General features: G+C 37.7%; 1 protein-coding gene and 2 non-coding genes across 3 annotated transcripts; all 3 read left to right on the forward strand.

Annotated features, from left to right (window-relative positions):
- Positions 1 to 101977: 101977 nt before the first annotated feature.
- Positions 101978 to 102050, forward strand: TRNAC-GCA (transfer RNA cysteine (anticodon GCA)). The gene has a single exon. It is a non-coding gene; the product is annotated as a tRNA-Cys (tRNA).
- A 105360-nt stretch (positions 102051 to 207410) lies between these two features.
- On the forward strand, positions 207411 to 810815 carry MALRD1 (MAM and LDL receptor class A domain containing 1). Its single transcript, XM_052651192.1, has 41 exons — positions 207411 to 207588; positions 216910 to 217050; positions 223879 to 223973; positions 224062 to 224223; positions 233556 to 233646; positions 243754 to 243855; positions 244443 to 244589; positions 248713 to 248879; positions 257513 to 257605; positions 260150 to 260357; positions 270809 to 270952; positions 277106 to 277203; positions 289181 to 289354; positions 295549 to 295669; positions 297907 to 298005; positions 325772 to 325924; positions 327379 to 327484; positions 327939 to 328306; positions 332501 to 332913; positions 364308 to 364395; positions 375253 to 375429; positions 377977 to 378139; positions 410811 to 410967; positions 414410 to 414520; positions 418942 to 419155; positions 454027 to 454274; positions 458402 to 458693; positions 498812 to 499057; positions 500860 to 501017; positions 553816 to 553999; positions 602046 to 602174; positions 613322 to 613483; positions 647591 to 647748; positions 666543 to 666744; positions 684857 to 685120; positions 696183 to 696308; positions 703814 to 703880; positions 764674 to 764753; positions 764847 to 764943; positions 807551 to 807626; positions 810735 to 810815. The coding sequence occupies exons 1-41, from the start codon at positions 207411 to 207413 to the stop codon at positions 810813 to 810815; spliced, it is 6540 nt and encodes a 2179-aa protein (XP_052507152.1).
- Positions 751039 to 751110, forward strand: TRNAS-GGA (transfer RNA serine (anticodon GGA)). The gene has a single exon. It is a non-coding gene; the product is annotated as a tRNA-Ser (tRNA).
- Positions 810816 to 920644: the final 109829 nt, after the last annotated feature.

Raw genomic sequence — 920644 nt, forward strand, 5'->3', positions numbered from 1 at the left:
GCTTTGCAATTGCCACCTTGAAATTTTTGATAAGTTAACCTTTGAATCTGTGCTCAATAAGTGAACTCTGGCGGAACAATGGAGTATGTGTGGGGGACTTGGAGCTTTGCTTCGGGTGGGGGCCACCCTGGTGCCACCTGGGACACACTCAGGCAACTGTTCTGTGGTCCGATGGCCTTCACCCGCTGTGAGGGAACAGGGTACAGGCGTGGGATGGGATGGTTGAAGCTGGAAAGCATCATATGTGCCCAGCTGTGGGGTAGAGCTGTGAGGACGGCTCTTCCAAGACAGCGCAGCATTTATCATTATGAAAACACCACGGCTGGTCCAGAGACAGATGGCAAAATCGAGGAGGAGCTTTTTGCCAGTTTTGTGAACAAGAGGTCCTGCATTTTCATTTTGCACCGGGCCCTGCAAATTATGTAGCTGGCCCTGTCTGTCACACAGCGGTTGTCCCATCTCACACTATTTTCTTTTGAAACACGTGGATCGCATAAAAACACCATCATGTTTTCTTTGCTTCCCCACCCCCTCATATGTCTGAGGGCTTTATTGGGTTTTTTCCACTGGTCAGATTCATTCATAGTGTTTGACACTCAGTTGTATCTGACTCTTTGTGGCCCCATGGGCTGTAGTCTGCTAGACTCCTCTGTCCATGGGATTCTCCAGGCAAGAAGACTAGAGCGGGTAGCCGTTCCCTTTTCCAGTGGATCTTCTCAACACAGGGATCGAACTCGGGTCTCCTGCATTGCAGGCAGATTCTTTATTGTCCAAGCTACGAGGGAAGCCCTGATCTACTCGTAAGGCTCAAGGATTTCAGTGACACTTTCCTATGAAGACCACTGTCCTAAGTATGCCATAGATTAACTTCTCTTTGTATCTATTTTTTTTTTAACATTGAGTAATCCAAGGAACCATTATATAAGAGATTTTTTTAATGTCCCCATACTTATCTTTGTTATTGTCTGGATCCATTAGTAACATAATTTACAGTCACAAAGACTTATCCACTTACCTCCAGAAGCGTGACAGAAAGGCTGGTCATTGATTTTCCTATAGTTTTTTGATAGTTTTTTTTCTATAGCTTTTTGCCCATCCTGAGCAGGGTGGCAAGTCCTGGATAAATTTTGTTTTTAGGTAGAGAAGGCCACTTACTTCTCTATGGTCCCAACAAAGTAAAAAGTGATCATGCATTCCTATAGATCACTCAGAAAATACTCACTTTCAGATATTATCTAGCCTTATTCCTGGTATCTCAATGGTAAAGCACCTGCCTGCCAGTGCAGCAGATGTGGGTTTGACTTCTAGGTGGGGAAGATCCCTTGAAGAAGGAAATGGCAACCCACTCCAGTATTCTTGCCTGGGAAAACCCATGGACAGAGGAGCCTGGAAGGCTGCAGTTCATGGTATCACAAAACAGTCAGAAATAACTTAGTAACTAAACAACAACGAAATATTAATATGCCATCGGGCAAATTTTTCTAATTGGTAGAATTTGATGACAAGCAAAACACGCAAAAGTATCTTATTCCCTTTTAGCAGGAACTTGCAATGTATAAAATGAAATTTGGATGTATGCAAATATGTGGTGATTAAATCACCATGCTGAAGTGTCATTTGGCTCAGAAAAAATACCTATCTCTACAGCCACGGCCATGGCGACATAATGATATTCAAATTTTATTTCCAAATTCCCATTCATACCTTAAAGCTTCTGTGTCTGACGTTACCCCATCTAGTCAGACCAAAACCTTCATTTCAAAATTTGAAAGTCTTACTGAGGCTGAAGTATTGTAAATGAATATGTGCATAAAGTGGTATTTATTTTGGGAGGCGATAGTTCACTAATACTAGAGACTATCCATTGACTGATTTACCAACAAGGAGGAAATAATCCAAGTGCATCGATGCCAAGGATGGTCTGTTCTCCTCACGTCTGGAACAAACCACCATGGGCCTGCCAAGCTGATCTGATCACATCTCAGTTCTATCTGAATTGCCAGGGGTCAGTCCTGGGTTCTGTTGCACAGACAGGGTGGCATTCACTGGCTACTGGTCCACTTAAATGGAAATGAAAAACTTTGTTCCCTCCATTGGCTTGAAACTGTCTTTTCTGTGCTGTTCTGGCATGCGGACTGCTCCTGTTATTACCCCACCTACCCTCTCTTTCTTTCCTATAGTCTCAGTCTTGTCTTTTACACTACAATTTAGAGGCATTCTGTGTATTATATTTCTGTCTGGGCTGAGTCCCCTGGACCAAATCTTCACCTATCTTTAGAAGGTCCTGATCTCTTTAGAGGGGCCTCCCTGGTGGCTCAGCTGCAAAGAACCTGCCTTCCAAAGCAGGAGACATGGGAGATGGGAGTGTGATCCCTGATTCGGGAAGATCCCCTGGAGAAGGGCATGGCAACCCACTCCAGTATTCTTGCCTGGAGAATTTCCACAGACAGAGGAGCCTGGGGTGCTGCAGTCCATGGGATCACAAGAATCAGACAATTTAGCAACTAAACAACAACAATCTCTCCCTGTGGCTAGGTTTTAATTCTTGATGAAATTCCCCACTGTTACTATTTTTTTTTTCATTTTATTGTGGCACTCAGGTTCAAATCCTGATAATTGAGAGCTCAGGATATCGGGGACTAGAAAGGATTGTAACTTTTCTGTCTTTCTCATCAAATATTAAGCTCAATTATCTTTCCCCCAGCAGTAGCAATTCTATAGCTTGCATAAATTTACACTGCCACAGCAGTCATATTGCCCAACTAATTTTCTGGCAAGTTGGAATGTCATTGTCGGAGGTAATTCACCATGCAAATCAAACAGACACCCTCCTCAACTAAAACCTCTTTCTCCTTGACTCTCTGGAAGCGTAATTTTTTGTTGTTTATTCGCTCAGTTGTGTCTGACTCTTTTGCGACCCTATGGACTGTAGCCTGCCAGTCTCCTCTGTCCGTGGGATTTCCCAGGCAAGAATACTGGAGTGGGTTGCCATTTCCTGCTCCAGGGAATCTTCCCGACCCAGGCATGGAACCCTAGTCTCCTGCCTTGGCAGGTGGATTCCTTACCACTGAGTCACTGTATAAGGCACTGTTGCTACATTAAAAAAAAATTAGGTAAAACCTTGTTTTGTTTTTGATGAACTTTCTCTGTTGTATTTGAGTGGACAGATCATGGGTTCCTTAATAACTTGGATAAAGACGCCTCTGGAACTTTGAAAATGAATGAAAAGAGGAGGGATGTTCCTTACCTGGGCCATTTGTTATTATCCTTTATGTCTACGTTGTATGGGAGGTTAAACAATTTTTCTCCCTTATCAGTCTCCAAGCTTGGCAAGGTGATTTAGGTAACATTACCAAAGGCTAAAATAGACAATCTACTTATTTTCTGCAATCCAAAATAGTTAAAGAAAGGGAGGCCTGATGCTTTTTCACGTCTTATGTTTGAAATATTTGTAGAGAAAAATGGACAATGGTTTTCCCTAAGATTTTGTCTTTTTATCTTAAGAGATTCTGTACCTTTTGGTATTCAGTGCATCTCTAATGTATAAAGAATATTCAGGGTACAGTAAGATAACAGAAGAGGAAAAGGTGTTTTTCAACTTACTAAATGTATTAAAGTTGGACAGTATTTAGTGAGACCCTGATTCTGAGAAAAAAACAACTTGCCCTAGGAGTATTATTTTTCATTACAGTTTATTGACTCTCTGCTTGTTTTACTCCTTGAAGGTCTATTTTTCACACATTTAGTAGTATAAGAGAAAGGATAATAGCCAAAGTAGAAATAATAATCCTTTTCTGTTTCATACTATTCTTTGCATTTTTTTAAAAGGGAACAATCATGAGCTGTATTTAAAAGAAAAATGTTCTTTTGAAGGAAGATTGGCCTTGAAAACCATCAGAGTGCATTTTTTTCAAAGAAAATGACTTACTGTTTTTTACCCTAAAGTTTCCCCCCCAGTATTGTCATAGTTTAAAATAAATGTGCAATGATTCTAATAACTCCTGTGGGTAGGTGACATTTACTCTCCAAGCTGTACTCAAATAAATTTTCAGTTTTGGATTTTGAATATTATAATGTTTTTGAAAACTTTTCTTTTTATGAGGCTTATTCATAAGGTAAAAATATTTCAGGTGAAATATTGAATATTTCATTCAGGAAGGATTTTAGTTGAATTAAATGGACTCATAGTAAAGACTCAGTGCAACTGTTGTATTCTCACTGGGAGTATGTCCTACTGTTAGAAATCACCCTAACAGACACTGCTGCTGCTAAGTTGCTTCAGTCGTGTCCGACTCTGTGCAATCCCATAGACGGCAGCCCACCAGGCTCCCCGTCCCTGGGATTCTCCAGGCAAGAACACTGGAGTGGGTTGCCATTTCCTTCTCCAATGCATGAAAGTAAAAAGTGAAAGGGAAGTTGCTGAGTCGTGTCCGACTCTTAGCGGCCCCATGGACCGCAGCCTTCCAGGCTCCTCCATCCATGGGATTTGCCAGGCAAGAGTACTGGAGCGGGGTGCCGTTGCCTTCTCCGAACAGAGACACTTCACGCTAGACAAACTTACCTTTCAGTTTCATGAGCTATGAGTCTTACACTGAAAGCAGAAATAGTGTAGTTTCCCCCATCTACATATTTTACATCTGCATCATCAAACAATAATTATTTGGCGATTTTATTTTCCATCACAAATTGAAGCAAAAATTTACATTTCATTAAGAAGTGAGCTCTCAGGAGACAAGAAATAATTAAAGGATATTTTGATTTTTTAATTATGATTAGGAATTTAAGAAAATTTTAAAAGGATGTTAGAAAATTCATGTTTGAAATTTTGGATTGCACAAAGGCTGAAAGTTCCCCTTGCCATTTTATACATGTGCAAAATAGGATGGCAGAACTATGTCCACATATATCACTAGTAATTATGAATAGAGATGGGCTTTTTTGTTTGCTTGTTTTTTTTTTCATGTTGTGGTGCCTTATTATTTTCAGCTTTTTATTTTATTTTGGAGTATAGCCGATAAACAATGTTGCACAACAAAGGGACTCAGCTGTACATGTACATGTATCCTTCTCCCCCAAGTCCCCCTCCTGTCCAGGCTTTCATATAACATGGAGCAGGGTTTCCTGTGCTGTACAGTAGGTCCTTGTTGGCTACCCACTTTAAATATAGCAGTGAGTACATGTCCATTGGAAACTCCCAAAGTATCTCTCCCCGCCACACTTCCCTGCTGGTAACCAGAAGTTCCTTCTCTAAGTCTCTGAGTTTGTTTCTGTTTTGTAAATAAGTTCATTTGTCTCATTTCTTTTAAGATTCCACATATAAGCAATATCATACAGTGTTTGTCTTTCTCTGTCTGACTTACTTCACTCAAATAGAGCTGGGTTTAAATCCACTGATGCAATCTTTCAAATTCATTAAAGAAAATGAAACCTAATACTATGTTTCACTGATTTTAAGATGCATATTATTTTCACACTTGTCAACTCTGAAATAACAAAATATTTTATGACGTGTCTTGGCAACACTCTTGATGTGGTTGCCACTAAGTGGTGCAAATTGCTTAGTATTCTTGGTGGCATGGTTGGACCATAGCAATCCTTTGATATCTCAGTCAACAAATCATCAAGGATCGTTTGAAAGAAATATGAGTCTGTTATGTTGGAAAACCTTTTGATGACATCTTTAGGTAAGATTTAAAAAGCACTGACATGAAACCTTGCAGTGTGAATGTCAGCAGCTTGGGAGGAAATTCTGAAGACAAGTATGAAACTTTTGAAATAAACGACGTCTCGCCAATCCTCTTGATGGCACAGAGGACAATATAGTATGGAAAAATACAATTCAGAAGCACTGGATTTTGAATGTGAAGAAATTTCATTCTGAAAATACATTTATCATTGCATTTCTCTTGTCTTTTCATTTTTCTAGGCATGCACACAATGGTTCTAATTTAACAACCAATTTTCAATTAGTGTAAGACTGAAATAAGATTGAATAGATAGTTCTAAGTGATAAATGTATTACTTGTTTCTACATTTATATTTATTTGCTTATGTTTGTTATTAACTATATACATCATATTTATTATCACATAAGTATTTATACATTACTTGATAGAAGTGTTTCTTTTATAAAGATGAGTAACAAAATATACATACTGCCAGCTTGCAATTACCTGGTGATATATGGTATTGAGAATTTTTTTCTCTAATGTGATGTCTGTTCATGTATTTTGCCCATTTTTTAAAATTAGATTGGTTGTTTTCCTATTACTGAGTTTTAAGAGTTCTTTGTGTAATCTGGATACAAGTGCTTTACCAGATATGTGTTTTGCAAATAATTTCTCACTGTCTTGGTCTAACTTTTTATTCTCTTAGTGCTTTCACAGAGTCAAAGCTTTTAATTTTAATAAAGTCTCATCAATTTTTTTCTATGGCTAGAGTTTTTGATGTTCTATCTAAAAAAGTCATTGCCAACTCAAAGTCATCTAAATTTTCTTCTGTGTTATCCTCTAGGAGTTTTATAGTTTTACATTTTCATATTTAGGCCTGTGATCCATTTTGAGTTGACAGTTATGAAAGATAGAAGGTCTGTGTTCATTAAAACAAATTTTATCAAAATTTTCTTTTGGAAAGCATCCAACCTTGACTTTTAACTATCTACGTTTTTAATTGATTTTTTGGCCAAGCTATGCAGCATGCAGGATCTTAGGTCCCCAGTCAGGAATTGAACCCATGCGCCCTGGAGTGGGAATGTCGTCTTAGCCACTGGACTGCCAGGGAAGTCCCAGAAAGTCTGTGTTTAGATTCATTATTTTGATGTTGATGTCTAGTGTTCTAGTACTATTTGTGGAAAAGACTCTCTCTCCTCCAGTGAGTTGTCATTACTTTGTTAAAGATTAGTGGACTTTATGTGTGAAGGTGAATTCTGGACCCTTTATTCTGTTCTGTTGATCTGTCTGTTCTTTTTCTAACACCACACTGTTTTGACCACTGTAGTTTTATAGCAAGTCAAAGTGAGGGAGTATCAGTCTTCTGACTGTGTTCTTCAGTGTTGATATGTTGGCTATTCTGAGTCTTTTGCCTGCCAAATAAACCTTAGAATACATTTGTCAATACCTACTAAATAGCTTGACAGAATTTTGACTGGGATTGCATGAATCTGTAGGTAAAGTTGGAGAGAACTGAAATCTTAACCATATCAGCTCTTCCTATCCAAGTACATGAAATATCCCTCCAATTGTTTAGGTCATCTTTGATTTCTTTCATCTGACTTTTGTAGTTTTCCTCATATAGATCTTGTTAGATTATATGCATTAAGTGATATAAATTTCCCTCCATGCACTGCTTTCACTGTATCCTAAATGATTGGTATTTATTCCTTTAACTTTAATTTAAAAATTTTTCATTGAAGCATAATTGATATTCAGTATTATATAATTACAGTTGTGCAATATAGTGTCATGATTTTTAAAGGTTATAGTCCAATTATAGTTGTTATAAAATATTGGCTGTATTCCCTGTATTGTACAATTATATCCTTGTAGCTTATTTTATACTTAATAGTTTGTACTTCTTAATCCCCTGCTCCTATATTATCCTTCCCTCCTTCTCCCAACCAGTAATCACCAATTTGTTCTCTGTATCTGTGAGTCTGCTTCTTTTTTGTTATATTCATTAGTTCATTGCAATTTTTACATTTCACATATAAGTGATATACTGTATTTGTCTTTTCCTGTCGGACTTATTTCACTTAGCAAAATGCCCTCCAAGTTCATCCATATTGTTTCAAAATTGGCACAATTTCATTCTTTTTTATAGCTGAATAGTATTCCATTATATACATATACATACCACACCTTCTTTATCCATGCATTTGTTGATGGACATTTAGGTTGCTTCTACATCTTAGCAATTGGAAATAATGCTGCTGTGAACATTGGTGAAGCCTACATAATTTGATCTTTGGATTTTTATCAACCTCAATATTTCCTTTTTTTTTCCTGCATGAAAAGCACATGTAACTTAGATTTTATTTGTGGATGCAAATTACAAAAAGACAATCAGGCAAATCAATTGAAAAAATTTCATTTTAATAAGTTCAGTAAGACTTATAAGTCATTGATCACATCCATAGATTGAGCTTAAAATAGTGCTTATGCTTTAAAAATTTTAAACAGATACTATTTAACTAAATAGGAAATCTTAGGCAATGATTTGGATTCTTGGCCTCAGAATAGTTTTGTGGAAATTATATTTTTAATGTCTTCACAGTTGGTAGATTATTGTCATTCATGTACAAAGCTTTAAAAATCAGTAAAATATTATTTGTAATAAGCTTGTCAGACAATATAATGCATCAGGAAATATCCTAACTTTCTCATTAGTGTAAATGTTTTATAGCTTCTTTGTTTTTTAAAGATGTAAAAACCAATCTTTCACTCAATATAAAAAAAGAACATATTATTGGGTCATTTCCTATAATAATTCTACATAAAATATCATTTGTAAGTTTGAGACTTTGGAAACAGAAACTTCACTTTTAAATATTCAAGACCAGCACTAGTTAGTGATGTTTTGCTTTAGGTTTGTAAACAATCTAGATAAGTAAAGGTCCCTCATGCCCACCTTCATTTCAGAAAGCTATACTCCCAGCAGCAATCACCTCTGAAACTATCTTGATTAGTTATGGCTCTGGTAAAGAATCTCCCTGCAATGCAGGAGACCTGGGTTTGATCTCCAGGTCAGGAAGATCCCCTGGAGAAGGAAATAGCTACCCACTCCAGTGTTCTTGCCTGGAGAATTCAATGGACAGAGGAGCCTGATACGCAGCAGTCCATGGAGTTGCATGAGTTTCTATAACCTTATTGGAAAGGAAAACTTCTTGCATGAACCTCTTAGGGTCACTGGGTGGGTCTGAAAACTTAGCTGGTAAGGACAGACTAATAGGAAAAAAGCATGTAATTATATTTAGTATAAAATTTGTCTGACCTGGGAGCCTTCATAAGGAAACACAGATGCAAAGAAACAGTCAGACCTCTGTATTTTTATGCGAGGTTTGATGAAGATGGGCAGTCAGGTAGAAATGTAGTAGGTTAAGGAGTATGAGGTAAGTGTAATAAACTGAAAAAAATTTAGCAAGACCTGTTTGTTAAGATTACTCATCTTAACAATGTCTTAAACGATAAGGATGTGTCTTTGGTGATAAGGATGCCCTTTTCCTTTGGGTGTAGGGAGGCATCTCTCCTGTGAACATTTTACAACCTGTTTCAGGAGAGAAGGGTGGGAGGAAGGTCAGAGAAACCTTCCTGCTTCTGTCATTTTCTCAAACTCCTTCAGCTGAAACTCTTCAATATGCCAATGGGCCGTATTTAGGGGTAGTAAGCACCCATATTTTGGTGTCTTGAACCCCGCCAACCCTACATTATTTGAACTTAAGATTTCTCATAGGTTGGTAAATGCACTTAAAGTGTGTGTGTGCGTGTGTGTATGTGTGTGTGTGTGTGTGTGTGTGTGTGTGTGTGTGTTGTGTGCTTTAATTTGGTGAAGCCATGAGTCATGTGGGATCTTAGTTTCCCTGACCGGGGGTTGAACCCACAGCTTCTGCATTGGAAACTTGGCATCTTAACCACTGGATGGCCAGGAAAGTCCAGTAAACGCACTTGGAAATGTCACCCTGCTGCTTCATTCGGAAAGCAATTACAATTAAGCTATCCATTGTTAGAAAGGCCTATGAAATACACATTTCTACCAAAACACCATGTTCAAAAGTGAGAAAAGAATGTAGAATGTAGCTGGAGATGGGGGACTGGATGGTAAAGAACAGTTTTCTGAACCTTCAGTATCCTGGATGTTCACAACGTCTTTCAAGAAGGTAGAAAATAGCAGACGTAAATACAGCTGTGAACTCATGGAAGACTATTACATAGTTGAAAACATTCTGAACTTCCGGAAGCTCATCCATAGTCTATATGAAGTCCAGTTTACCCTCCATCCATCATTTTGTCCTCCATTTTACTAAATTGCTTTTTCACCCGGTTTGTTATCTTCCTTCCCATGTCTTGCTAATATTTTCAAGTGTCAGTTTACTTTCAACCTTCTCCTTAAAAGAAGAAAAATACCACTCCTTCTTTTCTGGGTAAGTGATAAAACCTATTTGTTTTTGATTGTATTTATGCTGGACTATATTGTGTGATTTCATTACTCTAGAGCAAAACAGCACATTGTTGCTATACTTCTCATGACCCAAATAGAACCCCTGGAGTCATAGGAAGTATATACCTTCTGAAAACTACTGTGAAAAAAGAAATGGAAATTATCTAATTTCCATGTCCTAACTTTGTTCATTTAGCTAATTCTTCCTTAGCTTCACGGATCCCACCTGACGTGGATAAGAAATGAGTGCAGGGATTCACAGCATGGTGATTTGCCAATCAAGCCTAGTGTCTGTAGTCAACTTTGTGTGTCTATAACTAGAAATTCCTGACTGAATATCTAATTGACAAAAAAAAGTGAATGGCCCGTGAAGGTTGATGAAAGTAGATAGTTTAAAATCATCAGATATGATTGGTTTCTAGTGGTCCCTCTTAATGTAATAATCAAATTGGACTATCTTTGAATACAGCAGTCCCCAAATTTAATGAGCCTCAGGATCAACTTCTTAAAAACAGATTGCTGGATCCCACTCCTAGATATTCTGATTCGCCGACTAAGGTATGGGGCTAGGTAACTTACATACCTAACACATCCCCAGTTGACGCCAATGCTGTTAGTAAGCAGCCACGTTTTAAGACCCCTATTCTTAAGTGAATTCATTTTATTCTCTGACCTATCCCTAATAGGTGATCTATAAAATAATTTATGTTTTTATTTTTCATGCTTAAGAATGTGGATTGTGTCTTCTCTGAAAGGCTTACCTGAAAATTTATTTTTCCTTTCCTGAGAGTTAGAAGGTAGGAAGAGGTCAGTTTCTTATGAAGCTAATCACTGAGGAGAGCAAATAAAATCACGTCAAACACAGAAGGCATCATTTCCATGTACAGGAAACTTTCAATCGTATTTCAAATGCCTCTCTATTTTGTATATCTTTCTGCTTCTCTGTTGCTGACAAATGGATGATCAACTTTAATGTAAATAAAACTTTAAAAAAATAAATGTGTCTTAGGAACACATTCAATGATGGCTGCTGAAGTAGTCTATCCATTATTTTGAAAGTCATATCACGTAACTAAACATTCTCACTTTTATTTCTATATTTTTGACAAAATGTTCAGGGGGAATTCCACTTTTGGCTTTCCAAGGGTGCTTCCCAATTTTCTCAGACCGCTGTCTCAGGTACTTTCCTGCTATAAAATAACACCAATTTCTGTAGTGATCACTGCTTCTGTCATTGTAAGCCTCTGTTGCCTAGAGGATAGATACCAAACTGGAGTGAAAATGATGGAGTGAAGTGTGTATGTTTAGTCTCAAGTAATAAATGTACTCTTCACTTATTGCTGTAGGCTATAGACATCTCTTTTCATATAAGGATAGGCAAAAAATCATTGCAATTTAAAAAGATTTTATTAATCTACTCTATAATGGTCTAAGAGAAGGCAATGGCAACCCACTCCAGTACTCTTGCCTGGAAAATCCCATGGACAGAGGAGCTTGGTAGGCTGCAGTCCAAGGGTCACGAAGGGTTGGACATGACTGAGCAACTTAGCAGCAGCAGCAGCATAATGGTCTAAACTCAACCAAACTTATAAATTAGAGTTTATATTGTCAGAGGAACTCTGGAGTGATACTATTTCTTTTCATGTGAAGAAGTTTGAAATAATCATAACATTAAACTTATTTTTTAGGAGAAATAAAGTATGTTTCATGTCATCTCAAAATGTTATGTTTCTAATTGGCTTGGGGTTAGTGAAATCTAAATGATTAGAAATTTGGATTCATTGCAGGTATCTTTTACAGAGTTCCCTGTGGCATATTATACAAAGGGGAACAGATTTCTTCCATTTTTATGTATAACACTTTATATTTTGATTTTGCCTATTGGTCACATCAAAGGGTGGAGTCTCTTTTTCCACTCCTTAACTCAGAGCTTGGCCACATGACTTGTTTTGGCCAATGGAGCAAATATATCACAAGCAGATACTTGAAAAATGTTCTACAATCTGCTTTGCTGTCTTGTTGCATCTGGAAGTCCAAGTCCAGCATGTGAATGACCGCAGGCTAGCCTCTTGGAGAATGAGAGGTTGATGTGGAAAAGAACTGAAGCATCTCAACTGATATTGAGCTAACCAGCCAGATTTTTGTTAGATCATGTAGACCGCGGATGGGCAGATTGTGATCTGTGGGTTGAATCCAGTCCAATATCTGCTTCTGTAAATAAGATAGTATTTAGGCAGCCATACTCACTCATTTACATATTATCTATGGCTGCTTTTGTTCTTCAAAAGCAGAGCTGAGTAATTGTAACAAAGATCACATGGTCTACAAAGTCTTTTACAGAAAAGGTTTTTGGACTCATGCCCTAAGACATCTAATCCCAGGTAAGCTGGCCCAGATCAGAACTACCCAGCCAACCCACAAAATCATAAGGAGTAATAAATATTTGTTGTTTGAAACCTTCTAGTTTTGTGTGATTTGTTATGCAATATAAACTGCTACTAACTGAAACTAGAACTAATTCCATCCCCATCACCTCAATCCCCATTTTACTTCCATGTTTGTTAGTGGTGCCCTTTCTCTGTTGCTTTTAAGCTTAGAAGTCTGGCCCATAACCTCAAAAAATAAAGAGATGGATAATGTTAGAGATCATTTAGTCTAATCACTTCATTTTATAGACAAGAAAATAAGCTCCAGGGAAAGTATTCAAGGCAATACAGATAGCTGTTTGCCAACTAATTGGCTATGGGTCTTTCACTTGTGAAACAAACCTTTTTTCCTATCCAGTGATACTGTGAAAATGTCTTGAGTTGGTTGCCCCAGACGGCAATTTAACATTTTTTTCAGTTATCCTTAAGGCAGTCTGCACTTCATATTATTTTCCCTAAGGGAGGTCTTTGGAACAGGAAATTATGAATGTACAATTTGAGATCTCTGGGAATTGTCACAAAAATATTTGAGAGTATTGCTTAGGAAAATTGATAATTCATCTCTGATCATATCTGAATGGGTAGTTTGGTCTCATGGAGCAGGGGGAAACAGCTATGTATAATTATTTGACTTGTTATTCAGTTTCCCTGAATAATTCGAACAGACTTCAGTTCTCCTAGTGTTAGTCTCTCAGTCTTGTCTGACTCTGTAGCCCAGTGTACTGTAGCCTGGCAGGTGCCTCTGTCCCTGAAATTCTCCAGGGAAGAACACTGGCGTGGATTGCCATTCCCTTCTCCAGGGGATCTTCCTGATCCAGAGATTGAACCTGGGTCTCTTGCATTGCAGGCAGATTCTTTACTGTCTGAGCCACCTGGGAAGCACTGACTTCAGTGGGGATAAGTTAATTAAATTGTTTGTCTTTACCTTTCTCATAGACTTCTAGTTGGATTATACAGAAGACACTTCCAATGCAAATTTTTGAAATGTCTTGAAATATTGGTTAAAACTGCAAAACTACGCCTATTACCTTATGAGTCTCTGCAAATGTAAAATAACAATGTTGGGTATATATAGGCTGGCTTTGGAAATATTTTCCAAAATTAATTTTATTTTTTTGCTTTGTTTTAGTTTTGTATCTTTGGCTGCCCTGCTTAGCTTGTGGGATCTTAGTTCCCTGACCAAGGACTGAACCTGGGCCGAGGGCCAGTAAAAGCATGGAGTCCTAAACACTGGACTTTCCATTGTTCTTTTTAACTTTGTTTTGTTTTTTAATTTTGGACTTGAATATTACAGAACTGATGAGGATGATGATGATTTTAAGCTTGGTTTTATTTTGATTCCATATATAGCTATTTATTCACATAAAAACAACTGTCATATGTATTTCTGAAAGACTGGGAATCTAAATGAAAACTCAAAGAAAATGCTTTTATTGATTGTATTTTTGTGGATGTATGTTACTATTGCTTTTCTTCTGTGTTAACAAAAAGTCAATATACAGAATCAATTACATGTGTGTTATGTATCAAGTAATAGTTTTATTGACAGGATAATATTTGTTAGGTACCTATTACAACATTATTAAGTAGGTTGGCTATAACTTCTTACTACTTAAAGAAGGTTATATTAGTCATTTACTACTCCCTAAGACAAATCACTGTTAATATTTGGTGTTATATTTTCATATAGATTTCTATTAATTTGCATGTACATGCACATCTAGTTTTTAAAAGATAAATTATATTTTAATGTACATATTGTACATCAGCTCAATTATTTTATGGACATTTTGGGAGAATTTTTTATGTTAGAACATGTTGGCCTCCCTTTTCTTAATATCTACATGTAATTTTGTAGAATGGATTATCATGATATATAAAAATTCTTTAATTGATAGATACTTAAGTTGTTTTAATTTTTGTTATAATCAATGTTTTAAGCATTGCTCTTGTACATATCCCTGAACATTTATTCAAACATTTCTTTTTAAAAAATTTTATTTTTAATTGGAGTATAATTACTTTACAATATAGTGATAGTTTCTACCTTACATTATATTCAAGTATTTCTGAGGGATAAATTTGAAGAATTGAAGTACCTGGATCTATATCTGTGCCCATTTTACATTTTGACTGATTTTGTCAAAGGTCCTTCAAAAAACAGCTGTGACATTTTGTAGTCTTACCAATGGTATGAAGGCAGACCAACACTAGATTTTATTGAATTCTTTTCATTTTATACCAAGTTGATGGTAAACTTTAGATCCCAAGGTTCTTAACAATTTGATCATAAATGATGATTTAAGGTTTGTATTTATTCTTCTGTGATTTGCTTATTCATACATCCTGAAGACATTTCTATTTCTGTAAAAAATTGATGTGTAGAAATCCTTTGTACACAATAATCCTTATTCTCTCATTCATTTTTACTTTGTTTAAGGGATTTTTCTTATTAAATTAAAAAATATATATACACATTTTTTTATGGCTTATGGTTTTAGTTTTGTTTAAGAAGACTTTTTCTATGAAAACAATATCCTATATAGTCTTCTAAAATTTGTAGTTTTGGCTATTACATTTAGTTTTTCAGTATGACAGAAATTTATTTTTGTGAATTTGTGATATAGTGATCTGTTTTTAGTTTTTCAAATGGATGGTCACAGTTTTATTTGCTATTTTTCACAATTACCTGAAACATCAACACTATTATATACTAATTATTTTTGTATGGGTAAGTCAGCTTTCCAGTACTTGATTCTCTTAATCTACTTTATTAGTAATATTTCTAAGACAATCAGACTCTCTCTTAGGTACTGAAATTTTTTGTCACAGTATTGGTATTGGAGCTGTCAAATGAATCACTAATGTTTATTTCTTTTTTTTTTTAATTTTTCTATTTTAGTGATCTTTTTTTAAAATTTTAAAAAAATTTTTATTTTTACTTTATTTTACTTTACAATACTGTATTGGTTTTGCCATACATTGACATGAATCCGCCACAGGTGTACATGCATTCCCAAACATGAACCCCCCCCTCCCACCTCCTTCCCCATAACATCTCTCTGGGTCATCACCTTGCACCAGCCCCAAGCATGCTGTATCCTGCGTCAGACATAGACCGCGATTCGATTCTTACATGATAGTATACATGTTACAATGCCATTCTCCCAAATCATCCCACCCTCTCCCTCTGAGTTCAAAAGTCCGTTATACACATCTGTGTCTTTTTTGCTGTCTTGCATACAGGGTAGTCATTGCCATCTTTCTAAATTCCATATATATGTGTTAGTATACTGTATTGGTGTTTTTCTTTCTGGCTTACTTCACTCTGTATAATCGGCTCCAGTTTCATCCATCTCATCAGAACTGATTCAAATGTATTCTTTTTAACGGCTGAGTAATACTCCATTGTGTATATGTACCACTGCTTTCTTACCCATTCATCTGCTGATGGACATCTAGGTTGTTTCCATGTCCTGGCTATTATAAACAGTGCTGCGATGAACATTGGGGTACATGTGTCTCTTTCAATTCTGGTTTCCTTGGTGTGTATGCCCAGCAGTGGGATTTCTGGGTCATAAGGCAGTTCTATTTGCAATTTTTTAAGGAATCTCCACACTGTTCTCCAAAGTGGCTGTACTAGTTTGCATTCCCACCAACAGTGTAGGAGGGTTCCCTTTTCTCCACACCCTCTCCAGCATTTATTGTTTGCAGATTTTTGGATCGCAGACATTCTGACTGGTGTGAAGTGGTACCTCATTGTGGTTTTGATTTGCATGTCTCTAATAATGAGTGATGTTGAGCATCTTTTCATGTGTTTGTTAGCCATACGTATGTCTTCTTTGGAGAAATGTCTGTTTAGTTCTTTGGCCCATTTTTTGATTGGGTCGTCTATTTTCCTGGAATTGAGCTGCATAAGTTGCTTGTATATTTTTGAGATTAGTTGTTTGTCAGTTGCTTCATTTGCTATTATTTTCCCCCATTCAGAAGGCTGTCTTTTCACCTTGCTTATATTTTCCTTTGTTGTGCAGAAGCTTTTAATTTTAAATAGATCCCATTTGTTTATTTTTGCTTTTATTTCCAGTATTCTGGGAGGTGGATCATAGAGGATCCTGCTGTGATTTATGTCGGAGAGGGTTTTGCCTATATTCTCCTCTAGGAGTTTTATAGTTTCTGGTCTTACATTTAGATCTTTAATCCATTTTGAGTTTATTTTTGTGTGCGGTGTTAGAAAGTGATCTAGTTTCATTCTTTTACAAGTGGTTGACCAGTTTTTCCCAGCACCACTTGTTAAAGAGATTGTCTTTACTCCATTGTATATTCTTGCCTCCTTTGTCAAAGATAAGGTGTCCATATGTGTGTGGATTTATCTCTGGGCTTTCTATTTTGTTCCATTGATCTATATTTCTGTCTTTGTGCCAGTACCATACTGTCTTGATGACTGTGGCTTTGTAGTAGAGCCTGAAGTCAGGCAAGTTGATTCCTCCAGTTCCATTCTTCTTTCTCAAGATTGCTTTGGCAGTTCGAGGTTTTTTGTATTTCCATACAAATCTTGAAATTATTTGTTCTAGTTCTGTGAAAAATACCGCCGGTAGCTTGATAGGGATTGCATTGAGTTTGTAAATTGCTTTGGGTAGTATACTCATTTTCACTATATTGATTCTTCTGATCCATGAACATGGTATATTTCTCCATCTGTTAGTGTCCTCTTTGATTTCTTTCATCAGAGTTTTATGGTTTTCTATATATAGGTCTTTAGTTTCTTTAGGTAGATATATTTCCAAGTATTTTATTCTTTTCGTTGCAATGGTGAATGGAATTGTTTCCTTAATTTCTTTTTCTACTTTCTCATTATTAGTGTATAGGAATGCAAGGGATTTCTGTGAGTTGATTTTATATCCTGCAACTTTACTATATTCATTGATTAGCTCTAGTAATTTTCTAGTGGAGTCTTTAGGGTTTTCTATGTAGAGGATCATGTCATCTGCAAACAGTGAGAGTTTGACTTCTTCTTTTCCAATTTGCGTTCCTTTTATTTCTTTTTCTGCTCTGATTGCTGTGGCCAAAACTTCTAGAACTATGTTGAATAGTAGGGGTGAAAGTGGGCACCCTTGTCTTGTTCCTGACTTTAGGGGAAATGCTTTCAATTTTTCACCATTGAGGATAATGTTTGCTGTGGGTTTGTCATATATAGCTTTTATTATGTTGAGGTATGTTCCTTCTATTCCTGCTATCTGAAGAGTTTTTATCATAAATGGATGTTGAATTTTGTCAAAGGCCTTCTCTGCATCTATTGAGATAATCATATGGTTTTTATTTTTCAGTTTGTTAATGTGGTGAATTACATTGATTGATTTGCGGATATTGAAGAATCCTTGCATCCCTGGGATAAAGCCCACTTGGTCATGGTGTATGATCTTTTTAATGTGTTTTTGGATTCTGATTGCTAGAATTTTGTTGAGGATTTTGCATATATGTTCATCAGTGATATTGGCCTGTAGTTTTCTTTTTTTGTAGTATCTTTGTCAGGTTTTGGTATTAGGGTGATGGTGGCCTCATAGAATGAGTTTGAAAGTTTACCTTCCTCTGCAATTTTCTGGAAGAGTTTGAGTAGGATAGGTGTTAGCTCTTCTCGAAATTTTTGGTAGAATTCAGCTGTGAAGCCGTCTGGACCTGGGCTTTTGTTTGCTGGAAGATTTCTGATTACAGTTTCAATTTCCGTGCTTGTGATGGGTCTGTTAAGATTTTCTATTTCTTCCAGGTTCAGTTTTGGAAAATTGTACTTTTCTAAGAATTTGTCCGTTTCTTCCACGTTGTCCATTTTATTGGCATACAACTGCTGATAGTAGTCTCTTATGATCCTTTGTATTTCTGTGTTGTCTGTTGTGATCTCTCCATTTTCATTTCTAATTTTATTCATTTGATTTTTCTCTCTTTGCTTCTTGATGAGTCTGGCTAATGGTTTGTCAATTTTATTTATCCTTTCAAAGAACCAGCTTTTGGCCTTGTTGATTTTTGCTATGGTCTCTTTTGTTTCTTTAGCATTTATTTCTGCCCTAATTTTTAAGATTTCTTTCCTTCTACTAACTCTGGGGTTCTCCAATTCTTCCTTTTCTAGTTGCTTTAGGTGTAGAGTTAGGTTATTTATTTGACTTTTTTCTTGTTTCTTGAGGTATGCCGGTATTGCTATGAACTTTCCTCTTAGCACTGCTTTTATAGTGTCCCACAGGTTTTGGGTTGTTGTGTTTTCATCTTCATTAGTTTCTATGCATATTTTGATTTCTTTTTTGATTTCTTCTGTGATTTGTTGGTTATTCAGAAGTGTGTTGTTCAACCTCCATATGTTGGAATTTTTAATAGTTTTTCTCCTGTAATTGAGATCTAATCTTAATGCATTATGGTCAGAAAAGATGCTTGGAATGATTTTGATTTTTTCGAATTTATCAAGTTTAGATTTATGGCCCAGCATGTGATCTATCCTGGAGAATGTTCCATGAGCACTTGAGAAAAAGGTGAAATTCATTGTTTTGGGGTGAAATGTCCTATAGATATCAATTAAGTCTAACTGGTCTAATGTATCATTTAAAGTTTACGTTTCTTTGTTGATTTTCTGTTTAGTTGATCTGTCCATAGGTGTGAGTGGGGTATTAAAGTCTCCCACTATTATTGTGTTGTTGATTTCCCCTTTCATACTTGTTAGCATTTGTCTTATATATTGCGGTGCTCCTATATTGGGTGCATATATATTTATAATTGTTATATTTTCTTCTTGGATTGATCCTTTGATCATTATGTAGTGGCCTTCTTTGTCTCTTTTCACAGCCTTTGTTTTAAAGTCTATTTTATCGGATATGAGTATTGCCACTCCTGCTTTCTTTTGGTCTCTATTTGCATGGTATATCTTTTTCCAGCCCTTCAGTTTCAGTCTGTATGTGTCCCTTGTTTTGAGGTGGGTCTCTTGTAAGCAGCATATAGAGGGGTCTTGTTTTTGTATCCATTCAGCCAGTCTTTGCCTTTTGGTTGGGGCGTTCAACCCATTTATGTTTAAGGTAATTATTGATAAGTATGATCCTGTTACCATTTACTTTATTGTTTTGGGTTCGGGTTTATACACCCTTTTTGTGTTTCCTGTCTAGAGAATATCCTTTAGAATTTGTTGGAGAGCTGGTTTGGTGGTGCTGAATTCTCTCAGCTTTTGCTTGTCTGTAAAGCTTTTGATTTCTCCTTCATATTTGAATGAGATCCTTGCTGGGTACAGTAATCTGGGCTGTAGGTTATTTTCTTTCATCACTTTAAGTATGTCTTGCCATTCCCTCCTGGCCTGAAGAGTTTCTATTGAAAGATCAGCTGTTTTTCTTATGGGAATCCCCTTGTGTGTTATTTGTTGTTTTTCCCTTGCTGCTTTTAATATTTGTTCTTTGTGTTTGATCTTTGTTAATTTGATTAATATGTGTCTTGGGGTGTTTTGCCTTGGGTTTATCCTATTTGGAACTCTCTGTGTTTCTTGGACTTGGGTGATTATTTCCTTCCCCATTTTAGGGAAGTTTTCAACTATTATCTCCTCAAGGATTTTCTCATGGTCTTTCTTTTTGTCTTCTTCTGGGACTCCTGTAATTTGAATGTTGGAGCGTTTCCTATTGTCCTGGAGGTCTCTGAGATTGTCCCCATTTCTTTTAATTTGTTTTTCTTGTTTCCTCTCTGATTCATTTATTTCTACCATTCTATCTTCTATTTCACTAATCCTATCTTCTGCCTCTGTTATTCTGCTATTTGTTGCCTCCAGAGTGTTTCTGATCTCATTTATTGTGTTATTCATTATATATTGACTCTTTTTTATTTCTTCTAGGTCCTTGTTAAACCTTTCTTGCATCTTCTCAATCCTTGTCTCTAGGCTATTTATCTGTGATTCCATTTTGATTTCGAGATTTTGGATCATTTTCACTATCAATATTCGGAATTCTTTCTCAGGTAGATTCCCTACCTCTTCCTCTTTTGTTTGGTTTGGTGGGCAACTCTCCTGTTCCTTTACCTGCTGAGTATTCCTCTGTCTCTTCATCTTGATTATATTGCTGCGTTTGGGGTGGCCTTTTTATATTCTGGTAATTTGTGGAGTTCTCTTTATTATGGAGCTTCCTCACTGTGGGTGGGGTTGTATCAGTGGCTTGTCTAGGTTTCCTGGTTAGGGAGGCTTGTGTTGGAGTTCTGGTGGGTGGAGCTGGGTTTCTTCTCTCTGGAGTGCAGTGGAGTGACCAGTAATGGGTTATGAGACGTCAAAGGTTTTGGAGTAACCTTGAGATGCCTGTGTATTGAAGCTCAGGGGAGTGTTCCTGTGTTGCTGGAGAATTTGCGTGGTATGTCTTGTTCTGGAACTTGTTGGTCCTTGGATAGAGCTTTGTTTCAGTGTAGGTATGGAGGCATTTGATGAGCTCCTATTGCTTAATGTTCCCTGAATTCAGGAGTTCTCTGATGTTTTCAGGCTTTGGACTTAAGCCTCCTGCTTCTGGTTTTCAGTTTTATTTTTACAGTAGCCTCTAGACTTCTCCATCTATACAGCACCGATGAGAAAACATCTAGGTTAAAGATGAAAAGTTTCTCCACATTGAGGGACACTTGGAGAGGTTCACTGAGTTACATGGAGAAGAGAAGAGGGAGGGGGTAGTTAGAGGTGACTGGAATGAGATGCGGTGAGATCAAAAGAGGAGAGAGCAAGCTAGCCAGTAGTCACTTCCTTATGTGCATTCCATAGTCTGGACCGCTCAGAGGTATTTATGGAGTTATACAGGGAAGAGGAGAGGGAAGAAGTGGACAGAGGTGGCCAGGAGGATAAGACAGAGGAATGAGAAGGAGAGAGACAAATCCTGCCAGTAACCAGTTCCTTAGGTGTTCACCATCTGGAACACACAGAGATTCAGAGTTGGATAGAGAAGAGATGGGGGAGAAAAGAGACAGAGGCCACCTGGTGGAGAAAAAGGAGAGTCCAAAGGAGGAGAGAGTGGTCAAGCAGTAATCTCGCTCTCAGGTAAAATTGGGTAGTGAAGTTTGGGTTTTTAAATGTACAAAATTGACAACAAAAACCAAAGAGCAAAGATTAAAAATCTAGAGTAGAGGTTGGACTTTCAAAAATACAATATTAAAGAAAAGAAGCAGAAGGAAAAAGGAAAAAAGAAAAAAAAGAAAAGAAAAAAATTCCACAAGAATTATTTAAAAAAAACACCAATAACCACCCAAAGACTATATATGGTGTTTGCCTTTAAAAAAAAAAAAAGAGAGTCTTTTTTTTTTTTTAAATAGTAATAATAGGTTATAGTAATAAAAATTAGAGGAGAAATAGAAGACTTAACTATTAAAAAAAAAGTTAGAAAAAAAACAAAGGAATGATTTTAAAAATAGTAAAAATATATCTGGCCCTTCTCTGATATTGTGGGCAGTGTGGGGTCACTCCCAAGGCGGTTCCCTCTGTTTAGCTTCTTCTGTTTGCTGGTTTTTTAGGCTCGCTAGTTCAGTTGCGCTGTGGGGAGGTGGGGATGCTGCAAACAAATAGCACTGTCGTGTGCACACAGTGTCTCAGCCCTGCTGGACCTGTCCCTTCTCGCGGTGTACAAACCAATCCGGCTCTACAATGCTCAGCCGGGAACTGTCTGGGGCCGGCCCAGGCTGCGTGCACTTCCTCGGTCTAAGCCGCTCAGGTTCGGCGCTCAGGTAGCCCTCAGAGGCACAGATTCAGTTGGGACTGCGTTCTGTGCCCTTCCCGGGTCCGAGTAGCTCAGGAGCTTGGCGAGCGCGATCGCTGCGACTTGTCGCCTTTTCTGCCTCTGCTGCTTAGTTTTCTGGGTGGACTGCTGGTGCCCCTTGTGAGGCAGATGGTGACTGTCCAGCACCCCCAGAAGTCTTAGCAAAGAAGCCTGCTTGAGTTTGGTAAGTAAAGTCTCTCCGGGTCTGCAGTTGCCCCTTTCCAGCCCTTACGGCTCTGGCTGCCTGTCCCCGGCGGGGGATGGTCTGCAGCCAGCTTTTTCCGTTCTGTCCTTTGTTCTGTGCTCGGTCCTGGTGGTATCTTATGTTCGAGCTTTTCGCGTGGTAGCTATCCCACAGTCTGGTTTGCTAGCCCAAGTTAGATCGTTCTGGTTGCGCATGGGGTGTTCCTGCCCGATTCTTACAAAGCACTGCAGCCCGCACCTCCCGCGCGTCCCTGCCCTGCCCCCACTTCCCAGTGGCGGATGCAGGCGTCTGTGCTGCTTTTCCGCTGGGGGAGTTACTGTTGGGCTTGTAATCTCTTGGTTTTAATTATTTCTTTATTTTTCCCTTCCTGTTATGTTGCCCTCTGTGTTTCCAAGGCTTGCCACAGACTCGGCAGGGAGAGTGTTTCCTGGTGTTTGGAAACCTCTCTTCTTAAAATTCCCTTCCCAGGACGGGCTTCCCTTCCCAGGATGGAGCTCCCTCCCCACCTCCTTTGTCTCCTTTTTCATCTTTTATATTTTTTCCTACCTGTTTTTGAAGACAATGGTCTACTTTTCTGGTTGCCTGATGTCCTCTGCCAGCCTGCAGAAGTTGTTTTGTGGAGTATGCTCAGTGTTGAAATGTTCTTTTGAGGAATTTGTGAGGGAGAAAGTGGTCTTCCCATCCTATTCCTCTGCCATCTTAGGACCGCCTCCTAATGTTTATTTCTTTAAGATTGTATTACTTATGTTGTGCATTTAGTTTCTCAATTAAATTCTAGAATCACATTGTAAAGTTCCATATAATTTCTGTTCAAAATTTGATTGTTTTGATTTTATGAATTTATTTAAGGGAAGTTGATTCTGAGAGAGATGGGAATACCAGACCACCTGACCTGCCTCTTGAGAAATCTGTATGCAGGTCAGGAAGCAACAGTTAGAACTAGACATGGAACAACAGACTGGTTCCAAATAGGAAAAGGAGTACGTCAAGGCTGTATACTGTCACCCTGCTTATTTAACTTATATGCAGAGTACATCATGAGAAACGCTGGACTGGAAGAAACACAAGCTGGAATCAAGATTGCTGGGAGAAATATCAATAACCTCAGATATGCAGATGACACTACCCTTATGGCAGAAAGTGAAGAGGAACTAAAAAGCCTCTTGATGAAAGTGAAAGAGGAGAGTGAAAAAGTTGGCTTAAAGCTCAACATTCAGAAAATGAAGATCATGGCATCTGGTCCCATGACTTCATGGGAAATAGATGGAGAAACAGTGGAAACAGTGTCAGACTTTATTTTTTGGGCTCCAAAATCACTGCAGATGGTGATTGCAGCCATGAAATTCAAAGAGGCTTACTCCTTGGAAGAAAAGTTATGACCAACCTAGATAGCATATTCAAAAGCAGAGACATTACTTTGCCGACTAAGGTCCGTCTAGTCAAGGCTATGGTTTTTCCAGTAGTCATGTATGGATGTGAGAGTTGGACTGTGAAGAAGGCTGAGCGCTGAAGAATTGATGCTTTTGAACTGTGGTGTTGGAGAAGACTCTTGAGGGTCCCTTGGACTGCAAGGAGATCTAACCAGTCCATTCTGAAGGAGATCAACCCTGGGATTTCTTTGGAAGGAATGATGCTAAAGCTGAAGCTCCAGTACTTTGGCCACCTGATGCGGAGAGTTGACTCATTGGAAAAGACTCTGATGCTGGGAGGGATTGGGGGCAGGAGGAAGAGGGGACAACAGAGGATGAGATGGCTGGATGGCATCACTGACTCGATGGACGTGAATCTGAGTGAACTCCGGGAGTTGGTGATGGACAGAGAGGCCTGGCGTGCTGAGATTTATGGGGTCACAAAGAGTCGGACACGACTGAGTGACTGAACTGAACTGAACTGATTGGCTTACAATATTTTTACCTTCAGTCCAGAACATGGTGTGATTCTCTGTGTACTCATGTTTTGTTTGTGTCCATGAATAAAGTTTAAATTTAATAGCTTTCATGATATATCTCTTGTACATCAATTGTCCTGTTAATTCATAGCTATTTTAGTTTTTGTTATTATAAACTGGATTTATCTTAAAGTGAAGAATAGTGCTTCAGTTAAAAATTGCTGTTTACTTAAACTATTCAACTGTTATCCTATGATATCATATCATGGTGTGCAAGTCTCAGAATACATTTTAGTAAGTAAGTGGTTTTTTTGAAACTGTTTAAAAATTGAGAATCCAATTTTTATTTTCCTATCATAAAAAGGTTTTGTTTAATATAACAAACATCACTTAAAACTGCCAATGCTTTAAATTGTCAGTTCTTTTTTTATTATATCTCCTTGTTCTTAATTTCAGATCTTGTCTGTTTATTCGTGCTCATCAGAAGTCATGGATCTTCTTTGCTTCTTTCATTTTTCTGAATTTATTTTCTCCATCCTGAGGGAAAGAAGAAACTTATATGGAGAACAAAAATTATTTTGTACTTAAGGATACCTTCTTGGAATATGTCATAGTAACTAAAGATTAAGAACTACAAGAAAGCTTTGACTCATATAACCATAATTTTTCCAGAATCACAATTCTTTCAGACCTCTTTCATTGTGTCACCACCAGGGTAGGGTTTGGGGTATCAGGGTTGCCAACAGTTGTTTACTTTGTGAAATAAATGGTTGTTTATTTCATGTAACACTTTTTTTTGGGGGGGGATAAATAATGTCATTGTGGCTTCCCAGGTGACTCAGTGATGCAGAATCCTCCTACCAATGCAGGAGACGCAGGAGATGAGGGTTGGATCTCTAGTGGGGAAGATCCCCTGGAGGAGGAAATGACAACCCATTCCAGTATTCTTGTCTGGATAATCCCATGAGGAGCCTTGCAGGCTACATACAGTCCATGAGATAGCAAGGAGTCAGATACGACTGAGTGAACACGCAGAACAATATCATTTGTAATGGTACTTATAATGGTAATTGTTAACAATTATCACTGGGGTGGGCAGGGTGAATGGGGCAGACTGAGTTCGGCGCAGATAGTCCTAGGCATGCAGGTCCTGAAGGCGCAGATCCAGAAACAGCCGCGAGGTGGCGCTAGGCTTCACAGGTGGCTCCAGGATGTGCGGTCCTGGATGCGCGGCCGGGAGCTGGGAGATGGTCTGTCAGCAATTCCAGGAGACTCTAGGGCTGGGCCTCTACAGGGTTGATGGGCCTAGGACCCTCTTCCCTCAGGCCTCAGCCTCAGCGGGGTTTCTCTCCAGTCCAGGGAGCCAGCCTTGGGGTCAGAGACAGGCCTCGGCCGTGCTCATCTGCTTCAAGTGCAATACAGAGGTCACAACTCTGCCAACCAGTCAGAAGGTCGTTGCCCACCTCCTTCCCGCGCGGTGGGGTCCTTCGGGGGCAGCGAGGGCCCCGGGCCATCCTGTGACCGCACCAAAGCTTTGCGTAATCCTCCAGCAGAGGTTGCAGCTGCAGCCAAGGGTCACCTTGGCCACTCCCTAGAAGACGGTGCACACGTTTTGTGCAGCCAAGGTGAGCACTGGACGGAGCCCCTGCATCCAAACGGTCCTCCCTTGCCATCTCCTGGCCCCTCTGGTAGGTCACAGGCTCCAGTCCTTTCCCGCAGCTTCTTCACCAGCTACATGTCCTTGCGCAGGTCAATCTTGTAGCCCACGACTGTGATGGGCACCTCCTTGCACCTCCGGGTTGTTGTTTAGTCACTAAAACTAAACTGTGTCGGACTCTATGACCCCATGGACTGTACCTTCTAGGCTCCTCTGTCCATGGGATTCTCCTGGCAAGAATACTGGAATGGGTTGCCATGCTTTCTCCAGGGGATCTTCCCGACCCAGGGGTGGAACCTGCGGCTCCTGGGTTGGCAGCCGGATTTTTTACCTGGAAGCTCTTCACCTCCTGGTAGCAGCAGTTAAAGATGTTGTTAGAGCTGCCCTGGCTGGTGACCGGAAGCAGAGGATCGTGATGCTGGCGCCAGTGGGTAACAGGGCCTCATTCTGCCCTATCCTGCTGTGTCCCTTGCCCTGCAGCGTTCTTTGCTCTGCTGGGTCCTGTTAGGGCAGCAATGTGGAAGAAGTGGAGTAGTGGGAGGAAGTTGAAAAATTTTTAAATCTCGATTTTTTTTTCTTTTAAAATTTTGTCTATTAATACACTTCCCAGGCTGTGGTATATCTAAAACTTGAGGCACAGTTATTCAAAATAACCTTTGGATATTTCAAATTTAGTTTAAAGTGACCTTGAAAACCTGATGAGTAAATGGCACAAGGAAAATTAAGACCATCGTTTTTGCTCAATGTAGCCATAATTTTACCCCAATTTAGTATTACTGGGGCTGTTCCTGGCATTTAAATTTTGTAGGCTTCATATTCTTAGCCATTAGTGTATAAATATCAAAACCCAATCCTTACTTAAGGGTATAAAAATAAGAACTCATATGTTTGTAAAACCCTTGATAAGTTTGAACAGCCTTTAATTCCAAATATCAGCCTTCTATTCTGCTGTTCTAAGTGCGGTACAAAATAGAGACGTTGAAAGCATGGATAATGCATCTCCATTTTCACCCATTAAGGAACACCCAGACTAAAAGGTAATTATTTTCCCTTGATTATGAAACATCAAGTTGTGAAGCTATATGCAGAAATTTTGTTTAATTAAACAAAATAGCCTGGGATGGTGTGGTGACAATGGCTAGAAAAGCCAGGTTAAATGCTTTTCAAGCTGTGCTTGTTTCATTAATATGGAACTGTCATTTTTGCTGACTTCTGGTTACTTGCTAAGGAACTGACAAGGGAAAAGTGTCTATCTCTAGTTTCTAATACTAATGTTAATCAAATCATAAAGCCAGCACATCTTTTCCTTTAATATAACAAAGTTATTAGTCAACCCCGCAGGGTCTCTGGCAGAAAGAATAAAAGTGAATTTTTTTAAAAAAATGACACACTTTATATTTCCTCAGTGCTTGCTATTAAAGCTGTCATTTGTTGACCTTTTGAGTGCCAGATAATTTACAGACCTCTTCTACAGTCCGCATAACTACAGCAGCATAAGGGTAAATTTTCTTATCTGATTTCATAGAAATAACTGTTTCTTATAGTTGTGTGTGAAAAATCGTAAAGTGATTTTGAGGCTCTGTGTGTTATCTTCCTGGCAAGACAATTGATTTTTGCTTCTGGCATGCAGGAGATTTAGAGGGAGAATACTTCAGCCTTGTGTGGGGTTGAGTTGATTTGCAGCTGTATTTAAATTTTTATGAAAACTATTCTATTTCTCGGAGAAGGCAATGGCACCCCACTCCAGTACTCTTGCCTGGAAAATCCCATGGACGGAGGAGCCTGGTAGGCTGCAGTCCATGGGGTCGCAAAGAGTCGGACACGACTGAGCAACTTCACTTGCACTTTTCACTTTCATGTATTGGAGAAGGAAATGGCAACCCACTCCAGCGTTCTTGCCTGGAGAATCCCAGCGATGGGGGAGCCTGGTGGGCTGCTGTCTATGGGGTCGCACAGAGTCGGACATGACTGAAGCGACTTAGCAGCAGCATCCTGTTTCTAGTCGCACTTGGTCTTCTAGCACACTCCCTGATGAGTCCTATGTGAAAACTAAGACTAGAAGCACTAGAGATACTTTTAGAAGTATTTTCTGGGATTTTCCTCTTGGTGAGCTCTCGTCTCTATTTTCTTAATCCCCTGAGCCCACTGCATTCTCTGTTGAACTCTTCTCAGCTTTTTGACCTTTGAGTTGCTGCCTCTTTGACTTTTCAGCCTCTTGACCACCTCCTGAAAAAAGCCAGTGACAGAAAGGAGCATATAACGATGAATTTAGCCTTACTTCTTTGTATTATACTTTCTTTTTCTTGAGGATATTGACTCTTCAAGTCCTTGCTGTCTTGGTAACACATTACCATCAGTTTTCTTTTTTCTTTTTTGGTTTGTTTGTAAAAAATCTACCCAGGGTTTCTTGTTGTTTTCAGTAGACAATGCTCTGACACCTGCTAGTCCCTCATGGCTGTAAGTAGAAGCCTTTCATGAAAGCTTTGTCTGGAAGCTCATTGATTTTTTTTTTTTTCCTTTCTGGAAACCAACTCCAGCTTTTTTCTGGAATCACATTGATTTTCTTGTTGTCCCTACTCAACCCATAGCAATTCATGATCCATGAAAGCTGAAATCATATATTGCTTTCCACAAAATCTCTTTTATGTGGAAAGCTCTGTCCATCTCACAGTTGGTTGACAGTTTCTCTGTTTCTGTTTAGTTGCTCAGTTGTGTCTGACTCTTTGCAACTCCATGTAGCCCACCAGGCTCCTCTGTCCATGGGATTTCCCAGGCAAGAATACTGGAGTAGATTGCATTTCCTTCTCCTTGGGCTTCTCTCGACTCAGGGATCAAACCCATATCTCCTGCATTGGCAGGTGGATTCTTTACCACTGAGCCACCTGGGAGGTCCTACTTTGTTCTTGTTTTAGCCTATTTCTGGTGCACCAAACACTGTAAAGATAGGGGTGATTTGTGATGCAGTTGTTCTAATTATTCTAGATGTGAACATTTGCCAGAAGGCTCAGTTCTTTCCTCCTAATCCTCCCTTTACAACCTGAGGAGAGGCCAATGATAATTATAAGGAGGCAAAACTTGCAATAGGGGTTCAGCTTGTGATCATATACTCCCGACACTGATCAGAATTTTAATTTGAAGGGAGGTAGATGACTGCAATGAATAGTATATATAAATATTTTGGAAGTAGATTTTTTTCCCTTGGAAAAGTTAGTTGGCCTCTTTATGCTTCTATCTGTAAAATGGTGATAAATTATACTAAGTGCTTTATAGAGTTGTTTGGAAAATTAAATGTTGTTTGCTTTCCTTTACAAAGCACATAAAACAGTGCTGAGCATGTAGTAGGCATTGTGTCAGTGTTTGTTAAATAAAGAAGAAAAGTCACAGCCCATTTGAGGAAGCAAGCATGGCTCTCTCTCATAATTCTTATCTAGTTAGACATTAGACTCTGAACTTAGTATTTGGCCTGTTTTTCACCATCTAGATAAATAGCGGGACTTTTTCTTTTTCTGGGTTTGCCAAAAGTGTCATGGCATTTTTAGTTGGAGTTACAGGATATGGGAGATAGGACAAGTGAAGAGTTTAGGTATCATGCAAAGAACAGTGTGTCCAAGTGATAAACACATCCTTGCTTTTTATTTATTTATCAATTCTGAGGGCTTTCACTAGGATGGCTCTGAATTGAGTACTAGTCAGAGGACTTGAGTGAGGGCTACTTCATAGATTACAAAGAGTAAATTACTAGGAATAGATGTTGTATGGCTGTGTCATTCTAGGTCCTTAAAAATAAAAAATACTGGTTTCATGTTTATGTGGATTCAGTAACTGGAAAAATCCCTTGCAGATTACCATACTGTACTATACTCTAGTACACTACATTATACCACACTACTATACTACACTGTACCATGCTATACGGCACTATACAGTGCTATTATGACCAACCTAGACAGCGTATTCAAAAGCAGAGACATTACTTTGCCAACTAAGGTCCGTCTAGTCAAGGCTATGGTTTTTCCTGTGGTCATGTATGGCTGTGAGAGTTGGACTGTGAAGAAAGCTGAGCGCCGAAGAATTGATGCTTTTGAACTGTGGTGTTGGAGAAGACTCTTGAGGGTCCCTTGGACTGCAAGGAGATCCAACCAGTCCATTCTGAAGGAGATCAACCCTGGGATTTCTTTGGAAGGAATGATGCTAAAGCTGAAGCTCCAGTACTTTGGCCACCTCATGTGAAGAGTTGACTCATTGGAAAAGACTCTGATGCTGGGAGGGATTAGGGGCAGGAGGGGAAGGGGACGACAGAGGATGAGATGGCTGGATGGCATCACTGACTCGATGGACGTGAATCTGAGTGAACTCCGGGAGTTGGTGGTGGACAGGGAGGCCTGGCGTGCTGCGATTCATGGGGTCGCAGAGTCGGACACGACTGAGGGACTGAACCGAACTGATGCAATACTATATACTACACTATACTACTCTATACCACACCGCACCACACCACACTACACTACACTACACTACACTGTGCCACACTACACTGCACTACATTACACTATACTGCACTACACCATATTGTACCACACTCTTCTCTGCCACACTATATTACTCTATACCACACGACACTACACGGTAGGACACTATACCACACTATACAGGACTATACTACCTTATACTATACCATACTATACTAACCTATAGTATATGGCACTAAGAAATAGAGGAAAACAACAGAAAGGGAAAGACTAGAGATCTCTTCAAGAAAATTAGAGATACCAAGGGAACATTTCATTCAAAGATGGGCTCAATAAAGGACAGAAATGGTCTGGACCTAACAGAAGCAGAAGATATTAAGAAGACGTGGCGAGAATACACAGAAGAACTGTACAAAAAAGATCTTCGTGACCCAGAAAATCATGATGGTGTGATCATTCATCTACAGTCAGACATCCTGGAATGTGAAGTCAAGTGGGCCTTAGAAAGCATCACTACGAACAAAGCTAGTGGAGATGATGGAATTCCAGTGGAGCTATTTCAAATCCTGAAAGATGATGCTGTGAAAGTGCTGCACTCAATATGCCAGCAAATTTGGAAAACTCAGCAGTGGCCACAGGACTGGAAAAGGTCAGTTTTCATTCCAATCCCAAAGAAAGGCAATGCCAAAGAATGCTCAAACTACCACACAATTGCACTCATCTCACATGCTAGTAAAGTAATGCTCAAAATTCTCCAAGCCAGGCTTCAGCAATATGTGAACCGTTCACTTCCAGATGTTGAAGCTGGTTTTAGAAAAGGCAGAGGAACCAGGGATCAAATTGCCAACATCCACTGGATCATGGAAAAGAGGAAAAGAGTTCTAGAAAAACATCTATTTCTGCTTTATTGACTATGCCAAAGCCTTTGACTGTGTGGATCACAAGAAACTGGAAAATTCTGAGAGAGATGGGAATACCAGACCACCTGACCTGTCTCTTGAGAAACCTATATGCAAGTCAGGAAGCAAAAATTACAACTAGACGTGAAACAGCAGACTGGTTCCAAATAGGAAAAGGAGTACGTCAAGGTTGTATATTGTCACCCTGCTTATTTAACTTCTATGCAGAATACATCATGATATACACTGGGCTGGAGGAAGCACAAGCTGGCATCAAGATTGCTGGGAGAAATATCAATAACCTCAGATATGCAGATGATACCACCCTTATGGCAGAAAGTGAAGAGTAATAAAAGCCTCCTGATGAAAGTGAAAGAGGAGAGTGAAAAAGTTGGCTTAAAGCTCAACATTCAGAAAACTAAGGTCATGACATCTGGTCCCATCACTTCATGGGAAATAGATGGGCAAACAGTGGAAACAGTGTCAGACTTTGGTTTTTTGGGCTCCCAAATCACTGCAGATGGTGACTGCAGCCATGAAATTAAGATGCTTACTCCTTGGAAGGAAAGTTATGACCAACCTAGATAGCATATTCAAAAGCAGAGACATTACTTTGCCAACAAAGGTCCGTCTAGTCAAGGCTATGGTTTTTCCAGTGGTCACATATGGATGTGAGAGTTGGACTGTGAAGAAGGCTGAGCCCCGAAGAATTGATGCTTTTGAACCGTGGTGTTGGAGAAGACTCTTGAGAGTCCCTGGGACTGCAAAGATATCCAACCAGTCCATCCTAAAGGAGATGAGTCCTGGGTGTTCATTGGAAGGACTGATGCTGAGGCTGAAACTCCAGTACTTTGGCCACCTCATGTGAAAGGTTGACTCATTGGAAAAGACTCTGATGCTGGGAGGGACTGGGGGCAGGAGGAGAAGGTGGCAGCAGAGGATGAGATGGCTGGATGGCATCACTGACTCGATGGACGTGAGTCTGAGTGAACTCCGGGAGTTGGTGATGGACAGGGAGGCCTGGCGTGCTGCAATTCATGGGGTCACAAAGAGTTGGACACAACTGAGTGACTGAAATGAGTGAATGAATGAATGATACTATACTACTCTATACCCCACTGTACTATGCTACACTGTACTACACCATAGCAATCCATACCATACTCTACTATATGACACAACCCTATACTACCCTACACCACACATACTGTACTATAGTACACTGTGTGCATGCTTTCTCGCTCAGTCATGTCTGACTCTTTGCAACCCCATGGACTGTAACCTGCTGTGCTCCTCTGTCTATGGGATTTTTCAGGCAAGAATGCTGGAGTGGGTTGCCATTTCCTCCTCCAGGGGATCTACCCAACCCAGGAATCGAACCTGCATCTCCTGCATTGCATCTCCTACAGGCATACTCTGTACCTGCTGAGCCATTGGAGAAGCTGCATAGTATACTGAATATACTATATATAAATCCCCTCTTTCTTGCCCCATCATCCCTTCAATGAGTCCCCACTTCACACCCTTCATCCCAGCACTCAGACGCTATGTAGTTGGGCCCTTATCCACAGATACAACCCTATCTGCTGCTGCCTTCTGTATAGGCTTCCCTGGTGGCTCAGAGATACCTTCTATATCTCCTTAACATCAGTGAATTTATTTTGTTCATTTTTCTCCAAACCAAGGACATTCATTTTCAGATATGGTCATATTTCCTGCTGTTTTTCCTCCCTGGAGTTATCTGCCATTCTTTGTTAGACTAAGTTTTGTTCTCCATTTAGGCTGCATTAGTTGGGATAAAGTTCAATTATGATAACTAGCAGAAAACTCAACTAATTGTGGTTTAAACAAATAAGAAGTTTATTTGTCTCATGTAACAAGGAATTTGGAGCTAGGAAATCTTGCTGCTGCTGCGTCTCTTCAGTTGTGTCCGACTCTGTGCAACCCTATAGATGGCAGCCCACCAGGCTCCCCAGTCCCTGGGATTCTCCACGCAAGAACACTGGAGTGGGTTGCCATTTCCTTCTCCAAGGCATCAAAGTGAAAAGTGAAAGTGAGGTCGCTCAGTCATGTCCGACTCTTAGCGAACCCGTGGACTGCAGCCTACCAGGCTCCTCCACCCATGGGATTTTCCAGGCAAGAGTACTGGAGTGGGGTGCCATTGCCTTCTCTGTAGGAAATCTTAGGCTGGTAAAATAGTTCTGCATGAACCTGGTTCCTTCTATCCTTAAACTGTTTTCAGCCTCATGGTTACAATGTGGTTGTTGTGCCTCTAGCCTTCTATTCATGTTCCGCATGGAGGAAAAGAGAGGGTTACAGGGCAAGAGCAAAATGCCAAAACTTACACCATTGTCCATTTGAAAAAGCCTGTCCTTTGGCCTGCAGTTCATTGGCTGGAAATGAGTCACGAGGCTAAGCCCACCTGTGGGGGATTCTAGGAAGGCATCTCAATTCTGCAGTCTCTGTGACAGAAAGTAAAGAAAAATAAGGTTGTGAATGATTTTTGTATATCTGATTCACAGCATCCAAACATTCAGTTTTCAGCTTTCATGAACTCCAGAAACACTGATTTATGCCCACAGTTTTCTTGTAATTTAACCTATGTTATTATGATTGAAAAAAGTTTATGTTCTGGCTCTTTGGTTGGATTAGACTGAATTTCATCTTGTCACACTTAGTTAGATGATTAGCACTTAGACGTTTCTTGAAAATAAACATATTCCCTTGAGGATGAATTGAACAAATGAATAGGAACTGTTGCAAATGGAACCAGCAAGGTCCATGATGATGATTTCGCCTGCGTTTCTTCCTACCTGATACTGCTACTACTGCTGCTAAGTCACTTCAGTTGTGTTCGACTCTGTGTGACCCCATAGGCAGCAGCCCACCAGGCTCCCCCGTCCCTGGGATTCTCCAGGCAAGAGTACTGGAGTGGGGTGCCATTGCCTTCTCCTACCTGATACTAGCCAGTCCCTGTATTTCATGTGTGCATGCTACGTTGCTTCAGTTGTGTCTGATTCTTAGCGACCCTATGGACTGTAGCCTGGCAGGCTCCTCTGTGCAAGGGATTCTCCAGGCAAGAACAGTGGAGTGGGTTGCCTTGCTCTCCTCCAGGGGATCTTCCCGACCAGGGATGGAACCTGCATCTCTGCGGCTCCTGCATTGCAGGTAGATTCTTTCCCACTGAGCCACCAGGGAAGCCCATATATATTTCATGGGCAAGGTCAAAGCCACTGAGCAGAGTGGACTGAAGGAAGTGTTCAGACCTGAGGAAGAGATAGCAATAAAAAAATATTTAGGAGAGTGGGGGTGGGCTCCTTGAGGGAATAAAATGCTGTTGGTCATGCTTTTTTCAGTTGTGTAAAAGAATTGCTTCATGTAATTCTTAGTGACAGTGAAGTAAATTTTGTTGGGAGAGGGATTCAAAGAAGTTGAACAATTTTCCTTGAATAAAACAATGGTAGGTAATGGAACTCGGGTTGGCAGACAGATCTAACTCTGAAGTTAATTTCTTTCTACAGGTTTTGGGTAAGAGAAATTATGTGGATCAAAGACTAGGCAGCAGGGAGCATCCTGTTTCTCAAATAACTGTGGGAGAGATATTACTTGTGTTCATCAAGGTCAATCACATCAAGGTTAGTACTTATGGAGTAAATATCTATTTAGGGGTGATCATTGCTAGCAATGAGAACACACTGGAATTTTGAGACAATTTTGATTAATAGTGAAGCTTGATACTTTGAAATATATTTTCAGAACCAATTTGAGCAAGTGAAATGAAAAGTTGAAAAAATGCAGCTTTATAAATAATGGAAGCCTTGCCATTCTTTAATATCACAGAGCAAATAGCTCTAAATTCTAATTACCGGTGTATAATGCTGAATATCTTTGGTGAAGTTAATTAAAGAGTGGCTCTTGAATATTTTGCCTAAAATATCCATGCCTCACTTTTATGCTGCTGAGCCCTTTAAAAACACATGCTAATAACTGGGAAGAAACACAGTCTAGACTGTATCTCTTTTCATACTGTGCATCCCAGGTCCTCCTTTGCAGGAGCTGCAGTGCTGGACATTATTTATTCTGGGAGAGGAGACAGAGGGGTATCCTGAGACTCAGTCTTAATACTTTTTGTTCTTTTATGTTCTCAAATTCATTTCTTGGGTGTAGTCAACAAGATATTCTATTTGGAAGACTTTTCAGTTTTTTGCTTGTGGGCCTTTCCTTTTGTCTATTGCTGTAATCTTGCACAATTATGGAGAAGGTATTAGGATACTTTTCCTGTTTTGCTGTGCAAATCATAACAGACCTAGCTGAATGAAAATTTTATTCTTCAAGTCCTAATGTATTGGTTTTTTACTTTTCACTATGAAGAGTTCTTTTAAAGTAAGAAATCTATAGAAACATTCATGTTATATTACTTATAATTTTTATGGTAGTTGATGTCACAAACATGCTATGAATTTTAAAATACTTTCAAATAACTTGTATTAATCACTAAAATCTATTTGAAATGCAGTAAGTACAAGTGTTAAACTTATGATTTATTCCAACAACATTGTGCTTTGTGCTATGTGGATCCACAGACTTATTTCTTTAAATTTAAATTTATTTATTTTGATTTAGAGGATAATTGCTTTATAATATTATGTTTGGTTCTGCCATACAGCAGCATGAATCAGCCATAGGTATACGTATGTCCCCTCTCTTGAACCTCCCTCCCACATCCCATCCCATCCCATCCCATCCCATTCCTCTAGGTTGGCACAGAGCACCGGATTTGAGCTCCCTATTTCATACAGCAAATTCCCACTGGCTATCTATTTTACATATGGTAATATATTTCAATGCTGCTCTCCCAGTTCATCCCACACTCTCCTTCCGCTACTGTGTCCACAAATCTGTTCTTTATGTCTGTGTTTTGCAAATAGGATCATCAGTACCAGCTTTATATATTCCATATATTTGTGTTAATATACGGTATTTGTTTTCTCTTTCTGACTTACTTCACTCTGTATAATAGGCTCTAAGTTCTTCCACCACATTAGAAGTAACTCAAATGCCTTCTTGTTTATGGCTTATTATAATACTGCCTTCTAGAATTCAATAGAAATAATCTAGGTACAACAGTCCCCAACCTTTTTGGCACCAGGGACCAGTTTCATGGAAGGCAATTTTCCTATGGACTGGGGATGGGGAGATGGTTTTGGGATGATTCAAGCACATTGCATTTATTGTGCACTTTATTTCTATTATTATTACATCAGCTCCACCTTTGAACATCAGTCATTAGATCCTGGAGTTGCGGACCCCTTATAGAAGATGCTTCACAGAAGAGTGGGAGGGAAGGTGAGCAAAACAGGCAAGGGTACTCGGTCTCTTAAGAGGGGCTGAAAAGTGTTGAATGGTTTTCATAAATTTCTAAAACCCCAAATAAGAGACATGTAGCCTCACAATCTCAGAGAAAGCAATGGCACCCCACTCCAGTACTCTTGCCTGGAAAATCCCATGGGTGAAGGAGCTTGGAAGGCTGCAGTCCGTGGGGTTGCTAAGAGTTGGACACGACTGAGCGACTTCACTTTCACTTTTCACTTTCATGCATTGGAGAAGGAAATGGCAACCCACTCCAGTGTTCTTGCCTGGAGAATCCCAGGGATGGGGGAGCCTGGTGGGCTGCCATCTATGGGGTCGCACAGAGTTGGACACGACTGAAGCGACTTAGCAGCAGCAGCAGCAGCAGCAGCCTCACACTCTAAATTTTTACATTCAGCATGGTAAATGAAATGTGGGATGTTGATAACAGACTCTGGTTCCTCTGAAGATGAATTTGTCCTTTGAATATTTTATATTGCTCAGTACTATATTAATTTAGGGAGATTATGAGAGGTTATCCAGAAATGTTTAGCCTATTTTTTTTGGCACTAATATAGAAACACCAAAAAGTCTAAAACCAAGTGCAGCCATTTAAAAAAAATTTATATATATATGTATATATTATACATATACATATATAATATACACATACATTATATTATATAATATTTATTATTAGATTATAAATATTGTAATATTATAATATATACTATTTGTTATGATATATGATATATACATATATACATACATATACATATATACATGTATGTGTATATACATATATTTATTAATATATATACATATATATACACATATATAATATATATACATATGTATATAGGCTCAGATGGTGAAGAATCTGCCTGCAATGCAGGAGACTATTATTCAATCCCTTGGTTGGGAAGATCCCCTGGAGAAGGGAATGGCTACCCCTCCAGTATTCTTGCCTGGAGAATTCCATGGACAGAGGAGCCTGGAAAGCTACAGTCCATGGGGTCACAAAAAGTCAGACATGAACTGAGCAACTAACACAGGCACACACATATATAATTCATTTATTTGGCTCTGCTGTGTCTTAATTACAGATGTGGGATTTTTGATCTTCCTTGGGGCATTTGGGATCTTTATTTGCAGCATATGAACTCTTAGTTGTGGCATGTGGAATCTGTCTATAGTTCCCTGACCAGGAATTGAACCCAGGCCCCATACATTGGGCGTTCAGAGACTTACCCACTGGACCACAAGGGAAGTTCCAAGTGTGGTCATTTTTTAATGAGAGACCATGTTGTATACAGGTTGAGGTTCAGATATTGATGCATATTCTAGCTCAAAGTCTTATTAGCTACCTCCCTTTGGTCATTGCATTTAAACTTATTAGTACTCAATTTCTTTATTTGCAAAAAGGAGAGATTAATAGGATTGCTGTGGGTATTAAACAGATTTTATTATATTTAATACATCTAGTACAATTTTGGCACATTTCAGTTCTTATTAAATGATGGCTATTATTGTTACTATTGTTATTATTAAATTCCATCCTTTCTAGATGTACAATCATTTCTAAAGCAAAAGCTATGATGCTAGAGTTGCACAAGTAAATGCTACTAGAAACAAAAGGATTATATTTTCCTATGTGGATGTATTTTGCTAATATTTCCAATAAAACTCTTTGGATAAATCTTTTGGAATATGAATTCAGTATTAGGGCTGGTTCAACATTTTAAAAAATCAGTTTGAAGGAAATAGTCAATGTTCAAAAGGGTTTATGTGGAGGTCTTGATATTCCTGCTGTGGTCAGTATGTAGAGTGAGGGACTGGAAAGCCACATTGATACTTCAGTGATTTATATAATGCTTTCTTTGTCATGGAAACCATATCCTTACATACAAAACTGTTGGAGAGAAAGGAGCCCATAAATAGAGCTTATTTTCCCTCTATTATTCTAAATCTGTCTCATCAGAGGGCCATGTTAAGAAAATAAAAAATATAAAAAGAAGGCTAATGATCTCTATGTGGTGATTTTTTTAAACAACAAATCTAGAAATATGAGAAGGCAGTGGATTTTTATAGGTAGTCCTGATGGTACTTAAATGGAAAAAGATATATACCTAACATGAGAGTTCAAAATGAAACTAATTGCTAATTCAGGAATGGAAAGTGAACTAATTGCTAAATTAGCCAAATGAATTTTTTAAGGTGAAACTATGGAGCAGGACCCCACTCCAGTACTCTTGCCTGGAAAACCCCACGGACGGAGGAGCCTGGTAGGCTGCAGTCCATGGGATCGCGAGGAGTCAGACATGACTGAGCGACTTCACTTTCAATTTTCACTTTCATGCATTGGAGAAGGAAATGGCAACCCACTCCAGTGTTCTTGCCTGGAGAATCCCAGGGACTGGGGAGCCTGGTGGGCTGCTGTCTATAGGGTTGCACAGAGTCGGACACGACTGAAGCGACGCAGCAGCAGCAGCAGCAGCAGCAGCAGCAGCAGCAGCAGCAGCAGCAGCAGCAGCAGCATGGAGCAGGAGACCCGGATTCGATCCCGGGGTCAGGAAGATCCCCTGGAGAAGGAAATGGCAGCCCACTCCTGTATTCTTGCCTGGGAAATCCTATGGATAGAGGAGTTTGGTGGGCTGTAGTCTGTGGGTCGCGTAAAGTTGGGCGCGACTGAACGACTAACCCACACACACGGAGCAATTAATTCATTAAATGAAGACGACAGCTGGAGTAGTAGTAGTAAAACATTTGTTCTATTATTGCATGTTGTTCCATATAATGTATGTTAAGTGTTGCTGTGTAGGATTATAAAACTAACTGAACACATCTCATTGAACTGCATCTTCTCACCTGTGTCTTGAAATAAGGAAATAGCTCAAGCTTGAAAACTAGCTCTGCCTTTTTATTTTGGAAAGTTCAGAGTGAATTTTTGACTTAAAGTAACATAAATAATTCAGTTACTAGACATAGCTCTGTTTAAAATGTTTAAAGTACAATATTATAAGGGCAACTGCATAAAACTCCCTGAAAACTCACAGAGGTGTTTAATGTCTCTAATTATATTTAGACTATAGCGGCTGGGCCTGGCGAACAGCAACTAAGTCAGCTTATTCACTGATTGGCCCTAGTGGATAAATAGAAGACTCTGAACTCGTGCTGAGTAGTTGCTTCAGCTGAGGACCCTTAAGGCAATCTCATTTTGCAAATAGGCTCTGAGACTCTAGAAGTGATTTGAGGAGGGAGTGGGTTGAGTGAAATTGAAATCTGACCTAAAAATAAAAGGTCTGTAGAGGTAATTTTGCATCTAAGGGTATTTTCATCATAGCAGCTAATTACTACTGTTATGGACTGAATGTTTGTGTCCCCCTCAAAATCCATGGATTGAAATCCATACCCAGGTGAAATGATATTTGGGGGTGGGGCCTTTGGGAGGTAATTAGGTGATAAAGCTGGAGCCCTCACGTGGACTTATAAAAAGAGGAAGAGCTGGGAGATTTGGCTTTTTCTCCTGGCGTGCATCAGAGGAGGTCTTGTGAGGACCTAAGAGGAAGACATCCCTTAGCGAGACCTGGGCCACACTAGCACCCTGACCTTGGACTTCCAGACTCCCAAACTGTAAGACATGAATATTTGTTGTTTAAGCCCCCCAGTCTATGGATTCTCCTATATTAGCCCAAACCAATTAAGTAAACTACCAGTTTTCAGTCTGTCCATACAGAAATAAAGACTTAATTTTTTAAGTTTACTATTTTTGATTTTTGAAATTATAAAAATATATTGGAGTATGTTGATTTAAAATGTGTTTCTGCTGTAAAGCAGAGTGAATCAGTTATATATATATATATATATATACACTCTTTTTTAGATTCTTTTTCCATGACTTCTTATTTTTAAGGAAGTGTATTTATGAAAGTGAAAGTCACTCAATTGTGTCCGACTGTGCTACCCCATGGTCTATACAATCCATGGAATTCTCCAGGCCAGAATACTGGAGTGGGTAGCCTTTCCCTTTTCCAGTGGATTTTCCCAACCCAGGGATCGAACCCAGGTCTCTCGCATTACAGGCAGATTCTTTACCAGTTGAGGCAACAGAGTTCTGAGTTATTTTGTTTTGAATTTCTTTAGATTTGCTTGATATTCTTATTATAGCTTGTTGAGTTGCTTAATGATCTGTTTGGGAGTAATTGATAATATTTTAAGACAACTCTATCTTATGCAAGCAATTCTAAATTAAATGGCTTTAAGAAATCTGTCATGGTAAAAGTGTTTAGTATATCAAAGAACTATTTGTAAGTCAATGAGAGCACCTATGTTATTGGCAAAAGGTGACATTAGAAAAGCAGAATGTGAGAAACTGATATTGAGGGGATAATTCCCTTCTTAAAGATTATTTAAAAAACCTCAAGAAAATAGTAGTAGAAATAGTTGATGCTTTTTAATGGTATTTACCAAATCAAGGTAATGCAAAGAAAATGATTTACTGAAAAATCATGTATTTGGGGAGTCACATGGCAGGTGGGATTGATATCAAGGTTTTCACTGTGTCATTTGGCTTTTGAGGGAAGAGGTGGTATATAAAAACATGTAGAGGATTATAAGAAGAGTTTAATGGTCAGGTGTTTTCTGATACTACACAAACAAAACAGATATGATGGGCTGAGTGGAAAAAAAGCCACTGATGAACATAAAATTGGCTCTTTGGCTCATGGGTGGTTTCATTTCCTTTAATATAGATTTCAAAGCAGGGGTCCCAACCTCTGGGATCTAATGCCTGATGATCTGAAGTGGAACTGATGTAATAATAATAGAAATAAAGTGCACATTAAATGTATTATGCTTGAATCATCCCAAAGTCATCCCCCTCACCCCGAGTCTGTGGAAAAATTGTCTTCCATGAAACTGGTCCCTGGTGCTAAAAAGGTTGGGACCAGTGCTCTAAAAGGTCAGTAGTAATAAGTTCAGTGTCAGGGACCATGTGACGTCTCACAGCTACTCAGCTCTGTGATAGGATGACACAGCCTTAAGCAACATGTAAATGATGAGCAGCTGTGTCCAATGAATTTATAAAAAACAGGAAGCAAGTGGGATTCAACCCATGGTTCATAGTTTGGCAAGCCTGATAGAACTTTCCTGTGGAAGACTTGACAGTTTGCTTGGTAGAATTTAAGAGGAGTGATAATAAGTGAGCTTCATCTCTGTGATTTTTAAAAACTTGTTTATTTTATAATTTAAAAATTCATAATAGTTCATCTTGGGTATAACCTTTTATGGAAACAAGTTTTTTTTTTTTCCCCTAATTTTACACTTACTTGCCTGTAGAACCCTGAGACCCACTCCAGACCACAAGCATCTTGAAGAACGGGTTTCCTTCACAACTGTATTCTCAGTGCACTGGATAGTGCTCATCACTAAATAGATGCTTAATGGACATGTTAATTGAATCATCAAAATGTTTAAGCATTTCTAGGCTGCTTTAAGTGCAATAAAAATGCTGAAAAATCTTGAAATAGTGAAATACTGAAGGTTCCCCTTTTTTATACAATAAGAGGTCTACCAAGGAGTCAATGTCTTTCTTGCCTTTGGAAGCATTTTTATTGCTATGGTACAAGGTTCTTGATGGAAATCTTTTCTTTTGAGTTTCCATACAGTCAAAGACATGGCAGGATAGGTTTATGTCAGAGGAATATAAAAAATAGTGTGTGAAAGTGTTAGTCGTTCAGTCGTGTCCGACTCTTTGTGACCTGTGGGCTGTAGCCTGCCAGGCTTCTCTGTCTGTGGAATTCTCCAGAGAAGAGGACTGGTGTGGGTAGCCATTTCACTGTCCAGGATGTGGAGCAGTAGAGTCCAGTTTGGCAAGGTTGTGAAGATTGTTCTATGACCCTGCAAAAACAACTGGCAGGGTGAAGCCTGATTCCATCGTCACATCTTTTTGTGTGAGCAGCAAATGTCACCAAGGTGTAGTGGCTTTCCTTTGTTCCATGGCAGCAGATGGGCAAGAATTGTTGACTGGAAAACTTTACAAGGGCAAAGTAAATGCCTCAGTCTATGAGAAAGTTTTACAATTATCGTTGAATAGAGAGAGGTTGCAGTTTTACTGAAAGTCAGTAAAGGGTTAGATAAATGAGTGAATCTCATACTTAGAATCATTAAAGTTTTTCTAGTGGTTGAATAACCGGTTCAATGAACAGAAGCAACTTGCGGGATGTAATGAAAAGGCAATTCTATATTTCTCTCTAATAGTCCCTTCATATTTATTTGGTGAGTCTGACTTGTGTGTCCTATACCCTATCTGAAAACCTTGGGATCCCTTATCTGACGACTCTTAAATAGAAAATCCTATCATCACTTAGGTCATAAATTTCTAAGATAATAAATGTTTATGTCTACCAGAATTACTTTACCTCCTGAAACAAATAAAACTGGACAAGACAGATGAAACAGTTTTGAAGGTACTGATCATAGGACATGGAAAACAATGACTGACAGAAAACAAATGAGGTGAACCCATGAGTGGTACAGTAGTCTTGAGGAAATTTCTAGGTTGTAGTGCAGGGTGGGGGAACTTAGGTAGAATAAAGTTGACTCCCTGAATTGAAGAACTATAACAGAGTTCAAGGTGACCAGATCAGCTCAAGTCCATGGGCCAGAGATCTGGAAAAGAGATATTTACACAAAGAATCTTTGATCTGCAAGAAGGTTCTTGCAGGTGTTTAGTGGGATAGTGATTAGCACAGGTGAGAAACCAACAGACCTGAGTTGAGAGAAGGAACCATTTGAAAGGACTAGCTGGAGCAGTATGTGGCTCTCAAGGTCAAAACAGTCCCTGTTCCATCAGCTAGACTAGAAAACTTCACAATTATGGAGCCTTGGGTAGAGTACTCAGAGGGTCTTTCTCAGTAGTGTGGAATAATTATCCCAATAAAAGGCAGTCATTGTCAGATTGGATAAAAAAAGCTAACTGAACAAATAGCATATATACATGAAAAGATTACTTGGCATAATTAGTAGTTCAGTTCAGTCACTCAGTTGTGTCCAACTCTTTGCAACCTCATGAATCGCAGCATGCCAGGCCTCCCTGTCCATCACCAACTCCTGGAGTTCTCCAGACTCTTGTCCATCGAGTTGGTGATGCCATCCAGCCATCTCATCCTCTGTCGCCCCCTTCTCCTCCTGCCCCCAATCCCTCCCAGCATCAGAGTCTTTTCCAATGAGTCAACTCTTCGCATGAGGTGGCCAAAGATTAGTGTTTAGGGCAATGCAAATTATTTCAATGAGATAACAATATATATCTAATAGACTGGATACAGTTAGACTGACCCAGCAAATGTTTGCAGATTATGAAGGAATTAGAACTCTCAGACTGCTGATAGGAATGTAAAATATTACAATACAACCACTTTGGAAAACTGGCAGATTCTTACAGAATTAAAAATACCTACTGTATAGCCTGTATGTTCTGCTCCTGGCCATTTGCCCAAGAGGAAAGAAAGCACATATCCATACAAAGACTGGAAAGTGTATGTTCATAGCAACTTTATTTGTAATAACCAAAAAATGGAAACAACCCAAATATCTTCTATCAGTCTATGAATGGATAAACAAGTTATGGTATATCCATACAATGGACTACTACTCAGTTGGAAAATGGAATGAACTAGTACTACACACTACAACACTGATTTGTCTCAAAATAATTATGCTGAGTAGAAGAAGCCAGATTGAAAATATTATGTATTTGATTTAATTTATATAAAATTCTTTAAAAATGCAAACTGATATATAGTGACAGAAGGTGGGTCAACAGTGGCCATGGGGGCACAGTGGGGAGCTTGAAGGAATGAGAGAGAATAGGGAATGATGTGCTGGTCAAATGCTTTTCCCTTCAAGGTCCAGTTCTCTGGCATCCCATCCCTGTCTGCTCCAGTTCAGAGTTGTCAAGGCTGGTAGAGCAAGTCTGAAGCATTATTGTACCTCAAATATGAATACCTCTACTGAGAAATATGGTTTTTGAGTGTCAGCTGAAACATCTAGATTTTTTTAGAGTTAATAGCTTAATTTTTGTAACTTAATTACTTCAGAAATTATGTAGATAACATTTCAGTTTTGTTTTTTAAATTGGAGTATAGTTGCTTCACAGTGTTAGTTTTCACTGTAGGGCAAAGTGAATCAGCTGTCTGTGTGTGCGTATTTTCCCTTTTTAGGATTTCCTTCACATTTAAGTCACCAAAGGGCATTAAGTCGAGTTCCCTGTGCTATACAGTAGGGTCTCATTAGTCATCTGTTTTGTACATAGTAGTGTATATATGTCAATCCCCGTCTCTCGGTTCATCCCACCCCACTTTCCCTCCTTAGTGTCCATACGTCTGTTCTCTACATCTGTGTCTATTTCTTCATTGCAAACAAGTTCATCTGTAACCATTTTTCTAGATTTCACATATATGTGTTAAAAAGCATGTATTTGAATTTCACTTTGCAGTAATCTATACAATTAGAAATAGACATAGGCCATACTTAATAAAATTTTAAGACTATAAAGATAATTTCTTAGAAAATTAGTTGTGGCATGTGACTCATGTGTAAATTGAGTTTGCAGGCTTTATTCACATCCTTTCTCTACTTACATATGTTCTTTTAGGGGAGTTAGCTTGAACATCTCAAAATAATGGAAATAGAGAAATTCGACTTTAATTAAAATTACTACCTAGCAATTTATTTTCTTACAGTACTTGGTGATAGTTACACAACGGTACTGCTTTGTGATTGGAACCTGCTTGACCCATAGTACATGTGTACTGTCTGGTTAGGGTATCTTTTTATTCCTTAAATACCAGATGGCTAGAATTCAAGATGATATTTCTATAGTATTTGGATAGAAGGTGTAGACCAGGATCATAAGTACCTTTTTAATTTCATCTAGTCACAAGTCTCTAATATGGCCACCAGAACATTCTTGCAAGTGAAGAGTAAGTAGTGGAACTTACCTAGTTTGAGGTCTAACTTTTTTTCTCCCTGTTCCCTGATAGTGAATTGCCACATAATGGAAAAGGAGGAAAAACATGACTTCCACTTTTGAAATACTGTTTTTGTCTAAATTTTATATTTAAAAATTTCAGTTCAGTTCAGTCACTTAGTTGTGTCTGACTCTTTGTGACCCCATGAATCGCAGCACGCCAGGCCTCCCTATCCATCACCAGCTCCCAGAGTTCACTCAGACTCATGTCCAACGAGTCAGTGATGCCATCCAGCCATCTCATTCTCTGTCGTCCCCTTCTCCTCCTGCCCCCAATCCCTCCCAGCATCAGGGTCTTTTCCAATGAGTCAACTCTTCACATGAGGTGGCCAAAGTACTGGAGTTTCAGGTTTAGCATCAGTCCTTCCAAAGAACACCCAGGACTGATCTCCTCTAGAATGGACTGGTTGGATCTCCTTGCAGTCCAAGGGACTCTCAAGAGTCTTCTCCAATACCACAGTTCAAAAGCATCAATTCTTCGGCGCTCAGCCTTCTTCACAGTCCAACTCTCACATCCATACATGACCACAGGAAAAACCATAGCCTTGATTAGACGGACCTTTGTTGGTAAAGTAATGTCTCTGCTTTTGAATATGCTATCTAGGTTGGTCATAACTTTCTTTCCAAGGAGTAAGCGTCTTTTAATTTCATGGCTGCAGTCACCATCTGCAGTGATTTTGGAGCCCCAAAAATAAAGTCTGACACTTTCCACTGTTTCCCCATCTATTTCCCATGAAGTGATGGGACCAGATGCCATGATCTTCAGTTCAGTTCAGTTCAGTCAATCAGTCGTGTCTGGGAAAAAAAAAACTATTTAAAAAAAACATTAAAAAATTTAGAGTATGTTAAGTTTTTTTTAAAATTATACTGTATCTTCAGTAGTGCTTTTAACACGACATCAGAAGAGAAACCACGTTAATTATCTTCTCATTTCTATAATCTCTGCTTCTCAGGTGGTTTCCCAGATGGTAAAAAACCTTCCTGCCAATGCAGGAGATACGAGATGTGGGTTCAATCCCTGGGTCAGGAAGATCTCCTGCAGTAGGAAATTGTCTGTATTTCTAGTATTCTTGCCTGGGAAATCCCATGGATAGAGGGGCCTGGTGGGCTAACAGTCCATGGTTGCCACAAAGAACTGGACATGACTAAGCACACAACACACAGAATCTCTGCAGTTTCCTCCCCAAATCCACTTTTTGGTGCTTAAAACAATCTCACTGAATGTTGTTTATATTTTAAGGCTTTCCTTTCTGTTCAGGCAAGGGCCTCATGATATCTGGGAAATATCACTCTTTAAATTGAACATTCTGGGCTGTATCCTTGAGAAGTATGAGGCTTGCAGGCATTATAGCAGTTTTATGATTCACCTCCAGGTTACAATTCGAGATGCTGAGTTTAAATGAAAAAATGTTGTGATTGGACTTTAGTTACCTTAGAAAAATGCTTTTTCTCATGGAGTCTTAAAAATAGGAAAGACCAGTCTGGGTGCTCTCAGTGCTTTTTCTGTGATTAAACTTCAAGGGAAGACGTGATAAGATATGGTTCTTGCATCTTTGGATTTCGCATCTGTTCTTGGTCTGTCAGTTACATTGAAATAAGAAATTTTAAAGCCTTGCAAAGCCTATATTTTGAAGAGTTTATCTGTACAGGTGGAACTTGGCCTGGCATATTTTATCATCCAGGTCTGGCAATTTAAAAGGATAATTCTACTTAAAAGGGTAGACTTATAAGGTAATTGAACAGTTCCTTTTCTTTATAAGCATTTTTGTAGACATTTGAAACTGATAATTTTGTCTGCAAGTCATAGGCTTACATTTTAGTATCCTCATTACTGAGAAATTATATTTATACTGCTCATTTTGGTATGTGCTATGCTGAGTAATTTAGACAGTGGTGCTGAATCTCAGTCTAATAACACTGATTTAGGGAATTTTGAAAAGTGTATGGAATACCGTAACACAATTGTATTCATAAGAGAGCTAAATATATTATACTTTCGAGGTGCTCAGGAAGCAGTATGATTTTTAAAAATTGTTTTGCAATATTACTGTTCAGTATATTCAACAAAACATTTATTTCTAAAATACTCTTTTTTAAAAGTGTTAATTGCAGTACTTTACCAGAAATCCTACAATACGAGTGATACGAATATCGTTACAATGTGCCAAAATGTAGCCAACCTTGTCATAGTTTCTACTACATGATTCATTCATTCGCCAACTCAGCTATTTTTAAAGGAAAAAACATAATGTAAATTTTATTGTTCTGTTGCCTTAGGAGAGGCACTAAGCCACATCTCCCATGACATAGCTATGTATTACTGACAAATTCTTGCTTTCTTTTTTAACCTTAGATAAGGTACTATTCTTTTACAATGACATATGTAAGGTTATTTCTGAAAAATAAAATATATCGGATTATGTTATTTATCCACATTTACTTTTTAAACTGTTACCACACAAATAGAATTTTTTACATTTATATTTTGGGATATTTCTCCCAGACTTTTTACATGTACAGAATTTTACTAATTTGTATAGTACCTATGTTTTCTTGTAATGTTTATTTTAATTTAATTTTAGAAAACTTAAGACTCCAGTAAATATTGATATTATCCTCAGTAGATAACATATTTTTTATTGTTCTCTTTAAGAGATGATTATAGGTAATTTAAAAATAATTCTGGTTCTGCCATTAGAAATAAATATACAAATTTTATATGTTAGAATAATCTGGTATGAGTTCAGTTCAGTCACTCAGTTGTGTTTGACTGTCTGTGACCCCCTGAACTGCAGCACACCAGGCCTCCCTGTCCATCACCAGCTCCTGGAGTTTACCCAAACTCATGTCCATTGAGTCGGTGATGCCATCCAACCATCTCATCCTCTGTTGTCCACCTCTCCTCCTTCCCTCAATCTTTCCCAACATCAGGGTCTTTTGAATGAATCAGCTCTTCACATCAGGTGGCCAAAGTATTGGAGTTTCAGCTTCAACATCAGTCCTTCCAATGAACAGCCAGGTCTGATCTCCTTAAGGATGGACTGGTTGGATCTCCTTGCAGTCCAAGGGACTCTCAAGAGTCTTCTCCAACATCACAATTCAAAAGCATCAATTCTTCAGCGCTCAGCTTTCTTTATAGTCCAACTCTCACATCCATACATGACTACTGGAAAAACCATAGCCTTGACTAGATGGACCTTTGTTGACAAAGTAATGTCTCTGCTTTTGAATATGCTATCTAAGGTTGGTCATAACTTTCCTTCCAAGGAGTAAGCGTCTTTTAATTTCATGGCTGCAATCACCATCTGTAGTGATTTTGGAGCCCCCAAAATAAAGTCTGACACTGTTACCCCGTCTATTTCCCATGAAGTGATGGGACCAGATGCCATGATCCTTGTTTTCTGAATGTTGAGCTTTAAGCCAACTTTTTCACTCTCTTCTTTCACCTTCATCAAGAGGCTTTTGAGTTCCTCTTCACTTTCTGCCATAAGGGTGGTGCCATCTGCATATCTGAGGTTATTGATATTTCTCCCGGCAATCTTGATTCCAGCTTGTGCTTCTTCCAGCCCAGTATTTCTCATGATGTACTCTGCATATAAGTTAAATAAGCAGAGTGACAATATACAGCCTTGACGTACTCCTTTTCCTATTGGAACCAGTCTGTTGTTCCATGTCCAGTTCTAACTGTTGCTTCCTGACCTGCATATAGGTTTCTCAAGAGGCAGGTTAAGATCAGGTGGTCTGGTATTCCCATCTCTTTCAGAATTTTCCACAGTTTCTTGTGATCCACACAGTCAAAGGCTTTGGCATAGTCAATAAAGCAGAAATAGATGTTTTTCTGGAACTCTCTTGCTTTTTCCATGATCCAGCGGATGTTGGCAATTTGACCTTTGGTTCCTCTGCCTTTTCTAAAACCAGCTTGAACATCTGGAAGTTCATGGCTCATGTATTGCTGAAGCCTGGCTTGGAGAATTTTGAGCATTACTTTACTAGAGTGTGAGATGAGTGCAATCGTGTGGTAGTTTGAGCATTCTTTGGCATTGCCTTTCTTTGGGATTGGAATGAAAACTGACCTTTTCCAGTCCTGTGGCCACTGCTGAACTTTCCAAGTTTTCTGGCATATTGAGTGCAGCACTTTCACAGCATCATCTTTCAGGATTTGAAACAGCTCCACTGGAATTCCATCACCTCCACTAGCTTTGTTTGTAATGATGCTTCCTAAGGCCCACTTAAGTTTGCATTTGATGTCTGGCTCTAGGTGAGTGATCATACCATGATATCTGGGTCATGAAGATCCCTTTTGTACAGTTCTTCTGTGTATTCTTGCCACCTCTTCTTAATATCTTCTGCTCTGTTAGGTCCATACCATTTTTGTCTTTTATTGAGCCCGTCTTTGCATGAAATGTTCCCTTGATTTCTCTAATTTTCTTGAAGATATCTCTAGTCTTCCCCATTCTATTGTTTTCCTCTATTTCTTTGCATTGATCGCTAAGGAAGGCTTTCTTATCTCTCCTTGCTATTCTTTGGAACTCTGCATTCAAATGAGTATATCTTTCCTTTTCTCATTTGCTTTTGCTTCTCTTCTTTTCAGAGCAATTTGTAAGACCTCCTCAGACAGCCATTTTTCTTTTTTGCATTTCTTTTTCTTTGAGATGGTCTTGATTCCTGTTTCTTCTACAATGTCATGAACCTCTGTCCATAGTTCATCAGGCACTCTATCTATCAGATTTAGTCCCTTAAATCTATTTCTCACTTCCACTGTATAATCATAAGGGATTTGATTAGGTGATACCTGAATGATCTAGTGGTTTTCCCTACTTCTTCTGGTATGAGTATTATTGGGTATTTCTATACATGGTGGCGTACACTGGGGTGTTGCGGTAAAAACCAATGAATGAATTTGATTTGGTGATGCCTTCCTCCCCTATCGAAGTTAATCACTTTTAACATAGTTCTTCCTCTGCCTTAAAACTTGGCCTCTCAATTATGCAAAAATTTTAAGCATTTCACTGATCTCCAGCCTGTTCCATTCATTTTCTTTGGCTCTATGTAGATCTCTAATCCTTTTATCTCACCATTTTTTCTTTTTAAAATTTTTATTAGTTTAGTTGTTTTACAGTGTTCTGTGTCTGCTGTACAGCAAAGAGAATCAGTTGCACATGTATATGTATCCACTCTTTTTAGATTCTTTTCCCATATAGGTCATTACAGAGTATTGACCATTATTTCCATCAATACTTATTCTCTTACTTTCTCTACTATTCAACGTAGGTCTATGGCCATAGCACCTTGAATGCACCTGATCTCATTTGACCTATTACTCCACATAAGAGTTTATGATCCAATATGATAACTACTCTCTTGAATTCTCTAATCCCTTCCCTTTTCTTCCATTATATTCATCTTGCAAAGCCTAATTTCCCATTAAACTCAACTGTTCAACCTCTGTACTGCTCTAAGCAGTTTAATATTTCTAGAACAAATCACATACCCTATTGACTAATTTCAATTTAATCACCAAAAGATTCACATAGGCACTCAGATATCCATCCATGCTCACAGGAGGCTTTCTCTTTCATACAGACATACATGTGTACAAGTGCACACATGTGTATGAAAAATGAAGAAATCAGTGGAAAGGAGATGTCAGGGAACCTTTTTCTGATGTGCAGAACAAGGTCTTGAGGGGAACATAGGAGGCAAGTTAGGTTGAGGGCAGGGTGATGAATTCAGTTTTTTACATATTGCAAAGTAACTGACATCTTAAGAGATGTCAAATAGGTACTCATGTGGTTTTGGAATTTAGAGAAGAGTTCTGGGTGAAAACTGTCAATTTAGGAAATGCTGGTGAATCTAAGAAGAGAGTGTATAACAGTGAAATAAAGGGCTAGAACTGAGCCTGGCCAGACTAATCTCTAAAGTCAGTGAGTGGTGCATGAAGCAGCAGAGGTGAGACCAGAATATGGAGAAATAACCAGAATAGTGTGATATTAGGAAACAGATGGCTTTAGGAATGAAAGAGGGGACATGAGTATAAAAGGATGTGGAAGATGTGAATTATGACAGTAAAACTCTAAGACTAAAATGCTGTATTACTAATATTTAACAGGGAGTGAGGTCATGAGTGACCTGAGGTGAGTTATAGTATGGATGAGTTGTTGCAACTAAATTAGAATGAGTGTAAGATTGAAAAGATATATGTACCCCAGTGTTCACTGCAGCACTGTTTACGGTAGCCAAGATATGGAAGCAAACTAAATGTCCATTGACAGATGAATGGAAAAAGACATGGTGTATATATGGAATGGAATATTCCTGAGTAATGGAATATTACTCAGCCATAAAAATAAAATAATGTTATTTGCAGCAATATGGATGGGCCTAGAGACTATCATACTAAGTGAAGTAAGTCAGAGAAAGGCAAATATCATATGATACCTCTTATATGTGGAATTTTAGAAAAGGATACAAATGAGCTTATTTCCAAAACTGACTGAGACTTGTAGAATGAAAGCAGAGAGAATTTGGAAGCTAATGGCAGACTTTAGCCTACTTGTGTTTAAGAGGTTGCTGACCTAATGCTATGCATGATTGAGACTGTTAGTATAAATTGACAGGGTCAGCTTCTGCAAGGCCTTTCAGGGAAATAAAACTGGATGCTTTTTAACTGACAGCTAGAGCTTGTTTCAGTCTTGCTGACTTCAAATGTGCTGGGCTCTGCCTTTAGCATGTCCACCAGATCATCATGTTACTTTAAATTATGTAATATCTCAGTCATTAATAAGCATTTTTATTTTATCTGGAGTAAAGCAGAGTAGAAAAAATGCATAAGGAAGAAGACATTCCTCTTTATATTTTTAGATACCCATGGATGTTTAGGATGTTATGCAACTTACACTCAGATTAATTGCTTATATGGTTAGTAGTCACTTTCGTGGCTGCTCTAGGCACTAAAATGGTACCTTTGTTACCTCATAACTCAAAGACAGACAGGGATGCAAACTGATATACAACTGTGGTGCTGGTAGTAAAAGGGAAAGGAAAAAAGAAAGGAGGGAAAATTGAGTATGTGGTAGAATAAGATTTGATTCCGTTGTTTAGAAGTGTGATACTAAGTCACATACTGGGTACATGAAAATGATCACTTATAAGTGAAATTCATCTTGGGGGGTGGTAAATTGATGTCAGAATTCACATCTTTGGGTTTGAGATCCAAAACTGTGTAATTGCGTCATTTTTAATTTCGCCTTGGAACTCTTTCTTAGAAATTGAGGCAAAACCTTCTTCATGTCTGAGACCTGAAGGGCAGTTCCCTGCGTTTATGTTGAGAGTATGACAGTGGGGACTCAGGTTGCTTGTGACTGATGACCCATTTGGGAGAATCATTGTATTCTAAATTGCTTCCAAGTATCTTTTGTAAAACACAGTAGAAGGTTATATTTTCTAGATGCTTGGCAAATGGCTAAATACCTAGTATTCAGCCAGTGAACCCTTTCAGCTCTTCATCAGAGCAAAGGCTCCCGCTCCCACTCACCTTGCAAATCCTCATTGAGCTTTTGATGGAAAAAAACTGACTCTTAACCAGCTCACTTTCCTATTTGGAAAAAAAAGAAGGAAGGAAAGGAGGCTGTGTCACAGTGATTCATTAGAAGCAACCGCCCATATCCTGGTTCATCTAAAGTTCATTAAGTTCCAATTCCCCCAAATGCCAAGTTCCAATAACATTGTAATCCAAGAAGTCAAGGAAATAATTTATCCCAGAGGTTTATATACTTGTAAATGCCTGGCTAGGCTTGTGATGTACACAGTTGTGTCAGGGCTCATTACTGTATTTGACAAGTTTATGCATTAACTTTGAGCAACAGGATTTCACACAATAGAGAACATACCCATTGGCCACGTGTTGGCTTAGCCACACATTGGAATTCTGTGTTAACTTGCATAATTTCAAGGTTTGAAATCATTGCTTTGAAGAATGTTTTATTCTTTTAAAAATCTTTCAGAATTTGAGGAACACCATTGTACGCTCTACTCCCCAACTTATATACCTCTTAAAGTTATTTCTGAGGTGTATCATACATCCTTGTGGGGCAAATGAAGATTAGAGAAAATTGTAAAATATTAACACATTTCTTTTACTTTGTGCATAATTATTAAGAGCATGAGAGATAAAAGGTAAATTTGACTCTAAGAAAAATGTATTATTGGTGAGGGTTAATCCAGTTGAGCTGTTTCAAATCCTGAAAGATGATGCTGTTCAAGTGCTGCACTCAATATGCCAACAAATTTGGAAAACTCAGCAGTGGCCACAGAACTGGAAAAAGTCAGTTTTCATTCCAATCCCAAAGAAAGACAATGTCAAAGAATATTCAAACTACCGCACAATTGCACTCATTTCACATGATAGCAAAGTAATGCTCAAAATTCCCCAAGCCAGGCTTCAACAGTACGTGAACTATGAATTTCCAGATGTTCATGCTGGATTTAGAAAAGTCAGAGGAACCAGAGATCAAATTACCAATATCCATTGGATCATCAAAAAAGGAAGAGAGTTCCAGGAAAACATTTACTTCTGCTTTATTGACTATGCCAAAGCCTTTGACTGTGTGGATCACAATCAACTGTGGAAAATTCTGAAAGAGATGGGAATATCAGACCATCTGACCTGCCTCCTGAGAAATCTGTATGCAGGTCAGGAAGCAACAGTTAGAACTGGACATGGAACAACAGACTGGTTCTAAATTGGGAAAGGAGTACATCAAGGGTGTATATTGTCACCCTGCTTATTTAACTCATATGCAGAGTACATCATGAGAAACGCTGGGCTGGAGAAGCACAAGCTGAAATCAAGATTGGCAGGAGAAATATCAATAACCTCAGATATGCACATGATACCACCCTTATGGCAGAAAACAAAGAAGAACTAAACAGCCTCTTGATGAAAATGAAAGAGGAGAGTGAAAAAACTGGCTTAAAACTCAACATTCCAAACACTAAGATCATGGCATCTGGTCCCACCACTTCATGGCAAATAGATGGGAAAACAGTGGAAACAGTGGCTGGCTATTGTTTTTAGGGGCTCCAAAATCACTGCAGATGGTGACTGCAGCCATGAAATTCAAAGAGGCTTGCTCCTTGGAAGACAAGCTATGACCAACCTAGACAGAATTAATGCTTTTTAACTGTGGTGTGGGAGAAGACTCTTACGAGTCCCTTGGACTATAAGCAGATCCAGTCAGTCAATCCTAAAGGAGGTCAGTCCTGAATATTCATTGGAAGGACTGAAGCTGAACCTCCAATACTTTGGCCACCTGATGGGAAGAAATGACTCATTAGAAAAGACCCTGATGCTGGGAAAGATTGAAGGAGGGAGGAGAAGGGGACAACAGAGGATAGATGGTTGGATGGCATCAGTGATGTGATGGACATGAGTTTGAGTAAGCTCTGGGAGTTGGTGGGAAGCCTGGTGTGCTGCAGTCCATGGGGGTTGCAAAGAGTCGGACATGACTGAGCAACTGAACTGAATGAACGTATTAGACGTATTATAAATAATTACCATGGAAATGTAAATATGAAAGAAAAAAATTTGAAAGAAAGCTGCTTACTAAATTTGCATTCAATTTAGATACTGAAATTGTTTTTGTGACATTGTCTATAGAATAAATTTTTTTAGAAGATGAAGTTTTTCATATTTAATGCTGGGATTATGAATAGGTACATTATTACAAATACTGGTTGTTTTGGAGGAGAAAGAAGTGATGTTATAAACTATAGGAAGGATACATAAAAATTGCCATTTTGACCTATTAGTCTAATAAACAAATGTATGTTAAATAATTGTGATTCAGGATGAATAAGACATACTTTCTCTCGCCATTTCCTGAGGACTATAGACTATATTGCTTTATTTTTTAAATTTATTTTTGACTGTGATGGGTGTTCGCTGTAGCACAGGCTTTCTCTAGTTACAGAGTGGGGGCTGCTCTCTAGTTGAGGTGTGTGGGCTTCTCTTGTGGAGCGTGGGCTCTAGGGCACAGGGGCTTTAAGTTGGGGCTCGTTGGCTCAGTAGTTGTGGCTCCCGGCATCTAGGGCACAGGCTTAGTTGCTCCATGGCATGGTCAGGAATTGAATCTGTGTCTCTTGCATTGGCAGGCATATTCTTTACCACTGAGCCACCAGGGCAGCCCTTTATTTTTATTATATTTTTAAAGCATAGAACATTTCATTTTACTAGGCCATTGTGATACATGGATCCAGACCTTCCAGTTACTCTTACAAAGATAGCCAGTAGGCAGCACACAGAAGTGGTCTTCACCTACTTAATAACAAATATTTGTTCAGTGGGAGTTATTTTCTATGCATTCAGAATATAATGATGAACAAAACAAAGTCCCTGACCTCAAGGGCCTTATAATCTAATAGGAGGGAACATAATAAACCAATCATATAGCAATAAACCAATATATCTCTTAGGTAGATATAAGTCATGTTAAGAAAACAGAATAGGGTAAAGACATGTAGGGGAGAGAGATTTACCATTTTTGAGTGATTAAGGGAAGCAACTCTGATAAAGGATCACTTGACCAGAGATCCATAAAATGTGAGGGAATAAGCCACATAGTTAACTGTTTGCAGGAAGTGTGTTTTAGGCAGAGCGGCATGCCTCAAGGCTTGGCATGTTTGAGGTTTATCAAAGAAGCCAGTGTAGAGGAAAGGAGAGAACGTCCAAGAGTAGCAGGTAGCCTGATAATGTGGGGCCCTGTGGTTCTTATAAGGCCTTAGATTCTTTGTTTTTTTAATTTTTAAAAATTAAACATTTTTTATTTGGAGGATAATTGCTTTACAATGTTGTGTTCGTTTCTGCCATACAACAATGTGAATCTGTCATAATTTGATATATATATATATATATATATATATATATATCTCCTCTCCCTGTTGAGCCTCCCTCCACTTCCCCTATAAGACCTTAGGTTTTTATCTGAAGAAAGATGGGAAGCCTTTGAAGGATTTTGAGCAGAGTGACACGATCCACCTTTAATAGGACTGCTCTTCTTGCAGTGTGAAAATAGAGCATAAGAGCATGTGAGGGTACGAGAGATCAGTTTAAAAGCTGCTACAAGCATTCAGTTGGGAGAAAGTGGTGGAAGTGAGAGAAGTGATTGTGGTGGCATTGGTAAGAGTTCTGAATACAGTGGCATGGTAGTAGGATTTGATGCATGGAGCCTAAGGAGTGAGAGAGACTAACCTAAGATCTGTTTCTCTCTGAGTTGCAGAACAGCACACTTTGTCCCATTCCCTTTTGGTCTTGTTGGGGTGGTGGGAGGATGGAGCAAGTGGGCATGCAAGTGAGGGCTGTTGAAAGTTCAACTTGGGCTTAATGCAGCTTTGTCTATGCTATACTGATGGGTATGGTCCCCAAGATATAGGTTGTTCATTTACTTTCTTCATTGCATTAAGTTCCTAGACGGCCATAGCAAACTACCACCTTAAAAAGTTATTTTCAAGTGCTGGAGGTCAAAGTCTAAAGTGAAGTTCTGTGAACTTTGGGTAGAATACTTTCTTGACTGTCCCTAGTTTCCGGGGGCAGGAGGGCAGGCAATAATCCTTGTATTCTGCAGCTTGCACATTCATCTCCCCAGTCTCCTAATTACTTCTGAGGCTACCCTATTTCCAAATATAGTCACATCCCGGAGTACTAGGGGGATGCTAAGACTTTAACATAGGTTTTTGGGGGAGTCAAACAGTCATAGAGATGATGAATCTTGCTGATGTTCACTGCAAACATGAATATCCTGTAGCAGTTATAGTTGTTTTCTCCAGTTTTTTTTCCTCAGCATTTTCTGGGGCTTCTGTCTTTCTCCCCTGACAAGTTTCTTTCCAGACTGAGAATAATAGAGTTTTAGTATTGTCCTCCTTCACCAATACCTTCTCTGAAGTTTGCTGGTGGGCTTAGTGGTCACACAGAATTTTCTATTCTACACCATTCAACATACCACTCTTTGAAATCTTTTAAGTTTGGGGTGTAACTGCTTCTTTAGTAGATTGCTGCTCCTTTTTATTAATTCCATTAGTTTTATGAGAAGAAAATATGTCGTCCAGCTTGACTCTGCTATGGTTACCTGGAAGTTCAATTTCAAAATTTTGAGAATTGTATTAAAAAACACATAAGTTGTTAAGAGCTGTGAATAGTCTGAGATTTTTCCCCACTTGCAGACTGGCGAGTCAGCTTAATGGTTTCATGGATGCTGGTAGAACAAATAAGTTTTTATCCTGGGTCAAAAACAATGCGATTTCTCATAGCAATAATAGTATCAGCATTTTACACCAGTTTCCCAGCCTCCGTTTACACAAGATGCTGTGAAGAGTCAGATGATACCCTGGAAACACCATGGATTGCACTGCAGGAGAGGAACCCTGACTTTGGGGAATCTGATTGTTCTCTAGTGGGCAATTGCTCTGGCGAAAGATACTGTTTCTGTCTGCCAAGGAAGCAAAACTACTCTTTTTTGCTCCTGAAGGGAAGAATATATGTTTTCCAAGGCTATTTCAAAATTAAATCTCCTTGAAAGTCTGGGGAAAAAGGACAATCATTTCCTTGCTTGCAAGGCATTTGGAAATGTAAGAGTCTAATGGAGAATTGCTTTCCAATAGTTGTTTTGAAGGGATGTTCTCTCACGAGAAGCATTTACCACCATGTTGCTCTATTTTTTAGGAAATGTGCTAATATGCATAAAGTTTTACAGTGACAATATATGTGAATGCTGGTTTAAAAAAATCTCTGCATTGAATAATACTTCTGTGCCATGTACTGCATATGCATTTCATGCGTCTTTTTGGAAATGGCATTTTGCAGTAGATAGAGTAGTGCTTTCGAGATAGACAAGAATAAGTTTTACTGCTAATTGGACTGTTTCTTCATCCATGGGCAAATTAAAAAATCCTCAATTGTTTTCATACTTAATCCAATGTAATCCTTGTAAAATCAGATAGGATTGGAAAGGCTTAGTATCTTGCCCAATGTCATAGTGCTAATAGAAAATAGTCAGGATTCAAACCAGGATCTCTCCAACTCCCACTCTTGAATTGTTAACCACTCTATTATTACAGATCCATGGAGTATCTGGTATAATCAGTAATGGCTGTTTTACATCCAGTAGTTAAAATTTATGGGAGATGCTTCATCAAGAAATATTTAAAGTGTATTCTGAACAGCTCCTTAGAAACAAGACATAGTTGGGCTAAGGGCAGAGAAACAGAGAAATCAAAGTTGAGAACATCCCCCCAAAAGACATCTGTCATGGCAGTTAATGAAGTTGTTTTTAGAGGGAAATTTGATATAAAAAATTGTCTTCCATCCAGTTCTGGATGTTGTCTATTTGCTGCTGCGATTGTTTGAGTAGGATAGCCAGAAACGTGAACAATGATTTTGATTTATATATTTCTTGATTCATCTGGGCCAAAACATTGGGATGGAAGAAGGAAATATTTATTTTATTTTGCCAGGCAGAAGGACAGAAAGTTTTCTGTTTCATTGGCTTGGTGTGGAAATGAATCCTGAGCCATACTTCCAGTGTTTTGGTTGAGTTTACTAACAAGATTGATAGTCCGCTTACATTTTCTTCTTTGCGTTCTTGATTTTGCAAGGTTTGTGTAACCTCTTCCATGTGGCATTTTATTCTTTGATTTTGTCATTATATATTTCCTGGGTGTTGGTGATTTGCAAGCCCTGTAGGAAATACCGGTTATGTAGGGTCTCTTTTCAGTAAATTTAAAATGAAAACTTAGCAAGATACTTTCTAGAATGGTAGGTGAATATACTTTTTTAGATTTATTTTTAAAAATGAGTCAGTGAATTCTCGAGTTGCATACAATCGGTCTATCATCTGACATTTTTACTAACCTTTAACATTTAATTTTGTTGGCTATTTTTTTGATCTTGTTATTGCTGGAGTTGATGCTATTCTGTTCTCCTTGCTAATGGTATAATTGACTGTACTGCCCAGATGTTTGAATAGAATGCTGTTGCCAATTATTCAAAAATACTGCTACTTAAGGCTTAGGGAAGGAACATTGATATTAAAATGTTTGTCTGGAACGTGCACTTGACTTCCAGCATAATGTTAGATTTCTTTGCCCTGATTAGTGCTGGAGTTATCTTTTGAAGAATGCCAATTAAGTGCAAACCTGCCCTATAAAATAAATACCTTTAAAACCTTTGCAAAGGGGCACAGTCTATGGGAAAAACATTAAAGCATAAGGCTGGAGCATTGTAGTTTACCTGATAACTTTCTTCATTAAATTCTTAGTTTGGGGAAAATCTCTTAAACTTTTGTTGGCTATCTTATTTACAACAAGAACACATGAACATCTCTAACCTGTTGTTCTGTAGTTAAGTAGTGTCTGACTCTTTTAGACCCCACAGACTACAGCATGCCAGGCTTCCCTGTTATTCACTATCTCCCAGAGTATGCTTAAGCTCATATCCATTGAATTGACAATGCCATCCAACCATCTCATCCTCTGTCATCCCCTTCTCCTCTTGCCTTCAATTTTTCCCAGGATCAGGGTCTTTTCCAATGACTCAGCTCTTTGCATCAGGTGACGAAAGTATTGGAGTTTCAGCTTCAGTCCTTCCAGTGAACACTCAGGACTGATCTCCTTTAGGATGGACTGGTTGGATCTCCTTGCAGTCCAAGGGACTCTCAAGAGTCTTCTCTAGCATCACCGTTCAAAAGCATCAGTTATTCAGTGCTCAGCCTTGATTATGGTCCAACTGTCACATGTATACATGACTACTGGAAAAACCACAGCTTTGATTAGATGGACCTTTGTTGGCAAAGTAATGTCTCTGCTTTTAATATACTCTCTAGGTTGGTCATAGCTTTTCTTAGCAAGGAGCAAGCGTCTTTGAATTTCATGGTGGCAGTCACTGTCTGCAGTGATGTTAGAGCCCAAGAAAGTAAAATCTTTCACTGTTTCCACTTTTCCCCTGTCTGTTTGCCATGAAATGATGGGACCAGATACCAGGATCTTAGTTTTTTGAATGCTGAGATTTAAGCCAACTTTTTCACTCTACCCTTTCACTTTCATCAAGAAACTATTTAGTTCTTCGCTTTCTGCCATAAGGGTGGTGTCATCTGCTTATTGGAGGTTGTTGATGTTTCTCCCAGCAATCTTGATTCCAGTTTGTGTGTCATCCAGACCAGCATTTCACATGATGTGCTTTGCATATAAGTTAAACAAGCAGGGTGACAGTATACAGCCTTGATGTACTCCTTTCCCAATTTGGAATCAGTACATTTTCCATGTGTGGTTCTAATGGTTGCTTCTTGTCCTGCATACAGGTCTCTCAGGAGGCAGGTAAGGTGGTCTGGTATTCCCATCTCTTGAAGAATTTTCCACAGTTTGTTGTGATCCACACAGTCAAAGGCATTGGTGCAATCAAAAAAGCAGAAGTAGATGTTTTCCCGGAATTCCCTGGCTTTTTCAATGATCCAGTGGATGTTGGCACTTTGATCTCTGATTTTTCTCCCTTTTTAAAATCCAGCTTGAATATCTGGTAGTTTCCCGTTCATGTACTGTTGAAGCCTGGCTTGAAGAATTTTGAGCATTAGTTTGCTAGAGTGTGAGATGAGTACAATTGTGCAGTAGTTTGAACATTCTTTGGCATTGCCTTTATTTGGGACTGGAATGAAAACTGACCTTTTCCAGTCCTGTGGCCACTGCTGTGTTTTCCAAATTTGCTGGCATATTGAATGCAACACTTTCACAGAAACATCTTTTAGGATTTGAAATAGCTCAGCTGGAATTCCATCATCTCTACTAGCTTTGTTCATAGTGATGCTTCCTAAGGCCTGCTTGACTTCTCATTCCAAGATGTCTGGCTCTAGGTGAGTGATCATGCCATCGTGGTTATCTGGGTCATGAAGATCTTTTTTGTACAGTTCTTCTGTGTATTCTTGCCACCTCTTCTTAATATCTTCTTCTTCTGTTAGGTGTCACCATTTCTGCCCTTTATTGAGCCCATCTTTGCATGAAATGTTCCCTTGGTATCTCTAATTTTCTTGAACAGATCTCTAGTCTTCCCCATTCTATTATTTCCCCCTATTTCTTTGCATTGATCACTTAGGAAGGCTTTCTTGTTTCCTCCCTGCTATTCTTTGGAACTCTGCAATCAGATGGGTATATCTTTCCTTTTCTCTTTTGCCTTTAGCTTCTGTTCTTTCCCCAGCTATTTGTAAGGCCTTCTCAGACAACCATTTTGCCTCTTTGCATTTCTTTTTCTTGGGGATGGTCTTGATCCCTGCTTCCTGTACAATGTCATGAACCTCTGTCCATAGTTCTTCAGGCACTCTATCAAATTCTATCCCTTAAATCTATTTGTCACTTGCACTGCTTAATTGTGAGAAATTTGATTTAGGTCATAGCTGAATGGGCTACTGATTTTCCCTGCTTTCTTCAATTTAAGCCTGAATTTTGCAGTAAGGAGTTCATGATCTGAGCCACAGTGAGCTCCTGGTCTTGATTTTGCTGACTGTATAGAGCTTCTTCATCTTTGGCTGCAAAGAATGTAATCAATCTGATTTTGGTATTGACCATCTGGTGATGTCCATGTGTAGAGCTGTCCCTTATGTTGCTGGGAGAGTGTGTTTACTATGACCAGCGTGTTCTCTTGGCAAAACTTTAACTTTTGCCCTGCTTCATTTTGTATTCTAAGGCCAAACTTGCCTGTTACTCAAGGTATCTCTTGACTTTCTACTTTTGCATTCCAGTCCCCTGTGAAAAAAGGACATCTTTTCTTGATGTAGTTCTAGAAGGTCTTGTAGATCATCATAGAACTGTTACATTAATCTGATACATGCCTGTAAAATGTATATGCATTTATTATTAATTTTAATTCTTTAAAATTTTGTGCAATATTTAAGACGTGCTAGTAAAGTAATGCTCAAAATTCTCCAAGCCAGGCTTCAGCAATACATGAACTGTGAACTTCCAGATGTTCAAGCTTGTTTTAGAAAAGGCAGAGGAACCAGAGATCAAATTGCCAACATCTGCTGGATCATCGAAAAAGCAAGAGAGTTCCAGAAAAACATCTATTTCTGCTTTATTGACTCATGCCAAAGCTTTTGACAGTGTGGATCACAATAAACTGGAAATTCTGAATGAGATGGGAGTACCAGACCACCTTACCTGCCTCTTGAGAAACCTGTATGCAGGTCAGGAAGCAACGGTTAGAACTGGACATGGAACAACAGACTGGTTCCAAATAGGAAAAGGAGTACATTGAGGCTGTATATTGTCATCCTGCTTATTTAACTTAAATGTAGAGTACATCATGAGAAATGCTGGGCTGGAGGAAGCACAAGCTGGAATCAAGATTGCTGGGAGAATTATCAATAACCTCAGATATGCAGATGACACCACCGTTATGGCAGAAAGTGCAGAAGAACTAAGAGCCTCTTGATGAAAGTGAGAGAGGAGAGTGAAAAAGTTGGCTTAAAGCTCAACATTCAGAAAAGTAAGATATGGCATCCGGTCCCATCACTTCATGGCAAATAGATGGGGAAACAGTGGAAATAGTAGCTGACTTTATTTTGGGGGGCTCCAAAGTCACTGCAGATGGTGATTGCAGCCATGAAATTAAAAGACACTTACTCGTTGGAAGGAAAGTTATGACCAATCTAGACAGCATGGGGTCATGAAGAGTCAGACACGACTGAGTGACTTCACTTTCACTTTTCACTTTCATTTTCATGCATTGGAGAAGGAAATGGCAACCCACTCCAGTGTTCTTGCCTGGAGAATCCCAGGGATGGGGGAGCCTGGTGGTCTGCCATCTATGGGGTTGCACAGAGTCAGACACGACTGAAGTTTCTTAGCTGCAGCAGCAATGGCAGCAGACAGCATATTAAAAAGCAGAGATGTTACTTTGCCAACAAAGGTCCGTCCAGTCAAGGCTATGGTTTTTCCTGTGGTCATGTATGGATGTGAGAGTTGGACTATAAAGAAAGCTGAGTGCCGAAGAATTGATGCTTTTGAACTGTGGTGTTTTGGAGAAGACTCTTGAGAGTCCTTTGGACTGCAAGGAGATCAGTCCTGGGTGTTCATTGGGAGGACTGATGTTGAACTTGAAACTCTAATACTTTGGCCACCTGATGCAAAGAGCTGACTCATTTGAAAAGACCCTGTTGCTGGGAAAGATTGAGGGCAGGAGGAGAAGGGGATGACAGAGGATGAGATGGTTGGATGGCATCACCGACTCAATGGACATGAGTTTGGGAGTTGGTGATGGACAGGGAAGCCTGGCATGCTGCGGTTCATGAGGTCGCAGAGTCAGACACGCATGAGCGACTGAACTCCTAAACAACAGTGCTGCTCTCCAGTTTTTTCTTCTGGCTGTCAATTTGAGCCAAACTTGATAGGGGGCATCATATCTTTACTAAATACCAGCTTGGGCTGGTTGAATGGAGGGTAAGTGAAAGTCAGTCAGTTGTGTCTGACTCTTTGCAACCCCCATGAATTGTAGCCTGCCAGTTTTCTCTGTCCATGGAATTCTCCAGGCACGAATACTGGAGTCAGTAGCTGTTCCCTTCTCCAGGGGATCTTTCCAACCCAGGGATCAAACCAGGGTCTCCCCTGAGTTGCAGGTGGATTGTTTACCATCTGAGCTACCAGGGAAGCTGAAGAGCACTGGATTGGGTAGCCTATTCCTTCTCCAGGGGATCTTCCTGATGCAGGGATCGAATCAGGGTCTCCTGCATTACAAACGGATGCTTTACCAGCTGATCTACCTTAGCAGGTCCATTCTTATCCAGTTGCTAGCTCTTTCTTTTGGCTAGCATGTTGGGACAAACCATTGTCTGGGAACTCAGTCAGTACTATGGGCTAGGTTTCGGTTCCTGTTCACTTGGACCTTTCCGTGGACTGTTTACAATTCCTTACAGCACGGGGTTCCAACAGTAAGTATGCTGAGAGACAGGAAGCAAAAGCTGCCAGTTTCATAAAAACTGGTCTCAGAAATTGGTGCAGTGTTGCTCTTGCTATGTTCTATTTTTCAAGTTTTGACAGATTTTCCATTTCAGTGAGAGGAATGTAAAAACAACTAAAGCTCATCCTATAGATGACTTCTAAACTCCTGACACTATATCATGCAGTTCCATATGACTGAGTGATTAAACAACAACAACCATAAATAGCATCTCCAATGTTCAACTCTTTATTTTTTTTCCTTTAAAAACATGAATTATCACTTGATATTCTACATCTTGGGCTTCCCTAGTGGCTCAGTGGTAAAGAATCCTCTGGCCAATGCAGGAGACTTGGGTTCAATCCCTGGATTGGGAAGAAAAAGCTTTGATAAGATGAATGTATAGCAAACAACAGAATGGGAAAGACTAGAGATCTCTTCAAGAAAATTAGAGATACCAAGGGAACATTTCATGCAAAGATGGGCTCGATAAAAGACAAAAACGGTATGGACCTAACAGAAGAAGAAGATATTAAGAAGAGGTGGCAAGAATACACAGAAAAACTGTACAAAAAAGATCTTCACGATCAAAATACTCACAGTGGTATGATCACTCACCTAAAGCCAAACATCCTGGAATGTGAAGTCAAGTGGGCCTTAGAAAGCATCACTACAAACAAAGCTAGTGGAGGTGATGGAATTCCAGTGGAGCTATTTCAAATCCTGAAAGATAATGCTGTGGAAGTGCTGCACTCAATATGCCAGCAAATCTGGAAAACTCAGCAGTGGCCACAGGACTGGAAAAGGTCAGCTTTCATTCCAATCCCAGAGAAAGCTAATGCCAAAGAATGCTCAAACTACCACACAATTGCACTCATCTCACATGCTAGTAAAGTAATGCTCAAAATTCTTCAAGTCAGGCTTCAACAATATGTGAACCGCGAACTTCCAGATGTTCAAGCTGGTTTTCAAAAAAGCAGAGGAAACAGAGATCAAATTGCCAACATGCATTGGATCATTGAAGAAGCAAGAGAGTTCCAGAAAAACATCTATTTCTGCTTTATCGACTATGTCAAAGTGTTTGACTGTGGATCACAACAAACTCTAGAAAATTCTGAAAGAGATGGGAATACCAGACCACCTGATCTGCCTCCTGAGAAATCTGTATGCAGGTCAGGAAGCAACAGTCAGAAATGGACATGGAACAACACACTGGTTTCAAATAGGAAAAGGAGTGCGTCAAGGCTGTATATTGTCACCCTGCTTATTTAACTTATATGCAGAGTACATCATGAGAAACGCTGGGCTGGAGGAAGCACAAGCTGGAATCAAGATTGGCGGGAGAAATATCAATAACCTCAGATATGCAGATGACACCACCCTTATGGCAGAAAGTGAAGAAGAACTAAAGAGCCTCTTGATGAAACTGAAAGAGAGAAAAAGTTGGCTTAAATCTCAACATTCAGAAAACTAAGATCATGGCGTCCAGTCCCATCACTTCATGGCAAATAGATGGGGAAACAATGGAAAAAGTATCAGACTTTATTTTGGGGGGCTCCAAAATCGCTGCAGATGGTGACTGCAGCCATGAAATTAAAAGATGCTTACTCCCTGAAAGCTATGACCAACCTAGATAGCATGTTAAAAAGCAGAGACATCACTTTGCCAACAAAGATCCGTCTAGTCAAGGCTATGGTTTTTCCAGTGGTCATGTATGGATGTGAGAGTTGGACTATAAAGAAAGCTGAGCACAGAAGAATTGCTGCATTTGAACTGTGGTGTTGGAGAAGACTCTTGAGAATTCCTTGGACTGCAAGGAGATCCAACCAGTCCATCCTAACAGATCAGTCCTGGGTGTTCATTGGAAGGACTGATGTTGAAGCAGAAACTCCAATACTTTGGCCACCTCATGTGAAGAGCTGATTCATTTGAAAAGACCCTGATACTGGGAAAGATTGAAAGCGGGAGGAGAAGGGGATGACAGAGGAGGAGATGGTTGGATGGCATCACCGACTCAATGAACATGAGTTTGGGTAAACTCTGGGAGTTAGTGATGGACGGGGAGGCCTGGTGTGCTGCAGTCCATGGGGATGCAAAGAGTGACTGAACTGAACTGATAGCAAACTGTAGCACTTTTCACATAAACACGTTTAATGCAGGCGACAGCTTTCTTCCTGAAATTCTGGAAGATTTGCCTGATTTACAAATCCTTTTGGTGTCCTTGAATAAGCTCGATGTCTTGGCATATATGTTTTAGTGAGGAATAACTTATTGTAAGTGTATGAAATAATTTGCAGGAGCTATTAATGACAGTGCCACTGGGCTACACAAAAGCTTAGATAAGCAGAATGGAATTATTGTCAGGAGCCAAAGCAGCGGTTCTTACTAATGTATATAAAGGTTTTTAGTGTTTCTCTGAGGCCATAGAGTCTCTCAACTGTCTGTCTTCTATATGTTTGCTTCATTCTTTATCTTCATAACAACTTCAGACCCACATGGCCTCCCAGCACGTGTATAAGACACGTACTATATTTGGACTGTGCGTTCCAGATACTTTTAGAGGAACGATTACTGTATGTATGACTAAGAGGAAATATTGTCAAGTATGATGCACAAGCTTTTGTGGAATACCTTCTGATTTTGTAAATTATAAGATGTACAAAAATCTGCATCTTAGCATCAGTGAAAGAAATGTGATACTAAAGTGTCTGGTGTCTAGACACTAAATTGTTGGAGAGAGTGTCAACTAAAAGAAAAATGCACAAGCTGCAAGTTGAGAATTGTTTTATTCTGTGGACTTTCTGAGATTTTAAGCCTGGAGGCAGCCTCTCAAATAGCTCTGCGGGACTACTCTGAAGAGATAGAGGAGGAGCCAGAATATAGGAGTTTTGCAGCAAAAACCAGGTAGTAGGAATATAAAAACATTAGTGTTAAAGAAAACCAGATATCTCAAGTTAATGAATTTAGCAGTTTTGTAAGTATGGTGGGGGTTACCTGGTGGCTCAGATGATTAGGACTCTGCCTACAACGGGGGAGACCTGGGTTCGATCTCTGGGTTGGGAAGATCCCCTGTTGGAGGGCAAGACAACCCTCTCCAGTATTCTTGCCTGGAGAATCCCATGGACAGAGGAGCCTGGCGGGCTACAGTCCATGAAGTCCCAATGAGTCGGACGTGACTGAATGAATAAGCACACTTGTATGGGAAGAGGCAAGAGTCTGGGCTCATTTAAATCATTTCTTTGATATGCATTTTAGGGCAGGTATCCTGTTATTTTTCATTCTGAGTGCCTTCAGGGCTCTATGTTGGGGGCTGTAGGAGCTTGAAGCCTGCAACATCCTTTATTGATAGAGCAGCAGCATTTGTCATTCACATGAGAGAATCTGAGTGAATCAGACCAATCAGTTGGCTCCTTTATTGAGGCCTAGGGCTTCCCTGGTGGCTCAGATGGTGAAGAGTCTGCCTGCAATGCAGGAGACCCAGATTTGATCCCTGGGTTGGGAAGATTCCCTGGAGAAGGAAACAGCAACCCACTCTGGTATTCTTGTCTGGAAAATCCCATGGATGGAGGAGCCTGGCAGACTACAGTCCATAGGGTTGCAAAGAGTCAGACATGACCAAGTGACTTCACGTTCACTTTTATTGAGGCCTAATATTTTATTTTAGTAAATATCCTGTATGTACTTGAAAAGAATGTGTGCTCTGTTGTTTTAGAGTTCTCTATATATCTAAAAGCGTATTAGTGTATTATTCAGATATTCCATATATTTGAATTTTTTTGTTGCTTGCTGTTTGATTTCTGAGTGTAATATATTACAGTGATTCTCAAAGTGTGGTTCCTGGACCAAAAGCATTAATATTACCTGGAAACTTGTTAGAAATGCATATTCTTGGGCCTCACTCAATGTGATTTTTTTTTTCTGCAGATGATCAGCTCTTTCTCTCTGAAAGGCTCTAGAACTTTCCATTTGTTTGATGTCCTATTTGTCTTACTTGGGTTCTTTTATCTCTCATAGATGGCACTCTCTGAGCCCTTTTGATCTGAGTTCTTTTGCCCCTCTTTAATCTGGGACTTTTATCTCTATTATACTTTACCCCTTCAATATTTTACTTTTCTTCTATGACTCTTATATCTGTATTTTGGCTTATGTGTTGTTTCCAAATTCTTTAACTGTGGAAGAAAAAAAAAAAACAACCTCTTTATTCTTTTCTGTTATTTTCTCAGTTTGTTTCCAGCTCTCTAAGTTGATTTTTAAAAATAAAAGCATTCATCTTACTGCTTAAATTATGTACTGTTTCATTATTTCAAATACAATATTTTTCATCATTAATATTACACTTTGCCTGCTTGTGATTACTCGTTCTCCCTTCAAATTGTCAATAACTTTTTGAATATCACTCCAGAATTTTGCAATTGAATTTCATGATCTTCCTGACAGTAATTCTGCTGAAGATTTTACATGTTGCAAATTCATATGGTTTCATTTGAGATCATTTTAAGCTTCAGTTATCTAATTATTTTGTGTGTTTATTTGGGGGTACCCTTTGGCTATGTGAATTTGAGGATAGCCAAAAACTCAGGATTTTATCTCTTATTCTGGGAGACGGTTAGGACAAGTGAGATGAGAGGACATTGGTTACTATGGACATGTAGGTGGAATAACCACACCAGAACCAGCTTTACTCCTTGACAGAGGAACAACACTGGGCCACAGAGACTCCCTAGGCTTCATTCCTTCAGCCCTGGGAGCCTTGAACAGGAAAGAAAGAGTGGAGGAGGAACAGGAGGCAGTTGGTCAGGCCTGTCTTATTTGCATCAGCTCCTAGCTCTCCTAGCTACTTAGTTCCCTCCCTAACCAGCACCAGGGGTGAGAGCTGTTGCTCCTAATGTCTGTGAATGTAGACAGAATGGTGGTTGTCCAGGGCAGCAGAGGGAGAGGAGGGGCTTCTTCCTCCAGCTGCCACTCACTCTACCCCACCCTGTAGCATACCCCAATTCAAGGCAGCTTTCATTCTTTCTGGGAGCTTGTCACATTCATTTGATCTGGAGTGGTGGTGGTGGTGTTGTCTTGGTTAGTTCTGGAACCTGTTTCCTTCCTGTTTCTGTGCATTCTTCAGAGGTGAATTTTAGGAAGAAATAGCAGCAGCTCCATGCTATCTCGCTCTCTTGGTAGGTCATTTAATTTGCACTAATATGAGAACTAAAACTATTTTGCCCTCATCTATCAATTAACTGGGGGCTTCCCTGGTGGCTCAGACAGAACCTGATCCACCAGGGAAGAATCTGCCTGCAATGCAGGAGACTCGGGTTTGATTCCTGGATTCGGAGGATCCCCTGGAGAAGGGCATAACCTATTCCAGTATTTTTGCCTGGAGAATTCCATAGACAGAGGAGCCTGGTGGGCTACAGCCGATGGGGTTGAACAGAATCCTACACAACCGATTGACTAACGCATGAACTAATTACTGCTGGTGGAGCCTGAGGGCTAACGGAGCCTATCCATTTCGAATTCCTATTGACCAGCTCCTCCTGCCCTGCACTAACACCTATGATAGTGATTTTTCTTTCCTTCAATGCTCAATTTTCTCCTCGTCACTCTCAATGTTGGTAAGTGGCCAAGATTCCTGGTTGACAGAGACAGATGAAACACAAGTTACCTTGCCCCAATTCTTATTTATTCTTGTTCTCCTCTCTTCTCATCCCAACCTTCCATTCACTTCTAGAGCTGAGTAGTTATTCCTGGGATTTCCCTAGTGGTCCGGTGGTTAAGACTTTACCTTTCAATAAGGGGGTGCAGGTTTGATCCCTGGTCATTGAGCTGAGATCCTACATGCTCTGGAGCCAAAAATCCAAAACAGAAACAATATTAAATAAACAATATGAAATAAACAGATTAAGTAAAGACTTTAAAAATGGCTGACATCAAAAAAAATTTTTTTAGAGCTGAGTTTCCCTGAAATAACCTTTCCACTTGTTCTCTGGATCCCATTTTCCTTGGGAGAGTTTTTTCATATTCATCTTTTATATTATTAGCATTGTTTTCATTTTAAAATTGTTAGCATTTCCCTAAACTATATTTACATAAAAGCTTAAATGTATAAAATATAAATTTTAATGGTAATAATTAAAAAAAGATATAAAATGTCTTAGTTCTTAAATCCAGGCAAAATAGAACCTGAGCAAAAGCTTATGTGTGCAGCTTTGCTGGGACCAAACAAAGGCATCTGAGACAGGGAAGAAGGGTGAACAGATGCAAAGCTGTAGGTCACTGATGCTCACAGCTTTCATAGGGAAAATGTGTGCCCTGATGTCCTCAAAGGACTCCATGAAGCTATTGTCCAACAAATAGTCCACTGGGAGCAAGGGAAAAGAATTTATTGATTGGGTTTTTTCTGCTCATTTGTCAATGTTTATCTTGCCGTGCATTTTCTGTCCTGCATCATTGATCATGTGCCTCAGTGGCAAGAGAGGACATCCAGGGTGGAAGTTGAGGTGCCTGGGGAGAGGTGTAGAGAGGTAGGGGTGACTTGTGCCAAGACACACTTAATACTAGGAGTTGTTACCTCAGAGGGTCCCCTGTCTAGACAGCAGGACAAGGGTGTCCCACATACTGAACCCCAACAACAGTATATAACAGGCACAAAGAATGTGAGATTGAATACCCAGGTATTCACCACGCAGATTGAGCAGGAGAATACAACCAGTAACACTGCAGGTTCCTAGATACCTTTTCTCCATTCAAACCCTCTTCTTCCCCTTTCCAATAGTATCAATTTCAATTTTTGTATTACAGTTCCAGGGTGCTCACTGCATTTTTCCAACACATAGGTACATAATTTTAATCCAATATTGATAAATTTTGAATTTTGAACCACCTGTGAATAGTATGCTACTCCATATTTTTCTGTGATTTGCTTTTGCAATTGTTGAGGAAATATAATTAGAAACAAAATCTCCTATCAACCCAGGAAACCTCCTCAAAGGCAGAAGAGGAAGAAAACAATTTTATCATTGGGTAAGCATTCCAGAAGAGTTGGATATAGATTACAGGCAAGAGGGGCTATAAAATAATGCGAAGTGTCTTCCCGAGACTGTTAAATGCATTTACCTCACACTAATGGTGTGTCGTTCATTTTATTTACCATTACTTGAAAAAAGTCAGTTTTTTAAGTTCTTACCAGTCTGTGTAAATGTTCTCTCAGTTTTGACCTTCATATCCCTTATTAAAAATGAGATTGGGCATATTTTTATTTATTTATAAGACTTGATATTTCTTCTCTTGCTCCTCTTTCAATTGGTTGTTGATATTTTTCTTTTGATTTGCAACACTTGGTTTCATTTATGCTCTATAAATTACAAAAATAATCTTCTAGGTTTGAAATTCGATTTTACACTTTCTTATACTTTCTGATGAAAAGAAATCCTAGTTTTAATGTGTCATGTTTACTTTTCAATCATGATTAATGCTTTTGTGTCTTTAAGAAAGTCATCCTTAGAGTGACCTGAAGATTGTTGTTCAGTCACTCGGTCATGTCCAGCTCTTTGTGACCCTGTGGATTACAGCATGCCAGGCTTCTCTGTCCTTCACTATCTTCCGGAGTTTGCTCAAACTCATGTCCATTGAGTCAGTGACGCCATCCCACCATCTCATCCTCTGTTGTCCCTTTCTCCTCCTGCCTTTAATCTTTCTCTAGCATCTGGGTCTTTTCCAGTGAGTAAGCTCTTCACACAAGGTGGCCAAAGTATTGTAGCTTCAGCATCAGTCCTTCCATCAGTCCTGAAGATAGTCATCTATATATATATATATTTTTTTATCTATATTTTTTAAATTAAAAAAGTTTCACATTTAAATCTCTGATATTCTAGAAATGATTTTTCTGTACAGTGTGGATTCCCATTTCTGTTTTATGTTTTTAATCAATATTCCTGCATCACTGTTTCATTAATCCATTTTCCATCATTTAAGCTCCTAGTTCATCCTTACTGATGAGCAGTATATATGATATACATCTGTCATATATTATATTTCCTTGTATATAAGCGTCAATTTCTGGGCTTTTTATTCCTCAGGGCCACATATTCATTGGTTTAAAGGGATAAATTGAAAATTTTGCATTTCTATTTTTAGTTTCTATTTCATCCTGCTATTGATTCTCTCTCTTATCTTTATTTGGTTTATTCTTTTGTTTTGTTTTTTTCCAAATGACTTCTTAAAGGATCTTTTCTGAATCTTTGGTTTTCTGAATTTTTAGTGTGATATGTTAATATCTAGAGTGTGATTTTCTACCTTTTAAAATTCTGTTTGAGTGTTTTTGTTTTAACATGTCTAGAAAATTCTTAGACATCATTCTTGAGATGGTTTTTAGTTCTATCTCTGTATTTCTGTATGGAAGAGTGACTTGATATATTTTAAAGTTTCTCATTCTATCAATATTTTCTGTACCTCTTGATTTCTCTTATTTGCACTGCATTTGGGTCATTTCTTCTGGTTTATTCTTTCTTTGGTTTTGTTTCATGTGCTGTTCACTCAAGATGATTCTCTTGAGTCTTGAATTTCAGTGATTATATTTTTTAGATCTTGGTTTGTTGTCAAATTGGCTTGGTTATTTTTAACAGCTTCTTGAGCCTTGGCTAGGGTGTGATTCTTTATTCTTTGAAGATTTTAATGCTTGATTTTATCTTCTACATATTCTGGTATTAGAATCCTTGAGGATCTCAATCTGCTGTCTTTGTTTCTACTGGCTCTCACTCAAAATGCCTGGTTTTCGTATGTATTTGTTCATTATTTTGGACGAATGTTTGACTGTGGAGAAAATCCTGTGGGAGTTAAGTGGATGATACTTTCCTCTAGAGAGGATTTGTGTGATCATCCTGGGTCCATGTGAATAATTGTTTTGGCTTCTACTTCACAGATCATATGTGTGATGTGAAGTCAATTCCAAAACACATGTGGAGGCAAGTTCACGGTTAAACTTTTTTGAGATCGTTTTTCTTATTTCTCCCCTAAATCCAAGGCTAGGGTAGACAGGGAAAGTTCATGGTTAAACTTTTTTATGAGATCATTTTTCTTATTTCTCCCCTAAATCCAAGGCTAGGGTAGACAGGTTTAGCTCTCTTTGCTGCAGAGCTGAGTTGTGGAGTCATTCCTTCCTTCTGGTTGTTTCTTTGGCAGTGTGGAGAGTGAGGGCCTGTTCAGTCCAGCAGTTTCCATCCTCAAAGTTGTCCTCAGTTACCAGCACCGTGGGATTCCCGTCCTTACAGGCTCTCGGCACCGTGGGATTTCTGTCCTTACAGACTCAACACCGCGGGATTCTCGTCCTTAGAGACTCTCGGCACCGTGGGATTCCCGTCCTTAGAGACTCTCGCTGTTGGCATTTGCCACCAGAAGATTTTCAGCTTCATATTTTTGGTTTGTCATCATTACTATTTCTTGCCTTGTGGGGATTTTCCCAGACTCTTTATAGATGAGCAATGCATTTGGAAAATATGATTTTTGTAATTTATCAAAAAATTTTTTATACAGCAAATTGGCATAGTGGGTTCAGAATATGAATTCCCAAGTGGCCAGACACAAATGTCTCAGTGTTTTTTTTCAGCAACATATATGAAACATTTCAGTTACTTTGAGCTGCTGGAGAAGGAAGAAATAATTGCCTAGCAATGTGGAAAAGTACTTTACTTTCCAACAGTTTGGAAAGTAGTATCTTAACATTTTGGGAGGTGGTGTGACTAAATATCATTAAGAACATTTTAGTATAACTGCCGCTCTGCAATGCCTGTAGGATAGAAGTAGTTGATTTTATTAATTCTCTTCTCTATGTAGCTGAACTATTGTCCTAAATTATTTTTTAAGCGTTATAGATTATAGTCAAGTGTTATAGATTATTCATGGAGAGCACTAGATGTATATAAAATCTCAATCATAGAATCTGTAATAAAATTGTCTTAGCTAAGTCTCTTCTAAGATTCTTCTCTCTGACAGCATCTCTGGCATGAATGTTATCTTAGAACTGATAAAATTCAATATCTACTGAATGGCCTCACATTTCGAATGTCCTGACTTTATTTTTGTAATGAACCAAAGGATACCATGCCAATAATGAAATAGAAGTGTTTTTTAAATATCTTTTGTTAAAGATGTAAAACTAAGGGAAAATTGAAAATACATTGAGTTAAATTTCTTGACACTAGAAGAACACTGGAAAGTTTAAATGACCACCAGCTTTTTCAATTCATCCTGAAGACAGCTATCATAGTATTTTATTAAAGTTCAGAACTCAGTACATGGCTCTTCCTTAACTCAAGAAACTTTAATTAATGGCTAACTTTTTGCCAGACATTCCTATGTAGATGCTCAGTAACATTTACTCCCATTAAATCAAGATTTATTGAAGTCTTCCTTTATGTTGTGTTCTGTGCAAGGCAACATGAGTCAAAGGTGAATTAGTCATGGTACTTACCTTCCAGGTGACTTTCAGCCCAATGGCAGGGGCGGGGGGTAGGAGAGACAGGAAGCTTGTTTTTTTTCTTTTTTTAATCACATAGTGTGATAAGGGCTAGAGTGGAAATTCATCCAAGAAATCCTTTTAAATTTTTGTTGCATTCTATCTTTATCCCTCAAAAAGCTTTACTACTTTCACCTTTTAGTACATTTTCCACTCCTATGACTTCAAACTTTTTGAAGGGTAAGGCATGGGTACTATGTTGTGTGCTGAGTTTTTTGTTGTTCTTACTGTTTAAAAAATTTTTTTAAATTGATGTATGATTGCTTTACAGTGTTGTTTCTGCTGTACAACAATATGAATAGGCCATCAGTTCAGTTGCTCAGTTGTGTCCGACTCTTGTGACCCCATGAACAGCAGCATGCCAGGCCTCCCTGTCCATCACCAACTCCCAGAGTCCACTGAAACCCAGGTCCATTGAGTCGGTGATGCCATCCAGCCATCTCATCCTCTGTCGTCCCCTTCTCCTCCTGCCCTCAATCTTTGCCAGCATCAGGGTCTTTTCAAATGACTCAACTCTGCATCAGGTGGCCAAAGTACTGGAGTTTCAGCTTCAACATTAGTCCTTCCAATGAACACCCAGGACTGATCTCCTTAAGGATGGACTGGTTGGATCTCCTTAAGGATGGACTGGTTAGATCTCCTTGCAGTCCAAGGGACTCTCAAGAGTATTCTCCAACACCACAGTTCAAAAGCATCAACTCTTTGATGCTCAGCTTTCTTCACAGTTCAACTCTTACAGCCATACATGACCCCTGGAAAAACCATAGCCTTGACTAGACGGAACTTTGTTGGCAAAGTAATGTCTCTACTTTTTAATATGCTGTCTAGGTTGGTCATAACTTTCCTTCCAAGGAGTAAGCGTCTTTTAATTTCATGGCTGCAGTCACCATCTGCAGTGATTTTAGAGCCCAGAAAAATAAAGTCTGACACTGTTTCCACTGTTACCCATCTATTTCTCATGAAGTGATGGGACCGGATGCCATGATTTTAGTTTTCTGAATGTTGAGCTTTAAGCCAACATTTTCACTCTCCTCTTTTGCTTTCATCAAGAGACTCTTTAGTTCTTCTTCACTTTCTGCTATAAGCGTGGTGTCCTCTGCATATCTGAGGTTATTGATATTTCTCCCGCCAATCTTGATTCCAGCTTGTGCTTCCTCCAGCCCAGCGTTTCTCATGATGTACTCTGCATAGAAGTTAAATAAGCAGGGTGACAATATATAGCCTTGACGTACTCCTTTTCCTATTGGAACCAGTCTGTTGTTCTATGTCCAGTTCTAACTGTTGCTTCCTGGCCTGCATACACGTTTCTCAAGAGGCAGGTCAGGTGGTCTGGTATTCCCATCTCTTTCAGAATTTTCCACAGTTTCTTGTGATCCATACAGTCAAAGGCTTTGGCATAGTCAATAAAGCAGAAATAGATGTTTTTCTGGAACTCTCTTGTTTTTTTGATCCAGCGGATGTTGGCAATTTGATCTCTGGTTCCTCTGCCTTTTCTAAAACCAGCTTTAACATCTGGAAGTTCACGGTTCACATATTGCTGAAGCCTGGCTTGGAGAATTTTGAGCATTACTTTACTAGTGTGTGAGATGAGTTCAATTGTGCAGTTGTTTGAGCATTCTTTGGCATTGCCTTTCTTTGGGACTGGAATGAAAACTGACCTTTTCCAGTCCTGTGGCCACTGCTGAGTTTTCCAAATTTGCTGGCATATTGAGTGCAGCACTTTCACAGCATCATCTTTTAGGATTTGAAATAGCTCCACTGGAATTCCATCACCTCCACTAGCTTTGTTCGTAGTGATGCTTCCTAAGGCCCTCTTGACTTCACATTCCAGGATGTCTGGTTCTAGGTGAGTGATCACACCATCGTGATTATCTGGGTCATGAAGATCTTTTTTGTATAGTTCTTCTGTGTATTCTTGCCACCTCTTAATATCTTCTGCTTCTGTTAGGTCCATACCATTTCTGTCCTTTATCGAGCCCATCTTTGCATGAAATGTTCCCTTGGTATCTCTAATTTTCATGAAGAGCTCTCCGGTCTTTCCCATTCTGTTGTTTTCCTCTATTTGCATTGTTCGTTGAGGAAGGCTTTCTTATCTCTCCTTGCTATTCTTTGGAACTCTGCATTCAAATGGGTATATCTTTCCTTTTCTCCTTTGCTTTTCGCTTCCTTTCTTTTCACAGCTATTTGTAAGGCCTCCCCAGACAGCCATAGTATACATATATCCCCTTCCTCTTGAGCCTTCCTCCCACCCCTCTAGGTGTTCTGTTAAGATAATTTGGAGGGCAGTTTAGGATTTCAGCAAAACTGAAGGGGAGGAACAGAGATATCCCTGTACCCCCTGCCCCCACCCCAGCTTCCCTTATTAACCTCCCCACCAGAGTGGTACATCTTGTTATCACTGATGCACCTATATCAAAACACTATAATTGTACCAAGTCCATATTTTACATAACAGTTCATTCTTACTGTTTTACTTTGAGTTTAGACCAATATATTGATATAATTAAATGTATCTACCATTAGAATGGGCTTCCTAGGTGGCACTAGTTGTAAAGAAACCTGCTGATGCAGGAGACATAGGAGACACCAGTTCAATCCCTGGGTCAGGAAGATCCCTTGAAAGAGGGCATGGCAACCCACTCCAGTATTCTTGCCAAGAGAATTGCAAGGATAGAGGAGCCTGGTGCGCTACAGTCCATGGTGTTGCAAAGAGTTAGAGATGACTGAATTATTGGAGAAGGCAATGGCACCCCACTCCAGTACTCTTGCCTGGAAAATCCCATGGATGGAGGAGCCTGGTAGGCTCCAGTCCATGGAGTCGCTAAGAGTCGGATAGGACTGAGTGACTTCACTTTCATGCATTGGAGAAGGAAATGGCAACCCACTCCAGTGTTCTTGCCTGGAGAATCCCAGGGACGGGGGAGCCTGGTGGGCTGCTATCTATGGGGTTGCACAGAGTCGGACACGACTGAAGTGACTTAGCAGTAGCAGAAGTGTAATTAGCACTCATGTACACACATTACTTTGCTGACTAAGGTCTGTCTAGTCAAGGCTATGGTTTTTCCAGGGGTCATGTATGGCTGTAAGAGTTGGACTGTGAAGAAAGCTGAGCATCAAAGAGTTGATGCTTTTGAACTGTGGTGTTGGAGAAGACTCTTGAGAGTCCCTTGGACTGCAAGGAGATCCAACTAGTCCATTCTGAAGGAGATCAGCCTTGGGATTTCTTTCGAAGTAATGATGCTAAAGCTGAAACTCCAGTACTTTGGCCACCTCATGCGAAGAGTTGACTCATTGGAAAAGACTCTGATGCTGGGAGGGATTAGGGGCAGGAGGAGAAGGGGATGACAGAGGATGAGATGGCTGGATGGCATCACTGACTCTATGGACGTGAGTCTGAGTGAACTCTGGGAGTTGGTGGACAGGGAGTTGGACAGGGAGGCCTGGCATGCTGCGATTCATGGTGTCACAAAGAGTCGGACACGACTGAGTGACTGAACTGAACACATTATTAGGACATCATATAGCATATTTTCACTGTTCTGAATATCCTCTGTGCTCTGCTGATAATGCCTCCCCTCCCATCATGATCATCTCTTTTTAAATTGTCAAACACGTATAGCTGTGTGCCCTACATAGAAAAGAATGTGTGCCAGAATAATAGCAGTAACGCCAGTAACAACATAAATCACTTCAGTAGTATTAACTACGGGTTAGTCTCTGTGCACGCACGCTCAGTGGTGTCTGACTCTTCGCAGCCCCACAGATTGTGTGTCCTGTGGCTCTTGCATTGCAAGTGGATTCTTTACCTCTGAGCCAATGGGGAGGCCCATTAGTCTCTGTTCTAGGGCTTGACTCATCCAATTCATACAACAATTCTGAGGTGGGCACTATCATTATCCCCATTCAACTGATGAGGAGACTGAGGTGCAAGGTAAGTGAAATAACTCTCAAACCCACTTAGCTAGTAATGCAGAGCCCAGAAATGGGCTGTAGATAGTCAGTAAATGTATACTGAAGACATAATGAGTTAATAACTAGGTAGCTGTTTAAAGAAAAACAACACAAAAGTCTTGGAAACTTTACTTCTAATACTAATGCATTTTCCTTTGTTTGGGCTGTATAATTGTGGAGACTGTTATACTATATCTGCATTAAAGGGTTTTATTTATGTCTGTTTGGAAGCTCCTTAGTAGTGTTTCTGCCCTAAGACATAAAAGATCGACACATTTTACCCCTAGCAATTCTTTGGTTTTGTTGTCCTGTTTAAGTTGGACTGTCTTCAAAGGAAAGAAGCTTCATCAGTATGCTGGCCATCCTTGTGTTTTACATGGAAACCTCCCCAGTGCTCTGAATATAAATCAGCTTTACCTGCAATGTGTGGCAAGTGAATTTGTAACTTCTGTATTAGTGCAATACACCAAAGTGAAAGTCATATGGAAACCTGGATTCTTCCTACCTTCTTGGTCTTTTACCTCAGGTCCTAAGATAATCAGAGCTTGTTAAAGTTAGAAGGGGCTTTGGATCATGTGATCCAATCATCTCCCTTTACGAACAAGCAAGCTACCGTTCAGAGCAGCGCTGACTCACCCGAGGATACACCATAAATTAAGGGAGAGCAGAAATGAGGGCAGTGCTGTTTAGAGATGAGATGGACATGCCCAAGACAGTCAGAGACATGCTTGGAGAATAGCATGAGCTATTACCATTAAAAAAAATACACCATTCTCTGTGTTCAAGGAGTATAATTCACAGCAGGGAGAGGGCAATGCAGGAGTACAAGGTACTACATCACAGAGCAGACTGATAGCCCTCACAGGTGATGTAGGCTGGTTTATATGAGATTACAGAGGAATAAGGGGTGCATTGTGGCTGTACTCAGGAATGCTGCTCTTTCATTTATTGATCATTTTTGTTTAGCATATGCTCTAAGCACCAATGTACATGCTGGAAAATCAGTGATAAAATAGACGTGCTTTTTCCTTATGGAACTTAACATCCTTGTTGAGACAGATTGGTCTTCATTTATATTTGCATTTTTTTACTTCAAATTTGTGTTTGTTTATAGTGTTCAGTAATAGATTCCAGAATAGTATTTAAAAGTACATATTAATAAGAACAGAATGTAGTCATTAGCTTTGTCCCTATGGCCAATTTTATTCATCTGTTTTATGTGATTTTTAATTATGGAAGCTTTGCCTATTTCATTAGATTTTTCAAGAAAGCAGTTCTTGTTTGTTTTTTGACAGCTTAAATGACATAAATTTACTTTCTCACATTTCTGGAGGCTAGAAGTGTGATATGAAAGTGTCAGCTGAGTTAGCCTTCTCTCCTCTTTGCTTGGCTTGTAGATGGCTATCTCCTCTCTGTGTCTTCACATGGTCTTCTGTCTGAGCATGTCTGTGTCCCATATTTCTACACTGTTAATAATGAAAATATAGAGAATAAGCAGTGGCTATGCATTCAGAGCTTGTTATAGCAAGGGAGTCAACCACCACCATCACTTGAATTTGAGAGAGACTCAGACAGGCAGAGGACTGAGAAAGCTTTATAATAGAGGAATAATAGAAGGCTTCATATGTGCCTTGATTGAAGGCCATTGGCAGGGGAGGCTGTAGGCAGGACATTCAATGTGGCTGGTTGGTGGGGTGTATTTGGCTTTCTGGAGTTGCCCCTGAGTTGGAAGTAGGTCAGAAATTACAGCAGCATTATTAAGACTGGTCATTTTGTGGCCAGTTTGTTAAGGGTTATTGTTTGGCTTCCTGGAATGGTTGTTAGAGATAGTAGTCTGACTTCCTACAAGTCTGACTGGCAGAAAATAGGTTGGCTTCCTGGGATGGTTGCTACAGATTGTGGGTAGGAGTTCTTTTTTTATGTATAACCTAGCCACTAGTCTCCACCAAGAAAACGAATGCTTCGAATCTTACAAATGAATGCTTCAAAAAAAAAAAAAAAAAAAAGTGAGGGAAACAATAGCATGTGGTGAAAAGATGAGAAGGATGTTATTTCAGACAGGGTAGTTGAAGACAACTCTGAAAATAACATTTGAGTAGAACTTGAATTATGTGAAGGAAAAAGCCATGAGACTTTGGGAGGTACAAGGAGGAGGAAGGAGAATGTATCTGGTGGACAAAGGAAGAGGAAAAGCTCAGGGGTGGGAAGAGCATGGAAAGTGTTGAAGAAAGTGAGGATCATTCAGAGGGAGGTAGGGCTGGTGGGCTGGTATTTCATTTGTCCTTGAGATCTTGTTGTAAGGTCATCAAAAGTCATTGGCAATAAGGGACTTCTCTGGTTGTCCAGTGGTTAAGACTCTGTGCTTCAAATGCAAAGCATGAGCGTTCGGCCCTGGTTGGGAAACTAAAATCCCATGTGTTGTGTAAAATCCCTGCCCCCACCCCCGCAAACGAAAAGAAAAGAAAAATAACTATTCTTTAGAATAAAGTCATTGGCACTGGGGTGAGTTAATTGCCTAAGGTCAGTTTAGTCACCATGTGAAGAAAAGTAGGTGGTGGTTTAGTCGTGTCCAGCTCTTACAAGCCCCATGGACTATAGCCTGCCAGGCTCCTCTGTCCATGGGATTCTCCAGGCAAGAATACGGAATGGATTGCCATTTCCTTCTCCGTGGGATCTTCCTGATCCAGGAATCGAACCTGGGTTTCTTGCAAGCAGTCAAATATGGAAAGCTAATGGTGAGGATTGGGTTGAGCAGAATATTTAAGACTAACAGAAAAGTGGAAAGGATGTTTCAGCATGAAGGAATGGTCTGAGTGAAACTGGAGTAGTAAAATAGTCCTGATGGGGGAATGGAGAGGAATCCAGATGGATGGGTGAGCTCGTGCTCTGGGTAATGGATGGCTGAAAAATTTTGCCTTATGCGAAACTACACGGAGTATAGATTTTGTTAATTAGGAAATGAGCATCTGTTATGACAATAATGAGCAACTAAAACTTTGGCTTAAGACATTTTCTTTGTAGTTGTTTGCTGAGTGAAAGAGGTGGAATTTGTTAGAGGGAACATAGGTGCTGAAGTTCTCCTTAACCTGTGTATGAGACATTCCTGAAAGAGTGGAAACAGAAGAAATCAAGAGAAGCACTGTTTTTTGTAATTTCAAGAATTCCAAAGGATGAAGAAATAATTCTGCTGTGTGAGATAAATACAGCTTCGTATGTTTCAGAGAATTGTAGCAAAAACACAGCTCTTAATGTTAGCCACTGGTGCTGGGCTATGTGTAACTGTAAATGATAGTGGACAATCATAAAGCAATAAGATTCTGAATATTGGAAGAGACTCTTTCAGGAAACATTTGGCCTGGAGGATACAATGCCCATGCTTACAGATAAGAAGGTATAAATAAAAGCATCACCTCGTGCAGAAGAAAATCTGTAATGGAAGGCATTGTACAGAAGTTAGAGGTCAGTTTCAAGGCACATTTATTTCCATGCTGTTTTTTCCTCGATGCACTTTGCAATAGCTGAATTGGGACTGCAGATAAAATTTTGAGTCTTTCTTTTCTCAGAAAATACTAGAGTTTCCCTCTGGCTAAAGCTCAGAGTATAATTTTTAAGTATATTTTTAAGCGTAATTTTAAAGCATATTTATGTATTTGTATGTAAATCTTTGCTAATGTTTTGGATTATTATCCCCTTAGGAAATAGTACTAGAAGGGAAATGAATGGGTCATTTCTCATTACTTTTGTTCCTAATAGCTCTTGCATTATTCTCAAGAATGTAGGAAATTCAAGAGGTGGAGAGTCTTTTTTTATTTCTTTCGAATGCAAATATGGGAAGTTTAGACATGATTATAGAAGCATATCAATGACTGACACAGAATGAAATAATATTGATCACTGGAGTGACTACTGATTTGTACAAGGGATTTTAATCTTCTTTAATCCTCAAAGCGGTTCTGTGAGACAGATTTTTTTTTTTTTTGCCACACCATGTGGGTTAAAGGGGTCTTAGTTCCTGACCAGAGATAGAACCCATACGCCCTATAGTGGAAACATGGAGCCTTAACCAGCGAACCACCAGGGAAGTTCCAGAGACAGGTGTTTTTATTCTCACTTGGCAAGTGTGGAAACTAAGGATTAGCCTAAGGTCTTAAAACCTCTACATTTGACTCTAGAATCTATGGTCTTAATCTGCAGACAAACAAAAGTAGACAATAGCATGAATAGATGGGTACACCCTAATCATTTCTGAAAGGCTTCATCCTTAACCTCGTAAAGGAATTATCCTCACTTTAAGCACCCCAGGCATATCCCTCCCAGCCTAAAATATTCTGCTGAAGTGTTTTTTTGTCACATTAATTTCCTAACTGTTCCCTTTGCTTCCACCTTGATCTGTGTTAACCCTGACACTGTAACCACAAGTTTATGTTCACTTAGTTTATAGCTCATTCTCTGGAGTAAATGCAGTAGTTGTGAAGTAATGATTTTGTTGCCATCATAAAATATGTTTTACCCTGAACAACTAAATGTTTTTCAGTATGACCTTCATACAACTTTAGCCTCCAGATATTTCTCCCTACTGTCTGGCTAAAGCCCAAACTGTCCACTAACAGCTGCTGACCTGCAATACTTCAGTGCCTTTGTCCCGTGGTTAACCCAACCTGTTTCCCTGAACTTTCTGGGAATTTGTACAACAAATGGTTCTCAGAATAATAGAGGTAGGTTTTCTCCTTTCGGAAGTAATCAAAGATTTTCTTCAGTTACTTTCAAGACATACTTTTTAACTCCACTGACCCTTATGGCAGAAAGTGAAGAGGAAGTAAAAAGCCTCTTGATGAAAGTGAAAGAGGAGAGTAAAAATGTTGGCTTAAAGCTCAACATTCAGAAAACTAAGATCATGACATCTGGTCCCATCACTTCATGGGAAATAGATGGGGAAACAGTGGAAAAAGTATCAGACTTTGTTTTTTTGGGCTCCAAAATCACTGCAGATGGTGATTGCAGACATGAAATTAAAAGACACTTACTCCTTGGAAGGAAAGTTATGACCAACCTAGATAGCATATTCAAAAGCAAAACATTACTTTGCCAACAAAGGTCCATCTAGTCAAAGCTATGGTTTTTCCTGTGGTCATGTATGGATATGAGAGTTGGACTGAGAAGAAAGCTGAGTGCCAAAGAATTGATGCTTTTGAACTGTGATGTTGGAGAAGACTCTTGAGAGTCCCTTGGACTGCAAGGAGATCCAACCAGTCCATTCTGGAGATCAGTCCTGTGTGTTCTTTGGAAGGAATGATGCTAAAGCTGAAACTCCAATACTTTGGCCACCTCACATGAAGAGCTGACTCATTGGAAAAGACCCTGATGCTGGGAGGGATTGAGGGCAGGAGGAGAAGGGGACGACAGAGGATGAGATGGCTGGATGGCATCACTGACTCGATGGATGTGAGTCTGAGTGAACTCCAGGAGTTTGTGATGGACAGGGAGGCCTGGTGTGCTGCAGTTCATGGGGTCGCAAAGATTGGACACAACTGAGCGACTGAACTGAACTGAACTGACCTGATGAACATTTGTTTTAGCTATAATTCAGCTAAAACCATGTCATCAGCAGTCTTACAAACTCTTGACTCAATAATATTAAAACAATGGTAAAAAAAAGATTGAGGGCAGGAGAAGGGAGTGACAGAGGATGAGATGGTTGGATGGCATCACCAAATCAATGGACATGAGTTTGAATGAACTCCAGGAGATGATGGACAGGGATGCCTGGTGTGCTGCAGTCCATGGGGTCGCAAAGAGTTGGATATGACTGAGCGAAGTCACTTATTGAACAATTACTCAGTACTGGATTCTGAACAGTTTCTGTACACTGTTTCTTATAAGAAACACATGAGATATGATGAGATCCTGTGTTAAAAACAATGGTGAAAGTGAGAAGTGAAAATGAAGTCTCTCAGTCGTATCCAACACTCCTCTGTCCATGGGATTCTCCAGGTAAGAACACTGGAGTGGCTTGCCATTTCCTTTTCCAGGGGATCTTCCCAACACAGGAATTGAACCCTGGTCTCCTGCATTGCAGGCAGATGCTTTAACCTCTGAGCCACCAGGGGTACTGAAGCTTAGTTTAAGTAACTCCCAGAGTCACACAGATGGTAAGTCATAGAGCTCAGTTTCTAAGCCAGATGATTTTAAAGCCTGAATTCCAAGCTTCTGCAGAGCATGTATTCATTCAGGCAAGTCACTCCTTAAAACAACTACAATTTCCAACTGAAGGTGTAATTCAATTTTGCTTAATTGTTTGTTATGTAACCAGATGCTTAAATGCATAGTAAAATTTCCTGTTTGGTCAACAAATTATATTTCAAATGTTCTTTTGTTGGCTCTTCTTACTCTGAGAAAACTTTTCTTTATGTAAAAATGATTGTGATCATAATATCTTTTCACAAATGAAAGGGAAAGAAATAATCTTACTGGGCCTTAAAGGTCATTCATTCGCATTTCAGTTAAAATGTTTTGAGACCACAGGACAATGTTTGAATACTTGTACAGCTTGAAAGCACAACATATGTTACTTAAATTAAGAAATCTTCAAGACTGTTTGACAGTAAATTTGTCTACATATCTTTTGGACATTTTTTGTTAAAAGATGATTTCATTGATTCTTTTCATAAGTGTCTTTATTAAATGATACATGAGCCACTTTTTTTTAGGCAGTTTTTCATACTTTTATTGAGATTGAGCCAAATAACCAGCAAAAGCTTAGCTAGTGAAAAAGGAAAAAAAAAAAAAAAAACAACCCAAAATCTCATACCTGTGGATCCTTGCTGTTAACCAAGTCCATAACAGCTAAAGGGCAGCTTTAAATAATCTGTTGCTGTTTTCTAAAGATGGTTAAACAGTTTTGTGTCAGCTGCCTAGGATTTTGTTTGTTATGTTTTAGGTTACAAATTCTCCAACTAAATCTATACTTCAGCCATCTTCTTTTGCTCAATCTTTCTGTGTGTGATATTATTGTTAAAGACCAACAAAATGGCCACAGTCCTAATCATCTGCTGTGTTGTCATTATGGGGATGTGGGTGCATCAAAGCTGTTAAAGTATCAATAAGCATTTTAAGTGGGCAGGGAGTGAGGGTTGGCATCTGTCCAAAATAGGGGATGGTTTTAACAGCTTTGGAGTAGATCCATTTTCTTCAAGCTCTTTTTTTCTGTTTTCTTCTCTCTGTTTAAAAACAGCTTTTTGTTACTGAAGAAACTGAATTATACTCAGGTAATAGACAAGTCACAAAATATAAGTGTTGGTAGCATTTATACTTTTCAGTCAATGCATGGGGAAACCACTTTCTGCACCTGTATAGGAGAATCAGAATGCTTTGTAATTGTTTACAACTGCTTGGAAAGTTGGAATCAGAATGTGTAAGTAGATTTTTTTTTTTAAAGGAGGAGTATACTCTTTATGTTCCATTAAAAAAAAATATATATTTTTAAGGAGGAGTATACTCTTATGTTCCACAGTTTTCCTTAATTCTAATTGGGAGGAAGGAAGAAAGGAAATATGGAGACTTAGTTACTTGCTTTATTAAAGTGACTTCTACAGAAGATGCTTTTATATAAGCTCAAAACAAGCCCAGAAAAAAGGTAAAATCAGAAAACATATTTAGAATTTTAGGTCAATAGCATATTTATCATATGAGGCTGCACACATTAAAAAAAACAAAAAACTGAGTTCTTTTAAGGATTTTCCTAAGTCCATTCACTGTTTTATTAAACAGCCAATTTTCCAAGAATTAATAATAAAGCAACATTTCCCCTCAGTGAGAAGACTGAACAGAGTGGAAGCGTTTAAGCACATGTTTATCTCCAAAAATATTTAATTTTAATCTCAAATACAAATTAGTGGCATCTGAGGAATTGATTTAAAACAACAACAACAACAAATCTCTGTCTGTATTTGCGGAGCTGGCCGTGGCCTGTTTGCCCTGTGATCTGTACCCAGATCTGTTTCTCTTGCTTGGCAGTAGGGGTCAATATCCTCCAGGGTGATTTTTTTTTTTTCCCAAGTGACGCGGGCTCCCAGTTGGGCCTAGCAAATGGGGGGCTGGAGACAGGGATTAGATGGCAGAGTGAAGGAAAAGCCAGCGTCTCCTTGGCCTGCTCTCTCCCCTGTGCCCACCCCAATCTGTCTCTGCCATCTGCTCTGTCCCCTCAGGGGTCCCCTTTGTGCCTGGCAGCTCAGTGTTGCTTTAGCTAGTACTTGGTGATCGGCATCCCTGGACCCTGATTATATCACTTCCCTGTCTCTCCAGTGGAGAGTTGGGAGGGGTTTCTTCTGTGCTAATGTCTGGATTGCCTCATCACCCCCTGTTTGGCTTCAATCTTCCAAATGCCTCTGTAATTAATTATTTTATTAAATGTATTCTGTTTTAAATGTTAGGAGCAGTATCTGTATTCTTGAATGGTAGAATGTGAAATTCTTGTATTTTTTTTTTTATGATTCTTTTGACTCATGTGTCTTTCCTAATTGATTTGTAGATTTCTTTTTACATATTCCAGATACTGATATTTTACTGATTAAAATAGTAGTATAAGGATTTGCCTTATGTAGATCCATTTTAATAGGTTTTAGTGAGACTTTTAAATATACAAATTGAGTCTTACCTTTTTTGGTTGTTGCTGTTGTTGGTTTTAGTGCCCAGGAACCATATATTTTTATGGTCTAAGTAGTAATGCTCAGTTGTGCCCTACTCTTTGTGGTCCCATGGACTGTAGCCCATCAGGCTACTCTGTCCATGGAATTTTCCAAGCAAGGATACTGGAGTGGGTTGCCACTTCCTACTGCAGGAGATCTTCCTGACCCAGGGACTGAACCCACGTCTCTTAAGTCTCTTGCTTCTGCATTGGCAGGTGGATTCTTTACCACTAGTGTCACCTGGAAAGACCATATAGTTTGAGTAAATGAGGTCCATTAAAAACATTTTGCTTGCTGCTAATAGACTAGCTTCTAATGATAGCTTGAGTTCTTTTTTTTAAGGGTACAGATAAGAAGTAGGAAATGTGTAAATGATTTGCTGTTGTTCAGTCACTAAGTCGTGTCCGACTCTTTGCGACCCCATGGACTGCAGCACACCAGGCTTTCTTGTCCTTCACTATCTCCTGGAGTTTGCTCAGACTCACAACCACTGAGTTGGTGATGCTATTCAGTCATCTCATCCTTTGTCACCCCCCTTCTGCTCTTGTCCTCAATCTTTCCCAGCATCAGGGTCTTTCTAATGAGTTGTCTCTTCACCTCAGGTGGCCAAAGTATTGGAGCTTCAGCTTCAGCATCAGTCCTTTCAGTGAATATTCAGGGTTGATTTCCTTTAGGATTGACTGGTTTGACCTCCTTGCCGTCCAAGGTACTCTCAAGAGTCTTCTCTAGCCCCACAATTTGAAAGCATCAATTCTTCGGCACTCAGCATTCTTTATGGTCCAGTGCTCCCATACATGAGTACTGGAAAATGATTGAGAACTTTATTGAACTAAATTTATCAGTCATACAGTGCTTCATGAGTGCAAGTAATTTGTATCAGGTATGGAAAGTGGTTAGGAGAGAAGTTTCTAAAATAAGATTAAAATGTATATTTGCTGTGCTGTGTGGCTTGAGGAATCTTAGTTCCTTGACCAGGGATGAAACCTGGACTCCCTGCCGTGGATGCAGAGTCCTAACCACTGGACCACCAGGGAAGTCCCCAAAATGTATCGTAAATTTTAATTTAAAACTTTGAACCTAATATGCGTTTTTCCAGGTATTTCCTGTAATATCAAGTTATTTTTTCCTAAGTATAATTAGATGATCATAGCTCTGTTTTAACACAATACACTTCATAATGTTGTAATGTATTTCACTTTTATATTCCTACTGTAGCATAGCATCAGGAATATTAAATGCTATTATTGTTATTTTGGCAAGTGATATTTGAGTTGCAATTCTAGAAACTCTGACTTCTGGAGTCCTGATTATGTAACAAACACTTCCGCTAAGGAAAGGAACAACTGAATAACTATGAAGTAGTTTCTCTCTCTCCTCTGTCTATAGCATTCGTTAAGCTGAATTCTAACATGTTTACTCAAATAATCCAATAAAAATTATATATTGGCATTCTCAAAATTATATTGCTTTCTAAAAAGTTTTTTTTTTTTAAACAAACTCCAATTTGTTCTCATGTTTTTCTATTGGATTTGATGTAGTGAAAATTTCTTCTAGGTCATTTATGGTGTCAAGTCTTTGGTTCAATTCTGATCAGTCTCTCAGTCGTGTCTGACTCTTTGTGACCCCATAAATCGCAGCACGCCAGGCCTTCCTGTCCATCACCAACTCCCAGAGTTCACTCAGACTCATGTCCATCGAGTCAGTGATGCCATCCAGCCATCTCATCCTCTGTCGTCCCCTTCTCCTCCTGCCCCCAATCCCTCCCAGCATCAGGGTCTTTTCCAATGAGTCAACTCTTCACATGAGGTGGCCAAAGTACTGGAGTTTCAGCTTTAGCGTCATTCCTTCCAAAGAAATCCCAGGGCTGATCTCCTTCAGAATGGATTGGTTGCATCTCCTTGCAGTCCAAGGGACTCTCAAGAGTCTTCTCCAACACCACAGTTCAAAAGCATCAATTCTTCGGCGCTCAGCCTTCTTGACAGTCCAACTCTCACATCCATACATGACCATTGGAAAAACCATAGCCTTGACTAGACAGCCCTTTGTAGGCAAAGTAATGTCTCTGCTTTTCAATATGCTATCAAGTCTTTGATATAGTCATATAATTGGAACCATATGTTTATTATGTGATTCTGGCCATTGTCAGCTAATATGCTGATGTGACTCACCAAAGTTTTGTGACTAGCTGGCAAGGGTGAAACTAAACCATCATGGTAAAGGTCAAGACTGTGGTTATTTTTAGAAAGAAGTTAGGGAGATTGAGAGAGGACATTAAAGGGTCTTACATGATGTTGGCAATTATCAGTTTTTTACTTAGATGGTAGTTATACACTTAATGGTATGTATAATTTGCATGATTTTTGCATGAGTATGTCAATAGAGAAATGTCAAGTCATAAAAATAGATTTGTTATTAAAGATAACATTTCTATGGGAAAGGACTAATTAGTTTGAGGGTGCAAATTGGTAGCAAGAAAATATGAAAAAATTAATCTCATGGGAAAGATAAATATATAGTAAAGGTAGTTGATTAGTCACTTTTATAGCTATTATAAAAGACAAAAGTATTAAAAACTGCAATTACAATAATTAAGGGATAGCACAATTAAAAGATGTAAAATATGGTCTCAGAAGCATAAATACAGAAGAGAGTAAAAATACTGAACTTTAGAATGGGGCCAAGTTGTTCTCCATTTAAAATAGACTGTTATGGATATAAGTTGTTATATGTAAGCCTCAAGGTTTCAAATAGTTTACCATTTGCCTGTTGTACTCTGTTCTTGATTTTTTCCCCTCATTTTTTCCCCCTCTTCATCTAGTTATTTTTATTGACTTGCTTTACAACTTACTGTTTTTATGTTCTGTGTTCAATCTGTTGTTTAACTTATCAGTTAGGTTTTTTATTTTATATACTGTTTTTCAGTTTTCAGGTCTAGATTCTCCATTTGATTCTGTTTTGTAGATTCCAATTTTCCATTAAATTTTTCCATTATTTTATTTATTTGATCCATATTCTTTCTTTGATATATTTTAAAGTTTTTGCTAACTCTATTTTGATTATGTTCATTTCTATTTACCATTTCTTTTTCAATTTTAGTAACATTTTCTTCTTTGCTGTTCTAGTAATTTTTAAGTTATGTGTCCAATGTTTATATATGTTGAGATATAAAGAATCAGAGATTCCTGATATTAGAGACTTCCACCTAAGAGGATTCTTTCATGGGCAGATAATTGAAACTGCTATCTCAATCCAAATTAAAATTGAACTGGAACAAGCTGAGTCCCTTGGACTGCAAGGAGATCCAACCAGTCCATTCTGAAGGAGATCAGCCCTGGGATTTCTTTGGAAGGAATGATGCTAAAGCTGAAACTCCACTACTTTGGCCACCTCATGTGAAGAGTTGACTCATTGGAAAAGACCCTGATGCTGGGAGGGGTTGGGGGCAGGAGGAGAAGGGGACGACAGAGGATGAGATGGCTGGATGGCATCACTGACTCGATGGATGTGAGTCTGAGTGAACTCCGGGAGATGGTGATAGACAGGGAGGCCTGGCGTGCTGCGATTCATGGGGTCGCAAAGAGTCGGACATGACTGAGCGACTGAACTGAACTGAAAGGAAAACTTGACAGTGTGCTTGAAGCAAGTTTTTGTTTCCCTAAGCACTGAGAAACTAAGAATTTCAGTCTTCCTCTAGAAGATTTTGACCTCTATCTTCTTATACTTTTATGGCTTCAAAATACAGAAAAGGTCCTGTTGAATCTATGAACTATTGTTTTAGTTCTCAAGTTTTCAATTCGCCACACTATTTCTTTGATTATTCAAAGCTTTTCACTTTACATTTTCCCCATTAGAGGCTCTATTCTTAGGTAACCTTGAAACTTGAACAAATCAGATCTGAGTCTACAACAGAAATTACTTCATGTTCCATGGGAAAAATAATTGGATGTTACTAGCTCCCCTGAGAGAATTTCTCCTCTTAGAAACTTCTTAGAATTCTGCTTAGAATTTTATTTAATCTTACTCTTTGCTTCCACGGATTCTGAAGACCTTTTAAAAACATGTTTTGAATAATTAATTTTTTACTAGTTGTTACTGCAGGAGCATTGGCCTGCTGTGAAACAGCTATAAAGTCAAGTTTGTCTGGATTGATTATTTTTATTATCTTTCTTTCCCTCTTTGTAAGATTTATAGTTAAATAGTCATTTCTCTGGGAGAAGGAAGTGGCAACCCACTCCAGTATTGTTGCCTGGAGAATCCTGTGGACAGAGGACCCTGGAGGGCTGCTGTCCATAGGATTACACAGAGTTGGACATGACTGAAGCGACTTAGCATGCATCCATGCATTGGAGAAGGAAATGGCAACCCACTCCAGTATTCTTGCCTGGAGAATCCCAGGGACAGAGGAGCCTGGTAGGCTGCCATCTATGGGATTGCACAGCGTCCGATACAACTGAAGTGACTTAGCAGCAGCAGCAGTCATTTCTCTAGTTCAGTTTTTACCATAGGTGTTATAACATACATTCTTACCTTATTCTTTTTTTCTTTTTTAAAGAAAATGTCTCATTTTGTATTGGGGTATAGCCAATTAACAATGTTGTGATAGTTTCAGGTGGATAGCAAAGGGACTCAACCATACATATACATGTATCTACTCTCCTGAAAACTCTGATCCCATCCAGGCTGACACATAACATTGAGCAGAGTTTCCTGGGCTATACAATAGCTCCTGTTTTACCTTGTTCTTAATGTCTAGACAATGAGAGGTGTTTCAGCTGTCAAATTTTGAACAACTAACCGTCACAAAACGTAATGCCCTAATCCAGTAATTGATTAATAGTCTCATGTTTCTGTGGAGACTGGGCTTATCGGGAAAATTTGCTCTGGGATTCTGTGATATAGTCGAATCAGGTGTCTAGAGCTAGAATCATTGGAAGGCTCAGCTAGGCTCTGTGTTTTTGATGGTTCACTCACATCGTCAGCAGCTGACGCTTGTTGGGAGCTCAGCAGGGATTGTCAATCATGTTCTTCCTGTGTCCTAAAGTTCTTGTAGTCGCCAAAGGTTCCCTCCTCAGTGAATCATGTCCCCCAGTATTCACATTATTGAGTATTCCCCTGCCTTTGACTCTAAACTGACACTTTGCCTCAATTATTCTGCTCATTTATGGCAAAAATAATGCCACATGGTTACTGAGGCAAAGTCACAAGAAGCCTTGCAGCTTCCGTCTGAGTCTCCTAGCACTTTTATTCATGAGATGCTGCTGCTTAGAATTCATTCAACATGGTACGACAAGCTCAAGTTAGGTGAAGGACCAGGAAAGAGCACTCAGGTTGGTATTCCCTTCTTAGCTGACCTTGAACTCCAGTTTTTGGTCCACTAACCCCATGAATCTCCACAAAGCTCTGTTCAACTACTCTCTTCTTATCTGCCTCTTTTGCAATTAGAAAATATCTCTAGGGGGAAATAGCCTCAAATGCTAGCTTCATCTCTTTGGATACGCCTCTTTATCCCGGTCTTGGCCATGTAGGTTTTTTAATGCCTCATTTCAGTTCAGTCGCTCAGTCGTGTCTGACTCTTTGCGACCCCATGAATCGCAGCACGCCAGGCCTCCCTGTCCATCACCAACTTCCGGAGTTCACTCAGACTCACATCCATCGAGTCAGTGATGCCATCCAGCCATCTCATCCTCTGTCGTCCCCTTCTCCTCCTGCCCCCAATCCCTCCCAGCATCAGGGTCTTTTCCAATGAGTCAGCTCTTCATGTGAGGTGGCCGAAGTATTGGAGTTTCAGCTTCGGCATCTGTCCTTCCAATGAATACCCAGGACTGATCTCCTTTAGGATGGACTGGTTGGACCTCCTTGCACTCCAAGGGACTCTCAAGAGTCTTCTCCAACACCACAATTCAGAAGCATCAATTCTTCAGTGTTCAGCTTTCTTCACAGTCCAACTCTCACAGCCATACATGACCACTGAAAAACCATAGCCTTGACTAGACGGACTCTTGTTGGCAAAGTAATGTCTCTGCTTTTGAATATGCTATCTAGGTTGGTCATAACTTTCCTTCCAAGGAGTAAGCGTCTTTTAATTTCATGTCTGCAGTCACCATCTGCAGTGATTTTGGAGCCCCCCAAGATAAAGTCTGACCCTGTTTCCACTGTTTCCCCATCTATTTCCCATGAAGTGATGGGGCCAGATGCCATGATCTTCATTTTCTGAATGTTGAGCTTTAAGCCAACATTTTCACTCTTTCACTTTCATCAAAAGGTTTTTAGTTCCTCTCCTCTTTCTGCCACAAGGGTGGTGTCATCTGCATATCTGAGGTTATTGATATTTCTCCCAGCAATCTTGATTCCAGCTTGTGTTTCTTCCAGTCCAGCATTTCTCATGATGTACTCTACATATAAGTTAAATAAGCAGGGTGACAATATACAGCCTTGATGTACTCCTTTTCCTATTTGGAACCAGTCTGTTGTTCCATGTCCAGTTTTTAATGCCTCATTAGCCACTTATTCATGATTATAAATCTTTAAAATATTTTATGCAGCATTCTGATTTTTTTCTCTGTGGGAAAGTTTGCATTATCACTACAGGAAGAAGAATTTTCCTATTTTTTTTAAACTTATAATATTGAACTTCTAACAAATCACATTAGGACAATCTGAACCTTTTCCTCTACCTCGTTCCAGTACCATTAGCCATTCAACTGACTGTATGGATCTTTTCTATTGAGTAGAGATAGGACTGTGAGGATGATAATAAAAGAAAAATTATGATTTCCCCCCTCGATTTTCTTCTCAGATTCCCTTTTCTTATAGTTTATATGTTTTGATTTGGGGGATTATGTTGGCAGGATCACAGATTTTTAATATCAAATGTGAGAATATTTCTGATAAAACCTTGAAAACAGATCTTTCCAACACTATTGCTTGTGTACTATGTAGGTCTTAAGTCCTTTAAGTTGTACCTTCGTGATATTTCATTGTACCTTAATAGATTGCATTGGAATCATCTACTTACATTTCTAAGTCCACAGTGCAAGTAAGACTTCCTCAAGGACAATGACCATTCCAATTCATCTATCCCTAGTACCTGAACACAACTGTCATGCAGTCAGCACTCAGTAGTGCATTGATCTGACCAATAGGAAGCGCAGTGGGTGGTTTGGGAGGGAGATCAATTAGCTAAAGATTGTTAACAGTTTGGGTCCTATAGCTCTTAGGTATGAAGAACTAAATATAAACAGCAGAGTTTAAATATTCATCTTTTTTATTTTTTAATTGAAATACAGTTAATGTACAATAATACTGTGTTTCAGGTGTACTACATGGTGATTTGGTATTTGCATACATTATGAAATGATTGCCACCATAAGTCTCATAACTATCTGTCCCCGTACCTCTTAAACTATTATTGACCATATTCCTTATGCTATACACGACATCCCGTGGCTTATCTGTTTTATAACTGGAGGTTTGTACCTCTGAATCCCTTCTGCATATTTTACCTCCCCTCAGCACTCCCCATTTCCTTTTCAACTACCAGTTTGTTCTCTGTATCTATGAGCCTGTTTTCATTTTGTTTTGTTTTTCCTCATATAAGTGAGATTATGAGTTTAAATATTTTATTCAACAAGAAGAACAAATCATCTAGCATTTCCTGATATAAAACAGGGCTTAATTCAATATCAAGTGATAACAATGGTCATTAAGTAAAAGGAAAAAATGAACATTAAGTTGGCAGGAAAAACATTCACTGCATTTCATCACCAATCCTATTCTTTTTCTTTGCTAGATCTCTCCCTACTTTCTTTTAATTTCTTGGCTACTAATCATCACCAACAACTGACATTATTTAAGCCTCACCTTTTAAGTGTTAGGAATACACAATAAAAGACAAATATTTATTATTTATTTGCCTTAGGTTCAGACATGGTCACTGTCTTCGTAGAAGAGTTAATAAGGTGATTTCTGTATTTAATTGCATAAACAAAGTGTAAGTGGAAAATACAGCCAGATAAGCTTTGTAGATTTGAAATAAGTCATTATTTTTTTTCTTTGCCTTAATTTTTTCTTTTTTTAAATTGAAGTATAGTTGATTTACAATGTATTAGTTTCAGGTTTATAGTAAAGCAATTCAGTTATACATTATGTGTATACACAAATATATATACACACACATATATAAGCTAGATAAATTTTTTTCTTTGTTCTATGTTTCCTTTAATATAAAACTCCAGAAAGTTCAAACTAGTCCATGGTGACAGCAGGTCAATTGTTGGTTGGTGTATCATCTATTGCTATGTGATAATATTACCAAAAATTTAGCAGCTTACAATATCCATATATTATCTCAGACTTCCTGTGAGTTAAAAGTCTGGGTACAGCTTAACAGGCTCCTCTACAAGGCTGTAATCAAAGCATTGGCCAGGAATGGGCTCTTCTTTGAAGCTAAATTGGGGAAGGATCAGGTTCTAAGTTCATTCAGCTGTTGGTTCATTCAGTGCCTTGTAGGCTGCTAAGCTGAAGACATTATTTGCTCTCTGGTTTTGGGCTGGAAGCTGCCCTCAGTTCCCTGCCTCATGACCTTCCCCACATGGTGGCTCACAAATTGGCAGGTTGCTACCTAAAGATTAGCAAGGGAGAGATTATCATCCATGAATATTATGATCCATGATCTATGGACATCCTATCACCTTAGCTCTATTTATTAGAAACAAGTCATAGGTCCAGCCCACACCCAAGGAGAGGAGATGATATAAGGGCATGAACAGCAGCAGACTGTCCCCTACGTTTGGGGATAGGAGAACTGCTTAAACGGGATATATTTACAAAGGGGCAGAGGGGAACTTTTGGGTTGATGGATAAATCATCTTTTTTTGCAGTAATTGTTTCATGGGTGAATATGTCTGTTCAAACATATCAAATAATAGAATAAAATATACATAGTTATTGAATGACAATATATCTATATCTGTTAAAAATTTTATTTGCTTATGTATTCAGATTCAAGTTGAAGCTGAGCAGGAATCAAAGGGGGAAGAAAAACATAAACATTCACTTAGTTGCAGACAAGCAAGCCTATGTCATGACCTTGACTGCTCTCTAGATGAAACTGTACTAGTGACATTAATGCAGCTTTCTGTAAAGAAATGCAAAGTATACAAAACATTAGTGCTACTGATATCAATTCAAATGTTACAGACATTATGAGCTCTTGTGGTTTCTGTCTTATAAGGAATAATGAGCAGTGCAATTTGTATATAATTTGACTGGCAAGTAAATTCCCCACATAAAGTATGAATAGAATAAAAAAATTACCTGTCACATTTATGAAGCTGGAATTAGGGCTCTTAGAGAAGGTGTATTATTCTAATGTCAGAAAGCAAGTTCTTTCATTTTATCATGATAATGAAATTATGGAAATTTGTTTTACAACATGGCAAGCATGGTGTAATTTGATAGAAATGTGGATATTAAAATTGAGTCACCTTTATGTTTACTACTAATTTTGAAAGTTTATGAGGAGATACATCATCAAAGAAGAAAAGAATGAAAACATAGCAGTGTATTGCTTTCTGACAAGAAGAAATACTCATAGGTCCATATAATCTATTTTATTTTTTTCCAGTAGTCATGTATGGATGTGCGAGTTGGACTGTAAAGAAAGCTAAGCGAAAGATTGGTGCTTTTGAACTGTGGTGTTGGAGAAGACTTTTGAGAGTTCCTTGGACTGCAAGGAGATCCAACCAGTCCATTGTAAAGGAGATCAGTCCTGGGTGTTCATTGGAAGGACCGATGTTGAAGCTGAAACTCCAATACTTTGGCCACCTGATGCAAAGAACTGACTCATTTGAAAAGACCTTGATGCTGGGAAAGATTGAAGGCAGGAGGAGAAGGGGACGACAGAGGATGAGATGGTTGGATGGCATCACTCACTCAATGGACATGAGTTTGGGTAAACTCCGGGAGTTGTTGATGGACAGGGAGGCCTGGCGTGCTGCGGTCCATGGGGTCGCAAAGAGTTGGACACAACTGAGAGAACTGCACTGAACTGAATCTATTAATGAAAATAGAATCAAGATGATTTCATTCATAATGGGAAAAGAAATTAATAATTGAGTGCTAGCCCTTTGTTAGACATTGATATTATGAACTGAATACTCAATTTTTACAAAATCCTTTGAGTTATTTTTTAAATATTTATTTATTTGGTTGTGCCAGGTCTTATTTGTGCCACGTGGGATCTAGTTCCCGGACCAGGGTTTGAACTGAGGCCCCGTACATTGGTAGCGCAGACTCTTAGCCACTGGATCACCATGGAAGTCCTGAGTTTTTTTTTTTTTAAAAGACAGGAATATGGTTCTGACATGTCACATTGAATTTCCCATGGTGATACTGTATTTCAAATGATGACCTACTTCACACACGTATTTTGTTTCTTAATACTAACATGGTTAGAAGCAGAGATTCGAAACCATTGTGTGTAGATTAAAATTGTGGTTGTAGGAGCTGTCCAAGTTTTTCTACCTTGCTATGGCTCTGTTTGCTCCACTGTAAATATTAATAGTACCTGCCTCATAGGACTGTTTGTAAGGAATGAGAAAATTTTTATAAAGGGCTTAGAACAGTGCCTGGTATATAGAAAACATTCTGTGATTATTTATTCTCATTATTACTACATGTTCTTGAGGTTGTATATGAATCAGGGTTTTCCACAGAAGCAGAATGAATAGGACTTTTTTTTTTTTTTTTTAAATTAAGGAATTGACTCATGTGATTATGGAGGTTGACAAACCCCAAGACATACAGGGTGAATCAGCCAGGTAGAGATCCAGGAGACCTGATGTTTCAGTTTGAATTCAAATGCAGGAAAAGCTGGTGTCTTGTTTTGAAAGAAGTCAGCTAAGAGGAATTCTCTCTTACCTGGCACAGGATAATAACAGGGGCAGACCTATTGTTCTGTTTTTGTTCAGGCCTTTAATTGATTGAATGAGGCCTACCTACATTAAGGAGGAAAGTCTGCTCTACTCAGTTTACCAATTTCTTAAAAAATAAATTTATTTTTGGCTGCTCAGGGTCTCTGTTGCTTTGCGGGGACTTTCTCTAGTTTTGGGAGCAGGGGCTGCTCTCTGGTTGTGGTGCATGGGCTTCTCATTGCGGAAGTGCAGGCTCAGTAGTTGTGGCACATGGGTTTAGTTTCTCTGAGGCATGTGGGACCTCTCCGGACTAGGGATCAAGCTCGTGTCCCTTGCATTGGTAGGTGGATTCTTATCCCTTGTGCTACCAGGGAACTCCTCAGTTTACCAATTTAAATATTAATCTTATCTCCAAACACCTACACAGAAATACCCAGAGTAATATTTTACCAGATATTTGGGTGCCCCATGGGCCATTTAGGTTGAAATGAAATTAATAGCATAGCATCAGATATAACATCAACACTGGACATACCTAGTTTCTATATTCTGTGATATTTTTGATTGAGATTTACTGATGTTTAAATGTTCTTAAAATTTTCATAGTTATGTCCATCCCTTTTAATTACTCTTTATTACTGAATGCCTGATGCTTCCTAGCCTGGTCATAATCATCATGATTTCTCTCCCTTTAGGGGTGAACAATTTACAGGTTTTGCCGACTAATAACATGACAGGTTGGCTGGTTATTGTGGAAACAAATCAAGCTATTTGAGTAATTAAATGACAAATCTTGTGTTTTTTTCATTTATGAAAAACTCATTAAAATTTTTTTTGAAGTAATTTGAAATAACATATGGCCTTGTTGGATCTTAAGTACATTTCAGCAAGAAGTGAGACATGAAAAGAAAATTTTAAAATTAGGACTTCCCCGGTGGTCCAGTGGATAGGAATCAGCCTGCCATTGCTGGCGATACCAGTTTGATTCCTGGTCCAGGAAAATTCCATGTGCTGAGGAGCAACTAGCCCTGTGTACCACACTCCCAACTAGAGAAAGCCTGGGAGCAGCAATGAAGATCCAGTGCAACCAAAAAAAAGAGAGAACTAATTCCTTAGTTTGTGCTATTTTAAAAAATGACAATTATAATGATCTTGATAATAGTAAAAATATTTCCTGTTTATTGAGTACCCACTATGTATGAAGAAGCACTGTAACAAGAACTTCACATCTTTAATTCTCACACACAGTTTAGGAGCATTATCTTATATAGTTAAAAGAAACTGATGATCAGTTACGCTAGGGAAGATATGGAGCCAGTCTGGGCCCCTACTGTGCCTTTCTGAAGGAAAAGGTGGTACTTCAAAGTGTGTGGGACCCCTTGGGAAAGGGGTTATTCCCTGTCAGTCTTCTCTTCAAAATGACAGTTACTGGGGAGAGACATCTTAGCTTTAGTGTCTGGTTTATACATTCCCCATCTAGTCACTGTGGTCACCTTCTCCAGGTTACCTTACAGTGACAGTTAGCAGCTGTTCTAAAATGGTCTATTAGTAGGAAACTTGAGGGATAGAGAGGCTAACAGATCAGCACATGACTTTCGTTATAAAGATAGTTCTTTACAGTTCCTAGGGGGAGAGGGCATGCCTTGAGGGACCACCTGGGGAAGCATTGGGGTTGGTCATGGTGAGGGTTGGGGAACTGTGTGCAAGAACCTTTGTGGATTCTGTGAGGGAATGGATGAGGCAGAGGAAGCAGGTTTAGGGTTGGCTCACGGGACCAGGGGCTGTCCCTCACTGTTGAATACCTGGCCCTGGAGCAAGGAGGCAGGTAAATAGTGGCCTGAAGTGTGAGAGCCCAAAAAGGAAGTTGGTTGGGAGTGTGGAGCCTGGATTGGTTGGTTTGTATTTGAAAAGTGCACCCTCTGAGAGAAGGACTCTTTCCAAGAAGAGAAGATGCTGAAGGAGGTTAAAAGGAAGTGACTCAAGCACATTGTCATGTTGTCCTGGACAAGGCATGTCTGGGATATGCATGGAGGGCAGAGGTAAAACATCAAATGTGTGGAAGCTAGAAACATGGTTAATAGTAATAGCTCAAGTTGTTGCTGTTAGAGAAAGGGGATTTTGTGAGGTTTTTAAAATTATACCTGTTTTGGCAAAATTGTGCAGACGTTTTCTTACAGTGCCCATTCATTTTCCTGGTGGTCATTGGACTTCCACCTGCAGGGACAAATCCCTTTATTTGCATCAACAGTAGCAGAGAGAAAAGGTTTGTGAATGTTTGCTGCTCAGCAGACAGACTCCAGTGCAGAGTATAAGTGGCTGTGCCAAAGGGGAAGAAGAAAATCTCAGGAAGCCTCGAGGGTGTGAGAAGGGCCTGTGTTGGGCAGAATGCGCCCCCGCCATCCACAACTCCCTAGGAATGATGCTTGTCAGGGCCAACACTGTAGACCTTTGCCTCATTCTCCATTATCCACTAGATTAAAATATTTTTTCTTATTATATATTGAAACTCCTCTCTCTTCTGAGTTCTTCCAGAGTTCTTCCTCCCTCTTCTTTGACTCTCATTTTCTGTATTCTTTTGGGTATGGTTGCAACATCCTAAAGAAAATAGTAATAAAAATATTTTCTAGAGATAGAATGTCTTCATTGGTGGAAAAAAAGGAAAAAGGGCTCATAGGACATACAAAACATCCTTTTAACAGAATGGAGGAAAGAGAAATTTGGGATTATTAACAGTTGAAAGTGGAAACCTATCATGTTTGTACAAAGCAGATGGGTTGAACTGAATAGGGTAATTTATGGATTTTTAGTGTGGCATGAATCAGTGGTGAAAAACTACATCTGTACAGACCAAATGTTGTAATATGTTAGCTGTCAAAAGAACTTTGAAAGAACTTATGGATGGTGCCTTATTTCCATCTGAACATCAAGTGCATGGCAGAGGTGCTGTAGTTCTGGGTGACCCTGAGAAACAGGACTGAAGTTCTTCTTGAATTGTCAAGGTTCTAGTGAGACAAGTGGACTCTATGTGGATAACAATAGGTGACTTAACTAGAGGGAAGAATTGCTCTGTGTATCCTTCTAGAATCCACAAAGGATTAATTAATCCATGAGAAAGATGAGTTAAAAGAAGACATTTTTTGAATCAACCTTTTTCCTGATGGCTCAGAGGTTAAAGCGTCTGCCTGCAATGCAGGAGACCTGGGTTCGATCCCTGGGTCAGGAAGATCCCCTGCAGAAGGAAATGGCAACCCACTCGAGTATTCTTGCCTGGAGAATCCCATGGACAGAGGAGCCTGGTGGGCTACAGTCCACGGGGTCGCGAAGAGTCGGACACGACTGAGCGACTTCACTTTCACTTTCACTTTCTCTCCTGCACCTTTGATGTTCAAGGCATAGAAATATATTACAAATGGAACAGTAACAGAAAAGGTATGAATTTGGTGATGTCTAAGGATATTTCTCAAAGCGTGGGCTCGTTAAACCTTGGATAAATCTTCTTCAAGTTGATTGTGCCATTAACTTTGGGTCATAAAAGAAATGGAAGCTGAAGAGATCTGCTGCTGCTGCTGCTCTTGCTGCTGCTGCGTTGCTTCAGTCATGTCCGACTCTGTGCGATCCCATAGACGGCAGCCCACCAGGCTCCATCTCTCCAGGCAAGAGTACTGGAGTTGGTTGCCATTGCCTTCTCCTAAAGAAATACTAGAAAGTGAAAATTACGTGTATAATCCAATGCAGGGTTTACAAATTTGTGGGTTGTAGAGTTGCCAGACTGGACCTGGAAAGGCCTTTCATTTACTCTAGATTCCTGGCAGACATGATCATGTTATATGGATGTCATGATGGAAAAATGGTTGGAAAGAGCTGAACTAATTTGACTATAACTGTGGTCTGGAAGGATAATACTGTTTTTTATTGTCACACTGTACCATTGCTTCTTTAGCACATTGATGAGATTTAGCCCATTTATCTCTTACTTTAAGCATGCTTTCAAGGGCAAAGTATATGTGTTATCCAAAAGGAAAACCCTGGAGATTTGGGGTGAGTACAAGTACATAAATGAAATATTAGAAATGAACTTGGTTTTAGGATCAGATCCATCATTGTTTGTTAAAGGGGGACGGCTCTAAATTAGTGCATCAGTTGAATTGGATTTATGGAAATTCTGTAGGTGAGCAATTGAATGGGAAAACACCATTTTTCCTTAGTTCTAATCTAAAATACTCTGATTTAGGTGAGTGTGTTTTATAGCACTACTTGCCATATATAGATAACCCTAAGCTGAAAAATAAGCATTCTTTCTGGGTCAAGATATCACACAGATGCATAAATCAAGAGTGCTTTGTGGTTTTCCCTTATAAATAGTGCTGAATTGCTATTATTTTCTTTCGTATGTTTAATAAAACTTTTGGCAGCATTCCTCTATCCATATTTTCTATTTCAGTAATGGAAGTCACTAAATTCTTAGTACCGTGAGTCAGAAACCTGTGGGTCATATTTGACATATGCCTCTCTTTCACCTCTCATATTAAATTAGAAAATGAGCAAATTAGGATGACGAAGCTGGATTCCCTAATTTAAAAACTATAACATTTGTCTTTGTCCTTTCAGGCTGCTATAACAAAACACTACTGACTGGATAGCTTGTAGACATCAGTGCTGTATTTATCATACTTCTGGAGGCTGAGTGTAGAAGGCAATGACACCCCACTCTAGTACTCTTGCCTGGAAAATCCCATGGATGGAGGAGCCTGGTGGGCTGCAGTCCATGGGGTTGCTAGGAGTCGGACATGACTGAGAGACTTCACTTTCACTTTTCACTTTCATGCATTGGAGAAGGAAATGGCAACCCACTCCAGTGTTCTTGCCTGGAGAGTCCCAGGGACGGAGGAGCCTGGTGGGCTGCCATCTATGGGGTCACACAGAGTTGGACATGACTGAAGCAACTTAGCAGCAGCAGCAGCAGCAGCAGCAGCTGGAGGCTGAGAAGTCTGAGATCAGGGTGTGTGCATGGTTGGATGAGGGTCCTTTTCCAGGTTACATGCAGACTTCTTCTATCTGTACATGGTGGCCCTATGAACTAGCTCTTTGGGGTCCCTGGTATGCGAGCATTAATTCCTTTGTGAGGGCTCCATGACCCTTATGACCTAAACAACTCCCAGTGACCTCATCTTCTAATATCATCAAATCGGGTATTAAGATTTCAACATAAAAATTTGGGGAAGGACACAAGCATTCAGATTGTAATGAATTTCTTATAGGAACTTCTTTAATAGAGGTGCTTTGAATTAGGTGGCCTAGAATGATCTGTCTCTAAGTGTTGGGGACAATTCTGGGCTCAAGGAAATGGTGTTTATATCTACGATAGTGATAGAGGGTTTCCAAGGTACCTGTAGTTCAGCAGGATTCTGAGCATTGCTCTGTTGTTATTCATCTACCTAAGTGATCAGTGCAAAGAAATAGAGGCAAAGAACAGAATGGGAAAGACTAGAGATCTCTTCAAGAAAATTAGAGATACCAAGGGAACATTTCATGCAAAGATGGGCTCGATAAAGGACAGAAATGGTATGGACCTAAGAGAAGCAGAAGATATTAAGAAGAGGTGGCAAGAATATATAGAAGAACTGTACAAAGAAGATCTTCACGACCAAGATAATCATGATGGTATGATCACTCACCTAGAGCCAGACATCCTGGAATGTGGAGTCAAGTGGGCCTTAGGAAGCATCACTACGAACAAAGCTAGTGGAGATGATGGAATTCCAGTGGAGCTATTTCAAATCCTGAAAGATGATGCTGTGAAAGTGCTGCACTCACTATGCCAGCAAATTTGGAAAACTCAGCAGTGGCCACAGGACTGGAAAAGGTCAGTCTTCATTCCAATCCCAAAGAAAGGAAATGTCAAAGAATGCTCAAACTACTGCACAATTGCACTCATCTCACATAGCGATGCTCAAAATTCTTCAAGCCAGGCTTCAGCAATACGTGAACCATGAACTTCCAGATGTTCAAACTGGTTTTAGAAAAGGCAGAGGAACCAGAGATCAAATTGCCAACATCCACTGGATCATGGATAAAGCAAGAGAGTTCCAGAAAAACATTTATTTCTGCTTTCTTGACTATGCCAAAGCCTTTGACTGTGTGGATCACAATAAACTGTGGAAAACTCTGAAAGAGATGGAAATACCAGACCACCTGACCTGCCTCTTGAGAAACCTATATGCAGGTCAGGAAGCAACAGTTAGAACTGGACATGGAACAACAGACTGGTTCCAATAGGAAAAGGAGTACGTCAAGGCTATATATTGTCACCCTGCTTATTTAACTTATATGCAGAGTACATCATGAGAAATACTGGGCTGGAAGAAGCACAAGCTGGAATCAAGATTGGCGGGAGAAACATCAATAACCTCAGATATGCAGATGATACCACCCTTATGGCAGAAAGTGAAGAGGAACTAAAAAGCCTCTTGATGAAAGTGAAAGAGGAGAGTGAAAAAGTTGGCCTAAAACTCATTATTCAGAAAATTAAGATCATGACATCTGGTCCCATCACTTCATGGGAAATAGATGGGGAAACAGTGGAAACAGTGTCAGACTTTATTTTTTTGGGCTCCAAAATCACTGCAGATGGTGACTGCAGCCAAGAAATTAAAAGACGCTTACTCCTTGGAAGAAAAGTTATGACCAACCTAGATAGCATATTCAAAAGCAGATACATTACTTTGCCAACAAAGGTCCATCTAGTCAAGGCTATGGTTTTTCCAGTGGTCATGTATGGCTGTGAGAGTTGGACTGTGAAGAAAGCTGAGTGCCGAAGAATTGATGCTTTTGAACTGTGGTGTTGGAGAAGACTCTTGAGAGTCCCTTGGACTGCAAGGAGATCCAACCAGTCCATTCTGAAGGAGATCAACCCTGGGATTTCTTTGGAAGGAATGATGCTGAAGCTGAAACTCCAGTACTTTGGCCACCTCATGCGAAGAGTTGACTCATTGGAACAGACTCTGATGCTGGGAGGGATTGGGGGCAAGAGGAGAAGGGGACGACAGAGGATGAGATAGCTGGATGGCATCACTGACTCGATGGATGTGAGTCTGAGTGAACTCCGGGAGATGGTGATAGACAGGGAGGCCTGGCGTGCTGCGATTCATGGGGTCGCAAAGAGTCGGACACGACTGAGCGACTGAACTGACCACAATTAAGTGAAAAGTGAAGTGAAATCGCTCAGTCGTGTCCAATTCTTTGCGACCCCATGGACGGTAGCTTACCGGGCTCTGTGGTCCATGGGATTTTCCAGGCAAGAGTGCTGGAGTGCGCTGCCTATGGCCACTGTTAAACAGCATCAGCACTGCTGTAAATCAGAGATCTACTCTTAGGTCTGTTATCCACCCAGTTATCTGTATCTGCCTTGAAGAGATTCTTTCACGTTCCTAGATTTTCAAAGTTTTTTTCTGCAAGTCAGATGAAACTCACTGAAATGTTTGTCATCTATAGCCTAATGTTCTGTTAACAAATGGCCTTAGAAGAGAAAATACTTCAATGTGCAGGTTTCCTATAGCTGTGCTTTCTTTGGAAGAGGCTCTTAAAATTCTGTAAGGAATACATGAAAATATGCTCACTGAGAAAAAAATTTAAATCAATAAAGATTGTATTGTAGTGTGATTCTTGACAGTTGTTAGGGGGTGATTTTTGTTTTATTTTTGGTAATGCAAGTGCCTGGCTTAAGCGGTGACTGCTGAGGCATCCACTTCAAAGAGGTATTCTCTTCATGGTTAGGCAAAGAGCAAGGTGCCTTCCCCAACTGATGCTCCTTTGTTTTAGAGATCTGGGTTGATTTTAATAACTGGCCAATTGAGCTACTTTTTGTCTTCCTGTACATTGAACTCCTGCTCTTATATTTTAACTTTCCAATGGAGAGAGTCCACTATGTATATAATAACACATCTTCTGTATCCCTTCAGCCACTGCTGGGCACTTGAGGATGTTATGCTCAGTGAAATAATTCAGAGAGAGACATTTCCTTCATGTATCTCACATCTAAGAGGCTAGCTCATGCACGTTGTAATTGTGGAGGCAGGAATCAAAGAATCAGTGAAGAAGCATGGAAGAGTCTTGTCAAGCTTCTGTTTGCGTCACATTTACTATTGTCCCATTGTCCCGAAGCACATCACAGGGTTATGCTCAGAATTAGTGTGGGAACATACTAATAAGGATGTAAGTACTGGGAGATGTGAAAAATTAAGGTAATTAATACAGTCTGTAATACAAATGCAGCATGATTTTAATACACTGTGGTCATATCAATACTTATGAATCTGACCTCCACGATGGACACTGAGTGCTTCTAATTTTCACTGTCACAAACATTGCTGTGAATAACATCTTATTACATATAAATACATGATGGGTGCATTTAATTCTTAAATAGGAATCCATCCCAAGAAAATCTAGAATTTTATTTTTCATTGAAAGGAAAAGAAAATGTATATGGTAAGAGATGTTTAAGTTCAGGAAAAAGACTGCTTTCCCCATTTACTGCTTTCTGCTTTGGGCAGCGACATTTTGTGCCCTCAACTCAAGCTTTTGACCTGTTAATGAAGCAGTAGTGTGAAGGTCGTGCCTCTTTCAATTCTTTTGTCCCTGTTCATGGTTTTAAAATGGCTTCTAATAAGGAGCTAAGGAACTGAACAGTGCATAGTATCAGGTGAATACTATAATTTATTCTGTATGTATCTTTCCTTTTTAGCATGTTGTTAATGCCACAACAACTGGTACCTTGTCTCATTAAATTTTAAGTTTGGCATGTGTGATTATTTACCTCTTGGATCTGTGCGTAGAAGCAAGTTGCACTGAGACAAACATAATCACTAATGATTCCATATGTCTTGTTTATGTATTCAACCCCCTAGATGGATCAGTGCCTAGCACACTGTGGTAGGGTTTATCCATTTTTGTTGAATAATTGTCAAACACTCATTGACAATCTACACTCTGAGTCCTCTGTAGGGGAGATTATGTGATGGGAGAAACTGAGCTGGTGTTTAGGATTTGGAAAGTCTTATATTTTAGCTTCTAAGGGACAGTTTCACAGAGCATGAGGACTCTGTTTTGCTTAGACACTATTCATTCAGTGTCTAAGATGCTGAATAACAATTCTTCACCATTATACAGTTCTATTCAGTCTGAGATGTAAGAGTCCTTAAGGTGTGGCATAAAGATCAACACATTAGAAATGGATTTGTAAAGAGCCCAGGGCCTTGTTTGGGGTCATGTAATTGAAGACAATTTTCCTAAATATAATGAGAGTAGCCAGGGCCTAAAAGCTAAGAGTTTAAAAGGGACAGATTTATGTAAGGATGAAAAGTGCCAAGCCATTATATGAAGCAAGTGATTTTTCTGTTCTCAAATTGCATTTTCTAATAAGTCAAGGTTCAATTCATTATAAATGAATATACCCTTTGCCCTGCCTCCTGCCTCCTTGATTGTAGGAGTTTAGTTTCAGAGAGTGGGGGAAAAAACACACACTTCCACTGGCCACCCTTAAAGGAGAAATGATTATATAATCACCCAATTCAATTAAAAATATGGAAAACATCTTTTTAAACCTGCTTTATTATTTTTTTGTGTGCTTTCATTGTCACAGACAAGAAAAAATCTAGGCTAAGAGCAGCATAAAATGTTAGCAATCATTTTTTGTTATCCTGGAAAAATAGCTTTAAGAGATGAAAGTTGGTTCATTCATTAACTATAAATATTACTGCTGGTGCTATGTAAGTCAATCTACTATATTTGTGCTTCCAAGTGGACAAATATGCTGAGTACATGGAAACTCTTCTGTCCTGTGAAAGTCACTCAGTCTCTTTGTGACCCCATGGACTATATAGTCCATGGAATTCTCCAGGTCAGAATACTGGAGTGGGTAGCCTTGTCCTTCTCCAGGGGATCTTCCAAACCCAGGGACTGAACCCAGCTTTCTTGCATTGTGGGCAGATTCTTTACCAGCTGAGCCACTAGGGAAGCCCAAGCATACTGGAGTGGGTAGCCTATCCCTTCTCCAGCAGATCTTCCTGACCCAGGAATCAAACTGGGGTCTCCTGCATCGCAGGTGGATTCTTTACTAACTGAGCTATCAGGACTTAGAAATCTCTATAATGGCTGAGCCATATTTAGATTCTGTCTTAGAAGGAAAAACACAGAAATATTGTGTAATACAACCTGTATTTCTTCAGGTCACATAAGGGTTCATGAAGTAGCAGGAGTGTCCAAAGGACATCACTTCAAAAACAGTCATCCTAGGGACTTCCTGTGGTCCAGCGGTTAAGACTTCACCTTCCAATGCAGGGGTACTGGTTTGATCCCTGGTTGGAGAGCTAAGATCCCACATGCTTCGTGGCCAAAACAAAACAAAACAAAACATAAAGCAGAAACAATGTTGTAACAAATTCAATAAACACTTTAAAAAGTGGCTCACAATAAAAACAACAAAAAATGTTTTATTTGTTGACCCTTAAAACCACCTGCTCACACACAGCCTCAAGAACCCCACCCCTATGACTTTCTCAAGTCCCTCTGTTTCCAGAGTGAGGCTCTCCCCTCCTGCTCAGTCCTCACCATCTTCTTCAGCTGCCACTGCCACCCTGCCTCCCTGATGCTCGAGCTTGTGACATCACTTGGGGCTGATCAGCATAGCCATTGGTGTCAGTGGTCACTGGCAGAACGTATGCTGAGGAGGGCCATCTCCCTTCCCAATCATTGTCCTTGAGAAATAGTAATGTAGCACGCATGCTCAGTCGCTCAGTTGTGTCCAGCTCTTTAGGACCCCATGGACTGCACCCTGCCTGTCTCCTCTGTCCATGGAGTTTCCCATGCAAGTATACTAGATCTTCCTCTGGGAGATCTTCCCAAATGAATCCCACCTCTCCTGCATTGGTAGGGGGGTTCTTTACTATGAGCCACCTTGGACACCCTCTAGTTTAATGTAGAGTACCTGTTAAATATTTCATTTTCTTATGAACAAGGTCAAATACAAATTATGTATGACCAACATGTCTGAAGGAAGAAATTGAGGATGCTCTACATTTAACCTAATGTGTGGGAGGGTGCATGGTGGTGATGGTGGTAGTCACAGGAAAAGTTTATAGTACAGCATTGCCTGATGCCATGTTTGTGATGATTATCATTTTCCATTTTGGTGACATCAGTACTTTGGAAGTAAGACTGGGTAATTCCTGTTGAATGATAGCTTTAGTGACTTATGAAAATGTCAGGATGAAATCTATAATTTATATAATTCCAACAATGGTAGTAGTGCAGTGCAAATTTTACAATTTATTAAAATTGTATGCCTATTATAGAATTAAACCTTTGTAACAACTCCATGGAAGTACCCTTATGGGTCATATTTCTAATTAAGTTTTACAAATGAAGAAACTGAAGTTCTAAGAGGTTATTTAACTTGCCCAGAGTGGCAGAGGCAAAATTTGAAACCAGGTTATTTAATTGAAATGAATACATTTCTTCATTTACTATAATGATTTAAAAGGGCTTTGCTGGTGGCTGAGAAGATAAAGAATCTGCCTGCAATGTGGGAAATACAGGTTTGATCCCTGGGTAAGGAAGATCCCCTGGAGAAGAAAATGGCGACCTACTCCAGTATTGCTTGGGGAATTTCATGGACAGATGAGTGTGGTGATCATAGGATCGCAGAGTTGAGCACAGCTGAACAACTAACACACACACAGTGATTTAAAGAATCTATTTTCTGGTAATTCATTAAACTAATTCTTTGTTTAAATCTTTCACATGCATGTGCATATGCATATATGCATTCCATTAAGTTTATGTTATCTTATGCATTTTCTGAGCTTCTCCTTTGCCTTTTTAATCCTCTCCCAGCAAATCACCCTAATCCTCCACTTCTACCATAGGTATCCAATGCTAATAACATCTTCTTCCTATTTTCTTCATGCTTTAAATAATCATACAAAATACACCTATACATGAAGATAAATAGTAATTACATAATATGCAGTTTTTTTGTATTTTGCTTTTCTCGCTTAAAGCAGTGTGGAAATCTCTCTCAGACTGAATTTTCATTTATTCTTTTTATTGACTACATGTTAGATCACGGTTGGGCATACTAGCAGTTATATAGTATTCCCTCCTCAATGGGCATTTCAGTTTGCAGTTTTAGACACTATCGGCAGTGCTGTATTAAATATATGTCTTTGCATGGTTGCTGGTTGAAGGGGTACAATATTAAGTTTGTTTATTGTTTATAGATTGCTTTCCAAAAGGCTTACCTTGGATTGTAAGAGGTCTCATTGCTATTAAAAAAAAATAGTATCAGTGTACCCTTTCCTTTACATTCTACCTGTAAGAGATGATATAATAATTTTTAGATTTTTCCAGTCTTACAGGGATCTTCCTAACCCAGGGATCAAACCCAGGTCTTCCGCATTGCAAGTGGATTCTTTATCATCTGAGCAACCAGGGAAGCCCCATATACATCTGTTAGGCTATGGTGTCTTCTATTTTACAAAGTTTTAAAACTTATAAGACTCAAATAATCTTTCTTTTATAGCTACTGGGGTTCTATCCATGGTAAAGGATATTTCCTTAGATTGTATATTGTGAATGGATTTTATTGTTTTATGTCTTATATTTAGTTTTTTTGTTCTTCTGAAATTTATTTACATTTATGAGGAAAGAATGGATCTGCTTTTCTTCCAGATGGAAAGCCAGTTGTTCTGATAGCATTTGTTAAATGTCACAGTTTTTCACTGAAATAAAATTCTTCCTTTGTCAAATAGTAACTTCTCAAATACGTGAGATTGATTTCTGAATTGGATTTTATAGTTCTCTTTCAGCAACTGTGAAGGCTCTGAGATTTTACCTTACTGCTAAGGTAACAAGTGAGTCTATACACAGTCTTACAGATTTAGGAAGAATATAAATCTCCTGAGCTGGAGGCAAAGGACAGTTTATTACTCACAATAGCAGGAGCCATAGTTCTGTAATCCCCCCACTCCCAGGTTCTCTGAGCCTCAATTCCTACAAGTTAATGCAGATCTGAGTGATACTACTTTAGTTGCTTTATTTAAGGGTTGATAGGTTTTTTTTTTTTTTTTTTCCACTCATTTCAAGAAAGTTGCTGATTCCCATTGTGAATTCTTTGACTCATATTTAAAGGTGTTTGATTTTCAAACAGTTGGGGGTTTCTCATTTTTATTTCTGCTACTGGTTGCCAACTTAACTTCACTGTGGTCAGATAACATCCTTTGTATTATTTAAATACTTAAAACATTGTTGACTCTTAGTGGTTTGGGTATCTTTTTAATATGTCTTTCTTGCCTAATTGCTCTGTGTAGGATTTCTAGTACTATGTTAAATAGAAGTGGCAAAAGCTGCCATCCTTGACTTATTCCCGACCTTAGAAGAAAAGTTTTCAGCTTTTCATCGTTTGGTATGATGATGTTAGTTATGTGTTTGTCATATATGGCGTTTACTCTGTTGAGGTATGTTCTCTCTATACCTAATTTGTTGATAATTTTTCTGATGAAAGGATGTTGAGTTTTGGCAAATGCTTTTTCTCCATTTATTGAGATAATCATATGATTTTTATCCTCCATTATGTTAACATTGTATATCATATTGATTTTATGTATAGTGTATCATCCTTGCGATTCAAGGTGATCATGGTAGGTCATCATTTTAATATGCTGTTGAATTGTGCTATTTGCTAATATCTTATGCTAATATGTTAAGGATTTTGGAGAAAAAAGGGACACTTTTTACACTATTGGTAGAATTGTAAACTGGTATAACCATTGTGGAAACCACTATGGAGATTCCTCAGAAAATTAAAAAAAAGAACTACCGTATCATCCAGCAATCCCACTTCTGGGTATTTATCCAAGAAAAAGAAAAAACTAACTCAAAAAGATATCCACATCCTCATGTTTACTACAGTTTTATTTACAATAGCCAAGACACAGAAACAGCCTAAGTCTCCTTTAATGGATAAAGAAAGTGTGGTATCAAAGAGAGTATTATTGTGCCTTTAAAAACAGAAAGAAGGAAATTCTGTCATTTGTGACAGCCTGGATGAACCTAGAGGGTCACTGGGCTAAGAAACTAAGGCATACACAGAGCTTGAACAAGGGTTCCCTTTTCTCTGTAATCTTGCCAAAATATGTTACTTCCTATCTTTTTGATAATAGCTGTTCTAATAGGTATGAGGTGATACCTCATTGTGATTTTGACTTGCAATTCTCTGATTAGTGATGCTCAGTACTTTTTCACATACCTGTTAACCTTTATGTATTCTTTGAAAAAATGTTTATTCAGATCCTCTGCCCACTGATTAATCAGATATTTTTCATATTGAGTTATATGATTTCTTTACATTTGTAATACTTTGGATATTGACCCTTTATCAGATACATGGTTTGCAGATAATTTCTTCTATTCAGAAGGCTGTCTTTTCCCTTTGTTGATGGTTTCCTTTGCGGTACAGAAGCTTTTTCTGTTTGTAGTCATTTATTTCATTTGTTCAGTTTTGCTTTTGTGGCCTTGGCTTTTGTTATCCAAAAAATCATGACCAAGACTAATGTCAAGAGCTGACTGCCTATGTTACCTTCCAGGAGATTTATGGTTTCAGGTGTTAAGTTCAAGTCTTTCATCCATTTTGAGTTGATTTTTGTATACAGTAAGATAGTGGTCCAGTTTCACTCTTTTGTGTGTGACTGTTCAGTTTTCTCAGCATCATTTATTGAAGAGATTACTCTTTACCCACTGTATATTCTTAGTTCCTTTGTCATAAACTGACCATATAGGTGTGGGTTTATTTTTGGGCTCTCTATTCTGCATTGCACCTTGTGCCTGGTTTTGTGCCAGTACATACTGATCTGATGACTCTATATTTTTAATATAGGTGGAAATCAGGACATGTGACACCTCCAGCTTTGTTTTTCTTTCTTAAGACTGTGTTGCCAATTCAAAGGTTTTTCATGGTTTTATACAAAGAATTGTTCTATTTCTGTGAAAAAATGCCGTTGAAATTTTGATAGGGATTTAAGTGAATTTTTTCAAAATTTTTTCCTCTTTACTCCTTAGATTGGAATATTTCCATTTATCTCTCCAAGTCTGTTGTGGTAGTCATTTGGAATCTCTATGCTATTAAGACTACCCAGCAAAATTTCTATTTTATATACCATCATTTTCAATTCTACAGTTTCTATTCAGTGTACTATTGTAGTTTATGAATTTATGATAACATTTTCATCTGTTCATCTGAAAAAAACTTCTTCTCATTTTTGAACATGTTTATTGTAGCTTCTCTGAATTAGGTGCTAATTCCAACATCAGGGTAAACTTAGAGTTGTTTTCTCTTGACTATGGGACAATTTTTTGTTCTGAAGTTTTTTTCCTCCGAAGTATCTTATAAATTCCAGGTTCTCGAAAGTATTATTTTGTTGGTGTAAATATTAGTATTATCTTGTTTTTTAATTTTTAAGGATTTGTAGGGAATTTAAATATATAGTTGATGTGTGATATTTAAATTACAGATGTACAATACAGTGATTCACCATTTTAAAGGTTATACTCCATTTATAGTTGTTATAAAATATTTGCTAGATTCCCTGTGTTATACAATATATCCTTGTAGTTTATTTTAAAAATAGTAGTTTGTACCTCTTAATTCTCTTCTCTTGCCTCTCCCCCCTAATCTCTCCCCACTGTGGTGGTTTAGTTGCTATATCATGTCCAACTCTTGCAACCCCATGGACTGTAGCCTGCCAGGCTCCTCTGTTCATTGGATTCTCTAAGCAAGAATAATGGAGTGGGTTGCCATTTCCTTCTCCCCACTGGTAACCACCAATTTTGTCTCCATATCTGTGAGTCTGTTTTTGTTTTTTGTTGTTATAGTCACTAGCTTGTTGAATTTTTAAATTACACATATAAGTGATAATATACAGTATGCCTTTCTCTTTCTAACTTATTTCACTTAGAATAATACCCTCCAAGTCCATCCATGTTGCTGCAAATGGCAAATTTTCATTCTTTTTTTTTTTATGGCTGAGTAGTATTTGATTGTGTGTGTGTGTGTGTATAGATATACACCACGTCTTCCTTATCTATTCATCTGTTGATGGAAACAGGTTACTTTCAAATCTAGGCAATTGTTGATAGTACTTCTGTAAACATTGAGATTGGATGTATCTTCTTGAATTAGCGTTTTTGGATTTTTTCAGATATATACTCAGGATACAATTGCTGGGTCATATGGTAGTTCTATTTTTAGTTTTCTGAGAAACTGCCATCCAATTTTGCACAGTGGCTGCACCAACTTACATTCCCATCTACAGTATACAAGTGTTCCCTTTTCTCCACATCTTTGTCAACATTTGTTACTTGTGTTCTTTTTGATAATAGCCATTCTGATAAATGTAAAGTGATATCTCATTGTAGTTTTGATTTGCATTTCCCTGAGCGATATTGAGAATCTTTTCATGTGTTTGTTGGGCATCTGTATGTCTTCTATTGAAAAATGTCTATTAAGGTCTTCTGCCTATTTTTAAATTAGGTTTTTCTTTTTTTGATACTGAATAATTATATTTTGGATATTAACTCCTCTTCAGTCATATCACTTGCAAATATTTTTTCCCATTCACTAGGTTATAATTTTGTTTGGTCAATGGTTTCCCTTACTAGCAGAAGTTTTTTAGGTTTAATTAGGTCTCATTTGTTTTTGCTTTTATTTCCTTTGTTTTAGGAGACAGATTAAAAAAATAATGCTATGGTTTATGTCAGAGAGTTCTGCATATGGTTTCCTCCAGAAATTTTATGGTTTCCAGTCTTAGATTTGGGTCTTTAATTTACTTTGAGTTTGTTTTTTTATATGCTGTTAGAGAATGTTTTGATTTGATTGTTTTACATGTAGCTGTGCAGTTTTCCTAGCAGCACTCACTGAAGAGGTTGTCTTTTCTCTACTAAATATTCTTGCCTCCTTTGTCATAGATTAATCGACAATAGTGCATGGCTTTATTTCTGGGCTCTCTCTCCTGTTCCATTGATCTGTGTGTCTGTTTTTGTGCCAGTACCATACTGTTTTGATTACTACAGCTTTGTATCAATAGTATAGTCTGAAGTGATAGAATAGTCTGCAGTCAGGGAGCATGGTTCTGTGAAAAATACCATTGGTATTTTGATAGGGATTGCACTGAATTTGTCAATTGCCTTAGGTAGTGTGGTATTTTAACAGTATTAATTCTTAATTCTGAGGCTATAGTATATCTTTCCATCTGTTTCTATCATCTTCAGTTTCATTGATCAATGTCTTAGTTTGTGGAGTACAGGTCTTTTGCCTCCTTAGGTAAGTTTATTTCTAGTTATTTTATTTTTGATGCAATGGTAAAGGAATTTCTTTAATTTCTTCTGATGTTTTTGCCTTTTTCAATGTCAAGTAATTTTTGTATTCTATAATGGGCATTATTGTTGATAGATGGTTGGGAGTTCTGAATTTTGTTGTCTTTCAGTGTAGAATCTTGACTTTTGTCCTAGTAGGCATTATAATGTAATTGAATTGTAGCTCCTGACTCTGTGACCTTTCTGGTGAGCAAGTTCCCGAAATTTCCTCTCAGTTTTTAAGCCTCCACTTATTTCTTTCACCTGGTGCCATGAAGTCCACTTGTAGTTCAAGGATCAGAGGAGGATTTGGGTAGAGTCTTTAAACAGGGTTTAGTCTCTCTTCTTTAGAGCTGTTTGTCGAGGGGTTTCTCTCAGACCTGAACTCCATCTTCTGATTTCATGCTGTACTGAGCTGCTCAGACTGGAAAGCGCCCTTACAGAAAAATCTGTGTGAACTTAAATTTCACCCACTGCAGTTATTCTCTTTTCAAAAGTCTTTTCTTCTTAAATCCTGAAAGCTTTGCTCACTTCCTAGTACCTTAACTTATAATGATTGTTTTCATTTATATTTTGTCTGGAGTTTATAATTGTTATCTATGGGAGAGTCATCCACTCTGTCATTACTGGGAGAAGAATCTGTGCTGACTTTTAATATGCTGGAGTAATCATAAATTGTGAAATCTTTCTTCAGGTATCTTGGAAAGGAAATGCCAAAAAACCTTTTCAAGCCACATTTTTCTTTTTTAAATGAGCCATCTATCAAACACTAAATGTTTTTGGTTTGCAACTCATCTAGTTCACACTGTGAAATAAATCAATTGTAGATATTCTAGTTGTTGCCTAATGCAATTTCTCCTAAACTCACAATAAATACTATGTGTTGTTTTTTTTTTAAATCAACAAAGGCTGATCAACTTGTTTGTACCAAAGCTGAACCTTGTGAATGAGTACTTATTTATCAACCTTTAGATTTATATGTAAACATGGAAGTTCATTGATCAATAAAAGCATGTGTAAAAAGCATATCAGTGGTAATTAACATGGACTTTGGAGCTTTAGCATTAGTGTGCGAAAAATGTTTTTTGTTATTGGAACTATTTATATGGAAACTGGCAATGAGTATAGGTAAAAGTTACTCAAAACACCAGGGTAATATGACCAGGCATTTCCTTTCTCAGGTCACTGAAGGCAATTAAAGCTTGGCTACAATGGATGTATGACATTGGTTCAAGGTGAACATTTGCTCTCTTTTAAATTGCATTTTCTTCTTCACCTTTGTTGCCAAGAAGGCTATAAAATTTATGAAATAAGTTTCATACTGTGTATTTGTTAAAAACAAACAAACCAGAGTAAAGTCATTATATACTTTTCCTTATGACAAAAATATGCTATTGTAGGTAGTGGAAGAGAAGCAAAAATAGCAAATTTCAATGTTTGAGGCATATCTGGCAATGAATTTGTAGGGAATTAAGTTCAGCTCAGTTGCTCAGTCCAGTTCAGTCGCTCATTCATGTTCGACTCTTTGTGACCCAATGGACTGCAGCACGCCAGGCCTCCCTGTCCATCACCAACTCCCAGAGTTTATTCAAATTCATGTCCATTGACTCAGTGATGCCATCCAACCATCTCATCCTCTGTTGTCCCCTTTTCCTCCTGCCTTCAATCTTTCCCAGCATCAGGGACTTTTCAAATGAGTCAGTGCTTTGTGTCAGGTGGCCAAAGTACTGGAGTTTCAGCTTCAGCATCAGTCCTTCCAATGAATATTCAGGGTTGATTTCCTTGAGGATGGACTGGTTGGATCTCCTTGCAGTCCAAGGAACTCTCAAGAGTCTTCTCCAACACCACAGTTCAAAAGTATCTTTTCATCTAAAGAGCAAGTGTCTTTTTAATTTCATGGCTGCAGTCACCATCTGTCATGATTTTGGAGCCCCCCAAAATAGAGTCTGTCACTGTTTCCACTGTTTCCCCATCTATTTGCCATGAAGTGATGGGACCAGATGCCATAATCTTAGTTTTCTGAATGTTGAGTTTTAAGTCAACTTTTTCACTCCTCTTTCACTTTAATCAAGAGGCTCTTTAGTTCTTCACTTTCTGCCATAAGTGTGAGTGTCATCTGCATATCTGAGGTTATTGATATTTCTCCCAGCAATCTTGATTCCAGCTTGTGTGTCATCCAGTCCAGCATTTCTCATGATGTACTCTGCATGTAAGTTAAATAATCAGGGTGACAGTATACAGCCTTGATGTGCTCCTTTCCCAATTTGGAACCAGTCTCTTGTTTCATGTCCAGTTCTAACTGTTGCTTCTTGACCTGCATACAGATTTCTCAGGAGGCAGGTCAGGTGGTCTGGTATTCTGGTCTCTTGAATTTTCCAATTTTTGTGATCCACACAGTCAAAGGCTTTGGCATAGTCAGTAAAGCAGAAATAGATGTTTTTCTGAAACTCTCTTCCTTTTTTGATGATCCAACAGATGTTGGCAATTTAATCTCTGGTTCCTCTCCCTTTTCTAAATCTAGCTTGAACATCTGGAATTTCATGATTCACATATTGTTGAAGACTGGCTTGGAAAATTTTGAGCATTACTTTGCTAGTGTGTGAGATGCATGCAATTGTGCAGTAGTTTGAGCATTCTTTAGCATTGCCTTTCTTTGGGATTGGAAAGAAAACTGACTTTTTTCAGTCCTGTAGCCACTGCTGAGTTTTCCAAACTTGCTGGCATATTGACTGCAGCACTTGAACAGCATCATCTTTTAGGATTTGAAATAGCTCAACTAGAATTCCATCACCTCCACTTGCCTTGTTCATACTGATGCTTCTTAAGGCCCACTTGACTTCACATTCCAGGATGTGTGGCTCTAGGTGAGTGATCACACCATCGTGATTACCTGGGTCATGAAGATCTTTTTTGTATAGTTCTTCTGTGTATTCTTGCCACCTCTAATTAGTAATCATTATTCTTAAGAATATGCATGCCTTTTTGTGAGGTGTCTTTAAGTGACTTTTTGTGATTGGGTAGATAAGACTGAGTACTTTGGAGATAGAATTGTTTCATACTCCTTTGTACTCCATTATCTAATAACACAGTGCCTGACTCACAGTAAGTAGACAAAAAGTATCTATTTTCCAAATAATTTTTTTATATAAATATATTTTTTAAGCAAGGAAGAATAATTTAGGCCATTGGATTTTTATCATTTCTATCACTTTATACATTATTTTTATGCCATATAATCTTTGTATGATTACTTCAATTCTAAATAAATTTCCTCTTAAAATATCATAATTTATTCCATAATAAAAAATTTATTCTTCAAGGAGCATACTAACATACCTCAAGTGAACTTCCAGATGTTCAAGCTAGATTTAGAGAAGGCAGAGGAACCAGAGATCAAATTGCCAACATCCGTTAGATCATCGAAAAAGTAGAGTTTCAGAAAAACATCTACTTCTGCTTTACTGACTATGCCAAAGCCTTTGACTGTATGGATCACAACAGCTGTGGAACATTCTTCAAGAGAAGGGAATACCAGACAACCTGAGCTGCCTCCTGTGAAATGTGTATGCAGGTCAAGAAGCAACAGTTAGAACTGAACATGGAACAACAGACTGGTTCCAAATTGGGAAAGGAGTGCATCAAGGCTGTATATTGTCACCTTGCTTGTTTAACTTATATGTAGCATACATCACGTGAAATGCTGGGCTGGATGAAGCACATTCTGGGATGAAGATAGTTGGGAGAAATATCAGTAACCTCAGATATGCAGATGACACCACCCTTATGGCAGAAAGTAAAGAGGAACTGAAGAGCCTCTTGATGAAAGTGAAAGAGGAGAGTGAAAAAGCCTAAAACTCAACATTCAGAAAACGAAGATCATGGCATTTGGTCCCATCACTTCATGGCAAATAGATGCAGAAACAATGTAAACAGTGACAGACTTTATTTTCTTGGGCTCCAAAATCACTGCAGATGGTGACTGCAGCCATGAAATTAAAAGACGCTTGCTCCTTGGAAGAAAAGCTATGACCAACCTAGATAGCATATTAAAAAGCAGAGACATTACTTTGCTGACAAAGTTTTGTCTAATCAAACCTATGTTTTTCTAGTTGTCATGGGTACAAGTGAATGCTGGACTATAAAGAAGGCTGAGTGAGTGAGTGAGTGAAGTCACTCAGTTGTGTCCGACTCTTGGCAACCCCGTGGACTCCCAGGCTCCTCTGTCCATGGGATTCTCCAGGCAAGAATACTGGAGTGGGTTACCATTTCCTTCTCCAGGGAATCTTCCTGACCCAGGGATCGAACCCAGGTCTCCTGCATTGGAGGCAGACGCTTTAACCTCTGAGCCAAAGAAGGCTGAGCACCAAAGAATTGATGCTTTAGAATGTGGTGCTGGAGAAAACTCTTGAGAGTCCCTTGGACTGCAAGGAGATGAAACCAGTCAATCCTAAAGGAAATCAATGCTGAATATTCATCGGAAGGACTGAAGCTGAAGCTCAAGTACTTTGGCCACTGATGTGAAGAACTGACTCATTGGAAAAGACCCTGATGTTGGGAAAGATTGAAGTCGGGAGGAGAAGGGGACGATAGAGGATGAAATGGTTGGATGGCATGACCGACTGGATGGCCATGAGTGTGAGCAAGCTCTGAGGGTTGGTGACGGACAGGGAGGCCTGGCATGTTGTAGTCCATGGGGTCACAAAGAGTCAGACATGACTGAGCAACTGAACTGAACGTACTAAACTTAAAACCAAGATCTCTGCTTTGAAAGTGAAGCACATTTTCAAACTTTAAAATTCAAGCATAGCTAAGGAGGTTATTGTTTAAAGGGAAAAATGATTAGGCTCTTGAGAATCTTAAGGTGACGGGTATACTTTCTGGTTTTCCTATTTGAAATTCCTAGTTTGTAGTAGGAAATCAATAAATGTTGCATTAAATTGATGGAGAGTGAGTGTAGGGTTATTAAGATATGTTATTCAAATAATAAATGTGATCTTAATATTTCTTAGCTGATAAATTGTCAACCAGAGACATTCATTGAATAAGAGTTGCATGTTTCTTCTGTTGTGCTTAGTCACTTCAGTCATGTCCAACTCTGTGAGATCCTATGTACTCCAGCCCACCAGGCTCCTCTGTCTGTGGGGTTTCTCCAGGCAAGAATACTGGAGTAGATTGGTATGCCCTTCTCCAGGGGATCTTTCCAACCAAGGGATCAAACCCAGGTTTCCCACATTGCAGGCAGATTCTTTACCATCTGAGCCACTGGGGAAACCCTGACTCATTGGAAAAGACCCTGATGCTGGGAAAGATTGAAGGCAGGAGGAGAAGGGGACGACAGAGGATGAGAGGGTTGGATGTATCACTGACTCGATGGACATGAGTTTGAGCAAGCTCTGGAAGTTGGTGATGGACAGGGAAGCCTGGTATGCTGCAGTCCATGGGGTTGCAAAGAGTTGGACATGACTGAGTGACTGAACTGACTGATGGTATGTTTGCATACTCCATCAGAATTTTCAAATATAATGTTAACTTTCATTGATCTATCTAACGTATATTTATTGTCCCCTATCTTTTTTGCAGAATTTTATTATATATAGTAAATTGTTGAGATTTGCTGTTTGTTTTACTGTTCCTGGCAGCTTTTATTTTTTTTTAATTTTACTTTATTTTACTTTACAATACTGTATTGGTTTTGCCATACACCTACATGAATCTGCCATGGATGTACACGTGTTCCCAATCCTGAACCCCCCTCCCCATTCCATCTCTCTGGGTCATCCCAGTGCACCAGCCCCAAGCATCCTGTATCCTGCATCAAACCTAGGCTGGCGATTCATTTATTACATGATATTATACATGTTTCAGTGTCATTCTCCCAAATCATCCCAGCCTCTTCCTCTCCCACAGAGTCCAAAGGACTGTTCTATACATCTGTGTCTCTTGCTGTCTCACATACGGGGTTATCCTGGCAGCTTTTATAGTGTGTTGAAGAGTTAAGTGTTTTTGCAGTTGTTCTGATTTTTGTTTGAAGGCCCCTGTGTCAGTCAGTGGATACCCACCCAAGACTTATTTTAGCAAAAGACCCCTCCCCACCATGTTCCTTGTCTTCTTATCACCTAATAGTTACTGGGGTGCTTATGAATATGAAGGTAAGTTTTTTGGAATGTAGCATATTGAGCAATTGCCCTTTATTCCTGACCTTATTCTTTTTTTGACCTTGCATTCTTCCATTCATATTGACAGAATTACTACGAAATAATGACGATAAGAATAACTTAGTTGTAATACAGTTGACATTTTTCTACTTGCTTCTTCATATACCGACTACCCAGCTGAGTGCCCTATTTGATGTTATCAGTCAGTAGTGTCCAGTCAGAGAAAAGAAATCACTTTGGGTATTTGAGTAGAGGGAGATTTAATGTTGACATCATTACAGTGATGCTGATCAGGCTGGAACGAGGAGGAGGAGGAGGAGGAGATGTGTTACTGTCCCTCTGCTGGAGCCCAAGATTCCCCCCTTGACACCTGTAGCTGTTGGGGAACTGTTTTCTTCCTTATTTTGGATTTGGTGATATTAAAAACTTTATTAGAATATGTAGGTCAATAAAAGTGAACTACATTTAATATGAGTTATTGAGTATAAAATCGAGTTAATGAAACCACTTCCACGAGTATCTGCTGGTGTAATACTATGACTGCTGGCTCCATTAGCTTTTGAATTCCTACCTGGAAAGTCCCTATGTTTTTTCAGTGTTCATTGAACTGAGTGAAGGAATTTGTGTTTTGTGACTTCATAAAGGGTTTTTGAAAGAGGGAATAGGTAGGTAACTAAATTTTATTACCCATTTCACCCAGTCTTGGAAAACTGATTAATTTTTATGCTTATTTGTTTCTAGGAATTTCAGGGAGAAACTGCTGGGGTTGATGGGATTGGGATGTGTCTGGTAGTTCATACTTAAAAGTATAATATTGTACTAAGTGTAATATACTATTTTACATGAAATTTTTATTTCTATATTTGAATTAAATATTTGAATATGAAGGTATAATCATAAAGTTATTGGTTTCAGATATTTTGTTGGTACTTGTGGAATGAAATTTTAAAGTATTGAATAAATTCTATATAATGGAAGATTTCAGGACACAGAAAAATGTAAAAAAAATAATAGGGTGAATATCATATGCCTATCACCCAATTTGCTTCAGAATTTGGAAAATATCTTAAACATAAGAAAGCAAAATAAGTAACAATTACATGTTTTAATGAAATCTTTACAAATTTGAATTGAAAATCTTGAAAGTTATTTTTATCTGCAGGGATTAAAAATCCCATTTCTAAATGAGATGTTTTAGGAATGGTACACTTTAGTTATTTTTATAAGAGCATTAAATATTGTCAGTTCAGTCTCTTCTCCAGTTTTATATTAAACTGTTGTCAACTTATTTTTGGGAAATTATCTCTATTCCTCTCATTTACAGTATATAGTGCATGAAAAACTGCATAAAACTATCTAGACTGAAATCAAAGCATGTGAGAGCTTGTGCACATTATAAGAATACAGGAATATCATGTATGTTTTGGACATATGGCATTATTAGGCATGTTTTTGTTTCATAGAACAGTTGAAATAAAATTACAAATCTGTTTAAATGAGGTAAAAGATTATATGGTTCTTTATGCAGAAAATACCTCGTTTCTCTTACTTTATTGTCTCATTTGGTTTTAGATGAAGGATGTCAGATTGTATAATGAGGGAACCCATTCTCATTTTCACCAAGACTGCCCAAATTTAATACATGTGCTTCAAGCTTCAGTATCCTTCTAAGTATTAATAATAATCTTCTTTGTTTCTATTTTGTTTGTCACATGTGGGCAAGGACATTTTGAAGCTTATAATTTAGCTCTGCTCAACTGTCTGTAACAATACTAATTGAAATTATTATAGTTGTTTATGATATTAAAAGTTGTAATTTTCTCTTCTGTTTTTTTTGAAATTTTCAGTTATTGGAATCATTTGAGGTAGCACCCAAAGACTCTCTCATAAAACATTTCTAAAAAATTTTGTAAATTCTTTTTTCATAATCAAATAACATAATGAAATACATGTGTAGGTTTAGGCCTGAGAGGATTTTTTTTTCCAATATAATCAATTGAAAGTAAATCACTCAATACCTATATTCTTCATGTCTTTGTAGACATTGAGGAAAATAAAAGGATCAGCCTCATCTAAATGTCTTTTATATTTTGCATCTATGTGGAATTTACTCAGTGAATTACTTATGGCTAATGTAGAATTATATTTTATTTATTCCCTTCCCAAATAGTGCACACACAGACACACATGCATGTGCACACACGCAACATGTGAACTATCTTGTCAGCCCACACTTATTATACTTAAAGGAAAAATAAAGTATAAAGTAGCAATAGTGGTGCAGTCAAGGGGAAAAAGGAATGAAAGGATTAGATTTAATAGAAGTACCTTTTCTGGAAATAAAAAATAACAGCAGGGTTTCAAATAAGTCCAAAAAGAAATAGAATGGCAATTTACTTAATACCATGTTAAGATAAAGATTTAAAACTTATATTTCTTAGAAGGACATAACTTGATTCTCCACATTTAATAAAATAAAGCCATCATTTATTTACCTGGAAATACATGCAGGAAACAAAATAGCTGCCATCAAGAATTACCTTGAGATCAAATCAATGAAACAGTATGTCTTCAATGTTCTCTGTCATACTAGGCACTCAGAAATGTAAAATATGATGAATAATTTAATTGTTTAAAGAACAAACATAAGAAATTAAACTATAAGGTGACTTTTTAGGGAGTATGGGGCCAATATGACTAGGAACTTGGTGTTTACTTGAAGGATAAGACCTATTAGGCTAGGCAGTAGGTTCTAGACACACAGGTGAAGAAAAGACATAGGCATGCAAATAAGTGTTAGATGTGTGGATAAGACTGGAAAAAAAGGTCTAATGACACCAAGCCCTTGGCATTTACTTTGTTGTTGTTCAATTGCTCAGTCCTGTCTGACTCTTTACGACCCCATGAACTGCAGCATACCAGGCTTCCCTGTCCTTCATTATCTCCTAGCAGTTGCTCAAACTCACGTCCATTGAGTTGGTGATGCCATCCAACCATCTCATTCTCTGTCACCCCTTCTCCTCCTGCCCTCAATGTTCCCCAGCATCAGGGTCTTTTCCAGTGAGTTGGTCCTTCATGTCAGGTGGCCAAAGTATTGGAGTTTCAGCATCGGTCCTTCCAATGAATATTCAGAGTTGATTTTCTTTAGGATTGACTGGTTTGATCCCCTTGCAGTCTGAGAGACTCTCAAGAGTCTTCTCCAGCACCACAGTTTGAAAGCATCAGTTCTTTGGTGCTCAGCCTTATGTTCCAACTCTCACATCTGTACTTGACTACTGGAAAAACCAAAGCTTTGACTATATGGACCTTTTGTTGGCGAAGTGATGTCTCTGCTTTTTAATATGCTGTCTAGGTTGGTCATAGCTTTTCTTCCAAGGAACAGATGTCTTTTAATTTCAAGGCTGCAGTCACCCTACCCAGTCATTTTGGAGCCCAAGAAAATAAAATCTGTTGCTGTTTCCACTTTTTCCTTATCTGTTGTGAAGTGATGGGACCATATGCCATGATCTTAGCATTTTTACATATACTTTATTTTTTTTAATTATTTTAATTGGAGGCTAATTACTTTACAATATTATAGTGGTTTTTGCCATACATTCACATGAATCAGCCATGGGTGTACATGTGTTCCCCATCTTGAACCCTCCCCCCCCCCCCCCCCCCCCACCCATCCCATCCCTCAGGGTTGTCCCAGTGCACCAGCCCTGAGTGCCCTGTCTCATGCATCAAACCTGGACTGGTGATCTATTCCACATATGGTAATATACCTGTTTCAATGCTATTCTCTCAAATCATCCCACCCTCACCTTTTCCCACAGAGTCCAAAAGTCTGTTCTGTTCTTTATCTCTGTGTCTCTTTTGCTGTCTCACATATAGGGTCATCACTATCATCTTTCTAAATTCCATATATATGCATTAATATACTGTATTGGTGTTTTTCTTTCTGACTTACTTCACTCTGTGTAATAGGCTCTAGTTTCATCCACCTCATTAGGACTGATTCAAATGCATTCTTTTTAATTGCTGAATCTGAGTGAACTCTGGGAGTTGGTGATGGACAGGGAGGCCTGGTGTGCTGCAATTCATGGGGTTGCAAAGAGTCAGACATGACTGAGCAACTGAACTGAACTGAATATTCCATTGTGTATATGTACCACAGCTTTCTTATCCATTCATCTGCCAATGGACATCTAGGTTGCTTCCATGTCCTGGCTATTGTAAACAGTACTGAGATGAACACTGGGGTACACGTGTCTCTTTCAATTCTGGTTTCCTTGGTGTATATGCCCAGCAGTGGGATTGCCGGGTCATATGGCAGTTCTATTTCTAGTTTTTTAAGGGATCCCCTGATTTAGTTGAAAAGTTCAGCCCTAGAGATAAAGGTTGATGAATGGGACAGGGTTTGATTCACATACTAATAAAGGAGACAAGCTGTTGTCCAGAAAACTGATCGTGAGAGATGGTCAGAACCTTGATATTCATAAGGCAAGGGAAAGATGCTGAAACTGCACAGAGACTGACATTCATGAGGGCATATTTATGCAGTGAGAAAACATTCAAGTGTTTATAAAGACCACCTCCCTTTCAATTAATTGATCAATCTTTATGCTGTAGTAAACCGCCCCCCGCACCAAAAAAACAAACAAACAAACAAAAACCTACAATGATAGCTTAAAACTTCCAGGGATACTTTCTGGTTTGCTGTTATTTGATAAGAAATGAGGAACATCTGCAGCTTTTCTCTTCTAGAACTTATCAGAGATGTGCTTTTTATTTGCGGTGCTGGGACATTTCCCCATCACTTCCTCCTCCTAGGTTTTCTGCCTTGAGCCCAGATGTCCTTTAATAGCAGAAATGCTTCTACCTAGTAGAATCCAGTTCCTTGATTTCCTGTGTTGAGTCTTTATTTTAAAATGATTGTAATGCAACAGATTTTGTTCATTCTATCTTGCATATTTTTTAACCCCCTTTACAAAAAAGATCTTCATGACCCAGATAATCATGATGATGTGATCACTCATCTAGAGCCAGACATCCTGGAATGTGAAGTCAAGTAGGCCTTAGAAATCATCACTACGAAGAAAGCTAGTGGAGGTGATGGAATTCCACTTGAGCTATTTCAAATCCTGAAAGGTGATGCTGTTCAAGTGCTGCATTCAATATGCCAACAAATTTGGAAAACTCAGCAGTGGCCACAGGACTGGAAAAGGTCAGTTTTCATTCCAATCCCAAAGAAAGGCAATGCCAAAGAATGCTCAAACTACCGCACAATTGCACTCATCTCACACGCTAGTAAAGTAATGCTCAGAATTCTCCAAGCCAGGCTTCAGCAATACGTGAACCATGAACTTCCTGATGTCAAGCTGGTTTTAGAAAAGGCAGAAGAACCAGAGATCAAATTGCCAACATCCACTGGATCATTGAAAAAGCAAGAGAGTTCCAGAAAAACATCTATTTCTGCTTTATTGACTATGCCAAAGCCTTTGACTGTGTGGACCACAATAAACTGGAAAATTCTGAAAGAGATGGGAATACCAGACCACCTGACCTGCCTCTTGAGAAACCTGTATGCAGGTCAGGAAGCAACAGTTAGAACTGGACATGGAACAACAGACTGGTTCCAAATAGGAAAAGGAGTCCGTCAAGGCTGAATATTGTCACCCTGCTTATTTAACTTCTATGCAGAGTACATCATGAGAAACGCTGGGCTGGAGGAAGCACAAGCTGGCATCAAGATTGCTGGGAAATACCAATAACCTCAGATATGCAGATGACACCACCCTTATGACAGAAAGTGAAGAGGAAATAAAAAGCCTCTTGATGAAAGCAAAAGGGGAGAGTGAAAAAGTTGGCTTAAACCTCAACATTCATAAAACGAAGACCATGGCATCTGGTCCCATCACTTCATGGCAGATAGATGGGTAAACAGTGTCAGACTTTATTTTGGGGGGCTCTAAAATCACTGCAGATGGTGATTGTAGTCATGAAATTTAAAGACACTTACTCCTTGGAAGGAAAGTTATGACCAACCTAGAATGCATATTGAAAAGCAGAGATATTACTTTGCCAACAAAGGTCCATCTAGTCAAGGCTATGGTTTTTCCTGTGGTCATGTATGGCTGTGAGAGTTGGACTGTGAAGAAAGCTGAATGCCGAAGAATTGATGCTTTTGAACTGTGGTGTTGGAGAAGACTCTTGAGAGTCCCTTGGACTGTAAGGAGATCCAACCAGTCCATCCTTAAGGAGATCAGCCCTGGCTGTTCATTGGAAGGACTGATGCTGAAGTTGAAACTCCAGTACTTTGGCCACCTCATGCGAAGAGTTGACTCATTGGAAAAGACCCTGATTCTGGGAGGGATTGGAGGCAGGAGGAGAAGGGGACGACTGAGGATGAGATATCTCTATCACTGACTTGATGGACATGAGTTTGAGTGAACTCTGGAAGTTGGTGATGGACAGGGAGGCCTGGCATGCTGTGATTCATGGGGTCACAAAGAGTCGGACATGACTGAACAACTGAACTGAACTGATTCAAGGACAGGGCTTCCCTGGTGGCTCAGACAGTAAAGAAACTACCTTTGGATTTGATCCCTGGGTCTGGAAGATACCCTGGAGAAGGGAGTGACTACGGACTCCAGTATTGTTGGCTGGAAAGTTACATGGGCAGAGGAGCCTGAGGCTACAGTCCATAGGGTCACAAAGAGAGTTCAAGGACAAGCCTTGTGTCCAGTTTGGATTACAAAATGGCTTAGGTTAAAGATGGCTTCTCTTATGTCAAGAAATCCATGCCTGGTTCTTTTTATTCCAGGGACCTCTTACCATATCTGCTTATAATACTACTTATATATGAAGATATAATTAAACGTTCAGTAACAGAAAAAGGGTAACCTGTTATAAACATAGAATAAAATTGATAAAAACTGACTTTTTTTCACTTAAATGGTAAAACATATTTTACATACATAGTAAAATACAGTGTGATGTTAAATGGAAAAAGCCGAATAGAGGAATGAATCTATGACCTGACCTATTATAAGTAGAACAGAAGTTATTAATTGAAAGTAGGTGGCTCTGGGGGATAGTAAAGGTGATTTTAGTGTTATCTTTTGTAGCTTACACAGTTCCCACAATGATTATTTTGTATTTACTTCATTAGTTTTTATTTATGGTTTACTTTATTAGAGCATTTTAGAACATTTGTGTTCAGATTTTTGTGGACATAAGTTTTTAACTTGAGTAGATATCTAGAAGGGCAATTAATGGATTATTTTATTGTTAATGAAATCTAACATTAACTTTATTTTTCATGAATCATGCTTTTATTATCTAAAGTCATTGTGAAACTCAACATCTCTTAAATTTACCTACTGCCTTATCTTCTAGAAGATTTATAGTTTCTGCATTTCACATTTAGGTTTATGATCCATTTTTGAGTTAATTTTTGTGAAAGATGTAAGATAGATACTTTCAAGGGCTTGAAGTATAATATAGTTGATTTGCAATGTTGTATTCATTTCAGGTATACAACCTGACAATATTTTTATAGACTATACTTCATTTAATGTTCTTGTTAAGTACTCTTTTCTGCATAACATCCTTGTAACTTTGTTTTATACCTAGTAGCTTGTATCTTTTAATTCTTTGGAGACAAATTTTTTGGCATGTGGGCTTCCAGTTGTTCTGACACTATGTGTTAGAAAGACTCTTTATTTCCATTGAATTGCTTTTGCTCTTTTGTCAAAGATCAGGTGACTATGTTTGCATATGTTGATTCTGGGCTATCTATTCTGATCTGTTGATCTGTTTGTTTTTCTGGCTAGCTGCACAGTCCTGATAACTGTAGATTTATAGTAAGTCTTGATGTCAGGCAGAACCTGTCCTCCAATTTTGTCCTCTGTTTCAACCTTGTATTTTCATTTCAGCTCTTAGCACATTAATCATTGTTCCTTATATTTCCCATCTGATAATTCCCGAATCTCTGCCATATCTAAGTTTGCTTCTGATGCTTGCTTTACGTCTTCAGCATATGTTTTCTTATTTATAGCACGCTGCTAAGTCGCTTCAGTCGTGTCCGACTCTGTGCAACCCCATACATGGCAGCCCACCGGCTCTGCTGTCCCTGGGATTCTCCAGGCAAGAACACTGGAGTGGGTTGCCATTTCCTTCTCCAATGCATGAAAGTGAAAAGTGAAAGTGAAGTCACTCAGTCGTGTCTGACTCTTCGCGACCCCATAGACTGAAGCCTACCAGGCTCCTCTGTCCATGGGATTTTCCAGGCAAGAGTACTGGAGTGGGTTGCCATTGCCTTCTCCATATTTATAGCATACCTTGTAATATTTTGTGGAAAGGTGGACATGATGAACTGGCTAAAATAAACAGGTAAACTGGCCTTTAGTTTGAGGTTTTATGTTTATGTGGCTAGAAGTTAGAGTGTGTTTACTTTTTGTTGTAGCTGGAGGTCTCAGAGGCCAAGATCTTCTCTGGTGGTCTTGTTATCTCCACTGTTGTCTTTGGATTTTTCTAGAAACTTCTCAAATGGGGTCTGAGGTTTCTAGTTCTTGGAACTGTAATTCTCTGCTATCATATAGGTGTCTTGTGGTGTCTCTGGACTGTCAACTTAGATGCTTGTCAGCCATCCACACCCCTCACACCCTCTTAGGAGACACAGGAATGCTAGAGGAGGCTAGAGTTGGTTAGGTTCTGGTGGAATCCACCAGCAGTTCCTGTTCCTGGTATACTGTGATCACCTGTGTTTGCCTCTGTCTCCAGTTTTTGGGGTGACCTCAATTGATGATTTTAAGTATACATGTAGTCAATGATCAGATGTTTTAGTAGGCTTTTATAAAAGTGTGCCCAGTTTATTTAAAACACTGCCTTCTCAGGATTTTCCAAGTGCACCAGCTTGTTGAATGCATAGTATCAGAGTCTTTCACACAAATATGTGTATGGTTTATTTATTATTGATATGTTTACTACAGTTTCAAGAAGGAAAAGATCCTAGAAAGTTATACACATTTATTCAATTCTTAGCTATTTCACAAGCATTAATTGAATCTCTGTTTTTCCACGTGAGACCCTGCATGTCTAGAAGGAACACCACAGATAGGTTGTTGACCACCTTGGGACCTACATTGTGGTGGAGTCTGGCTTTGGTGGTTTACCTCTTCTCCTCCATTATGAAGAGCTCCCTCTCGGAAGGGATGAGGCAAAATTGGCAGAAGGGGTTGCTTTCACTAAATTCTCTTCTGCTCACTTTTTTCCTCCTGACTATACCATAGGATCCACAGAATTAAAAGAAAACAAACTGATATAGAATATTAAATTATTTAAAAACTGATTAAATTCCTTTTCCCTTCCCATCCTTTGTCACAACTTTTGGCAAAACTCCCAGTCCTCAGTTCAGTTCAGTTGCTCAGTCGTGTCCGACTGTTTGCGACCCCATGAATCACAGCACGCCAGGCCTCCCTGTCCATCACCATCTCCCGGAATTCACTCAGACTCATGTCCATCGAGTCCGTGATGCCATCCAGCCATCTCATCCTCGGTCATCCCCTTCTCCTGTCCCCAATCCCTCCCAGCATCAGAGTCTTTTCCAATGAGTCAACTCTTCGCATCAGGTGGCCAAAGTACTGGAGTTTCGGCTTTAGCATCATTCCCTCCAAAGAAATCCCAGGGTTGATCTCCTTCAGAATGGACTGGTTGGATCTTCTTGCAGTCCAAGGGACTCTCAAGAGTCTTCTCCAACACCACAGTTCAAAAGCATCAATTCTTCGATGCTCAGCCTTCTTCATAGTCCAACTCTCACATCCATATGTGACCACAGGAAAAACCATAGCCTTGACTAGATGGACCTTAGTCGGCAAAGTTATGTCTCTGCTTTTGAATAAGTGAACCCAATTATTCCCCTTCCCCAGGCTTGCAGTCAAGCTGACGAGTTTTGCTGAATAAAACCAAATAAGCTTACATCACAAATGACTTCCTTAAGGATTAATTCAATTACGAATAGTGAGTCTGCAGTTTGCTTGGCAACTTACCTAAACTGCCCATTGCAACAGTTTTTTAAACCATCTTCTGTTTGATTGCTTTGAGATCCACAAATTTCTCTTTTGTGCTTCTCTAGCCACTATTTTGGAGAAGGTAATGGCAACCCACTCCAGCATTCTTGCCTGGAAAATCCCATGGACGGAGGAGCCTGGTAGGCTGCAGTCCATAGGGTCTCGAAGATTCGGACATGACTGAGTGACTTCACTTTCACTTTTCACTTTCATGCATTGGAGAAGGAAATGGCAACCCACTCCAGTGTTCTTGCCTGGAGAATCCCAGGGATGGAGGAACCTGGTGGGCTGCCATCTATGGGGTTGCACGTGACTGAAGCAACTTAGCAGCAGCAGCAGCCACTATTTCTTAGTTTCCTTTACTGACTTCTCTTTTCTTCCCCCGAGTCCATTAAAGAGAGAAACTCTTCAGTGCTTTGTCCTTTGTCCTCTTTTTACCCATTGCTTCACTTACTCTACAGCAGCAATTTACAAATTATACCCTCTACTTTGAACCATCCTGTGAATTCTATACCAACATGCTATGCCATGGCCTACTTGTCATCTCCTTTGGTAATTAAATGGGCTTCCCTGGTGGTTCAGACATTAAAGAACCTACCTGTGATGGAGGAGACCCAGGTTCAATCCCTAGGTCAGAAAGATCCCTGGGAGAAAGGAATGGACTCCCATTCTAGTTTTCTTGCCGGGAGAATTCTATGGACAGAGGAGCTGGGTGGGCTATGGTCCATGGGGTCACAGAGAGGCAGACACGACTGAGTGACTAACACTTTCACTTTGCTAATTAAACTTTGATATCTGAAATGGAATTCATTATTCTCATCTACTCCACTCTCTGCTTCTCATTGTCAGCTCACTCATTCAGTATATAATGGTGGAATCTATGCAACTGCTCATACCAGAAATCTCGATTATCTTAATAATTTTTTAAAAAATTACCTCTAGTATACCAGAGAAGGAAATGGTAACCCACTCCAGTGTTCTTGTCTTGAGAATCCCAGGGACGGGGGAGCCTGGTGGGCTGCTGTCTATGGGGTCGCACAGAGTTGGACACGACTGAAGCGACTTAGCAGCTTAGCAGCAGCAGTGTACCAGCACCTTCAGGGTATGACACATATACATCTGTGAGGGGAAGGTCATTTTAGTGTTCTACCCAGGAGACTCTGGAGGTACAAAGAGGCCAAATCAGTTGCATATGACCAGTAGAGGGGATGCTCTTGGATTCATTTGTTTCATGGCAGATGCAGTTAACGATCACATCTGCCCCTGTGAACATGTCCCACAGGAGAAAGAGCCACCTGAGAACATGAAAACATGGGCCATGCTAGAGGGTCCATGATATTGAATCTAAACATAACCCTAAAGCCTTGCCTTTTTATCAGATCCCTTCTTTCCTGGAAAGGGTTAGAAACAACTCAGGGTGGGGATAGAAGCCGAGCTGGAAAGAGAGAGGCTGACTGAAACAATTGTGCAGTTGGATATATGTGGAAAAGGAGAGAAATTAAGAAGATCCTGTTTATTATTCTCTATGTTATATGCTAACAGTCTCCAGCATCAGATGATTTCACCTAAGTATGTTAAGATCTTTCACACCTGTTCTTGCTGTTGCTTACACTCTAGTTGAAACCAGCAACATCCCTACCTGTCTTCTGCAGTAATCTATTTCTCATCAGTATTTTCATTTATTTTTAGTTTGATGAAGGAGTCTGTTTATTCGCCTGGGGTCTTACAATGAATCCATGTCTCCTGGAGGCTTACATTGCATGCAGGAAGTCTTACATGGAATTTGGTCATGGTTGTCAGGGAATGTTTAACAGGAGAATTCTTACGTGCTGTTTCTCATAAATCCTCTGTTCCTTATCAGTTTCTGTTGTCAGAAATGAGTGGAACAGCAAGCTGCTCCCAGCACTGAGGTCACAGGATGAGACAGGCTTGAATCTCCAGTAAACATTCTCCTTATGACAAAACTGCTTAGTCTCGATCTTCTTTCTCAAGATATGGATTGTTTCCTGACCTTGTGACCATTATTAATCCTTTTTTCCCTTGGTAACGGTTGCTATATGTTAGGTTTTCTGATCTTTATCATTGTTGAAAGAAATTTCTTGTTCAACAGCCTATATATACTCACAGAAAGATCATTAAAGCACGTTTGCTCCATCAGAGCTTGGGTCGCCGTGTCTGTCTGTCTATCTCTCTCTCTCTCCCCCCATCCCTCCGGCTCTCTCTTTCACTTTCTTATCATCGACTCCAGGCCAGCAGGTTCCGGTCCATTAAAGGACCCCAACAATGGTGAAATCTATAAACCAAGTATAGGACTTTCTGAAAGTATTGCATTTTAATCCAATGCACACAAGACCTAGAATTATTTCAGGCTATAATTTATAAGGAATATTATATAATAACATTTTGAACCATGAAAGCACCTTTTGGACAGGATAAAGAATATATATGGTCCTTGACTTGTAAGGAGAATAAATGTTATTTCCTGGTTATGAACATTTTGCCTTTTCCTTAATTTTTTGCAATGATTTCTTAATGTGTCTTCTCCCCTCAACACTTGTTCTCCTCCAGTCCAGGTCTTGACAGTCACAGTGCTCAGAGAAAAAGTTACCTGGATCTTGTTACTTCCCTGAATGAAACCCTGTAGCATTTTCACTTTGATTGTAGAATATAGACAAAATTCTTTATGGCATATCAGTGCTGCATGAATTGGCTTCTGTCTTCTTCTCCAGCCCCAAGTTAAGCAATTCATTTCCTGGTTGGCAAGCTTTGGAGCTGTTGGACTTACTGCTCCACTGTGAGGCTTTTGCATCTGCAGTTAGTCTGGTGAACTCTTACAAATCCTTCAATATATTTAGGAAATCTAACCCTAACTTTCCTTACCTCAAAATACCCTTCTTCCTCTCACTCCTCCCACATTAGATTAAGTCAATTTTGCTATGCCTATGTTCCTTTATTCTTTGAAAGTATATGCTTCATAGAGGAGCTCCATACACTACACAATGCCTGTTACCTCTTAAATGTGATCCTCCCGAGGGCAGAGGCAGCATCTGTTACCACTGCATGTCTAATGCCAAGTCCACAAGAAAACATAGTGAAAGCTTAAGGAAAGGATACTGTTAGCAAATTTCAAGAGCACTGCTTGCAATTCTTAAGCAGAACAAAAGATTCCAGTAACAGACCTCTTTTTTAAAATAATAAAGGTAAAATTGCATATGATATAATTCACCATTTTTAAGTATACATTTCAATGGCATTTAATGCACCAATAATATTGGGCAAACATCACTCCTCTTAAGTTTCAGTTTTTTTTTTTTTTTTTGTCCTTCAAGAAGAATACACCATACCTATTAAGTACTTCCCATTCTCTCTTGGTCCCATCCCCTAGCAATCACTAACCTGGTATCTGTCTTTCTAAATTTGCCTATTCTGTATATTTCCTATAAGAAGAATCATGCAGTGTGTGTGTCATTGTATCTGGCTTAAATTTTTTTTTTTTTTTTGCTTAACATGGTGGTCATCCAAGTTGTATATATTAGTACTCCATTTCTCTTTATGGCTGAATAATCAATTTTGTACATATACCATGATTTGTTTAGCCATTAGATTTAAGGGCGGAAATATCTCCTTCATCAATCTGAAGTAGTTACACACCTTTAGAAAGATAATTTGGTTCTAGACAGCCCAAAGGGCTTCCCTGGTGGTTAAAATGATAAAGAATCTGCCTGCAATGTGGGGGACCTGGGTTCAGTCCCTGGGTTGGGAAGATCCCCTGGAGGAGGACATGGCAATCCACTCCAGTATTCTTTCCTGGAGAACTCCCATGGACAGAGGAGCCTGGCAGGCTACAGTCCATCAGGTTGCAAAGAGTCAGACACTACTGAGTGACTAAGCACAGACAGCCTAAAAAATTTTACCTGTTTATTGGAAGATAGTTGATGAATCATTGAATCTTATATTCTGTTGGTGTTTCTTGCAGAAATACTGTGTTCAAAGATCCAATTTAAATTGATTTGATGAATGTTGCAATACCATAATATTCTAGAACAGGCATTGGCATACCATGGCCTAAAGGCCAAATCTGGCTCACATATGTCTTTCTACAGTCTCATTGAAACACAGCTACATCCATCATACTACGGCAGTAGAACTGAGTATCTGTGACTGACTGCTTGGCCAGAAACACCTGCAATATCTCCTGTCTGATTCTTAACAAAAAAAGTTGGTAGACAATCTGCTCTTGAATCATGAAATCCATATAGAATTACTTTTCTGACAGGATCTCATTGGCTTAGATATCACCAAAGGAAAAGCTCAACTTATTTGAGCTTTGAAGGTTTTTCTCACCAGACCCTGGAATAGGGACTAGATTTTGTTTCTCCTATTGATGGGAATTTTGTTAATTATAAAAGGAAAGTGAAAGTTGCTCAGTCATGTTCAACTCTTTGTGACCCTATGGACTATAGAGTGCATGGAATTCTCCAGGCCAGAATATGGGAGTGGGTAGCCTTTCCCTTCTCCAGAGGATCTTTCCAACCCAGGGATCGAACCCAGGTCTTCTGCATTGCAGGTGGATTCTTTACCAGCTGAGCCACAAGGGAAGCCCAAGAATACTAGAATGGGTAGCCTATACCTTCTCCAGTGTATCTTCCCAACCCAGGAATCAAACTGGGGTCTCTTGCATTGCAGGTGGATTCAGGAACAGAATTTTAATCTGATGAGACCATCCAAGATGTGGTAAGATAGCACAATCCCTTTTAGGATGTGTTGAAAGCATGGAAAACCATAATCAGGGAGAATTTGGTCAGAATAATTTCTCAACTGAAGTTTTGAAAGAAAATTCTGTGCTATAGGTATATAAAGTTAATAACTATGATTTTTAATTTAGAAAGGAACAAGATGGTTCTAACAATAAAAGCACTTAGGGATTTGGTCATAGATCACTATTTTTGAATGAAATCTTCAATTACTGGAGGCTTTCCTAGCTCACCTCTGGCTCCTGTTAATTCCAGAAGGGAAAGATTCTAAAGCCAAAGGCCTACATTCCGCCCCCCCCCCCCCCCATTTTTGTTCAATTATTTTTTAACACGTTGTCTAAATGTCATCCATATAGACAAAAGAAGCAAATAGTTATTTTTTCTTGGACTTGAGTAGAATTGTTTTATTATTGTCTTTTAAATATTTTGTTTTGTGATAGAAAAAAATGTCATTCCTGGAGGTGTCTGACATGGTATTTTTTGAAGATTTTTCTTTGAGAACAGAAATATTAAGGTCCTAGAACAATTGAATTTGTATTCTAGCTAAATTTTGTCTGTAAGATAAGTTTCCAGAATCTTTAACTCCATAAACTCAAACTTATAAAGCCAAAAAGAAAATCTCAATATTTCTATCAGGCTATATTAGAGATCTGGCCTTCAGCTAGGGCTAAACATTCAGTTGTATTATTTTTTCTGAATCTACTTCATACTAATAGGAGGCAGTGCTATATAGTCATAGCAGCTACATGATTGTTTGAATAATTCCTTTTCCTGTTTAATTTTTGTTCTTGAACAAATGAGTATCATTTTATAGGCAACTTTCAATTCCAAGCAGATGATTATATATTTGTGTTTTCATGTTTCTCCCATTTCATTGTTACTCTGTTGTATGTCTCTTGTTTCCATTAGTAAAGATTATAAAAAATGAAGGAAATTAAATGTAATGAGTTTCTATCTCTTTTTTAAAAATTCTTGAAAGAACATTGAAATAGATTACTGTGATTGTCTATGCTGCTTATATGTGAAGGTCATCAAGAGTGGCCAATAAGTTTCCTATGGGGATCTGAAGAGCTAATATAAGGATAAATTTGAATTATTTCTACTTTTCCTTACAATGAACTCAGAAGTACATTTCCTACATTTATTACCTTCTGATATTATTAGAGTTCTGATAGTCTAAACTTGAAAAGTAAAATTACAGTGATATTTTTGGAAACTAATTTCTTAATCATCCTTCAGTTAAATATGAGTTTAAAATGATACTGGTGTCACACTCAATTTATGTTTCCTTGGGCCCCAGTTGATTACTTTGTCTAGTTGTCGTCATCCTGTGATCTGTGACTTGAATCACTTCCTAATTATCTATAGGTTGTTCTTCCTTTATAAGCCATCTCCAATTTCTATGGTTATTCTGGGTTTCTTAGCCAATATCATACTTCATTCATAGTGGGCAGGTAGAATTTTCTGATTAATTTCTATACTACCACTTGGTAGATAATTTTATTGTCATCAGTATTAGAAGTATTAGAAGATACTTGTAGAAGATAATGAGAAGATAATTCATAGAAATATCTGTTTTCAAAGTACTGATTGAAACAGTCCTGTATTAATTGTAAGGAACAGAAACTGACATGACAAACCTTAAGTTTTATTATGAGAAAGATAAAGCTTATCAGGGAGCTCTCAAACAAATAGAAATTTGGAGAACTGGTAGATTCAAAATGGATAGAGACAAGTACAGGTCTGGTAGCAGCAATTGTACCTCAGACAAGGAGGGAACTAAAACAAAGCTCAGGAAGAGAAGGCAAACCAAAGGGAAAGCAGGTGTCTATTTCCCATAGCCCTGTTTGTTGTTGTTTAGTTGCTGAGTCATGTCTGACTCTTTTGCGAGCCCATGGACTGTAACCCTCCAGGCTCCTCTATCCGTGAGCTTTCCCAGGCAAGAATACTGGAGTGGGTTGCCATTTCCTTCTCTAGGGGATCTTTCTGACTGACGAAATGAACGCTTGTCTCCTTCATTGGCAGGTAGATTCTTTACCACTGAGCCACCACAAACCACAATGACTTCAACTTACTCCTCTGTTCCTAAACCTGCGTGACCTCTTTCCCTCTCTATGGCCCTTGTCTCTTTAGTTAAAATGTTCTCGGTCTTCAAAGGTGCCTCCGGCTCCACTCATTCCGTAAATGTGCAGCCATGATTCATCTCCACTTTGTCTCGATGAATCCTTTGCTTCCACTTTCCAAATTTCTTAACACTACCTTGAAAAAGTTCCAACTCTCCTTGTTCTCTGGCTTTGGGCATACAGCCAGTATTACAAGCCTGTCCCTCCTTCCTTTACTCCATCAACAAAAGCATTTTTGGACCATTCGCTTGTGAATTATTTTTTGTCTGACATCCAGGTTGTCACCATCAATCAATTTACTAAATATTTCTTAAGTTGAAAATGAAATATCAAGGTCTAGCCCCACAACTCGATTCTGCAATTTCCTGATATAAGCTGACCTCCAACAGATTTCTTATGGGAGCTTCCAGTTTGGTAATTTTATTTAACTTCTCATAATATATCCTAAGTTAAACCAAGGCCCACATCTTGCTACACTTGCAGGTGGATTCCAGTTTCTCCCAGAAATTCCTCAAATCTTTAAGAATCCCTGGGTACATGACTTTACTGATTTTATTTTTGTAAATTAATGTAGTTATTTTAATTTGAGGCTAATTACTTTATAATATTATAGTGGTTTTTCCCATACATTCAGAGAAGGCAATGGCACCTGACTCCAATACTCTTTTGCCTGGAAAATCCTATGGACAGAGGAGCCCGGCAGGCTTCAGTCCATGGGGTTGCTAAGACTCAGACACGACTGAACGACTTCACTTTCACTTTTCACTTTTGTGCATTGGAGAAGGAAATGGCAACCCCCTCCAGTGTTCTTGCTGGAGAATCCCAGGGACGAGGGAGCCTGGTGGGCTGCTGTCCATGGGGTCGCACAGAGTCGGACACGACTGAAGCGACTTAGCAGCAGCAGCAGCCCATACATTCACATGAATCAGCCATAGGTGTACATGTGTTTCCCATCCTGAACCCCCCTCCCACCTCCTTCCCCATCCCATCCCTCAGGGTCATCCCAGTGTACCAGTCCTGAGTGCCCTGTCTCATGCATTGAACCTGGACTGGTGATCTATTTCACATATGGTAATATATATGTTTCAATACTATTCTGTCAAATCACCCCACCCTCGCCTTCTCCCACAGAGTCCAAAGTCTGTTCTTTACATCTGTGTCTCTTTTGCTGTCTCGCATGTAGGGTCAGAGTTACCATATTTCTAAATTCCATATATATGCATTAATAGGTTTTTCTTTCTGACTTACTTCACTCTGTATAATAGGCTCCAGTTTCATCCACCTCATTAGAACCGATTCAAATGTATTCTTTTTAATAGCTGAGTAATATTTCATTGTGTATATGTACCACAGCTTTCTTATCATTCATCTGCCAATGGACATCTAGGTTGCTCCCATGTCCTGGCTATTATAAACAGTGCTGTAATGAACATTGCGGTACACATGTCTCTTTCAATTCTGGTTTCCTCAGTGTGTATGCCCAGCAGTGGGATTGCTAGGTCATATGGCAGTTCTATTTCCAGTTTTTTAAGGAATCCCCACACTGTTCTCCATAGTACTATGGAGAACTAGTTTGCATTCCCACCAATAGTGTAAGAGGATTCCCTTTTCTCCACACCCTCTCCAGCATTTATTGTTTGTAAACTTTTTGATAGCAGCCATTCTGACCAGTGTAAGATGGTACTTCATTGTGGTTTTGATTTGCATTCTCTGATAATGAGTGATGTTGAACATCTTTTCATGTGTTTGTTATCCATCTGTATGTCTTCTTTGGAGAAATGTCTGTTTAGTTCTTTGGCCCATTTTTTTTTTATCAGGTCACTTATTTTTCTGGAATTGAGCTGCATGAGCTGCTTGTATATTTTTGAGATTAATTCTTTGTCAGTTGCTTCATTTGCTATTATTTTCTCCCATTTTGAAGGCTCCTTTTTCACCTTGCTTATAGTTTCCTTCATTGTGCAAAAGCTTTTAAGTTTAAAAGATTTTAGGTCCCATTTGTTTATTTTTGCTTTTATTTCCATTAATCTGGGAGGTGGGTCATAGAGAATCCTGCTGTGATTTCTGCCAGAGAGTGTGTTGCCTATGTTTTCCTCTAGGAGTTTTATAGTTTCTGGTCTTTCACTTAGATATTTAGTCCATTTTGAGTTTATTTTTGTGTATGGTGTTAGAAAGAAATCAAAGATGACACAAATATATGGAGAAATATACCATGTTCATGGATCAGAAGAATCAATATAGTGAAAAATGAGTATACTACCCAAAGCGATCTATAGATTCAGTGCAATCCCTATCAAGCTATCCATGGTATTTTTTGGAGAACCAGAACAAATAATCTCACAATTTGTATGGAAATACAAAAAACCTTGAATAGCCAAAGCAATCGTGAGAAAGAAGAATGGAAGTGGAGGAATCAAACTGCTTGACTTCAGACTATACTACAAAGCTACAGTCATCAAGACAGTGTGGTACTGGCACAAGGACAAAAATATAGATCTGGAACAAATATGGAACAAAATAGAAAGCCCAGAGATAAATCCACGCACAATGGCACCCCACTCCAGTTCTCTTGCCTGGAAAATCCCATGGACAGAGGAGCCAGGTAGGCTGCAGTCCATGGGGTCACTAAGAGTCAGGCACAACTGAGTGACTTCACTTTCCCTTTTCACTTTCATGCATTGGATAAGGAAATGGCAACCCACTCCAGTGTTGTTGCCTGGAGAATCCCAGGGACGGGGGAGCCTGGTGGGCTGCCATCTGTGGGGTCGCACAGAGTCAGACACGACTGAAGCGACTCAGCAGCAGCAGCATGGACACCTTATCTTTGACAAAGGAGGCAAGAATATACAATGGAGAAAGGACAATCTCTTTAACAAGTGGTCCTGGGAAAACCGGTCAACCACTTGTAAAAGAATGAAACTTTTTTTTTTTTTAACCATTGATTCAGATATCTGTTGGGCAGGGATGAAGGCAAGGATTAAGAGATGCTCTCTAATATTAAAGAGGAAGAAGCAATTTTCTCTGAGCTATTTATGGCTCTACTGAAGTGAAAAAAATTGTGCAGACTTTCAGAATGAATTCTTCCTTTTAAATACCCCAATAATAACTAGCACCAGTGCTGTAGGATGAATGTTATTTAGTACACATTGAGACAAATTAAACTGGAAGGTCCATATGGTAGAAAAATGTGAAATGTGATACTAATTTATTTATGGCCATACCACACAGCTTGTGGAATCTCAGTTCCCTGATCAGGGAATGAATCATGGTCCTTGGCAGTGAAAGCATCAAGTCCTAACCATTGGACCATTGAAGGAGTTTCCCCAAACTCCTTTCGTTTTTTTGCTGTGCTGGTGCAGCATGTGAAATCTTAATTCCCTGACCAAGGATGGAACCCATGCCCCTGCCGTGGAAGTGCAGAGTCCTAACCACTAGACTGCCAGGGAATTCCCCTTAATGTGATATTTAGATGGTGGGTTGAACTGAAATCAAAATAGAATTAGGACCAGAAAACCAGGGGAACCCCCAGTTCTGGTTGTGTGATCACAGATCAGTCACAGATCTCTTCTGGCTAGGTTACTTTTCTAAAACAACTTCCACTTTATTTCTTCATGGTGATTTACTGTATTCCTAATTTAACTTAAGAGCTCTGTGCTCAAGTTGTGAGATCTACTTTTTACAACTTGACACATTATTTGTCTGATTGGATATTATTTTTCCTCCTAAGATGCCTGCTTTATAATGTGTACAAAATAAAATGTATGTTATTTAGTTTTATTTTCTAATGTTGTGTCTGGTCCATTGCTGCCATGGGAATCAAGACTTCCTTTTTTATAATCTAAGCTGGGCAAGAAACCTGGATTCTGGAGGAATCCTATATGCTCTTCATGAGATCCTTATCTTTGAGGCAAATATGCTATGTCAGTAATTGTGTGAGATCTGGGTAAGTTTGCAAAATTTCCCAGATGGTGATTTTATCTGATTCTATTATATCATTTTTTTTTCTATCACTGTGTGTAGTGGCTGTTGCACTGGAATTTGTGTGTCAAATGCCCACACCTTAAATCCAAGTGCATTTAGACTTCTTCCCTACTTCCACAAATACCTATGGAACACCTAATTTGTGTTAGGCTACATGCTAACATATGGTGGTGAGCATTATAGGAAGAGTTCATGTTTTCAAGAACTAATTATCTAATGAGAAAGATACACATTAGCCAAAGGCATGCAAATCAACGAACAGTTGTTCAGTCATGAAGCTGTGTCTAACTCTTTGCAACTCCACAGACTGCAGCATTCCAGGCTTCCCTGTCCTTTACCATCTCCCAGAGTTTGATCATACTCACATCCATTGAGTCGGATAGCCATCCAACTATCTCATCCTGTCACCCCATTCTCCTCCTGCCCTCAATCTTTCCCAACATTAAGATTTTTTCTAATGAGTCAGTTCTTCGCTGTGTCCAACATATTGGAACTTGAGCATCAGTCCTTCCAGTGAATATTCAGGGTTGATTTCCTTTAGGATTGACTGGTTTGATCTCCTTGCTGTCCAAGGGACTCTCAAGAGTCTTCTCCAGCACCAGAGTTCAAAAGCATTGATTCTCCAGTGTTCAGCCTTCTATATGGTCTAACTCACATCCATACATGACTCCTGGAAAAACCATAGCTTTGACTATACGAACCTTTGTCAGCAAAGTGATGTCTCTGCTTTGTAGTATACTGTCTACGTTTGTCATAGGTTTTCTTCCAAGGAGTAAGTGTCTTTTAATTTTGTGGCTGCACAGTCAGACTATAATTGAAGAAAAACTGCCAAATGCTTAGAAGGTAAATTGCAGATAGAGTTTCCTTCATCACCTACACAGTGGTCACCTTTTGATACCAAGATAGGCCAGGTTCCTGTGGTTTTGAGTATCCACACAGACTATTTGGTCTATTATCCCGCAGAACCTAGCTTAAACTCATTGCCATCGAGAACGTATATACATCTAGAACATGTAAATCCCTCAAGTATATTTCACATTATCCTTCTCCTTCTCCTTAGCATCTATCTAAATAGAATTAATCATTTACTAGTATCAGTGCTTATAACTATGTCTCATTCTCCCATTGGCCGGTACTGTGACCATCTGGTCCATGCATAGCCCTAGTGCCTAGAAAGAAAACATGATAGTTAATAGATAAATGCTTTTGTTAAAGCATATTGACTATGGTGACTGTTGCTCTTTTCCTAAGAGATAAAATGAAGCATTTCTGTATCATTGTGGTGGTTGTTCAGTATCCATTCTATCCTTCTCCTTTCATACAATAGTCAGGGGTGTGTAAGGTGATCCCTTGAGTGTGGACCCCAACTTCAAGGAGGGGATACCATCTAATCTATGCCACTGGGTAGTTTGATCACTCATTGAAGTGATAGGTTCGGAACAGGAAATCTTCGGCTGTTTTGTTTTGTTTTTTAATTGAAGTATAGTTGATCCACAACGTGTTGTTAGTTTCAGGTGTACAGCACAGTGATTCAGTTTTACAGACACACATATAAATTTTTTTTTCCGATTCTTTTCCCTTATAGGTTATTATAAAATATTGAGCATAGTTCTCTGTGCTATACAGCAGGTTCTTGATGCTTATCTATTTTATATATAGCAGTGTATATATGTTAATGCCATCCTCCTAATTTATCCTTCCCCTTCCCTTTTTCCTTTGGTAACCACAAGTTTGTTTTCTTTGTTTGTGGGTCTACTTCTGTTTTGTAAATAAGTTAACTTGTATCTTTTTTTCCCTTCAGATTTCATATACAAGAGATATTCTGTATTTGTCTTTGGCTTACTTTACTTAGTATGATACTCTCTAGGTACATCCATGTTGCTATAAATGCCATTATTTTTTATGGTTGAGTAATACTCCATGTGGTATTTATATATACCACATCTTTTCCATTCATCTGTTGATGGATAGTTAAGTTGCTTCTCTGCCTTGGCTATTGTAAATAGAAGCTTATTAGGTCATGACACTCTTTTGGCTAGGCATAGGGGTAAGTTTATGATCTAAGCTGAAACTGGAAGCTTCAAATACAGATGTGTTAGACACTTCGAGACAGAATCTTCTTCCTTCTGTCTATTCTAGAGTACAGGTGTAGGGCCAAGGAGAATACAGGCAGAATTAAGTAACTTGCCTTCATTCTTCAGTTACATAGCCAGAACATGGCAGAACCAAGATTAGTAGCCAGGTCTTTATAAATGGACATTCAAGCTGTTTATAATTTTCTCACAAGTATTTTTAAGAAGAGGCCTTTGAGCACAAAACTTTTTATGTATGAGATTATTTACTTAGGATTTTTCTTACAGGTGAATTTAGTGGCTCACAGAATAAGAAAACATTTTAAAATGTCTGTTGGCAGTGAGTATCAAATTGTTTTTCAAAAGGGCTATATAAATTTGTTCCACTCAGCAATCTATAAGGTTACTTGTTCCATTAATTTTGGCTGTGCGTTGGCTCCTGGGCTTGCTTGAAGTCCCCCTAGTCTATAGAGCTTCTTATTCTGTCTCTTTAATATGCCTGTAAATGCAATGACTATGGAAAACAGTGAAGAGGCTTCTATTTTTCTTCTTTGGTGCAAATTTAGAATTATTTATGAGGTACTAAATACACTTGACATGAAAGTAAGGTTTTTTTTTTAACATAATTAGGTGGCTATATAGTCAGCTGTAAATCATATTTGGAAAGGTATTGTCAAAGAGACTTTGTTTACCCATCAAAACATAATTATCCCACTGATTTATCAAATTGGTATATTCTACCCTATGTGATTGGTAATTCCAAATAGAGTCCAAAATAGCAGAGGGGTAAGACATTATTAAAAAGTTAAATTAATTTATCCTGTTAAATAGGGAAGAAGAGAATAGAGAAAACTTCCCCAGAAGGGAAAATATTTAATTGTATTTGACTGTAGATTCTCAGCCATTAACCTTGAAACTCTGGGGAGCCAGTTGAGGAGGTGGAACCCCCAGGGTTCAGGCCCAAGTATGACTATGTGGAAGGTCAGGAGTTGGGTCAGAGGACAGCAACCTTCTGAGCAGAATATCCCAAACCCATGTGACACTATGTTACCTTGAAAAAAACTACCTGAAGGATCTGATCTTTAGATTTTAAATCTAAATTTCATTTTGCTCACTTTATTAAATTATCCTCTATTCTTTCTTCCTCTTGGTAATGCAAGCTATTTATTTTCATCTAGTAGGCTTCAATTAGTAGACTTTGAAGACCTTGATGATCCTATTCCAGTCTTTCATTAGTTAATGTCCCTAATCTGTTGCTATTAATTACTCAATGTCTTTACTTGAGCATTTCCAATTTTTTCTTTTATATTTATTTGTATTTATTGTGTATAAATCAGTTTCAGACATGGGTGTTAGTTTAGACAATGTATCCCACACCAGAAATGTATCCTATGGATATAATTTATTTATTTGACTGCACCAAGCGGCATGAAGGATCTTAGTTCCCTGACCAGGGATCGAACCAGTGCCCGCTGTAGTGGAAGCATGAAGTCTTAATCACTGGACCACCAGGGAAGTCCCTGGATGTATTTTAAAGTACAACCTATTTGTATGGAGCGGTTTGTTGCAGAATTATTCATAATACAGAATTTTCAAAAAGATTAAACAAGGGATAAGGGGAAATGGTTATAGAAACTATTAAATCAACTGATGGAATATCTGAAGAAATTCTAGGTACTTGGCAACATGAAATTCTATGTAAGCCATCATGATAACTATAAAACTGTGTGAATATGGATGAGAATATTCAAAGGAAGACAAAAAATGTACAAGTATTAGTTTGGTTGTTCTAAAGTCATCATTGTGTATTCTTAATTGTTCTAAGGTTGAAATAGTTTACAGAAAGGTATGATCTGTTGAGATATGGCCTTAATCCTCCAGGAGCTCAGTTTATAATTTAGTGGCAGGAAGATAATACACGTGTGCATAGAAAGATAACTGAAGCTCTAAGAGCGCATATGATAAGAGTTGATTGAAAACCCTTGACAGTAAGAATTTTAGTTCTAGTATTTTTCTTCTTTGCTGGCATTTCCATCTCATGAGAGATTGGAGAGGTGGTCGATAGAGATTCCATCAGATGCAGAAACATATTACATAAAGAAAAGAATCCCTAATGCACTACTCTTTCATTTCCAGCTCATTTATTTTCCATCTACAAATCCATTTGGTGCTTCTATTACACACTGAATGATTTTCCAATTTAAATTATATTCATTGATATTTTTACTGTTTTTATCATAAAAAGGAATACTCTTTAGGATAAGACAATGTTCATCACTAATTAATTTTAAAAAATATTCTACTTAATTCATGTGAAGTTTACATTTGCAAAGGGAATTGGGGACATTGTGATTCAGATCTATTTCTGAATAGTAAATGAAATATTCTTGAGGAAGTATGATTATAATCACTTTCAGTTCAGTTCAGTCGCTCAGTCGTGTCTGACTTTTTGCGACTCCATGAACCACAGCATGCCAGGCCTCCCTGTCCATCACCAACTCCCGGAGTTTACCCAAACTCACGTCCATACAGTCGGTGATGCCATCAAACCATCTCATCCTCTGTCATCCCCTTCTCCTCCTGCCCTCAGTCTTTCCCAGAATCAGGGTATTTTCCAATGAGTCAGTTCTTCGCATCAGGTGGCCAAAGTATTGGAGTTTCAGCTTCAACATCAGTCCTTCCAGTGAATACCCAGGACTGTACAGTTCAGTTCAGTTGCCCAGTTGTGTCTGACTCTTTGCGATCCCATGAATTGCAGCACACCAGGCCTCCCTGTCCATCACTAACTCCCGGGGTGCGCTCAAAATCATGTCCATCGAGTCGGTGATGCCATCCAGCCATCTCATCCTCTGTCGTCCCCTTCTCCTCCTGCCTCCAATCCCTTCCAGGATCAGGGTCTTTTCCAATGAGTCAACTCTTCACATCAGGTGGCCAAAGTATTGGAGTTTCAGCCTTAGCATCAGTCCTTCCAGTGAACACCCAGGACTGATCTTTAGAATGGATTGGTTGGATCTCCTTGCAGTCCAAGGGACTCTCAAGAGTCTTCTCCAACACCACAGTTCAAAAACATCAATTCTTCAATGCTCAGCTTTCTTCACAGTCCAACCCTCACAGCCATACATGACCACTGGAAAAACCATAGCCTTGACTAGATGGACCTTTGTTGGCAAAGTAATATCTCTGCTTTTGAATATGCCATCTAGGTTGGTCATAACTTTCCTTCCAAGCAGTAAGCATTTTTTAATTTCATGGCTGCAATCACCATCTGCAGTGATTTTGGAGCCCCCCAAAATAAAGTCTGACCCTGTTTCCGCTGTTTCCCCATCTATTTCCCATGAAGTGATGGGACCAGATGCCATGATCTTAGTTTTCTGAATGTTGAGCTTTAAGCCAACTTTTTCACTCTCTTCTTTCACTTTCATCAAGAGGCTTTTTGGTGTTCCTCTTTACTTTCTGCCATAAGAGTGGTGTCATCTGAATATCTGAGGTTATTGATATTTCTCCCAGCAATCTTGATTCCAGCTTGTGCTTCTTCCAGCCCAGCGTTTCTCATGATATACTCTGCATATAAGTTAAAGCAGGGTGACAATATACAGCCTTGACATACTCCTTTTCCTATTTGGAACCAGCCTGTTGTTCTATGTCCAGTTCTAACTGTTGCTTCCTGACCTGCATACAGGTTTCTCAAGAGGCAGGTCAGGTGCTCTGGTATTCCCATCTCTTTCAGAATTTTCCACTGTTGATTGTGATCCACACAGTCAAAGGCTTTGGCGTAGTCAACCCAGGACTGTACAGAGGGCTAATTTACAAATATGCCCTTGCTGCAAATGTTGGTACCTTATGACTGTGTATACACGACTACTGGAAAAACCATAGCCTTGACTAGATGGAACTTTGTTGGCAAAATAATGTCTCTGCTTTTTAATATGCTGTCTAGGTTGTTCATAACTTTTCTTCCAAGGAGTAAGCATTTTTTAATTTCATGGCTGCAGTCACCATTTGCAGTGATTTTGTTAGGCACAGGTGAAGTGTAATTTGAAAACGTGAAGGATTTGCTAGCATGGGAAGTGAGTAGAGCATGGGGGTGACTGGTTTAAAAGTTTAGTTGAAACGTAGCTTTGATAAAGTGACAAGAAAAGGCGTTTCTTGCAGAGGGATGTTTCCTGCAAAGGGCTGCTCACACTCCTTCCAAGCTGTTGAGACCCTCTTGAATATTCTCTCCATAAGATCTGACAGCTGAAGAGTTGATGCCTATACATCATTTTAAATTTCAGCACCGCATATAGGACAAGTCAAGAAAAAATATAACTTAGTAATGTAGGAATTTTAAAAACATCGTTAGAATGAATCCACTCAGTGAAATAAGCTCTATTTTTACTTATCAAATACTTTATTAATTATCAAATGAATAAAAGGTATATAAATATACACACACACATATATGATGTAAACATATACATACATACTTAAATGTATGTGTGTATTATGAAATATGAAGCCAAGTGGGCCTTAGGAAACATCACTATGAACAAAGCTAGTGGAGGTGATAGAATTCCAGTTGAGCTATTTCAAATCCTGAAAGATGACACTGTGAAAGTGTTGCACTCAATATGCCAACAAATTTGGAAAACTCAACAGTGGCCACAGGACTGGAAAAAGTCAGCTTTCATTCCAATCCCAAAGAAAGGCAATGCCAAAGAATGCTCAAACTACCACACAATTGCACTCATTTGACATGCTAGCAAAGTAATGCTCAAAATTCTCCAAGCCAGGCTTCAACAGTATGTGAACCATGAAATTCCAGATGTTCAAGCTGGATTTAGAAAAGGCAGAGGAACCAGAGATCAAATTGTCAACATCCGCTAGATCATTGAAAAAAACAAGAGAGCTCCAGAGAAACATCTATTTCTGCTTTATTGACTATGCCCAAGTGTTTGACTGTGGATCACAACAAACTGTAGAAAATTCTTCAAAATATGGAAATACCAGCCCACCTGACCTGCCTCCTGAGAAATCTGTATGCAGGTCAAGAAAAAACAACAGACTGGTTCCAAATCAGGAAAGGAGTACGTCAAGGCTGTATATTGTCACCCTGCTTATTTAACTTATATGCAGAATACATCGTGAGAAATGCTTGACTGGATGAATGACAAGCTGGAATCAAGATTGTTGGGAGAAATATCAATAAACTCACATATACAGATGACACCACCTTTATGGCAGAAAGTAAAGATGAGCTAAAGAGCCTCTTGATGAAAGTGAAAGAGAAGAGTGAAAAAGTTGGCTTAAAGCTCAACTTTCAGAAAACTAAGATCATGGCATCTGGTCTCATCACCTAATGGCAAATAGATGGGGAAAAATTGAAACAGTGGGGGGCTTCAAAATCACTGTAGATGGTGACTGCAGCCATGAAATTAAAAGACCCTTGATCTTTGGGAGAAAAGCTATGACCAACCTAGATGGCATATTAAAAAGCAGAGATATTACTTTGCCAACAAAGGTCCTTCTAGTCAAAGCAATGGTTTTTCCAGCAGTTATTTGTGGGTGTGAGAGAGTTGCACTATAAAGAAAGCTGAGTGCCAAAGATAAAGAACTGATGGCTTTGAACTGTAGTGTTGGAGAAGACTCTTGAGAGTCCCTTGGACAGCAAGAAGATCCACCCAGTCCATCCTAAAGGAAATCAGTCCTGAATATTGATTGGAAGGACTGATGCTGAAGCCGAAACTCCAATACTTTGGCCATCTGATGTGAAGAAATGACTCATTGGAAAAGACCCTGATGCTGGGAATGACTGAAGGCAGGAGGAGAAGGGGACCATGGACGATGAATTGTTTGGATGGCCTCACCAACTCAATGGACATGAATTTGAGTAAACTCCGGGAGTTGGTGTTGGACAGAGAGGCTTGGTGTACTGCATTCCATGGGATCACAAAGAGTTGGACATGACTGAGTAACTGAACTGAACATATATAAAATTATCTATGTAAATAATATCTAACACATTCATAACTAGTGTGTGTGCAGTACTACCTTTGCCCTTATCCCACTTCTATAGTCTTGACCCTGGGCCATTATCCTCTGATCTTCTTAATACCATGTGAAGTGTGAAAATGTTAGTCATTCAGTCATTTTCTACTCTTTGAGACCCCATGGACTGTAGCCCTTCAGTCTCCTCTGCCCATGGAATGAACCTGCATTTCTTGTGTCTCCTGCATTGGCAGGCTGGTTCTTTACCATTAGTGATATTGTCCCTTATTTTTGTCAACTGAGTCCATGTACAAGAAAGCTCAGCTTTTGCTTATGCAGTCTGGGTGCCTAGCTGGATAGTGGAGTGAAACAGTATGAAACAGTGCTGATCGAAGCTCAGGGTTTCTGCAGATTGCTAAGAATCAGCGGAAGGCATCTCCTGCATTCTGTTGACTTGTGACTATTTCAGCAAAGATCCTTCATAAGAAGATGCTTTCTCCTTCTTTAAAGTCCCTGAAAAGTACCTGGAGCCTGTTATCCTAGGAATGGGTTTCTATCCACTATGGATTTTTGTCTGATCTCTGCTCTGTGAACTTGCTGATATGTGACATGCCAGTGGGAGCAGTTTATAGGATTTGGAAAAGAAAAGAAGAACTTCTGGAGTTGACAATAACCTGGAATAGTCTTGTTTGGAACACAAAACTTAAGACACTTCCCTTGTGTTAATACAAAATATTTTTCTTACTGTAGTGATCTCTCAGTTTTCACTGTTTAGTTGTATCAAGTTCACTGTGTATACACTGTGCTTTAAAATCCATCATTTGATTTAATTTCCACATCAATGTGAATTCAGATGTGGGAAATTCTGTTTTACGTTTACAGATGAAATTTTAATATTTTCCAGGCTATATTTCGGTTCACCCATATAAGTGACCAGATTAATAATGGCAACAGTAATAGCTTGAATGCTATGTAAAAACATTGCTTTCTCGAATCTCCTGGCATAAATGCAAATTCCTGAAATTATAGCCAAATGTGGGCAATTTGTATGAAAAATGATGCTCATGGATTAAGATTTTAAAAATGATTGGTTGTTTGGAAAATGTAATTTTAAAGATGCTGAGGATAATTCAGCATCTGTTTCAGTTCTAGTTACATGCCTCTGGCTGTCTTCATTTCTCTTTATTTTTACCTCATCATGGTACTTTTTTTTTTTTTAAACTATTGTTTATCTTCTTTACTTTTTAACTTGTCTTAGGTAGGATCATATACTTAGAGCTTTTTATCTTCTTGATTACTAGAAAGCCATTTAGTGTCCAGAGTTCTTTTTTTTAATTTTTATTTTTTAATATAAATGTATTTGTTTTAATTGAAGGTTAATTACTTTACAATATTGTATTGGTTTTGCCATACATCAACATGAATCTGCCACAGGTATACACATGTTCCCCATCCTGAACCCCCCTCCTTTCTCCCTCCCCATACCATCCCTCTGGGTCGTCCCAGTGCATCAGCTCCAAGCATCCTGTATCCTGCATCAAACCTGGACTGGCGATTCGTTTCATATATGATATTATACATGTTTCATTGCCATTCTCCTAAATCATCCCACCCTCTCCCTCTCCCACAGAGTCCAAAAGCCTGTTCTATACATCTGTGTCTCTTTTGCTGTCTCGCATAGAGGGTTATCATTACCATCTTTCTAAATTCCATATATATGCGTTAGTATACTGTATTGGTGTTTTTCTTTCTGGCTTACTTCACTCTGTATAATAGGCTCCATTTTCATCCACCTTATTAGAACTGATTCAAATGTATTCTTTTTAATGGCTGAGTAATACTCTATTGTGTATATGTACCACAGCTTTCTTATCCATTCATCTCCAGAGTTCTTTTCCTAACTTAACTTTGTTTCTACATAGTACACAGACACTGAATTAATGAGAAAGATCATTGGGATGATTTTTGGAAGTGATGACCATGCCTTATTCAGTTTGAATCTCCTGGAATATCTAACATGGTGTCACAAGCATACTGGGTACATGCTTGTTGAATGAATGCTTGAACGAGAGGAGAATAAGTAATAATTTACACCTTTTAATAAAATGATGAGGAAAAGTACAGGACTAATAATTTTTAAATGATGGAAAAAGATTCATAAAACTCTATTCTTTATCATTATTGGATTGCACATAAACTATTAAGTTATCAAGATAAATCTAGATTGATGTGATGAAATATATCAGCTTGTATTCTATATAGAAAAACATAGTTTTTGCATGTTTATTAGTATAGTCATTGATATACTCAAATATGAACTATCCACCACATGCCAGCCATTGTGAGGGTAGTGTGGGTAGAAATAGACATGTCTTCTATTTTCATAGTTTATGGACTAGGATATAAAAAGAATAAATAATAGCTATGTGATCAATAATCTCAGACATGCAGATGACAACACCTTTATTGCAGAAAGTGAAGGGGGAACTAAAGAGCCTCTTGATCAAAGTGAAAGAGGAGAGTGAAAAAAGCTGGCTTAAAACTCAACATTCAAAAACAAAGATCATGACATCTGTTCCCATCACTTCATGGCAAATAAATGGGATAACAATGGAAACAGTGACAGAGTTTATTTTCTTGGGCTCCAAAATCACTGCAGATGTTGACTGCAGCTGTGAAATTAAAACACTTACTCCTTGGAAGAAAAGCTATGACCAACCTAGACAGTGTATTAAAAAGCAGACACATTGCTTTGCCTACAAAGGTTTGCTTAGTTAAAGCCATGGTTTTTCCAGTAGTCATGTGTGGATATGAGAGTTGGACCATAAAGAAAGCTGAGCACCGAAGAATTGATGCTTTCAAATTGTGGTCTTGGACTTCATGGAGATCAAACCAGTCCATCCTAAAGGAAATCAGTCCTGACTGTTCATTGGAAGGACTGATGCTGAAGCTGAAACTCCAATACTTTGGCCACCTAATGCGAAGAACTGACTCATTGGAAAATACCCTGATGCTGGGAAAGATTGAAGGCAGGAGGAGAAGGGGATGACAGAGGATGAGGTGGTTGGATGGCATCACCAACTCAATGGACGTGAGTTTGAGTAAACTCCAGGAGTTGGTGATGGACAGGGAAGACTGGCGGGCTGCAGTCCATGGTGATTGTTGCGAGCGAAATGACACAAAGACAAAACACACGAGACACACAAGAGACAGACAATACATCACTCTGGCCGGAGGAAAAAAACTGCGCAAAACTAATTGCGGTTTATTTTTATAAAGCCCCTCAGGCAGAATTCCAGACTGCATGAATAAGCCTTTTCAGTACAGCGCAGGTGCATACATGTTATCGTACAGCAAGGGGAGTGAAATCCCTGTCCACTGCAGAGTCTGCGCAGAGCCCTTTCTTTTCTCCTTATCACAAGAAGGGAATGTTCCCTCGTTTGCAAGGGACCATTAAACTCAAGGCTGTGTCCAGACTCCTTGGCAGAACGCCTCATTTGCAGGCACGTTCAGCCCGGGCAGAGAGACCCGTTTGCAGGCACATCTCTGCTACCCTATTGTGGCTGCCATTAACCCTTCAGTGTTGCAAAGAGTTGGACACAACTAAGAGGCTGAACTGAACTCTATGATTGGTAGGATTATTTTGATTGTAAGTAGAAAAAATGGAAAATCAATACAGTGGAGACAAAAGTGGTAGGTATGGGTAGGCATTTTTGGCACATAAATAAAAAGTGGAGGTTACTTTTGAGGCATTCTAGGACCAGAGGACTCCCAGCTTTGGCTTTTTTTTTTTTTTTTTTTTTGTCTGTATTGTCAGTCAGCCTTTCTCTACATCTTAGCTGAGAACATTCCTTGTACTACAGGTTTATGTAGTACATAAACCTGTGATCTTAGCACCAGTGATCTCAGATCACTCAGATCTCAGGTAAATGTTCCTTTCTCTGTGGTCTCAGCTCAAATGACTTCTTATTGGACTAGCAGTTACTGTGGCTTGGAAGAATTGGTCATGCAGGCCTGGGTTTTGAGTAGGTGATAATTTACTCCCATATAAATCACTTAAATTGCATTCTTCATGATGAAAAGTGTTTATATTTCAGAAGAAGGAAGGAGGGTGACAGACAAAAGCATAATAAGATTTACTATATTATACTGTAAATTCTAGTATATAAGTACTCTATTTACTTCCCAGGTGGTGCTAGTGGTAAAGAAACTGCCTGCCAGTGCAGGAGACTTAAGACACTTGGGTTTGATCCCTGGATTAGAAAGATTCCCTAGAGAATGGCATGGCAACCCACTCCAGTATTCTTGCCTGGAGAATACCATAGGCAGAGAAGCCTGGCGGGCTGCAGTCCATGGGATTGTAAAAGGAAGCTGGACACGACTGAAGCGACTTAGCATGAATGCATTCACTACAAATACTAATGAAAAGATACAAATTATTTATTTGAAGGAATAGAATACAACTCTATAAAATTAAGTCAGTGCAATAAAAGTAGCTAACAATAAAATGACCATGAATATTGCTAATACTTGGATAAGTGAAGTGAAGTAGCTCAGTCGCGTCCGACTCTTTGCAACCCCAGAGACTGTAGCCTACCAGGCTCTTCCCTCCATGGGATTCTCCAGGCAAGAATACTGGAGTGGGTTGCCATTTCCTCTATGGACACAGCAATCAACTTTCTAAGTGAAGAAAAATTAATGGAATTTCTTTTAAAATCAGCTAAAAGCCAGAAATCCCCTTGCCATTATTTATATTCACCAATTTTACTGAAGGTTTTGGCTATGCAGTAAGTCAAAGAAAAGAAATGAAAAGTGTAAAGATTATAAAAGAGTAAATACCATTGCTATTGATTCTGTCTCTATAAAAAGTTTAAAATCTACAAATTTATTATAAATTATTAGATCTAGAGGAAATGTTAGCAGGGTGACTCAGTGCAAGGTCAATATGAACAAATCAATTAAGTCCTCATTCACCAACAAATGTTTTCTTTTAATTTTTTAAAAAATTATTTTTTAATTGAAAGATAATTGCTTTACAGAATTTTGTTGTTTTCTGTCAAACATCAACAAAAATCAGCTGCAGGTATACATATGTCCCGTTCCTCTTTAACTTCCCTCCTGTCTCCCTCCCCATCCCGCCCCTCTAGATTGTTATAGAGCCCCTGTTTGAGTTCCCTGAGTCATACAGCAAATTCCCATTGGCCATCTGTTTTACATATGGTATTGTAAATTTCCGTATTACTCTCTCCATACATCTCACCCTCAACAATTTTTTTAAAATACCTTGTATAAATAACAACAAAAGCTATAAGAAACATGTAAATGAATCTAACAAAATAATGAGCAAGATATATAGTTATAAAACTTGATAAAAGGCATTAAAGAAGCCTCTGAAAGTGGAGAGTCATGCCAAATTCGGGAATGAGGAGGCTTAATATCATTAATAATTCAAGTTTTCCAAATCTGTTTATAGAGTCCATACAGGGACAATAAATATCTCAACCAGGTTATTCATGGAGCTTGACAAACTAATTTTCTCATTTATAAGAAAGAACAAAAGGTCAAGAAAAGTCAAAACACTCCAAAACAAAAAAAAAGTACAGGAATGAATAAGTACTTGCCTTACCATATATCAAGACTCTTATGGAGCTACAGTAATTATGAATCTGTTGTGTTAGTACAGAGGTGAACAAATTGAATAATGAACAGAATGATTAGAAATAGACCATGCCTATTTATTTATTTATTGATGTTTTCCCAGAAAACTTTGTTCACCAAAGCCAGCATTGGGTCATATTTGGCCCACGGGTTGTAGTTTTCTAAACCCTGCTTGATATATCCCTTTTTGCTTAAGCTTGGCAATAGCCTCCCTTTCAAAAAATTTTTATTGGATCATAGTTGATTTACAATATTGTGTTAGTTTCAGGCGTACAGCAAAGTGATTCAGTTATACATATATATATGTCTATATATCTCCACCTTTTTCTTTTTCAGATTCTTTGACCATAAAGGCCATAGTAGATTTCGCTGTGCTGTACAGCAGGTTCTTTTTAGTTATCTATTTTGTACATTATAGTGTGTATATGTCAATCCCAACCTTCCAATTTATCCTTCTTCCCCAGACAATGCATATTTAGAACTAGGTATTTGGCAGAGGTGACAAAACAGATTTATAGTGCAGATACTGTCTCATAAATGAAATTGGAAAAACTGATTAACTACATGAAAACATAAAATTGGATCCTTCCATTGCACCATACTAAAAATTCAGCCCCTAATGGATTGAAGACATAAATATGAAAAACAAAGTTTTAAAATTTTTAGGAGAAAATACCAGGAAAGGCCCTGCTGGCTTTAGCATTAGAAAGGCTTTCTGAAGACAAAAACTCAACCAGTAAAGAAATTATAGGTACATTTATTACATTAAAATTAAGAACTTCATTTTATTAGAAACAAGTTGAAGAGCCTGAAAAAGGAGGCTCCCACCTAGGAAGAGATATTTATATTGCACGTACCTGACAAAGTACTAATAATCAGATAATCTAATTACTACAAATCAAGAAAAATATAAAACAGCACAGTATAGAAATGGGTAAAATATATGAATAACTATTTCACAGAAGGAGAAATTCATACTGGCAGCAACTGAGAAGGCAGACAATTGTGTGTTAAACATATATTAGCTGGATCCTTTATACATTGCTGGTAGTTCATATCTGTTAGTATAACTACTTAAAAACATTGGCACTTCTATTTTAATTTCTTGCCCTATAATGCAGTGATTCTAATATTAGCTGTATATTCAAGAAAAATTTTACATGCTCCAGGAGAAATAAAAAGTAATATCCTCTTCTTATGAGCAAAATTGGGGGAGGGGGGAATAATTGTTTTTATCTGTGATAAATCATGCACTGCCCCTAGTAAAGAATACATCAGCTATAAATAACAGCATAGATGGACATTTCTGTCCTTGTGATATTATACCTTCAAAGTTAGGGACTTTTATACAGTAGATAACAGATTAGCATACACTCTTCATATTTATTTGACTTCCTTAATATAACTATTGAGATATAAACTAATAATTTCCAAAAATTTTGAAGACTGAATTTTCAACAGAGAAGAGAGCAGTTAGTTTTCCCAAATAGTATACCAAGTGAAAATAGAACATCCAAGTTTTATAACTGGTAAACTGCAACTTATATAAAAAACATTGACAGACTGATTACTTTAAAATGAAAGTCACTATCAATGTTGGTTTTGATTCTTTCATCTTTTATAACACTAACTCAACCCTTATCCACATCTTGATCTTCCCAGTGGTTATAGTTAGTGCTGTGGATTATTAGGCCAAGGTTCAGACACAAGGAACAAAGATAAAGCAATATAAATTTGAACTTTGATCTGCTGCTGTTTCTTGGTGATAAAAACTTAGTTTCACCAAGTGGCAAATGAAACGACACCAGCCCTTTCTCCCCACAAGAAAAGCATGTGTCAGTGGGAAGGAGAAATGATAAAAGAAAGCTATTAAGAAATAGGAGATACCCAAAATATTCAAGAAATTTTGTTAACGCAAGGATTCCTTTTTTTTTTTTTTTTTTTGCATGTAAGGCTAATATTTCAAAGTATAATATAGATTGTACAAAAACCAACTATTTTAATCTCTTACAAATAAGTGGTTTGGTTAAAAGGGAACAGTAGAATGTTTGAAATTCTAGATTACTTTTTACTGAAAATTTAGATACTATATATTTTCTTCCTTTTCCTTCTGTATCCCCAGTTAGCACAGGCAATTGGAAAAGAGTTATAGCAAGTGTTTAAATGGATTTTGGGACTCAATTTAAAAGTCCTAGTAGTTTGGTGATGCTTAGTCCTAAAATTAAAGTTAAAAAATATCTTTACTATGGAGAGCATTACCTCAGAGTTTGTACTTGGCCTTATATTTCTAGTTTCAGCTACCTATTGCTTCTATTTTCAATCTAGATTTAGAAAGAAAAACTAGTACTGCAGAAGCTCCTGAGAAATAAGCTTTCAATTTCAGCTTAGTTTTTAATCAGTAAATGCAATATCATGCAAATCTAGAGACTTCCTTGATGACCCAGTGGCTAAGACTCCATGCTTCTGATGCCAGGGACTTGGGTTTGATCCCTGGTAAGGGAACTAGATTCCATGTGACACAAATAAAAGATTGTGCATGCCACAACTAAGACCTGGTGCAGCCAAATAAATAAACTAAATTAAATTTTTCAAAAAAGCATGCAAATCTTAGCCTCAAGAAACCAGAAGCTGCCACTTAGTAGAAGCCTAACAATTACAAGCCATGTCCAATTTGCATCATGAAATGAACTATTAATACAGAAACAGCAAATGGCATCTGAAAAATTGAAGTGAGATAATGTGTCATGTGTTAACAAATAGGATAAAACACATTTTTTCTAGTTTCCTCAAAATGGAATTGGAATATGAAATAATGAGATAAAACACAGTTTATTCAACCTTAAAAAAAATAGCACAGAGTAAAAACTAAAATGACTGTGAAACCTTTGAGAGAAATAAATTTACAACAAAGAAAATGCTGGTCTGAAAATTAAACTGGAAAAAAAAATACTGGCCTGCATAGTGGATAATAAAACAAGGACTTAATGTTTAAGGATTCAAAACCATGCATAAGAGATAAAATAAATCCTCATTATTCACAGGCACCATATTTGCAAATTTGGCTGTTTGCTAAATCTTATTGGTAACCTCCAAACCAATACACAATCTGCCTTTGTCGTCATTTGTGGAAATGCCAAGTGGTGAAATATTTGAGTCGCCTGAAGCTCATGTTTTCAACTGAAGTTTAACAGGTGATGCTCTGCCTTCTTGTTTCAGCTGTCATACTGTTAAAAAAAAAGAAAAAAGTATCCTTTTCATGTTCTGTTTAGTACCATGTTTTACTCAATATCGTAAATCATCAGGGAAGTACAAATGCAAACCACATCTGTTAGGATGCCTGGTTGGAAATGCAAAATGGTAAGGAAAGCTGTTAAGGAAACTGATATTGAGTTTCCACATTTTTGTACTTTTTGTTGGTGAGGTCATTGTTTAAAATTGGCCCCCAGTATAGTGCTGCACTTCTACTGTACCCAAGTGCAAGAAGGCAGTGATGTGTCTCATGGACAAAATACATGTGTTAGATAAATTTCATTTGGGCATGAGTTCTGGTTAATGAATTCTCCCTAACCTTGTGGAGAGTTTGGGTTTGGCCCTGTGAAGGCTCACTAAACAGAATAGTACCGAGGAGATGTTCAGATACTATTTCAATATAGCTTATACATTTTCTGTTTGAATTTCTGTTTAAGACTGAAAATATCTTAAGTAAGATATGATGTTTCTCACCTTGTCTTAGAATAGTGAAAGTGAAAGTCGCTCAGTAGTGTCCAACTCTTTTGGACCCCATGGACGAGTCCATGGAATTCTCCAGGACAGAATACAGGAGTAGGTAGCCTTTCCCTTCTCCAGGGGATCTTCCCAACTGAAGGATTGAACCCAGGTCTCCCACATTGCAGGCAGATTCTTTACCAACTGTGCCACAAGGGAAGCTCAAGAATACTGGAATGGGTAGCATATCCCTTTTCCAGGGGATCTTCCTGACCCAGGGATCAAACTGGTGTCTCCTGCATTGCAGGCAGATTCTTTACCAACTGAGCTATGAGGGAATCCCCATCTTAGAATATGTTGACAACAGATATACATCAGAGGGCTTTCCTGGTGGCTTAGTGATAAAAAATCCGCCTGCAGTGCAATAGGCACAAGAGACAAGTTTTGATCCTAGGTTGGGAAGATCCCCTGGGGAGGGAAAAGGCTACCCACTGCAGTATTCTTCCTGGAGAATTCCATGAACAGAGGAGTCTGGCAGGCAACCGTCCATAGACTCGCAAGAGTTGGACACGACTTAGCAACTAAACCACCACTACCACATACATAACATGTGGTTTCACTGTGTTTTGAAAAACATGCTTTTCTATTTTGAGAGGAAAAAAATGCCGACTTTTCCATTCATTACATTAGAATATGCTGAATCAGCCATGAACAATATGGGCAAAAATCAAATGATCATGTCTATAGTATTGCATTAGCTGTTGTAGTGGGATGGTTCAGATACAGTTACTATTGAGTTCTGAGATAGTTGGATAGGACAGTTGAAGCTTGTGTACTGTAAAAAGATTTCATGCGTAACTGTACCAGATTGGTTCTGCTTTTTCAGCTTTAGTATCTGTTAGAAGAACGTGATAACAGCATTTGGTAATCTTCCTTGTAGTGCCTGGATTATATATTTGGGTTACCAGGACGATTGAAGCAATACATCTAGGTCTTATTTGATGAAGTTGACAAGCAGACCTATGCCTTTGAGAGACATTTTGTAAAGTTGACCTTTAATGTGAAAAAGCAAATTGTTCTTCTTTGATTTTGGAATTCACCTTGTCAGAACAAGTCAGGGCACCTTCTATTGCATTAGTCTTAGCACAAGATTCCTTTTCAGAAATAAAACTTCATTGCTTAAAATTGGCCTCGATTTTAAATTCAGAAAAAAAATGTCTTCAAAGTCATTTGGAAAATATGAACAAGTGCAGAAAATGTGACCTACTTGGCATCCCAGGAAGCCATCTCTCTCTTTTTGTTTAAAAATTATTTATTATTGGCTCAGCTGGGTCTTCACTGCTGTGCACAGGCTTTCTCTAGTTGCAGTGAGTGGGGTCTCATCTGGTTATGGTGTGCAGGTTTCTCATTGTGGTGGCTTCCCTTGTTGCAGGCCATGCACTCTAGGTGTGCAGGCTTCAGCAGTTGTGGCGCACAGCTTGAATTGCCCCATGGTATGTGGGATCTTCACGGACCAGAGATCAAACCCATGTTCCCTGCGTTGGCAGGCAGATTCCTAACCATTAGACCACCAAGGAAGTCCTGCCATCTCTTTCTTAAAAGATCACTCCACCATGAAATTCACAGACACGCATCAGCTTGTGAGAATTTGTTGCTGCTTAAAGGTGGGAGTAGAGAGATGAAGATTAGCTATGTTACACATAGAGTAATCTAAGGGTGATGCCTAGATGGGTCTTGAGAACAGCTTATTAACTCAGCAAATGTGAACTCTAGAAAAGAGCTCAAAAAAAGAATTCAAAGCTTTATTTCTTCACACATTCATAATTCTTCTCCAGTAGTAGAATGAAATAAATTGTATCTATAGGCACATAGACTCATAGAATAAAGGGGACGACAACCAAGGATGAGATGGTTGGATAGCATCACTGACTCAATGGACATGAGTCTGAGCAAGCTCTGGGAGATAGTGAAGAACAGGGAAGCCTGGTGTGCTGCAGTCCATGGGGTTGCAAAGAGCTGGACATGACTGAGCAACTGAACAATAACAATAGAAATAATTTGGCCCAGCTTTTCGTTTTAGAGACAGGAACTTAAGCTTGTTTGAAAGAAAATGAAAACCTTGCAAAGGTTTAAACATTTAAATTGTTCTTGTTCTTGTTATTTTATTTAAATTAAGAAATTTAATCAAAGAAATAATGACATAATGTAAAAGTCAAGTAGTACCATAGGATTATAATATTAAAAAGGTCCATGTACCAACCCTCTGATAATATTGTTAGTATAATAATAATAATATGTAAATATTGTTGACAAGTGAACTACATTGTATCAGTGATAATATTTGCCACGATGTACAGTTTTTTTCTTGGAGATTTTTTTTTTTTTTTTTTGTCTATTGGCCTAGTTTTTGACTGAAAATGTAAAACTCTTCTCAGTGTAATCAAACACATGGGGATCTTGAGAAAGTTTGCTTCAGAAGCAAAGTTTTGTGACCTTGTCTGCTTGATAATCTGTTTATTCTCCCCATACTTGCAATTGATTGTTTAGAGTTACATAGAATTTCAGGTTAAAAACTTGTACTTCTTAATCCAGAGCATTGGTACAATTATTTTTACCTTCTAAGTTTCTGATAGAAAAGTCTCATGACTTTCTGGCTCTCAATCCTTTGTGTATACTTTTTATTCTGAAGACATGTGGGGCCTTTTAATATCTATGGTATTCTGAAATTTGGTTCTTATTTTTTTCAGATAAAAATTAGTTTGTAGAGTTACGTGTGTGTGTGTATGAGTGTGTGTGATGAGAATTTTTAAGATTTATTATCTTAACTTTCAAGTACACATTACAGGATTGTTAACATTGTCATTATGCTGTATGATAGATCCCGAGAAATTATTCATCTTACATCTGGGAGTCTGTACCTTTTGACCACTTATATCTATACCCTCACTTGTGGCATGCAATAATCTGTTTTTTATGAGTTCAGTTTTTTAGGTTCCATGTTTAAGTGAGATCACAAATTACTTGTCTTTCTCTGAATTATTTCATTTAGTGTAATACCCTTCAGATTCATTCATGTTGACACAAATGACAGGATTTCCTTCATCTCTAATGTCTGAATAATATTTCATTGTGTGTGTGTGTATGTCTTTTATCAGTTATCACCTATGGACACTGAAGTTGTTTTCTTGTTTTCAGTTTAGTTCAGTCGCTCAGTCGTGTCCGACTCTTTGAGACCCCATGAATCACAGCACGCCAGGCCTCCGTGTCCCTCACCAGCTCCCGGAGTTCACTCAAACTCATGTCCATCAGGTCAGTGATGCTATCAAACCATGTCATCCTCTGTCATCCCCTCCTCCTTCTGCCCCCAATCCCTCCAGCATCAGTCTTTTCCAATGAGTCAACTCTTGATATGAGGTGGCCAAAGTATTGGAGTTTCAGCTTTAGCATCATTCCTTCCAAAGAACAGCCAGGACTGATCTCCTTTAGAATGGACTGGTTGGATCTCTTGCATTTCATGTCTTGGATATTATAAATAATATTATCTGGGAAATATAAATATCTATTAGAGGTAGTATTTTTGTTTCCTTTGGACAAATACCCAGAAGTGGGATTGCTAGATCATAAAATAGTTACATTTTTACCATATAAAGGGATATCCATATTATTTTCCATAGTGGCTACAACAATTTATATGAAGGATGGCTTTTCCAGAAAAATAATTCTGGGTTGAATTGTTTTCATTTAATATTGAACATATCTTCCCACCCTCTCCTGGCCTGCAAAGCTACCACTGAGAAACCAATGATCATCTTACAGGGGGCCACCTTGTATGTAGCAGGTCAGTTTTCTCTTGCTGCTTTCAAAATTCTGTTTTTGACTGTCTATAATATGTCTCAGCATAGAATTTTCTACACTGGTTCAACCTATTTATGGTCTTTAGAGCTTCGTGATTCTTATTGTCTATTTCTCTCTCCAAGTTTAGACTGTGTTTTTAAGTAGGTTTACTGGGTGGGCTTCCTGGTTGGGCAGCACTGCTGACTACAATCTCTGGCAAGGTGGTACCAATGGTTGGATTCCACAGTTGGGTAGGGCTGTGGGCCATGCTTCACTTTTGCTCTTGGGTGGGTGGGGCCTTAGGCTGTGCTCCCTGCCTGCACATTTCCACAGACTGGACTCCATGAGCTGGCAGGGTTAAACGGACAGATGGATAATCAGGCTGTGCCCCAAAGTTGATCAAGGCTACGGATGGGGCTTTGCAATCAGATAGGCCATTGGCTGTGTTCTGCCTTTGGTTGAGGTCACTGGTCTGGCTCTGTGGTTGAGGAGGGCCTTTGAATGGACTCCACATTTGAGTGAGTCCAGGGACTATGTTTGGCAGTCAACCAGGGCTTCAGTGCTTGGTGGGATTGTAGGCTGGGTTCTGCCTCTGGGTGGTACTGTTGGCACTATATGTTCAGAGCGAAAACATGGAGGAGACGCCCAGTGGACAAGTAACAGAAGTGAGAAATGGTCTTGTATTGTAAGCCTTGGAGATCTTGGTAGTTTATTGTCATGTAACTTAAAGCTGAGTGATGCAGTGTTCATTTTTATTGTCTAGATGAAGTCTGGAGGTACGACCCTTTTTATCATCATAACTTTTAGTTCCTTTTTAAAAGTAGAAGCTAAACAAATTTTTTTGGTTGAATTAACACTTTGAGTGTACAATTTTTAATGGACTTGGTTCTAATTAAGAGCAAACCGTCTCAAATTGGCCTAAACTGCGTGGTGAGTTCACTGGTTCACATTATCAGGAAAGTACAGAAGTGAAAGAGTTTTTGAGTCTGGTTTGACACAGGGACTCATTCAGTTCATTGAGGGTCAAGTTCATGTCTTTCTCTCTAGTCTGCCTTTGACAACATCAGCTTTATTTGCTTTTCCTAATTTAGGTAATGATAATGGTGCCAATGATTCCCAGGGATACATGCTTTCTTGTTAGTGCTAGGAAAAGAGAAGAGCCCCTCTAGAAGTTCTCTCACAGAGTAGCTAAGAATCTTCCTTAGAATCCACAGTAAACTTCTGGCATGTTAGTAACAGGAACTGAGTCACTCATCCATTTCTGAGCTAATAACTATAACCTATTCACCCCAGCCTCAGATACAGATTGAACATTTTGAACCATGTATGGAAGTTAAACCTTTCCTAAAACACAAAGGGAAGGGAATTTGCCCAATAGTTAGATTTGCCAGACAAAACTACAATGAAACACTGTGGATTAGCATTGCTTTTTCATCAATTCCTGTACATGAATTTATGATAATTGTGCCAGAAGACTTGTGTTTCTAATTATCTGTTACACACTTGCGTGCATTTAGCATATCCCAAGAGAAGTAGTAACTGAGAAGTTATGATCTGGCAGAATCACAGCCTGTTTTACATTGCCATTAGTTTCATCCAGCCCAGTTTTGCAAATTGTCATCCTACCAGCTCCTTACTACATTTAACATGGTCATATGTGCCAAATCTTTGATGTCTTTCCATATTTTATGCTCTTATATTCTTGTCCTCTGTCTCTGGTATGTATACAGCTATATAATTTATATCTATACATGTATATGTTTATGTGTTTGCTTATACTGGGTTAAACTTAGTATGACTTTTTTAGAATAAGTGCTAACTTGATCTTGAAAATATATTCAGGTTTAGAAAGATTAATTTGATAGCATATGTGATTTCTAGAAAAGTAGTTGGTTTAACATATAACATCAAAATGAATAATCTTCATTTTAATTTTAATGTAACATTCTTGATTTTATCTTCCATTGACTATAGCAACAGTAATATAAATATTGAGCTTATTTTAGTAGTACTTTCTAGTAACTCTTAATGGGTGTTTGAAGCATAATACCAATTTGACCATGAAAATCCATTTAAAAGCTTAATTTTTTTTCCTCCTTATTTATCTAAGTCTCAGAGATGGTCTAAAGATTTTGCTGAGTTACCATTTCATTTCAATAACTTATAATTAATATGATTTTTCTGGTTGTGCTAGATGACTGATCATTTATTTCATGTTTGGTTGTTTTCTATTTGAAAATAGAATTTTAATGGGCCTTGAATCAATTAGAATACATTTGACAATCATTGCAGATTAACTATATGTGGAAGTCTAAATCTTTTTTATTTTGATAAATGTGCACTGATAAATACAATACTGAGAATTGCTGAGATTATCATTAAAATGAGGGAAAACATTTCAATGAAAAATTTCGTACTTTGTTATATAAAGTAGGCCCTTCAAGCACCTTAGATTTTGAAAACTTCCTGTTTGGTAACAGCAAAAAAAGCATAAATCAGTAGTTTTCTAGTGAAAATGCCTATGTACTATTTAAAGTAAATCAATCTGTAATGAATATTTGCATTTTAAATAACATGTATTTTTTGTAAGGGAGTTGCATTTTATTTTCTAATCACAGTTCTGTGAACTTCCTCAGTTGGCTTCTTTCCTCTTTTCAACTTTATTTCACAATGAATCCATCAGAAAGATGCCCAGGGGAAATCAAAGATAGTGAAACTCTACTACAGAGCTCAGTGGCAAAGAGGAAGAATAACAATTCTAGAGCTTGGCTACAAATGAAGTTTTTGAGTGATGCGGTCATATATTTTTTGGTATTAATTGGGACCAAGCCAGGGTGGCTAAATGGAGACATTTGTCTATAGTGGGAATAAGGGACTTGCTCTGTTGTCTGGAATCTTTTATTAGTTTTATCCCAGGAAGAGAGAGAGGAGAGAGTGCATATACCTTAAAGGTATAATAGGAAATACAACTACGTTTAATCATGCAGAACTCAATTTTAACCCCTGTTGTGCCTCTGAGTAGTCCTGTAATGTCTGGGCAAATTATCCCACTAATTAAAGATCCAGCTTCACCACTGGGACAAATATTTATTTCACTGAGTAGTGGGGAAAAGTGAAAGTTAGTCTCACAGTTGTGTCTGACTCTTTGTGACTCCATGGACTACTGTAGCCCGCCAGGCTCCTCTACCCATGGAATTCTCCAAGCAAGAATACTGGAGTGGGTTGCCATTCCTTTCTCCAGGGAATCTTCCCAACCCTGTGATCGAACCCAGATCTCCTGCATTGTTGGCAGATTCTTTACCATCTGAGCCACCAGGGAAGCTCAGTAGTGAGGAGAATAATGTTAAATGAGTTGTGTTCAGTCACTCAGGCATGTCCAACTCTTTGAGACCCCATGGACCATAGCCTGCCAGGCTCCTCTGTCCATGGGATTTTCCAGGCAAGAATACCAAAGTGGGTTGCCATTTTCTCCTCCTGGGGATCTTCCTTACCCAGAGATCAAATCTGTATCTCCTGCATCTCCCTCATTGCAGGCAGATTCTTCACCCCTGAGCCACTAGGGAAGCTGTTAAATGAGTTAATGTTGCATAAATGATCAGGCACCATGGTTACCACATGGTAGTGGTTGGGAGAGTACCTGGGTCCTTTGCCTGTCTTCCTTCTTTATTCATTCTTTCTCTCCTCTCTTTCTCCCACAGAAAAAAGTGAGAGATGTTAGAAGTTTCTATAAAACCTTTTATATTTGGAGCATAACTGATTAACAATGTTGTTAGCTTCAGATATATAAGAGTGATTCAATAATACACATACATGTATCTATTCTTTTGAAATTATTTTCCCATTTAGGAATGTAACCACTTATGGTTTAGTTGAGGACTGGCTTGCAGGGGAACAACTCTTCCTAAAATGCACAGGGAAGCATGAGAAGATGTCTAATTTTTTACACACTAGGCTTTGCACATCACAAAAAAAGTTTAAAGAATTAGCCAAATTATTATACACAAACCCTAACATGCTATATAAGAAAAAAGCACTTTGGAGTCAGAGACATTTGAATTCATACATTGCTAGAGTCATGGTAAAACTCTTTATCTTCTCTGTTCTGATTTCCACTTCTTTAAATTAGAGTAAAGATAAGTGTGAGATGGTATGTGTGAATTTAGGCAGCAGAGAATTTAGCACGAAGTAGGCTGTCAGTAGATTTTGCTTCTTGGGGCCCCATCATCACAAATAAAATGGAGCTGGCTGAACTGTGTCAAATATTAATCCAGTAACTGTCAGTCGAAAGAATTAAAAAGTTTGTCTGCATGCAGGTCCTGCTTGGCATAGCCCTGAGTTACAGCTGTCACTGATAATTGCTTAACAGCTCAGTTAGCATGGCAGCAAGTTGTTGCTTTCAGACAGCTTGTATATTTGGGAAGAGACTTCAAATCATTGCAGAGAATGTACCTGAATTTCAATTAATTCTGAAAAGGAGTCTCAAGCACTTTGGTGACCTTGGGTTTAAACGTTTATTCAAATTATTTGATGTAACCTGCTCTCTTTTTAAAAAAAGTTTATATGGAATGTAATAAATTATTTTGACAGTCAAAACTCAGTGGCAATTGTATTACATGTTCCATCAGTCAGGAGAGCAATAAGAGTTTATTACTGCACTTAAAATATCTAATGCTAGACATAACCACTAAATTAGCTTCAAATGTTTTAAATTCAGAGTGTATGAAATATGATTGGCCATGCTTAAAAAACTTAGCGGCTGCCAGCAACTGATATATAAATTTAACAGTGGGAACCAAGTTTGGGGATTATAGGTGAGGTGGTTAAAATATGCATTTAGAAAGGATAGCAGCAATGGCTGTGAAATTAGCTTTGGCCATGATGTGGCCTGTCACAGGAATTAATACCTCCCTCTCCTTCCAGTAGCTACATTTTCAGGATCTCTCATGAATAATTATATTTTGGAGGATAAACAAAGACCACAGTTCCTTTAAATTTTACATGATTATTCCCATAGATTTACTGTTTGCAGTTTCCAAGATGTAAGTTTAGGTCTTTCAATTAAGGTATATTCTCAGTTCTGCCCTGATAGGACCTGCATTTAGGAGTCAGAATCTAGGGGAATGAATCAAATTTTTTATCTATCTGGTTCTGCTCATTAAAGTACAGAGCAAGGATTCTCAAACTGTAGGTGGATCAGCATCACCTTGCTGAGATAGATTGCTGTACCCTTATCTCCAGGGACTGGGATAGAGCTTGGGAATTGGTCTTTCTGTAAAGTTTCCAGGTGAGACTAAGGCTGCTAGAAGAACTGCTGGTACAAAGAAGTGTTTGGGGGGATTACTTTATGTTACAAATAATAGAACACCTGACTGAGGTTGGTTTAACAATAGGAATAATTATCTTCCATGGATAGAAATCCAGAAATAGAAAGTCCCAGAGTTTGTTCAGTGGCACAAAGGTCAGGAGTCCACCCCTTTACGTCTTCTGTGACATCCTCATTGTGTTGGTTATGGCTTCCTCACTGGGCATCATTTCCACCTAGCCCTGATGGCTTTGGCACCTCCAAACATTAAGTACCAACACGACAGCATTTAGGGGCAGAACAGAGAGGGATAAAAGATTTCTTTTAGTATCTAAGGTGGGAACACTTGGCCCGAAAGGAAGAAGGGGAAGGACTGAAATAATTGCTGATAAGTAACTAACAGCCACTGGAGGTAAACTTGCAAGATTTTAGGAAAAGGTCCTGTAGCTTTTGTTTTCCACAAGGTATTTGAAATGACCCAAAATCATAGGCCGCTTATATCATTCTGGTGACTCTCTACTTCCCTGCCTTTCTTTTTCATTTCCTATTCCTCTGAATTCTCCCCATAAGATACTGTTTGTTCCATTATCTGTTAATGCTGTTTCCATTTAACTTCCTCCTCCTTATACTGTGTGTGTGTGTGTGTGTGTGTGTGTGTGTGTGTGTGTGTGTACAGCACATCTCTTATGCAGGTCTGACTCTTTGCAACCCATGGACTGCAGCCCACCAGGCTCCTCTGTTCCTGGGTTTCTCCAGGCAAGAATACTGGAGTAGGTTGCCATTTCCTTTGCCAGGGGATCTTCTGACCCTAGGATTGAACCCATGTCTTGTGCATTGGAAGGCTGATTCTTTACCATCTAGAAAACTAAAATTATATTTTGGGCACTAAATGATTTCATCTGAAATTTGAGAGTCACATGCCTTTTCTTTGCTTTGCATTTAGCAATGCTGGATTTTTTTTTAGTCCCTCATGCCATTCTAAATTTCCCACGTTTACCCTTTTTGGAAAGGAGCTTTTGAACAAGACATAATAAAAATTTGCTTTGCCTTGAAGAGTTCCTCTCAAAAGCTGGAAAAACCCTATAACCTGTCAGGTCTGATGTTGAGACTTTAAAGGGGAAACAGTGATGATATTTACCCTCCTATGATGGACTGCAGCCCCAGATCTACTCTTTCTAGAATCTTCCACATTTCCATAAGAGGTAATTTCATCCTTAAATTTGTCAAGGACAATGTTTGGGAGTTATTCTTGATTTAAGAAATCATTCTTCAGCACAGCTTGGCAGCTTTAACTTTAGAATATGGCCCTAATCTGACTACTTCTCACACTTGCATAGCTACAAAGCTGGCACAAACCAGCATCCTCAGATCTAGCTTCTCTCTCATCTGGATGTTCCCCTGCTCCCCGCCTTGATCTTCTTAAATTTATTACCAACACAGGAGCCAGAACATTTCTATTAAAATGTAAATAAGATCGTGTCACTACGCTGTGTAGAACACTTCAAAGGCTTCTTGTCTCACTACAGTTGAGAGTCAAAGTTTTCACACTGGCCTGCGAGGTTCCTTAATGACCTGTTCCCCTCCCCACCTTGCTGCCCTTGGAACATGCCAGTTATACCCCCAGTTTGGGATATTTGCCTATTTTGTTCCCTATCATGGTCTATTTCTTCCTCAAATATCACCATCTCAGTGAGTCCATCACTTAGTTTAAAATCACATCACTGGCCTTTGTTATAATTTCCCCTCCCCTCTCTGTTCACTTTTTCTTTAAAGCTCTTATGACCACCTGTTATGCTTTATCTTTTCCTTATTTATTGTTTCTCTCTTTACTATTTTAGTTTTTAAAACTTCCTCCACTAGAACGTGACCTGTTAGTCAAATAATGTGAGAGTAGCAATGTTTGTTATATAATTGCTCTATCATCAGAACTGAGAAAACCTAGCACATAAACATGAAGTGATATTTGAATGAATGAATGATTATATGGTAATTAAAATTTAATGTCATAATAAATATCAAACATATATCAAGGAAAAATAGTATAATGAACCCCTTGTACCAATCACTCAGCTTCAACAATTATCATCATTCTGCCATTCTTATATCACTTAGTTTGTTTATCCCTTGTTTGATAATTCAGTGGGGACTCAGTTTTTTTTTGGGGGGGGTAAAATTACACATATTGAAATGCATAAATCTATATAATTTTTGACAAATATATACACCTACGTATAACAGGGAGGCCTGGCATGCTGCGATTCATGGGGTCGCAAAGAGTCGGACATGACCGAGTGACTGAACTGAACTGAACTGATACTACATCTTTATCGTGACATGAAACGCTTCATCTACCCAGTAAGTTAACTCATGTCCCTTCCAAAGGCACACCGCTCTTGTCACTCTTCCTGCCCTCCTAACCCAGGCAATGATTGTTCTCCTTTTTTCATCTTAACCTAGTTTCATCTGTTCTAGAACTTCATGTCTAGATTGACTTGTATGTTAAAAGTCAGAATCAAAGTGGAAGTTGCTCAGTCATGTCCAACTCTTTGAGATCCCATGGACTGTACAGTCCGTGGAACTCTCCAGGCCAGAATAATGGAATTGGGTAGCTCTTTCCTTCTCCAGGGGATCTTCCCAACCCAGAGACTGAACCCAAGTCTCCCACATTGTAGGCAGATTCTTCAGCAGCTGAGCCACAAGGGTGTTAGGATCCTTCTTTTTTTTTTTTTTTTTGCTTTCACACAGAACAGTGTCTTTAAGAATCATTGATGTTTTTGTATGTATTAATACAAATTGGTTCCTCTCCATATTGTAATGTTCCATTATATGAATATGTGGCAGCTTGTCATTTCATTCTCTCAATAATGGACATTTGTCATTGTTTTATGTGGTTATCTAGCTGAATGTTTTATGTGCAGTTGAAATGAGTTTGGTTTTGGCTGTGGTTCAAAATCTGTATATATTCTTCTGTAAGTCTATTTTTTTTATGGACATATGTTCTCACTTCTCTTGGATAAATGCTTAAGAATGGAGCTGCTTAGGTAAAGTGTTGGTGTATGTTTATTTGTATAACAAATGCTAAGCATATCTACAAAACAGCTGTACTGCTTTTTAATTTCATTAGTGATGGTTTATGGGTTTAATTTACATTTCCCTGATGGTAAATGATATTAAGTATTTTTGGATGTGCTTACTATTTATTTCTCAAAAAGAATTTTTTATAATATTCTGAATATAAGACTGTGGTCAGGTACGTGTTTTGTGAATATTTTCTTCCAGTCTGTAATTTGCTGTTGATTTTCTCAGTGACGTCTCTTGATCAGCAATTTTTAATTTTGAGAAGGCCGAAGTCTTTTCATTGTTTTCTCTTGTGATAATTTCATTCTGCTTTCCAGGAAACCTTTAAGTCTGCCAGATTTTTTTGTATGTTTTCTTTTAAAAGTGTTATTGTTTTATCTTTTAGGACCCTGCTTCATTCAGAGTAATTTTTGTATGTGGTAAGTAGAGGTAGAGGTTATTTACTCAACTTTCCATTTGAATGTCCAGTCCAGTTGTCTCAGTTATTGTTGTTTAGTCACTAAGTCTTGTCTGACTCTTTGGCAACCCCAAGGACTGTAGGCTGCCAGGCTCCTTTATCAGTTGTCTCAGTACTGTTGGTTGGTTGGATGTTAATATAGCCATTGATAAAATCTTTTTCATGATAAATATTTGTATTTCATCCCTTTCATTTGTATTAAAGTACATCTTTTAAAGATGTACTATAGGGCCTTTTTTTTTTTTTAATCTAGTCTGATTGCTTTTCTTGTGAAAAGTTTGGCTCGTTTAAAATTAATACAATTGTTGGTTGCGACCCCATGGACTGTAGCCTACCAGGCTCCTCGGTCCATGGGATTTTCCAGCTCACTCAGTAGCTTTCACATCTTTGTCAATTATCGATTAACTGTGTAAATATGAGTCTATTTCTGGACTCTGTCATGTTCCAACTTTGTATTTATCTGTATTCCAAGCTCTAACTGATTACTGTAGCTTAATAGTAAATCTTGCAGTCAACATATATTTTATAACTTTTGCAAGATTGTTTTGCATATTCTAGGTCTATATGAATTTTAGAACTAGATGATCAATTCTTGTAAAAACACTTTACTGGGATTATGATTGGTGTTGTGTTATGGCTCAGTGTGTGGTCTATTTAGCTGAATGTTTGCATGCTTTTCGAAAGAAAAATAGCCTACAGTTTAGGGTATAGTATCTATAAATGTCAGTAAGATCAAGTTGGTTGATAGCGTAGTAGTTCTGTCAATTGCTGAGAAGGGATACAAGACTATCCAACAGTAATGTTAGATTTATTTAGTTTATCTTTTAATTTTGTTAGCTTTTGCTTCATGTAATTTGAAGCTTTATAGTTAGGTGTGTACACATTACACATGTTTTATCTTCATGATGTATTAACTGTTTTTCAAGATTAAGTCTTTTATTTTTGATACTACTTGTCTTGATGTCTGCTTTGTCTAATGTTAATATGAAGTAAAGTGAAGTCACTCAGTTGTGTCCGACTCTTTGCGACCCCATGGACTGTAGCCTACCAGGCTCCTCGGTCCATGGGATTTTCCAGGCATGAATACTGGAGTGGGTTGCCATTTCCTTCTCCAGGGGATCTTCCTGACCCAGGGATTGAACCTGGGTCTCCCACATTGCAGGCAGATGCTTTACCATCTGAGCCACCAGGGATGTTAATATAGCCACTGATAAAATCTTTTTCATGATAAATATTTGTATTCCATCCCTTTCATTTGTATTAAAGTACATCTTTTAAAGATGTACTATAGGGCCTTTTTTTTTTTTAAAATCTAGTCTGATTGCTTTTTTTTGTGAAAAGTTTGGATTGTTTAAAATTAATACATTTGTTGATATGATTGGATTTGAATCCACTGTTTTATTAACTGTTTCCTTTTTATTCCTTTGCTTCCTTTGTCCTACTTTCTTTAGGGCAAAACAAAATTTAAATTTTAAATTGGAGTATGATTGGTTTACAATATTGTGTTCATTTCTGCCGTACAACAATGTGAATCAGCTATGAAAGTGAAAGTCTTAGTCGCTCAGTCCTGTCCAACCTTTGCAAGCCTGCCAGGCTCCCCTGACAATGGAATTTTCCAGGCAAGAATACTGGAGTGGGTTGCCATTCCCTTCTCAAGGCGATCTTCCTGACTCAGGGATTGAATGTTGGTCTCCTGCATTGTGGGCAGATTCTTTGCCATCTATGCCATCCTGTGTACACATATATCTCCTACCTCTAGAGCCTCCATCCCACCATAGGTCATCATGAAGCACCAAGCGGGGTTCCCCGTGCGATACAGCTGCTTCCTGCCTACTCTCTGTTTTATACACGATAGTGTATGTATGTTGATGCTACTCTGTCAATTTGTCCCACCCTCTCCTTCCCAAATATTAAAAAAATTCTATTTTGATAATTATATTGACATTTAGCTCTTCTTCTTTGAAAGGATTTTAATGCTGCTGTAGGATTTGCAAATTGCATCTGTAATTAATAAAAATCTTAGAGTTAATATTGTGTTAGTCCATACAAAGTATGAGTCTTCCATCGGTGTAATATTGCTGGGGTCCAGCCCCGGTGGATCCAGGGTAATTCGAAGGGGAGACAGAGTAGGCGTCCTAGGAAAAAACTTATTTAATTACAGATATATAGAGAGATTAGAAACGGATAGTGTAGTAGGAAAATTAGTGGAGAAAAGGAGGCTGAATAACTTGATTTACATGGAATACCAATCACCACCTACGTGGGCCACAGGCATCTTTCCTTTCTCCCGAAGAAGAGGTGGCACTGAGGCCTCCCTGGTCCGATCTTAGAAGCCCAGGCAAAATTAGCAGGCTTGGTGAGTACCCACATTCCAGATGGGAATTCAGCCAAAAGGGGAAAGAAAGAATGACACGGGGGAATCAGTCTTTCCAGAAACTGATTCCATTTCTTTATTTTTCAGGTTTGTTTATATACCTTTTGTTACACATAGGGATGAATACAATCACCCGGGGATCAGCAGACATGACCCTTGTCACAATCAGGTGCTTCATATAAAATTATACAAAGGTCTTATGGGTTTTATATCATCTTATGGCCATGAGGCCTGCTGACGTTTTATGGCCCTTTCTGATAACAGTCAGTCAACCAGAAAACTTATTTTTTCCAGGGGTGATTTTTTTCTTAAACCAAGCACCACCCTCCAAATAAAGTTGCATTCCTATAGGGTGAGGGTGTAGTGGGTTACAATCAAGAAAGGAATTTAAGAGATGGGAATACCAGACCACTTAACCTGCCTCTTGGGAAACCTGTATGCAGGTCAGGAAGCAACAGTTAGAACTGGACATGGAACAACAGACTGGTTCCAAATAGGAAAAGGAGTACGTCAAGGCTGTATGTATATTGTCACCCTGCTTATTTAACTTTTATGCAGAGTACATCATGAGAAACGCTGGGCTGGAAGAAACACAAGCTGGAATCAAGATTGTGGAGAAATATTAATAACCTCAGATATGCAGATGACACCACCCTTATGGCAGAAAGTGAAGAGGAACTAAAAAGCCTCTTGATGAAAGTGAAAGAGGAGAGTGAAAACGTTGGCTTAAAGCTCAACATTCAGAAAATGAAGATCATGGCATCTGGTCCCATCACTTCATGGGAAATAGATGGGGAGACAGTGGAAACAGTGTCAGACTTTATTTTTTGGGGCTCCAAAATCACTGTAGATGGTGACTGCAGCCATGAAATCAAAAGACGCTTACTCCTTGAAAGAAAAGTTATGACCAACCTAGATAGTATATTCAAAAGCAGAGACATTACTTTGCCGACTAAGGTCCGCCTTGTCAAGGCTATGGTTTTTCCTGTGGTCATGTATGGATGTGAGAGTTGGACTGTGAAGAAGGCTGAGCGCCGAAGAATTGATGCTTTTGAACTGTGGTGTTGGAGAAGACTCTTGAGAGTCCCTTGGACTGCAAGGAGATGCAGCCAGTCCATTCTGAAGGAGATCAGCCCTGGGATTTCTTTGGAAGGAATGATGCTAAAGCTGAAGCTCCAGTACTCTGGCCACCTCATGCGAAGAGTTGACTCATTGGAAAAGACTCTGATGCTGGGAGGGATTGGGGGCAGGAGGAGAAGGGGACGACCGAGGATGAGATGGCCGGATGGCATCACGGACTCGATGGACATGAGTCTGAGTGAACTCTGGGAGATGGTGATGGACAGGGAGGCCTGGCGTGCTGCGACTCATGAGGTCGCAAAGAGACACAACTGAGCGAATGAACTGAACTGAACTGAAGGTTTAACATGATTAATCTTAAAGGTTAATACTTATATCTCCTATATGCTAGTTATATTCATTATAAGGGCAAGGAATATGGAGATTTAGCAGCAAATATCAGCCCAACAGATGAAAACCCTTTACAAATGTTTCCCTTAATATCAATTTAGTCTTAAGATAGTGATAAAGTTACATTTTTGCATAGCAAGGACACAATGATTTATAACAAAGTACAATACTCTTGCCTGGAAAATCCCATGGACGGAGGAGCCTGGAAGGCTGCAGTCCATGGGGTCGCTGAGGGTCGGACATGACTGAGCGACTTCACACTCACTTTTCACTTTCTTGCATTGGAGAAGGAAATGGCAACCCACTCCAGTGTTCTTGCCTGGAGAATCCCAGGGACGGGGGAGCCTGGTGGGCTGCCATCTATGGGGTCGCACAGAGTCAGACACGACTGAAGTGACTTAGCAGCAGCAGCAGCACAGTGATCTATAACAAAAGAGAAAATTCATTAACTCAAAAAGTCTAGTATTGCTAACATCAAAAACTACTATATTTCCTTTTCTGTATTCCAAATACATTGATTAATATATTCCCAGGTGCCTAAGGATATGGAGGCCTGGCGGCAATCATTGACTCAACAATGAGAAAAGCCCTATGCTAATTAAGACTTTCAAAATACTTCAAACTCTCTGTGCTGTTTATGGTTGAGAGGTTGTCACACAAGCTAGTCTGTCAGCAGAGAGGTTTGACCTGAGACACCCTTGTCACACCCAGGGCAGGGAATTAGCAGTAATTATTGGCACAATAAATGAAAAACCCTTCACCAGTATAATTCCTAATCAACCCACTATACTATACTAATAATTTTCTAACTTTTCAAAAGAGTCTGTTTTTAGAAAATTTTAAAGCATCTCGTGCCTCTCACAGTTGGGAGGCTGTAAACAATCACTTGTGGCTGGACGAACCCTCTCAGGCAGGCTAGAGAACCTTCAGAGAAGTTTGTAAGTTGAAACACTCTTGTCATGCCCAGGAATTTTTATTAACTGGAGCTGCAAGTTAACTCCTTCTCTGAGAGAAATGGTGATGGGGGAGAGCCCCCTGTAAAGTCAGAAGTATCGGTGAGAGCATAAAACAGACTCTGGTTTTGGGGGTAGACGCTCAGGAACAGAGGTTTCCTGAGGCTCGATCCTGCCTTTGGGTATGCCGAGCCTCCTTCCTCATGACCTTTGCCATGGGCAGAGTTCCTCATGCTGGCTCCCAGCATAATACTATTCGCATCTCTGCCCCATGTGTTTTTGCACCATATGCATTGCAATTAAATACATTATGTTTGTTTTTAAGTATTATATAACACAAAGAATTTAACATTTTGTCATTGATTGCATTTTATGTTTTATATTCTTTTAATATTTTTTGATGGGTTAAACATTGCTACAATTTTGCTACTACTCTGTTGAAATGTGGAATCTGATTTCTAATGCTCTTGACTTGGGGCTGACTTTAATGCTTGATCAATAAGATACAGTAGAAATTGTGTTATTCTTTCAATGATAGCTCATAGAAAGCCTCGCAGCTTCAGATTGAGTTCCTTAGAGCATTTCCCCTTATGGCTCAGCCACCACACTGTGAGCAGCTCAAGCTATATGGAGAAATCTCAGGTAAGCTTCTAGCCAGCAACCACATGAAAAATTTCAAGTAAGTATTGCCCAGCTGGTTTCAATTAACTCACTGGCCTATGAGAGAGAAGAATACTTTTTTATATTAAGCTACTAATTTTTGGGTCAGAAAGATCCTCTGGAGAAGGAAAGGGCAACCCACTCCAGTATTCTTACCTGGAGAATTCCATGGTCAGGGGAGCCTAGTGAGCTACAGTCCATGGAGTTGCAAGAGTTGGACACAACTTAGCGACTAAACCCACCAGCCACCTAGCTTTTAGGCTGATTTGTTAGGCTGTTATAGAAAATGTATTCATATTCTTATCATTTCTTCTAACAGTTATCACCTTGTGTCATTTGCCTTTAGCCTGAGGAATTTCTGTTAGCATTTTTTGGGAAACATCTTTTAGTGTGAATTTTTACAGTTTTTGATAATCTGAAATGTCTGGTTTTCGCCCTAATTTTTGAATGGTCTTAATGGATATCGAATTCTGGCTTGACCATTTTGTTTTTCACTCAGTGCTTAACTATTGCTGTTCCATATCATGAGAGGTTAGCAGTAATTTTACAATCATTTTTCTCATTCTACTTCAAGAATTACTTTTCTTTTGATTTAGCATTTGATTGTGATCTTTCTAATTGTGCTTTCTATGAACTTATCCTGCCTGGAACTTGGTGTGTTTCTTGGTTCTAGAAGTTGACATTTTTCATCAAATTTGGGGGATTTGGGGGCATTTTTTAATATTGGAAGTTTCTACTCACATAGCCTCATGCTCAGATTCTTTCCACAGTCATGTCTTGATAACTTTGCCTCTTGTAGCTATCTGTATCTATCTCAATCCTACCATTGTGGATTCATACCAACTTAGTGTATATACGTAACATGTAGTCAAGATCAAGATAAATTCTAATGCTTCATGGGGGCATCTGCCAAAATTGTGGACACTGGCTTCCTCGATAGAATATTATTTTCTTGGTGGTGATCCCCACAGATACTATTAAGATTCTACATAGATAGTAAATTTCCTGATAAAATCATTGAATTCTTCCTATCTGATATATACTTTATTAATCCAAGAGCATTTAGTCATTTGTTCAAAATGTTCATTGAGCCACTATTGTATGCCAGATATTATTTCTGGGTAAGGACATTGGCTAAGAAAATGCCTTAAAAAAAGTTATATTAATCAAGACAGAATAGATTTTCTATAAGTGTAGAAATACTGATCAATGGAACAGAAAAAAAAATTCCCCAAATCAATCTATACATGAAGGGAATATTCAAGAAAAAATTTTTGATTTAGGATATTTCTCACCAATAAATGATTTAGCATTTAAACACTGAATAATAGAAAATGTATAGGATTGACTTACATTTCTCTCTCTGGAAATGGGTGAAGATTCACAGAATAATCTTTGGGTTTTCAGGGAAAATGCCTTTGGTTTTGAGGTTTATGCTATCGTAGGAGATAACTAAGAACTTATGAAATTAAAATGGGTAATTTCATTTGGTAACAAGTTCTTGGGGGCTTCCCAGGTGGTGCTAGTGGTAAAGAACCTGCCTGCCAATGCAGGAGACTTAAGAGACACAGGCTTGATCCCTGGGTCAGGAAAATCTACTGGAGGAGGTCATGGCAACCCACTCCAGTGTTCTTGACTGAAGAATCCCCATGGACAGAGGAGCTTGGTGGGCCCAGTCCATGGGGTCACACAGAGTTGGACTGACTGGAACAACTTAGCATGCACAACAAGTTCTTAAAGAATCCTGGGCTGAGATACTGCCATGAGGAGAAGGGGAAGAAAGAAAGAGAGGCTTTCTTGGGCTCAAGGAAGCTCAGGCATGTTCTCAGAGGAGGGGATAATTAAATGGAGATCTGAAAAATAAGAGGTGGGGGCCTGGGGAGAAGTGATGGGAGTGAGTTCCAAAGGGTGTGCTTATGTGTCTGCTCAGTTCTGTACGACTCTCTGTGACCCCATGGACTGAAGCGTGCCAGGCTCCTCTGTCCATAGCATTTCCAGGCAAGAATACTGGAGTGGGTTGCCATTTCTTCTCCAGAGTTCCAAAGGGAGCAAGGCACAAAAATTAAAGAGAAAACTGAGTATTTTTTTATACTAGTTAATCATTTGGCACATAAATAGGTACGGTATTGTGAAATGAAATTAATATTTTATGGCAAGACAAGAAAGAGATAAACAGAAAATATTTTCTCTGCCCTTTGGCCTCCTTACTCTCTGCACTGTACATTGTTTATCTGCATTATGTGTTGAACAAACTGCGCCTGATCAGCAGAAGCACCCGCTCAACCAGAAAGAGCTACATTCTCCTCACAGCAACAACTCCTTAAAGATAACATTCCTTCCTAATCTCCTGAAGGCCCAAGACACTTAGATCTGGATTGTTTAACCTGTCAATAATGCATCACTTACTGTATAGCCCTCTATTTCAAAAAATGCATATAACTGTGCTTTGACTTCTAATGGGTGGAACAGCTTTCTGAGCTTTCTGAGATGCTGTTCCCAGGTTAGAATCCTCAAATTTTTCTTGAATAAAATTTTCCATTACATTTTTAGATTGATTGATTGATTAATTTTTCTTTGACAGTCTCATAACATCTTTTGTTATCATAAAGATGGTGGTTATCACTTTTTGAGCCTAAACAAGGACTTCATGTTTATTAACTCATTTAATTCTCACAACAGTTCTATGAGGTCAATATGTTTATTAGAGAGTTGACAACTCTGTTTTGGAGAGGTTTAGCCATTTGAAGAATTTGGATTCAAAACCAAGTCATTTTATCCAAGTCTGCCTGTTTCTGACTTACTGGTTTATACTTCTCTTCTGCCATCCTAGGTAGATTTGGAGTTTTATAAAAAAAATGTTTTAATTGGCCTGGGCTGCAATAACAGAATGCCATCGACTGGGCTTAGCCAACATAAATGAATTTCTTCACAGTTCTGGGGGCTGGAAGTCCAAGAATAAGTTGATGGCTGATTTCATTTCTGGTGAGAACCCGCCTTCTGGCTGGCAGAGTTCTCAGTGTCCTCACATGGTAGGAGAAAGCTCTGGTCTCTCTTTTTTGTTTTTTTCCAGACCATTAATCTCATTATGGCAGTTCTACCTTCATGATCTCATTTAAACCTAATTAACCTCCAAAGGTCCCACCTCCAAATACCATCACATTGGGGTTAGGGCTTCAAAATTATGAAATTTGGGGGGACACATTTTATCCATAGCAGATGGGAAACATGAATTGTATATATTGGATATTCCCTAAAATTCTCATAAAAAAATATGAAAGTAGTATTACATGCATGAAAACGAACTAATTTTGCCCAGCTAATCCTACCAGTTTTCCAGGCTTCAGTTTAGCTGCCAGTTTTCCAGGAAGGCTGGCTTAGCTGCCATGGTACCTTGCTTATCCATCAGTGATTTCTTATCTGTTCTCTCTGACTTTGTGAGCTCTGTGAAACCTGTTACCACTCTATTCCTGGTGTGTGGTGGTGCAGTATCAGGTACAAAGTAGCTGAATTAAATTGATGTATGTGTTAGTCACTCAGTCGTATCCGATTCCCCGTGACCCTATGGACTGTAGCCCGCCAGGCTCCTCTGTCCATGGAATTCTCCAGGCAAGATTACCGGAGTGGGTTGCCATTTCTTTCTCCAAAATTGATGTGTGATCCAGGGCAGATTAAAAGCTTCTCAACCTTAGTTCCCTCATCTGTAAACGTTAATCTATTTCATTCAGTTAAGAGAATTTGGTGAACTAATAGATATGAAAATATTGTCTCTTTATTCACCCTTTGTTTCCTCATCCACCTTTTATTTATTCTCTTTTAAAGTTCTTCACTTTACTCGCACAACTGAGCACATGTGCACACAAACACACCCACACCCACACCTTACTTGCAGTGTACCATATGATTTCAGTTTAGTCGCTCAGTCGTGTCCGACTCTTTGTGACCCCATGAATCACAGCACGCCAGGCCTCTCTGTCCATCACCAACTTAGCTATCTGAAAATGTTAAGCAAACTGTGACATGCGATTTCAAAATGGATCTATATTTCTAAAGCAGTAGCTGTAATTCTTTAAATGCCAAGACCAAAACAGCACATGATGATTGTTTCGTCTAAAGGTGACCTTTATCACATCGAAGACAGAGGTAATAGGTTTTTCTGTATCTGGTATAAAAGGTTCAGATAGACTGTGCAGCGTTGAGTTCTTTGATATGCCTAAGTTAAAATTTGTTGTTGTTTAGTCGCTAAATTGAGTCAGACTCTTTTGCACCCCATGGACTGTAGCCTGCCAGGTCCTTTGTCCGTGGGATTTCCCAGGCAAGAATATTGGAGTGGGCTGCCATTTCCTTCTTCAGGGGATCTTCCTGACCCAGGGATTGAACCCACATCTCCTGCATTGGCAAGCAGATGCTTCACCACTGAGCCACTAGCGAAGCCCAGTTCAACAGACCGAGGAACAATAATTTTCAAGCAGAAAATGAGGTCACATTCTCTGAAAAGCATAAGCTTGCTTATCATGGTAGTGAGATTAAATATTTGAAATTATGACTATTCTGAAAAATCTAAAGTGCTATGAAAAGATGAGCATGGGTCTAGCTGATTAAAAATTGTTTTTTGTTGTTGTTGAAGTACAGTTGATTTAGATGTTGGGCCAGTCTCTGTTGTACATCTAAGTGACTCAGTTATATACATATATACATTTTTTTTCCTTTTTAATTTACTTATTTTGGCTGTGCTGGGTCTTCGTTGCTATCCGTGGGCTTTCTCTAGTTGCAGTGAGAGAAAGGACTAGAGTTGAGGACAGTGGCCTGGCTGTGCTGGGTTAGGGAGAGAGCTGAGCATTTAAGACTTGTATTCCAGCTTTTAATAAAGTCTAATTTTCATTCCTTCAACTCTACTCTGTTTTCCAAGGCATTGGTGCCTCCAGTGGCTGAGATCCTCAGGCTTTCTGTGAGACGTAACTTTTTTTTATTTTTCCCCCACCTCTGCTAAGCCCTTTACAACTTCTCCATCTACTTTCCATCTTTCAAAATTTGTTACTCATGTCTGCTTTCCTCTTCTTTCCTAATCTCTTTGTACTTTTGCATCTGTATCTTTTTTCTTTCATCCTTATATCAAGTAGCTTAGGAAACAGACCATCTGCCATATGTAACTAAAATTCCTAGATATTTTTATAAGTTGGAGAATATAAATTCCATAAATAGACTCAGAGAATTGAATGGATTAAGCAGTGATTAATAATGATTTCATCGACTAAATGAAATCATTTAGAAGGAGAAGGAAATGGCAACCCACTCCAGTATTCTTGCCTGGAGAATCCCATGGAGGGAGGAGCTTGGTGGGCTACAGTCCACAGGTCGCAAAGAGTCGCACACGACTGAGCGACTTCACTTTCATTGACTAAATGTTTAAGTCTAGAAGTTCATGAATCGGAATGCTACAGTACAAAGAAAAACACTGTTTTATAGTTACCATTAGGCATACAGTGTTTTGGTCACTTGTGTCGTTGTTGTTTAAAACAAGAAGTGGTGTTACTGCTTTTATTTGGAGTCACAGACCTAGAAGGGACGCATGTCTATTTATCACTTCCTGTTCTGCTCATTCTCTGACAAAAGTGCTCATACATTGAAATTGCAAAGCATGAGGGGGAAAGAAAGAAGGAAAGAGGACGAATTTTCCACTCTTCAGTGATTGAGGGTTGGCGGCACCAGCCACGACCAAAAGAAATCTGCCCAGCGTCTGTTTTAATCAAACATATTTATAACTCAGTCCTTTACATTTGTAATTTAACAATTGAATTAGTTCCATTTAACTGGCAGCAGATGGTGTGTGATTATTGCCTTCCTAAAAGAAAAAGAAAAAAAAAGTCTGTCAATACTTGTTAAATATGGATTAAGTCAAGGGTTACTGAAACTCCTTGCGTTTTCATTAATACAGTTCATTCAACTTGAATTTGGCAATTAAAATGTGTAGAAATCACATTAATTCCATATTCATCATGCATCTTGGCACCTCAGCTGCAAAATGAAGTAGTTGGGCAGTGACTTCCTCTTGGCGATATAACTTATTTTTACTATTTTAAGTTAGAAAATAAAATTGTCCCTGTGTAAACATGGGTGGAAGTGTATATTTCAAAGTTGATAATGTTTGTTAGATGCTTTCCTCTGGCATGGAGTCAAGGGAGACCTTGCAGCTTGTTCATCTGCTGGGCATTCTCTCCGGTTTAAAAGGAAGGTGGCTCGGAGTGATCACGGACACAGTCTTACTTACCACCCAAGCAGCAGATTGAATGTAAATAATGTTTTCAGCTCTTTAGAAACAGTAGCCACTTTTTTTTTTAAGTAAATTACTATGCAACAGGTTTATAAACCTGCTCAGAAGAATTGAGAATCTTTTTTAAAATGGACTCAGAGTTCAATCTGAAGTAACTGTGGTTATCTTGGAAGTTTTCAGGATGGAATCAATGTTTGACTGAGCGGAACATATTGCATTATATACTGAAGAAAAAAACAGTCAAGTCATTTTGTCTCGGGCTTGAGGGTTCCTGTGTTTTCTGTTTTTCATTTTTTAATGAGAGTTGACTTTTTAGAGGGTTTGTTTGGTTGTTATTGTTTTCAGGGTGTTTGCCTCTTGGGGTTTTGCCTTATCTTTCATCTTCATGATATTTTTCTGGGAACTCTGTTTCAGGTGAAATGCTTGGGTGGGCCCTGCTAAAGCATCCTTTCCTCCCTCCAGGGCTCAATTGATCTTTCTCTACTCAGTGGATCCATCACTTTGCTTTCACTTGCTGAGAGTTCATCACTCATTTATCTCCTGACTGGCTTAGATGCCTTTTTCTTCAATTTAGAAAAATATCTTTTGCCAGTGGTTGTTTTAAAAAGAAACTTTTTAAAAGGGATATACATGCATGTGTGTGTGTGAGTGTGTCCTGAAGTTCTAGAATAGAATAGGAATAGATACAGAAAAAGATATGGAAAGGCAGATGTATTCTGGCATTTGAAGGAACTTTCCAGTAAACTTCCCTGGTTCAGACAGTAAAGAATATGCCTTCAATGCAGGAGACCTGTGTTCAATCCCTTGGTTGGGAAGATCCCTGGAGAAGGGAATGTCTACCCACTCCAGTATTTTTGCCTGGAGAATTCCATGGACAGAGAAGCCTGGCTGGCTACAGTCCATGGAGTCACAAAGAGTCAGACACCACTAAGTGAGTATCATTTTCACTTTCACTTTTTTCAATAAAGCAGGACAAAAATTTTACATTCTGTTACAGTTTGGGCCCCTTATCTAAAGTTGGTCTGGCAGAAGTTAGGGAACATAGTAAGTTGAACTATATATATATATTTGTAGAAAATCAGCAATTGAACATCAGTAATTTTATCTGATGCAACATTATACCTTAAAGTTTCCTTTTTTAAATTAACAAGACTTGAATTCCCTGGCAGTCCTGTAGTGAGAACTCTGCTTTCTCCACCAAGGTTGACAGTTCGATCCCTGGTGGGGGAACTAAGATCCCAGAAACCCCATGGTGTAGCCAAAAATTAAAAAGCAAAGCAAAACACACTCACACACACAAAAAAACAGGATTGACAAGACTTGGTAACTTCCTGTATTTTGTGGTGAAAGAAGAGGGAGTTAAGTGAGTTTGATAACTGTTGGTTGGTGTTTATCTTGAATTTAAATCCATGGTCATTAACATCAGGATAGATAACAGCTTTCCTATAAAACTCTGTTTCAGGCACATTTCTATGCTGTCTATCTCTACCCGTCTATCTCTCTGTCTGTCTGTCTCTCCATCCATCCATCTAATCAGTGAATCCTCTTTTCCGTGAGAAAATATCAATATTATTATTGTCCCTAATTGGCAACCCACTCCAGTGTTCTTGCCTGGAGAATTCCATGGACAGAGGAGCCTGGTGGGCTACAGTCCATGGGGTCACAGAGAGTCAGACATGACTGAAGCAAATTAGCACACTAATTTATGGAGCAGGAAAGGGAGGGTTAGAGAGAGATGTTCGCTGCCTTGCCCAGATAACATAGGTGGAAGCCGGTGGAGGCTGGGCTCTTATTCAGTCCCTCTCGCTCCAGGGTCTGGCGCATAAGCTCCACATCATCCCTTCCATGGGCTCTGAATGCTATCCCTATCATATACTTGTCCCTGGTACGTTTCATTTCCTCTTCTCTCCTGTAGGATTATTTTATACATCTCCTTTTTCCTTGAGCCTCCAGTACCTTCTCTCCTGCATGCATGCATTCTCAGCTCATGACTTTGTTTTCCAGGTCTCTAAGAAAATTGAAGTAATCCAGAGGGAACTACCTTCTGCTCCACCATGGTTAACTAGCTGCCTTCTTAATATATGCTCTGCCCCATCTCCAGCGGACATGGATCCACAGTCCCTGCAGCTCCTCCCCCAAGATGCTAGCGTATATCCCCTTTACTCAGTGCTATTCCTGTAGCAGTTATCTCCTCTTTTGCATTGTTAACCTGTCCCTTTCTTCTGGGTTAGTCTCCTAAGCACACAAAGGCAAAGAAGCTCGGTCGTGTCCGACTCTTTGTGACCCCACACACCGTAGCTTAACCGAGCTCCTCAGTCCATGAGATTTTCCAGGCAAGAGTACTGGAGTGGGTTGCCATTTCCTTCTGCAGAGGATCTTCCCAACCCAGGGTTCGAACCCAGGTGTCCTGCCTTGTAGGCAGATGCTTTACTGTCTGAGCCACCAGGGAAGTTTCCATGTCCCTGTTCTTAAAAAATGAAGCTCCTTTGATCTCAGTCTTTTTGTCAGTTACTCTCCCACTTTTATCCTCCTTGAGATAAAACTCTTGGAAAGAGTTTTCTGTAATCACTTCTCCAAATTCCTCTCCCGGTCTTCAGTCTTGAACTCCAAGTAGGCCCTTGTCTGCTGCCCCCGAGAAAGTCACCGATAAGCTTCACATGGTTGCTGTATCATCCTTCTGCTCTCAGTTGATCTCTCAGCTGCATTTGACATAGATGATCTGTCTCCTCCTGAATCCCTTCTTTAATTTCATTTCTGGAATGTCCCACTGTCCTGGCTTTCATCCTACCTTCCCGTCTGTAGCCTCTCTGCCACTTTTGCTCCTTATCCTTCTGACCTTGGAACTCTGGAGTGGCCTACCATTCAGTTTCTCCTTTCACAACCTTGGCGCTTTCATCCTGTATCTTGGCTTTCAATATTGTTTGCATCAACTTTTCTTGATGCCACTTCAGATCCTCATACATTCCATTTCAGCTCTTCAGCCTGCACCTTTTGTTTTCTGCCTCCTGCATGCCATGCACTATTGGTCCTCTCAAAATTCCTATGTTGAAATCAAATCCCCAAGGTTTGCAGCTTGATTAGGTCAAAGTGAATGAAATTCGTGCCCTTATAAAACAGACTTCAGAATACTTCTTCATCCCTTCCTTCATGTGAGGACATGGAGAAGATGACTGTTGTCTATGAACCAGGAAACGAGTCCTAAAAACTGATACTTGCATCTGGGGCTTCCCAGTCTCTAGAACTATGAGGAATAAAATTCTGTTGTTTATAAATCACCTAGTCTATGGTATTTTATTACAGATGTCCAAATGGACTAAGATATGGCAAGAGGCTTTTCTGTTAATGCAACCTGGTGACCTCCTTGCCTATGTGACTCATCCCTACGTCACTGGGAGGTGCGATGAAGTGGGTAAATTCTCTCCTTTTCCCCACTTTTTGGCTCTCTTATCATAGTCTTGCTATTCCACTCCCTGGTGCTTTAGTTTTCATCACTACTTTAGTTCAGTTCAGTTCAGTTCAGTCTGTCAGTTGTGTCTGACTCTGCGACGCCATGAGTCACAGCATGCCAGGCCTCCCTGTCCATCACCATCTCCCGGAGTTCACTCAGACTCGCGTCCATCGAGTCCATGATGCCATCCAGGCATCTCATCCTGGGTCATCCCCTTCTCCTCCTGCCCCCAATCTCTCCCAGCATCAGAGTCTTTTCCAATGAGTCAACTCTTTGCATGAGGTGGCCAAAGTACTGAAGCTTCAGCTTTAGCATCATTCCTTCCAAAGAAATCCCAGGGTTGATCTCCTTCAGAATGGACTGGTTGGATCTCCTTGCAGTCCAAGGGACCCTCAAAAGTCTTCTCCAACACCACAGTTTAAACGCATCAATTCTTCAGCGCTCAGCCTTCTTCACAGTCCAACCCTCACATCCATACATGACCACAGGAAAAACCATAGCCTTGACTAGGCAGACCTTAGTTGGCAAAGTAATGTCTCTGCTCTTGAATATGATATCTAGGTTGGTCATAACTTTTCTTCCAAGGGGTAAGCGTCTTTTAATTTCATGGCTGCAGTCACCATCTGCAGTGATTTTGGAGCCCCCCAAAATAAAGTCTGACACTGTTTCCACTGTTTCCCCATCTATTTCCTATGAAGTGACGGGACCAGATGCCATGATCTTCGTTTTCAGAATGTTGAGCTTTAAGCCAACTGTTTCACTCTCCTCTTTCACTTGCATCAAGAGGCTTTTTAGTTCCTCTTCACTTTCTGCCATAAGGGTGGTGTCATCTGCATATCTGAGGTTATTGCTATTTCTCCCAGCAATTTTGATTCCAGCGTGTGTTTCTTCCAGTCCAGCGTTTCTCATGATGTACTCTGCATATAAGTTAAATAAGCAGGGTGACAATATACAGCCTTGACAAACTCCTTTTCCTATTTGGAACCAGTCTGTTGTTCCATGTTCAGTTCTAACTGTCGCTTCCTGACCTGCATACAGATTTCTCAAGAGGCAGGTCAGGTGGTCTGGTATTCCCATCTCTTTCAGAATTGTCCACAGTTTATTGTGATCCACACAGTCAAAGGCTTTGGCATAGTCAATGAAGCAGAAAGAGATGTTTTTCTGGAACTCTCTTGCTTTTTCCATGATCCAGCGGATGTTGGCAATTTGATCTCTGGTTCCTCTCCCTTTTCTAAAACCAGCTTGAACATCAGGGAGTTCATGGTTCACCTATTGCTGAAGCCTGGCTTGGAGAATTTTGAGCATTACTTTACTAGCATGTGAGATGAGTGCAATTGTGCAGTCGTTTGAGCATTCTTTGGCATTGCCTTTCTTTGGAATTGGAATGAAAACTGACCTTCTCCAGTCCTGTGGCCACTGCTGAGTTTTCCAAACTTGCTGTCATAGTGAGTGGAGCACTTTCACAGCATCATCTTTCAGGATTTGTAACAGCTCAACTGGAATTCCATCACCTCCGCTAGCTTTGTTCGTAGTGATGCTTTCTAAGGCCCACTTGACTTCACATTCCAAGATGTCTGGCTCTAGATTATTGATCACATCATCATGGTTATCTGGGTCGTGAAGATTATTTTGTACAGTTCTTCCATGTATTCTTGCCACCTCTTCTTAATATCTTCTGTTTCTGTTAGGTCCAGACCATTTCTATCCTTTATCAAGCCCATCTTTGCATGAAATGTTCCCTTGGTATCTCTAATTTTCTTGAAGAGATCTCTATTCTTTCCATTTCTGTTGTTTTCCTCTATTTCTTTGCATTGATCACTGAAGAAGGCTTTCTTATCTCTTCTTGCTATTCTTTGGAACTCTGCTTTCAGATGCTTATATCTTTCCTTTTCTCCTTTGCTTCTCGCCTCTCTTCTTTTCACAGCTATTTGTAAGGCCTCCCCAGACAGCCATTTTGCTTTTCTGCATTTCTTTTCCATGGGGATGGTCTTCATCCCTGTCTCCTGTATAATGTCATGAACCTCAGTCCATAGTTCATCAGGCACTCTATCTATCAGATCTAGACCCTTAAATCTATTTCTCACTTCCACTGTATAATCATAAGGGATTTGATTTAGGTCATACCTGAATGGTCTAGCGGTTTTCCCTACTTTCTTCAATTTAAGTCGGAATTTGGCAATAAGGAGTTCATGACCTGAGCCACAGTCAGCTCCTGGTCTTGTTTTTGTTGACAGTATAGAGCTTCTCCATCTTTGGCTGCATAGAATATAATCAATCTGATTTTGGTGTTGACCATCTGGTGATGTCCATGTGTAGAGTCTTCTTCTGTGTTGTTGGAAGAGGGTGTTTGCTATGACCAGTGCATTATCTTGGCAAAACTCTCTTAGTCTTTGCCCTGCTTCATTCCGCATTCCAAGGCCAAATTTGCCTGTTACTCCAGGTGTTTCTTGACTTCCTACTTTTGCATTCCAGTCCCCTATAATGAAAAGGACATCTTTTTTGGGTGTTAGTTCTAAAAGATCTTGTAGGTCTTCATAAAACCGTTCAACTTCAGTTTCTTCAGCGTTACTGGTTGGGGCATAGACTTGGATAACTGTGATATTGAATGGTTTGCCTTGGAGACGAACAGAGATCATTCTGTCGTTTTTGAGATTGCATCCAAGTACTGCATTTTGGACTCTTTTGTTGACTATGATGGCTTCTCCATTTCTTCTGAGGGAGTCCTGCCTGCAGTAGTAGATACAATGGTCACCTGAGTTAAATTCACCCATTCCAGTCCATTTTAGTTCGCTGATTCCTAGAATGTTGACGTTCACCCTTGCCATCTCTTATTTGACCACTTCCAATTTGCCTTGATTCATGGACCTGACATTCCAGGTTCCTATGCAATATTGCTCTTTACAGCATTGGACTTTGCTTCTATCACCAGTCAATCCACAACTGGGTATTGTTTTTGCTTTGGCTCCATCCCTTCATTCTTTCTGGAGTTATTTCTCCACTGATCTCCAGTAGCATATTGGACACTTAATGACCTGGGGAGTTCCTCTTTTGGTATCTTATCATTTTGCCTTTTCCTACTGTTCATGGGGTTCTCAAGGCAAGAATAGTGAAGTGGCTTGCCATTCCCTTCTCCAGTGGACCACATTCTGTCAGGCCTCTCCACCATGACTCACCCGTCTTGGGTTGCCTCGCAGGCATGGCTTGGTTTCATTGAGTTAGACAAGGCTGTGGTCCTAGTGTGATTAGATTGACTAGTTTTCTGTGAGTATGGTTTCCGTGTGTCTGCCCTCTGATGCCCTCTTGCAACACTTACCATCTTACTTGGGTTTCTCTTACCTTGGCATGGGTTATCTCTTCAAGGCTGCTCCAGCCAAGCACAGCTGCTGTTCCTTACCTCGAAAGAGGGGTATCTCCTTACCACCACCGTTCCTGACCTTCAACATGGGATAGCTCCTCTAGGCCCTCCTGTGCCTGCACAGCCACCACTCCTCGGGTTGCTCTTGCCGGCCCTGGCCTCGGGCGTGGGTGGCTCCTCCCAGCTGCTGCCCCTGGCCTCGGGCTCTGGGTGGCTCCTCAAGGTCACCGCCCCTCGCCTCGGGCGCAAGGTGGCTTCTCCCGGCCACCACTGGCCTCGGACGCGGGGTAGCTCCTCCTGGCCGCTGTCCTGACCTCAGACACAGGGTGTCTCCTCCTGGCCGCCACTGACCTCAGACACGGGGTAGCTCCTCCCAGCCGCCACCACTGACCTGGGAAGTGCAGTAGCTCCCCTCGGACGCAGGGTAGCTCCTCTTGGCCGTTCCTGTGCCGTCGCAGCCTGGCACTCTAGGCCGCTGCCCCTGACCTCAGACGTGGGGTAGCTCCTCTTGGCCGCACTTAGTGAGCCGGCTCACAGCCGCCTGTGCTTATCACTACGTCACAAATCTCCAAAGAATGGCAGTGAGCAATGAATAACACTCACATTTTCTTCTAAGTACTTCAAACATAGCCTTGATGAAAATATATCTTTTTATTAGATTCCAGAATTGTTCACAACAATCATATTCTACAGTCTTATTTCAGATTGGATGCTCTATCACATTACATTATACTTACTATGTATCTTTGGATTGTGTCATAAGTAATTTCTCTGTTTGTACAACATACTCACACTTCACGGTGATAGTATTATTTTTCCTTTTCTAATTTTACTTTCTACTTAATTTGTTGCTGTTCAGTTGCTAAGATGTGTCTGACTCGTTATGGCTGACCGGTGTGTCTGACCCATGGACTGCAGCGTGCCAGGCTTCCCTGTCCTTCACTGTTTCCTGGAGTTTTCTCAGACTTGTGTCTATTGCTTCAGTGATGCCATCCAACCATCTCATCCTGTGTCACCCCCTTCTAACAATTATAGTTATCTTGCCTTCTGTATACTATTCCAACTTCTTATTGATTGGTTCTTTGCTTTACCTTACTTTGTGAATCTTTCTAATTTCTCTTGCCCTGATTGCTTTTGTTAATCATCTGCCTTAACAGTACCTTTCAGTGTGCTCCAACAAGTGTCTCTGACTCATGCTTACTACTCCAAACCCATACCATGTGCATCATATAGTCTCTGACTGGATTTTATTCAAGTATAGTTCTAAGGACTCTGAACACATCCAGCCTTTTAGAAGGTTGAAGCAAACATAGTTCAGGAGAGAACAGAATGGTGAATGGAGTGAGAAATGCAGATGTCTTTGTTTACCATTGAAGAGCAAAGAAAGGGAAAAAAACACAAAAACATTCTCTGTTATTCACCTGGACATCTTCCTGCTCTTTCAAGCTTTTGGAGCACTCTTCTGTGAAGTTTCGTAATAATATCAAGCAGCCTGTCCTACGGTTTCCTACCTCCATCCCTTGCCTCTGCACTCTTGGCAAAGGACAAAAGTCAAGCACAAAAGCAAATATCAAAGAACCGTGCATCACTAAGAGTTAATCGCAATGTTTGGCATATTCCATATCTGATTTGTCTGTGTGGCTTCTCTCTTTAAGTCTACAATGCCAAGTCTTCTCTATGTCATGTGAAGGGTTAAGAGTTTTTGGTCATTTGATAGATAATATGGTCTATGTTCTATTTATCTTTCCCCAAACACACATATGAACACCCAATGAATTTGTTTTTCTTCATTTATAATTATGTATTTTCTGCACTGGGTGCCTTAACATCAGAGTGTCCATCATTGTTATGATGTTGCCAAGCTGTGCATCCCTTGCTCCTTGAATCATCCAAATTATTAGTTTCTAATTCCTTCCCTTTGTAATTATTTTCAGGCTTCCCTGGTGGCTCAGAATTTGGTGACACTCTTCTCTAGCTGGTTGATTCCCCCGACATTACAACAAAGGCTTTTGATAAGACAAAGCTGAGTTTATTGCTTACCATGGTAAGGGAGAACACTACCTTGCAAAGCTTTGCCAGAAGAGATTCATTTCATAATATGCCCTTTCCCTTAAATCTGAAATCAATATTTTATCTTATTTCTTAAAATCAAAATCAATATTAAATGCAATGAAAGAGGAGTCCAGCAGGGCCTGAGGGCTATGGCAGACAGCCTGGCTGCAGCAGCATCATATTTCACTGAACTCGGCTGCACTCTGGAAGCCTGATCCAAGAACCAGAATCTCTCACAGTCTCTTCTCTGTAGGATGGATTTTGAAGACTTGAGGTTGGTGGTGGGTTGAGATCACCACCTGCCTCTACCTGCTGCTAAGACTGGTTGAGAAAAAGTTTACCCTTGTACTCATAGAAACTCTAACATTTGTGGAAAATCTGAGCTCTCCTACACTCTCTTCACGTCTGCACAGTTGGCTCTCTCTATTGTATTTATTTTATGGCAGAAACCCATAATAACACCCATCCCATTAAGGGGGAAAGCAGTAGAACTCCGTAGTTTGAGATGTCATACAGTTTTGATTACTCCAGGGTCTCCGGATGGCTGTTCCTCCGCTGGGACTCTGATCATCACACTATATGTGCAAGTCCCAAGTTTTCACCCTAATGTCCTCAAATCTTAAAGGCAAAAATCATATGTTTATGTGGAGGAAAAAAAAGCCTGCTCTAACACAAAGCTTTCTCTAAGGTGTTGTCAGTGGCTTAATGATAATGTCTAAACAGTGAAGGGTTGGTTTCTAGAAACTTTTCTTGCTATAATCACAGATTCTTGCAATCCAAGACCCCTTCCCTTTTCCATCCAAGGTTGTTAGAAGGTTATCTCTCAGCTCTTGGCCCTTTACTCATCGTGAGGACCCTCCCGCCACTCCACTTAATCAGTGTTTTGTCTTCCATTTTGGCATCTGCTCTTAGATTTGCTTAGCAAAAGTAGTGTAGGAGAAAAGCTGGTGAGATGAGGTTTGGCAACTAGTGTACTTGTGACCTTGCAGGTGAAATGGACACCACTCTGAATGGTTTGCAGTGCAAAATAATCCCTGACACTTACTTGGTGATAGCCCACCTGCTAATGATTTCACCACTAGTGATCTGGGAAATCAATGCTCTTACCTCAAGGATGCAACAATTAGGGTATTTGAAAGACTGGGGGAAACCAAAGCTTTCAAAGGCGACAGAGTTGGATGGTTACTGCTAAGCGGTTATTGGTGCCTTGCAGGTCCTTAGAAGCAGCTGAGGGTTCAAAGTGAGAGCTCAGCAGTAGAAGAGTGAGGGTGGGCATGGCTGGGCAGGAGACAGATGCCGAATAGTTACAGAGGCAAAGCTTCAGAGATGTTTAAATGTCCACCCAGGGCAGGCCTGCTATTTTAAGCTCAGGACACTGGCTGGGCAAAAGAACCTTATGGAAAGATATACATTGCTACCACTAAGTCGCTTCAGTCGTGTCCAACTCTGTGCAATCCCACAGACGGCAGCGCACCATATATAAAATAGATAGCTAGCGGGAATTTGCTGTATGATTCAGGAAACTCAAAGCAGCGCTCTGCGACAACCTAGAGGGGTCGATTGGAGAGGGAGGTGGAAGAGAAGTTCGAAAGGGAGGGAGCATACGTATATCTATGACTGATTCATGTTAATGTATAGCAGAAACCGACACTATTATAAAGCAGTTATCCTCCAATTAGAAAAAAACTCCATGTGGAAGCCTCTGGGGATTCTTGCTCTGAAGAGTGCCCTGAATCCTCAGAAGTTAGTGTAATAGCATCATGGATGGGGGAGGGGGTTGGCCTGCTGTTGACCTCTCCCCTCCACCTTGGGGTCATGGGATGTGTGGGGGATCCTTGCTGTGAGTGCAACTGTGGATTGGCCATGAGCCACTCTCGGCAGGTGTACTGGCTGTGTCCCCTACTCAAGTTGGCTGTCCCCTCCCCAAGCTTGCAGTGCTATGGTGTTAATGAAAAGGGCGGCTAGCTGCTAGAATCACTGTAAACTGCTGGACACAGTGAGTTTCTGTACTTTAAACACATCTAATGTGCTTTCATCTCTGCAATTCTGAGTTGATGCATCCCTTCTCCCACGATGGGCAGAACAACTAGAGTGAAGGCAGCAGGGAAAAGGTGTCAGGGGAAAGGGTGTTAGCATTCTTGCCAGTGTGAAAATAAACGAAGACCACCAAAATGAAAACACACAGAGGTTTTTTATTCCAAGCTTGGTATAGCAAGGGTCACTGCCATGACTTGCACAGACTCAAAGGCAGACAGAGAAGTGGGGAAGTTTCATAACGAGGAAAAGGGAGGGCTTTAGGTGTGACTTGATGGATGTTGTTGCCATCGGGAAGCTGGAGGTGGACCAGCTAATAAAAAGTGAGTCATGTTACTGATCGGCTTGTGGTGGGGGGGGGGGGGGGGGGGGTCATATTTAACTTTTTTTTGATTAATCTTGAGTTGGAAGCAGGAGCAACCGTTTGTCTTTTCACTATCTCTATAGTTTTGCCTTTTCCAAAATGTCATATAGTTGGAATCAAATCATGTATAGCTTTCAGACTTACTTCTTTAAGTATTTAATTTCCCTTCTTTTCATAGCTTGTTTCTTATCACTACATGTTATTCCATTGTATAGATATACTGCAATTTAATAATTTAGATGTTGAAGGACATCTTGATAATTTCTAGCTTTTGGTGATTTTATAAAGTGTTATAAATAAGTTGTGTGAATACAGTTTTCAAATAATTTGGTTAAATAGGAGTGTGATTACAGGGTCATAAGGTAGAATATGTTTAGTTCTGCAAGAAATTACCAGCTGTCTTCCGAAGTGATTGTACCAGTTTGCATTCCCATCAGCAGGGGATGAGACTTTCTCCCTTTTTTGGATTTTAGCCATTTTAATAGATATGTAATATTATATTGTTTTAAATCACAATGCTCTGAACACGTGTTATGTTGATTATCCTTTCATATGCTTATTTGCCATCTGTATCTTCTTTAGGTGAGGTATCTATTCATATTTCCCACATTAAAATTTTCCCCAAGATTTATGGAAATATAATTAATTTATAACATTGTGTAAGTTTAAGATATACAACATGTTGATTTGACACACTTAAATATTGAAAAATGATGACTGCCATCACGTTAGCAAACACCTCTGTTATGTCATGTAATGATAATGACCATAATTACCATGCTGTGCGTCATATCCCCAGAATTTATTCATCTTCTGAGTCGACATTTATAAGCTTTGACCAGCCTCTCCTCATTTTCCCCCTTCCCCAGTCCCTTGTAATCACTTGATTCTCCATTTCTGAGTTCAGCCTTTTCCACATACAAGTGATATATACTATTTGTCTTTCTCTGTCTGGCTCATTAAGCATAATGTCCTCAAGGTCTATCCATGTTGTCCCAACTGGCACTATTTCCTTCTTTCTCAGGGCTGAATTATACTCCATGTGTACGCGTACCACTGCTTTGTCCATGATTCATCTGTTGACAGACACTTAGGTTACTTCTATAACTTGATGGTTGTGAATAATGCTGCAGTCAATATGGGAGTGTGATACATCTTCAATATCCCATTTTCATTCCCTTTGGCTACATACCCAGAAGTGGGATTACTGGATCTTATGATATTTGTATTTTTATTTTTCTGAGAAAACCACATAACTGCTTTCCAAAGTGTCTGTACAGTTTGCATTCCCAGCAACAGTGTGCATGAGTTCCCTTTTCTCCACATCTTCACCAACACTTATTTTCTCCTGTCTCCTGAAGACAGCCATTCTAACAGGTATTAGGTAATACGTCATTGTGATTTGGATTTGCATTTCCCAGGTGATTATTGATGTTAAACACTTTTTCATGAACCTTTTGGTCATATCTACATCCTTTCTGGAAAAATGTTTATTTGGTTCTTCCCATTTAACGATTGAATTATTATTATTATTTTTGATATTAAGTTGTGCAGATTTTTTTAAACCTATTTTAGATATCTGCCTTTTATCTGATTTACAAATATTTTCTCCCCTTTCCATAGACTGTCTTTTCATTTTGTTGACGGTTTCCTTTGCTTTGCAGAAGCTTTGTAGTTTGATCTAGCCCCACTTGTTTAGTTTTGCTTTCACAGCCTTTGCTTTTGACGTCAAATCCAAAACAAACAAACATTGCCAAGATGAACGTCCAGAAGCTTACACCCTGTGCTTTCTTCTAGGAATTTTATGGTTTCAGGTTTTGGATTGTAGTCTCTAATCAGTTTTTTTTTTTTTTTTTACCCCCCCCCCCCCCCCGTTCTTGTCCAATTTTGAATTAGATATTTTTTTTCACTGTTGATATTTCACAGTTCTCTGTTATTTTAGACCCAAGACTTTTATCAGATAATGTACTGAGAAAGATTTTCTCCCAGTCTAGGCTAATCTTTTCATTCACTTAGTCTTTCAGAGAGACATTTTTAATTTTAATAAAATCAAACTTACCCATTTATTCCCTTTTATATATAGTGCTTTGGATATTATATGTAAAAAATCATTGCGAAGCCCAAGGTCAGCTCAATTTCCCCCTATGTTATTTTCTTCACTTTATAGTTACACTTTTTACATTTTGGCTTATCATCTACTCTGAATTAATGAAAGTGAAATCTCTAAAGTCTGCGTTTATATGTTAATATCTTTCAGTTCAGTTCAGTTCTGTTCAGTCGCTCAGTCATGTCCAACTCTTTGTGACTCCATGAATCGCAGTATGCCAGGCCTCCCTGTTCATCACCAGCTCCCAGAATTCACTCAAACTCATGTCCATCGAGTTGGTGATGCCATCCAGCCATCTCATCCTCTGTCGTCCCCTTCCCCTCCTGCCCCCAATCCCTCCCAGCATCAGAGTATTTTTTTTGTGTGGATGTCCAGTTGTAGGAAAGGTTGTTCTTTCTCTGAATTGCCCCTGCTCCTTTGTCAGAAATCAACTTACTGTATTTGCGTGGATCTACTTCTGGGCTCTCCATTCTGTTCCATTGATTAATTTAACCCTTCTTTAACCAGTACTGCGTTGTTTGATTACTAAAGCTTTATACTAACTTTTGAAATTAGGTGGTATATTCACACTGCTGTGAAGTCTTCAAATGTTGTTCTTCAGGATTGATTTTTCTGAGTCTTTGCCTTTTCATGTGAACTTTAGACTCATTTTGTGAATATTCATAAAAGAACTTGGTGGAATTTTTATTGGGATTGTGTTGAGTTCATACATGAAGTTGGGAAGAGCTGTTAACATTGTTACCTTATCCATAAACATGGGATGTTTCTCCATTTATTCAAATTTTCTTTGATTTTTTAAATCAAAACTTTATATTTCTTTATATTACTCTTATGCATATGTTTTTAGATTTATATTTATACATTTCTTGGATACTAATAAAAATAGTTCTGTGTTTTTAATTTCAAAGCCTAATTGTCCATTACGGGTATATAGGAAAGTGATTTACCTTATATATTAACCTTGGATCCTGTAACCTTGCTGTAATCACTTGTTAGTTTCAGGATTTTTTTTTTTTTAATATGTGATTAAAAAATTTTTTTTACATGTAAAATTGTCATAAAAATTGGACAGTTTTATTTCTTCCTTCCCAATCAGTATATCTTGTGTGTGTGTTTCCTTGCTGCATTATGTAGGTCTTTCAGTATGATATTGAATAGGAAAAGAGGACATTCTTGCTTTATATCTGATCTTAGGGAGAAAACACCTAGTTTTTCACCATTAAGTGTGGTATTAGCTGTGGGGTTTTGGTAGATGTTCATCAAGAAGATAATTTCTTTATATTCCTGGTTTTCTCAGAGTTTCTTTTAATTAGAATTAATGTTGGATTGAGTCCAATACTTTTTTTGCATCAGTTGATATAATCATAACTTTTCTTATTTATAGACAGTTGATGTGATGGATTACATTAATTTATTTTGAATGTTGAACCAATTTTACACATCTCAAATAAATTCCACTTGGTAATATATAGAGTGGTATATAGTTTGGACATGACGGAAGTGACTTAGCTTGCATGCACACACATTTATTTTTATACATTGCTGGATTTGATTTGCCTTCAGTTTGTTGGGGATTTTTACATCTATGTTCATGAAAGATTGGTTTGTAACTTTTCTTCTTTTGTCTTTTGTCTGGTAATAGGGTAATACTGTCCTCATAGAATTGGAGTAGGAAACAGCAACCTACTCCAGTATTCTTTCCTGGAAAATTCCAAGGACAGAGGAGCCTCATGGGCTACAGTCCACGGGGTCACAAAGAATGGAACACAAAACTGAGCACCTGAGTACACATGCCTGTCTTCATAGAATAAGTTAGGAAGCATCCCTTATGCTTCTGTCTTCTAGAAGAGGTGGTAGACAATTGGAGGAATCAAAAGAGTTACTAGTTCATGACCTTCTTTTCTGGAAAATTTTTACTTCAAATATTGCCTGCGTATATTTCTTTTTTTTTTAATCTCTCTTGTAAGTTTCATTTAGTCGTATGTTGGATTCTACGATTCTATGTTCCAGGCTCTTAAACTGTACTTTAAAATATTTGCATACATCTCTATGGTGCATTTTGTATATTTATTTATTTATTTATTTCCATTCCCCCAAATCATCCCACCCTCACTTTCTCCCACAGAGTCCAGAAGACTGTTCTATACATCTGTGTCTCTTGCTGTCTTGCATACAGGGTTATCGTTACCATCTTTCTAAATTCATATATATGCGTTGCTGCTGCTGCTGCTGCTGCTGAGTCACTTCAGTCGTGTCCGACTCTGTGCGACCCCATAGGCGGCAGCCCACCAGGCTCCCCCGTCCCTGGGATTCTCCAGGCAAGAGCACTGGAGTGGGTTGGCATTTCCTTCTCCAAAGCATGAAAGTGAAAAGTGAAAGTGAAGTCACTCAGTCTTGTCTGACTCTTAGTGACCCCATGGACTGCAGCCCACCAGGCTCCTCCATCCATGGGGTTTTCCAGGCAAGAGCACTGGAGTGGGGTGCCAGTTAGTATACTGTATTGGTGTTTTTCTTTCTGGCTTACTTCACTCTGTATAATCGGCTCCAGTTTCATCCACCTCATTAGAACTGATTCAAATGTATTCTTTTTAATGGCTGAGTAATACTCCATTGTGTATATGTACCACAGCTTTCTTATCCATTCGTCTGCTGATGGACATCTAGGTTGCTTCCATGTCCCGGCTATTATAAACAGTGCTGCGATGAATATTGGGGTACATGTGTCTCTTTCTATTCTGGTTTCCTCGGTGTGTATGCCCAGCAGTGGGATTGCTGGGTCATAAGGCAGTTCTATTTGCAATTTTTTAAGGAATCTCCACACTGTTCTCCATAGTGGCTGCATTAGTTTGTATTCCCACCAATAGTGTAAGAGGGTTCCCTTTTCTCCACACCCTCTCCAGCATTTATTGCTTGTAGACTTTTGGATAGCAGCCATTTTGACTGGTGTGAAATGGTACCTCATTGTGGTTTTGATTAGCATTTCTCTGATAATGAGTGACGTTGAACATCTTTTCATGTGTTTGTTAGCCATCCGTATGTCTTCTTTGGAGAAGTGTCTGTTTAGTTCTTTGGCCTATTTTTTGATTTGGTCATTTATTTTTCTGGAATTGAGCTGCAGAAGTTGCTTGTATATTTTTGAGATTAATTCTTGGTCAGTTGCTTCATTTGCTGCTATTTTCTCCCATTCAGAAGGCTGTCTTTTCACCTTGCTTATAGTTTCCTTTGTTGTGCAGAAGCTTTTAATTTTAATTAGATCCCATTTGTTTATTTTTGCTTTTATTTCCAATATTCTGGGAGGTGAGTCATAGAGGATCCTGCTGTGATTTATGTTGGAGAGTGTTTTGCCTATGTTCTCCTCTAGGAGTTTTATAGTTTCTGATCTTATGTTTAGATCTTTAATCCATTTTGAGTTTATTTTTGTGTGTGGTGTTAGAAAGTGATCTAGTTTCATTCTTTTACAAGTGGTTGACCAGTTTTTCCAGCACCACTTGTTAAAGAGATTGTCCTTTCTCCATTGTATATTCTTGCCTGCTTTGTCAAAGATAAGGTGTCCATAGGTGCGTGGATTTATCTCTGGGATTTCTATTTTGTTCCATTGATCTATATTTCTGTCTTTGTGTCAGTACAATACTGTCTTGATGACTGTGGCTGTGTAGTAGAGCCTGAACTCAGGCAGGTTGATTCCACCAGTTCCATTCTTCTTTCTCAAGATTGCTTTGGCTATTTGAGGTTTTTTGTATTTCCATACAAATTATGAAATTATTTGTTCTAGCTCTGTGAAAAATCATTTTGTATATTTTAAAAAATATCTTCCAATTCACTAAATTTTTCATTCATTTTTTTTTCTTCCTGCTTCTACCATTTACTTTACTTTCATTCTGAATGATTATATTTTTCCTGGGCACTTTTATAAAATCATGCTTAGTCTCTTTCCTTGTGCTTGTTTTAAAAATTTAATCTTTTAAAATCTTTGATAAATAATTTTTATTCACTATTACATAATGCCAGTGTATGACACTTTGGGTATGTAATTGTACCTTTGTTTATTTGATTATTTGTGATGGCCCTGAGTTATATACACTTGTTTGTGACTTGCCAGTTAATTTTTCACTGAGTTCTTATTTGGATGATTATAACCTATGGGAATCTTTATTGAAGGTGTCAGGAATTTATTTCCTAGCATATTCTTCCTCTGGCTTTCTGCAGTGATAGCACTTGTATTTCCCTATGCTATATAAATCCAAATCTTTTTATGACCTTTCTCAGTTCATCTTTCGAGATTGGGGTTATGAGTCACTTCCATCTGTAATAGAGCAAATGCTTTCTCATGCCTTCTTCATGCATCTTATACCTCTTTCAGTCATTATTTTGAACTCATCTGAAATTTTCCTTAAAATATTCTTCAGTAATAAACTCTGAGTTAATGCTATTTCCTTTTTCCTATTTCTCTTCCAACTCTTGGGAATTTTCTTTGAGATTTATAGGCCCAGGATTTAGTTATATATTTTAAAGCAGTTTATATTCCACTCCGTCCATCATCTAAATTTCTTGTATTTTGAGAATCACACATTGTCGTCAGTCGTGTCCGACTCTGTGTGACCCCACAGACGGCAGCCCACCAGGCTCCCCTGTCCCTGGGATTCTCCAGGCAAGAACACTGGAATGGGTTGCCATTTCCTTCTCCAATGCATGAAAGTGAAAAGTGAAAGTGAAGTCGCTCAGTCGTGTCCGAATCTTAGTGACTCCATGGATTGCAGCCCACCAGGCTCCTCCGTCCCTGGGATTCTCCAGGCAAGAACACTGGAATGGGTTGCCATTTCCTTCTCCAATGCATGAAAGTGAAGTCGCTGAGTCGAGTCCGACTCTTAGCGACTCCATGGACTGCAGCCCACCAGGCTCCTCCGTCCATGGGAGTTTCCAGGCAAGAGTACGAATGCTGCTTTTTAAATATAAAGTATAACCTACTACTTTTTAGCCAAAATTAGAATCAGTGTGAGTACATTTTTAAAAATAAATGTCTCATATCACCTTTCCAAGTTGTAATTTCTTTTACATTAGGGACATTGTCATTTTTTTTTCCCCATTGTGTCTCTCCTATCTTCCTAACCCCCACTCCCAATGTCTAGTGTAAAGTAGCTTCTCAATCTTTTAAAAAAGATAGAATGGTATGTCTTTCTAAAATGAATATTCTCTGTCACTTTGCTTCTTGGAAATCTCACCTTTATATTGCCTTATGAAATTATTGAACAATTATTGCCAATTAAAATTACATAGTCCTTTTTTAGACTATGCAATTTTAGAACTCATCTCTCTTGAGTTCTAATCCAGGTATGTACCATCATTTAATAATCATGTGATCTTGGACAACTGAGTACTATATTTTAAATTTAGATCTAGGGAACAATGCAAGATATTTTGGATATAACGAGACAGTGTATATAATGCACCCAGCCCAGTGTACAAGCACTGGATCTCTAAGACTTGTCCTTTTCCTCAGTAAACTAGATAAAAACAACCCTGGGTGCTACCAGTATCAGTTTATACCTCTTTTGGTATACGTAGAGAAAAAGTGATTAAATATATTATCATTTGAATATAAATTTACCTTTTGGCCACAAAATATAAATTTGCTTTATATACTGGATTATACTGATTTACTTTGGGTGCCACTATTCCAGTTCATTTCTCGTCTAAATGATGAATGGCACTTGGAACAGTATAGAGCAATGTTAGTTTTAGTAGATAGTAACGGTTAATAAAGGAGTTTCCCAGCTGCAACTAGGCAATAAACAGCTATGATAGCAACAAAATGTGTAACTTTTTTTCTAAATGGAAAATAGTGATCATATAAAACGTTAAGGGACCTGAATTCAGAGTTAGAATATAAAATTGAAACATTTTTATGCTTTCATGCCTTTTTACACTCTTCCGCTTATTCTTTTTTCTTCTTTATAACATTCTCTCATTTCTATTCTCTCTTGTCTTCCTTACTTGAAGAGGAAAATCTGGAATGAGTTTTGACATGATACATGTCGTTACTTACTCAGTGTAGGGGGGTGGTGGAGTGTATTGCCAATGCAACACAAAATTGCAATTTCAAAATCTGAAGGACCTTTAAAAACAGCACAAGATTTAGAAATAAAAAAAGCCACATTGAACACAAGAATTATATGCCTTTTATGTAGCAGCACTAAAACCTTCACCTCTTGCATTTATTTACATGTGCCTAGCAAAAGTTGAAATGATGGTAAGCCCTCCTAAGTTACATTCAATAAGGAATTACTTACTGACCTATCTGCCAGGACCTTGCTAGTAACTCATGACACAATAGTGAGAAAGTCACAGTCCAGCTCTAGTCTTACAGACTAGTGGAGGAATCACTGAACTAAAAACCAGTGACCACACCAGACCCAGAAGTATTTAAGATTAGTGAGCAGAAGACTATGAGAAACAACCTGGGAACAAAACTTAATTCAGCATGAGAAAATAAGTCAAGATACTTCAAAGGCGGCCTTCAAAATTGGAAAACTAAAGACTAATTGGTATGCATCTGGTGGTTGGGATAGGAAGGAGATCTCAAATCTGGAGTCTTGAGATGCATGTTCAGAAAACTGCCAGGGTCATGCTTCAGCAAAATTGTGATGGAGAACACAGAGGAGGGTTCAATCAGCAGTGAACTGCAGCAGGTGAGCTGCCAGGACATATGGCACTTACAGTTATTTTAGATGGAAATAAGTAGGAGTGGCTTATGCTTTGAAAATGATCACTCTGCCTGAAGAAGGAAAATGTGTTGTGGATAGGAGACATCTGGTTCAGGGTGTTGCTGAGATAAGAACTGATAGAGTCTTCACTTGACATAAATGGAATTCAACTCATGAGATTTGATGATTGATGGATAGGTGGTGAGAGTAGTCCTGGGCCAACATATCAGTTTCTGGCTTGGCAAGGTGGTGCTGTTCACTGAAATATAGAATATGGGAGTAAAGGCTCGTTGGGTGGGTGGGGGAAAGGAAGATGAGGTTAATTTTTGATGCCGGTGTAGAAGCCACAGTGTCTGCCTATGTGCCCTGTGTATGTGCATATACACTCAGGAAGAAGACTTAAAATATAGGTTTGAGCAGCATGTCATATTGTGGGCTTCCCTCATAGCTCAGTTGGTAAACAATCCGCCTGCAATGCAGGAGACTCCGGCCTGATTCCTGGGTGGAGAAGATCTGCTGGAGAAGGGATAGGCTACCCACTCCAGTATTCTTGGGCTTTCCTTATGGCTCAGCTGGTAAAGAATCCACCCACAATGCAGGAGACCTGGGCTCGATCCCTGGGTTGGGAAGATCCCCTGGGGAAGGAAAAGGCTACCCACTCCAGTATTCTGGCCTGGAGAATTCATGGATACGGTCCATGGGGTGGCAAAGAGTTGGACACGACTGAGTGACTTTCACTTTCAGCATGTCATGTCAGGGCTTCAGATGTGGACTCGGGAGACAACAATGTGTAGATGATACTTGAAATTATGAGCATGAAGAGAAAGCCTGGAAAATATAATCTGAGCACAGAGGAGGACTAACATGGAACTATCAGGTTAATCAGCATTTAAGAGATGTACAAAGAAAGGAGTAGGCAATTCACTTACAAAACAAAGAGGTGGGGAGAATAAATATTTCTGAAATAGAACAAAGCATTGAGTGAGGAAATGATAAATTGTGTGAAGTGTTTAATAATAGGGCAAAATTATGAATTTTTCTCCTTGAATCCTGAATAATCATACTGTAGAACTTTATATGTTTATTGAGCCTTTTCTCTTTGAATATGTGAAAAATCTTGCTTTCTTTGTATCTTCTTCAAAAGCATAGGTACGTTGCTGGTCGCTGGTCTGTGATTCTTTTCACCCTACATTCTTCAGTCACTTCGTATAGTCTTTGTGTTTTCATCTCTTGACGTTATATTGCAGAAATTAAAAGTAGTTCGAAAGAACTTTAATATATTGTTAATAAATCAAATATAAAGGACTATTTTGAATAATCAACTTCATATGATTTCTATTTTTCCGTTTCACTGAATTATTATTTGTAATATGAAGTTCAAGTGTTCTGAACTTGAGTATACTGTTCATTGTTAATATCACCCTGAAATCATATGTTTCACTTGTAAAAGCAAATTAAGATGAATTAACAGGAAAATCCACATATTACAGAAGAAAGAACACTGCACTCAGCAGCAGGATATTTGAGTTCCAGTTTCTAACACCAAATTACTGTATCTCCTCATACATATGCCTTAACTTTCTTGAGTCCAAATAATATAATTTGGAAAATAAGGATCTCCAGTGTCCCTTCGGTTTTTAAAATCCAGTGTTTTTCAGTTTATCTCAACAAACAGTGCAAAGTTTCCATTCAGTGATAAAGGACAAGAATTTCATTCTCATGAAACAGTTCTAATATTTAATATTTAATCTAATATTTCAGTTCTAATAGGCCTGAAATAGTTGAATAAATTTTCATGACAATGTTCTGAATTGCATGAACATGATTAAACATAGGAATTCATATAGAGCATTTTTATGTTGCTTGTAACTTTGAGGTGGTTTTCCTCCCATTTATGTGCCTGCTCTTTTAAAAAAAAATTTTTTTTTCTTTCAGGATATAGCATGATTATAAGGGCTTAAACTGTTTGAACATGGTATAACTACGGCAATAAACATACATGCTTAGCTAGATATAGAAATGATGCAATTGTTCAGTTAAATATTTTCTAAAGACACTCCTCTGAAAGAGTAAATGAGCTGCCTTGGACTCATTTGTTAAGAGTTGTGGATGGTTACCAATAGTTTCCAGTCATAAGAGGTAAACCTGGAAATCAAAGAACAGAGGAAAGAAAAAGGATGTTTCCAGTTATGGACTCACCTGTGACAGCTGCCTGATCTCTAAGAGACATGTCAAGTGAGGCTCCTCTGCCAGAATGTTGACTTTCCCAAAGAATGAAGCTTTGTGTGTCCTTTGGATTTCCTGTATTTTCATCTCCGTACTGGTTCAGCAAGGAACCGGAGCTTTTCAGTGTGACAATGGGGTCTCTTTGCCTCTTGACAATGTGTGTGACTTCACAGATCAGTGTGGTGACATGAGCGATGAACAGCAATGTAAGTTTCCTTCCTCTCTGTCCTCTAAGTCCTGTCCACCTTTAATCCAGGGGCTGCTGAGTTGCCTGAGGAAGTTCAGCTAGATGCCTGATTCTGCACAGAGTTCATTTCTATGACTTCAGTGTCAATCAGAAACTAAAAGACTCTTTTTCAGACATAGAGAGCAGACTGATGGACACAGGGCGGGGACGGTGAGGGTGGGATGAATTGAGAGAGTGGCACTGAAGCATCGTCAGTCGCTCAGTCGTGTCTGACTCTTTGCAACCCCATGTACTGTAGCACGCCAGGCTTCCCTGTCTATCACCAACTCTCGGAGCTTACTCAAACTCATGTCCATCAAGTTGGTGATGTAAAATAGATAGCCAGTGGAATGTTGCTGTATGATAACAGGTAACTCAAATCCGGTAGTCTGAGATTCTAGAGGGGTGGGATAGGACGGCGGGGGTAGGAGGGAGTTTCAAGAAGTAGGGCAAATACGTGTACCTATAGTTGATTCATGTTGATATGTGGCAGAAAGCAACACAATATTACAAAGCAATTATCCTCCAGTTAAAAATAAATAAACTTAATGAAACAGATCCACAAATAAAAATAACTCTACTTAAATGTTATCAAATTGCTAAGATTCTTCTTGATGGGATGTATTTTGAATCAGTTTTTACTGAGGATAAAGAGGGAATGAAATGCAAAAAGGTAAGTTTAATGTTGTTATCCGTGAAACAAGATTTTTAAAAAACTTAGTCATGCAGTTTTAAAATGTGGTGATGGAAATTATGAGCTTAAGTTGGAATATAGTTATAGGAATATTTAATATTAATTTAAGATTGAGTGAGGAGGTTTTATTTTTGCTTATATGATACTTCCACCACGTAAGTTGGTACCTGTTGTACACAGAGCATAACTGATGAATATCCTTTGATTCTAAGGCAGAGGAAAGAGGGGAAGCCTTAGAGAGTTCAGGGCCTTGATTTGGATCCTGGGTCAGCCATCTACTAATTGGGTGATCTTGGACCTCCAGTTTGTTATAAGAAGTCATAAAATGAGATAAACTGATCTCCCTGGCAGGAAAATGCTCCTGGTATAACATTAATTAAAAGTTCAGTTAGGAAGATACAGGTAAAGACATGTATGTTTCTGTAGTTTCCATTACAGTATCACATCCTGAAAATAGACTGCATTTCATCAATGGAAGGAGTGCCATTCCTACAAGCAGCTACCTTTTATAAACAACATTTTCATACAATTAAATGGGTCCATTATTGATTTGTAGTAACCCTCGGATACCTGGGGCACTAAATCTAGTATTTTAGAACAATTTACTCAAACAGTTTCTGTTTTGTGTTCAGAAACGATCTTAATTAGTGCTTACAGAATTCTTCATCTTCTCCTACATAAAGCTCTACACATTTGCTTTGTTGGAATTTTTAAATTCAGTTGTTACCACAAAAACAAGAAAAACTGGAAATCTCTTTGGAAGGAAAGAGGTGAGGGATTTTTCTCCTACAGTTTGTGATTACAATCAGGCTGTTAGGAACTATTAAACACAAACTGCACCGAAAGAGAAGGATTCATTTATATTTGTCCAGTTTACCCAGAGAGGCCACCTGTGGACGCACTGCCCTTTCTTTGGCCTGTCTGGCAGAAGCCATTACTATTCTTTGAGCAGCAAAGGGAAACCACTTGGCTGGTTTGACCAGAAGTGCAAAGTCCCTTCCATTAATAATCCCTCTGAAGCTTCCTTTAGCACGATTGCTCTGATAACATGAGTGGTTCTGCTTTGAGGAAAAGGTTGATGCAAAAGAAGGGGAGAGTTGCTGAGCAGGAAAGATCTGGCTGCATGAAAGATTCTAATAACCCCAGACTGAGAGAAGCATGAAGGAACAGATCTGTCAAATAAACAGATTTCATTTTAAATGTTACCCTGGGGAAGTCACCCCTTGGCTTTTTCACTTTTCATTTTCATTTCTGAGAAGTTCCACTTTGGTATTTTATTTAAAATGGGATAACCATAGATAAAATTGACAATCACTTTTAAGCATGAATTTCTTTTTTATACCACACTAGAGGGGAAATATTGTGGAGGAATCATGATGGCAAAGAAGTTTTTCTCTTGAAAATTTATAATGCTAAACTTACAGACAAGATATATTTTTTTTTTCTAAAGCTAACTTTATTATGATGTTTAAGCAATCACATTTTTGGGGAAAAAAGCAATCTGTGACCCTCTTTAAAGTCCAAATAATGTGAGCTCTAGAGAATGGATTAATATAATTTTTAAAATGAAATTGGCATAGTTAAAATTCAGATGCAACTAATTCTATTAATAATTTTTTGAAAATTTTATTATTTTACATGATGGTCCTATTTTCAGAATATCTGAACATATTATTTTAACTCAGTATTTTTTTAAGAGAGTAAATTTAGAAAGACTAAATCTTCAGAATGAAATAAATTATGTATACATGATATTGAGCAAATAAATTTTGAGCAAGAAAAATAATTTTTAGGTGTAGCAATTAAATGTTTTTAATGTTGACAAGAATTTCCCTTTACTAGAATTTATTAATATCCTGAGCCAGGGAAATAAGTGTTGTGGTACTGCTCTAGGTATTTTTTTTTTTTAATTATGTTTCTCATGTCACATTGTCTGCCTCCATGCGGTACCCCATTGCCTGGTCTGCCTCATTCTGTTTAGTTTTATTAGTTTAATTAAACTAAGCAATAGTTTCTCTTTTAGCAATCATGCAAAATTATTTGATGTCCAAAGGCTTTATTGTTTTATTTTTACTGAGCGACAAAACAGTAATGTTACTTATGTTACTATCATTCAGATAACAAATGAACCATAAGATAATAACCTATACTATTGATACAGTGTTGAGGTATATCCCATGCAATGGGTCTCTACTACTGGAATACTGCCAGAAAATATTCGTAGATAATTACTTGAGCATACTTGAAGTTAGTTTTAACATTAACTGTTTAACTTTTAAATATTAACTGTTTAACATTTAAACATTAACTGTTTAACATTTATGTTTAGAGCTAAATTTACTGTGACTCAAAAATGGAAAAATATATTCAATTATATAATTTCTCTCATACTTACATGTCTTGCTTAAGAATACTTCCATTTAGTCTCTTTTGTTTATTTTGATATGATGAAATACATCACAAAGTTTTAAAGTATTACCTAACTTCTTTTGCAAACTTTTTGGATTTAGGAATTTTTCTAAAGGTATTTACTTCATATAAATCTTTGTATGTGAAATGTGTGAAAATTACCTCAGAGGTACATTCTGAAAATCTGAGAGGTGATAGTGTTTATTCAGATGATATTAAGTACAAACATTGTTTCTTCAGTAGGATGACATAAATGTCAACTACTTTTATTTTTATTTATTTTTTACTCATGGTTATAGTTTATTACATCAAAAGGATTAAAGATTAAAATCAGCAATGAAAAAAAGTGTGTAGGACAAAGGTCAGGAGACACCAGGCACAAGTTTTTAGTTGTCCTTTCCCAGTAGTCATGGGGACAGTGTTCAATTCTTCCAGCAACAACTTATGACAGCCTGCTGGGTATATTGCTTTGTTGTTGTTGTTGTTGAGTTGCTCAGTCATGCCTGACTGTTTGTGACCCCATGGACTGTAGCACACCTGCCTTGCATGTCCTCCACCATCTCCTGGAGCTTGCTCAAACTCAACTACTTTTAAAAGTGATTGTAATTGCAGAAGTTCATTGAAGTATATGAAGATAAACATTAATAGAGTGAAATGTGAGTTTTCATGTACAGTATTTATCTAACCACTACATTGAATGCAAAATGAATTTTCTGTATGCAAGAGTGATAACTTTCTATTAAAGGTCCCATATTCACCATTACTGACAGCGGTGAAAAGTGGTAAGATCTTTTGGCCAAACTGCTGCTCTGAAGTAGAGAATTGTTTGTAAGCAGCGATATAACCTTTATAATACTCATGTAATACTACTGCAGGTTGGAGTAAATGCCACACATAGTCAGTATTTCTGTAGAAATCACCAGACAATTAGATTCAGAGAATTCTTTTGAATTTTGCTAACCTTGAGTAACAGTATTACAGTTAAAATAATGATTTGGAAATCTGATGGTATCTGTGTCAAATTCTTGCCAAAGATGTGCTTAATGGCTTGAGATTAGAGGCAACTATATGACAAGATTCCAACCTAAGTAATATTAGATAATTCTGGTGTGAACTATGGAACTTCGTATTCCATTTGCTATCACATACCTTTCTGAATTAGGATTTTTCCTATTTTTGTCTCATTGAAACTATTAAAATTAATTCAGTGTGAAGTATAAACATTTCCCTGATAAAATCAATTAGTGGTTTCAAATTGCTCAGCCAAATAATAGCACTCTTTCATGGAAATTTACTTTTGAGGATAATTAAAATTTACTTTTATTTAATTGGAATGTTTTGAATGTATTTTTATCCTTTGCAGGAACCGGCCATTAATTTTTAAATTAAATGAGGGTAAGGGAGATAATTCTTTGTGAAAATTTTTTATATACTATCTACATGAGGGAAATCATCTTCTAAACAGTAAAATGTATGTAAAAGTTTGTGACTATGAAATACATAGCTTTCCTCAAAAAGGAATGGGATAAAAACACTTAATCTTGGACTAGAAGTAAATTAACCTTAACACACTAATGGCTATATATGAAAAATCCACAGCTAACATTATACTCAATGGTGACAGACTGAAAACTTTTTCTTTAAGATCTGGAACAAGATAAGATGCCCTCTTTAATCACCTCTGTCAGCATAGTACTAGAAGTCCCAGCCAGAGCAATTAGACAATAAAAAGAAATTAAAGCCATTAAAACTGGATATGAACACAAAAAAATTATCTCTGTTCACAGAAAATGGGATCTTAAATGTAGAAAATCCTAAAAAGTCTATGAAGAAAATGTTAGAAGAAAGGAACAAATTAAGCTGCCAGATTCAAAATCAACATACAAACGTTAGCTGCATTTCTGTACACAATGAACCATCTAAAAAGGAAATTAAGAAAAAAATTCCATTCATAAAAGTGTAAAACAAAATAAAATATCTAGGAATAAACATAGCCAAGGATATGAAATCTAAAAATTGTTGGCTGGAAGAAATTAAAGAAGACCCAAATAAATGCAAAGACATCTCATATTCAGGGATTGGAAGAATTAATAGTGTTCAGGTGTCAGTAGTACCCAAGTATCCTCCAGCAGATGAATGAGTAAATAAGATGTGGTAGATACATACAAGGAGAAAGCAATGGCAACCCACTCCAGTGCTCTCACTGGAAAATCCCATGGACGGAGGATCCTTGGGGGCTGCAGTCCATGGGGTCGTGAAGAGTCGGACACAACTGAGCAACTTCACTTTCACTTCTCACTTTCATGCATTGGAGAAGGAACTGGTAACCCACTCCAGTGTTCTTGCCTGGAGAATCCCAAGGATCGGGGAGCCTGGTGGGCTGCCGTCCATGGGGTCGCACAGAGTTGGACACGACTTAAGCGACTTAGCAGCAGCAGCAGATACATACAATGGAATATTGTTCAGATTTAAAAAGGAAGGACATTCGGACACATGCTACAACATGGATGAACCTTGAGGGCAATTATATTAAGTGGAATAAACCAATCACAAAAGGACAAATATTTTATTCCACTTTTATGAGGTACCTAGAGTAGTCAAGTTTATAGACAGAAAGCAGAATGGTGGTTTTGAGGGACCGAGGGGAGGGAGGATGAAAAGTTGGGGGAAATGAAACAGTTGTGAACTTGGAGGGTGATGATGGTTGCATATTAGTGTGAATGTATTTGTTACCACAGAGCTATATACTTAAAATGACGCATTTTCTCTATGTCTTGGCACAATTTCTAAGAAAAGCAGGATTTATTATTAAGGAAAGACTACAACTCTGCCTCATAGAACTTTCAAGAGGGAAAAAAACGTGCATTATTAATATAGGCCCAGGCAAAACTGTGAAATAAATGCCTTCCACCTCTCCTTTTTAGAATTTCCTAATTCTTCTATTTTCTATTTTCTAAGAACTTCATTATTGTGATGACCTACTCATACTAAGTTAATCCTGAATTCTACATCAATTTCTTCTCCATTACCACTATTAAATTTTTTTCTATTCTTTTCCATTTTCTCAGAAGCATGCCCTATGTTAACTATCACTTGAGGATACTTTAAAAAATATTTTCCCCAATTACGGTGTTAATGGTCACGTTTTTGAATGGCTCTGCAATAAAATTTTAATGAGAGAATCTGGCATGGTGGAAGCCAATTCAGAAGATAATCGGGTCTTCCAAGCAACCTCCAAGAACAAGATAGAGACAGTCTCTTTTTGACAATAGTACACTTGACCTGTGGTATCACAAAATTAAAAGCAAAATGATGAGTTTCTCAAGTTCAGAAAGCTCAGGAACATGATTCTTTGGATAAATTCCTGCATCCATTCCTCCTTGTTCCATATCCAGTCCAACTGCAGCGTTGCTATAATAGCAGATAAATCTCCACACAGATTTTACTATAGCATGTACTGTCAGATTTGAATGTAGATAGGTGGCATAGCAGATTATAAAAGGCAAATCAACCACAATTCAAGGAAAATTGTTCGAATGGCTTAAAATGCCCAGTTCTCTACCGGGAGAAAAATGAGTACTTAGAAAATTTTCTGATGGATTTTTTGAATAACCCAACAGTTATGAGACATTCATGATTGCTTCTTTTTAATAAGAATGAGTTGAAAAATGTATGCTCATTAGATTCATGCTGTAATGAAAAGAACCCCTGTTGAGACTATTCAGAAATAAAAATGTTTTATTTAGCTACTTTGTAGCTCTAACACTTCAGAATACATCATCATTATCCTTGTTTATTAAAGAGAACAAAAACATTGAAAACAAACATCAACTAAGTAATTTTAACACAAGATAATTTCTTGGTATTCAAAAACTGACACCTATGTGAAAATGTGAGTATATTTCATACACATAATTGTTGAAATACAGTGATAAAAATACTTTTGTGAATATTTTGTAATCAGAAATAGATCATTGGAAACATTGTTGGGAGCTGAAAGAGACTTAAACAGATACATATTTATGTAGGCTATTGCATAGCTGTTTGAATGACACAGACACATTTATATACAAATAGCATATAATTTACTTCATTTTCTGTTCAACTAGATTCTTGGATCAGTAGGAGTCCATGAGGTAATAAGTCAGGTATTCCAGCAATTCTGACTTCCCTGGTGGCTCAGATGGTAAAGGGTCTGTCTACAATGTGAGAGACCTGGGTTCAGTCCCTGGGTTGGGAAGATTCCCTGGAGAAGGAAATGGCAACCCACTCCAGTACTCTTGCTTTGAAAATCCCATGGATGGAGGAGCTTGGTGCAGGCTACTATCCATGAGGTCACAAAGAGTTGGGCACAACTTCACTTTCACTTTCCAGCAATTCTAAATATTTTAAAGGCCTTAAGGCAATTGTAAATTTAATCATAGTATGATTCATAGACTAATCAAGTTTCTTAGTTTTTAGGTAGAAGGACATTGCTTCTACCTGGAAATATTGGTTTCCTCAGGTTTAGTAGAAACTCTGACCTACTGACCTTTAAATCTAGGTATTTGGTAAAAATGGGTTAGTGGATTAACATTGAGACCTTAAGAATTCAGGTTTTGAAGTCAAAAAAGACCTGGGTTCTACTTTTGGCCCCAGCATTCACTTGCTGCCTGCTTTGTAAGGTTGTTGTAAAGAGCTCAGTTCAGTTCAATTCAGTCGCTCAGTCGTGTCTGACTCTTTGCGACCCCATGAATCGCAGCACGCCAGGCCTCCTTGTCCATCACCAACTCCCAGAGTTCACTTAGACTCACGTCCATTGAGTCAGTGATGCCATCCAGCCATCTCATCCTCCATCATCCCCTTTTCCTCCTGCCCCCAATCCCTCCCAGCATCAGGGTCTTTTCCAATGAGTCAACTCTTCGCATGAGGTGGCCAAAGTACTGGAGTTTCAGCCTCAGCATCATTCCTTCCAAAGAACACCCAGGACTGATCTCCTTTAGAATGGACTGGTTGGATCTCCTTGCAATCCAAGGGACTCTCAAGAGTCTTCTCCAACACTACAGGTCAAAAGCATCAATTCTTCGGTGCTCAGCTTTCTTCACAGTCCAACTCTTGCATCCATACATGACCACTGGGAAAACCATAGCCTTGATTAGATGGACCTTTGTTGGCAAAGTAATGTCTCTGAGTAAACTACTGGAAGTAGAAAGCCTATCACTGACCTTCCTCAGTAAATTTTACCTAGAATATTCCTATTAATATTACAGAATACAGCTGCTTTGTAAAATCTTTCAATAAGGAATCTAGGACTAAAATTAATAAAACAGACCATTGCGGGTAAAGCAGGTTTAGCTAATGTTGTTTAAAAATGTCATTTTTAAATTGGCTCTTAGTACTCACATGGATGATCGCAAGAACATGCACCAGATGTATTACTAAGCAATATTTTGACCAAAATATGATTAAATAAAAATGAAGTTTTTGTGACTGGGTTGTCAAGCACTGTCTTATCTATTAGTCAGAATAAGCACTGTGGCTAATGTAACCAGTCAGGACAAGAACAAACTTGTCAAAGGAAAATCACCTTTACTAAGGGCTGCAACCCAGGGATGGTATATTTGTGGTTGAATTAATCTATTTTTTAGAGAGTGACATTTGTGGATGTTGGATAATGGAATAAAGCCCACTCTGGATGATTATCACAGCAATCAGGTGTCCAAATCCTTTCCTTTCTCCCAAGCCTGTTGGATCACTTGTACCCAGAGAAAATGAAATTTAAAAAAAAGCCAGAAAATACCCTTTTTGTGGGTGATTAAAATACATTGTATCATTAGATCTTCATAGAAATCAGTCAAGGGAGAAAGGACAGGATGTCAGTATTTTAGTTTCACAGGTGAAAAAAAGGGCTTGGTGTGGTTAAGTGGTTTAGCTAGGCCCTCAGTAAGAGACAAAATCAGGCCTAGGTCCTCAGTCTCATGACCTCATGTGTGGCATTCTGTCTGTATGACCACACATGTTTTTACATGTGGGGATTTATTTGCATGTCATGTGCAGAAAACCTTTGCATCGATAAAGTAGACTGAAATTGTGAAAAACTATCCAGCTGTTAATCTCTATTTCTCATTTGTTCCTAAGCTTTCTTTTTTTCATGTATTGTATTATTTCTTAAGTAGACACATAGGGTTTTGGAAGCTAATTTCTTTTCTCTCTCACTAGGCTCGGATTATGAAAGATGTGATTTTGAGGATGGGCTCTGTAGTATGATACGAGATCAGAGTCTGCAACATGGCTGGACAAAGAGGAATGGGGTGATCGGCCAGTCACCTCCATTTTATGATCACAATGGTGATACATCTGGTAAATGCTTTGAACTTTATTATTCATTTTTGTCAAATGATTGGTTAGGACAGTAAAATCTTGGCTGATGTTTAGACATTGTGATTATAATGTCTAATTTGATATCTTCTTTAACCATATTCAAGATATTTGTGATTCTAAGGTGTCATATTGTTGTTGTTATCTAGTTGCTAAGTCATGTCTGACTCTTTGCAACCTCATGGGCTGTAGCCTATCAAGCTCCTTTATCCATGGGATTCTCCGGGCAAGAATACCAGAGTGGGTTGCCATTTCCTTCTGCAGGGGGTCTTCCCGACCCAGGGATCAAACCCTTGTCTCCTGCACTGCAGGTGGATTCTTTACCACTGAGCCACTCAGAATCTAAAATGTTGTATTAGATACTTATAATTGGGTTCCTGAGATCCCCAAGGACTATCTAGATAATTGGGATTTTATAGCTATTTTGACTCTCTCTGAAAACTGTGAAATTTAAATGTAGCAATCCTACATAAATTAATTTGTCAAATATCTTTGCTTTTGGCTCGACTGATTGTAGTAATGCTCATTTTCTTTGGCTGCCTAGAAAGCACTGATGGGTTGACCACTGGCCTTTGAGTTGGCTCTGGACCCAGATATTTATTTGTTTTATTTGTTAGCTAATGAGCTTCATTCATTCACCATTTTATACCAGGCAATTAAGATATTTTAGTGAACAGAAATTGACCCTGTGCCTGCTTTCATCCAATGGCCTTATACGTGATATGAAAAGAGGTAATCTTTTGCCTGGCATAAGTAATTGAAGGCTGGTGATTTTTTAAAGTTTGTATTTCTCTCAAATAAATACAATTAAATGTTATATATAAATGTTTCCCTAAAGATAACTTTTTATTTTTGGCTGTACCATGCAACTTGTGGGATCTTAGTTCCTCAACCAGGGATCGAACCTGGTTCCATGGCAGTGAATGCCCAAGTCTCAACCACTGGACCCCCAGAGAATTACCTGCTTAGAGATAATTTAGAGCAATTGCATATTAATTGTTTGGAAATGTTTACATAAATAGTATACATGTGGTTGGAATCCCAGCGCTGACACTTATTAAGTATATAATCTTGAGCAATTTACTTCATTAAAACTTGGTTTACTCAATTGTAAAATCTATCTTGGATCAGATTTAAGAGCTAAATAAGATATTTTGAGTAGAACTTGTCATAAACTATCTGATGCAAAGTTGATATTTAATACATTCCTGAAAAATTTTGGTTTTCCTAATTTTAACTCTTATGTAAGTAAAATGTTCATCTTCCTTGACTTTGATGACTAAGTTTTGAAAAAGAATTTTTAACCATTGTTAGGAAAAAGCCAACTTTTCCACCACCACCCCTGCCCCCTCCCCCCCAAAAGACCAGCTTCACAAACAGGACCAGTGATCCACGGCAATACGTAAAAGTTTTATTGTGAATTCAGTTGAACTAGATGGTGCCACTGAATCTGGTTCCCAGATTTTAGCCAGTGTAATACCATTTCCCTTTTAGAACCTCCCCACCGTTTCTTCCTTGTACTTTACAAGATTTTTCACAGTATATTTTTACTTACTGTAGTCTCCATCATGGGCAGAAGACTTGATACTTTGATTTGATGTCATATGTAGCTCTTACTCTATTCTTGCTTGCCTCTTCATCTGGAAGTTAGACAACATCAGAATCTCCACCTCTTTTCTGTTCTCCTCCTTTTCATCCCTCTTTCTTTCCTTCTGTCTATTTTCTCATTTTGCCATGCTAATTTCTTGATAGCCTAGTTAAGAGATAAAGTGGGATCATTTATATCAAAATTGAGATGTTATACAGGCAGACACTCTTTTATCTGTATCACTTGGTTTGACTCCAGATCTTTGGAGTCAGACTCGTTGGGTTTGAACCTTGGCCCTGCTAACCTGCTTACTATGTTGTTTCAGTTTCCTCATCTGTAAAATGGAAATAATAATATAAGCCAAAAAGGGAAAAGGAGGCAAAATTTTGATTAGCATAGTAATGAAAAGCTAGTGATTTTAATAATAGTGATGTGTCTCATAACTACAATTAAATGTTAAAATATGAGTTTTTCCCTAGAGATAATTTTAAATAAGCAAGTGTTTTGCCTTCAGATATAAAGTGTTGAAAATGGTTATGGAAAAATAGCTATGCTGAAATCTTGTCTTAATTCAAAAATTCTTATTTTGTGAGTTTTAATAAAGTTTTTGATTAACTTACACTTGAAATAATTTGCCAGTGCTCCAGATTAAGTTTCATCATGTAATCAATGCCTTGAGAAGTTTTCTGAGCTAATTTTGAAAATCTTTTAGAACATTAAAAGCATCACTGTGCTGATGTTTGATGTCTACTAAAGCTTGAAGCAGAATGATTAAGATATAGTACTGATTTTTAAAAGTATATAACATTGCAATTTGATAATATTATTACAAAAATTCAAATACATCTTTGCAGTTACAGTAACACTTTTTTAAAAGGATGGACTATAACAATTTTTCTTGTAAGAGTATAAAACTTTTTCTTATAACTCATAAATGAGTTTTTTTAATTCTTATAAATATATAAGTATAGAATAATTCTAGAGTTCAACTAATAGTAAAGGTGATACATGAGGTTTTTAAAATGTATGATTATCTGTAAACTTAAACTGTATAGGTTTATCAAAGATAAAAAAAATTATGAAAAGTTTATATTTCCTTTTATACCACAGATTATTTTCCTTATTTGAATATTTAAAATTAGATTTAAATGGAATTATGAGAACTTTTGTGATTTTAACCAATTGTTAAGCTGGGTCTAAAGTCCATATACTGCATTATGAAACACACTATTAAACAGAATCCAGTCTTTTCATTTTGTCCTAGGAAAGTGTGATTGTAGCCTAGAGCTGAAACCCCTTTGCTGTTCTCCACAGACACGCCTGCAGGGCCCATTTCTAGAGCATTTCTTTGATCGTTTGGGATTGTTGGGCAGTTTCAGTCAGTCTGTTGTTGGCCCCAGATGTTATATCCTGTTCCAGGCAACTATTAAGTTAAAATACTTGCCAGTTGTTTTCAACACATGCCTACCATGAGGAGTCTATTTGCACTGGGCAATTTTAGACAGCCTTATAAGTGATGGCTTTCAGGAAACGTGCATGCTCTGTCACGTCCAACTCTTTGCTAGCCCATGAACTAACTGTATAGCCCGCCAGGCTCCTCTGTCCATGGGATTCTCCAGGCAAGAATACTGGAGTGGATTGCCATTTCCTTTGCCATCAGGAAACATCAGTGAGGTCAAATAATGATAATTATTTGGTAATGAGGCTTGAAAGAGTTTTAGCTTCATTCTGCTCATTCCTATGGTTGCCATACTGCACCAGGAACATAGGCTGCCATTTTTTATAGTTGCTATGGGGCTTGAGAGTGGGCAATGGGAATAGGGCAAATTAAAAAAAAAAAAAGCCTAAAATTTATTGAAATTCATTTTTTTAAAAACTGAGATTCAGTTATCTATTGAATAAAAATTCTCCAGTTCTCTGAATTTTATTATGGTCATTTTGCCAGTATTTTCATTGCTTTTATAGAGGAAAAAATTTTCAGAGATCTTTACACTGGCAATTTTGTTAATATCATCCTCATATTTTTGTATGTTTTATGATTTCCTAAAGTGATTCACCTAGCCTTTTACCACTGAAGCAGACTTAAATTGATATGGCAGCATTTATTTACACGCTGCTAGCAACTATAAGGGATTACTGTTTGAGAGTATCCTTTGACACAGTTTTAGCAAATATTATGTGGCTATGTTGACTTGTGAATTTAATGAACAGGAATGAGCCAAAACTTGATTCAATAGAAATGGAATTTAATAAATAGAAATTATCATCTTGAAGGAGTTTGTATGCAAGACTGCTATTTTACCTCTGTTATCTGAACTGAGCCATTTTTCTGTCACAGATGAACCTACTTTTTCTTTTCCAAAGTTTTAATATTCTAACCTTTGCCTCATGCCTTGGAGCTTGTCACAATGATCCATTCCTGCAGCCTGAATTTTTTTGGATAGTATCTAACTGTTAAAATGCTCAAGTTTTTTAGTTCCTTTAAATGCATTGGTTTCTATGCAGGAGCAATAGGATTTATATTTATTTGCTTGTATTCATTACTATTAATCACTTAGAAGTTGGAAAATGGAGAAAAGGCAAGACTGCCTATCAGTCATTGAAGAAAGTGAGACTGAAAATTCTACCTTATCTTTTCTGAGGATCAAGGTTGGTGGAATTCACTGCCAAAATTATTGAATTTAGCCCTCAAAAACTTGATTCATGGTTTTTATTGCTTTCATATTTTATATACTTTTTTGTCATCAATCTTAAGTTTACATTGGAGTTTTACTCCTATACTTACCCAGCAGCTAGGAAGAAAAACCCCTTTAATGTAAACATTTGAAATTATAAATGATATCATGTCATCTTATTTTGTAATGTCATTAATCCCTATTTTATGATTTTAATAGTTAGCAACTTCATCACAGGGTTAGTTTAAATATGTTTTAAAGATATGCTATGCAGTTCCTTTTATGGATGCATGCATCAAATGGGAATTTATGAATCAGATGAATCAGTTCAGTTCAGTTGTGAAGTTGTGTCCAACTCTTCACAACCCCACGCACTGCAGCATGCTGAGCTTCTCTGTCCATCATCAACTCCCAGAGCTTGCTCAAATTCATGTCCATCGAGTTGGTGATGATGAATACACTGAAACAAATATGGTGGAGATAAATAGATGACATGTGATGATGACAATGCTATGTGTATATGTGATATGATACTTACTACTAGTCTCCCTCAAGGACTAAGAATGGTGTGTGGACAGGACATTGAGAACCTTTTAAAAAAAATCAGCTTCGTAAGTCCCTTCTTGATGGTGAAAGCCAGTGGCAAGAAAGGGTATCAGATGAGGGAATGAGCTTGTGGAAAATATTTTGGTGCCAGGGATCTGCTTCTTTCTTTTTTTAATCATAAACTTGATAACTAAAGCCCCAGGGAAAGCAAAAGAACTTTCTATACTTTGATATTCTCCAAGGAATATCTCCAGCTATGAATTAAAGAAATTCTATGCTGATAGGGAGCAATGTAAAACTGAGCATGCAAAAAGAGTGGATATATGCATAACTGATTTACTTTGCCTTTGGACACCTGAAACTAACACAACATTGTGAATCAACTATATTCCAATAAAAATGTTTTAAAAATTGCTTGTGTACTAAAAAAATACTTGTTATTATCACTAAATTAGAATTAAAAGTTAAAAAGGTATTACTATATTAGGTGTATTTTGGACACTTTTTTATCCCATGAAAAGAAAGCTTGTTACTGGGACAAATGCTAAAGGATCTTAAGTTGTTTCTGAATTTAAACTTTACTTTTTATGATAACCTGAAGATTATCATTTAATTTTGGACACAATATAGAATAATTCAGTGTCATAAAATGTACTAAATGACAGTTCTTATTTATAACACACCTAACTTAAATATTTTTATAATTTATTACTTTATTGAAAATGGTGTTCTATTACATAAAGGCTAAAATGTATCCATCTGATTTTTAAGACCAAGCTTTGAAAACTAAATATGTTTAAGTAATTTCCTTGACAAATGAAAATAACTTTTTCTGTATGTATCACAAATGCTTTTTAGGAGCTGAATATTTATAAACAGTAAATATGGGCCCATTGAATAGTGTTACCATTTGTATTGCAAACAATTTTATTTACACCTCAAACAATATATCCATATGACTCATTATGCTCATTTGATTTTTCACTTGCTTAACGTTTGCTTTCCCTGCTGAATATGAAGCAAAAGCAAACTAACGATTGGCCACTTGTATCACCGTGATGCCAACTCTTCATCTAAATTATGTGTATAAAATTATTCCAGGTAGTACATTCTCAGAGCAATTTTCTGTTATTTCAAGGATTTCAGTTATGCCTTTGACTACATCTACATCTATAAGTAATCATTAATGTTCTTTTTTCCCAGTTAATTAGGGTAAATTTTGGAAAAGCTGTAGGGAATAAGAGGTTTCGTAGATTTCTTAATTAAGTCTGTCAGTGATGTGACAGTTAAATTTAATTTCCAAGGCAGTTTTAAAATACCACTAAATAACCTGGGTAGATAGACCTTCACAATCATCATCAATGTCATTTTTCCATTCTTCTTGACAAATGGGGGTTTACCAAATAGGGTAGGAGGAAATAGTGGTTCCCAGATAATACACTATAACCTTGTCAAGCATTGCAAAAATTTATGAAAGCCCAGAGAATATTCTGTATTTATTTTATAAGCTTCTAAATAGTGACAGTCCACTTGCATAATCTGTACTGCAGTGTACAGGACAGCACTGGGACTCAGTATTGTTTTCCACGTAATCCTGGGAAAAACTGCAACTAATTGTCCCAATTCTTTCAGTAGACAAGCACTACAAAAGAGGATTTCTTTTAAATTCTTCATTGAATTACTTATTTGGGTGGGCAGTCCCAGTATAATGCTTTTCCTGGATACCATCTTTGCTGAGTTATAACTTTCTAAGTTATATGAGATAAACTGGGTTGTGGATTACAGTCCACAATAGTGTTATATGGAGTACACTCAAAATTAGTTATTTTACTGGGGAATATATTGAAGTAACAATATCAGCCAGACCATTTGCAAAAATAAATGGTGCAGTTAAATAGTTCATTTTTTAAACAAAAATATATTGACCTAATGTGGATATGGACCTGAATTATTGCCTGGTGTATTGGATACGTTTACCAATGATGGTCTTGTTTCTAACAGCTCACTTCCTCTCATTGGTCTCTAACTTGGATTCTACTTCCTCAAACATAAGCAGCAGAGTTTTTCTTCCAACGAATAACCAACATGCTTGTCAGGTATTTGAAAGCACATGGCATTTGAATTACTTTCCATATTTGGGAACTTCGTTATTATAATCATGTGAACATTCATTATTTTTCACAGATTACATTTTATTACTTCTCCAGCCAAATGAATGGCAAGTTAATGGCTGGCTTTCAAACTACCTGTGGTGGCCCTATACAGCATTTATGGCAAAACACTGCTGGGCTCCAGAATCGTTGGGAGAGGAACGTCATCAAAATTCAGAGTCCCCAGAGGTTTCAGGTATGTATGTTATGTTTTCTGTCTTCGAAGGAAAAATGATAGAGTACAGATGTTTAACACCAGGTGATTAATCATCCCAGTTGTCTGAGGACTGAGGAATTTGCCAGAACTGTCATGTGTTGAAACCAAATAGTTCCAGGAAGTTGGGGTGGCCAGTCATCCTAAAAGACAGGTTTAAGAAGTTTAAAACTTAGGTATCAAAACTAAATTTGTTATATACTGACATATATTGATATAACAGTAAAAAATGACCTTCTAATACTCTTCCTAATTTCTCGAATCCCCTCCACTTTCCTTTTTCTCTCATCATTCCAATCTTCTTTCATTTCATTTTGCATTCTTAAGAATTTGATTCACTTCTAGTGAGGTGGGTGAATCTAGAGTGAGGTAAGTGAGAAAAAGACAAATACTGTGTATGAATGCGTATATATGGAGTTGAGAACAATGGTACTGATAAACCTATTTGTAAGGAGGAATGGAGACGCAGAGATAGAGAACAGACCTGTAGACACAGTGGGCTTAGGAGAGGGCGAGATGCATCAAGAGAGTAGCATTGGAACATATATGTTACCATTTGTAAAAGAGATGGCTTTGGAGAAGTGCAGTGTAACACAGGGAACTCAACCTGGTGCTCTGTGACAACCTACAGGGGCGGGAGGAGCGGTTCAAGAGGGAGGGGACACATGTATACTTCTGGCTAATTCACAGTGCTATGTGGCAGAAACCAACACAACATTGTAAAGCAATTATCCTCCAAAATATGGCTTCTATTTCACAGTTTTCTCAAGCTTTTGAGAGAATAGGATTGTCTTGGGTAATGAGAACATAGATTGTTTTCAATATTAATACCAAATGCTGCTGAAGTGGAATCATTGTCATATTCATTTCATGGTTAAACTCAAATTATTCAATGCAGCCTTCATCTTCTAATATAATTTTGAGAATTAAAGCCAATGTAAGCCTATAAAAGACATTTATTTATGCAGCCTAATAAAACTTATGTATGATAGAAATTATAATCTAATAACTATTATAGGAGTTCTTAGAAAAATAGTGCGTACTTTAACATTTTGGGCAGCCAAGCAAAATTTTCCAGTTAAAAAAGGGATCTTAAAACATTTTATTCTGAACAAATATGCTTTTTAAACCTGGTTTGTGACTCAGTTTAGCCCAGGTAGGTTTCCTTTATCATCTATTATTAGAATATTATAATAATTTTATAATTTTTACATGGAATAGAAAATCATCTGATATGTGATGGATTTAGCACTTGCCTTAATATAGAGAGTAAATTGTATTGAATTTTGAGTGGCTAAGAGGGAATATGGGAGAATGAATAATACCTCTATTATTAAAATTGAATGATAAGATATAAGAATGGCACATATTCTTAATTGATCTATCATAAAATCACTGAAGTTCAGAATTTTCAGCCTTTTGTAAAGCCATGGGGATCCAAAAAAAAAAATCATTTAGTAGATAGATAGGTGACTCCTGGATGATGACTTGAGGAGAACTGTACAGTTGGAAGCATAATTCTGTCATCTGAGGCTTTGTATCCTCTTTGAAATTCAGTATTATTGGGGTGTGTGTCTGAGTGAGTGAGTGAGGTTGGGTTAGTATTTTAAGCCATCAGGCATGTAAGTCTTCCTATAAAGGACTCCTCAGGAACAGGGACAAGACATCTTGAGTTCCTGCCTTGGTGGGGAGTGGTCTTCAGAGTGAGAACCCCAGACAACAAGAATGCATCCAATTTGTTGTGGAAGTTCAGGTGTCATTAACCAAAGGATAAATTTCTAGTTTATTTATTATATTACTACTTTATTTTCTTACTTCCCTATGTCTGTCTCTTTTCTGTAACAATAGCAACAAGAAAGTCAAGAGTGTCTTTGAGGGGACACTGACTAGATGAAGAAGGAAGAGCTTGCTGAAGTCCCTCTGTCTGCATGCTTATCTAAACCTTAAGGACTGCTATGAGACTCTTGTCTGTGTGTAAAATTTATCAGTATTTATACATCTTTTCCAACTTTGAAACAGAGTGGGTGATTAAAAAAAAAAGAGAGTCTTAAGCTATCTTTGTCAAGCATTGTGGCTTCTTATTTTAGTGCAGAGTCTGCGTGTCAATGCAGGAGACGTGGGTTTGATCCCTGGGTCCAGGGAGATTCCCTGGGGAAGGAAATGACAACCTACTCCAGTGTTCTTGCCTAGAAAATCCCATGGACTGAGGAACCTGGTGGGCTATAGTCCACAGATCACAAAAGAGTCAGACACGACTTAGTAACTAAAACTACAACAACAACAACAAATATTTTGGTCAAGGTCTTTATTAGTAGCACAGCAAGAGATTTGATGTTGGATACAAGTAGCGGGAACCTGCTACTTGTAAGTTAAGCATTTTAGGATATATTCTTTGCTTTTCTCAGGTGTCCATTCCCAAATAGCATATTGCGGGGGTTGATGATTAAATATGTGTAGTAGATAACTATAAAACTTTAAATTCCCAAATAGATTATCTCCAGGGCAATTCAGCTGTAGCAGAGGAAGTGAGATTGTTCACCCGAGTGCTTTAAAATGCAGCAGTGTCTTCCACCAAAACAGATGCCCATGGAGCTTATTAATTTGATTCTCAAAATCCTTCATTGCTGATACAAAAACAGTGCCTCTACCTTAAAGGCATTGCTAAAAATTAGGAAACTGTACAACTCTCATGGGATCCTCTGGCTACACTGATCTTTAAGACAGCAGGTATGCTGTAGTTCTATCCTGTCAGCAAGTGAACAGATACTCATTTGCTTTTGTTGAGCTGGGCCACAGAGATGTGCCGTGCTTGTAATACTGCCTGCCACTATGTAGTAGCTCTTTGCTGAAAAGCTTTAGAAAGAGGCTTATTTGAGGTCATTTTGGAATCAGCGTCTCCAGACAGTTATCTGCTGCCTCATCAATTTACAAGTCTCCCAGAATTATTCTAGGTTTTTTTTTTTTTTTTTGGTTTGTTTTTCTTGGCAGTTTCCCATGCATGCTGCCTTGATAGTTTTAAAGTCATTCATGCTTGCTTTAGAAATACTTACATAGATTTTCATCCCAGCTGGACTCTGGCTTAGCATGGGTTTCTGAGAAAGCCTCTGGATCTGGTTCCTGTGTGGGGACTTTGTCGCCTTCACCTGTAAAGGACTAACTGGATCCATCCCTTGTTAACCTGAAGTGTATGTCCTCTCAACTATCATTTACCCCATTGCTCACATGAGGACTGTAAGCTTTATTTTTTAAAGATGTTTTGATGTGGACCATGTTTAAATTCTTTATTGAATTTATTACAATACTGCTCCTGTTTCATGTTTTGGTTTTTTGGTCCTGAGGCAAATGGGATATTAGTTCCCCAACCAGGGACTGAACCCAGGCCCCCTGCATTGGAAGGTGAAGTCTTAGCCACTGGAACACCAGGGAAGTCCAGAGGATTGTAAGCTTTAGAGAATGAAATAATATACCAAATCCCATACAAGATTAGAACATAGGATAGTTTGATTTCAGATCTCAGTCAGTCACTGAGCCACGATAATTTTTTATCTAATAAAGCTGTGTAAGAATTTATGAAATATAGAAAAAAAATCCAACCTCTAGATTTGGTCAGATCTGATGTGACTTATTAAACTTTTGTATGCTGTGTTAGATGAAACATTATTATGCATTGTATGGTGCTAATGAACTGAGATCACATTTCTCAAAATTGTAGACAAAAGCAATTAATTTTGCTATTGTCTTAAAATATTCATAGAAGCAAAGAATAAACCAGGCTAAACATATAGTAGAAATTTAGCCTCAAATTCAGATGAAATCTCCCCTCATCCCTGTTTTTTCCTGGTTCTTGAAGGAACTTCTCCTATTGGTTTTATGGGTAGGAAAGAATGAATACTATGTTACTAAGTATATCATTGACTGTGGTTTTCCAATTGAATGTCTGGATTCTTGAAATCAGTGCCTGAATTTTAAGACGATACTGAAGCATTTTTAATGTGCTATTATCTACTTGTCATTTCTCTGATATTCCACTTAGAAATGCCAGAGACTTCTCATCACTCTCCCATTCAGAAACAATAGGCTTTATTAATACAAACAAAAGATGTGGTTAATAATGATGAATATAAATTATTAACTTACTGCCACTCTCAAACTTTTCAAAATCATAATTTGAGACATTTTATCTTTTAATTCAGGAATACTTACTGTGTGAACACATGACGATGAAAAGACTACTGTCATCTTCTTGTGTTTTATATATTTTCTTGAAAAAGACCATTGAGTGCATAACTAATTAGAAAAATTCTCATACAGAAGATATAAATGCAAAGGTTTCTGTTCATGTCGTTACTGGTATAATCCAAGTGAGTTTATATCCATTGTTCACCTGCCATAAAAGTTTCATTGAAGATTTAAATCGAGTATTTCAAGCACAAAGCCTCCCTTCCGAAGCCATCTTCTCTAAAAATCTTTGAGGAGAAAGAAATTTGTCTCATGTTTTCCATTGCATCAGTGCAGGCTATACCTGACTTATGTGATGGTGTCAAACTTCTAACTTCATTATCCGCGCTGTGATCTGCTTTTGTTTTGCTGCTTTGCTGCTGTTTTCTTTTCTTTATTTTGGCTGTGCCCCTGAGGCACTCAGGATCTTAGTTGCTTGATCAGGAATCAAATCCTTGTCCTCTGTAGTGGAAGCACAGAGTCCTAACCACTGGACTGCCAGGGAAGTCCCTATCTTTTTTTTTTTTTTTACTTCACCTAACAGAAAAAAATGAGGTGGGTATTTGGAAAAGGTTATTTGCCTAAATTTTGGAGAAAACAAAGAATGTTAATCACTTCTCTTAGAAATGCAATTACCACATCACAAACAGCCTCTGACTATAGGGCCTGGTTTTTAAAAAACTATCATGGGTTTCCATGTTTGTTTTTTTTTTAATTTTTATTTATACTTTATTTTACTTTACAATACTGTATTGGTTTTGCCATACATTGACATGAATCTACCACGGGTGTACATGGGTTCCCAAACATGAACCCCCCTCCCACTTCCCACCCCATATCATCTCTCTGGATCATCCCCGTGCACCAGCCCCAAGCATCCTGTATCCTGCATCAAACATAGAGTGGAGATTCGTTTCTTACATAATAGTATACATGTTTCAATGCCGTTCTCCCAAATCATCCCACCCTCTCCCTCTCCCTCAGAGTCCAAAAGTCTGCTCCACACATCTGTGTCTCTTTTGCTGTCTTGCATACAGGGTCATCATTGCCATCTTTCTAAATTTCATATATATGTGTTAGTATACTGTATTGGTGTTTTTCTTTCTGGCTTACTTCACTCTGTATAATCAGCTCCAGTTTCATGCATCTCATTAGAACTGATTCAAATGTATTCTTTTTAATGGCTGAGTAATACTCCATTGTGTATATGTACCACAGCTTTCTTACCCATTCATCTGCTGATGGACATCTGGGTTGCTTCCATGTCCTGGCTACTATAAACAGTGCTGCGATGAACACTGGGGTACACGTGTCTCTTTCAATTCTGGTTTCCTCAGTGTATATGACCAGCAGTGGGATTGCTGGGTCATAAGGCCCATTTGCAATTTTTTAAGGAATCTCCACACTGTTCTCCATAGTGGCTGTACTAGTTTGCATTCCCACCAACAGTGTAGGAGGGTTCCCTTTTCTCCACACCCTCTCCAGCATTTATTGCTTGCAGACTTTTGGATCGCAGCCATTCTGACTGGTGTGAAATGATACCTCAGTGTGGTCTTGATTTGCATTTCTCTGATAATGAGTGATGTTGAGCATCTTTTCATGTGTTTGTTAGCCATCCGTATGTCTTCTTTGGAGAAATGTCTATTTAGTTTTTTGGGGTGTAAAGAGCCAGCCTGCAGTGCGGGAGACCCAGGTTCGATCCCTGGGTCGGGAAGGTCCCTTGGAGAAAGAAATGGTAACCCACCCCAGTGTTCTTGCCTGGAAAACCCATGGATGGAGGAGCCTGGCAGGCTACAGTCCATGGGGGTCGCAAAGAGTTGGACATGACTGAGCAACTTCACTCACTTTCCACATTCTGTAGATAATTCACCCATCCCCCTTTTCAGGATCTCAACCAAAATCCCTGGAAACTTTTTGTTTAAATACCTTTAACTGGATTATCTCCCTGTGCCTGGTGGATCTTTTGTTTCCTAGCTATGTAGATCCACAAGTAATTTCCCTACAATTAGAAAAGCAATTCTTTTCCCTAAGAAAACCTTTGCTCTTGCAGTGTCAGTGGGCTTAAATGACTGCCGATTTTCATACGAGCTTCTCTTCAGTTATACCAAGTTAATCTATAATTTAACTGAATCAAATAAATAAATACACATATTGCAAACTCTGAGGAGAGGCTTGAAGGTAAGAAGATAATTTAAAAGCTACTTCAGGACTTCCCTGGGTGGTCCAGTGGTTTAGATTCCATGCTTCCAATGCGGGGGGCCTGTGGTTCGATCCCTGGGAAGTGAACTAGATCCCACATTTTGCACCTAAGAATTTGCATGCTGCAACTGAGGCCTGGCAGAACCAAGTAAATAACATAAAAGATATTTCATTAGATCAGGTATGAAGATGCAGGAGTGGAAATAGCAATGGAAAGGAAAGAAGGTTTAATAGGTCTTGATCGATTGGACATGACTAGGGGAGAAAGTGATTCCAAGGATCATTTTGGGGTTTTGAGCATTGCAGACGGCAGTCTCCTGATACCATTTTCAGAGGATGAGCATCAGGGCAGAGGTCCAAGTTGAGAGGAAAGAACATCTTGAATTAGAAGTGTCTTCGTGTCACCTGACTGAAAATATTCAACAGATGGTAGAGATGGGGAAGGAGAGCTCAAGAGAAAGAGGCTGACATTCCTGATGTAAATGTGTATTCATGAGCCTGGGTGACAGATAAAGTCCTGAAGATGAATGGGTTTGTGGGGATAGCATGGAGGAGAAGAGAGACTGGTAATTAGTCGGCACTTCTTTCCACTTTTCTCTTTAAATGTGGCTGTGGAGAAGGCGATGGCACCCCACTCCAGTACTCTTGCCTGAAAAATCCCATGGACGGAGGAGCCTGGTAGGCTGAAGATCATGGGGTCACGAAGAGTTGGACATGACTGAGGGATTTCACTTTCTTTTTTCACTTTCATGCTTTGGAGAAGGAAATGGCAACCCACTCCAGTGTTCTTGCCTGGAGAATCCCAGGGACGGAGGAGCCTGGTGGGCTGCCGTCTATGGGGTCGCACAGAGTTGGACACGACTGAAGTGACTTAGCAGCAGCAGCAGCAGCTGCAAGTACCTTATGACAGCTTGAAATCCTAGTATCCAAATATTAATTTTTGGTTATCCTTGATCATTGTAATGCTATAGAAATGTTTTTAATTATAATAAAGTAATTGCATTTCAACCAAAAATAATTTTTTTTAAATGTGGCTGCTATAGGTAAGTGTTCAGTTCAGCAGGAACTAGGGAATGTATCTATATGAATAGGCTTTCAAGAAGAATAAAGTTAACCTATGCAGAGTAGATTTTTAATTAGTAAACACTATACATTAGCTTAAATATTTTAATAACTCTATGCCATAATAGCTGACATTTAATGCCAACTATATAGGTAAAGTGCAGTTGTAAAAGTGATGATTCATTTGTTACCTTGCATACATCTTATCATATAGGTAATAACTATCCTTATCAATACCTTTTTACAAAGAAATAAACTGAGGCACAGAAGTGTTAAGTAACGTCTCCAGGGTCTTCCTGCTAGGAAGTGGTGTATCTGGGATCTAAATTCAAGTAATCTGATTCCAAATATACACTTTAATCACTATGCTATGGAGGCTTCTCAGGTAGTGCAGTGGTAAGGAATCTGCTTCGCAGTGCAGGAGACATGGGTTCAATCCCTGGGTAGGGAAGATCCCCTGGAGCAGGAAATGGCAACCCACTCCATTCTTCTTGCCTGAAGAATCCCATGGACAGAGGAGCCTGGCAGGCTACAGTCCATGGGGGTCACAAAGAGTCAGACACGACTGAGCATACACACTATGCTATGCTACCCTCATATGAAGCCATCCCTACATCACAATTTGTGACAGACTTCTTCCATCATGGTCCTGACTTGTAAGTGGTCCCATGGTTGCTCTAATTTATGTGAAGAGAGGGTGACTTTCTTAGGGCTATATATTGACAGTTCACTGGATACATTATGGATGTTCTTCATCACGTTTTTAATAGACTAGTAGACAGTCCCTGGCTTAAAAGGAAATATATGAGGACGTCACGTTGTACAGGAACAAAAGAAAATGCAGGACAGGAAAGTGATCTCCTAGGTCTTGTGATACAGACCAACTATTAAGTTCAGAAGCAATGTGATATCTTGAAATAACGTTTACGTTATGAATAAGGTTGAGTCATGTACACAGGTTTAATGCATCCATGAATTAAGCTTCACACATTATTGATATTCATTAATGAGGACGCGAGAATACTCTCCACCAATACACCAATGTTTTATTGATTTAAGTAATTAGGAGTACTTGATCTTTCCAAGTTTCTCAGATTCATTCTGCTAGAGGATTTCCTCTTGGTGGAGACTAGGGCTGGCCTCACATCATAGTACAACATGCGGTCATTTTAACAGTAAGTCACTGAACAATGATTTCCAATCAGTGTCTCGAGCTATGTTTAGATAATGGCAGAAAATGTGCAGGAAAATAGGACAAGGACATTCAAGATGGGGCTGTGAGTAAAATTCAGAGAACCAGAGGTAATGACTTTGATCTGCTCTTTATTTTTGCTTAATGCTGCAAAATAGCTCCCAGAACTGGTAAATGCTAAGTAGTATGAATGCATAGGAACCAAACATGGAAGATGATATAGGAAAGAAACCAGGTGGCTGTTGATTCATTTTACAAATATGTTACCTAACCTATTCTAAACATGTGCAATACAGAGAAGACTGTACATTTTTTGGTTCAGGTGTTTTTGTTTGTTTGTTTTGTTTTTAAACTTTTTATTTTGTATTGGAGTATAGCTGATTAACAATGTTGTGATAGATTCAGGTGGACAGCAAAGGGACTCAGCCGTACATATGCATGTATTTAATCTCCCTCCAACTCCCCTCCCATCCAGGCACTTTTTTGTTCTTCAAAGTATAGATCTCTCTCCACTTGGAATTGGCATGTTCACCCATGTGCTTCTAGGAAGTATCGTGTTTCTTTTATTTGTAGACTCTGTGCTACAAGATTGTGAGACAATACTGTTCCTTGTTCTTCATTTCTGTTTGTTTTTCTTGTCCAGGTTGTTTTTCAAGGCCAGATGATTTCAGCTCAGGATGAAGCCATAGCTATTGACGATCTATCTTTCAGCTCAGGCTGCTTGCCAGCAGATGGTAAGATATTTTTCTCATTCTGATCCTTATTGTATAAAAAAGTCAGTTCAGTTTAAACATTGTGTGATGATTTTGATCTGCTCTTTTATTTTTGCCTGATGTTTGAGAGTAAATTATTTTCTATTGTCCTTATGCACTGTGGTACAATGACTAGATTTGTGCTAGAGGTGAACACAGGCTACTATAAAGAACTGAAGTGTGCAATTGAGTCTCAGATTTGGAACCCTGTAGCATATTTACACTGGTTAGTTAAATCTTACCCAGAGAATTCTATGCCTTCTAGGATATCAAGGGAAGACTGGCCCCCATTGATTTGAAACTGTCTTCTTAGAGAATCAATTTAACTAAGCCACTGAAAGACACAAATGGAGAAGTATATTAGTTATAATCTATTTTCTATTTATACTGAAACAACTAGATCAATAAACCACACATCAGATCTAAAAAATTATCCATATCAGTCCTGTGATTACATTAACTGTGTAATATTCAATTCACCATTCACATTGTTCTCAATAGGAAAGTTCAATGTTTAAAATATAAGTTGGTAAGGATGAAATTAACTTAGGCTAATATGCAATAATCACATTTATTTAATATATTTGAGTATAGATATTTGATAGAATTTTTTCCTTTTGAAATTTTATTATGATATGGTAGAATCAAGAAAGCTGTTTTATAGAAAGGGTTCCAAGTTCCAGTTGGATACAAAGAAATGGTAGCTGTGGTTAAAATAAAAATGTTCCAGTAACAGAAGAAATGTGTTTAAGAAAAAAGTATTCCAGTCTACCTAAGAGAGACCAAGGAAACTTGATAAAGGATGTTTTCATTGTGCTTTGATACTTAAAAAGCACTCCTGCTGTTATAAGAGCTTACAGGTTTGTGTCTCCTGTCACTCAAATCAAGGTAAACTTACAAGAGATAATGACAGCCCCTCTAAACACGGAACACATAAAGTTCTCTTTCATCTTTGTATTGTCAGTTCTCAGTATATATTAGTAAGAAATCATGTTAGGATAAATTGAAATATAGATAAGCGAAATGTAGAACTTTAAAGGAACAGACTGTAACCTCCACCCATTCCTAGAAGTAAATAATTTAAGCATTATTATTAAGCACATCAGTGACTTTTCACTAAAAGATGATAATATTCCTTAGATTTATCAGAAGGGAAGCAGTACGCTAGTAGAGAATACATTGTCAATTCCAGGCAATGCATGATCTGCCATTTAAAACTCCCCTAATAATCTCTCTTCTGTTACCCTGCATGGTTGTTTATGAGCCAGAGCACAGCCCACTTACACTGGATTTTGAATGAAACATCTAGTCCCTGACCCTGATCACCTCAGCAGGGACATTATATATCTCAGATTAATAGTTTCTACAGAAATTGAGGTCTGCCAGACAAAATGACCCCTAATAGTTGTATTTATTGCTCAGTCTGGCTGATCACCCTCAAAGGAGAACAAAGCCATGAAATAAGCTATTGACTGGACTTCCTGGACCATCAGGGAGTTAGGAAGTGGCTCTTGCCATTGAAACTGTTTACACAGCAAATTTATGCAGGAAAATGCTTGGGTTGTGCTTGGGACCTGAGATTGCTTGTAATAGGACTCTGCTATCATTTCAGACGTGAACTTAACTCTTCATCTTCAGCTCTGGGAACCAAAGCCATTTCTCTATGTACCCATGACCCATACACTAAGACAAAGGCCTGGGTAGATGGGCCATAATAATTACTCAGAAGACAAATGCCAGATTTTTAGTAAGCACTTAAACTCTTAACATCACTACAGAAATAAAAAATGCAATAATAGTGGGAGTAAGAGCACATGATACTTGAACATTCAAAGATAAGTTGGGGTCACATAGAAAAATACTGGCATCTACAATTTCTAAGAATATTTCTAGGTAGTGTTATCACTATATTGGTCTGAAGTGATGCGGAAATAAAGTTTGATGAAGATGAGACATGGATTTTAAAGCTCAATTATTGGGTAGCGCTTTCACATGATTGTTACATTTATACAAGATAAAGCTCTAGAGAAGACGACTTTGAAATCCATGACTGAAGTCTTCAATAAATATGGAAATCAGACCTCCTGCATGGATGACCCAGGGCTATAAGTTAAATGTCCTGAGCCAAGATGTTTTTACAACATGGAAGAATAAATCACTGTATGGAAGCAACATTGGGGATTTAGAAGGATGATGACTTTAATTTTTGGCCTTGTGTTTTATGGGGCATTGGAAAAAGATATCTCCCCTTGGGGAAAGCTGCAAAGTGAGTGGTTTCCTTTTAGGGAAATTCCGTACTCAGGTCAAGGTCACAGAGTGTTCTTTGAATCTTTGAAGGTGAGGGTGCATGGGTTTTGTTTTTTGTTTTTCAAATAGAATGAAGATTGAAGGCATATTTAAACTTTTTGGAGGGAAACACAGCTGCATGAGGACTAATAATGGAGACAAAGGATAAAGCATTATGGGATAAGATTGGCATTCAGATGGAGTTACATTTTATAAATGGTGGGACTGTGAGAGATGGTAAAATTAGGTGGCATTAAATTTTCAAATGAGACCTCTCCACTCAAATTCAGGCACTGACAGACTATATCTAGTTAATCATCAGAATCACGTAAAAGAGTGATTGATTCTGGGATTCATTCCAGCCCTGCTAGATGGGAATCACTGAGGATGGGGCCTACGTTGTAAATAATATCCTTAGGAAATTTTTGTCAAGTCAGCCAATTCTAGGTTTAAGAACAGAACTAGCCTTTGGGAACCATGAGACCTAGTCTTGTGTTGATTTTTTGCATTTGGCAGTGACTGCCCTGGAGTAGGGTTCTGGATGACTAGAGTCAATGGTTTCAGTCTCATGTCCTGGTGGTGATGGCCAAGCGGGAGAAGCAGGCAGATCCAACCCAACACCTTCTGGACATTTCCATGAGAAAATCCTATTCCAGTGGAAAATAGGGTTAAATATGCATTGGGATGCAAGAAAGCACAATAGTCTGAGATTTTTGCTTTTGCTTTTGACTTAATAGGCTTCCCTGATAGCTCAGTTGGTACAAAACATGCCTGCAAAGCAGGAGACCCCAGTTCGATTCCTCAGCTTGGGAAGATCGCATGGAGAAGGGATAGGCTACCCACTCCTGTATTTTGGGGCTTCCCTTGTGGCTCAGCTGGTAAAGAATCTACCTGCAATGTGGGAGAGCTGGGTTCCATCCCTGGGTTGGGAAGATCATTTAGAAAAGGGAAAGGTTACCCCCTCCAGTATTCTGGCCTAGAGAATTCCATGGAATGTTTAGTCCATGGGGTTGCAAAGAGTCAGACATGAATGAGTGACTTTCACTTGTCAGATGACTTAATAGAGGATATAGATAGTCATGGCATAGATTCTTCAACTCTGACACTGCTAAATTCAAGGACTAAGGCGTTTTCTTGTTACTTGCCTCATGCTTGCCATCTTATGCTTCTGGAATAACCTCTCTCATTCAGGATAGGAAGAAGGAAGGAATGACATAGGAAATAGTTTTGGACATGTCGTTCATCAGCTAGGTGATCGTCATGCAGATAACCTTGGTTGCTAGGGAGGCTAAGAAAACTGAGTGTTTAAATTTGGCCTCTGTAATAAAAGAAGGCAAGGAGAACAGGTTTATAAGTTGAGTGAGCATCCGTTTGCTACAGAAACTCAACATTAGCATATTTAAAATTAAATTCCAATCTTCTTTCAAACTCTATTTCTTTTCCTTAGTTCCCTTTTCCTATGCTCCCTATTGATGTCTTTTTGGTCTCACATAGAAGCCAAGGAGTCATTCTTCAATCCTTCTTCCCCTTTCTCACCTCCCCATTAACTTGGTGCAAAACATTAGTGAGAGTATGTTCTTATATTTCTCCAATTGTCTGCACTTATTTATCATTATTATTCATCTAGCTCTGATTTTGTATGTCTCACATTTTTTTTTCTTGGATTTTGAAAATTCCAGTTTCAGTCTATTCCACTCCACTAATCACTACTACCTGCTATCCACCAGTTTGTACTTTCTAGCATCCAGCTATGACCAGTCTCTACTTTATTTAAATCCCTCAGTAACTCTCATTGCCTTCAGAATGGAATTCAGATTTTTTTGTCATGACATAAGATCACCAGGATCCTGCTCTAACACACCAGCCCAACTTCTTCCTTCTTAGTTCCCCCAAGAATTCCCATATTCTGACCCAAAAGAGCTACTTGTGAGTCTAGTGTTATCTCCTTTTTGGCGTATCTTGCAAACATTGCTCCCTCTGCTTATTTCACAAAAAATTTTTATGACCTGTCCTGCTACTAGATATCCTTTCAGACTGAGTCAGGGTGTCTTTTCTGAGAAGACTTCTCTGACAGAAAATGCCCCCACACTCCTAGTCCCTGTCCATATATACACACACAGTATTGATTTACCTACACAGCTAAATGCTGAGAATTGTATAATAGACTAAACAAAGAATATGTGAAATTATTTAAATATCAAGTATTTGGGATTTTGGATGAATTCTTCTTTCTGCTGAGCCACAAGTATCATTCCATAAAAAGCAGATTTAAATAAAATATCATGGGAATATATTTCTTTAGCAGTACTTACACTTATGCTGCTGCTAAGTTGCTTCAGTCGTGTCCGACTCTGTGTGACCCCATAGATGGCAGCCCACCAGGCTGCCCCGTCCCTGGGATTCTCCAGGCAAGAACACTGGAGTGGGTTGCCATTTCCTTCTCCAATGCATGAAAGTGAAAAGTGAAAGAGAAATCGCTCAGTTGTGTTTGACTCTTAGTGACCCCATGGACTGCAGCCGACCAGGCTCCTCCGTCCATGGGATTTTCCAGGCAAGAGTACTGGAGTGGGGTGCCATTGCCTTCTCTGACACTTATGCTAAGAATATTATATTATTTTTTAGGTTTTGTTTCAGTATCAAAAATAAAGATATGTGTTCAGAATAATGAGATTTTTATCAGGATGAATTAAGCTGAGGCAAATATTTGCCATGGTTTAGTGGAAACATTGTGTTTTCTGTCATTTTACAGCAGATATATAGCATTTGGAAATGAGTCCACTTGAAAGTGAATGCTGTAATAAGTCTTTTGGTGGTCATTTTGATTTATAGAAATGGTTCTGTTTAAGATATATAGGTTTCCTGACAAGACTTCTCTATTTTATTCTTCAAACTAGTGTGCTTTTAAAAATTTGTTCTGATTTTTTTTTTCTTGTGAGACAAGGGAACAATTCTATTACTGTGTTTTTATTTTCTCTGTTTTGATGCTTTGATACCTGGTGCCTTGCTGATCACAGAGGGTCTGTCTCTTCCAGAGTGAGCCAATTCCTAGAGACAGTAAACCAGCTCGCCTTACAGTGTATTTTTCAAATCGACAGCCATCTATTTAGGCTTTCATACTTTGGGCCACTAGATACCTGCCTTAATTACCCCAGGGGCAGTGCATATTTTCTAAGGCAGTAGTTTAAAAAAAGTTATTACAGACTGGATGGCTTAAGGTGGTGCTAGTGGTAAAGAACCTGCCTGCCAATGCAGGAGACATAGGAGACACAGGTTTGATCGCTGGGTCAGGAAAATTCCCTGGAGGAGAGTATGACAACCCATTCCAGTATTCTTGCCTGGAGAATCCAATGGACGGAAGAACCTGGTGGGCTACGGTCCATAGGGTCACACAGTCAGACGCGACTGAAAAGACTAAGAATGCACAAACAGATGGCTTAAAGCAACAGAAATTTCATTTCTCATGATTCAGAAGGCTGGAAATCCAACATCGAGGGGTCACCAAGTTTTTTTTTTTTTTTCTTGCATTTTTTTTTTTCCCTGTTTGTGGATGACTGTCTTCTCCTTGGTCTTCATATAGTCGTCTTTCTCTGTGTGTCCATGTCCTAAATGCCTCTTCTTATAAGGACACCAATCATATTGGACTAGAGCCCACCAATATGACCACACTTTACCTTAATTACCTCTTTATAGACCCTATCTCCAAATATGGTCACATTCTGAGCTACTAAGTGTTTGGACTTGAGCATATGAATTGGTGGTGGTGGGTACAGTTCAGCCTATCAGAGCAACTAGGGACAGCCCTGACTGACTAAATGAAATATTGATGGATTTTCAGACCATGGCTCTATGGTTGTCAGAATATACAGAAATAAATACCAGAAATGTATAATTTTATTGTTAAATTTTTTTAAGTTAAAAAGAAATAGTAACTTTTTACATTTGGGAGAATTCTGATCATGAGAAATCCCCCAGATAGATTTTTTCTTGTTCTTGTATTTTATTTCACCACGTAGATTATTATGTATACTATTATCTTTAGGGAAAAAAAAAACTATTTCTATTTTTTATTATAGAAGTATAAACAACTCTAGAAAAGTGATAGATATAGGTATTATCATGGTTTCTGAAGGTTTTCAAGTTGGAAAATAAAACTAAATTCTTTTTATAACATTAAAAAAGTATTTTAGATTACTTCCATGATTTCAAATAGTATCTAACCACTGCCCTTCCCAAGACAGGGGTATTCACTGTGTGTTTATTATAAGGAAGATCTGTTTAGGCTTTACCAAAATAGCAAATATGAAAAAAGATCAGTGTTTGTGACTGAAAAATCAGTGTTTGTGACTAAATAAGAATATGCTTAATCATTGATTCTTAAATAACATTGATTCTTGAACAAATTACTCACTATGTATTTTTATAAAGATTACATGATATAGCTCACAATCAGAATATTGTGAATATTCTGTGAATATTTTTAGGTTGGCTTGCCAGGATTTTGCCTTATTCTCCTTTATAAACATTCCAAGTACACAAGTTATCTCTTGATGAAAACCTGAATAATGCTTATATATTATCCAGTTAACTAAGCATTATTTAACTAGTTACCTTTTTATCTTATTTCTAGCTACCTTTTAATATCTAATGACTATTCATTGAAATTCATTACTGATTTAAGAAAACTGATAAAGAAATTGTCAAAAACCCCTGGAGTCAAAAGTAGATGTCAATTATAACTTTTGCAGCAGTAGCTTTGAGGCTTGGACTTCATTTTCTACCATCTGAGGGAGTCTGGTCAATTTCATGTAACCTGTTTGTACAAGATAAGATTTATGGCAGGCTTTGCACAGGTGGCTTCATTGGTATAGAGACTTTGAAATTGTTGACAAAGCTTCATCCTGCTGATTGTACATCATTGATGGAGAATTTTAAAATGTCAAAGATAATTTTCTACAGCTGGATTGTGGCACATTATAAGAATTAAAGGGAGAGAGGATGGAGAGGGAGAAAATTGAATATGAATATAAATATAGATGACATCTTTAAATAGCTTTGAGCTCTGAAATAGAATATACTAAAACAAAAAGCTGTTCGGAAGATTAATTGATTGACAATTTATTGCACCCCTCCCCCATGCCATTGTTGTTGTGGTTGCGAATTCCATTCGGGAGACTAAAGGTAGTAAAAGTGGCTAACAATGGTGAAAGATATTTAATACCAACTGATACAAGCTGCATTTTAAATTCCATGCATGAGAATTCTCTGGTGGTCCAGTGGTTGCGACTTTGCCTTCTCCTGTAGGGGGTGCATGCTTGATCCCTGGTCGGGAGCTAAGATCCCACCTGCCTCGTGGCCAAAAAACCAAAATATAAATAACAGAAGCAATGCTGTAACAAATTCAACAAAGACTTTAAAAATGATCCACATCAAAAATTTTTTTTTTAATTCCATGCAATTTGTTCTTGACTGTTTTGCTATTTTTGTTTATAGCACTTTTGTGGGTATTGTTTTGTACAAATAGTGAAAAATTAGAGATAATATACAACATCTAATTGAACTATGGCAAATATTTAATTACAGAGTTCTAGGGGTAGAAGATTTGTAGCTCTCATATGAATCTACAAAAATTACTGTTTTAATTGTTTCACGGTAATTGTTATTGTGCAATCTTCGCTTCATTTATTGCCCACACTCCCTTAATTGCATATACAGTTTTATTTTCCTCTAATCTTATGTTCAAGAAACTTTGCATATTCATCATTTGTTAGCTTCCATTATGAGAAACCAGATTAAGGATGTCATGCATAAATCGTTTTCATAACCAATTGGTTCAATTTTATTTCCAATAAAAATACAAACAATTTATATAGCGTTTACACTATTTTAGAAGATTTCATTGAATAGGTCTTAGGTCATTTATTTATCCATTCATTAAACAAGTACATATTGAACATCTATATTATATCAAGAATTTTTCTAGATGCATGTGAGAAGCAGAAAAAAAAAAAGTAATCCCTGAGTTCATGGAATTTATATTTTAATCAGACAGTGAATGAAATTAAACAAGTGAACAGAAAAATATATTTTATGTCAAGTGATGACATGTGCTATGTATGGACACAATAAAACAGCAGAAAATTGAGATGAGAGTGCCCAGGTAAGGGGGAAATGAAGTTTTAAGTAGAGTTTTAAAGTTTTAAATAGATCATGCATGGTCACATGGAGAATGTGTGTGTGTGTGTGTGTGTGTGTGTATTTTTTTTGCTCAGAAAATAAGTTGAAGGAACCAGCCATGTGTATATTGGAAGGAAGCAATGTGTAAATGTAGAAGTCCTGAGGCAAAAGTAAGCCTGGTTTGTGTGAGGATCATGCAAAGGAATTTTATATCTACTTCTTGTAGGACAGAAGCCCGTGTGATGATCTTGAGCAGAGGAACCAAGATCTGACTCACTACTTGATTTAGCTTTAACATGTTCTGGTGGTGCACCAGTGTCCATAGATGATGGTGACAAGCTGGCACAGGCAGAGAGGGATATCATTTGATGTCAAAAGATTTAAAAGTCAAATATTTAGGAAGGTGACAAATCTCCATACTGCTTTACACAGTGGCTGCATCAGTTTCCATTCCCACCAAAAGTGTACGAGTGTTCCCCTCTCACCACATCCTTGCCAACATTTGTTATCCATGTTCTTGCTGACGGCAGTCATTCTGACTAGTTTATGGTGATATCTAATTGTGGTTTTGATTTGGATTTCCCTGACGATTAGTGACGCTGAGCATCTTTTCATGACCTGTTGGTCATCTGCATTTCCCCTTTGAAAGAAGTGTCTATTCATTTCTTTTGCCTGTTTTTTAACCTGGTCATTTGTTTATTTGTTTGGTTTTTTGATGTTGAGTTGTGTTGTTATTTATATATTTTGGAAATTAACCCCTTATCAGTAATCATTTGCAAATGTTCTTTTCCCATTCCCATGGTCTCTTTTGCAGAAAAGGTTAATTAATTAAAAGTTTAATTACGTCCCATTTGTTTATTTTTGCTTTTACTTCCGTTACTTTAGAAGATGGATCATTTCTGTGATTTATGTCAGTGTTCTGCCTATGTTTCTTCTAGGAGTTTTATTGGCTCTGGTCTTACATTCAGGTCTTTAATCTATTTTGAGTTTATTTTTGTCTATGATATTAGAGAATGTTCTAATTTCATTCTTTTACATGTAGCTATCTAGCTTTCCCAGCACTACTTGTTGAAAAGTCTGTATTTTCTTCACTGTATATTCTTGCCTCTTTTTGTGCTGAGTGAGAATTATCTATGGAAGCAGGGGATAAAAGGACAATTCCACCATCTTGAACTCCTGTGTTGCAAGGACTATGGCAGTCGGGGGAGTGGGAGGAAATAGGCTCCATTTGAAAGATCTGCAGGGAAAGTAAATCCAGGGCGGACCCAGGTAAAGAGGTTACCATATGTTGTATTTGATACATGTACAGTTATCAGCCTAATGATAGGCTCTTTGTTTCCACATTAAAGCATGTAACCTACTTCACTGGAGACCTAGATGATTTGGCTTGGAGTCTTAGCAATCACCACAGAGATCTGATTGAAATCTAGAAGTACTGACATGGTCATTTTATTCTCTCTTCTCTTCTCTTCCTGAATCTGTTTCTCTGTCTATATAATAGTGTGATGCTGCCATAGAGGAGAGTTGGGTTCAGCACTCTCTGTAGAACAAAGGTTAACCTTTTGAGAATTCCATGATCCTTTCTAGTGATACCACATCTCACTTTTTGCCAATCTTTACATTTAACAGATGACATTTTGCCATGTCAAGAGGCATCGAATACTGAGAAGGAACTATGCCATCCAGATAGAAGTCTCTGCAGATTTGATTCTACAGATGAAGGATTGAGGTGTAAGTGCAAAAATGAGATGCTGGCCTGCCATCCATGAGACTCGGACCCCCACAGAAATATCAAACCACTAGTAGGGGTACTCACTCGACAGGCTCTGTGTCATCTGTGTCCTCGTTTTACCAGGAGTATCACTGGGGTTTTAGCTGGATTGTAATTGGAAGTGTGTGGTTTATTAAAAAAGTGAAAGATAGTAAATATATCAAGTTAAGGTAATGTTTTGAAAAATAGTTGCTCTAAAAATCATGGAATTAAATACAATGTATCTTCTTTAAAATTTTAATGTGATTATGAATAGTAAATGAGTTAAGCTAACTGAATTCCATAAAGTAGGTAAAGTCTGGTATTTCTTATGAAAAAAAAAAAAAAACACAGTGGAAGTGTGGTAATGGTTCTCATTTGGGAGGATGCCTGTCTGGATCAAATTAAGAACTTTTAAAAAGAAGAGTTCACTCTAAGGCTTATTGGTATGAATTAGTGTATTTGTATGTATATATATGCTTAGCCTTGATTGCAACTATAACCATTGTTAAGCAGCCACTCCAGTAGACTGTGATAGTCTGCCAACATCTTTTTCTCCTCTCCTCAGTGTGTCAAGCCTGTGGATTTGCATTTGACATGTGTGACTGGGTATCAGAACCAACTGCTGGGCAAACTTCCTGGATGCGCACAAAAGCAAGAGAAATTCCTGTGTTAGAATATACACCTCAACAAGATCAGAGCAGTGATGATGAAGGTAGCAAATAAAAATCATATCAACTATACTTCCATTTTTACTTTTTTTAGTGTTTGATCTAGAATCATAGAAATGTATTTACAACTAAGCTATGATTTTTTTCAAATAACTCTATACTTTTCATGGGTAGTGCAAGGAACTTATTATAATAAAATGCTCCTAATTCTTCCCTCAATTCTCTCATATTATTGATATCATTCATTTCACTTATTTAGCAAATACATTAAGACTATTCCTGTTGTGAACGAATTTATTTTTTGATCAGCTAAGCAAGCTGAAAATAAAATGTTTTGTTTTACATTCATTTATTCCTTCTCTAATGCTATTCCTTTCTTTATGTAGATCAGAGTTTCTGACCTGCGTCATTTTTTTTCTCTCTGAAGAATGCCTTTTAGCATTTCTTACAAAGCAAGTCTGGAGTATTTCAAAATTTTTGCTTGTCTTTGATTGTCTGCAGTTTTTAATATAATAATTTGCTTAGGTATTGTTTCTTGGACATTTATCCTACTTGGTGTTTCCTGAGCTTCTAGGATCTGCACTTTGGTGTCTGTCTGACATTGACTTGGGGGAAAATTCTCAGTCATTATTACTTCAAATACTGGTTTTCTTCCTGTCTCTCTTCTTCTCTTCTTCTCATGCTCCCATTATGCATATGTTGCATCTTTTTAGTTTTCCCAGAGTTCTTAGATAGAATTAAAGAATTGCTCCTTTCTTTTCCACTGTTTGCTTTTCAGTTTTGGAAGATCCTACTAATGTATTCTTAAGCTCAGATTCATTCCTCAGTTGAGTCAGTCTATTAATGAGTTCTTTGAAGGCATTCTTCATTTCTGTTCTAGTGTTTTTTATTCCTAACATTCTAAACTCTCTGCCTATATTATCCTTTTTGCATGTTTTCTACTTTTTCTGTTAGAACTCTTAACTTATTAATCCTAATTTTAAAAAATTTACAGTCTTATTATAACATCCCTGCCATTTATGGGCCTAGTACTGATGCTTTTTCTTTCTCTTCAAACTTTTTTGCCTTTTAGTATGCCTTGTAATTTTTTTTGTGAAAGCCAAGCATATTGGAATTAAGATAAATAGGTGTTTAATATGAGGTTTTTATATTTTTCCAGCTACAGATTAGGCTCTGTTTACTGATGGCCATAGCTTTTAATGTCTGAGGTGAAATTTGTATCTGATATTTTTGTTTTCGTGCCACTGTTGTCTTTGGGTTTCCCTAGAGATGTCTTCTGAAATAAGGTCTGAGGCCTGCTGTTCCTTTGATAACATGCCCTTGTTATTTTACAAGACCACTTTTGATGTGGTGATAACTTGTGAGAGGAAGGGAAGCATCCTATAGTCCCATGAGTCAATCTCAGTCTATGAGAGGAATGGTACCTTTGCTCTAAAACCTTCACAAATCCTTCTCCCTTACATCAGGTGAGACAGGAATGCCAGAGGGGACTGGGTCTGGATATTTGCCTCACTTCATGTGGAAGGTTAGAACCTGATGGATTTGATACTTCACTTCTCCCTGATCTCAACTGCAGTCAGTTATGTGGTGGTGGTGGTAAATAGTTTGTTTTGAGTGAAAGTCTTGTTAAGAATAACAGGAGAGGCCAGGTATATTTCAAAATGATTTCTTTCCTTTTCCTCTGTGCTGTGCTCAGCTGCTTCAGTCCTGTCTGACTCTCTGTGACCTATGGACTGTAGCCCACCCGGCTCCTCTGTCCACAGGATTCTCTAGGCAAGAATACTGGAGTGGGTTGCCGTGCCCTCTTTCAGGGGATCTTCCCAACCCAGGAATTGAACCTATACCTCCAGAGTCTTCCACGTTTGCAGGCAGGTTCTTTACCCACTGAGCCACCTTGGCAGCCCTCTTTTTCCCCTAGTTGTTGTTGTTGTTCAGTTGCTCAGTCATGTCTGACTGTTTGCAACCCCATGGACGGCAGCACGCCAGGCTTCCTTGTCCTTCACCATCTCCCGGAGCTTGCTCAAACTCATGTCCATTGAGTCAGTGGTGCCATGTAACCATCTGTTCCCCTGCTGCTGCTGCTAAGTTGCTTCAGTCGTGTCCAACTCTGTGCGACCCCATAGACGGCAACCCACCAGGCTCCCCCATCCCTGGGGTTCTCCAGGCAAGAACACTGGAGTGGGTTGCCATTTCCTTCTCCAATGCATGACAGTGAAAATTGAAAGTGAAGTCGCTCAGTCGTGTCCAACTCCCATGGACTGCAGCCCACCAGGCTCCTCCATCCATGGAATTTTCCAGGCAAGAGTACTAGAGTGGGTTGCTGTTGCCTTCTCTTCTTCTCCCTAGCTGTAGGCAAAAAGGGATTTTGCTCTAACTCTTACTGTGAGAATCTGGTAGGGCTCCTGGAGGTAAAACAGAATGGGGTCCTCCCTAAGATGGGACTGTCTGAAGTTTTCAGCTCTCAAGTGCATTCACACTGAGCCTCTAGCAGTTCATCCATTACAGTCTAGATTTCTCCACCCCAGTACTGATTCCCACAGAAGTTTGTGTTCTTGGGATTCTGGTCTTGAAATTTGTTGATTCTCTATATCTGCTTGTCTCACCAATTCCTGCCCAGTGGTTTGTACCCTGACCTCAATTTTCTTAGGGGTATAAGAGGAGTTGTTGATTTTCAGTTCATATATTTTCTTGCTGAGTGGATGGGAGTAGCAACTCCCAAGCTCCTTACATAGTGGTCCAGAAACAGGAAAATTTGCAGGCTCTTTTTCTTTGTTCTTGCCTTCTTGTTCAGCTGTTTTATTGTGGTATTACTCAGCAACCCAGAACCTTATGTGAGTAACAGTCCTGTTTCAGGGTCTCATATGTTTTCAACATTCTGTCACTTAGCCCTAGCCACAGCAATGAGGGTAGGCATATATCCCATCTCAGTTTATAAGCAAGGTTCCCAGCCCCAGTCTCTAACTTCATTGAGAGAATTAGGCTCTGTTCATCCAGGACTGTGCAGCATTTGAAGTAGTTGAAATTCTCGCCACTACAGCCTGTCTGGTCTCAAGTCTGAGAGTTCTATGGTTTCAGCTCTGTTAATCATATCTGTTCTTCCTTATCTTTTGAGATGTTTTCTCTTGTGCTTATTCTTTCTCTGCTTTTATAAAACTGTATTTTTATGTCATTTATCATTTCCTCATGTATAGGTCAGAGGCAGAGTATTAGTTTACTGTACTATTTTGATTAAAGTCAATCAGAGCTTCATTAAGTTCATAGTTTTTTTTTTTTTGAAGCTGTAGGAATATTTGCTATCTTACAAGGAAATAGAGCATTTGAAAAAGCTTATTTTTGGAATTAAAGTTATAAAAATATAGAAATAGCTTTGTATTTCTATATTATATGTATTACTGAATTAAAACAAATCCAAATTAATTTTAAGAATCAGATGGGAAAAATTGATTGACAGTATTTTTATGGACTATAAAACCCATCCATGTAATTTGTGGGATCGTAAGTATCTGGTACTTCAACATAGTTTGGTCAGAAAGAGGCAGTTTAAATTACATTCCCTTAAATTATGAAGGTTTTCCTGTGAAGAATAGAAAAAATAACCAAAAGGGAAAATAATTCTGGGAGGAAAGATGAGGAATTTTTGATTAAAGAAAGATTGCATTGTGACATTTAAATGATCATTTGGTGGCACAGAGATTTTTATATCAATAGATTTCTTTTTATAAGAACATTCATATTAAGGATAGTATAAAACTTTGATTTCAGGAATTAGGATGAGATTACAATGCATTTTAGAAATCAAATATGGCAGACTTCTCTGGTGGTCCAGTGGTTAAGACTTTATCTTCCAATGCAGGGGGTGAGGGTTCTACCCCTGGTCAGGCAGCTAAGATCCCATATGTCTCATGGCTGAAAAAACCAAAGCGGAAAACAATATTGGAACAAATTCAATAAAGACTTAAAAAATGGTCCACATCAAAAAAAGAGTAAGAAAATATGGAAATGAAAATCTATAATTTGTAGTTGATGTCATTAAAAAAATCCTATTCTTTTAAATAAAATACTTGTGTTTTAAACTTGATTTTGAAAATTCCAGAAATATGATAATTTTGTTCAAACAGAAACAGCTGAGTTTTTTTCTAAATTGCTTTTCCCCCCTTTATTTTTCAGGTTACTGTCTATGGGTAGGGGCTAAGCAAGCTTCTACTCTTAACCATTTAGACAGCAGGGCTTATCTGAATAGCTCCGTGTGTCACTGCCTGGGCAGGAGCTGCCATCTTCAATTCTATTACTCTATGGAAAACAGTGTTCTCAGAGTAGGACTGTCTAATGATAAGGTGAGAAGAAACTTGTATTACTTTCAAATTCATTAATAAATTAAATTTCTATTCTTGGCAATTTGTATTTCTATTTCTTAGTTATGTGTAGACTGCAGGTATTTTTTAACTTGCCTTTATTTGATATACTTTTATTTTTTTTCTCTGAGGGGGAGTTTATGTTTTTCTTTTCCATTATGTTTTAGTAAAAGATATTGAATGTAGTTTCCTGTGCTATACAACAGGACCGTGTTTATTTGGTATACCTTTAAAAAATGTACTAAGAAATTAGTTTAAGAGATATTGTCAAGTACAAAAGTCATGGTGGTAGTTTGTAAAAACTTCATAAGATTTTTAAAATTCATGAAAATATATTAAAAGAAACTATGGTGTCATAATGTATTGGGGATTCTATATTATTAACTCTACACTGAAATGTTGATGTGATCTACTCTGGACTTTTATTCTCTATAACCTTAAAGCTATAAATATGATGGAAGTAAATTACTTGTTCTGTTACAGTAGATTCAGTTTTAAAAGATTGGTAATTGCTGATTAAATAAGCCAAATGAGTCATATAACTGGAAAAAAAATAGTGCGTTGGGCAGAGAGAACGTTTTAGTGGTAATGCTAGTGAGTAAAAAAAAACCAAAAACTAACTTTAACTGAAAACAATTCTCTACGCATACAAATTCTCTGAGAATTTCTATTGTGGAAAATTTATTTACAGGTAGGAATAAAGAAATTGTAGGGGTAAACAGCAGTCACTGCAGAAATGGGAGACATTTGACAATAATTGCAGGAATTCTGACACTGGAAAAGGACGGTAAAAGCCTCCAATCAAGTTTCCTTTTGCTCAAATGGCTTTGGGTAAATTGAGTTGAAACTTCTGTGTGACATCAGTCAGATTCATTCTTCAACAAAAGTTTATCACTTGTACTTATCAGGTGCCACTAACCATCTTTCAGAAGCATTTTCTTTTGTTCTATTTTAAAAATTCATTATTTTTAATTGGAGAAAAATTGCTTCACAATATTGTGTTGGTTTCTGCCATATATCAACATGAGTCTGCCATAGGCATACATATGTCCTCTCCCTCCTGAACCTCCCTCCTACCCTCCACTCCATCCCACCCCTCTAGGTTGTCACAGAGCACCAGATCTGAGCTCCATGTGTTATACAGCAACTTTCCACTGGCTATCTAATTTTACACATATAATGTAAGTGTTTCAGGGCTACTCTCTCCATTTGGGCCACCCTCTTCCCTCTGTGTCCACAAGCCCGTTTTCTATGACTGCCTCTCCGTTGCTGCCCCACAGATAGGTTCATCATTACTATCTTTCTAGATTCCATATATATACACATCAATATATGATATTTATCTTTCTCTTTCTGTACTTCATCCTGTATAATAGGCTCTAGAAGTGTGAAGTGACTTCATAGTTGATCCTCAAGTATCAAACTTCTTGTTACCAAGATACTTGAACATCGAAAAGGCATTCTTTTTCTCCTGAGTTCTATCATTTCACCTGTCCCTTTTTCTTTTTGTGTCGTTCTCATCATATCCAGTTTTTTTTTTTTCTTCTACTTCTCTTTTCCAGGACCTTCACAGACTTCTAAAGCTGAATACTCTCATTAGATGGCCTAATACATTTTCCTTTGTTACATGGATGAGACACAATTTGTAGCATTTTACTATATTTTCATTACATTTTTTTTTCAGTAGTATTTGGCAGTGCACTGCCCTAGAATCTATTTGATATATTTCATTCAATTTGACGCGGTATGGGATTTCTTTGGAAGGAACGATGCTAAAGCTGAAACTCCAGTACTCTGGCCACCTCATGAGAAGAGTTGACTCATTGGAAAAGACTCTGATGCTGGGAGGGATTGGGGGCAGGAGGAGAAGGGGACAACAGAAGATGAGATGGCTGGATGGCATCACTGACCCGACAGACGTGAGTCTGAGTGAACTCCGGGAGTTGGTGATGGACAGGGAGGCCTGGCGTGCTGAGATTCATGGGGTGGCAAAGAGTCGGACATGACTGAACAACTGAACTGAACTGAGGTGGGTGGAGGGGCTGAAACACCTCCCTGCCCTTTCTGTAGGGCTCCAAACTTTTCAGATAATTGGAAAATTTTTACAAACAAAAATAGGTTTAACTTTATATGTTATAGCATTCAAGCTTCAAGTATCTTTTAGTTACTATCAGCTGTGTCATGTAAACCAAGTCCAGTGAACTTTCATGTACTTTGAAACTTTCTGTAATTTCCAAATCCTCCTTTAACAAAGGCATAGTAAAAAGAAAATTCTGAAATTTTGTTGAGCTTATATTATAGTTAAAGATGCATTTTAAAAAGTATGATGTTACAATACTGCTTTTCCAAAGGTGGGTGATTAATATTCATTAAATGTTGAATGAATTATTATCCTAAGTTTAAGTAGAAATTTGTGGTTTTTATCTTCTAATACTAAGGGTTATTTTAATATCCTGAACATCAGTGGTAGATTATGTTTCAGTATGTGTATATGGAGATATGAATTATTGGAAGTGAGCAGTACCATTCCTCTGGCTTTGGGACTGTACAAGAAAAAAGTGCGAATAAAGTGGTTTCAAATACTATGTCATATAATAATAATAGACTTCTCAAGATTCTGTCTCCCACCTTATAAGAAGAAGTTAACCGTGGAGAACTCATCCAGCGTATTAATCAGAAACAACTGGAGGTACATCTTAGGCAGTGTTGACTGATACTTGATCCATGAGTTCACCAGTATTCTGCAAGGAACTGTCCAGTCTTTTCTGACACTATTCACTGTGCTCGCTACATGCCACACATCAGTCACTAGTGCAAAATCTGCATCACAGTACATTTAAATTACAACTTGATGTTGTGTCACAAAGTTAAAAAGGACTTCAAACCTATCATTTAAAAAATTAGCTCTTGACGAAAATGATCATTAACATAATCTGTGGATAGAATAACAAAAACAATCCTTATGATAACGTGTGCAGGTGAACCAAGAGATATCCAGGGGGAATGTTAAGCACAATTTTATTTTTTGGAGTACTTTAGAGCTTGAGAAATAAAAAATAGGTGAAAGGAAAGTTGTTAGATAAAAAGTTGAAACTTTGAAAGTCAGCTCCAGTGTATGTACCATCTAACTGTTCTAGGATTAAGTTTCTGCCCATCATCTATAAGATAATAATCATAGCAACAGCCTATCTTTTATCCTCAGGAAAGTTGCCATGTCAGTGAGCCAAGGATAGTATGGGTTCCCAGCTTGTGGTGACTTTTATATACTTTTAAAATTCCCACTGGCAAATAAATAGGAGGAACCTGTAGTTGAGAAAGGAAAGAAAATGCCTTAGAAAAATATCTTTTCTTGTTTGATACAAGTTTTAAAGCTATAATAAGCTTTCCTTGAAGGAGAGCTTTTGCTAAAGTACATGGACCTATCACCACATGCAATCAAAGTAGTTTAAAAAAAAAAAACTTGAATTTGATATCTGATGTCCGCCCCCCTCCCCCCCACTGGAAGAGGGGGGGAGAAGCAGAGAGCTCTAAGAGATCCGATCATAAATATTTTTCTTGAGAGGTAAAACGGCATTATTAAGCCTGGTCTGGGGAGTTTTGCTGTTGTTGTTGTCCAGTTGCTAAGTCCTAGGTGTGTGCTCAGTTACTCAGCCGTGTCTGACTCTTTGCGACCCCATGGACTGTAGCCCATCAGGCTCCTCTGTCCATGGGGATTCTCCAGGCAAGAATACTGGAGTGGGTTGCCATTCCCTTCTCCAGGAGATCTTCCTGACCCAGGGGTGAAACCCACATCACTTGCATCTCCTTCATTGGCAGGCATATTCTTTACCACTCTGTCACCTGGGAAGCTGGTCTAGAGAAGTAAAGACATTTACATAATTTTGATTGATTGATTTTAAGATAATAGAACATTGGAACATCACTTGAAGGCTTTTCTGACCTAAGGGTTTGTGTTTTACATTGACACCTGTTGAAAGTAACTAGCTAAGTGTAAGAGTATGGACAAATATAAAATAAAAGCTGATATCATGTAGTTGGAGTAAATTTTTTTTGTTTGTATTACTTGTGTTGTCAGATAGGAAAGTGCGGTAGAAAAGTCTAGATTTCATACACAATATACCATTAAATGATTTTTCAAATGCTAAGTTAAGTTTAGAAAGAACTATGCTCAGCCTCCTGAACAAAATGTAAATGCATTCTTCTTCAGGTAGAATGGGGAAAATCAATTAGTCATTGTGAAGAAAGAGCAAAACAACTGTACATTACCCTCATAAAGTGAAAGTGAAGGGATGTGGTGAATGCAGCTTGCCTGGTAGTGTCAATAAAAGCGTCAGTGGAGGACATAGTGTCTCAGTGCTAAATAACTAAAGTTGCTTAAGAAATTATTGAAATAAAAATTTGCTGTATTTTTCAACCCTTTATAACTTCATTGTGATGTGACCTGGAAACTATCAGCTGAAAATATGTGTCCGCCATGTATGTTTCATTGTCTTATGGAAGTCTTAAATGTTCATATAAATAAGTAATAGAATGAAGTACATTTTAATGGGTTTAGACTATCTTCTCTGAAATATTTAAGACCTAGAAATTGGAGTAGATAACAGAGGGCAAAGAACAAAGCTAAAAAGAAATTCATATTTAGAAAATCTTGCATATGAATGAAATAAGTGAAACCAAGTAAGGAGATAAAGGCTCTTAAGGGTCTGAAAATGATGGATGTCATGTGTCATCTGGATTACAATTAGATGTCACCTTCCAGTGCTGTTTCCTATCTCACAGATGGGAGGTCACAGAGATGGCCTCAGAGTTTAACCTGAGACATTTATGCCACTGTCTGCATTTTCACTGTATTTCACTATCTATCTATATCTATCTATCCTCCTCCTCCTCCTAAGTTGCTTCAGTCGTGTCCGACTCTGTGCGACCCCACAGATGGCTGCCCACCAGGCTCCTCTGTCCCCGGGATTCTCCAGGCAAGAATATTGGAGTGGGTTGCCATTTCCTTCTCCATATCTATCTATATATATGTGTGTGTGTGTATATATATATTTAATTGTTCAGTTGCTCAGTCATGTCCGACTCTTTGCAACCCCATGGACTGCAGCACTCCAGGCCCCCCTGCTCCTCACCATCTGAAGTTTGCCCAAGTTCATGTCCATGGCATTAGTGATGCCATCCAGCCATCTCATCTTCTGATGCCCTCTTCTCCTTTTGCCTTCAATCTTTCCCAGCATCAGGGACTTTTCTAATCAGTTGTCTGTTCACATCAGATGACCAAAATACCAAAGCTTCAGCTTTAGCATCAGGCCTTCCAATGAATATTCAGGTTGATTTCCTTTAAGATTGACTGGTTTGATTTCCTTGCTGTCCAACGGACTCTCAGGAGTCTTTTCTAGCACCACAGCTCGAAGGCATCAATTCTTTGGCATTCTGCCATCTTTATGGTCCAGCTCTCACAACCGTACATGACCACTGGGAAGGCCATAGCCTTGACTATATGGACGTTTGTTGGCAGAGTAATTTCTCTGCTTTTCAACACATTGTCTAGGTTTGTCATAGCTTTCCTGACAGAAGCAATCGTCTTCTGATTTCTTTGCTGCAGTCACCATCCACAGTGATTATATATATCACTAAATCTAAGGAAAATAGGGTTATTTTATAGCATGAAAGCACAATCAAAATCATAAAGTCCAATACTATGGGCAAAATTATGGAGTACTTTATAAACTTTTATCAAATATATGACCTCCTAGTTTATAGTAACATAGTTTCGCATATACTTTGCAACCTGGAAAATGACCATCATAGAGACATCTGACATAGGATGCTTTAGAAGACATGGAAAGGTCTTTGATTGAGTGACTGGAGAGTAAAATAGATATATAATCTCCAGAAAAGAACTGTATGATTTGGAACTTGGAATGACTTCTTCCATAGGAAAAAATATTTGAGATTTGCAGAAAATATATCTGATAACATTTTTTTACTTTCATGTTAAATATTTGCTTGCATTTTTTCTTTTCTTTAATCAAGGCAATATTGCAGAATGTAGTAATGTCAGTGGGATCAGTGTTTAAATAGCTGGCTTATTAATTGATGTTTCAGTTCAGTTCAGTCACTCAGTCGTGTCTGACTCTTTGCAACACCCTGAATCGCAGCACGCCAGACCTCTTTGACCATCACCAACTCCTGGAGTTCACTCAAACTCATGTCCATCGAGTCCGTGATGCCATCCAGCCATCTCATCCTCTGTCGTCCCCTTCTCCTCCCGCCCCCAATCCCTCCCAGAATCACAGTCTTTTCCAATGAGTCAACTCTCGCATGAGGTGGCCCAAGTACTGGAGTTTCAGCTTCAGCATCATTCCCTCCAAAGAAATCCGAGGGCTGATCTCCTTTAGAATGGACTGGTTGGATCTCCTTGCAGTCCAAGGGACTCTCAAGAATCTTCTCCAGCACCACAATTCAAAATCATCAATTCTTTAGCACTCAGCTTTCTTCACAGTCCAACTCTTACATCCATACATGACCACTGGAAAAACCATAGCCTTGACTAGATGGACCTTTGTTGGCAAAGTAATGTCTCTGCTTTTGAATATCCTATCTAGGTTGGTCATGACTTTTCTTCCAAGGAGTAAGCATCTTTTAATTTCGTGGCTGCAATCACCATCTGCAGTGATTTTGGAGCCCAAAAAAATAAAGTCTGACACCTTTTCCACTGTTTCCCCATCTATTTCCCATCAGTGATGGGACCAGATGCCACGATCTTCATTTTCTGAATGTTGAGCTTTAGGCCAACTTTTTCACTCTCTTCTTTCACTTTCATCAAGAGGCATTTTAGTTCCTCTTCACTTTCTGCCATAAGGGTGGTGTCATCTGCATATCTGAGGTTATTGATATTTCTCCCAACAATCTTGACTCCAGCTTGTGTTTCTTCCAGTCCAGCGTTTCTCATGATGTACTCTGCATATAAGTTAAATAAGCAGAGTGACAATACACAGCCTTGACGTACTCCTTTTCCTATGTGGAACCAGTCTGTTGTTCCATGTCCAGTTCTAACTGTTGCCTCCTGACCTGCATATAGGTTTCTCAAGAGGCAGGTCAGGTGGTCTGGTATTCCCATCTCTTTCAGAATTTTCCACAGTTGATTGTGATCCACACAGTCAAAGGCTTTGGCATAGTCATAAAGCAGAAATAGATGTTTTTCTGGAACTCTCTTGCCTTTTCCATGATTCAGCGGATGTTGGCAATTTGATCTCTGGTTCCTCTGCCTTTTCTAAAACCAGCTTGAACATCGGAAGTTCATGGTTCACATATTGCTGAAGCCTGGCTTAGGGGATTTTGAGCATTACTTTACTAGCATGTGAGATGAGTGCAATTGTGCAGTAGTTTGAGCATTCTTTGGCATTCCCTTTCTTTGGAATTGGAATGAAAACTGAAATTTTCCAGTCCTGTAGCCTCTGCTGAGTTTTCCAAATTTGCTGGCATATTGAGTGCAGCACTTTCACAGCATCATCTTTCAGGATTTGAAATAGTTCAACTGGAATTCCATCACCTCCACTAGATTTGTTCATAGTGATGCTTCCTAAGGCCCACCTCACATTCCAGGATGTCTGGCTCTAGGTGAGTGATCACATCATGATGATTATTGGTCGTGAAGATCCCTTTTGTACAGTTCTTCTGTGTATTCTTGCCACCTCTTCTTAATACCTTCTGCTTCTGTTAGGTCCATACCATTTCTGTCCTTTATTGAGCCCATCTTTGCATGAAATGTTCCCTTGGTATCTCTAATTTTCTTGAAGAAATCTCTAGTCTTTCCCATTCTGTTGTTTTCCTCTGTTTCTTTGCATTAATCGCTGAGGAAGGCTTTCTTATCTCCTCTTGCTATTCTTTGGAACTCTGTATTCAGATGCTTACATCTTTCCTTTTCTCCTTTGCTTTTTGCTTCTCTTCTTTTCACAGCTATTTGATACTTTGAATTTTATATTTGGAGTTGTAGTACTTTACTCAAGATTCCATTCAAATTTTTCTTCCAAACTTATTCTCTATAATAAAAAATAGGCATCTTTATTATGTATATATACTTTATTTCCTTAGTTTTTAAAAGATAATTTTCATAGAGTGGTTTTAGAATCACAGCAAAATCTAAAGAAATGTACAGAGATCTCCCATACACCCCCTGTTCCCACATATTCAGTCTCCCCCATTAGTATCATCTCCCACTAGAATGGCACACATGTTACAACTGATGAACCTACACTGACATGTCATTATCACCTGAGGTCTCTAATTTACATTAGGGGTCATGTTTAGGGCTGCATATTCAGTGGGTTTGGACAAATGTATAATGAATGACATGGATCCATCATCATATTATCATAAAGAGTATTTTTGCTACCTTAAACACTCTCTGCACTCTCTCTTTTCCTCCCTCCCGATCTCCATTTCTTTATTTTTGTCTTAAAATATAATATATTATTTTAAACAATACTTCAGTTTTTTAGTACTTAATACCCTACAGGTATGATCAACTCTACTGAAATGTAATTAAGAGGGCACGTATATAAATATGAGATTAGAATTTTGGGAATGAGTGATTTTTTTTCTTTGAATCAAAGGAAGAAGAAACATTTTGGATATACAACACATCAACTCACAGAAAATGGGTGAAAGTGGATGTGGTAATACCAGAAGAACTGAAGACATTTAAGGTATAAAAGGGAGAAACAAGTATTTTTTATCATAGGTTTAATTTTTAGCCTTGTAGTGAATTTATCATTCGTTGTTAATTTAAATTAACATTTAAATTAGAAATACAGACTCATATGTTTAGGGAGAGCAATTACTTGTTTTCATTGTACCTACCTGTACTCAAGTCAAATTTGCTTGAGTGGAGAAGCAAGAAAGTAACTACTGTTTGTTTTTTTTTTAAACAGAGTTAATGTATTGATCAAATCTAGGAAAGAATAATGCAGTTCTTATACTGAAGCTACAGGTCACTTACAAACAAAAGATTGACACATTCAAATTTTATATAATTCAGTATTTAATAAAATTTTTTGAAATGATGAGAATATTAACTACTCTTGTTTAAAGCATTCTCGTTCTCCATGGGCTCCCTCCCTAGCATCCCCAAACACTGTGCAGTACAACCAAGGAAGCCAGTTGCATTTGAAGCAGATAAACAATAAACCGGTATTGAAAAATCAGGAGAGTATATGCAAATATTGTGAATGCAGGAATTCACATCTTTGTAATGCATGGGTAACTATCTGTCCAAAGATGCATCTGAAATATACATATGCTCAGTGGGAATGCTATCTCTTAAAATTATTAACTTGGGTTTTGTGTTGTATATAGAGTTGAGATTGTGCAGAAAAATATCTGGTAACATTTAAAAACTTTCATATTGAGTGTTTGCCATTTCTTTTCTAATATCATGGCAATATTGCAATGTGTAGTAATGTCAGATCGACATAGAAATTCTGGTATTATTAACTGCTGTTTAGATTTTTATTTTTAAAGTATAGTAGTTTAAGGTTCCATTCATTTTGTGTTGTATAAAGAGTATATAAATACATTTATACTGGAGTGTAAGTGTAAAATAAAGAGGCTGATTGTATGTGTGTCTTATGAAACCAGTTTTATTACTTTAAGGTAATATCACACTCATACATTTTTCTAGGTATTAAAAGGAGGACCCAAATGATATGAACTGTGACTATGCAGATTTTTTAAATCCAATTTGCAGCTGAATTTGGAACTTAAGAATCACAGCATTTTTGTAGCAATCTCAGAAGTTGAGGTTTATATCATAGCCCATTGAGTTAACATCTTGATACTATTTTATAAATTGTTAAATATTTATGCAAACTTGATCTTAAGTAATTCTTAGATATATATTGCTCATGTTTTTGAAAAGAAAATTTCTCAGACATTTGAAGCTGGAAGAGACTAAAAGGAGTCAGTCTTTGTTCCTAGAATCTTATTTACATATTAACAATATCGATGCAGAAAAAAAAATACTCCCTGAATTACTAAGCTGTACATCTGAAATACAATATTATAAATTAACTATACTTCAAAAAGTAGAAATACTTTTGTTGTATTCCATGAAAACCAAACCAAACCCAATATCTAGTGCAGTGCTAATCAACAGAACTTTCTGTGTTAATGGCAGTTTTATCTGTGTTCTCCAGTATGGTAGCCAGTAGCCACATGTGCTTATTGAATTCTTGAAATCTAACTATTAAAATGTGGAACTGAATTTTAACTTAATTTTTGTTCATGTAAATTGACATAGCCCTATGTAGCTAGTGACTGGAGAAGGCAATGGCAACCCACTCCAGTACTCTTGCCTGGAAAATCCCATGGACGGAGGAGCCTAGTAGGCTGTAGTCCATGGGGTCGCACAGAGTCGGACATGACTGAAGCAACTTAGCAGCAGCAGCAGCAGCTAGTGACTACCATATTGGATGGCAGAGAATAAGGCATCTGCTATACAGTTTTTAATTTCTTTTGCACTCTTGGTGTTACCTAATAATTGCTCTTGTTAAAACTTCAAGGGATATTAATACTTTCACATTATCTTACACTAGAATAGCAACGTATGGTTGTTTCAACTTGCTAGTAGTTTATACCTTTAGAAAGCCTGCAATTCAGTTAGAGAAAATGAATTCATTTCCTTTAATTAGCACTTATTTGATTGTTAGAGCAATTCTTTTATAAGAATTAATAGATTTTAAAATTTATTCTTTTAAATGTTTTCCTATTCTATTGCATCCCTTTTTATCTGCCTGACATTTCACTTCCTACCTTCTAGCAACTAATTTCAACAGTTAAAAAACCAAGTGCATCTATAACTCTTGTTATATAAATAGCAACAACACTTATTCTTTTCCTTGAATATTAAAGTCGGTGGGCTGTGAAAATGATGACCAAGTAAGTCTGCAGTCAGGGACATTGTTGGTGATTAAATAGGATCATGATCATGGGTGATTTCTCAGATCAGATCATCAGATCATGGGTGGTTTCTTAGACACCTCAGTGGCTCTAATGTGCCCATCAATCTGATGCGTGTGAGTCAAGCTTATCAACTGGGAACTTTATTTTTAGTTGTATTTGCTGCTTAATTGTATTTGCTTTATCTTTAAAAAGGCATTTTTCTGAATAATTCTTGAATCTCCAGTATTATTTTTGGAGTCTTTTTGAAGAGGGTTTTAAGGTCACAAATTGTTCTCTGTGCTTCCTTGAAGATTATTTTTGAAGGGACTATTTTGAGCCAGAAAGGTTTTATTGGGCTTGATGACCTGTGGGTCTACGCCTGTGCCCAGGCCTCGTCCAGACAACTTTGCTCTGCAGATGAATTCACCTGTGCCAGCGGCCAGTGCATTGCTCAAGAATTGGTTTGTGACTCTTGGCAGGACTGTTCTGATAAGAGTGATGAGGACCCGACAACTTGCTGTAAGTAAATTAATGGTTGACTCACTCCTATGCTCACATTCATGATAGTGGTTGAATCTGAAAGAGTCTTTATCTTGAGCAAGGTGAAGTTAGTATGTATGAAGTAAGATGAATGTATGTTCTCATTTTGATGCCATTAGCACTATTCCTTGTGGACATCTCTATGCTAATTTAATGTTTTGGTGCTTTTTGCTCACTCTCAGGATCTATTTGTTCAACAAATGAATAGTTGTGATGTTGAGTGAGATGTATGTATTTTGAGTAAGAGGAAAATGGATGGGAAAAGGAACCTATTTGTATTCTTCTCTTAAATACAAATTTACTATGGGTTAATAACCTGTTTTAAATGTAAGATTTTTTTCCATTCTGACCAATTATGCAGAAAGCTGTGGGGCAAGGAGAAAGAGAAGGAGGGCTGTCATTACCTTCCAGATAGCCATGATGATGTAGAAATCAGCCATGGTTGGTATTCATGACTAGGCAAAAAGGCCCAACTCCTTTATTTCAGACCTTTTATGAAGTCTTTGATAAGAGTAATGATAAGAAATTCTATTACTATTCAAACCTATTTATATCAGAAAGGAAACATAATTTAATTTACAACTTACATCATGGTTTTCATTCATATGAGGTAACTTAGCAACTAAAATACATGTCTTTTTAGAAACAATGAGTACAACTAAATGCATCCAATTTCTATATCACAAACAGGAGGGTTTCTTAATTATTAAAAATTTTACATTTATTTTTGTTGAAGTGCTTTATTTTAGTGATATATTTTATTGAGCAACAGAAAAATGTTATAACAAGATGAATATCACCTTTTTAATGAAAAGCTTTTACAATATGCTTCTGCTGATTGGTAAGCAAGGATTTTACTGAGATTAATGGACAAAGATGTAGAAAAGAGAAGAGAAAGCAAGGAAGAAACTCTCTGCCTCTTTGTAAATAGCAATTCAGTCTATTCCCAAGACTCTTGGTTTTAACCATAAATTTAAGTAAAATAATCTCCTTACCGATATGATCTCCATGGATTTTTTTGTGTGCCCTTTTTTTTCATTAGAAATGGAGGCATTTCATTTTCTCTAATGCGACTGTCACTTTCCTCTTTTTGTTTCATTAAAAAGCTTTTTTTTTACAGACAATTTGGTTCATATCTTGTGACAAATTCACCTTTCTAATGGTTTGTATTATTCTCAATTTCAGTAATTGAGAGTAAATATATTTCTTGCCTTTTCAATTCCACATATTGAAACTTAATAGCTTTTCTTCTTTCTTTCCCCACAATTCAAGGATTCTTTATGCTATCCTTTTAAGTGGTTTTCTTCATCGAATTTCATCTAGAATATTAGTAGATACTTTAGCATTTGATTGTGGACATACTTCCCCATATCTCTTTTTTGGAAGTTTTATTGACTACTTATCTGATGTTTTCCGCATAGATTATATCTTGATACTATTTTGCTCTTTCCTTTGTGTGAATTCAGGGACAGATCCCTGTCCTTATCAAAAAGTAGTTTTACTTCGTAGTCAGCTAAATTTTCCAAATAATGTAAGCTCATTTAGTCAAATAGTCAAAGAACACCTGGCATGCTTGCTTGATTTAGATCAACTTTATATAGGAGATATGACATAAAAAGGTAGCCATGTTACATATTACAAAACATCCATATAGTTTGGTGTCAGCATGAGTATTTCATGTACATATTTGTATAATCATTTTTGCTTGGAGGTAATTATTGTATAGTAATGGAATTACTAGACTCTATATAAATGTTATAAGGTTACACTGTTTTCTGCACTGAAGTATTTAACATGTGCAATCCATGTGTAATACGCAAAACGTGTCAAATACTATAGTGCATAAAATAGTGTAGCACTGTCTCAATTCTAACAATTCCATTACTATATAAATAAGTTTCTCCAAGCAAAAATGATTATACAAACAAGTACATGAAATAATCATGTCGATATCAAAGTGTATGTATATATGTTTTGTAGTATGTAACATGGCTACATTCTTATGTCATATCCCCTATATAAAGTATATAAACACATGTATATATATGTTATTGCAAAATAAGAGGCTTTCCTTTGACATTTTAAGCCAGTTTCAAACATTGTACAACAAACTTCGAGTTTGTATTTTATAAATTTGAATTCGTTATACAAATTTTTTTATAAATATAATTTTAAGGTCCATAAAACTCAAGAAAAATGTTTTTATATCTTTTTAAAAACTGTCAGTATAGGATGAATCTCTAGATTAGTATAGCTCATATTGCCGGGAGAAATATCAACAAGCTCAGATATGCAGATGACACCACCCTTATGGCAGAAAGCAAAAAAGAACTAAAGAGCCTCTTGATGAAACTAAAAGAGGAGAGTGAAAAAGTTGGCTTAAAGCTCAACATTCAGAAAATGACGATCAAGGCATCTGGTCCCATCACTTCATGGCAAATAGATGGGGAAACAATGGAAACAGTGAGAGACTTTATTTTGGGGGGCTTCAAAATCACTGCAGATGGTGACTGCAGCCATGAAATTAAAAGACGCTTGCTCCTTGGAAGAAAAGTTATGACCAACCTAGACAACATATTAAAAAGCAGAGATATTACTTTGCTGACAAAGGTCCATCTATTCAAAGATATGGTTTTTCCAGTAGTCATGTATGGATGTGAGAGTTGGGCCATGAAGAAAGCTGAGCACCGAAGAATTGGTGCTTTTGAACTGTCGTGTTGGAGCCACTCTTGAGAGTCCCTTGGACTGCAAGGAGATCCAACCAGTCAATTGTAAAGGAAATTAGTCCTGAGTATTCATTGGAAGGACTGATGCTGAAGCTGAAGTTCCAAGACTTTGGCCACCTGATGTGAAGAACTGACTCACTGGAAAAGACCCTGATTCTGGGAAAGATTGAAGGTTGGAGGAGAAGGGGACGACTGAGGATGAAATGGTTGGATGACATCACTGGCTTGATGGACATGAGTTTGAGCACACTCTGAGTGTTGTGATGGACAGGGAAGTATGGCATGCTGCAGTCCATGCGGTTACAGAGTCAGACACTGCTGAGCAACTGAACTGATAGTTACAGCTGTGAACTGAACTGATATATACAGCTTGAATACATCAGATTTTTTTACTGTATTCCAGAGGCTAAGTAAATATTAACTCATGAATATTATTAGTTGCTATCTGTGGTCAGCGTGATTTTTGCAAAATGCATGTTTACTCAGGTAAACATTCTTTACCAGGTTTACCAAGAAAGTTTACCAAACTTTCTTTACCAAGTTCCTCTTACTTTTATACCATTTTAACAAATGTAGTTGATTGAGCCTCTAGCCCAGTACCTTTTCAAAAGTAGCTAATGGTAAAGGAAAAATGGGTTCTGCTGTTCCTACCGTTAGTGTTACTTGGTTGACTTAGTAGTCTCAGCAGCAGCATTTGCGAGTTCCTTGGAAACGTAGAACTTTGGGATACAACCCAGTCTTACAGAACCCAAACTTGCATTTTAATTCCCATAGAAGTCTCTCAGTCGTGTCTGTCTCTTTGCAACCCCATGGACTGTAGCCTCTGAAGTTCCTCCGTACATGGAATTTTCCAGGCAAGGGTACTGGAATGGGTTGCCATTTCCTTCTCCACTGCATTTTAATAGTGCCCCAGATGATTCACCTGCATGTTTTAAAATTTGAGAACCACCGTGCCTAAAAGGCTTCCAAAATGGAGGCCGAAAACACTTTCTGAAAAGACAAAACAGGTGGAGAGAAAACTGTAAAAGAAAACAGTTTTAAAAGGCAAATTGGAGGCCTTTCATGATAGAAAACAAAACTCCCAGTACTTCACTAATACCTAAGGGCATCATTATAATTCCTAACAACATAGTTTTAAAATAGTGCTATTAAGATGTATTGATGTACAAGAACTGCACAAAACGAATGTATACAGTCGGGTTACTTTTGACATATGCATACATTTGTGAAACTTGTGCCACATCCTTCACCCCCCAAGTTTTCGTTGTCCTTCCCTGCCCCTCCGCAGCCCCCCACCCCCACATTTTTGTAGCCAAAACACTTGACCCAAGATCTATCTTCCTAACCGGGAGGGGCCGCATACAGGCGCCCTGGAGGCCTAGGTGCTGGAGGGTACCTGCTGCTGTCTGCAGGCAGCAGAGGCGAAGGGCGAGGCGGGGGAGGGGCAGCTGGCGGTACCTGAGGCTGCGCCCGCCGCACCCCCCGCACCCCACTCTTCCTCCTCCGCTGCCTCCTGGTTTTTCTCTGGCTCAGGTCAGTTAAGGGCCACCTAGTGTCAACATTTCCCAGCAGCGGAACGGTTCAGGGTCCACCTGCTGCAGGTGAACCCCTGCCTGGGTCTAGCAGCCTCCATGACCGGCCCTTGCAGGTGAACCCGCGCCGCAATGCCTTGGTGCAGCGTTCATTCGGATGGTGAAAGGGGCGCCGCAGGACCCACGACCCGCTGCCCCAGCGATCTTGGTCCTGAGGGCAAAGGCACTGGCCTCTTGGCCATCGCCGCAGGTCACCCAGGTCCGGGGCCTCCCCTTAGCAAGGCATCCCCGTGTGACGGCGCCCCGGGACCCAGGCGCTCCTGTGGAGTCCTCACCTTCGCCGCGGCTCCTCCTTCCTGGAAGAGACATGTCGAGCGGAGGTGGGGTGCCGGAGGGAAAAGGGGGCCACCACCTCTGACACTCCGGGGCAGGAGAGGTGTTGCCGGGGAAGGTGCCCAAAGGGCAGTGGTCCTGCAGGAGAACGCGGCCCAGGCCGCGGTGCCGGTGAGCCGCGGACGGTTCAGGGAGGGGAGCACCATGGAGCCCCGAGCAGCCGCTGGAGGCGGGAAGCCCGGACGCTGTGCCAGGGGAATCAGCCTTGAGGAGAGGGGTGGTGATCAAAGAACCTTCAGCAGCGAGGAGCGCAGGCCTTTCCAGTCCTCAGAGCAGGAGCAGGACTGCAAGCCCTGCAAGGATGGGGAAGCGCCGGTGCGTGGTTTACTGCAAGCAGTTTCGTAGAACTTGTCCGAAGTCCTCTAACCCTTCCTAGAGGAGAATATCATCTGTCAAAGTTCCAAATAGCCTAGATGCTCTTGCCCAGTAAAACTTCCCCACTGTCCACTCTTAAAGGCTCAAGATTGGTGTTGGAGATGCACAGGCAAGTGCCTGTCCCTACAGCACTTTCAGCTTAAAATACGTCCTTTAAATGGACACGAAAGACGGTTCAGAGAACGGGTGCTCGTGCAGCAGACAAGCGAGCCTTTTTTCATGTTCCTTCTCCTTTCTGCCTCTCCCATTTCAAAATACTACACAAAACTTTGTATTTTTTTTTTTACAAGTATTAAGTATTGCAAAACAATTAGCAAAGTGTATAATACAGTATCGTTGACTATAGACAGTACTTTGCATAACCAAAATTTGTATCAACTGAACAGCATATACTTTCCAGGGTTTTCAATACCTCATGCAAGTGGAATCATTATTCTAAGTGAAATAAGCCAGTCACAGAAAGGCAAATACTGCACAGTTCCAAACTATAGATTTTTGATGATTATTAATATGATCCTGTATAAAACAGGGACATTAAAGAATAAAATACTAATGCCATATATTTTCTACAACATTTCTAATAAGATGTAACATATACCAGGTATACACTGGTATATGCATACATGGTCTAAACGTATACATTGGCTAGCAGAACAACTAACATATAAAATATACCTAATTTTCCAACATATGCTACAATGTGGCTAAATCTTGAAGACATTATGCTAAGTGAAATATGCAGGTCACAGCAGGACAAACATTGTATAATTCTACTTACCTGCTGCTAAGTCACTTCAGTCGTGTCCGACTCAGTGCGACCCCAGAGACAGCAGCCCACCAGGCTCCCCTGTCCCTGGGATTCTCCAGGCAAGAACACTGGAGTGGGTTGCCATTTCCTTCTCCAATGCATGAAAGTGAAAAGTGAAAGTGAAGTCGCTCAGTCGTGTCCAACTCTTAGCGACCCCATGGACTGCAGCCTACCAGGCTCCTCTGTCCATAGGATTTTCCAGGCAAGAGTACTGGAGTGGGGTGCCATTGTCTACTTACCTAGAAGACTCAAAACAGGAAGCAGAATGGTGGTTGCCAGAGGTTGAAGGGAAGGGAAAAATGAGAATGTTTAATGGGTATGGAGTTTGGCTTCGGGATTATGGGAAAGTTCTGGAGACACATGATGGTGACGATTGTACAACTGTGTAAAGGTGCTTAGTTCCACTCAACTGGACACTTAAAAATGGTCAAAAAGGTAAATTTTATAACAAGTGTGGTGGTGGTTTAGTCACTAAGTCGTGTCTGACTCTTGCAACCCCATGGACTATAGCCCACCAGGCTCCTCTGTCCATGGGGTTGTCCAGGCAGGAATAACGGAGTGGGTTGCCATTTCCTTCTCCAGGGGAATGTTCCTGACCCAGGAATCAAACCTGGGTTTCCTGCATTGTAGGCAGATTATTTACCAACTGAACTACAAAGGAAGCCCATATAAGTATATTTTACCACAATAAAATGTTGAAAAAATATATATAGTTTATGCAGAAAGACTGTGTGTCAACAAGGACGGAAGGATGGACAGATCAGTGTTTAAATTAAAGCAGTTTGGAAAATTCCATGGGAAAACTCTTTTAATTGAATGAAAAAATAGGAATGTTTCAGAGCATTTAAAATGCGAATAGAAACTGTGACACTTCAAAGAAGAAGTTACAATATTCAAGTGAAAGAGACTTCAACCAAGAATCTGTTTAATTTTCAATGTGATACTGTGCCTGAATTCTTTCCATATTTTGAAAAAAATGTCGAATAGCAAAATAACCTCCTGAGGGTAAGGGACATATATGTACACTTAGTGGAGAAAAGATTTTGTGGGTTCTCAATAAATAAAATATTTTTGTTAGTATGATCGTATTAAAATCTAGTATCTGCTTAATGAATGTATAATTCCCACACAGACTTCTTTTCTTATACAATAGAGAACTGACTGACTGACTTCTGAACCAGGGAGTTCATAAATATTTTAATTTTCATGATCCAGAATTTTCCTCAGCTGCCACAGTGAAATTCTTTTTCTCTTGCCAGTGTGCTTCAGTGGTTAAATATGCAAGAGAAAGCTTTGTCATAATTTAAAAATATTACTCTAACTGATGAACTCAGTGAAATTTCACTGAAATTATGAACTGTGGCATATCTCATCCTGTGATTAGAGATGGCTATATGTATTCTGCAGTCACAGAAATTTAAGTAAAAGCAACCAGATAATCCAAATCACTACTTGTATGAATAGTTTGTGTATAATATGAATAGTTAAATTTTTAGATTTTATAAATATTTGACATTTAACACATGGTGGTATCATAAGGCATTTATTAACTGCCTGCATGTATTTGGCCCTCCTGGTTTTACTTCAGATAATAACTTTACCTTAAATGTTTGGAATTACGCAGGGGAAATAATAATGGAAGAACTTCGGCTTTGGTGACTGGAATTTGACTTATATTTTATAGTCCAGTTAAGTTCTAGAATATTTAGCTTTAAGAAAGTCCTTTGACATGTACTGGAGTGACTGTCATTGGTTTGAAAAAAAAAAACAAAAACCAGCTGAGCAATTCACTAAGATCGTTATAGAGATGATTGCATCATTTTATACAGGTGATTGCTTCCCTGGTAGCTCAGCTGGTAGAATCTGCTTGTGATGCAAGAGACTCCAGTTAGTTTTCTGGGTCAGGAAGATCCTCTGAAGAAAGGATAGGCTACCCACTCTAGTATTCTTGGGCTTTTCCAGTGCTTCAGCTGGTAAGGAATCTGCCTGCAATGCAGGAGACCTGGGTTCATTCCCTGGGTTGGGAAGATCCCCTAGAGAAGGGAAAGACTGCCCGCTCCAGTATTCTGGCCTGAAGAATAGTCCATGGCAAGGAGTCAGACACGACTGAGCAACTTTCACTTTGCATCATTTTGCTTTCATATATCTTTATGGTGATGGACTTAAAAAATTAATTTTCATTTTTCAAAAGACAGTGTTTTGGGTTCTGTGGAAAGTGCAAGATTTTAACTGATAAAACATCCAGATAATGAAAGAAATGGTTAAAACTTTTCTTCTAAGGCTGAATTTCAACATGAATACAATCTATTTTGTCTTGAAATCTTCTTTACGGCTTTTGCAGTGGAGTGAAACAGGCACAGATGTGAGACATCTGTCGAAGAGCCAGTGATGTTTGGGTCATTTTGTACTTTCCATTTCCACAGTCAGTGGTATTATAGCCATTTCATACCATTGCATATAACAGTAATTGTTCTCTGCATGGTCTTGCCTGCTTCCTTTGTGTATTAACCTGTAATTTGTTGTTCCAATAGGGCTATATTGAATATATTGCCCAAACAGGGCACTTGAGAGGAAAGGGGAGAGATAGTAATTATTATCCTTGGACAATGGGTATAAACTGAGACATTTCTGGGCCAACCCAGATGGGGGTGCCTATGGTTGGGGGAGGAGGGATTCCTTGACCAAGTTGACAATCAAGAATTGGGAACTTAACACATTTTGGAGATAAAGTATGTATTTAAACCTTGTCTATTTGTATATTCTTCTGACTGAGAAGAGCTGGGAGGTGGCTTGGCAGGTGGTGAAGTTCACAGAAGACCAAAGAACTAGATCAGAAGATTTTCTGGACGCTGGGGGAGACAGTCACAATTAGGTCATAAGTTCTTAACACTGTCAAAAAACTGAAGAGGCTCTGCTTGGAGCAATAACTGGCTATCAATAGCAGTAATCCCAGCAACACTGTAACCAGAGCTGAGAAAAGAAAAACATCCAGAAGCAATAGATTTCCAGTTAAGTACTATGTGGGTGAACAGCATTTCCTCACCACTAGGTTATGAGCAACATTTTCCCATTATTACATGATAGTTAATTTGCTTGTTTTTATTTTTGGAGAATACATTAAAGGGGAAATAATATTTGCTTGTAGAGAAAAATCTTTCGTTATATACCCATTATATGACTATCTAAACAAGCATAGTTCTAAGAACTAAACATTGAATTTACATGGAGAGAAAATTTGTGGCCTTATTTGCAAAGTATCCTTTAGTGTTCTAAGAGTTGACATATTAGTAATAAAATATCTGGTCATGACCCAGGCATCCATTTTTATAGAAATTTGAATATCCTTTGATTATTAATATATAGTGAGTCTATTCAATATACTGGTAAAATTGATCATATTTTAAAAAATTGAACATAACAGTTAAGAGCAAGCAGTGATGCAGTCTTTTAAATATTGAGGCAAAGTCCCTGGTGTAGAGAGGCTTCAAAGTATAACCTTTGGTATCAGACAACTCAGTCTGGATATTCTATTAATTATAGTTGCTTTGTAGGGTGTTTGTGAACACAGATGGTAATATAAGCAAAATACTTGGCACATACTTGGAGCTCAGTGGGAATACATCTATTCTTATTTTATTAAAGATCATAGAATTGTGATCTGGGGGAGTTGTTAAAACTTTAGGTGTTTTCTGACCAAGACCAAGACCAAGAATTATTTTATCCTTCTTTCTGTTATGAAAATGCCTCTGCATAAAGAGGAATACTTGCAAATATGTTTTAAATTAATTGCACAGAATTTCCCCCCAAACCACTATCTAATATAGGCTGATATTATAATTCTTATTTTAGGATAAGGAAGCTTTATAATTTCTTGAAAGCACAAATCAAGGTGTTAGAATTTCTAGTGTACTACCCAGTCCACTGAAACTTGCTATTTTTTTCCCTCACAAATTTGGTGACAAAGCTGTGAATAGTGTTTAGGAAGCTTACTCTAAATCCTGACTTTCTCTAGAACTCATTATCTTGTGATAAATGTAGGAACTTAAGTATTTTTCAACTTCGTAGTTGTGTATTAAGAGGAAGGAAAAAAGCGAAGTTCAAAAATATCTAATTTACCTGCAATCCAAAGTGGCTGGGGAATTTTTTCTTTTCTTTTTTTTCAGAGAAACTGTTAAACTAACATAATATATTGAATTCTAAGGTGCTGACCTCAGGCTCTTCAGGTGTCCAGAATTAATTTAAATTCCATCCTTTTAACCATCCCAGCAGGTGAATCTTTTTCATCTTGGCAATTGAATTGGTTACTCTGAAAAGCTGCAGTTTTACCTTGTGTTATTAAATGCAATAGAGATGGCCAACCAGGAAGAAATGTGCCAGGTGTAGATAGACGAGTGGAGAAGGATGGTGCTTCACGCAGCACATGGAGAACTTTGTGAGGCTGGAAAAATCAAAATGACTCTGATGATCAGAAGGCATTCTTTACAAAGTAGAGTGGTGGTTCTGACCACCTCAGTTGATTGGCTATGCTAGGGTCAATGTTTCCCTGCTTGCTCCCCCTTTATTCTTCTCACTTGTTTTCCTTTCTCTCCATAACAGCCAGTCATCTCAGGTGTGACTTTGAGTCTGGTTTCTGCGGCTGGGAGCCATTTCTCACAGAAGATTCACACTGGGAATTCGTGAAAGTATTGCCCAGTTCAGACCACCTTCCTGATGCTGAGCACCCAACAAACACAAATCATGGTAGGATATTTTCCTCTTTTCTTAAAAAAAAATTTTTTTTCTCCCTGTTGTGAAATGATGATTCTGTGCATTTTCACTTCCCACTGTAGACTGTATAAGTGGAACTTGGGTTTGTCTTGCTTTCATTTCTTCTAATCAACTTCATTATTTATGGTTGAGTTTCCTGAAAAGAGCATTAATTTAATAACAAAACATTTTGTTACACCTTTTAAAAGGTGGGATTGAAGGCATGAAGAGGGGAAAAGTCTTCTGATAATTTTCTCTCATTGTCATGAATCATGTACAGTAGGCTTGCCTTCTTTTTGGAGCAATCCAAGTTTTGCAAAACAGACTAGTTTAATCCTTTTTCTAGGAAAAGAGAACAGAGATTTAGCACTAGCTCGAAAATAAATTGCAGATACTCTAATACAACTTAATCACTCTTAAAGCTTCTTTGTAACAGTCTTACTTCTTCCCTGTATATCCTTTTATTTTAACCAGCAGTACAGTTTTTACATATCCCCTTAAAATAGAGCAACCATAACTATATATAGCATTCCACTGAAGGGTTGTAAAACTCCAAGGAAAAGAGAAGGGTTTTGTTCTGTTTTTGTTTTGTTTGATGAATTGCAAAGGTACATTAGTTTCATACTAACTTTATAATAACACAGCTGTGCCATAGATCCTCTTTAAGCTTGCATAACCTCCACTAGACATTATATCTCTTTCTCCTTTGAGATTTCCAAAGAAGTATACCAAAACTAATAGTGTTGACTGTGTTTTTAGCCATTGGAAATTGGGGTTAGTGGGGGAGGATGTTAGGGGACAGAGAGGGAGACTAGCTATTCATCCCATCTGTTGTCTAAAGCTATAAACTCAGCTTATTATTTAACAGTAGTCTTATTTTTCCCTTCAGATTCTGTGGCAGATTGGATTAAATGTAAAGTTTAAAATAGGAAGGAGACTATTAATTATTGAAACTACATTTATTACTAGTACATTTCCTCCAAGCTTATATAATGTTTTCTTAAACCAGTTGAGTACATACCATATATTAGACCTGGGTGTACACCAGTGGTAAGATATTTGAGTTGTTCCTACATTTTGGTGATTATGAGCATATAATTTGCCTACGGATTTTGTCTGGACATGAATTTTCGTTAGAGTTGAGCCCTCTGTCCACTTCCTATGTATAATTAATGTTTTCACTCTGGTTAGTAAAAAGACCCTACTGTTTCTGGCCCTTTATGACCTTGGGGCAGTGTTTCAGCTGCTCCTTTTAGAAGGTTTTCCTCCAGCCTCAGGTGGTTACCTTATGCCCATGCCCTGCTCAGTACTCAGGTGGAGATTTGGAGGGAACTCTCTGGAGATCTCTGGAGTTCGCTCTCTGCAGCTCTCCTTTTCCTGGAACTCTGTTTCATGAACTATGGCCACTTGTGTTTCCCCAAACTGCAGTCTTTTCAACTTGAGAAGACCGCCACACTGCTGGCTTCCTCCTCCCTGATTGGCAGTTGGAAACTGGGTTTAGGTAGCAAGCTGGGAAAATTGTGCCGCTTCGTTCCTTTCCTCTCTCAGAGATCATTGTGATTCTATATTTCCATTGTCCTACATTTGAAAACCATTATATAATATATATTGTTTTGATTTCTTTGCTAGTGTGAGATAGAAGACTAAATATGATGCCTGATATTCAACCTTGCCTTAAAACAGAAAAAAGCCTAATTCCTTTTGTTAATTTGCTTAATTTATTTGGTCTGGGCATGCTGTAATATATCTAGCCATCCTCTTACTGGATAAAAATATTATGACAATGCTGCAAAATCTATACTGGTATGCATTTTCTTATATGGGGATCTTTAATTCTATGCAGTAAATAACTAACAGTGATACTCCTATTTTTTTACAGAAATGTGCTTTCTTTCAAAATTTTAATACTTAAAATTCCAGCAGCAAAAGGAGTACTGTTTTCTATTTGTCCATCAATAGACATGCTATTCTTGTAATTAAAAAAAAAATTATGTGTAAAAAATGATTTCTCATATGTAACCTTGATTTGTATTTCATGGAAAGATGATCTTTTTCAAATGTTTCTAATTTTTTCCATTTATTTAGATCTTTAATTTCTCTATATTTGAAGCTTCAGTGTATAGATTTTAAAAATAGTTTGCTAATATTTCCTTAGGTTTTTAAAATTTTTGCAGCTATTGTAAATGTCGCATTTTAAAAACTTAATTTTTGGAGTCGTTGCTGTATATATAAATGTAGTTATATTTTAAAATATTGACCTTGTGGTCAATGGCCTTGCTTATTTTAAAATTATAGTTAAGAATTTATAAATTATGGGCTCATAATTATTTTGTCTTCAAAGATTGACAATTTTGTTTCCTTCTTTCTAAATCTTAAACTCTCTATCTTCAGTTTTATTGCTCTGACAAGGACCTCTGGAAAAATGTTGACTAGAGCTGGTGATAGCTGCTGTACTTGTCTTATTCCTCTTGAGGGGAAAAACTGTCAATAATTCAGCCTTGAATACTATAGTTACTTAAAGGTTGTTTTGTATCAGATAAAGATGTTTCTATTTGTAGTGTTAAAGTTTATGTATATGTGTGTGTGTGTGTGTGTATGTATATGTATATATATAAATTAATCTGTTAAAACTGGGTGTATGCTTTTCAGAACATATTGTGATAATCATTGTGATATTATCTTTTTTTGTTTGTAATAAAAAGAATGATTTTTTCAAATATTAAACCACCCTTGTATTCCTGACGCAAACTTCTTTTGACTGGTTTTATTTATGATTTCTTCCTGCATAATGGTATATTTGTGATATTTTTACCTAAATTCATTATAAGGTTAATTTTCTAATGTTCTCACAGCATCTAAGGAATCCTTTCTAGGCCATATTGCATTAAAACGGGTGCATCCTTTGCAAAAGGTGAGGTTGAGGCTGGCCTGTACAGTGTAGCCTGGGGAGGCTGACCCCTCCATTCTTTATTTTTATACTGTGCTGGTCAGCTAGCCCCTCTGGGGTTACAAGAGTTTTACAAGAATAGTTTTACGATGAACAGTTAAGATGAACAGGAATAGACTCTTTGGTATGCTATAATTCCATAGGTCTCTTAACTCAGAGCATTCTGTGGTGCAGGCTTGTAAGAAAATAAATCCAGAGATATTTTCCTGGAAGTATATGGGCCTGGGGTCAGAGTTCCTTCTCTTTAGGCTCTACCTGCATATATAAATTTTATCAGCACTGTATGTTTTTCAAGCATCTGGTTAAAACGTTCTCTAGATGGCATTTAGCTTCCACATCAGTTTTCACTAATGTAATATTTTCATATTATCTTTTCATCTAAAAAATGTTATCTCTTTTCACTCAATCAGAAGTCTTATAGTTTTTCATGGAGTTTTATGATGTTCTTCATACAAGTCCTGTCCTTTTCTTGTTAAATTTATTTCTACATATCTTGTATTATCATTGTTAACTGTGAGTAGAATATTTCTTATCATTCTATATTCAGTGTCTTATTGCTAAAATAAATAAAATAACGTAGAAGTATTTCGCTGTTTGAATTTACCTTGCTGCTGCTGCTAAGTCACTTCAGTCGTGTCCGACTCTGTGTGACCCCATATGCGGCAGCCCACCAGGCTCCCCCATCCCTGGGATTTGCCAGGCAAGAGTACTGGAGTAAATTCTCTTATTGATACCTGTCTTTATTAAAAGAGAATCTGTTGGGGTTTCTGATTTTACAATTACATTATTGGCAATGCACATGGAATGCTATCTCTACTTTTCTGTTGTATTTACTAGAAATTTTATTTTCTTGACTTGCACATTTGCTAGACCTATGAGATAATATTAGTCTAAGATAAGTAATATTATCTTACTAATATTTCCTCTAATTAGTAATGGTGACAGAATTTTCTAGGTAGTCTCTCATTATAATTAATTTTGTAGTTGGCCATTCAAGACATTATTTATTTTGAGATAAATCTTTAATCTTTATTGTTTCTTTTTAACATTTTATTGAGGGTATCGGGAATGAATGACTATTTCTCACGGTCTTTTCAATATTTGTTTATAAGGGATTCCCTGGTGGCTCAGACAGTAAAGAGTCTGCCTGTAATGCAGGAGACCCAGGTTTGATCCCTGAGTCAGGAAGATCCTCTGGAGAAGGAAATGGCAACCCAGCCCAGTATTCTTGCCTGGAAAATCCCATGGATGGAGGAGCCTGGCCAACTACAGTCATGGGTTGCAGAGTTGGACATGACTGAGCGACTTCACTTTCACTTTCACTTTGACTCTATTATTTTACTCTTTACTTTGATCTTATTGGACTTCCCTGGTGGCTCAGATGATAAAGCATCTGTCTACAATGCAAGAGACCCAGGTTCAATCCCTGGGTCGGGAAGATACCCTGGAGAAGGAAATGGCAATCCACTCCAGTACTATTGCCTGGAAAATCCCATGGACAGAGGAGCCTGGTAGGCTACAGTCCATGGGGTCGCAAAGAGTCGGACATGACTGAGCCACTTCACTTCACTTCACTTGATCTTATTGACTATGTTGATAAGACTGTTAAACCAAACTTCTATTCTTGGAAATCTCATTGGTCGGGGCACAGCATTTTTTTTTAAGAATTGCAAATGCAATTGAGACATTTTAATTAGAGCTTTGTGTCTATGATCATGAGTAATATTGAGCTGTAGTTTAATTCTCTTTTCATCATTCTTAACATTAGAGATATCTGGCATCATAAAATGAGTCAAGGAACTGTTCATATTTTTCTAAAACCTATGATATATGCAAGTGATGTGCAAATATTTATTCTTTAAAAATTAAATAAAATAAACGGTGGGGCCATACACCCTGGTAGATTGTTTTCCTATCACTTTTCCAGTTAATTTTGTGGGATAATCAACTTGTTCAAACATTTTGCTTCTTTTAGATTTTGGAGTTTTGATGTTTATGTGTTTCATCCTTCATTAACTGCTTGTTTAAAATTGTCCATATTGTATTAAATGACCAGAGGAGTAAGATCTTTGAATATTGTTAATGTTTAGAATTTTTATTAGTCTTTTGGCAATATTCAGTTGATTTTTACTTGAACCTGAGGATTTTTAAGGGGGAATAATTTTTCAAAGTCATCTTTTCCTACTCTTTCAAAGGTGAAATAGAGAATTTAATGAACTCATATACTCTTTCTATTACTCGCAGTCTGGAGTTGGGAAGAGTAGGCATTATCCTTCCCAATTGGATTTGGATTTAAGGCCCATAGGAACTGGGTTCTGTTTTTCTCACTCAGAGACTGCACTGCTGACTTGCAGCCATGGTAGTCTGGTTAAACATGTCGTGGTACCTGAAACACATTTAATTATGAAATCCTTTTCATTCTGTGCAGTCAGTGCTGATCTGGCTAAGAAAATTCCCTGCTGAATGTGTTTTATTTCATCAAAATAGTTGTCTTTACAGGTTGCCCATCACTTTGTGATTATCAAAGGGCAGGATCAGACCTTGACATTGTGCCGCACAGACTACCTTGTAAATTTTCATTATTCAGGGAGGCTACCCTGACTACTCTTCTGAACGTGTGATCTTTCGAGCTGCTAAGAGATGTTATCCCCCCTGTACATTTGCCATTAGCACTTCCATTGTAGTTAAAACCTAAAAGCAGTTATTTTGTTAACACTCAGATTACATCTTTAATTAAGCTTTCATTCCCACTAGCACAGACAACAATGACAAACATGTAAGCCCCAGGAGAAACCAAGCTCATTCTATAGGCTCTCATCCTTCAGTACATCCAGAAGAAACTTGCAAGTAAAGATCTCCTAGGAATTTTCTAAGGGCATGCTGAATGTCTAATTGTAAACTTACAAGCTTCATTTAATTTCAAAGTGTGACTTGAGTTAAGCCAATAAAACATGTTCATTGATAGAATTTAGATCAAGAGCTTATTTTTCATCAATGAGATTTTATTTCAAATATTTAATGTTATCCATATGAAAGCAATTCATGGTTATCTATGGAACGTAATGGTAAAGAAGTAAAAACGTAATTTTCTTTATCTGATTGATAGTTGAATATGTATGCACAGTTGAGCTATTAGAGCAAAGAACCGCCAAATGTACAAGAGAACTTTCATCTACATGACTTTATGTTTGTTTTTGCAGGATCATTTATTTATTTTGGGGCACATCAACCACCTGCAGTGGCCAAGCTTGGAAGTCCTGTTCTTACAAGATCAGTCACTGCCTCTACCCCATGTCAGGTAACCAATTACTGGAATATTCTTTGGCTAGTCTGTGGTTATAAACTGTTAGGCTTGGGTTACTCCAGCTAGTAAATGCCTCCTATGTGTTACTACTATTTTCATGATGTATTGAGAGATTTGTGTGAGCTATTTCAACAGGAAATGTCATGTCATTCCAAAAGACATTTATAGTGTATAACTTGCACCCTTTGTTTGGGGGGCCTATTCAAAAATATTTCTATCATTTTGTATTCTTTCCATGTAGTTCTTTCAATAATTTAAAGCTGTGGATACACATTGCGCCAGCTGCTTGTTATTTTGGCCAGAAATGTTGCTAATAATTGAGGAAAATAAAAGCAGTTTAACAAATTCCATTGAAAAAAAGATGAAAGGGTGAATAAATAAAGACAAATATGTTCAGGAAAAATAAATATGTTTCCAGAAGTTTAGTTTTTCAGTTAGTCCTTCTGATGCCGCTAAACACAGACCAAGGGGTAGTCAATCTAATCACACTAGGACCACAGCATTGTCTAACTCAATGAAACCAAGCCATGCCTGCGGGGCAAGCAAAGACAGGCGGGTCATGGTGGAGACGCCTGACAGAATGTGGTCCACTGGAGAAGGGAATGGCAAGCCACTTCAGTATTCTTGCCTTGAGAACCCCATGAACAGTAGGAAAAGGCAAAATGATAGGATACCAAAAGAGGAACTCCCCAGGTCATTAGGTGCCCAATATGCTACTGGAGATCAGTGGAGAAATAACTCCAGAAAGAATGAAGGGATGGAGCCAAAGCAAAAACAATACCCAGTTGTGGATGTGACTGGTAAGAGAAGCAAGATCCGATGCTGTAAAGAGCAATATTGCATAGGAACCTGGAATGTCAGTTCCATGAATCAAGGCAAATTGGAAGTGGTCAAACAAGAGATGGCAAGGGTGAACGTCAACATTCTACGAATCAGCAAACTAAAATGGACTGGAATGGGTGAATTTAACTCAGATGACCACTACATCTACTACTGTGGGCAGGAATCCCTCAGAAGAAATGGAGTAGCCATAATGGTAAACAAAGGAGTCCAAAATGCAATACTTGGATGCAATCTCAAAGAAAAACAGAATGATCTCTGTTCATCTCCAAGGCAAATCATTCAATATCACAGTTATCCAAGTCTATGCCCCAACCAGAAACGCTGAAGAAACTGAAGCTGGACGGTTTTATGAAGACCTACAAGACCTTTTAGAACTAACACCCCCAAAAGATGTCCTTTTCATTATAGGGGACTGGAATGTAAAAGTAGGAAGTCAGGAAACACCTGGAGTAACAGCAAATTTGGCCTTGGAATGCAGAATGAAGCAGGGCAAAGACTAATAGAGTTTTGCCAAGAAAATGCACTGGTCATAGCAAACACCCTCTTCCAACAACACAAGAGAAGACTCTACACATGGACATCACCAGATGGTCAACACCGAAATCAGATTGATTATATTCTTTGCAGCCAAAGATGGAGAAGCTCTATACAGTCAACAAAAACAAGACCAGGAGCTGACTGTGGCTCAGATCATGAACTCCTTATTGCCAAATTCAGACTGAAATTGAAGAAAGTAGGGAAAACCACTAGACCATTCAGGTATGACCTAAATCATATCCCTTATGATTATACAGTGGAAGTGAGAAATAGATTTAAGGGTCTAGATCTGATAGACAGAGTGCCTGATGAACTATGGACTGAGGTTCGTGACATTGGGCAGGAGACACGGATGAAAACCATCCCCATGGAAAAGAAATGCAAAAAAGCAAAATGGCTGTCTGAGGAGGCCTTACAAATAGCTGTGAAAAGAAGAGAGGCAAAAAGCAAAGGAGAAAAGGAAAGATATAAGCATCTGAATGCAGAGTTCCAAAGAATAGCAAGAAGAAATAAGAAAGCCTTCTTCAGCGATCAATGCAAAGAAATAGAGGAAAACAACAGAATGGGAAAGACTAGAGATCTCTTCAAGAAAATTAGAGATACCAAGGGAACATTTCATGCAAAGATGGGCTCAATAAAGGACAGAAATGGTATGGACCTAACAGAAGCAGAAGATATTAAGAAGAGGTGGCAAGAATACATGGAAGAACTGTACAAAAAAGATCTTCATGACCCAGATAATCATGATGATGTGATCACTACTCTAGAGCCAGACATCTTGGAATGTGAAGTCAAGTGGGCCTTAGAAAGCATCACTATGAACAAAGCTAGTGGAGGTGATGGAATTCCAGTTGAGCTGTTTCAAATCCTGAAAGATGATGCTGTGAAAGTGCTGCACTCAATATGCCAGCAAATTTGGAAAACTCAGCAGTGGGCACAGGACTGGAAAAGGTCAGTTTTCATTCCAATTCCAAAGAAAGGCAATGCCAAAGAATGCTCAAACTACCGCACAATTGCACTCATCTCACATGGTAATAAAGTAATGCTGAAAATTCTCCAAGCCAGACTTCAGCAATACTTGAACCGTGAACTCCCTAATGTTCAAGCTGGTTTTAGAAAAGGCAGAGGAACCAGAGATCAAATGGCCAACATCCACTGGATCATGGAAAAAGCAAGAGAGTTCCAGAAAAACATCTATTTCTGCTTTATTGACTATGCCAAAGCCTTTGACTGTGTGGATCACAATCAGCTGTGGACAATTCTGAAAGAGATGGGAATACCAGACCACCTGACTTGCCTCTTGAGACATCTGTATGCAGGTCAGGAAGCAACAGTTAGAAGTGGACATGGAACAACAGACTGGTTCCAAACAGGAAAAGGAGTACGTCAAGGCTATATATTGTCACCCTGCTTATTTAACTTCTATGCAGAGTACATCATGAGAAACGCTGGGCTGGAGGAAGCACAAGCTGGAATCAAGATTGGCGGGAGAAATATCAACAGCCTCAGATATGCAGATGACACACCCTTATGGCAGAAAGTGAAGAGGAGCTAAAAAGCCTCTTGATGAAAGTGAAAGAGGAGAGTGAAAAAGTTGGCTTAAAGCTCAACATTCAGAAAACGAAGATCATGGCATCTGAACCCATCACTTCATGGGAAATTGATGGGGAAACAGTATAAACAGTGTCTGACTTTATATGTTTGGGCTCCAAAATCACTGCAGATGGCGACTGCAGCCATGAAATTAAAAGACACTTACTCCTTGGAAGAAAAGTTATGACCAACCTAGTTAGCATATTCAAGAGCAGAGACATTACTTTGCCAACTAAGGTCTGTCTAGTCAAGGCTATGGTTTTTCCTGTGGTCATGTATGGATGTGAGAGTTGGACTGTGAAGAAGGCTGAGCACCAAAGAATTGATGCGTTTGAACTGTGGTGTTGAAGAAGACTCTTGAGAGTCCCTTGGACTGCAAGGAGATCCAACCAGTCCATTCTGAAGAAGATCAGTCCTGGGATTTCTTTGGAAGGAATGATGCTAAAGCTGAAGCTCCAGTACTTTGGGTACCTCATGCGAAGAGTTGACTCATTGGAAAAGACTCTAATGCTGGGAGGAATTAGGGGCAGGAGGAGAAGGGGACGACCGAGGATGAGATGGCTGGATGGCATCACTGACTTGATGGACGCGAGTCTGAGTGAACTCCAGGAGATGGTGATGGACACGGAGGCCTGGTGTGCTGTGATTCATGGGGTCACAAAGAGTCGGACACGACTGAACGACTGATCTGAACTGAACTGACTGAAGGGGTAAAACTCTCTGTTCATTCCCACAGCATAACAGAGAAGAAGGCAAGGGAACTTTGGAGTCAGATGAATCTGGTTCCAGTTTCACTTCTGCTACAGATGATATGCTTTGAGACTCAGTGTCCACTCTGGAAGCGTAGTGTTAGTAAACCTTCCTCACTGGTTGTGAGAATCCAAATGTGATTAAATACAGGATCTGGGAAAGTATTTGGGACATAGTAGGTGTTCAATAAACATAATCCTTCCATTTTTCCATAACACTAATGTTTCCATTAGAAGTTTCTATCCTTTTGAGAGTTCTAACATGCCTCTGCGGAGAAGCCAATGGCACCCCACTCCAGTAGTCCTGCCTGGAAAATCCCATGGAGGAGGAGCCTGGTAGGCTGCAGTCCATGGGGTCCCTAAGAGTCGGACACGACTGAGAGACTTCACGTTCACTTTTCACTTTCATGCGCTGGAGAAGGAAGTAGCAACTCACTCCAGTGTTCTTGCCTGGAGGATCCCAGGGATGGGGGAGCCTGGTGGGCTGCCATCTATGGGGTCGCACAGAGTCGGACATGACTGAAGCGACTTAGCAGCAGCAGCAGCATGTCTCTGAGCCTGTAGATTTCAGCTTTCTTCTTCTTCCTTTGCTTATCAGAAAATAATGAAGGGATCAGTAGTTCCACACACTAAATTCATTGCCTGGAAATGCAGGGTTACAGAATTAATTCAGGCATTCCTGGTGATAAATTACAGATCATTCAGAGGTGTAAATTTAATTATACTTTCAGCTGGATATAAGCCTGACTGAGAGTGCCTGCAACTCTTAATAGATTGTCCTACTCTGTTTTTTTCCTTTGTTTTTTTGTTGTCCATATCTTTGTGACAATTTGGATTAAAACAATGGCCTGAACTCCACCTCCATCTTACCCACTTGGACTCTAGACTCTACCACCTTTGGTTTATTTTAATTAAATCTGATGTGATAGATATAGATTTTTTTTGGAGAACTTGTAAAACATTTACTTGCTCTTTAAAAGCACTTTACAGACTTACTGAACTTTAATTCAAGATCACATACCCAAGTAATGCAACTGCTGTTGTTAAATTCATTAAAGACACTGGATAAAAAGGAATGGAATGTATTAATTCTGCCTTTTTTACAGAAGTATGAAAACTAACATTAAGAACTTATTAGAAATTCTGAGACTCATGAAGAAATCATACAGCTCTCCTCTTTTTCAATATGATTTGCATTTCCCATGGTTGTGTGTGGGTAGCCATTAATTTGCGGTCATTGGGATTGACCCACAATTTATGATTGTTTCCACTTGAGGACATTTCTCTTTATTGTGGCTTAAATTTGGAGCTTACCTATGGGAGCTATTGGGGTGGAGCCTCAGTAAAAGCAATGAGCAATTTAGATGCTTTGTTGTTTGTCTCAGAACAAAGTCCACCACCTTTGTTCTCAGATACTGATTTAGGGGCTTGCCTTGATTTGTGGAAAAATAAGAGGTTGCAGACTGCCAGCGGAAATCTTTGTTCCCTTTTAACTGCATCTGCTTGAATGTTAGGAATCTTTGAGTTAGAAGGATGGATATTTGGATTACTTCATAGTACTTTCCAGCTTAGAATTATTATTCGATTGTTATAGGTTGTTCATAGTCTGAGATGCACACAGCCAAAGGTCTCTCCCATAGGAGTATTCTAAGAATATACTATTTACTTTTTTAGAAGTCTGTGGTAATGTGTATTTCTTTCTTTCATGAAAGTTACAAAATAAGCTAACAGAACAAATTCCCATCTTCTTCGGTAACCAGAAAATGCAGCTGATCTTCCTAATTGGAACCTATTGATCATAGCTGTATTCATGGAATAGCAAATGTTCTTTGTAATAAAATAATAAAGAGGGGCAGTGAGATAAGCAAAGTGGGGAACTTTGATATGATTAAAGCTTTCATTTTATGAAATTATATTTTTTCTCTACATAATCATATCAGGCTAATGCAGCTAAGAATATTTTTTTGAAAGGACTTTAAAGGAATATGAAGCTTTCTTTTGAAACTTTTTCTAACAGACTTTTAGGGTCATTTTGCATGAATTACCTTGTAATTTATGTATAGACCACACATGGCATCGACATACAGAACTGGTCCTGCAGCTATGCAGTATTCAAGGTGTGGATTTTTATTAAAAGCTTTAAAATCTCCTTTAGTCACTGGTGGAAATTTGGCATTTTTCCTTAAAATAGCCAGGAGATAGGACACACAGAACATGTGGAAGCCAGAAGCTAGTATTTCTTATTGCTGTTGAAATATTCTTACTGTTTTTAATAAATCAGGAATATAGAATATGAAAGAGGTTTGTGAGAATATTAACATTTTCTGAGCTCTCATATCTGAGTTACTGTTTGAAAGACCAAATATCTCACTTCACAATTAAATACAGCAGGACTGATAACATGAAGCTTTTGCTTTCAATGCTATTAACAGTTTATATGTTTGTCTTTTGTTTGTTCTAAATTCCTGAATACATATTTGCTATTCTAATAGTCTTTAATTAAAAAATTCTTAAAATTAAAAAAAAGTGAGTGGGTATATCAGGAAAAAGATTGATGAAACAAAAGATAGACTGGTTCCAAAAATAAAGTTTGAGGGCCAGGCTACATGTTTGAATCGAAGTATCCCAGCAGCCAGAGCAGAGAGAGACATGTGAGTTGTCATTTGGTTCAAGTTCAAGGAATTAAAAACAAAAGAAAAATAGTTCTTCTGAGACTCCTGAGTGCACACATACAAGTGTAAATGTTCTTTCCGTGACTCAGTGCACACCTGTTACTTCCATACTCCATGTGGATACTAAAGGGACAATAGAAACACATGTTTGCCGTAATATAGAAAATATTTGCCAAAATATAGAACTTAGTGAAGGATACTAATAGCAGTTCAGTGTTAAGTGCTTCACAGCATGATAAAAATATATGTAATACCAGAATGGGTAGCCATTATCTTCTCCAGAAGATCTTCCTGACCCAGGGATCAAGCCCAGGTCTCCTGCATTCCAGACAGATTCTTTACCATCTGAGCCACCAGGGAAGCCCAATATGTAATATTATCTGTAATTATATGTAATGTATAATGTAACAACATATAAATTAAACATATAAGATATATAACCTATATATATATATATATATATAACATTTAACAATATAAAATGTAACAGTGATAACCCACTTGTAGCAACTCTCTCGATGAGTTTTAAAAGGCCATGTCTTATCATGTTCCCCTAGTATAGTGATGAAGTCTTATTGGAGAGAAATTTAGGAAATTCGTGGTGGGGCTTGAAATGGTGCCGTCATGATTTGTTCTCTGTTTTCTTTACTCCAAGATCATGTTAGAGATCATGTTTAGATCATGATCATGTTTAGATCATGTTAGAGATCCTGAGCTTCCCCAGTGGCACTGGTGGTAAAGAACCTGCCTGCCACTGCAGGTTAGATGCAGAAGACTGGGGTTTGTTCCCTGGGTTGAACTAGAGTGGGTTGCCATGTATTCTTGCCTGGAGAGTCCCATGGACAGAAGAGCCTGGCAGGCTGCAGCCCTTCGGAACACACAGAATTGGACACAGCTGAAGCGACTTTGCATGCATGCATACGTGTTTAGGTATTCTAGAGGAAGCAATGGATTTTGAGGAAAGGTTGAGCAGATATTCTTTCCTAAAGGACATGGTTAAAACACACCCAGATTAATCATTTAGATGAGAAAAGATTATATTTTACTGAAGACTGCAAACTTCCACTTAAGCTCATTCAGATAAAAAAGTCAATCAAAAGCATGATTATGATACTCGGAGTCATAAGAATCACTATAGTGGTAGTAGTGTTAGTCACTTAGTCATGTCCGACTCTCTGCAACCCTATGGATGGTAGCCCACCAGGCTCCTCGGTCCATGAGATTCTCCAGGCAAGAAAACTGAAGTGGGTTTCTATGCCCTTCTCCAGGGGATCTTCCCAACCCAGGGATTGAACCGAGGTCTCTATGCATTGCCTGTGATACAGTAGACCTGGGTTCAGTCCCCAGGTCGGGAAGATCCCCTGGAGAAGGGGATGGCAACCCACTCCAGATTTCTTGTACTCTAGTATTCTGGTAATGATAAAGGAGGATGTATGAGAGAGAGAGATGAATGCTCCCCCTCTGCTTCATGAACTTATTTCCAGCTGAATTTTGAGGAGTTACAGATATCTTGCTTCTTTCTCTTTTTTTTTGGTGTATACATGTTTTATTTTTTTGTCTTATTCTGGATCTTAAAGATACAACAGGTGTTGGAAACATCAGATAGGGGCTGATGTCTGTGGCTGAGAAATCAGAGATAACTGCACGTTTGGAGAAAATGAGAAAAGACATGAAGATTTGACCAATAAGCTCCCTCATAGGGAAGCAGAAGGAGTCAAAAGCATAAAAAAGTTGAGGAAAAAAGCAGAAAATCCGAAGAGTAGAGTTCCGATTGGAGACAAACCCAAATCAAATGAAATAGCAAAGAGAAATAAGGAAGACATTATTTTGAGCTTCTAAATAAGGTCCTGTTATATCTGTTATTAATAAGTAATTCCTAGTTGTTCCTAATCATATTCTTTAGTAGAGACTGGCCTTTCCTCTGGGAATATCACAGGGCCCTGCAGAAACAGAATAGCAAGATTAGTTACTCAGCCTGCACTCAGTAACTAATAGTATAAGTCACTCGATAAGATGTCCTTTCTTTTTATAGTAAAATGAATGATTCAGTATTTTAAAAAATATATACAAATAATATAAAATCAGAGAATACAATTAAAAACAATAAACTAATTTGAGCTTCATTTCTTTTCTCTCCAATTTGCAATTAAAGGAATTGCTTTGTTGGAAGCTTTCTAAACCACATGAAATTCTCTTGAATAAATTGATTCAGTGTCTTGCATAGTCACCCTGTACATAAAATCCAAGCTGTGGCTATGCAACTTACTGAAAACCCAGAAGAAATAAAAGCAAGCCTTTAATATTAACATTTTATATAACTGCTTTTTTTTCTTTCTTGGCAGTGGGGCGCAGCAGGTCTTAGTTCCCTGACCAGAGATTGAACTCTTGCCCCTTGCATTGGGAGCACAGAGTCTTAGAGTCTTAACCCCTGAACCACCAGGGAAGTCCCTATATCCCTGCTTTTTAGTGAATCAGACATAAATCAAGATAGTAGTTTCCTTTAAATGATAATTAATAAATACATTTTAAATGGTTGTTATCATTTTAATATGGGCTTGCTGTTGGCACAGAGGTTAAAGAGTTTGCCTGCAATGCAGGACACCAGAGTTCGATCCCTGGGTCAGAAGATCTCCTGGAGAAGGAAATGGCAACCCACTCCAGTATTCTTGCCTGGAGAGTCCCATGGATGGAGGAGTCTGGTGGTCTACAGTCCATGGGGTCGCAAAGAGTCGGACATGACTGAGCGATTTTCACTTTCACTTTCACTTTCCCTGGTAACTCAGTGGTAAAGAATCCACCTGCTAGTGCAAGAGATGTTGGTTTAAACATTGGGTTAGGAAGATCCCTTGGGGAAGGAAATGGCAACCCACTCCAGTATTTTTGCCTTGGAAATCCCATGGAGAGAGGAGCCCGATGGGCTGCAGTCAATGGGGCTACAAAGATTCAGACATGACTTAGTGACTGAACAATAAGAACAACAACATTATTTTAATATACATGCTTGATAGTTCTTTTTAATAGAATTTTCTGTGATGAAAATTGTCTTCTGCATCCACTGTGGAAGTCACTAGCTACAAATAGCTACTGAGCATTTAAAATGTGATGATAACGGAGAGAGTGAATTTTTCATTTTGTTGAGTTCATTGACATGTAAATAGCCACACTGTTTTCATATGCTTGTCATTATATGCTTAATTGTTCCTTTTCGTTCTCTCCCATAAAACTTTGAGGTCCCTAAGGACACCTGATTCCTTGCACATTTTACGATACATGGCAGGGGGGGTTCTCTCTCTATCACTCTCTCGGAAGGTTTTTAGACATTTATTTATTTTTGGCTGTGCTGGGTCTTGCTTGCTTTGTGGGAGCTTTCTCTAGTTGTGGCGTGTAGAGGCTACTCTGGGTGGTGGTGTGCAGGCTTCTTGTTGCGGCGGCTTCTCTTGTGGAGTACAGACTCCAGGCACACGGGCTTTAGTCATCGTGGTGTATGGACTTAGTTGCTCCATGGCGTGTGGAATTTTCCTGGACTAGGAGTCGAACCTGTGTCCTCTGCATTGGCAGGGGGATTCTTATCCACTGTACCACCAAGAAAGTCCTATAAACCTTTACTTTAACACTAATGCTGATAGTCCTACTCAAACTTCCTTCTTTTCTTTAGTACCTATTAACTGACTACCTACTAAATGCAAATTGCCCTAGTTGGTTCTATGAGGAATTAACAACGTGCATTGTGATTTTGAATTCATGACATAATGTTACACTACTAATGTGTATTACGGTGGGAACCACATGTTGACTACGTGCCTGTCTGAAGTCATAGCTGTATTAACTCTGGTACAGTATTTTTACCCTGACCATTATTAAATTTGGAGACTCTGGGAGGTTTCTTGGTCTATACCAAACTAAAGAATTCTCCTCAAATCTCTATCATGCCAATTCACTTTTAAAAAAGTAAATTAAATGTGAAGTTCTAAGCTCTTATCCAATTGAATATGGATCCCATTGGCATTTACTCCTAATGCACTATTAACTTCGCACGGGTAATGTACTGAGAGACAATTTGACAGCTTGAAATTCTGATGCGGCATACACAACTCTTCAACTAGGTTTAAAGCTCTCTTTTGAATATTTACAAAGTTGGAACATGCCGAAACTATAGCAGGGATCTAAAATTTAATTGTGGTAGGGGACCATACAGCCTCTCTTTTCATAGAATTTAATTAAACACTTCCATTTGACTCTATTTCTTGGCTTGCCTCAAGAACTGAGTGTAGGTGAACTTGGTGGTAGAAGCTGATATGAAATGGATGATCAGAAAGGGTGCTTTGACCAAGTGATGGCAATTCGGTAGACACTGAAAAAAATGTGTACCACATTGAAACAGAGAATGCTTGATGTTTCAAACAGTTTTTTAGAAGACATTACACATTTTTTTCAACTTTCATCTCTACTGAAATTGGTACCCACAATGACATAAATGGGGTAATAAATAAATAAATAATGCATGTAATAACATCTGTCCATGCAGCAAGGTAAAAGTCCAATGATTAAGGGGAGAAAAAAAAAAAAGCAGGAATTTAAAATGTAGTGAAACTGAAAAGGAGTCACTTTGAGTCAAAAGAGAATGATTTCATTTCTCAGGAGCCTCATCTCTGAACAATGCTCTGTCTTTGAAACATGAAGCATTAGAACTCTATGGCATAATGAGAGGAAGAAAAAATTGCTGTTGTGTCTGAACTTGGTTTTGTGGGGTTTTTTTCATGATATATTTTGTATTATATCATCCAACCACTGAGGCAATTAATTTTCAACTTGCCTTGTGTCCAGTCCTTAGTAAATGGTCAGTAAATATTGGTTGAGTAATGATAGTGCTGAATTCTATGTTATAGCTGCAGCTGTCAGCACCTAAAATAATCCTCTGTTTTCTCCACTACCTCGTTAACCTGTCAGTCCTTTAGATTGTGTCACCATTGATGGTGAGTAGGAAACGAAATGATCAAATCTAGGCTCCCTAACTGCAAAAAAAACATTTTCTAGTTAGATTAAATTATTGATAAACAGTACTATGTGATCTCCCAAGGTTTTTGCTAATGTCACAACAAAGAGGAATTAATGAAAAAGTATTCCTTGCAGTCTTTTTTTACTTGAGAAAATTTTGAAGACATCAAAGAGAATAGTAGTATGTGATTTTGTAATTTGAGTCAGATATAGAACATGTGTCTTCCTATATTCATAAGCAAGAAAGCAAGAGAAAAGGGTCCTAAAATTGTTCCCTAATGATGTAGACAAATATTTGTCCTCATACTTGTCTGAGCAGGATGCTGGCATCCCATGTCTTTAGACAGCGCTATAGCATATGTTTAAAATACCAGTTAATGTAACTGCCTTGAGCCTCTTCTTAAGGAGGGACCACAAAAGCTGGCAGAAGATGTACTTAGCATTTTCTGGGTCTACATATTTGGAGGAGAATGAAGAAGATGATATTGAACACCAAATAATTTTGGGTATTTTTAATTATAGAAGATCTACTGGGCATAAGTAAATGGAATATTTATATCACTCAAACACACTTTTCACCAGGTGCAGTTTTGGTATCATTTGTCTCAGCATTCACGTCTCTCACTTTTTACAAGAACATCTCTGAATGGTGATTTGCAGAAGCACAGTGATCTAATCGGCATCTCTGAATCTCAATGGCGACAAGCAAAAATCAATCTCATTGCAAAGGCTGGAGAATCTACTCTCCCTTTTCAGGTAAGCACGTAAGAGATGAACGCAACTCAGAAGAAGATGCTTATTTAATGCTGATCTTCCCAGACAACAGTAGACCACGTATGTCCCATAAGTTTATCTGATATTAATAAAGCAAGCATATTCACAGTCAGGGATAAGTAGAGAAGTTATCTTGACTGAGTACTCACGACTTAACTTGTGGAAGCAGAGCAAAAGTGGAGGTAAGGATTGAACAGGATGGCAGAGAGAAGAGAAATGTAATGGGAAAATATTTTTCTTAAATAAGGATGGCAGAGTATATAAGGTAGTGAAAAAAATCTGAGCTGCACTCCTATTTGCTGTCCATTAATACTGAGAATTTTTATCACACTTTTATGTCATTTTCTTGGTTAAATAATGAAAGAAGGAAACTGTAGCTTATCAAATGAGTGCCCCAGCTTCCACCCTTCTGGACATGACTCTCTTCTGGATGATGTTTGGAAAGAGCTAGTTTAGTAACTAGATTGGATGGTGGAACCAGAGGAACACACACTGCCATCAATCAGGTGGTCTGAGTTCTCATCTCTGCTTAACCCAAGGGTTGCTAAGTGACTGTATATATTATACTTTTGAGCTTCAGATGTCCCAATCTGTGAAAACCACAGTGATAATAAAAGCAATATTGGGGAAGCTGAGTATTAAAGAAAATGTAGCTAAAACGGTAGCTATGAACATGGGCTCTTTAGCCTGAGGTTCAAACACTGGTATGTAGTCAGAGGGAAATTGCTTTATCCTTCCATGCTTCTGGATTTTTCTCTATAACTGGGTGCATGGAGGTAAGATTGTTGGGGTGTTCGAAGCCTCTGAAAAATTGCACACCTCATCTGCTACTCACTTCCTAACTGAGGCAAATACAGAAGTCAAACAGGGAGAACAAACTATTTTGGAGAAGATGCCTTTAGAACCTTCAGGGATATATTTAAAATAAGAACTTCCCTTGTGGTCCAGTGGTTAAGAATCTGCCTGCCAATGCAGGGGACATGGGTTTGATTCCTGGTCCAGGAACTAACATCTCACTGGCCACAGGGCACCTAAAACCTGTGCTCCACAACAAGAGAAGCCAATGCAAAGAGAAGCCTGCACACAGCAAGTAGAGATTAGCCCCCGCTCTTCGTAAGTAGCCAAAGCCTGTATGCAGCAATGAAGAGGCAGTGCAGCCAAGAAATAAATTAAGTTTAAAATAATACTTCACCTCAGAATAAACAGCCCCACCCAGAGAACAACCAACTGCTAGAGAATCCAAGACTCAACCTTTGGGGAAACCATCTTATCCTGAGTGACTATGATATATCACTGTTATCTCCTCAGTTGTAACAAATGCCCCCCTCTGATGAGGGGTGATGATGATGGAGGAGGCCATGGATGCTTGGGGGCAGGAGGTGTGTGGGAACCCTCTGTACCTTCCTCTAAATTGTGCTCTAAAACTGTCCCTAAAGTTGCTCTAAAATCTTAATAAAAAACAAAATACAAAAACCAGAATTTCCTTTGTTGAAACTGACTCTTTGAAAACTCATACTGTTCTTTCTGGGCTTCAATAACCTGTCACTTATTATTAAAGAGTTTTAGCATAGTATAGGTGTTTTTTTTAATTTAATATTTCTTCTTTTGTCTTTGTTTTGCAGTGAAAATTGAGGTTGCTCTTTATTATCTGGGGACATATTAACTAGTTTGTGGACTGATCAGGGTTTGGCGAGATTTTGTAATTTGGCAAACAGCTGCACTCTGGTGCTCTCTGTTTTCCTTCGCTCCCCTCTGTGGTGAATCAGCATCCTGTGGTAGTTTTTCTCTTTCCTAACGCGAGGACTCCCAGTCAGCACCAATCAACCTCTTTTTTTTTAGTATATTTTTGGTCGCACTGTGCGGCATATGAGATCTTAGTTTCCCAACCGGGGATCAAACCTAAGCCCCCCTGCCCTGGAAGCACGGAGTCTTAACCACTGGACCACTAGGGAAGTCCCAGGCTCTTCTTAATTGTTCTGGCTTTGGAGGGGAGTGAATGGGCCTGGGTTTTTGCTTTAAGCCTCAGCTGTGTTTAATTTGCCCCTGAGAAGGTAAGGGGTTTAGCCTGTGCCTCTGTTCCGTCTTATGTAATCCTGTTACTTGGCCGTAGTAAAGGCTTGTTTTAGGAACTATAGTCAGTGAAAAGAAAAATAAGAACTGTTTTCTCAGATTTCACTTTTCAGAAGGCTATTATAGTCCACAGTCTCTAAGCAGCAATTTAGAAAGTCAAAATTTGGAAAGCAATAAGCTTTTGAAAAACAAATTTAGAGGCAAAATTTAACCTGACCTGAACCAGTGTTAAGCAGTTCATTTAGTGATGGGTTTGATGATAGAGAGCTGCCCTCGGTCTCTCTGAGGGCATCATGATAGATTTAAGATGAATATCCACAACTCTGAACTATTCAGATTTCAAATCCTAGTTGGACTCAAAGACTGTGGGTAAGGAATTGGGGTCTGTGTTAACATCCTGGTGTGAATCAGTGCAGATTTTATACACATTTTATAAGAGAGATAAATATACAGTCACACACATATATAACATGTGTTTTTATTGAATACATTGACATTGTTTAGATACATTATTAAACCTTTCAAACAAGTAGAAAGTACACAGAAAGGCAAACACCCATGTACTTAAACTTCAGAATGAATTAATATGAACATTTTTGTTTGCTTGTAATGTTGATATGTTTGTTTCTAAAAACACAGCTTTTATCTTCTTGGTACCCTTTTCTACTCCATTCCTTATCCTCTACAAGAAACAAAAATGCTAAAATTATGTTGTTTTTAACCTGATTTTTCTAAGTGTGTTTTCAAAGTTACAGAAGTATGCGTGAGGAGTTTAGCTAGATGTAGTCTGCTTCATTCTTTGGTCAACAGCAAACAGAAAAGATGTTATACCTACAAAGAGTCAATCCAGCTCTTACATATTCAAATATTTAAAGTTTATCTTCTTGGAAACAGGCTCCTTTGGCACTTTAAATTTAGTGGACTGAAGTATTTAAGGGTGACCTTCTTCATTGCCTGACCATCAGTTTAATGCGGCTAAGCATATATTTGTACAGAGTTATCTAATCCAAACATTGGAAAGGAGAAAGGCATGGGACTGTGTGACCTCTCCATTCTCTTGCAGCCATGACATTCAGATTCAGTGTGGTCCTTTTCTGTCTCTTGTACACATCACAACAGAATATAAATTGCTCTGATTTCTTTAGGAAATCAGTGCCTGGGTTAGGTAGGGCTTTCAGTCTTCTAGTAGAAAAGGATTTGGCTTACTGTTTATTTTGCAAGAACAGCAAATTAGCATTTTAATATTCTCTCCATTGCCTGTGAAGTTTTTATTGGAAGAACATAAGTCACATAGTGCACATTGATAGTATTTTTTTTTTCTGATCTGTTTTAACTGTTCCTACTCATTTTAAATATTCAGCTTTTAACACAAATATATTCACTTAATTTGCAATTTGTTTCCTAACTCTTCTTAATTTCATATCTAGAAGTGGTACTTTTTCTGAATACTGTTTATTGATTTCAGGTTGATCTGTTGTCTTTGAGTTTGCTAATAAAACATAATTATGTCATATTTAGATTTTATTTTAAGATGACCATTTTGTGGAATTTTCTACAATAATTTTCACTCTTGATCACTGTTGGTGGTATAAATCAATAACAATTTCCTGACGTTATTTGAGGATTCGGTGAAGGGTAAGATTTATAATGCAAAGTAAAAGCTGGTCTGGTCTCTGTAATGTTGCTATGTCCTGGCCTTCTTAGTCCAGGGCTTCATTAAATCTTCTTTTGCCAGGTAATTCTGTCCTCCAGCATCTCTGAAGACCAGTTATCTCTTATTTCATGGTAGTGATGATGTTCAGCATAATCATCCATGGCTCAGGTTACACATTTTTCTTACTCAAAATGTGACCTTCAACCAATAACTTCAGCTCTCTCAGCTCTGTTTCCTTTGCTTTAAAATGTGGACGAAAATAGCACTGTCTTCACAGGGTTAAAATAAGTGAATGCATTTTAACTTATTTAGCTTACTCCAGGCCTGGCATGTAAAAAAAAAAAAAGCATCCAAGCTCTTTAGTAAAAGTTTGCTGTTGATCTTATTTTTAACACCACCGTCATTATTTAAAAATTACTGTAGTCCAGTTTTTCTTTATTTTTTCTTGCTATATTCCCATAGTCTCTGTTTCCCCTTAGATTCATATTTATTCATTCTCATTATCCTTTGTTTAAAACAAGATATCAAAGAACCAAAATTTAAATATTCTAGTTGAATATTTCTCTGGAAAACCTCTCAGTTTTGCAGATGTAAAAAGTGATCACTTGACTGTAAACAATGTTTACCATTGCTGTGCTTCCTGAAAGCAAAAACAAGAATTGATTCTGCTCACTCAGGGGGTAATATAATATAATTGAATATAACAAAACTCAGCAAGATCCTAAAAAATAGTTTTAGAATGAAAGATATTTACATATAATTAGAAATTTTAGTTCTCAAGTTACCTTCAGAATCTTTTTAAAATTAGGTTTTTCTCTCTGCCTTTTTGCATGGTTGAAGCATCTCTTCTAAGCAACCTTTGGCTCACACAGTGATTATTAACTGATACTGTAGTTCTCAGGGGGAACTGCCTTCAGTGATGAAAGATCAGCTTGGTTTAAAGCAAGTAATGCAAAATAGAAACAGTGAAGATTTTGGCACAATCAGGTGAAATTATTTACAGATATGAGATATATATTTTTAGAGGAATTATAACATTTTTCTCCACTTAAAATTGGAGGATTTTAATTAATCCAGATCAAATTGTAACTGTTCATCACATAGTCTTGCATTTAATTATATAGAGGAAAGCAGGCAAAGGTATAGATGACCTAAAACTGAAGTTTAGTATTACCTCTCTGCTGAAACTTTTTTCTGAATTCTCTCTCACATTCTTGGCAGAAGTAATAAAGTGCTTTTCTTTGATTTTCTTAGTATCTTATGCATATTTCTTATATAGTACTTATGGTATAGTTTAGGTGTCCATGTGTCTTACCGAGTTAATTTTAAGGTCTTTGAGCTCAGAGATCTTCCCTGATAACATGGAGATGCACTTACTAGCCACTTGCTAGCCTGGACTAGTGGTCCTGCTATGTGTTAAGACTCTGCACATATTTTTTTTTTCTTTCTTCTTCTTTTTTAAAATAACAACATAATGTGAGTGATTAACAAGAAAGAAAACAAATTATATTAGTCATTGTTTAGAAAGTTAGAATAAATTAAACTTAAGTAGATGCCTCCAAGTTCTTTAGCATATGAATGTTATTAAACATTGTAAGTGGTTTTTTGCCTAAGTAGGTTTCCATATATATATATATATAGTCTATATAAGTGTTTAAATATTCTAATATGTAAATGAATCATTGCCTTCAGCAGACACATTACAAATGAACTCATATCTCAATTAAATTGAGTTGTAAACCACACAGTTGATTACCCCAAAGAGCTCATTTTAAATGCTTATAACTCTTAATGGCTCCAGTGGGAAGGTGGCCCTTCAGTTGTGATGAATGTTGCAACTTCTAATTGAAACAAGGTTACCTAGGATATTAAGGTTGCATAAGTTGCTGTCAAAGCAGTTATGACTTTATAAATTTCTAATTTGAATTTTCTGATCAAAACAATTTTCTAAAATTAGATTGGAAGATTGGGACATATGCAAATAAGCTTCTCTACACAAAGAAATATGATTGTAATACATTTACTTTTGTTAAAAAATGATTAAGGAAGATAGTTTAGGGGGTACAAACAAGGTTTATTCAACACTTCAAGAAACAGTCTCTAATTTGAAGAAATGCAAAATGGGGTGGAAGGCAAGAAGCTTTATAGGGTAAAGAATAAAAAATGAGGAAGAGATAAAACAGAAAATATTCAGTTGGTTGAGGCCTCATAGTCAACCTTGTTTGGGTTGAGAAGGAATAAGGAATAGAGCCCAGAGTTGGCTAGAAGTTTGGATACTGGCTGACTGAATTTACTGTTTCTGGTCAAGAGGAGCATTTAAAGGTATGAAAGTTACTTAAGTTTTGATTTGCTGTAATGGCACCCAGGGCAGGAATGGCTCCATCTTGGGCCTAGAAATTTTTTTTTAATGTTTATAGTATATTTCTAATAATTTATCTCTCTGTAATTTTAGTTAATTTTGGAAGCTACAGTTTTATCATCAAATGCTACTGTTGCTTTAGATGACATCGATGTATCCCAGGAATGTGAAATTTCATATAAGACACTTTCAGGTACTAGTGTGCAAAGCAAAGGTAAGTTTTTTTCTTTTTTTTCTTATGGTTTTTGCAATTTTGAACATTGAAATGGTTTTCTTTGATATCAAAAAATCAAAATATATGTATACATTTTAAGTTTTTGATATGGACCATTTAAAAAATCTTTTTTGAATTTGTTACAATATTTTTCCGTTTTGGTTCTTGGCCGCAAGGCATGTGTGATCTTAGCTTCCTAACCAGGGATGAAACCCTCACCCCCTGCATAGGAAGGCAAAGTCTTAACCACTAGACCATCAGAAAAGTCCTTAAAAATATAAAATATATTAGAATCCTTCATTAATATAGTTCATTAATACCAGGATGTGGATTATGTCACATGTCCTTGAAAACTAAAACATTTCTTTCTTTTTTTTTTTTTTAAAGTAAAAATATGATCTATCACAGTCTAGACCCGAGGCTATCCAAATTAACACTGTACACTTGTGGCTAAAATTGTCACATACAGATTATTTAATTATAATAGTTATGAAAGAATTTTAAATATTTTGCATGCTTTAAAATACCTCTCTAAAAATCAATTGTATTTTAATATTGTTTGATACTTCAAGTGAATATGTAATTAACTTCATGTTTCAGAATCACTTGGGAGTTCAAAAAAAGTATTGTTTGGAAAAGTGACGTAAGGCCAAAGAAGAATTTCAAACTTGACCCTAAAATTATGTGTTTAAATTCAAAACAACCTTTTCAAGAAACAGATGGAGTTTGACTAATTCTTTGACTACATATTTTGTAGAGAATTTCAATTGAGAGAAAGATATACTGTCATAAAAATGGATCCCAAATAATAGAATAGACATTTTTGAAAACCTCTCCATAATATACGGGCTTCCCTGGTGCCTCAGTGGTGAAGAACTCACCTGCCAATGCAGAAGACTCAGGTTTGATCCCTGGGTGGGGAAGATCCCCTAGAGAAGGAAATGGCAATCCACTCCAGTATTCCTGTCTGGGAAATCCCATGGACAGAGGATCCTGGGGGTCTATAGTCCATGGGGTCTTTGTGTTGAAACGGGTATATATTGTGCCTGCAGTTACTTTGTTATCTTAACACTGGTTGATGTTTCTCTCTCACCACCCCTTTCCTCAGGTCTCACTTAAGAAACAAAAATAAAAATTAAAAATGTTTCTGAAAATTGTCATACTTCATTTAATTAATCTCTTTACATGAAAAATAATTGCATGTGGACATCAGGCATGTCATACATTCTGAAATTATGTTTTCTTATTTGACATATTTAGTGAGAGAAGTTGCATTCTTAACAGGAACTAAATGCATTAATCAAGGATGATATAGGAGAAACAATTTTAAATTGAGATCTCAGTTAAAGAACTTTTCATTAAAGATCCTTTATTAAAGGCATCTTTCATTGGTGAGGCTGTATATTCTATGTCCTAACTGTATTGTGTTAACATGCTTTTACATTATTCAGAATATGTGTCCTGAATTTACAATAAACCATTCTAAGCTGTGTATAGTGTGCTTGTGAGGTGGGGGGGCAGGGGGGTGGGGAGCGGGGGTTGATAGACCTTACAGAATGCAAAGCAGCAGATTTAATGATTAGTGAGTTTTGGAGGGTTAACTGGAATTACCTTATTTCTGTTAATTAATTAAACATTTTCCTTCTCCTAATTAAATGCTGCATCACCAGAATTGGAATAGTAGGAAAGTATTAGAGTTGACATTGAGGGTGGTGTATTTGGAAGCAGAAGTAGTTAAAAGTTTTAAATTATCAGTAAAATTAACCTTAGTAGACGTCTCTGAGAATACTTGATCTCACTTACAGAGAATTCTCTTCATAAATTAACTCAAAACTCATTTATGTGCGCTTCAATTGGCACACCAGCTCAGTTGGTTAGAGCATAATTCTCATTAGGCCAAACTTACGTGAATGATTCCTGAAAGACCAATGATTTTACACAAAGGAAAAAACTTTCTTACCATTTGTACAAATTTATCCAGCAGGCAATTATAAGATCTCCTTCATGGACTTAAGTGTTATTCTACCAAGCAGGAGTTTAGGGATGGGAATAGAAGGGGACTTGTCAAGTCCTACTTATGGTGAATTATGTTATATTTATGGCCAGAGATTTATTGAGACCCTATGCTTGCCATCTTTAGCCCATTTAAAAACTAGTGTTCATGAAACAATTATACATTCCATCTATTTGTTGGAAGAGAAAAAGATGTTTTATTCTCTCCATCTCTTTATTTGAAGCTGGACTTGTGCCACATGAGGACACAGGCTGGACTTCATCCAGCAGGGTATATGATTTCACATCTGACTGTCCAGATGGAGCGGAGGAAGCTAAGTGTGGTAAGTGAGAAGAGTCCAGACTCACTTGACTAAGATCTGTAGGTACATATTTACTCTCTGAATGTAAAGTGCATGCTACTTAATGTTTATTTTTTTGTTATTATTTTTAAAATATTTTTATCGAGGTGTGATTAATGTATAACATTATATTGGTTTCAGACATACAACACAGTGCTCTGGTATTTGAATATAAGGCAAAATAACCATGAAAATAAGTCTAGTTATATCACCATACATAGTTATAAAATTTTTTCTTGTAATGAGAACTTTTATTAAAAAAATATTTATTTGGCTGTACTGGATCTTAGTTGTAGCATATGGGATCTCTGTTGCCCTTAACTTTAAAAATTTACTCACTTAACAACTTTCAAATACACAATATAATATTATTGATTATTATTACCATGCTATACATTATTCCATCCTCATGACTTACTTATAAGTTTGTACCCTTTGATCCCCAATTCCTTGCCTCTGGCCATCACCAATCTGTTCCCTGAACTAGGACCTGGGGTTTTTGTTGTCTGTTCGTTTTCTAGATTCCAAATGAAATCATGTGGTATTTGTCTTTGTCAGACTTATTTCACTTAGCCTAATGCCCTCAAGGTCTATCTGTGTTGTCACAAATGACAAGATTCCTTTGTATTTTATGGCTGAATATTATTCCATTGTGTCCATGTACCACATTTTCTTCATTATTGTAGTAAAGCTGCAGTGAACAGGGGGCACATAAATGTTATTGAGTTAGTGTTTTTGTTTCCTTCAGATAAATTAACGGCACCGTCTGAGTGTCCTATACTTTTAACTCAGTTCTGACACTGTCTACCCAGAGATGCCATTAAGTTCTACAGGTTAAGGCTCCATCCTACAAGACTGCCTCCCTTCTTCTGCTGTACATTGGATGATGATCTCAGTTCCAGGTTGTTATTAATTGGCTGGCGGTAAATCAGGTTTCTTGGACTCCCTCCTTGGATTTGATTAATTTGCTAGGGCAGCTCACAGAACTCAAAGAAACATTCTACTTACTAGATAACCCGTTTATTATAAAAAGATCTAACTCAGCAACAGTTCAATGGAAGAGACACAGTGTCGGCGGAAAGAATGAGGAGCTTCTGTGTCCTTTCCAGGTGCTACTCTCTCAACACCTCCACATGTTCACCAATGTAGAAACTCTCCAGACTCCATCCTTTTCGGTTATTACGAAGGCTTCATTACATAGATAGTAACATGATTGAGTAAATCATTGGCCACCAATTCAACCTCCAGTCTATCTCCTCTCCTCAGTGGTCAGGGGTAGGACTGAAAGTTCCAACTTCTAATCACATAGTTGGTTCCATTGGCAACCAGCCTCCATCCTTAGGTTCACTCCAAAATTTCCTAATTAACATGAGAATACACAACTTTGTTATTCTCCATACTTAGGAATCCCTAGTGGCTTAGCAGTAAAGAATCCAGCTGCAGTGCAGGAACCTGAGGAGATGCATGTTTGATCCTTGGGTTGGGAAGATCCCTTGGAGAAGGGAATGGCAACCCACTCCAATATTCTTGCCTGGAGAATCCCATGGACAGAGGAGCCGGGTGAGCTACAGTCCATAGGGTTGCAAAGGATTGGACAGGACTGAAGTGACTTAGCATGCATGGAACTCAGCACACTTAGGAAATTCCAAGGATTTTAGGAACTCTGAACCAGAAACAGGGATGAACCTTTGGGACGTAATCCCGCTTGTTTATTTTTGCTTTTGTTGACTCAGCTTCTGGTGTCAAATCGAAAAAGCATTACAAAGACTTTTGTCATGGAGCTTTTTGCCTGTGTTTTCTTCTAGAACTTTTGTGTTTCCAGTCTTATGTTGAAGTTTCTAATCTATTGTGAGGTAATTTTTGTGTATGGTGTAAAGAGAGTGGCCCACTTTGGTTTTATTTTTATGTTACTATCCAGTATTCCCAGCACCATTTATTGAAGAGACTATCTTTTCCCCATTGTTTATTTTTACCTTCTTTATTGAACATTGATTATCTATGGGTGGGTTTACTTTTGGGCTCTCTATTCTGTCCCATTGATCTATGTTTATTTTTATGTATGGCAATAACATAGTTTTAATCATGATCCTTTGTAATATAATTTGAAATCAGGGTGTGAGATGCCTCTGTCTTTGTTCTTTCTCAAGATTGCTTTGGATACTTGGTGTCTCTTGTGATTCCATAAAAATTTTAGGATAGTTTGTTCTATTTTTGTGAAAAATACCCCTGAAACTTTGTTAGGGATTGCATTAAATCTGTAGATTACCTTGTGGGCGGGGGAGGGGGTGTAGCATGGACATTATAACAATATTAATTCTTACAATTCATTGAGCATAGAAAATTGTTCCGTTTATGTGTGTCATCGTCCATTTCTTTCATCAATATTTTATAGATTTTAGTGTCCAGGTTTTTCATCCCCTTGGTTAAATTGATTCCTAAATACTTTGTGGGTTTTTTCTGGGGGGGGTGCAATTTTAAGTGTCAGTCTTTTCTTAATTTATCTCTCATAGTCCATTATTGATATATAGAAAGGCAATAGATTTTTGTATATTGTTTCTGTATCCTGCAGCTTTAGTAATTCATTGATTGGTTCTAACAGATTTTTGGGGAATCTTTTATAATCATGTCATCTGCAAATAGTTTTATTTTTTATTTCTGATTTTGATACTCTTTATTTTATTTTTCTTGGTAGATATTGTGACTAGGTCTTCCAATACTGTTAAATAAAAATGATAAGTGTAGGCATCTTCGTCCTATACTTGATCTTAGAGGAACAATGTTCAGGTTTCATCATAGATTATGCTGATTGTGGGCTTGTCATATATGGCTTTTACTATGTTGAACTACATTCTGTTAATACCCACTTTGTTGAGAGTTTTTATCATAAATGGATGTTGAATTTTGTCACGTGCTTTTTCTGCATCTATGGAGATGATCATATGATTTTTATCCTTCATTCTGTTCACATGATATATCACTTTTGCTTCATTTTATTACATGGTGTATTACATGCGTAAATACTGAAGCATCACTGCATTCCTGAAATGAATCCTTCTTGATCCTAGTGTTTGATCCTTTTAAGGTGCTCTTGAATTTGGTTTGCTAATATTTTTATTGGGGTGTTTGATGAAGATCTTTGTTCATCAGGAATATTGCCCTCCCCCCCTTTTTTTTTTACTTGTGGCATCCTTTTCTGATTTTGGTATTTAGGTAATGTTGGCCTGAAGGTGTATTTGGCAGTGTTCTTCCATTTGGAGGAATTTGCTGGGATGCTGTGGGCTAGATTTTGTTAACAGCTTAGTAGTCAAGGAAGAAATTATCCACCAAGATGCCTGCAAAACTCACTAAAGGGTGACTTAACTGCATTGTGTTATAAGGCTGGTTGTCATGGTTTAAGAACAAAAACAAGAAAAAAGTACCCTGGAACCAAAAAGGGAAGCTTCTTGTTCTGCCATGCTTTGTGGCATTCTTTGCTCTTTACTAAGAAAGCCAACCATTGTATGAGCTAATGAAAAGAGAAATGTTTGCACAGTCCAGCTCCGTTATCTCAAAGCAGAGCAAAGAGGGTAGATTTGGAGCTGGGCACAATGTGATTATAATTGGCACACATTCCTAATGTTGTGTAGTTTCTAATTGGTGGAAGGCCATCTTACGTGTGGGTAATCTGTTCCCAGAACACATTCTTAACCACACATTTTGCAACCTTTCTGTCCTTTCAAATTCATCATTAAATTGAAAATGATAGTTTCCAGAAATGAAAAGTTGCTTCCTTGATCAGTTTGAGAAATAGGAAATTTGAATCCAGTGAAAGAATTTACTTTTGGAGGAGAAATCATGCTCTCAGTCCCCTAGGATGTCAAATGGTGTCTTAGGAATTCTGTCTGGAAGTTTTAAAACATTAATGTCCTTAAAAAAAAAAAGAGAGAAACCTTAATCTTTTCCCTTTAGAAATTATTTTGTTTATCACATTACATTTCATAAATCGGAAATGTGCTAAATTTCTTTCCATTTCAGTTGCGTGTTTCAGGAATTTAAAAGATTTATAGACACAGAAAGAGGACTGAGATCTTTATGTGGCACTGGATCCATGATTATAGTGAATTGAGTTAAAAAAATAAGCAAACGGACTCCATATCTCTAAAATCTTTGTCTTTATGTCTTTGCTTGTCCGCCCACCCACCCCCCCACCCCTGCAAGGCTGATTTTATCCTGATGAATCTGTTTTGTCATACAAATGCTAACTCTTCAACCCAATTTTATGAATTAATACATTAAAGATTCCAGCAGTGAGTTGAGATGAAGTAAAGGCACAGTAAGAATTTGGAGTACAAGCAGGCATCTTTTGTCTTCTTTGCAGCAAAAAAGAGAAGTAAGCACAGTGATTTTAGGCCGACAGTCTAGCAGTGAACAAACTTGTTAGTTTTCCCATAGAAAGCTTCAGTTCAGTTCAGTCGCTCAGTCGTGTCCAATTCTTTGCGACCCTATGAATTGCAGCACGCCAGCCCTCCCTGTCCATCACCAACTCCTGGAGTTCACTCAAACTCATGTCCATCGAGTCCATGATGCCATCCAGCCATCTCATCTTCTGTTGTCCTGTTCTCCTCCTGCCCCCAACCCCTCCCAGCATCAGAGTCTTTTCCAATGAGTCAATTCTTCGCATGAGGTGGCCAAAGTATTGGAGTTTCAGCTTTAGCATCATTCCTTCCAAAGAACAGCCCAGACTGATCTCCTTTAGAATGGACTGGTTGGATCTCCTTGCAGTCCGAGGGACTCTCAAGAGTCTTCTCCAACACCACAGTTCAAAAGCATCAATTCTTCAGCACTCAGCTTTCTTCACAGTCCAACTTTCACATCCATACATGACCACTGGAAAAACCATAGCCTTGACTAGATGGACCTTTGTTAGCAAAGTAATGTATCTGCTTTTGAATATGCTATCTAGGTTGGTCATAACTTTCCTTCCAAGGAGTAAGCGTCTTTTAATTTCGTGGCTGCAATCACCATCTGAAGTGATTTTGCAGCCCAAAAAGATAAAGTCTGACACTGTTTCCACTGTTTCCCCATCTATTTCCCATGAAGTGATGGGACCAGATGCCATGATCTTCGTTTTCTGAATGTTGAGCTTTAAGCCAACTTTTTCACTCTCCTCTTTCACTTTCATCAAGAGGCTTTTTAGTTCCTCTTCACTTTCTGCCATAAAGGTGTTGTCATCTGCATATCTGAGGTGATTGATATTTCTCCCAGCAATCTTGATTCCAGCTTGTGTTTCTTCCAGTCCAGCGTTTCTCATGATATACTCTGCATAGAAGTTAAATAAGCAGGGTGACAGTATACAGCCTTGACATACTCCTTTTCCTATTTGCAACCAGTCTGTTGTTCCATGTCCAGTTCTAACTGTTGCCTCCTGACCTGCATATAGGTTTCTCAAGAGGCAGGTCAGGTGGTCTGGTATTCCCATCTCTTTCAGAATTGTCCACAGTTTATTGTGATCCACACAAAGGCTTTGGCATAGTCAATGAAGCAGAAATAGATGTTTTTCTGGAACTCTCTTGCTTTTTCCATGATCTAGAGGATGTTGGCAATTTGATCTCTGGTTCCTCTGCCTTTTCTAAAACCAGCTTGAACATCAGGGAGTTCACGGTTCATGTATTGCTGAAGCCTGGCTTGGAGAATTTTGAGCATTACTTTACTAGCATGTGAGATGAGTGCAATTGTGCGGTAGTTTGAGCATTCTTTGGCATTGCCTTTCTATGAGATTGGAATGAAAACTGACCTTTTCCAGTCCTGTGCCCACTGCTGAGTTTTCCAAATTTGCTGGCATATTGAGTGCAGCACTTTCACAGCATCATCTTTCAGGATTTGAAATAGCTCAACTGGAATTCCATCACCTCCACTAGCTTTGTTCATAGTGATGCTTTCTAAGGCCCACTTGACTTCACATTCCAGGATGTCTGGCTCTAGGTGTAATCACACCATTGTGATTATCTTGGTCATGAAGATATTTTTTGTACCCAGGGCTCTGTGTTCTTGCTACCTCTTCTTAATAACTTCTTGTTCTGTTAGGTCCATACCATTTCTGTCCTTATCCATTCCATCTTTGCATGAAATGTTCCCTTGGTATCTCTAATTTTCTTGAAGAGATCTCTAGTCTTTCCCATTCTGTTGTTTTCCTCTGTGTCTTTGCATTGATCGCTGAGAAAGGCTTTCTTATCTCTCCTTGCTATTCTTTGGAACTCTGTATTCAGATGCTTATATCTTTTCTTTTCTCCTTTGCTTTTCGCTTCTCTTCTTTTCACAGCTATTTGTAAGGCCTTCCCAGACAGCCATTTTGCTTTTTTGCATTTCTTTTCCATGGGGATGGTCTTGATTCCTGTCTTCTGTACAATGTCACAGACCTCTGTTCATAGTTCATCAGGCACTCTATCTATCAGATCTCATCCCTTAAATCTATTTCTCAATTCCACTGTATAATCATAGAAAGCTTACTGCTACTACTGCTGCTAAGTTGCTTCAGTCGTGTCTGACTCTGCGACCCCATAGATGGCAGCCCACCAGGCTCCCCCGTCCCTGGGACTCTCCAGGCAAGAACTCTGGAGTGGGTTGCCATTTCCTTCTCCAATGCATGAAAGTGAAAAGTGAAAGGGAAGTCGCTCAGTCGTGTCCGACTTCGCGAGCCCATGGACTGCAGCCTACCAGGCTCCTCCATCCATGGGATTTTCCAGGCAAGAGTACTGGAGTGGGTTGCCGTTGCCTTCTCCTATAGAAAGCTTAATTGCTTTAAGAAAAAAGGTTATACATAAGGAGGAAGAGATGATACCACACTCAGGATTTCTACACATAAATCCTCTGTAAAAGGAACATTGTTCCTCTAGGGTTTCAAATATTAATATCTAAATGCAATTTATTCAAGTGTTCACAACTATCTCGGACCTAATTTGAGTTGTCTTTCTTTATAATAAGAATGATTATGACTTACCTCAAAAGAGTTGTTAAACTTACTATGATTTAGGTATTCCCGGTCTCTAAAATGTCTTTGAATATTTTAGGAAAAAATTCGCAAATGTAATTTTTAACTAGTTTTGGTGAAATATATAGTTTATCAGATAGATGAAAAAACCTGCATTTTTTTAAACAACTCTTTGTGTTTTAAAGGTATTATAATATTCCCAAACATCATTTTCTCAGCACTTGTATTTCTGTCTAAAAACTGGTTAGTAGAAAATGCATATGCTTTCTTTCTAAAAATAGATCTACACAATTTCTCATTTTCTACTTTTTTCTCTGTTCTCAGGAAAAAAAAACATGTACATCAGTACTTGGTTTGAATTCAATAAAGTCTAAGCCAAGGCAGGTTGAGCAGAAAAGTAAAGAGAGATTTATTATTTTTCTGATTTGACTTTTCAAACTGAAATACTGGCTGTTTATTTTTCCCAAACTACTATGTCTGCTAAATATAAAAATGTATGTATTAAACACTGGCATTTCTACAGCTGATAGTAAGGTAGAGGCTACGTGATTTTATGTGTTGATGCTTTGGAGGCCATCTCCATGTATTTTTACTAATGTTTTATCTTCCAATGGGCCTCCCTGATGGTTCAGATGGTAAAGAATCCACCTGAATGCACCAGACCCAGGTTTGATCCCTGGGTTGGGAAGGTGCCCAAGAGACGGGAATGGCTAACCACTCCAGTATTCTTGCCTGGAGAACTCCATGGACAGAGAAGCCTGATGGGCTACAGTCCATGAGGTCTCAAAAAGTTGGACATGACTGAGTGACTAACATTTTGATTCACCTCTCTTTACCTTCCAGTAGTAATTTTTGTATTCTGCAGTGAGACAAATTTCTTTTATGATACAACAGCATTATGAGAAAGCTTGAATTTTCCTTATCTATGTTCTTTTGCTCTCTATTTGTTGAGAATGTGTGTATGTTTGTGTCTGTGTGTGCATGTGTATGAGAGAGATCTAATGAAGGCTCTGTTTTTACTGCTTATATTCTAAAATAAAATGTTTTTTGAGAAGGCATTTTTTTGGTGAGATTGAACTATGTAAACTCAGTTATAGAATTAAAGCCTTCCTAAAATGTACCTTTCTGTATAACCATCAATTGCTTTTTATTTTAATGAAAGATGGGGAAATAAGCTATTTCCTATTTTCTATCTAATGCTCTCTTCTATAGGCCTGACTTCCAGGGAAAAAAAGGGTCTCCAAATAAGACTAAATTTGCTAATTATTTACCCTCTTGCTTAAATGTATATCAATCTACACGTTTTTGTAGAAAGAAGGCGATCTTGATATTTTTTTTTCTTACCGAACGGGGTTCTCTTTCTCTTCATATTGTCCTCCATGATTTAGACACTGTTTTCCAGTCCAAAAAAAAAAAAAAAACCTCCCTAGACAGAGGTACCTGTAAAAGATTAGAATGGGAAGTTGTTTCTTGTGAAGGCTCATCAGTTTTGGGACATAAAACTAAGAAGTTGAGAAAAAAATCCATTCATTCTCATTTGTGGAGCCACTGATCACAGAGGAAAAAAAAAGAAAACTATTTCTGTAGACAAGTAAAACCTGGTAAATAACCCATGATGATCTGATCAGTCTTTGCTGTGGATAATTATGTTGTTAGACTAGAGAAATTCAGGACAGTAGGGATAAAATAATAAAAGAGGTAATGCAGTGGACAGTGAATTTTCTCAGCCGAAAATTCTATTGAGAATACGAATCTCTGTATTTAATAGGAAAGTCTTTTTCTATGATTACTTGAGATTAAATTTCAATAAATTACATTACTAAGAGTATCTATGGAAAGATTTTGTGTGCATCGTGTTGAGCTCAGTTCAGTGTAGTTGCTCAGTCATGTCTGACTTTTGCAACCCCATGGACTGCAGCACAGCAGGTTTCCCTGTCCATTACCAACTCCTGGAGCTTACTCAAACTCACATCCATTGAGTTGGTGTTGCCATCCAACCATCTCATTCTCTGGCATCCCCTTCTCCTCCAGTCTTCAATCTCTCCCAGCAGCAGGGTCTTTTCCAGTCAGTCAGTTCTTCGCATCAGGTGGCCAAAGTATTGGAGCTTCAGCATCAGCCCTTCCAATGAATGTTCAGGACTGATTTCCTTTAGGATTGCCGGGTTGGATCTCCTTGCTGTTCAAGGCACTCTCAAGAGTCTTCTCCACCACCACAGTTCAAAAGCATCAGTTCTTCAGTGCTCAGCTTTCTTTATGGTCCAACTCTCACATCCATACATGACTACAGGAAAAAACGTACCTTTGACTATACGGACCTTTGTCAGCAAAGTAATGTCTCTGCTTTTTAATATGCTGTCTAGGTTTGTCACAGCTTTTCCTCTAAGGAGTAAGCGTCTTTTAATTTCATGGCTGCAGTCACCATCTGCAGTGATTTTAGGACTCAAGAAAATAAAGTCTGTCACTGTTTCCATTGTTTCCCCATCTATTTGCCATGAAGTGATGGGACCAGATGTCATGATCTTAGTTTATTGAAGGTTGAGTTTTAAGTTAGCTTTTTCACTCTCTTCTTTCACTTTCATCAAGAAGCACTTGGATTTTATTTTTCAGCATGATCATTGTTCTTCTTCACTCTGAAAATTATAAGCTAGAAGTATAAGTGGCATTATTTTTGCTTGTATACCCCAATTACTTCAGTCCTCTTTAGTTTCACACCTGCTACAGTTGTCCATTTAGTTTCTATTTTCAGGTTAGTGATAGTTGTGATGAGAAATATAAGGGGATTTAATCACCTTCTCCTGTTGAACACTAGATTTGCTTAGCAGTCCCTGTCTCCTTGCCTTGAAGAACTTTACCACTGTAGATAGTGATGTTATCATTTTCTTCCAGGGTTGATAGAAACCCCTTTCTTTGGGGTGTAGACTTAAACATAGGTTTAAATATGGTATGATAATAATATAAATTCTGTTACACACTTCTCATGCACTTATTTTGTTCCTGACATTGTTTAAAATGAATTTATAAGTATTAAATAATTTATAGCTAAGAAAAATAAGGCACACACAATGAATGTCACCACTCTTCCGATGGTCTTGGTCATGCAGTTAGTTCAGTAGAGATAGAGGTGGGAGTGAAAAATGGATCTTGAGATTGATTTTCATTCACTCACTGAGTGTTCAGGGTGCTTAAATTTGTAAAGTTCTCAAACAATGTAAACCTTTTCACCCCCATGGGCATTTATAAGAAAGGCATTAAAATAGGTTGGTATTTCCAGTGGCTGTATTTTAAGACTATTTGAACATTTCCAACACTTTGTTAGGTTTGTATAGTAGACACAGAAAGGAGTTTTTACTTTAAGGAAAAGCAATCTAGTGAGAAAATCTAGACATGTGTGCATAAAAGAAGTCATGATAATCTATTGCCAGTAACCTGATTAATAATAATAATAAACAGTGGTTGTACTTAATATCTGCTAAAAGAAATGTGTATAGAGTATGTAGACATGTTAATATATTTGCTCTGCTGTGAGTAGCACACAGAATTCAACAACACATTAAAATGGTCACAATATCATGATCATGTTGGGTTTATCACAGGCATGCAAGCATTCTTAAATATATGCAAATCAACCAATGTGATACACCATATTAACAAATTGAAAGATAAAAACCATATGATAATAGATGCAGAAAAAGCTTTCAACAGAATTCAACACCCATTTATGATTAAAAGCTCTTCAAAAAATGGGCATCAAAGGAACCTACCTCAACATAATAAAGGCCATATATGATAAACCCATGGCAAATGTTATTCTCAATGGTGAAAAACTGAAAGCATTCCCTGTAAGATCAGAAACAAGACAAGGGTGCCCACTCTCACTACTATTATTCAACAAAGTTTTAGAAGTCCTAGCTGTGGCAATCAGAGAAGAGAAAGAAATAAAAGGAATCCAGATTGGAAAGAAGTAAAACTCTCACTGTTTGCAGATGACATGATGCTATATATACAAAACCCTAAAGATATCTTCAGAAAATTACTAGAGGTAATCATTGAATTTACAAAGTGGCAGGATACAGAATGAGTACACAGAAATCACTTGTATTCCTATACCCAACAATGAAATATCAGAAAGAGAAATCAAGGAATTGTTGCAGGAAGGGGGACCCCTTCCAGGGCCCAAAACTGGGCTCTTGTCTAACACTCAGAAATGAATTGTCCAAGGAGACACATGTGCTGACAAAGCAAGAGATTTTATTGGGAAGGGCACCCAAGTGAAGTGCAATAGGGTGAAGGAACCCAGGAGAACTGCTCTGTCATGTGGTTCACAGTCTCAGGTTTTATGGTGATGGGATTAGTTTCTGGGTTGTCTTTGGCCAATCATTCTAATTCAGAGTCTTTCCTGGTGGTGCACGCATCGTCCAGCCAAGATGGATGCTAGCGAGAGGGATTCTGGGAAGTGGACAGACACATGATGTCTCCTTTTGACCTTTCCTGAACTCTTCCGGTTGGTTGTGGCTTATTAGTTCCGTGTTCTTCACCAGGATCTACTGTCATAAAACAACTCACGCGAATGGTTACTAAAGGGCCTGGCCAGGGTGGGTGGTTTCAGTCAGTGTGCTTTACCTAACAGAATCAATCCCATTTGCCATTGTAACAATAAAATACCAAGGAATAAACCTACCTAAGGATAGAAAAGAGCTGTATACAGAGAACTGTAAGACACTGATGAAAGAAATCAAAGATGAGATAAACAGATGGAGAGAGATTCCATGTTCCTGGGTTAGGAAGAATCAATATTGTGAAAATAACTATACTACCAAATGTAATCTATAGATTCAATGCAATCCTTACCAAATTACCAGTGGAATGTTTCACAGAACTAGAATAAAAAATCTCACAATATGGAAACATAAAAGAAACCCGAGCAGCCAAAGAAATCTTGAGAAAGAAGAATGGAGCTGGAGGAATCAACTTTTCTGACTTCATAATATACTACAAGGCTATAGTCATCAAGAGAGGATGGTACTGACATGAAAACAGAAACAAAGACCAATGGAACAAGATAGAAAGCCTAGAGATAAACCCATGCATCTATGGATACCCTATTTTTGACAAAGGAGATAAGAATATACAATGAAGCAAAGATAATCTCTTCAGTAAGTGCTGCTGGGAAAACTGGACAGCTACAGGTAAAAGAATGAAATTAGAACACTTTGTAACCAACAGACAAAGATAAACTCAAAATGGATTTAAGACCTAAATATAAGACCAGAAACTATAAACCTCAGAGGGAAACATGGGCAGAACACTCTATGATGTGAATCACAGCAAGATCCTCTATGACCCATCTCCTACAGTAATGGAAATAAAAGCAAAAATAAACAAGTGGGACCTAATAAAAGCTTTTACACAGCAAAGGAAACTATAGGTAAGGTGAAAAGACAACCCTTAGAATGGGAAAAAATAACAAATGAAACGACTGACAAAGGATTAACTTCAAGAGTATACAAGGAGCTCATACAAACTGGTACCAGAAAAACAGCCCAATAAAAAAGTGGGCAAGAGACCTAAACAGACATTTATCCAAAGAAGACATACAGATGGCTAATAAACACTTGAAAAGATGATATCACTCATTGTTAGAGAAATGCAAATCAAAACTACAATGAGATATCACCTCTTACCAGTCTGAATGACCATCAAAAATTCTACAAACAATAAATGCGGGAGAGGGTATGGAGAAAAGGGAACCCTCTTGCACTGTTGGTGGGAATGCAAATTGATACAGCCACTATGGAGAAGAGTATGGAGATTCTGACCACAATCTAGAATGGAATCTAGAAAGATGGTTCAGTTCAGTTCAGGTCAGTCGCTCAGTCGTGTCTGACTCTTTGCGACCCCATGAATCGTAGCACGCCAGGCCTCCCTGTTCATCACCATCTCCCAGAGTTCACTCAGACTCATGTCCATCGAGTCCGTGATGCCATCCAGCCATCACATCCTCGGTCGTCCCCTTCTCCTCCTGTCCCCAATCCCTCCCAGCATCAGGTACTGATAAACCTATTTGCAGAGCAACAGTGGAGACACAAACATTGATAACAGACTTATAGACACAGCTGGTGGCAGGGAGGAAGGAGAGGGTGGGAGGTATGGAAAGAGTAATGTGGAAACATACATCACCATATGTAAAATAGATAGCCAATGAGAATTTGCTGTATGACTCAGGGAACTTAAACCGGGCTCAGTAACAACCTAGAGGGGTAGATGGGGAGGGAGGTGGGAGAGATGTTCAAGTGGGCGGGCACATGGGTAAATCTATGGCTGATTGATGTTGATGTTTGTGATTCATAAACCAACACAATACTGTAAAGAAATTATCCTTCAATTAAAAATAAAAAAATAGATGAAAATATACATAAAAATGTAACTAATAGAAAAAGCTGGTTTTGCTTCATAGACAATAAGGGTGGACTAGGATAGACATGCAGAGAAGGCAGTGGCACCCCACTCCAGTACTCTTGCCTGGAAAATCCCATGGATGGAGGAACCTGGTAGGCTGCAGTCCATGGGGTCTAAGACTCGGACACGACTGAGCGACTTCACTTTCACTTTTCACTTTCATGCATTGGAGAAGGAAATGGCAACCCACTCCATTCTTGCCTGGAGAATCCCAGGGACGGGGGAGCCTGGTGGGCTGTCGTCTATGGGGTCTCACAGAGTTGGACACGACTGAGGTGACTTAGCAGCAGCAGCAGCAGCAGGATAGGCATGAATCAGATTCTAAAATGAGAAGCTTGTGGGGAAAGTTAAATGAAAAGTTTGAGAATAAACATTTCTTGACTTCAGTTGAAAATTCCATACAGCACAGGTGAAGTTGGCTGGAAGCACAGTTTACATGGTGTAATCAAATTGTTGATAAAAGTAGAGTGAGGCATATTAGCTGGGAAAGTTTTTACCTGGGATGTTAGTGTTGTAATATTGGGCTAGAGGAGTGGATACTTTGGGAGAGTGCCTGAAAAGGGTGGATAATAGTAGGAAGCAAGTGTCGTTTAATACTTGCTGTCCTCGGGGTTAGTTTATGCATTCAATAAATATTTATCAAGCACTGTACTTGATTCAACAGCTGTTTACAGGATGAACAAGACACAGGTAGTTCCTACCTTCTTAGGGATTACAGCCTAGTGGGGAGACTATATTATATGAATACAGCCATAATTCTAATTCTGATGAGAAGTATGTAAGAGTTAGAGTGAAAGTTATAGATTGACTCTTTGATTGGTCCTAGTCTTAAGACACCAGAATTTTTCCTTAGTGCACTAGCCTTATTTTTTTTTAATTAAAATAAAAAATTTTAGAGCAATTTTAAATTCACAGCATGACTGAGAAGGTACAGAAAGTCTCTATAGAACCCCTACCCCCAATACATGCATAACTCTTACCATTATCAGCATCGTCCACCAGGATGGGATATTTCTTACAGTTGATGAACCTGCATTGACACATCGTAATCATTCGAAGTCCACAGTACACCTCATGGTTCACTCTTGGTGTTGTGCATTCTGTGGGTTTGACAAATATATAAATACATATATCCATCATTACAGTATAATGCAAAATATTTCCACTGCCCTAAAAATTCCTCTGTTCTCTGCTGCTCCATCCCTCACCTGCTCCCAAGTATGGGCAAACACTGATCCGTTCATTGTGTGCACAGTGTTTATTGCCTTTGCTGTAAGGTCAGGTAGTTGGGATCATATGCTTTATAGCCATTTCAGATTGGCTTATTTTATTTAGTAATATGCATTTAAGGTTTTTTCGTGGCTTTCAAGTGCACTACTTTTTTGGGCTGATTAATATTCCATTGTTCAATATTCCATATGAAGAAAACAGCTATAAACATCTATGTGCAGGATTTTGTGTGGACATACATTTTTGTTTCCTTTTGGGGTAAATACCAAGGAACATGATCGCTGGATTACATGTAAGATTGTGTTTAATTTTCTAAGAAACGGTCAAACTGTGTTCCAAAGTGGCTGTACCAGTTCACATACTCGCCAGCAATGAATGAAAGTTCCTGTTTCTCCACAGTCTCACCAGCATTTATTGTCATCAGTGTTCCAGATTTTGATCATTTTAATAGGTGTATGGTGGTATCTCAATGTTGTTTCAATTTGTATTTCCTTGATGATGTACAAACGTGGAGTATCTTTTCATATGCTTATTTGCCAGCTGTGTATCTTCTTTGGTGGTGTGTCAAGTCTTTGGATTATTTTTTAATCAGGTAGTTTATTTTCTTATTGTTGGGTGTTAAGATTTTTTAAATTTTGGACGAGTCCTTTATCAGCTGTGTCTTTCGTAAGTATTTTCTCCCTGTTTGTGGTTTGTCTTCTCATTCTTTTCATGACATTGTCTTTCTAAATTTTAATTGAAGTATAGTTGACTTACAGTATTAGTTACAGGTATACAACATATAATTCTATATTTTATAGATTATGCACCATACAAAGTTATAATATTACTGACTTTATATTACCTGTGCTGAATATTATATACCTGTGACTTATAAATCAAACACAGACAAATATTGTATGTTGACATTGTCTTTTGCAGAGTAGAAAATTTTAATTTTAATGAAGTCTAGCCTATTAATTATTTCTTTCATAGCTTATGCTTTGGTGTTGTACCTAAAAAGTCTTCACCATACCCAAGGTCATTTAAATTTTCTTCTAAGTTATCTTCTAGGAGTTTTATAGTTTTACATTTTGCATTTAGGATTGTGATCCATTTGAAGTTAATTTTTGTGAAGGATATAAGTTCTGTGTTTAGTCTTCCCTGCACTGGAAGGTGAAGTGTTAAACCACTGGATGCCAGGGGCGTCCCTGAATTTTGGTAGAATGGAAAATGGATGTCTTACGTAATATTTATCAGTATTTTTATCTGGAATCACAGGATATAGAGTGAGTAAGATGGAGAAGTAAGGTTGAAGGAGGAGATCATTATTGTCTGTAGTTTGGATAGTTCTGGCATTAACAGGAGGACAGTGAGTTGATGAAATAATTAATGAATAATTTTATTGGCATAATAAAGTAATTGTAACTTTGATATTGGATAGAATTTTCTGGGGAGAGAGTATAGGCTAAGAGCCAGTGTTTTTAACTGGAAATCTGGCATGGTGACACCACTTGAGGTTTTCCATTCCAGAGGAAGTATGATATTTAATTACAACTCCTTTGAGAGGCAATTAAATATAATTATAAGTAAGATGAAAAAAAAGGGTCAAATAGAACCTAAAGAGAGAGACACAATTAGGGAACTCTGACAAAGGAGAAACCTAGTTAAAAAAAGGAGTGAATTTTTAGGAGTGGATGGACTGATAAATGGGCTTGTATTAGGGGGTCCCAACTAAGTATGTCTAACTCAGTAATAGAATCAAGAATATGAGGGAAAATAAGAAATGAGAAAAAAATTATTTCTGGAAAAAGGAAGGTCACCACTGATGCTTTTAACAAGTGCATTTTGAGTGCCTGGTCTATGCCAGGCATATAGATCCCACAGTAAGTAAAACAGACAGATATCCCTCTCTTCTTGGAACTTGCTTCCAAGTAGAGGAGAGACTGCAACTATGATAAATGAGCAGAGTGCACACTATTTTAGAAGGGGTATACGTTGTAAGAAATAGAGTGGTGTAAAGGCATTCAGGTAATGATGGAGGGGAGGACTTTGAAATTTTAAATAGGATCATCATAGTAGCTCTCAAGGACAAGGTGGTTTAAAGCAGATGGAAGAAGGGAAGGGAAATAAACTGAGAATATCTCAGAGAAAAGATTTTCAGGCAGAAAGCAAGAACAAAGGGATTGAGACAGGAGGCTATCTGGTGAGTTTGAGCAATAGCAAATGATCTGTTTGGCTGGAAGAGAGTGATTATAAGAAAAAAAGTAAGGGCTTCCCTGGGGGCTCAGGTGAAGAATCTGCCTACCAAGGCAGGAGATACAAGTTTGATCCCTGATCAGGAAAGATCCCACATTACTTGAAGCAACTAAGGCTGTGCACCAGAACTATTGAACTTGTGCTCTAGAGCCTGGGAGCTGCAACTGCTGAACCCATGGGCCTCAACTACAGAAGCCTGGGCACCCTTGAGCCCATGTCTGCAACAAGAGAAGCCACCTCAATGAGAAGCCCTTGCACCACAACTAGAGAGCAGATCCCACTTGGCACAGCTAGAGAAAAGACCACACAGAAACGGACACCCATCACAGCCAAAAATAAATAAATAAATAAAATTCTAAAAAAAAGAAAGGATTTCCTTTAACAAAAGATAAAAATAATAGGAAATGAGGCCAGAGAAGTAAACTAATATCTAAAGCTGTGCTTCTCAATCTTGACTGCATTTGAGAAGTATTGAAAGAAAGAAATTGAAAGTTTCTCTGTGACCCTATGGACTATAGCCCACCAGGCTCCTCTGTCCATACGATTCTCTAAGCAAGAATATTAGAGTGGGTTGCCATTTCCTCCTCCAGGGGATCTTTCCTACCCAGGGAATGGTCTTGCCAGCATTGCAAGCAGTTTCTTTACCATCTGGGACACCAGGAAGGCCCTGATAAGTATTGGGTTGGCCAAAAGTTTCTTTGAGTTTTTCCATAACATCTCATGGAAAAACCTGAACTCTTTGCCCATTCCAATATCTAGAGAGCTTCTAAAGCTCTAGATGCCATGGCCAATTAACATTGCAGTCACTGGAGGTGCAACCCAGGCATTAGCAATTTTAAAGCTCCCTATGTGATTTTTAATATGAAACCAAGTTTGAATGCCATTCAATTAAGACCTTACAGGGTCATTGTAAGGTCACTGGCTTTAAATGAGTGAGATGGGGAACCACTGTGGCACTTTGCAGAGAGGCTTTCCAGAAACTGACTTAATAGAATCACTATGCTTATTATTTTGAGAGCAGACAGGAGGGTACTAATGCCCATCCATCAGAGAAGACCAGTTCAGTTCAGTTTAGTTGCTCAGTCGTGTCCTATTCTTTGCGACCCCATGGACTGCAGCACTCCAGGCTTCCCTGTCCATCACCAGCTCCTGGAACTTGCTCAAACTCATGTCCATACAGTTGGTGATGCCATCAAACAATCTCATCCTCTGTCATCCCCTTCTCCTCCCACCTTCAATCTTTCCCAGCATCAGGGTCTTTTCCAATGAGTCAGTTTTTTTGCATCAGGTGGCCAAAATATTGGAGTTTCAGCTGCAGCAGCAGTCCTTCCAATGAATATTCAGGACTGATTTCCTTTAGGATAGACTGGTTGGATATCCTTGCAGTCCAAAGGACTCTTGTGAGTCTTCTCCAACACCACAGTTCAGAAGCATCAGTTCTTTGGTGCTCAGCTTTCTTTATAGTCCAGTTCTCACATCCATACATGACTAAAGGGAAAACCATCAGAGAATACCATACAATCCCTGTAACAAAGCTGTGTTGATTGATACTTGCAGAATAAGGAAAATGGTTTACCGTGGGGACCTGTGGGGCATTTTAGCAGGAGTGTTAGGAGGAACTTGTTAATGGATTTAGACTTGTGTTGTGTAATTTGTGGAAGGGTTCAAAGAAGTAGGAATTCCCTCTGGAGAGATCAACAACTAAAAGTACAAATCTAGTAAAAGGCGAGGGTAAAATTCCACCTTGGCTTATCTGCTTATAAAGCTTGTGCTATATCTGCGGCAGAACATGTATAGAGCAGATTTCTGAAACACCACTTTAGAAATCAAAATGTAACATTTTTGCTCAAAAGACAGTGAGTTCCATTATAAAGAAAATATTCTGTGTTCAGTTTTCAGTTTAAAAGGAAAAGCACAGTTCAACTTTTTCTCATCTTGTTTCTTCAGTTAATCATATACTTACATGTAAGAAGACTCTATCCATACTTCTGGTTTCAGAACCATTGATATTCTTTAAGAAAACCATTTTAGTAAGAGAATAAAGCTTTGAGGTGACACTTTTAAACAATTTCATTTTATTGCCATCTTTAGACTGTTGTGTCTATGGGTATTTTTAATGGATATGTTTCCTTTTTCATTTTAGTTTACTACTGAAATTTTTAGTCATTTGTGAATAACATTCTTAACTCTCTTTAAAACTTGAATAAGGTTAACTGAATCTTAGGGATAACCATGTCTTATACTAGCTCCATCTTAAGTAATAATTCAAGATCACAAGGCCTTACCAGAAATATAAACAGAGAGAACTCCCTACCTTTTGTTGAGTAAGAGCAAAGATTCTGCTTCATCACATTTCCGAAAAATGTCTAATAACCTCTCATTTTTTGCTGCTTCCATAGAGCAAGAATAAGCCATGCACAGACATGTAATAAACTCATTATGTTCATTTCCCTAACCTGAACTTATGAGGAACAATTTTTGAGATGATAATTACACTGAATGAATACTCTAGTGGTATAAAGACAGAAAATATGATTTGTAAAAAGGCTTACTATTTTTTACCCCAAGAGTAGACAGACATGAATGATGACTTTTTTTAAAAAGAGTTAATTTTTTTTCTATCCTGTTAGATTTTTTTGTATAGGTATTGTATTTCTTTCCTCAGACTAACCTAATGATTTCAGATATTTTCTATTTCTTGAGAAGAGCCCAGTTATCTGTGGAGCTAATAAGCTCAGGTAATTTCATTATCATTTATAGGGTTTTTTCATTTACCCAAGATATCCTGTTCCTCAGTCACTTCTGAGTCACTTATATAATTATCTTATCCATTTTAAGATGCAAGGCAAGTCCAGTTTTATATAGTCTCCTATCAGTATCACGTCTTAATGATGCCTTTTTATTACATGATTTTCTAGGCTTACCTTGCAAGTTATCTTATTCCTACATCCTGTTTCCTTGTTAAAATGATATTTTTGATTATTTGGTGGAATAGTCTTGACCTTTCAGAATTCCCTGTGGGAGTTACAGCATTTCTAAGGATTTCTCATCCTTATGGATAAATGAATTAGTAACACTAGGAGCTCAAGCTTTAGGACAAACCTCAAATTAAAAAACATATTAACAATAATTTATTGATTTTTAAAGAATACCAAAGGTTCAAATTTAGCGTTATCTGGTATTTCCATATTTCCTCATTCTTTTCCTTTCTCAAACAGAAATGAAAGACTATTTATAACTAAGTTTGACCATATTTCCATTTCTGACTTGGTATTCCAAGAGTGTATTTAATAGTAGTTCCTGTTTCAGATATATAAAGGCCATTGCAACACCTGTTAATAAAATATTTTAGAAGCTATATAGATACAAAAATTTATTAAATTTAAATATTGACATAAGATATAATAGACTGGAAAGCTTTTAAATGAATATTTTATGTTATTTATCACATATCAATTGGTATCTTATATATACACCTAAATATACACACACATTTTCTTTGTTTCTTTCAAAAACAATTTACATTAGGAAAAATAACTTTTCACCATTCCACAAATAAAATTCTACCAGAGCATTATGTGCCCATAATTACTGTATACATATTTTAATACAGTTGTGCCCCTTCATCAGCGGTTTCCCTTTCTGTGGTTTCACTTTCATCAAGAGGCTTTTTAGCTCCTCTTCACTTTCTGCTATAAGGGTGGTGTCATCTGCATATCTGAGGTTATTGACATTTTTCCCGGCAATCTTGATTCCAGCTTGTGTTTCTTCCAGTCCAGCGTTTCTCATGATGTACTCTACAGAGAAGTTAAATAAGCAGGGTGATAATATACAGCCTTGACGTACTCCTTTTCCTACTTGGAACCAGTCTGTTGTTCCATGTCCAGTTCTAACTGTTGCCTCCTGACCTGCATACAGGTTTCTCAAGAGGCAGGTTAGGTGGTCTGGTATTCCCATCTCTTTCAGAATTTTCCACAGTTGATTGTGATCCACACAGTCAAAGGCTTTGGCATAGTCAGTGAAGCAGAAATAGATGTTTTTCTGGAATTCTCTTGCTTTTTCCATGATCCAGCAGATGTTGGCAATTTGATCTCTGGTTCCTCTCCCTTTTCTAAAACCAGCTTGAACGTCAGGGAGTTCACGGTTCACATATTGCTGAAGCCTGGCTTGGAGAATTTTGAGCATTACTTTACTAGCATGTGAGATGAGTGCAATTGTGCGGTAGTTTGAGCATTCTTTGGCATTGCCTTTCTTTGGCATTGGAATGAAAACTGACCTTTTCCAGTCCTGTGGCCACTGCTGAGTTTTCCAAATTTGCTGGCATATTGAGTGCAGCACTTTCACAGCATCATCTTTCAGGATTTGAAATAGCTCAACTAGAATTCCATCACCTCCACTAACTTTGTTCATAGTGATGCTTTCTAAGGCCCACTTGACTTCACGTTCCAAGATGTCTGGCTCTAGAGTAGTGATCACATCATCATGATTATCTGGGTCATGAAGGTCTTTTTTGTATAGTTCTTCTGTGTATTCTTGCCACCTCTTCTTAATATCTTCTGCTTCTGTTAGGGCCATACCATTTCTGTCCTTTATCGAGCCCATCTTTGCATGAAATGTTCCCTTGGTAACTCTAATTTCCTTGAAAAGACCTCTAGTCTTTCCCATTCTGTTGTTTTCCTCTATTTCTTTGCATTGATCGCTGAAAAAGGCTTTCTTGTCTCTTCTTGCTATTCTTTGGAACTCTGTATTCAGTTGCTTATCTTTCCTTTTCTCCTTTGCTTTTCGCCTCTCTTCTTTTCACAACTATTTGTAAGGCCTCCCCAGACAGCCATTTTGCTTTTTTGCATTTCTTTTCCATGGGGATGGTCTTGATCCCTGTCTCCTGTACAATGTCACGAACCTCATTCCATAGTTCATCAGGCACTCTATCTATCAGATCTCATCCCTTAAATCTATTTCTCACTTCCACTGAATAATCATAAGGGATTTGATTTAAGTCATACCTGAATGGTCTACTTTTCCCTACTTTCTTCAATTTAAGTCTGAATTTGGCAATAAGGAGTTCAAAAACACTGGTGAAAGAAATCAAAGAGGACACTAATAGATGGAGAAATATACCATGTTCATGGATGGGAAGAATCAATATGGTGAAAACGAGTATACTACCCAAAGCAATCTACAGATTCAATGAAATCCCTATCAAGCTACCAGTGATATTTTTTACAGAGCTAGAACAAACAATTTCACAATTTGTAAGGAAATACAAAAAACCTTGAATAGCCAAAACAATCTTGAGAAAGAAGAACGGAACTGGTAGAATCAACCTGCCTGAGTTCAGGCTCTACTACAAAGCCACAGTCATCAAGACAGTATGGTACTGGCACAAAGACAGAAATATAGATCAATGGAACAAAATAGAAAGCCTAGAGATAAATCCACATACATATGGACACCTTATCTTTGACAAAGGAGGCAAGAATGTACAATGGATTAAAGACAATCTCTTTAACAAGTGGTGCTGGGAAAACTGGTCAACCACTTGTTAAAGAAAGAAACTAGAACACTTTCTAACACCATTCACAAAAATAAACTCAAAATGGATTGAAGGTCTAAACGGAAGACCAGAAACTATAAAACTCCTAGAGGACAACATAGGCAAAACCCTCTCTGAAATAAATCATAGCAGGATCCTCTATGATCCACCTCCCTGAATACTGGAAATAAAAGCAAAAATAAACAAATGGGATCTAACTAAAATTAAAAGCTTCTGCACAACAATGGAAACTATAAGCAAGGTGAAAGACAGCCTTCAGAACAGGAGAAAATAATAGCAAATGAAGCAACTGACAAACAACTAATCTCAAAAATATACAAGCAACTTATGCTGCTCAATTCCAGAAAGATAAATGACCCAATCAAAAAATGGGCCAAAGACCTAAATAGACATGTCTCCAAAGAAGACATATAGATGGCTAACAAACACATGCAAAGATGCTCAACATCACTCATTATCAGAGAAATGCAAATCAAGACCACAATGAGGTACCATCTCACACCAGTCAGAATGGCTGCAATCCAAAAGTCTGCAAGCAATAAATGCTGGAGAGGATGTGGAGAAAAGGGAACCCTCTTACACTGTTGGTGGGAATGGAAACTAGTACAGCCACTATGGAGAACAGTGTGGTGATTCCTTAAAAAAACTGGAAATTGAAATGCCTTATGACCAAGCAATCCCACTGCTGGGCATACACACCGAGGAAACCAGAATGGAAAGAGATACATGTACCCCAGTGTTCATCACAGCACTGTTTATAATAGCCAGGACATGGAAGCAACCTAGATGTCCATAACTAGATGAATGGATAAGAAAGCTGTGGTACATACACACAATGGAGTATTACTCAGCCATTAAAAAGAATACATTTGAATCCGTTCTAATGAGGTGGATGAAACTGGAGCTGATTATACAGAGTGAAGTAAGCCAGAAAGAAAAATACCAATACAGTATACTAACACATATATATGGAATTTAGAAAGATGGTAATGATGACCCTGTATGCAAGACAGCAAAAGAGACACAGGTGTATAGAACAGACTTCTGGACTCTGAGGAAGAGGGAGAGGGTGGGATGATTTGGGAGAATAGCATTGAAACATGTATACTATCATGTAAGAAACTAATCACCAGTCTTGGTTTGATACAGGATGCTTGGGGCCGGTTCACTGGGATGACCCAGAGAGATGATATGGGGAGAGAGGTGGGAAGGGGGTTCAGGATTGGGAACTTGTGTACACCCTGGCAGATTCATGTCAATGTATGGCAAAACCAATAAAGTACTGTAAAGTAAAATAAAAATAAATAAATAATGAAAAAAGTGGAAATAAAAAATTCTAGAACTTCTAGTTATGGAAGATTTTTTTTGGACACCCTCTGAGAACAACTAGAAATATAATCAAAAAGATGTTTATAAATCACTTGAATCCATTGAAGATGTAAAAAGGGACAAATTAAGTGACCAGTGAGAAGAAAGCCCTGATAACTGAACCTGGTGTTTAGTACCACTTCATATGCCAACATGGAACTGATAGTTGAGAATTAGAGTATAGAAATTTGGAAGTCTTGTTAGGCAAGGGAACATGTTGGAGTCCAGGCTTAGTATACTAAATATGGGTTGGTAAACTCTGCAGTTTTGTTTGCAGTGCCTAAAATATGTATATAAGAGATCTGTGTGAACTGCAAGGTATGGTTGCTCAGAGTCTCAAACCCAGTTCCAAATACCCTTAATCTCTGAAGTTAGTTTTGTGTAATCCTCGAATATTATTTACTCTTCATGCCCACAGAAACAAACATAAATCTTACTGAAAAAAGGTAATTTATTAGGTCCCAAATTATTTTACCTTTTATTATATATAGTGTCAAGCACTTAGACACCAATGAGGTGAGGCCACAGGAAAGAAAAAGCTCAATTAAAACTGAAACCAAACAAAAATCCCTCCAGATAAAGCAGTTATCAGACATTGAATTGAGACTATGCTCAAAGTTAAAAAAAAAAAAAAAAAGCTGAGAATTTGAGCAGATAATTAGAAGACATAAAAAAGAACTAAATGAAATTTCTAAATTCCAACAATAGAATAATCAAAATTCAGAACTCATCAATGGTTTATCAGCATACTATACACAGCTAATGAGATAAGGGAATTAGACTTTAGATCAGGAGAAAAGGTGAAGTAAAATATAATAAAGTGATTGAAACTACAGAAAAAGAAAAAAAGCATGCGAGAGCAGTGAGAATTTCTAGTGTTATATATTTGGAGTCCCAGAAAAAGAAAAAAAAAAAAAAACAAGACAGTGTTCATAGAGAGTTTAGCTAAGAGCTTTCAAATTGAAAAGGATACAAAACCATATTTCAAGAAGCCCTATGGGCATGAAAACAATAAAAATGAAAACCATGTGGGGACATCATAGTGAAATTGCTAAAAATCTATAACAAAGTGAAACATTTTTAAAACAGCTAGAAAAAAGTATAAATCACTGTCAAAGATTGACTATTAGACTTTTGTAATGGAAACAGTGGAAACCAGAAGAAAATGGAAAGTTATCTCCAGAGTGTTGGGAGAAATCAGCCATCAGTCTCTACTCAATACATGAGTTTTCTATTGTTAGTTAACTAACTACCACAAACTTAGTTTCTTAAGGCAACTTTTATTTACTGTCTCTCAGTTCTGTAGGTTGGAAGTCCATATCCATTGCCTCCCCCGTTATCCACATCCCCCCTCCAGACTAGGACATTTGTTTACCATTGACAAGGTGTGTATTTAATTTGAAGTGAAGTGAAGTGGCTCAGTCGTGTCCGACTCTTTGCGACCCCATGGACTGTAGCCTACCAGGCTCCTCTGTCCATGGGATTTTCCAGGCAATAGTACTGGAGTGGATTGCCATTTCCTTCTCCAGGGGATCTTCCCGACCCAGGGATTGAACCTGGGTCTCCTGCATTGTAGACAGACGCTTTACCGTCTGAGCCACCAGGGAAGTCCTATTTAATTTGAGAAGGTTTCATCTGATTATTATGTCTCTGATCAGTCAAATTGAGTTTTTAAATGTGTGTAGAAATCTAAATATATAGAAACAAAGTATACTAACAAGGCATATTTGAATTTTAACAGCATAATTGCCTCCTAAGTCTCTTCAAAGATAAAGATTTTTATCTGAGAACTACAGAATTGCTGCAGTAGTTTCTTAAATTTTACTACTGTTTGAATATTCATTTATTTCCATGGCAATATATCCCATGATAGTAGATGACAAAGTTCCATTTTCAGGGATCTATGTGGGATAGATATTATACAGTAGCAACAACTTATTTTCTTTCTATATGTGCATAACAAAACTCCTGGATCCTATTTTTGGGATTGTCTGAAATAGGAATCAAAAGTATTTGCTTTCTTTGGGATTGAAATAGCATCTACATACTGGAATCTATGCATATTTATGGGTTATTTGTATTGGTAGAGATGGCTTTTGAAAATACAAAGAGTTAAATTTTCTTAGCATTTGTCCCTAGTTTGTCATATTTATCACTATTGTTTGACACTTTTGAATAGCACTTAATTTTGCTTTCTAGACTTTATTTGAAAATCTTTATTCTAAGTGTAGCAATTGTCTCCATTTTGATGATTTCTATTTGTCTCTGTTGAAATATAATTATTGCTTGCTTATTAAAGTTGATGCAACATTTTCAAAATATTTTTAAATGTATTCATGCCTTCTCATTGACTTTTGATAACATTTGAAAGTATTCTATTGGCCATATTTTGGGCCAGAAGACCTGATAGAAAACATATTTTTGAAATCTAGAATCTTAAAAAAATAAAAAATTTTTATTATGTTACTAGTCACCACTTCCCATGCGGAAGGAGCATTTTCAAAATTAAACATAACTTCTTGTTAGATAAAATTGCCTTTACCATGTAAAATTTTATAATTTCATTGAGTGATTTACTTTATACTTTTATTTCTTAAATATACTGATTACTTTCTAAATTGTTTTTTTAAAGGAAGATCTGTGCAGTTTATTACTGTGTCCTTGGATAAAAATATCCAGCACCAAGGATCCCAATGTAATAATCATCAATGGGGCAAATCTTATTTTTCACTGGAGTCTGTAGTAACACCTAAATATCCTCACTAAGCAAATTCAGATCATGCCTTTTTGGTTTATCCTTTTCCAATCTAATGACAATTAAAAGTTACTGTCAACAGTTGCAGAAATAGTATTAGAGTAGAAGCCAGAATATTTGATTTTAATCAGTCTCTACGACTTTCTACCTATGTGACTTTGGTTAAGTTAAAAGCTTTCCTAAACCTTCCTTTCTTCCTCTGTAAAACAACAATAATAATACCTTCTCCACATAACTATTGTGAAACTTAGATTTATGTAAAGGCTACTGTATAGGGTCTGTTCCCTTAGGTATTCACTACGTATTAGTTTTAATTCCACACTACTGTTATTAAAACTTCCCCTTCTTTCCCTTTTACTTTTTTCTTCTCTTCCTCCTCCAGGATGCCTTTATGGAAATTAACTGTTTCTCTTCCTTTTTACTTGAAAAGTAGGTCATATTATTTTGCCTTGTGCCTATTAGGTGATACATTTGATGCTTTGGGAAATAGTAACTCTACAAATATCAGAAGTGAACATTAATGTTAAAAATCATGGATTTTTCAAATATTAAATTTTTTAGAAGTAGTTTTTCCCAGTTTGGTTTAAAGTAGTCTGTAGGAACAATGAAACCGTCCAGAAAATGTGATAACAGAGAAACTAGCATAAGTATCAGGATAAATTAGACCTTTGCAGTTCTATAAGCAGTGTGGCCAAATGATGCTGTTTCTTTTCTTTTTTTTTTTTAAGGTTTCTTTCTTCTTCTTCTTTTTTTTTTTTTTTGATGAGGATAGTTTTTTAAAGTCTTTATTGAATTTGTTACCATATTGCTTCTATTTTATGTTTTGGTTTTCTTCACTGCAAGGCATGTGGGATCTTACCTCCCTGACCAGGGATCGAACCTGCACCCCCTTGCATTGTAAAGTGACATCTTAACCACTGGACTGCCAGGGAAGTCCCAATGCTATTTGTTAGAAAAATATTTGGAAAATATTCTTAAGTTGTTGATTCTACCTATCAATTTTCCGCTTTTTGGTTTTTGTTTTTTTTTTTTGGAGGGGATCAGATAGCATCTTTTTCTTCCTCAAATAAAACTTTACTTAGGGAAATGTGACAGGGTGATTCCCATTGAACTCTGGCTACCCTTTAAACACGTGATCACCTTCAAGAGTCTACTGAAAAGCTGCGTTTTTGTTTTTCAGTTACCGAATGTGACTTTGAAACAGATAGCTGTGGTTGGTTTGAAGCAGTCCATGGTGATGATTTTGAGTGGACCTGGAGCTCTAGAAGTAACCTCTCTGCTGAATTTGAGGATCAGGCTCCACCTCGGGATCACACTCACAACACATCTCAGGGTAAGATGCCTGTAGTGGTTCTCCGAACCTACCCACTTTCCCCAGCTAATGATGGTTTGACCTAATGATTTGTCAGCTTAATGATGGTGTGAAAGAGATCACATTCAATAGAAACTATACATCACATTTTGAATTCTGACCATTTCTGGGATAACGATGCACCTGTGATGCTCTCTTCTGATGCTGGGAAGAGGCAGAGATGTGGCTCCCAGGCAGCCACGTGATCATCATGATGGACAATCAAACAGTTACAGCTGTTCTGTTTTTCACTTCCAGTAGAGCATTCAATAAATCACATGAAATATTCAACACTGTAGTATGAAATAGGCTTTATGTTTGATGATTTTGTCTAACTGTGGGCTAATGTAAGTGGTCTAAGCAAGGTTAAGGGAGGCAAGGCCAAACTGTGATGTTCAGTAGGTCAGGTGTATCAAATGCCTTTTGAACTTCAATATTTTCTTTAAAAAAAAAACACAACTTTTTATTTACATAGGGTTGATTTACAGTGTTGTGTTAGTTACAGGTATACAGCAAAATGAATCAGTTATGCATATATCTGATGTATGTATTTTAAAATACACATCTTTTAAAAAAAACTTCATTTTACATTAGAGTATGGTCAATTAATAGTGTTGTGATAGTTTCAGGCAGACAGCAGAAGGACTCAGCCGTACATCTACATGTATCCATTCTTCCCCCAAACACCTCTCCCATCCAGGCTGCCACCTGACACTAAGCAGAGTTCCCTGTGCTATATACAGTAGGTCCCTGTTATCCATTTTAAACAGAGCAGAGTGTATATGTCTATATCCACTCTTTCTTTAGTTTCTTTCCCCATCTAGGCCATTACAGAGTATTGAGTAGAGTTCTTCTGTGCTATGACTTTGATATTTTTAACTTATGATGGGTTTATGAGACATAACTTCATCTTAAGTCAAGGGAGATCTGTACTTCAATTTACTTTTGCTCAAGTCTGAGAAGAAAAAGAGAAGCAGTCAAGTTCTATGATACTACAACATAGGACAGTGTGGAGTAGGAAATGGCAACCCACTCCCACATTCTTGTCTGGGAAATCCCATGGACAGAAGAGCCTGGTGGGCTACAGTCCAGGGGGTCAACAAAGAGTTGGACACAACCAAGCAACTAAACAATAACAGAACAGTTGAATATTATCTATTGTACTTATGTTGTCAAAAAAGAAATTCTCCTTTATGGGTTTTTTGGGGATGGAGTATAGATATATTTTTGGCTGAATTAATGGAAACTGCCGGTTGTTTTGGCGTCATTTTGGCCCAGCTCTAGATAATAGTTGAGTGCTCATAGAAGCAAATTTGCTAACAATTACTATTATTGATTTTTAATTGTTGTATAGTCTTCAGTGTAGGGGTTACAGACAGATGTCTCACTTTAGAATTTAGTAGGTTAAGTTATGATTTCTTCTTATTTTCTAATAGGGCACTTTATGTTCATTCTGAAGAAAAGCAACAGCTTATCACAAATTGCTAAAGTCCAGAGCCCAACTTTCAGCCAGACAGGACCTGGATGCACTCTTTCCTTCTGGTAAATATTGAAAACAATCATCAGTTACTCTAGCAGCCTGGTAGTTGTAAGCATAGTCCTGCATATACTTGATGCTGTAATTTTTCCTATAATTTGGCTTTATTTTAAAAATAGCTATTGTATTAGATCCATACATTTAGCATTTTACTTAGGAGCACATTATCAGTATGTATAATGTTCTTTCTTAAAATAAAAAGGGCTCTTCCTCCAACAGTGGATTATAATTAACTCTGCTTCCTGGGTTCTGGACTGAACTCCTTGAGAAAGGATCTCAGGGTCCTGTGAGTCAGAGGATGCACCTGAGCAGATAAGCTCTTTCAAATGGGTGGCCACAATATTAAATAAAGGCATCTATTGTGATAACTCATTTTTGATTGACTGTTGACTGAGTGAAAGTCACACAATTAGTCTTTTCCAGAAATCATTTCCATTTCTTGTGTTTGTTCTCTTTCAGGTTTTATAACTATGGCCTATCAGTGGGGGCAGCTGAGTTACAGCTACACATGGAAAATTCCAGCGAGTCCACGGTACTCTGGAGAGTATTGTATAACCAGGGTGACCAGTGGTCACAGGTAGTTGTTCAGCTTGGACGTCTTACTCAGCCCTTCCATTTGTTGATACATAAAGTCAGTCTTGGCATTTATGTTGGTGTCTCAGCGATTGATGATATCAGATTTGAAAACTGTCTTCTTCCACCCCCCTCGAAGAGCTGCGAAGGGCCAGATCATTTCTGGTGCCTGCACACTAGGACTTGTGTAAAAAAACTTCAATTATGCGATCTGGTGGATGATTGTGGTGATTATACTGATGAGGTCAATTGTGGTAAGTATCTTTCTTTCTGGTCCCTCTTACTAATTTTTAAAATATTTATTTACTTTAATTGAAAGATAATTGCTTTAAAAAATTGTGCTGGTGGTGGTGGTTTATTTGCTAAGTCATGTCTGACTTTTTGTGGGCCCATGGATTTTAGCCTACCATGCTCCTCTGTCTATGGGATTTTCCAGGCAAGAATACCGGAGTGGGTCGCCATTTCCTTCTCCAGGGGATCCTCCCGACCGGGATCAAACCTGTGTATCCTTCATTTCAAGCAGATTATTTACCGACTGAGCCACTAGGGGGAAGCTCCATGATATTGTGTTGGTTTCTGCCATACACTGACATGAATCAGCCATGGGTATACAGTTTGATGGTGGTGAGCTTGATCAGTTCATTGTTTTCCTAGTCCATCAAGACAAAGGCCCTAAGCATTGTTCCAAAGTTGAATGAATGTTTTGTGTGATTAGTCAGCCATCAGTATTTATTATGTAGATTTATGAACTAGATACTAGAGATACAGTGATGAGCGCAATTACACAGAGTCCCTGACCCCATGGGGCTTACAGTCTCATTGAGGAGATAGATATTATTCACATATTTAAAAAAATAAATGTAAAATGACAGGAGCTTAGACAGGACTTCACAGATGCTGTGACTTTATATAATTATGGCTTTGGACTTCCTAGAGATGGTGACTTAACTGAGATCTGAAAAATAGTAAGTAAATGAAGATGTGCAAAACCCTGATGCATGACCACACAGCAGCTGCAAGATACCCAGTATGGCTGGAGCAAAGCATTGAGGGAGAACTAGGATGCAACATAAAGATGGAGATGAAGGGGGAGGCCAGATTATCAGATCTTTGTAGACCATTTTAAGGAAGTTTTCCCCCATTTGAAGGTTTTTAAGAAGGAAGGTAATATAATAAAATTGATTTTAAAATTTAAGATTTAGAAATGTCACTGGATACACTGGATACAGTGTAATGAGTGGATTAGAGGAAACTGGATCATATTTATTAGGAGTCTGTAGCAGTAGTTCTCAGGAGAGGGGTTGGCAGCCTCTCTCCAGTGACAGTGGTGGAGATGCAGTGGCTAAAGTTTGGGGGAGGGACCTTTAGGAGGGACATTAGATGATGTCTTAGATATAGGGAGCAGAGAGTGAGATGTTAAACTCCCGAATTTCTGATTAAATTACCAAAAAGTTGATGGTATCTGATGCTTGTGTACCTCTTGCAGCTTAATTATTAAACCTGGTTCCTGGTAGTGCCGGCTGCATTTGTTTCTGAAAATGAATCACAAGCTAAGAGAGATTTTTCTTTTTTAATTACCAAAATCTATCAAGAAAAGTTTGCATTTTTCTTTGTCCAGAAATAGCAACAATCCTTAAAATTCAGTCTATGTGCCTATTAAATTGGAAGGCTTGTCATAAAGCAAAGGAAAGCCATCAAATACTTGGAACATTATAGGAAACATTACACTGAGAAATTTCCATATAAATATTGTGGAGAATTTTGCACATACGTGGTGTTTAATACAGTCAAGCACATTAAAGTCAGAATTGCCATGCAGCTTGTTACACAACTAATAACTTTAGTGCATATAAATGAAATTGATGATTTCGACCAACGGCTGTTACAAGAAGCATTGCTTGTCCTAAAAGTAATTTATTTTTTTGCAAATTTCGAAAGCCTTTTCATCTTTTTCACTCACTTCAAACCCCACTCCTTGAAAAACGCTGATCTATTACTAAAGATAAGCCAATTATCCTTCAAACTTCACAATATTAACTGAGTAGAATAAGATTTTGGAAGTATGGCTATAATACCAAAATATTTCTTCTGACTAAATATTAATGAGAGGAAACCATAGTGACTGTCACTTTCTCTCATAGCCTTCCATCTAGAAGTAGTAATTTTTAAAAATATTTTTGATTGGATGATAATTTCTTTACAATGTTTCTGCTGTACAACACTGTGAATCAGCCATAAGAATATAAATAGACATAGTAATTTTTTTTAATGGAGACTTTTTATTTTTTAGCTTTTATTTTTTTTATTTTTTGGCTGTGTGATGTGGCATGCAGGATCTTAGTTCCCTGATCAGGGATCAAACCCATGCTCCCTACAGTGGAAGTGTGGAGTTTTAATCACTGGATGACCAGGGAAGTCCCTAGATTTAGTACGTTATTAACATAGAATGCATTAGTCATCCAGAAATCAATGCTGTATTTCCTGAAGTATGCGTGGAACGTGGTCTTTCATTTAAGGGTGGGGCTATATGCCTTCCTTTTTGAAATAAAGATTGAGCATGCAGTCAGTCTGAAGACAGGCAATGTGAAAAAATCTGTTGGCTTTAGTGCCAGTTTTATGTCAAAAACACAGTTGCTTGACATCCCCCTTCTGCTGCACAGCCCCAGACTGACACTTGCTGAGGACCTGCGGGGCCCAGTTCACATCACAGCTGCGCTTGATTAGTCACAAGTGAGGAAATATCAAAGGAAAGCTCATCTCCCATTTGACATTTACTCTCTTGGTTCCCTTCATTAGGTCTAAGCTCCTGTTCTCTAGGTTCCGAGACAGATGATTTGTTCTTGCCTGGCTGCGTTTACTCACATATGCTTTTATTTATTATTTCAGAATATTTGTTCACCTTTGGCGCCAAGTGCCATTAGTAAGATGAATAGAGGACAGCTGACATTTGTCTTTCAAAAATATTAACTTATGTAAATGAAGTTAAAATGTGGAATCTTCATTGATTCTAAATTAACATTACCCAAATAATGTTAAATGTATTTTCTATCCCATTTATTCTAAAAAAGTACTTGGTGTCAACAGAATTGTCACATCTTGAAAAATGAATACGTTCCAATGTTATCCTACAAATGTAGCTAGTGTTGAGTGGATAAGGGACTGACCAATTCTTTAAAAGTGCTTTGAGTTCTTCTACTGACTGAAGGGAGTTAAAAGTTCAAAAGCACCAGGGACTTCCCTGGTGGTCCAGTGGCTAAGACTCCATGCTCCCAATGCGGGGGGTTCGCGTTCAATCCCTGGTCAGGGAACTGGGTCCCACAGGCTGCAGCTAAGCATTTGCATGCCACAACTAAGACCTGGAAAAGCCAAACAAATAGATAAAGAAAAGATTTTAAAGCATCAGCTCAAAGGAGCTACAACCCAGTGAGCAGAAAAGATTACCACTGAGGGGACACAGCTAAGAACTGATGAGACACACAGCATAGAAGGGAAAGAGGGAGAGGTGAGATATTTAGGGCATGCTGACAAATTAGTGCATGCCAAGGAGAAAGACAGTTGTGGATGAACAGGAAGTTATTTTAATTTGGGAATAGTAAAGCTTGAAAGATAGAGTTTAGATTTAAGTTGAGATTAAATAAGTAAATATGAAAGGATTTTGAATAGAGAAGAAAAATGATAAGCTACCATTGAGATATGGTCATTGTGGTACAAAGGAGGGATATTTGGAACTGAGGTGGGATGGATCCAGAGAGAAGAATTCAATTTCAGAGTGAAGTCTGGAAAACACCTGCCTCAGAATCATCCTGGGTGCTTATTAAAAATTGGGCTTCCTTCCATACCTGACATAGTGTTTGTACAGGACTCTACCAAGGAGTAAACAACTTTACCATTCACCCCAGGGCATTCCAAAAGATTGAGAACTAGTATGATTCTTGTCAGCAGTGCAGGTTAGAACCACCAAGGGAGCAAGTAAAATATCCTCTCAGTTGATGGGTACACAATTTGGACCAATTAAATCAACATATCTGGAGCTGAATTTGAACTTTAATTTTTCTAATGTTCACTGGTGATTGGAACACTCAGCGGAAGTTGAAATCCTTGGAGACAGAAATTTGTTGCAGTGAGCCAGCTGTGGGTAAGGTTGAGATAGTGCTACAGGGCAGGGGATGGGTATAAAAAGCATTTGGAAAATAATGGCCAAAGTGATTCCACCTCCATCTATAAAATATTATTGCTTGATGTATTAGCTAAGATTTACTTTTCTTAAAAGTTTGCTCTGCTGCTGCTGCTAAGTCACTTCAGTCGTGTCCAACTCTGTGCGCTCTAATGTTGCTTTAAAAAAGATTAGAATGGTTTACCTTGGCAGAAGCAAAGTAGCAGCTAGTATTCTCATTCATAGTTATTTTGGTCCTTAATGATCTTTTGATTTTATTTAATGCCCATTTCAGTACCCGAACTTCAGTGTAACTTTGAAAATGGACTTTGTAACTGGGAACAAGATACAGAAGATGATTTTGACTGGACTCGGTACCAGGGCCCAACATCAACGCTTAATACAGGGCCGATGAAGGATAACACTTTGGGCACAGCTCAAGGACACTATCTGTACATTGAATCATCCGAACCACAGGTTTTCCAGCACCGAGCTGCTCTGCTCAGCCCGATCCTTAATGCCACTGATGCGGAGGGCTGCACCTTCCGCTTGTACTACCACATGTTCGGAAAGCACATTTATAGGCTGGCCGTCTACCAGCGAGTCTGGAACAACACAAGAGGACAGCTGCTGTGGCATATATTTGGGAATCAAGGCTCCATTTGGATACGGAAATCTCTCAGCCTTTTCAGCAGGCAGCCTTTTCAGGTATGGACAATGGCTTTCACAAGGTATATTCAAAGTGGTGTCAGAACGTTTAAGGAATATGAAAGATCTCTATGTTCTTGAATTAAAAGTGAAGTTTTTGGTCAGTTAGCTTGACTCGCATTTATCATTTAATTAAAGGTGTACCCAAACTCTTTAGGTTTCCTTCCTCCTTGACTACCTCCAGTAACATGTGATTGAAATTTCTATAGGTGGACACATGGCATTGAACACAGCTCTAGGTTCTTCCAATCTAAGTCATTGTTGTGCTGAAATGAAAAACCTGGAGGGAAAAAAAAAGAGTTTGGCTCAATCTCTAGTCTTCTGCCAAAAGTTCAGACTCTTGAATTTGTTATTTTGAATCTCTCATTCCCTCAGATTTTGCAAGTAAGGAGCAAAAATCCAGGAAGAGAGCACACATTGCTGGAAGAGCTATTCTGGGGCAGAACCAGACTTTGAATCTAGGTTTCCTTCCTCTCGATGGAATATTCTTTAAATCTTTCCTACCTTCTCCTAAAAGTCAGTGTTTCAGTAGCAAGTTCAAATGCTTATGTGCTTTTACAGTTTTGTAAAGGGCTTTGGCATACTTTGTTTGATTCAGCAATTCCCTGAAGTGGGTAAGTCAAAGATTCTTTTTGCCAGTTTTATAGAATGGAAAAACTCAAGTTGTTTTTTGTGCCATGCTTAGTCAGTCAGTCCTGTCTGACTCTTTGCAACCCCATGGATTGTAGCCCATTAGGCTCCTCTGTCCATGGGGATTCTCCAGGTAGGAATACTAGAGTGGGTTGCCATGCCCTCCTCCAGGGGATCTTCCTAACACAGGGATCAAACCCAGGTCTCCTGCATTGCAGGTCAATTCCTTACCATCTGTGCCAGCAGGGAAGCCCAAGAACAGTCGAGTGGGTAGCCTATCCCTTCTCCAGGTGATCTTCCCATCCCAAGCCGGGGATCAAGCCGGGGTCTCCTGCGTTGCAGGCGTATTCTTTACGAGCTGAGCTCCTGGCCAGATAGATGGTGAGCAGAAAAACAGGCACTTGTTCTAGAACCCACAATGTCTATTTAATTCATGCTCATTCTGTTTCTTTGTTGTTGTTGTTGTTTCATAATGCATTTTTTTTTTACTCTGCTTAATAAAAGAATTTTATTTATTTTTGGCCCTGCTGGATCTTCATTGCTGCACAGGCTTTTTTCTAATTGCAGTGAGTGGGAGTTACTCTCTAGCTAAGGTCTGCAGGCTTCTCATTGCCCTGGCTTCTCTCGTTGCAGCGCATGGGCTGCAGAGCGTGTGGGCTTCCGTAGCTGTAGTACATGGGCTCGGTAGTTGTGGCTCCCAGGCTAGAGAGCACAGGCTCAATCATTGTGGTGCACAGGCTTAGGTGCTTCATGGCATGTGGGATCTTCCCTGATCAGGGATTGAAGCTGTGTCTCCTGCACTGGCAGGCAAATTTCTTGCCACTGAGCCACCAGGGAAACCCTCGTTCTCTTTCTGATGCATCATATAGCCTGTTGTATGTAGGAGTGTTGAATATTTGTTTTTCCCTCTGGTCAAGTAGACATGCATATGATATATTGGAAGAAACTTCTTACCTATACTGGCTAAATCTTTTTTTTTTTTTTTTGCATATTCTAAACTTCTCAGTTACCCCAATTGAAAGCACTATCTTTATCTAAATGTCTCTAGTAAAGAGTTTTACAGCCCAGAACTTAGCTGCAGGCCACCTGAGCTTCTAACCATCATAGATACACATTGAATATGGCTCAGTAGAGAATATATCGGGGTTGGTGTTTTGTCCTGATAGACATAAGATGACATCACGAAACCTAGTCTGCAAGGTGCAGAGTGATATCTTGCTGTCCAGCCCAGTAGTAAGATCCATATAATCATGTGGAATGAAATTGAAGAGGGTTTTTTGATTTTTATTTGATAATTGCTCATCCACTTCAAGTTAATTCTTAATGTCTAATCAGGTCAGTTGTAATTTGGGCTTAACTAGAGAAGGAAATGGCAACCCACTCCAGTGTTCTTGCCTGGAGAATCCCAGGGATGGGGGAGGCTGGTGGGCTGCCGTCTATGGGGTCGCAGAGTCGGACACGACTGAAGTGGTTTAGCAGCAGCAGTATTTAAATGGATAAACTTTCCTTGTGATGTTTACTGAAGAACTGCTTTTCAGTTATAGAATTGAGCTTATGGTTTCTGGAAGGGGATGGATGGGGAGAAGGGATTGTTAGGAAGTTTGGGTTAGACACACTGCTATATTTTAAGTGGATAACCAACAAGGATCTACTGTATAGCACATGGAACTCTGCTCAGTGTTACATGACTGTCTGGATGGGAGAGGAGTTTAGGGGAGAGTGGAGTCCCTTTACTGTCCACCTGAAACTATCCCAACAGTGTTAATCAGTTATACCCCAGTACAAAATAAAAAATAAAAAGAATTGGTTTTCAGGAGAAAATCAGCCTTGTAAGGGAGTGGTTTCAGAGTCAGATGACCAATGAACTAACCAAAATTCCTTTGGTTATGAATCTAAAGCATCAGTATTGAGGTTTGAAACCCAACCTGAATTACACAGAGTACTCTATTTGATTTTATCCAAGGGTTCTTTTTTTTTTTTTTAATGAATTTTAGGCATGAAAAGACAAAATCAGAGATTCTGCATGCTGTGTAGATTAATGATTTAAGATAATAAGGACTGAGACCATTTTAAGCAATAGGATGTTTGTCCATTGAATAGTTTCTGTTCTACTGAACAAAGGTGGCAACAACCAGCATTTTCATTAAGTGTGATATTGTAGTGAAATTACCTAGTATCATGCCCAGGAATTAATAGGTACTCACTAAATATTTGGTTAATAGAAAAATTTAAATGTTTTTCAGGATCATTCATTTAAAATGGAATACATAGGATAGAACCAGATTGTACATGCAGGTATAGGAACAATTTGTCTTCTTAATGTCAGTTTAAATTATCATCTACTGCTTTTGTGTGTGGTATGGTCAGTAAAAGCTCAGCAAGTCACTGCATATAAAACTTCAGGTCAACCTTCTACCTAATTTTTATTATGAGATTTCTGAGATTTGTTTGATAACAGTACATTGTGAATGTACGGTCAAGCTAATTCAAATATCGATGTGCTTCATTCCTGAAAGTTTCTTAATATCCCTTTTTAAAATTAATTGATTTTTGACTACACTGGGTCTTCACTGCTTTGCCCAGGCTTTCTCTAGTTGTCGTGAGCCGGGGCTGCTCTTGGGCGCAGTGTGTGAGCTTTTCATTATCGTTGCTTCCCCTGTTGCAGACCACATGCTCCAGAGTGCATGGCCTTCAGTGGGTGCAGCTCGTGGGCTCGAGGGCATAAGGGCTTCAGTGGTTGCAGCTCGAGGGCCCGACAGTGCAGGCTTAGTAGTTGCAGCACACAGGCTTGGCTGCTTCGCAGCATGTGCAGTCTTCCCAGACCAGGGATCCCACCCATGTCTCCTGCATTGGCAGGTGAATTCTTACCCACTGTGCCACCAGGGAAGTTCCTGATATCCCTTTGTAATATCTCCTTCTGGCCCTCACTTCCATCCCTGGACAACCACTGAACTTTCAGTGTATATTAACTTACACCACTCAAAATGTTATATAAGTCAAATTGTATGGCATGTACTTTTTTCTGACATATTTCATTCTGTACAATTATTTTGAGATTCATTTTATTACCAAATATATCAGTACTTCACTTCCTTCTATTGTTAAATAGTATTCCACGATATGGATAGAGCAGTTTTTTTCCATTCTTCTTGGCAGGGATTCAATATCAGCAGTGTTCACTGATAAGTATTGCAAAAACCTAGTTTAAAGAAACTTATTAATTCTTTGGCACCCCAGGAACAAGGACTTACAAGCTTCTGCTCACTTATTCCTAACATGGCCTTGTTTTCTGAAGTATATATTTATATATGAAGTTGGCCCAAGGAGAGGACATGGACTTTCAAAGAAAAAATTCTCCAGGTGGTATCACATCATTAAAATATTAAGAAATTGTAAAATATAAACACCACAGAACTGTCTGACTAAATCTGAAAGAATTTTATAGTGTTCTGGTAACATTCCTCAGTAATAAAGAGAATTTTCCACTGGTGGATTTTGTGAAAAGATTGAAAAACCTTATTCATAATCATGATTTATTTTTTTCATTTGTGGGATATAGCTTTAAATATTAAACAGTGCATCATTTTTCAGTACTTCTAGGAAAAATGTTTCGTAAGTTATATTGTAAATAAAAGAGGACCACATTTAATAATGTTAAGTTGATTCCACTTTTCATGAAATTGTAAACAGAAATGCTACAAGTATAAATTATTTATGCAGTCTCATGTAACATTTTTCTTCCAAGCTTCTAGTGGAGTTGTTAGAATTTACATTGAAAGGTTTGGGGTGGAATCTGCTGGCTTGAAGCCTGTGTAAGTAGTGCTCATAGATTTGTTGCTTACTGGCAGCAGCAGAACAGCATACTGAATCTTATTTCACAATTTTAAGTTTCTCATAGGCTGTCTTCTTCTGCTGAACTCAAATATAAGCACAGCTTAGTATGTCAACTCTTGCTCACAACCTGATCCAAAGTGATGAGCTTGGTTTCCAGTGGGAAGAACGTGTGAGTAAGATAGGGAGAAGAAAAGGTTAGGTAGAGAATATTACAAGAATGCCAGGGCCAGAAAGGATGTCTCATTCCTTAATAAATCCATTATTTAAATTCTGCTTTACTGGTTATGAGAGAGCTTCCCTGTAGCTCAGATGGTAAAGAATCTGCCTGCAATGCGGGAGACCCAGGTTTGATCCCTGGGTTGGGAAGATCTCCTGGAGAAGGGAATGGCAACCCACTCCAGTATTCTTGCCTGGAGAATCCCATGGACAGAGGATCCTGGCAGCTACCGTCCATGGCGTCGCCAAGAGTCGAACATGACTGAGTGACTAACACACTACTTATGACTTCTATAATACTAAATGACATCTAATATTTTTGATCCTCTAAAATTACAGTAGAATATTAATGAGTCATTAAGCTTTGGAAATTATTTATATATTTGTAATATATGTGTTATATATTATGGATCATTAAGTATTAAAAAATCATAGAAATTAATACATGCTATATAAAGTGAAAGTGTTAGTTACTCAGTCACGTGTGACTCTTTGCAACCCCATGGACTGTAGCAATAAGAAAAATAGCAAGTTTGAATGTTTTACTGGGTTGCCAAAACGTTTGTTCAGATTTTTCTCTGTGATCTTTTCTGTAACATCTAGTTTGTCTTATCCCCTTTTAGTCTATGCCCTATTTGAAACTTCATGTAACTATGCTTTGGTTTGTTTGTTTCTTTTTCTCCCTGCTGTTGCATATATGAGCCATTCAATTCCTTTCTAATCATACTTGCAAATACTTTTATCCTCCCTTCTGGTTAGAGGAGTAGGATGGAGGCAGAAAAGGTAGATGCAGTGTAGGGGGTCACCATATCTGGTTTGGCGGATTTTGCCACAGCAAGGCTATACAGCTGAAGGGCTCTGAGTAAGGTTGAAATCTCAGTGGTGGGATTTATTTACCATTCTGGAATTTGTGCAGAAGTGCTGGCTATGCTGCCAGCTGCCTTGCTGGCCTCTTGACAAAGTTTTTAACTACAAAGTTTTTAACTTTTGTGAAACTGCAGTATGAAGAAAAGTGCATTAGATTATTAGGGCAGAATTATTTTGCTAAAAGCAAAACTGTAGGTAGCATACTGGATATGAGCCTTCTTATTCAGACAGTGTCTGTGTATTTATCTGGACAAACAAAAGCAATAGTTTATTCCCATCTGAGGTATTGTTCACCCTCTAGGAATAAACTCTGTGAAATGTCTTTCAAATGTGTTTTTTCTCTGCTGATCCAAACTCATTTTAATCATGTGTAACATTTCAGATTTGACTTTTCTATGCAAGTGTGTGTGTGTGTGTGTGTGTGTGTGTGTGTGTTTAACAATATAATGTATTGAACCAAATTTTTTTGCTTGTTTTTATTGATGACACGTGATTTTGGCTTTTATCTTCAGTAGAAAATCAATGTGTCATAGCACTCACTAAGAAAAAGGTATAGTACCTCTTTGTGATTCTTTGTCAGATATTGCTTTATCTTGATTTATGCCTTTAAACTTTTTCTCATTCAGCAGAAAATATCATGGTGATATCTGTGAGAGCAAAGTGATCTATACCAATTTATGCTCTGAGTGCAGCCTCCTTCCAGAATTGCTTATGGAACATATGAACTCACAGTAGATTAGGGACACAATGCCTTCTTCCTTCTTAAATATGTCAGATTAACGATTTTGGTGCATATCCAAACTTTTACACTGAAATTTTTAGGGAAAATGTTCCTTTATAAAATAAAAGGTGATTGAAGATAGTTATTATTCTAGGGTATTCAAGGCCTTCCCAGAATTTTGGAGTCTGAAAAGAAAATCAGGATTCTTGGTCTTGGCAAGATTTCACTTTGTGTTATCAGGTTTGTCATTTGGAACTGCTCTAGGGCCTGTTCTGAAATTTCTTCAAAACAGCATTGTCGACTATGGCCAAACTGAAATCTGATTATAAACTTTTGAAAGATAATTTCTTGGACTAGAATTCAAGAAATCATCTTCCAAGTAACTTTTTATTTTATTTTATTTACTCCAAACGTGCATTGTAGTTTACTTTATCTTGTCATAATCTGCGCTGGAAACAGTATTTCATTGTTACCATCTTGAACTTTTTATTGAATTCAAAAATGATTAGGCTGTTTTGTGCTTGTGTAAAAGAAGCCTTTACATTTTATGATATAAAACCTTCTGCCAAAGGGAGGAAAAGAATACGGATGAATGCAATTCTTTAAAATGTTTAAGATTCAGTTCAGTTTAGTTGCTCAGTTGTGTTTGACTCTTTGCGACCCCATAGACTGCAGCAAGCCAGGCCTTCCTGTTCATCACCAACTTCCGGAGTTTACTCAAACTCATGTCCATTGAGTGATAATGCCATCCAACCATCTCATCCTCTGTCGTCCCCTACTCCACCCACCTTCAATCTTTCCCAACATCAGGGTCTTTTCAAAAGAGTCAGTTCTTTCCATCAGGTGGCCAAAGTATTGGAGTTTCAGCTCCAGCCTCAGTCCTTCCAACGAATATTCAGGACTGATTTCCTTTAGGATGGACTGGTTAGAACTCCTTGCAGTCCAAGGAACTCTCAAGAGTCTTCTCCAACACCACAGTTCAAAAGCATTAATTCTTCAGCACTCAGCTTTCTTTACAGTCCAACTCTCACATACATACATACATGACTATTGGAAGAACCATAGTTTTGACTATATGGACCTTTGTTGGCAAAATAATGTCTCTGCTTTTTACTATGCTGTCTAGGTTGTTCATAACTTTCCTTCTGGGGAGCAAGTGTCTTTTAATTTCATGGCTGCAGTCACCATCTGTAGTGATTTTAGAGCCCCACCAATAAATGTCAGCCACTGCTTCCACTGTTTCCCCATCTATTTGCCATGAAGTGATGGGACCAGATGCCATGAGCTTAGTTTTCTGAATGTTGAGCTTTAAGCCAACTTTTCCACTTGACTCTTTCACTTTCATCAAGAGACTCTTTAGTTCTTCTTCATTTTCTGCCATAAGGGTGGTGTCCTCTGCATATCTGAGGTGATTGATATTTCTCCCAGCAATCTTGAGTCCAGCCTGTGCTTCATCCAGTTTCTCATGATGTATTCTGCATAGAAGTTAAATAAGCAGGTGACAATATACTGCCTTGGCGTACTCTTTTCCTATTTGGAACCAGTCTGTTGTTCCAGGTCCAGTTCTAACTGTTGCTTCATGACCTTCATACAGATTTTTCAAGAGGCAGGTCAGGTGGTCTGGTATTCCCATCTCTTTCAGAATTTTCCAAAGTTGATTGTGATCCACACAGTCAAAGGCTTTGGCATAGTCAATAAAGCAGAAATAGATGTTTTTCTGGAACTCTCTTCCTTTTTCAATGATGCAACAGATGTTGGCAATTTGATCTCTGGTTCCTCTGGCTCTTCTAAATTCAGTTTGAACATCTGGAAGTTCACAGTTTATGTACTGTTGAAGCCTGGCTTGGAGAATTTTAAGCCTTACTTTGCTAGCATGTGAGATGAGTGCAATTGTGTGGCAGTTTGAACATTCTTTGGCATTGCCTTTCTTTGGGATTGGAATGAAAACTGACCTTTTCCAGTCCTGTGGCCACTGCTGAGTTTTCCAAATTTGCTGGCATACTGAGTGCAGCACTTTCACAGCATCATCTTTTAGGATTTGAAATAGCTCAACTGAGATTCCATCACCTCAACTAGTTTTGTTTGTAGTGATGCTTCTTAAGAGGCCCACTTGACTTCACATTCCAGGATGTCTGGCTCTAGGTGAGCAATCACACCATCGTGGTTATCTGGATCATGAAGGTCTTTTTTGTATAGTTCTGTGTATTCTTGCCACCTTTTCTTAATATCTTCTGCTTCTGTTAGGTCCATACCATTTCTGTCCTTTATTGTGCCCATCTTTGTTTGAAAAGTTCCCTTGGTATCTCTTAATTTTCTTGAAGGGATCTCTAGTCTTTCCCATTCTATTGTTTTCCTCTATTTCTTTGCATTGATCACTGAGGAATGCTTTCTTAACTCTCCTGCTATTCTTTGGAACTCTGCATTCAAATGAGTACATCTTTCCTTTTTTTCCTTTAGTTTTCACTTCTCTTCTTTTCACAGCTATTTGTAAGGCCTCCTCAGACAACCATTTTGCCTTTATTTTTCTTGGGGATCATCTGGATCCCTGTCTCCTGTACAATGTCACAAACCTCTCCATAGTTCTTCAGGTACTCTGTCTATCATATCTAGTCCCTTGAATCTATTTCTCACTTCCCCTGTATAATCGGAAGGGATTTGATTATGAATGGGATATGAATGGGATATGAATGGGATTATGAATGGGATAGTGGTTTTCCCTACTTACTTCAATTTAAGTCTGAATTTGGCAATAAGGACTTCATGATCTGAGCCACAATCAGCTCCTAATCTTGTTTTGCTGACTGTATAGAGCTTCTCCATCTTTGGCTGCAAAGAATATAATCAGTCTGATTTTGGTGTTGACCATCTGATGATGTCCCTATGCAGAGTCTTCTCTTGTGTTGTTGGAAGAGAGTGTTTGCTATGACTAGTGTGTTCTCCTGGAAAAACTCTATTAGCCTTTGCCCTGCTTCATTCTGTACTCCAAGACCAAATTTGCCGGTTACCCCAGGTATTTCTTGACTTCCTACTTTTGCATTCCAGGCCCCTATAATGAAAAGGACATCTTTTTTGGATGTTAGTTCTAGAAGATCTTGTAGGTCTTCACAGAACCATTCAATTTTAGCTTCTTCAGCATTACTGGTTGGGGCATAGACTTGGATTACTGTGATATTGAATGGTTTGCCTAGGAAACAAACAGAGATCATTCTGTCATTTTTGAGATTGCATCCAAGTACTGCATTTAGGACTGTCTTGTTGACTATGATGGCTACTCCATCTGAATCCAATTAATGAAATGTTTCAGGTAAAAGATGTTAATTGATCCCTGAACCAGTCTCCAGCATGGTTAAGAGTAATGAATGAAGATGGAGAAAAATTCTAAAAATTGTTAAAAAAAAAAAAAAGTAGATGTCAATCCCCATAACCTCATACTTTGATCTACTGGGCAATTCTGTGATGTACCTGAAGTGTTTATTTACACTGAAAATCTACAAAGGCCTTTTCTCTTCCCAGCTTCTCTGTGAGTTACTGTCTATGGAAATTTTATTTATATTTGAAAACTTTGAAATTTTTAGGACATTTGAGAGGTTTTTAGAGACTATTTATGATATTTTATTTTATTTATTATTTTTCACTTCTTATTTATTTATTATTTCATTTATTATTATTTTTTAACTTTACCATATTGTATTGGTTTTGCCAATACATGAATCCGCCATGGGTATACACGTGTTCCCAATCCCAAACCCCCATCCCACCTCCCCCCCACCCAACACCATCCCTCCAGGTCATCCCAGTGCACCAGCCCCAAGCATCCTGTACCCTGCATCGAACCTAGACTGGTGATTTGTTTCTTATATGATATTATACATGTTTCAATGCCATTCTCCCACATCATCCCACCCTCTCCCTCTCCCTCTCCCACAGAGTCCAAAAGACTGTTCTATACATCTGTGTCTCTTTTGCTGTCTTGCATACAGGGTTATCATTACCCTCTTTCTAAATTCCATATATATGCATTAGTATACTGTATTGGTGTTTTTCTTTCTGGCTTACTTCTCTCTGTATATACAATCGGCTCCAGTTTCATCCACCTCATTAGAACGGATTCAAATGTATTCTTTTTAATGGCTGAGTATATGTACTACAGCTTTCTTATCCATTCATCTGCTGATGGACATCTAGGTTGCTTCCATGTCCTGGCTATTGTAAACAGCGCTGCGATGAACATTGGGGTACACGTGTCCCTTTAAATGAGGACTGTTCTGGAGAATCTGAAATATGTGTCCCTGTGTATAAATACATCCTTTTCATGTAGAGGCTACTTGAATACTTTGGTGTCTCCAAATTCACACTCTGTGCACATCGATTTATGTGCAAATCCATATGAATATATTTTCTGTTATTAGCAGAGTTACTATGATTTTCATTTGTATGTATTATGAGTATTCTTTAAACTGCAGGTCCCTGATTACTGCTTCAGTCAGTACAGAGCAGACCTTCACCCACTGTGTCCCTGGTTGAAGCTTCATCTTAATTATAACACAGTCAGAAGCAATTAAAACCCATGAGGAAGTGTCAGAAAAGCTAGGGAGCACCTAAGCTCTATCTTAGAAAAAAGCTTTATTTTTCTTTCTCAAATACAGTGTGTAACTACTTGTTTTGACCTCCAAGACTCTATACTCCTCCTATGTTGTTGCCCCTGACTTTTGAATTTTTGATTCCATTTTAAGATTTATTCCTGCCTTCTCTGCTCTCATAGGTAATGACAGCTTCCTCTATAATTCATGGCTTTATCTTTGCTCAGATAACTGCTAATGATGGAGGTGGGTGTATTACATGTCCTTCTATCATTTGGATCTACAATTAGTAGTGTTATACCTACATTGCAAATTATAGTGCTATACCGCCGCCGCAATTTATGCAGTGTTAGAGAACTTTGCATTGACTTGGAACTACTACTTGGTGTAAAGTATGAGTTAATTTTAGTTTACATTTTAAGTAGCTCAGATTCAAGAGGTATTTTTTTAGTACAATAAATTTAACTTGTACTCTGTTATAGAGTGATTTCAGGTTATTGAGAAAGACAGGATAAGGACTTTAGAGTAAAATATGGACTTTACATTTGCTTGCGTTCAAACCCTGACTTTGTCAGTTATTATCTGTGTAGCCTTAGGAAAATTATGTAAACTCTCTGTGCCACATTTTCTTTATCTGTAATCAGGTATGATAATAGTGCTACCTTGTATAGTTTTTTTTTTTAAGATTGCATGTATTAATATATACATATAAAACACTTGAAATTTTCCAGGCATACAGTAATTACTCAAACATTAGCAATAAGAACAATAATAATAATAAATATAATAGGTGTTATTAAGTTTAAAAGTAAAAATTGAAGGTTGTCACTGAGCTAGAGTAAACATCATATGACCTTTGTCTCCTTTCTAAGTGGTTGAGGAGATAAGCCATTTCCTCTATCTTTGTGCCTAATTACTCTTAATAAAGGCATGTTTCTCCTCATGGACTTCCCTGGTGGCTCAGACTGTGAAGAGTCTGTCTACAATGCGGGAGACCCGGGTTCGATCCCTGGGTTGGGAAGAGTCGGTTCCAGAGGAAGATCCTCTGGAGAAGGAAATGGCAATCCACTCCAGTACTATTGCCTGGAAAATCCCATGGACAGAGCAGCTTGGTAAGCTACAGTCCATGGGGTCGCAAAGAGTCGGACATGACTGAGTGACTTCACTTTCACTTTCCCCTCATGGTAGCCAGCACAAACTACCTGATTCTTCTCTTATGTTGTAATATAATGATAAAAGTGAAGTCACTCAGTTGTGTGTGACTCTTTGTGACCCCATGGACCAGGCTCCTCTGGTCTCTATTCTAATTATTGCCTAATCTTTGCCTTTCATGCGTCTAGCTTGACTTGCATTATGATGTACAGTCCGTATTTATCCTTATTTAGTAGCTTCCATCTGCGTCAAAACAGGTCTTTTTCTTTTCCCCTCAATCTTAACCATATTTATTTCTCCTCCTTGCATGACAAAAAATAAAAAAAACTCAGCTTTTGTCTGTAATCCCCACATGTCATTCACTTTGTTTTAAATATCTAGAGTTAACCTTTACTTTTTTAGTGAAGTATTTTGTATTACACAAATACAATAAACAAAAAAATGACAATTTTCAAAAGATATTGGCATGATCCTCAGATGATGATGTACCATAGGATAAAATTGGGCCTGCATAAATTAATTTTCATTAAATAGTTATTAATAACTGTACAGAAAACTTTAAGCGTTTACATTAATGTTAGGAATAGGAAATTGAGCTTGATATCTGCTATTGTTCTTAATAATAATAATATGAATATCTAATAATAATATTTTAACTTTACATTTTTAAACATTAAGTTATTTGTTTAAAAAATTTTGAGGGGAACAGTTGATTTACAATGTTAGTTTCAGGTGTACAAAAAAGTGAATCTGTTACACGTGTATCTGTATCCACTCTTTTTTAGATTCTTCTCCCATATAGGCTGTTACAATAAGGACATACTGTATGGCACAGGGAACTCTACTTGATACTCGGTAGTAGATCCAACCTTTATAGTCACTGTTCACAAAAGTTCCTGATGTACTGTCAGGACTGCTACTGCCCTTTGACAGAAGGCCAACCTATATTCAGTCTAAAGGTGTGTCATCTGTGGATGCTGTCACAGGGCAGGATGCTGAGTGTCTTAGTCAGTCTGAGTTCCAGGAAAGGGGAAAGAATTAGCTTCTCTTTTCCCCTAACTCCTTCCTACTCCATGTTATATTAGTAATGATTGCTCTATGAAGATTCCTAAACAAAACAAAAACAAAATATAGCAAAACACAAATGTTTTAACAGGCTTTGAGCGTTAATGTATAGATTTTAATTTATCTTTGCAGTATCTATCACCTAATAGAAAGGATGATGTAGGTTTGATTTGCTGGCCATGAATTAGCCTTGTCCACACAAAGTTCTGTATGACTTATTGATCATGGTCACTGTTGTGCACAGCCTAAATCTCCTTCAGGATAGAAGGGCTCCCCCAGATGCTGGGGCTGTTGGCAGCTAATGCTGCTTAGCTAATTCTCTCTCTAGAAATTGCCCTCAAGAGGGCTGACTTGCTGAAGGGATACCTCTCCTTGGAGACCGCCTGTATCTGCAGTCTAGTCAGTGCAGAGCCTAAATGCTCAGTGCTCTTGCCTCCGTGTAGGACAGAACTGAAGGGCCGGCCCAGTTTCTAGGCTCCCGGTGTGGTTGGCTGAGGCCTCTGTTGTGACTGCATCACAGCTCAACTGCTCCGTCCACTCAGTTCTTCCTTCTCTCACTTCCCTCCAGTTGTTGGTTCCAGGTGAGTTCCCAAAGAAAATTTCTGAACCCAAATCTCTGTCTCAGATCTATTTTTACAGGGAATCTGGCATGAGTCCTATTTCTGTGAGTTCTGGCTGTTAACCCTGATTAGTTTTAGCAGCCCAAAGCCGGATCAAGGAGCTTCCCCCGCTTCTGTTTTTCCTTCTAGCCTCTATTTCTACCAAAGCTTTACACATGTAGATAGAAAAGAAACTAGTTAACCATAGGTAATACTTTAGCTTAACACTCTATGTGCCTGGTACTGTATTTTGTATGTTATCTTTTTATAATATCCCCAAACCACTAAGAGGACTCTGCTCTTACCTGGAGAAAATGAGGGTTGCTCAGTAAAATGTTAGCATTAGGAGAAGCAGGGTGAAGGACATAGGGCATTCTTTGTGTTATTTTTGCATCTTTTCTCTAAGTCTAAAATGAAGTCAGAATAGAGGGATTTGAAGACACTGAGTAGTAGAACCAGGTTCTTAAGATTTGCAGTGTGGCTCCAGAATTCAAGTTCTCAAATACCAACCTAAATTGCCTTTGAAACAAAAGTTCTCTTGGACTCAAACCACAGTGAAGTGACATGATTGTGTGCCTTTTTTGCACAGAGTGAAATGGGATGTTTATCTAGACATAGTTAGCTAAAATATCCTACTATGGATATAAGCTTTATATAAATGATCAGTCTAATATTAGTGCTTAGATTATAATTACCTAAAAATAGGGATCTAGTTCTTATATTATAGTTTTTGCTCTATCAGCCATAATCAAAAGCACATATGCAAGCATGAAGATGAATTTCAGTAAATACAGTCCTGTCAGTATCCAAATAAGTGAATATGTGACTCCCACCCTTTTCTCTCTTGCTTTTTCACTGTTATAGAGTGAAATGTTTCAAGCAGTCAGCATGTCATCCTGCAGTTTTAGTTAGTGGCACCTTATCTTTAACACTTTGTCATCCTTAAGCTGATACTTATTTTTCCTCACAGATCCTAGTTCTTGGGATGAAGGGGAATCATTGTGTTCGAATAAGATGATTCTGTTTAAAAAAAAAAAAAAACTTAGCAAGAAACTTAAAAAAAAAATCTAGTTAGAAACAAATATTCTTCCTACTTATTTCCAGCATGATGACCCTTTGTATTTTCAGCACATGTTAATATGAAAAATTGATTATAGTTAATGTGAAGCATAGTATAATATAATGAAGAACAAGATTGTGGAAAAAAATGGGAATAACTCAAAAGCCAATTTGCTTCAACTTGAAGCTTTGAATTAAAATAAATTAACTTACATTTCATCATGTTTACAAATAACTTATCTTATTTTTTCAATATATTCCCTTTGGGGGGTAAAATATCTTTGTAAAAGAGCTTTTCCTGTTAGATTACCCAATTAGTTATATTTAATTATTTTGAGATGATTTTTATATGAAATTTTATTGTTTTGCCTTTAATAGATACACATAATATTTATGCGTTATACTGAGTTTGACATTATGCTGTACATGTAAAGTAAATGTAATTTTCCAATTTTTATTTTTAAAAGTATTGGGCAGGACTTCACTGGTGGTCCAGTGGCTATAACCATGTGCTCTGAATGCAGGAGGGGCCTGGGTTTGATCCCTAGTCAGGGAACTAGATCCCACATGCTGCAACTAAGGATCTTGCATGCCACAGTAAGGCTGAAGATTCCACTTGCTGCAACTAAGACCTGGTACTGCCAAATAAATAAATAAACATTTTTTAAAAAGCACTTGGGAAACAATGTGATAAAATGGAAATAACAGCAAGTCAGGAGCTAGAATACCTGGATTCTAAAGATTAAATTTTCCATTAAGGGATCTAGTGACTTTATGGATGTTACTTAATCTTCTAATTATGTATTTTTTCATCAGAACAGTGAAATGATCTACAAACTATTTCTAATTGTAAAATTCTAGAAATTGCATTTTTCATTTACAGTTGAACTCTATAATTCTTGTTACATGTTGTATGTCACAGAAATCCTTCTTATTAAGAAACTTAAATTTAGTTTTATCATATCTTAAAAAAGTTAAAAGCTCAGTCATGTCCAACTCTTTGTGACCGCATGGACTGTAGCCGGCCAGGCTCCTCTGTCCATGGGAGTTTCCAGGCAAAAGCACCGGAGTGAGTTGCCATTTCCTTCTCCAGGGATCTTTCTGACCCAGGGATTGAACCTAGGTCTTGCACTGCAGGAAGACTCTTTACCATCTGAGCCACCAGGGAAGCCCATCATATTCTAAAAAGCTTTCCTCAACTTTTATTGTTACCATGAATTCCAATGATTTTTGAGCCCCTAATGCACATTTAAGATCAGAGTTTGTTTTTAATTTCTTTCCAGAAAATTCAAATTCTACTGGTAGATAGCAACAGCTCTACTGTTGTGTATTTTAGAGATGGCCATTTAGTTCCTCTTTTTTTTTTTTAAATATCAGCAAAATGTGTTGAGAATACTAAAAGTAAATCATTAATTTCCTGAAAGAAATGGAACATAAACAGCAAAATTAACTTGTAAGTATAATCTCTCGGTGTAAATTTTAACTTAAGTGCTAATTCATGTCTGTATTAATTTGTTCACTGATTTTAGGCCCTCATTGCCTCAGGCACTATGCTACTTGGTGGTGATACAAATACAAGTAGTGGATGGTCATTGTCCTTATGGAGCTCACATTCTAAAATGAGACAGAGATACTCAAGCAATTAGTTACAATAAAAAAAATTTTTTTTGGAAGAGTGACATCGTGACTAGGAATGGTGATATCAAGGCAGGAGTTGTATGATTTACGTATCTATGCAGTATCTATAGGTGATGGCCTGTGTTGGGGCTGAGCGTCAGGATTAAGGAGCCACAGAAGCTGATGGCAAATATACACAGATGAGAAGCAGCATGCTGATTGGAAGAACCACCAAGCACTTCTACAGTTCATGAAGTTAGAGGCAGAGGAAGGTAGACAGGAGGCAGAGCAGGGAATGACTCATTTGTCATGGTCACAAATGCATACACTGACCATGAGCTAATGAGTACCACTGAAGGTTTTAATCAGTTTAGTGAGCCGATCAAAAGTGACCCATCACTTTTGGATCACTTTCAGATCCATCACTCTGTTAGCTGTGAGGAGAACATTTTTAAAGTAGGGCTTACCATTAAAAAATAATCAATTATATATGTGTATATATATATATGTGTGTCTGTGTTAATGTGTATTTGTATATGCATATGTATGTAGCTTAGGTAGGAGACAGCTAGAGCCTAAGCTGGGAACATGGGCTAATATAGATGGAATGAAAAGGATTCAAGAAATGTTTAGAAAGTAATGCCACTGAGGCTTGCATGTATGGTGTGAATGATGGGGAATAGTCCAGAATAATTCAAGATTTTGGTGGTAACAACAGTAGGAGCCATCAGTTGAAATATAGAACAGACAGCAAAAGAGAGGACGTTTTAGGGAGAAACATGAGTTATTGAAAGACATTTTAAAACTTTGAGGGCCATCAGAAACTCTGAGGGACATTTCTTTTTGGAAAAAAAAAGTCTCAAATTTAGGGTTGGGGGAAAAAAGTCTGAAGTTTAGGGAAGTATGGAGTGAAAGGAGGTTTGGGGTAATGAATATACTGGTTGTAATTGAAAGTATAGAATTGATTCATGCAGAGAGAATGTTTAAAGTGGGAAAACCAAAGAGTAGGTAAAATTAGGTGACTCATCAATGTACTTGCTGCTGCTGCTGCTGCTAAGTCACTTCAGTCATGTCCAACTCTGTGTGACCCTGTAAGACGGCAGCCCACCAGGCTCCCCCATCCCTGGGATTCTCCAAGCAAGAACATTGGAGTGGGTTGCCATTTCCTTCTCCAATGCATGAAAGTGAAAAGTGAAAGTGAAGTTGCTCGTTTCCCACTCTTAGCAACCCCATGGACCACAGTCTACCAGGCTCCTCCGTCCATGGGATTTTCCAGGCAAGGGTACAGGAGTGGGGTGCCATTTTCTTCTCCAATCAATGTACTTAAGTAATGCTTAATTAACCTAGATGTTCTTAAAAGGTACAGATCTGCAGTTCTTATAAGGCAAAGGAAAATGTTTCTTAGTTCCCACGTAAGGTGAATGGGACACTATTTTGGATACCTGGGCACCACTTCTCAATCTTTTGGGCACATATTTTATTTTAGCTTCTGCTGTAACAGCCAGTTCTTCATAAACTTCCACTAGGGCTTGAACCACTTTGTTCAGGTGTAATAGGACAATACTTGCCTGGACTGGCCCACAGCTCATGGCTTCTGTTGTTTAGGAGGTGGGATATTTGTACAGGTGCTGCCCAGGAGTGTGGGAAAGTTCATGCCTTGGGACCCACTTCATGACCAGTATGGGATGAAGCCCTTCCCTCCACCCTAATGGATTGGATGTTTCTTAGACCATTCCATTCGGCTCCTCAGAAGGCCCATGAGGTTCCATCACAGTGACAGCCAAGTTGCTAAGTCATCCTTTTAAGCTGCCTTCCTTCCTTTTGTATCTCACTCTGCTCCTCCTTCTTCCTTCCTTCTCAAATTCTCAAAATATTTACTTTCAATATTAGGGAAGACAGTTTGATATTCTATTTATATCTCCAAAATCTAGACTCTTACCTCTAAAACTGCCAAACACATATAAAATGGAAGATTGCTGTATAGAAAATTTGGCTTTATGGATTTCACTGTAATTTTCCCAAATACTTCAAAATCTTTTCACACACTTTTACCTTTCCTTTTTGTATGCTTCACCTAAGAGAAGACTCACCCCAGGTTATATGTAAGAATAGAGTACATGAAATACATTTTATATTTCAAAAGTTTATCTAAGACTTTTAAAATTGAAAGGATCTACAAATTTATCTACAAAAAATCTAACACATTTTTTTCCAGGTTTGGAATTAAATTGAGCACAGACTCTTAAACTTTACTTTGATGGAAAGGAAGTAAGTTTCTAAGTTTCTAAAATAGGCAGCTTTAAAACAGTTCAGTCTAAATTATTTAGTGTTAAGTGATTTGTTGAGATATTTTTATATTTTTTAATTTAAATAAGTACATAGTTCTAAAAAATGAAAGATTATGAAAGGATCTTTTAATTGTTATTGATTCTGACAGGAAAAATATTTTCAATCTGTATCAGCCATTTGCAGACTTTACTTGTAAGAGCAAGGTGATAAATATTTTAGATGTCATGAGCCATAGTGTTGCTCTCCTGACTACTCAACGGAGTCATGGTAGAATGAAAGCAACTGTTGTTGTTGTTGGGCTTCCTTGGTGGCTCAGCAGTTAAGAACCTGCTTGCCAATGCAGAAGACATGGGTTCTATTCCTGGGTCAGGAAGATCCCCTGGAGAAGGAAATGGCAACCCACTCTAGTATTCTTGCCTGGGAAATCCCATGCAGAGAGGAGTCCATGGGGTCACAAAGAGTCAGAGATGACTGAGTGACTAAACAACAACAACAAATGGGGTGCTCCAGTGGAGAGAACAAGCATTTTAAAAATAAAGCTTCCAATTAAAAGGGGGGAAAAACCCCACCTAAGTTATGACTTTGTTGAGTCCTGATCTTTGCAGAAAGCCACTATGGAGTTCACAAGATCATTATACACTTTAATATTATAATAGAATTAGAATTGTTGTTCATCCTTAGATATGTTTTATGTCATCCTTAGATATGATTCTTTGTTTTTCTTATGTTGCCACATTACCAATTTGAATGTAACTTTTGAGTATTCTGCTTTATGATTTATTTAGGTGTGTTAAAAAGGGTGTATAGTTAGACAGACCGTGCTTTCAGGCTTTTTTTGGTCTTACCCTGGAATCAGATCACACTGATTGTTAACTGAAAGGTATATTGGGAATTGTATCAATTCTTCCCAATCATTTCGGTTTAGAAATATATACTAAAAACAAGCTTGGGCCACAACCAGTCTTCTGCATGCTCAGAAAGGTAGGATATGGAGTAATGGTTTTCTGATGAGGTGAAAACAAAATATATGTTTTCAGAAGGATTGACAGAATACGTTGAAAAGAGGTCGCTAACACAAGGATGGAGGAGATGCAAAGAGCGTGAAACTGAGGGTTTGACAGAGCAACATTGCCTTCTAACTCTCCGACTCTTGTGAATTATATGAAAGTGAATGTCCTATACTAAAATTGCACTGAAGGAAACACTTTAATAATCTGTATGACTTTCCATTCTCCTATCTAAAATGTGTCCAGAACAGTCTAGTTTTTAAAAATAATCCTTTAATGCAGGATTTAAGACTTTAGGTGGTATTTTTTTTTTTTAATTACCATGTGATGTCATGCTGTTTGTACATATGATTTTCTTTCTTTTTTTTTTTTTGTACATATGATTTTATACTTTTATTCCTCCACTGATTGCTTCCTCAGGTGTCTTACCTTCCCTTGCTTACTTAGACAATTTCATGTGAAATTAATTTTTAAGAGATTAGTGATAGGTGAAGCTTTGGTTTCCATGAGATTCAAAATGAAGAAAGCTGTAGGGCTAATGACTTTCTTAAGGCCATTGCTTACTTGCATTTGCTATACAACCAGCAGATGTGAGCATGCAACTAGAAAGCAAGCTGTATATATGCATATTTAGACTTTAGACTTCCTTTGGCAGTTATTAAAAAGTTCCTCTACCCACCAGAAAAAAAATGTAAACTCGTCATTCTGTATCTTGGTCTCTTTAACAAATATGAAAACTTGTGGCCCTGGATATGAGTTAAGAGCAAGGACAGCTGTCTCTGATTCGTGGCTGCCTGTCTGTACCTCCCACACAGGCTCCGTGAACTGGGACAATCCAGGACAGAGCAATGAAGGTGGTATCTCAACCAACTTAACTGACTTTTCAGTACATTAGAGTAACTGTTGATTTCTATCAGTAAACTTGCTATGCATGTATATTGCTGATTCATTTAATTGTTCAGTAGAAACTAACATTGTAAAGCAATTGTATTTCAATAACTCCAGTACTCTTGCCTGGAAAATCCCATGGACAGAGGAGCCTGGTAGGCTGCGGTCCATGGGGTTGCGAAGAGTCGGACACGACTGAGCGACTTCCCTTTCACTTTTCATTTTCATGCATTGGAGAAGGAAATGGCAACCCACTCCAGTGTTCTTGCCTGGAGAATCCCAGGGATGGGAGAGCCTGGTGGGCTGCCATCTATGGGGTTACATAGAGTTGGACACGACTGAAGTGACTTAGCAGCAGCAGCAAAAAAGTAGAAGAAAGACATAAAAAAATTCCTGAGGATGGGGACTTCCCTAGTGCTCCAGTGGTTCAGACTTTGCCTTCCAATGCAAGGGGTGCAAGTTCGATCCCTGGTCATGTAGCTAAGGTCCCACACGCCTTGTGGCCAAAAAAAACAAAACATAAACAGAAGCAATATTATAACAAAATCAATAAAGGCTTAAATCCTGGGGATGAAAAGCAGATGTAAATGAACTCTACACTAAGGGGCTTCCATATTGTACTAGTTTTAATTTAATTTTGTTTCAATATTGAAATTTTGCCATTCAAGGAGGCTCACCCTAATGTGCTCAAGCTTGAATACTGAGAGCTGACTATGAGATGCAGTGGTAATTTTAGGTATAGAATAGGTGATGGTAGAGAACTAGGGAAAATAAAATGGATTCTTAGGAAGTAGAAACTTATAGGGCATTTATCAAAATTAGTTTTTCCTTCAAGGCTTTAGTTGATATACAGAAGGCTACAGACAGCTAGAGATCCTCCAGAGTTCAGGAAAAAGATAGCAAATGTTTCCTTTTGAGCAACAAAATAAGTCTCTGCATAATGTACATTCTCCTGGTAGCACTGTGTAGACAGAAACTGGTTTAAGTGGCATTCATTTACTATGTCTTATCTCCGTTATTAGGCAGAATGCTTTTCATCTCTGAGGCATTTGTATGTGTGTGTGGTGAGGTGTCTCAGTTATCTTATGAAGAACTTTATTTCTCTGGGAATCCACTTTATTCTTTTAAACACAGAATTTGGATTGTATTAGTAGTTCCCAAATTTTCTTAATTATCAAAACCATCTGGAACACTAAAAAAAATACAGGTTCTCTCACGTACTGTATCAGAAGCCCCAGAGGAGAGTCCTATGAATTTGCACTTTTAATAGAAACCTTTGGTGATTCTGATGGTGAGGCAAGTTTAGGAGATAGTGGATTAAATGATGTCTAAATTAGGTGTTACCATTATTTAATGTCTGAATTTATTTTAAAGATACCTGGAGATGTAAATGTGACCGTTCATTCAAGTTTATCACTTAAATGGCATCCAGAGGCCTATTTTCTCTCTTAAGTTGCCTTTAGAAAACACCAGCTTGGGATTTTCCTGGTGGTTCAGTGGCTAAGACTCCATGCTTCCAAAGCAGGGGACACAGGTTGGATCCCTAGTCAAGGAACTAGATTGTATATGCCACAACTAAGACCCAACACAACCAAATAAGTTAAAAAAAAAAAAAAAGAAAGGAAATGTGGGCAATGAAGTCTGGCATCAAGAGTAACATGTATAGTTTTAGTTGAAATTAGTTTGATTTTTCCCTATAATAGTCAGTTCTCACCACATGCTTGTCAGGGTGCAGGTGCTGGCTGCATACAGCTTTGTGTGTCCCTCAGCGAGCCTCATGTCACTTGTCCTTAAAGTCTCCAAGAAGAGACAGACATTGAAATGCACACAGAACAATATACTTAAAAATTATGCAACAAAATAGTTAAAATGAGACGTTTTTAAAGGAAAATAGCTTCAACTTGAGTGATCAAGGAAGGCTTCTCTGAGGAAGTAATAATCTAAAACTGAGACTTGAAATGGGATTTTTAAATTCACTTTCCTCACTGGGTGGATATTATGAGATGTGGAACCAGGACAAAGGACAGAGGTGTGTTATCATTGGAGTTTAAATGTGTGACCTGATTTTCTCACTTTCTGTCTACATCACTTTTAAGAAGTACCCACATGGAGGAGGACGTAGCTTTGGAGCTTTTTCTTTTCACAAGGAGATTGAGGGGCATGTGATTTTTTTTTTTTGTAAAAAAGACATACTGAAAGTCAAAATAATAAACTGCAGTTCTACTCCTTTACCTTTAAATATTATTTCTAATAGTATGGAGGATAAAAAATGAGTTTTAATTGAAAAAAAAAAAGCTTTAAGAATTTCAACACTATGCTTCTTAAATGAGAATTTAATTTTGGCACATGTGAACCAATCACTCAGACAGTATTATATCACATTCTGTTAAAATTCTATTATATCTTATTGTATCATTTTAAAATAATAAAACCACAGTTTTCTGAACTTTTAAGTCAATAGTTCCAAACCTGCATCACTTTTCTCTGATACTGACTAGGCTTTTTTCAATTAAATGCTTCTTTGTAACCACCAATTAAATTGGTTCAGTATAAATTCTTAGAACTAGAGAAATTGAGAACTATTTGTCTTCATTCACATAATTGATGAGATGTGTAATGGGTTATGGTCTAGATGAGTCCCTGGAGGATGTTGTAATATAGCATGTGAATGTGTCCAGTTTCAAGTAGGAAATTAATTTAAAATTGATCAACATTTATCCCTTTTAAAACCTAGTTAGGCATGTTCCAGAAAGGCACTGTTAAGAATTGGCAGGGAGGAAAAAACTTGCCCAAATTTTGACTCTTCCTGTACATCTATTATGGTATAGAGAGAAAAGTAGCAGAAATAAGCTTTGTGGCTTGCCAACCCTTTAAAAACTGTGAAAAGCAAATCCAAATAATGTGACCTGAATACTCAGAGGTTTTCTTTTAGGTTTCTGTCTCTTTCATTCAAGAAGAATAATACAAAAAAAAACAATTTATCTGAATAAAGAAGCTTGTATGAAGTTTTCGGTGACCTTATTTCTTCAACCCCCTTCTTTGCTTCTTGATTTTTAAAAAATTCTCTACTGTGGGAAAAGATTTTTGTGGGTGGAAAAGGAGCTGGGCCAAGAGCAGGTGGATAACTATCTTTGAGAGACTCTAACAAGTTACTCTCATTCAGTTCAGAAGAGTGTAAAATGAGGTATAAGAGGAAAGAGGCTGAATTTAGATAAATATTTCAATTTTTACATATATAAAGGGATCATCATACTTCCACAAATTAAGTATATTGGGAAATTAGCACTGTCCAACTTCCCCACTGGGAGACAGTTCTCCATGCATTTCTTTTTTAAAAACTTTTTTATTTTATATGTGGTATAGCTGATTAATAATGTTATGATAGTTTCAGGTGCACAGCAAAGCGACTCAGCCATATATATACATGTATCCATTCTCTCCCAAACTCCCCTCCCACCCAGGCTGCTCCGTGCATTTTGTATGTCCTGTGTTGTTCAGCTTGTGAGCAAATAATCTATTGCATAGAGTTTACCCTGGGACATTTGCTTATGTTCCACAGTTCCTTAACCTACCTAGAGCCCATCCCCTTCCTCCCATCCTGCATCACCTCCTCCTCCTCCTTGTCCTTCAGTTGTGCCAGCAGCTTATAACAGCTAGAATCTCCCAATGTTGAGGTTCTTCTTTTTTTTTATATATAAATTTATTTATTTTAATTGGAAGCTAATTACTTTACAATATTGTATTGGTTTTGCCATACATCAACATGAATCTGCCACAGGTATACATGTGTTCCCCATCCTGAACCCCCCTCCCACCTCCCTCTCCGCATCATCCCTCTGGGTCATCCCAGTGCACCAGCCCCAAGCATGCTGTATCCTGCATCGGACATAGACTGGCGATTCGAATCTTACATGATAGTATACATGTTTCAATGCCATTCTCCCAAATCATCCCACCCTCTTGCTCTCCCTCTGAGTCCAAAAGTCCACTATACACATCTGTGTCTTTTTTGCTGTCTTGCATACAGGGTCATCATTGCCATCTTTCTAAATTCCATATATATGTGTTAGTATACTGTATTGGTGTTTTTCTTTCTGGCTTACTTCACTCTGTATAATTGGCTCCAGTTTCATCCATCTCATCAGAACTGACTCAAATGTATTCTTTTTAACGGCTGAGTAATACTCCATTGTGTATATGTACCACAGCTTTCTTATCCATTCATCTACTGATGGATATCTAGATTGTTTCCATGTCCTGGCTATTATAAATAGTGCTGCGATGAACATTGGGGTACATGTGTCTCTTTCAATTCTGGTTTCCTCAGTGTGTATGCCCAGCAGTGGGATTGCTGGGTCATAATGCAGTTCTATTTCCAGTTTTTTAAGGAATCACCACACTGTTCTCCATAGTGGCTGTACTAGTTTGCATTCCCAGCAACAGTGTAAGAGGGTTCCCTTTTCTCCACACCCTCTCCAGCATTTATTGCTTGTAGACTTTTGGATAGCAGCCATTCTGACTGGCATGAAATGGTACCTCATTGTGGTTTTGATTTGCATTTCTCTGATAATGAGTGATGTTGATCATCTTTTCATGTGTTTATTAGCCATCTGTTAGTCTTCTTTGGAGAAATATAGAAAACTATAAAACACTGGTGAAAGAAATCAAAGAGGACACTAATAGATGGAGAAATATACCATGTTCATGGATCAGAAGAATCAGTATAGTGAAAATGAGTATACTACCCAAAGTAATCTATAGATTCAATGCAATCCCTATCAAGCTATCAGCGGTATTTTTCACAGAGCTAGAACAAATAATTTCACAATTTGTATGGAAATACAAAAAACCTCGAATAGCCAAAGCAATCTTGAGAAAGAAGAATGGAACTGGAGGAATCAACCTGCCTGACTTCAGGCTCTACTACTAAGCCACAGTCATCAAGACAGTATGGTACTGGCACAAAGACAGAAATATAGATCAATGGAACAAAATAGAAAGCCCAGAGATAAATCCACACACCTATGGACACCTTATCTTCGACAAAGAAGGCAAGAATATACCATGGAGAAAAGACAATCTCTTTAACAAGTGGTTCTGGGAAAACTGGTCAACCACTTGTAAAAGAATGAAACTAGAACATTTTCTTACACTATACACAAAAATAAACTCAAAATGGATTAAAGATCTAAACATAAGACCAGAAACTATAAAACTCCTAGAGGAGAACATAGGCAAAACACTCTCTGACATAAATCACAGCAGGATCCTCTATGGCCCACCTTCCAGAATATTGGAAATAAAAGCAAAAATAAATGGGACTTAATTAAAATTAAAAGCCTCTGCACAACAATGGAAACTATAAACAAGGTGAAAAGACAGCCTTCAGAATGGGAGAAAATTATAGCAAATGAAGCAACTGACAAAGAACTAATCTCAAAAATTTACAACCAACTCCTGCAGCTCAATTCCAGAAAAATAAATGACCCAATCAAAAATGGGGTTCTTCTTTTATGATGCAGCCCATCACTCATACAGAAAAATGCCTGGCACGCATCATGTTTCCCTGCAGGAAGTGGGAAAGCAATGGAAGACATTTCTCTGGCTGATGCTTTTTGCCATCTCTCTAAGTCAAATCTCTTGTGTCTTCTCTCAGTGTATGTAAATGAAACAGTGACAGCTTAACTTCTTAGCTTGAAAGTAGGGTAAAGTCCAGACCCTTCATGGTTTCTAACCTAACTAGCATGCACAAGGAATTGCAAATCAAAGTGCCCATGGAAACCAGGCAAGGGATGTGAATTAAGAGAATTGGTAATGGTGTAAAGTAATTCATGGCAACTGACTCTCAGCCTTAGAGTTAGGTGTGATAGGGAGTAAAGGGGACTGCAGCAACTACAGGCAGTATCTTCTTGAGAAATATCCTGCCTTAGAAGTATTTGCTGGGACTTCCCTGGTGGTACAATGGTTAAGACTTTGCCTTCCAATGCAGGGAGTGCAGGTGTGATCCCCGATTGTGCAGCTAAGATCTTGAAAAGCCAAAATATAAAACAGAGGAAATAATGTATTCAATAAAGACTTTTTAAATGGTCCACATCAAGAAATTTTTTTTTTTTTTTTTTAAGAAATATTTGGCAACTTATTCTACTTGACACAGGCTTCCCTTATAGCTCAGTTGGTAAAGAATCCTCCTGCAATGCAGGAGACCCTGTTCCATTCCTGGGATGGGAAGACCTGCTGCAGAGGGGATAGGCTACCCACTCCAGTATTTGTATTCTTGGGCTTCCCTTGTGGCTCAGCTGGTAAAGAACCCACCTGCAGTGTGGGAGACTTGGGTTCGATCCCTGGGTTGGGAAGATCGCCTGGAGAAGGGAAAGGCTAACCAATCCAGTATTCCAGCCTGGAGAATTCCATGGACTGTATAGTCCATGGGGTTGCAAACAGTTGGATGTAACTGAGCCACTTTCACTTTTCTACTTGAAAGCACTGTTGGGGTTAAACTAAGTTCACAAGAACTGAACCATCACCCTTTAGTCTCTTCTGTCATTAATGATGAGAAATGCCAGGATAGGGAAGACTTTTTTTCCTTCTTAGTAACGAGGGGAACAGTTGGCACAATGCCAAAGTAGACTTGTACAGAAAAACTGAATTCTTACCAATCCATATATTGTGAAGAAACTGAATTCTTACCAATCCATATATTGTGAAGCCTGACAAGAAGAAATATTGTATTTTTTTTAGATATATATAAGCTGAGTCATATGCTAGTTTTAGTTTTTTGAGAAAACTCCATAGTGGCTCTGCCAATTTACATCCCCACCAACAGTGTAGGAGGGCTTCCCAGGTGGCTCAGTGGTTAAGAATCCACATGCCAATGCAGGAAAGTTGGGTTCTATCCCTGGGTTGGGAAGAACCCCTGGAGAAGGAAATGGAAACCCATCTGCTACTCTTACCTGGAAAATCCCATGGACAGAGGAACCTGGTGGGCTGCAGTACATGGGGTTGCAAAGAATTGGACATGACGGAGCACACATACACATGCAGCAGGGTAGGAGGGTTCCCTTTTCACCACAACCTAGTCAACATTTGTTACTTGTGTTCTTGTTGATGATAGCTGTTCGGACGAGTGTGAGGTGGTATCTCATTATGGTTTTAATTTGCATTCTCCTGAAGCTTAGTGATGTGGAGCATCTTTTCCAATGCATGTTGGCCATCTGCATTTCCTCTTAGGAAAATTCAGCTCTTCTGCCCATTTTTAAAGATTAGGTGGTTTGTTTTCCTGATGTTGAGTTGTAGAAGCTGTTTATATATGTTGAATATTAACTCCTTGTAGGTCACATCATTTGCAAAAATCTTCTCCCATTTAGCAGGTTTTCTTTTCATTTTGCTGATGGTTTCCTTTGCTGTGCAAACGCTTTTCAGTTTAACTAGGTCCAATGTGTTTATCTTTTTATTCTATTTTTGTTTTAGAAGACAGATTTAAAAATATTTTGCTGTGATTCTTGTCAAAGAGTGTTCTGCCTATGCTTTCCTCTAGGACTTTTATGGTTTCTGATCTCAGGTCTTTAATCCATTTTGAATTTATTTTTGTATATAGTGTTAGAGAATGTTATGATTTCATTCTTTAACATGTAGCTGTCAGTTTTCCCAGAAATACTTGTTGAAGAGACTATCTTTTCTGCATTGTATATTCTTACCTCCTTTGTCATTCATTAATTTACCATTAAGTGCATGGGTTTATTTTTGCCAAACTATTTTTCATAGTGACTATATCATTTTGAATTCCCATCATCAATGCATTGGAATTCCAGTTGCTCCACACAGGATTTGTGCTTTTTATAAATTTTAAGCAAGAATTTCAAGTCTTTCTGAAGATGAGTTATATTAAAAATTGATATATATTATCCTGGAATTTTGTAATTTTTTTCCCCAATGCAGGGTGGTTAAACTAAGTGACAGGCTGACTCCATTCCATTTTTCCTTTCTTTTGAGTAAATAGAGTATGTGTAGGTGTATATGTACATATGTACATATATATAACTCCTTTATGAATTAATATGCATATGTTAGGAAATTGAAGGTATTTTGGTAAAAATATGATTAAATTCTGTCTTACATATGAATGATTAGTTTCTATATCATGTAAACACTTCAGTGAGTAACTCGGTTTCCTCAATATGGAAAAGAATCTATTCAGACAAGTCTTTAGAGGCTTATTAATATAAGAGTTTTTGGCTATGTTAGAGCTAAAATTTCCTATGTAGCTGACAAGGCCACTCCATCTTTATTTGGAGCATGCAATAGCCCATGAAAAGAATAACTTAAAAGGGCTGGATTACTTTATAAAAATTTCAAGCCAGTAATAGTTCTCATGTAAGTAGAATTAGCCTCTGCACATAATGCAGGTCATTCAGACCGAACTGGAATTTTCAATTGCCTTTTAAGTCATTCAGTAAGGTGCTAATGAAACTTAGGAGGAAAATTTGGCTTCCATAATGTCCAGAGTGGCAATACTGCCTTGCATACAATAATATTAGTGTTTTAATATCCTTTCATTTATTCTGGGAAAAACACCAAGAGAGAAAGTGAATTTTCCAGAATAGAGACACTTGGGTTTGCTCTTTCTTGTGACTAGTTTCTTAGGATAATTTGCAAAGCTTTTTGCAAGACTGAAATAAATACAGGACAGAAGTAGAATTGAACTTTAACATTCATAACTTTTCTCAAGATATGATTATCAAGTAGGCTTTTTTAATGTCTGCCTTAATTAAATATTCAAAAGAGGCTGAGACTGCAGTTATACATGCAAATTGACTTTTTTAGTATCTCAGCTTGAAATTATTCATTCTTTCTCAAGAAACCATTCTTGCTACCATTTAGAGGTTAGGAAATTGAAGATATTTTGGTAAAAATTATGGTTAATTTTTGTCTTAGCGCAAGACCCAACTGTCCTCTGCCATGGATTATTTCTGTCTTCCCATTGACAGTGCTAGTAGAAACATTATCAAAATGCTTATTGTGTAATACGAAGTAACCCCAATGCAATGCTCCTTGTATAGACAGCATCCACTCACAAATGCTGCTTACCCGGTGTGGACTGTAAATGAAAGAATTTGTAACTTTCTCAAATGGCCAATTCTTGAATTTGTGCCTATATAAAGACAGCAAAAGGAATGCTTTGGGACACTTGAGCCCACCCACCCACTCGAATGGAGCTATGTGTGGTTATATACCCATACAGTTAGCTTATAGATATTTATATGTACAGTTGTGCTTATCATAGGCTTGAGATTCTATTATATCAATTTTCTATTCCTTTTCATGAATGAAGCAAGATAAGCATGATCAGTGTAGCCAAGTTAGTAAAGCTTATTTTTATTTATCCTAATTTTTCCTTTTCCTTAGATCTTCTGAGCGTCTTGTTACCATGTTCTCTGTTGTATTACAGTGATATTGATCCAAGGAATGTATTAGTAATTAATTAATGTATAGTTATTAATCAGTCCTTACACCTTTTTCTGATTGTTCACCCAACTGCTGTCTTTATTTTCTATAAAATAAGAGATATTTTATTACAGTGTGTTCTGTCAAATTCTGACTGCTGGCTTTTTGTTTATTAGAATACATTTGTGTTCCTGTTTTCTCCCCCTGTAATGTTTTTTTTTTAATTGTGTTAATGGTGAAAAGAAGGGTGCATTTTATATTTGCAGTGATCCATTTTGAAACAGCAGACTTCCTGTTATTCAGACAGTGTTAGGTGGACTATATTTGCCCATTAGTTGAATACATAAAACTTTTCCAAATTGATTAATTTCCTTAGTGACATATCAGGGAGAAAATTCTAGTAATTCTGGAGAAAATCTAGAAAGCTGATGGAAGATGTCAAGAGGCTTAAGGTCAGTAATTGACCTTTTAATTATCTTCTTTAGGGCATGAATAATGTATGAAACAACTTTTAGTGGAGGATAGAATTTGAAGAATGAAATAAAATTTCAATTTCCATATATAGCATTTGTGAGGAAAAATGAAACAGAAACATATATTCCTATACTAGTAGAAAAATGGAATGTGTTTTTATGAGTTTGCTTACTGTTCTTCATTATATAGCAGAATTCCTAGTAAGTGTGCAACATATTTGCATGAGTATTAAAATAATTCATCATGATTAATTCTGCTATAGTAAATCTCAGCCCTAATTACAATCTGCCATATACTATCGTGGTTTGTCAGTATTTCATATTTTACTGGAGTTGCAGTGGAATTGCAGCTCGTATAACAGCACCGATGTCATCTGAGTTCACTGTGATTAATGTGGTTCTGAAGGAGATCTAATAACGATTAGCCGGTTTCATAAAGTGTTACAGAATAAGGTCGATGTGAGAAAAATTTTAAAGCTCTTCACAATGTGCAGTCTAGCAAGTACCTCTGGCAACAAATTGGGTTTCTTGAAGGATGAACAGATTTAACCTTGGAAACAGATGAGCTACTAGGGCAACGCTGGGCAGAGGTTCAGTAATTTGCCTTAAAGGCTCAGAGGAAAGCAAGACAAGTCTAGAATTAATGATGGAAAGTTATAAAGAAGTAGACATCGGTCTGATACACTGAAATCTCAAAAAATCAAAACTTTCACCAGAAACAGGGTGAAAGTGGGCTTCATGGATATAATGGGCCCAGTAAGGTGTGGAGCTTCCTATGACTGGAAGTATTTGGTAGAGAGACAAGACACCTGCTTATGGAGAGTTTTACAAAGTATGATTTTAATGGTTCAGAAGAGGAGATTGTCTTTAGGTAAATTCTGAATTCCTTTTCAACTATGTGTATCCATAAATGAATTTCCTTCACAATATCAACACATTTCTTATATTGTCCTTAGATTTTGGTGGAGGCTTCAGTGGGAGATGGCTTTACTGGAGACATTGCAATTGATGACTTGTCATTTATGGACTGCACTCTCTACCCTGGTAAGGCAGGATATTTCAATGTATGACTGCTTTCAAGCCTGTTTACTTAAATAAAATTCCAAGGAAATCAATATTTCATTTCCAGAAATATTCCAAAAGTATTCTCGCTTCTCTCTATTCTTTTAATATATTAACCCTAGAAAAGGTTGCAAATCTTTGTAATTCATCAAACTCTTTGCAAACATAGTAAAGAGGTTTGAATCAGTTGTGTATACATCCCATCACATTCAAAGTATTAGGAAAATGTGTCTGAAGTTAAACAGTAATTCTATAATATTGGGTGGGGGGGCAGTTATAATAACTGAACTGATTGCTTTGTAATTACATTGTTTTGGAAACTTTAGTAACCATTCAGTTACCTTCAGTGATGTCTTACTCTCAAGCTGCACTTTAAACATTCCTGAAGATTGCTGCCAGCCATTTCCTTTCCAAGTTATAGACTTCTTTCCATTAAAAAACTAATATATTTATTCCAGATTTATATCTCCATCCTCAAATTTCCCCTGAACTCCAGAAAGAAAGTGTCACTTAAGTTGTGTCTGACTCTTAGAGACTCTATGGAATTCTCCAGGCCAGAATACTGGAGTGGGTAGCTCTTCCCTTCTCCAGCGGATCTTCCCAACCCAGAGATCTAACTCAGGTCTCCCACATTGCAGGTGGATTATTTACCAGCTGAGCTGCCAGGGAAGCCCAAGAATGCTGGAACTCCAGACTTGGATACTAACCACCTATTCAGTATCCAAACTTAGATGTAATGAGCATCTCAAAGATAACTAGGGAAATAACCTAAAACAAACATGCCCCAAGGGAGACTCATTCCAGCAGTGCATAGTGATCTAATAGGGTAGATATCAAGCTCTTGGAAGGTGATATTGGGATTGAGACTGTAGACTCTTTAATTGCATGACAAGAGGAAGCACAATCTCCTCCTCAGAGTGATCAGAGGTTGGGTAGTTTAAAAATCAATTGCATTCATCCAAGGAGAGCCTTTTCATATGCTGAAAACTTTACCTGCAGTGGTCCATCAGAGTACCTACCCCTCCCCAGACATAATCGGAGGGCTGGATTCCAGTGCTTTCTGCTGTAGCTACATGTCACAGCTCCAATTTTCCAGCTCATCATTCTGGCAGGGTTAATATCATCTTCCGTGTAGTAGTTTCCATGGAATTCTGCAGAGTCAAACCCCTCTGTGGAAAGCCAGCAAAGATGAAATCAGAATTCAACAAGTTTACCTTTATCCCTCAATGTGTAAAAGTAAATTTTTGATGACCCATTGTCCCCTCAATCCTATCATTTTTTCCTGCCTTCTTGTCTCGGTGAATGACAATTTATCTCTAGTTGCTTATACTTCACAACAAATTTGATCAGCCACTAAGCTACACGTGTATCCATACTCCACTTCTCATTTCTCTTGCTTCTCTCCTCTTGGTCCAAATCACCAGTGAAGTGTCTCTGTATAGATTTTTGTGATTGCTTTTTAAATGATCTCTGCTTCTACCCTTGAACCATATAATCTCTTCTCATAACAGCAGCCAGAATGATCCTTTTCAAACTTACATAAGCTCAGGTCACCCTAACCTGAGCCTTGCTATGACATCCATCTCATTCAGAACAAAAGCCAAACTTCTCACAAGAACATCCAAGGAATAAATGACTGGCGCTGTCATATATGGCTCTGTCTTTACCTTCTACCACTGTGCTTTTTTTTGAAAGCCCCTTATTTTTAAAAATTTATTTGTTTAATTTTTGTCTGTGCTGGCTCTTCATTGCTGCACCTGGACTTTCTCTAGTTGTGGTGAATAGGGGCTACTCTTAAGTTGAGGAATGCAGGCTTCTCACTGCAGTAGCTTCTTGTTGTGGAGCATGGGCTCTGGGTGCTTTGGTTTCATTAGTTGTGACTCATGGACTTAGTTGCCCCACAGTGTGTAGGATCCTCCAGGACTAGGAATCAATCCTATGTCACCTGCATTGGCAGGTGATTTCTTAACCATTGAACCACCAGGGAAATCCTGACCAATGTGCCTCTGATTGACGTCCCTCAATGAGAAGACCTCTTAGCTGGTCCTTGACTACTCCAACCCCCTTATGCCTCAGGACTTTTATACCTGCTTTCCCCTCCTCCTGGAATGTGCTTCCTCCAGATATCCATTTCACCTCCTCCTTTCTGATCTCTGCTGGAGAATTTCTTCTCCAGTAGTATAGGTTTTCTCAACCTATACCCCGCCTCTCTCCCGAACATACACACATCTCTTCTTATCTCTTTACCTGACATTTTCCATCTCCTGTTTTTCTCCATAACACCTATCACCTTATAGTCAAATTTGATTTTCTCCCATAATAATGTTGCATGAGAGCAGGGATTTTATTTGATCACTGCTGTATCTTGTAGTATAAACAGTACCTGGTGCACAATAGTACTCAATAAGCATCTATTGGATAGATGGGTGGATAGGTGGAGAGATGTCTATTTTTTTAAGTGCTTATGTATTTTAGTTTATTATTACTATTACTAAAATATCAATTCTGTATGTAAGATACTATGTCAGCCTCTGTTGAAAGCCAAATCTCAATGGCTTATAACCAGTAGCATTTATTTCTTGCTCTCAAGTGTGTCAGTTGGCATAGAAAAATAACAGCAAACATACACTCTTCTTGTTCATATCTCTGTATAATTCTATGTTGTTTTAATTGTTTTAGGCACTGAGTTGTGTCTGACTCTTTTGTGACCCCATGAACGGTAGGCCACCAGGCTTCTCTGTCCTTGGGATTTCCTGGGCAAGAATACTGGAGTGGGTTGCCATTTCCTACTCCAGGGGATTTTCCTGACCTAAGGATCAAACCTGCATCTTCCTGCATTGGCAGGCAGATTCTTTATCACCGAGCTACCAGGGAAGCCCCATAATTCCATGTAGTTCCAAACTATGTATCTGTGTGATATATATATTCTGTGTGTCCTGTCTATCTGGGACCCAGGCTGATGGACCAAATCCTTGTCTGATACTTTCTGTTTTTAAGTCAGAGGGTTAGAGAAAGAAAGCACACTTAAAGTTCCTATTAGGGCCTTGTGTACTAGCTTCCACTGGTCAGAGTGAGTTAAGTGATCAAGCCTAACAATGGGGCATGGCAGTATTGGCTACAGTCAGGGAGCTTGGCAAGGACAGAAAATACAGAAAGTCCTTAAAAGAAAGGGAGCTGATAAATGGTCATATTCCATGGTGGTCCAGTGGTTGGGTATCTGCCTTCCAGTGCAGGGCATGCAGGTTTTATCCCTGGTAGGGGAACTGGGATCCCAAATGCTACAGTACAACTAAGGCCATGTACCACAACAACTCTGAGTCTGTGCGCTCTACAGACCTCGTGCCACAACTAGAGAGAGGTCCATGGGCCTTGGTGAAGATCCTATGTGCCGCAACTAAGACCCAACAGTGCCATAAATAAATAAGTAAATAAATATTGAATAACACACACTTAAATATTGTCTATCACTCTCCATATCATCTCATATAATTCTGTAACCTTTTAAAAATCTGGACTAGTGCTTGGTCCATCACAGGTTGAAGAGACCTTCAATGATGAATAGATTGGATGTGTTTGTTATCCCAATTTTGTGGAGCAAATTGAGAAGGAGATAGCCAGTCTAAGGCTGAGTTAGCTATCAAATGGCAGAATGCAGTCGTCTTCTTTGGATCAGAATGCTTACCACTATCATTATATTACTCATCAAATAACCTCCCAAGGAAGAAAAAGTGATTTCCATTTTAGGGATATGAAAGACGAAACTTAAAGAGCATAGATGACTGGGATGAGAATACACAGTTGAAAGCTGTAATGAGATTTTCACCTAAGGTGTCTGATTTCAGTAGCCAAATCACCTCCCACTCTTAACTTAGGGAGAATGGCTATAACCCCAGTGGTGGAAGGGAATAAAGAATTCATAAAGACAATCAAGACATCGTGGATACTGTTGCTGCTTTAATTATACTGCTGCATGTGTTCTGAAGCTGATGTTTCCAAGGTGGAGAGGAAAGAGCTGCCAGAAACAAGGGCAGAGATGTGAAATATCAGTTACACACCATTAGTCCCAATTTTCTGGTTTACATTTTGAAAGAAAAATATGGAATTTTAAAGACTGTCTGAACTGTGTGGTTTTCATGTTGGCTTCATAACAAGAGAAACTTTGGGTTGAAACTGCAGAATCTGATGAAGCCATATGTCTCATAAAGGAAGTTGATGTAATCTTACTATAAGATGAAAATGAAAATAAAACTAGGCTTTTAATAAAAATATTGCTTTTGATGATTATCAGTCAGTGTTTTGTCATGACATCACATTAGCTGAGATGGGATCAGTGTATGTAGAATCCACTTACATTGATTTGCTTTCAGTATAAACATTATCTATGACATGTTCTCCCTCTTGATTAACGAAACAAAACAAAAACTGAAAAAAAAAAAGCACAAACTATTGACCTTATGTCCAAAGTACAGTTTTGTAACCTGTAATTTTATTTTATGCCAAAAATGGCTAAAGTGAAGTAGATTATTTCATTTATACCCATTTCCTCAAAATCAAACTCTTTCCACCATGTCTCCCTTATTCCTTTTGGATGAACTCAGTTTTCTCTAGCAACCCAGGATTGAAATACCATAGTAATCTTTGGCTTTCCACTTAAACTTGCCCACTTGCGGATCCTATTAACTCTCAACTTCAAAATATTTCTCACATCTGTTCTATTTTTTCCATTACCTCTGCCATGTCCTTGATTCAAATGATTGAGATTCTTAACTGCAAACCTTTATTACTTTTCCTCAATAATTTTTATGCCGTAAGCTTAGTTTCTTTCCACTTAATCCTAGACAATTATTACTTGCTCTTTTAGGTCATTCCTTTCTCATTTTCTAACTTCTAGTTGTTTCTAATAATTTTCAAATCCATTCTCAATTATGGATTGTACTCCCTTTGTTTCAATACTTTGATGACAGAGATTCTCGTTTTAAATCTAATTCAGGAGGAAAATAGAGAAACAGCTGTTTAGGCAAGATTAATTACATTTCGAGGGAAAGTAGACAATCTTAACCATGCAATTGAATCATATGATTCTTTGCATTAGTGTGTGATGATGTTGTCTATTCCCAGGGTAGATAATGATGCGGAATGATGGCAAAGCTAAATAGCTTTCCCTTCACCTTGAGTTAGACCTTCAGAGTAGATTATTTTGGAAGAATTGTTACCAGACATTCAGATTTAAAAATATTATCCCAGAGGAAGTATCTGTTTTGCATTATGCCTTCCATCTTCAATCAGAAAAGCAAGAAGTACATTTCTTTCAGCAGAACACATGCAACATGAGTTTTCTTTCTTGTGTCCAAGATTATTGGTGAGATACCTGAGTTATTTGGAAGAACAGGTCTGTGATGACATGGCATCACAACATACTCTTTGCCAACTGAAAGAAAAATTACCTATATACTTTTCTGTTTGTCTTTTTATTTTGTATTGGAATATAGCAAATTAACAATGTTTTGAACAGCAAAGGCACTCAGCCATACATATACATGTATCCATTCTTCCCCAAACTCCCCTCCCATCAGGCTGCCACATAACATTGAGCAGAGTTCCATGTGCTATACAGTAGGTTTTTGTTGGTTATCCATTTTAAATAGAGCTATGTGTACATATCCATCCCAAATTCCCTAACTATCCCTTCTCCTCATCCTTTTTCCCCACCCCTGCCACCAAAAGTTCATTTCCTAAGTCTGTGAGTCTCTGTTTTGTAAGTAAGTTCTTTGCATAATTTCTTTTTGTATTCTACATATGAGAGATGTCATGTGATATTTCTCCTCTGACTTCACTCAGTATGACAATCTCTAGGTCCATCTATTTTGCTGCAAATAGCATTATTTCATTCTTTTTTAATTCTGTGTAATATTCCGTTATATACATGCACCATATTTTCTTTATCCATTTCTCTGTAAATGTCTGTAAATCGTAAATAGTTCTGCAATGAACATTGGGGTGCATGTATCCTTTCAGATCGTGTTTTTCTCCGGATATATGCTCAGGAGTAGGTACTTTTCACCTGTTTAAAGTTTCAGAATTCAGCATGCATATTACATTGATTAGTTACTAGAATTATTAATTATTAGAGTGAGTATTGGACTTCCCAGGGGGCACAGTTGTAAAGAATTTGTCTGCCGATGCAGAAGATGCAAGAGATGTAGGTTCGATCTCTGAGTCAGGAAGTTTCCCTGGAGTTGGAAATGGCAACCCACTCCAGTATTCTTGCCTGGAAAGTTCCAAGAGGAGTCTGTGGGATACAGTCCATGGGGTCGCAAAGAGTCGGACATGACTGAACATGCATAAGGAACGAGAATGAGTACAACTATCCAAGGTATTCATATTTTATTTTTCCAAGGAAAGTTGTTACTAAGTCAGGGGCATTTCTTGCATCTGATGATACCTTAAGATTGAGAAATGATATTAACTCTTTAGAGAATGCTTAGCAACAGTTTTTACCATGTTCCCACCAGCTTTTGCTATTGCTGCTAAACCGGCTGAGTTATGGAATTCCTGACATCTTTCCTCCTTTGCCTACACATCTTACCAGCTTTATTTGTGCTTGATCAAGTCTCCCTTCCTTCTACAAAGTGTGGTATTTGTTTCAGTGGCAAAATATGTGTGTTGTATTGTGTATGCTTTTAAGATATCACAGGCAGCGTTTTCCCTGCTAATACTAAGCTGTTTGGTGTGCCCATTACATTTATCTCAGTATAATAAATTTCATGAAAGCATTATGCTTTGGGAAAAATCTGTATTTTAAAAGGAAATACAGATTCTGAAAAAAATTTAGAAATGCTGGAAATATTTCTTCAAGGCATAAATGAAGAAATTTGAGACTCAGTGATTATAATCTGAAATATCCGTGTTTTAGTGTTTTAGTGTAGTTTTGCAAAGTGATTTAGCATATATCCAGGGAAAAGTTTTGTCCAAAGCCTGTGGTCTATGCAACTTAATATTTTTTATTATGTCTCTAGAAAATAAAACTGGACACATAACTGACTTATTTTAAATTTAAAACTTTAAAATTTTGTCATCTTTTGTTTGAGGGAAATGCTAAATACTCCAAATGGAGACGACTGTTAAAATACTTAAATTTTAGCTGGAGAAAGCACTTTCCTCCAATTGTTCTTTTGGTGCTCTCAAATACAAAGATACTACACTTAAGATTAATTCATTTTAATCGAATAGAGAATAATGAGTAAAGGACAAAGAATTTCAAGATTTAAAGAGCCTAGTCAACCTCACACAAAATATTAGAATAAATCCAGATGCTCATGGAAATGGATTAGAAAAACAATAAAAAGGAAGATTATGTTAAAAATAGCCAGAGATTAAAATACAATTACAGAAGAATGGAATTAGGAAGACAGTTGGATATTATTTGCAAAGTTCTGAGAAAAAGTGACTGTTGGTCTAGAGCAAAGCAAAATTCTTTCAAGAATGAGGGTGACAAAAGGCACTCAGTATGACATCCACTAACAAATGAAAAAATGAATTTACTGCACCAGACTCTTACCAAATGAATGATGTAAATGTCAGCATTATAAGACAGAATGAGCCAAACCAAGGCTGAGATGCAAAAGGGAATAGAGAGAGAAGTAAATGACAAACATACAGGTAGTTCTTAGCTATACTAGTGGATGATGAATGTGTGATATGACCAGAATGTTTATACATTCTTGGGGAGTATAGACATTGATGCAACTACTTTTGAATCCAGTTTGACATTGTGTGAGTTAGTCACTCAGTCATGTCTCCTGCATTGCAGGCAGATTGAGCCACCAGGAAAGCCCCAGTGTGGCATTATCTATTATAATTAAATGTGCATGCTCTGTGACCAAGCAATTCCATACCTAGGTATATCAGGAGAAATGCACAAACAAACAAATCCTCAAACAGGATCAACTCAAGAACCACTGATGGTATAATGGCTACAAAACATATGAAAACATATGTTACATAGTCATATAGTGAACTATTATATAACAGTCAACCCCTAAACTGCGAGAACATACATTAGCTTGGGTGGGTGAATATACAATGTTAAGAAAAAATTAAGTTGCATATTATAAAAAGAATGAGTCTATTCATCTAAAGTTTGATTCTCAGCAGTGTTTTATTTAAATTGGACCTTTATGGTGTTACATGTATATGGTCACTATTCTAAGAATTTCACAGTGTTATTTAGTCACATAATGAGCTAATAAGTTAACACTGCAAGAGTTTATTTGGTTTATATGCAAATGAAGAAAATATGAACACAAATGAAAGTAAAGAAATAAAAAACACAAATTTCAGTGTTTTGTGAACCAGGAAAGATTGCATTGAGGGTCTGGAATCAACAGAGAAACACTGGAGGGTTCAGATCTCTTTGTGAATTTTATTTTCATAAACTAGAAGGTAAACATATGACTTTTATTATCCTTTAAAAAAAACCCTATATTTTATACTCATTTTTCTATATGTATAATTACATTTCATGGGGAAAAAAAAGTGAAAGTGTTAGTTGTTCAGTCGTGTCCAACTCTTGGCCACCTCATGGCCTGTAGCCTGCCAGGCTCGTCTGTCCGCAGAATTCTCCAGGCAAGAATACTGGAGTGGGTTGACACTTCCTTTTCCCGGGGATCTTCCTGACTCAGGGATTGAAGCCAGGTCCTGCGTTGCAGGCGGATTCTTTACTGTCTGAGCCACCAGGAAAGCCCAATATATTTCATAATGAAATATAAAATGATAAGCGAGGAAAGTTTGAGTTGCACAACAGATTAATAGGTCAAAAAGTGGTCATTTGTGTGGAAAAAACTGAATTTAGATTCTTATCACTGACAGAACAATAGAGGCCAGATGGAGTAAAGATCTAAATATGAAAAGTAAAGCTATCAAAACTTCATGAAAATTATCAAAGATATATTTATGATATTAGAACAGGGAATATTATTTTTCAGTGAAAATTTAAAGCACAAGCCATAAAGGAAATGATTGATATATTAAATTTATAATTTTTTTATTCTGAAGGGCAACCATACAAAATGAAAAGACAAATCATAGATTAAGAGAACTTATTTTTCACATAGATAAATGATTCAGGATTAATATAGAGAATATAGGATTAATTTAAATTTGTGAATTAATGAAAAGACAATGGATTCAATAGAGAGAAAGAGCAGACGATGTGAAAAGTCAAAAACTATAGTAAAATACTTGAGTGGCCTAAAAAGTCTCAGTAATTAGGGACATACAAGTTAGAATATCAAGGAATTATTTCAGAACTGTTACTGTGGCAAACATTAAAAAAGAAATTCATGATATCACGCGTTGGCTAGAATATGAGAAATGCACACATTTCTGGTGGAAATGGTAAACCACCTTTGAAAACAAGTAAAGTTGACTAATAACATATTCTATAACTTTGAAATTACATTTTAAGATGACTTGTCTTGGAAATACTCTGGCATGTGTTTACAGAGAGAAACGTACAAACACATCCATTGTAGGACTTTATATTCTTACTATCCTACTTGAGAAGAGGTATACCAGCTGCAGACTATTCATACAATAAATATTGAATCTGGGTATTCATTTAATTGAATACCCTAAAGCAGTTTAAAATGAATGAATTAATTATGTATGTAGCAATAGAAATCTGAAAAGTATGTTTTGAGTCAAAAATGCAAGTTCAAAAAATATGAATATTATTTATGTAAAATTTTCTGACACATAATAGTATGTATTTTATACCGAAAAATCTTTGTTTAAGATAACGATACAAAAATATGCATTGGAGGAATTCTTACTATATTCAGGATGTTAGTTCTTCCTACTTTGATCTATGGGCTTAATGCAACCCCAATCAAACAGAATCCCAGTAGATTATTTTGTGAATATAGAAAACTAAATCCAAAGTGTATATCGAGAGGCAAAAGGCCCAGAATATCTATGTAGTATTGAAGGAGAACAAAATTGGAGGACTGACACTACCGACTTCAAGATTTATTATAAAGCTTCAGTAATCAAGACAGTGAGGTAATGGTGAAAGAACAGAGAAATATTGGGTTGGCCAGAAAGTTTGTTTGGGTTTTTCCATTCCATTTTATGGTAAAACCTGAATGAACTTTTTGACCAACCCAGTATTTTATGGCAGTGACAACTTTGGCTTTAAATCCTCTGCAACTAGCATGTATATGATACAGAGATGTTATTAATAAATGCTTATTGAATAGCTTACTATCTAAATTAATTAGCTTGCATAAATTTCTTCTAAATTCTGTTATATCAGAAATTATTATCTTAATTATTTAAATACTTCTGGGTGAATACTTTTGTTTGGGTCTGCCTTGCGGCCTTTGAATTCCAACTATGTGGGAATATCTGAAACAAACATGAGATGTTAGATTCATTGTGAAAGTGGAAGAACAAAGTTCCTTTACATAGAGAACTTGAGGGTTTAATCTGACCTTGACTCTGCTTCCTAATGCCAGCATCTGGGATTTCTTTGGTTCCTGAAGATCATCCAAGCCCTGCTCTTGAGACTCCCATTTATTCAGTGAGCTCTGAAGAGTTTTCAATAATTTCCATCTGCACTTTCACTATTTTTATAATCAGAGATATCCAGAGTTATTTGTCATTACTAAGACCATGAACCCCAGTTTATATGCTTACATAAAACAGTGCAGCAGATTAGCAAATGATATCAGATATTCCTTATAATGTTGAATGTGAAGCATACTTAGTAAAGTTTATCGTGTGCAATCTTTAAAGAAATGGAAAAACTACAAAATGATACTTGTCTATTATTTCAAGGTCATTTACCTGTGAAACTTCCAACTCCACCAGAAACTACAGTTCCAGTAACACTGCCTCCACACAACTGTACAGACAGTGAATTTGTTTGCAGGTCTGATGGTCAGTGTGTTGAAAATATCCAGAAATGTGATTTTAGATATGACTGCCCTGACCAATCAGATGAATCCTCCTGTGGTATGTGAATTCCTAAATTTTGTATTAAATATAGCCATAAAATAGATAAGAAAAACTAGTGTGATTTCAAGTAGTATTGTAATGTCCTAGTTAGAGTCTTCAACCTAGTTTAAAGCAGTTTCTTAATATAAAAGGTATTTGTATAGAAAATGATGGAAGAATCAGCATACTTTCTGAGGTAAGTGTCTTTAATATTTTAGATTCAAAATACTTGTTTTCATGAACTTGATTCCAGGGCTATCATTTACCAGCCCTTTTTAAATTCACCTTTGTTTTGCCTTTATTCTTCAATATCACTAAATGGAAATATTTAGAGAAGAAGCATAGTACCCTCAAATAAGATGAATCTGTTCAAATTTTGCCATTATCAAAATACACATATACAATGAATACCATGTCCAATGTACAGAGTTAATAAGAAAATCAATCCTGGTACTTGTGGACACTTCAGTAGCTATATAATGTTGAAAGATGGTATCCATTTCTTGGCATCTACCAATCTATGACTTTTTAAAAATAGATCTAGGCAAATTATTTAACTTGAAAGTGAATGTCTCAGTCAGAGATACAAACTAAGAGGAGGAAAATTAATCTGCATCTAAATAGGCAAAGCACAGGATCAGAAGGAAGAAACACTTGTGATTTTTTTCCCTTCCTTGCTCATTATTAAGTATTGATTATATGTGAACTTACCATAATATTGCTCAAGTGTCTTGATAACATTAAATATTTAGAACATACAGACAGTACAGTGTATAGTGACATTCTAATTTGTCTTTGTCAGCCTCATCAAGGAATTCTAAAACTTAAAAAATATAAATACACATGTAAACTAAACGAGGCCGAAAAAACTCATAAAATCAAAGCTGATCCACTCTGTGAATGAGATGAGACAGTAGTTAATTCAAGTTGGTCAGGAAGATACACAGTGTATCACAGATATAGGATAATGGAAGCTGTTGTATTCAGTCTTCTTCATGGGAAGACAATAGAATCCTCTTCTAATCACACAAAAGTTATCTCTGTAAAAGTTTACACAAAATCTAATTAATTACACCTAGTGAGCACTTTTAGTGAATACTGACTTTCTTCTCAGTTCGGCTTAGAAATTTTAGTAATGTAATTGATGATTGGATGGGATGTTTTGTTAAGTTTCTTTAAGTTCTTTAAATGTCCTGAATGAATGCTTACAATTAAATTATCATTTTAAAATTATGAGGATGTTTAATTTTGATTAAACATGAATTATTGCTGTTTATTTCTGAACAAATTGTATGTCTTTCCTCCTCTATCTCTTTGTAAGATGAACTATTGTGACAAATCTTCCTGTCTTCTAGTCTTACATTTTTTAATTTTTTTGTTATAATAAGAACACAATATAAGATTTACCCCCTTGATACATTTTTAAGTGTACAATACGGCATTGTTGACTATAGGTACAATATTGTACAGCAGATAGCTTGCCTGAAACTCTGTCCTATAATTTTTTAAAAACTTACACTCTTTAAGGTCTTTTTAAAATTACGTGAAGAACAAGATTCTATTGAATAATTAACCTCTTCACAGAATAATCACATGATCAATATTAATATCAGTGATTAAATAACACACCTGAATATCATGATTAAAATCACTTTTTTTTGATGGAGGGTTTCCTTCTCAAATTTTATGTTAAACTATGAACCCAAGTTTCTAAATGGTGGTAGTGGTAGTCTATGCCATTATTGTTTATGCCATCTAAAGATACCCATGTCTGATTCATGCTGATGTATGGCAGAAACCATTACAATATTATAACATAATTATCCTCCAATTAAAAATTGAAAAAAACTGGAGTTTTGGTTTTTATTTTTTTTTAACACGCCAGGCTTTCCATTTTTTACACAAAACCTCATTGAATTGAATCTTTCAGAAGTAGAGGATTGAAAACAGACAGACATATGAACACATGCAGAGAGAAAGGGAGGGGGGAAGGAAGAGAGCTTTTGTTTTCACACACAACCAATGTATTTTTAAAAAATCACTGGTTTTTTAGTTTTTGATATTAGAATACAGTCATAAGAATATTGAAAACTGTCAAGGAAAGAGATTCAATATAAAAGCTGTTGAAAATCTTATTGCTTTGAATTTAAGTAATTTGGAATTTAGCTTTCGTAGTAATACTGTGACAAAAGAACAGACTTATCAGAACTTGGAGGTCATATAAGCATCTAAGTGTTGTGTCAGAAGAGACTGGTGATGCTGAAAGTGCTGCTTTAGGAGCTAATTAAAACCTTACTTGTTTATGAAAGCAGATTCTTCAGTGTGTGCATTTATTTCCACATTTCAGTGACTATAGATATTTGAATATAATACACCTAGATTTCTTTAAAACTCTTCAAATGATTACATAAAGCATTAGCCTGATTATTTCAGCAATGTTGAAAAGTTTGATTAAAAATTTTAAAAATCCCCAAGTGTAAGAAAGTGCTGATGCAGATGGAAATTGCTATTTATTGATACATTGTTGTGATTAACTCATCTTGTCTTCATCCCATTCTCTTCAAGCTATGGACATTTGCAGTTTTGAAAAAGGAAGCCTGTGTAAATGGTACCAGCCAATCTCAGAAAAATTAATTCAAGATTCAAACACATTCAGATGGGGACTTGGTAATGGAACCAGTATTCATCATGGTGAGGAAAATCACAGGCCATCGGTGGATCATACAACGTAAGTGACCACATATTTGGAAAATTTCTCTTAGGAACTGTTTATTAAGCACTGTCCAAATTCCTGCCTTGCCCCCTTACCCTGTTAGTGCTCTTGAAAAGATGAATGTTTAAGTGAGAGAATAAGTGGACTAAGTATATTCTTCCTTACAATATTGAGGAAAACATTTAATTTAAAAAGTAGTAAATGCTCTTATAAAAGTCATAAAGAGTAAGGTAAGTTATAAGAGAAAAATATTGTATATTAATGCATATATGTGAAATCTTGAAAAATGGTGTAATTTCTCTTACTTGCTTAGTTGCTCAGTCACTTACACTCTTTGCAACCCTTTGGACAATAGCATGCCAGGCTCTTCTGTCCATAGAATTTTTCAGGAAAACACGCTGGAGTGGGTTGCTATTTCCTCCACCAGAGGATCTTCCCAACCCAGGGATCGAATCCCCATCTCCTGTGTCTTCTGCATTGTAGATGGATTCTTTAACTACTGAGCCACTGGGGAAGCCCCTCAAAATGGCATAGATGATCCTATTGGAAAGCAGAATAAGAGTATGGATACCAAGGGGGTCGAGGGGAGTGGAATGAATTGGGAGATTGACATATATACACTATTGATATGACATTGTGTATAAAATAGACAGCTAACGAGAGCCTACTGGAAAGCGCAGGAAACTCTACTCAGTGCTCTGGGGTGACCTAAATGGGAAGGAAACACAAAAAGGAGGGGATATATGTATCAGTTCAGTTCAGTCGCTCAGTTGTGTCCTACTCTTTGCGACCCCATGAATCACAGCACACCAGTCCTCCCTGTCCATCAACAACTCCCGGAGTTCACTCAGACTCACATCCATCGAGTCAGTGATGCCATCCAGCCATCTCATCCTCGGTCGTCCCCTTCTCCTCCTGCCCCCAATCCCTCCCAGCATCAGAGTCTTTTCCAATGAGTCAGCTCTTCGCATGAGGTGGCCAAAGTATTGGAGTTTCAGCTTTAGCATCATTCCTTCCAAAGAAATCCCAGGGCTGATCTCCTTTAGAATGGACTGGTTGGATCTCCTTGCAGTCCAAGGGACCATCAAGATTCTTCTCCAAGACCACAGTTCAAAAGCATCAATTCTTCGGTGCCCAGCCTTCTTCACAGTACAACTCTCGCATCCATACATGACCCCTGGAAAAACCATAGCCTTGACTAGATGGACCTTAGTCAGCAAAATAATGTCTCTGCTTTTGAATATGCTATCTAGGTTGCTCATAACTTTTCTTCCAAGGAGTAAATGTCTTTTAATTCCATGGCTGCAGTCACCATCTGCAGTGATTTTGGAGCCCCCAAAATAAAGTCTGACCCTGTTTCCACTGTTTCCCCATCTATTTGCAATGAAGTGATGGGACCAGATGCCATGATCTTCATTTTCTGAATGTTGAGCTTTAAGCCAACTTTTTCACTCTCCTCTTTCACTTTCATCAAGAGGCTTTTTAGTTCCTCTTCACTTTCTGCCATAAGGGTGGTGTCCTCTGCATATCTGAGGTTATTGATATTTCTCCTGGCAATCTTGATTCCAGCTTGTGCTTCTTCCAGCCCAGCATTTCTCATGATGTACTCTGCATATAAGTAAAACAAGCAGGGTGACAATATACAGCCTTGACGCACTCCTTTTCCTATTTGGAACCAGTCTGTTGTTCCATGTCCCGTTCTAACTGTTGCTTCCTGACCTGCATATAGGTTTCTTAAGAGGCAGGTCAGGTGGTCTGGTATTCCCATCTCTTGAAGAATTTTCCACAGTTTCTTGTGATCCACACAGTCAAACGTTTTGGCATAGTCAATAGCAGAAATAGATGTTTTTCTGGAACTCTCTTGCTTTTTCCATGATCCAGTGGATGTTGGCAATTGGATCTCTGGTTTTTCTGCCTTTTCTAAAACCAGCTTGAATATCTGGAAGTTCATGGTTCATATATTGCTGAAGCCTGACTTGGAGAATTTTGAGCATTGCTTTACTAGCGTTGTGAGATGAGTGCAACTGTGCGGTAGTTTGAGCATTCTTTGGCATTGCCTTTCTTTGGGATTGGAATGAAAACTGACCTTTTCCAGTCCTGTGGACACTGCTGAGTTTTCCAAGTTTGCTGGCATATTGAGTGCAGCACTTTCACAGCATCATCTTTCAGGATGGAATTCCATCACCTCCACTAGCTTTGTTGGTAGTGATGCTTTCTAAGGCCCACTTGACTTCACATTCCAGGATGTCTGGCTCTAGGTGAGTGATTACACCATCATGATTATCTGGGTCGTGAAGATATTTTTTGTACAGTTCTTCGGTGTATTCTTGCCACCTCTTCTTAATATCTTCTGCTTCTGTTAGGTCCATACCATTTCTGTCCTTTATCGAGCCCATCTTTGCATGAAATGTTCCCTTGATGTCTCTAATTTTCTCGAAGAGATCTTTAGTCTTTTCCATTCTGTTGTTTTCCTCTGTTTCTTTGCATTGATCACTGAGGAAGGCTTTCCTATCTCTTCTTGCTATTCTTTGTAATTGCATTTAGATGCTTATATCTTTCCTTTTCTCCTTTGCTTTTTGCCTCTATTCTTTTCACAGATATTTGTAAGGCCTCCCCAGACAGCCATTTTGCTTTTTTACATTTCTTTTCCATGGCGATGGTCTTGATCCCAGTCTCCTGTACAGTGTCACGAACCTCCGTCCATAATTCATCAGGCACTCTATCTATCAGATCTAGGCCCTTAAATCTATTTCTCACTTCCACTATATAATCATAAGGGATTTGATTGAGGTCATACCTGAATGGTCTAGTGGTTTTCCCTACTTTCTTCAATTTAAGTCTGAATTTGGAAATAAGGATTTCATGATGTGAGCCACAGTCAGCTCCTGGTCTTGTTTCTGTTAACTGTATAGAGCTTCTCCATCTGTGGCTGCAAAGAATATAATCAATCTGATTTTAGTGTTGACTATCTGGTGGTGTCAATGTGTAGAGTCTTCTCTTGTGTTGTTGGAAGAGGGTGTTTGCTATGACTAGTGCATTTTCTTGGCAAAACTCTCTTAGTCTTTGCCCTGCTTCATTCCGCATTCCAAGGCCAAATTTGCCTGTTACTCCAGGTGTTTCTTGACTTCCTACTTTAGCATTCCAGTATCCTATAATGAAAAGGACATCTTTTTTGGGTGTTAGTCCTAAAAGATCTTGTAGGTCTTCATAGAATCGTTCAACTTCAGCTTCTTCAGCGTTACTGGTTGGGGCATAGACATATACATAGATATATGTATACATGTATGTATATACGCTTCCCAGGTGGCACTAGTGGTAAAGAACCCACCTGCCAGTGCAGGAGACATAAGAGATGTGGGTTTGATCCCTGGGTGGGAAAGATCTCCTGGAGGAAGGCATGACAACCCTCTCTAGAATTCTTGCCTGGAGGATCTCATGGACAGAGGAGCCTGGTGAGCTACAGTCCATGGGAGCACAAAGAGTAGGACACAACTGGAGTGACTTAGCACACACACATGCACACATATACACATATAGCTGATTCATTTTGCTGTGTCGTAGAACTAACACAACATCATAAAGCAACTATACTCTAAGAAAAATTAACAACTTTTTTTTAATTTAAAAAATTTAGAAAAAACATTTTATAGACTGCCTTCACTGTGTATGCAATTTATTATACCTCATGAAGTCTTTGTTTAGATTGTGTTTCAATATGTTTTGCAACTGTCTGGTGAGGATAGATGACACAATCCCCATTTCCTTCTTCTCTATGCTCTTCTCTAAGTGAACTACTCCTTTACATACAAAAAAAGTCATAGAAACCAGAGAAAAGCATGTGTAAGAAAAGAAAAATAATTTGTAATATTGCCCAGGATCCAGAAGGAGTTACACGTTCATCCCTTCTCCAAATTTCTTTTCCTCTTTTCTTCTTTTTCAAACTTCTCCTCCATCACCTTGCCCTTTCTCTCTTGTTCCAGTCATTGCTCTTTATCATCATTTATTTTGGTCTTTTCTTTCAAGTGTAGATAACTCATTCCTTCCCCTGTTTTGTAGTCTGCAAATAATACTCCCTACAAGCTCCCATTTTTCTTTTTTCCTTTTAATGATTTCAAGGAAATGTTACTGAAGACAACAAAGAACTCCCCATTTATATTACAGAGAATCTTTTCAAAACCTTTATGCCTTCACACTTCTCCGCTGGTAAAGCTTTATGACCCCCAGCTCCTATGGTTGCTGCTTCAAAGAAAACTAAAGGTATATCTGCTGTCCAATCCATTATTGCCCTGGCCAACTTGACCTTGCACTCAAGGGGATCACTGTGTCTTCAGTGTGCAGTGACTTTATTTTCCTGGCTGACTTTTTCACCATGATTTTTTGAGCTCTCCTTTGTTGTTTGTGTTCCATTAAAATGGTTCCAGTTTTACCATCATTTTATTTAAACATCTGCAACCAAGTTGCCCAAAGTATATAGAGTAGCAGATATGAGTGCTGCTTTGTTTTGATCACTTCTGACAAATGGCAAATAAGCTTTGTAATTTCAGTATACAAAAGTTTTCTCGGGCTGCTTCTCACATAAAAAAGAATAGGATGATTTCAGAAAGTTTCTGTGGCTCATGCAAATCTGTGCTTCATTAATAATCTATAGTTTTGTAAAGAAAAAGAGAGTCTCATTTCTAGGTGGTAAAAGTGTAAATAGAACTATGACAACATATAAGCAGAGTAACATAATCAACTTTTAACTTGTTTGTCTCTGCCTCTCACCCCCACCACCTCCAGTAGACTGCAAATTCCCTGAGGAATTTCAAAGACTGTGATTCCCTTCCATTGCAGTATTTTTAAGATTCGCTATATAATTAAGTACCAGTAATTATTTGTTGAATGAGTTAGTTGATGATTAGGATCAATATATTGATACTATATAATTAAAGGCTGCAAGGCACAAAGTTAAATATATCCTAAATAGGAATACTTAATCAGATAATGTTTCATGCATGAGCACTACATTACAGTGAGTCCTGGAGAAGGGTGCAGTCCCTAAGCTTCCATCTCCTCTTGCCTTCCTCTCTGTTTTTTAAATTTTTTTCCCCTTTTACTTTGTGAAATAGTTCTTATGTGTCATTTATCCTACTCTCTGGTTTGTAGTAGAACTCTAAGCTTCCCTATGGCTCAGATGGTAAAGAATCTGCCTGCAATATGGGAGACCTAGGTTTGATTCCTGAATTGGGAAGATCTCCTGGAGAAGGGCATGGCAACCCACTCCAGTATTCTTGCCTGGAGAATTCTATGGACAAAAGAGCCTGGTGGACTATAGACCACAGGGGCTCAAAGAGTTGGACACGACTGAGCAGCTAAGCACAGCATACAGCACAAGCTCAGTTTACCCAAATTCTGTTTTTTTCTTTGTTGTTGTTTTATTTTTAAAGAGCTTTTCTATTTAGAAAATATTTTTTTCTCTCTCAGATATCTGGCTCTAGAGATTTAAAGCTAGATTTTTAGACTGTTGGGTCTGAGATAGTTTTCAAGAGCACGCTTGAAAATACAAAAGCTCTACACCAAGTCTTTCATTCTATGATTTCACTTCACCCTAAGGCAAAGACTGCTTCTGGCTTAGGGTGGCGAAGATCATTCATAAGGTAGTACAAAGAAAAACAAGTCACATTACTGTATTTCAAAATATTCTCTCACTTTATATACCTAGTGAAGCAATAGAATGTCTATCATGATGGAGTAGGAATATGTAGGGAGGTTTTCATTGTGTAGTTGAATCTTTGACAAGTCTTGTGTTTTTCATCATGGAAATGAAATAGTAAAGGCTAACAAAGTGAAGTGATATTCCAAGGGACACTCTTCGGTTTGTAACAGACAAGTCTTTATACTCGAGGATCTAACGTGAACTCTGGGTCTATTATAAGGGTTATATCTTTATTTCACTTTTTTTGTTTATAGGAGAGTAACACCATTCCATACAGCTATTTCATTCAACATATGCATATGAATTAGAAATAGTCTTCTCTTCTTCTGGGGCCTCTTCTGCGTGGCCGTGGTCTTAGCATGGGGCTTGTGAGTGAATTCTCCCTTCATCCTGCTCAGCAGGAACCAACAAAGGGGACCTGGCATGATATTTTTTCCTAGGATTGAAATCTAAACATTTATTTAAAAATAAATATTGTTCTCAATTACCTACTCAATGTTAATATCATTGCAATTTGCATGTTCTTTTGAGAATGGAGTTGGATGAAATTTCCATTTCCTTTAACTTAGGCAGTGAGAGGGAATATTTAGTAGAAAAATTATTTTCTTGGTATTTTGGGAAAAGAACCATGATCTAGTTAAACAATAACAACAACAACACACACACACACACACATACAAAACACAGAAGTAAAATGGATTTATATCCATTCATGCTCCAGGAACTACTACAGAACTCAGAAAAACGTGAATCTTAACTGAGAATTATTTTAAAAAATTATTTGCTTACTATTGAATCAAGGCATTTAGATTACCTAGCATCTAAGCTTTGTAACTAATTCATATTATGTGTGAATATGAATATGTAGCTAATTCATATTAAGTTTAGAACATTGATGCTATAGGAGTGTTGTGCATGATTTCTCTCAGTTTGTAATTTTATAAGACCTCAGAATCCTCTCCTCTAACCTCCATAATCAGTTTAACAAGCCAAGTCAACTTTACCATAGTATGTAAATTGGTAAATTGGCTCATAGGCGAGTACCATAAATTTTATGATCATTTTTATCTCATAAGAAAGCCTTTGTTTGATCCAGCTTATTCATTTTTACAGCTGGAAGCAAGAAGAACAAAGTTTTGTACCCTTGGCCCTCAATTCCATTTTATTTAACTTCAGTAAATGCCTATCTATTGGTTAAATAAGGTCTGCTATTAAGATTTTTTAGGAGCCTTAAATCGTTCCCCTCAGGCAGATTAAGCTCTCTCTATTTGTTGTTCATATGGAATTATATCAGTAGAATACACATACATATTCTGGGTCAGTGGTTTCTGACTGCTCACAGAAGCTCTAGAGAAGTTTTGCAAAGTATAGATCAAGGAACTCTGATCACGTTTCTGTGTTTATTAATATTTAAATATGTAATACATTTATTTAAAAGCAGATTCTGACACTTGTATCAGAATCTTGGGGCTAGAGCTGGGATTCTGTACTTTAATACAGAAGTTATACTTTTTAGTATAACTTCTAGATGGTTCTAAAACCTCATTCTTAGCAGCTGTATATGGGAGAAAGTGGGGAGGGTATTGCTAGAAGAGGGTGGCTTTCTTAGCAACTATTTCCAATTTTGATCATAGCTGACGCCTTTTCCTCTAAATCCAGTGACTAATTTAAAAATTTAGAACAAAATATTTCAGGAAAAATGAAGCAATAGAAAAATTCAAAGATGATTTTATTCAAAAACAACAAAATGTGTGTGCTATAAAGTAACTATTATAATTGAGAAATTGTATGGGAGAAAACGCTACACTGTGTTAATCTAGAAGACATGTAATTTCAAGGCACCCTCTGTGTTGCCTCATTCATGTAAGATACCCAACGTGTTTTCTCAAGTCTTTTTGCCTGTGTGCTTTCTTCTCTACCCCTAATCAAAATGATTCTTGCCTTTCTTTAAGATCAAAACCAAATGTACTGATTTTATTAACATCTTGACAAAAAAAAGGGGTATTTTTAAATGCCTTGCATTTTAAGGTTTGCTTACAGATTATTGAGAAGCTGTTTGAGTATGAACCATCTCATTCAAAATGCAGATTAGATAGAATGCAATTTCATGTGTTGCTTGTTTATAAAGCGGGAAGTACTTTTTCTGAAATTTTTATTTCATAGCACTGACTGTTGTCTTTGAGATGGGAATGAGCTATAGTCCACATTGTTGCCAGTGGACCTAGATCCCTGTCCACATTGTGCATTTGTGCAGGCTTGACATCATTATAAACTAAAAGCCACATAAATAATGCAAGCTGTCTCTGTGACATAACTCTGCATACCATAATGTGTCTAAGTGCTAGATATAAATGTGGATAAAGGCTTCAGTAAACCCGAAAATATTTTAATGTTTTCTGCTCTGCAACAATAACAATTTGCAAAGCTTTACTCTCTTAGACATTAAATGCCAGGATCACTGCTTTCTCAGAGTCCTGTCTGGGAAGCCAAAATTTTATAGGCCAATTTAAATGCTTCAACATAATTTCTGAAAGATCCAGTTTTATAAATCTAGAATAATGGTTAAATAGTAGGCTTTAGAAACAGTTTGGCTAAAATGAAAACAAAAATGCAAACAGGCAAAATCAAAATTAAACTGTTGTAATTGTCTCTTAACTGTTTTAACACTTGTGGGAAATAGCATTTCTGGCAGTGTTTTCACAGGACTGAATATAAAGCATGATTGCACTCTAAAACACAAAAAAAATGGCTGTCATTTTAGGTTGACCTTGAGTTAAGCACCTATTCTTTATTTTTCCATACATATCAATAATTTGTTTTAATTAAGTGAATTAAATCACTTTAATTTTATTTTGGTGTATTTTAACTTGATAATATTTTTAAAAAATTAACTACATTTGTTCCAAAACATGGAAGTTAAGAGAAATCTATGCTGAAAATAATACTTGTAAACCATTCCTAAAATAATATAAATATAGCTTGTTAGGTAATGTATTTGCCCTACATGGTAAAGTTTTAATGATATATTCATAATATAGCATATGATTTATGATATGTTACCAATGGTCACTGTTTAATAATAAAATAACTTGTATATCATAGTTACTTTCAAAATTTTTGAATTCATTTTCATTATATAATTTTTAAATGTGCTTTCCCTTTAACCACATTAAGATGAAATAAATTTACTTGTATTCTAACTTTTGCACAAAATTGTTATAGTTATACAAAATACAGAGGAATACAATATTTTCTCAAGTAAGGTAAATTAGATTTAATTCTTATGTGAAGACAACTTGAAAATTTGAACATACTACACCACATATTGGAGAAGGCAATGGCAACCCACTCCAGTACTCTTGCCTGGAAAATCCCATGGGCAGAGGAGCCTGGTAGGCTGCTGTCCACCGGGTCGCGAAGAGTTGGACTTGAATGAACAACTTCACTTTCACTTTTCACTTTCATGCATTGGAGAAGGAAATGACAACCCACTCCAGTGTTCTTGCCTGGAGTATCCCAGGGATGGGGGAGCCTGGTGGGCTGCCGTCTATGGGGTCGCACAGAGTCGGACATGACTGAAGTGATTTAGCAGCAGCAGCAGCAGCAGCATACCATATATCAACCATTTATATATATATATATCACATATGAATCAAGTATATATTAATATCATCTGATGACCTTTGTATATGCACATTTATCAAATATTCAAAGATCTTTATGGTCTGGAGCATGAAGAGGTACCCTTGACTAGACACACAGCTCATTCTTAAATTAGACATGTATTTCCTAAGCATCTGGTCTGTGAGAATCGCCAGGTTAATCAGACATGGAACCAGCATAGACATGAATACATGCGTAACACTCAGGAGAGGCCCCCTGTAGACACTCAGGTCTACAGGTCTGTCTTGGTTGTCTCTATCTTTAATAATACCTGCAAAGATTCTCCAAATTTGAATTTTAGTGAACAATATAAGTGAACTAAAATAAGTGAACTAAAACCACACTAAGGGTAAAGACCATTTACTGATTATTTTAAGACTTTAACTTTTTTATTGTTACAAAAGTACTGCTTTTTTCCCAGAAAAAAAGAAATATATTCTTATTGTAGGAAAATGTTTAAATATAAATAAGAAAGGGAAATAATGGCAATAACTATAATCTTGCCACCATGATAAAAAGCATTGTGTGTGTGTATATATATATATCTTTGATAAGCAAAAATAGGTTCTGTTAATCACATTGTTTTCTAATATGCTTTTAATTTTATATACAATCTGTAAGCAATTATTTACCAATACTTTTTAAAATGGGGCAGTAGTTTTCCATTAACAGGATGCACCATAACTCAGTAATTTAATTCCTCACTATTTGATTTACGAGTTGTTTTTGATTATACACAAATTTAATCAACCTTCACTGAACACTATGCGACTTTACACATATTGTAGATTACATCCTGAGAGTTAAAAGGCATACAGAGTAGAATTCTTATATTATTAATTATATTTTAAAACACTTGATTTATAATTTTGTGTTACTTTGCAAAATGTACCATTTTTGAAAGCACTACGTGCCTGTATGTTTGCCAAACAATTGAGTATTGAATTATTTTTTGTGTGTATTAAAGCTATTAAATATCAGCTAACTGCATTCTTTTCATTTCTCTAAAACAGAGAGCAACCTATCATTTTTCCTTTGTACCTTGTTCAAGTGTATTTCTCTGTGTATCACCTGTTTGTGCTCTTTGCTTGGTTTTCAGTTTATAGTGCTTATTTTTTCTTATGGGGTGCACTGGGTCTTCCTTGCTGCGTGTGGGCCTTCTCTAGTTGAGGTGACCTGGGTTGACTCTTCATTGCCATGTGTGTGCTTTTCATTGTGGTAACTTCTTTTATTGTGCATGGGCTCTCGACACATGGGCTTCTGTAGTTGCGGGTCCTAGATATAAGATCCTTTAAAGCATGGAGGGGATTTTTTTTTTAAATCTGTTACAAATGTCACAGAAATTTTCCCCAATTTTTATTGGCCTTTTGTTACTGTTTATCATATTTTTCATATCTTAAAATTCTTAGGATGTACATACTTAATGTCTCCCAACTTTGAGAAGTTTTATTGATGTGAACTAGAGAGGAAAAAGTGAGACATCACTTTGCTGACAAAATCTGTATAGTCAAAGCTATGGTTTTTGCAGTAGTCATTTAGGATGTGAGAGTTGGACCATAAAGATGCTGAATGCCAAAGAATTGATGCTTTTGAATTGTGGTACTGGGGAAGACTCTTGAGAATTCCTTGGACTGAAGGGAGATCAAACCAGTCAATCTTAAAGGAAATCAACCCTGAATAGTCATTGGAAGGACTGATGCTGAAGCCGAAGCGCCAATAATTTGGCCACCTGATGTGAAGAGCCAATTCACTGAAAAAGACTCTGATGCTGGAAAAGATTGAAGGCAGAAGGAGAAGGGGTCAATAGAGGATGAGATGGTTGGATAGCATCATTGACTCAATGGACATGAGTTTGAACAAATTCCAGGAAATAGTGAAGAACAGGGAAGCCCGGCGTGCTGCAGTCCATGGGTTGAAAACAGTCAGACATGACTCAGCGACTGAGCAACAACAGAGAGAAACAATCTCTCTGTAGAGACCTTGAGTGTCTTCCCTGGACCACAAGCTCAGGAGGGCAGAGGCAATGCTGTTTTATCATTGATGATGAGTGATTGCCTCTTTTGGGTACAAGAAAAGAATTTTCTGCTATGTATGTAACACATTCCACCCCCAGTATGCACTGAATTATTGTCAAGCATACAGGGAAGGGGATTGGTCTCTAAAAGAGAGTAGAGGAATTCACAAAAATAAAGGTAAAGAAGCAAACAGGTTATCACCCTGGAAAAAGTAACAGTAAATTGCTTCTAAAGTCAGCATCATATATTTGATGGCAGTGGAAAATAGTCTGACAAAATATTATGTGCAGAATATGTCTACAAAACACCGTTATAGATCCCCCAAATCATGTCAATATATTAAGGTTCCAGGGCACTGAGTAGTGAACTTGACCAGAAATTGACTGTGACAGTAGAGAGCTTATTTGCAGTGGTCAAAATGCCAGGAAGGAAATAGTATCATTTAAAGTTCAGAATGTTTGTTAAAGAAGCTATATCTGCAAGTGGAGGGTAGACACGGTTGAGATGGAAAGAGAGGCCTTTTTGCTAAATTTAGAATTATCATTTATTTCAGTAACATACTTCATGACTATCTTTACTTTCCAAATATTCAACATTAATTCCATCAATTGAGTTTTCTGCAAATAGCCATCTGGATTTATTTTCTTTTTTTCCACTAGGTTGTAAGCTCATTAGGATCTAGTCTCCGTAATATTTTCCCTTTTGTGTCTTTCCTAAATACAGGCACTAAAACAAGTGCCTTGGAAATGCTTCAGGTTACTTTATTAAGTGGCTTCCTATTTAGCTAAATTCATCTCTTATTGTAATCTATATTCATACTTCTTAGATAATTTTATTCTAGTGGAAACATTTCTTCACCTGCACCTACTTGATTTAGTTCTCCTTTCAATTTGACATTTTAAGCCTCATTATTAACATCATTAATTTAGTTTAATATTTTCAATCACCAAGGATTGCCATAAAGTGAATTTTTAAATTTCTGTCCACTTAAAAGAAATTTACTGAATTGAAATTAAACTTTTCTCTAGGTTTTGAGCAAAAGTTAACAAAGTCAACATAAGCCTTAGTATAAAAATATACAGTGAGCTTTAATAGAGGAAGAAAGAAACCTCTTATCTTCTACATTTGTTGTGTATTCACTTTGCAGACTTAGAAATACAAGCAAAGGAAGGCAATGCATTTTCTTTATGGTGTGAAGGTTTTTGCTTAAATGTGATGCTTGTGTTTGCATATTAAAAAGATATTTATTTGTAAGATGATGTGACTTTAATGCATCCATTCAAATATCTCTGACATTAAGAACATAAATTTTTCCTGAGAGTTTATATGATATTCAAATTCAACCATTAACTATGGGTAAAGGTAGTAGTAATCCTATCTAGCACAGACTTTTCCATTGAAGAATTATTTACATTGGTTTTAGAAAGTCTGTCTTTTAGAACTACCCTCATAATGAAATTCAAAATACAGTTCCTCAGTCTCATGGTTTGAGTAAATCTCAGTAGATTTGTTGTTTAGAACTCATTTTCTTCAAGTTCTTTATAACATTATTATCCAAGAAGTGTAGTTTTGTCTTAGTTTATTAAACAGTTTATTAAAATTAGTTTACAAGAGATGTCTGTTTCTACTTTAGTTCTGTATTAATGGTCAGATAACCAAAGGATAGAAGATTAAAATGTGATATAAGAGATAGAACAGCTGTTATCTTTTCATGACTAAATGAATGAATATATGTCTCTCCATAGTGTTTATTTTAAAAGTATCTACAAAAGATGTTTTAAGTGGATTTATTAAAAATCATGCATAGTTTTACACATGACAGGTACTAAGGTCAGTATGCTCAACAATTCATTGGTAACGTAATGGCTAATGGAAGGATGTTACATAAATTCAGTTATATCTTTTTAAAATCATTTTTCTCTGGAAACAGAAGATTACTTATTTATCATTAATAAATGTTAGATAGAATTAAAAATTACATCTACTTTGTACTTAAAAACCTACCTTTGATTTGCCTATTTCAAAGAATAATATCTACAATTAAGTGGAGACTGTTCATGAAAAAGGGGGAAAATGCCGAGTTTATGAATTTTTAAATTCAGATATTTACATAGGTCTGTTTCCTCAGCGTGTCCTCTTTGATTGTACACAGTTAACAGGGAGGTCTGATAAATGAGCCCTGATAGCTTTCATAGTGAAGCATCTTAGAAATGAAATCTATTGTTTATTATGTGATAGACATTATGAGGATAGCTTTCGTACATAATCACATTAAGTCCTCCCAGTGAACTTTGCTGGTTTGTATAATTATCCCTGTTTTACATGTCAGGAAACCAAGGTTTAAAGATGTTAAACAGCTTGCCTTGGTGCACACTATTTAGTAAACTTGGGAGATGGAACCTTTGAATCCAAATTGCAGTTGCTCTAATCTGTGATCCTACACACTTTTCCTCATCTTGGAAATATCTCTTGCTTAAGAACCAAGCATTTTTAAGATTTCTGACCTGACTTGATTGCAGTTTTATGCCACAGGAGATGGAGAAACAAGACAACTGGTACTGTATAAATAATTCAGAAGAAAAAGGAAGGGTAGATGAGTGAAGTGTTAGTGATGGTAGCTTGGAGAGAAAGCAGTAATCTAGAAATGTCCAGAGACTTCCATCATGGTCCAGAGATTAAGACTTCACCTTCATAAGTTGCTTGTATATTTTTGAGATGAGTTGTTTGTCAATTGCTTCATTTGCTATTATTTTCTCCCATTCAGAAGGCTGTCTTTTAACCTTGCTTATATTTTCCTTTGTTGTGCAGAAGCTTTTAATTTTAATTAGATCCCATTTGTTTATTTTTGCTTTTATTTCCAGAATTCTGGGAGGTGGATCATAGAGGATCCTGCTGTGATTTATGTCGGAGAGTGTTTTGCATTATGTTCTCCTCTAGGAGTTTTATAGTTTCTGGTCTTACATTTAGATCTTTAATCCATTTTGAGTTTATTTTTGTGTGCGGTGTTAGAAAGTGATCTAGTTTCATTCTTTTACAAGTGGTTGACCAGTTTTCCCAGCACCACTTGTTAAAGAGATTGTCTTTACTCCATTGTATATTCGTGCCTCCTTTGTCAAAGATAAGGTGTCCATAGGTGTGTGGATTTATCTCTGGGCTTTCTATTTTGTTCCAAGAAGACATACAGATGGCTAACAAACACATGAAAAGATGCTCAACATCACCCATTATTAGAGAAATGCAAATCAAAACCACAATGAGGTACCACTTCACACCAGTCAGAATGGCTGCGATCCAAAACTCTGCAAGCAATAAATGCTGGAGAGGGTGTGGAGAAAAGGGAACCCTCCTACACTGTTGGTGGGAATGCAAACTAGTACAGCCGCTTTGGAGAACAGTGTGGAGATTCCTTAAAAAATTGCAAATAGAACTACCTTATGACCCAGCAATCCCACTGCTGGGCATACACACCGAGGAAACCAGAACTGAAAGAGACACATGTACCCCAATGTTCATCGCAGCGCTGTTTATAATAGCCAGGACATGGAAACAACCTAGATGTCCATCAGCAGATGAATGGATAAGAAAGCAGTGGTACATATGCACAATGGAGTATTACTCAGCCATTAAAAGAATACATTTGAATCAGTTCTGATGAGATGGATGAAACTGGAGCCAATTATACAGAGTGAAGTTAGCCAGAAAGAAAAACACCAATACAGTATACTAACACATATATATGGAATTTAGAAAGATGGCAATGATGACCCTGTATGCAAGACAACAAAAAAGACACAGATGTGTATAGTGGACTTTTGGACTCAGAGGGAGAGGGAGAGGGTGGGATGATCTGGGAGAATGGCATTGTAACCTGTATACTATCATGTAAGAATCGAATCACCAGTCTATGTCTGACGCAGGATACAGCATGCTTGGGGCTGGTGCATGGGGATGACCCAGAGAGATGTTTTGGGGATGGAGGTGGGAGGGGGGGTTCATGTTTGGGAATGCATGTACACCCGTGGTGGATTCATGTCAATGTATGGCAAAACCAATACAGTATTGTAAAGTAAAATAAAGTAAAAATAAAAATTAAAATAAAATAAAATAAAAGAGATTGAATAAGATAAAAAAAAAAAAAAAGACTTCACCTTCCACTGCAGGAGGTTCAATTAATGGTTGGAAAGCTAATATCCCACATGCCTCATGGCCAAAAACAAAACAAACCAAAACATAGAAGCAGTATTGTAACAAATTGAATAAGGGGTTAAAATTGGTCCACATCAAAAAAAAAATCTTAAAAAAAGAAAAGAAATATCCAGTATCCAAACCCATTCTTGCCTTCTTTTCTTCTTTAAGTCCAGAACCCACATTTTGTTGGTAGAAGGCAATCTCATTCTGCTTTCCTGGGAATTGTTTTAGTCCAGTGGTTCCCCATCACGCATCAGAATCACTTGGAGAGCTTGTTAAAAGACAGGAATCTTGGGCTCACTCTAGAAGTTCTGATTCAGTAGGTCTGGGTTGGATCCTAATATTTACATTTTTAAGTTCCCAGGTGAGGCCACTCATCTGGCAGCCATGCTGTGAAGACCCATTTGTTTAGCCAAGTTCTGGTTCTCAAAACTGGCAGCACATTGGACTTGTCTGGAGACACTGTTAAAAGATATCCAGGTCTTACACAGAAAACTTTTTTGTTGTTGTTTTGCCCTGATACTCATAAAGGAATGGCTCCAAAAATGGGCTTCTAACTTTGGTTACTTTTTTACCTTTGTTAACTTTCTGTCATATTGAAAAATACAGACCCTTAAAAGTGTTGTGTTTATTTCCTGTGACTGTAAGAATTCACTGATGCCAAAGGGGTAATACAATCACTTTGGCTTTGTGTTTTCTTGAGTCTCTGAATTATGTTGCTGTTTATGTTTTCTTGTTCATATTGACTCAGAGAAATCTTAGAATGAAAATTTTAATCTAATGTTAGTGATTCTGTATAACATAAAATGCATTTCGTGATCTAGTTTTATCTGTGGCTCCATTTAGTGTAAGAATAAAGTGTACATTTATGTGTGTTTATCTTTTAGTTTATGATGTTGTTATTGTTGTTTAATTGCTAAGGCATGTCCAACTCTTTTGTGACCCCATGGACTGTAGCCCACCAGGCTCCTTTGTTCATGGTATTTCCTAGGCAAGAATACTGGAGTTAGTTGCCATTTCCTTCTCTAGGGGTTCTTCCCAAACCAGGGATCAAACCCGTGTCTTTTGCGTTGGCAAGCAGATTCTTTGCCACTGAGCCACCACGGAAGCTCTAATTTATAATGTTACACTATATCTTATTTTTGTAAATAGCAGTATATTTTGAGAATAAGGTGAGATATAACAATAATAATAAAAATTAAATTAAGGAAGTGTAAGCAATATTAATGATCTCATTAAAAATGTACTAGGTTCTATGAACTTTGTTTTAATGGGCATAATTATTATAAACGTTTTCATTTTTATAATTTTATTTTCTCATTGTTATTAATCATCAGAAAATAAAGAGTTCTTAAAATTCTATAATCATAAGATTAAAAGAGTGAGTATATATACCTAATGTTCTCTTTAAACAGCTAAAAATATTTAGATATTTTATTTGTAGTATAACAGTACAGTAATAAAGTTTCTGGGATAATAAGGTTGGGATTCAGAGTCAAGATTTTAAAATCTTTATCATCATTGTTATCTTTCAAATTTGTCTATATCTAGATGGGGGAGCCTGGTGGGCTGCTGTCTATGGGGTTGCACAGAGTCGGACACGACTGAAGCGACTTAGCAGCAGCAGCAGCAGTCAAATTTTTATAAGACTATAGTGACTTCATAATGTGTAAACTATTGATATAGTCATAACATCACTGAGATTCCCTAAGAATAGTTACTTCTAGATATAATACAATTTAAGAGAGATTTCTGCATACCAGTTATGAGAAATACTTTATGCAAATAAGAGAAAGATATGCAAGAATTTTAAATTTGAGTATAGATAAGAGACATTTAAAAAATTAGGTATCATTTAAAAGAAAATATAAAGACCATTAAGAAGGTACAATATTACTTGGGTGCAGAGGAAGTAGGGTTGATCGTATACAAAGGAAAAAAAAAACATTATAAAAATGGATTTTTGAGCTGATTTTAAAGAACTGCATGGAACTTCACCAAGCAAAAATAAAATAGCAGCTATACTATGCTGCCATCATGGAGCAGTAATAATCAGTAGTTTTCTGTTTGTCATTCAGTTCAGTTTAATCACTCAGTCATGTCCAACTCTTTGCGACCCTATGAATTGCAGCACGCCAGGCCTCTCTGTCCAGCACCAATTCCCAGAGTTCACTCAAACTCATGTCCATCGAGTCGGTGATGCCATCCAGCCATCTTATCCTCTGTCGTCCCCTTCTCCTCCTGCCCCTAATCCCTCCCAGCATCAGGGTCTTTTCCAATGAGTCAGCTCTTCGCATGAGGTAGCCAAAGTATTGGAGTCTCAGCTTTCGCATCAGTCCTTCCAAAGAACACCCAGGACTGATCTCCTTGCAGTCCAAGGGACTCTCAAGAGTCTTCTCCAACACCACAGTTCAAAAGCATCAATTCTTTGGCACTTAGCTTTCTTCACAGTCCAACTCTCACATCCATACGTGACCACTGGGAAAACCATAGCCTTGACTAGATGGACCTTTGTTGGCAAAGTAATGTCTCTCCTTTTCAACATGCTATCTAGGTTGGTCATAACTTTCCTTCCAAGAAGTAAGCGTCTTTTAATTTCATGGCTGCAGTCACCATCTGCAGTGATTTTGTCATTACTTTCTATCAATTTGATTAATATGTGTTTTGATGTGTTCCTTCTTGGATTTATCCTTTAGGAGACTCTATGTATTTCCTGGACTTGAGTGTTTCCTTTACCATGTTAGAGAAGTTTTCAATTATTACCTCTTCAAATATTTTCTCAGGTCCTTTCTCTATTTTCCTTCCGGGACCCCTATAATATGAGTGTGGTGCATTTAATGTTGCACCAGTGGCCTCTCAGACTGCCCTTGTTTCTTCTCATTCTTCTTTATTCTGTTCTGCAGCAATGATTTCCACCAGTCTGTCTTCCAGCTCACTTATTCATGCTTCAGCATCATTTATTCTGCTATTAATTCCTCCTAGTGTATTTGAAATATTTTAGTTATCACATCATTCATCTTTGTTTGTTCTTTAAATTTTCTATCTCTTTATTAAACATTTCTTGTATCACCTCCATTGGTGCCTCTATTCTTTTCCTGAGATCTTGGATCATCTTTACTATTGTTACTCTGAATTCTTTTTCTGGTGGATTTTCTCTCTCTATTTCACTTTGTGGCTCCCTGCTCCAAAAATGGTGAGGTAGAGACGGAAGGGACTAGGATTGTGAGAATAAATACCCTGAATGCTCTTTCTTTCCACCTTCTAGTCTCCTGCTCGTATCTTATACCAGCCAATTCTAATTGCAAGTCAGAAGTTAATGGAACCTGGATGACACATTCTATAGAGGTCTTCAGAACTGGAGCTACTTTACAATAGCAGAATGATAAAACATTTAATGAAGGGAAAGATGTGCTTGAATTTGCTTTTCTAAAGTTATTGGTAATAGTAATTGATTGGAGTAGCATTTTGTGCTAGAGGGCTAATTCATTGTTGAAATACTTCAAGTGATGAGTAAGAAGTGAAATTAAGAAGGACAAAAAGAGGAAAGGCTGGAGAAGCTGATGTAATGCTTGTATGATATAAATGCAACACAATTGGACTAACTGGAAATGCAAGGAAAAAGAAAAAAGAGCTGCTAAAGAGCATTATTAGTTTTTAACTTAGAAGCCTGGGTTGACAGAAGTCCAATAGGACCTTTCTGTGGGAACAGAAAAAGATCCTTCATTCTGTTTTGAGTTCTTTAGTTTGAGGCACTTAGCCAACATCTAAGTTGACGTTCTTCATCTCCTTAGCTTGGTATTATGATTTTTTTTTGTTTCCAACTTTATCTCGATATAACTGATAATACAGCATTGTGTAAGCTTAAGTTATACAATGTAATAATTCTCTATATGTGCATATTGCAAAGTGATTGCCAGAGTAAGGTTAATTAATACATTCATCACTAAGGTATTTTCTTGTGTGACTCAGGCTTCTTATGTTGGCCACATCATCATTAGCCCCCTCTCCTGTTCTTCTAGTGAATCTGTTTACTCCCCAAATGTGGGACTCTGTGTCATGCATGGTACTTTCTTTCAACAATCTCCAAACCATCCTTTCAAACTTAGTTGAAAGTCAATTCTGCGAAACTCTCTGATCTCTCTCCAGTCAAATCCAAATAGTTCTTCTCTGGGTATTAGCTGTATTCCAGCACGTGTCTGAGAATACCGCTAATATTAGTTTATTTGTCTAATGCCTTCATGATACTGTATCTTGAGAAAAAGGGTGCTGAGAATGTGACTATTTTACAACACCTACCATTGTGCTGATTGCATACTAAGTAACTGTGAGAAAATAGGGATGATGAAAAGTCAACACAATTGAAGCATTTACTATTTGGACCAATAGAGGAGTTCTTAAAAAATAAATAAAAGCCAAAAGCAAAGCCAGAGGAGATTGGTGACAATAATAAAATTTTGATGATAAAATTAGTTCTATTGTCCAAACTGCTTTAGATAGAATTATGGTGCTTTTATGGATTATTTCCTGATATGCTCTTAACTCATGTGCATAGATATATTGCACTTATTAACTCTGGATATATTTTACATGAGATGTATGCAGTACTTGTGAAAAAGAAGACAGAGAAAAATATTTTGAGCTATAATTTCTTTGGAGAAATCACTGAGTTTAAAATAAAATTTTCTGATACTAAAGTAGGGATCTAAATTTTCTTCCAGGGATTACTTTTCAGTCTATTTTAAGTTAAACACAAAGTTTTCTAATGAAACACAGTTATCCGGTTGGTTAGGATATCATGAACTCAAATTAATATTCTGGGAAAGCTTTTAGTGAGTTAATTAAAAAATGTAGATTTTAAAAAAATTAAATGATATTTATTATTAAATTATTTTTAAATTTAAATATTAAATTTAGTAATTCAATTTTTATCAGCAAAATTTTTGAAACAAATGACTGCCCAGTAGTGTCAATATCATTGGTGTATTTCAAAGATTGATTTAAAATGAAAGGACACAAGAGGCTTTTTATGAAGTAGAATATCTGCTCCCAAGTTGTCCTGGACTAGACCCATGCACTGTTCACATTCTATTCAAAAAAGATTTCCCTTTTAACAGCGTTAAACTGTTCTAGCTTGTACCACGTTAATTTCATTACTAGCATTGCCTTAGTTTAGATTCCAGTTGTGACATTCTGTATTCACGTTATTAGAAAAACAGAGGATTAGCCACAAACACTGTGGTAGTGTTTGTTTACATTTTCAGATACTTCTAACATGATCTACACCTTTTGTATATTCAGAATTTAGATTGCCCTTTCCAACACAGACAAATGATACTATAAATAACTGATAACAGCAATTGCTGATGAGCAGTGCTGTAGAATAACATGAAGGTCAAAGAATGATAGTTCATGATCATCCTTAACAAAGTATACAAGGCTTTAAAATACTGATGTTGAACTCCGGTGGCCTAGCACAGGGAATTCATGGCACAATATGAATCCCCTTAATCAGTGTGATTGTGAGAAGGTTAAGAACCAGAGCCAAATTATCTGCTCTCTCTACAAATACAGAGATCTGAGGGTCAGCTTTCTGTGTGCAACGCAGGACAATAGATAGTTTTACACATCATAGCTGCTCCTCAGTTCAGTTCAGTTCAGTTCATTTGCTCAGTCGTGTTCGACTCTTTGCGACCCCATGAATCGCAGCACGCCAGGCCTCCCTGTCCATCACCAACTCCAGAAGTTCACTCAGACTCACATCCATCGAGCCAGTGATGCCATCCAGCCATCTCATCCTCGGTCGTCCCCTTCTCCTCCTGCCCCCAATTCCTCCCAGCATCAAAGTCTTTTCCAGTGAGTCAACTCTTTGCATGAGGTGGCCAAAGTACTGGAGTTTCAGCTTTAGCATCATTCCTTCAAAAGAAATCCCAGGGCTGATCTCCTTCAGAATGGACTGGTTGAATCTCCTTGCAGTCCAAGGGACTCGCAAGAGTCTTCTCCAACACCACAGTTCAAACGCATCAATTCTTCGGCACTCAGCCTTCTTCACAGTCCAACTCTCACATCCATACATGACTACTGGAAAAACCATAGCCTTGACTAGACGGACCTTAGTCAGCAAATTAATGTCTCTGCTTTTGAATATGCTATCTAGGTTGGTCATAACTTTTCTTCCAAGGGGTAAGCATCTTTTAATTCCATGGCTGCAGTCACCATCTGCAGTGATTTTGGAGCCCCCAAAAATAAAGTCTGACACTGTTTCCACTGTTTCCCTATCTATTTCCAATGAAGTGATGGGATCAGATGCCATGATCTTCGTTTTTGGAATGTTGAGCTTTAAGCCAACTTTTTCACTCTCCTCTTTCACTTTCATCAAGAGGCTTTTGAGTTCCTCTTCACTTTCTGCCTAAGGGTGGTGTCATCTGCATATCTGAGGTTATTGATATTTCTCCTGGCAATCTTGATTCCAGCTTGTGTTTCTTCCAGTCCAGCTTTTCTCATGATGTACTCTGCATAGAAGTTAAATAAGCAGGGTGACAATATACAGCCTTGACGCACTCCTTTTCCTATTTGGAACCAGTCTGTTGTTCCATGTCCTGTTCTAACTGTTGCTTCCTGACCTGCATACAGGTTTCTCAAGAGGCAGGTCAGGTGGTCTGGTATTCCCATCTCTTTCAGAATTTTCCACAGTTGATTGTGATCCACACAGTGAAAGGCTTTGGCATAGTCAATAAAGCAGAAATAGATGTTTTTCTGGAACTCTCTTGGTTTTTCGATGATCCAGCGGATGTTGGCAATTTGATCTCTGGTTTTTCTGCCTTTTTTAAAACCAGCTTGAACATCAGGAAGTTCACAGTTCACGTACTGCTGAAGCCTGGCTTGGAGAATTTTGAGCATTACTTAACTAGCATGTGAGATGAGTGCAATTGTGCAGTAGTTTGAGCATTCTTTGGCATTGCCTTTCTTTGGGATTGGAATGAAAACTGACCTTTTCCAATTCTGTGGCCACTGCTGAGTTTTCCAAATTTCCTGGCATATTGAGTACAGCACTTTCACAGCATCATCTTTCAGGATTTGAAATAGCTCAACTGGAATTCCATCACCTCCACTAGCTTTGTTGGTAGTGATGCTTTCTAAGGCCCACTTGACTTAACATTCCAGGATGTCTGGTTCTAGGTGAGTGATCACACCATCGTGATTATCCGGGTGGTGAAGATCTTTTTTGTACAGTTGTTCTGTGTATTCTTGCCAGCTCTTCTTAATATCGTCTGCTTCTGTTAGGTCCATACCATTTCTGTCCTTTATCAAGCCCATCTTTGCATGGAATGTTCCCTTGTTATCTCTAGTGTTCTTGAAGAGATCTCTAGTCTTTCCCATTCTGTTATTTGCCTCTATTTCTTTGCAATTATTGGTGAAGAAGGCTTTCTTATCTCTTTTTGCTATTCTTTGGAACTCTGCATTCAGATGCGTATATCTTTCCTTTTCCCTTTTGCTTTTCACTTCTCTTCTTTTCACAGCTATTTATAAGCCCTCCCCAGACAGCCATTTTGCTTTTTTGCATTTCTTTTCCATGGGGATGGTCTTGATCCCTGTCTTCTGTACAGTGTCACAAACCTCATTCCATAGTTCCTCACGCACTCTATCAGATCTAGGCCCTTAAATGTATTTCTCACTTCCACTGTATAATCATAAGGGATTTGATTTAGGTTGTACTTGAATGGTCTAGCGGTTTTCCCTACTTTCTTCAATTTAAGTCTGAATTTGGCAATAAGGAGTTCATGATCTGAGCCACAGTCAGCTCCTGGTCTTGTTTTTGTTGACTGTATAGAGCTTCTCCATCTTTGGCTGCAAAGAATATAATGAATCTGATTTCGGTGTTGACCATCTGGTGATGTCCATGTGTAGAGTCTTCTCTTGTGTCATTGGAAGAGGGTGTTTGCTATGACCAGTGCATTTTCTTAGTCTTTGCCCTGCTTCATTCCGCATTCCAAGGCCAAATTTGCCTGTTACTCCAGGTGTTTCTTGACTTCCTGCTTTTGCATTCCAGTCCTCTATAGCTGCTCCTCACTCATGCTTTATTGCTAATTTAATCTCTAGTACAGTGTGGCATTTTAAAAAAATGGTAAAAAGTTAGAAGTGCTTAATCTCAAGGCACCATAGCTTTAATAATATTGAAAAATATTCAAATACAGGTATCATTTAAAATTTGAGCATAGAACATTTTAGTTTTTATCAGACCCTGATATTGTTGAATGAATAAGAATCTGACTGGAAAATATGACTCATTTGCATACTTGTGGTTGTCATTTACATCTGACCACCCTATTGCCTATTAACAGAGATGGCTTGTACATTTCTTTTACCTCCTTGACGCTAGCAGGCTTATGCTCATTTTAGATTATGGAATCAGCCAAACTGCTTTTCAAAAGGAAAATAAGTCCAAGCAGTTTTTATCTCTCCATTATAGACATATGTATATATATTTTGATACAGAATGCTATACGTCTGCTTATCCTCATTTCTCTTTCGACTTTCAACTCCTATATTTGTAAAACTAAATTAGGTGGCCAGTAGAAGGAAAGAAAACTTGAATATAGTTGGGCTTCTTAATCTGTTTCATGACATGGAGCCTGTAGAAAATGATGATACTGGTAAGATCCACTGGGTAAATTAGAGGAGATTTGATTTTATGTGTACCATGCTTAAGATAAAATGTCCATGTGACTGAGCGACTGAACAATAACAACAAATATTTTCTTTATATAATTATGGTAAGAGGAATAAAGCAAGTATTGGAAGATATTAAATATTGGATTCAAATAATGCTAATGCTTTTTTTTTCCCCAGAAAAATAACAAGATCTTTAATTTGCTTCCTATTAAAGTCTTTTCAAATTTTTTATTATGACAAAATATATCTAACATACAATTTTACATATATAATAAACATCTTTCTCCACGTTCTTGACAGCATTCCCCCCCACCCCTCCCGGGAGGTGTTTATAATAGCCATCCCAGTGAGTGTGAAATGATATCACATTGTTTTGAGTTGTATTTCCCTAATGATAGTGACATTGACTATCTTTATATGTGCTTAGCTAATTTGCATAGTTATTCATGTCCTTTGCTCATTTTGAATGGGGTTTTTGTTTTTTATTGTGGCATTATAGGAGTTCTTTGTATATTCTGGATATTAATCTATCAGAGTAGGATTTGCAAATATTTTCTCAGATTCTATGTGTTGACTTTTCACTCTGTTGTTAGTGTTCGTTGATGCATACAAGCTTTACTTTTGGCATAGTTCAGTTTATCTATCTTTTCTTTGGTTACCTTTGCTTTTGGTATCATAGCCAACAAATAGCTGCCAAATTCAATGTCATGAGGCTTTTTCCCTAGTCTGTATTTGAGCTGTGCCATGCAGTATGTGGGATCTTAGTTCCCTGACCAGGGAGTGAACCTCTGCCCCCTGCACTGAGAGCATAGAGTCTTAATCACTAAACCCCCAAGGGAAGTCTTCCTCTAAACTTTCTTCTGAGAGTTTTATAGCTCTTATGTTTAGGATTTTGATTTAGTTTGAGTTAATCTTTGTGTGTGATATAAAGGTAAAGGTCCAACTTCATTATTTTGCAAATGGATATCTTACTTCTCCTAACCATTTTCTTCTTTTCCTTCTTTCCCCTCCCTACTGTCCCCACCTTCTTATTCTCTTCCTCCTTTTCCTCCTCTTCTCCTTCTACTACTAAAACATAAGGCCTTTTTCACATTATATAATGGAAAATGTATTTTTGTTCTAACATTATTAAAAAAATTCTTTAATCTCAAAGTTATCATCTTTAGAGTGTTCATTTCAGGAAGGCTAATGAAGCTTGAATATTTATTTTTCTGCATATTCCTTTTGGATTAGCATCTTCATTTAGCAACTTTTAACTGGTAGAAATTTTGAGCAATGGATCTCAAAATTTAACATGCCCCAGAATAAGCTGAAAAATTTGTTGAATGAACCTTACCCCAGAGTTCCTGATTCAGTAGTTTGAGATAGGGCCCAAGAATTAGCATTTTAAAAAGTGTCCAGGTGAGGCTGATGCTGCTAATTCAGACACCATACTTATAGGACAACTAGAAGGAGATATTCTGGGGTAAGAGAAATGTTCTATATCCTGTGTGGTGGTTATACAGATGTAAAAGGTTGTTAAAAACCATCAAACTCAACATTTAAAATAATATAGTTTAAAAAATAACTTCTTAGGAACACTGAAAAATAGATAAGTGGAAATACATACTTGAATAGGAAGATTATTTTGTAAAAATGTCAGTTCTATCTAAGCATAAATCAAGTGTTCTTATTTTAAGAAGAGTATAAAGCATGGAGTGATGAATCTAAGTCCCCAGTCCTCACTTCAGTATTTTGCCAAAGAATTACCATTGCCAATTTGTTTTAGTTATCTCATGTATGAAATAGAAATGAATAATCCTACTTTCTTAGTCTTGTTGCAAGTATCAAATAATAAACTATTATTTAATACTCCCTAATTTAAAGGCATACTAATTTAAAGTCTGACCTAAAAATTCCAATATTTTATACATTGTAGAAACTAGTGTTTCTTTGGTCTGAAATCTATTCAACAAAGAATATACATACATGAGCATTCTAAATTCCTGTTTTGGAATTAGATGATTAATACAGCTGTGTTGTGCAAATTTAGGAGTTTCCATATAAGACCTCTATATTTATCAGTTGTTTGTTATCTTTTAAATACATTTCTTCTTGCCTCACAAAGAGCTGTTTTCCAGTGAATGTCATAGAATATTGAAACAAGAACCATGGATGCTCCTAATTAAAACAGTTGGCTTTAATACCTTTGTTATTAAATTTTGTATTGATAAAACCCCAGGTGGTTATGTAAAATTTCAACAAATGTTTTTTTCATTTTTTTTTGTCTCATAAGACTAGGAAAGAGAAATCTAAAAGGCACTGCTCAAATTGTAAATCCCTTTTTCACATTTGTGGTGCAAATTGTATTTGTAAAGAAGAATTTTTTTATAGAAAAGCAAGAAATATCTACTGCTTTTATTTAGCAACACATTCAGGAAATATTTATTAAGCACCCGTTGAGTTTAAGCCATTTTACAAGGTGTTCTAGATACCGTAATAGGTTAAGTTAAAATATATGCCTTCATGTGTTTATGTGAGACTTTAGCTTCATATTCAGTGAACTAAAATCTAATATGAAAAATGCATCTAAAAAGTTATGTACAAAATGATGTGGAATTCTTGGGTGAGGGAGTGATTTTGAATCAAGGAATTTAGGGTCAAGGGATTTAAGAAGGCTTAGAAAGGAGAATATACTTGAGAGATGCTATGGAAGGTAAATCTTTAGGAAAAAGACTAAGGATAGAGGTTATACTCATCTCATCTTAGGGAATGAGATGGTTGGATGGCTGATGCAATGGATATGAACTTGGGCAAACTCCAGGAGATGGTGAGATACAGGGAGACCTGGCATGCTGCAGTCCATCGGGTCGTGAAGAGTTGGACATGACTGGGTGACTGAACAGCAACAGAGGTTATACATTGTCCAGAAGAAAGACCAACATAAGGCAGACAGAGAGAAGGAAATACATGATATACTCAAGTAACTGCATGAACACATACAATGAGTATAAATCTGGGTGGCTGAGTTAAATAATATATGAAAGTTCAAGCTGGATGTTAGTATAGAAAGTTATTTCTCAGATCCTGATGACTTTTATCCAAAGAATGGTGCTAAATAAACTATGGTCTATGGGCCAGTTTTTGCCTAATGCCTGTTTTTGTTAGTGTAGTTTTTTTTGGAACATGGCTATAATCATTCATTTAAGTGGTCCATGGAGGCCTTCATGCTGCAGAGTTGAATAGCTGTAACAAAGACCATATGGCTCCCAAAGCCTAAAACATTTTCTGTGTGGCCTTTACAGAAAAAAAGTTCTCTGACCCCCAGTAAGATACCAGTTCAGTCTGAAAGAGGCTTCCCTGGTGGCTCAAATGGTAAAGAATCCTCCTGCAATGCCGGAAACCTAGGTTCTGTGGTTGAGAAGATCCTCTGGAGAAAGGAATGCCTACTCACTTCAGTATTCTTGCCTGGAGAATTCTATGGAGAGAGGAGCCTGGTGGGCTACAGTCCACAGGGTCACAAAGAGTCAGACACAACTGAGCGACTAACTCACTTTTTCTCATTATGAAAGACTGCTCCGTGGACAGGCTTGTTACAAGAAAATGATGATATCAAGGAGCCTGAGCCAGAAGCAAATTAATTCACTGTTTCCTTTATCAAGAAATTCTAACTATTAAAAAAATGAAACAAAACAGTCAGCTTATCAGACAGTGTATGTAATGAATTGATGTGTATTTTACCAAGGCTTCTTATGTGCTTGCAATCCAGGAACATACAATCTAGTTCAGGGATCTCACTTTGAGTAAGTAAAGGTGTATTGTAGATTTCTAAGCCAGATGGTAGAGTCAAATGTACATTGTAAAGGACCAATAAGATCAAATAGAACTTTTTTCTTTTTCGGTCTTTTGCAATGTTCCAGCAGAACGTAGAGGACATATGTGGAATTTTGGAATCCTATACATCTGGTTTCAGACTTGGGTGGGGTCAGGGATGGGGGTGGCGTCATGTCCTGACACTCAAGAAGGAATGTTCCTTTTCCCTTATATTCTAAAAGTCCCACATGAGAACTCTGAGTGTGCTATCTTATTTAAGAAGGTTACTCCAGCAGTCGGTAGATTGGATCATGGAGCTCGTAGGAGGGGTGGGGAGCAGTTATACATGGCAAGGATGGCTCATTGCAGACATGAGGGTGATACTATGGAAATCCCCAGGAGAATTGTACTGTTGAACACTTTGTATTCTCCGCTACTCATGAAGGTAATCAAGTTCATGACAACTTTCAGTCACTCATGTACCATTAGGTATATTCCAATAGCCTGTTACAGTATTATAAGATATGTCTCAACACAGAGAATAAGCCTGAAGAATATGTCCCTCATACTGTACCTGTATATTTTGATTTGTCCATGCAAGGGTGTATTTTTTTCCTTACTATTTTAAATAAGATGAATACCCAGGAGATTCTCAAATAAGAAGGAAATGTCAATTTTTAAATCACTTAATCTGTGTAATACTGAGGGTCTAGAAACTGATTATCCTATGATGCTTAGGCAACATTTAAAAAAACAGCATGACTGTAAATCAGATCTCTTTTTATAATGACTTTTTAATGACTTCTGTATCATCGCCTGGATCTTTACTTTTGTGACACTTGGATATAAAGCTGTGCTTTCTTTAAACCTTTACTACTGTGGTTTATGCTGTGTTTTATTAGAAAAGGTATATTTCTATAAAACGTCATCCTTCCTGCCCTGTATGAGAAAAGACAGTTTGAAGGCTGGGAGAGAGATGCTGATATTTTATGAGTGACAGCACTGTCAGGTGTGATCATTACTGCTGTACTCTTTCCAGGGGGGGAGTTGATTTCCTTTGCAGGTACGTGCTCAAATAATTTCATCTCAGGCATGTGCTTGGATCATTCTTCATTTTCCATTAGACATCATACATACATCATATGTCTTCAATTAAGGCATATAAAACTAGTGACCAGATGGTATACTTTTACATCGGTACTGTGTAGAGTGCTTCTGCATGTTCAGTTGCTCAGCTGTGTCCAGCTGTTTGCCCCCCTGTGGACTGTAGCCCTCCACACTGCTCTGTCCATGGGATTTTCCAGCAAGAATACTGGAGTTGCCATTTCCTCCTCCAGTGGATCTTCCTGACCCAGGGATCGAACCCATGTCTCCTGCCTTGGAGGCAGATTCTTTTACTGCTGATCCATTGGGGAAGCCCAGTGTTCATAGGGCAGTGTTAAAACACAAATGCAGTTGTATTGTTTGCATTTTTCAAATGGATCTCCTGAAATGTCTCCCTTTTTCTTTTTCTTTGCAGGTGAGGGGATATTTCAAGGGAATATAATTAGAATTGTTCCAATAATTCATTTACTTTTGTTATTGTGATTGAATTTTCTCAAATTGTATTGTTGGGGGAAATGAAGCATTTGTATTTTTTCATTGTCTAGTTGTTGTGAAATTAGTACAAGGACCTCCAGTTGAAGAATTATTGATTAGATGCTTTTATTGTTGCTAGAATAATGACTTTTAGTCACCAAATACTTCCATGGTCTCCAAATCTATTCATACTGTTCTGTCTTTTTATATTTTTTCTCCCCTAGCCTGGAACATATTATTATAAAATTTTCTTGCATAATATCATCTGATTTACAGCTCTAGTATTCCCTTGGTGTTTTTGTTTCCGTATGTGCTATACTGATTTTAAAGTACTTTTTGCTTATCAAGTATTTTTGAGACTATTGAGTATTTTTGAGAGTATCAAGTATTGTTGAGAGTGAACCAGACACTGTGTAAGAGATGAAATAGTCATGGCCTCAAAGATATAAACATTACCATTTGGCGGTATTTCATCCTGTTCTTCCTTATATAAATATGTAGTTATATAATCAGTTCAGTTCAGTCACTCAGTCGTGTCTGACTCTTTGCGACCCCATGAATCGCAGCACACCAGGCCTCCCTGTCCATCACCATCTCCCGGAGTTCACTCAAACTCACATCCATCGAGTTGGTGATACCATCCAGCCATCTCATCCTCTGTCGTCTCCTTTTCCTCCTGCCCCCAATCCCTCCCAGCATCAGAGTCTTTTCCAGTGAGTCAACTCTTTGCATGAGGTGGTCAAAATACTGGAGTTTTGGCTTTAGCATCATTCCTTCCAAAGAACACCCAGGGTTGATCTCCTTCAGAATGGACTGGTTGGATCTCCTTGCAGTCCAAGGGACTCTCAAGAATCTTCTCCAATACCACAGTTCAAAAGGATCAGTTCTTCGGTGCTCAGCTTTCTTCACAGTCCAACTCTCACATCCATACATGACCACTGGAAAAAGCATCGACAAGCTTTATTGTTTTACTTTTCACGTTTCAGGTATATTCTACCTGTAATTTATTATTTTTTAATGCTGTGAAATAGGGGTCAAGGTTTCTTTTTTCCCCATAGGACTACATAATTTATTCAATCCACATTGAAAGGATTGTCCTTTCCTTCACTGCTCTGAAGAACTAAGCTTTTCATAGATCAGATGTACAAATATGTATAGAATTTTAAGACTTTTTTATCCATTTCTCTGGCCCGTTTTTCTGTCTTTACCCCAATACAACTCTATCTTGATTATTCTACCTTTACAATGAATCTTGATATCTGATCAAGTAAATTCTTCAACTTTGTTCTCCTTTGTGATAAAATGGCTATTCTTAGTTCTTTGGATATCTATATTAAGCTTAGAGTCAGTTTGCCAATTTCGGGGAAAAAAATCTACAGAAATGGAGCTGAATTTCAGTGAATCCTGAACCACTGAATAATTCATGTATTCATCTTTGTTCTCAGCATCTGTGAAATCCTGGGATATTAAGCATGCACAAGGAAAAAAGCTGGAACGGTTTAGTCATTGACACACAATTCTGACAAATTAATGTAATAATCCTGCCTCTTAAAAATAATCTTAATTCATAACCTATGTAGTCCATAGGACACTAAACTCTTTATTCCATTAGCAGCAATTAGTGACATAAACATAATCACACATCACAACTCTCATTTATTAAAAATATTAGATGGACCAGGTACTATGTTAGAGGTTCCACTTATTTCTAACTCTTGTTAATAACATGGAGCTATCCTATTTTATAAATGAAGAAAGCAGTAGGTTCAGAGAGGTTCAATAACTTGCCTAATATTGCCATCTAGTAAATGCTGTGCCAGGGCTCAACCATGGCATGTCTCTTGTCCACAATCACATTCCCACTGCCGGACAAGTAAGACTTGAAAGACTGACTCAGTTAATATGTGGTGACTGAATGAACACTTTCCTCTTTCTCTCCATCTCTTTTCTATTAATGTTTCATACTACTTTCCTCTAGAAGTTATACAGCTTTCCAAATGGTTTTAATAAGTAGCAAGTTTAAATTCTATGGTACTAGTGTCACATGTGGTGAAAAAGTGCTGTGAAAGCTAATTAATCAAAGAAGTGAAAGAATGCCAGAATGCCTGAAATTTGAGGAATCACTTCCTTATTTAATATTTTAAAAAGCTCCGTGTTGCATAGCATGTCTTATCTCTTTTTTGAATTGATAATTAAAATGGGGGTATAAACTCTATCCTTTATGGCAAGATTACACTGATATTTGTTTCCATCATTAGTTTCCCTCTCCTGTATGAAATTCAGAGAGAAAAGATACACATTAAAAATTATCTACCAATTAATTAAAATGTTTAAGTAAAACTGACCTAAATTAATAGAGAAAATAAATTTGAACCTGAAAGACTTTAGACTAGTTAATAGAACAGTTCATTTCTCTTTTTCATGCTTTAATTATTTATAATTACATTTTTATGCCTCTTCTAAATGTTTTCAGTGTTACACAGCCTCATTTTACACTCATAAAAATAAGCTCTACAAAACTGATCAGAATATTGGTAGTATTGTTGTAAAAAAAAGATCAAGTCATTACATGTTGCTGCTAAGTTGCTTTAGTCGTGTCCGACTCTGTGCGATCCCATAGACAGCAGCCCACCAGGCTCCCCCATCCCTGGGATTCTCTAGGGAAGAATATTGGAGTGGGTTGCCATTTCCTTCTCCAATGCATGAAAGTGAAAAGTCAAAGTGAAGTCGTTCAGTCGTGTCTGACTCTTAGCAACCCCATGGACTGCAGCCTACAAGGCTCCTTCATCCATGGGATTTTCCAGGCAAGAGTACTGGAGTGGTGTGCCATTGCCTTCTCCACATTACATGTTAGATTTGGTAATTTCAGCCTTTACCATAATTTTTGCACATTGTACCAATGCTGCATAGATTCAAAATTAAAATAGAAAAATGTCTATGCTGAAGGTTATGAGTCGTCATTATGCTAAACAGCATGTTATATTCTTAGGACAAATTACAGAACTGTAATGTATGATCAATGACAAACTGTATTTATGATTTTCTTCTTCGTTTTTATCTGATAAACACATCCTCCTTTCCCCAGAAATACTGCAGACGGCTGGTACCTGTATGCTGATAGTTCAAATGGAAAATTTGGTGACATGGCTGATATCCTTACTCCTGTCATTTCACGCACGGGACCAAAATGTACCCTGGTGTTCTGGACTCATATGAATGGTGCCACAGTTGGTTCTCTCCAGGTACTGCTTAGGCAATGGGATTTTCCAAATTTGTTCTATAAAAATTCATACTATACAATTTAGTGTTATTAAAATATATAGTCTGCTAATAAATGAGAAATGGACAATTACCAACAATTAACTGGTTTCAAAATATTATGACTGAAAAAATTTCATAGAATTGGACCTGAATATCTAATAGAATTTTTTTAACTATCCTATTTATGATTATGGTCTATTTTAGGTCATTTTATTTTCTCTTCTATTTTTTTCAAATGTATTTGACATATAAAAGTGTGTCAAAACCATTTAGAAAAATTTAAGGTTTGTTTCAAAACTCAAGTAGCCAGTTGACCTCATTTGGTTTTTTTTTAAAAGAAAATTATTGAGGTATAGTTTATAATGTTGTATATGATTATGGAATTTATTCTGAGGCTACAGCTTCTGTGTGATACTGTTTTAACCTTGAAATATGTCATATAGGTTTCAGAGTCAATACTCTGTGAATAACACAACAAATGAATATAAACACTTGGGTGATATTTGGATGTGCATTCTTGTCTTTGATGTAGTGGTGCTACATTCTCCAATAGTCCCTTTCAAATTGTTTCTTGGTTAAAAAAAAATAATTATATATATATACACACACACACACACACACACACATATATATATGTTAAACTGTTTGAAACTCACAAAAGGTTGCAAGAATCTCACAGGCAACTCTAATGTATCTTTCACTCAGAGATTCTTTTTCTTGTCCACTATCCCTATAGAATCTTTTGTAGGAAAGTTTTAATTCAATATAGAATTATTTATCACACTCCATTGTTGTCTCTTTCTAGTATCTTTTTTAAAAATTAATTTTTTTGACTGTGCTGGATGTTCAGAGCGGTGCGCTGGCTTTTCTGCAGTTGCAGTGAGCCAGGGCTGCTCTCTAGGTGCGGTGCGCAGGCTTCTCGTGGCGGCTTCTCTTGCTGTGGAGCACAGGCCCTAGGCATTGCAGGCTCAGTGGGTGTGGCCTGTGGGCTCAGCAGTGGCGGCTTGCAGCCTCTAGAGTGCAGAACGAGTAGTTGCGTTGCACAGGCTTACTTGCTCCATGACATGTGGGGTCTTCCTGGACCAAGGATTGGACCCATCTCCCTTGTATTGCCAGGAGGACTCCCAACCCTGGACCACCAGCTGCTAAGTCACTTCAGTCGTGTCCGACTCTGTGCGACCCCATAGATGGCAGCCCACCAGGCTCCCCCGTCCCTGGGATTCTCTAGGCAAGAACACTGGAGTGGGCTGCCATTTCCTTCTCCAATGCATGAAAGTGAAAAGTGAAAGTGAAGTCACTCAGTCATGCCCGACCCCTAGCGACCCCATGGACTGCAGCCTACCAGGCTCCTCCTTCTATAGGGTTTTCCAGGCAAGAGTACTGGAGTGGGGTGCCATTGCCTTCTCCTGGACCACCAGGGAAGCCCTATATTTAGTATATTTGCAAAGAGGTGACACTGAGTTACCTGCTTTCTTTTCCCCAATAAGTAGAGAGAAATACACTGCAGATCACCTGCTTATCCATTTCTTTTCAGGTAGCTTGATGTAATTTTAGTATTATTCTAGGATTTTTCTGGCAATATTAAGTATTATATCCCCCCAAATTAGATAAACTATCTTATTTTTAAAATGATGTTACTTTTTTAATTGGAAATATGTTAAATTTATAAATCAATTTTGGAAGAATAGTTTTATTTATTATAGATGAGACTTCCCACCAAAAACAGTTAAAGAGTAAACTTGTTTGTGTATATGTATGTGTGCATATAATAACCTGAAAACATCGAAGTAGGCTTGTGGATTGAAGTTATAATTTACCTTTGCGTTACACTGATTCTTTAAAAATTGTTTTAGAGAAAACAGTCAATACAACTGACTACAGGGTTTCCATCAGAAAAATAAGAATTATAAACCGGGTGTATTTTGTGGTTGAGATTAATTGTCTGAAATAGACTTTTTTTTAAATTTGATTTTACATTAGTAGGTGAAAAATTATAAAACAGCATTAAATTTTATAGGCAATTAATTATCAAATAATTACAGTGGTAATACATATAATCCCTATTTTTGTGCATGGCTGGATAAAAGGATATTAAATGTTGGTACTATGTTATATGAACACAGTTTTCTTTAGTGATCTGTATGTACAGCAATATTCATACAAAGAATACCCATTTCATATACACTCATTTTAGTATCCTTCAAAAATGATTTTTCACATTTTTTAGAAATTCTGTTTTCTTGACTTTAATATGTTTAAAATTCAGCTTGAATTTTATGGACCAAAAATTTAGTGGTATTATTGCTAGCTGCATACTAATTTTTGTATGACTCTGAAAACTCTAACTTTGTAAAAATAACCATTTCTATTTAACATCTTTAAAAATCAATGATGAAAGCATTCAAAATTAACTTCACTCTCAAAAACCAAAACCTTCCCACACCTTTATGTGAATAATAATTCCATTGTACATATTTGTATTGTTAAAAAGTAATGTCGTGATATAATTAAACACATCATCTAATTCAGTTATTTTAAAATGTGAAACTATTCTTCTCAGTTACTCCCTTGATGGCTTTTTTTGTGTCATCTAAATGAAGAGCCATGATTATTTATCTGCTGAGTCTCAGTTTGCCTTTAGAATGAAGGCCCAGTAGTACTCGTGTGAATGTTCTAAGTCGCTTCAGTTGTGTCTGACTCTTTACAACACTATGGACCATGGCCCACCAGGCTCCTTGGTCCATGGAATTCTCCAGGCAAGAATACTGGAGTGGGCTACCATGCCCTGCTCCAGGGGATCTTCCTGACCCAGGGATCAAACCTGTGTCTCTTAAGTCTCTTGCATTGGCATGTGGGTTCTTTACCACTAGTGCCACCTAGGAACCACCCCCCTACCCAGTAGTACTGGTGAGAGTTTATTGGGTGGGGAACTCTTACTGGCTTAGATAAGAAGATGCCTGCTTGTATCACCCATACATGTTGTTGGAATTAAATTGGCTTCCACTGTAATTTCACCATCCCCACTGAACACAAGGTCATTCTCAAAATTATGTTTCAGTAAATAATCCTGTGCTTTTCATGTGACTACATGAATGTTATTCAATATTGAGACTTCCAGTTTTTCCTGCTATCAGATTTTAAAAGGTAAGGTAGTTAAGAATTCTTAATTAAATGGTGCCCAGATAACTTCAGACTTGACTGACAGATATTCGTGCACAACTTTATTACACAGAGCTAGTAAGGTACCCTGGGGGACTCAGTGCTGTTCTAGAAAACAAAGATATCTAATGAAAAATGTCTGAGCTTTTCTCTCAGGGATTCATGTTGACATTAAAATTAAAAGAAATACTGGGAAAATTCTACATGTTTAAAATTTATTGAGGCACAATGTTTCAATACTTCTTACTTGATTTATCTCTGCAGGTACTCAGCAAGAAAGACAATGTTACTTCTAAACTGTGGGCTCAAAGTGGACAGCAAGGTGCACAGTGGAAAAAAGTGGAGTTGTTTTTAGGTGTTCATTCCCATATACAGGTTTGTAATCCAAGTATTAAGATAATGGTTGAGTTTTGTTGATTTTTTTCTTTATTTCCTCTACCCCTGTCTTCTGTCTCTCATTCCCATTCTGATATGTTACATGAATGCTTACCATTCCTTAGAGCATTTTCCATAAGGAATTTACAGTTCTGGACTGCCCTAATTTTATTCCTAATGAGACAACCATATTTCTAGGAATATTCAATTTTAGTGACAACCATCATGCCTCCACAGTCTCATACACCACTCTATTTTGCAAATATATTCTCAGAGATGGTAGAGTAATTACCTTCATTTATTTCAAACCTGATAGAGAGACCTTTGAAAGTACACTGCATTGTTGAACCTTATTAGAGAAAACAGGTTTACGTGACTGAAAAATATTTTGGGAAGCATAAAATTGTGTGATGCTGTATTTGTCTTCATGTAAAATACAATAATATTAGGATAAGACCTAAAAGTAAAGGAAAAGAACCAAGGATACCTAGATTAAAACATTTAAACCGAAAGTAATTACATGACAAGATATTTAATGTGAATTTTATTTTTTATGGATTATCTGGCAAAAAAAAAAAAGAGCTCCTAGGATGTGTGACTTTTGCTTTTGGAGCTTTGTTTTGTCTTACGTGAAGGGATATTGATTGGATGATAATGCTTAACTGTTAAGATTTAGATTGGATATGGGAAAGTGAGAATCCAGAGCCATTTATGTCATTTTTTCTTAGTTTTAACTGCACAAGCCTGAATTCTTTGAATTTACACCATGTATCTATGGATGGTATACTGTCTTTGCTAATGATTGCATTTCCAGTCCTCTATATAACAGCTGCTGCTGCTGCTGCTAAGTCACTTCAGTCGTGTCCAACTCTGTGCGACCCCATAGATGGCCTCCCACCAGGCTCCCCCATCCCTGGGATTCTCCAGGCAAGAACACTGGAGTGGGTTGCCATTTCCTTCTCCAGTACATGAAACTGAAAAGTGAAAGTGAAGTTGCCCAGTTGAGTCCGACTCTTAGCGACCCAATGGACCACAGCCTACCAGGCTCCTCCGTCCATGGGATTTTTCCAGGCAAGAGTACTGGAGTGGGGTGCCATTGCCTTCTCTGCTTTATAATAGTAAATGTAGTTAAATCAGCTGTGAATATTCAGTAACTGTATCTGCAGTCATGTGCCATATTTGATAGATCAGCCCAATGGAAGCACAGGCTAGGTATAGCTCTTGTAAGGCACTGATACTTGTAACTTCCCTGGTTGTTCAATGGTTAAGACTTCGTCTTCTAATGCAGGTGGTGTGGTTTCAGTCCCTGGTAGGGGAGCTAAGATCCCGCATGCCTCCTGGCCAGAAAGCCAAACACAAAACAGAAGCAGTATTGTAAAAAAATTCAATAAAGACTTAAAAAAATGTAACATTTTAAAATAAATAAATAAAGACATCGATTCAGCATTATCCCCAATTTCTTAGAATGTTAGGTATAATAAATCCATCTTGCTGGAACCTAGTTTTCTGAAGGTTCATTTGTAGATAATTTAGAAAATGGACAAGAAATAAGTTCAACTTGAGAATAAGAAAGATTGGACAGCAATGTAGTGGCCTTGCACTGTGTGAAATTTATTATTAAAGGATTCTACCTGTTTAACCTTCAAGACCTTTTAACAGAGGCAAGAAGGATCATCAGCAAGAACATGTGGAAGGTTCAGCTGCTGCCAGGTGTCAGCTTCTACTTCAGGCAGTGGATTCTTAACTATTCTGTGCAAGTAGAATATTTGCCTAGTAAAATCTTGTTCAAAACAACATTAAGAGGGATTTAAGCAGAGGAATCAATTATTAATTTAGTCTTTCTGAAATTTAATTTTTCATATATTGGAATTTGCAGAGGAATATGCTCGTGTTGTTTGAATCTTAAGATGAAATTTTAATGGTGTGTTAATATTTGATATTCAATGTGATTCACTCATTCCTTCAATAAAAGCATATTAAGAACCTACTATGTGCAGGAAGGCACATTACTATGCACTGGAGAAATAGTGATGGAGCATATATATTGTCCACTGTTCTTCCATTTTAACAGTATCATTGTCTTTATCATCAGAAACATTACTGCCCTTAACCTTTGAGTAGAAGTATATAGTATTTTTAGAAATTATATACTGAGTCAGCACTGGGTCATTTTCAGAGTTATATTTAAGAACCACAATTAAATCATAATCTTTAATTATAATAATTTTATAACTAGAGCAATCATGTACATAGCACTTACTAAATGCTAAGTACTCTTCTATGAATAAAAAATTTATCCCTGTAATGTTATAAGGGACTTACTATTATCATCTCCATTTTATAAATTAGAATACAGAAATACTTAGAAGTTGGGTAACTTGCCCTATTTATATAACTACACAAAGGCAGTGATAGGCTTTAAGTACAGGCAGGTCAAGTGCAAGTCCATAATACAGATGCCATGCTTTATTGCTTCCTATGTTTTATAAAATAATTGTCCCAACTTTTATTTTACTAGAAAAAATATGCTTATGCTTTAAAAAATGTTTAGTGACATTCACTATTAAAGTCTATGGAATCTTAACCAACATTGTGTGGAGTATTGACATGTAAGTGATAATTTGACCATTGGATTATGGCAAAGTACCTAAGGTTGTATCTATAGGATGACAAATAAATGAATATTGAAGTATTTTTAGAATTATATAATTTCTTAATCAGAAGCAATGCATTATGTATTTAAGAGTTCAGATAATCCAGTAATTGAATACCTGTTTCAGTTTATGTATCCATTTGTCTTGGACTTAATTTTTCTTATAAAAATGTTGTCTTTATAATTCTAATTTCACCTCTTCTTAACCACGGCCAAGCTCTTAATATATCTTATAAATTTATTTTTCTTTTCCAGTACAACTGCTATGAAAAAAAGTAATTTTTTCCTTTTATGTAACTTTGATACATGAATTTATTGTACATAAAAATGTATATTTTTATAATGTAAAAGATGTGAATTTTCAGTTATTATCTTTAAAGGAAAACACCTAGGTTTTTCATATAATAGTATAAAAATATATCATATCTTAAGGAAAAACTAATTACTTCTTTCAAGAAAAATAGTTGTTTAGATTTGGTAAAAAAATGTTTGTGAGTTTGATGACAATAAATAGGTATTTTTTATTAACTCATCTCTAATTGTCCTAAGTTTGCTTTAAAATATATGACTATTTCCTGTTAACACACAAAAACATATTTAGCTTGTAGACAAATTTAATAGAAACTGTCTGAATTAGTTTTACTTAGAAAATTTTAGTGAATACTGTTACTCCTATTTTCCATCATGTCTATCAAAATCCATAGAAGTGATATCTCACTGACCAACAGTGACACACTTGAGAATTTTGTTCATAACATCCATTAATCAAAGGCAAATAACAATTATTTCAAGTCCAAAGAGGTGGCCAATTTTTTAAAAATTCATAGTTTTGAGGTTTGGTATGTTTTTGATAAATACTAGTTGAGTTGAATAGATCAGAAAAATGGTAAGAAGTGGATAAAATTTTTAAAACAAAAGTATGCTTGTATCTTCCGTCTCTAGGTACATTCTGTCACCTGGTTGGCCTCCTATCTATGTTCGTTGAGGCTCTCCAGTGCACAGGTCTTGTTGTGGCCCTGAGATTTACAGAGGCAGCAGTGACAGGTGACTCCTGCCAGTTTCTTAGGCCCCATCTTCAAAAATCTAGACAAGAGGCAATTCTTATGTGTTGAGTATGGTACAGATCTTCAATGTCCCTCCAACTTCCTGGGTCAGTTTTGTCATACGGATTGCAGGGTCATTTTTGTCAGATTCAAGCCCTATGTTCTTCTGTACTGTATTTACTGTTTGTCCCAGGTTTTGAATTCTATTTTTAAATTTTTAAACAATTTTTATTAGAATGCATTGCTTTACAACGTTGTGTTAGTTTCTACCATAAAGTAAAGTGAATCAGCTATATGTATGTATATATATGTCCCTTCAGTTTTGGATTTTCTTCCCAATTAGGTCATTGCAGAGCATTGTGTAAAATTCCCTGTGTTATACTGTAGATTCACATTAGTTATCTATTTTATACGTAGTATCAAAAGTGTGTCCAAGCTGAGGTGGCTCAGTGGTAAAAAAAATCTCCCTGCCAGTGCAGGCGACATGAGTTTGACCCCTGGGTTGGGAAGATCACCTGGAGAAGGAAAAGGCTCCCCACTCCAGTATTCTTGCCTGAGAACTCCCATGGACAGAGAAGTCCATGGGGTAGCAAAACAGTCGACATGACTCAGCAACTTTACAACAACAGCATCGATACTATATGTACATTTATCCCAGTCTCCCAGGTTTTGATTCAGTCTACTGATGCTGTTTTTTTTGGTTGTTTTATTTTTTTCTTTTAAAGATTATCTTCAGGGCAAAACGTGGTATCAGTTACATAGGAGATGTAGCAGTGGATGATATTTCCTTTCAAGATTGTTCCCCACATCTAAGCGCAAACAGAACATGTACTGCTCAAGAATTCACGTGCGCTAACAAGCACTGCATTGCCAAGGACAAGCTATGTGATTTTGTGAATGACTGTGCTGATAATTCAGATGAGACTCCTTTCATCTGTGGTGAGTGCACGTGTTCTGCTTCGTTCCTGTCAACTTTATCTCTACAGCCTCCTTCCCTGCAGTGGGCTCATTTTTGAAAAATACAGAGAATAATTGGAGAAGCCTAGGCAAGTAAGGTGGTTTAACCATTCAAATACATTTTAATGATTCTAAATGCAATACTTAATTTACTTTAGTCATTTGAAACTAGTCAGTGACTTTGTGTTTGTGGGTGAAGAATTGGAGGTTAACTAGAAAACAGATGTCTTCAAAGACAAACTGAATTGAAACATGTATTTTCCTCATGAAATAAATTTTGGAGAAGAAGACAAGCCAAACATCCATCAATGCCAACTCATGCAGGGCTGACAAGCCTTGATGCTTTGATGTATTTCTGGGAATTATCTTTCCCTTGAGTCAATTATGATCTGGGAGAAGTGGATTAAAAAATATCAATATCCAGATAGTGTATAAAATTATCTCCTAAGGGAAATATATATCAGCTGTGTAATATTGTTATAAGAGATCAACTTGTAATAAAAAGCACCTATTAAACCATCCTTAGCTAAATGGGCCTTGTGTGCTCATCCAGGGAAGTCCGTGAAATGGTGCAACAGAGTCCATTGTTGCCTCATTTCATTGCAAATGAGGGGAATACAAATTGTCAAAATGGAGGCTGACAAATGGTTCCACTATTACTAGTAATAATTTCAGGGCTAGTGTGTTTCAGTTTGATCTTTTTTATTTTTTGCCTCTTGAAACCAAATCTGGAATCACAAGAACAACTTCAGTATAATAAGAGCTCATGTTTATATACAACTTTCAACATTCAAGGCCCTTTTATCTATTAATTTCCAATTGGTCGTCACAGAAACCCAAGGGATAAGGGGGAAAGGTATTAATTATTAGTGAATTCCATGGATAAAGCTGCTGACAAGAATGGCTGAGATTAGGTCAAATTTCATAAAATTGGCACTGGCAGAGTTGATCCAAGTTTCCAGGTACTTTGGTTTATGATTCACTGCTTTGCCAAAGCTATAGTACCATACCACCTCTATGTGCAGCTGAATCTTAGGAAAACCAAAGATCTTATTGATGTACAAGTCTTGTTTCTATCCAATAACTGTTTCCTGAATTGTGGATTATGTCTTATAATATCCATTGTTACATATATAGAAACCAAGCAAAACTGTTTGGCTAATCGTATATTCTTAATTAATATTTATCTGTATCTTATGAATATTTTTTGCTGCATTTTTAGTCATTTTCTGCATCAAATGTTTTTCCATTTTCTTCATTGTCATTTTCATATGAGTATCTCACAAATTTGTTAGGGTATCAGTCAAATAGAACAGATATTATGCTCTTGAATTTTATTTGTAATGTTGCCAATTTATATCTTTCCCAAGATATGATTTAATGCATTTTTTTCAGTGTTTACAGTAACATTTGATTTCTGGCTGAATTTTACTCTTTGTGCTTAGATAATAATGTTATGAATATCTCTAGGCATCTTCTGTCTGTGCTTGGAAGGGGATACTGATATACTGAGAGGGTCAGAGAAATGCACTGGAATTTGTCGTCTTGGTAGCTCTTTTGTATGGAAAACTAAAGACAAAAATCATTATAAGCCTTTGGAGAGAAAGTTGTATCAGAAGGTGTTTTTTGGTGAACTAATTTCCCAGTCTCTCTATGATTTGAATGGGCTATGATATCAGTAATACTGGAGTAAAAAAGTGAATTAGTTCACAATATTACATAAGAAGAATATTTTTTCAGCTCCTTAGAAAAAATAACCAAGTTACAGCAAACCTTAAAAAACCAAAAAACAAAAAACCCCACATTTCCATATTGGATCTTATTACATGAAAGTGATTTCTTTTTATATCAATTCAGTTCAGTTGCTCAGTCGTGTCCAACTCATTGCGACCCCATGAACTGCAGCATGCCAGGCCTCCCTGTCCATCACCAATTCCTGGAGTTCACCCAAACTCACATCCATTGAGTCGGTGATGCCATCCAGCCATCTCATCCTGTCGTCCCCTTCTCCTCCTGTCCCCAATCCCTCCCAGCATCAGAGTCTTTTCCAATGAGTCAACTCTTCGCATGAGGTGGCCAAAGTACTGGAGTTTCTATTTCTTAAAGACATAGACTATTTCTGATGGAGGAAAATAAAATAATCTTTTATAAATCAAAGTATCTGTGGCTTTAATTTTCCGTAGAGCAGTATAGGCTCAGAAAGCGAAATTTGGCTGAAAGTTGAAATATTACTTTTTATTTTATGATATAAAATGTTATAAAATACAGAACATAGTCAAAAATAAAGTGATTTGTGTATCTGAGAAATCTGAAATCTTAAACAGTTTTTTCCCATTGGTTTAGAGGCTCCTTACAAAACTGTCACGTTTTTGTTTTCCTATATATTCCAATTAGCATATTTATTGTTGGTACACAACTAACAGTATCTCAGGGAAACTCAAAATAATTTAATTCTGAACTGTGATTAGCAAAGATACAGGATATTTGACCAGCATAATTATTTAATAATCTGAACTTATGGGCACTTGTATTAATAATCTGTATTTCTCAACTGCAGACATCTATTTCAAGTACATACAAAATTATTAAACACTAAGTAAATATTAGTAATTTTAAGTGGATTAAAGTGACATGGATTAATCCTTTGAATTAATCTGGAAATCAGTTCTAAGGCAAAAACTAGAAAAATCCCTGTTACTTAGAAGAAAAACATGTTTAATAACCCATGGCTCCCCCCAAAAAATTATAGTAAAAGCTAGAATATGTTTTAAATAAATAATAACAGTAATGCAATAAAAAACCTATGATATTTAGATAAGAAAGTGCTTAGTGAAAATTTTATGTACTTAAATTCTTACATTAGAAATTAATTAGCTTGCAATACAAATTAATGGAATAGAACACAAATGTCAGATGATAGAGAGAATTTGGAAAGACTGATAACATATTCAAGACTCCATCAAGAATGAGCAAGAGAAGTAGAGAAGACAAAAGTCACACAGAACGTGTGTGTTTGTGTGTATATATATTACAGAGTGTGGCAGAAGGTGGTAAATGATATATTTTATAGGAGAAACTATAGAGTAAATTAAAGGAGATAAAAAATGGAGAGCAAATTGCAATATTAGGAAGCTTAGGATAGGTACAAAAATAAGAAGGGGAAAAAACCTTTTTTCTTTGCAATGAGAATACTTAGGATCTAATCTCTTTATTTCAAATATACCATACAGCAGTGCTACCTATAGTCATCATGTTTTGTGTCACAGCCCCCCTAGTGTTTATCTTATAACCCAAAGGTGATCTTGGACTTAGCTGATACTTATTCCCCTTCCCCCCTGTTTTAAAGTTATCACCATTCTAGAGAAGGCAATGGCAACCCACTCCAGTACTCTTGCCTGGAAAATCCCATGGATAGAGGAGCCTGGTGGCTGCAGTCCATGGGGTCGCTAAGAGTCGGACATGGCTGAGCAACTTCACTTTCACTTTCCACTTTCACACATTGGAGAAGGAAATGGCAACTCACTCCAATATTCTTGCCTGGAGAATCCCAGGGACGGAGGAGCCTGGTGGGCTGCTGTCTATGGGGTCACACAGAGTTGGACACAACTGAAGCGACTTAGCAGAATGTGTATGAAGCAGACTCTTACTGTGGTTTTGATTTGTCCTTCCCTAATTGCGAACAGTTTTAATCATCTTTTCTTGTATTTAATGGCTATTTGGATGTCTTCTTTGGATAAATGTCTGTTGAAGTCCTTTGTGCTTTTCTTTATAGGATTGTGTACTTTTTCATTGTTGAGTTGTAGGAGTTATCTATCAGTTCAGTTGAGTTCAGTCGCTCAGTTGTGTCTGACTCTTTGCGACCCCATGAATCGCAGTGCGCCAGGCCTCCCTGTCCATCAACAACTCCCAGAGCTCACTCAGACTCACGTCCATTGATTCTGTGATGCCATCCAGCCATCTCATCCTGGATCGTCCCCTTCTCCTCCTGTCCCCAGTCCCTCCCAGCATCAGAGTCTTTTCCAATGAGTTAACTCTTCGCATGAGGTGGCCAAGGTACTGGAGTTTCAGCTTAAGCATCATTCCTTTCAAAGAAATCCCAGGGTTGATCTCCTTCAGAATGGACTGGGTGGATCGCCTTGCAGTCCAAGGGACTCTCAAGAGTCTTCTCCAACACCACAGTTCAAAAGCATCAATTCTTCAGCGCTCAGCCTTCTTCACAGTCCAACTCTCACATCCATACAAGACCACAGGAAAAACCATAGCTTTGACTAGATGGACCTTAGTCGGCAAAGTAATGTCTCTGCGTTTGAATATGCTATCTAGGTTGCTCATAACTTTTCTTCCAAGGAGTAAGCATCTTTTAATTTCATGACTGCAGTCACCATCTGCACTGATTTGGGAGCCCCAAAAAATAAAGTTTGACACTGTTTCTACTGTTTCCCCATCTATTTCCCATGAAGTGATGGGACCAGATGCCATGATCTTCGTTTTCAGAATGTTGAGCTTTAAGCCAACTTTTTCACTCTCCTCTTTCACTTTCATCAAGAGGCTTTTTAGCTCCTCTTCACTTTCTGCCATAAGGGTGGTGTCATCAGTATATCTGAGGTTATTGATATTTCTCCGGGCAATCTTGATTCCAGCTTGTGTTTCTCCCAGTCCAGCGTTTCTCATGATGTACTCTGCATAGAAGTTAAATAAGCAGGGTGACAATATACAGCCTTGACGTACTCCTTTTCCTATTTGGAAGCAGTCTGTTGTTCCATGTCCAGTTCTAACTGTTGCCTCCTGACCTGCATACAGATTTCTCAAGAGGCAGGTTAGGTGGTCTGGTATTCCCATCTCTTTCAGAATTTTCCACAGTTGATTGTGATTCACACAGTCAAAGCCTTTGCATAGTCAATAAAGCAGAAATAGATGTTTTTTTGGAACTCTCTTGCTTTTTCCATGATCCAGTGGATGTTGGCAATTTGATCTCTGGTTTTTCTGCCTTTTCTAAAACCAGCTTGAACATCATGGAAGTTCATGGTTCAAGTATTCCTGAAGCCTGGCTTGGAGAATTTTGAGCATTACTTTACTAGCATGTGAGATGAGTGCAATTGTGCAGTAGTTTGAGCATTCTTTGGCATTGCCTTTCTTTGGAATTGGAATGAAAACTGACCTTTTCCAGTCCTGTGGCCACTGCTGAGTTTTCCAAATTTCCTGGCATATTGAGTACAGCACTTTCATAGCATCATCTTTCAGGATTTGGAACAGCTCAACCGGGATTCCATCACCTCCACTAGCTTTGTTCGTAGTGATGTTTTCTAAGGCCCACTTGACTTCACATTCCAGGATGTCTGGCTCTAGGTGAGTGATCACACCATCGTGATTATCTGGGTCGTGAAGATCTTTTTTGTACAGTTGTTCTGTGTATTCTTGCCACCTCTTCTTAATATCTTCTGCTTCTGTTAGGTCCAGACCATTTCTGTCCTTTATCAAGCCCATCTTTGCATGAAATGGTCCCTTGGTATCTCTCATTTTCTTGAAGAGATCTCTAGTCTTTCCCATTCTGTTGTTTTCCTCTATTTCTTTGCATTGATCACTGAAGAAGGCTTTCTTATCTCTCCTTGCTATTCTTTGGAACTCTGCATTCAGATGCTTATATCTTTCCTTTTCTCCTTTGCTTTTTGCCTCTCTTCTTTTCACAGCTATTTGTAAGGCCTCCCCAGACAGCCATTTTGCTTTTTTGCATTTCTTTTCCATGGGGATGGTCTTCATCCCTGTCTCCTGTACAATGTCACGAACCTCATTCCATAGTTCATCAGGCACTCTATCTATCAGATTAGACCCTTAAATCTATTTCTCACTTCCACTGTATAATCATAAGCAATCTGATTTCGGTGTTGACCATCTGGTGATGTCCATGTGTAGAATCTTCTCTTCTGTTGTTGGAAGAGGTTGTTTGCTATTTCTAGTGCATTTTCTTGGCAAAACTCTATTAGCCTTTGCCCTGCTTCATTCCGCATTCCAAGGCCAAATTTGCCTGTTACTCCAGGTGTTTCTTGACTTCCTACTTTTGCATTCCAGTCCCCTATAATGAAAAGGACATCTGTTTTGGGTGTTAGTTCTAAAAGGTCTTGTAGGTCTTCATAAAACTGTTCAGCTTCAGTTTCTTCAGCGTTACTGGTTGGGGCATAGACTTGGATAATGGTGATATTGAATGGTTTGCCTTGGAGACGAACAGAGATCATTCTGTTGTTTTTGAGATTGCATCCAAGTACTGCAGTTCGGACTCTCTTGTTGACCGTGATGGCTACTCCATTTCTTCTGAGGGATTCCTGCCCACAGTAGTAGATGTAATGGTCATCTGAGTTAAATTCACCCATTCCAGTCCATTTTAGTTTGCTGATTCCTAGAATGTCGACGTTCACCCTTGCCATCTCTTGTTTGACCACTTCCAATTTGCCTTGATTCATGGACTTGACTTTCCAGGTTCCTATGCAATATTGCTCTTTACAGCATCAGATCTTGCTTCTATCACCAGTCACATCCACACCTGGGTATTGTTTTTGCTTTGGCTCCATCCATTCTTTCTGGAGTTATTTCTCCACTGATCTCCAGTAGCATATTGGGCACCTAATGACCTGGGGAGTTCCTTTTTTGGTATCCTATCATTTTGCCTTTTCCTACTGTTCATGGGGTTCTCAAGGCAAGAATACTGAAGTGGCTTGCCATTCCCTTCTCTAGTGGACCACGCTCTGTCAGGCCTCTCCACCATGACCCGCCTGTCTTGGGTTGCCCCGCAGGCATGGCTTGGTTTCATTGAGTTAGACAAGGCTGTGGTCCTAGTGTGATTAGATTGACTAGTTTTCTGTGAGTATGGTTTCAGTGTGTCTGCCCTCTGATGCCCTCTTGCAACACTTACCATCTTACTTGGGTTTCTCTTACCTTGGCGTGGGGTATCTCTTCACGGCTGCTCCAGCAAAGCACAGCTGCTGCTCCTTACCTTGGACGAGGGGTATCTCCTTACCGCCTGACTTTCAACCTGGGATAGCTACTCTAGGGCCCTCCTGTGCCTGGCAGCCACCACTCCTTGGGTTGCTCCTCCCGGCTGCCGGCCCTGGCCTCAGGCGTGGGTGGCTCCTCCCAGCTGCTGCCCCTGGCCTCGGGCGCAAGGTGGCTTGTGGCTTCTCCTGTCCGCCCCTGATCTCGGACGCGGGATGTGTCCTCCCGGCCACCGCCCCAACCTCGGACGAAGGAGTTATCTATATATTCTGGATATTAAGCCATTATTGAATATATGATTTGCAAATATTTTTTTCTCATTCCGTAAGCTGTCTTTTAAAATTTTCAGTAGAATTTATTTTTAAAGGACTTGTATGTTCACAGCAAAACCAACTCCCATACATGCACAGCCTCCCTTTGACTAACATGTTGCCTACCAGAGGGTTGATTTGTTACACTGGAGTTGTCATTATCACCACAGTCCATAGTTCACATTAGAGTTCCCTCTTGGTGAAAGAACACCAACTGTTAGACACTGGGTGATAAACAGTAAATCAAACTCTTATACTCAGTTACTTAATAGTAGCCTTACTAAATTCATTCCAATATATTTAAACACATTTTTTCTTATTGGATGCAATGTTTTTTAAACTACCATTTTTTAATATTACATTTATGTGCAATTTAACACTGCTGAAAATTTCCCTAACTCAGTTACTCAAATTTTGGTCCACAGACAAATAGAATTTTTATTAGAATTCAGGCTCCACCCCAGCCTTATAGATTGTAAACTGCATTTTAACAAATATGTATATATATACACCCTAAAATTCGAGAAACACTCATTTAAACAGACAAACATTTGAAAAAGTTTACTGGTGAGGGGAGAGCTATGATTTTATTCTTTATTGACATATACGAATATATCAGGATTTATATATGGGCCATAATTAATGTTTTAAATATTGAAAGTGATTCTGTATGTTTTAATGAATTTAATTGATTCATTCATACGCTAGTCAAGATTTAATGGCTGTATATATATTTAATTGCCTGATATAATTTACGGGTGATTTTAAGAAATTTTAAAGAATAAACATTTGTGTGTTTATTCAGAAATATTTATTGAGTATCTATCATGTGTGAGGGTTTCTTCTAGCTGTTTGGATTAATGCTATGAACAGTACAGACAAACTTCCTGCTCTCATGGAGCTTCCATTATGGATGGTGGTAGTATAGGTGGACACAGACAAAACAGAGTAAATAAAATAACGCAGTAAAATAAGGATAAGTGCTCTGTCAAAAAAGTGAAATGGGGAAAAATGAGAAAGAAAATGCTTGTAGTGATGGTTACAGTTGTAAACAGGGCCATCAGAGAAGTTCTCACTGAGAAATTGACATTTAAATAAAGAATGAAAAAGCAGTGGGTTTGAGCCGAGTGATATTTGCTATAATAGAATGATTTTTTTTTTAATTAAAGAATGTTTTAAAAGCCAGCAATAACCAAAACATACCCCTTTCAGTATCATTTCCACATCACCAACAATTTCCTTTGGTTTCTGTGAATGTATGACTGTAATTCCCCTAAACAGTTATCCTTCATTTGAGTTGACTCATTTATATCCTGATTGTACTTTCTCATTTGTTATAACAGAATTCTTTCTCTCTTTAAGTAAACTGATGAATGTTGGAGGGAGAAGGGGCTACTGTTTGATTATATATATATATAATTGATGCTTTTGAACTGTGGTGTTGGAGAAGACTCCTGAGAGTCCCTTGGACTGCAGGGAGATACAACCAGTCCATCCTAAAGGAGATCAGTCCTGATATATTCATGGGAAGGAATGATGCTAAAGCTGAAGCTCCAGTACTTTGGACACCTCATGTGAAGAGCTGACTCATTGGAAAAGACTCTGATGCTGGGAGGGATTGAGGGCAGGAGGAGAAGGGGACGACAGAGGATGAGATGGCTGGATGGCATCGTGGACTCAATGGACGTGAGTTTGAGTGAACTCCAGGAATTGGTGATGGACAGGGAGGCCTGGCGTGCTGCGAATCACGGGGTTGCAAAGTCGGACACGACTGAGCGACTGAACTGAACTGAACTGAATGTTTTACTCACTGTAAGGTTATATTGGGGCTTCCCTGGTGGCTCAGATGATAAAGAATCTGCCTGCAATTTAGGAGACCTGGGTTCAAACCCTGGGTTGAAGAGATGCCCTGGAGAAAGGAATAGAGACCCATTCCAGTATTCTTTCCTGGAGAATTCCATGGACAGAGATGCCTGGTGAGCTACAGTCCATGGGGTCACAAAGAGTCAGGCATGACTGAGTGACTCACACATACACACACAAGGTTATATTATGAAGCTTATGTCTCCATCAGTATCCAGTGCTTCACCTAAAACTTTTGAGCATTTCAGAATTTGTGCTCAGTTGTGTCTAGAATGAACTTAAAGGTGTAGACTGCCTTTATGAGAGTGCAACAGTGTCCACCGTCATGGGCATCAAAAACCACTGACCTAGGCTTGCATACTGGACATTTCCTTTTAATTTATTTATTTGGTAAACACTGGGCATCTCTAACATTAATATAATTGACCTGGAGTGAAAACAAAGAAAAATAAGATATTACACGAATTGTTGAGCTTCTTGTCTAGCTAGAGAAATAGGTACCTAAACATTCACAGTGTGAATGGGCATTAGAGTAAGTACAAAGGATTTTTGAATGGATAAAAGTGTGAGAGAATATATAAATATATAATATATAAATATATACTCCCAACATGAACTTTCATAAACTTTACATCACCTTGAAAACAACTGGTATATTTTCAGAGACTTTATTCATCACACACTATGAATAGCTTTTGTTTTCTGTGGGAGATTATGTAGAAAGTAGGTCAGGTATCATAATGTTAATAAACCAAACCTTCTGGAAAGGATCAGCTATCTTAAGCTTCAGGAATTTATTATTTGCAGGCTGTAGTAAAGTGAATGGAGCTCAGGAAGCTTTCATTGTCTTTCCAAAATTATTGACACTGATCCCCACTCTCACCAACTCAGTTTTGTAAGTGACATGAATTGAATAATATTTTCCAAATTAAAAAATCAGGTAGTCATCAGTTCAGTCACTCAGTCGTTTTCGACTCTTTGTGACCCCATAAATTGCAGCACACCAGGCCTTCCTGTCCATCACCAACTCCAGAGTTCACCCAAACTCATGTCCATCGAGTCGGTATTTCCATCCAGCCATCTCATCCTCTGTCATCCCCTTCTCCTCCTGCCCCCAATACCTCCCAGCATCAGAGTCTTTTCCAATGAGTTAACTCTTCACATGAGGTGGCCAAAGCACTGGAGTTTCAGCTTTAGCATCAGTCCTTCCAAAGAACACCCAGGACTGATCTACTTCAGAATGGACTGGTTGGATCTCCTTGCAGTCCAAGGGACTCTCAAGAGTCCTCTCCAACACCACAGTTCATAAACATCAGTTCTCCGGCACTCAGCCTTCTTCAGAGAACAACTTTCACATCTAGATACAACCACTGGAAAAACCACAGCCTTGACCAGATGAACATTTGTTGGCAAAGTAGTGTCTCTGCTTTTCAACATGCTGTCTAGATTGGTCATAACTTTCCTTCCAAGGAGTAAGCGTCTTTTAATTTCATGGCTGCAGTTACCGTCTGCACTGATTTGGGAGCCCCCCAGAATAAAGTCTGACACTGTTTCTACTGTTTCCCCATCTATTTCCCATAAAGTAGTGGGATCAGATGCCATGATCTTCGTTTTCTGAATGTTGAGCTTTAAGCCAACTTTTTTACTATCCTCTTTCACTTTCATCAAGAGGCTATTTAGCTCCTCTTCACTTTCTGCCATAAGGGTAGTGTCATCTGCATAATTGAGGTTATTGATATTTCTCCTGGCAATCTTGATTCCAGCTTGTGTTTCTCCCAGTCCAGCTTTTCTCATGATGTACTCTGCATAGAAGTTAAATAAGCAGGGTGACAATATACAGCCTTGACGTACTCCTTTTCCTATTTGGAACCAGTCGGTTGTTCCATGTCCAGTTCTAACTGTTGCTTCCTGACCTGCATACAGATTTCTCAAGAGACAGGTCAGGTGGTCTGGTATTCCCATCTCCTTCAGAATTTTCCACAGTTGATTGTGATCCACACAGTCAAAGGCTTTGGCATAGTCAATAAAGCAGAAATAGATGTTTTTCTGGAACTCTCTTGCTTTTTCCATGATCCAGCAGATGTTGGCCATTTGATCTCTGGTTCCTCTGCCTTTTCTAAAACCAGCTAGAACATCTGGATGTTCACAGTTCAAGTATTCCTGAAGCCTGGCTTGGAGAATTTTGAGCTTTGCTCTACTAGTGTGTGAGATGAGTGCAATTGTGCGGCAGTTTGAGCATTCTTTGGCATTGCCTTTCTTTGGGATTGTAATGAAAACTGACCTTTTCCAGTCCTGTGGCCACTGCTGCGTTTTCCAAACTTGCTGGCATATTGAGTGCAGCACTTTCACAGCATCATCTTTCAGGATTTGAAACAGTTCAACTGGAATTCCATCACCTCCACTAGTTTTGTTCGTAGTGATGCTTCCTAAGGCCCGCTTGACTTCACATTCCAAGATGTCTGGCTCTAGGTGAGTGATTACACCATCGTGATTATCTTGGTTGTGAAGATCTTTTTTGTACAGTTGTTCTGTGTATTCTTGCCACCTCTTCTTAATATCTTCTGCTTCTGTTAGGTCCAGACCATTTCTGTCCTTTATCAAGCCCATCTTTGCATGAAATGGTCCCTTGTTATCTCTCATTTTCTTGAAGAGATCTCTAGTCTTTCCCATTCTGTTGTTTTCCTCTATTTCTTTGCATTTACCACTGAGGAAGGCTTTCTTATCTCTCCTTGCTATTCTTTGTAACTGCATTTAGATGCTTATATCTTTCCTTTTCACCTCTCTTCTTTTCACAGCTATTTGTAAGGCCTCCCCAGACAGCCAGTTTGCTTTTTTGCATTTCTTTTCCATGGGGATGGTCTTGATCCCTGTCTCCTGTACAGTGTCACCAACCTCATTCCATAGTTCATCAGGCACTCTATCTATCAGATCTAGGCCCTTAAATCTATTTCTCACTTCCACTGTATAATTGTAAGGGATTTGATTTAGCTCATACCTGAATGGTCTAGCGGTTTTCCCTACTTTCTTCAATTTAAGTCTGATTTTGGCAATAAGCAGTTCATGATCTGAGCCATAGTCAGCTCCCAGTCTTGTTTTTGCTGACTGTATAGAGCTTCTCCATCTGTGGCTGCAAAGAATATAATCAATCTGATTTCAGTGTTGACCATCTGGTGATGTCCATGTGTAGTTGGAAGATGGTGTTTGCTATGACCAGTGCGTTCTCTTGGCAAAACTCTATTAGCCTTTGCCCTGCTTCATTCCGCATTCCAAGGCCAAATTTGCCTGTTACTCCAGGTGTTTCTTGACTTCCTACTTTTGCATTCCAGTTCCCTATAATGAAAAGGACATCTTTTTTGGGTGTTAGTTCTAAAAGATCTTGTAGGTCCTCATAGAACTGTTCAGATTCTTCAGCGTTACTGGTTGGGGCATAGACTTGGATTACTGTGATATTGAATGGTTTGCCTTGGAGACAGAGATCATTCTGTCATTTTTGAGATTGCATCCAAGTACTGCATTTCAGAGAAGACAAACTTCTATGTGAGGGGTTTCTCTGGATCCTGCAGTGTGAATTTTCAAAAAGCTGATACTATAAATAGAATTTTTCCCAATACCTTATGCCCCCAATTTTTTTAGTATGGAAACCAAATATGCTCTTTGTAGAACAATTGTTTTGCGTCTGTGAAACAGTTTGGAAAGTATTTGTAGAATTTATTACCATTATTTTAACAAAACAAGGCAATAGAAAGGATATCACATCACAATATAATGATATAGCTCAATAATAATTGACACATGTCATTAATGTTTTGAAATTTAAACTTTGAAATATTAATGAATTAATAGGAAAAGTTATGTAGGTATGAGAGAGAAATTCTATTAGCCTGCATGCAGTTTCCCTCAGTGGTTACAGTTTATGTAACATATAGTATCAAGACTAGGAAACTGACATTGGTTTATTGTGTATGTATAGTTCTCTGGCAATTTACTATGTGTGGAAATTCCTGTAATCATCTATGTCATTAAATTTTTCCATCTCCACAAACATCTCCCCTGAGCTCTTCCTTTACAGTTATATGTACTTCTTCCATTCCAAACCTGGGAACCCACTGCTTCGTTCACTACCTCATAGTTTGTCATTTTGAGAAAGTTATGTAAATGTGTAAATATACCATCTGACCTTTAGAGACTGTTTTTTAAATTTCATTCAGCATAACCCCCTTGAGAGCCATCCCAAGTTGTTGTGTGTTTATTTGTTCCTTTTTATTGCTGCCTTATGTTCCACTATGTGGAATGTACATAGTTCCACAGAGTACCATTTTCTGGAGTGGCTATAGCATTTTATGTAACCACCAGCAATGTGTGAGAGATCGGTTTGTCTACATTGTTGTGAGCATTTGGTATTGTAACTATTTTATTTTTATTTTGCTCATCCTGTTGGTATGGAATATCTCATCACGATATTTATTTGCATTTTCCCTAGTAGCTCGTGGTGTTAAACATCTTCTCACATGTTCCTCTGTCATCTTTCTGTTGTCTGGTGAGATGTTTCTTTGTGTCTTTTTTGCCCATTTTCTAAGCAGATTTTTTTCAAACTGCTGAGTTTTCACAGTTCTTAATATGTTATAGATATAAGTCCTTTGGCTGATGTGAGTAGCACATTACATAGTGTGGCACTTAGTGGCACTAAAAAGTAAGGAGTTTTGTTTTGATGAAGTCCAGTGTATTGATCTTTCCCTCTTGGGATAATGCTTCTGATATGGTAAAAATAATTCACTGAGTTTTTTCAGATTTTCTCTTTTTTTCTTCTAAAAGTATAGTATTAATATTGTACATTTAAATGTATGCTCCATTTTGTTAGTTTTTATAGAAGATGTGAGATTTAGGGCAAATTTTTAATTTTTTGCAAATAGTTATCCAGTTGCTTCCTCACCATTAACAAACTGACCTCCCTGCCTGTAACTGTATTTGCATATTTGTCAAATATTAGTTGGTTGTACTTGTGTGAAGCTATTTTTGGGTTCTGTATTCTGCTCCATTGATCCATATGTCTGTTCCTTCATCAATGCCACATGGTCTTAGGAACTAAAACTTTATCATAAATCCTGAAATTAGGTGGAGCAAGTCCTTCTATTTTATTTTTCAACTAAATAGCGTCAGTTATTCCAGTTTCTTTGGCCTGGCTTTTGCATTTTTTAAAAAATCATCTACATATCTATCAAAAGTGAAATAATTTTGATAAGAATTTTATTAAACACATATATCAGTTTGGAAGAAATAAGACTTTTACTAGGATGAGTGTTCCAATCCATGAGCCATTTGTCTCTGCATTATTAAGACTTGGATTTCTTTCACCCATGTTTTGTGGTTTTCAGCTTGTAAGTCTTGTACATATTTTATAAGATTTGTACTTACGCGTTTCACTTTTGAAGGATTGCAAATAGAATTATATTTAAAAGTTTGATTTTTACCTATTCATTGATGGTATAAAGTTCAGTTAGTTTATACAGTTAATATTGTATGTATTGATCATATAGATCAATAGATTATCCTTCACACTTGTTCAGTCGCTAAGTAGTGTCTGATTCTTTGTCACCCAGTGGACTGTAGCATGCCAGGCTTCTCTGTTCTCCCCTATTTCCCAAGTTTGCTATATTCATGTCCATTGAGTAGGTGATGCTATCTGACCATCTCATCTTCTGCCCTCCCCCCACGCTTTGCCTTCAATCTTTCCCAGCATCAGGGGCTTTTCCAATGAGTCAGCTCTTCACATCAGGTGGCCAAAGTATTGGTGCTTAAACATCAGTCCTTCCAATTAATATTCAGTATTGATTTCCTGTAGGATTGACTAGTTTGATCTCCTTGCATCCCAAGGGCCTCTCAAGAGTCTTCTCCAACACCGCAACATGAAAGCATCAGTTCTTTGGTGCTCAGTCTTCTTTATGGTCCAACTCTCACATCCATACATGACTACTGGGAAAACCATAGCTTTGACTAGATGGACCTTTGTCAGCAAAGTGATATCTTTGAATTTCAATATGCTGTCTAGATTTGTCATATCTTTCCTTCCAATGAGCAGGCATCTTTTAATTTCATGGCTGAATGAAACTTCTTGTGTATTTCTGTTAAAATGCATAATCTGAATCTAATCACCAGGATTCCTCAGACAAACCCAAATTCAAGTACTTGCTAAAATAACTGGCCTGGCCTCATGGAACATATCCAGGCAAAGGAAGAAAAAGAAAGGATGAAAAACTCTTATAGACAAGAAAATAAAATTCACGACAACTTAATACAATGTGTGATCTAACTTGGATTAGATTTTGAACCAAGGAGAAAGATAACTATAAAGGACTTAGGCAGAATACTTGACAAATTGAAATATGAACTGTGTGTTAGATATTAGTATTAAAGTCACATTTTCTGGTTTTGTGGTTTTTCTGTGGTTATGTAAGAAAACACCTTTGTTTACAAGAAAGACACATGAAAATATTAATGAAGTGATGCTATATCTCTAAGTTACTTTCAGATTTTTCTGAAATTCTTATATAGATATGCATATGCATATATAGATAGACAAATAGGGAAATGTAGATATATAAGAATCAAGTTAAAGAGTAGACAGAAAATACTTATACAATTCTTATAACTTTTCTATAAGCTTGAAATTGTTTCAAAATAAAATGTTGCAAAGAATAATGTCATATTAAGACAATCAAGAGAAAGAAATATTAACTTGGAAACAAAACCAATTCAAGTGATAAATACAAGAATATGTAATTTTTAAAAGTAGACAAAACACCAATTTTTTTTTATTTTAAAAAAGGAAAAATACATACAAATGTAGGTTTGCTTAAGGGAAATTAACAAGTATATGGAAACTAATAACTGTGCTAGTTTGAAAATGTCAATGAAATGATTAGTTTTTTCACAGAAAAATGACCAAAATCAAACTAATGAAGCAGAAAACCTGAATAGACCATTAAGTATCAAATAAAGTTATCAACAAATGTCCTCCGATTTTGTCTCCTGGGATAGTTACTGCTGAGTTCTATCAGTTTTTAAATGAATTGATAAAGTCCAAAGAAACTATTCCAACCATATGAAATGACAGAATTTATTTTATGAAGCTAATATATCACTGATAATGAAGACTCCAGAAATTAGAAAAGAAAATGAAAGTTAAACCTCCTTGTGAATATAAATGTGCAAAACTTAAAACACCAGCAAACTAAATTCAGTAATGTAACAATCATATACTTTGAGATGAGAATCTTACATTTCAAAAATGTTTTAACATAACAGACTGTTAATGTAACCAAGTCACTAAAAATTGTCACAGTAAACTGATAGGTGATGAAAATATTCTCTGAAATTTAACAACCATTTCTTATAATATATACAGAATGGTGTTACTTTAACAAGTTAAAAATGGTCTATCAAATTAAAGAAGGAAACAATGGAAATATCCCCAGTAAAATCAAGATCATGTCAAAAATATCCATTACTAATATTATTATTTGTACTATTTGTGATTCTGCTTAATATGGTGGGACATAAAATGAAATATGGAAATGAAAAATTCTATTTTCTTTTTATTGAATTATAATACAGTTCAGTTCAGTTCAGTCACTCAGTCGAGTCCGACTCTTTGCAACCATGTGAATCGCAGCACGCCAGGCCTCCCTTTCCATCACCATCTCCCGGAGTTCACTCAGACTTACGTTCATCAGGTCTGTGAATGCGATCTGTGAATGCGACCTTAGGTGGAAACAGAGTCTGTGCAGATGTAGCCAATTAAAATGAAGTCATAGTGGATTAGGTGGGCTCAAACCCGGTGATTGGTGTCCCTGTAAGAAGAGAGAAGTAGGAGCAGAGACCCCCAGAGGGAAGAGGATGTGATGACACACAGGGTGAATGCCTTGTGAGTGGAGTGGTGTGGACAGGGCCAGGCCCGCTCAGATTGCCGATAACTACCTGTATGCTTACGAAGACGAAGATGTAAGAAAGGATACGCCTCCCATACCAGGGAGGGCATGGTGCCGCTGACACCTTGATTTCAGATCTTTAACCTGAGCAACTGAGAGAGAGTCAATTTCTGTTGTTAAAACCACCCCCTTTGTTATACCTTGTTACAGCAGCCCTAAGAAACAAATACAATTCCCCAAGGAAAGTGCCCCACTCAGAACTGGTGGAGACTAACTTCTTTAAGTTTGCTTTTTGCTAGTTTTGAAAAAAAAAAAAAAGTCACAGTATAGTTGCTTTATCAGTTCAGTTCAGTCACTCAGGCCTGTCCGACTCTGTGTGACTCTATGGACTGCAGCACACCAGACTTCCCTGTCCATCACCAACTCCCAGAGTTTACTCATACTCATGTCCATCAAGTCAGTGATGCCATCCAGCCATCTCATCCTCTGTCGTCCCCTTCTCCTCCTGCCTTCAATCCTTCCCAGCATCAGGGTCTTTTCCAGTGAGTCAGTTCTTCGAATGAGGTGACCAAAGTATTGGAGTTTCAGCTTCAGCATCAGTCCTTCCAGTGAATATTCAGGACTGATTTCCTTTAGGATAGATTGGTTGGATCTCCTTGCAGTTCAAAGGACTCTCAAGAGTCTTCTCTACCACCACAGTTCAAAAGCATTACTTCTTTGGTGCTCAGCTTTCTTTATAGTCCAACTCTGACATCATACATGACTACTAGAAAAAACATAGCTTTGACTAGATGGACCTTTGTTGGCAAAGTAATGTCTCTGCTTTGGAATATGCTATTTAGGTTGGTCATAACTTTCCTTCCAAGGAGTAAGCGTCTTTTAATTTCATGGCTGCAGTCACCATCTGCAGTGATTTGGGAGCCCCCAAAAATAAAGTCTGACACTGTTTCTACTGTTTCCCCATCTATTTCATAAAGTAATGGGACCAGATGCCATGAAATTAGTTTCCTGAATGTTGAGCTTTAAGCCAACTTTTTCACTCTTCTCTTTCACTTCCATCAAGAGGCTCTTTAATTCTTTGCTTTCTGCCATAAGGGTGGTGTCATCAGCAAAGCAAATCAACTGTGTGTGTGTATATATATATAAATATCCTCTTAGTTGGATTTACTTCCCATTTAGGTCACCATAGAGCATTGAATAGAGTTTCCTGTGCTATCCAGTAGGTTCTCCTTAGTTACCTATTATATATATAGTAGTATAAACATGTCAATCCCAACTCATCCGACCCCCCCCCTTTCCCTCCCTTGGTGTCTGTAGTTTTGTTCTCTATATTTTTTGTCCATATTTTTGTTCTCATCTGTGTCTCTATTTCTGCTTTGTAAATAGGTTCATCTGTACCATTTTTATAGCTGGTTTGTTTTTATTAGGATTTGTGAACCTTGCTGTGTGCATTATCAGCAGTATAGTATTCTAAAGTTGTTCATAGTTCTAAATAAGCAAGTAAAAGGATTCCTTAGTTAAATAAGTTGGGAATAGACTTCATTATATAAAGAGAGTTTCTATATTATGGGAATTCATGGAGCTTTTAATATGCTAGTATATTTTGAAATCTCTCAGTGAGGGATATAATTTATAAGATTGATCATATTCTGTCTCTTGGCAACTGTGAAGAACGTACTTCCTTTGTGCAGCAAATTGATATCTGTTGGACATTCATAATTCAGATGAACAGAGTTAAATGATGAACAATGCCACCTTAAGAAGAATCAAGCCAAACTGGATGACAGCCATCTTCATGTAGCTCCCTACCCTAGAGAAGAAATCTCCTAGGGCATTTCCTTATAGACACATATATTTTATTACCCTTTATTATTTGTATATTTTTCTTTTTTGCAGCCTCTACCCCCAGCCACTGTGTACATCATTATAATGGGGAATACTGGTGCAGGGGTTCTGTCATATCATTCTTAAACTCATAGTCCTGCTATTTACTAGATAGTACTAAGCAAAGTACTTTAACTCTGAACTCTAGCTTTCTCTTTGACCAAAATAAGCATAATAACTATTGTACAGAAATGTGGGAATTAAGTGTAATAATATGTATAAAGAAAATGCTCAAGCCCTGATGTTATGTTCTGATTAATACAATGGAGCCCTGTTTCCAGGCTGTTTCCCAGTTTCTTAAATGTGCTTTATTGATAGAATGTGCTCAATAAATACTAATTCAAAAGAATACATGCAGGCTTGTGAAAAGATGGCGGAGGAATAGGACGGGAAGACCACTTTCTCCCTCACAAATTCCTCAAAAGAACATTTCACCTCCGAGCAAACTCCACAAAACAACTTCGGTAGGCTGGCAGAGGTCATCAGGCATCCAGAAAAGCAGACCATTGTCTTCAAAAACAGGTAGGAAAAAATATAAAAGACGAAAAAGGAGACAAAGGAGGTGGGGAGGGAGCTCCGTCCCGGGAAGGGAAGCCCGTCCCGGGAAGGGAATTTTAAGAAGAGAGGTTTCCAAACACCAGGAAACACTCTCCCTGCCGAGTCAGTGGCGAATCTTGGAAACACAGAGGGCAACATAACAGGAAGGAAAAATAAAGAAATAATTAAGACCAAGAGATTACAAGCCCACCAGTAACTCCCCCAGCGGAAAAGCGGCACAGACGCCTGCATCCGCCATTGGGAAGTGGGGGCAGGGCAGGGACGCGCGGGAGGCGCGGGCTGCAGTGCTTTGTAAGAATCGGGCAGGAACGCCCCACGCGCAACCAGAACGATCTAACTGGGGCTAGCAAACCAGACTGTGGGATAGCTACCACGCGAAAAGCTCGAACATAAGACAGCACCAGGACCCCGCACAGAACAAAGGACGGAACGGAAAAAGCCGGCTGCAGACCATCCCCCGCCGGGGACAGGCAGCCAGAGCCGTAAGGACTGGAAAGGGGCAATTGCAGACCCGGAGAGACTTTACTTACCTAACTGCAAGCAGGCCTCTTTGCTAAGACTTCTGGGGGTGCTGGACACTCACAATCTGCCTCACGGGGGACGCCAGCGGTCCACCCAGAAAGCTGAGCAACAGCGGCAGAAAAGGTGACACGCCGCGGCGATCGCGCTCGCCAAACTCCTGAGCTACTCAGACCTGGGAAGGGGACAAAGCGCAGTCCCAGCCGAATCTGTGCCTCTGAGGGCGGCCTGAGCGCCGAACCTGAGCGGCCTGGACCGGGGAAGTGCACGCAGCCTAGGGCCGGCCCCAAACGGTTCCCGGCGGAGCATCCTAGAGCCGGAGCGGTTTGTACGCCGCAAGAAGGGACAAGTCAGGCGGGGCTGAGACACTGTGCACACGACAGTGCTATTTGTTTGCAGCATCCCCCCTCCCCACAGCGCGACTGAACTAGTGAGCCTAAAAAACCAGCAAACAGAAGAAGTTAAACAGAGGGAACCACCTTGGAAGTGATCCCACACGGCCCAAAACATCAGAGAACGGCCAGATATATTTTTAATAATTTTAAAATCATACCTTTTTTTTTTTTTTTTTTCTTTTTTTTCCTTTTTTTTTCTTCTTTTTTTTTCTAACTATTTTTTTAATTGTTAAGTCTTCTATTTATCCTCTAATTTTTATTTCTATAACCTACTATTAATATTTTTTTTAAAAAAAAAGACTTTTTTTTTTTTTTTTTTTTTTAAGGCAAACACCATATATAGCCTTTGGATGGTTGTTGGTGGTTTTTTGTTTTTTTTTGGTTTGTTTTGTTTTTTTGTTTGTTTGTTTTTTAAATAATTCTTGTGTGTTTTTTTTCTTTCTTCCTTTTTCCTTCTGCTCCTTTTCTTTAATATTGTATTTTTTAAAATCCAACCTCTACTCTAGATTTTTAATCTTTGCTCTTAGGTTTCTGTTGTCAATTTTGTACATCTAAAAACCCAAACTTCACTACCCAAATTTACCTGAGAGCGAGATTACTGGCTTGACCACTCTCTCCTCCTTTGGACTCTCCTTTTTCTCCACCAGGTGGCCTCTGCCTCTTTTCTCCCCCATCTCTTCTCTATCCAACTCTGTGAATCTCTGTGTGTTCCAGCCAGTGGAGAACACCTAAGGAACTGGTTACAGGCAGGATTTGTCTCTCGCCTTCTCATTCCTCTCTCTTATCCCCCTGGTCACCTCTGTCTACTTCCTCCCTCTCCTCTTCCCCGTATAACTCCGTAAATACCTCTGAGCGGTCCAGACTATAGAACACACATAAGGAAGTGACTACTGGCTAGCTTGCTCTCTCCTCTTTTGATCTCACCACATCTAATTCCAGTTACCTCTAACTACCCCCTCCATCTTCTCTTCTCCTTGTAACTCAGTGAACCTCTCTGAGTGTCCCTCAATGTGGAGAAACTTTTCATCTTTAACCTAGATGTTTTATCATCGGTGCTGTATAGTTGGAGAAGTCTAGAGGCTACTGTAAAAATAAAACTGAAAACCAGAAGCAGGAGGCTTATGTCCAAAGCCTGAAAACATTAGAGAACTCTTGAATTCAGGGAACATTAAGCAATAGGAGCTCATCAAATGCCTTCATACCTACACTGAAACCAAGCTCCACCCAAGGGCCAACAAGTTCCAAAACAAGACATACCACTCAAATTCTCCAGCAACACAGGAACACTCCCCTGAGCTTCAATATACAGGCAGCTCAAAATTATTCCAAAACCCTTGATGTCTCATAACCCATTACTGGTCACTCCACTGCACTCCAGAGAGAAGAAACCCAGCTCCACCCACCAGAACTCCAACACAAGCCTCCCTAACCAGGAAACCTTGACAAGCCACTGATAGAACCCCACCCACAGTGAGGAAGCTCCATAATAAAGAAAACTCCACAAACTACCAGAATACAAAAAGGCCACCCCAAACCCAGCAATATAACCAAGATGAAGAGACAGAGGAATACTCAGCAGGTAAAGGAACAGGAGAGTTGCCCACCAAACCAAACAAAAGAGGAAGAAGTAGGGAATCTACCTGAGAAGGAATTCCGAATATTGATAGTGAAAATGATCCAAAATCTTGAAATCAAAATAGAATCACAGATAAATAGTCTAGAGACAAGGATTGAGAAGATGCAAGAAAGGTTTAACAAGGACCTAGATGAAATAAAAAAGAGTCAAAATATAATGAATAACGCAATAAATGAGATCAGAAACACTCTGGAGGCAACAAATAGTAGAATAACGGAGGCAGAAGATAGGATTAGTGAAATAGAAGATAGAATGGTAGAAATAAATGAATCAGAGAGGAAACAAGAAAAACGAATTAAAAGAAACGAGGACAATCTCAGAGACCTCCAGGACAATATGAAACGCTCCAACATTCGAATTATAGGAGTCCCAGAAGAAGAAGACAGAAAGAAAGACCATGAGAAAATCCTTGAGGAGATAATAGTTGAAAACTTCCCTAAAATGGGGAAGGAAATAATCACCCAAGTCCAAGAAACACAGAGAGTTCCAAATAGGATAAACCCAAGGCGAAACACCCCAAGACACATATTAATCAAATTAACAAAGATCAAACACAAAGAACAAATATTAAAAGCAGCAAGGGAAAAACAACAAATAACACACAAGGGGATTCCCATAAGGATAACAGCTGATCTTTCAATAGAAACTCTTCAGGCCAGGAGGGAATGGCAAGACATACTTAAAGTGATGAAAGACAATAACCTACATCCCAGATTACTGTACCCAGCAAGGATCTCATTCAAATACGAAGGAGAAATCAAAAGCTTTACAGAGAAGCAAAAGCTGAGAGAATTCAGCACCACCAAACCAGCTCTCCAACAAATTCTAAAGGATATTCTCTAGACAGGAAACACGAAAAGGGTGTATAAACCCGAACCCAAAACAATAAAGTAAATGATAACGGGATCATACTTATCAATAATTACCTTAAACGTAAATGGGTTGAACGCCCCAACCAAAAGGCAAAGACTGGCCGAATGGATACAAAAACAAGACCCCTCTATATGCTGCTTACAAGAGACCCACTTCAAAACAAGGGACACATACAGACTGAAAGTGAAGGGCTGGAAAAAGATATACCACGCAAATAGAGACCAAAAGAAAGCAGGAGCGGCAATACTCATATCCGATAAAATAGACTTTAAAACAAAGGCTGTGAAAAGAGACAAAGAAGGCCACTACATAATGATCAAAGGATCAATCCAAGAAGAAGATATAACAATTATAAATATATATGCACCCAACATAGGAGCACCGCAATATGTAAGACAAATGCTAACAAGTATGAAAGGGGAAATCAACAATAACACAATAATAGTGGGAGACTTTAATACCCCACTCACACCTATGGACAGATCAACTAAACAGAAAATTAACAAAGAAACGCAAACTTTAAATGATACATTAGATCAATTAGACCTAATTGATATCTATAGGACATTTCACCCCAAAACAATGAATTTCACCTTTTTCTCAAGTGCTCATGGAACCTTCTCCAGGATAGATCACATCCTGGGCCATAAATCTAAACTTGATAAATTCAAAAAAATCGAAATCATTCCAAGCATCTTTTCTGACCATAATGCATTAAGATTAGATCTCAATTACAGGAGAAAAAATACTAAAAAGTCCAACATATGGAGGTTGAACAACACACTTCTGAATAACCAACAAATCATAGAAGAAATCAAAAAAGAAATCAAAATATGCATAGAAACTAATGAAAATGAAAACACAACAACCCAAAACCTGTGGGACACTATAAAAGCAGTGCTAAGAGGAAAGTTCATAGCAATACAGGCATACCTCAAGAAACAAGAAAAAAGTCAAATAAATAACCTAACTCTACAACTAAAGCAACTAGAAAAGGAAGAATTGGAGAACCCCAGAGTTAGTAGAAGGAAAGAAATCTTAAAAATTAGGGCAGAAATAAATGCAAAAGAAACAAAAGAGACCATAGCAAAAATCAACAAAGCCAAAAGCTGGTTCTTTGAAAGGATAAATAAAATTGACAAACCATTAGCCAGACTCATCAAGAAGCAAAGAGAGAAAAATCAAATCAATAAAATTAGAAATGAAAATGGAGAGATCACAACAGACAACACAGAAATACAAAGGATCATAAGAGACTACTATCAGCAGTTGTATGCCAATAAAATGGACAACATGGAAGAAATGGACAAATTCTTAGAAAAGTACAATTTTCCAAAACTGAACCAGGAAGAAATAGAAAATCTTAACAGACCCATCACAAGCACGGAAATTGAAACTGCAATCAGAAATCTTCCAGGAAACAAAAGCCCAGGTCCAGACGGCTTCACAGCTGAATTCTACCAAAAATTTCGAGAAGAGCTAACACCTATCCTACTCAAACTCTTCCAGAAAATTGCAGAGGAAGGTAAACTTCCAAACTCATTCTATGAGGCCACCATCACTCTAATACCAAAACCTGACAAAGATGTCACAAAAAAAGAAAACTACAGGCCAATATCACTGATGAACATAGATGCAAAAATCCTCAACAAAATTCTAGCAATCAGAATCCAACAACACATTAAAAAGATCATACACCATGACCAAGTGGGCTTTATCCCAGGGATGCAAGGATTCTTCAATATCCGCAAATCAATCAATGTAATTCACCACATTAACAAACTGAAAAATAAAAACCATATGATTATCTCAATAGATGCAGAGAAGGCCTTTGACAAAATTCAACATCCATTTATGATTAAAACTCTCCAGAAAGCAGGAATAGAAGGAACATACCTCAACATAATAAAAGCTATATATGACAAACCCACAGCAAACATTATCCTCAATGGTGAAAAATTGAAAGCATTTCCCCTAAAGTCAGGAACAAGACAAGGGTGTCCACTTTCACCGCTACTATTCAACATAGTTCTGGAAGTTTTGGCCACAGCAATCAGAGCAGAAAAAGAAATAAAAGGAATCCAAATTGGAAAAGAAGAAGTAAAACTCTCACTGTTTGCAGATGACATGATCCTCTACATAGAAAACCCTAAAGACTCCACCAGAAAATTACTAGAGCTCATCAATGAATATAGTAAAGTTGCAGGATATAAAATCAACACACAGAAATCCCTTGCATTCCTATACACCAATAATGAGAAAGTAGAAAAAGCAATTAAGGAAACAATTCCATTCACCATTGCAACGAAAAGAATAAAATACTTAGGAATATATCTACCCAAAGAAACTAAAGACCTATATACAGAAAACTATAAAACACTGATGAAAGAAATCAAAGAGGACACTAATAGATGGAGAAATATACCATGTTCATGGATCGGAAGAATCAATATAGTGAAAATGAGTATACTACCCAAAGCAATTTACAAATTCAATGCAATCCCTATCAAGCTACCAGCCATATTTTTCACAGAACTAGAACAAATAATTTCAAGATTTGTATGGAAATACAAAAAACCTCGAATTGCCAAAGCAATCTTGAGAAAGAAGAATGGAACTGGAGGAATCAACTTGCCTGACTTCAGGCTCTACTACAAAGCCACAGTCATCAAAACAGTATGGTACTGGCACAAAGACAGACATATAGATCAATGGAACAAAATAGAAAGCCCAGAGATAAATCCACACACATATGGACACCTTATCTTTGACAAAGGAGGCAAGAATATACAATGGAGGAAAGACAATCTCTTTAACAAGTGGTGCTGGGAAAACTGGTCAACCACTTGTAAAAGAATGAAACTAGATCACTTTCTAACACCACACACAAAAATAAACTCAAAATGGATTAAAGATCTAAATGTAAGACCAGAAACTATAAAACTCCTAGAGGAGAACATAGGCAAAACACTCTCAGACATAAATCACAGCAGGATCCTCTATGATCCACCCCCCAGAATTCTGGAAATAAAAGCAAAAATAAACAAATGGGATCTAATTAAAATTAAAAGCTTCTGCACAACAAAGGAAAATATCAGCAAGGTGAAAAGACAGCCTTCTGAATGGGAGAAAATAATAGCAAATGAAGCAACTGACAAACAACTAATCTCAAAAATATACAAGCAACTTATGCAGCTCAATTCCAGAAAAATAAATGACCCAATCAAAAAATGGGCCAAAGAACTAAATAGACACATCTCCAAAGAAGACATACGGATGGCTAACAAACACATGAAAAGATGCTCAACATCACTCATTATCAGAGAAATGCAAATCAAAACCACAATGAGGTACCACTTCACACCAGTCAGAATGGCTGCGATCCAAAAATCTGCAAGCAATAAATGCTGGAGAGGGTGTGGAGAAAAGGGAACCCTCCTACACTGTTGGTGGGAATGCAAACTAGTACAGCCACTATGGAGAACAGTGTGGAGATTCCTTAAAAAATTGCAAATAGAACTCCCTTATGACCCAGCAATCCCACTGCTGGGCATACACACCGAGGAAACCAGAATTGAAAGAGACACATGTACCCCAATGTTCATCGCAGCACTGTTTATAATAGCCAGGACATGGAAACAACCTAGATGTCCATCAGCAGATGAATGGATAAGAAAGCTGTGGTACATATACACAATGGAGTATTACTCAGCCGTTAAAAAGAATTCATTTGAATCAGTTCTGATGAGATGGACGAAACTGGAGCCGATTATACAGAGTGAAGTAAGCCAGAAAGAAAAACACCAATACAGTATACTAACACATATATACGGAATTTAGAAAGATGGCAATGACGACCCTGGATGCAAGACAGGAAAAAGACGCAGCTGTCTATAACGGACTTTTGGACTCAGAGGGAGAGGGAGAGGGTGGGATGATATGGGAGAATGGCATTCTATCATGTATACTATCATGTAAGAATTGAATCGCTAGTCTATGTCTGACGCAGGATACAGCATGCTTGGGGCTGGTGCATGGGGATGACCCACAGAGATGTTATGGGGAGGGAGGTGGGAGGGGGGTTCATGTTTGGGAACACATGTAAGAATTAAAGATTTTAAAATTAAAAAAATAATAATAATAATAAAAATAAAAAAATAAAAATAAAAAAAAAAAATAAAAAAAAAAAAAAAAAAAAAAAAAAAAAAGAATACATGCTCCCCAATATTCACAGCAGCATTATTTACAGTTGCCAAGATATGGAAGCAACCTAAGTCTCCATCAACAGATGAATGGGTGAAGAAGATTGTGTGTGTGTGTGTGTGTGTGTGTGTGTGTGAAGAAGGGGTGTGTGTGTGTGTGTGTGTGTATACACATACATACATTGTAATACTCCTCAGCCATAAAAATAATCCAATTTTGCCATTTGCAACGATATGGATGGACTTGGTGGACATTATGCTAAATGAAATAAGTCAGAGAAGGACAAATCTCCATGATATAACTTACATGTGAATTCTAAAAAATACAACAAATTAGTGAATAATACAAAAAAGAAGCAGACTCAAAGATACAGAGAACAACCTCGTTGTTACCAGTAGGGAGAGGAGGCAGGAGGGGAGAGGTAATATAGGTAATATGTGGGTTAGGGATTAAGAAGTATAAACTACTAGGTATAATATAAGCTCCAAGGATATATTATGCAACACATGGAAAATAGCTAATATTTTATAATAACTATAAATGAAGTATAACCTTTGACATTTTTGAATCACTATATTGTATACCTGTAACATATTGTACAGCAACTATACTTCAATTTAAAATAAATAATTAAAATGTATATGAAAGGGACAAATGAATATAATGCTATTTTAATTTTAGAGAGTTGATGGTAAGATCTTACAAGCCATGTTCTTTCAAAACTATGCATATTTTAAATGAAAGTGATATTTTATACTTATAAGGATATTGATCCATGGAAAAATAATAGCATTTTGAAAGGGAAAAACTGGTTTGATGGATGACACAGCTGTAGACAAAGGTGATCATTTTCCTCCTGAGGGCACACTTGTCTGGCATTGGCATTAATTGCTCCATGATATGCCAGGAATTGGCATCTGCACAGAAGATTACTTGTTACTTTCTCACCTGGCACCAATGGGAAATAGTAGAAAATGAAAGCATAAGTTGCCCCTCCTTACCATAGTGATGTGAAATTCAAACAGCTTTTAGGCCTCCTTGTGTTTTCTCCACTAACATTTTATAATAAAACTTTCCAAGGAAACATATCTTCAAACCTATAGAAAATATCAAAAGCAGAAATATGATTTACATTATAGAGATTCATGCAGCAGTATTTTATTTGTATTATTATTTTTTTTTTTTAGAAAAACGAATCGGTCTTTTAGCAATGCACATCATTTCCTTATACAAGTGGCCTTTTTAGATGCTGGTCCATATGGGAATCTGGTCCTCAGGGGTTGTTAGATTTTCTAATGTAAGGGCAACTGAATTAGTTACTTCATTTATATTCTTAACCAAGACAAGAGTTCAGATTATAAACAAGATAATGAGTTGGGATTCATTATTATTTTAGTGAGATTTACTTCCCTGTCCTTTGAGAGAATACCTGGGAGAACTTTAGTATTCTGAACTAAAACTTTTATCTGACATGTGTTAACAGTAAGAATACCTCCATAAATAAAAAAGATTTTTCTTTTAAAGATGTGTGTTTTTTTTTTTTTTTTTTTTGACTGTGCTGTGTGGCTTGTGGGATCTTATTCCCTGACCATGATTGAACTCTGGCCCCAGCAATGAAAGTGCTGAGCCCTAACCACTGGACTGTCAGGGAATTCCCTGAAAAAACACAGATTTGATGCCTTGGTAGTTCTTAAAGAGTCCCATGTAATAAAATAGATTGTTCATCCAGGAATTTCAGTGACTTCTGCCAGGGTATTGACCTGCCCTCCCTTTCCTGAGAGTTTTGGCAGCAGAATCATTCCTACTCTCATTTTGATAAAATCATCTAAATTTTATTTATTAAAATTTTAATTTATTACATTTTATTTATTTGAGCAGTTGTTCAAATGTGCTGTCTTTAAGAGAAAAATCTTTGTCTAAATATACCTTGACATATTGCAACTTACCTTCTTAATTATTTTTAGTTTTGAACATCAGCTTACATATAATTACGATCTTACAGATTTTCTCTTTCACTTTGTAATATTCACATAGGACTTAATAAAGAATTACTGTTGACAAGTAATTCTAAACAGTACATTTTTATTGCCCAATTAATCACTCATTGGTTTTATGCCATAGCATGTGAATTTACTTTAAATAATGTGAAAACTGTACCAAACATATGTTTATAAGATATTGCACTTACTAATACATTCTCAGTTTTATAACATCTTTACTAACATTGTTAGTGTTATCATTTACCAGAAGAATTGTAAAGAGGTGTTTGTGTATTCCCAGTATCTGGTTCTGTATGTGAGGAGCTCAGAAATTGCTGGCAACCTATTGTATTGTTGTTGTTCAGTTGCTCAGTCATGTCCAACTCTTGCAACTCCATGGACAGCAGCACATCAAGCTTCCCTGTCCTTCACTGTCTCCTGGAGTTTGCTCAAGCTCATGTCCATTGAGTCAGTGATGCCATCCAACTATCTGTCATCTCCTTCTTCTCCTGCCTTCAGTTTTTCCCAGCATTAGGGTCTTTTCCAACAAGTTGGCTCTTCGCATCAGGTGGCCAAAGTATTGCAGCTTCAGCATCAGTCCTTCCAATGAATATTCAGAGTTGATTTCCTTTAGAATTGACTGGTTTGATCTCCTTGCTGTCCAAGGGACTCTCAAGAGTGTTCTGCAGCACCACAGTTAAAAAGCATCAATTCTTCGGTGTCAGCCTTCTTTATCATTTAGCAGCAGAATTGTAAAAAGGTGTTAATGTAATTCCCACTATCTGGTTCTGTATGTGAAGAGCTCAGAAATTGCCAGCAACCTATTGTCTTAATTACAAGTAAAAGTCTGAACAGACTGAAAAATGAACAACTCTTCTTGCATCCATAGGGCTTCCCCGATATCTCAGTTGGTAAATAATCTGCCTGCAGTGCAGGAGACCTGGTTCGATTCCTAGGTCAGGAATATCCCCTGGAGAAGGGATAGGCTACCCACTCCAGTATTCTTGGGCTTCCCTTGTGTCTCAGCTGGTAAAGAATCTGCTTGCAATGTGGGAAACCTCGGTTTTATCCCTGGGTTGGGAAGATCCCCTGGCGAAGGGAAAGGCTACCCACTCTATATTCTGGTCTGGAGAATTCTATGGACTGTATAGTCCATGGTGTTGCAAAGAGTTGGACACAACTGAGCAACTTTCACTTCACTTCAGGTCAGTCACTCAGTCATGTCCGACATTTTGTGACCCCATGGACTGCAGCAGGCCAGGCCTCCCAGGTCCATCAGCAACTCCTGTGGTTTACTCAAACTCATGTCCATTAGGTCACTGATGCCATCCAACCATATCAACCTCTGCCGTGCCCTTCTCCTCCTGCCTTCAATCTTTACCAGCATTGGGGTCTTTCAAATGAGTTAGTGCTTCATATCAGATGGCCAAAGTATTGGAGTTTCAGCTTCAGATCAGTCCTTCCAATGAATATTCAGGACTGATCTCCTTTAGAATGGACTGGTTGGATCTCCTTGAAGTCCAAGGGATTCTCAAGAGTCTTCTCCAACACCACAGTTCAAAAGCACCAGTTCTTGAGCATTCAGCTTTCTTTACAGTCTAATTCTCACATCTATACCCAACTACTGGAAAAACCATAGCTTTGACTAGATGGACCTTTGTTGGCAAAGTAACGTCTCTGCTTTTTAATATGCTATCTAGGTTGGTCATAACTTTTCTTCTAAGGAGCACGCGTCTTTTAATTTCATGGCTGCAGTCACCATCTGCAGTGACTTTGGAGCCCCAGAAAATAAAGTCAGCCACTGTTTGCCCCTCTATTTGCCATGAAGTGATTGGGCCAGATGCCATGATCTTACTTTTCTGAATGTTGAGTTTTAAGCCAATTTTTTCACTCTCACTTTCATCAAGAGGCTCTTAAGTTCTTCTTCACTTTCTTCCATAAGGGTGGTGTCATCTGCATATACGAGGTTATTGATATTTCTTCCAGCAACCTTGATTCCAGCTTGTGCTTCATCCAGCCAGTGTTTCTCATGATGTACTCTGCATGTAAGTTAAATAAGCAGGGTGATAATATCACTTCAGTTCACTTGCATCCATAAGAGAGGGGAGGACATAGCGCAAAAGCTGTCCTCAAGATTGGAAATACAGGCAGTCTATACAGAGAGTCAGAATTTATCAGAGCAGAGACTTGCAAGCAGTAGCCACTTCAGAAATCAGTTGCTAGGATAGGAAAACTTGAGTTATATTGATGAGTTGCTGGAGGCTTAATGTGGCCAAGCCTGAGTGTTAAAATCTATAGGGGAACACAGCCATAAGGTGTGCTCCCCCACCACCGGCCCACTGTGAGATTTATTTCCAGGAGTTCAACCAGGTTCCCACATTAAACATTGGAGAAAAAAGAATCCCCTCCTTCTTCCAGCAGGAGGAGGGATAAAGGAATCATTTTGAAATTCACCAAAGCACTTGTTTCTTCTTAACAAGTCCTATCATTGGGGGAAGCTATTATTAGTTAACAAGAGCCTGCATTGCTAGGGTATTATCAGAGCTTAACTGATAGGGGGAGGAGAAATAATGCTAGCTTCCTCTAGGAATCCTGTTTCACCTAAGAAGTGAGGGGGAAAGAAATCCTGAGAACACTTGTGAAATTCAGTGCTGAGGCATAGGTTCACTAAAAGAGACCCAAGCATAGGACCATAGCACACTCTCCCTCCCCCATACTCACCACCACATTGCTAAAGGCCTGCTTCTGTGAAAGTGAAGTCGCTCAGTCGTATTTGACTCTTTGCAACTCCATGGACTGTAGCCTGACAGGCTCCTCTGCCCATGGAATTTTCCAGGCAAGAACACAGGAATGGGTTGCCATTTCCTTCTCCAGGGGATCTTCCTGACAGAGGGATTGAACCCAGGTCTCCTGCATTGCAGGCAGACTCTTTACCGTCTCAGCCACCAGGGAATCTCAAGGCCTACTTACAGCAGTTCCTTTTACCTGGTATATCATGTCTGGTTATCAAGAAAAAATTACAAGCCATACTAAAAGACAAAAATAGAATCTGAAGAAACAGAACAACCATCACAACTAGACATGGCAGGGATGTTGGAATTATCAGACTAAGAATTTAAAACAATTATGATTTATATTCTAAGGCCTCTGGTAGGTAAAACAACATGCAGGAAGAACAGATGTAAATCCTAATAAAGACCCCAAAAGAAATGATGGTGATTAAAAACACTGTAACAGAAATGGTGTCTTGATTAACTGAAAAGTAGCCTGAATGTGGCTGAGGAGAGAGACCTGCGCTAGAGGGTATATTAATAGAAGTCTCCAAAACTGAAAAGCAAATGAAGGAAGACAGAAAAACAGAACAGAATATTGGGGGACTATGGGACAACTATCAAAGATGTGACTGATAGGAATATCTAAGGGAGAAGAAAGAAAGGAACAGAAGAAATATTTGAAGCAATAATGACTGAGAATTTTGCCAAACCTATGGCACATAAAAATCACAGATACAGGAAGTTCAGGAAATATGATTCTGGATAAATGCCCAAAAAATCTACACGTGGGCTTAACTTTTAACATTACAGAAAGTCAATGGTAAAGTAAAATTTCTGAAGGAAGTCAGAGGGAAAAATACCTTACTTATACACAAATAAAAGTAAAAATTACATCCAACTTCTCCACAGAAACAATACAAGATAGAAGAAAGTAGAATGACATTTAAAGTGTTGTAAGGAAAAAAAAACAACTGATGTAGAATTCTGTACCCTGTGAATTTATCCTTTAAGTATGAGGAAGCTATAGACTTTCTCAGACAAACAATAAGAGCATCTGTTGCTAGTAGACTTGCCTTGCAAGAAATGTTAAAATAACTTTTTGAGAGGAAAAAAATGATCAGAAATTCAGAGCTATATAAAGAAAGGAGTATCAGAGGAGCAGTAAGTGAAGGTAAAATAAAAAATGTTTTTTTTTAATAATAGATAGTTTGTTCAAAATAATAAAAATCTATAATGTATTACATATGCTTATATATTTATGTATATCTATATATGTGTATGTGTGTATATATACATATACTTTGTTGTTTAATCACTAAGTCATGTCTGACTCTTTGTGACCCCATGGACTGTAGCCCTCCAGGCTCCGTGGGATTTCCCAGGCAAGAACACTGGAGTGGGTTGCCATTTCCTTTTCCAATACATGTGCTTATCTTTGTGAAATTAATGACAGCAGTAATATAAGAAATGAAAATGAGGAATTAGGGTTATTTTGTTATTACAAGCTATTCACACCACCCTTGAAGTGGTATGTTGTTATTTAAAAGTTGTCCTGGATTAGTTGCAAATGTATAATGTAGACTCTAGGGTGACCAGAAAAAAGCAAAAAAAGAAGAAGAAGAAAAAAACGGTAGCCTGTATTTTAAAAAAGAAAAAAAAGGAAATCAAGCCTGGAGTGCTGCAGCCCATGGGGTCGTGGAGAGTTGGACATGAGAGTGACTGAACAACAACAACTGTCAGAGACGCATAGATTTGGCAGGCAGAAAACCAATAAGGACGTAGTTGAACTCAATAATTTTTACTGTTCTGGAAATGAAAGAAAAACTTAAGCAATGTGGTATTAAATAACAGATTTAGTTTCTGTGACTTATTATAATAAATCATTGCAGTTTTAACCTTACTTTTTCATTTCACAATTTTATTTTCTCTAAAATGAGTATACATTAAAAAATAATTATGATGATTAGTAATTTTTGCTTCAGGCAGTATTTCCCATGCCAAACTGTGTTGAAAAATAATGAACTTCCTAAATTCCCTACCAAGAGCTGAGAAGCAAAGAGGAGAAGAGAGAAGAAATAAGTTACTTTGATTAAATAGGGGTTTGGAGGAGAAAATGTGTATAATGCTAACATTTTCCCATGGATTTTGACCCTGGGACCAGATTGGTGAAGAAATAAACTTATGTAAGTCATTAGTTTGTTACATCTCTGTGTGTAACAAACTAAAATATTCTATTTTAATGTTTCTATCAGGATAATATTGGTAGGTTTTGAATATTGCATGATGTGGCAGGATTACTGTAAATTTTTTGGTATTTTTAAATGAAGTATAGTTGATTTACAATGTTGTGTTATATCCTTTGCCTTTATAGTTTATCATATAATATTGAATATAATCCTCATGCTATACAATAGGACCTTGTTGTTTATTCATTCTCTATATAAAAGCTTGCATAAGATTACTATAATTTTTTGTTTTTTCTTTTTTTAAATTTCATTTATTTATTCAGCTAATTAAGCAGTTTTTTGCCAGGCACTGGAAAAATGGCAATGAACAAAACTGAGCAAAGTCTCTCCTTCATGAAACATGCATTCTGATGAGTGAAGAGTGAGGGAAGACCAAAAAAATAAAATAAATAGATAAAGATATGATATATTAGGAAAGTGCCAACAATAAAAATAAAGAAGTGAAGCAGGAGAGAGTTGAGTATAGGAGATTTTAGATACACCAGTAAACAAGGATTCACTGACAAGGTGATATTCAAATACAGATCTGATAGAAATGAGTGGGCAGGGCATGTGGACATTTGGGAAGGAATCCTGGCAGAGAGAGGGGCAAATTCAAAGGTCCCTAGACATGAGAATGCTTTATAAAATGTGATTTTGGATAGCATGCTTTATCGGCTAATTTCCTTTTTCTCTCCACCATATATTGAAAAATGTTTTCCAGGTGCCTCCAGGGGGCGCTGTGATTTTGAGTTTGATCTTTGTTCCTGGGAGCAGGAGCAGGATGATGACTTTGACTGGAATCTGAAGGCGAGCAATGTCCCTGCTACAGGCACAGAGCCAGCGGCTGACCACACCTTGGGAAATTCATCTGGCCATTACATCTTTATAAAGAGCTTGTTCCCTCAGCAGCCCATGAGGGCAGCCAGGATTTCAAGTCCAGTCATAAGTAGGAGAAGCAAAAACTGTAAGGTATGGAGAAAAAATTAAAACAGAAATGTTATAAGCAACTTCTGATAGAGTCAAAAACAGAAAACAGAATGGCCAGAACCAGACCAAAAAGTGAGTTTGAATGCACTCAACTTGGAATTTGGTGAGAGTCAGAAAGTGAAGATGAAAGGGAAGGTTTGTTAGAACTGTTGGAAGAATTTATCCTGTGGATAAGTTCCATAGACAAGGAATCTTGGAATCCATTGGAAAAATGTCATGGTTATTATCCATAACTATGGGTGAAAGTGAAAGAAAGTATTAGTCATTCAGTCATGTCCAACTCTTCGCAACCCCATGGACTGTAACCCACCAGACTCCTCTGTCCATGGAATTCTCCAGGCAAGAATACTGGATTGGGTTGCCATTTCCTTCTCCAGGGGATCTTCCCAACCCAGGGACTGAACATGTGTCTCTGCATTGCAGGCAGATTCTTTACTGTCTGAGTCACCTAGAACAAAGTAAAATATTGGTTGTGTGCACTCAGGGAACTTGGCACTCATTGGAATTATGGGAATTTCATCATAAGGAAGAGAATTAAACAGCGAGAAATAGTATATAGTTAAATATTTCCCAGAACTAATATTAATCATAGTTGACACCATGATAAAATGGTTGCACATCTTCACGGAAAATTAAAGACTGAAGTTGACCCTTTAAAAGGTAGAATTTCTAGATTAGGAAAAAATGATTTGGCGATTATCCTGTGGAAATTTGAAGAAAATGTTTATAGAGTGTTAAAAATATAAGTAGAGTTGTTTGGATCTTCATATGATGACTATGCATTTGCAAGGTCCTTCACTTTCCTTTATTATTTGTGTGATTGTCTGTTTTTATTCCCCAAGGGATTTGAGCCAGCTAGGCTGGGAGCTAAATTTAGCTTTACATATAAATTAAGCACTCAGAAATGACTTCATGGCATCTTTTTATAAGAGGTTAATGTGTGAATAAATGTGCCCTTTATATTTATGACAAAAAATACAGTCTTCATAGCTGTGAACACATGTATTTGGACTGGTGTATTCCTCAATGTCTGAACACTGAAAAGAAAAAAATTTTATATCCAGAAAGTTGCTAGCTGATCAAAGAATCAAACTGGGAGGCATGATTTAAATCTTTATTATCTTCAGATTGTCATATTCTTGTATGTTTCTTTCCACAACACAGAGAGTCTTAACTCCAGAAGGAGGCATGTTAAATCTTTGCTCATGGGCTCTCCAGCTGAACCTGTATTTACTACAGGTGTTTATTCCTCTGTTTTATACTGACCACCCTTCACATCCTACCACTGTCCCAGCCCAGTCATGCTAAACCTTTAGTTTGTCTTAGGAGATTTTCTGTCTCAGCTTAAGTCGATTTCATAGTTTAACACTCAGAGTAATATCTCTCTTCTCTCTTTAGGCACATTTAATAGATTTTCTGCAAGAAAGTGACATGATCAAAGTTTGAAAGACGTAACTCAGCAGTCCAGAATGGATGTAATGAAAAAATACACAATTAAACTTTAATTAGTTTGGCAAACATTGAGTTTTAGAGAAGCAAAGAAGTCAAACTGAAATTTTATATACTTCATGTTTAATTTTCAATTAACTTTCCAAGATGGTGAATATACAGATTTATAGATATAGACACAACATATATAAACCTGGTGTTCTGGGGTTTTATTTTCAAGAAAGTGTCGAGTAATTTGGAAGACAACAGAAAGAAGACTTCTTAGCTTTTCTATTTAGACTTCCTCTAAGAATGTTCAATAGATTTTTCATACTGTAGTAACCAAGGGTTTCATTCATCTCTATTTTTGCCTGGTCCCAGAACTATAGTTCCCACTGTTTTAAACATCTGTGTGAGAATAATGAAGTATGCCTAGGAGAAGTGTCCAAAAATTAATGATGAATGGTTCATTTTATGAATATTTATGATATAGATTGTATACAAAGAAGTAAGGAAAAGTCATGCTGGAAATGACTGGGACTCTCAGATATAAAAAATGTATCAAGTGAGCAGAAATGACCTCCTAAACTTTCATGAAAATCCTTTCTGTCACTTAACCTTGTGGAATACCTTCAGGCAGAAAAAAATCAAACTGGACATTTTTCTACCTTCTGAGGGATGGGTGGAATACAGAGAAGGATGCAGACCTCTGAGTAACTGAAATTTCTGGTGAAGATGCCTGCTTAAAAGAATTCAGTACTCGACAGATTTTTATTTGCTCCTGTTGCCCTGTGATTATGTTACATTGTCACCAAGTATTCTCTGTAGAAATGGAGTGTTTGCGTTTAGATGTTTGTTTGCATGTTAATCCAATGGTATCATTCAGAAAATGGCCTCAAGAAGATACAGAAGTGTTTATGTGACATAAAGCATATGCCTTAGGCTTTCTGTGCAAATAAGACAAAACAAGGTAGAATACTGGGAAGACCATGTGTATGACTGCAGGGGCTCCAAACAGCTGTGTGCTATTGCCTGTTGGATAGTTTCCTTTCTTGCGTTCTGACACTGCTCAAGAGGCTGGCCTCAGACCCTTTTTGAAGTTAATTTTTAATGGAATATATTTGCTTTACATTGTTGTGTTAGTTTTCTGCTGTACAGCAAAGTGAATCAGCTCTGTTGTTATTTAGTTGCTAAGTCATGTCAGACTCTTTTGCAGCCCCATAGCTCCTCTTCACGAGATTTCTCAGGCAAAAATATTGGAGTGGATTGCCATTTCCTCCTCCAGAGGATCTTCGCGATCCAGGGATCAAAACCATGTCTCCTGAATTGGCGGGTGGATTGTTTACCACTGAGCCACCAGGGGAGCCCCCTGGAATCAGCTCTACACATACGTATATCCCCTCCTTTTTTTATTTTCTTCCTCTTTAGGTCACTACAGAGCATTGGGTAGAGTTCCCTGGGCTGTACAGTAAGTTCTCATTAGTTACCTATTTTATACATAGTGTCAGTAGTGTATATATGCCAATCCTGGTCAGATACTTTTGTTTCTCACTTTGTGCCACACAGGTTTGACCAGCCCCCCCAGAACAAGCCACAGTGGTCACAGAGTTCATGTTTTCCTACACTAATGTGTTAATCAATAGAATAAACATTTTTGGATCATAGAGTAATAGCTGAAGTTTGGGTATTATTCATCAGCTAGGAAATTTGCATAGATTGACTTCACAGAGCTTACCTCTTGATGCTCTTTGAAAGTATGCATTATGTATATGGTTTAATCACATTCTTTATCCTTTAAACACATTCATTTCCCTTCTCTAGAATATAATATCCATGAGTACCAGTGTTTCTAAAATGTTATTTTCCTGCATGAAGATCACCCACCATTAGTTTTCCCTCACTCCTAAAAATGACAAGCTAAAAGCTTAAAAACACAGAGTCCCTACTCTTCCTAACTCATACTCTTCTTTTTTTTTAGAATTTCCCCAACTTTCTCCATCAGTGTGTTAATCACCAAAAATCTGGTAAACTCCATATTTGAAACACTGAAATGTTAATCCTTGGAAATACTCATATTAATTTTTACTTGGGGGTAAAACTCAAGTCTACTCTTCTAAAACATTTCAAGTAAAATTTAGAAATTGCTATTCTGGTGGTTTTGCTCTGTATAGTAGAGCCCTGAGGACCTTGAAGAACTGAAAATGTGTTTCAAGTAAAGAATGTGGTGGAATAAGCAATCAAGTACTCTGCTGTTTTGAAGGAAATGATTTAAGTTTCATGAGATGGAAATTTTCTTTAGTACCTGATGTTTCCTAATCATGAGAAGTCTTTCTATATAATACAGCACTTTTTAATGATATTTTTATCCCTTTGACAGTGGATTTTAAGAGTTTGTAGAGGAATCCTACTTTTATAAGTCACAAAAAGGAAGTAAACGCCACTCATTTTTTCAACTAAATTCCTGCTTGGTCCTTATTGTACTACATTCCATGTTTTGCAACATATGATTTAAGGCTGGACTATCTTCGTTCATTGATAGAGTATTCACTAAGCAATAGAACATACAGACCTATTTTTTCTTCCAGAATCTGTTAAGAAAAGAGAGGACAACATGATATAATTGAAAATAAGATGAAATTAATTGTACTAATTATTTATATTATTTCTATTTTTGGTTGCAGATAATTTTTCATTACCACATGTATGGACATGGCATTGGAGCGCTCACCTTGATCCAGGTATCAGTCTCAAACCAAACGAAGGTCCTACTTAACCTCACTGTAGAACAAGGCAATTTCTGGCAGCGGAAAGAGCTAGCCCTGTCTGGTGATGAGGACTTCCAACTCAAGTTTGAAGGCCGCGTTGGGAAGGGCCACCGCGGTGATATTGCACTGGACGACATTGTGCTGACAAAGAACTGTCTATCTTCCCATCACTCCATGAAAGAAGAACTCTCAGTGCCTCTTCCAACAGGTACGTTTTGATTTATGTAGTTAGTGCTTTTACAGAGTGGTAGGTGGGAAGGAAAGAAATGGAAAAGAAGTGACCTAAACACCTAGTGAATTATTCTTTTCATAAGGAAAAATCTTTTTGAATCTAAAATGTTATCTTTCAAGCCTTTACTCATAAACTTGTCTTCCAATTTTTTCTCCAAGCTTTGGTATATTTACCAATTCCCGAGTTCTTCGTTTAGTCAGTATCTTAGTAGATCAATAAAATAAGGCTCCTTTGTTTTCAGTTTGATTCAGATTTCAATCTGAAATAAATATCATTTACTCTTAATAAAATGTAAGAATATCTAGAACAGATTTATTCCATTTTAATTAGATATTAGTGTGGTCATTTTTTATACTTTATTCTCTTTAGACAAATACTTGATTCATTTGAAAGAAATGGCAACCCACTCCAGTATTCTTGCCTGGAGAATTCCATGGACAGAGGAGCCTTGTGGGTTATATAGTCCATGGAGTCACAAAGAGTCAGATATGACTGACCGAATAACACTCACTCACTTATTCATTTGAATGGTTTAATTTATATATTTAAGTCATTTAGATGATTGCCTATGTCCATCCATTCACGTAAAAATATTTGGGTATTTTTTCTTAATAATTAGATTAAAATGTTGACTTGATAAATGTCCAATATAATACATAGATTGGCAGTATTATGTGGAAATAGTAAGTAGCATTAATCCCTATAATATATTAGAGGTATGAGATGAAAATAAATACAGTATATAGTGTTAAGAAAGCAAAAGAACAAATTTTATCAATTGATAACATGATATATATTAATATTTAAACTATGAGTTTGGAGAAGAAAATAAAAATGCCATTCCTTTTGTATATAAATTAGATATTGTAAATGAGAAACAAAAGTGCTTTAAGAAGAATGAACTAATTTATTTGTGCTGACAACATGGTGGGTGGAATGGGGAACCATGCCATTTCTGCCTTGACTTCCTCATTCGTTTCACAGGGAGTGTTTTAATTTGGTTAAGAGGATGTTTCTAGATAAATGTTTCCCCACTGACACATAATTAAGTCAGGATGTTTGCTTGAAGTTTCCAGCACTATATGGAATGGTACAGAGTAAAACAAACATTTCAAATTTGTGTTGAGGGATATATATACTACCAAGTGAAAGTTAAAGTTGCTCAGTTGTGTCCGACTCTTTGAAACCCCATGGACTATTCAGTCCATGGAATTCTCCAGGCCAGAATACTGGAGTGGGTGGCCTTTCCCTTCTCCAGGGGATCTTCCCAAACCAGGGATTGAAGGCAGGTCTCCCACATTGTAAGTGGATTCTTTACCAGCTGAGCCATCAGGGAAGCCTAGATACTAACAGGAATTAAATGTAAAAGCATTTCAGATGCCTCAGAATAATCTACTTCTTGAGAAAAACTTCACCTTCTTTCTCTGTAGGAGATCTGATGACAGCTATGCTAGCTCTTGTCCAGATCTGACCTTTTAAATAGTAAATGTTTGATCATAATAAAAAGTACTCTCATAGCATCCAAGTAACAAGAGTGCAAAAGTTTTATGTAGAACCACTTTAAACTTCAATGAACAACTACTAAGTGGGATGCCAGAGGAACAAACCAATCTCATTGGGAATTTTAAATTCTTAAACCTGTGAAATCTGGAATGAAGTTTCTTAAACAAAAATGAAAAGACTGCCCAAAGGAAAACTTTAAAGTATCTACCAAGTGGTATAAATTATATATTAATGATAAAATTAAGGGTGCATGTTAATATCACTAGAGTTCTTTGTATATCCTGATGCTACTGGAGATATTCTATTAAAATTTTTGATGAATAGAAATTGAGATTCTGCTCTTAAGAATATCTTATTGTGATAGGGGAGAATAGGAAAACCATCTCAAAAACCACCTAATATTAGGTTAAATATAATAAAGTGCCAGTAGAGAGTATATATATAATGTTATGTATACATGTGTTTAAACATATTTGGGGGAGTGTCCTGGACAAATTTTTTAAAAGCCAAACTGCTTTTTATTAGTCTTCATAAAAGTTGGTGTAAGAGAATTCAGCAATATCATGAACTTTTAACAGAAGTATAATGCAAGCCACTAATGTAAGCTATTTGTGTAATTTATATATGCTAGAAGGTATGGCAAAACCAATACAGTATTGTAAAGTAAAATAAATAACAAAAAATAAAAAAAAAAAAAAAAAAAGAAAAACACTGGAGTGGGTTGCCATGCTCTTCTCCAGGGGATCTTCCTGATCCGTGGATCAAACCCGGGTCTCCTGCACTGCAGGCAAATTCTTTACAATAAGAGCCACAAAAGAAGCCTCATACTTAGGAGTAATGTAAAAATGTCACCACTATCCATATAACTTAACATTGTACCAATATATTAATAAAATGTTATGAAAGAAAAAAAAGGTAAAGTTAATTTTTAGAATATATTTTGCCATTTCCTTCTCCAGGGAATCTTCCCAACCCGGGAATTAAACATGGATCTCCTGCATTGCAGGTAGATTCTTTACCGACTGAACTATATCCTTGTGTCAGCTCAGTTCAGTTCGGTCGCTCACTCATGTCTGACTCTTTGTGACCCCATGAATCACAGCACACCAGGCCTCCCTGTCCATCAGCAACTCCAGGAATTCACTCAAACTCATGTCCATCGAGCCAGTGATGCCATCCAGCCATCTCATCCTCTGTCGTCCCCTTCTCCTCCTGCCCCCAATCTCTTCCAGCATCAGGGTCTTTTCCAATGAGTCAACTCTTTGCATGAGATGGCCAAAGTATTGGAGTTTCAGCCTCAGCATCAGTCCTTCCAATGAACACCCAGGACTGATCTCCTTTAGGACGGACTGGTTGGTTCACTTTGCAGTCCAAGGGACTCTCAAGAGTCTTCTCCAACACCACAGTTCAAAAGCATCAATTCTTCGGTGCTCAGCTTTCTTCACAGTCCAACTCTCACATCCATACATGACCACTGGAAAAACTATAGCCTTGACTAGACGGACCTTTGTTGGCAAATTAATATCTCTGCTTTTCAATATACTCTCTAGGTTGGTCATAACTTTTCTTCCAAGGAGTAAGCGTCTTTCAATTTCACGGCTGCAATCACCATCTGTAGTGATTTTGGAGGCCCCAAAAATAAAGTCTGACACTGTTTCCACTGTTTCCCCATCTATTTCCCATCAAGTGATGGGACCAGATGCCATGATCTTCGTTTTCTGCATGTTGAGCTTTAAGCCAACTTTTTCACTCTCCTCTTTCACTTTCATCAAAAGGCTTTTTAGCTCCTCTTCACTTTCTGCCATAAGGGTGGTATCATCTGCATATCTGAGGTGATTGATATTTCTCCTGGCAATCTTGATTCCAGCTTGTGCTTCTTCCAGCCCAGCGTTTCTCATGATGTACTCTGCATAGAAGTTAAATAGGCAGGGTGACAATATACAGCCTTGATGTACTCCTTTTTCCTATTTGGAACCAGTCTGTTGTTCCATGTCCAGTTCTAACTGTTGCTTCCTGACCTGCATACAGGTTTCTCAAGAGGCAGGTCAGGTGGTCTGGTATTCCCATCTCTTTCAGAATTTTCCACAGTTTATTGTGATCCACACAGTCAAAGGCTTTGGCATAGTCAATAAAGCAGAAATAGATGTTTTTCTGGAACTCTCTTGCTTTTTCCATGATCCAGAAAATGTTGGCATATCCTTGTGTAGTTCACCCTGAATCATGACTGAACCCTGAATTAACTCAATATGCCCCAAGTATTATCATTTTAACACAAAAACTATGTAAGATAATAATGAAGTATTCTATATTCTTATTTTCAGACTTAACCTTTAAAATTCAGTGTGTATTTTACCACTACAACCCATCTCAATTTGGATTAGCCACATTTTGATTGCTTGATAGCCACTCATTCTATCCCAGTACACAGGAGATGAAGTAGGTACTGTAGGGCACTTTTATATAAGTCTGACAATTGGGTTCCATTATTTGGGGTCGAATTTGTGAATTCCAAAGAATTTCAGTTCTATTCTCATTTAAACAGAAGCAAAAATATACCCCTAGGCTAAATGGGGAAGCACAGGTAGGTACCATGTTCTAGTGAAGTAGGTACTAATTTCAGACATTCTTCTTACTTGGTATGTGTTGTACAACTTCTCTGAAACCCAATTTCCTCATCGGTTATTCAAAAAGAACCAATTTCTTAAGTTCTTAAAAGAAAAAGAGGTAATTACCTATATGGGCTGCCCAGGTGGTGCTAAGGTGAAGAATCCATCTGCCAGTGCAGGATATATAAGAGATGCGGGTTTGATCCCTGGGTTGGGAAGATCCCTGGAGAAGGGAATGGTAACCCACTCTAGTATTCTTTCCTGGAGAATCCCATGGACAGAGGAGCCTGGTGGGCTATGGTCTATAAGGTCACGAAGAGTTGGACATGACTGAAGCAACTTAGCATGCACACACGCAATCACCCATATAATTTACCTAATCTCATGTCTGGTATATTCTCTTGTTTGCCATGTATTCAGTAAAAGCTATATTATTTTACATTATCTGATATTTTGAGCACCTTACCAGTATTCCTTAGATGGTATAGACATTTGAGTGTGAGCCTCCATTATTTGTATTTTATTAAGAATATATTTCTACCATGTGTTTTAGCAAAGTTTTCTCTCTTGCAGAGATCACAAGCATATAATTATTTTATATTACATGGTAACCATTCAATCTATTATTTATTGGAAACCTCTTTAATTTAGTAATTTTTATTTGTCATGAACAATGTATGTGTATGGCTGTATCTTTGAAATGTTTCTCAGTTTCTCAGTACTGCAAAAACACTTAACCTGGAACTTTCACAGGTAAATGGAGGATAAATGATATTCAGGCAGTGGCTATATCCACTGAACTTCTGAAAGTGACTTTAGTTCACACACACTTTTCATCTATATTCATGGGCATAGGCTAATAAATCCATCAAGGACAGCTTAAAATAGAAAAAGACAAGAGGAGGCGAAACATATATATTTAGGAAGATGCAATTGAACTGAATCTGGAATTAGTGATTCTAATCAGTAAAATAAGAACCAGAGCTTTATTAGCAAAGTAATATTAGGGGGTTATTATTGAGTCTTTAGAAGTTATATTTATAAGCTTATTTTGATGGCAATTTTGTTAATTGCTAAATGATGATGGAGAAAAATAATTGTTTAATGAATTTTAATAAGAAAAAGACAATCAAGATTCCTCTTTTAAACGTCTGTATGGAAATTCAGCCACTATCATATTGACTGATATTTAATAAAAATTTTAATTATAATAAGGACAGAGACCAATTCTAATTTGTGTGTGCATACACATATGTGTTTTAAGTAATTTATATATATGAGTCATAATTATGTTTTAACATGACAATTAACTTTTGCTTAAAAGATATGTATAAGAGAGTTTGAGGTCGATGTGTACACACTGCCAAATTTAAAATGGATAACCATCAAGGACCTACTGTATAGCACAGGGAAGTCTGGTCTCAATGTGATGTGGCAGCCTTGGTGGAAGGGGAATTTTGGGGGAGAATAACATGTATATGTATGGCTGAGTCACTCTGCTGTGCACCTAAAACTATCACAACATTCTTAATCAATCAGCTATACTCCAATATAAAATGAAAAGTTTAAAAAAGGCCAAAAAAATGTATAAGGCAATGGAGCATGAATGGATTAGCTTCTCTTTGAAGCCAAGTATTTCCTTGAAATCCTTGGGGGGAATTTAAAAGTCTCGTACCTGCTGATGAGAATGCTGGCATAGCAACTCAGAGTCCTCCGCTGGGAAATCTGACTGATTATACTTGGCTCTGTAATTTAGCGGACCCTGTATACACGGTTTAGTGCTAAGTGCGTGTGTTTCGGGTTTAAAAAGATGAGTTTGGACTTTTGTACTGCTTACTCCTTATAAGGTGTCACCTGATCTACTTAACCTCTCTAATTCTTATCTTTCTTGTCCATAAAAATGGAGCTATTGGAATCTACTAAGTGATCTGAAAAATAATGGAGATCATAATATATAGTATGTTTTAAGCAACCATTGGCATACAGTCAGTGTTTAGTACATCTCCTTTTTTCTAGCAATTCTCTCCCTGTTGGGGAGATTATGAAATTAAAGTGTGCATAAGTTGAAATTTCTTAAAAGCATGTTGTAAACTTGTTTTTTTCTTCTTCATGTTCCATTCGTTGCTTAAAAATTCAGATTTCCTCTCACCCTCCTATTTTCTTCAAAGAATTTGCTCTCACAAAAGCCCCTAAATTGCTAAATTCTCTAGTTTTATTTATTATTCATAATAAACAGTGAAGAGGAAAGAAGTGGTCCTAAGATTCAAGGAAGTTGATGACTTGTGTATGATGTGGTTGGGGGCAGAGGAAAGTTCATTTTAGATATACAAGCTTACTCCACCCAGTGTTTTCCAAGTTAATATTTTCCCAGTAAAATATCTGTTGATTTTCATGGAATGCCTATATTTCACTCTGGTTTTTTTAATTTTTATTTTTTAGGGGGGATAATATTTATATTGGAAACTATATTTGCACTACTCAACACTGAGAATACTGTTTAAGCAACATATTGTTTAGAAAAGTCTCAAGTTCCGTTCCAAATACAGTCAACAGACAATGAGGTTTTGAAAATTTCATGCAGTGACCATACAGAGGAAGTTCATCATGGACACTGCTCTGGTTAGGGGAAGCATGAGAGTAGTATATACCCTGTAAAATATTATTTTATTTGCGCATTTGTTCTGACTATGTTTCTTCAGTGCATATTTTTGTCTAGTTTAAATAAGAAATTCCTCTAGAAATTAAGAAAATGTTGAAAAAAATTGAAAGTGAAAACAAAAGAGATTTCAGTGTAAGAGAAAATAAGGGAAATTATAATGTTAACCAATATGAGCTGGTTCTGAAGAGGTAGATTTAAACAATAATTGAGAGGGACTTCCCTGTTGGTCCAGTGGGTGAGCCTTTGCCTTCCAAAGCAGGATGTGTGGGTTTGATCCCTGTTCAGGGAGCTAAGATTCCCATATGTCTCTCAGCCAAAAGACCAAAACAAACAAACAAAAAAACCAGAAACAATACTGTAACAAATTCAATAAAGACTTTAAACCAGTCCACATCAAAAAACCCAAAAATCTTTTAAAAAATTATTGAAGTGCTCTTATATGTTACTGAAGGATTTGCTATTAAGTTTGTTCCTGTAAACATAAAATATTAGTCTAAGGAAAACTCAGACACTGACTAATTAAAATGATAGACATCATTGGCTTGAAAGAATTTATGGCTCTTATAATTGCAGGGATAAACATAATACCTTAATTGGTGTTCCGCTGTGTTTCATTTGCATTTTTAGAACTTAGTTGGGGTTAGATGAGTAGATTGTGTAATGCATAATAATTTTTCACACTTAAATAAGGTGAAATTGGCTACGGATACAGCATTTTAAAACAGAACATCTGGGACTTCGCTGGCGGTCCAGTGCTTAAAGACTTTACCTTGCAATGAGGAAGTGCAGGTTTAATCCTTGGTCAGGGAGCTAGGATCCCACATGCCACAAGGTCAAAAACCAAAAGTATAAAACAGAAGTATTGTTGTCACAGGTTCAATAAAGATTTTAAAATGGTCCACATCAAAGAAAATCTTTAAAAATCTTTAAAAATAAATGGAACATCTGAATTTAGAAACATATTTTTAACTATGTTGGAAGGAACTATACTGTAAGTTTTTAAGGAGGCATGATGATAGGCACAGTTGAGCAACACTTGGACTTGTGAGGGTTCAGATTTGAATGGCCAGGGGTGGACTGGGACTTTTAAAGTCTGAAAGCTGTATTTCTTTTGTGCTACCTGGGTCTATTGAAAAAACAAATACCTGTCTCATGTTCATGGGTATAATCATTAATTAACTCTCCTTTTTTCCTTTAATATAATAAAAATTTATGGATTCTTCTTTTTTAATATATATTTGTTCCAAGTAGAACAAAATTTTCCTCACTATAGTAGGAAGGCATCCATCAAGCCCCATTCTTTTTTATGTCCCAAGTCTCTCTATTGCTAGTGATCACTGTATTTTACAAATGTTCTTTCCTCTAATTTCAAATATAATAGAACAGATATTGTATAAAGTTCTATACATTTTAGATAAAGAAATTTGTTCCTTAGTTTTCATTTTATTTATTGATTTATTTTTTAGATTCCACATGTAAGTGGTACCATACAGTATTTGTCTTTCGCTGTCTGACTCATTTCTTTTAGCATCAAATCAGTCGCTCAGTCATGTCCGACTCTTTGTGACCCCATGGACTGCAGCATGCCAGGCTTCCCTGTCCACTACCAACTCCTAGAGCTTGCTCAAACTCATATCCACAGAGTGGATGATGCCATCCAACCGTCTCATCTTCTGTTGTCCCCTTCTCCTCCTGCTTTCATTCTTTCCCAGCATCAGGGTCTTTTCCAGTGAGTCAGTTCTTCGCATCAGGTGGCCAAAGTATTGGAGTTTCAGCTTCAGCATCATTTAGCATAATACCTTATAAGATCATCCATGGTGTTGCAAAAGGCAAGATTTTATTCTCTTTTATGGCTGAGTAGTATTCCATTGTATGTGTGCATAAATAAAGTTTAAATATATGGCATCTTTATCTTATTTAAACATATCAGAATATTTTAAATGATAGTGGAGGTGATGGAATTCCAGTTGAACTGTTTAAAATCCTGAAAGATGATGCTGTGAAAGTGCTGCACTCAATATGCCAGCAAATTTGGAAAACTCAGCAATGGCCACAGGACTGGAAAAGGTCAGTTTTCATTTCAGTTCCAAAGAAAGGCAATGCCAAAGAATGCTCAAACTACAGCACAATTGCACTCGTCTCACATGCTAGTAATGCTCAAAATTCTCCAAGCCAGGCTTCAGCAATACATGAACCGTGAACTTCCAGATGTTCAAGCTGGTTTCAGAAAAGGCAGAGGAACCAGAGATCAAATTGCCAACATCCACTGGATCATGGATGAAGCAAGAGAGTTCCAGAAAAACATCTATTTCTGCTTTATTGACTATGCAAAGGCTTCGACTGTGTGGATCACAATCAACTGTGGAAAATTCTGAAAGAGATGGGAATACCAGACCACCTAACCTGCCTCTTGAGAAATCTGTATGCAGGTCAGGAAGCAACAGTTAGAATTGAACATGGAACAACAGACTGGTTCCAAATAGGAAAAGAAGTATGTCGAGGCTGTATATTGTCAGCCTGCTTATTTAACTTCTATGCAGAGTATATCATGAGAAACGCTGGACTGGAAGAAGCACAAGCTGGAATCAAGATTGCCAGGAGAAATATCAGTAACCTCAGATATGCAGATGACACCACCCTTATGGCAGAAAGTGAAGAGGAACTGAAAAGCCTCCTGATGAAAGTGAAAGTGGAGAGTGAAAAAGTTGGCCTATAGCTCAACATTCAGAAAATGAAGATCATGGCATCTGGTCCTATCACTTGATGGGAAATAGATGGGGAAACAGTGGAAACAGTGTCAGACTTTATATTTTGGGGCTCCAAAATCACTGCAGATGGTGACTGCAGCCATGAAATTAAAAGACGCTTACTCCTTCAAAGAGAAGCTATGACCAACCTAGGTAGTATATTCAAAAGCAGAGACATTTCTTTGCCGACTAAGGTCCGTCTAGTCAAGGCTATGGTTTTCCCAGTAGTCATGTATGGATGTGAGAGTTGGACTGTGAAGAAGGCTGAGCGCTGAAGAATTGATGCTTTTGAACTGTGGTGTTGGAGGAGACTCTTGAGAGTCCCTTGGGCTGCAAGGAGATCCAACCAGTCCATTCTGTAGGAGATCAGCCCTGGGATTTCTTTGGAAGGAATGGTGCTAAAGCTGAAACTCCAGTACTTTGGCTACCTCATGCGAAGAGTTGACTCATTGGAAAAGACTCTGATGGTGGGAGGGATTGGGCACAGGAGGAGAAGGGGATGACAGAGGATGAGATGGCTGGATGGCATCACGGACTCGATGGATGTGAGTCTGAGTGAACTCCAGGAGTTGGTGATGGATAGGAAGGCCTGGCGTGCTGCGATTCATGGGGTCGCAAAGAGTCAGACACGACTGAGCGGCTGAACTGAACTGAACTGAATATAATGAAATAGTACTAATACTGCATATTATTAATTATATTACATATTAGTTAACAGTGGCATAATATCAGTTTTAAAATTCCCTATTTTGTAAGGCAACTAATGAATTTTCATTTATAATTCATTCTTTCATAAAGCTTTACTGCAGTATAATTATTATACAGTTAATTACATAAAAGTAAGTGCTCTTGTCTAAACAAGGTATCATTTTTTATTGAATCAGCCAGTATTGGAACTGTGGTAGTCTGCTTTTTGTTCTGAAATAGCCATTTTCTTTTTCTTCTTGTGGTATATAAGATAGCCCTGTATTTAGACAGGCATATAGCTAAGCATTTCATTGCTGCAATAAATACAAAATAGCAGTATTTTCATAGACTGAAAGATTCAATAATATATTGTAACTTTATGGTAAGGGCATTTAATATCTTCTGTGCTATTGATAATTATAATTTTTAAAGTGGTATCTTTAAATTTTTGTTTTCTATTTTTTTTGAGGATAGAAAAGTGGTTATTTTTAAAATATTGTTTATGATAAGGATAAGTACATATTTGTTTATTTGCTTAGTAGCCAAGTCGTGTCTGACTCCTGTGACCCTATGGACTGTAGTCTGCCAGGCTCCCCTTCCATGAGATTTTCCTAGCAAGAATACTGGAGTGGGTAGTCATTTCTTATTCCAGGGGATATGGGTAGAAAATTAGTTGATTTTTAAAATATTAACCTTGTTTATGGTAAGGATAAACACATATTTAGGTAATCTTTAATTTTTCTTGGTAATGTTTTATAGTTTTTATGGAAGGAGCTTTTATTATATAATATTTTAAATGCTAAAGGCAAATGATATTTTTAAAAATACTCTCTTAAAATTCAATTTTCTATTTCTTTTTGTTACTGGTATACATAAATATAATTACCTTTTATTATTATACCCTTATCAACTCATTTTTAACTGAGGAAAAAACTATATTTGTCAGCTTCCCTTGCAATGAATGTGACTACATTTTAGCCAGTGGACTCTGAATGGACACTACATGTACTCTATAGATTGTACATTAAAAGACAGAAACATTCTCTCCATTTCCCTTCTCTTCTCATCAGCTGGTTGGAATGTAGATGTGATGGCAGGAGCTAAAGTTCTGATTTTAGTTCATGAGGTTGAGTAATTGCCTGCTTAGCATGTGACAGGTAGAAGGGGTCTGGTCCCCTAGACTGCAAAGGGTAGAACATCAGTCTGTGGGTGTTTGGCAGTGAGAGGGGGAAAAAAACCCTCTCACTTTGTCATTGTTGTCTTTTGATTTGGGACAGCAGCCCAGTGTATATCTTAATAAAGGAACTTGTTATTTTCAATTGCTACATGCTGTGCCATTATGATGTCTATTTGGATGTTGGCTTGTCTCTAGTTATTCTTAGAGGATCTCTAATTTTCCACCTGTCACCAAGAAAGATGTTCGATGATCTCTGTATTGGCAGTTGGTCTCTTGGGGAATCAATTCCGGGAGTCATTCCTGTGCGAACTCAACACACATCACTCCTCCAACTATTTCAACAGTTTTTCAAATGTATAATTCTCACTATCCAATCACTTTCTGTTTCAAATGTTTAGGATGACTTGGGTTATCTGCTTTTAAATGCTGATTGATCTTAGCATTTTGTACCAAAGGCTTGACTTTATTGTTTGCATTAGTTCTATTTGTATGAATTTTCTAAATGTGCCATTCTGATTCTAATGAGCCAGTGTGTCAAATGTCACTTAAAAACCTTGCTTGCCAGATTTGATTTCAACCTCTATTGTAAATTTGCAGTCTGGTAAGTCAAACTCTGTGTCTGATATTTTGTGTGTGTGTGTGTGCCTATATCCTGTCTACAAGCAAAAAGAAATTTCTTTAGGGTTATAGCAACAACACTCTGAATTTCTGATCAAACCTTAAATAAAGTAATGAAAGTTCTGAGCCAATTAGTTCTTTTGATAAACTCTCTGGCTATGAAATCCAATGTAGCCAACTCACTCCGATAATGCCTGAATTTCTTATGCATTTCACATTGTACTATGGAGACTACAACTTAGACTTCTGTTTTGCTTTCAATGGACACTTTTTTTAGATAAGTATGGATGATATTTAAATGATAGCTGAGGGACGTTCCTGGTGGTTCAGATGGTAAAGAATCTGCCTGCAGTGCAGAGACCTGGCTTCAGTCCCTGGGTCAGGAAGATCCCCTGGAGAAGGAAATGGCCACCCACTCCAGTATTCTTGCCTGGGAAATCCCACGGACAGAGGAGCAGGCTACAGTCCATGGGGTCACAAAAGAGTTGGACACAACTGAGCAACTAACACTTTCACCTTCATACCAGCTTATAACGATTAATGATTATTTTATTTCCTATTAAATGACTGGTAGTAGTGATAATTGTTACAGAATTCTCAAAAATGTGTTTTTGTGTCGTAAACATTTTCCTTTGCATTTACAATTTGGTTCTTAGGAACTCTAAAATAAAGCACTACATTTGTATTCTCTTTAATAATATATGTTTGTGTTTCTCATCAGCTTGATCCTTATTGAAATATTTATATCATAAGCAAAGTTAGAAATTATAGCATTATTGGCATTATCTTGGTTGTCAAGGTAAAATTAAGCTGTTTTTATTGTTTGTCCCCCAAAGTATGTTATGGTTAAATAAAAACCAAGAAAGATTGTGCGATAAGCTATTTTAATGGTTGAATGTAAGTGAAACAACACAAACTACATTTCTCTTGGAAGAAAAACATGGTTGTGTGAAATCAAATATATTACATGTCCCAGTGCACTTAATATGGTGGAAAATTTCAGATTCATTTCAAATGTCAACTGGCTGTACCCTACTGATGTAGTAGTCGAGAGAGGTACAGTTTAATTTTTAACTTTATCATTGTTCCAAGAACATGTCCTTTATTCATTTTAAGATTTCTGTTTCCAAATAAATAATTTCTATTCATTTGTGGAAATGATAATGGGAATTAGAATATCTGAGTGCTGTTATTAGTATTCTTTTTCAAATGTTTGGTTGTGCTGGGTCCCCGTTGCTGCCCTGGCTCTTCTCTAGCTGCCATGCGTGGGCCTCTCACTGCAGTGGCTTCTCTTGTTGCAGAGCATGGTTTCTAGGACCCACAGGCTTCAGGAGTTGCAGCATGTGGACTCAGGAGTGGTGGCTCCTGGGCTCTAGAGCACGGGCTTAGTTGCACAATACCTCCGCATTTACGAGCTCCCAGCTCTGGTAACGACCATTCTGCTTCCTGTCTCTATGAATTTGATTACTCTAGGTACCTCATGTAAGTGGAATCATACAGTATTTTAAGATACTGTTTTTGAAACTAAGTTGCTCTGTGTAGGAATCAAATAGTAAATTACTAGCACAAGTAACTGTATCCTGATCACTGTTTCTATTGTATTATGATTAATATCCAACATTAGTTTCAGGTGTACAACTGAAACTGCTATAATTCAGTGCTCTTATACATGATTAAATGACTACCACAATAAGTGTAGTTACCATCTGTCACTATACACAGTTGTTAACAATATTGATTATCTTCCCTATGCTGTATGTTTCATCTCTATCACATTTATTATAGCTGGAAGTTTGTATGTCCTAATCCTTTTTACCTCTTTTGTCCTTCAACCCAACCCAAGTCCCTCTGGTTTTGTTTTCTGTGTCTGTGAGTCTGTTTCTGTTTTGTTTGTTCATTTATTTTGGTTTTATGAAATTCCACATATAAGTGAAATCATACAGTATTGGTTATTCTCTGTTTTACTTATTTTACTTAATACCCTCTAGGTCTACCCATGTTGCTGCAAATGACCACATTTCAATTTTTTTATGGCTGAGTCATATTGACAGTTTCTTTGTTTATCTATTGATAGACACTTAGGTTGCATCCATATTTTGGTTATTGTAAAATAGTGCTGAAATAAATAAAGAAGTGCATATATCTTTTTGAATTAGTGTTTTTGTTTTCTTCATATAATCACATAGAAATTGAATTTCTGGCTTGTGTGATAGTTCTTTTTTTCTTTACTTTTCAGGTATCTCCATACTGTTTTCCATCATATATGGAACAGTTTACATTCCCACCAATAATGATAAAGATTCCCTTCTCCTCCATCCTTACCAACACTTGTTTCTTGCTTTTTGAAGATAGTCATTTTGACAGGTGTGAGGTGACATCCTGTGTTTTTAAATTACATTTTCCTGACAGTTAGTGATATTGAGCATCTTTTGGCCATCTGTATTCTTCTAGGCTGCAGTCCATGGGGTCGCTAAGAGTCGGACATGACTGAGCGACTTCACTTTCACCTTTCACTTTCATGCACTGGAGAAGGAAATGGCAACCCACTCCAGTATTCTTGCCTGGAGAATCCCAGGGATGGGGAAGCCTGGTGGGCAGCCGTCTATGGGGTCGCACAGAGTCGGACACAACTGAAGCGACTTAGCAGCAGCAGCAGCATTCTTCTTTTGGGAAAATGTCTGTTCAGCTCCTCTGCTCATTTTTTAATAGGTATCTTTGTTTTGTTTTTAATATCAAGTTGTAAGACTTCTTTATATATTTTGGATATTAACACTTGATCCAGTATATCATTTGCAAATACCTACTCCAGTAAGGGGCAATTTTTTTTTTTTTCCTTCTCTTTTCAGCACTTTAAATACATCCTGGTACTCTCTTGTAACTTATAAAGTTTCTGCTAAGAAATAAGCTGATAGTGAAGATTTTCTCTTTTTACTGGCATTCCAAGTTATGTGAAATAGGATAGGGCTTCCCTGGTGGTGTAGAGGTTAAAGTGTCTGCCTGCAATGTGGGAGACCTGGGTTCGATCCCTGGGTTGGGAAGATCCCCTGGAGAAGGAAATGGCAACCCACTACAGTATTCTTGCCTGGAGAATCTCATGGACGGAGGAGCTTGATGGGCTACAGTCCACAGGTCACAAAGAGTCGGACACAACTGAGTGACTTCACTGACTTTCACTCACTTTCTCTGTGTTTATTCTGCTTAAGATTCAGTGAACTTTCAGAATCTAAGAATTGAGATTCTACATAAATTCCAAAACATTCTAAGCTATTATATCTTAGAATATTACTTGTTCCTCATTCAATCTTTTCTGTCCTCTGGATCTCTGCTAAAACTTATGTAGGATTTTCTCATCTTTTTTTTTTCCTTAAAAAAAAATTTATTGCTTAGATATAGTGATATGTACATGTTTCCAATATACAGTTGATCCTTGAACCACACAGGGATCGGGGGCACCAACCTCCTGAACAGTTGAAAATCCTTGTACTATTATCTCTGCCTCAAAAACAAAGGATTTAATAAATGATTCATCCAAGGGCAGAGGGCTGAAACAGTTTGGATAGAATCATCACCCAACCATGATTTTTTTGATTCCACATATTGATTGGATTCCACATATTCCACATATCTAGTCAAATACAAACTTTTCCCCAAATTTAATTTACTGATCTGTAAAATGAAAATATAGGTACTATATTTTTGAAAAAAATCCACATATAATTGGAACCCAGCAGTTCAAACCAGTTGTTCAAGGGTCAACTATATAATTCAATAAATTTTAACAAATGCTTACACTGTTAACCAAACCACTTTGAAATACTGAAAATTTCCTTCACCCCAGAAATTTTCTTTGTTCTCTTTCTCAGTAATACCGCACCCCATTCCTCCAAAAGCAATAGGAGTTCTGAAGTATTTCTCCACATAGTAGATTTGCCTGTCATTAGCATCCCATCAGTGGTGTGTTTGGCTCCTTTTGTTTACATAAGGCTTTTAAAATTTATCTATATTAGTGAGTGTGTCACTAATTTGCTTGTTTTTTCCATGAATAGATGGATATAATAGACAAATTGAATAAATACTATGATATATTCTATTGTATAAATATGTCATAAGGTGTTTATTCATTCTGTTGATAAACATGGTTATTTCAACTTATTGGATATCGTGAATTAAACTGTTATGAAAATTTGTGTACACATCTATTTGTCAAAATGTGTTTTATCCTTGTAAATATCTGGAACTGTGGATGCTTGGTCATTAGACAGATGTATGATTTACTTTATGAAAATACAACCAAAGCTTTTTCAAAATGATTTTATAACGCCACCAGCAGTGTATGAGATTGCCAGCTGCTACTCATTCTAACATATGTTTTGTCTGTCTTTTTAATTTTAGTGTATGAAATGGTATCTCTTTGTAGTTTCAGCTTACTTTTCCCTCATGATTTTTAATTGTGCTTTTGGCCACCTGTATATATCGCTCAGTCTCACAGCCTTCTCCAATATAGTCCTCTATGGAGTGCCTGTTTAAGTCGGTTTTTTTTTCATGTATTAAACATCTTGTATATTTAATATTAAGATATAGATATGAAGTTTAATATTAAGATATAGATATGAAGTTTAATATTAAGATATTTAATAAAATATAGAATTTTTTATATACTCAGGATATAAGTAGCAACATATATATATTGAAAAACTTTTTTTTTCTAAATGAATGTCTTAGTTCTTTAATGGTATCTTAATTATGAGAAATGTCCAATTTATCAGTTTTTTTTTTCTCTCTAAGGAATCTTTCCCTATCCAAAGTCATAAAGTATTCTTCCATGTTTTCTCATTAGTTTTAGAGCTTTAACTTTTATACTTAGGTCTCTGACTTGTCAATATTATGTATAGTGTTCCAACATCATTTGCTGAAATGATTTTTGTTTGCTATTGATTACCTGGAAGCTTTTATCACAATTAATCACATAGGTACAGATCTAAAGCTGGTACTTTGTTCTCTTTTGTTTATATATTTATCTATTCAATATCCTGTATATTTTAATATAAATGTGATTTGATTGTGATAGCTTCATATCTGTCAGTTTGGGGAGAGTTGATGTGTGATTAGTACAGAGTTTTTCTATCCATGTGCATGTACGTGTATAGGTCTCCAGTTGTTTGAGTGTTCTTTAATTTCTCTTAGTACTACTTTGTAATTTAATTGTATAGATTTTAAGAAGTGCTCAAAAAAGAAGCTCAAACTTTTAAATGTTTTAGTGCTATTTCTAGTGGCAGTGTTTTATTTTATCTTATTTTACAGAGACTTGTTGCTAATATCTAAAGCTATAATTGATTTTTGTATGCTAAATGTATATCTTCCCAGAACTGACATATTAGTTCTAATAGTAGCCTTTTCATAAGTTTTTTATGGCTTTAAATCGTGGAACGTGTGATAAAAGACAGTGTTATTATTCTTCCCTTCCAAACTACAAGCTTTTATCTATTTTCCTTCCTGGTTAGAACATCCAGGACAATGCTGAGAGTAAGTGGTGGTCAGATACATTTTGCCTTGCTTCTGATTTTAGCGGGGAGCATTCTGTTGTCCATTAAATGTGATGTTAGCACTTTGCTCCTTGTAAGAAAAGCTATGACCAACCTAGACGGCATATTAAAAAGCAGAGACATCACTTAGCCAACAATGGTCTGTCTAGTCAAAGCTATGGTTTTTCCAATAGTCATGAATGGATGTGAGAGTTGGAGTATAAAGAAAGCTGAGTGCCGAAGAAGTGATGCTTTTGAACTGTGGTGTTGGAGAAGACTGTTGAGAGTCCCTTGGACTGCAAGGAGATCCAACTAGTCAATCCTAAAGAAAATCAGTCCTAGATATTTACTGGAAGGACTGATGCTGAAGCTGAAACTCCAATATTTTGGGCACCTGATGCAAAGAACTGACTCATTTGAAAAGACCCTGATGCTGGGAAAGATTGAAGATGGGAGAAGGGGGAAGACAGAAGATGAGATGGTTGGATGGCATCACTGACTCAATGGACGTGAGTTTGAGTAGGCTCCGGGAGTTGGTGATGGACAGGGAAGCCTGGCGTGCTACAGTCCATGGGATTGCAAAAAGTCAGTCATGACTGAGTGACTGAACTGAACTGATAGCTGTATATTTTTAATGAACAGTTTTATCAGTTTAAAGATGTTTTCTTTCATTTCCAATCTTCTAAGAGATTTAATCATGATTGGATATTAAATTTTGTCAAATGCTCTTTTTGAATCTGTGAAGAAAATCATGCAGTATCTCCCCTTTAATATCTAACTGTAGATAGTACCTTAACTGGTTTTCAAATCTTAAACAAGGCTTTGCATTCTTAGCATTAAACCCACTTGTTTAGAATGTTTTATCCTACCTATATATTGCTATATTTTAGGTATAATTTTTTTGAATATCTTTACTTTTATATTAGTGAAAAGCATTGTTCTGTAACTTTCATTTTTGATAATTTTTCTTATACTGACCCCTCATCTTTCATACTATATGTATCATACATATTTGTATACTGACCGTATTTTGTCTCAAAGAAATTTAAGTTACTTTTTTAAAAAAAAATTGCTTTAAAAGCATATTTTAAATTATTTTTTTAAAAACTGCCTGTCACATAGTAGGAGCTCAGCAATTACCTCCTAAATCGATTAATTAGAAAGGCAAAGGGAATCCCCACAGATATGGGTGTGCAGAATGTCAACCCATAAGGGTATACAAGGCAGTCAACCAAGATTGGATTAGGAGGCCTAATTTGCAATAACAATATCTCCAAGAAAATGTACAAGTGGACTGTTATTCATAGATGTGACTATTTAGAGGAATTTTATACCTCATTTATATACTCACGTGGAAGAAAAATAGATATGTAAGTATAGGAAAATAATTATTGTTTAGGAACTTAACTATTATAAATTTATATGTAATTAAGTCAAGAACAATATTTGTATAGTTACAATAACATGAACACTAAGTATGGATTTAACAAAAAATTATAACAGTTCATGAATATATGGTGAGGGGAGAGAAGTATATGTGTTGGAGAAGGAAGTAGCATGACTTATATCCACTCTCTCTGTTGGATGAAGATAGTAGTTCATACTGAAATTGAAAAATCAAGAATTAACATTATAAATACCTTATTTAGACATATTGGAAGTTATCAGACAAAATAGATGAATCTATACAAAGTAAGACAATATAATGAGTGTAGGATGAGACATGGGCTACTGAAGTAGTCTTCAACTTTTAAAACTCCATTTATATATTTACATATATAATTGAGATTATATATAATGACTATATGAGAATATTTTCATTTTTAATACAATCATTAGGTTGCTCAAGACTTGAATTACCAGTCAAATCATGTATTTTTCATTGTGATTATAGTCTTCAGCAATAAACTAAAGTAAAATCATTGATGGTGATAAAAGGAATATTCTTGTGAATTAAAGTCCCCTAGCCAAATGACTATTCTCAAGCGGACTTTTAAAGATTAAAATTCTTAGAAAAAGATGAGTTGACACTTTTGGGAAAAAGCCAAGCCATTGCTGAAATTTATGTTCTTTCAGTAGACAACAGAAAGATAAAAGTTAACCTCAGTTTTTTCCAGAAGAGTTATTTCTTACATTGTCTAATATTCTAAACACATACCAAAAAAGAATGACAAGATAAACTGTAAGGGAAAACATCTCTATAAAAATGATTGAAGAAATGACTTCTAAGTTTCTCACACCTCAGTGTATGTTATCTCTCGTGTGTGCTTGTGTTCAGTCGCTCAGTCGTGTCTCACTCTTTGAGACTCCATGGACTATAGCCCCTCCAGGCTCCTCTGTCCATGGGATTCTCCAGGCAAGAATACTGGATTGGATTGTTGTTGCCACCTCCAGGAGATCTTCTTGACCCAGGGATCAAATCCGTACCTCCTGCATCTCTGCATTTGCAGGTCGATTCCTTACCACGGTGCCACCTGGGTATTATTCCTCACTTTAAATTAATTGCCCTTGGATCTACAGGCAGGACATTATTTACAATGTTTTCTTAAAATTATGAATATCAATTAGCCAAGACGCTTTGGCAATTATCACATAGTTTTGTGACTCTGATCCAGATGTCAGAGCGAATATATAGGTCAATATGGAAATTGAAAAATTGGAATTTTCTTTTGATTAGATTTGCACTGAATATACAAGAACACAGGACTTCACTGGTGGCTCAGATGGTAAAGAATCTGCCTACAATGCAAGAGACCAAGGTTTGATCCCCTGGAGCAGGGGATGGCTACCCACTTCAGTATTCTTGCCTGGAGAATTCCACAGACAGAGAAGTCCATGGGGATGTAAAGAGTCAGTACTCACCTGAGTGACTAGCACTTTCTCTTCACTTTTCACAGTAGAACACACATTTATCAACTCAAAGCAGTTTCTGACTAGCTTATTTCTCCCTCATGTTGGATGGTGCAAAAGCAATTGAACGGAATGAAATGCAGTTCTTTACTGATCACTTAGTATAAATTATTGTTTGTACTGGAAATTGTTTGAGAAGCTATTTGTGAAGGGGCTTTCATTTTGGCATCTTTATTGTCTTTCCAAAGAAAGTCCATTTAAATACATGCATGCGTTAGCTACTTTTTAAAATGTTGTCAATGACGAAGGCTGCGTATATAAACGCACACTACTGTTTCTTTTAGTGCTTTAGTTATTTAGATGGCATACATAATACAATAAAGTAGTGATACAGAAATCCATTATCTTATTAAAAGGAGAACATTTTAATATACTGGAAATGATGCTGTATGATCTTGCTAGAATATATAGCTCAGATTTCAATGTATATTAATACTATTGCCAATTTCAGATAAATTAAAATTTTCAGTGTAATATTCTTCATGATGGGTGTTCACATTGAAGATTTGGGACTACAGCAGTCCAGTGGTTAAGACTTTGCCTTCCAATACAGGAGGTGTGAGTTCAGTCTCTGGTTGGGGAGCTAAGACCCCACATGCCTCATGGCCAAAAATCCAAAAACATAAAACAGAAGCCATATTGTAACAAATTAATAAAGATTTTAAAAATGATCCACATTTAAAAAAAAAAAAAACTTAAAAAAATTTGAAGATTGAGGCAAAGCCCAGTAGCAGAAATGGTAAAGGCTGATTTCTGTTTTCTGTTTGTTATCACAAACCTAGTTAGTATAGTATGTTTTTAGCGAAAGTTACAACCTTTTCTTTAAAGTTGTAATGTATTGTTTAAGTGATTTGAGGAAGCAAGTAAATAGTACTTATATTGAAGTGTATACACACACATGATGAGATTTGCTGGTTAGATACATCACTCCAACAATTGTATGGAAAACAGGTTAAGCTGAGCAATAAATATGGTTATAGTCATCACAGTCTTCTCCTTTGAGATAGAGATGGTATACTCAGAAGAGACCCCAATCTGGCTCTGCAGTAGTATCTTCCTGACACCAAAAAGTACAGGCACATCTTTAGAACCTCTACCTCCCCCTTGATCAATACCAGAGGAAGCCTTGGCTACCTTGGCGCTATGGTAAACCTTCCAGGAATTTCTCAAGAATACATGGACTTGGTTTATCAAAGGCATGGCCAAACTAATGTCCACTGGGTGGCAGCAGCCATCCAGCCCCAAGAATTACTCTAAAAGACTCTTGCCTTGGACCAGTAATCGGCAACCAGTCTTTATTGTTTATTTTGTGTCTTGTGTATGAATGTCTTATTCTTTAAGGAAGACTTTAAGCTTATATAGAACAGGCTATATATTGTACATTTCCTGCCAGACACCACATGAATTGGCCCTCAATTTAAGATACATATTTTAAAGATGGTATCAATGAACCTAAATTTGCAAGCAGCAATGGAGATGCAGACATAGAGAACAGACTTTTGGACACAGGGGGTGGGGGAAGGAGAGGGTGGGATAAATGGAGAGAGTAGTATGGAGATATTTAAATCACCATATGTAAAATTTGACTCAGGGAACTTAAACGTGTGCTCTGTGACAACCTAGAGGGGGTGGGATGGGGTGGTTCAAGAGAGAGGCAACATACGTATGCCTATGAGTGATTCATGTTGGTGTATGACAGAAACCAGCACAATATTGTAAAGTAATTATCCTTCAATTGGAAATAAAATTTTAAAAAGATACATATTTTAAAAGAATATCATTTATTGTAGATGACTTCAAAATGAATCTTAACAGTTTTAAAGAATATATTTTGCCTCAGTGTATTTGAAACATATAACCTAGTTCATTTGCATCCTTGTTAGGTTGTTCTGAAAACCATCATAATATCCCACAACAGGTCACTTTATTGTAATTAGAATATTTGGATAATTTATTGACTAAGGTTTGAACACAGATAATAAGTGGTGAATTCTTATTATGTCCTGATGCAGGTGTATGTGGTCTCTTTGTCCCAAACACATTCACTGAAAGAATGGAACCTGGTATTGGCTCCTTGATTCAAAGAATCCTATAAGGTGAAATGATCTCTATTGATATTTCTGCCTCCAGTAATTATTGTTATACTTGGTTCTTCATTACTCTTAATATTATTAGTCTTATGAGACCGAATGTAACCAGAAATGACTGTAGGCATAGACACACAGGAATAGCTTTACATGTTTTATGTCCATTGTCAGTCCTCTGAATTGGTGCTTCCTTGGAAATTTAGCTGGGCTGAAGGAGGCTGTCCCTGGTTAATTACACATTATACTGAAAAATGGGTACTGTCTGGCAGGTGATAATGCTTTCTGGATTCTGCATTAAAGTTCACCATCACACTCTGAACCACAAATAGCAACGCTATATAGTGGAAGAATATTGAACTTGAATTTTTTTTAATGAGTTTTAGCCCTTTGCCAGCTCTAAGTTAAAAATAGAGCCTTAAGTAAGTCCCTTCACCTCTCTGTGTCAGCTTCCTAACATGTTAAGTATCAAATGAAAGAGACTAACTAATTGAAACCTAACTAGTCTCACTGCCTCTAGTCACTGCCAATTTCAGGGCATTGTTCAATTTAAAAAGATTAAACCTTCTAGAACCATACTCTGATCACATTGCTTCTCTGCCGAGAATTACTCAATAGCTTTCCTCAGCTAAAAGATAAAATTCAGACTTCTTAGACGGGTATTCCACTTTGGTTCTATTCAGCATATGTTTCTTGAGTGGATATTATATATATGAAAATGTTCTAGGCTCTAGTGATGCCAAGATAAATGGGATGGCAAACTTTAATCACATTCACCAAAATCATACCCCCTGCCCCACACCACACAGAAATTACCATTTAACAGGTTCCCCCCAGAGATTTGGGCAGGAACATTGTGATGAGTCATTGTTTATACTACCACACCCATCTTTATCTTTCTTTATCATTTTTCCTAAAGAATGCGGGATCTAGTAAAGTGGGATAAGTTTGATCTAATGGAACTGTAGATTTTCTTTGGATAGAGATATACTTAAAACTAGGAAGAGCATGATTAAGGACTCAGGGATGTAAAGGTCCATGTGTGTGTTTATTATTTATTTATTTACTGACCACACCTTGCAGCATGTGAGATCTTAGTTCCCAGACCAGGGATCAAACCTGCGCCCCTGCAGTGGTAGCACAGTCTTACTTACTGAACTGCCAGGAAAGTCTCAGTACATGTGTGTTTAGAAGGATGGACAGATACCTGGTTTGAATGAAAGGGAGATGATGTAATAATGAAGATCTGAGATAATGATCTATAAAGTTGGGCTGGGAGTGGCATGTGAATGTCTTTGAATGATGTGCTCAGGAGTTGAGACTAAATTCCATTAATTTCAGAGGAAATGTTCTGAACATGAAGCAGGCAGATGAGAATCCCGTATGATCATATATGTACTAAAGTCCATGTATGAATTTCAGAGTAGGAGGACATACATTTTGAGTTCTGACCCTATTTTGACTAATTTTCTCTCTACATGATTGTTCTTAAGGTTTGATGCAAAACAAGTATAATCCTATATACATGTGTGTATGGAACTAAAGAGCCTCTTGATGAAAGTGAAAGAGGAGAGTGAAAAAGTTGGCTTAAAGCTCAACATTCAGAAAACTACGATCATAGCATCCGGTCCCATCACTTCATGGAAAATAGATGGAGAAACCATGGAAACAGTGGCAGACTTTATTTTGGGGGGGCTGCAAAGTCACTGCAGATGGTGACTGTAGCCATGAAATTAAAAGACACTTACTCCTTGGAAGAAGAGTTATGATCAACCTAGACAGCATATTAAAAAGCAGAGACATTATTTTGCCAACAAAGGTCCATCTAGTCAAGGCTAGATCTAGTCAAGGTTTTCCAGTAGTCATGTATGGATGTGAGAGTTGGACTGTGAAGAAAGCTGAGTGCCGAGGAATTGATGTTTTTGAACTGTGGTGTTGGAGAAGACTCTTGAGAGTCCCTTGGACTGCAAAGAGATCCAACCAGTCCATCCTAAAGGAGATCAGTCCTGGGTGTTCATTGGAAGGACTGATGCTAAAGCTGAAATTCCAGTACTTTGGCCACCTCATGCAAAGAGCTGACTCATTTGAAAAGACCCTGATGCTGGGAAAGATTGAAGGTGGGAGGAGAAGGGGATGACAGAGGATGAGGTGGTTGGATGGCATCACTGACTCAATGGACATGAGTTTGAGTAAACTCCAGGAGCTTGTGATGGACAGGGAGGCCTGGCATGCTACAGTCCATGGGGTCGCGAAGAGTCGGACACGACTGAGTGACTGAACTTAACTGATACGTACATGTGTATATATACATATATATTTCTATAGGTACACACATGTTAAAGTGCTTTGTAAATTATCAAATATTAGTTTGGATCTCAAAGTTGATTTATTTCTTACCCATAAGCATGCTGTGAATTGTACTTATTATTCATACCACTTGTTGATTGCTGGAAAGAAATTTTCTGTTCTCTGTGATTCTTGCATGAATTCTACTCTTCTTTTTATGGTAGTTAAGTACTCAACTCCTCTCTGGAGTCATCACTGGTGACCCCAGTGTTACATCTCCTGTTATCACTCATCTTTCTTAGACTTCACTTATGCCATTCAGTTCTTCCATCATATATTGAATTATATTCTCAGCTAACCTCTACTTCTAGTATAACTGTATGCATTGTTGTTATTTATAAACTCTGTTAGGACAGAGATGTAGTCTTGGCTTCTTCTTATTTCTTAGTTTTTCCATTTGGCCTAGGATTTTATGTAATGAGTTATAGAAAAATAACAAAAACCTCAGTGTTAGATCCCTTTAGGTCTAAATCCCAGCTCTGCCATACGCCAATAATGTGAATTTGCACTAGTTAATTAATATTGGTGTAAAATCAAGATAATTATTTTTCAATGTAGTGAGAATTGGAAATAATATGTATAAAATGCCCAGCATTGGTTGACATTCAATTAATTTTAGTTATGATAATGACATGGAAATGAGAGTCCCTCGGCTGTGTATGACCCTTAGCAACCCCATGGACTGTAGCCCACCAGGATCCTCTGTCCATGGGATTTCCCAGGCAAGAATACTAGAGTGGGTTGCCATTTCCTTCTCCAGGGATCTTCCCAACCCAGGAATCAAACCCAGGTCTCCTGCCTCAGAGGCAGATTCTTTACCATCTGAGCTATCAGGGAAGCTACGATAATGAAAGTGATGACTATTAAACAGTGTTTTTATTTTTTTAACCAAGCATGTGTTCACCTAAATTTGGTTTTATATAGTTATTTACATAGTGATCCATGTTTTCCAAAGCATCTTATGATCATTTATTTATATTTCAGAACAACTGTGAAAGTGAAGTCCGTTTTAACAACAGTTTTAGTAATGGAAAATTTTTGTACAAGAAGGTTAAAAGAAGTGATTAAGACCAGACTTGAAGGTCTGTGAACGGATCTTCATGTGGTGAATTTGCCTGCTATGCTTAGTTAACTATTAGCAGTTAGCCTTCTTTCACCAAACTGTAATTCTTATTCCTAAAACTATCAGATATTTGCATATTTTCATCAAAAATTTTCGGTGCCTTGATTTTGTAGCAGACAATCTGGAAAAAGGAAAACTAGACTTTTTCTCCTGTCAATTTCTTTGTGTGTACATTATTTTCCCTTGTATTTTTCAAATACTTTTAGAGGAAATGATTTGTTTACCTTTGATTACCTTCATTACTTAAATTCTTTCAGCTTTCATTCCACTTCTCAACTTGTCTCACTCAATATATGACTTTTCCCCCTTCTCTTTTTAAATACATCATGGGTATGATTCCATATGTCAGTAAATTTCAAGGAAAATTCAGCATTATCCTTCTCCAGAGAGAGCACTTAAATACAGCAGATAGTTAATATTTGCGAATGTGTGCTTTGCTGTAATAATGTCTTGGTGGATGTATAGGTATTGAAGCCATTTATACTTCCTCCAGCTCAATTTTCTCATCTATACAAAGGAATCCTGGTCTCTAATCCCCCTAGAAATTGAGATGAAGGCAGTATAATACATGTTCAGTTCAGTTCAGTCACTCAGTCATGTCCAACTCTTTGCGACCCCATGAATCGCAGCATGCCAGGCTTCCCTGTCCATCACCAACACCTGGAGTTCACTCAAATTCACGTCCATCGAGTCAGTGATGCCATCCAGCCATCTCATCCTCTGTTGTCCCCTTCTCCTCCTGCCCCCAATCCCTCCCAGCATCATAATCTTTTCCAATGAGTCAACTCTTCACATGAGGTGGCCAAAGTAGTGGAGTTTCAGCTTTAGCATCGTTCCTTTCAAAGAACACCAAGGGCTGATCTCCTTTAGAATGGACTGGTTGGATCTCCTTGTAATCCACGGGACTCGCAAGAGTCTTCTCCAACACCACAGTTCAAAAGCATCAGTTCTTTAGCCCTCAGCTTTCTTCACAGTCCAACTCTCACATCCATACATGACTACTGGAAAAACCATAGCCTTGACTAGATGGACCTTTGTTAACAAAGTAATGTCTCTGCTTTTGAATATGCTGTCTAGGTTGGTCATAACTTTCCTTCCAAGAAGTAAGCGTCTTTTAATTTCATGGCTGCAATCACCATCTGCAGTGATTTTGGAGCCCAGAAATATAAAGTCTGACACTGTTTCCACTGTTTCCCCATCTATTTCCCATGAAATGATGGGACCAGATGCCATGATCTGCTGAATGTTAATGTTATATAATGTTATATAAAAATAAGGTATTTCTATTATTATGTATTATGACACTAATCTATCTTTTTCTTGCAAATAATAATAGAAGTTTATTTTGTCTCAAATTTTCCTCTTCCCCTGACTTGAATAAATGGTTAAATCATTCAGCCAGTTTTTCATACAAAAAACCTATAAGTGTTCTTGATTTTTCCCATACTGATTATTTACCTTTGAATCTACCAGAAATTTCTGTGGCCCTGTTTTCTTTAACATATTTTCCAATATCAGCCACTTTTCACCATCAACTCAGCTACTCTTCTAATGACAATGTTAACAGCTCAAAGGGGTTGAGTATTCACTGTGTTCCAGGCATTGCTTACTTAATACTCATACCTGTGAGTCTGAACCTACTTCATCCCTAAACATAATAGCCTCCTGGTGGGTCTCCTTTTATGTATTCATGCTACTATTTCCATGTGCCAATCAAGAAGGTTTTTTTTTTTTTTAAATTTGTTTCTGGGTGGTATTCAGCTCAGTTCAGTCACTCAGTTGTGTCTGACTCTCTGCGACCCCATGGACTGCAGCACACCAGGCCTCCCTATCCATCACCAACTCCCAGAGTTTACCCACTTTCATGTCCATTGAGTCGGTGATGTCATCCTACTATCTTATCCTCTGTCGTCCCCTTCTCCTCCCGCCTTCAATCTTTCCCAGCATCAGGGTCTTTTCAAATGAGTCAGCTCTTCACATCAGGTGGCCAAAGTACTGAGTTTCCGCTTCAACATCAGTCCTTCCAATGAACATTCAGAACTGATCTCCTTTAGGATGGACTGGTTGGATCTCCTTGCAGTCCAAGGGAATCTCAAGAATCTTCTCCAACACCACAGTTCAAAAGCATCAATTCTTCAGCACTCAGCTTTCTTTATAGTCCAACTCTCACATCCATACATGACTCCTGGAAAAACCATATCCTTGGCTAGATGGACCTTTGTTGGCAAAGTAATGTCTCTGCTTTTTAATATGCTGTCTAGGTTGGTCATAACTCTTCTTCCAAGGAGTGTCTTTTAATTTCATGGCTGCAATCACCATCTGCAGTGACTTTGGAGCCCCCAAAATAAAGTCTGTCACTATTTCCACTGTTTCTCCATCTATTTCCCATGAAGTGATGGGACCGGATGCCATGATCTTAGTTTTCTGAATATTGAGCTTAAACCAACTTTTTCACTCTCCTCTTTCACTTTCATCAAGAGGTTCTTCAGTTCGTCTTCACTTTCTGCCATAAGAGTGGAGTCATCTGCATATCTGAGGTTATCTATATTTCTTCTGGCAATCTTGATTTCAGCTTGTGCTTCTAAGTTTGTAACTAGATTCTTTGCATTAGGCTCTCTTTATCCTTTGATTCCATCTGTTTACCCATTTGGTCATTTCTGTCTTACTGAAGAGAAAGTATTAAAATATCATTAACATGTACCTTATATACAATGAAATATTAGTCATAAAAAGAAATAAATTTGAGTCACTGGGAGTGAGGGGGATGAACCTGTTATACAGAGTGAAGTAAGAAAGAGAAAAACAAATATTGTATATTAATGCATATATGTGAACTCTAGAAAAATGGTACCAATGAACCTATTGCAAGGGAGGAATGGAAACACAGATGTAGAGAACAGACTTGCGGACACAGCAGAGGAAGGAGAGGACGGGACGAGTTGAGAAAGTAGCACTGATCGTGTATAAAATTGTACTTTAGCCTTCTTCTCCTTAGTTACCACATTTGAAAATGGAGGTAATGTTTCTTATAATGTTGTTATGAGGATTAGAGATGATATTCATAAAATGTCTAGCACAAAGAAAAACATATAGGAGGTGATTGATAAATAACTAATTTTGCCATTTACTTTAAAATTGCTTTTCACTCATTTTAACCATATTTTAATATATATGCATGCTCATATATTTAATACTGTCATATGTATATATACAAAATTATACATATATATATAATATGTGTGACTTATGCAACACATATGTAACATACACACACACACAGACATACACACAAAAGTACTGAAAACTAGGTAGACAATATATATTTTAAGGAAAGTGAAAGTGAAGTGAAGTCGCTCAGTCGTGCCCAACTCTGCGACCCCATGGATAGTAGCCTGCACCAAGCTCCTCTGTCCATGGGATTTTCAAGGCAAGAAGTACTAGAGTGGGTTGCCATTTCCTTCTCCAGGAAATCTTCCTGGAGATTTCCCAGGGATCGAACCCAGGTCTCTCACATTGTAGACAGACGCTTTACCGTCTGAGCCACCAGGGAAATCCTATATTTTAATCTTGTTTTAAAAGGATTTTGCATTCAACTCACTGTGAATGATATATACTAAGTCAAAAATACATAAACTAAAGCAAATTCAACATGGCTTGGTTTACCGAAGTTAATTTTAGACATAATACATTGCACAAATGGGAGTAGCATTTAGGCACCCAAATCCTATGGATTTGCTTTGCTTCCTATTAATAGAATTTAGCTTAAATGGTCTTTTGTATATTTCCCTTTGAATTAGGTAATTGCCTCAGTTTCATTACATAGAATTTTTGTTAACCAGGTCAATAGGGTTTACAAATGGAAACTGCTTTGTTATAGGATCAAATTATATAAAGGTAGTATTAAATTGGGATTGTGACTATAATAAATTCTGCCTATAGAAGTAATAGGTAAATCTTTGCTTAAAGTATTGAAAATGTATATTTTGAACAAACTGAATAGCTACTGTCACTATCCAAAACAAAAGGAGAAAAACCCAGAAGTATTTGACATTTTCATCACAGCAAAACAGGTCTGAAGTGACTGACTCCGTATAATTTTCTCAGCCTTGGTATCTCAGATTTCATCAGTTCAAACACAGTCCTGTGCCTGTTATCCTTGTCCAACAACCAGAGTAGCAAGTCATTTTCACTCAGCCATCTTCTAGGAGGGCTTCCCTGATGGGTCAGTGGTAAAGAATCCACCTGCCAAGCAGGGGATGTGAGTTTGATCCCTGGGTCAGGAAGATCCCCTGGAGAAAATGGGAATCCACTCCAATATTCTTGCCGGGGAAATTCCATGGACAGAGGAGCTTGGTGGGTTACTTTTCATGGGGTCGCAAGGAGTCGGACACGACTTAGCAACTGAGCATGCACTATCTTCTAGGAAGCTCTCAGTCATCACTGTGCTCTCCTCTGTTTTATTCACTTCATTCATTCATTCACTCATTAATTTTTTTGTTCAGCCAGTGAACGTATAGTGAGCACTTTTAAGGTGTGTCGATCTCAGTCCCCTATGGACCCTTTTGACTGGCGGTGGAAAGAGTCAAATGCCAATAACCATGTAGACACATATAACACAGAGTTCTGAAAAGTTCTTTGAAGAAAAGCTGCCTGGTGTGATAACAGGTTATAACAGAAGGATTTGACCAAACATGGCTTCTTGCAGGAAGTAGAGATTGAGCTTAAATCTACAAGATTTTCAAAGGGAGAGTTGTTGAGGCAGGTAGGTGGTTCAGCTTGTGTAAAGTGTCTGTGGTTGGAGGGGCTGGATGAAGGCCAGGAGGTTCATGGTGGGAAGTTGAGGGGAAGAGCATGATCAAAGAGGAGGCTGGAAAGGTGAGTGGCAAACAGACCTGGAGTTGATTCTCTGTCACCTCAGCAAACTTGGCCTTTCCCCTAACTATAGTAGAGCATTTCATTCCTTATAACTCCTTTTTTAAACTGAAATTGGATTCAATTCTCCCTTAATTTCAACATTTCTTTCATAGCCATTTGGAGTAGAGTGTGTTCAGTCTCCCACTTCTCCATAAACCATGGTGTCCAGAAAATTGTCAACATTCTTGCCGCTCATACCAGGCTAATACTCTTCAAAGGAACTTTAATTGGGATTTCCCAATTATAATATAATTTTACAACCATAGCCCTTTCTTTAACCACGGATGAGGCCCTGGTGTGTTCAGGCCTTTGTTCTCACCAATTTCTTTTTAAAATAAAGCAAACTTTCATTTCATCACACACACACAGTATTACCAAAAAGGAGCAGAAATTAAAAATTTTCTTTTGACTTTAGTCTTTGTTTCTATTTCCAGAGGAATTGTTCACTGCTTATGTATCTTTCCAGAGACAGTCAATAAATACACCAGCACACATGTATGTTGTGCTTGTGTATATATTCCTCTTTTTCACTCTAAAAATCTTACTGTTCATTTGCAGCCAAAGTAAATTTCAGGTGCATCAAAGGTTTGAAATCTTTTTAAAAATGAAATCATATAGTAATCATACAGTCCTGGAAAACATATGGAAGGCTTTTATTTAGTATGGGATTGTCAAAAGCCATAAAAGGAAGGATGGAAAAATTTAACTGCATAGAAGTACAAAATACAATTTTCCTAAAGTGATTTCGAGCTTGAAATTTAACCGTAGGTCAGACTTGTAGCTCTAGCTTTGTCTTATGGCAACAGCTCCATTTGCAATGTCTTAGATAAAAATAATTCTCCTTAAATACTTGGAGCCCCTACTAGGTACACTGAAAGACAATAAATAATTATTTTACATTTCTTGACAGCAAAAATAAGACTCCAGAAAACAGAGATGCTTCGTGATCTAACTCATTACTTTATGTTACTAAGTATGATACCCGTAAAACCAAGATATACAGATCGTTTACCACCAAGACGTTAGACATGTTCTCCAAGTCAGAATTATTAAGAAACATGTATCTTTACAGGTTACTTTGTAATTATTTTAGTGATCTTCTAGGAGAGTTAGAGTTAATTCAAGGTGAGCATGTAATGTTAATGTAATATTTCTCAAACGTTCAGTATTAAAATTGAGTAAAAGTTGAGAAATGAACTGACAGTGTGTTTTGAATGAACATGAGTGGTAACTGTGTTAGTGTAAATTTCATCGTTCTGATCAAGACTGTTAGAAAGTGCTCTTTGAATATTTGGATTGCTACTATTTGGAATGAAGAAGTGGGAGCCTGCAGGCACAATATTTTTATATTTTGTCCAGCTGGCAGTTTGTTCCCAGTTGAGGGCTGAGTGAGCCTTTGGCTAGTAAGCCTTGCCCGGGAAGCACAGAAGTACAGAATGCTACTCTTCTCAGGTAGGGCCTCAGCAGTACTGCAGTCACAGCCAGCTGGAAGCATGTCAGGTCTTTTTCCTTAAAACCTGGAGACCTTTTTTCAACCTAGACTTTCCTCCATGTTTCTCTTTTATTTCTTATTGCAAATTACAGTTTCTCTACTTTTGTTGCTGTTGTTGTCTTTCGTTTGTCAGTGCTTTAAGGCCACCACTATCTATTTTATGGAACTTTTTTCCACATATTATCTCCTTCATGCTAATAACATTAAAGTAGATCCCAGAAACCTTGATATTTTCAAGTTTTTGCTGAAAATTACTAAAGGGAAATATCAAGAGGCTTGAAAATAACTAATAGGAAGGCCTTTGAAATCTTTTAGCATCTCCCAAAGCAAATGGTCTGCCATGTTTTACCTACTGCAAAGACAATAACCAGAAGGGTTTTATTTTCTAGCCTCATATCATGCAGAAGGTTTGGTTGCTCCAGTGAACTCTCTTGCCATATGAACAGAATTGCAAAGTGAGATAAAGAAATGCATCTCCTGACATTCAGGACCTGGTCTGGAACTGTCAGCTAGGCCTTGAAGTTGTATGAGCTGGTGCTTCTCCTGTTTATAGTGTAAACAGTTTCACAGAGCATAAGCATCAGACATAGATTTCCCCCAAGCTTCTAGCTGCTTATGGCTGGAGAATAATTTCATACCTTCTTACTCTTTCTTATATGTGTGGTAAGAGCCGAAGTCCTCTCATTACTTATTTTGTTGTTGAAATTATTTCTGATGACCAGTAATTCAGACTTTCATCATAATGATGTAATTTTTTTGAGCACTTTTCTAATTTTTGGCACACACAAAAAATTCCTAGGCTCATCTTGGACCTTCTTTTCCTTAGCCCCAAATAGACCATTTTTCCAAGGAGACCTAGTTCCTTGTAATGGGGAATAGTATTTAAATATTGTAGCATTTGGGACAGAGAAGTAACATTCAATTTATATAAAATATCTCCATGGTTTTTCTAGGTAAATATTTTTATTAAAGTATAGTTGATTTATAATGTGTTAATTAATTTTCTGCTGTAGAGAAAAGTGATTTATATATGTGTGTGTGTATGTATACATTACATTCTTTTTAATATTCTCTTCCATGATGGTTTATCATAGGATATTGAATACAGTTCCCTGTGTTATACAGTAGAACTTTGTTGTTTATCCATTTTGTATATAACAGCTTACATCACCATCGTTCTTTATTGCTTAATGGGAAGTGGTAGGGTACAGAGATCAGGAAGGAAAGTGTTGTAATAAAATCACACACAGAAAATGATAGTGGCTTGAACCAAAAGTAGTAGTAACATCACCTTTTGCAACAGAGTAGGATTGAAAATTGACAGAATTCACTGAAAGATTATATATGAGTTATGAGATAAAATATTATATATTATTAAAACAGTATTATATGTGAATATATAATAATTATTATTATTATTATTTAGAGAATGAGGAAAGGAAACTGGAGAGAGTGTTATGCTGGTTAGGGGATAGGACCTGGATGAAGATTACTGTGCACAGGTAGGTAGGGGCTGATGTATTTGGGATGTTCCACCAACAGGGGGAGCACCTGGGCTTTCTTAGAAAACCTCATTTTGTGAGTAATGCAATCCTGGTGTGTTGTGTGGTGTTATCAGTCTTAATATCTGAACCAAATTTTGGACAGCAGTCTACCTTGAAACTGAGGATAGTCCCAAGCTCTAGGAGTTGTAATAATAATATATGTAATATTTTATCTCATAAATCATGTAAACGTTCAGTGAATTCTGTCGATTGTCAGTCTTATAATTAGAATATATCTTATCACCTCTAAGACTGATGACATCACATACATACCAAGATGGTTTGAAAATTTCCTGGATGTAGAACACATGGGGAAAGGCTGTCAGTCATTAAGTCATACGTTGAAAAGTGGAGTCAGACTTCCAATACAGAGCTCTTTGCAAGACTTTTTTCTCTCCAAGCAACTGGACTTATAGAGTTGCCATTAACACAGATGGAGCAGACTGTTCAGTGAGTAAGTTTGAAGGGGAAGAATCAGATTTTGAACGTAAGCATATTAAGTTTCAAAGTCTCTCATGTTTACATGGGAGGTTTTAAAATTTTATAATTTGTTCTTCCTTACAAAATTAAGGGCTTCCCTACTGCTCAGATGGTAAAGAATCTGCCTGCAATGCGGAAGACCTGGGTTTGATCCCTGGGATGGGAAGTTCCTTGGAGGAGGGCATGGCAACCTACTCCAGTGTTCTTGCCTGGAAAATCCCCATGGACGAAAGATCCTGGCGGACTATAGTCCATTGGGTTGCAAAGAATCAGACACAACTGAGCGACTAATCACAGCACACCACACAAAATTAAACTGCCTATCAGGAGGGTTACTGCCTAATTTACACAGTATTTTTTTCTGTAAAAAAGAACACACTATCATTAGATCCTTAATATCAAATCATTTAAAGGTATACACCTTACTTTTAGGTAGCTGATTTCCTTGAACAAAACAATAGCCATAGAAAATAATTTAGAAATAGGTAAATAATATTAGTTGATAACTTCCCTTGAATTTACCAAAAAATGTTGCTTGTTGTTTTATGGATAAGTGTACATTATAGCAGTGAAATTTTATTTATTAACCTAGAGAGCTGTCTGTTGAAAATTAATTTTGTGTTATATTTGAATTATTATATTTTAAATTATGCAAGTGTTTATGTTTTATAAATGTAAAACAGTGATTCACATTATGACTATCTTAAAATATTAGCTATATTGATTGTGTAATATTTTGCCTCATGTTTCCACTTAGAGACATGTCCAAATTATTTTCTCTTGTGTTTTAGAAGAATTAGATTTTAGCTTGACCCAGTTGCTTTGGAGAAAAACATCTTCAAAACCAGTAAATTTGCTTTTATTTCCCCAGACAAATTGAAATTGATTGAATCAATACAAATGTCAATTATATAAAATCATATGATCTAGTAATTTCTCATGTTCTCAACAGATCCATGAGAAATAATGTATCTGGTAGTCAACACTGGTGTTTCATCCCTCAGTGATCTTGTGTCTTACAATAGTAGACCTACCACTGTTCTTCAAGTCAATGGACTTAAAAAATAATTCTGAAGACAACACCTGGGTCCAAATTGCATTGCTCCTCTTGAAAATTCAGCAAGTCACTTAACATCTATAATCATCAGTTTTCTCATCTATAAGTGAGAGGGTTAATGTAAATGATCTCCATTTCTGTGTAGCTCAAAAATGTTTAAATGTTACAATTCTCAGTCAAGCTCTGTAATTGAAACAGCAAAGGTCTTTTGTCTTACCCTCCAATCTGCCAGCTGAACTGGGCACCTAAATAAAAATAGTTTAATCTTACACTGCAATAAAGGAAAATGTTAGCAATTAACCTAGAAGACAAGAAAAGTTTTGTTAGAGACAGAATGCATAGTTGAAATTTGTTTCAAAGACATTGCAAATGTAAAAGCCATTTAATTAGGCAATCTTGAATGTGCAGTCCAAGAAGAGCTTAGCACACAAAGTGGCTGGGAATTCTCAGAACACCAGTTCTTCCCCATTGATCTCTACCTGGCCTTCCATTCCTCTCCTGCCACTTCTTTCCTCTTAGCCATCTGTTTTATAAAATGTGAGACTGATCCAGAGCATAAAAGCTTTTCTATAAGATTCTATCAAAAGCAGTTTCCAATTCTCAGAACACCTTCCATTAAATGTCTGAATCACCTCCTTCCTCTAATCCATACCAGTCCTCAACCTCCAGCCACTCTCTCAGGCCATGGAAACTCCCACCTGAAAGAAAACTACAGTTCAATATCACTGATGAACATAGATGCAAAAGTCCTTAACAAAATTCTAGCAATCAGAATCCAACAACACATTAAAAAGATCATACACCATGACCAGATGGGCTTTATCCAAGGGATACAAGGATTCTTCAATATCCACACATCAATCAATGTAATTCACCACATTAACAAATTGAAAAATAAAAACCAGATGATTATCTCAATAGATGCAGAGAAAGCCTTTGACAAAATTCAACATCCATTTATGATAAAAACTCTCCAGAAAGCAGGAATAGAAGGAACATACCTCAACATAATAAAAGCTATATATGACAAACCCACAGCAAACATTATCCTCAATGGTGAAAAACTGAAAGCATTTCCTCTAAAGTCAGGAACAAGACAAAGCTGCCCATTTTCACCACTACTATTCAACATAGTTCTGGAAGTTTTGGCCACAGCTATTAGAGCAGAAAAAGAAATAAAAGGAATCCAAATTGGAAAAGAAGAAGTAAAACTCTCACTGTTTGCAGATGACATGATCCTCTACATAGAAAACCCTAAAGACTCCACCAGAAAATTCCTAGAGCTAATTGATGAATATAGTAAAGTTGCAAGATATAAAATCAACACACAGAAATCCCTTGCATTTCTATATGCTAATAATGAGAAAACAGAAAGAGAAATTAAGAAAACAATTCCATTCACCATTGCAACAAAAAGAATAGAATACTTAGGAATATATCTACCTAAAGAAACTAAAGAACTATATATAGAAAACTATAAAACAATGGTGAAAGAAATCAAAGAGGACACTAACAGATGGAGAAATATACCATCTTCATAGATTGGAAGAATCAATATAGTGAAAATGAGTATACTACCCAAAGCAATCTATAGATTCAATGTAATCCCTATCAAGCAACCAACGGTATTTTTCACAGAGCTAGAACAAATAATTTCACAATTTATATGGAAATACAAAAAACCTCGAATAGCCAAAGCAATCTTGAGAAAGAAGAATGGAACTGGAGGAATCAACCTGCCTGACTTCAGGCTCTACTACAAAGCCACAGTCATCAAGACAGTATGGTACTGGCACAAAGACAGAAATATAGATCTATGGGACAAAATAGAAAGCCCAGAGATAAATCCACACACCTATGGACACCTTATCTTTGACAAAGGAGGCAAGAATATACAATGGATTAAAGACAATCTCTTTAACAAGTGGTGCTGGGAAAACTGGTCAACCACTTGTAAAAGAATGAAACTAGAACACTTTCTAGCACCACACACAAAAATAAACTCAAAATGGATTAAAGATCTAAATGTAAGACCAGAAACTATAAAACTCCTAGAGGAGAACATAGGCAAAACACTCTCCAACATAAATCACAGCAGGATCCTCTATGACTCACCTCCCAGAATACTGGAAATAAAAGCAAAAATAAACAAATGGGACCTAATTAAAATTAAAAGCTTCTGCACAACAAAGGAAAATATAAGCAAGGTGAAAAGACAGCCTTCTGAATGGGAGAAAATAATAGCAAATGAAGCAACTGACAAACAACTAATCTCAAAAATATACAACCAACTCCTGCAGCTCATTCCAGAAAAATAAACGACCCAATCAAAAAATGGGCCAAAGAACTAAATAGACATTTCTCCAAAGAAGACATATAGATGGCTAACAAACACATGAAAAGATTCTCAACATCACTCGTTATCAGAGAATTGCAAATCAAAACCACAATGAGGTACCATTTCATGCCAGTCAGAATGGCTGCAATCCAAAAGTCTGCAAGCAATAAATGCCAGAGAGGATGTGGAGAAAAGGGAACCCTCTTACACTGTTGGTGGGAATGCAAACTAGTCCAGCCACTGGGGAGGACAGTGTGGAGATTCCTTTAAAAACTGGGAATAGAACTGCTTTATGACCCAGCAATCCCACTGCTGGGCATATACACCGAGGAAACCAGAACTGAAAGAGACATGTGTACCTCAATGTTCATAGCAGCACTGTTTATAATAGCTAGGACATGGAAGCAACCTAGATGTCCATCAGCAGATGAATGGATAAGAATGCTGTGGTACATATACACAATGGAGTATTACTCAGCCATTAAAAAGAATACATTTGAATCAGTTCTAATGAGATGGATTAAACTGGAGCCTATTATACAGAGTGAAGTATGCCAGAAAGAAAAACACCAATACAGTATACTAATGCATATATATGGAATTTAGAAAGAGGGTAACGATAACCCTGTGTGAGAGACAGCAAAAGAGACGAGATGTATAGAACAGTCTTTTGGACTCTGTGGGAGAGGGAGAGGGTGGGATAACTTGGGAGAATGGCATTGAAACCTGTATAATATCATGTATGAAACAAATTGCCAGTCCAGGTTCGATGCATGATACTGGATCCTTGGAGCTGGTGCACTGGGATGACCCAGAGGGATGGTATGGGGAGGGAGGAGGGAAGGTTGTTCAGGATGGGGAACACGTGTATACCTGTGGTGGATTCATGTTGATGTATGGCAAAACCAATACAATATTGTAAAGTAATTAAGCTCCAATTAAAATAAATAAATTTATATTAAAAGAAAACAAAAATAAAAAAATAAAAATGAAGTATGAAGTGGTATTACCAGCTCCCCTAACTGGCCAACTAAGCAGGAAGGAAAACAAAGTGACTTTTGTTTTCCTCTATTGTACTATATTGTACTCTATTGACTCGATTATACTATAGAGTCACAAAGCAAATGGGAAGTGATGTCACCACATCAGAACTTTTCCTACTGAAATATTGTCAACCACGGTGGTTATCTTCTATTGAAATATTGGAGCAGGATATTTATAACTTGATGTGCCTATTGAACTGGTTATTATTTCCAAAACACTTAAACTCATTCATTTGACTAATATTTACTGATTACCTGTGAAGGTTCAAGCACTCTTCTAGTGATAGAAACCAGAAGTCCCCAACCTTTTTGGCACAAGAGAATGGTTTTGTGAAAGATAATCTTTTCTGTGGCATGAGGGTGGGGGTATAGTTTTCTGATAATTCAAGCCCATTACATTTATTGTACACATTATTTCTATTCTTATTACATCAGCTCCACCTCAGATCATCAGGCGTTAGATCCCAGAGATTGAGGATCCCCAATATAAACAAGTCTCTCTAATTAGTTTAACATTTCACTATTATTTTTTTCTCTTTTCTGATCAGTAGACTAAAATTCATCAAATATAGGAATGATCCAAGTCACATAACTGATGAGTTATCAGCATCAGTTCAAACTCAGACATTCAAAAGCATCATGCTTTGTCTTAAAGTTTGTAGAAAAGTCTTTATGGGCAACATTACTTTGTAGGAAAATTGCTCCTTAAATTCCAAACAACTTGAAATAAATAAGCATTTTGGAGGAAAAAATCTGTTGGAAGGTTAAATATTAGTTGTATATCCATACCCCTGCTTCTGAGGAAGTGTGATATATATTTGGCTTCTGATAAATAATGGAGTGCATGGATACTGATGTACCTACAAATAACCCATGTTACATAAGTTCTTACTACCCTGAAGATCTTGTTTCAGGATTAAAAATAGAAAGCCTCTCTTTGGTTTTCAGATCTAATTTGTCTCTTTGAGGATAGCTCACAGGACATGCTGCATTTGAGGCCGATTGGAGTACATTCCTAGATCAATAAAATGACTGATTGTTTTCATTTTGAATGATGTTTGTAAATAAGCTATAGACCAGAACCCTGGAGAGATTAGGGGAGAGAGAGGCAGGGGTCAGACACCCCAAACTCCTAAGAACACTATGTTTCTTTACATATTAAAGGGAATCTACTCTTCCTACTTTTTAACCTCACGAACGTGGTGGGAGTGTTTCCTCATCCTTTTTGTTTGTTTGTTTTTTAGGTTACTGTCCACTTGGCTATCGGGAATGCCAGAATGGCAAATGTTTTAAACTGGAGCAGAGCTGTAATTTTGTAGATGACTGTGGAGATTATACTGATGAAAATGAATGTGGTGGCTCCTGTACTTTTGAAAAAGGCTGGTGTGGTTGGCAAAACTCCTTGGCTGAAAACTTCGATTGGGTGTTGGGGGTCGGCTCTCCACGAAGTCTAAGACCTCCCAGAGACCACACACTTGGAAATGAAAATGGTAGGTTATCAGGTTGTTCCAGTTACTCTAATTTTATTCACAGTGAGCATCACATTGTCTTTCCTGACATCAGAGAGACCACCGTGGTGCCAGGGCAACTAAGTCAAACATTTAATGAGTACCTTTGTCTCCCAGGACTGCATAGCAGACAGCCTCAGCGGGGTGGTGTTAAAAGCAGACATTTATTGTCTCACAGTTTGAGGGCTAGAAATTTGAAATCACAGTGTCAGTAAGGCTGGTGGTTCCTGTTGAGGACTTTGAAGGAGAATAATCTATTCCTTGCCTCTCACTAGCTTCTGGTAGCTTCAGATGCTACTCAGCTTGTAGGTGGGACTCTCTTTCTGTCTTTGCGTTGTCTTCCCTCTATGTATGTCTCTGTGTCTAAATTTTCCCTTTTCATTACAATAATCTTATTGAACTAGAGGCCACCCTCATGACTTTATTTTAACTTGATCATCAGCAAAAACCCTTTTTCCAAAGAAGCTCACATTAACTGGGACAGAAATTAGGACTTTCACATCTTTTGGGGGGACACATGTAACATATAACAGTGAGTAAGTAAAACTGAATATTGCTTTGATAATTGTAGATAGATGATAACATAGGCGGCCCTCAGGTACCTTTTTGAAATGACACATTTGCAATCAATAACCTTGAATTCTACCATTCATTTGATCAGTAGCAAGTCATGTAACTTTTCAGATCCTCAAATGTCTCCTCTGTCCAATGGAGATAATAAAATTTGCCCTGGAGTTGTCAAGATCAAGGGAGATGATCTGTATTTGGGGACAGGCAGTAGAAAGCCCTAAATGTGTTTTGCAGATGTAGCTGCAAGATCATCTCTCTGAAGGGTGCTTGGAATGGCTCATTTTTACAGTGAGCTGAACCTGTTTCTCAGATTTTTTGGTCAACAGGCAAAAGAGATTAGCAGAAGAAAGAAGGGATCTTGAATTTCTGGCTGCTACAGGGTAGAATAAAGATGTTTAAATATTGAAGTTTCACAGGCCTATGATAAAACAGGGGCTTCCCTAGTGGCTTCCCTAAAGAGCCCGCCTGCAATGCAGGAGACCTGGGTTTGCTCCCTGGATCAGGAAGATTCCCTTGGAGGAGGGCATAGCAACCCTCTCCAGAATTCTTACCAGGAGAATCCCCATGGACAGAGGAGACTGGTGGGCTATAATCCATGGGGTCACAAAGATTCAGACATGACTAAAAGACTAAGCACACAGCACATGATAAAACAGAGCTCTCCAAGCTGGACCAACCATGCCAGAGAAAGGAAGGAGGTCTGAGTCCCATTCTCACACTCAGCTCTACATACATGAAATGTTTTGGATATTTGGATAAACAAGCCCAAAACTCAGTATCTTTCCTTGTATGTTGTATATTAAAATTCTCATCATTTTGTTTGTGCACTCAAAAGGTGACTGACTGTTTGAAAGCATGTCATATTTCTTTATTTATATTTCATAGACAATCTTTGCATTGTTTCACAGTAACTGGATAGTTTGGGGAGTCTATGAAATGATTTCTGTAACTGTCTCATTGAGTCCATGGCATAAATACTCTGTCAGATCAATTCATCTGCACACTGTGAAGTACTTTGCTAAAAGCACAGACAGTTGGAAATTGTTCTGTCAGTGAGCTGGAGGCAAGGCTATTACATTTCCTTTCTCTTTCAAGTAGAAATACCTTTAGAAGTTGAGATCCTATGAAATGTAATTAAAAACCCTATGATAGAAAAACTAAAATGATCCTCTCCATGTTATTTTGGCATGATCTGAATCTCATCTTGTTCCTAGGGCACTTCCTGTATCTGGAAGCTACTCCAGTGGGCCTGCGGGGTGAAGAAGCACACCTCAAGAGTGGCCTGTGGCAAGAATCCAGTGCTGCCTGCACCATGAGCTTCTGGTATTTCATATCCACAAAAGCCACAGGGTCCATTCAGATCCTCATTAAGGTAAGGTTTCAGTTTGTGATGCCTCTGAGCTTCCTGAAGTTTCCTACAGGTAGCACATGGCCAAAGGGAGTTTATCACAACTCTGCTGACCTGGCCCTGGAAGGCCTCCTCCCATCAGAGGGTGATGCTGCTTGTGGTTCAGATGTTTTGTGGAATTTGGTAAACTGGGCACAGGAACCAGCTTGGAGCTCAACATCATACAACCAACATACAACAGGTTGTAACAGAGGTTATAACTGACTCTCAGAAACTCTTTGTGGTAACAGTTAGTCCAAGACCCACAAGTTTCTTCACTCTATTTGGGTATTTCCTTGCCTATACTCCTCACTGAAAGAATCTAGATGATGTGTACATCTGAAAGGAGAGTAGCTATCCATTGTAATTAATATATGAATGATCATTAAAGAAATTAATGTGAAACATTCTGGTTCTAAGTACAGCATACAAAGGACAGGACTGCCGAGGAGAATGATCAAGGTATGATTACATTGAACTGCTTATTAACTATGGCACAGTAATACATTTTCTTACTGTGGATTAATTAGATGTTTCTGACAGGGCTTTAATTTAGTTTAACAGAATGACAGTGTTTGGGGAGCAAAATAATGAAGTATATATTAATATTAATGAGACTTGGTTCACATACTTTGACTCTGGCAAGTTACAGCAGCAGCAAAAAGGTGGGGTGTGTGTATGTGTGTGTGTGCATACATGCATGCCTGCATGTATGTACACATGCGTGTTCATTTCAAGGATCTCTTTAGAATACCAAGAAAGCTTACTCTGAAAACATGCTTTTGGGGCTGTTGCTGTTTTCTCACACATGGGCTTTGGTGAAGTGCCCCCACATTGATGGACAATGCCTGACCAGAATATCAAAGGCCTCATTTGTCTGAATAGCTCATGGCTGCATAATTCATGTTTTATCTGAAACCTGAGCTAACTTTATAATTTAGGACCCTTCTCTAATAATGCAGAAAAGCCTGCCTAATAAAATGCATGCAGAAAATACCACAATGATTTATTCTTATATTTAAATATGAAAACTTACTGAAATACAGTGCTTAAAGTTCTTAGAAGAGTATTTTCTAGTACTCTATTGAATGTGACACTGGGTTATATGGTCTGTACTGTTAAATAATAAAACTTCAACTGAGGAAATTTAAAGATCAAATTGCTTTATTGAACGATTCATGAATTGGGCAGCATCCCATGTAGCAGATAGAAAGGAATTCTGCCAAGTTATAGAAACAAAAAAGGTTTTCAAAGGCAGAAAGAGGGCTGGAAAAGGAAATTATTAGCCAAAAAAAAAAAAAGCATTGTTTCAGGGAAGGTCCCCTCCTAAGGAGGATGGAAGGGTTCTTTTGGACAGATAATTTCTCTAGTGCTGACTGGTGAAGATTACATTCCTGAGGGAAGTTGAAACTGCAATTAAATTAAGTATTAAGGTCTTCGTTTTCTGTAGTGGTGCTTAGTACAAGGGACTCCATTTTGAGCAAGTTGTCTTTTTTCAACAGTGCCATGTGAAGGGTTTGATACACTGGATTTTACCTTTATTATTTGCTTCACTCATATTTACATTTCTCTTCTCTTATAGTAACAAGCTTTACATTACTATAAAAAACTTTACTATAAAATTGTACTGATTTGATATATATGTCTTCCTATCAAGTCACATTGAGCTCCCATATTCCTCCCAATTCCTCTGGACACTTAATAGCAACTTTAAAGACCTATATTCCTATTGTATTAAAAAAAATGCCTATTATTATTTAGCTACATTTATTATAGAGAGAAATCTTTCATACCATATATTGATTTTATATTCGTGAATTAGGGCAATCATTTCATTTTGGTAGCTAACACAATACATATTTTTGATCATCACTACAAAGTACTGCTTAGGCTTCTGTCTGTGTGGAAGCATGTTGGATTTCACTTCACTTATTAGTTGGAAATCGTCCTAGCCAGGTGGCAAACACAACAGGGTTATGAATGCTACCTTTTCTTTCTTTCTGAACTCCGTATCCTTTAAAATGGTCCCAATATATGCATATGGTGTCCCCGGCCCAGTCTCCTCTATTTTTTCTCAGGAATGCCTCCTTCTGTGTTCCCGTGTTTTTCCTCCACATCAGGTCCAACACAATCGGGTAGATTCAGCCTTTCACAAATCTTTCCTTGACACTTTTGCCAACCATGACTATTCCTTTTGCAAGTGTCCCCCACAGCTCCAGAAATTCTTCCTGATGACTGACTGTTCATTTATATTTATACTATTTCAATAGATACATCATAACATAGTGAAGGCAAAGCCTTGAGACTTAGTTCTTATGTCTGTCTCAGCTCTTCGGAGAAGGGACTGCAGGATGAAGGGATTAGAGGAAGGCAATGGTGCTTCCCCAGAGGAGCCCATCACTGGGCTCAGGACAACCATTGTTTGGGATAATCCTTGTGAAGGAATGGCCATTACACATTACATGCATGACATTAAAGTCTAACCTGGAGAATCTGTAATCTAGGTCTGAAATATATATATACATTCAGATGCAAAAGGCATGAAAGCACTGACCAATAATTTAATAACCATATAGTTCTAAAGGGTAGTGTTGTTGACTGCAAATCATAACCACAGTAACACATGCTGAGTCATGCATTTTTCTGCATATAATAATAATTCATTTTTCTTTTTAAAATTTATTATTTTTATTTTTAAATTTATTTTTAATTAAAGGATAATTGCTTTACAATGTTGTGTTGATTTCTGCCATATGACACCATGACTCATTTCTAAAATAGTATGTTTGCTCTTGATATCATCTATCATTTTTACCTACCTTTTAACTCATACATTCAATATGAAATTTCTCATTAAATTTTAATGTATTGCTTTTGAAACCATCTAATATTTAAAAAAATGAAACAAATGCTCAAGGGTAGAGTTACAGTTCCACAGCATGAAAGTTAACTTGTTTTTACAAATATATTTAATTTTACACATTTTTCAGGTCAATTTTTTCTGATGGAATTAATTAATAATGAGTAATATGTCGATTTTAATATGTAAAAAGGAATTGAGGGAATTTTAAAGTTTACATGCATTTGGTAAATTGTTTTCATAGGTAAAAATTCTAGTCTCATCATGAAACAAAAGGCCTTTGCATCTTTTCAATTAGTCTTGTGAATAAAATGCAGAAACACCTGCTACCTGAAGGGCATTATTGTGTTTTGGACCAACTCCATCTGTGATAAACTGTTGATATTTTAATCAAGATGACTTCATGCTATAAGGAATTTGAATCTATTTGACTAAAGGTCTTCAGGACTATCCATTATGCCATTGTGATAGAAAATGTAATGTATTCAAGCCTGAAGTGGAGGAAAATAATGTTATTTCAGGAGAGCCTTCCTGATTATAGCAACCTAGTTATGCTGAAAGATCATAATTAAATTAGCCTATTGCTTTATCTTGCTTAGTGATTCAGAGAATTTTTGGGCTGGTAAGGTCCTTCGAAGTATGTTTAAACTATTCATTTTACAGATGAAGGAACTAAGATTATGAGGTTGCCTTTCTTGTCCCAGCTCATATGGTATTTTAAGAAAAAAGTTAAGATGCAAATCCAATTTTCCTGACTTCTAATTCAGAGATCTTATGTACTTGATGTCTATCTAAAAATCATATTTAGTAAGGAAATACAGATTTTGTTCAGTAGGCAATGGAAAATGTCAAATCGACAAAGAAAAGGCCAGATTCCTTTGCCTACTTGGCAGAACTGCCTACTTGGCAGTTCTGGTTCTGATTTTACCCTCAGCCTAGCAAACAAGGAGCTTCAGTTGGGTTTAAGGGTCCACTGACAAAAGTGAGCACCTCCATCCTTTCTCACTCACCACTACCTCATCCCTGGTGCGTGCACACACACAATCCCCACAGTCCTAATGTGAGATTTACAGATAATTACTAATACTAATGTGCCTAAGAGAATGTCAGACAGGCTTTCATACTTAGACATCTTTTGATCTTTTCTGCCTATTGAATATATGATGCTATTTTAATCATGTTGTTGAGATTTGATTCATTATTTCAGAGAAGAGGATGTAGGGAATACGGATAGAGGGGCTACATAGCAGTTGTATATAGCATATTGATTGTTTCAAAGCCAGTCATGTGCATTGGGAGCTGTAAATTCATTAAACTAAACTTTAGTACCAGAACTTTATTTGCTTTTCTGGAGTTGTTTCAGTGTGTTAACAATTCAATCTGTGTAGTTTTGTAGCTATTGACTTTAGCCAAATCAAGGGAGAAAAGTTGATCTTTGCATTTCAAAAGATAGACTTACAAGAGGTCAACACACCCAGAGTTTGATTAATTAGTAGCCACAAGATCACAACACCATGGTTTATGTAAAACAAATGTTCCTTGGAGAACATGCCAGTGTGTTTTTTTTGTTTTATTTTTTTAAATTTGTTATTTTTTTTTAATTTGGAGGAAAATTGCTTAAAATTTTGTGTTGATTTCTGCTGCACAACAATGGGCAATGTTTATCCCCCATATATTTTTGGCTAAGATTTTTTTTCTGAACTTCTAACTACTTATTTCACATCTATCTCTTTTAGGATCCTCTACTGCTTCCCACTAGGCAGCCAGTGGAGTCCCTTCTATTAAGATTTCTATTAAGAGACTAGTTAATTAGTTTAATTGATCCTAGAGTTTTACTTTTCAAGAGACTCGTATGGTCAGCACTGAAGATTGTCCTTTTAACTCCTATATTGCTGTTTCACTTTCATTTCTATTCCCACTACTACAACTACTTTTTGGGCAAACCTCTACTTATTGACTGATTTCTTTCTTCTTTTTATTAAAGTATAGTTGATTTGCTATGTTGTATGTTTCAGGTGTACAACAGAGGGATTCAGTATTTTTATAGGTTATACTTCATTTAAATCTTTATAAAATAATGGTTTTTTCCACTATGCTGTACATTACATCCTTGTATCTCATTTATTTTACACCTGTACTTTATACCTCTTAATTCCCTTCTCGTATCTTGCCGCTCCTCTCACCCCTCTGCTGACTGGTAGCCACTAGCTTGCTCTCTGTATCGATAAGTCTATTCTGCCTTGTTATATTCCTCTGTTTTATTTTCCATTCCACATATAAATGAAAACATACAGTATTTGTCTTTCTCTAACATACTTCACTAAGCATAACGTCTGTGTTCATAGTGTTGCAAATGGCAAGATTTCATTCATTTTGTATGATTAAGATTAGGGTTAGTAATATTTGCTTTTATGTGTGAGTTTGTTGCCTGTATCCCAGGAGGACAAAGTCAAGTGGGCCTTTGGAAGCATTACTATGAACAAAGTTAGTGGAGGTGATAGAATTTCAGCTGAGCTATTTCAAATCCTAAAAGATGATGCTATGAAAGTGCTGCACTTAATATGCAACAAGTTTGGAAAACTCAGCAGTGGCCACAGGACTGGAAAAGGTCAATTTTCATTCCAATCCCAATGAAAGGCAATGCCAAAGAATGTTTAAACTACTGCACAATTGTACTCATCTCACACACTAGCAAAGTAATGCTCAAAATTCTCCAAGCTAGGCTTGAACAGTATGTGAACTCAGAACTTCCAGATGTTCAAGCTAGATTTAGAAAAGGCGAGGAACCAGAGATCAAATTGCCAACATCCTTTGGATCATAGAAAAAGCAAGAGAGTTCTAGAAAAACATCTATTTCTGCTTCATTGACTACACTAAAGGCTTTGACTGTGTGGATCACAGCAAACTGTGGAACATTCTAAAGAGATTGGAATACTAGACCACCTTACTTGCCTCCTGAGAAATCTGTATGCAGGTCAAGAAGCAACAATTAGAACCAGACAAGGAACAATGGACTGGTTCCAAATTGGGAAAGGGGTACATCAAGGCTGTATGTTGTCACTTTGCTTATTTAACTTATATAGAGTATATCATGCAAAATGCTAGACTGGGTGAAACATAAGCTAGAATCAAGGTTTCTGGTAGAAATATCAATAACCACAGACAGGTAGATGACACCACCCCTATGGCAGAAAGTGAAGAAGAACTAAAGAGCCTCTTGATGACAGTGAAAGATGAGAGTTAAAAAGCTGGCTTAAAATTCAACCTCAAAAAATGAAGATCATGGCATCCAGTCCCATCACTTCATGGCAAATAGATGGGAGAACAATGGAAACAGTGAGAGATTTTATTTTCTTGGGCTCCAAAATCACTGCAGATGGTGACTGCAGCTTGAAATTAAAAGATGTTTGCTCCTTGAAGGAAAAGCTATGACCAACCTAGACAGCATGTTAAAAAGCAGAGACATTACTTTGCCAACAAAGGTCCATCTAGTCAAGGCTATGGTTTTTCCAATAGTCATGTATGGATGTGAGAGTTGGACTATAAAGAAAGCTGAGCGCTGAAGAATTGATGCTTTTGGGCTGTGGTTTTGGAGAAGACTCTTGAGAGTCCCTTGGCCAGCAAGGAGATCAAACTAGTCAATCCTAAAGAAAATCATTCCGGAATATTCACTGGAAGGACTGATGCTGAAGCTGAATTTTCAATACTTTTGCCACCTGATGTGAAGAACTGACTTATTTGAAAAGACCCTGCTGCTGGGAAAGATTAAAGGCAGGAGAAACGGGACAGATTAAAGATTAAAGGCAGGAGGAAGGCAGGATTAAAGGGGACAACAAAGTATGAGTTGGTTGGATGGCATCACTGACTCAGTGAACATGAGTTTGAGCAAGCTCTAGGAATTGGTGATGGACAAGGACGCCTGGTGTGCTATAGTCCATGGTGTCACAACTGATAGACTGAACTGAACTGATACATACAATGTCATCTTTATTCATTTATTTATTGATAGACACTTAGTTTGCTTCCATATCTTGGCTGATTTATTGTTCATATATCATAGATGTCTTTTACATATAGTAATTCACTTAATCTTCAGAATATATCTGCAAGATAGATATTTTGTTCTAATTTAACAGACCATGACATTGAGACCCAAATCACATAAATAATAAGCAGTATCATCAGGCTTAAAGCCAATTCTGGCTCTAAAATCCATCTCTAAACTACTGCATTCCACTTCTGCTTTTAGAATTTAAAACATTCTCATGCCAAGGAGGCAAACATATTTCATCAAAGTTTTCCTGTGGCTCTGAGATCATATGTATTAGAGATTTCTGTCTCTCCATAATAATAAATCCACAGGCCTGTCCCACACATGTTAAAGAGGAAAAGATTAGTTTGTGTTTAGCAACTTTTACAGGTGGTTTTTTTTTTTTTTTTGGAACAGCTTGTCAACATCTAGTAATAATAACCACATTTATCTAAATCACCCTGCTTGATATCTAAATATTTCAAAAATTTCAGAATCATGATTAATAGCTGCATTTTTAATGTTGGTGAAGAAAGAATGACTTAGAAGCAACATAATTTGTTTTTTATAAGACAGAAATCTAGCTAGACGAAAGCTCTTAATTTTTATTCAAACATGAAATCTTTAAAACTGTTGCAAACTTCTGTTGTTTTTTAGAATCTTCCTCTCCTACCCATCTCTGCTTACTAGGATGATCAAACATAGTAATCATTTTTCCCTTTTTGAAAACTGAGACCCTGTAAATTAAAGCAGAAATCTTCAAGATCAGGGATTCTTAATCAATTGTCCATGTATGTGTTTGTGTGTTTTACAGATTTCTTGGAAATCTGCTGAACTTTTGAATTACTTCTCAGAATACTGGTTATAAATGTATAAAATGCTAGACTTACAAAAAAAAATTATTTAATTATTTGGAATTCCCTGGCAGTCCAGTGGTTAGGGCTCTGCACTTCTACTCCAGAGGGCACAGGTTTGATCCCTGGTTGGGGAACTGAAATACTGCAAGCTGTATGGCCAGAAACAAAACAATGCTAATTATTAAAATATTTTTAAAACTCCAAAATCATGATATAGTAAATTTGTGACAAATTGTAAAGGACAAAATTTAATGGAAGATAAAATAACTGTTATTCCAAAGAGTGATAAACATAAATGATATTTTTGAGACAGTTATGTCACTTTAAAGTGATGTTAAAATATTTGTTACTATTATTGGTGGGAAAGTCACAAGTGCTATCAATATTTGTGAGTTTGTTGCCTGTATTCACAGTTGAAAAAAAAATACCAAATTTTAGTTCAAGTTTCCCCCATCCATGTTCTGACTCTCTTAAAAACCAAGATCCCTCTTTTATAAAGGGTCTCGTGAATTTTTAATTTCATAAGCGTATCTACCTGATTTGTTGTTTAAAAAATATATATATCTTATCTGAGTAGGAACTTTTTGCATGGAAAAGCAATTCCAGTTCCCAATAAATGGAACTTAAAGGCACTGACGATAATATTCAATCTGAACCAAATTCAGAGCAGTATGATTGTAAACAGGTTTAGGTGCTGCCACAGCAAAGAGCTGTTTCAGCTGCTGGTTATCAGACTTGCAGCCAGGTAGAGTCAGCAGCTTCTGAACTGACTGTTAGTGGATCAAAATATTGAGAGATTTATCACCCAGTTTCAGGAGTGTCTTTTCAAATGTCATAAGAAGTCACAGCTATTGACTTTTTATGTAATATAGAGTCTGGTAGAAGAAAGTGAAGAGAAACAATATTGTAACTTACCTCACTTTTAAATTTAAATTTAATGTTTAAATTAAGTTTAATTTAAGGTGTAATTGCTGGTAACTTCACTTGCTTACTCTCCATTTGATGTCAGAAAATTCAGAAGTGCAGTTATGTATGGACTGCCCTATATGGGAATCCTGTGTGTGCATGCTCAGTTGCTTCAGTTATGTCTTTGCAACCCATGAACTGTAGCCTGCCAGGCTCCTCTGTCCATGGGATTTTCCAGGCATGAATACTGGAGTAGGTTGCCATGCCCTCCTCCAGTGATGGGAATCCTGAGGGTTGGTTAATTTCCTCTTTACTTTTGCTTACTTCCTGATATTTGCATCTTCACTATATAAAACCAATTTGCCATGGCAAAATATCACTTTTTTCTTTCACTTTCTTTTATTTTGGGGGAGGGCATTACTGGAAAAATGGAGTCTTCAGCACATGATAGCAACTTTTTGGAACTTGTAAGTTCTCATCAGTTAATTCTTTTGATGCTGGGTATAGTTTTTATTTATCTTATCAGTTAATTTATAATGCCTGCTCTGTTAATTTTCTTTGGCGTTTGCAGCATATGTTTCTGCTGGAATAGGTTAAAATTGCTTATCTGTGGGCTGACTGTTCTAAATGAATCACATGCCTGAATCAGGCTGCTACAAGGTCAGTGATATATTTTTACTAATTATAGATCATAGAGTTGGAGTAGAAAAGACCCTATGATTCACTCTCATATGTATTGTCAAAATAAATAATGAAAATCCTAATTATGTTGGTAGTCTTATCTCTATGAGATGAATATATAGCACATTTAATGATGAAAGTATTTAGAATTAATTTCCATTGTCCAGATTGGTACATCTCTTTACATCTTCTGAAGAAGTCAAGAATATTTTCTCATAATCTATGACTTGTGTCAGCAAAGCTTTGTGTAACATTCTGCTGTGATCCTACTTCTGTGGATACTATTACTCTTCCATTCATGCATTCAAAGCAGTCTTCAGCGAACTTCTGTTGAATATACTCCTTGCTGTCATGAAAGCTCTGAGTTCACAGTGGACTAAACTGTTTGCAAAAATGCAGCAGTGTGGTACTCAGTCTATCAGAATCAATCAGAGCTCTCCCACTAAAATGGAATGTTCTTTGATATTTAATTATCCTCTTTTGACGTTGTCCTTCATCTGAGAAGGTGACTTATGATTTGCTGTGCTGTATTCCCAGAACAGGAACTTCTCTTGGGGTCATGGTGTGGGTCCTAATTGAATGGCGTGTGTTCCCATTCCACTGATCTATGTCTCATGACCCCATCATATTGCATCCTGATTGTCTACATGTGAAGCTCTATAGTCCAGTGGCTAGGGAGCTTTCATGTTGCAGAAATTGTATCTACCTTGTTTACTTATCTCTAGCATGTAGCATAGGGTCTAGTGTATAGCATATAATAGGTGTTTGAAATGAATTAGTGAATATACAGGCTTCCCATACACAATTAAATGCCAACTATGGAGAACAAACCATTCAACATCCTAGGAATTCAAAGCTATTAGAGTATTTGTGGAATGAAAGTGATTAGGGGAAGAGAACATGGAACTAGACCTTTCAAGTAATTAATAGTTTATTTTGAATGTGAAAATCTCTCAGTCATGTCCAACTCTTTGTGACCCCATGGACTGTAGCCTGCCAGGCTCCTCTGTCCTTGGAATTCTCCATGCAAGAATACTCGAGTAGGTGGACATTCCCTTCTTCAGGGGATCTTCCCAAACCAAGGATGGAACCCAGGTCTCCCGCATTGCAGGCAGATTCTTTACCATCTGAGCCATCAGGGAAGCCCTAAAATACTTTATTTTAGGCACATAAAGTACTTGTTAAGGAAAAAAAATAAGATTTCAAATATCTCAATGAACTTAGATATAGACAAGGAGAACAATATGTAAATATATAATAAAAGGAATTTGCAAAGTGAAAGATAATGGAAGAAGTTTTTGAGCAGGACCTGTAGACGGCATTATCTATGCCATCGAGACAGATTCTTTATAACACTACTACCTCTGTGGTCCTAATTGAAAACCCTGTCATGTTGCAGTTGATGTTATTCTCCCAAGAATGGAAAAATAGAGTTAAGCATGGACTTGGCTGAATTACTGTTCTTTTTTATGAATTAGACCATTTTTTTAGGGATTTACTTTATGGATCAAGACTTTAACATTTTATTTCCTGTATTCACATATCAAGACTTGAACGTGCACATTCCTTGATTGATTCATTGAGGACTTAGTTCTGGATTACAAATATAGATCAATTTATTTTCAATTCAAGATGCACCATGTACTATATCCTAAAGGTAATCATTGTACATTGCTTTGTCTTCTATTTTTATGCTAACCTCTTGGTGGCAAAAGAGCATACTTAGTTCTTCAGTTTTATGAGCTGAGAGATCATTATTCTGAGTGCTAGCAATTGGAGTGACATAGAGACTTGAGGTTAAAAAGAAGGGTAAAATAATATTTTCTGTGAATTTATGGGTTTCTTTTCATCAGCATTCATGAGCCCATAAGGATTTTAGGGGTCATATTTTTAATGAGTTAACTTGACTCTTTCGTTACCTCACTGGGGGTCATTCTTCAAATAAAATCACACCAAAGTTAGATATGCATATGGCTTCTGAGTGATGAGAAAATTATTTAGTTTAGAGCAGGATTTAATTTTGCACAGAGTGGGGTATTTAAATTATTTTTGGAAAAAGTTCTAAATTATAAGTTAGACTCAAAGTAATAACTTTCTCAGCTTCATCAGAATTTGAGCTAATTTTTCTTAATAGTCAAAAGAACACACACAAACACATGTACAGAAGAATAGAAAATAAAGCGTTAAATAGCACTAAACAAGCTAAGCTTTTGCAAAGCAATTTATTCATTTTGAGTTTTTTTTTTTTTACTTCCGAAAGATGTCTAAACAAAAGATAAGTTAAGAAAAAGAAATAGTCAGAATTAGAAGAAATTTTTTTCGTTTTCATTTTCTTTCTACATTTGAGCACAAAATATGGGGACATATAATTGATTTTTTTTTTTTTTTGCAATTTAGTTTGTTTACTTAGATGCCGAGAGATTGTGAGCAGTTTTATTTTTCTAGATATACAGTTAGTAGTGATTTTACAGTGCATTTATGCTTCTTTTTATTACTATTCTACCCACACAGTAATAAACATCATTTGCAAAATCTCATACAATATTTCAAATAGATACCTCAGTACTTGAAAAATGCTTCTGTATTTTATAAAATGATTAAAGGCACACTATTGATCTGGAGCATCAGGTCATTTTTTTTTTCTTTACAGGTTATTTATCTGTAGCTAAGATATAATATTTTCTATTTTCTGTTAGAAGTTTCTGATATATCCTACTTCCTTGAAAATCTCAATTTTTTTCCCCTCCAAACTCTCTAGCTTCAAACATGTAGGATTTGAGTATCTCAGATATTTGAGTAGCTCAGATACTGTTAAACTTCTAAGAAAATTTTGTGAATGCAGACATAGCTGTACAGTGACCAAGAGCTACCTAAAGGACAATGCTTGGTTTGGAGTGACTGATGGATGACTGTATATTCACTTTGTTTTCATAAATCTCTGGGGGGAAGTGATAGCTCCATGTCATGTTTTGCACACACATAAGGTGTATTAACTTTTTTTAGTCAGCACTTTTGAAAAGTTCTGTTACATTTAATAATGTCAATGTGAACCACAAGGATCAGAATCATTACCCCAGGCGCAGTACTTGTTTCGTCCATTTGTGCTTGGCAACCCACTCCAGTACTCTTGGCTGGAAACTCCCATGGACGGAGGAGCCTGGTGGGCTGCAGTCCATGGGGTCGCTGAGGGTCGGACATGGCTGAGTGACCTCACTTTCATGTTTCACTTTCATGCGCTGGAGGAGGAAATGGCAACCCACTCCAGTGTTTCTGCCTGGAGAAGCCCAGGGACAGGGGAGCCTGGTGGGCTGCCGTTTCTGGGGTCGCACAGAGTCAGACACGACAGAAGAGACTTAGCAGCAGCAGCAGCATACATGATAATTGCTTGAAAAACACACGAAATTCTATACACAGAGAAGAGAAAGAAAGCTTACTAATTTTTTCCTTGTAATTGCCTGTGAATATATCCATGTGAATAAGTCTATGTATGTATTCATGAAGATAATTTGCAATTTATTCAGTAGGTATTTCATAATGACAACAAAAAAAAGTCCTGCAAGAAGTTAAATTTGTGACAATAGTTGAAATTGCAAATGAGGCCTTGATAGTCTTTTGGATATATTAACATTAATTTTCTTAATATTTCTGAATTTGATAAGAATACTGGAAATATCTTACTTGCTCTATCTGAAGAAGGAAGTGAGAACTGCAAGTAGAATGTACAAGTAGCTACACTAACAAAACGTTCATGAGAAGCGTCATCTTCTCTCCCCTTTGAAAGATCACCATTATCTAATATTTTTGCAATTATTTTTATATCCCCTGTTGACTTGTTTGCCAGGAAGCTCTTCTCATCATTGTGTACTTCTGCTTGGAACTCTCAACAATATTTTCTGTCATCAATTACTCTGTTTTAGCTGCTGTCTGGTACTCTGAGACCCCTTAATTTGTACTCTGCTACAACCACTTCGTTCTTGTCACCAAATGAAGAAAGCCACATACTTCTTTGATCTTATTTATTCATTCAAAGCAAAATCACCAACACAGCCTTTGGTGTATGTCATAGATTTTACAGAATTTTAATTATTATTTTGGACAGTAGGAAGGTAAACAAAATTAGTTCTCAGACTTACTCCTTTCCTTTGGGTTTGACCTTCCTTTGAAGCTTTCAAGGAATCAGATGTTCTGTCCTTCCATTGCGTAGACGGACACCAGTTCAGATAACACCACCCTAAACATAGCAATTGGTCTTCACTGTGGATGTATCTTGCCATAGTGATCAAAAGACACTGAGACCTATATCAGCTCATTTCTCAAGGTGTGAAGTAATTGACAGAGTTTCACCCTGGGCTTCAGGGTGTGTCAAAAGACCATTAGATATATAGCCAGAGAGACCTTCAGATTTGAATCCCAGTTGTACCAATTATTACTCATGACCTTGGGCATGACCTTATATATATAGATAAAGATATACACATAGGTACACCATATATATATATATATATAATTGAAAGTTAGTTGCTTAGTTGTTTCTGACTCTTTGCGACCCCATGGACTGCAGCCTGCAGGCTCCTACGTCTGTGGAATTTCCCAGGCAAGAATACTGGAGTGGGTTGCTATTTCCTTCTCCAGGGTATCTTCCTGACCCAGGGATTGTCTCCTGCAGTGTCAGATTCTTTACCACTGAACCACTGTATACAATGATGGTCATAGCATGAGCTGAAACAGTTCTACAGTCATCAAATGCCATAATAGATGAGGGTGTTGTTTGAAAGCTATAGAGCATTTAATAAGTTTTAAGTCATTTTGTTCTATTGATTCTTAATGAAAAGTGAGTTTAGGAATGGAAAAGTAAAATTTAGAATATTTATTTTTGTTCTTTTGTTAAAAATAAACTGTATTAATATATGTATCATCCCCAAATGTGAATTCTGTCACTTTTCTAAATGGGAATTTTCATATTGTTTCCACTTGAATGCCCTTCTCTTTGATGCCAGAACTCATTATCTGTGTTGATTCTCGCACATTGTCTGTTTGGATGCATAGGACTTTGTGTCTGTGTTCACTGTAGCTGAGCCATGATGAGATCCCCTCAGGCGTTAAGCTTGGAGCACAAGCTGTTATTCTTTGCCTCCCATAACCTGGCTAAAGATGTCTGTCACTGAGGAGATAATTTTTAGAAAAGCAGAATGTTGTTATGAGTCAGGTTATTCATGACAAATACGTATCTAAATAAACCTAAGATGTTTGTTTTTAAACTAAGGAAGGACATTGAGATATGTCAGCATGATCCATTAAAAAAACATTGTTCCCCATCTCCCACATGGCGAATGTTCCAATAATCACGATATCTCACAGATGGAAGAGCATTAAATGATATAGTGCAATAGACACCTCATTCAGTAGCTCTCTATTGAGAAGAAAATCCAGTGCCCACATTTTGTTATCAGAGTACCAGCTCTCAAATATAGAGCACTGAACATGAGAAGGATAATCCAATGATTAATATGATTTCAGATTTTTTGTTTTGTTTTGTTTTCCATGTATAGCCCTCTGTCCACCTTCTACCTCTAGATACACATAAAACTTTTCTTCCTATTTCAAATGAGGAGGGGATCTCTCTTCCTGATGAAGGTTTAATTCCTCCACCTCTTGTCTTCCTTGTACCCCTATCCATCCTAAAACCTGGCTTGACTTAAGCATAGGTTAAATCTTAAGATTTAAGATCCAGAATCTGCACTTTAAACCAACTTATCCTATTTTCTCTCTTTATAAAGAATTCATGCAGATTTCTAAAACAGACAAATAAGCATAAGACATAAATATGTATTTCACCAAAGAGAAGGTACAAATGGTCACTAAACATATGAAGAGATGCTCAACTCTAGTGATCAGGATAATGCAATTCAAAACACAGGCAGCTATTATTTGATATGAAATTGCTGGGCAAAAATTAAAAAGGCAATATCAAGTGTTGCCAAGAAAGTAAAACAAGCCATGAAAGATTTCTTTTTTTTTTTTGCTCTTAGTGGGAGTGTAAATTGGTATAACAATTTTGGAAAATAGCTATGCAACAGTAAGTAAAACTGAGATGGCATAGGCCCCATTATACCCTATGTTCCTCATTTTCATATTTTCTAGGAAAATATTTGCTTGTGTCTCTAAGAGTCATGAAATAATTCAAAGCAGAGAGTTTATAAAACCTCTAAGCTAAAATTGACCCAAATGTCCGTCAGTAGAAGAATGACTGAATGTGACTATTCCCATAGCACAAAAGAAAAAAGCAAATATCAAACTTCCACATGGATTCCCTCTTTCAGCACATTCTAGTTCCCATCCTTTCTCCTCCCGTTCAGTTTTGACTCTTCCTTGAGTCTTTTCAAGGAATCACATAGTCTATCCTCCTAATAGATTCCATCAAATAATGGGTGGTATATTCAAAGTGTGAAAATCATGCATTAGTGAAATACATTAACAAACAAAATAAACAATTCAGTTAGATAATGGGCAAAAGACATGAAGAAACTATAACGGATGGCAAAGTAATTATGAATGTATTTTCAATATTAGTAGCTGTTCAGTTTAGTTCAGTCACTCAGTCATGTCCAACTCTTTGTGACCCCATGAATCCCAGCACTCCAGGCCTCCCTGTCCATCACCAACTCCCAGAGTTCACTCAGATTCACGTCCATCAAGTCAGTGATGACATCCAGCCATTTCATCCTCTGTCATCCCCTTCTCCTCCAGCCCCCAATCCCTCCCAGCATCAAAGTCTTTTCCAGTGAGTCAACTCTTCGCATGAGGTGGCCAAAGTACTGGAGTTTCAGCTTTAGCATCATTCCTTCCAAAGAAATCCCAGGGCTGATCTCCTTCAGAATGGACTGGTTGGATCTCCTTGCAGTCCAAGGGACTCTCAGGAGTCTTCTCCAACACCACAGTTCAAAAGCATCAATTCTTCGGCGCTCAGCCTTCTTCACAGTCCAACTCTCACATCCATACATGACCGCAGGAAAAACCATAGCCTTGACTAGATGGACCTTAGTCGGCAAAGTAATGTCTCTGCTTTTGAATATGCTATCTAGGTTGCTCATAACTGTTCTTCCAAGGAGTAAGCGTCTTTGAATTTCATGGCTGCAGTCACCATCTGCACTGATTTGAGAGCCCAAAAAAATAAAGTCTGACACTGTTTCCACTGTTTCCCGATCTATTTCCCATCAAGTGATGGAACCAGATGCCATGATCTTCGTTTTCTGAATGTTGAGCTTTAAGCCAACTTTTTCGCTCTCCTCTTTCACTTTCATCAAGAGGCTTTTTAGTTCCTCTTCACTTTCTACCATAAGGGTGGTGTCATCTGCATGTCTGAGGTGACTGATATTTCTCCCGGCAGTCTTGATTCCAGCTTGTGTTTCTTCCAGTCCAGCGTTTCTCATGATATAGTCTGCATATAAGTTAAACAAGCAGGGTGACAGTATACAGCCTTGATGTACTCCTTTTCCTATTTGGAACCAGTCTGTTGTTCCATGTCCAGTTCTAACTGTTGCTTCCTGACCTGCATACAGATTTCTCAAGAGGCAGGTTAGGTGGTCTGGTATTCCCATCTCTCTCAGAATTTTCCAGTTTATTGTGGTCCACACAGTCAAAGGCTTTGGCATAGTCAATAAAGCAGAAATAGATGTTTTTCTGGAACTCTCTTGCTTTTTCGATGAGCCAGCAGATGTTGGCCATTTGATCTCTGGTTCCTCTGCCTTTTCTAAAACCAGCTTGAACATCAGGAAGTTCATGGTTCACGTATTGCTGAAGCCTGTCTTGGAGAATTTTGAGCATTACTTTACTTGCATGTGAGATGAGTGCAATTGTGCGGTAGTTTGAGCATTCTTTGGCATTGCCTTTCTTTGGGATTGGAATGAAAACTGACCTTTTCCAGTCCTGTGGCCACTGCAGAGTTTTCCAAATCTGCTGGCATACTAGCTGTTAGGGAAATACAAATTAAATCCACAACGAAATATCACTATGCACCTATCAGATACAGGTTATTATAAAACATTGAGTATTGTTCCCTGTGCTACACAGTGGGTCTTTGTTGCTTATTTTATACATAGATATCTTCCCTGGTGGCTCAGAGGTTAAAGCCTGTCTACCTCCAGTGCGGGAGACCCGGGTTCGATCCCTGGATTGGGAAGATCCCCTGGAAAAGGAAAAGACAACCCACTCCAGTATTCTTGCCTGGAGAATCCCATGGACTGAGGAGCCTGGTGGGCTGCAGTCCACGGGGTCACAAAGAGTCGGACACGACTGAGTGACTTTACTTACTTTATACATAGAAGTGTGTAGATGTTTTTCCCAAATTCCTAGTTTATCCCTCCTGCCTTTCCTCTCTGGTAAATATAAGTTTGTTTTCTATGTTTGTGAGTCTGTTTCTGTTTTGTTAAATAGGTTCATTTGCATCTTTTTTTTCAGATTCCACATATAAGTGATGTCATAGGACATTTGTCTTTATCTGATTTAGTATGATAATCTCTAGGTCCATCCATATTGTTGCTAATGGCATTATTTCATTCAATTTCTTGGCTGATTAATATTCCATTGTACATATGTACCATGTCTTCATCTATTCACTGCCAATAGACATTGATATTGCTTCCATGTCTTGACTGTTGTAAAAATAATGCTGGAATGAACATTGGAGTGCATGTGTCTTTTTAAATTATGGTTTTCTTCACTATATGCACAGAAGTGTGATTGTAGGATCATCATATGGTAGCTGTCTTTAGTTTTTAGGAAACCTCCGTACTGCATTCCACAATGGCTGCACCAATTTACACTCCACACACACCCCCCAACAGTGTAAGAGGGTTCCTTTTTCTCCACACCCTTTCCAGTATTTATTATCTGTATACTTTTTGATAATGGCCATTCTGACTGTGTGAGGTAGTGTACCTCATTGTAGTTTTGATTTGCACTTCTCTAATAATTAGCGATGTTGGGTAAATGGTTTTTGATATTTTGTGCCCAAGTTTAGTTCAGATTTTTTTTAACCTCATTACAAGTCACTGTAAATGACCCTTGAAGCAGTCCTCATGAATGTCAAGTCTAGGAGACAGACACTTTTCTCACTACTTTAAAATTTGAGATGGAATAATTTGCACTTTGGGATTAAGCTGTAATCAGGCATTTCAAATCAAAAGAATGGCATAATACAAGCCTGCCTCTTGACCTCTGGAAATCTAAATTAAATCTTTCAGTTAAGTGTGAACATTGTACACTTCAGAAAATAACCTTGGTGATAAAAGCAAGGAGAGAAAGAAATAGAAGCTAGTGAACTGTCCTCCTTTTTTCCTTCATTCCTTCCAATATTTAGTGAGGACCTGTTTTTAACCAGCCACACTTGGGAATAACTTACATGATAGCAGAAAATTGATAATTAATTTATTATTCTCTAAGAATTCCCTTTAGCTTGTGAGATAGAGGTTACAGGCTTGAACTCTATTAAGAGCTGAATTTGGGTGAAAGAACATTAAAAGAGAGAACCTTCTTGGTGTTGATGTTTCCTGGCAAGATAGTCTCTCAGCGTTATCTAACCATAAGGTTTTTTTCCCAGGTTAATTTTATTAACTCTCTTTAATTGGACTTTTTTGGTAAATGTGCTACAATTTACTTTTGGAAAAGTATTGTCAATGAGTACATGATTTGGTATGATATCACAGAGGACAGTTTTGGGTTTAAAAAGAAGGTGAATATTGGATCACCCTCTTAGGCACAGTGAGTGGGAGAAGGATGTTTTTAAATGCCATGGCAATTGTCTATCATGATGTGTGGACCAGCCCTTGAATGTATCAAAATCAGGGTTAGAAGGAGGTATTGTTTAGATTCCATCATCTTACCCTTCTCAGCTAAAATATGAAGAACATAACAAAATATTTAGGTTTGTGAATAGATAAAATTAATTCTAAAAGCCAGTAGTTGCTGCAGCTGTTAGCATTTACCAAAGCCTCTCTAATAGCAATATTATCCAGACATCATCTAACAGGGAATAGGAAATTGAAAAATGTGTGCTTAATGGAGGAATGAATGGTAGCTATTCTTATTCTCTTCCTACTAACTAAGCACCCTGTTAACTAAATGTGCTATCTTTATTCTTTTGTTGTTGGGGTTGTTGTTTAGTCACTAAGTCATATCTGAGTCTTTTGTGACCCTGTGGACTATAGTCCATGAGGCTCCTCTGTCCATGGGGTTTTCCAGGCAGGAATAATGGAGTAGGTTGCCATTTTCTTCTTCAGGGAATCTTCCTGACCCAGGGATCGAACCCATGTCTCCAGCATTGCAAGCAGACTCTTTAATGCAGAACCATCAAGGAAGCTAACTCTATGAAAAGGATATTACTGTAATACTCTTCTTTCAATGGCATAACTGCATTTGAGAGTACTCATTAACTTGCTATATTAAGTTGTTGAGCTGGATTATAGATCCAGAAAATTCAGCTTGAGAACTCAAATCTTAACCATCACCTAAGGCTGCCTCTCAGTTTGTAGAGTGTAGAGATTTATGAATTCCACACACAGTCTTCATTCAACATCTAGCAGGCAAGAAACCAAGGGACTTTAAGTACTTTCCTAGATTTCTCTAAGCATAATAGTGATTTGGAATTTCATATGAGAAAATTTTGCTGTTTGATTATAAACTATATTAAATAATTTTAAAGACAGCATGACTTTTGTGGGGAATTGGTACAGACATGTTTTCAGATCTCTACTTCATATTGGTCATTGGATTAGTAAATTACATAATATCTGACTGTCTTAAGTTTAGAATGGAATCCACTCTTTTAAAGAAGGGCAACTGAGTTTGGACTCACAAAAATTCCGCTGCATAAACTGAGTCAGTAATTAATAAATACAGTATTAGAAAAACTCCATCAACCCTCAAAGAAAAGCAGCAGAATAGTTTGCATTTTTCAAGAGTCTTGTGTAGGGCTAAAAGGTCTCTGAAATAATGTGAAAACTTAGATTTGCAAAATGTTCAATGAGAAATCCCAGTGTGTACTATCTGCATGATGGAGACATGCTGAGCTAAGAAATTAGTGTTAAAGCAAATGTAGGACAACTGGAACCTTTAGGGTTGAACTTAAAGCCCCATAGGGACACATTCAGAACTTAAACACACAGCTTCCTGAAAATGATGAACTCCAAATCAATAGTGTGAGCAGACTGAGTCAGCCACTAGAAAGCTAAAGAATTATCTTGTTACTTCTACTTCCAAGCTAATCTCTTGCCAATTTTCCCATGAAAATCCTCCTTATTGTCCAGGGAAATCCATGATTTGTGTATTACTATCCTCTCTGCTAGTAATGATAAGGATAGACACTTAACGTATTGCATAGATTAAAATTACTTCTTTGTAAATCAAAGATTCCATTTTACAAGGAAGAAAACAGTCTTCCTTGTATGATGTACTTTAGAAGATAATTTTATTCTTGTAAATTGAACTCACTGCTATATGTGGATTTGGAAAAAAGTAATGGTAAACATTAATTTTGGAGTATGTTCTATATTCTGGTATGCCATATGTATGATGTATTCTACTTCTCTTAAAAATATTATGAAGCAGTTATCCATTTTACAAACGAGGAACTTCAGCTCAGTTTTGGAGTCTCTCTTCATAGTCCATGATAACAATGAACTGCCACTAGGTAGTTTTGAAATTTGGGGGCTATTAATAATTTTACACTGACATTTTATTTATGGCTTTAACTTTTTGTTGCTTTACAACACTACAAATTTAGGTCTGAGACACCGATAAACTTATATTCTCAGAGAAAGCAGAAAAATACTTAAATAATAATATTAGTTACTATGTTTACCCTGTGCTTCTTTTGCTGATTTCTTGCTTTCTATGAGATTGATTTTGAGAGATTCTCTTGTTATTTTAAATAGTTTTTCATCTCTGCTTTGAAAATTATAAATTAAATTTCTCTGTATTTAGTGGACACTAATTAGACTATTTCATTTTTAATCATGAGAGATGTAAGAATTTTAGGAAAGATTAGTTTATATCCCCATATTTCACCTATCAACCAGATTATTATTCTCTACTTTCTTCTCGTTTTCCTAAATAGTCAGTAGGTGTTTTTTTTTTTTTTTTTTTTTAGTGAGTTTTCCATTTTCTTTCCTCACCTTTGCTCCTTCCTTCTGAGTTCGATTTCCTTTTAAATGCAGTACATCATTTAGTTGTCTTTTTCAGTAGAAGGTCTCCTAGTTCTAGACCATACAGAGCTTTATATAATAGCCTACAGTGTTTAGCAATTGAACTCCTGAATAAATTATCTCTATTCCTTTTCCAGAAGGTTTTTCCAATGTTAATACATGGGATGAACTAGGTGGGAGGAAAGAATAAAATCCATTCAGATGTAATTTTAAAAACTCATAAAGTAATAATTGATAAACCTCTTTGTCACAAATAGGTTGGAGACCATAAGTACATTTTTGAAAATGCATTGTTAAATAAATGGTTTGTGACCTGGAACTGGGTAGCCAGGTTAAGAAAGAGATCACAGTCCTCAATTTTAGTTTGAGTGATTGGGGTAAAAATTTACATACAGGAAGAATAGAGAAATCAGGAAGAAAAAAAACCTATTTGTGGGATGAAGAGGAATTAATTTTAGGTTGTATTTTACTGTTTATATGACACACAGCTTATAATTGGAATTACACAGCTATGGCCTGGAAGATGTTGGAGTTTGAAAATTAAATTTGGTAATACTCTCAGAAATGTATTAAAGTTATAGGAAAAGAGGTAATGAGTACAATTTCAGTATCCTTACACTTCAGTAGGAGAAGTGTAAGGATTTAATGACAGCTATTGATAATCAGTATTTTATCCAGGATCTTATGAGTCACCTCATCCCCGAAGAATAGTATAGGCTAGAAATTTTGTGAACCACTGGGTTCTTATGAAACATCTTGGAAATTTTATATATGGCAAAGCTTGCTTGCTAAACCTTTTCAGTCATGTCCAACTCTTTGTGACCCTATGGACTGTAGCCTCCTGGCCTCCTCTGTCCATGGGGATTCTCCAGTCAAAATACTGGAGTGGGTTGCCATACCCTCCTCCAGGGGATCTTTCCAGCCTGGGGATTGAACCCACATCTCCGTTACCACTAGTACCACCTGGAAACCCCATATATGGCCTAATTTTCTACATAAATATGAAAAGAGCAGAGAGTATCTTGAACGCACAATAATTCTTCACTACAGGCCAAATACATCAGAATTCATATTATTTTTCAGTTCAGTTCAGTCACTCAACCATGTCTGACTCTTTGCAACCCCACGGACTGCAGCATGCCAGGCTTCCCAATCCATCACCAACTCCCAGAGCTTACTCAAACTCAGTTCCATTGAGTTGGTGATGCCATCCAACCATCTCATCCTCTATCATCCACTTCTCTTTCTGCCTTCATTCTTTCCTAGCAGCAGGGTCTTTTCCAGTGAGTCATTTCTTCACATCAGGTGGCCAAAGTATTGGAGTTTCAGCTTCAGCATCAATCCTTCCAATGAATATTCAGAACTGGTTGCCTTTAAGATTGACTGTTTGGATCTCCTTGCAGTCCAAGGGACTCTCAAGAGTCTTCTCCAACACCACAGTTCAAAAGCATCAATTCTTCAGCACTCAGCTTTCTTTATAGTCCAACACTCACATCCATACATGACTACTGGAAAAACCATAGCCTTGACTAGATGGATCCTTGTTGGCAAAGTAATGTTTCTGCTTTTAAATATGCTGTCTAGGTTGGTCATAACTTTTCTTCCAAGGAGCAAGCGTCTTTTAATTTCATGGCTACAATCACCATCTGCAATGATTTTGGAGCCCCCAAAATGAAGTCTGTTACTGTTTCCATTGTTTCACCATCTATTTGCTATGAAGTGATGGGACCAGATGCCATGATCTTAGTTTTCTGAATGTTGAGTTTTAAGCCAATTTTTTCACTCTCTTTCACTTTCATTAAGAGGCTCTTTAGTTCTTCTTCATTTTCTGCCATAAGCGTGATGTTATCTGCATATCTGAGGTTATTGATAGAATTCATATCATTTTTAGGCAGCCCAAAATTTGTGAATGATTTATTTTCCAAAAGATCATGAATAAATCGGCTGGTTGAAACTTGCAACACATTTTTCTGTAGAAACAATATTGTAACTCATGGTTTGTTTCACAAACTAGTCTATACAACCCTATTGAAACCATAATATATTTTACATGAGAAATGAAAATAATAGGTATAGAAAACATCTTTTTTGTTCTTTTAAACAACAAAATTATAATTAAGCACATGGCACAGACAGAATAATCATTGGTAGACATGATTTTTAAATGTGTTGAGTTAGAGATAATGCAACAACGGGAATTCATGTCCTGAATAAGATAAGTTTTTAGACTTACTTTTGAATGTTAACATGTGAGAGGAATTAAACTGATGTGGGGAGTGATGAAGGAGATGGAGAGTGATGAATAAAAAAGGGACTTCATGAGCATTCTGAGTCCTTGAATGTTTGTTGTGCTCTTTTGTTTATTTATTTGAATTTCAACACTTTGTGGGTTTTTTCCCCGCTTGGTTTTTGTATATTTCTTACACAATTAGGTTCATTTTATTTATTTGGATTTTAATTGAAGGAAACATTTTTATTTAAAAACACAAAACTTTCCTAACTAACTGCCTCCTCTAATCCTTCATATTTAAAAGTTTCTTCTTCATTCTCCCTTAGATTTATTTTCTCTGTCTTTTTTAAAATTAATTTTTATTGGAGTATAGTTGCTTTACAGTGTTGTGTTCTGAGCCACCAGGGAAGCCCATGTTAGTTTCTGCTGTACATCAGTGTGAATCAGCTATACATATACATACACCCTCCTTTTTTTATTTACTTCCCATTTAGGTCACCACAGAACACTGAGTGGAGGTCCCGGTGCTACACAGTAGGTTCTCACTAGTTATCTATTTTATCTATAGTATCAATCTTACTTTGCTATACTTTCCTTAATTTTTTGTTTTGTTTTCTCCCACAGTGGAAGATCTTTTTTGAGACATCAGTATCCTCTCTTTTTCTTTTACATGTGTGTTTGTTTTCCTTTGTGTCTCTGGTCAAACCTCAGTTTTTAACCAGAAGATACCTGAGCTGAGTCCTGAAACTTCACCTGTGTTTATCCCTAAGGGAGGTGTCTCTCCCTAAGAAACTCAGACTCCTGGCACTTCCCAACCCATGTTCAGGTTCCTCTACCTCAGAGGTATAAACTAAACCATAGGACTGAGACATTCTGCTTTCCAGTGGCTCAGCAGGTAAAGAATCTGCCTGCAAGGCAGGAGACACAGGAGATGCGGGTTCAATCCCGAGGTTGGGAAATTCCCATGGAGAAGGAAATGGCAACTCACTTCAGTATTCTTGACCCAAAACTGCCATGGACAGGGGAACCTGACAGGCTACAGTTCATGTGGTCACAAAAAGTTGGACACAACTGAGCAACTAGGCACACATTTAAGACATTATGGAGGTTCTAGAGACATGCTCTAAGGAACTGGGCATGGAACACTATGGAGTCTTACCAAAAATAGCATCGTATCTTCAAAACCAAAGAGATAGGTTTGGAATGGAAAAACGACTTCCAAATTATGTATGGTGGGCTCACTATTCTGCTGAGAAAAACAGCTAAACTTAAAAGATGCCCACCAGGAAATGGGCAGGGTGTGGGGAACTTGGGTGGTCATTCTAAGAGCCTCAACCGCCACCTGCATAGCCTGCCAACCAGCTAAGCACACGTACCAATGCCACACAGCCATAAAAGATTTTTTGTATTTGGGCATTGACTATTCCTTCAAATCAGTGTAAGATTTGTATTCATTTAAATGAAGGCTGGTTATGTAAACTTTTCAAAAAAAATGATATTGGGATTCTCTTTCTGAGTTATTAGACAAAATCAATAATTCAAAAATATCCCTCTAGTTCTTGAGAATCTGTTAAATGATTTGTACTTTCATAAATAATGTATTATTACACTATGTTAGGCTAATCAACTATCATATTTAAAGATGATAAATGACAATCAAAATGTCATTTCTACATGTAGATCAGACAAGAAAGCAGGATTTTTTTTTCCATAGGACTTACAAAAATTATCAGATCATGGTATTGCTATTTTTTCTTTTTTTCCTTTTTTATTTTTTAATATAAATTTATTTTAATTGGAGGTTAATTACTTTACAATATTGTATTGCTTTTGCTATACATCAACATGAATCTAGCACAGGTATACACGTGTTCCCCATCCAGAAGCCCCCTCTACTCTCCTTCCCTGTACCATCCCTCTGGGTTGTCTCAGTGCACCAGCCCCAAGGATCCAGTATCATGCATCGAACCTGGACTGGCGATTCGTTTCATATATGATATTATACCATATCATAGTATCAATGCCATTCTCCCAAATCATCCCACCCTCTCCGTCTCCCACAGAGGCCAAAAGTCTGTTCTATACATCTCTGTCTCTTTTGCTGTCTCGCATACAGAGTTACTGTTACCGTCTTTCTAAATTCCATATATATGCATTCAGTTCAGTTCAGTTCAGTTCAGTTCATTTCAGTTGCTCAGTCGTGTTCAACTCTTTGCGACCCCATGAATAGCAGCACGCCAGGCCTCCCTGTCCATCACCAACTCCTGGAGTTCACTCAGACTCACGTCCATCGAGTACGTGATGCCATCCAGCCATCTCATCCTCGGTCGTCCCCTTCTCCTCCTGCCCCTAATCCCTCCCAGCATCAGAGTCTTTTCCAATGAGTCAACTCTTCGCATGAGGTGGCCAAAGTACTGGAGCTTCAGCTTTAGCATCATTCCTTCCAAAGAAATCCCAGGGTTGATCTTCAGGATGGACTGGTTGGATCTCCTTGCAGTCCAAGGGACTGTCAAGAGTCTTCTCCAACACCACAGTTCAAAAGCATCAATTCTTCGGCGCTCAGCCTTCTTCACAGTCCAACTTTCACATCCATACGTGACCACAGGAAAAACCATAGCCTTGACTAGACGGACCTTAGTCAGCATAGTAATGTCTATGCTGTTTTTCTTTCTGGCTTACTTCACTCTGTATAATCAGCTCCAGTTTCATCCACCTCATTAGAACTGATTCAAATGCATTCTTTTTAATGGCTGAGTAATACTCCATTGTGTATATATACCATAGCTTTCTTATCCATTCATCTGCTGATGGACATCTCACGACTGAAGTGACTTAGCAGCAGCAGCAGCTGATGGACATCTAGATTGCTTCCATGTCCTGGCTATTATAAACAGTGCTGTGATGAACACTGGGGTGCACGTGTCTCTTTCAATTCTGGTTTCCTCAGTGTGTATGCCCAGCAGTGAGATTTCTGGGTCATAAGGCAGTTCTATTTCCAGTTTTTTAAGGAATCTCCACACTGTTTTCCATACTGGCTATACTAGTTTGCCTTCCCACCAACAGTGTAAGACGATTCCCTTTTCTCCACACCCTCTCCAGCATTTATTGCTTGCAGACTTTTGGATCACAGCCATTCTGACTGATGTGAAATGGTACCTCATTGTGGTTTTGATTTGAGTTTCTCTGATAATGAATGATGTTGAGCATCTTTTCATGTGTTTGTTAGCCATCTGTATGTCTTCTTTGGAGAAATGTCTATTTAGTTCTTTGGCCCATATTTTGATTGGGTCGTTTATTTTTCTGGAATTGAGCTGTAGGAGTTGCTTGTATGTTTTTGAGATGAGTTGTTTGTCAGTTGCGTCATTTGCTATTATTTTCTCCCATTCAGAAGGCTGTCTTTTCACCTTGCTTATAGTTTCCTTTGTTGTGCAGAAGCTTTTAAGTTTAATTAGGTCCCATTTGTTTATTTTTGCTTTTATTTCCAGTATTCTGGGAGGTGAGTCATAGAGGATCCTGCTGTGATTTATGTTGGAGAGTGTTTTGCCTATGTTCTCCTCTAGGAGTTTTATAGTTTCTGGTCTTACATTTAGATCTTTAATCCATTTTGAGTTTATTTTTGTGTGTGGTGCTAGAAAGTGATCTAGTTTCATTCTTTTACAAGTGGTTGACCAGTTTTCCCAGCACCACTTGTTAAAGAGATTGTCTTTAATCCATTGTATATTCTTGCCTCCTTTGCCAAAGATAAGGTGTCCATATGTGTGTGGATTTATCTCTGGGCTTTCTATTTTGTTCCATTGATCTATATTTCTGTCTTTGTGCCAGTACCATACTGTCTTGATGAGTGTGGCTTTGTAGTAGAGTCTGAAGTCAGGCAAGTGGATTCCTCCAGTTCCATTCTTCTTTCTCAACATTGCTTTGGCTATTTGAGGTTTTTTGTATTTCCATGCAAATTGTGAAATTATTTGTTCTAGTTCTGTGAAAAATACCGCTGGTAGCTTGATAGGGATTGCATTGAATCTATAGATTGCTTTGGGTAGTATACTCATTTTCACTATATTGATTCTTCTGATCCATGAAGATGGTATATTTCTCCATCTATTAGTGTCCTCTTTGATTTCTTTCACCATTGTTTTATAGTTTTCTATATATAGTTCTTTAGTTTCTTTAGGTAGATATATTCCTAAGTATTCTATTCTTTTTGTTGCAATGGTGAATGGAATTGTTTCCTTAATTTCTCTTTCTATTTTCTCATTATTAGTGTATAGGAATGCAAGGGATTTTTGTGTGTTGATTTTATATCCTGCAACTTTTCTATATTCATTGATTAGCTCTAGTAATTTTCTGGTAGAGTCTTTAGGGTTTTCTATGTAGAGGATCATGTCATCTGCAAACAGTGAGAGTTTTACTTCTTTTCCAATTTAGATTCCTTTTATTTCTTTTTCTGCTCTAATTGCTGTTGGCCAAACTTCCAGAACTATGTTGAATAGTAGTGGTGAAAGTGGGCACTCCTGTCTTGTTCCTGACTTTAGGGGAAATGCTTTCAATTTTTAAAATATTCATAAATGTGCTTTTTAAAGAAATCGATCCTAGAGAATGGATGATTTCTGCAGACTTTCATCAAAGTGTTTTTTTTTTCTTTTAAAGATCCTAGTTTAGTTTTCATGTTTTATAGGGAAAGTATAAGAATTTTAAAGAAGTGAGCAACCCTGTCTAAGTAATATTGCCAGGATGTGTTCATGGTCTTTGTAATCTCTGAACAATAAACTTTATTTTGCAGTAGTCAGGGACTTTTGTCTGTTTTGTTCACAGATGGATTCCAAGCACTAAGAACTGGTCTTGATAAAAGAAAGCCACTCATATATTGAGTTACTAAATGAAATGAAGCTTTTAAGGAAAAATAATCTAAGTAAGGGAAGTTTTATGGCTTGTTTCTGGCTGTAAGCAATTTATTTGTATGTTTATAAGATAGCACTGGTTTCAGGTCAAGGAATTTGCCTAAAGGAACAAGGCAAGAGTCAGAATGTCTTAACAACTAGCCTCAGAAGTTATCCTCTATCATTTGCACGATTACCCATTGGTTATATAGGCCAACGTCTTCAGTGTGAGTAGTTGATCAGGCTAGAACTCAGTAAATACCAGACAATGGGGAGTGGGTCATCTTGGCTGGCTGTCACAAGGACATCCTGATAACCACTCCCAGGTTAAACTTCGTTGATGTTTATGTGTTCTTTTCTTGTTACGTGTTCTCATTTACATATTCTCATTTATATGTTACGTGTTCTCATTTATATTCAGTAGTTCCTCATTCCCAGCTTTAAAAAGAATTCCAAACATGGAAAGCTTGCATATTCCTCTCAACTGTTGGCACCAACCAACTTTGACATCACTTGCATACAATTCCTCTCCAGTATGTCCTCAATTATAATCTCTCTCTCTCCTTCTGTACTTGCTTCCATATAATGATGCTCTTTCTCCTGTTTTTGATCTCACCCTCTCACTGTATCATCCAATCCGCTTTTAAAATCCTTTAAAACTCCTTTATCTGTCTCGTTTCCTGCTTTAGTTACTGCCTGTTTACTTGGCTTCTGTTCACAGTAAAACTTGCTAAAAAGTTGTAATTCTTGCACTCCCATCTTCAACTTGTGTTCACTCCTCAACCAATTCATATTCAGCCTTCCAAACTCCACTGAATCTTCTCTTGGAAAGTTTACCAGTTTCATCTCACCAATGCCACTTAACACTTTTCTGGGCCCAAGTTGCTTGGCAGCTCAGCAGTATTTGGCATCTATGACTGCACCTCTTAGAAACACTTTCATTTCCTTGTCTTAGCTTATGGGATACTGTACCTTCATGGTTTTACTCTAACTTCTCCATCTTTTCCTCTTCATATCTTTTCCTAACTCTTCTTCCAGACAGTATCTTTGCCTCCTTATTCTCCATCTTTGAATCTCTTTAGGTTATTTCATTCCTCAAACAGCTTTAAATGCCAACTGTTCTGTTCCTTGCCTCATATCGAATTACTTAATGAATTGGATTCCCAATAAGTTTAATATAAATTAAACTTTGATTCTGGTGCATGCTTTTAAGTTCCATGATTTTATAATAGCTTCGTAGCTTCATATATATATATATATATATATATATATATATATATATATATATATATATGACATGTTTCCCAGAGTGGTTGTAAATACTTAGAGTTTCAGAAATGTATTTTATACTTTACTATTTGTTATGACACATAGCACAATGAGAGGGAACTATTTGATGCTTAATGCCCATTGAATTCAACTAATATATCAGCATAACAGGACAAGTACAGCCTACAAAATAAATGCAGTCTCAGTTCTAGACAGAGAAACAAGTTTACTTCTAAGTGATGTCATTAATTAACCTTAGTATAATAATTTACAGGAACACAAATCTCTAACTCTGTCTCTTAAGTAAGCACACATAACACATCTAAATGGATAGAATATGTTTTAAGAAATGTGTCTAAATGAATAAAATGTGCTCTTCCTAGACTGACATCAGTCATTTTTGTATATGCCTTGTGTAGCTGTAGAGTGCTATTTTTATTCATTCTACACAGTGTAGGAATTTTGAGCATAGAGATCTCAATTCACAGTGACTATATACAGATACAAAATGTATATGTAATATGTATAATGTATATCTAATATCTAATGTATGTATATCATATATGTGCATATGTATGTGTTAGAGATGTGTATGTATGTAATATAACATGTATTATATATCATATGATATAAATATGTGATATAAGGAAAAATCATTTCCTTATCTTTCAGCAAAATGATTGCTTAGTGTGCCTGGCACTGGGGTTACAACAGCAAACACATGCATGGCCTGTGGATTCACTTAAAAAAATTTTTTTTTATTTTGTATTGGGACTTCCGTCTTGGTTCAGACAGTAAAAAATCTGCTTGGAATGCATGGGACCTGGGTTAGATCCCTGGGTTGGGACAATCCCCTTCAGAAGGGTATGGCAAACCACTCCAGTATTCTTGCCTGGAGAATTCCATGGACAGAGGAGCCTGGTTAGCTACAATCCATGGGGTTGCAAAGAGTCAGACAAGACTGAGTGACTAAAAGTGGAGATAGCCAATTAACAATGTTGTGATAGTTTCAGGTGAACAGTAAGGGGACTCAGCTATACATACACATGTGTCCACTCTTCCCCAAGCTCCCCTCTTGTCCAAGTTGTCACATAACACTGAGCAGAATTCTGATAGGTACTTATCCATTTTAAATACAGCAGTGTATAAATGTTCTTCCCAAACTCCTTAACTATCCCTTTGTCCCATCCTTCCCCCAGCAACCATAAGTTCATTCTCTAAGTCTGTGAGTCTGTTTCTCTTTTGTAAGTTCATTTGTATCATTTCTTTTTAGATTTCACATATAAAGGATGTTATATATTTCTCCTTCTCTATCTGACTTTCTTCACTGAGTATGGCCATCTCTAGGTCCTAGATTCACTTATTTTAAGGCAAACATACTGACCTATGAAAAATCTTGACAAAATTCTTTGTATTCATGAACTCATATGAGTTTTATCGTCCCATATGTAAAATCTTAGGATAAATGTAGATCCCCAAGAATAACTATGTACTGACAGTGAAAGTCACTCAGTCGTGTCTGACTCTCTACAACTCCATGAACTGTATTGTATAGTCCATGAAATTCTCCAGGCCAGAATACTAGAGTGGGTAGCCTTTTGCTTCTCCAGGAGATCTTCCCAATCCAGGGATCAAACCCAGATCTCCCGCATTGCAAGTGGATTCTTTACCAGCTGAGCCACCAGGGAAGCCCAAGAATATTGGCGTGGGTAGACTATCCCTTCTCTAGGGGATCTTCCTGACCCAGGAATTGAACTGGGGTCTTCTGCATTGCAGGTGGATTCTTTACCACTACTAGGGAAGCCCTTCATGCTATTATTATATTTGTGCTTGGGAGAGTGATATATCTAGGTAGCTATGTAGTAATCTAGTTAGCTAGATAATATAGCTAGATAGATAGGTGAATGGATGACGTCCACATCACTTCTCCCACCCCGCGTCACCACACACACACACACACACACACACACACACACAGCTTTCAAACATAAATGCTGCAGTCTAGAAGATTCAGAACTATAAAGTTAAATGTTATGTTTTTCCCCTTAAAACACTGCTTTTAGGGAATTGAAATATATATATTTTTCTTACATAGAGAAGGAGATCTCTCTCTGTGACTATGAAAGAAACTTTTGATTGTGTTTAATGTATAGAATATGGCTAGTTCTCATTTTGCAGTAATTTCAGTAATCAGGACTATACCTAAGTGTTACTTTCTCTGCCCTCTATTATGTGGAAGGATAAAAGTTTTAATATTCATTGTTATCTTCTCCTGTCACCATAGAGGTTTCAGATGCCTCAGTGTGTGTGTGTATGTATGTACGTGTGTGTGTGTGTGTTTTAAACCTAAAATTTGTTATACTCTGTGTTCCAGAAACTCTGCTAATGAGATCCAGAATTTGAAGCCTGACTCTAATGCATTATAGTTCTATGCACTGACATAATAATGCTGGCTGGCTTTGGAGATGTATAAAGAAACTCACTAGCTTAAATGAGGAATAATAAGTATTGCCTGATTCACCTGAAGTCATTGTAGGAAAAGGCATGCAATCGTAAAAGAGAGCATTTTAATTCTTGATTAGAGACCACAGTGAAACGAGTACAAGATATTACAGACACCAAAGTTCTGTAATTATTGTGTCCCTGAGTAATTACTCCAGAATTGGAGAATGTCTAAAAGCTTTACACACTGAAGAGTGCAAGAAAGAACCACCTTTTATGATTTCAAATTTCACCAAATGCAGTAATGATTAATTGCTGCTCTAGTTAAAATATTTCTATATATTCCACTGAAATTAATACAGATAAAAATACCATTTATGCTTTTGCCAGGGCTTGTATGGCTTGTCAGTAATCCAGAAAGAATATTTTGATAATTCATCTTATCCTTCTCTAGTCTTCAATGGCATTTTATTATTGTATTTTTTTTTTTTTTTGACTAGGACAGGGTTAAACCCTTAACTTGAAAGGCATGTCCAGAGTTTGGCTTAGATACAAGGATTTCAAAGATGAGAGCGAAAATGAGTATGCTTGTGCCAAGAAGAAGGATGGAAGGAGCATATGACTGGACCCATCTGTAGCAAATTGCCTTTGGTGATGCAAAATAATAATAATAATAATAATTGAAACACTACAAAAAACAGTAAATGCTTTCAGTAATGAATAAAATCCTCTGGAAGACTGATAAAGATACTAGTACAGAAAAAACAGCATTTCTTCCAGCAAGAAATTTTGAAAAGGAAAATCCATTTCTCTAACCTTTAAAGTCTAATGGCTTCTCTGTGGTCTCTTTCCCATTTATATTCTTTCCTCTCGTCATGTTGGCACCAATACTATTTAGTAAAATTGACTGTGAAGTCCTGTGATAAAATGCGACTCTGCAGTATCTTTGTAATTTTATGATCAATAAAATACCCTGATGCCATAGCATAGTAATCAATGTATGAGAAATGAATTTCAAACAAAGAAATAATAAAAGTATTAGCCAGATAAATACCTTTCAGATATTAAACATGTCATTTACAGAAAATAAGCATAGCAATGCATAGACTAAAACCAAGAGAGCTACAATTTTGGGGATAAGTCATGAAACAAAAGCTTGAATGCTTCTAAGCCAGCATACTAGAGAAAATTTAAGACTGACACTGATAATTATTACCACATAATCTTTGCGCATAGAGTGGTAATTGCTTTCTGGCTCCAGAGCTACAGATTCAGAGTGAAATGTAACAAATGAGAATTGCATTTTTTATACCTAGTGATGAGACATAGAATGGATCTGTGGTTTATTGGAACGATATAAAATAATTACTGCACTTTATAATCTTAGAAAGTCAGGTTTCAGTTTCTATCTAGAATGCTTTCCTGAAGTTTATCCATCTGAATTTTCATTTTCCCTTCCATGTAGGAAGTTTATGAAGCCTCACTAATTGGGCTGGGCATTTCTATGAGAAATGCAAAGTGCAGAATAATGATAGTATTTTCATTCTTCACGCATGTGCTCCAAGAGGGCCCCCAAGAAGTGTTGTCTGGGTCTGCACTCATTTTCTCTCCCACTTTCAGGCAGTTCCATCAATAATCAGGCTCTGCTTCTATTGGTGGTGTTTGTAACAAATCCACTCCTAGGCAGCAGAGCCACTGATATTCTTGAGCCCATGTAGTGCTAACTCTGCATTCCTGGCTGCTTGGGCCATGCTGTCAAGATAGAAGATGACCCTTACAATGGAAAGACTGAGAGTCTACTGGAAAAAAAAAAAATGTTTATTCCAATTGAAGTTTTCTGAAGTCTAGTAATTGCTATAGGAGGTTCAGCTAAATGTTCCTTAGAATATTTTATAAAATTGTAATTGTCCCAACAAAGCAGAGATCTAGATATTTTGTATCATCACCATTCTATAGTAAAATGAAATCCTGTTCACTTAGTTTTACTCTAAATCTGTTTCTTCAGGAGATAGACATTTAATACTACTCTAGGCACAAATATCATAGTAATTATTTCTGTTATCTTTAAGATAGTTTGATTCAAATGGTCATGATTTAGGAGTAACAGACTTTCAAGTTATATGATACTAAAAATCACCCAAAAGCACCCTATAATGAAGGTCTCTATGCAAATAATGATGCTGAAATATAAACTAAATTCATTAAGCTTTAAGTCATTCTTCCTGTAAGAAGTATAGTACAGGTTGCACTTTCAGTGTCTTGGAAGACTATCAAAGTAATGAGGGATTCCAATGGCAGGTCATCATGTGTTTAGAGGGATGAGAAAAACAACCTTGGTGTCAGTAATGAAGAGAGGAAAAATATAAGTTGAGGGGTCGAGGTACTGAGTAAAAGGTTGTGTGTTCCTTCCCCATGTGATGTGAAGAACCTAACAATTATCAAGGCTAAAAAAAAACTCATATAATTGGCAGCCTCTTGTCACCCCAAAGCACTTCCTTCTGTCATTCATGAAGATCAGGATGTACCAAGAAGTCTAATTGTAATCAGCAGAAGGACGACCATTCTAACAATAAACACAGTTTGACCTAGGAACAGGCTGAAAAGTAAGACTGAAATGAGATGATTGTGTCATATGAATCATTTATGTTAGGCATTCATCTAACATGGATGACATAAAAATATGGATGAAACTGATCACAGAAGAGATTGATGTAGCATGCATGGCTAAAATAAGACAAAAGAAAATAAGAAAAACAATTTTTAGACTATTAATATATATTCAATTAAATGAGCCAAGAGTTTGGAAATCAGCTCATATTTTGGAACTATGCTAGTTGTTGCTTAACATACTCTTAACTAACTTTAATTTAAAACTAAAAAAGAGGTTTTACTGACTTTCCTACACAGAAGCATGTATGTTATCATGAGATTTGCCTCTTTACTTGGGACCCTTCAAAAACCAGAGCTTAAGTAACTTGCAGTGCTACAATTAAAATATTACACAAAGATGTTTATTGCTTTTGTGAAATGGACAATTCACTACAATCTGCTTCTGTATTCCGAAACTCCCCCGATCTTGTTGGGTTTAAGTATTAACGTTTGCTTTAAAAATCACTCTCTGAGTGATTGCTTTCTGAGTATGGAAATGGACTTTATTGAAAAATGATAAAATTCTGAGCTTAGTTTGCTTGGCAGCTGATACTAGCCACCAGATTAACATCAGGTACCAGAGAGGTCTAGGCCTCTGAGAATAAAATTGACCATCAAGAGATACAAAGATACACAATTTTTTAAAAAATACAACAAAGGTTAGGAGGGTAGGATTGGAACAGAGGGACCACTTTTCCAAAAGTGTATTGATAGTTGACCTGAATTATTCTGAGCTCTACCATCTTAAATATGATAGTTACATATTTAATCACATCATTAAAAATTGATTGGGGGCCATTTCCTCCCTATCTTTTCATCTGCCTGAGGGGTTTTCCAAGCAAATGGAGATCTTCCCTTCAACAGATATTAAATGACAATGTGAGATAAACCTCAGCCCTTTTTATTAGTTTTAAGAATGAGTCTTTCCCTTATTCTTAGCTTTACTAGTACAGTTTTGGCTATTTTGATTTTTTTTCTAAATTTTTATTTTTACTTTATTTTACTTTACAATACTGTATTGGTTTTGGCATACATTGACATGAATCCTCCACGGGTGTACATGAGCTCCCAAACATGAACCCCCCTCCCACCTCCCACCCCACATTATCCCTCCGGATCATCCCCGTGCACCAGCCCCAAGCACCCTGCATCCTGCATCGAACATAGACTGGCAATTCGTTTCTTACATGATAGTATACATGTTTCAATGCCATTCTCCCAAATCATCCCACCCTCTCCCTCTCCCTCTGAGTCCAAAAGTCCGCTGTACACATCTGTGTCTCTTTTGCTGTCTTGCATACAGGGTCATCATTGCCATCTTTCTAAATTCTATATATATGTGTTAGTATACTGTATTGGTGTTTTTCTTTCTGGCTTATTTCACTCTGTATAATCAGATCCAGTTTCATCCATCTCATTAGAACTGATTCAAATGTATTCTTTTTAATAGCTGAGTAATACTCCATTGTGTATATGTACCACAGCTTTCTTATCCATTCATCCTCTGATGGACATCTAGGTTGTTTCCATGTCCTGGCTATTATAAACAGTGCTGCGATGAACATTGGGGTACATGTGTCTCTTTCAATTTTGGTTTCCTCGGTGTGTATGCCCAGCAGTGGGATTGCTGGGTCATAAGGCAGTTCTATTTGCAATTTATTAAGGAATCTCCATGCTGTTCTCCATAGTGGCTGTACTAGTTTGCATTCCCACCTACAGTGTAAGAGGGTTCCCTTTTCTCCACACCCTCTCCAGCATTTATTGCTTGCAGACTTTTGGATCACAGCCATTCTGACTGGCATGAAATGGTACCTCACTGTGGTTTTGATTTGCATTTCTCTAATAATGAGTGACTGGAGAAGGCCATGGCACCCCACTCCAGTACTCTTGCCTGGAAAATCCCATGGATGGAGGAGCCTGGTGGGCTGCAGTCCATGGGGTTGCTAAGTTGGACATGACTGAGCAACTTCACTTTCACTTTTCACTTTCATGCATTGGAGAAGGAAATGGCAACCCACTCCAGTGTTCTTACCTGGAGAATCCCAGGGATGGGGGAGCCTGGTGGGCTGCCATCTCTGGGGTCGCACGGAGTCAGACACGACTGAAGCGACTTAGCAGCAGCAGCAGCAGCAATAATGAGTGACATTGAGCATCTTTTCATGTGTTTGTTAGCCATCCGTATGTATTCTTTGGAGAAATGCCTATTTAGTTCTTTGACCCATTTTTTTGATTGGGTCATTTAGTTTTCTGGAATTGAGCTGCATAAGTTGCTTGTATATATATATATATATATTTTTTTTTAACTTTCTTTTTTTTTTTTAATTTTAAAATCTTTAATTCTGACATGCATTCCCAAACATGAACCCCCCTCCCACCTCCCTCCCCATAACATCTCTCTGGGTCATCCCCATGCACCAACCCCAAACATGCTGTATCCTGTGTCAGACATAGACTGGCGATTCGATTCTTACATGATAGTATACATGTTAGAATGCCATTCTCCCAAATCATCCCGCCCTCTCCCTCTCCGAGTCCAAAAGTCCAGTACACACATCTGTGTCTTTTTTGCTGCTTGTATATTTTTGAGATTAGTTGTTTGTCAGTTGCTTCATTTGCTATTATTTTCTCCCATTCTGAAGGCTGTCTTTCACCTTGCTTATATTTTCCTTTGTTGTGCAGAAGCTTTTAATTTTAATTAGATCCCATTTGTTTATTTTTGCTTTTATTTCCAGTATTCTGGGAGGTGGATCATAGAGGATCCTGCTGTGATTTATGTCGGAGAGTGTTCTGCCTATGTTCTCCTCTAGGAGTTTTATAGTTTCTGGTCTTATGTTTAGATATTTAATCCATTTTGAGTTTATTTTTGTGCGTGGTGTTAGAAAGTGATCTAGTTTCATTCTTTTACAAGTGGTTGACCAGTTTTCCCAGCACCACTTGTTAAAGAGATTGTCTCTAATCCATTGTATATTCGTGCATCTTTTGTCAAAGATAAGGTGTCCATAGGTGTGTGGATTTATCTCTGGGCTTTCTATTTTGTTCCATTGATCTATATTTCTGTCTTTGTGTCAGAACCATACTGTCTTGATGACTGTGGCTTTGTAGTAGAGCCTGAAGTCAGGCAGGTTGATTCCTCCAGTTCCAGTCTTCTTTCTCAAGATTGCTTTGGCTATTCAAGGTTTTTTGTATTTCCATGCAAATTGTGAAATTATTTGTTCTAGTTCTGTGAAAAATACTGCTGGTATCTTGATAGGGATTGCACTGAATCTATAGATTGCTTTGGGTAGTATACTCATTTTCACTATATTGATTCTTCCAATCCATGAACATGGTATATTTCTCCATCTATTAATGTCCTTTTTGATTTCTTTCATCAGTGTTTTATGGTTTTCTATATATAGGTCTTTAGTTTCTTTAGGTAGATATAGTCCTAAGTATTTTATTCTTTTTGTTGCAATGGTGAATGGAATTGTTTCCTTAATTTCTTCTTCTACTTTCTAATTAGTAGTGCTAATCAATGAATATAGTAAAGTTGCAGGATATAAAATCAACACACAGAAATCCCTTGCATTCCTATACACTAATAATGTTTATTTTGATTTTTACCTGAGTTTGAACTTCACCTGTTATCCATGATTTCTTCCTTCTTCCCTTTATCATTAGTACATCACACTTATGGGAGAAAACAATGGCTTCTGATGATGCTCAAGAAATAGTAGGGACTTCCCTGATAGTCCAATGACTAAGACTCCAAGCTCCCAAGATAGGAAGTCAGGAAACTAGATCCCACATGCCACAACTAAAGATGCTGCATGCTGCAACTAAGACCTGGCCCAGCCAAATCAATATATTAATAAAAATAAAATATTTTTTTAAAGTTACACAACAAGGTTAAAAAACAAAATAGTAGCATTGAATAGGTTATGGTAGATACACATATGTGTGCGTATATATGTGGGGCTTCCTAGGTAGCACCAGTGGTAAACAATCTGTGTACCAATGCAGGAGACACAAATGATGTGGGATCAATCCCAGGGTTAGGAAGATGCAGTACTACTTGCCTGGAAAATTCCATGAACAGAGAAGCCAGGAGGGCTACTGTCCATTGGGTCGCAGAGAGTCAAACTCAAGTATGGTGTTATGTGTATATACTTGTACATACCTATATGCATGTAGCTTTATATATATGTGTGTGTGAGTGTGTGTTGGTGTGTGTATGCTGTGCTGTGCTTATGCTGTGCCTGTCTGGCTCTTTGCAACCCCGTGGACTGTAGCACCCCAGGCTCCCCTGTCCATGGGGATTCTCCAGGCAAGAATACTGGAGTGGGTTGCCATGCCCTCCTCCAGGGCATCTTCCCAACCCATGGATTGAACCCAGATCTGCCCCATTGCAGGCAGATTCTTTACCAGCTGAGCTACCAGGGAAGCCATGTATGTGTATGTGGTGTGTGTGTGTGTGTGTGTGTAAGCCACAGGTTGACAAGTGTGTAATTGGAAGAAAGGTGTGATTGTTTGTGATGGCTTGTAGTGAACTGCAAGAGTGAAACAAAAAACAAGTGATTCTGTGCCTCTCTGTCTACTGTATAAGAAAAGCTTTGTGCATTGGCCTGAGTTGTTTAGAACTGAAGAGGAAAGTAAGAGTGAAAAGACCTCCAGTGAGTATTTGGCTTTACTTGTTGACAGGACAGATTTCATGTGAAGACCTCTGAGATACCTGTGAAGACTCTACTTCTTGACAGGACAAATTTCATGTGAAGACCTCTGAGATCCAGGGCGTTGTGGAGTGTAATGATTGCAGACTGTTTTCCTTAGAGTCTTCTTTGAGCCACAAGCAAACAGCCCATTTGTTAGTCTCCCCTCTTCACTGAATCTTAGGGCATTAATCTAATCATTGAGTATAAAGATATATTGGGTTGGCCAAAAAGTTCATCTGGAATTTTCAGATGTTACAGAAAAACTGCTATGAACTTTTTGGCCAACTCAATGTATATATATATATTTATTATTTTTATTTTTCTTCATTTCACTCCTAGAACATTTCTCTGGAAAGAAAATAGGGTGAGAGATAATGCATTTAAACAATTATGATTTATGTTTTAGAAATATATTTTTTATTTGCTATAGATCTTAATAATAAATGTTCATGTGTGAACATATATTGGTAAAATGTAAATGTCTTCTATGTCAGACATGGTATTAGAAGCTCTAAACACTGGATCTCCAATCCTTACAAAAGATGACAAGGTAAATATGATAGTTCTCATTTTTTCAGATGAGGAAAGTGAAACTATAGATGAGGCAAGTTTGCAAATAAGGAGAGATTTTAGTTTAGTTATCACTTACTGTGTGGTTTAAGGAATGGGAAATACCTACAGAAAGCAGCACTGTCCTAGCTAAGCCTCGTGGAAGCTGTGACTTTCTTTTTTTTTTTTTTTTTTTTAACATATTTTTTTAAAAGATGCATTTATTTATGTTTTTAGTTGGGGGATATTTGCTTTACAATGTTGTGTTAGTTTTCACTGTATAACAAGGTGAATCAGCTACATGTATATGTATATTCCCTCCCTCTTGAACCTCCCTCTTTTGCCCCCATCCCACCTCTCAGGTCATCACAGAGCACAGGGCTTAGCTCCTGTGCTATGCAGCGGCTTCCCACTAGCTAGCTGTTTTACGTATAATAGTGTATATATGTCAATGCTGCTCTTTCAATTCGTCCCACCCACCCTCTCCTTCCACTGCTATGACATTCTTGACTACTAAACCCACATTCATTTTTGGAAGTTTAGTCTTTGATAGATGAGAGGAAATTATGGTACCTCCAATCTATGAATAGAATTTTGTATCTTTTTCATGATTTAAATATGTTCTGCCTTTTCTAATTACCCCCCTATTTTAGACTGTGTGTGTGTGCTTATGCGTTCTTTTTGCTAACACATGCAGCTCTGAGGAGTATCTGTGGCCAACATCCAGGCCAGTGTACTAGAATCTGTGTAAGTTTTACCACATGAGTTTTGCCTTAACTACATATTTATCACTTAGTTTCATCTTATTATACTCTTGTATCCTTACCTTTCATCCTTGGAACAAGGGCATGAATAAATAAATCCAATAATGATTCCTTATTCTTGTCCTTAGTAAACTTCTTACTATTTATTGCTGAGTAATTAATCCACCACTCGTAAGCATTTGGGTCTCAGTGCTGCTACCCAAGGCTTCAAAGGATATGCACAGTTCTTCATGATATTAAACCTTAATGAGTATGGCTCTCATATTTTTATATACATAATAAATTGAAAGGCTAAACCAAATCAAACTTTCATTTTTTAGCTCTTACCCTGCATTTCAGCAGTTAAAATGTCCAGATAATAAATTATAGAGTGAGTGTTGTTATTACTGTTTTAAAGAGAAATATTCCATTTGGCTTAGCAGAGGCTTAAACCATATTTTGCCTACAAATTCTTGTTAGCTTGGCTCTCTTGTTTCAGGCAGCAGGTGGTGGCATGGACATTAGATTCAGATAAATCTGGGTCCAGCCTCTGCTCTATCCTCATATTTCTTCCTATGTATTCTCAGTTTCAAATTTCTTAAGTATTCTGAGCCTCAGTTTCCTTATTTACAAAATAGATTAATAATAGGTTGTTTGTTGTTTTAGTCACTAAAGCATGTCTAACTCTTTTGTGACCCCATGGACTATAGCCTGCCAGGCTCCTCTGTCCATGGGATTTCCCAGGCAAGAATACTGGAGTTGGTTGCCATTTTCTCCTCCAGGGGATCTTCCTGACCCAGGAATCAAACCCACTTCTCTTTGATGTCCTGTATTCACAGGCAGGTTTTTTACTACTGCACCACCTGCGTACATTTAACACTAGGAGCTATAAAGACTTGACCTCTTTCTCATCACCTGTCCAGAAACCTTGACCAGTGTCAACTGTTCTAGGTCAATGTCCCCATCTTGTGGACAGAATAAAGAACAGCTTGACCTAATATCACTTTCCATTACTGTCTTCATGTCTTCTTGGGGTAGGGAGAGAGTCTTTGGGAGATTAATACTGATGATTGGGAGGGGAATGGATGAATAGTCTCTGGAAGTTTTACCTGATTCTCACTGGAGGCTATACTTTTTGTTAATTTCATCAAAGGTATTCTTTCTTTATAAAACACAAGCATATGTTTGCCTACATCCTCTTTTTCCTTCTCTGTGAACTCCCAGCGTGGCAATAACTCCAAAAAACATTTCTTTACATGAATTTGCTCTAATTCTAGTTATTGCTTTTGGACTACTGAGGAAACCATGTATTAATACTTATATTGATCAGTTCCAATAGGAATTTGAATTCTAGTTTCAGCTAGATTTTTCAATGAAGTCTCTTAAGCCTCCCATTCATTCCACAGTAATGTCTACTCCTAGATGCCTCAGGCTTTGCTCTCTGCATGTCATACCTTTTGATGATATATGTCCTGTCTCAACCCACTTGCATATTGCATCCTTTTCTTTCCTCTAAAGCTCCAGAATTTCTTTCCTCTAAAGTTCCTCTAAAGCTCCAGGATTAGCTGCCATGAATCCACCCTGCCCACTGTCTACAGCTCTTTCTACTAAAGAACAGATCTTTCTAAAGGAGATTTGATCAGGTTACTCCCTTATTTAAAAATTGTAGGTGGCTTTATATTGGCTATAGGATTGGGTTAAACCTTCACAATGAAATTAAAGATACTTTTCATTGTATGGTCTTGGTCTCTATATCTGAGTTGTACATCCTCAGTCTTTATTATACTTTTGATATTCTAATCACATCAGACTATTCAAGGTTCCCAAAATATTTCAATACTTTCATAGCCTACTGCCTACAATCATGTGATTTTCTTTATTTGGAATGTCCTCATACATTTTATGCCCTTGGTGATATTCTGTGAAGTTTCAAAGCCTGATACAAATACTACACTCTTTACAACACCTTCCTAATTTCACACAGATCCTTAATTTTACTGAAACTCCACTCAAGTACTGTATTATTTTTCTGTAATATAATGGAATTTGCTCACACTCAAGCTAAATAGTTACATGGTGTTTTTGTTTCTATTTATTTGTGAGTCCTCTAAATAGTAGCAATATATAGCCTAGACATACTCCTTTCCCTATTTAGAACCAGTCTGTTATTCTGTGTCCAGTTCTAACTGTTGCTTCCTGACCTGCACATAGATTTCTCAGGAGGCAGGTAAGGTGGTCTGGCATTCCCATCTCTTTGTGATCCACACTTATTTAACTTCTATGCAGAGTACATCATGAGAAACACTAGACTGAAGGAAGCACAAGCTGGAATCAAGATTGCCAGGAGAAATATCAATAACCTCAGATATGCAGAGGACACCACCCTTATGGCAGAAAGTGAAGAACTAAAGAGCCTCTTGATCAAAATGAAAGAGGAGAGTGAAAAAGTTGGCTTAAAGCTCAACATTCAGAAAATGAAGATCATGGCATCCGGTCCCATCACTTCATGGCAAATAGATGGGGAAACAGTGGAAAGAGTGGCTGACTTTATTTTTCTGGGCTCCAAAATTACATCAGATGGTGATTGCAGCCAGGATATTAAAAGATACTCCTTGGAAGGAAAGTTATGACCAGCCTAGACAGCATATTAAAAAGCAGAGACATTACTTTGCTAACAAAGATCTGTCTAGTCATGGCTATGGTTTTTCCAGTGGTCATGAATGGATGTGAAAGTTGGACTGTGAAGAAAGCTGAGCGCTGAAGAATCGATGCTTTTTAACTGTGGTGTTGTAGAAGACCCTTGAGAGTCCCTTGGACTGCAAGGAGATCCAACTAGTCCATCCTAAAGGAGATTAGTCCTGGGTGTTCATTGGAAGGACTGATGTTGAAGCTGAAACTCCAATACTTTGGCCACTGGATGGGAAGAGCTGATTCATTTGAAAAGACCCTAATGCTGGGAAAGACTGAGGGCAGGAGGAGAACGGGACGACAGAGGATGAAATGGTTGGATGGCATCACCGACTCAATGGACATGGGTTTGGGTCGACTCCAGGAGCTGGCAATGGACAGGGAAGCCTGGCGTGCTGTGGTTAATGGGGTCACAAAGAGTCGGACACGGCTGAGCAACTGAACTGAACTAAATAATAACATCTTCTTATTTTTCTTCTTGACACCATCTCAATTAATAGCATATACAAGAACGTAATAATAATTTATTTAAATTAAAATTTAGCATTCATGTGAATCATAGATGTTCATTTCCTTCATTACTTGCAGTAGGGAATATTGCAATGTAATGAGCACATACCTGCTTTGAGATTATGTAAAACAAGCTGAATATTAGATTGTGTTTCTTATCATTATAACATTTTATCAGCAATTAAAAGAATGTCTGACCTAGACTTTATACTCAATATATGAGTTAAGTAAGTAAAAAACTGATAATATTCATTTTATCATATTGGGGTTTTAATCTTTAATAAAGATTGTTTTTCCTACTTAATTCCTATTCCAAGTGACTTAATGACTAGTCTTATTCTTTTGTTATTGACTTAATTCTCATCCTAGAGTTCTTTTTTCATGTTTATACTCAGATTTTAGGCTGATGATAATTATTTCTGAATATTTTAGTAATATATTTTGAGTGTAAAAGTGTGGATATATTTGACTTGTTTGTTGAATACAAACAGCAATACTGTTTTGGTGAATTTGATGATTTATTAAAGTCAGAAAATTTTCTCACTCTTTATACACACATAATATATACTTCTTTAGGTAGTAATACTTTTATACCTATAATTTTGTGCCTGCTATTAGGATTGGTTTTCAGAGAATTTTAAATTGAGAATTTTACTCTTTTAATACTTTCCTGAAGGAAAGTAGACCATTATTCACATCTTATAAACATTGTATACCTGTGTCTCCTTTGGAAGAAAAATTTGTGCAGGAAACTTAGCTTGAAGTTTGTCATTCCTTTGTACACATATGCTGTTTCACACACATATATTTGTTTTATTTTCTCTCTCATTATTTCCCACCCCTGGAGGAAGACAGGGAGCTGAGTTATGTCCAATGATTTTGTCATAAAATGCTGTTCTTTTGTTCGCATCGAGTGGTTATCAACCCTGGTGAACGGCAGTGTGCCAAGGGACAGATACAATCATTCATGACTGACATTCTGCCTCAGACCTGCTGCCTCCTCTTATTATTCTTCCTGTCAGATGCTTCCTAAAGACTCCTCATTTTTATTTTTTTCCCCATTGTTCTTCCATGTTCACCCATATGAACGTTTTTCTCCTTCAGGAACCAAATGTAGTGTGAAAGACAGTAGAAACAAGCCATCAACCACTAAGGAGGCTATCACCTTGCATATCATAGATTGGGAATTTTAATTGGGTTAGTCAGCCCTTTGTTTTAAGTGAGTAAGGACCTTGCAAGAATCATTCTGAATGTAACTTTGTAAGAACAATCAGCTCTATAGTCTAGTCCTTGTTGTAAATAATTCTTCCTCCATTTTGTATCACCTAAGAGTTAAAATAACTATAGTAAGTCTCAGGAAATTATCTCTATGAGTGTCATGACTCACTGTTGAGAGAATTTATCTGTTAGTTTTTAAATGTTTATTATGACAAGCTCTGCAATTTTTTAATAATTTTTTCAATATAAATTCATTTATTTTAATTGGAGGCTAATTACTTTACAATATTGTATTGGTTTTGCCATACATGAGCATGAATCTGCCATGGGTGTACACGTGTACCCAATCCTGAACCCCACCCCTAACTCTCTCCCCATACCATCCCTCTGGGTCATCCCAGTGCACAGCCCTGAACATCTAGTCTCATGCATCGAACCTGGACTGGCGATTCATTTCACATATGATCATATACATGTTTCAGTGCCATTCTCCCAAATCATTCCACCCTCACCCTCTCCCACAGAGTCCAAAAGACTGTTCTATACATCTGTGTCTCTTTTACTGTCTCACATACAGGGTTATCATTACCATCTTTCTAAATTCCATATATATGCATTAGTATGCTGCATTGGTGTTTTTCTTTCTGGCTTACTTCACTCTGTATAATCGACTCCAGTTTCATCCACCTCATTAGAACTGACTCAAATGTATTCTTTTTAATGACTGAGTAATACTCCATTGTGTATATGTACCACTGCTCTCTTATCCATTCGTCTGCTGATGGATATCAAGATTGCTTCCATGTCTTGGATATTATAAACAATGCTGTGATGAACATTGGGGTACACGTGTCTCTTTCAATTCTGGTTTCCTCAGTGGGTATTCCCAGCAGTGGGATTGCTGGGTCATATGGCAGTTCTATATCTAGTTTTTTAAGGAATCTCCACACTGTTCTCCATAGTGGCTGTACTAGTTTGCATTCCAATCAACAGTGTAAGAGGATTCTCTTTTTTTTACACCCTCTCCAGCATTTATTGCTTGTAGACTTTTGGATAGCAGCCGTTCTGACTGGTATGAAATGGTACCTCAGTTTTTACCTTTTCAGAGAATCTGAAATCTAGTAGAATTTTTATAAAGCACTGAACCTATTTTAATGGTACCTCAGTTTTTACCTTTTCAGAGAGTCTGAAATCCAGTAGAATTTTTATAAATAGGCGCTGAACCTATTTTCACCCAGTACTAACAATTTCATGCAACATCTTAATTCACCACTTTGAATTAAATATTTATTCACTGATTAAAAAGAAGCTTTTTTTAGTGCCTGCACAATGCCAAACTGTATCTTAGGCATGGGAAATCTAGAGGTTAAGAAGATAGAGAAAGCTCTTGTCATCATGGACTTTAAATTGTGGGAAAGACAGACAGTGAAGAATTACTAAAATAATTAAAATATAAGATAATATTGGAAAATGAGAGGTGAGAGTGCTATAAACATTAAAGCAGGGTGATGCAATGTGAGTGAGAATGAAACCCACCCTGAAGGTCCTATGAATGCTTCTCCAGGGTGACATTTGAAGAGAAAAAGACAGTTGCTTATTTTTGGGAAAATAATATATGTGTGTGTGTATATATATATAAATATATATATATATACATGTATATATATTATATATATATATGTATATGTATATATCAGAAATTCCCTGGTGGCTCAGAGGTTAAAGTATCTGCCTCCAATGAGGGAGACCCGGGTTCGATCCCTGAATTGGGAAGATCCCCTGGGGAAGGAAATGGCAACCCACTCCAGTATTCTTACCTGGAGAATCCCATGGACTGAGGAGCCTGGTGGGCTGCAGTCCACAGGGTCACAAAGAGTCGGACATGACTGAGTGACTTTACTTACTTACTTACTTACTTATGACTGAAAGAGAAGCTAAACTTTCTCTCTTGTACAGTGTAAATGATGTTGTGATTCTGGAATCCTGTTTCCAAGATCAGAATGGTAAAAAGAAAAAAAAAAAGTGGTTGTAAAAAATTATATAACTTCAGCTTTATTCATCTCTATACTTTGCATTAAGCTGCCTACTTTGCCTGAGTCCCATGTTAGTTGCCTAAAATTTTAAAGTAAGTTATCAAGAAATAAGTGTTTTGAATTTAAAGAAACATTATTCTACAAAACATGAGGACATACTGTTTAAAATGTTTTCAGTGAATATATGTCTAAAATCACACATGACTCTTCAGTGAATATATTAATCTAAACTTCAAAATCATTTTGTTAGGACAGAAATCCTCTTGTAAATATAAGAGCCACTGGTTACAGATTTTACTACCAGTATAACAGCCATTTGCAAGATATTTCTGTGGAAGAGGGTTTATGCACTTTCAAAAGAGTCTATGTTTTATTTCATCCTATTTTTGAAAATTCAAAATAGGATTAAACTATGTAAAATTTTAAACATTTGAAAATGTTTAGAATATTAAAGAATATAAATTTCTAGTATTTAATTTTTTAAGACTTAATATTTAGATGATTTAGAGAATTATATATATTGGGTTGGCCAAAAAGTTCAGTTGGGTTTTTTCATAAGAGCTTACACAGAAAAATCTGAACAAACTTTTTGGCCAGCCCAATATTTATCTGCTAGATACAGATATTATTCTAAATTGATGCTACTCCTTTCCATTTTAAAAAAGATATATAAACATTTTTATTATGGCTATGAAAGAATTTAATACTACCTGGCATCATTAATCAATATTTTAGTCTTGTCTAGAGTTAGAAGACAAAACTTGACTGCAGTGCCAGTAATTAGAGCCAGACATGTATTAAATGACTTTTTTGTTGTTGTTTTTGATTCAGAATTATTCCTGTGTCACATTGCATCTTTTTTAGCCTTTATTTGCTCAATGTGCTTGTATCCTTTATGTGCTTAATCTTTGTAAGCATTATGTTTATTTAAGCATATTTTAAGTTTAAAAAATTGCTGAAGTTTCAAAAAGTATTAATAGCAGAAATAATTCATTACATGCCAAACACGGAAAATTTAATTGGAATATTTGGAAGCTATGCTCTATTATCTTAAAAATGAATAAAGCTCAAATAATTTTTGCAGTTCTTATTTTTTCTGACTTTTTCAAATTTGACTTGATAATTTTTAGTTACTTTTAGTTACATAAAAGATATATATTTTATATAAATATACATATTTATATATTTTAAAATTGTGTATACTAAATGTTTTACAGTTCTGTTTTATGTTTCTACAGTAATTTTGCATTAATAATTTTGGGGGGGCTCACCTCTATTAAATGATTACCATTATAGGGTAGGCTCCCCCTCTCTTTTGACCTTCTTATTCTTGGTGTCTAATGTCATATATGGCAACTGTATGAGCATCAAATATTTGCTGAATAAATGGAGGACTGTCTGAATAAATCAATCAATAAATAAATCTCCATTGCACAGTTGAATGGCTACTTTTGAATATTAAGGGGACATGATGGTTTTAGAAAAGGCAGAGGAACCAGAGATCAAATGGCCAACATCCACTGGATCATGGAAAGAGCAAGAGAGTTCCAGAAAAACATCTATTTCTGCTTTATTGACTATGCCAAAGCCTTTGACTATGTAGATCACAATAAACTGTGGAAAATTCTGAAAGAGATTGGAATACCAGAGCACCTGACCTGCCTCTTGAGAAATCTGTATGCAGGTCAGGAAGCAACAGTTAGAACTGGACATGGAACAACAGACTGGTTCCAAATAGGAAAAGGAGTACGTCAAGGCTGTATATTGTCACCCTGTTTATTTAACTTCTATGCAGAGTACATCATGAGAAACGCTGGGCTGGATGAAACACAAGCTGGAATCAAGATTCCTGGGTGAAATATCAATAACCTCAAATATGCAGATGACACCACCCTTATGGCAGAAAGTGAAGAGGAACTAAAAAGCCTCTTGATGAAAATGAAAGAGGAGAGTGAAAAAGTTGGCTTAAAGCTCAACATTCAGAAAACGAAGATCATGGCACCTGGTTCCATCACTTCATGGGAAATAGATGGGGAAACATTGAAAACAGTGTCAGACTTTATTTTGGGGGGCTCCCAAATCACTGCAGATGGTGACTGCAGCCATGAAATTAAAAGACGCTTACTCCTTGGAGGAAAAGTTATGACCAACCTAGTTAGCATATTCAAAAGCAGAGACATTACTTTGCCGACTAAGGTCCATCTAGTCAAGGCTATGGTTTTTCCAGTAGTCATGTATGGATGCGAGAGTTGGACTGTGAAGAAGGCTGAGCGCCAAAGAATTGATGCTTTTGAACTGTGGTGTTGGAGAAGACTCTTGAAGAGTCCCTTGGACTGCAAGGAGATCCAACCAGTCCATTCTGAAGGAGATCAACCCTGGGATTTCTTTGGAAGGAATGATGCTAAAGCTGAAACTCCAGTACTTTGGCCACCTCATGTGAAGTGTTGACTCATTGGAAAAGACTCTGATGCTGGGAGGGATTGGGGGCAGGAGGGGAAGGGGACGACAGAGGATGAGATGGCTGGATGGCATCACCGACTCGATGGACGTGAGTCTGAGTGAACTCTGGGAGTTGGTGATGGACAGGGAGGCCTGGTGTGCTGCAATTCATGGGGTCTCAAAGAGTCAGACACGACTGAGCGACTGAACTGAACTGATTTGATATGTTATATCCAGAGTTGAATGAGAGCAAATATATTAAAATGATATACTACAATAACTCATCATCAGGTCAATCCATTAACCCTCTTTTCTTTTCCTATCATATAAAATGAGAACAAATATATTAATTAATTCTCATTTGTTAGAAGGCCTGCTGTCAGAGTAAAGAAATGATGTGCATTTTATTGGTTAAAGTGATCACACAACCTTCTTTGGTGGCATTTGGTGGAAAACCCTTTTGGTAATTGGCATAGTATATAAGTGGTTCTATAAACTTTTGAAACTAACAGGACAAATTAGCAATATATTCCCAGGTGGCTCAGTGGGAAAGAATCTGCCTTCCAGTGCAGGAGACAGAAGATGTGGTTCAATCCCTGGGTTGGAAAGATTGCCCTGGAGGAGGAAATGGCAATCCACTCCAGTATTCTAACCTTGTTTCATGGACAGATGGGCCTGGCTGTCTACAGTCCATGGGGTCCAAAAGAGTCGGACATGACTGAGCACTGAGCTCGAATTAAGTTTGCAAAATAAAACAGACATATCATTATCTATGCATGTTATGCTGTTAAGTGTCAAACACTTTCTACTTTAATCTTTAATTTAACTAATCATTCCTTTGATTCCAAATCGCTAAGAGATTGATGATAGTCAGAGACTAACCTTGAAAAAGCTTCTCTTCCTTAATCATTAGAAAGATATGAATTTCCATTAATTAGGTGTGAATGTCCCATCCCCTTCAATGCAGAAGCTACAGGAGTCTCTGGGTGTAAAAATTTGTTTGTTATTTTGGGGAGGATGTTGAAAGATCTATCTGTGTACTGTTAGTTGTTTTACAAAGTTAATTTTAGAGTAACTAATACAGAGTTCCACTTTCTCTCTATAATTCCCCAGAAGAGCTGCTTGACTGACTGATCTGTGCCTCCCTCAACAGAATGAGGTGTCAGCTGCCTCATTTATTAACAGTAGTTTCCAAAAAGGGTGAGACTATGAATGTGTAACTCCTTTGGATCTCCTCTTCAAGCATTTCTTTTTTTGTTCAGTCCATATTTAAAAAAAAGAAATCTGTAAAATATGTGTTTCAGTTATATGCTATAAATCAGTTGAAACATCTTATTTTATTTTCTAGATGCCATTCCATTACATATTCTCCTCTATTCCACCTTTTTGATTATAAGATTCAGTGACCAAATTTACTTGTGAATTTGTCATAAAAACACAATACCGGACCCTGAAATATTAATTTTGGGGACATAAACATAATTATATATATTTTCCCTTTTTATTTGCTATATATCCATTGTAATAATTTGTTAACCTTGAATTCCCAATAAGGACTATGCCCTGAATAGCAAAGAGCAACACATACAGTTTAAGCCTTGTCCTTGTGATCAACTGACTTACATTCTGTTTTACTGTTAGCATCATTTTTTTGCTGTTGTTATTGTTAAGATTATGCAATATGTCACATTATGTCTTGTCATGTCAGGTCATGTTGTACTTGGATTATTCATCTATTAGAATATTGTACTGCTAGCAGACCAAACTTTGACATTCAGAATATTACTAATTTGGGTTCTTGAACTTTTTAATCAATAGAAATTGATAAGAGGGAAGACAAGATATTCGACCAAGATTTCATTGGGACTCGTGCTACAGCATCAGGGAGCAAAAACAAGTGCCAGTTTCCCTTGCTTGGGTCCCTTAAGTGGGCTGAGGAATGGCATGGGTGGTCTGCCCACTTCCTTGGTGGTACTGTTGTGCAGGAATCATGCACCGTCCCTGCTTTTGCTCCTGGCACCTCAGAAGTGGCAGTTGGGTTTTAGTCTTTTTGTAGCTTGTTCATAATTTACTCCACCTATGCATAGGTACAGTTATTTTTAGTCCCTTGTAGTTTCTTTATATTCCCTTGGCCAAGGAAACATTTGTCTTGAGGGGAGATATTTAAATGTTTTCTTAGAAAATTAATTTTTCCTTTACAATTTGAAGAATTTGCTCTAAAATACTGTTAAGCCTAATGTAATAATCATAGTAGAATTTTATAAATAGCCAAAATCATATGATCATCTAATAGAATTTTTGAAATACCATCTTAGAAATAATCACTTTCCATTCACTTCACAATATCTTATATCTATCAGGGATCTGTGATTTCTCCCAACTGTTCCTCCTTTCTTCTCTCTTTTCTCTTTCCTTAAGTTATTTCAGGTCTGTAAAGAAAGGTATTGGGTTGGACAAAAAATTTCATTTGGGCTTTTCATAAGATGTTACGGAAAAACCCTAATGAACTTTTTCACCAACCCAATACAGTATCAGTGATTAAAGAATGGGCATAGAAGGTTGGCAGGAAGGGTACCTAGAGCAGTAAAATCAGGGCTTCAGTAAACTGTTCAGACTCCATCAATTATGCATTGAGAACTCTGCATGCAAGCAAGAAGTGGGTTTAATTGAGTATTCACTTGCTAATAATGATGTCTCTGAAAATATTGAAACAAATTTACAAGTCTTGCTCATATTTCTTTTGGGAATACTTTAGTAGATTAATGGGCCTCTGTTTCAATGGGGTAAAGTATACCATGACTATTATCAGCTTTAATCAGTTTTCACTGGTCAAATGCTTGTGTTCTAAATAATTGGTGTTTTTTCCTTCTTTTGTGTTAAATTATTTGCCTGATGCAAACTTCTTTATCTTTAGACAGAGAAAGGACTATCAAAAGTATGGGAAGAAAATAAGCAGAACTCTGGTGATCGCTGGCAAAAGGCTGTCATCCTTCTAGGAAAGTTAAGGAATTTCGAAGTCATATTTCAAGGTCTCCGTACACGGGATCTGGGAGGAGGAGCTGCAATTGATGACATTGAATTTGAAAACTGCATGACTGGTAAGTTTCTGGAAGGCTCTGCTGTTTGGAAGCACACATAAAACCTAGCCATTTATCTTTGCTTCATGTTTATAAAATGTTCTGCAGTTACATATTTTGTATGTACATAAAAATCAATTGAAAGAGATGATTTTATGATGGTTGAATTTACAGCTCCATGTTAAGAGATAATAGTTTCTCCATCCTTTGATTATATATATTTTTTCATCCTTTGATTTTAAAGATAATTCCTCTCTTCCTTCTGTGTTAACGTCTTTTTCTAACATGTACAAGTGTTTTTCTTTGAATTTATTTTTCAACACAATTTAAACCATAAGCCTAATATTCTCATACATTTATGTAATTAATTTTAAATGAACCAGTAGAAAGGGTTAGAAAACAGGAAGTTAGTGGCTATATAAAAAATATATACAACTAGGCGTAATTCAAGCAGAACTTGAACTGAGAGCTATACTTAAGGCATCTAAAAAGCTACTCTAGCCAGTGAACAATACTTTGAAAAATATATTATCATTTATCACGTTTCTAAATCTGAAGTATAATTGCACTTAGATTCTCTTTATGAAACTACCCAGAAAATGTAAAAAATAATTATAAATATATGTGTACAGTTTCACATTTCAAAGTTTCTTTCTGAGAAGTTATTCCATCTGATTTACGAAATAGTACAGTGTGATATGTCCTGCCCATGAAAGATACACCTTCTGTGATTTCCTATGCTGGTTCCCTTAGAGGGAAGCCCCTGGGACTGAAGAGCTAAACCTGAGTGCTGCTTAATTCCGTTGCTGCTTTCATATTAAAATATCACTTCACTGAGACATTTTGAAAATATGACTTTGATTTTTGGTGCTATTAGAGCATTTGCTTTCTTTACGAAAAGCCTTCTGCTTAGATGTCAGTCTTTTATTGAGTCCCCCACCCTTCTGCTGTGTTTCCAGCAAAGGCAGCTGATACTCAGCTATTATATGTATACACACACACACACATTACATAAAAGCAGAATGTATGCACCCTAGATAATCTAGGGAGCAGAGAATCTGAAAACAGGGTTTGGGTGTGCAGGTGTTTGGAAGAGGATTCCTGGACCACAGAAAATGGGATCTGAAAATATAATCATGAAAAAGTATCTTAGAAGTTAGAATGTGCTTCTTTAATGCTTTTCTAGTAACTTCCTAGTAATATGTTGCTGCTGCTGCTGCTAAGTCACTTCAGTCGTGTCTGACTCTGTATGACCCCATAGACAGTAGACCACCAGGCTCCCCCGTCCTTGAGATTCTTCAGGCAAGAACACTGGAGTGGGTTGCCATTTCCTTCTCCAGTGCATGAAAGTGAAAAGTGAAAGTGAAGTCGCTCAGTCGTGTCTGACCCTCAGCAACCCCATGGACTGCAGCCTTCCAGGCTCCTCCGTCCATGGGATTTTCCAGGCAGGAGTACTGGAGTGGGGTGCCATTGCCTTCTCCCAGTAGTATGCTAAATTTCCATTATAGTTTGTTACTCAATTTATAAGTGATTTTGGCAAGTTCAAAAGGAGAAGCTCTTCAAAGCTTTATCTAAGATTTTTAGAAAGAAGCTTTTATTAAATAGGAGAGATTCTTTTCCTCTCAAGGAAAGCAGAATGATTCTTGGATGGGTTGATTCAGTGCAGAAAAAAAATTGAGAGTTATTATTCCAGTTTTGCCAAGTTTCATGTTGAAGTTTTTATTCTCTTAAAGTCCTGTGAAAATTTACATGATTATAATGCATTCAAGCCAATTGAACATTCATTCACCTTACTGACTAATACTTCATTGTCATATTTAGTGATATAGTACTTTTAAGTCTTTCTATGTGGTAAATAAAGAGGCAATTTTGGTTAATTGTAGTGAATATGGTCAATTGCATGTCAAATGTATTTTAGGAAGAAATAACCGTTTTTCAATAGCCAGGCTGTTGCATATGTCTGGAACTAAAAAAAAGCAATAATTTTTTGGTCTTCTTAGTTTTAAATTGTATACCAATAAAATAGCAGTGCTGTGAAAAATCAGTAACAAGAAGCAAATTAGTGTATAAGTTGATCTAGGTTGTTTTCTCCTATTGCTAATTTAGAAGATAATGGTATGTGACAAAACATCAGAGAGACAGTATAGAATAGTGGTTAGGAACAAGGAGTGGAGTCAAACTACCTGGGTGTGGAAACTGGCTCTGCCACTGACTGACTTAGGTGAGCTTATTTCACTTTTCCTCAGTTTCTTCATCAATAAAATGGGTACAATAGTAATATAGCACTTCCATCATAGATTTCTGTGAATCCTATGTTACTATATATAAATTACTTAGAATACCCTTGACACATAGTAAAAAATTTATGTATTACATTGTATTGTTTCACCCACCATCATTATATTAACTAAGTCATATTTTTAAATGGTACTTTATTGCTCTATTAAGAAACCAGCTTCAGATCCTATGCAAATAGGTCACCATAAAATCTATCATGGAACTGATTCTCATTCGAGATGAATAATTTTAAAAATGACTTAATATTCATTTATCTTATCATTTTCTGCCAGTTACAGTAGAACATATACTGTATGATGCCATTTATATAAAATGCCCAGAATAGGAAGTATATAGAGACAGAAAACAGATTACTGGCTCAAGAATATGGGGTGGGGAAGTGACTGCTGATAAATATAGGGTTTCTTTATGAGGAAACTATTATAAGTTTTTATAGTGATTGTTACACAGTTCCATAAATATACTAAGACCATAAAGTTGTAAACTTTATATGGGTGGACTTAATGGTATCTAATGGAGAAGGCAATGGCACCCCACTCCAGTACTCTTGCCTGGAAAATCCCATGGACAGAGGAGCCTGGTGGGCTGCAGTCCATGGGGTCGCTAAGAGTTGGACACGACTGAGCGACTTCCCTTTTACTTTTCACTTTCATGCATTGGAGAAGGAAATGGCAACCCACTCCAGCGTTCTTGCCTGGAGAATCCCAGGGATAGGGGAGCCTGGTGGGCTGCCGTCTATGGGGTCACACAGAGTCAGACACGACTGAAGTGACTTAGCAGCTTAGCAATGGTATCTAAATTATAAATTATTTATCAAAAGCTATTAAAAATAAAAAAGAATTCAGAAAAAATTCTGGGAAAATGGTGGTGGTGGTGAATAGCTTTTGAACTTTCCCAAATTCTCACATAAAACAGAACTGGGGACTATAGCCAATATTTTAGTATAAGTGGAGTATAATATCCTTTAAAAAATATGAGGCACTATATTGTACACCTGTAATTTATATAACACTGTTACATCAACTATACTTTAATTTTTAAAATAAAGAAAGAAAGAGTCAAAGCCTAGTTGGCAGTCTATAAGCTATAGAAAACATATGCAGCAAAGTAAGTGAAAATGCATTCCTAAGAAACCCTATATATAAGCTACTGAGGATAAACTGCCAACAGCCACAAGATCTGAATGGTATTTGTGTGTATGAGAGAGAAGCCAGGAGAATCACAAAACTGTCCACAGATACTCACTTGAAGATGCAGTCACGTGGTTTTAAAATGGCAGCCAAAACTGAGAGAGATTTCACCTACTTTTAGGATCATTGGGACCAAGGGATCTGTGGTTAAGTCTGTGGGGCTGGAGCAGTCTAAACCATGGGAACACTCAAAATGGATCCACCAGGATTCCCTTTCAGGACAGCAGCCCACATTCAAAAACAAAACAAAAAATGAACAAACAAAAACACCACTGGGAGTGAAGTCAAAATTGAACAGGGAAAGATGAGAACAGAAAAGACTAACATCAAAGAGTTGGAGGGACCTAGATCCAGAAAATTTTGAAAAGGACATCATTATTTTTCATGTATATAGAGTATATAGACTTATAATTCTTCCTAGAGTCGTAACAGAGTGTCTCTGAGATTTTTCTAGGACTTTTTGACAACTCTGGAATCTATGCATACTTTTTAAATTTCAAAATTAATGAGAACAAAGTTTTAAATTGATTAAGAGTGAAAGGGGAGAAATTAGACGCTATAGATGAGATATATTTGATGGTTATCTACTTTACCTGAAGATAAGAAAACTATTTCAGCTTCATGTCTACTTTTTACCTTCCATTCAAAAACACATAACTTGGTTTACTAAGTAATATTTAGTACATGGACAACATAAAGCTAGATATATACCCATTATTTCTTTGCATTTAGAACACATCATGGTGCTACCTTCAATTAACTGTCAAAATTATTATTATTTTTTAAACAGAAAAATAAAATAGGTCTGTCTATGCTGTGTGCAGGGACACATTAGGAAGCATACCTCTTTTTGGACAAGTTAAAATAGAACCTAGTAGCTTATTAATTTTTGAAAAAATGACTGTTAATGAATTTGATTTCTCTTTTTATTTTTTTAAAATATAAATTTATTTATTTTAATTGGAGTTTAATTACTTTACAATATTGTATTGGTTTTGCCATACATCAACATGAATCCACCACAGATATACACGTGTTCTCCATCCTGAAACCCCCTCCCTCCTCCCTCCCCATACCATGCCTCTGGGTTGTCCCAGTGCACCAGCCCCAAGCATCCAGTATCATGCGTCAAACCTGGACTGGCGATTCATTTCATATATGATATTATACATGTTTCAATGCCATTCTTCCAAATCATCCCACCCTCTCCCTCTCCCACAGAGTCCAAAAAGATTGTTCTATACATCTGTGTGTCTTTTGCTGTCTCGCATACATGGTTATTGTTACCATCTTTCCAAATTCCATATATATGTGTTAGTATACTGTATTGGGTTTTTTTTTTTTTTTCTGGCTTACTTCACTCTGTATAATTGGCTCCAATTTCATCCACCTCATTAGAACTGATTCAAATGTATATTTTTTAATGGCTGAGTAATACTCCATTGTGTATATGTACCACAGCTTTCTTATCCATTCATCTGCTGATGGACATCTAGGTTGCTTTCATGTCCTGGCTATTATAAACAGTGCTGCGATGAACACTGGGGTACATGTGTCTCTTTCAATTTTGGTTTCCTCGGTGTGTATGCCCAGCAGTGGGATTGCTGGGTCCTAAGGCAGTTCTAGTTCCAGTTTTTTAAGGAATCTCCACAATGTTTTCCATAATGGCTGTACTAGTTTGCATTCCCACCAAGAGTGTAAGATGGTTCCCTTTTCTCCACACCCTCTCCAGCATTTATTGCACAGCCATCTGACTGGCATGAAATGGTACCTCATTGTGGTTTTGATTTGCATTTCTCTGATAATGAGTGATGTTGAGCATCTTTTCATGTGTTTGTTAGCCATCCGTATGTCTTCTTTGGAGAAATGTCTATTTAGTTCTTCGGCCCATTTTTTGATTGGGTTGTTCATTTTTCTGGAATTGAGCTGCAGGAGTTGCTTGTATATTTTTGAGATTAGTTGTTTGTCAGTTGCTTCATTTGCTATTATTTTCTCCCATTCAGAAGGCTGTCTTTTTTACCTTGCTTATAGTTTCCTTTGTTGTGCAGAAGCTTTTAATTTTAATTAGGTCCCATTTGTTTATTTTTGCTTTTATTTCCAATATTCTGGGAGTGAGTCATAGAGGATCCTGCTGTGATTTATGTCAGAGAGTGTTTTGCCTATGTTCTCCTCTAGGAGTTTTATAGTTTCTGGTTTTATGTTTAGATCTTTAATCCATTTTGAGTTTATTTTTGTGTATGGTGTTAGAAAGTGTTCTAGTTTCATTCTTTTACAAGTGGTTGACCAGTTTTCCCAGCACCACTTGTTAAAGAGATTGTCTTTAATCCATTGTATATTCTTGCCTCCTTTGTCAAAGATAAGGTGTCCATAGTTGCATGGATTTATCTCTGGGCTTTCTATTTTGTTCCATTGATCTATATTTCTGTCTTTGTGCCAGTATGATAGTGTCTTGATGACTGTGGTTTACCTTCCTCTGCAATTTTCTGGAAGAGTTTGAATAGGATAGGTATTATCTCATCTCTAAATTTTTGGTAGAATTCTGCTGTGAAGCCGTCTGGACCTGGTCTTTTGTTTGCTGGAAGATTTCTGATTACAGTTTCAGTTTCCGTGCTTATGATGGGTCTGTTAAGATTTTCTATTTCTTCCTGGTTCAGTTTTGGAAAGTGGTACTTTTCTAACAATTTGTCCATTTCTTCCATGTTGTCCATTTTATTGACATATAATTGCCTATAATAGTCTCTTATGATCCTTTGTATTTCTGTGTTTTCTGTTGTAATCTCTCCATTTTCATTTCTAATTTTATTGATTTGATTTTTCTCCCTTTGTTTCTTGATGAGTCTGGCTAATGGTTTGTCAATTTTATTTATCCTTTCAAAGAACCAGCTTTTGGCTTTGTTGATTTTTCTGTGGTCTCTTTTGTTTCTTTTGCATTTATTTCTGCCCTAATTTTTAAGATTTCTTTCCTTCTACTAACTCTGAGGTTCTTCATTTCTTCCTTTTCCCATTGCTTTAGGTGTAGAGTTAGGTTATTTATTTGACTTTTTTCTTCTTTCTTGAGGTATGCCTGTATTGCTATGAACTTTCCCCTTAGCACTGCCTTTACAGTGTCCCACAGGTTTTGGGTTGTGGTGTTTTCATTTTCATTCACTTCTATGCTTATTTTGATTTCTTTTTTGATTTCTTCTGTGATTTGTTGGTTATTCGGCAGTGTATTGTTCAGCCTCCATATGTTGGAATTTTTAATAGTTTTTCTCCTGTAATTGAGATCTAATCTTACTGCATTGTGGTCAGAAAAGATGCTTGGAATGATTTCAATTTTTTTGAATTTACTAAGGCTAGATTTATGGCTCAGGATGTGATCTACCCTGGAGAAGGTTCCATGTGCACTTGAGAAAAAGGTGAAATTCATCGTTTTGGAGTGAAATGTCCTATAGATATCAATTAGGTCTAACTGGTCTATTGTATCATTTAAAGTTTGTGTTTCCTTGTTAATTTTCTGTTTAGTTGATCTATCCATAGGTGTGAGTGGGTATTAAAGTCTCCCGCTATTATTGTGTTATTGTTAATTTTCCCTTTCATGCTTGTTACTATTTGTCTTACATATTGTGGTGCTCCTATGTTGGGTGCATATATATTTATAATTGTTATATCTTCTTGGATTGATCTTCTTCTTGGATCATTATGTAGTGTCCTTCTTTGTCTCTTTTCACAGCCTTTATTTTAAAGTCTATTATATCTGAGAATTGCTACTCCTGCTTTGTTTTGGTCTCTATTTGCATGGAATAGCTTTTTCCAGCCCTTCACTTTCTCCCTGTGTGTGTCCCTTGTTTTGAGGTGGGTCTCTTGTAGACAACACATATAGGGGTCTTGTTTTTGTATCCATTCAGCTAGTCTTTGTCTTTTGGTTGGGGCATTCATTTACATTTAAGGTAATTATTGATAAGTATGATCCCATTGCCATTTACTTTATTGTTTTGGGTTCGAGTTTATATATCCTTGTTGTGTTTCCTGTCTAGAGAAGATCCTTTAGCATTTGTTGGAGAGCTGGTTTGGTGGTGCTGAATTCTCCCAGCTTTTGCTTGTCTGTAAAGCTTTTGATTTCTCCTTCGTATTTGAATGAGATCCTTGCTGGGTACAGTAATCTGGGCTGTAGGTTATTTTCTTTCATCACTTTAAGTATGTCCTGCCATTCCCTCCTGGCCTGAAGAGTTTCTGTTGAAAGATCAGCTGTTATCCTTATGGGAATCCCCTTGTATGTAATTTGTTGTTTTTCCCTTGCTGCTTTTAATATCTGTTCTTTGTGTTTGATCTTTGTTAATTTGATTAATATATGTCTTGGGGTGTTTCGCCTTGGGTTTATCTTGTTTGGGACTCTCTGGGTTTCTTGGACTTGGGTGATTATTTCCTTCCCCATTTTAGGGAAGTTTTCAACTATTATCTCCTCAAGTATTTTCTCATGGTCTTTCTTTTTGTCTTCTTCTGGGACTCCTATGATTTGAATGTTGGGGTGTTTAACACTATCCTGGAGGTCTCTGAGACTATCCTCATTTCTTTTAATTTGTTTTTCTTTTTTCCTCTCTGATTCATTTATTTCTACCATTCTATCTTCTAATTCACTAATCCTATCTTCTGCCTCTGTTATTCTACTATTTTTTGCCTTCATAGTGTTTTTGATCTCATTTATTGCATTATTCATTATACACTGACTCTATTTTATTTCTTCTAGGTCCTTGTTAAACCTTTTTTGCATCTTCTCAATCCTTGTCTCCAGGCTATTTATTTGTGATTCCATTTTGATTTCAAGATTTTGGATCATTTTCAGTATCATTATTTGGAATTCTTTCTCAGGTAGATTCCCTATCTCTTCCTCTTTTGTTTGGTTTGGTGGGCTTTTCTCCTGTTCTTTTACCTGCTTGGTATTCCTCTGTCGCTTCATCTTGTTTATATTGCTGCGTTTGGGGTGGCCTTTCTGTATTCTGGCAGTTTGTGGAGTTCTCTTTATTGTGGAGTTTCCTCGCTGTGGGTGGGGTTGTACAGGTGGCTTGTCAAGGTTTCTTGGTTAGGGAAGCTTGTGTCAATGTTCTGGTGGGTGGAGCTGGATTTCTTCTCTCTGGAGTACAATGAAGTGTCCAGTAATTAGTTATGAGATGTCAATGGTTTTGGAGTAACTTTGGGCAGCCTGTATATTGGAGCTCAGTGCTGTGTTCCTGTGTTGCTGGAGAATTTGCATGGTATTTCTTGCTCTAGAACTTGTTGGCCCTTGGGTGGTGCTTGGTTTCAGTGTAGGTATAAAGGTGTTTGATGAGCTCGTGTCAAATAATGTTCCCTGGAGTCAGGAGTTCTCTGGTGTTCTCAGGGTTTGGACTTAAGCCTCCTGCTTCTGGATTTCAGTCTTATTTTTACAGCAGTCTCAAGAATTCTTCTATACAGCACCATTAATAAAACATCTACGTTAAAGATGAAAAGTTTCTCCACAGTGAGGGACACCCAGAGAGGTTCACAGAGCTACATGGAGAAGAGAAGAGGGAGGAGGAAGTTAGAGATGACCCAAATGAGATGAGGTGGAATCAATAGAGGAGACAGCAAGCTAGCCAGTAATCATTTCCTTATGTGCATTCGACAACTGGACTGCTCAGAGGTGTTCACAGAGTTATACAGAGAAGAGAAGAGGGAGGAAGGAGACAGAGGTGGCCAGGAGGATAAAGGGGGGAATCAAGAGGAGAGAGACAGATCCAGCCAGTAATCAGCTCCCTAAGTATTCCCCACTGTCTGTAACACACAGAGATTCACAGAGTTGGATAGAGAAGAGGGGGGGTAGCGAGGAGACACAGGTGACCTGGTGGAGAAAAAGAAGAGTCCCAACGGGAAGAGAGCAGTCAAGCCAGTAATCTCGTTCCCAAGTAAAAATGGGTAGTGAAGATTGGGTTCTTAAAGGTACAAAATTGATAACAAATACCAAAAAGCAAAGATTAAAAATCTAGAGTAGAGTGTGGAATTTCAAAAATACAATATTAAAGAAAAGTTAGAAAAAAAGAAAGAGAAAAAAAAAGTCACAAAAATTATAAAAAATATATATATATGAAGTTTGCTTTCAAAAAATAGGGTCTTTTTTTTGCAAAGTAATAGTAGGTTATAAAAGTGAAAATTAAAGGAGTAATGGGGACTTAAAAATTTTTTTTAATTAAAAAAAAAGAATAATCGTAAAAATAGTAAAAATATATCTAGGACTTCCTCTGGTGTTGTAGGTATTGTGGGATCAGTTCATTTTCAGATAGTTCCTTGGTCCGGCTTATATTTCTCAAGTCTATAGGCCCCTTCCTATGTAGTCGGTACTAATAACAGATTTTAATCTATTGCACCTGTCACTTCCAAGGCGCTTCCCTGTTTGAGCTTCTTCTGTTTGCTGGTCTCTTCAGTGTCTGATTTCTACCCTGACACAAAGGGGGCGGTGGTGAACACTTTTTTTAGGCTCACTTGTTCAGTCGCGCTGTGGGGAAGGAGGGACGCTGCCAACAAATAACTCTGGTGTGTGCTCTCAGTGCCTCAGACAAACTGTGCCTGCCCCCGCTCACGGCGCATGTACCCTCCCTGCCCACACTGCTCAGGCTCTAGGTTGCTCCGCTGGGAACCATCCAAGGCTGGCGCTGGGCTGCATGGACCTCCCAGGTCTAAGCCGCTCAGGTTCAGGCACTCAAGTAGTCCTCAGAGGCACAGACTTTGTTGGGCCTGCATTTTATGCCCTTCCCAGGTCCGAGCAGCTCAGGTGATGAGGTGTTTGCCCAGCGCAGTCGCTGCGACTTACCACCTCCCCTGTCCCTGCTGCTCGGTTTTCTGGGTGTACAACCAGCGGACCTTCTCAGGTGGATGTTGACTGTCCAGAACCCCAAGAAGTCTTAGTTAGCAAAGAAGCCTGCTTGCAGTTTGGTAGATAATGTCTCTCTGGGGCTGCGATTGCCCACTTCCGGCTCTGGCTACCGGTCACCGGAGGCGTATGGTCTGCAGCCAGCTAGTTCTGTTCAGTCCTTTGTTCTGTGTGCGGGCCTGGTGGTGTCTTTGGACTTTTCGAGGGGTAGCTATCCCACAGTCTAGTTTGCTAGCCCAAGTTAGTTCGCTCAGATTGCCCTCGGGGCATTCAGGCCAGATCCTTACTCTAAGCAATGCAGCCTGCACCTCCCTGCCCAGCCCCTGCTTGCTAGTGGCGGGTGCAAGCATCTGTGCTGCTTCTCCACTGGGAGAGTTACCGTTGGGCTCATAATCTGTGGGTTTTAATTTTTTATTTATTTTTCCTCCCAGTTATGTTGCCCTCTGTGCTTCCAAGGCTCGCCACAGACAGCAGTGAGAGTTTTTCCTGGTGTTTGGAAACTTCTCTCTTTTTAAGACTCCCTTCCCGGGACGGAGCTCCATCCCTACCTCTTTTGTCTCTTTTTTTGTCTTTTATATTTTTTCCTACCTCCTTTGAAAGACAATGGGTTGCTTTTCTGGGTGCCTGATGTCCTCTGCCGGCATTCATAAGTTGTTTTGTGGAATTTACTCAGCATTTAAATGTTCTTTTGATGAATTTGTGGAGGAGAAAGTGGTCTCCCCATCCTATTCCTCTGCCATCTTAGGACCGCCTCCTAATATTTTCTCTTTTTGAATTCAAGTTGATTTAGAAATTATTTGTACTAAAATCTTATAAAATACAACCACCATTCTATAACACAGAAAAGTAGGAAGGGAATTCGTATAGTGGCAGAAGAAATATTCCATCAGTGTAACTTATAGAAGTGGCAATTCAAAATTTAAAAGGTTACTCAATTTTGGATCAATATTATTTATTAAGTAAAATCATTTATTATGCACAGTCATTCAGCCGATACTTATTGAGCTGACTATTAATACTAAATATCAGTTATGTCAATTTTACAGTAACAACGCTAGGTGCAAATCCTAGTTTGACCACTTGATATCTACTCTGTGGTTTTAGGCAAGTTTCATAATCTTCCATCGTATTCTTTTCCTCAGCCAGAAAATGATAGGAATACTGCTTCCATCTCAAAGAGCTCTTACAAGGATTAAATCATTTACTTTAAACAAATTCTTTGAAGAATATGTGGGGCATAAAAAGCACTGAATATTTGTTGACTACAAGTATAGATGAACAACAATGACAAAAAGCTTGACATTGTTCTAGGCACAACACTTTCTGTATCAGCGCTTAAAAGCTGGTTCTGCCCATTCCCATGTTCAGTCAGTCTTTATCGCTCAGCTACTAGGCTACAGAAAACTGCAGTGAACTATGTGCATCTTTTTGAAGCAGGGCTGAAATGCCTGTGGTTCACAGTGTTTGGCTTTCCTGATTTTCCATGTGCCCTTTCAGTACTCATTTCTCGATGCCTGGCATTTCCTCCCCTTCCCTGTGTGCCCCTCCTGTGTCTTCTGCTGCCAGCACTGCTCTGTGAGCAGTCTCTAAGACAGTGGCAAGCTCAGGACCTTGGGATAGAAGCCAGTAACAATATAAAATGTTGCTTTTTCCACTGAAAAATCTAAAAGATCCAATTGAATGATGACCAGTTTTCCATTGAAGGAAAAGAAGGAAAGAGTTCAGGGATTGCAAATGCTTCCAGAAGTCAATAAAGTCTTCTAAGTAGACAGGAGCCCAGTAGCTACACCGTCTCTCTCTTAATTCATATAGAGGAAAACACCTCATGCTCCCCCAAATAATCCTAAATGTGAAAGGAAGGAAGCAACCTTGGGGAGAAAGTAAGAGAAGATAGCATCATTATAATATCAGATATCTAGTACGTGGTCTTCACACATCACCTAAAAAGATTATAATGACTCTCATACCTTTTGTTTTCCCCCTTAAACACTGTAGGTATGACTCCTCAGTGTCCTGTAAGCAGTAATTGATTTGGAGTGAAAAATAGTGGTTTGATGCTAATGGTTTCAGCTCAGCCTCACTCGAAATTCAAATTGAACTTGGGAGATCACAAAACAGTGATTGCTCTACATAGAGTTCACATTTACATAAATCTATACACACTACCCTGTGGAGTGACTCCAAAACTTTGCTTCTTCACTTAGTTAATCTGAAAAACTGTATTTCTGCTCAACACAGCAGTGTTCAAGTAATTTTCTCTTATAGTAAATGTCAGAAAGGGAAAAAAAGGAAGATGATAGTCAGTAGAAAAAAGATTAATTTTCTCACCATAGAGAAATAATTAAAAGTGACTTTTATTTTTAATAACTAATGGCTAGATAATATGTAGTGCTTTATAATGTAAGAGTACATAAAAGATGAATGAATGAATGGATGGATGAATGGGTGGATGGACCAATAGATGGACAGACAGATGGATTAATAGAAAACATTTATTCAAATCTTATTATATTTGAAAAATCAGAACAGAGCTTTCATTGAGTTACAGTCCACTGGCAGAAGCAGACAAAGTACTGGGTACTATGAATGGTATAGGGAGAAAGTGTTGGAGAATTATTACCCAGATTAGAGTAGTCAAAGTAATCTCTGAAAGTTACAGATGGGCAAAGGCTTGAATGTACTAAGAGGCAACCACATGGGATTTCCCTGGTGATCCAGTGGTTAAGATTCTGTTTCAAATGCAGGGGCCATGGGTTCAATCCCTGGTCAGGAAACTAAGTTCTGACATATCTCACAACATGGCCAAATATTTAAAAAAATAAAAAGGGCAAGCACACCAACACCCTGGGGAAAAGCACTCCAGGCCTTAGGCACGATAAGGCAGACTCACTGGGAGGGAATGCATTCCTGAAGCAGAAGGAAGTGTGGGGAGATGGCAGCGACCCTCAGGATGCAGAGCTCTGTCCTCAGCTGCTTTGTGCTAGGGTCATCTCACAGCCCAGAGGGGAAGCAAGCAGACTCTGAAGTCAGCCTTCTTAGGTTTAAATACTGTCTCTGCCTCTTAGTTGCTGTGTGACCTTGAATAAGCACTTATCAACTCCTTACCTCAGTTTTTTATGGCAATGAAAATCAGACCTACTTTATAGGGCAATTTGTGCGGATTTAGCAAGTTAATATGTGCCAGAAGCTTTGAACAGTAACTCTTTGTGGTAACTACTCAGTAAATGTTTGACATGATTATCATTGAAATCCTCACCATCATGTTTAATTTAATCATCACTGCAACTCTGGAAAATTGAGGGATCCAGAGGTTATACTAAATAATTCCAACCAGCTTGATTTCTTTACTGATGCTTAATGGCACAGAAACAGCCATATTGAACCATAACAGCATAGAGTACTATTAAAATCATGATGAATACTCTGGAGTAAAAACAGTTGTGCAACACCTGCCACATCTAGTTTGTCAATAATTTCAAATGCTCTTGGGAGAAAGGCAGTATCAGACATATCACTTGTACTCCTAACAGTGGTGTATTTTAGTAACACTTGAAATATTTTCAACATTATAAATCCTGTTAAAAAAAAAAAATCATGTTCAACCAGCCGTCATTGTTACCGACTGTTTTATTTTGGATTCAGAACATTTTTCAGTAAGATGAGGGAGGGGAACACACTTTGTGAACAAATGTTATAGCACTTGAATGAGATTCAATTCACAGCAGTTTCTTTATCTGACTATATACAACCGTTCTTATTTTAGGTTTTCTTAAACTGCAATGCACCTTTTGTGCATAAAGCTAAAAATTTCTGCCAAGAATTGATATAATTTTTTAAACATATTCTATGTGTCAGAGCCAATTCATATCTTTAAATTAAACCTGATACTTTATATTGAACTTTATCTGTTGGCTGGTAAAATGTCCAGTGATTCTCAAGCAGTTCTGAAAAAGACTATGAAAAAGTACTTGAAGTAACTACTTTACATTTCTGCAAATATCTTTTATGAGTTAACAGAAAGTATCAAGGTCATACCTGAAAAATTTTGTTATAATTAATATATATCCTGATTATATTCCTCTCCCAACTTACATATCAATAAGATATCCATCCATCCATAAATGCATATTTTACTAAGCATATACTTTATATATTATGCAGAAATTAAACATTTTGACTTTTCAAAGAAATGTAACTAGTTTTTATTGATTCAAAAATGTTTCTTTATCAAAAGGGAATAATGGTGATCTCAATTCATTGATTTATGAACAAATACTACAAAATTTTTAAACCTACCATTGTACATTACAGATATTTACTGCTTTGATATATCCATTTTTTCCCCTGAGTGTCCCTGAACCTTTCAGATAGGTAGTTCCATGTAAAAAAGATGCGGCCAGAGTGCCGTGAGGATGTGAAATGTCATTTCCTGGCTGAAGCATTTCCAAGCTGTTGCACAGCCCACCTGGTCTCCTGCTGCTGCTGCTGTGGTTGAGGCTGCCTCATTTTCTAGGCAACATGTCTACATCTGCCTGGTCCCCTTGAGTTTGCAGAGAAAAATCCCTACTTTCAACTTGTTATAGACCTAGATAGCAAAGTGACTGAAAAAAAAAAAAGATGTTTTCGAGATTTGGAGATTTTTAAAGTTTCATTTAATCTAGTCAGATCTAATGAACACATCATGCATTTTCCTGTGTTAAATTCAGTTATATATTTTTACAGTTAGGGCTATTCTGTAAAAAATATATTTACTGTTCCTATACTAAAACTTTAAATACATTAAGAAAGAACATCTACAGCATTCCTGGCTCCAGTCTTATGGTCAGAAAATTAAGTTAACACTAAGCAAAATTCAAAACCAAGAGGTGGAGAGACCCCTTGTGGCATCAACCCTCTCCTACCGGACATTGACAGCAGTATGTTCACTTTGCCTCACTGCTTGAATTAATTTTAGCCAGGCCTCAGGGGAGAAGTCTCCTTGTTATAGTCAGCCAATAATATTATTCTTCATTAACTCTGAGAGCCACCTTATTTTCTTCTTGTAAAATCAGGGAATAGATTCTTATTCCTGATTCCATGTCCATGTTTTAGACAATAGGACTTAGTAATTGAGTTTATTATATCTTTAATCAGCTATTTTAAATTAAAAAATCAAAGCCATGAATGGATCTAATTATTTTAATGTTGCATTCAAGTCAAGCATTTATTATGTACCTAGAAAATATCAAATCTTAATTTATCTTTTAATAAATTTGATAAAATTATCACTTCAGTGTCAAAAAAGTCTACATCTAAAGATGTAACTATAATTGTATCATCATGACAAACTGAATATTATAATTAATGTGATTGTACTTGATTATAATCAAGCACAATAATATAACTTGGTTTGTTCATAATATTAAGAAAATACAATTACTTGAACATAGATTTTAGTAAGCCTTCAATAACCTTTGAAATATCCATAAATTCAAATGAAGACTGCTATAGATCTGAATACTAACATTTTCCTCAATTCATGCAATTTCTAATTAGAATTTGTTTCAATTACAATGAACATTTCCCCACTTAATATCTATTAGGTCAGTAAGACCATTGCTTAGAAAATTTGTGATAGTATGGAATTTCAATTTTTACTGAATTTTATTTTTGCTAATTTCTAATCAAAATGAATATTAATGTTTACGAAACTTCCATTTTACACTGATATATGTGTGTATATATATATATTTTAAAATTTCCATTACACAGTTGAAAGGTAAAGTCTTCAGTCCTGAAACAAATATAGGATAGGCTATGCATATATATATATAGGATATGCAAGATAGAAGTGTATGTAAAATAAGTAGATGTGGAACTCAAATTTATACCCAGTTATTTCAAACATAAATAGGTTTCAACAAAATCCATAGATGCTTACACATTTACAAATATTAGGCCAGGACCAGAAACTAATTTTTTGTCTGTTTGATGAAACACACACATATACATGCACACACACATACATATACACAGAGGCAAGCATGAGTTTATGCAAAAACCTCATAATTTGGATAATCATACAAAAGGGCTTATGGGAAAACAGGATTGGGACAAGCCACTATAAGCATAGATAACTAAGTTATACAGTGCTAGTATAAATAGCAACCATAATAAAAATACAGGCACAGTTTAAAACATTTTTAAAATCCTAATAAAGGAATCCTAATAGAGGAAGTTTTCAGCAAATGTGCTACTTTACCTAAAAAGGTGTGTGGGGTAGGATGCAAGGAATCCTGATGAACAGGTGGTGTGAAAAAGAGTTTAAGGCTTTTGAATTATGGAGACATGAGAAAGTGACAAAAGAAAAAACAAATGAGAGCGTGTGGAGAAACAGAGCAAAGAAACATGGGATGAGGTACATACTTCACAGCCCTGTATTTTTTTGTTGCTCTCTGGGTGAGCTGTGATAGAGTACTTCCCTCTCTTCCACTATGCCTTCTCTGCAGAAGACTTTATCATGGAGAGAAAAATAATGTAGGAATCCATACAAATTCTGTGCTGTATTGACTTAATTCCTTCATTGTTTAGCTGCATACAAACTTCATTATTTTACAGAAACCTGCATTGCATACTTGACCATCAAGACAATGAAAGGAAGCTAATATATTTTGAACACCTAGCATCATGGGTGGCATGGTGAAACCAGACCCAGTGCATACGTAATGTCTTTTAAGACAGGAATAGGATATTTAATACAGAAGAGGTTCTTGAGGGATTTGAGCAAAATGAGTCAAATAAATTGCTTGGAAAGTTGCCTCAGAGGAGCTGGGAAATGCAGTTTTAAATTGTTGATTAAATGGTCAGGAAGGAGTTCAGCAGAAAAACAAGTGTGGTTGAATTTCTTTCCACTCATTTACTCCTTGGGCTGTCAGTCTTTATACATCCTCACGATCATTTCTGAGAAGTCTCTAGGTTAATTAGGTCTAGTTTAATTGCCAAAAACATCAAACATAAAGAGTTTATTTAAGGATACAAGGAATCTCAGGAAACCCAAGCTCGGGAGAGCAGTCCAGCTTCAGAAAGATTCTAAAACCAAGAATTGGAAAGAGGGAAATTGAGCTGTAATCTTTCTGTGCCTCTTTGCTTCTCTCTGTATGCCTATTTGGGGCTCTTCTACTGTGGAACCAGCTTTCTTTGCTTCACCGTATATGGCAAAAAATGTTACTACACCACAGGATTCAAGAGCCTCAAGACACCATTGCAGAAACCCATTAGTTACATTTTTTAGTTCTCTGGTAGGTGACTCCAACTGACCTATCTTGGGTCAAATAGCCATCTTCAGACCAGTTAACTAATCTGATGTCAGAGACATGTGCAAACATGCCTACTGAGCCCCCACTTTGATGACCATGTGGCCAGGTGAATGATGCGGAGTCATCACATGAAGGGAGTGGGGTAAACAGGTCCACTCTTGGCTCATTGATCACGTATTCTTAGAATAGTATTCATTCAACAAATATGAATACAATGCCTCCACAAATAAGTACACAGATGAGGTACTTATTCCAATGGATGGCTAGTCTGATGGAATAGGTGAAAAGTAATTAGCTAGAGTATTGCCATAGAAATAGAGAAGGGGAGATAGCTGTATGAGGTATTGGCAGGGAGATGGTAGTTCAGGATGAATGCTTTAGCTCCAGTCGTAATATCTCCCTCCCAGCTGGCAAGAAAATAATGGAAGAAAAAGACAAAGAGCCCATACCAACTATTCTTTAAAAAGTTTTCTTGAAGCTGGTGTCTTAAAATTCCACTTATAACTAATCAGTCAAAATTTTGTTTCATAGTCAAATCATAAGGAAAGTTAGGAAATATGTTTACTCAAAACTAAGGAAGAGGAAGGGAATGGATATTTGTTTAGAGAATGACTAGCCTACCACAAGTTCCTACAGGCTATATCCCAGCCTAGTGGTGTTGGAGAAGACTCTTGAGAGTCCCTTGGACTGCGAGGAGATCCAGCCAGTCCATTCTGAAGGAGATCAGTCCTGGGATTTCTTTGGAAAGAATGATGCTAAAGCTGAAACTCCAGTACTTTGGCTACCTCATGTGAAGAGTTGACTCATTAGAAAAGACTGATGCTGGGAGGGATTGGGGGCAGGAGGAGAAGGGGACGACAGAGGATGGGATGGCTGGATGGCATCACAGACTCGATGGACATGAATCTGAGTGAACTCCAGGAGTTGGTGATGGACAGGGAGGCCTGGCGTGCTGCGATTCATGGGGTCACAAAGAGTCGGACATGACTGAGTGACTGAACTGAAAGGTGTACAGAATGATGAATTTAATATATATTGTCAATAAGAATGATTAATAAAATGCAAATTTCCACTGGCAACCCTTCATTGTTTTCTGTTTCTTCTCATGCTATCTGTTAAGGTTCCTTATTGCTCATTCTTCTCAGCCTTTGGCCATATTTCCATTGTTGCCATAATTCAACACATTAAACCTTTCTTAACCTCCTACCTTTCCATCTAGATTGCTTTCCCTTTTTAGTGTAGGTAAACTATCTATATCTTTAAATCCTCATTGCTCACTGTTTTTCATTAAATTTCTATAAAGAATTTTTTCCTAATTTAGTAGGTGAAATGATATATCTACATCTGTACTTAATAATGCACATAATTGTTTTTTCACTAAAATACCTGTTATTGGTCATTCACATTTCTTCTTTTAGATTTGTCCATTCCTTTCCTTGTCAAAAATTTGTTTTGAGCTGTTTGCTTCTTGCATTGATTTGGACTTGTTCTTTCTTCACTAATTATATAAACATTCTTTTATAAGATATATTGTATATATTTTTTTCTTGCTTTTACTGTTTTTTTCATGTTTATGATGAGGTGAAAGGGTTAGTCGCTCAGTCATGTCCTGCTTTTTGAGACTGCATGGACTGTAGCCTGCCAGTCTCCTCTGTCCATGGGATTCTCCAGGCAAGAATACTGGAGTGGGTAGTCACTCCCTTCTCCAGGGGATCTTCCTGACCCAGGAATTGAACCCGGGTCTCCTGTATGGCAGGCAGATTCTCTACTGTCAGAGCCACTAGGGAACTTTTGATGAAAGCATCCTTGTCCAACTTATTTAACCTAATTTAATGAAGGTTTTGTTCTATACATGTGCCTTTGTTATATAGCTTAAGATACACCAGAGGTTAAATAAATACATTTTATTCTGTTTTCCATCTTTACATTTTAAAGCTTGTATTTAAATATTCTTGAACATACTGCTGCTGCTGCTGCTAAGTCACTTCAGTCGTGTCCAACTCTGTGCGACCCCATGGACTGCAGCCCACCAGGCTCCTCTGTCCATGGGATTTTCCAGGCAAGACTACTGGAGTAGGGTGCCATTGAACATACTACTTCACCATTTGGATTTTTTCTAACTTTAATTATGCTTTATATTTTTGGTTGTTGCTTTTTCTCAAGCCCTCTACCAAAAAATAAAATAAAATAAAACCACTGTTAGATTGTTTTTTTCGCTTACAACATGCTGGTGCATTTTATTATACTTTCCAAGTATTATAATCTACTCTTTTCTTTTTTAATCTGTTGTGCTTTGCACTTGGGGAACATTCTGCATTGATTTTACATGTTTATTTCTTAGTGGTTAATTAGAATTCTCTTAGTTATCCCACTCTGGTGGAAACTAAAATATGGAATTAGGTGATTATCCTGATTATCAAGGACTCATAGGAATTCATTTAGCAGGGTCATACTTTCATTTTCTTTATTGCTTTAAATATAAGCATAGTATTATTAAAAGGTTCTTTTAATCTGTAATAAGCTAAATGTGTTGGTTGAACTAATAAGAAAACAAAAAATGACAGTAAGAAATTAATGATTTTATTATTCATTGATTTTTTTTTACTCTTGTTAACATTTCTAGATCACTTTAATGTGAGTTATTTTATGCCCAGCTATACCTTTATGTGTTGAATCACTGATTGAAAGTCATCTATGATATATTAAATATTATAAACACATTTAAATGAAGTTGAGAGGCATACAGCTCTCTTTGGGTATTGGATGCAATTGCCCAATAAGTTATGGAATGTTTTACAGAGACCAAGAGAACATATGCTCAATAAAACATATGGAGGCCTTCAACAAGGCATAAACCATATACCCTGTGTTTAGATGATCTGAAAAATTCAAAATCTCCAATGTTCTAGAATCTTCTCTTTCTCTCACTCTTTTCCTCTACTCTTTCTTAAAAGCAGTATTTACTTGTAAATCAGCTAGAGGAAAACAAATATCATATATTAACACAATTATATGAAATCTGCAAGACTGAAGGCAGGGGGAGAAGGTGTCAACAGAGGATGAAATGGCTGGATGGCATCATTGACTCGATGGACATGAATTTGAGCAAGCTCCGGAAGTTGGTGATGGACAAGGAAGTCCGGTGTGATTCAGTCCACGGGGTCACAAAGGGTCAGACATGACTGAGTGACTTAACTGAATATAAAGTCTAGAAAAAGGTACTGATCAGTATATCTGCAGGACAAGAATAGAGATGCGGACATAGGAAACAGACTTGTGGACACAGCAGGGGGAGGATAAGGTGGGGTGAATTGAGAAAGTAGCATCAAAACATATATATTACCATATGTAAGACAGATAGCTAGCGGGAAGTTGCTATATAACACAGGGAGCTCAACTGGCTGTTTGCTGGTGACCTAGAGAGGTGGACTAGGATGGAGGTTGGGAAGGAGGTAAGTGAGGGAGGGGCCATATGTATACTTAAGGCCAATTCGTGGTGATGTAAGGCAGAAACCAATGCAATATTGTAAGGCAATTATCCTCCAATTAAAAATTTAAAAAAAGAAAAAAGTATATTCTCATGAAAAATTTTAAAAACCAATTGTTTACTTACTACTGTGAAATGCATCAGTGTGGTGGCCTTTATCTCTGGTCTCACACTGAAATCTCTTGGGGAGCTTAAAATAATCTCTCTTCCCAGGCCCCATTCCAGACCAATTAAATCATTAACTCTGGATGTGGGTTGCAGGCATCGATAATTTTTAGAGTTTCAGATAATTCTAATGTGCAGCCAGTTATATAGGCCCTTATTGTGTATATGTGTGTGTGTGTGTGTGTGTGTGTGTGTATATTTTAAGTATGTATTTTCAGCTTAATATGAAAATAAAATGATTCCCCAAGTTACTCTACACAAAATAAGCATATGGCCTGTACTTTGCAAATCCTTATATGCACTTCTCCACTCATGTAATGTTCTGCTAGAGGAAATCAATACCCTGACTTTTATGATAATCATCTTCTTGAATTTATTTTTAGCTTTGGCACAACTGTATTCCTAAATCACATTATTTAATTTTGTCAGGTTTCATACTTTATGTAAATGGAATCATACTGTAAAATTGTGTGTCTATTTTGCTTCTTTTTTGGCCAAAGTTTTTGGAGAATCTTCACTCTGCCTGCAACTGACTTCACTCTGCATACAGCTGTCATGAACTAATGTTCATGAGATCAACTGTTTTATGTGTTCATGAATGAATATTCCTAGAATAAGAAAGAATCTATTTCTACTTTTTGCTGTTATTAAAAGTAAGTACTAAGAAACCTTATAAACATAAGGTTGTGATGCTTGTTAAGACTGAATTTTCTTATAGCATTGTCCTGAAAGTACTTGAACTGGATTATGTGCCAAAAATATGTTTTAAAAAATCATAGTATTTTATAATCAAAAATTATTTTTTGATCTAATATCTGAAAACTATTCTGAATTTTGGAAGCAATGGATTAGAATCCACCTGACTTATAAAAGCATTTATTATAATATAGTCAGTAGAATTTTTCATTCTCTTAATTTCTAGGAATAATATCCAAGAATGATTCACCTAACAAGACTTAAAAAGATAGTAATCTTTTTACTCTTCCATTTAGTGGCTCCTTTTTTTAACATAATATACTCATAGTATGTAAAAAATAGGAAGCATAATTTTAACATAACTTTGTCAATAATATGTGATAAAAAAATTGGTTGTGTCACATGATTCCAACATACTTTATGTATTACTAAATAACCAGTGAGTCACTGAGGAAATCAAAGAGGAAGTATTTGGAGACAAATGGAAATGGAAACACAACAGTCTAGAGTGTATGCAGTATTTATCATTTCAGTTCAGTTGCTCAGTCGTGTCAGACTCTTTGCAACCCCATGAATTGCAGCATGTCGGGCCTCCCTGTCCATCCCAACTCCTGGAGTTCACTCAAACTCACGTCCATCGAGTCAGTGATGCCATCCAGCCATCTCATCCTCTGTCGTCCCCTTCTTCTCTAGCCCCCAGTCCCTCCCAGCATCACAGTCTTTTCCAACGAGTCAACTCTTTGCATGAGGTGGCCAAAGTACTGGAGTTTCAGCTTTAGCATCATTCCTTCCAAAGAAATCCCAGGGTTGATCTCCTTCAGAATGGACTGGTTGGATCTCCTTGCAGTCCAAAGGACTCTCAAAAGTCTTCTCCAACACCACAGTACAAAAGCATCAATTCTTTGGCGCTCAGCCTTCTTCACAGTCCAACTCTCACATCCATACATGACCACTGGAGAAACCATAGCCTTGACTAGACGGACCTTAGTCGGCAAAGTAATGTCTCTGCTTTTGGATATGCTATCTAGGTTGGTCATAACTTTTCTTCCAAGAAGTAAGCATCTTTTAATTTCATGGCTACAATCACCATCTGCAGGATTTTGGAGCCCCCATAAATAAAGTCTGACACTATTTCCACTGTTTCCCCATCTATTTCCCATGAAGTGATGGGACCAGATGCCATGATCTTCGTTTTCTGAATGTTGAGCTTTAAGCCAACTTTTTCACTTTCCTCTTTCACTTTCATCAAGAAGCTTTTTAGTTCCTCTTCACTTTCTACCATAAGGGTGGTGTCATCTGAATATCTGAGGTTATTGATATTTCTCCCAGCAATCTTGATTCCAGCTTGTGTTTCCTCCAGTCCAGCATTTCTCATGATGTACTCTGCATGGAAGTTAAATAAGCAGGGCAACAATATACAGCCTTGATGTACTCCTTTTCCTATTTGGAACCAGTCTGTTGTTCCACGTCCACTTCTAACTGTTGCTTCCTGACCTGCATACAGATTTCTCAAGAGGCAGGTCAGGTGCTCTGGTATTCCCATCTCTTTCAGAATTTTCCACAGTTGATTGTGATCCACACAGTCAAAGGCTTTGGCATAGTCAATAAAGCAGAAATAGATGTTTTTCTGGAACTCTCTTGCTTTTTCCATTATCCAGCGGATGTTGGCAATTTGATCTCTGGTTCCTCTACCTTTTCTAAAACCAGCTTGAACATCAGGAAGTTCACGGTTCACATATTGTTGAAGCCTGGCTTGGAGAATTTTGAGCATTACTTTACTTGCATGTGAGATGAGTGCAACTGTGCAGTAGTTTGAGCATTCTTTGGCATTGCCTTTCTTTGGAATTGGAATGAAAACTGACCTTTTCCAGTCCTGTGCCCACTGCTGAGTTTTCCAAATTTGCTGTCATATTGAGTGTAGCTCTTTCACAGCATCATCTTTCAGGATTTGAAACAGCTCAACTGGAATTCCATCACCTCCACTAGCTTTGTTCATAGTGATGCTTCCTAAGGCCCACTTGACTTCACATTCCAGGACGTCTGGCTCTAGGTGAGTGATCACACCATCGTGATTATCTGGGTCATGAAGATCTTTTTTGTACAGTTCTTCTGTGTATTCTTGCCATCTCTTCTTAATATCTTCTGCTTCTGTTAGGTCCAGACCATTTCTGTCCTTTATCGATCCCATCTTTGCATGAAATGTTCCTTTGGTATCTCTATTTTCTTGAAGAGATCTCTAGTCTTTCCCATTCTGTTGTTTTCCTCTATTTCTTTGCATTGATCCCTGAAGAAGGCTTTCTTATCTCTTCTTCCTATTCTTTGGAACTCTACATTCAGATGCTTATATCTTCCCTTTTCTCCTTTGCTTTTCCCTTCTCTTCTTTTCACAGCTATTTGTAAGGCCTCCCCAGACAGCCATTTTGCTTTTTTGCATTTCTTTTCCATGGGGATGGTCTTGATCCCTGTCTCCTGTACAATGTCATGAACCTCATTCCATGGTTCATCAGGCACTCTATCCATCAGATCTAGGCCCTTAAATCTATTTCTCACTTCCACTGTATAATCATAAGGGGTTTGATTTCGGTCATACCTGAATGGTCTAGTGGTTTTCCCTGCTTTCTTTCAGTCTGGATTTTCAATAAGGAGTTCATGATCTGAGCCACAGTCAGCTCCCAGTCTTGTTTTTGCTGAATGTATAGAGCTTCTCCATCTTTGGCTGCAAATAATATAATCAGATTTCAGTGTTGACCATCTGGTGATGTCCATGTGTAGAGTCTTCTCTTGTGTTGTTGGAAGAGGGTCTTTGCTATGACCAGTGCATTATCTTGGCAAAACTCCATTAGTCTTTGCCCTGCTTCATTCCGCATTCCAAGGCCAAATTTGCCTGTTACTCCAGGTATTTCTTGACTTCCTACTTTTGCATTCCAGTCCCCTATAATGAAAAGGACATCTTTTTTGGGTGTTAGTTCTAAAAGGTCTTGTAGGTATTCCTAGAACTGTTCAACTTCAGCTTCTTCGGCGTTACTAATTGGGGCATAGACTTGGATTACAGTGATATTGAATGGTTTGCCTTGGAAATGAACAGAGATCATTCTGTTGTTTTCGAGATTGTATGCAAGTACTGCATTTTGGACTCTTTTGTTGACCATGATGGCTACTCCATTTCTTCTGAAGGATTCCTGCCCGCAGTAGTAGATATAATGGTCATCTGAGTTAAATTCACCCGTTCCAGTCCATTTTAGCTCACTGATTCCTAGAATGTTGACGTTCACTCTTGCCATCTCTTATTTGACCACTTCCAATTTGCCTTGATTCATGGACTTGACATTCCAGGTTCCTATGCAATATTGCTGTTTAGAGCATCGGACTTTGTTTCTGTCACCAGTCACATCCACAGCTGGATATTGTTTTTGCTTTGGCTCCGTCCCTTCATTCTTTCTGGAGTTATTTCTCCACTGATCTCCAGTAGCATATTGGGCACCTAATGACCTGGGTAGTTCCTCATTCAGTATCCTTTTATTTTGCCTTTTCATACTGTTCATGGGGTTCTCAAGGCAAGAATACTAATGTGGTTTGCCATTCCCTTCTCCAGTGGACCACATTCTGTCACACCTCTCCACCATGACCCGCCAGTCTTGGGTTGCCCCACGGGCATGGCTTGGTTTCATTGAGTTAGACAAGGCTGTGGTCCTAGTGTGATTAGATTGACTAGTTTTCTGTGAGTATGGTTTCAGTGTGTCTGCCCTCTGATGCCCTCTTGCAACACACAGTATTTATAGTGAGCATTATTTCAAGTTGCTTCTTGGCTGTTTGTATGAGGGCCAAGGAATATCTATTCAGTTCCTTTATCCATGTTATTTGTGTGTGTAGTTTCTTTTTTTACTCTTGACTTTTAAGCACATACTTTTTTAAAATTTATTTTTAATTGAAGGATAATTGTTTAACAATATCGTGTTAGTTTCTGCCATATATCAACAGGAATCAGCCATAGGTATACATATGTCTCCTCCTTCTTGAACCTCCCTCTCACCTTCCGGCCTGTCCCAACCCTCTAGGTAGTCACAGAGTATGGCTTTAAGCTCCCTGAGTCATACAGCAAATTTTTACTGCCTGTCTATTTTACAGATGGTAGCATATACATTTCCAAATGTCAAACAGACATTTCTCCAAAGACTTACAGATGGCTAATAAACACACGGAAAGATGCTCAACATCACTCATAGAAAAATGCAAATCAAAACTACAATGAGACATAACCTCACACCAGTTAGAATGGCCATCATCAAAAAAGTCCATAAGCACATACTTTTAAAAAGAGTAAAGAGATGAACATGAGCAAGAAAGGCACCCTTCTGCTTAGTCATCAAGCAGTTCCTTCAGGAAAAAGAAAAAAATGTAAATTCAAATGTGTAAACATTTATAAAAATACTCCTCTCCCAATGTAAGTCCAAACACACTTTTGCAAAAGAATCTATATTTCAACAAACTCTTCTCTGCTTGTTGTAATCTCAGTAGTAATATAGTTTTCTTGGCAATGAGGCGCAGTCTTATTTTCCCCTGTGGTGAGTTTTGATGCAGTTTGTTGAACAATGGCTTCCACCATCACATTCATTCATGAGCACAGTGATGTCATGATAGGCAGTCAGCTTTCTGAAGTGCTAACATGAACATTTAACTTGTAGCTACTAACATACATCAGACAATAATTTTTCTGTAGGTATATATGTTTCTTGAGCTTTCACTGTGAGCAATGCTGATTTGTATCAAACTTTAATACTTTGATGGAAGCTTAAAAATATAAAAATTACTTATGTTTGTGCTTATATATTCAGATTTCTTAATTTTAAAGTATAGCTTTATTTTTAGTTGTGAATGCACTGTTGGTAAATAACATTGTATGTTAAAATGGTTTCATACTAATATTTTTCCCTTCAATCTCATGAAACTCCATCAGGCTGAAACATTCTTTGAAAATAGATAAAAGAAGTGAGACTTTAAATGAGCTAAAAATTACCATATTTCTACTGTCACAATTTGCCCATGTATATTTTTGAATGTCAAATAGAGGGAACGATGCAAAGTTCTACCTTCTATAAAGTGTTAAGTGTGCTTGTGAAAGAGTGTGTAAAGGAAGACCAAGTTGATCATAGGTACATTCTAGGCATATCAATTATAGGAAGCTTCATATTTGGGAAAGAAAATCTATTAGAAATCCATTTCCTGAACGCTATGTCTTTATCTTCCTTGCAAACATTTTTGTGGACTCTCTTGTTGCTCAGTTGTGTCTGACTCTTTGCAACCCCGTGGGTGACAGCATGCCAGGCTTCCCTGTGCTTCACCATTTCTTGGAGCTTGCTCAAACTCATGTCCACTGAGTCAGTGATGCCATCCAATCATCTCACCCTCTGTTGTCCCTTCTCCTGCCTTCAATCTTTCCTAGCATCAAGGTCTTTTCTACTGAGTCAGCTTTGAGTATCAGGTAGCCAAAGTATTGGGGCTTCAGCATCAGTCCTTCCAATTAATATTCCAGATTGATTTCCTTTATATTTACTGATTTGTGGAAAATTCTGAAAGAGATGGGAATACCAGACTACCTGGCCTGCCTCTTGAGAAATCTGTATGCAGGTCAGGAAGTAACAGTTAGAACTGGACATGGAACAACAGACTGGTTCCAAATAGGAAAAGGAGTACATCAAGGCTGTATATTGTTGCCCTGCTTATTTAACTTCCATGCAGAGTACATCATGAGAAATGCTGGGCTGGAAGAAACACAAGCTGGAATCAAGATTGCTGGGAGAAATATTAACAACCTCAGATATGCAGATGACACCACCGTTATGGCAGAAAGTGAAGAGGAGGTAAAAAGCCTCTTGCTGAAAGTGAAAGAGGAAAGTGAAAAAGTTGGCTTAAAGCTCATCTTTCAGAAAACGAAGCTCATGGCATCTGGCCCCATCATTTCATGGGAAATAGATGGGGAAACAGTGTCAGACTTTATATTTTTGGGCTCCAAAATCACTGCAGATGGTGAATGCAGCCATGAAATTAAAAGATACATACTCCTTGGAAGAAAAGTTATGACCAACCTAGTTAGCATATTCAAAAGCAGAGACATTACTTTGCCAACAAAGGTCCGTCTAGTCAAGGCTATGGTTTTTCCAGTGGTCATGTATGGATGTGAGAGTTGGACTGTGAAGAAAGCTGAGCACCAAGGAATTGATGCTTTTGAACTGTGGTGTTGGAGAAGACTCTTGAGAGTCCCTTGAACTGCAAGGAGATCCAACCAGTCCATTCTGAAGATCAGCCCTGGGATTTCTTTGGAAGGAATGATGCTTAAGCTGTAACTCCAGTACTTTGGCCACCTCATGCGAAGAGTTGACTCATTGGAAAAGACTCTGATGCTGGGAGGGATTGAGGGCAGAAGGAGAAGGGGACGACAGAGGATGAGGTGGCTGGATGGCATCACGGACTCGATGGATATGTGTCTGAGTGAACTCTGGGAGTTGGTGATGGACAGGGAGGTCTGGCGTGCTGCAATTCATGGGGTCGCAAAGAGTCGGACAGGACTGAGCAACTGAACTGAACTGAACTGATATTGACTGATTGGATCTCCTTGTTTGCTTGCTTTCTAATTTGCTTCAGTCGTGTCCGACTCTGTGCAACCCCATAGATGACAGCCCACCAGGCTCCCCCTTCCCTGGGATTCTCCAGGCAAGAACACTGGAGTGGGTTGCCATTTCCTTCTCCAACGCATGAAAGTGAAAAGTGAAAGTGAAGTCACTCATTTATGTCCAACTCTTAGCGACCCCATGGACTGCAGCCCACTAGGCTCCTCCGTCCATGGGATTTTCCAGGCAAGAGTGGGGTGCCATTGCCTTCTCCAATTGACTGATTGGATCTCCTTGCAGTGCACCCATATTAGCCTGAAGACTGCTTAGACATGATAGTCCTTTCTTTACCTTCTGATCTGCATGCCAAGTCTGCCAAAAAACAAATATCTAAACCCACGAGGTTCAGTTCTAGGTCTTTTATTGTGTCCTCTGGTCTGAGTCTGTATCTGCTATTCCTTACCTCTTATTTACTATAATGTTTAAATAAGTTTTGATATCTGAAAATCAGGTTGGCCAAATGTTCATTTGGACTTTTCTACAACGTCTTACAGAAAAAACCTGAACAAACTTTTTGGCCGATCCACTATACAGGCTCTTGATTCTGATCTTCTTTCTCAGAAGTGTCTTTGCTCCTGGTAGCCTTTTGTTATTCTGTATCAATTCTAGATTCAAGTGATTGATATCTGACTCTGTTTCTCTCTCTCTAGTTATATAGCTATAGAGGTAGGTGTAGGTATGTATAGGTATATATCTATGGAGGTGGATGTTGTTGTTCAGTTGCTAAGTTGTGTCTGACTCTTGGTGACCCTGTGGACTGCAGCATGCCAGACTTCCCTATCCTTCACTGTCTCCCTGAGTTTTCTCAAACTTATGTCCATTGAGTCAGTGATGCCTTCCAACCATCTCATCCTCTGTCACCCCCTTCTCTTCTTGTCCTCAGTGTTTCCCAGCATCAAGGTCTTTTCCAGAGAGTCCACTCTTCACACCTGGTGGCCAAAGATAGATACTGATATAGAGATAGATACTCAGGTGGTTCCTTATGGCTATATTTATATCTCCACCACTTCTGAGAGGCAACTTTCTGTCTCATTTAGTCTAATGCAGCAAATATAAACCCTATTGATTCCAGTTTTGTCTGAGAACCTCCAATAAATCTGCCCTGGGTAGTTCTTAGCCCGTGAAGTTATCTCCAGATTTTAATAGAAATTCCAGTTAGCTGAGTTCATTTCATTTTTTACTTTGAAGAGTCTTGTATTTGAAAATATAATTCTGTAATTTATAACAGATTGAGATATTTTCTTTCAGATGACCTTAATATAGTGACTAAAATCTCATACCACCAAAAATGGAAGTAAAAAAGTGGTTTCTGTCAATAATATTTAAAATATTCTAAAATGTAAAACACATGACTACCAAAGTCTTTTGTAGTGTTTTATATTTTATGGAAAATAATATCATTATTTTCTGAATCCTACTTTTGATGTATATCTTTTCCCAAGATGTCAATCCTGCTTTGTTCTTTAGGATATAATGTTCTATTTGATGAGTTTATCTTTAAAGTAACTTATGCAACATATTAAGCAATTTAAGTATTATGTTGAGTTTGAAAATGAATCCAGTGAGCTTTTGGCTATTTCTAGTCTAAAAGATATTATCTTATATTCTAAGAAAACCTTTATTTTTAAATATTTTATGTATTTTTCAAATTTCCTTAGAAGTGTAGAACACACAATTTAATTTTATTCTTTTATCACTATTTTGATTTGAAAAGCAATATCTTAGAGGTTATGTAACAGGATAGGCATTGGAATCTTTAACTCAGTTTGAATTTTAACATCACTGTTTCTCAGGTGTATGACCTGGAACAAGTCATTTACCTAATCTAGGCATCTTCCATACAATTGGATTATTGTGGAGTCTATTGATTAAATCCTTGCAAAGTGATTCAACCAGTACCCAGTCCATTTTAAGTGAAGAATTAATATCATCTAGGAATACTGAAAATCCCATGGATGGAGGAGCCTGGTAGGCTGCAGTCCATGGGGTCTTGAGGAGTCAGACACGACTGAGCAACTTCACTTTAACTTTTCACTTTTATGTATTGGAGAAGGTAATGGCAACCCACTCCAGTACTCTTTCCTGGAGAATCCCGGGGACGGTGGAGCCTGGTGGGCTGCCGTCTATGGGGTTGCACACAGTCGGACACAACTGATGCGACTTAGCAGCAACAGCAGTAATACTGATGATATTAATTTTGATTAATATCAAATAAATGATGAAGCATTTTCTAACACTATTTAGAAAGGAAAAAATAGTATAAAATATTACTAATGTTTTCTCAAAGCAGCATTTTGTTGTAGAAAGAGTGCTGGCCTAGGATGACTACAAAAAGAATTAGGACTTTCAATATCTACAAATCAAGGACAGTTTACCAGCTTTATATGTTTTATCTTCATTAAATCTTATAAGAACATATTTTATAGATAAAGAAACTAAGGTTCTTAATAGGGCACGTAGTCAAGAATCAAGAAAAAATTGGAAAAAAAGTGACACTAAACACAAGCTGGAATCAAGATTGCTGGGAGAAATATCAATAACCTCAGATATTCAGATGACACTACCCTTATGGCAGAAAGTGAAGAGGAGCTAAAAAGCTTCTTGATGAAAGTGAAAGAGTAGAGTGAAAAAGTTGGCTTAAAGCTCAACATTCAGAAAACGAAGCTCATGGCATCTGGTCCCATCACTTCATGGGAAATAGATGGGGAAACAGTGGAAACAGTGTCAGACTTTATTTTGGGGGGCTCCAAACTCACTGCAGATGGTGATTGCAGCCATGAAATTAAAAGACACTTACTCCTTGGAAGAAAAGTTATGACCAACCTAGATAGTATATTGAAAAGCAGAGACATTACTTTGCCAACAAAGGTCCATCTACTCAAGGCTATGGTTTTTCCTGTGATTGTGTATGGATGTGAGAGTTGGACTATGAAGAGGGCTGAGCGCCGAAGAATTGATACTTTTGAACTGTGGTGTTGGAGAAGACTCTTGAGAGTCCCTTGGACTGCAAGGAGATCGAACCAGTCCATTCTGAAGGAGATCAACCCTGGGATTTCTTTGGAAGGAATGATGCTAAAGCTGAAGCTCCAGTTTTGGCCACCTCATGCGAAGAGTTGACTCATTGGAAAAGACTGTTGATGCTGGGAAGAATTGGGGGCAGGAGGAGAAGGGGACGACAGAGGATGAGGTGGCTGGATGGCATCACGGACTCTATGGATGTAAGTCTGAGTGAACTCCGGGGGATGGTGATGGACAGGGAGGCCTGGCGTGCTGCGATTCATGGGGTCGTAAAGAGTCGGACACAACTGAGCGACTGAACTGAACTGAAAGAACTAACTACTAAATGTCAAACATGTACTGAAAACTTTGCAAACATGATTCCTAATGTTCATTCACCTCTGTTATTCAGATGGGCCCTTCAGTAGCTCCATTTGTTGGAGGAGGAATCTGAGCCTCAGAGAGACTGGTTAATTTAGCCAAATGACACAGTTTTTAGAGAGTTTACTCAGGGACATTTGAAGATTTTGTTTAAAAATATCTTTAAGTTTCTCTGTTATGGATAAACTCTTTGTAAACAGTTATGAAATGCATCAAAATATGTTTTTGTAGACTACAGTAAACTGATTAAATTCTGAAGATTTAAATGAAATATTTTATCAACAATAGAGTGCAGATTAAATTTTTATACATCTCACATATATGAGAGAATTCAGTGGAAGGGATAAAAGATAATATTATACTGTGGTTATATTTATTTGTATTCATTTTATACAAAAAAACATAACTTGATCACTGATGCTAAAATTTGCACATAAATTGCAAATTGTGTAACAGTGTCCCAAATAAGAGACAAGACAAACTAAGAAAACTGAATCCGATTGATCAGCATTTCAAAATCTCTTACTCTTCATTAAAATCCATTAATGGCATCAACAACAGCGAGGTTCTAGAGTCTTACCTTTTTAGGAAGACCATTTATTGCCTTTAATGTGGAAATACCTGATGTATGATCATTTTTCTATATTATACATATCATTGATTATTGTTGAAGCATTCCTACTTCTTAAGAGGGGCCAAGATGGGTAATAATAGGTGTGATTAACAGTTTATATCCTCATTTAGTGCATATACTAGAAACCACTTTTACCAATCTTAAATCAAGGTCATTTTTTCTAAAGAATTGAAGGTTGAATGAGGCTTACTGATTCTCAATTTAGTCTGTCATTCCAATTATTCTGTAATTCCATAGCAGGTGTAGGAGAAAAAGAAAAAAACACACATGGTAATTGCTGACATGATTAGTAAAATATATACAAATAGTTGCTTTCAGTTTGGTTAAAATAGATCAACTACTTATTATCAATCTAAATAAACATATATGCCTACTGCATATTAATATTTTGAACCAGTCAGCAAATGCTTCAGTATGATTTCTATACAAAAGGTACCTGAAGGGAAAAAAATAGTATTCTGAGACAAATGCTAAAAAACAACTGAATCTACCTCCTTTGCATATTCTATCATATGTGTGTATACATATATACATATGCTTTGATATGAAAATTTCCTCTTATACCTCATCTCCAGTGGACTGGAGATAAACTTAAGCTAAAGCGTGCCCTCCCCTCTTAATACAACAATTAGAAAATTTTAAGTAGGTCTAAACAGATGACATATTTCTTACATTATGGGTTGTCTTCAAGTTAGAGTTGGAATTTGGCATGTAGATAGATATCCTTAATAAAGGACCGCTTATGAATGATGATTACAATTTTTAAGAGTGAGTTTTTTTTCTTTCCTTACAATTTTATGTCTAACACCAGGTTCATCATCCTTCAAAAGAGTATTTATTATCTCAATACTCCTGGCTGCTTTTCCTCACTTCTCTTTAGCTTATCTTTGCTTTCTGCCTCACGTCATCACACACCATGGAACTCTGTCTATATAACAACCAGAAAATTACATGACCTGTGTTTATAGATGGTCCAGCTCACAGTATATTGTATGTCTCAGAAATGATCTTAGGCAGTGACAATAATTATCCTGCAGCTGATTTATCCTATAAATTGTTTATAATATTTGACAATTTTCCTATAACCATTTTAAATGCAAAATTTTATAAGAATGATTTCCCAGTATATTTTAAATTCATTAAATTCATAGCATGTTCAGAATTTTATGTTTAATTTACCACCTATTCTGATTATTGTGGTAAAGTACAGGCAGTTTTACCAAAGTTAAACACAGTTCAACAAATGTTAACCTAATCACCAGAAGATACTTGGACTCTGTGATAAGTATTAGAGATGTAGCAATTAAGACAATACAATTCATTCCTTTAAGGATTCTTTCATTTTTTTCACAGAAGAAGCATGTCTAGTTTTCTATTGTATAGTGGATAAATCCAACAGGAAATGTATCAGTGTACTGTATTTCAATACCATGTGCTATAATTAATATTATCCAGAGCACTAAGAGAGCTGGATAGGTAAATGGGACTTGGAAAGAGTAACACTTAACTTACAGTTTATGGAATTAGACATTTGAGCAGAATGAGGGGAGGTTTTGGGATTTATAAGAGTAAAGACTGTAGTCAGAGCATGAATTCTGGCTTTGCTATAAGGTACTTGTGTGACCTTCAGTAGTTCAAATCATATGGAAATTTATAGTACCTGCTTTGTGGCACTATCTTTAGAATTAAATGAGTTAATATATGTAATGTGCTTAATCAGGATGAGGCATACAATCCATTGCCTTCCCCCCCTCCCCTTTCTCCTTAAGAATTGTTGTCACCACCATCATCATCAGAATCATCCACATCGTATCACATTTGTAGTTGGCGAAGCTGCAGCCATAACAGGTAGATCACAGTTCAAGTTCATTTCTTATTCACCTTGCGGAGAAAGAGAACATGATGAGCAGGGCGTGGAAGTTTGTGTGCCTTCAGCTGGAGGTGGTATCTCCTCCATTCACACTTCTTGTGTTAGAACTTACTGTCGTGGCCCCACCTGGTTGCACGTGAAGCTGAGAAGTTAAACAGCTGCTACCCAGCAACAGTGGTCTGCTGTGGAAATTTGAGGGTATATGTTGTAAGCAGTCAGCCATCTCCACCACATGGATGAGACAGGATGAGGGTGTAAAAACAAGAGTAAAGACCGAAGTAGATGAGGAAAAATGTTATGTTTTTGTGGACCATCTACAGATGGGCATTTTGAGGTTTGGTGTGAGGCACAAAGTAGGGAAAGAGAAAATAGAAGGGGAAAAAAAAAAGAAGAATGTGCATCATTGGTCAGGTTTAATGTGTCTGGTGTGTTATTGAGAAATCCAGCAGGAAATGTATCCTGTTTCTAAACTCAGGCAAAGGGACAGATTGGGTTGCAGACATCATGTCACCAACTCCCAGATGGCAGGTAAAACCATGATCATGAATATGATGTCCAAAGAGAGCAAAGGGTCACAATTTGCTGCCATGGCATTGAAGACCTGGATTAGGAAAGGAGCCAAGAGAGGAGAGGGGGCTCAAGATGTGGCAGAGCAGTAGAAAGATGGTGGCCAAGAGCTAAAGCAATGGAGGGTTACAAGAAGGAAGACATTTTTGCCATGTCAGATGCAGACGTAAAATCCAGAGTGGAAAGGGCTGACATTTCTTTAAAAATGGTAGTTAGGAAATCATCAGATAACTGAGCAAGGGTTCTTTTAGTGGAGCGTTAGCATCACCAACTCAATGGATATGAATCTGAGCAAACTCTGGAAGATGGTGAAGGACAGGGGAGTCTGGAGGGCTTCAATTCATGGGGTCGCCAAGAGTCAGACATGACAGTGATTGAACCATAGCAGCAAGGACCTGAAAAGACATGAGGAGTAAATGAGGACTTTTGAATCACTGCTGCTGCTTCAGTCGTGTCCGACTCTGTGCGACCCCATAGACGGCAGCCCACCAGGCTCCCCCGTCCCTGGGATTCTCCAGGCAAAAACACTGGAGTGGGTTGCCATTGCCATCACTAACACACTAAAAATGCTTCTTCAAGCATAAAAGCATAGTGGTCTTCGTCATATACATCATTTCTGAATTTTGTTGTTGATTTTGTTTTACTTTTTAAATTTCCTTTTCGTTCATCATAGGCCTTCTAAGGCTTTTTGTCTAAACCTTTAAACTTGATGTGTCTAGAGCCTAGAGTTTAGCAATCTACTGTACTTAATTATATGGAGAATCCATAGGAAAATCAGACATTTAAAATATAACCAGATCTAAAAAATGCTAAAGATAAAAATCTGAGTTTCATGTCTTAAAGGAGAGGTTGATGTAGAATCAGTTTATAAGTCCCCTTTTTTTTTGCTTAGAATCTTGAAAAGTTGGTCTTGACAACCTTGTATACACCTTGGCTCTGTGTACTGGATCACATTTTTTATATTTCCCTAAGCTCTTGCTGTATCTAAGACATGGTACATGGTCTAGTAATTCCGATAACACCTCTGATAATTTTGGCACAAGCTGAACTTTGCTGTCACTGAGCTCATGAGGTTACTACGTTAGATATGTTGTACTGAACTGTCTGATATGTGCAGTGACCTTCTTAAAACCTAGTAATTTCTCTAACATAAGATAGATTTAAATGTTCACCCTGAATAGAAAACATGAACGGTATTATTGTTATTTTCTGGACATTTAAATATTCTGGTCATGAGAAATGTAGTTGTCAGCATTGCTGAGATTTCTTTTTATTTGCAAACTTGCCCCTGTTAGTGTTTCTAGAACAAGAGAGCACTCCGCTGAAATAACCAATTCTGTTAAGGAAGAATAACACCTGTCAAGGAAGATTTCAGGTGTATTATCTTTCCCAAAATACTTTTTCCTTGAGCCCATTTCCCTTTTTTAAAAAGCCAAATTTTATTCTCGAAATAAATCTGAATCTTCCATATTTGCAACATGTGCCCAAACTTACTTGATAAGGAAACAGAAGGAATGGCATTTTGTAAAGGACTCACTTCCTCTCAGTTGAGTAGTCTAGCCCATCTTTCTGACTGACTAAATGACAAGCTGAGATGATAGGCATTTTGAAAGGTCAGCAGCTGAATAAAGGTATTAAATATTTATTATCACACCAGTGCAAACTAGGGCTACATTTTATTGTCCTCTGACAGCAAGCCATTTAATACCTTCAATTACAGCCCTGAACATCCTGTTTTACTCATATAAGTCTTCACCACCAGACTGTAAATTCTTTGATGGTAAGATCTATCCACCTGGTGTCTGATAATGGTTTGATATATGTTTCTAGGATGAATAAGTAAAGATACTACATTGATTACATCACTAGGTGTAAAGGTACAGTCCTTTATATGAGAGTTATTACCATTATTTTCATTTGGAAATCGATATTAAATGGCTTCCCTAAGGTTACAGAGCTTTTATGAGAATGGAGGTTCAGCACATTACATTGGCCTCACATATTTGGACTTTCCATTAACAATCAATATCTACTGTCCAGTAGTACCAACTTTAACTAGAGAGAAATTTTTTCTTAGCATGATGAAATATTTGAAACATACCTACAATAAAATCTACCCAAAGGCAATTTATCAACAAATTAAAATGGACAAATGACAAGGAAAATTTTTATCTTAACAACCAAAAACATGTTTATGAAAAAGTTCTCTCTTCTAGCCACTACAAATATATTTTAATGTTTCTGTTTCAGTGAATGCATTCAAATGTTCGTATATGTTTACTTTTATAAAAACACAAAATAAACTGATATATGCCAATTTCAGAGGTTTTCCTTTTAAAGCATTCAGTTCAGTTCAGTTCAGTCCAACGCTTAGCATCCCCATGAATGGAAGCACGCCAGGCCTCCCTGTTCATCACCATCTCCCGGAGTTCACTCAGATTCATGTTCATCAAGTCCGTGATGCCATCCAGCCATCTCATCCTCTGTCGTCCCTTTCTCCTCCTGCCCCCAATCCTTCCCAGCATCAGAGTCTTTTCCAATGAGTCAACTCTTCGCATGAGGTGGCCAGAGTACTGGAGCTTCAGCTTCAGCATCATTCCTTCCAAAGAAATCCCAGGGTTGATCTCCTTCAGAATGGACTGGTTCTATCTCCTTGCAGTCCAAGGGACTCTCAAGAGTCTTCTCCAACACCACAGTTCAAAAACATCAATTCTTCGGTGCTCAGCCTTCTTCACAGTCCAACTCTCACATCCATACATGACCACTGGAGAAACCATAGCCTTGACTAGACGGACCTTAGTTGGCAAAGTAATATCTCTGCTTTTGAATATGCTAACTAGGTTGGTCATAACTTTTCTTCCAAGGAGTAAGCGTCTTTTAATTTCATGGCTGCAGTCACCATCTGCAGTGATTTTGGAGCCCAAAAATATAAAGTCTGACACTGTTTCCACTGTTTCCCGATCTATTTCCCATGAAGTGATGGGACCAGATGCCATGAGCTTCATTTTCTGAATGTTGAGCTTTAAGCCAACTTTTTTGCTCTCCTCTTTCACTTTCATCAAGAGGCTTTTTAGCTCCTCTTCACTTTCTGCCATAAGGGTGGTGTCATCTGCATATCTGAGGTTATTGATATTTCTCCCGGCTATCTTGATTCCAGCTTGTGTTTCTTCCAGTCCAGCGTTTCTCATGATGTACTCTGCATAGAAATTAAATAAGCAGGGTGACAATATACAGCCTTGACCTACACCTTTTCCTATTTGGAACCAGTCTGTTCCATGTCCAGTTCTAACTGTTGCTTCCTGACCTGCATACAGATTTCTCCAGAGGCAGGTCATGTGGTCTGGTATTCCCATCTCTTTCAGAATTTTCCACAGTTGATTGTGATCCACACAGTCAAAGGCTTTGGCATAGTCAATAAAGCAGAAATAGATGTTTTCCTGGAACTCTCTTGCTTTTTCCATGATCCAGCGGATGTTGGCAATTTGATCTCTGGTTCCTCTGCCTTTTCTAAAACCAGCTTGAACATCAGGGTGTTCACGGTTCACGTATTGCTGAAGCCTGGCTTAGAGAATTTTGAGCATTACTTTACTAGCATGTGAGATGAGTGCAATTGTGAGGTAGTTTGAGCATCCTTTGGCATTGCCTTTCTTTGGGATTGGAATGAAAACTGACCTTTTCCAGTCCTGTGGCCACTGCTGAGTTTTCCAAACTTGCTGGCATATTGAGTGCAGCACTTTCACAGCATCATCTTTCAGGATTTGAAATAGCTCAACTGGAATTCCATCACCTCCACTAGCTTTGTTCATAGTGATGCTTTCTAAGGCCCACTTGACTTCACATTCCAGGATGTCTGGCTCTAGGTGAGTGATCACACCATAGATTGGACAAAATCCAAGTAATGTTAAATGAGGAGAGTGATTTGGAAAATATTGCTTTCTGGGACTTTCTTGAGATTATTTTTAGAATTTGTGATACATTAGAAGTTTTAAAATATTAAATTCATGTTGAAAATTAAACTATAGAAAAATTAGCAGAATTGTATCATAGTATGTGTTTCCCATTCACTTCAAGTATCTAAAAATATCCTTAAAAAGCACTTATTAATACTTAAATTTAATTACTTATTTTATTTTAATTTAATATTTAATGTAAATAATTTAAATATTATTTTATTAATTAATACTGAATGTTAAAGAAAATCTATCAGTTACAGAACCAAAGAGGGGGTTCAACTACAGGTTATAGATGAAAAGTAACTTCCCAGTTTTAAAGGGCTTGGAGACATGAACATAGAATATGGTATCTGGAGACTGAAAGTTTTAATCCTGTACAAGAGTAGGAGAGCTAGACTTGTACAATTTGCATCAAGCCTGGTCCTTTCCAGAGAAATCCCAGAAATTTGTTGTCTGCCCAAGGACTTAGAAAAGGTTAAAGAAAAACAGGACAGGATCTACCAGCATGAAACCAAAACCCTAAAACTCATGCCATAGCACATATAGACTAGTACAAGCTTTAAGAATAACTCTAAAGCAACAGATTAGTATTAAAATTTCTAGAACTTTAAAACTGCAAGGACAGTCATGAAGCCACTGTACATTTATGCTGTTGGGACGCCATGTTATTGGGATCATAATACAGAAAAAGAAAAGCATAACATAGGCAGGATACTAAATAAGATAATTAACTTTAACTTCCAGAAATGATTATAATTAAAAATAAATATCAGTGAAAACTTTAAACAGATGAGAAGCACAACTGATGGATAAATTGTCAAAAAAGAAATGTAAGCTTATTCACCAGAACGTGGTGCAAAAAGGTAAAGAGGCATTGAGGATAGAGTATATGAATTCAACACTTCTAATGGCAATTCCAGAAATAGAAACAGAGACTACTTGAAGAGATAAAATTGATCATTTTCTGTAATTGAAAAATATCATGAATCCTCAAGCTATCATAGCATAGAAACAATCACACCCTAATAGCAGAGGGTGACCCAGCACCCAGATTTTGGTTTCCAACAGCATTCCCCAATAAAAGGAACCAGGGCTGCTTACAGAAATGACTGACAGCTGATTCTAGGACTGAGTCAAGAAGTATACAAGATAAGCCTGAAGCAACTTATGGTGTTAGAACAGATGGCAGTGTGCAAAAAAAAAAAAAAAAAATTTAAGTCTACATGAATAGGAATATGTCAAAGGGACACAGGAGCCAAACGAAAGAGCTCTCCTTGGACAAAGCTGGAGCAATTTGAGCAATAAAATGAACTAGCATTGGTGGTAGTTTAGTCACTAAGTCGTGTCCGACTCTTGCAACTCCATGGACTGTAGCCCGCCAGGCTCCTCTGTCCATGGGGTTTTCCAGGCAAGAATACTGGAGTGGCTTGCCATTTCCTTCTCCAGGAGATCTTCCCAACCCAGGAATCGAAACCAAGTCTCCCGCATTGCAGGCAGATTCTTTACCAACTGAGCTATGAGGGAAGCCCAAACTATCATTGTATTATGGTAAATAACACAAATTGTAAAATAAATGTCCTTGAGTCTATGTTGATATAATTTACTAAATAATATATAAATGGGAGAGAAAAGAGCAATCTCCTATATGTAAGAACTCTAAATTTATGTAGATTCTCTGCCCGCAAGGAGGGACGTATAGATCTTCACTATGTGGTCTACACATAGTGACTTCCTTCCAAAAAATATTATATGGAAAGGGGTAGGAAAAAAATTAAAGTGGAGAAACATGACAAGAACTACATTAGTCAGGTAGACAAGGTCAGCATGACCAGTGACAAGTCAAGTAACAGTATGTGCCTTGGTCATGATGTGATGAAAATAACACTTCTATATTATTCCTCCTTTACATCCTTCAGTTCAGTTCAGTTCAGTTGCTCAGTCGTGTCCAACTCTTTTGAAACTTCATGAATCGCAGCACTCCAGGCCTCCCTGTCCATCACCATCTCCCGGGGTTCACTCAGATTCATGTCCATTGAGTCAGTGGTGCCATCCAGCCATCTCATCCTCTGTCGTCCCCTTCTCCTCCTGCCCCCAATCCCTCCCAGCATCAGAGTCTTTTCCAATGGGTCAACTCTTCGCATGAGGTGGCCAAAGTACTTGAGTTTCAGCTTTAGCATCATTCCTTCCAAAGAAATCCCAGGGTTGATCTCCTTCAGAATGGACTGGTTGGATCCTTAATCCCATCTAAATTATAAGGGCAGGGGTCGGGAATCAGAGTCCAATAGAAACCCTACAAAATACTTGACCAGTAATGTCTAAATTGTAAAAGTTATCAAAAACAAGGAGAATCTGAGAAACTGTCCCAGTGAAGAGGAGCCTAAGGAGACATGACCTTACCAACTGAATAATATGGTTTTCAATAATGGGTCTGGCCACTATCAACACATTTTTTATGTACTTGATGTGGTAATATTCTGCATGAAAAAAAAAAAAGTGTTTAAAAATATCCGCCCATGTAAATTTTACTGTCTGAAATCCCAGAGCATGCTGAATATCATCACTTGAAAGAGATGATAAAATGAGTGTGTGCCCACAAATAGAACCTGTAGAATGATTCTGTCAAGTTCTGTGTAATGAATCCTGTGTGCAAAGCTATTTTACTCCAAATACAAATTTATATGGGCAAGGATTTCTTTACTGTCAATTCTCTTACAAAAAAGAATGATGCCACTTTTCAAGTGATGTCACTTTAAGTGGGGACAGTATATTCAGATCCACAGTGGATTAGTCCTATATATTTCTTGTGTTTTTTGTTGGATTAAATATTCACTTCTTATGGCTACATCATTTTGCAGATCTTTTCTTCTTTGTAGGACTTTTCCATTTATCATGGTTTACTTTTAGGTCTTTAGGGCCCTGTCAGTCAGTCTTTACTTTTTTAAACTAAAATAAATATTTCATCTGTTTCATATATTGTTTTCTGCCAGCCAGGGTATCTTCAACTTGCTCCTATGAGCACCAATGCTCTTTCCATTCTCATTCTCATTTACTACAGCATATGTGAGATTATCTTTCATTTCATTATCTGTTGACCAGGTGAATAGGTACTGCATTTGTCATTTTGACTAAATGAAGAAACTGAATGGTTAAAGATAGACAAGACATGCTCAAGAAAATAATGCACCTCTTCTATTTACCATGGTGACTTTCCTAACACCAGTCTGACTGACCATACTCTCAAAGAAGATCTACATTTCTTAGAATTGCAGTCTCTTTTTATTTTTAATTTGTGCAACCGATATACCATAGATTAACCCCACCATAGAGCTGTCAGAACTTACACAGGACAAGGTAAAACAGACTCTTAAAGAGCACAAACAGAACCTGGTGTGCACCAGGACCCAGGAGAAAGTAGCAGTGACCCCACAACTTGTCCGTGAGTGTCCAGCAGTCTCTGGTGGAGGCGTGGGTTGACGGTGGCCTGCTGCATGGTAGGGGGCACTGAGGTGCCCATTATTTTCATTACCTCCTGTTGTGGCCTCAGGTCAAACAACAGGGAGAGAACACAGCCCTGCCCATCAACAGAAAACTGGATTAAAGATTTACTGAGCATGGCCCCGCCCATCAGAAAAAGATCCAGTTTCCCCCTCAGTCAGCCTCTCTCATTAGGAAGCTTTCAAAGCCTCTTATCCTTATCCATCAGAGGGCAGACAGAATGAAAACCACAATCACAGAAAACTAACCAAACTGATCACATGGACCACAGCCTTGTCTAACTCAATGAAACTATGAGCCATGCTGTGTAAGGCCACACAAAATGGATGGGTAATGGTGGAGAATTCTGAAAAAATGTGGTCCACTGGAGAAGGGAATGGCAAACCACTTCAGATTCTTGCCTTGAGAACCCCATGAACAGTATGGAAAGGCAAAAAGATAAGACACTGAAAGATGAACTCGCTAGGTCAGTAGGTGCCCAATATGCTACTGGAGATCAGCAGAGAAATAACTCCAGAAAGAATGAAGAGTTGGAGCAACACAAAAACAACACCCAGGTGTGGATGTGACTGGTGATGGAAGTCAAGTCCAATGTTGTAAAGAACAATATTGCATAGGAACCAGGAATGTTAGGTCCATGAATCAAGGCAAACTGGAAGTGGTCAAACATGAGATGGCCAGAGTGAACATCAACATTTTAGGAATCAGTGACCTAAAATGGACTAGAATGGGTAAATTTAACTCAGATGACCATTATATCTACTACTGTGGGCAAGACTCCCTTAGAAGAAATGGAGTAACCATCATAGTCAACAAAACAGTCTGAAATGCAGTACTTGGATGCAATTTCAAAAATGAGAGAATGATCTCTATTCATTTCCAACATAAAACATTCAACATCACAGTAATCCAAGTCTATGCCCTGACCAGTAATGCTGAAGAAGCTGAAGTTGAACAGTTCTATGAAGACCTACAAGACCTCCTAGAACTAAAACCCAAAAAAGGTGTCCTTTTCATTATGTGGTGTGGTGTGATTTAGTCGGTCAGTCGTGTCTGACTCTTGCGACCCCAGGGACTGTAGCCTGCCAGGCTCCTCTGTCCATGAGATTCTCCAGGCAAGAATACTGGAGTGGGTTGCCATTTCCTTCTCCAGGGGATCATCCTGACCCAGGAATTGAACCCAGGTCTCTGGCATTGCAGGTAGATTCTTTACCTACTGAACTATGAGGGAAGCCCTTTGATTATAGGGGACTGGAATGCAAAAGTAGGAAGTCAAGTGATACCTGGAATAACAGGCAAATTTTTCCCTGGAGTACAAAATGAAGCAGGTCAAAGGCTAACAGAGTTTTGCCAAGAGAACACATTGATCATAGCAAATACCCTTTTTCAACAACACAAGAGAAGACTCTACACATGGACATAACCAGATGGTCAACACTGATATCAGACTGATTATATTCTTTGCAGCCAAAGATGGAGAAGCTCTATACAGTCAGCAAAAACAAGACCAGGAGCTGACTGTGGCTCAGATCATGAACTCCTATTGCCAAAATCAGACTTAGGAAAGTAGGGAAAACCACTAGACCATTCAGGTATGACCTAAATCAAATCCCTTACGATTATTCAGTAGAAGTGAGAAATAGATTCAAGGGATTAGATCTGACAGAGTGCCTGAAGAACTATGGACAGAGGTTTGTGACACTGTACAAGAAGCAGTGATCAAGACCATCCCCAAGAAAAAGAAATGCAAAAAGGCAAAATGGTTATCTGAGGAGGCCTTACAAATAGCTGAGAAAAGAAGAGAAGCTAAAGGCAAAGGAGAAAAGGACATATATACCCATTTGAGTGCAGAGTTCCAAAGAATAGCAAGGAGAGATAAGAAAGCCTTCCTCAGTGATCAGTGCAAAGAAATAGAGGGAAATAAATGAATCGGAAAGACGAGAGATCTCTTCAAGAAAATTAGAAATACCAAGGGAATATTTCATGCAAAGATGGGCACAATAAAGGACAGAAATGGAATGGACCTAACAGAAGCAGAAGATATTAAGAAGAGGTGGCAAGAATACACAGAAGAACTGTACAAAAAAGATCTTCATGACCCAGATAACCACGAGAGTATGATCACTCACCTAGAGCCAGATATCCTGGAATGTGAAGTCAAGTGGGCCTTAGGAAGCATCACTACGAACAAAGCTAGTGGAGGTGATGGAATTCCAGTTGAGCTATTTCAAATCCTGAAAGATGATACTCTGAAAGTGCTACACTCAATATGCCAGCAAATTTGGAAAACTCAGCTGTGGCGACAGGACTGGAAAAGGTCAGTTTTCATTCCAATTCCAAAGAAAGGCAATGCCAAAGAATGTTCAAACTACCGCACAATTGCACTCATCTCACACACAAGCAAAGTAATGCTCAAAATTATCCAAGCCAGGCTTCAACAGTACATGAACCATGAAATTCCAGGTGTTCAAGCTGGATTTAGAAAAGACAGAGGAACCAGATATCAAATTGCAAACATCCGTTGGATCATCGAAAAAGCAAGAGAGTTCCAGAAATACCTCTACTTTTGCTTTATTGACTACACCAAAGCCTTTGACTGTGTGAATCACAACAAACTGTGGAAAAGTCTTAAAGAGTTGGGAATACCAGACCACCTCACCTGCCTCCTGAGAAATCTTTATGCAGGTCAAGAAGCAACAGTTAGAACTGTACATGGAACAACAGGCTGGTTGTAAACCTGAAAAGGAGGATTTTAAGGCGTATTTTGTCACCCTGCTTATTTAACTTATATGAAGAGTACATCATGAGAAATGCTGGGCTGTATGAAGCACAAATTGGAATCGAGATTGCCAGGAGAAATATCAATAACCTCAGATATGCAGATGACAGCACCCTTATGGCAGAACGTGAAGAAGAACTAAAGAGCGTCTTGATGAAAGCGAAAGAGGAGAGTGAAAAAGTTGGCTTACAACTCAACATTCAGAAAGCCAAGATCATGGCATTTGGTCCCATCACTTCATGGCAAATAGATGAGGAAACGATGGAAACTGTGAGAGACTTTATTTCCTGGACTGCAAAATCACTGCAGATGGTGAATGCAGCCATGGAATTAAAAGATGCTTGCTCCTTGGAAGAAAAGCTAAGATCAACCGAGACAGCATATTAAAAAGCAGAGACATTCCTTTGCCAACAAAGATCTGTCTAGTCAAGGCTATGGTTTTTCCAGCAGTCAGATGTGGATGTGAGAGTTGGACCATAAAGAAAGCTGAGTGTTGAAGAATTGATGCTTTTGAACTGTGATGTTGGAGAAGACTCCTGAGAGTTTCTTGGACTGGAAGGAGATCCAACCATTCAATCCTAAAGGAAATCAGTCCTGAATATTCATTGGAAGGACTCATGCTGAAGCTGAAGCTCCAATACTTTGGCCACCTGACTCAAAGAACTGACTCATTGGAAAAGACCCTGATGCTGAGAAAGACTGAAGATGGGAGGAGAAGGGGATGACAGGGGATGAGATGGCTGGATGGCATCACCGACTCTATGGACATGAGTTTGAGTAGGCTCCGGGAGCTGGTCATGGACAGGGAACCCTGTCATCCTGCAGTCCATGGAGTCGCAAAGAGGCAGACATGTCTTAGTGACTGAACTATACCATAGGTTCTCTGGTCTATGCCAAATTTACTATAATTATACTATAATTCACTATGCTATGATTTTTCTCTCTCTCTCTTTTTCTATCCTATATTGTTAAGGAAATAAGCCTCATTTAGAGATGGAGTCTCTCTTGATCATTTTTTTAAAACTAAAGAACCAATTATTTAGATTATAAATTAAAACACATTTCCTCTGTGGAGTAATTATACAACTCCATAGCCTATGGCATAGAAAAATAAAATAATCTCTAGTGCATAGACTTGCATACTGAACAGTGTCCGCATACCTCTCTGGGTTAATAGTAAGTTCTCACCAATGTTAATTAAAATTATGTGGCAAAGATTCTAAATCACTCAAAGAACATAACTTTTAATTCTTCATTTTACTGATATCCACATCTAAATATTGGCTGTTCTTTTAGATTTCCTCTCTTCAATCTTATATTTAGACTCCATTTTGCTGGTAAATTGTTTCTGGAAATTATTCAGGTTTTAACTGTTGTATTATGGAAATGACTCAAAGACTATGGAAATGCACTTTTATGAAATCTGCAGAGATTTACTATTTTCCTTCATGAAAATACTGCCTATTTTTGAGTGACTTACTGCCACCACAGTCACACTGGTTCAAACCCACAGTAATCTCTGTAACAAAGGAATTGTTGAGGTTTATTTAATTTGTTGAATTTGATAACAATTGTTTTAGACCTTTAATGTATATAATTTTGAAGCTATAAAGTATTATCATTAGACTTTGTGTCAGTTGAAATTGTATGCAAACATGTGAATTGCTTGGAAAATTCTGTCGATTTGCTTTTTTAATTTTTTTTTTTCATTTATTTTTGGCTGAGCTGGGTCTTTGTGGCTGCCTGAGCTTTCTCTTGTTGCAGAGAGCCAGCTTCTCACTGTGTTAGCCTCTCTTGTTTCCAAGCACAGGCTCTATAGAGTATGGACTCAGTATCTGTGGCACACAGACTTAGTTGTCCCATGTTATGTGGGATCTTCCCCGGACCAGGGATCAAACCCGTGTCCCTTGCATTTTCCAGCAAATTCTTAATCATTGGACCACCAGGGAAGTCCATCAATCTGCTTTTCTAAGTCACCTTTAGATGATACTATTATGCCTTCAATTATTATAACTAGCATTTATAAAGCACAAATTGTATATTGAGTGCTGTATTAGGCCCCAAAAATCCTGTGTCAAAAGAGCTTGGAGTCTGTAAGGACAAACAGATTGTAAACAGCTCTTATACAAGATGGTAAACATTTAATATAGAAATAAAAGTGCTCTTAGGCAGCATGAAATAGGGAGTGTCCAACCTGAGGCACAGATGGCAAAGGGAAGGTGAGACCAGAGTAGAGAAAAAAGTTGTTTCCTTGGGTCTTAAGATTGAACAGACCGCCAGAACCAAAAGAGGGAATGATCAGTACAGGCAAAGGAAGAAATATTTATGAGGACATGGCAAAACAAAGAGCAAGTGGCATCTCAGTGAAGCCCTCAGTCCTAGGATAGAGTTTAGCTGCAGGTGCTTCAGAGAAGAGTTGCACCTGGAAAACTAAGCTGGAACCAAAAATCAAAAGATTTTAATGCCTTGATTGGGAGTTTGGGTTTATGTAATAGACAGTGGTCAGCCCTTGATTGCTTAAAATATATTTTCAAAGTGCAGTTTCTGTTACTTGCTGAACAGTTCCAGATGTGACTGAGAGATGGGGAGTCATCTAAAGTCTATCTTGGGCAATGATTCAAATCTTGAACTTATCTAATACTGTGGGATCTATAAAGCAACTAAAGGGAGCATTGAAGTATAATGAAACTATTACCAAATGATGTTTGTGATTGTTATTTTATTTTTCTCCAGTGGGAGAGACTTCTGAGATTTGTCCAGAGGCCACTGATTTTGTGTGCCACAACAAGAAGTGTATTGCATCCCACCTTGTCTGTGACTATAAACCAGACTGCTCTGATGGGTCTGATGAAGCTCACTGTGGTAAGTGTGTTTGCCTGTTCTAATGTTGCCAGTTCAGCAGTTTCACTTTATTAGTAGAGTAACTTATTGACGTTGAAAAGAAATGTTCTTTTCATGCACTAGAGTAGACTTAGAATAGCCGAAAGATTTTTCCAACTTCTCTCTGAAGATGTTTAAATAGAAGCCCTACCATCCTTTTTATCCCCATACTAAAAACTGCAGCAAATCTATAGCAAATCATGTGACAAAAATTTCCCATTATGTCATTGTACAGAACTGTGTGCAGAGTCAGAATTCAAATTGTCAGAAATTGAACTAGCAGTCTACATTTCTTCATCAATTCTCATTACTGTTTTCACTCCTCCCCCCACCCAATGGCTGATTTTATACATGAGGCAAAAAATGAGCACCTTGAATAAATACTAGTTTAATGATTAATTTTATTAATTATATTGCAGTGGAAAAAGAATACATGAGCCACATTTTTTTAAAATTCAAACTTTAATTCAAATGATTTTTAAAGTCATGTATAAAGCCAAGTAGGTAATTTTAAAACATGAGCACATACTTAAATCCAAAGAATTTTTTTCATATATCTTACTGATTAGAACTCATATGCCACACAGGCTGCCTGTTACAATTAGCATTTGCTGTGTAACAAAGTACCCTAAGAGTTAGTGGTCCAAACAACTTTCATTTGGTTTGCAGTTGTGTGGGTCTGTAACTTAGGAAGGAATCAGTGAGGCAGTTTGTCTCAGATCCACATGGCTCAAACTGGGACATCTGGACCTGGAGGAGCACTTCCAAGATGGTGGTATCTCTTATTTATTTGGCACGTGTGTGCTCTTTGGCTTCTCTGTATGGATCAGCATGGAATCAACCTCTAGGGCAATTGGTATGGCTTGGACTATCACAGGTTAGTCAGACATCTTTCATGGGGTTGGCCTTTACCATGTATTGACTGAAAAAAATGAATGCTTAACATGAAAGTTGAGAATTGTGTTTTCTTTGGAGGACTCTGGTGACTCAGATGGTAAAGAATCTGCCTGCAATGCGAGAGACTAGGGTTCTATCCCTGGGTCAGAAAGATCCCCTGGAGAAGGAAATGGCAACCCTCTCTGGTATTCTTGATTGGAGAATCCCATGGACGGAGGAGCCTGGCGGGCTACAGTCCATAGGGCCACACACAGTCGAACACAACTGGGTGACTAACACCACCACTACTAACTACTATTACTACTAAATACTATTACTACTGCTACTGCTACTTGGAGGACTCAAGCCTACAAGACAGCCTCTCAGATAGCTCTGAGGGAGTGTTCCCAAGAGGTCCAGAAAGAGCCAGATTATATAGAAATTTTGCAACAAAGACCAGGTAGTCCAGACATCAAAAGATTGCTGTTAATTAAAGAAAACCAGATATCTTAAGGAACTTAGTCCTTCTCTGTGTATGGGAAGATGCAAGATGGGCTCACTGAAATCATTCTTTTGGTATCCATCTCAGCTGTCTAGGGTGGCACCCTCGTTTTTCCCATCCTGAGTCCCTGCAGGCTACGCTGTTGTGGTGGCTGCAGTGGCTGAAGGCTTGATGTCAGGCATCCTGCTGTTTCTACCCTGAGTTCCCTCAGGGCTCACTATGCGGGAGGGGGTAGTGGCTGATATTACAACATCCTTTGTTTACTGACATGGCAGGCAACATTTTTCATTCACACATGTGAATGTTCCAAGAGCAAGCATTCCAAGAGTCTTGGAAAAATAGCAAGTGTATTTATGATTTCACCTTAGAAGTTTCAGAATGTCCCTCCTGACTCTTCCTAATGATCATGCAGATAACAAAGACTAGATTCAAAAGGAGGAAGAGCGTAGACTCCACGTCTCAGTGGGAAAACATCACACATGCACTGGGAAAGAGTAATACTCAAGCCGTGGTTAAGTGTTTTTTATTTTTAGCTCAGTATTGTTTTCAGGATGGTACAGTGACAATGCTTCTGCAGTATTCATTTCTCCTTTTGGCATCCATTATTTTTTTTAAATTGTGGTAAAATATATGTGCAATGAAATGTAATATTCTTGCCTTTCGATGTTATGGTTCAGGGACAGTAAGTATATTTGCATTGTTGTGCAGCCAACATCACCACCTATAATCAGAACTTTTTTATCTTGAAAAACTAAAACGCTATGTGAATTAAGCAATAGCCCTTCCTTCTCCCTAACTTTCAGCCCCCAACCACCACCCTTCTAATTTTTTTCTATTCATTTGATGACTCTAGGTACCTCATATAAGTGGAATCGCAGGATTTGTCCTTTTGTGACTGGCTTATTTTAGTTAGCATATTATTGTTAACATTCACCCCATCTTTTCATTTTAAATTAAGGATTCAGTTCAGTTCAGTTCAGTCGCTTAGTCATGTCCGACTCTTTGCTACCCCCCGAATTGCATCACGCCAGGCCTCCCTGTCCATCACCATTTCCTGGAGTTCACTCAGACTCACATCCATCGAGTCCGTGATGCCATCCAGCCATCTCATCCTCTGTCGTCCCCTTCTCCTCCTGCCCCCGATCCCTCCCAGCATCAGAGTCTTTTCCAGTGAGTCAACTCTTCACATGAGGTGGCCAAAGTACTGGAGTTTCAGCTTTAGCATCATTCCTTCCAAAGAAATCCCAGGGCTGATTTCCTTCAGAATGGACTGGTTGGATCTCCTTGCAGTCTAAGGGACTCTCAAGAGTCTTCTCCAACACCACAGTTCAAAAGCATCAGTTCCTTGGTGCTCAGCCTTCTTCATAGTCCAACTCTCACATCCATACATGACCACTGGAAAAACCATAGCCTTGACTAGACGGACCTTTGTTGGCAAAGTAATGTCTCTGCTTTTGAATATGCTAACTAGGTTGGTCATAACTTTTCTTCCAAGGAGTAAGTGTCTTTTAATTTCATGGCTGCATTCACCATCTGCAGTGATTTTGGAGCCCCAAAAAAATAAAGTCTGACACTGTTTCCACTGTTTCCCCATCTACTTCAAATAAGTGTAAATGGTTGGTACTTTTTAGAACTGTACTACTAATACTATAATATATAATCTTAATTTTATAAAATATTGTTTCCTCTATAATGTATATTTTCTCCAATGAAATTTATAATATATTAGCTAATGGTTCCTAGTATTATTTTTTTAACTTCTTTTACATGAATCAAATATATATATATACACACATATGTATATTTTACATTGACTGTAAGGAATTTATTTCAATGGAGTTCTTAAACAGTGCTCTGAAACATTTTGAAGTCGCCATTTTCCCCACAAGACATGACAAGTAGAGCTTTAATAATCACCAGTAAAAACACTAAAAACTTGGCAAAGTTTAAGAAGTTTCTAAAGGAAAAATAATAAGAATATGGTGATAGTGATATACATAATCCAATGTGACAAGAGGGACAGCTGTTACATTCATATAGAAAATTTATTACAGATAGTAAATTATCTTTCTCTCATGTAAACATATACATATATTGAAAATGTTTATATAAAAATTAAACTCTTCCATTTATTCCTATTCCTAAATTGGAGTAGGAACGACCTTCTAAACACTTCAGTTCAGTTCAGTTTTTCAGTCATGTCTGACTCTTTGTGACCCCATGGACTGCAGCACGCCAGGGCTCCCTGTCCATCACCAACTCCCGGAGTTTACTCAAACTCACGTCCATTGAGTTGGTGATGCCATCCAACCATCTCATCCTCTGTCATCCCCTTCTCCTCCTGCTTTCAGTCTTTTCCAGCATCAGAGTCTTTTCCAATGAGTCAGTTCTTCACTTCAGATGGCCAAAGTATTGGAGTTTCAGCTTCAACATCAGTCCTTCCAATGAACACTCAGGACTGATCTTCTTTAAGATGGACTGGTTGGATCTCCTTGCAGTCCAAGGGACTCTCCAGAGTAGTCTCCAACAGCACAGTTCAAAAGCATCAATTCTTCAGCACTCAGCTTTCTTTATAGTCCAACTCTCACATCCATACATGACCACTGGAAAAACCATAGCCTTGACTAGATGGCTACTTTGTTGGCGAAGTAATATCTCTGCTTTTAAATATGCTGTCTAGGTTGGTCATAACTTGTCTTCCAAGGAGCAATTGTCTTTTAATTTCATGGTTGCAGTCACCATCTGCAGTGATTTTGGAGCCCAAAAAAATAGTCAGCCACTGTTTCCACTGTTTCCCCATCTGTTTCCCATGAAGTGATGGGACCAGATGCCATGATCTTAGTTTTCTGAATGTTGAGCTTTAAGCCAACCTTCTCACTCTCCTCTTTCACTTTCATCAAGAGGCTCTTTAGTTCTTCACTTTCTGTCAAAAGGGTGGTGTCATCTTCATATCTGAGGTTATTGATATTTCTCCCGGCAATCTTGATTCCAGCTTGTGCTTCATCCAGCCCAGCGTTTCTCATGATGTACTCTGCATAGAAGTTAAATAAGCAGGGTGACAATATGCAGCCTTGACATACTCCTTTTCCTATTTGGAGCCAGTCTATTGTTCCATGTTCAGTTCTAACTGTTGCTTCCTGAGCTGCATACAGACTTCTCAAGAGGCAGGTCAGGTGGTCTGGTATTGCCATCTCTCAGAATTTTGCACAGTTTACTGTGATCCACAGTTTACTATGATGCCAAAGTCAAAGGCTTTAGCATAGTCAATAAAGCAGAAATAGTTGTTTTTCTGGAACTCTCCTGCTTTTCCAGTGATCCAGCGGATGTTGGTAATTTGATTTCTGGTTCCTCTGCCTTTTCTAAAACTATCTTGAACATCTGGAAGTTCATGGTTCACATATTGGGTATATGAAAATGAATAAGACATTGTATTAGGTATCAGAAATTGACTTTCTACTGTGGAAAAACAATTAGAGGTGAAAATATATTAAAATATGAAGTTATTTGCTTTTTAAAAAGTTTGTAAATGAAAGGATCCCTGGTTATTTTCTTTAAATGTAACAGGTACTTTCAAGAATAAAGTTACCACCAGTTATTTGGGGAGTATATATGAAGAATAATGTGTATGCGTGTGTACATCTGTAGACAAATTATAAAAATAGACTTTAAAACATTAGAAAGAATTTCAAGTCCTTTGGTTTTTCAGGTGTGAATGCTGCCTCTGCTCTTTTTTTTTTTTCTTTTATTTTTCTTCTCAGAGAACCTTACATGATTTTTATTTTTCCCACAGCTATTTGAGGTACTGATGTAAAACACACAAAGGCATTTTTGATTTTCAAAAACTGAAGTCCATTATATACCCATATCTGTTAGTGTTACTCATGACTTTGATGAACAACACTGGGAAATATTTGAATTCATTAAGCTAAAACCAATATGTTGAGAAGTGAATGGTCACTTTTCTTAAAACATCTTGATAGATTTTGTTCATATACAAAAGGAACATTGCGAAGCACACAGGGATATTCAGGTGACTTTTTTGATTCTGCAAAGGCTACCCTGTGGCTCACATGGTAAAGAATCTGCCTGCAATGCAGGAGACTGGAGTTCAATCCCTAGGTTGCAAGATCCCCTTAAGAAGGGTATGACAACTCACTCCAGTATTCTTGCCTGGAGAATTCCTTGGACAGAGGAGCCTGGTAGGCTACAGTCCATGGCGTCATAAAGAGTCGGATATGACTGAGCAACTAACACTGATGCTTCAGATTGACTCCCTCAATATTTTATATTGCTGATCTTTTGGATGTAGTAGAGACATCAGCATTGGATTCCTGCAGGCAGAGAATCTACTGTGGATAATGGAACATTTTCAAAGTGACCTTTGAAGAAATAAGGAAAGAATTGACCTTTGAAATTATTAAACTGGAGTCTTCATTTTTACTTTGAACATCATTTCTTGGGCAATTATTTAAATTCTTAGAGACTCACTTTTCTTATCTATGCAGTAGATATAATATACAGAGTGCTTTGAGAATTAAATGAAATAATGTAAAGGATATATTTGTTCAGTCTTTGAAGATTAATGTTAGCTTCTTTCATAATATTGTTTTTATATTCTCTTGAAATTTGTCAGTCATTGTGAGTACCTTATTTACATGTCCTTTATACTCATCAGACAATAAATGCAGCTTTTCCTTATGACTAAATGTTGACTGTAGGTTATGAGCAAAGATAAATCTTTCTTTTGCATCTCTACCTCTTGTTGCAAAAATGCATAGTTGATAGGAAAGGAGAGAAATTCTTTTTAAAAGAAACAGTTGCATTAGAAAAGATGTCCTTTTTTTTTTCATGGAAGGAAGGTATTACTTGAAACAGGTATTAAGAGTGCTTCATATTCTAGGCTAGGGAAGCAGAGAATGAGGCAGCTACTTTCTCTCCTGTCTTTTACAGTGATGAGCATCATTATCAACAGTCTTTCCCACTGTACCCAGATTCTCCAAAATTCTTTGGAATGCAACTTTCCAAGAAGTCATGTCACAAGGAGGAGGAATTATTTAATAGTCCTATGTTATATATTGTTGTGTTAGTCACTCTAGTCGTGTCCGACTCTTTGTGACCCCAAGGACTGTAGACAACCAGGCTCCTCTGTCCATGAATTTCTCCAGGCAAGAATACTTGAGTGAGTTGCCATACCCTTCTTCAGGGGATCTTCCCGATCCAGGGATAGAACCTGGTTCTCCCACCTTGCAAACAGACTCTTTACCGAGTGAACCACCAGGGAAGCCCATGTTATATATTATGGTGTTGCAAAATAAGGTGGCTATGTGGATGTGAGAATTAAAAATAATTAATGATGGAGCCATCTGTTTAATATAAGTGAGTTGATTAATGTTTGTACTGACCATGCAACCATACGGCTGAATATTGTACCAGTGGAAAAATGCCAGTTGTGTAAGAGTGTTCGTAATGCTTTGAGTCAATTCAAGGAATCATGATAAAGTTCACAATTTGGAAATTATTTTTTCTAAAGCCGTAGCCATGTCAAAAATATTGATACATATTAATCATCAAGAAATATTACAAATTGTTCATATCATCTATCATTCAATAATTAGTGTAGAATCATTATAGCTTATGTAATGCAGTTAATAATAATACCTGATCACATGGAAATGTTTATAGTAATTCAGTGGTGGTTGTTGTTCAGTCACTGTGTTCGACTCTGCAACCCCATGGACTGTAGCACACCAGGCTGCAGTGGTAAATAACAATTAGGGTGACCATGCAAAACCAAGAAGTAATAAGTTGCTAAATAAATAGTAACAATTATAATTACTGTTGTAAAACACTGCCCCCCCCCCACCACACCCCCTCCCCCTATCCCTGAGAATGGACATGATCTGGAAAGAGAAAGATAAGACCTAGGTTGGACTTTGAAGGAAAATTATTATTTGCTAGATGGAATAGAGCAAAGAAGGTAAATTAATACACTTGTAGAGAAATTTGAAACTTGACAGGTTTAGACTGCAGAGCAATCTTTGCTACTTGCTTATCCATGTTTTTGTTAAAAAACAGAATTCCAATTTTACTTGGGGCAGCATTATAACCAGCCACAGATACTATCTTCTGCAGCTTCTTTGTAGCCACTAGAGGCCCATGAGATATACATGGCAACTGGGGGCAAGTATCACTTTCAAAAAGGAAAAAGTGACAGAGTGGGCAAAAAGCTTTTCTCTTCTTTCTTCTTCCCATTGCTTTCAATGCCATGAATATTTGTGGCTCTGGGAAGTACAGCATCATCTGGCAACCATGAAGGAACATGAGGATAAGATGACAGTAAGGAAGGATGGAAGATGTGTGCTTCACACTGCACACTGGAACTACAACCACAGTGCTCCAATATTGCGGCCACCTGATGCAAGGAGCTGACTCATTGGAAAAGGCCTTGATCCTCGGAAAGACTGACGGCAAAAGGATAAGGGGGCAGCAGAGGATAAGATGGGTACATAGCATCACTGATTCAATGGACATGAGTTTAAGCAAACACTGGGAGATAAGTGAAGGGCAGGACAGCCTAGTGTGCTGCTGTTCGTGGGGTCACAAAGAGTCAGACGTGACTTAGTGACTGAACAACAACAGCAGGATGCCAGCCTTATACTGACACCTTCCTGACCTATTGTTAATTGAGATAAATGAATTCTTGTCTATTTACGCTATTATTTGGGCTTTCAGTACCTGAAACTAAATGCATCTCTGATACAGACAATAAGAAAAATGTATTTTCTGAAATGACAAGAAGTCGAAAGCAATTTAGAGTTGGTTAATTTAGCAACTTCTGTCATCAAAAGTATAGAACTGTATGCCCTCCATAATTCTTGAAGTTCTGCCCTCTTCAGATAATGAACGGTCTTATAAAGTCAGCTCCCCTTACACATCTTTGCAATGATATCCTGAGAAAGAACAGATAGATTTTCTTCCTTTTGACTTGTTTTTAAGAATAAAGAAATATTTTCCTAGTTGTCTTTTTCCTAGTAAGTCTCATTGTCAGAAATATATCCCAAGACTGTCTTAAACCAGGGAAGACAAGGGGAATTTGATCATTGCATCATGATTGCTTAGATAAACTGTGAGCCACTGCTGGAGCTATGATAGCAGCTGTTTGACTCTTCAGACACTTTTGCCTCTTCAGACACTCTTCATAAAACTTCAGTTCTTCCCTGTTAATAAAACTGCAGTTATGTCCTGGACAAGAGAGAAAAGGAAAGACTGACAGGTAGCATCTAATTGCTAGAGACAGTATGCAAAAAACAAGAGTATTTTAACATAAAAGTTGAAAAAAATGTCAATTTTATTCAAGAGATAATTTACTGAAAAATTTTGTAGAGACAGTTTGAAGACAAGACAGATTTCAGCCTTAAAAAAAATTGCATCAACAGAAAGGTTATTGTACTCAGGACTAGAAGTCTTGAGGGCATTTTCAAATAATGTGAACACCTGAATATTTTGAGCAAGGGAAATAACAGAAGAGAAGTCTGAAAGATGATTGATGGAGTTTGAGTTTATAAGGTTGATAGAATGAAGGTTACAGTAAGGAAAGAGGCTTCTTAACTCAGCACTTAAACCAATGGAACTAGAACAGAGACTATGGGGCTGCAAAAAAGGAGTGAATTCAACAAATTCTTGAAGGGAGATTTTACAGATGTTGGTAGATTAGATACAAAAATAAGAATGAAAAATCAAAAGATAACTTCAAAGTTTGAATCTTTAGAAAGAGAAGATTCATGCTATGATATAAATCAATCTCAGAGAAGAACCCATTTGTTGGGATCAATGATGAGTTCATTTTAGGATTGTTGGCTTTGAGACGACAATTGCATATTCCAAGTGGAATATTCAACAAACATTTGTACAAAAACAGCTGCATTTTATTGTGTCTGTGGATTTGTAGATCATTTGCACAAAAGTATGAAAGCCATGGGAAAGAATGAATGAAGGTATACAGAATGAGACTTTTAAATTTTATGTAGTTTTGTTTTTTTTAACATGAGGGGCACCCTAGCTACCTCTGCAAGGTGAGAAAGGAATTAGTAGAGAATGTGTGTTTGAAAGATGTGGAAACTTTGTGTAACTTTGAAATAAATGAAGCCTTGGAATGCTAATAGCAGTGCTTGATAAGCAATTGATTAGCAAGATTAGCCCTAGAAAAGGGAAAAACAAAAGTGACATAATTTGAGTTAGAGAGGCTGAAATGTAACAGAATGAATCCTGATCAGGTAGATATCTTGAGAGTCAAATATGAAGTTTAATATTGAATAGAGTACAAGAATTAGGGCAAAGGTGATCACAGAGAATTAAAAAAGGATGTAGAATAATTATTGTTGCAGAAATACAGTAGAACCTGTATGTGACTTCATTTTAATAAACACACAATGGCTGTCTTTTCTGTAACCTTGGAAGATTCTGGATGTTTGCAGTTGGTTAGCTAAACACTTGGAGAAACTGTTCCTCACTTTTATCCATATTGCATAAGTATGATATATATCTATCTATATCACATAATCCTGGCATGTAAACATAAAAAGGATATACATAGCCCATAAATAAACGTAAAAATCAATGGATCATAAGTCATGGAGAATGAATGAAAGAAATGTACATAATTAAAAATGATTCTAGTTTATAGAAATAAGATGCAATCATGCCAGAGAAGTAAAAGGCCAATATTTTATGAAAATACTGTCAGAGATTCAGAAAGTTTTCTATAAAAATAGTAAAGCTTTGAATACCTAATGTTTGGCATCCATTTTAACAGCAAGTTTTCCTGTGACAATGTGTCTATACATGCTCATAGTAGTTTTATGTTAAGAAAAAGTTTGGAATGAGAAACCACCTGGAGAAGAAGTGTTAAAATAATACAAATTTCATCTTTCAAAAAAGAAAAAAAATGTCAATGACAATCTCAGTTGATTCATACTGATTAAACCATCCAATAATTCATTCTGTCTCTGTAACACAGTTTTTACAGTGAATGCTCAAAAATAATAACTGCTATGCAAAAAGAAAATTAAAGAAAAATGAAAGCAGATATCAGCGTGTTATGATGGCACTTTTCACAGATGACTAGCTAGTAGACAATCAGTTATTATCTAGTAATTTTTCTCATTGTGAACAACTTAATATTTTAATGAGTTATCAATCAACACTTTTAGAAGAGAACTTCTTTCATTATTTAATGACTGGCTCTGAAATGTTTATGTGGATGATGGGTATGGTAGCAGAGAGGGTTTGTGTCCTGTACTGTTTACTACTTCTCCCAAAGGCAACTTTTCATTAATTATTGACTTTTCCTCTATAATGGTCCTTGCTGTTCAAGCACTACAGTGCACAGAGGGACTAAATTAATCATCCAGACAACTGGAAATATTTAATTATTTGACCTGAATTATCAGCATTATCATAATGTTATATTCATTCTTCATGTATAGATACAGTTTTATCTATCATCTAAAATGTTACTAGTCAATTCATGTAAATCCTTAACGGCTAAATGACAGTATTCATGCACTTCTAGATTCTGTGATAAAAAAAGCTTCAGTGTACAACTGATATTTCCAATGAATACAAATGCCATGATTCTTTAAATTTTTAAATAGAATATGCACATAATAATTTTAAACCATCACAAATGAAGTGTAATATCAAGTGTAACATACATTTCCAGAACACACCATTGACATTTTTGTTTCCTTAGGCCAATATACAGGCACAGCAGGAAGCTGCAATTTTGAAACAACTTCAGGAAACTGGACCACAGCTTGCCATCTTACTCAAGAGTCTCAAGATGACTTGGATTGGGCCATTGGCAGTAAAATTCCTACAGAAGCATTGAGTCCAGACCCTGATCACACACCAGGTAAATCTAGGAGAGATAGCCAGGCCAAAGAGTCCACTGGGTGGTAATCTGCTTTAACTATTTGAGTGAACGTCAGAGTGCCTTCCTTGTGTCTTTGTGGAGATAGAACTCAGTATCCTTTATGAAAAGAGAGTTAGTTCCATATTTTAAGAAACTCAGATTTTATTTATGGTACCCTAAAGGCCCAGGGCTTCTCTGGTGGCTCAATGGTAAAGAATCCACCTACCAATGCTGAAGATGTGGGTTCAGTCCCTGGGTTTTGAAGATCCCCTAGAGAAGGAAATGACAACCCAATTCAGTATTCTTGCCTGGGAAATCCCATGGAGAGTAGAGCCTGGTAGGCTACAATCCATGGGATTGCAAAAAGAGTCAGACACGAATTAGCAACTAAATAGCAACAATAAAGATGACCTTAAAATTTCTTAACTGGGGCAGGGACGAGTAGGGGATGTTTGGATTAATGCATGAAGTAGACAAAAGAATATAGTTGGCATGCTACCACAGTGATAGCTAGCTGGCCATCAGTTTCATTCCAGGCCCTCTGAAGTGCAGAAGCAGTGATTTAAAAGGTAAGTGATGATAGAAGGAATGAGCATCAGTAAACCCTGAACAAGTTTTGCTTCCTGCTGGTGGTTTGAGAGTAAGGTGATCTGAAATGGTTTTGCAAGTAATATAGTCAGAACAGAAGTAAACTTGTATTCTTGTTTGCTTTTAACCTGAAATTTTGCCTGATGCTTAACACTTTTCTTTTCTTAGGAGTCAAACTTTCTTAGGAATTAAAAATAACTCTTCAGTGATAAATTTTCTTAGGGACAAAACTATTCTTAGGGATAAAATCTAGCTTTTCTTTGAGATTAAAAAAAATCATCTTAAATATTGTGATGATTAATTTTATGTATCATCTTGGAGTGTGTTTTGGGATGAGGTTAACATTTAAATTGGTGAACTTGGAGCAGATTACATGCCATGTAGTGGGTGGGCCTCACCCAATCAGTTGAACACCCGAATAGAACAAAAAAGACCAGCCTCTCTGAGCAAAAGATAACTCACCAACAGATTGCCTTTGGACTTTCACTGACCTGTTGGCTTTCTTTCTGCAAATATGGGGCTTGCCAGCCTCCATAATTACATGAGCCAGTTCCTTTAATAAATGCCTTGCTATGTTTACACATACCCTATTGGCTATGTTTCTTTGGAGAACTCTAATTAATACAACATTCCCCAAAATAATTGAAGCATAGGCTCAATGAAAAAGAACAAGATTATATGGAATTAAAATAATTTTTCATAGAAAGGGTATTTAAGATTGGCTCATCCATTTTATGTTCAATAAATGAGAACATTACTTTTATTATTTATATATTCCAGACAGATTGAAAATATCATGATTTCAATTACAGCTTGGATGTGCGTTTTTGTTTAAAGCTGTTTACTAATTCAGTTTCAGGTTGAATGTTTCTATTCCTTTTGACCTGTCAAGTTGTATTTCTTCTGCCTTTCATCAAGTTTTTATTTCCTTAAAAAACAGATGAGATTAGTATATATCAGCTGATAGGGTAATGGAACAGGATAGAGAATTAAGGCACTTGGGTAAATAATTAAAAGAGTTTAGTGTATAACAAAGGTTAATTCACTGGGAAAAAGATGTATTATTTAGTGTGATGCTGGCATTGCTAGTTATCCACCTGGAAGGAAATTAAATAAAATTCTAGTTTTTCTTCTGAATATTTCATATACAACCATATATTCTAAATGGATTAATGATATAATATAACAAGTCAAAATAATAAAATTCTTTCAAGAAAACATAGGGTAAGCTATGTGCAATTTAAAGAAGTATCTACCTTCCAAAAGGTACAATAAATAAATAAATAAATAAACCACATGTATTTAAAGATATAAAATTATAACTATGGTCTAAAAATTTCATAAATAAAATCAACAGGCATATAATAGATTTGAAAATTCTTTTCTTTATATATTGCAAGTATATAGGTAGGTAACTCTTATAGACTTCTTAGAAATGGCAGTTTTACCAACCAGGGAAGATTTGCATAACCAATTCACAGATGAACAAATTCAAATAATCAGCAAATACATTAAATGATGCTCAAGTTTGCAACTCATCAGAAAAATGCAAATTAATAAGATGGGAAGGGATTTTTCAGAAGCCACTCACAGATGGCTGAGTGATGGAATTGGGGAAAGAGGGGAAAGACACTCATTCATGGTTGTGGGAAGTTTTCCATTTTGGGAAGCATTCTGTCCATATAGAAATATAAAGACCATTATGTAAGCATATGTATGTAAGGATATTTACTTCAACATTGTTTGAGGTTGAAAAAATGGGAAGTAACATAAACATGGGTCTTCCCTGGTGGTTCACATGGTAAAAATTCTTCATGCAATGCAAGAGACCAGCGTTCCATCCTTAGGTCGGGAAGATCCTCTGGAGAACGGAATGGCTACTCACTCCAGTGTTCTTGCCTGGAGAATTCCATGGATTGAGGAGCCTGGCGGACTGCAGTCCATGGGATCACAAAGAGTCAAATACAACTGAGTGACTTTCACTTTCAACATGAGTATGCATCATTCATACAACCATTTAATCATTTACTTGTTCATCTATTTATCCATTTATTAAATCCCAAGCACCATTCTAGGATCTGGGGAAACATTAAGAGGATGAAACAGACAAAAATCATCACCACAGTGGACTTTGCATTCTAGAAGGGGGAAACAATGATAAATAAACATCTAAGTAAAAAAGTCATATGGTCAGTTAGAGAAAGAAAGAATAGAGGAAGTAGGTTCCCGAAGGCTAGTGGATGGATTGGGGGAGGGTTGTAATTTAAATATGCTGGTCAAAATAGGCTGCACTGAGAAAATGCCATTTGAAAAATGACTTGACAGAAGTGAGAGAGAGTGATACAGGTAGGGACCTAAGAAGAGGGTGTACTAGCCTGAGCAATAGCCAGTGCCAAACACGCTGAGGTCAGAGTATGCCTGGTGAGTGTTTTGGCAATCTAATTAATTGCTGTGGAGCTTCCCTGTACACTCTGTGATGTTTGGCAGTATCCCTGGCCTCTACCCAGCTAATATCAGCACCACTCCTCTCTCCAGTGGTGAAAGCTCAAAATATCTTTAGAAATTGACAACTACCACCAAGGGGCCAAAATGGCCCCTTGTCAAGAATCTAGAGGAATAGCCAAGGTAATTGATTCAATCCACAGTGCACAATATCACGCGGCCACTGAAAAGAGTGTAGTGCCATGCAGTTGGCTTGTAAGGCTTTCCAAAAGATATTCTTAAAGGAGTGAGATAACATGCAAAATGATTATATGATGTGATCTAATATTTCTAAACAACAATGACTGACACCCTCTTATCTGTGCATGCATTTAACTCCAAATGTAAATATTTATAGAATAACAATGTCAAAAGAAGATGAGAAAGGATATACATCTGTTTATTAACATGAATTATGTAGATGGGTGATAGAGTTGGAGCAGAGGAGAGGAGAAAGAAATCCAAAAACAAAAAGAATAATTGAAACCAAGAATGACACCTTGAAAGAAACGCTAGCATACATGATAGCAGCACAATTAAATGTGTTTGTGGAAAATGTGGTGGATATTTTTAAGTTTTACTCCTTAAAAAAACCTGAACTATTGCATTTCACCCTTAGTATTTAAAATTTTTTCTTCAAGAATTCTTTTCTTGAATTTTACATTATTGAAAATACATTTTTTTCTAAAACATTTTAAATAAGCAGAAAAAAGAAAACTCTAGTCATTCCAGTAGAGTACTTATACTTTTAAGCTTCATATCTGTGTATCCTGCCATTCTTTCTTAATGTACACATTGGCCAATAAAAATAAAGTTTCTACTTGATCCAATAATTAGAAAAAAAAAAACAGTGTGAACAAGTTTATCTTATGCAGTACATTTAGTAACATAATTGTAATTATATCATAGTATTCTACTTGTGGATATATCATGATTTATAAAATTATCTAATGGTAAATTCTTAAATTATTTCCTAACATTTTCAGTATAACAAACATCACAACAGTCAATATGCATTTAGATGGAACTTTTTTCTTTTAGCCTTTTCTGATAGTCTCTGAGGATAAATATTAGTTTCTCTTCCTTGGGAAATTAAGAGAAATAAACTGATATTTATTTGCTACTAAGATCCAGAGGGGACTTCCCTGGTGGCTCAGATGGTAAAGTGTCTGCCTACAATGAGGGAGACCTGGGTTCGATCCCTGAGTTGGGAAGATCCCCTGGAGCAGGAAATGGCAACCCATGCCAGTACTCTTTCCTGGAAAATCCCATGGATGGAGGAGCCTGATAGACTACAGTTCATTGCGTTGCAAAGAGTCAGACACTAGTTAACATATAATAATATATAATACAATATAATATAATCAGTTCAGTTCAGTTGCTCAGTTGTGTTCAACTCTTTGCAACTCAATGGACTGCAGCATGCCAGGCTTCCCTGTCCATCATCGACTCCCAGAGCTTGCTCAAATTCATGTCCATCAAGTCAGTGATGCCATTCAACCATCTTATCCTCTGTCATCCCCTTTTCCTCCTGCCTTCAATCTTTCCCAGCATCAGGGTCTTTTCCAAGGAGTCAGTTCTTTGCATCAGGTGGCTAAAGTATTGGAGTTTCAGTTTCAGCATAAGTCCTTCCAATGAATATTCAGGACTGATTTCCTTTAGGAAATATAATACAATATAATAGTTTAGAGAAGAAGAAGTATAATCAATGGACATGAGAAAACTTCCATGCATTGTCCCAAAAGACAAACATGAGTGATCTATTGATCATTTTTAATGTAACATTTAAAGAATATTAATGATTATTTTTATTTAACTTTTATAGCTAGTGTGAGTTCATTAAAGACCACATGAAAAGTCTTCCGTCTGGTTCTTTATGCAATATGGTATACATCATGTTATTCACAGATAAGGAAAAGTAATCATGTGGACAGAATACTTTATTATCTTCCCTGTTAATCACTGTGCGAGACAGTTTATTTTTACTGAGTGCTCTTTTCAAAGCGACCTGATTATATCACCCAGGCTATACCACTGCAGCTCACTCAACTTGTTTAGGCATCACTGAGACAATGGGCTGCTAAATAGATTGTAAGGACATTAATTAATGTTGACCCTCTGGGAAAAACAAAATTCTTTATGAGAAGGCCAACAGATTCAAAGAACCCACGGTCTTTTTCTAAGCATCACAACCTTGCTGTTAATTAAAGCTGCATTTATGGATCTTTTCACTTGTTGTTACCAAGATGAAGAATTAGATACATAAGGAGGGCATTCTCAATGTCCATCACAGGCCTATTTATGAGTCTTTTTGGGGCCATCACCAAAGTTGTAGAGAGAAACTGCAAGCATTAATTGACTCTTCAGTCTGCACATGAATAGTGTTTGGACTGAGTGTATATGAGTTTTAATGGCAAGAATGACATTTGCATGACATAAATTAACAGAGGCAAAATGCAGCAGGCTGCTGTCTCTTTTTTCCCTTCCCTCATAACTTTATTTTCTTTTTAATGTTATAATAAATTAACTCTCTCTACAATTAGACTATGAACTCTGATAGGCTATACCAAAGTCACATCTTCCACTATTTTTATATTCTTTCCAGAATTTATAATTGAATAGACCTTACTGAGTATTTATGTAGGCCTCACGTGATCTAGATGTATGTTCATCTGTATTTTACAAATTTTTTGGATTAAAGAATGCAGTGTAGTTTTCCTGAGTGCCTTCTAAATACCGCACACAATGTGTTGGAAACCACATTAAGTGAATGTTTGGAAGGTAACTGAAATGGAGTATATTTCCTTATATGACCCACATGCTTACTGGTGTGCAATTCTCTACTCACAGCTCAAGGTCAAAAAGTAAAGCTGCCAACAATCTTAGTGATACTAACACTCTAATGCGTATGTTAGTAGTTTAAAGCTTTAAGTGTTCAACAAACAGAACTTAACTTGGTACTTAGTTGATAGAGCCCTGCAGGCTTGATGGTGATAGCTGTATTTCCTGTTGGGCAGACAGGACAGATACTATTATTATTCCTGCATCAGAGACGAAGAACAAGAGAAGCTGGAGGTCTTCTCTGAGTCTGTGTACTGAGCACCCACGTCAGAACAGAACCCCTAGTGTTTGGAACTTCATCCAAGCTGTTTCCTTCACTGTCTTGCTTTATCCTTAGGTACAGCTTTGCCTGAATCTTCTTAATGGCCTTATTTGGGGCCACTTAACCTTTTCTTTCTTAAGAGTTATGTCGCCATCTCACCACGGTCTCTGATAGAGCAGGGAGAGTTGAGGCTCCGTCAAGGAAATGGTGTGTTATATACAAAAGCCAGCCCTCGCTCACATGTTCATCAGACCACTCACTTTGATCTTATCCACACACACTCATGCACACCTACACACACATGTAGAAAGAGATAATAACTGTACTTTTCACACATTTTAGAAAATTCCCATCTCTGGACCAGAAATGTTTGAGGTATTCCAGTTCAGTTCAGTTCAGTCACTCAGTGTGTCCGACTCTGCGACCCCATGAATTGCAGCACACCAGGCCTCCCTGTCCATCACCATCTCCCAGAGTTCACTCAGACTCACATCCATCGAGTCCGTGATGCCATCCAGCCATCTCATCCTCGATCGTCCCCTTTTCCTCCTGCCCCCAATCCCTCACAGCATCAGAGTCTTTTCCAGTGAGTCAACTCTTCGCATGAGATGGCCAAAGTACTTGAGTTTCAGCTTTAGCATCATTCCTTCCAAAGAAATCCCAGGGCTGATCTCCTTCAGAATGGACTGGTTGGATCTCCTTGCAGCCCAAGGGACTCTCAAGAGTCTTCTCCAACACCACAGTTCAAACACACCAATTCTTCCGCGCTCAGCCTTCTTCACAGTCCAACTCTCACATCCATACATGACCACAGGAAAAACCATAGCCTTGATTAGACGGACCTTAGTCGGCAAAGTAATGTCTCTGCTTTTGAATATACTATGTAGGTTGGTCATAACTTTTCTTCCAAGGAGTAAGCATCTTTTAATTTCATGGCTGCAGTCACCATCTGACAGAAGGGAATAAAAAACCAGATGGGATCAGAATAAGTGAAGTGAAAACAGTATAAATCTCAGCCCAGGGGAACATGGTTCCCTCTAGATCTTCCCAAGGAAACTACACAGATATTCTCAGATTAAAGTCAAAAGTACTGTCCTGGACAGAATGGTGTCCCTCCCTCAAAATTCAGATGTTGAACCCTTAACTCCCAATGTGACTGCATTGGAGACAGGGCCTTTAAAGAGGTTGTAAGGTTAAGTGATGTCATGAATTGGGGGACCTTCATCCAAAGAACCAGAGAAGGCAATGGCACCCCACTTCAGTACTCTTGCCTGGAAAATCCCATGGACAGAGGAGCCTGGTAGGCTGCAGTCCATGGGGTTGCTAAGAGTCAGACACGACTGAGCGACCTCACTTTCACGTTTCACTATCATGCATTGGAGAAGGAAATGGCAACCCACTCCAGTGTTCTTGCCTGGCGAATCCCAGGTGCTGGGGTCCAGCCCTGGTGGATCCAAGGAAATTCGAAGGGTGAATGGCATAGGCGAGAAAAGCTTATTTATTTAGAAATATAAGATTAGATTAGGAAGAAATAGTGTAGTAGGAAAATTTAGTGGAGAAAAGAGGCTAAATAACTTGGTTTACGTGGAGAACTAATAAAACTTCAGGACAAGAAGTTTGCACCATCTACATTAGGCCACCGGCACCCGTTTGAATATCGGAGTGCCCCGCCATGGGGTCTCTCTCTCACGGAACTTAAAAGCCAGGGCAAGTAAGTAGACATGGCGAGCTTCCATGCCCCAGATGGGAATTCAGCCAGAAAATAGAATAAAGAGACACAGGGGAAACCAGTCCAGCGACTGGCCCAACCTCTATTGTTGTAAAGGCTTTTTATACCTTTTTTTGTACATAGACATCAATGGATAATATAAAATTATTCAGCATCAGCAGCCCTGACTCTTATCAAAACCAGGCTTTCTTTCTGCATACCTAGTTGTATACACAAGTCTTAGATGATTTACATCATCTTCTGGCCAGAGGGCCAGTTAACATTTTATGGCCCTTTTCTGATAAGGGTTTGTCAACCAGAAGACTTATTTGTGTTGAAAATGTTGTTCTTCCCAAAGTCTGGTGCCGCTCTCAGAAAGCAGTAAATAAAGTTACATTCTTACATAGCAAAGGCACAACAATTTACAACAAGTAAAAGGAGTACAGTGATTTATAACAAAAGAAAAGTAATTAACTCAAAAGTCTAGTGTTGCTAACATCAAAACTACTATATTCCTTTTTCTATATCCCAATTACATTGATTAATATCCTTCAGGTGTTAAAAGATAAAGAATATGGAAGCCTGGCAACAGTCATTGACTCAACAATGAAAACCCATCACCAATATGATTTTTAGCTCTTTAGGAAAGGCTCTGTATCTTTAAGATGCTTTAAGCTTTGTGCCTCTCTTGGTTGAGGGGCTGTAAACAATTCACAAATTGTAAAAAGTCTGAGGGAACCTGTCAGGCAAGTTAGAGAGCCATCAAAGGGGTTTGAGCTGATGCAGGAGACTGAAGCCCTGAATTAACTTTTTTCCAGAGAATGTCAGAAGAGTGAAAAGCACAGTAATAAAGCAGGAAGACTCTGGTTTTGGGGGGTAGATGTTCAGGAAAACTCAGAGGGAACCCCTGAAGCCAGATCACGCCTTTGCATTTTGTCGGGCTTCCTTCCTCATGACCTTTGCCATGGGCGGGATTCCTCACGCTGGCTCCTGGCACCCAGGGACAGGGGAGCCTGGTTGGCTGCCATCTATGGGGTTGCACAGAGTTGAACACGACTGAAGTGACTTAGCAGCAGCAGCATCCAAAGAGCTTATGTCCTTAAAAGAAGAGGAAGACACACCAGGAGGCACTTACCGAGGGGAATGGCCCTGCAAGAATTCACAGTGGAGGTGGCTGTCTTCAGGCCAAGGAGAGAGGCCTCAGGAGAAACCAACCCTGCCAGCACCTGGATTTTGGACTTTGAGACTCTAGAACGGTGAGGAGATAACTTTCTTTGGTTGAAGCACACAGTCTGTGGTATTTGTTATCACAGCCTGAGCTGACTAATACAAATACCAGGAAAGATTGTGAAGAATTCCTCAAAGTCCCTAAGAAACAGCATGCAGAACACCTGGGTGAATTGGAACTTGGCACCACCTTTTGTATTTCCTTCCCAGGACCATGGTTTCTAAACACAACTGCTCACAAGAGTAGCTTTTTCCTCACAGAATAAAATCAGTGAAATGTCATCTAAGGAAAGCCGGGCATCTGCCTGCAAAATGATTATCATACTTCAATTACATCCTGAAAAAGAAGCAGGGTTATATTGGGGATTATACAGGATCCATACTCTAGGTTTTCAGGGGGAAATAAAGATAACTCTGTCTAGGAATAAAAGAAAATCGAAGAGGCAATCTGCCTGTCTGCCAACCCTTCACCTCACAACCAAGGATGATGTTCCTCAAACTTAGTTGAATATTAGAACCACCTAGAGAGTTTAAACAAAATATTAATACCTGGTTCCACCCACAAAGATTCTGACAAAATCAATCAGTGCTGTGACCTGGGCAGCAAGATTTTTAAGAACCCTCCTTGAGTCTAATGTGTATCCCAGGTTGAGACATACTGTCCCATCGTAGGAACGTCTGTGCATCTTTGTGCCCAGCCCACCTGCCCAGCATCTGCTCTTTATTCTTCCAATCAGAGGGCAACTCTGTGGGAAAAACAGTTCTGGTTAACAGCAGTGAATATTCTTTCCTGATAGCTGTATACTAAGATATATCTATATATCTTTCCTGATATCTATATAATATATAGATATCTTCATTCAAAGTTGAAATAGATGGCCAAGCATCACCAAGCATTAAAAACAACCAATATAGATCAATGGAACAAAATAGAAAGCCCAGAGATAAGTCCAAACACATATGGACACCTTATCTTTGACAAAGGAGGCAGGAATATACAATGGAGTAAAGACAATCTCTTTAACAAGAGGTGCTGGGAAAACTGGTCAACCACTTGTAAAAGAATGAAACTAGATCACTTTCTAACACCATACACAAAAATAAACTCAAAATGGATTAAAGATCTAAATGTAAGACCAGAAACTATAAAACTCCTAGAGGAGAATATAGGCAAAACACTCTCCGACATAAATCACAGCAGGATCCTCTATGATCCACCTCCCAGAATACTGGAAATAAAAGCAAAAATAAACAAATGGGATCTAATTAAAATTAAAAGCTTCTGCACAACAAAGGAAAATATAAGCAAGGTGAAAAGACAGCCTTCTGAATGGGAGAAAATAATAGCAAATGAAGCAACTGACAAACAACTAATCTCAAAAATATACAAGCAACTTATGCAGCTCAAGTCCAGAAAAATAAACGACCCAATCAAAAAATGGGCCAAAGAACTAAATAGACATTTCTCCAAAGAAGACATACGGATGGCTAACAAACACATGAAAAGATGCTCAACATCACTCATTATTAGAGAAATGCAAATCAAAACCACAATGAGGTACCACTTCACACCAGTCAGAATGGCTGCGATCCAAAAATCTGCTAGCAATAAATGCTGGAGAGGGTGTGGAGAAAAGGGAACCCTCCTACACTGTTGGTGGGAATGCAAACTAGTACAGCCACTTTGGAGAACAGTGTGGAGATTCCTTTAAAAATTGCAAATAGAACTACCTTATGACCCAGCAATCCCACTGCTGGGCATACACACTGAGGAAACCAGAACTGAAAGAGACACATGCACCCCAATGTTCATCGCAGCACTGTTTATAATAGCCAGGACATGGAAACAACCTAGATGTCCATCAGCAGATGAATGGATAAGAAAGCAGTGGTACATATACACAATGGAGTATTACTCAGCCGTTAAAAAGAATTCATTTGTATCAGTTCTGATGAGATGGATGAAACTGGAGCCGATTATACAGAGTGAAGTAAGCCAGAAAGAAAAACACCAATACAGTATACTACCACATATATATGGAATTTAGAAAGATGGCAATGACGACCCTGTATGCAAGACAGCAAAAAAGACACAGATGGGTATAACGGACTTTTGGACTCAGAGGGAGAGGGAGAGGGTGGGATGATTTGGGAGAATGGCATTGTAACATGTATACTATCATGTAAGAATCAAATCGCCAGTCTATGTCCAACGCAGGATACAGCATGCTTGGGGCTGGTCCACGGTGATGACCCAGAGAGATGTAATGGGGAGGGAGGTGGGCGGGGGGTTCATGTTTGGGAACGCATGTACACCCGTGGTGGATTCATGTCAATGTATGGCAAAACCAATACAGTATTGTAAAGTAAAATAAAGTAAAAATAAAAATTAAAAAAATAAAATAAAATAAAAAATAAAAACAACCAATATTATGAAAGATAACAATGTAAAAAGAGAAAAATTACCCTGGAGGAAGGAGATAACTTAGTGCAGTAGACATTTGTCACATGTTCTTGTTGTTCTTTAGAAAGATGTTTATTTACTACTGAGCCTTAAGAGTTCCTTCTCACCAAACTTGTCCTGTGCTTATGATGAAAGCTGCGAATCAGATGCACATGAGTTTGATTTGAAAGCAGACAGCAGTTCTCCTGCTCCATTTATAATGGAATATAATCATTTCCTGAAAAAGTTGGGAATATAGATACTCCCACTTATATATATATGTATACATATATATATATTTATGCTCTAATAAATATACTTATATCCATATTAACATGAATATAAAGTATATTCCTACTGTCTAAATATTTAATTATAATGAACTATAACTCATCTTTGTGTAATATATTTATGAAATATGATAGTCTTAATATGGTAGAAATATATACTGACCTATATTTAACATACAAACATGTAATTTGATATTCAGGGTTACTTTCAAGTAGTCTAGTGGTAGTGAGGATATGAGTGTTAATTCAGAAGAAACGAGACTGACCATGGGTTGAAACTGTTGAAGTTGGATTTTGCATAGATGGGATTTCATTATGCTACTTTTTTATAATTCAGTATAAATTTGAAATTTCTCAAAGATGTTTAAAAAATATTTCCCACAAAATATGAATGTAACTTGAAAAAACTATGAAAAAAACCCTGGTAATATGATATCTAGTGTGAAATAAGAATTTGATATTCAGAAAGCACCAAAGGAGTTATACACAAGGTAGAAATGAAGACATGAATGCAATAATTGAAATAATCTCTTCATTAGATTTTCAAATGATACTCAAGGTATATGATTTTTTTTTACTTTATCCAATTTTAAGATTGAATGATAGCTACGGTATTCAAGATAATGTGGTATTAGCAGAGGTATAAATACAGAGATCAGTAGGGTAACATAAACAACTCAGTAACAGACCAAAACAGCCATACAAAACTAGACACATAGTCATTTGAAAGGCCTTGAAAAGGGTTCAGAGTGAATACATGATTATTTTTGTATCTTTCTGTGCAGTATATTTGTTAACGTGAGGTAACATTATCACATGTTGCTTTAAAAAATTAAAGGAAGGAATCTCAAAATACCCTGACAAACGATATGTCATTAATCCATATACTGGGACTAAGCCAATGGTGACACTTGCGAAATTCACCTGTACCTGTACCAACACATGCTCATTTTAACCATTACAATTCTAGTCAGTCTACTTGACAGTAAATCTTCACACGATCTTTTGTAAGATTAAAAATGAGGTTCCTTCTCTGACTGTATTGTTATCATTTAGCTTGATTTAGCTGTGTGTTTCGTTTTATTGTGGCTGCAATTCAACCTCTAGAAAATGACTAAAGTGTTGCTGAAGCCTCTCTAAGGAGGAATCAGAGAGAAGAGCTGGGATTCAACTGGAAAGGTTGCACTGTTACTTCGTGCACCTCACCCGACAGACAAATAAAGAAATAGATTAAATATGAGTGTTGGCTGGTTAAAGACACATGACACATTACGTTTCAAAAATATCAGTCAATTCAGTAAAATGGGCTTGTTCACACATACATCTTTTTCTCCTTAAATATGAAAGTGTATCATAAGTCAAGCCTTCGTATTTCTCAGAAAGACACATGCTACTCAAGGGTAGAGACAATGCCGTAGAACAAAGGTGTGTGTGTTAGTCGCTCAGTCGTGTCCGACTCTTTGTGACCCAGTGGACTGTAACCCACCAGGCTCCTCTGTTCATGAAATTCTCCAGGCAAGAATACTGGAGTGGGTTGCCAGTTCCTTCTCCGAGGGTATATGATTTTTAAATATGTACATATTTTAGCTGATCCTTAAATAATACATTGGAATTTATTATGTATTTTTATACATAATAATGCATAAGTTTTATATTATGTATTATTAAATAATACTATTACATAATACATCTTATATGTTATGGGAATTTGGGGGGATAATCCAAGGGGAGTGAATTACTAACACACTTCTACTACTATTCTTTATCATCATCATCACATTAAAGTCTGAGAAGAGTGTTAAAGGAAAACATCTGTAATTTGTGTAATTCTTCAGCTACTGCTTTAAAAACACATGTAACCAGGGACTTCTCTGGTGGTCCAGTGATTAGGGCTTCGCCTTCCAGCGCAGGGGGTGCAGGTTCGATCCCTGGTTAGGGAGCTAGGATCCCACATGCCTTGGGGCCAAAAAACAAAACATAAAACAGAAGCAGTATAGTCACAAATTCAATAAGGACTTTAAAAATGGTCCACATCAAAAAATCTTAAAAGAAATGCTTGTGACTAAATGGAAGAGTTTCTACACATGTGTGACAGATAAATAAAATTATATTCATTGTGTGTGTGCGTCAGTCATTCAGTCATGTCCGACTTTTTGTGACCCCATGGACTATAGCATGCCAGGCTCCTCTGTCCATGGGATTCTCCAGGCAAGAATACTGGAGTGGGTTGCCCTGCCCTTCTCCAGGGGATCTTCCTGACCCAGGGATTGATCCCAGGTCTCCCACACTGGGGGTAGATTCTTTACCATCTGAGTCAAATCATACACTGACATGGTGAGAAACATTTTTTTCAATTATTCATCCAGCATATTGTTGTTGAGCTCCCCTTTTTTGTTGTTGTTGTTAGCTGCTCTTCTAGTTATTTGGAATATGTGTTGAATATGTCAAGAAAGGATCTCTGCTGTCATGTGGCTGACATTGTAGCAGAGGAGAACAAAAAATAAATATCAAGCATTTTAAGTAAAAACCTTGTATGGTGTGTGCAAAGTTAACTGCTAGGAGAAAGAAAGGAAAAGTGGAGCCTTCAAAAAAATATCACCCAGGAGCCAGTGGAGAGTAGCGTAGGTGTTACAAGGGTGGGGAGGTACTACAGGCTAAAGACATTTTTGTCTGTAGCCACTAGAATGAGTCGACCTGCATTACTGTTACCATAAAGGGTTGTGAATGGATGTTGAATAGTTGTTGTTCTTATCTATTCATGAAAATCCAAACAAAAGGAATTTTTTTACAAACAAAATAACGATAAATTTCAGAGGGATTTAGAAGAAGAAAACTAACATCTGTTAAATGTTTCCTGAGAATCAGAAACAGTAAGAGAATTGCCTCTGTTATCTCATTTCATCCTTTTAATACAGTGAGATGTAGAAGATACTTAATTCTTTAAAAGTTTGAAAAAACTTGACTAAGTCACAGGGGAGATTGGAATATTGAACTCTCTGACTAAAAGGCTTTCTTTTACAGCCTACACTGTCCAAATGTGGTAGCCACTAGCCACATGGAACTGTTGAACCCTTGAAATGCGGCTGGTCCAAATGTTAAATACACACTGTTTCAAATATGGCATACAAAAGAAAATAGAGTTTAGGAAAATCTCATTAAGAATTAAGAATTTATTGATTATATGTTGCAATGATAGCATTTGGGAACATTCAGTTAAATAAGTTGTATTACTAAAGATTAACCTATTTCCTTTTACTTTTTAAAATGTGTTGCTAAAAATTCTAAACCTACATATGGGATTCACTGTTTCTGTTGAACGGCTCTGTTCTATAATACCCTGGACACCTAGAGAAGGCTTTCTCACCTCTCAAGTGAAAAAAAAAAACACTTGAACTAACTAAAGAAATACTGAAAAATATCCATCTCTTTGTAGATGGGCAGCCTCTTTTTTTAATATAAATTTATTTATTTTAATTGGAGGTTAATTACTTTACAATATTGTATTGGTTTTGCCATACATCAACATGTATCTGCCACAGGTATACATGTGTTCCCCATCCTGAACCCCCCTCCCTCCCCCGTCCCCGTACCATCCCTCTGGTTTGTCTCAGTGCACCAGCCCTGAGCATCCTGTATCATGCATCGAACCTAGACTGGCGGTTTGTTTCATATATGATATTATACATGTTTCAATGCCATTCTCCCAAATCATCCCACCCTCTCCCTCTTCCACAGAGTCCAAAAGACTGTTCTATACATCTGTGTCTCTTTTGCTGTCTCGCATACAGGGTTATCTTTACCATCTTTCTAAATTCCATATATATGTGTTAGTATACTGTATTGGTGTTTTTCTTTCTGGCTTACTTCACTCTGTATAATAGGCTCCAGTTTCGTCCACCTCATTAGAACTGATTCAAATGTATTCTTTTTAATGGCTGAGTAATACTCCATTGTGTATATGTACCACAGCTTTCTTATCCATTCATCTGCTGATGGACGTCTAGGTTGCTTCCATGTCCTGGCTATTATAAACAATGCTGCGATGAACATTGGGGTGCATGTGTCTCTTTCAATTCTGGTTTCCTTGGTGTGTATGCCCAGCAGTGGGATTGCTGGGTCATAAGGCAGTTCTAGTTCCAGTTTTTTAAGGAATCTCCACACTGTTCTCTATAGTGGCTGTACTAGTTTGCATTCCCACCAACAGTGTAAGAGGGTTCCCTTTTCTCCATACCCTCTCCAGCATTTATTGCTTATAGACTTTGGATAGCAGCCATCCTGACTGGTGTGAAATGGTACCTCATTGTGGTTTTGATTTGCATTTCTCTAATAATGAGTGATGTTGAGCATCTTTTCATGTGTTTGATAGCCATCTGTATGTCTTCTTTGGAGAAATGTCTGTTTAATTCTTTGGCCCATATTTTGATTGGGTCGTTTATTTTTCTGGAATTGAGCTGTAGGAGTTGCTTGTATATTTTTGAGCCTCTTGTTTTTGAATTCACGTACTTGCCACTAGAAAATGCAAAAATGACCTACTTAACCCTGGTGGCTCAGACGGTAAAGAAAGAAGATCCTCTGGAGGAGGGCATGGCAACCTACTCCAGTTTTCTTGGCTGGAGAATCCCCAGGAACAGAGGAAACTTCAGACTATAGTCCATGAGATTGCAAAGAGCTGGACGCAACTGAGTGACTAAGTATAGCGCAGCACAACTTCATCTACTTTATGCAAAAGGTAGTTTGAAAAAAAAAAATAAAAACTAAAGTGGGGTGATTATAATCTTATCTGATATGTTATCTTTATAATATTGTATTGTGTATGTTACATCCTAATATTTAAACCTTAGCATGAAGTTTTTTTATGGTATCGGCAATTTCTATGTCTAAAAATACTGCTTTCTGAATTATTGCCCAACTATTGTGGCTCCTCTTTCAATAATTTTCAAAGAGAAGAAACAGTCTTTATTTCCATATTTTCTTTCATTTGTCTTTTATATAGTTTTTCTTTTTCTAATATGTAGGTAAAGTTCAAAGTTGATATGTTATTGATTTTATAAAAGTACAGATTTGGAAAATACCAATTAGATGATAGTTATTACTGTATAACATCTGTATGATGACAGCTTGTGCATCGATATTTTTTCTCATTTTCTCCTATTTGTACCTCCTCTGTCCCCTTCACTTCTCTTCTATGATGTCGTCAAACACATAGCATCAGGTAAAAGGAGATTTTATCAAGAATAATGATATAGATTACTAGGATAAAATGAGTAATATTAAATAACATAACATATTTTTCTGATTTTCTATATATCTTTTGGTAACCTTTAATGTCATCTCATAAAATAATTTGGCTCTAATATTTAATAAGTAATGTATTAATTCAGTGACTAAGTAAATACTTCAGAATGAAAGAACACTAAATGATCTACATATACCTGGAGTATATGTACTAAATGATCTACATATACGTAGAGTATATGTACAGATGGAGAGAGGTTTTATATAGTACAGATGAAGAGAGGAGTTTTATTATTATCATTTACTTCTTTTTACTACTAAAACTTGAGCATTGTTGTATGTAACTAAGAGCTTCCCTTGTAGCTCAGTTGGTAAAGAATCTGCCTGTAGTGCAGGAGACCTGGGTTCGACCCCTGGGTTGGGAAGATACCCTGGAGAAGCAAGTAGCAACCCACTCTAGTATCCTTGCCTGGAAAATCTCATGAACAGAGGAGCCTGGTCAGCTGCAGTCCATGGGGTTGCAAAGAGTCAGGCACAACTGAGCGACTAACACTTACTTACTTCAGTTCAGTTCAGTCGCTCAATCGTGTCCGACTCTGCAACCCCATGAATCGCAGCATGCCAGGCCTCCCTGTCCATCACCATCTCCCGGAGTTCACTCAGACTCACGTCCATCGAGTCCGGGATGCCATCCAGCCATCTCATCCTCTGTCGTCCCCTTCTCCTCCTGCCCCCAATCCCTCCCAGCATCAGAGTCTTTTCCAATGAGTCAACTCTTCGCATGAAGAGGTGGCCAAAGTACTGGAGATTCAGCTTTAGCATCATTCCTTCCAAAGAAATCCCAGGACTGATCTCCTTCAGAATGGACTGGTTGGGTCTCCTTGCAGTCCAAGGGACTCTCAAGAGTCTTCTCCAACACCACAGTTCAAAAGCGTCAATTCTTCGGCACTCACTTTCATCACAGTCCAACTCTCGCATCCATACATGACCACTGGAAAAACCATAGCCTTGTCTAGATGTCCCTTTGTTGGCAAAGTAATGTCTCTGCTTTTGAATATGCTGTCTAGGTTGGTCATAACTTTTCTTCCAAGAAGTAAGCGTCTTTTAATTTCATGGCTGCAATCACCATCTGCAGTGATTTTGGAGCCCCAAAAAATAAAGTCTGACACTATTTCCACTGTTTCCCCATCTATTTCCCATGAAGTGATGGGACCAGTTGCCATGATCTTCGTTTTCTGAGTGTTGAGCTTTAAGCCAACTTTTCCACTCTCCTCTTTCACTTTCGTCAATATAACTAAATAGAACAAGCCTGGTTATCAAAAATTGTGACTGTGTAACTGGTAGTCACTGAATGCCAATCACCAGGTCCCTGGCTTTCTTTTCTAATCCTCATAATACCTTGAGGCTTTTACTGAAGAGAAAATGGATGCACAGAGAGAATAACTTGCCCCCAGCCACACAGAAGACACTTGTTGAATCCAGCATTGAAACTCATATCTCTCTAAAGCAGAAGCCTGCATGTGTAACCCTCAATCTCTTCAGCCTAACATGACACTCTCAAAGCTTACAAATATAAAATGTGATGATCATATGAGAATACTTAGTAGTTTCTCTTCTAAAACACAAAAATGTTGGGAGATGGCATTTTTATCTATGTCAAAGAGCTCAAAACAAACAAGTATTTTATTTCTATATTTCCTATTCACTTTAGTTGCCATTTTCTTATCACAGTTCGGTATCATTTCTACTTTCTATTTTTCTCCAGTTACTTGTTGGAGTTACAAACATTCCATTCCAAATATATAACTATGCTAAGGAGGAAAAAAAAGGCTATTTGGCTGATAAATCTCGGGATATGTCTTGCAGATTTCATTTTCTCATTGCAAAAAGGCAATGGATGACACCCTTCATTTGTTTGTTAAGCAGGATTAGAATAAAGGCACTTTTCTTCATGACTTATCTTCATGAAGTGAGAAAACAAGGACAGTTTCCTTCATGACATGAGTGCTTAGGCCAGGGTTGTTTCTGTTCTCCTTATTTTACTCTGAGACAGAAGGTAAACTTGGTGATGTTTAGATAGCAGAAACAAGCCCAGATCCTCTACAGCTCCTCTGTGTTTCTTCAAAAATTCTCATGATCCCATGGTGATTTCTATTTTGTTAGCAAAAAGTAATGCTGGTATCTAACTTGAACCCCTTCCAATCATTCACATGTACCCTATGAATCAATACCCCACCCAATTTATATCACATTTTCCTGCCTCCCAGGAGAAACAAAATCTTTATTTCTGTTTTTCTTTTCTTTGTTTTGTCTGTGTTCACTTAAAATACTTCCAAGGATACTTAATAATTGTTTCAAGTAGGACTCAGGATATACTTTCTCTTTTTGAAATGCCAGGAGGTATCATCTGTGAGAGATGGTGTAAAGTGAAAGGCGTGTGAAGGAAGCAGTGCTTTTAGAATCCTGTAGGGCAAGATTAAAGCCTAAATAAATATTCTGAAAATCTTTCAGGTTATTTATCATTTTCCAAGTATCCAAGAATCAAGAGTTTCTCTAAAAGGAATTTACTAAATGTTTATTTATTTATGACTCTAGCTCTCAGTGAAATAATGGAACCATTCAACTTATCCTTTTCTGTCTTTTCAGAACCTTGCCTCTTTGTATTTAGTTTGTTTTATGTGTGTCCTTAAATTGCCTCTTTATCACCACTTTTTGACTTTAGGCATCACAATTCTTTCTTACCTTAAAAAACAATGAATTACCTAACTACAAAACCTTAATTTTGTTTCTCGTCTGAATATTATTGTTTTTAATTATATTTTATCTCAAATTAACATTTTCCACACATTGTGGGACATGTATGGATATAAGAGCTGGACCGTGAAGGCTGAGCTGTGAAGAACTGATGCTTTTGAACTGTGGTGTTGGAGAAGACTCTTGAGAATCCCTTGGCCTGCAAGAAGATCAAGTTAGTCAATCCTAAAAGAAATCAATGCTGAATATTCATTGGAAGGACTAATGCTGAAGCTGAAACTCCAATACTTCGGACACTTGATAAGAAGAGGTGACTCATTGGAAAAGACTCTGATGCTGGGCAATATAGCGAGAAGGAGAAGACGGGGACGACAAAGGACAAGATGTTTGGATGGCATCACCAACTACTTGGATATGAGTTTGAGCAAGCTCCAGGAGAAGCCTGGTGAAGGACAGGGAAGCCTGGTGTGCTGCAGACATGGGGTCACAAAGAGTTGGACACAACTGAGAAACTGAACAGCAACACATTGTTTGTATCCTCTACTTCAATACACACATCATCTTTGGTTTCCTGCAATCTGTTTTCTACAGTCTCCCCAAAATATTTTTTCTTGGGACTGCCTAGTTGTCCAGTGTTTAAGACTCTGCCCTTCCAATGCAGAGGGTGCAGGTTCAATCCCTGGTTGGGTAACTAAGAGTCCACATGTAGCACAGTGCAGTGTGAAAATGTATGTATGTATGTGTATATATATATATATTTCTTCAATGTATAATTATTGATCACTGACTCTTGGCCACTGATCTAAAACTGTAGAGATAATTATTCATCAAATACATTCCAGACCCTCATGAAGCATGTATTCTAGCTGTCTTTGAGGACTTCATTAATTTCATAATCATAATGATTCTTTCACTGCTGCATTTGACACTACTGCTCAATCCACCTGTTATTCCCAGATGGTGCTAGTGGGAAAGAACCCACCTGCCAATGCAGGAGACTCAAGAGACATGGGTTTGATGCCTGGGTCAGGAAGATCTCCTGGAGAAGGGCATGGCCACCCACTCCAGTCTTCTTCCTTGGAGAATCTCATGGACAGAAGAGCCTGGTGGGCTACAGTCCATGGGGTTGCAAAGAGGTGGACACAACTGAAGTGACTTACACACACTCATGATCAATCCACACCTTCTTAAAGTATCCATCCATGTTTTCAGTATAGTGTATGTGATTTTTTCCCCCTAGTGCTATATTTGTATTTTATGCTTTTTCTTTCTCCTTTTAGGACCTATTTGTGCATCTCAACCAATATTCTGACTTTTACCTTTTTATATCTTTTCCTACACATTTTGCTTGAATTTTTATTTTCTTAGCACTCAAAATTTGCTCATCCCCCCATGTATGTAACCCTTATTTCCACATCCTCATCCCATATTTTTAGTTGCCAGTATCTTCAACTCCATATTCAAACTCATACTTACCTTCCTTTAGGAAAGAATTTCCTAATCCTGATCTTACTGTTCCTGTTATTAACATTATCATTCTTAACACTATTATCATTATTAACACTATTATCATTATTAACATTATTAACTAATTCTCTCTGAATTTCAATCTGTTACTTCTACATTCCCAATTTATATGCTTTTCTTTCCTTGCATCTCCATCTCTGCCATCTTAGTAACTCCTGGACTGTTGCACATGTCCAGCCAACTCATTTTTGTGCAAGTATTCTCCTAAACCAGGCCACTCTTCACGAGGATGCAGGGTTAATATTTCTAAACGATGACACCAAATCAGAGGCTCTTCACTACCTTTTAATTTGGTTTTAAGGGCTTCCTATGTTCTTCCCCAAAGAAAAGCTTTGATTTCATCTCTTATTCTTCTACAAAGTCTGTGTACTTGTTCCTAGAATATGCTTTGGGTGTTAACAAATGTCAACATTTGGCTATATCGTTGTTTTAGTATGACTTCTAAGTTTGTGTCAATGGTGAACATAATGAATTGCTTTGAAAGAATCAAGGTAAACAGCCAGATAATGTCAGGTTTTTGTTTATCTGGCTAGGTTGTATTTACTGCTGACTAGAGCTGTGGGTGTCAGAAGGTAAAGTTTTCCTCTGGCATCCTGGTTTTGTCTCCCTTGCTGTGTTTCGAAGGTCCAAACTTCTTAAATAAGGTCTGAGAGATGACACTCTTTCGCTACAGTTCCCTGTTATTATGTAGGAGCCCTAGTGATGAGATGATGGGATGGAGAGGTGCCAAGTGTCAGGTCAGGGGAATGGAATCATCCTCCAATCTTGTGATTTGATCTCAGTCTTCTGGTGTGTCTGCATCCTTTCACTGTGACTTTCATAAGTACTTTCCACTTCTTACCCTACCCCACCCCAGAAGCCTTAGGTGAGATAGGAAATCATTAAGAAAAATAGGCACACTTTCAGATGGCTACTTTTTCCTCTCTCCTTGTAAGAAGTAGAAGGGATTTTTTTTCTAATCTTCACCATGAGAACGTGATAGGGCTCCTACCAAGTAACGTTATAGGGGTGCTCCCAAAGACTGGTCCCTTGGATTTCATATCCCTCAAGTTTTTCCACACTGAGCCTCCAGCAGTTTGTTAATGACAACTTACTTTGTCCTTACCTAGTACGGCTGTTGTTTACTTGCTCAGTCATGTCTGACTGACTCTTTTATGACCCCATGAACTGTAGCCCACCAGACTCTACTGTCCATGGGATTTCCCAGGGAATACTAGAGTGGGTTGCCATTTCATTCGAGTGTCTTCCCCACCCAGAGACTGAGCCCAAGTCTCCTTCATTGAGCCACCTGGAAAGCCAAATGCTGACTCCAGTTATAGTTCCTTTTCCCAGGTTTTGCTTTGCTAAGTTTTGCTCTCTATATATGCCCATCAATTTGGGGGAAGCAGTTTTCCCTGTGTTTTCTCTTCTTGAAGGATCTAAGAAGAGTTTTTGATTTTTGGCTGTTAGGAAGATGAAACCAATGCTTTCCAAGCTCCTTACATGCTGGACTGGAAACCAGAAATCTTCCCCCACATTTGTTTTCTTTCCTTCTTTTTTTTTGATGATCTTTTCCCACCCCTGTACAACCTCCTTTGCTTATGACATCTCTGCTGTATACTTTGGTGGTGGTGGTGGTGGTTTAGTCACTAAGCCATGTCTGACTCTTGTGACCCCATGGACTGTAGCCTGCCAGGCTCCTCTGTCCATGGGATTCTCCAGGGAAGAAGACTGGAGTGGGTTTCCATTTCCTTCTCCAGGGGATCTTCCAAACCCAGGAATCGAACCCTGGTCTCCTCTATTGCAGGCAAATTCTTTATTGACTGAGCTACAAGGGAAGCACTCATAAACATTCTTTAATATTCTAATATAATGAATCATTGGAAAAGACCCTGATACTAGGAAGGATTGAAGGCAGGAGGAAAAGGGGACGAGATGATGAGATGATCGGATGGCATCACCAATTTAATAGACCTGAGTTTGACCAGACTCTGGAAGACAGTGAAGGATAGGGAAGCCTGGCATGCTGCAATCCAAGAGGTTACAAAGAGTTGGACATGACTGAGTGACTGGATAACAACATAATGAATCATCTTTTATGGTCTCTTTCTGTATCCACCGATTTTAAGACATCTGTTATCTGTTGAACTACATAGCAGTTACCATCTATATTAATATTTGGTATTATATGCTCACGTGTAGGGTCTCATTCAGTCTTTACCACAACCTCTTGAGGCTAAAGTACCTACTGTAATTATCTCTTATTGCTTTTCCATCCTGAAGAATTTTAGTAGGCTGCTCAAGGTCACATACCTAATAAGTGGAAAAGTCAGAATTTGAATCAAGACGTCTAGCACCTGCAGGCTTAACTAGTATACAATCCAGCCCAGGTTCTGCTCCCTATTTGTTTATTAAAATAATATAATAATATTATAAAGATTATAAAGATAAATATAAAGATACATTTTTATAAAGATAAATATTCTTCTGTTCTTATTTGCTTCCTGTACCCTTTCCGGCAACAGATCAAATCATTTCTTACTATATATCACTTACCTAAAGAAAAGGGTTTATAATTTAATTAGCTTCCTTTGTAATCTTAATTTGGCAAATGATACCATGTCACAGAAATACTATTAAACCAATACATGTTTCCAAAGGCATTTTGATAGGAAAAAGCACTAAAGACATAATTCAGGGTTCTTCTTTGAGGATTAAGAAACTCTGAGTCCTTTGAAATTCCTAGACTTATAGGAAGTACCAGCCAGTTCCATTCATATATCATCTTCATGTGATAGAGACATTTTTGCTGCTGAACATATTAGAAACTTCAAAAGAAGTCGAATCTACCCTATGTCAGCATGTCACAACTAGAAGCTTCATTTTTATATCAGAGCACCAGATCCTGAGGGGGAAAGTTTATAGCACTCAATTTGGTAATAGAGAGTAGTGCTGAAATGAGACATTCTGCTGGAAAGTGGAGTTTTAAAAAATAGGTAATAATGACTCTCAAGAGAATAATGCCTAAAGAATAAACTGTTGGAAAAAGTGAAAATGAAGAAATGTCAAAAATATTCAGTGCATAGCTCTTCAGGAAGTGATGCAGTGACAGTGTCTGTTAAATACTATGAGCAGATTTCACTTGACTTGAGAGGCGCCATATCTGTGGTTGCCATTTTGACACCTTTGAGGAAACTTTTGTTGTCTCTCTGAGTATGTTTCTATTTCACAGCCTTTATTTATTTTTTTAATATAGTTTTTTATTTTTTTAATTTTAAAATCTTTAATTCTTACATGTGTTCCCAAACATGAACCCCCCTCCCACCTCCCTCCCCATAACATCTCTGTGGGTCATCCCCATGCACCAGCCCCAAGCATGCTGTATCCTGCGTCAGACATAGACTGGCGATTCAATTCTTACATGATAGTATACATGATAGAATGCCATTCTCCCAAATCATCCCACCCTCTCCCTCTCCCTCTGAGTCCAAAAGTCAAACTTGCAGATGCAAATAGCTAGCACCTTGAACATCTGGTGTGGGGAGGGAATGAAAGTACATAAAGAGATTGATGGCACTTCAACTGTTAGTCCTGTGCACCCTTCTATTTTAGAGTGAGAGACAGGTAGAAATTATAGAGGATATGGAGCCAAACAAAGTAAGTCTGACTTTGAGGAAGGGAGAATTTGCTATCTTGAAAGAGAGACATATTGCATTTAAAAAAGAAAGAAAAAAAAAAAAACCATTAGCCTATTTTATGAACAAGAAAAAAAAGATGAAAATTGCCTACAATTTAAAGCAGGGAGTGAATTCAGAACACTTGAAGTGAGAAATTGTCTTTTATGATTTGACCCTAGTGCAAATGAGTATCATTTTGCTGAGGGCACTGGAGCTTTAAAAATGCAGCTTTCTTTTAAAAGTATTAGCTGTCTATTTTAAAGAGACATGTCAAATATATTACCTTATGGCATAATAACTCAATGAAACATTTTCAAAAACTCAAAATTGTAGCTAATAACATCTACAAGACAAATTAGAATCTTTACTTTCTGCAGACATCAAAGTTTAAAAAGAATGTTCATGAAGCATGGTGATGGATTCTGAATATGGCTAGTGTATTTTGGCCTCTAATGTCAAGAAACATTAATGATTTGAACAAAATATACTTTGATGATGAATTTGCCCTATTTGACACTAAGGCAGTTTTTGAAAACATGTGCAACTCTTTAAACTTTTTAAGGTAAAGAATTTAACATTAATGAGAAATTTCTGTCCAGTTTTTATTTTAGCTAGTTAAGATGTGAAATAGAAAAGCTATACCCTTAGAATTTTAATAATTTGTAATCATTAGTCTGGTACAAGCAAAATTGAAATGTTAAACTGAAAAGGTACAGAAATATCAGGAGGCATAGCATCTGAGGAGAGGTAAAATTCAGATAATATTTAATGAATGCCCATGTTCTACAGTATTACATGTAGTAATGTTTTAGATTTTACAAACTTAATTGGATGCATTCTGATCTATTATATCCAAGTTAAGTAGCTTGTTAAATGCCCAGTAGAAAGTTATGAAATCGTTCAAAATCAAATTAATGAACAAAACAGTCCCCTTCTATGGAAATCTGTCCCATGAGTGAATGCTTGATCATGCCACACAGTTACATTTAAATAATGCTGGTTTAATGATTTACTGTTAAATTCTAACTATGTTGTGGTAATTGGAACTTTGCACCTTTATTTTCTGCTTTAACAAGTTCTGAACTTTGTGAAGGAGGCTGGATTGACCTCCCCAAGGATTTTTCCAGATATAAATAGGTAGCTCTCAATGAAGCAACTGAAAGTTTATAAATGTATGAAAGCATGTCTAGTCTGAGCTTGCTAGATAAAGAACAAGTCTATTTCTGAAAGTATAATTCAATGTAACATTTTATAATTTTGTGATAGAGTACCTAGTTTTCAGAGAATTTATACATTTCTATTAATAATTTTAAGAGGCTTAGCAACTTTTCACCTTTATGATTCTCCACTGGGATTGGGGGAGGGGGTGGAATATAGCATTGCAACAAGTCTATTTCACTTGCAAAGTCAAACTTAGATATGCTTGAGTTCCAGAATTGAAAATCCCCAAAGACCAAATTTGCAATGGTGGCTTCTAAATTGCTATGCACAGTTTTGCAATCTTAAATTTTTAAATGGATAAAATTATACATTTATAGGTACAAATACATCACACAGGAATTGACTTTCTCATTTGGTAAGACCAAAATTGGATATGCAAATCAGAAGAGGCTAGGTGGGGTGTGCTCTGAAAGCTCACCCAGAGTCCCCTAACTAATAATTGGAATTGCTACCTTTGATGTTGAGCCTTATGTGGCATTGTTTGTCTTGTACTGAAATAATATATACTGCAGTGGAATGCTGGATTATCATCATTCCCAGTGAATTAGTTTTTTGTTTTTTTTTTTTACACTGAGTTCCATGATATAACCCTAAAATACAAACAGCAGATTGTCCTACATTCTTTTCAGTCATATTGTATCTTTGATAAACTGCTTTTCAGTAGTTGCTTTAAGAAAAAGTTAAGTCCTGGGAAAATAAATGTGGAATGAGGAGTGAAGGTGATTTTGTTCAATCTGATTTCAAGGTTTGAGAACGTGTGCAGTGCCCAGTGGAAGCACACTCTGATAGAACGTTAATTGTGGCTATTTAAGAATGAAATGAATTTTTTCAGTTGTATGTTTTAGTTTTCAAATGCCTGTAATATTGTTAGATACCAATAAATACTAAGTTGTTTGCACTGAATTACTTAATAAACAAAATTGAGATGTAACTTCCCACTTGAGATGCCATGAGAAGAGATGTTGAGACACTAAGGAAGCTGTAGTCAAAGTCACTCTAGAAGCAAGTAGGCAAAGACCAAGAATGGAGAACTTGGTTAGAATGAACTCAGGTTTCTGGGCAAGCTTTAAACTTACATTTGAAACTACATACTATATGATTAAAACTATTCAAGAGAAACATCTGAATTAGTGAAGTTTCAGTGTATTTTTGTAGTTAGAAAAATAATTTACTACAATACCAGTTTTAAATAAGAGTTCCCAACTTTGTAAAACAGATTAAATTCATGTCAATGAACACAAATACTTTTTGCCCCACTGCCCTAAATATTTAATCTTCAGCATCATGTTAGCATTAAACATGGAAAGAAATATATTTGATGTCTGAGTTAAACATAGTTTGCTTTCGTGAGATCGAAGTTCATCAATCTCATTATGTATGTCATACTATTTAAGAGCTAAAGTATGAAATGTGGAATCATTTTATAAAAAGATTGCATGCTTGTGCTCAGTTGCTCAGTTGTGTCTGAGTCTGTGTGACCCCATGGATTGTAGCCCGCCAAGCATCTCTGTCCACGGGGCTTCTTCAGGCAAGAATACTGGAGTGGGTTGCCATGCTTTCCTCCAGGGGATCTTCCCAACCCAGGGATTGAACCGAGGTCTCCTGCATTGAAGGTGTATTCTTTACCATCTGAGCCACCAGGGAAGCCCATATTGTTAAATTAGGTTTGCAAATATTTTGTTGAGGATGTTTGCTTCTATGTTCATTGGTGATCTTGGCCTATAATTTTCTTTTTTTGTGGTGTCTTTGCCTGGCTTCGGTACCAGGATTATGGTGGCCTCATAGAATGAGATTGGGAATGTTCCTTCCTCTGCAATTTTTTTTTTTTTTAATAGTTTCAGAAGGACCCGTGTTAACACTTCTCTAAATGTTTGATCAAATTTGCCTGTGAAGCCATCTGGTACTGGAATTTCATTTGTTGGGAGTTTTAAAATCAGTTTCTATTTCAGTACTTGCAATTGACCTTTTCATATCTTCTGTTTCTTGCTGGTTCAGTCTTAGGAGATTGTACCTTTCAAAGAATTTGTCCATTTTATCGGTATGTAGACTGAGCGACTTCGCTTTCACTTTTCACTTTCATGCATTGGAGAAGGAAATGGCAACCCACTCCAGTGTTCTTGCCTGGAGAATGCCAGGGACGGGGGAGCCTGGTGGGCTGCCGTCTATGGGGTTGCACAGAGTCAGACATGACTGAAGCAACTTAGCAGCAGCAGCAGCAGCAGGTGCTTAATAGTAGTGTTTTATGGGTGTTTATTTTAGCAGTGTCCACTGTAATTTGTAATTTGTCCTTTTTCATTTCTAATTTTACTGACTTGAGCTCTCTCCCATGTTTTATTGAAAAAGCTTTATCAAATTTATTTTTTTCAAAGAACCAGCTTTTAGTTTCATTCATCTTTTCTATTGTTTTCTTCATCTGTTTTTCATTTATTTATGCTTGGATCTTTAAGATTTCTTTCCTTCTACTAGCTGTGGATTTTGCTCTCTTTTCTCCAGTTGCTTTAGGTGTAAGGCTGGGTTGTTTGAGATCTTTCTTTCTCCAGAGGTTAGACTATTACTATGAAACTCCCTGTTAGAACTGCTCCTGCTGCATCCCACAGGTTTTGGATCATCGTGCTTCTGTTTTCATTTGTCTCCAGGTATTTTATTTCCTCTTTATTTTTCTCAGCGATCCACTGGTTGTTTAGTAGCACATTGTTTAGCCTCCACATGTTTTTTTTTTTTTTTTTAAACAGCTTTTTTTTCCCCCTTGAGTTTTAATCTCATAGTGTTGTGACAAAATATGCTTGATATGATTTCAATTGTCCTGAATTTAAGAATTTTTAAATTTTAAATTTGCTCGCTTTGTGACCCAGTGTGTGAAATGTTCCCAGTCCTGGGAAATGTTCCATGTATCTTGAAAATGTGTAGTCTCCTGCTGTCAGATGAAATGTTCTATAAATATCAAGTCTCTCTGCTTATAATGGGTGTGTTAAGGCCTGTGTTTCCTCTTGATTTTCTGTCCAGATGATCTGACCATTGATGAAATTGGGGTTTAAGATCCCCCACTGTTCCTGTGTTACTGAATTTCTCCTTTAATGCATATTAACATGTGCCTTGTATATTGAGGTTCTCCTATGTTGGGGGCATAAATATTTACAATAGTTATACCTTCTTAGACTGATCCCTTGATCATTATGTAGTGTCCTTTTTTGTCTCTTATAACAGTCCTTAAAGTCTGTTTTGTCTTAGTATTCCTACTGCAGCTTTCTTCTGAATTCCATATGCATGGAATATGTTTATCCATCCTCTCACTTTCAGTCTGTTTGTATCCCTAGATCTGGAGTGGGAGGTCTCTTATAGACAGCATACATACAGGCCTTGCTTTTTTATCCATTATCCAGTGTATGCCCTTTGCTTAAAGCATTTAAACATTTAACTTGTTTACATTTAAGGTAAGTGTTGATATGTATGTTTCTATCACCATTTTCTTAATTGTTTTGGGTGTTAGGGAAGTTTTCAGCTATTGATAATCTTTAATTCCTTTATCATTTTTATCACCTCCTTTTTGAACTTGGTGCCTAGCAGACTGGAAAGGCCTGTTTCATTGTTTCTTCTTTCAGGGGATTTTTCCTGTCTCAGTTCAGTTCAGTTCAGTCACTCAGTCGTGTCCGACTCCTTGCGACCCCATGAATCACAGCACGCCAGGCCTCCCTGTCTATCACCAACTCCTGGAGTTCACTCAGACTCACGTCCATCGAGTCCGTGATGTCTTCCAGCCATCTCATCCTCTGTCGTCCCCTTCTCCTCCTGCCCCCAGTCCCTCCCAGCATCAGGGTCTTTTCCAATGAGTCAACTCTTCGCATGAGGTGGCCAAAGTACTGGAGTTTCAGCTTTAGCATCATTCCTTCCAAAGAAATCCCAGGGCTGATCTCCTTCAGAATGGACTGGTTGGGTCTCCTTGCAATCCAAGGGACTCTCAAGAGTCTTCTTCAACACCACAGTTCAAAAGCATCAATTCTTCAGCACTCAGCCTTCTTCACAGTCAAACTCTCACATCCATCCATGACCACTGGAAAAACCATAGCCTTGCCTATTTAGTTGGAAATAGTTCCTTCACTTTTACTTTTCTCAAATTTCTCTGTCTCTGTAAATTCAGGAGAAACAGTTAACCACTGTGGTCCCGAAGGGCTGTTTTCATGTGCGACCATCCCTGTGCAGACTGTGTGAGTCCAATATTTTGGGTGCAAGCACTGTTTGCAAGTCATGACAGGCATACATCCAAATGGTGTGCTGGCTGTCACCCTTTTGATAGGGGGTGTGGCTGGTGTTGTGGTGACAAAAGCCTTGTCTGGAAGTTGTGTCGGACCTCTTTGATGTGTGGCTGTCACAGACCTGTCAGGGATGGGGTCTGCTTCCCAGTTGTTTGAGTAGAGGCCCTGAGGGTCAGGTTTGATAAGGGCCTGTTGCTCGTGTGTGTGTTCTGTCCCCAGGAAGGTGAGCACGATTGCAAGTGAGCCCTGTGTGCTCAGAGAGCCTGTGCACTGAGTGACCATGCAGGGGTCCTCGGTTCTACCCAGAAACAGCCCAAATGCTGCATCCCTTTCTCCATTTTGTTTATACAAGACATAATGCCAGGCTGGTGCTAGGGCCTGAGGTGTGGCTATGGGGATTGAGGTGGTTGTGCTGCCTCTTAGAAACTGGACTGCCTATATGGCAAGACTCTCCCAGGACCTATCTGCTCAGATCCAGCTCCAAGCTGTGGTGTGAGGTAGGCGGGACTGGAATACTCCATTTGGAAAGGGATCCCAGCATGCTTCACCCTAGGGGCTGTCTGCAGAGTACATAGGATTCTGTGATACAGCCCACCACCCAGTGTGTTCACCAACAAAGTGGCTGCTGCTGGACCCACCCCCATGGTGGGAACACTGATAATGGGCTTACATACCAGCCACAGCCACACCACGTGCTCATTCACAAAGCCTGCAACCAGAGTTGCTCCCTGCTGAGAGCATGCCTACAGTGAGACTCCTATGACAGAGCCAAGCCACCTCTTGCATGAGCTAACAATGGCAGCCCAGACAGTTAGCATTAATTTACCTTATTTGGAACTCGATCAAGTCTATTTCTTTACATCCACTATGTTTTCAGTAAAGTCTTAACTATATAAAAGAGTAATTATTTAAGCTAATTATAAGTCATCAAGGGTGTAAAATGTAATAAGATGAGGGAAAGCTTTGATGTTCTTATTTAATCAAAATAGCATAGGGTAAAAGAATGCATGTTCTTAATGAATAAGTCACAGTTCTTAGTAGGTTTGACAGATGAAGTGTAGGTATACCTTGGTTGTGTATGCCACATATATGTCTTCATTTTCCAAATAAGAATACAAGCGAGTGACATCCTTGCAATGAAATGTGAAAGAAAACTTTCATTTTTGGATTAAAATCTTGTGTACAATTTTCCTAATCCAGTACTTGCTAGCACATAAAATAAATTTCATAGAACATTGAAGATAAAAGACCATTCACAGATGTAATAGGGAAACATTTTGAATTATTTCCAGTACCACTCTTTTCTAAACAAACACTTTATTTACTTCTTTGGCTGCATCAGGTCTTAGTCATGGCATGCAGAATCTTAGTTCCCTGACGAGGGATCAAATCCAGTCCCCTGGCTGGGAAGCCCATTTCTTAACCACTGGACCATCAGGGAATTCCCACCACTCTTTTGTATTGAGGAGAATCTTGCTGCAATAACTCATACTTCATGTTTCTTGGTTATTTTTCTTGGATAAGATTTTTTTCTTTATTTTGCCAGACATTAAAGGGTCCATAATGAAGAGAAATACTTTCAGAAAGGAATACGTTTTTTTAATATATACAAGTCACTTTCAGTTTCTCATCTGACATGTAAGTCATTTGGAAGTCATTATTACTATCCTCCTAACAAGATAAAAAGCTGAATAAACTAAAAATCAACAGTGCTTTTAGATCTGTTAGAGAATTGATGTCAAAGACAAACCACTGCCTCCAAATTGGGGACAAATAGGAGAAACAGCATCATAGCTTCCTGGAGCAGAAGCTCAAGAGCAGAAACCTCTGCAGGAATCAGAACTGTGGGAGGAAGTTCCAATTCCTAACTGACGAAGTCCTCTAGGCTCAATGTGCACTGGGCTTCCCAGGTGTTCAGTGGAAAAGAATCTGCCTACCAATGTAGGAGACGCAGTTTCAATTTCTGGGCCAGGAAAATCCCTTGGAGCAGGAGATAGCAACCCACTCCAATATTCTTGCCTAGGAAATCCCATGGACAGAGGAGCCTCATGGGGTACAGTCCACAGAGTTGCAAAAGAGTTGGAGATGACTTAGCAACTAAACAACAACAATGTGCACCCATTTGAGAGATTAAAAAATCCTGGGGGAGATTCAGTGTTAGAGGTCCTCACACTTGTTTACGTTTTAACTTCAGGAGCCCTACCATTTCTCACAGTAAAGATCAGAGAAAACTCCTCTCTGCTTTGAGCTGGTGGAGGAGAAAAGTCGCCATTTATCCAGAACAGTCTGTTCTCTCTAACAAGACTTGCCCTCAATAGAGAACACGAATCAGTATTACCTATTACAGTAGCTAAAATCCAAGTCACTGATAACCCCAAATGCAGATAAGAATGAGAAGAAATGGGAACTCTCATTCATTGCTGGTGGGGCTGCCAACTTTGGAAAATAGATTGTCCGTTTCATACAAAACTAAACCTAGTCTTACTGTAAGATCCAGCTGTTGTGTACCTTGGTGTACTTACAAATGAGAACTTCTGTCCACACAACACTTACACACTAATGCTTATAAAAACTTTATTCACATTTGCTAAAGCTGAGAAGAAACCAGGATGTCCTTCATAGGTGAATAGATACAGAAACTGTGGTGCATGCATATAAGGAAATGTTATCCAGTGATGATAATAAATGAGCTAGCAAGTCACAAATGGAAACAGAAAAACCTTAAATGGTACATATTGCTAACTGAAAGAAGCTAATCTAAAATGACTATGTACTGTGTGACTCCAACTATATCACATTCTGGAAAAGGCATACTGTTAACTCACAATTTATTATTTACACACATATTTCTCACTAAAAATACTGAGAAATCCACAAGAAAAAATACTTGTAACTAAAGAATATTTTAATAGACTTCATTCAGAACTATAAAGAAATAATTAACCTGAGGAAGTATTTATATATATATATATGTGCATTTCATTCTTCCCTAGTAAAAGCCACAGAGGGAGTAGTAACTGTGATGCATTTTGATGATGTCTGCAGAAAAAGAAAATCCAATTGTGTTTAAATTGAGAGATCGTTCACATACTAATGTAGTTGAGAAGTTATCTATTGTTCAGAAAAATAACAAGGTAAATTTCAGAATTACATTTCACTTTGCAGTTCTTGCCTGCCATTCACTGCTACTTTGGTCAGTGTGAGAACTGGAACAACCAAAAATAACATACAGTATCAATCAGTCCCAACACCCTCCATACCTGTTCTACATGCAGCATACGAAATATTTTATTTGCTTGAAATTGACAGACAAGTTTGAGCAATGTAGAAGAAAAGGAATATACTTTCAGAGTCAATGAAATATTTGATCATCTTTATGCGAAAGTCACATACCAAGGTGAATTTGTGAATTACATAATCATGGTGACACTCTTTTTAATGTTGGTTTAAAGAAGTCAATATTGTTGATATATAATTGATAGAAAGTGAGTTGTGTTTAATTTTCTCTGTGCATGCCTGTGTATGTTTGGGGAAAACTGAGATTCACACACGATTTAAATCTATTCTACATCATGCTACAAAATAAATCATTTCACTAAATAAAAACTGTTTATCTGTTTCAAGGTAGTGGTCAACACTTCCTGTTTGTCAACTCATCTGGCCCCAAAGAAGGATACACTGCAAGAATCACCACGTCCCAATACTTCCCAGCAAGCCTCGGAACGTGTGCTGTTCGGTTCTGGTTCTATATGGTTGATCCCAGGAGCACAGGAGTCTTAAAGGTACAAAGAGAAGACAGAGATTTGTCTTTCACTGACATATTCAGAGCATGGGTTTAAACATTTCCCTCTTTTTTTGATAGCCAGACAACACCAATCCTGATCTATTAATTTCTCATTTCTTTCTGGGGCAATGGGACTTTGGCAAGCAGTTCTATCATTCATCTTAATCTCATTCAAGATTCTCATTCATGGCTGCCACCTGAACTCAATTATGGTGCATGCTATTTAAAAGATTATCTACAGGTGAAAGGTTATGGGCACATTCTACATGTATCTTCTAATAACAACTTAGATAGGAACAATAAAGAAATGTGACAAGAAGGATAGTAATGGAGAGGATTCTCTTCCCCAAAGTAAAAGCAAAGCACACTTAAGATTATAAGTATATTATCAGCTCACACTGAAAACAATGTGCCTGCTTTATTTTTAACTAGTTGAATATAAGAATCTACACCAAATGCTAATGTCTTTAAATAAAGAAGTTGCTGCCTCTATACTTCTTATAGGAAAGATCAATAAATGAAAGTTTCACTTGTTAGAAGCCAATTTTGAAATCTTAATTTCTAATGAAAAGATTGTGTATCAGAACACAACATGTAGCGATATTGCCTTGAAATTATGCAGTCATTTGTTGTTGGGATAAATATACAATTTGGAATTTTTTGTCATTATCTCAAACATTGTCCCTTGTAAATAATAACAGCTATTATTAAGTGATTCCTATCTTTCTGGCTATTTATTTTAACTTTATATGTGTTAGTAGTTTTAATTCTCACATTGACCTAAAGAGGTAGTGTTTAGCTTTCCCAAAATTTTCAGTAAAGGAACTGAACTCAAAGTGGCTTAATAACTTTTCCATGATTACACAATTGACCAGAAATCTGATTTCAAAAATCTGACATCCTTGTCAGATTTCAAAAATCTGACAGTGTTGTTGCTCATATTTCCTGCATTACTCAGAGACATCTAAGGAGAAATATGAAGGAAAGAGAGAAATAATAAAAAGCCTTATCAATTCTAGCCATTGCTGGGAAAGCAAGCTCTTTATCAAGTAAAAATGAAAGCATGCAAGAAAGTGGAATATCTGTTTTCCTCAAGAGAAACCAGTAAAAACAACAAAGAAAGATATTCATTTTTAACGGTTTAGATACATGCGACTACTTTGTACATCATTAAAAATTTTTGGATTTTTTTTTGTTTTTACATGTAGTATATAAATATTCAGCAGGTTAGCCTTTTGCTTATGCTAAATTTCATCCTTAACACTGATCTTAAAAAGACTCTATAATATGTTGTTTTCACTGATATTTTAAAACATAGATACTGCAATTGAAGAGGACAGTAGTCAGTGGTTATTTGTTTCACACAGAAGGAAATATGAAATGGAAAACTTTCAACAGAATGCACAGAGATTTCAGCCACTTTCTAACAAAATGTTGCTTTCTCGATTCAAAACTAACATTTGTACAGCTTTAGCTATTCACCAGCTGATCAGTCAGTGCTACAGGCTGACTGTTTTTGTCTCCCCAAATTCACGGGTTAAATCCTAACTATGACAGTCAGCAAGTTGAGTTACCTAGTTAAACAGCCCACTGTTTTTAGCCATGCTTCTGCAAACAGTCTTTGAAATGAAAATGTTGGTCTCAAGTCATGATTTCTGATAGCTTGCTTAAAATAGTGATTACAGTTTTTTCTAACTGGAAGGCAGCCATTAAGTGTACTATTGTTTTTATACTCTCAGCTGTCTTCAGAGAGGTCTACTGGAAAGAATAGTGGAGGGGAATTGCAATAAGGCTGACATGCAGGTTTTGTAGAGAAAGTGCCCTCCTCAACACCAGATTGTCTTGGTAGGTTTGACGGTCCCCATGGCTTTTTACCGCCTCCACAGGGGACCCAAGCGGAACCAATTATAGTCACTTCCAGGATTTGATGCGATGTTTACCAGAGGCTTTCTCTGTCTTGTGTGTTGCAAGTCACTGGCTAGAAGTAGACTAAATTTTCTACTTTCTCATTTTTAGTGTATAGGAATGCAAGGGATTTCTGTGTGTTGAGTTTATATCCTGCAACTTTACTATATTCATTGATGAGCTCTAGTAATTTTCTGGTGGAGTCTTTAGGGTTTTCCATGTAGAGGATCATGTCATCTGCAAACAGTGAGAGTTTTACTTCTTCTTTTCCAATTTGGATTCCTTTTATTTCTTTTTCTGCTCTGATTGCTGTGGCCAAAACTTCCAGAACTATGTTGAATAGTAGGGGTGAAAGTGGGCACCCTTGTCTTGTTCCTGACTTTAGGGGAAATGCTTTCAATTTTTCACCATTGAGGATAATGTTTGCTGTGGGTTTGTCATATATAGCTTTTATTATGTTGAGGTATGTTCCTTCTATTCCTGCTTTCTGGAGAGTTTTTATCATAAATGGATGTTGAATTTTGTCAAAGGCCTTCTCTGCATCTATTGAGATAATCATATGGTTTTTATTTTTCAATTTGTTAATGGGATGAATTACATTGATTGATTTGCAGATATTGAAGAATCCTTGCATCCCTGGGATAAAGCCCACTTGGTCATGGTGTATGATCTTTTTAATGTGTTGTTGGATTCTGATTGCTAGAATTTTGTTGAGGATTTTTGCATCTATGTTCATCAGTGATATTGGCCTGTAGTTTTCTTTTTTTGTGACATCTTTGTCAGGTTTTGGTATTAGGGTAATGGTGGCCTCATGGAATGAGTTTGGAAGTTTACCTTCCTCTGCAATTTTCTGGAAGAGTTTGAGTAGGATAGGTGTTAGCTCTTCTTGAAATTTTTGGTAGAATTCAGCTGTGAAGCCGTCTGGACCTGGGCTTTTGTTTGCTGGAAGATTTCTGATTACAGTTTCAATTTCCGTGCTTGTGATGGCTCTGTTAAGATTTTCTATTTCTTCCTGGTTCAGTTTTGGAAAATTGTACTTTTCTAAGAATTTGTCCATTTCTTCCACGTTGTCCATTTTATTGGCATACAACTGCTGATAGTAGTCTCTTATAATCCTTTGTATTTCTGTGTTGTCTGTTATGATCTCTCCATTTTCATTTCTAATTTTATTGATTTGATTTTTCTCTCTTAAACAATTCCATTCACCATTGCAACGAAAAGAATAAAATACTTAGGAATATATCTACCCAAAGAAACTAAAGACCTTTATATAGAAAACTATAAAACACTGATGAAAGAAATCAAAGACGACACTAATAGATGGAGAAATATACCATGTTCATGGATCAGAAGAATCAATATAGTGAAAATGAGTATACTACCCAAAGCAATTTACAAATTCAAGGCAATCCCTATCAAGCTACCAGCCATATTTTTCACAGAACTAGAACAAATAATTTCAAGATTTGTATGGAAATACAAAAAACCTCAAATTGCCAAAGCAATCCTGAGAAAGAAGAATGGAACTGGAGGAATCAACTTGCCTGACTTCAGGCTCTACTACAAAGCCACAGTCATCAAAACAGTATAGTACTGGCACAAAAACAGACATATAGATCAATGGAACAAAATAGAAAGCCCAGAGATAAATCCACACACATATGGACACCTTATCTTTGACAAAGGAGGCAAGAATATACAATGGAGTAAAGACAATCTCTTTAACAAGTGGTGCTGGGAAAACTGGTCAACCACTTGTAAAAGAATGAAACTAGATCACTTTCTAACACCGCACACAAAAATAAACTCAAAATGGATTAAAGATCTAAATGTGAGACCAGAAACTATAAAACTCCTAGAGCAGAACATAGGCAAAACACTCTCAGACATAAATCACAGCAGGATCCTCTATGATCCACCTCCCAGAATTCTGGAAATAAAAGCAAAAATAAACAAATGGGATCTAATTAAAATTAAAAGCTTCTGCACAACAAAGGAAAATATAAGCAAGGTGAAAAGACAGCCTTCTGAATGGGAGAAAATAATAGCAAATGAAGCAACTGACAAACAACTAATCTCAAAAATATACAAGCAACTTATGCAGCTCAATTCCAGAAAAATAGACGACCCAATCAAAAAATGGGCCAAAGAACTAAATAGACATTTCTCCAAAGAAGACATACGGATGGCTAACAAACACATGAAAAGATGCTCAATATCACTCATTATCAGAGAAATGCAAATCAAAACCACAATGAGGTACCACTTCACACCAGTCAGAATGGCTGTGATCCAAAAATCTGCAAGCAATAAATGCTGGAGAGGGTGTGGAGAAAAGGGAACCCTCCTACACTGTTGGTGGGAATGCAAACTAGTACAGCCACTATGGAGAACAGTGTGGAGATTCCTTTAAAAATTGCAAATAGAACTACCTTATGACCTAGCAATCTCACTGCTGGGCATACACACTGAGGAAACCAGAATTGAAAGAGACACATGTACCCCAATGTTCATCACAGCACTGTTTATAATAGCTAGGACATGGAAACAACCTAGATGTCCATCAGCAGATGAATGGATAAGAAAGCAGTGGTACATATACACAATGGAGTATTACTCAGCCGTTAAAAAGAATTCATTTGAATCAGTTCTGATGAGATGGATGAAACTGGAGCCGATTATACAGAGTGAAGTAAGCCAGAAAGAAAAACACCAATACAGTATACTAACACATATATATGGAATTTAGAAAGATGGCAATGATGACCCTGTATGCAAGACAGGAAAAAAGACACAGCTGTGTATAATGGACTTTTGGACTCAGAGGGAGAGGGAGAGGGTGGGATGATTTGGGAGAATGGCATTCTATCATGTATATTATCATGTAAGAATTGAATCGCCTGTCTATGACTGACACAGGATACAGCATGCTTGGGGCTGGTGCATGGGGATGACCCACAGAGATGTTATGGGGAGGGAGGTGGGAGGGGGGTTCATGTTTGGGAACACATGTAAGAATTAAAGATTTTAAAATATAAAAAAAAAGAAAAGAAAAAAAAAATAAAGTAACTAGATCCAGCTTAGACAAGACTAAGATGTACTGGGAGAATTCAATAAAATAATATTCCCAAATAAAAAGTGAATAATCATCAAAATTGAAATTAAAAAAAAAAAAAAGAAGAAGAAGTAGACTAAATTTGGGGCTCTTGGAGACCATCTTTCCTGATATGGGGAGAGAGATTATCTGAGAAAGAAGCTAGCACACAAGGGAATTTGAGACCTAAAGAAGGAAGACAGAACTGTTTCTGTTTAAATCCCGGAGCCTGCTTTATCTGAGTCAGTAAAGTTCTCTTTGTTACTTGCTATTGGAAAATTCCTGTTACAGAAACCCAGGGAAAAATTGTTTTTTTAATGTATCCTCATGACTCTGATGGATCACAGTAACAGTGGCAGTCTGTTTCTCAACTGTTGCTTTTAATCTTGAGTTATTCCCAGTCTGAAAAACTCCCTGAGTATACCATATTTTTATATTATGTGAACAAATCAATGAAGTGGAAACCTATTCTTTCCACTCTTTTAAAGTGAGACTTTTCAGCTGCATGCTATTCTTTCACAGGCAACTGTTTTTCTTTTTTCTAATTTCTAATTTGAGTATAACAGTGTCACATTTTATAAAATTTCCTTGGCAGGGATATTTGAGCTGGTGTGTTGCCTTAGAAAGAATCATCTGTACTTACAGTATTGACAAGACTGATGGACAGCTAGCTTCTTACAAAGGGTCTGAAAACCCACCTTTGTGAATATATTGTCTAAAGTAACCAAAATAATATTATCTAGATTTATGGTGAGGAAGAACTTCTTTTTAATATTAAAAAAGTTAAGACTATAATAAATGATAATATGTATTGAGCCATGATGTGCATAAGTAGACATTCAGTGCTATCAGCATGCAATTATAAAGAGCATTTTGGAAATTAAAAGCTTTATAATTTTTATATTATTTACCAAAATATTCCACATCTATAAATATAAGGAAATAAAGATACATATGCATGATGTTTTATTTATAAGTGTCTTCATCTCACTGTTGTTTATAAAAAGGAATATTTGAAACCACCTGAATGTCAAATATTAAGAATTGGTAAAATATAGTACATTCACTCTTACAGTGAAATACTGTGGAGAAGTTAATTCTGTAAATGAATAATTTATAATAAAGAGAAGCATTTGTGATTCATTAATAACCAAAGTAACCAAATTAGGAAATATGTATTCAAGAATATAATATAAAAATATATCTAATTTCACATATTTTAACATGGGACTATCCCTTAATCTATATAAATAAGTATATATGTGTGTGTATATATATATATGTGAAAAAATATATGGAAGGATATACACTAAAATGAAAAGAGTAATTTTCTTTAGATGGTGAGATGAAAAGATTGTTTTCATTACTTTTACTCTTATTTATTTTATAATTTTTCTATATTAAGCATATGATGCCTTTCTAGTAAGAAAAATATATACAAGGGTCTTTCTAAAGGATCTTCACCTTTGAAAATATTGAAAGACACAGCCCAGGGGTATCCATAAACAGGTCACTTCTTGAGTTAATAAAGAGAAAATGTGACTCTGGAGCACTTGGTAGATTATAAACCATCTCTTAGATTGATAACATAAATTCTTTCAAATGGATATGTCAACGAAAATATCTAAAGTGAAGTTCCACACTAAAGTGTCTATGAGGCCCTAAAAATAGCCTGGCATTCCTAAAAGAGATCAAATAGCAGATTGTGCTAGAGTGGTTTCTTGTCAGCACAAATCTGAAACAGTATTTAATGTTATGTATCTCTTGCCTCTCTGTGCTCTGTTCTGTATCTCAGAGAACAACATTTCCCAGACTCCTTTGCTGCTGCATTCCTGAATAAGTTTGACCAAAGGAAGGTACTGACCAAAAATCAGGGCAGGAAGAGGAGACAAGCCTTCCTCCTCTTTTTCTCTTCTCTTTTTCTGTATATTTATATCTAAATTTCTCTAGCTGAGTTTGTACTACATCTCATCTGTGACTCAGTTCCCCCAGAAGGCCTTGCCTCCCTGATTCAACTCCCACCAAGGATATTGACAAATGCGATCTTCTTTGAGCAACTCAGCTTCGCTACTCCCTCCCTTTGACTTTAGGTTTCAGAGGAGAAACTTCTTCCTGCACATGCTAATCTATAGGTTGCCTCATAATTTCCCTGGTGACTTCTCATCTCTTCCATAAACTTAGTACCTATTACCTATATTAAAGTTCCTCTATTTGAAATATATTAGTTTCTGTTTCCTAACTCCACCCTGTCTCGGTACCTACCTCAAAGAAAACACAAATCTTTCAAAGACGTTAGCTGATAAAACAGTGAAAAACTGTGAATGAGAACCAATTTAAATTTGTCATCCTTACGTTAACTCCTTAAAAACTTACTCTCTAGTAGAGGAAGACAGAAAACAAATTGAAAAAAAAAACCCACTAATATGAAAACTTCTGTTTGTGATATAATACTACGGACCAAATTAAACTGTTTCCTATAATACATAATTACTCACAGTCTGCTGAGAAAGTTATTTTATATTGATTAATAAGACAGTGTCTCTGAGAAATATGAGCTTTGAATTTGGACTTGAAAAACTAGAAAGATCCATTTTGTCAATAACTGTAGTAAGAATGTTCTAGATAGAGGAAATAAGCTAAAGGGAAAAGCTCAAAAGTAGAAGGTATTTGAAGGCCACTGTAGTGGAACAAAATAACCAAGAGAAAGAGAGAAATGATCAGAGATAGGTAGGAACCAGCTCTTTCAAGGCCTTGCAGGGATGGTAAAGAGATTAGATTTCATCTAAGAATCATGGAAAGTCATTGGAGAGTCTTAGTCAGCTTGAACTACTGTAACAAATTACCTGAAGTGGGTGGATCAAACAAGAGAAGTTTCCTTCTCACAGCTCTGGAAGCTCAGAAGTTCAGGATCAAGTTCATTTCAGTTCAGTTTCTCAGTTGTGTCCGACTCTTTGCGACTCCATGAATCGCAGCACGCCAGGCCTCCCTGTCCATCACCAACTCCTGGAGTTCACTTAAACTCACGTCCATCGAGTCAGTGATGCCATCCAGCCATCTCATTCTCGGTCGTCCCTTTCCTCTCCTGCCCCCAATCCCTCCCAGCATCAGAGTCTTTTCCAATGAGTCAACTCTTCACATGAGGTGGCCAAAGTACTGGAGTTTCAGCTTTAGCATCATTCCTTCCAAAGAAATCCCAGGGCTGATCTCCTTCAGAATGGACTGGTTGGATCTCCTTGCAGTCCAAGGGACTCTCAAGAGTCTTCTCCAACACCACAGTTCAAAAGCATCAATTCTTGGGTGCTCAGCCTTCTTCACAGTCCAACTCTCACATCCATACATGACCACAGGAAAAACCATAGTCTTTCAAGGTATGGGCCAATTTGGTTCCTCTTGTGGACCTGCTTCCTGGTTTGTAGATAACTGGCTCTCACTGTGTGCTCAACTGACGGATAGAAATCATCTTTTTTGGGTCTGTTCTTAAAAGGACAGTAATCTAATCCACAGGACCCCATGCTCATGAGCTAATTAGCTTCCAAAGACCCCAACCTCCCCAAATCAAAACATTGAGAATTTGGGCTTCAACTTATGAATCTGAGGGGATATATTCAGCCCATAGCCGAGAGTATTAAACTGAGGGATAATAACATCTTCTTTGAAAATTTAGAAGATATGCTCTGTGGAAAAGGGACAGGACCTGGGGGTAAGAGGAGGAAATCAGAAGTGGATGTGAAACAGGAAGGCAAGTTAGATGATTTCCAGGGGTCCCCAGCTGATTTAAAGTTGGGTGTATGAGTAAACTGGAAAACAATTGCTACAAATAATGAACAAGCCTGAGCTCTTCATTGGCATATTAAGATTATCTTCTAAATAAAACACACTTTAATTTTATTAGTATATTAGTGAAGGGCATCACGTAAAGTTAGTTTAATCAAAATGTTATACAGTTGATGAGATCAAGGTGAAATTCAATTATATGTTCCTATTACTTTTTTAGGATAAAAAGCCAAATAATTCACATCTATTCATCCTACAAAGTAGAAAGCTGCATGATGAAAGAAATGTTTTATAGAGACTAAAAAGCCTGATACTAAATGTATAATATTCAGGATAGTGAATGAATAATATTCAGAATAATAAGATGTCTATTCAGGCTTCAGTATCCTCTGATTCACAGGCTCATGATTTATGGAGCAATGCTAATACATACTTTATTTTCTAGGTCAGTTTCTTTCTTTCAATTACCTACCTACATATAAAATTAAAAGCACTCTTTAAAATGGTGCTGGTCGTTTTCTGATACATATTGCCAAAAAAGTCCTAAGTGAAAACAAATTAATTTCCCATGAGATTATTTAGTTTCAGTAGTCCAGCTCCTAGCTTCTGACTTGTCCTGATATTTAATGCTAGCTCAGGTGAATTATTTAATATCTATGAAAAGAGGTAAAGTTTGGCACAGGACAAGAGAATTTCCCTACAAATACCTAATAGCCCTTTATTCCTCTAGACTCATTTTTTAAAGACACAAAAAGGAAGTGAACTTTTATAATTAATACTATTCAAAATGCTCTTTGTAATTTATAGAAGCATTTCTTTGTTTAAGGGAGAAAAATGAACTATTTCCTAAAACTTCTTTCAGTGATAACAGATGAGTTAATATATCTAAAGGGGCTTCCCAGAAGCTTATTGTTCATATATCAGAACAGTTAGCCAATGAGGTTGAGGTGAGTTTTATTTTAAAGTTGAGTTTTAGGCAGCCCAGTGGATAAGGTGAAACTTTGCCTTCTAGTACAGGGTATGGGTTCAATCCCTTGTTGAGGAGCTAAGATTTCACATCCTTCATCACCAAGTAACCAAAAAGCAGAACCAACAGAAGCAATATTGTACTGAATTTGATAAAGACTTTAAAAATTGTCCACATCAAAAAACAAATCTTAAACATAATAAAGTTGAGTTTTAAAGCTAAATGATTTCTGCAAAATGTATGGAATTCAACATGCAAATCTTCTGTTCAGGAAGCCATTATTGCCATGTCCTTATGGTTGTAAATTTTGCTGTGTTTTCTTTTAATGTGATATTTAGAAAAATAGTAAGAGCAGTGGGAAAAAAAATGAGAATAATGTAAGATGGTTACTATATGCTATACACTGAAGTCCTTTACATTGATTTAATCTACCAGACCACCTGACCTGCCTCTTGAGAAACCTATATACAGGTCAGGAAGCAACAGTTAGAACTGGACATGGAACAACAGACTGGTTCCAAATAGGAAAAGGAGTAGGTCAAGGCTGTATATTGTCACCCTGCTTATTTAACTTATATGCAGAGTACATCATGAGAAACGCTGGGCTGGAAGAAGCACAAGCTGGAATCAAGATTGCCAGGAGAAATATCAATAACCTCAGATATGCAGATGACACCACCCTTATGGAAGAAAGTGAAGAAGAACTAAACAGCCTCTTGATGAAAGTGAACGAGGAGAGTGAACAAGTTGGCTTAAAGCTCAACATTCAGAAAACGAAGATCATGGCATCTGGTCCCATCACTTCATGGGAAATAGACAGGGAAACAGCAGAAGCAATGTCAGACTTTGTTTTTTGGGGCTCCCAAATCACTGCAGATGGTGATTGCAGCCATGAAATTAAAAGACGCTTACTTCTTGGAAGGAAAGTTATGACCAACCTAGATAGTATATTCAAAAGCAGAGACATTACTTTGCCAACGAAGGTCCCTCTAGTTAAGGCTATGGTTTTTCCTGTGGTCATGTATGGATGTGAGAGCTGAACTGTGAAGAAAGCTGAGAGCCGAAGAATTTATGCTTTTGAACTGTGGTGTTGGAGAAGACTCTTGAGAGTCCCTTGGACTGCAAGGAGATCCAACCAGTCCATCCTAAAGGAGATCAGCCCTTGGTGTTCTTTGGAAGGACTGATGTTGAAGCTAAAACTCCAATACTTTGTCCACCTGATGTAAAGAACTGACTCATTGGAAAAGACCCTGATGTTGGGAGGGATTGAGGGCAGGGGGAGAAGGGGACGACCGAGGATGAGATGGCTGGATGGCATCACTGACTCAATGGACATGAGTCTGAGTGAACTCCGGGAGTTGGTAATGGACAGGGAGGCCTGGCATGCTGCGATTCACTGGGTCACAAAGAGTCGGACACGACTGAGCGACTGAACTGAACTGAACTGAATGCTCAACCATCCAGTGAGGAATATAATGACATTATCTACACTTTAACAGTTGAGTAAAATGAGATAGAAAAAGCTTCAGGAATTTGTTCAAGGTCACAGTACTATTTAAGAGATGGCAGGCCATGATGTTCCCATACCCACTGGCTCCAGCCTATGCTTTTAGTTAATATGCTTTACTGCCTCCCAGAACTAGATGGGTTTTTATAACATATTTTATTTTCCATACTTTATTGCTCAAAATCATCTTTTATTCTCTCCAATAATTATTGAAATCTGGTCTTTAAAAGATACTTTGCCTGTTTTATATTCTGCATATTGTGGTTTTCAATATAAATTTGATTTGAATTACTAATATAATTTGACAAAGGTAAAAGAGGAGTGTGAAAAAGCTGGCTTAAAACTCAACATTCTAAAGATGAAAATCATGGCATCTGATCCCATCACTTCATGGCAAATAGATGGGGAAAAAGTGAAACAGTGATAAATTTTATTTTCTTGGGCTCCAAAATCACTGCAGATGCTGACTGCAACCATGAAATTAAAAGATACTTGCTCCTTCGAAGAAAAGCTATGACCAACCTAGACAGTATATTAAAAAGCGAAGATGTCATTTTGCCATAAAAGGTCTGTATAGTTAAAGCTGTGGTTTCCCCAGTAGTCATGTACAAATGTGAGTGTTGAACCATAAAGAAGGCTGAGGACCAAAGAATTGATGCTTTTGAACTATGGTGTTGGAGAAGACTCCTGAGAGTTCCTTGGATAGCAAAGAGATCAAACCAGTCTATACTAAAGGAAATCAACCCTGAATATTCATTAGAAGGACTGATGCAGAAACTGAAGCTCCAGTACTTTGGCCACCTGATGTGAAGAGCTAGCCAACTCATTGGAAAAGACCCTGATGCTGGGAAAGATTGAGGAGAAGGGAGAGATAGAGGATGAGACCATTGGATGGCATCACTGACTCAATGGACATGAGTGTAAGCAAACTCCAGAAATAGTGAAGGTCAAGGAAGCCTGGTGTACCACAGTTCATGGGGTCACAAAGTGTTGGACATGACTTAACAACTGAACAACAACAACCAGTGTAACAGAAAAAAAAACACCAAAAAAAAAAAAAAATGGTGTAACAGTTATTTAAATCATTCTCCTAAACATGGCACACTCAATGTATAGTGTGTGTTTGGTGTTGGGGGCGGGGGATGCTATCAGGATTCCTTTTTTCTATAATTACCCCTGTGACATAACATTTAATCCTTTTGTTCTGTTGCTTTTGAAGGTTAACTTTTGAATGAGCTGTTCAAGGACAAGAGCCATCAAGACTACATCCTTTTTGTCAAACTTTTCAAAGCCCTTTCTGGTCAGTTTCAGAGTCCTCTTGGGTTTGCTATCTGATCTATATCTGTCCTATTAGAAGAACTGGCCCTTTCAGGAGCCCCCATCTCTCAAACAATGCAAGAGGAAATTCTTTATATTCCCTATGTTGCTTCCAGACTTCCAAACTTCAGAATAAGACATTTAGGGAATTTCCTGGAAGTCCAGTGGATAGGACTTTGTGCTCTCACTGTCAAGGGCCTGGGTTCAATCCCTGGTAAGGGACCTAAGATCTTTCAAGCCATGTGGCCAAAAAAGAGAAAAGAGTCTCACTTAAATTCAGCCGTTTCTTAAATGCAAAATGACCTTGGGCCCTCTAGGGGTGATGCAGAGCACAATGAATTTTGAGGGCCAGGTATTTTGAGGTATTTAGAAAGGACATCTAATACACCAATTGGTAACTACCCTTATCACCATATATAATAACATGATCAGAAATAATTGAATTATGAATTAATAAAATATTATCTATAAACAGTTCCTAGTAATAAAGGAAAATGCATTTTAGATTTAAGATAGGTAAGTAATTAAAGTCACTCACCCATGTCTGACTCTTTGCAACCCCCATGAACGGTAGCCAACCAGGCTCCTCTGTCCATGGGATTTTCCAGGCAAGAGTACTGGAGTGGGCTGCCATTTCCTTCTCCAGGGGATCTTCCCAACCCAGAGATTGAACCAGGGTCTCCAGCATTGCAAGCAGACACTATAGCATCTGAGCCACCAAGGAAGCCCATTTGAGATTATATTCACACAAATCAGGACACTAGATTACCACTTAGTTCAATAAAGTCATAACTTACAAATTGATAAGTATTGACTTGCCCCAAGTCTCTGATTTTTACCATGTGATGTTACGACAGAGGCAAGGACCTGGCCCATTTCTTAATTATCACTAGTGCTATAGAAATTCTTCCAGTGATATGTTGAGCAAAAGGAGAATTGATAAAAATGTTAAGTTTCAGGAAGGACAAAATATATTCAAAAAGTTTAATATATACTTATATTTATAGAACTGTCCATTCAAAATTAAATAGGTTCTAGTTTGTATGGCACATGCTTAAGGCAATTTACACATCAGATTGTCTGCTTAGTCCTTTTCTTTATTATTAATGCTTAATTTTAAAATGCATTTTTATGATATTATTTTATTATAAAAGTTGCTGAGAGGCATTATCATTATTTGGTCTATAATTTTATTATTTTATTAAACACATTTGAACTGTCCCAGGGTAACAATTTCGCTCTCATTCCTGTTACATGCTGAACCTCATAGTCTTTATATCTATAAGTGGTGGTACACTGCTTATCAATGGCAGCTTTTGAGAATAACCTCAGAGAATGTTGAATAGAGGAAACAATGATACACACAAATATCCCCACGCATTAAAAAGTAGGAAATCTGTGTAGATGAGCAGACTTAGCAAATTACTGCCCTCTAAACAGACTTATCAAACTCTAGATAATATCCTTCATTTGAGCATTTCATACTATTTTAGCAAAAACATAGTTAGTCATGTACTAAGGCAGTAATTATCAATGTGTACACATGCTGGTGGTCAGTCATTTGTAAAATGGGACACAGGTAATATGCAAGAACAGTAGTTAAAATGAACCCAAGTATTTTCCAGTGATTTCTTCCCTTTTTGAGTATAGCTTCAAGATTCTCCCTGTATCAGTGTCCTATATTTCTTCTGACAGGTCTTACTGAATAGAAGACAAGAAAGGTAAGGCTGTCCCTGGTGTGCCAGGCATTTTGCTGAGCAGTTTGTGTGACACTGAGGATGCTGTGATGGGGAGCGTGTCCATAGGAGAATGTGTCCAGCAGAATGTTTCATCCAACGTGTTGTGTAGTGAGAATCATGGGCTTATGTTAACAGCTTAGCAAAGGTGGGTGCACAGACCTTGATGGCAGAGATACTTCGATAGTGCAGACAGAGGAAACAGTGCTGACACGTGCTGTTATCTTTTATTGTATATAATAGGAAAATAAATCTCAGGATGGGAAAAACCTTGCTGTTAGTTTCTATTAAAGTATAAATTAGCAGGCTGAGAAGGCACTCTGTGAAATGCAAAGGTTGACACTCAGGAGAAGGAGCTAATCGAATATGACCTTCAAATTAGACTTTCCCTTTAGAAAATAATAAAAGCAGGAGAAGAAAAGTGACCTCAAGTTGAAGAGTTATGCTGCTAAAAATTAAAATCAAGCCACAGTTTTAGGATAGAGACATGGGAATTTGCAAAAGAAGATATTTCTTACACCTGCCTAAAAGCAAGCTAGGTGCAAAGTCACCTTGAAAAAGAACCAAAAGTCAGCTCTGCTTTAAAGTCTGGGTCCCAAGCTGAATATTACTTCTTAAAAAGAGAAAAACACTTAATATATTCATAGTTAAAGCAACTTTTTTTTTCCATTTTTATTTTGTGAAATCCATCAATCTATTTTCCTGATAGATTTTGGCTTTAACACTTTGTTTAGGAAGCCTTTTCCTGTCATAAGTAACAAAATATTCTCACTAGTTTGTTATCACATAATTTTGATTTTCAGATCTAACTGATTAATACAGTTGTAATTGATTTTGTGTATATGTGGTGAGAAGTTAGAAACTCATGATATTCTTTCCAGGTACAAAGCTGGTTATTCCAACACTGTTGATTCAATACTATGCCATCTCTTTGTTGATTAGACATGCTTTCGTTATCATTGTTAAGTTTATGTATACCTTTATAAATTTTCTATAGATGTATAAGAGAATGATTGCTTCTTAGTTGAAACAAAGATAGATAGACACACAGAGATGATAGGAACACAGAGATAAATCATGATCCTCTACAGCCTTACTCACTGTTATTGACTTAATTTGACAATTTAGGAAAAAGACATTTTTCCTCCAGTATAAAGTCTCAGTTTGGTTTCCTGTTTTTATTGCTCTCAGCTTCTATATTTCAAAGCCATGTGGTGGAATGCATGAAGATTCAAGACAGTTATATGTGCTGGAGAAATTCGTATTTTGTTTGTTTATAATACGGACATCCTTACCACTTTAAAAATAAATACTTTAACATCTTATTCATCCCAACAATGGAAACCGTGAGAGACTTTATTTTGGGGGCTCCAAAATCACTGCAGATGGTGACTGCAGCCATGAAATTAAAAGACAATTGCTTCTTGGAAGAAAGCTTTGACAAACCTAGACAACATATTAAAAAGCAGAGACATTACTTTGCCAACAAAGGTTTGTCTAATCAAAGCTATGGTTTTTCCAGTAGTCATGTATGGATGTGAGAGTTGGACTGTAAAGAAAGCTGAGTGCTGAAGAATTGATGCTTTTGAACTGTGGTGTTGGAGAAGACTCTTGAGAGTCCCTTGGACTGCAAGGAGATCCAAACAGTCCATCCTAAAGGAAGTCAGTCCTGAATATTCATTGGAAGGACTGATGCTGAAGCTGAAACTCCAATACTTTGGTCACCGATGTGAAGAACTGACTCATTTGAAAAGACCCTGATGCTGGGAAAGATACAAGGCAGGAGGAGAAAGGGATAACAAAGGATGAGATGGTTGGATGGCATCACTGACTCAATGCACATGAGTTTGAGCAAGCTCTGGGAGTTTGCGATGGGCGGGGAAGCCTGGCGTGCTGCAGTCCATGGGGTCACAAAGAGTTGGACACAACTGAATGACTGGATTGAACTGAACATCAGTTATAAACAGCTTATGGATGGATTTTTTTTTCTGTAATCTAAGACTTTATAAATCAGTGCAGTTCTTTCACATCTATACAAGCCATTTTTTGTGTACATTTTCTATTTGTCTTTTTGTTTATGTGTTTCATTATTTACCCTGTTAGCTCTGTCTTCATTTAGATTGATTGTACTTCCTTTACTTCTTATTCCCTGTGTTTCTACTTTCTAATTGCTATATTTTTCTGTAAAGTGGACACTTAATTTTTAGTAAATCTCTATAAAATATTTATCCATTTTTGATGAAAATTAATTGCATACTTTAAACTACCTATCCCTCCAAAAAAAAAAAAAAGACCTCTGGCAAAATTTTATTGACTTAAACTAACCCTCTCAAACAGCTCTATGACTTACTACAGTTAGGTGCATATTGTAAATGTGATCTACTTTCCTGGCAATTGTATTCTTTAAAATTCCTTAGACATCATCAGTATATAATTATCAATGATAACTATCAAAAAGCATGATCTTTGCTCACTATGCTTTATTAATCTCTATTGTTATTCAGTCGCTCAGTCATGTCTGACTCTTTGCGACCCCATGGACTGCAGTATACCAGGTTTCCCTGTCCTTCACTATCTCTCAGAGTTTGCTCAAAGTCATGTCCATTGAGTTGATCATCCACTCAACCATCTTACCCTCTGTGGCCTCCTTCTCCTCCTACCCTCAATCTTAATCCCTGTGCAGTGCACTATATTTAATTCTTTTCGTTTAATGTGTTCATTAGTTTGCTCTGCTCATGGCCACCATAGCAAACTACTTTCTCCAGCAGTATATACCCAACCTGTGTGTTCTAGGTATGCAAGTTTGCATCAATAACTCCTAACATAATGACTGGCTGGGCTTTTAATGGAATTCTTTGATTAATTATAAGCTGGTGACACATGCATAGATTCTTCTCTATGCTGTCCATCTCTTACAGTTATTCCAGAATTCTGCTGGGAAGAGTCAATTTTGTGTTTTTTTTTTCACCTGTGGATGTTTGCAAATTCCTCAGTTTTGTTTATGTAATTTCAACCAACAGTTTGCATTCAATTTAAAACTTCCAGAAAGAACTTACCATTTTTGTACATCAGTAGATATGCTCCTAATTGTCCAGTGTTTCTGTGGATGGAAACATTTTTGAGTTGTATAGATAAATGTATGTTTTCAGTTAGCCATCAGAACCAGAAACCGTTTTTCCAAATATTTACAATTCTTCAGAATACACTAAAAAAGTAAATCAAATAATAATTCCATTTTTTTTTTCCTGTTTGTAGTTTTACAGTCTAAAACTTCCTTCCTTTTGAGGGAAGATCCTTTGAAGGCATTTTGAAGGTAGTCTCTACAGTGATATTACTAATTGGGATTTTTAAAAAAAAAAACAAAACTTAGAGGTATCAGGCTAACATTGAATACTACATAGGTCATTCTGCTATTAAGAGGCACTTTAATTCTGATTACTCCTAAATAGTCTGTCTCTTTCAAAGCATGTGAAGTTAATGTTGTCAGTTCAGTTCAGTTCAGTTGCTTAGTCGTGTCCAACTCTTTGCTACCCCATGAATCGCAGCATGCCAGGCCTCCCTGTCCATCACCAACTCCCAGAGTTCACTCAAACTCACGTCCATCGAGTCAGTGATGCCATCCAGCCATCTCATCCACTGTTTTCCCTTTCTCCTCCTGCCCCCAATCCCTCCCAGCATCAGAGTTTTTTTCCAGTGAGTCAACTCTTCGCATCAGGTGGCCAAAGTATTGCAGTTTCAGCTTCAACATCAGTCCACCCAATGAATATTCAGGACCGATTTCCTTTGTGACTTTGGGGCCCCCAAAAATAAAGTCTGACACTCTTTTCATTGTTTCCCCCATCTGTTTGCCATGAAGTGATGGGACCAGATGCCATGAGCTTAATTTTCTGAATGTTGAGTGTTAAGCCAACTTTTTCACTCTCCTCTTTCACTTTCATCAAGAGGCTCTTTAGTTCTTCCTTGTTTTCTGCCACAAGGATGGTGTCATCTGCATATCTGAGGTTATTGATATTTCTCCCAGCAGTCTTGATTCCAGCTTGTGCTTCATCCAGTCCAGCATTTATCTTGATGTACTCTGCATATGAGTTAAATAAGCAGGGTGACAATATACAACCTTGGAGTATTCCTTTCCCAGTTTGGAACCAGTCTGTTGTTCCATGGTTTTTTGTTTTGTTTTGTTTTGTTTTTAAGTGGTGAAAAATTCTGGTAGCACGCCACCTCCAGCTTTTTAGAGACTTGAAATAGTTACACTTTGGGGCCATATCTAAGTTGGTACACAGAAATCAATGTAACAAAACTAAACAAAGGTCTGATTCACCAAAGAAAATATAACATCCATAGGCAACCATGCTTTTATATATATAGAAGTATTATTGGGTTGTCACATTGCCCGACTCCATTCTTTCACTGACAACCTGGGTGTCTGTGTTCCTCTAATACCTAAACCACAAAGAGTTGATTTTTTTCTGTTTGTTTTCTTCCCTATTGTTAGGTGTATACTGTTGACGAATCTGGACTAAACATCCTCATGTGGTCCATGATTGGCAATAAACGAACTGGTTGGATGTACGGACATGTTCCTCTCTCGAGTAACAGTCCATTTAAAGTGGCATTTGAAGCTGATTTGAGTGGAAAAGAGAACATCTTTATTGCCCTTGATGACATCTCTTTTACCCCAGAATGTGTATTTGGAGGTAAGCAATTCCTTCTGAAAATGGGCGGTACAAAGATAGTTTTAGATATCTAAATATAAAAGAATTGGGAATTTCTGAGGAATTGCATTTCTTTTCACGTCCAGTCTTACTCATACATTGTAGAAAGAGCAATATACACAGCTGAAGATAAAGTTTTTCTCTCCATGAAACTTTATCATGAAATTTCCATGCATTCTAGGCAACAAAGTAGCTTTGACCAAAGTTCTTTGAGAAACACAGAGAAAATTTCGTTTTTTCAATATATCTTTGTTGTCTACTTGTTCTTTTAATTTCCAAAGGTTCACAGCAACTGCACAAAGACTCTTCTGCTCACCTGTCTTTTCCATCCAGATTAACTTTTCCCCTTCTGTTTGTATATTACAATCTATAACTCTTATTCTATTGCATAAAGGAAAAAAAGTCTTGTCATTAACTCCTTTTCTAAGAAATCATACCTTTAACAAAAATCTGAATTTCTGATGTTTAAGATGCTTCCACTTAAGTGGCTATTTGTTCTCATATAAATCCTTCATTTTATCAACATTAGAGAGTAGGGTCATTGCCTTTCAAACTGTCCATTAATTTTGTAAGCTGCAACTTTGCTGCATTTATTTATTATTTCCAACAGGGAATTTTTTGGTGAAATCTACTAACATGAAATATACTATCACGTTACCTGCAAATAATAACAGTTTTACTTCTTCCATTCCAACGTGGATGCCATTTACTTTTTTTCCCCCTGATTGCTGTGGCTAGGACTTTAATCGGAGAAGGCAATGGCAACCCACTCCAGTACTCTTGCCTGGAAAATCCCATGGATGGAGGAGCCTGGTAGGCTGCAGTCCATGGGGTTGCGAAGAGTCAGACTCGACTGAGCGACTTCACTTTCACTTTTCACTTTCATGTATTGGAGAAGGAAATGGCAACCCACTCCAGTGTTCTTGCCTAGAGAATCCCAGGGACGGGGGAGCCTGGTGGGCTGCTGTCTAAAGGGTTGCACAGAGTCGGACACAACTGAAGCAGCTTAGCAGCAGCAGCAACAGGACTTCAATATTATATTGAATAAAAGTAGACAGAGTGGGCATCCTTGTCTTGTTCCTGATCTTTTTGGAGGTAAAGTGTTTATCTTTTCATCATTGTTATAACATCAGCTGTGGGTTTGTCTTCTATGGACTTTATTATGTTGATATACATTTCTTCTATATCTTCTTTGGGAAAATTCTTATCAAAAAATGGATGTTGATTTTGCCAAATGCCTTTTGTGCATTTATGGAGAGGATCATATGATTTTTATCCTTTATTCTATTAATATGGTGTATCACAATGGCTCAGTTTCAGACTTCAGTCATCCTTCCATCCCTGGACAATATTCCAGTTGATCATTACATACAATCTTTTTAATGTGTTGTTTAATTTGGTTTGCTAATATATCATTGAAGATTTTTCATTCATTTTCATCAGGAATATTGACTTGTAATTTTCTTTCTTTGCAGTGTCCTTATTTTGTTTGTGTATATAATTCTGACCTCATAGAATGAGTCTGAAAGTGTTCTCTCCTCTTCTGTTTTTGGAAGAGTTTGACAAGTACTGATATTAGTTCTTATTTGAATGTTTTTTAGAACTCACCTGTGAAGCCTTCTTATGCTGGACTTTGGTGTATTCGAAGGTTTTTAATTACTGATTCTCTTTACTAGCAACCATCAGCTCAGATTTTCTATTTCTTCCCGAACCAGTCTTGGAAGGTTGCGTTCAGTTCAGTTCAGTTCAGTTCAGTTGTGTCTGACTCTTTGCAACCCAATGAATCGCAGCACGCCAGGCCTCCCTGTCCATCACCATCTCTGTTACTGAGAATCAATCCGTTTCTTCTAGATTGTCCAAATTATTTGGAGTATAATTGTATGTAGTAATCTCTTACTATCTTTTGTATTTCTGTGTTATCAGTTATAACATCCCCTCTTTCATATATGATTTTATCAGAGTCCTCTCTTTTCCTTGGTGAGTCTAGCTAAAGATTTTTCATTTTGTTTATCATTTCAAAGAACCAGCTCTTGATTTCACTGATCTTTTCTGTTGTGCTTTTAGTCTCTATTTCATTTATTTCTGCTCTAATCTTTGGTATTTCTTTTCTTCCACTAACTTTGGGCTTTTTTAATTCTTCTTTTTGAACAATCTTTCCAGCTACATTTTTGTTGTTGTTGTTGTTGTTGTCATTAAATTGAAAGAAAATAGATCTTCGGGGAGTGAATGCAATTCCAAAAAAAAATAATAATATATTATCCTGGAGCATCCCTTTTAACTTGACTTGGTAAATATAAAATGACAGCAACTAGCAAAGTGCCAAGCAAAATAATGAAATTCATAAGGAATTCATGGGGAATAGGCAGCCACAAGTTCTCCTTGTTTATATTATCACTGCTAAATAACAGTAGCTCTCACCTCATTCTTGAATAGAGATTTTTCTTCTTTTTCCCCATCTCTGGATGTGAACAGAGAGTATTACTCTGGAGCATTTCCAGGACTGGTAATGAGAATATTCTCTTGAAGGCAAATTATTTAACAGTGGAAATATTTGTCTGTTTTCATCATCTTCATCATTTATATTATCTCCAGTGATGTATTCTATATGCCTAGAAGAGTCCTGTTATATAGGAAATACTCAATAAACATGTCCTATGAATAAACAATAAATATGTCAAATGAAAAGACGAATAAGTAAAAGTCATCGACTGAATTTATATGATGCCCCTCTTCACTACCACCAATGAACTCTGCCTCCAGTCTTATTCTCTGACCCTTGTTTTGGAAAAAGGAAAGAGACAGTGACAGACAGAGCTGTGTGAATTGTCCAGTGTACTCTGTGTGACTGTATTGAGAGGTAGAAAGATAACAATTATACTAAAAACTTGGAGACATGAGTCTAAATCATGACTGTATCACCAAACTCTTATATAATTTTAAATGAAATTTAAACTCCTTAGATCATGTTGTATCATCAGGGAGATGAAATAAACAATGTCTTCTCACTCTTTTAATTCTACTATCTTATGATCATATGGGACAGGATTTGTAAAAGAGGATCAGAAAAGCAGAAGGGAGGGATAGAAAATGATCTAGAAAAGAAAATCCAGAGAGAATGATGAGGAAGTTCAGAGGGGCCAGGAGTAAGACCAGAAATGTCACTGTGGGAAGACATAGAAGACTTCTCATTACTTGCTGCATTTGTAAACTTGAGTAAGTCTGCCCTTCATTTAACCAAAAGTGAAGGGAAAGTTGCTCTGTTGCATCCAACTCTTTGTGACCTCATGGACTATACAGTCCATTGAATTTTCCTGGGCAGAATACTGAAGTGGGTAGCCACTCCCTTCTCCAGTGGATCTTCCTGACCCAGGAATCAAACTGAGGTCTCCTGCATTGCAGGCAGATTCTTTATGTGCTGAGCTACCAGGGAATACCATGTAACTAAAGTTTGTTGTGAATCGACTGTGTGCTGCCCTGAATTTAGATTGAAAAGACATATGTGCCTATAATACTATTGCCAGCTCTCTAGAAGTTTAATATCTAAGGACATATTGGGATAGCAATGCATCCTTGGAAGCTTAAAATAGTAGTAAACGTAATTGAAACTCTCTTAGCTCTAAACTATGGTTCTAAGACAATTTCATTTGACTTGAAGGCAGCATCAGGCATAGAGAAGTAGTTTATTGAGCCATCAATGAATATTCCTGAGAAATATTCAAGGATGTACTGGTAAGCTAGTTCTCAAGAGGGAAAGAATGCCCCATGTGTAACATTTTCCTATTTCCTTGGTGTCGATTTTCCAGCATCGTTAATTTTAATTTACCAGTATGACGTCACTGCAGGTTGGTGGGTTTAAGAGGAAAAGCATGCCATCATTTTCTTTACATAGGCTGCTCTACACATACGTCAGAGGAAGGATCCTCACTGTTAATGGTGTTTGCTTTCTACCAATACCACACAGGAGTGAAGACCACAGCTGGGGTCCAGGGCAAAGAATCAGTTCTGTTCACTTGCTGTTGTGTCTGGCTCTTTGCGAACCCATAAACTGCAGCACACCAGGCTGCCCTGTCCATCACCAAAGCCTGGAGCTTACTCAAACTCATGTCCATTGAGTTGGTGATGCCATCCAACTATCTCGTCCTGTCATCCCCGTCTCCTCCTGCCTTCATACTTTCCAAGCATCAGTGTCTTTTCTAATGAAGTCAGTTCTTCGCATCATGTGGCCAAATTATTGGAACTTCAGCTTCAGCATCAGTCCTTCCAATGAATATTTAGGACTCATTTCCTTTAGGACTGACTGGTTTGATCTCCTTGCTGTCCAAGGGACTCTCAAGAGTCTTCTCCAACACCATAGTTTGAAAGCATCAATTCTTCAGTGCTCAGCTTTCTTTATGGTCCAACTCTTACATCCATCCATGACTACTGGAAAAACAATGGCTTTGACTAGACAGACCTTTGTTGGCAAAGTAATGTCTCTGCTTTTTAATATGCTGTCTATGTTAGTCACAGTTTTTATTCAAAGGAACAAGCATCTTTTAATTTCATGGCTGCAGTCACCATCTTCAGTGATTTTGGAGACCAAGAAAATAAAGCCTCCCACTATTTCCATTATTTTCCCATCTATTTGTCATGAAGTGATGGGACCAGATGCCATGATCTTAGTTTTTTGGATGTTGAGTTTTAGGCCAACTTTTTCACTCTCCTCTTTCACTTTCATCAAGAGGCTCTTTAGTTCCTCATTGCTTTCTGCCATAAGTTTGGTGTCATCTACATATCTGAAGTTATTGATATTCTGCCTGCAGTCTTGATTCTAGTTTGTGCTTCATCCAGCCTGGCATTTTGCATGATGTGCTCTGCATGTAGTTAAATAAGCAGGGTGACAATATATAGCCTCGATGTACTCCCTTCCAATTTGGAACCAGTCCATTGTTCCATGTCCAGTTCGAACTGTTGCTTCTTGACCTACATACAGATTTCTCAGGAGGCAGGTAAGGTGGTCTGATACTCCCATCTCTTTAAGAATTATCCACAGTTTGTTGTGATCTACACAATCTAAGGCTTTAGCATAGTCAAGAAAGCAGAAGTAGATGTTTTTCTGAAACTCTCTTGCTTTTTTGATGATACAACAGATGTTGGCAATTTGATCTTTGGTTCCTCTGCCTTTTCTAAATCTAGCTTGAACATCTGGAAGTTCATGGTTCATGTACTATTGAATCCTAGCTTGGATAATTTTGAGCATTACTTTGCTAGCATGTGAGATGAATGCAGTTGTGTGGTAGTTTGAACATTCTTTGGCATTGCTTTTCTTTGGGATTGGAATGAAAACTGACCTTCTCTCTTCCTGTGGCCACTGCTGAGTTTTCCAAATTTGCTGGCATTTTGAGTGCAGCGCTTTAATAGCATCATCTTTTAGGGTTTGAAATCGCTCAGTTGGAATTCCATCACCTCCAAGCTTTGTTCATAGTGTTGCTTCCTAAGTCCCACTTGACCTTGAACTCCAGAAAAAAGGCAAAATGGTTGTCTGAGGAAGCCTTACAAATAGCTGAGAAAAGAAGAGAAGCGAAAGGCAAAGGAGAAAAGGAAAGATATACCCATTTGAATGCAGAGTTCCAAAGAATAGCAAGAAGAGCTAAGAAAGCCTTCCTAAGTGATCAATGCAAAGAAATAGAGGAAACAGTAGGATGGGGAAGACTAGAGATCTCTTCAAGAAAATTAGAGTTACCAGGGAACATTTCATGCAAAGATGGGCACAATAAAGGACAGAAATTGTATGGACTCATCAGAGGCAGAAGATATTAAGAAGAGGTGGCAAGAATACACAGAAGAACTATACAAAAAAGATTTCAATGACCCAGATAACCATGATGGTGTGATCGCTCACCTAGAGCCAGATATCCTGGGAGTGCAAAGTCAGGGCAAAGATGGGCATATTTATTTCACATAATGTATCCAGAATATTGCTAATGAAAACTTAGCCCATTATAAGGATATTTATAGCATTTATATCCATTGATATTTTCAAAGCTCCAAAATGTCTTGGTTATTAATAGCCATAAAGGGTGTTATCAATTGTTTTGTGCCTTTATTTTTTTTCTCAAATATTCACTTTGAAACCAGTATTTCTCACTCCATTTGCTTATTCCAAGCATACCTCAGGCAGCATATTCTATAGACTTTGCCTTCTTCCCCCAACCCCCTACCCCCAGTTCCCTTTTGTTCTTCAAACTCTAGTTCAGGGCTTCTTATGACTCATCATAATCTCTCTTATGGCTGCATACCCAATTTGTCTAATTTACTCACACATAATTATCAACTTTATCTTCTAGTCCCTACTATAGTGTAAGTTCTAAAAAAGTATTTCTTGCATTTTTCTAACTCACCATAGTAACAGAAAGATTTTTTTGTTTTATTGCAAGCAACAGTATCTGACTTAGGCTAACTTAAAAGGCAGAAAATAAGTTTATTGAAAGAATATTAGATTACTCCAAAAATCAAAAGTAAAACTAAGTCTAAGGCAGAAAAACAAGCAGAACGTGAGTAAAACTGACTACACCAGTGGGTTCAGTTCACTTCAGTTCAGTCACTCAATCGTGTCTGACTCTTTGCGACCCCATGAATTGCAGCACGCCAGGTCTCCCTGTCCATCACCAACTCCCAGAGTTCACTCAAACTCATGTCCATCGAGTCAGTGATGCCATCCAGCCATCTCATCCTCTGTCGTCTCCTTTTCCTCCTGCCCTCAATCCCTCCTAGCATCAGAGTCTTTTCCAATGAGTCAACTCTTCGCATGAGGTGGCCAAAGTACTGGAGTTTCAGCTTTAGCATCAGTCCTTCCAAAGAACACCCAGGACTGATCTCCTTTAGGATGGACTGGTTGGATCTCCTTGCAGTCCAAGGGACTCTCAAGAGTCTTCTCCAACACCACAGTTCAAAAGCATCAATTCTTCAGCACTCAGCCTTCTTCACAGTCCAACTCTCGCATCCATACATGACCACTGGAAAAACCATAGCCTTGACTAGACGGACCTTTGTTGGCAAAGTAATATCTCTGCTTTTGAATATGCTATCTAGGTTGGTCATAACTTTCCTTCCAAGGAGTAAGCATCTTTTAATTTCATGGCTACAATCACTATCTGCAGTGATTTTGGAGCCCCCCAAAATAAAGTCTGACACTCTTTCCACTGTTTCCCCATCTATTTCCCATGGAGTGATGGGACTGGATGCCATGATCTTAGTTTTCTGAATGTGAGTAAAACTGCCTGATTCCACTGGCTATGAATACTTCCTTCAGAGCTGACCTGTCTACTTCCCTGCCATCATATGAGTATTCTCTAATTGTGCCTTTATCTTTCCCTCCAAATTAAAAGAACTTATTGGAAGCATACTATTGACCAAGCCCTAGTCAAATGCCCATGCTTCAGAGTCTTGTAAGTTACTCTTTCATTTCTAATTTCCACATCATCCATCACCTGGATGATCACCATTCCTCTACTTCTTTAAAAAAATTCATAATCAAGCCTGAATATTCTGTAACCATATGGTTCAATTTATATGGTTGACCAGAAACAGTAAATTATCTATCTATATGCCAGTGGTGAGAGAGGAAATAAAACTGAGACTAATCAAAATATAGTAATTCAGACCAGCTTTAAAAAATTGCAAATAGAACTACCTTATGACCCAGCAATCCCACTGCTGGGCATACACACCAAGGAAACCAGAATTGAAAGAGACACATGTACCCCAATGTTCATCACAGCACTGTATATAATAGCCAGGACATGGAAACAACCTAGATATCCATCAGCAGATGAATGGATAAGAAAGCAGTGGTACATATACACAATGGAGTATTACTCAGCCGTTAAAAAGAATTCATTTGAATCAGTTCTGATGAGATGGATGAAACTGGAGCCGATTATACAGAGTGAAGTAAGCCAGAAAGAAAAACACCAATATAGTATACTAACACATATATATGGAATTTAGAAAGATGGCAATGACGACCCTGTATGCAAGACAGGAAAAAAAGACACAGCTGTGTATAACGGACTTTTGGACCCAGAGGGAGAGGGCGAGGGTGGGATGATTTGGGAGAATGGCATTCTATCATGTATACTATCATGTAAGAATTGAATCGCCAGTCTATGTCTGACGCAGGATACAGCATGCTTGGGGCTGGTGCATGGGGATGACCCACAGAGATGTTATGGGGAGGGAGGTGGGAGGGGGGTTCATGTTTGGGAACATATGTAAGAATTAAAGATTTTAAAATTAAAAAAATATAAATAAATAAATAAAAAGAAAAAAGAAAAAGCAAAATACTTATAGACTCTCAATTGCCTGCTAAATACACTGCTTACCCTTTATTGCTTCCCTGGTGGCTCAGAGGTTAAAGTGTCTGCCTCCAATGCGGGAGACCTGGGTTCGATCCCTGGGTTGGGAGGATCCCCTGGAGAAGGAAATGGCAACCCACTCCAGTATTCTTGCCTGGAGAATCCCATGGACAGAGGAGCCTGGCAGGCTACAGTTCATAGGGCCGCGAAGAGTCGGACACGACTGAGCGACTTCACCTTACCCTTTATTGCAGCTCTTGGCTTAGCTATGTGATTCTGGTTCTAAAATGATCCCTTAAAACAGAACCTCTTGCCTTTCTCTAGTCTTGTCCTGTATTATCCTATATTCTCTCCTCTCATCTCATTGACTTTAATCTTACCACTTCCCAGGCTGGGAATGCCCTGTCCTTTATCTCCTCTTATTAAAATCCTTTTTCACTTTCTAGGGCAGAGCAAAACCATCTTATTATCCTTGAATTTATCCTTGATATTCCCAGCAGGAAGCTAAACTCTGTTCCAGATTTTCTTAGACTTAAGTTTGCAGCTCTCCTGTAATATATCTTATGTAGTATTTTGTGATATGTGTAGCTTATTTTCTGTCACTTTTAGTTCCTCTACATTGAAAATTTTCCATTATCTTATTTTGTAAAGAAAATTTTGTTGTGTGTAAGTGATCTTTAATTTTAGGTTGATGGATAAAAATATAAATTTCAAAAAACATATGATATAGAGTAGATATCCATTTTATATCAGAAGTGGTATCATAGCAACTATAGATAAATAATTTAAAACATAGTTTTAACACATGGGTCCATTTTATAATACTGATTCAGTGAGTCATTCATGGGCCTAATCTTTAAAGGAATAGTAATGAATGTACAGAAAGCTGAAGGAAAATTATTGTCTGTCCATTCTGATTCACTTACTGGTTTATAGAATATTGTTAGGTTTTAAATCTATTACTGTGGGTTGTGAAGTCCTCACAGTCTGTCAAATGATAGAATAATTCCTCTTTATTCCTGGAAAGGACATTAGATTAGAAGAGAAAAACACAGGAACCAGAAAAATGACATTAAAAGCTAATACCAAGCCAACTTATAGGAGTAAAATCTGGATTCCCTTTTAACTACATTTGGAGGAGCTTGTCTGTTGTACTATGAGGTGGTTCTTACTCGATTTCCTGCTGATTCTCAGACTGGAAGGAATTTTGTTGAATTAGGGGCAAGAAATCCAAATGACAACCATGGAAAAATCAGTCCCAGTAGGAACCATACTCCATTAGCCTGGATTTGACACGTGCCTCATATTGAACATAACAATAAACCACACTTCACTGTCCCAACACTCTGTCTTAAAGGTGAATGCTCTTATGTGAAAAATGATGTTTACCACATAATCATATACATTTTGTACCATAGTATATAAATATGTGCATATTTAAAATAAAATATGGAGATTGTTATTTCTCTACTGCACAGTCAGTTTGAAAATGATCATAACCTTTGCTGACTCTTTTCTTTTTGCTTGGAAATACTCAGCAGGCCAAATGTTTTACCAAGCCAAGTGTATCTGAGGGATCCTGGGAGTTTTTCAATAGCCAAGGTCAGTCTGGGCCTGTTCAGTTCTCTTGGGCTATTAAAGTCTGTTTCTATTACAAGTCTCCTAATTCCCTGGAAGACATATGTTGTTATCTGGAAAACATTCAGATCTATGAAAACACGGGTGTTTGTCTGTTGCCTAAGAAATAGAATAAGAAAGTGACACTCATTAACTAAGAAATCTATTTTAAGAAAACCTTTTTTTCTTTTCATTGAAAACAAGTGACTTCAACAGAATGACCATTTTTCTGATAGCATCTTACTGAGAACATTTTACTCAGCAAAGACTGACCACTCTTTTAAATAGGAAATTAAAAATAAAAAACAACTTTCTTGTCTTAACAAAGAGTAAATAAATGGGTTTACATATATGAGTTATCATTTTCACTAATATGAACTTCCTCAAAATAAAAAATATGAGGTTAGAGAAATAAGCAGTTTTTTATTAGAAAAAGGTATGAAGGAATAATAGACCCATAGTTGGTCTTCTCTGTTGGATGGAGATAATTGATAAGAAGTCAGTTCAAGTTCTAAAATATCCAGATCTTGCATTTTGCCCTTTCTGCTGTTTCTGATTAAAATGTAATTAAGGTATGTTAAATAGGCATGCCTCCTATAGAATTCCATATGGAGCAAAATAACCCAACACACTTTAAAATAATCATTTTTTAATCTTCCCAATAAATCAATTTTTATCATTAAGCAATGAATGAAGTACTATTTCTACTAGTTCTTTTTGACTTAAAGTATATTTTTAACTTTTAAAATTTTATTTTACAGTGTTGTATTAGTTTCAGGTATATAGCTGTACATTTTAAATGAGTCTATTAGAAAGGCAGAAATTAGTCTTCAAGTTATGTGATTTTAAAATTAATAGTAATTCAATCATATAGAACACTCTAAACATAGCTGGAGGTATTTGTCTTTGTGCTTAGAGCCAAAGCCCTGTTAACTAAAAGTTATGGGCTATCCCCACCACTTTCTCTTGGATCATAGAGGCAGTCACGACAGTACAGCTGGGAGATCTCTAAAAGACCACCATATTTAACTCCTGACTGGTCATCTCTACTGCCCACCTCCATGTCTTCATCTTGGTATCTGCCTCTCTCCTTTGACTTTCTCGAGACATGTAGAAAGTCCCCAAAGTATGTATGAAATTCAGCAATGTTCCCTCACAGACAGATTGCCTGAGACTCTTAGATTTCCTTCAATTGTGTGTATTTGTAGAGTGTGTTAAAGAAACAGCTTTCCACTCTCCATCTCAACTCTTCTACACTGAGACAAAGATGTAATAATTGATTGATGGCAAGACACCCTCTCATAATTTCTATAAGTGAAAACCTTCCCTCTTACAGGAATGACAACAGCATTCCCTTCTCTGCCCTACCTCAACTGACAGAAAGTGTTATGCTTAGTCATTCAGTAGTGTCTGACTCTTTGTGACCCCATGGCCTGTAGCCCACCAGGCTCCTCTGTCCATGGGTATCCTCCAGGCAAGAATACTGGGATAGGTTGCCATTCCCTCCGTCCAGGTGATCTTCCCAGCCCAGGAATCAAACCCAGGTCTCCCACGTTATGGGTGGATTCTTTACCATCTGAACCACCAGAGAAGCCAAAAGAGTATGACACAGTCATAAGTGAAATGGTCAAAGAGTAAAATACAGTCATAATTGGCAGAGTACAATACAGTCATAACTGAAAGAGAGTCACTATTTCCTCTGCAAGTTTAGGCTTAATGGGAGAGCACTGGTGAGGCTGAACCAGGAGTTAAGTCACTGAATAACCGCAGGAGAGTGGACCTTTATCTTATGAGGACAGTGGACTTCATTGTGTCAGACATTGGAGAACCATTTTTGAGCAGAATTATTCTTTTGGGAAATGTATATTTGAAGCAATGTAAAGCATGGATTAAAAGGAGAGTGTACTTAATAATATTGGCTCTAATATAGAAGTCAAGAGTTTAACATTTGGGGAATTCTTTGACTATTAAATAAAATTTAGTTAATATGAAAATAGAGCTATCAGTGAACAGTAGCATTAAATTAAGTCAAGTGCTCTACCTGGCCCAACAGTGCATACAAAAGAGGCCGCCCCAGCATAGATATGGCAGACCAAGAAGTATAGTATAGCACCATCTGGAGATGATAAGAGAGGAATTTCTCTCTTATCCACTGGGGTCTCTCTCTGGGTTCCAGACTTCATGAAAAGAAAGGAATGACCAACAACTGTTTTAACATTCCATATTTTATGCATGTTTCTACATTCACATATGTTTTAGATTATTGAAGGGTATAAGTTGGCAGAAAATTCTTCATTTATGCAGTTTCAGACATTTGCAGTGGAATCACTATTTATAGTTAGGAAGATATTGGCTATCATTGTGGCAAATACTGATGTTGGGTAAAAATGATAACTCTTTAGAGGACCTCTTAATATGTTCTGCTCCTTCAGCTCTTGATTTTCCCCAGTATGGAAAATGCGTTTTTTATTTTCTCTCACGCCCAGCCTCTGTGTGCTGGGGGAGAGAGCGGCTCCATCACAACTTCATGTTGTAAGTAACCCAACATCCACTGCTGTGTGTCTCTCCTCCAGCCTTTCTGTCACTAGCAAAGAGCTTCATGGTTTCAAATAACCTGCCTCTGTGTGTAGTGCATGTGCACATATATCCATACACACAGTTACACAAAAGTACATTTATGCATTTATCAGTGCTTATCTGTTCAGTTCAGTTTAGTTGCTCAGTCATGTCTGACTCTTTGCAACCCCATGGACTGCAGCACTCCCTGTCCATCACCAACACCTGGAGCCTGCTCAAACTCATGTGCGTCGGTGATGCCATCCAACCATCTCATCCTCTGTCGTCCCCTTCTCCTCCTGCCTCAATCTTTCCCAGCATCAGTGTCTTTTCCCATGAATTAGTTCTTCACATTAGGTGGTCAAAGGACTGGAGCTTCAGCTTCAGCATCAGCCCTTCCAATGAAAATTCAGGACTGATTTCCTTTAGGATGGACTGATTTGATCTCCTTGCAGTCCAAGGGACTCTCAAGAGTCTTCTCCAACACCACAGTTCAAAAGCATCAATTCTTCAGCACTCAGCTTTATTTATAATCCAACTCTCACATCCATATATGACTACTGGAAAAAACATAGCTTGGACTAGATGGACCTTTGTTGGTAAAGTAATGTACCTACTTTTTAATAGGCTGTCTAAGTTTATCATAGCTTTTCTTCCAAGGAGCTAGCATCTTTTAATTTAATGGCTGCAGTTGCCATCTGTATGTCTGTGCATATCTGTATGTCTGTATCAATTCTGAACTTGTCTCTTCTATCTTTACTTTTTCAATTTCAATAGTTGTTACTCTTTTTCTTGATTTCTGTGTCATGTAGATATATGGTCTCTTCTCAAATGCAAAACAAATTTAATTTCTAGTATTCTTCTATCTTTATTTTAGCCTTAGCTTTAACTAGCTCTGCCATTCACCCTGAAAATAATTATCACTTTCCATATGGCATCTCTTTTCAAATACTTAGCAACTTCTATTGAGTTGGCCAAAAATTTGTTCAGATATTTCTTATGATGTTATGGAAAAACCTGAACAGACTTTTTGGTCAACCCAACACTTTGGACTCACCTTTTGCAAACTTTTAAATTTCCTTTATTTTTGTCTACTGTGTTAGACTTTTGACATTCCTGTATAGCCTTTCTAACCAGCCACCCAAGCTCTCCTGATTCATCACCCACTCCAGTGCTCCCCATACGGCTCTGTTTATGCCAGGCTCTTCTATCTTCTTTAGTTCAACCTGAAGCTACATTTCATCTTTCTAGGAATATTTAAACTATTAAATATTGAAATGATATAAAAGATAAAAATGATTCTTTTATGACTCTACATTAAGAATAAGTATTTTTAATTGAAAAAGAAATATTTTTATACTTTATCAAGTGATTTGCAAAAATATAAAAATTAAATTTTAATTCAAAATAATTTGAAACCAAGAGTTCTGCAGAATTGAAGTTAAAAATTTATCATCTGCTTCCCCTCCTATAGCTCCCTGTAACATTTTTGAATGTTGTTAATGAAGTATTGGCCAAAAACAAGCAATTACCAATTTATAACTGGCTATCATATTTTACAATAAGCATTTTACCATTTATGTCATTGAGTATGACAAGATTTGGCAAGAGCTTAATTCCTGCTCTTTAAAACTGAAGTTTCCTGTGCATCTTTTTTCTTTCCCTTCAAAACAGGCAATCAATTTTGCTTTCACTAAACATATTAATCATAAAGATCAAAATCCGTGAGATTTTCCTTGGGCACTTTTAGACTTTTATTGAATTTATATGAAATTCATGAGAATGCTACATTGTATTTCACTGTAAATCATCAGTATGAAATGTTAATTGTTTTATATTGTTTATAATGTTTATTGCTCTAAAAAAAGGTATTTCAGCTACTACCCAAACTAAGTGAACAATGACACTCATCATTTTAGGAGAACAAAGAAATATCCACAATGTTAGAAACTGTGCCTGTCTGCATAGCACAATATGAAGTGGAATGTGATAATGAGAGGAATGTCTTTGATTCCTGGGAATGCAAAAGTTAGTTAACAATGCCTTCTATCAGCTCCAGCCTGCAAAGAGAGTAAAATTCGCTCAGTTGTGTCCAACTCTTTGCGACCTCATGGACTGTGAATCAGTTGCAAACCACAATGTGAAATACCTTTGGTTTTTGAACCCAACATACTTTAGACTTGTGATCTATTTGAGAAACATGCCCCTAAAGCTAAGATGATATAATGTGTGTGTGAGTGTATGTGTGTACAAATGTGCTAAGTCTTCACAGTATCAGGTCTTCACAATTCCCCTAATCAGATACAGCTTGAGAAATGTTGGCTGAAGAGCAATAAGAACACCTGTAAGTTAAAGACTGAATCACATTGACAAAATGAATCCACATTTTCTTTCTTTCCACCTTTGCTCTCTGCCCCTGTCACAGCCACCACCATTTCCGATGTCCGTCAATCTCTCCTACCTTTCTTCCCTCCTATTCTCACTTTACTCTTTGAGGTATATTTCAGTTGACTTTCTGGATGTCGGTTTTCTTTTGCTCTGATTGTGCTTTTGTTTTTCAGTTGCTCATCCTTGCCCAACTCTTTGCAACCCCGTGGACTACAGCATGCCAGGCTTCCCTGTCCTCTGCCATCTCCTGGAGCTTGCTCAAATTCATGTCCATTGAGTTAGTGATGCTGTCTAGCCATCTCATCCTCAGTCACCTCCTTCTCCTCCCCTCAATCTTTCCCAGTATCAGGATCTTTTCCAATTGGGACTCTTTAATTCCTCTTCACTTTTTTGCCATTAGAGAGTGGTATGATCTGTATATCTGAGGTTGTTGATATTTTTCTGGCAATCTTGATTCTAGCTTATAAGTCATCCATTGCCTTTTCTGATCATGCTACATTCCCTCAAAGTAACTCTCACATGTAATGAACAATCATGTCCATATTCAAGGAGGCAAAGTTGGGTTAGGACAGAAATGGTGCCATTTCTCTTGTGCATTCACTGGCCCTGCATCTCAATTCTATTGGTTTTAAACAACTGATTAAGCAGCTCACTGGGCATGGAAAGAAATGGACCACATGGCTTGACCAATGGACAGTACACTCACTTAAATACTGTGAATTTTAAATGCTGGATTTTAAAAGGAACTTAGAGAAACTGAAACACAGAAAATTTGAAAAGAAAAATATCAAACATGAGTTATAGGTTAGAATACAGATTCTGAGAGATATTGGTGCTGAGATGTACACACACACAGAGTTTATTTCTTAAAACAGTTTTCAGTTTACAGCAAAATTAGGTGAAAATTACAGAGAGTTTGTGTATACCTGTCTCCTCCATAATCAACCTTCCAGCACGATTGGTCAACTGTGACAACTGGAAATTCTGCCAGGAACAGCCTCTGCAAGGGGGTGTGACTTTAGAGGGAAGATGCTAGAGGTAGACAGCTGTGTGCTATCATCTGGTAACCTCTCAGCAGTTGGGGGAATGAGGGCCTTGACCTTGAGAGAAAAATACGGACAATACAAGACAGAATCCACAGGTGACAATACAAGCCTACCAAGTTTCCTGTAAAGAAGGACTTAGAACAAGTGAGTTTGAGTATCTTTTGATAGAAATGATTCTAGAATTTAACAGAATTGCTGCCTCCAAATAAGAAAGAAATTTATTTGTGCATATCTTATCTAAGCAAAAATGTAAAGGAAAGCACACACACTTCATTTTGAATAAGGCAAGAAGCTTGTGAAATACAGAAAATTACTTCCCTTGTGTTTTTTCCTAAAAGATTGATAGCTTAACTAAGTAATAGGTTAATTACTAAAATTAGTTCTGTTTTCTTCACATGCAAAACATTTATCCAGCCTTTTCAACCTTGAGCTGAGGTTCTACCTTGAGGGAAGTTTATAAAGATAAAAGTTTAGTGCATAAAATGTTTGAGAAAAAAATGAAAGTTAGGCTGTCTGCCATTCCTTCAATATGAAATTAATAAAAATAATGAAGAGAAATTATTCATTTGACCATGGTTAAATATAAAAAGATATATATGCTATATATATATATGTAAAAATTTAAATCCAATTTACTTTCTAAGTTTTCATTCTGAATGTTTCCATTGGAACACCACAGTTGCTGTGTCTTAGGTAGTCAAATAAAAACATGATACAAACACCTCAGAGTCATATATATTTCCCTCTCCACTTAAACATGCTTATTCCCATGAACAAAAATTCCCTCAGATACATGACTTTCATCACAGGGTTCAAATTTAAATATGTTCTGAGTATATCACCACTACTGAGTGGGAGAGAAACTTAGACTTCCTTTCTAAAATGAATTCACACCACCATTCTTATGTTTAAAACAAATCATTCTTACAAAATCCATAAATAATAGTTTTAAAATGTAACAAACATGAAAAAAGGTATTCCTGAACTGGTTCCCATTATTTCCTTTTTTTAAGATTTTTTTTTTGACCTGCACCATTTTTAAAGTCTTTATGACTGTTACTTTATTGCTTCTGTTTTATGTTTTGGTTTTTTGACCACAAAGCATGTGGGATCTTAGTTCCTCGATCAGGGATCAAATCCACACGCCTTATATTGGAAGGTGAAGTCTTAACCCCTGGACCTCCAGGGAATTCACAATCCCCATTACATGCTATTTTTTTTCCCCTAAAATACTGATTAGCCCATTAGCTTATGTCCCAGAAATGATAAGAAGTATAAGGACTGCTCCAAGAATAATGTTCCAGCAGATTAGTGCAATCCTGTATATTCACAGATACTCTCTGTCCTCTATAAACAGCAGCAAGTCAGCACTCTTCTCTCATGCTTCAAGTATTGATTCAAACCGTTGCTGTGGAATAGTTTCACGTGATAAAAGTTCATTAAATTTACATTCTGTCTTTAGACACTAAAATTTTATGAGCCTCAGTATCCTTATCTATAAAATGGGATTGTTGAGTGTGAATCACCTTATCTTGAAGAGTCTCACTAGTGTGATTTTTGGCTTAAGCTGTGGTTTCGTCTCTACTTCAGATACGACTGTACATATTGTACTTTTTAGACCTTTGAAATGTGATCAAGACTGAAGGGCAAGAGTAGTGTAACAAAACCATGGCAGCCCTCAATTCTGTGAATCAGTCCTCCCCAAGTTCTCAGGAGCCAAATTCCCCAAGCTGAAGTCACTAAGAAACAGTCAATAAACTGTATACTCGTATAATGACATAACGCCAATTTCCTTAAATGCTAAAATTATTAGTGCAACCCTTCAAAGTGCCTAACTTACCATATAAAAGTGTTTTTACTCCTCCAAGAAAATCTGACTGTTGAATTTAAGAATATGAATCACAATTTCCTCTTTAATTGGAAAGTGTCATTTTTTAACAGTAATGATGCCCTTTATAAAAATGTTTCCGAGGTTAAGATAAGGTATATTCTGTAATCATGTTGGCCTGTTACGTTAGAGTTCTTATTATTCCTAATAGAAAATTAGTACTTAAATTAGCTAAATGTTTCATTGAAAATATCTTACAATGTTTCAGCACTGGACAGAGAGCTAACTCCCCTAATGTGAAAATGACTTGCTGTCTTTTCCAGGTCTTGTCACAATACAGCCATCACTGTGTGAAGCTGATCAGTTTTCTTGTATCTACGCTGTCCAGTGTGTCCCTCTTGCAAGGAAATGTAATGGACAGGAAGACTGCACAGATGGATCTGATGAAATGGACTGTCCTATCAGCCCCCTTCCCCAGCTCTGTGGTCAAACAGAATTCCAGTGCTCCACCCATGAGTGTATCCCGTCCCTCCTGCTTTGTGATGGAGTGCCTGACTGCTACTTTAATGAAGACGAATCTGGCTGCTGTGAGTTATTTTCATTCATTCAGTGTTCCAGGGAAGAAATACTGTTTGGAAATGATAGAGAGAGCTTGACAGATAAAACAAAGTCCTCTAGAGTCTTAGCATGATCATATCATCAATAACAAAGCTGTTTGTGCTATGTTGCTGACAAAGTGTACAGTCCTTGCTTAGCATTTCTGGAAACATTTTGTTTGTAGTCATACTAATCTCTGTTAGATGTGTCTAATCTCCTTTTTATATTTGTATCTGAATCATTCATATAGGGGATGCTCTACAGTTCCGTTAGTTTTTAAAATGTTTGTGGGGATGGATTAAAGACATGTAATTATAATTTCTTCCCCCTAAAAACGTTCATGAAGCTGGCAAAAGTAAGTGGGGAAATATCCATTTTAGTGAATAAATGTAATTAGAGTTTAGACCTGGACCTTGATAGATATTATGTCAGTAAGAGTTAATGCAGGATTTCCCTGGTGATACAATAGATAAAAAGCTACCTGCCAGTGCAAGAGACATGGGTTCCATCCCTGGTCGAGGAAGATTCCACGTGCCACAGAGCAACTAAGTCTGTGTGCCATAGCTACTGAACCTGTGCTCTGGATCCCATGCTCTGTAACAAAAGGGGGAATGGTGAGGAGAAGCCCACGCACCCCAACTAGACAGTAGCCCCCACTTGGCACAACTGGAGAAAGTCCACGTGCAGCAATAAAGACTTAGCACAGCCATAAACAAATAAATTTTTTTAAAAAGTTCATGCCAGAGTAAGTCAGTGGGACATCTGGTTTGACCTCATCTTCATCACTTACTACTTGTACAATTTGGGGAAAGTCATTTGAGTCAGTCTCACCACCCATGTTATACCTACCTTACAGGGCTATAAGAGTTGGAGAGAATGCACATAAAATTCTCAGTCCTGCATTCATCAACTTCTTTCTTTAGTGTTAATTAAGTAATTACACAAATTACACAAATCTTTAAGGTGAGCACATAATCATGGTGGAGTCAAGGCACCACTAGCATTTTATTTAATTATTTTTTGTCTGGTTTCATGTTATATCACACTGTATATGAGCTGCAGGGATAGAGCTCCATAAGCCATATGTTAGTGGCCACTATTTTTGGAGCAGTAAAGTTTGGAATGTAACTGTAAGATGGAAGTATTGGAAAAAAAATAGAAGGCTGTTTCAGTGTCCCATTTTGTGTGAGCGTCCAGAATTATGATATCTATTGCAAAAGGCATGAAGATGAATGAAGTAAAGTAAGATAGTTTTTGTATGGTTTTTTTTTTTTTTGCATGTTTAAAAGTTTTAGCTTTAAATCAGTGAATCTCTTTTCCTTGGCTTTGTATTTCCCTGTTATTTCCTACATGTATATTCTTTCTATAGTAAAGTCAGTTTGCAAGGTCATATAATATTGTCTTAGAGGCAAGTAAGAGGCAAATAGAGGCAAATGAGGAAGAGGAAGCCAAGTTACTTATCCCTGTTCTGATCAAGGCTCTAATGGAATTTGGCTGTTAGAAATCAGATTAAGTTAAAGAATTCCCTGGTAGTCCAGTGATTATTAATTGGCACTTTCACTGCTATAGGCGCAGGTTTGATCCCTGGTTGGGGAACTAAGATCCCATAAACTTCATGGCTTGGCCAAATTTAAAAAAATAAAAATAAAAAGGAAATCAGATTAAGCTCAATATAGTCATATTGTATTTGACTTCAAATAACAGTGCTATTTAAAGGGAAGCATAAGAAGATACCTTATTCTTATACTTTTAGACATATGCTAGAAAATTGGTATTTGGTGAGATAGTAATATATGGAATTCTGCTCCTAAAGGGAAATAAGTGTACATTAGGAACAGATGGTACTGTGAGCGAATTGCTCTTCTCCATCTCCAAAATATTTATTGAGTTATGGCTCTGTAGGGAAAAGTGCATGAAAATAAATTTTGGACACAATTCTAGAGCAATAATTACAGGTTTGTCATCTGATGGTGACAATTTATTAAACAATTGCAAGCATAACAGTTTTTTTTTTTCCTGGACTCATTTTTTAAAATTTAGAATGGCATTTTATAAACTATCATTACACCAGTCCTCCCTGTCCATCACCAACTCCCGGCGTCCACCCAAATCCATGTCCATTGAGTCGGTGATGCCATCCAGCCATCTCATCCTCTGTCGTCCCCTTCTCCTCCTGCCCCCAATCCCTCCCAGCATCAGAGTTTTTTCCAATGAGTCAACTTTTTGCATGAGGTGGCCAAAGTACTGGAGTTTCAGCTTTAGCATCATTCCTTCCAAAGAACACCCAGGGCTGATCTCCTTCAGAATGGACTGGTTGGATCTCCTTGCAGTCCAAGGGACTCTCAAGAGTCTTCTCCAACACCACGGTTCAAAAGTATCAATTCTTCAGAGCTCAGCTTTCTTCACAGTCCAACTCTCACATCCATACATGACTACTGGAAAAACCATAGCCTTGACTAGATAGATGGACCTTAAGGATGTAATTTATGCCATACATTGTATTGGGCATTGATGATCCAATGGACATGACTGGATACAAACTCAGGTTGTTAGATACATTCTATATTAGTGAAGGAGAGGTGTAAATGATAGTTGAGATATCATGTGGTAAGTTCTGTGAGAGATAACCAAAGTGTTATTGAATAACACAGAGTCCTCCCTAACTATGGTGCCAGAGTGTCAAAATTTTAATGTGAAAAGTGATTGCAGAGCCAAATTTGGAAAGACAGATAGTCATTAGGCAATTTGAAATGCTTGATTCCAGTGAGAATGTTCCAAGAATAGAGCAGAAGTTGTGTGATCAAAAAATATTTCATATAACTAGAGTCTGTGGTGAAAAACGTAGAAATAAGTTGGGAGATATAGGCAGGGACTAGGTCTTGAAGAGTTCACCCTATCATGCCAGTGATAAGTGTTTAAGTGGTACATGGATGGATTGGAATGAGGATGGGTGCCTGGTTAGGAGATGTCACACTTGAAATAGTAAGGGGTTGATTAGGTTAATGGTATGATGCACAGTATGAATAGATTTAAGAGATATTCAAGTGAAGAGCAGGAGAAAGAAATCAATAATAGTTTCCAAATTTCTGATCTTGGCAACAAGATAGCTAATCTGCCATTTCTTGAGCTGGGAAAAATAGGAAGAGAAAGACCTCTTAGGGTAAGAAATGTGGCTTCACCTTTAAATATGTTTTATTTATGTTATCTCTGGCATACCCACATGGAAACATTCAGAATATGTTTTGAAATGGGTGTGTGGCACTCAGGAATGAGCTCAAGGAAGATATATAAAGATACAAAGCTATTAGCATACAATGATTCAGACTGTGGCTGTAAATGAGATAATAGAGGAAAAAGATAAGGGGGGAGACAGAATCCTAAGGAACATATAAAGGATAGTTTAAAAAAAAAATCAAAAGACAGGGAGATGTCATAGACATAGGAGGGCAACCAAAAGAGAATGATGATCTTAAATCAAAGGTAGAAATCTATATATCAGAGGGTATGCATAGGTTCAGATGTTTCTGTGAGATCACATAAAATTAGAACTAAAAATTTTTAGACTGGGAAAAAGCTAAAGTAGTTGCTGTGATTCTGGAGAGGTAACACCCTGTGGAGTGGGAGGACAGAATTGTGACATCAGCCTTTTGTGGAGAAGATGAGAAATCATAGAGAGAAGCCAGCTATAGAAAACCCCTTCAAGAAGGTGGCATTGAGACTGGAATATAGGACAAAATAAGAGGTTTGGTTGATTTGTTTGTTTAGTGAGACTTGCATGTTTTTAAGCATTGTAGGAACAGAATTCTGAAAAGTTTGAAATTTTATACAGGAAAATCAATAGCAATTGATATTTAAAAGTTTTATTTTTATAAAACTACATGTTTAGTGATCAGAATGCTTAAACAGAGCATATGATGAGTCCAACATTTAAAAATAATTCATATTTAATCATGTATTTCCATTGGTAACATATTTTTTATAAAAGTGTCACTTCAGTTAGTGATACTTTTGTTTGACCAAAAATATCCAATTTGTTAAAGTAAGTGGAAAAAAATTAGTATGGTTTAATGATATGGGAAAATAACCCCAAACTAGGAACATTCTTCTCATTAATATTCCTCTGAAAGAAATCTATTCACCATGAAGATTTTTATTTCATCAGATGTATCAGTCAGTGTCCTGACAAGAAATAGATGGCATGTTGATATTATGCAATTTTAGGCTATTTTCATAAAGGAATTATTTATTAGGGGGATAATAAGCATAGGAAAACCACAAGGAGGTCTTTTGTCACCCATAGAACAAAGGATGAGAGAGGAGGGAACAGCTGTTTGTATCTAGAGTCGAGGGGAGCTACTTGATAAAGGACGTGGCATTTGTAATGGGAGCAGCTAACCATTGGTAATCTCACAGTCTCTTCCTCTGCCTTAACCTCCCACTGGTGGTACCCATCAATCAAACCCAATCAAAGCTAGAAGACAAAGAAAGATGTTCTACCTCCTGGGGCCCAGAGCAAGGAGAGAAGATGGAGATGGATCAAGAGAGGCACATGGATGCTCTCTATCAATAAGAGAGATAGCTGTGACCAGTGGACAAGGAGGTGAATAGTTTTACTGCTATCTAACTTTAATTGATGGGCTTCCCATGTGACACTAGTGGTAAAGAATCCACCTGCCAATGAACGAAATGCAAGAGATACGGGTTCAATCTCTGGCCTGAAGATTCTCTGGAGGAGGGCATGGCAACCCACTTCAATATTTTTTCCTGGAAAATCCCATAGACAGAGGAGCCTGGCAGACTACAGTCCACAGGGTTGCGAAGGTTGGCCACAACTGAGCGACTGAGCACACACAACTTTTTTGTTTATGTTCCAGAAGTGGTTGATGTATTTTACAAAGTTAAGTGCCACTTCAAAAAATTAGGAGTGGGGTTGTGCTCCTAAGACTTATAGACCAACCTTTATCAACAGTTTTATTGGGGCCTTTCAATTTGTTGCTTTCCTGATAGCTCAGTTGGTAAAGAATCCACCTGCAATGAGGAGACCCCAGTTTGATTCCTGGGTTGGGAAGATCCCTGGAGAAGGGATAGGCTCCCTACTCCAGCATTCTTGGGCTTCCATTGTGACTCAGCTGGTAAAGAATCCACCTGCAATGCAGAAAACGTGGGTTCAATCCCTGCATTGGGAAGATCCCCTGGAGGAGGGAAAGAATACCCACTCCAGAATTCTGGCCTGGAGAATTTCATGCTCTGTATAGTTCATGTGGTGACAAAGAGTCGGACACAACTGAGCAACTTTCACTTTCAATTTGTTAGCTATGATCTCAGCACCCTATGTATAAAGATTACCCTTTGTATTTGACAGCTTCTTACAAAGGTGTTCCTCAGTTTATTCAATATGCAAATCATAGTGGTTAAGTCTGTTTTACAGAGGTATTCAAGAATTAAATGCATTAATGTGGCAAATTAAATAATATAAGCATTATTATCCTTTCCACATTAAATTATCTTTATAGTTTTATTAAAATTATTTAAGCTAAGATATTTTAATAAGAGTCCTGATTGGTTTTGTTCAGGGACAGAGTACATATCCATCCTGCTTCATGCTGGATGTGCATCTGCCTTGAAGGGCTTGTTGCCTTCATTCTCATGGCACAAAACCATAGCTCCTCTAATGCTGGAAATGTTAATCTGCTACATATATGACCTTTCATTTTAATAGTAAATAGATACACAGCCATAGTCATATATGCTTTACTTTTGTGTATCTTTCTTATGTAGCAGATATAATCTTCAGAAGGGATATTACTTTATAGAAGTAACTTTGGTAAGCCATCATTCATCAGCTGTGTATTTTAACTGTATCATCTACCTAAGCAAATGAGCTTAAAGCCATAAAATGCACTGTGATGCTTATTTTGGTTAGAAAGAGTATCAACCTCTAGGGTGATGACAGATTGAAATAAGTATTTTTATAGCTATGAAACCATAATGTTTGAAAGAGAATGTGACAAAAGTTAATATTGTCCAAGGAAACATTTTGAAACCTGATTCCCCTATAAATTTTATTTATAGCTTATTTGGACTAATTTTGGAAAATGTTTTGTTGTATGTGTATTCAGTTCAGTTCAGTTCAGTTGCTCAGTCGTGTCCAACTCTTTGCAACCCCATGAATTGCAGCACGCCAGGCCTCCCTGTTCATCACCAACTCCCGCAGTTCACTCAAACTCACGTCCATCGAGTCTGTGATGCCATCCAGCCATCTCATCCTCGGCCGTCCCCTTCTCCTCCTGCCCCCAATCCCTCCCAGCATCAGAGTCTTTTCCAATGAGTCAACTCTTCGTGTGAGGTGGCCAAAGTACTGGAGTTTCAGCTTTAGCATCATTCCTTCCAAAGAACACCCAGGACTGATCTCCTTTAGGATGGACTGGTTGGATCTCCTTGCAGTCCAAGGGACTCTCAAGAGTCTTCTCCAACACCACAGTTCAAAGCATCAATTCTTCAGCACTCAGCCTTCTTCACAGTCCAACTCTCACATCCATACACGACTACTGGAAAAACCATAGCCTTGACTAGACGGACCTTTGTTGGCAAAGTAATGTCTCTGCTTTTGAATATGCTATCTAGGTTGGTCATAACTTTCCTTCCAAGGAGTAAGCGTCTTTTAATTTCATGGCTGCAATCATCATCTGCAGTGATTTTAGAGCCCCCAAAATAAAGTCTGACACTGTTTCCATTGTTTCCCCATCTATTTCCCATGAAGTGATGGGACCAGATGCCATGATCTTCGTTTTCTGAATGTTGAGCTTTAAGCCAACTTTTTCACTCTCCTCTTTCACTTTTATCGAGAGGCTTTTTAGTTCTTCTTCACTTTCTGCCGTAAGGGTGGTGTCATCTGCATATCTGAGGTTATTGATATTTCTCCTGGCAATCTTGATTCCAGCTGTGCTTCTTCCAGCCGAGCATTTCTCATGATGTACTCAGCATATAAGTTAAATAAGCAGGGTGACAATATATAGCCTTAACGTACTCCTTTTCCTATTTGAAACCAGTCTGTTGTTCCATGTCCAGTTCTAACTGTTGTTTCCTGACTGGCATATTAATAATGGATAAAAAGAAAGTAATGATTCCTTTTGTTTTCCTACTTTCAGTCCTTTGCTGTGTAGGTGTCAATAAGTATTCATCACATATGTAAAAGTAAGTTTTCCACCTACTTTTAAAACCCAATTTTAATAAGTATTCATTAACTTTAATGTTATATCATTTAACATACCATAGAAACTAAGATTTTAGTTTCTAATTTCATTAAGTGAAGGGCCAATTTTAAATTATCTAAACTGTAAATTTTCTATAGAAAGAATAGAGTTGAATTTTCTACAGATTGAAACCATGTGTTTTCTTATATATATTTTTGTCTTTCAATGCTACTTGGGCTATGGTTGGACATTTATATCATTTAAAGTTAGAACTTTTCATTGTACAATAAATTTGAAACTAAGCTATCAGTCATACTAAAAATTGGGTTAAGGAATATTAATTGGGTTAGTGTCTCTGAGATAAGAAGGGTCCAAAATAATGCTCTACAAGTAGATAAGCACCATCATCTTTGTGTACAAATTTCAACACATTGTTTAAAACCTTAAAGCTGTCCTCTTGTGTGATCGCTCAGCTCCTGGCAATGCAAAACAACGCTAAGATGCATATGCATACATTGTTGTTCAGTTGCTCAGTTGTGTCTTTTTGAGACCCCATGGATGGCTGCACACCAGGTTTTCCTGTCTTTCACAATCTCGCAGAGTTTGCTCAATCTCACGTCCATTGAGTCAATGATGCCATCCAACCATCTCATCATCTGTCCCCCACTTCTCCTCCTGCCCTCAATCTTTCCCAGCATCAGGGTCTTTTCCAATGAGTCCACTCTTCGCATTAGGTGGCCAAAGTATTGGAGCTTCAGCATCAGTCCTTCCAATGAATCTTCAGGGTTGATTTCCTTTAGAATTGACTATTTGATCTCCTTGCAGACCAAGGTCTCTCAAGTATCTTCTCCAGCACCACAGTTTGAAAGCATCAATTCATCAGCTCTCAGTCTTCTTTGTGGTCCAACTCTCGCCTCCGTACATGACTACTGGCAAAACCATAGCTTTGACCATGGGGACCTTTGTCGTATACATATATAGATGGGTATATTGATGCAAGTTTTTAGTCATGCATTCATATTTTTAAACTAATTTTGGTTTGCTCTGGGTCTTCTTGCTAGTGGGTCTACTCTCCAGTTGCCATGATCTGGCCTCTCATTGTGGTGGCTTCTCTTGTTGTGGAGCACAGGCTGTAGGCATGTGTGCTTCAGTAAATGTGGCTTGTGGGCTCTAGAGACACAATCCTTTATTATTTTTTACAAAAATCTCTTCATCTTGTAAGAGTTGGAAAATTATTCTGTTTCTTAGTTTGCTTGGTTTGGAGTATTATTTATCTTGTCAATGTATATCCTGAAACTATTTTACCCTTTGGAAAAGCTTGAAGAACTTTTTCCCTAGCTTTTTCTCCTAGCACTTTAGCCATTTCTACAGTCTGGTTCCAGCCTTTGGTTTTAGATTTGTCTCTCATACCTCTTCATAGAAATTCTCTAGCCTAGGCCAACTGCTTTACTTACTGTTCCAATATCAAAAGTATTGATTCCCAATCTGTAGATTTGATTCCCACTCTGCTAAATGGATTTTCTCTGAAAGCATTAAAATGTAAATTAAAATATAAAGAATATCTCAAGACTCTCTTCCTACCTTCCGCCTTTACAGACTTCCCTATACTAAAGGAATCTCTTGTTTCTGTCATACTTACCTATACCAATGCTTTTCTAGCTAAGTCTGGCCTTATGACATTTCTCATATTTACTTTGAAACATTAATCATTCTTATATTGTTATCTTCATTTTGTTGCTCCATATGTTTTGATTACTGTTTTCAAAATCTCTTTCCTGCACTTACCAGTGGAAGTGCAAAGTATAATGTCTTACTTACAGTAAGGCAGCTCAATATTATTTATTGGTGTGAATTAATGTTCTAGCAGGAAGAATCACTCAATCAAGAGTATCACTTGAATTTTTCAGATCCAGCAGTTTTAGTCAATGAAAATATATACTCTTAAAAACATTTTTATATCCTACTTGACATTAAATGGTGATCGGAAGTTCTCAAGTCAAACTTGTCAATAACCTTTGATCAGTAATCGATGATTCAAATAAACAACTCCTTCCAACCTATAAATATACTTAAAAAAGAAAAATTGTGACATAACTGACAAAATCTGTGCAAGACCCATACATGCGGAAGTTTACTCCTGAGTATTCTAAAACTATCAATTTAGCTTGAAAATTTTGAGCTTAATTGTCTTTATTCTAGTAGAAGTACTTCATAGATCAGTCTTTCATAAAGTTTTGGCAGCAGCTTTGGGTTAAAATATTCATATAAGGGATACAAGAATACAGTTACAGGACTAAGAGTAGCATTTGAGGAAGGTCAAGTACTTTTCAGGACTAGATTGCCATTGAGCTGTCAGTAGTCTTAATGGGCATCCATAAAGGCAGTTTTCTGAATTAGCCAAAGTCTTATGCCCAAGACTTATGTTTGCCCCTTGAAATCAAGCCAGCAGCAGACTCTGGAAGTAGTGAAATACCTACATCATACATTGGCAGTGCTATCAAGGCATGTAGTCATAGTGCCTTGGGCAGCAGTGACCTTCATCATCACCTGGATCTAACAGATATCCAGTGACTACCCATGGCTTATGACCCAGGTGGAAACGGATGAACATTCAAACAAGTGACAGTCTTTGCTAATAGCACATAATATAGAGATGTTAGGGGAGCAACAGAAGAACAAACAGAGATCTGCCTTGATATTGAAACTGACTAGTCTAAAATCAGTTCAGACCATAAAACATACACAAAGCGTTTTATACATACATACGTGAATAATACTACACGATGCACACAGCTGGACAATGATTCTATTGACAGTTTTTTGAGGACACTTTAGTAAATTGATGTTTTCTTCACTAAGAACTCTATAGAGAACAGTGTGGAGATTCCTTAAAAAACTAGAAATAGAACTGCCTTGTGACCCAGCAATCCCACTGCTGGGCATACACATTGAGGAAACCAGAATTGAAAGAGACACGTGTACCCCAATGTTCATTGCAACACTGTTTATAATAGCCAGGACATGGAAGCAACCTAGATGTCCATCAGCAGATGAATGGATAAGAAAGCTTGGTACATATACACAATGGAGTATTACTCAGCCATTAAAAAGAATACATTTGAATCAGTTCTAATGAGGTGGATGAAACTGGAGCTGATTATACAGAGTGAAGTAAGCCAGAAAGAAAAACACCAATACAGTATACTAACGCATATATATGGAATTTAGAAAGATGGTAACGATAACCCTGTATGCAAGACAGCAAAAGAGACACAGATGTATAGAACAGTCTTTTGGACTCTGTGGGAAAGAGAGGGTGGATGATTTAGGAGAATAGCATTGAAACATTTATAATATCATATTAGAAACGAATCACCAGTCCAGTTTCGATGCAGGACCAGCTTGGGGCTGGTGCACTGGGACGACCCAGAGGGATGGTACGGGGAGGGAGGTGGGAGGAGGGTTCAGTATTGGGAACACGTGTACACGCGAGGTGGATTCATGTTCATGTATGGCAAAACCAATACAATATTGTAAAGTAATTAACTTCCAATTAAAATAAATAAATTTAAATTAAAAAAATAAAATAAAAATAAGGCTAGAACAAGGAACTCTGGTCAGTATTATGTGGCAGCCCAGAGGCGAGGGGAGGGTGAGGGAGAATGGATACAGGAATATGGACGGCTGAGTCCCTGTGCTGTTCACCTGTTACTACCATAATCGACTGGACTCCAATACAGAATAGATTCTTATAAATTTTTTAAATGATAAGGCTCGAGAAATGAAGGATAAAGCAAATTGGCTTATATTATTAGACTAAATACATTTTTAAAGTGATTATTATTGTTCTTTTCTTCAGCCGACACGAGCTGTTCTCATGGAGCTTTGACCTGCTCCTCTTCTAACAGCTGTATCCCAGTGCACAAGCGCTGTGATGGTTTTGCTGACTGCATGGATTTCCAACCTGATGAATCCAGCTGCCTAGGTAACTACCCATTGAAATATTCTTTGCAATATGAGTCAGTAATTTCACCTGTGCACAATAAAAATATTAAAACTTGAAATTCTAAATAACAGCAAACAGAATAATTACATTTCTGTTATTAGCTTAGTGGCAGGAGGAATGTTAATGTTATTTTGCTACATTTATAGAAATTTACAATATATAATACAATGAACTCATGCATACTCTATTTTAAAATGTTCACAAAATAAAAATCAAACAATTTTAATTTAATATAACTTACATTATTAGCATTTAATAATCTCCTCTAAGCAAATTGCTAGTTTCTATAATAACCCTACATAATCTAATCTTATATAACACCTACATAATCTAATATGTTATTAATATTTTTAATTGTGCATTTTGCTCACCTCTTCCTAAGAACTCCCTATTTGCATGATCTAGTCATGCTTAAAAGTCAATTTATGAAACTTTTGACTAGCTGTTAAAGATTTTTCTTTCTTCTGACCCCAGAATATTTATAAGAACTGATAATATGTTTGTGTGATTATACTTTTATCAAAACTGCTTTAATAGCCTCTAATTTGTTGTAGCACATTGTTAACATCTCTCCTGAGTAATTGAATTTTTATTTCATGCAGGGATATGTAAAATAAAAGATAGAGGCAATGTAAATGTCACAAGTAAAAGATAATATGAACTGGTGATAAAAGATAATATTCAATCACATTTTATAAATAAACTAGGGATATTTCATATTAAAACTGACAGAATATATTCTTTGTGTCTTTCAAGATAGAGAAACATTATGAGATAAGCAACAAAGGCAAGATGTTTAAAATCAAATCATAATGCAAAAATATTTTTTATGCTGCTAAAAATGAGTTCTTGCATAGCACTGAATTTTATAAGCACAAAGGGAAATCAAGAAGTGGGCAAATCTGATCCCATAAAATATGCAAAGATGAATGCTCTTTGACTTTATGTCTCTACTAGGCATGCTTATACATCAGATCAGATATCCAAAAGGAAGTGTTCTTACTTTGAAGAGAGATCTTACTCTAAGAATGGTATTAATGAAATAAGTCCATTCTTTGGAGAAGGATGGCAATCCACTCCAGTACTATTGCCTGGAAAATCCCACAGACAGAGGAGCCTGGTAGGCTGCAGTCTATGGGGTCACAAAGAGTCGGACACGACTGAGCGACTTCCCTTCCCTTGAACTTATGAAGATACAGCACTTATGTCCAGTACTCATATTTATCTATATAAAACTGGGATTTTTTTTTCAAGATAGTCCTATCTGAGAACAGGTATGTTGCAACATGTTGCAGTTCACTGTCTACTTTGACATATTCTGTCTTTTAAAATATGGTCAGAAAAACAGAAGACCTGTCATTCATACTGTATGATGGACGATCTGTAGATAATATCATAGTACACATTTTTGCAGTCTGTCATTTCAGTCACTCAACAATTCACTTAGTTCATTTACAAAGAATAGGTCATATTGCCACAGCTGTTGGGTTAGAATGAAATAAAGAACTAGTGAAACAGTTTTCATAAAAAAAGATCCATATTATCTATTCTCTTATTTATATTTTTATGCCTTTTAGTTTGTCAATCAAATATGATAAAGTTATGTTTCTGTTTTTATCAATGCCTTTACACCTCATCCATGCTAAAATGTGTCTATGCATATTATACCTTCCTCTTTTCAAACATATTATCTTAAGGTCAGCATTTCACAGACTTTTATGAGCCCAATCTTAGAGCATCCAATAATTCTCCCAGTGGTCACACAACAGATGGTGAGCAGCTGGTCTCCCCTCACCTCAGGGTTTAAGTCATTAACCAAAACATCAAGCTCAGGCACTGCATGAGTGTTGCAGGTTAAGTATATTTCAATGAGTCCTATTTGTTCCCAAGTTACCCTAAAAAGGAATATTATTTTCAAGTCTTGGTTGTTAGGCAACAGAAAATTATTAAACAGAATATGTCTCAGTTAATTTACATTGAAAGTCTTTTTCCAGTCATTTGCAGTAGTAGAGTTAATAAAGATTATGTTAAAGTGATACTGTAATTGTGATAATCATTATTTAAAGGAGAATTAGGGAAAGGCACACAAAATGTACAGTTATCAGATGAGATAGTATTAATTTAATATTTGAACAACAACAATAATAATATAGCTTAATAAAGTTTCAGAGCTTCTAAAAACCAAACCAAAAGATAATACAAAAACATCTCATACAAGTACTTGTGAAGCTTTTTCAAGTTTCTGAAATGCAGTTTATCCCCCCTGCTGTCCCTGAGCTGGGATTTCGAGACAAAGAAAAGTCTCTGCCCACTAGGAATTTAGATTGCTGCACAATTTTCTGGTGAACTCTTATAATCTATAGAGCTTCTGAAACTACATACAGTGTACTGTATATATGTATGTTTAACCCATGGCAGTGCCTAAATACCACATAATATCAAGAAACACAACAGGTAATAGAAATTCTGAACTGAATAGCAAATTACTTGACATTTTTAGACTAACAGGGTTTAGAACTAGAGGACCAAAATTTAAACATCTGGTGTTCCCTTGCTGTTAACTTAAGCAAATTATACTATTAACCAGTTTCTTCCTCCGCTAAAAAAAAAATAAAGAAGAAGAAGAAGATAAATATGGAATATAGGGATATACCACTTAATGCTGTGAGGAATAAATGAAGTAACGTCAGTAAAATTCTTGGGACTCTTGCTGTATGTCTCTGATAGAGCAGGTCTTCTGTAAATGGTAGTGAGATGGTGGTCATGATGATAGAAGGAAAATAAGAGAATTTGGAGAGAGCAGTGGTAATATAAATTAAGTTCCATGGTAAACTCAAAGAACCCCCTAATAGGACTTCCCTTGTGGTCCAGTGGCCAAGACTCCATGCTCCCAAAGCAGAGGACTCAGGTTTGATTCCTGGTTGGGGAACTAGATCCCACATGCCCCAATTAAGGATCTGGCATGCCACAACGAAGATTGAAGATCCTGCGTGTGGCAACTAAGACCCAGGAGAGCCAAATAAATAAATAAATTGTATCATTTTAAAAAAGAGAACACCACATATAGAGAAATGGATGAGAACAATCATTTAATACTTTATTCATACCACTCACTGCTATAAAAATGTCCAGTTCAGTCGCTCAGTCATGTCCAACTGTTTGTGATCCCATGGACTACAGCATGGCTGTGATCCCTGGACTACACCAGGCTTCTCTGTCCATCACCAACTCCTAGAGTTCACTTGAACTCATGTCCATTGAGTCAGTGATGGCATCCAACCATCTCATCCTCTGTCGTCCTGTTCTCCTCCTGCCCTCAATCTTTCCCAGCATCAGGGTTCTTTCCAATGAGTCAGTTCTTTGCATCAGTTGGCCCAAGTATTGGAACTTCAGATATCAGTCCTTCCAAATTTATCTTCCCAGAAGTCCTATAAAAGAAGGTCATCTTCATTTTAAACATGAAGAACTTTATACCCAACCCAACAACAATATGTAAATCATTAAATAACTCATGTATCACAGAGGGAAAACCAAGACTCACATGATTGTCAGTCTTCCTTATAGTCCACCATAGAATAGTCATCACTACTCTAGTAGTAGATAATAGTTTCCATGCAACTGAGAAGGGGAAAATATATATATATGAAATATAAATATAAAGATATAAGATTATATTATATATAAATATTATATAGAGTGAAAAGTGAAATTGAAAGTCGGTCATGTCTCACTCTTTGTGACCCCATGGGCTATACAGTCCATGGAATTCTCCAGGCCAGAATACTGGAGTGGGTCTCCAAGGAATCTTCCCAACCTAGGGATCAAACCCAGGTCTCCCACATGACAGGTGGATTCTCTACCAGCGGAGCCACCAGGGAAGCCCAAATATTGTATAAAGATATATAAGCATATTTTATAAATATATATGTGCAAAAATATTTTATATAAATATATATTTGTGTGTGTGCCTAATGCAGATTATTTAGATTTAAGCTTAAAAGTTACTTTTGTTTTTATACTCATCACTTGTCCAACTTATATGTGTTTTCTGCTTATCTAAAGCCATACGTGAGAGTGAGATTGAATGTGAATCCTTTCCAGAATGGTATTTCCACATAGTTAATAGTGAGTTGTATAGGCTTCCAGACACATGGTTGTGATAAACAATTCAAGAGGGTACAAGGCAGTGAGATATTTGTGTTACTAATTCTAACATACAGCTTATGGATTTCTAGCTCCCAACTATTCATTTATCTACTAAATATTTTTTGTATCTTCATTACTATCTGGTGTCCATGTCTTTCCCCATTTCATTCTCTGCTCTCTGCTGTAAATTGTTTTGAATAAATTAAAGATGAAAATGCTTGTACTGTTTCTGCCCATTATCTTTATAAAGAACTTGGTTTTAAGCCCAAAACTTAGAAAAACTTCTCACAGAGATAATCTAGAAATCTTTGTTCACCCAGACACCGGGATTCACTCTTTATTGCAGCCGATGCCTGTGTCCTTTCTGCTGTGCTCCACTCTCTTGTACAAGAAAATACATAATTAGATTCCCACAAAATCATTCTGATGTAAAGCAAGCATCAAAGCAAATTTTAATAACTCTAGAAAAAAAAAATCTGCAGCTGTGTATTATATTTTGACACTGTGGAGTATCAGACATTCTATTTTTTTATTATTAAAACACAGATCTTACTTGAGGAAGATTAAAATTGTACCTAAGACAAAAAAAAATAATAAAATGGCTAATCTAACAAGGTATGTATCTATTTATTCTCTATCAAATTCATAGAGTATTTTTAATCAGAGTAGCTAATTTCTTATTTATGAAGGAAATTTCACATCTGCTCTGTTCAGTCAAGTCTGCCATCAATGCCTGAGGGGGGCAGCTCTTTATGCTCATTTCCAGCCCTGCACTTTCCTCTTGAAGTTAGACAGGAGGATTTGGGGAAAGCAAGACAGGAAATATACCCCTAGAAAAGCAAAACACTGCAACGTTTTGAAATGAAATATATATAAAACACATGGTATATTTCAAGTTTGTTCCCAGAATGAAACCTTTCTTCTTCCCTGTTTTCCTCTTTTCTGATGCCTCTACCAGCCCCTTCTGAACTTTCAGTGACTGACCTGACAATCTGACTCTTTAGACTCATGGTTTCCTTCAATGGATAATACCTACATAATGTCTCTGTTTCTCCTCTTTACTTTTCTGCTATGCCTCATGAACATCAACCTTCCTCTGCCCAAGTAAATGATTTCTCTATCTGTGTTAATATTTCACCTTTCTTCAGACCTAAAAATCTGCCCACTGAATACTTCCATTTGGATGTCCCTTAGGCACCTAAAACACAGCATCATTGTTCCCTTTAAAATCTTCCTTCCCCATAAATTCCACAACTCAAGGAATCAAGGCATCAATTAATAAGTAGCCCAGTCAGAAATTCGTATATCATCCTTGACTTACCCAAAATGTTTCAGTCCCAATATTTAAATATCTCATAAATTCCCACAACTCTGAATGTTCCCATTCCATCTCTTTTGTCCAGGCATTCCTGGGTGGTGACATACACCCAGATTTTTTGCCTTTGCCCTTCTGTTGACTGTAAACTCTGTAGCCAGAATTATCTTTCTCAAGCATAAGCCATACCACTTCCCTTCTTAAGAGCGTAGCTTCCTAGGACAAAGTTTAAACTCACTGAGCCCAGATGATCTGGTCCCTGTGTGTCTATGACCTTCTCTCATAATTTGTATTATCAACAACCCAGTCTGGTGGAACATCCCTCAGTTTCTCAAATACATCACAATCTTTTCTCAGACCTTTGTGTCTTTATGTTTACGTTAACACACACACATAGACACACAGACACAGACACACAGACATAGACACACACACACACACACACACACACACCCCTATCCAAATGAAAGCTCTTCTGGAGCTTTTCCTTATTGGTCAAATTTTACTTAGGTTCTCTCCTTGGTGTCCCCATTACCCTTGTTACATTTATTACCAAGTAGATTACTTTTAATGCCATATTTTAATTCCCTAGTAACTTTTTACATCCTCTATGAAGCTAGAAGGTCAATGAGAGCAGAGGCTGTGCCTATATCATTTTTAGATCAACATTTCTTAAACACATATTATGATCCTGATGTTCTATTAACATTCTCAACAGCCCTATGAGATAGGTACTATTATTAACCTTGTTTAACAGAGAGAAACCTGAGGCACAGAGAGACTAACTACCTTGCTCTGAATCACACAGCTAATAGACTGAGCTGAGATTTCAACTCAGGTGGTCTGGCTCCAGTACCCTCAGCCTTAACAGCTATGAAGCTTCCTATATTATTTATCATTCCATATCCAGTGCCTAGCTAAGTGCCAGACATAGAATACGGGCTCAAAATAGATGTGTGGATTACACATTAAAAGCAATGTAGTCTTCTCAACTACTAGAGTTATGATAGCCTAATCAGAGAATTGTCTCCTATAAGAAAGGAGGTGTGAAGAAGCCAAAAAGAGTAGAGAGGGGGTTAAGTGAGTAGGGAAATTGGCAAGTTTCAATGCATCAGGATCGTGTAGTGACAATACAAGGAGACACTGTAAAGGAAAGAGCTGAAATCACTAATCACTTCTGTTTTATTGGAGTATAATTGCTTTACACTGTTGTGTTAGTTTCTGCTGGACAGCAATCTGAATCAGCTATTATGCATACATATATCCCCTCCCCTTTCCACCCCCAGCCCCTATCCCATCCCTCTAGGTTATCACAGAGCACACCCAGCTAAAGCTCTGCTATACAGCAGCCTCCCACTAGCTACTTGTCTTCCACATTGTAGTGTATTGGGGAGAGCAACACTAACCACTTCTACAGGCATGACTGCATGAAACTATTTAGCTTCTTTTTAACTTATAAACAAACCATCTTTGAAAATAAATGTTCATGCTAACCTAGAACTCAGGAATGATACAAGCAGCAAAATAAGCAGGTTCAGTGTGGTGAGAATCCATTTGAGCTGTGTTGACGTCTGTCACAAACATGGAGGGTAGGACAAGAGTTTGCGTACGAGTGACATTTTATCAGAATGACAGTCACCCATGCGAAGCATTTATCTGCCGTGATATAGTGACTGGTGTGTGGAACTGAAGAAATGTTTCAGTAAAGAAAACGTTTCAGTATAATCACAAAGATGTCATACAGACCTTCTAAATAAGTAGATTGTACCTAATCTATGGGGAAAGAAAGTCTTAGGACCAAGCACTGGGCATGTATAAGGAATGAACACATCCAGAGCAGTGGGGACATTGAACAAATCTGGGTGTACAGGAAAGTAGCCTAAACAAATTCCTGTGCTTTTAGCAAGTAGGAAGCAATTTATTCTCCATGATTAGATTTAATGTCTTGATTAATAGTAATATGTCTTCCTTCTTCCTGGTAATATTTATAATTAACTGTGGGTTTTGGGTTACTTCTTTTTAGAGTGTCCAAGAGGTTACTGCAGAAATGGTGGGACTTGTGTGGTGGAGAAAAATGGTCCATTGTGTCGGTAAGAATAATTGCCTTTTTAAAATTTTTTAAACATTTATTATAGTCATCTTGTTTTTCTTGAGGCTGATCTAAGAGAATATAATGAACATGTTGTTATTAAGGTAAAAACAGTGAATAATGGCAGTATTTGTCCATTTGAGTGTGAGAAAGGAATATTTGATATTTAGGAAAATATCAATGATTTCACATGATTTTATATCTCTCAGAATTTATTTTATATTGTATGGGATATATAGTTTTAATAATATTCATTATTTCTCTTTTTTAATTTTTGTATCAGATTATAAAAAGATTTCATATAGATATCATGTTATTTCAGATAAACTTAGTGTCTGTATTTCCTATCTCCCTTTTTGTTTCATGTTCTATATTTTTCTTTTCTAACAAGACAAGAATAAAATTAATTCATAAGTAAAACCTTTTTCTGGTTTATTCAATGGATGTTTATGAGTAGATAAAGTTAAGGTACAGATAAGGAATATATTTACATAGTTAAAGCAAAAATATTCAGAAACAGTTCTTGTGATTTCTGCTGGGAATTATTTATATTGCCTATCAAAGATGGCTTAAATTTTTGTCTCTCACCCTTTAGGGAATATCATTGAAAACAGTTTCATAAATTCTAAAGGAAATGATGCATATTCCAATATATTTGTGTTTATGATTTTTTATTCTAACAGACCAGTGTATATATTACTTTGCTTATTAGAGAAATGGTTTCAGGTTGACACTCAAGTCATAACAAAGCACACAAAAGTATTAATATCTGGAAAAACTCATTAATAGTTGTTTAAATTCTTCTATCCTTCTGAGTCAACACTCATATTTTAGAAAAATTCATTTATCACTTTAAAAGACAGCAAACACATCTACCAAGGAGAACAACAAAAAATTTTATGATGAAATACTACACTATTTTAACATTGTTGAAACAGAAATATTAATGTGTTTCTCAAAGTTTTTGGCTCTCAAATTCACTACATAATTTAACTCACAACATCTTAGCAAAATTATACTTTTCCCTGTATCAGTTTCCATGGAAATTAGCTTTCTACAAACTATGACTTCATGGAAATACAGGATACATATTACTAATTTCTGAAAATCTTGTGGAAGAAATTGAGAAAGATGGCATAAATATTTATTGAACATCAGCTGAGTGGGTAATGTTTAGTATCAACTGTTTACAATAAGGAGGTTCCAGTTTTTCTCTTTTCTAACCCTGATGGTTAGACAAAAGCTCCCAACTGTAGTTAGTCTCAGCTGAGCAAGCAGAGTTTTGCGTTCTTGGCAACATCCTCATGTGCTTAAATAAACTTTAACATTTGAAATCCAGATGGTGATGTTTGAAACTTGTTTCTCTCAAGTGAGGAAACTCTGATGTGGGGGGAGAAGATATGACAAGAGAATTGAGAGAGAGCTAAACTAAAGAAAGAAATTAATGCAGCAAAATGTATTGAGTTAGCCCAAAACTTTGTTCGGATTTTTCACAAGATCTTATGGAAAAAACCCGCATGAAGTTTTTGGTCAATGCAATATAAAGGAATTCACTGACTGGAAAGCCAATGAAATATTTTATTATGTTACTTTGCATAATAAATAATACTTTTCAAATAGCTAGCTAACTGTAATTACCATCAATATAAACAACTGGTCTGAGGGCTCTCTGCTTCATAGGGGTGAAAAATATGACTTTCAAACATTTTTCTCATAGTATAATATGGTAGCCTTTTTATTCAGTTTTATTTCTTTAAATGGTGAACTGCAGAAGAGACACGTGTATTGTAATAAAGTTTTTTAAAAGCATAAAATAGTGTATGAAGCAAAAGTAGAAATCCCAATACCTAAATTCTCCTCTTGAGTAGTATGGGTTATATCCACATGGCTTTCTTTTCACACACACACACACACAAGCACACATGTATTTCTTACAGAAATGTGAATTACACTTTACAATACATGATGTACTGTGTATGTGGGTTTTCTTTACGTCTCTTCACGAAATGCCATGCTGTTCTTCTGCATCCGTCAGCATAGCTCTAGGTCTGCCACTTACTGGTTGTGTATTATTGGGTGAATCCGCTAATCTGACTGTGTTTCAGCTTCTTCTTTGTTAAAATGGAGAAAAAAAGTGCACTCATAGAGCCTCCTAGAGCCGTTAAGAGATTTAAAGGGGTTAATATACGTAAGACATTCTGCACAAAGCCTGACACATAAGACATGATAGGAATGCTACCCATTATTATTACTATGCCACTATTTTATACTGTGTAGTATATAGTATTCAATATATGGGCTTGTCATAATTTAGTTAACCCCATTAATCCTATTACTGGTTGTTTTGTTCTTAAACATTTTGTTTCACAGTTATATTGCAATACCCATCCTTTGACTTGTTCTTGTACATTTCCTTACTTTAAGCATAATGTGTCTTTCTGTAATGCCAAATAACAACGTAAATTATTTCTAATGGCACTTCGTGTCGATTCATTTCCAGTTAAATTTAGCATCCAGTTCATTTGTCACATACAGATATTCATTTTTGGATATAAGGTTAAATGAAGACAGCTTTAGAATACAGTTTTAGAGTAACTCTAGGGTACTGTGGAAAGGTGTTGGCTTTATATCAAGCCCTATTTTCTCATTCCCAAGATTGGGAATTCATTGTCATTCTTATCCAAATAAATAAGGACAGAAGTCCAAAGCCCAATTCTCATTCAGGCCACTGTGGATACAAGAATTTCATGGTTTCCTGAGGAAACTTGTCAGAAAAGCCTTTGAACTTCTCTTGGAATCTGTGAGAAAGGACCTTCAGGCTTAATCTACAATCCCAGAGGAAAGAGACTTTATAAGGTCATTCATATTGCTAGGAGCTTGTAATTATTCACAAGAGTAGAAGCTACAAGGTGAATCATGGTTTCCCATTACTTGAGAAACACTAATAGCTTGGAATGTTCAATGACTTAGGAAGCAAACCATGAGCCAAAAGATTCTTCACCTGGGGAGGCTTGATTATTATATTATTTCAATATACTAGCATGTTTATTAGAAAAAAGAGTGAGCTATGTAATATAAATTCCAAGTTAATATGGAGGGCAGGAAAGAAGTTACAAGAAAGAAAAGAAAATCAAGTTAGCCAGGCTAAGAAAGAGAAATAGGAAACAGCATTAAATTTAAAGTACTTATACAATTATATACATATACAGAAGTTTACTATATACATATTTATTTCATATATATTTTTATTGTATAAACATTATATGTTATATTTTTATTTCACATATATTTAATTTTAAACAAAAATATATTTAGAAGACGAACTGAAAAAAGGCAGGAAAAAAACAATTTGACAAATGAGTACAAAAATACACAGTGGTAACTTTAATATCAAAACCCCACAAAATTATAGTATAAGCACATTTTTAAAAGGTTATATTGCTAAATTAAAATGATACATTCTAAAAGTTACAACAGACAAAAATCCCTATGAAGCAAATGACCTAGTAACAAAATACAGAAAGCAGCAGTTTCTAGATACCCAAAAGAAAAAAAAAAAAAAAAAAGGATGACAAAAGAAAATAAACACCTTTTTGGAAATTTTGAATACCATTTCTAGGAAGCCCTTAGGTGAGAAATGCATTTTAACCTGGAATTTTAAAAGACAATAAAAATGATAATTTCTCTTTTCTCATCTTCTCTCCGTGTCAGCATGTGAGAGTGAATCACAGTTTTTCTTCATCTGGTTTCTGAGATATCGCTGGCCATCACTCTCACTTTGCTCTACTAGTTCCTTCTCCTTTTGGTAATACTGGAATGCCCCAGTACTCAGGGCTTGAAAGCCTTCTCTTTTCTGCCTACTTTCACTTACCATATGATCTCATCTAAGCTTGGGTTAATTTATTGGCTTTGAATAGTGTATTAGCAGTTCAAACCTATCCTACCAAATTCCACTTTCTTAAATTCAGCTGCCAAGAAGACATCAGACTTCATCTGGATATCTAATAGGCATCACAAATATAACATGTCCTAAAAGATCTTTTGCCTCAACAGGGCATCTTCTCTTTCTCCACGCTTTGCACACATTGTTACCTCTGCCTCAAGTTTTCTTTTTCTGCCTTATTTTCCCAAAGGATGCTTTTTAATACTTAAGATCCAATATAAATGGCATTTTCTTTGGATATCCTTTCCCATACCAACCAAGTAAAATGACTCAATGCTCCTTCTATGCTCCTCTATTGACTCTATAAGTATGTTATTTTACAAGTCTTTGTTTTACTTCGTTACCTATTTAAAACCTATCCATCCTATTAAGAAATACATTTCCAATGTAATTTCATTTTTTAATGACCATCAAAGTTTGCTTTTCCCAATTTTTGTTAGTTTTATATATAAGAATAAAATCTTAGTTATGATCACAGACAGTTTTAAAAAAATAAATTACATATTTGTTGCAGAAAAGTTTGAAAACAAAGCTTTGTGATATAAAAAAGTTTGCAATATGAAGAGTAAAAATCAGTTGGAAAGGAAAATCAAAATATTAGTTCAGTGAGGAAAAGGAGCTATTAAAAATTCTAACCATTAAAGGCAAACTTCTTCATGTATATTTTGTTGGAAGATAATGTGTATCCGGGGCTTCCCTCATAGCTAAGTTGGTAAGGAAGTGGCCTGCAATTCAGGCCACCTGGATTCAATTCCTGGGTTGGGAAGATCCCCTGGAAAAGGAAATGGCAACCAGCTCCAGTATTCTTGCCTAGAGAATCGCCATGGACAGAAGAGCCTTGTAGGCTACAGTCCATGAGGTCGCCGAGAGTCAGACACAACTTAGGGACTAAACCACCACCAATGTGTATCCAGTGATATTTACACATCAATGACAACATTTGATAAAGTGCTCTAAGAGTTTTATTTTTACTAGCCTGGAGAGTATATAATTTGAAATTGCTTAAAGTTAAGATTAAAAAAATAATAATAACTTTGACTTAAAGGAAATTCAAAAATTTTCAAAAATTCTTTTAGAGAGTGTGGGCAAAAATTTTGAAGACCAAAATAGCAAATAAAGGTCATGTTTTTGTACCTTTTCATCAGTTCAGTTCAGTCACTCAGTCATGTCTGACTCTTTGTGACCCCACGGACTGCGGCATCCAAAGCCTGTCCATCGCCAACTCCCAGAGTTTACTCAATCTCATGTCCATTGAGTCGGTGATGCCATCCAACCATCTCATTCTCTGTTGTCCCCTTCTCCTGCCTTCAATCTTTCCCAGCATCAGGGTCTTTTCCAATGAGTGAGTTCTTCAAATCAGGTGGCCAAAGTACTGGAGTTTCAGCTTTAGCATCATTCCTTCCAATGAATATTCAGGACTGATCTCCTTTAGGATGGACTGGTTGGATCTCCTTGCAGTCCAAGGGACTCTCAAGAGTCTTCTCCAACACCACAGTTCAAAAGCATCAATTCTTTGGTGCTCAGCTTTCTTTATAGTCCAACTCTCACATCCATATATGACTACTAGAGAAATCATAGCTTTGACTAGACAGACCTTTATTGGCAAAGTAATGTCTCTGCTTTTTAATATGCTATCTAGGTTGGTCATAACTCTTCTTCCAAGGAGCAGGTGTCTTAATTTCATGGCTGCAGTCACCATCTGCAGTGATTTTCGAGCCCCAAGAAATAAGTCTCTCATGGTCTCCACTGTTTCCCCATCTATTTCCCATGAAGTGATGGCACCAGATGCCATGATCTTAGTTTTCTGAATGTTGAGCTTGAAGCCAGATTTTTCACTCTTCTCTTTCACTTTCATCAAGAGGCTTTTTAGTTCCTCTTCACTTTCTGCCATAAGGGTGGTGTCATCTGCATATCTGAGGTTATTGATACTTCTCCTGGCAATCTTGATTCTAGCTTGTGCTTCATCCACCCCAGCATTTCTCATGATGTACTCTGCATATAAGTTAAATAAGCAGGGTGACAATATACAGCCTTGACATACTCCTTTCCCTATTTGGGACCAGTCTGTCGTTCCATGTCCAGTTCTAACTGTTACTCCCTGACCTGCACACAGATTTCTCAAGTGGCAGGTCAGGTGGTCTGGTGTTCCCATCTCTTTAAGAATTTTCCAGAGTTTGTTGTATATCTTTTCATGACTAGTACCAAATTCATACCTGATGTTATAAGAGCTATTTGTGTAATATACTGAATGAAGGATGAACAAATGGATGTACATGCAAAGTTCTGGAGTTTCAGTGAAAAAATATCAATACTTTTAAATATGTTCTTAAGTTATTGAGGTGAGCATATACAGTCAAATCGCTCAGTCATGACCCTTTGGGACCCAGGCCCCTCCATCCATGGGATTTTCCAGGCAAGAATACTAGAGTGGGTTGCCATTTCCTTCTCCAGGGGATCTTCCCAACCCAAGGATCAAACCCAGGTCTCCTGCACTGCAGGCAGACTCTACCATCTGAACCACCAGGGAAGCCCAGGTGAGCATATGGTCTCACCAAAACTCAGACTGTCAACCACAAAGGAATTATTGAATGTTTTCTAAGTAGACTGCAAGAAGAATATTGAGTGAGCCTATGATGTGCTCATTATACTAAAAAGTAATGACTCTCCAGTTTATAGGACAGAATGGATATCAATAAAGATAAATATCACCCATTAAAGAAACTCTACTTTGCTATAATGACAGAAGAGGGTGCTCTTAAACTAGAAATCTTATAAACTACCTCAAATCCACAACCCTAGGCTTTAAATGAAGAGTAAATGCAATTTTCATACCTACAAAGCTGTTTAAAAGTTTAAACAGTTTCATACCTGTTTAAAAGTTTACCTTATGAACACGATTCTTCCCACAAAAAAGAAAAAGAAGAGGAGGAGTAAGGGGAAGGAAGGAAGGAAAGAAGAAAAAACAAGTAATATGAAGCAGAATACTCGATGATCTCAACCAAGCACCTCCATCCATGGAATTTTCCAGGCAAGAGTACTGGAGTGGGTTCCCATTGCCTTCTCCTAAATATTGTCATTAAAAAATAAAAATTAAAAAAAAAAAACCATTTAGAGATAAGTGGAAAAAAATCTTTATTGAGAAAGACAAAACCAAAGTACAAATGGACAACACAACAGTAAGAATCAAATTACTGATTGAACTCAGGAAAGAAATTTAAAAAGAAAAACTAAATTATAATTCTCTCAAAGGAGGATATATTCAAATTAAATTTATTAAGGAATTTTGAACAAAAGTGAGAAAATAACCAAGGGAATGAAAGTGGGATGAAGTAAAAAGAACTGAAGAGAAAGTAAGTGAAGTGGAAGACAAAAATCATTCATGTACAGCTGACGCTTGAACAACATGGATTTGAAGTACATCCAAGTTACATGCAGATTACAAATTCACTTATATACAGATTTTTGAAAAACATATGTACTACAGTATACCACATTTCATGACTGGTTGGATCTGGGAATGTGGAACTTCAGATACAGCAGGTCAGCTGTAAATTTATACACAAATTTTCAACTGTGCAGGGGTTGGCATCCCTATAACTCAAGTTGTTCAAAGATCAACTACGTTTGAGTCCCTAAGGAAGGAAATCAAAACAATAGAACAGAATTAATATTTAAAACTATCATCCAAGAAACTCAGAAATGAAAGAAGACCTGAATTTACATAATGAAATGATGAACAGCTGTTAAGATGACAGTTTGTCAGCAACCTGGGAAATTTGACACAAACCCAGCATTTCCAAGATATATGCTAGTAAAACCTTAGGCTCTAAATCAAAGGAAAATATTCTCATTACCTGTAGGGAAAAAGACCAAATAATAAGGAAAAGGGATTAGTCAAGCATTAGACTTCTGAAATCAGAGAGACAAAGAAACCTATTAGGATTTTCTCCAGAATTAAAAAAAAAAAAAATCTTTGACAAAATTTAATATCCATTCCTGATTTATTTTAAAAAGCCTTAAGGAACATATGAATTGGTATCCAATTCATGCTTTCTTAATGTGATAATAAATTCTTATTTTAAATTTTGAATCAATTCTTTATTTATAAATTCAGTATCCTAATTGAGAATCACACAAGGCTTTTTCATTAAGATGTCAGGAACAAGGAAATTTGACCACTATCTTCACTGACATTTAAATTTGTATGGGAGATAGTAGCAATTTAATTGGACCAAAACCAAAAGGAAAACAGCAGCCTAAGAACTAGAAAAGAACTTAAATTATTATGACAGTAAACCTGGAAAACCTTAGAAAATTAATCATAAATAAAATTCAAAAATTGAAAACAATTCCATAAGTAAGTTTGGAGGATATAAAATTAGCATTCAGAAATCAATAGTCAACATACACAAAATCAGGGAAAATAGAAAAGGAAACTCTATTCATAACAAAAACAAAAAGATAAAATATTTAGGAATAAATTTAGTAAAGTAAAAAGCAAATACATATGATAAAATCAATCCCGCAATCTTGAACAGATAAAAAGACATTTTCCTTCTCTGTGTAGCTGACTCAACATCTTAAAGGACTTTGGTCCCTAGGCCAGTCTATGAATTTTATACAACCCTACAAAAATATCCACAGATTGGGGTAAATAATTTGATAATAAAGTTCATATGGGAAAATAAACATAGAATTAGCTAGTTAACTATTGAAAAAAGCTACTAGACGCTGAGTAGACCGACTAGTACAAAGATAGCAAAGTCCTTATTATTAAAGCAGGGTAGTACCGGAAATTGAGTAGACTTTATAGACATTTTAGACTAACAGAATAAAAAGTCTAGAAATGCATTTAACTGCATATGAAAACTTAGTAAATATTAATGACAGTATCTCAGTCTCAGAACAGGATGGACTTTCAAGCAGTGTTGGGGCAACTTCGTAGCTATTTGGAAAACAGATAAAAATTAAAACTATACCTCACACCATATACAAATAAAAATAAACTTCAGGTAGATCAGAGTTCAAAGTGAAACCATGGATATACGAGGGTGATTTTTAAAACCAGTTACACACATGGTAAATTTCTCTATAATCTGGATATAAGAAAAAAAACAGGTCCAAATACAATAGAATATAATACTGATAAATTTGACTATATAAAAATGTGGTTAGAAGGAATATTTTGCATGTTATAAAAAAGTACCATATGCAACATCAAAAGACACCTGTCAATCTGAGAGAAAATGTATCATATATCTCAGGAAAATGAAAATTTGCCTAATACTTAAGTATTTTAAAATATGGCCAAAGCCTAAACATCATATTAAAAATAGACCATGATTAGTTAAAATATGCAAAATTATGCTTAAATATATGAAGAAACCTCAACTTCATTCATGAGATCAAGATAAAACCATACTAAGGTGCTATTCTCTGCCTCTCTGATGAGCAACATATTCTGTTGGTAAGAAAGTGAAGAAACAAGCACTTTGCTAGGGGAAATGCAGATCAGTATAATTTTTATAGAAATGAACTTGGCAGTATATAGCAAAACTACATATGCATTTACTTCTTGAACCTAAGAATTCCACTTCTAAAATTTATACTCTTGGTACAATTCCAGCACTATGAGAATGCATGTCCACAAAGTTACTCACTGTAAGCATTTTTTATAATTTCAAAATACTGGAAACAACATAAATGCTGACATATAGGAGAGTGGCAGAATAAACAATGGTACATTCACACAACAGATACAATTGGAATGTAGAACAGCTAAGGGGTGTCCCTTCTACCAGATGTGGGACAAGTGTTGCCTGGGGCAGGCTAAAGGAAAATGAGAATATATAGTCATAGTTGCTAGAATTATCACATGGCTTTTCTTTCATTTGATTCAAATGTTAAAAATCAGGTGTCTTACTGTCACATGTCAGGTACCTCTTAAGTGTCTGATATGACTTTGGCCTTCACATAAACCTATACGGTAGATGATATTGCATCTAATTTGACAGGTAAGGAGAAGAGATCATGAAACTGAGTAATTTTCCTAAAGACAAAGGGCAAGAAAGTGGTGGAGTTAAGACTTAAACCATAGTCTTCTGGCCAGTGTCTGTACTCCTAAGTTATCAACCTTTGTGATATGTTGCCTCTTTGGATATTTGACTAGGTGACTCATGAGTCTTTTTTAAAATTTTATTTTAATTAGTTAATAAATTTATTTGACTGCACTGGGTCTCAGCATGTGGGACCTTTAGCTGTTGTATATGGGATCTAGTTGCCTGACCAGGGATCAAACCTGGGCCACCAACATTGAGAGCTCAGAGTCTGAGCCACTGGACCACCAGGAAAGTCTTCAGTTCAGTTCAGTCGCTCAGTCATGTCCGACTGTTTGTGACCCCATGAATCCCAGCACTCCAGGCCTCCCTGTCCATCACCAACTCCCGGAGTTCACTCAGACTCACGTCCATCGAGTCAGTGATGCCATCCAGCCATCTCATCCTCTGTCATCCCCTTCTCCTCCTGCCCCCAATCCCTCCCAGCATCAGAGTCTTTTCCAATGAGTCAACTCTTCTCATGAGGTGGCCAAAGTACTGGAGTTTCAGCTTTAGCATCATTCCTTCCAAAGAACACCCAGGACTGATCTCCTTCAGAATGGACTGGTTGGATGTCCTTGCAGTACAAGGGACTCTCAAGAGTCTTCTCCAACACCACAGTTCAAAAGCATCAATTCTTTGGCGCTCAGCCTTCTTCACAGTCCAACTCTCACATCCATCAATGACCACAGGAAAAACCATAGCCTTGGTGACTCATGAATCTATAATTGCCAGGTTCATCGAGTATAGATTTGACTCAAATGTCTGAAGGAATTATAAAACTAAGTTTTATTTGCATTTGGATGTTTTCTGTTCTTTAACATATTGTGCACTTCTATTCTTACAAGTTTTCATGTTCCTTTCTGCCCATTTTCCACTTTCTCGTCTTGACTACCTGAAAAACTCCAGTTTAATTTTTTATGCCCCAACTTGTAGAAACTCCTCTCTATTTCCATGAACCCACATGCATATGAGCCATATCCTGTAGGAAGTATACAAAAGAGGGCAGGAATTTGACCCTAAAACCAGGTCAACCTGGGCTTGGGTATGAACTCCATCCACCATTGACTAACTCCATGACTTTGAATAAAGAAAGTGAAAGTGAAGTCGCTCAGTCCTGTCCGACTCTTTACGACCCTGTGGACTGTAGCCCACCAGGCTCCTCCATCCATGGAATTCTCCAGGCAAGAATACTGGAGTGGGTTCCCATTGCCTTCTCCAGGGGAATCTTCCTGACCCAGGGTTCGAACCCTGGTCTCCCACATTTCAGGCAGACGCTTTAACCTCTGAGCCACCAGGGAAGCTCATGACTTTGAAAATAAATTACCTCATTTTTTTTCTAAAGAGAAGGGGAAATGAACATTCACTGAGAAACCAACATTTTCTGCCCATGATGGAGCTATGAGTTGAAAAGAGCTTCTGTATTGCTGAATATATATACTTCATAATTGTTTTATTGACTTAAGAACACTTTTTAAAACGTATCTAAGTGGGAAGCACTGGTAATCTATTTGCCAGTTTCTTATTTAACATCATTGAAATCATCTCCATAGCAACCAACAACAATTCTTTACTGGTGGAAAATAGAACAAATTATCAAAATTTAAGATCATGGCCTCTTTTTTTTTTTTTTTTCCAAACAGAGTACTGAAGTGCTAAGGACTAACAAATATATTTATAATAACATTTGAATGCTTTGTAAATGAAAATTATTTCAAAATTTCAAGAAGTCAATTTAAAAAGAGAGCATTCAGATGTTTTCTGTGTAGCAAGCTTAAGGCCATGCAGTTGCTTTTCTTTTCATATTTATTAATAACACATGAAGAGACCACTTGATGGGAAAATGTAAGTCACCAAAATAGGCCCAAACAGAGATATTAAAGTTGATTATATTAAATGATATAGTAGATATTTTATGTCAAAGATGTAGTTCCTCTCCTCCAAAAACTTAAATGTGTATATCTATTTTAAAAACTGAAAGTATTTTCCCTGGAAGCCAGGAATAGGAAAAAAAAGAAAAAAAAGTGAGTCTGAGATTATTCTATTTGCTCGAGGTTTGAGTGAAGGAACAGCAAAAAGAAGTAAAAATTAAACATGTTTAAAAAGAAGAAACACAAATATTGCAGATACAGCCTAGGAAAGTCAAGCAAATTAACTGTGACACTATTAGAATAATAAAAAGGGCTCAGCAAGGTAGATAGATACAAGATAAAAATGCAAGACTAATTAAATTTCCCTTTCACCAGTAAGAACAATAATTAAACAAGATAATTAGAAAAAGAGCTCCATTCTGAAATAGTGTTATTATTATATATACAGGCCTACACTTAAATGATGAAGTTCCACATAAAGAGAACTGCATATACAAATGAAGGATACTCAAAGACCTAATCAAAGGAATAAGAAAAGAAAACAAAGTTACTTTCTAGAATTAGCAATATTCAATAATATAAAAATTATAATTAACAAAGGACACTTTTAGTGTTTTAGATTTTGTTTGTTTTTGAAGTAGACCAATGGCTCTTAATGTTCACTAGAAAAAGAAATATAATATTTAAAGACAAAATTAAGGATTTCTATTTGTTGTACTTGATATTAAAGCTTGCTATAGGTTCTTGGTAATAAATATTGTGGAGAAGGGACAGAAACCAAAAAACAAACTATTGGGACGGAATGAAGAGTCTACTAATAGGTTGGTATAGCTATACGGAATTAATGTAAACCAGTGGCATTTCAAGTTGATGCGGGTAGATGGGTTGGACTATGTAATAATTGGTGTTAGGACTGTTGGTTAGCCATTTATTTTAAAATATTAATTGTTATTGACATTATACCTGAAACTAATCTGAGTATAATGAACTAATCCCAGATTTGTTAAAGGTATAAATAGGGAAAACTTATAATTAAACAAAATATACAATCAGAGAATATTTTAAAATCTTGAAGAATGGAAGTCATTTATAAGTTTATTAGCAACCATAAGTGGAGAAGGCAATGGCACCCCACTCCAGTACTTTTGTCTGGAAAATCGCATGGACAGAGGAGCCTGGTAGGGTGCAGTCCATGGGGTCACTGGGAATTGGACATGACTAAGCAACTTCACTTTCACTTTTCACTTTCATGCATTGGAGAAGGAAATGGCACCGCACTCCAGTATTCTTGCCTGGAGAATCCCAGGGATGGGGGAGCCTGGTAGGCTGCCGTCTATGGGGTCACACAGAGTTGGACACGACTGAAGCAACTTAGCAGCAGCAGCAGCAACAACCATAAGAGAAAAGATGAACAGGTTTGGAAATTTGACCACCTGGATGGTTCCTAAACAAAAATAAAACTGCAGTAATGGTGAAAGATACAATAGCAGGCCACAAGAAAGATATGCAGTGAATACCATAGATGGAGATTAGCTATAATATATGTAGTAATAGACAAAGATTATTCACAAAAAAAAGGAATATAAATGTTCAACACATACCAGAAAAAGACTCAACACTCATTAATAAAAAAGTACAAATTTAAACCTTTTAAACTTTGGTTTAGCCTATCAAAGTAACACAAAAATTTTAGTAATATCTACCATTTTAGTAGATAGTACTAGATAGATAGTAGATAGTACTAGAAGACAGTACTACTCCTGTCTACTAATATCTACTAGAAGGTAGAAATACTTACCCTATTTTATACAGATTATGGGAATATAACTTGTATATTTAGGAAATTATACATACAACATTTAGGAAAAGAAACTTGTAGGAAAGACAAAGTGGTAATATCCATTCAAGATTTTTAATATCCATATTCCTTAAAGGAGATCAGTCCTGGGATTTCTTTGGAAGGACTGATGCTAAAGCTAAAACTCCAAAACTTTGGCCACCTCATGCGAAGAGTTGACTCATTGGAAAAGACTCTGATGGTGGGAGGGATTGGGGGCAGGAGGAGAAGGGGATGACAGAGGATGAGATGTCTGGATGGCATCACTGACTCAATGGACATGAGTTTGGGTGAACTCTGGGAGTTTGTGACGGACAGGGAGGCCTGGCGTGCTGTGATTCATGGGGTTGCAAGGAGTCGGACACGACTGAGTGACTGAACTGAACTGAGTTCTTAAACTCAGCCATCTCAATCCTAGGACTCCAGCCCACTGTCATATTAACAAAAAAATATAGATAAGTGTTGAGTTGGCTATTTTGCCAGTACGATTTTGAAAACATTTTTTTAATTAAATATAAATCCTGACAGAAAAGTATCTTTGTTGTTAGGTAAAAATGTGCAGATTCCAAAATAATATGTGTATTAAAGTCCTATGTGAGGGAGGGCTGGCAGAAAGTATGTGAAAATACAAAACAAGTGTTTATGGCAACATGAGCATCAACACATTCAGGGTTGTCAGTGACCTCTGTAGAAGGAGACTGGCTCTGGAGAAAAGGACAATTTCATATTTTAGTTTCTGTATTTTTATTTTAACAAGAACTGTTCTTGTAGCTCAGAAATGCATTTTTTTTTCCAAAAAAATCTTTAAAATGGTTGCAATGTTTCAAAAAGAATAACACCTTTTACAGTAAAAGGCAGAGCCAACTGGCTGCTTTTAACAGCAACTCCGTGATGAGACGTGCTTGTCTCTGAGTTTTCCTCCCCCGTTGTCAGAAAGCATTACACACTTTCTGCCTTGTGCCGAGTCAGACAGACCAGGCAGGCCAGGAATGCGACTGACGATGAAACAAATAACCTCTCTCACCAAGCCTCCCTCCCTCCCTCCTCGAGCTCCATTCTCCTCTGATCACATATGCCCAGAGAATCATGAAAATCAAAAGCCCAGTAATACCTCATTTTCCCTCTCTGACTCTTTCCCAGAAAGCAAGCCTTGTGAAGTGTTGGGCCACTTAATTGTCCAGTTGTTTTTAGACTCCCCCTGCCAGCCTGTAAACTTTCACAGCTGACTACAGCATTGCTTTCACAATCTGATGCAACTGCCTTCTGAATGACCTGTGGTGTGGACTCATCCCGAAAGGGTGCCCTCCAAAGAAGCACATGGCCCAGATTTTGTTCACTGGTCATTGCTGACAGAGATTTGTGATCCAGACATTTTCCAAAGTGTCTGGTCTGACCTGACTGTTAAGCAGATATTTCTCTTCTCCTGGAAGAAAAGTGGTGGGTTATTTCTGGGGCAGGATCTACCGTGCCAAAGGACTGGCTTTAAAAGACAGAACAAGAGATAGCTGTCTATATTGTGAGGATCAGGGTCTTGAAAAAGCTCAGTGCTTCACCAGTCCTAACACAGCTGCGTCAGAAAATGTTTCCTCTGCATCGACACAGTTTTTACTTTCTCACTTTTCCTAGCCTATGCACACCAGTGCTTTAACGAGGTCGTGGTGGATTGGAAGTGACATCCGTTCTTTCTTTGCCAAGCTTGGTGTGTGTGCACGTGTCCAGTGCAGTCTCCTGAATGGGAGAGAGGTGCTGAGACCTGAGCTTCAAAGAATGCTGGCAAAAAGTCATTCCTTTGACGGAATTTCACAATTTCCCAAACCAGGCTCCCTAGTGGCACTGGAACTGCAAGCCTTCCAGCTCTGCCCTGATCCTACATAGCTTTTCTTCCTGCTCAGCCAGCATGAGCTTAACTATGTCAAGAGTAGACTCCTTTGTGCTGTTGCTAGGTGGCTGATCTCTGCCTTACAGAAGCAGAATCTACCAAATGAGGTAGAACTTTTTGAACTTGTCCCTCTTCCTAGTGAAATGTTGACACATCTGAGTAGTTCAGCGCATTTTAATTTTGGAACCTCCGTGGGACTTTTCTTATCCTCTGAAAGCCCTGGTTTATGTGTCTTATTGCCTTAATCTGCTGTCCATCTGTAACTCTGAGATGTAGGGCATCCCTTTGTATTCTTCAGAGAAAGTCTTTGTTTATTTTCCTTGTTTGCACCAGGAGGAAGAAAGAGGTAATGGAACTTGTTTATGTCTATAAGTTTAGGATTAAATGACCTCTATTCATGATCAGTGGCTAGATTTTATATAAGCTATAAATCTATAAGGCTGTATTATCCTTCTGTTTACTGTGTATTGAAACATGAAGGTATTGTGAGTCAGATGTATGAAAACTAGAAAAAGCAACACACAATATGGAAAAAATAACTTGATGCAAAATATGATATTGTCGAACTTCTTGCCTTTTCATTCCCTCTGTGTGCCATGACTGACCACAAAAATAGATTGCAGTAAATACCACAGGTGGAGAAAAAAAAAGTTAAAGGAGAGAACAGGCATTTTGGTATTGAGAGAAATTTATCCCTTTTGAATTTATTGCCTGAGGATTCAACATGGAAACATATAAGATCATTTCATAGCAAAACTTGTGTTTTAGTGTCACCACTATCTGAAAATGTAGAGGACTGAAGTAGCATGCTTCGGAGTATATATGGGGAATTCTAAGTTTGGAATAAGAATATTTTCTAATAATTACTTTTTCATTTTGTAGATAAAACTGAAAAATACTGTTCTCTTGTTAGAGTGTCAGAATGAGAATGTGTTTCATTTGAATGAAGACTTCAACATAGAAACTGAGGCTTTATATATATTATTCTTTTCCATTTGTTGGAACTAAAAAAGATATTATAAGAATTTTCTCTGTAACAATGTAAATTATAATGTGTTGCCTTTTCCTATTGGTTATGGAGGGATACAAGTTATATATATATAAAGATATATGTTGATAGATGATATGTAATATATTCTTTTTATGTTATTTTTTTTTCACTAGGACAAATCACCCTAGGGGACAACTGTGTATCCATACTGACAAGTATTTTGCCTATATTTTTGTTTGTTTTTATGGTAATGTACCACAATATATAAAACTTAATCATTTATTGAAGGTCAAGTATATGAAGTAGTGTGAGGTATAAGAAAAGGAAGAATGGATTTAGAATTAGATCTGCCTGACTACCCTTCATAATTGTGGGTATAGTGGTATTAGGAGCCTATCAGAAAAGACAAATCCAGATGGCTAAAATAACAAAACTTCCAAGAATACTTGCTTTAATGAAGGCATTGGCAAGGTGGAAGGAATGACCAGGGATGGTGAGACTCCTGGAGACTAGCAGCAGTAGAAAGACTACTTGGAGCAGACATGGATACCCAGTTCCCAGTGAGAGCTGGAACGGTGGGGAGGGGACCTCATAGCAGGAGTGGGAGTTGAGGAAGCAGCTGCCTGTCAGAGAAACTGGAGGAAACAAACATAAAATGTATCCGAATTCTTCATTCTCCCCACCCTTCCAACTCCAGCTTCTGTCTCCCTTTGGCTGAACCCAACAGAAAGCCAACCAAGGACCACAGATAAGGATGTCATCCATAGTGGTTCTTCACAGATAAGGGCACAGAAGCGAGTGATCTGTAGAGTGTTATGATATCTAGAGACATTAAAAAAAATAGAATATTAGGAAAGCAATATTGAAAGAAAACAGGTGCTGAGAATATTTTTGATTTGAGTAAAATTATGACTTCAAATGTACCACACAAAGTACTGTACACATATGAAAAACAAAACAAAAAACCCCCCAGTCCACTGCTTAATGTGTCATAGACAAATTGCAGGATTTTAGGGAAAAGAGACTATTTTTAAAGCATTTGGAAGAAAAGAAACACACAGTACTTATAAAGTTTTAGCAATTAAACTGACCATGGACTTGTCTCAGGACAGCACATGACAACAGAGGGAAAATACTGAGGGAACATCATTGTCAAATTGAAATTTCATGCTCTGGCAAACTCTTTAAGACAAAGGCTGAGTGAAATAAAGATATGGTCAGAGGAATATTTATTATCCATAGGCTTTCTAATAAAAGAGAAGCTTTCTCTGGTGGTCCAGTGGTTAAGAATCTGCCTGCCAATACAAGGGACAAGGGTTCAATCCCTGGTCTGGCAAGACAGCACATGCCTTGAGGCAGCTAAGCCCATGTGCCACAACTACTGAAGCCTGTGCGTCTAGAGCCTTTGCTCCACAAGGGAAGCCACTGCAGTGAGAAGCCTGGGCACTGCAGCTACAGAGTAACCCCCACTCTCTGCAACTAGAGAAAAGCTGATGCAGAACAATGAAAACCCAGTGCAATCAAAAATAAATAAATAACAAATAATTCCTTGGTACGTACTTAAACAAAGAGAAAACTTTATCCCAAAGGAAAAGTGTAGATGTACAACACAATGGTGATTCAAGAAGTTGGTAAACCCTTCTATAAATTTATTAGCTATTACCTCTAAAAACAATAGAAGTAGAAAACCCATCCTACTAACTTTATGAGTACGTGTGTGCTCAGTTGCTATGTCTGATTCTTTGCTACCCAATGGACTGTAGCCCACCAGGCTCCTTTGTCCATAGGATGTTTCCAGGCAAGAATTCTGGATTGAGTTGCTATTTTCTCCTCCAAGGGCTCTTCCTGACCCAGGGGTCGAACCTGAACCTCCTGTGTCTTCTGCTAATAAACAAGGGCAAAGCAGAGAAAGTGTAGAGAAGGTTTACTTCTAAACACAAAAGTGAAACTGAATACATCAATTGTTAGCAGATAAAGTACCTTATTCTTAACGAGGTTCAAGAGCTTGCCGCTGTGCTAGTAGTGGTGAGAAAACTGTATATCAGGTCAACCTAGTTCCAGATCCAGAGTCAAAGGGGAGTCATTGATGGCTTATAACCACATTAGTCATATGGGCAAAATTCTGTTTTCAGAAGGTTAATGTCCCATTTCCTTTCCAGAAATAAACAAATCAGCAAACTTACCCAGCTACATGCCAAGGTGGGTACATGGGGTGAAGTCATAATACTGGTATGCCAAGACAAAATCTCCAAAACAAGTTTGAGATCACTTTCCCAGAGAGAAATCACTTGGTATGAGAAAGACCACATCACAAACAGATGGAAGAATTCAGGAGAGAAGGCAAAAAAACCTTTTAGTCCTAAAGGAAATTTTAGTCAACAAAAGGAATATCAAGGATCTATATACTAAATGTTTAAACAAAGGCAGTGAATAAAGTCCTATATGCCAAAGGATACTTTTCCTTCTATTGATTTCTTTCCATGGATCATGAAAATACGTGAAGTGTGTAAAAGCCACAGGACAAAAAGTTGGGTGACGATGATAATGGAGAAAATACTTAAAGAGATTAATCATGCAAGTTACATGGGTGAGATGGGGGAGGGGAGAGAGGCCCAACAGAGAGAGGATCTATATATAATTATGACTGATTCATGTTGTTGTACAGCAGAAATCAACATAACATTGTAAAGCAAGTTTCCTCCAATTAAAAAATAAATTTAAAAAAAGCCAGGTACAGGGAAAAAAAAAAGGTACAGGTACACCATTCATCTAAAAGTCAAGTGATACTGCACTAAGGGAATAGCAGAAAATTCATCTTAGAAAAGAGATTTTTAGAACTAATTAATCAAATATGAGTGATGGATAATAAGCAAGAGTGAAAGTTTACCCTAACCCTTTTTAGCAACTTGGAAAGTGGTGGTACAGTAAACTGGAACTTGAGTGTCTAGAAGAGTTGTTTTCAAGAGAAGAGAACTAATATTCTATTAAACTCTTCAGAAAGTATATATCCAGCTACTTCAGGAATGTGAACCAAATAATCCTTCACCAGAACTAGGGTTTGTTTGCAATTATTATGGCATTTTTTTTTTTAGCCTTTGCTCTTAGATTCCGAAGAGGTCACCTCCCACAAAAGATTGTCTGTGGAAGCTGAGTGTTTGGCAGGAGTCCTAGAAAAGGAAGCCCAGACTCAAACCATAAGAAACATGTCAGCAAACAGTTTAACTTCCTTTTTGTCATGAGGATGACCAGAGTAACAGGAAGGGTAGGGTTTTTTAAACTATTATTATTTATTCTTCTTTACTGAAGCCTCATGAAAACGAAATTCTTAAACTTTGTTTTATCTGAGTAGGAAAAAAAAAAAATCATTCCAAACTCATACAGTGTACAACCATACACAAAGTAAAAGTTAGGAAGTCAAGGGGAGGAATGGTCCAGAAGTTCAAATATAGAAGTGAATACACTGTCAAAAATGTGTGACATTGTTCTCTTAAAAAAAAAAAAATGTGTAGCAAAGAAAAAAATTTAGTCTTCATACTGTACTTTTTGGGCTTCCCTGGTAGCTTGGCTGGTGAAGAATAATCTGCAATGCAGGAGACCCCAGTTTGATTCCTGTGTCAGGAAGATCCCCTGGAGAAGGGACAGACTACCCAGTATTCTTGGGCTTCCCTGGTGGCTCAGATGGTAAAGAATCTGCCTGCAATGAGGCAGACCTGGGTTTGATCCCTCGGTTGGGAAGATCCCCTGGAGGAGGGCGTGGCAGCAGTAATTCTTGCCTGAAGACTTCCTGTGGACAAAAGAGCCTGGCAGGCTACAGTTCATGGGGTTGCAAAGAGTTGGACAGGACTAAGCACAGCACAGCACTGTGCTTTTATTTTAGAAAAACTTCTATCACATCACCAAATAGACTTCAGTGGTACATAGATGATTGAAACTCATGTGCCCATTTGTCTGTAGGACACTGGCAGGATGTAGTCATCTCTGTATAGTCTTCATTAGAACAGTGGCTGAAATGAAGTAGTTCAAATTCAACAAGCACATCTCTTTGATCCCTGTAAGAATCCTGTAAAATAACTCTGTCCACCATACAAGCTTTCTCCAGCTCTCACCATACATTTTGACAAAGATGCAAAAATAAATAACACTTCAAAATTGAGTTTGATCCTCCACAGTATCCCTGAAGGGATCACTGAAATCTCAGTGTTCCAGTCCTGGAGTGTACAGGAACCTAAGCACACAGCTCTAGTCTTCCATCATAAAATCCATGTGAGAAATGGCAGATACAAATTATTTCACTGGCAGAAGGCATTAAATAAGAAAGTATGAACATACCACAATCAAACATTAGTATTTTCTCTGATCGTATTTGCAATGTATATACCTCTGGCCAGCAGCTAACCACCACATCACTTTCAGATAACTTGTATGGTTTTAACTCAGCAAGACAGTATATAGTTTGAGTCACCATTAACTAAACCTAGAATTTCTTTTCCTCCAGAGTCAATGTATGCTTTTGTGTCTATATATCATAGAGAAGAACATATGGGATTTTTTTTTTTTCAAGGGTGGTAGTAGTGGAGATGGAGGTTATTTTCACAGTAGAACTGGGCCAATTGAATGAAACCAGCTCAAGTCACCTCCTCTCCTTTCAAGTCAAATGTATTACACTAACTCCCCATTCCAATCCCAAAGAAAGGCAATGCCAAAGAATGCTCAAACTACTGCACAATTGCACTCATCTCACATGCTAGTAAAGTAATGTTCAAAATTCTCCAAGCCAGGCTTCAGCAATACGTGAACCGTTCACTTCCAGATGTTCAAGCTGGTTTCAGAAAAGACAGAGGAACCAGAGATCAAATTGCCAACATCCGCTGGACCATGGAAAAAGCAAAAGAGTTCCAGAAAAACATCTATTTCTGCTTTATTGACTATGTCGAAGCCTTTGACTGTGTGGATCACAATCAACTGTGGAAAATTCTGAAAGAGATGGGGATACCAGACCATCTGACCTGCTTCTTGAGAAACCTGTGTGCAGGTCAGGAAGCAACAGTTAGAAATGGACGTGGAAGAACAGACTGGTTTCAAATAGGAAAAGGAGTACGTCAAGGCTGTATATTGTCACCCTGTTTATTTAACTTCTACGCAGAGTACATCATGAGAAATGCTGGGCTGGAAGAAACACAAGCTGGAATCAAGATTGCCGGGAGAAATATTAATAACCTCAGATATGCAGATGACACCACCCTTATAGCAGAAAGTGAAGAGGAACTAAAAAGCCTCCTGATGAAAGTGAAAGAGGAGAGTGAAAAAGCTGGCTTAAACCTCAACATTCAGAAAACAAAGATCATGGCATCTGGTGCCATCACTTCATGGGAAATAGATGGGGAAACAGTAGAAACGGTGTCAGACTTTGTGTTTTTGGGCTCCCAAATCACTGCAGATGGTGCCTGCAGCCATGAAATTAAAAGATGCTTACTCCTTGGAAGGAAAGTTATGACCAACCTAGATAGCGTATTCAAAAGCAGAGACATTATTTTGCCAACAAAGGTCCATTTAGTCAAGGCTATGGTTTTTCCAGGGGTCGTGTATGGATGTAAGAGTTGGACTGTGAAGAAAGCTGAGCACTGAAGAATTGATGCTTTTGAACTGCGGTGTTGGAGAAGACTCTTGACAGTCCCTTGGACTGCAAGGACATCCAACCAGTCCATTCTGAAGGAGATCAACTGTGGGATTTCTTTGGAAGGAATGATGCTAAAGCTGAAACTCTGGCCTTTGGCCACCTCATGTGAAGAGTTAACTCATTGGAAAAGACTCTGATGCTGGGAGGCATTGGGGGCAGAAGGAGAAGGGTACGACAGAGGATGAGATGTCTGGATGGCATCACTGACTCAATGGACATGAGCTTGAGTGAACTCCAGGAGTTGGTGATGGACAGGGAGGCTACAATTCATGGGGTCACAAAGAGTCAGACACGACTGAGCAACTGAACTGAACTGAACTGAGGCTATATGTGATAATACTACTCTCGCAGTATGCCATCCCCTCCTCCCCTCACTGTGTCTACAGGTCTGTTCTCTGTGTCTGTGTCTCTATTCCTGTTCTGCAAATAGGCTCATCGGTACCATTTTTCTAGATTTCATATCACCCTACACTTGGAATTTGGTGCTGGTGATACATCATGGGTATTCTCACTGGTAGTGCTGGGGATTTCATCAGTTGTTAGTTTCTGGAGCTATTAAGGACAGAGTCAAGGGACAAAGAAGGTGATTAAATAGTTAATCCCACTAGGGGACTGCAAGTGGAAAAAATATGGGAAACCCATGTAAGTTAATGGTTACTCAGGAAAGCACGTTTGCTTAGCTACAAAACCAAGCAGGCTTGCATAGCAACAGTAGCATGCAACAGGAGTATGAGACACGCCCCCAAACAAAAACCAATGATAGCACGAGGCCCACATCCTTCTCAGTGAGCTCAATAAGTTAGGACACACGCTCTGCACACATAAAAAACAATTTGTGGAGCTAGCTTGACTATGTAGTGACAGGAAGACTCCCCTGCCCAATCTGGAGGAGAAACTGATGGTGGAAACATGGCATCTAATCAAGAAAGACAAAGAAGGTCCTCTCCCTCTCCCCTCTCTTCCTTTGATTATAAAAATGTGACCCACTAAGTTCTCAGGACACAGCATCCTCTCAGCTACTGTGTGTAAGCTTCTCAAGTGTCCTAATAAAAAACTTCTTATCACTTTTTGGGCTCCAAAATCACTGCAGATGGTCCCTGCAGCCATGAAATTAAAAGACACTTACTCCTTGGAGGAAAAGTTATGGCCAACCTAGACAGCATATTCAAAAGCAGAGACATTACTTTGCCAACAAAGGTCCATCTTGTCAAGGCTATGGTTTTTCCAGTGGTCTTGTATGGATGTGAGAGTTGGACTGTGAAGAAAGCTGAGTGCCAAAGAATTGATGCTTTTGAACTGTGGTGTTGGAGAAGGCTCTTGAGAGTCCCTTCGACTGCAAGATCCAACCAGTCCATTCTGAAGATCAGTCCTGGGATTCCTTTGGAGGGAATGATGCTGAAGCTGAAACTCCAGTACTTTGGCCACCTCATGAGAAGAGCTGACTCATTGGAAAAGACTCTGATGCTGGGAGGGATTGGAGGCAGGAGGAGAAGGGGACGACAGAGAATGAGATGGCTGGATGGCATCACTGACTCGATGGACGTGAGTCTGAGTGAACTCCGGGAGTTGGTGATGGACAGGGAGGCCTAATGTGCTGCGATTCATGGGGTCTCAAAGAGTCAGACACGACTGAGCAACTGAACTGAACTGAACTCCCCATTGAATGTTATGCCCACAAGGGGATACTGCTTCATTGTATTCTTCTCTTCAGCTGCTATTTCCTGAGGTCCCATTGCAGTATCCCATGGACAGAGGCGCCTGGTGGGCTGCAGTCCATGGGGTCGCTGGGAATCAGACACGACTGACTTTCACGCATTCGAGAAGGAAATGGCAACCCACTCCAGTGTTCTTGCCTGCAGAATCCCAGGGACGGGGGAGCCTGGTGGGCTGCCATCTATGGGGTCACACAGAGTTGGACACGACTGAAGTGACTTAGCAGCAGCAGCAGCAGGGTGTTTCCAATCCTGAGAAAGAAAAAGGAGGAGAAAAAGTCTTTTTCATTTATTTCAGTAGATAAATGGGTATGGGGTCTTTCAAAAACCTCAATGGAAACTTAACACAACATTTTTAAAATTTCCTCTCTACCCTAACCATATTCTGTATCATATACTTTATGGATTCTCATACACTAGACTATTTTGAAAAATGTATCTAGCAGCATCTAATTCTAATTTGTATCTCTCTGGGTCACTGCTACTCTGTGGTTAAAAAGTTCCTCTCATTTTGTTTCTTGAACCTATCTCGTTTCCTCCTTTCTCCTTTCTACTCAATCCAGAAATAACTGTTTCGTGGTATTACATAACAAAAGAGCTGAGAGGCGGCAATTATATAATCATTTTTTGTTTTTCAAATGAAAAGGAAAAAATACAAAAATGGAACTTGTCCGAATAATGGAGTTCGTCTTTGAAAAAAATTAGCACTATGCAAGTTTTGTTTTGTTTTCATATCCAACTAGAAATCATCTAGAAATTGCTTTCTAATCATGTTGTTATCCTCTTAATGCCATCTGTGTTTTTTACTCTTGGACATTCATTTTTACTAATGGTCCCAAAGGAAGATTAAAAATAGGTTTAAAAAAGGGGTAAAAGCTAAAATGATTGGATTTAAAAATCCCAAAGGTATATTTATAATAAATTTATCACATTTAAATATCCCAAAGATATGTTTGATGCAAACATATTTAGACTCTATGATGGTGGATTATATTTTTATACGATAGTATATATAGTATGACAAATCTGATAAACATCAAGTAATACACAAGGACATTCTAGAATTAGAATTTAAAAGGATGTATTTTTAGATAGGATGATTAAAGTAAATTATGAAAATCACTAAAGATATTATAAATAAACTCTATGTATCAGAGTACCAAGCAATAATTATATGCACATTCATTGCTTTTTAATCATTAGACAAACACTTTACATGCAAAAGGAAAATGTGCATTCTGAAATACAAAAAGGAAGTGGCAATGGGTACTGCTTTATATAAGAGTGTGGTTTTTATAAGTAAAGACCTCATCTTAAAACAGATTAATAATTTTGTTTTACTTATTGACCAACTATTTTCCCCCAGTATAATATTGGACTTTTTATTTCTGGTACTCTAATTCTCCATTACAGATTATAGCATCCTACAGACAAATTACAGAAAAAGGAAGACCTTCAAGGAATGATAGAAACCATTTTACTCTTGGAGTAAAAAAATCTTTGTTAGAAGAAAATGAGCATCATAGCTATCTTATAATCTAATGGGAGTTTTCTGTCTGTTATGCAAGCTCATTGGTTGATTTTTAGTGCCTGGAACAGCATTTTATCACAAGTATATATACAAAATATTTACCAAACACTTGACATAACTTCCTCAGAGTTAAATTGTAAATTAAACATATATTAAATGACCCAAGTTTTATTATAATCCATATATCTCAACCATGTCCTTTTATTATTGATAATAACAAGTAAACACATAATGGTAAGAATTACCTTTGAATAAATAAAGATTAATGTATACTTTTCCTTAAAATTAATACTAATCCCCAACACATGTACACCCATGGCTGGTCCATGTCGCTGTATGGCAAAAACCACCACAATATTGTAAAGTAATTAGCCTCCAGTTAAAATAAATTAATTAAAAATAAGTTATAAATAATCTTAGTCATTTGTGGCATAGTTTTAAGATATTTTTGAATGTTAGATGTCAATTTCAACCCCAAAATAAACTTACTGAAACTGCCACATATTTTGTTTTTAAGGGTTAGGCCAATGAAACAGAGTTTTTGTCTGTATATTTGTACAAACAAATTGTTTTTGTTTGTATATTTATGTAAATCTCCATAAGTTGGCTTGAATCATTGTGGAAACAGGATAACAGACTGCCATTACCATTGGCTCCAAAAAGCTCCCTCTTCGCCTCTCACTGAACTTGATTTATGTTGTGACTTAGCAGCTGTAATAAGTTTGTTAGATTCATGTTGTGACTTAGCAGCTGTAATAAGTTTGTTAGTCCAAACATAGCTGTCTTATTGCCTCCTCGTTGTTAATGGTCAAGTTTAGTTTCCCTCTGCATTTCTTTTATATATTCTCTTCACTGTAGGAAATATTTTGCATGCCAACTAGTATGGTCATTATTAGTTTTGTGGTAAAGACATGAATGTTGTAAGTTTACATGAATAAGACTATGTGTTATTTCTTCAGTTAACCAGAATTGTGCTTGATTAAGCTGTCCAATAATTGAAACATACTTTTGAATGTAATCACATATGAATACTGATAATAGATGGAGAAGATCAGCACCCAGTGTTCTTATTTTAGCCGCTGATTCCACTAACAGATTAAGGTAAATGTTTGACCTTAGTATTTGTTGAACAGAGATGTGTTTATTAGTATGCAGTGTCCAGACCACAGATGATGCATGTTCAGCCCCCTCCCCGCAGCACGTACTCCGCTTGTCCCCGTATCTGTTCTCCACTCTCTCTTCCCACGCTCTGGTCCAGGGATGCTGACCTTCATGGACTGTATCAACAGACTCCCGTGCCTTTTGGCTTCTAATTGAATTCAGCTGTGGGGATGCGCAGGGAGAGATCAGAGGGTAGAAGAGAAAATGAGATTATTTTCCTGGACACCTCCCTCCTGCGCTGTTGCAGTCTGGCTGTACCTTCTAAGACATAGCTTCTGACCTGGAGCCCGGCTCCAACTATAGTTCTATTTCTGAGCTCAGGAAATTGCTCTCTCCTCTCACCCCTTCAACTTCCTACTGTTATTTGCCCTGATATACTGCCCTGTCCCCTGTGGCTTTGCCTAAGCCTTGCCTTCATTTTTGAAAAAATCCTTTTACTAAACCCCGTTAGTGAACTGAAAGGACTTCGTCATCTGTTTTCTGCCGAAACCCTACCTGAGCACTTTCCCTCCCAGCGGGTGGTTTTAAAGAAGGAGAAGATGCAAAGGTAGCGCTCTGTAGGCTTAAAGATCCCAGAAGTACAGGAACCAGTGGTCCTGTGGAGTACTGTTTTCTGAGCTCATTTCAGGTAACTGATCTCATAGTGAAAGTGAAAGTCACTCAGTCGTGTCTGACTCTTTACGACCCCATGGACTATACAGTCCAGGGATTTCTCTACACCAGAATACTGGAGTGGGTAGCCTTTCTCTTCTCCAGGGGATCTTCCCAACCCAGGAATCGAACTCAGGTCTCCTGCATTGCCGGCAGATTCTTTACCAGCTGAGCTCTCAGGGAAGCCCACTGATCCCATTGTAATTCATTTGAAAGAGACATTGAAATTTGTATCAAGGCTTAGCAGATGCTTACCTTAACTGCCTATCAGTCTGCTTTGTTGCTTGTAGGCATCAAAGATGGCTGGCAGAGGCAGTTCATTTAACTGGATCATGTGCAGTGATGGTGGGAGAATGGCCTTTACATCAATAGGTGATCTTTATGCTTATAGGCAATACAGCATCTGATTCTACATAATAAAATGGAGTTCTTAAGTGACGATCATCTTTAAGATTAACATTTAGCAAGATCTTACATCATGATAGGAGTTCAGGACAGGAGCGAAACAGTTGTTAGTGGATACATATTATATATATTATATATATTATTATTTAATAATATAAACAGCCATCACTTCTGACTACTATGGGTCAGATAACCACTGTTTCATTTTCTTTTTTAATATTTTATTTATTTGGCCACTCCATGTCTGAGTTGCAATACACAGGAGCTTCAATCTTCATCGTGGCATGTGGGATCTTACAGTGTGGCATGTGGAATCTTTTAGCTGCTGCAGGAGAACTCTTAGCTGTAGTTTGTAAGATCTAATTACCCAACCAGGGATCGAACCAGGGCCACCTGCATTGGGAGTCTTAGCCGCTGGACCACCAGAGAAGTCCCTGTCTCTTTAATTTTAAGAATAAAAAGTCCATGAGGGTGTTGTTTTCAGATGATGAACCTGAGGATCAACACCTTGTAGTTCTTCCCCAAATCATGGAACTAACAAGCAGCAGAAAGTAAACCCATTCTGACTATAAATAACATTCTCCTAACTCTTATCCCTCATAACTAGACTTTTGGATGTAGAAAAGCAGCCATTTATAAAGCTATTCATTGTCCTTTTCAGTTAAGTTCTATTTTGTTGACAATATATAAATAATTATCCCATATTGATTATAACTTAGAATAAACTATATATCAGGTCTAATTGAAGACCATTATCAGATAATTTTCCTCCCTTTTTCTTGTTAAATGGTGCCATTGCATCTTGTAAAATTTTAGATGATACTCTCTGAATTCAGTATATTAAAAAATGGAGAGGAAGAAAATCTTTTTCTTAGCTCCTAAATAGTACATTAAGTAACAGTGTACAGTTTTCCCTATGGAAACAAATTCTGGTTTTCCTTTATTGGCATTTTCTTTGTTGTTTGAATGCAAATTTTGTAGCTCATGTAAATAAGGAAAAGCAAAGTTTTGCTAAGTTAAATATGGGTCCAGTTTTCACCAATTTTATTTTCTACTTAAAACATGACACTATTTCTTCTTTTGTTTCCTGCCCCACTGCCCCTACATATCCAAAGGTTCAGTTCACTTCAGTCACTCAGTTGTGTCCGACTCTTTGTGACCCCATGAATCACAGCACGCCAGGCCTCCCTGTCCATCACCAACTCCCGGAGTTCACTCAGACTCATGTCCATCGAGTCAGTGATGCCGTCCAGCCATCTCATCCTCTGTCATCCCCTTCTCCTCCTGCCCCCAATCCCTCCCAGCATCAGAGTCTTTTCCAATGAGTCAGTTCTTCGCATGAGGTGGCCAAAGTACTGGAGCTTCAGCTTTAGCATCAGTCCTTCCAAAGAAATCCCAGGGTTGATCTCCTTCAGAATGGACTGGTTGGATCTCCTTGCAGCCCAAGGGACTCTCAAGAGTCTTCTCCAACACCACAGTTCAAAAGCATCAATTCTTCGGCACTCAGCTTTCTTCACAGTCCAACTCTCACATCCATACACGACCACTGGAAAAACCATAGCCTTGACTAGATGGACCTTTGTTGGCAAAGTAATGTCTCTGCTTTTGAATATGCTATCTAGGTTGGTCATAACTTTTCTTCCAAGGAGTAAGCGTCTTTTAATTTCATGGCTGCAGGCACCATCTGCAGTGATTTTGGAGCCCAAAAAGTGATAAGAAGTTTTTTATTAGGACACTTGAGAAGCTTACACACAGTAGCTGAGAGGATGCTGTGTCCTGAGAACTTAGTGGGTCACATTTTTATAATCAAAGGAAGAGAGGGGAGAGGGAGAGGACCTTCTTTGTCTTTCTTGATTAGATGCCATGTTTCCACCATCAGTTTCTCCTCCAGATTGGGCAGGGGAGTCTTCCTGTCACTACATAGTCAAGCTAGCTCCACAAATTGTTTTTCATGTGTGCAGAGAGTGTGTCCTAGCTTATTGAGCTCACTGAGAAGGATGTGGGCCTCGTGCTATCATTGGTTTTTGTTTGGGGGCGTGTCTCATACTTCTGTTGCATGCTATTGTTGCTATACAAGCCTGCTTGGTTTTGTAGCTAAGCAAACGTGCTTTCCTGAGTAACCATTAACTTACATGGGTTTCCCATATTTTTTCCACTTGCAGTCCCCTAGTGGGATTAACTATTAATCACCTTCTTTGTCCCTTGACTCTGTCCTTAATAGCTCCAGAAACTAACAACTGATGAAATCCCCAGCACTACCAGTGAGAATACCCATGATGTATCACCAGCACCAAATTCCAAGTGTAGGGTGATATGAAATCTAGAAAAATGGTACCGATGAGCCTATTTGCAGAGCAGGAATAGAGACACAGACATAGAGAACAGACCTGTAGACACAGTGAGGGGAGGAGGGATGGCATACTGCGAGAGTAGTATTATCACATATAGCCTCAGTTCAGTTCACTTCAGTCGCCCAGTCGTGTCCGTCGCTCAGTCGTGTCTGACTCTTTGCGACCCCATTAATTGTAGCACGCCAGGCCTCCCTGTCCTTCACCAACTCCCGGAATTTACTCAAGCTCATGTCCATTGAGTCGGTGATGCCATCCAGCCATCTCATCCTCTGTCGTCCCCTTCTCCTCCCGCCCCCAATCCCTCCCAGCCTACCTTGTGTAAAATAGCTAGCTAGTGGTAAGCTGCTGTATAACACCGGGAGCTTGGCTTGGTGCTCTGTGATGACCTAAAAGGGTAGGATGGGGATAAGGGCTGAATGGGAGGGAGGCTCAAGGAGGAGAGGATCTATGTTTACTTATGGCTGATTCATGTTGTTGTATGGCAGAAACCAACACAATATCATAAAGCAATTATCCTCTAATTAAAAGTAAAGTTTAAAGAAGTCTAGGATGCGAGCCTCTTTTTGGCGGAGCCTAAGTCATATGCTGACATCTTGGCTGCCATGGAAACTGGAAAAGCAAATTTCTGGAGTGTTCAGTTTCTGTAATGGGATGTGTGCTATGCCTCTCACTTCCTATATGATATGCCTTTGAGATGAATCTTGGAAAATAAATAGATGTTTACTAAACAGGCAAAGAGTTACATAGTCCAAGAAGAAGTAACCAAGTGTGTAAAGACATTTCTTCAATGTGCTGTTCAAGTATGTGGCCTGTACAGGAAAGACATTTAGAGGTAAACTTCTAAAGGCAGACAGTGTTCAGATCATGTGCCACAATAAGGAGGGTAAGCCTTGGAAAAGTGGGAAGGGACATTCTTGGATCTGAATGTTATACAGATCACAATGCACGATGGATATTGCTCTGGAAATAGTGTGTCAGTAATACACTGAAGCAAGAAGGATCCATGAGGAGGCCACTGAATTGAACTCAGGAGAGGAAAGATGAGGGACTGGATGATGGCTATGGCTATGAGAACAAAGAGGAAGCTGCAAAAAAAAAAAAAAAAATATATATATATATATAACAAATCAGCAAGACTTGAAAACCAATCAGATATGGGGCTGAGTGAAAATAAATGGCTTAAGATAACAGTCAGGTTACTGACTTGTTCCACTAGGATGCTAGGAATAAAGAACAGTCTCCAAATTAAGAGAGGCAAATGTGTTAGAAGATTTTGCAGGATGATGTTGACCTCTAGCTTGGATACACTGATTCTGAAGCAGATATCACATGGAGATAGACTCTAGAGATTAAATATGAGCATCTGGCTGTTAGAGGAGATTGTTGATTAGAAGCAGTGTAGTGTGGTGACTGGGACTAAAGCTTTTGGTCAAACTATCTTTGGTTTGTGTCACCACTCTACTATTTTTAAAATGTATGTATAAAACTAAATTTTAAAATGTGTGTGTGTGAACTAGACTGGTTACTTAAACTCTCTGAACCTCAGTTTTTCAATTATAGAAGGAGAATAATTTCTACTGCTAGGGTTCATATATATAAAGAATAAAATAATATATGTCAATCATTATGTATACCTATTAAGCATGTAGTTCTTAACACTTGGAACTAGAGGTTTTAATTTTGGAATCAGCAGTACATAAATATAAAAGACAGGCAGACTGCAGAAAAGAATGAAAGGAAGAATCTGAATAAGGATAATGTCTAGGGGAGTTGATGTCAAGAGGTCCTACGGAGGATTCAACTAGAGAATCCTAGAGAATTCTGAACAGTGACATCAGAACTGTCAAGTGGTGGAAAGTCCAGTAAGGTAAGACCTAGAAAAGAGTCCCTTGGTAACAACTAGAGTGCTGCCAGCACCTAACTTAGAGTATCTCAGTGAAACCAGAAGGTACATGGGATATAGGCATGACAAGTGTTTCAAAAACAAAACATAGGGTAAAAATTAGAAGCTTATGACATTTCTTAAAAGTGAGAATACTGAAAATTACTTTTCAGTTTAAACATGCAAAGAATCCTCTGATCCCTAGCCAGAATAAACCTAAACAATTACTAAATACGGTTTTTCCCTCAAAGTTGCATTTTCTGCAGGTTTAAAAATGGAAATTTAAAGTTCATTTGCTTTCTTCTATTCACATTTGCTTTTGTTAATTTCTTCTCTTTTTTGTACTTTAAGAATTTTTTATTCTTTACCTCCATGTGGATAATTCAAAGGCTACTTCTGAATAGTCTGACTAAATTTCAAAATATCTAGGTTATTCTTTAGTGGTCCATAGTGATCCATTTTAATATAGTTTTTCCATTACTAGTTTAAAAAGAACTTTTGAATTCCACACCATTGCTTGTGGCTCCTAAATAGCATTATGAATATATATATATAAATATGCAAATGTATGCAGGGTAAAGTTCAGTTCAGTCGCTCTGTGGTGTCCCACTCTTTGCTACCCCATGAATTGCAGCACGCCATGCCTCCCTGTCCATCACCGTCTCCCAGAGTTCAGTCAAACTCACATCCATCGAGTCGGTGATGCCATCCAGCCATCTCATCCTCTGTCGTCCCCTTCTCCTCCTGCCCCCAATCCCTCCCAGCATCAGAGTCTTTTCCAATGAGTCAACTCTTCACATGAGGTGGCCAAAGTAGTGGAGTTTCAGCTTTAGCATCATTCCTTCCAAAGAAATCCCAGGGCTGATCTCCTTTAGAATGGACTGGTTGCCAAACGTGAACCCCCCTAAGAATTAAAGATTTTAAAATTAAAAAAAAAAAAAAGAAAAAAAAAAAATGCTTAATGAGAAAAAAAAAAAAAAAAAAAAGAATGGACTGGTTGGATCTCCTTGCAGTCCAAGGGACTCTCAAGAGTCTTCTCCAACACCACAGTTCAAAAGCATCAATTCTTCGGTGCTCAGCCTTCTTCACAGTCAAACTCTCACATCCATACATGACCACAGGAAAAACCATAGCCTTGACTAGACAGACCTTTGTTGGCAAAGTAATGTCTCTGCTTTTGAATATGCTATCTAGGTTGGTCATAACTTTCCGTCCAAGGAGTAAGCGTCTTTTAATTTCATGGCTGCTGTCACCATCTGCAGTGATTTTGGAGCCCAAAAAAGTAAAGTCTGACACTGTTTCCACTCTTTCCCCATCTACTTCCCATGAAGTGATGGGACCAGATGCCAAAGTTACCACTTTTCTAAAGACTTTGTTGTCTAAAACTATTCTCTTTTGTATGATACTCTTTGGGTAGTCTACAAATTATGAATGTCATTCCTTCAAACCCATGTGTGTCTCAGTTCACTGAAGTACCAACTAACCATGAAGATAAATGTTACTTTTTTTTCACCATTACAACTCTCATAGTCCAGGAATTAATTAGATGATTAATTAAATTTATGGAACTAGGATAATAGAAATGTATAAAGATTCTTCTAGATTATAGATAGAAACCTAAAATATCAGTATCATTTATCATTATCCTTCAGATTTGAGCATTTCTTTGCCACTGACACATGATCCTCAATTCTAAGTGGAACTGTGATATTGCATTTAACAGTTTAATGAAGCTCTTTGTTAACAGTGAGCAGGGTTATCACTGATGTACTGAGTGGCTTCTTGACATGCGCAGCATTAAGAATAGACAGCCATAGACTTCATAGCATAATATTGTCTCTTGTGGAATCAGATGAATTTATGATTTCCTCAGCATGACAAAATGATTTATCACCTCCCATACGCACTGCCATCCACCTGGCAGGAGTAATGTTTCCCTTCACATGCTCTCTCCAGTGGGAACAAACAATTTTGATGGATAAAAGACTAAACCAATATTAAGAAAAGAGAGAGAAAGAAATTTCATCAAAAAATGAGGGGTTTTTATGCATCTTATTAACAAGATGTGTAGCATAACACATTTCATGAAACACAGTCATCATTCAAGCCTTTAAGTGAAAACTTGTTTCATGTTATTCACACTCTGCTGATTTACATGGTAAGCACCAGGGAAAACAGGTATAAAGGCTGTCTTGGGCTGGAAAAAATGACCAGTATCCATATTTCTACATAGATGAACCCAAAAGGTGAATCATATTAAATGGTGCAGTTTCTTGTTCTCTGTGTATTTTGGAAAGGAAATCTTTGCTGTATCAAATGGCTGCAGGACTCTGCTTTCACTTACTCCCAGTTGCAAACAAATAACTTTCAGTTGAATCTGAAATTCAATGTTCTTAAAGTAAAAAGAGGCTAGGGAACAAAGTTCCCCAAAGAAACTACCTTTGTCATTGAATATAGTAAAAGAGAAAATAAGGGAGCCTGAAAGTTGAAGCTGAAAATATCCACATACAAAGGGGAAATCAGGAAGTGAGTATCCAGAGAATTAGAGGCAAGAAAGAAATGCACAAGATAGACATAGTGTGTGTGCTGAGCCTGAGGCCTTGAATATTTATGGCTGTTTCAGCCTGCTGCCCCACCTGCTACATAAAAGTTATATGAAGACTTGGGGTGTTTGGCTTTTGTAGAGAGTAAAGAACTGCATTTTTTCCCCTGTTTATTTGACAGGAAGGAATCAGTCCTTCTCCTCTGATAATAACTTTAAAATAATCACAGAATTGATGTGAATCTAAAGATTCATTTTTAAAGAGCAAAAAACATGATGTAGTTGGTTGATATTTTGCACTGTGGTTTGGGATAAAAATAATAGTAAGTGGGAATTTGTAGACAGAATGATGATGCAAAAGCTATAGAAGCTTCATCTGAGATCAAAAAGAAATCTATGCCTCAGTTGGAGGGTTGGGTATGGTTCTCCTACAGTCTTCTGATCAAATTAACTTTAAAAATGAAATTCAAATTGAAGAATTTTTAAATTTCTGCAGTAAGACGTGGAAGAAGAGTCTGTTTCTAGGAGTTTGCCCTTTGTATAAGAGAAGAGGGAAGTGATTTTATAGACCATTTCTGGCCTTGAGTTCTCCAGTATTTACTTCTCTGGGCTTGATTTTCTTCAATGTAACTATTGATAATTTGAAGATACATTTGATATCACAGAACCTAGAGATCCCAAGAAGTCATGTATGTTTCTGGAGACAGGACAAGTATATATCATCCACAATTATTCCCATTTTACCTGTAATAAAAGTGATTGCTTGGTAAGATGTAATAGCTAGACATATGACATATTCATTGTTGAAAATAGTACCAGTAGGATAAAGACAAATTTTTTTAAAGTAGGTAGTGACTCTGATGTGTGTGTGTGTGCTAAGCCATTCCCATTGTGTCTGACTCTTTGAGACCCCATGAATCATAGCCTGCTAGACTCTGTCCACAGGATTCTCCAGGCAAGAATACTGGAGTGGGTTGCCATGCCCTCCTCCAGGGGATTTCCCAACCCAGGAATCGAACTGGGGCCTCTTGCATTGCAGGCATGTATACATTATGGTGTGCTGGCACAGCTGTTCAACCACACTTGATCATCTAATTCAATCATTTTTCTCTTTAATCTGTATTCAAATTTTGCATTGTTGACTGATTTATCCTTTATGCTAACTGGGTTTTTATTTTGCATTGAACCCATCCCCTTCTTCCACATCCTAATAATGTGCATTCTCCCACAAAATCTTTGGGCCTTTGCTTTTGTCTTTCTTGAGAAGGCAGAGTTCAGGGTGGCTCCTCCAGAAAAACCCGAAGAAAGCATCTCCTAGTATCCATATCCAGGACCTCTGTACTGGTAGTTTAGATACCAGGTCTAGAAGAAGCCCCACCTAGTCACCAAGAAATGACCACAAGGACTAAAGGAGAATTGTTTTTGCTTCCTTTATAAATAAATGAATTAAGAGAGAAGAATCAATACTACAGAATACATACACATTTATTCAATAATTGGTTAAATATACCACTACTTTGAAAATGTGCAAGTCATGAATCATTAAAACCATCATGATTCCCATCTAAGAGTTTAGGTGGCACTTGTCTTCGGCTATTATTGCTTGTGAGACTTCTATAAACAGTGATTTCTCCATCTTCAAAATGGAATGACAGTGTCTGTCTTTGCTGTCCCTTAGGGCTTTTCTGAGAAGTGGATAAAACAGTATGGATAGAAGTTCTTTGAAAATTCTATGATGTAGATATAAGGCATCTAGTAGATTGTGGGTTTTGAAAGAGGAGAGGCTATTATACTCTTTGGTATCTGCTCCGCTCCACTCATGGTATTCAGTTAATATTTATTGATTAAAGTCAGACTAATAGTGTATGAGTGCTGTATTTTGATACTCAGACCAAGTATAAGACTTTTCACAAAAGATCAAAATAGATTTGAGACTCAGCATTCTCAAAATAGTACTGTAACCTTACATGGGTTTGTCCGTTTTCAATCTTTTACTCCATGATTGATACCTCACCAGTTCTCAACATAACCTGAGAGTACAAACATCACAGAGACTTGATTCTGAGACACAGGTATGTAATGAACCATAATAAGTGTTGGAAGAGGTTCTGGAAATTTTCTTCTCTTTGTATTCCATTTTTCAAACACAGGACAATTAAAATATAATAATTTGGAAATGTTAGAGAGATCTTGATATTGAGAGTCAAAAGTTGTGGGCTCTGATGGCTGTAGTCATTTTTACCAAATTCACTTCTCTGATGTTGAGTCTCCTTATATATAGATGGGAATGAGGGGAGAGACTTGGACCACAAGAGCAGTAAGGGCAGTTTCAATGTGATGTTTTTGTCAGCCTCTCCTGTTTATCTACCGTGGTATAACACTTGGTATAGCCTCTAATTTCACATGGATTATTTTTCATTGTCATGTTGGCCATACTTGAAAAAACTCTAGTAGGTGTCTCTTGGTGGTTTATCTCTAAAAGTAAGAGTATTGCTGCACTGATTTTTTTAAGAGAGATGCCATTTGAAACAATCATGATTTTTTTTAAAGAAGAAATGAAAAATCAGTTAAGCCAAATGTTTGCTTTGGAGGACAAATCATTTGCTATCTCGTAAACAGTTTAATTGGCAAAGTAGAAAACTGCCTGTTTCCTGAACCAGCCCTAAAAATGATTCATGTGTGTATTTTCTTATGTTTTGCTCTTTAGCTATCAGTATTAGGATAGGGAGCTCCTTCTTATCTATTTCAGTCTTTTGATATTTGCTCTGCTAGTCATTTGATGAACTTTTCATCAATACATCAGTTGCTTTGGCCTTTATATTTCTAATAGATAGCCTTGCACACTGCATATATTAGGAGCTCAATAAAATATTTGTTTATGATAATAGCTAACATTCATAGAATGCTTAATATATATCAAGTTACAGTTATAAGCACTTTGACATATATTGAGTCAATCCCTAAGAGATAAGTGTTATGTTTTCACAGTTTACAGATGAAGAAACTGAAGCATAAATTGATCTTTATCTTCTATATGCTAGATGAGATTCTCAAATTTATTCTCTTCATCAATAAGCTATTTTCTGAAATGCCTATTTCTATGTTCGTTACCTCCAACATATATTTTGAATTTTAAATTTTTTTTTTAGTTTTCACATAATCTTCCAAATCTTATTCCAGTGTATTTCATTTTCTTCCCTCTCCACCACTGGTGTGCTTCATAGAAGCCATTTCTTCTTACAGTGGCTCATTCTCTGGATCTTTAGGATAATGTTCCTTTTACCTTTTGCTACTAAAATATTTAAGGTGGCATGTTTATTTTTCCTTGTGGATTAAGGTCAATAAATAAATAAGTATATCAGGTGCTCACATCCCTGCTCCACTTCTGCTTGGATAATGTTAAACTTGTCTTCAGTCAAACGTGGAGTTTGGTGTTGGGAAGAAGCAGTCCCATTTTCAGCTCTATTCCATGGTACTAACTGGCCCTTGGATCTGCCAACTTGATGACTGTGTTCATGACTTGATGCAGAATTGTGTAAGATACAATGCACAGCCTGAGCTATAGGGACCACTTTCTCCCTAATTCCATCCTCACCTTCAGTGACAAGCTGTGACTTGTGGGTCATAAAGTGAAAGTTGCTCAGTCATGTCTGACTCTCTGTGATCCCATGGACTATATAGTCCCTGGAATTCTCCAGGTCAGAATACTGGAGTGGGTAGCCAATCTCTTTTCCTGGGAATCTTCCCAACCCAGGGACAGAACCCAGGTTTCCTACATTGCAGGCAGATTCTTTACCAGCTGAGCTACCAGGGAAAGCCATAATGTACCCCCAAATCAGTATCTATGGGTCATGGTGCTTTCCAAGGTTCCTCCACTGAAAAGATGATAGTGAGATCAAAGCACAGCTTGGCAGTAATAAAGTGACTCCTTGTTCTTTGCTAGCTGTAGACTGAACTTGCAACTAAAGTCTGCTTACATAAGATGCTGAAGCTTGTGTGTGTTTCTCTTAATCTGCCTGAAATTATTATCTGAAGAAATTTCTTCCAGTCTCAGGCAATAGGTGGACTATCAGTCTTAATTTAGGGTTTCTTAGTTTTCTTCTTTTGGCAAGTGGGAGATGGTGGTGTATCAGACATACCCATACAAGAAGTTATTAATAAATAAATTACTTTTAAAAGTAAATTTTAAAAAGTTACAAGCATTCATCATAGTTTAATTCAGAGTACCTCTTATCCCAGGCTGCAGATAAAGCAGTGAATAAGATAGTCATTCCTGCTGTGTCTTCCTGGGCCTTGGAGGTTAGGAAGTGAAATGTGGTCTTAACTAGTTATTACATATGCATGGTGAGGCTATGAAAATGGAAGAAGAGGATATCAGGTGTATTCGCCCAAGTAAGGTATCACTTCAAAATGCCTAGATAAGCTACCTTCACCTTTCTCCATGTGAGGAAAAAAAAAAAAAAAGTTCTGTTTTGTTTTTCTTTGGCTTGCTTTGCTTTTGAGAGTTCACAGTAATTATAATCTCCTGAAAGCATCAAAGATTTTCTCCCATAAGTGCTCAATCAAAAAGAAAAAACAAAACACAGTAGTGGTGTTAATTCTAGAAGGTTCCTCTACTCCCCTACATTTTCATAAAAGAGGAAACTAATTAGCTACTGTGATCACAGTTCTTTAAAGAACTGTTTTCCGACTGGACTTTCTTGGTAAACTATTTTTTCCCAGGTTCTTTTCTTTCCATGTGGGAGGAGGTAAGATATAAGATCGGTTATTCCAATGCCATCATGCCAAAAACACTAACAGTTTTTCTTTGGTAAAAAGGAAACCAAATGACAGATTGATAATAATGACAACATAATCACAGCAAGCAAACCAAGGGAAACAGCCTCACTTGCTCTTGTGAGAAACAATGCATATATTAAACACCATGGCGAGCATCACAATGAAAAAAACAGATGGAAAGTTTGAGGTTTTGAATTAGCTTTCCATCTACAGATGGATTCAATGGGAACACCCATTCCTTCATTACTTATTTTAAAAAATATATATCTTGAAAATGTAGCATCTGTTAATGAAATCACAGACTACTTTAATATGTGTGCTGTGTGCTTAGTCACTCAGTCATGTCTGACTCTGCAACTGCCTGGACTTTAGCCTGCCAGGCTCCTCTGTTCATGGGCAAGAATACTGGAGTGGGCTGCCATTTCCTCCTGCAGGAGATCTTCTCAACCCAGGGATTGAACTCAGGTCTCCCACATTGCAGGCGGATTCTTTATCGTCTGAGCCACCAGGGAAGCCCCTACTTTAATATGAAAGAGTGTAATTAGTACATACTGTTCCAAGTTCGAGGAAGAAAAAGAAAATAATTGGACAAGGCTTTGTCATATATTTTTGCTATGGACTGGGTACTATTCAACATCAGTACTATATTGTATTTATAATTGCCTGATGCTGGGAAAGATTGAGGGCAGGAGGAGGAGGGGGCAACAGAGGATGAGATGCTTGGATGGGATCACTGACTCAATGGACATGAGTTTGAGCAAGCTCCAGGAGATAGTGAAGGACAGGGGAGCCTGGTGTGCTGCAGCCCATGGTGTCGCAAGAATCGGACATGACTTAGCAACTGAATAGCCATAACAACATGTAGATTAGCATTGTTTGAATGGAAATTTAAGGACTTCTAAGATGAACATGTGAATTGAGCCTCTACCATTGAGTCTCTACCTAACTTGCTCTTTGAGGAAACTAAAAAGGCAACATCAAGTACATTTCAGAGTAGCAGTACATTGCAGAAGCAAAAGGGCAAAGAGAGAAATAATCCTTTTACACATCACTTGTTATAGAACAAACTCAAGCATTATTATTGAGTTGATATAGGATTGTTCTTTTTGGAGAATTCAAAATATTTTCCCACTCTTGAAACAATTATGCATTCCCAGCATTTCTGAGATGTAAAGTCTACTGTGACTATTTGCAGACAAAGGTATTGAGGGTTTACATGATTTACTCAAAGTCATCCAGCTATCCAAGGGAAGAGAAAAGGAAGGTTTTAAAATTTCCAACTGTTCAGGTTTTAGCACAGTTTGGTACAGTCCTGTATAAAACATAGTGAAATGTAATTCCTGATTGTGGTTCATCAAGGTGAAGCTTTGCTACCACCAAAGTCACCTCCATCACAAAGGCAGTAAAGGTAAAGAAAGGAGTCAAAACTACTCTGAAAGCTCTCCATGATAGCCCCTAATTTGCAGATATGCAGGTTGAGGAGATGACTGGGTTGTTCTGCAAAAATTCAGGGTGAAAACCCTCAGAAGAGCCCTCTCTCTGTCTTCCATGGCCTGTTAGCCGTGGAGTGTGGTCGTGGCTGGGTTCCATGGGCCGAGGAGCAGGACTTTTAATGGGATCTCAGAGGAGCATAGATGAGATGAGATGGTTGGATAGCATCACCAACTCAATGGACATGAGCTTGCACTAACTCCAGGAGATAGTGAGGGACAGGGAAGCCTGGCATGCTGCAGACCACACGGTCACAAAGAGTTAGACATGACTTAGTGGCTGAACAACAACAAAGGAGAATGCTAATGATGAGTCCAGTTTGGAAATCACTGGCTGTGTCAATTTAGTTTTAGGCTGACTGTCTCATAGCCTTCGTGTATCTCAAAGCAACCTTGTTTATGAATCTAAAGTTTTCATATAATAACTTTTTAAAAATAAGCACACATAAAGAAAAGTAAATATTCAATGCATGGTGTTGTTGGATATTTTAAAAGATTTTTTCTTTTTTTCCTTTCTTATAAAAGAATTATATTTCTAATGTATTTACTATAGAAAAATTTGGAATTCAGAAGTACATCAAATAGAAACACCTCAGAAGTAATCAAAATTAATATGCTGCTGAACATTAACTTTAAGATTATACTGCCTGTGTACTCTCAGAATACTTCTTTTTGTACTTACCATAAACTTATTTTGGCACTTCATTTCAAAGGTTATTTTTTTAATTGTTTTAAGAATCATAATACTTTGTTCTTTGTTATTTTTAAATCAGTTTTTGTTGGGGTATAGTTGCTTTATAATATTGTATTAGTTTCTCCTGTACAGCAGAATGAATCAACCATACATATACATATATCTGCTCCCATTTGGACTTCCTATTCAGGTCACCACAGAGCATTAAGCAGAGTTCCCTGCGCTATACAGTAGGTTCTCATTAGTTATCTATTTTATGCATAGTCTCAATCATGTATATGTGTCAATTCCAATCTCTCAATTCCTTCCACTCACCTTGACATCCATACGTTTGTTCTCTACATCTATGTCCCTATTTCTGCTTTGCAAATAGGATCATCTGTACCATTTTTTCTAGATTTGACATACATACGTTAATATACTTGTTTTTCTCTTTCTAACTTAACTTCACTCTGTATGATCAAATGTTATTATAAATAATATTAATTATACACATACCATCAAGTATTTACATATAATTCAAAGATCATTATCTAGAGTCTTGGCAGATAAACAGGAACCTGTTTGGGGTTGATTGTATTAATTCCCTTCCTCCTGTAAGATATTGCATCTTCTTAAACTACTGAAGGGAAGAGCTAGCCTGAGCTCTCCCAAAACTTAGCCATTAGGGTCTTAGCTTAAACTTGAATTTTTCTACATTTTTCTTCCATTTAATATATCTAAGAATTTTCAACCTCATTATGTAAGATTCATTTGCTAATCTACATCAAACCCCCCCCCCCATCCACCTCTATCCATTTCCCCACACTCTTTCCTCATGTCCCTCAATCTGTGTAGTCAACAAACTTTCTCATAGCATCAGCAACTTCTAGAATGACTTACTCCCCCTCCTTTCCACCACATAAAATAGTTTGTGCCTTGAAAACTGTGCCCTCTGGCTCTGCTGTTTGCCACCCCTCATTGTCCCCAGCATCTGCCTCACTGTGTTTGATTTTGGCTTTCATCTGTATTCATTTCCAGTCCTGTAATCATTCTTAGTGGCCTAAGGGTTAGTGAATATATCTTCATAATACTCTGTCCTTTCAGTTCTCTGACTTCTTCCCAGTTAGCTTTTCTTCTCCACTTGCAGATCTCTTCTTTCTCATAGTCACATCCTGGACACTGTCATCACCTACAGCTCCGTTATTTAGATTTCAAGATTCTGTCTAATACTTCCAGACCACATAATCTATCATTGCAGTGTCCATTTATTCTTCCTTCTTATTCAGATCCCCATACCACTGACTCCAAAGTAGTTTTCACATTCTTCCTCACTTGCTCATGTATTTACGTGCATTCTTATCAAAGTTCAATTCTGTTGTCTATTATTAAAAGTCTTCTCTTTTTTGTCAGTTCCCATTCACAGTTTCCTCTGAATTATTTAGGGCTTCCCTGATAGCTGAGTTGGTGAAGAATCTACCTGCAATGCAGGAGACCCCAGTTCCATTCCTGGGTTGGGAGGATCCGTTGGAGAAGGGATAGGCTACACCCTCCATTATTCTTGGGCTTCCCTTGTGGCTAAGCTGGTGAAGAATCTGCCTGCAATGTGGGAGACCTGGGTTCAATCCCTGGGTTGGGAAGATCCCCTGGAGAAGGGAAAGGCTACCCACTCGAGTATTCTGACCTGGAAAATTCCATGAACTGTATAGTCTGTGGGGTTGAAAAGAGTCAGACATGACCAAGTGACTTTCACTTTCTGAATCATTTACTAGGGAAAACACTACTTCTAAATGTACACAACTCCCTGTCTTTTCTGAATATACCAGGTCAGCTAAATGTAGATGAAGAAGATTATAAAAGGTGGGAGGTTGTGCAAATGCATTTACCTCTATCTCTTTTCCAGGCTCACTAAAATAACAGCAGCAACAAAGCATGAAAGCCATGTAAACCCACAAGGCCTCAGTAGTGATGGATAGACAATAAAAGATAAGAGAAGTTGATGGCATTTTAGGAAGGAAACATAGGTAAAAGATGACTTGCCCAAGTGGAACCAGCTGATGCCTAAACATCTTCAGAAGGGGCTTCCAATGAGCCACAGGTGCCTTCACCCCATTAGACACCCTACAGCAGGAGTAGCCAACCTCTGGAATCTAATGCCTGATGATCTGAGGTGGAGCTGATAAAACAATAGAAATGAAGTACACAATAAATGCAATGCACTTGAATTATCCTGAAACTAAGCCCCCACCCCCCTGCTGTACCGCACTGCCCCTGGTCTGGGGAAAAATTGTCTTCCATGACACCAGTCCCTGTTGCCAAAAAGGTTAGAGAGTGCTGCTTTGTAGGGCTCAAAAGTTGGAGGACTGAGTACTTCAATGGCGGAATGGAGCACTAAGTTGGAATATAACTTGTTGAAAGCCTGTAAGGGACTGTCAGCCAAACCCCAGCTGTACTCACCCATTCAGGAGATCAAAAATTCTCTGAATAAATTGTGCCAGCACTCTGAATGCCAGAAGAGCAGGTTCAGTGGAGAACAGTCATGAGATGCTGCTTCAAGAATTGCCAGTTTGCATTTTTAATGGTGAAAACCTTATTTTCCTTTCCTTTCCTTCACAGCCCCCAGAACTCCAGCAGTTAATTTTGTATCTTCCCTATGCCAAATTTCCACCCCCACTACAGAGACTGAATCACTCCAGAATAAAGACCTACAAATTCTATAATAGGACAGCGCCAAGAACAGGAGGCTTGTTGCCTTAAATTGTAACCCATCAGTCAGCCAGCTTAGCCCATGCCAGAGACCCAGTGATCATCTTTTCAGGCCTTTAGTCTTAAATACACCTAAAAACCCAAGAATAACAAAATGTAGAGGAGAGCCAATGATATAAAAGACAGGTAGAACTCATAATGTAAATCAAAAGATTCAATAGAAAAATGGAGTTCATATAAAACAAACAGTGTGTGGATCTAAAGAAAAATATTTAATTTGATTTAATGTGTTCAGAGAGAGAGAAAATTTATTATACCTGATGTCTATGGAAAATAGAGGAAAAAAGCTTAAAGAAATTTAAAATGTTTCTCAGAATTTTAAAATATGAGTAAAAATGTTGGCAGATGAAAGCAGAGCATTCTCCTTAAAATGGAATATAAGGGCTAAGAAAATATGTGATGAAAATAAGAACATTTAAGGATCAATTCAGAAGGTCAGTACCCCCCCCCCAAAAATGGGCTGCAGAAAGAAAGAACAGAGAAAATAAAAAGCAGGGAGAGTTGTCAAAGAAATCTGTGCAAAAACCTTCCCCAGACTGATGAAGCGAGAGGTACGGTGAATGACAAATGAGTCCTACAAAGACACTGCATGGGGGAATTTCAGAAAACTTGAGATGACAACACTCTCCATGAATGTAACAGTTCACATACAAAGAAGGGGGAATAATCTGAGAAATACTGGAAACTAGAAGCTAAGAATGGAGAGATCTAGAAGATAATATACCTTCAAGTTTATTTATTTATTTGGTTACATGATTTTCAAACCTGAGTTCCAAACTGAAAATGGAATGAGTGTAGTCTTAAAAAGAAAAGATATTAAAAAATGAACATTCATGTACTCTGTGCCCTAGGAAAATGGGGGAGGGAACCAAAGACGAGGGCAGAGTGGGATTCAGGACACAGGGCTGATGCTCAAGAGAAGTCCCAGAAAAGTCCCTGGAAAGGAGGTCCAGAGAACAAGCATCAAGTCTGGCCCAAAGAATCAACACAAAGGGGCTTTGGAAGTCTCCAAAAGAAATAGTGTACAAATAGTCTGTCTGATGGGTTTGCCAGGCAGTCAGTGGTTTAGAGTTTGCCTTGCAATGCAGGGGACATGGGTTCTATTCCTGGTCCAGAAAGAGCCCACATGTCATGGAGCAACCAAGCTCATGGGCCACAACTACCGAGCCCATGAGCTGCAACTCCTGAAGCCCATGCTCCACAGGAAGAAAAGCTACTGCAATGAGAAGCCTGTGCACTGCAGCTGGACAGTGGCCCCTACACCTGCTCTTTCTGACCAGAGGAAAGGCCACATGGAGCCACAAAGACCCAGTGCAGCCAAAAATCAAACAATAAAGAAATATATAAATAAGTAAATACGTCTATCTGATATTTTAATCTAGTGGATTAAATTTCATTGAGAAGTTGTTGGAGAGTTTAAGAATTGGCCTCAAAGCCTAGACAACTTGGCAAATTAAAATAAATCAGATCATTAGCTCCTGAGAAAAGAACAAAAAAAAGTAAATGAATGGTTCACTTTCATACCCTATTAGCTCGGCAGTCAACAGCAATATTTATGTAGTAATAGTTATTATAAACTGTGAACATGGATTTAATTATATGGAGTGGTGGAGGAAGGGCTCTAAGAGGCCATGAAAAGGAGCTGCTGGATATATAACACAGTGAAATTTTTAGCTATAACAGTAAAATAGATAAATCAAAAAGCACCATATATGAATATCATTAATATAAATAGAGGCTGATACTGGAAGAAACAGGAAGGAGAGTGAAAGTATTTGTCTTGGAGCTTAAGACTTTTAGTTCAACTTGAGTTTTTGAACACTTACGCATGTAATGTTTTATTGAAAATATAAATATAGCAAAATCTCCCTGATCTCACACACACACACACACACACACACACACACACACACACACACCTGTGACCTCAGTGAACATGCCCTTTCATGTTTGTAGACTGAGTGCTTTTTGAATCAGAAATTACTCCAGTTTCCTGCTTTCTCCTCTCTTCAATCCCCCCACCCCAAAATACCATCTCTACCAACTACTCACCCTCGAATTTATTGAAAAGACTTATTAGAAGAGAACTCCCAAGAAGCCTTTCCATTAGCAAATGACCGGTTCTCACGTTCCCTATCCTCTCTTAAAAAAAGATCCTATTTCCCATGAACTCTGGAGGCAGCCATTTCTCCTCATCCTAGAATTTTTCCTTCATCACCCCCTCTCACTTTATCAGACATCAGCCTCTCCTTACCTACTGAATCATCAACAAACATGCTCTGGAGCTATACCCTTAAAATAACGCAACCCTCACTTGCTCCCACTTTCTATTCCAGCTCCCAATATATCCATCTTGTCCACTTCAAAGAGTTGTCCACACTCACTGTTGCCAACTGGGTCCTTCCATTGGCACTGCATCTTCTCTCAGTTCAGTTCAGTCTCTCAGTCGTGTCTGACTCTGTGATCCCATGAACCACAGCACGCCAGGCCTCCCTGTCCATCACCGACTCCCGGAGTTCACCCAAACTCATGTCCATTGAGTCGGTGATGCCATCTGTAGTCCCCCATAAACATAGTTACTGATAAATCGCTTATTATCTCTACAGTGCCCTCTCTCAATAAAATGTATACTTTGTGAGGTTAGGACTTTGTCTTTTATGCTCCTGTCCCAACTTTGGACTTGGCACCTGGCCCTCAATAAATATCTTCCAACAAGTAAATTAAGTATCTAATGTTTATTTCAAAACAACGCAATGATTTTTATAAAAGATGTTTTAGAGCATATTGTAAGGTCCACCGTATAAAACATATAGTGTGACAATGACTTAAATATTTTTAAAACAACATTTGATTTAATACAAATGTAAAATCAAATCAAATGAAAACATATATTTATTTCCCAATATAATCTGTTTTGGGGGCTTCCCTGGTGGCTTAGAGGTTAAAGCATCCGCCTGGAATGCGGAAGACCTGGGTTCAATCCCTGGGTGGGGAAGATCCCTTGGAGAAGGAAAATGGCAACCCACACCAGTACTCTTGCCTGGAGAATCCCATGGAGTGAGGAGCCTGGTAGGCTACAGTCCATGGGGCCGCAAAGAGTCAGACATGACTATAATATATATAAATATGTTGTTTTTGTTCAGTCGCTAAGTCATGCTTGACTCTTTGCGATCCCAAGGACTGCACTACACTAGGCTCCTCTGTCCTCCTCTATCTCCCGGAGTTGGCTATGGGAGATAGATATATTTTACAAATTAAATATAACATTCTACAAAAATAGCTTTATTTTTAGGATTTAGGCAGATAAGCACAGCCAATACATGCTACATGTCCATTCTAATTGCTTAAAATTTCCATTTTTAGTGCATGTTTATTGGCTTGCAAACATAGTAAGGTGCTCAGAAGTAATTCAAACTATATATGTGTGTGTGTGTGTGTGTGTGTGTTTTAAATTTAATGGGAAATGCTTAATTCTCTGTAGATTGGATGTCATAAAATCTTCTAATGTCAGGATTTATTGTAACAGAAACAGATGAAACCTCAGGAGAGTTGAAGCAACATTTCTTTGGTAAAGATCAATCAGCATCACCGGCTTATTCTTGCCCTGACTTTTTCTTTTTTCCAATTTCGTTCTCCTGCTGTGTCCCTAGAATATCCCCAGCCAGGTGGTTAATGACCTATTATCCTTAAAATTTATGAGATTTTCACAAGGTGAAATAGCCCCTAACAGAGTCATTTTTCTTCCATTGCTAGCCACACCACCCTATCCTTATTCAGAGCTTCCACCCATAGAGGCAGCCATCCAGAGCTCCATCCTCACCAGGTGTTACACACGAAGAACCATCATTCTTCATTATGTCCAAGGGCGTGAAGTTTTAAGAGATCAACACATACTCTAACAAAGAGATATAAACAATGGAGATATTTGTGTGTGTGTAACAGAGGAATTTTTTCTGAATTATATGAGGATTTTTGTGCATCTTTGAGATTGATCTATGATTTTTTTTTTAATAATCTTATGTATATATTTTTGGTTGAACTGGGTCTTCGTTGCTGCACACAGGCTCTCTCTAGTTGCGATGAGTGGGGTCTACTCTCTAGTTGCGGTGCATGTGCTTCTCGTTGCGGCGGCTTCTAGAGCACAGACGCTGGTACGTGTGGGCTTCAGTAGTTTTGGTTCCCAGGCTCTGGAGCACAGGCTCAACAGTTGTGGCACACGGGCTTAGCTGCTACGTGGTATGTGGGATCTTCCCGGACCAGGGGTCGGACCATGTCTCCTGCACTGGCAGGCAGATTCTTTACCGCTGAGCCACTAGGAAAGCCCCTGATCTATGATTTTTTTGGGTGTGCTATCCTTGATTTATGTAGCAGAGATTTGTAACTTGATGCAGCAAATTGCTTTTTTTCATGTTTATAAGGACATGTATAACCTGGGAACTACCTGTTTAGTAAACATTTTAAAGAATTCACTAATAAATTGATCGAAACCAGGAAATATATTAGGAGGTTTTTCATTAATAACAAAATGGATTTATTTTTATATATTTTCTATGTTGAGAAGAGTTTATATAACATAAAAGTTATTTATTCATTAAGAACTTGAGAAAAGTTATCAGTACAGTGATTTAGACAAAGAAACTATCGGAAGGACTCTGTGGATGATTTAGAACAATAGGTTCTTCTGTTATATCTTTTACTTCTCTCTTACAGGGTCCTCTGCTTCTTGTACCATTTGATTTCTCTTTTCCCCATGGATTAAAACTACATACCCAGGGAAAAGGGAGTGTTTAATAAATCCTAAAGCACAATGTACTCTTGCACATTGTATTTAGATTGCTGGTAATTTATTTAGGATATTAGCATCTATGAGCAATATTGTTCTCAGCCTTTCTTCTCTGCATATTTTTTAAGGTTCATTACTAGGCAAGCATTAGCTCCCTGAAGTAAATTGGGTAGCTTTTTATTTTCCGAAACAGCATGTAAAGCATGAGAATTACCTTTTTTGAAACTTTGAAAGGACAAAACAAGACCAGCCAAATACCCTGGTCTTGAAGCAGTGTGTAAGGTTTTTTCAATATCATATGTATTATTGAACTTATCTGGATCTCTACCGCTTACATTAATTGTATAATTTGTCGTATCATTGCAAAATCACTCATTTCATTGAAGTTTGCAAGTTTCTATTTATAGTTTAATATGTAAATCCCTGGTGGCTCAGAGGTTAAAGCGTCTGCCTCCAATGCGGGAGACCTGGGTTTGATCCCTGGGTTGGGAATATCCCCTGGAGAAGGAAATGGCAATCCACTCCAGTGTTCTTGCCTGGAGAATCCCACGGACGGAGAAGCCTAGTAGGTTTCAGTCCACGGGGTCGCAAAGAGTTGGACACGACTGAGCGACTTCACCTTCACCTTCACATTTATACTTAGAAGTATATTTTAAATATACTTATATGATATATATGCTTATGCGTACATGTGTGCATTAAATTTGAGTAGTCACAAGTGCAATGAAGAAATCATTAGTGTAAGCAGGTTGCTAGGAAGGGATGGGGAAGGTATGAAGGCAGTGATGTATTTTTGATAAATTGGTTAAGGCCTCTCTGAGAGGGTGTAATTTGAGTCCAGATCACAATTCCAGGAAAGTGCAAACTATTCCAAGATTTGGGCAAAAATTTCTTAACTGTCAGAAGAGGCATGAAGTCCCTGAGGCGTTATGAAGACCCTAAGGCAAGAACAAGCTTAGTGTATTTAGGGAAGAGCAGTACCAGACAACATGTGATCTAATAGATTACAGTGCACCTAGAAAAAGGCCTGGTGTATAATGTGGATTAGCCAAAAAGCTCATTTGAGTTTTTCCATAACATCTTATGAAAAACGCTATAGAAAAACTCAAACGAGGTTTTTGGCCAACCCAATAGGAGACAATAATTACTCACTGAACAAAGAGTACAGGGTTTAGACTTTTTTTTTCTCAGTTGGATGAAAGGTCATTAGAAGATTCATTGTTGTGTACTGAACAAGTACAGGACCTCATTATTAATGAAGGTCAACGTGAATCCTAAACACCCATGAACTCTCATCCCGGCCTTTGTGGGTACTCTGGTTAGTGGACGTCCCTTCCAGAGCTGACAATTCATTGTTTGTTCCTTCTAGTTTTCAGCCTTACCATCTTGTGTGTTTTTGTATGTATTTCAACATACATATATTCAACGGACAGACAACAAGAATAAGGCCTTGCTGGAATTAAGTCAGAGTTTGTGTTTTAAAGGAAAATTCTTTTACACTTCATAGAATGGCAGGAGAAAAAGTTCAAAAACCTATTTCTTGCTAGTTTACACTCCACAGCAAAAACTTAATGTCTTTATCGTCTTCATCCTAGAACAAGACTGGTTTCTATTGACTTGCAGCCATTTTCAATTGCCCAGTTTGTGAGTTATTTAGTTTCTATGTTATTTCCTCTACCTTTCCCCCCCTTTCATCTGACTCCAGGGAAATATTACTTCATAACAGTTGGAACAAAAAAAAAAAAAAAGAGAGAAAGAAAAACTAAGTGGGAAGCTCAAAACATCGATTTCAGGAGTTCTTTTTTTTTTTAGTATCACATCAGTTCCCTATATGAACAAAGAGGAAACAGAAACATACTTTTTATCTGCTTTATTTCTGTTCTGAAGTAATTAAAATTGTTTCTCCTGTAATAATTTGAAGTAACATGTGAAAGTGCTTCCTTCCTATATTTGCAATTCTGTGCAATTTAGCTACCAGTTCGAGTGGTGGTGATGGTTGTTACTTAGTTGCTCAGTAGTGTCTGACTCTTTGGTGACCCTATGGACTATAGTCTGCCAGGCTCCTCTGTCCGTGGGGTTTTCTGGGCAAGGATACTGGAGTGGGTTGGCATTTCCTACCCAAGAGCATGTGATTTACATTTACAAGGTATCATCCCCTAAGGACAAAATCTGACCATACATACGCTGCTTTCGGTTAGCAGGGCAAGAAGAGAGATGCAGATGTAGAGAATGGACTAATGGGCTCGGGGGAGAGGGAGCCAGGAAAGAACTGAGAGAGTCGCATTGACATATATACACTGCCAGCGTGCAATAGCTAGCTAGTGGGAAGCTCAGCTCAGCGCTCTGAGATGACCTAGAGGGGTGGGATGGCGGTGGGAGGGAGGTTCAGGAGGGAGGTTCAAGTGCGAGGGGATAGATGTATACCTGCAGCTGACTCATGTCATTATACAGCAGAAACTAATATATCATTGTAAAACAATTATACTCCAACAGAAAAGAACTAACTAGTGGTTACCAGTAGAAGAGGGAAGGGGGGAGGGGCAACCAGGGGCAGGGGAGTAAGAGGTACAAACTATTATATATAAAATAAGCTACAAGGCTATATTATACAACACAGAGAATATAGCCAATATTTTAAAATAACTATAACTGGAACATAAACTTTAAAAATTGTGAATCTCTCTATTGTATACATGTAAAATATAATATTGTATACCTGTAATATATAATATTGTGTACCTGTAACATATAATATTGCACAGCAACTATACTTCAATAAGGAGAGGTCTATATTCCTAAGGAAATGGAATATAGTGAGAAATTTACAAATATTCATATGGTACAATGACAAGAACACAGGCTATGCAGTTTTGAGAACCTGAATTTGCCACTTACAAAAGCATTGCTCTCTGAGCTTCAGTTTCCTCTCTGTAAATTGGGGATAATAACACTTAAAGAGAGGTTCTAAGGCATTGGTTCTCAAAGTGTGGCCTCTGTTCAGCGTCACTGAAAACTTGTGAGAAATGGAATTCTGGGGTCACCTCAGACTTACTGAATCAGAAACTCTGTGGATGGGCCAGCCATCTGTTTCCACAAACATTCCAGGTCATTTTATTACACACTAAAGTTATAAATGACCATGACTGTAGCTAAACAGATACTATTTGGACTCCAGACTTTCATTAAAATGAAAGTGTAACAAACACATTGCCCATGTGTTAACTCCCATTATTGTGATGCTAGTGAATATTTTCAGCAGATATTGTCTTTGAGCAGGATTGTGCTAATTGGAGCATACAGGAGTTAAACAGGTATAGTCTTTACCTTTAAAAAAAATTCATAGTCAAGAAAGATTTATAAAGAAACCAACAGTTGTGGTACTGTATGTTAAAAGCTATCATGGCAGCTTGCAGAATGTGCTAGAACCAAAGATTGCCCATTTAAGTTAGGCAGGGGCATGAAGGAAGGCTTCCCAGGGGATGCTGTTTGGTCTGTGTCCTTAAAGTGAGTTGGCTAGGTTGATAAGGATTGAACCCATTTTCCAGCTAATGAGAATAGATGTCTTGGAAAGTCCTAGGAGTGTGAAAGAGTATGTTAGAAGAAGGGGGCTTAAATAAAGGAAAAGAAAGTGTGAACAAAGGGAGAATGGAGATCAAACCCTCCATACCATCAAGAGGCCCCGTTGGAGAAGTCTCCATGTGAAACCTCTTCATCTAGATAGGATTATCGCAGCTGCAGAAAACCAGCAAAGGCTTGTATCAGGGAAGGTATACGATGTGACATCAGCTTTCTAAGGCAGGCTATCCAGTTCCAGTACTAGAGCAAGGAGGGCCTTTGGCCATGTGACCAAAGCAGGATTGAGCAGAAGGACGTATGGCTGAGATGCCTAGCAGGTAAATTGATGGAACTTTGGTTTGAGATGATCAGCGGCCCCTAACCTTTATGGCGTGAGGGATCGGTTTCGTGGAAAACAATTTTTCTAGGGAGTGGGATGGTGAGGTTGGTTTTGAATAATCAAGCACATTACTTATATTGTGAACTTTATTTTTATTATTATATCAGCTCCATGTCAGATCATCAGGCATTAGATCTCGGAGGTTGGGGACCCCTGGAAATGATGAAGTGGAAGAATGGATATGGGAATTCAGAAACTGTTTTTAACCTGTATATCTTTCTTTTAACATAAAATTCTTCTCTCTCTCTGATGCTTGAAATATCACATTTCAAAACAGAATTAAGATTCCCTTTAAAGAGTTTTCAAAATTGTTAGGAAAAAATGCAATCAGATGTGTTTGCTCATTATCCTGAATCAGTAAAAAGTATTGGATCAGGTCAGCTAATTAAAATCTAAAATATTCAAATATCAACATGTTATGAAATAGCCATGCCTCTGCATTATCAATTTGTTTTTTATTACTTTAGAATTATTTGAACAACTCATATTGCTTAAAAAGGAGAGAGTAAACCCCCTGCTGGTTCCCACCAAATTAATCCATGAACACATGCTTGAAAATGTGTGGCTCCTCATTTGTTTTTCCTGGCAACGAGAGAGATGAGCTGGGACCAGCACACAGAGGACAGAAAGGATGGGAGGATCTTTTGTTCCAGGTGTTAGTGAGTAATGAATGGGTGTTCCCAAGCGCACCCAGAAATAAGCTGTTATTTTATAACTCCTCCCTTATTACCTACCAGTAGCAGAAGACCTCTAAGAATTTAGGAAAGATTAGGATGCTGGCTGTGGCTGAAAGAGTCTAACTACATTTTATTTCTCCCTTTCTCCTGTTTGTGTTAAGAAAACAGGCCCTTATGCATGGATGGAGTGGGATGTTTATCTTTCTCTTTCAGGAGGGCTCTGCCTAATACTTCTAAATGTTATAAAATATGCTGCAGCTAATTAGTCAAGGAGGAAATTAGTCCAAGCGAATTAATCACTGGTGCTCAATGTGGAATTTCAGTGCTTTGTGACTCAGAGATTATTTAGTTGTTTCCCCTGCTTTCTTGTTTTCCGTTAAAATGAATTCACCCATGTCAACACGGATGGCTCATTAGGAGCTTTCCGCCATTGTCCCACTCCCCTTCTGCTGGCACAGGCTCGCCATAGGGATCAGAAAGCACTCCGTCTGAACTGATGCTTACATACAAAGTTGGGTTGGCACTACTTTCTCCTTCCTTGGAGTACTTCCAGTGGGTAGAAACCACAGGGGATGGGGGAGGGCTGTAGAAGTGTTCAACACAGGCAGTGAGCACTTTATTAAACACCTGCTCTTCCTTTCTCTACCTGTGTAACTGGTTCAAGAACCTCCAGGTAAATTTGGGTGTAAAAATGCTTTTTAAGTGACATAAGTGATAAGTTAGGAAAGTAGAAGCTGTGAATCATGGCTTTTCACTGTCTCCCAAGATTTACTGATGCTCAGGCAGGGGTGGAGACAGGACTGTTGTCAGATGCCAGCTCCCTGGAGGGTCAGTATGTTAGGGCAGGGAATGATCATGACCGTGGTTTATACAGAAAGCAGAAGGCTGGGTATCAAAAAAGCCTGACATAGATAATGCTTTACAGTTAGCAATGTGCTTTCATGTGCATTTTTTAAATTCAGCTCTCCTACACATCCTGTGAGATGAGTTGTACTTGTTACTCTTTATAAATAGGAAACTGAATTTTTTGTGTGTGTATAACTGTTGTGTAGTATTTTGAAAGTCTAGATGAATACCATGATTTTTCTTTAGTTGGGTGGAGAAAACTGAAGTCAAAGTGTTAGTGTTGCTCAGTTGTGTCGACTCTTTGCAATCCCATAGACTGTAGCCTACCAGTCTCCTCTCCCCATGGAATTCTCTAGGAAGGAATACTGGAGTGCTGGCCATTCTCTAGGCAGGAATACTGGAGAATGGCTAGCCATTCTCTTCTCCAAGGGACCTTCCCAACCCAGGGACTGAAACTGGGGTGTTTTTTCTCTCTCTCTCTCTTTTTTTTTTTTTTTTTGCTTATCTTTGTTTTTTATTTTTTAACTACTGTTGCTTTTGTAAAAGGAAAAATAATCACTTTTTAATTAATGAAATGTATGTCTCCTCTCTAAATAAATCAGTAAGTAAATAGTAAAATGAAGTGATCTGACTCTCCTAAAGTTACAGAGCTAGAAAGTGGCTTAGTCTTGCTGAATAAATCCAGGTGCCCTGATTTTCCTTTCTTAGTCTTTCTCAACACCACATCTGCCTCCTGTATACCTAGACATTTGCAGGGTAAAACTTAATGTGATAAATGGAAGTTTTCAGACAATGAAAATCAGACCCCAGTGTCTCTCCAAACAGACAAAAACCGTGAAGTTAATGGCAATTATAAACAATTATATTCCGACTTTAGGAAGAATGTGGGAAGCAAAACCATGTAGTAAACAGAGCCTCAGCTGAGCCAAACAGATACAGTGTAAGGGCTTGTTCACAGAGTACCTTTGGTGACTCACTGCTCAACCACTCTGGGCATTTATTTTCTCAACTATGAAATGGGGAAAATAACTTGTATCCTGTAACATGGGTGTATCACAAATAATATATTAAAGTATTTAGAATATTGTTTAGCACATAGGAGGTGCTCAATCCACTCCCTATTGGGTTTAGTATATTGTAGTTTTCTAAAGCATGAATGTCATTGTAGAATGATATCAGTTCCTATAACAATATTCATAATTTTAATAATCATAAAATGTTACTGTAAACATGCCTAGCAAAATAAAACAAGTCTACTACTAGAATGCTAAATGATTAATCTGCACTATATTCAAAATCCCTTCCTTCTGAAGGAATTTCCCTTTTGCAGATTTAAAAAACTATAGAGTAAGTATTTCTGAAAAAATATACTTCAGTAAAGAACTGGAAAATCTAGAGTCTAGATTAGCATCGCATTAATAATTTGAACACAATTTAGACATATCTCTCCAGATCCCATCAGTCATTGATGGTTTCTACATACTCAGATGACCATTTTTTCTGACTCATTGTATAATATATATATAAACACTTCATGCTCTGGAATAAATACACTTTAATAAATCACTTGTTCCATACATGTCTAGTTGCGATTGTACATTTTTCACTTTCTGAGTCTGGAGAAATAGATTCTGGAAGCAGTTTTTTTCATCTTCTCCTTCAGCACTTTTCTTTCCCTTTCTTATACTTCATATATTTTATTTTCTATTTTGTTTCTTACTTATGTTTTAAAATGGTTTTTATCTCCTAAGTTTATGCTCTTGCCAATTCTCTAGCATATCTTGGCCATCCTTTTTCTATGTGGCAGACTATCTTGTATGTAGTAGACATTGAATAAGTATTTTAAGAATAAGGGATTATTGATTTAATGAGGAGAACTTCAGGGACCAAAATGGAAGAGTAGGAAAATGGGTTTTGCATGTGTGCTCCTAAAAGACCAGACTCAAACTGGCTCAGATGATACAGAAACTTATTGACTCATGTATCTAAAAAGTCTGAATGCAGAGCAGACGTGAAATCGGAACAGACTGAAAAGGTTCAAGTGCCATTAAGATTGTTCCTCCCTTTCTCTATGATTTCCTAGGCTATGTTTTCCCAGTAGGTTATTTTATCCTCAGGCTGGCTTTTGTAGCAAAATGGTAGTTTCATAAGGCTATATTCTTCCTTGTTCACATCAGAATTGGGCAGAGGATAATTCTTACCACAAATATCCATCAATGTGTACCCACTGGTGACAGAATTACTTCTGGAAAACTTACGTCCATGTCTGTCTATGAACCAATCCCTGTTGACTGGGAATGCTGTCTGGTAATGGACAGGGTCCTGAGGCAAAACACTGCACCAAGGAAAATGAGATAACCCTAGAGACAGGCTGGGGTTCCATCTCAACCAAACCATGGAAATGCTTATAATTTGATGGAGGGAAGGGAAGGAGGATGGGTGTTTCAATGAATTTGGTGCAGGCAGTCATAACGTACATGGTAATTGAGTAGCAGCTTGAACCTCCGTTGCTCTAAAATAAGGCTGAAATGCTTCCAAATGCCCCTTGGAAGAAAAGCTATGACAAACCTAACACCATACTAAAAAGAAGAGACATCACTTTGCCAACAAAGGCCCATCTAGTCAAGCCTATGGTTTTTCTAGTAGTCATGTACGGATGTGAGAGTTGGACCATAAAGAAAGATGAGCGCTGAAGAATTGATGCTTTTGAACAGTGGTGTTGGAAAATATTCTTGAGAATCCCTTGGACTTCAAGGAGATCAAACCAGTAAATCCTAAAGGAAATCAATCCTGAATATTCATTGGAGGGACTGATGCTGAAGCTGAAGCTCCAATACTTTGACCACCTGATGTGAAGAACCGACTTACTGGAAAAGACCCTGATGCTGGGAAAGACTGAAAACAGGAGAAGGATATGACAGAGGATGAGGTGGGTGGGTGGCATCACCGACTCAATAGATATGAGTCTGAGCAGGCTCCAGGAAATAGTGAAGGACAGGAAAGCCTGGCGTGCTCCAGTCCATGGGGTCACAGAGTTGGAAATGACTGAGTGACTGAAGAACGAAAGATAAGGCTGAAATGCTGCAATGTTAAACTCACTAGGTATATGAAATAAATGAGAAAGCACATAGCCTCACAGTAACTCGGGATAAATTAAATTTTCCTCAAAAACATTTTGTTTATGCGTACTTTCTAAATAAAAATGAGTTATTTTTGACATTTTGTCAAGCTTAACAGGTCATTTTTCGATTTAACTGTTTCTTATGACTCAGTATGAAAAAGACTTCCAGAATAATTTCATCACATCTAGCATTTCTTTTCTTCCTGACATGAAAACAAAACAAGCCTTCTCATTTACACTGAGATATCCTAGTCTTTGGCTTCCCTGTTGTCTCATTGGTCAGGAATCTGCAACAGATGCAAGAGACATGGGTTTGATCCCTGGGTCAGGAAGATCCCCTAGAGAAGGAAATACAACCCATTCCAGTATTCTTGCCTGGGAAATCCCACAGACAGAGGAGCATGGCAGGCTATAGTCCATGGGGTTGCAAAAGAGTCGGATATGACTTAGTGACTAAACAATGACAATAATCCTAGTCTTTAGCACAAATATTATATAGTGTTTATCATCCTTATATTAATAGATCTTGTTGGGTTATACAAGAGGTGGAATCACCATTGTATTCAATCTTATCTAATCATAATGTAGCTAAAACATTACCTAGAAAGGATTATTTGGTTTTTAATTTTCAAGCAAATAGGATGAATCTCATTGCCCCATTCTTTTAGGGATCTCACTCTTGGTATCAGACAATTATACAGGATTCCCCACACCCACCCGACTCACCACCCAGCCACCCAGCTTTTCACAGCTGCGCCTGGAATGCCCCACCTGGACTGGTATCCTCTGGTTGGCATCTGCTTAGGCAAAGCACACCAGGTTCTTCCCAACAGATCATCTACTTTCCCTTTTTCTCCCCGCAAGAGCCTTCACCTTCTGTCCCCAACAGCTGTTAAAACTACCCAGAAGGCTGCCACTGAAAATAACAATCTGTGCCTTCCTTCTTCAGGAAGGAAGTCTCTTATTTTTCCTTTGGTATGCTACTATTTATGATTTGCTAGTGAAAAATAAATGGTTGAATGAGATATCTAAGCTTCAGATTGCACATGAAGAGGAATAGAGAGGATGACTAGCCTTAAAAAAATATCTCAGTGATCTTTAGGATTGACTGGTTTTATCTCCTTGCATTACAAAGGAACCTCAAGAGTCTTCTCCAGTACCACAATTTGAAAAACATCGATTCTTCAGCACTCAGCCTTCTTTATGGTCCAACTCTCACATCTATACATGACTGCTAGAAAAATCATAACTTTGACTATACAGACCTTCGTCAGCAAAGTAATGTTTTAGATCAAGTCAGTTGAAGGCAAAATGTGAAAGACTGACATGTGGATTCACACTGCTAACCTCAGAACTGATAAAGAATACTTATTAAGGTTTATGAGAGTAAAAAAACAAATAGACTCTGATCTTAAACATTTCTATTTTTTTTAATTTTATTTATTTATTTATTTTTTATTTATTTTTTTTTTAGTATTAAGTTTTTTATTTTTTTAATTTTAAAATCTTTAATTCTTACATGTGTTCCCAAACATGAACCCCCCTCCCACCTCCCTCCCCATAACATCTCTGTGGGTCATCCCCATGCACCAGCCCCAAGCATGCTGTATCCTGCATCAGACATAGACTAGTGATTCAATTCTTACATGATACTATACATGATAGAATGCCATTCTCCCAAATCATCCCACCCTCTCCCTCTCCCTCTGAGTCCAAAAGTCCGTTATACACAGCTGCGTCTAATTTATTTTAATTTGAATAGAGACATCAAAAACAACTAAATTGTCTTAAATTTCTTTTTAAAGAATATTTACTAAGGAAAGAAGGCATTCTTATGGGCCCCCTTGAACCTCCTTTTTACATTTAATATTTAAGGAAGCTATTGCTTTTTTGAAGAAATTGATATTGGTTATTCAGATTTTCAAAATCAAAAGGGAGATTGAGAAAAAAAAATTAACTGTGTGCTGAAGAAACACTGCTTCTAACACATAGCTTTTAAAAACATTCATTCAAAAGCCAGTTTTTAATCCAATTGGCAGGAAACTCAACCAAACCCTTCTTAATTTGTATCCGGTTATTTCTGATAAATAAGAAGGTATATATAAGCTTTCACATTCATATGCAAACACATTCTACCAGAGAAATTCTGACACTTATGCTGCTTAGAAATAAACGTCATTTCCCTTTGAGGCATGAGTTAGTTTCCAGTTCTGAACTTTCTGAAGGCCATCCATATCAGAGCAGATGTTCCCAGTGTTACAAATTTCATCACGTATGACTCTAAATAAAGCAGAGATAGTGAAATCCTATAGGATTGATGGTATTTCCAATTTGATTACTAATCTGATTCCACATCTATGAAATTGAAGGATCATCCCCTTATAATGAGAAATAAAAATACTCTGATTTATATTTATGTTAATCTATTATTTGAATATTCTCTATTGGTATCTGAAAGAACTTAAATCCATTCACTATTGAAAAATGTGCTAGCTTTAGAGTTTGAGACAAATGAAAAAGTAAAGTAATATTGGGCACTGGTGAAAAGTGAAGTCAACTTTTGAAAACAAGAAATGAGTCTTGTTTCCACCATCAGTTCAGCTCCATTGCTCAATCATGTCTGACTCTTTGCAACCCTATGGACTGCAGCATGCCAGGCTTCCCTGTCCATCACTAACTCCTGGAGCTTGCTCAAACTCATGTCCTTCGAGTCAGTAATGTCATCCAACCATCTCATCCTCATCCCTTCTCCTCCTGCCTTCAGTCTTTCCCAACATCAGAGTCTTTCCCAATATATGGAAATATGGAATTGGTCTGCCACAGTAATCAAAGGAACTGTGAACACAGAAATCGAAGAAAATATAGTCCAATATATGGAATATGGTTCCCACCAAATAGATAAGGAAATCAAGCCCCCACCTTACAGATAAAACAAGGAGGGAATAAATACTGAAAAAAAATTCTCTTACACAATAATATGAAAATAATAAGATTTAATCTTTTTTTTTTGCTTTGCTTTAGCATTTTTGGTTTCATATCAAAGTTACCCACATTCCTGGTATCTCATTATTTTTAAACATTCATTGTTTTATTCCATGACAGTACTGCTAAAATATGTTTCCACTTCTTTATTTATTTATTTTTTTACCAACTATCACATTTTATCTCATTTCCAGATGTGCACAAGGTTGGAAGGGAAATCGTTGCCACATCAAGGTTAACCCACCGACTGCTGATTTCACGAACACTCAGAACAGTAAGTGACATTGTGACCAAAATCACTTGAGTTTTGCAGTCTCTAATATTTTTCACTGAATATTTACATTTTTTCATTGGTTTGAAATTCCAGATATATGGACCCTCCTGGGTATTGGATTAGCTTTACTGATAGCTCATATTACACTAGCGGTCTTGTGTTTTCTTGCCAACAAAAAAGTACCAGTAAGGTAAGTGATGCCTTCCATTGCTCTGGCAGACCAGTTTTCTGAAAGATTTCATTTGTTATATTTTTCTTTCATTCCATATTACATTCAGGTAACTTTAGTTTTCCATACTTCGTGGATTTATTTTTCTGGGAAGAAAGCCTAAGCTATTTAATGATTAGTAGTTTTTAAATAAAAAGCCACAAGTTTACTTTTCTGATTATGTTAGGAACATTTTTGATGACACCAAATAACAAAATCTGACGTTTGGCCCAAATGAAAAATGCACAAGGTGATGGATGTCCCACTTTCTGGCAGTGCTCAGGGTCGTTAGCACAACTATCAAAGAGACCCTTTCTCAGCTTGCTCAGGGAGGTCTTGCACCAGTGCCCCAGACCAAGACTCCACGTCCTAGGTGGCACGCAGATCCAAAGCTGAGATCTGTGTACCTGGAGGGACTCTGTGGGCTCGACTCATGCATGGTTAAGACCTCACAACCTATTGTGCCCTTCAGGATTCTGGGGCTTCCTACTCCATACCCATCTTCTGTCATCTAAATGAGAAACACATCACATCCCCCCAGTAATGAAAGCGATTGTCTTTCCCATGAACTAAACAAGCTAAGGGCTCAAAATAAGACTTAATGAAATTTTAAGAAATTAAAGAAATGCATCGTGTCTTGCACACCTGCAATCTGTGTTCAGAAATTTAGATTTGCTGCTAGCCAGTGTGTCACAGAGCCCTGCATAAGCTGCCTGTTCCTTGGTGCCAACTTATATCCGCCTCTTGCTTGAATTCTCCACAGATCTCCAGCCTGCAATCATGTTAATTAGCAGACACCAAACTCGATATCATCAATTAAGGCAAATTTATTATAAAATTATAGTGTTCATTAGGAAAAAAGATACAACGTTTTAATCCATTACTATTAAGGTCTTACTCATCTATTAATTCTTTCTTTCTTATGTGCCTAAAATATGCCAATGTGGATACAAACATGAATGAAAATAAGTCTGGACTTAATGTAGTGGGAAAAAACATAAAGCTACTAAGTGAAATACTGGTTTTGTGCTACTATATAGTAGCATTTTCCAGAGAAACAAAAAAATGGATAAAAAGATAGAAGCTAGCTGCAGCAGCTAGCTAGTTAGATATTCTGTTATTTCTATCCTTCTTTGTTTATATATATCTTTAAATATCAAATATATAATATATTTATATTTAATGTATAAACATACAACCAATACAATAAACTAGTAATTATTATATTAATATATTATCATGTTTAAATATGTCAGTATATAATATATTAAGATATCTTAAAAATTAACATATATCTTCCTATTAAAAATTACATATTAATGTATTACATTTATGAAATATGAATTATAAAATTGTTTATTAATATTGAGATAATCATATTTAATTGTATTAATAACATAATATATTAAGAGAGAAGGATTTATTTGCTCACCTAATAGTGGGGACTGGCAAGCATGAAACTTGCAGGGCAGGCCTGCAAGCTGGAAAGTCAGGTAAGCATTGATGGTGTAAGCTTGAGTCTAGAAACTTTCAGACAAGCTATCAGACTGGAAACATGGGTAGGATTTCTCTGTTGTAATCTTGAGGCAGAATTCTTTCTTTTTTTTTAAGAAATCTCAGCATTTACTCCTAAAGCTTTCAAATAAGTGAATGAGCCCCACCCACAATAGAGGTAGTAATCTTAAAATTGGCTGATGGTAAGTGCTCATGACATCTGAGAAGTCCTTCACAGTAGCATCTCGAGTATGGTTTGAACGAACAATAGGGCTCCACAGCCCAACCAAGTTGACACATAAAAGTAATCATTGCAGTATATAAATAAGTTTTCATATGAACACAACCAGCAGAGGTCCTCAAAAAGAACCTAAAGTTTCACACCTTCTCTGGATTCATATTGGACAACCTGCATATTTTCGGCTATGGAGAGACCTCTAAAGCAAATGTTGGTGGCACTGCAGCCCAGCCTGAGAGATCTCTTTTCCTCTTTCTCTCCTTTCTCACTTAGAGTTTGAAATCATATTTATTTTCTTAATTGAGGTACAGTTGTTTTACAGTGTGGTGTTAGTTTCTGGTGTATAGCAAAGTGACTCAGTTATATGTGTATATACATATATTTTTTCCCAGATTACTTTCCATTATAGGTTTTTACGAAGTATCAAATATAGTTCCCTGTGCTATAGAGTAGGACTTTGTTGTTTATCTGGGGTTTCTTTTTGCATATTTATTTATTGCAATTACTTTTTTTAATTTTTATTTTTACTTTATTTTACTTTACAATACTGTATTGGTTTTGCCACATCTGTTTTACATATAGAAGTAAGAGTCTGGCAGGCTACAGTCTATGGGGTCGCAAAAGAGTGGGGCACAACTTAGCAACTGAACAAGTGTGTATCTGTTAAACCCCAAACTCCTGATTTATCCCTTCCCCACCCCTTTCCCCTTTGGTAACAGTAACAAACCATAGTTTGTTTTCTATGTTTGTGAGTCTGTTTCAGTTTTCTAAATAAGTTCATTTGTACCATTTTTTTTCGATTCCCTGGGACATGTTTTAACATATGTATTTAAATTTAACGATAAGTCAGCTTTTTCGGAAAATTAAGTTTGAGTTGGTTGATTGGCTAGTTAGCACGACTGGCTTTGTCACTTAGATGAGATGGTAGACAAATTCCATAATTTAAAGAACTCAATATAAAATATTCCAGAAATTCTTTTCTTTGCAACCACTAAACTTATAGCTTACTGTGAATGGTATCAGATTCTTGATCTCCAAAGATTTAGCTTCAGGACCAGAGATCAGGCTTGACCACTCAGGGCTGTTGTGTGGCAGAAGTTTCATTACAGTGAAAAACAAAGAAGGCTTCTGACAACGACATCAGAAGGGGATGGAGAGTGCCCCCTCACTAGTCTTAGCAAGGGAGCTATATACTTTTTAAATTAGTTATTACACTAAATCAAAAGAATGTCCCAAGATTGTAAAGGTCTTACTAGGCCCACTCCCACAATTTACATTTTAAGATAACAGGATTGGTCAGAAGGTTCTCAAGAAGGAGAAACATATCCTCAAGCCGGATACATTGTTGTTATAGAATCCTTAGTACAGAGTTTAAGCTGAGTTTTTTTGTTGCGTAATCATCAACTCTGGGCTTAAGGAAAAAAACCTAAAACTAAGGACTGTAGAAAAAAATTTGGTCCTTTTCTCCTCCTTGAGAACTCCAGACCCCTATCTCCTCCTTGAGAGCCCCAGACCCCTCTCTTCTCCTCAGGGACCCCCAGCTTCTTATCAACCTATCTAGAAATTGACTCAATACAATTTTTAGACATTAAAATAAAAATGTAAAAGGAGATGCATATTTTTCTAAATTATTTTAGAGATAACTCAAGTGGCAATGTTCAAAGACCACTGCACCAAGTTTGATTTTCCACCAACTCCACTCTTCACACACACCCTACCCTTGGGAAGTGTTCCCATTCCTCTAAAGTGTATGGCATTTCACACAATATGCCTAGCAGAGCTATACAAACACATGCATTTTTGATACTAAGTAAAAATAACCTGGTATTCCTTCAGGGTTAGCCACTGAGTTGTCAGAATGTTATCCGCAAGGAGATTGTTAAAACGCCATTTTGTAGTGTTATTACTTAACAATTTCCATATTAACCATTCCTTATCTTTACATTCCCAGTTTCTAGCATCATATGCATAACATATCCAATACACACCTATTGAAGACTATCTGTACTTTAATATTATCCATACTTCTGATCATCACCAGAAATATTGCTCATGTCTACTGATGAATTTTCAATTACAATGTTGCACATTAACTTTTTTAAATGTCTTTTTGCAAAAAATCATTTAAGCCCTAAAGCAAGTTAGAGTGTTAGGCTGGGAGATAGCTACATGATAACAATGACTCATCTTGAAAATAATACCAAAACTTTGAGATAGGCAGGAATTAATGTAAGCAGGAAATTTATCACCTTCTCTAAATAAACCTTAACCTTAATGTTTTTCATTAGATTTTATAGAAACAATCTGTAACATAAGAGATCCTTCAGTGACTTGAAATTTTTTGTATTCATTTCTGAAAAACACCGGATGGAGCACCGCATGCTCAGACAATGCCAAGCACAGCAACGAGCCTCTTAAAGTTGTTTTTAGAGATGCAGTTCCTGGATTTTATTATACATTCTCTGACCTTTCTGTTAGCTACTTGCCACCAAATGTATGAGTGAGGACACTGATTGGAGGGGAAGAAAGCATCTCAAGCACCTTAATCAAAATAAAGAATTTAGTGTAACAATGCACATGTCTTACAGAGCTCAAGGGTAAGAATAAAGAGATCAGGCCTCAGGGAGGCCTGGACCCAGTGGTTTTCTGCTTCTCATCTCTGCTGCTTTTTGCTTCGCTCTTGGTGACTCTCTCTCTGAAGACATACTGCCTTTACTCTGTCTATATAACAAAAACATGTTGCCTTGAGGATGGATGTTACAAATTATGCCCCCAGACCTGTGGAGAGACTATATCTTTGTTTTTCTTTCTCCATTCCATATTCCAAAGGAAGACCCTCTGATTAGCCCACTTGGGTCAAGATCCCATTTCTGGTTAAATCAACTATGGGTGAGTTATGGGGCAAGATCAACTGTACAAACATGGCTGCTGGGACCCCATACAATGCCCCATGGTGAGGATGATGGGGGTCATCACGAAAGGTCTCTGAAAGGTATCTACTACACGTGGCCGCACAGTCCAATATCCACCAGATTTTCCTCATGAGACTTCAGTTCAGTCGCTCAGTCATGTCCGATTCTTTGCGATCCCATGAACTGCAGCACGGCAGGCCTCCCTGTCCATCACCAACTCCCGGAGTCCACCCAAACCCACTGAGTCGGTGATGCCATCCAACCATTTCATCCTCTGTCATCCCCTTCTCCTCCTGCCCTCAATCTTTCCCAGCATCAGAGTCTTTTCAAATGAGTCAGCTCTTCACATCAGGTTGCCAAAAGTATTGGACTTTCACCTACAACATCAGTCCTTCCAATGAACAGCCAGGACTGATCTCCTTTAGGATGGACTGGTTGGATCTCCTTGCAGTCCAAGGGACTCTCAAGACTCTTCTCCAACACCACAGTTCAAAAGCATCAATTCTTTGGCACTCAACTTTCTTTATAGTCCAACTCTCACATCTTTAGAGGATGCAACAAATTTGTATTAACTTCTAGAGTTGTTTGCAGTTAATACAAAAAGCTGTGACAATCCCACCTACACCAGGAAGCCAATATTAAAGAACACAAATAAATAGTGGACTATTTATCCTTATTTTCCTAAAGCCACATAACACCCACTGCTTTCCTATTTTGGATTACATCATCTTTGCCTGGGGAAGAATACACAGTAAACAGCTGTTTATTATGCTGTCTTGTGGCACTTACTCCTGAGGGATTGTGTTGATTTAATAAATACACTAACAGATGTTAAAAATTAACAGACCTATTTCATTCAGTTATGCAGAGAAATAACATAGGTCTACGTCTTTCTAAAAGTTTCTAAATAATTTCATGGGATTATAAGCATGTACAACTGTAAAAATATTACTGAGTAGGAAATTATAAGACCTGAATGTGATCTTGGGAATGCCTCTTGATTCAAGGCTGTGAACATTTATTAAGAATTCCTATGTGCTAGTCTTGCAAAAGCTCAAAGATAGATAGATAGATAGATAGATAGATATAGATAGATAGATAGATATGCTTATATGCTTTCTGACTCATACTCTGTTATAGTAATGTATTTATTTGACTATGGCACGTGTAAAGGGCATGTGTAAAGGTAGAAATGTAAAACAAAATAGGGATAAAATGGAAAGAAAGAATGATCAAAATAGTGATTGTTTATATTTCTGATAAAAAAAGGTGACTGGGTCCCAAAAGGTATACCAGCTGCCCATGCAAAGTACAGATGTTCTTGGTTGAGATTTATGTATGAGTGGCCCTGATGGCCAAATAAAATATCTGTCTCTATTTTATTATTCTTTCTCCCAGAGCCTTTCCCACTGCTAACACCTTGTATGATAATGTGTTTCTCTGGGGACAGAAGTTTTGCTTTTCTCCTAGTTTGTGATCCTTGGCTAGACCTAAACTGGGCTCAGTAATGAATATTTATCCTTAGCCAAAATCAAAAATTACTTACTCTGTGCCTCAAGGCATTCAGCTGCTCTTGCAGCTAGAATGTCACTAGTGAGCCTGTGTTTGGTCCCAGAAATGAATTCTTAGCCTTAGAAAACTGGAATTCCACCAGTGGCAATGACTAAGGTTGTCTCCCAATGCTTGCAAACCTTTGCTCTCTCCACATATGCGTTTGCCCAAAAGAAGTACAGCTGTTAAGATGCACAAACCTAACTCCCCAGTCTCAGGCCTTTGTGCATATATTGGCCATGTTCTGTCAACTCTGGTAAATGTTTACTTTGAGCTAGAAAAGGAAAATGGAGAGCAGGGTTTTGAAATCTTTCCCTTAAAAACAGGATTGGACCATATGTGATCATGATGATTTCTCCTCTTCCTCCTCCTTCCTTTTCTTCTCTCTCTCTCTCTTTTTAAAGAATACCATGCCACCTATTCTTTTCCCTTAATCCTCACCTTTGTTTTTTGTCTTGAAGTGATAAAACAAGCCCATAAAAAAGACCTCAAGGGGGGAGTCTGAGGTCTGATCTCAGCCTGATCTCCCTGAGCCTTTTTCCCAGGCAGATCACCTCTCTGCACCCCTCAGAAGAGTCCCATTCCCTACCCTGTGCCTGGGGATTTCAGAACTCCTTTTATTCAGAGTGGAGTGAGTGGGGCATGGCATATGTCTTGGTGTATCACGTAGAGGTGATATATTCTGGGGAGATGCAATTCAGATGGATGAAGAGGGCTGCAAGGGGAAAGTAACATTTATATAAAGCCTGAAAGGATGAAGAAACCAGGTAGAGATGAGGAAAGAACACTGCTGAAAATAAAAGATAAAGTGGAAACTTACAGTTTCTCAGTAGGCTGACATAGCTATAGAATATGGAGAAGAACAAGTCACATTACACTTGTGGTAAAAGTATGTGATAGAGAGGTGGTTAAGGGTTTTGAATGACTATTAAGGAGTTTTCAATTTATTGGTAAAGTTGGGATAAATGCTGTCTATCTCTGTCTGTCCCCCCACCCCGCCACCCCCAGCATCTAGAGAACTGGCCTTTATGGATTGCATTAATGGGCTCCCTTGTCATCTGAATTTATATTATGTTTGGTTGAAGTGGAGCGCACCTTGAGGGAGGAAAGATAGAGGGGGCTGGGTATTCATAATCCTGGCTTGAGCCATAATCCTGGCCAGCACCATTCTAGCTGGCTGATAGCAGTGATAGGTCCATGAGGGGCCCTATGCAGACCCCAGCTGTACCTCTTCTCAGTCTTCCTCCTTCCAGCCTAGGCTGGTAACAGGCCTGATGTCATTGGCCCAACCTACTGCCACATCATTTATGGTTTCTTTATATTCTGGCCACACCTTTGCAAATTAGCATTTTATCGAACATTCCTCACATTTCCCAATTGGAGTATATCAACTGTTTCCTGCTAGGGCCTTAACTGATGCAAGCCAGGAAAGTGTTTTAAGAATGACAAGAAGTCTTTTAAGACTGTTAGAAGAATGACCAGATCATATTTATGGTTAAAATAAAAGAATGCAGAGCATGAGAACAGATTAGGATAAGATTATAAAATCGATCATCTGTCTAGAGGACATAATCCTATTTCAGAGGTTTGGATGAGAGACAATGAGAACTTGAACTTGAGCAGTGGCGACTAACCTGATATAACTGGTGAGGAAAAAACACGTGTCAGAGTTGATCCAAGACTGTATTACTTAGACAACTGCATAATTGATAATGCTGCTAACAAAAATCCAAAAACCCAGGGAGATAAACAGGTTGGGCAATAGGGAAGAAAACTATTTTGATATTCTGTATTTTCTTATACATAAAATTAGGAAGTTGAACTAAATTTTCCTGAATACTTTAGCTGTGGTCCCTGACCTTTTTGGCACCAGGGACTGGTTCCATGGAAGACAATTTTTCCACAGACTGGGAGTGGGGTGATGGTTTCAGGGTGATTCAAGTGTATTACATTTATTATGGACTTTGTTCTTATTACATTGTGATATATAATAAAATAATTATACAATTCACCATAATGCAGTATCAGTGGGTGCCCTGAGCTTTTCCTGCAGCTAGATGGTCCCATCTGGGGGTGATGGGAGAGCAATGGGTTGTTGTTATTGTTCAGTCACTCAATCATGTCCAACTCTTTGTGACCCCATGGAATGCAGCATGCCAGGCTTCTCTGTCCTACACCATCTCCTGGAACTTGCTCAAACTCATGTCCATTGAGTCAGTGATGCCATCCAACTATGGGGAGCAGCTGTAAAATACAGATGAAACTTTACTCACTCACCTATCATTCACCTCCTTCTGTGTGGCTTGGTTCCTAACAGGCCATGACTAGGGGCCAGGGGATTGGGAAACCCTGATGTAAAGCCCACCCCCACAATTCAGGGCATGACTATATGTTATGTTTACTATTATTTTTTATTTATTTATCTTTAAATAGACTTAGGGTTTACTCCTTTGGGCCTTGAGTATTGCCTGGTTGTGATGTATTAATAACTGCGTTAACCTTTCAGCTATTAGAGTGCCTTTTATCTGACTGAATAGTGTCCTGTCTTTATCTCTGCATTACAATTCTCCAAGAGAATTAATGCTTAATTTTAAAAATTAAAAGTGTCTAACTTACAATTCAAAATTAGACCAGACACTTAGCAAATCTATCTGTATAGTGGTCTTTCAAGATGATTAGAAACAGCAATATCTGAGACTCAGATATAATTCTATTTGCAGATAAATCTCTGGGAAGCAGGGACAGCAGTGTTTGTTTACTCTGTTCTTTGCCTAACACACAGTGTGCTTTTCACAAATAATGTGTAGGGCAGATGAAAAATAAGGTGGCTAGGATCTGTAATATATTTGCAGTAATATACCAAAGTCTGGGAATTCAGGCTCTATAAGCCAAATATGCCCAAGACATAGAATGAATGATGCCAGCTGCCATTTTTCCAGACTCCAGTGATCAAGAAGAACTTATTGGTCAAAGGAAGATAGAATAAATTTTCAGAAATACTAGGTTTACTTCTTTCTTTCCCATAAAAATAAAACACAAAAGGAAAAACTTCCACAAACACTAACCACAGAAGCTGTGTCATCTATGAATCTTCCCAGGTGACATTGGACAAAAGCAAGCACTCCTACTTCTGAGCATCCAAACTGCTTTGTTCTCAGCCTTGTTCTCTCATCACATTGACTTTTGGTTTGATGTCTCCCATAACAGATTGTGAGCTTCTTAATGGTAGTGTCCATGTCCTATTCATATTCATATTCTTAAGTTCAACAAATAGCAGATAGAAGATGCATCTTAGTAATTATTTGTTTGAGGAACCAGCAATTATTATTTGAGGAACTAGAGATCAAATTGCCAATATCCACTGGATCATCAAAAAAGCAAGAGAATTCCAGAAAAACATCTATTTCTGCTTTATTGACTATGCCAAAGACTTTGACTGTGTGGATCACAATAAACTGTGGAAAATTCTGAAAGAGATGGGAATACCAGACCACCTGACCTGTCTCTTGAGAAATCTGTATTCAGGTCAGGAAGCAACAGTTAAGAACTGGACATGGAACAACATACTGGTTCCAAATGGAAAAGGAGTATGTCAAGGCTGTATATTGTCATCCTGCTTATTTAACTTCTATGCAGAGTACATCATGAGAAACGCTGGGCTGGAAGAAGCACAAGCTGGAATCAAGATTGCTGGGAGAAATATTAATAACCTCAGATATGCAGATGACACCACCCTTACAGCAGAGAACAAAGAAGAACTAAAGAGCCTCTTGATGAAAGTGAAAGTGCAGAGTGAAAAAGTTGGCTTAAACCTCAACACTCAGAAAACTAAGATCATGGCATCCATCACTTCATGGCAAATAGATGGGGAAACAGTGTCAGACTTTATTTTTTTGTGCTCCCAAATCACTGCAGATGGTGACTGCAGCCATGAAATTAAAAGATGCTTACTCCTTGGAAGGAAAGTTATGACTAACCTGGACAGCATATTAAAAAGCAGAGACAGGAGGTGGTTCTAAGATGGCAGAGGAATAGGATGGGGAGACCACTTTCTCCCCAACAAATTCATCAAAAGAACATTTAAACGCTGAGTAAATTCCACAAAACAACTTCTGAATGCCGGCAGAGGACATCAGGCACCCAGAAAAGCAGCCCATTGTCTTCAAAAGGAGATGGAGAAGTCTTGAGGCTATTGTAAAAATAAGACTGAAAACCAGAAGTAGGAGGCTTAAGTCCAAATCCTGAGAACACCAGAGAACTCCTGACTCCAGGGAACAGTAATCAACAGGAACTCATCAAACACCTCCATAACTACACTGAAACCAAGCACCACCCAAGGGCCAACAAGTTCCAGAGCAAGATATACCAAGCAAATTCTCCAGCAACACAGGAACACAGCCCTGAGCTTCAATATACAGGCTGCACAAAGTCACTCCAAACCCATTGACATCTCATAACCCATTACTGGACACTTCATTGCACTCCAGAGAGAAGAAATCCAGCTCCACCCGCCAGAACACCAACACAAATGTCGCTAATGAGGAAACCTTGACAAGCCACCCGTACAACCCCAAACACAGCAAGGAAACTCCCCAATAAAGAGAACTCCACAAACTGCCAGAATACAGAAAGGCCAACCCAAACCCAGCAATATAAACAAGATGAAGAGACAGATAAATACCCAGCGGTAAAGTGAAGTGACGGAGAAGGTGATGGCACCCCACTCCATTACTCTTGCCTGGAAAATCCTATGGATGGAGGAGCCTGGTGGGCTGCAGTCCATGGGGTTGCACAGAGTCTGACACTACTGAGCGACTTCACTTTCACTTTTCACTTTCATGCATTGGAGAAGGAAATGGCAACCCACTCCAGTGTTCTTGCCTGGAGAATCCCAGGGATGGGGGAGCCTGGTGGACTGCCATCTATGGGGTTGCACAGAGTTGGACACGACTGAAGTGACTTAACAGAAAGTGAAGTGAAGTGAAGGGCTTCCCTGGTGGCTCAGAGGTTAAAGCGCCTGCCTGCAAGGCGGGAGACCCGGGTTCAATCCCTGGGTTGGGAAGATCCCCTGGAGAAGGAAATAGCAACCCACTCCAGTATTCTTGCCTGGAGAATCCCATGGAGGAATAGGATAAATGCCCACCAAACAAAAGAGGAGGAGATAAGGAATCTACCTGACAAAGAATTCTGAATAATGATAGTGAAAATGATCCAAAATCTTGAAATCAAATGGAATCACAGATAAATAGCTTGGAGACAAGGATTGAGAAGATGCAAGAAAGGTTTAACAAGGACCTAGAAGAAATAAAAAAAGAGTCAGTATATAATGAATAATGCAATAAATGAGATAGAAAACACTCTGGAGGGAACAAATAGTAGAATATAGAATATAGGCAGAAGATAGGATTAGTGAGGTAGAAGATAGAATAATAGAAACAAATGAATCAGAGATGAAAAAAGAAAAACAAATTAATAGAAATGAGGACAATCTCAGAGACTTCGAGGACCATGTTAAACGCCCCAACATTCAAAACATAGGAGTCTCAGAAGAAGAAGACAAAAAGAAAGACCATGAGAAAATACTTGAGGAGATAATAGTTGAAAACTTCCCTAAAATGGGGAAGGAAATAATCACCCAAGTCCAAGAAACACAGAGAGTCCCAAACAGGGTAAACCCAAGGTGAAACACCCCAAGACATATTAATCAAGTTAACAAAGGTCAAACACAAAGAACAAATATTAAAAGCAGCAAGGGAAAAACAACAAATTACATACAAGGGGATTCCCATAGGATAACAGCTGCTCTTTCAATAGAAACTCTTCAGGCCAGGAGGGAATGGCAGGACATACTTAAAGTGATGAAGGAAAATAATCTACAGCCTAGATTACTGTACCCAGCAAGGATCTCATTCAAATATGAAGGAGAAATCAAAAGCTTTACAGAGAAGCAAAAGCTGAGAGAATTCAGCACCACCAAACCAGCTCTCCAACAAATGCTAAAGGATCTTCTCTAGACAGGAAACACAACAAGGATGTATAAACTCGAACCCAAAACAATAAAGTAAATGGCAATGGGATCATACTTATCAATAATTACCTTAAATGTAAATGGGTTGAATGCCAACCAAAAGACAAAGACTGTCTGAATGGATACAAAAAGACCCCATATATATATAAGACCCCTATATATGTTGTCTGCAAGAAACCCACCTCAAAACAGGGGACACATGAAACTGAAGGGCTGGGAAAAGATATTCCGCAAATAGAGACCAAAACAAAGCAGGAGTAACAATACTCAGATAAAATAGACTTTAAAATAAAGGCTGTGAAAAGAGACAAAGAAGGACACTACATAATGATCAAAGAAGAAGATCAATCCAAGAAGATATAACAATTATAAATATATATGCACGCAACATACGAGCACCACAATATGTAAGATAAATGCTAACAAGTATGAAAGGGGAAATTAACAATAACAGAATAATAGTGGGAGACTTGAATACCCCACTCACACCTATGGATAGATCAACTAAACAGAAAACTAACAAGGAAACACAAACTTTAACCGATACAATAGACCAGTTAGACCTAATTGATATCTATAGGACATTTCACCCCAAAAAAATGAATTTCAATTTTTTCTCAAGCACACACAGAACCTTTTCCAGGATAGATCACATCCTGGGCCATAAATCTAGCCTTGGTAAATTCAAAAAAATTGAAATCATTCCAAGCATCTTTTCTGACCACAATGCAGTAAGATTAGATCTCAATTACAGGAGAAAAACTATTAAAAATTCCAACATATGGAGGCGGAACAACACGCTGCTGAATAACCAGCAAATCACAGAAGAAATCAAAAAAGAAATAAAAATATGCATAGAAATGAAAGATAATGAAAACACAATAACCCAAAACCTGTGGAACACAGTAAAAATAGGCAGTGCTAAGGGGAAGTCAGTTCAGTTCGTCACTCAGTCATGTCCAACTCTTTGCGACCCCATGAATCGCAGCACTCCAGGCCTCCCTGTCCATCACCATCTCCCGGAGTTCACTCAGACTCATGTCCATCGAGTTCGTGATGCCATCCAGCCATCTCATCCTCGTTCGTCCCCTTCTCCTCCTGCCCCCAATCCCTCCCAGCATCAGAGTCTTTTCCAATGAGTCAACACTTCACATGAGGTGGCCAAAGTACTGGAGCTTCAGCTTTAGCATCATTCCTTCCAAAGAACACCCAGGGCTGATCTCCTTCAGAATGGACTGATTGGATCTCCTTGCAGTCCAAGGGACTCACAAGAGACTTCTCCAACACCACAGTTCAAAAGCATCAATTCTTTGGTGCTCAGCCTTCTTCAAAGTCCAACTCTCACATCCATACATGACCACTGGAAAAACCACAGCCTTGACTAGACGGACCTTAGTCAGCAAAGTAATGTCTGCTTTTGAATATACTACCTAGGTTAGTCATAGCTTCTGTTTGAAGGAGTAAACATCTTTTAATTTCATGGCTGCAGTCACCATCTACAATGATTTTGGAGCACAAAAAAATAAAGTCTGACACTGTTTCTACTGTTTCCCCATCTATTTCCCATGAAGTGATGGGACCAGATGCCATGATCTTCGTTTTCTGAATGTTGAGCTTTAAGCCAACTTTTTCACTCTCCTCTTTCACTTTCATCAAGAGGCTTTTTAGCTCCTCTTCACTTTCTGCCATAAAGGTGGTGTCATCTGCATATCTGAGGTTCTTGATATTCCTCCCGGCAATCTTGATTCCAGCTTGTGTTTCTTCCAGCCCAGCATTTCTCATGATGTACTCTGCATATAAGTTAAATAAGCAGGGTGACAATATACAGCCTTGACACACTCCTTTTCCTATTTGGAACCAGTCTGTTGTTCCATGTCCAGTTCTAACTATTGCTTCCTGACCTGCATACAGATTTCTCAAGAGGCAGGTTAGGTGGTCGGGTATTCCCATATCTTTCAGAATTTTCCACAGTTTATTGTGATCCACACAGTCAAAGGCTTTGGCATAGTCAATAAAGCAGAAATAGTTGTTTTCCTGGAACTCTCTTGCTTTTTCCATGATCCAGTGATGTTAGCAATTTGATCTCTGGTTCCTCTGCCTTTTCCAAAACCAGCTTGAACATCAGGGAGTTGATGGTTCACGTATTGCTGAAGCCTGGCTTGAAGAATTTTGAGCATTACTTTACTAGCATGTGAGATGAGTGCAATTGTGTGGTAGTTTGAGCATTCTTTGGTATTGCCTTTCTTTGGGATTGGAATGAAAACTGACCTTTTCCAGTCCTGTGGCCACTGCTGAGTTTTCCAAATTTGCTGGCATATTGAGTGCCGCACTTTCACAGCATCATCTTTCAGGATTTGAAACAGCTCAACTGGAATTCCATCACCTCCACTAGCTTTGTTTGTAGTGATGCTTTCTAAGGCCCACTTGACTTCACATTCCAAGATGTCTGGCTCTAGATTAGTGATCACATCATCATGATTATCTGGGTTGTGAAGATCTTTTCTGTACAGTTCTTCTGTGTATTCTTGCCACCTCTTCTTAATATCTTCTGCTTCTGTTAGGTCCAGACCATTTCTGTCCTTTATCGAGCCCATCTTTGCATGAAATGTTCCCTTGGTATCTCTAATTTTCTTGAAGAGATCTCTAGTCTTTCCCATTCTGTTGTATTCCTCTATTTCTTTGCACTGATCACTAAAGAAGGCTCCATAGCAATACAGGCATACCTCAAGAAACAAGAAAAAAAGTCAAATAAATAACCTAACTCTACACCTAAAGCAACTAGAAAGGGAAGAAATTAAGAACCCCAGGGTTAGTAGAAGGAAAGAAATCTTAAAATTTAGTCACCCTGCTTATTTCACTTATATTCAGAGTACATTATGAGAAATGCTGGACTAGAAGAAACACAAGCTGGAATCAAGATTGCCGGGAGGAATATCAATAACCTCAGATATGCAGATGACACCACCCTTATGGCAGAAAGTGAAGCGGAACTAAAAAGCCTCTTGATTAAAGTGAAAGAGGAGAGTGAAAAAGTTGGCTTAAAGTTCAATATTCAGAAAACGAACATCATGGCATCCGGTCCCATCACTTCATTGGAAATAGATGGGGAAACAGTGGAAACAGTGTCAGACTTTATTTTTGGGGGCTCCAAAATCACTGCAGATGGTGATTGCAGCCATGAAATTAAAAGACACTTACTCCTTTGAAGAAAAGTTATGACCAATCTAATAGCATATTCAAAAACAGAGACATTTCTTTGCCAACAGGGGTCCATCTAGTCAAGGCTATGGTTTTTCCAGTAGTCACATATGGATGTGAGATTTGGATTGTGAAGAAAGCTGAGTGCCAAAGAATTGATGCTTTTGAACTGTGGTGTTGGAGAAGACTGTTGAGAGTCCCTTAGGACTGCAAGGATATCTAACCAGTCCATTCTAAAGGAGATCAGCCCTGGGATTTCTTTGGAAGGAATGATGCTAAAGCTGAAACTCCAGTACTTTGGCCACCTCATGTGAAGTGTTGACTCATTGGAAAAGACTCTGATGCTGGGAGGGATTGGGGGCAGGAGGAGAAGTGGATGACAGAGGATGAGATAGCTGGATGGCATCACTGATTCGATGTACGTGAGACTGAGTGAACTCCTGGAGTTGGTGATGGACAGGAAGGCCTGGTGTGCTGCGATTCATGGGGTCGCAAAGAGTTGGACATGACTGAGTGACTGAACTGAACTAAACTGAGGGCATAAATAAATGCAAAAGAAACAAAAGAGACCATAGCAAAAATCAATGAAGCCAAAAGCTGGTTCTTTAACAGGATAAATAAAATTGACAAACCATTAGCCAGACTCATCAAGAAACAACGGGAGAAAAATCAAAGCAGCAAAATTATAAATAAAAACAGAGAGATCACAACACAGGAACACAAAGGATCATAAGAGACTACAATCAGCAATTATATGCCAATAAAATGATCAACTTGGAAGAAATGGACAAATTCTTAGTAAAGTACAACTTTCCAAAACTGAACCAGGAAAAAATAGAAAATCTTGACAGACCCATCACAAGCACAGATATTGAAACTGTAATCAGAAATCTTCCAGAAAACAAAATCCCAGGTAGATGGCTTCACATCTGAATTCTACCAAAAATTTCAAGAAGAGCTAACACCTATCCTACTCAAACTCTTCCAGAAAATTGCAGAGGAAGGTAAACTTCCAAACTCATTCTATGAGGCTACCATCACCCTAATACCAAAACATGACAAAGATGCCACAAGAAAAGAAAACTACAGGCCAAAGTCACTAATGAACATAGATGCAAAACTCCTTAAATTTCTAGCATTCAGAATCCAACAACACATTAAAAAGATCATACACCATGACCAAGTGGGCTTTATCCCAGGGATGCAAGGATTCTTCACTATCAGCAAATCAATTAATGTAATACACCACATTAACAAATTGAAAAATAAAATCCATATGATTATCTCAATAGAAGCAGAGAAAGCCTTTGACAAAATTCAACATCCATCTATGATAAAAACTCTCCAGAAAGCAGGAATAGAAGGAACATACCTCAACATAATAAAAGTTATATATGACAAACCCACAGCAAACATTATCCTCAATGGTGAAAAATTGAAAGCATTTCCCCTAAAGTCAGGAACAAGACAAGGGTGCGCACTCTCACCACTACTATTCAACATAGTTTTGGAAGTTTTGGCCACAGCAATCAGAGCAGAAAAAGAAATAAAAGGAATCCAAATTGGAAAAGAAGAAGTAAAACTCTCACTGTTTGCAGATGACATGATCCTCTACATGGAAAACCCTAAAGACTCCACCAGAAAATTACTAGAGCTAATCAATGAATACAGTAACGTTGCAGGATATAAAATCAACACACAGAAATCCCTTGCATTCCTATACACTAATAATGAGAAAATAGAGAAATTAAGGAAACAATTCCATTCACCATTGCAACGAAAAGAATAAAATACTTAGGAATATATCTACCTAAAGAAACTAAAGACCTATATATAGAAAACTATAAAACACTGGTGAAAGAAATCAAAGAGGACACTAATAGATGGAGAAATATACCATGTTCATGGATCGCAAGAATCAATATAGTGAAAATGAGTGTACTACCCAAAGCAATCTATAGATTCAATGCAATCCCTATCAAGCTACCAACGATATTTTTCAAAGAGCTAGAACAAATAATGTCACAATTTGTATGGAAATACAAAAAACCTTGAATAGCCAAAGCAATCTTGAGAAAGAAGAATGGAACTGGAGGAATCAACCTGCCTGACGTCAGGCTCTACTACACAGCCACAGTCATCAAGACAGTATGATAGTGGCACAAAGACAGAAATATAGACCAATGAAACAAAATAGCTCAGAGACAAATCCATGCACCTGTGGGCACCTTATCTTTGACAAAGGAGGCAAGAATATACAATGGAGAAGAGACAATCTCTTTAACAAGTGGTGCTAGGAAAACTGGTCAACCACTTGTAAAAGAATGAAACTAGAACACTTTCTAACACCATACACAAAAATAAACTCAAAATGGATTAAAGATCTAAACATAAAACCAGAAACTATAAAATTCCTAGAGGAGAACATAGGCAAAACACTCTGACATAAATCACAGCAGGATCCTCTACGACCCACCTCCCAGAATATTGGAAATAAAAGCAAAAATAAATGGGACCTAATTAAAATTAAAAGCTTCTGCACAACAAAGGAAACTATAAGCAAGGCAAAAACACAGCCTTCAGAAGGGGATAAAATAATAGCAAATAAAGCAACTGACAAAGGACTAATCTCAAAAATATACAAGCAACACCTGCAGCTCAATTCCAGAAAAATAAACAACCCAATCAAAAAATGGGCCAAAGAACTAAACAGACATTTCTCCAAAGAAGACATACAGATGGCTAACAAACACAAGAAAAGATGGTCAACATCACTCATTATCAGAGAAATGCAAATCAAAACCACAATGAGGTACCATTTCACACCAGTCAGAGTAGCTGCAATCTAAAATCTACAAGCAATAAATGCTGGAGAGGGTGTGGAGAAAAAGGAACCCTCTTACACTGTTGGTGGGAATGCAAACTAATACAGCCACTATGGAGAAGAGTGTGGAGATTCCTTAAAAAACTGGAAATAGAACTGCCTTATGGCCCAGCAATCCCACTACTGGGCATACACACCGAGGAAACCAGAATAAAAAGAGACACATGTAACCCAATGTTCATCGCAGCACTGTTTATAATAGCCAGGACATGGAAACAACCTAGATGTCCATCAGCAGATGAATGGATAAGAAAGCAGTGGTACATATACACAATGGAGTATTACTTAGCCGTTAAAAAGAATACATTTGAATCAGTTCTAATGAGGTGGATGAAACTGGAACCTATTATACAGAGTGAATTAAGCCAGAGAAAAGTACCAATACAGTATACTAACACATATATATGGAATTTAGAAAGATGGTAACGATAACCCTGTATGCAAGACATCAAAAGAGACAGATGTATGGAACAGTCTTTTGGACTCTGTGGAGAGGGTGAGGGTGGGATGACTTGGAAGAATGGCACTGAAACATGTATAATATATATTAAATGAATCGCCAGTTCAGGTTCAATGCAGGATACAGGATGCTTGGGGCTGGTGCACTGGGATTACCCAGAGGGATGGTATGGGGAGGGAGCTGGGAGGGAGGTTCAGGATGGGGAACACGTGTATACCTGTGGTGGATTCATGTCGATATATGGTAAAACCAATACAATATTGTAAAGTAGTTAACCTCCAATTAAAATAAATAAATTTACTTAAAAAAAAAAAAAGCAGAGACATTACTTTGCCAACAAAGGTCCGTCTAGTCAATCTATGGTTTTTCCAGTGGTCATGTACGGATATGACTACAAAGACACCTGAGCACCAAAGAATTGATGCTATTGAACTGTGTTGTTGGAGAAGACTCTTGAGAGTCCCTTGGACTGCAAGGAGATCCAACCAGTCCATCCTAAAGGAGATCAATCCTGAGTGTTCATTTGAAGGACTGATATTGAAGCTGAAACTCCAGTACTTTGGCCAGTTGATGTGAAGAACTGACTCATTTGAAAAGACCTTGATGCTGGGAAAGATTGAAGGTGCTAAGAGAATGGGACAACAGAGGATGAGAAGGTTGGATGGCATCATTGACTCAATGGACATGAGTTTGAGTAGACTCTGGGAGTTGGTGATAGACAGGGAGGCCCAGCGTACTGCAGTCTATGGGGTCACAGAGAGTCGGACATGACTGAACAACTCAACTGAACTGAATTATTTGTTAAATCAGATTTCTCAACCTGTTTCCAGTAGGATGTTTGAGCCCAAATGAACATCTTATATTCCAAGAAATATTTTACTTGGCTTCAATGCTCCAAGATTTATTTCTGCTAGAATCCTCACAGATGACTCTTAATGTTAGGATATCATTGTTTAGTTTTATTAAAAAATTTTAATCCAGCTTGATTGGCTGAAAGCTAATAAAGGAATTCCAAATGATGCCTACATGTATGACCTTTAGCAGAATCATTATTGGATTCCATGATGGGCTACAAAATCAGCCCATAGTCAGGAGCTTAAATCCTGGAATATGAACGAAGGACATTAGAGAAAACCAAAAACCTGAAAGTATGCACATTCATAATCTATGGAAGAAACTGGATATCAAAACACTGGGCATTTCAGGGAGCAGGAAATTCAAATTTAAGAAGTGACTATATTCACTCATCCCAATATCATCCTCACACTATATCATTTCATTTGGATATTTATATGTGTGACAGATTTTACCCTGAATGTTTCTGAAAACAATGCCTGGCATCAGACAGTCTAATCTAGTCCATCTAATTTGTAATCTAATTATCAGTTTTATTCATAATGATATTATTACTCCCATTCTACTTTTTTAAATTTTATATTGGAATATAGCCAATTAACAATGTTTGATAGTTTCAGATGCACAGTGGAGTGACTCAACTATATATATACATGTGTCTATTCTCCCCCTATATAGATGAGCATATAGATTTACTCTTAAAGTAATATTCATATTTATCAAATGAACAAAATTTCACATGAATTTTCAAAATAATTTGCTATCTTTACTAAATAACTAGTAGCTCCTTAAGTAGCCACTCCTCTGATCACTGGGGCTTCCCTGGTGGCTCAGATGATAAAGATTCTGCCTGCCAATTCAGGAGACCTGGATTCGATCCCTAGGTTGGGATCCCCTAGTTTGGGATCCCCTAGAGAAGGCAGTGACTATCCACTCCAGCATTCTTTTCTGGAGAATCCCATGGACAAAGGATCTTGGCAGGCTACAGTTCCTGGGGTTACAAAGAGTTGACTGTACAAAATCAGCTTACATGCGATGTGTCAGGGATATAAGTCTGGAATAATACAGGCTTCACTGGTTTGTACATATGTGTGTTGTCATTGCTAACTTTCCCAAGATGTTTCAATTCTGTTGTCATTGGATACAGACTCCAAATAGTCTAAGAAATAAATTCTGTGTGAAAAAACAGAGCACTTTACTGTATAATAGCTCCATGTTCTAATTATTTGATCTGAAGATAGCTATTTTCCCATTTCAATGCAGATGACTGTTTGTCAGAAATAGTCCTCAGGGCAAGATTCAAGGCGCTTTTCAGCATCAGCTTTCTGTTCACTATAAATCTTACATGAGCAGGAAGATAGCATTTCAGTCCTGATATATTTCAGTATTTCTTTTGTTTCCGCCTATCCAAGCAATCAGAGTAGAAGAATGTGTTGTAGGGAAACCAGAGTTGCTCTTTGAAAGAGGCAACCTGTTTAAATGAGGAAGTACAGGAAGGTAGTAAAGATAAGTGAGGTATGTGCTATTAGCAAACCATTTAGCTCTACAATGGCTTGTAGCAAATACATTCAGTCACTATTGCCAGAGAATCAGAATTCTTATTAATGATACTAGAGGGTAGGGAATTTCAAAGAGGGGACGATGGGATCAGCTCCATAATTTTTCTTCATGAACTGCTTTGCCATCCTCCTGCTAGACTCTTCTGCTCTCACATCATCTTTGATACCATTTCTCCTTAGAAGCATCCTTAGGGACACTCTTCACAAGCTCAACGGTCTGTTTACTGTGTGGGACTCTCTAGCTCACTAATGAATCAAAGGACACAATTAGACCTTGAAGACCAGCCTGTTTTTGTCTTTGGAAAGAGAAACACATATATCAGAAACTCTTAATAATTCATTAATATACTTGTTGGCAAACATTTATTAATCACCTAGTATGTGCTGGGCACTGTGCTCATGGCTGGGGATATAGAAATACAGGATAATGTACAGTCTGGTGGAGAAGGCATATAGAAAAGCAAATAATGTCACTTCTTCAACAAGCATGTATATAGCTACTTCCTACTAAGTTTTGGATAAACACAGGTAAAGGAGAGGCCAAGTCTGTTTCAGAGGTGAAAATAACATGGTGGGGGAGGTTGAGGTTGAGAAAGGATTTATGTGCTACATCACTCAAGTCTGAATTCATAGGTTGGAAACCCCAGATGAAAAGCAGGAAGAGCAGACAGAAGAACTCGTGTCAAGGTAGAAGCTGTACTGGAGAATAGTGTGGGTTAATGTGATGGCTCAATGTGTAAAGAAACTGCCTGCCAATGCAGGAGATATGGGTTCAGTCTCTGGGATGGGAAGATCCCCTGGAGAAGGAAATGGCAACCCACTCCAGTATTTTTCCTGAAAAGTCCCATGAACAGAGGAGCCTGGTGGGCTACAGTCCATGAGTTGCAAAGTGTCAGACATGACTAAGCACGCAAACACAGATAAGGAAAAATGATAGGAAATTAAGAAATCTACATAGAATGCTAATCATGTGCTTGTGTACGTACAAATTTCTCTTTATATTTTAAAACTAAGTTATTTTAGAATAACTACAAGAAAATGCAATTTTATTGCTTTTTAAAAAATTTAAGCACTATGATCTGAATGAATTCATAGATCCAAGAGAGTTTTAATAAATGTATTGATAAATCCAAAATAGGGTATATTTAAAGGAATTTGTCGATATTTATGAGTCATAATGAAGTAAGTCAGTTTTTCTACATAGATTATCATATGGAGTTGTCAACTTTAAATTATCTAAAATGATTTAGAAAGAAGCAAGTTGCTAGGCAATTGCTAAGGGAACTCACGAAGGCTGATAATTAACTTCAACACTGCAATCAGTTTCAATCAAACAGATTATGTGTCTAAGGGAATTCAATAAGAAAATTAGAGTGAGTTTTCATAGAGAGCAATTTACATGAAAAAATATTTCATTCTGATTGAAGAAAGTTATATAGTACTTGGCCCTTTCCAACTGTGGGACTTTGGGTATCACATTCATTCAAAGAGAAAGGAAGAGAACATAGTTTCAGAAGATAAAAAAACATATATATTTTTTTCAGCTAACAAAAAGTTATTAGAAATCAGAAGTAGAAATCAGCCAGGCACATGTGTATTTACTCATATCTAAACACCAGTTTTAGCAGAACAGAGCTATCTAAACTGTATGATGAAGGACCAGCTGTGTTTTGTTTTGTTTTCAATCCACCACATACCAATGCTTTTGTAAGAAGTACTGGGAACGTGAAATTAAAAGACACACAAAACACTAGTCCAGATTTCTTATTCTTAGCCTCAACACACAAATAGCGACAAACGTTTCTAAACAGCTATCCTCAATTTTTGTATTTATGTCATCTTGGAACGAGAAACAGAGTAAGACCATAACCAAATATAAATCACACTCTTGAGTAGTTCTGCAATAGAGTACATGGCTCATATTTGGGGCTCAAGAAATGTTTCCTATATAAATTATAAAGATTTTAGCTCGGCCTATAGGAAGTTAATAATATTCTAGTTGGAGAGATGTGAGTGTAGACAAATAAATGCAACTAAGTTCAATTTTCTAGACAGATTCTTACACAGCATTTTCAAGTTTAAATTGTCAAAGATTTAGAAAGAAGCCAGTTTCTAGGTGATTGCTAAGGGAAATCACAAGACTGATAATTAACTTCAATACTGCAATCAGTTTTTAAGCAAAGAGATTATGTGTCTAAGGGAATTCAATAAAGAAATTACAGTGAGTTTTCATATGGAGGAATTTACAGGGAAAAACATTTCATTTCAATGAACAAAAATACCATGTAGCCTGATGGTAAAATGTACAATGCACACTGAAGTACAAAGAGGAGATGTGGTTTACCTGGCTCCAAGGCTGGCAAAGACTCTGGTCAATGAGAAGGGTGTGTGCGTGCTAAGTGGCTACAGTCACATCTGACTCTGCGACACTATGGACTGTAGCCCACCAGGGTCCTCTGTCCATGGGATCCTCCAGGCAAGAACACTGGAGTAGGTTGCCATGGTCTCCTCCAGGGCATCTTCCCAACCCAGGAATCAAATCCACATCTCATGTCTCCCACATTGGCAAGCCAGTTCTTTACCACTAGTGCCAACTGGGAGGGTATTTAAAAGCAAAAATAAGAATTATGAAAAAGCATGACCTGCTTAAAACCTAGCCTAAGGAGTGTAGCCGCAACAGGAGGTAGGTAGATGTTGAGAAGAAATGCTAAAAAGAGAGGAATCAGGAAAGACTGCAATAAGGATCTTGTCTTTTAGGTAAATGATTTACAAGGAGCTGGGCAGGACAGAGGCAAGGAGCTCATTCAGGGGAAACGCCTCGTTATCTTTTCCAAATTGGAAAACCATCACCTCATCCTCAAGATTCAGATACACAGTAGCATAATGAATGGAATTTTGGAAACACAACAAAGTGCCAGAAAAGAATTAAAGATTATATTTAATGTCACCACCCAGAGATGCAGACTGTTACCATTTTGATGTGTCTTCTTCCAAACCTTTATCCATGTGCAGACACGTACATACACTTTTCATCTTGAAAGTCTGTTTTCCTCTGCGTCTGGTTCCCACTAGGTGGCTGTGGATGTGCTAACACTGCATTCGGGAGGAGAAGCTGGCAGAGACCGTTTTCCTGTTCCCAACACGAGGTCTCCTTAGAGTTAAGCTACGGAAACCTGTGTCAGCTTTATTCATCCTAACTGCCTCCATATTCCTGGGCATGTTCCCATTTAAGCACTCTCCCACAGCTAGATCCAATTAAACAGTGACAGTTTTTGTGGTCAGTGATATTTATTTCCTGCCTGAGAAGAGTAGGAGAAAAAATATGGCAGCTGCTGTATCATGTGAATCAGTTTAGCAAATGCGATGTCCCAGTTGTCGTTTGGTTTTGTGACCCTGGATGATTAATCCTTTCCCCTCCTTTTTGTGGCATTTCTGGTTACAGTTGCAAAGCCAATGTTTTCTGAATTTTCTCACCCAAAACATTTGGTTCAGCTTGTTTCATAAGGACTGGCAAATGAAAACTTGAGTTCATGGACATTCTCGCACCGCCCCCGCCCCCGCCCCCGCCCCATCCCCACCCCACCCCACCGCCCCCCACCCACACCCCACCCACACCCCACCGCCCCCCACCCACACCCCACCCACACCCCACCCCACTGCCCCCCACTGCCCCCCACCACCCCCCACCGGCCTTAATTATCGCTGCTTTTCCAAATTGGCTTCTTTTCTTTCTTTCCTTTCTTACAGATTGTTTTAATTCTTTTTTTTTAAGTCATCATCTTTCCAAAGGTAGACACCATTTTATAGCTCAATATTTTTGTTTACTGCTACTCATGATTTCTTCTCTTTTTTCTTTAGCAGTGGTCAGATAATACAGCATTTTAATATATTCAGTGAGAAAAGGATGATTTAATAGACTTGGTTTATTGTTTCTCATACTGCCTTATAACGTTGTATAATTTTATTCTATCTGTAGATTCTTATAACAGATTTAATGTGCCATGACATAATTACACACTGCAGATTGTAATCTTGGTGCTGGCTTTTTTATGATAAACACAACCATATGAAAATGACCCCCAAATCAAATTCTCTAAGGTACTGTTGTGTTTCAAGGTTTCCATTAAATCCCTCCCCTCTGGCCACCACCTCTCCTAGATAGTTTTTACCGAAGGACAGTTGGGCATAATCTCAGTGTGATATTTTTTTAAGGATTTTAGTTGAAACAACTTAATAAAGCACATTGCTGGGTCTTCCTAAAATAATATTGTGGGGCCTTGTTACTTTGCTAGTCTTGATGATAGTGACAGGATACAGACCATAAATGTCTTCTCTCCTAAGCTGGAGATGTGCTTCTAAGCAACTGGCTTTGGTTTGTTTTGTTTTGAAAGCTGACCTATGGTAACTGATTCTTTTGTCCTGCTTAAATTTGCATTGGAGAATCTTCAAGTCAATGTTGTATCTTGTATGAATTAAATACATAGACTGGACCATACCCATTCCATGCACCGTCTCCAGTGCATTCCCTCTGGGTCAAGTCTATTTTCCAGTTCTCAGAATCCCTTTCTATCTACTTCTCATCTGTCTTATATTCTTCTGTTGTGCTTGTCTTTGCAAGCCACTGTAAATTTATTTTCATTACAAAAAGGACAAAGCAGTGTCTGAATTTTAAAATTTGTGATACTGTTCCTTAAAAACAGTTTATTCAAACAGGCTAAAATTTGGATTGGAAATGATCAGAGACCAGGTATAAAATAAAACTTATCTAGCGTTTTCAGAAAAGAAAGATGACATATGTAAATCGTGTGGCACCCATGGTTGCACAGAAAATGCAGTGCACAGTCTCTCCCCATTACTACAACTTAAAAATGAACATGCCAAAAAAATCAAAACAAGCAGACCTCATTTCCATAGGTTTTAGTACCCTAACTAAGAATCAAACATTTCTAGAAACATCTCTTCTTGACCAAAAGAAATATGTTTGATAGATATGAGTAAAAGTAGGGACCAAAAATATTTTATTTTTATTTGGATTTTGTAATATATTTTCCCTTTACCTGAAAGATTAAGCACACTCAGGAAGACTTAATAGAAACTCTTAGAGCTGAAAATATTTAGAACAACCGAATTGAAGGGTGTAAAATGACAGGTTGAAATGAGTAGAGTAGAACTGAGGTTTACTTCTGAGGGACACCTCAGGTTCACCATTAATCAGGGTAAGCGAAATTTAATATGATAGGCATGACTCCCAGAGTAAATGAGTTCCATTTTCACCAGTGAAATGATTGAATCTCATAATTCAGATGGATCCTTTTTTAAAAAATATGTCATATGTACTTTTACTGTTAGAAACATTTTCCCCAGTAGCAACAAATCATGTACTTCATAGCCTGAAAACTCACATCAACTCCTGATATTTATACATGGATATTTCATACCATTTTTCAGAGATACATATGAGATGTAGGAAACACAGACCTTTATTTTTCAAATATTGGAAAGTGAGTCATTTCTACCAAATTAATGTTTCACCAGTTGTATGATTTTTTCATTTCCTGTGTGATGAAATGGATAGAGGGACCATCCCTGTTCTATTGTACTCTTCTCTCCCTGGTGGGTCAGCTAGTAAATAATCCACCTGCAATGTGGGAAACCTTGGTTTGATCCCTGAGTTGGGAAGATCCCCTGGAGAAAGGAACGGCTACCCACTCCAGTATTCTGGCCTGGAGAATTCCATGGACTGTATAGTCCATTGGGGTAACAAAGAGTCAGAAACAACTGAGGGACTTTCACTTTCACTTCATCTTCAAGAAAGCCCCCAGGATACCCCTCTGGCCTGGCACTTAACCAGCTGAAAAAAAAAAAAAAAAGGAAAGAGACAGAGGCTTAGTCTTGGGCTAAGTGGAACAGAAATCTAAACACAAATGTGACTCCAAGATCACAATAGTAAAAATGAATGTCTTTCTCTGAGTATTGATGAAGTATATTGCTGGGAGTGGGCATGGAAGAACAGAGTAGAGAATTAGCTAGTGTATTATCAAGACTTCAAACTATATACATTTGTTGTTATTCGTTCTGTAAATATTCACTTGATTCCTATAGCACTAGGTACTACACTAGGTGCTATGATAGAAGAGGAAGCCAGATAAAGAAGAACCTCCTTTAACCTTCTGTAAAAAATGCATGAATAAGATGATTGCAAAGGTCCTTGCTAACTCTAAATAAATAAATCTATTATAAAAAGTTAAAAGTACTACAGTGAGTATTATTGCCAATGTTGTCACTTTCTTCTCCCCCCCTCCCTTTATTCTAATGTCCTTTCATTGGTCCCAAGCTTTGGGGTCAGGAGAAAAAAGTAGGGAGTTTAAATGAAAATATCAATGGCAAAAGGAGAAAATAAAAAAAGAAAGTAAAAGAATAACACTGAACCATTAGTCAGCATCTAATTTATGGTGGGCATTTTATAAACATGTTATTTAATCTAAGAGACAGAAATCTAGTAAGCTGTCACCCTCTAAAAGAAATTATATCTAGAGTGAGGATCCACATACTGATTAATTCTGTAAGTACAGGACCTAAAGCAGTCTTCAATAGATAATATGTGTCCTAGAAATGTTGGATACGTTTAAATAGATAAATATGAAAGATGATAAATAACATGATCAGCATTCTAGCATTCCACCATCTGGAGGAATGAGTCACCACATTATAGACATCATTTTCCTTTAGACACTTAGACAGTTATTTCTTAGATCTTAGAATGTTCTTTAGCATTTAGAAACAAACATAGAAATCATTTCTTCATTGCCATCTTTCTAAATTCCATATATATGTGTTAGTATACTGTATTGGTGTTTTTCTTTCTGGCTTACTTCACTCTGTATAATCGGCTCCAGTTTCATCCATCTCATCAGAACTGATTCAAATGAATTCTTTTTAATGGCTGAGTAATGCTCCATTGTGTATATGTACCACTGCTTTCTTATCCATTCATCTGCTGATGGACATCTAGGTTGTTTCCATGTCCTGGCTATTATAAACAGTGCTGCGATGAACATTGGGGTACATGTGTCTCTTTCAATTCTGGTTTCCTTGGTGTGTATGCCCAGCAGTGGGATTGCTGGGTCACAAGGTAGTTCTGTTTGCAACTTTTTAAGAAATCTCCACACTGTTCTCCAAAGTGGCTGTACTAGTTTGCATTCCCACCAACAGTGTAGGAGGGTTCCCTTTTCTCCACACCCTCTCCAGCATTTATTGCTTGCAGATTTTTGGATCGCAGCCATTCTGACCCAAGTAGTTTGCACGCTATGCAAAGCCAACGACTGTATTATCTCAAATAGAAGAAAATCCAACTAAAAGTGGCTTGAGCAAGAAGATATCTATCATTTCACAGAGAGTCCAGAGGCACTGTGTGATCACGATGACTAATGTGCTGCTTCAGAGTTACCTGGAACTCCAGCGTCCACTTCTCCGATTTTCTTGACTTTTCCCTCTTGATCACAAGATGGCTGCTGCAGTTCCAGGAACCACAGATGATGTCAATGTCCAGAGTCAGAAAAGGAAATATCTGTATCTTTGTTTCCTTTTTTGGAATAAGCAAGACCTTCCAAGAAGTCTTTCCAAGTACTTATCTTCATCAGTCATAGGCCAAGGCTGCCTCATATACTGGGGACTATGTTGCTAACTTGGCAAGGCAGAATGAAGTTACCGTGATTGCTGGCTTAGACAAGCGGGTCTCAAACTGTGGACCATGGATGTGTGTGTGGGGGGCTCTATAAGATCCTTTCAGGGGGTCAGCAAAGCCAAACTATTTTCAGTTGGTCTTTATACCAGATATCTGGTATAAAGCAGTGGTGGGTAAAACAGATGGTACCTTATCATGAATCAAGGCAAATGTATCAAACTGTACAAACAGCACTATGTTTTCTACTGCCAGAAGCTCACAGTCAAGGTCACTTTAAAATGTCCTCTATGGAATAGTGAAAAAGACTGATGCTATTAAATCTTGGCCCTGAAATACTTTTCCATTTTTAACTTTATTTTAATTGTTAATTAAAACCTTATTTACAAAAAAAAAAAAAGAAAGAAATCATTTCTTCAGTGGAAGCATGAGAGCAAATTCCACCACACACACACATGCACAAAATTATCATGTTTATCTCTTCAAATCACCTCGATGGCTACATTAGGATTACCCAGTTTCAGAGAGTGTTGTTCTTCATACTTTTTAGTAAACAGATTTTTTTACAGTACAGTTTTATAATACAGTCCACCTGGATATAACAGAAATCATTGTGCATGGCCCTCTCAGTGTTGTTCCACCCTAATAATTTGTGCTAAAGTTTTAAGCTCACTTGAGTATATTCTAAGCTTACTTTTAAGTATGAAAACATTGTGACAGCTTTACTCTCATGAGATGGTAGCAAGGAGAAGATATTTGGTGGATTTGACTTAAGACTGACCAATTTCCCCCAACACACAAAATTGGAGAAAAAGTTGTCTGTTGTTAACAAAAAGAAAGTAAACTACTGATTGATAACCAAAAACAATAATAAATTTAGTAAAGAAAATGAATAAGACACTCACTAAGACAAATAATAAAAGCAGATTACAATTATTAATAAACTTACAATATGTGTAAATAGATGTTTATTTTGAAGTATAGACTTGTCAGTTGAAACAATTCAGGCACTGTCTTGTCATTCTTTTCTATCAGCTTCCTGATAGCCATTTTCCAACTGCAGAATGCTGTCACCTTTTCTTTCAACCTAGATAAAAGCTTATTCACTTATCTAGTCTAAAGATGTTCACATTAAATGGCAATCAGATCTACCTTAAAACTGTCCAAACGTTGCCATAATAATTTTTCTCATACGCTAGCATTACAATTTGTTTTTTTTTTTAATTTTAAAATCTTTAATTCTTACATGTGTTCCCAAACATGAACCCCCCTCCCACTGCCCTCCCCATAACATCTCTGTGGGTCATCCCCATTCACCAGCCCCAAGCATGCTGCATCCTGCGTCAGACATAGACTGGCGATTCAATTCTTACATGATAGTATACATGATAGAATGCCATTCTCCCAAATCATCCCACCCTCTCCCTCTCCCTCTGAGTCCAAAAGTCCGTTATACACAGCTGTGTCTTTTTTCCTGTCTTGCATACAGGGTCGTCATTGCCATCTTTCTAAATTCCATATATATGTGTTAGTATACTGTATTGGTGTTTTTCTTTCTGGCTTACTTCACTCTGTATAATCGGCTCCAGTTTCATCCATCTCATCAGAACTGATTCAAATGAATTCTTTTTAACGGCTGAGTAATACTCCATTGTGTATATGTACCACTGCTTTTTTATCCATTCATCTGCTGATGGACATCTAGGTTGTTTCCATGTCCTGGCTATTATAAACAGTGCTGCGATGAACATTGGGGTACATGTGTCTCTTTCAATTCTGGTTTCCTCGGTGTGTATGCCCAGCAGTGGGATTGCTGGGTCACAAGGTAGTTCTATTTGCAATTTTTTAAGGAATCTCCACACTGTTCTCCAAAGTGGCTGTACTAGTTTGCATTCCCACCAACAGTGTAGGAGGGTTCCCTTTTCTCCACACCCTCTCCAGCATTTATTGCTTGCAGATTTTTGGATCACAGCCATTCTGACTGGTGTGAAGTGGTACCTCATTGTGGTTTTAATTTGCATTTCTCTAATAATGAGTGATGTTGAGCATCTTCTCATGTGTTTGTTAGCCATCCGTATGTCTTCTTTGGAGAAATGTCTATTTAGTTCTTTGGCCCATTTTTGATTGGGTCGTTTATTTTTCTGGACTTGAGCTGCATAAGTTGCTTGTATATTTTTGAGATTAGTTGTTTGTCAGTTGCTTCATTTGCTATTATTTTCTCCCATTCAGAAGGCTGTCTTTTCACCTTGCTGATATTTTCCTTTGTTGTGCAGAAGCTTTTAATTTTAATTAGATCCCATTTGTTTATTTTTGCTTTTATTTCCAGAGTTCTGGGAGGTGGATCATAGAAGATCCTGCTGTGATTTATGTCGGAGAGTGTTTTGCCTATGTTCTCCTCTAGGAGTTTTATAGTTTCTGGTCTTACATTTAGATCTTTAATCCATTTTGAGTTTATTTTTGTGTGTGGTGTTAGAAAGTGATCTAGTTTCATTCTTTTACAAGTGGTTGACCAGTTTTCCCAGCACCACTTGTTAAAGAGATTGTCTTTACTCCATTGTATATTCTTGCCTCCTTTGTCAAAGATAAGGTGTCCATAGGTGTGTGGATTTATCTCTGAGCTTTCTATTTTGTTCCGTTGATCTATATTTCTGTCTTTGTGCCAGTACCATACTGTCTTGATGACTGTGGCTTTGTAGTAGAGCCTGAAGTCAGGCAAGTTGATTCCTCCAGTTCAATTCTTCTTTCTCAAGATTGCTTTGGCTATTCGAGGTTTTTTGTATTTCCATACAAATCTTGAAATTATTTGTTCTAGTTCTGTGAAAAATATGGCTGGTAGCTTGATAGGGATTGCATTGAATTTGTAAATTGCTTTGGGTAGTATACTCATTTTCACTATATTGATTCTTCTGATCCATGAACATGGTATATTTCTCCATCTATTAGTGTCCTCTTTGATTTCTTTCATCAGTGTTTTATAGTTTTCTATATAAAGGTCTTTAGTTTCTTTGGGCAGATATATTCCTAAGTGTTTTATTCTTTTTGTTGCAATGGTGAATGGAATTGTTTCCTTAATTTCTTTTTCTACTTTCTCATTATTAGTGTATAGGAATGCAAGGGATTTCTGTGTTGATTTTATATCCTGCAACTTTACTATATTCATTGATGAGCTCTAGTAATTTTCTGGTGGAGTCTTTAGGGTTTTCCATGTAGAGGATCATGTCATCTGCAAACAGTGAGAGTTGGACTTCTTTTCCAATTTGGATTCCTTTTATTTCTTTTTCTGCTCTAATAGCTGTGGCCAAAACTTCCAGAACTATGTTGAATAGTAGCGGTGAAAGTGGACACCCTTGTCTTGTTCCTGACTTTAGAGGAAATGCTTTCAATTTTTCACCATTGAGGATAATGTTTGCTGTGGGTTTGTCATATATAGCTTTTATTATGTTGAGGTATGTTCCTTCTATTCCCGCTTTCTGGAGAGTTTTTATCATAAATGGATGTTTAATTTTGTCAAAGGCCTTCTCTCCATCTATTGAGATAATCATATGGTTTTTATTTTTCAATTTGTTAATGTGGTGAATTACATTAATTGATTTGCTGATAGTGAAGAATCCTTGCATCCCTGGGATAAAGCCCACTTGGTCATGGTGTATGATCTTTTTAATGTGTTGTTGGATTCTGATTGCTAGAATTTTGTTGAGGATTTTTGCATCTATGTTCATCAGTGATATTGGCCTGTAGTTTTCTTTTTTTGTGACATCTTTGTCAGGTTTTGGTATTAGGGTGATGGTGGCCTCATAGAATGAGTTTGGAAGTTTACCTTCCTCTGCAATTTTCTGGAAGAGTTTGAGTAGGATAGGTGTTAGCTCTTCTCGAAATTTTTGGTAGAATTCAGCTGTGAAGCCGTCTGGACCTGGGCTTTTGTTTGCTGGAAGATTTCTGATTACAGTTTCAATTTCCGTGCTTGTGATGGGTCTGTTAAGATTTTCTATTTCTTCCTGGTTCAGTTTTGGAAAATTGTACTTTTCTAAGAATATGTCCATTTCTTCCACGTTGTCCATTTTATTGGCATACAACTGCTGATAGTAGTCTCTTATGATCCTTTGTATTTCTGTGTTGTCTGTTGTGATCTCTCCATTTTCATTTCTAATTTTATTGATTTGATTTTTCTCTCTTTGCTTCTTGATGAGTCTGGCTAGTGGTTTGTCAATTTTATTTATCCTTTCAAAGAACCAGCTTTTGGCTTTGTTGATTTTTGCTATGGTCTCTTTTGTTTCTTTAGCATTTATTTCTGCCCTAATTTTTAAGATTTCTTTCCTTCTACTAACTCTGGGGTTCTCCAATTCTTCCTTTTCTAGTTGCTTTAGTTGTAGAGTTAGGTTATTTATTTGACTTTTTTCTTGTTTCTTGAGGTATGCCTGTATTGCTATGAACTTTCCTCTTAGCACTGCTTTTATAGTGTCCCACAGGTTTTGGGTTGTTGTGTTTTCATTTTCATTAGTTTCTATGCATATTTTGATTTCTTTTTTGATTTCTTCTGTGATTTGTTGGTTATTCAGAAGTGTGTTGTTCAACCTCCATATGTTGGAATTTTTAATAGTTTTTCTCCTGTAATTGAGATCTAATCTTAATGCATTATGGTCAGAAAAGACGCTTGGAATGATTTCGATTTTTTTGAATTTATCAAGTTTAGATTTATGGCCCAGGATGTGATTTATCCTGGAGAAGGTTCCATGAGCACTTGCAAAAAAGGTGAAATTCATTGTTTTGGGGTGAAATGTCCTATAGATATCAATTAGGTCTAATTGATCTAATGTATCATTTAAAGTTTACGTTTCTTTGTTAATTTTCTGTTTAGTTGATCTGTCCATAGGTGTGAGTCGGGTATTAAAGTCTCCCACTATTATTGTGTTATTGTTGATTTCCCCTTTCATACTTGTTAGCATTTGTCTTACATATTGCGGTGCTCCTATATTGGGTGCATATATATTTATAATTGTTATATCTTCTTCTTGGATTGATCCTTTGATCATTATGTAATGGCCTTCTTTGTCTCTTTTCACAGTCTTTGTTTTAAAGTCTATTTTATCAGATATGAGTATTGCCACTCCTGCTTTCTTTTGGTCTCTATTTGCGTGGTATATCTTTCCAGCCCTTCACTTTCAGTCTGTATGTGTCCCTTGTTTTGAGGTGGGTCTCTTGTAAGCAGCATATAGAGGGGTCTTGTTTTTGTATCCATTCGGCCAGTCTTTGCCTTTTGGTTGGGGCGTTCAACCCATTTACATTTAAGGTAATTATTGATAAGTATGATCCCATTGCCATTTACTTTATTGTTTTGGGTTCGGGTTTATACACCCTTTTCGTGTTTCCTGTCTAGAGAATATCCTTTAGAATTTGTTGGAGAGCTGGTTTGGTGGTGCTGAATTCTCTCAGCTTTTGCTTGTCTGTAAAGCTTTTGATTTCTCCTTCGTATTTGAATGAGATCCTTGCTGGGTACAGTAATCTGGGCTGTAGATTATTGTCTTTCATCACTTTAAGTATGTCTTGCCATTCCCTCCTGGCCTGAAGAGTTTCTATTGAAAGATCAGCTGTTATCCTTATGGGAATCCCCTTGTGTGTTATTTGTTGTTTTTCCCTTGCTGCTTTTAATATTTGTTCTTTGTGTTTGATCTTTGTTAATTTAATTAATATGTGTCTTGGGGTGTTTCGACTTGGGTTTATCCTATTAGGAACTCTCTGTGTTTCTTGGACTTGGGTGATTATTTCCTTCCCCATTTTAGCGAAGTTTTCAACTATTATCTCCTCAAGGATTTTCTTATGATCTTTCTTTCTGTCTTCTTCTTCTGGGACTCCTATAATTCGAATGTTGGAGCATTTCATATTGTCCTGAAGGTCTCTGAGATTGTCCTCATTTCTTTTAATTCGTTTTTCTTGTTTCCTCTCTGATTCATTTATTTCTACCATTCTATCTTCTATTTCACTAATCCTATCTTCTGCCTCCGTTATTCTACTATTTGTTGCCTCCAGAGTGTTTCTGATCTCATTTATTGCATTATTCATTATATTTTGACTCTTTTTTATTTCTTCTAGGTCCTTGTTAAACCTTTCTTGCATCTTCTCAATCCTTGTCTCTAGGCTATTAATCTGTGATTCCATTTTGATTTCAAGATTTTGGATCATTTTCACTATCAATATTCGGAATTCCTTCTCAGGTAGATTCCCTACTTCTTCCTCTTTTGCTTGGTTTGGTGGGCAACTCTCCTGTTCCTTTACCTGCTGAGTATTCCTCTATCTCTTCATCTTGGTTATATTGCTGCGTTTGGGGTGGTCTTTTTATATTCTGGTAGTTTGTGGAGTTCTCTTTATTATGGAGCTTCCTCACTGTGGGTGGGGTTCTATCAGTGGCTTGTCAAGGTTTCCTGGTTAGGGAGGCTTGTGTTGGAGTTCTGGTGGGTGGAGCTGGGTTTCTTCTCTCTGGAGTGCAGTGGAGTGACCAGTAATGGGTTATGAGACATCAAAAGTTTTGGAATAATTTTGAGCTGCCTGTATATTGAAGCTCAGGGGAGTGTTCCTGTGTTGCTGGAGAATTTGAGTGGTATGTCTTGTTTTGGAACTTGTTGACCCTTGGGTGGAGCTTGGTTTCAGTGTAGGTATGAAGGCATTTGATGAGCTCCTATTGCTTAATGTTCCCTGAATTCAAGAGTTCTCTAATGTTTTCAGGCTTTGGATTTAAGCCTCCTGCTTCTGGTCTTCAGTTTTATTTTTACAGTAGCCTCTAGACTTCTCCATCTACACAGCACCGATGATAAAACATCTAGGTTAAAGATGAAAAGTTTCTCCACATTGAGGGACACTCAGAGAGGTTCACTGAGTTACAAGGAGAAGAGAAGATGGAGGGGGTAGTTAGAGGTAACTGGAATGAGATGCGGTGAGATCAAAAGAGGAGAGAGCAAGCTAGCCAGTAGTCACTTCCTTATGTGCGCTCTATAGTCTGGACCGCTCAGAGGTATTTATGGAGTTATACGGGGAAGAGGAGAGGGAGGAAGTAGACAGAGGTGACCAGGAGGATAAGAGAGAGGAATGAGAAGGAGAGAGACAAATCCTGCCAGTAACCAGTTCCTTAGGTGTTCTCCACCGTCTGGAACACACAGAGATTCACAGAGTTGGATAGAGAAGAGATGGGGGAGAAAAGAGACAGAGGCCACCTGGTGGAGAAAAAGGAGAGTCCAAAGGAGAAGAGAGTGGTCAAGCCAGTAATCTCGCTCTCAGGTAAACTTGGGTAGTGAAGTTTGGGTTTTTAAATGTACAAAAGTAACAACAAAAACCTAAGAGCAAAGATTAAAAATCTAGAGTAGAGGTTGGATTTTCAAAAATACAATATTAAAGAAAAGAAGCAGAAGGAAAAAGGAGGAAAGAAAGAAAGAAAGAAAAAACAAGAATTATTTAAAAAAAACAAAAAAACAAAACAAACAAACAAACAAACAAAAAAACCCACCAACAACCATCCAAAGGCTATATATGGTGTTTGCCTTAAAAAAAAAAAAAAGTCTTTTTTTTTTCTAAATAGTAATAATAGGTTATAGTAATAAAAATTAGAGGAGAAATAGAAGACTTAACAATTTTTTAAAAAGTTAGAAAAAAAAGGAATGATTTTAAAAATAGTAAAACTATATCTGGCCCTTCTCTGATGTTTTGGGCCATGTGGGATCACTTCCAAGGTGGTTCCCTCTGTTTAACTTCTTCCGTTTGCTGGTTTTTTAGGCTCACTAGTTCAGTCGCGCTGTGGGGAGGGGGGATGCTGCAAACAAATAGCACTGTCGTGTGCACACAGTGTCTCAGCCTCACTTGACCTGTCCCTTCTCGTGGCGCACAAACCGCTCCGGCTCTACGATGCTCAGCCGGGAACCGTCTGGGGCCGGCCCTCGGCTGCATGCACTTCCCCGGTCCAAGCCGCTCAGGTTCGGCGCTCAGGCCGCCCGCAGAGGCACAGATACGGCTGGGACTGCACTTTGTGCCCTTCCCAGGTCCGAGTAGCTCAGGAGTTTGGCGAGCGCGATCGTCGCGGCTTGTCACCTTTTCTGCTGCTGCTGCTCAGCTTTCTGGGTGGCCCGCTGGCGTCCCCCGTGAGGCAGATGGTGACTGTCCAGCACCCCCAGAAGTCTTAGCAAAGAAGCCTGCTTGCAGTTAGGTAAGTAAAGTCTCTCCGGGTCTGCAATTGCCCCTTTCCAGTCCTTACGGCTCTGGCTGCCTGTCCCTGGCGGGGGATGGTCTGCAGCCAGCCGGCTTTTTCTGTTCCGTCCTTTGTTCTGTGCTCGGTCCTGGCGCTGTCTTATGTTCGAGCTTTTCATGCGGTAGCTATCCCACAGTCTGGTTTGCTAGCCCAAGTTAGATCGTTCTGGTTGCACGTGGGGTGTTCCTGCCCAATTCTTACAAAGCACTGCAGCCCGCGCCTCCCGCGCTTCCCTGCCCTGCCCCCACTTCCCAGTGGCGGATGCAGGCGTCTGTGCTGCTTTTCCGCTGGGGGAGTTACTGTTGGGCTTGTAATCTCTTGGTTTTAATTATTTCTTTATTTTTCCTTCCTGTTATGTTGCCCTCTGTGTTTCCAAGACTCGCCACAGACTCGGCAGGGAGCGTGTTTCCTGGTGTTTGGAAACCTCTCTTCTTAAAATTCCCTTCCCAGGATGGGCTTCCCTTCCCAGGACGGAGCTCCCTCCCCACCTCCTTTGTCTCCTTTTTCATCTTTTATATTTTTTCCTACCTGTTTTTGAAGACAATGGTCTGCTTTTCTGGTTGCCTGATGTCCTCTGCCAGCCTACAGAAGTTGTTTTGTGGAGTTTGCTCAGCGTTGAAATGTTCTTTTGAGGAATTTGTGAGGGAGAAAGTGGTCTTCCTGTCCTATTCCTCTGCCATCTTTCTGTCTCTCCTACAATTTGGTTTTATATTAATGAAGATTTTATAGCTCTGCTAAACTAGAGATACGGAGAAGGCAGTGGTAATCCACTCCAGTACTCTTGCCTGGAAAATCCCATGGACAGAGGAGCCTGTTAGGCTGCAGTCCACGGGGTCGCGAGGAGTTGGACACGACTGAGCGACTTCACTTTCACTTTTTATATTGGAGGAGGAAATAGCAACCCACTCCAGTGTTCTTGCCTGGAGAATCCCAGGGATGGTGGAGCTTGGTGGGCTGCCGTCTATGGGGTCGCACAGAGTTGGACATGACTGAAGCAACTTAGCAGCAGCAGCAGCAAACTAGAGATTAATGTGTTTATCAATAAGAAAACTTAACCAGAACAATTATATAAGAAAAAGAGACAGAATCCATCCAAATTGGAAAGGAAGAAAGAAAACTATACTATAAATGACATGAACATGTATAGATAGAAAACCCAAAAAAAAATCCATAAGAAAGCTACTAGAATTAATAACCTCAGCAAAGTTTTGATATATAAGATCAACACATAAAAATCAGGTATGCTCTTAAGTACTATCAGTGAACAATCAGAAAAAGAAATTAAGGAAATAATCACATTGACAATAGCATATAAGAGAGTAAAATACCTGGGAATAAATTTAACCAGGGAAGTGAAAGATTTCTACACTTAACATTTCAAAGCATTACTGAAAGAAATTAAAGAAAACCTAAGTAAGTAAAAAGACATTTTGAGTTTATAGATAGAAAGATTTGTTATTGTCAAGATATCAGTACTACACAAAGCAATCTACAGATTCAACACAGTACCCATTAAAACTCCAGCAGCTTTTTTTTTTTTTTTTTTTTTTTTGCAGAAATATAAAACTTATCCTCAAATTAGTATGGAATTACAAGGGCACCAAAGAGCTAAAACAATATTGATAAAGGATGGACTTGGAGAACTCACATCCTGATTTCAAAGCTTACCACAAAGCCACAGGAAATGAAACTGTGTGGTACTAGCATGTGAATATAAGTGGAGACCAATGGATCAGAATTAATCAAAATATAAACCCATACATCTATGACCAGTTGAGTTTTGACAAGTCTATTCAATAGAAAGAACAGTCTTTTCAATAGATGGTGCCAGGGCAACTGGATTTCTGCATACAAAGGAATGGATTTGAACTCCTACCTCATACCATGCATAAAAATTAACTCGAAATGGATCAAAGACTTCAATATTGAAGCAAATAAGAGCTAAAACCAGCAAATATTTAGGGGAAATCATAGGAGTAAAACTTCATGATCTGAGATTCGGCAATGCCGTCTTAGATGTGATACCAAAAGTAAAGGAAACAAAAAAATATATATATAGATAAACTGGACTTCATCAAAGATGTTCATTTCACTGAGAAAATGAAATAGTGCCCAACACTGTGAATGCAGTTAATGCTGAATTGTACACTCTTTAAAAATGGCTAAAATGGCAAATTTTGTTATATACATATATTTACCAGATTTTAAAATTAATACAATTAATATTCCTAGAAAACTTTGAATTATATTCTTTAAATGAGTGACTTGTAGGGTGTGTCAATTGTAATTTAATAAGGTGGTTAAAAGGTATTAAAATAAGCATTTACCTGAAAGTCATGTTTAATGGATGCAACATACAGGAATTTATTTTTTGTTTTTCTTCATTGCCCATCTAAAATATTTTCAGATATATATTATAACTACTTTCATGTTTTTAATCAACATTGAAACAATTTTGTTAGTTAATAAGCCATGAAGTCAGTTCCTGTGGAGATATCCATATGCTCACTATATTTAAATTAGAAACTTGTATCAGATTTATCCTAGTTCTGTACTAACATATCTCTGTTTAGCTTCCTCAGAACACCACCTTATACAGTGCCTGCACACATTGGGTGTAGCCAGAGCTTAATAGTAATTTATGTGAATGCCTGTTAAGTCAGGGGAGGAGAATGCAAGTGATTCAACCGTTTCCTTTTATCTACTCTAAACTTCTAAATCAATGCCTTTCTGATTCCCAGAGGTGTTTCCATTCTTCGAAACCTTAGCTCTTAAAGAGCTGTCTGCCTAATAATGACAGATACAGTAAGTTAAACACAGCATTTTTTAGCCTCATGCAGACTTAACATTGTACCATACAGTGTTAGGACTTGCAGAAAACATCATAATCAAACATTTTATGTCCCTTGTAGCAGGATTTGTCATTTTAAGTAAAATTGTTTATGTTTGAATATCAAACATATATAACTGATGAAGGTGGAAAATTATATCATGGAACTTGAAATAGTAATTCTATGGAGCTGACACTTGAAATGTACTTAATTGAGGTATCTATGGGTAGTGGGTATGTTTTCACTTCTTAAATAGGAAAGACATTAAAAATTAAGCCCAACAATTCTCAGATTTTCCATATTGGGAAACAACACTTGATCTGGGGAAAATTAAAAGTTTGAAATTGTTAATAAACATAATTTGAAGTTAACATAATTTGCTCACCTCCCACTACTCATACTGTGACCCTTTCTTCTTTTATTATGGTCCATATCCTTACACTTAACATATCCCTCTTCTTTCTTTATACTCACCCACCCCAAAGGCTGGTCACTTCATTTTAACAGAAAATTATTTAAGACTTAAAATCCTTTCAGAAGAAAAGTATCTTCTATAGCTGAAGCCATAGTAATAATAGGGTTGGAAAATTGATCAATTTACTTGACTTCTGCTTGCCAGTAGTGGTTTAGGTCATCTGGAGTCTTAGCAGTTCAAAGCCAAAAATAATCATCTCATACCAAAATCTTTTGTGTTGCTTGTGCCTCAATTCTATCCCACTGACAGCAAAGCCTGTCGTTTCAGTTCTTGGTTGCCTGCCCAGTCTTTGGACCATCTGTCCTGTCTGGTCTTATGGTTGGGGTTTCCTCCTGCTTTCTGATTTCATGCCTGATTTCAGCCAAGAATTTTTCTCAGTTGTTGGTGTTTGTGGCTGTCCCATCTTTACCTAGCTCCCAATTTCCATCTTGTTTTAATTCTCAGTCTCTCCTGTACCAGCTTCTGCTTTCACATTTGACACATTTCAAAACACCACTTCACTTCCTACCCAGTCTCAGTTTTAAGAGCAGCCCCATCATGCCCTGACTATGCCACTTATTGAGATTAGTGCTCTGAAAACAACCTTGACTGGTCTTGGAGAGAGAAAAGGCAAAGAATCAAACACCACTTATTCATTTTCATTAATAATTACAGCAATTGTACATTTTCAATTAGTGGTTAAGTAATTGTTCCTTCATCATTTTAAAGTATATCTGTTTTTTTCCCACAAAATAACTCACAAAAATGGCTGCTACAACCCTCTTCACCTATAACTCAAAGGTGATCTGGTTAAGCTACTGAATATTTAGAAACAGTAGAGGTCAGGAATCTAAGAAAGCACTGAATCCACAGGGAGAATGTATTGCCAGCCAGACACAGTTACCCAGATTATGCTGTTGGGTTCATTAATCCTGTTACTTTTTAGAAGAGGACCGTGTGGTTTGGTAGATGAAATAAGAGGTCACACCTCTGACAATATATTATCAAAGAGGGAATCAGTAAGACTTATTCTTTATGCCCTTTTCTTTCGGAATATAAAGATATTATTGATAAGTATTAATTGTCACTATACTCTGATTAAGCAAAATTTCCATGCCTTTTGGGCTTCCCTGGTGGCTCAGACAGTAAAGAATCTACCTGCAATGTGGGAGAACTGGGTTCAATCCCTGAGTTGGGAAGATCCCCTGGAGGATGGCAGGGCAACTCACTCCAGTATTCTTGCCTGAGGATTGCCATGGATAGAGGAGCATAGCAGGCTACTGTCCATGGGGGTCACAAAGAGTCAGACATAACTGAGCAACTAAACACAGCACATATAATTTTTCCTTCCTGGCTGCCTTCTTAAGACCCTGGCAATCATCCTGGAATTGGTCTTCCATTCTCCACTGTGTGTATATGTATGTGAATGTGTGCATATATGCAATTTTCCTTATATCTTCAATAGCATGTATTTAGTTATCTGGTTATATTTATTTTGTTCCTGTGATGAGCATTTGTTTCTTCATCAGTTGTGACCAACTATCCCAGGGCTAGTTGTCTTCTAATAAATCTATTGACTCTTAAGTAACCAAAATATAAAAAGCAATGATCATTTAGGAGCTCAGTTAATCTGAGTCAATTATGCAGATATAAACCAATATGTGAGATTATCAAGGACATGTCTCTTTATGACTCCTGAAAGGAAATACTAACATAAAGTTCTCTTCAAAATGTTCCTATTTAAATTTGCTGTTTAAAATGTTAAATACTTTCACTCATATGCTATGTACACATCATTATGACAGACAAGGTCATGGAAAATAGTCCTCAGATTGTGGTGGGCTTGGCACTTTGGAATCTATGGGACTTCACGGTGGTCTTTCCTTATAACCAGTTCAGCTTTACATTACATCATTCTTTCTAATGTTGTATCTTTTGTATTATTTTAGTAATAATTAAGAAATTAAGAACAACTTTTTTATATGCTTGGATTTATTTGGATCTAACTTTTCAGACATCACATTATGCTTGCCTTCCAAGATGTGGTTGCCTTGGTGTCCTACAAAGTAGTCTTTACTTATGGAAATACCTTCATAAAAATAAGTACACTGGCTAGACAATGTGTCTTCCAAAGATTTCTGTCAGATAACAATCTGAAAATATCCTGTGCTGAATTTCAATACTTACTTTCCTTTTTGTGGCCTTGTGTGCTTTAAGGAAAACTAAAAGAAGTATTAACCGTGCATTTGTTAATCCAGTTTATGGGAACTGGAGCAACTCAGAGAAAACAGAGGTAAGTGGCAATGATAAACTGTATTGTCTCAGAAGGGAAAACACAAGCACTTGCACATGCACACACATACGCACACACAGAGTGTTGTCTGGACATGTTCCCATATCATGGTTAAGAGATGTGTTTAGTGGACTTATTTCTCCACCAGAGAGATGAGATGGGAAGGATTTTAATTCTCTCTAAATATGCAGTGAGAATTTTCCATTTCAGGACGGTTTCAATCTGCTTATAGAAGTTCACTGTTAAATGGCTTTGTGGTCATTGTTCATACTGAGAAAGAGGCAACAACTCTGGAAAATATCAGTTTAACTAACAGAGTATTAGTCGTCTCCTCACAGTAACTCTTCATGGACTCTTCTTCATATTTCATTCCCAAACACAAAAGGGACGATAGCATTCTGCACTTTCTTTCAATTCAGGTGTGGGCTGTGAGGGCTGTTACCTGATAATTTAGACAGAGAAAGGAGAAACTGAAGCGTTACATCTTTCTTGGCCTTTTTAATGGCTACTCCTTTTAAGTGCAATATGGAATAGGCTGGAGAGAAAATGTCAAGTAATATCCCTCTCATCCCTTTCTTAAGTATGTAATATGAGCATCCATTTGGGTATAAAACAGGATTAGCTATAACACATCACATCTGTGTGAAAGCTTCCTTACATCTGATTTTAGAAATATTGTTAATTAATTAATTCTGTTGTCAAAGTGAGCATATGTTAGAAAACCAGTTTTCATTTTTAATGAAAGTCAGTCACAAACAGTTATCACTGTTACTAAAAATAAGTAACAGAGGTGGTTTCCAGCATATTTGAGTTATGTAGTCAAAGTCTAATAAAACGCTTGACTTTTTAAATTTCTGTTATCTGATAACTTGGGCTTCCCTTGTGGCTCAGCTAGTAAAGAATCCAGCCTGCAATGTGGGAGACCTGGGTTCAATCCCTGGGTTGAGAAGATCCCCTGGAGAAGGGAAAGGCTACCCATTCTAATATGCTGGCCTGGAGAATTCCATGGACTGTAGAGTCCGTGGAGTTGCAGAGTCAGACACAACTGAGCGACTTTCACTTTACCTTATAACTTAGAAGAGGAAGGGAGAAATTAAGGGCATTACATCTTCACTAATGACATAATACACTCTTTGTGTGTGGTTATGTTAGAAATGAAAATAAGTAAGATATACCTAAGAATACAGAATTAACTTGATTTCAAGTCAATTAAGTCACAGAGCAAAAATGAAAATATAGTTCTACTTAATGGTTAATATTAATAAATAACAAGCAAAGTAATGTATCTTCTTGACAAAGTAGGAAGGTATAATGTAAACGTATTTTCATTTTTACTAAAGAAAAGAAAATTTAATCTTTTTAGTCTTTAGCTTAGTTTAAATTTTAGAATCTGAAAGTTACAAAGGATGTAAGGAAATAAAATGTTTTAAATTTGACATTTTTTATTAATCATTCCTCTTTCATGTTGTTTCCTTCCATTAAGAATGGCTAGAGAAGAAATCTTGTCATAGCTCTCAACTTTTGTTGCTTTTTTAATTTCTGTTGTTTCAGAAACAAATAACTTTGTATTAATTAAACTAAGTGCGCCTTTCCTGACATAACAGAGAAGTAGACTTCTCAGAAAATACTCTTATGACCATTCGTAGAAAAAATTCTCGTATTCTGATATACAAATTTAGAAGATAGTATATTGAAAACCACGGACCCATCAGCCAACGTCTAAAATGATCAACCCATGGTCATTCTTGTTTCACCTCTGCTACCACCCATTCCCTCCACCCACCAGAATGGTGGTGATATTTTTTTTTAAAGACTTTATTTTCTTTGAGAAATTTCAGGTTCAGGACAGAAGGTACATGGATTTTCCATATATCCTGTGTCCCCACACATGCAGAGCCTTTCCCATTATCAAAATCTCCAACCAGAGTGGTACATTTCTTACAACTGATGAACCTACATTGACATGTTATTATCACCCAGAGTCCATAGTTTACACTACAATTCACTCTTTGTGTCAACCAGAGTGTTTTTAAGCAAATTCCAGTATCATTTAGTTTTATTTGTAAATACTTCAGTTATACTAAGATAAATATATTAAAAATATATATAATTACAGTATCACTTGCAAACATTTAACAGAAATTCTGTGACACAATCAAAGATTCCATCAGTGTTCAACCTATCCCATTTGTCTCATAAATATGTGTGGAGGGGTTGTACTTTGTTGTTGTTGCTGTATTTTTAAAATCAGTATCCATACAATTTATGTGCATTCAAATTGTTAGACATGTCTCTGCTTCTGCTGCTGCTACTGCTAAGTTGCTTCAGTTGTGTCCGACTCTGTGCAACCCCGTAGACGGCAGCCTACCAGGCTCCTCCGTCCCTGGGATTCTCCAGGCAAGAATACTGGAGTGGGTTGCCATTTCCTCCTCCAGTGCATGAAAGTGAAAAGTCAAAGTAAAGTCGCTTAGTCATTTCCAACTCTTAGCGTCCCCATGGACTGCAGCCTACCAGGCTCCTCCGTCCATGGGATTTTCCAGGCAAGAGTACTAGAGTGGGTTGCCATTGCCTTCTCCAGACATGTCTCTAGTCTCTTTTAATCTCTAGATTTTGTTTTCTATTTTCCCCTTGCAATTTACTTGCTGAGGAAATCATGTTGGTTGTCCTATACAACTTTCCATGTTTTAGATTTTTTAATATATACTGCAAAATATAATTCTCCCAGCTGAAACCTGTTTGGCTGTTGTTTTTTGTAAATATTTTTATTTAGTTTTATTTAAACTAACTATAATTAAAGTAACAAACTTAAAAACAGTGCCGTAGAAAGAAGCAGTCAAGATCCTGGCCACTGCATTCCCCCATCGCACTAGAGGTGAGGATGAGGCGATGGCTCCTTTGCTCAAAGGATGCTGGGCACACACCAAGAAGAGGCTTGTGTCAGTGGTTCAGGCAGTATGGACTTAAGGTGTTGAAGTAGGAGTCACAGATGCACTAGTTATTACTCCAGTGAAAATCCATTAAAAACTCACTGCATTCTGCATGATCTGGAAAAAAAGCCTCTTATTTTAAAGTCTAAAATCATAACTCTTTTGATGTGTTTTTCTTTAGAGTTCTATATACTCCTTCTCAAATCCATTATATGACACAATATCAGGAAGACTGGAGACTATATCTAATCGTCTCAAATAGTGCCATCAAGATCATCAAGACTGGGACTTCCCTGGTGGTCCAGTGGCTAATACTCTGCGCTTCTTCTGCAGAGGGCACAGGTTTGATCCCTGGTCACGGAACTAAGATCCCACATGCTGCATGGCATGGCAAAAGAAAAAAAAAAAGAAAGAAAACAAAAGGATTAAATCTGATCTCATATCCAGTCTGTGAAATCTGATAGAAACTCATCTTATTCAATAGTAAAACTGGAAGGGATTTGGAATACCACTCTAATTATTACAGTTACAAATAAATTTTCTTATAGAATATTTTGAATGTTTTCATGGAATCTGAATTAGAACTTTATCATTATATATCTGAATATTTTAATAAAATGTCCCACTTAAGTTTCTTGTTTTCTTTTGACTTTATTATAGCTATTTTTTTAAGGATGAATCAAATTGTTTCAAATCCTGAACATAAAGAAGTTTTAAGATGCTTATTTATATTCCATTGAGCTTAGAAATAAAGTTGAACTGACTACAAACCAGCAGGGGTGGGTGGACAAATATAGTAATCCTAATCAACATAACCATGAATAAAAGGTATTTCTGTATTTGGGGAAAATATATGATAAATTATCATCTTGAACTTTCCTGCATTCAAATCATCATTTAACATCTATCTTTACATAGATATAAAAATAATGCTAAAATATATGTTAAGAAGCATTGTTTTTCTAAAAAGAATAGAGAACCCAGAAATAAACCCACACGCTTATGGTCAATTAATCTGCAACAAAGGAAGCAAAAATATACAGTGAAGAAAAGACAGTCTCTTCTGTAAGTGGTTCTGGGAAAAGTGAACAACTGCTTATAAAAGAATTGAATTAGAACATCTTCTCACACCATATACAAAAATAAACTCAAAATGGATTAAAGAACTAAATGTAAGACCTGAAACCATAAAACTCCTTGTAGAGAACATAAGCAAGCTTATGTAAATCATAGCAATATTTTTTGGATCTGTCTCATAAGGCAAAAAAAAAAAAAAAAAAAAAAAAAGAAGCAAAAATAAACAAATGGAACCTAATTAAACTTAAAAACTTTTGCACAACAAAGGAAACCACTGACAGAATGAAAAGACAATCTACTGAATGGTAAATATTTGCAAAGGGCATAACAAATAAGGGGTTAATATCTAAAAAATATAAACAGTTCATACAACTCAATATCAAAAAAGGAAACAATGCAATTTAAAAAATGGGCAGAAGACCTGAATAGACATTTTTCCTAGGAAGAATACAGATGGCCAACAGGAACAAGAAAAGATGCTCGACATCAGTAATCATCAGAGAAATGCAAATGGAAACCCCAATGAGATATCACGTCACACCTATCAAAATGGCTATCATCAAAAAAGTCTACAAGTAACAAATGTTGGCAAGGATGTGTAGAAAAGGAACCCTAATACACTGTTGGTAGGAATGTAAATTGGTGCAGTCACTATGGAAAACAGTATGGGGGGTTCCTCAAAAAACTGAAAATGGAAATACCATTTGATCCAGTGATCCCACTCCTGGGTATATGTCCAAAGAAAATGAAAACACTAATTTGAAACTTGGTGTTTCATATGTACCCCAGCATTCACAGCAGCATTATTTATAATAGCTAAGATATGGAAGCAACCTAAGTGTCCATCAACAGATGAGTGAATAAAGAAGATATGAGGTGTGAATATGTGTGTGTATATATATATTACTTAGCCCCCCCAAAATGAGATTCTACATTTGCAACAATGTGGATGGAGGGTATTATACTTAGTGAAATAAGTCAGACAGACAAATATTCTATGTTATCACTTATATGTGGAATCTAAAAAATAAGACAAACCAATGGATATAAAAACAACAACAACAACAAAAAAAAAAAAAACACAAAAAAAAAACAAAAACAAAAAAACCATCACAGTTAGAAAGAACAAACTGGTGGTTTCCAGCAAGAGAGAGGGCAGAAGGGAGGGGTAAGAAGCAGGTGGAGGATTAAGAGATACAAACTACTATCGGTGACATAAATAAGCAAGGATGCACAGCACAAGGAATTATAGCCAATATTTTAAAATAACTTAAATGCAGTATCATCTTTAAAGTATTGGGGGTTTTTTTACAACATTTTGGGCTGTAAGTAACTGAAAACTTCCGTACTGAAATGGCTTAAATAATGTGGCAATTTTTAGCCAACAAATCAGGAAATTGGGAACTAGGGCATCTCTTTGCTTTGTTATTCTTTAAAAGTTTTATTTTAAATTTATTTATTTTCGGCTGTGCTAGGTCCTCATTGCTGCATGCAGTCTTTCTCTAGCTGCAATAAGCAGGGGCTACTCTCTAGTTGTACTACAATAGCTACTCATTGCAGTGGCTTCTCTTGTTGAGAAGCATGGGCTCTAGGCTCATGGGCTTCAGTAATTGCAGTATGTGGCTTCAGTAGCTCTTGTGATAGCTCTATGGCTTCAGCAAGGATTCTTGTTCACAAGTTTCAATCCTCAGGCTATGTTTGGGACATTGCCGCTGCTGCTGCTGCTGCTGCTGCTAAGTCACTTCAGTCGTGTCCGACTCTGCGACCCCATAGACGGCAGCCCACCAGGCTCCCCCGTCCCTGGGATTCTCCAGGCAAGAACACTGGAGTGGGCTGCCATTTCTGAGCCCCATGTAAATTCTACTACCAACATAGTTCCCTTTGTGAGAGTACACAGTAGAGAGAACTATTACTTTTCATTAAACTTACAATAAAGTTAATCTCAAATTTTATGGAAATTAATTTTTGAATCCCATAAACTGCAGTCTTGTTTTGCTGTCTATGAATATCTTTTTCTAAGTGCTGCTTTCCAACTAACACCAAAATTTCTGAACTTAGGAAAAAAATCATACAGAAGAGGATCAGTTGCCATTCTTATTGTTGAATTGTTGTTCTTTACTCTCTGGTTCATGGCACTGTGGGACATATACATTTTTGGAAGTTGCATTTATTTTAGCTTAAAAATATCATCCAGATATATTCAGTATTTTTATCTAACTTCCTAAAGAAGCAGTGAATTAAAATTCATGTATAGTTTTAATAAAGGTCTCAAAGCTACTACATGAAAAATATAGCAAAAGTGCAAAAGAGATAATAAAAATGACTGTCCAATTTAAATTGGCTTGTTTCTTTGGAGTATCAAGGAAACTCCTGACATATATGTAGCTTCTGACTGAGACTAATGACAGAGACTAGAAAATCTACAGAGACTAGAAGTTAAGATATTCTTAAAAGTATTTAAAACTTTCTTCAGGAGCAAGTTAAACACACGTTAAAATGTATAAGTCAAATATTTGTGAAGTCTTAACAAATACATAGAGAAGGAAATGGCAACCCACTCCAGTACTCTTGCCTGGAAAATCCCATGGATGGAGGAGCCTGGTGGGCTACAGTCCATGGAGTCAGGAAGAGTCAGACACGACTGAGCAACTTCACTTTCACTTTTTACTTTCATGCATTGGAGAAGGAAATGGGAACCCATTCAAGTGTTCTTGCCTGGAGAGTCCCAGGGCCAGGGGAGCCTGGTGGGCTGCCGTCTATGGGGTTGCACAGAGTCGGACACAACTGAAGCAACTTAGCAGCAGCAGCAGCAACGAATACATATGCAGTTCTGTGGAGCTAAAAGAATGAAACTGATTTTTCTTATCCAGTAAGTAGAAGAGGTAGAAATGTTTATGTTGTTTTCATAATTTAATGCAAGATTTAGAAATAAAAATTTTATTTTTATTTGCATACTGAAAACTTTCTGATATAAGTCCAAATTTGCATCATTGTGATTTTTAAAAGAAACAAAGGAAGAAAAAAAAAAAAAAACCAGAGGGACAACAGGAAGTATAGAGAGCCAACGAATAACATAACTCAGCTTTAAATCATCTAAAATTTCACAAAGGAAAGATAATCTGTTGACAGTTTTGTTTTTTTTTTTTTTTTTAAGCTGGTATATGTCAGGAGAATGGATACCAATGAGTAGTGCTAATAGATTCTTAGGGCTTTGAGTGCACACATATTTAAGACAACATCTTATTGTTAATTGGATTCATGGGACCAACCTGCTCTTTCCCAAAATATACTTTAAGCCAATAGCAACATTAATAACAAACTGATAAGTACTAATCATCTGCCAAATACTGTTCTTATTTTATGTGTTTTAAAATCACAAACGTGGAAATATGTGTATATTATATTAGCCACATGTGGATATTTAATATGAAATTTAAATTAGCCAAAATTAAATGCAAATGTGTGTCTTTTGTTGTACTAGCCATGTTCCAAGTGCTCAATAGCCACATGTGGCTTGTGACAATTGTTTTGGTCAACACAGAGTACATTTCCATCATCCCATGAAGTTCTCTCCAACAGCAGTGGCTTAGAACAGCTTTGAAATATTTCCCTATAAATAGCACAGCAGTAATCTCTATAAATCTACTAAGCACTGAAAATATTTACTGGTATATGTATTTTAACTAGAAGCAGCCAAATTTTAGCATAATGATAAGTTTTAAATAAGACAAAGCATGTTTAGCTGTAAGCAAACTACCAAATATGTGTGATAAAGCAGCATATTTTAACAGTGCTTTCTTGGCATATAACATATTATACTCATATCATCTTTGCCTATTTTTTCTGCATTTAGATGGCATTTTGAAAAAAATCATGTAAGAATTTGCTTTTCCCTTTTCATCTTCTTGACTGTCAGTCATTTTTCACATTTGTCACACTGAGAACTAAAGATTCATGAATCCTTTAAATAATAACTGCCTTGTATTTTTCATTTAAGGGCATGTGCTTTAGGTAAACCAACTACGATATTCATGGCAATGTCTTCTGCAACAAGCAGTCTTAAACTTTATTCTTAAAAATAAACACCAGGGAAAATCCATAAAAGGACTTTGAGTTTGTTTTCCAAAAAGTCTTTTAAAAAATAAGATTTCAAGTATATATTTCACTGTGAACAATGAAAGCTTTGTGAGTCTTTTCTCTGGCTGTGGCGGGTTTTAGTTGTGGCTCGAGAGATCTTTTACATGTGGTATGCAGACTCTTGGTTGTATCACGTGGCTTCTATTTCTCTGACTATGGATTGAACTCGGGCCCCCTGCATTGGGAGCCACTGGACTACCAGGGAAGTCTTGCTTTGTGAGTCTTAATGTTATTCTGCTTTTTTTTGTATCAACCTTCAAAATGCTTGGAGTTTCATTGCTGATGTGTCTAGAAAACCAACACAAGGGTTCAATCTCTAAAATAAGTAATCATTAAATTCAAGAACTTGCTCTTTAATTAGAAGTGAAAAAGCACCACTTTCTACAAGCACCCACTTTGTGAAATTTCAGTGAAACTAGTTATATGCCATATCTTGAATTAAAGAACTCTATGAATCAGTTAAGGATGCAAATAAATAAAAGCATAAATGAATGATTATGATACTTAAGGATCCACTCAAAAATTCACAGGTACATGTCATTAAACATTCTGAGAGAGTAAAGAACACATTTTCTTCTCTAGAATGTGGAAGCAATAATAGAGAGGTTTTTATTTTTCTAAATTTAAAAACATTTATTTCTATAGGCCTGGTTTTAGCCACTTTCAAGACAGCTTCCTTAGAGTTTTATAATATTTGCCTAAAGCTGTGTTACTAAGAAATCAGCTGAGGAAATTAGCATTATCTCTGCAGTCAATATATAATTTGGAGCCAATGAAAAAATGCCAGCATAATAAAAGATCAAGAATAGGAAACTTTGTTTCTCTCTCTAGCTTTTTTTTTTTTTCTTTCTGTTTACTAGTGATCCCAGTGGGAAAATAAGACGTTGGTGGTGGTTAGTTGCTAAAGTGTATCCTACTCTTTGCAACCCCATGTACTGCAGCACACCAGACTTTCCTGTTCTTCACTATCTCCTGGAGCTTGCTCAAACTCATGTCAGTGATGCTATCTAATCATCTCATCCGCTGTTGCCCCTTTTCCTTTTGACTTCATTTTTCCCAGCATCAGGGTCTGTTTCAGTGAGTCAGCTCTTTGCATCAGGTAGTACTGGAGCTTCAGTTTCAGCATCAGTGATTCCAATGAGTAATCAGAGTTGATTTCCTTTAAGAGTGACTGCTTTGATCTTGCAGTCCAAGGGACTCTCAAGAGTCTTTTCTAGCACCACAATTGGAAAGCATCAATTCTTCAGTGCTCAGCCTTCTTTATGGTTCATCTCTCACATCTGTACATGACTCCTGAAGAAACTATAGCTTTGACTATACAGAAATTTGTTGGCAAGTGATGTCTCTGCTTTTGAATATGCTGCCTAGGTTTGTTATAGCTTTCCTTCCAAGGAGCAAGCATCTTTTAATTTCATGGCTACAGTCACTGTCCACAGTGATTGTGGAGCCCAAGAAAAGAAAATCTATCACTATTTCCACTTTTCCCACTTCTATTTGCCATGAAGTGATGGAACTGGATGCCATAATCTTAGTTTTTTGAATGTTGAGTTTTATTTCAGCTTTTTCACTCTCCTCTTTAACGCTCATCAAGAACCTCTTTAGTTCCTATTCACTTTCTGCCATTAGAGTGGTATTATCTGCATATCTGAGATTATTGGTATTTCTTCAGGCAATCTTGATTCCAGCTTGTGCTTCATCCAGCCCCGCATTTCATATGATGTACTCTGTATATAAGTTAAATAAGCAGGGCGACAATATACAGCTTTGTCATACTCCTTTCCCAATTTCAAAACAGTACGTTGTTCCATGTCTGGTTCTAACTGTCTGGTTCTAACCTGCATACAAGTTACTCAGGAGAGAGGTAAGGGGATCTGGTATCCTCATATCTTTAAGAATTTTCCACAGTTTTCTGTGATCCACACAGTCAAAGGGTTTAGCATAGTCAAGATGTTTTTCTGAAATTCCCTTGCTTTCTCTAGGATCCAATGAATGTTGGCAATTTGATCTCTAGTTCCTCTGCCTTTTCCAAACCCAGCTTGTACATCTGGAAATTCTCGGTTCATGTACTTCTGAAGTCTAGCTTGAAGAATTTTGAGCATTATGTTGCTAGTATGTGAAATGAGTGCAGTTGTGTGGTAGTCTGAACATTCTTTGGCATTGCCCTTCTTTGGGTTTGGAATGAAAACTGACCTTTTCCAGTACTATGGCCACTGCTGAGTTTTCCAAATTTGCTGGCATATTGAGTGCAGCATTTTCACAGCATCGTCTTTTAGGATTTGAAATATCTAAGCTGGAATTCCATCACCTCCACTAGCTTTGTTCACAGTAATGCTTTCTAAAGCCCACTTGACTTCACCTTCCAGTTTTTTTTATTTATAACTGTTTACTAGTGATCCTAAAGAGAAAATAAGACATGAAAAAGTAAAATATATATACGTAAAAGTATTGGAAGAGGAAAAAATTGTCATTATAAATAGTATAACAAGTTTGTTAGATATTAAATAATATATAAGGCTAACTGAATATATATCTTGAACAAACAAAATTTTTAAATGAAACTAGTATGATAAATTTAAAATAGATATACTAGAATAATAAATCTTACCAACTCTCAGGCAGGCCAATTAATTTCTCCCTGATGGGAATCTGCCTATTAAACAGATATATGAAAATGTAAGATAGTTGGGCTGAAGGCAACAGAAGCTGAGGCATCTTTTGGAAATGCCTACAAAAATGGTGCCCTTACTTCAATATTTAAAGCAATGCTGCTTCAAATCCTTCACATGTTCTGATTGTTCTTTTGTTCAGTTTTGAGAGCTCCCTAGTATCCTTCCAATATATCCCTTTATCTTGCTTAAGTTGCTCAGGCTGTTTCTATTGCAAACAACCAAAGAAAACCAACTGAAGCATAAATTGGAACTTGCCTTAGTTAGCTTGAGCAGCTGTAACAAAAATGCCTTAGACTGAGTTGCTTAAACAAAAGAAAAGTTATTTCTTATTTATTTCTAGAGGTTGGAGGTCTAAGATCTATGTGCCAGCAAAGTAGGTTTCATTCTGAGGCCTCTTCTCTTGGATACTGGGCAGCTACATATTCTGTGTGATCTCATAACTGCTTCCTTGTGTTAGGGAAGGGAAGAGTGAAAGTAACCTCTCCTTTTCAAGGCCTCAAGCCTCATGACTTCATCTTAACCTAATTACTTTGCCAAAGTCTTATCTCCAAACACCATTACATTATAGTTAGTGCTTTGACATGTGAATTTTGGAGAATACAAACTTTCAGTCCATAACAGTGCTGTTGTTACATGGGATCTGCAAGGGTTTTTTGTTACATTTTTCATAGATAATAGGTGTGGGAAATACATTAAAAATTGGCTAAGAATATAACAGAATAAGAAGGTAAAGTTCAGATCCTGATTTAGACAGTGACGTATGATTACAGACCAAGAATGGATTAGAAAATCTATCCTTTCTGCTTTCTAGTAATTCCTTCATTCTTGTTTACAGATGCATTCTGTATACTGTCCATTATTAGGGGTTGAAAATATCAATAAAAGTTAAGTTTTTAACAAATATCATTAAAGTCATATAAAATATTATTTTATAGATTTTCAGAAAGCATTCTGTACTATGAGAACAGACTGTAAGAGCAGCTTGGATAACTTTTAGAAACTTTAGTTTTAGCAACTTTTAAAAATGAAACTCACAGACGGTTAATTAACACTGAATGAAGTTATTGAAATTCCTTAAAATAAAGAATCACAAAAAATATATATTTGCCAAATTTTGCATAGATTTAATTTAGAAGAACACAAGTCTCTTTACCAAATTGTTTGTTCCCAGTGAACACAATTTCATTTATCTCTGACTTCCATAATAAACATTTCATGGTGAAGATTTGGAAATATATTATTCCTTAAAAATCATTTTATATGGCCTTACTTTTGTTTCAGATGTAAACATTTTAAGTACTAAATTGTATTAAATTTGGAAACACAATAAATAAATGTCTTAATATTATTCATGATTACAATTTTCAAGAAGTAGAAGTTACTTAGTACCAAATTAAAACAGACTTATGATAGAACTAGACATTATAATGGCATTAATATCAAGAATGATAATTTATATCAGCGTGCCACAAATTAGTATAATTATTTCCCAGCTGTAATAAGGAAGAAATGTATCCATTTAAGTGACATGAATTCTGTTCAGGTAGGTAAGTAGCATACTCATGCTCACGTATAATTTTATCCTCATGTCAGACAACATGCAATAGAATACAAAACTTTGCAATGATGGGATGAAGAAACCTTTGATGCAAGTTAGGCACTTAAGAACAATGTAGAGATAGAGATATATGGATGTAGAATACAGATGGGTGTATATAGATGTGTGTGTGTGTGTGTGTGTGTGTGTGTGTGTGTGTGTGTGTTTAGAGAGAGAGAAAAAGAGACAGTGAGAGATCATATCATTCTGGTTCATGTTAAATCATAAGATGGAGACCCTAATCCTTTCTTTTGCTAACCTCGCTTGTCTATCCAAATCTAAGACAGCTTTAGCATGGCTATCATGTAAAGAATTTCTCTCTCCCCACCCCCACCCAACTGAGCCAAGACAGGGGGCGCTTCTAGTGGTTAAATTCTTAGTGACCTCCTCTCTGTCTGCACAGTTCTTGGGTTCAAACTCTGTCTGAACAGTTCTGTTCCTCAAGAAAACCCACTGTGACAAACTAGAGGCAGATTTTTCCCTTCCATGTGAAAAATAGAAGGAACTTATAGAGAAACTATAAATTTAAAACTGGTTGATTTACATTCTTAATAATGTGCCTATTAAAAAATTTATGGGTCTTTGTATTACCTATAAGACTACAATAATCCCCCTATTTTTTAAAATAAATTTCTACATCTTTCTACAAAATGAATCTCCTGGCAAATTTTTATTAGAAAAAGCCCTTGGAATTTCACTTTTTGAAGGTCATTTGATGAAGTAGATCATAACAAGATATATTATAAGGTTAAATATAATAAAATATTTAATATTTTTCAATTAAAATTATGTTAGCAGGAGAAAATGGTACAAAGTATCTGGTGCCTTAAAATACAAAGACAAGAAAATTATGCCTGTGCCAAGTAGGATTTTCATGACCTAGAGATTCCTGAAAATGAATTTCAAGATTCTCAAGAGCACTAGACATTTTGCTCTTCCTGGGTACCTATTTGGCAGATACCCATTTGCATTTCTTTACACTTAAGGTGCTTGCCAGATATAAATATGAAACAGATAATTTCTAATTCAAAAGAGTGCCAGTTCCATGCTTGGTATTATACATCCCAATGGCTGATCATTTAGTATTGCCACAGCCAAACTGAATTACTCATTTGATGTGCTTTACATTAACCGCAGCACCACCTACCATACTGAAAACGCACGTCCAAAAGACAGAGGATGTCTTTCCCAGGAAAGCCTGCCTCAGAATGATTATTTCTATCTGATGTTACAGAAAAAGCTTCCACAATAGGCACATATCAATTCCGCACAATTCAGCTCGTCTTTCTATGACTGATGCATAATAGATACTATTGTAGCTGTTCCAAACACTCTTGTTGCTCTTCGTCACTCTCTATCATACCATGACTAGAAAGACAATGAGCATGTTGCTGCTTCTGAAAAGCTTTCATCTACTGCAGCATCTAGAGGCAGATCTGAAAAGAAAGAAAGGGGGATGGGAGGAGATGTCAGAAAACCAGCCCAGTGGCTGCTCATTCGCATGCAGTGCATAAACCATTACCAAGCCAAAGATTAGAATGAACGTAGTTCAGTTAATGCAAGAAAACGGCCAGTGCTTGATGTGTTTCCATCAATCATATTACAGCATGAATGTAATTTGGAAGTTGAAAAAATAAGAAGGCTTATATTAGGATTAAAAACTCAACTGTTTTTGGTTTTGTTTTAATATTCTATTTTACCAATGGTTTTGGATCCAAAATATCAGAGTAAATGAAACAAAGTAAAACATATTAGGAACAAATAAACAGTGTTATTTCTTACCATTAAAAGTTCCAAATTTAAAGTTCCTCTTTATTACCTTGGGCTCTTTACTCTGTCTGGTTTATTTTGAAACATGATACCCTGGAAGGTGATTTTATTATGCAAGTTTATTATCTTTCTTACCATCGTTAAGGAATAGAAAGTGAAAGATTTCATCTTATTGCTTGTTGCTTAGAATAAAATACTTTTAAACTTTTACTACTATGTTTCATGGTGCTGAGAGTATATATAGAACAAAATATTGTCCACCTTGTCCTTGTCTTTACTAGATTAATCCCAGTTATTTTATATTTTAATTTTTAGAGAGAAAACAGATGAAGTTTAGTGACCTGAGGATTAAACATTTATATTAAAATATATTCTTTAAACTTAGAACAAATGTTTTATAAGAAGAGAGCATCAGTCTTCATTAATTAAGATTTTTTTAAAATATGGGGCACTTTTTATTCCAGAGATTATATAATTTTTGTATTATATTTATGAGAATTTAAATTATTATATTATTTTCAAGTGATTGCTATGTAGAGCTTAGAATGCACGTCAACCTTGAAATAAAATTATCATCTTTGTTCCTCTCTGTGTAATGTATCTTTTGTTTATTTTTTCTGTTTGCTTCCAGATTTTTTTCTTTATCATTGAGTTTTAGCTGTTTGACTCTAATATGTGTGGGTATGTTTGGGGGAATTTATTCTTTTAGAGGTTCTTTGAGATTCATAGATTTGTGTCTTTTTTTCCCCATAAATTTTAGAAAATTTTATGGCCATATCTCTTCATCTTCTTATTCTATCTCTTTTTTTCTCTCTTCTTCTAAGACTCAAGTTTCATATATATTAGATCATTTGATAATATCCTGAAGTTTATGCATGCTCTATTCTGTTTTGGGTTTTTACCACAGTTTTTATCTCTGAGTTTCTCTTTGGATAATTTCTATTGAGTGTGTTAGTTTCTCAGTCATGTCTGACTCTTTGCAACCGCATGAACTGTAGCATGTACTCTGTCCATGGAATTTCTCAGGCAAGACTACTGGAGTGGACTGCCATTTCCTTCTCCAGGGGATCTTCCTGACTGAGGGATTGAACCTGGGTCTCCTGCATTGCAGGTAAAGCCACCAGAGAACCCAATTTCTATTGTTGTCCCTGCAAATTTATTTTCTCAGTTGTGCTTGGACTGCTGATGATCCCATTGAAGGAATTCTCTATGTCTGTCATTGTATATTTTATTTTTAGTATTCTCATTTTATTAAATACTTTCAGCCTGCTGAATCTTTCATTTGTTCATATATTATCAACATTTTCTGCAAGATTCTTATTAATTATCATTATTTTAAATTCTATTTTCAGATTATTTTAACATCTTGGTCATTCTGAAACTGGATTTTCTGATTACCTCAATTATGGATTAGCTCTTTTTGCTTTTTGTCTGATAATTTTGTACAGAATGCTGGATATCACATGTAGACTAGCAGAGACTAAAGTAAATATTATTTATGCCTGAAAATGAGCATGCCTCTTCTTTTGCCATGCTTCTGTTGTGTTGGGTTTTTATTCTAATTAGGACTTCGGTTTGTTTGCTGCTCTCCTAACCTTTCTTCCCCCACCTACCAACCCCTCCCAGCAGACTTCAAAGGCATATAGCAGTTAGTTATCATTACCTCATGCTTAGAATGGGCATGAAGGTGCCAGAAACTCTTTCTCAGTATTCTTGTTCCATTCTCATGGTCAACAATATTGGCATGATTTGCTAGTATTTCCTGCCATTTTAGTGGTTGCCTTTTTACTTTCCAGATGGCATCATTAGAAGCACATTTTTTTTTTTAATTTTGATAAAATTCAATTCATTTATTTTTTGTCTTGTTCCTGCTTTTGGAGCAGTCAATATCTGATAATCTATTGCCAAATCTAAAGTCATGACGATTTATCTCTGTGTTTTCTTCCAAGACTTTTATAGCTTCAGTTTTTGTATTTCAATTAATCCACTTTGTGTAAATTATCATATAGGGTGTGAGGAAGGGGACCAAATCCCATTTGCAAATGGATATTCAGTTGTCCTAGCCATTTTTATTGACAGCATGATTGTTTTCCCATTGAACAGTGTTGACACCCTTGTTGAAAAGCAGTTGACCATATATGGGTTTATAAACCTATAAACCATATGTTTGTACCTGAACTCTGAATTTTATTCCATTGATCTGTCTATCCGTGGGCCAATACCACACTGTGTCACTTACTCAAATTTTGCCATAACTTCTGAAACAGGAAAGTATGCATCTTCTATTTTTGGTATTTTCAAAATTATTTTGGCTAAACCTGGGTGTCCAGAAATTCCATATGAATTTTGGAGTTAGTTTGTTAAATTCTGTAAGGAAGTTAGCTGCAATTTTTATGGTGATTGTGTTGCATCTATAGATAAGTTTGGGGAGTTTTGCCATATAAAAATATTATGATCCATGAATAAGGAATTTTTCCAATTATTACATTTTCTTTGTTTTACCATTGCTTTGTAGTTTTCAGAGTATAAGATTTATACTTCTTTTATTAAATTAATTCCTAAGTATTTTAGTCTTTCTGACACTATCATAAAAGGATTTTTAAATTTTCATTTTGAATTGTTCACTGCAATATAAATCAAATTGATGTTTGTATACTGATCATGTATTCTGCAAATGGAGGACAGGGAAGCCTGGCATGCTGCAGTCCATGGGGTCACAAAGAGTCAGACATGACTTAGTGACTGAACAACAACTTGTCTATTAGTTCTGATTGTTTCTTTTAGTTCATTTATTTATTTTATTATTTATTAAGTCTAATTCTTTTTAGTGAATTATTTAGGATTTTTTATAGATAAAGTTATGTCATCTGCAAATAGAAATAGTTTTACTTCTCCAATCTGGATGGCTTTTATTTCTTTTGCCTGCCCTAATTGTCCTTACTAAAACCTCCAGTACAATGTTGAATAGAAATAGTGAGGAAGGGTATCTTTCTGTTTATCTGTTCTTAGAGGTGTCCAGAGTTTTAACTAGTAACTATGATATTAGCTATGCTTTTTGTGGCCTTTGTCAAGTTGAGCGTGATCCCTTCTATTCCTAACTTGTTGAATCCCTTTTTTATGAAAAGTTATTAGGTCTGTCAAATGCAGTTTCTGCATCTAATGGGATGACTATGTAACTTTCATTTTTTATTACATTGATATAATGTACTGTTTTCAAAATGATGAATCTGCCCTGCATTCCTGGGATAAATTCCATTTGGTCATAGTGTATACTTTTTTATGTTGCTAGATTTGGTTTGCTAGCAGTGTTCTTGCCTGGAGAATCCCAGGGACGGGGAAGCCTGGTGGGCTGCCGTCTATGGGGTCGCACAGAGTCAGACACGACTGAAGAGACTTAGCAGCAGCAGCAGCAGCAACAGCAACAGCAGTAGTTTGTTGAAGGTTTTTGAACCTATGTTCATAAGAGATATCGGTCTGTATTTTTCTTTTCTTATAATGATATTGTCTGACTTTGTTGTCAGGGTAATACTGGCCTCATAGAAGGAGTTGGAAAGTGTTCTTTCCTCTTCTAATTTTCAGAATTTGTGAATGGTTGTTTTCCTTTTCTTTAAGTGTTTGTTAGCATTTAGTGGTAAAGTCATCTGGGTCTGGACTTTTTTTGTGTAGATTTTTAAAGAAACTATTTCCTCAGTCTCTTTATATTTTAGGTCCAGTCAGGTTGCCTTTTATTTTTTGGAGTCAACATCAGTAGTTCATATACTTTTAGAATTTTTTTCATTTCATCTCACTTATCTAATTTTAAGTTCGCTAATGATTTTTTCACTACATTTTTTTTAGTTGGTTGTTTTTCTGACAGTTGCTTGGGGTTTACCATCTATATCTAAATATTATTCCTATACAGCTCTGTTCTCTTTTCTTTTTATTGAAGTATTATTTTTATACTCATTGTGTCTGTTAATATTACAGACCCCAAAATACATTGCTACAATTATTATTCTACAATCTAGTCCTTTTCTTAACCCAAAATACCTTTACTTCCACTCATCTCCTTTATGCTGTTATTGGCACATTTCTTTACAAGTCCAAGAGTAGATTTTGTATATATTTTATATAACTGCTTTTTAAATCATTTAAAATAAGGAAATAAAAAATATGTACATCTATTTTCTTTTTTACAACTACATAATTATGTCTTCTGGTACTCTTTTTTTCCTCATGTATTCAAATTACCATCTGAAGTCACCAGCTTTTCACTTGAAAAAGTAATTAGGATTTCTTTCTGGAAAAACTTAGAAATAGATTTGCCAGAAATAGATTCTCTCAATTTCTTTGGTAAAGTCTTTATTTGGACTTCATATCTGAAAGATAGTTTTTCTGGATAAAAGATTCTTAGCTGACAGTTTTTTTCTTTCAGTACTTTGACTGTTATACCAAACAGTGCATTTTGGTTTCCCTTGTTTCTACCATACCATACTAGAGTCTGTTTTTAATCTTCTTGAGGGTCCTTTTAATGTAATGAGCAGTTTTTCTCTTGCTACTTCCAAGATTGTCTCATTGTCTTCAACTTTCATCATTTTTACTATTACATGTCTATTTCTGGCTCTCTTTGAGAGAGAGAGTCTTAGAGTCACTGACCTTCCTAAATGTGTATAATGTTTTTCAAGAAATATGGAGAGATGGTTGGATAGCATCACTGACTTGATGGACATGAATTTGAGAAAGTTCCGATAATTAGTGATGGACAGGGAAGCCTGGTGTGCTGCAGTCCATGGGGTGGCAATGAGTTGGACATGACTGAGCAACTGATCTGAACTGAACTCTACATATAAGTTAAATAAGCAGGGTGACAATATAAAGCCTTGATGTACTCCTTTCCCAATTTAGAACTAAGTAGACATTAATATAATTAAGTAAATTAGGAATGCAAGATAAAGAACCTGATCTGGGAAGGACAATAATGAGTTTAGATTTAAACATATTAAATTTGAATAACCTAGATATCCCAGTAAAGAATTTAATAAACAGTAGGTAATATGGGTTTCTAGCTCCAGGACAATGAGAAAATGAAAAGAGAAAATCCACGTGCTATTTTTTAAATGAGTTATTTAGATTTCATTTTTTTAAATGCAGATAATACTAATTGGAAGTTCCCTGGTAGCTCAGACAATAAAACGTCTGCCTACAACGTGGGAGACCTGGGTTTGATCCCTGGGTCAGGAAGATCCTCTGGAAAAGGAGATGGCAACCCACTCCAATACTCTTGCCTGGAAAATCCTATGGATGGAGGAGCCTGGTGGGCTACAGTCCATGGGGTCACAAAGAGTCGGACATGACTGAGCGACTTCATATTCACTTTATTTTCCCTGGTGGCTCAGAGGTTAAAGTGTCTGCCTTCAATGAGGGAGACCCGGGTTCGATCCCTGGGTCAGGAGGATCCCCTGGAGAATGAAATGGAAACCCACTCCAGTATTCTTGCTTAGAGAATCCCATGGACGGAGAAGCCTGGTAGGCTACAGTCCATGGGGTCGCAAAGAGTCGGACACAACTGAGAGGCTTCACTTACTCACTTACTCAATACTAGTTACCTCATAAAGTCTTTAGTAGGCAATTAAATAAGATATACACAGTGCCTCAATAAATGACAGTTCTGTTGCTATTCATTTTTTAAGTTATTTGGATCAACAGAAATAAATCATCCACTGGAGTTAAGGGAAAATCTAGAATTTAAAATTTGTGTAATTTTGCACTTTAAAAGTGCCTTGCCATGTAGCATCAAACTTGTAAATTCATTCTTTGAAGTAGGTAATATCATCTTAATTTTATAAGGCTTATGATTTAACCTATCTAAGATCAGCCACAAAGTATAGTTATGAAACTGATCTTGCATGCTTGGCTTCTGACTATTGGCCTAAATCTCTGCCATATCAGATCAGTCACTCAGTGGCTCAACATTCATTCTCTTATTCTTCCCCTGGACTCAATAAAATAGCTCCATGAAATACTTTTGTTGGAAGGCAGCTCTGATAAACAAGCTTTTTGATCTTGAAAGCACATCAGTAGTTTATCAACACTATTAAAAAAAAAATCTAAAAGGGAGGCAAAGGTTCATAATCTACAACTGAATTAAGCTGTCAAGTGCACAGTTCAATTAAATATTTTGGAGATATAGCTGATGTTGATTTTTTTCAGGCTCTGTGTTGAAATTCTGATACTATTTGGAGTTAAACCAATCACAATTTCAAGTTACTGTTATTTCTAAAAATTCAGCCACACAAATTCAGTGCTGTCTTTCAATAACAGTTTCTCTTACAGAAAAACACACATCTCATTAACTATATGCCATATGATTAAGTTTAAAATGAAGCAATGCTATGATGTTTTGTTTTTACCCTTTTATCCATTATCCCTGTTATATGAAGAAAGTTAAGCATAGGAACAGTATTTTGTTACCAAGTGTATGATACAACATTTCTTGAAAACCTACTCTTCAAGTGGCATGATTCACTACTATGTAAACAGTTTCATCATCTGTAGAATGGAGTTTATTTTTTACATGAATTAATAGTGGCATCTGGCAGTTTTCTGTCTTTCAGGAAACTCAAAGCATTCCCAAAGTGCTACTTCTACTATTATAAGAACAATTTCTCCTCAAACTAGTTTCCTTTTTCACTCTCATCTTCCATAAGATAATATTCCATGACACAGGATGATGGGAACTTAATTCTGTTCAGGTACATAACAGTTACAGCCCATGGAAAATAACAGCAATAGATCTGAGAGTCATCTAAAAGGTATAATTATGCATTAAATGATCCAGTTTATGCTGGACTTCTGCAGTGTATCATTGTAATTAATCAAGAATGGGTAAGTGTAAAAAATATTAAGTATGAGGATAAGCATACTCTGTTTCTTTTTTTCCCCACCTTCTACTAAAAGATAAAACAAACATCCTAGAAATATCAGTAAATTAAGAGAAGATTTATATAGAAGAGAAGCTTGAGATTTCAGAGTTGTTATAAAAATAACCTTTAAGATAATTGATTTCAGCTAAAACTTGTATTGATAGCTCCAAAATGGAAAGAGTAAAGAGGGAAAAAATTATGATGGATAGAAGAAACAGAGAAAGAAAGTGGAGGCAAAGAGCATTTGGGGGAAATTTCAGGCTAGCTGTCATCCTTTAAGGAAAAGTTAAATGATCAAATATATTCTAACATTTTGTCTACCCAGTCCTAGGAAAAACTATTAGGTATACAAAAAGATCTGGGAAAAACACTCCAATATAAGTCCCAAGATTATGTGCATTTTATAAGCATATGTGCCCTCCCCAAAAGCATAACTGTAATGGTAGCATTTCAGATGCTCTAGCATCTTCACAGAAAAGGAATATAAATCAGTCAAGAACAATGGGGCACCTACCACACCCTCACACAGTTCCTGGTAACTGGGAATAGAGATGAGTAATTCCTGGTCCCTGAATCCAGGCACACCAACCAACCAACCATCCAAAACTATAGTAAACTAGTAATAATATGAACAAATTATCATCAGGACATAGAGAAATAAGTGCTTACCACTTTAGCCTAGAGTAAGCAGAAATGCAGAATAATAAACAGCCTCTCAGAGAAAGTGGCACTTAATGCTGACATTTGACAGACGAGTAGTTGTCTCCAGGTAGGCCTGGGGAAGAGGTTCTCTGTAAATTCTAAATACTCTTTGAAGTGCTTCATGTTATATCAAACACTTTTAAAATGTGCCCATGTGCATGTACACTGCGTGTCTCTTTGCAAACCCATGGACTGTAGCCTGCCAGGTTCCTCTGTCCATGGGATTCTCTCAGACATGAAAGTGTACTTTATACATAATCATGTTAGTTGGACTGTATTTGAAGATGATATAAGGCCACATTTTGTAGACAATGAACGAAATGTTTAATTCAATTTTGTGATTATTTTTTCATATATTTAGTATAATTTATTTTTCCCATTGACATTTTCTTAGACTCTTGGAAAACTTGTAGTCTCCAAGCACTGTTTCTGTGGTGCCTAATGGAAAATGATGACTAGAGAGAAGGCAGAGAAGTTACAAGATTCAATTCAGTTTGAACAGAGACTTTGGAAAGATATATTTTGAGTAGGAAAGTCTCCCCGATAGTAAGATCATTGATTAACCTTTTATACATGAACTCATTTCCATACTTGGAGAAGCCATTCTCTCTGCCTTGCAGTCAGATGTCATCAGCAAAGTGCATCAGTAAAGGTTCACTCTAAGAATTCATTTCCATGCTGACTCTGTGATCCTGGACAAGTCCCTTAGCCTCTTCAGCCCCTTCCTCCCCGCTCCCAACTCATTTCATAGAGATATACTATAGTACTATAAATGTGATGTATTTGAAGTTTCATTTCGAAGATTTCTAGAGATGTGAGGCATTGTAGCAGCCACAATAAGCAACCCAGTGCTTTCTAGCCAGCACTTTTCTTCTACTTCAGAAATGGCAAAAATTCTTAAAATATTTTCTTCACTAGAAAAACAGTATGTAATAAGAATTCTTCTTTACAAAAGTATTGAAACAGAGCTTTTCTAAAACAGAAAACACTTGAAAAATATTGATTTTTGTGAATTATCATATGCAAACTCATGCCTGACTAACGTATGAATGCTCTAGAATATCATTGAGTTGCTTGAACGCTCCCCTCCACCCCCCAGCAGGGTCTCCTTTTATTCATCGGGTGGGTTTTTGAAATGCGATGCCAGGAAAGTAAGCCTGCCCTGTGCAGAGAAGGGCAAGATGCTTGTAGAGCCTTCCCACCCACTGGGTATCCTCATCTCCCTAGGGCCACACCTGCTGGCCCAGAAAGGGCCAAGTGGACCTCAGAATGAGATCTGGGTACCTGCTTTGTCGGAAACTCTTGATCTGTCTTCCTTGTGTATCAGTTCAGTCGCTCAGTCGTGTACAACTCTTTGCGACCCCATGAACCGCAGCATGCCAGGCCTCCCTGTCCATCACCAACTCCCAGAGTCCACCCAAACCCATGTCCATTGAGTCAGTGATGCCATCCAACCATCTCATCCTCTGTTGTCCCCTTCTCCTCCTTCCCTTAATCTTTCCCAGCATCAGCATCTTTTCAAATGTGTCAGCTCTTTGCATTAGGTAGCCAAAGTATTGGAGTTTCAGCTTCAACATCAGTCCTACCAATGAACACCCAGGACTGATCTCCTTTAGGATGGACTGGTTGGATCTCCTTGCAGTCTAAGGGACTCTCAAGAGTCTTCTCTAACACTGCAGTTCAAAAGCATCAATTCTTCAGCACTCAGCTTTCTTCATAGGCCAACTCTCACATCCATACATGACTACTGGAAAAACCATAGCTTTGACTAGCCAGACCTTTGTTGACAAAAATAAAAATAAAAAATCTGCTTTTTAATACACTGTCTAGGTTGGTCATAACTGTCCTTCCAAGGAATAAGCGTCTTTTAATTTCACGGCTGCAATCACCATCTGCAGTGATTTTGGAGCCCAGAAAAATAAAGTCAGCCACTGTTTCCACTGTTTCTCATGTATTTCCCATGAAGTGATGGGACCGGATGCCATGATCTTAGTTTTCTGAATGTTGACCTTTAGGCCAACTTTTTCACTCTCTTCTTTTACTTTCATCAAGAAACTCTTTAGTTCTTCTTCACTTTCTGCCATAAGGTTAGTGTCATCTGCATAGCATATCTGAGGTTATTGATATTTCTCCTGGCAATCTTGATTCCAGCTTGTGCTTCCTCCAGCCCAGCGTTTCTCATGATGTTCTCTGCATATAAGTTAAATAAGCAGGGTGACATAATGGTGCTCAAATACATTTGAAATTATCTTCACAAAGTGTCACAGAATAGGTGCTGCACAGTATCTTTTGGCCTAAGAGGTGTTCTGGCCACAAATCAAGGGCTGAGCAGTTTCGGTCCTTCCAAAGGCCTGGGCATCGCCAGCTGCCTCAGGTCCTGCCAGCCTAGCCTTCACACAGCATGTACATCACGACCTCCTTCAGGAGTCCACCCGCTAGCAAGCGAAGCTGAGTGCCTTGAAGCCATGGACATCCGGACTCTTAGGGATACTTTCTGCACTCGGAGCACAGCTGGCTATAGACGCGGAAGCAGACCGGCATCAGAGGAGGTAGGTGGTGAAGAGACCTAGAGCGAGGCGTGAGCCGCAGGCCTGGAGGCAGACGTAGAGCCGGAAGTAGCCCTGCACCATGGCGTCGGCCCAGCCAGCTAAGATGGAGACGACCGGGAGGGACGTGAAGGCCTGGAAGCGTGCCTGGGCTCTGCAGAGCATCTGCTCCTCTGTATGAGGCCCTGGGGCCTTCAGCCTGTTTCTGAAGAGCTGAACTACTTCTCCGCTATGAAGGCCACATGACAGCCCACAGTAGCTGGCGGTGGACGGGGTAAACCACCTTTCCAGACAGCTCTCCTGAACGGAGACTAGTGGGCCTGTGCAGCCTGTGGAGAGACCATAAGCTCTCCCAATTCGCTCCCTCCTGGCAGGTCCACTGAAGGGCCGGTTGTTTGACACGTTAAAGGCCTGGATGCTGGCAGAGAGGAGCGAGCCACCCCCTAGAAGCCAATAACGGCACATTCTGGGGTGGCCTGAGGCGCTTGGCCTCTGGGACCTTGGAAAACAGGGCTGCCAGAGCAGTTGCTCTTCCTCGCAGACACAGCGAACCTCATGTTTTCAAGGCCTGATGCCCATGGTCCCAGGAGCCTGACCCGCACGGCCTAGCCAGTTGCCCACGCAGGGTACTCTTGTCATCCGGGTCCCCTAGCAATGTTCTGACTCTTCCTCCTGCGTCCCAACCTGGGTAAGCCTGCATCACGATGCGGTATTGCAATGCTTGAGCTAATGCAGTAGCCTTCATGGTTGAAGCTGTTAGGAGTTGGGTTGGTGCTCTTTATAATACACGTGGGGAAAGATGGCTGATGTTAACCTGGCAGATTGGTAAATATTTAAAAACATAAGCTAAAATTTTTTTAAATGCAGTAAAATATTTCCAGTAAATATTTTATGGAAAAGTTCCACAATTGAAGTATGCTGTCTTAATTTACATAGATTTAATCAGCAACTTGTGCTAGGTGTTACAGCTCTTATAGCTCTGCTCTAGTACTTCTACAGAGATTGGAGAACATTTTTTTAAAAAAATTTTATGTTGTTATTGTTGCTGTTATTAGATATGATCGATTATATAGTTATGTGCTTCAAAAACCAAAAAGCCTTTAAAATATATGTCAGTTCAGTTCAATTCAGCCGCTCAGTCATGTCCGACTCTTTGCGACCCCATGAATCGCAGCACGCCAGGCCTCCCTGTCCATCACCAACTCCCCGAATTCACTCAGATTCGCGACCATCGAGTCAGTGATGCCATCCAGCCATCTCATCCTCTGTCGTCCCCTTCTTCTCCTGCCCCCAATCCCTCCCAGCATCAAAGTCTTTTCCAATGAGTCAACTCTTCGCATGAGGTAGTCCTCTCCTATCTATGTCCTCTAGCTGTAAAGTCTGCACCCCTGTCCCATCTTTCCAAGCTGTCCCCTACTTCTGCCATACACACATGCTTACCCACCCACCCAAGTAGACACCATTATTAATGTGACATTAAACACTTTGGTTAAATAATTAGAATTTGAACCTTTAGTCACATCTAGGAGAAACCTGGTGCACATTTTTGTCAACTGAGAAAAAATAATTGCAGAAGAAAAGTCCCTGAGAATGAAGGAGGAAACGGATGTAGAGAACAAGCAGAAGGACCATGCTTTCATTAGAATCTATTACCTTAACAAATACTCCCCTGAGACAGAACTTGGGAGAATTTGGAGGACTATTTCTGTTAGCCGTGTGTGTGCCCATGGCCATAGTTTTTGTTTTTACAAGGAAGATCCAAAAACACTCTGAAAATTGATGGGATTGGTTTATACCTTGTGAAATTTATGATACAAAATTTTCTCACAGGGTGTAATGTCAGAATTCTCTCACTACCTTTTTGTTTTGTATAGGAGGGAGAAGGAGCACAGAGATATTAATGAGGCTTTTATTCCTTTCTTTCCAGTCAGTGGATATTTGGAAATAGTATGATAAGTTTGGTCACCTCTGTAAGTTAGGAAAAATTAACATGATTATCTTGCATTGACAAGTATGAAAATATATTGGTTTAGTGAGATTAACAGTTACGTATCAAGACAGATTCAGTATTAATATCAAGGTAAAAAATATTTTTTGGTTTCTTTGGGATAGTGAAAGTGAAAGTGAAGTCGCTCAGTCATGTCCCACTCTTTGGGACCCCATGGACGGTAGCCTACGAGGCTCTGTGATCCGTGGGATTTTCCAGTCAAGAATACTGGAGTGGGCTGCCATTTCCTTCTCCAGGGGATCTTCGCAACCCAGGGATCAAACCTGGGTCTCCTGCATTGCAGACAGACGCTTTACCATCTGAGCCACTAGGGAAGCTGCAGCACTTTTTAGTTATTAGAAAGACCTATTTAAACATTTATTGATGGAATTATTCAAAACCAGTGGTTTTGTTGTTGTTGAAGTATAGTTGATTTACAATGTTGTGTTTCTGATATACAGCAAAGTGATTAATATATATGTATATAAATTCTTTTTCATATTCTTCTCCATTATGGGTTTATTATGAGATATTGAATATAATTCCCTGTGGTATATAGTAGGACCTTGTTGTTTATTTTATATAGTAGTTTGTATTTGCTAATCTCAAACTCCTAATTTACCCCTTCCCCACCCCCTTTACCCTTTGGTAAATTTGTTTTCTGCCTGAGTCTGTTTATCTTTAGAGAATAAGTTCATTTGTGTCATTTTAGATTCCACATGTAAGTGGTATCATAGGTCTTTCTCTGACTAACTTAGGATGGTAATCTCTAGGTCCAGCCATGTTGCTGCAAATGGCACAGTTTCATTCATTTTTATGGCTGAATACTATTCCAGTGTATACATATACCATATCCATTCATCTGTTGATGGACATTTAGGTTTCCATATCTTGGCTATTGTGACTAATGCTGCTATGAACTTGTGGTGCATGTGTCTTTTTGAATTCTTTTTTTTTTTTTAAATCTTTCTTTGATACATGCCCAGGATTTGGATTGCAGGTCATATGGTAGCTCTAATTTTAGTTTTTGAAGGACGCTCCATACTATTTTCTGTAGTGGGTGCACCAAGTTACATTCCTGCCAAAGAGAGGGTTCCCTTTTCTCCACAACCTCTCCAGCATTTCAAATCAGTGTTTCTTTATTTATTACTATTTATTGAGATGTATAATAACATGAAACAGATGGCTATAGAGAAATAATTAACTTTCATCAAATTCTGGCATATGTGATTGAGAAGCTATCCCTTGAAATTTGAGAAGGCAGCAACTTTATAAAATATCACATTAAAGTTTGCATAATAAAAGTAGAAATATATTCAAAGATAAACATTCTTATATAGCCATTATGTCCCACAAGTGAAAAACATGTATGTGTTAGAATATAAATATCCAAGATCCATTATATTAATATATAAGATCACATCACTCCTCAGCCCCCCCCAGAGGAAATGCAAGAGGTCACATTCAGAGCACCAGATTTTGTTATGTACACCTTATTTTATTTTACTTATTGAAGTATAGTTGATTTTCAGTGTTAATTACTGCTGTACAGCAAGCTGAGTTATACATGTGTATATATTCTTTTCCATTATGGTTTATCATAGGATACTGAATCTAGTTCCCTGTGCTATAACAAGTAGGACCTTGTTGTTTATTTATTGTGTTTATACAGGTTTACTCCGCTAATCCCGCACTATGAATCCATCCCTCTTCCACCCCCTCTCCCTTGGCAGTCACCAGTTGTTCTCTGTGTCCTTGATTCTTTTTCTGTTTCATAGATAAGTTCATCTATGTCCTGTTTTTAAATTCCACATATAAGTGGTATCATGGTATTTGTCTTTCTCTGACTTCACTTAGTATGATAATCTCTAGTTGCATCCATGTTGCTGCAAATGGCATTTCATTCTTTTTATAGCTAAGGAGTATTCCATTGCCTGTATGGGCCACATCTTCCTTATCCATGCATCTGTTGATGGACATTTAGGTTCCTTCCATGTCTTGGCTGTTTGTAACTAGTGCTGCTATGAACATAGGGTTGCATGTATCTTTCTGGACTGTAGTTTTCTCTGATGTGTGCCCAGGAGTGGAACTCCTGCATCATGTGGTAATTCTATTTTTAGTTTTCTGAGGAACCGCCATAGTGTTTTCCATAGGGGCTGCATCAACTTGCATTCCCACCAGCAGTGAAGGAGTTTTCCCTTGGCTCCACACCCTCTCCAGCATTTCAAATCAGTGTTTCCCATTCCAGCCGGAATGCATTTATTTGTATCTGCCCTAGCACCTATCACAGAACCTGGCACATACTCGGTGTCAAATGAACATTTGTTGATTGGCAGACTAATGATACTTTACAGAATTATTAGTTATTTTTCATTTGATACTTAGTATTGTCTAGTACCTTAAGATGGTTTATTAAAATAAAGCTAGCGAGGCACCATTTCATATTTGGTCCCTCATGTATGAAAATAATCCAAAATGATAAATGTTACGAAAGCTGATTTTTCAGTTTTGTATTCTCTTAAATACATAATGCAATTAGAAAATTACAAAAATAAGCAATTAATAGCATTGCCAGAATGATTCTGTCCCATAAAACACTGCATGTTTCTTAGTTTGAGATTTTTCATGCAGAAGTGGAGAATGGATGAATCATACACTGAATCAAACTTACTTTGTGCTAACTCTCATTACAATTTCCTTTTCATGTTATCACATCCAGTCTTTATCACCTAAAATCACACTGCCACTTTACATGTTCAAACTCCTTGTCCTGCTTTTATGGCCATCCAGTGTCTGCTCTGTCTTGATCCAGCTGAGGCCGTCCCTCCTCCAGGAAGCCTTCCCTGCAACACACAGCCTGCAGTGAATCCTTTCCTCTGAACTCGTCTAGAAGCAATAACATTTATCATACTAACATTCTTTTTGACATTATCAGCTGAAGTTCCTGTGTATACATTTGAGCATTCTGGTTAGGTTGAGTTTAAGGGTACATACAACCACAGAGGTATGTCAGGTCAGTTCCCTTTGTTCACCCCACCAGGAGGGATTAAGGACCGAAATTCACAACTTTATTGCATACCTAAACAGTACAGGTCTTTGTGTATCTTTGTGCCCACATGAATGCTATGCATGGTGCCTCATGTATAATACATTTTGGGCTTGTTGTTATTGTGTTATAAACTTAATATAAGACATCCATCCCACTACAGATTGAAGAATATTTGCCCAGAGATTTGATAGAGAGATGTTTATGTGAATGTACTTTCGTATGGTGAACAGATACTTGCTTTTTTCAAGGCTCTTTGACAAGAGTCTGTTCATACATTTGACAATCTCATTACAACCAATTCCTTTGGCTATACAAGTTCGGTATTACTACAAACAGAAAAGAGGGGAAGAAACTTTAAAAATTTACAATTTTTTAAAGAAAGATGTATTATTTTTACCCCATGCCTATCCTTTCAACCTCAACTCAGGAAAAAAGCTGGATACACACACATGCTGTGTGTGCTCTATCACGTCCAGCTCTTTGCGACTCCATGGACTGTAGCCTACCATGCTCCTTTGTCCATGGAGTTGTCCAGACAAGATTTCCATTTCCTTTTCCAGGAGATCTTCCCAACACAGGGGTCAAACCCACATCTCCTGCATTTGCAGGCAGATTCTTTTATTCTGAGCCACCAGGGAAGTCTCATTAACTCATTAGCCCCTGTATTAGTCAGGGTTCTCCAGGTATATATCTCCTATTGGTTCGTTTCATAGTATATATATTATTAGGAATTTGATCATGCAATTATGGAGTCTAAGAAGTCCCATGATTTGCTTTCTGCAAGCTAGAAACTCAGGAAAAGTGATGGTGTGATATAGTTTGAGTATGAAGGCCTGAGAGATAGGGGAAGGGGAACTGATGATATAAATCCCATTGCAAGGGCAGGAGAAGATGAAAGGTGATGTTCCAGCTAAATTAATGAGGCAAGATGAAAGATGAATTCCCCTTTCCTCTGCCTTTTGTTCTACTCAGGCCCTCTGTGGGTTGGATGATGGCCACCCACATTGGGGAGGACTATCTACTTCACTAAGTCTACCATTTCAAATGCTAATCTCATCCAGAAACACCCTCACAGCATACCCAGAAAGAATGCTTAATCTTGGCCCCCCGAGGCAAGTGAAGTTGACACACAAAATTAACCATCGAAGTCCTTAGCTATCTCTGAGGTAGATACATTATTAGTCCCTTTTCACAGTTAATGGTTTTATGGTTCAGAGTGGTTGAGGAACTTGCTCAGAGTCATAGCTTGTAAATGGTGGAGGCAGGATTCATACTCAACCTGGTTCGTTCTTGTACATCTAGCTGACCAGTTTTCCTAGGACCACTTATTGAAAAGACTATCGTCTTCTTTCTGTTGTATATTCTTGCCTCCTTTGTCATAGATGCATGTGTTTATCTTAGGGCTTTCTACCCCCTTTCATTGATCTATATTTCTGTTTTTGTGCCAGTACCATGTTCTTCTCTTTACCCTAGCTGTATAGTATAATCTGAAATTAGAGAGTCTGATTTCCCCAGCTGTTTTTCTTTCTCAACACTGCTTTGGCTATTTGGGGTCTTTTGTGTTTCCATACAAATTGTAAAAATTTTTGTTCTGGTTCTGTGAAAAATGCTGTTGGTAATTTAATAGGAATTGTACTGAATCTGTAGACTGCTTTGGGTAGTGTAGTCATTTTCACAGTATTGATTCTCCCAATCCAAGAACATGGTGTCTTTCTCCATCTGTTTGTGTCATCTTTGATTTCTTTCACCAGTATCTTACAGTTTTCTGCATATCGGTCTTTTGCCTCCTTAGGTTGGTTTATTCCTATTTTTGTTCCTTGCGGTGGTAAATGGGATTGTTTAATTTCTCTTCCAGTCTTTTGTTGTTAATGTATAGGAATGCAAGAGATTTCTGTGTATTAATTTTGTATCCTGTGAGTTAAATTAATCGATTAGCTCTAGTAGTTTTCTGGTGGCATCTTTTAGGATTTTCTATATATAGTATCATGTTATCTGCAAACAGTGACAGTTTTAGTTCTTTTCCAGTTTGGATTCCTTTTATTTCCTTTTTCCTCTGATTGCTGTGACTAGGACTTCCAAAACTATGTTGAATAATAGTGACGAGAGTGGACACCTTTGTCTTGTTCCAGATCTTAAGGAAATGCTTTCAGTTTTTCACTATTGAGAATGTTTCCTGTGGGTTTGTCATATATGGCCTTTATTAAGTTGAGGTAAGGCAATGGCACTCCACTCCAGTACTCTTGCCTGGAAAATCCCATGGATGGAGGAGCCTGGTGGGCTGCAGTCCATGGGGTCACAAAGAATTGGACACAACTGAGCAATTTCCCTTTCACTTTTTACTTTCATGCATTGGAAAAGGAAATGGCAACCCACTCCAGTGTTCTTGCCTGGAGAATCCGAGGGACGGGGGAGCCTGGTGGGCTGCCATCTATGGGGTTGCACAGAGTCGGACACGACTGAAGCGACTTAGCAGCAGCAGCAGCAGCAGGGTCCCTATATTCCCACTTTCTATTGTGATGATCATATGGTTTTAATTCTTCAATTTGTTAATACGGTGTATTACATTGATTCATTTGTTTATATTGAAGAATCCTTGCATCCTTGGGATAAATCCCAGTTGATCATAGTGTATGTTCCTTTTAATGTGTTGGATTCTTTTTGCTAGTATTTTGTTGAGGATTGGCCTAGTAGTTCTTGAGGAAGTGTTTATTTTTCTGAGAGCATTTAGAAGAAGGAAATCCTTTAACTCTCCATTCTTTATGTTGTAACAGTTTATAAGTACTACAGTTTATTCTTTAGGTCTTCTGGTTAGTGTGAAGTTGGAAGCCTTATTATTTTAGGGACATTTTAAATGTTGCCCATTTTTCTCTCCTGATACCTTCTAAAACTTTCAGAGTTAAACTTTAACATTGTATTTCTGAAATTCAGGGAAAGTCACTTAGGATTTGGTTATCCCCACTAGAAACCTATTTAGTGACATGTTTTCACTTTCATTACCTAATTTGTTTGTAATTGTCAGGGGTAAAAAGAATCTGAATAAGAAAATTTTCATGGAATTTCATGGTCATCCAGTGGTTAGGACACCACGCTTCAACTGAGGGGTGCACAGGTTCCATCCCTATTTGGGGAACTAAGATCCTGTAAGCCATGTGATGCAGCCAAAAAAAATTTCTAAGAATTACTAATTTAAATATTTTAAAAGTATAGAAGTATGTGTAGTTGACACAGGTTAACCACTTTTGGTTTCCTGGTTTCAGTAGAGATACATATTATGGAGTACTGAAATAATAGTTATGATCTCATTTATAAGGCTTCTTCCTCTCATCTTAAATTCAACAAAACTTATTCAACATTTAATGAAAACCTTTAATATTTAACCCCATTCTCATTTGCCAAGACTGCAAAAGTAAAACCAACTATGTAAACAGCACTCAGATCAAGATACAGAACAGTACCAGCCCTCCAGAAACCTCCCTCATAGTTTCTCATGATTCTCCCAATCGTTACTTCTCCCTTCTCAAAGGTAAGTAACTACTCTGCATATCTCACACCATATGTGAGTTGTTATATTTTTAAAAATGAATAATAAGTATGTGTTCTTTTGTGTCTTTTGTTTTTGTTCAATTTTGTTCAAAATTGTATTTGTGAAATTCATTTTTTTGCATTTTGCTATTGTTAAGTATTAGCTATACAAATATTCCAATAATCTATCCATTTTACTGTTGATGGACATTTTGGTCTGTTTCTAGTTTGAATATATATGAATTATGTTGCTATGGACATTCTTGGACATGCCTCTTCATAAACGAACATATAGATGCTTTTTCTAGGTAAGTACCTAAGAATAGAAACATGCATGAGGATATATGAATGCTTAGTTTTAATACAAGCTGCGAGTTTTCCAAAGTTTCTGTATAAATTTATTATCCCACCTGCAGGACAGATTCTGTTACTCCACATCTTTTCCAACATTTGAAATTGTCATTTTTAAACAGCAGTCATTATTGTGTACCATGTGAGGTTTTAATTTGCATTTTCAGTCCATGGGGTCGCTAGAAGTCAGATACGACTGAACAACTTCACTTTTACTTTTCACTTTGATGCATTGGAGAAGGAAATGGCAACCCACTCCAGTGTTCTTGCCTGGAGAATCCCAGTCTCTGGGGGGAGGCTGATGGGCTGCCGTCTCGGGTTGCACAGAGTCAGACACGACTGAAGTGACTTAGCAGCAGCAGCAGCAGCATGTTTAATGAGGCCAAATCTTTCCTTATAATTTTTGGTAATTTAATGAAATTCTTAATCAGATTTGTTGCTAATTTTTCTATTGGATTGTCAGACTTACCATTTGTAAAAATTGTTTGAATAGTCTTCATTACAAACTCATTGTTGGTTATACATGTTGCAAATACTTTCTCTACTCTCTTAGTAATCTTTCGATCAACAAAAATTCCTAATTTTAATGCAGTTTTCTTTCATGACCAGTGACTTTTGTATCTAATTTAAGAAATATATTTGTACTCTGATGTCGTGAAGATTTTCTCCTATGTTACCTTCTAGACCTTGATTGTTTTAACTTTCACATTTAGCTTTCAAACCCACCATTTTATTCTTTTGTGATTTGAGTTAAGAGTTGGGCTAGGTAGGGGGTAAGTTTCATCTGTATTATCCAGTTGGTCTGCAAATTTATTGACAAAACCTTCTTTTCCCCACAGCTCTGAAGTGTTATTTTCATCATCAGTTACTAAATTATGGCTTTATGTAACAACACTGATAAACACTGGAAAAATACAATTATGAAACAAGTTGCAGGATAACAAAGACAGAATTCATTTAAACATATATTAAAACTTGCTATGAAAATGTTACCAATATAACATTTGGGGTGGGGGGCACAGCTTTGATGAGTCTGTGAAGTTAAGGTAGTAATAATATTTGGGAAAGGGTTTAACCCTTAGCAAGGAGCCAAAAGGGTGGTATAATAAGAGGCTCAAAGGGGATTTGGAAGGCACTTGCAAGTGTTCGTTTTGTTATGATTGTTTTCATACATTGCAAATATTCAATATTTATGTATCCAGTTTTTAATAAAAATTTAAATGGTGATTGGCAAATTAACCCAGGGCAACCAGTTTTAGTTTCATCTTATTTCTCTAAGTCCCCCTTCATTGTCTACCCTTTACAATTCTTAGTTTCTTGTAGCTTAGCTGCGTATTTAGGAAGGTGTTTGTTATACTTTGCCCAGTGTTTCTAAGTTTTCTGTTGGGAGGCTTTCCAGGATATGTATTTTTCCACATCGCAGGAATCTGAAACTAAAGCCCTCCCATGCACTCCTCCTACTTCTCTCCAATCCAGGCTCCAGTTCTTCCCCATCCTGTTGAAACTGTTTTTGTCCAAGACAAAATGTTTTCCACATTTCCCAGTCCTGCAGACTTTCTCTCTACAGAGTTCATTAAATTTAGTTCTCTACTGAATGCATTCAGAACAATTGAAAACTACCTATATCTTGGTATTATTTCCTTCCTTTGCTGCTCTGAAACCAAAATCTTTGGATTTTCTTACTACCTCACTGGACTTGTTTTTTCTTTTCTGTCTATACAAACTTTATCAGTCCCATGGCTTTAACTCACCAATAGCTCCCAAATGGATATCTCCCAGTGCTGGTCTCTTTAGGACAAGATTTCTATATTCTGTTGTTTATTAGACATTTCATTTGGATATCTAAGACACCTCACATTAATGTTTCAGGAATAGTTCTTGATTTTCCACAACTCTCCTCAAACAAGTTGGTATCAGTGGAAACTGAATTCAGCTGCAAATGAAACTATCAATAAAAGTGACTTAAAATATAAATTTTATTTCTCTTATGTAAAAGAGGTCTGAAGGTCTTCATTCAAAGCTGCTATGAAGGCTCCTGGTTCATCAGGTATGTTTTTGTTTCTGATGCACTATCTTGGCAGCTGCTTCTGTGTTTCAAGTCATTTCATTATCAATGGTGATCTTGGCATACCACCCATCATGTTCAGGTTTCAGAAGGAAGACAGAAAAAGATAAAAATGTGAAAAGGGAACATCACTTAGCTTGAAACAACCTTTCCAGAAATCTCCCATGTTATTTCCAATTATGTTTTGTTAGCCAGAACCCAGCCAGTGGGCACACACCTAGAATTAAGGAAAGGAAAGCAGAAATCTATTTCAGCTGGATCCATTTCCATCTTTAATATAAACCCTGTTGTTACCAAAGAAGGAGAGAATTGGAACTCTGTGACGGGTAGAGGTCTCTTTCACACTTTCTCCTTCCATTCTTGCCATCAAAGTAAAAGAACTATTGTCTCTCTAGTGATTCAAATTAAAAATTCTGGAGTCCTTAATTCTTCCCTACATCTAATCCGTCAGCCAGTCCTCATAGGTTCAAAATGTACTTTGGAAACAAAACTGTCTCTTTCTTTTCTTCTCCTCTGCTGTCCCTTTAGTAAAAACTATCATCATCTCCTGGTAGCTGTATGTAGCTGTATTATTACAGTGACCTCATATCAAGTCTCTCTCCTTCCAGTTTTCATCACCCATCCTCTTTACAACAGCCAGTGTGGTTTGCTTTGGTTTTAACTTTATGTATATTTGTTTTTTTCTTAGGTAGGAAGCCCATGTGGCTTTATTTAAGAGTTTTCAGTGGCTTCCTATTGTACATGGAGTTTTAAAACTCAGCTTCTTATAAACAGTGCTGCGATGAACATTGGGGTACATGTGTCTCTTTCAGTTCTGGTTTCCTTGGTGTCTGTGCCCAGCAGTGGGATTGCTGGGTCATAAGGCAGTTCTATTTCCAGTTTTTTAAGGAATCTCCACACTGTTCTCCATAGTGGCTGTACTAGTTTGCATTCCCATCAACAGTGTAAGAGGGTTCCCTTTTCTCCACACCCTTTCCAGCATTTATTGCTTGTAGACTTGTGGATAGCAGCCATTCTGACTGGCGCAAAATGGTACCTCATTGTGGTTTTGATTTGCATTTTTCTGATAATGAGTGATGTTGAGTATCTTTTCATGTGTTTGTTAGCCATCTGTATGTCTTCTTTGGAGAAATGTCTGTTTAGTTCTCTGGCCCATTTTTTGATTGAGTCGTTTATTTTTCTGGAATTGAGCTGCAGGAGTTGCTTGTATATTTTTGAGATTAATTCTTTGTCAGTTGCTTTGTTTGCTATTATTTTCTCCCATTCTGAAGGCTGTCTTTTCACCTTGCTTATAGTTTCCTTTGTTGTGCAGAAGCTTCTAATTTTAATTAGGTCCCATTTATTTTTTCTTTTATTTCCAATATTCTGGGAGGAATATTCTCATAGAGAATCCTGCTGTGATTTATGTCGGGGAGTGTTTTGCCTATGTTCTTCTCTAGGAGTTTTACAGTTTCTAGTCTTACATTTAGATCTTTAATCCATTTTGAGTTTATTTTTGTGTATGGTGTTCGAGACTGTTCTAGTTTCATTCTTTTACAAGTGGTTGACCAGTTTTCCTAGCACCACTTGTTGAAGAGATTGTCTCTTCTCCATTGTATATTCTTGCCTCCTTCGTCAAAGATAAGGTGTCCATAGGTGCATGGATTTGTCTCTGGGCTTTCTATTTTGTTCCATTGATCTATATTTCTGTCTTTGTGCCAGTACCATACTGTCTTGATGACTGTGGCTTTGTAGTAGAGCCTGAAGTCAGGCAGGTTGATTCCTCCAGTTCCATTCTTCTTTCTCAAGATTGCTTTGGCTATTTGAGGATTTTTGTATTTCCGTACAAATTGTGAAATTATTTGTTCTAGCTCTTTGAAAAATACCGTTGGTAGCTTGATAGGGATTGCATTGAATCTATAAATTGCTTTGGGTAGTGTATTCATTTTCACTATACTGATTCTTCTGATCCATGAAGATGGTATATTTCTCCATCTATTAGTGTCCTCTTTGATTTCTTTCACCTGGATTTTATAGTTTTCTATATATAGATCTTTTGTTTCCCTAGGTAGATATATTCCTAAGCATTTTATTCTTTTCGTTGCAATGGTGAATGGAATTGTTTCCTTAATTTCTCTATTTTCTCATTATTAGTATATAGGAATGCAAGGGATTTCTGTGTGTTGATTTTCTATCCTGCAACTTGACTATATTCATTGATTAGCTCTAGTAATTTTCTGGTGGACTCTCTAGGGTTTTCTATGTATAATAGCCAGGACATGGAAGCAACCTAGATGTCCATCAGCAGATGAATGGATAAGAAAGCTGTGGTACATACACACAATGGAGTATTACTCAGCCATTAAAAAGAATACATTTGAATCAGTTCTAATGAGGTGGATGAAACTGGAGCCTATTATACAGAGTGAAGTAAGCCAGAAAGAAAAACGCCAATACAGTATACTAATGCATATATATGAAATTTAGAAAGATGGTAATGATAACTCTGTATGAGAGACATCAAAAAAGACACAGATGTGTAGAACAGTCTTTTGGACTCTGTGGGAGAGGGTGAGGGTGGGTTGATTTGGGAGAATGGCATTGAAACATGTACAATATCATATGTGAAATGAATTACCAGTCCAGGTTCGATGCATGATACAAGATGCTCTGGGCGGTGCACTGGGATGACCCAGAGGGATGGTATGTGGAGGGAGGTGGGAGGGGGGGTTCAGGATGGGGAACACATGTATACCCGTGGCAGATTCATGTCATTGTATGGCAAAACCAATACAATATTGTAAAAATTAATTAATTAAAAAAAAAATACTCAGCTTCTTAACAGTGGCCTGCATGAGTATCTATGTGTAACATTTCACCCTTTGCTTACCTTTTCCAGGCACAGAATCTTCCTGCACATCAAGTTCTTGCCACTTTAGGACTTTAGTGTTAGTAATTTTGCTTGTTGTCTGTCTGTAGAATATAGGCTTTGTAAAGTCAGTAGCTTTCCAGAACTTTTCAGGCATCTTACCCACACCTGGAGCAAGATTTGCCTAACTCCTGGTGGTGCTTAGTATTATCGAATGAACGAATATGCCTCATTTGTGGGATGTAGAAAAGTTTTATTTATTGTGGCTTACACTATATTCAGGATATTCCATAACAAAAATATGAATTGCTTTTGAGTGTTTAAATGGTTTATTTCAGTAACATTAAATACCTTATAGTGTATAATTTGTAGTGTATAAGCATTAAATCTGAAGTTAACTAGTTACACCTAATATTTTAGAGCTGCACTTACAATATGTAAGATGTGGACTAGGAACAACAGGGAAAAAATAAATCAGGCACTCATTGTAACCTCAAGAAGCTTACAATTCAGAAATGAAATCTCAGGAATAAGCAATTTATATTCTAAAACAGACTTTGGTAAGTATCAAGCAAGATACATAAAGCAATTGTGAGTTACTGCTATATACTGCCCCACCCCCAACTGGTGTAGGTAGTATACTATACTCTATAGACGTGGCCTCCCATGCGGCTGTTATATAGACAGATTCAAGTTTTCACTTGTTCTTACAGCAAAAGTTTCTTCCATACTGATTCACACTTTGGTTATTATTTACACCAAAAGCAAAACAAAAACAACAAAAAACAAATAATAAATGTTGCTGTATAGCAAAAACCATCACAATATTGTAAAGTACCCTCCAATTAAAAAAATCTTAGAACGTGTTTACCCCCCCCAAAAAAAAGGTACCACAAGCAGGTTTCTGAGTATCCTTGCCATTACTGTGCGCTTTGGGTTAGTTCCTTTCCAGGATTTTGCCTACCTTAGAGATTCTATTTAGTTTACTTCAGAAAAAGTGAGCAGCAAACTGAATATGCTGATTAATCTTCTGTTTTATTGGATAATAGCTTCAGGAAAAGGCACCATTAGCGAATCACAGGAGAAAAACTTTAAGGCCTCCAAAGAGCTCTAGAGATAAGGTATACATGTGTTAAAAAGGGAAACATTTGATAACCTTAGTTTATCCTAAAGAATAAATGACTTAGGACATTGAGAGCTGTTCACTAAGTTGTTTATTTATAAGAACCAAGACTAATATATTAAGTATTGTGAAATTTAGAATGTTATGGTGCAATTTAAAATTCACTTTGATTCCTTTATCTTTTATTTTCCCAGGTAAGTCTTGAGAGGTATTTGTACTTATAGTTTTATTAACATGAGGCATCCTCAAAAGTCTAAATATAAACTACTTAGTAATAATATAGACACCATTTATTGTGTAAACAGCATACTTTGCAAAGATTAAGAGATATTTAATGTTATTTTTCCTATAGTTTTATAAAGCCTAAACTTGGCTGGGTTCATCTTAAGTACTTAAATGTTGAGAAAATAATGTAGTGGGGATTATAAATGAAAATATTATTTACCATCACTTACTAAATGAAATACCCTTGCTAGTTTTTCATAGACTATATAACTGCTAAAGTTTCTCCTAGTTTCCTTCCTTCCTGGGTTAATGAACTTTCTCAGCTTTAGATATAGTCATCCAATCATAAATGTATGTTGAATGCCTACTGATAAAGTACCAGCTAGTGCTCCACTTAATGGAATTCAGCAGTGAATAACCAAGTCTTTGCATTCTCATGGAGTTCAGAGTTTGTCTTCCTTGAGGGAAGACGAACTGTTCATTCATGTGTTCCTCCATGTTGCATAGAAGAGAACATTTATTCTGTTAGTACTTCAAGGGAAAAGCCAGTGAATGTAGAGAAGAGAGAATGAGTGAACTTTTGACCTCTTCAGGTTTGAAAGAGCAATTCTGTCCTTGATGAAGTGTAATTAAAGAAATATTGGATAGCCTCAGAGAGATTGCACCAAAGAGACAAAACGTAAGTAATTAAAGGCACTTCTGTTTGTGTTCAGCTTCCATAGCAGTTTCATTTTCACAAATTATCCATCAATGTCCCTGAAAAACCTTCACTGCTCTGAATTTAGACCTCTGTGATTAGCCGACAAACATTTCAAGCTGTGACAAAAAGAACTTTCTCAAGCTATAATTCAGTAACATCACTTGTATCTACCAGTTTTTGTCATTATTTTAATATCTTACTACAATTTGTCCTTATCATTTTATGATAAACACTCCAAAGAGGACAAGAATTATGACTCTCATAAACCTAATGTATTTCTAATAACACTGGAAAGTATTTGAAGAAATCTATTCATTTGATTGTCAAAGCAAAAATGTTTAAGAACATGTATGGAATGTTGGAATTTAATCATTGATTTTTAGGTATAACAGAAAAAAAATTACTTTTTTATTCTTTAAACTATGAGCAGAAGAACTCTTCCTATATTTGTCTAATATTTGACTGCTATACATGAGACTTTCACACATTATCAGAAATACATTAAGTGTTAAAGTGAACCCACAAATGGTGATGTCTGGTAGCCAATCAGTGGTGATATTTCCACTCCTCACCAAAAGTATCCTTTCCCTTCATTTCTCCTTTTCTTTCTCTTTTCTTCTATTAGTATCACCTTTATTGTTCCTATGTGCATTTTATCTGCTTCTGCATTAGGCCTGTTAGTGACACCTAAAGGGACCCACAAGCACTGCAGACCTCATGGTAGAGCAAGAGAAGCTCGAGTAAGTGGACTTATATGAATTTCAAATATTTGGAAGGTTTAGAACCTGTGTGCTTTTTCTCTCATTTTTGGTGTAAAGAGTTTGAGAAGACTTGTTAACCCTAGGAATGCTTGACAGCATGGCACAGTGGAAAATGTGTTTGTGTATTAACACTGGATTAAAAACTTGGCTCTATCATTAATAAGCAACATATCCCTGAACTAGTTACTTATATACTTAGAAAGTTTTTTTCATTTATAAAATTTGTATTAAAATACTAATCACTTGAGATTATTGTGAATATTAGGTATAGATGTATATGAAGCATCTGCATATAGTAGACATTCAGTCTATTATTGTCATGATACTAATTATAGTAATTATTTTTCTATTATATTGGAGTAAATTTCTTTTATGTTTAAAACATGGATACAATTTAACAAAAGTAAAGGTTCTCTTTTTAAAAAAAAAAAAAAAACCTTTAAAGTGAGGCAGAGATCAAGATAGCAGAAGAGAAGGATGTGGAGCTCACCTCCTCCCACAAACACACCAGAAATACACCTACACGTGGAACAGTTCTTGCAGAAGACCTCTTAAGCAAACGAAGCTGCAGGAAAGATCCCCATGTAACCACGTAGGACAAGAAAATACAAGGCGTAAAGGTTAGGGCTGACAAACCTGGAAGGGAGTCGTGAAAAAGAAAAGATTCCTTTGCCCTGGGAACCCTTCAGCAGCTGGGAGGTCTCCAGGAACAGATAGGGAGCTGAAGGGGTCTGGTCTCTACTCTCTGCTTGGGAGGAGTGTGCACATGCTGACTTGCTAGCAGTCAGGACAGAGAGAGAGAGGTGTTGACAGCTGCCACTTTGCTGCACTGCTACTCTGAAACACATGCTGGGTAGGGCTGCTAGTTATGTGCAGAAGCTAAGCACTGAAACAGGCTTCAGTGGCCCTCAGGATTCATTGGAAGGACTCTGAGAGAGGACTTGGTCTAGCTGTGCAGGCAGCCTGTAGGGTCTGGAGTGTGGTTTGGGCTGCCATTGTTAGCTCATGCATGAGGTGGTGCAGCTCTGTCATAGAAGCCTCCTTGTAGGCATGCTCTCAGCAGGGAGCAACTCTGGTTGCAGGCTTTGTGAGTGAGCACATGATGTGGCTGTGGCTGGTATGTAAGCCCATTATCAGTGTTCCCACCATGGGGGTGGGTCCAGCAGCAGCCACTTTGTTGGTGAGCACACTGGGTGGTGGGCTGTATCACAGAATCCCATGTACTCTGCAGACAGCCCCTAGGGTGAAGCATGCTGGGATCCCTTTCCAAATGGAGTATTCCAGTCCCGCCTATCTCACACCACAGCTTGGAGCTGGATCTGAGCAGATAGGTCCTGGGAGAGTCCTGCCATATAGGCAGTCCAGTTTCTAAGAGGCAGCACAACCACCTCAATCCCCATAGCCACACCTCAGGCCCTAGCACCAGCCTGGCATTATGTCTTGTATAAACAAAATGGAGAAAGGGATGCAGCATTTGGGCTGTTTCTGGGTAGAACTGAGGACCCCTGCATGGTCACTCAGTGCACAGGCTCTTTGTGAGCACACAGGGCTCACTTGCAATCGTGCTCACTTTCCTGGGGACAGAACACACACGAGCAACAGGCCCTTATCAAACCTGACCCTCAGGGCCTCTACTCAAACAACTGGGAAGCAGACCCCATCCCTGACAGGTCTGTGACAGCCACACATCAAAGAGGTCTGACACAACTTCCAGACAAGGCTTTTGTCACCACAACACCAGCCACACCCCCTATCAAAAGGATGACAGCCAGCATACCCTTTGGATGTATGCCTGTCATGACTTGTAAACAGTGCTTGCACCCAAAATATTGGACTCACACAGTAGTTAACTGTTTCTCCTGAATTTACAGAGACAGAGAAATTTGAGAAAAAGTAAAAGTGGAAGAATGATTTCCAACTAAAAGGACAGGAGAAATCCCCTGAAAGAAAAAACAATGAAACAGGCCTTTCTGGTCTGCTAGGCCCCAAGTTCAAAAAGGTGGTAATAAAACTGGTAAAGGAATTAAAGATTATCAATATTTGAAGACTTCCCTGACACCCAGAACAATTAAGAAAATGGTGATTGATATATATGTTTCTATCAATACTTAACCATAAATGTATACAGATTAAATGTTTCAAGCAAAGGGCATAACTGGTTAATGGATTAAAAAGCAAGACCTGTATGTATGCTGTCTATAAGAGACCTCCCACTCTAGATCTAGGGATACAAACAGACTGAAAGTGAGAGGATGGAAAAACATATTCCATGCAAATGGAATTCAGAGGAAAGCTGGAATAAGAATTCTAAGACAAAATAGATTTTAAAGACTGTTACAAGAGACAAAGAAGGACACTACATAATGTCCAAGAAAATATAACCATTGTAAGTATATACACCCAACATAGTAGCACCTCAATATATAAGGCAAGTGCTAATATTCATAAAAGAAACTGACAGTAATACAGTAATAGTGGGGGAGCTTAAACCCCAATTTCATCAATGGACAGATCTGGACCGAAAATCAATAAGAAACACAGGCCTTAACACACCCATTATAAGCAGATAGACTTGATATTTATAGAACATTCCATCTGACAGCAGGAGAATACACATTTTCAAGTCCACATGGAACATTTCCCAGGACTGTTCACATGCTGGGTCACAAAGTTAGCCTCACAAAATTTAAGAAAATTAAAATCATATCAGGCATGTTTTCTGACCACAACACTATGAGATTAGAAATGAAAAAAAAAAAAAACTTACAAAAAAAGCCAAATGTGTGGAGGCTAAACAATGTGCTACTAAACAACCAGTGGATTGCTGAGAAAAACAAAAAGGAAATAAAACACCTGGAGATAAATGAAAATAGAAGCATGGTGATCCAAAACCTATGGGATGCAGCAGAAGCAGTTCTAACAGGGAGGTTTATAGTCGTACCTCAGGAAAAAGAAAAATCTCAAACAACCCAACCTTACACCTAAAGGAACTAGAGAAAAGAGAACAAAATCCACAGCTAGTAGAAGGAAAGAAATCTTAAAGATCTTAGCAGAAATAAATGAAAAGCAGATGAAGAAAACAATAGAAAAGATGAATGAAACTAAAAGCTGGTTCTTTGAAAAAATAAAATTGATAAAGCTTTTTCAAGAAAAAATAGAGAGCTCAAGTCAGTAAAATTAGAAATGAGAAAGGACAAATTACAGTGGACATTGCTGAAATAAACACCTATAAAACACTAATATTAAGCACCTACATACCAATAAAATGGACAGATTCTTTGAAAGGTACAGTCTCCCAAGACTGAACCATACAAATTGTGATATTATTTGTTCTAACTCTGTGAAAAATACCGTTGGTAGCTTGATAGGGATTACATTCCATCTGTAGATTGCTTTGGGTAGTATACTCATTTTCACCATATTGATTCTTCCGATCCATGAACATGGTATATTTCTCCATCTATTAGTGTCCTCTTTGATTTCTTTCACCAGTGTTTTATAGTTTTCTATATATATAGGTCTTTAGTTTCTTTAGATAGATATATTCCTAAGTATTTTATTCTTTTCATTGCAATGGTGAATGGAATTTTTTCCTTAATTTCTTTTTCTATTTTCTCATTATTAGTGTACAGGAATGCAAGGGATTTCTGTGTGTTGATTTTATATCCTGCAACTTTACTATATTCATTGATTAGCTCTAGTAATTTTCGGTGGCATCTTTAGGGTTTTCTATGTAGAGGATCATGACATCTGCAAACAGTAAGAGTTTTACTTCTTCTTTTCCAATTTGGATTCCTTTTATTTCTTTTTCTGCTCTGATTGATTTGGCCAAAGTCTATAAGCAATAAATGCTGGAAAGGGTGTGGAGAAAAGGGAACCCTCTTACACTGTTGGTGGGAATGCAAACTAGTACAGCCACTATGGAGAACAGTGTGGCAATTCCTTAAAAAACTGGAAATTGAACTGCCTTATGACCCAGCAATCCCACTGCTGGGCATACACACCGAGGAAACCAGAATTGAAAGAGACACGTGTACCCCAATGTTCATCGCAGCACTGTTTATAATAGCCAGGACATGGAAACAACCTAGATGTCCATCAGCAGATGAATGGATAAGAAAGCAGTGGTACATATACACAATGGAGTATTACTCAGCCATTAAAAAGAATACATTTGAATCAGTTCTAATGAGGTGGATGAAACTTGAGCCAATTATACAGAGTGAAGTAAGCCAGAAAGAAAAACACCAATATAGTATACTAACACATATATATGGAATTTAGAAGGATGGTAATGATAGCCCTGTATGTGAGACAGCAAAAGAGACACAGATGTATAGAACGGACTTTTGGACTCTGAGGGAGAGGGAGAGGGTGGGATGATTTCGGAGAATGGCATTGAAACATGTATACTATCATGTAAGAAATGAATCGCCAGTCTATATTCGATACAGGATACAGGATGCTTGGGGCTGGTGCATGGGGAGAATCCAGAGAGATGATATGAGGTGGGAGGGGGGTTCAGGATTGGGAACTCATGTACACCTGTGGTGGATTCATGTCAATGTATGGCAAAACCAATACAGTATTGTAAAGTAAAATAAAGTAAAAATAAAATTTTTTTGAAAAAGACTGAACCAGGAAGAAAGAGAAGATATTAACAGAGCAGTCACAAGTACTGAAATAGGAACTGATTTTAAAACTTCCAAGAAATGAAATTCCAGGACCAGATGGCCTCACAGACCAATTTGATCAAACATTTAGAGAAGAGTTAATACCTGTCCTTCTGAAACTCTTTTTTTTTTTAATGTAGTGGAAGGAATATTCCCAAACTCATTCTGTGAGGCCAACATTATACTGGTACCAAAACCAGGCAAAGATACCACAAAAAAGTTTATAAGCCAATATCACTAATGAACACAGATGTTTCATCATCCTCAACAAAATACTAGCAAACCAAAATCAATAATATGGGCTTCCCTGGTGTCTCAAATGGTAAAGAATTCGCCTGCAATGCAGGAGACCTGGATTCGATCCCTGGGTTGGGAAGATCCCCTGGAGGAGGGCATGGCAACCCACTTTAGTATTCCTGCCTGGAGAATCCCTATGGACAAGGGTGCCTGGTGGGGTCCATGGGGTTGCAAAGAGTCAGACACAACTGAGCAACTAAGCAGAATTCAACAATATGTTAAAAGGATCATAATCATGATCAGGTGGGATATCCCAAGGATGGAAGGATTTTTCGGTATCTGTCGGTGTCATATAACAGATCAACAAATAAAAATCATATGATTATATAAAAGATGGGGAAATATTTTTTGATAAAATTCAACAACCATTTATGATAAAAAAAAAAAATATCCAGAGACTGGGCATAGAGGGAACATACTTCAACATAACAAAGACCATCTATGAAAAACCTAGAGCAAACGTCATACTAAATGGTGAAAAGCTGAAAGCTTTTTCTTTCTTCTTGAAGATCAAGAATAAGACATTCACTACTATTATCCAGCATAGGGTTAGAAGTCCTAGCTACAGCAATCAGAAAAAAAGAAAAGGAATCCAAATTGGGAAAGAAAATTGTCATTGTTTGCAGATGACATGATGATATACATTAAAAAAATCCTTAAGATGCTACCAGAAAACTACTAGAGGCCATCAATTAATTTGGTAAAGTTTCAGCTTACAAAATTAATACACAGAAATGTGTTGCAATTCTGTACACTAACAGATTAGAAAGAGAAAATTTAAAAACAATTCCATTTACCATTGTATCAAAAAGAATAAAATACCTAGAAATAAACCTACCTATGAAGGCAAAAGACCTGTATGCAGAAAACTCTAAGACACTGATGAAAGAAATCAAAAGATGACATAGATGGAAAGATATACCATGTTGTTAGATTGAAAGCATCAATATTGTCAAAATAACTATACTTCCCAATTTAATCTGTAGACTAAATAAATTCCTTTCAAATTACCAATGATATTTTCCACAGAACAATAAGGAAAATATTAAAATTTGTATGGAGAAACAAAAGACCCATAATAGCCAAAATAGTCTTAAGAAAGAAAAACAGCTGGAGGAATCAGGCTTCCTATACTTCAGACTGTATATAGTCATCAAAACTGTATGGTACTGACACAGAAATAGAAAGCAATGGAACAAGATAGAAAGCCCAGAGATAAACCCAAGCACATATGGTCAATAAATTTATGACAAGTGAGGCAAAACTACAATGGAGAAAAGACAATCTCTTCAATAAATGGTATTGGTAAAACTGGACAGCTGCATGTAAAGCAATGAAATTAGAACATTCTTTATACACAAACATAAACTCACTGTGTTAACTGTAAGACCTCACTGTAAGACCTGATACTATAAAAATCTTAGAGGGAAACGTAGGCATAACACTCTGATATAAATTGCAGCAATGTCTTTTTGCTCTGTCTCCTAGAGGAGTGTATATAAAGACTAAAAATTGTACCTAAGTAAACTCAAAAGCTTTAGCACAGCAAAGGAAACCATAAACAAATTAAAAAGAGAACCCATAGAATGGGAGAGCATGTTTCTAAATGAAACAACCAAAAAAGGATTATTCTCCAGAATCTACAAACAGCTCATGCAGCTGAATATCAAAAATAACCCAATCAAAAATAACCCAATCAAAAATGGGCAGAAGATTTAAATAGACATTTCTCCAAAGAAGGCATATATATGGCAAAGAGGCACATGAAAATACGTTTAACATTGCTAGTTATTAGAGAAATGCATATCAAAACTACAAGGGGATATCACCTCACACCAATGAAAATGCCTACCACCAAAAAGTCTATGAATAACAAATACTGGAGAGGGTTTTGAGAAAAGGGAACCCAGTTATACTCTTGGTGGGGATATAAATTTGTACAGCCCTTCTGGAGAAGAGTATGGATGTTTCTTTAAAAAAAAAAAAAACTAAAAATAGAGCTGCCATATGATCCAGCATATGAGCCATGAGACTATGGGCCATGCCATGTAGGGCCACCAAGACAGATGTGTCATGGTGGAGAGTTCTGACAGAATGTGGTCCACTGGAGAAGAGAATAGCAATGCACTTCAGCATTCTTGCCTTGAGAACCCTATGAACAGTATGAAAAGGCAAAAGGGACACTGAAAGAGGAACTCCCCAGGTTGGTAGGTGCCCAATATGCTACTGGAGATCAGTGGAGAAATAACTCCAGAAAGAATGAAGGGATGAAGCCAAAGCAAAAACAACATCCAGTTGTGGATGTAACTTGTGATAGAAGCAAAGTCCAACGCTGTAAAGAGCAATATTGCATAGAAACCTGGAATGTTGGATCCATGAATCAAGGTAAGTTGAAAGTGGTCAAATAGGAGATGGCAAGAGTGAACATCATCAACATTTTAGGAATCAGTGGAGTAAAATGGACTGGAATGGTTGAATTTAACTTTGATGACCATTATACCTACTACCATTATACCTACTAAGGGCAAGAATCCCTTAGAAGAAATGGCATAGCCCTCATAGTCAACAAAAGAATCCAAAATGCAGTACTTGGATGCAATCTCAAAAATGACAAAATGATCTCCGTTCATTTCCAAGGGAAACCATTCAGTATCACAGTAGTCCAAGTATATGCCCCAACCAGTAATGAAGAAGCTGAAGTTGAACAGTTCTATAAAGACCTACAAGACCTTCTAGAACTACCACCCGAAAAAGATGTCATTTTCATTATAGGGGACTGGAATGTGAAAGTAGGGAGTTAAGAAATACCTGGAGTAACAGGCAGATTTGGCCTTGGAGTAAAGAATGAAGCAGGGCAAAGGCTAATAGAGTTTTGCCAAGAGAATGCACTGGTCATAGCAAACACTCTCTTCCAACAACACAAGAGAAGACTCTACATATGGACATCACCAGATTGTCAACACCAAAATCAGATTGGTTATATTCTTTGCAGCCAAAGATGGAGAAGCTCTATACAGTTAGCAAAAACAAGACCAGGAGCTGACTGTGACTCAGATCATGAACTCCTTATTGCCAAATTCAGACTTAAATTGACAAAACTAGGGAAAATAACTAGGCCATTCAGGTATGACCTAAATCAATACAGTGGAAGTGAGAAATAGATTCAAGGGATTAGATCTGATAGACTGCCTGAAGAAATATGGACGGAGGTTTGTGACACTGTACAGGAGACAGGGATCAAGGCCATTCCCCAAGAAAAAGAAATGCAAGAAAGCAAAATGGCTGTCTGAGGAGGCCTTACAAATAGCTGTGAAAAGAAGAGAAGCTAAAGGCAAAGGAGAAAAGGAAATATATACCCATTTGAGTGCAGAGTTCCAAAGAATAGCAAGGAGAGATAAGAAAGCCTTTCTCAGTGATCAGTGCAAAGAAATAGAGGAAAACAATAGAATGGGAAAGACTAGAGATAGCTTCAAGAAAATTAGAGATAACAAGGGAATATTTCATGCAAAGATGGGCTCTATAAAGGATAGAAATGGTATGAACCTAACAGAAGCATAAGATGCTAAGAGGTGGCAAGAATACATAGAAGAACTACAGAAAAAAGATCTTCATGATCCAGATAATCACGGTGGTATGATCACTCACCTATAGCAAACATCCTGGAATGCAGAGTCAACTGGGCCTTAAGAAGCATCATTATGAACAAAGCTAGTGGAGGTGATGGAATTCCAGTTGAGCTGTTTCAAGTCCTGAAAGATGATGCTGTGAAAGTGCTGCACTTAATATGCCAGAAAATTTGGAAAACTCAGCAGTGGCCACAGGACTGGAAAAGGTCAGTTTTCATTCCAATCCCAAAGAAAGGCAATGCCAAAGAATGCTCAAACTACCACACAGTTGCACTCATCTCACATACTAGTAAAGTAATGCTCAAAATTCTCCAAGCTAGGCTTCAACAGTGCATGAACTGTGAACTTCCTGATGTTCAAGCTAGATTTAGAAAAGGCAGAGGAACCAGAGATCACATTGCCAATATCCTCTGGATTGCAAAAGGAAGAGAGTTCCAGGAAAACATCCTTCTGCTTTGCTGACTATGCCAAAGCCTTTGTGTGGATCACAGGAAGCTGTGGAAAATGTTTAAAGAGATGGAATACCAGACCACTTGACCTGCCTTTTGAGAAATCTGTGTGCAGATCAGGAAGCAACAGTTAGAACTGGACATGGAACAACAGACGGGTTCCAAATAGGAAAAGGAGTATGAGACTATATATTGTCACCCTGCTTATTTAACTTCTATGCAGAGTACATCATGAGAAGCACTGGGCTGGAAGAAGCACAAGCTGGAATCAAGATTGCTGGGAGAAATATCAGTAACCTCAGATATGCAGATGACACCACCCTTATGGCAGAAAGCGAAGAACTAAAGAGCCTCCTGATGAAAGTGAAAGAGGAGAGTGAAAATGTTGGCTTCAAGCTCAACATTCAGAAAACTAAGATCATGGCATCTGGTCCCAGCACTTCATGGCAGACGTGGAAACAGTGCGAGATTTTATTCTGGTGGGGGGGGGGGGGGGCTCCAAAATCACTGCAGATGGTGACTGTAGCCATGAAATTAAAAGAAGCTTACTCCTTGGAAGAAGAATTATGGCCAACCTAGACAGCATATTGGAGAAGGTAATGGCAACCCACTCCAGTACTCTTGCCTGGAAAATCCCACGGACATAGGAGCCCCTTAGGCTGCAGTCCCTGGGGTTGCTGCGAGTCGGACACGACTGAGCGGCTTTGTTTTCACATTTCACTTTCATGCATTGGAGAAGGAAATGGCAACCCACCCCAGTGTTCTTGCCTGGAGACTCCCAGGGGCGGGGGAGCCTGGTGGGCTGCCGTCTATGGGGTCGCACAGAGTCGGACACGACTGAAGCGACTCAGCAGCAGCAGCAGCAGAGAGGATATTAAAAAGCACAGACGTTACTTTGCCAACAAAGGTCTGTCTACTAAAAGCTATGGTTTTTTCAGTAGTCATGTATGGATGTGAGAGTTGGACTGTAAAGCTGAGCACCAAAAAATTGATGCTTTTGGACTGTCCTGTTGAAGAACACTCTTGAGAGTCCTTTGAACTGCAAGGAGATCCAACCAGTCCATCCTAAAGGAAATCAGTCCTGAATATTCATTGGAAAGACTGATGCTGAAGCTGAAACTGCAATACTTTGGCCACCTGATGCAAAGAGCTGACTCATTGGAAAAGACCCTGATGCTGGGAAAGATTGAGGGCAGGAGGAGAAGGGGACGACAGAGGATGAGATGGTTGGATGGCATCACTGACTCAATGGACGTGAGTTTGAGTAAACTCTCGGAGTTGGTGATGGACAGGGAGGCCTGGCATGCTGCAGTCCATGAGGTCGCAGAGTCAGACACGACTGAGTGTCTGAACTGAACTGAACTAATGATCCAACAATCTCACTCCTGGGCATATATTCAGAGAAAATCATGTTTCCAAATGATTCATAGACTCTAGTGTTCATTGCAGCATTGTGTATAATAGACAAGAAATGTGAATAACTTGAATATCCATTCATTGACAGATGAATGGATAAAGATGTGGTACATATATATAATGGAATATAACTCTGTATAGTCATTAAAAATAAAGGGTGTGTGTGTGTGTGTGTGTGTGTGTGAAATTTGCTCAGTTGTGTCCAATTCTTTGTGACCCCATGGACTATACAATTCATGGAATTCTCTAGGCCAGAATACTGGAGTGGGTAGCCTTGCCCTTCTCCAGGGGATCTTCCCAACCCAGGGATCAAACCCAGGTCTCCCACATTGCAGGCTGATTCTTTACCAGCTGAGCCACAAGTGAAGCCCAAAGAAAGGGTGGGACGGAGTAAAGGTGGCAGAAGGTTGTGAAGTTCCCATCTCCTCACAAGTACATCAAGAATACATCATAACAATTCTCACAGAGCACCTACTGAACACTAGCGGAGGAGCTCAGCCATCTAATGGGACAAGAAAAATTCCCATGAAACCAGATAGAACATTGGAAAGGAATGGGGGCATAAAAGTTGAGGTGGGATGGGACTGGTGCCCTTGAGGGGAAGCTGAAGGAGAAGAGAATGTCCCCTTTCAGAAAAGCCCACTCATGGTGAGGGGATCAGTGGGGACTAAGAGGGATCTTCAGGGAATCAGAGGGAAATGCAGTAACTGGTCTGTGGATGGCAAGATAGAGAAAGACCTATGTACACTGTGTTGCAGCCCTGCACATCCCAGCCTGAGTTATGTGTCTCCTGGTGAGGAGGCAGGCTAGGTGCTAGAGAGTGAGGTTTGCCGAGTGGACCCAGGGAGGGGACAGCTGTTGGTGAAGAGACAGGCTGAGGCAACAAGAGGGAAGGCCTCCACAACCAGCCAGGAAGGTTAGCAGGGGAGGCCTAGGCCACTGTGGAAGCAAGGTGCCATTGTTAATTGGTACACAAAAGGGCATGGTTGCCATTGCAAGACCCTTCCCACACCTGGGCTCAGCCTCTTTGGGCAATGGAAGCAGCGCATACCTGTGCAGGCTCACCTACCTCTCAAGCCAGGGTCTCCCGCTCAGGGCCTCCTGCTTAGGCCCCAGGGAAACTGCTTGTATCCCAGGCCTGATCCTCACCCCTGCCAAAGTCTCAGGGTCATGTGGGTCCTGGGCTTGAACCCTCCAGCACCTCCTCTATCCACACAGGTCCTACTGGACCCAAGCACTGCTTCCCTCAAAATCTCTGTGGGTTGCATGGGTCCTGGTGATCTGAATGCTGCATGTCTTCAAAGCCTCTTCAAGTTGTGCTGGGCTTTGTAGACATGCCTGTGGAAGCCTGTACCCCAGCCAGCCTGCAGGGGCAAGGACACTAATAGAGGTGCCTGGGAAGTTTTAGTTGTTGTTGTTTTTAATCTTTAAATTTTTTTCATCTTTTATTATTTTATTTTATATTTTACTTTTAATATTATTATTTATACTTTTTTTCTTTTCTTTGCCACAATGTGGCTTGCAAGGTCTGATTTCCCAGTCCAGGGGTTGGACCTAAGCCCCTGTGGTGGGAACATAAAATCTGGGCCACTGGACTACTAGAGAACTTCGGACTTCAGGGAATATTCATCATTGTGAGCTCTCCCAGAGGTCCTCATCTTGGCACCAAGACCTCACTCCACCCAGCTGCCCACAGGCTCCAAAGCTGGATGCCTCAAGCCAAACAGGAACACAGCCCCACCCATCAACATAAATGAAATGATAAAATTGCATTACAGATGAAGCAGCAAGGTAAAAACCTATAAGACCAGAGAAATTTAGCGGAAATAGGTAATTTACCTGAAAGAAGAATTCAGAGCAATAATAGTAAAGATGATCCCCAAATCTTGGAAACAGGATGGAAGCATGGATTGAGAAAATACAAGAAATGTTTAATAAGGACATCAAAAACTAAAGAACAAACAGTGATGAACAACAGAATGAATGAAAAATACACTGGAAAGAATCAATAGCAGAATAGCTGAGGTAGAAAAATAAGTGAGCTAGATAACTGCCAAGGAGCAGAATAAAGAAAACAGAATGAAAAGAAATGAAGACGGTCTTAGAGACCTCTGGAACAGTAAACACACTAGCATTCAAATTTTAAGAATCCCAGAAGAAGAGAAAGATCTGAGAAAATATTTCAAGAGATTATAGTCGAAAACTTTGCTAACATGATAAAGGAAATAGCTATCCAAGTCCATAAAGTGCATAGAGTCCCATACAGGATAAACCAAAGGAGAAACATGCCAAGACACATTAAACATAGTGTTGCCTGGGGATATAAATACGTTTTTAGAGAGGGATACAATAAACATCAACATGAAGAGCTGTTAGAGCTTGAAACTGAATGAGGGTTATGGTTGTCATTATCATTCACATTTTGCTTTGTTAGGTTTTATTCCAACCTTGTGTATATTATAAACACAAGTTTATTACCCTAAAGCTTAAAAAAAAAAGTTTTTAAAATGATGCATTGTTAAATTTTGAGTGAAGAATTTTTCAGTGAATTTTATGCAGATATTTTCTCTGATTGTCCACACAATGTATATTTTAGTGTTTAAAAAGATGATAGTTCTTCAGAATATAGTTCAGATTCAGACAATGTGAATGACAGACTAACAAATAGACAAAAAAAAAAAAAGTTAATGACTGATTCTGATACAGAAAGTGAAAATGAAACTCATGTGCTGGAGAATGCTTCTTTGCCTCTAGAGAAGAGTGGATTGAAGACAACATTTCATGAATATTAGAAGACTTTATAGCTATGTCAGGTGTAACTATTGAATATAATAACCCACAAAGTGAAATAACAGAATTTTTGATAATGACTGCTTCGAGTTGGTAACTTCTCAAACTTGTTATCACCAACAGAATGAAAAATAATATAAAACGTATGATAAGGATTTTAAATGGACTGATATAACCAATAGTGGCCTGAAGAAGTTCCTTGAATTAATAATTTTGATAGGAAGAATAAGTCATAGTGAAAAGAGTATTGGTTGACTGGTCTCTTACTTGAAACACCTAACTTTCCAAAGAGTATTACAAGAAGAAGGCTCAAACAAATATTCTTCACTTTAACTCAGAAACTCCACTTCCTCCAGACAGAATCTGAAAAGTTAAACTTGTTTTGGATTCACTTCCCTTCAGTCGCTCAGTCGTGTCCGACTCTTTGCGACCCCATGAATCACAGCATGCCAAGCCTCCCTGTGCATTGACTAGTTTTCTGTGTTTTGGATTATTTTGTACCAAAAAGTGGAGAGGATGACTCAGATTCAAAAGTTTATAATCCTAGAAAACTTACAAAATATATAGAATGAATTCTGATCAGGATGGTTAGTGAAATTGGTTGTATATGTAACCTTGAGATTTATACAGGTGAAGAAAGGAAACTGCAAGAAACAATATTGTCAGTCCTACAACCTTATCTTGGCTCATGACACCATAGTTGCTAAGACAGTTAGTACAACAGTATGTCTACATCTAAAATATTATTGAAAGATAAAGCCAGAGTTCCTGGGACTGTAACAGAGAATCGTGTTCTACCAAATCAACTAAAGGAGAAATGAAAATCTTTTGAGGGAAGAAATGACATTCTTATAGATGGGAGAAGTGATTCTTCTTAAATGAAAAGACAAGTGGCTAGTCCACATGGTGACAACTATTCACAACACCTCAATTGCATCACGAGGAAAATAAAACAGGAGACCCGGCCATCAGATAGCTAAGTCCACTTGTATTTTAGAGTATAATTAGGAGTTAATAGATCTGATTAATACCTGGCAAACTTCAGTATCCTCTGGCAAGCTCAAAAATGGTTTAAGAAAGTAGGTTTATATTTGAGTAATTGTGGTTTATCCAATGCATTTAAATTTTTTGTAGCCTTAACACAGAGAATAAAATAATGTACAAGCAATTTTTGTTAGCAGTAGCCACTGACCATTCTGGTCAATGCAGTGGTAATCCCATACCTGGTCCTTCTTGTGGCATTTCTAAAAGAAAATATCCACCTTGTTGAGTACCAGGTACAATAGAATAACATATTCTAGAGGAAATAATACCCACAGGACTGGGAAAAAAAAAAATCGCTGCCAGAAAGTGTAGCATCTGCTCTTCCAGGAAAAAGTGCAGATGGTATATTTGTAATATATTTTCTGTTCCCTGTACAGAGGTGCCTGCTATACTGCTTATTACACTCTCAACGAAATATTAGAATGCTTCTGTAAGAATCATTGTTCAGTTATTGTTATTGTTCAGTCACTAAGTCGTGTCCACCCCATGGATGGCAGCACACCATGCTTCTCTGTTCTTCACCATCTTGCAGGTTTCACATAGGTACATTAAGTGCAAAGAAAACTTGTTGATTTTAGTCCAACATGGGTGTTTCAGTATTCACTTACAAATTTCGAGCCACAGGCATGAGTTTTCTGCAAAAACGCCCCCAGTCAATAACGTATTAATCAAAATGACAAAACTGAAATTCAAAGAAAAATATTAAAAGTAGCAAGGGAAAGGCAACAAATAACAAACAAGGGAATCCCCATAAGACTATTAGCTGATTCTTCAGGAGAAACCCTGCAGGTAAGTAGGAAGTGGTAGGATATATTTAAAGTGATAAAAGGGAAAAACCTACATCAAGATATTGTCCCCAGCAAGGATACCATTCAGATTCAACATAGACTTCAAAAACTTTACAGATGAGCAAAAGCTGAGAGAGTTCAGCACCACCCCCCCAGCTTTACAATGAATGCTAAAGGAACACCTTTTGGCAGGAAACACAAGAGAAGAAAAAACCTACAAAAGCAAACCCAAAGCAGTTAAGAAAATGGTGATAGGAACATACATATCAACACTTACCTTAAGTTGATTAAATACTTCAACTGAGAGACAGATTGGCTGAATGGATACGAGAAGAAGACCTATACACCCCTATACACATTCTGTTCACAAAAGAGACCTACTTCAGACCTAGGAACACACACAGACTGGAAGTGGGTGGGAAAAGGTGTTCCATGTAAATGGAAATCAAAGCTGGAGGAGCAATATTCATATCAGACAAGATAGATTTGTCTATCATTTGGACACTACATAAAGATACTATATAATGATCAAGGGGTCATTCCAAGAAGAAAGCTATAACAATTATAAATATTTACACATCTACAATAGAAGCACCTCAAAACATAAGGCAAATACTAGCAACCATAAAAGGGGAAACTGACAGTAATACATTAATTGTAGATGACTTTAATACACCATTTATACCAATACACAGGTCATCCAGGAAGAAAATTAATAAGGAAATACAAGCTTTAAACAACACATTAGACCAGATAAACTTAATTGATATTTACAGGACATTGCATATGAAAGCAGTAGAATCAGAATACATTTTCTTCTCAAGTGCACAAGGAACATTCTCTAGGATATATCACATCATAGGACACAAATCCAGCCTTGGTAAATAAAGAAATTTGAAGTTGTTTCTAGCATCTTTTTAACACTATGAGATTAGAAATCAATTAGAGGGGAGAAAAGTAAAAAACACAAACACCTGGAGGCTAAGCAATGTGCTACTAAATAACCAGGACATCACGGAAGGAATAAAAAGATAAATAGAAATAAACAACCATGAAACCACAACAACCTAAAACCTATGGGATGCAGCAAAAGCGGTTTATAGGAATACATTCCTATCTCAAAAAAGAAGAAAAATCTCCAACCTAACCTTGCACCTAAACCAACCAGAGAAAAGAATAAGAATACCCAACGTTAGTAGAAGAAATCATAAAAATCACAGGAGAAATAAAAGAAGTAGAAATGATGAAAAGAGTAGCAAAGATCAGTGAATCTAAAGCTGGTTCTTTGAGAAGATAGACATAATTGATAAACCTTTAGCCAGACTCATCAAGAAAAAAAAGAGGAAGGACTCAATAAAATTAGAAATGAAAAGGAAAAATTACAACTGATACCATAAAAATACAAGGTCATAGGAGACTACTATAAGCAACTATATGCCAATAAAGTGGACAATGTGGAAGGAACGGACAAATTCTTCCAAAGGTACAATATTCCAGACTGAACCAGGAAACAAATAGAAAATGAACAGCACGTTGCAGCAACTGCAATGGCACACGAGCGCGGCCGAGAGGAGCTACCCTGAGCCTGAGGATGGGCGGCAGCCGAGAGGAGCTACCCTGCATCAGAGGTAAGGAGCAGCAGCTGCACTTTGCTGGAGCAGTCCTGAAGAGAAACCCAAGTAAAATGGTAGGCACTGAGAGAGGGGATCAGAGGGCAGACAGACTGAAACTACAATCACAAAAAACTAGCCAAACTGATCACACCAACCACAGCCTTGTCTAACTCAATGAAACTAAGCCATGTTGTGTGGGGCCACCCAAGATGGCCGGGTCATGGTGGAGAGGTCTGACAGAATGTGGTCCACTGGAGAAGGGAATGGCAAACCACTTCAGTATTCTTGCCTTGAGAACCCAATGAACAGTATGGAAAGGCAAAAAGATAGGACACTGAAAGAGGAACTCCCCAGGTCGGTAGGTGCCGAATATGCTACTGGAGATCAGTGGAGAAATAACTCCAGAAAGAATGAAGGGATGGAGCCAAAGCAAATACAACACCCAGTTGTGAATGAGACTGGTGATGGAAACAGGGTTCGATGTTGTAAAGAGCAATATTGCATAGGAACCTGGAATGTTAGGTCCAAAATCAAGGCAAATTGGAAGTGGTAAAACAGGAGATGGCAAGAGTGAACATTGACATTCTAGGAATCGGTGAACTAAGATGGACTGGAATGGGTGAATTTAACTTTGATGACCATTATATCTACTATGGGCAGGAATCGCTTAGAAGAAATGGAGTAGCCATCATGGTCAACAAAAGAGTCTGAAATGCAGTACTTGGATGCAATCTCAAAAATGACAGAATGATCTCTGTTCGTTTCCAAGACAAACCATTCAATATCACAGTAATCCAAGTCTATGCCCCGACCGGTAACACTGAAGAAGCAGTAGAACAGTTCTATGAAGACCCACAAGACCTTCTAGAACTAACACCCAAAATAGATATCCTTTTCATTATAGGGGACTGGAATGCAAAAGTAGGAAGTCAAGAAACACCTGGAGTAACAGGCAAATTTGGCCTTGGAGTACAGAATGCTGCTACTGCTGCTGCTAAGTCACTTCAGTCATGTCCAACTATGTGCAACTCCACAGACGGGAGCCCACCAGGCTCCCCCATCCCTGGGATTCTCCAGGCAAGAACACTGGAGCGAGTTGCCATTTCCTTCTCCAATGCATGAAAGTGAAAAGTAAAAGTGAGCAGTTCAAAGGCTAATAGAGTTCTGCCAAGAGAACACACTGGTCATAGCAAACACCCTCTTCCAACAACACAAGAGAAGACTCTACACATGGACATCACCAGATGGTCGACATCAAAATCAGATTGATTATATTCTTTGCAGCTGAAGATGGAGAAGCTCTATACAGTCAGCTATACAAGACCGGGAATTGACTGTGGCTTGTATCATGAACTCCTTATTGTCAAATTCAGACTTCAATTGAAGAAAGTGGAGAAAACCACTAGACCATTCAGGTATACCTAAATAAAATCCCCTATGACTATACAGTGGAAGTGAGAAATAGATTTAAGGGACTAGATCTGATAGAGTGCCTGATGAACTATGGATGGAGGTTCATGACATTGTATAGGAGACAGGAATCAAGACCATCCCTAAGGAAAAAGAAATGCAAAAAAGCAAAATGGCTGTCGAGGAGGCCTTACAAATAGCTGTGAAAAGAAGAGAAGAGAAAAGCAAAGGAGAAAAGGAAAGATACACCCATTTGAATGCAGAGTTCCAAAGAATAGCAAGGAGAGATAAGAAAGCCTTCCTCAGTGATCAATGCAAAGAAATAGATGAAAACAACAGAATGGGAAAGACTAGCGATCTTGTCAAGAAAATTAGAGATACCAAGGGAATATTTCATGCAAAGATGGGCTCAATAAAGGACAGAAATGGTATGGACTTAACAGAAGCAGAAGACATTAAGAAGAGGTGGCAAGAATACACAGAAGAACTGTACAAAAAACATCTTCACGACTCAGATAATCACGATGGTATGATCACTCACCTAGAGCCACACATCCTGGAATGTGAAGTCAAGTGGGCCTTAGAAAGCATCACTACGAACAAAGCTAGTGGAGGTGATGGAATTCCAGGTGAGCTATTTCTAATCCTGGAAGATGATGCTGTGAAAGTGCTACACTTAATATGCCAGAAAATTTGGAAAACTCAGCAGTGGCCACAGGACTGGAAAAGGTCAGTCTTCATTCCAATCCCAAAGAAAGGCAATGCCAAAGAATGTTCAAACTACCGCACAGTTGCACTCATCTCACCTGCTAGTAAAGTAATGCTTAAAATTCTCCAAGCCAGGCTTCAGCAATATGTGAACCGTGAACTTCCAGATGTTCAGGCTGCTTTTAGAAACAGCAGAGGACCCAGAGATCAAATTGCAAACATCCGCTGGATCGTGGAAAAAGGAAGAGAGTTCCAGAAAAACATCTATTTCTGCTTTATTGCCTATGCCAAAGACTTTGACTGTGTGGATCACAATCAACTGTGGAAAATTCTGAAAGAGATGCGAATACCAGACCACCTGACCTGCCTCTTGAGAAACCTATATGCAAGTCAGGAAGCAATAGCTAAAACTGGACATGGAACAACAGACTGGTTCCATTGGAAAAGGAGTAGGTCAAGGCTGTATATTGTCACCCTGCTTATTTAACTTCTATGCAGAGTACATCATGAGAAACACTGGGCTGGAGAAAGCACAACCTGGAATCAAGATTGCTGGGAGAAATATCAATAACCTCAGATATGCAGATGACACCACCTTATGGCAGAAAGTTAAGAAGAACTAAAGAGCCTCTTGATGATAGTGAAAGAGGAGAGTGACAAAGTTGACTTAAAGCTCAACATTCAGAAAACTAAGATCATGGCATCCGGTCCCATCACTCCATGGCAAATAGATGGTGAAACAGTGGAAACAGTGGCTAACTTTATTTTTCTGGGCTCCCAAATCACGGAGAAGGCAATGACAACCCACTCCAGTACTCTTGCCTGGAAAATCCCATGGATGGAGGAGCCTGGTCGGCTATAGTCCATGGGGTCGCTAGGAGTCAGACACGACTAAGCGACTTCACTTTCACTTTTCACTTTTATACACTGGAGAAGGAAATGGCAACCCACTCCAGTGTTCTTGCCTGGAGAATCCCAGGGATGGGGGAGCCTGGTGGGCTGCCATCTTTGGGGTCGCAGAGAGTCGGACACGACTGAAGCGACTGAGCAGCAGCAGCAAATCACTGCAGATGGTGATTGCAGCCATGAAATTAAAAGAGGCTTACTCCTTGGAAGGAAAGTTATGACCAACTACACAGCATTTTAAAAAGCAGAGACATTACTTTGCCAACAAAGGTCTGTCTAGTGAAGGGTATGGTTTTTCCAGTGGTCATGTACAGATGTGAGAGTTGGACTATAAAGAAAGCTGAGTGCAGAAGAATTGATGCTTTTGATCTGTGGTGTTGGAGAAGACTCTTGAGAGTCCCTTGGACTGCAAGGAGATCCAACCAGTCCATCCTAAAGGAGATCAGTCCTGGGTGTTCATTGGAAGGACTGATGTTGAAGCTGAAACTCCAATACTTTGGCCACCTGATGTGAAGAGCTGACTCATTTGAAAAGACCCTGATGCTGGGAAAGATTGAAGGCAGGAAGAGAAGGGCATGACAGAGGATGAGATGGTTGAATGGCATTACCAACTCGATGGATGTGGGTTTGGGTGGACTCCGGGAGTTGGTGATGGACAGGGAGGCCTGGTGTGCTGCGGTTCATGGGGTCGCAAAGAGTCAGACACGACTGAGCGACTGAATTGAACAGACCAATCACAAACAATGAAGTTGAAACTATATTTAAAAATCTTCCAACATGCTGAAGTCGAAGACCAGACGGCTTCAGAAGGAAACTCCATCAAATATTTAGAGAATAACTATTACCTATCCGTCTCAAACTCTTCCAAAAAAATTGAAGAGGAAGAAACACTCCCAAGCTCATTCTACAGGGCCATCATCACTGTGACAACAAAACCAGACAAATAGATCACATGCACAAAAAAAGAAAATATAGACCAATATCATTGAAGAACATAGACTCAATAATTATTAAAAACTAGTAAACAGAATTCAACAGCCCATTAATAGTATCATTCACTGTGATAGTGAGATTTATCCCAGTGATGAAAATAGCATATGCAAATCAATGTGATGCACCATATTAACAAATTGAAGAATTAAAAACCATATGATCATTTCTAGAGATGCAGAAAAGCTTTTGAAAAACTTTAACACCCATTTATGATAAAAAAAAACACCAGAAAATGGATATACAGAGAACGTAATTCAACACAATAAACCCACATATGACATACCCACAGCAAACATTCTGTGTGGTGAAAAACTGAAATGTTTCCTTTGAGATAAGGAATAAGGTAATGACCACTCTTGACAGTATTATTCAACAGTTTTGAAAGTCCTAGTTACGACAGAGAAGAAAAATAAAGGGAATCCAAACGGGAAGAGAAATAAAACTGCCACTGTTTGCAGATGACATGATACTTTACATAGAAAATCATAAAGATGCTAACAGAAAACTACAAGTGCTAATCACTGAATCTGGCAAAGTTGCACAGTGCAAAAATATGCAGAAATCTCTTGCATTCCTATACACTAACATTGAACAATCAGAGAAATTAACAATCCCCTTTATTATTGCAAGGACAACAACAACAACAAATAAAATGCCTAGGAATAAATCTACCTAAGGAGGCAAAAGACTGATACACAGAAAACTATAAGATACTGATAAGATATATCAAAGACACACAAACAAATGGAAAGATATACTATGTTCTTGGATTGGAAGAATCAATATTGTGAAAATTACTATTTAAAGCAATCTACAGATTCAATGCAATCCCTATCAAATTCAGTTCAGTTCAGTTCAGTCGCTCAGTTGTGTCCGACTCTGCGACCTCATGAACCGCAGCATTCCAGGCCTTCCTGTCCATCACCAACTCCCGGAGTTTACCCAAACTCATGTCCATTGAGTCAGTGCTGCCATCCAGCCATCTCATCCTCTGTCATCCCCTTCTCCTGCCCTCAATCTTTCCCAGCATCAGGGTCTTTTCAAATGAGTCAGCTCTTCACATCAGGTGGCCAAAGTATTGGAGTTTCGGCTTCAACATCAGTCCTTCCAATGAACACCCAGGACTGATCTCCTTTAGGACAGACTGATTGCAGTCCTTGCAGTCCAAGGGACTCGCAAGAGTCTTCTCCAATACCACAGTTCAAAAGCATCAATTTTTTAGTGCTCAGCTTCCTTTATAATCCAACTCTCACACTCAGACACGACTACTGGGGAAAACCACTACTATGGGAAAAACCATGGCCTTGACTAGAAAACCTTTGTGGACAAAGTAATGTCTCTGCTTTTTAATATGCTTAGTTGGTCATAACTTTCCTTCCAAGGAGTAAGCCTCTTTTAATTTCATGGCTGCATTCACCATCTGCAGTGGTTTTGGAGCCCCCCAAAATAAATTCAGCCACTGTTTCCACTGTTTCACCATCTATTTTCCTATCAAATTACTAATAGTATTTTTCACAGATTCAGAACAAAAAGTTTTTACAATTTGTAAGGAAAAATTAAAAAACACACCTCAAATAACCAAAACAATCGTGAGGTGGCAGAGGGAGAAGCTGGAGGAATCAGGCTTCCTGACATAAGACTGTACTACATAATCTACAGTAATGGAGACAGTATGGTATTGGCACAAAAACAGAAATATAGACCAATGAACAGGGTAAGAATCCCAGAGAAACCGATGGACTATGGTCACCTATGAAAATGGTGACAAGAATACACAATGTTGTAAAGACAGTTTCTTCAATAATTGGTGCTGGGAAAACTGGACAGCTACATGTAAAAGAATGAAATTAGAACACTCCATAACACCATACATAAAACTAAACGTTAAATGAATTAAAGACCTGAATGTAAGGCCAGACACTGTAAAACTCTTAGAGGAAAACATACACAGTTCACTCTTTGACATAAATTACAGGAAGGTATTCTTTGCCCCAACTCCTAGAGTTGTGAGACTAACAAAAATAAACAAATTGAACCTATTTAGAGCTTTTTGCACAGCAATGAAAACTATAAAGAACATGAGAACACAGCCCTCAGAAGGGGGCGAAATATTTGCAAATGTAGCAACTGAAAAGAAATTAATCTCTAAAATATACACACAGTTCATGCAACTCAATACCAATCAGAAAATGGGTGGAAGACCTAATTAGACATTTCTCCCAAAATGAGATACAATGGCCACAAAGCACGTGAAATGATGCCCAACATCACTAATAATTAGAGAAATGAAAATAAAAATTACAATGACGTATCACCTCACACCAGTCAGAATGGCCATCATCAAAAAATCTAGAGACAGTAAATGCTGGAGAGGGTGTGGAGAGAAGGAAATCCACTTGCATTATTGGTGGGAATGTAACTTGGTGCAGCCACTATGAAAAACAGCACCAAGACAGTATGGTACTGGCACAAAGACAGAAATATAGACCAATGGAACAAAATAGAAAGCCCAGAGACAAATCCACACACCTCTGGACACCTTATCTTTGACAATGGAGGCAAGAATGCACAATATAGAAAAGACAATCTTTTAAACAAGTGGTGCTGGGAAAACTGGTCAACCACTTGTAAAAGAATGAAACTAGAACACTCTCGAACACCATACACAAAAATAAACTTAAAATGGATTAAAGATCTAAACATAAAACCAGAAACTATAAAACTCCTAGAGGAGAACATAGGCAAAACACTCTCTGACATAAATCACAGCAGGATCCTCTATCACCCACCTCCCAGAATATTGGAAATAAAAGGAAAAATAAACAAATGGGACCTAATTAAACTTAACAGCTTTTGCACAACAAAGGAAACTATAAGCAAGGTGAAAAGACAGCCTTCAGAATGGGAGAAAATAATAGCAAATGAAGTAACTGACAAAGAATAAATCTAAAAAAATATACAAGCAACTCCTACAGCTCAATTCCAGAAAAATAAACGACTCAATCAAAAAATGGGCCAAAGAACTAAACAGACATTTCTCCAAAGAAGACATACAGATGGCTACCAAACACATGAAAAGATGCTCAATATCACTCATTATCAGAGAAACTCAAATCAAAACCACAATGAGGTACCATTTTATGCCAGTCAGAATGGCTGCTATCCAAGTCTACAAGCAATAAATGCTGGAAAGGGTGTGGAGAAAAGGGAACCCTCTTACACTGTTGGTGGGAATGCAAACTAGTACAGCCACTATGGAGAACAGTGTGGAGATTCCTTAAAAAATTGCAAACAGAACTGCCATACGACCCAAGGAAACCAGAATTGAAAGAGACACGTGTACCCAATGTTCATCACAGCACTGTTTATAATAGCCAGGACATGGAAGCAACCTAGATGTCCATCAGCAGATGAATGGATAAGAAAGCAGTGGTACATATGCACAATGGAGTATTACTCAGCCATTAAAAAGAATACATTTGAATCAGTTCTAATGAAGTGGATGAAACTGGAGCCTATTATACAGAGTGAAGTAAGCCCAAAGAAAAACACCAATACAGTATACTAACGCATGTATGTGGAATTTAGAACTATGGTAACTATAAACCCTGTATATGAGACAGCAAAAGAGACAAAGATGTATAGAACAGTCTCTTGGACTTTGTGGGAGAAGGTGAGGGTGTGATGATCTGGGAGAATGGCATTGAAACATGTACAATATCATATGTGAAACGAATCACCAGTCCAGGTTCGATGCATGATACAGGATACTCGGGGCTGATGCACTGGGATGACCCAGAAGGATGAGATGGAGAAGGAGGTGGGAGGGGGATTCAGAATGGGGAACACATGTACACCCGTGGTGGATTCATGTCAATGTATGGCATAACCAATACAATATTGTAAAGTAATTAGCCTCCACTTAAACTAAATAAATTTATATTTTAAAAAAAGCTAAAAACAGAGTTAACATATGACTCAGCAAACTTACTTCTGGGCAGGTACTCAGAGAAAACCATAATTCCAAAAGATACATGCACTGTAGCAGTATTTACAATAGCTGGGACGTGTAAGCATGCTAAATGTCCATCATCAGAGAAATGGATAAAGATGATGTGGCATTATAGCATATATATATGGAATATATATAAAAAGAAATGAAATAGTGCAAATTGCAGAGATGTGCCTAGACCTAGTGGCTGTCATACAGAGCAGAGTGAGGTGTGTCAGAATGAGGAAAACAAATATCATATACAAATGTATATATGCAGAATCTAGAAAAATACTACAAATGAATCTATTGAAAAGCAGAAATAGAGACACAGACAGATATATGGACACCAAGATGGGAAAGGGGGAGTGGGATCAATTGGAAAATTGGATCCACACATATGAAATTTTATGTATAAAATTGATAACTGATGAGAGCCTACTGTGTAGGAAACTACTCAATGCCTGTTGGTGACAAAGAAGGGATATATGTAAATGTATAGCTGATGCATTTTGCTGTTTAGCAGAAACTAACAACATTGTAAAGCAACTACAATGAAAATTTTTTAAATAAATAAAAATGAAATAATGCCATTTGTAGCAATGTGGACAAAAGAATACACACAAGAAGTACAGAATCCAACTGAAAAGGTTTAAAATGACAATAATTATATGAAAGTGGAAGTGTTAGTAGCTCAATTGTGTCCAACTTTTTTGTGACTCCATGGACTAGCCCACCAGACTCCTCTGTCCATGGGATTTTCCATGCAAGAATACAGGACTGGGTTGCCATTTCCTTCTCCAGACGATCTTCCTGACCCAGGGATTGAACCTGTGTCTCCATTGCAGGCAGACTCTTTACCGTCTGAGCCATCATTGAAGCCTGCCAAAACAACCTGAAGCCAGCTGAAAAAAAACAAAAAAGATTTAAAATGACAATAACTACACACTTACCATTACTTTAAGTGTCAGTAGACTAAATGCTGTGATCAAAAGATATAAAGCAGCAGAGTGGATAATAAAAGAAACTACAGTATGCTGCATATGAGACTCACTTTTTGGCAAAGACATAGATTAAAGAACAAGGATAGAAAAGGTATTTCATTAAAACGCAGATGATAAAACTGATGCAGCTTTCTGATACTGGATAAAGTAGATTTTATAACGAAGTCCATAAAGAAAGGCAAAGGATACTATATAATTGCAAAAGGATCAACACAAGAAGAGGGCATTATACTTGTTAACATATATGCACCCAATATAAAAGCACCTAAATATATTAAACAAGTGCTGATAAAAGTGAGAGATTGACAGGAATACAATAATAGTAGGAAACTTTAATGCCCCACTAACACCAGTGGACAGATCATCCAGTCAGAAAATCAAAAAGGCAACAGAAATCCTAAAGTACACAGTGGTATATTTGGACTTAATTGATATTTAGAGGACGATAAAAAAAGACACTACCAAAAAAAAAAAAAAAGGCCAATATCTTTGATGAATATAGATGCAAAACTCCTCAAAGTTTTAGCAACTTACACCAAGAATACATAAAAAGAACTGCACATCATGATGATGTTGGATTCATTACAAGGTTGCAAGGATAATTTAACATACAAATCAATTAATATGATACACCATATTAACAAGAAAAGACAAAAACTACATGGTCATCTGAATATATGCAGAGAAAGCATTGGATAGCTTTCAGTATACATTCATTATTTTAAAAAAAAAAAACAACTCACCAAAGTGGGAATATATCTCAACAGGATAGTGCCATTTCACAGCCAACAGAAAACTCAAGAGTGAAATGCTGGAAGCCTCCCCACTGATTCTGGAACAAGACAAACATGCCCAGTGTCACTGCTTCTGTTCAACATAGTATTGACATTCCTAGCCATTTCAAGAAGACAAGAAATAAAAGATATCTATTTGAAAGGAAAAAGGTAAACCTGTCATATGTAGATGGCACGATACTCATTGGAAGGACTGATGCTGAAGCTCCAATACTTTGGCCACCTGATGTAAAGAACTGACTTACTGGAAAAGACCCTGATGCTGGGAAAGATTGAAGGCAAGGGAAGAAGGTGACAACAGAGAACAAAATGGTTGGATGGCATTACCAACTCGATGAACATGAGTTTGAGCAGGCTCCAGGAGTTGGTGATGGACAGGGAAGCCTGGTGTGCTGTAGTCCGTGGGATCGCAGAGAGTCAGAGATGACTGAGTGACTGGATTGAACTGAACAATACTCTGTGTAGGGGTCCCTAAAGACTTCACACAAAGAAAGCTATTTGAACTAATAAATTGATTTGGCAAGTTAGCAGAGCACAGTTAATATACAGAAATCTGTTTCTTTTCATTATACTAACAATGAAATATTAGAAAGTAAAAGAAAAAAATTTAAGTGCCCAGGAATAAATCTATGTAGGAGGTGAAAAGACCTATATAGTAAGAAGTTAAAACCCTGATCAAGGCAATTGAAGATGATTCAAAGGAATGGAAAGATACTTTATGCTTGTGGATATAAAGTATTAATATAATGGTCATACTTCCCAAAGCAGTCTTTCAATTTATTATGATTCCTGTCAAATTACTAGTGACATTTTTCACAGAACTACAAAAAACAATTGTAAAACTTTTATATGGTATTGCAGAAGACCCAAAATTGCCATAACAATCCTGAAGAAAAAGAACAAACCTAGAAGCATTACCCTCCCAAAGTCCACACAATACTGTAAAGCTTCAGTGATCAAAACAGTATCATATTGGTGAGAAACAGACATATAGATCAATGGAACAGAATAGAGAGCTCAGAAATAAACCTAGATAACTATGGATCAATCATAAACAAAGGAGACAAAAGTACACAGTGAAGGAAAGACAATGTCCTCACGGGTTTTGAGGAAGCTGGACAGTGTCATGAAAATCAATGAAATTAGAACACCCCTTCACACCACATACAAAACTAAATGTCAAATGGTCTATAAACCTAAAAATAAGACAACACCATGAAACTCTTAGAAGAGAACATAGGAAGCACATTCTGACATAAATTGTAGCAATTTTTCTTAGATGAATCTCCCAAGGCAAAAGAAATAAAAGCAAAAATAAACAGATGAGGTCTAATCAAACTTAAAAGCTTTTGCACAGCTAAGGAAGCCATCAACAAATCAAAAAGACCTATGGTTAAACTGAAAATATTTTCAAATATTTTCAATATATTCAATATAGTGAATGTGAATATATTGAATATATTTCAATAACCAACAAGGGATTAATTTCCAAAATATGCAAACAACTAATACAACTCCATGTAAAAAAAATAAATAAAACAGACAACCCAATCAAACAATGGGCAGAAGATCTAAATAGAGATTTCTGTAAAGAAGACACATGGATGACTAACAGGCACATGAAAAGATGCTCAACATGATTAATTATTAGATAAGTGAAAAAATCATAATGAGGTATCTCACACTAGTCAGGATGACTGTCATCATAAAGTCTACAGATAATAAATAATGGAGGGGTTGTAGAAAAAAGGGAACCCTCCTTCACTGTTGGTGGTAATGTAACTTGGTGCAACCACTATAGAAAACAGTGTAGAGATTCTTTAAAAAATTAAAAATAGAGTTACCATATGAAATAGCCATCTCACTCCTGTCTATATATCCAGAAAAGATGAAAACTCCAATTTGAAAAGGTACATACACCCCACAGCAGCACTGTTTACAGTACTCAAGACATGGAAACAACCTAAGTGTCCATTACCAGATGCACGAATAAAGACGTGGTATGTATACACAATGGAATACTACTTAGCCATGAAAAACAATGAAATAATGCCTTTTGTGGCAATATGGATGGACCTATAAAATACTAAGTCAAGTCAGAGAAAGGTAAATATGTTATCACTTCTATGTGGAATTTAAAAGAACAATACAAATTTGTCTGTTTACAAAACAAACACAGGCACAGAAAACAAAATTAGGGTAACCAAAGGAGAAAGGGAAGGTGGGAGGGATAAATTAGCAGTATGGGATTAACAGATATACACTACTGTATGTAAAATAGATTAAACAACATGGACTTAATGTACAACAAGGAATATTTAATATCTTATAATAATCTATAATGGAAAACTCCTTGAAACAATATATATAACTGAATCACTTTGCTGTACACCTGAAACTAACACAATATTGTAAATCAAATATGCTTCAATTTTTTTAATTCCCTTATTTTTTTTTTAAGTGAAAAGCAAAACTGACTTTCTTCCCAGATTTTTATCTGATCCTTAAAGTGTTAATTCCTAAATTTTCAACAGTGGATTGTTAGGTATGGGTGACAAATACTAAAATAATTAAGACAAGGAATAAGTTAACAAGAAATCTGCAAACAATAAATGCTTGAGAGGATATGGAGAAACGGGAACCCTCCTCCACTTTTTGTGAGAATATAAATTGGTACAGCCACTATGCAGACTACTATCTAGAGGCTCCTTAAAGAAACAAAAATAGAACTACCACATGACCCAGCAAACCCATTCTTGGGCATATACCCAGAGAAAACCATACTTCAAAAAGACTCAGGCATCCCAATATTCATTACATCACTATTTAGAGTATCTGGGACACGGAAGCAACCTAAATGTCCATCAACAGAGGAATGGATAAAGAAGATGTGGTACACATAAACATTAAATATGGAATATAACCATTAAAAAAATGCCATTTGTAGCAAAATGGATGGACCTAGAAATTGTCATACTGAGTAAACTAAGTGAAAGACAAATATCACATGATATGGTTTACATATGGAGTCTAAAGAGGGTATAAATGAACAGGTGTGCTCATCTTTTGCAAGAGCACCAAAATTGCAACTAGCAGCTGAACAACCATCAACAGGAAAATGTTGGAACCCACCAGAAAATGATACCACACATCCAAAGGCAAAGGAGAAGCTTCAAGAAGGCAGTAGAAGGGTCACAATCACATTTAAAATCAAACCTCATACTCGCCAGGGACACTTGGAGGGCATAAACAAAATCTTGTGTGCATCAGGACCCAGGGAAAGGAGCAGTGACCCCAACAAGAGAGCCAGAGCTGCCTGTGAATGTTTGAGGGTCTCCTGGAGAGGCATGGGTCAGCAGTGGCCTGCCGTGGGGACAGTGGCTCTGGCCACAGCAGTTTTGGGAGGCAATGCATGTGGCATAAGTCCACTTGGAGGAGATTTCCATAAGCCCTACTATAGAGCTACCAGGCGGGCTATCCATAAACTGGAAAATAGTTGAACCAAAGAAGTTCTTTCACTGTTGCAAAAGTTCTAGGCCCCACAACAGACTTCCCAACCTGAGGATCTGGCAAAGGAACTGAGAATCCTCAGGGAATGTGACTTTGAAGGTCAGTGGGAATTGATTCCAGAACTTCCACAGGACTGGGGAAACAGCCTCTTGGAAGGAAAAGACTTTCCTTATGTGCTCTAGGATCCAGGAGAAAGGAGCAGAGACCCCAGAAGACACTGAGCCAGACTTGTCTATGAGTATTTGGGGTCTCCAGCGGAGGCGTGGGTTGACAGTGGCCTGCCACGGGATCAGGGGCACTGACAGCAGCAGTCCTGGGAGGCACAGTGTGCTGGCATAAGTCCTTTTGGAGGGAGTCACCATTAGCCCTACCCACCATTACCCCTGCCACCCATCAGCAGAAAATTGGATTAAAGATTTGCTGAGCATGGCCTTGCCCACCAGAACAAGGCTGTGGTTTTCCCCACAGCCAGCCCTCCTATCAGGATGCTTGCACATGCCTCTTATCTGCATCCATCAGTGGGCAGACTAAATGAAAACCACAGTCTATGAAAACTAACCAAAATAATCACACGGATCACAGCTTTGTGTAACTTAATGAGGCTATGAGCCATGCCCCATAGGGTCACTCATGACGGACTGGTCATGGTGGAGAGATTTGACAAAATGTGGTCCACGGAGAAGGAAATGGCAAACCACTTCAGCATTCTTGCCTTAAGAACCCCATGAACAGTATGAAAAGGCAAAAGTGATACTTTCAGTGTCAAAAAATATGACACTGAAAGATGAACCCCCCAGAGTTCAGTAGGTGTCCAAAATGCTACAGGAGAAGAGAGGAGGAATAGCTCCAGAAGGGATAAAGAGGCTGAGTCAAAGAGGAAACAAATGCCCAGTTGTGGATGTATCTGGTGGTGAAAGTAAAGAACACTATTGCATAGGAACATGGAATGTCAGGTCCATGAATCAAGGTAAACTGGAAGTGGTCGAACAGGAGATGGCAAAAATGAACATCAACATTTTAGGATTCATTGAACTAAAATGGACAGGAATAGACAAATTTAGTTCAGATAACCATTATATCTACTACTCTAGGCAAGAATCCCTTAGAGGAAATAGAGCAGCCCTCATGGTCAACAAAAGAGTTCGAAATGCAGTGCTGCTAAGTCATTTCAGTCGTGTCCAACTCTGTGCGATCCCATAGACGGCAGCCCACCAGGCTCCCCCATCCCTGGGATTCTCCAGGCAAGAACACTGGAGTGGGTTGCCATTTCCTTCTCCAATGCATGAAAGTGAAAAGTCAAAGTGAAGTTGCTCAGTCATGTCCAACTCTTAGCGACCCCATGGACTGCAGCCTACCAGGCTCCTCCACCCGTGGGATTTTCCAGGCAAGAGTACTGGAGTGGGGTGCCATTGCCTTGTTCAGTTCAGTTCATTTCAGTTCAGTTCAGTTGCTTAGTCCTGCCCGACTGTTTGCGACCCCATGAATTACAGCACTCCAGGCCTCCCTGTCCATCACCAACTCCCGGAGTTCAATCAGACTCACTGCCATTGAGTCCGTGATGCCATCTGGCCATCTCATCCTCTGTCGTCCCTGTCTCCTCCTGACCCCAATCCCTCCCAGCATGAGAGTCTTTTCCAATGAGTCAACTCTTCGTGTAAAGTGGCCAAAGTACTGGAGTTTCAGCTTTAGCATCATTCCTTCCAAAGAAATCCCAGGGCTGATCTCCTTCAGAATGGACTGGTTGGATCTCCTTGCAGTCCAAGGGACTCTTCAAGAGTCTTCTCCAACACCACAGTTCAAAAGCATCAATTCTTCTGTGCTCAGCCTTCTTCACAGTCCAACTCTCACATCCATACATGACCACAGGAAAAACCATAGCCTTGACTAGATGGACCTTAGTTGGCAAAGTAATGTCTCTGCTTTTGAATATGCTATCTAGGTTGGTCACAACTTTTCTTCCAAGGAGTAAGCGTCTGTTAATTTCATGGCTGCAATCACCATCTGCAGTGATTTTGGAGCCCAAAAAAATAAAGTCTGACACTGTTTCCACTGTTTCCCCATCTATTTCCCATGAAGTGATGGGACCCAATAGTTGAGTGTAAAAACAACGGAACGATCTTGTTTCATTTCCAAGACAAAACATTCAATATCACAGTAATCCAAGTCTGTGTCAAAACCATTAATGCCGAAGAAACTGAAGTTGAACTGTTCTATGAAGACCTAAAAGATCTTTTAGAACTAACACCAAAAAAGATGTCCTTTTCATCATAGAAGCCTGGAATGCAAAAGTAGGAAGTTAATAGATTTCTGGAGTAACAAGCAAGTTTGGTCTTGGAGTACAAAATGAAGCAGAACAAGGGCTAACAGAGTTTTGTCAAGAGAACATGCTAGTCATAGCAAACACCCTCTTCCGACAACACGAGAGATGACTGCTGCTGCTGCTGCTGCTAAGTTGCTTCAGTCATGTCTGACTCTGTGCGACCCCACAGACGGCAGCCCACCAGGCTCCCCCATCCCTGGGATTCTCCAGGCAAGAACACTGGAGTGGCTTGCCATTTCTTTCTCCAATACATGAAAGTGAAAAGTCAAAGTGAAGTCGCTCAGTCATGTCTGACTCTTTGTGACCCCATGGACTGCAGCCTACCCAGCTCCTCCATCCATGGGATTTTCCAGGCAAGAGTACTGGAGTGGGGTGCTATTGCCTTCTCTGAGAGATGACTACACATGGACATCACTGTATGGTCAATACTGAAATCAGAATGATTATATTCTTTGCAGCTGAAGATGGAGAATCTCTACACAGTCAGCAAAAACAAGACTGGGAACTGACTGTAACTTACTGCAAAATTCTAACTTAACTTGAAGAAAGCAGGGAAAACCACTAGGCCATTCATGTATGAGCTAAATTACATCCCTTATGATTTTACAGTAGAAGTGACAAATAGATTCAAGAGATCAGATCTAATAGAGTGCCTGAAGAACTATGGACAGAGGTTAGTAACATTATTCAGAGGCAGTGATCAAAACTGTCCTCAAGAAGAAGAAATACAAAAAGGCAAAATGGTTGTCTGAGGAGGCCTTATAAATAGCTGAGAGAAGAGAAGCAAAAGGCAAAGAAGAAAAGGAAAGATATATCAGTCTGAATGCAGAATTCCAAAGAATAGCAAGGAGAGATAAGAAAACCTTCTTGAGTGAACAGTGCAAAAAAAAATGAGGAAAACAATATGATGGGAAAGATATCTTCAAGAAAATTAGGGAAGATTTCATGAAAGATTGGGACAATTAAGGAAAGAAACTGTATGGATCTGCAGAAGATATTAAGAAGAGGTGGCAAGAATACACAGAAGAACTGTCCAAGAAAGATCTTAATGACCCAGATAACCACAATGGTGTGATCACTCACCAAGAACTAGAACTATCCTGGAGTGTAAAGTCAAGTGGGCCTTAGGAACCATCACTACAAGCCAAGCTAGTGGAGGTGATGGAATTCCACCTGAGCTGTTTCAAATCCTCATAGATGGCGCTGTTAAAGTGCTGCTCAGTATGCCAACAAAGGTCTATATAGTCAAAGCTATTATTTTTCCAGTAATCATGTATGGATGTGAGAGTTGGATCATAAAGAAGGCTGAGAACTGAAGAATTAATGCTTTTGAACTGTGGCATTGGAGAAGATGCCTGAGAGTCCCTTGGACGGCAAGGAAATCAAACCAGTCAGTCCTAAAGGAAGTCAGTCCTGAATATTGGTTGGAAGGATTGATGCTAAAGCTGAAGCTCCAATACTTTCACCACCTGATGTGAAGAGCCAACTTACTGGAAAAGACCCTGATGCTAGGAAAGATTGAGGGCAAGAGGAGAAGGGGATGACAGAGGATGAGATGGTTGGATGGCACCATTGGATACTCAATTAACAGGAGTTTGAGCAAATTCCAGGAGATGGTGAATGACAGGGAAGCCTGGTGTGCTTCAGTCCATGTGGTCGCAAGGGGTCAAGACACAACTGAGAGACTGAACAGCAACAACAGCAAATTAACTTACTTCCAAAATATGAAGTAGAGTCATAGATGTAAAAAATAAACTATTGGTTACCAGGGGATGTGGGTGATAAGTTGGGAGATTGGGACTGACATATACACAACTATATATCAGATAGGTAACTAATAAGAACCTATTGAGTGGTACAGGGAACTCTACTCAGTACTCTGTAATGACCTGTATTGGGAAAGAATCTTAAAAAAAAAAAAGGTGGATATACATATTTGTATAACTGATTCACTTTACTGCATACCTGAAACTAATACAACATTGTTAATCAACTATACTCCAATAAATTTTTTTTAAGAAAATATAAAAAGGGAAGCCATTTTAAAGATCTTTTTAAGGAAAAAAAAAAAAGATCAATATATAGATTTTCTTATAACAGAGAAACCAGAATGGTCCTGAATCATGACTACCCTCATATCGTTACTTATTGAAACAAGAAAACTCCCAAGAAAGAGAAAAATTCAAAGAATTTATATCTTAAAATGAAGCAGTGTTGCATGTCTGTTTCTTTTCACTTATCTAACAGTGTGTAGGCCTTTAAATACTCGAAGGAGCACACAGAGATGCCATTAAAACTATCAAAAACCAACAGCCAAGAGGAGAATATGAATCATTTTGTTTCTTTAATACATTTATTGCTTTAATATATTTCCTTTCCTCCTCCCCAAATCATTATTTTTCCTCCACTATCCTATATAGTAACTGCTTTTCCCAGAATCTCAAAACTTTTCTTTCCACTCTTTTATTCTCCCTCATGATTCTTTTCATTTGTTGTCAATGTGTTGATTCTACACTGTAAGATAAAAGGACAATTTATGAATATGCTGAGCATAGGGCCAACATTGCTAAACAGATGAAATATGAACTCTGTAAAACCAAATTATGGGCATACAATCTGTTAGTCTTTTTGAAAAGCAGTGTGAATATAAAGAAAGTTCACATTGCCTGCTAGGGTGTCTCTCATAAAGGTAATTGGTTAGGTCTTCAGTAATGGATAGGATAAGAAATGAAGATAGAATATGGACTTGGCTGTACATTTTGAGTGAACTTAATGACATGAGCAAATGGAGTCAGAAAAAAGAGGTTTAGCACATAGAATAAGTCATCAAGTTTCAAGGCTACTCAAAGAACAAAGTTGGACAATAAGGTTCATTTTGAATGATGTTCTAAGGAGGCTGAAAGCTAGTGAAGACTTCTGAGAAGAGAATGACATAATGTCTTCAAGAAATTATTCTAGCAACTGAGTGGATAAGAAGTAACATAGAAGTGTAGTTTACTAGTAATTATTAAAAAAAATCCAGGCCCAAGATTGTCAGTGCCTGAAATGTGAAGTTTTTGAAGTGGGAAACCATAGAGTGATACAATGGAAACAAGAAGAAATAAAATAGGTCAGAAATACAAAAACTTCTCAAGCTAGGGCTTCAGAAAATGGTACTGGTGTTAACAGAAATAGAAAAGCAGAAGCAGCAGCTTAGGGATGATAATTAGCTTACTTAACTGAAACTTCACTCCTGTTGATTAATAACTGCCCATTTCTCCCTTGGCCTAGATCTTGGTAACCACCCTTCTCGTCTTTGAGTTTGACTATTTCAGATAACTCATGTAAGTGGAACCATGCAATACTTGTGTCACACAGCCTATTATTTTCTAAGGAGAAATACCATATGGGAGGAAAAGTAGAGGAGAGAACATTTTAGTTAAGCTGAGGAGACTTATATAAGCACTTAATAAATCTAATATTGTATCTCTAGCTGCTTTAGAGTTTACAACATGCCTGCAGATTATGTCATTTTTATAACCTTTCTGTAAGGTTGAGCTGGAATTGTTATCACCATATAAAAGATGAAGTGATGCTCAGAGGTACTGAGCAGTTGCCCTAGAGCATATAACTAAAAGTTACAATTAGGTCTTTTGATTGAAACTAGAAACAGAAAAAACAAGCAAACACAATCACTATCGTCTATTTAGTGGTATTAGTAAATAAAGTTCTGTGCAGTTTTAACATTTCTGTCTTGAAACAAGATCCCCTTTTCATGTAAACTTATAAAATATTGCTATGTAAAAACATACAAATTAATCCAATGAGTAGTTAATTGTACCTTAATAATATTTGTATAATTGAGTTGGTAGTATAACAAATTATCTGTCTGAAAATACTAAAATTGTAGTTGGTGACCAAATGAGCCAGAGTTTACTAACACTTCAAAAATAAAAATGTCTTCCCAAATCCTATTTTTAGAGGGTCCTCCAAATAATGAAAAAAAAAAAAAAGATTAATAGATAGTCACAGAGAAAAAATCATAAAATAATGGATGCCTTTCGAAATGCTACATTGTTTTCAAGTGGTTGAAAAGTATTTGAGGAGAAATTGAACTTGAATCTATTTTCTCATAAAATGTGAAAGAAAGTCTTGGTGAATGTTTTAAAATACCAAAAGGATATGATTGGCTATGGTATCCAAATAGTTGAATTTTTAAAAATTTTACTTTAAGATTAATCTTTTAAAATATACTGCTTTAAGATATTTACACTTGTAAATTGCAATAAAAAATTCATTATCATATAGAAAAGTAAAATAGAGTAGGATAGTACGTTAAATTATCTAGTTAATCTCATGTGTTGGAAGCCTGACAATTGAGGTCAGAAAGTTGCATATCAGCTATTTGGCATGTTCTGGCTCTGCATTCTCTGATAAAAAAAAATAGTTTGGGATGATGGAGCATCAGCCTGTTTGTTCTAAACTTTAAGAGTATTTTATGTATAGAAAGGAAACATCAAAGTATAAATTAGCCAGATTAAAATATTTGCTTATGAATAACTGATTTCCCTGCTTTGCTTAATTTCTGAAGGTAGTAATGTGTTGTCCTACAAATAAATATAAAAATCTCAGCCAGAAGTCACCTGGTAACCGTGTCAGGATTCCATATAACATACTGAAGGATGCATTTAAGACAAAGATTTATCCTCAATGCAGTTTAAAAATTACAGTCAACAAGAAAATAATTTTTGAAAAAGGCTAATTAGTTTTGAATCAATTCAATGAGAATATGTGCGTATGTTCTCTGTATATTTATAAAATGGTATAATGGTTAGATATTTTAATTTCCCACTGGCTTATTCTATGACCCTTAAAACAAATTCCATGTTTTGTTTTGCAGCATGCACAATTAACAGCTACATTTATATGAATTAATCTCCAAAACATCAGTCCCAGTAATTAGGACAGAAGTATAGGAGTGGTAAGGGTGGGGATGGTGTGTAAAGAAACAGGCTAATTAATAATTCCAGTCTTACTACTTCTCATTGTAGTGATTTATATTTCATCAACATGGGGACTTGGGTGGAGTAGATTTTGATAGACTGGAGGACTTGAAAGCAAGCACCAATAAAGGAGAAACTCAGATTTACTGATATGATTTTAGTACCTAGGATATAACCCGGCACATAGTAGGATTTTGTCAGCCACTTGTTCAGTAGCTATTGAGTGATTTCTGTTTGCCAGGCACTATTCAAGGAGTGAAAATACATCATTTAGCAAAACACATAACATCGCTGTCCTTTGTAATCTATATTTCAGTAGGGGGTGAGAAAATATAAGCATAATTAATAAAGTATTTGTAATACTAAAAGGTAATATGCTATATAAAAATAACAAAGATGAGTAAAAAGAATCTGGAATACAGAAATGATGGAACACCATTTTGAGATTTTAAATGAAGTGCATAGGGTAGGCCTCAATGAGGTGATATATGAGCAAAGACTTGAAGAAAGGGAGATTTGAGACACATGGCTATGTAGGAGAACACTGTTCCAGGCAGAGATAACTGCAAGTGAAAACGTGCTGAGGTGGTAGCAAGACTAGTGTTTTTAAGGAATAATAAGGGGCCAGCATGGGTGGGGCAAAATAGAAATACAGAAGGTTTCTTTAAATAGGTCACATTAGGGGAAGCACATAGTGTAGAGAGGCCAAAGGTTTTGAACTGTATTTTGAGTGAAATGGGAAGATGAGACGGTGTAGGGTTTTAAATGGAGGAGAAATACAATCTGATTTGTGTTTTAAACAGATCACTCGGATTGCTATGCTGAGAATAGATGGGGGCAAGGGTAGAAACAGGGAGGCCCATGAGAAGACTATTGAAGTTATCAGATAGATGGTGGTGCTTTAGATAAGACTGTGAAAGCAGTGAGAAGTATGCCTGTCTGCCCATTCATTTTACAAGTCACAGTTGATGGTGTTTTGTGTCAAGCATTTTTGGTTTTTTTGGCCAAGCTGTGCAGCTTGCAAGATCTCAGTTCCCCAACCAGGGGTTGAACCCAGGCCAGAAAAGCCCAGAATCCTAACCATTAGGCCACCAAGAAACTCCCTCAGGTGCTATTCTAAACACTTTAAATATTCACTAAATATGCACTCACTTGTTTATGTAATATGGTAGCTGGATACTGGTCCCCTAAAGATGTCCACAGACCTGAGAATATATTACTTTATATGGTAAAAGAGACTTTGCAGATGTGATTAATCATGTGGGGATGAGTAAATTTAACTGGATTATTCTGATGGGCATGTTATAATCACAAGGATCTTTATAAGGCAGTCAGAGGGTCAGAGTCAGTGGTAGAAAGATATGAATGAGGATGGAAACAAAAGGCTGGAGTGAGGTAAGGAAAAGGTCAAGAACCATTATATGCAGAAATCTCCACAAGCTAAAAAAAAATGCAAGAAAAAAAGAATCTTCCAGAAGAAATGCAGCCCTATCAACATCCTGATTTTTTAATTTAGACCCCTTTTAGACTCTGACCTTCAGAACTGTAAGCTAGTATATAAAACAATCACATGACTAATTTATGTGACATTCCTATATTGTAAAAATTTTATATTATTGTTACAAAAGTAAAAACTCATAAATTATAAATAATGCTGAAGAGAATATCTTTATGGATAAATCTTGGAATGTACTTCTGATAATTTTTATAGGTTTGGAAATGGAATGACAGCTATAGTGATTTCTTTCTCTACTTTAAAATACAAAAATCAGAACTACACAATCACTGCACTCACACACCAAAATTTACTGTATTAAGACCAGTGTTTTATATAATAAAATATGATAAATAAAATATAATTGGTAGAGGTCCAGTACCCTTTAATTTTCCTTTGCCATCCTGCTTCCCCTATCCTATTTCTTCCAAGACAAAGACTGACAGCTATGGAATGATTCACAAATGTATGAACCATCATTGCACATTAACTATGTTTATCTTCTCTGTGCTGTTTCAATTTCAGTATACATATTGACCAAGTAAGCACCAGAGTTTACTTTTAATCTTAAAAAAACTTGAAACATAGCCAAGGTTATATAAGTTATTCTTTCTTTATTTCAACAACACTTGGACTGAAAAATACAAATCTTCATAAAAAGGAAAAGACAAAAGCATTGAGAGAAAAATAATACAGAATGTTATATTCATAAGCAATAGAATAGAAATTTTTCAAGTGCACATGGAACATTATCCAGGATAGATCATGTTAGCAAAAAACAACAAATTTAAAATATGAAGTCATATCAGCCAAGAGATCTTTCCAAGACGGCAGAATAGAAAGACCTTAAAAGGTCACCATCTCCTTTCACAAACAGAGCAAAATGACCTCTTCTGAATAACCATCAATGAAAATGACTGGAAACTACCAGAAAAGACCTACAACTAAAGACATAAAGAAGGAACCACAATGAGCCATCTAGGAGAGGTACAGTCATGATACAGTCAAGTCTATACCCCTGGGAGTGGTGGATGACCCACACATTTTTCAGTGATTATACTGCAGAAGTTCTTCCACAGTAGTGAGAGTTCTGAGCCCTGTGTCAGGTTCTGCAACCTCAGGGGTCCTGTCCTGGGAAGATGAGCTTCAAGAGCATTTAACTCTGAAGACTTGTCCTATAAGATTCAGGAACTAGAGTACATGAAACCTCCCATGCTGTGGCACCCAGTGAAAAAGCCATAACCTGATAGTAACCTGGGCCAGACCTTCCTGCTGATCTTAGTTTCCTAGAGAGGTGGGGAGTGGTTGCAGCTCTCCCTGGGGACACTCAGTGGAAAAAGTCATTCTTGGGAGATCCTTCTGTTGTGTGTATGTTGGTGCTGACCAGCACCATAGTAGAATCCTCCCTTTAGCTTATTAGCACCAAGATCTGGCCCCACTCAATAGCCTGTAAGTACAGCATTGATATGCCTCAGGCCAGGCTACTAACTGGATGGGCACAGTTTCAGACCATGCAACAAACTAGTAGACGGGCTGCCTGAAGACCCCCTGAGCCTATTGCCACCTCTCAACAGAAGTCTAGACACAGTCCTGTCCACCAGAGGTCCTAGGACCCAGCTTTGCCCATCAGTCAGAAGGCACCAGCTTCAGAATCCTCTGGGTCCCTGCCTTTCCCTCCAGGAAGTCTGCTGTAGGCCCTGAACCAGCCTTATCCACCAGTGGGTAGACACCAGATTCAAGAGGATGATCCAAAACCTAAGGACTGCAGCAAAACACTTCTCAGAAGGAAGTTTACAGCAATGAAAGCTTACCTCAGAAAACAAGAAAAAATCACTACCAATATAACCTTACACCTAAAGAAATTACAGGAACACACAAAACCTGAAGATGGTAGAAGGAAAGAAGTCAGTTCAGTTCAGTTGCTCAGTCGTGTCCGACTCTTTGTGACCCCATGGACTGTAGCACGCCAAGCCTACCTGTCCATCACCAACTCCCAGAGTTTACTCAAACTCACGTCCATTGAGTCAGTGATGCCATCCAAGCATCTCATTCTCTGTTGTCCCCTTCTCCTCCCGCCTTCAATCTTTCCCAGCATCGGTCTTTTCCAATGAGTCAATTCTTCACATCAGGTGGTCAAAGTATTGCAGTTTCAGCATCAACATCAGTCCTTCCAATAAATATTCAGGACTGATCTCCTTTAGGATGTGCTGGTTTAATCTCCTTGCAGTCCAAGGGACTCTCAAGAGTCTTCTGCAACACCACAGTTCAAAAGCATCAATTCTTCTGCGCTCAGCTTTCTTTATAGTCCAACTCTCACATCCATACATGACTACTGGAAAAAGCTTAGCTTTGACTAGACGGACCTTTGTTGGCAAAGTAACATCTCTGCTTTTTAATATGCTGTCTAGGTTGGTCATAACTTTTCTTCCAAGGAGTAGGCATCTTTTAATTTCATGGCCGCAGTCACCATCTGCAGTGATTTTGGAGCCCCCAAAACTAGTCTGTCACTCTTTCTTCTGTTTCCCCATCTATTTCCCATGAAGTGATGGGACCAGATGCCATGATCTTAGTTTTCTGAATATTGAGTTTTAAGCCAACTTTTTCACTCTCCTCTTTCACTTTCATCAAGAGGCTCTTTAGTTCTTCACTTTCTGCCAAAAAGGTGGTGTCATATGCATATCTGAAATTATTGATATTTCTCCTGGCAATCTTGATTCCAGCTTGTGCTTCATCCAGCCCAGTGTTTCTCATGCATGTAAGTTAAATAAGCAGGGTGACAATATACAGTCTTGAAGTCATACTTATCAGAGCAGAAATAGATAAACTAGAAATTAAGACAAAAAAGATGAATGAAACTAAAAGCTGTTTCTTTGAAAAGAAATGAAATTGATAAGCCATTAGCTAGACACATGAAGATAAAAAGGGGAGTGACCAAAGCAATAAAATCAAAACTGAAAAAGAGAAAGTTACAGTTTACACCTGAAAGAAAATGAAAGTTGCTCAGTCGTATCCAACTCTTTGTGACCCCATGGATTTCTCTACGTCCATGGAATTCTCTAGGCCAGAATACTAGAATGGGTAGCCTTTCCCAGGGGATCTTCCCAACCCAGGGATCAAACCCAGGTCTTCCTTATTGCAGGTGGATTCCTTACCAGCTGAGCCACAAGGGAAGCCCCAGCTGACACCTAGACAGCATATTAAAAAGCAGAGACATCACTTTGCCAACAAAGGTCTATATAATCAAAACTATGGTTTTCCCCATAGTTATGTATGGAAATACAAAAGATCCTGAACAGTCAAAACAATCTTGAGAAAGAGAACAGTGCTTGAGGAATCACATTCCCTGCCTTTAGAGTACACTACAAAGCTATAGTAATCAAAACAGTATAGTATTGGCACAAAAACAGACACATAAATCAATGGAACAGAATTAAAAGCCTAGAAATAAACATATGCATTTATCATTAATTATTATATGACAAAGGAGGCAAGAATATAGAATGCAGGAAAGACAGCCTCTTTAATAAGTGATGCTGGGAAAACTGGAGTGGTAGATTTAAAACAATAAATTAGAACATTCTCTAATTCCATATATAAAATTAAACTCAGAATTGATTAAGGACCTGAAGGTAAGACTATAAAAACTCCTAGAAGAGGACACAGGAAAAGAATATTTGACAGCAATCCTAACAGTAATTTTTTTGAATCTCTCAAGGCAAAAAAAAAAAAAACAAAACAAAAGCAAAAATAAACAAATGGGACCTAATTAAATGTAAAGCTTTTGCACAGCAAAGGAAATCATTGATACAATGAAAAGGCAACCTATTGAATGGCAGAAAATATTTGCAAATGATATTAAGGGTTAATATTTAAAATATATAAATAGATCATATAACTCAACATAAAAAAAAAAAAAAAAAAGGCAGAAGAGCTCAATAGACCTTTTTCCAAAGAGGACTTGCAGATGGCCATAGGCACATGGAAACAGACTCGACATGAACTAACAGTCAGGGAAATGCAAGTCAAAAACACAATGAGATATCGCTTCACAAATATCAGAATGACTATCATCAAAAGCAACAGAAATGTTACCATGGATATGAAGAAGAAAGAACTCTGGTTCACTATTGGCGGAAATGTAAATGTGTACACTCACTGTGATAAACAGTATGGAGGTTTCTCAGGAAACTAAAAGTAGCCCTACTTATCACCCAGCAGTTTCACTCCTGGGTTTATATCCAAAAAGACCCCAAAATATCAACTAAAATGATACATATACCCCACTGTTCATAGAAGCATTATTTACAATTGCCAGGATGTGTAAGCAACCTAAGTACCCATCAACACGTGAATGTACTAAGAAGTTGTGGTGTATGTTGTTGTTGTTGTTCAGTCACCAAGTCATGTCTGACTCTTTGTGACCCCATGCACTGTGGCACACCAGGCTTCCCTGTCCCTCACCATCTCTTGGAGTTTACCAAAGTACATGTCCATTGAATCGATGATGCCATCCAGCCATCTCATCTGTCGTCCTTCTGCCTTCAATCTTTTTTAGCATCAGGGTCTTTTCCAGTGGGTCAGCTAGGTTTATATCATGTGGTCAAAATATTGGAGCTTCAGCATCAGTCCTTCCAATGGATCTTCAGGATTGATTTTCTTTAGGATTGACTGGTTTGAACTCCGTGCAGTCCAAGGGATTCTCAAGATTCATTTCGAACATGACAGTTCAAAACCATCAGTTCTTCAGTACTCAGCCTTCTTTATGGTCCAACTCTCACATCTGTACATGACTACTGGGAAAACCATAGCTTTGACTAGATGGACCTTTGTCAGCTAAGTGATGGCTTCGCTTTATAATACACTGTCTGTTTGTAGGGTGTGTGTGTATACATTAATTTTGCCATTTGCAACAACATGGGTGGACTTGGAGGGCATTACACTATGTGAAATAAGACACCGAAAGACAAACACTATATGATATCACTTAAATGTAGAATCTTAAAAAGTACAAAACAGTGAATTTAACAAAAAAGAAGCAGACTCACAAACATATAGAACCAACTAGCGTGTATCCTGAAGAGGAAATGAGGCAGGACAAAATAGTGGTAGAGGATTAAGAAGTATAAAGTATTATGTATGAAATGAGCTACAAGAGTATTCTGTACAACATGGGGAATATAGCCAATATTTTATAAGAATTATAAATGTAGTATAACCTTTGAAAATTGTGAATTACTAAATTGTACCATATTGCATATCAAGTGTACTTCAGCAAAAAAAGAAATGATATAAGTCTCTTCCAACCACTATGGTATAAAAGTAGAAATCAACTATGAAAAGAAAAGTGTAAAATTCACAAATATGTGGAGAGTAAACAACATGCTGCTGAACAATGTTCAGTGAAGAAATCAAAAGCAAAATCAAAAAACTCCTTTTGACAAAAGGAAATGTAAATATAACATACAAAAACTTGTAGGATACAGTAGGATGCAGCAAAAACAATGCTAAGATGGAATCAATGCTTGCTTAAAGAAAGAAGAAAAATCTCAACCTAAACTTACACCTCAAAGGAACTAGAGAAACAATTACAAATGAAATCCTAGTAGTAGTATGGAAGTAAAGTGAAAGTGAAGTCACTCAGTCGTGTCTGACTCTTTGTGACCCCCTGGACTGTAGCCTATCAGGCTCCTCCATCCATGGGATTTTCCAGGCAAGAGTGCTGGAGTGGATTGCCATTTCCTTCTCCAGGGGATGCTCCTGACCCAGAAATCGAACCCAGGTCTCCTACATTACAGGCAGATGCTTTACCATCTGAGCCACCAGGGAAGCCCATGGAAGTAAAGATCAGAACAAAAATAAATGAAATAGAGACAAAAAGACAATGGAAAGATCAATGAAACCAAAAACTTATCCTTTGAAACGATAAACAATATTGACAATCCTTTAGCTTGACTTTCCAAGTAATCAAAAGAGAGGACCCAAAATCAGAAATGAAAGGGAAGATATTACAAGAGATACCACAGAAATACAAAGGATCATAGGAGACTTTGAATAATTAAATGACAAATTTGACAACTTAAAATAAATGGATTAATTCCTAAGAACACATAGACTTCCAAGACTAAGTCAGGAAAATATAGAAAAGCTCAATAGACTGATTACTAGTGAAGAGATTGATCAGTAGTTTTAAAACTTCCTGTAAAAATTAAATAACTTCATGGGATTTTCCTGGTGGTCCAATGGCTAAGGCTTCATGCTGCCAATGCAGGGGCCCCTGGGCTCAATGCTTTCCTGGTGGCTCAGTTGGTAAAGAATCCACCTGCAATGCAGGAGACCTGGGTTTGATCCCTGGGTTGGGGAAATCCCCTGGAGAAGGGAAAGGCTACCCACTCCAATATTCTGGCCTAGAGAATTCTGTGAACTGTATAGTTCATAGGGTAGCAGAGTCAGACACAACAGAGTGACTTTCTCTCTCTCTCTCTGGGCTCAATCCCTGGTCAGGGAACTAGATCCCACATGTTGCAGCTTAAAAAAAAAAAGGACCCAGGATGCAAGATCTAAAAAGACCCAGCGTAGCCAAATAAGTAAGTAAAGAAAATAGCTATTTTAAAAAATGAGACAACTTCCCTAGTAAGTTCTACCAAATATTCAGAGAAGAATACCAATCGATGTTAAATTATTCCATAATATAGAAGAGGAGGGAACACTTCCAAACTCATTTTATGAGACCGACATTACCTTGATACCCAAACCAGAGGATCTCACTAGAAAAGACTATTACAGGCCAACATTCTAATGAACATAGATGCAGACATTCTTGATAAAATACTAGCAAGCCAAATTCAACAGTACATTAAAAGAGTCAAACACTGTGATCAAGTGGAATTTATTACAGTAATGCAAGAATGGTTAATTATAACTATTTGCATATCAGTGTGATACACCATGTTAATAGAACAAAATTTAAAATCATATGATTATCTTGATCAATGCAGTAAGAACATTTGATAAAAGTAACCATCTACTTAGAATAAAAACTCTTGTCAGTGTGGGTATAGAGGGAATGTGCCTCAACATAATAAAGGCCATATATGATAAGCCTGGGCTTTCCTGGTGGCTCAGAATCTGCCTGAAATATAGGAGGCCATGGTTCAATCCCTGGGTCAGGAAGATACCCTGGAGAAGGGAATGGCAACCCACTCCAGTATTCTTGCCTAAAGAATTGCATGGACAGAGAAGCCTGGCAGGCTACAGTTCGTGGGGTCACGAAGAGTCAGACACAACTGAGTAACTAATATATGACAAGCTCACAGCTAACATCATACACATTAGGAAAAGCTGAACGCAATTCCTTTAAGATCAGAGACAAGTATGCTCACTTTTTCCACTTTTATTCAATATAATATTGGTAGTCCTAGCCAAAGTAATTAACAAGAATAAGAAATAAAGGCATGCAAATCAGGAAGATAGACAGGGAAACAATGGAAACAGTGACAGACTATTTTCTTGGGCTCCAAAATCACTGTGGACAGTAACTGCAGCCATGAAATTAAAAGATACTTGCTCTTTGGAAGAAAAGCTGTGACAAACCTAGACAGCATATTAAAAAGCAGAGACATTACTTTGCCTACAAAAGTCCATATGGTTGAAGCTATGGTTTTTCCAACAGTCATGTATGGATGTGAGAGCTGGACAATAAAAATGGCTGAGCACTGAAGAACAGATGCCTTTGAACTGTGGTGCTGGAGATGACTCTTGAGAGATCCTTGGACTGCAAGGATATCAAACCAGTCAATTGTAAAGGAAATCAACTCTGAATATTCATTGGAAAGACTGATGTTAAATCTCCAATACTTTGGCCACCTGATGCAAAGAGCCAACTCATTAGGAAAGACCTGATACTGGGAAAGGCTGAAGGCAGGAGAAGGGGATGACAGAGGATGAGATGGTTGGATGGCATCACCGACTCAATGGACATGAGTTTAGGCAAACTCCAGGAGATAGTGAAGGACAGGGAAGCCTTGTGTTCTACAGTCCATGGGGTCGCAAAGAGTTGGACATGACTGAGTGACTGAATAACAACAAAACTGGGACAGAAGAAATAAAACCGTGCAAATGATATGGTACTGTATAGCCAAGATCCCATGACTCCACCTAAATTCTAGTAAATGGTTTCAATAAAGACACAGGATGAAATAATCAACATATAGAAATATGTTATATTCCTCTATGCTAATAACAAAGATTACTATCAGAAATTAAGAAAACAGTCTCATTTACCATTTCATAATACAAGTAAGATATCTATGAATAACTTTTATCAAGGCAGTAAAAGACCTACATACTGAAAACTTGTAAGCCATTGATAAAGAATTTGAAGGAGACACATTAAATATATATTTTGTGCTTCTGGGTTATAAAGAATTAAAAGTATTAAAATTTCCATACTACCTAAAGCAATCTATAGATTCAGTGTAGTTTCTATTAAAATTCCTATGGTCTTTTTTTTTTTTTTGCAGAAATAAACAATTTTTTAATTTGTATGGAACCACAAAAGATCCTGAATAGCCAAAGCAACCTTTTCAAAGAAAAAAAAAAAGCTGGAGACATTGTTCTCTGTGATTTCAAACTATATTACAAAGCTATGGTAATCAGAACAGTACGCTACCATCATATGAAGAGAGACATAGGTCCATGAAACAGAATAGAAAGCCCATGAAATAAACACACACATATCTGGTCAATCCAAAAGAAATCAGTCCTGAATATTCATTGGAAGGACTGATGCTGAAGCTGAAACTCCAATACTTTAGTCACCTGATGCAAAGAACTGTCTCATTGGAAAAGACCCTGATGCTGGGAAAGATTGAAGACAGGAGGAGAAGGGGACAACAGAGGATGAGATGGTTGGATGGCATCATCAACTCAATGGATATGAATTTGAGCAAGCTCTGGGAGTTGGTGATGGACAGGGAGGCCTGATGTGCGACAGTCCGTAGTGTTGCAGTCAGACACGACTGAGTGACTGAACTGATCTTATGACAAATTAGCAAACAATATACAGTGTGGAAAAGACAGTCTAGTAAATGATGTTGGAAAGACTGTATGGTCATGTGCAAAAGAATGAAATTGGACCACTATATTATACCCCATACAAAATTTAAATGGATTGAACGTATGACCTGAAATCAATCTTTTGGAAGGAAACATAGGCAGTAAGCTCCTTAACATCAGTTGTGGCAGTCATATTTTGGATTTGACAATAAAAGATAAAGAAGTTGGAGTACAAACTGAAAAGCTACTGCATAGCAAAAGAAACCATCAACAGATGAAAAGATAACCTATGAAATGGGAGGAAATATTGTCAAATCAGGTCACATAAAATGACTTATGAAATATCACTTGCAAAAATACTCCCAAATAATTAAATTAAAAGTGAGCAGAGGCTATGAAGAGACATTTTTCCAAAGGCAACATGCAGATGGCTAACAGATATATGAAATAAATGTTCAACATTACTAATAAGGGAAATACCAATCAAAACTGCAATGATTATAACTGTACATTTGTTAGAATGGTCATCAACAAGAAATAAATGTTCCCAAGGATATGGAGAAAAGGGAACCCCTGTGCCCTATTGGTAGGAACATAAATTGGTGCAGCCTCTATGAAAAACAGTATGGAGGTTTCTGAAAAAATAAAAAATGAAATTATCATATGGCCCAGAAACTCCATATCTAAAATATTATCCAAAGAAAATGAAAGCACTACCACAAAAAGATACATGCACCATCATGTTCACTGCAGAATTACAACAGGCAAGATATAGAAATGACATGTGTTCATTGATATACAAATGGATAAAGAAAATACATACATACACACACTGGAATATAGACATACACGCACTGGATTATTATTCAGTCACAAAAAATAATGAGATCTGCATGTTTGCGATATCATGCATACATCTTGAGGGCATTATGCTAAGTGAAATCAGTCAGACAGAGAAAGCCAAATACCATAGGATTTCACTTACATGTAGAATGTAAAAATAAAACCAACCAACCAACCAACATCATAGATACAGATAGCATGTTTTTGGTTACCATAAGCAGAGGATCACAGTTGGGCAAAATGGGTGAAAGGAATAAAAAAAAAAAATACAAACTTCTAGTTAAGAAGTTAGTGAGTCATGGCAATGTAACATACAGCATGATGACTACACTTTTTGATACTGTTTTGCATTCAAAAGTTAGTAGGAGAGTAAATCTTAAAAATTCTTTTCAAGAGGAAAAAAATCTTTATGTATTATTGGATATTAACTAAACTTTTTATGGTGTTCACTATGCAAATAATTGAATCATTATGTTATCCACTTTAATACAATGTATGTCAGGTATACCTCAATTAAAAAATCCAAGAAGAATAAGAAAGGCTGAAGTGATTAATGAACTGATTGTAGCTTTTTTCTAGATATGCATTTATCTCACATTCAAACCACGAAAGTTAAACATATGAAATCTCGAAATTATGCACTTGCAACCCATTTCTAATTTTGTCACAGTTCCCAAATTATCCAGATTGACCCATGTCATGAACTGGAAAGAAAAGGGTATTGTTACTTTCACTGTAATTCTACTGTTTTACTAGAGTGTCACAGTGGCAACTTTCCAATTTAGTTTCGAGAATAGATCCCTTTGTCAAGCTTGATCATAATTTGGGCAAACCCTCCACTTAAGCAGAGAATAACAGTTATAAGCATGAAGATTCTTTCCTTTTTGTAGGATATCAAAAATATAGAAGTCTGACTTAATGGACTCACCAAATAAGATTTTTCAACTATAAAATTTTCTAAAGGTCTGTAACTTTTTAATACCTTTTACATTCTAAATTGCATATAGGACATTACCAGTTTTTATTGAAACAATCAGTTTGATTCATTTCGAAGCACAAATCCTTTACTCTGGGCAATCTGAATATTTCAACACAAATTTTTAGATAATATGTGTAAGAATCACATGATATGAATTACTGCCATTAAAAGGTAGTAACTTTGAATTCCTATATTTTAAATAAGCAAAAGCCTATAAGGCTAAATACTAGTATATATGCAATACTGGAAATAAAATGTTTTATTTCTTACACTTCACAAGAGAATTATGTTCTCAGATAAAGCTACAAACATGGCTAATTAATTTCAGTGAGAATGTTTTAGAATAGAAATGAGCAATAAATAGATGTCTGTCTATACAGTGCACACACACTCAATGAGAGGTGGTATTGGTTATTGAAGGGCTCATTTTCCCAGATAGAAACTTCATCTCTATAATAATAAAAAAAATATGATAAATGAACTGCCTCATATATTTTTAACTTATTCTGATTAATGAAACAAGAAGTGTTCTCACAAATCTCTCTAAAAGGCCCTATGAGTGAAACTTATTTTAGAATCAAGCTCTGAGTAATTATTAACTCACAATTGAGGAGGAGCTATTTAATGAGATGGCTTGTCCTCAACTTGACTACTACTTTCTACATTCTGAATTACAACACCTCATTATGTAAATTGATTTAATCATAGAGGGATGTGCTTTATAATTTTTAATTACTGTGTCTTACTTTCTAATCTAATAAAACTGTAGAAACTTATATGGCAGAGAAGGCTTTTTTAAAGCACATATTATCTTATAGAGGTTTATTTCCTTTTAATTTTACTATCATGAAAATTGATAATAAAAATAAAATGCATTTTTATATACATGTGTGATGAAAAGTCCCTTTTGTCATTCCTTTACTCTAGGAGTGTTTTCAAAGTGTGGTGTTAGGATGACTTGAGCCATTTAATCACCTAAAGAGCTTGCCTAAACATTTGTTTCCCACGTTCCATCCCGGCTCAGACTCACTGAATCAGACTCACCAGGCAGGCATGTGGATCAGAAATGCATACAAAACAAGCACAGTTGGTGATACTGATAGAGCTAGTTGAAGGTATGACCTTAAAGTGTCCCTGCTTTAGAGGCTATCGCCTCATCTAAGATGCTTTCTATCCAGCTTCCATAGCGTACACTTTAATGGCAAGTATGCATCTGTTGTGCAATTTTTGTGAGACTCCTTTTTAAATGGATGATTGGCCATTTGTGGAATTTCTGATAATGATGGCAATAATTATAGATTTTTAAATACCACTAAATTAGTCTAATTCCTGCTTTGATAGTAGTCCAAAGCCACTCAGATCTTGACTTGAGCACACACTTGAGTGACACTAGTCATTCTACAACACTAGTATCTCCAGCTTAGTTTCCTGTCCTCCATAACATACAACTCTCACTTCTTATGACTATTCTGCCATGACTCCCGCCCGTGTGTGCCCTCTGCACCCCAGCCCAGTTAAGGACCACGATCTTTTCTATATTCCAATTAGTTGAGATGTTGTTTTGTAGTTTGTATTTTAAAAAGAAGACTTTTGTTTCCCATATACAAAATTATAATGTCAGGTTTGTTGGTTTTTTTTCCTAAACAGTCTTTTTTTCCCAAACATCCCCCACAGCCTTATAAGAAATAGGAATATGCTCATCCTATTGAGAATCACATTTCTATTAACTGCTATCATGTTTTGATTGAAAATTAAGATGTTGATTCAAGTTGCCATCATTAATGTAAGATCCAGCCTAACAGCCTTTAGACCCCACAAGTCATGAGGTCAGTTCATGATGCTAGGACTCTTGAGTTACCCCTTGAATGGAAGGAAGGTCATCATGTGGTTGTGACTCCACAACTGTCATTTGACTATGTTTTCTCTGTATCTCTCTGTCCTCTGTCTGAAATCATTCTTTGGTGGTGTCTCCAGATACTCTGTGTATTAATATTATTTTATATCTCAGTTTTCCACAGTCATCATTTGCTAATACATACTTCTATCCAGACCATGCTCCATCCTCACAGCTTCTCAAGTATCTTCTGAGTTTTTTATTTTTATTTTTTTTAATGCAACCTCTTGATTATCTTTTAACACACTTTCCTGCACACAGGCATGGAAACTGCTCCTCCTACCTCCACACATTTTCTACCTCCATGGTTTAGATAATACTAAGGAAACAATCATGTATGTCTTCTATCTTGTAATGCAGACATTTCATTGTCTGAACTTATATCTTCACTGGCCTTCATCAGGTAAGCTCAATCCCTGTAAAGTGTATCTCTTTTATGTTCCATTTTTCACAAAATAGAAAGTTTAATTGGTCTTTTCAGGATTAATACAAAACATTTCCTAGCTCATAAAATAAGTAGTGGCTAATTATTTAAATCTAATACATTAGAAAACATTTACTTCTAGGTGTCACAGGATTTAGGGGTTATGGAATATTTGCAAGCCATATAATGACAACATAGGGGTAAGATTTCTTCTTTGAAGGAGCTGCTTATTTTATTGAAGGTCCCAGGTAGATACAGAAATCCAGAGACATGAAATGCATGAAGGATAAAAAATAGCAAAATGAACTACAACTAAAATGAAAATTAATATGCTATTAGAAAATTTAATATACAAAAGCCACAGAAATATTTTCGAAGTGACATATCAAGAAGAGAAAGTAACAAATAGCTAAAATAATTGAGGCAGTACCAAAAAGCCAATAGGAGAAAAATCTTCCTAAAAATGATGGATGATTTAATCAAGAAAACTGGAATTTAATCTGAAGGAGAAAATGCACACAAGGTAGTAAAATATGTCAGACCAAATTCTGTAGAGCTAGGAAAAAACAGGCTATTGAATTCTTTAATATAAATGAAATCCTCTAAGTAGCAAAAGAAACTAATAGACTTTTCCAGTTAAAGGCATTCATTAACGATAGCATATTAGCATTTATTTAAATTTTTTGATGCTCTAGAAGATTTTAAAGTTTTCATTTGCTTTTTAACACAAATTATCCTGTGATTTCTCTGTCATTTTAAGTAGGTCATAGAACACCTAAATTTAAATGCTCCTTCCTTTTCCTGCAGAATTTTAATAGATATTGTGTATTTCAATAAGTCAGCCACGATACTGAGGTTCTACTACAAAAGGACAATGGCAACAAAGTTGTATAAATTTGAAAGGTTTTTTTGTTTTTTGTTTTTTTACTTTACAATACTGTATTGGTTTTGCCATACATCAACATGAATCTGCCACGGGTGTACATAAGTTCCCACTCCTGAACCCCCTCCCACCTCCCTCCCCATACCATCCCTCTGGGTTATCCCAGTGCACTAGCCCCAAGCATCCTCAATAGGTTTATGTAGGGAATCTAAAAGTGGGCAGTATTACTTGAAGATTATTTTAGTTGCCCTTGTTTATTGCTTATTAGTTATTAGATCAATGTAATATTATCACATGTATTTCCATGTTACATCCTGCACAGTTTAATTGATAGGATATTTTAGATATACATTTAATATTTAATACTAATGATTATGTTTCTTTTGACAATCTTTTTCTGAAATGAATAAACTTTCTGTATCATGAATTAAACAGTTCTTTTAGACTATCCTGGCAACTTACTGTGATATGTGAATATCATGTTTGCTATAGAAATATTTTAGGTTTAAAATTTAGAATGGCAGTTTGTCCTTCGTAACACAGGTTATTTGCATCTTCCTTGCTTTAAAGATGTTGTCTAGATCCACTTGGTTTTAAAGCATTGTTGTTGTCCAGTTACTAAGTTGTGTCCAACTCTTTGTAGCTCCATGGACTGCAACACACCAGGCTTCCCTGTCCTTCACTATCTCCCCGAGTTTGCACAAACTCATGTCCATTGATTAGATGATGACAACCAACCATCTCATCCTCTGTTGTTCCCTTCTCCTCTTACCCTCAATCTTTCCAAGCATTAGGGTCTTTTCCAATGAGTTGGCTCTTGGCATCAGGTGGCCAAAGTACTGGAACTTCAGCATCAGTCTTTACAATGAATTCTCAAGGCTGATTTCCTTTAGGATTGACAGCTTTGATCTCTTTGTTGTCCAAGAGTCTTGTGAAGGGAATCACATCTAACTTGATCATACCACTTCTATTAACTGTTTGGTAGCTTCTTTAAACTAATTTTATATCAAAATGTTGTTCAGTCACTCAGTCATCTGACTCTTTGCAACCCCATGGACTGCAGCACACCAGGCTTCCCTGTCCTTCATCATCTCCTGGAGCCTGCTCAAACTCATGTCCAGCAGGTCAGTGATGCCATCCAACCATCTTATCCTCTGTCATCTCCTTCTCCTGTCCTCAATCTTTCCCAGCACCGGGGCCTTTTCTAAAGAGTCGGCTCTTCGCATCAGGTGGCCAAACTACTGGAGCTTCAGCCTCAGCATCAGTCCTTCCAATGAATATTCAGAATTGATTTCCTTTAGGATTGATTGGTTTGATCTCCCTGCAGCCCAAGGGACTCTCAACAGTCTTCCCAACACCACAGTTCAAAAGCATCAATTTTTCAGCACTCAGCCTTCATGGTCCAACTCTCACATCCATACAGGACTACTGGAAAAACCACAGCTTTGACTAGACAGACATTTGCTGGCAAAGTAATGTCTCTGCTTTTTAATATGCTGTCTAGCTTGGTCATAGCTTTTCTTCCAAGGAGCAAGTGTCTTTAATTTCATGGCTGTAATCACCATCTGCAATAATTTTGGAACCCAAGAAAAATAAAGCCTGTCACTGTTTCTATTGTTTTCCCCATCTATTTGCCATGAAGTGGTGGCACCAGATGCCATGATCTTAGTTTTTTGAACATGAGTTTTAAGTCAACTTTTTCACTCTCCTCAAAATGAAGATTGCCCATTAGATTGCTCTGAGCTAGTTTCCTATGTATCTGCCTACTAACCCTTCTAGTATAATAGACTTTATACAGTATTTAACAAGTAATAGAACCATGGGGTCACAGAGAGTTGAACACAATTTAGCAACTGAGAAACAACAACAAAATAATCTTAAAAAATTTGAGTCCAGATCTGCCAAGGCTGCATGTGAAGTGATTATGATTTCCTGAATTTTGGGTTTATCTTTTTATTCTGAACAGAAAAGAGGCACAGTTTTGAATCCCTAAGATGACTGTGGTTGACATTAGCCTGTTTATGTGGGCGTGTAGAAACTTGCTGGAGCCATCAAGTTTCAGTTGACTGTAAGGCTGAGTTTTCACCACACCCTTTCACTTCAAGCTTTTGCATCACATTGCATGAGCCATCCTGCCTCCTGTACGCATTGATTTTAATTATCCACATCCCATGTGAGGGTTGCCCTTCATTCCTTAGTAAAGGTTGTTGTACTTGTGATATAACCTATCAACATTTCTCAAGTTTAAATAGTACATATCTATAATTATGTTGACTATTAGTTTTCCTCCTAGCAGTAATATGTTTAGAGTTAATTCACTCTATGGTATTTTCTTATTGGAAAATAAAAGAAACTAGAAATAATGTTGTTGATAGATTTGTGTGTGTGTGAATAGAGACTTTATACAGTATATTAACATGAAAGAAACAAAAAAGGCAAAAGTTACATTTCATCCAGAATTTGGTTTTTATCTATGTCCAAGTAAACAGATGTCAGTTTTATCTACATACTAGACGTGTAAATGAGGCATAATGCATGCATGTATTCTGAGATTTATATTTAATTTTTTTCACTTGCTGACATTTTCTTCCAACTCAGTTCTCATTTGTTCAAATGGGTTATTATTGTCCTTGTTGAAATGGTTTCAAATGTCTGTTGATGGAAAGTTATATTGATAATTTTAGCCCTAATAATGAATCAAATTCTGATATATATAATTCGCATAAACCTTTAAGACATTATGATAAGTAAGCTAATAAGTCAGAAACAAGGACGAATATGGTATGATTCTACTTATGAGGTACCTACAATAGTCAAATTCAGATAGTAGAACAGTAGTCGCTTGGGGCTTGGGGTGTAGTGGGCGTGGAGGAGGAGAAATGCGGATTTTCTTCTAAAGAAACAGACTTCCAGTTTTTGATGAAAAAGTTTTGAATATGGTTAGTCATGTTGGCTGTTCAACAATGTATTTTTAATGCTAATGATTTGTATACCTAAAAATGATAGAAAATTTTTATGTACATTACACCACAGTTTTGACAAAACAGAGATTGAAATATCTTGAGTCCATTTGGGATCTTAGTGTCACTTTAGGGACACAGTGAAATCCAACTAAAAAGGATGTGGAGAAGCACACTGTAGTGGGCTTAAGAGCACTATAAATTAGCGTTAAAATAGCTGTTATCTAATGTAATTTATAATTTTAATGACTCATTTTAGTCAATCTTTGCATATGAAGACATTTAAGGAAACTTTGACTTGTTTTTAAGAAGCATTCAGATTCTTTATCTGCATTCTTTATCTGTTTCTTTGGTAAAATTGAACAGACATGAATCAGTTGAAACAAATTTGTTTACAAAGAACTTCAGAAAAAGTCAAGTGAGAAAATAAGTTTGGTTGAATTATATACTGAGATTCCTAACAACACAAGTCAGTGTCCATGTATGTTATTCCTATTTTAAAGATGAAAAGTGAATAACTACTTAAAAAATTATACAAGGGAGTGATGAGCAATAGATGACAAAGTTGCTTTAGGTAGGAGCAGGCTTCATGAGGTTAATGAGTTTAAAATCTGAATATTTTACACTGACATGCAAATGAAGTATATTAAAGGTAAGAAAACTAATAGTATTTTGTAAATCTTAAACTTCTCTAAATAAAATATATAAATGTTATGCTATTTTTGGACTTCCCTGGTGGCTCAGATGGTAAAGAATCCACCTGCACTGCGGGAGACCTGGGTTCAATCCCTGGGTTGGGAAGATCCCCTGGAGGAGGGCATGGCAACCCACTTCAGCACTCTTGCCTGGAGAATCCCCACGGACAGAGGAGTCTGGTGGGCTACAGTCCATGGGGTCGAAAAGAGTTGGACACGACTGAAGAACTAAGCACACATGCTATTCTCATCTACATTTTCAAAGAATCAACTTAGATCAGATATTTTATGCTTTAACATATTTTTCCTCCTGTGATTCTTCAGTGCTTTCAGATTTATTACCCTCCTTAATCCCCAGTTTTCAAACTGTTTTACAAAAAGTGGGGGTACATGTCAGTAAAAATAGTACAGGCAGGATCTCCAAAAACATATTCTTTCATAAAAGCAATTGGCAAAATGATCAGAAAAATCTTTTCAGAATTCTGGAAATTAACCAAAGTATCGTAGCAACACAATGAGTATGATGCAAGAAAAATAGTTAACTCTGAACAATAGTGAGGTTTGGGGTATTTTATCATACACTGGCCCCATGCAGCTCAGTGGTGGCAGTAATAGGTAATATTCTGCATTTCTGGTGTAGCATGGCATTCATTATAGTGAGCAAATAGAACAAGATCTCTTTCAAAGCCTTATTTTCATAGTATGGTCATTATTTTACCTGTCTGAAGGGTTCCTGGAAGATCTACTTTCAATTTGGAGTATATGCTATACTAAAAGCCTTCTCTTAGAGCACGGTAAAAACATTTAGCACCAAGTGCTCTATCTTTGCAGCTGCCTGGGGAGATTTATAACTACTGAAGAAAATATAACTTTTGGAGAAAACAGATTGACCAAAACAATCTTAAAAAGGAAAACCTGGAGAATGAGATGCCTGTAGTGGCTCTGTAAGACCTCGGACGTATTGCAAGGGATCTAGAAGGCCACATGCATGCGTGCCTGCTGAGAAAGACCATAGCAGACCACAGTGGCTCCTCTGTGGCTGACCATAAGGCCACGGCCAGCAGAAGGTGGAGACTTAAGGTAGAGCCGAAAATTATCTGGCTGAAAGTTGAAGGCATACAACATGCACACAAGCCCCTCAGCAAAGACAGAAAAATTGGTTCCAGTCCTTTCAGGAAATCGGATCAACAAGTGCTAGACCAACCAAATAGACTCAAATGGCCACACATGACATATAAAGATTTCTCCCAATTAGTACAGGAAATATCACTAAACAAATAGCAGTGGCTATAGAGAACAGCAGCAACAAACCCTGGGGAGAGGGTAGAGTCTGATTTACAGAGTTGTCACATTATTTAAAATGTTCAGTTTACAAAAAAAAAAAAAAGTTTGCAAAGAAGCACAAAGGAATAGTTCATGCATGAGGAAAAAGCAATTAGTAGAAATAATCTGAGGAAGGTCACATGTTCTACTAGAAGAAAGCAAAACTTTAAAGCAGCTGTTTTAAGTAATGTTCACAAGAGCTAAAGGAAACTATGTCCAGATGAGTTTTTAAAAATTATGAAAATGGTATCTCAAACAGAGAAAGTTGATAAGGAAATAGAAATTATAAAGATGAACCAAATAAAAATTATGTAGTTGAAAAGTATAATAACCAATGGAAAAATTTACTACAGGGGTTCAAACAATTCTCAGTAAACTTAGTGAAATCTTTTTCTGACTATGATGATATATATCAGTAACTGGAGGAAAATTGGCAAATTAACAAAACGTAGATGTTAACACACTCCTGACTAACCAATGGATCAAAGAAGTAGTCAGGAGAAATCTAAATATATCTTAAAATGAAAATGGAAACACAATACACCAAAATCTATGGGATGTGGGAAAAGCAGTTTCAAGGAGGAAGTTTATAAAGGCTCTATTAACAAGATCTAAAATAAGCCACCCAACTTTATACCTCAAGGAACTAGAAAAACAACAAAGTCCACTTAGTATAAAGGAAGGAAGGAAATAACAAAGATCAGAGCAAAAATTAATGAAGTAAATAGAAAAATAGAAAAAATCAATGAAAATAAGACTTTTTGAAAACAAACTTTTAGCTAGACTTATCAAGAAAGATGACTCAATTTTATAAATCAAGAGGGAGACACTGAAATTGATACCACAGAAATACAGCAGATCATGAGAGACAACATGAGAGACTATATACCAACAAATTAGACAGACTAGAAGAAATGGGTAAATTACTAGACACATACAGCCTACCAAATTTGAATCATGATCAAAGTCTGAACAGACCAAGAGACCGTATCATTAATCAAAAGCCTCATGACCAAAAATGTCTAAAATGTCTAATCAGATGTTTTCACAGGTGACTTCTGCTGAACATTTAAAGAATTAAATAGCAATTCTCAAGCTCTTAAAAAAAGAAAAATTGAATACTGTAGGAGAAAACATTCCAAAACCATTGTAAGAGGGTAGCACTAAAGTGAAGTGAAGTCGCTCAGTCGTGTCCGACTCTTTGCGACCCCATGGACTGTAGCCTACCATGCTCCTCCGTCCGTGGGATTCTCCAGGCAAGAATACTGGAGTGGGTTGCCATTTCCTTCTCCAGGAGATCTTCCCAACCCAGAGATCGAACCCGGGTCTCCCACATTGCAGGCAGACACTTTACCATCTGAGCCACCAGGGAAGCTCTAGGGTAGCACTATTCTGAGACAAAAGAAAGGGATAGTATTTAAAGTGAAAGTCACTTAGCCATGTCCAGCTCTTTGCTACCCCATGAACTACACCATGCATGGAATTCTCCAGGCCAGAATACTGAAGTGGGTAGCCTTTCCCTTCCCAACCCAGGGATCGAACCCAGGTCTCCCGCATTCCAGGTGGATTCTTTACCAGCTGAGCCACAAGCGAAACCCTAGTATAAAAAAGAAAATGGCAAACCAACATCTCAGATGAATATAGTTGCAAAAATACTCAATAAGTATTAAGAAACAGAATTAAACACATTTAAAGGATCATACACCATGATCAAGTGAAACTTATCCCTGGAAGTCAAGAATGGTTGTCAAATGTAAGTCAATAAATGCAATATACCACATTAATAGAAACAAAAAACATATGATTATCTAAATAATCTTAAGACTGTCATGTAGATGGTTTATAGTCCTAAGATTCATATGGAACCACAAAAGAGCCCAGATAATGAAAGCAATTTCTTCTTAGGCAGTAAGTACCACACTTCAAACAGTATTACAAAGCTAGTAACCAAACCATAAAAAGACATAGATCCATGGACAGCATCAAGTACCAAACACAGTTAATATTTGAATACTAAATGAGGAAAGGATGGTCTCTTTAAAAATGATGTTGGGAAAACTGATATTCATATTCCAAAGGTTGAAATTGGACAGATATTTTATGACACGCATGAAAATTAACTTGAAACAGATGAAGGATTAAATGTAATATCTGAAACCATAAAACTCCTACCTAATTCAAGGGAAAAACTTCTTGAGTTTTATCTTGGCAATTTTTTTTTGTTTTTGTTTTTTTTGATCTGATACCAAAAACGCAAGCTAAAACAAAAATTAAATAACTGAACTACAAACTAAAAAGCTTCTACACAAAAGTAGCAGTCAAAAAAGTAAATGGAGCAACCTATGGAATGGGAGATAATACTTGGAAGCCATATCTCCGGATAAGGGGCTAATATTCAAATATAAGGGACCTAAATAATTTATTAGCAAAAATCCCAATACTAATAATCTGATTTTTAAATGGCCAAAGAACTTGAATAGTCATTTTCTCAAAGAAGACATAAAAATGGTCAACAGTGCTTAATATCACTAATACAAACCATAACCACTAGATATCACCTCCTGCTGCTGCTTCAGCTGCTGCTAAGTCGCTTCAGTTGTGTCCAACTCTGTGCGACCCCATAGAAGGCAGCCCACCAGGCTCCCCCGTCCCTGGGATTCTCCAGGCAAGAACACTGGAGTGGGTTGCCATTTCCTTCTCCAAAACATGAAAGTGAAAAGTGAAAGTGAAGTCGCTCAGTCGGTCCGACTCTTGGCAACCCCATGGACTGCAGCCTACCAGGCTCCTCCGTTTATGGGATTTTCCAGGCAAGAGTACTGGAGTGGGTTGCTATTGCCTTCTCGGAGGTATCACCTCCTGTTACCAAAAAGGCAAGTGATAAGGGGTGGTGAAGATGTGGAGCAAAGGGAACTCTTGTGAACTGTTGGTGGGAATGTTAATTGGCTCAGCTACTATGAAAAAATAATATGGAGGTTCCTCAAAAAATTAAATAAAGCTGTTTATTTAAAGCAATTATTTATTTATTTAAAGCAATAAAGTATATAAAGCAATTATACTCTGGATATTTATCCAAAGGAGATGAAATCACTATCATCAAATTGGATAACAAAGTGGATAACACACCCCTGTGTTCATTACAGAAATATTCACAATAGCCAATATGGAAACAATCTAAATATACATCAATGGATGAAGAGATAAATATATATCATAAAATGGAATATTATCCTGCTGTTAAAAAAAAAAAGTAAATCTGTTCATTTGCGATAACATAGATTTACCTTGAAGGCATTATGTTAAGTGAAATGAGTCAGAAAAAAAAGATACTGAATGATTCCACTTATGTGCAATGTAAAAAAGTTGAATTCATAGAAACTGAGAATAGATTAGTTGTTGTCCAGGACTGAGGGGTGGGAGGATATGAGATATTAATTGTAACTACAAATTTTCAGTTTCAAGAGGAATAAATTCTGGTGATGTAATGTGCAGCATAGTGAATATAGCTAACACTACTGTATTTTATATTAAAAGTTGCTAATCGAGTAGATCTTAGACATTCTCACCACCACCACCACAAAGTCATCATTGTGTGAGACGATGAATGTGATAGCCAACATTATGGTCAATATTTCTCAATATATACTTGAATCACATGGTACACCTTAAACTTACAGTGTTATATCAATTTTATCTTAGCCAAGCTGGGGAAAAAATGTCTAAAACAACTTAAACTTCCCACCTTAAGAAATTAAAAGAGAAAGCAAGCTAAATCCAAAGCAAGCAGAATGAAGTAAATGATAAAGATTAGAGGGAAATAGAGAGTTGAAAAATACAGAAAAGCAAGACAAATAGTTTTTTGTTTTTTTTTTGAATGATCAGAATTGACATACCTTTAGTTCAACTGACCAAGAATAAAAGAGAAGACTTTAGTTTCTAACTATCAGGAATGAAAGTGGACATTACTACCAAACTTCCCCAACGAAAACCAAATTTAGAGGGATATTATGACCAATTGTATGCCAACAAATTAGGTCACAAATGGACACATTGTGAACAAGATACAAAATACCAAAACAGATTCAAAAATGAAATCGTAACAGTCTAATAAAAAGTAAAAACGCTGATTAGTGATCAAGACAGCTTTCCACAAAGAATATCCCATATCCAAGTGGCTTCATTGGAATGTTCTGCCAAATGTTTATTAAAGAATACTAATTCTTCAAACTATTCAAAAATAGAAGAGGGTACACTTACCAACTTAAGAGAGGCTAGTTTTATCCTGATGCCAGAATTAGACAAAGTATCAGAAGAAATACAGATCAGTATCTCTTACCAAGATGGCTGCTATAAAGCTCAAGAAACACTAGAAAATTCAATTCAGAAGCTTAGTAAAAGGATTATAACCCATTACCAAATGGAATTTATATCATGACTACAAGATTTGCTTATCAATACACTATACCAATAGAATAAAGGGATACAAGAGATATGGGTTCAAGCCCTGGGTCAGGAGGATCCACTGCAGGAGGACATGGCAACTCACTCCAGTATTCTCAGTTTAAAACTCGCATGGACAGAGAAGCCTGGCAGACCATAGTCTGAAGGGTCACAAATTGTAGGGCAGGACTGACTAAACACACATGAAGAAAAACAGACATCTCAAGTTATTGAATTTAGGGCTTTTCTATGTATGGGAAGATGCTAGAGTCTGAGTTCATTAAAACCATTCCTTTGATATCCACCTCAGCTATCTGGGGCCAGGATCCCGTTTGGGGCTTCACCCGGTTGCTCAGAGATAAAGAATCTACCTATAATTCAGGTGATGCAGGTTAGATCCCTGGGTCGGGAAGATACCCTGGAGTAGGAGATGGCAACCCATGACAGTATTATTGTTGGGGAGTTCCATGGACAGAGGAGCCTGGCAGGCTACAGTCCATGGGGTCTCAAAGAGTCGGACACAACTGAGCACACACCAAGGGAACAAATGCACAGTCATATTGGCAGATGTAGAAGAAGAAACTTGATCCAACATCCATTCATGATAAAAACAAAAACAAAAGAAAACACTCAAACCAGGAACAGACTGTATCTTGCTTAGCCTAATAGAGGGAATCAATGATAAACCCATTGCTAACATTATACTTAGTGATCAAAGAACTAACGGTTTCCCTCTAAAAACAAGACAACCACTCCCAAAACTTCTATTCATCATTGCACTGGAGGTTCCAGCCAGGGTAATCAGGCAAATAGAAAATGAAAAAAGCCCAGTTATATTCAAAAGAAAGATATTGAGCTTTGTTTGCAGAAATCATGATCTTACATATAGAAAACTATAGAATCCACACATATTAAGAAACTTTTAGAATGAGTTCAGCAAGGTTGCAGAGTACATGACTAATAAGCAAAAAAATCATTTGTATTTCTCTATACCAGTTGTTACTGGATAAACTGTATGCCCTCCCAATTAATATGTTGAAATCCTAATACACAGTACCTCAGAATTTGGAGGTCAGTTCTTTAAAGAGGGTATTATATTACCGTGAGGCTGTCAGTGAAGGCACTAATCCAGTCTGAATGGTGTCCTTATAAGAGGAAGTGTGGACATAAAGACTTACACAAAGAGACTTCAGGGAAGCACTTGCACAGAGCCAAGATTCTGTGAGGACACTTAGAGAAGGTAGTTGTCTACAAACCAAGGAGAGAGGCCTCAGAAGAAACCAAACCTGCTGACACTTTGATCAAGTTTCCAAAACTGAGAAAATTTATGTTACGCTACTCAGAGCATGGTATTGTTTTGGCAGCCATAGCAAAATAATATGCTAGCCATGAACAATTCAGAAATGAGACTAAGAAAGTTCCATTTATAATAGCATAAAAAAGCATTTATGAATAAATATAACAGAAGTACAAGTCTAGTACACTGAAAACTCCCATCTGGAAAGAAATTAAAGACCTCGATAAATGGAAAGACATTCCATATAAATGGATTGCGAGATTTCTTATTGTTACCACGGCAAAAGTCTCCCAAGTTAATCTACAGAGTAAGTTTAATCCCTATCAAAATTCCAACTACTATTTTTGCCTAGTAACCAGAATAGCTTGGTACTAGTACTAGGATGCACATATAGATTAATGGATAGAATTTAGAGTTCAAAAATAAACCAGCCTATGACCAACTGATTTTCAAAAATGATGCCAGTTCATTCAGTGAGAAAATTATTTTGTCAACAATTACCAAGACAGTTGTATAGCCATATACAAAGAAATAATTTCGGTCCCTTCCCTCATACTGAATACAAATATTGAAACAAGATGAATTAGAAACCTTAAAAAAAATAGCTAAAATTATAAAACTCTTAGAAAACAGAGGTATAAATCTTTGTGACTTAGAAATAGACTTGGGTTTCGTATATATGGTACCTAAAGCAGACACAATGAAATAGATTTAAATTGATTTTAAATTAGATTTTTTTAAAGTTGTGCATATAAAGACACTATCAAGAAAGTGAAAAGGCAGTCCACACAATGGGAGAAAATGTTTGCAATTCATATATCTTGATAGGAGCCTAGTGTTCAGAATATATGAAGAGCATTTACATCTCAATAATGAAAATCACCAACCCAATTAAAAAGGAGCTCCCTTGTAGCTCAGCTGGTAAAGAACCCACCTGCAATGCAGGAAACCCAGATTCGATCCCTGGGTTGGGAAGATCCCCTAGAAAAGGAAATGGTAACGCACTCCAGTAGTTTTGCCTGGGAAAGCCCATGGACAGAGGAGCCTGGTGGGCTACAGTTCATGGGGTTGCAAGAGTTGGACACAACTTAGCAACTAAACCACCAACTAAAAAAGAGCAAAAGAGTTTGGATAGACAGTTCTTCAGAGAAGATATACTAATGCCCAGTAAGCAACTGAAAAGATGTTTAATATCAATAGTCAGTCAGTCAGTAAGTAAGTGTTAGTCGCTCAGTCATGTCCGACTCTTTGCGACCCCAAGGACTGCAGCCCACCAGGCTCCTCTGTCTGTGAGATTTTTTCTAGGCAAGGATACTGGAGTGGGTTGCTATTTCCTTCTCCAGGGGATCTTCCCAACCCAGGGATCGAACCCGCACTGCAGGGAGATTCTTTATAGACTGAGCTACAAGGGAAGGGAAATATAAATCAAAACCATAATGGGATACTACTTCATACCAACCAAGATGGCTATATAAGTATTTTTTTTAATGGGAAATAACAAGTGTCAGTGAAGAGGACAAGAATTTGGGACCCTCATACATTGCTGAGAATTTTAAAAGATGTAGCCACTATGGAAGACAGTTGGTCATTTCCTCACAAAGTTAAAAAGACTCAACGTATCATCCATGTATCCACATATATTGTACGTGATGTCACAGCATCATTAGTCATAACAGCAACAAAGTGGGAACTATTCAAATGTCCACCAGGTGAATATATATAATGTAGTATATCCACTCAATGGAATATTATTTGGCAATGAAAAGGAATACAGTGTTGATACTTGCAATAGCATGGATGAACTTTGAAAACACAGTAAACAAAAGAAGTCAGACCCAGAATCACATATTGTCCGATTTTGTTCATGTGAGGGATAAAGAACAGGCAAATACATAGAGTCAGAAAGTAGATTAGTGGTTGCCAGATGCTGGGCCAGGGGAGGACAATGGGAAGTAACTATTAGTATGAGGTTTTCGGTGTGATGGATATGGTTCTGGAAGTAGAAAATCCACTGTACACTTTAAACGAATGTGTCTAGAGCTATGTGTGCTAATTAAATTATACATCAATAAAAAACTCAAAGTGATGAAGATGCAAAGGAGGAAATTTAGAGAAAAGGAAAACAAGAGAATGTGAGGTGAGAAAAGGAAATGCAGGAGAAGCCTTCAAGGCTGACTATTGGTCATGTGGTGGTTTGTGTGCAAAGCACTTCAGCAGTGAACACAAGGCCCATGATCTGTGCTAGGAGTTAAGAGTCTCCACCCGGCGTTTGCAGAAGCATAACTTCTGCTGGGTCCCACACTTAGAAAACATATTTCTTGAGGTTCAGACATATTTTGATCAGTTCAGAGAAGCCTGGGTTGACAATGTCCACAACAAATCAGCATTTTCAGAACTTTTCTGAGTGTTTCATATTAGGCATTATGCAGCATATTCTTTAACATATTTCATTTATTAATTCACTAAGTGCTTGTTGAGTACTTGCCCATTTTCCTTTTTAGCAAAATGCAGGAGTTGAATTTATCTTTGCAAATAACCAAGGAATAAGGTCTATGTTGCTAGTACTCATTGTTGCTACATGAAAGGAAATGTCAGGTAATGTCCTTACCCTTTTTAGGGGTTGCTGGGTAGCACCCTGCAGGCCTATAAGCCTTGCAGTGGCCCAGCCCCAAAGATGAAAAAGAACCTGAAAATGGCACCAGAGTTAATGACACTGGATAGGGGATCTTAGATGTCTGAAACAGAGAGTCCTGGAGCAACACCCCACTGTGTATAGCAGACAGAACATGGCAGCCATACTCACTACTCAGCAGAGAAGGGAGCTACCGTTTATAGGGAGAATTGACATCAGGTTGGTTCATCAGTTACCAGGGAAACCAGCAGCCTGGGCATGTCCTTTATAGGCCCTCAGTTTAAAGAACATCACAAGGGCAAGTGTTTCTCTTTAATAAACTAGCAGGTGGAGCCATTCTCGGGCAGGAGACAAGCAAGTTCATATAAGTAGGGTATACTTGAAGCAGGGACTGGTCGACCAGGGGATGTACAGAGAGCAAGAGAACAGCCATCTTGAGTGGCTTGACCATGCATCACACCCCTACACACCCTGCACCACCCTTACAATCTTGGTCCACCCCTCTTCTGCGATACCCAGCTTAGGTATGTAGAGGTGTACTGCAACCAGATACCACATATAGAATACAGAGTCTAAGAAGTGGGCAAACTTTGGATACAGGTTCTTATCAGGTCAATTTTTTGTGGATGTCCACAGGACAACAACGGTATCTGGCCAGAGAGCCTGCAATCAAATTCATTTGGCAGTGAGTGAGGTCACTGCTCTTGCCTAGCCCATAAACAGACTCCCTCTACTTAGGCAAGGGACGAAATATAAGATATTTAATAGGTACAATACAGGGAAGATCATGACCATTAAGCAGAGCACAAGCAGAAAACAGCATTCTGAGATCATATCATTCCTACCTGTAGTTTTTGCCCTGGCCTGTAGTACCCACAGCCAATGTCAAATAGACTGGAGAGATAGAATTACAGACCATAGGTTAATATAATGGTGCTTTTCTCCACTAGGGGGGCCAGATTACTTACGTTGGTAGTCTTCAGAGAGTCCAGGGAAAAGACAGGTGAAAACGGCAAGTACCTTTCTAGTTCTATTCCACACACAGGGTAGCAAACCCAGACTGCCTGCTAGTCCCAGGGTCACTTTTTTATGTTCCTCGGGGGTGTAGATCCTATGGTGAGGGCAAAAGCAAGTTACTGTCTTGACCTATAACTAGCAGTCATCTTTTGGTGCCAACAATTGAATTCTGAAGGTGTTGACTAGTAGCCTCTTGCTTAACGTGACACAGGCTCTGAGACGATTGCTCCTGGAATGGTCGGTTTTATAGTTCCTAAGACTACAGTCCACGGGGTCGCAAAGAGTCGGACACGACTGAGCGACTTCACTTACTTACTTAGGGCTTGAGTTAGCCTCCTGACCCACAAGTTGAGAGAGCAGGATTGTAGGGCAGGAGAAAATGCCAGCATATGTCATTTTCATAGACCTGTTCCTGAACTTTGTGGCAGGTGAAGTGAGTTCCTTGGTCACTAAGTCCATGGGGTCCCGTACGTTGTGCACAGCTCTTCTATACCCTGAATAGGGGGTTTTTGCATTACTCGAGGACTCACGTAGGCATTCTGCAATTCCTTCCACCTGTTGTAATGCATTGCATACTGCATGTAGCTTTTGTTCCTTCACGCTGTTCCTCAGGGAACTTCGCTTTGCATAGCTGTGACGAAAAGGTACACTCATTTTGCTATTGTCACAGCCCCTAGCCAAACCTAGGTAACTGCCCATGTCTAACTCACAAGTCTATTCCTGAGTTAGTATCCTTAAAGCTCATGTCTGTAATAGTTTAGGGGCAGTGGGTCAAGGGTGTGCTTGCATTTTTGAATAATCTATGACCTTGTTCTGTCTGTGTTCACCAGTCATCCCTGTGTAGTCAAGGTGAACCACCAGCACAAGACTGCTACTCTTAAACTTGAAAGACTCTGGGATTAACAGGATATGGAGGAGAAAGATATCTCTCATGGTAGATAGCTGCCAGAGAGTCCCCCATGCTGGGTGGATGGCCACTTTGGGACTAACCCCACAATCTTCCATTTCCTGTTATTTTTTCCTGACATCTTTGTACTCAAGGCATTTTCCCTGGCATCCCAACTAGCTCACCAGCTGCTGAGTCACACTGGGCAAGTCCACAAGCCTTGAAGTTCACCAGCCTGGACACTGAAGAAAGAGCCCCAAAACAGTGACAGAGACATCAGTAATACTGGATAAGGGAGCTCACCTGTCTGAAATAAAGGGTCCAGGCAAGTGACATGGACACCATCTTTACTACTTAGGCAAGATGGCAGCTATTTATAGGGGGAATGGCCCTTATATTGCCTGTCAGTTACCAGGGAAACCAGCAGCCTGTGCCTGCCCCTTACAGCCCCTGAGGTTAATGAGCATCAGGAGGGCAAATGTTTTCTTCTAATAAGTTAGCAGGTGGAGCCTTTCTGGCCTAAGGATTAGAACAATCACTAGCTGGGGCAGGGGGCAGGCATTTTTGCCTGAGTAGGGTATAGGTGAAGCAGGGACTGGTTTAGCAGGGGCTGTACAAAGAGGATGGAGCAGGCAATGGCACCCCACTCCAGTACTCTTGCCTGGAAAATCCCATGGATGGAGGAGCCTGCAGTCCATGGGGTTGCTAAGAATCGGACACGACTGAGTGACTTCACTCTCACTTTTCACTTTCATGCATTGGAGAAGGAAATGGCAACCCACTCCAGTGTTCTTGCCTGGAGAAACCCAGGGACGGAGGAGCCTGGTGGGCTGCCGTTTATGGGGTCACACAGAGTTGGACACGACTGAAGTGACTTAGCAGCAGCAGCAGTCTATTTTAATAATTTGTTTTCTACTATTTTGAACTACACATTTTTGTACTTTGCAATTTACTGGTCAAAAAACTTTAGCTTATTAAGATTCAGAAGACAGTATAAACATGTATGCCATTTTAATGCAGTATGTTATTTCATTATGAGTGAGCCAAATATAATTATATTTTAATTTCATCTAAATGGTAAATGTACTATTGACATGAGGATAAAAGGCATTAAGTACTCTTGCATACTTAATGTCCCTGGAAAAAAATAAGAGTGCTACTGGCTGTCATGTAATTTTTTAAATGCTTATTTCATTCAAAATACTCTATTCATAAAAATTTTACTTAAGATTATAAAAGAGCAAAAAGCTGAAATATCCAGAAATAGTATAATGAATTCTCAGTTGATTCTGAGAGCAGAAGTCAAACAAGGTGAATAAACAACGAGGAACTACCCTATTGTCCCAAGAATCCCACTACTGGGCATGTACCCTGAGGAAACCATAACTGAAAAAGACCCCAATATTCACTGCAGCACTATTTACTATAGCTAGGACATGGAAGCAACCTAGATGTCTATTAACAGATGAATGGATTAAAAAGTTGTGGTACAATGGAATATTGTACAATGGAATATTCATATATGTATATTTCATGTATACAATGGAGTATTACTCAGCCATAAAAAGGAATGCATTTGAGTCAGCTCTAGTGAGGTGACTAGAGCCTATTATACAGAGTGAAGTAAGTCAGAAAGAGAAAAACAAACATTGTATATTAACATAAATATATGGAATTTAGAAAGATGGAACTGAAGAACTTATTTGCAGGGCAGCAAGGGAGATACAGACAGAAAATAGACTTGCGGACAAGGTGAGGGTGGAGAGGGTGGGGGAAGGAGAGGCTGGGATGAATTGAGAAAAAAAATCAGCCAAGATGAAGAAAGGACTCCTGTAGTTGTGTGCTAAAGAGAAAAAGATTGGTTTTATCAAATGGGGACGGAGAGGAAATGACTTAGACCTGGAGGAAAAGGTCATAATATTAGGTTAGGACTGAAGAAAAGGAATCCACTAATAGTAGTTTCCCTTTTTGTTGTTGTTGTTCACTCACTCAGTCATGTCTGGTTCTCTGTGACCCCATGGACTGAAGCACGCCAGGCTTCCCTGTCCTTCACCATCTCAGAATTTGCTCAAATTCATGTCTGTTGATTCGATGATGCCACCCAACCATCTCATCCTCTGTTGTTCCCTTCTTCTGCCTTCCCTCTTTCCCAGCATCAGGGTCTTTTACAGTGAGTCGGCTCTTTGCATCAGGTAGCCAAAGAATTGGAGCTTCAGCTTCAGCATCAGTCCTTCCAATGAATATTCAGGGTTGATTTCCTTTAGGATTAACTGGTTTGATCTCCTTGCTGTCCATGACAGCGATTGTATAAAGTTTTAACAAGTCCTATTAAAATAGACAAGAACTATTTCCTGAAATAATAAAAAATAGGTTACAATAAATAGTGAGTACCCCCCACAGCCTGTATTACATCTCAATTCTTTTCTAAGTAAGCATGATGGTTTCTTGAGTATCCTGTTAGCCAAGTTTCAATTTAGGAGAGATGACAAAGTTGGAGGTGGGATGAGATGGGTAATTGTAATTACCTTCAGGTAGATAGTATTGCACTTGGAATGTGCAGAAATGGCTCTGAAGGTCAGTATACAAAAGGGCCTGTGAACAGGACTGAAATCTGTATAGACTACCTCAGGTGCTAATGAACACCCAAAGTTCTCTGTTGGCGAGAGTGATTCTCACATACAATTTTAAGATCTTAAAAGGAGGGTGTTCAGTGAATTTCAGATCTTTTGTCATGGACAAGGAACTCAAGCACTGCTCCATGAAGATTGCTGATTCATTTGTTCCTTGAGAGGTTAGTTAAAATTAGGCCAGTGAGTAAAAAACAAACAAACAAAATCCCAGCAATTCAGTTCTTATAACTACAGTAAATAGAAACAAACCTCACTCACTGTAACTCTTCTCTTTCTAGTAAGATGGAAGATGAAACTTTTTCCTTAGAGACATCTTAATTTGTTTCCCTCAAAGTGAAATAGATTATTCTGTGGTGAAATATGTATGGCAGACTTAGATCATTTAGCCCACAAAGTATACTACTTTTAATTAGGAGGATTTTATATGAGTAATGAACTTTCCATTTCACCCTGAACATACCATCCTACATACATCTTAGTTATTTGTCACCTGCTATAATGTAAAGGAAAAATAATTTTTAACAAATAATCATTGGTTGACATTTAAGGCAATGTACCAAAGCCTAACTTTATTATGATGGTGCACTTCTTTCTTAGTTCTGAGCACTAAATCATCACGCATGATTGAATTTTGCTTACCTGCATCTTCTCCCATACGTAAGCATTTTCTGTGTGGGCTGCTCTTCAGAATAAGACTTACTTATTCATAAGATATGAGTAAAATGAAACAACACCAGTGAGATAGACAAAACACACAGAAGCCTCTCCAGAGTCACTCTGAATTACCACTTGGCTCCCTTTCAATTTTTGGCATCAGATTTCCTCTTAGGGTATATAGCTTCCATCAGAAGGGCAAAGCATTGCTGAAAACAACCCAAACTAAGTACTGCTAATTTGCACATATAATAATAAAGGAAAAAAGTAAAGAAAATGATACGGGGGGGCGGGGGGGGAGGCAGGGACTTGTTTCTTCTTTGAAAAGCAGGAAACACCCGTTTTTCTACTGTGAAAGGGGGCGGGAAACACTCCAGCCTAAGGAAGAGATGCTCTTGAAATGGCTCCTGCTAGGTCCTCATGATTTTAGGTATAAATGTGACATGGAGCTGCACTGAATGTTTTATTTCTTCAGGGATTCATGAAGTAGTGAGGTCACCAAGGATATAGAGGAAAAAAAAAATCAATGTTAATGAAATGACAATCAGATTTTGATAGGAAGATTAGTTTTTCAACTTAATGTTAAATAGATAAGTATCTCAGGTCCTCAGCTTTGGGTGTAAGGTTACCCAGAACTTAAAAA

Source organism: Budorcas taxicolor, chromosome 13 (assembly GCF_023091745.1).
Source record: "Budorcas taxicolor isolate Tak-1 chromosome 13, Takin1.1, whole genome shotgun sequence".
Taxonomy (NCBI): Eukaryota; Metazoa; Chordata; class Mammalia; order Artiodactyla; family Bovidae; genus Budorcas; species Budorcas taxicolor.

Bases quoted from the DNA above. Each gene is read 5' to 3' on its own strand.
- MALRD1 (XM_052651192.1), top strand. From the start codon at position 207,411: ATGTTGACTTTCCCAAAGAATGAAGCTTTGTGTGTCCTTTGGATTTCC. The intron at 454,275-458,401 runs GTATGGAGAAAA...TTTTGGTTGCAG, and splicing joins GGAGAAGCAAAAACTGTAAG to ATAATTTTTCATTACCACAT. The intron at 602,175-613,321 runs GTAAGTGTGTTT...TTGTTTCCTTAG, and splicing joins GTCTGATGAAGCTCACTGTG to GCCAATATACAGGCACAGCA.